The 1,024,435-nt window shown below is 46.4% G+C and overlaps 1 protein-coding gene across 1 annotated transcript; it reads left to right on the forward strand.

Annotated features, from left to right (window-relative positions):
• Positions 1-8,078: 8,078 nt before the first annotated feature.
• LOC138488653 (ras-related protein Rab-5B-like) lies at positions 8,079-573,221 on the forward strand. The gene is made up of 6 exons (XM_069615820.1): positions 8,079-8,337; positions 166,558-166,837; positions 408,398-408,549; positions 451,559-451,681; positions 510,448-510,541; positions 572,315-573,221. Exons 2-6 carry the CDS (start codon positions 166,678-166,680, stop codon positions 572,428-572,430), a joined length of 645 nt encoding a protein of 214 aa, XP_069471921.1. The 5' UTR covers positions 8,079-8,337; positions 166,558-166,677; the 3' UTR covers positions 572,431-573,221.
• The last annotated feature ends 451,214 nt before the right edge of the window (positions 573,222-1,024,435 follow it).

Consider the following 1,024,435-nt stretch of genomic DNA (forward strand, 5'->3'; position numbering starts at 1 on the left):
GCGGATTCCGACTTCCATATATCAAACAACACCTTTACTGGGGTCTGATGAGCATCGGCATTGGGCGCCTTAACTCGGCATTCGGTTCAACCTGCAGCACCAGTTCTGCTTAACAAAGTTGCCTACTGGGCACTTGCATTCAATGCATGGCTCCACGCCAGCGATACGGGCTTCATACACATTAGGTTGAAATTATTTTTGCCCCAAGAGCTCTAATCATTCCCTTTACCAGATAAAACGGTGGTTTCCGTGTGCCAGCTATCCTAATGGGAAACTCCAGAGGGAACCAGCTACTAGATGGTTCGATAGTCTTTTGCCCCTATACCCAGTTCAGATGACCGACTCACACATCAGGACCGCCACGGACCTCCACCAGGCCTAGATCACCATCTTTCGGGTCCTATCACAGACAGTCATGTTCCAACTCCCTGAGAGCAGGCGAGACGGGTCAGTGGTGCGCCCACCGCGACAGGATCCCACTGCAATCGGCACGTGCTGGCCATCACCTTATTTGCACTACAGGGTTTCATTCGGCCCTCCAACTTGTGCACATGTTAAGACTCCTCAGACCCCTGGCACCCTTTGTGGCGCTACCGACTCAGCGGCACAACGTGGTCGGGGCGCACTAAGGACAGTCCACCACAGTCACATCGGGAGCCCTGTCTCCCGTCGCCGCACCAGCGACCCCCAAGAGGGGCCAGGACGGTTGCCGGAGAAGGGCATGGCAGCAGTCAATCTCCCTCGGCCCAGCAGACACAGCAAAACTGCTGTCAGGGGGCTGTAACACTCTCTGCCGGAGCAGAGAGCCACCTGCCCCCTGGGGCCTTCCCAGCCCGCCGCGGTGCACCGCCACAGAGGAAATGCACTCTGCAGGGGCCGGGTCTGCCCGGGCCACAGTCCCGCAATGGCATCCACCGTTTCAGGCGACCGACCTGCCTGCCATGTTGAATCCTGTGGGTGGACTGCACAGACCCCACCAGTTTACCCCTGTACTGTTTCACGCCCTCTTGAACTCTCTCTTCAAAGTTCTTATCAATTTTCCCTTGCGGTACTTGTTAACCATCTGTCTCGCGCATGCGTTTAGCCTTAGATGGAGTTTACCACAGGCTTTGCGATGCATTCCCAAGCAACCTGACTCCAAAAAGACTTGATCCCGGCGTGCCAAAGTCAGCTACCGGCCTAACACTGTCCGCGGGGTGAGACTCGATCAGAAGGACTCGAGTCCCCTGAGCGATGCCGGGGAGTCGATCTTCTGTACGCCACATTTCCCACAACTGCCGTTGAACGGGGATTCGGCGCTGGGGTCTTCCCTTTTCACTGGCCATTACTGAGGGAATCCTGGTTAGTTTCTTTTCCTCCGCTTAGTAATAAATTCAGCGGGTCACCACATCTGATCTGAGGCCATAGTCTGGGGGAGCACAAAGCTCAGGGCAGCTGGCCTCAGGCCTGTACGGGGGGGGGGGTGTTCCCCAGCCCTGTGCCTCTGGCGCAGGAGAGTGTGCGCTGTCCCGACCTGCGGCCGAAGCCCACATGGTTGCAAGGCCCGTGCTCCATGGCCATCCTGCGCCGGTAGTCGCTGGACACCAGAGACAGCCACACACAGCATGGACTGGTGCAGAAGAGGCAGTCTATGGCAAGACAGCCCAACGCCCTGTCCAGCTCAGCCGAGACCATTGTGGTTTAACCTCGATGCCTGTTGTGTAAGCCTGCTGCGCCATGGCCCAGGGCTCACGCCTGGCATGCTGGGCCCCTGTCTGCCTGGGGAAGCGCCCTTCGAGAGAAGTCAGGTTTCCCTCGGCTCCCAGCTGCCCCCATTCGGGGCTTCCCTGCTGACCGGGGTGCACCCACCAATGCCCACCCACTGGCGGGTCAGAAAGTGGAGCACATGGCCCCGGCCAGCGCAGCGGCCTGCTTGGTGACGAGAGGGGGCCGCACACAGCTTCCTTTCCGGTGCATGGTTGGGGACATCCCCAGCAGGTTAACCCAACCCTGCCAGGTGTCCCCATCCATCTGCTGGGTTGCGGTCCCCCCAATGGTGGAAGGGAATCCCCGCTCGCCGGCGCCTGGTTGCCCACGCACCCCGGACCTCTCTGCGAGAGGTGCCCCGGGCTGTGTGAGTGCATGTCTGGGATGCAACCGAGGTGGGGACGCGGCTCTCGCTCCGGCTGCTCCGCTGTTCATGTTCCTTCATGCCCCCACTCACAAGCAGATACCCCAGCCCTACATGTCCCAATTCACACTCAAATGCCCCATTTCCCCTTCCAAACAATTTTTAAGATTCAAATGCCACCTCTCTCCTTACCCACATGCCACCACCCCTCCCTACGAACCCACACAAAGACACCAATATCCGTCCCTCCATACCTACACCAAGAAGCTCCACCTCTCAGAGCCACACCCATATGCTTCACCCTCTACCTCCAGACTCACACTCAGATGGCACCATCCACCCTCTCTCTATACCCACACCCGATTACCCCATCCCTTCAACATATACATGCTGCCACCCCTCCCATAAGCCAACAACCTTCAATCTAGACATACATACCACATCCCTCCATTCAAACCCAGATGCCCCCTTCCTTCCCAACAGAGTGCTCCAGACCTCACTCAGACCCAAATGCTCCATCATTCCGACATGCCCCCATCCTATGCCCTGTCCCGCCATTCCAGATCAACAATGCCCCCTTCCGATCCAGACTCCAAGATACTGAATCCCTTCAAGACCCATACAATGATGCCTCAACCTCCCTCCTAACAGCAAGATGCCCCATCCCTCCCCTGACCAATGAGCACCCATCCCTCCCTCTAGACCCACACCAATGTGTCCTATGCCGCCCGTCACACCCACAACAAGGTCCTCATTCCTCATGACCCACACCCATATGCCCCATCCCTCCCTCCAGATACACACCATGTCCCTATCCCTCCCACCAGACCCGCACCACTGTGTCCCTATCCCTCCCTCCAGACCCACACCCATGTCCCCCATCCCTCCCCCACCCACACCAATGTGCCCCATCCCGCCATACCCACACCAGCGTGCCCCTATCCATCCAGACCCCACCAAGATGCCCCATCCCTCCCTCTAGACCAATACAATGCCCCATCCTCCCTTCACATAGCAAGATGCCCCTTCCCCTTGCAACAGATACCCATGTGCTGATCCTGAATCACACGCAGATAGCCAGCCAACCCTCTCTAAAACCACACATCCTAGTATGCCCCATCCCCCCAGACAGACATCAATGTGCCACATCCCCTCCTTCCAGACCCACACCAATATGCAGCCATCCCTCCCAAGACCAATGTCCCTGTCCCTCCCTAACCCACACCAATGTGCCCCACCCCCACATCAAACTCACACCAAAGTGCCCCCAGACCGACACCAATGTGCCCCTATCCATTGCAGACCCCAAGATGCCACCATCCCTTCATCCACACAGAAAGATGCCTCCATCCTGCCCTACAGACCCACACCTAGATGAACCACCCCTCCCCCAGTCCCACAATGTGCCCCATTCCCTCCCCCAGACACATCAATGTGCCCCATCTCCTCCTTTCAGAGCCACATCAAGATGCCCCATCCCACCCTCCCAACCCACACCTAGATTACACATGGCCACCCTCCAGACCCACTGTGCCCCATCTCTCCCTCAGGAAATACACCCATGTGCCACATCCCTCCCCCAGACCCACACCAATGTGCCTCATCCCTCCCATCAAACCCACACCAATGTGCCCCACCCCATATCAAACCACACCAATGTGCCCCCAGACCAACACCAACGTGCCTCTATGCATTGCAGACCCCACCAAGATGCCACCATCCCTCAAGATGCCCCCATTCCGCCCTCCAGACCCACACCTAGATGAACCATCCCTCCCCCAGTCCCACAATGTGCCCCCATCACCTCCCTCCAAAGCCACACCAAGATGCCCCGTCCCACCCCACACCTAGGTGACCCATGCCACCCTCCAGACTCACTGTGCCCCATATCTCCCTCCGGAAACACACCCGTGTGGCACATCCCTCCCCCTAAACCCACACCAATGTGGTCCCACCCCCTCCCTCCAGAGCCACAACAAGATGCCCCAACCCACCCTCCCAACCCACACCTAGATGACCCATGCCACCCTCCAGAATCACTGTGCCCCATCTCTCCCTCCGGAAACACGCCCACATGCCCCACCCCGCCCCCTAAACCCACACCAATGTGCCCTCACCCCCTCTCTCCAGAGCCACACCAAGATGCCCCATCCCACCCTCCCAACCCTCACCTAGATGACCCATTCCACCCTCCAGACCCACTGTGCCCATCTCTCCCTCCGGAAACACGCCCATGTGTCCCAGCCCTCCCATCAAACCCACACGAATGTGCCCCCACCAACTCCCTCCAGAGCCACATCAATATGCCCCATCCTACCCTCCCAACCCACACCTAGATGACCCATGCCACCCTCCAGACCCACTGTGCCCCATTTCTCCCTCCAGACCCACACCCATGTCCCCATCCCTCCCCCTAAACCCACACCAATGTGCCCCATCCCTCCAATCAAACCCACACCAATGTGCCCCCACACCCTCCCTCCAGAGCCACACCAAGATGCCCCATCCCACCCCCCAACCCAAACCTATATGACCCATGACATCCTCCAGACACACTGAGCCCCATTTCTCCCTCCAGACCCACACCCATGTCCCCATCCCTCCCACAGACCCACACCATGTTCCCATCCCTCCCTCCAGACCGACACCAATGTGCCACTTCCGCCAGACCCACACCAGCGTGCCCCTATCCATCCATTCAGACCCCAAGATGCCCCATCCCTCCCTCTATACCATGGGTGCACAACATATGGCCCGCGGGCCAGTTGCGGCCCGCCATGCCGTCTTGTCCGGCCCACGAGGCACAAAGACTTTCCTAATGGAGGGCGGCCCGCAAGCAGCATCGGCCGCCCTCCATTAGGAAAGTCTTTGTTGTCTTACGGGCCGGACAAAACACTGGCCCTCATTGGTTCAGTGCACACGAAACACGCAGCTCCTACGAGCCACGTAGTGCGTGTATGCTGCACCAATGGAGTGCCAGCACTACAGCTGGCGTGGCGAGTAAGGCTTGATGCCGGAAGGCATTTCAGCCTTGCTTGCCACGCCAGCCGTAGTAACAGAGACCTCGCCAGCATTCCAAGACGTCTGGGTAAGTACATGGTGGGGGGGGCTGTATGTTTGTGTGTGTGTGACTGTCTCGGGTCCGTCCTGACTGTGTTTTTTGTTTCTGTATGTATGTTGAGATGCGGGCGTGGGGGGGTGTGTCGGGTCTGCTTGAATGTGTTGGTGTGCAAGTGCAGTGTGTGTTGAGATGCGGGGGTGGGGTGTGTGTCGGGTCTGCCTGAATGTGTTTGTGTGCAAGTGAAGTGTATGTTGAGATGCTGGGGGGAAGGGGAGGTTGGAGGGGTCGGGTCTGCCTGAATGTTTATTGTTGTTGTGTGCACGTTCAGTGTATGTTGAGATGTCGGGGTGGGGGGTTCGGGTCTGTATGCGTGCATGCTTGTGAGTTTGTTTGGTGAGTTGGGGGTGGGGGGTTCGAGTCTGTATGGGTGCATGGTGTAGGCTTGTGGGTTTGTGTGCTGAGTTGGGGGTGGGGGGGTCCGGGTCTTTATGGGTGCATGGTGTATGCTTGTGGGTTTGTGTGCTGAGTTGGGGGTGGGGGGTTCGGGTCTGTATGGGTGCATGGTGTATGCTTGTGGGTTTGTGTGCTGAGTTGGGGGTGGGGGTTCGGGTCTGTATGGGTGCATGGTGTACGCTTGTGGGTTTGTGTGCTGAGTTGGGGGTTGGGGTCTGTATGGGTGCATGGTGTATGCTTGTTAGTTTGTATGCAGGGGTGGGGGGTTGGGTTCTGTAGGAGTATGTATGCATGGTGCATGCTTGGTGGCATGGGGCATAGTGTTTGCTTGAGGGGTGGGTGTCTTGGGGCATAGTGTTTGCATGAGGGGTGGGTGTCTTTGGGCATAGTGTTTGCATGAGGGGTGGGTGTCTTGGGGCATAGCGTTTGCATGAGGAGTGGGTGTAATGGGGCATAGTGTTTGGTTGGGGAGTGGGTGTCATGGGGCATAGTGTTTGCATGAGGGGTGGGTGTCATGGGGCATAGTGTTTGCATGAGGGGTGGGTGTCTTGGGGCATAGTGTTTGGTCGGGGAGTGGGGGCTATGGGGCATAGTGTTTGCATGAGGGGTGGGTGTCATGGGGCATAGTTTTTGGTCGAGGAGTGGGGGCTATGGGGCATAGTGTTTGCTTGAGGGGTGGGTATCTTGGGGCATAGTGTTTGGTCGGGGAGTGGGGGCTATGGGGCATAGTGTTTGCTTGAGGGGTGGGTGTCTTGGGGCATAGTGTTTGCACGAGGGGTGGGTGTCTTGGGGCATAGTGTTTGCATGAGGGGTGGGTGTCTTGGGGCATATTGTTTGCATGAGGGGTGGGTGTTTTGGGGCATAGTGTTTGCATTAGGGGTGGGTGTTTTGGGGCATAGTGTTTGCATTAGGGGTGGGTGTCATTGGGCATAGTGTTTGGTCGAGGAGTGGGGGCTATGGGGCATAGTGTTTGCATGAGAGATGGGTGTCTTGGGGCATAGTGTTTGCATGAAGGGTGGGTGTTTTGGGGCATAGTGTTTGCATGAGGGGTGGGTGTTATGGGGCATAGTGTTTGCATTAGGGGTGGGTGTCATTGGGCATAGTGTTTGGTCAGGGAGTGGGGGCTAAGGGGCATAGTGTTTGCATGAGGGGTGGGTGTCATGGGGTATAGTGTTTGGTCAGGAGTGGGGGCCATGGGGCATAGTGTTTGCTTGAGGGGTGGGTGTCTTGGGGCATAGTGTTTGCACGAGGGGTGGGTGTCTTGGGGCATAGTGTTTGCATGAGGGGTGGGTGTCTTGGGGCATAGTGTTTGCATGAGAGGTGGGTGTCTTGGGGCATAGTGTTTGCATGAGGGGTGGGTGTCTTTAGGCATAGTGTTTGCATGAGGGGTGGGTGTCATGGGGTATAGTGTTTGGTCAGGAGTGGGGGCCATGGGGCATAGTGTTTGCTTGAGGGGTGGGTGTCTTGGGGCATAGTGTTTGCACGAGGGGTGGGTGTCTTGGGGCATAGTGTTTGCATGAGGGGTGGGTGTCTTGGGGCATAGTGTTTGCATGAGAGGTGGGTGTCTTGGGGCATAGTGTTTGCATGAGGGGTGGGTGTCTTGAGGCATAGTGTTTGCATGAGGGGTGGGGGCCATGGGGCATAGTGTTTAATAATAATTGGGGTTGAAAAAGCCTCCCGCCACAGCAACCGCCCCACCCACATTTACTTTTCGGCCCACTATAGCCATCATGTAGGGTACTTTCGGCCCTCTGTCAAAATCAGTTGTGCACCCCTGCTCTATACCAATACCATAATGCCCCATCCTCCCTACACATAGCAAGGTGCCCCTTTCCCTTGCAACAGATGCCCATGTGCCGATCCTGAAACACACGCAGATAGCCCCAGCCAACCCCCTATAAAACCACCCATCCTAAACACACCCTCATGAAAGATGAAATTACTCTATTAGCCCCCTTTGATCAGTTAAACACCACCATCCACAGTCTGCCTGTTCCTTTTCTTAGCCCTCCATACCTTTCATGACGAATAGCTGAACGTGATTTTTAAAATAAATGTAATTTCCCGCTTCCCTATGGAAATCTGGTGGTTTGCAGGAACGTTCAAGGTATCTCGGAAGAAAATGCTAATTGTAGTTGCAGCCAGCCAAGAGCACACTGATTGCAGCTGTTCCTGCAGCCTGGCAGCCAGAGCCTCGCCCAAACAAGACGAAGTTTGACCTTCAGGATCTCGAAGAAACGTTCCCGGTATTAAAAATAAAATGCCCACCCCAACCACTACAAGCCAAAGGCATTCAGCGCACTTGCACCGGCAGCCGCAGCCTTCCCGCTTCCGAATCCCGCTGCATGTCGAGCACTGACAGTGCACCGGAAGCTGGAACCGCTTCATTGCTCCGGCGGAAATCACAGGGATGACATCAGAGACCACTTGAGGAAGAGTGGGCGGGCCGTTGCTATGGTCCTTTTCTCGGATGGGAACTAGTCGCTACCGATGGGAACTAGACACTACCTTCTTGCGATCTCTTTCCAGCTTGCTCACGTACAGAAGCAGGACGTAACGTGCAACTCATGTGACGGGGAGGAGGCGGGGCGTTGGTGTGGTCCGTTTCTCTGATGGGAACTAGACACCACGGTGAACTGACAGCCCATTGCTGTGAGCTCTGGAGCAGTGGTCTGAGGATTTTGAGTGCAGGATCAGTGGGAGAGGACTCCAGGTAAGACCGCCCTGGAGAGAAGCTCAGTGGGCTTGATGGACGGACCGATAAGAGGTTGGACTGGGTAGAGAATGGACCATCTGGGGCTCTGGTGCTGCATTGAGAAGTAGGGCACAAAAGCAGCTCGGTCGTCGTGAATTGGAAGAGAAATGTGAAGGGACCATGGGAATTAAAGACGACTTGGCGAAAAGACGTCCAAACTGGTTAAAAGGGGTAGAGCCTATTGTAGACTTTGGGAGATAGAGGGTCCTTTGTGAGGTGAGTAGGCGAAGTGATCGCTCTTGAGGTGAAGGAGGGAGGAATGTGAAAGGGCTGTTGGGATTGTAGTGTCTTCTACATGGGGCACATGTGCCCTTGTGAGTGTGGGGAAATTGGATTGCTGCATATTGTGAATTGTGGGCAGGATTATTGTGTTTGGGGGAAGAAATGGGCAAATTGCCATTCTGAGCTGCGGAGATAAAGGAATTTGGTGGGTATCACCACAGGGGGAAAGGCTCTTGCGATTTGATGGCATCTTGTCTAAGGACCTTTCGGGTGACTTCGATATGAGCTTTTTGCGAGAGATGGCCATTCGCAAGGGATCTTTGTAAGTGAATAGGATGATTACGTTGTGAGTGGGAGCTACAGTGAATGGGACTCTTGGTCATGAGAGAGCAATTCTGACATTTTGTAAGGATAAATGGTTACATCTCATTTTAATGGGGAGGTAGTAAATTGAGCTGGATGAATTGGTGTTGGATTTGAATACACTTTTATGATTTGGACCAGTGTAAATATCGTAGAGGTGGCAGAATTTCCCATTGGAAATGTAAAGGAGATGCGGGGAGGGTGACCATTCGTTTTTGTGAAGTCCCTCGCTCATAGGCAAGGCACGAGCGGCGGTTAACGGCCTTGATATTGGCTACGCACAAAATACACGGACACTTGTGATGTTCAATACTTGCACTGCGCTGCTTCCGATGTGCATGCTTATTTTTTCTTCTTCCTTCTTCTCCCCCTCCTCACACCACGAGGGGCGGGATCCACCTCCCATTAAGTGTTGTCCAGAAGGGCATAACACTACATTCCTCCAAAACGTGCATTTATACACACATTTCGGTGATGCGTGGCATGGGGTCTCAGACATGTCTGTCACAGTGGCCCCTCCTCCTGGTGGTGGACTCCATTGAGTAGATACCCTTGCAGTCGTAATGGTGGTCGAGGCCGTTCTCTCAGCACATAGCGAGATCCTCGCCCTCTCTCTTGGAGTTCATCATCTTCGGCTTGTGAGGCATTAGGACTGGGGGTTTCATGTGTCAGGGCATTGTCCATATTGGCCATTTCTTCTCCTGAGACTTCCTCTCAGGGGGCTAGCGACTCATCGCTCCTTGGGGTTTCAGCCACTCTTTCCACATCATCAGAGGTACTTTGTGGAAGTGTGATATGTTTCGGGTGACAACCTCTTGTCCCCGGGCCACTGTCACCATGCTATAGTCAGTCTCCACAATGGTCCAGGGGTGTGAGTCATATGACATTGTCATTTTCTAGGGTGGAGACTGGTATTTATTTTTTTCTAGCACAGTGTCTCTTGTTTGGAGCTCTCTGTGTAGTGCCCGGCAGGCACGGCTCTCCTTTTCATTGTGCTCCCTCTGGGTTCTCTCTACTTGCTCCATGTCCATCTCTGGCACCACCCAATTCGGGTGGAGGGAAAGTTCTGCCTGAATTGGCACTCCGAACATCAGCGGCGTGGGGCTTATTCGAGTGGCAGTGTGAGGGGTCTGCCGGTCATAGGAAACAGTATACTGTTGGTAGCCACGGCTGTTCATCCTTGGCGATTTCATATTGCCCTGTACAATGATCCCATGAACCTCTCAACATGCCCATTGGCCTGTGGCCAGCATGGGGTGATTTTATGGTGACGTATGTTGAGGTTCTCTAGAAAATGTGCAACTCCCGACTATTGAATGGGGGTCAGTTGTCACTCTTCGTTTTACTTGGCAGGCCGTGAACTGTGGACTTCTCGGGTTCTACCTACTGGGTACCTGCTGAATTGGTCTACAACTACCAGTAAACAGCTTTCATTGGCCACTGTGCAAAAGTCCACACTGGTCGACTCTTTTCGCTTCTGGGCGTGCTGGCTACAGGTTCTGGGGCCATTTGCCATTTCAGAGTATTGACATTCTACACAGGTCTCAATGTGGGCCAGGACCCTGTTGAATCTTGGGCATCCAGATTTGTGATTTTAGGTACGCCTGGGTCTTCACTACCCCCCGATGCCCTTCATGTGCCAAGCGGAGAACCCGTTCCTCCAGCACTTTGAGTTGTACGGTGCAGTGTCCTTTTAGAATGACGCCTTCGGTTGAGATGGTTAACTCATTTAGAATCCTGAATAGGGCTTGCAGGTTTCTTGCGCTGCTGCAGTGCAGTGTATTATGGCTGATGGGAAGTTCTTCCTGTCTCCTGACTATATTGTTAGTTTAACTCGCTGCAGACATGAGTCTTTCGCCGTTTCTTCTACTATTTCTGGTAAGGTGGTTGTTTTCGGGCAGGCACACGCCACTACATGGCACACGTGTTCTTCAGTCTCTTGCACTTGTTCTCGCTCCTGTTGTTGTGTTTCTGGTTGTGGCGTCCCAGGACAAATAGTCTGCAGAGTTATCTCCTCCTGACTGGTGTATGACTACTATGTCAAAAGGCTGCAGTTGTAACATCACTTTTCCAATCAGGCTGGTGGGTGCTGTGCTGATCCCTTGAATACCAGGATCAAAGGTTTGTGGTCAGTGAATATTTTGGCTGGCTGACCCAGGAGGTACACATGAAAATACCAGCACCCCCATAATATTGCCAGGGCTTCCTTCTCAATATGTGCAGAATTGTTTTGTTTTGGTGAGCGCTGTGCTGGCGATGGGGCATATGGTGCCTTCTTGGTCTACTTTGGTTAAGACAACTCCCAGGCCTACGAGGCTGGCATTCACCAATAATTTGGTGTTCCGTTCAATGTTGAAGAACACCATTTTCGCTTTTCTTGTTAGTGAGTCTTTGATCTGTTGAAATGCCTTTCTTTGTTCTTCTAGAATGAACCTGGCACAGTACGTGGCCATGCCCATGAACCTTCTGACTTTGGAGGCTGATGTAGGTTCTTGGGTTCCTTTTAATGTCTGCGACTTTGCCAAGATCAGGCAACGCCTCTTCGAGGAAATACATAGCCAAAAAAGGGGAGTCCACTCTTTCCGAATTCGCACTTCTCGACGTGCAGTGTCAGACCTGATTCTTCCAGTCATTGTAATACGGCTCCTAGCCAGGCATTGACTTCTTGTGGCGTCTTCCTGTAGACAAGATGTCATCACTGACATTGGCCGTACCTGCTAAATCGTGTAGCACTCTCCGGATCTCATTCTGTAATACCTCGGCCACTAAGGATATTTTCCAAAATTCAGTCTGCAATACCTCCGGTGGATGAGATGGGACAAGGACGTTGTGATTTATCTTGATTCATGGTCTAGGTGTATCTGGTGGTACCCAGAGCATACGTCCAGTTTACTAAACACTGTTGCTCCTGTCAGATCCACGATCAGTTTGTCAATGGTTGGTGTTATGCGGCGTTCACGGCCCATCGCCACATTTGGTAGTCTCATATCTATTTATTTTAAAAAAAAAATGTATTCGTTGTTTTGGTCGCGAGTAACTCGAGACCTTTCAACTTAACAATACAAATCAACTAAAAACAATATTTAGCAAGTAACACAATAAAATTGTGAAATCAGTATTATCTTCATCTTATGATATTAAAGATTAGATTGCATATCAAGTCTTCAAGCTATTCGGACTTCAGGCATCAGGAAACATAAATCAGAAAAAAGAAAGCAAAGAAATTTACAATTATTTCGACGGTATATGCTTTGCTAGTTTCAGTTGATGGAGATAATTTACAACAGCATATCTCACTGCCTTACGTTTGGTGTAGAATAGCAATTCCCATAGCTTCTCTGATGTTAAAACCTGCTGTTCTACGAATAACTGCTTAAAGTGAATACAACGGAGTGATAACAATTCTTCACATTCAGTACATAAGTGTTTAAGAGCCTCTGCGTAGAGCTTACAAAATCGACACTGCAAAGCAATGCCATCATTCCTACGTCTGTTCAGAACATAATTTGTTAACCATAGGTTCATCCTGAATCTCATAAAGCCATCTCGCTGTTGTGAGTTGGGAGCCTTTACCATGTAATTTGCCACCTTGTTATAACGTTTCAGTTCATGTGGGTATTCCAAGTAATTTTTATAATTTGCACAGGCCAGGTGAGTGTTTATCCAGTCTACTTCCCAGATTTTTGTTTTCGCTCTATTAGGATTCTCCCTTAACAAAACTTCATCCACCTGTGCCTTTTTCATAATTGCCTGAATTTTCAAATGCCATGCTTTTGGAAAATTATCTCCTGAGTTCAATAGGTACATTGAGATAGTATTGATAATTCCTTTCGTCCCTTGGTTCAATAAACATTTGTGATACAAGGCACATAATTTCCATTTGTAAATTGCATAGACTGATATTAGGCCCAATTCATATCTCAATAGTGGTAGTGGTTGAGAATTCTGTAAACTTAAGACCTGCTTCCAAAATTGACCCTCTTCAGAGCCCAATAACAATAGGGCATTATTTTGTAGGGTCTCTGCTCCATACAAAATGACGGGAACAACTTTTAACTTAAAGTATGTGATTATCGGCAAGATGGAGAATTTACAATATCTGGTCTTAATTAAGCGTGCTTGTGATATTGCCATTTGTAACTTAAGTACACCTAGTTTGTTGTATTGATCATGTGCACTGTGATTAGATATAATCATGTCTAAATATACATAAGCATTTACAACTGCAATTTGAGAATTTTGCAATGGCCAATAAAGCCGGGCGAGTCTTTGCTTGGTTGTTCCAAATTGAATTATATTTGTCTTGGTAATATTAATAGTTATGCCGTTATCTTTAGTATATTGATCCGAGGCACCCAATAATTTCCGCAGACCTTTGGGGGCATGTGACATTAACACCCTGTCGTCAGCATATAATAGCCAATGAATTTGAATCCCCCCCCAATTTTGGAGAGTCAGTAATCAGTTTGACAAAATATTGATGAATATCAGAGATGAAAAAATTGAATAAAACTGACGCCAGAAGGCATCCCTGTTTCAAGACTCTTGCCGTTTTGATCGGGGCAGTTAACAACCCACCTTTAGTCAATCTGATTTGGATCGTAGTATCTGTATACAATTGGATAATCCATTTAAAAATTTCCCATGGGCACTTAGCTTCAACAAGTTTTTTTATATAGGAGCTCTCTGGGGACTGCATCAAAAGCCATTTTGAAATCAATAAAAGCCAAATACAGCTGTTGTTGTTGCTGCTGGGCTTTGTAGATAAGGCTTGTAAGAGTGATAATGTTGACTGCAGTACCAGTGCCCTTTAAGAACCTTGTCTGGAATGGATCTCGAAGATTCTTGTCATCTAGCCATATATTAAAGGCCTTCAATAGTAACCTGGCAAACAATTTACCCGGGCAGTCTAATAATGCTATTGGTCTGTAGGAGCTGGGATTCTCGCGATCACCCTTTTTTAAAAATGGGAAGTATGATAGATTTTTTCCAGGTCTCTGGTATAAAGCCAGATGTAAAGACTTGCACAAAGATGCGATGTAGAATACCTGCCCACTCACTGACATGCATTTTTAACATAACGTTATGCAGGCCATCGGGCCCGGCTGCGCGGGATGAACTTAGTTTTGCAATACAGATCCTTATATCATCAATATCAAATGGAAACCTACCAGCAGTTGTGTCCAAATGGAGACTTAGTCGCATATTGGGGAAAGGTGAAAGATATACATTTCGAAAATACATTTGCCATGTCTCCGCTGCTATCGAATTAGTTTGGGTAACACTTTGCGATCTATCCGAGGTGTTATTAAGCAAGGCCCAAATGCCAGCTGTCGACTTAGTTATTTGTTTCAGCATGGCCGCCCCTTCCAATTCATATTGCTTTGCTCTTCTCGTTTTGAGCCATTTTTTATATTGCTGCTTTAATGATCTTATTTTGCTTGCAGACTCAATTTTATTTGACTTTATGAGCTGCCGAGTTTGACGTCTTAACTCAGCTTTTTGGATCTTAATTTCCAAGTCAAAAGAATGAATATGTTGATGCTTAATTAAGTTGTTACCACTGACAATTCGTCTGAACATCTGCATGGCCAATGTGTATTCTTTTTCCCCCAAATCCGACCTTTGATACATTTCTTTGAGATTATGATCTAGGCTTCGTAGTTTCTCTTGGGTCCATCTTAATCTATTACCCCCATTGTTGACTACGACATCTGATATATTTGTATTCTTCCACAATATTAGATGGGACATCCTGATTTGCAGTGATAACTTTAATTTGTTGTGGTCACTTAAATCAGTCTGTATAAGTTCCAGGTTTTCGACACAGTTGTTGGCTTTTACATTGATGTAGACATAATCTATTATGGCCTGCTGTGCGCCTCTTTGCCAGGTGGCTTGGGTGGGGGTATCTCCCCTCACATTACCATTCAGCATCAAAAAGTTGCGCTCTGCCATAATTGTGGACCAAATCAGCTCATCACCTACTAGTTCTGACCCTCCATCTGTAATTAGGTGAAGGTTAAGATCACTTAATATTATGATGTGTGACAGTCCAGTCTCTAGGGCTAGGAAATCCAATATTTTCGCCAGTTGGTCAAAAAAGACCTCTGACTTTAGCGTGGAGGAGCACCAATAAATATTCACAATTACTATGTTGTTTTACCTGTTAGATAATTTAACCACTTGGAATGTTGGAGAAGGGGATTGATAGCTTTTCAATTGGAAGCCATTTTTTTTCTTGACCGCCAATAGTAGGGCTCCTTTGGGCCTACCTAAAGGACCTTTCTTGGCAGCTGTAAAAACAATGACATGCGAGTCCCAAATGGGGGGTAGTAGGAGCCAGGTTTCCTGGAGGGCTAGGATATCGGTGTCTATCAGATCACCAGTAGATGTTGAATTAAGGTGTCGGTGCCCTCTAGTATTCCAGGAAACCAAACTTAAGGTTTTCATATCTGTGCATAGTTATGCAAACCTTACATGATCTTGAAAGCCTGGCTGAGGTGGACTATTCAGAGTTGAAGTAGAAATCCGAGTCATATGGCCTTGCAGTACTGGGGGATCAGTTAAGGTTTCTTGTATTAAACTGAACCCCATGTCAAACAATGCCATTCGGGCTTGCCAAAGAGTCTCGGCCACCAAGGATGATCGAATGTATAACCGGGCCGAGGACAGATCAGTGTGATCCGTGAATTCAATCTGCTCAATATCCCCCGATGGTATGGCAGATAATGCTGGAATTTCCGCACATATATTAAGGACACTAGACCGGTTCAAGTCATATGTTTTGAATGGCGTGTCTCGGCACTTGATAATGAAACGATGACGAATTTGTTCTTTCTTTTCCTTATTCTGAGCAGTTCGTTCTCTTGTTTGATTTAACAAACTTGGTGAAGACTGGGCCCACCGCTCCTGACGACTAAGAGAAGCTAATTGAGGACCCTTTAGCAAGGGTTTGAGTGAAGGGAACCCTTTATCTGTTACAATATTTTGATTTATAGTCTTTGACTGCTGCACAAAGGCTTCAATAGAAGTTTTAATCTCATCCCGGATCTCTTGTCGTGAGACTGGCACCTGATGTGGAGTTGGGGTCGACCTCTGTGTCGTCTGCTGGCTTTGATTTTGAACTGGGTTAGCTTCAGCGTTCAATGCGAAATACAACTCAACTGAGGACCTAATCTCTTCCTGTAAACTCTTTGCGGGATTGTCAGTGTTCTGAAGAGCTTTGGTGTTTACTGTACTCTGTACTAAGAGCTGATTCATATTTATATTTTGCACAGGATTAGATTTTGAGTTATTGGCTGGGGCCTGAAGAGCTGATGTTATTGGTAGTTGTGATTCATACTGCTCGTCTATTGGCATTTGTGCTGACAGGCTTGGTCAGAGCTTTAAGTATGACTCAATAGAACTTTGGATCTGATTCTGGATCGCAACCAAGTTAGACATACCCTGAGTAGTGGATTCCAATTCCTGGGGTTCCCTTGTGGTTGTCGCCGTCACTGCGGAGGTCATTGGTACGATAACCTGTGGTAAGCTTATCTGCGCGGCTCTCTGATTTTCAAGGCTTTCCACCATCTGCGCCAGATCATCTAATGGTTTATGTTGGAATATATGAACCATGCTCTGTTGAGCCTCCTGCATTTGATTGGTGGAGTCAGAGGAGATTGGACACGCCTCTGCAGGGGAGGTATCCATTAGATTTTTCCGTTTGGACCTTGTAGATGGTTTTGGATCAGATATCTGTGATTTGGCCCTCAACATTTTTCGTTTTTTAATTGGTCGTAAACTGCTGGATTTGGTTGCTACCGAGGTGAATACATCAAACACGTTTGTAGAGGCTGGGACTTGAGAAGGCCGGTATTTCTTAGATTGAGTTTTAGGCGTCAAGGTGGTGACATCTGGGGGAAAGGTCGAGGTCATGTCAGAGACAGCTGAACTAATTTCTGGTGTCTCCAAGGGATTAAACTCAAATTGGTCTCCTTCATGCCATTAACAACTTGTTCTGCGGGCTCATCATTCGGAGGCATTGGCACGGTGGCAGTATAATCAGTTTCTACTGTTTGTGTAAAAATTGATTGTGGCAGTTTGTCATTATCCAAATACGAAGATTGTGGAACCCCTTTGAGCTGAGAATCGAGGTTTGGCATTTTTTGAAATACCTGCTCGATATATGTAGTTTGCTTGGAAATTTTCAGATCCAAGGCCCTGTATAATTTTGCAATGGCCAATAGAGCTGTATTTATGGCCGCTAAGGTGTTATTCAAGGCTGGAGCCTCCGGAAAGGAACTCCTCTCTTTATAAATGGGGTTCAGAAAAAAATCAGAAACTCGTGCCCCCTGATCAAATCGAGGTTGTCTCGGCGTGGGGGCTATAAACGAGACTGATTCATCAATGGGTGGCTTTGCATTATTTATGGCCGGGGTTATTGAGTCTATTATTGCTTTTTCTCCCTGGGACAATACAGGTGATAAGGTTTCAATATTATTACTGGAGCAATTTTTATTACTTGCTTCCAGTTGAATTAAATGACCCGTGTTTGAACAAATATATTGCACTTCTTTGGCTTCTTCGTCAGTTTTACTTGTGATGTTCATGAACTCAAAATCCTCCTCTACAATTTCTCCTACCATTGTCAAGTGGGCATAAGCTTGCCCCAATTTCTGTTGGGCCCCAACAGAACATGATGTAGGTTGATGCATTTTATCTCCTGATAAATCAGATGACACGGCATGCATGTCATCAGGGAGACAAGCAGCCATTATCGTTGTAGCCGTAGGGGCACCATTTACACTACTTCTGACGTTAGTCGACTCGTAGTCACCCCTTTGTGCTGACACAGAGATCCTGCTATCAGCGGGCTGTTCTACGGGACATGCTATCTCTAGGCCTAATTGGGTAGTGTAAAGTGTCTGTCCAGTGCAAGAATTATTCTCTCTCTTTGGGATGATCTTGTATCGTCCCCCACTGAGAGTGAGCGCTTGCAGGTTGTGCGTCCAGCACTAGGTAACAGAGTCGTAAGGCGACTCTGATAAAGTATTTTTCTAGAGGCAATATTGTCACTCAACCCATCCAGTTTTGCTCGCAATTCTGAGATGGGTGGCATGCTGGTAGTCAAAGTATAATGTATCATTCAAAAAATAATAATTTGCAATAAAAATAAATAAATTAAAATAAATATATAAACAACAGCACTTTGATAAATAACTAACTAAATAAATAAATCAGGCAATGGTCCCAACAGCACCCACCTTCGTGCTAAGGGAGCGGGTCAGAAAACCCGACCAAGATATTGCAATTGCGCCCGGCGACCTGCAAACAGTACTTATTTGTACTTGCTGGTGCGCGGCGTGGGGGCGCCGGGAAATGAGGTTAAATGGAGGCTGGGGGGGAGGGCTGTCTCACGTTAGTAGTGGGCGGAGTCTCGCTCTCCCTCACGTGAGGAACCTTGAAAGTAAGAAAAAGAAAAACAGAAAATAAAATTAAAATAAAGGTAGGTATTCGGCACCAGGCCTGGGGAGCAGTCCTGATATGAAATGTCATAGGGGGCCAAAAGTCACCTCCTATTTCCGATGAACGAGGTCAAGCAGGCTCAGTGCGACTGCGTAAGACATCCTTCTGGGGTTTGCAGTTCCAAGCACCACACCGCTTCGGAGGAAATCAGCTGGTTAGATCCACTGCACTTCGACTGCGTATCCGATAGCAAGACGAACAACAGCAAACAGTACTTATCTATACAAATGCGTACAGCATTTGGTTGTTTGGGTTTTTGTGTTACAACCATGGGGGATACCAATGGGGTGGGGCCAGAAGTCTTCTCAATGATCCCCATGTTTTCCAGTTTCTCTAACTCGACTTCTGCAGCTTCTCGCAGGTATAAGGGGACGCAGCGGTGCCTTACTACTCTAGTCAGTCTTGTTAATGTGGAGCTTGACCGTCTGTCCCTTCAGGCTTCCGATCCCTTGGAACAACTTGGCAAGTTTTCCTAACAGTCTGTCAATTTCAGGTGGGTTGATGCTGAATGCAAAGTGTATCAGTTAGATTCTTTCAGCCTTCCTACAGCTCATGAGTGTTTTCATTCCCACGTCGACTACATATATGCGGGTCCTGGAGGTGGTTCCGTTATGGGTCCGGTCTGACCGGAATGATCCTACTACAGGCAGAGGCTTTTTGCATCCGTAGGAAAATAGATGCACTTTCTTGTCCTGGAGCTGAGGTAACAGTTTCAGTTCTTCAAATTTCCCCCAAGGCATTACATTTACTGTTGCTCCAGTGTCTATCACCACCTTCGTGGGGATCCCATCAGCTAGAATCAGACGGGTTGGCTGGGCGTTTTTCTTCTTGCTGTGAGTCTTCTTACCTGGTTTAATGGCTGAGATCATGTGGTCTTGCTCACTGTGTTTCTTGGGCTGTCTTCCTGGTCTTTCAGGCAATGATTCCTCTTCCGATGCTTCTTCCTCTTCACTGTTGCTGAATTGTCTCTGATCCGCTGCTACGGCTCTCACTTCCCCTTTGTCTCGTCTTTTGTACGTGTTGGTGCTTGATCGCCCTGTTTCCTTCCGAGGTGGTGGGTTAAGGCAGACTGCTGCAAAATGGTTGAGTCATTGGTATTTTCAGAATGAGGCTCCCAGCGATGGACAGGGCTCCCCTCTGTACAATGTGCCTCCACACCATTTGCAGGATTCATGCTGTCTTTCTTGCCAACGTGGCAGCATATTGGCAGTTCTTCTCCCTTCGGGCCTGGATTTGATGACTGCAATGTTTTCTTCTTCTTTGGAGTTGTCAAGCAGCAGTCTACCCATGGCCACTTCCATTGCTGTGACTTGCTCGTCAGTGTGTTCTCTTTGTCCACCCATTGCCTTCAGAGCTGCCAGAAGCACGGAAACTGCTCTCCTGAAGATCCGTGAGGACCTGCTCTCAAACCTTGACTCTAACACTCCTTGTGTTCTCATTTTGCTCGACCTCTCTTCTGCCTTTGACACTGTCAACCACACCATCCTGCTCAACCGTCTCCGTGATAACCTAGGTATCACTGGTCAGGCTCTGGCGTGGCTGACCTCCTTCCTCTCCAATCGATCCTCCCAGGTCCAACTGGGTTCCTTCCTCTCTGACATCTTTTTCTCTACCTGTGGTGTCCCCCCAGGGATCTAACCTCTCCCCCTGGTTGTTCAACCAGTATCTGGCACTTCTTGCTCACCGCATCGCCGCTCTCTGTCCCAACTTTCAGTGCTACGCGGATGATACCCAGCTCATTTTCAGGCTACCCTCGGCCTCCTCTTCCCCTTCCCTTATCTCTGACTGTCTTTCTGCTATCCAGGAATGGTGTGCCGCCAACGACCTCTGCCTTAATGCCAGTAAGACTGAGATTCTACTCGTCGGCACACCCACTCCCTCCTTCCCTGCAGCTCTCTGGCCGGCCTCCCTTGGCCCTCTTCCTGCTCCTACCTGCAAGGCAAAAAACCTTGGGGTCATCTTCGACTCCACACTCTCTTTCTCTCCTCACATCTGACGTCTCTAAGAAGTCACACTACCGCCTACACCTCCTCAGAGGTATCCTTCATTTCCTCTCCTTCCCCCAGAAGCTCACTGTCTCCAGAGCCCTGGTTCTCTCGAAGCTGGACTACTGTAACAGCCTCTACCTAAATCTTCCTGCCTCTACTCTTCGCTCTTTGCAACTCATCCAGAACAGGACTGCGAGACTTGTCCTTGGCCTCAAGCCCAGGGACCGTATCTCTCCAGGACTGAAATCACTAGACTGGCTCCCAGTGGCTGCGAGGATTAAGTTCAAAACCCTCTGCATTGTCCACAAGGCCTTCTGGGGCCTTGGGCCAAAATACCTTCAACTCTCTCTTCCTAAGTATCTTCCTTCTCGAGCTCTTTGCTCATCCACCTCCGACTACCTCAGGGTCAGCCGCTTCTCCAAGCAACCAGTTGGGGGTAGATCTCTCTCCGCAGCAGGGGCCTCCCTCTGGAACAGCCTTCCTGCCTCCCTGAAACTTGAGGAGAACCATCTCCGGTTCTGGAAGCACCTCAAAACCTTCCTCTTTGCCTCCGCTTTCTCTCCCTCTCTCCCCTGCTAAAAACACTGAACCTGCACTGAATCTGCAAACTGGCCACTCGCCGATCTCGGTCCTTGGCCCAGCCACTCTTCCCTGCACTGCCTACCTGCACTACGGGACTGTCTCTGTTTCCTACAGCCCCTTCTCCCGGCACTTACCTTGCACTTGCCACCAGCTGGCCCTATTATTTATCTTGTATTCTACTAACCATGTACTGCACTTTCCCCTCTCCCCTTGCACTTTTCCCATTCCCCTCTACCCTTGCACTTGCGCTATCTGAATGACACCTGGCCTAGTAGGATCGTTATCTGTCTCCCCTTGTTCCCCCCGCCCCCGCCTCGTCGCGCCTTGAAACACTTGTGTATAGGCGCGTTACAAATGCCATATCATCATCATATTGCTAGGATCAGCTCTAGCGGTAGGTTCTTCTCTGATAGGATTGCCCTCTGCAACTTCTCAGACGATATCCCATTAATGATTTGCTGACGTACTGCGAAGTCATCGTCCAGGAACTCGCATCCCAGGACCATCTCTCTGATGGGGGTGCAAAAATCTATTTTCTCTCCAGGTCTTTGCCGGGCCATGCTCAGCTGGAAATGTTCGTGATCTGGTTTCAATTCCAGTTTGAACTTCCCATTCGGGGCTGCCTTCGCTGCTTCATAGTCGTTGGCTTGCCCTCTGTTAGGTAGGGCGTTGAATAGTCTCAGTGCTAGTGTGCAAATGTTGGGCATTAGTAGCGTTCGCTGCTCCTCCGCTTCTCTGATTTTCTTAGCTTTGACATGGAGCTCAAACTGCTGGAGCCACATTTCCCACTGCAGTGCAGCTCCCTTTGCATAGGGGTCAAATGGTCTCATGAAGGCGCCATGGGTTTAATCTAAACCTGGAATGGGCCTTTCTTGTTCTGTGGCCACACCTCTTGTGGTTGTGGGGGTACCCCCTCTTGGTGCGCCTGCCTGTGGGTTGTCCCATACTGACGTGTCTTTTTTTTTTTTTTCACCTGGATAGTAGTGGTGTTTTATTGGGTACTGTCGTTTTCCTGTGGTTCTACATCTCTCTGTAGTGTCTCAAGGCTATTCACAAGCTGGATGGAGGCTGCCGGTGTGTTGGACTGATCCCTCGGCAGTGAGCGGGTGTTCTTGCTCACTCTACTCCCAATTCGCATAGACAGTTCTAATTTAACTCTTGCTGGGGGCCTTGTCTCCTGCTCAGGCTTTGTGACTCATGGCATGCCAACTAGGATCTGCGGGCCTCTTCTTCCTCGCTGCTCCTAAACCTGCACTGCTTCTAGTGACGATTTTTCCAGCTCCCCAGCAGTGAACGTGTTTACTGTTCAGTCTGACCCACTCATAGCCACGAAACCCTGGACTCGGGTTCCCTTCCCCCGCCCGCCTTTTTCGGTCTCTGCTAGCAGGCTTCAGACCCTCCTTTTCAGCCTCGCCACCCACCGCCTCGTCATGGGTCTCTCACTGGTGTATGGGCAGGGCCATCGGCTGCAAATGTTCTTTGGGTCTTCGCTCAGCAGGTCTTGGTCTCAGCTTGTGCATCCGCACTCGTCTCGCCGCAGTGCCAAACGATGTGCTTTCCAGTTCTTTGCTTTTCTTCTCCTGGAGCCTTTCGAGCTTTGTCCTTTACGCACGCCTTTGTCGTGCCGCTAGGAGCACTGATACAGTTGTTGTGCGCTCAGTGGTGTGTCCTGGGTTCCTTGCCGGCACCTGTCGTTGCGTGGACATGCGGCAATGCGGGCTAAAGCCAGAGCTGTTGTCTCCACGCGGGGTCGTTACTACACTTTGTCGCCAGTGTGTATTCACTTGCTCGTGCTCACAGGCACGAGCAGGGGTTAACGGCCTTGCTATCGGCTACGCGCAAAACACACGGACACTCATGTGAGGTTTGATGCTCGCATTGCCCCGTTCCGGCGTGTGTGCTCATTTTATTATCTTTTTCTCCTCCCCTTCCTCACACCCCGTGGGGTGGGCTCCCCTTCCCATCACGTGTTGTCCACAAGGGCAGAAAACCACAGTTTTGATAAGAATGACAAATAGCTCATTGTGATTCAGTGGTTACTCGAGCCATAAAAATGTAAAGGGGAAGTTGGCTTGCATTTACACTGTGATGCAGGAACAGCGTTCTGCTGTGGATCCCTTCTGAAGTTCTGAAATCAGCGGGGAAGGCTGCTTTGTACATTTGGGCTAGATTTCATCTTGTGGTGAAAGGCAATGCATACTTGACGATTTATACTATGCGTTGTGATGGCTAACTACTTAGAACAGAATCATCATCGGCCCCTAATTTATCAAAAGCACATTCCCGAATTAAATATGTACATGTATCGATGACACTCACATGCTAGTTTGACATCTTGTTTAGTTTCTCTAAATTTTACTGCACATGACATTTTTCCACGTTATCATTTCACTCCATACACGTAGATTGGATCTCACTTAATACAGCCTGACTTTATTCGAATGGCGTAATGGCCAGCCTTCACTCGCCACATGCCTTTTGATATCAGCTAGACATCATTTCTTTGACTACAATACAGAACTAGAAGGTGGGGTTGTTGTGTGCCTTGAAGACTACTTTGTGGTACTCCAGTCTGTCCGTAGCAGGTTGTTCATGACTCTATGGGTCTTATTTACAAAAATGTTTTACAATGACGCAATTCTATTGGAATACTTTGTGTAAATCAAGCCCTTTATATATAGTGCGCTTTTGGGTTAGATGGGTTGTGCCTCATGATGCTGTATTTTGTGGTGCTCAGTGATTAATGGTTTGTTCAGCGCATAGGTGAAAGAGTTATTTATTCACCCAGTTGGAAGACAGACCATTTAGAAATAGATTCCTTGTTATGCTGTCTGGCGACTGGAAATTATGTATTGTGTTTACATGGTATTATATTTTAGTCTACTGTTTGCACACTTTGTGAAAAATCTTTACGCTTCTGTAGTATTTGATGCTGATGTCATGTGCCTGAAAAATATCAACAACGCGACTATATAACTAGCAGAACACAGTGCAAAATGCTGGCTAGTCCATATTCTCTACTGGCAAGTACAGAATGCATTGTCCTCCCTAAACAGAATATGTATGACTGTGCCCTCTATATCATGGGCAGAATGTATTTTGTTCTTTCCCATTTGAAAAACCAGTGTTTGCAGTGCATCAAATGAATCATTAAATCTGTAATTGGCACCCCTTTTCGAGGATTACTCATCTGCAAGGTTGTCTTGGCAGGTATCCAGTGATTTTACCCCAAAAACACTGAAGAAAATCCATCGAAAAAATGCCTATTTTATTTTTTAAATAACTAAGGATGGGGATTGGGGGGGGTCAAACTGGGTTGGATGGGCTTAAAACATAGGGAAACAGTCTTGGGGGTGGGGGGGGGACCCCCAAATAATTAAAACCTGTTTTTTTTCTGATGGATTTTTTTCCCAGTAAAAAATCCATCAGAAAACAAGTTTTCTGGTACAATCACAGGTAACCAACCGTCTTCCAAAGTGAGATTAACACTGTTGTGGTGACCAAGCATGATATAGCGGTACAAAACTCCCTCTTTGACACTTGTACTTCGTTTCATGCTTTCATCAGGAAGAGCTATTCACTGCTTACAGAAACATGTTTGGTAGCCCATTTCTACCGTGAAATAAGTAGCAGCATCAAACAATATGGATCAAAAAGACAATTTAATCGCCCCTACTATTGTAATACTCCTTACCCGGATACTTTCTGGGATCCTGGGAAGTATTACTTGATGGTCCTCTCAGGAGATGTGAGCACCATGCTCGAGGCTTTTTACGGGGCATCTTACACAGAGGCTTGCCCACCTCCCCTTTCTCACATGTAACAGTTACCATTAATGCTAACATGCCACCCACTTTGGATAGCCGTAGAAGTTTATTCTGTTGTTGTTTTCATCTTAACATACTTCAGCTTGCCAGCCTTCCTTGTTTGGTACATGGTGAATTCTGTGCTTTCTCCTGAGGTGCAATGATCAAGGCTGTGAGACTTCCTTATGCGCCAGGGAAAGTGCCTTGAATAATAGCAGTTTTTGTCTCTAGGCAATAAGGAGTGGCATTCTTTTCGAATCTTGGCTCCCATTTTCTAAGTCATTCACGTTTTCAACCATCACTCTGCATAAATCCGGATCCAATAAGCTGGTCCACCCAAACTTGGACAGAGCTGGAGTCACCAGTGGGCATGCCAGTCGACACAACCTGTAATTCAGGTTGATTGATTTGACATTAGTACACTTCTGGAGTGGTATCTGTTCCATCATGCTGCATTACTTTCAAGGCAGTAGTTTTGGATCAGACTGTATATTTGGCAGACAAACTGCACATCTCTTGGTATCTCGGAGGGAGTATAAGCTATGGAATACTTAGTGGAAACTTTCCTCACTCTTGACACGCTCGCTACACTGCCCAAGCACTGGTCTGTAACCAACTGTCCATCATTGCTGGTATTTTATAAAGCTTTTAAGACTCAATTCTTTTTGTGCCATGTCGGTTTTAATTTGTTTCATTAATTTATACAATGATTATGTGCTTTAGAGAAATATAACAAAGAACTGTTTCTAGCCAAAGAAACAAAAAATTGAATTTACAAATAATTCAACTGTATGCCTCATACTGCATTATTTAGAATGTAGTCGGGCACAAACAGATTCACATTACAGTAAACCTGCTCATGTTGTATAGCATTCAAATATGGGGACGAATTAATACGTCACCATTTAATCAATGGTAAGAATGTATTCACGTCAATCATGTTTTATAAAATAATAATGAAACACAGAATTATACAAAATTTATCCAAAGCAGGAGCTCGAAATTAAGATTAGATGAGCACGAGCTAAAAGCAGCTCCTGGGTATCCGGCGTTAACAAGTGAGCAGAAGCTACCACTAGGGAACCAAGAGCTAGTATATAGCATTCCGCAAATCTAACTTCCACATAAGAGGCACACTTAACATTTAGCTTATTTTATATGACCCCTTATGCTTTAAATGTCACATAGATGTGCCATAATGCGTATTTGGAGATTGTCACAAATGCACAGTTAAATTCACATAGGTGTATGTTTTGTTTTTCTGCATCACTTGGCCTGGGGAGGCAAAAGTAGCTCCTGGTAGCTGCTGGCGCCAAGCTAACCAGGCTCTTCTAGTCTACAGGCACTAGCTACATAGTTCCCAGCTCCCCTCAATTTCTAACCCTGCAAAGAGTTAAAAACCCTCACAAATAAATCTCACAATATTGTCTGACAAAGTGCAAAAATCGCAATGAAGTGCTTACATGAACAGAAACTGTGCTGGAAGTGGGTCCTAAGTCATGAACCTATCTACCAAGTTCTACTACTCTGGTCTCAGTTCCAGAGACATCTTATTGTCATACATTTGTTTCACAACATCTACTCGGCAAAGAGATGCTTGAATATGTGAATGCCAACTTAAAGATGTTTCGGGGACTACAATTATTTATGCGCCTTCGTCAGGACTAGTAGTAATTAATAAAGACCCTGTATAAATAAAGCACAACAAAAATGTGTAAATTCCTGAAAGTGTACAGAGCAAAGTGTACTAAAGAATGCCTAACATAAACCGCAAAAATGGTGGAAGAACTCGCCATCATGCATAGAGAAGGGTGACGCATTTCCACACACCAGGAAAAATGAATTCCACTGAGCATCTAATACTGACCAATGCAATGTTCACAGGGCTGTAGAATGCTATAATCAAAAAGCACGATAGAGTACATCGGTGCTTAGGCATCTCCAAATGGATCCCTATATGCTTACGAAAGAGGGAACTTAAACGGACATAGCTGGGTTCCATTAATCATTTAAGAACCTCTTGGGGGGGGGGGAGGGGGGGAGGAATGTATCATGCAGCTCCTGCAATTTAAAACACTGGGTCAGGTGGAGCACAATACTCGGTAACCGAGGTATACTGCAACAAGACCCCAGTCTACACTCCTGACAATGATCTGCGCTGTGCATACCGTGATTGAAGCCAGCGCCCCGCTTGACAGCTCTCACAGCGATAAGGAGAACTGCCTAGCGTGGCTGGCGTCTACTAAAACAAGTGAAGTTGACAACGTCACGTATGTGTGGATCGTGATGACGTTCTCGCGCTGTGCCGCGGAGGCTTGTCTGTGGCCCAAATGAGCATGAAAGACTGCATAACTAAACTTGGTTAACAGAGCAGATGTCAGATAGAACAGGGATGGGACACTCAGCAAAACATGAGTCAATTATATACAGAAAATAAACCTGTGTATGCATGATGTGTTCTTATACATTCAAATAATTATAATGAAAGAGGAAGAATATAAAAAGGCCAACCCAGGCATTCTGCTGGAAAGAAGTTGCCAATGGGCAACCAGGATGGAGTAACTGCGAACCACCAATGTGTTGTTGGATTTCGCTTATCTGATCTACACGAATACAGGGGAATAGTCCAAAAGGCCCTAAAGTGGTAATCTTAGTAACATGCTGAAAACATGAACCAGCACAGTAACCTAGACGGAATAGCTACGGGCCTGTCTAATGTAGTAGCAGTCCTCTAACCTGATCCTTATAAAGTAAAGCCTGTTGTACATTGGTGGAGGTTTTGATTACATTGAGGATCCACCACCGAATAGCTTCAAGTGTGTGACGCTGTTCAGGATAGTGTGCCACCATGGTTGCTGTAATATCTTTGCACCTAATCCTGAAACGGTGTTCCCGAAATTCTTACATGGGCTGCTCCATGTGCTTTAGGGAGGCAAGTAGACAATCTGTGGTTGTATTTGCCATGCCACTATGATGGCCCAAATATTGGATCTCATTAGCAGACGATGGAAAATAATAAATTTAGATCTTCTCAAGCGTTTCAGGCAAGGGAATTTTAGAAGTAACCCTGTGATTGTTCTCTTGGCCTTAGAGGAAGAAGCAGAGATGCGAGTGGATCAAATAGCCCGGTCTTGCAGGTAACAGGCGCAACCTTGTTTTTCTAATGCTGGGAGTCCGACATTTGGCAGACTCATTGAGGACTTGAATACCATTGATAACCAGGGTGTGTTTGTGCTACTATGCCATAACACTGTTATTTTTCCCTGAACAATCAAATCAAACGATGTTCACTGAGCTTGAACCGTATAGGTCACCGGTGTGCCCCAAGATGCAATATTTACGTTTTACTTTCATACCCAGTCAGCAGGATCTCACAAGACTTTTCCTGGCGTATAATTAATATTCATAACTTTTTCCGTGCTGGACGGAGAGGTTTGTTTCCAAAACATTTAAGCAGTACTTTGCTATATGATTGACTCAAAACATTGAATTCCCTTTTTGTTCAGTTAGCTTTTTCGTATGTTTGTGTATTCTTTTATTTGAAGGTTTTGTGTTTGTAAACCATGCAGTTACCCCAACATGATGAATTTTAATACTTTGTAATTCAGTTGTGAAACCCTTTGCTCCCAGAGAGTGTTTATTAGTGTGAAGGATGTCGGAGATCGGGAGCCGTTGGGCCCAATGGCAATGTTTCGCTGGGGATTCAGGGCTCAAAATGTGCACTCCCCACTAGCCATCAGCTAGTGATAATTGACTCTTGGAGAGTAAACGATTGTGTGCTCTGTGTGTATTTGGAATGGAGGTGACAAGTGGCTTTTTGTCGCTGGATAGCAGTTTACTGCTTGAACGTTTGAACCCTGCAATCTTCCCAAATCGGTGCCTCCATCCCATTTTAATATGTATTGGTGACATTTTCAAAGTGTTTTTATTTACCTATGTAGAAATTCATAATTTAGCTACATTATTCTCATCCACTCCTGTGTTTCACTCGCACATGCAGGTCTGCTTTTCTCTCTTGGGGGACCATTGATTAATGTCCCTAAATAAATCGAAGTGCCCAGTTAGGCATTCGTCCCCGTTTCAACTGCTGCTTGCGTTCATGTTGAACGTGTACCATTTTTATTTATTCATTTATTTTTCCCCCACTGTATGGCAGAATTCGCGCTGTTAACCAAAGCAATACTAACAAAGTATATACATGGTGTTGAGGTGTTAGTTTTGCTCTGGGTGCTGCTGTTTCCTTAGTTTTTTTATTTTTATTTTATTTATTTTTTTACTGTGCTCCCTCTACATTTTTCATTTTTGTTCAAATCAGTTTTTCATTTTTAAATCACAAGAACATCCATTGCTTTTATCGCATGTTAAGAACAAAATAAATTAACATTTGCAATGCTTCCTTTTTGTAACCCTCGAAACCCCCCAGCACACCTCCCCTCTGCAACCCCATCACATGTGGCAGTAGTCCCAGTATATTTGCTGACACTCCCAGCACCCGGGAGCTTTCTTGCCAGTTTAGCCGGCGGATGATGCCACCTATGAATCAGTTTCAACACTTGCATCCGATATTGGAGCGACTGTGACACCCTCCTGCATATCTTGGACCACAACTCGCCTGAAATGTGCCTATTGAGGTCCATCTCCCATTTCTCTTGTGCGCCCATCTGGTCTACGGGGTCTGCCTGCACCAATTATGCATAGAGGCCTGCTATATGGCACTGCTATTAAGCCCCTTGTTCCCGTTACCTCGAGTAATCTCTACTCTAAAGCTGTCGGGTTCCTCTGGAGATTATTCCCCCATCGGAGATCCGTGACAGCACCCTTGACTTCAAGAACCATATACTCCCTCGTTGCTGCCTCATCTTGTTTCCGCTGCCTGCTCCCTGTTTGTATAGGGCTACATAGTAGTCTGCAAAGCAGTTCGGTATAGTCTCCTGCAAATCTACCATGCTCCCGCTAGGATTTCTAATCTAGTCTACCTTTCTTTCTGCTTTGCCCTCCCTCACTTTGTTGGCCAGAAGCATCCACACACGCTCCTCCTTCTTGTAGTATCTCTGCTTTGTGTATCATTTTCTTTACTCGCTCTTTTCAAAAGCGAGTACAGTTCCTGCTGCTTGTCCCTAATGGCTGCTATGTTGTCATCCCCTTTCCCTGTTTTTCTAATCAGTTGGCTTCTCAACCCTGTGATCTCCACTCACAGTCTAGCTTCTATTAAACCCTGTTCTCTCTTCTTTCGTGCCCCCTCCGAGATGAGAAGTCCCCTTGCCATTGCCGCTTTCCACACCTGTTTCTTGTGAACCTCTCCTGTATCATAAATCTCAAAAGAAGTCTGCAGCTCCCTTTCCATGGATTCTCTAAAAACGGGATCACTGAGTAGGACATCATTACACCACCATCTCGAGGGGTCCCCCTTGCGTGCCTCCAAGTGCTGTCTCGCTGTTATCTGACCAGGTGACTGTCTCTACCACTGGATCTGTGGCCTTGCTCCTTAGGGACCAGCAGGAGATCTATTTGTGTGTAGGTGCAATGTGGTGGGGAAAAGTATGTATATCCCCTGGCTTGCCGAAAGTTAGCTCTCAAGATTCCAGTCCAAATATGTTCCTGAAGCAAGCACGCAAATTCTATTTTCCTTAATAACCTCCTTTTGCGCCTCCCCATCATTGACCACCAGTCGATTGCAGGGTCTGTGATCATATTGAAGTCCCCTCCAAGCAGCATGGACCCTCCACCATTGCTCTAACACAGTGAGAGCTTCCCTTAAAAATGTGTTCTGTTCCTCATAGGGGCGTGCAATGTAGCCAAGGTGACCCTTGAATCGACCTCTGAATCCCCTGTTTAGCTTGCATGTCTCATTAGAAAGGTTTTGGCCGAGATAATTCCCACTCTCTCTTTTTTACAGTCTTTGTGGAAGGCCAAGAATGTCTGCCCTGTTTTCCCTCCCCCTGCACAACTGCCGTTCTGTCCCTTTCTTGAAGTGGGTCTCTTGCAACAAGAACCGAGGTGCAATCTGCTGACCTTTGTGCTCAGCAGTGATCTCTTGTTGGGGGAATTGAGCCCCTTTGTATTCAGAGTTGCCACCTTAACATCCACCATTCTCAGATTCTTCTCCTGAAGCCCCTGTCTAAGTGAGTGCCAGTCTGCCCAAAAACATTCCCAAGACTTGTGTGAAAGGGTCCCCCCAGCCCATTGTCCCCCTCCCTTCCTACCTTCAAGTTAATTTACCAGCATTGCACCAATCCGCAAAACCCCATCATACTGAGACGCCTGGGTAGGCCCAGGCCACTAGCTTAGTAAAGATTCTGATATCGATGCATAACAACAAGCAACCAAGTATTTCCACATCCCTCAAAGTTCACCATCTCTTTAAATGCTGGTCCGGGGGTTGACCTCGCGGTTTTCCTCTGAGAGGGTGCAGTCTCCAGGGCATTCCTGGGTCAATTTTCCTTCCAACGGCCACCAGACTGTGCAAACACACTTTTGAACCTCTCCCTCAGTTGACGTTGCCCTTTATGATCCTGCGATGCCCTCTTCTGCAATACGTGAAGGAAAAGTTCTGCATCTTCGCCCTGATTCAAATCCTAACGTTCTCCTCTGCATTCAAAGGGAAACCTCCGCCGGTATCTCACACCTTCCTCTGATAGCCACAGAGTCAGGCGCCTGCATTTTCTCCTTTAGTTGAGTGAATGGGAGGGGAGATCCTTAAAAATTCTTACAGAGGCACCTTCCCATTCTATTGTGTCCATTTCTTGTGCCCTCTGGAGAATCTCTTCTTGGTCGCTGTAGTACTGGCACTTGGCCACCACCTAGCAGAGGTCCATACCAGATCCTGCTCCTCTTTGCACCATGTCAAAGTGGATTTCCCGGGTGTGCGTCTGGCCCAGCATTTTCTGCAGTATCTGTTGTAAAAGCGTTTCCAATTCTTTGGGTGATTTTTCCATCTTCCTTTCGAGGCCCTGGATTCCCAGATTATTCCTCCCTTACCTGTTCTCGAAATCGTCAAGTTTCCTCCTGGCTTAATCGTCAAGTTTCCTCCTGGCTTCCCTTTCCCTGTTTTCCAGCTCTTTTATCCTCATGTTCAGCTTTGCTTCCAGTACATCTGCTGAGAACTGGTTGCTTTCAAGGGTATCCAGCCTGTCCTCCACCTTGAATATCCCCTCTTAGATAGCCCCCAGTGATGTTTGTACTTCTGCTTGAAATGCTTTCAGTTCCAAGAGAATACTCTGAACATCCTGCTGCAGACCGCCCAGGCCCTCCGCCTCCATCATTGCACTCTGCTCCACACCGGCCAGGTCCCACTCATCCCTGTTATTTGACTCTGTGGGCCCGGGCCCCCCGAGCATCTACTAGTATGTTCCCTTAGGATCAGTCCCTCCATGCAAGTGAAACTTCTCTACTGCACATCCCTGAACATTTTGAGCATCCTTGGGATTTGACTCCCAGGCTATCTTGCTCCACCGCGCGGCCTCACTCTTCCCTTCTCTGAGTTGGCCCTCGGTTGCATCCTTGGCAGCGGCAGGGAAGTGTTTCCTCCTGCTGTCACCTCCTTCTAAATCGCTCCCCCCTGATCTCCAGGCTCTGTGTTCCCGTATCTCTCTCTTGCTGGCCAGTGTTCAGGCTGGTGTTCCCGTGGGGCCTGAGCCTTGTACCGCTGGGGGCACGCCTCCAATGGGCAAGGTGAGTCCCCTGGGGTTTCAGTGCCCTCATGTGCCGTTTTGGCATCTGCCCTTCTCTGGCGGTCCCCTGCCACCATTCTTCGCACCGCAAGGCTGCTTCTAGTATAGGCCATGCAACTCATCTTGGCACAGGTGCTGCTGCCTACTGAGGCTCAGGCTCTGCTGTCCTCTTCACTTTGGCGGCGCAACCCCGCTGTTAAGCGATCGCTTTGGTCCTTCTCTGGATCACCATAACTGCACCCCAGAGGCTCCCGCGACTCCCAGAACTGACGCAGACTTTCCTTCACCATCTGCCGCCACGCTCCAGTGCTCGCACCGTAGCATGCACTCTGTGTCGGGGCTGGAGCACCGCCAGCAACGCCTCACTCCCAGTCTCGACACGGGTGGGGCAGCTCCAATGCCGTTCCTGGGGTGGTCCGGCACTTGTCACCATCGAGGCGGCCCCGTTAGGGAGCTGTTAGGGATTGCTCTGTACCCCTTTGGGTGCGTTAATGTGGAAGCTCCTCACTCAGGCGGTCATGTTTCTCGGCACCACCTAATGGTCTCCTACGGTTTTCATTTTACTAGCCATTGTGGCTAACGCCAATGCAGACATTTAAGCCATCTGTAGAGTATCTAGACTATATCTTTTTTTAAACATCCTTTTTATTATTTTACAATATGTTAAACTTCCTCCCCCTTTCCCGGGAGCCCACAGCCTCCTTTTTTTGACTTGCCCTGTCGGGGTTCTGCTAGTTCAGCTCCAACATTGGGCCCTAAAATCGTCCTTTAGGAAGGCCAACGTCTCTCCCCATGCCATTGCAAATGTTCCCAAGTTATAATTCATTGCATACATGGCCCATTCGAACGCCACCAGTTCCCACACCTTCCGCGGCCATTCTTGTTCCGTCGGGATAGTCTGTCCCTTCCATCTTTGTGCTGTGAGGGTCATTGCGGGTCATTGCTGCCACTGTTAATACTGCCCTTGCCTTTTCCCATCCCCCACTTTCTCCTTCTATTTCTTTCAGTCATAGCAGGACTAGCTTTGGGTCTCTTCCGGCCCCCTCTTCGAATGCTTGCCCCTGGTATATAGACAATTCAAATGCAGGCCTTTATTTTGTAAAAGCATAATGTATATGTAATAAATGAGTAGAGAAAAAAAATAGTACTAAATGTTCCAAGACAGTGACGGATGAGAAAAGCAGGCTATATTCACCTACTTTAAAATGTAATCATTGAGAGTATATTTGTCCATTCCTTCCCTTGCCCATGTTTATACATTCATGTAGCACTACATACTAATTTATTTATTTCCAAGTATAAATGACCCAACTCTTAACCTATTAACCTACTACACCTGCTCTTTGAGGAAGTAATGACTAAGAGCAGCTATCACGGCCCCCTCCTACCCTGCCGCCAACCATGTGACAAACCAGACACTGATATGTACCCTGAAGACCAGACCAATGCATGACAGCCAATGACACCAACGTGGGACTCAGAAGCAGGAGACATGCATGACACACTGCCGCCAGATTCATATCCGCTCCCGCTCTAAACACAGATTTATACAATTCTTCACAAAGGAGGATCAACATACTCTTTGGAATGGAAACATGGTTATCTGATGCCTGCAAGGTAAAAATGCACAAATCCATCCCCAGTAACTTTAAACTTCCCCCTAGTCAAACAGACTGGCAAAAGAGGAGGAGGTATTGCTGTAGCACACAAGGACTACCTCCAAAAGTTCGATTTCATACCACACTGACTTCCCAAACTGTGATCCATCTCACACTAATTCATACAGACCACCCTCATACAACCTATCCTCTGCAGAAAACAAACCTCTCAGACGTAAATGCTAATGTTGGGATAGAATACAAACCTCTAACTGTACTCAGAGATTTCAACTTTTAGTTTGAGGAATAGACATTCAGCAGGCAGAAGTCTGAGCTCCCAGATGGCAGGCTTCTACCTCAAACAAATTGTAAAAGGAGCGGCACATGTTGCAGGCAACATCCTTGATGCAATCTTCTGTGACGAAGGCCTGATAACCACCATCCCTATTCAGGTACTGTGAGGAATCTGAGGGCATCCTCACTTCTTGCCCCAATATATTCTCCTCCCATGTGGCCAGGGAAAGGTGGTCGCTATCAGATCCTGACCTTGGGGGTGGATATGCGAGGGAGGATTACCTGGGTGGGGGAGACTTGGAGAGTGGGTATGAGGCACCCTTGGTTGATGCGCGGTATCCCCCATTTCCCTTTGATAAGTAGCCTGACATTCCCCAGGCCTTTGTAGGGTATTCCGTCCCTTCCCTATTTTTTCCATACACCATCTCCCAGTCCATACCAGTCAGGTACTGGGACGAGTAAGAGACAAACCAAAGCCATACATCCTCTCTTTATTGACTCCTAAACACACAGACACCACTCTGGTACTGGGAAAAGGAAGAGGGATGGCAAGTATCAAAGACTGTTATGTAGCCGATGAACATTGCCTCCACTGGAGGCCAAGGGGGCAGTATAAATGTCCCACTCACAGGAGGCTAAAGAGGCACAGTTCGCCTGTGGAATGCTTGCAGGAGAGGCTGGAAGTGGAACCAGGGAGAAGTGTGTCTGAAGCTCCTATGAGCTGCAGAGTCGTTGCGGAAGCGGAATGTGGTGCGAGCACTTGGAAAGTCTCTGGTATCTGAGATGGTCTGCATACCTCCTGGAGACAGAGAGACTCCTTTTCCGTAAAACCAAGGCGGCGGAGATCCAGGAGGGGAGGCATGACCAGCCGGGAGCAGCGACAGCCACAGGAAGCTTGCCGCTGTGGAGAACAGCGTACCCGGTGAGTCAAAGAAGCCTGAATGACTCTGGGACGCTGAGATGTGGACCGCGTGGTTGGTGCAGGTCGGGTAGGTCGCGAATGAGCGAGAGGCTGTTTGGGCAATATGAATGCCGCTCAAGATTGAACTAAATACTTTTGATAAGCAAGATAAGGCTAGGCTGGTGAGAAACCCGAAAGAAATGTATTATTATTATTTTTTTGGGTGAATACCGAACTGTAAAAGAGGCCAAGAGAGGGCCAGGGAAACGATAATATTTGAATTTGTTAATACTCCTGTGAACAGGGTACAAGTTCCCCGTAGGAGAGTAAACTGGGAATTTCTTTTTGCTTTATTCAATGTGATTGATTTGAATGAAAGGAAACCTTTTTGAATACTGATCTGAAAGAAAGCAAGTGTGGTTGAAAACCAATTGGATGGATAATAGTTTGGTTCAACTCTCTGATAAAAAGGAACTGCATAACTTGAGCACCATAAAGATATAAGCAACTATGGAACTTGAAAGCATTGGCCTTGGCAAAAGCCCTAAGAAGAGTTTTGAAAGTACAACAATTGAATGGTGGCAAAACAAGTAGTAAAGCATACAAAGGCTGTGAAATAAGAATACGTCAAGTACCACAGTGAAGATGAAACAGTGGCAGTGTGCCTGTGAATAAGAAGCAAGTAAAGTGTGTCGGTTGCATGACCTGTAATGGGTGGACCGTGTGTTCCGACAACTGCGCCTAGACAAGAGTACACCCACCTAATGAAAAGCCACTTAACTTGTGTTTGAACATAAAGGAAAACTTGTAGGATTTGAAATTAAGGAACTGAACTTTATGATATTGATGAAAGGCAAGCAAGCTAGAAGAGCTAGAAAGTATCCCAAGGAATTGTGTTGTTTTGGAACCTTTGAGAGACTTGAAAGATTGGGGAAGGGAACCCCTCTTTTGTAACGTGAACTATTGTGAATCCTGGGGTAGGGGAAAATCCTTTTCCAACCAAGAGCTCGAAGAAGCTCTGAATTTTTATTTGAATACTTCTCATTTTGATACCGACATCCTTACACATTGTATCAAATTAAATGTTAGGGCAAGTATAGGTTTTGGACACAGACGGACATTTGCTTTGGATTTCCTGACACAGACTATTATTCGTTTCAGTTAGGTAGGGAAATCCCACCTCAGCATAGGGCAAGTGAGGCCTTTTTTCCAACCCTAATTTTTCTTTAATAAATGTTTTTAGCCCAAACTTTATTGAGTTGTCTGTGTCTGCTTCTAGATGCCTTTTACAGAAGATTTGGGGTTGTAGTGAGTGTGATCCGCCTACAATTCCTCCCCGCTCAAGCTGGATAGGCTTCCCTTTACTTGAGTTCATTTGCTGTCATTAAGGAACTCCACCTATGTGGTATTTCCAAATATTGAATGCTGCACGCAAAAAATACTTTTCTTTTGTGGCTGATTTGGTATAGCCTTCAGTATTCAGATTTATTACTATTTCCGGGGACTTCAACCCCCCCATACCCCTTTACAACTGATCTCCGCCCTCATCCCTTAAATCGGGGCTTTCACCCTCAACCCCCTTTTTGTTCCCTGCCCATAAGCATCCCACCCTGACCCCCTCCTCCTCCCACAGACACTTTTACTTAGTCGCCCACCCGTCCCCTTCTTCCACGCAACCAACATTTATCCTCCACCCACTCACAAATACACGTACACCTTTCTTCACCCCTGCCCTCTCGCATGCACACCACAAACCCTCCCCCTGTGTGTCGAGGGTTGTGACCGTTTGCTTTAAAAAGACCACTCTGAATCAGCTTGGAGAGGTCTTTCTAAAGGGATTTTGTTTTCTTCCTTTTTTCCCCAAAAATATTTTTTTCACCACATTACAGACAATCGGACCCTGGCCTTTGTTTAAATGCATGCAGTCACTTGCATACGATTAATTCCACGACAGCCACAGAAAAGGTCTATGGTGGACTTGATGATAATTTCATTAGACTCAAGATTATAAATTAGTTGATGCCGGCAAAATACTTACAAATATTTGTATATTTCATTATTCGTCAGGACTGAGATACCATCATTGCGTATTATATTCTTAATTACAGACCAATGCAAATAACCCTTAAGTTTATTTGCCAACAGTTTACCACTTATTTCTCCCCTCTGCCAAAATGCTTGCTTTGTGAAGAAGAGACCTCTCTCTGTTTGCAGATCAATCTTAATAGTAAGTTGTTCCTGAAGTCTATGTAACTCTAATCTATCAATATTATGTGCACTTAAGGCCATTTATTACATTTTCTTAATGCATCCTCCAAGGATGTACCATTATTGAGGTATTTTGGAAAGAAGTTTAGGATCGTATGGAGTTGGTTGTAGATGGGAGCATCTCATGATGCCCAAAACAAGTAATACTGTGGTTGTAGTAAAGGAGCTTCATTTTATTCACAAATTTGGTTAATCGGAGCACTGGTGGTTGCACAAAACCAAATCATAAAGTTGTGTAAGACGAGGAAAAAGCCTTGGGTTGATTCTTGGATAAATGACTTGGTGATTTTGTCTACATTTGAGAAAGTGGTGTACAGCTATAAATATTATATTGATATGTATGAACAAGTGTGGTCCACCCTTAATGATTTGTATGGATGATTTTTATTTTGTCAACTACCGGGCTTTAGTTTAGGTGTGTAATAGTAGATGGCATTAATAATGGATCTGTGTGTATTTTCTTCTTTTTTGTCTCCTTTTTCCTTTTCTCTGTTCTCTTTACTCTCTCCTTTCTTTATTTTTCTCTCTCCTTTTAATATCTATCAATTCTTGGCTAGATAGTTTATTATGCTAATTTGTCATTTTACAGTAGGTTCAATTTGTTTAATAGAATAGTTGTATTAATTTCTTGTAACCTGCAATGTAATTCATATTCTTCTTATTGCTTGTTACGATGTTAAAACAATACTTACAAATAAACTATATCCCAGACATAATAACAGCCTTAATTTTATATAGCAGGCTCAGAATATGCGTGATGTGTATATATAACATGTACGTTGTTCACAATGGGAATGGCCCTTATATTCCCTCCTTCCTGCTATTACACATGGGACCTGTCAAGATACTCAGGGCTTCTAGTATCACATGAGTCCTAAACCTGAGTTACCTGTGGGCTGGCCCTTTCCTGGGACATATTGGTATCCAGGAACTGACTCTCAATCCTCACCTTTTGGAGTGAAGGCCTAAGCACACATCAAGCTTGTTCCCTGCCTGAGTGCTAACCCTCCTCTTCCACTGATGTACCAGAGTATACCTGAACAGATGAGTTTAAAGTAACTCATCTCTTCCACTCTTCACTTCACCTCTTTCATAATCTCACTGTCTCTATTTTAAACTATTTTGGGTGTGGGGGGAGGAGGGGAGAATCGATGGACTCCCCTGGTTAGAGGGCTTCTGCTTTTCCTGCTTACCTTTTTACTACTCCTGGTTTGGGTCAGTGTGTCCTCAATCCATAATGATCTTCAGTACTTTTCCTGGGTGCCACACTCATGCCTAAACACATAGGCCAGCCCCTCACCAGAGATGTCTGTCATTATGGCTTGAGCCAGATAATGGCGGGAGGGGGAGAATGTATGGAGATCCTAAGTGGGACCCTCTCAGTCAAAGGCTCTGTTCACAGGATCACCCTACCCAACCTCCTCAACCAAGTAAGTGAATGGATGCCAGCTTACAGTCTAAAACTAAACCCAGGCAAAACAGAAATAATGGTAGTCTTGCCTCGCACCGCCCCTGACACATCTCTACCATGGCCTCTGGAAATGGGTAACTGGCCTAGAACATCACAAAATGCCCACAATTCTTGGTGTACAATGACCTCACGCTGGAAGCACAAGTCAATGAAGGAGTCAAAAAGTTCTTCTACCATCAATGCTCCATAAGAGTAATTATTGCTTGTCTCACTTTCCCACTCAAAACATTGGCCGTCATATCTCTGGATCTCTCTAGAATTGTTTATGCCTGTGGCATTTATTTAGATTTGCCAAAATCTCTCAAACTATAACTGATTCAGACACACTCGCTATACTATTAATCAGACTCAAAAGGAGGGAACACACAACACCAGCCTTTAGAGCATTGAACTGGCTACCAGTTAAATAATAATCCACTTGAAGGCCCTCTGCATCACCTATAGAGGCCTCCAAGGTCAAGAAGCAGAATATCTCCAAAGAAAAATCTCACATTACCAACCAACTACAAATCTAAGATGGAAAAACAATACTCTCATTTAAAGTAGGAGATTCTGCAGCGAATAACGGAAGCATTGCCTTTTCCACTATCGTGGTCAAACTGCAACACGCTATGGAGGCATGGGGGGGAAACGTGCATTACAGCAGGTCACCAAATTTGCACACTTGCCACTAGCTGTTGGCAAGTGATAATTGACTCTTGGCGAGTAAGAAATCATGTGCTATGTGTATGTGGGCAATGCAGTGTGTGGGTTACTTTTTATGGTTATGCTATGTTAAAGGACATTTGAACCTCACACTATCACCACCAGAGTGGTCCCCTGGCGCTCTGGCGGATCTGAAAAGGAAAGTGGGTGTGAGGTGGACGTGAATTAGTAGGACTGAGCGGGAAATATGCAAGAAGCAGTGATGTGCCGTTGGCAGCTTCAGTTCGGTTAGCACCGTTCCCTGAGCTTGGGTGTGCTTTTCAGTTGGTAGCTGTCATGTTCTGTTGTGTGAGGCTGTGTGATTTATTTTGCTGTTGCAGTGTAGTGAAGTTTGTGCGGTTTGCTCTGGTAGGTGTGATTGTGTTTGGTTATAGTTTGAGAGGTGTATGCAGAAAGGTGAGCATTTTTGTGGGTTGGTTAGTGGCATCGCTATCCAGATGTGATGCATGCTAATTTTCTAATTCTTAATAGATATGGTGCATGAATAACTCCATATTTCTACCTAAATGTGGCTCAGGCCTACACTCATGATCTAATCAGGATGCGATGCAAGCTAAGCTTCAGCAAATCATTTTTTTAAAAAACGATTTTATTGGTTATTACAACAAACACTCAACATTCAACAAAACCAGCAGTACATATCGTAATACTTTAACATGATGTACGTATCTTTAAATATCTACCGCTTACCCCTTGCCCTCCCCCCAAATCGAGCCTTCTCCACTTCGCATTCTGCTTCTCTTTCCACCGGTGGAACCTCCCCTTCCGTATTCTCAAAGGTTTCCTGATCGCTCAAGCAGTCCTGGGTGGACTCATGCAATGTGGCCACTAAGTGTTTCCAGGCCGTCAGGGTTCCTACTTCCTCCTCCCCTCCCCTACTGACCGCTTCATGCCATACTGCCGTTTCGGCTTCAGTCCATTTCTGGAGGTCACGCCACCAAACTTCTACCTTCCGTCTATTGCATGCTTTCCACCCCATGGCAATTCTGCGCTTGGCAAGTATGTATGCCAAGTCCTTAAGCTTGCTCACATGTTTAAATTGGCGCGGCCTAGGGAACCCCCCCACCCCCTACCATGCATGCCCATACTGACTCAACATTTAGCATGATCCCTTTCTCATTTCATCGGTGGGCTACTTCTTCCCAGAATTTCCCAATTTCTGGACATGCCCAAAACATGTATCATTCCTGCATTTTCTTCCCCGCATTTGGGGCATGTTTGTCGTTCAGCATTCTTAAACCAAGCTATCCTCTGGGGAGTCATATATGCCCTGTGGGTTACATATAGCTGTATTTGTTGTAGCCTTGCATTCCTAGACACTTTTTGTGGTACCCTTGAGCCCGCTCCCACAGCCCCTCACTCATGAGTTCCCCGATGTAAAGACTGGAGAGGGGGTCTGTACTTCTGCTCTCTATATGGCAAAGGTGGGCAGAGGACCCCTGCAAAGATTCTCTATTATTGGTACGTGGTCGAGCAATCCAGGCCTAGCTTCTCAGGAGGTGATGCAGGCTGGTTCTTCAAGTGTAGTGTAGTCCCCAAGCCCCCACAAAGGAATGTCCACCCACTGTATTAGTTAAAACACAGTCTTTATATAATTAATATCCAAGGTTCTGTACACTATCACAATAACTCACTTTGTGCTCAGCAGATCTATAATGGCAAATATATACAGTTTTGTGTTTATATTCTGCTTCCATCGTGTGATAAATGTCAATCCCCAGATATCTGAACGTGCTGGTCTCCCACGGTATTTGTAAAACTGGCAGTAGTTCTAAGTGGTACCACAATTATTATTAGACTTCGTTAAAGTGCATCAACTGTACTCTGGTTAAATGTCACACAAATCAATTAATAAAGGTAACCAACAATAGACATAGGAGGAAGAGCAGTTGGTTAGAACAATTGGCAGAATACTGGCCCCTACCAACTAGGCACAATTCTGTGTGGAGACCTACCCCCCGCCACCCCCCCACCTGGGCAACCTGTAAATAAAGCTATATCATACAAGCCCAGTCCATATATTGTTCTAGAAGTCTTATTTCCTTCTACAATAGTACTACAACCCCAATGTGCCTGGAATAGCAGAGTTTGTCGTTGGGTCGTCGACGGATCCTTCTTGAGCGGCTCCCTTTAGGGCAGGAGCCACGGATCGTCGAGATCCCACAAGGAAAAAGGGTTGAACGATGACGACGGTGAGGTGGCAGCTTCATTCCTAGCAGTGCTCGACGACGACGGAGCGTTGGCATGCTGCGAGGAAGAGGCATGCGAGGCACCTTGGTGACGATAGTCCAGGACCGTAAAGAGATTGTGAAGAACTGTGGCCCAGCAAAGGCGTTGAGTCATCCAGCGTCTCTACGGTCATCAGGTGGTGGGAAACCCACCGGCGGATGCTCCTCGGCGCGTCGGTGGCCTCTGCTTTCTCCGGCGGGACAAAGCGGTCGACGGTGCAGGCAAGAGTGTCCTTTGATCAAATATTACTTAGGCAAAGGGAGCACGGTGGCTCCGGACGGCGGTCGTCGACGGTGATGGACAACAGTGTCAGGGTGCTTCTCCTTGTGATTCCGCGGTGGTCCCCGTCTACCAGGGAGCGCTGGCAAAGATTAGCAGTGCACGATGGTGCCTCATAGCTCTGGAAGAGGGCGCCTAACCAGGTCCTTTCTGGGTCAGTCCTTGGAGACACAGCAGCTTTCAGATTGGTGAAGTAGAGCAGCAGCAAGACTTCTCTTCCAGCAGGGCTTCAAGGTTGAGCTTCAGTTTCAACTCCAGTTTCTCTACAGCTTCTGAACACGAATTCTAGCAGTGAGAGCCCCCCAGATATACTAGTTGATCTCCCATTCATTCTGCTGGGTCACACTCAGGCAACCAATCGGTCAGAAGGGCATTCATGCAGGCAGCCAATCGGGTGCATAGTGCATTCAGGCCATTAACTTCTCTCCAGACACTCACAAAGAGTTATGTGTATTGGGACAAGTACCCAGCCATTCAACACTCCACACTGCATTCATACCAGTTTCGAACAGGGCTGTCTCAGTCATTGTGTCAAACCCCAGAAACAAGACATCCACAACAAGAAGTGCATATTCGTCACACACTCCATTCACCCAGGTCCTACCCACAGGATGTACCCACAGCATACAGTCACTGGGAAGGCCCCAGCCACTCTGGCCTGGACTTCCCAACAACACCATATATGGAACTTCCACCCAATAGCCAGTCAGGGGAAAGGGACAGAGTCAGGGCTTCCCAGGACTTTAGGAGAACAAGGTAACAGGCAATAGAAAGCAAGAGGCCACAGTGGCCATCTCATTTCCTATCGGGAATCGACTGATTCCAATGCCAGGGCCTGGGTATCCCAAAATGGAGGATACTCAGAGCACCTGTCAAATTCAGCATGGTGCTGCCATCAGCCAATACCCTGCTCTGTGGGCCACACACACGTGCCCAAAAACATACACTAGGGGCACAGGGTTGTACCCCCCACCCATGGGTGCCATAAGGGTATCCCATGGCGCTGTACACCAAACCAAAAGAGAGCTGCACCGCCAGGAGTACCACATGTAACTCCTGCGCGGAAAACGCAACAGAACACCCGATAAAAAGCAGTAAAGGACAAGGATACAGAGGCTCTGTCCCTCCGATGCATTTCCAGCATCACACCGGGCTTCCTCTTCCCAGTCTTGTCTCAAATGGGCCACTTCCTTCCCCACCCTGGACATCAGAAGCTCATAGAATCGAGAAACCTCATGCCCTCCCTCTGCTATATCATACATCGTTTCTTTGGCCGTGTCAGGTTGATCTTCCAGTATTATTTCGGACCATGTCTCTTATCCTCCGTACCATTCTAGTATAAGTAATATGCTGCCCTACGTGTAAACCCATTTCCTCTGCCAGCACCCCGAATTCCTATTTCCCCCTCCTGCCATATGTCTCCCACTGTTTTAATCCCCACTGGTTCCCAGTGCCTCTGGATCGTCTTCCTCAATTGCACGTCTCCTCCGGTTAGCGGCACTTGCAGAAAACACAAGGCTGCGTTCTCCGTGACCTGACAAGCTGCACGCCAGATCTTCCATCCAGGCTCCAACATCCCCGGGCACCCTTTTAGCTCAGGTTTGGGCAGCCATATCACTTCTTTCAGAAAAAACGGGGCACACTCCGAACTCAACATTCTGGACTCTGATGTCGAGTCTTCCGTTAACCATTTGGCCACATATTGCATTTGACTAGCCAAGTAATAGATCTCAAAATTAGGCCGTTTTATACCCCCTTTATCATACGTGTTCTGTAACTTCCATAGGGCAATTCTGTTCCTAGTCAATGCCAAATGAAGCCCATGCATATACTCTGGAGTTTGACAAAGAAACGCTTTGGTATCATATATGGTATGTTCCCCAAAAAAATGTAGTAACCTAGGCAATACGACCATCTTCAACAGTTCCCCCCTCCCCATCATGGCTAAGGGGAGTTTAGTCCAGAACCTCATACTATTTTCAATGTTCACTACTGCTTTCTCAGTGTTTGTTTATATTCTGCTTCCACCGTGTGATAGCTTTCTCTGTTTTGTGTTTATATTCTGCTTCCACCGTGTGATAAATGTCAATCCCCAGATATCTGAACGTGCTGGTCTCCCACGGTATTTGTAAAACTGGCAGTTGTTCCTGCGGGGCACCTATATAACTCCCAGGGGGAATATACACAATTTCTTGGGTTTAGCTGCAATGCGAGAGAGCAACGCAAATCGCTCCATTGCTTCTAGAATGTACTGGAGATTTTCCTCAGGGTATCTCAAGTAAAGTAACATGTCATCTGCATATAATGAAATTAAGTGTGGTCCCTCTTTTGAGGAAATACCGACTTCCTTGTAGTGTTGTCTCAAGTATATCGCCAGGGGTTCCAATGCCAGGATGTACAGCATCAGGGACCAAGGGCATCCCTGTCTGGTGCTCCTACTGAGTTGCCACCTCTCCGAGATGATTGCTCCCGTTTTAACTCTGGCTAGCGGTGAACTGTATAGTAATTTCACCCACTTAAGGTATCCGGGCCCCATCCCATATTCTCTTAGAGCTGCCATGAGCCAAGGCCGTTTGACGGAGTCAAAGGCCTTCACTGCGTCTAGTGATATAATTGCAATCTTGCTCGAGTCTCCTGCTCTGTGCTCTATGACCCGGTGAAGTCATCTGAGGTTTTCTGATATGCTCCGGCACAGGACATATCCGGACTGATCAGGGTGTATTAATCTGCTTATGACCTGTCTCATCCTTTTTGCCAGCACAGCCGTGAGTATCTTGCTGTCCTGGTTCAGCATCGACAATGGTCTGTACGACCCACAGTCTGTACTTGGCTTGTTTGGTTTGGGGAGTGGGATGATCGCCTCTCTCAGGGATTCTGGTAATATCCCTGCTTCAAATGCTTCATTTAAAATTGCGAGCAGCGAGGGGAGCACCTCTTTCCTATACATTTTGTAAAACTCACTGGGGAGTCCATCCGCTCCGGGGGTATTGCTGGTGGGTAGTTGCTCAACCACAGCTTGTAATTCTTCCAATGTAATTGGGGCATCCAGGTCCTCTTGCTCTTCAGCGCTTATTTTTGGCAGGGCAATATATTCCAACGTTTCCATTATCTCACTGCCTTCTCTCCCTCCTACATCCCTGTACAATCGTTTATAGAATTCAAGGAACTCTCTGTTCACGCCCTCTTGGGTATCCAGTATTTGCCCATTCTCCCCCACTACTGCTCTGATCGTTGGCCTGGGGGGGGTCTCACTTTTATACAACCATGCTAGCAATCTCCCCGGCTTGTCAACCCCCGATCACCCCCACCCCACCCCGCCCCGCGCGTGTTGTCTCACTATGTATTTCTTATAATTTAAATTGCAAAATCTCCCAGTATCCTGTGCATTCCTGCTGCAATCGATTTATAGTTTCAGCCTCCTCCCGGGTGTTACCCCCTTTACCCAAAATTGTCTCTAGTCTCACCTCTGCCTTCTGCAGTTCCTTTAATATGCCTCCCTGTAGCCCTTTGGATTTGGCTATAGCTGCTCCTCTCATCACCACCTTGAATGCTTCCCATAGAGTGCCGGCCGATTCTACACTCCCAGTGTTATATTCAAAATATTGTATAATTTCTACTCTTAGGTCCTCCCTGAACACTGTGTCTTTCAGTGCTTCAGCTCTGAGTCGCCACGTTGGGATCGTAGCGCTTGCAGGTAGATATTGCCATGTTAAGACCAATGGCGAGTGGTCCGAGAGGACCCTCGCCTTATACTCTGATCGCACTATTTCCACCGTCCTCTCCTGTGAGGCAAACATATAGTATAACCGTGTATACAAATTCTGTGGGGCAGAGTAATGTGAATACTGTCTATCGTGTGGGTGGTGTAACCTCCACATATCCTCTAGCCGGAGGTCTCCCAACAGGGTCTTTAGGGCTTTGGCAGCGGGTGTGGGTTTTTCTGATTTCCTGTCTGACCCATCTACCCTTGAGTCTAACGTACAGTTAAAGTCGCCTCCCCATATCACCGCACCCCCCAGGTATGGGCTCATTTTGCTATCTAGGGTCTTGAAGTAAGCCACTGTGTCTTGATTCGGGGCATATGTATTGATAATGCATATTTCTCTGTTTTCTGTCAGTCCCTTTAATGCCACCATCCTCCAATCCGTCTCCACTGTAGTCTGTAGCAATTGAAAACTGACATGTGGTGCGACCCAAGTGATCACCCCTCTAGCATAGGCCGAGTATGTTGCACCTATGATGGTCCCCTTCCATTTTCTCTGCATCACCTCTTGTTTCTCCTTCGTGAGATGTGTTTCCTGTATTAGGGCTATATCTATTTTTTGCCTTCTTAAATGCATCATAATCTTATTCCTCTTCAGGTAACTGTTGAGCCCCCTGACATTCCAGATAACGATCTTAAGGTCCCCCATATTATGACCATGCCCAGTCCCTTCCATTGTCCCTCCCAAGTCATCCACCCTAAGCAACGGCACGCATGTGTGTAAACTTGTTCCCTAACAAATAACGCTGCAAATCCCCCAACTCCCCTCACTCCTCCCTTCCTGTCCCCAACTGTTGCCCAGCTCCATCCCTGGATCTCTGGGGCGATTCCCGCATTTAGTCCTGCCTCAGTTTACCGGTGCTAGGAACTCAGCAGGGGGTTACCACGGTGGGCAGTCATAATGTCGACAGTCAAAATTTCGAAAAATAAATGTTGAAAAAAATGTCGACAAACAATAATGTCGACATTTTTTCGATATTTTTTTGAAATTTTCTATTTATTGTATAAATAGATAAATAAATATATAACTAAAATGTGTTGAGTATGAGGGGTGAGAGGGTGGTGGGGGGTTTGGGGGTGGCAGGGGGTGTTGGGTGAGGGGGGTTAGTGGGGACACCCCCATAGTAAATGATACTATTTTTATTTATTTAATTATTGAATAAATAAATAAATATATAATTACTATGTGTTGAGAATGAGGGGTGAGAGGGGGGTGGGGGGGTGTTGGGTGAGGGGCCCCCCCATAGTAAATGATACTCTTTTTTTAATGTATTTATTGAATATATAAATAAATATATAATTAGAATGTGTTGAGTATGAGGGGTGAGAAGGTGGTGGGGGGGTGTGGGGGGGTGGCAGGGGGGGTGTTGGGTGAGGTGTTGATAGTTCTAATTGACATTTTTTTGTCGACATTTTTTTTTCTAAAAAATGACTCTTTACATTATATGTATAGGATGTCGACATTTTTGTTTGTCGACATTTTTGTTTGTCGACATTTTTGTTTTCGACATTATGACTATAAACCGGTTACCACGCTACCTGTAACCTATCTAACCTAACTACTGCGGTGTGAGGATGCGTTCATTGTGACTCCCGCAATCATGCATCATTATGTTGTGTGTGCCCATAGCCTTCTCCTTAAAGCCTAACTCTATTCACAGCTTACATTTACCCTGTCTTGTATTCAAGTCCCTTTGTCCTGGTTTATGCAGCACCTCTGTCTCTGGAGCCACTGCTTCACTTCTCTGTTCTGTCCTCCTTCTGTGTGTCTGTCCCCGCCAGGCAGTTCTGTCCATCCAGCCACTCCGTAGCATCCTCTGGGGTTTCAAAGAACAGGGTCTTACTCAGCAGTGAGCTTTATGGGTAGGAGTGCAGCTTGTGTTGTGGCGCACCTGCATGCGTGCGTGTTTCAATGCCTGTTCTGCATCGGTGGCGATTCCAGTGGGCCTCCTTGCCACTTTTTGGTGCATCAGTTCTACAGTGTTCTTGATCGCTGCCCTGACCTAACTCCAGGTCCTTGTGTCGGTGTCTACTGGCAGTTACTTGTTTAATATAGTTTCCCTGTTTGTCCCTACCAGGGCTCTAATATGACACTGCATTCCACCTTCCGCTCCGCTGGCTTTATTGTGTGATCCTGTTTGCACGTGGGTTGAGCTGCAGTGTTTTCTGTGGTCCTTCTGCTGTATTCCCCTTTTCAGCCACCAGGGTGACTTCTCGTGCTGCTCCATTGACCGTGCCTCCCTGCAAACATACAGCGTGGCTGCAGTTTCCTTGTCCTTATGCTCCGGTAATCAGCCTGCCCGTGTTGTGCATCTGCTCTGCTTCCGCTAAGTGTGAAATCTCTTCTTTCGTTGTTTACACACAATTTCCCTAGATTAGCAGGCCAGTACACTACAGCTCCGCATACGCTGCGTCTGCACTCACAGCATCTGCTACACTATTTCAGGTTCTGCACAAGGGTTCCCGTTCGTGTTCATCCGGCAGCAGCACAATTGAGCTGCTTTCCAGGGTCACTTTGAGGCCGTACTTTGCTGTACCACACACTGGCTTTGTGGGGGTTATGAATGCCCCCGGGGCTGCGCACTATCTGCGATCCTGGTTAAATCGCAGGGTGAGGCAGTATGTCCGTGAGCCCTTTCTCCCCCGCAGCCACTGTCTCCAGTGCCATGCAATCCAGTTTTGTTCCTGCCGACGCGCGTACCTTGTTCACAGAGCCCTCCTGGATAATTGGTGCTGCCACGTATCTTCCGACCGGTTCTTCACTGCATAGTGACCCCTCAACCACGGCATGCCCCTCATGTTCATAGTTTCACACCTCCAGCAGGGTGAGGCAGTATGTCCGTGAGCCCTTTATCCCCCGCAGCCACTGTCTCCAGTGCCATGCAATCCAGTTTTGTTCCTGCTGACGCGCGTACCTTGTTCACAGAGCCCTCCTGGATACTTGGTGCTGCCACGTATCTTCCGACCGGTTCTTCACTGCATAGTGGCCCCTCAACCACGGCATGCCCCTCATGTTCATAGTTTCACACCTCCAGAATGGCATTTCCTGGCCGGCTGGGAGCGTCTTTTTTTTTTTTTTTCTCTTTAGGATCGCTACAGGATCAGCAGGTCCTACTCTGTGGCCATGTAGCCACGCCTCCCAGCTTCAGCAATTCTATCTGAATGCGGCACTGGCTAATATTCATACTCCTGTCTGGATGCAACGCCAGCTAATATTCACACTTCTATCTGAATGTGGCATTGGCTAGTATTCACAATCTTGTCTAGATGCGATGCAAGCTAATGTTGGTTAATAGCTCGCAACTGGAAATCTTTTCTCTGGTTTGTGGGAGCACCTGAAATTCTGTCACACCTACAGACCTTTATTTTCAACATCTAACCAATAGAAATTCACTGAAACTCAATTTGGGGGGGACTGGAGCGAGGCAGAAGGATATAAAAATATGAACAATTTATCTTTTAGCTTCTGAATTGGGAGCCAACTCCTGCAGTCCTTAACAGATCAGTAGTCGGGTTGGTTAAAGGAAAATAGTTGGAACTAAAAGCATAGTTTATTTTTTTTAACTTGAAAGTTTCAAAAGTTAAGAAGGTGGTAGATGAGACAAGTTATAGGACAGGATATGAAGAAAGGATGGACTAGCGATGGCAGGGGAGGTTGTGTGACTGGTTTATGTATGGGGAAAGAGGTTTTTGAGGCTTTTTTGGGAAGTGGTGATGACTCTGGTGACCCACCTGGGTATGCTTGTTTTTGCGTGCATGTTAGTTTGCAGAGTGGAATGCATAGTAGATGTTGCCTGCCTTATCTGTTGTTTGTATGGGTTATGGGTTTCAGTTTGTTGTGCAGGTAGGATGTGGTTTTCAGGTGGATGGTTATATATACAACACAGAGCAATTTGAAAGCAATTTTACTTGGACATGGGGAGGCAATGGCGTTGCAGGGGTTGGATGCCCCTGGCGGGGATGTGTTTGGGTAGGTCCAGGAGTCTTGCTGCTGCATTCTGAGTGGCTTTCAGGGGAGGGGGTGGCAGTGCTGTTTGGGTCCACTCTCCTTATCCGACTCCCCAAGTCCAGCTAGGACAAAACTAATGCTTGGCCTGCATTGTGCAAGTCGTGAGAGGGATGTATGTGTCTTCTCTTGCGTAAGACATATAGTTGTTGGCTGCATGTTTCGGTAATGGCAGCTATGTGGTGTATGAAGGTAAGGTGTGGGTTGATGGTAAAGCCTAGGAATTCGACGGGCGTGGAGAGGGATCTGCATGTGTTGTCCATGGCATATTCTTTGATCCAGGGTGTGAGGTTGAGCTTGTACCTGGTGGGGGTGATGGGCGGCAGTTGAGGAGGTATTCTGTTTCGGAGGTGTTGAGTTTGAGGAAGCATCTGGTGTGGTAGGTCAAATGGAGACAGACCAGTCTTTGACATTCTTGACTTTCTTTTATTAAAACAATAAGTGATAAGGGCCTCACTATCCCTAATATTTGGATTTCCCTGCCTAACCAAACTAAGTAAGTTGCTTATCGTCTGTTGTGAAGTCCAAAATAAACAGTCTGTCCTATGTACAAAGCTAAGCATTTTGAGAAATGTATTCGCTATCTCTTGGATAACCTATTTAGTTCCTCTAGGGGAATTTGCCAAGTCTTTGGCTCCCTTATTTGTTCTTTGTAGGCGTCTCCTCTTCAATGTTATGGGCTTTGGACATTCTTGTACATTGTCTTTATGTCTCTCCTTCTCTGAGATTACTAGGGATATTGCATCCATCTTTGTGGTTCTTATCATCTGTGCTTCTGTAGTTCTCTAAATCCCCATAAATAAGACATTTAACATATTGCTCCTCCTCCTTGTTTCTATGTCTTTCTCGTTGCGATATTTATTGCAGACCCAAGAGTTGTCCTTGTTCTCTTGTCCAGTTCTTATATTACTGAGATGAGTAAAAGAAGTTTCCTCACTCTTCTTAGTTTCGGGCCACTTACTGGGATGCGTAGGCTGAGGGCACTCTTTATCCCTGTCTCCCGCTGTGCCCGTTGTCTTGCTTCCTACGGTTGGCGTCACAGGCCCTGTTCACAGGATAGTGCCTTTCTTCATAGTCAGGATCACTTCGGTTCTCGCTCCGACTCCTGTGTTGCCAGACTGAACCATCCTCCTCTCCTGGGTCATACCACTGCTCTCGACTTGCTCTTTCTCCTGGGGTTTTCGTCCCCCTCTTCCCTTGTGGTTTCCTCCAGACGGAGGATCTCCCGGTCTCTCTCAGCTCGGCTGGTTTCAAACTTCCGGGTTTCGATTCTCTTGGACAGTAGTCCATGTTCTCTTTTTATGATTGGCTGCTGTGTCCTCCCCAGCAGAGGTTTATAGTCTGTTCTCTTTTAGTTTATCACGCTTCATTGTTTGGTCATTTTTCTTCATCACAGTAGTGTTGGTTTCCAACTATCGAGTTATCAATATTACTCGCTCAGCATTCTTCTTCATGGTAGTTTTGCTACATTGATCCTCAGTTTGGATCTTGGGTCTTATGTAACAGTTACACATAGTGTCTTGGTTTGATGGATGTCTTTGGAGTTCTGATGTTACTGTTGTTCTAGAAAAGAGGGCTCTAGGGAGTTCCTCTGCAGAACGGGAGTTCTTGTCCCCCAGAGGGGAGTTTCTCCCTGTGAGATCCTGCATGCCGCCATCCCCAGGGGTATTATTGTGTAGCAGCCTCACCTCTATAGCCTCACAAGGAAAGGCTCCCCTCTGGGGAGAAGTGACTGAATCCTGCGATTCATCACAGTGGCCCCCCAAGTGGTTATGGTGGAGAGACAGCTTTTGATGATGTGGAGTTGTGAAGGGGATGAGATTTGAATGTGCATACATGTCTTCTGCATATTGGAGAAAATGGACGTTGTATTTGCTAAGGGTCTGTCAAAGGGATTCTGTATTAGGTTGGAGATCAGGGGAAATGGGGAGGATATTTGGATAACTCTTTAATTGACTTTGCGGGATCAGATCTATAGGGGGCATGGAGAAAGTGTGTCCTTTTTAGTGAGAAAGGAGTGAACCAGTCGAGAAGTTATCACAACAAAAGGCTGGCCATTTATTTTGGGTTGCAAGTCAGCACACCTTACATATTTCAATAAATACATTATTTTATTTTTTGAAAGGTGCGTTACAAAAAGCATTTTAAATTAGCCATTCCCTAAACATTACAATTTATTTATTTAATTCATCTATTTACAATATAAATGAATGCCTTCATTAAAATATATCAGATACATTAATTACATAGGTTTCCAGTTATTATAAATATGACAATTGCTAACATATGTTTCATGTTTGAAAAATGTCTATTAATAATTCATCAGGCCAAAAACTGGTTGATAGAGAAAATGGTATTTCATCCTTTTTCTGTACAGTAATGCACTCTGCAATCCCATATGCTTCAGGCAGGGATACATCTTGTGACAAAAGACTGAGTAGTCCTCTGTGCAAAACCAAAACGTCATTTCTTGTGTTGTTGCATGTTTATTTCTAATTTTACTGTCCCATTTCATATGGTGGAGCTCTTTCTTCTGCATCTGAGACTGCTGACTTTCCTTTCACCTGCTTGGAAAAGGAAAAATATTGTGATAAATTGAGGGAATTGGTCCCTTCTCCCCAAGGAGGCCCAACCCTCCCAAGGGGTCGAGACAAGTGGGACTTCACGTGGGGAGACTCCGCTTTTGGGGACAAGGACTCCCGTTCCAGTGAGGAAATCCCTGGTGGCCTCCAAGTGATGACTCATTGCACTTATACAATATACCAAACGGTTATTAAACTCATGAAGATAATGTTAAAGGTACTTGTACCGTGCACCATCACCAACGGAATTGGTCCCCAGGCGCTCTGGCAGATCTGCAAATGATAAGGTGGGATGGGTTTAGTAAGGTGAAGAGTAGGTAGGATAGTGAGAGGAGTGGTGTTCTGTTGGCAGCTTCAGCTCGGTATACACCAGATACTGAGCTTTATTGCGGGTGTTGGATCGGTGTCAGCCCGTGTGTGCTGTTGCTCCGGATTATGTGTTGTTGCAGTGTTTTGAAGTGCGTGCGGCTTGTTGTGCGAGAGATGGTTGTGTGAGTTTTTTGAGTGAGAAAAGTATGCAGAGTTTGAGCTTATATTGGTTAGTGGGTTACCTGACCTTTAGCATGCTAACGGTCACAGTTTTGTCTAAATGTGGCACTTGTTTGCGTTCCTAATCCTATCTAGATGCGGTGCAGAGATCTGTCTATGTGTGGGCATGTCAACTTTTAAAGTCCCATCTGGATGCGACGCAGGTTAATCTTCACAATTCTATCTAGATGCGACGCAAGCTAATATTCACAGTTCTGTAATATAAGTAATATTATGAATGACAAGAAATGGAGGATATTCCTTTAAATTCAAGTCTCCAGTGGACTGCAACAAGGAGGCTGAAAATGGATGTAAGACTAATCAGTGAGACAGAGAGAGGAGGTTGAGAGAGAGAGAGAGAGAGAGAGCAAAGACCCCGAGAGATGTAGCTAAAACTTCCTGTGTGTAACGGAGTGGAAGAAGGTGGGGCTCTGGGAGAATGCCGAGCGAACGTGCAACAGTCTCTCCAGTGCGGAACCAGAAACACAGAACAACTGGATTGCGAAAGCAGAAGAAAGCCAAGCAAGGTGGAGGAGAAGGAGCAATTGTGACGTGACCATGCAATAGACTGGTGGGCAGTTTGCCTGTACAAAAGCGCTGACACCATCCCGTGGAATAAGCAGCTTCCAGTCCGAGTCACAATCCCAGTGATGTCCCAAAGATGGCACATCCAGGAAGGAGAAGCTGTGGAGAGAAAGCCACGGAGCAGTGATGAGAAGGAAAGCGATTCCAAGGGCCTGCAGTTACCGCTGACGTTGCCCCAGAACTCAGAAGGTAAAAGGGGCAATGCGAATACCGACAAGCCAAGCGGAACTCATTATAAGTTAAGTGTAACTCGTCTGGGCCCTAATGGAAAACTAGTGGAAATAATCCAGTGAAACCAAACTGTTTGAATGAGATAAGAAGAAATTAGAAAACCGTACAGTGGAAAAGAAATACAATTGGAGGCTTATCACTTTGAGCAAAAAGGAAAGGCCCACCCATATCTCGAAGGTAAGAAAGAAAGCACAGAAAAGAGAGACATTTGGGGAGAACAAACCTAAACCTGTGAAGCCAGGAAGCCCAAAATCATATATGAAAGCCCACCCGAGGAATGGGGGCATTGTAATTGGAACTTGAGCTACCATAATAGAGGGGAGAATATTGTAGCATAGATTTGGGAACCCTAGGGAGAAAAGGAACCCAAATAGAATTCAGCTGACAAGGAAGAATAAGGACCAGGGAAAGTCCCCTAAAAGAACTGCAAAACATGATACAGTGGATGATGAGAGACTATTTGCATATAGTCTACTGAAAGGAGTAAGAGGAGTGAGAAGAATCTTGTGACAAAACACAAGCACCAGGCGAAGGGAGTCATTCTCCTGGCCTCAGTTATAATAGTGGTAGGGTCAGATAGCTTAAATTAAGACGGAGGACAGATTTGTTTTTGGACATTCATTCTTACTGACGAGAACCTTAGTTTGAAAGCTAGGCAGGGAACACCCTGTATTTATAGGGAGATATATGCCATATTTTACTTTAAATAAACTTCACAGTAAGAACATGCCTTTACTGCATCCGTGTCCTCCTTCTGATCCTTTGAGACTAGAGTTGATAATATTAAGCTAATGTGGAGCCAAGGTGTTGATGCACTGGATGAAGCTTGGGGGCAGGGGGGCAAGCATCATCCAAGAAGTGTGCTGGTTTTGTGTTTGCTGTGGGGGCGTCCTGGTCGATGGGATGGGTTCTATGTTTTGGTCGTTTCGGAAGTAGGGGTTAGGAGTGGAACTGCAGAGGGGAGGGTTTGTCTGATGGATGTGTATTTCAGAGTTAAAGTAGTCCACCAGGGAATTGCATAGTGAAGCGGATGGGAATGTGGCAGGTTTGGACCGATGTTGAAATGTTTCTGTGTGTGGTTGGTGGCAGATTGGAATCCTTGTGGGTAGTGGCTGCTTTGGCGTTGCGTATGGCCAACGGGATCCAAGTTTGTTTGCCAGGTTCTTTCAAGGCGCCTGGCTTCCTGTTTGATAGACTGGAGTGAATGGTTGAACCCTAGTGCCAAGTGATGGTTTTTTTTGTGTGCGTTTTATGGTGAGGCTAGTTTGTCGAGTGCTTGGTGATGGTGACATTGTAATTGGGGGGGGGTGGTGTGTGTGTGTGTGTGTATATGTATGTATGTAGGGGTGGTGTCATGAGTGGTGTTAATAATGTTTGGGGATAGGGGAGGTAGCATGGCAGGTGGGAGGATGACACGTGGCAGAGTGAGTGTAAAGGTAATAGCAAAGTGGTGACCATTCGATTTTTGCATACAGATGTGTTTTTTGGAAGGAATCGGAAGGTCAAGAGTGTTGCCAATTATGTGTGTGAGCCTTTTGATGTGCTGGGTGAGATCATAGTGGGTGAGTGCAGAATGGGGTTGCCGTATTGATGGGGAAATAACTAGGATGAAATCGCCATGATATAAGTTGGTACAGAGGGAACTGTGGTTGTCAGTAGTGAAGTCTGACCATTCCATGTGACAAGTTTGGGTTATACCTTGGTGGACAGGGGGACGGTAAATGAGGTGGATAAATGTACTGTGTGGGTGTGATGGAGGAGAGCAGCCGAGAGAGTGGGCTTCAAAGGATGTGTATGGTGGGAGGGTGATATGATGAGGCATTTATGGTGTTGCTAACTGTGAGTGTGTCTTTGTAAATGATGGCAATGCCCCCACCTGTTTTATTTTGCTTGGCAATTGCTGTGTTGGATTAAATGGTGTGGGGGGAGCATGTCAGGGATGATGGATTTGAGCCATCCCTCTGTTGAAAGAGTATTTATGGGAAGTGTGTGGTTATGAGATTATTGATTTCATGTTTGTGTGTAGGAGCTGAGTGACAGTAGAAGATTATGCATGGGTGTAAAATAAGTTGTTTCAATAGTGAGATGTGCTGAAGCTTGATACCTATGTTGTTGAGTGCTTTGTTTGTGGTGAGCCTGATAACACAAAGTGGCAATCGGGCTAACAGGGGGCACAAAATGAAATGGAAAAAGAAATGACTGCCGTCTACCCCTAGCTCTGTCCAATATTGGCTTTGGATTCCCGGTGATGGGACTGTCGGGTTCCTTATCCTGGTGTGGAATGTCCCAGCTTCCCTCCTCCACCTCCTCACCTGTGCAATCCGCGTCTTCTTCCACTGGGCTCAGAGATCTGTGGGATCTGTAGTCCTTTTCTTTTTTTTATTGGTAGCTTGTGTCTCGCACGGGAGGAAGCCACAGTGAAGGCTATTTAAGAGCACTTCCCTGTGACCCCTTTCCCGGGAGGGACAAATAAGGGGGAAAAAGCTAGATGTGGCAAAAAAAACCCTCTGACCGGTGTACAGCAGGACTCCGTACAGAAGGTGGGCTCTGACTGCAGAATATGGCGAGTAATCAGCAATGGAATCCGGAGGGTCAAATCACAAACTTACCACCAAGGGTAGAGGTACTGGGAGCGGAAGGTACTCCGGCAGGTATGCCAAAGGGTTGGCGGGAATAAGGAGGTGGAGTATAACTGAGCCAGGGAAAAAAAAGAAAGTGGAAGCACCGCTCGTAAAGAAAGGCCCGTATGCGCAAGGCCGCATACGGGAAGGCTGACAAAGAGAGAGAGGGATAACGGAGGAGGGAAGGGTAAAAGCAAACAAGAAAGGAATAAAGAAAGATAGACTCCGAGAGGAAACGGAGTGAAAAAGCGTAGCGCAACAGCGGCAGCGAAGGAAAACAGCTGACCGAAAGGTTGCAACGCAAGGATGGCACGCGGGGGTGTGTCTAAAATAGGACTACGTGCATCCGGTTGGAAAAAGAACTAGACTGCTGGGTGCACGTAGATCCAAGGCGTGGCGGGAATCACAAAGTGCAGAGACACATACGCAGCCACAGGCGCCAGTGTCCAATGCGTCGCATGACAGGGACTCCCAAAGCAGAGTGCAAAAATCTCCAGCGTAACCTGGAAGTTGCTCAACAGGAAATGGACATAAACGGGGATTGATGAGGCAGTCCTCTTTTGAGTCTCTCTCGCTGAAGAAGCAGCAGGATCACAGCATGCAGGTAAGAGCTGCACAGATGGCGTGGAGCAAACTTCAATGCAGCAAAATGGTGGCTTCTTTGGGGGCGGCAGGGTGTAGTCTAACCCTACCTGTTAAGGAGACAAAGTGAGTAGGAAGTTAGTTCAGGGGCGGATTTTAAAAGTCTTCTTGGTGTATGTGTTTTGGGGGGCTTCCAAGTTGAATGGTGGCTTCTAAGAAGGGATATGGTGAAAACGAGCCCTACCAGTTACTTGGACAAAGTGAATATAAGCGTAGAGTATAGGAGTTGAGATTGCGACTGTTGCTTCCCTTGGTTATAATCCTGTCCTTATGGTTCACAACTCTATAACTTAACTGCTTTCCTTTTAGGTAAGCAAAAACAATATTAAGCGTAGACTGAAACCTAACTTACCACAAATAAAAATGGGTTGGACACTAGACTCACAATTCTGGAGTAAGAACTCTTGAATTATAAACCTGAAGCAAAATCAGAGTATGGAACCACATGCCAAAACCAATCAAATGAGTGCTGGCAATGTCTACAAAAGAACACCCCATAGTGAAGACAACAGCAGTGCAATCAATGCAAAAGCAACCTTCAAAAACAAAACGAATGCTCTCAAAGACAGCTGTATGGCAGTACATGTGGAAAACAAAACCTATTGTGGGTAGTTTGGCAGTCTATATTCACACATGGCCAACAACCATGTTACACACACAAAAACGGAATGTGACGACAGTAGAATAATAACCAGCTGGAAAGAAAGCATCAATTGGAGGAATCTGATCTCTCACCAAATCCACAGCATGAAGAAACATGGCAACACGAGTCCTATATATTTGGATTCAGCACTGCTCTAAACATCACTGCGTTATATACTGTACAGCTTTGCTGCAATATCACAGATGATGGACTGTTAAAACAGGCACTCATAGACTCAGGCGGGGGGAGTTAAAGTCTCAACTGTGAGGCGGCAGGAATGAGACATGGGCACAGAGGACTAATGTTTTGGGATAAAGACTTTTTATTAAATCAAAAGGGGTTGGGAAAATGACTCACTATCCCTAGTCAAAAAGATTTCCCCACCTCAGCTAAAACTAATGGGGTCTGTCCTTTGTCAAGATGTCAAAATGATATGCCTGATGTCTGTAATCCTTTTCTAGCCCTCGCACTCTAAAACTAAATCTAAGGTGCAACAGGTATTATCTCTGGATCTTGAAGGTGCGCAAATGTTCAAATCTAATACAAAATGTAAGTTCAACCAAAGAGTTCCAAACAAAAACATTTTCAAAGTTCCAGGGGATGACTTCCTTCCCCAGGTTCAATTGCACTTTTATGAAAGTTCACAAACAAAAGAATGACCAAGTTCCTGTTAAGCCAAGAGGGTAGTTATTTCCTCTTGGAGGGTGCACAATGCTCGGGGGAGGGGGGAATGATTCCCTTCCCTAAACCCCTCTTCACACACAAAATAGTTAAGAATCCCAAGGGCATGGGTCTTCCTTGGAGTTCTCTTACAAGTTAAAACTTAAGTTCGATACTCAGACTCGCGGGTCACCTAGTAAACTCCCCTGCCAGGTTCTTTTCGACTCTTTCCAACAGCTCACAACCTCAAGGGCATGGTTCTTCCTTGAGGTTATCTTATTTTAATGATTTAAGGTTCACACCTTACCGTGCCTGGTGTACTCCCTTGCCAGGCCTTTTTATACAGACTCTGTGTTTTCTTCTCAAATACCTAGCTCTGCCTGGTATACTCTCCTACCAGGACTTTTATGCATTCATGAAACCACTTAGCTTGTAGTCTTTCTCATACACTTGTCCTTACTTGTATGCTCTTCTGACAGTACTTTTACGTGCTCTTGAACATGCTTGGCTTGCAATCTTTCTCAGACACTTAACGTTGCCTGGTGTACTCACCTGCCAGGACATATATTGATTATTTTCACCTTTGTCCATGAAACAGTGTTTGCCCAAAATTGGCTTGTTAGATTTTGTTCATCTGAATTCTCTTTAATATTCACTGTTGCCTTCACTTTGCTTTACTCCTGTAAGTATGGGTTCAGCAACCCATTCGTACTACAATTTCCAAGTATTTCAGGTTCTTCATATATTTCATTCTGTGACTCTTGTGCCCCTTGCTCAATATGGCATACACTTTTAAGCACCTCAGTAACCCTTTCGACTTCCCTGGGCTTACTTGGTGCTGAAAATGCTCTTTGCGTGCCTTCGTTCTGGTTTCATTCACTCTGCTGGCTTGGCGTGTGTCCCATTTGCCGCTTTGGTTTCTCCTGACCTCTTCCACTTGTGTGCGGCTCCTGCTGCTTTGCGCTCGGCTTTGGCGGCTTCTCTACACTCCAGCTTCTTCCGGCAGTCTCTGGTCTCACCTGCTTGCAACTTCCCGCCGTGCGCTCCTGCCCAGCGTTCTGACCGGCGACATGTGTTGAGGTCAGCGTCTGCTTCTGCAGCTCACATCCCTCATCAGCGGTGTCGAATTTAAAGTTCCCAGCCCGTCAGAGCAATTTCCAAAGACTAGACTACAGTGTTGGTCTGCCGGTCCTAGTCATCTCTATTGCTCAGGCCCTCTTCCTCAACCCAGTTTTTGTCAGATTGGTTTTAGCACAATACAGAGGAAGTTGATGTTAGACTATATTGGGAGTAAACATTGCTGCTCCCTGTCTCTTCCTCATCCCAGTTGTGGATGTATTGTTCCCTATGTCATGTGGGGGAATTTTGGAAATGGAGCTGGCAAGTGGTTGAGGGAGAGTATTACAATTGGCCATCCGGACCTGGGGAAGGAAAGGGACATCCCTAGAGGGCAGTGAGGGCTATGTGATTTTATTTCTATTTATTTATTTATTTATTTCCCAACAAGGCCATATTGTTTCTTTTAGGAAACGCCCATATCCCCCCTCCCCCTCCATCCCCATGTGATGCTCCCACATATAGCCGCCCCCAGGGTCAGGATCAGATGGCGACTCCCGTCCCCTGGCCACATGGGAAGAGGCTATCCCAGGGAAAGCAATTATGACATTGTCAGATTCAAGACACAACCTACTAGCCTGCCATACAAAATCACTCTCCTCCTCAATTCTACACATACACACATCACATCATTTCTTACTTTGCAAGAATCCATTATCACTAGCCAATTGCTAGAGGTGAGGGTAGAGCTTTAGCCTTGCTCTGAGGCATCGATAAGTGATGCCATGGACTACCTACTGTAACACTGAAAGCAATGCAGGGACTTTTTCCAGTAGATACCAATATATGCATGTAGGCAACTACCAGTCACCAGTCACTATGTTGATTTTGCACAGCAGCTGTTGCCCAACAGCAAAGAATGTGCTGCCATACTCTAGAAGTGAAAGGAGCAGATGTGAGAATGATGCAACCACACATCCTGAGCCTAGTGCCTGTGCTAGGGGTAATGGAAAATCACAGCCTTATCACCATCCTAGAAAGATACTCAAAGTTGTTTATAGGCATTGAAAAAAAAGAAACAAGTGATGGCGCTCTTAGAAAAAACCTTACAACTTGTGGTTGTTCCCCATGGACGAATAACCATTCCTCCTATGATGTAAAGTGGAGAAGTAACTAGAACAGTTGGAGCACCTCGCTGTCGTAGAAAGTGAGGGACTTGCTTCTTGGCATCCCCCAACAACATTGTAGGAAAACCAATAGACCCAGGTGAGAGTATCGGCTGAATGGATGTGTACAAACGAGATAAAGCAACTAGACTTTTGGGACGCCTCTTGCCAACGGTGGAAGACATAGCAGACTTGAAGGGGGTAAAAAGATTTTCCAAGCCTGATTTAGCAGCATTTTACCATCAACTGGAAGTTGACTAGCATTATGCGACCTCACAACCTTTTCAAAGTAAGTGGTCATGAGAATGTACAAGTGCCCACATTTCAGAATACCAGGAGCAAAGGTGTTCCAAAATGCAATCCAAGAACTACTGCATGGGCTGCCAGGAGTGATGCATGTAAGCAACACCATTTTAGACTATGCAACACATATCTATGAACATTACACCATATCAAAAGTAGTCCTTTAAAGACTTATGGAGGGAGGAAAAGTGTCTGCTCCTTTTCCAGTGAATATTGTTCTTTGGTTGCGTCTTCTACATAGTGCCAACATCACCCACTCTTACCAAAGTAGCCAATGTCAGTAACAGCAAGGTGCAAACATTCCAATGAAATGCACAAATTTGTGGGACTGATCAACTATTGTGGGTGCTTTATCCCCAACCTAGCAACACAAAACCAACAATGCAGAAAGCTCACGGAAGCTCAAACACTTGACACCAACATGCATTCCAGGGGCAATGCCTACTACGGCCAATGGCCAAGCAGAGATGTCTGCAGTTGCCTGTTGCAGCATGTGCCCCCCACCAACAGAACACGGTACCCACAGTTTGATCAGGTAGCATTTACCATGTTAAGGGGATGTCGACATTTTTGTCAATACCTCATTGTGCGCAAGTTCACTGTGGTAGCAGACGATGATCAACTATGCTACATATTTAATGGAAGAACAACACGCCTTTGAAAAGAACAGAAAGATGGACAATGCAATCAGAGTGCAGTAACGTTCCTATGTTATACAGGCCCGACACCAATAATGTGGCAGAGACATCCCTGACCAGCCTCACAAAAAGAAGCCGCAAAAGAGACGGTGATTGACCAAAATATCTGCTTTATTGTGGAAAACGCAATACCAAAAGCATTAACTGCATGTTTTAAGGATAGCGTGTCGTCAATACTAAAGTGTGCAATGAATCCTATAAGTGTGTAGAGCAAATTCATGTGGTTACATGATTAAAAGACTGCTAGAATGAGCTAAACATGTCAAAGGGTTGGTATAGGTAATTCCCAGGTAGGAGGAGAGCTACCAACCAAGCAGAAGAACCACTCCTGAAAGGATAAAACATAGCAGCACCACACAAACCTTGACAGTGGCTGGCTAGGTGTGCTAAAGACAAAAATGCAATAAGAGAAGAAGTTCGATTTCCAGAAATGGGTGACAAACTGGAACACATGATTTATACTATGGCAGTCCAGCACACAACAGCCTCCACCAGAACCAGTCCTCAAATAGCCACCCTACAAACACTATAGAGATAAGTGCAGACTATTGCCTCCTATTAGTAGGCAAACATGTGCAGGTTGTCCAAGATGCCTTTGCCTGGTTCCTGATTTTACAGACCTTAATTTCAACCACAGCAGGAGAGTAAATAGAATTAGATGACATATGTGACATTTTTGGAATGCCTGCAGTTTCGAGGACCACCATTTAAGAGCTGACTGTGCGCAAATCTCAATCCAATTTGAATGTTGGAACAAACACAGATTGCCAAAATGGCCTCAGGATAGCAAAGAAGCAGAAAAGTTCATGCATACTTGAAAGAAAACACTAGGAATTGTTAAAGTCTACAGTTCTGGAGAATGTACAGAACTATGCCAAGCTACTCACTAGAAGCAACATCAGATAAAATGATGTTTGGGTGATGAACACAATTTAAATCGCCACGCATAGAAGTTTTGTCAAACTCATTGCATTTAGAGCCTGAGTTCTGTGATGAAAGGTTGAAACGGTCAAATAACGGTGTGTCAGTTAGAAGAAGGGCAAAGGACATTGTGTAACGTCTTTGTGAATATAGCCCAGAGTAACTCTGACCTACACCTGGAGGGGACTAGGCTATTCAAAAACAAGTTACAGTGAGTAACTTTGACTTACACCTGGCTTACTTGGAGTTTGAAAAATGACCTTGGTGCTAGCAAAGCGTATTCTGCTTATTCTCCTACCACGATGATGCTTGGGGACAAGCCACATAAAGATTAGTTGGAGAATTCACTATTGTCCTTGCTCTTGGTGGCCATGAGCAGAGACAATACCTGCTTTCTCTGCCTCATTTGGTTAAGAAGGCCAAATTAATGTACTTGATGGGTATACCAGAATACCTCCACCAGACAATCGTGATGCCACTGCTGCCTGATAAAATTGCAGCTTTTCATGGTACATGGTTTTTACACTTCTGTGAAATGGCGCTCTCTTACCTGTGCTTGTAACGCTCAGGAGTATGTGCTAATCGATGAAAATAAAGATTTTGATGAGCAGGAGCTAAAAGTAGCTATTTGGTATCCGGTATCTCCCAGTGCCCCTCGAGTGCATACCACCCCAAGGGTGAGTGTCAAACCATCTGCCTGTCTTGCCTGTTCAGAGGGTGACCAAGCAGAGCTGCTGGCAGGAGAAGACTGCATCTCTTGGGAGCGACCGAGAGATTGAGGGACCAGAAGGCATTCCGTGGAGCCAACTGGCTTATGGAGGAAGAGAAGGCAAGCAGACAATGAAGAAGAACACGCTGCAAAGACACCAGAAGAAGAGAGGATACTCCTGGGCGTTTGTAGGGGTCTGGAGGTCGCTTTCACCTCATCGAAGCTCAGGAAGATGCTAGAGAGTCCAGCAGGAGAGCAGAGGGGCCGGGAAACAGAAGTGGCGAGCAGACGCCGAATGCTGGCTGCTGGTTAACCACGAGAGAGCCAACATACGCTAAGAAGAACCGGTGAGTCCACGGAAGGGAAGAAGGGACACCGGGGCGTATTGGCAGACATGCTAAACACAGTTAATGAACAAAACCTGCCCTGAACAAATACATGCAAATGAACATTGTTGTAAAAGGTATAAAGTCAACAGAATACAAGTCTGATAATTGTATGAGTTTATGCAATACACATGTGAAAGAAGTCCACATAAGAAACGCCTGGCAGGAGAGTATTCCAGGCAATTTGAAAGTGCAAGAAAGTACATATGTATTAAAAGCCCTGGCTGGGGAGTGTACCAGGCAAAATGCAAGTTGTAAGAGTGTACCAAGGAGAAAGACTCTGGCAGATTATACCAGGTGGATGTCATGTGAACATATGTCTTTATGAGAAAGCCCTGATAGGAAGGCATATCAATCATTAAGTTGAACTAAGTGTAAAACAAAGATCGATGCAAGAAATTCTGAGCAGAGCACATCAGGAAAGGCAAAGGAAATATGTAAAAGGAGAAAAGAAACTTAGCAGGAGAGTACCAAAGTGATCCTAACACTGCAAGGTCCAAGAGTCAAGTTGTTTTGTTCACCAGCTGCATTGATACTCTACTCAAGAGACTGATAATTTTGAAAGGAAACCATAGTGAAGAGAAATCCAGGGGAAGGAAATCACCCTCTGGAGCAAGGAACTCTATCCTTTGGAACTTTGTGTGTTGGAGTTACGCATTTTCTTACTGAACAGTTATACATCACCCAAGGCCAAAGACATGTTCCCTTTGCACTTTAGAATAACTTAGTTAGAATGTGAGGGTCAGAATAGAACATTGGACACAGGACCTTTTGTTTTGGACACTCTGACCACTGACCTATCCTAGTTATGGTCTTAGGTTGGGAAACTCCTCTAGTGCAGGGACAGAGGTATTTTCCCAACCCCTTTTATTTTAATAAAGGATTTTGACCAAAACTATGAACCCCTTGTGTCAGAGTTTCATTCCTGACTCCTCACAATACCCAGAAAGAATTCCAGCCCACAAGGGAAGGTGATGCAAGTTTGGGGTAGAAAAGGCAGAGTTTGGCCCAAGGAGATAGCTGATGAAAGTACCCAATGGGAGCTTGGAGAACTTTTTAAACAGGAAGGGGAGGGCTATGCAACCCAGAAAGTATTCGGGTGAGTTTGCAGGAGGTACAGGAGGACCTAGAGTCCAGAGAGGAGTGTGTTGCAGTCAGGTACAGGAGGGGGAGGAGGAGAGTACTGGTGTATTTGAGACAGAGTGAGTGAGTGAGTGAAGGTTAACATGTTTGTATTAAGAGAGTGATACCAATTCTGTTTGTGAGTGTGTGATGGTGAGAAAGAGTTGGAGGAAATGTAAGATCAAGGAGGAGCGCAGAGAGACTGAGTAAGATCAGCAGGGCGGAGGATAGTAGAGATGGGAGGAGTGAGACGTGAAGAGAAGGATTAAGGCCCCAGTGGAAGAGCATAGGGAAGTGGAGCGAAGAGTGATAACATTTTCACAGCCATCGATTGAGCGGAAGGGTAAGGCAAGATGATCAGGCTACCACTGTTTAGGTGTTTTATAAAGTCTATAAAGCAGAGAGATGGATAAGGCCTCCACAGAGCAGGGCAAGTGTAGATAGTAGGGGGAACTCCACCTATAGTGAGCTAATTCTACCATAACACGTTTGGTAGTAAGAGGCTGTGGTTAGGGTACTGGGAAGCCCCTTCAAGGTTGAAGGCAATCGTACATTGACCACCCCATGACTCCGAACCCCAATTGCCTTTGTAGGTTTGATCTTTAAAAAAGTGAGAATTTACTGAGACCGTCATGTGAGTTATTGACAACCTTGTCTCAATTTATATCAGTTGGTCTTCAAATAGCATTTGCTGTCATGGATAATCTGACACTGTTTGGTACCAGCAGCTGAAACAAAACCATCTGTTTTGCTTCTGTTTCCTTGGGATTTCCTATATTTAACAAATGTCTGGCATACATAATGCGGTTGAGAAGCAGAAGAGTGTAAATCATTTGTACGCTGTGGTATACAGAACTGAGGCTTGATTTTATTTCAATTTTGTTGATTTGTTGATTTATAAAGTGCTACATAGACCAGAGTTGCTTCAGCGCACTGTTGTCTAATAAATGTCCTAGATAGGCAACCTAGATACAAAATAATTACAACTGCTCTAACTTGTTAACATAAGGGGAATGCAACATTATGACCCTTCCCTGGAAGATGACTAACAATAATTGTGAAGTTACAAATCGCCACAGATGTACAGCACTGTCGAACGACATACACATTGGGTATACCTATTTGTTCAAATCCATATAGCTTCATAAAAGAATACACAATAAAACTCGGGAGTGCTATCACTTTTGGCATAACTGCCACTGCAATCTAAGTCAACACCTTTTTCTGTATCTTAGTGAACATTGGGAGGTCTGTAAACAACCCCTCATCGCACAAAGAACTTTAATCATCATCACCATGTACTAGGTGTGATCTGAAAATCAGTGTAAGCCATCAGTGGCTGGTGTCAACTCGCCAATCTCAGAATTCATGACTTTGTTCTCCTTCATCATTTTGACACAAAACTCCAATCACGGAAGTTGCAATGGCAACTGATGCACACCCAAATCCAGGTGAACACTTGCTTTAAACGTCAACACGAGTGGAGCGATAATTGTACAGTTACTAGTTAACTTCTGCCTATATTGTTGAAATGTTCTATATGATTGATGCCCTGAAACTAAGTGGACTCTACAGAGAACACATCCCAAAGAGTAGTATATCAAGTTTTATTCGGGACTATGCATGATTCAGGGGGATCTTAAATGTCAGAATGGTTTTCTTTCTCTTTTCCTCTCTGTCTCTTTGTTCCTTTTCTCTATATTTATGTATACCTCGTTCCAAACAAAGCACTGTTCTCCTTCAAATAGTCTCCCTGGCTCTATTCTCCATGGCGTTGCTCATAGCCTCTTGATAAAAGTTCCTTCAAACATCAAAGTCCTTTCAGGTGGATAGGTTCTCCATTGGCCAACGATGGCAGAGCATTGCAGAAGTATTTCAGCATGTCGCCTTGTGGCTCACGTTGGCAGATTCTGCAGTTTCTCCCAAAGGTGATGATGACCATGGCATTTCTTAGGTATCTAGTGGGCCCCCAATCTATCCCCTTACTCAAGGAGGCGATCCAATAAATGTCCAACTGACTCTTGCTTTCCTCCTCGCTGGACTGATGCTCACTCATTCTTATCATTTTGCTCTCTAACCTAACATTTAGAACCTAGTGCTGTCTTTGGACTAACCTCCAACCTCCTTGTATTCTTCTAGGATTCATTCCTCTTGTCACCTGACCCACACAACTTGGGAAGTTAAGTTGTGCACTGTCCTCATAGACACTGTGTGTCTGCAAAAAAGCATCTGCTCGCTTCCTCTTCCCCACTCCCTTCCCTTCCTCCTCCATTGACACAAAACATGCCATCCTCCTATTTCTCTCTACCACCTCCTATCCAATTTGATTCCACTTCTCCTTCTCATGTCACTCCTTTCCCACTTCCTTCCAATCTTCATCTCTTCCTTCTCCTTCCATCTCTCTACTATCCCCTCTCACCGATGCCTTATTTCAAGCTCTCCTGTACCTCATACCGCTCCTAAACCTCTAAACCACTCTGCATCTCCCAATCTCTCCTCTGCTCTCAAGCTCATTGCTCCAAACTCCCACATTAGACCTGGACCCTCCTATTTTTACATAGAGTTCTTTCTCCACTCCCCCAGGCTAAAATGAATGGTTTACATCTGTGCAGTGGGAATGAGCGCAGAATTTACTCTGTGTTTAATTATTAGTGAATTCCGCTGTTGTAATTACTGGGCTATTTAAAGGGGGGTCCGAGCTTACAAGAAGCTGATCTACCATCCCGAATCCCTGTTTGCAAGCATGCACAATCATGTGCACACCTGGGAGTTGGCAAGTGGGGCGAGTGCCAATTCCAGCTCACCAATTGGTTGTCTTTTCTTTTCTTGCCTGACATTCTGCCTGCAATAGGCGCCCGTGGGTGAACTATTTAAGAAAATGTACATGTAATGTTCTAATAATGATTGAGGGTCTTCTCAGTCTGGTGGCTTAGCCAGCGGCATGCCTGTGGTGCTCTTGCTTACTTCTTAGTTCCAGCATCAACCATGGCCTCTGTCCCTTTCCAGTAGGGCTTTGCAGAGACAGAGGGGTCTTTCTGATATCGTCCTCTGGCCCCTGATCATTTACTGGTTGGTGGTGAACGGCCCCTTCAATCAGTCCAGCACACACTCCCAGGGCCAATCAGAGAACATTGTCATAGAGTAACGGAGTGTCAGCTAGAAGAAACATCTGCAGAAAAACTGGAATGCTGAGGTTGGTGCTGCCATGGTACTCGGGTAGCCTGTAGTAAACCCATGAACTGGATCCCGGCCTAGATTTTTTTTTGTTAAATGAGCTTGTCCATTACTCAAATGCTTGGAGCGTTTGGCATTTTTCTTCTTTATAGCAAAGATCAAGATGTTAATTTGTTGATCTGTATCGGTTACCATGGATACAACTCCCAGATGTAATCTGTCCACCAACAGAAGCAGTGATTTCACATTCCTAGAATGTCAAAATGATGCAGTCTTCTGTCAAGCTATCTTTTCAGATACCTATAGTCAACCTGATTCTCAGTACTTGCCTCTCTCTCCACCGCCATCATCGACACCACACTCTAACAACTGGCGTTCTACCCATGAAATTCAAAAATGGCATTGTCACTACAAAATAAAATAGTCGATGATTGGATACATTCGCTAACTACTAGCCCAAATCAAGCTTTCCTCGTTTGTTGAAGGCTCTGGAAATGATTATCACAGCACAGATCCCTACATGCTCGCAAAATAACCTAATACAACGTGTGATGAAGTCAGTCCTCTAACTCAGTCACAATGTCTGGAGGGGATTCTGCTGCCCAGGAAAGCTGGACTATTAAAGCAACCTTGCCAGAGCCATGAACTACCTAAAGATAAATAAAAATGGAGTGAACTGTGGAGACTCGCCTCCATCTATTTGGCCATGCCTCTTTCTAAGTGACATGGCTTTGGACTCTTGAGTAGAGTGTTAGATTTGTTATCTTCAACCAGTACCTCTGTGCAACACCTACATGAAAGCACTGGGCAATGCTGAAGGCAAGTGCTTCCTGGGTGGCTTTTCCACTAGGTTTATGTACAAATCCCTAGGGTTAATTTATGGATGGAGCCAATGAGAACTGAAGACCCCAAAGTCATACTTTCCCCAGTGATGGATACCACAGAGGGAGAGAGACCGTGAGAGTGCACAAGCATTATCAGGGTACACACTATCTATTGTGGAGAGGATGCTTTGCATGTAATCCAGTGCAAAATGTTCTCTCCACAATGCATGGAGAACTAAGGGGACAAGATGGACTGGGCCTGCAGAGGAGGAGGTGTGGTACATGGGGAGTGGGGGTGAGCAGACTTGGGAGAGGAGGGTGGCTGGGGAACAAGCAGGAGCTAAGGCGAAGAGGCAATCGACAGGGTAGAAGGAATGGGCTGCAGTTCTGGGGTGTTCTTTAGAGGGGCTCCAGAGGGACAGGGAGGTGGGCATTGCATGATATAAAATCAGTTTTTCAACTCCTGTTGTGCGAGATGGATTAGTATAAAAAAAGGCCCAATAGTACCATTGTCAGGCTTACATAAACAAAAGAGAAGTCGGCGTTCACTAACAAATAGATATGCCAGTTGCATGTGTACAGACATGCACTTGCAACGCTGGCGATGCCATGGCTGACGGCAGTGAACCAGACGATCCATTAAAGCGAAACCTGTGTTTCCTTGTCCCAACAAGTCCATGCTGTCTTAAAAATGTGCTTCCACCACTAAGGGGGCACTGTAAGGTTGTGCGCCCCTTTATTGCTTGTATCTCAGAAGATGGCTACCGTCTTAGCGTTAGTATTGTGCCAGCTCGACTTTTGTAATGGACCCCTCAAGATACAAAGGATCCAGAATTGCCCTAAAAGCTTGATCTTTGCTCTGCAATTCTCTGGCCATATCTTGCCTTTAAATGCATGCCCACTCTGGTACCGTATAAAGGAAAGAGCTTAATTTTTCTTAAAGAATTTTATTTAAATGATTTAGCTTGAGTTTCAAACATTACATTGTTTCAACTTTTAAACTACTATTAAAATAATATTATCATACAAGCATTCAATCAGTCACGTGACATTAAACATAAAAATAAAATAAGCTTGATCTTCTTTAGGGATCTTTATGAGGACAGTCCTTGTCTCATTTCGCTAGGAAAGAGCTTAATTAACATTTTGAAGGCCTCCCACCCAGGGTTCTAGAGTGTAGGACAATAACACGTTTTGTGTCTCGGTGCTCCCTTGACTTGTTGATGGGGGTACTTGTAACACAGGGCTTCCTGATCCTCCCTCTCACTCAGGACATAATGCAGATGAAGAATTGACAGTACATCTGCTAGACAACTAATTAAATGTGAAACTATTACTTGAATTATGTTTTAAATCCATCTCTGAAAGCTGAACTGACAATCCTGAACATTTCTGTATTAATACACAGTTTAGAGTTAGCCCACTGAGGAATAACTCCAAACATTTCGAATTATGTTTTCACATCTATGGGAAAGAGTAACAACAGGAGTTGCATAACTCATGTTTGGGCAACATGATTGCTGTTTATTCTTAAAATCTTTTTCTTTCTCTTTCCCCCCATATGCCCTCCCTCTCACTAACTCCCCTCATTCAACTTGAGGCTGTAGCATCTATGTAGTAGTCTCAATCCGACCAGGAGGTTCACTACCTATTAAATATGCGTATTAACACATCATTTGTAATAATTTTTGTATTTCACTTATCTATTGGCGAAATTATTATGAAATGTACAATGGGATTGAATATACTTGAGCCGTGTGTTATTTTAAAACGCAGGCACACAAGTTTTAAATACATGTTTAGTATTTATTTGTATGGAACATATTTGTTCCAAAATGGCCGCCACTTGAACAGTGCGGAAGACCATATTTCCATGATCATGGTAAAACAATAGAGACAAACAAGATATAGACAATCCCTTGTGGCTATTAAAAATGCAAGCTCAACTTTTTGGAACTGAACGGAACGCGTGGTGAACTTGGAGTGCATACTCCTGGACTGTCTACATCATCAGTAGTCTGTCTGTATTTAGTAACAATATGTATGTAAAAATGCACTGGTGATTTATTAAATGGGCAAGTGTTTTAGCGCAACCTAGTGCCCTGGTTTTTGTTTGTTTGTTAAATTCTGCTGGTATCCTTGTGATAAAGGGACGCCGACAAGAGTTAAGCAACACGTTTTTATATATATATATATATTTATATATATGATTTACACACACACACACACACACACACTCTTTCTTTCTATTTTTCTCTCTGGGATGTATAGGCATGCCCTCAGCCTGAGGTGACCCGAAAGTATACAAAGCCCAAATGTCACCCTTCCTAGTACAGACAGACTTTAATCTGTGGACTCCTGAACATCTAAAGTCTTTCAACCTTGCGGGCCAATTAGATTCTAAAGGTCTGCCTCTAAAAATGAACTCGCCATTCACTTGGCAGAGGATTTGGATGGAGACTTCTGGATGATCAAAACTATGACGTTGTACCCTCAAACCGGAAGCGTCTACTTGAAATTCTGTGGGCTAAAAGTCCATTTGCTTTGAGCACTATACAGCCAAAGAATTGGGATCCTCAAGTCTGACATCATTCTAACACCTGCAATTGTGTGTGTGTGTGTGTGTGTGTGTGTGTGTTGATTAACCCTTTTGATTCATCCGCGAGAGTTCTTTCAATGCCACATCTTCCCTACTGCACCAGCAAGGCATTGTCTGTTGTTTAGCCGCACCACACCAGACTGGATGTATGTGTTCTGTACACAATGCCTGTGGAAATGCCGGTCTGGAAATAGGCTAATAAACACTCACCAACCATTGGCAGATCCTTGGTGGCCCAAAGGTTTGAAAACATGCCTGCAAAGCTGCAGGAGCTTTGGGTCTGATACTCCCACCTCACCCTCATCATCTCATATTATTTTAATCATTTTATTTTGTGAAAATCTGCCAATTAAAGTATTAAACATGATAACTAATATTAGTTGTTTAGCCATCTCTTTTTTTATGAAATCTTTTTTTAATGGCTTGGTCTGCTACATTCAGCATTATTTTGCAGTCCAGCACACAGTAGGCAGACATTTCCTTTTTATTTTGAACAACTTAAAAGCTCAACCTATTCCACCATCCAAGCCGGGATGTTAATCCGTGGCCTCTGCCTCCACGATGAGAAAAAGACTGAACTCCTCATCGTTGGGCCCCCCTCTGTGCTAAAAAAAATGTCATGCTGATCTCAATTTCACTAGAAGTATACATTGACACAATACTCTCCTTAACCCGGCAAGTAAACTCCATATCCTCCTCAATGGCCTACTCAACCAAACAAGACCTTATCCCTCGGTAGACAGCTGCCTAACGATTGTGCGTGCAGCGTTCAGCACAAGGCTGGACTACTGCAATTTGATCTTTGCAGGTACATCGGCATGCAAGGTAAAAAATTCCAGACCATCCAAAACAATGCCCTACGAGCTGCACTAAACATTCCAAGATCAGAACACATATCTGCTGCCCATAGAGCAGCACACTGACTCCCCATCTGGGAAAAGATCTCCTTCAAGAACCTCACTATCATGCACCGGTGCATCTCCAAATCCGCCCCACCCTACCTGGCCTAGAAAATTGCAAAGAATAAGGTGGATAGACGTACCAGAACCCCTTACACCCATAGACTTGTACAACCCAAGTTCAGACGTGCCAAAGCAGGAGGGGCAGGCTTTCCATTCATTGCCGCTAACCAATGGAACTCTCACCCACCTATGTTGGATCTTCCACAGAGCCCTCAAAACCTAGCTATTTGCTTGAAGGCTGCTACTTACCTATGTACCTGATGGCATGCATTCACTATTTGGAACTCCTGCACTTGACTGTTTTTACTGCCTCTGGGCCTCTTGAAACTGGTTGACCACAGCGCCCTGATGCCTGAGGGTTTGTGTGCGCTATACAAATGAAAAAGAAAAAAGCTTGGTAGGTAATCTTTACACTGTTGGCATTTAGGCCCCAATGCTATGTGCTTCTATTATTATTATTATTGATCTTGTTCAGCATAAAATCAAACCTAATAGAACATATCCTAAATGAATGGTGCCACAAATGTTGAACAACGCAGTGACCCTACATTACATTGCTTTGGGCAGCTGCTGATTCCTCTCCCTAAATTGTCAAACAGTGGCTTCAGTAACCGTTTCCTGTCACCTTGAGGTTCCCTCTTCTTCTCTCCGACTTCAGGTTGGAGCAGGGAAATCATTGTAAATTAGACCGTAGTGGATGCTCTGCATTGATATGATAGGTTATTTATAACACACTTAATACCCAGAGGTTTGTAAGCGCGCACCCAGGGATCGAACGTGTGTTGCTCCATGTCGTCTTGCTTCCAAGGCAAGCATGTTGCCGCTGAGCTATCCACCCGAGAAATTGTAGCCATTTGACACTTGAAAAAAATCTGTTTGCATTCAAAAACCTGGCATCGGTTATAGGCAGAACATTACTGGACTCGAGTTAAGAAGCTTATCCTCCTCCCCAATTATCTCCTATTCTATCAAATATTATTTCGCTTGTAATATTAATATTGCTTTTTGTTACTCTGCCTAGGGGAGACGATGGAGTTCCAAGAAACTCATTTTTTCATTAATCAAAGTGACTGAAAGACTCATTGCTTATCCGATGGTGCCTAAGCACATAGCCCCACCACGTGTGAAGTTAGGTGCTCGCAACTTCGGCTTTCTGTCCCTTTTATTTAATACAGCCCACCCACCCCGTTTTCAAAAGAAAAAATCTGTATGGTAATGACTACACCCATGCAAGTTTCTGATAGTCGCACGGCAGTAGCGCATGCCAGATGCAGCTTTTCGACCCCCATCCCACAACGTCTGAGCTCTGAGGGCAGCCATCAAGGTGGAAAGGACTGTCAAAAGGTAAAGGTTAATAGTAAGAGCTGTCGCCAATCACTTCCTTGCAACCACATCTATGGTAGCGTAGGGGATTGGAAAAGGTACAGGCATAAAGCTTCCCTTCACTTGTTAAAATGGCGTGCAAAATTCAGCCCCCTAGGTGATAAATTCAATGTACTTTTCCTTTTGTATGTGCGCAATTCAGTACAGTATGTATTTGGATGTTTTGAAATGTTTTTTTTAATGTGTTTCTCCCTGCCTCCTTACATTTTACATACCCATTTCCTCTACCCCCTCCACCACAATGAAGGCACTGCCCAGCTTTGAGCAAAGCCAATTGGGCCACTTGTAGCAGAGAGATCAAGGCCTCTTTGCTTTCCAAGTATTGTAAAATGGAGAGTAGGTGTAAATAGCCTAGTAAAGCAAAGTCTCGAGTTCCTCTAATACTCACTGCGGGCAGCCCATCCCCTTCTATTGTGGCAAGGTTTGATATCCTATGCTTTTGAACCCTAAACACAAGTTGCGGTTGAGTACTCTTCACAAAGCATACAGGCACCCAAAGTCTACGTTTGCCAGTATGAACTCTGATCAGGCCAGTGCAGTGGTTGATACGCATTCTAGAATACACTGCCTCGTTATGTTGAATTTACCACCACTGGGTAACACGGTGCAGGGGCCTACATCCCAGAATGCTTTATCCATTGCACTATACAATATGTCGGGCATGGTTTAATTTCACAGATTGATATGCTGTATGATTTGCATGTAGTGCCACACTGGAGACAGTGAAGATGTGCCATTTGTTTTCTTTTAGGTGAAATACATTTGTGGGGGGGTTTGCTCGCTGATATGCTGGGTATCATATTGTGGCAAATGCGCCCCAAGATGATGGATAGTCATGACAAGTAGTGTAGACTTTTTAATAGCCCTGTATGTATTTTCTAACTATCTAAATGATGGCCGCTTTTCATTAGAATACTCTGGGATAAAAATGTGAAGTTGCAAGCTACCGGACAGGCATATAAATGTCCCTTTCCCCTCAATTCTCAACTTGCACGTAGCATACCATTTCATACTCGCCAAGAGTCCATTATAACTCCCCAATGGCTAGTACACATTTTGAGCCTCGATGATACTTCACCTCGAATGCCTTGAGGTTCTGATTTCCAAGAATATAGATGGTAGTTGCATCCATCCATTGTGTTGGTGTCACTGGAATGTCAACCTGCCTCTTGTATGTAAGACATAGATGTTATTGGTGAGTTTTGGATCGTACATTGTCACTATTTTGTCTTCAGAGAATCTCCACTTTGCAGTCTGTGCCTAGACTATCTTCCTCTCGCCATGTGCCCCGCACTTGAGACTAAAATGTCACATATTTTCTTAAGCCCTCAGTCACCACTTGGAAATTGTTTTGTTCAGTTGTCCTGCATGATTGTGCTATCCTAAGATCGGTAGATTTACAGATGATGCTTCTACTGATGCACTTGCACTGTTGTTCCAGTGATGGCATTGTAGCGATGCTGAATCTGGCTGGGTGAAGGGACCACCAGGCCTAGTGCGGAATTCTTATACTCTTGCTAAGTGACATTTTCTTGTCCATGATCCCAAGTAGGAATCCTGAACCAGAGTCATCAGCAGTGCACGTATTGCCTCTTTTATTAAGGGCAGGGGTCTCATCCTAACTTACTTGCTGCAGTATAGCACCACATTACTGGATCTGAACAAAAAGCAAATGTTATCATTGCAGCTGGATATTGGAGACCAAGGATTTGGTGTCGGTGAACTTGTGGGGATGGATGATACAGCCATATGTCTGGGCAGGGTTGCAAACAGTGGATGATGAAAATAAAATCAGATTTTTAAAATGTAAACTTTTTTTTCATTAAATGCATTGAGGAAATATCTTAGTTTTATTAACTACCTCCAACTCATTTTCTTGCAAATATTCTCAAACTGCTGTACCAGAGTCAAGCCTTCACTGTTAAGAGAAGTTGGCTATTGCATGAGCTCCCAGCGAGCATTTCTTTGTAATGCCAACTATAATAAACTTAAGTTGCAAGGATGAACAATTCAAGAAACGTGTGTTTACTGATGATGGTTTCAAGAAAGTTAAACCAGTGAACTATTGGAAGTCACTTAAATTCCTGCATTCTGAGACTTTGGCAGTGAAAAACTCACTTTTACCGCTAGGAACAACTTCTGCTTGTGTAGAAAGATTAGTTCTTCCTTTCAACTAATTCATGCCAAACTGAAAAATCGTCTTAGACTTGTGAGAGCAGAATAGCAGTTTTTTCTTATACTTCATTTGTCTGTTGCTTCATAATATAGATAAGATGACTGAGTTAGCGGAAGAACCCAACTTAAGTTTCTTGGGTTGACCTTCTTGACGTTGATATTGGTATTGATATTTAATTGAACTATTTGAGTTAAAAAGGGATTTAAACAAAACCAAACCGGATTTAAGAAAAATTGGGTATGCTGAACATTCATATGCTTGTTTTGTTAACATATTGTTTACCACTCATACATTTTACAGTACAAAACAACTAATATTGTCTTAGTTTATAATGAATCAATTATTTAAAAAATGAAAATAGATTTACATTTTAATTTGAGGAATTTTTAAAAAAGTGATTCAAATCATAATGTAAACCCAAATTAATATCAATGTGAATCCAATCCTAGCCATCGTGCGGTTGGTTGTTATGTTATATGGATTGGAATTGGCTACAGCATGGTATCATATTTCAGCCAATTGACATTCTTCAGATAGCCTGAGTTATTTGCCCTAACATGTCTTATAATAGCACACTAAAATGTGAGAGATTTACCTGTCCACACACAGACTGTGCAGTATTCTTTGGTACTGCCTATTTCATAAGCTGCTTCACCTTAAACGTTGTTTAGATACTAACACCCTCCCAACTCCTCATCGCAATCCCAACAAGCTTGTTGTTCTCAGGGACACAGCTATAATTATGCATACCTGTTTGGATTGCATGATGTTGTTATTGTATTCTCACTGCCTGAAAGTGACTCATTCACATCCACACGTGCTTACTACTGTTGATGAACTCTCAGCAGTTAAGTGACGCCATCTACGAGAATGAAAACAGTTTGGTCTGTTTTAGAATGTGGAGCCTGCAGAAAGTGAACAACTCTTGCAGCTCTAGACCTCAAGCTCTTGAATAATGGCTGCTCGGATGTCCTTCTACCAGAACAGAGGCACATTGATAAAGATGCCTTTTACCTGCAGATCATAATGCATTGAATTGGAAATAGGTTGTTATATCTGTTTTGTTCTGTGTATATGTGGTGGTGAACAGCCTTATTACTTCTGTAGTGTGTTAGACCAATGTTTGCCATCTATTGACTATTATCAGATAACCCTGGGTATTTAATTCTCCAGCTGTGTATGTAAACTGGCCTTCTATTACACATTTGAAGATGAAGTTCATCCCTGCAGAGTTTGTTGTAACTGGGCCCTTTTTCAGCATGACATGTCTTTCACCTTAGCAGTAATAATAATAAGCATTTATATAGAACTACGAACCTACAGGCCTCTGAGTGCAATTACCCACGGTGTGTGGTGCTCATTCATCGACATCGGAAGGATGAAAGGCTGAGTTTGGCCCTGCGGGGATTCGAACCTGCATCGGTAGGCTCTGCACTAATGTCAAAGCGGGCGCTCTACTGGCTGTGCTATCTGACTGGCTAATGTTACGTGTTGCCCGTGTGTTCTTGGCTCAAAGACACAAAAGTTGTTGTTGATGCACAGAATTGTTTCAAAACCAATAATGAAACTTGGGGCCCCTTTTTGGGCCAGGCACTCTTTCGGCAACAAAGGAACATTTGATTGTTGTATTATACAGGTTTCTCACTTGCATTCCTATTTCCTTCCTTGCAGAATACATTTATTTACAATGTGTTTTATTGGTGTATGCGTGACATTTTATCCAATTCACTTATCCGTTTAGTGTTTTAATGTTACGTGCGTGCAAGTGTGTTTACGTCTTCTGTTGAACCCCTACTATAATGCACTCTGCATAAACGGGTCACTAAGCTTCAAGTGTGGGAAGGTTAAGCACCAACTCTCGCTCGCTGCTGCGATAAAGCAGAGGCTCATTTTTTTAAAACTATAATTATATTTAATCCCAATCCCCTCCTTCAAATCGCAAAGATTCACATTGCTGAATAAGAGCAGGCTGCAGACTTTTAAAAACAGTTTGTATAAGATGGTCATCAAGACCTTCGAGTAACTCATACAGAAAAGTGTTCATCATATATTCTAAATCTACATATTATAGTCCGTGGAATGTTTTACACAGTTGGGCTTTGGGAAATTGTAAAACCTGAGGAAAAGTTCAGGGAAAAGGGCAAACGCTGCTTTTTTTGCTTTGTGCTGTACCAGAAATTACTCTGCATAGCTTCACACAAATGGTTCCACCATGTTATATTTTGCATATCAATGTTCGCTTCTTTGGCAAACCAAGGTTTGCATTCGTTGAGGCAACCCTCCTGATTCAATTCCTGCCGTAAAGATGACAGTAGGTGATATTTCCCTTATCCCACTATTTCTCTAACCACTTTGCTATTCATCTAAGGTTTTGTTCACTTTTTCTCTTCCTCTTCCTCTAACACCTTGAGTATTTTTGGAGGGCTGACTCTAAAAATACACATTGCTGTGAGGGTATATGGACCTGGAGAACCCTGCTGTGGCTCATCCTATATGGCATCTCCACAGTATTTGGGATACTAAAGAAAATGAGTGGGAGAAATTGAACATGCTGAAAGTGGTGCTTATTTAGCATAGCCTGCTTTAAAAAAAAAAAAAAAGGAATCTTCACACAGTCTGCCTTTTCTTTCCCAGAAGAAAGGGACAGAAGGCGAGGCAGTAATTGTTATACTCCCTTCACCATGCTTCCAATTCTTTGACATTTTAGCTCCAGAACGAAAGTGAAGGTGCCTAAGCCCTTGGGCTGCTCTTAGATCATAAACCCATGTTCTATTTGTGTGGGGTGTGGCAAATGGCCCTTTCAAATAATGTTGCCAGATGCCAAATATCTTCAGTAGAACCATTCTTCTATGAGTTCAGTGAGGCTCCTATTTTCTTCTTTTGCCTCAGTCTGTGCTGGGGAGCCTTAAAGGAATGGTTCGGTCAAAAAATGTATTGCCCCTACGGGTCGGCCATGTGTTTTTAAGCCTAAGTCGCTCGATTTTAGAAAAATTTCCTATGGACCTTACCCGAGTTTTCGTCCATTAAACGCACACGAAAACAGGCATCAGGGAGCTGCCATTTTGTGATAATCCTATCACTTACCGCATCGCCCTGGCTGACCTGCTTTTGCGGCACTAAATCATATCCCCCGCCCCTGAGCCTGACATTATAAAAACATTCATATTCCCCGCCTCTCTCCGTGACGTTTCTGTGCTGCGTAGGCAAACACGCCCAGCCGTCTTCTACGCGACTTCACACAGAACCCCGGAAACCAACACAGATCAGCTCACAACACAGCGCGCCACAATTCGGAATATGAAACTGTACATTAAAATCAAACAGCAACACGGTAAATTTGGTAAAGTACATTTATTTGACATTAAATGTTTATAGAATATTCAGCAATTGACATATGAACTCCGAAAGTCATTTCTTTTCTTTTATCTCTATTCGCAAATCCTTAAAATTTTATTGTGAGTCACGCGCTGTTCCTTTATGGTACACAGGGTGTTGGTTTTCGTTCAAAGAGGCACTTTTGTCTCACGTTGAACCGCAAGGCTGTTCCATCAAGTAGGCACTAGGCCAGCGTAAAGGTTGATATGTTGCTTCTAGCCGCTAGTACCGCGTAACAGCATATGGGCCCTTGGCGATCGTCCCATAAGATCATCAGAATGGTGCAGTTGTTTACATTAAGCTGCAGCTGGCGGCTGAAGAAACTGTCTGCCGGTGTCTGAAACTGGTGGCAGGGGCAAAACGGGAGTATGTACCTATTTTGAAAACATAAAATGTATAATTAGTCTCGCCAGCCGATCTTTATTAATATTATTCATTTTATTTATTACGGCCGAGCTGAAACTATTTGCTTTCAAGTATAGTGCAATGGAGTATGTTCGGCTCTAAAATCAATGCGAAAACTAACTAAATAAATCGAGGTTGGTACACAATGAGAAACGACTTTTTGTCTGCATGCGTGTGGAATGTGGACCTGCATGCCCATGTGCCCGCTACAAGGACGATCCCACAAACCTTTTCAAAGCTCTTCATTCATTCATTTATTCATGCATCCATTCATTAATTCTTCATTCCGGTATAAAAGCGTCTAAAGAGTTACTTGCATTATATTTGCAATTTCCATTGTGTCTCTGCGTAATGCAGTCCGTAAATCCCACTGTGCTCTTGACAACAATTTTTCGTATACTGAACTAACATGAAACCCGGTCTAGTTTAAGAATTTTCTGCCTTATTGTTTCAAACGTTATTGCACCCCCCCAAACCCTCCTTCAAATGAAGTTCTTTCGGCATGGTCCCTGTCTCCCAAGGTCAAAAAACAATAGAACCTTCTACTGCCAGTGCGAGTTGTGGGCCTCTTCAGGGCGCAAGCTGAAAATCAAAGCCGCTGACCTTCACTAGAAATTAGCATACATTCTTTCTTTGCAACATCCCGTAGTAAAGCCATCTGTGAGAACTTCAAGTTTCGAATCCATCTATGTAGTGCGCCTCAATGTGCAAATGCGAACTGGCTTCTCTCCCATCTGCAACGGCTCGCTTGGCGCGTTCTAAGGCCCCAATTTCGTCCTCGTTGTCTGCGAGCTTTGAAGCCCCGAAGAACCATAACTATTGAGACTTTTAATTTTTTGGGGAAGGTCAGGTGAAAGTATAAAGTACCCGAGCAGTTGATTTGAAAGTGAGATTTATGGTTTGTTTTATTATTTGCAATATGCAAGCCTCCGCTCGGTTAAGTGCCCAGAATTTATAAGAGATTGCGAAAATTAGTTACATCAACAAAAATACATACATACACATATAGACAAGGTCAGCAATATGAGGTGAATAGAGGGAGAATTCAAAGAACACCCAGGTAGTTCGGCACCCAGGATGGTGAAGGTAGGGGTTAGGGTTAGCGTACTTTGCATGCACACTGTACAATAACATTTATTTACAAAAAGACAATCGTATTAAACCGGGATTTGTACTTCACAACCAGCTCTCCTTTGGGTGGACATGACACAGTGGCAATGTTGGGTGGCAATGGATCAGTGCTCCGCACAGAAACGTTCAAAATTCCTTATCTGTGCTTCTCTAATTACAGCAACAATAAGGCTTTTGACAAAGTCGAACTCCATTTCCTCATAGACTGGTTTGATCACCCATTGCTTACTTCTTTTTGAAAAGGCCTTAGTGTAGCGAGGCATCCTTACATTACCCTTAGTCCTAGATTGTTCACGGCCGAGATTCTCGTTATGGGCCAAGATGGCAAGTAGAGTCCTATGTCTCATGCCCTGTATCCTGAAATGCAAGTGCTTTGGCCTGTACTTTAGGCACATATTGTGGAACACCTCCAAACCTCCTGTGTGACAGAATTCTGTCAGTCCCCTCAAATCTCTTGATAGAGTTTTATCGAAATCAATCTTCTCAATGGCTATGTGTGTCGGTGAAGATGGATTCAACCACTTCTTCTTCCGTGCCTCCACTGGGGACAAAGGGCCATGTTCACATTGGTGGAAATGTAGGTTTTCTGACCAGCGGTGCACGTTGGTACAGTGGTGCATCAGTGACCGCCATTTTTCAAGTAGTATTTCCCCTGACCCTTCACAAGTTTTGGAGCTCCACCAAAGATGGTTGCTGATAGACTGGGACCACTCTGAAATACTTTCCAAACCTTTTTTTTTTTTCCCTGCAGCCGAGATTTTCTTATGATGGATTTAGCAAGATGCCATATGTCAAATTGATGTTTAATATGTGGGAACTGCTCTCTCATTGTCTTGGCAATTGAAACGTGTCTTGTCTGTCCGTGGCTATGAGGTCGATGTGCATTCCCCTCGATTGTAGATATTCCACTGATTTTATAAATCCTAGTTTCTCCATGGCCACTGAGGATGTACATTGTGTTACCTGCATGACCACCGAACTCACAATTTTCTTACTATCCATATCCTGAAAGTGGTAGGTGCAGTACTTGGCAGAAAAACCAGGGCTGTCGCACTGTCCATCGCCGGCTAGCCTGAATCGTTTGCCTTCGAATGTACTTGCTAGAGACAATTGTTCAATTTTCCAAAATTCACTAATGGCCGGAAACAGATAATCATGTTGGTATTTGTAGTACTGCGTTTTTTAAATGAAATGGAGTCCCGCAAACTGAAAGAAAGACTCTAACTTTCTAAAACTGGAGCCACTAAAAAGTGATGCAACTGCACACAGTAGATTGCCTGCTGGCAGTTTTCCCAGCATCGGTTGTGCAGACCATGAGAACGTAATCTACAGGCGGCATGTATTGTGACGTTACTACATTGTTTTTGACGAGTCATATGAATCAATGGCTTCCTGCATACTTTCCCTCTGACGGAATGCCCACATTTCAGCATACTTATAATATCCATCAAACAACTGTCGAATACTATGTATTTGCCCTCTTTCATTAGACTGTCATCCTGAGTCAAAGTTGATTCGGCCTGTGACGTTGAGGACACCTCAACATTGATGGGAGAACACAACAATGCCGACAGCTTTTTTGGTGGCAATTTTTTGGCGGGTGTAGATTGTGTGAATTGATCTGCGACTACTTCAGAGCTATCTTCAATACTTCCAGTATCATGTTGTTGCGGCGGTGCGGTCATACTATAGCAATGGTCCAATAAAACTTTGCTGGATTCTCCAGACACATTCATTTCATGTTCTGGCCATTGGACATGGGCATCCCGAGTCTCAACATGCCGCGTCTGAATTAATAGTTCCTCCATAGTGTAAATGGTCTGGCAAGCAACATCTCTCATTCGCTTCACTGTCTGTGTATGTATAGTTCGTAGACCCACGGGTAACTAGAGGACAGATTGGAAAAGGAATGTTCAGTTTAAACACAAGATAAAGTATAGTACAATTGACTGGAAAAAAACCATAAAATAGTCCCCAGCACAAATAAGTTATGAACTGTTTGTAACTAACCTTATTTTGGTTTCTTTTCTTTACAACTTTTTTGACTCGACCTTCAACATCTGCACGCTGTTGCTCTGATACGTATCTGCATGTCTCCCCTTCCTCTTGCGCAGCAACGACTATATTTTCTGTATCCGCATAGACAGCACGGAATGAGGCTCCATCGACTCCCTGAAACGTAGTATTTTCATTACTGTGTATCAAAATAATGTTAGCGTAAAACGCACGTGAGGACGAACACACATGTACATCTCAATAGCCGAACACTGTTTAAACATTGTGTGGAACAATCAAACGAACGGTATTCGAGCTCTGATGACCTAGTTCGATGGAGATGTCTGTATCCATACCTCTGGCTCTACATGGACTGCCACGAATGATTGTATTGAAGAGGAGGCATCGGCAACTCCCTAAAACACAGTACTTGCGTTAGTATGGTTTTCAATATCGTAACCGTAACACACACTTGGGGTCGACGGCACAGGTACATATAAAGAGATAACCACAAATGTTGCATTGTCTAAAAGAATCAAGGAATATTTAAATATGATCAGATTTAATCGACTTATTTCTCCAATTTCTTTACATCTGCATCATCTAAATGGGATCTTGTGATTGTAGTGGAAGCTCTATCATCTTCCTGAAACACAGTACTTGCGTTAATAGGGAATAAAGTATAGCAAATGGAATCACGTTATATGATCACTCTCGATGGAGCTGTCAGTATCCATACCTCATGCTGCTGAAGAATATCTAGGGCTGTTGTCAATGTGGTGCGCACTTCCGAAAGCTGTTGCGCCGATTCGTATCCGCATGGTCCCGCTTCCACCGGAATTACTTGAATGTCAGGCTCCGCATCAAGTGCGTGGGTTGACGATTCAACAACAGCCTGAAACATAGTATTTGCATTAGTAAGGATTACAATACTGAAAACACAACACACGCTTGGGGTCGAGCGCACAGGTACATATCAACGGCTAACCAAAAATGAAACATGGTGTAGAACAATCCAACGATAAGTGATCACGGTAAGTTGAGCTGTCAGTATCCATACCTCGGGCTGCTGAAGAACATCTAGGGCTGTTGTCAATGTGGTGGACGCTTCAGCATCTCCCTGAAAGACAGTACTTGCATTAGTATGGATAACACTAATTATAACTGAAAACAAACACCAGGGGACGACAACTAAGGTGTATATCAATTGGAAAGCACTAACCAAACAATTGGTAAAATAATCACACGATACATACAAACTATTACTTGACATGCATAAAACAAGTCTGTAGCGGAATAGCCAAGTATGATTACCTGATACGTGCTAGAAGTGGTTGATAACTGCGAGCACGTGACGGAAGTAGAATGTTCTTGCTTCAGATTCAAGGGATAGTCAAGAAGTTGTAAAGGTAAATTATTGTTCGATAATGAAATGCCAATATTTAAAATTGCCATGTAAGGAGACAGAATACTTGAGTAATGCGCAATATAGCACAGTTCCCTGTGCCCATATATAGATTTTGTTTGTGGGTTATGAAATCTAAAAATAATATATTGATAAATGTCATTATTCAAAAATCTATACACTCATATCAATGTCGAAAGTATTACAAATTGGAAACAACACCTAAAATATCATTGAATCCATTCGGCTACCTACACACTACTGCAAGGCCTAAAGCTACAAACGGGCACTTGACTCACCAGTGGCGGATTGTGGATGAATAGAGTGGGAATAGCGTTTGGGAGCAATTTTCGCGTCGATCGCTGTTCGTTCCTCTTTGTTGCCCAAGATGTGGTGTACATGTTCGAGGGAAAGTGCCGGCTGCAGATGCGGTATCGATCAACCCTCTTGTCCTCAAAGACTTCTTGGACTCTACTTTCCAGCTCATCCAGTGGATATCCGTAATGTCTGACCCATTCTCTTATTCGATCAACAGTTTTCGGGAATACATGCACTGTAGTGCCTTCAGATTTAGCATGGGTCTTCGAAGGGCAACCGCTAATCGAACAGGCGGGCATTGTTGAAAATTCTGAAAAGTAAATATCAAGATTATTATAAAACTTTGATGAATAAAAATGTCATAAAAAAAGTAAATGAACCGTACCATGCTCAATGCAAGGTTTGTTTTGGTCGCCGGAACTATACCAGTTAATCATGTGCAGCTTAGTATTTACATAAGTTACAGAAATTTCTGTTTTGTCTTTCACGAAAAGGAACCATGCTTACATTATAGACTGGACCCCCGATGGATGCAATTCGATGACAATTGACACAGATGAAAATAAATAGGTCTATTGATAGCATAACAATTGAAACTCAAGTCAATAGCAATGAGACCAATGACCATAGCTCTATTGGGTACTGTAATAGCAAATAGATTGAAATGTAAAAATGACCGAAATATGACTAGGATACATGGCCTTACCTTGACCAACAAACAGTTGGATTCAGCAGGCCGAGCGGTATGTTGCAGGAGAACAGGTAGATGGCCACAGGTAGCACACTGACGAGTTTGCTCGAAGCGGTCACAGAGTGCACGGCGACGAGCAGATTTGCATAGATCTCAGTGCTTCTCAGGCAGAAGATTCAGGAGTTGACTTGCAAAGCACAAAGATGTTCTCATGAGACATATCAAGTGGTTTATAAAGTATTGACGTGTGTATGTCGTGGTATTATGTTTATTGCAGGGGGGCGGCCTGCCTCAGGGGAGGCCTGCCTGGAGACACAGGGTCTGAGGAGGCCATGTGAGCAATGGCCCCTGGGCGTAGGATACCTTTTGAAGTGTACATGCTGTTCGGCACCTTGGCCGTTTGCGCCCGTCCCTTGCCCTTATGTGATGTTAAAGGACACTGGGCATCCATTTTTGTACCCCCTTTCCAGTCCAATTTGGTGACCAGGCCTCACTGCGATAGTACAGCGCACGGAGCACATGGCCCACAGCCTCGTTCCCACTCTGACTGGAAAACTCCAGAGGTATTTGCAACAGCTAATAAATGTAACGCATCACTCTCTGAGATCACGGTCCTGCATGTGAACCGGCTTGAACCATGCACATGGCTCGTTCATCTCCACAAACGTGTCCTTGCCCACGCACCCTCGCCAGTGGAAAGTAACTGCCATTCTGACCCTGTGTCCCTGCAAGGTATTCTCTTCATGTGCCAGACCACTGACCACGCCATGATGGCCAGCTAGCAGATCCCCAACTAACATTAGACCCCTACTGCAGTATATCGTTGCCTGTCAATAACAAATGCCACATATCGGAGATTCTTGTGAGAACAGACCCACACTTCAAACACTGTATTATAGTGGTCAAGACCCTTGACCTAAGGCCTGTATAATCCAATGTTCATTGATAGTATTGATATATGTGTGACTTTTATAGAGACATAACCGACTGAAAGACTTTGAACATGTGTTATTTAGTGCATTCATTATTGATAATATATTTGGTTAGCTTAGATGGTGACCACCCCGCTTCACAGCGACCTGAACTTCACCCATTCCGAGCACAGGTGTCTGACGTCCATCTGTAACGCTCACCTGATTCCCGTAGAGGCGCCGGTCTTGACTGGGCGTATACCGTATCTTCAAAGGTGATGTGTAACACACGGCTGGCTCTTTGGGCTGGACCTCTGTGCACTGTATGTCTGACTCGAAGGGTAAGATGTCTGCAGATAGAAAATATGGGATTAAGGAACTGGGTTATTGAATGTCTCTCTCTTCTTCCCTTTCTCTTCTCCTGTAGAACCCCAAAGGTTAACGCTCTCACCTTAGGTAAGTGAACGCTGTGCTCTCCATCTGCCTCGGGGCAGGGTGCTGTAACCAGTTTCTTCACTGGATAAGGGGAGCAGGCCTCTTGACTTTAGAGGACTGCTGTCCGTCGTTTACTGCACGAACGGTAAGTTTCGAGTAATTCTAATGTCTTTAAAGTCTTTAGTAATGATGTCTCTTGTTTTGCAGGGTTCCGGCGATGGCGGATGACGGGCTGAAGTGAGTGGAAGATGGAGCCCGTGTGATGAATAGAAGCGCCTGGAAGCACGTAAGTAAGCGCTTGTTGCCTGCTTCACGATGCGCTCTAACTGTCTTTTTATTTTGCAGGTACAAGTTCGGAGCGGCTGCAGGGTGCCGGAATACCCACTGGGTTAGATGTGGAAAGGAGTAATGGCACGTGAGTATTAAAGTTCCCCAATGTCTTTAAACGCACCTTGTTTTGTCTTTCAGATGCGGGATGCAGCGCCGAAGGCCTCCGGAGCGTGCGAAGAGTTGGTAAGCTTTTGTCTTTCAGATGCCGGAATGCAGTGTGAAGACCTCCGGAGCGCACGAAGAGTAGGTAAGCCTTTGTCTTCAGATGCCGGAATGCAGCGCGAGGCGTTGGTGACAGCCGATGGACCAGGTAAGTGAAGAGCTGTCACTGAAGACCGTAATGCTAACCTGTTCTTTCTTGTCTTTATAGGTGTTGCTGAAGACTGGATTCAGGATGGTAAGCCTTTTTCCTTAGGCCCAGGATCAGATGCAGAAGACACGATGAGCGTTCTGCTGCATAGGATGCAGAATAACGCAAAGCAAGATTCATCCATCGGGTGTGGTTTAAATAGCCTCCTGTAGTGCTTAGGTGTCTCCTTCCACAGCCACGCCTAGGTAAGAAAAGAGTTCCTGCTTTCCAGAAGAGTTCCAGTGTTCTGAATCTAGGGAGTGGCTCCTGCCCCACCCAACAGGAAAAGTAGTTCCAAACAGAAGAGGATCAGAGGCTCAACTGGCAGGCAAGTAAGCAGCATGGTCTGCTGCAGGTAAGTCCACCCAAGCATTATGAACCCGGCGCTTCCAGCGCTGGGACTGGGCATATTTATGAGCCTGGTGCCACTGGCGCCAGGACTGGGTCCAAAAGGTCCCAATTGGGACTGGTTGGCACTCGGAACCTGGGTTATGGATCTGCTTCCAAGGGAGTTGGGAAAACCCTGACCTTTTGGAAGCAGAGATCATGACACCATCCTTGAATGGAGACAAACTTGATTGATTTAAAAAATCGAAACAACCGTTGTTAAAATATATGTGGTGTTTTATTTTGTAGTTTATTTTGATGACACAAAAATACAAAAGTTTACACATTGTACAGTTGAGGTTGCAGCACAGCGAAAGAAAATCCCAATTACTGACCGCTGTCACTCGGGAATGTTTCTCTTATGGCACGAACGGCACAGGCGGGTATCACTCTTCGAACGCGGTGTCCAAGCCTCCCGTGAAACCACCATGTAAAGGAACGATAGGCCACCAGCCTGTACCACCTGTGAAAAGGAATGAAACAAACTGTTTTTAAATGACCAAGATAAGTTTAATAAACGTTTGTCCATGACAATTCTTGTAACTAATGGCATTCTGCTCGGACAAATGCTATCTAGACACTGAACACTATTGAACGACTTTCATGCGTTACAATGATATGTATATGTAATTTTGGATATAGTAGAAGACCATGAAATAGTGGCATCACAAGCAGAGTATACTTACTCGTTACTCGGATTACGAGGACGAACAGTTGTGCGAAGTTTGTGCATAAGCACCATCATTATCCTCAACACGGACCGTGTGAGGCTAGCTGCCCTGAAGTCTGGCAGCTCGGTGATGCATTGCGGTCGTGGCTCGCCTTCCGAAATGTAGGCCACGCATCCCGAGTTTTCACAGCAGCAGCAGTTCTCCTCCTCGGTTGGCATTAGCTCGCACAGATTGCATGTGCACCAGGTGGAAACACAGTCCATGCGACTAGGTCCAGTGTCTTCATCCGTTGATTCGTCCTGCCAACTGCTGTCCGAAGCCCCATCGTTTTCGCGTGTTTCCCTTTCCAGTAGTTCCTCCTCGGTATACTCGGGCTCGTACATGTAGGGCATTATTGTATCCATTGTGTGTTGCACAAACTAAAATAATTGATAGCGGTGGTACTGGTATCTGTCTACAGGGGGCTACAAGCAACGAAGGTAGCTGACCAGAGCACAGAAACGACTCATAGAATACTCAAAGTAACACAGAGAGAGGAATGGAATCGAAAATCTGCTGCTGTGCGTTGTGAAACTGTCCGTTTATACTTATTGAGGAAAGAGGCGTCCTGCCATTTCCATGGTGACACGTCATTAGCTGAAGCGCAGCGAATGTTGACACGAGACGTGCTTTGGCGTTATGAAATGGCTGGTACGCGTCTGCTGATGACAGGCTCAGGGGCGGGGGATATGATTTAGTGCCGCAAAAGCAAGTCAGCCAGGGCGATGGGGGAAATGATAGGATTATCACAAAATGGCAGCTCCGTGGTGCCTGTTTTCGCGTGCGTTTAATGGACAAAAACTCGGGTAAGGTCCATAGGAAATATTTCTAAAATCGAGCGACTTGGGCTTAAAAACACATGGCCGACCCATAGGGGCAATACAAATTTTTGACCGAACCATTCCTTTAAAAGCACAACACCTGTTCGGCCATAATGTTCTCTGGTTGGTGCACTCCATGTTGTACTATTGTCTCTGTATGCCTCTCTAGTAGATTTTATTCTAATAGGGACCTTTCAGTACTCCACTTCCCCTTGGGTAGTGCACTTAGTTGTGATCGCATGACCCACTATATGCCTGGTCTCCTTTTTAGGATCTTTGGTCAGACCTTCAAAAATGCTGTATTGTTTGTCCTCTTTAAAGTCTTGGTATCTCTCACAGTTGTTAGGGAACCTCAAGTCCCATAAGCCACTTGGGTAGTCTTTTTGTTTAGTATCAGATTGCAACCCTCACCCCCGTTGAATTACAGATTACTATCCTTACTGGATGTAACTGGTAAAATGTTCACACAATTTGTATTAACAGCTCTGCAACAATGGGTGGATGAGAGCCGTATACTGCATTTTACCCAGACAGGTTTTCTACAAGGCTCAGTGACTACTCGCAATATTAGGCTCTTAAATGGCTTGTTTGTAGAGGCCTCTAAAAATTAGAATTATGTGCTGAATGTGAATCTGGGTGCACTTTAGCTCTGCCTTTGACACTGTCTGTCGCACTCAACTGTGGTTGAAATTACGTACATGGGGCTACCCGGAGGGGTTGCTTGATATGGTACTTTATACCAACAACACTGCACAAGTATGTATGAATAATAATGGGTTGGTGACTTCCGCCTTGGAAATAAAGGAGTTTGGCAAGGGTTCTCTTGGACACCATTATTATTCAATTTCTATCTGGCCAACCTCTCCTGAAGACTACTATCGGTCGAGGGCTACTCAATTAAAGTGGATAATGGCCATATTACAAGTTTTTTGTACGCAGACGACCTGGTTCTATAAGATCGAACGAAAGGGGGGAATCAAAAATAAATACAAAGACTTATGTGAGTATGCCAAACTAAATAACCTGCAAATAAACCAGGATAAGACAAAGATGATGGTGGTGACTAAAGTGAAAATAAACGGGGTCAATGTTTGGGCTAATAAAGTACACACATAAGAGTATGTCGATAGCTACCCTCATCTTGGACTTGAGATGAGGGCCCAGGGGGACTACAGTGCTATCCAAGAAGGGAAAAAAAGAAAGGCTAGGCAATTGACAGGGGTAATTAATAAGTTTGCAAAACATATGGCGGGGTTGAAGGGGTGCTTAACCTCTATAAACAGAGTTTTATTCCCACAATTTTGTACGGGCTGGAAGCAATCACTATGAGGAATATTGACTGGCTAAATGTCATAGAGGGACAGTTCTGGAGAAAATTATTACAGCTACCGCAGTCTACTCCTATGGCTTACATCAGACTGGAATTGGGTATACTGTCCTTGAAGAGCCATTTGCTGCTACGGAGAGGATTGTTCTATGTTAAATCTAGAATTAATCCAAAGTGTCCCCTATTACATTTCTTGGGTACAATCTACGATACCCGGGTTTCCCGAAAGTATGTGGAGCTGAATAAGGTAAGTTCCACCAGCATTGGGTGGATACCAGACTTTGCCCGCGGTACGAGTTATGATCCGCCTCCAACTCCCTCAGGGTCAGTTGCTTCTCCAAGCAACAAGTTGGTGGTAGATCTTTCTTAGGCTGGGGCCTCCCTCTGGAACAACCGTCCTGCCTCTTGAGGAGAACCATCTCTGGTTCCGGAAGCACCTCAAAACCTTCCTCTTTGCTTCTGCTTTCTCTCCCCCCAACCCCTTCTGAACTCCTAGCTGAAACTGCACTGGTCACCTGGCTACCCCCTGATCTCGGGCCCAGGTCCCCTCCCCTGTGAGTTGCACACCTGCACTGCCTCCCTGGCAACCCCCGCACTCAGGGACTATTTTCTGTATCCCTACTGTCCCTTACCAGCACTTGACCCCTGATGTCTGCACTTAACCTTGCACTTGACACCAGCTGGCCGCACTTTTACTTATTGCTTTTATTTATTCTATTTATTTTTACTGTCGATCTCATGTACTGCAGTGCCCCTTTCCCCCTTCCATTGCACTTGCGCGATCTCATTGTCACCTGTACTAGTAAGATAGTTGTCTGTCTTCCATCTGTTCCCCCTCCCTTGCCTCATTATGCCTTGAAACACTTGTGTATAGGCGTGTTATAAATGCCATATCATATCATATATCATGTCTTAAAAACATTGTACAAAAAAAAAAGATCGAGCAGTGGGACTGGATTAGTAACTTTGACCACCTGGAGACACTAAAACAGTACAAATACGTAAACAGGGTGAGACATGCATACCTCAATCCGCAGAGATACCTTATGCAGTGCCCCAGCCCAGCATTGCATCACTTTTTATTACAGCTCCGGGTCTATCAACTCCTGCTATTAGCCCTACAAGGGGCTTGGGCTAAAGTACCAATAGAGCAAAGACTATGCCGAATCTGTAAGATGCAAGAAAACATGGAAACCCCCCTGACATGTCCTGACACTGTGCCCCAAGATGGGACTGACATATATGACCATTGCTGGGCCCGTTTTAGGAAGTTTTGACTCTATTAAAACAGTCGGATTTTGGGACTTCTGGTTGATCACCGAATTGGAAAGGGTACATATAGCATTACATCAAGTCTGGAAGTTGATCTGGCCATGATTAGAGTGCCATACTGAATAAGAAAGGTACGAAGAAATTTAAAAAAGAGATGAACAAAGTACCATAACATCTGAGTAACGTGTAGTCCGCTTAAATAGAAATAACTTAGAGCGAGATGGGCCACATGTAGTAACCTGCAGAAATTGGTTGATGGCGATATGATTGCCGCAGATAGTTTGTTGATGATAACATTTTAATTCAACATGTTATTATATTAAGAAAATGTTAATTGGACCAGCTGGTACTGTAGTAATAGCAGGAGATAAGAGATCCTACCCATAGACCTATGGAGAATGTAAAACTAGGATATGTGTATATAGGTAAGAATGAATCATGTCGCAGGTTATACGTTGGTTAGGGGTATATGTTTTGTTTTTTGTTTTGCTGTTGGTTTACGCCTCAGGACCTATTAGTCAGCTCGTAACTCCCTATAGCTTTGGGGATTTGGGACCTAGATTATGAAGTTCCGTTTTGGTATCAGCTAGTACTGGTCTATGTATACTTGTTTAGGCATAATTTTATATTTGTATATATCACTGTTTTAATATTTTATATTTTGTAAGGGTTCATGGTGAGCTGAAACAAATAAATAATAATAAGCATCCCTATTCAAGCATTGTTTTGGCTGGACATTCCACTACTTCACTTTGTTTAGTCTTTGAGGAGGACCGGGCTTCACTACCCATCAAGCAGTGCACTTGCCTAGTTCACACTCTCGTTCGGTTTGTTCACTCGTTGGGGAGCAGTATGACTACAACTGCCACCAGGCAGGGCACTAGTCCGGTTAACACACAAATTCACTTTGCTTACGTGTGGGAACTATTGAGAATACAACACCCATCAAGTGGTACACTTATCTGGTCAATGAACCACTTCCCCTTACTTAGATTGTTGGGGAATATCGGGATCACAACTTGGATCAAGCAGTACTCTGGTCTTGTCAGAGTACCAAGGTCCGCTAAACCCTGAGAGTAGATAAAGTGTGCATAAATCATTCAAAAGCTTGCCAAAGTCAGTAAAATAGTGTCATTTATTCTTGTGCTAGATAACAGCCGGCACGTGTTTTGACACTCGTCCTCAAGGCTGTTCAATGCAAAATCATAATTCCGAATTTGTAATGCATACATTAACATGAAACAAGAAATGCATCCCATTTTTTTGTCAATGGAATATTGAAATTTGAAATATTTCAATTATTGATAGTATTTCTTTCTATCCTTACACCGACCTCCAAACATCACGCCGGTGAAGACCGAATAACTGCCTGTCAAAGGACTACCGCGACGGACCGTTCGGCCTTGGAAAGCCGCCCCGGGCCTCGGCCCAGACAGTATGGAGAGAGGGGGGGGGTGATTTTAGGATCTATATACCTCCCTTCCTACACTTTGTTCGCCCAGCTGCCATAGCCTGTAATTATGGAAAATAACCCTTTTAAATTCTGCCCCAAGTGTAAACGTAAATTCCTGTGGGTAGACAAACATTTAGTTTTGTAACTTGTGTCTCCCAAGAGACCATGTCGAAACGTCTTGTTGAACGGCAGGCTCTTCAAGCCAAAGACGTTAAAGGACCGCTCCACAAAAAGCTGGGCCGACTACGCCAGGCAGCTCGAGGCCATGGAGGTAGAAGGCGCCTTTAGCGATGCCGCCCTTTCGTACGTCGAGGGCAATGGGTAGCTCCAGCTACCAAAGCGCAGGCCCCCGACCCCGTAGGACAGGCCGGTGGCCATGTTGTGGGGACTACACCCGGCAGCAGGAGCGCTACAAAGACACACACCACTAAGCACATAAGCCCATGTCGAGACTCGACACATGGGTCGAGTGATCGACAGCATTCGACACCCACGGAAAGGTCCGCTGAGTCCCGGTCCTCGGCACTCTCGCTCAAGATTGCCACAAGACAGGGCCCAACCGTTGAAAGACGGCAAGGGTGTCGCTCGTAAAACTCCCTCCGTAGGTCGATCGTCCGCGGACAAAGCCTCTGCCCTACCCGCATCCAAAAATGTACGCTCCGCGTCAGATCAAGTAGTAGGCCCTAAAAAGGCAGTTAAACACACCTCGGGGCCCCAGAGAAATCCTCTAAAACCTCAAAGACAAAAGCCCTCTTAGGATAAAACCCATCAGAAGGAAAAACCTAGAGAATCTAGGCCCATAGAGAAACCTAGAGAATCTAGGCCTATACCTCACAAGGAAAAATCTAAGGTAGTACCTCCCACAGATGAGGACTTGGAACTTTCCTCTCAACCTGTGGTTATCCCAAGTTCCAAAGAATGGCCTTCTCAAGACATCGACAGAGTGATGAGAAGAATGACCTTTATGGCCAATTATTACGAGGAAAAACCCTGACTACTTTCAGAGTTTCCACTCCCTCCACCTCAGCTCCCTCTGGTTCACACAAGCCTCTGCTCTACCTACTCAACCCTCTTCTAAGAGGTCTCGTACTAATGGTCCATTACAGAGTACAGTCATAGATCTCTATGACCCAGAATCAGACCACGAAGAAGATCTCTCTTTTGTAGAGGCTACTGACCCTCAATTTGGTGATGAGGATACAGCAGACCCTTGTAATGGGGATGATGAGGACCAAGAGGCTGAACAAGAAGCCAATATTTACTCTATAGACTCCCCTCTTAACCAAGACACTCCAGTTGTCAATTCACCTATTGATAATCAACCCCTCCTCAATGAGGTACTAGCCAAGGCGGCTGAGCACTTTCAGATTGACACCCAGCAGGTACAGGAGGATAAGGACTTTGCAGAACAAATCCTTGGGGACATAAAAACATGGCTCAGTTTATCCCGCTACTGAAGTCAGTGCAGCGAAGAGTACAACCATCTTTAGAGGCCTCTAATCTCACATGGGCTGTAAACCCACGTGTAGAGAAGTTTAGACCCGCACCTTCAGACCCATTGTATATTCGAGGGCAACTGAAGCCAGACTCATTAGTTGTGACTGCAACTAGAAAAAGAGCGGGCACACCCATTACTTCCTCTGAGGCTCCACCCGATAAAGAGAGCAAAAAGATTTATGCCATGGGTAGAAAGGTCGCCTCCTCTGCGGCTTATCAAACCAGAATGGCGAACAGTGCAACTCTTTTGGCCAGTTACAATTGCCACAAGTGGGAAGAAATGCCGGCTTTACTTTAGTCTGCCCCAGAGCCACTGAAGTCCCAGCTAGCACAGGTGGCTGCAGATGAGTGGGCAGTGTCTAGCTGTCTTCTTAAGATCAACATTGACGCAGCAAACAATGCCGGAAGAGTCATTGCGCTGGGGACTGTTATTAAAAGGCATGTATGGCTGCGCCAGTCAGGTTTTAGACCAGAAACGCAGGCCACCCTAACAAACCTGCCTGTTGAACCTAACATGCTCTTTGGCAAGGCCGTCGAAGACGCCCTTAAGACAGCAAAGGACGAGTATGACGCACTTAAATCTTTGGGTCAACTCGCCAACAAGCCTTCTGGACAGAGGGGTAATGGCAATTTTTGCTGTTTTCGAGGCCATAATGCTCAACGAGGATCCAGCTACAGTCAAGGCCAGGATTCCTCCTGGGGAAATAATCAAGACCAATCCTCCCAGGGCTATCCTAGAGGACAACGCAGAGGTCGTGGTCGGGGCAGAGGCCCTGCTCAAGGTGGCACGCCAGCTCAGAAGCAGTGACATTCCGCTTCAGGTGCCCTCCCATGCTTCTCCAGTAGGAGGACGCATTTCCAGCTTCACCCACGCATGGGAGGGAATCACCTCCGACAGATGGGTGCTGTCCACAGTAGCAGGTGGATACTATATAGAACTAATCCAACGTCCCCACGATCATCCCCCACGACAGAAGATCCACTCAGAAGACAACCAGCCTATCCTTCTCGAAGAGATAGCCACACTTCTATTAAAGGACGCCATCGAAGTCATCCCGGCCAACCAGGTAAACGGGTATTTATTCAACTTACTTCCTTGTCCCAAAGAAAGATCCAACAATGCGCCCAGTATTAGATTTGCGCCCTGCAAACAAGTATGTCAAGCCACAAAAGTTCTGCATGACTACGCTACAAGAGGTAATCCCTCTACTAAAAAAGGGGGATTATATGGCAACCCTGGATATGAAGGATGCCTATTTTCATTTTTCAATGTTCCCTGCGCACAGAAGATTCTTGTGTTTCAAGACAGGGAACCAGCACTACCAATTCAAAGTGCTGCCCTTCGGAATAGCCTCGGCTCCAAAGGTATTTACAAAGGTACTGGTGGTGGTGGCAGCGCACCAGCGCAGGGAGGCAATCCCAGTTTACCCTTACCTGGACGACTCGCTCATTACAGGGGAATCGCCCCTGATTTGCAGACAAAACATTCAGAGAACAATCAGCCTCCTCTTTCAATTGGGCTTCTCCATCAACAAGAAAAAGTCCAGCCTAGTGCCAATCACTTTCGGCGGGCTTAATTATTATGTCCTAAAAAAAAATAATTTTGCAGTGACAGTGGAGTCCTTGACTTTTGAAAAAATAATTTTGAAGAAACTGAAGGAAATGGAGAAGGAAGAAAAAAAGTATTTCAAAAATATGAGCAGAGTGGAAATGACAGCCTTAAAGGAGCTACAGAAAAATGACGATGTAATAATTAAGCCCGCCGACAAAGGGGGAGCGACCGTCATTATGAATATAAAAGATTATGAGCAAATGGTGAACACTTTGAGGACAGAATGACGTATCGGAAGCTTGGAGGTGACCCTACAGAGAGACTGAGGAATACGATCAATCCCATTACCGAGGAAGCGGAAGCTGAGGGGCGCATTAGTCAAAAAGAAATAAATTTTCTATGCCCTAAACATCCTAGATGTCCAGCATTTTGCGCACTCCCCAAAATTCATAAAGGGGTTTCACCACCCCCAGGACAAGACTCAAGGCTCAATAGAACTGACGATAAATGATGGGGGCAGTCGCTTGGAAAGAAACACAATAGAGAATATCCAATACAAGAACACGCCCAGTAGCGAGGTCAGACCCTGGGTGTTAGTAATTTAAATACAACTAATTGCGGGCCAAGTATAAACGATACAAGGCCCCGGATATAAGCACCCCATTTAAGACGTTCGAGAAATAACAAGCTGGGTTGTCTTTTGTAGGAACATTGCGAATCTAATCTCCAAGAAGATTAAAATTTGCCAGGCTACGGGCGTGCGCAATAGAGGAAGATCTCCAATACATATTCCATAAGAGTGTTCGCTAGGTAATGGATACTTACTAGCTATAGCTGACAATACACAGCAAATTTATTGGATCTTTGTTTGTAGAACTAAGTTGATTAATCCACAAATAGGATTCAAGACAGAACCTGATTCAATTGAATAACAAACAGGAAAGGATCCATGAGATGAGGATCCAGGAAAGATAACAAACATCTTGACCGATGAGCTATTGGAGAGTTACATGTGAAGACAGGTGAGGGAGAACTGTATCGAATTGAGTCACTCCCTATTTCCCCAAAATCACCAAATGGAAAAGCATGATCTATAGACTGATGATGCTTCCCCCTTTTTCCGTTTTTAACCCTACAGGGCCTGGGAAAAAGAACCCACTATGCCCGTTGGAAACCCAGAGAGATCCTCCAAGAACTCCTTTTGTGGAGAATTCAGAAGACATTTTTAACATACATAATGCAGTGATGGCATTATTTGTCCTGAAGAAAGTGGCTAGTTAACAGAACCACTGAAACCGGTCGACAACTTTAAGAAGTATGGGGGTGATGACCCAAACCCGGTACCCACTATACATTGATAAGAGGGCTCGACAAAGATACATCATCTTTTTACCATAAACAGTAAAAAGTACCTTTTAACTGTCAGAATTATGCCTTTTAACTATTATCCAACCAAATGGATCAAATAATTATTAACAATAAGACACACAAGTTGGAGGCGGTAAGAATAAAGTTCTGGAACGACCACCAATGAGTGTGCACTTGATTTTTAGACACAGGAAAGCAGTGAGTGAAGATAGGGTAAGGACCTCCACCCTCCAGTTGTAGGCGTCACACCAGCGCATGCTAGTTTTCAGAGCCCTCCAGGCATTCAAACCCCATTTAACAAACCTATCTGTGCAGATCCTAACAGACAGCACTACAGCAATGTTTTATATCAACAAACTCTGGGTGGGTGGGGTACACGTTCTCCAAATCTGTCCAGACTTGCGCAGCAAATTTAGAAATGGGAAATCAAATGGAAGATTTTCCTGTCGTCACAACATGCTCCAGGGGAACTCCACTCTCTAGCAGACTCACTGAGCAGAGCTCCCCTACCAGAGGAACACAAGTGGTGTCTACACGAAGGAGTCATAGAACACTTCTTCTCTCAATGGGGTTTCCCAACTATAGACTTATTCGCCACAAGCGAAAACAGTCAATGCCCAGACTTCGCGTCCAGGTTCCCCCAGCCAGGCCCCACAGGGAACGCCCTATGGATGAACTGGTCAGGGAAATTTGCCCCACCTCCCCCCAACACCTCTCATGAGGAAGGTGGTGAAAAAGATAACAAGGCACCGATGACGCTTATCCTATTTGCTCCATGTGGGCAAGACAACCATGGTATTCACATCTGCGCAAACTGGTGATGTGCGATCCCATCAAACTCCTGTGCCAGTACAACCTACTCACCCAGCACGAGGGACTAACAGTGCAGCCGCAATCAATAAACTTGGCAGCATGGCTCCTGAGGTCATAGCGTTCGGACATCTCAACCTGCCACAGAGATGAATGGATATTTTAAAGAATCAAGAAAACCAAACACTAGGCACTGTTACTTTGACAAATGGACAAGATTCGTAATTTGGTGCCCTTCTAAACCGATCAACCCCATAGAATGTACTCCATCCCACATTCTAACTTATATGCTCCATTTGCTAGATGCGGCGTTAGTATTACACTCCCTAAAGGTCCACCTGGCGGCTTAGTCAGCATACACGACCTCTCATAATAAGGTCTCATGGTGGAAAGTACCGGTCATCAAGGCATTTATGGAAGGAGTAAAGAGACACTACCCTCCAATGTCTAACCCACCGCCAGGTTGGGACCTCAAAGTGGTACTCGCTAAGCTCATGGGACCCCCTTTCGAGCCTATGCACAAGTCTAGTCTCAAACACCTGACTTATAAAACTGCCTTCTTAGTGGTTATCTCTTCCATAAGAAGGGTTAGTGAAATTCAAGCATTGTCGGTGCAGGATCCTTTATTTGTTGTAGACGATGACAAGCAGGTTTTACGTACTCCCCCTAAATTCATCTCCAAATTTCATGTAAACCAGTCAATTGAGCTACCGGCTTTCTTCCATGAACCCAACAGCTCAGCTGAGGTTAAACTCCACATACTAGATGTGAGGAAAGCGGTCCTCTACTACGTAGACAAGACCAGATCGCTAAGAAAAACGGATCAATTGTTTGTCTCCATAGCGCCAGGCAGAGAAGGTGACAGCATCTCTAAGAATGCCATCTCTAGGTGGATAGTCGGATGTATCCAACTGTGCTATTCTCTATCAGATAAAATACTGCCTTTTACGCCCAGGGCTCACTCCACAAGAGGTACTGGAGCCACTTTGGCTTTCATTGCAAATGTCCCCTTAGACCGTATTTGAAAGTCGGCTACATGGAGCTCTGTACATACTTTCACTCAGACTACTACATTGACACCCATTCCAAGACAGATGCACATCTGGAACAAGCGGTTCTAAGATATTTGTTTGCACATGAACCTTCTCACATCCCACCTCCTTCTTCCACTGCTCACTAATTTATGAACAGCATGTGATCTAAGCAGATTCCACAAGACTCAGAAGGGATACACTACTCACCGTAATCGTATTTCTGATGCTTGTATCTGTTTAGATTCACATGCGACCACCCTTCCTCCCCTCGGAGTCCCTTGCTCAAATTCAAGAAAGTCTTCAGATTGCTGATGAGAAATCCAGGGAATTTAGGAAGGAAGTCTACAAATGTAAAAGGCCACGTCCAGTTCGGAGAAAATTGTTTTACTTTTAGTCCCTGACATGAACCCTGACGCAGTGAAGCGGTGGTTGCCTCTGATGACAATCTAAAGATCTTCTGGAATGAACTATACAGGAATTGGTACTACACCCTGCACAAACTAAGTGTAATACATAGATAGAACACCTATGCATTGGTTAGGGTGTAGGCCACACTTCAGCCTTTGGCTCAACAGGAGGCTTAATGGAATGTCCCTGCTAGCCAAAGAGACAGCTGTCAGATGTCTGCCTAAATTAAATCATGGGGGACACGGGAAAGCAGTCCTACCATCACCAAGTCCCCTTCAATCGTTCAACAGCCCTACTCAAGAATTTGTCACTGGAGCTTATTATACAAATATACTTGTAAATGTTTTGGTGTCTTAGAGTTGGACCCACAAAAGGTTGCGCTGCTAACATTTTAGGATTACGATTGTGATCGTTAAGCACTGTGAGAACCCTGAGGGTTTTCTCCCACGTAGACCCAGAGAATCCCCTATTCAGGTGGCAAGGGAAGGGCCGCAGCTTTTGGATTCCAACCGTGGGGCTGGATGAGCAAGGGAGGATCACCTTTTTTTTAAATTATACCCCAAAATCCTCTCCCTCGACTTCCAGGGGATATTTCCAATCTCATTCCATCTCCCTCTCCTCGTTTCCAACTAACACTGGGAATAAGAGGCGACTTGGAGCAGTGAGGATTGCTTCTGGAAAACCCCTTAAGAAACAGAGGAAAGACTGTTACAGCCACCACTAGGTTGTCCCACTAATAGGGTCAGGCAGGGCTACGCAACTACTCCCATCTGACTCCAGTTGACTACCCCTCCCCCCCCCCGACCCTCCCAAAGGTGGAGCCAGAAGCTACTGGATGCTGGACGGACCGTGGAAGCCAGCAGAAAGAAGCAGCAGTTGGGAGAAGCCTGGAGAGTCTGGAGGAGGACGGAGTGCTAGGGCACTTACTCTCTGTGTAAAGGGGGGTGGGGGGCTGCAGTGTGGCATGGGAGCTGTCTCCAAGGAGCCAGAACAGGGACAGCTCCAGTTTGCTGGCAGTGCCCAAGCCAGTATTCGTTCCTTGGTGAGCTACTAAAGCCCAGGTGGCTGAGGGGCAGGTGGTGAGACCCTGGCCTCAGTTTGATCCCATTGAAGGACTGAAGCACCCAAGATCGCCAAAATGCTGCAGCAGGGATCTAGCGTGGTGGGAGCAAACCGAGAGTGATGCATTATGGGACTTATAGTTTGACGTCCAGGAAGATCACACATTTGAGAAATGTTTTGGGAGTGAGGCTGGGTACGAGGAGAAACGGCTCAAGCGGGGCTGTGGCGAACCAAGCAGAAAGGATCAGAGGTCGCAGAAGCTGTTAAAATGCTGAGAGCACAAGAAAGCAAGGTGTGAGAACTGTATTCCCAAGAGGCTGCAAGGGTTCGCAAAGAGAAGTCAAGAAGCTGGACGGAGCATTTTCTTCAAGTAAACGAAGGTCGCCTGTTCCCCCTCCCAGTTGAACGACAGAGTTCGGGAGGAGCAAAGGAGTCTATGGTAAAGGCCTTGACCCTTGACCACAACTTACAAGGCGAAGCGAGAACGCGATAATTCAAACACTACTAGTGAGTTATAGAGTGCAACAAAAGTCTGGTTGATGAAAGAAAACCATGTATGGAAGAAGAGCTTCCAAGGTGTTAAAGACATTGTGAATGGAAGGTAATTTTGAAGGAAATGACGAGTACCAGATAGCATTGGTGCCAGGAGTGCATGTATGAACTGTTGAGAATATGGTCAAAGTGGTCATGCATAGTGAACATTGAAAGTCATAACCAAGAGCGTTGGGGAAGGGGACCCCTCCAAGGAATAAACACATGTTATGCTTTAAGTCAAGAGAGACCCGTACTTGGGTGAGAGAAACCTGAAGGGTCCTTTGTGAAAGATCGTTGTGTTAGAACTTTGAAACTAAGGTGAGGGAAGCCTAAGGACATGGTGTGAACTGTTGAATGATACCAGTCATATGAACTTTGTAAACCAGCCACCTTGAAGAACATTACTAACACCCCAGTTCATTGAACTTGTGGAAGGGAGTGGTGTACCACTTCCGTTACCATTCTGACATTCTTTTTGATACTCTTTTGGTTTTGCATACATTTTCCAGCACAGTTTTTGTAGAGCGTGAGGGCAAGTAAAGGTTTATGACAGACTTTTCTTTTGTTTTGATTGATTTGGACTATTTGGTTTACTTTGATGCTCGAGACTACTCCCATTATAGAGTTGGGGCCAGATAGGAAGTCTCCAACACCAGTTAAGTTTAATAAGGTTTTTTTTTTAAATGTTTGTTATTCGGGTAACAAGTAACTTTTAACAAACACAATTAAAAGAACACAAATACATTAATTAATTTGGAGAAAAAAAAACAAAAGAACAAAGCTAAAAGTAAAAAAATAAAAAAATACATTGCAGTAAACCTTAAAGTATTTAACAGAGTTAATACTTTAGTGAAGTAACATAATCCAGATGACCATTATGTCAAACAATGTGTCCTTTCACATCCATCTAAAACTTCCTTTAAAAAATGAATTGCAGCAGTCATCCATTTGTTGTATCCAGAAGAATTCATAATCCACTGCCATACCCTACCGGCATGAACCTGAACGTATGGGTGGACTAAGTGGCCAAAATGTTACATTAGTTTCCACTCTAGAGATTTACAGTGCAACATTATGCAGTGTAACGTCCCAACCGTCTCGGAGTTGGCACAAAATCTGCATACATAAAGGCTTTCGAAACTTGTACAATTTGGAGGTAAAATGATTGGAAGGATATCCTGGAGTCTGAGTCTGTTTGAGAATGACAAAGTGCCTTTAGGAAAGGACTTCTCCCTAATGCAGTAACCGTGGCCTGGTTTTGACTAGCCTCTTTTTTTGGATTCACCACCTCTTTATTTACATTTAGCTCAAAACATTTTACATGTTAAATATTGCAGAGGTAGAAATGATGGGTTGGGTAAGTCATATAATACATTTGGTGTTATGTTTTTAAAAAAAAAAGTGAGGGAGGAGAGAAGAAAAATAAGGGGAGCTGTTACGATCATTATCTACTTCACAATACAATTTGTGTTTTTAGTTCTTCCATACACAGCACTCTACCCCCAAAATCCTACGAGTCTCAGTGCTCTCAGTCTGGAGGACATGTACAATCTTTGTGGCATATCTTTATTTAGTTCAGAAAGGGGCGTCTGACTCCAAAGAATACTATACAATATAGACTTTATCTACTTTTTTTAGATTTCATTTTTTGTATTGTTTGGCAAAATAAGCCTTTAACAAACTTTAAGGCATTGCACCACAAAAAAACGTATTTCATCAAGATCTCACATAATACACTTAATTCCTTACTAAAAACAACACGTAAAAAAATAAAGCATACTTTTTATCCTACAGCAATTCATTTAAAAACCACATAAATTTAATTCATAATAATCTTAAAATACTTTAAACAGTCCATTCTCATCTTCCTTATAAACACATAAAATACAAATGGAGTTATTTAGGTCTTCCTTAATCAATTTAAAAGTAGACTTTCCAAAAAAAATATCACTGCTAAAAGCATTCATGCCAAGCTGTCCTTCCAAAACCCTTCCATACCATCTGGAAACCTTGTATCAGTTAACTTGCTAAAATACACAATATGCTTTCCTGACAATGCCTTATAAGATGGAAGAGATTTTCAGCTACAGCAGTATCTCCACAATATCTGCAGAAGGACATTTCGGAAGTACAAGTGCCATCATTCACCGAAACCTGTTTGGTCAGATACAGATTTCTTCTGATATTTAACGCTCTCCTAATGCGTTTGGTAGGATAAATAGCCACGTAAGGAGCCAACTGTCCCCGTTTTTAATTATATAGACCTAAATGGCTCAGAGACTTATATGAATGTATTGAGTGTGTTATTTCTATCCCGTCTCAACTATACATATTAAATTTTACTTTTGACTGGATTGTTAATTAAGTCATCCTCCGTCAAATCCGTTTCACATAACCATTTTTTGTTTTTTTTGCTACAATAGTCTAAATATTCATTAACAAAGTCTACCTTTTTAGAGATTTTCAGGTCCCATAAATCGCAGTATAAAGATGCTCTGACGGGACAGATTATCTAAAAAAAGCTAAAAGTCTTTACTTCGCTCTACTCAACATGGAATTTATACCCAACTTGTATAGGATTGCCGAAACAGCAACTGAATTCTGGGGCTCTACTGTGAGATTTCAAAATGAAGATCACTAACCTGCACTCTCGGAAACCATGCAGATATTACAGCTAGGGCAGACAGGGGAACTGAGCGCTCTGATGAGACTACAGGGCTTCAGGTTCCTCTCACTCCCCTAGTGTGGCGGGATTGGAAACAGGAAGGTGGGGTCTATCTTCCCCAAGTGTCACAGAGGGACGTTGGAAAAACTGATGTGATGTTCCGGGGTCAAATTTGTAACATGGAATGAGAAATCATATATACTGAGGTAGATTGCTAAACGCACAAGAGCCCCTATGATAGTGGATTACCTTGGAATGGGAAAGCGTACTCCTGTAATCATGGCCTGATGTCCATTTTCAACTTGTTCAGCCAATCCAACTAAAAGCCTGAGAGTCACTTGAGTAGTAGAGAATAAATGTCAGCAAAACAAAATAGGAAAGCAATTGAAGTTCTAATGACCTAATATCACAATGTGAAGTCTTTGTTCTTGAAATGAAGGTCTGTGGGTGAGGCTCAGTGAGTCTGAGTCCTGGAAAGAAGATTGTGCAAGATGTTCGTTCTATGCCTGCATTCAACTTAAATGCATCAGAATCCGTAGTGCGACGCAAAGCAGCGTTTGCAGCGGCCAACTTTGATGGAGGCAAGGGTGGGAATACGGGGTGGCCATCTTGGTTTAGGTGGAAGGCAACCAAAGAGTCATGCCACATTGTCGACGCACTGTGGCCATTTTTACAGCGGGAATGAGAGACACTGGCGAGATATTGTGGTGTCCATCGAGGCTGCCACAGGCGTCCTGGGACAAAGGAACTGTGGCAGCTTCAAGGTAAGAGATTTCTGACATCTACGCCAAATGGTCCCATCTATCACAGTTTGAATCTCCAACACCCAAAAGTAATGCATTTCTATGTGTGAGACAGGCATGGTATCAAGAGAGATGAGACAGACAACAGAACTTAATTTTCAATGACTACTTTATTCAAGTGTCAGGATGGTGTAAGGCCTAGCTTGTCCTAAAACTAAGGTAGGGATTTCTCCTGCCTGAAGAAAACTAAGGAAATTCTGTATCTGTAAGTCCAAATCAGAAAGTCTCTGTGTCAAAAGAAAGCAAGGTGTGAGAACCGTATTCTCAAGAGGCTGCGAGGGTTCGCAAATAGAAGTCAAGAAGCTGGACGGAGCACTTTCTTCAAGTAAAGTAAGGTTGCCTGTCCCCCTCCCAGTTGAACGAAAGAGTTCGGGAGGACCAGTATCCCTCCCGGGTGAACGGCAGAGTTGGGGAGGAGCAAAGGAGTCGATGGTAAAGGCCTTGACCGTAACTTACAAGGCGAAGCGAGAACGCGATAATTCAAACACTACCAGTGAGTTAGAGTGCAACAAAAGTCTGGTTGATGAAAGAAAACCATGTATGGAAAAAGAGCTTCCAAGGTGTTAAGAAAGACATTGTGAATGGAAGGGTTTTGGAATGACAGCTTGGCGTGAATGCTTTTAGCAGTGGTGTTTTTTTTTGTTGGAAAGTCTACTTTTAAATTGACACCTTGGAAGCTCTTCTTCCATACATGGTTTTCTTTCATACAAAAAGGCAGACATCTCATTGTCTGAATTGAGTCCTCTTTCCACTGTTCTGAATTTACAGATTAGTTTTGCTTCTTGTCTCAGCCTCTGTTCCCGATTGCCTCCCCAGGGTCCTAGACTGACCTTCCTGAGTCCGTCAAACTTGATATCTTTTTTGGCACACAGTTGATGGTTCTGCTGCCCGTGGTGGGCCAGATGCAATGATGTTACTTGACTCCCAATAGATGATAGATGCTCTCGGATTCTTACCCTGAGCTCTCGGATAGTACTACCTATGTATACTAGTCCACATTTACATCTGATGGCATAGATCACATATTTGGACCGACAGATTGTTGTCTTTGTGATCCAAATTCAATTCAAGTCTTTAAACACTTCTGTGCTGTCCAATGCATATCTGCACATGGAACATGTGCCGCACTTCCTGAAACCTGATGACCGTTAGTGCAACCATGTGATTTCTTGTACCTGCTTGGTTTCATGAAGAAAAGATGGACTTTAATTGGATTTAAGTGTTTTCGCCCGTCTAACGATGAAAGATGGGAAGTCCTTCACAAAATCTTTTATATGCAGATCCAATTTGAGCAAATGCCAATTCTTTTTCACAGTCCTTCTTAGTTGTGCATTATTCGTGCAGTAAATCGTTTAAAATGTTACTTTATCAGGCTGCTGTTGGGTCTTCATTCTTGGTGTTAGTTTGTTCTCGATTTAGTTTCTGTGCCTTATCTTGTGCTGTTCTGATGCATTTACTGGTGTATCCTCTGGCCTTGAACCTTGTTGACAGCAGGACACATTCGTCCTCAAAAACCTGTTGGTCTGTACAGTTTCTGTGCGCTCTGATAAATTCCCCTTTGGGAATGTTTCTTATGACCGGGTTATAATGGCAGCTGCTAGAAAAAAGCGTTGAGTTGGCCTCTGTTTTTCTTTCCTGTATCTCTTAGTCATTAGACCATATAATAACGTTTGATTTGTAGGCTTGGTCCTTATATATGTATTTATCCTCAAACATTGCCATAAATAGATTAGCAAGTGCAGGTGCATATTTTAACGCCCATGGCGATTCCTCTGGTTTGTTTAAAGAACTCATTGTTGAAAAACATGTTGTTTTGAAGTGTTGTCAAAAGCATCTCATTCAACATATTAACAGAATGATAGATTGAGGCTGAATCTTGCTGGAATGTGTCAAAACCTATGCTTGCCCTCACATCTAGAATAAACGTGGGGTGGGGTTCTTTTTGGCCAACAAAATAGTTTTCAAAAGTAAAGTCTCAGCTGTTCTCAGATTAATATCTTCTTGGGTTCCTTATCCCAAGTTCAATACAGTTCCAATAGCTGCTTGTCTCACCAATGTTCTGCCCCGTCTGGAGATTTCCTTTCCCAAGACAGCGCTTCTCGGTTCTTCTTCGATTCCTAGGGTTCCCGTCCCCAAGATTTCACTGTAGCACTTATACTGCGTTCACTTGCTCAGTGTTCACTATAAGAAAACAATAGGTCCGCTTGACCCACTTTCTAACTTGCTTTACCATTTACTTCACAGTTCTCTGTGGTTTACTCACAAGGTCTTTTGCTTGTCGCTATTTAGGGCTTTCTAGTCCAGGTGTAGTTGTCAGACCAGACTGTCCACCCATCACAGGTCACACAACCAGGAACCCTATGCTTCTCATTGTCTTGATTTGTGATGTCTATGGTCTTCACAGTAGGGAACTCCCTGGTCTAGGCGCAGTTTTCAGACCATGCGGTGCACCCATTACAGGTCGCGCAACCATAAGTTCCCCTTAGCCCTGCTTGGCCCCTCACAGGCTCCTCTGCTTCAGACTTCTGATTTCTCACACTTGTATTCCTTTTGGCTAGTGTAACACTCTAATGCGTCAGTCTTTTTTGCTGCTCCACAGACTTATGATTCTTTCTCACATTGGTTGTTAGAATAGTCAAGTGATTGTTCAATTTGCCATATACTTTAGTTATGCTCACAGCGCTGTTTATATACAGTCTGACATTCAATAAGTCGGTTTAACTTCAAATATTTGTTCGATATTCAATATGAGGTGATCTCATTCAAACCGCAATTTCCATTCAGTTCAGTGTTCAACATAGTTCATATTCACTTATGTTTGTGGACCGTTACTTGGCTACGGTCTACCAGGAGCGCTCTGGTCTTCCAGTGTCCTCTTAACACTCACCGGCTCTTCGCGTCTCCCCAATGGCGGTTTCTGCTGCTCCCGCTCACCTTCTCTGTAGCCGTAAAGTAGACTGCCTGGGCTCTGCTCACTCACCAGGCACTTCTCTGCATCCGTCGGCATCCTTGTTGCACCACATTGGACACGGACCGCGTCCCCTCTGTACCCAGCTCTCTCTGCAACTCCAGCTGCGTCTGGGCTTCGTGGTGGGGGTCGGATGGCGTCCTCTCTGCTCCTCAGCTGTTTGGCAGCTCCAGCTTCCAAGTCGAAGGATCCCGGTTCTGCACCCACCACACGGCCTGTTCACTCTGGGTCCTGCAGGTCCTTTGGGATCATTGCTGGCATTCAGACCTCCTGGTTTCGTTCCACCATGGGGATTCTCCTCTGGCTTGCTCGGGTTGTCTCCCTTTATACACCTGAGCCCTATTAAGGAGCTTCAGATGCAAGTCGTTGACTTGTCTTGCCTGACCATAATGAACCCAATCAATGGGGCATGCCTGACCTTCACTAATGGATACCTTCAGACCCCTATTCCTCATCCCAGTACTAGAGTGGTGTGTGTAATAGGAAGTGTGCATCACTCCTAATCGCTTCTTCCTCTTCTCAGTACTTGGTTGACCTTTAAATAGGGCATGAGTGGAAGTAGCCCATGAAGGCTGAGGGAAGCGAGGGTAAGTCGGGGTTCGGGAAGGGGGCATACCATGTCTCACCGTCCAGCACCCTCTCCCCAATCCCCAATGACCCTCCACCCAGGTGATTCTCGCTCGGTTGTCAGTCCCCAGGGTCAGAATCCAAAAGTGATGGCCCTTCCCTGGCCACCTGAGCAGAAGATACCTGGGAAGTGGTTGCGAAAGTGCCTTCTGGTTTTTCACATATTTCATAAAGAATTTTTGGTATTTTCCTTCATAACAATTTAAAATCGTGATGACAGAAAACTTTCTGGATTTCTCGTTGATACGACACATTTGAGATGCTAAAGCCGAGGCCTGTCTCCTCATCCACTTCACCTGCGGTTTATGGTGCTTTGCGAGAACCTGGAATCCGAGACAAATAAAACTATCAACATGTTCTAGGTTTTGACCTTGTACTGCCCACTTAAAAGTTGTCATACATTTTTTTTCTTGTACTTTTTTATGTTTCATGTCAGTGAAGGATCAACTACAAAGTCATGGATGGCATTTAAGAGGCATTCGAGCACTATTGCGGTAGTGTCAAAAATTCAGAAATCATATGCATAAGTGACCCAAGAGACCCTCAGGTGGCCCATTTCTGGTGACGCTAGTGCAGCTTGAGATAGATGGTTTCCTATATCTGATATGTTGAGGTTAAACAGACAAGTTATCTACGCTTTTCACATATCAACATTTCCTACATTTTAGCTAGCCATGAGTTCATATCTGGGTTTAGTTGCATTCTCCAATTGCTGGTTATTGCTTATCTAGCCATTAGAAATCTGGTATTGAAAGTCATTCATTTTGGAAACCATGGGTAGCTCCTGCCATGTGTTAGTCCCAATAAGTTGGTGAGCAGGTGCAAGTGCATCTAGGTCAGTGGCCTAAGCCCACCCATCTGTCAATCACTGCTAAACTGTTGGTGCCTTCCTGTTTTGCTGCCCTTTTTCCCTACTGAAGCAGCCCTCCAGACTCTTTTTCCTTTGCAGTTGGTGAGCAGATGCAAGCGATTCTAGGTCATGTGGCCTAACCCCTGTGAGAAACCTGAAGGTGTCTCCCCGACTAGCCCCAAGGGATCTGTCATCCAGGTGTCCAGGACACAACCAGCGCTATTGGATCCAGTTCCTGGGGGTGGACCAGTGAGGGCGGATCACCTGGGTGGGGGGTCCTTGATGAAGGGAAGTGGGACACCTACTGGTGAGATGCAGCATCCCCCTTCTTATACCTTTACCCCATCCTACCCTGTAGGATACTCGAACACTCTACCACCACCCCTTTTTCTGACACGAACACTTGAAATCTCTACACACTGGACCACATTCAAGACACTCTCTACAGAGGAACTGGTAGAAACACTGGCCGCCCTCAAAGCTACATTGTATACAGATTACATCCTCCCAGCATCCATCCTCAAGACCCTCGCAGCAGAAGCTCTCCTTCCCTACCTGGAGATAATCAACAACTCCCTAACTCCAGGCACCATAGACCTTAAAGACAAGACACATTCTCTCTCTGCTAAAGAACCCACTCTGGATCCCGACAACCTAGATAACTATCGCCCCTTCACCGATTTTCCCTTCCTAGGTAAGATCATTGAGAAAGCGATAGCAGCGCAACTGCAGCAGCACATTGACACCAACAATCTCCTCCAAACCTACCAATCCGGGTTCAGACCCAGATGCAGCATGGAGATGGCAACCATGCAGTTGGTCGACTATGATCTCAACATCCTTAATAAGGGCCACCCCTGCCTCCTGGTTCTACTGCCAGGTGCTCAGACGACCTACATCGACGCATGGGGATCAGCTACCTTGTCCTACGCTGGCTCAGGTCCTACCTCTCCAACCGCCAGCAGTTTGTTCAGATGGACTCCACTAGATCTATATTGCTACCCATTACCTGTGGAGTCCTGCAGGGTTCCATCCTTTCCCCAGTGATATTCAATCTGTACATGGAGCTGCTGGGAGGCCTCCTAGCCACACACAACATCCACATCCACCAGTACGCCGAAGACACACCAATATACCTCAAGATCGCCTCCATCAAGGACATCCACAGGCTCAAATGCCTCTCACTGATCCAGTCTTGGATGACCAGTGCATGCTTGAAGCTCCACCCCTACAAGACTGAATTCCTACTCCTCACCAACAACACCGAACATCCAGACATGCATACCTGCCTATCAACCATAAACCCTGAAGGCTTCGCACCCGAGCTCACCTCCTGTGCCAAGTCCCTCAGGTTCTACGTCGACAAAACAAGCTCTTCCTTCCCCTGGACAGGTTTAAATCCACAGTTCAAGCACTGTTCCTATCCCACCTGGATGGGGGCAAAGCATTGCTCGAAGGCCTCCCATTGTCCTCCTGAGATGTCCTACACGCGGCTGCACGCCTCATCAAGGGTCTACACAGATATGACCACATGGCCCCGGCCCTTATCGACCTTCACTGGTTCCCACTACACGCGCGAATCACCTTTTTAAATCTTGCTGCATTATCTATAAGGCAGTCACCGCAAGGGAAGTGAGTGCATCCTGTGATTGGTCAAATTAGCCAGAGTTTCCACTCTTTTGGGCTGTTTTGTTTCTCTGGTATCTCTTAATCCCTCAATATCTCGAATATCTCTCTTAATCTCTCATTTCGCCGAAACCCCTTTCGGGTTATATCTTTCAAGTTCACCGCCTTTGGAGTTTGTTTGCTTTCTGATTTTTAGTATGCCCACGTGGGTTGTGGCTTTCAACTTTACCCCCTTTGGGCATTTTGTTCACTTTCTGGCTTCTAATAACCCATTGTGGATTATGGGTCTCAGCTTCACCTCCTTTGGGTATTTCACTTGTTTTCTGGTTTCTAATAACCCCTTGCGGGTTGTAATTCAGCCCATTTCGGTATTTTGTTTATTCTCTGGGATTTTATAGGCCCGTCAACCCTCTTTGGTGCTTGGTCTGCTTTCTCAGAGCTCTGGTACCTTTTGGAGTGTTGCAGAGCTGAACCACCCTCCTCTCTCTCCTTACTGAGAACCATGCACCGCCTCCTCCGCAGTGTCCTTCATTGGGTGAGGTTGCAGCTCCTTCTGCTGTGGAACTGGACTCCTCGGGTCATCTGTTCCCTGTTATTTCCCTTTGAGTGCTGTGGTTCAGGCACGTTGGTCTTCTGTCTTGATCTTTGAACCTGGGCTTTCCAGCACTCGTGGGCTTGGCAGGGTTCCGCTGGCTCTCCGCCCACCCCTTTGTGGTCATTCCTCCAGGATGCATCAGCTCATTCCACATCGGCTCTTCTTCTCCAGGTAATGGTCTTGTCCCTTTGTGTCAGCAGTCCAAAATGCGAGACAGACACAAAGGTATTGTTTTCTCAATGTTTGCCTTTTATTAAAATGAAAAAGGGGTGAGATAAACTACTATCCTTTCCTATCCTAACCAGGATATCACTACCTAGCAAACTAAAGAAAGATGACCTAGTATCCAAAAAGTTTCTGACCTTCACACTAATGCATGCAACAAAAATATACAAGGAATATTTGGCTGTCTTCAGTTCAACAAAACAGTGTAAAAGTTCAAACTTCTAGGTTTTAGAAAGTATTCCTTGTGACCAGGGTTTTGTTTCCTTACCCTGGATCAATTCAGGAGTATCCTTGGTAAAGTTCTGATTCAACAAAGTTCTGTTCAGTTCAACAGAAAATGTCTTTGTCTTTTCCCTCCACTGTGTCCTTCCACTCGGTAAATTTAATTTCTCTTTCACAAACACTTGTTAAAAAATCAAAACAATGATTTTCCTCCATAATATCCTTCCTGGTAAGGTAAATGTCTCTCTCACAGAACACAAGTTCATAACCGAAGGCAATTTTTTTTCCTCAGGATGCTAAGCAATTATTAGCATATCACACTTCTTCTAATGGAGTACTTTTGTCAGGATAGCACAGCAACTACCTTTGGTGATGCAACAGTTTGTCAAAATGATAATAGAGTTAACAAGTTCTTTCCACCACAATTTATTGCCACAACCACGCTTCTTCAAAACATTGTCTTCTTTCCTGGTATACTCGCCTGCCAGGACTAACTACTACTGATCCCTTTTCTGGTTTACTCACTTGCCAGGAAGAAAACTCCTACAACCGCAATTGGACTTAGTGGCAATATTTGTTCCAAGGTTCTCCACACCAGTATCCCATGTGAGTAGGGCTGAATAATGGCTGCCTTTTCTTTTATAGTCTCTTGACTCCAAACTGGAAATGCAAGGACGGAGAATTGCGCCCCAGTTGCATCTTGACTGCTTCTTGATAGCCCCTTGGCTGTTGGCAATGTGGGTTACAGGTTTCTTTAAGTTGGCATCTAGTTTTTTTTCTGGAGGTCTTGCCTTAAAAATGTGGTGACTTTGACGTGATCCCAGACCCTCTGCGGTGACAGAGGATTCCTAGCCGCACATCTGGAGGGGCTCTGCCCACCTGCAGTGACCAGTCCCAGATGCACAAATTGGAGAGGTTTACAGGAGCCGTTTTGCCTGAATTATTTTCTGCTCTTTGGAGCTGGGCGCTGCTCCCGGGTTGTGCAGGCCGTTGATGGGACCCTATGACGGAGGTACTTGGAAAGCATGTAGATGTAAGTGCACCTTTGCAGGAGAAAACAATAAGGGGAGGGGGGGCGGGAGGTAAAAGGTTGACAAGAGAGTAACCGGATCCTCTCTGATTGTGGGGAGAAGGCAGCGCTGCATAAATAAGGAGAACAAGAGGAATAAGGGTAGAGGACCAGTGTTAAGGCTGCAAGCTGTGCTCTCCTTCAATTTTGTTAATAACTGTGTTTTTTAAAATGATTGTTTTAGTATGAATGAATATTGTACATTGGTTTGTGTTATTTTTATGACCGAAATAAAGCTGTGATTGATTGAATAGTTTGTGACTTTTCAGAAAAGAGAATTCACATTAGTGCTTCTCAACACCTCCGTGTAGGCAAGGCATTCAACTTTCAGAAGGGCAGCCTCTTGTCTTTCTGCAACATCAGTATTTTCCATAGCTTCTGCAGTTTGCACCTTTTTGCACCTCTCTCCCCTGCTGATCTTCTCTCTCTTGGCACTGTGCACCTGGCCACCCTCTGTCCTCCGGGCCCAGGTAACTGCTCACCCTGCCTCCGGGCCACCTCTTGCACTGGGGTCTGTATCTGTACCCATACAGTCCCCCCCCTTTTCTTCCTGCACTTATCAGACCTACCCTGTCTGCTGCCTTAAACCCAGCACTTGCCAAATGCTGGCTGCACTACCACTGTTTGTTGTCTTTATTATCATTTATCTGTTTCTCCTTTGCTCCTCACTTTCCACTTCTCCCCCCTTCCATGCACTTTTCCCCTCCCCCTCTCCCATGCACTTGCGCGTTCTCAATGTCACTGGGCCTAGTAAGATCGTTTTTGTTCTCCCCTGTTCCCCCTCCCTTGCCTTGTTGTGCTCTGACACACTGTGTACGAGCACGATAGATATAAAATATCAATATCAATACCTTTTGTGACTTTGAACAGCTTTTCAGAAATGACAAGATTCTTTTTAGTGCTCCTCAACACTTTCAAGTAAGCAAGGCACTCTTCTTCTGAACATTCACTTCCCTGAAGGGCAGCCTCTTTGCCATTCTTGTCTTTCTGTAACACCAACCATAATGCCTTTTTAAGGATGTAATTCTACCTTTCCCCCTTTAGACTTTGGCAGTGTGATTTATACCAACTTTTAGGAAACATTCGCAATGAGCAAGCTTAACCTTTTTACAACCTTGTATTCGCCCCTTTGCATCCTGCCAACCAGAGCAACTTAATTGTATGCCTTGTTGGTCTCCTTGGCTTTAAACAATGCTTATACAATACTTGTACCCCTCTTGGCTTGGGCAATGGCTGTTTCCTAGAACTCACAATTATCAACGTTGAGTCACTGAAGTGCTACGTTATTTCCAACTGATTCACAATTGACTCTTTGGTTAACCTTTTCCTCAAAATCACTTTTAAGCACACACAACCATTCTTTCATCTGTTTTCTGCAGTTTTAGTATTCAATTAAAGCGGTTCAGAGTGTTTTACTCTTACGCGAGTACTATTAAAGAAGTTCATTCATACGCAAGTTCTATTTTTGTGGCTTTCCATTGTCCACTGACACGCAAGTGATTCTGCTTGGCCACAGTTGCCTGCCTTTGTTCACCCAAGGGATCAGAACGCTCACCGGCTTCTGTCTTGCTCCCTTCACGTGCTGCAGGACTTTAACTGCTTCTGGCTTTGTTTGAAAATACACACTTCCTCAGTGAAGGTGTCTTTGTTCCCGCCATGAAGTCCCGTAGCTCGTCTCGCTCCTGGGACCCTCGGCTGTACACCAACTTTCAGCCGTGGTCCCTGACATGCTTCCTTCTGTGCAATCTCTGCAATCAGGTGCACATGGGGAAAAGCAGTCTTCCTTTACGCCTTCCGCTGAGCAACCTCTGCACTTCAGGTTTAGGGGGCACATGACCCTCACAGGACAGGTAGCTGAAATCTTCTTGGTTGAAGTCCTGGCACCTCTTCTTTCCCCCCAACCTCTGCTTGGATTCTCCTTCTGCTGCTGCTACTGTTGGGACTGCTCCAGCTCCATCTCCATCTTATGGCCTGCACCTGAGAGGGCCTTTTAACCCTTCCTTTCTTTCCTACGGCGTGGTCCATTCTACTTAACAAACTGACTACTCCTGCAACACTGCTCTTGAACCCTCTTCCTCGTTCCAGTTCTTGGGGGCGGGGGGGATTATGTGACTTGTACTCCGAACCAACAGTATTAGGCTTTTTTGTCAGCTTTCTATTTTTAAATGCAGATTTACTTCTCTTAAATGCATTCAAGGAAAAATCACTAGAGCTTACTTAAAAAGGGGAAGGCAATTTGTTCAAGCCATCATTTATAGGTTTCCTTTTGCTGTACCTCTAGGAGTAATGGGAATTTCTAACTGTTGTGAAGTACTTGTTTGAGTCTGCTGTGGCTTGTCATGTGATTGATGTCATGTGAGTGCCTGGTGGATTGTTGATGTATGAGTGGGAGAATGCTGTGGTGAGTGTTATATGTTAAGTCAGTTGGTCCCTCCCTTCCTGGATGATGGGTGCCGGTGATGCGTCTTATACCTGATATCTAGATCTTGTAACATGTAACTCAAGAACCTGAAGTACCTATTAAGAAGCAACAAAAGCAGTGTGGGCAGTGCTTAATTACTCTAAGTTAGAAGTCTCAAACCGTCTTTCCTTTCTTAGGATTTTTAGATTTTTCACACGAGCCTTACCCATATCAAAGGCTTAATGTGTGGTTCAGATACGTCATAATGACAATAGGCCATTGCATGATTGGTACCTGTAAAAGGTTCTTCCCTTCTAAAGACAAATAGTGTCTTATCCCACGGGATCCCCTCAATGCCATGGGCCTTGTCTCCTCCCAGGTGATCCTCCCGCAGAACACCACCCCCAAAGTCAGGATCAGGAAGCGTCTGTCTTTCCCTGGCTGCTTCGGAGGAGACTTTAGGAAGAGTTTTAGAGCGGGATCCCCAGGATTCATCACATGATCCAGATTCAGATTGCACCATGGATGCATGGTGGTAGTGAAAAGGAAACGAGGGGGAAAGAAGACGCCACAGAGTCTGGTAGGGGCACAGTTCCCGCTATTACACAAAGGTCTGGGGAGGGCACAATATGTACCCTGACAGCACATGGACCGGAACAATTTCATTAATACGTTACCATCCCTTACCGCAGGCGTGAGTAAATGGATATATGCATTTTAAAAATAGACCGATGGTATCACACTATTTGTGGAAGACCTGAAACGTTTGTTTGTTCGCTGCAGTATTCGGGACCACGCAGATGACATTTGGGTCATGCCAGGGTATCCCGGAGTACAGATGGGGGACGACAGTCATGATAGGGCTCATTTTAATGACTGTACGGTTCGAGTGTGGGTGGCGCATGTACCCAGACATGCCAGATCTCCATTGAATAATGGCACGAACTATGCAGGACTATGAGGACCCAGAGCAGTATATATTGCGAATGCAGGAGGTGTGGGGGGGGGGCAGAAACGGGGGAGCCATGGAGCCGGTCCATAGCCTTCTTTTATTATATGGTGAGGCAAGGCCTCACCAAAGAGGTACAGAAAGATTTAGATAAGGTGGTAGGAATTGAAGCACAAGTAGACCTGGTGACAGTATATTCTGATTCAGCGTATGTCATCACGACTGTGATTTCAGGATTATCCATATGGAAGAGGAGAGGTTTCTGCAGGGATGACGGGTCCCCAATGCAACATGCAGAATTACTAGACTGATTGATTTATGCCCTCTCTCAGCCCACACTTGGCGCAGTGGTTAAGTGCGCCACCCATGCTAACAACACAGACCAAATTTCCTTCGGTAAGGAGGCAGCAGATCAGGCAACCAAAGCAGCCGTGTATATCTCAGTGCCAGACATTGCTGCATATCCACAAGTAGCAAGTCTGCAAGTGCATTTAGAGGTTCCATATACTGCTGAACCAGTTACTCAAATTATTGAACTGCAGGGGCAGGCACCGCAGGAAGCGAGGGTTGTGGCAAAAAAAGGGGGATGTGCGCAATCGCCCACAGATCTTATCTGGAGACATGTCATCACAGGTAAAGTAGTGATGCCTTAAGAGTTGGTAATGGTTGCTTTTGAGCAGCTGCATCACCCGGCGCATGTGTCGAAGCCGCATGTAGCTGTAGACATTCAGGAGGTCTGGTTTGTCACCAACCTGCAGGAATGATTGAATGTTTTTGTAGTTAGCTGTACTACATGACATTTGTATAATATGGGGCAAATGTTGAGAACACTGCGTGGCACATTGTCCTGCCCCCATGGACCGTTCTGTGAACTCCATATAGACTTTTCAGATATGGGGGCGGGCCATGTGCACATCCAGATGCTAAATTATCGGCCACGTTTTTAGTTGGAGAAGTGTTTCCCCGCTGGGTAGTGTGTTAAGTGCTGAAATCTGATAATGACACTTACTTCTTCAACAAGCTATTCAAAGAGATGGCTGCATTGTTAGGCATTCGGCATACAATGTTCTCAATTTACCATCCTCAAGCCAACGGATCTTTGAATGGATGAACACACTTCTTAAAGTGAAACTGTCAAAGCTGTGTGTGACCCTTTAAAAGAACTGGGTCCACTGTTTGCCACTGGCTTTGTTGAGTTTGAGAGAGCAACCCTGCAAAGACTCTCGCCTTAGGAAATTGTGATTGGGAGGGGAATGCACACGCCACTTTCACCTACACACAGTGCATTTGATGCTCACAGGTCAGAGTATTTTGGGTGAGGAATTTACAGGGTATTTGCGTCAGCTAACCAGATGCATAAAAGTTCTCTCTCGACAGATCGCACCAAAAAGAGACTATTTAGAGGTCTGGCTGGGGCCCCACGAAGTAAGCTTATCACCACTGCAGCTCCTGCCAGGAGATACCATCTATGTAAGGACCTTTTTCTGTTGGTGGAGCCAAATGAGATTCAACTGGCCCTACACTGTTGTGCATGCAACACCCTTTGCTGTTAAGGTCAAGGAGTTACAGTATTGGGTTCACCTTTCGGATGTCCAGAAGGCACCTCATACAGCTCCCCTTTGCCAGATTCACAGCAACGTTCAGAGTATAAATAGAGTGTTTAAATGCGACCAACAGTAATTGATGTTCTGAAGAAAACGCTCTGAAATATATGCAGTTATTTTAAGTAAAGTGTTCATTCCGCTGTAGTGTATATTAATTCTAGTGATCAGCATGAGGAATACTGTGGTCACTGCATGGTTGTTTCTTCCTTCACTCCTGCAGGTTTTACACCACAAGCATTGTGTAATCATGTCAATATTGTACATTTATTTATTTTATTTATTGTTTGCTTGTTAGGTGCTTATATAGGAAGTAAATACTGTTTCAAAGCACCCACAGGGGAAAGGGGGGGGAGGGGGAACAGGGAGTAAAAACACAATAAAATACCCCAAAATATTAAAAACAGTGGAGGGGAATGGAAAAAGGACGATCCTACTATGCCTTGTGAGTAGTCAAAACATGGAAGTGCAGCAAGGAAGAGGGCCGTAGGGGTACGTCCTGTAGAGGCTGCGAGTATGCCACAGATGGAGTGCATGGTATGGCGAGTGCTACATGGCCTGAAGCAGTGTTGGCTGTAAGTGCGAGCCTCCAGGGCGGTGGGTGTGCCGAGACGAGTGCTGAGGGTAGATAGAGGGTGGGGCGATTGGGTGTGGGAGGTCAGGGGCCCGAGTTTGTTTGTTTGATTGCTTTATAAAGCGCACCACAGACTAGGGTATCTGGGCGAGTAGGCATAAGGGCCCAGAACACCAATCAGAGCAACTGTGAGATTATCAGAGGAGACAAGGAGGAGGTAAAGTTGGGAGTAAAATGATTTTTGAGGGACTAAAAATGTAAGGCCAGTTCCCAATGGGAGTATTTTGTAAGTGAGTAAAAGTAGGTTTTAACTGAAAAAACAAAATGTTTTGTAATAATGATTTATATTTACCTTGTTACATATTCACATTAAAAGATACAGGTTTCAATAATGCAAGAGCTATACATTTGTATTTGTATTTATTCATTTATAAATACATGTAAGCGTGGAGAGGGTAAGGAGAGACTAAGAGGCAACGGGTGGAAAAGGAACTGCTTTGAACATAGAGGAACGGTGGAGGAGGGAGTAGACGGGTCGCAGTGGACCGGGTCGAAATAAGGAGGAAGAGGGTAAAGAAATTGAGTGAGAGAGCATAACGGTGAAGTGCCAGATGGGTGGTGCCAAGATGTGAAACATAATTCAAGCGTCCATGAGAGCAAACAAATCCATTGAGAAGTGGGTGGTGCTGCGATCTCGAGGCAGGAACCACCAGAACTTCAGATGAGAGTTGAAAAGTATCAGAGGAAAGGATAATAATCCATCCTGAGGGTGAGGGGCAACAGACCAATAGGAGGGTGGTGGGGGGCAGGAATGAACAGGCCTGCGGGGATACAGATCAAGGAGTGAGTGAGGGGAGGTAGGGGTATTAGTGGGCAACAACAGTACAAGGAGTAGTGACATGGCCAGAGAACAGGACTGTGATTGGAGGAGGGTTGCAGGAGAAGTTACATTGCCTTTTTACCTTGTTATGCCATGGTTGAGATGTAAGGCTCACAGATCGAACTGGAATAGTTGGAGGATGCACAGCAGCCGGATTTGCGCGGTTAATGGCCCTACTAGGCCCGGACAAGATCCGACACGACTTGACCCTTAGATGGAGGCCCTTTGATGGGGCCGGCGATCGGCAACCTTTTCCGTCGTAGCAGTAATGGATGTAGTCCTGCTCAGCCAATCATGGCATCAAGCATGGGACACGTGGGCTTTAAGCAAAAACAGCTGACGTTGTGTGCCGCATGGTCGGCCATCTTCAAGGCCCCAGAAGTCTGCTTGCAAGCACCATCAGGTGAGGTGGAAGCGGCTGGAGGGTTGCGTTCCCGGCTGAAGGGTAAAGAGCAGTTCTTCATGGGTGTTCAGAAGTGCAGTGTCCGTGCCTCTCGATGCTTGGAATCCAGATTGATGGTCGTGCAGACCAACAAGTTCGGTGTGCATACTTTTTGGACATGTTTATATGGTGGGCAGTGTTACCGATGATGGAGTATTTTACTCCCTATTGTTTAAAGTTGGGAGTAAAATTATTTTTGAGCGACTTAAAAATGTCAGGCCAGTTCCCAATGGGAGTAGTTTGTAAGTGAGTAAAAGTAGCTTTTAACTGAAAAAACAGGAATGTTTTTGTAATAATTATTTATTTTGACCTTGTTATGTATTCACATTAACAGATACAGGTTTACCTCTTCCAATCAGGCAGGAACAAAGTAGTTCTGTCTCTAGTACTATGTGAAATTCTAGTCCAAACCTGTTCCTATCGCTGTGCGGGTGAAAGCAGGGGCACATGATTCTACGTGTCTGTTTCCCATTTTAATTTTTGGGGGATTATTTGCTTTTTTATTTTTGTGACTGAAAGTGACCCATACACCACTTATCTGTAGGGCTGATGGTGGGGACAAATAAAGGGAGTGTGTGGACAAAGTGATATTTTTCAAAATGATGTTGCCAACATATAAAGAACTAGAGTAATAGACAGTACTACCTGGTTTAGAAAACAAAGTATTAGGCGGGGGCTGAAGAAGATGGGGAATATGACCAATCTAAAGGAGTGGCGTTTGATACAGTGGCTGACGTGAACCATCCAGCATTCAGTAATCTAAGGAGAGGTCAAATGCGAGCTGTTATGTCTGCTTCCTCATCCCCCATGCGACCGGGGCTCCCCAGCTGTTAATACCCCAAGAGATGCCACCTGTGGTAGTTGTGAGGAGTCATACATGGGAGATGGACACAGGTTGAGTTTTCTCACAAGTCACCATTTTATTAAATTATAAAAGGTGAGACAAACATCTATCTTTCCCTAACCTAACAAGGAATTCCCGACCTATCAAACTAAGGCTAAAGGAAAGTGACCTAATGTCCAAAAGTATCTGTGCCTCACTCTAATACATACCACAAAATCATACCCAAATTATATGGTGGTTTCATCTTTGCATAATAACATGAAGAAAAACATGAAATTCTTGGGACCGGGATTGGATCCCCTTCCCCTGGCTCAATTCAGGATTTTTCAAAACCCAGAGTTCAGTTATAAAAGTTCTTTTCACTAGCCAGGTTCCACTCCAAGTAGAATACACAGTTCTTTTCATCCAATATGTCATTCACTTGGTAAGATGACTGTCTCAGTTTCAAACAAATGTGTCTTAAGACAATTGTCAAAGTTTTCACAACCTTCTGCTTGGTCAACCAACAGGACTCTCTCTTCATATATCAAGTTGAAGAGCCAGTCTAAAATGTTATTTTCTCAAAAGACCAATCACTTTCTATCACATTGCATTTCTTCTTCAAAAACAACACCTTAATCAGGATGGCTCATTCAGAAAGTTATACTTCAGTCAGGATGGTTATACAACAGTTCATCAAAACACAGTGGTGGAATTGCCTCTTCTTTCAACCACAACCTTCTACCACAGTCGCAGTACTTCACTTCGTCTTCCTGGTCCACTCACCTGCCAGGACGAACGACTATTCATCCCTTTCCTGGTGTACTCGCCAGCTACGATAAAGCTCCTACTACTACAACTCGTACTCTGTGGTGAGGCTTGTTCCAAACTTTCCACACTTACTCCTCAAAGGGGAATGTTGAAGTAACAACAGCTTCTTGGGGTAAGTCTTGTCAACTTCTTTCATAAACCTGTTGAACAACGGGAAAATGATTCTCGCATGTATCTATTTGCCATAGGCAATGCAGGTTATTTATTGAATATTTATAAGACGTTCTATACAGACGCCACAAGGCAAAAGAGGGGGTGGGAGGGCAGGGGATATAAAAACAACAATAACAGTCCTGCTAGCCCTTGTGACATTTGGACCGTGCAAGTGCGGATACAAGCAGTACAAGGGGTGAGAGGAGTGGTGTAGGAGTGGGGGGGGGAATACATGGAGGGGCAACAAATGCAAGTGGGGGGAGGGGAAGGGCGCAGGGGCTTGGAAAGTGCTTGGCGGAGCCCGGGCGGCGGAGGGGGGGCAGTCACGTGCAACGGCATGAAAGGGGAGGACAACCTTCAAAGTGCGAGGGAGAAGGGTGGACCAAACTCGAGGGGTGCCCATCCCACCAGGTTAGTCAGAAAAGGGCCTGGTCGGGCAGTGCTGGTTAGGGGAATGGGGGTGCTGGTGAATACTGGTTAGGGAGGGCCTGCAGCTCTGTGACTCATAGGTGAACCAGGCCACCAGTCGCAGTGGCAGGTGGGGGCAATTAGCGGGGGAGGGGGAAGGAGGTAGAGAAGAAAATGGTCTTGAGAAGCTTGCAGAGCTTAAAGGGATTCGGCTCAAGTCTGAGAGGGGCAGGGAGGCTCCTGCCAAAGAGAGAGATCTACCCCCACTCTCTGCTTGGAAAAGGTCTGATCTGCAGAGAGTCGGAGCTAGAGGACTGAATGACTCTAGCAGGGAGGTATTTAGGGAGAGAGAGTTGGATGTCCCAGGCCCCAAAAGACCTTGTGGATGATGCAGAGTGTCTTGAATTTGATCCTTGCAGCCACTGGGAGCCAATGGAGAGATTTAAGAGCTGGAGAGATGCGGTCCCCCTGCTAAAGGCCAAGGATAAGTCTTTCAGTCCTGTTCTGGTTTAGGTTAAGGGGGCGAAGAATGGAAAGATGCAGATTGAGGAAGAGGCTGTTGTAGTAGTCCAGCCTAGAGAGAGCCAGAGCTCTGGAGACATTGATTTTCTGGGGGAAGGTATGGAAGGTGGATAATGTCTCTGAGGAGGTGAAGCTGAGAGTGGATCTTCTTGGCAAGGTCTGTGATGTGAGGGGAGAAGGGTAGCGACGAGTCAAAAATGACACCAAGGTGTTTTGCCTCGCAAGATGGTGGGGGAGCGGATCCAGGGAGGGCGAGCAGAGAGTGGGAGGAAAGCAAAGGCCCAAATGAGAAGGAGTTCAGTCTTACTGGCATGAAGAGAGAGGTCATTAGCACCATGCCTGAATAGTAGTCAGACAATCTGGAATGAGAGAGGAGGGAAGCTTGAAGGAGAGATGGGTGTCATCAGCATAACACTGGAAATGAGGAGAGAAGGAAATCAAGTGGCCCAGATGGGCAAGTTAAATGTTAAAGAGCCACAGCGATAGGATAGATCCCTGAGGGATGCCGCAGGTAGAGAGTGAGATGGAGGAAAAGAAAAGAAAGGGCCCAGTTGTACCTGGGAAGGACAATTAGAAAGGAAGGAAGTCAGTCAGTCAGTCCAGTGCAAGGTCCATGATCCCAAGGGTGTCATGGAACCACATTATGAGGGTAGCATGATTGACCGTGTCAAAGGCAGAGGAGAGTTCATGGAGGATGAGAACAGAAGGAGAGTTGGAGTCCAGGTTTGAGAGCAGGTCTTCACGGGTGTTCAGGAGAGCAGTTTCCTTGCCTCTGGGTGCTCTTAAGCAAGAATGGTGGTCATGGAGACGGCCAACCGATTTAAGTATGATGGGTTAGTTGGGAGATGACCCAATTCTCCAAGATTTTGCCCAGGAATGGGGTAGTAGAGATAGGGCGATAGTTAGCCGGGAAGTAGGGGTCATGTAAGGAAGACATGGTATCAACAGTAAGACGCACGCAAGTGACCACAGTTCCAGGGTGTTTAGGTTTGAAAAATGCTCCTCTAATCCTAAATCTCAAGATGGGAGCAAGCTATGACCATCTAATAACGCAGTCCTAGTGGTGTCTTGTCAGAATAAATAGTGGTGTCTTGTCAAAATAAAAGGGCCTTTTCTAATAAACCTATTGCCTATCATTACCTCTAAATACAAATAGTGTGGGAAACATGTTATGCAAAATAAGTGTGCAAGAAATGATATGTCAGGATATTCAAGCCGTTGGTTTCCCTTTCCCACATTTCCAGCACGGGATAAGGCGGCACACTCGAGCTTAACAGTCTCTGGCTTCTCTAGCATGAGGGTGCAGTTCAAAATTTCAACATCATGGCCTTCTGTGCCAAAGTCTCTTTACCGTTCAAAGTCTCTTCTTTCAGAGGGCCTGATGCAACAAACCAATAATAAAGTTCCTTTCCTTTCAGGATTCTCCTACGCACACTTTTCTCAGTTGACTTACTGTTCACCTCGGAGCCCGTCCGCTGGGCTCATATCCACTTTACCACAAAGTTCATATTTCACATATACATAATTTTCTTGGGATTTCCATGTATCCAATTTCTCAGGTGACTCTCGTTTCACCCTGGATCCCCCTCTACCGGGCTCAGATCCGTTCTAACACAAAATCATCTGTTTCCCTCTACCGGGCTCAGACCAATTCATCGTAACACAAACTTGCTTTAACACAAAGCTTTCAATTGATCTCCCTCTGCCGGGCTCGGATCAACTTTATCTACTTTGCCATCAACTTTCTTTACTGTATCAACATCGAAGACTTCCGATTATGCACAGGATTTTGCTTGACCTGTTGCAGGACCACTTCGATTCACAATCCTTTGCCACTCTTTCACTTTTGTCATCTCTCAGCTGGACACCTTACTGAGACCTTCGATTAAGCATGCACGTGGTGCTTCACCACTCTGTCAAGGGGAATCATATATCTTGGTTTCAAAGTTCAATCACTCATCTGCAGTTCAACTTTACTCACGTTGGTTATCACAAGTGTTTCATACAATGTTCGTTCCAGCGCTCACCATACAATGTTGTCGCTTGCAACTTTGGCTTCAACACAGACCAGTCTTGTATCAGTCTCACCAACTCACCAGTTTTGATTTCATTGATGCTGCTTTCTTGTTGGAGCTAAGACAGTACCACGGCAGCTGGCGATTCTCGTCCCCTTGATTATTGACGCAGGAGGGCCCCGAGCACCTCCGACACACAATGCAGAATTCTTCAGCCTGGTTTGCTGTTCTTACACTTTCTATTCTTGAGATTTTGTGAAAGTAACGGTTCCTTGTCGAAAAGGTCAAGGGAACTTCCCTCCTTGTGATCCCCTTCGGTTTCGCTGTCTTCCTCCTCGTGTTAAACTGCTGTCTTGGAACTGCTGTTTCCGCGTGTGCTTTGCCTCGCCCCGAGTGTGCTCTCATGCTCCGCCTTTTATCTGTGTGGGAAGTGTAATGGAAATCGGGTGTGCGTGATGGTCAGTAATTGCCTGACCCTGCCTGACTATTGTATTGGGACACGTCGGGTATACGGCTCGGGTGTTAGTCCGTTTTCTCTCATAGTGGGCTGTCCGTGGGAGAGTGTTTGTGTTGTGAAAGGGGGGATAGAGTTCCTAAGTATCCTACCTGGTCGGATGGGGTAAAGGTGTTACAAGGGCGGGGATACTGCATCTCATCATACGGTGTCCCACTCCCCGAAGACCCTCACCCAGGTGATCCTCCTGCACTTGTTCATCCCCAGGAACTGGATCCAAAAGCACTGGCTGAGTCGTGGCCACCTGGATGACAGATCCAAGGGTGTGTGAGAAACCTAGGGCTATTCTCCCATGTAGATCACAAGAATCATCTATTGAGATGGCCTGGGGAGGGCTGTCTCTTTCGGATCCCAACCCTGGGGGTGGACGAGCGAGAGAGGATCAACTGGGTCGGGTAGTCCTGGGTTGTGATCATGGACATGCCCCAGGTGAGATGTGCTATCCGCCCATTCCCAATACCCCAACCCACTCCATCAGCCTTAATGGGGGTATTTTCAGTCACATCCCATCTCCCCCTCACCATTTCCAACAAACACGGAGACGAGGAAGATGCAACCAAGATCAATGAGGATTTCCCATGGGAACAATATGGGGAGTGTGAGAGAAACCGGCTATCGAAAGAATTCAAACTATGCCACTGATGGGCAGAGTCAGGCATTTACTAATTATCACTCACACCTGACGACTATTTTTACAATTCTAAAAGGTGTGGTCTTTTTTCAAAAAATGAGCAAGCTGGGGATGTTGTCTGGATCAAACAGGTCAAGGAGCAGAGAGCAGCAGGACCTGAAGCCTGGAGGAGAATGACGTGCTGAGACGTTGGCCCAGTGTTTAAAAGGGGCTGCAGCGTGGCTAGGGAGCCGTGTCTCAAAGGAGCCGGAGGGAGGCACCCTGCGTCCTGCTGTTGGCGGTCGGAAAAGTGCTTGTTCCCTTGGGACTTGTGCCTGTCCCATGGAAGCTTGAGGGGCAGGTGGTGAGACCCTAACCTCAACCCTGTGTATCCAGAGGGACCACTCTTCAATGCAATGCTGCCCGGTGAGTTTCATGTCAGTAAGAGAGAAACTCGGGAGCGTGTGGTTGACTGGAGCAGAGTAGGAGAAAGACAGTTGGTAAAGCGGCACGGAGCACAAAGGTGAAAGAAGCGAGTGGAAAGGTTGTAAAGCGGCACGGAGTGGAAAGTGAAAGAAGCAAATTGAGCTGAAACTAAAACGTGTGAATAGTAAGAAGAATGTTTATAGAGTGTTGAACCTTTGGCAGGCATATGAATTTAAAAGCAAACAAATGAAAATCCAAGGAAGTTATATCTGTGAAAAGACAAGTTGTAACTTGAAACAAATCCTTGTCCCAAAGGAAGAGGGGCATTGTGGTACATGTAGTGAAAAGACATGTTAAAAATCATTCCAGAATTACCTATGAACTAGGGGAAGGGAAACCCCTATAGTCTTTAGAAATGAGATACGAACAATGAAGTACTGAAAGTTAGTATCAGAGTGGTCTTGTTCTCGACATACTCAGATGTAATAGGACAATGGAAAAGTATCCATGTTATTAATTTAGGAAGGGCAGAAGTGGGAGCAAAACCCCTAACAAAGTCAGAAAAAAAAAGAAAAGTAAAGAAGGAAATGTTCAAGAGGCACAATAAAGAAAAAGACACGTGCAAGCGTGCACGAAATGTGCAAGAAGCACAATGCAGAGAAAGTAAAGCAAAGAAAGGTGCACGGCAGGGTGAAAGAAGAGAAAGAAAAATATTGCAAGTGTGCACAAGAAAGCAAGGAAGGTGCAAATGTGTATGAGAAGGAAGAAAAGGAAAAACAGGAGAACAAGAAAGGGTGCAGGAAGCACCTGAAGTTGAAAGGTTAAAAAGGAAGAACAAGGGATAAAGAGATGGGTTACAGGTTTCGAAAGTCTCTGATTGCACCCTGCAAGGGAAGTGTGTGTGACAGAACTGTATATAAAAGGAAAGGTACATCCTGACAAACTGAACTTGTGCTTAAAACTAAAAGGGGCCTAAGCTCGGGGAAGGGACCCCTGAGAGGCTTAAGCTGACCTTGTGTTTGAATCCAAGAGGGGCCTAAGCTTGGGAAGGGAACCCTGAGAGGCCTAACTAAGTGAAATACGTATTATCTTGTGATACTGAAGGACTTGAAGCTTGAAGAGGACCTGTGATTATGTTTTGTACTCTGAAGACTTAACGCTTGTGGAAGGGAATCCCATAAAAATGAAGACATTGAAAGTGGGCACAAACTGTTTCGAAGATCTTATGAACATCCTTGTTTTGATTGAACTCATTTTTGTGAAACTCGCCAACCTACACCTGGTGAGAATACCACCTGAATCCAACCTTGGTTTCCTATTTTCTGTTGAACCACTATATTTTTCTTTTAAGAGACTTCCTAACACATTTTGTCAAAGAGTGACGGCAAGCATAGTTTTAGACACAGACAGATTTTTACTTTGGACTTTCATATTTCGACATCCTTTAGAAACATCACTTAAGGGAACCATCCCTTTAGTGTTGGGGCCAGTTAGTTATTACACCAACCCAGAAACCTTAGTAAATAAAGGTTTTGAAACTAACGTCTTTGAGTCTGTGTCTCTCCTGATACCATGCCTTTCTCACAGGTGTCGGAGATGGAGAGGTGAAGGTTAGCAAGGGCTGTGGCGGCGGGAGCGTCAGTAGCAGCTGTGTGAAAGGGGGGGGGGAATCAAGGTGGCAGCAAAAGCAGCAGCTGACACTAGCTTCATCGGTCGAATGAAGGAGAAGGAGACTGGCAGTGCGGGCAGAGGCTTGGTCAGGGAGCCAGAGAGCTCCAGATGAGAGGAGAGGAGGGAATGGTCAAACCAGGAGATGGGTCTGGTGAGAGGGTTAGAGATGGGGATGTCTGCTGAAATTGGCTCATCCAAGGTGTGTCCAGCTGAGTGAGTCAGACCAGGGGGAAGAATAGTGAGGGAAAGAGTGTCACAGAGGTCGCGGAAGAGTATGTTTGCCGAATCAGAAGCATCAAGATGAATGTTGAAATCTCAAGAGGAACAGACACTTGGAGGTAGAGGTCATGTGAGAAGAGTTGAGGTCAGCCCACACAGAGAGGAAGAGGAAGGGCGGACTAGAAGGCCTGTAGATGGTGGCAAAAGAAAGCTAGAATGTAGGGGAAACACCATGCCTGCAGACGAGGCATTCGAAGGAGGAATGGGATTGAGTGGGTATGATGGTAGCAGGGACCATTAAGGGAAGATCAAGGCCACTCTGCCTCCAGATCGGTTTGGCCTGGGTTTGGAGAGAATCTTGTAGCCCTTGGGTAGAAGAGTGTCAAGAGCACACACTTAGCTGGCATTGAACCAAGTCTCAGTAAGGGCTAGAGCATCAAGGTCAAAGTCTTCAAGAAGGAGACAGATGTCGGAGGAGTGTTTACTGACAGAGTGGGCATTGAGAGTAGCTAAGTGGTGCAGATTACCCACTTTGAAGGTTTTCCGGGGAGGGGTACAGGGATGTGGTACTCGGTTGTGTAGAAGGGGGCAGGGGGGTGCAGAGGGGGAATGGCAGGAGAAGGAAGGAAATTAATGCAAGACGGAAGGCACCTATCAAGAAGGAGGAGGTTGGGCTGAGATCCCTCTGCCATGACCATGCCATTCTGGTAGACATTAATGATGCACCTAGAGGATGAGAAGTTACAGTTCTCTCCTTCTTGATCCTTCCTACAACGAGGGCTTTTCTCCTGCCAGCTCCGATTTCTTTCTACACAAGCTATTGGCTGTTGGCTGTTGGCAAAGTGGTCTACAACCTTCTTCCACAGGGTATCTGGGACAGCTACCTTCAAATTGCCCTGACGTTTCTTTCCGCTTTCTTCGGCAGTGCAGGTTATAATGTCTAAAGGTGGGTTGAGAGCTTGGAGGAACGGCAGACCCCTGTGCTATTGTGTAATCTGGTCGAGTGATTAGTTGAATCCTGCAGCCCGGTACATGCTTTGCTTGGGGAAAAAGCAAACATTCCTAAAGGTAGAGTATGCACGAGTGAGGCAAACTTTGTTGATAATGGGGCTGGATTATGTTTACAACCTGGATAGAGCTTCTTTGGTAAGGTCAGTACACCTTGTCTTGGTTCGCAATTTGGTACATGCAACTAGCACTGTACGTGCTAGGATAATGGTCACACAATATAAAATTACAAATAATAAAAAAACAAATTGTGAACCAAGACCATGTGTACTGACCATCTTACCTAAAAAGCCCTATCCAGGATGTAAACATAATCCAGCCTCATTATCAACAAGGTTTGCCTACTCACTCAGTTATAATGTCCCTTTGTTGGAAAATTGTATTCACTTTGTTTAATCATTGGCTTTGACAATGTGGGGTGCAATATTCCCCTATTTGGCATCTCCCTTTTGGAGGGTTCCGTTCACTTTGCTCAATTATTGGCACCTTTTGGCTTTGGCAATGCAGGTTACAATATTCACCTGTTTGATATCTTGCATTAGGAGAGTTGCAACCAAACTGCTTTTGTTTTAAAAGTTCAGCATTCAGAAGGTGCACTTGTGCACAGCGGTGTGTTTTGGAGCACCCAGGTGTTACTTCTATACGGCCAACTCACTGTCTGTCCTGGTGTCCGTTTAACTCACTGCTTCTGCTTCTTCACACATCGGGGCCTTTGTGACTTTTGACCGCTCCGGTCAGCCTTCTTCTACTCACGCTGTCAGTTATTGGAGCACCCACTGCTCCACACGCGCTTCAGTGACAGTCGCTCACGGGACTCCTCACAAAGACCCTACCTAGAGTCTCCGCTCAGGTGGCCAGGGAAAGGCAGGCGCTTTCTGATCATGACCTTGGAGGTGGTGTTCTGTGGGAGGAGAAAGGGCCCAGTGGAATAAGAGGACTCCATAGAGTGGGATGCAATATTTATCTTCCTCCAGGGAAGAAATGTCAGTGATACCCAAATCTGTAATGGCTTTTTGTCAGAGCTTTTAACTTCCCCCAAGTTGAACATCTTAATGTGGGTGAAAAAATGCATAGATCCATAGGCATTGTTAATGTTGAAGGATATTTGCATCGCGCACTATCACCACCGGAGTGGTGCTCTGGCGGCTCTGAAAAAGGGAGGGGGGAGGTGAGTTAGTGGGAATAAGCTGGAAAAGTGCAAGAGAGCAGTGATGTGCTGTTGGCAGCCTCAGCCCGGTGGGTCCGTTGGCTGGGCTTGGGGTGTTTTACGGTCGGTAGTCGTTGTGTGCTGTTGTGCAGGTCTATTTGGGGTTTGTTTTGTTGTTGTAGTGAAGTTTGTGCGGATTGTTGTGTTGTAGGCTTGTGGTTGTGTTTGGTTAGAATTTGAGAGGTGTATGCAGAGGGATGAAATTGTTAGTGGATCAGTTAATTGGCATCGCTGTCCTTGCAATTATGTCTAGGTGTAATGCTATTCTCCAGCATGGGGTCTGGCATGGATTCACATGCTCATGAATATTCCCCGTCGTCAGGCTGGGAATCCTCGGTAAAGAAAAAAAATCAGTATCAGTTTCATTTCTGATCTGTCTTTCTTAGTAGTAACCAATCACTGGTCTCTGGGTCATACTGCCCCCAGCCAATGACTGCCCTCTCCCTAAGCCCCGCCCTCGGCAGCCATCCTCAGATTTTTACCGCACGTTCAAGTGTTGGGAGTCCTCGTGCTATAGCTCTCGAGCTTTTACTGCGTTCTGTGCTTTTTCAAAGAGATTTATCTCATTTTTCGGTTAAATCGAGCCTCACGCTCCACCGTTTCTACTTCCGATCAATGGGGACCCGTTTCGGATTTATCTACGTCCCTCAAGAGTGAAGTTTTCATCGAGTTACGCTTCTTGGAGGATTCCAGAGTTTCTGAGGCCTACCTCGTGGACGAGAAGAACATGGCCCAGGATAAGGGAAGCTCGACTCCCGGCAAACTGTTCAGGATCTGCCCTGGATGCAACCTACAAAATGTGTTCAAGGATGACGACCATTCGAAATGCCTTCATTGCCTCCACAAGGACAAAACGCACGTGGAGAAGGACTGTGCGTTTTGCATGAACATGTCGGATCGGACTATGAGGGATCGCCGGACCCGCCTCTCCAACTGGCTGGAAGGCAAGAGCCCAGCAGGTGAGAAGTCTGAGTGGTCTTCTTAGTCCTGTGAGGGCGCCCCGGCGCCAGGGGCCCAACAGAAGGCAAAGCACCGCGAGTCTGCAGGTACCGGGAGCGCGGAACGGTCGGGCTCCTTGGCTGACAGGCAGGGCGCACATTCACCGACGCCATCAACCGCAAGCCAGTGCTCTGGCTCGGGGAAGAGAAAATCCGAGAACCCGGCTAAGCTTCTGGAGAAGCCCCGGTTGATCTCGAAGGAACCGGCCGAGGGGGAGCGAGGCGGTGACCCTCCCCCTAAGGTGATGGCCTCAAGCGCACCTAAGGCGGCGAAGGCCCTGATCCACCTGGCTACGGCCTCTATCGAGGGAGTCACTGCGGCCCTGGCAAAGCCTGTGAAGGCTATCCCAGTGGAGGCGACCTCGGGGCCCAGAGTTTCCCTGCTCCGCGGAGGGAATCCTCTTTTAAGCCCATTGAGAAGACCCCCGTGAAGACCCCGGTGGAAAAAGAGGGGAGGGGGCTGGTGTCTGTTACGGACACTGACACAACCTCCGAGGAGGAGCTGGCCGAGAATCTGGAAGAGGCCCAGCCCCACGGGAGGAATCCCGAGGAGGGGTACGATGAGAGCGAGGGTGGCAACGACGACGAGGTTCCCGTGGAGGAAACCCGAGCCTCAGGACAACTCGGCAGCCATTTTGAAGGCAATCCAATCCTTATGCACGGAGATGAGGATGAGACTGCCCCTACCCCCGGCGGACGACCCAGCTGTGCCGGGTCTGTCGGGAAGCCCTCCGAACAAGAGGAGGAGAATTCATCCATTGCCCCTTCAGCCCTCACGGCCTTCTCAACCTTTGTCGCCTTCCCCGATCCCGAGGGACGACGCTGGAACGGACACCGCCCAAGAGATTGGCTCCTTCCATGCCATGATTGCCAGGGCATCCAAGCTTTTTTCAGCTCTGCCCTGAGGAGAAGGAAGGCTTCCTCTACCAACGGCGCGAGGCCAAGAGGAAGACGGTCCTCGTGGTGCCATTCCTGGATGACATCTGGGACAAGGGACTTGCCCTCCTCAAGAACCCGTCCACGACACCTGCCAAGAGGGACCGGTATGAGAAGAAGTACCGAGTCCCCGACGCCGCCCCGTTGAGCCTTAGGCCGCAGCCGACCCCAGATTCGGTTGTCTCAACAGCGGGCAAGAAGAAAGCGGGGGGCAGAGGGGGGGCGGCATCGGCTTCATCCTCAACTTCCCCACCGGATGGTGAGGGAAAGAAGCTGGACACCATGGGACGACGAGTCATCTCGTCGGCGGCAACGACGATTAAGGCGGCCAACGCCCTAGCGATTGTGGCCCGCTACGACAGGGAATTGAGGTACAAGATTGCCCCCCCTGTTGTACTTCCTCCCAGACGATAAGAGGGCAGAGGCCCATGCGATCCTACCGGAGGATGAGGTGGCGTCGGACCACGCCAGAACTGTGGCCACGGAGCCGACACCGGTTTCCACCAGTTAGGCAACAGCGTTTGCCTTCGACAGCGGGGGTGGCTCAAGGCGACGGATTTACACCAGGACGTGCAAGCCAAGGTTTTGGACATGCCCTTCGACGGGAACAATCTGTTTGGAAAGACTGTGGATGAGTCGCTACAGGCCATAAAGACCGACACAGCTCGGGCCTTGGGAGTTCTGCAGCAGCGACGGCCGCCCTTTCGAAATCCCAGAGGCAAGCAAGGTGCCTCCCAAGGATTCGGCAGCAGCTTCTCGACCTACCGTCAGGCGGCCCGCTCCTCGTCATAAGAAGCCTACAGTGGACGAGGCAAGTCGGGTGGATCTCACCGTCGTCGCCAGGGAGGCCAAGGCGGCTTCTAAGCAAGAATGAACCGGCCGCTGCGTCGGGCCCCCACCGAAGCACCCTGGTGGGAGGCCGGCTGACAAAGTTAGTCAGCGTATGGGAGTCCATCTCCACCGACCGTTGGGTGCTGGATGCCCTGGCCCACGGGCACACACTGGCATTTCCAAAGAAGTGCCCCCGAATTCCGCCCGTGGCCAGGAAGGAATACCACATCCCTCAACTGCTGTTAGAGGTAAGGGCGATGCTCAAGAAAGGAACCATCGAGCTTGTCCCAAAGAGGCTGCGGGGCTCCGGAGTATACTCAAGATACTTCCTCGTCAGAAAGAAGACAGGAGGTTGGCGTCCCATCCTGGACTTGCGTCGGCTAAACAAATACATCAAGGCACAGAAGTTCCGGATGGTCACCCTCCAGCACGTGCTGGGACAGCTGGCGGAAGGAGACTTCCTAGCGTCGTTGGATCTGGAGGATGCGTACTTTCACATCCCCATCTTAAAAGGACACCGAACGTTTCTCAGGTTCGTAGTCCAAGGGCAGCACTACCAGTTCAAGGCCCTCCAGTTCTGATTGAAGTCGGCGCCCAGGGTGTTCACCAAGTGCTTAGCACCAGTGGCGGCGCGGCTGTGTCTGCAGGGGATCCACGTCTACCCCTACCTGGACGACTGGCTCATCCGAGCAGGAACAAGGGAACTCGCCGTCGAGCACACGGCAAGGACTGTCCGGCTGCTCACGGACCTGGGATTCTCCATTAACTTCCCCAAATCCCACCTGGTTCCGTCGCAGGTCGCACTGTTTCTGGGAGCCAAGCTCGATACAGTAGCGCAGCTGGCCTTGCCGTCGGAGGAAAGAACACAGGCCATCCAGGGCAAGGTACAGCGTCTGCTGGCCACGGATGTGGCCAGAGTGAGGTCCATCAAGTCCCTTCTCGGGATGATGTCCTCTTGCATCTGTCTGGTGCGCCTGTGCAGGCTTCGGATGCGTCCTCTGCAGGAGTGCCTCGACGCCCGTTGGACACAAGCGACGGACAGCTTCGAGGACAAGATCTCGCTCAACTAAGTATTCCGCCAGGCAATTGGATGGTGGGGCACCCGCACGCATCTCGCCGCGGCCACGGTCTTTGAGACCCCAGCATACCAGGTGACGGTGACGACGGATGCCTCCCTGGAGGGGTGCTGAGCGCACACCGGAGATCTTCACGCGACAGGCCTGTGGCTTTCGGAGAAGAGGCCGCTCCACATCAACATACTGCAGCTCCGAGCAGTGTTCTGGGCCCTCAAGTCATTCCTCCCGTCCCTCAAGGGCAAGGTGGTGAGGATCTTCACCGACAACACCACCACGATGTTCTACATCCGGAAGCAGGGAGGAACCATATCCCCAGCCCTATCCAAGGAGGCCCAGGATCCTTGCCCTAGGCTGTTGCCCAGGGGATAGTTCTGGTGCCTTTTCATCTAGCAAGGATAAAAAACACCAACTCGCTCAGCAGGGAGCTGCGCTCTTGCCACGAGTGGGAACTACGCCAGGATCAAGTGGATCAACTCTTCTGGCGATGGGGTAAACCCCAAATCGACCTGTTCGCGACAGCGATGAACTCCAAGTGCCAGAGGTTCGCCAGCAGGTTCCCCGAGCCGAGGAGCAGGGGCGATGCTTTCTCGTTCCCCTGGGACGCCCTGTTCCTGTATGCGTTCCCTCCGTTGCTGTTGCTGCTCAGGCTCATCAACCAACTCGAGAGGTGCCGGTGCAGGATGATCCTCGTCGCACCGAGGTGGCCGAGACAGATATGGTTCCCGGATCTTCTGGACTTGTCAGCATCCCCACCAGTCAAACTGTCGATGGACGCAGATCTTCTCTCCAGAGAAGGAGGCGCCATTCTTCATCACGACCCGGAGTCGCTGAACTTGCAGGCCTGGCTCCTGCAGCACTAGAGTTTGGAGGGTACGATATCCCGGCTGACTGCAGAGAGGTTCTTGCAAAGGCCAGGGCGTCCTCAACTCTCATGTGCTACGGACACAAGTGGAAGAGGTTCTCTATCTGGTGCCGTGCACAGATTAACCCTCTACGGATTATGTCCCCTCAAGAGCTACTGTACTTACTGTCGCTGGCCAAAGCTGGACTAGCTCACGCTTCCATCAAGATACATCTGGCAGCGATTTCCCGATACACCAGAACTGCAGGATGGTCGTCCCTGTGGTCTCACCTGGTGAAGGAGTTTATGAAAGGACTGTTCCGATCGTTCCTGCCGGTGAAGGCTCCAGCCCCGGCGTGGGAACTCAACGTGGTGCTGACGAGGCTCATGGGCCTGCCATTTGAGACCTTGCATTCGGCTCCATTGAAGTTTCTGTCGTGGAAGACAGCGTTCCTTGTGGCCATCACCTCTGCACGTTGTGTGGGAGAGATTCAGGCCCTTTCCTGCAAGCCTCCATGCTTGACTTTCCACGAGATGAGGGTGGTGCTGAGGACGCACCCCTCCTTCATGCCCAAGGTGCCGTCGGACTTCCATCTCAACGAGCCCTTGGTGTTACCAGTCTTTTTCCCGTCGCCTTCGTCGCCGGCCGAGAGGACTTTGCACTCGCTGGATGTAGCTAGAGCGCTGAAGTTCTACTTGGACCGAACAAAGAGTTTTTGGAAGTCCTCACAGCTGTTTGTGAGCTTTGGACCTGTGAACCAAGGGAAGGCTGTCTCGAAGGCTTCCATTTCCAGATGGCTCTCTGGCTGCATCATGCACTGTCATCGGTTGGCAAACCGACCGTTGCCCGGCCGTCCGAGAGCCCATTCGACCAGAGCGATCGTTGCTACCACGGCATTCTTGTCTGGTGTGCCCCTGCTGGACATCTGCAGGGCTGCTACGTGGAGGTCGACGCACACCTTCACGAGATTCTACTGCGTCGACCGGGATTCCAGGGAGGAGTCCAGAGTCGGCCAGGCAGTGCTGCAAAACCTGTTCGAAGGTGAGCCTGGTGAGGAGATAAGAGATGCTTAATGTTGAGTTTTATGTAATGCTTAATGTTGAGCCTTGCCACCTCCCGTGGTTGTGCATGTGTGTTCTGCTATGTATTCTTATATTTATGAGCATGTGAATCCATGCCAGACCCCATGCTGGAGAAGGAACAAGTTACTTACCTGTAACTGTTGTTCTCCAGCATGGGTCTGGCATGGATTCACATGCAAACCCTCCCTCCGTCCCCTCTGCGGCTCTTCACTTGGTCATACTGCCACTTTACGTGCTACCAAATCTGAGGATGACTGCAGAGGGCGGGGCTTACGGAGAGGGCAGTCATTGGCTGGGGGCAGTATGACCCAGAGACCAGTGATTGTTTACTACTAAGAAAGACAGATCAGAAACGAAAATGATACTGATTCTTTTTCTTTACCGAGGATTCCCAGCCTGACGGGGAATATTCATGAGTATGTGAATCCATGCCAGACCCATGCTGGAGAACAACAGTTACAGGTAAGTGACTTGTTCCTTATTCTCTATTCCATCCGAGTGTGGCACTTGCTAATCTTCAATATCCTATCTAGATTTGAGGCAGGCTAGTGATCATGATTTCATCTAAGTTTGGTGCATGCTAACACTCACAGGCTAAGATTAAGCATTCCATCTAAATCCATCTAAGTGTGGCGCATGCTAACATTCACATTTCTAACTAGATGCAACGCAGGCTAAAGTTCAGAATTCCATCTAAGTGTGGCACACGCTAACATTCATAATCCTATGTCGATGCGACACAGGCCAATCTTCAGTTCTTTCTAGGTGTGGCACTAGTTAACATTTGCAAGTAAGTTAGTGTGTAATGCAAAGCACCATTTACAGTCCAGCCATGAATAGATTTAGGGTGGTGGTCACAAATCTCTAAGTATGCATGGTGTAAGTCTATGGCAGTCTACGTTATGGAAAGGTAAGGTAGAGTGGAGGGGGCTTTCTGGAGTAGAGTAATTGCTCTACACCCCACCCATGCCACACTTACAGTTTTTGTTGGTGTCTGTTGACTGCTGGCTTCATTGGATTCCCCCTGCTGACACCTGCAGACACGTCTTGGAGCCGCCAATGTAGGAGCCACCCTTTGCCTTGGGGCCCTCAGTACATAAAGCAAGCCAAAAAAATGGATTACAATCATTGTGAAACTATTCACTCAGCATCAACCAGCCCCTAAAGATGCTTCTAAATGGGTTTCCCTGCCACATCCTTCCACATGGCAGTCCACAAAGCAGGAAGGACCAAGGGAGGGAGACCACGATAAAGCGAGGTGTAATAATGTAACCGAGATTGCATGAATGCAGTGATTGTGCTTTTTTTGTGTTGGGGAGTGAGGAAGGGAAGGCTCTGACTTTGGGTTGAAAGTGGGGTAAAGCAATATTGCTGATTTGTGGGGATGAAGGGAGCTGGTCATCCAGTTATAATCCTAGACTGTGAACTGTGGCCACAGATGTGGGGCGCACTGAAAGTGGCGGAGTCCACATGAGAGTGGACCACAGAGCAGCAGGCCCATCAATGGCCATGACCTTATCAGCGCTGAGTTTCATGGATGTCTTGCTCATCCCGGAGGATGGGTGGGAAGTTGGCATCATTGTTGAGCTGAAGCAGTAGTTCAGTATCGCCTTGAGAAGAAATGAAACCCTTTTAAAAAATAGGGAGACTCCTAAAGCTGGATGCTCCCCTACACCACAAATAGTAAAGAAAAATCTGAAAATAATATCAATTTAGACTTTAAAAATCTTTATTTCCCAACAAAGCCAAGTCTATCAAATTATCCTTGTGATATTATTTTAAGGAATACAATTAGGAAAAGAAATTGGCATGAAAACAACATTCCCATTTGAAAAACTGATTTTTGCATTATGAACTATAAGTTCCAATATCCCCGACGGACTGGGACGAAGAAGAAGATTGAAGAGGAACAAAACTACAAAGCACAGCTTGTTAAAGGAAATGACTGAGGGAGACTGTGATGCTTAAAAGGCCCCCTTAGGTGCAGGCCTTTAGTGTGAATAAGGTGCAGAGTAGTAGTCGTAGGTGGAGAAGTTATGAACTCCTCACGTTGCAGCAGAGGCTGGAGGAGAAAAGATGCTGGGACCACTGTCGGACAGTAGCCGGGCCTGAGAGGATATTCACCTCCAGAAGTCTGACTTGCAGAGGCTGCGCAGCAGTAAGTGAAAGTTGTAAAAGCTTCCCACACAACAAGGCTGTTTCTATGACAGGCGAACAGCGGAGAGCCTTTGGAGCAGAGGAAGCTCTGTGTACGAGCGGCACAGGCAGCGTGAGACTTTAAGGAACAGATTGCCAGACCGTGAGGAGCAGCTGAGGCAAAGGACCTGGGAGCAGCGAGGGAAACTGACATGCACGCCACACTCGATGAATTCACTAAGCTATTTCGAAACCCGAGCGCTCTGCAACCGCTCACGTGCTCAGGACAGGTACCTTCACAACAGAATGCAAACGCGTAGAGGGAAAATCATGAAAGAAGGCAATTTTGAATACAAAGCTGACAGAAAGCAGAGAAAGCATTATTTTGTAAAACAAACTGACTGTGGTTTTAAGTGTCCAGGGTTGTTTGAAAGCCAGCAGCAAGAGGAAACAAACTACCATTGCCCAAGCCAAAAGAAAGTTGAAACAAGGCAATTTAAAGCTAACGCACATTGCCAAAGTCAAGAGGGGGCAAATAAGAATCCAAAGGTTTAAAGCTTGTTGCCCATGTTTAATGAAATGCGTAAACGAAGCTGGTGAAAACCCACATTACCAAAGCCAAAGAAGAGATAGAGCGAGAATATATTATTGTCAGTATTTGGTTAATGAAGAATTGGGGAAACAAGAGCGGCAAGAAGACTGCCCTTGTGGTAGAGAATATTCAGAAGGAGTAGAGCATAACTTGCAGAGTTTTTGGAAATCACAAAAGTGTAATGAAGAGCACCAATGTGAATCTTGTCTTCCATGAAGAAATTCTCAAAACGTGATGTTAAGCAAGAAACATTGAGTAGTTGTTGTAAGCTGATCTTAACCACAGAAGCACATGTTCGTAATTTCCTGGCCTGGCCGGGGAGTACACGAGGTTAGAAGCTTTGGTAACACTTTATCCTGTTCGGGCAGGGGAGAATAGCCAAACAGAGAACCTTAAAGTATTAGGCCTGGCATGGAAGTAAACTAGGTGGAAGTTGATGAAGTGCAGTAAAGTGGTGTTCATGAATCATCCTGCCAAACTTTCATTGCTGAAGAAAGTGTTGTATAAACTGCTGCAGAAGTGTATAATTGTTTCTAAACCAATATGTGGTTGAAGAATAATTTTGACAAAGACAATTTGCTCATTCTAATGAATTCATGAATTGTTGTGGGTTTTTGCATAGATTTATTTTCTTAATATTACAAGTGGAAGAGAAGGAAAAATTGTTGAACAATCCTGAAGAGTTTGAACTTAAGTTGAAATCAAAAGCACTGAATTGGAACTTTGATGCAAGACATGATTTCTTTATTCTTTTGGAACTGTTGAACAGAATCCTGCTTGAATCTGGGGAATGGAAATTTGCTCCGATTTATAAGGAGAAGCAGTTATCATATTGTAGATTTAACTGTTACTTATGTTGCTTTTGAACTGCCATAATTATTACCTTGTTGAGTTGTTGTATGTATAAGTGTGAGGGACAGAAACCTTTTGTTAGAGTGTTTTCCTTAGTTTATTTTAGGCAGGGAAATCCTTGTTTGAGCTGCGATAGTGAGGCGTTTATCCAACCTTTCGATTTAATAAAATGGCATCTTTTGAAAAACCTTCACACAGTTGGCAGCCTCACATTTCTGACACATCACATAGTCCTCTGCATCTGGCTGGACCCCGACCTCTGTTATGTGAGGTTATTTGGGATTTATATAGCGCTCTATATATCATTGGTATGACCTCATTGCGCTGGTAGGTTGAAGGCCCTTGGGGACTGTTGTCCAGGTCAGTCGAGAGAGTAGGGTGTCTAAGGGTGCTTGGGTGCACTGATTATGTGTGCAGCAAGTGTGATTGCCTTATGGTAGCTTCATCCTAGCATTAGGTGTGGTAGTATTTGATATGAGTTGAATGTGTGCAGTCTGAAGGTGGTCACCAGGTTCTGGCTGCGTTAGGCCTGTGTAGGATGCTTATGTGTGCAGCTAGACTGATTTTCGTGGGTTATAGCTGCATTTTATCAGAACGTTGAGGTGTTCATGAAGTATTGTTTTTATGTGAGCAGCTAGGCCACAATTGATCGAGGGGTGTAGCTGCGCTCTAATTGAGTGCTAGTGTAGGGTATAGAGTGAGCATAGTGATAGGAGAGTTGAGTGTCTGAGTGGAGGTATTGAGCTGACGAGCTCGCTATTCTGGATTTCAAGTGCACGTGTGTGAATGTCGCATTAAGAGTAGATTTATTGGTGACTTGATAGTCTCATTCAGTGGTGTCATTGCTCAAGATCTCTTTGAACATTAGTCATCAGCTTGCAAGTTCTCTGTATGGCGTCCCGCTACTGGCAATGTGGCGAATCCAACCAAGACTTCCTCCTCCTCCTGCTGTTGCTTCTTTCTATTTGGCCACATCTGAAGGGCCTTTATATTTTTGGCTTTTGTAACTCTGGATCCCTCTTCCTTGTCTCAGTACAAAGAGTATTATGGGACTTGAAATCCATAATGTTTTTAGTTGTTTTAAAGTCATTTAATTTTTGCTTTTAATACTGTTAAGGGAGGAATTGTAACGGGATTAATAGTTTTCTCTGGGATTGATCAGCCAAGCACAATGTAGAATTATAGCAACTAAAAGTAGTTTTATTAACTCCTGGTCCCTTTTTATAGTTGTTTCCATGGTTACAAAAAGGAATTTCATACTTGGTACCTTGGATAAGCCAGGGAAGAGGCTCAACTGTGGCAACATGCCCTCAAATATTCAGGCATTAGGAAACCTGCATCCACCCAAGAGGATAAATGCTGCGTCTCTCCTGAATGAGTCACCACATTCCCTTGACAGCCTTCTCCCATGTGATCCTCCCCACTGATAAAACCCTCAGGGTTAGGATTAGGTAGTGTCTGCCTTTCCCTTGCCACATGGGAGGAGGCTGGTATGCTGTGATGACCCACAGTGTTTAGTCCATTTGGCACTGTTTGGTTATGCAGCATGTTCCAAGGGCATGAAGTACAAGTTGTACTGATAGGCAGAGGTGATGAAGAATGTGCACAGACAGGAAAGAACCCACGTTGCAGGACACTTCCATTGTTAAAGATCAAAGAAGTACTGTTTGTTGCCAACAAATTAGAGGCGGCAATAGTAATCTGTGCAGCAGTGGGTTTGGTGGGATTCAGTGAAGTGATATTCAAGGTGAACATGAATTGTGTTGCCATACTGGGGTACATATGTGCAAAAGTAACGTGGATCGAAGAAGAGACTTCAGTGAAGATACAGACAGTAGTAGAATATGCTTTTTGCTTCTGAGGAAATGTCACGGTACCTGTGGGAACTAACAACAAATGCAACAAAACATTATTCATCTCTGATCTTAACAAAGGAACAGCCGCTCTTATTTTTTGGTTTGCGCCCAGCAAGCCTACATGCATCTCCCACCATTATGGGGAGGCACTTGCTCACTAACTACCCTGCGCTCTGCTTTCTTTGCGGTGCCTGACGCACACCTGTCTCTAGTGGATATGCCAGGACCACTGCCATCCCAATCCCTGCAAGTAAAGCACAAGACGCACTCAATTCAGAGACGCTGTCAGAAACGATCTAACTAATTGAAGGCCATTCCAGACAAATATCGCCTCTAGACCAAAACAGAGACTTATTTTGCTTCCCTCTTGGTGCAAGGTATCCAGGCTGCAGCCAATGCCAAATGGTTGCAGATAGTCACTCAGGCAGCCAAGGCGTATAAAACATCTATTTCCGCAGCTAAAAGAAATTACTATGAGCATTGCATTTTTGGGGCAGCCTCTAGTTCCAAGGAGCTTTTCAGAGCCCTCAAAGAACTGGAGGCCCCATGTCCCATGCCTGAGCAAGCTATTAAAGACACCAAGTGGTGTAATGATATTCAAGAGGCCTTCTCAGATAAACAAAAAAAATGCAGGCAACCATCACCTGCAAAAACAAGGATAGAATTGAAAATTCACATGACACTTTAGGGCCGGTAATACCCAGGACCTTCCCTGAATTTGCTTTTCATCCCATCTCTGAGCAGCACCTTGCTGAAATCCTTTGCAAACTGAAACCTGCCATTTGTAAGGGCGGTGGTTGTCGTGCTATTACGGTAAAGGCCTGTGCCCCTCAATTTGTACCTCTTATAACCAAATTTGTCACTGCGTCTTTGAGGGAGAATGTTGTCCCCAGTGACATAAATGAAGCCTGGATTTCGCCTTTAATAAAAAAACGTCCTTGACCCTGTCTTTTCAGGAAACTATCCACCCATTACGAACGTGCCCTGTCTGTTAAAAATCATGGCTAAAGTAGCACGTTTACAGACTGAGAACTTTCTAGTTGAACATGACGTCCTGGGGCCTAAGCAATCGGGCATTAGAAGAGCTCATAGTACAGAGTCTACCCTACTTGAACTTAAAACCAATATATTGCAAATTATGGCAAAGGGAAATACCACCATGGTTATGCTCCTGGATATCTCTGCCGCCTTCGATCTACTGTATCATACCATTCTGGCAGAGAGGCTCTGTTCGTGCTGGTAGAGAGACTCCCAGAACCCCCTCTGTTTTGCATAATAAGTAACTTGGAGTGAGACCCAAAGTTACCAGGGGAATCCAGACGTGGACCCGTTGCTCACTGTTCTCAGAGGCACAGCTCCACCTCACTGATGATGCCCAACAAGGCTGAAACACGTGTATGGGGTTGCTGTTGGTACTCTTGTTCAGAGAGGAATTGCCTTGCATTTCGGGGCTGGTCTGCCCCTGGGCAGGACAAAGACTGATATGCAGGGATATTTCTTCTCTGTGAAAGGGACAGTGAGCTAAAAACTTGGTTGAGACTCTCCCGGGGGCCATCCACCCAAGAACAGTTCAATGGGCTGTGTTTGTGCCGGTAGAGAGACTACCAGAACCCCCTCTGTTTTGCATTCTGGCAAAAAGATTATGGGTTATGGCACATTTCTCCATTTCTGCCACTGAATTGGGGAAATCATTCCTGGCAGATCATAGTGCAAAGGCGTTCTTTGAGGATGCTCGGGTTGAGGAGGATGTCACCTGCACGGTTCCACAAGGCTCGTGTGTGTGTGTGTGTGTCACCCACCCTATGTAACATCTTTACCCTCACCTCGTTTGAGCAACTTGATGAATTGGGCGTCCTATACGCTAACTACGCTTATGACACGCAATACCTCATTCCTCTTAGGGGGGACTATGATTCGGACTCAGCTTCTCTTAGCTCCACCTAGGAATACCTCCTAACATGGATGCAAGAAAAAAAGCTTGCCCTTAACAGTTCTAAGACAGAACTCATGATGCTGGGTACTGACACGCAGTTGAGGGGGCTTGACCTGGCGTATCTCTCCTTTAAAATTGCAGATTGCAATATTCCTACAGAGCCCAAGGTCAAGACACTTGGGATGATCTTTGATCAAGAATTATCTATGAAAAGTCTGGTTAATAGCCTTGTGTCTAGCACTTGTTACCATCTGAAATTTCTGAGTCTGCTACCGCCCTTCCTCTCATCTGTCAACCGTGCTACGGTTGCTTGGGCGATTATAGTAGCCAAATTGGATTACTGTTCCAACCTTCTACTTGGCATCTCCAAACACAGCCTCGTTTACAGGTGGTTCAAAACAAGGCAGTATGCATCGTTGTAGGCTTGCAACAGAGAGAACATGTCACAGCAGCAAGGAAAGCGCTACACTGGCTCCTTGTCCATAGTACAATCACCTACCACGTGATGTGCATTACGCACAAATGCATTTTTGGGCAGGCTCCTAAGTATCTATCTAACCTCCTTTCATGACTAGCTGCTCGCAGAGTATTGCGATCTAACAATACTTGCCTAATTGAGACCCCAAGAACCAATCTTTATTATATGGAGCAAAGATCTTTCCTGTATGCCGCTCCGCAGATCTGGAATGCCCATCCTATGGACCTTGGATCCTATTCCAGTTTCCATCACTTTAAACGCAGGCTAAAGGCATTCCTATTTGATTGAACCTTCTGACTCACCCAGCTTGATCTGCATTACTTCTGACCTCCTCTCTGATCCTTGTTTTTTGTTGTATTTGTCTTGTATTGGCGCACCTATGCCTCCGGGCTTCTGTCTCGCGTGCAGTATAATCAAATAAATAAATAGTGCAGTGGGTAATTATCCAGTTGGCAAAAGACACATAGCAGGGTCTGAATTCGAAAAAAAGCGAGTTGCGAGTGATATGGCTGATGACTCTGCAGAATAGATATGTCCTGGACTTGACGGCCATGGAAGGGGAGGGAGGTCTGCAAGAAGATCAGGTTGTCATGCTGTACATACATTCCCCCAAATGATGCTGACTGTAGGTCCTTGTCCCGTATAACAGGGGCCCTACACAAGTTGAAGACTGGAATGGTGACAGAGGCGGGAGTACAAGGTGATGATTGGTACAACACCATGTTTTCCTGGGCCCCAACCATGCTAGGAATAGCGGTGAAGATTTTGATTCCCATTGTAGTGTTCCTGCTACAAATGTTTTGCATGTGCCAGATGCTCCTTCAGTGTTGCACCAAGACTCCCGAGTATTGCCATGATGATGGTGTTGATAAGCTCCTCCCATCAAGAAACACCAGCATACTGTTCTCTAGTACCTTGAAGCGTCTTTTGTGCTAGATGGAATTACAATAATGATCTCAGACCAAATAATCAGATAGAATCAAAGAATATGGCAAAATACTACTTTATTGTTAATTGAATAAAGTAGGGTGACCTCGCAGACATCGGACGGATGCATGCACACTCGCACAGAAGCTTGATTACATGGAGGGCTTATACCCCAATATGCATCATCTATGATGTCATTCTACATGGCAAGATACAAAACCTATTGAGGGAAGGGATTGGTTAAAGGAACATATCTACTTATAGAACATATAACGATTAGTACATAATTGGTTACCCCTTATTTGTAGGGCACGTCTTGCACTGCCTCTAAATACATATACTGATCATAGCGGACAAAACAGTGGATTTGTCTATGCTACATTGCACGTTTGGTTGTCCCTCAACCCCAGTGATTGGCTGGCATACTCTCCCCACCTTGGCCTTTTGGCTCCTAAGCAGTACGTACGTGAAATGAAACTAAGGTGTTTGAATCCCATCAGACTACTCCTCATTTTCCCAATTAGTCCATCATCTCTCATTGGTAGGCCTCAAGCCAAAGCCTTCTGTTTGGAGTTGACCTTGTTGCCTGCTCACTATCCTGGAACATTCAATGGAGTGTGAGCACACCACTATCTTAGTTTAAGGCTCTAATGGATAGCCTTTGTTTTCGACTTCCGAGTCACATGTGAAGAGACCACGAATTTGTCCATTTCAGCCTTCTGTTTACTGCTATTTGATTTAATTACGCAGGGTGCTGTTGCTCGTCTTGGTCTTTAGAGTCTTGCTCACTCTATCCCACATGAACTTAGTATACTTGTAATTGATCAACAATTTGGCTCGCTCATACATTTTTTTCTTCCATCTATAAACAATGTCCCACATTCAGATCTGATGCAGGTGCTCCCTTTGTGCTCTGTGCTTATCCTTTAAAAATAGCATCCTTAATTCTAGCCAACCACAGAGCTATTTTTCTGCGTGTCCTGATTCTACAGTCTCGGCCTGTCTCTGAGGTAGCTTGGTTACGTTCAACGTAAGCAAGCGTCAATTTTCCTACTATGGCCGTCCTTGCCACGTTATATATTCCTCTTTAGCAAGCTTCTATACGTTTTCATTCTACCTTGGGTTACTGCTTAGTTACAGTTATTGGTCAGTAAATTACTTCATCTTCTCTAAATCCATGATTACTTTAGGTTTAAGTACATGTTACTCTTAGTGCTTCAGTTACATTGTTACTGCTAAGTATTTTCATATCGTTTCAGCATAGGTTCTTATATCTTCTTCATGACATCACTTTGTCTTTGTCAGATTTCACTTTAACGTCCATCCATAATATTCATTAATGCATTCTGGCATTCTTCCATGCAACACCCTTCCACACTTTCAGTGCGAGGGTACATTCTTTATGGCTGTCTGAGTGCACACTGTCTCTCATACACTCAATGCAGTATGGGAGCAATGCAGAAGGTCCCATTAATTGCTTTTCTCAGACTGTTCCAGTATGATGGTGGTGAGGGGGCGGGAACTGGCAAGATGGCGTCTACCTACTCCTCTACAATATTCAAATAGTTGCCCACAGGTGACAAACCATGTAAGGTGAGAATAGAGAATCCTTAAGATCCCCTTGGGGTCATTAACTTCGCCCCCACCAGATCTGGAAAATCATGTGGAACACTAGGTTGACTTGGCTACGGGTAGCGATTCTTTTTACCTCACCTATACCCCAGAAATATATGCCCACGAGGGGGGCAGTTTACGTGATGTTTGCATAGTATGGGTGCCCAAAGATGATGATTATAGAAGTAGGGAAGCTGCTGGGTTAGTTAATGGAGTATTAACTAAAAGAGGGAATGTTAGGATGTGCGTACAGCGTGCAAGTACGGGCATAAGATTTAGACTAAGAAAATTCTATTAGCGCACAAGAAAGTGAACATGCGCGGCAGCAGGGGCACAAGGATTGCCGTTGGGAGCTGGCCATATGATCGGTTTGCATATGAAAATATGGAAAAGGCAACAAATGCATCTTAAAGGTAGTTATAGAGGCGTAGGTACGCCAAGGTAATAGGCACGCCAGTGAAATTATAGTTCTAGTAAGAAGTGATATGTGACAATGGTGGTGTGCACATGGGCCAGAATGAGGGAAATACTGAAGCACCGCTATATTGGAAGTGAGGCCTAGCATGTTTTATTCTCTGTAAGTGCAGAAGTGGGATACAGTGATGATTCAGAATTATTTCCCTTTCCCAATCCCCAGTAGTGAAGCTGAGAATAGTGGCATTCATGGCAAATAGATGGCAGTTTAATTGTATAAAGCTGCAGGCCATCGGCGGACCAAGATTGGAATGCGAATGGGAGAGCGAGGGTAGGGCTGCGGCCTTCTCGAAAGGACAAATCCATGGGAGTCAGTCAGGTTAGAGGTTTCGAGCTGCAAACATGCAGGTTAAGAATTGGGACAATAGCGCCCCCGAGAAAATGGTTGTCTTATTTGTACTACCACCCGGCTGGGGAATAGATGACATAAATTCATAAGAATTAGGTTGATGTGTTCCTCGAGAAAGGAGCGAGGTGTACTGCGGGTGGGCAACTGATAGGGGGAGCGAGGATCAGAACATCCCATGCATTGTAATGCAAAGATCAAGAGGTGATGCCAACAAATCTAGTTGCGTGCTGGGGGGGGGGCATGGCCATGGGCTGCATGCTTGTCTGGCATCAAGAGGAGCGTATTGTTATTTCAAAGGGTCAATTTGACTTTGGAGTTGTACACTGAGCTCATGCTAATGACCAGGTGCACACCATGTGACTCGGCCAATGGGGTGGGTAACATTCCAGGTAACTCGGCAATCCAGTAGCTGGGAACCCAGGTAATGGTTTAGAGGGGGGGGACACGTTTTAGAGAGTAGGGGTACATTAGGATGTGGCCAATCGATCAAGGGACTATCGGGGGGTGGCTCACAGTATGTATATTGGTGGTAGCCAATGAGATTGGGTGAATAACCTGAATATTGTTCACGTCATGAGTGATGATTTCTTTCCTTAAAAATCTTGTACATGCTTTGAATTAACAGATCTCCGTGTCAGTTTGGTTCTACGGGACCTTTTGATACATTTTCCTTTTTGTATATAAAATAAATCTTCTTTCCTTGCAAAGCAGTGCACTGTGCCTTTTTCCTTACAGGAGTGATTTTATTGTCTGGTTGTCTTGCCTTATTACATTTCATCTGCACTCCCTCGTCGGTGAGCAAGGAGCAGCTGGACAGCTGATTGCTGCTCCGGCATCAGCGAAGAGCACTAGATCTACGTACGGCCCCCTTGCTGGTAAGGCCCTTGCCTACAATTGGGCTGGGCTACTACATTTTCGTGTCACATCTTCATAACAGTAATTGCATCAAACTTGTGAAAGAAAACGGAATGCATTTTCTTTTTTTTTTTTTTTTTATTTGAACTTTACTCGGTAAAAACCAAGTTTTGTCAAAATTGACAATAGTAGAAAGTACAGATGTTCCTTGAATGCAATTACAATTGCCACTAGCTACCCGCCTGCTACTGTGGCGGACCATCTTGGAGGTCTTGCCGTCCAATTTGGTCAAACACCCGGTCTAAGAGTTTAGCAAAGGCTTGCGACCACTTGTTGTTTTCACCGGAAATCAGTCTGTTCCACAACTCGTCTGTTTGAAATATCCATAAATTCTCATCAAGGGCAGGGAGATACAGGTTTCTTGATTCCTTCGTGTTTACGCATTCCATCACCAAGTGTTTCAATGTTTCCGTGGAATCGTGCTTTTTACATAGTCTACACTGTTTATCCCCTCCGCCTCCTCTAATGGCACTAATCTCTCTGGTTGGGAGGAGGTTGAGCCTTGCTCTCATAATCTTGATTCTCAATCCTTTATCAGGGAACTTGGCGCAGTATTGCAATGGTTTTTTTGCCTTGTTGCAGGTAGGCAGGAGATGGTTTAACAGTTTGTTCCCGGTGGCATTTTCTATGGTCGTGATCCAGTCCAGATCTTCTAGTTTCTTTTTGATTCTGTCTGGGTTTTCTTTTAGCTCTTTTTCTGAACATAGAATTTTTGCCAGATCGTCCCTTCTCCTTTTTACCCAGTTTTTCACGGCCGTGCACTTCCCAGTTTCGATTTCCTCACCTATAGATGCCAGAATGGGTGGTCCCTCGGCCATGATGATTTTTCTATATAGGCTCATCGCTCTTTGGTCCACCATAGACGCCAAGGAAAGCAGCCCTAGATCTCTCCTGATCGCCGGCATGGAGGTGGATTTTGGGAGCCCCAATACTGTTTTCCATACATATCCTTCCAATTTGGCCCAAGTCTTCCTTTGGAGGTATAGCGAGGTCTCTGCTCCATAGATTAATGTTGGCACTACCTTGGCTTTGTAGAAAGTTAACGCCGGAAACAGGGAGAATTTGCCATACTTGCGGTCAATCGCTCTAGTTTGGGCTGTGAGACGTTTGACTTTCTCCCATAGTTGGCTTTGTAAGCTCTTATCCGTTTGTGAGCTATCCAAGTCGATCCCTAGGTATTTGAAAGACTTTACAGTTTCCAGTTTGGTTTTTTCAAGCAATATGTTTAACTTGGCTGATCCTTTGTTGATCACTTTCTCCAATACCATGATTTTGGTCTTTGTCTTGTTAATTGCCAAGTGGTTTTTCTCGATGTACTTTTCAAGGATCTGTAATTTTCTTTGCAATCCCACTTTGGTCTGGTCGATGAGGATAACATCGTCTGCGTACATTAGGCGAGGGATCTCCATTTTCCCTATCTTCGGGGGAAAAGCCCGAATATTCGCTTCAGCTTCTTGGTAGTCCCCTAGGAAAGATATGAACAGGGCAGGGGCTAGCGGACATCCCTGTTTGACCCCTCGTCCCACCATGATTTCTCCTGAGAGCGCGCCTTGATGATTCAATTTTACACGCATTTTTGTATCTGTGTTTAATGCCATCATGGGTTCCAAGATGTTTGCTGGACACTTCCAGGCTTGAAGCTTCGCCCATAGCGTGGGCCTGTCGACCATGTCAAAGGCCTTTGAGAGATCGACAAAAGCCAAGTAGACCTTCGGGGCTCCTTCTTTAATTCTGGCTTTGAGAATATTTAACACCATTAAGTTGATGGAGGTTGAACCCTTTTTTTGAAAACCTGATTGGAGTGGGTCTTTAGCCGGGCTTTTTTTCTCCCAGTCCCGAAAATGGTCTAGCAGGCGGGAGGCATATAATTTGCCCAGGATGTCCAATAAAGCTATAGGCCTGTAGCTTGCTGGTTCTTGCCTTGGGCCCTTCTTATAGATTGGGACGATCACCGCCCTTAGCCAAGATTCTGGCAACATCTTTGAACTGGCACATTGGGCGAATATTTTGCTGATCCACTTGGCCCATTCCACCGGAGATGCTTTGAGGTCTACGTTTGTTAGCCCATCCGGTCCAGGAGCTCTAGATGTTTTCAGGTTCCGTATGGCGATTTCAATCTCATCAGTGTTGGACAGGTCTACCCATGGTGTTTCAAGGTCCGGTAGCAATTCTTCCCTGCTACCTGGGAGTCCCTCAAATTCGGCCGTGAAGTACTGCACCCACCTTTCTTCTGCTACCGCATTAGCAGTGATGGTCCTTTGGTCCGCATTCTTGTTTTTTAAGAGGGACCAAAATTCACTAGCTTTTTTAGTTGCTAGTTTAGACATCATCTCCTCTGCGTCTCTTTGGTATTGCAAGGCTCTCTGCTGTCTGAGCCAATTTTTGTATTTTCGTTGTTCAAGACCCCAGCTCTTCCAATCTTCTATTGTGTTGGATTTCTTTGCTGTTCTTAGTAATCTACGGACCACTTTTCTTTTAATCACTAGATCTTTATCGTACTGGTGGGCCGTGACGGTTCTTTCATTTTTCTTTTTTGCACCTTTGACTTGGTAGGCCACTAACAAGGGCAAGTAGTTTGGTCGTTGGTTAATGACCGACTTGGGGTCGGCGCCCTCTTTCCGATCCCACGCTCGGTTGATTTTGTCGATGTCTTGTGCCTTTAAACGAAGGCGGGTTTGTTGTGAATTGACCTCAATCGCCCAGTCATAGGTGTTTAGTTGTTTCTTGGACATCTGCCATGAGCATTTCAATAGGTTGTGATCACTGTTGGCAGTTTGTTGCACCTTGAAACTTGTCAAATCCCTGATGAGACCGTTGGACACAAAAATGTGATCTAAGGTTGCTTTAGAGTGATTCCGTTCCCATGTTGGAAGATTCGTTTGATTGGGGAACAGCGTGGCCACATTTTGAATGTTTCTCGAGCTCAAAATTTTATTCCAGGCCTTTCCTCTCTTAACCGTAGGGTCGGCTGGGCCCCGGAAATTCGTGCGGCACTTTGTTTGCCATGGGTTCAATGCATTTAGCATTGAAATCCCCGCAAATTATCAGTTCGATTTGCTCGAATTCTTCGTAGAGCTGGTCAATCAGCGCACTCAAGTTGTCACAGAAGGCTTTCGTGGATGAACGCTGAGGATTCCAATAGCAATTGATAATTGCCACCGTTTTTTGCAGGGTGATTACCGCCTTTGGGTTATTTTCCTCCTGTGTGGTTAAGATTACGAGTGTTTCGTAGGACTGTTTCCACAACGTTGGTTCTGTGAGGCCTGAGCCCGATTTTATCGCTGTCAGCAAACCAGATGATGGTCTTCCCATCAGGCCTTTAACTGCCGGTGCGATCACCAAGGAGAACCCATCTAGGGCAGGTTGTTCCATCAGCCAGGTTTCCTGCAGGCATAAGATATCAAACTGGCTGAGGTCAACGTCTCCTGGTGTCGTCAGGTGCATGTGACCTCTCGTATTCCAGGATCCGAGTGTGATAGTGTCCTTGCCGGGGAGTTCGCTTATTCTCTTTACAGTTGTCATCGGAGCGAACCACCCCTGGTCGTTGCTATTTCGCCTGGTTTTTCTTCCAGGCCGTCGTTAGCCATTTCCATGGACCCATTGGTTGTTTTTCGATGTTCTCCCCTTTTTCTTTGGGACTACCCCGGACCGTCCTCCTCTGATGTCGTTGCTCTTGATCGGATTTGCCAGGGGGGCCCCTTAGCCTTTGATCATCTCTGTGTCTTATCGGCGAATGCCCCATCTGCTCTTGCTTGTTTTTCCTGCTATAATATCGTGGTGACTTTATATCATCCCTCTCCCCTACTTCAGTTCCACGCATTTCGCCCTTCATTTTGTACTCATGTCTATGGTGTTCTTGTCTCTGTTGTGGGAAGGTGTATCGCTTATCTCGATATAGTTCTTCCGTTCTTGATCTAAAATGGTAATGTGTTTTGTGCCTCTCCACCCTTCCCTCGTCCCGGTTTTGGGTGCCCATTCTGTTCTTTAGTTCCGTCAGGCGGAAACCCATTTGATCCAGTTCTTGATAAACCGAGTCATTGATGCCTTTGATGGCCGTTTCTTTCAGGTGGAGATACGCTTTCGCCCTCTTCTCCCTGTGATAGGGTTCCACCAGCACTAGATCTTTCGTTGAGATGTTTTCTAAGATTTTTACTTTCTTTGTAATTTGTAGGACGGTCGGTCTGTTTAAGATGATAAAATTTCTATCTGGAACCATTTGTTCAAGTTTAAATATTCTGATCTCTTTGCGAACTTTTCTTCTCTTTTCAGGATTCTCTTTGGGTAGGCACTCTTTACGTGGAATGACCCGCCAGTCTTTTATTCCCTTAGTTACTGGGGATGAGGGTGATGTGGTTCTATTTTTCTTGTCTCCATAATGAGAAGTGTCCTCCGTTAATCTTTGTGCTGAGCTGCTTTTGGGATTGTGTTCATCCGATCTACTTTGTCCCTCTTTCTCTTTGTTAATTGGTAAGGTTGAGGATGTTTTACCTCCTAAGGCATCATTATTTTTTTTTTTTATTATTTCCCGCAGTTCATCCGTTGCCTCCAAAATCTCAACGACCTTGTTTTCTGAATAGGTGGATATATTCATTAGGTCCGCACATTCTAAGAAATCCTCCACTGTTTTCGGGGATTTGGGCTGGTTAACTTCCTGGTGATTTTTGATTTGTGTTGCATCCTCTTCAACTACCGCCCTCCGGGCTGGAGCGGCTCTTTGGTTCGTGGGGTTCTTGAGATTGATTCTAGTTTCCCTTAGAATCCGTACTGGTGTTTCAGTCTTCTGTGGCCTCAGTCGCTGGTTCTCTTCCCGTTTACCTTGCTTTAAGACAAGCAGAGTATTCTCTTTTCTCTGAGGGCGAGACCACTCCTCACTCCCTGGAGCCCCCCTTGCAGGCGATTTTACTTGCACTTCGTTGTTCCACTTTTCCAACTTCTCGATTTTTCTTTTCCAGTGCTTCAATTTTTTTTTCCCACAGCGACCTGTGAGTGGGATGCACCTGCGGTGACCCTGGATCTGTAAGTCCTGGTGGTCCTTGACCAAGCTGTAGGGCCATGGTCCCAATTTTTCCAACGGCGTCTGGTTTAGTTGCCCAATGGTTATGTTGCATGAGCATTTTTTCACTGGTTTCTAAGAAAAGAGTTTCCATGTGGGTCAATTTATCCGTCATATTAGATAGAATTGCCGTATTGTCTTGAACATTCCCCTTGATTGTCTCGTATAATTTACAGAATGGCGCTAAAACGACGGTCATCGCTGACATGATGGCGATCATGTCAGGTTTCTTGTTGGATGGTTCGTTCTGTAATGACGCTGCAATCTCACTAAGTCTTCGCTGTTTCGGGGGAGTAGGCATTTTCTCAGATCTTCTCGCTTGGACTACTGAATCAAAGGTGGCTCCTTCTTCTGATGATCCTTGGTCTCTGACAGTGATTCTCCCTGTGCTGGGGGAGCCACCACACTTCCCAGCCCTCTCTATGTTCAATTTGGGGAGCGCCTTTATCCTTCCTGGCGTAGCCTTTTGATGGGCGCTGCTTAGATGGGACTTCGGCCACGCCCAAAGCTCTTCTTCGTTCTTGTTGGTCTGTGAAATTTGGTCCATAGTCCTGTCGGTCTCTTGCTCTTCTTCTTCATCCTTATCCTCAATCTCTATCTCCTCTATTGCTGTTGTTCCTGCGTCGCCGAGGCTTTCCCTTTGATTGATCTCGGGGATTCTCGTGAGCTGACCTTGTGGATCCCTTTGTCTACCCTCAGCGACCTCAGATTCTTTGGTTTTTACAGCTTCCTTGGGTAAATTGAATATTGTCTTGTTTGACATTTCACTCAATGGCCTGTTTGGCGAGCTTATTTTTTTGATACTCCAATAGATGGCTCTGTACTTTTCTGTTTTTGAGCCGGCTGAGGTTCAGTTACGAGTTCCAGCATCTCCGCATCTGATATTTCAGTATCGACGCTCAGTTTTCTTTTATGTTGTTGGATAAAGAAGGATTTGAGCGAGCGGAACGACACGTGGTTGGGAAGCCCTTTCGGAATCGGGGCTCCCTTATTGGGGCCTTTTGTTGGGATTTGTACCACCGGTCCCGTCAGTTTTCTAGGTCTCATGGATGCTCTCTTCATTGCTCCTTGGGATCTCACTGTAGATGGAATAGACGTTTTGTTTCTTTTCTTCTTTGAGACCCCCGCTCCCGCCTTCACTTGTTCTCCGTCCGTTTCTTTATTGGAGTCGTCCGGTTCTCGCTCTATAAGGTCCTCACTGTCTGAGGCTTCTACTTCTAGATCTGACTCAGTCTCCGGGTCCGGACCTGGCCCTTTATCTCTGGGGGTTTTTGGCCGGCAAGACCTCTTTAGCCTTGTCTGTTCCTCGTCTAGGCCACTGATTTCTGCCTCCCCGGTGGTTTTGTGGAGCAACACCTCAATTTGAAGTGGAGTAGATGTCTGGTCATCTTTCTTCCTTTCGTTAGTACTCTTCGTGGTCATTTTGTCTTGTTCCCTCCTGGGATTTGGCTTTGCTCCAAGCGACGAGCAGTGTGGTGAGAGTTTTCTTTGTTCAGTTGCTACCGTAATCTCATTTAATTTTTGTGTATCTGCTGATTCTTTTCCTTCCCCAAGCCCTCCGGTTGATATGACGCAATTGGGCGCCGCGCTCCTCCGGGCTTCTGGGTTTGTGGCTGGTCTCTTAGGAGACTGCTGTTGTCTCGCGTTCTTTGTCCGTTCTTTCTCCGGGTTTGCATTCCACGTTGCCTCTTTCACCTCTATCACTTTAGATGTACGCTGGGTATTTTCGGGCACTTCCGAGCCCCTCTCCGAGTCCCGCCACCCGGCCCCGCTAATCCCTTCATCCATTGGGATAGCGCTGATCAATCCTACACCTTGATGGTTAATAGTTGCATTGCGTGAACCCGAAGGAGGTCCACCTCTCGGCCGGTCCACAATTACCTGCACCCTGCCATCAACTTGTTGGTCCTCCCCTGAGCACTCAGGGTCCAGGGGCCAGGGCTCTGCCCGAGCCTGCCCTTGCAATGCGACCCTCTGCGAGTCCGCTGGGCTGAGTGAGCCGACCACTGTGTCGTGGGGCTCGGGTACGGAATCTTCAATTTTGTCAGGAATAATTTCGCCCGAAACGTCTGAGGTCTGTTTGGAAGTATTGCTGTAAGGAGTTGCTAGCGGCACCGAAGATAACTGGGACGGGGACGTGGGCGGTCTATATGCCGAGTCTGACTCGCTTCTTCTTCTACCAGGGCACATATCTTTCCCCCGCCCGGGCTTTGCTGTCTTTGCCGGGCGTCGGTCTTTCGGGGTAGGTTTAACAGCCCTCGAGTCGTGGGTACCAACGGGGGGACGTACCTCGGGTTCCATTCGGGCGCGGCTCCGCGTCTGCAGCGGACTGCCGCAGACTGGCTCACACCTCAGCCTCACAGCTCCGCTTCACCGCTCTGCGGTGTCAGGTAAAAGAAGTAGCACCTTCCGGACAAAACGATGTGGACAGGCTGCCACAGACTGGCTCACACCTCAGCCTCACAGCTCCGCTTCACCGCTCCGCGGTGTCAGGTAAAAGAAGTAGCACCTTCCGGACAAAACAATGTGGACAGACTGCCGCAGACTGGCTCACACCTCAGCCTCACAGCTCCGCTTCACCGCTCCGCGGTGTCAGGTAAAAGAAGTAGCACCTTCCGGACAAAACGATGTGGACAGACTGCCGCAGACTGGCTCACACCTCAGCCTCACAGCTCCGCTTCACCGCTCCGCGGTGTCAGGTAAAAGAAGTAGCACCTTCCGGACAAAACGATGTGGACAGACTGCCGCAGACTGGCTCACACCTCAGCCTCACAGCTCCGCTTCACCGCTCCGCGGTGTCAGGTAAAAGAAGTAGCACCTTCCGGACAAAACGATGTGGACAGACTGCCGCATTTTCATCTTTCACACGTGTTGCTGCCACGTGTTTTTATGGCGAAGTTGCTTTTATTAGTGTAGTTGTAGCCTGCCAATATCGCCGCCCCCTTGTGCCCCAGGCTCCCTTGTTGTTGAGTCTGGGCTGCTCCCTTGTTGTTGAGTCTGGGCTGCTCCCGCTCCCTTTGGCTCCCATTGGCGAGGACTGACAATAGCCAATCGACTCAACCGGGAGGTGGGAGCTGGGGAGCTGGCCCGTGTGTTCTAAAGCCTGTATCAAAGGCGCTGCCTGTCCCTGTACATACCATGGCCCGCGAATTCGGGCTTGCCCTTCATTCAATACGCCGATGCTTCTCACTTTTCCAAGCACATTGCTGTGGCAGTCCATGACTTTAAGAGCCAGCCCGCCAGATGACCTCAGTGACACCTCTAGCCTGGCCCTCTTCCTTTGAGAACCATTACAACGCCAACAACAAAATGCCCTCATGTATTTCGGTAACCCTGTTTGTTGCTTCTGACCTACCTATTGTGACTCTCTATTACTCTTCCACAATGTTGTACTGTATCCCTGGTTCATATCCAAGCATACATGCTGTGTAATGAACCTTAATTGTGCCTTTTTCTACCTAAAAGCTTTATTTCTTGTACCTCGTTCTGCTTCCGTATCATACCTACACCATGTTAATGCTTGTCCACCGTACCCATGGCCCTCCACCCTTGTGCCCATTACCCCTTCCACCATTCAAATTTGGTTATAGTAAGGAGATCCGCTGACACAACGTCCTCAACGTTACCCTACTCCTACCAATCGCACTTCTCTTCGCCTTTGCCCCACTGTGCTGGTTGTCTTAAGGTTGCACTGTATTCCCCCTCCTACTAGCCTCCCCTTAGTATGTTTCCCACCCAGCTGCAACTGCATATCTTGGAGTGAGGCCTGTCCAAAGTGTGTTCCCTACAATAAGTTGTTAACTTCCTGCAACTGCATATTTTGATGTAGCACCCCATAGCATGAGGGGAGGCTTTTCCAAAGTGTTCCCTAAAATAAGTTGATTTGTACCTACTTGTAACTGCATATGTTTGATGTATGAAGCTAAGACTGTATGTAACCTGTTACCATTCCAAGAAACTAATGTAACCAACTTCTTAAGCTAAAAGCGCCTACATACCACTGGGTTTTGTGCGCTATACAAATGACAAATAAATGAATACATATGGTAGCATTCACATATGCTTCTGTCTTCAATGGATACCGCATTGTGACCACCTTCCTTCCCAGATGGCACAATCTGCGATACAATAAGAATGACTGCAAAAGCAAGTTGATGCTTTCCCTGGAAGTTGAAGAGAAATAAGAGGGTGCACAGAGAGAGCATAAAAAGGGAAAAGAGGACGAAAAGGGAATGGGGGCGTGTTAGCTTGTTTCTAGTTCAGCCACATCAGGATCTTTGCCTGTCTGAACTCTGGGCCCTTTGTGTTTTTTGGGTCTTTGTAACTTTTACTCTCACTACTAAACACGCATAGCGGCCAACTCCTGAATCCCACCCATCCACCCCTGTAACAACTCCAAACGTTGGAATAGGAAATCTGCCGTAGCCACAACAAACAGTAGACTGAGTAACCCCCAAAACCTGTCCTGTTTACACCATTTTACATCTGGAGCCATGACCACTCTCTTTATCCAGAAGATGAAAGCAGGTTGGTCAGATAGTGATTACATCCGTCAGAGAGGGGTGGGGAGCCCGAATTTTGGTGGAAGGGAAAATCATGACCCACTTCTTGCTGCCACCACAGGGGATGGAAGCTGCCCTGGCCTATCATTGCAAAACCAGCGTTCAGCATTGCTGCTTCAGTGACCATCAACAAAAACAAAGTGTGCTCTCTTGAAATAACCGGTTAAGAATTCTAATTATAGGAGCTTGTTTTGCGAAGGATTGCACAGAGTCACATGCCTTATGTTATTTGTTGGCTCTGTGCCACGCGACCAGGTTCTGAACTCAGACGTTTTTAAGTGGGCAAACAAATGCACGTTTGTTTTTCAGGTGAGCAAGGAAGGGAATAACCCTGCGGCAAAGGTATAGGGACCTGCCCCCTCACTTCCAAGTCCAGTGCTAAGTGCTGTGTTTACAATTCTTTCATTCATGGCTCAGAATTTTCCCCCGAGTGCCTTTGTCTGGTGAGGTGCCACTAAGGATCGGTTCCAAAAGCCCATCCTTTTATGTCGTTTTTCCCGCCTAATCTCGTGTCCGTATTCCCAAGAGAGTTCAGTGAGCAGTAACACACGAAGGCCTACAAGAAATCTGTACAGGTGTGTATTAGGACGCAATGCCTTCATTTGGGGTAGTCGGCAACTGAAATGGATGTTCAAACTTTGCAGGAAATGCCTTGGTGTTTGTTTTCGTTCTTCTAAAACGTTTTTGGCAAAGTATACTTTTTTGGTAATGAAGGAGTAAATCGTGTCCTTTTTAAAGTAAGAAAATAACGTGAATCATTATGATTGGAAACTAGGATTGTTTGGCAAAGACTATTTTTTTAATGAATTGTAGTTTGGTTTATTAATTTTAGTGTGCAGAGTGATTTTTGATTTGTAGGCTTTCCATTGTTTCTGTTGGTATGTTGTGTGTATTGGTGATTTTTCCTTCGTTGATTGTTATAGTGCACTGGCTTATCTGGTTTATAATACGATTCCTGGCTACAAATGTGGGTGGGGTTGGGAGAGGGAGCGTGGGTGGATGGGACATAACTGCAGCAGGCACCTTTTTTGCAAACCCAATCTTGTTGCTTGTTTCACCTCCCAATGTGCCCATACTGTGTCTTGTTCCCTGACGACTTTGGCTTCTACATTTTCTACTGTTGCTGACCCTTTGGCTCCTCTTAAGCTCTGTAAAAGGAAAAACCGCCCCTCAGAACCCTGGTTCTCTGAATTTAAGGCTTATAAACTTATCTGTAGGCAGGCGGAAAGGAAGTAAAGAGCTAGCTACAGTGTGGCTGATAAGACTCTCTTCCGCCTAGCCGCCACTACTTATTAGAAGGCCATCTTTTTAGCTAAACAATCTTTTTTCTAGTGCGAAAGATGAGGCAGCAATAAACCACCCTAAAGCACTGTTCAATTTGGTTCACTCGCTGGTAACAGGAAATCAATCCCCTTGACATTTCTGCACCCTGTATATACACCCACAGCTCTATATTTTGAACACCCAGTGATCTGTTTGCTGTGTGGAGTACTTCCAAAAACAATGTAAACAAATGCTACAGATTGGCAATGCTGGGCTTAAAGCGTCACAGCCTGCATCAAAAGAGATGGTTGATCGTGTGCCCTGTACCATACTGAGGCATATCGGGTCCATTAAGCCCATTTTGGAAAGGTTACTGCTCACCTAACTCCAGCTTAGCTATGGCTCTGCCATTAAAGGACATCTCCTTTAACTATTGAGCTTTAATCAAGTCTATGGAAAAAGGACGAGCATAACCGTCCTTGGCACTTTTCCCTGTGTCAACAGGCCACTGTTGAAACATCTCTCTTTACACCGGGGAAGCTAGAAGGCAGGAAAGGAGCAGGCAGGAAGTGCAGGACAGTTGGCTAACTGTCAGTTTTTTCAGTTATCCCGAGGAAGGGGAAGTTCAATATGGCAAACAAAAAAGCGATCTCTTGCACACAAATAGGCCTACAGTCTTATTCTTCACTGGTAAACCTTTGGCGTCTTGAGCATATCTTGGATCCTTACCTAAGCACGATCCAGTTCCTTTTTAAAAATAATATTGACCTTAATACATTTTTTGTGTTTGCTATATGTATGTATTCTGAAGATGTAATTGCTGGCGTGTACATATTTCCTTTTTTTTCTCGGTTAAATGATTTGTTATAAGGCTCTTTAAACTGAAAGTGCTTTCTTGTTCTGTGACTTTTCATACTCTATTTCAATTCGGTGTTTGGGTTCACTTTTATTGAAATGTTTCTTTTGTTGCATACGTTCTTAAGATCCCTTCCTTGGTAATCCTCTGATAAATGTGGCTGTGCTCAACAGGGAAGACAGCCAAGATGCTGTTTGCATGTCGTGCAACACTTACTTTGCCTGTAACTTGCCTGCACATTTTCTAGTCCCATTTCATTTTAGATTTCTAGTCCAATTAGTATTCTTTTCAAAAGACTCTAATATGCCATTGTTAGGTTTTAGCTATTAGGTGTCACTAGCCACCTGTAAAGCCGAAACTATTGACATGGGAATATAAGATACAGGGAGATGGCCTGAAATGGGGACACACATCCAGTATATTTTGTTTGGTTATTTGTCTTCTGTGTTGACACTCATGGCCATGCTGAGGCCTATAGTACTTCCCTCTCTATCCCTGCCCCTCTCCGCCCAAACCACGTCCATTGCAGACTCTTATGTGTTGTCAATTAACTGCATGTCTCACGTGCTCATTAGCACAACTGTGATGTGCATCTGTTTGACACTAGGGGAAAAGGGAAATTGAAATATGACTTCAGAGGGGTCAATCATTGACTCCTCTCTGTGCAGTGCCTGCACATCACCACCCATTTCTGGATTCCGAACTGGCAAACAATTCCTGTTCGCTAGTGGTTTTATTTGAATGTTGTAGCCTGTTGGCTTCATTTTGTGGAGCTGAGTTGTATGGGCCTTTTTCTGAACTGATGGAGCTTTTTTAAGCATGTGTGAGGACTTTGTAGATTGCAGAGAGAGATAGGGAGTTGTGAGCTGATTCAATATCTATCACATACCACACAGCACAGCACTACTCTGACACTCCCACAGCATTCTGCCCCCAGCCCCACATCCAATGCCCCACACACTGGGTCCCCTAACACACTGACTACCCCCCCACACACACACACACACTTCACACAGGCCCCCACATGCACACTTCACACACCCCCTCATGCACTGGCACACAACTCCACCACAAATAATTCCCACGCACTCTGATGCCCCGATATACTACCTGCCCACTGCACAAATGCGCACACAGCCCTCCTCCATACATGCGCTGCACCACCACAAACGCACTCATCCCACCCCCCCCCCCACAACTGCCCACTAACAAACACTGAGACAAACATGCTTTTCCAAACCTGGAATGCGGTCAAGGCCATTTCTGCTGGGAAAGCGAACGTTGTTATGGCTTGCTACTGTTCTCCGTGGAGCGTGTTTTTAGAGCAGGGAGGCCCTGCGTTCCTTGAGGGGAGCTCTCGATTGACCCAGCTGGCAACCGACGGCTGTTCCTCAACTGCACAGGTGCAATTTCCAGAATGTTCGAGAATTAACTCCCCATTGTGGAGTGTGTATATATGCGGAAACCCGGAGGGGGTCAGGTGAGACTTCAGCCAGAGAAGGACGCTCCGTCTGGCCTTCCTGTGAGCTGTGGTACTCTCGGCCTGGCTGTCCCCGGGGTCTTCCAGCCGCTTCTGGACGAGATGAGGAATTCTATTACGCTCACAGTGATGTATTTCTTTTTGACTTCTTTGCTGTTTCTGTGATCTATGTCCTTATTTTAATGAGTTATTTCTATGTACTTGTAATCTTTGAATAAATAGCCGTAAAGAGCTGATTATCTTCTAAAGAGTGCGTGGCTGTGAGTTATTATGTCTGTCTGTTTATGGGTTGAAGTATTTGCTCTATAATTGCAGTGGTGATTTATGGTTGTTCCGTGCACTTTTAAGGGGAGAGCAATACAATGTGCCACGCTACCTGCGGGATTTGATTGTAAACAAGGCCGCTAGCAGAACCATCAGATCGAAAAATCATAAATTATTAGTAATCCCCAGAAGCAGATCAAAGAAGACCGAAAGGGGAGCCTTCTCTGTGGCAGCACCCTCGGCGTGGAATGCTTTTCCGCTGGACCTCAGGCTTGAGCCCAATCTCGAGCCGTTCAAAAGAAAACTGAAAACCTGGCTGTTTGTATAACCCTTGCCTCCTCTTCTCAGAGATCCTCTCCTGGGTTTGCAATGTTTGTCCTTGGCTTTTGGGCCTACTTGCTTGTCAGTGCACTCATGCCTCCGGGTCCATTGCTGCGCTATATAAATCAAGTAAAGTGCCACTTGGACAGACCCTGTATACTCCCCTGCCAGTTACTGTCCCATCTAGGTGCCCTCTATTAGTATCTGATTGTATGCCTCTTTTGTTGTTGCCTTGTACCCCTCTGGCATGTTAGCCAGCTTCACCCAGTTCATATTATATTGTGTTTTCTTTTCCCACCCGCTTGTGCTCTTCGGGATGTTCTTATTCAGTTTATAAAGTTTGTATATACTTGTATGCTTCGTTTTGCATCCCCTTGTAATCTTTCGGGATGCATTTATAATGTTTGTATTAAATTGCACCCACTTGGGCTCTTTGGTATGTTTTCATGAGGCTCGCTCAATGCCCCCTGACCGGTCCGGCCCTTTCCCTACCTTTGGGAACTCTCAGGGTGGTCCCTGGTATCTTCTGTAGGTGGAACAAAGCTACTCTGTTTCTGCAGCGCTTGCTGTTCTCCTTCTCGCAGCTCAGTAGCCCCAGTCTCTCTTTCTCTTTCTCTGCTTCTCTTTCTCTTTCTCTGCTTCTCTTTCTCTGCTTCTCTATCACTTTCTCTGCTTCTCTGTCTCTTTCTCTGCTTCTCTGTCTCTTTCTCTGCTTCTCTGTCTCTTTCTCTGCTTCTCTGTCTCTCTCACCCGCCCACCTTCGGCTGTCTACGTCTTTGTTCCTGGTCTTTGTTATTGGTCGGTTTCCACTGGTCTGGCTTCCCGTGTTTGTCACCGGTCAGGTCCACCTTGTTAGGACCAATAAGGTATCCGTGACTGGATGCATCCCGATCTCCAGTCTTTGGGTTCCTCGGTTATGGGACCAGCGTTTCTCTCTGCAGTCCAACAGTCTGCCCCTGTTCTTTGAGGGCAGACTGTTGGACTTTGGAATGAGTCTGTCTTCCCTGTTTACCATCAGGCATGCCTTTGGACATTTGCAACGGTTGTGTTGGTTCCTCAGTGGACTTTTGCCTCCTTGCTACATCTTCCTCATCATAGTAATATTTTGCATCGCGCTTGGGCGATTCTCCCTGTTCCTTGTCCGAGTCTTATTAAGTATGTCTGCTGCTAAACCATAACAAATAGTGGTGCGGGTAATCAGAGGGACTTGAGTGAGGGTTAAGGAAGGTGGGAAGACCAAATGGGCTAATGAATACTGTGCTCTCCCAGGGCCATTGTCACCAATACCATGAAGGACTTCCCCCTCCCATGAGATCCACCCGCCGAGTACAACCCCCAGGGGGACTATCGGGTAGGAGACTCACCTCCCTGGCCTCATGGAAACGGGCCTCTGCCATGGAAGATGTGACAATACCCTGGGAGTCGTCGCCACACAAGCACGCACACCCACACTCCCCTTGCACCCACACCCACACTCCCCTTGCACCCACACCCACACACACACTCCCCTTGCACCCATTGATCCCACTCTCTCTGCAAACTCCCCCCACAAACTCACTGCCCACCCACATTAACCCACCACAAATGCACTCTGCACATCTACTGCTCCCACAAATCCCCTCACCACTGTCCCCCAAACTGCCCACATACCATAGATACACAAAAACACTGCACCCACACACACTGTTTAGACACACATACACACTGCTCCCCCCAACAAAATATGTTCACAAACACACACAGACACACACACAGACACACACACAGACACACACACAGACACACACACAGACACAGACACACACACAGACACAGACACACACACACAGACACAGACACACACACACACACACAGACACACACACACACACAGACACAGACACACACACACAGACACACACACACACAGACACACACACACACAGACACACACACAGACACACACACAGACACACACACAGACACACACACAGACACACACACAGACACACAGACACACACACAGACACAGACACACACACACAGACACACATACACATACACATACACACACATATACATACACACACACACACATAACAATGTTGAGTACTTAAGCATTTCAGGGAAATGCGTGCCAAAGGTTTGTGTAACTGGACATTTGTAGTCAATCCCTGGTGATGAAAGTGCTCGGCCATATGTGGCCAATCTCTGACAATAGGTGGGAAGGAGTAGCTGAGCATTTGATGGTAACATCTGACAGCCTAAATTATGGCTTTTTTTCTTTTATTTGTATTTGGTACACAAGTACCTTTCCAAATTTCACAATACAAAAGTCACAACGCATTACATAGAATAACAAATCAAGGCAATGGAAAAGGGAACAAAGAAAGAAGACAAAGTTTCAAATAAAAATAATGCGCCACACTTAACATCTTGACCACACACCAACTAACATTATAAAAACAGAAAGAAAAAAAAAGAAGTTTGTAGCCAACCAATCTACAGGAATAAAAAGAGAGACTAAAAATAAAACGCGTCTCCCTGAAAAACAAGAAATATGAACCACAATAAAACAGGTTTAAAAATAATCCAAACATTAAAATTAAAGGACCACACCAGAGCTGAAAACCAACATGTGTGGAAGAAAATACCATGTGCACAAGCTGCTTAATTCTAAATTGTTAATACAAAATAACATGTATGGATGCTAAGTCACAGAAAGGATATAATCAAATACACATATTGCTCAATATCTTGCAAACATTCTTGCTGTGAATGAGGTTAGAAACACATCAATATCATGACCATGTCCTACAAGTTAAACACATTGCAACTGTCTTGTATAGGTCATGAGTCAAGACGACTCAAGCATAACATCGTACGCAAATTACAAATGAGAGCATACTCATTGCCATGCTATCGACCTTTGGATTAACACACATAGGTTTCATCCCTTAGGCGACTACAAAGAACACAGTTTAATGTGAGGTTTCTTTCTTTTTCCTTAAGTAGTCCTTCAATAAAAGCCACCATTCGGACTATGGGGAATATAATGGCATGACTGTGTCCCCACATGCATCTCATCCAAGTGAGATTACGAGAGTTTATTGATCTATCCTTGATGTAAGCACCTAAAAAGAGCATTCTTTGCTGTTCAAAATATGGACAGAACAAAAGTGTTTCAAGTGCATCCTGGCCAGCACAGAAGCGACAATTCTGGTTGGACAGTGCGATTCGTATTCCAGTTTTTGGTATGATAACCTGTGCGTAGCAAGTCTAGTCTTAACCACATATAACATTTCTAACTTTGTTGCAGGGAAAGCATTTAATGTAGGGTCTGCGTTCGTAATGTGCATGTCTAAACTTAACATATTCTTTGAAAGAGGAATAATCCGCCATTGCATCTGATCTGGCAGCTCATGCATTTAAAATGAATCTCTTTTTAACTAAGGCAGGTCACACGAGAAGTTTGTGGGTCTCCATATTTAGGGACCCCAAGATATTCTTCATGCTTGTATGGAAGTGTACAATCGAAAAAGGACAGGATTTGACAAGCATTGCATGAAGGTCTTCGTACAGGGAATTAGCAGGCGGAAAAGACATCTTGGTGAAGTTGGTGAACAATCTCCAGGCAAATTTGGCAGCCAGAGTACAAACCCAGTTCATGTATAAGAATGGAATTAGGGAGATACATGGGCAAACCAAAGACTGATTTCCATATTTTCCCGTGTATTTTATTTAGGATTTGACCGATTTCCATAAGTCAAATGTCCAAGCCATAAAAAATGATTGCTCCAACCTTCAATAGATAGAAATCAATAAGCCGCTTTAGCGAGAATTTACAATGACGATGGAAAATTAATTTAATCTGGGCAATAAGATTAAGTTAATTATGGCTTTGCCAATCTTTGTTTAGTATGGGTTGAAGTGTCCATTCATAACTTTCAAAATGCATGGGGAATAATAGAATGTATTAGGCAGTGGCAAAGCTGAAGACTGCATATTTAGTGTGTGAAGCGCAGATGAGGCATAAGCAGACTTGGATTTACCTAGTAGACCTCCTTTTTTTTTTAATTCACATTCACAGATGATTCTCTTTGTCCCCCAGCTTAATGCATTGAGTGGCACCCAGGGGTGGACATTAATTTGAGTTGTTTAATTAGGTCTTTCCTAGATGGCCCAAATCCCATTTGCCAGTGTTTTATTCCTTGTTCCTTTAACATTTACCAGTTTATTTTTTAAAATACTTTTTTTACTTTGTAATGCAGTTTTATTTTTTACTTGACATATGCATGTGTCCATCCATTGGCTATAAAATCCAAAAAGCATCAGTTTCTTGACTGTCCTATTTGGAACATAGCGAACACTAATTCAGATCTTTGTGGTTGTTTTGCAGATTTATTGTCCGAAGAGGATCCAGGCTTCTTCTGTTACAAGTTCTTCTCGTTGGGGGAAAGGCGCACCGAAGAAAAGATCCATAGGGAGTTCTAAAGCAACAGGCTGAGTGGGAAGGGCAATGGCAAACAGAGCAGTGTCCAGGACAAATGGCTTGGGACAAACAAAAATTTGTCAGTTCAAGCTTGTGCTTCTTGGAGACATGGCAGTGGGGAAGTCCAGTCTGGTTCTTCGCTTTGTCAAGGGACAATTTGACGAATTTCAGGAAACCACAATAGGAGGTAGGCTTCTGAATGTGGCAAGATGTTTAAGTCTATGTAATAAATGCTTTCTGCTGCTTCCAAGGTAAGTGCAATATGAAAAGACCTGACAGTACATGATCATGACAGTACATGATCATGATCAAATCACTTCTACGAGCTATGCCTTGGCTGGAGCAGTACATTTGCAGAATAGTCAGTGATTTTTCTGCAGAAAGACACTTGTCAACTTAAATCTAATCATATCATTTCCATATCATTGCAGGTTTTAGTACATTCTTTCATAGAATTTTGTAGATTTTGGTTGCAAATTTAGGTTTTTATTTTGACAAAAATGTTGAAAAGTTCTTCAAAAGTAGAGCACAGAGTTGCTACATAGATACTATTTTAGCAGTCTTTGGAGTGCTTGATCTCCGGATTTCTTTGTGTAGCCCTTAACACTCTACAGATAATTTATCATTTGATGCATTGTTTGCTTATGGCTCATTTCTGAATGTATGCTTGTTTCACCCATTAGTTTCCTAATGTTGCTTTGCTTATCAATTAGGGACTTTGTTGCTCATTTATTTCAATGTTAAGAGGAGTTAATAAAATGTGTGTAAAGTGAGCTCAATGTTATGTGAGTAGGGAAGAAAAATTCCCGGTGGTGATCTACATACCACAGACTCCTCTTATTCTATCAGATGCTTCTAATCCTGGGTTTTCACCCCATGGTCCAGGCTTAGCAGAGGTCCACCGTCCCTTGTCTTTCTGAACGTTTGTGTGGGATTTCTGAAGCTAAAATGTGGTTGTTATGCACTGAAAAGCAGGTTCTCCAGAGTTCCTGGGTTTGCCAGTATTCTGGGCTGAAATCCCTTGATGAAGGGATGTGTGGTTTGGATTTATCATAAGTGTTGTTTCTCATCAGGTTGGATAGCTGCACAGCAAACCTTAGGTGATTCAGATGCCACAAGCACGCAGCACCAGGTTGAGGGGTGCCTTCGCCATTACAGACGTGGCACGTTAAAGACTGCTAGCCAGCACATGTGAAATACAGTGGAGTATGGCTCGCAGCAATAACGCTTTTTCTGAGCGGATCCATACATCCATTTGACCCTATACAAGCTGCCGAAAGAAAGGGAGAATAGCAGAAGGTGTTCCCCTAAAAAACTGGATGTTTTGAAGGATACATTATTTTAAAGATGGAGATATGATTTTTTTACGTTGAAGTCATACCTGCACTTACAATGGGAGAATCCTGCCAGGTACATCCTCAGAGTGTGGGAATCTCAAGCGTTGTGACAGATGTAAAGTTTTGCCAGCATTTTCAGATCAAGTTTTGTACCATAAGAAGTGTACACAAATAGAATAGTTATGTTATTTGAATTTATTAAGCGCACGTTCGCCCAAAGGCATCACGGCGCTAGAAGCGGCAGCAGCAGTTTTTATGGAGAAGGTTCAGAAAAGGAACGTTTTCAGTAGACAGCGAAAAGGGAGATGGTCAGCTGTTCCACGTAGATGGGAGATAGTCTAATCCGAGGAACCAGCACTAAGAGAGCAGACTGAGATCGAAGACACCGGGCGGGAGATGGTGCAGACATGTTTCCTGTAAATATTCGGCCCCTAGACCATAGAAGACACGGTAAACAATACACATGGATTTAAAAAGAATCTGTTCTCAATAGTGACTGTGTAATTAGCTCATGAGGAATGGTTGCAACTAAAAGGGTCATGGAACAGAAACCTGTTGTTCGAAGGCCTTTCTAATGAGCAGGGGTTTTTGTAATGACTTTGAGCCTTACATTATGAGAATAACTTAGTGTGATCTGTTATTCAACACAGACCAGGATTACTGAATTGATCTGTTATTCTTTCAAAACAGTCATTCCCAACACTGTGGGAGTTGTGGTCACGCTAGCACTTTATTGTAAAGTAGCTATCTACGCACTTTATTTGCAATATATATCTGAGCAATTAAATTTTGTATGTGAATATATGTTTTTGATATTTTTGATTCTTTAGTAATTTTTTTGTGGCATTTACATTTTTCTATGATTGAATAATAGGTTTTAAAATTTTGTATGCTATTTTCCGACTTAGTTGTTGTTTGTCAATCTTCATTTTTGTGTACTCGCTACTTTTGATTTTCCCACTACTGCATTTACCTTACTCTTCCTTAACCCGGCTTGTTCAACAGTATTGTTTTGATTCCGGGGCAGGGTCAGGTCTGCACTTACCAATCTACAGGTGCATCCCAGAGTTCCCCTCTGATTCTTTGATTCTCATCTACCGAGCCTTACCTTTTTTGCAAAACCACAGACTTGAAGGAAATGAAAATTATTTAAACAAATTTACATTGAGAGAATTGCACTGAAGATGGTTGGTTCACTTGTTGGTTAATCTGAAAACCAGACTGAGTTTTACAATCCGATATATTTACAAGCCCAATCATAGAAACAGCGGCCTAATGTGTGCCCCTTTAGTGCAATCTGCCACTCAACAGCACACAGCCATTGCATGTTTATGGGTAGTGTGACTCTCGGGTGAGTAAAAACAATGTTGTTCGCTTGCCAAGCCCATATGTGCCTCCCTTGCCGACAGAAGAGATCGATCAGTGGTTGTCAATGTCCTCCCAAAGGGATTTGTAGCTGCTTCAATGTGCTGTTATATTTTTAACAGGCGTAAATATTACAGGTTACAAACTACTAGCCAGCCATAAAGTCACTTGCCATCTCAATTCTACATATACTCAAAGCACACTACTTACTTGCCAAGGGACAACTATTACTAGCCAGTGGCTAGTGGAGTGTCCATATTCTGTGCCCTGTTTTATTATGCCTGCATTAATGTTCGCTTTCTTCGTTATGATGCCATTATAATTTTTATGTATCAACTCGTCACCTCATAATATTTCCTCAAAAATAAACTAGTACCGATTTGTCTAAAACTGTAAATGAAGTTTACATTCATCTCAATGCAACGCATGACAGGAAAATAGTACGATATTGATAAGTAAACTGAATTTAATAGACCACACTGAAGAAATCTGGCTTTCCCCCCACTCCATTTTCAGCAACCCGTGTGCATGGTGATATTCCAAACCATGCTTTTGTAACCGGAGACCAAGGATGAGGTGTTTGTTCTGTGCTTTCTGCAGCTTGCACATATCCTCCTTTGGAAGTCAGGCATATGTAGAATTTGCATTATCAGTTTGCATTTGCGTTATCCATCCATGACACTTCAGTGTCCCATAATGTGATGTTTTTGTATGAAATGGTCAAGAATGCTTGGAAGGGTCAAGAATGAAATGATAGTTTTTGCGAGAACAATGTTCCAAGTCTTAATGTTATGGCCTGTCTGGGGTTGGCACCACACAGGGTGGTTGTTAGGAAAGATTTCTCTTAGGTGCAATCTTCCCTCCATTATGGAATCTACAAAATTGTGCTTTTCTTTTGGCTTATGTAACCTGACATTTTCAAGTTGAGCACAGCCTTCAGCTGCACTCCTCCTGGGATTTCGCTCATTTGTAATGGGGAAAAGTCCTTCAGGCTGTCAGTACTGGGAAACTGTTTCCCTTAGTGTTTGACTATGTTGCCATTTCTTGGTAACTTTTTATCTATGTGCCAAGTACTTAATACAGTACCGCACATAGGGCTCCTTTTGTTTTATGGCCTTAGCCACCCTCTAAGGATTTTTTGGTGTTTGTACAAATGTGCCTAGGAAGAACTGGTGGCAGCTGTTTACTTTAGAGGTATTTTTACTTCGTTTTTATGGACCATACCACATTTACAGAGCTTGGCTAAAGACTGTGGCCAGTGCCAAAAATGGCCGTGCCACAAAGTCTTTTGTTCTGTCCTTGGCCTTTTTGTCCCTTTGCCTTCCCCAGGTCGAGAGACCCGGGTATTCCTTATTTGGGCATGCAACCTCACGCGAAAATGACATCATTCGCTGGCTCCTGCATGTCACGTGGACTGTCTGGTCGCAATCCACACTACTGGTTCCAGTGTGTCTGGTAGGCGTGAATGACTGGAACCGCCATGGGCCACGATTGGCCCACGCCTGGCGTGCATGCAAGAGAGCAGATCTTCCATTGGTTATCTAAATTTGGGCGCAAAACAAATCTTGTATAAGAGAAGGGGCTCTACATCCATTCTAGGTCGATCACCTGAAGTTCCCACCGAACTACAGAAGGAGCCAATCCTGAACAAAAGAGAAGACTTGCGGAACCACCAGAGACATGCTGTAAGGTTTGGCACCCTGATCCCGCTGTTGTCCCGTCGGACCCCTACTTTTGTATCGTACCAAGAAGGCCTGCAACAGCGCTTTGACCCTTTGGAGTAGTGGGACCAACTACTCTCGGCACCTCCTGCTTTTCCTCGCAAAGAGTCTCTTCCAAAGTGTTCCTGGGCCATCCAGCGAACTGACCAGCTCGAACCTGTGGTATCGTTCAGGAGCGCCTCTATCCTCAGTTGAGACTCAAGGCTCTGGCCATTGCTTCCTTGTGGTCCTGAGCACTGTGAGAAACCTGAAGGTGTCGCACCCGCTAGTCCCCGGTGGTCTGTCATCCAGGTGGCAAGGACACAGCCATCGCTATTGGATCCAGTTTCTGGGGGTGGACCAGTGGGGTGAGGATCACCTGAATGAGGGGTATTCGGGAAGTGGGACACCGACGGGCGAGACATGGTAACACCTTTTCCCCACCCTACCCTGTAGGACGTTTTAGAAGCTCCACTCCCCCACCCCTTTTTCTGGCACGAACACTTTCTTACAGCGTAACAGACAATGGACTAACACCAGAGCCATTTACCTGACATGTCCCAACACACGGGTTGGGCAGAGTCAGGCAATTGACAACCATGCACATTTACCTTCCCCACAGGGAGAAAAGGCAGAGCACGAGAGCACACTACTAGCAAGGCCGAACGCACGAGGACACAGCTTTACCGGATAGGCAGTTCAAATGGAGGAGAAAGGTGGCGAGAACTGTAAGGACGACGAAGGGGAACTGCCCTTGCCTCAGACTCGCAAAACCTCCTAGAGGGAAATCACAAGACCGGAAGTTACAGCTGGTATGTGGAGGAGCAAATGTCAACGGTGCATGGGGCCTTCCTGCATTGATAGCACAGGCGGGGAGGCGAGCGGTCAGGCATCGTAGGAGTGCTCAGTTGAAGGACTCTCGTTGGCCCCTTTTGCTTATTGAAAACTACAACTACCAGAAGGCACTAGGAAAGGGTGACGTGAGATGTCGCAGTGGTCCTACAAAGGTCACATCAAATCCTTTGTACAATCAAAAGTCTCTAACCGATGGTTGAGAGAAAGCTAGGGGAAGGGAACCCTATGCCGCCCCGCTGTGGTGACTTTCACTGTAAGTGACTGCAGACCTGCCCCACCTTGTCCCGAGACGTGCTGAACTATCCTTCTCCTTTCTTCGAGAGCTGAGCAAAAGGCTACTGTCCCACCATGGGCAATTGTCCCATTCCGCAGCCGCTGAGAGCCGGAGAGTCCTGCAACTGCAGGGGTGAAACCTACCAACGAAGTGGACTAGACTGGCAAAGTTTGGTCTGGATTGTGTTGGGGGTCAGTAAGTAGTTGCATCACTTACCGGTGGCCCCCTGGCACATCCATCTGTTTTTATGCACGAGAATCCCTTAAAAGATACTCATTTTAGCTGGGCTATCCTGCGCTCCCCAGCTATTCCCGAAAGTTACTCTATCTGCAAGGGTAGACCCTTCTCAAGGATTAGGGCTTTATGAACACCTACAGCTCCCTAGAGAGAACCGCTTTTCGCTTTACGCACGACGGCGCATTCTTGACGCACTGCTGTACTTTGAGCATAAGGCTCTTCACTTCTTAGGGCTGGACTGCATAAGATAGGGATTGACTTTGAAGAACTGCCTAATGCGATATCTGTGTTGAACCTGCCCCTTTTGTTGCAGGTTGTGGCTATTTTCTCCCCTTTCATCAGCATTAGGCTCAACACATTTTTGTATATATGTTACATAGTGAAAAATGTGTGTGGTAACTGTTGTATTATTACTGTGGTTTATTCGTGTTTTAATTATAAGGCCTATAATAAATGTATTTTTGATATACATCTGTCTAAAAGTAATCTGTGGAGTTTCACTGTGTGTGCTCCCTGTGGGCTTCCAATCTCTCACCCCTCCTGAGAATTAGTCCTGACCGCCTGCCAAGCTATCGTTAATTGGTCTGGTTTGTCCAGAAGGGTCCCCTGTTGCACTAAACTAGAGTGGCCTCCTAAACCAGGTCAGAGTTTAGAAATCCATTTTAACAGTTGTCAATAAAGACTGACTTTTGTTTTGACTTTTGTCAGTGATGGATAGCTAGATCTCCTGAAACCAAAACCTGTTTAAGAACAATTAAGGGGCAAATATGCAGTATTGTTCATTGAATAGGCAATCATGTAGGATCCTTGCAGATACGGTAGACCCAGATTAGTGCATTTCCTTCCCTCTATTCAAACAAATTGCTAGCTGTGTCTGTGTGTGTTTTGATAATCTCACACAGGATGGAGAGAAAGCAAGGTTCCTGTGGGACATCCTGATTAAATGCGGTTGGGTGGTCAGAACGGGTCCGCTTTGACTAGTTGGCTGCTGGTCAGAGAGGATATGAACAATTTTGTTGCCAACTGTTAGTCCCTTTACAACCTTTAAGCCTACCAGGCAGCACCTGGTAGGTGCCAGTATAAAAAGCAGCAGATTTAACCATATGCAGCATGGCATCCGGCTGACCCTCATCTCTGGCTTTGAGCAGATCGTATTCAATTTCAAACAGCATCAGTTCAGCACCATGTGGCAGGACGGAAGGATGACTGACATGTGTCAAGCACATTATTTTGTTCTATGAGTTTATAGCGGACTCATAATACCGCTCTCCATAATCCTTATGGGCAAGTGCTGATTCAAGATGGGTCCATAATTGGTCATGTCAGGGCCCTGTGTTATAACTGTGTTTTAGTCAGAATTGTGTTCTTTTCGTGAGGTTAATGATGGTGAAAAATCGACTGGTCCTCATTAATGCATAGCTTTGCAAAACTTGATTAACATAAAACCAATGTTGAGACACTTCTTTAATCAGATTCTCGGCTGTAGTCATTAAAGCTGTTGAATTTGGAGCTGCACATTATGGAAATAGTAATGGGCTAGAGCGTTTGACTATTTGTAGGTGCTAATTCGGTTTTGGGTCTCGGGCTGAAAACATTTTAATAAAGAATTTTTTAGTATGTTTATAGAACTCTTAACGCTATGTAATCTGATCTTGAGGCTTGGACAAGGACATACATTCTCTAAAACACGTGCACAACTTTCCTGTCTTGTTTCCAGACTTCCCAACCTGCTTACAGTAATGTGTATCTGACTTTGAAAAATGGCCTTCCTTAAATTGCATTGTCCTTCCCTAAATGCTGTTTGTTATCATAACAGACTTACACCACTGGTGTTTTAGCTTCCTGTATTGTAGACTCTCGAGCCCCAACATTTCTTTATCAGTAAGCCGTTGTCACATGGTAGAGATGCATGACATTCAAACGCATAGAAGAAGAGACCGGTATTGGCTGGTGTGTCCCACCAGCAGTGGTAAACGCTAAGCTGCACACTACCTGGGCCAGGGTCTCCAGGACTTAGTTAGGCAAGGTATGATTTGAGAGGTGTAAGAGACATGTAGCTTAGATTGACATTCTTTAAAATGTATCAGGCCACTGCAAAAACAGGAAGTCATCTGGCATCTTGAAGCAGGTTCAAATGTGGCTACAGATTTCAGCAGCAAGCAATCCATCATTATGTTACTGTTTTCGTGACACAATGCCATTTGGTGCGGGCAGGAAAGCCTGAACCTTTTTTAATTTTAGGAATAAAATGATGCAGCTCCTTCTGTTTCTGAAAGGGATGCCTTCTAATCAGACTTCCCCCTTCATAATGCAACCATGTACATTGCTGTGATTACTAGAATCCTTTTGTTGTAGGCAGACAGAAGAAGGGGTGGAGTTAGAGCCGTCCAGAGGAGAGGTTTACGCCAAGGAAGGGTTCTGCCATCTTGGATTTTTCTGGGGCTCCCAAAATGTCCTGCCCCCTCCCTACTTCCTGCAGACAAGGCACTCTGGGTATGAAGTCAGCTGGCAAAGGACACTTGTTACAGCAGCCTGGATTGGACCCTTGACAAAAGGCTTGCCGTGGAACAATCTGCTGTATCATTTCACCTATATAAGGAGTAGAAAGGCCCTCCCCTTGGTTGATTCATCTTTAGACATCAAATTAAGGATTCACCTAGAACCTTCTTGGCGATAGTCTCTTCCAAAGTCATCTGTCATGGAGGTGAAGACTGAACGATCCAAGGAAGGGGAAAACTCGCCTCCCTACCCATCTCAGCGCCACATTTGGAGTGAAACTGCTGTGGACCACCGCTAATAAAGAGATTTCTGTCACTGTAGCCACAATCTACAAAACCGCCATTATTGACACTAAAAAGGAAATCTATAATGAAGGAATCCAAAACGCTAAGTCAGATACAAAGGAACTCTTTACCATACTTGGAGAACTAGAGACACCGGCTCTCCCTGCAGACACATGCATGAAAGACACTGCCTGGTGTGCAAATATACAGAAGGCCCTATCAGACAAAATAGCTATATTACAAACTAAAATTGAATTTAAAAAAAACAACTTACCTGTAAAAGCCAACATCCCTGAAACCCACCTCCACCATAATCCACTGTGTACCCCCTTGCAAATTTACACCAGTCACCATCAAGGAAGTAGAGAATGTAATACTTGGGATAAAACCATCTAATTGTCAAGGCGATCTCTGCCCAGCCTCGGTCAACAAGGAGGGCGCTGGAGAACTAGCACCATTCATTACGGCGCTAATAAACTCATCCTTCAAAAACTGTTCAGTACCGGACAACCTCAAAGAAGCATGGGTCAGACCACTTCTTAAAATAAAAAAACCTAGATCCCAGCATCCCCACCAATTTTAGGCCCATAACAACGGTCCCTTTCCTTCTAAACATTCTAGACCGCGCAGCGTATCTCCGAATTCAGAAACACTTGGAAGACAATGAGCTACTAGGACTACATCAATCTGGTTTCAGACCTAGGCATGGCACTGAGACAGCTCTCCTAGATCTAAAGATACAGATGGATGAAGTTAAGGACAAGGGCAAACTAGCCATCCTCCTACTCTTGGATCTCTCAGCTGCCTTTGTCCTTGACGACCAGAACATCTTGACCAAGCACCTAACATCAACAGCAGCCTTCTCACCAAACGATGCTAGCTGGATACAATTCTTCCTCTCAAACAGCACCACTAAGGTTTTCACACCACTAGCATTGGCTCCACCAGACCCCATCAACTGTGGTGTTCCGCAAGGATTGTGCGTCTTCCCCCATACTCTACAATATATTTACAAAGCATCTCTTTGATTGTCTTGATAATCGGGGTGTCCCCTACTGTCAAGCTGAGATGTTCGTGATGATTGTGTACCTGTTTTCCTTGATGTGGATCTTGTTGAGGCCGCCAGACTGCAGTCTTCTGAACGATGAATGGCACAGGGTGGAGGATGGGCAGACTCCCAGCGCCACGGAAAGCACTCTCCCGATTTACGTGACGATGGGACTGTGCAAGCACAGACAGGAGAGGCTACGGTCAGTCTGAAGAGTTGAAACAAGGCGAGGTCCACGTTGAAGGTCGATGCACCAAGCTGCAGGCTAACTTCGGATAGCTGGTAAGAAGATGGAGCACCAAGCACCAGGCTGAGACAGACTGGAAAAGGGGAACCAGATTGGGAACGACCTAAAGGTCCCAGGGGAATCAGAGGGGACCCTTGAACCCGCAAGACGCAGGGCAGAACAAGGAACTGAGGTACTGAAATAGGGACCAGAGAGACCCAAAAGACCAAGAGCTAACTGGACCCCTCAAGAGACAAAGGGTAAGTAAGCAACAGGGCCCTAAGTGGAACAGGGTACCCAGCAGGGCAAGTAGGACAGGATACCCAGGAAGGCTTTAGGCAGGGCAAGTAGGACAGGCAGGGCAAGTAGGACAGGATACCCAGGAAGGCTTTAGGCAGGGCAAGTAGGACAGGCAGGGCAAGTAGGACAGGCAGGGCAAGTAGGACAGGCAGGGCAAGCAGGTCAGGCAGGGCAAGATAGCAGGAAGCTGGTTTCGCAGGAAAACCAGGAGCGAGCAACACGAACAAAGCTTCCGCGTTGAGACGCGATTAGCTTCTGTTGCCGCTCCCTTTTATGGGCCGCCGGCGCCCGCGAGGCCTGAAACGCAAGCCGTTTCACCTCCGAGCGCCGGCGGACCCAAAACGAGGCTTGGAAGGCGAGCCCTTCCCGATGTACAAGTCTGATCTACGGCGCATGCGCGGGACCGAGACAGTGGTCTCCCGCGCATGCGCCGTAGCCCACTAACAGCGGTTCCTGAAGCTCTCCTCCTGGCGGCTCCCCAGATGCGAAAGCGCGGGTAGATCCGCCAGGAAGGAGAAGGGAGAGCGATCGCCCTGGACCTCGGTCTCCCCCGAAGTGGCGTGACACTATGTTCCCTCCCAGGAAGACCCGGAGCCCCGGGTTTCCAAGGAAACCGATCATAGAACTTCCGCACCAAGCGGGAGGCATGCACATGCTGATGAGGCTCCCAAGTGCGGTCACAAGCCGGATACCCCTTCCAATCCACCAAGAAATGGAGCACCCCCCTACGATAGCGGGCATCGCAAATCTCTTGTACCTCAAATTCTGGAACCCCTTGGACTATGACAGAGGCAGGGCGAGGACAGGACAGACCATAGGGATCTGCTACATAGGGTTTCAAAAGGGAGACATGGAAAACAGGGTGTACATGCCAAGAGGGAGGTAACTGAAGACGGAAGGCCACAGAGGATAGCCGTTCGGTTATCGTGAATGGACCAAAGTACCGGGGGGCCAGTTTAACCGGTAAATTGCGTAAAGGCAGATTTTTGGAGGACAGCCACACCTTATGCCCTACTTGTAAATCTGGTTCCAGACTCCTTTTCCTGTCAGCCTGGGCCTTCATCCGTTCCTTCGCTCTCTTCAGGATATCATATGCCAATTCTTGTTGTCGTTGAATATTGGAGACTAAGGCATCAGCAGATGGTACGGTACTGGTGGGTACAGGATGGAACGGCACCAATTTGGGATGTTGACCAGTAGAACAAAAGAACGGACTGATTCCGATGGAAGCATGAATAGTGTTGTTGTAGGATACTTCAGCGAGATCCAAGCATGCCTTCCAGTTGGACTGAGTGGCGTTGGAAAAACAACGGAGGTACTCCTCCAAGGTATGATTAGTCCTTTCGGTAAGACCGTTGGTCTGTGGATGATAACCAGAACTCAACGCTCTACGTACACCCAGATGATTACACACCTTGTTCCAAAAGGCAGAAAGGTATTGAGAACCACGATCCGAGATTATCTTTTCTGGAAGACCATGTAATCGATAGATTTCGTGGAGAAAGACGGAAGCCATCTGAGCAGCCGTAGGGATCTTGTGGAATGGAATGAAGTGGGCATATTTAGTGAAACTGTCGACCACGACCATGATGCAAGTGTACCCGTCAGAGGGAGGTAGTTCAACCACGAAATCAGTGGCGATAGTATGCCACGGGTATGGTGCCAATTCAGTGGGTACCAGTAAACCCAGAGGTCGTCTCCTTGGGACTTTACATTGAGCACAGACGGGACAACTGTCGATGAATCCCTTAACCTCGGTAGCCCACCTAGGCCACCAGAATTGTCGAGAAATCAGTTCACATGTTGCTCTCACCCCTCGATGCCCACCAATGGGAGAGTCATGTAACCCATGTAATATGCCTTCACGAACCGAACCCTCGGGAATGTAAAGCCTCTTCCGATAAAACAGGAGTCCATCATGTTCCGATACGAACTTGCGCCGAAGAAGGACCGGTCTTTCAGGATCCGTCCAGGTGGCGTCAGCGATGGCTTGTAAGTGAGAGGACAAGGTCAATAAGAAATGTTGGGGGGAAAGCAGAGGCTGATCCAAACCAGGCGTTTCTTCCCCTTTCTCCAGGGATCGTGAGAGAGCATCCGCTTTCAGATTAGCTGTTCCCGGAATGTATGTGACGTGAAACACAAAAGGGGAGAAAAAGAAGGCCCACCTAACCTGTCGGGGTGTTCGGCATTGCAGGGAGCGTAGATACTGCAAATTGCGATGATCGGTACGTACTTCCACCGAAAAACGGGCTCCGAGTAGATGATGCCTCCATTCCTCGAATGCGGTTTTTATAGCCAACAGTTCTAACTCGATAACGGCATAGTTTCTTTCACTGGGACTCAGCTTGCGCGAGAAGTAGGCCACCGGATGTTCAACTGAGGTTTCTGGATCTTTCTGCAGAAGGACTGCACCCACAGCAAAGTTCGATGCGTCCGCTTCTACGATGAAAGGTAGATCGTCCTGAGGATGGCGCAGAATGGGGGCGACCATAAAGGCCGACTTCAAGGTGTCGAATGCCTGGGAAGCGAGAGAATCCCACCTGAAAGTGATCTTACTGCTGGTCAGACGGGTAAGGGGCGCTGAAATTTGAGAGAACAGTGGTATAAAGCGCCTGTAAAAATTTGCGAATCCCAAAAAGCGTTGTAGAGATTTTACATCATGGGGTTGAGTCCACTCCTGTATGGCTTGTAATTTCTTGGGGTCCATTTCTATCCCATCCTGATTGATCACAAATCCCAAAAACTCAATGCTGGACAAGTGAAAACTGCATTTCTCAGCCTTTGCGAATAGGTGATTGGAAGATAAACGTTGAAGGACCTCACGAACATGTTCTACATGGTCTTCGATGGATCTGGAAAAAACCAAGATATCGTCCAGATATATCCAGACCGACAAACCAATGAGATCACTAAAGATGTTGTCCCATTAATCGTTGAAAAACGGCCGGGGCGTTGCACAGACCGAACGGCATGACTTTATACTCGAAATGGCCAAATGATGTCTTGAAAGCCGTTTTCCATTCGTCCCCGTTCTTGATACGTACCAGATGGTACGCTCCACGTAAATCCAGTTTAGTGAAGATCCGGGCAGTATGTAAAGTATCCAGGATAGTGCGTATCAAAGGGAGAGGATACCGGTCTTTAGCTGTTATTTCGTTGAGTTCACGATAATCAACACAAGGTCTCAAGGTACCTTCTTTCTTCTTCACAAAAAATAAAGGAAACCCCGCAGGAGATTTAGAGGAACGATGTACCCTTTTCGTAAGCAATCCGATAAGTAATCCCGTAGCACTTGTTTCTCCTCCCGTGTTAAAGCGTATAGTTTCCCATGAGGTACCACGCAGTCAGGTAACAACTCGATTGAACAATCAAACGGGCGATGCGGTGGTAGAGGTATATCGCCCGGTTCAGAAAACACATGCTCGAACTCGGCGTAGTCCTGGGGAACATGAGAGACAGAACACACACGGACCCCGTTTCCGTTAGGATCCAAGGGGGTCGATGGAGCCCGAGTTGGCGTAGACACACAGCATTTCTGAGTGCAAACAGCAGAGGAAAAGGTCAGAGTGTGCTTTCTCCAATCAATTACCGGGTTATGGTATTGTAGCCAAGGTAATCCCAAAACCACCTTGTAGGTGGGAGACTTTATGACGTCCAAAGCGAGTTCCTCAAGATGGTTGGCGATCCGAAGAGATAGACCCACTGTGGATTGCAGGACAGGGCCAGAGGACAGAGGATTTCCGTCGATGACTTGCACGGACAGAGCAGTGGCTCTGGACAGGAGTGGAGTCCGATTCACAGAAGCAAAAGTTTCATCTATATAATTGCCGGAAGCCCCGCTATCCAGCAGAGCAAACACCTCCACACTTCTGCCGGGTAGCTTGATTCGAATCTTCAGAGTCTGTAGTACCGCAGGTTGCATGGGATGTAGAACCGAACAAAACGCGGAAAGGACTGAAGAGAGAGAGGAACCTGTCGCTGCCTTCCCAACACACGACAGGTCCTCTAGTTTTCCGCCTTTTTCTTCTGAGACCGTAGAGGGCATGTACCCAGGAAATGCCCAGCAGCTCCACAATAGAGACATAGGCGTAAAGTTCTTCTCCGTCTTCTCTCTTCCTCTGATAAAGGACCCCTCATAGCCCCTAGTTGCATAGGCTCTGGTCCAGATTCAGTAGACCCGAAGGATCCGGCAGGTAAACCGGTTGTCCTGGAACTGCCCCTCTCGAACCAACGTCTCTCTGCCTTCCGTTCCGCCAGTCTCTGATCAATACGGAGCACCTGCTCAATTAGCTGATGAAGAGTCTCGGGTTCGGGTATATGGAGTAACTCATCCTTAAACTCTTCCCTCAGCCCACGGCGAAACAGTGTCTTTTGTGTGATTTCCGGCCATTGGGAATCGGTTGCTAGCAGACGGAATCGACTGATGTATGTTATTACGTCGACGTTCCCCTGTTTTAGATCCATCAACTGGTTCTGCGCAGCGGAGGCCAGGTTGGGGGTCTGAAAGACCTCAAGAAATGCTTTTTCGAAAGCTGCAAAGTCGTTCAGGATTGGGCTATTGGTAACCACAAACGGGGTTGCCCAGGCCAGAGCATTGCCCGTCAAATTACCCAAGATATAACCGATCTTGGCCTTGTCGTTATTGAAATGCGTCGATCTAAAAAGAAAATGGATTCGACAATGATTACAGAATTCTGCTACTCGTCGTGGGTCTCCATCGAACTTGATAGGCGTTGTGTGTGCCAAAGATCCTTCCACCTGTGAGGTGCTCGGAACCCCTTGGGTTATCATTTGGCGTAGGGTCTGGTTCTCCTGGCGTAAGGCGATCATCTCTGCCCTGAGTGCTTGTAACTCATTCCGCACTTCTTGCGAATCTTCCATCTCAAGGTCTGAAGGCAGGCGTCTCAATCTGTCAAGCTGAGATGTTCGTGATGATTGTGTACCTGTTTTCCTTGATGTGGATCTTGTTGAGGCCGCCAGACTGCAGTCTTCTGAACGATGAGTGTGTGACTCGGGGAACCCGCCTCTCCACCACCCAAATGGCACAGGGTGGAGGATGGGCAGACTCCCAGCGCCACGGAAAGCACTCTCCCGATTTACGTGACGATGGGACTGTGCAAGCACAGACAGGAGAGGCTACGGTCAGTCTGAAGAGTTGAAACAAGGCGAGGTCCACGTTGAAGGTCGATGCACCAAGCTGCAGGCTAACTTCGGATAGCTGGTAAGAAGATGGAGCACCAAGCACCAGGCTGAGACAGACTGGAAAAGGGGAACCAGATTGGGAACGAGCTAAAGGTCCCAGGGGAATCAGAGGGGACCCTTGAACCCGCAAGACGCAGGGCAGAACACGGAACTGAGGTACTGAAATAGGGACCAGAGAGACCCAAAAGACCAAGAGCTAACTGGACCCCTCAAGAGACAAAGGGTAAGTAAGCAACAGGGCCCTAAGTGGAACAGGGTACCCAGCAGGGCAAGTAGGACAGGATACCCAGGAAGGCTTTAGTCAGGGCAAGTAGGACAGGCAGGGCAAGTAGGACAGGATACCCAGGAAGGCTTTAGGCAGGGCAAGTAGGACAGGCAGGGCAAGTAGGACAGGCAGGGCAAGTAGGACAGGCAGGGCAAGTAGGACAGGCAGGGCAAGCAGGTCAGGCAGGGCAAGATAGCAGGAAGCTGGTTTCGCAGGAAAACCAGGAGCGAGCAACACGAACAAAGCTTCCGCGTTGAGACGCGATTAGCTTCTGTTGCCGCTCCCATTTATGGGCCGCCGGCGCCCGCGAGGCCTGAAACGCAAGCCGTTTCACCTCCGAGCGCCGGCGGACCCAAAACGAGGCTTGGAAGGCGAGCCCTTCCCGATGTACAAGTCTGATCTACGGCGCATGCGCGGGACCGAGACAGTGGTCTCCCGCGCATGCGCCGTAGCCCACTAACAGCGGTTCCTGAAGCTCTCCTCCTGGCGGCTCCCCAGACGCGAAAGCGCGGGTAGATCCGCCAGGAAGGAGAAGGGAGAGCGATCGCCCTGGACCTCGGTCTCCCCCGAAGTGGCGTGACACCTATACTAATAATGCGGACGATATCCAGATCCTCATTACGCTCACAGGGTGCTATATTGCTTATATCAGGGTATGTCCATCACGACTTAGAGAACCCTACCCTCCTCCAGCCCCCTCCCTTCCTTGATTGAGCACACATCCGTTGAATGTTATAAAAGCCGGGGGACTTCGAACGTGTTTTATTCACATTTCCGTTGTCTGGTCAAACAATGACAAGACTGAACTTCTAATCATCGGCTCCCAAGCCTGCCTTAACCAACTAGACAAACGCTACTCTGCCTTCATAATTGATAGAAACACCATAAAAGATCAACAGCCTTCCCCCTCATCCGCAGCCGCGTCTTGTGACTGGGCCTTCAAAAAATAAGGGCGCTACCTCCAAAACAAACCCGGTAGGGGAAAAAAATCTACCGCTAGGCCTCCTAGTCGCCCGTTAGTAGAAAAATCTATTGTCGGGCCTCCCAGTCATAGGCCACGCCCCACATCGCCGAAAAGCATTGCTTTGGCAGTGGGGCTGGAGAGTCTAAAGACACAATGATGCGCACAGAGCGGGCCGCGGACACGTCGAAAGACACACCACAACACCCCGATGCTCAAGAGGACTACAAGGATAGTCGGGAGCCTTTGGTTAGCGCTATTGGAAACAAATTACGGCGCCATAGGGAGGCAAATTAAGATTTTCCACCCTTGGACCCTTCTGGTTCATCTAAATGGACCAGAGAAAAATGTAAAGGGTGCATGGACCATTTGGAAAAGTTTCTCACTTTCAGAGCAACCTACCACAAAGATACCTTGGGAGGACCCTCCCTTTGGGCCTGCTTCTAAATTTCCTAGTCTTTTCTGACCATCTAATAAACATTTCACTTCTATCCACCCAGAAGATGAGATCCAGATGGACACTTAAATGGACATTTATGAGGAGGAAGAGGATACTACCTTCCTACAAGACTACATTGTGGATGACCAGGCTGATCCCACGGAAGGCTGGGAAGACGCTCACCAGGTTGAGACGGAACCATTGGCGCTCCCTACTCACGACCAGGACATGGATGTCCTATATTTGGATTCCCCTCCCTCCAGTCCAGCCCGCCAGGCTTCCCCAGTGGACGATCAGATGGCATTCAATGCCATTTTACAAAAGATGGCAGATTATTTTAAAATCACCACCCAGGAAGCCCTACCTGAACAAGATTTCGTGGAGGATACTCTTAAAGAAACCCCCCCCCTCCAGCCAGGCCATACCTCTCCTGAGTTCTATTAAAAGGAGATTGGCTCCTTCCCTGGTCACACCAGCCCAGACTAGGGCAGTAAATCCAAGAGTGGAGAAATTATTTCGCCCATCGCCTAATGACCCTACATATATTAAAGGCGAAGCCACCCCCGACTCCCTAGTGGTTACCACCACCTGGAAATGGGCGGCAGTACCTCCTTGCTACAGGAGAGGCACCTCCTGATAAGGATTCAAAAAGATTATATGCCTTGGGTAAACGAATTACCACAGCAGCTGATTTTACCACGCGCATAGCAAACACTACGTTGCTTGCCAGTTATGCCGATGCACGGTGGAACCTTATACAAGAAGGTCTCCAGGAGGTGCCTGAACCCGCAAGAACCAAATTATTTGCCATTGTGGCCGAGGGCAGGCAGGTCAACCAAAAGTACTAGAAAACACTCTGGATACTGCAGAAACAGCAGGAAGATCCCTAGCTCAGGGCACCCTGCTCAAATGGCACGCTTGGCTCCGAAACGTGGGCTTCAAGCCGGAGACCCAAGCAGCTCTCATTAACAAACCTTTCGAGGAGTCGAATCTCTTTGGTAAAGCAGTCGACGATGCTCTAGAAACTGCCAAAAAAGTATGAGACTCAAGTCCCTGCAACAAATCACTCAAAAACCCTCCCCCCCCCAGAGGGGAAGCGGGTCCCGCCAGTCCTTTCGAGGCCAATACAGTTCTGCACAAAACATGTACAATACGATAAACACCTGGAACTCAGGACAAGCATCCAGCACCCCTACCAACTACCCACCAAGGGGTCAGCGACGCGGGAAAGGCAGAGGCCCCAACTCCAGGGGAACCACAGCCTCCGGTCAGAAATGACCTACGGATCCAGGTCCCCTCCCATGCCAACCCGGTCTGTAGGTGCTTAACATCTTTCCTTTCGGCATTGGAGGGGATTACATCAGACCAGTGGGTTCTCAGAACAGTCGCCAATGGTACTATGTGGAATTCGCCCGACCCCCACAATTCAGACCGCCCAGAGCACGACACCTGATGTCAGACCATCTGCGAATCCTAATACAAGAATAGAGGCACTTCTGGGAAAGGACGCCATAGAAGCCGTCCCTATTCTTCAGGTAAAAAAGGGTATTTATTCAGTGTACTTCCTTGTACCCAAAAAGGACCTCACCATGCACCCTGTGTTAGACTTGCGCCCAGCGAACAAATTTGTCAAACCTCAAAAGTTTTGTATGGTAACCCTGCAGGAAGTAATCCCACTGTTGAAACAGGGGATTACATGGCAACACTGGACATGAAAGCTGCATACTTTCATATTCCAATGTTGCCAGCGCAAAATATCTAAGGTTCATGATAGAGGACAGGCGCTATCAATTCAAAGTACTCCCCTTCGGCATTGCCTCGGCACCAAGGGTGTTTAAAAAGGTTCTGGCAGTAGCGGCAGCACAACCTGCGCAGACTGTCTGTCCCGTTGTACCCTTACCTTGACGACTGGCTCATAACAGGGCACTCCTATGAAACATGCCTATTAAATACTCAGGAGACAATAGACCTCCTGTTCAGTCTGGGATTCTCCATCAACGAGAAGAAATCCAGCTTAGACCCCAGTCAAGTCAAGCAATTTCTAGGGGCTCTAATTCGGACAAAGGACGGCCTCGTCTTCCCCTCCAACGAGAGGGTTCAGAACATGCTTTCTCAGATCCCTCAATATGTAGCCAGTCGGGAAGTGACGGTACGCAAGGCCATGCGCTTGCTAGGTATGATGGCGTCATGCATTTACTTAGTTCCCCATGCGCGGCTGCGCATGCGTCCCATGCAAGAGTGGCTCAACAGTCAGTGGTGTCAGGCCAGCGGACAATGGGAAGATCTGGTAGTTGTCTCGCCAGCCCTTGTTCTCTCTGCAATGGTGGTCGAGGGAAAACTTCTTGAGGGGGAAGATGCAGTAGAAGCCACTCTCACGACAGACGCGTCACTCACTGGCTGGAGGGCTCACCTGCTTCAGCAGAAAGCACATGGAGTGTGGTCCCCACAAGTAGCATCCAACCATATAAATCTGTTAGAACTGCTAGAGGTATTCAAAGCACTGAAGGCCTTTCAGACACAACTACAGGGGAAGACAGTCCTGGTCCTTACAGACAGCATCACAGCCATGTATTACCTAAACAAACAGGGGGGTACACACTCCAGGGCTATCCAAGCTGTCCCAGAACATTTGGATGTGGGCTCTCAAACACAGGATGTTCCTACTGTCCCAACACGTTCCAGGAGAACTCAATGTTCTAGCGGACGTGCTCAGCAGAGATTTCCCACTGCCCGTAGAATACGAATGGTGTCTGCACGAACACATCGTCTCCAACGTCTTCGCAGAATGGGGCTTCCCAGAGATCGACCTGTTCGCAACTCAGGAGAATGCCCAATGCCAAGACTACACCTCCAGGTACCCCCAGAACCGCTCCAAGGGGAACGGACTCTGGATAACATGGTCAGGGAAATTTGTCTATGCTTTTCCCCCCCTGACTCCCCTACTCAACAAGATAGTGCACAAGATGCACCAGGAACAGTCACCATGATGGTTCGCTCATCTATTGGAAATGTCCCTTTCCCCCCTCCCCTTCCCCTGGCCACCCTTCCCCCGGGTGAGACTAACCATGCCCGTACAACATGTCTCAGGACAGAGGGGAGACACTACACCCATGCCCGCAAGCTCTGAATTTAGCGGCCTGGCTTCTGAGGTCATAGTTTGCACACCTTCAGCTCCCTCAGAGATGCATGGACATACTCAGGGAGTCTAGAAAACCTAACACTCGTTATTGCTATTCCAGTAAGTGGAAACGCTTTGTCATCTAGTGTAAAACTAAGAGCGTCAATCCCATTGACTGCTCGCCTACCCACATTTTATAGTGTCTTAATCATTTACTGACTCAGGTTTGGTTTTTAATTCCCTAAAGGTTAATCTAGCTGTTCTATCAGCCTACACTACGTCACAACAGAAAGTGTCATGGTGGAAAATACCTGTTATTAAGGCTTTTATGGAAGGGGTTAAGAGAATTCACCCCCCCCCCCATTTCTAACCCAGATGGGATCTAAATGTGGTTTTGACCAGACTCATGGGGTCTCCGTTTGAACCAATGCATAAAGCAAGTCTAAATAAGACAGCCTTCCTAGTGGCTATCCCTTCAATTCTACTATTAGAATTGTTAGCTAACTACAGGCCCTTTCGGTTCTAGACCCTTTTGTTACAGTCCACAGGGATAAGGTGGTTCTGCGCACTCATCCCAGATTTGCGCCTAAATTCATCTAGAACCAATCAATCGAACTACCCACTTTCTTCCAGAATCCCACTAGCATGGCGGAAAGAAGCCTACACACACTAGATGTGCGCAGGGCAGTCATGTTTTACCTGGAAAGAATAAAACCACGGAGGAAGACAAACCAGTTTTTCGTTTCAGTGGCAGCTGGTAGAGAAGGAGATCCTGTCTCTAAATCAGCTATCTCAAGGTAGATTGTCAAATGCATCACACTATGTTATACTCTTGCTAAGAGAGAACTGCCCTTCAAGCCTAGAGCACACTCCACTCGGGGCACTGCAGCTTCAATAACATTAATTGCAAATGTTCCCCTCGAGTCCATTTGCAAAGCGGCAACCTGGAGTTCTGTACACACCTTTACAAAACACTATTGCCTAGACACTCATTCTAGATCTGATTCTCAGGTGGGACAAGCAGTATTAATACATCTTTTCACTACTGTTCCTTCTCATAACCCACCTCCAACTCCAGATACTGCTTGCTAGTCTATGCACAGCATGTTATTCTAAGCAGATTAAGAAGCATCAGAAGACATGCATTATTCATCGTAATAGCATTTCTGATGGTTGTATCTGCTTCGATTCACATGCGCCCACCCTGCCTCCCACGCTCAGGTGGAAGGAACATAGATTACTTACTACTTCCTCTCTTTATGTACTCACTCAAAATAGCCTTCGGCTCCCTTATGGCAGAAAAAATACAATTGGAGGGACCTCGGCGCGTGAGGGATTTTGGGTACACTACACATCACGATAGGGATAGTGTTACAGACACGCCTATGCTGACGTCCCCTTTCGGTCCCTGAAAGGCAAGATGCAAGACTTAGCGGTTACCACTGGATGTCGGACCATATACACAGCATGTGAATCCAAGCAGATACAATCATCAGAAATGCTATTACGGTGAGTAATGCATGTCATTTACAGGATAGCCAGCCTAACCCTGCCTGACAATTATGCGTCATTATAAATGTGTTCAACTTCTCTTCCCCCTTTTAAAAAGCATGACAGCTGCAGCCCATTAGTAAAGCTCAGGTGTATAAAGGGGGGAACTGCAAGCAAGCGTTAGAATGGAGGCAGAAGCCAAAGCAAGAGGACCAGAGTGGAAGCTGTGTGGGAGGCGAAGCTGAGACTCCAATACGCCATCAGAAATCCTGGGAATCCCGTCGGAAGGTGTATACGGATCAGAGGTTTTCACAGCTGGGCAGGCGAGCAGCAGGTGCTGCAGAAAGGCAAAGGCAAAGCTCAGCAGATCAGCCAGCGAGTGCATTGTGCAGCGCCTGGCTATTGGACTGTCCCCTGGAAACCGAAAGCAGAAAGAGGGAGTTGCCAAGATGGAGTCATGTGTCTGGGACACTGGCAATACTCTCTAAGAAGACCCTAACTACAATACCAGTTAAGTGAATGAAACGAAGCTCATTACTTATATTGAATACTGAGCTAAACAATACTAACTTAAGTAATTTTAGGCATTGAATTCCGAACAGAACTAAATGAATACTAATAACGTAAGATATGGAACAAAGTGAAATACGTTACTCATATTGAATAGCTAACTAAGTGAAACTAATGAAAGTAACTTCACACATTGAATGACACTGACAAAGTTGAACAACAGTGCTATTGAATCACAGACCTGAACAAAACAAGGGAAAGTGACATAGCTTACTATATGAAAGGAAACCAATTTCTTCCATTGAACATTACATTGAATGAAAGTAGTGAAAGAAACTTAAGTTGAATATCGGATTGAATCACTGGAGTAATGACCGGAGTAAAAGCCACCTTTTTCAAGTGTAAAGTCCTATTGAATAACATGAAAGTAAATCTGAAAAGCAGATTCATCTGAACAATGAATTGAAGGTTAATAAGGAAAACAAACTGAAGGCTTTAAGAAACCTAGGTGATTAAGTTGTGAAGCTGCCCTTAAAGAGACTGGTGAATCACATCTTGAACTCTGAAAGAAGCCTGGGAGCTCCTGGTTGCGTGACCTGTGATGGGCGGACCGTGTGGTCTGAAAACTATGCCTTGACCAATTTCTTTAACAAGGAAGCCTGCTGTTGTGAAATTAAGACACTCAATGGTGATAAACATCAGACTTGGGAAAGGGACCCTGAGTTATATAGGTTCATCCAAAAGACAAAAGCCTCAAGGATACTTTCTTTTGATATGAACATCGAGCTTGGGGAAGGAAACCCTATGTTTTGGTGTCCTGGGACTGAGTTTACCTGGAATTGTGTTGAACTTGGGGAAGGGCACCTTAACGTTCATAAACTATATTTCATCTGATGCTAAGCGGAGGAGAAATTGAACTTTGTGGTGAACCTATTGACATTTGGGTGAGAAAGTTGATGAATAAGCCAGAGTTGGAAGTAGCTCAGAACTTTGTTTGGAACACTATTTTGAGTTATAGTTGATGTCCCTACACATAGTTTGGTGTTAGCTGTGAGGGCAAGTATAGGATTTGAACACAGATTTTTATGTTGAACTTACTGACATTGACGTTCCTTAGTTTCTTTAAGTAGGGAAATACCACCTTAGTATAGGGCAAGTTAGACCTTAATCCATCCTGCCATTTTCTTTAATTAAAGATAGTTCAACTTTGAATCTGTTGTCTGTGTCTCCTTCCATGATGCCAACGTCACACTAGCCGGCGCAAAAGAATGCACCATCTGCAAGAAAATAACACACTACTCAAAGGTATACAGGGAGAGTAGAAGAAAAAAAGCACAGTCCCACAAGCAGCAAGGAGGGTTTGATTCCAGTGCACAAATGCCTCAGACCACAGGGAAGTCAATACTGCATTGCATAATACAGGTTTACAACAATGATGTCTGCCTGATGGTTGTGTAGTCAGTGGTCTGTCAATTAGTGCATAATAAAAACCATGTATTCAAAAAATTGAACGCAAAACGGACACAATGCAACGCTGTTTATCACAGCTGGGTGAGCACAAATCAAACAGAACAGAGGTTTAAATCTGATCGAGAGACTGACATCTGAATAGACTATGAACAGAAGTTTTATGAAAAGAAATGCAATAGGTGGAAGTCATGCATAACACTTGCAAGTTGGAGGATTTGTTTTTTCTGTGCATCCCAGGGATTTTATTAGTTTGCAATCTCCTCCTCCTCCTCATTGACAGTTACATTAATTAGTGAAAGCGTCATTGGAGCAAACAGTTCAATAGTTTCCCATCACCTCACCTCCACAAGTGGTACCACATTTTATTCACAACCCACCCTGGAACATCTTGTTATTAATGAAGCAACATTTGTGCTGACCGCCGGGCCGTTAATATATTGCCATTGGTCAGTGCCCATTAAGAACGAGACATGAGAGCTGGTGGGAAAGGGGACATTCAGATGATGCCCATTAGATAATGACCTTTGCGGACTCTGTGGTAGATACTTTGAGGGCTGGCCCCCTCGTCGGAGCTTAGCAACTTACCATCTGATTGGTCCTCCCAGGAAAGCCACTCCTTACAGTGTTCCTTTCCCACTGTCGCCTCCCGACGGGCCTCGGCGGTCATGCGACGGCACACTTGTACAGAGACACCCTCCCTGCTACCGTGCAGGGTGGCATGTTTGGCTGATTGCCCTGCAGTTACCTCACCAAGTTCCGGCTGTCTTCCCATATGACAAGTAAATTGAGCCTCCCCCTTTGCACATTCCTGTCATTGTGGTCACCTGTTTCAGATTGAAGTTCCCAAGATCCAGCCCGCGCTCAGGGATTTCCCACTAAGCTTATTTGTGATTGTGCTATTTTTGTCCCTCCCCTCCTTTAGCTAATCGTAGAGCAATGTGTTGGACCAAGTTTACATCCAGTGTATCTTTTCCCCCTACCATTCCCGGTGAAGTCCTGTATACAGTGTGTCTGTTGCTCAGAGTATCTGTGTTATTCCCCATGTGGCCACCCCCACCGTGTATCTTCTTTTACTCCCATAGTTGGTAGGCGTGTCCCTCTATCTGGCGCTGAATTTGCACCTTTAACACAATTGTCTGAGGTTCACACCTCCCTGTGATCCCGCTTTAGACATAAAAGGAAATGTTGGGAGAAGACCAGATACAAGTCAAAGTGCACATGGAACTTGTAGCGTAGGAAGGGTCCAAGGTGTGGCTGGTAAAACACCACCCACCCCCAAAAATGCTGCATAAGCTAGAAAGGCAGAACAGCTCAAACACGAATTTCCCTAGCTGAACATTATCCAGTAATAATAATTTGACCAACTCAAGTTGGAAGTTGTATTAGATAATTTCAGAAACATTTTGGTTCAAATTCCACCGGCTGTATATGAGGTACCGAAATCCCCTTTGAAAAGTATGGATAGGGTGATTGCGGTCCTGCTCAGCATATACATCAAACAATGATGAACAATGTATTGTGAAACTGACGTTTTTGTATCAAAGTGGTCCTGCAACGGGTCAAGCCAAATCCTGTGCATATTCAAAAGTCTTTGATAAACCAAGATGAAATACAAATTGGTCTGAACCCGGCTGATGGAGACTAACTGGAAAAGGGAAAGGATCTGAGCCCGGCTCAGGGTCATCCGGGGTGAACCGTGAGTCACCCGACAAAATGAATATTCTCCAAACTTTGTAATAATGGGGATCTGAGCCCGGAAGAGGGGGATCCGCAGTAACGATCCTAAAATAACAGGGATCCGAGCCCTGCTGAGGAGATGCCAGGGTGAAGCATCAGAGTTGAAAACGTCTGAGAAGAAAAGAACTGTGTGTATATTATTTTTTGTACATCAGACACTCTGAATCAAGAGACTTTTATGAGAAAAGAGACTTGAGCACATTTGGCCCTGTTGCTGGAAATAGAACTGTATCTTGTGTCGAAGAAGCCAGAGAGTGTGCTTTGCTCGAGTGAACCGTCTTGCCAGGCTGTAAACGTGGGGAAGGAAGCCCAACGGCACGACCATTCCGACATATCATTTTGTGAAGACTTCTTACTTTTTCATGAACACTACCGCCCCACCCACACACTATTTGTAAATTAGCGGTAAGGATTGGCAATAGTTTTTTTTAGTGTTGGCCCTTTAATTTTGACAAGACTCCACTAGGACTGCATTATTATTGTTTGATGGTTGGAACTTGCTCCCGTCTGTAGATTAAGGTTTAGATAAGCACACCCTTGTGAAAGTTCAATAGCTTCAATAGCGACCCAAGTGAACTGTGGTCACTTGGGTCGGTCTTACTGTTGATACCATGCCTTCCTAACACCGCAACACACGCAAGGAACCTTTTGATATTTCAATATGACCGGTGCTTTAGAAACCCCCTAGTCCCTTCTCTCTTCCGACAGCAAGCAGATACGTAACAGGGGTTACTTAGCAACTCTGCACAACAAACGAGAGTTGTGGAATTCGTCGGTCTAGAGAGACTGTGACGGGGTGTCTGCCGTGGTGAGTTATACACCAATCCGTTATTTAATGTTTTCTGCAGTTTATTCTCTCCAGCACCCGTTCACATGCCAGCCCCTTCAATTCGTCGGTCTAGAGAGACTGTGACTGGGTGTCTGCCGTGGTGAGTTATACACCAATCCGTTATTTAATGTTTTCTGCAGTTTATTCTCTCCAGCACCCGTTCACATGCCAGCCCCTTCACTTTGACTTACACTGGTGGGCTGTGCTTTAGCTTCGGCACAGCAGGGCCATAGTTCTGGTATTCGCTGGTCTATAGAGACAGCAGCTGGGAGACTGCTGCAGTGAGTTATACTTCTAGTTTTTATTTAGTATGTTTTATGCAGTTTATGCTCTCTAGTACCCTCTGGCGTGCCGGCACCGCCCCTTTGTTTCACACTGATGGACACATAAGGCTCCCCTGCTTTTTGTCATTTTTGGGAACGCCATTGTGACATGCATATAGCATTCACTTCGGGGGTACCTAATTGATTTCTTTTTTAAAATAAAAATGGCAGATGGTTCAATCGACGCCTAAATCATCGAAAACAGATGTCATCAGCGTTTTAGTCCTCAACGCTATCAGTGTCCAAACCACCAATGCCTTTGGCGTCGAAACCACAGGCGCCTTTGTGCTCAAATCCATTGCTGCCCTTACTCACTAAGAAAGTAAAGAAAACCTATAAGCACTTGTCAAGGAGGATCTTTATCCTCTATTTATGAGGAGCATGAGTCATCGGACCAAGACACCTTACCTTTTGGTTTGGAGTGTGGCTCTCCTAATATCCCAGAAGCCCTCATTTCAGAGTCTAGGTTAAAGGGCTTGCATGAAAACCTTCAGTCTGCAAGTGGTATTGACACCTCACCAGAAGTTGAGTTTGGCAGACCAGACACGGCAGACCATGTAGATGCCTCTTACAGGCAGCTTATAACCAGGGTTAATGATTTTCTGGAATGGGTCTCCTCCATTCGAGCAAGATGAGCTGACAGACCTCAACAATTATCGCCCTTCAAAAAAGGGTAAAGGCAAATTGGGAGGCTTCTGAAACAAGTCTAGCAGTGAATAAGAACCTCACCAAAAAGTACAGGCCTTCAGGTAGAGATCCTGACTATTTATCAAAACATCCTACACCAGAAAGCCTGGTAGTTCAGGCAGTGAATCTACTTCCAAACAGGCGGCTTATCCAACCATACCGCCAAACAGGGTTGTTAAGCGTTTTGGCGCTTGGGTTAAGAAAATGTTTTCTGCCGGGAGCATGACTCAGAAATCTGCAAATGCCACTTGCACCTTAGCTACATTTACGTTCACCCTCTGGGACTGTATAGCCATGACGGCAGAGCATATTCTCAAAGGGGAGAAAGACGGCTTCCTGAATATTGTAAGGGAAGGAAAGGCGGCTATGTGAGTCTCTTCAGTCAGGACTGGACTCTGCTGACAGCATCAGCAGAGCCATGGTGGCAAGCACGGTCATACGCAGGTTTGTGTGGTTGAGGAAGTTGGGATTTGCACTAGACATGCAGTCTAGGCTCCTCAACTTGCCCTTTGACAGCACTCAGCTGTTTGGCAGCAAGGCTCATGAAAGCCAAGGGAAAGCTGCAGACCTCAAAGGCGGCAGCCAAATCCCTTGGTGCCGCTATCAGACATCCACATCATCTCACCCCAGTGGATCATCTTGGAGGGGTAGGTCCTTTCGCTTCTACTCCTCAGTTGGAAGAGCAAGCTGACTGTCTAGTCAAAGGGGCCAAAGAAGATTCCCTCGTGGTGGACCAGGGAGGGGTGCCTTGTCTGCCCATGTAACGGCTACCTTTCCTTCGGCCGCCGCTTCAAAACCTCTGAGGCTTTAACCCACATGACCCTGGTGGCAGGCAGACTCTCACAGCATCTGAAAGAATGTTGGGGTATTACTTCAGATGCGTGGGAGTTGGAACAAGTAGCCCAGGCTTACTGTCTCCTCTTTTTAAGAAGGCCTTGGGACCATCCAACGGGAAACCACTTGTTCAAAATTCCAGATCCGTTGTTCCTTGTGCATGAAATGTTAAGCCTGCTAGAGAAAGGTGCTATAGAACCAGTACCTGTAATGGAGCGGAACAAAGGGTGGTACTCTCCTTATTTCCTAATACACAAGACGGACGGAGGATTGAGACCCATCTTGGACTTGAGATGCTTGAGCAAGTTCCTCAGGAAGCAAAAGTTCAAGATGGTCACTCTTTCTCAGATCCTTCAGGGCATCCAGCTCCAGGACTGGATGGTATCATTGGACCTTCAGGATGCTCACTTTCATGTCAATGCATCACAAGCACAGAAAGTATCTGAGGTTCGCCGTTGGTGGTTCTCGTTATCAGTTTCGAGTTCTGCCATTCGGGCTGCCCCCACCACAAGGGATTTCACCAAGTTTCTGACGGTTGTGGCAGCGAGTCTCGGGAGAGGGGGGATTCACGTCTATCCCTACCTGGCTGATCAGGGCTTGTTCTTCCGAACACGTCCTAGAACATCTCAGTGTAACCTCATTCTCTCTACACAGACTGGGCTTCTCCCTCATTTAAAAGAAGTCCCACATGATACCATCTTAAGGACTCCAATTCATTGGAACGGTACTGGATGTATCCTTGTGGAAAAGTCTCGCCACCGGAGTTGAGGGCTCAGCGCATTCTGCAGATGGTCACCAAATTTCAGAGTGCCCACCATCTTCTGGCCCTCAAATTTTAGAGGTTGCTCGGCCTCATGACATCCTGCACTTTTCTGGTGCCAGTGGCCCTTCTGAGAATGAATTCCCTCCAATGTGCTCTCAGGACACAGTGGTCTCAATTCTCAGTCAAGAAGTCAGACCTACTTCAGGTTCTGAGCCACACAGGAACTCCTGTGGTGTGCCTGAGAGGACAACATTCAGAAAAGAGAACTTTTTTGGCAGTCATGGCCAGAGATAACAGTATTTACGGACACCTCACTCATGGGGTTGGGGCTCACGCCAAAAATCTGGTAGTCAGTGGTCGTTGGTCTCCATCGGAGTTCGAACTACACATCAATCTTTTGGAGCTGAGGGCAATCAAAATATCGCTGAAGACCTTTCTGCCCTCTGTTCGGGGAAAGAATGTCCTTATAATTACAGACAACACAGTGGCCATGTACTACCTCAACAAGAGGAGGCATAGGTTCACTACCACTGTGCAGAGAGGCAATGCAGCTCTGGTTCTGGGCAATTCAAGACAAACCTCTATATCAGCAGTTGACCTAGCCGGGGAGGAAAACGGGGGGACGTTCAGAGCAGGCAGAGCAGTCTCCCATGAATGAGAACTAGTCCAGGAAGTCCTTCAAGAGATTGTCACCCTTTGGGGAACCGCTCAAGTGGATCTGTTCGCGACCAGTGTCAACCGGAGGTGCGATCTGTTCTGCTCCAGGGAATTTCCCCCAAGAAGAGCTCTTGGGGACGTGTACATAGTGGACTGAGAGTTTCCACTCCTGTATGTGTTTCCTCCTGTCCCCCTCTTTCTTCACGTGATCAGGAGGTTGAGAAAGTTCAGGAAATCCATGATCCTAATTACCCCAGAGTGGACCAGGAGGACGTTATGCCTGCGCAAGGTTGAGATAAAAGGATTGGCAACTCCCGGATGACTGAATGGAGATGTTGCTTTTGGCCAGAAGGCGAGCAACAAAATCCTTGTACCGCTCCAGTTAGAACAAATTCTGCAGCTGGTGCGGGGAAAAGAATGTGGACCCTTTTCTGTGCAATACACCTATGGTGTTGTCTTTTCTCTTACATTTGACAAATTGGGGCTCCAGATTGAGACCATTAAAGGATACTTGGCGGCGATTTCAATCTTCAAGCGCACCTTGGAAGAGGTATCATACTTCAAGATGCTGTTAGTCAAACAATTTCTAAAGGGGCTCACTAATGTGTTCCCTCATTTCCTTTTCAAGTTCCAATTTGGGACCTCGATCTTGTATTAAAATTCCTTATGTGTGCTCCTATTGAGCCACTCATTCTTGCACATTAAGGTTGTTTACCTTTAAAACCATCCTATTGGTTGCATTAACATCAGCCCGCAGGGTGAGAAAGCTACATGCCTTATCTAGTAAGCCGAATAAACAACAGCTCCTGGCTAGGCCCTGATCTACTCAGGTAGGTTTGAAACTATATAATAAAGTGATCAGGGTGACTGAACTTGCATACATTCATCACATTAACCCTGCATGAAGAAAGACATTGTTCTTAATTGCAGTGTGAGCAAAAACAGCAGTTTGCTCCAAAGCTTTAATGCATACAATCTAATTTTCAAACTAGTTTTTCAAAGCAGGACACATATTAATAACGATATTCTGTACAAAATACACAGATGCTCCGTCCAGTTACACTGACTGGAGTTGAATGCAGATAGACATGTATCATCCCTTACAAGATGTAGGGATTTCGGTGAACAAATAACATGTATGTGAAGTACAAAACAGTATACAATTGACAGTGTTGGTAGTACAAACTGGAGACAAAAATAGGTAGTCGACATTACTGTATTTTGGCCAATTCATCAGCCATTCAAAAGATCTGGTGGGTGGTTAGCCTTCATCAGGACGGAAAAACAGGTTAAACTGAAGGTGTCCTACTGTTCTCTGTCAAAAGAATGACACGGGATATGTGATTTAGAATGTATGCAGTTTCAGTATTAGTTGGCATTATTTATGAAAGCATCTGAATGCCAATTTATTGCAACAAAGAAATGGCCTATTTCAGGCCATTTCTTTGTTGCAATAAATTGGCATTCAGATTCAATAAATTGGTCTATTCCTACTTCAGTCACCCTGATCACTTTATTATGTAGTTATCTAGTAGGCCTCCATATACTACCTTCTTCAAGGACAGGTTAGTTCTTAAAATCGAGCCAACTTTTCTTCAGAAAATTGTATCATACTTTCATATATCCCAGAAAATGGTGTTACGGTCGTTTTATCTGCCTCCACATCCTAGTAAGGATGAGGGAGAGGCTGCATATGCTTGATCCTAGATGAGCACTTAGCTTTACATCTCTAGGATGGCTAAGTTACGTCAAGATGACCAACTTTTTGTTGGGTACAAGGTCGCAGTTTGGGACTAGCAGTCACAAAGCAAACTTTGTCTAGATGGATCATTTTGGGCATTACGGAATGCTACAGATTGGCTGAGAAAGATCCTCCAGAAGGTCTTGAGGCCCATTCCACAAGGGGCATGGCAACGTCTTCTGCTTTATAAAGAGGTCTGCCATTACATGATATTTGTGCAGCAGCCACATGGTCTTCCATTCACACTTTTACAAAATATTACTGTCTGGATTCATCCTCGGGGGCAGGAAGGCGCATTTGGGAACGTAGTTCTACATTCAGTCCATGACAAATCTCAAATCTAAAAATACTTACTCGCTCCTCCAAAACCTAGCGCTGCTTTGGGAGTCTTATTTAAAGATGAGGAATATGTGAGAAGGACACAATCCATTTGAAGAACAAGTTACTTACCCCTGGTAAAGTTCCTTCTACTGGATGTTCCTCCCACATATTCCTCATCGCCCGTCCCAACCTACCCTGCAGTAGAATTTCTATACATCACACTTTACGCTCTTTCAAAGTCTAGCACTGGCTGGGAATCACTGATGCCGGTATTTCTGCAAGAAGGCGTAAAAACAGAACTGAAGCTAACGGGCGCTGCGCGAGCTTTATATATACCTATGATGATGTCGACCCTGTGATGGAACCCCTCGAGGGTCATCGAGTCGACCACGTCGACGCACAGCGCAGGCTGCCAAACCTTTTTTTCCATAGCTGGGCGGGAAGATATCTAAAGATCAGGAATACGTGGGAGAAACATCCAGTCAAAATTGTTCTTCGAGCTGATGCAGTGGAATATTTGCAATGCACCATTTCAGCTAAAGGAATAAAGCCCATACTCAACCTGCTCACACACATCACCAATGCTCTGGTCCAAAGAATAAAGAGGGATTCAAGTCTTTCCTATTTCTTGCAGAAAATTATGCAAGGTGTGTCAAACTTCTCAGAAAAGACTGAACCACTAAGGAGCCTTCTCAAAAGGGACAAGAATTCATGTGGGCCTTTGCTCAAAATGAGGAGTTTTCCACCAAGAAGGAACACATTGTAACCCCCCCCCCACTCCCCTCCCCTCATACCTGAGGCCGATCAACCCTGAACTCAAAACGAACATTATAGTAAATGCCACTTCACAGATGCCATACTAACTCAGAAGCAAGGCAGCAAAGGAAACGTTGTGCCCTTTTGTGTGAAAAACTATATCCCCACGTAAAGAAACTACACAAGTAATTCGGAAGAAAATGTTGTCCTATGCAATGACATTGTTTTGCAATTATAAATGGAAAGGGGTATTTCATGTGGTCACATATCATTTGTTCACCTTCTCACCCCATTAGGTGTCAAACACTCCATGCCCAAGTTAGCAAGACTAGCGGCCACATTTCAGGAACATACCTTTGCAATCCAATATATGCTAGGCTGGAGAAATTGATAGGCTGGTTGCAGGTAAAGGCTACCATGCCCTAAAGAACCAGCAGATCTATTCCTCAAAGGTGAATGCATCTTGGGAACACTGACGTACATGTGTGTTGGGGGAGCCTCAAATGCTGAGTGATCAGGCATGGAAGAATGCCGACAAGATATGCCAAGAAACCAGAACTGCCAAACAACTGACCGTTAAGGAATGGCTGAATGAAAATCCTTTCCAGCAATGCCCCATGCCTTCAAATAGTGTCAGATCGAAGTCATGAAACACATATTATTCTGAGGTAGAAAATCTGTGCCCCTGACAAACAATGGAGAGATTGTAATCAAACTAGGACACAGAGGACATTTAGGCAGCACTCTCTCACAAAAAAGGGCATGAGAAGCATACTGATGGCCTGAAGGAAATACGAAGTGCACACGTTTGCAGAACGTAGACGGAAAGTAATCAGCGAGAAACCCAGTCAAACACTAACTTTCAATTGAGAACCAGAGCACTCGGCCAATGAGGAAGCAAACGCAACTCAAAATTGGTTCCCTGAACTCTATGGCAGAGTTTCTGCCCACATTTGCAGATCTAGAATGGCACTAACGGCAGAATTAAGGCTCAGAGCCAATCCTTAAACAATTTATAAATCAAGACCCAACCAGTGCCAAAAGGGAATTAATAATACGCCCACGTTTCAAATGAAGTCTTATGAGAAGAAAAAAATCAGTCTGGACACATAAAAGAAACCACACAATGGAAAGACTAATCTGGGCTGGCTTAGGAAACCAGTTACCAGCCCATAATTTTAAAAGAAGGTGGGAAACGCCAGAGTGAGGCAAAGACTGGGAAAATGCAGACACGCTTTCCTTCACTCCCTGGATAAACAAGGGGACCATTACCTGGGGGAACAGTAGTTCATTTACCATTAGCTGTGCAACAGTTGCCCTGGCAAAGGGGGTGTCGGGGATGCTACCATAAGAGTATGTGGTGTATTGAATAGAGGATCTAGGGAGAGGTCCTACTCATCGGACCTGGTACTAGAGGGAATAACTGAGGACTGTGTGCTTCCTTGAAGAAGCTTGAGGAAACGAACCCCCTAGCAGAAGTGTTAGAGTATTATCTACCTGAAAAGGACCCAGAATTACGTGGGGAGAAATATTCATTGTCAAGAGTGCTGAGCTGAGAGAATCAAAGGTCACGGTCTGGAGAGATGAGAGTAGCCTGAGAGGGGTCATGGAGAGACCTCGGACGTCTGAGAGAACCTAATGTCAGTATGGGGACCCAACAAGGTTTATGTACTAAATAAATGACAATGGAAGGGTCTAACAAACCTGTTCTGACCAGAGATCTTGCAGAAGGCAGACCAGGATGGCACTGGATGGGACACATTTAGTGTAAGAGTTCTGAGAAATCCAGAGTTTGTGAAGAGACCCAAGGTAATCCTGAGAGCACAAGAGGTAATTGAAAGACCACTGAGATCATGGAGAGACATGGGAGAAAACAAAGGTCATTGAAATAATTAAAGAACTGATGCCAAGACTGAAAATTCTTAAATATACTTTTGAGAGTTAGGAGTTCGATTATGAAACTGAAGTTGGAAGACCCAATGTCGTCGAAGTACACATTGTAATGAACCATAGAAGAGTTATGTTTCAACCAGGGTTTGAGAAGGGAAAGAATTCTACTTCAAACCAGTATTCACAAGTAAACTTAACCCAAGCTAGGCCTATGCGAACAATAGTGCTGTGGAAAAGACAGAGTTCTGACGCAAACTTAACCGTGAATAACTTGGGGAAGATTTACTTTAAAGCATCTGGTGTTAAATGATAAGTTTAAGAACACTTTTGTTGCACAAACTTGCAGAATTGTTTTGTTGTAATTTAGGGTTAGCATGAAGGCTAAAGGAATCCTAAAGAATAGGTTTGATCTTTCTGTTGGTCATCGCCTTTAAACTTTGGTTGTTAGGACCGGGGTGTCTTTGGAGGGTCAGAGACTTGTCAGAATATGTTCAAGACTTTTTTATGTTGAAAGATCACTTCACCATGAGGGGCAGGGGACACACAGATAATCCCACTTTAAGTGAACTCATCCTTGACACTAGTTTATTAAGGGTTTTGCAATTTCTTGGATATTAGGCTGTTTTCTAACCCAATCCCTGGTATTGCAACTCTAAAAGACATATGTACTTTCAAGCTATCTGTGCTCTTTGTTTCTCTGCATCATGATAAGAGGCAGCCAGATCAGGTCTGCCAGGGTGGGGTGTTAAGTTAGTTCATATTTTTGTAATTTGAGAAGCATATCATTGTACAAAATGATGTTATTTAGCGTTACCTTTGCGTGCTTGTGGATTCTGGCAAGGGGAGCACTGATGCTCCAAGTTGAGTAAGGCAAGCTTTGGATATGGTTCTACCACAAACAAACAACCAAAGTAATCATCAAAAGACTGCAACCAGTGGCAACCTATCCACTTAATCGTTGACTGGCAAACTCACTATGTCTCCTCTCACCGAAGTCTACATTCTTATTTTTTCTTTTATTTGTGCTTAGCTTGCCTGTTGGTATAATGAATTACTGTACTTTTAATAATACATGTCAATGTTTTAAGTGTCATCAGATTATCTGTAAATCTGAATTGTAAGATAAAGTATTTGAAAGGTTGACTCTGTCAGCCAACCAAAAAAAAAAAAAAAATAAGTAAGGCAAGGGTTTCATCAGTGGTTCTGACGTCTGAGTTGTTGGGTAGCTAATGCTTTAATCTGAAAAGGAGGAAGATCTAGTGCTGGGCTGTCTGATTACTTGACAATGTCATCTTGAAAGAAAAAATGCTGTTCATGATTAATCCGGTAATCCTTTCATTAGGTGCAAGTTAGAATGGGTATTTGTCTGTTTGTTTACGATCAGAAAGAATACATTTGTTTGTTGGGGTTCTCCTTATTTTTTGTTTTTTCTTTTCTTTTGGGTATTTGAATGGAAAACCTAGCTTTGGCAATAGGCTGAGCACTGTACAATCAGTAGGTGTTACAGGCATATATTAGATGGTTACAGTGGGGTAGCAGTCTTTATAACATAGGGAGTAGTTGACATGTAGAATAAATTGGGAATATAAAACAATGCTGAAAGGATGAATGGGGAGGTAAAGTAGGGTAGAGTGCTGTAGAGCGTGGTTGTCGGAAGGGATATTGGTCTGGATGGATTCCCTGGGGGTTTATCTCACAGGGCATAAAGAAGGTGCCAGGGAGGGTCAAGTGCAGGAGTCTGATGTTGAAAGGTATGAGGTTCCAAGGGTGGGAACATACACTTGTTTCCTTTTTCATTCTTTTGTACATTTCTGCTGCTTTAGTCAGGCTTGTTTCAGTGATGTGTGGACTGCTACAGGTGGTGTCTTTGTCTGCCAGGTAGGAGGGAGCTTGCATGGTAGCTGTTTGGATATAATGCACCTGGATTTGAAGATGATGCATTATTGCAGGGGGTATCCAGCAAAGTTTGTTGAGAGTGGCTATGTGCTTGTAATTGCAGAGATCTTCAGTGAGGAAGACAGTGGTGTGGAGGAAACCTTTTATTAGGTGCTAGCGTGATAAGTGGATAGATCGAGGAGTATGGTGTTCCATCTTGGTGATATGTGTATGTACAGTGGATATGGAGCTAGCGTCTAGTATGAAGTGCTTGATTTTCTGCAGAAAAGATAGTTTGTACTGTGTTGTCTAATTTTATTTCCTTGCTGTGTATGTTTTGAAGGGGAGGTGGCTGTCTGTGGAATCCCAGAGATTTGGCACAGGGTCGTGGATGCGAGTAAACCCCTCAAGGTATATGGCAGACAGCCAGGCCTGGATGTAGAAGTGTTCTTTGTTGTTGGTGAGAAGCAAAAATTCTATCTGGGTGGAGTTCAATTTGATATGATGGCAAGACAACCAGGCCTCAATCGGGGTAATGGAGAGCTTGTCTTGGTAATGTCTTCAATAGATGATTTGTTCAAGGTAGTATTGTGTATTGGTGGATGGAGAGGTTTTGGTTAGTTACGAGGGCTCCAAGGTGCTCCATGTGTAGTGGTTCAAGATCATGGTGAGAGGATAAATCGCTGTTGGACTCCACAGGAAGACTGATAGAGGGGGTCATCTGGAGTTATCCATGTGAACAAATTGATGGTGGTTCTCGAGGTTAACCAATTCCCATGCGGTTTTGCAGCATGTTGATGAGGGCTTGATGGCTTACTATGTCAAAGCTGGCGGAGAGATTGCAGAGCTTGTGGTAGGAGCATTGACATACACACTTAGTGGATGTTCAGTGGATGTTCTCGTTTGGAGTGACTTCAGTTAGAGTTGCATGCCATCACTATATTGGTGAATCTTGATTATGTGGTTTGCAGAGTCCTCTAAGTGGCTCCTTGCACATGTTGAAGATCACAAGAGAAAGGACTGGTTCTTGTGGTACTTTTAAGGGCACTTGCCAATGGGATCGCAACCGCTCATATTGATGATTTGATCTTGGCTGACGAAGGATCAGGTGAAGCATTTTAGTGCAGTGTTATGGGGTCCGACTATCCAAGCCCTCCATATGCCCCCAGTCCCTTTGTACTCTCTGCTTCTAAGATTGCTTTTCACTGCAAAAATACTTACTTTTAACAGTTTATCTCTATTGCTTTCATCTGATATCCATCTCACCCATTTCCTGCAGTGTTTCTATACTGTGGTGACATAGAATGAGAAGTCCGACCAGGATCTTATAGTTTTGGCTGTAAACATTTATTAACAGAAGCATTAAATCCTATCTATCCCTAAAACTAGAGGGGGGGTTTCCTTACCTCACAAAACTAAAACGTGGGTCTGTCAGGAAGTCTGTGATGTCCAAATTAAAAGGTACTGTCCTGATCAAAACTTCTAAACTATCCCTATCACTGAAACACAGGTCCAAAAACAACAAAGCCACATCCAAGGAGAATACTTCCCTTCTCCTGGGTTGAGATATCTATGGCTAGGAGGATTCCCCCCTTCTCCTAGCTGGTATGTGGGATGTTGGCTTGAAAGGCATTTCTTCAGGTCTCTCTTGCCTTGGTTGCTTCCTTAGAGTCCCTTTTTATGGGTTTCTTCCTTTTTTTTATGAAAAGAAAGCGGGGAAGGGGGAAAGAAAAGCTGACTCTTAGGGTGATCCGGTGTTGAGGGAACGCTGCTTCGAGAGGGGCACCTCGATGCTGCCGGAGAAAACCTCCAAAGGATGCTGGTCTCAGCTTACCAGGCTTTGTGACCACCCCACCCCTCCTACTATAAACATCATAAACCGCTAAGCTAACGGAAGAGTTCTTATCCCAACCCAGGAGAATGACTCCCTTCTCCTGTGTAGAAGTCTCTCAAAGTTCGGGTTTCACAGGTTGCACAAATATCCCACGACTAGGAGAATGGCTCCCTTGTACTAGTTTACGGACAGTTTTTTAGTAGGCTTTTCTTGAGTTAATTCAATTTTAGATTCTTCATCAATTCTCTCCAAATACTTGGTATCATCTCTACTTGAACACTGTCCTTCAACTTGACCCCCATCAGGACAAGGAAGTGACCCCCCGTGCACTCCTTGGCTCTTCAACGGTCTGCCAATATTCTTCAAACGGACAACACTGGGACGAGGCAGAGGCTCCCCGAGTCTTTCTTGACTCTTCAATACCAGAGTCTAATGGAACTGACCATGGAATTGCCTCCCAAAATGATCAACTTCTCTCGTCTTCTTGTTTAATCTTCCCATGTTTTCCCAGCCCCCTACTGGACTTATTACTGTTCCTGTTCCATTCTCTCATGGATTCTTCACCTTTTTCGCCAAGAGTCACACGTTTGTTCTTTCTCTTTCTTCTGCTCTTATTCGGCCTGCTTGACTTCACAACCTGTTACTGTTGGCAGTCTAGGTGCAAGTTTCAGACCAGACAGTCTACCCGTTACAGGTCGCGCAACCACCACAGTTCCTTGTGCTTGTCATGCAATTGCCTATGCGGCTTGCAGTAGGCTAGTGTTGGCGGTCTCTGTGTTGTTCTCCGACGACACGCTCCACCCACAACCGGTCACGCCACCACCACACAGAGTGTCAACTTCTGTTACGCTCACCTGGTTTCCGCTGAGGCGTTGGAACAGTTGCAGCCCTCCCGGGGATGAGGTCGCTCGGGTCTGACTTCGCCCTCTGCATTTATGTGGTGACTGGTGGTAATAGGTAAGGCTGCCAGGAACTGCTCCTGCATGGAGAATAGGCCGCGTGAGTATGCCAGCTTGTGCGCCTGATCCCCTTCCAGACCTCTTCTCCCAAACCGTGGTACCCGTGGGATGCGCTGTCCCTGGAAAGCTCACCTGTTGATTAGTTTTGGTGAGCACTCCGTCCTGCTGCTTCTGACAGGGGCGCTTGTATGATCTGGACCGAGTTCCTTCACTGGTTCCTTGCACGTGGTAGTCCAGACCTGCTGCGACTAAACCACTATACTTCAGGTAAGTGTTCCTGTTTGCCTTTGTCTTTCCTCGTCCGTTTTTGTTGTATTGTAAAGTTCGTTGTCTTGTATAGCCGTCTGTTCCGCTTTTGATGTTTGCTCTTTTGCTTTCTTCCCTTGCAGGTTATGTTGCCGGCCCTGCAGAAGCTGCGGAGCACTAGGTGGCAGCCGGAGGAAACGAGGAACGAAGCTGCAGCAGTACAGTAGCTGGTAAGTTGTTAACTAGGGGACACGCAGGGTTCAAATGCGGCGCGGTCCTAGGACGGATGTTCTAACCTTGTCTTTCTTCTTCTTCTTCTTCACAGGGTCCGAGTTCGTGGATGCGGAGCGCGGTGCTGCAGCGTCGGGATTAAGATCACTGGATGTCAGGAGATGAGTCTGCAGATGAAGCAATGAAGCACCAGTTTCCTGGAGGTGAGTATGCAGGAGAACGCCTGGTTGCAAAGGTAAGTAAACTGGTCCAAGTGACGGTGAGCGTCATGTTGCACGCGAGTGCACAGTAATGCGCAGCACTGGCCTGAAGGATGGAGCAGCTTGTAAAGCTGAGCTTCTGAAGCCACGCCCACCAGTTTCAGCCTGCCAGCCACACCCAATGAGTCAGCACATGAAGACCAGGCCTAGGGAGCCACACCTGATGAGTCAGCACAGGAGGATGTTCTCTGGAATAAAGGCTTTCAGCTCCTGGAAAGTTCTTGTAAAGTAAAAGCACTCCTGCACTGAAATAAAGTAAAAGTACTCCTGCACTGAAATAGTGTTCCTGCTCACATCTCTATATGAGCCTGCTGCCAAAGGCGCCAGGACTGAGTCCAGCCAGGGCCCCTGTGTTTATGGGCCCCAACGGGACATAAGTGAGTCAAGTGACCCATTGCCCCCATCACTAGATGGTGTGGTTTTTGTGTTCTGGGGACTGTGGCCATGACAACTTCAAGGTTGTCGGCTCCCAGCCAACTGACAAGATGCTTTCCTGGCATCCCTTGCTTCGTTCTCATCACTCCACACTGCTGCTTCTACACAAGCTTCAAACATCCTGTTTTCAACTCTCATGCTTTTTGGCGGTCTCCTAGCTCACCAATATCTTTTTTATGGATGTCGTGTTTACTGTTTAGCTTAATAGGCTGGAACTTCCGGGGAGGAGGGGGGGTTAGATGGCTGCTTAGTTAATAAATTCTGCCCTGTGGCACGAAACACCTGACAATTGTCACGGATATCGTCGTTATAGTTGCTTTATAAGACAAATGACATTGTCTGCGGGAGGCTGCATTACCTGCTCGCAGTTTGGATACCCTGCCGTCCTTTGATTGCAGTGATCTGCCATCCGCAGTCCCGGCGGATCTTCGCAAGTGGCAGCGGCTTGGAGGTCCACACTTAGCACTGCCTCTGCAGAACATAGAGGTCCTTCTGGGAGTTGCCACACCAGGGCTGTAGCCTCGCTTTGGAGGTGTGACAAGGCTAGTGGGGCCGCTTCCATTGAGGATTGCTGCGGTGGCCTCCCGCTACCAGGTCGGCCGCAGCAGTTGCTGGTGGGCGCAGGTTGGAGACCCGTATTACACTGCCGTTCTTCGAAAGGTGCGGCCGCCCGAAGCACTGCGGCCCTCACCCACTCTCTTTTGCAGCGGCTGTCAATATTTGGAGAGCCGGGACCAGATGCAGCGCCGTGACTGCTTCAGGTGAGTTCAGCAGTACTCAGTTAGGTACAACGGTTGTATCCGGTGCTGGGAGGCAATCTAGCACACTATAATCTCTTGCACGCTGTCAATCGGGCTTGGGTCAGGCGTGGCTTTGTTGCGGTTCCCGGGTCCGTAATGTAACCCACATGATGAAATCCACGGCCTGGTGATCTGTACAGTGGGTGCCATTTGTGTTACTGTATGTTTGCAGCACCGAGGAGTGTGTGGCCGGGCTCTTGGTTACTGTGCACTGCCCTGGATCTATCTGGTTACAGGGATCATTGTGATCACAGGGCCTTCTTTAACACTTGTGCTTGGTGAATACTACAAGACAGGCATATTGTACTGCGCTGTGGCATCTGAGTAGAAATCCTTGCTGAATCTCTGGGGCTGAAATCTCATACACCAACACCTCCCAGCTACTTTCAGTTCACTGCAAGTCATGACCTTAGGTGCAGATGGAGGTAAGAAAGCTGGAGCAATGGATATGTTTACAAAATCAACCCCCCGGAGGGAGATGCATCATCTCCAAGTGCAATTCCCCAGAACAGTCAGGGAGTACCCCCCCCCCTCTCTCAACTACAATAAATGCTTAATACCATGACTAAAGGGTTTGCTGCTGTGAATGAAAAATTAGATGACATCACGATCAATGTCACCACCATTAGGGCACGGCTTACTAAAGGCAGCCAATGAATCAATGAGGCAGAGGAGCTTATTGGGGCAACAGAAGACGCGGTTCACCACCTACAATCATCGGTGAATGCTTTTACGAAAGACATGCAGTATGTCAAAGCCAAATGCGACGCGTGAATCCCGCTACTGGAGGAACAATGTAAGAATAGTTGGGGTCCCGGAGGATGCCCTCACTGGGAGCATGAAGCAGGCGGTTGAGCAGATGCTCAGAGAATTGATGGAGGAGCTACAATGGTCACCTTTTGTTTGCAGTCGAGAGGGCTCACAGAGCGTTGACCCAAAAAGCCAAAGACGGGTTACTTTCAAAGAACAATAATTGCCAAAATATTGAGTTATTGCATATGGTCCGCCAGCCAGTGGTAACCGCAGAGTATTGCATCTTGTCTTTCGAGGATCTTAACAGGACGTCGGCATTGGCGTGCCTGTAACACTATCCCTAACGTGACGTGTAGTGTACCCAAAATCCCTCACGCGCTGAGGTCCCCCAGATTGTTTTTTCCAACCAGATTACTGGTCGCCCTAATGCAGAGCTCTTACATAGAGATAGCGTTATTGTCATTATTATTGACTTTGTCGTTATTCCTGTTAAGTCACTTCGACTGTTCAATCCTGTGAAACAAAGCCAAAGACTGCTGCAGACTTTCGACGCCTGTTGATCCCAGCAGCGCTACCGTCCACGTGGCCGGGCTTCCTGGCCGGCCTACAGAGTAGGGAGAGTGGGGTCGGGGTGGACATATCCTTTACAAGTATGCCTTTCCTCTTTCACCCTCTCTGCTTCCTGGGTTTTGTCATCACTGTAATTGTCTTTCGCTATGGAAAAGACACCTTTTAGATTTTGTCCCTCATGCAGGGCCAAATATCCTTGGAAAGACTAGCACGCTCGGTGCAACAATTGGGAGCACTGCTTAAAGCGCTGGGCGGCCTACGGCATGTCGCAGGCCGAATGTTCCTCCCCACTGTTGCAACCGCCGAATGTGATGGGGGGAACTAGCGATGACTAGGCCTCCGTGTCGGAAGCCATTGACCTAACGGCGGACTGCTCTCGGTCCACGACGCTCGTCCCTGACCCCACCAGGCCTGACGCGAGTCACGCTATGGGGAAAACACCCGGCGACAGGGGCGCACACGATCATAACACCAAACACACAGCACTATCGAAGCGTACCAAAGTGCCAACGGAACCATTGAAATCTTCGACGGGATCCTCTGATCAGCATGATCGGCAGCCTTCCCTGCAACCGCAGTCGCGGCCTGCGACTGGGCAATCCAAATTAAAGGGCGTTAACACTAAAAGACACACTGACATCGAGGAGCTCCAGGAGGACGCGCAGACACCGCTTAAGGCCCGGGTGGCAGTGAAATCCACCGCTCAGCCCCCAGTTCTCCTGGTGGCATCAAAATCCACTGCTCAGCCTCTGGTTGTCCCAGGGGTGTCGAAATCCACCGCTCAGCCTCCGGTTCAGCCGGTAGACCGTCCGGATTCTCTGATCATTGCCGAGAGCATTGCAAGGATTACTTCAGGCACATTAGGGAGAAAAATCTCGTCAACACGGGCAGAAGATAAACCCTTTACTCCCCTGCACCCCTCTGGTTCATCCTCATGGACCAGGAAGATATTTGAGGGATGTATGGATAGATTAGAAAAATGTCTCTTATTCTGAGACCCTTGCTCCCAAGAGGCCTCAAAGACTTTCCTTCTACTTCTATATCCAAGTTTCAAAGGACCTTGGAAGATCCACATGAGGAGTTTACTTGTGTCCTTGCAGATGATGATGTTATGGACATTATCAGGATGAAGATGGCACCTTTCTGGAAAGCTACAATGTGGATGATCAGACAGGTCTTATGGACAATTGGGAGGACAGCCGTCCGGTTGATCAACCCTGGACATCCCCCACTCCCACCCAGGACCCCAATGTCCTGTGCATAGATCCCCTCCCCCTGCCCCCTTCCACTCTGGCTCGGAAAGCCTCCCCAGTGGACGACCAGATGGCATTCAACGCCATCTTGAAGAAGGCGGCTGACCATTTTCAGATCGCCACTCAAGAGGCCTTACCAGATTCTGATTTTGTGGCGATATACTCAAAGAAAAACAGCCAGCCAGCCAGGCCATCCCCTTGTTGAACCCAAGCAAGAGGAGATTGGCACCTTCTTTGTTGACACCGGCCCAGACCAGGGCAGTGAACCATATGGTGAAGAAGCTGTTTCGGCCTTTTCCGACCGACCCTGCCTACATCAAGGGTCATGCCACTCAAGTTTCGTTAGTGGTTACCACTACTAGAAAACAGGCTCGTGGTCGCCTGTCTACAGGAGAGGCACCACCCGATAAGGAATCAAACAGACTTTATGCACTGGGAAAAAGGGTAACAACGGCTGCTGCGTTTACCACCCATATAGCCAATAACACCACGCTCTTGGCCAACTATGCAGACGTCCAGTGGAACATTCTGCAAGAAGGCCTTTAGGAAGTGCCAGAACCTACAAGGACCAAGTTGCTTGCCATCGTTTCCGAAGGTAAGCAGGTGAACCAGAATGTGCTCAAAAACACTCTGGACGCTGCCGAGATAGTGGGGAGAACCCTGGCACAAGATACCTTGCTCAAGAGACCTGCATGACTGAGGAACTCCGGTTTCAAGCCAGAGACCCAAGCAGCACTTATTAACAAACCTGTGGAGGATACCAACCTGTTTGTCAAGGCAGTGGACGATGCTCTTGTAACAGCTAAAAAAGAACATGAAACACTCAAGTCCCTTTAACAAATTACCCAGAAACCCTCTCCTCCGAGAGGAAGCAGCTCCCATCGGTCCTTTCGTGGGCAGTCTCGTTTTTCCCCAGAACCATTATAATGCAGGAAACGACTGAAATTCGTGAAAAGGGTCCAATACCTCCACCACTTATCCACCCAGAGTACAGCGGTGTGGGAAAGGTTGAGGACGAGGTTCCAACCCCAGAGGCGCTCCAGCCTCTGGTCAGAAATGGCTTACGGATCCAGGACCCCTCCCATGCAACCTCGGTCAGGGGGGGCATAAAACATCTTTCCTTAATGCATGGGAGGGGATAACAGACCAGTGGGTATTCCAGACGGTCGCCCACGGGTTCTGTTTTGCCCGACCATCCCAATTCGGACCGCTAAGAACAAGACGCCTGACCCCCTGCAAATCCTACTGCAAGAGGTGCAGACCCTTCTAGGAAAGGACGCCATAAAAGTCATCCCTATTCTACAGGTAAACAAGGGTATTTATTCAGTGTACCCAAAAAGGATCTCGCCATACGCCCTGTGCTAGATCTGCACCCAGCAAACAAGTTTGTCAAACCTCAAAAGTTTTGTATGGTCACTTTACATGAAGTAATCCCACTGTTGAAACAGGGTGATTTTCATTGCAACACTGAACATGCATACTTTCATATTTCAATGTTGCCAGCGCACAGAAAATACCTAAGGTTCATGATAGAGGACAAGCACTATCAGTTCAAAGTACTCCCTTTGGCATTGCCTCGGCACCAAGGGTGTTTACAAAGATACTGGCCGTAGCGGCAGCACACCTGCGCAGACTATCCGTCCCGGTTTACCCTTACCTCGATGACTGGCTCATAACAGGGGAGTCCTACGAAACATGCCTATTGAACACTCAGACAATAGACCCCTTATTCAGTCTGGGATTCTCCATCAACGAGAAGAAATCCAGCCTAGACCCCAGTCAAGTCAAACAGTTTCTCGGGGCTCTTATTCGGACAAAAGACGGCCTTGTCTTCCCCTCCAACGATGGGGTTCAAAACATGCTGTTTCAGATCACTCAGTATGTAGCCAGTCGGGAAGTGACGGTACGCAAGCCCATGCAACTGTTAGGAATGATGGCGTCCTGCATGCATCCCATGCAAGAGTGGCTCAACAGCCAGTGGTGTCAGGCCAGCAGACAATGGGAAGATCTGGTAGTTGTCTCGCCAGCCCTCATTCTCCCTGCAGTGGTAATCGAGGGAAAAACCTCTTGAAGAGGAAACCTTCACCACCCGTGCAGTAGAAGCCACTCTCATGACCGACGCATCTCTGACAGGGGGGGGGGCTCACCTGCTTCAGCAGACGGCACACGGCGTGTTGTACCCACAAGTAGCGTCCAACCACATAAATCTGTTGGAGCTATTAGCGGTATTCAAAGCACTGAAAGCCTTTCAGACACAGTTACAGGGGAAGACAGTCCTGATCTTCACAGACTGCACCACAGCCATGTACTATCTGAACAAGCAAGGGGGCACACTCTCCAGGGCTATCCAAGCTGTCCCAAAACATTTGGTTATGGGCTCTCAAACACAGGATGTTCCTGTTGTCCCAACACGTTCCAGGGGAACTCAATGTTCCGGCAGACGTGCTCAGCAGAGATTTCCCACTGCCCATACAGTATGAATGGTGACTACACAAAGACATGTCTCCAATGTTTTCGCAGAATGGGGTTTCCCAGAGATCGACTTGTTCGCAACTCTGGAGAATGCTCAATGCCAAGATTACGCCTCCAGGTACACACAGAACCGCTCCAAGGGGAATGGGCTCTGGATAGCATGGTCAGGGAAATTTGTTTACGCTTTCACTCCACCCCCAACTCCCTTACTCAACAAGATTGTGCACAAGATGTACCAGGAACCAGTCACCATGATATTGGTGGCCCTCATGTGGACCCGCCAACCCTGGTTCTCTCAGGCGATGGAGATGTCCCCCTCCCCCTATGAAACTGCCCTACCCATACAACATGTTATCTCAGGACCGGGGAGAAACACTGCACCCATGCCCGCAAACTCTGAACTTAGCGGCCTGGCTCCTGGGGTCATAGAGTTCAGACACCTTCAACTCCCTCAGAGATGTATAGACGTACTCGGGGAAGCGAGAAAACCCAACACCCGATATTGCTTTTCCAGTAAATGGATACGCTTTGTTATCTGGTGTAATGCCAAGGGCGTCGATCCCATTGATGGCTCTCCTACTCGCATTGTATTGTACCTGACCCCCTTACTGGATTCAGGCCTGGTTTTTAATTCCCTAAAGGTTCACTTAGCTGCTCTCTCAGCCTACACTACGTCACAGAAAAAGGTGTTGTGGTGGAAGATACCAGTTATCAAGGCTTTCATGGAAGGGGTTAAAAGGATTCATCCCCCCATTTCTAACCCAGCTCCCGGATGGGACTTAAATGTGGTTCGGACTAGACTCATGGGGTCCCCCTTTGAGCCTACGCACAAGGCAAGTCTAAAAGACCTTACCTATAAGACAGCCTTCCTAGTGGCTATCACTTCTATTAGAAGGGTTAGTGAACTACAGGCCCTTTCAGTACTAGACCCTTTCGTTACTGTTCAGAGATAAAGTGGTTCTGCGCACTCAACCTCGATTTGCGCCTACATTTATTTCCAAGTTCCATGCAAACCAGTCAATAGAACTGCCCACTTTCTTCCATAACCCCTCTAACATGGCCAAAAGAAGCCTACACATGTTAAATGTGCACAGGGCAGTCACGTTTTAACTCGAAAGAACACAACCACTGAAGAAAACAAACCAATTTTTTGTTTCAGTGGCAGCTGGCAGAGAAGGGGATCCTGTCTCTAAGTCAGCTATCTTAAGGTGGATAGTCAAATGCATCACACTCTGTTACACTCTTGCTAAGAGAGAACTGCTCTTCAAGCCTAGAGCACATTCTAGTCGAGGCACTGGGGCTTCCATAGCATTCATTTTAAATGTTCCACACTATTGCCCAGACCCTCATTCTAGGTCTTATTCTCAGGTGCGACAAGCAGTACTAAGACATCTTTTCACTACGGTTTCTTCTCACAACCCATCTCCAACTCCGGGTACTGCTCGCTAGTCTATGGACCGCATGAGATTTTAAGCGGATTAACAACCATCAGAAGACCTGCATTACTCACCGTTATAGCATTTATGATGATTGTATCTGCTTAGATTCACATGTGCCCACCCTTCCTCCCTGCTCCGGTGGAAGGAACATAGACGTCTTACTGCTTTCTCTCTTTTATGTACTCGCTCACATTAGCCTGGGGCTCCCTCATGGCAGAATAAATGCAATCGAAGGGACCTTGGCGCATGAGGGCTTTTGGGTACACTATACGTCACGTTTGGGATAGTGTTGCAGACACGCCTATGCCGACGTCCCCTTTCCATCTTCGAAAGACAAGATGCAATACTCTGCTGTTACCACTGGATGTCGGACCGTATGAACAGCATGTGAATCTAAGCAGATACAATCATCAGAAATGCTATTACGGCGAGTAATGCATGTCATATTGAGTTATTGCGACAGAGACTTACTCCTGAAGTTGGCAAGGGACAAGAAAGAGGTCCGGCTGGGCTCCCAAGTATCCAGATTTTTCCTGACTTCTCTGTGGCAGTTCAGCAGGAGCATTGTCCATTCCGGAGAGTCAAAATGATGGTGCAGGAACGCAATGCTATTTCCGGCTAGACTGCGTTTTCAATTCCAGGGTAAATTGTATTTTTTCACAGTTCTGGAAGAGGCACTAAAGTTTATCGAGGTCAAAATACTGATTCAGCAACCTTCTATTGAGCCTCCGGAGGACTTGTTTATAACGGGAGATCATTACCTTCTAATGTTCAGTGAGATGTCAGTAATTATGCATGTGTTTTTGGCATTGGGTTTACTTATCACTGTTAATGTGACTTGTATATCCAATTAGAAACTTGAAGGGAATTGCCTAGAGTTGCGATGGTACGCTCCCGTTGTGATTGCATTTTGGTTGTTATAGTTGGGAATCTGCCCCAATGGTGAGGCTATACAGTTGTGGGTTGGTGTGGATTGGGAGGGCATGGTTTACAATTATGGTTTGGGGGAGACAGTGAGGGTGGACGGGGAGGGACTGTGCAAATCTGGAGGGGGTAACCTTGAAAGGGCTTGGTGTCGTGTTCAATGTGCAAAATTGGGTTGGCAGCACAGAGCTGTTTTAGGTCTGGTTTATGGAGCAACTACAGAGTACTTGTTGAATGCCTGTCTGGACAATGCCGGGTGCAGCCCAGATTGAGTTATTGAGCTGAAATGTCGGTTGGTTAATAGCGTGAAGATTGCTCATGCCAATAGGTTGGGTGCTTATATATTCTTCTTACAAGAAACTTACATTGTGGAGTCAGTAGCTCCGTGGGTTGCCCAGTCTTCGGGTGGGCAGCGATACTGCACATCATATTCCACCAGGGCATGGGGGGGTGATGATATTGATCCACAGATCGCTTCCATTCTCCTGCCTAGACCTGTTTGTAGATGAGAGAGGCTGGTGCACGGACTGCTGCGCAAAAGGGATGTAGTTTTGTTAAATTGCTATGGCCCCAACATAGATGACCCAGGTTTTTATGAGGGGTTGACAAACCTTTTGTTTAGATTCCCGAGGGCGGTGATTTTGACACTGTTATGGACACGACCGTAGATAGGTTGACCCCCTAGCCCCTGGGAATTGACAAAGGCGGCACAGGTTCTCTGGTCTGAGGCGAGGGATCTGACTATTGTATATGTCTGGCTGATGCAGCATTGCACCAAGCAGGGATTCACCTATTACTCTGCTCTCCATAATATGCACTCCCGTATAGATATGTGGTTTCTCTCAGATTTTCTGCTTCCTGATGTTGTGGACTGCGTCATGTATCCTAGAACTTTCTCAGATCATTCCCATTTAATGCTGGTTCTTAATTGGTCTGCGGAGGGTCACCCCACACTGCCATGGTGCTTCAGACCCGAGGCACTGAGAGACCTGGCCTTTGTGCGCAGGGTTTGCAGGATAATATCGATGCTTTTTTCTCACAGAATGTGGGGTTGGTTGCCTTGACGGCAGTATTATGGCAAGCGTTTAAAGCCTACGTGCGGGGAGTGGTGATGTCAACCGAACAAGGCATAATCTGGCAATGGCTGAGGCACAACTGAAAGACCACTATGCCATAATTCCCACTATTGAGGTGCTTTCCAAGACTAAATGCGAGTTGGATAAATACAGAGACCTTGCTCACAGAGAAGTGAATTTGTTAGGCTGGCCCGGGATGGGGCGCCACCACGGAGAGGCGTTTCCTGGCCCAGTTGAACCGCGGGGAGGTAGGCAGGGGACTGATTACATATATTGACACCGAAGCTGGAACTAGGGTCTGTTCTGAGACTGGTATAAATGAGAAGATCTGCTCCTTTTATGAAAGTTTGTGCCGACGCAAGGGTGAGGTGACAGGCTGAAATTAGGGAGTATCTTGGCTCAATCCCCACTTCATTGTTATCTTCAGAGGCTTCGGAAACATTGGTGGCTCCCCTATCTGTGGAGGCCCTAAATGGAGCAATTAAGGAACTCCCCCCCAGGCAAGACCCCCTGGCCCCAATGGGCTAGTAGCAGAGGTTTATGGCAAATTCTGTGATATCCTGGTCCCGCATTTGCTTTGGATGTGGGAGGAGGCTTTGGCTAGAGGTACCCTGCCTGAGACAGTGCGCAAAGCTGCGATCATGTTGAAACCTTGGTAGGAGGCCTCTGCATGCACATCATACTACCCTCTGTCATTGGCGAATATCTTGGCATCAACATTAAGGAAAGTGATAGTGAACTGATTGCAGCCTCTGTTGCCCTATCTCATCCATAATGACCAATCAAGGTTTATTCCCGGCAGGGCCACAGCATTGAACCTTCATCGATTTTATAACTTGCTGGTGCGGGAGCCCCTGCCTCTGGTCCGGTAGCCATATCTTTAGATACACAAAAGGCTTTCGATACAGTATACTGGCCTTATTTGTTCACAGTACTGGAAAACGCTGGGTTCAGGCTTTGTTTCATGTCATGGGTGCGACTGCTGTATAAAGACCCAATAGCGAGAATCCTCACTAACGGAACAATATATTTGCTGATTAAACTGTGAGCCTAGCACCCGTGAGGGGTGTCTGTTGTCTATAGAACGCCTTGCTGACTTGGTCCGATATCTGCATGCTATGTGTGGGCTACGATTGGGCGGTCCGACAACGGTGATAACGTTATATCCGGATTAAATCCTGCTTTATATTAAAGAGCCGGTCAGGGATGCAGGGGCGGTCCTTCAAATGGTAGAGGACTTTGTTAGATACTCTGGGTTGCATCTCAACAGAGATAAATCAGACGTTTTCTATTGGCTGCATCAGGCCAAGGCAGTGGGAGGGGCATGGGCTGCAGGCGGTGAGTTCCTCTTTCAGATATGTAGGCATTTTGGTTCATAAATCATCAAAGGATACAATAGCTCTTAACTATACAGCATACATGAAACAGTTGGGGCCCAACTTGGCATGTTGGGGCAAAGTGCTGATGTCGGAGATGGACGCCTCTCAATAGTGAAAATGCTGGTACTCCCGAAGCTATTATATTTATTATAATATATTATTATAAAATATATATTATTATATTTATTTAACAATATCCCAGCCTGGCCAGGGAAGGCACTTTTTCAGGAGTTACAATCATCATGCTCTTCTTTTTTGTAGGGTAACAGAGGAGTCTGCATGAGTTGGAAGGCTATGACCCGGCCTTGGGAGGGAGGAGGCCTCTGAGCTCCCCACTTTGAACTTTATCATTTAGCTGCACAAGCGCTCTTTGCCTCCTATTGGGAAGATCATTATAACACCCCCCACACATGGCACTTGAGAAGGCTGCAGCGGGCACAGTAGTGCTACAACCTTTAATGTACGGCACTATATGTGTATCCCGAGGACCTCTAGAACGTTGGCTGCTACACGGCTGGCATGGGGTAAACGGCAGCGACTAAGGGTGCTGGAGCATCCTTACGACAAGGGGGCTCCTCTGTGGGGTCACACAGGGCAGTCACCAACGCTGGACAGTTCCATATCCGGGAGCTGGAGTGCTGCTGGCGATACCACTTTTGGGTGTATGTATGTACAAGGCAAATGTATGGATTGGGAGGAATTTTAAAACTATGTTGTAAATCCCCAATACAGAGGCTACGCTATTGGCGAATCAGAACCGCGTTTAGGCTATGGTGGCCGGAGTACCCATGTAAGCTTGAAATAACCCCTGGTGAATCGTATACACATGAAACTGCGGTGATAGGTACCACAAAGCGGGTATCAGTGCTGTATGATCGATTGTTGTGTACGTTAGTGCATAAGAGTCCTGATGTCAAGAAAAAATGGGAGCGTGACCTGTGTATGATATTCACAGACGAACAGTGGGCCATGATATGTGGGCAGAAAAAAGGATCTCCTATAACTCTAAATTCTGATTGATTCAGTTCATGGTTCTGAACAGACTTCATTATACCCCAATGAGGATCCAGCAAATTCAGAGACAGTTGCTTGGGCAGATGCCCCAGGTGCACCAGCGATGAGGCCAATCTGTTAAACATATGCTATGCCTGCCCTCGTCTGTGATCCTACTGGGATGGGGGTTTGTGACATATTGATAGAAGTGACGGGTCATTCAGAGCCATTTTCTCAAGTGGTCATACTGTTAGGCATCACAGAGCCAATGGCTTAGGAGAGTGGTTGGTTTCTTAATATGGGATTTCTATTAGCTAAGAGGTGGATTTTGTTTAGTTGGAAGCAACCTGGTGCCCCTTCAGTACAAGACTGGTTAAGTAACCTTTCATGGGCGAACGACATGGAAGAGTTATATGGAACTTGCCAATCCACTTGCAGTCACCACCTCTCTCCCTCCCTCGCAGGCACTCTGCACTGCCTTGGCTTCCCATTGAAACCCATGACATCCTATCTTCACCTCCACCCCATCTCCTCACCCACGCCTGCTCCCTTGCCTCCCTAAGCCCCCCTCGTCCATACCCCTTCACTTTCCTCCCTCCTGCCCATAGCACCAGATGAGGTCTCTAAAGTGGTCCGTTCTATGAAGGCCTCCTCTAAACTGGTGATCCCTTGCTCCTCCAGAACCATCGAGGACAACATTTCATCTCTTGCCCCTGCTCTTGCTGACTTCTCTAACCACTCCTCCGCCACTGGCTCTTTCCTTCTATCCCTCAAGCACTCCCTTGTACACCCGTTCCTAATAAAGCCGCCTGCTGTCCCCTCCTACCCAGCTAACTATTGCCCTATCTCTACTACCCCCTTCCTCCAGTAAATTCTTGGAAAAGTTAGTCTTTGCCCAACTGACCCTCCACACAGATCTTGTTGGCTGCTTCCATGACCATCAATCTGAATTCCGGACATCCAGAGGCATGGAAATTGCTCTCTTGAACACCAGTGAAACCATGCATGCAAATCGCGATCCCTATTCTCCTGCTGTTCTCATTCTCCTCAATCTCTCTTCTGCCTTTGACACGGTCAACCATTCCATCCTCATAAAATGACAGTTACACCCTCGGCATCACTGACCGGGCACTGGACTGGCTGACCTCCTTCGTCACTAACCGCTGTTCCCAGCTGCAATTGGGCCCTTTCTTCTCCACCACCACACTCTACCTGTGGCGTCCCTCAGGGTTCTAGCCTATCACCATGGCTCTTCAAAATCCATCTCGCCCCTCTTGCTCAGCTGATCTCCTTCTCTCCTCACTTCCAGTATTATGCCGATGACACAACTTTCATTCAAACTTCCCCCTACTTCCCCTCTTACTCCTCTCTCGCCCCGACTGTCTGTCTGCCATTCAGGCATGGTGTGCAGTGAATGATCTGTCTCAATGCCAGTAAGACGGACATCCACCTCATCGGAGCACCTGTGCCCTCCTATCCTTTGAACATCCTCTTTTGGCCCTCTACCCTCTTCATCCTGTGAAGCCAAAAACCTCAGTCATTTTCGACCCCAATCTCACCTTTGCCCCTCACATCTTGGACCTTACACAATAATTGCCGCTTCCAGCTCCACCTCCTCAGAGGCATTCATTTCTTCACCTTCCCCCCAGAAGCTCAATGTCTCCAGAGCTCTGGTACTCTCCAGGCTGGACTACTGCAACTGCAACAGCCTCGTTCTCAGTCTCCCTCTTTTCTCCCTTTGCCCCCTTCAGCTAATCCAGAATAGGGCTGCAAGAATTCTCATTGGCCTCAAGCCCAGGGACAATATCTCTCCAGCCCTACAATCTCTCCATTGCCTCCAGGTGATTGCAAGGATCAAATTCAAAACAATCTGCATCATCCACAAAGCCTTCTGGGGCCTGGAACCACGCTATATCCAACTTTGCCTCCCTAAATACTCCCCTGCTCCTCGAATTCCAACTCTCTTGCTGTCAAATGCTTCTCCAAGCAGAGAGTGGGCGGCAGGTCTCTCTCCTTGGCTGGTGCCTCCCTTGGCAACAGCCTCCCTGCCCCTCTCAAACTAGAGCCGGACCTCCTTAAGTTCCGGAAACTGCTCAAAACTCTGCTCTTCTCCATCTCTCCCCCTCGTTCCCTTCCCTGCTAATCACCCTACTGCCGCTTTGTCTGTGGCCTGTGTCAGGGCGAGATCCGTTCCACGCAGAAGCAGCACAAACTCCTTCCTCCCCTTGGCGCCTGGATTGGATAAACACAGGTCACCGCGACCCCCACGGAGAAAGAGGGTTAGGGTCCTTGGATGGGATGGGTGGGGGGTTTTAGGTACACCGGGTTGAGGGTTAGGAAGCGGTAATGGATAGGCAGGTTTTTTTTAGCGAAGGCATGTTCCTTGGCTCTGTTCTTGGCCTATAGTGGTGGGCAGGTGCTCTGAGTCTTTCTGCCCTTTCAGCATTAACTTCCACACTCACATGCATTCATTGTCATACATGCGTTACCCCTTTTGGTAGAACATGCATTCAGCTTTCATGCATGCATTCCTTGCTTTAGCTCCACTCTCTGTTGTTGGCACAGAGGTGGATAGTGAATTGCAGATCAAACAAATTCACAAACAGTAATGGTTCTTTCTAAATCACATTTTCAGTTCACTGTGAATAGTTCGTGATGCGTGACAATACTGGGCTGCAATACGTACGCCCAGCGAATGCCCCTATGTACTCAAATTAGGCAGTTTCATGCATTAAATGGATAAATAGAAAGCACTTAGCTCTGGCTTCCACACGGGTCCTGTTTCTTGTAGTAACACGGGTTCAGAAGTATGAGCGCCAAAGTGTTTCTTCTTCCTGACAAGAAAGGAAATAATTAGTGCGTGTTTAAACATACTGCAGTTGTCACCCAAACAACACCAGAGATGTCCGCAACTGGCGGGCATAACGCGGCATGCAATTATGAGTTAGTATTGTTGTAACGTTCCCCAATGCGCTTGCTATCACTTCCCAAAGTTAGTGTATTAGGCAAGTATCAGATACATGCTCCGGTAACATCCGCAGCGTAAAACAAGTTCAGCACTTATCTTAATAGGCGCGGGGCCAGGGAGATTGATTCCCGCGTGGGCGGGCCCGCGTAAGGTTTTCACCGGAGCTCTGTGAGATGCGTCCTGTTCGAAGGAATCTCGAGCGCGAACAAGCGTTCGCGAGTTGCGCATGCGTGGTAGCCGTCCCGCGCATGCGCATCACGCTGGGCGTTGGCCTGGGCGTCGCCTGAGCCTTTTGCAGGCCCTGTGTGCCTGTTTTCTTCCAAGGAGGAGTCTGGGCTGCTGGGGCTGTAGTCCTATGCCCAGAGGCTGCTGGGATATGTGGTACTGCCAGTTTCTTTCTGTTCCTTGAGAATGCCCAGCTGCCACACAAAGCACACCTACAAACTGGGCAGAGATGACATCTATTTGGAGGCTTTCCCCCCACAGTTCCACCAACAGTATTACATTTACCTTTTTGTTATGTCTGGCTTTACGGCAGCCTGGTACTCATGAATCCCATAGGATCCCAGGCCCTCCCTCCCAGTCAATACCAGCACCCCTCTCCACTGTACTGGCCTGCAGGCCCTTTCTTAGTGGCACTGCATCCCACCTTGAGAGTCGCCTGTACCAGCACTTAGCCCGAGGTGCTCCTCTTCCTTCAGTACTTCCCTCCCGGATCCTCCTCCAGCACTTGTCCGCTCCTCTGTCCCTTGTTCCATCCCCATCCCCTGCACATTTCCCAATGCGCTTCCACGGCCGAATGCCACAGGGCTTAGTAGGACCACGACTGTTTATTGCTGTTTTTGCCCATTGTTATTAGTTCACCCTGTACCCTTCCCATAGCCTTGTTGTGCTTTGAAACACAATTCTGCTGTATAAAGCGCCGTACAAAATGCCCAATAAAATAAATAAATAAATAAACACTGGTCTATCCCCAAAGCAGACCCAAAGACATCGGGTCGTACTTTCGCCGCTATCTCGATGATACTGCAGTGTCTGTCTTGGTCATCTCCCAGTGCTGGTGTTTCTACTTTATAATATTATCTGTGTAATGTGGGTTGTGCTATTGTTGCTCTTGAGATCACTGTGCTGCATTTTTCTCTATGTTGTCACCAAGCTAACGAAAAAGAAAGTTTAGACACCCGAAAAATGGAAAGTAGCTGGGACTGCTCCAGTGTAACATCAGTTTGACAACAGCTGGTCGAACACTCTTCATGTTGGACTGTAGCGTTCTTGGGTTCTTCCAGTTATTATGGTAGTGAGACTGTCGTGACACATTACAGTAACACGTAGTCTCAGACTTTATCATATGTACGGAAGGGTTGGGTGTTATTACCCTGTGGGGTTGGGAGACAAAGGGGCTGTGTCCCAGACTTGCGGTCTTGTCCGCTGGAGGGGAGTTCCTCCCCATGAGATCCTGCCTCATGTTACCACCCCTACAGAGACTATTGGTTAGCGGCCTCACCGCCCTAGCCTCATGGGAAGGAGCACCCCTCTGGGGAGGAGTGACACCATCTGAAGGATCTTGACAATTCATATTTGGATTTTTAAGTTGTTCCTTCGTTGGCTTTATAGTTTATCATTATGGTAGTGTTCCTAGGCCGTTTCTCTGTCCCAATCCAACTTGGCATCATAGAACTAGACTCCATCTTCCTTATGAGGTTTCTCTAGTGATGTGCAAAGTGGGTATTTTATTCTGCTAGTTACTCCTTTTCTTATGTATCGCCATATTTTTATTTTTATTTATTTAATGTGATATACCTTTACACATAACACTTACAAAAATATGAAAAGAATAGTACATTCATTCGTTATTCCATATTTAAATTTGACCTTCACTCCATTTCATCAGGAACAGAATCTCAAATAAATACCATTAAAAAAAAAAAAACACATTAGATTAGATACCTAGTACAGTGAATTCTGATTACTTAGGGTAATGTGTAAGCCACAAGGCGGCCCTCCACATCTCATAGGGAAAGAATACCTAACCAGGCCAACAAAAAATTCATACAAGGAAGACACATTACACCCTCCTATTGCATTGATGTATCAAAGAAATATCAAACAAAGAATGGTTCACAGCATTCAGATGGTACCTGAATATTAACATCACAGTGCCCTCCATCTCGTAACCAACATACCCTAGTGTACAACTGCGCTATTTGGCTGGAATCAGACGCTTCTCTACCACCTTCCAAATCCTGTATAAGGCCATTGGAGTCCCCTATTATTAGTGTTAAGACATTGTTTCCAAAAAAGGGGCTCCTTAATCGTGTCCCATTGAGTGGTATGTATAAACTGTCCCACGGCATAGGCACTCTGTCAATACGTGCTTTGCTGTTTCGTGATGAACTTTAAGACAAATATGGCAAAAGCGCTCTGGTTCTGCAACAGAAAGTGCCGTTCCCATCACACTCGGCACCAGTAGCCAGTTGATCCGTAGGAGAACGATAAATCTTCTCAAATGGCAAGAAGGACATAGGTTTCTCCAGCATGGGGTCTGGCATGGATTCACATGCTCATGAATATTCCCCGTCGTCAGGCTGGGAATCCTCGGTAAAGAAAAAACCAGTATCAGTTTCGTTTCTGATCTGTCTTTCGTAGTAATAACCAATCACTGGTCTCTGCGTCATACTGACCACAGCCAATGACTGCCCTCTACCTAAGCACCGCCTCTGGCAGCCATCTTCAGATTTTTACCGCAGGTTCATGTGTTGGGATCCTCGTGCTATTGCTCTCGAGCGTTAGTGCTATTTTTTCACGTTTTTCTCAAAAACTTTGTTTTTTCGGTCAAAAGAGCCTCAAGCTCCACCGACTCTCCATCCGATCAACGGGGACCCGTGTCGGATTCGTCTGCGCCCCTCAAGGGTGAAGATTTCGTCGAGCTACGCTTTTGGAGGACTCCAGAAGTTTCTCAGGCCCGGACATGGCCCAGGAGAAGGGATGCTCGACGCCCGGAAAGCTGTTCAGGGTCTGCCCTGGATGCCAGCTGCAGAACGTCTTTAAGGAGGACGAACACTCCTTTTGTCTCTACTGCTTACATGAGGACAAGACGCACGTGGAGAAGGACTGTGCGTTTTGCGGCAACATGTCGGAGCGGACCATGAAGGACCGCCATCAACGTCTCGCCAACTGGCTGGAAGGGAAGAGCCCGTCAGGCGAGAAGAAGAGGAAGAAATCCGAGCGGTCTTCTAAGACCTTTGAGGACGCCCCGGCGACGGGGGTCCAACACAAGGCAAAGCACTGCGAGTCCGCTGGCACAGGGAGCGCCGAACGGTCGGGCTCTACGGGCGCCAGGCAGGGCGCACCCTCCCCGGCACCATCAACCACGAGCCAACGCTCTGGGTCGGGTAAGAGGAAGGCCGAGCACCCGGCGAAGCTCCTGGAGAGGCCCCGGTCGAGCTCGAAGGCCCCATCGGAGGGGGAGCGAGGCAGTGTCCCCCCCCCTCAAGGATAAGGCGGTGAGAGCACCTAAGGTGGTGAAGGCCTTAATCCATCCGGCCAAGCCCTCTATCGAAACTGTCGCGGCGGCCCTGGCTCAGCCTGTGGGGGCTACACCAGTGGTGGCGACCTCGGGGCTCAGAGTCTCCCTGCCACCTCGGAGGGAGTCCTCTTTTGTGCCCATCGATAGGGCCCCCGTGAAATCCCCCGTGGGGAAGAAAAAGGGGGGGCAGGGCGTCGTCGTAGATCCGGCCTCAACCTCGGAGGAGGAGCTGGTCGAAGTCTTAAGCCACGGCCTCGGCGTGGAAGAAGACAGGCCCGTCGGGATGGATCCCGACGCAGGTGACGACGAAATCATCGAGGGTACCGACGGGGCCCCTGATCGCCCGTCGGATTCCCCTCTGCCAGCGCCGTGAGACAACTCGGCGGCCATTTTGTTGGCTATACAGTCCTTATGCTCAGAGATAAGGACGAGACTACCGTTGCCGACGGAACCTCTCCCGTCGGGGGACCCAGAACCGGGACCTTCTGGTGTTCCCCCTACCAAGAAAAGAAGGATCCACCCTCCGCCTCCTTTTCAGCCGTCGCGCCCCTTCCAGCCCTCCTCCCCGTCCACCCGAGGGGATGATACAGGGACTGACACGGCAGCGACGGGTACGGACGACGAGGTATACGACGAGGATGTACCGTCGTCGCCTCCCACCAGGGCTTCTCCGCCCGACGAGATTGGATCGTTCCACTCCATGATCACCAGGGCATCCGAGCTTTTCCAACTCTGCCCTGAGGAGAAGAAGGAGGAAGGTTTCCTTTATCAGCGGCGCGAGGCCAAGAGGAAGACGGTCCTCTCAGTGCCTCTATTGGACGACATTTGGGATGAGGGCCTCACCCTCCTCAAGAACCCTTCCACGACGCCAGCTAGAAGAGACCGGTACGAGAAGAAGTACCGGGTCCCGGACACGGCCCCCCTGTGCCTCCGGGCGCAGCCTACCCCGGACTCCGTCGTCTCCGCGGCGGCCAGGAAAAAAGCGGGGGGGGGGGTGCGGCCTCCACATCGACTTCCCCACCGGACGGCGAGGGAAAGAAATTGGACGCTATGGGACGCAGAGTCATCTCGTCTGCGGCGACGACGATTAAAGCGGCCAACGCCTTGGCTATCGTGGCCCGCTACGACAGGGAGCTCTGGTACAAACTGGCTCCCCTACTGGACTTCTTGCCGGACGACAAGAGGGCAGAGGCCCTGGAGATCCTGCAGGAAGGTGAGGTGGCTTCGGACCACGCCATTACCGTTGCGACGGACATCGCCGACACTGGGTTCCGCCAGTTGGGCAACGGCGTTTGCCTTAGGCGGCGTGGATGGCTCAAGGCTACGGACTTCCGTCAAGACGTTCAGACCAGAGTCCTGGACATGCCCTTCGATGGGAACAACCTGTTTGGGAAAACAGTGGACGATTCCCTTCAGGCCATTAAAGCGGACACCGAGACGGCCCGGGCCCTTGGAGTTCTGCAACAACGACGGACGCCCTTTCGGAGCAGCGGAGGCAAGGGCGCCTCCAAAAGTTCAGGCGGCGGTTTCTCCACCTACCGTCAAGCGGCCCGCTCGTCGGCTCAGGAGGCCTACAGAGGACGAGGCAAGTCTGGCGGACCCCGCCGTCGTCGCCAAGGAGGTCAAGGCGGCAAAGCCTCGTCGAAGCAGGATTGAACCGACCGTGGGGTCGGGCCCCCACCGAAGCACCCCGGTGGGAGGCCGGCTGGCGAGCTTCGTCAGCGTGTGGGAGTCCATCTCCACCGACCGTTGGGTGCTGGACGCCTTGGCCCGGGGCCACGCGCTCGAGTTTCAAAGAAGGTGTCCGCGCGTCCCCCCCGTGGCCAGGAAAGAACTTCACGTCCCTCAACTTCTCCTGGAGGTAAAGGCGATGCTGAGGAAGGGCGCCATCGAACTCGTCCCAAAGAGACTTCGGGGCTCCGGAGTTTACTCGAGATACTTCCTCGTGAAGAAGAAGACGGGGGGATGGCGCCCCATCCTGGACCTGCGACGTCTGAACAAGTTCATCAAGGCGCAAAAGTTCCGGATGGTCACCCTCCAGCACGTCCTGGGTCAGCTGGAGGAAGGAGACTTCCTGTCGTCGTTGGATTTGGAGGATGCCTACTTCCATATTCCCATCCTAAAGGGGCACCGGAAATTCCTCAGGTTTGTGGTCCAAGGGCGTCACTACCAGTTCAAAGCCCTCCCCTTCGGACTACGGTCGGCCCCCAGGGTATTCACCAAGTGCCTTGCACCGGTGGCGGCGCAGCTGCGCCGCGAGAGGATCCACGTCTACCCCTACCTGGACGACTGGCTCATCCGGGCCAAGACGAGGGAGCTCGCCCTGGATCACACGGCAAGGACCGTCCGACTTCTCACGGACCTGGGATTCTCCGTGAACTACGCGAAGTCTCACCTGGTACCCGCGCAAAACGCACTGTTTCTGGGAGCGAAGCTCGACACAGTGTCTCTTCTGGCCTCCCCGTCGGAGGAAAGGACCAGGTCCATCCTGGGCAAGGTACAGCGGATGTTGGTTTCCGACGCGGCCAAGGTGAGGTCCATCAAGTCCCTCCTCGGAATGATGTCTTCCTGCATCTACCTCATTCCCATGTGCAGGCTCCGGATGCGCCCGTTGCAGGAGTTCCTGGACGCGCGCTGGATCCAAACGACGGGCAGCTTCGAGGAGAGGATCACACTCGACGAGAGTTTCCGCCGAGCGTTCCGGTGGTGGGGCAACCGCACGCATCTGACGGCGGGCATGGACTTCCAGACCCCAGACCACCAGGAGACAGTGACCACCGATGCCTCCCTGGAAGGGTGGGGAGCGCACACCGAAAATCTGCATGCGAGAGGCCTTTGGCTCCCGACGGAGAAGTCCCTCCATATCAACGTCCTGGAGCTCCGTGCAGTGTTCTGGGCCCTCAGGTCCTTCCTTCCGTCCCTCAAGGGCAAGGTGGTGAGGATCTTCACCGACAACACCACCACCATGTTTTACATCAGGAAACGGGGCGGAACCAGGTCCCCAGCGCTGTCCAAGGAGGCGCAGGACCTGTGGCATTGGGCCGTCGCCCAAAGGATGTTTCTGGTGCCATTTCATCTGGCAGGGATAAAAAACACCATCGCCGACTCACTCAGCAGGGAGCTGCGCTCGTGCCACGAGTGGGAACTACGGCAGGATCTAGTGGACCGCCTCTTCCGACGGTGGGGCACACCCCAGATCGACCTGTTCGCGACGGCGACGAACTCCAAGTGCCGGAGGTTCGCCAGCAGGTTTCCCCAGGCGAGGAGCATGGGCGATGCCTTCTCGTTCCCCTGGGAGGGCCTGTTCCTCTACGCGTTCCCTCCTTTGCCACTGCTAATCCGGCTCGTCAACCGGCTCAAGAGGTCACGGTGCAGGAGGATCCTCGTCGCACCTGCGTGGCCGAGGCAGATATGGTTCCCGGACCTTCTGGACTTGTCAGCGTCCCCGCCAATCAAGCTGCCGGTGGACACGGATCTACTCTCCAGGGAAGGAGGCGCCATCCTCCATCACGACCCGAAATCGCTGAACTTGCAGGCCTGGCTCCTGCAGCGCTAGAGTTTGGAGGATACGACATACCGGCCGACTGCAGAGAGGTTCTTGCAAAGGCCAGGGCGTCCTCGACTCTTAAATGCTACGGACACAAATGGAAGAGGTTCTCAGTCTGGTGCCACGCACAGAAGATTAACCCTCTACGAATTACGGCTCCCCAGGTACTGCCGTACCTGCTGACGCTGGCCAAAGCTGGACTGGCACACGCGTCCATCAAGATTCATCTTGCTGCGATCTCCCGATACACCAGAACCACGGGCCGGACGTCCTTGTGGTCTCATCGTCTGGTGAAAGAGTTCATGAAGGGATTGTTCAGATCGTTCCCGCCGGTGAAGGCTCCGGCCCCGGCGTGGGAGCTCAACGTGGTGCTGACCAAGCTCATGGGACCTCCGTTCGAGCCTCTGCACTCGGCCCCGTTGAAGTTTCTGTCGTGGAAAACAGCGTTTCTTGTGGCCATCACCTCCGCACGACGGGTGGGAGAGATCCAGGCCCTTTCATGCAAGGCCCCGTACTTGACTTTTCACGACACGAGGGTAGTGCTCAGGACGCACCCCTCCTTCATGCCCAAGGTACCGTCGGACTTCCATCTCAACGAACCCTTGGTGTTACCTGTGTTCTTCCCGTCGCCTTCGTCGCCGGCTGAGAGGACTTTGCACTCGCTGGATGTGGCTAGAGCGCTGAAGTTCTACGTGGACCGCACGAAGTGTTTTCGGAAGACGTCACAACTCTTTGTGAATTTTGGACCTGTCAATCAGGGGAAGGCTCTCTCGAAGGCTTCCATTTCCAGATGGCTCTCCGGCTGTATCATGTACTGTCATCGGTTGGCAAACCGACCGCTGCCTGGCCGTCCGAGAGCCCATTCCACCAGAGCGATCGCAGCTACCACGGCGTTCCTTTCTGGTGTGCCCCTGCTGGACATATGCAGGGCTGCTACGTGGAGGTCGACGCACACCTTCACGAAATTCTACTGCGTCGATCGGGATTCCAGGGAGGAGTCCAAGGTCGGCCAAGCAGTGCTGCGTAACCTGTTCGCCTGAGGTGAGCCTGGTGAGGAGGTAAGATGCTTAATGTTGAGTTTGATGTGCTGCTTAATGTTGAGCCGTTGCCACCTCCCGTGGTTGTGCATGTGTGTACTGCTATGTATTCTTTATTCATGAGCATGTGAATCCATGCCAGACCCCATGCTGGAGAAGGAACAAGTTACTTACCTGTAACTGTTGTTCTCCAGCATGGGTCTGGCATGGATTCACATGCGAACCCTCCCGCCTACCCCTCTGCGGCTCTTCACTTGGTCATACTGCCACTTCACGTGCTTCCAAATCTGAAGATGGCTGCCAGAGGCGGTGCTTAGGTAGAGGGCAGTCATTGGCTGTGGGTCAGTATGACGCAGAGACCAGTGATTGGTTATTACTACGAAAGACAGATCAGAAACGAAACTGATACTGGTTTTCTCTTTACCGAGGATTCCCAGCCTGACGACGGGGAATATTCATGAGCATGTGAATCCATGCCAGACCCATGCTGGAGAACAACAGTTACAGGTAAGTAACTTGTTCCTTAAGTACGGTTGAGCTTTCTTAAATGTGTATAAGACATCAGATATAAACATATAACTTTTTAATAGGCCCAGATGCAATATGTTTTCGTTCCAGTCCCATAGCTCGATATGTTTTCCTAAGGAGTGCCTCATACCGCTGAGATCACCCCCCCCCCCAATTGGGAGTCCGCCCTAAATCATAAAAGAGCGTGTTCATACTTTTACAAAAGGGAGACCTTTTCTGTGTTCTATGCTCAGCAAGGGCCATACTTGTCAACAGCGGGTTGGAAGGGCCATTCAACATCTTTATATACATTACACCTCCAGGTACTTATATTGCGGAATGTAATGAAATGGTATAGCCTGGATATATAAACGGGGTCTAGAAACGTGTTTAGCAGAGAAACACATCGATGAAGTTTTATCTCTGTTAATCGTCAGGCCATTAGTATCCGCATAGTCCCAAAGTGCTTCTGCTGAGCGCTGTGTGCCGCTGAAGGTATTATCTAGTAACACTAGATCGCCGCATAGCCTAGGACTGTGCAATGAGAGTTACCAATTTTGGAAGGGCAGTTATTATTCAGTTTCAAGAAGGCGGGAAGATCTGACACAAATAAGTTATACAACAGAGGAGCTGTCACACATCCCTGTTTTACACCACAGTTCTGTACTACACGATCAGTCCTAGTGCCTTGAGTATCCAGTCTCAGTGATAGTGTTATTTTTGTGGAGCAACTTTAAATAATACTGGATTACAGGAGGACAGCCCAAAAGCTCCAATTTATACCAGAGTCGCTCCCTGCATAGCGGATGTAGAGCGTGGATCGGACGGAATGCATGGATCGGACGGAACAGATGGAGCGCATAGAACTGAGGGAGTACATGCGACGGATGGAATGCATGGAACAGATAGAGGGCATGGAATGGACATTGTGCATGGAACGGTTCAAGTGCATGGATCGGCTGTAGTACATGGAACAGTTGAAGAGCATGGAGCGGTTAGAATGCATGGAATGATTTGGAGTGCATGGAATGCATGGAGCATGAAGGCGCTCTATCTCAAGCACCTACTGAAAATCACCATATCACATCAACATGCTTACTTTCTTCTATACACCACTGTTCTCATACCAACACCTGCCACATAATCCACATCATCCTAAATAAACACAGATGGTTGCACACCCGCCAGCTTAGGCGTTCTCCTCGGGCCTAACGCAGCCAGAATCAGTCTGGTATCGCCCTGCCAGAACTAACACATGCTCCTGATCTCCCAACCACCACACCTACCGCTAAGAAGCAGCTATCATACGAGTGCCACACCTGCTGCACACATACCCGGTGTACACACGCACCTTATGACTCTCTGTCTCTCTACTGACTTGAACTACGGTTCCCGAGGGCGTTCAACCTACCAGGGCCTTGAGATCATACCAATGGTACATAAGGCACTAAATAAATGCAATGTAATGCAGATTTAAAATCTATAAATAGTGCATATAGCAGAGGGCTATTAGAACTGTGTGCAGGAGTGATCAAAGAATCCATTTGTGGTAGATTGGAGCAGTAGAATAGTGAGATCTGAACCCACACTGGAATTGATCCAGAATGCCCCTGCGTTCCACCTATCCCTTCAATTCATTCAGAAGTAATGACGCAAACAGGTTCCCAGATCAATCTAACATGAAGTCTGGTATCTTTCCCTCCACAAGAACCTTATCAAACAGAATTTTAGGTAAAGAGGACCAGAAAGGAGTTTTATTCTTCAGGATCACATTTGTGAGTCCATTTGGACTAGGTGACCTTGAAGACTTAAGATTCTTGATTTTATTGGCTATAATTTCAGCGTTTACAAGAAAGGGAGGGCAAATGGGTTTAGGATCTGCCTGTACAGGCTGACAAATAGGACGAGGAGAGTTGCGAGTGGCCAGGAAGGAAACCACAAGTGCGCCCCTATCTGGTTAATCAAAGGGAGCTTCCTGCTCCTTTAGCCTCACCCAGAAGGACCCAAATATTAAGGGAGTTTCCTCCACACAGTGTGGTCCCCATCTGTTGCCACAGGGGCTATCTACCAGAGCAGCGCCACTGCTTGACCAAGTTCCAATAGGAATTGTTAAGCCTCCTTACTTCCTTAAGGTACTCAGCCTGAGGTAGAATTGCCAATCTAATTTTCTGAAGATCACCCCTCATATTACGTTTAATATCTCTTATGGTTTATAAGTCATATATCACTTATGCTCTTTCGCTGTCATTCTGGTTTTATATGTGGCATGGCAACCGGAAAAAGACAGCATCCATCCCTCAATGTCATCCGGGGACATATTTTGAAAGGCCTGGTAATTGAGGGAGGTCATGCAAAACATGCCTCTTTTGGCCTTGTTAATGTTTTTCGCAGACAATACGATCCGACTGGCTGAATGATTCGTCAGCAGGTCCCCCAATGAATTTACAGGGATACTAATGGCGGCACCGCTAAATCTAAGAACAAGGGTATCATGGTCACTCCAAGTATTACAGCTAACTTGGAGGTCTGCCACCCTCAAGGCTACTTGGTAGCTAGCAAAAACATAGTCAAGAGTGGCGGTAGCCTTGTCTGTCCCCCCTCCAAGTATAGTCCCCCGAATTATCACTTTTAGTGCAGCCATTTAATATCTCCAATTCCCAGCTGTTGAAAAAACTTGGCCAATAAGAACCCTCCCGCCCAGAGTTATTTTGCTTCATGACACTTTTAGCTAGTAATTCAGGGTTTTCTGAAGATCCCACTCCGCCAGCACAATGGCAATTAAAGTCACCACCGACAATACTACGTTGGCCGAGCTGACAAATATGTCTTGCAATTCCTCTTGCAGCTGCTCTTTCTGTGCTGCCCCCGGCGGATTATACACATTAACCAATAGTAGCTTGTGGAGGTGATCCTTGGCAGGGAGAGTAACCTCAACTGTTAGCAAATAATCCTGCTTCATTGACATGATCTTAATCGAGTTTTCAGAGTTCTTTTCCCCAGTCAGAAGATCCCCATAAGGTCTACCCTCATCATCTTTCAAGCCAAAGGATTGGTGAATGGTATAACCATCCATAGAGACGTAGGTAGTTAGCTAGGTTTCCTGCAAGAGAGCGACTGTATACTGCACAATATAAGGCAATGAACCAATAGATGACAAAAACAAAGGTCCTCATTGATCTGTTATTGAGAAAGGACGCAATCCAAGCATAGAAGTTTGCAGCAGAGGCTAAGTGATTGCATAGAATTGTGTGGTCTACCAAATCCAAAGCTGCTGATAGGTCTAGTAAGAGGAGCAGAGCTAATTTACCTTTATCTTTCAGAGTTAGGATTTGGGTCTTAAGGTCGATAAGGGCAGTTTTGGTTCCATGTCTGGGTCTAAAACCAGATTGGCTCAAGCCTAGAAGGTTGTTGGTTTCCAAGTATTGTTGTATCTGCAGGTATGCAGCGCGGTCAAGTATTTTTAGAAGAAATGGGACCATCGTGATGGGCCTATAGTTAGCTGGGTTGTTAGGGTCGAGAGTGAGTTTTTTTTTTTTTTAACAGAGGGACAACCCAGGCGTCTTTCAGGTTATTGGGAACTGTGCTGGATTTGAATGAGACATTGATGACTGTTGTAATGAAGGGGGCTAAGTCCTTGGCAGCTTCCTTGATGAGTGGGGCAGGACATGCGTCACCTTGACGGTTTGAGTTTCAGAATGATGGTTTCGACCTCTTCAATGGATAGTGGCGAGAAATTAAATTGGGGTTGAGAGCTCTTAGTGGATGCCTGAGAAATTGGGGTGGAATCATTGTTTGAGATGAGGGATTTCTTCATTACTATTTTATTTTGTAGCATGAAGATTTTATCTTGGAGTGCGTTTTGTATTTTGGTGCACCATTGGTGTTATGGAGAATTCTCTGTAAAGGCTAATTTCCCAAACCTAGTGAGTCCCCCAGCAGCTTTGCTGGATTTTTGGAGTTTATTTTTTTCTCCTGCTAAGAGTGAGACTCTCTTTCTCCCACTCTTACACATGATTTGAGCTGTTCCTTTGACTGTGTATGTGTTTTATGGGCTATGGGGTCCTTCACCCCATAGGGCTTCATGTGTTTTTGGTATGTGGGTTACACAGCAGCCTCAGTGCAGTAACCCAGGGGTGTCGTAGATACCCCCAAACATAGACTCCATACCCTGGGACTGACTACTGTCTCCCAGGGCATGTAAAGTCACCATTGGCTTTACTAGTCTTAAATTGTGAACAGAACCAGTACAAACCATCATATTGTGGACGTACTGGTCGGGGCAATTCGATTGCCCCGGGGTCTGTTGTTCGAGGGGGCACTGTCCAGTCCCCCCCCGACCGAGTTTTGGCTGGTGGCAGTGGATACTACTTTTTACATTCGACCGCAAATATATTCCTATGGGATTTTCCCATTGTTCGAGGCTACCACTTTTTAAAATAGCCTCGAACATACCGCCGGTTTATTAAATTAATATAAATTCACTGGTTGGTATTTTTTTGCCGAAACTTGGTTCTAAAATGGCGTTTGTGTTCGCTTCTGTGACTCCAACCCAAGTCGAGCCCTTTGTTCCACTTTTTGGCGGGCTTCTCCACAGAAGCCTCCAAAAGTGGTGCCACTCTGTCTGGGTACCACAGGGGGTGTGGAAGGGGGTTTAGGCACCCTGGACTGAGTTGCCTCAGCAACTCAAGTCGCACTCTTGTGTGATTGGCCCAAGTGGTGAGCCGCCCGGCTCACCACTTAGCATGTTTGAGTGACGGCTAGGCTGAATGAATGGGGGTTTTCCGAATAAAAGCAGGGCTTTGGGGACTGGAACTTCAGAAGTCACCACAGGACCTAAAGAAACCGAGGAGGGAGAAGCCGAGCCGACCTGCTACAACGACACCACTGGTGGAGTCCTGCTGAGCAGTGTCACCACTTTTCCAGACGAAAGAGGAGATCTCCAGCCCGGAGAGTCTTCTTCCTTTGACTCGTGGGGATAACCAGTTTGCCCGTCTTTTCGCCTTCCTGGACCATCTCGTGGCCGCCTTGCCCGTGCCAAGCACCCCGCCAACTGGAATACCACGGTTTACCACTACCGCGAAGAAAAGGGTGGTACCTTGTAACCGGGAAACTCCACGGCTGGTTTCTTCCCTGGCAGTGCAATGACCTTCAGCTTTCCTCCACGTCGAGACCTCCTCTTCCTCTGGACGAAACACCGACTTGCTGGAGCGTTCTTCCTATTTTCAGGTACTGTGTCCCGCCTGGCTTCCCTTGCGACAGATCGTTCGGGGTGACAGTAAATCCTCGACTTTCTAACATGGGCTAGCCTGGGGCCTGTTAACTAACTTTTCTTGACTTGATCTCAATCTTTTGTGAACTATCTACAAAGACTCTTTGGGCATAACCCGACTGTGTGATCCTGGACACCTTTCGCTTGCTCTCTCTAAGAGTGGGCCTGGCATTTGAACGTCCTTGCTCTCCAGTAGACTTTGCCTAACCTGTCTCCCTGTGGTTCTTTTAAAAGTATTGAACTTGTGTGCTTTCATAACTCTGCCTTTTCCCTCCCTTTTTATATAACTTATTAGAGTGCCATCTTAGTTAAGCGCTCACCTCTGTCTGAAAATAAGTGATGTTTCTCACTAAGACTTGTCTAATAAGTAATCAGGGTTGTATATATATAATAGTGACTGTGTGTTGAATTAACCTACCTCTTTTTGTGCTAGTGTAATTTACAAGTGTGTCTTTAAATAATTATATACTTTTACACCAAAGCTCTGGTCGGTGTTTGCTTGTGCTACTGTGTCTCTGTACCTATTGTGTATATTCTATATACTGCCTAACTCATCTTGAGAGAAGTCTGACTACTCAGCCACAGCTACCGGGTAAATCTGGGTGGTACAGACTGCTACCAATTGGGTTTACTGCCAAACACCTGTAGTCTTAAATCTTTTGCAGTGGTCCGTAAGGGAACTGCACAGGTTTCTGCCTAACAATTGGGAATCTTTAAAGCAGGTGTCTGGAGGCGGAGCCGGAGATTCCAACTCCTTCAGTATATTGAAAAGTTCCTTGGTGTTGGACTCTGCTTTGGAGATGCTGTCATTGAAGCTGTCTTTCTTGGCTTGGATTATTGCTAGTTTGTAGTTAAAGGATGCTGCGGTAAAGTTGGCTTTGTTGACTACAGTTGGCAAATTTTTCCAAACTGACTAAGCTGTTCTTTTGACTTTCCTAAGTGACATTGAGATGTGGAGTGTACCAAGTATTGAGGTGAGTACGTGGTTTGGATTTACGTAGTTTCAATGGTGGTAGCATGTTAAACGCTTTGAGGATGGTGTGATTGTATAAATCAACTAGTACTGTCGGGTCTAGAGATGTTATTAGAGGGGTTAGTGATCGGCTGTAGTAGCGGGATGAGTTTGTCACGGGTAAGATTACGTTTGTTCCTGGTCATAATGGCAGGTGCTTGAATCGTTTGGGGGGGTTGTGGAAGAGGCAGTTTCATTAATGTTGAACCGGATAAGGTGGTGGTCGGTCCAGGCGCATGGGGTGTTAGAGAGGGTTTCGATGTTACAATTGAGGTCCGCTATCCAGTCAATGATGCAACCTTTGTTGTGAGTGGGAGTCAGTACGCAGTGTGAAAAGCCCAGTTCGCACAGGGTATCCTTCATCGTACAGGCATTCTGATGATTGGGGTCAAGAAGGCCTAGATTGAGATCTCCCAAGATGACAATTTGCGATTTGTTCTTAATATTAGATGATAGTAGGTGTGAAATGTCATTTTCAAAAGTGGTGGTTGTACCAGGTGGGCGATAGACGAGATGCAGAGTAATGATAGATGTAGGAGAGGTGGCTAGTTTGGCAGTTAAGCATTCAGCTGAAGGCATGGAAAGGTTGGTAGTTTTTCTCAAGCCTAGCGAAGTTTTGTGTATGAATGCCAAGCCTCCTCCTTTTGAAATGCTGGCGTCCCTATCTTCGCGAATGAATGAGTAGTTGTCCGGAATAGCAAGGGCCAGTGAGGGGCCTGAGGCTGTGTGTAGCCAGGTATCCGTAATCGCAATAAAGTCAAGGTCGTGAGTGGTTATGATATCTGCGATATTTAAGGCATGTGCCTGAAGGGATCTGGTATTAATTAGGGCATCTTTTATAGGTGGTAAGGTGTTTTGTTTTATTTTGTTAGGAGGGTAGTTCGGTGATTCCTGGTTGGTATGGGTGACTGAGGGGCTTTCTATGAGGACGTCTTGTACATTTAGTTTATGGTGATGACGTGTAAGTCTAGAACTAAGTCTAAGATTTCTGGCGGTTACGGGGCATGGCTGAGTGGGCGATGCAGTTGGTATAGCTTGGAATGGTTTATCAAGGGTGGTAGCTGAGAGGATAATGGGGTGTAAGGATGTTGTATTATTGGGAGGACAGGTTGTCTGAGGATGCAGGGCTTTGTGTAAAATGTGTGGAACAATGGGCCTTGTCTTAGGGGGGCAGTGAGCTCATGGTCATAGCAAGGTGGTAAGAAGCTGGAAGGTGGTATTGAACCTGATAATGGTAAGTTAGGTGATAATATTAGTCGGATAGTTGGGGCCATGTGGCCGATAATGGAGAGGCTATGTTTTGCTGGATGGCAGGTTTTGGTGAGTATTGTTATTGGTAGGGAGCAATAAATTAGACAACTAAATAAGCTTAATAGAGTTGGGTAGTGTTTTTTCATTACTATGCTAGCTGTGCGTTGACCGTGGTTAGAGCGGCTCAGACGTAGCACTATGCAAATATTTTGCTGGGTAGTTACAGGAATTAGATCAGTATCGTAGGCAACACAGGTCTATGCACTGAATACAAAGTGGGGCTAATCGGGTCAGTACCTGTGGGCAATGAGACAGGTGGACATTGAAGTTGTGTTGTACGAGGCGTCTGACAATGAACAGCATATAGGAGGGGCACAGTGCGGTGCAATGGGCAAATGTAGCAGGGCGTTGCAATGAGAAGCAAGTTAAAAGTTGCAAAGTTCAGTTCAATAATCTATAGCGAGGCGTCACAATGAGCAGCATATGCGAGGGGCACAGTACAATGCAGTGGGCAGTAGGTGACCAAGGAATAGCAAGGCGTTACATTGAGGAGCAGGTTAAGAATTACATAGTTCAGTACAATAGGCCATAGCAAGGAGTCCTAATGAGCAACATATAAGGGGACACAATTCAATTAGATCCGCGATGGATGACCAGAGTATGGGGAGGGCGTTACAGTGAATAGCATATAGGGGGGACACGGTACAATGCAAAGGGCAATGGGTGACCAAAATATGGCATATGTTATAATGAGCAATACATAAAAGGCTCACAATGCAGTAAAACAGTATGAACCGGAAATAGCATGTAATGCAGTGGGTCACTTTGATCAATAGGAGCCACATTGGGTCATGATTATGCAAACTATAGTGATGGGGCAGAACCCGTAAGGTCTAGTGGTAAATAAGTGGCACTACAGAGCATACAAACACATATTAAGTGTTTAGTATCGCGTATATTCGCCGGATGATACAGACTGCTAACATATGATGACGGTACATGCAAATAATAACGTTACTGGCATGCATATAAACAAGTAAACACTAGATAGCGTGAGTTCAGTTTGGCAACTAGACACTCATAAGGCAGTGTTGACTAATGTCAATGCGCAGGTCTTGTAGCTGACGGCGATCGCTATCTTACCGCAATTGTGGGCATTTGAGCGTGTGAGGATGGGCATTGGTTGGCTGGGGATCCTGTGGATAAATCCGGGGAGAAGGTAAACAAACCCCAATGCTCGTCCCTGCTCTGGACAGGCTCAGGACAGGAGCCTTTTTTCGTGAGCCTTCTTGCGTGGGCCGGCGCTCGCCTGCCGGCGAGACGCAATTGGCTTAAGAAATTAGAGCTAGCCAATCCGGGCGATTCTTAACCCAACAGCTGCTGGTCACAACCAAAGGAAGCCGCAAACTGCATAGCACCCATGTTGAAGGTGGAAAGCCTTGTGGTTTGTGATGGAGAATGTGGGAGTTTCAGGCAAAAGGGCCACAGTTCTTCAATGGCAAGGCAGCAAATATTCTTTAGATCTTGGATAGCGCTCATGCAAATAAGGCGCTTTGCACGGCAAAATGCAGCGGGCACTCGAGGGGCTTTGGGGCAGTTGTGCAATAATCCCAAAGCTTACCTGCACATCTCAGCAGGGTGGGAGGATGGTGGTACTGCTCCTGCAGCACATAGGGTGCAGCCAGAGCTCCTGATTAAATGTAGAATCTGTTTGGTGGGAAAACACAACACTATACAGCTGTAAAGTGTTGCAAACAAACATTGTAAGCCGTTAAATACAAGTGCTGGATCCCAAAAGCACACAAACATACTACTATAATTGTTTCCTCATTTAACTAATGACTATTACTTGACAAAGCAAAATGAGCATAAAAGATTAGCATCTGAAAAGCTACTCATTGCTTTAATTATTATAGTGACACTTGGGATTCTCCTGGAGATCTGCCTTTCACACAGTGTTCTGGCTCTAGCAGCAGGCATTGTGACCTTATGAATCGGCTGTAATATAATAAGAGTAGTGATGTCATATGGAGGCCTCTGCCTTTTTAGAACTTAATCGACCGAGACGTTAATACTATCTGGGGCTGCAATTGTTCTGGTTGTTGATTTTAGAGAACACCTACTTAATTGTGTTGATGTTGCAGCATTGATATGATTATTTGTGTATGATATGATTATTTGTGTATGTGTTGTTTTCTCTCTATACTGAATGGTCTATTTTGATTACGTTTTGGTTCTTTTGTAAAACATCTTTTAATGTGATTTTGAATAGTTGTTTCTTTTATTAAGGTGTATGGCACTCCGATACCTCTTGTGAATTAGGTTGCCTCATTATAAAACTTTTAAATAACAATACGTTACAGTTGGCTTCTAACATTATTATGTGCAGGCTTTAATATCAATAGTGCAGGTATCCATGTATTGTAAATTGCTTTGCATAAAACCTTGCATTGAAGTTCCTGATCCCAGATAGTAAATATTTTTAATGAGTAGGTTTGGGTTAGATATTTGTGGTGTGTTTAAGCAAAAGGGAACGCTAGATATACTTTTTAAATGTACCCCAACCACTCCCTCCTCCTCAAACATCACCTGGATGTTCTGTTACCAGGGTGTTCAGTGAGACTTTAAAATATTTTGCACAATAGTAAGAATCTGCGCCTTTCTCCTCAACGTATGCATGGTTTTGATCTTCCTGATTTTCATTGTTTAATTTGCTGCAAGGGTACAGACTCGCAGCGACATAAAAATAGGATGGATGATGGTTAGGTTGGGGAACATGCTAGTGGGCGACCCCGCTTTCAAGAAGTTTTAAAGATCTTACTACATGAACCAAGGGTAGGATTGAGGATTTTTTAGTAATTGAACACCTGGTTTTATGTTTTGAGTTTCTGTATAATAACTTCTTCTCTGGTGAAGCAAAGTTAACAACCTTCCAAGTGTTCTTGCTATGATGAACAGTGTTCAATTGGATCCCGTACCATTGTTTGTCTGCCTAAAGAAATTGTCCCTCTCGGTCAGTTGCTGTGTTTAGGCCGCATATTACAGCTTAGTATTACAGCTTAAATAAAATAAAATATATTTAAGTGACTTGGATGAAGGTGTTTATGCAAGTGTGGTGGGTTTCTTGCTGTCAGCGTTTAGAGCCACCATTGGTGCTATGCCAACAACCTTCTATCTAACTGTTCACCTCTGTGAGACACAATTTCTTACATATGCATTTTAGGAATGTGCCGTCATGTCCTATGTATTCGTATGTTTTCTTTATTTTTATTTTTACTTTTTTTTAAAAAACCTGTTCATGTCCTATTTAGAGAATTTCAGTGTTGTCTACTTTCTCGGTTCTGAATGTCACTAGACACATTGGCTACGTATGTATTAATTTCCAGACTAACTTTCTAAAATGAGGTAAGTCATTAGTGGCTTTGCTTGGTCTCACCCTGAACTGTTTCTCCCTCTGATCATCTAAGTCGCCTTCCTCATTTTTGCCAAAATGGAACAGAAATTCTATCTAGAGAAGGAGTTCCCTGCAAGGCTGTAGGCATTTGAACATTTAACAGTTCTTGGACATCTGTGTTCGATACATATTGGCTGTCATTCCCAATGTTTTACTATAACAATCTTTAGCTTTTAATGCATTTGAATGTGAAAGGGATTTCATTTCTAGTATGTAAACATTTGGTGCTATGTTTTGGTAAATTCAATTTGCAGATTCATGGGTATGGGCCATTTTGCTCTTTATGTAAAGTTGTAAATCTGCTTAGTGATCCAGTTACTGGAAGAAGCCGAGCCTTCTGTGAATCTTTATTTTCACTTGAAAATAGTGATGGCTGACCAGAAGTAGCCTTGCCTATTTGGAAATCTTAGGATTACCGAGCTGGCCAGCATGCACTCTTGTTCTGATCGAGCATGGCAAAACGGAGACCTAGTGAGTACAAGCCACATTTCGAACTAGAGCCTGGAAGGCGTCCTATAACAAAAATTCCTGTCTTTCGAACGGAAGAAAAATACAGGATGATTTAAGGGTTATTACCCTCTTATATCCAGAAGAGTGGAAGGGGAGAAGTCTTTCCTATAATCAACAGTAAAAAGAAAATCTTAGAATGATTCCTGTGTTAAGGTAGAACACTTCAGTTGGTTAGCACTGGGATAAGGAAGAGGGACATGGCAGCCACTAAGGAACCCACATCTTGTGTGATGCAGCGGCTCACTCCGACGCATGCATACATCCGTTAACTGTTGATGTCACAGCCCCAATAAAGAGAATTCTCCAGCATTGGATCTTTCATGGATTCACATGCTTAGAATATTCCCCGTCATCAGGCTGGGAATCCTCGGTAAATTATATAGACCTTTTCCATAGGAAAACAAGTCCACACTTTTGTGTCCTATCTACGTCGTTTTGGGCCGCGTATGCCTGCGCCACTAGGACGTAGAGGTATAAGTAGCCCTGCCCCCGCAGCACCCTCAGATTTCAACCGTCTTCCAAAGTAGTGGGATTACCTCGAGTATCTACTATTTTTGCAAGGTTGTGCGTATTTCTTCTTTGACTTCCCTCGAAAATGTCTGGAAAGGCGTTGTTTCGTCCGTGTGCTACATGCGGTCTTAAGAAAGTATATGAAGGTGATAGGCAATTGGACTGTATTTACTGTCTTCACCCTCATCATTCGGCTGACACATGTGAGATCTGTCAAGGCTTCTCCCAGAAGACCCTGAAGGACCGAAACAGACGCCTGGTAACTTGGCTCAATGACGGGGCGGGTGCGTACCCTGCATCGGAGGTAGGCTCTACTGCCTCGAGATCTAAATCTCTGGTGCCCCCTCGTCACTCTGCGTCGGCAGAGCCTCTGATGAAGAAACCACGTTCATCAGAAAAACGCCTCTGATAAATATCCTGCGAGGGACTCTTCGTCAAAGAAAATGTCATCTTCTTCCTCCTCATCAAAAAAGGAGAGAAGAAATCTATTTAAATCCTCCTCGGGAGACCGCCATGGCTCTACCTCGAGTCGAGTGTCGTCGACCCACAAGTCTAGTTCAAAACCAGCGAGTACGCCCCAAGGCTCGGCGCCAAAAACTTCTTCGACGACGGCCATATCGTCAACGTCTTCTTTGCCATCGGCGCCTGCTCTTCCCGCGATCACTTCGGCGGGTCAAACAGCGGTTATGGAGAAAATGTCGTCGACGGTGGCACCTTCGGTGGGTTGGCTACCGGAGGTTTTCGACTCGATCTTGCCTGAGGCCTTGTTGCAACCAGAAGCAGCCCTCTCCATCTCGTCGGCGGAGGATGACCGTGGTCCGATCGTACAGCCAACCGATCTGGGGTTACGTGCGACCAGTTCGGTGGCACTCCCGAGTGGAAGTGCCATCCCAGCCGCCTCTTCCTTGCTGAATCCCCAGGCAGTATTGTCCCTGGAGGTGTTGAACACGTTACAGAAGCTGTTGCAGCGTTTGGACACGCAGTTGCCTCACACTAGTGTCCCGACGGTACTGCAGGCTACGCCGGTCGTCGCCGAACCAGGCCCGGCTCCTCGCTCGACGACCAAAATGCCTACAACTTGCCCGGTTGAGGAGGATCTTTCTCGCTCACACTCGGAGGAGGGAGAACTGTCGGAGTCGGAACGTGAAGGGTCTCTTTCAGATGTCTCATTATCCCCCTCAAGGGACCCGACATGGGAGTCGGATGCGGAAATGGTACCTCCAAAGAGCCCGGCACAACCATCACCACCGGATGACATCGGGGCCTTCCATGCAATGATGGGAAAAGCGTGTGCAGAGTTTGGCCTAGCACCGGAAGAAGTAAAGAAAGATTGTTTTCTCTTCGATCATATGGGCAAGAGAAGAAAATCGATGTTTGCTATCCCCATTTTGGACCATGTCTGGCAAGAGGGGTTGAGGACCATGCATCATCCTTTCTCAGAACCAGCGATAAAAGGACAGTTAGAAAAGAAATTTAAGGCTCCGGAGTCAACTCCCAAGTGCTTGACGTCTCAACCGTCACCGGATTCGGTGGTGTCCGCTGCTGCGGCCAGAAAAGCGAGGTCGCAACACAAATGCACGACCCCGCCCAACAACGATGCCAGGAGACGAGATGCGTTTGGAAAGAAGGTATTGTCAGTCGGTGCGACTAGAGTAAAAGCAGCCAACTCCCTGGCCATTATGGCGCGGTATGATGGAGAGATGTTGCATTGTTTGGCTCCTATCTTGGACCATCTGCCAGAGGAACACGGGAAGTCCGCTATGCTGCTAGTACGTGAAGGGGAAGAGGCTTCCAGTCATTCCATAAATATCGCTGTCGACCTGGCGGAGGATGGTTTTAAACAAATCAATAACGTCGTAGTGTTAAGAAGGCAAGCCTGGCTTAAGTGCATGACTTTTAGACTGGAGGTGCAATACAAGGTGCTGGACATGCCGTGCGAAGGGGAACAACTGTTTGGCGAGAAAGTGGATGAGGCCTTGAAGGGCATGAAAGAAGACTCTGACACTGCTCGGTCACTCGGAGCCCTCCAGAGTGGCAGAAATTTTCGTTCCTTTCGTCCTTTCAGAGGAGCTTCGGGAAACTCCCGGTTTGGATCACCTAGAGACCGAGGTTTCAGTAGACCCTCCTACTCTTCCCAAGGCTACAGACGAGCAGCCCAAGCTCTCGTAGAGGCAGAGATTATCAGTCCTCAAGAAGAAGAGGTTTCTCCTCCTCGTCGGCGAAGGATCGACGGGCAAAAACCCAGCAATGACAAGTTTCAAGAAGTCCTGGGAGGCAGAGTGTCTCGTCGACGAGTGGGAACGCATAACAATGGACCAATGGGTTTTGGACACGATACATCTGGGTCACTCCCTACAGTTCAAGGGCAAGCCTCCACACATTCCACCAGTGTTCTCGCCACAATCCCATCTTCAGATACTGGTGACGCTTATGCTGCAGAAAGGGGCTATAGAACTGGTCCCGGTGGCAGAAAGGGGAAAGGGAGTGTACTCCCGTTACTTCGTGGTCAAGAAACCCAATGGAAAATGGCGTCCCATTCTAGATCTGCGGGCTCTCAACAAGCGGCTAAAGAATCTAAAGTTCAAAATGCTTACACTGCAAGAGGTTATCCGATCGATACAACCAGGAGAATTTTTGTCGTCGCTAGACCTTCAAGACGCATACTTTCATATCCCGATGCGTCGACGACACAAAAGATTTCTGCGGTTCGTCGTCGGACGAACCCACTATTAGTTCAAGGTCCTCCCATTCGGACTAAAGTCATCTCCCACGACGTTCACGAAATGTTTGGCTCCAGTGGCAGCTTTGTTAAGGAAAGAAGGTCATCATGTGTACCCATATCTGGACGATTGGTTGGTAAGGGGATTATCTCCGGAAAGGGCACGTTAGAGTCTGAATGCCACCATGTCCCTCCTACAGCGTTTGGGCTTCGCAATAAACTTCGAAAAGTCCTCCTTAACGCCATCAAGGACCTTGGTCTTTCTGGGGGCGGAGTTCCAGACGCAGTCAGGATTGGTAAAACCATCCGTCGAAAGAGTTATGAAACTACGACACAAAGCATCGGAATGGAAAGTCAACACCAGAGTGTCAGTAAGAAGGTACATGTCCCTGCTGGGGACCATGGCGTCCTGTATACCCTTAATCAACAATTGTCGTCTCTTCATGAGGCCCATTCAGGAATTCTTGACAGATCGATGGGCACAGAGTCAAGGGCTTTGGTCGGACAAATTGACCATCAACAGCAAGCTCGTGCAGGCACTTCAGTGGTTGAGAATCTCCAAAAATCTAACAAGAGGAATGCCGTTACTGGAACCTATGTTCCAGATGACAGTGGTGACAGATGCTTCTCTGACAGGATGGGGAGCTCATCTGGATTCCCTACAAGTTCATGGTCGGTGGTCATCGGAGGAGTCCAGCCTTCACATCAACGTGCTGGAGTTAAGGGCAGTGTGTTGGGCCCTGAAATCCTTTCTACCACGCATAAAGGGATCTGTTGTACGGATAATGACAGACAACACATCAACGATGTTTTACCTAAGAAAACAGGGAGGTACTCGCTCCAGGACTCTGTCGACCGAAGCCCAGGAGATCTGGCATTGGGCCCTCCACCAAAGGATATATCTATTGGCGTTCCACTTACCAGGAGTCAAAAATGTGCAAGCAGACTCTCTCAGCAGAGAGATTAATCGACTACACGAATGGGAATTGAATGACCAACAACTACACCGTGTCTTCGAAAAGTGGGGTTGTCCGGCCCCATATCTCTTTGCGACGAGAGAGAACAGGAAGTGCTCAAAATACAAGTGCAGGTGACCACAGCAAGACTCACTGGGGGAAGCGTTCTCCTTCCCGTGGAGGGAAAAGTTTTTGTATGCGTTCCCCCCGTTTCCACTCATACGTCGGACGGTGCAATGAATCCACAGATATCCATGTCGGGTGATCCTGGTGGCCCCGTACTGGGCGAGACAAGTGTGGTTCTCCGATCTACTCCATCTTTCAGCAGCGGAACCAATGAGGTTCCAGAGGATCCATGAATCTTCTGTCTCAGGACAATGGGGCGGTTTGGCTTCACGACCCGGACAGCCTCAGTCTGACAGCCTGGCTCCTGATTTCTCCGAGTTTGGTACGTTAGCAATTCCATCGGACTGTCGTCGCATTTTGCAAGCTGCAAGGGCGCCGTCCACAAACGATTCGTAGACATACAAATGGAAGAGATTCTGCATATGGTGCAGGGATCAGCCAGGTTTACATCCACTTAACATCACACCGCAGCAGCTTCTACCTACTCCTACGTCCCGCCCCCTTTCCTCCATACTTGTGGGACATCTCTCCGCCCTGTGGGACGGGACCGGAGCACTTTGTAAAAAGCATCCACATTTTTCCAAAAACCGTAACCCCGCCCACCTTGGCTCCGCCCCGCGCATCGCCCCTCAGTCCTTTTCTCCGCTGGATCCGGGCCGGATGCACTTGCATCCTCGGAAGACTTTCGTCCCTGTTTTTCTCTCTGGCTCTCGCTAGCGTTCGTCTTCTAGTCTGTCTTTTAAATTAGACTTTCCAGACTGTTCTTCGTGTCATTGTCGCTTCACGAGGGCGGATCCCCATCCTCTTTGTTTAGAGTGTTTGGGTCCGGAACACCGTTGGGACTCCTGTTTTTACTGTGACTCCCTTTCGGTCTGGGCTCTTCAACGTCGGTTGGAACGGTGGGAGGAGGTGTTCCGACGCACTCCCCCATCTCATTTTTAGGCTTTCATCGATGAGAAGAAGAAACGCCCGGTAAATTCTTTACTTTTCAGAGCACCCCGGCCGGGGGGGGGGATACCTTTCCGGGTTCCTCTCGAGCCGGGAGGGGCGTTGATCGCTCTGTCACCGGGGTTCGCCCTGAGGTGCCTGTCGGGCCTAATAATTCTACCAGAGTTTTCTCCGAGGGTCTCCGTAAGGGGCCTGTGTACACCGGAGTAACTTCCGAGGCCCCTCCTGTGGGGGCTGTGTGTAGACCCAGTTCTGCTGAGTCACAGGATACCGGAGCTTCCTCTGAGGCCTCTCTTTCGGCTTCCCTCAAAAACAAGACCGGGGTACGCCCCAAGGCCTTGGCTGGGCTTGTGTTTACCGAACGGATGGTCGAGGCCCATGCCGAGAAGGCTATTACCGAGCCTAGGCCCGAGGTCCCTCGTACAGAGGATAAGGCTACCAATAGTTGTGAGGGGCCGGGCAGGGTCCTGTCGGTGAAAGCGGTTTCTCACCGTTCGCGCTCTTGTGGTGATACCAGATCTGTTGAGGGGGCAAAGAAGCAAGGTTCTTCTTTTACCGGCAGTGCCGAGGTCCTTCCTTCGAAGGCTCAGTTGGTGGTTGGTATGTCGCAGAAACATTCCAGGCCTCTCAGTACCGGCTCTGCCGAGGTTCCTTATGTTAAGGCTAAAATTAAGACCCCTGATCCATCGACAGGGACCCCTGCCTCAGCTCCTCACGTGCCGCAGTTCCCCCTCAGATGAAGACAAAATGGCAGCCGTTCCCGCCACGACCACGGCGGCCATTTTAGGTACTACTCCTACAACTACACCATCGGCCCCTGGTGTAGGGTTCGGTCCTTCGGGTGAACCTAAGGTCACTTGTGCGTATCCTTACCGGCCCGTTTATGATTGGAACGGCCGGATGCCTCTTCCGCACAATGTTTAGTTGCCTGCGGGGGCGGCCCCTTTGATTTATGTGGATATGTCGGCAGAGGGCCCGGCGTGGCACCCTTCTCCGTTACGTCCCTCGGTTTGTCCACCTCATGAGAGTCCTCCTCCGGTTCCGAAGCAATCTCACGAGGACGCTTTTTTCGGTAAATTTCAAGCGCTTATGCGCACCAACCCCATGAGGGAGTATTTCAAAGGGCTGTTTAAGGAAATTTGTCCACCAGCGCCCCCGGCTCCACCCCTTCCTCTGGTGGTTCCGCCGGCTCCTCCTTTGCCCGTGGTGCCTGCCCCTGCTCTTCCGCCTTTGCCACCATTGTCCCCAGTGGACAAGGCAGTGCCTGACACGGTTCAGCAGGATCCTGACCTGTCAGATGACCCTCAAGGCGAGCACGACAACGAGGACCTTCCCCGCTCTGTTAGAGCTTTTCATGACCGGGTACTGGACATGATGAATTTCTTAGATGTTCCAGTTCCCGAGGCACCTGCTCCACAGGAGGGCGTGCTTTCTGGGGCGTTCACCCTGTCTCCTTTGGAGCGTACCGGCCTTTTCTTGCAGAAGGATGTTTTGGCCCAGGTCCCAAGAGTCTGGGAGAAGCCACACTCAGGACTTTTTGTCAATAAAAAGATTGACGCGAGGTACAGGCTACACTCTTCGGAGGAAGTGGCCTTGTCGTCTTGTCCACCTCCCTCTTCCACAGTGGTGGCTGCGGCCACGTTGCAGTCCAGACCTGCAGCATCCTCTTCTGCGACGGCTACTCGGGTCTTGGGAAGGGAGGACAAGCTCCTGGACTCCTTAGAGAGGAAGATCTTTGCCAATTCGGCCTTGCAGCTCAGGCAGGCCAATGCCGAATTGATTTTGGCTGGAGCTAACATGCGGATGTGGAAAGGCCTGTTGGAGTTTGAGGAGCACATTCCGGTCGAGAAGTTGGAAGACTTCAGAGGTGGCCTTTCCGATGCCAGGGTCTTGTCCCAGGATCTCCTGGAGGCTGCGGCTCATCACGTAGACACCTCGGCTCGGGCATGATGCTCGGGGTTGATACCTCGAGGCAAGCGTGGTTGCATGCCACTAAGTTTTCGAAGGAAATGCAAAACAAAGTATTGGACCTTCCATTCGATGGTAAGGAGCTTTTTCATTCGTCTACTGATGTAGAGCTCACCAAAACCAAGGATAGCACTCAGACGGCTAAATCATTGTCTGTTCTGGTTAAACCTCCCTTCAAGGCTCAAAGGCTGTTGTCCCAAGGGCGACCTTCCTCTGGTTTTATGGGATTCCTCGAACGTAAGAATCGCAGAGTGGATACTCCTGCGGGGAATAACCGCCGTAGACAACAGCATACACAGTATTTCTCCCGCTCCTCAGCCTCCTCATCAGGTTCAGGTGGCACCGCCACCGATAAACCTGCCAAATGAGGGTTTTCCGCGCTCGCACGAGACCCCGGTGGGAGGGCGCATTGCGTCTCATTGGGAGGCGTGGCAGACCATCACAGAAGACAGATGGGTCTTGTCAGTCGCTCGGGCGGGCTTCCGCTTACCTTTACCCCCTACCCCACCCCTCAACCCTCCTTTTCAGCCGTTGGGCTTGCCCTCCCTCAACGCCGAGGTTCAGAAATTCCTGGACCTCAGGGCGGTGGAACCCGTTCCCTTTGGGGAGCGAGGGGAGGGCTTCTACTCCCGGCTGTTTATGGTGCCCAAATCCAACCAGGCTGGCCTGCGCACCATCCTAGACCTTTCCCAGTTCAATCTCTTTCTACCCCAAGAGAAATTCAAGATGATCACGCTCAGCCAGATACGCTCCTCTTTGCAGATGGGCGACTGGCTCAGCGTAGTGGATCTTCAGGACACGTACATGCATACCCTGATTTGGGCTCCACACAGGAGGTACCTCCGTTTCTCATTGGGAGAGGAGCACTTCCAGTTTCGGGTGCTTCCTTTTGGCCTCAGCTCGGCGCCGCATGTCTTCACGAAGATGATGTCGGTGATTGCGGCCTATCTTCGTCTTCAGGGTATCCATGTGTATCCTTATTTGGACGATTGACTATTACGCAGCCCTTGTCCGCTGGCGGCAGCGGGCAACCTCTCCTTCAGCTCCTGTTCCATCTTGGGCTGTCGGTGAACTGGCGGAAATCCTCCATGACGGTCTCTCGGGACCTGATTTTTCTGGGTTTTCGTTAGAACACGATCGACTGCAGAGTATACCTGACCGGGGACAGAATGGCGGATCTGTTGGCCACGTGTCAGATGTTTGCGCAGTCGGAGAGTATGTCGGCCTGGTGGTTCCAGAGGCTTCTTGGCCTCATGGCCTCGTGTGTGCTGGTGTGTGCTGGCTCTTCCTCTTGCTCGTCTCAAAATGAGACAGACTCAGATGGCCCTTCGGAATTCATGGCGTCAGGCAGTGGACTCAGACTCCATGTGGATAATGATTCCAGATTCCATGAGAGTGGACATGGACTAGTGGTCATCTCTCAGCAATCTGTCTGGGGGCACGGGGTTTCAGGACCTGGTCCCTATGGTGACGATCACGACGGACTCCTCCCTCCTCGGGTGGGGTGCGACGTTAGATCTCTTTCAGGTCTCGGACCTCTGGTCGCCTTAGGACCAGCTCCTGCACATAAATCATTTGGAGCTTCTGGCGATTTTTCTGGCGCTCAAGGCGTTCAGACCTCTCATTGTCAACAAGGTGGTCCGCATAAGAACGGACAATGTGGTGTCAATGTACTACATAAACAAGCAGGGGGGAACGAAGTCTCCCCCTCTCGTGGATCTGGCCATTCAGATTTGGGAGTGGGCCGTGCTTCATGGGGTCTGGCTGCTTGCAGTGCACATTCCGGGCCGGCTGAATGTCACCGCAGATGCCCTCATCCGGCGGACAGTGGTCAGCTACGAGTGGGAGTTGAAGGCGGGGATACTATCATGGATTTTCTCGCGTTGGGGCGCACCAGAGGTGGACCTCTTCGCCACAGCGATGAACAAGAAGCTTCCTCAGTACGCCTCCAGAGGGGGTCTGGGAGCCTCCTCTCTGGGGGACGCACTCGAGATCCCATGGCACAACATGAGAGCTTGCGCCTTCCCACCTCTTCCTCTGGTTCATCGAGCAATTTGGAAGTTGAAGAGTTCTGTCAACTGTTCTCTTCTACTGATAGCTCTGTGGTGGCCGGCCAGGTTTTGGTTCTCAGAACTTCAACGCCTGTCGGTGTGTCCGCCGATCAGGTTACCAGTAACTCCCGATCTTCTTCACCAAAGGGAACAGCAGATGTGGCACCCCTCCCCACAATCGCTCAGCTTGGCGGCATGGTGCCCGAGTTCAGGTCTTTAGAGCATCTGAATTTGTCTGCGGATAACATGCGTATTATCCAGGCAGCCAGAAAACCCTCAACCAGATCTCAGTACAAGAGTAAATGGCTCAGGTTCTGTCATTGGTGTCTAGAGAAGAAATTGGATCCAAGGGGGGGGCCACGGTTGACACGGTGTTGTCCTTTGTGTCCTCCCTAGCAGAGTCAGGGGTTCATGTTCTGTCATGCAGGACTTACCTTTCAGCGGTCTCCGCTTATCTTTCTACGGATCAGTGTTCGTTTTCTCTGACTAACCCAGTGGTAAAGAGGCATTTCGCTGGTTTAACACGCCTTTACCCTCCAGTTCGTAATCCGCACCCGCCATGGGACCTGAATGTTGTCCTGACGGCGCTGTGCCATAAACCCTTTGAGCCAATGGCTACTGTGGACCGCAAGTACTTGTCTTGGAGAGTGTCCTTTTTGGTCGCTGTCACATCGGCAAGGAGAGTGAGTGAGCTCCAGGCATTGTCGGTGGAGCATCCTTTCTTGGTCTTTCATAAGGACAAGTTAGTCCTTCGAACTAATCCGGCTTTTCTGCCGAAGGTGGTGACCGAATTCCATTTGAATCAATCGATCTCCCTACCGGTCTTTTTTCCGAACCCCGCCTCTGAGGCGGAGAGGGTTCTACACTGTCTTTATGTCCGAAGAGCTCTTAAGTTCTACCTGGATAGGACTTCTGAGCTTAGAAGTTCTTCTCAACTTTTTGTGACTTTCGGCAACCATCAAGGCAAGCAGGCGTCTAAGGCAATCTATTTCTAGGTGGATTGCCCCCTGCATCACGGAGTCTTTCACTATCCAAAAGCTGAAACCTCCTAAAGGTATTCATGCGCACCTGGTGCGGGCAAGGCAGCTGCGGTTGCTTTTCAGAAGTATGTTCCCTGGGAGTCCATCGCTGGGGCAGCTACTTGGGCCTCTCCATCTGCTTTCTGTAAGCATTACTGCCTCGATATGAGTTCTAGAGCTGATGCTCAGTTTGGTCAGGCTGTGCTGAAGAACCTTTTTCAGTAAGGGGTATTTCCATCCACCCGTAGCTCCTGTAAGGAGTGCTTGGGAATCTCCCACAAGTGTGGAGGAAAGGGGACAGGACGTAGGAGTATTACCAGGTTACTCACCGTAGTGACCACCTTACTCCTAGTCCATAGTCCCCTTTCCGCCATACGCCCGCCCGCCGTCCCCTCTAATAAGGTTCCTGTGTTATTGGTAAAGGGTCTCTGACCTGGCAAAGAAAAGGACTGAGGGGCGATGTGCGGGGCGGAGCCAAGGTGGGCGGGGTTACGGCCGCGTGCCGGGCCCCGCTCAGGAAAGGGAGGAAGGACACATTTTTGGAAAATGTGGATGCTTTTTACGAAGTGCTCCGGTCCCGTCCCACAGGACGGAGAGATGTCCCACAAGTATGGAGGAAAGGGGACTATGGACTAGGAGTAAGGTGGTCACTACGGTGAGTAAGCTGGTAAATACTTGCTACTCCTGGCTCAAAAAGGTTTGTCTTTTTCATCGATAAAAGTGCATCTGGCTGCCATTTCGAGATTTACTCGGAAGAGGCATTCAACTTCATTGTTTAGTGACCGGTTGATTAAACATTTAATGAAAGGATTGTTCTGAACTTTTCCTTCAATGAAGAAGTTTCCTCCGATCTTGAGTCTTAACTTGGTTCTAGCAGCGCTAATGAAGGCTCCTTTTGAGCCGATGTCATCATTGAAATTCTTATCATGGAAATTGGCTTTTCTGGTGGCTATTACTTCGACGTATGTCAGAAATACAAGCGTTAGTGATCGATCCACCATATTTGAGTTTTTTCAAAAATAAAGTCGTGTTGGCTACTAATCCTCATTTCATTCCTAAAGTCCCTACCATGTTTCATAAGTACTCTTCGATGGTGGTACCGACGTTTTTTCCAACGCCTCCGTCTGTTTCGGAGAGGACTCTCCATACATTGGACGTGAGAAGAGCTCTGAAATTTTACCTCCATCGCACTCAAAATCTCAGGGACACAAGACAGCTATTTGTGGCTTATGGCCCTTTGGCTAAAGGTTAAAGCAATCTCAAAACAAGGACTGTCCCGATGGGTATCATCTACCATTTCTTTTTGCCACTCAAAAGCTGGGAAACCGCTGGAAAAACGTCCAAGAGCCCATTCGACGAGATCCACTTCGTCGTTGGCGGCATTGTGGTCTGGAATTCCGCTGGGAGATATCTGTCAAGCGGCTTCCTGGTCGGTACCACATACGTTTACCTGGCATTATTGCCTCGAACAACAACATGCTGAGGATACACAGATGGGTCGTGCAGTCCTGTCAATCTGGAAAAGTGAATACCCTTCATTTGGATGATAGACTTATATTGATGGCCGAAGGCCAACCGTCTTATGCACAGAATTATAGAAATACAGACTGCTATGCTTGACCAACAAGCGGCCATTTTAAACGTAGCAAGAATCGCCATTTTGCTTGTTAAACATTGATCATTGCTTTCTGTCTAAACTGCTTTGCAGCTTGCAATTCTTGCGAATTCTGCTTACTCTGCTCAACTGTTAACATTGTTGTCTGAATGTGAAAGGACAAGGCCGCGGGACTGAGGAGTTCGTTGAAACTCCTCAAGAGCAGCCCAGAAAGGAATGCCCACGCTCCCTCTCCGTAGCCTTGAGGGAGAGCTGCAGGGCATTTAATCATTTCACAGCTGCCAGCCAGTCTCGTACTGTGGTAGAATGTTAGAATAAAGCAGCTAAAGGCTTGAATTATGCTCTTCTTACGCCCCCCCTTCACAAAACCCTTTAGAGCGTGTCGGCTCCCAGGACACGAATAGCACCTCATAGATAGCAAAGCTTGGAATGTGACTCTTCCCCCGTGTGCAGCTTGCTTCCAAGAACAGAAGCACCGTGTTTCTGTTCAACAACTAGAAGATGCCTCCGCACTTTCTAAATTGCACATTGTTACTAGAATAGACATCGAAAGTGTCATAATTGTCATATTCGTCGGAAATGTCCATCATCATCCTGAGTTCAAAGAAACTCAATAAAAGAGGGGTGTTAAACATGTCATAGCTGATTGTATGATATGCATTTTGTATATATGTAACTGATGTACATAATTCGCTCTCTTGCATCCCTCGAGGTCTAGGGGTCAATTTAGATAAAACAAATATGAATGATTTCAAGGAAATTATCATGAGACCTGTGGGCGGCTCCATATTCCATAAAACACGTGTAATAATCCCAAAACCCACGCCAAAGAGTACACGAAAAATAACAAAACAATATAGGCAGGATAGATTGTCCCCGCCAGAAAAAACATCAGTAATGACGTTCCGCATGAGAGAAGAATGGAACAAAGACGCTGTGCCACCTTCCTATGCGGTGAATTACAGCCCAAGAACTATCCCGTTATGCCTGAAGAAAAAAGGTACCTACTTAGTAGGCACGCCCTCTGGGTGCATGAATACAGTGGTCCTAAAATATGAAGTTGAACCAGTATACGTAGGAGACCCTGTTTATTTCATATGTGGGGAAAGCGCATATCCATGGTTACCTAGAAACTGGGGAGGTACGTGTTACCTGGGTCTACTATTCCCAGGAGTGTTCCTCTTAGAAACTGCAGAAGTAGTGAGGCGATTAAAAGGTAGAACGCGAAGGAGTAGTGAAGATGGAAGGATAGCAATGGATGTAGCCAAATCGTTTATACCATTCTTGGCCCAAATAGAAAATTCCTATAATATAAGAAAACTGTCTAGAATATTAAAAAATACAATAGATTCAACAACTGATATTTTATTCAATATAACGTTAGAAGAGAAAGGAATAAGACTAATGGCACTACAAAACAGAATGGCTCTTGACATATTATTAGTTGATCGTGGGGGAGTTTGCAAACTCGTAAAAACTGCATGCTGTGTGTTCATAGATGACTACTCCCCTACCATATTCAGAGCCATCAGGAAACTACATGTCCTTAGTTCCACACTCTCTACTGAAGAAGGGGTGTTGGGGGATAGGATCCTGGTTTTGGGGACTATTGCGGTCCTGGGGATGGAAGCCAATTTCGATACTAGTGGTGGTACTTGGTATATTCATAACATGTTGCTGTTGCATACAATGCCTACCAATAGTTTGCACTGAGATAACCGAGGGATGTACTAAGAGATGTATGCACATGGTGTCGAGAGGTAAACAAACGCATGGCCGAAATAACAGACACTGATGAAACAAAAACAGTAAAACAATTCATGGCTATAGACATTAATGATGAAGATGATGCTTATGATAGCATGAAAGGTTCAGACATAGATACCCCAGACTTATCCTCATCAGAGGAGGATGCAATGAATGAATAAGACGCTTGGCATACGGCCAAAAGGAGGGTTTGTCAATCTGGAAAAGTGAATACCCTTCAGAATAGACATCGAAAGTGTCATAATTGTCAGATTCGTCGGAAATGTCCATCATCCCGAGTTCAAAGAAACTCATTAAAAGGGTGGTGTTAAACATGTCATAGCTGATTGTATGATATGCATTTTGTATATATGTAACTGATGTATGTAATTCGCTCTCTTGCGTCCCTCGAGGTCTAGAGAATACACGTTGCGGGGCGTGAGACCATAGTTGGCCAATTGGGACTATTTTGCTTGCAATAAACCCTAGCATTGGGAATTTTAACCTCGTGTCTGGCGCATCCTTTCGTGTATGGTTATTGCCTTGTTTCCATATCGCGGGGGACCCCTAAGGGCCCCTTTCAGTCCTACAGCACCTGTTTCAATAAGGTAGGCCCCAATAAAGGGGTTTATCCTTCGGCTAATGTACTTTAAAGTGTTGTTTTTTTTTTAGCTGTTCATGTACTATGATTTGAAGTTTAGCCATGGCAAATAGGCATTTATGGTTATAGTGTTATTGGTTTTCATACACACCTCCAACAATGGGGGATACTGCTATACAATCTATTCTAAGCATGTGAATCCATGAAAGATCCAAAGCTGGAGAAGGGAATAGTTTCTTACCTGTAACTCCATTTCTCCAGCATTGGTATCTTTCATGGATTCACATGCTCCCGCCGGCCTCCCCTAGCATGCATACCAGATGTCCCCTCATACTACTTTGGGGGTCGAAATCTGAGGGCTCCGCGGGGCTGGGCTACTTATACCTCTACGACCTAGTGGCGCAGGCGTACGCGGCCCAAAACGACGTAGATAGGACACAAAAGTGTCGAAATTCTTTCCTATGGAAAAGGTCTATATAATTTACTGAGGATTCCCAGCCTGATGACGGGGAATATTCTAAGCATTTGAATCCATGAAAGATACCAATGCTGGAGAAATGGAGTTACAGGTAAGAAACTATTCCCTAATCTATTACACACAGGTGGGCAGACCACAGCAGTTTCTGCATTTGTATTTCTAAGTGCATGATCACCAAGTGGTGGAACTTCATAATAACTGTTGACGAGGTAAGCCAGCGATTCTAGGAGAAAAAACTGATTTCACCACGATTGCTAAGAAGGGCTCATTAGGCACCCCATTTTTCAGCCTTCTCTGCCCTTATCTAGGAATCTGATAATTAAGATGCCCAGCACTCGCTGGGCCTTTTGGGTGGAAAGGATAGAGATTAAGTTCACCACAATCAAAGAAACAAAAAATGCAGCAATTAAATTGTCTCTGCTTTTTGATGCAGGTTTTGGAATACACTAAAAAGATAGACAAGAAGCAAAAAGACGCTATCCTGTACTTTAATTCACAAGCCAATGCTGATTTTTGAGGATTTCAGCTTGGACAGACACGACAACTGAGCGGTGAATCAATGAAATACCGATCATCCATGACTACAGCACCTAGCCTCGTCCTGTTGCCTCGTTGATGAGACTGATGAAGTAAGAGCGCAGCTCATTCAGGGTTGTTGCTCTGTGAAATTACGTAGAAATATCCTATGAGAATTTGGCTTGTCACGCCATACGGTTCCACAAGTTGGCCAATACACCGGAAGAGTGCATGACAGCTGCGTTAAACAAACAGGATATTGATGATGTCCAAGCAGTATGGAAATATGACCTGCTTCATTTCACCAAGACGACTGAGGAAATTTAAGACACATAGGCCCTCATTACAACTCTGGCATTAAGGGGTTAACGGCGCCGTAAAAGGTGGCGGCGCCGTTAAACCCTTAACGCCTGATTACGAGGTCCCTTTGCGGGTGGCACTTTAACGCCTGCTTTTAGCAGGCGTTAACCAACCCGCAAAGGGACCTTGGTGCTAAGTACGGTGCCGCAATTTGCAGCACCGTACTTAGCGCCTCCCCCATTCCCATTGAGCCCTATGGGGCAAAAATGGGAATGGGGAAGGGCCATGGCGGCATGGGGAATTACCGCTCCGCCAACCTCGGAATGGGGCGGTAATTCCCCATTCCGCCATGGCGGAGTCGGTAAGTTACCGGCATGGACCCTGGTGCTATTCGCACCATGGTCCAACGCCTCGGTCGTAATGAGGGCCATAGACCAGAAGTTTGTGTTGGTAAATGCCAAAAGAAAAGGATTTATATGCATATAACAGTGTGGCTTCGCCTTGGATTGAAACAGATGCCAAACAGCAGGATAGCTCCAAGAAGCCCAAGAAGGTGGGCACCACCATAAGTAAAACACAATCCTGGAATTTACTATTAACAGTTTGGTATGTATATAAGGAGCACTGTAGTTAAACTCAGGCATATTGGGTGATGAGTACTATAGAAAGAAAACCATAGAATAAATGCTCTGGAGAACTGCAGGCTCACCATGAGAGTTCAGGCAACCTTCACAATCTTAAATGTGTAAATCAAAGTTCATTCATTTGAATAATGGGAAAGAAATCTTAATCCAAGTCACTGAGTGGTCAGATGTTTTAATAGGTATATCCCATTCAGGGGGAACAGACAGTGATTGTTAAGTCAGCCATAGGATTAGAAACAAACAAGTCACTTCTGTAATCAACCGTCCCAAAGTCTTGGTCCAGGAGCCCATGAGGGCAAATATTCACTCAGTCTCTCACATATTTTAGGTGCCCTCCACACTTCTTTCCACCAGCCATGTAGTGATCATCCTTGTTTCCTGTACTGCTTCAGTATGGTTTGTTCCGGGGCTCTCAACAAATATAGCCAGGGGCTAGGGGTCACTTTTTGCAGTCTCCACGGTTTCTGCCTGCTCTGTCTGATTAGCTAGTGAGATGGGGATGTCTGACTCTAGCCAATGGCTCGTTGACTAATCCTTATTTGCCCTGCTGTCTATTTCGAGCCTCTGTAATGGTCTTGCTCCTTGGCATTGTTTCACTCATCTTTACACCTTGACTTTGCGTCTCCTATACCCTCCTCAGTGCCCTGCTGCATGCTTGTACCTCCTCCAACCACCAGATGTAGGTTGTATCTGCAGCACCTTCTCTCTCTAGCTGTCCAGACCCTTCCTTCCTTCCTTCCTTCCTTCCTCCGCGTCTTTCTCTGGCCATCCCCTGGGGTTTCTGGTTCTCCCATTTCTCTGGGGTCTTTTTTTTCCCCAACCGCCTACTGCTTTTCTTCACGCCTCCTTTCTCTTTAACCCTTCTCTTTGCTCTCCTCAAATTTACCACCACCTCTCCTGCAGAATTCTCCTTTCCCCTCCTCCAGCCACCTCCAAAATAATCTTTCTTGCTTCCAACATGCTCCTTCTTGCCTTTTGCTCCCCACAAACCCTCAGACTATGAGGCCCCACTGTCATTTTTTATACTATTTATATCAACCCCACCAAATGGGTTAGACTTTTGGCTGTGGGATTAAGGTGTGTGTTTTGAGGAACCTGGGTTTGCGGTTAGGCCAAGTTTCCTCCTGGACGGTCTTTCCTTTATGTTTGTGTCTAGCCCCGCCCCTTACTTCTCCACAGACCAAGCCTCTTTAGAGGGGGTCTGCCAACTTCTTAGACCTGTATGGTAATGTATGCGTAACTGTAGACTTAAGGTTCATGGGACCACAGCATCCATGAACATGTTGCTTTAGACCTGCTTCTCAAGAACTTCCACCCACATTTGGGAGTCGCTGACTCGGCAGGTTGAACCAACGTCCTTAAAGAGGCCATACTGATAGTTGGGTCCCTGCTAAGCTTTCGGGTGAAGGTGGGGTAGACTAGACCAGGAATCCAACCCATACCACTCTACCTTGTATAGTGGGTGGTGGCTGTCCTCTTTAGTCATCACATCGCCAACCCCTAGAGCAAGGAAAAGTACACTTGCCATGTGAATATTGTGGTGGTACATTGACAAACCGAGGCCAGTGCCACACTAAATGAGTTGAATGCTCTAAGAAAAGTGGCTGTCTGACCCACTATTCAAATGTCTGAAGTGCCTACCCGGACCATGATTGCCATCCGTCGTCTTTACAAAATAGACCTCCGAAAATTAGAAAAGTGGCGACTCTACATCCTTCCGGCAAGAGGATGAGTCGGATGTCTCTGATTATGATCCAGAAATCTTTCTCATATCGGCATTGGGCAGACTCCCCAAAGGGTGACACTGCCAACCGAAGTGCCAAATATCTGGAATGGCCACTCGGGGCGTCCTAGACACTCCGACTGCAACCTTTACTGTGCAACATGAACATGAAAATGTATGTCCATTGTAGTGACTCTCCAACACCAATAAATGGCATGCTCTGCAAGTCTTTTGAGACAAAATAAGCATGAACTGCAAGTATTATGTTATAGCAGCCAGTACAGTGACACTGCTTTGTTGGGACATGGCCAAAGGCCTTGAACTAGTTTGCTTTGCTTATGGGATGTTCGAGGACATACTAGAAGCCATTTGTCTAAATGAGAACCTGTTCCAGGGTTTTTGTTGCCTCAAGGGACAGGAGGTACAACAGTTTACGGACAGAACCATGCAGCCATTGACCCTCAAACACAGGGAAATAACATTTCTTCTCAGAGTCAAAGTTGAAATAAAACTGCGAAAATTAGAAGATGGTAACATTATTGTGTCCAATGGCATTCACCATTGGTGTCACCCATTGGTGTGGCTTGCAAGCCAAAGCAACCTGATGAAGCACAGGTATGTGTGGACACGCACCTATCCAACAAGGCAGAAAAGAGGGAGAGACCTTGTATGGCCACAGTTGACAATACCATCACTGACATAAGAGTGAACAACACTTCACAAAGTAGACCACAACACTGGGTATCATGATTCCATTACATCTTGACTCCTGATACATAACGACTTTCTCATTCCAAGCAACGAAAGACACCTCGAGAGCAGACACCACAATGTCCTACTACAATCCTAAATAGCCAACCAAACGTTGGTTGAGTGCACCCCTCTGGTCTAGGTTGAGGCCTGATTGAAATTGCTCCCCACGCTGTTTGTCTCTGTGGACTATGCAAGCAAGGGATCCCCCTGAAATGCTCAACTAGCAGATAGTAAAGAAGCATCCACATGTATGTACATGGCCACCCGTTTACTGTTGTAACGGAACACAAACCCCTTTTGCCCACCTTCAAAAAAATCAAGCACCTTGCCCTCTGGTATGCATGGAAACGTGGATCGTTTGAAACCGATTTAAACCATATCTATTGCCTGGGTACAGATAACCGATGAACTTTCAGTTAAGCCACCCAAGGGCAGCCTTTAAGCAGGTGGGGCTAGTGGCTTGCCTTTTAGAACTAAGCAACTGATTCATCGTGCCATGCTTAGAGCGGCATCTCTTGAGGAAATTGCTGCAGCATCACAAGATGAATTCATTTTGTGTGTCAAAAAGCAACTCTCAGTGGCAAGGGGAAAGATTTCGGGACTATACAGAACAAGCACACACTGCCCTAAAGAGCCTCTTTATGGTTTGCACAGAACTGCTGCGGCGCCCGAAGGGCTGTTATTTAGGGGCTCCCAAATAGTGATCCCACACAAGTTGAGAGAGATGGTAATTTCTGTAGCCCATGTTGGTCACCAGGGTCTCAATACAATTAAGCTCAGCTAGTAGAGATGATGGTTCTAGGGCTTGGAGCAAGTAGTAAAAGACCTCTACACCGCTATAGTCTGTGCCACACCATTGGGCCTCCAGACAAACTGACCCCAATACGATCTATGAATTGTGGTTCTGAGCCATGACAAGGCCTAAGCGCAGCCTTGGGATCCCTACCCACCAGTCAATATGCACTCATGGTCGTTGCGTTTTCTAGATATCTGGGTGTGGAAATTGTTGATTCTACAGCCACTTCAGCAGGGTTACCCAAACTGGAAAAGATGTCAGATCATGAACTGCCTGAACTGGCTTCCTTTTCGAGGAAATTAAATTTGACAACTGTTGGAACAACTGGGGGTGAAACCTGTCTGCAGGCCAATGGCAATTTGGAATGTTTTATGAGAACTCTGAAGAATACAATACAAATTGCACTGGAACAGAATGTAGGCATCGATTAAATCAATATATCAATCCACTCCCAATGCCTCCACGGGAATCGCCCCGGACGCTCTCCTAATGGGCCAATCACTTGGAACTACAATTCCTACACTAATCCTAAACAAGTCAGAAGTTCTAAGAAAACGCTCAAGCCACAATGTAGGCAAGAGTGAAATTCTGAATGCCAAAGATCCCAAAACACTAAGGAAGCAAGTACTGGTGAAGAACCCAAAAGTCACCACTACGTTTAGCATGTTTTTGAGGCATCACCATTTCCTGTGATGGCCAACGATGGGAACCCAAATTAACGGTCAGAGGGGATCATCAACAATAACACTGAAATCCTCTAATAAAAAAATTAAAAAAAAGAAAAAGCAAGAAATAACAGACTAAAATGCTAAATACAAAGGGAGTAGCCTAGATGCTACCAGCAAGGATAAAACCTTCAGTTGAGAGGATCCAGGCACATTGCTTTCAGGCACAGAGGAAGTCAAGAAGCACTGACTGATGGGCATCAAGGTCAAACACGATTTCCAGTACGATTGCAGAGGACAATGCAGAATTTATAATTGGATAGTTGCTAGCAAGAATTTTTGGTGGACATACATTTGTTAAAAGATAGTTTATTATGTTGACCGATGTGATGTCCACAAGCACAGTTGAATCACCTCTTGTGATACGGCCACTCAGTCACATGCATGCATTGATGGGGGACGTCACCACGCCAATAAAGAGGAATCTTCTGGGCATGGATGGGTGGATCATAGCAGCAATTATAGAGTCCTGCTTCTTCATTTCTAAGTGCATGATCATCACACAGCATTTAGAGGGCTCTGCTAGTATTTACAGCCTGACACGGTTTCCATGTACACCAGAACACCAGGGGTGATACCTCCCAAAAGTAACGTCAAGTGAGATGTGAATGGCCCTGTCCTCTAATCAGTAAATCTTCTAGAGGTTAGCCTGTGGCTGCCATTCAATTGTGAATACGTGGAATGCAGTAGGTTTGCTTTAAGGGATGAATACAAAATTGGGAGGGGGCAGATAGCTCCATTAATTTGAACAGTAAGATCTATTCTTTTATTACGCTCCAGGGTCCGAAATTGCTGCGAGCTATTAGCTCCTTATTCTGGCTTTAGAGAGCCTGGTTAGCTTGAAACCACAGCTAGCCACCAGGAGCTACATATGGCTCCCCCAGCCCCACGGGGGCCTTACAACCATGCATATGTGACATTAACTTTGGAGTATTTGAGAATGTTATTGAAGAAGAATTGGGACACACTTAGTACACATTTAAATATAATAAATCATACTTAATGGGTAAAAAATGAAAGCTTCCATCTCATGTGGAAGTTAGATTTGTGGTGTGCTGTGTACTTGCTCCTAGTTTCCCAGCACTAGCTCCTGCCTACTGGGTGATGCCCGACACCCAGGAGCTGGTTTTAGCTCCTGCTCAACACATCTTTCAAGGGGTAACACAAGAACATATTTTTTTTTAAAGTTCAGTCTCAATTTGGAGGAAGAGAGATTAAAGTAGGAGAGCATGATTTCTTCTGTTCCCTTGTGGCCCATTTTAACAATGATACTCGGGAAGTTGCACCATGTCATTATTTCTGTTTGATACTACTATTTTATTAATTGTATCTGGATCTTCATCTTATGGGTTTATTGCCCGCTCCCCTTTCTTCTGTACGAAGATTGAGTTTGGTATTTGGTATTAATTTTGTTACACTCTACAAATATAGTTTATGGTTTATTGTGGAAATCCAAATTAATAAAGATTATATTACAATGCAACCATGATACCCAGGCAGTTGTGAAATGCTTCGAATCCTGACCCTCCATGAGCACATCGCTAAAACGTTTCTTATAAGAAGGTGCCTGAATTTATCTGGTACTTCTTTCTTCCTACCCCCTTAGTTTCTGTCCACATTTGCCTCTAATACATCCAATTCTTGAGTTGCCCGCTAGGCTTGGCAGTCGCAGAAGTAAATTTCTGTAGTTTGTTTTGTGGGAAGAAATTAAACCTACTTCCAGGGAAACTAGCCCCAAGAGCGCTCTTGCTCCCAACCCACAGCTATACACGCTCAGGGTTTTAAATTGTCAGGAGCTGGGAGCTATTTTGCTTTTGGTTATAGCCAAGGGGAGCCGGGTTTGCTTGAAACCAAGAGCTACCAGGAGCAACGCGAGACTCCCCAGCCAATGTTGCCATACAAACATAGCTATCTGATATTAACTGTGTATGTTCGGGAATGTGTAAAACGCATAATAAAGGGACACTTCAAGCATATTGAATAAAGTATAATGGACAAATTGAGTTTGCATCTTGTACGCAAGTAAGATTTGCTGTGGAAGTGGAGCTGCTTTTTCTCCTTGTCAACAAATGCTAATTTTGACCCCTGCACTCTGCCCATTTGTCTCTTGGCTTTAGGCACAGGTTTTATCAACACCCCTTGTAATCCATCAGTATTGACTACATATCCATTCCCACAAGCACAACCATATTTCTTGTCCCCCAACACCATGGTTTCTTTCCGTTTTTCCTTTGGTATCCAACTCCCCCTCTGCTTTTCTCTCACCTCTGCTCCTGCTTTCTACTATAGACCATTGTGTGGTTCACCAAGGTGGGAGCACAATACATCACATTTCGGATCAGCTTTGTCACTGAAACACCATTCTAGTGGGGATGGATGTAGTATAAATGCTTTTTAAAATACCATTTACAGAAACACTTCTAAAGGTCGTGAATACACCTGCATCCTTATCTATAGAAGGCACTGGCTGATCCATTGAAGCTTGATTGGATTGTACTTAGTCTGATCAGACCTTTCATCCGATTTACATCGTCCCTAATGAAGGGGCTGAAATTGTATAGCAGTAGAACAAGTTTTCTTAATGCAAGCATTAGTATCCTAATATGTTATTTTTGTTTTAGATTTTTGTTTGTTTGGATGTTTTTAGGGGGAGAGGTGTCTATAAAGTAGCAGAGGGACCCCTGTCCGTGGCACACATTGCGCTCACTAAGAACAATTTACCAAGCTGAGCTGTCGGCAAATGTGAACTTTAATGGAAACATTTTATTCTTGGCACACAATTTCATTGCTGATACCACAAAGAGCATCTTACTTATTGGGCTGGCATTTCAGAAATTGAATTCTTGTAAGTGTTTAGGCAACAGCCTTCAAATGCTGTGGCCAAGTAGGACAAATGTTTTGGCAACATTTCATGGTCACTTTCCAAGTGAACCCAGCCGCAGAAGAAACTGGGGACTTCAAGCCTCTGATTTTTTTGGAGAGACCCATGTGGGGGGGGGGGGGGGAGTAGTCTGCCTTAAGATTTCTTTCTCGGAGGACACCAGGGGGCGCAGGCAAGATGGCCGCCTGAGCCTATAGCTCCATACCCAGCCCCGGGAAATCAGCGGAGTCGAGGCGGAGGAAGGGTCCCATCCCACATCCCATCCCACATATGGCAGCTGAATAATGCAGTGGGAACCTGTGAACCCCTGAAGGGTCCAAAGCAGAAGTTTTTCTGTGCCCCCTGAGCCAAGTTCTATCTCCTGGAGTCCCTGCTGCCCCTCCCCCACAGTTCCGAGCAGCACGCCTGAGGGGACCGCCGAGGCCACGGACTGCCCGGGAAGCAGAGTGCACCACAGTGTGCTGCGGAAAGCGCCCACCTCGAGGGAATAGGAAGCGAAGGCCACTGAACACCTCCGGAGCCCGGGGGAACGGGCCGGGCGCTGAGTAGAGGATAACGAGGAAGCGGAGAGAGGTGGCCTGGGCCCAGTGACCCGGAACACCAGAGGAGCGCTTCGTCGGGGTCAGGCCGCCCCGCGGTGCTTCCAGACATCCTGTGCCTGTTGCCTCTGCGTGCGTGGGCCTCGCGAGCCGGGGGTGCAGCACCTCCCCCCGACTTGCGGCCATGCGAGTCAAGCAGTTAGGGGGCCAGAGCCATGAGTGGACTAACACACCACCACTGCCCTCCCCGAGTTCGGGCAAACCCCGGGAGACTCACGGGCACAGAGGAGTAACACCGGTCCATCGCGGGAGCGCGCCCCCGCTGCTGCATAGGGTGAGAGGGGGCACCTGGAGTGTTTGATGCGGGCCCCCCCACCCCAGGAAAGGCCAGCGCACCTCGGCTCACCACCTACCTAGAAGTGGAGCCTGACCGGGCCCCCAGTGTCCTGCAGACATCCAGGAACAAAAGAGGCAGGAGGACACAGAGGCCACACTCAAATCAGCACCAGGGTTTCCCCAGCCTGAGCCGTCGCGGGAGCGTGCCCCTAGCACAACAGGCTTGGTCGCACACACGGACCAACGCTGCAGGTGAGGGGCCCAACGGGCCAAGATCTTCAAAATCAACCCCTTTGAGCCGGGCCCCCGGGGGGAGTGCCACTCAGATGGAGGACCTACCCTGAGGAATATCGCAGAGGGCATTTTCTGCCACCCTATACTTAACCCATAGACCACTACCTAAGGGTCTCTCCATTTCCGGGTGGGCAAACCCATCTGCCCATTGTCACTTTGGACCCGGGTGGACCCCACCTGAGGACCCAAAGACTGCCGCTTCAGGGGTACTGGCCTGCCTCAAGCGGACCTGGCTCACCCCTGGATACAGCACCTATAGACACCGCATCCACCCCCCTACGGGATCCACTGCAACTCCGCTGAAAACCGTGGGCATAGGCATGGGGTCCTCGCTGCTGCATGTCGTATAGGGGGTAGTTGCTACATCCGTCCTGAGCAAGAACCCCATGAGCTGGAAGGAGGCCCTCTCTAAGTACCAATTTTGCGTCGACAAGGGTGACATGGCTGCCGGGGGATCATCCACACCACCCCCCAACCTGGGTGCCATCCAAAACAATATCCAGATGATCGTAGAGGAGATTTGCGGGATACGAACCGATATGGGTGCCAAGCTTGCAGACCTTACAACAAAAGTCACCACCCTGGAGGACCGCATGGAGGGAGTTCAAAATGACCAGCTCTCCACGGCGCTCCTGGAAACATAAATGGAGGCTAGGTTCCAAGAGGAGCAATGTCGCGAGGAGGAACTACGGTTCAAGGTGGATGACATGGAAAACAGGGAGAGGAGAAATAATCTGTGCATTTTCGGCCTGGTGGAATCCGACGGCGAAAGCCCACAAGGCCTAGAGGGCAAGGTGCATGACATTAAACGGATTGTCCTGGTGGCGGACGCCGAGGGGGAGATCAAATTCGACAGAGTGCACCGCGCTGGAGGGGGGTGGGCAAGACCTATGCTCGGTGTTGGCTCGGCTGCATTACTACAAGGACAAAGCCAAGATCTTGGAAAAAGCTAGGAATCTCGGAAACATACAATATGGAGACTCCAAGGTGGCTATCTTACAGGACCTTTCAGCCCTCACCTTGCTGATGAGGAAAAAGTGTGGTAATCTCACCAGATGGCTCCAGGGAAAGGGGGTCAGATACCGCTGGGGCCAGCCCTTTTACTTGGCATTTGAATGGATGGGGGAGAGACACCACCTGGTGTCCGAGGAGGACATCCAACGGGTCACGGAGGACCTGGTGTGCGACCGGGCTGGCTACTCAGGCAGCCGAGAAGGAGATGCTCGGGACCCACCACGGGGTCCTAGCAGATTGGATAATCTCAATGGTAAAGCAAAGGTGAAGGGAGCCTGCAAGTTTAAAAAAACTAGACACTCGTCAACGGCCTCTGAGGGACACCTGAAGTGACCGTGATACTACTACTAAAAGTGCAAGGTCCTTTTCTTAATGACAGTGCTAAGTGGGGGCACCTACGGTATTGAGGGCCGGGGCACTATGGCCACACGCCATGTTGCCGCCATGTTCGGCTCCCAAGGTTACGGGGCCAGTTGTTTCTTGAATGGTAACCAAATTGTTAACGGATTCACACTCGGGGTCCAAGTTTACTAATATGGGCGGAGGTAGGGGGTCACAGATGAAAGATCCCGCTTTGGACACCCCTGCTGAGGATAGCACGGGATCACCCCACACATGACAGGGATGGGAATCCCCTAGCATTTGAACTACCCGAGGCTGGGGTAGAGTCCTTGGTGGTTCGTTGACTAACCCCGACGAACGTTGGGGGACATAGACGAACGCCTTAAAATAGGGGCGGGTAAGGGAGGGAGGGAATGAGGGTCGGGGAGGGGACGGGACGGGACAGGGTGGGAGGATGATGGTAGACCAATGAAAGAGCTAGGGGGGGAGACACCTGGGGGGGGGTCAAGGGGAGGGGGCTCAGCCAGTTCGAGCCAGGGTCCCGGGCTTCACAACGGTTCCCATATCAGAACCAAATGAAGGAGCAGAAAGAAAACGATACCAAAGACGACAATGGTTGAAGGTAGGATAGGCACACTCAATGTCAAGGGCTTAAACTCCCAAAACAAAAGATCATTGACTAGCAACATGTTCCGCAAACAACAGCTAATGGTACTCCTCCTACAGGAAACCCACTGTAACGCTCACCTGATTCTCGCAGAGGCGCCGGTCCTGACTGGGCGACTACCGTATCTTCAAAGGTGATGTGTAGCACCCGGTTGGCTCTTTGGGCTGGACCTCTGTGCACTGTATGCCTGACGTGTAGAGTAAGATGTCTGCAGATAGAAAATATGGGGTTAATGAACTGGGGTTATTGGGGTGTCCCTATCTCTTTCCTCTTCTCCTCTCCTGTAGACCCCCAAAGGTTAACGCTCTCACCTTAGGTAAGTGAATGCCGAGCTCTCCATCTGCCTCAGGGCAGGGTGCTGTAACCAGTTTCTTCACTGGATAGGTAGCGCAGGCCTCTTGACTTCAGAGGACTGCTGTCCGTCGTTTACTGCACGAACGGTAAGTTTCGAGTCATTCAAATGTCTTTAAAGTCTTTAGTAATGATGTCTCTTGTTTTGCAGGGTTCCGGTGATGGCGGATGACGGGCTGAAGTGAGTTGAAGATGGAGCCCGTGTGATGAATAGAAGCGCCTGGAAGCACGTAAGTAAGCGCTTGTTGCCTGCTTCACTATGCGCTCTAACTGTCTTTTTATTTTGCAGGTACGAGTTCGGAGCGGCTGCAGGGTGCCGGAATACCCACTGGATTAGATGTGGAAAGGAGTAATGGCACGTGAGTATTAAAGTTCCCCAATGTCTTTAAACGCACCTTGTTTTGTCTTTCAGATGCGGGATGCAGCGCCGAAGGCCTCCGGAGCGTGCGAAGAGTTGGTAAACTTTTGTCTTTCAGATGCCGGAATGCAGTGTGAAGACCTCCGGAGCGCACGAAGAGTAGGTGCGCCTTTGCCTTTCAGTTGCCGGAATGCTAACCTGTTCTTTCTTGTCTTTATAGGTGTTGCTGAAGACTGGATTCAAGATGGTAAGCCTTTTTCCTTAGGCCCAGGACCGGATGCAGAAGACACGATGAGCGTTCTGCTGCAGAGGTTGCAGAATAACGCAAAGCAAGATTCATCCACCGGGTGTGGTTTAAATAGCCTCCTGTAGTGCTTAGGTGTCTCCTTCCACAGCCACGCCCAAGTAAGAAAAGAGTTCCTGGTAAGAAAAGAGTTCCTGCCTTCCAGAAGAGTTCCAGTGTTCTGAATCTAGGGAGTGGCTCCAGCCCCACCCAACAGGAAAAGTAGTTCCAAACAGAAGAGGATCAGAGGCTCAACTGGCAGGCAAGTAAGCAGCATGGTCTGCTGAAGGTAAGTCCACCCAAGCATTATGAGCCCGGCGCTTCCAGCGCTGGGACTGGGCATATTTATGAGCCTGGTGCCACTGGCGCCAGGACTGGGTCCAAAAGGTCCCAATTGGGACTGGTTGGCACTCGGAGCCTGGGTTATGGATCTGCTTCCAAGGGAGTTGGGAAAACCCTGACCTTTTGGAAGCAGAGATCATGACACCCACTAAAAAACAGGGGAAAGAGTCGCCCATTAAAGGAACGGAAATCAGGTGCAATTTCTGGGCATCCCATAGAAGCTCCAAGGAAGGGGTGGGCATTCTTCTGAATAAGACATTCCACCTCACATACATAGAAACCAAGAGGGTTTTGGGGGGCGATTCCTGGGGATCAAGGGCACCTGTGAGGTGCGAACGCATCACTCTGGCCACCCTTTACGCACCCAATTAGGGCCAGATACTGTTTCTGACCCAGATCTTCAGGGTAATGGACGAATGGGCAGAGGGGGCCATGATATTAGGCGGTGACTTCAACCTCATAATGGACCCCAAACTGGATTGGTGGACGGCGAGAGGAGTGGGGTCAAGAGTTGTCACCAAAGATAACCTAGCACTACAGACCCTCCTGAAGGAACACTATTGGGTAGCCGTATGGCACACGGCGTGGCCGGGCCCGGGGGGGATACACTTTCTTCTCTCCCCCACACTACACTTACACGTGAATCAACCTGCTCTTAACCTCAGAGGAAGGGGAAGGGGCGGCTACGCTCCCCAAGGTGGAAGCAATAACATGGTCTGACCACGAACTGCTGGTGGCAAACTGGTCACTGCCCCTGTCCCCGAGATCCTCACGCTGGTGCTGTAATGACACACTCCTGAGAGACCCAGTGTTCAGAGACTTCTTAAGGAACGAAATGGTAGCCTACTTTGAGACAAACGACAATGGGGAATTTGATATGGTGACGGTGTGGGAAGCAGCAAAGGCCACCTTCCGGGGTCTCCTTATAGATGAGGGCTCCAGGTGTAAGCTGGAGAGAGGGCTCATTGAAAGCAAGATACGAGTAGAGTTAAAGGTTCTCTGTGCAAGGCTCAACCTCAGTGGGGAAGACAGGAAAACCCTCCTGGCAGATATGCAAGAGAAGAGACAGGCACTGCATACAGTCCTCATAGGGGAGGTGGTTAAGAAATTGAGATACATGCGGCAAAGATACTATGAAAGAGGGGGACAGAGTGGGGACCCTACTTGCGTGCAGAGTCAGGGGATGTAGAATGGAGAGGATGGTGGGACCCACCAGGGATAGAGGGGGCAACGTGCGCAACAAGAAGGAAGAAATAGTAGACTGCTTCGCTGACTTTTATAGGGAACTCTATACAAAGCAGGGTGGGGGGGGAATCAATGGAGGAAATCCGGGCATACTTAGCGGAACACCCACTACGCCGGCTGACCGAGCTGGAATTACAGGAGTTGGAGGGGGATATAACAGTGGAAGAGGTTGAGGCCGCCATTAAGAGGTTAAAAGTGGGAAAGGCCCCGGGGGGAGATGGGTTCACGGCAGATTTCTACAAACAATGCCAAACCATCCTAGCGGAGCCCCTAGCCAAACTGTTCAACCAAATTAGAAATCAAGACACAATCCCGCCCACCTTTCTGCAGGCCCTCATCACTGTAATACCCAAACCGGGTAGAGACCTGGCAGACTGCGGATCTTACAGGCCCATTTCCCTCCGGAACCTCGATGCCAAGATTTTTGCCAGAATCCTAGCAACCCGATTAGAGATGCCTACCCCGCCTGGTCCATCCAGATCAGGCGGGATTCAACCTCAACAGGCAGGGCTCCGACAGCATGTGCAAAACCCTCCACGTACTAAATTCAAGGATGGTCCGAGATGAAGGGGCTCTGCTGCTGGCACTAGACGCAGAGAAGACCTTCGACAGGGTTAGTTGGGGATTCATGGGGAGGTCTTCTCTGCGGTAGCGATGGGACAGAGATGGTTGGGATGGATGTCAGCATTATACTCCGCCCCTTCGGCCAAGGTGGTTGCAAATGGGACAGAATCAGAGTCTTTTCCACGAGGGAGAGGAACGAGACAAGGCTGCCCATTAATATAATATATGCCTTGGTCATGGAGCCCTGGGCGATCTCCGTTAGAAATGATGAAGCAATCAACGGAGTGCAGATAGGTGACTCCCACTGTAAAATTAGCTTATTTGCCGATGATGCGCTCCTCTATATTACCTGACCGTCACAAACGGTTCCCCATGTGCTGCGAGGCTTGGCGCGCTACGTAAATCGGTGGCATTCATAGGGGGACACTTATCGGAAACTGAGACAGAATACGTGGAAGAGCTCCCCTTCCAACTTCAGAGGGACGGGTTCTGATACTTGGGAGTCCAGGTCACAGCCAATCCTGCGGACCTCTTCCCCAAAAAATTTCACCCCACTTTGGACAGAAGTCAAGAGGGATGTAGCGAGATGGGCAGGCGCAGACTCCGGGTTCTCGTGGATGGCACGACTCAACCTGATTAAAATGGTGGTCCTCCCTAAATTCCTATTCCTATTTCAGATGCTCCCCATCCCGGTGCCCAAGACCTTCCTAGCGGCAATAAAACGTACCCTTCTTAGATTCCTCTGGGCAGGCAAGAAGCATAGGATCTCATATGATGGTCTAATGAGGCCCAAGGAAGATGGTGGGGTGGGGTTCCCAGACCTTGAAACATACTACAAGGCAGCCCAGTTGAGAATTCTCACAGATTACTTCAACCCTGGGACAGAAAAGCAGTGGGTGGCAATGGACAACAGGGTACTTGCTCCGGTCACGCTGGATGAATGGTTGTGGGTCCCAAGATCACGTGTCCCAAGACGGGTCCTACACCACCTGGTGCTGGGGGTCTTATGGTCGATCTGGAGGGAAGGAGGTTATTATAGATGGCTCACCACCTGGCCCTCCCCGCTGAGCTGCATTTGGGCCCCCCCATTCATAGATAAGGTGGCCGAACCAGCCACCTTCCAACAGTGGTATGAGGCAGGTCTTACCAGGGCAGGCCACCTGTGGGTGGAGGGATCCTTCATGCCCCTATTAGACCTGGAGGTGGCCCTGGGGTTGGGCAAAGTATCACCGTTCCGCTACCTCCAGCTCAAGAGAGTCCTCACTGAACCTTCATGGGGCGACACTCTCAGGAGAGACCTAACAGATTTCGAGAAAATGCCCATCTCCACCCGGGCCTCCAGGGGAGTGAGGGGGGTCATATCTCGCCTCTATAAACTCCTTCTGTTCTCGGCCCCTGGGGAACCTCCCCCAGCCTGGACACAATGGGAAAGGGACCTGGGAGGGGCAATTGACAAGAGGTGGTCTAAGATGTGCATCCGGGCCCACCGTTCAACGACCTCGCTTCGATACCAACACCAAGCCCTAAAGGTATTACATAGGTGGCACTATCCCCCCCAGATGATCACCAGAATGAGAGCGGGATACGACCCGCACTGTTGGAAATGCCGTAAAACAAAAGGTGACTGCATACACATGTGGTGGACATGCCCCAGGGTACAGACATACTGGGGAGATGTCCTATCCTGGATTAAAGGGGTCGACGGAGTGTGCAGGCCCCTGCGCCCTTGGCTTCTCCTCTTTGGGATTGATGTGGGTGATGACCAAGAGGAAACCCAGGGCCACATGCTACAGGTCATGCTGGTGGCAGCTAGGTGTTGCCTAGCCCAAAAGTGGAAGAGACCACACATTCCAGGGGAGAGGGATTGGGTCTCCAAGGTCCGGGCCATTTATGACATGGAGTTTTTGACACACGTCCTTGATGAATCTAGGTCTAATATTGAAGAACACTGGCTCCCCTTTTTTGAGAAGTAAGAGCGCCCAGCCTGAAATGATAAAAGCACACCTGGGTACCTACTCAGACACCAATGAACACCTGGGACAAGGCCCCAAAGATATGAGATAATAGAATTCCTGAGGGGCCGCAACAAGCCGAGCCCAAGACATTTGTGCACAAGAATTTTGACAAACTGTCTAGGAACGTTTTCTGTGAGCCTGTTGGATAAACCAGATACCAGTGCTCGATCTACGGCTGTGGGTGAGGGTGGACGGTGGGGGATAAGGGTTATTGTTAAAAAGTTTGAGGTGAATATTGATGAAACAAAATGCATGATGTAATAACCAAAAAATTCCAATAAAAATGTCATTTTAAAAAAAAAAAAGGTCTTTCTCTAGAGCATTACAGTCCGTGTTTGCAGTAGCTGAATAAAGATTAAAGGGGCTGTGCAATGTAGGTCTCACTCCCCAACCAGGCAGAATAACATTTATTTTTATTGTGCATTTGTAAGGCGCTTAATCATTAAGTAAATTGTGATTCCAAGTGCCCACAGGGCAACAGGCAGGGAACATGGGAAAGAAAAGTAAATATAGTAATGAAAGGTAGAGGCGGGCCTACTAGGCCTTGTGAGCATTCAGACCATGTAAGTGCAGAGAGAGAGAAGGGATGAGTATCTGGGGGGGGAATGGTAGGGTGTAAGCAGCTGTTAATTGATTTGGTGAGGGTGGTCAGTTGCCAATAAATACATACGTTCCGGCCTGTGGTGGCATAGTCCAGTGGGTGACAAGGCAAGTGCTGGGAGAAGGCGGAGGCTGAAGGTGATTGGGTGTGTGAGGCCTGGATCCAGGAGTACACAATAAGGGCCCTGGCCACCAATCTAAGCAACTGTGTGGTTTAGCAGAGCAGGGAGGAAGAGAAAGAGCAGATGAAAAGGAAGGTCTTGAGGAGCTTCTGGAATTTGAGAAGATCTGGCTCTAGAGGAAGGGGCAGGCAGGTCCATAGGAGGGGAGCCAGTCGAGGAAAGAGATCGGCCACCAGCTCGAGGTTTAGGGAAGCAATTGACACACAGAGTTGGTGCCAGAGGAACGTAAAGATGTGGAGGTAGAGTATTTAGTGAGAGCCAGTTGTTGATAGTGTGGCCCGGGCCCCAGACAGCCTTATGGATGATGCAGAGGGATTTGAATTTGATTCTTGCAGCAACCGGGAGCCAATGGAGTGATTTTAGGGCTGGAGAGATTCTGTCCCTGGGCTTGAGGCCAAGGGTAAGTCTTGCAGCCCTATTCTGGGTTAGCTGGAGGGGTTGTAGCGAAGAAGAGGGTAGATTGAGGAAAAGGCTATTGCAGTAGTCTAGCCTAGAGAGAACCATAGCTCTAGAGACATTGAGCTTTAGGGGAAGGTGAGGAAAGTAAGAATTCCTTTGAGGAGGTGAGTTGAAAGTGGGCCTTCTTGGCAAGGTCCTGAACGTGAGGCAGGAAGGAAAGTGAAGAGTTGTAGATAACTCCTAGGTTTCTGGATTAATATGATGGAGAGGGGCAGAGCCCATAGAAGATGGCCAGACTGAGGGGAAGAAAGGGGGAGCAGGTGTCCATATAGGAAGGATCTCAGTCTTGCTGGCATTGAGGCAGAGGTCTTTGGAAGTACACCAGGACTGAATGGCAGATGGGATTCAGGCATGATGGAGGAAGTAAGGAGAGGATCAGAGGAAGTTTGAAGAAAAGTTGTAGGTCATCTGCAGAACACTGGAAGTTGGGGGAGAAGGTGGAGATGAGGTGTGCAAGCGGAGCAAGGTAGGTGTTAATACGGCAGTGAGAAAGGCTGGAGCCCTGAGAAACATTCTGTAACCCTTATTCTTGGTAATTGTTTTTGATGCAGCTATGGATGCAGTACTGTAATTACATAATTTCACTAGATCATAAGAATGTATATGTGTCGCAATTCTAATTAGGAGAGGCACTGACCTGAGGTTGACCGTGTATTGATGACGGTAGTTATCCCCAACTCCATCATATCCCAGGATCGGTGAAAGGGGGCCATGCAGAATCGTGCAAAAAACCCTTTATGATGGTGGGGAAAAAAACCCTGTAGATCATCTGTTCTGTCTGTGTCTTGTAGACGTGAAATCCTTGCAGAGTGAGGAGAGCCGATCCTTCCGATGGTACCAGGCACAGGGAAATACCTGATGGTAGAGGATGGTAGATCTGTGAGTTTTTCAGTTAAGGCAGATCAAGGCAAGGATTGAGGAGCACAAAAGACAGGAAGATATAGGTTCCAGAATGGAAGACGATAAATTACGAGGAGCACAAGATCAACAAATGTGCAAGTTAAGGGAAGTAACAAGGCCACTAGAAAAAACTTGAGCTCCCTGCAAAGGCAGTCCAGTATGTAAGGAGGGGGAGCGAGGAGCACAGAGATAAAGGTATGCATCCAGGGTTCAGGCTTTATAGATGTATACTAGCAATTTAAAGTCGGGACTGAACAATGCACGAAACACGAGAAGCGCGCATGTGGGACGGCAGCAGCTGGAAATCACAGTGAGCGAGGAGCGTGTGTGCAGGGAGGAATCGGCGGGAGAGCACCGTAGGCGAGGAACAATAGGCAGGAAGGTAGCTGATGGAAGACAGAACGCGAGGAGCGCGATGTGGGATTGCAGAAGCTGGAGGGCACAGAACGCGAGGAGCACATGTAAAGGAGGCACTGAAGGATAAACAATGTCGCGAGGATTGTCAGCAAAGAGCAAGAAAGTCCCGGATCCCAGATGGGAAAGAATTCAAGCAGGAGATAGAATCGGGCAAAATGAGGCGAATGCGCGAGGTGCGTGAATTTTCACTGGAGCAGAGCAGGAAACCGGCAAGCAAAGGAGGAAGTTGGGGATCAGAGGGAAGTTACCAGGATCAGGAAACTGTACATTTGGCGAACCAGGAATGAGGGCATCCGAGGCAGCGGCATCTGCAGGCAACAGGACTGTGAACTTCGAGCGCTACAGGTGGATAGTGGTGCAGCGCTCTGCTGGGTCCCAGAGAATAAATCAAGGCTGCCTCGTCATGGTTGTAGCACTAGATAGCAATTCAGATATTTACATTTGTGCATTCTTGGTGGCCATCTTGCTGGTAGTGTTGACAAGTGTGGATGGTGTTAATCTTTCATTTGTGCCACAACTTCCAGGTTCTGGAGCAGTTGACAGTATGCCCTGCTTGTGCCGGATAAGGGCTAGGTTTCATGCGATGGGTCCGATGGTTGCATCTAAGTATAGCAAGAGCATGAACTGAAGAAACCAGTTCCCAGGTCTGGTCAGCTGGTCCCTATCCCTTCCAATCGATAAGGTACTGCAATTGGCCCTGATAATACCTAGAATCACAAATCCCGGAGACTTCATCCTAAGGCCCATATTCAGTGTCGATAGGTGGTTTGTTTTGTTGTCTGTGAAAACGGTCTTCGATGTGAGGTTTAGGTTGGGACACATGGAAAAAAGGATGGATGCTGGACCACGAAGCTGGTAAGGATAGTCGATATGTCACAGGTACCACCTTGGCCAGGATTCTAAAAGGCCCAAGGAAGCGAGGGAAGAGTTTTTAGGGTACAAGTCTTCTGGGTAAGCACCCAGAGGCCAGCCAGACTTTGTCTGTGCGTAGACGGGATTACTTTCTTCTCTTTAAGTCTGCATATTTCTTGACACGTTCTAGAGCCGTGTTAAGTGCTGTTAATGCTTTGGTGTGTCCAGTTTCAATGTCCGCGCATAAGGCTGAAACAGATGAGAATGTGCCGGATGAGGTGGTAGGGACAGGGATTCTGGATGGATGAAAACCATATGAGCAGAGAAAAGGGCTCATGCCTATGCGGGTGTGGAAGGAATTGTTATATGCTATTCTGCCAGGGGCAATAAGAGTCCAATTACCTTCCGAGGAAGAAACAAAGCATCTGGAATACTGTTCCAGAGTCTGGTTCAGGTGCTCTGTTTGGCCATTAGTTTGTGGGTGGTATCCAGAAGAAAGAGCGCTATGGATTCCTAGGATGCGGCACTGTTCATTCCAGAAGCGAGAGGTGACCTGAGACCCCCTATCTGACACTATCGTGTCTGGTATTCCATGTAGACGAAATATGTTCCCTCATGAATTGATGTGCCATTTGTATAGCTGACGGTACTTGGGGTAAGGCAAGGAAGTGGGCCATCTTCGTCAAAGTGTCAATTGTTACCATGCTGGTTGTGTTACCGGCGGAAGTGGGCAACTCTACGATGAAATCCATAGATCTGTTTTGCCAGGGACGTGTAGGTAGCATGGGTTGCGTCAAATAGCCTGCAGGTTTTTGATGCAAGGTTTTCGTTTGTGTACAAATGTTGCAAGTCGCAATGCAATCTTGAACATCTTGGTACAGCAAAGGCCACCAAAAGTGTCTGCATATGGCATCTATGGTCACACGAATGCCTCAATATCCTGCCATGAAAGAGTCATGACACGTGTAAGACATTCATGTGTAGGGATTTAGCGGGACAAAGACTTGTTTACTGTAGAAGGGCAGATCGTTCTCATGTGAGCTGGAAGGTTTAAATAGTCTTTTGAAGACACAAGTGCAGGTTCTTTGTGAGTAACTACGAAGTTTGCCACATAGAACACAAATAGAGCTTTAGGATGTAACGGTTCAGGTTGGAACAAGCCCTTTCTGTCCTTCTGGGTCCGAGAAAGAGCATCTGCTAATAGATTCTCTTTCTCAAGCAAAAATGTGAAGAGCAATCTATAGGAGGAAAAGAAATAGGCCCATTGTGCATGTTGGCTGTTTTGAATTTCCGCCGATAGTAACACCGGGAGATGGCAGTGGTCTGTGCGTACTGTGATTGGAAAGTGTGAGCCTAATAGCAGATGATGCTACTCCTTACACGCCTTGTTTATGGCAAGAAGGTCTTTATCCAATACCCTGTAGTTTTGCTCAGATGGGGACATCGTCTTGGATAGGTAGGAGATGGGATGTTCAATTCCTGAAGCATCTACTTGCTTGAGAACTGTGCCTATGGCTGAATGGGAGGCATCAGTTTCTAGAATAAAAGGCCACCTTTGGCCCGGTTACCTTAAAATGGGCGCAGTGGTAAAGGCCTTCTTTTAAATTCTGGAACGCGGTTTGAGCTTTCTCATCCCAGATGAATCTTTTCCCTTTTTCTAACAAAGAGGTAATGGGTAGAATGTGAAAAGTGAAATTTGAGATAAATTTCCTATAAAGGTTTGCAAATCCAGCGCGGTAAAAAGGCACGAAATCACCAGCTGCAGCACTAACCCATTACCAGGGGAGGGGGGCTTCATTGATGGCCACACTGTTATATGCACTAGGCTGGAGAATGTCCTTAATTGTTTTTAAGCTAATAACATATAGGCAATAAAGTTGAGCCACAGGTAAGTATACCAAGTTTAACGTTGGACCAAGGTGCTGTGAACAGGCCTTTTTTAGAAACATGTTCATATGTCATTAACTTGCTTAGTGGCCGCAGAGGCTGGCAGCCCTGCGCAAATTGCATGTTCCCAGGATTGTATGGTAGGAAGTGAACAGCCTTTGCTACTTTCGAGGTCAGGAAGCAGAGCTTATAAGTCCTGTAAAAAAAAACAGTGGCTGCCCAACCATTTTATAATTTGACATATTAGTTTATGAAGCTGATCTTCTGACGGTTTCAAAATGCCCCTGGCGGTTTCAAATTGCCCCTTAGCATATCTTCGCCTGGGACGAAGTTCGATGAGTGCCTAAGATGCAACGTTAAAACTGTAACTTGTTTGTGGTTCAAGGCTCTGGCAATGTCGTGATCAAATGCGTTCCCATGAGAAGAAGATGGAGATGACCGATGGCAGAAGAATAAAGATCCACTATTCATCTCAAAGGTTTCAATGAATTGGCATTATGATGTGGGAATTGTGGGTTGGAGTGTGACGTAACAAGGGTGGTGTGGTAAGGTTTGCAGGACCCAATCATTTTAAGATAATGTATGTCCGGATATAGGGGAATGACGCAATCCTGCCAATGAGCCTCCCTCTGAGCAATGTACTAATGTTGCAATGTGTGTTGATGCTAATTAGTTTGAGATTATGAAAGCTTTTATTTTCGTGGCATACTTTTGACGGTGCTTTTAATGCAGTTCTGTTCCGCATTCTGTTTTGAGTATCACTTTTCCAGCTGTGGCTGGACCTAGAATAAATTGCGTTACTTCTTGCCTGGTATACACTCCTTTTAGACTACTTTTCTAATTTTTACTAGTGAGTTTGGAGGCAACCCACAGTACAAGGTAATGGGTAGAATGCAAAAAGAAACATTTGAGATAACTTTCCTGTAAAAGTTTGTGAATCCGAGGAAATCTTGAACACCTCTAATAGTGTTCGGGGGTGGCCAGTCAATTACTACTTGGACTTTGGTAGGGTCCATCCTAGTATTGTGGGAGTAAAAAGTATAACCCAAATAAGTAAATCTATTAAAACTGTCATTAATAAAATATGGTGGGCAGCACTCCGGGCAAACAATATACATGTCATTTTTTGTAATTTAAAAACTGCTTTTGACTCTGTCTTAAGGGAATTATTGTTTGAGAAATTAGAAAAAGCCAAGTGTTCTATTTATATACGGGCCTTGATTTCATAATGTTATTCAAATACCTTGATACAAGATTGTTTAACCCGAGAAGGCCAACTCTCCCAACCTATTATGACATGTAATCATCTAGATTAGATCTAGTCCTGAAGCAAGGACGCATACTTGCTGCAAATTTTTTTTTTCTTTTTAAACTTTTTTTTATTTGGCATGGCAACACAAGAACAGGCGGAGGCATACAGGTAATTACATACAGAGCAGTGCAAGGAATAGAAAACACAGGCACATATTGTCAGATCAGAGCCAATATAAACATATCAAGGATGCGTAAGGGCGGGTGAGGAGCAGAGGAGGCTGTTCAACAGACAGAGGGGGACTGGCGGCGAGAAGGAACTAGGGATGATGCATCAGAGACAGTGTCGGTGGGAGACCTATATGACCGAAATTTTCACCAAACGTTTCTGGGCCTCGAGTGGGTTGGCTATTGTATGGCCCAAGATTCCTCGGTGTCCGAGACCCATGTGACCGCCCTGAGCCATTGAGCTTGGGTGGGCGGGGTAGGTCGGAGCCAGCAGAGTAGTATGGAGCGTACTGCGAGTAGCATGCAAAGACCAGCTCGTTTTTTAGAGTCTCGACAGAGTTCAGGAAATTCATGAAAAAGGCATCTCATCGGGGATGGAGTGATAGGAACCTGAAGCATTTCGGACATAGTTGAACATACTGCGTTCCAAAAGTGGGCGAGGCGCGGGCATGACCAGATCATGTGAATGTAGCCAGCACTATCTGAGCCGCACCTAGGGCAGCCAGAGGGCAGTTCGTTCGAGATATGGTGCAGCCTGTTTGGGGTGTAGTGGTATCTGTGGAGTACCTTGAATTGGATCAACTTGAATCAGGAATTATAGGATACCCCATGAATGCGGGCACACATGCGGGCCCATCGTTCGTCTGACATTTCCAGCCCAAGGTCGTCCTCCCAAGCTTGTCTCAGTTTAGTAAGTGGTGGGGCATGTCTGGATTGCAATAGGGTGTAGAGCCTAGAAACTTTGCCTCTCATGGGAGCGGGAGAGGTCAGCTCTGTGACTATGTGCTCATCCGGTGGTATCGCTGGGAAGTTGGGGTAGATGTGTTTAAGGGTTCTCCGGAAAGATGTGTAGATGTGTACTGGAGCCAGACAGAAGGTCTCCGCTTAAGGGACAATGGGAGGTCAGGCCACTCGATGAAGTTGCCCTGTTCAAAGACATCGCAAAGCAGCTCGAAGCCAGCTTCTGCCCATCGGTGGACAACGAGAAGAGGTACGTGTGGGACCCCGGGGAGGAAGTTCCATAGTGGTAGGTTACCATGAAACGGATGTGCGACTCCCAGCAGTTTCCAAGTTTTTAGTAGGGCCAATGACGTACAGTTCACCGGGTCAAGCGACTCCGATACTGTCGATGTGGGTGTGACAATCGGGGATCGGATATCGCGGTCACCGACCGATAGCCTCTCGAGTTTGAGATAGGGTGGGGGATCCAACTCTTTGAACCAGTATGATGTGTATTGGAGTTGTGCGACTAGCCAGTAGTTGAGGAAGTCTGGTGCACCGAAGCTGCCAACCTCCATCGTGGTAGCCAAGGTTTTGAGTTTGAGCCGGACCGCACCAGAATGCCAAAGGAAAGTATTAAGGATACGGGTCAATGCGTGGAAAAAAAAAAAACGGAGCCCGGCCACAGAGGGATGCTGGTGAATTTATACAGTAGTTGGGGTAACACCACCATCTTCAGCACTCCTATCCTGCCCGCCAGCGAGATTGGGAGTTTGTCCGATCCCAGTGTCTTAGTTGTGAGGTTTGTGAGGTACTTTTGATAGTTCTCCTCGAAGACACTTTCGAAGTGACGAGACACCACTATACCTAGGTAGGTGAAGTGTGATTGGACCCAAGAAAACCCTAGGGTGTCGGGAGGTGGGCGCGTGCAGGCAGTGAGCGGTAACAGGGTGGATTTAGAACAGTTCACTTTCAGGCCGAAAATGCGCACGAAAAGGATGGTGTCTTCCAGTATCGGAGCTAAGTTGGTATCAGGAGAACGAATGAAGAGAAGGGCATCATCTGCATATAGGGATACTATGTCCGACTGACCCGCTGTACGTAAGCCCCTATGTGCATGGGATTGACGGAGCATGTGTGGGAATGGCTCCATCGCAATGGCAAAAATCAGGGGGGCGAAGGGGCAGCCCTGTCTTGTTCCTCTGGCTATTGGAAATAGGGGGGGAACACCGGTCTTCGGTACGGACCCTAGCTACTGGATCGGAGTATAGCAGTTTAACCCAAGAGGAAGCAGGGACCGAATTTGCATTTTTCTAGCACCCGCCAGAGATATTTCCATGAGACAGAATCAAAAGCCTTCTGCCTGGACATTTGGGCTAATTCTGCTTATGATGTCGAAGAGGCGTCTCAAGTTCAGGGAGGTGGAGCGTCCTGGGATAAATCCTGCTTGATCAGGATGGATAATATAAGGCATATAGGGGACCAGGCGTTGTGCATAGAAAAGAGTTTGGCATAGATTTTTACATCGCTATTAATGAGGGAGAGTGGGCGGTAGGATCCGCATTGTGTAGGAGGTTTTTTGGGTTTCAGCAAGATGGTTATAGTGGCTTCACGGAGTGAGGGTGGGGAGCCGGCCCGCCTCCATCGATTCCTCCCAAAGGGACATCAAGTGAGGGACGAGGAGGGGCTTATAGTGTTTGTAAAATTCAACGGGGATACCGTCGGAGCCAGGAGATTTGCCTGATGAGAGTGAATCGATGGCGTCTGAGAATTCCTCGAGGGTGAATGGGTTCTCGAGGGATGCGATGGTCTCGGGGGAGAGGACTGAAAGGGGGAGGTTGTCGAGATAGGAATCAATCTCCATTGATGAAACACTATCCGCGTTGGCATATAAGGATTTGTAGAGGGAGTGGAATTCGGAGTTGATTTCTTGCGGTGTCAAGGCCAGGGAGCCATCGGGTCTTTCTACTCCAGGAATGGGTGGGGTACCGAACTCTCGGCGGAGATGTCTGGCCAGAAAGCGGCTTGGGCGTTCACCCTCACCGTACTTCCTAGCAAGGCCCGGACTGTCTAGAAACCTCAGTTCACGGTCCGCTAAGGAGCGGAACGTATCAAGCTCCGCGCCAATTGATGCTAGGAGTTCTGAGGTTTGATGTAATGAGCATTGGGCCTCCAGTGTGGACAGGGTAGCCTCACTCTCCGCAATCTCTCTGCGCATCGTTTTAAAGATGCCGTTTTCCTTGGAAAGGGCAATGCCTCTAATGTATACTTTGAAAGATTCCCAAAGGGTGGCCTGCGAGGATACCGTATTGGTGTTAATTTTGAAAAACTCCTCGATGGCGGCCACAAGTTCGGAGCTAAAGACAGGGTCGAGAAGGGAACAGGGTTTAATTCTCCAGCGTCTGGCCCGGTCACGATCTGGGCCCCACGCGAGGGTAATTGTCACTGGTGAATGGTCAGATAAGGTCCTGGGGAGCATCTTAAGGTCTGGATACATTCCTGATGAGTATATCAGACACCAGCCATCTATCGATTCGGGAATATGAGTCGTGTACCGAGGAATAAAAGGAGTAGGAGCGGGAGTCGGGGTATAGGAGTCGCCATATATCCACCATGGAAAGACAGGGGAAGAGATAGCAATGTAGTATAAGCTGCTCTGGAGAGTTGGCGGGGTCTGGAGCCGGACCTGTCCAGGTCTACATCAAATATAGTGTTGAAATCGCCACCCCAAAGGATCGTTATGAGGGGAAAACTGTCAAGAAGTGATGTGAGATGCAGGTAGAATTCCGGGTCGTCAATGTTAGGGCCATAGATATTTAACAGTACCACCTCCTTATTCTGCAGGGCACCGTGGAGGAGGACATATCTGCCCTGGGGATCGATCTGTGTGGATATGGAATTGTACTTGAGACTCCTATGGATCAGCATCATGACTCCACGGCTCTGAGTGGAGTAGCTGTTAAAGTACCTTTGAGGGCCCCAAGTTTTGGCAAACTTTCTGCAGTGTTCAGCGCAGGCATGTGTTTCCTGTAGAAATAGGATTTTGGCCCCGTGTCGTTCGGCCTGCAGTTGTAATTGTCTCATTTTTTTGTAGTTTCCCAGGCCCCGCACATTCCAACTCATGAGTGTTAGATTGTCTTCAATCATCAGTCTAGATATATTTGTCAATAATTACAGGGTAACAATTCAGTGATCCACAAGGACTGTGCACTGTCTGCCCAACTCCGCAACAACAGCAGGGCCACGTTGCCCCATGTTCCTCTATCCTCGCGAATGCCAAGCCTTTTTTAACATAAAACCCAACATCACCCACCTCCTCCCACATCCCTCCCCCAAACAGAGGAATGGTAACCCCAAACCCAAACAACCAAATCCAAACCAATGTCATCAACGCCGAGGGGGGCCTATGAACTGGCCAGGCGGTGACGCTCTGAACAGAAAGGCACATGGAGGATAAACATGGTGCCTAGTGGTGGCCATGTGCGCAACCAGAGCAGGGCCCTGTGTGGGCGGGGAAGGCACGGCCAAGTAGAGTGGAGACCTTGTTCTCAAGGTCAGGAGGAGGGGCCTCCCTTGTAGTCAAGCAAAACATGTAGCTGAATCCATCAACATATGAATCGGGAACTCTAGGGTGGTGGACGAGCGCCGCAGAGGAGTTAGGCCATATATTGATTGATTACTTGTGCATTTCGAAGCCCATTGGGTGATCCGGGCCAGTGGGCATTTGGGCGATATGCAGGCTGTTGAGGGCCCACGCGGTACAAGACGGGCGTCTCGGAGAGAGGAATCAGCCAGGAAAGTCTTCATCAATTAACCTGGACGCCTCCTCGGGAATCGTGAAGAAGTACACCCGGTTGGAGTGTTCAATCCGCAATTTGGCTGGATATAGCATAGAGTATTTGACCTCCAGGTCACGTAGTCTTCTCTTCACAGCTAGGAATGTTTTACGTTCTCGTTGAACCGCCACCGAGAAGTCTGGATACAAATGGATCCTAGCGGCCCCCAGCAGGAGTTCAACCTTAGCTCTCGCTGCCCTAAGAAGGGTGTTCCGATCGCGAAAGTTAAGCACCCTAGCTATAATAGGCCGGGTAGGTGCACCCGGCCTGGGTTTTGCAGTAAGGGCCCGGTGGGCTCTCTCAATCGCAAATTGTGGGGAGAGCTTTGGAGAGTCAAGTAGCGTCAATAAAGTGTGCTCAATATAGTCCTCCATAGGTCCCTTAATGCTATCCTCGGGTATTCCAATTATGCAGAGGTTGTTGCGCCGCGAGCGCGATTCAAGATCCTCATTCTTTTTCTCAACTTGGGTGATGCAGGAAGAGAGCGCGGATACCTCCGCCCTGAGAGAGCCTAGGTGATCCTCAGTGGTGCTGACTCGTTTCTCGATCTCGACCGCACGGCTATCCGTCCTCTCCATATGGGCTTTAATGGAAGATATAGTGCCGTTCATGTCGTCTAGTTTACTGTGGAGTGTGGTGAATCCCTCACGGATGAATTCCATCATTTTCTGAGAGCCAGAGGGACTCAAGGTCGATGAATTAGACGGCTCCTGGTCGGGTTCCCCCGCCGCCGAGCCCGAAGCGGCCTTCGCAAACATATTAATCGAGCTGTTTCTTCCCCATCCCTTTGGTCATGGCGCCAGATGGGTAGGTGGCCCGGGGGCCAAAGGAGGCAATGGGCGCGTCAAGGCGGAGCAAAAGGGGAGGAGGGCTCCAGGGGGGATCGGGTGAACAGATGGGGTGTTCAGGGGCTTAGAGGCACGTCAAACTGCAACGCTGTGTGGAGCAATAGTAAGAGGCGGAGCCCGTTGAAGTGTGGTTGGCCACCCGCCAGTGGGACAAGGAGGGGCTCCTCCAGCCCAACACAATGGGCATAAACTAAATTGGCCGCAGGTGAGGGTACCAGAATGGACTATCCTGGTGGCATGGAGTGGGGGTTGAAGGCCAAAGAGCCAGCGCGGCAGCAGCGCGGTAGCAGTATCCAGAAGAGCAGTAACTGTGGGTTCCGGTGGAGAGATTGGAGCAAGCGCCTCGCCTGCCAGTGGATAGACAGTCGGAACGCTACAGCGTGTCGATCATCAGCGAGTAGAAAGTAGACTGGGCACCAGGGCCCGACAGTTAGATGGTCGGGGCGGGGTCCCCCAGCACAGAGGGTGCCCTGGGAAATTGAGGATCTGCCTGCCGCACAGTCCGAGTGGTGGGTATAGTTCTGGTGTTAGAGGTGGTCCGGAGGGCCCCTGGGTCTATCCCAGATGTATACACGTAGAGGATATGGCTAGCTTGGGTCCGCAGGAGGCCTTTCATCGTGGGGTGCCTCAGGGAGAGTTGGGGGTCCCAGGCCAGGGAGGGATCTTCATCCGGCAGTTCAAAAGCGGGCCTGGGGTGTTGGCGTCAGATGGGGGGGATGGGATACACCAATTACTGTCCAGTGAGGCCCCCTAATACAATTGCAGGAGAGGATGTGGGCAGCGGTGGCAGTCCCAAGACAGTGCTGGGCAAGGTAGGTGGTGTCCGGGACCAGACAGCAATGGAAGCGGGGGCCCCGGGACTCACCGCAATTATCCAGGAGGAGGCAGCAGCTCTCGAAACACTCCCGGGTAGGAGGCAACACTGCCCCGGGAGACATGACGCCGCCCAGGAGGGGCAGTGGAGCAGAGCGCTCTACGGTGTGGAGGACCTCCGGGTCCAAGGAGGCACCTCACCAGCACAGGCACTGGGCGTCAGCACGCTGCTCTCGAGGTGCAGTGCAGGAGGGACCGCCGGGTCTGGGAAGGAATCCTGGCCCCGCCGGCCACAGCCCTCCAGCAATAGGGAGGCCCGCCGGCACGGGGCGCAATGCGGGAGGCCCCCTCAGAAGGGGAGGAGGAGCGGGGTGTCACGCAGTGTGAAGGATCTCCGGATCCACACAGTATGTAGGCCCCCTGCCACATGTCACCGGCGGATGGAGGAGGGAGGTTGCCGCGCGCGGCCCACGCGCCCCTCACCCACTGCAGGCCCTTGGTCCTCGGCCCCAAGGTGGAGACGCGCCTGAGGCGGGACGGAGCAGCGCCGGCTCTCGGGCTCAGTTCAGCACTGCAGATCTCCGTCTCAGCACGGATCCAAGACGCAGAGTTTAGACAGCGGGTGCGCGAGACCAACAGTAAAGTCTTGAGGTTGGTTGTGGAGCGAGAAACAGTGCACCAAAGGGGAATTTAAGTAAAAATATCGCCTCTCAGCATGGAGCCTCGCGTCAGGCGGCCACCCTTAACGAGCGCAACAGCGCCCCCCCCCCCCCCCGCTGCAACTCTTTTAAATTTCTTCATAGCTGATATTGGTAAATCCTTTGAAGCTGTAATTTCAAACTCCCCTAAGCTAGGTTTGCGTGCGTTACCGTAGTGTTTATATGCTGATGACCTGGTTCTGCTGTCTAAAACACAGAAAGGGCTACAAAATATTTTATCTGCCCTACAAAACCATCCTTTAAAGAACCATTTATCCATAAATGTGGAAAAAACTAAAATTTTAATCTGTGTAGGCAAAAAATATTTTTAAAAAGCGGAGCTTTACATGGATGCTTCACCAGACCACGGTTGATGTAGTTAATGAGTATTGCTACCTTGGGTTAAACACAAATCACAACCTGCCAGATCACCCTTACCATCTTGAATTAAAGAAAAAAATACAGACCGCAGTATCACAAGCAAGACTGAGACGCAAGAAATACGGAAAGTTTTCCTATAAGCCTCTGCTAATCTGTTACAAGCAGAAAGTGGTTTCGATTGTGACATAAAGTGCTGAATTTAGAACCTATAAGGGAATGGTATATTGTACTAGGCTTGAAGGCCTATTTTCGAAGTAAATTCTAGTACTGCCACTGAGTTGCAGATATATTGGCAGAATTACTGACGAATAATCCAACAAAAGCAAAAACTAAGTTGTGGTGGTATGATTGGCAGATGACATGGCAACTGTGCCAAAAAAAAGAACATTTTGAATAAACCTGAACCAAATTTGATAAAATTTCCGGCCCCTAAATGTAGGTCCATGTTCCTTCAATTGAGGCTAAATTTATGGCCCAGAGGGGACCATTTGGAAGCAAGAACAAATGCGACTTTAGCTGATAGTCTGTTGATATTGTACAAACTGTCTCGAACCTGAAACATTAAAACACATTTTAGTGTTCAGTCCAGCCCTTTCAGAATTGAGAAAACTGTATTTGCAGCATTTGTTTAAAGCTTTTAAAAATTTAACACCTGATAAATTGTAGGCAATAATTTTCAGTGGTCAGCGCATCGCAGTTACTTCAGCAGTGATGACATTTTTAGAATTACCAATTTTAGGCCTAGAATGACTTTGAATCTAGTATGATATATCGATTAACATGTATGATGTGGATTTTCTTCTTTTTAGTAATGTGTTTAATTATAATTAACGTATTTTACTTAAGTGCAAAGTCTGTCTTAAACGTGTACATTTTGAAACTTTGCATGACTGTATTAAAAGGTTGACTTTTTTTCTTAACCATATCAATAAAAAGAAAGCAAAATATATATATTTAAACTACAATGCGACATTTTAACAAGAGTAATTTTGTCTTGTGGACTAAATTTGTTCTTTGTGTACATTGTGATTCACTTGCATAGTTGTCTCCAGTGTATATTCATTAATACATTTACATGAAATCGACATAGTATATTTTATATAACAAATAATGTTTTTCATGGGTCACCTGATTTGTTGATTTTTGGATTGACCCCCATGTCATGGCCCATTTAGACTCCCAAAGAAGAAGAGGGGAGGCCTCATGTTTGTGTTTGGTTGTGCACAGCCTGTGCCTGTTGAGGTCGACGTAAATAATTGCTAAAATATTTAAAACGGTGTGACGCTAACTCATACAAACATTGTTTCATTTGTTCTGCCCATCCTCGTGTCCATGTCCCACCTGTCTCTCTCATTGCGGCATGTCGTAGTCTGGCACCCTCGGCTTCACAGAAGCTCAGATACAGTCAGTGTTCACTGGACCATCAATTTCTGAAAATGTTCCTAATGTAGGAACACTTGGCGTGACCATTATGGTCGAGGAACTGATACGAACAAAGAAAAAAGGTTTTAGGGCTGAGCTACACGGTAATTTACTTGAGAGCAAACCTCATACTGCAGGATCTTCAAATTCAAACCGCCCGGTACTGTTTCTAGGTGATGAGAAATATTCAATGTGGGATTCTGTCAGATTGACACTAAATGTTCCCAAGAACTAATGCACCACACTAGTAATACAGCTGCTAAACTAGCTGTAAATTTAAACAAGAACTAGAGACTTTTGAGGAAACCTTTTTAACTAATTGCTTAATCTCGGACGCCCGGGCAAAACTTAGTCAATCAATAGAGGGGTAGACGAATTTAAAAATTCCAATCTCCAGAAAAAGTTAACAAAGCTTAAGAGACATCAGCATGTTTTCCAAAGAGAAGGTATACCCATATCTATGAGCAGATTACAAAGCTCCCCAGAATTATTGCTATTCACAGGAACAGCAGAGGAAGCAGTGGGTCACCTTCTCCAACACAAGCAGCTCCTCTGCTGATGAAACTGGGGGTACAAGGTGTCTGGGAACAACCTTTCAAATCCAGACTAGCCTTTAGATCGAGGCCAACCATGTGGAGTACGACCTCCTTGAGGCAGCAGTTTCGAGCAACAAGGCAGGTTGAACACCTTCAACAGCAGGAGGGAGAAGTACCTGAGGTAGCGAGTGCAATGTTTAATCTATTCAGTGTACCCCTTACTGAATTCGATAGACACGTTTTAATAAAGGGCCTGTCCTTCGTTCCAACACAAGACACATCAGTGTTTGACAGAAACTGAACTCAAAATATTCTTTAGGATCATTAGATTAAGGGCTTTCTTTCCAAATAGAAGAGACCCAGAGGAAGACAACTTCAACAGTCCCTGTAGACTGAAATCAATGTTCACTCCTAATGCCTCAGAAATACAACCAGAGATTGTGATTTTTTTTAATGCAATTGTGAGAGAATTGCCAGTGATTTCTGAAGACAGAGGCAACTTTGGGCAATCCAACAATTTGAGCAGAGGGGGGGGGGAACAGCAAGTGTTGAACAATGTGTCTGAGATCAGACATTGTAATTAAACCTGCATACAAAGGGGAGGCATCCTGAGCAGCCAACAGTATGCAAGGATCAGTCCATGCGTTAATATGCGTTTAGGACTGCTATACACAAATCTGTATGGATCTCTCGAAAAAACGGAGACAAAAATTGCTCACAATTTGAAAACAGGGCTAGAAGGAGGTACACTGACCACCAAGAGGCAGCTTTCCTGACCAATAGTGATTTCCGATGTCCCATTATCTGGGCCCTGCCCAAAATACACAAGAGCACAATAGACCCTCCGGGTAGGCCCATTGTGAGCCTATGTGGGTCTATTTTAGAACCAGCAGGGAAATATATAAATTAATTTTACAACCTTTGGTAACTGAATACAGATTGTACATTAAAGATACGATGGATGCGTTTAACAGCTTACAGGAGAAACCATTTGATGCTACTGAACAGATTCTAGTGACGCTAGTAACGGCCAATGTACCCCAAAAAGATGCTATTAGAATCTGAAGTGAGAGACTGAATGCAAGATCTGGCCTCAGCCTGTTCCAACGTCATTTATCGTGGTATTGCTCCAATTGAGCCTATGTGTGAACTTCTTCTGCTTTGAGCAGCTGTCATGATTCCTGCCCCTCATGTCCCCAGCCCGCCAAGGAAAAGGGAAAAGAACAGAAAAAAGGCATTAGTAAGCATTCAGCAAATCTTTGCTTATTTTTAAAGACTGTACTAGCTTCAAACGCTTACCTGAATCCCAGCTGCTCTGGGAGAACTCTGTCTCCGGAACTTCTCATCCATCTGCAAGGGGGAAAAGTCACTCCAGGTTAGCGTGGAAACATCTAGAGGCGCCGCATACCGCGCTTACTCACCGCATTTCTTCTTCATAACCGGCATCCACGCTGAAAACATTGCGGCACCTAAAAGACACAGAAAAAGAACTCAGTTCAATACACATACGAAAGGGTCGCATCGCGCTCTCACTCACCTTCAGCGCTACTCATCTCAGCAGCACGTCTCCATCCCCTGACGCCGGCCATCATCTAAGGAAAGGAAAGGAATGAAGTTAGAGAACTGTTCAAAAGACTCATTATACTTACCTGTCAGACTCTTGCCAGTGAAGTAACTAGGCAGCAACGAGCCCGCATCAATCAACGCGCTGAAAGCAGGACGGAGAGCACACTTTCCAAGAAAACAAGGTGAGCTGTGGATCAAAGGGAAGTGTTGGACCCCGGGGAAGAATGGGTTCAAGCACACAGACAATAGGGAGTTAAACTCTACCAATCCTGTGTTTCAGGCCCAGTCTCCAGTCGAGTAGACTCCAGGGAAGGGTTTGAGGTCATAAGAAGTCAGAACAGGCTGAGTGACGTCCCCGTGGATACCAGGTGAGCGTTACAGCAGCATTATTATTTACAAAGGGAAGGAACGGCAATGGGGGCATTCTTTGCCCGGGGTTAGCCAACATATATGGCAGACTTTGAAGATAACCGTGCATATTCAGATAACCCATATGGCAGTAACATCAGACGGTGGCAAAGGTTCATCGATGATATTTTTTTCATTTGGACAGAGTCGGCGGAACAACTCAGCAAATTCATAACGTGGCTTAATGGATGTAATTCTAAAGTGGTTTTACATGCACCACATCTAAAGTAAAGTTACAATTTCTAGACTTGCTCATTGGCCACAGTACGGGGTCCCTATACACCAAACTGTTCATAAAACAAACCGATTGTAACACACTAATTTTGCTACTCAAGTCAACATCCTCAAGCACTCTGTGACAATCTACGGTTGGGGGAATTTCGAAGAGCGCGGCACAGTTGCACGCTGGTAGAACACTATACTGAACAGGCCAACAAACTTACATTTAGACTAAGGGAAAGAGACTACCCATGGAAGGCAATTCTACATGCAGCAAAAAAAGCTAGATTGATGCTGACACCGTGGATACGAGTAACCGCACAAGACAGGGTTGTGTGTGACTACATTTTCGAAACACACAAACAGTATAAAACAACTAGTGAAGAAACACTGGCAATTGGTCAGCAGTACCAGCTACATTACTAGCAAACCCCTATTCACCCTGAAGCGAGGCAAGAACCTCAGAGATAAGCTGGTACATGCCAAATTTGGCAGTCCATTAGACGATCTTGGACAGAAAACCATTCCAACAGCATTGAGAGCAGAAGTGGGACCTTTGACTGGACATCATCCTTGTGGTAATTGCACAGCGTGTGCATTGACTGTCACTATGAGGACCACAATACATTTCAGTGGACATTGTCAGTGCAATTTACTATATGTAGAGATGACAAATAGAAAGGTGGTTGTCAGGATCGGAGAACATCAAAGTGGGATCAGGAACCAGGTCCTGGCAACTCAACTAGTCCAACACTTTACAGAAAAAGGCCATGGACCAGATGACCTGACCTGGTTTGTACTGGATCAGCTCAAACCAGATATTTACGGTCTACCAATATCAAACCGTTTGCTTACCCTGGAACAGAAATGGATCCACCATCTGAGGATACATCAGGTACAGCTGAATGACGGCATACATTGGTCAGCCCTGATGACTTTGTATATACAGGCATTGGGACAGGGCATTTTGAGAGTTTTCCATGTATCGTTCTAGACGGGGACCCCTGTTTAGGGACCCATGGAGCTGCGATCTCCTGTGGCGTGCTGGAGGAGACCCACCCGTATGCAGTATTTAGTATTTATTTAATAATCGTCAGCATGGGCTATCCCTTTACCATACAGGTACTACATTGCAAGATTGCCGAGACACGCACCGCCATCCCACTAGGAAGTACATCTATCGCGAGACAACGTTTTTCAATTGTGTTTGCAGGGCATTTCCAGTAGTGGCCACCTTTCAGGAAACAGAAGAACCAACACTCAGGTCCTTTATGGCATGCTTGAGGAGGCCCAGTTGTATACAGGGTTCATTCAGTGATAAGTAGAATGGGATATCCATCAATTGTTGATGGCTGTTTGTTCCAAGATGGCTGAGATACAAACTACCTTCCCACTAGTAAATATCTCAATCACGTGACACAGTGAGGTACGTTAAGTGACACGACCAAACCGAAAATCCATTGCAATAGGGTAAAAAAGATTGGGGTACTTCGGAACTCCACAGGTCTTCTACTTACCAGAACACACAGGTAAGCTGCACAGTGGCCGCAGACTTTATTTTTTAAAACAGGCTTTATTGGTTTTTATACACATGTAATAACGGTGCAATGAACAATCATGTACATATTAGTGAGCAGTTTCAATAATGTTATAGTCCGTAGTCTATATAAATGTATCCCCCAATTATCCCTCCCGCACCCTCCCCAACTACCTCCTCCCCGTGTTGCCTGTCATACTAGCACCTAGTCTATGTATATGGTGACTTCCTAGGGCTGAGCTGCATGTGGTGTCTGTGAGGGTGTATTTGCTGTCTGATTCCACAGCCTCCGGTGCGAGCAATGTCTGTGTCATTATATTCCATGCTATTATATTCCATGCTACTATGTCCTTGCTAGTGTCAGAGAGGCTCGAGTGTATCCCGCGCCTCCAGACGCTGTTTCTAGTGCCTATTTTTTAAGATCGTGCCACCAGTCTTCTACATTGGGCCTCTCGGGTATTCCCATGCCATCGCTATCCTGCGTTTAGCTAGAATAAACGCTATGTCTTTCATCTTGGATACATAACGTGTAGGTTTGGGGCGCATGAAGCATCCGAGCAAGCAGGCAGAAGGCGACAGCGGGTCCATGTTAAGGCCCCCTCTGCTCATTCTAACCGCTTCCCCCTCCCAGTATTCCTGTATGTTGGGGTATGATCAAAAGGTGTAAAATGCTGGCTTCTGAGGCGGTACATCTAGGGCAGCATTGCCAAGCCGCACCGGGGGATTTAGAAAGCCTAAGTGGAGTCAAGAATGCTCTGTGTTACGAACAGTTGGATCAATAGCAATCTTGCGTTCAGGGACACCTTCTTGTGATATCTCAAGATCTCTGACCAGTACGTATCTTGTAACGGAGCACCAAGGTCATCCTCCCATTTAGCCCTAATCGTTAAGTCTGTGGTGAGTCCACTGGTCAGGAGAAATTCATATAACTTAGATATTGCCTGTCCACTCTCAGCAATGTCGTACAGGGTGTCGACTACGGAGTGCGTTTCCATTATATCACGGTGCATTGGCCATCTGCATACAATCGCATTTTTGATGGTGCAGTGCAGCAGGTATTGCCCCATTCGGAGGCAAGTATTATCCACTAACTCCCGAAAGGGTGTGAAAGAGGTATTGTGAATCAAATCTTCTATTGTGGCAATGCCTTTTGGTTCCCAGTGTGATTGAATTCCCAGTTGTGCCTGGGATGCGCTTTAACCATTGAGGCTAAGGGAATCTGTACGGAGAATGGATCCATCAGCCTTATTCGTGCAAGCGCCCTGTCCCATAATTGGATTCCCAATGTTACCAAGTGTGAATGTTGGCTGGCCTGGGGCTGTTTGTTCCATAGTAAGTTTTAGGAAGAAGCGTGGCACTGTGGGCTGACGTAGCTCGGCATCTAAAGTGGGTTCATCGTCTAACCAGCCTACCACCCACTGTAGCTGCCCTGCAATGTAATGCAGCTCAAAGTGGGGTACTCTAATGCCGCCCTCTTCATAAGGCCTTTGTAAGGATGCTAACGCTATCCTGCATCGACCACTCTTCCACAGGAATTCCCTACACAAGGAATCTATAGTTTTCAAGAAGGCTTTAGGTATGTTATATGGGATGTATACAAAGTAGTGCAGGAGCCTACGGAGGGCCACCACTTTTAACAATGCGGCTCTGCCCATCAATGAAAGGGGTAGGTTGGTCCAGAACTTCATTGCGTTCCATATACTGTCTAAGGCTTTTTGTGTGTTATGTTCCTGAACAGGTTCATGATATATGTTGATTCCTAGGAATCTGAATGTATGAATGCTCCATTGTAGAGCAAGTCCTGTGAGTTTGTCACCTGTGGCTAGTGTGGCCAATGGGAACAGCATTGACTTCTATATTTAAGTTCTAAGTTGTCTTCCGGATTTTGCACATGTAAATGTGTATCGTCAGCGTACATGGATATCAAGTGGCATATTTGTTTAACGGGTATGCCTGCTTCTATGTATTCCGTTCTTACATATGCGACCACCGGCTCCATGGCTAAAATATACAGCAGCAGGGATAATGGGCAACCTTATCTAGTGCCCTTCTCCAGCACCCATGGCTCTCAGAAGTATTTGCCCGTCTTTACCCTTGTTAGATGCTCGGTATATATTAGTCTCACACATCAAATATAATTCGGACTAAAGCTGAACCTGCGTAATCTAGTGTAATAACCAGTCCCACTTGATGGAATCGAATGCTTTTATGGTGTCCAGCACTGCTATCGCGCAAGGTGTATCCCAGGATGCATAACATGATGTAAACGCCTTAGGTTCCAAGACATATTTCTGCCTGCCACATATCCCGACCAGACAGGATGCACTAGTGTATGAATTACCTTGTTCAGCCTATTGGCTAGCATTGCCGTCAGGATTTTGCTGTCCTGATTAGGCATGGACAAGAGCCTGTACGAACTACTTTAGTGGCAGCTTGTTGGGTTTAAGTAGGAGGTATAATTATTGATTCCCGTAAACTGAGAGGAAGGAGGCCGGAGTCGTGCGCTTCGGTCAGAGTGTACAGGAGGTGTGGAGCAATTCCGCAGCAAATTCCTTATAAAACACATCAGGCAAGCCATCTGAGCCCGTGGTTTTTCCCGCATGCAGCAAACTTATCGTGGTCATTAATTCTTCCACCGTAATAGGGGCATCTAAGTGGCTAATTGCCGTATCATCAAGCCTAGGGAGATGTATCACACTTAACACTTCTATATTTACGTGCAAGGTCGTGGGCTCTTCCTGATATAAAGTGCGATAGAATTCCTGAAAAACTGCATTAATCCCCTGTTAGGTGTTGCATGGTATGGTATGGTATGGTATTGTTTATTTATAAAGTGCCTATACACAGGCAAGTGTTTCAAAGTGCTCAAGGAGGGTGCGAAGAAGGGAAGAAAACAGTCACTGAGAGCCCTTGAAATTCTGAGACGGTAATAGTCTGCACAAGCAGAGTAAATGCATAAGATGCATTTAGCAGTTTAAGGTACAGCAAATAGGCTTAACAGCGATTCTGCAGTTTCTTTTTACCAACGCAATTTAGGGGTGAAGACAAGGGCGAAAGACAGATGATCTTCAGGCAAGGTACATGCGTATCGTCTTAGTTCACATGGTAACAGAGAGGGGGAGGTCCAAGTGAACCCGGTCGATGGAGACTGGGCTAACCTGTGACACTCTGAGGTACACCAGGCAGCCAGTCGGCAAGCTGTAAAGAAGAGTAAGCAGAGGGGAAAGATGAGAGAGCTAGGTTAGCAGGGTAGAGGGAGAGAGAAGGAAGAGGAAGGTCTTGAGGAGTTTCCGGAACTTAAGAAGATCAGACTCAACACGGAGGGCGGCAAGGTGGCTATTCCAAAGGGAGGCACTTGCTGAGGATAGGGCTCTCCCTCCAAATGTCTGCTTGGAGAACCGGCTCACTCGCAGAAGGTTGGAGCCAGATGAGCGGAGGGCTCGTGAGGGACAATATTTAGGTAGACAGTGTTTCAGGTAGGTCGGTCCCAGGCCCCGGAATGCCACAGGGAGCCAGTGAAGAGATTTCAGTGCAGGTGAGATGTGGTCCTTGGGCTTGAAGCCAAGGACAAGTCTCTTGGTTCTGTTCTGGATGAGTTGCAGAGGGTGCAGGGCCGAAGAAGGGAGTTTGAGGAAGAGGCAAAAGTCCACCCTAGAGAGAACCAGGGTTCTTAAGACAGTGAGCTGCTGGGAGAAAGTGAGAAAAGGTAGACTACCTCTGAGGAGGTGTAGCCATATAAAACAAACAAGATGATGACTGTGATATTGAGAGATGGTCTGCCCAGTCAGTGACTCGCTTGACCTGGGGGTTCCCAACTGGCGCCCAGCTAGTGTTGCCCAATTCTGTCAAAGTGTAGTTAGTGGTATTTCAGTCACTAGTCCGTACCTGCCACAGCTTCAGGGGTGTCTTTGTTTAGGCAGAGTGGCATTGCCATCTGTGAGCGGGCTAATTCTTTCTCTGTCCATCCACGCTTGGGCCTCTTCCGGGAGGTAGAAAAATAGAGCGTAGTTTTTGTGAATGACCTTTAGTCTGGCTGGGTACATCAACATGCATTTCAGACCAGCTTTCTGAAGTCTGTCTTTAGCTGTTGAGAAATGAGCTCTGCTTTTCTGGACTTGTAAGGTATAGTCAGGATACACCGCCAGGTTTGCTGCCGCTGTTCACATCGTGCCACCTTGCCTTGAATAAGATAAGATCTTCTCTATATTCTTGTAATTTAGGACTTTTGCTATTATTGGTCGTGGAGGGGCCCCGGCGGCGGTTTTCTGGTGAGGGCCCTATGTGCCCTTTCTATCATGAGGCATTGAGAGGTTCCCGGGTCAGATGTCTTGCAAGAACATATTCTGCACATAAGATGTGGGGTCTGTTCCTCCTTCTGGAAGGCCGACGATGGGTACATTATTCCGACAGGCTCCCCCCTCTGCAAACTCTGCCATGCTTTCCAGTAGCCTGATCTTTTGCTGCAAAAATGTGTGATTTTCCTGAATCATTGCAGTGTTGTCAGTCATTTGCCTTTCCAAGTTTGTGGTCCTTTCGGATAATGTCCTAACCTTATGACGCAGCAGACCCACATCCATTAGGAAAGCATCTATTTTTGAGCCCAGTGAAGCTTTCAATTCTGCGATGGCCAACAGGACTTGGTTGTCCGGCTCCCCAGCATCCTTTACCTTACCTTGTGTCAACGCCATATTGTCAGCAGCGCCTGTGCCTGGATTTTGGCATAACTGTCTATTGTTGTTTGGTTATCCTTTGGTTTGGTTGCCCTTTGGTTTGGCCGCCTTAGGAGGCATTCAGCTTGCTATGTGTAATGCGATGTTGTGCTTAGAACGTAAGTATTCCCACGGCATTGTCAGACAGTAGCAAGCTGGGTCCGATGTATAGTTGTGACGTGGCTCCTGGCTTCCCTTAGATTTGGTTGGAACGATGTAGGGAGCAGAATCCTAGTGCGTGGGTTGCCTTTCTATTCAATCCCCTGGGCGCCATTGATGGTCCTAAGTGCCCCCAGGGTAGCAAAGTGAGCAGGGAGTGCGTCTCCTCCAGTGTGTTTCCAGGGCCCACCACTCTGTGATGTTATCCCGGGGTACCTAGGTGCTTCTTAGGTAGTATGCTCCCCTCCAACTGCAGTGGAAACTTGGATTTTTCTGCGGCCTGAGCCTTGACCAGTCTTCAGGGATTATTAATGTTCTTCCGTGATATGAATGCCGCACATAGGTCCAAACTTCGCGTTACTTAAACTTAAGTGCTTGGTCAGCAAATGTGTGAAAGGCCCGTTGGCAGACTCTACGCCTCGCTGCGCGCTGACCTGTAGAAGCCGGGGGAGTCAGTCTAGCCCTGAGTGGGTGCCTGCAGGTGCATCTGTGCGCTGAAGATTTTCCACGATACGCTGATGTCTGGGTTCTGTTGGCTCACCTTTGTTTCCTTTGGTGTTGGCTCACCTTTGTTTCCTTTGGCGTGTGTCCGTGCAGGTGTCTGTTGGGCTTCCACTTCCCAGACGTCGCCCTGTTGCTGCTAGTGTTTCACTTCGCCCTCAGCTCCACACATCTCGGAGCTCACTGCGTAGCAGGCGCCATTTTGGTTCAGCTCCGGCAGGCCACCTACAAAACCTGCAATGCGTCATTCTGCCGATCCACAGGGGCAGGCTGTCCCACAAGTCAGGAGCTTACTCTGCAAATGCTTAGGTAGGTCTCCCTTTAATTACAAATTGGATCGATGCGGCAGATCTTTTTTTTCTTCTGCGTGTTGGATCAGGCAGGAGCTCACTGAGAAGCCGTCTCACACCATGGCTGCTGGCCACGTCCCCCCACTATGGCTCTAGACTTAGGAAAAAGGTCCGCACATTGACTTGCCACAACGCTTTAGGGTGCCCTTTTGATATTCAGCGCTGGCCGCTTTCTCTTTTCTTTTCTCTTGTGGTTGTTTCAGCCAGCATGTTTAAGCTGAAGCCGTACACCCATGCCAGCAGACGGTTGGCTTTTGTTCTGTCTCCAGACACCGGAGAAGAGGTCCCATAGTTGCTATGTGAAGGTAGACTAGCAATCCCTTACATCTTTTGGTAAGTGCCACCACAATGCACGTGAGGGATGTGCCCGTTGTTATAGGGAGAGTTGGCCTTTGTTTGGGACATGCGCTGATTCCTCGACTAATGGCATTCCTTGGTCCCTATAGGTAAAAAAAGGACAAAAGGAAACAGAACTATTACATTTGCAGAGCTGACAAACATGACACCTGACATTCGAGGAGAGTCCAGTGAGCTGCCGAGGCGTGGTAAGGCTGAAATTCAGCCACCAAGGCTGTTGTTGTTTTTCACGGATTGACACAGTGGTGGATCAGTAAAGGAAATTGAGTTCCATCACAGGTAAAGGCTGTGGGTGCACTGTTTGGGCATCTGCGCACCCCGTAGGGACACACAGATGGGTCACGAGGATGAGGCTAAGACACTGGCTACACTTGCACAGGCGGAGTTCGGGCTGAGTTCAGTCTGCGGCAGTCGCTGGTCCTGTTGGTTGCTGTGAGGAGCTGCTGCTACATCCATCGCATCGGAGATCCAGTGTATTTGGATCACTTCTTCTTTAAGAAAAAGAAGCCCTACTCCCTTTAAAAACTCGCCCGGAGCGCGCGCGGAGTTCGGGCTGAGTTCAGTCTGCGGCAGTCCGCGGCCGTACGCCGCCGTACGCCGCTGAGGTGAAGACCCACCGGAGAGAAGGTAAGAAACACGCCTCTTTGGCTGAATTGGGGCCCCTGACTCGTGCCATGTCCAGACAAACATTACATTCCAATGGCAAGTTGGACTCCCTCAGAGCGGAGGGCTCCCTGTCCGCCAATCCTGCTGAGCCCGAGCCAATGGATGTGGCGGTGACTCGGGAACAGATTCCATCATCGGTGTCCTCCTCTCAGAGAGACTGTGTGACTATGGAGAGTCTATCAGATGGCTCCCTAGGGAGCCATGACTGGGAGCAGCAGAGGCTGAGTGGGCCCCGCATGGTGGGCAAAGCACTCCTCAGCCTAGGCTCAGGCTTTGCCCACTTCTCAAGTTCATCAAGCCCACAATCGTCACTTGAATCCTTGATGCCTGGCCGCCTCCTTAGTCCCTCCTGTAATCCCTGTGCCGTTGCATCACGGCGTCAGTCTTTAACTCCTGATCTAGCGCCTGATCTATTGAGTGATCCCTTAGTGTCACCACTAGATCCGGAAGTGGGTGAAACCCCTCAGTTGATTGCGTCATATACACAATCAGCGACGGATTTGTCCATGGCAGTACCTTCTGTCCCTGTGGTCGGCCAGGAGGAAACCTCGCTTGACGAAGTCTGTGCATCCACTATAACCAACGACCATACCGAATTGAAAAGAATTGCCTCCGTCCCTGTCACGAATGACTCTCACCATGCGAATGAAGGAATAATGGGAAGACCGCTGCATGAGTGCGATGTGACGGACCTCGAACTCATTGAACACGAGAAAGAAATGGTGTTGGTCTCTACTAATGCTGAAATATTCGAACTAACGAACCTTGCCAACACTTGCAACCTTCAAACACTGGAGGTAGAATCGAGCCTCGAACCCTATGACGATATGGAAGTGAGATTAGATCCACTTTCGAACAAAGATCCGAAAGCATTTCCAAGATCAAGCGCTGAGATCGCGATTAATCTGAATAAAGCCAAAGCAATTCGGAAAGAGAGACGTGCTACTGCCGAGTTGCAAAACCCACAGGCATACTCCCCTGCATGCAGCATATACTCAACTCAGGTGTTAGATCTAGCAGGACGTGAAGCTAGACTTGCGGAACGCCTGAAAGCTGACTTTGATACAATGAAAGAACGCTTGTCTATAGGCCCCTCAAGAACTGGAATGGAGCCCCTTGACATCTACATTAGAAAGTCTCGCCTAGTCGGCCCCCATAATGCCGCAACGGTCTCCCCTCCGCAAATGTTCCATCACGTATTAAGGGAGGTGCAGAGAAATGCTGACGAAGTCTCAAGCCATCGGAGAAACAGTCTCTCTCGGCTAGAGAATCTAGGGGGGGACAGCGTCTCCAGTAACAACCAAAACTCATTGACGAAGATTGCATCCACCTGTTCCACCCCGAGAACCCCGTCTAACTTCAAACCTACGAGTAACAAAAGGACCGGACTTGGAGAAACGGGGCCTAAGAAGCAAAAGGACCCAATGATCCCGTTTGATGGTAACACAGAGGGTGACGCGGCTGCAGCCTACAAATCAAATCTGTCGGCTGCCGCCGCTCTTCAAATTCATAACAATGTGTTAGCTGCATCATCGGTTGCTTTACTACCCTTCACCAAATTATACGAAAACTTACATGAGGCACTGCAATCAAATGGAGGGCTACTGTCCCACATCATTGAAAAATTAGTCAAACAAGAACAACAAATTGCACAGTTGCAAGACAACCTTGAATCTTATAAAACAGCGCTGTCAGAGATCCAAAAGCAAGTAAATGAAGGTATGGCAAAAGGAAATCAGGAAAAGAACGACTTGATAACATCAATTGCTGCCTGCCTAAAGCAATCAATCACACTAATGAGATTAATGCGTTCAATGGAGCCTATAACACCGACTCCTAAAGCAAAAGAAATTACTGGAACACCTAATTCCGACTCAATGGAATCAACGCCGAAAGAACCAGCCGTGTCCAACGATGTGGCAACAATAGTAGGGCCTGTGGAGCCACCTCCCATGTCTTCTAACCTTAAGCAAGGACTAGAGGAGTGTGAACCCAAGTCCCAAGTCTCCATCAAATGTGCCACTCAAACCCGCCCAAGTTCATCTTTTGGGATTTTCTTTGGAGCAGCAAAAAACTTTAAGGAAACAGGAAAAAAGCCAACACTGGAGAAAGAAAACGCTGAGAAACCTAAAAAGCTGCTGGCCACTGACAACACCCCGAAGAAACGGAAAGAAAAGAAAAAACATTGTGAACCTCGCAACCAAACTAACAAATCTAGAAAATTTATACGCAATCTGACGTCTCCGGCCAAACCAAATTTCTTTTCAAGAACTCAAAAAAGTAATGCACCAATGCCGTCTAAAGAGACCGCAAGTAAGAGTAAAGTTGTCGGTGAACCTACAGCTGAAAAGGGAAACCCCAAAAAACGCCAGAGAGTGGAAACGGAAGAAGTTGAAAGCCCAGCCCAAACCGCGTCTATTGACCTCTGCAACTTATCAACATACTCAATAGAAGATGACTGCGAGACAAACGACCCAAACGCCTCACTTATTTCGACGAGCAGCTTGGAATCAAATGAATCCCTCAATTCTAACCAAAATGAATCCTACACATCCAAGGGAAAGAGGGCGGGAAACCCTTGGATATTAAACTCCAAATCGCTCCCGAAGGCCTCAGTGCATCAGGCTAAATTGGACTGTAAAAACCAAAAAATGCCCAGAGGCGAGCTGTCAGATGTGGACTCCTTAACACAAGGCGTAGGTGGCAGCCCCTTTAACATGAGAAATCTAAATCCCAAATGTACAGCCGGACAAAGATCACATCAGGCGGTAAAGACCAGGCCTAGAATCCATGAATCAACGGTTGATAGAAACCCACGAATTGCAATCACGAACATCCACAAAGACGATCCTGATGTGAACCTGAACAGAAGGAATGTTATGCGCCTCTTACACTCGGTACCGGCTCTGAGAACGGTGACATCTAATGACATTGCTATTATCGAATATGTGTCTGAGAAATACGCTGACAAAGTATACCTTCACATATCTTCCAAAGCAGTACGCAATACAATTCTGGCAGCAAAGGATGAAATTCTGCAGTTTGGCTTTGAGACTAGAGAAGTATCGTCCGACTTGGCAAGTCAAAGATCAGTTAATTCAATGAACCCGTTAAATAGCCTCGGACAGAAAGTGTCCTCTCAAGATCACCGGAGGAGAGAACTAAGAAAACAACTAAGACCCGAACTGCCTATGCCCCACTCTGGGAAAATCAACAAATATGGGGAAGGCACAAAGTAGCTAGTCTCCGACAAAGAAATGAAATTGACTTCCCTGATCTCCTGGAACACGAGAGGCTTCCGTCATCTCTACGAAAGTTTTCCGATTGAGCTGAATGATAATTTCATAATTTGTCTACAGGAAACATGGTTAAGATGTCCACCCGTGAAGGATGGCTATGCCACAATGCTGAATCCAGCGGGAAAAAATTCTCATGGACGCCCGTTCTCCGGCCTGATAACCATGACGAAAATCGGATGTGACTGGAAGGTGCTTAGAAGTGAAAACCCAAATCTGTTTGTGCAATGTACGCTGATGCAACAAAAAAGTCACGATGGGAACAATCAACAACAACTCCTCGTATTAAATGTATACTGGAATCCGGCGATGATCACCACCAAACGATTTATAGGCACGGTAACAAATCTGTTGGACAAGCACATCCACAAGAAGAACAATATCATACTACTAATATGCGGTGACATGAACTTGTCCTGGATTTCTGAAAAGGGTGTGCGAATATCTAATGACCGTGCCAACAGCCCCTCAGACCAGGAGAGAAGGATCCTCTGGGATAATATCATGGAGGCGTATGATTGTGATATGGTCAACGGTCAAATTGATGGCGACGGGCCCCCGAAAATTACGTGGCAAAATTTGGGCACTGCAAAGGTTTTGGACTATATATGGGTCTCAAAACATGCCTGGAACTCACTTCATGAATTGATATAACGCCTGCAAAATCCAGTGACCATAACCCGTTAGTACTACATCTGAGGATACATTCAGGAGCAAATAAGTCAATAGTGACTCAAGCTCTGGAAGTAAATAACGGGAAAAACAGGCTACGAATATCTACTGCTCAGATATCCAGTATAACAGAGAAACTGGACGAAGCAGACCGTCTGTCTCTGTGTAACGTGGATTATGTATCACTCTTACCGCTGAAAAGTTTACCGACCTTGTGGAAGAAAAATTCTGAGAAAAAACATATCCATGAATGGAGCACAAGAGTAAACGAAGAAAAAAAGCGCCTAAAGAGCGATATACGCAAGCTGAAAGCGCAAGGTGGCATTAACAGCGCCAGCCTAATAAAAAAAAGGTCCCAAACATACCGTAATTGGTCTAAGGCATTTAAATTCCAACGCGACCAAGAGAGAGGCGAACTCATGCTGAACATGATAAGATCACACAAATGCAGAGACATATGGCACACTCTAAACAACTGTACAGCCGACCAAGAGACGAAAATGGCAAACATGGTCACGGAAGCGGAGTGGAATAAACATTTCCGTAAGGTTTTCTCAGGAGATAATGAAATTGATATCACACAAAGAAACCTAAGGTCTGTAAACTCGGACTGCACCGAAACCAGGGAGGACATCCTATTTGCGATTGAAAAACTGAACAACTCGCGAGCCGCTGGGCCTGACGGCATCTCCAACGTTATGCTCAAACAACACAAATCGGAATGGGCAAAATTAATCGAAACTCTATTTGCCAACATCAAAAAACTTAGAGAGATACCGGCATCGTGGACATCTGCAATTATAGTCCCTATATTTAAGAAAGGCGATCGAGCTGTTCCGGCAAACTATCGCCCTATCGCCTTACTGGACACCATCGGCAAAGTATTTGCGAACTTCCTGCAAAAGAAACTAACGAAGTGGGCTAACACGAGTGGAATCACTGATCCCAGACAAACGGGTTTTACGAAAGGCGTCGGAACTGAAAACAACCTGACCCTGTTAAACCTACTGAAGTTGAATGCTATGGAAAGAAAAACACAGTTGTTTATAGCATTCATTGATCTTCATCAAGCTTTCGACTGCATAGATCGGGAAACCTTGTGGGCCAAATTAATCAACTGGAATTGTCCAGAGGAGATTCTGTTCCCCATCATTGCATTGCATACAGCCACGACCATCCAGATAAGGCTAAATGAAGTCGGGATTCTATCGGACAAAATGAAGACCCAGAGAGGTGTAAAACAGGGATGCCCTATTGCAGCATGCTTGTTTAAACTATTCATCGCGGATATTCCATCAGCATTGAAAGAGGTGCGTTGCTTTCCACCGAAACTGAATGGATCCTACCTAAACTGCCTAATATACGCAGACGACATAATCCTAATAGACACCACGCCGATCGGCCTACAACGTCTATTACATACATTATACCAATACATGAATACAAACCAGCTGAAGATAAATACGTCAAAAACAAAAATTATGAAGATCGGAGCGCTGAAAGGAACAAAGAAAAAAAAATGTTTTAAGTGGCAAATTGGAAATACGAGTCTTGAGGAAGTAAACGAATTCAGATACCTAGGTATAATGATATCCTCCTCGATATGTGAGAAGAGCTGGTCAAGAAATCTACTATGTCGTATGAATATCTTGGCCATCCAAGGAACCAGAATTCATAACCTTTTTGGCAAATTTTCCCTGACCCCAATTCGTCTATTCTACTTGCAAAAAGTAATCCCATGTGTCACCTATGGAACCGAAGCCGGTTGGAATCTCGATCACAACATCTGGGCAAAACTGGAAGGATATTTCTGGCGACGTGTCTTAAAGCTACCGAAATGCTTCTCAACATCAATAATAAGGCATGAACTTGCCTTGGATGCTCTACACACAACAGTTATTTGGAAATCGATTGCTTTACTGAGGAAGATGACAATAATAGAGAAAGAACCCGCCTACGAAATCTTAGCAATCGACGAAGTGTGCCCTTCAAAGTCGATCCTAAACATCTGGGCCACAAGAATTCACGACATCATGCGAGCAGCCAATATAAACAAGGAAATGCTGGTAAAATGGCCTCAACTCGCAAAGAAAAAGCTAAAAGAATGGGCTTGGGCACAAAACATCGAGCGTCTGGAGAAAATGGCATCGGCGCCAAAGTTGGGACCAACCATCAACATGATAAATAAGATGCTGAGATATCTTACCCTGTTTCCTTCTAGACATCACCATGACCGCTTTCTTCATCTGCGAATGAATGCGCTACGAACAAAAGAGGTTTTACTAAGACGGAAAGCCCCAACGATCTGTGACAACTGGTGCAGATTTTGTCTAAAGGAAACCGAAACCATAAAACATTTGGTGATTGGTTGCACTAAACTGAATTCAATTAGATCGATACATCTGAGCAAATATGCACCAACAAACGGCAACATGGAGGATTGGTGGTTCAGAATACTAAGTGGGAGCTCTGTATTTCTAACCTGCTCGGTGATAAACTTTATCGACCGGCTCGATGTATAAGATCGTAGGCCGGATATGAGAACTGCAATCCTTGAACTTCCTTAATAGGATGGGGAAATGACTAAGAAATAGTTTTTCAAAAAGTTTATTATTAAACTAAGTAAAAAAAAAAAAACAAAAAAAAAAAAAATTTAATGCACGTCAATTCAAGGAAATGGCATGCAGGAGTTCACTTGCATGTACCGGCATGGATGTTGCAGAAGATGCATTTTTGGACATCCCGGTTGACATTATGCAATTTTCATCTTTGACTGAATCCATTCTTGCACGAAATTGTTTATTTTGGCCCTGATGAAGGCAGAGGTCCCCATTAAATCAAATGACCTAGCTGAAACATGAGTTGGCCAAGTTCAAGTGTTGCTTAACTCGTTATCTGCTATATGAACTTAAGTTCCTGATATTTATTTTTCTCAACGGGGGGGATTCATTTGTTGACCATTGCGTTTTAGAAATAGAGCAAATGCTAGGTAGGATGTATCACTGCTATGCTTTGTTAATGTGATTCGTTAATGTTTTGCGTTAAGCTACATGCGTGTGAATGTGAATAGGTATGATTGATGGCGAGGTATGCAAGGAGAGGGTTTTTTCGAAAGCAAAATGCATATTTGAACTTTTTGTCTTGTTTAATATTTTTGCACATTGTGATGCACTTTGCATAGTCGTCTTCATTCAGTGTGTATTCATTAATACATATACATGAAATGGACAGAGCTCCTCCATTTATATAACGAAAATGTTTTGTCATGGGTCACCTGTTTTGTTGATAATACTTTGATCTGCCTGGTACTTCCTCCTCACCCCCAGATCAGTGGCATTTCTGGTATATTCTTGCAAATCGCCTCCCATCTCCGTTCATCCATTCCAGTTGTAAGTTTCATGACCACGCCTGAATCCGTACGGTTATTCTCTGGCATGCTGCTTGCGGTACCAATTATCAATTCTATTTTTCAATATGCAATATTCTTTATATGTGTCAGATTCGTCCAGATTATGGTCCTGTTTTAGCTTCTGAAAAGCCATCCAAGCTCCATTTTCTACCTCCACTCTTGTCTCAATTCACGTAAATATGAGGTTTTTATTTTGTAATGCATTTTGAAACTTCTCAAAGTATGAATAGTATAGTGTAGTTCAACACCAAAACAATCAGCAAGGAGAGAAAGCTACGATATTTTGAAAGCAAAATGCCACAAAGCTCAAATACCAATATAAGCCATCAGGGGAATGATGACTGGTCTCCGGTTGATCTAACACAGAAAAGCGTGTAGGTCTCAACGTGTGGGCCTCAACAGCAGTTTCTCCAAAAAAGCCAGAATCTTTGCTGGTGTTCTTGTCCTTGTGTACAACCCGGAGTTTGGCCTGGAAAAGCCTGGCGTATTTCAACCCTTGTGCAAAATTTCGATTTGCCATAAATTTGCATCTAGCCCCATGCAAAGAGAAGGTGAAGTACAAGTAAATGTAGATTTTCATATTTTCAGAACACTGTTCACGAATGCTGCAGAGGACCAGATTGTGATCTTGATAGTTGAAAGGAGAGCGTTACCTGGACAAGGTGGTTGGCCTGGCTTTAGAGGGAGTACTAAGGAATCTGATATTAAGAAGAGAATGTGGACCTTGTCTTGAGGAGGGTTTTGACAAATAGCTCCCTTTTGATTGTAGTAGTAGAAAATGTCTATAATTTGAATGTTGTTGTGGCAGGACCACGTCTCCAAATCCTCATACGTTACCTGCTCTATTTTCTCTTCATGTTTTTGCTTCCTTAGTTTATTAAAGAACATTGTTGCACTATACCCCAGTGCACAGATTCTATCTTTATTCTCCAAAGGGCTGCCACGCTTTCTCAATTCTGTCCTCGGGTCTCTTCATTAAATGCCAAATTGTCGGTTTTAAGGCCTGCAAATATAAAACCTGACTTCCATTGAGCAAGAATGACAGTAGTATCAATGGGAGCAGGCGAGTCACTGGTGTTGGGTGCCTCAAAGGCACCTAACAAATCGGGTATCCACCTTCTTTTTTTTAATTTAATTTTATTTTTTTTCGTACAAGTTGGCCTTGTCTCTTGCTCGTCCTTCCTTCACCATGGGAGGAAGTCCCTATGAAAGGGTGAGTCAGTTGAGCAAACGAGACAGAGACCCTCCTCCTTCAGGAGAGCAACGACCCCCACCACGAACCAGCTCTCCCTCAACCAAATACTAATTCACTTTGTGCCACAGCCCCCACCCAGTCATGCAGAATTCGAATGGCATGTGATTATATGATGGTGCAATAAACTGCAGTTGTGGGAATCCAACACAGTACTGGTCCACATATAGGGGGTCTCCGGGAAGGTTCAGGGGTGGCCCAAGGGTTACAAGTGTACAAGGAGTTTGTCTTCAGTAAGTCAGTGGATTAGGTATTTGACAGCAGCCACCATGTGAAGGCTGCCAGAAGCATGATGTCTCTCGGGAAGGCCAAGGCAAAGCTCCCAGGGCACCGCAATTCTCAAGGAGACAGACCAGGCCTGGAGCTGATGTGCAATAGCAATCCGGGCCTCAATCCCCAGACCCAACAGCCGCTCCAATGTCCATGGCACCCCGAAGCATTAAGTGGATCTGGGGCCCACAAAGGGGAAGAGTGTCGGCCCCCGGTGCTGCCCAGGAACTACCACCGCCACAAGAGACTCTGGCAACTCTCCCAGCAGCCCCAGGAGGCCAAGAGCCATCCAAAGAAGCAGGTCTGCTCGAAACTGAGCAGGAGTACAGGTTGCAGCCAAGCCCCCAGTAATGGTATCAGGACTTTGGCATAGGCAGACCACTTGGGACCCTCCCGATTCTCATGTAGAGGAGCAGTGAAAGGCAGGAGGACTGTCTCCAAAGCAGCATCAATGGCTTGACACGCCTATGCCGCTGCCAGTTGGAGCAAGGAAGGCATAAAAAGGAGACTGGGCTTCCAAAGTGTGCCCCAGTGGCACAGATTTCCAGAGTGGGCTGCATTGTGGCTTCATTGCCGGATATAGCGTGCTCATGGGTACAGCAAGAAGCTGTTTGAAGTGACACGGTGACAACAGAGCTGAATGGTGAGCCTGAAGAGCTAGTAGACCGGGAGGCTAGCGGGGGAACAACGCGTTTGTCTTGGTAGCAAAAAAACAAATAGTAACACAGGTTCGAATCCTGGTCTCGTGCTTAGAAACTGGTCTCGGTATTAAGTTTGTTATAAAAGAACAATTATAATAATTATAATAAGTCTTTAAAGGGCCCAATTTTCTTCTCCCTCAGGGTTGTTTTGAAACGTTGCGCCAATAAGAATGGTCACTTTTTGTGCCACTTGTAACAGTTCCATGTTATTTCAATGACCCAAATTACTTTGTTGTATTTTACTTTGAAGTAATTACTTCAAATATTTATTAGATTTGTATTTATTTTTATTTTGGCCGGGACCCCCATACCTCCCTTCAATAATACCCTTACCCCAAACCCCACCCCCTTTTAACCTCTTAACCCACAACGATCTAGATGAATCGAAGTCATTTCGAAGTAATTAATTTGAAGAAAATTACTTGGAAGGAATTGCTGTCTTGTAAGGGAGCAAGTAAAGCTCTTTTGAGTTGAATGTCTGATGTATGTGTTATGATACATGGCGTTTAGGGGAGAGTAGTGAGAATGTATTAATTTGGAGGGTGCTGTTCATCCAGACAGGTATTCATGGCTTTGCTGTTGTGCCGCTACCAGTTGTCACCTGGTGACCCCAATTTCTCTGGTGACAGTGCGCTCTTATGTAGCCACCTAGGAGAGTGAACCTAAGATAGGCCCTGTCCAGGGACGCCAGACACTGGCAGGAACAGGATTTCACCCAGAAAGGTAAGCTCCAGGCGTTCCCTTTAGGTAACTGCCACCTTGTAAGCTGGTGTTAGCAGGTGCACTCAATGCAATGGTGTCATCACCTCGTGCTGGGCCAGGACATTTCTGGGACTGCCAATAATAGACATTTTGGTGGTGGCATGAGACAAGGATTTTTTTTGCAGCCACATCCATTAGTAGAAGCTATTGCTCAGCGGTTAGTTCTGTTGTCATTACCAGAGCTGAGAAAAAATCGGTACCATACAAGGCCCCAGATGACACCAACTTTTTGGTATGCTTTTATTTAGCCACCTACAAGGGTAGGCAAATGGGGCCACTAGAACCAGGATGTCCAGTAACACTATTATCCACTGTCTGTGAACTCTTATTGTGCCACCTTTCATGGTCTGCTTTTTCAGAGAAATTGAATAGAGATGGGTCGGTAAACTCTTACTGTATAACAAATGGGCACGTTGAGAGAACTGCAATAAACTGCGACTCAACCTCAGGTAGGCTAGAGGAGGGGAGCCAGACTTGGGACGGAACTGAGTTCCGCCCAGGAACAGTAAGTCCTCAGGCATTTCTTTAGCTAGCTGCCATCAGCAGGTGTAAACAAGTGCACTCATCTCAGTGGGGAGGGGGGAGTTCCTTTTTTAATCTGACCCTTTGATGCTAGTAATAACACGCTAGCTACAGCCTATTTTAAACCCAAGACAAATTGTAGTGTCTGTCTTTAACTATGAATATAATTGTCTGTGTACAAATTTCTATGCGTGAATATGCTGTTGTGTTGATGTGTGTGGACTGGCCCTGGTGCTTCCCGGATGCCACCTTCCCCGCTCCCCATCCCCAACTTTTGCATCTCTAAAAATTGGCAAATGTTCCCAAAAAAAGAAAAATGGGGAGTAAAAGAAATAGGATGCTGACACATAGGAGCTTGTCTCCCTGCTTTCACCCACACTGCTCCATGGATATCTTTGGAAGAGTAGTACATGTGGCACCACAGGATGAAACTACTGTTATTCCAGGATTCGAAGAGGCAAACATGTTAACTTTTAATGTGCATGAATAACTTGGGACAAAGAAATATGAATTACAAAACATTTCTGTTTTATAGTTACAGCATACTCACTTGTAAAATGCTCCCATTAGGAAGGGGACTTACTTTTTTACTCCCTAAAAAATCATTTTGCTCCCAACTTAAAAAGAATTGGGAGTAAAATACCCCCAATTCGAAATCTTATCTGGAGCACTGTTTCCATTTAACATGGTAAACTGATGACTCTCTTCATATTCTAGAATATACATGTTATAGCAAACTGGCAGTAACAGCCCCAAAGGGAGGCCCTAGTGGTGGGCTGATGATTTAAGAGGTGAATACGCTGCATAGTTGTGTAACCTTGTTGAGAATGATAACCCAGACTTCATGTGTATGTCTCTTACATTTCAGAATCATTTAAACGTGTTTATATTTAATGTATATCTAGGGCCATATAATAGTAAGCAAATGGTCCATGCACTAAGCAAAGCAGAAGAGATGGCTGATAAATTAATGAAATATCTAAACTATAGAGAGTGGGGTTGTGTAATAGTTGCAGGTGATCTAAATATGCACTATGAACCATCATATGGATACTTTGTTTTAATTGCAGATAGAGTGTAACATCTGGGGTATCACAATTACTAGTTTCATAATGTAAAACAAATGTCCCACTGCTAAATATTTGGCTTCCATTACTCAAACCATGGGTCTGAGAGCAGGCCGGGAAAACCGAATAAAGCGACCCATGTGTCCTTCAGAGCTGGGCGTGCATGGTTGCAAGGGCAGCTCTTTCTATGGCGCTAGGGCATGTGTCACAGGCCTGCCAGAGTCCAGAGCAGCGTGAGGCAAGTGCGAAGCAACAGCGGGTTGGGAGACGTGGGAGCCCGTGTTTTTCCTCTGAGCAGTGCTGGTGTAGCATGGCCTGATCCCGCAGCCCATTCCCCTCCCTACAGACATGCAAGGAGGCATGCGGGTTCATCCTATCCCTGGAAAGGGTCTTGATACCCTTCTGCTTTCTTTGTGAGGGCTGAAAGGGACACATCAATGATATATGATATGGAATTTATAACGGGCCTGTACACAAGTGTTTCTAGGTGCCACAAGAAAAGGGATTGGAGACATAGGGAGGACAAGACAAACAATCCTACTAGGCCTTGTGTCATTCAGATCGTGCAAGTGCGACGATAGAAGTACAAGGGGAAGGAGAGCAGGAAGTGCGATCAGGTCAGCGTGGCTCTGAGGAAGTGCAGCCAGGGAAGGGTTGCCCTGTGTAAATGCAAGGAGGCAGGAGGAATGTATGGGTTAGTTACAGCCCCTAAGGGCGCGATAGGCCAGGTCGCAGTGCAAAGGAAGACTGGTCATGGAAGAGCCTGGTACCCAGTGAGACTCTGAGGGAACCAAGCAAACCAGTTGGTGCAGCAGACCGGTAAGTTAGCAATGGAATTAGAGCGAGAAGGCAGAAGAGAAAAGGAGGGTCTTGAGCTGCTTCCAGAACTTCATGTGGTCCGACTCAAGTCTGAGAAGGGCAATGAGGCTGTTCCAGAGGGAGGCACCTGCAGAGGAGAGAGATCTATCCCCCACTCTCTGCTTGGAGAAGCGTCTGACCCTCAGAGTTTGAGGTAGCTGAGTTAACGGCTCTAGAAGGAAGTTATTTCAGAAGAGAGAGTTGGATGTAGTACGGGCCTTGGCCCCAGGAAGCATTGACGTCGATGCAGACGGTTTTGAAATTGATCCTTGTAGCCACTGGGAGCGAGTGGAGGCGAAGATGACGCCAAGGTTTTTTGCCTCATAGGAAGGCCTGGGTAGAGGACCCAAGGAGGACGGCCAGCGAGAGAGGGAAAGCAGGAGCATGGGTCCCAAGGAGAAGGATCTCAGTCTTACTGGCATTAAGGCAAAGATTGCTGGAGGTACACCAAACCTGAATCGTGGAAAGACAGGAATGAGCGAGGGAGAAGAGGAGGCTGAGGGAAGCCTGAAAAACAGTGGAGTGTCATCCCCATAACAATGAAAGTTAAAAGAGAAGGTGGAGATAAAGTGGGCTAAAGGGGCCAGATAGACATTGAAGAGCCAGGGTGAGAGAATAGAGCCCTGGGGACACCACATGTGGAGAGAGAGGTGGTGTAGGGAAAGGGCCCAATTTGAACCTGGCAGGGATCGTCCAAGAGGAAGGAGGTCTGCCACGGCCAGGTTCACACACAGTCGGTTAATCAGGGTGACATGATTGACCATGTTGAAAGCAGAGGAAAGGTCGAGGAGGATAAGGACAGAGGGAGAGCTGGAGTCGAGGTTAGGGAGCAGATCTACATGGGTGTTCAGGAGAGTAGTTTTGGTGCCTCTGGCTGCTCTGACGTCAGACTGATGGTCATGGGGGCAGCCAACAGATTCAGTGTGGAGGGTAAGCTGGGAGATGGCCAGCTTTTCCAGGAGTTTGCCCAGGAAAGGAGTGCTAGAATCAGGCAATAGGTTGCCGGACATGTAGGAACGACAGAAGGATTTTTTAGGGGGGGTGCACAAGTGAGTGCTCGAGGAGAGAGGGGAAAGATCCAGTGGGGAAAGAGTGATTGCAGAAATCGGCCAAGGCTGGCATGAGGGTGACGATGTGGTCCTTTATGGTTCTGGAGGAGCAGTGGAGCTCCTGTTTGGACGACACTTTCATTGATCAGACTTTTCTAGAAACCTCATCAGGTGTTGCCAGAGCGAAGGAGGAAAAAGGAGGAGGCAAGGGAGATGCGGCCAAAGGGGGCCTGAGAGGTAGGGGGAGAGGAAGAGGAAAGCGAGGACTAGTTTTAGTGGTGAAATGAGAGGCCAGAAGGAAGGAAGGGAGAAACAAATGAAAACCAATTAATAGTGAACATACGGATACTGGGTGCATATACATAATAATCAGCAAATCAAAATTCAAAAGACCATAATCAATGTACAAGTCAAAATAAAAATGAAAATAAAAAGAACTTCCCTTAGATCAGATACAAAACGAGCTGTTATTGCAGGCTCCCTTCTAGTAAAATGGGTTAAAGTCTGACCTCAATGCAACAAGTGCCACCACCAATAAATCTGTGAACTACGGATACAAGCAATAAATTAGTATGTACTAAGATTTACCTTAAGACAAGTAATGCTGAGCGGAGTGCAAGAAAAACATCGCCAGATCAGTGTAGTACCACCTCTCTGTGTCCCCTTGTAGAGAAATTTGCCTAAAATGCTGTTTCAGTGGGTCACTCATTTATGGCTTGTATCCATAGTTCACAGATGTTTTGGTGGTGACACCTGTTACATTGAGGTCAGACTTTAACCCATTTTACTAGAATGGAGCCTGCAATAACACAGCTCATAATGTATCAGATCTAAGTAAAGTTTTTTTATTTTCATTTTTATTTTGACTTGTACATTGATTATGGTCTTTTGAATTTTGATTTGCTGATTATTATGTATATGCACCCAGTATCGGTATGTTCACCGGTATGTTTTTAAAAAGGAATGCAATGGAAATGTTGGAAAATAAAGCGAAAGCCAGGCTTGCAGACATACAAGAAGCAGAACAGAAAGCTGTGCTGTTTGAAGCAGAATATTCAACCACCTGATCCCAGCAGGGGCTCAGAGAATTCAATAGGACTAAAGAACAGATTAAAATCCAGGCCACAGATGGGGGTCAGGCATCAACAGCCACTCACAAGATGCAGGATATTTGAACACGGGGACAAGGTGGGTATATTGTTGGCCTTGCTTGCAGGCAGGGATGAGAAGGGTGGAATCGTGGCTCTAATTAAGGCCAACGCTGGCCAGTTACTGATGAATAGCAAGGAAATAGTAATTTGATTTGCAGAGTATTACAGTAGCTTTATTATCCCCATCCTGAAGAGACTTAGTCGTATGGGGAACGGAAATGCACAATAAGGTTACCTGCTTCTTATCATTGTTGGACACAGCGTGCAGCATTTTGCAACAAATCAATTTCTAATCGCCCAACTTTCGCATTATTAAAGGGACATCTCACTGACAGTAGTTCCCGATTACCCACTCAGTGCTGTCTGCAACTATCTAACGTCAATCACCTGTTAAAAATGCTCTTTTTATGACGCAGTAACTAGTTTCTTTATTTGCCCTTGAAATTAAGAGTTTAAAAAACACACAAACTGGACCAAAGCCCTCTGAGCATTGGCTTGTGAACATCTAATCCTGCGCCCTGCTTAGCTACATCCTTTGCCCGCCCCAAGAAATTCCCCTGTGTAGAAATGTGAGATCTTTTTTTCTGATGCAAGCTAAACATTTGAATTAATTAAGGCAACTGTTTTTTAGGGTCTCTGCCTTTGTAGCAGCAGAGCCACCCAGAATTGTAATGATTGCTCTTCATTCACCATAACGTAAATATGGCTTATGTGAGGCGGAGAACTTTGTGAATGTTTTTCAAAAGATGCCATTTCATTAAATTAAAAGGTTGGATAAACTCTTCACTGTCCCTCAAGATTATCTTCTTCACATAAACAAAGAATATTTCCTCAGTTCGTCAGTAGCAACATAAATTGTCTTTGTCAGGATGCTTTGCCACAACTTATTATTTCTGAAGAGATATAACACTTGTGCAGCAGTTTTATACAGTTCTTTCTTCAGCAATGAAAGTCTGTCAGAATAACTTGTTAACACCACTTCACAGCACTTAATCGACTTTTACCTGGTTTACCACCATGCCAGACCTACTACTTCAAATGTTCGCTGATTGGGAATACTCCCCTATCCGGGTATACTCCCCTGTCCCAACAGTAATTCACAAACAAGTGCCTCTGTGGTTAAGATAGCTTTGAGCTTTGCTGTGTTTATTACTTTATAAAATCAGACTTTAAACAATGCATCAGGGAACGCAATATTCACATTGGTGCTCTCAAGTACTCTTTTGCACTTTCCGAAACCTCTTCAAGTTATGCTCCTCTTCTTCAGAATAATCTTTTCCAGAAGGACAGCCTGCTTGCCACTGTTGTTTACCCACTGCATTAACAACCAAACACTGACAAAGATATGGTTATATTCTGCTTCTTTCTCGGCTTTGGAAATGTGTGTTTATACCAAGTTTTGTTATATGCTTCTTCAAACATGGGCAATAAGCTTAGCAACTTTTGGAACTTTCAGTAGTCCCCTTCTGCCTTTGGCAATATCTGTTGGTTTAAAATTGCCATTATTTTCTTTGTTTTGGCTTGAGTATTGGTTGTCTGCATTATGTTTTAAAGTATTGCCCCATCTTGTTGCTGGGTTATCAATAAACTTGCATGCTTCAAGACGGTCATTTGGCTTCGAAAAATACTGTTTTCTTTGGTTTCTGATAGTTCGGTATTCCAATTTGCATTCAATTTTACTTTCACTCACACACAAGTGTTTTCTACTTTGCAAACGCCTGTATCGAGCATGCGAGCGGTCTCGGAGCACTCTGCGGTCACCATCAGCTGGTAAACTCACTGGGTAAGTCATGCGCGTCAGATTCCCTGGCTGCTCACAGGTACTCTGCTTCAATGGCTCTGCGTGACCCAGCAATCTGCTGCTTTTGGTTTGCCACCACCTGCGCCACTTGTAAAAGGAGATTCCTTCACTCTGGAGGCTTTCTGGTGCTCGCCGGCCATAGGGGACAGCGTTGTGGTGAAGAAAGCTTTCCCCACTTTCGCTTTCCCGCTGCGCAGCCACTGAAAACAGGTCCTTGGATGGTAAACTACCCTGTTTCACGCTTCCTGCTGCACAACCTCTGCAATTAAGGCTTCTGGAGCAAAAGACCCTCTCAGGACCTGCTACTTTTCTCTGCTCAACAGTGGTCCTGGCTTCTTCCTCCTCCTCCAGGTTCTGCTTCTGCTGCTCACACTGCTCTCCCTGGTCACTAATGACCTGCACCTGAGGGGGCCTTTTAAGCTCCCCAATTTCGCTCGGCTGCGGGTCATTTCCACTAACAAGCTGGCCTTCTACATTTTTCTTCCTCTTTAGCCCTCTTCTTCATCCCAGTACTTTGGGAATTATGGTACTTGACGTGCCTGATAAAAAGGTTTATTTTTCTAACTTGATTTTTTTCAGTCTCAAACTCATTTCTGTTCCCCATAATATTTGTTAAAGGAATATCATATGGATCAATAACAAGACTGGATTGTATAGAGGAATAACGTTATTCAGAGTTTGAATTGTTATTTTTCACCTTTCACTGTACCTTTTGGGAGTTAGGGGAGCTTCTAGTTTTATAAGTCTCCAGGGTTTTTATTTCTCTCAATGCCTAAGGGTTTCTGACCCAGAGATGAATATTTTAGCCAAGATTTTAGCGATTCGGCTTGTAGAATGCTTGCCAGATTTGATATATCAAGACTAGAATGGATTTATTGCAAAGGGGCTGACCCAGCTCAATCGTTCATGGTTGCACTTGGCCTTTGTCCTAGCGTGCAGGTCCTCGTGGTTCAGAGAAAGCATTTGACTTTGGAATGGAGCTACCTGCTCAGCCTATTGGAAAAGATGGGCTTTGGTCCAAAATATCTTAACTAGGTCAAATCGTTTTATCAGGAGCCCCTGGTCAGGAAGAGGGTCAATGGGATCAAGTACAATGGATTTAGATTGCCTAGGGTTACTAGGCACGGGTGTCAGTTGTCTTCGCTCCGCTTTGCATTGGGGTTGGAGCTACTGGCAGAATGGAGAAAAAGAGACCTGTTGATGGGAATGTTTTCACAGAATATTGTTTCTCTTTATGCAGATTGCCTATTATACCTGGATAATCCATAGGTTGTATAGAGTAATATACTTCAGAGAATTTGGGGTAGCATGCAGGGTTCAAAATCAGTTGGAATAATTGTTGTATAACTCATTTTGCGAAGGAGGGCTGGTTTTGTCAAAATTACGGATTTGCTATTGGGCTTCACAACTGGGGGTTATTACGGACCTGAAATGTAAAACACTGCGAACCATATGGTGCAACTGGAGCTGGCAGGCCTGAGTGGGAAGGGCTTGGATGCACCGTTATATAGGTAGAGCGGATTCCCTAGTGCCCCAATGGTGTCATGGGTGATGGTGGTAGCTTGGGAGGGCCAGCTACCCTCTGTAGCTAAATAATGTGGCCTGCTCTATCCAGTCGCAATCTATCTCGGCTCAATAACACTGTATCAACCATTAGACTCAGTAAGACAATGGTGGACCGGGGACACGAGGGAGCTCAATGATAACAGCCAGAGGGAAGGGCTTCAGTCCCCAAGAGAGATCTCCTCGAGCTCCAGGCTTTGTCTGATTCAATACAAATGTATTACTCCCAAGACAGGTTGCATAAAGTGGGGAGGAGCCAAGATGCTAGGTGTCTAAAATGTAAACACACCGTTGGCTACTTTTTTCATACGGTCTGGAACTACATGTCTGTTTTTGGGACACGGTCTTGAAAGAACTTTCTGGAATGGTGGGATGAAAAGTGGCCCCAGAACCCGGGCTAATCTTGCTGGGCATATGGGGAGGAGACTGAAAGGCCCAACGATATGTGAGATTTTTTTGAACACCTGTTTCACTGTAGCTAAACCTGATAGTGAGGTGCTTTGAGGCACTGTTAGCCCCCTGAAACTGTCCAAATGGAAAGAAGATATGAATAAATTCAGACTATGAAAATATAATGTATCATAACAGAGGATGGGATGCCAAGTTGGAGAAAGTGCAGGGATGCAGGGCAGCCTCTCAGTAGAGGGCATTAGTAGAGGATGGGGTAGTGGGGATAGATACCTGCAAGAGGAGGTTCAGGGAAGGGTGAAGACATTCATTGCATCACATGGTCATCCACATGAAAGATGTACAGTTGGTATATTGGTACTAGTTATTTTTTATCCCTCCATGAATTTGGTTTTAAACATATCATGAAAATTAAACCAATCAACATTTTGTAAAAGCCCAGCATGATTCTCAAAGTTCAGCAAGACCTTGGGGTAATGCCAGAGTATGGCCAGTGTGGTGTTGTGAGGTCCGTTCCTCTCTCCGGTCTATTCTGTCTATCAGCGAGTAAGCAGGGAAGGGAAGCAAATCGAATCTCCTGTATTTTTTTCTGGTGTGGATTGGCGCCCGGTGTACATAGTGCTGCTTTGAATCCCTTGGTTCTGCAGTTTTGTGACCCACACATTGCTCTCATTGCTTCTGGAGCTAAGTGCTGTGTAGCAAGAGGCATCTCCTAGTTTCCTTTATTCTGCAAACACGACAATACTTTTGGGATAATTGGATTCCCCTTTGTCACACCTGTCCAGATAAACCAGCGAGTCACTGCGAGGAGTTCTGCAGCTTGTGAAGTCAGCGCTGGACGAGAGGTGAATGCCTCCCTTTCGTTACACCATTGCGTTAGACTGCAGCACTTCCTTGATTGTCATCGATTGGAATTCTCACTGCAGACTTTGCCACATTATTGCTGCAAATACACATTAGCACTTGCACTGTCAGTTTCCGCTTTTCTGGTTTCCTGCAGTTCCTTGACTGCTGGGCCTGGTTTCTGCAGTGAAAGGAGAGGAACCAACCATGTACGATTTGCGCAGTAAACCCGTATTGAAAATAACTACTTCTATTCACCCACCAGTTGTACAGAGGAGAGGTGAAGTAGGGCAGGAGTCAATTCCGTTTGTGCCGACTGGGCCAGTATTGCAGACTGGAGTTGCAGATATGATGGCCACTGGAAATGGCCAACCTGTTACGGTCTCAAAATTGACTGAATATGGCAAGAGCGGCACGCAACATTGTATCTCCGTAACTGACTTTACTGCACCAACCCATCTAAAAGAGAAATGTTCACCGTTGACCCAAAAGGTCATGGATGGAATGGGACTAAGGGGGTATGTAAAGAGATGCCAATGGTGCACAATGTGGATCCTGAAGCGGAAACTGACTTGGAGGCAATAGGAGCCCACCTATTGATCTACACGTGAATAACAGCTGTCTTAATGAAGATCATATTGTTTGTGAAGCATACATTACAGATCTCAAATGTTAGGGCTGTGGAAGGTTTGGCTTCTAATGCCGTAAGAAAGCCCGCTTACGAGACCAGTACAGTGGCCCTTACACTTAATAATTTTTCCATGAGGCGAAAAGATGCTTCATCAGCCTTCAATTTGCTAAAGCAATTGCTAAACAGAAAGAATAGAGGATTTTTTCTACGGTGGTCGAGTAACTTGGCCGATGCCGGGAACAAGCACAGGCATCAAGCCTGAAGGATGCAGGAGAATCTCAAAGGGATTAGACAGTAACTTTATTAGCGACCAAAGTTTGATTGCCAATGTTTTGTCGGTTACCCATGAAATTCCCAATTTAGTGTCACCTATGAAGGGTGGTTTGCTGTACTTGGATGCACCGTTCGGAGACAACCCAAAGTTGTCCGTCTTAACGGAACATTGTATTGGCTTACCTGGGATGGGTGGGGGTGAAGGTGTTGTGCCATCGCAAGGCTTACCCTATACACTAGGGTAGGTGGATGAACAAGTGTGAATGACCACTGTAGAGATCTCTGCCCTAAATCTGCTCCTTGGCTCATTTGCTTCTTTATATGAGAAGTTAAAACTTGAGCTGGAGGTTCTACCTTATATTTGAGCGAATTGAAGCGGGGAGTGACGGAAGTGAAGGGTTACTATGGGTAGTTGGTGGAAACACCCACCGATACGGCCAAGCACCATATGTGCTGAGGTTGTACAGAGCCTGATGATAGTTGATCTGTCACCGGGTGACGGTACTTCTGGGGATATAAGATTTGGGGAGTTGGTTGTAAGAGCGGGTGAATGTGGTAATTCCATACTACAAGACCAGCCAAAAGAAGATGTTGATAATCAAACCTTAGAAAAGAAAAAGGGCAGAAACATAGGCTCAAGAAAATATTTGAGGAACCTCCCGGTTCTAAAAACTCCACCCCCCCATGGAAAATGATGAAGGGGTTTGAGAGTGGGCTGAGTTTGAGGAGTCAGACTTGCTGGAGGCTCCTCAAAACATGAGGCCAGCAGGGCACGATTTTGCATCTTGTAATTCACTAATTAGGGTTGATGAGGTTAGAAGTGAGCTAACCTCTGAATGTGCTACTCAGACGGAATCCCTGTCACTGAAAACAACAAGGTCTGCACAATGGGTAATGGGTCAGGAGTTTGTGCCTGGAAATCAATTGAGGATGGTTGAGCAGACTCTGAGGAAACTAACGTGTGAAGGTGTTAACTCAAACCGAATCCATGTCTCAAAAAACAGCAACAATTGCACAGTTGGCTAATATCTCTTTGCAAAAGCGTGGGGGGGTTCCTCTGTGTTAGCAACTACTAAAATTAAGGAAGTTGGGGTCTGCGGAACGGCTTTGGAGTCTGTCTGGTTAACGACATGGGCTGTCAAACTGAAAAAATTGATTGGGGGGGGTTGGTTGCCCCACCCGCTCTGCAAGGAGGCTCTAGTCTGAGGCCTGAAATGGGCTTGGTCGGTGATGGGGTTTCAGCACCGGATTTAGGTGGTGGTGGTCAGGGCGAAGAGAGGTGGGTGTTTCACTGTGCTTTGTCCCCGTAACTGGATAGCGCCCAGAAAGGACCTCCGGCCATATACACTGATGGAAACAAACGCCCAAGGATCCCCTCGCTACCACTGGGGGAATTGACTTCGTCCAGGACAGATTGTGGGGGAACTTTGAGTGGAAGGAGTTTAACGCTTGGGCTGACGGTTGTAGATGTACGGGTTAGCCGAGAGCAAAATATCCCTTGAAAAATTCTGAGGGGGAACTCGCCAGCATAAGGAAGTTCAATAAAGCAAATCTGTTTATCCTATTTGGAGGTTCCAAGGTGAAAGTGTTGGTTTTGGAGCGGCTGTTTGCCATTCCAGAGGAATTTCCTCTGAACTGTTCCAGTGTTCTGAGATTACTTCATGAAATTCCACAACTTTGATTAGTCCGTTCAAAATATAATTATAGAATATTCTTTCCACATATCAGACGAATGGGTACTGTGCAAAGGGCTGTAAAATCTGAATTGGCAGTGAATTTGGTAATTGCTGAAGTAGACTCTGTTTGTCACCAAGGTTATGATTTATATCCCTTGGAAGATCACAAGGTAGTGAGAGAGGAAGAGGAAACCTCTCATTTTGAGATAGAATATAAACGAGGATTGGTTCGACCTTTGAGGGTTACTTGTGATCTAACTGGAATGACTAGGCCCACCTTGGAACAAATGGGGAAATCAGCTGTGGAAACTAGGCTGACGGGGGAATTGTGGGCATGACCCCCGTCCTCTCTGCCTGGTGGTGGGAACCCAATGAGCGGAAGAGGGGCGGGACTCTAGCACGTGAGGTAGTAGGGCAGCTGTTCTCAGTCATCAGTTAAAATTCCTGGGGATTTACTAGCTTAACAAAAAATAATCTCCTGTAGACTGCTGGTGTGCTATTACTTCAAGAAGTATAGTTGTGTAGAGACGTGTCTGTAGATGGCTATACAATTCTTCAACAACTGGCCACAAAGAAAATGGGGTTAGACCTTCAGGGGGACTGATCACGACTGTAAAGAATACACTGATCGTTCAATCAAAGTTGTTCTTGGATGATATATATGGTATTTTGGCAAGTATAGTCAAATGGGCCCCAGCGCTACTGGTTAATGTTTTACAATAACCCGAAGTGTGTCAAACTACCCTGTTTCTTGAAAAAATTGTCTGATATTATTGAAGATTTTCTGTGTGAACAAGGTGGAGTACATGTGTTGATGGGGAGGAGGATGACTTGAATGCAGTGTGTTGAGTTAGAAGGAAATAGGCATCTAAACCAGTGTGGGGGAGAGGGTGGAATAGAGTGGACGGCTTTCTTTGATAAGTGGGGCCTCGAGATGATGAATGGAAATGTTGAAGGAGATCTCCCCCAAAGCCAAAGAATGGAAGAATGAACGCAGTGTGTTGTGTTTTGATTACATTGTTATGACAAAATGCATTATGTCATTTTGTCTAGAATTTCGAGTTCCATCCACTCTGTAAAGTGACCATAAACCCTAATAGCAGTGTTTGATTTTAGAATTTAATTTGTTCTTCAGCCTAGTTTACCAAACTTAATTCTATCAACTGGAGCTAATCGATTGATGAAGAGGACTTTTAAAGTTCATAAATGTATAGAATACTTTGACCATCTGTAAAGCACAACTTCCTTATCCGAATAAATTGAGATCTTTAAGGTGTGATCTTTCATCTGTTTGCACGATAGATTTGCCAAAGTAATGAAAGTGAGGAGTAAGACCAAGGGGCCCAGTTCCCATCAATGTGATTGTTTGGTTCAGGGGTGGAAAATAATCCTGCATAAAGAAATATGTTGGGATTCGGAATAATTCCACATGTAAAGAATCCTTGATTGGGCGGGAGAAAAAATGGAAACAAGGATTTAAAAATTGGAATAAATCCCACCATTACTATTCGTCTTACTTAGAAGGTGAAAAGATTTTGCAAATCGTCCTTAGCAATGATTCTCAAAAGGTTTGGGGGGGGATTAATAATTTGGTACAGCCCCGGGATGATAGATTAGATAATCCCATTCCGGAAGCAGTTTGGAATGATCATTTTGAACACATTTATAGGGAGCCAGCAATTATTGACCAGCACCTACCCATTAATGCTCCATGGAGTTTGAACATTGGGGTAGCTAAAATTGGGGAAGTTATTAGAAAGTCTTCCAATTCAAGGGCGGCTGGTTTTAATGACCTCTCTAATGCTATGTTTTTCCGATTTTAATCGGTGCTGGCAAATGGAGACGCCCAAGCAAATGGAAGCGATCTCTGATCGTCCCTCTATTCAAGAAAGGCGATAGGAACAATCTGTCTAACTATCTACCAATATCGTTGCTGGACTCGGAAAAGTAAATATTTACCAGTCTAGTCCTGCAGGAATTGTTGGATTGGGCCCTTGCAGCCGATCGCCTAATGACATTTCAAACAGTTTTTAGAAAGGGCATAATTACCTTCCTAAATGGCTTTATAATATCCTGCATACAAGAATGTGCTTGGATGGAGTCTACAAGGCAGGCATTTGTTATTGCAATTGATTTTACAATGGTGCTTGATTCAGTGAACCGTTCATGCCTTTGGGCGAAATTGTACCCCAGGGGAATTCTGCACCCTCTTCTGTCAATATAGATACATCTACATAAGGGGACAGTTTTACTGGTCAAATTGAAGAGACGGGAGGGGGTCTTATCAAAAGGATTCTGTGCTTGTAGGGGGCTGAGACAAGGGCGTGTACTTGGCCCCCTGTTTGTTCAACTTGTATTTGGCAGATTTGGGGGAATGGTTGGGTGCAGTGAGTTTTGTGGTACCTACGGCTATCCGACCTTTCCTACGCAGATGTCATCCTGTTGGACAATACACAAATTGGGTTACAGAAACTGGCCCCCGCAGTAGAAACATACGCTGAGTTAAATGAACTTGAAATCATTTGTGCTAAAACAAATGTACTAAGATTCAGTAAGAAAAGGAAAACACCTTTTGGGCTTCTCTTGGCCAATGTGCAGTGAATAGTTGATCCCAAAACAGAGTCTTATCTCTCTGGGCTTTTTTTTCTAGTCTCTCGGCTATTTGCGATTTATTTTAGAAGGTTTCCCAGCCCATATTGGCGGGAAGAATTCCTCAGACAGCGATTTAAATCTGCTACTGACTGGAGAAATCAAGGTTAGGTCTGGGGGGAAAACTGAAGAAAGAGTTGGATGGTTTGGGACATTGTCCAATGTGTAAGTCTACTAATACCTTGCAGACCCGAGATCATATCTTGGTAGAATGTGAGGCGTTACATGCACAGAGGCTGGATCTATTCAAAAGATTTTTTTGGAACCCAGATTTTGTCAATAACAGCATATTATTTCTTAGGTTGCCTAGTGGGGAGGAAACGCTGCTAACTATAGCAGCAGTAAAAAGTTGGTTTTAGCATGAATTGTGAAACCTTCCTATCTGTATTTCTAAGAATGCCTGCCAATTTGCACCTTGATTTATTGCGTGTTTTGCAGAGCAGGACCTTGATTGGACGGTAATGAAATTAATGTTGTTTGCCTATTCGCACATGCAAGGACACTGCTATTTGCACAAAACAAGAGGAAGACATTATTAGTTAAAGATAATGAATTTGGCTTATGCAGTAAGTGAACGTTTTGTATTGTGTAATCTGATGAAGAGGAAGTAATAATGTGTTGAAATATTAGGAAATGCAATGAAATGTAACATTTTTTAATTTTAGAATGTTTTTGTGTGTTATATTTGTGATTCTTAACTGTGTTTGTTTTAATGCTCTCTGTAAGGCTGCCTAGTTTCAGCCATTATCACAACAACAAAGAAAGAAAAATATAAAGAGGCAGGTCAATGGCGAGCCCTTTTCTGAACGTGCTTCGAAAGCGCAGCGTCTCTTCCACAGTTCCCTTCCGAAACATGAGTGTGATGCGAGCCCAGATTCCGCTGACCGCGACAGCTGTAGTAGTAGCTATTAGTAGATGGCGTTTGTGCAATGCAGCCTGCAGGGGAATGATCACGCAGCTGCTGCCCGGCGGTTAGATAGATGGTTGCAGTCTAGAGGTTGGCGCGTGGCTAAAGAAACAGTTACCATGAAATGTTTTCAGTTATGTTAGTGTGATTTATACCGCGACCGCTGCCTTTTTAATGGTCTCCTGTTATTTCTGTTTTGTATACGAACAGGGCAGTTTCTAGACCATTCAGCGACAGAACTAAACACTAGAATGTGCCCTCTGTCGAAAACACCCCCACACTGAAACTCTGCCCCACACATGCTAATAGGTCATGTAATCAGCGCCTTGATGCCCTAGGGCTTAGTGCGCTATACAAATGGAAAATAAACATTATAACATTATGGCAATATACAGAAAGCTGTTTTTATTAACCCCATAATTAATGTAGTAAATGTAAGAGGTAGACGCAATAATATTGAAATAGTCTTCTCTTGAAACACTTCATGTGTATGTATGTTCATTTTCTAAAGATGTTTCTGCTGCGAAAGAGTTTATTGCTGCTTAACATATTTTAGCAATCATATTACCTTCAGACGAAAGTATAACTAGAGCCCATTTACAGAGGGTAAAGACCATAAATATGTTTTATCAGTTTTAGTTTACTGAAACTTCTCAACAGCAACCGTACCCAGGATCCACAGGGCAAACCGCACATTTGGAAACACATTTCTTTGTATAGTGAATACCCTGACCAAAAAAAATATTTCACGTACCCACGAGCCGTAAATGAGACATTAAAAAAAAAAGTGCACACTACGAAATGGATTCCTTCTAGGGGTTCACATATTTGACTGCTAAGACACCTTGAAATTAAACCATTTACCCAGGATCTCATGCTTTAGTGAAGTCAGGATTTTATCCCTGTCTGCCAGGTAGGGATTCACATGATGTAACGTACCGTTGCGGATATAGTTTGTATGGCTATTTGTTCATGTTTGGTTTCCCCAAGTCTTAAATAATATTTTCTTTTATAAAGATGACATGAAAGGTACACCAATCACGCACTAAACCAACCTGACACTATCTATATAGAAACATGTACAGCAAAGGAGTATCGTTGAAACTTTGTTATTCCCATTCTGAAGAGACTTGGAAGTACCGGGGCACGTAATTGCACAATAAGGTAACCAGCTTTTAATCATTGCAGGAAACATCGTGCAGCGTTTTGCAACTATTCAATTTCTAATCTCCCAATTTTCGCATTTTTAAAGGGACATCTCACTGACAGTCGTTCCCAATTACCCACGCCAATCACCTGTTTAAAATGCTCTGTTTATTACGCAGTAACCAGTTTTTCTTTGTGCTTGAAATGCAAAGTTTAAAAACCACACAAACGGGTCCAGAGCCCCCGAGCATAGGCTTGTTAACAGCTAATCCTGCGGCCCAAATCCCCTGCGTCGTGGGTAGCCACATCCTTTGACCGCCCCTAGAAATTCCCCTTTGTGTACATGTGAGCTTTTTGTCTGATGCAAGATAAGCAGTTACAATAATTAAGGCCACTGTTTTGTAGTGTCTCGGCTTTAAGCAACAGAGCCACCCAGAATGTCCATGATTGCTCTTCACTCACACCCTAGTGTAAATATGGCTAATCACCGTAAATTAATTTCCGCTGCTTGTTTGTCTTTCTGAAGTGGATGGATGGGATTATTTTTATATTGCACTACTGCAAAGTAAGCCGCATCTTGGTGATTATCGTCACTGAGCAGAGCAAAAGCAAGAAGCCCATTTGTTGAAGGGGGTAGTTTTGGAAAGGGTACGGCATCACGGGTGGTTTATTGGAAGGTTGACTGTTCCAGACCTTTGGAAAGGAGAACGTCTTAAGTGGTATAGAAAAGTGCTGATATGGAGGAGTGAAGCAGGCGGGAACGTGACGGAGGCCGAATTTTAGAATCAAGATAAGCATCATTGTGGTAAACCGAACTAAGGGCTGATTTGCAGGAATTAAGCGGGCGGGAAAGTGACGGATGCTGGATTTTTGAATCCAGATAAGGGGCAGCTCATTGCGTATACAGAAGAGTCGATTTGGCGGAATGAAGCAGGCGTGAACGTGACGGACTCTGGATTTTAGAATCCACATAAGAAGGGGCAACTAGACATTAGTTTGCCCGTTTTTTTAATTCACACCAGAAATTAGATTGTGAAAATTGTCTGGAGTCTACCCGTCTTGCTTCTTCCAATACAGGTTAAGTTTCACTGTTGTGTTAAATTGTATACTTTGTGCCCATGGAAATAATTCCTGCACAAAATTACAATCCCACCACTATGCTCGTACCTTTTAATGGAATGTGTCCTCCCACGTGTTCCTCATCTTTGAGTGTCTGCTGCCTCAGTTCTGTTGTTCCGCACAGTTTGCTCGAAACGGTTCACTGGCTTCAGCGTTCACTGTTGCATCACACTCAGAAAAAATGGTTGAATATGTTTTCTTCTACCCCAAAAACGGGATTCAAAAGATGGGCCGATTGCGGTGCTAAAATGTCTGTAACAGATCTGCATCGAGTATGTCTCTGGGGCTTGGGATCGGGCCACAAAGTCAATGACTGTGGCTCCTGTGAAATGATGAGGGTGAAAGCCTTAAAAGAGAGGAAGGGGAAACTCGCCCTGAGCAGGCCTTCCCCCAAATCTGCCTCACTCAGTCAAAAGCTAAATCATCCGAAGACAAGAGATCGAGAGACGTTTCTCCTCACTGATCCAAGAGACGCAGCGAACCTGCAACGCGTTCTAGGGTCGAGGTCTCGCCGCTCTTTATCGTCTTTCTCGAAGAAGTCGAGAAAGAGAGACATTGCGCTTGATTGACCTCTTTGGATTCCTCGCCCGAGGCAAAACAGGTAAGCTTTCCTAGTAAAAGGGCTTCCAAATGCTGGACGTTTATGCGAAGGCGGCAGCACCTACCCCTTTGAAGAAGTCGAAAGCGACTTCTGACCCAATGGCACTGAAGGCCAACAGGGTGTTGCCAAAATCCGCTGTTCCTCGCTCCCAGGATCCCAGACAGAAAGGCCTTGAAGGGCCCCTCGAGCGCCACATGTGGTCTCAACGCCTCAAGAAAAAAGTCAATCTCCACTGCAGCCAACCTCATCGAAAGGGTTGAAGTCGACGTAGTTGAAACCTTCAACATCCTCTTCATGCTCATCAAAGGTTTTTAAACCAAATGCGAAAAAAGACTTTAAGTCTATGAGCTGTATCTATGCGGAGGAGGAAAGCCCTGTTTTTGGTTTTGGGCTGGATTATGGCCCTCCTGGTGTACCAGAAGAGCTCATCTCTGAGGAATTTAGGATGAGGGACCTGGTAGACGCACTTAAAGAGGCCAGTGGACTTGATACTTCCCCTGAAATAGAATTTGACACACCTGAGAGAACTGGTCATGCTGATGCATTTTCCAGATCAGTGATGTCTAAAGTCAGAGTATTTGGGCTTGGGGGGGGGGGGGGAGATCCATGGTGGACTATGAGCCGGATGACTTAACTGGGATTCTGCATACAGGGCTGCCTAAGGATCTTATAATTCCTTTCCATACAGCGGTTAAGAACCAAGTCCTGTAAATTGGAGAAAACCAGATTCCACTCCTGCAGTGAGTTTAGATTTCACACAAAAAATAGGCCTTTCTCCATTTACCCAGACAACGTTTTTAAGCACCCGATCCAGAAAGCCTGATGGTACAGGCTTTCCACCTCTGCTTAGAAGGGGGCTGCGTACCCTACAATTCCCCCGGACAGGCTTGATGAGAGGGTGGACACCCTGGGAAGAGAGTCTTCTTAGCTTGGAGCATGGCTCTGACGGTGGTCAACGCTACCTGTGCCTTTAGTCTAGTTCACGTATTCCTTGTGGGATGTGATTGCTATGGCAGCACAACATGTCCCTGAGGGGGAAGAGAGAGGGTTTTCTAAACCTCATTCAAGATGGGAAGGATGCCATGTGTCAGACACTAGAATCGGGCTTGGACACCACAGACTGTGTAAGTCGCTCCATGGTGGCTGGTACTGTTCTCAGACAATTTGTCTGGTGAGGAAGTCGGGCTTTGCACTTGATGTGCATTCCATGCTTTTGGACATGCCTTTTGAGGGATCACAACTATTTGGATCCAAGGCAGATGAAAGCCTAGAGAAACGGCACTCCTCTAAGGCAGCCCCTAAATCTGTTGGTGCTGCAATTAGACAACCTCAGCAGGGTCGATCTGCTTCTTCGATTTAAGGTTGGAAAAACCGGCCATTTCGTTTTTTACTCCTCTGTCGGAAGAACGAGGGGTCAGATTTCCCACATGGGACAAAGGAGGCAGCTTCGTGGCTCCCGAGGATGTGGAGACAGAGGTACTGCTACACCTCCAGCCTCTTTGCCATCCACAGCGGCTTCAAAACCACTTTGAAAACATAAGCCACAGGACGGTGATGGTAAGGGGCAGGTTAATCCATCATCTGGAAGAGTGGTAAAGTATTATTTCCAATGCTTGGGCGCTGCAAACAGTTGCCCACGTGTACTGCCTCCCTTTTCTGAAAAGACCACCCAACTGTCCCCTCGAGGCCAGTCCTTGAAAGTACCAGATCCACCCCTCTGACAGGAAGTTCTAGTCCTGTTGGAGAAAGGTGCAATCGTACCAGTACCTGCAGCTGAAATAAATCAATGCTGGTACTCTCCTCATTTTCAGATTCCAAAAAGGACACAGGGTTGCAACCCATCTTGGACTTGAGATGCTTGAACAATGGTAATGTTTATTCGCAAAAAAAGTTCCTCAGGAAGGACAAGTTCAGGGGGGTCACTCTCTTGCAGATCCTCCAGCCACTTCAGCTGCAGGATTGGATGGTGTCATAGGATCTTCCGAATGCTAATGCCTATATACCTATGCGTCACAAGCACAGGTACCTGAGATTCACCATTGGCAGCTCTCATCAGTTTTGAGTACCGCCTTTTGGCTTGACCTACGCCCGAGGGTCTTCGCCAAGCTGATGGTGGCGCTGATAGTGAATATAAGGAACGGAGGGATTCGCATCCACCCCTACCTGGACGATATGTTGATCAAAGCCTGCCCTCCTGAACAGGCTATGGAACATCTAGACAGCACTTGCCACTCTCTCCACAAGCTGGGTTTCTCCCTCAATATCAAGAAGTCCCACGTGACACCTTCCCAGAAGCTGCAATTTATTGGAGCAGTCCTGGACTCTTCCACTGGAAATACGTTGCCACTCGAGATAAGGGCTCTTCACGTATTGCGGATGTCAAACAAATTACAGAGTGCTCACAGTCTCCCGGCCTTCGATTTCCTGAGGTTGCTGGGCCTCATGGCATCCTGAATTTTTCTGGTGCCAAAAGCCCATCTGAGGGCGAGATCCCTTCATTGGGCCCTGAGATCCCAATGGTCGCAGTTCTCTGGCAGAATAACGTATCTGGTGCAGATACCGAGCAAGGTCGCACAGGATCTCCTGTGGTGGGCCATGTCAGAAACCAGAAGGTGTCTAACCCACTAGTCCCTGGGGATCTGTCATCCAGGTGGCCGGAACACAGTCATCTCTTTTGGATCCAGTTCCTGGGGGTGGATCAGTGCAGGAAGATCACATGAGTGAGGGGTCTTCGGGAGTGGGACACTGGGACACCGGGTGGATAGACGCTGTATCCCCTTCCTTGTAATACCTTTACCCCATCCTACCAAATAGGATATTTAGGAACTCTACCCCCACGCCCCCTTTTACAACACAGACACTTTCACACAGACAGCCCGCTATGAGGGAATACAGACTTAACACCCTACCCATATATCTGATGTGTCCCAATACAATGGTTAGGCGAGGTCCAGCAATTACTGACCATCACACACACCTGACTTCCATTAAGCTCCCCCACACGGGTAAAAGGCAGAGCACTAGAGCACACTCTGAGCGAGGCAAAGCACACAGGGAAACAGTTCCGAAATGGCATTTTAACGACAGAAGAAAGACTGCAAAACCGAAGGGGATCACAAAAGGAATTATTTGTCAAGGAACTATTACTTTCCTGAAAACTCGAAAATAGAAAGCTTAAGACCAGGAAACAAGGCTGAAGAATCCTGCATTGTGTGTCAGAGGTACCCGGTGCCCTCCCACGTCAATAATATAGGCGGGGAGAAGCGTCAGCCCCTGTGGTACTGTCCTTGGCTCCAAGAACAAAGCAGCGCCAGTGAAATCAATATAGCCGTTGAGTAGGGAGACTAATACAAGACCGGACTGTGTCGAAGCCAAGGTTGCAAGCAGCAACATTGTATGGTGAACGCTGGAACGAACATTGTTGAAACGCGTGTTATAAAGGACGCAAGTAAAGTTGAACTTTTGATGAGTGATTGAAACCAGGAGAGAGCATATCACATCTGACAGGAGGGCACTTTCACTGGCTATCCATAAAGGACAGAATACATTTCAAGACCATGACGGTAGTTCATAGATGTTTATTTGGGCAGGCCCCGGCCTACCTTAAAGAAAGCATTCTACAGCATGTACCTAGGTGATCACTTATATCAGAGGAACAGGGACAGATCAAATGCCCGGTCTACAAAAGGGCGAACGGCATGGGTCAGGCTCTCCCTGTGAAATCATCCAAAAAGGAACAGTCTACCTATGCAGGTAAGAAACGAATCAAACTGCACCACTTTCAGAAAAACCCTGAAAACACTTATTTAGGTGAAGGCTTCGACCTAGTAAATCTGCTTAGTCACTCAGCACTTGTCCTGTTTTATATGGAAGTCCTTTGTCTTTGTATGTGCGCCCGATGCACATGGGCTTTCGTCACATTATAAATAAATAAATAAAACAGTTTAAAGTCTTCGATCTCTGAAATAAAGAAAGCTTGGCGTGCATTCAAGAAGTCCATTCGGAAGTCTGAGAGCGTGGGCTTGACTACTGGCGTGACTAGTGGCTTGTTCATTGGAATATTTAGAAAATGGACTGGCTACATTGTAGCAGGCAACTCTGCCTCTGCATGCTCCTCCTTCCGTACTTCACTTCCTATAACTTCCCAATGCGCACGCATCCGCGTGCACGCATTTGAGAAGTCCATTCGGAAGTCTGAGGTAGGCTGCTTCGCTGTGACACGGGCACTGAGCAGGAGCAGCAATTGCTGTGTAAGCATTTTTTCTTCTGCTTTTTATTTTGGTAAACTTAACTGCTGGTAGTTGTTATTCATAACTAAGATATATTATTTGTTTAACCCTGCTTAGGTGTCATTACTTCTCACATAGTTAAAAGCGTTAGATGAGAACAATTCAGCGCAAATATGCGGATATCTAAATGTATCAAATTACAATACACAATTCCCTGTAGAAATTAATGGAGTCACAAACGAGCAGTGGATTCAATATTATACTAATGTGTATGCATGTCCTAAGATCAGTATGAAGAGCTGTGCTCTGAATTCTAGTACCACGTATCGGATGAATGTTGAAGTGGAGGAAATGTTATATTATATAATGAAATCAAGTCATTCGAGAGCACCCGGCCCTGATGGTTTACACAATAGAATGTTCAAGCAACATCTTCAAGAGTGGGCTACGATACTTGGTAGAATATTCTATGTGCTTACTACTGGAAACATCACCGATTTGTGCCGTCATTAAATAATTGTCCCCATATTCAAGAAGGGCGATCGGTCGTGTCCTGCCAATTACCGACCGATCGCCCTTCTTGATGCTCCGGGTAAGATTTTTTTTCTAGATTTATTCTTAGGGACTTTAATCAGTGGGCAATTACAAACTCACCGAAACCCCTTTCAAACTGGATTTGTGGCAGGCCTAGGTATATCAATCAGCTTATTAACTATTACCGCTATCCAACATAATTTTATTGGTGGACAACCTCTCTAAATGGCCTTTGTAGATTTTCAGGCCGCTTTCGATTCGGTTTCCAGAAAGATCTTATTTGATAAATTGAAGAGTGGACTGCCCGTCAAGCCTCATTGCATTAATTCAGGCCCTCCATACACATAAGAAAATTCAAGTAAGAACTTCCATGATGGGTGATTTGACCCCATTTATTGAAACTTATCGAGGGCTGAGGCAGGGATGCATACATGACTCTGCCCTTTTTATATCAGACATGGGTGATGGATTTCGGGACATTAATATTGATGGCCCTAAATTGAATGGTCAGCAAATCTCAGCATTATTTTATGCAGAAGACCTTGTGTTGATGTCAAAGACACTCCAGGGTCTTCAGCGTCTTTTAGCTGCTTTGTCATCTTATGTTGACCAAAATGTGTTGACAATCTGAGTAAAAAGGAAGTGTTAGTATGTAACAATAAAAAGGGATCTGGAAGACTTAGAAACTGGTTGTCCCAGAATACCGCTTTGACGAATGTACAAACAGTATATGTATTTGGGCGTATTACTCAGTAATGCTAGAAATGATAAACCATATCTTGCGAATCTTGAGATAAAAGTATCTACAGGAATATCTCAATCATTTGCTATTCAAACAAAATATGGAAAATTATCACTTATGCCTGTAATAACATTTTATAAACAAAAGGTCACTCTGATTTTGTTGTATGGGGCTGAAACAAAGCCCACAGTCTCTGAAATGACATTACAGAAACTTGAAGGTCGATATTGGAGGCGCATGCTAAGTCTGCCAAATTGTGTCCCAGTTGTGTGGATTCGGTATGAATTGGGTCCGATTTCCTTGTATTGCAGATATTTATGGTTAGTAATTTCATTGTTTAGAAAGTGTCTGCTGACACCAAATTCAAATATGTTAAGTTTATTGCAAAGTATACATTTACATCAACTCACAGATTTGTCATGAAATGGATGGATATAGTCATTCAGACTTTGGCTCAAGGAGAAATGTTGATCCACACGCTAGAGAACCCGAACAAGGCATAAACTAAGATTTTCCAGCATGATTGGATTCGTACTAGAGGCACATGTCTGAAATATAATGATTTTAAAAATAACCCATTTCAACACCAAAAATGTTGTACTATTGAACCATATTTGATCCAATCACCACAAGCGTCACATAGGCTCGATTTCCTTCGACTGAGATTTAGTTTATGGCCCACTACAGACATTTTAAATAGACGTGGGGAGATCTCTAATCGTGAAAATGTCTGTCGATTTTGTCTGAGTATGGAGAACAAAGAAACTTTGCAGCATTTGATCATTGACTGCACGATGCTAAATGAATTACGCACACTGCACTTCACAAAATTGGCATTGGAGTATCAAACAGTTACCTATAAACAACTGTGGCAAATCTGTCATGATCCCTACCCCCAACCCTCATAGGCAAGTTAGTCTTCCCCTTGGAGCCAAGTTAGGGTCTCCTATTATGGCCTCAAAGGGCTTGCCACCTTGCCAAAGACTCTCCTGGAGTCAGTCCTGGCACATCTGGCACCAGGCTGATGCATAAATGTGAAGGTAATATGGGGGCCTGGACTTCGTAATGGGCTGGGTCCCACATGGAGGCTCCCACATAGCTCAGTTCCAAGAACTGAGCCATGCGGTCTAGTGTTTTGGGTGTTGTCGGGGCCTTGAAATTCCTGGGGCTATATAAGCCACGCCTAAACAGAGGAACACGCTCCGCGTTACTCCGCGGTTAGCAGTGTGATGCTCACCGTGTCCAACTGTCTCCTGAATACCTTACCTGCTGAATACTGGAATCGTGCACCCTGAAAGAACAAGAACATCATTACTACAGCACTTACCTGTGAGTACGATCCTGTCATCGGTCCATCTCTTAGCCGGTCCAGAGAACACCAGCATGTAGGCGCTGCATCCTTTTCCGGAACACCAGCATCTAGGCGCTGCGTCCTCCTCTGGAGCACCGCAACCTGGAAAGGAGAGAGAGAAAGAACAGCATTAGTGAGCACCGAATCATTCTTGTTAAGGAAGCACAAGACGCTTACCTGATTCGAACGTCTCGTGGTCGGCATCCATTCTGGAACATCACAGCGACCTGCAAGCAAGACAAGAGACACAGGTTAGCACAAGAAAGGCAGATGAACGCTGCGCACCGCACATTACTTTCAGAATAACTCGGCGCAATGCGCATTCACTCACCAATTCATGCTCCACGCCGATCCGCATGGCAACACCAAAATAACTTTCGACACCTAGAGGAAAGAAAACAGACATTAGCAAATGAATAAGGAGGAAGAAAGAAAGAAGAGAGACTGATATAGCAAAACTGTGAAAAAAACTACCTTAACAAAGTTGGAGTCCCAGCAGGACTGGACTCGCACAGGGCTTGCACCCGTGAAGTAACTCAGTCGCAACACGCTCACTCCATCTACGAGCCCCTGCATTGAGAAGCAGGACAGAAAAATCAAGGTGAGGACAGGTCTGAGGGAAGGTCTGGTTTTCAAGGGAGGCGGGGGGTTAAGCAGTAAGGAACAATTAAGTTTAAACCCCGTACTCCTGTATTGCAGGCCCAACTCTCTCTGAAGCATTACCAAGGGAAGAGGTTCGAGGGGGAGTGAAGGGTCCAGCCAGGCTGAGTGGCGTCCCTGTGGATACCAGGTGAGCGTTACAGAATCCTTTTTACGGGTCATCGGATTGTAAATCGAATTTCTGTTCTTACATTTTTATATACACTGAAATTAATTGAATAGAGTTGTGCAAATGGTGATTAATTAAGAGGCCGATTATTATACATTGTGTCTATATGCAAAACTCTATTTTTATGATTGTGAATTTAATTAATTTTAAAACTGTAAATCATAAGAATTGTATGCACTTTTGTATTCTGAATTTTATAAATTGTAAAGTTGATTTATGAGCTAAACCAACAAATGAAAATAAAGAAAGCTTGGAAAAGTAGAGAAAGTTGGTCCGAGCCCGGTAGAGGGAGATAAATTGAAAGTTTTGTGTTAAAGTGGGTCTGAGCCCGGTGGAGGGGTACCTTGGCTGAATTGAAAATCACCTAAGAAGTTGTAAATGTGTAATCCTGAGAAGACAGGAACTTTAATGTTTGTCGTGTTGCATCAATCCCTCTGGAATAAGAGACAGAAGGCCCTGATGTTGAAGTTTTGAACACATGCTTGTGCTAGAGAAGCCAACAAGTGTGCTACATTTCGTGTGCCGACTTGTCACGTGCTGAAAACGTGGAGAAGGGAAGCCAAAGGCTTGAATATCTTGCATATCATTTCTTGAACACTTTTCTTTGGTATAACCTTGTTTCCCACACTATTTGTATGTAGAAGTAAGGATTGCAATAGGTTTATTAGTACAGTCCCTTAAACAGACTCAACTAGGACTGCGTTATCATTTCATGGTCGTAGCTTACTCCCAACCTTTTAGATTTAGGATTAGATAGGTGTTTTTCAAACCCAATTGAAGTTCAATAAACACCCTTGAACTGTGATCACTTGTGTCTGTAATGCTGTTGGTTACCATGCCTTCCTTACATCCTGCAAGGAGAATGTGTTACAAAGGGTACCTTTTTGGCTACCATGGTCAAGTTTACAGTGGTTACGGATGCCTCCATCACAAGTTGGGGGTGGGGAGGGACATTCCAACAGCCTGATGATCGGCAGATTCTGGTCTCAGTCAGAGTCCAAACTGCGCATCAACCTTTTGAAGCTGAGAGCAATCAAACTAGCGCTATTGGCCTTCCTGCCCTCTGTACAGGGGAAGAATGTCCTGATAATGACTGACAACATGGTGGTCAAGCCTTAACTCAGCAAGAGAGGAGATGTAGGGTCGCTAGCACTGTGCAGAGAGGCAATGCAGCTTTGGTTTTGGGCACTGCAAGAAGGAATCTCTCTATCGGCCGTTCACCTACCTGGAGAAGAGAACATGACAGATGCTCTGAGCAGGCAGAGCACAGTCGTGCACGAGCTCCCATTCGTGGGAGAAGTCCTTCAAGAGATCTTTGTCCTTTGGGGAACCCCTCAAGTGGATCTGTTTGCGTTCATTGTCAACAGGAAGTGCAACCTATTCTGCTCCAGGTAATTTCCTCAGAGGGCGCAGCTCTAGGGGATGTGTTCGTAGTGGACTGGGAATGTCCACTTCGGTACACGTTTTTTAGCCTGTCCCACCATTCCTCATGCTCTCAGGAAGTTGAGAAGGTTTGGGAAGGTCATGATCCTGATTGCTCCAGATTGGGCCAGAAGGACGTGGTACCCAGAACTTCTGGTAATATCCATCTGCCCTCCAATTCCTCTTCCCCTAAAGAGAGGATTTGCTCTTGCAAGAGGGGGGAGGTCCTCATTCTTCACCCTGAAATCAGGACCCCCAACCTTCACGCCTGGTTTCTGAGAGGTTAAGGTACAATGATTGGGACCTTCTGGAAGATGTCATTGAGGTGTTGCTTTCGGCCAGAAGGCCAGCGACAATTTCTATATACTGTTGCAGTTGGAACAAGTTTTGCAGCTGGTGTAGAGCTAAATAAATTGACCCTTTCACTTGTGACACCCCTTCTGTGTTGTCCTTTCTTCTATATGGCTACAGGCTTCTATGGCCAAGAGCTCTCTGGCTGCTCTATCAATTTTTAAGTGCTCACTGGAACAAGGTTTCTTTTTCAAGGTTCCTATTGTCATTCAATTTTTGAAAGGGTTGACTAATATCTTTCCACCTGTTCCCTTCATTTTTCCGGTCTGGGACCTCAACCTAGTCTTGAGCTTCCTGATGGGCGCTTCTTTTGAGCCTTTGCATTCCTGTCCTCTTAGGATGTTTTCCTTAAAGACTGTGTTTTTGACAGCCGTTACCTCTGCTCGCAGGGTTAGCAAGCTTCAAACGTTGTCATCTAAGCCACCTTTTACAGTATTTTATGAAGACTAAGTAGTCTTGAGGGTTTGCCCTTCATTTCTACCTAAGGTAGTGTCAGAATTCCACTTAGCGCCAAAGATTGCTTTCCCTGCTTTTTACCCTCCTCCTCACCCTTCAAAAGAGGAGAGACTCCACAGACTGGACTCTAAGGTAGCATTACTCTATTATATCAATAGGCTCCCTAAATTGAGACAGGATGATCAACTGTTTGTTGGCTATTCAGGCCACAGGATGGGACAAGCGGTTACAAAACAAACACTGTCCTGCTGGATAATCCTTTGCATTTCCGAATGCTACAACCTGCCTGGGAAAGGAATTCCTGAAGGTCGAAGAGCTCACTAAAGTAGAGACATAGCCACTTCTCAGCCCTTCAGAGGTGGGTGCCCCTGCAAGACATTTGCAATGCCGCCACCTGGACTTCGTTGCATACCTTCTGTGAGAAACCTAGGGCTATTGTCCCATGTAAACCCAGATAATCCTCTATTTAGGTGGCCTGGGGAGGGCCATTGCTTTTTGATCCCATCCCTGGGAGTGGACAAGCGAGGGAGGATTACCTGGTTAAGGGAGTCTGAGGCTATATTCATAGGGGTGCCCCAGGCAAGACACATTATACCCAAGAAACAATGAGAAGGGGAAGGAGTCCCAAAAGCCTTCATGAGGTATTCTGACTTGCTTAACCCTGACCCAGGTCTAATTACTCCAAATTAAAAGGCCATTATTCATGGCCCAGGTAAGAAGAGGTAAAGAGTTAAGTACGCCAAGACTAGAGAATGTTCTGATCCACGCTATCACTATCCTAACAGTATTCTGGTAAATAGAAGTAACCCTCAATCCCAATTCAATTCCCCCGCCCCCATTTCCCATCTGAAGCTTTCATGGGATATTTGCAATCCCATTCCATTTCCCCATTCCCATTTTCAACCAATATTGGGAAGAAGAAGCAACAGAGAGTAGTGAGGATTACCTGCATGAAACACCTGGAGAAACAAAAGGAAGACTTCCACCTACTACCATTAGGTTGTCCTATTAACTTCACACTGACTACTCTCACGTGACTCTTATGTGAAGTATAAAAGGTGTGGTTTTGCACAATCAGGAGAGCAAGCTGTGAATCCTGAAGGAAGCCAAGGAGCAGGGAGCTGAAGGGAGAGGAGCCTGGAGGATCCGGAGAAGAGCAGCGTGCCGAAATGCTGGCCTAGTGCCTGTGATGGGCTGCAGCGTAGCTAGGGAGCCATGTCTCCAGGAAGCCGGATTAAGGCAGCCCGTGTCCTGCTGGTGGGATGTGGAGGAGTGCTCGGCTCGTTCCCTTGGGACATGGGCTGGCCCCAAGGGGGTCTGAGGGGCAAGTGGTGAGACCCTGACTTCGATCCCATATGTCCTGAGATGACTGCTTGCCAGCGCAACCCCACCAGGTGTTAGGCAGAAACCTGTGCAGTTCCCTCTGGGACCACTGCAAAAGATTTAAGATAACACTGGTGTACAGCGGTGGGATTTGTATTGAGTATACACTTTAGTGTGCTTTTTGAATACTTTAGGACAACTAACCAGAAGGCTTAGCACTAAAAAGCTGATTTTCTAACTGTCTGCTATGGAGAGTTATACCCTAGAATCATTGTCTGCCAAAACTGCTGATTGCTTAAAAGTATTGTGTAGACATAAGAATCTCTCTGAGAAGGGCAAGAAAATGGAAGTTAAAGAAAGATTGTTAGAAAACCAAAGTCTGGGTGGTACAGAGGAATCTACCCCCCAGCAAATGTAGAAAACAGTGATGCTATTGATCTAAATCAAAGTCTTGATAATGAGTCAGAAGAGGAAAGTGAACCTAATGAAGTTAGCCACTCTGAGCCTCTGTCTGCCTTACCTACTGGGCCTATACCAGGTCCCACATGTAACCCTGCTTATTTTGAACTTGAAAAAATGAAGCTTGAATTAGAGTACAAACGTTTTATTGCTCAATCTGAAAGAAACCAAGAGCTAGAGTTCAGAAGAATGAATGCCCAGGCTGAGCAGAAGCAAGCTGAGTTAAGACTCAGAGAAATAGAGCTTAATCATGAACTAGAAATGAAGACGTTGTCTGTGGAAAATGCTTCTCTCGCCTCTGGTTCCTCTAGGAGTTCCAGTCCCAAAAGACCCCAGATGCCTAAGGAATTAGTGGGTATGTATGAACCTAAGTTGGGTGTGTTGGATTGGTTAAAAATGTTTGAGTATAATCATGGGCTCCAGGACATCACAGGGAATGAGTTACTTCCCTGGTTGTTCTCTAGGCTTCCCCCTTTTGCAACTGATGTGGTAATGGAGTTGGGGGAGGTGGATAAGAAGGATTATGAATGTGTGAAGCTAGTTTTGATAGCTAGATTTGGGAAGACCCCTTCCCAGTACCTTAAGAGGTTTAGGACCCTCAAAAAGCATGATGGTACCCTTTGGACTATCTGGGTGAGGGAAAGTTTGAAACACTTAGAGGGATGGATTAAGGGTTACAGGGTTAACACTTATGAAGGAATGAAGAATCTTGTAATGTTGGAGTCAATTTGTGATGCCTGCTCTCCTGAGCTCACACAGCACTTGGCTGATTCAAAGGAATTGGATTCCAGGAAGTTAGCTAAGGCTGCTGACTTGTGGGTTGCCAACAGGGCCACTCACAAGGATTCTGGGGCTACTCAGAAAAAGGATGAGGGAAAACAGCCAAGAAAGGACTCCAAAGAGAATTCTAATAATTCCAATTCCAAAGAGGGCCCCAAACAAAACCAAAAGGGTAAGCCACAAGGGAAACCAAATCCAGCTAGTGTACCTTCTGGTGCCAAACCAGAAGGTCAGAACAAGCCACCATTCCAGAAAGCATTTGGTAAATGCTTTGTTGGTGGCTCTACTGACCATGTGAAAGGAGATCCCAGATGTAAGGGTAAACCTTCAGGGGTCCAGCTTGTCTCCTTAGCCTTCGCTCCAGAGGAGGAAGTACAAATGGCAAGTGGAAACTTTCTATTGCTGGCTGATGAACCCATTGGAGTCTCAGACAGTGTTTCTTTAGTGTCTCTGGGTTTGTGGGAACAACAGAACTTGGATGTCTATAATTCTATCCCAGATAATACTAAAGAGTATTATAAGGACAGTGTCCAGGTGAATGGTCAGGAGACTCCTGCCATTAGGGACACTGGGGCCAGCATAACTGTGGTGGACAAATCGTTTTTTCAGGTTGAGGATGTTGCTAAGGCACCCAAACGCCTCACCAAGTTAGCTGGAGGGCCTGTGCAGATGCTTCCCCAATTACCTGTTCTCATCCAGTGTAATGACATGACTGTGAAGATACCTGTCAGTATACAAAGTGAGGTGCCAGGAAGAGTTCTGCTGGGTAATGACTTAAAAACTCTTGGAGTCGTGTCACATACCCCCAGACCGCCTAGTAAAAGGTTACAGGAGCTCACCAGACCTGCAAGGGAGAGAACCATGATGTTAGGCAGAAACCTGTGCAGTTCCCTCTGGGATCACTGCAAAAGATGTAAGACTACAGGTGTTTGGCAGTAAACCCACTTGGTAGCAGTCTGTACCACACAGATTCACTTGGTAGCTGTGGCTGAGCAGTAACACTTCCCTCAAGAAGAGTTAGTCAGTATACAGAGTATTCACAATAGGTCAAAAGAACACAGTAGAACAAGCAAACACTGACCAGAGCTTGGTGTAAAAGAGATATAATTATTTATTTAAAACCACATCTAATAAAACACACAGGCACTAATATTAAGCAGTTCGAAAACATGGTCACTAAAAGATAGACACTCCCTTAAACGAATATTAGACAAGCCTTAAGTAAAGCCCCACTTATTTTCAGACAGCGGTGTTCGCTTAACGCAGATGGCGCTCTAATAATTGGGTTTGAAAGGGAGAGAAAGGCAGAGTGTAAATTGAAACAGATCCCAACACTTTCCCAAGAACACAGCAAGAGAGGAAGGCAGAATCAACCCGTGAAGTTAGAGTTCAGAAAGCCGGATCTACTTTAAGAGGATCAGAACGAAATGTGTCCAAGGTCACACGGTTGAAAAGTGCACAAAAGTCTCAAAGGTTCAGAAAGAGTTGGACCAAAAGAAAAGGACCAGTTAGATGGTCAAGGCGGCCAGCCAAGTCCAGAAGGTTAAGGGATTATTATTACCTTGTAGCAATCTTTAGAAAGGGAGGCCTGGCGGAAACGGTACCTTTAAAGTGGTGAGAATACTCCAGCGGGGGCAGTTGTTCCTGGCAGCGGATGCAAATCGGTGCTTCGTTCGGGGGAAGAGAGGATCTCGTCGGGGAGGAAGACAGGAGTACGTTGCACTGCCAGGGAAGAAACCAGCCGCGGAGTTCTCAGTTAAAAGGAGCGGTCCTTTTATTCGTGGTCCAGTGGTAAGTGACTATCCGGTTGCCGGGGTGCTTGGCACGGGCAATTCGACCACAAGACGTCCTGGGATGCGAGGAAAAGAAGGTAAACTGGTTGTGCCCACCAGTCAGGGGAAGAAGACTCTCGAGCCGGGAGATCTTCTCGGTCGTCGGGAAGTGGTGAGTCGGTTCCGCAGGGCTCCACCGGTGGTGTCGTCATAGCAGGTCGGCTCAGCTTCTCCCTCGTCGGATTCTCAGGTCCTGTGGTGACTTCTGAAGTTCCAGTCCCTAAAGCCCTGCTTTTATGCAGCACACCCCCATTCACTCAGCCTAGCTGTCAATCAAACATGCTAAGTGGTGAGCCGGCCGGCTCACCACTTGGGCCAATCACACAAGAGTGCGACTTGAGTTACCAAGGTAACTCAGTCCAGGGTGCCTAAACCCCCTCCCACACCCCCTATGGTATCCAGACAGAGTGGCACCACTTTTGGAGGCTTCTGTGGAGAAGCCCGCCAAAAGTGGAACAAAGGGCTCGACTTGGGTTGGAGTCACAGAAGAGAACACAAACGCCATTTTAGAATCGAGTCCTGGCAAAAAATACCAACCGGCGAATTAATATTAAATAAATAAACCGGCTGTATGTTCGAGGCTATGAGAATTAAATAATTAAAGTTGGTAGCCTCGAACAATGGGAAAATCCCATAGGGATATATTCGCGGTCGAATATAAAAAGTAGTATCCACTGCCACCAGCCAAAACTCGATCCGGGGGGACGGAGACGTGCCCCCTCGACTAACAGACCCCAGGGCAATCGAATTGCCCCGGCCAGTGCGTCCACAATATGATGGTGTGTATTGGTTTCAGTTAATAATTTGGGACTAGTAAAGCCAATGGTGACTTTACATGCCCTGGGAGACAGTAGACAGTCCCAGGGTATGGAGTCTTTGGTGGGGTGTCACTATGACACCCCTGTGTCACTGCACGGAGGGTGCTGTGTAACACACATAGTAAAAACACATGCGACCCTATGGAGTAAAGGACCCCATAGCCCATAAAACACATTAACAGTCAAAGGAACACCATAAATCATGTCCAAGAGTGGGAGAAAAAGAGTCTCACTCCTGGCAGGAGAAAAAAACAAACTCCAGAAATCCAGCAAAGCTGCTGGGAGACTCACTAGGTTAGGAAATTCAGCCTAAACAGAGAATTCTCCCTAACACCGGGTGAGTTTCAAAGGGGAAAGTGATGAGAAACTTAGCAGAGTGCGGCTAGCTAGACCGGGAAGGGAGAAAAGACCGAATTTGCACGCGGCACAAAGTGGAAAGCAAGCAAGAAAGATAGCGGAAAGTAAAAGGAAAACGCAAGAGAGGCGCTGAGAGAGCGGAAAGGAAGAAAAAGGCTTGAAGGTAAATGAGAAGGGTGCCAGTGACCCGAAAGTGCAAGTGAGCACTGATGACCAAAACAAGTGGGCAAGAGGCACGGAAAGGAAAAGGACCTGTGCATGGGTGCACGGAAGAAAAGAAATTAATGTGCTAGAGGCACAGTGAAGAGAAAGTGAACCCAAACGGAAGGTGCCAGGGGCACGGCAAGCTGAGAGATACAAGACAAAGAAGGTGCAAGTGAGCACGCCAGAGTGGAAGATAACCAGGGGGCGCAGGAAGCACCTAGAAGCGGAAAGGATAGACGAGAAGCCAGTACAGGAAATACAGAGAGGGGCCAAAGATCAGAGTGGTCGCGCTTCGGATGATCCAAGAACCTAGCATTTTCAAAAGTCTCTGATATTACCCCATGAGAAGGTTGTATGTGAAAGGAACTGTAAACAAGAGAAAGGCGAAGTTGAATTTATTTTGTTTAAAACTGATGAAGCCTAAGCTTGGGGAAGGGGAAACCCTGCGAGGCCTAAGAGAAACTCTGTTGTTAAACTGAACTTGTGTTGGAAACTGAAGGGAACCCTTAGAGGCCTAACAGAGGCACACTTTTATTTATTGAAACAAGCACGCATAAGCTTGGGGAAGGGAACCCTGAGACGCCTAGAAGAAACTGTTATATTAATGTTTGATTTGTAACTTGGAAGGAGTGAAGCTTGGGGAAGGGAATCCCCAGGAAGTTAAGACATTGGGGCTTGTTGAACAGAGTATAAGAACGTTGCGGAGAAGAGCTGATGAACAACTTCTTTTTGATTGTGCTAAACATTGAGGATACTAACCAAGCCACACCTCGTTAGAAGATCACCTGAAACCAGCCTTGGTATATATTTCTTTTTGAATTACTATTTTTCCTTTAAACAGACTTCCTACCACATTTGATCAAGGAGTGAGGGCAAGCATAGGTTTAGACACAGACTGGTTTTGGACTTTCAAATATCGACGGCCAGGAAACCAGATTTGGACAAGCTTTGTTACACAGCATGAATCGGAAATGCATTCTCCCTTCACACCTCCTACAAAGTACTGCTATGAGAGTCTATCAAAGATGAGGAATACGTGGGTGCACACAATCCATTAGAAGAACAAATTACTTAGCCCGGTAATGTTCTTTCCACTGAATGTTCCTACCATGGATTACTCATCGCCCTCACGCCCTATCCTACCCCTCTGTCGGAGAGAATTTCCACGATTTACACCTTCCTCTCTGTTGATGCTCACGCACACCTTCCTCTCTGTTGATGCTCGCGCCTTTCTCATTTTCAAGACAGCTGTGCTGATGAAGGGAAAAACACTAACCGGGGCAATGGGCCCGGTTTGTGCCATCTATAACAACGTCATACTCAAGACTGATGGACACCGTCGAGGGACAGCGCCCTCTGCTGTGAAAAGTTTGAGCAGCGAGCTGGATATTGAAGTATATCAAAGATGAGGAATCCAAGATGAGGAATACGTGGGAGGGTCATCCTGTCAAAAGAACATTACCAGGGGTAAATAATTTGTTTTTTATCTGCAAGACGAAGCAGGGGGGATTGGGCAAAAAATAAAGTGAAGGTAGCATACCCGACATGTTATACGGCTCCTCCATCCCAATCCCCCGTTCACCTCCATCTTATTTTCTCCACAAGTGCTATATACATACTTTTCAAATGATCGCATTGTTTTAAGTATAGGTGCCTTGTGGCCGTTGGTTTCCCATGGGGGACATTGAAAGATCCGCTAAAATTGGCACACTGCAGCATTGAGTTAGAAAGTGAAAATAAATGTGCAAAAAAAAAATTCACTTTACTCGTTTTGTTTGTGGATTGTGTTTTCTTGCTACTGCTGTCCTAGTGATAGACCATTGGCTTCATTTTAGTGTTAGAGTTTTGTACAAATGCGTGTTATTGTGCAATAGAAGATATAAGAACATGCTACTGATTCTTGTACCCCGGCTGTTCTTCGAGTCTGTCACCTGTGTTGGCATTGAGTTTGCTTATTTACTGTAAATGTGCTTGATGTGCAACACATAACACCTTCAAACCTCTGCCATCATAGTAATAAGGACTTTCAATATAGTAGTAAATACCAGAAATTCAAATGTCTGTTGGTGCTTAAAATCATAGAGGCTCGTTTTGGATTGACTCATAAACTCATAAACAGGGAGAAGTGGACCGCCTATGAATGCGCTAACAGCTGACCGATGGTGCATTTCTAACAAGAAAAGCTCAGCAGACCCGGGTTTCCTTTGTCAGAATGAGTTGTAAATACCCTCTGCAATGTCCGTGCACATCGTACGACATTTACATGGGTCCTACAGTATGGAATATTGCGCCTTTTGCTGGTGAAAAATATGTAGACTCTGTAGGAATCCACAGAATCTTCGCATGGGGGTTCAAATTTGCGAGGTGAAATGGATGGGGTAGCAGTTTCGGTATTTACATGGTTCTTATATTTTGTGTGCAAGGTCTGCATGGTCCAAAAGGGCCTTCTTAGTGTTGCTATCAAACTTGCGTACTCATTTCACAAACCACTGATACATGAGACCATGCTAGCCCTTCTGATATTGAAAACTGTGACCTGAAGTATGTGCAGAGATCTTTCATCATTCACTCTAGCCATTGAGGTGCATTACTGACCATGATACGGGTAAGTAATAAAGGCATGAGGATTCTTCCCTATTAGCCAAAAGGAAGCATTAACATCATCTTTTTGGGTCACAACCTGCTTACCCATAGGATCCTGTGAACCATCTGAGGGTCCTGTCTGCAAAATGAAACTCCCTGGGCCTACAACATTCAGTAGTCTGCCTGCATCCCTGCTGACAGTCTGGAAGCCACCTGGAGCACTGGAATTGGCTTCCGGAGGGTCGTGTGAGTCACTGTCTCCCTAATTGAGTCTCTCCTGGGCGTCCGTCCCGGATCTCTGCATCTAAGGGACAAAAGCAACACAGGGTAACGTTGGGCTGGTGAGGGCTAGGACTAGAACCCCCTGCTTGTAAGCTAGGATTTTGCTGACCTCATCCTTTACCTGACGCCTACTTGGACGCATAGGAATTCTTCCACCAATTGACTGTCCATTCATGCCAGAGCTTCTGTTAACTCACAGGACTAAATAACCTTGCTGTTTTGTACCTGGTAACTGTCTTTTGGTTGCCTATAGCCCCTTTCTAGCCCAATATAGAACGTACATCTGCTTCTCGTCAACCATCCACCATGTCCTTTTCACACCCACCTACCCCCTTGTGCTGCACCGTTTCTTCACTCCCTCTGCCTCACCATCTTGCACCCTCGCCCAAGGATCGCAACCTTGGGTTCCCCTTTGATGAAGACCTCTGTGTGCAACAATTCATCACTACAACGGCTTCTGCTCCTCAACATTTGGAAAATTCGCCCACTTCCGACTAACCACTCTACTCTCTACCCTTGTGCTCCCCTGACTTGACTACTGCTAATGCCTACTCACTGGCCTTCACGTCTAATCCTTACTTCCTTTTGACAAAGTCCTCAGCATTGCCACCTGCACTCTCTATAACCTACCCAGTTCCTCCCCCACTTCTTCCTACCAACCACATACTGGTTGGCTCTCCATGCACACCCTCCCCCTTGTCAGATTCTTTCACCTAGTCTACAAAACTATCCATGGTCTTACACCTCAGTACCTGTCTGATTGTATCTCTGTTTATTCATTACGTTGGTTCGCCTGCTATTCCTCTGCACTCAATCGCATGGTCCGATGTCCTCTCTGTGCTTCTTCTTGCTTCTGCTCATTCTTCCTACCCACACTGCTACAATGGAACCCAGTGCCCATCATAATCAAAGTTAGCCCAACTGTGGATCTTCTTAAAGCTTGGCTTAAACTTCACGTACTTGTTAATGTGGGAGCTACTCCTGCCCTTTCCCCCATCCCGCATCCCTGACCTCACTGCTCCCTCCATAGATGTTTACTACCAATGTAATTTTAAAAATGTATATAGTACTTTTTCATTTGAAGCACTTGCCGCCTTGGGTTAATGTTACCTTTTGTAAGTCACTGATTTCTTATGTATATGTTTTCTATTTTTATTGTATTGAGCCTGGTATATGGGAAACGTTTGAACTGTCTCACCGCTTGTTTCCATCTTTGTGCTATTGTGCAGGTGCCCTTCTGGGGAAAGCCTCAGCCCTCAAGAAATGTGTTATTATAAGTCCTTTCCGATCGAAATAGACATCCCTGTTCTTTAATAATAATACAATAAATAAGCACTTTATTTCAATGGCTTCAATGGTGCACTGGAATTCAACAGTGATCAATTTGATGTGGCCTTAATGCATTATGGCAAAGGTGTTAATGGCACTGAAAACAGTGATGTCTTCTGTAGAAGTAGCAGTGGAAAAACGGTGTGTGGTTCACTGTGCCAGCAGATAGCGAAGTTGAGGCCTTGAGTTCCAGCAGGTACATCCAAGTGTCTGTGATAAGATCGTGAGATTCCCCATCCTGTAAATGAGGAACATACTCCATTTTCCGTCACGCAGAGCCACAGTTTGCTACAGCTGACAAGGAGTGGGCTCCCTCACTGCAAGGTCTAGAGCTGGCCATATTTATTTCATTCTACAGTGACATAATTGTATGGACATTTCTGGAGTCAGGTTCACAAGTCCTTAGATGGATCAAGAGCCCACAAATAGAACTTTAGTTGGCTGTGTGTTAAGGATGAATTACATGACTTTTACCCCTCACTGGATGTGCTTTGACAGTAAGTGCTGCCTTTAATACAAATGCACCCAGTACACATGGACATTTCCCCAGTGAGTAGCTCTCTGCATGCGTTTGAAAAGGCATTCCACAGGGTTCTGAAACTTTGGTAAGCATCGCACAGATCCTTTGCTTTTGGATGGGCTTGCAGTCCGATCTCTTGAACCTGATGTTCTCACCATGCCACCAACATTGTATCTGCTGGGATGACTCATTGCAATGTCACACATTTACTCATATGAACAATGCGTTAAATTGGGTTACTAGTGTCTTGCAGCTGCTAACCAACCCTTGGAAGACAAGCTTGCATGTAAGCCAATCCTACAAAATTTGTTAACAAAGTGGTAGGGTAGCCCCTGAAGTGTCAGTGTGGATTCAGGGCAGTATATCATATAGAACAAACAAAATTGAGCGATCCACACTGTGCTCAATCATAAAAATGACTGACCTTATTTTACTTTTCATTACCAAAAAATGTTCTGTGCTCATATGTAGAGTCACTGGTAAGAAAGTACCAAAGATATGACTGGAAAAATATTGACCATTTATTAGTGATGAGACACGAAATTCAAAAAGGTAAATAAAACAAAGCTTGATAATAAATTGTTCAAACAAAGAAAAAGGACATTTCTTTAAACATGAGAAACCAATTCAAAGAAAATATTACATTCAGCAATAAATACCAAAAACAATGCAAACAAATATAAGAAAACAGTAAAAATAGTATTAAACAGGAGTAGATACAAATGTTGCTCTAAGAATAGACTTAATATTTGTTCACAAACTTTACTGAAAATGTCTATTCCTAGAGAGTTCTCTATTGGTGTGTGTCATGATCAGTGTATGATCATGTTTTGTGATCTGCAAACGTGCCGGTTTTTAAGCAAAAATAATTATCAGTGCTGCTGATCTAAATATTCAAACAAATGAGTACTGAAGGCATGTTTCGGCTATCACCATTTTGGTGGGCATGGATTTTGATGCCTTCCTCAGGGCAAGACAGACCTAGAAGGAGTCCTGGAAACAAAAAGGAGGCAGATGTATGTAGTTGTCAGTATGGTGTTTTTCTAGCATATATAAGGTTATCTTACCAAAAAAACTTTTAAGAGGGATCGTACTGCTTGTTTAGATTCAAAACAAAAAGGTGTCCACATAATACTCACCCTGTGTGTTAAACAGCGGTATGCAGACTAGGGGAACTTTTGGTTGCTGGCGACAGGCTTTCCTCCATCCTACAAAATTGAACTCACTCCATCAGCGGCAGATCCAGAAGGTTTAGAATTGGGGAGCTCCAACTTGCTTATCAAGCAGCCTCCGTAGGTTGCGAATTGGGGAGCTCCAACTTGCTTATAAAGTAGCCTCCGTATGAGCCCAAACAAGCACTTATTACATGGAGCTCATCAGGCTTTTTCTGGGGAGGAGCTTTTTGGGCAGTTGTCCAGTAGTACTCAACTGGACACCTCTGCAGTGACCCATGGCCCTTTTCAACCAAAGATCAGTCGGGCCAATGCAGCAACTGGCCAACTTGTCATTCAAGACATTGCTGGAGAAAATGAGAAGCAGCATTGCAAAGAAATTGAAATACACAAATCAGAGCTTGGAGATATCGTGATTAAACTGCTGTTGACATTCCTGCAACATGTATGTATTGTATTTTGACTACCTTTGTGGACCCACATTTTAAAGCCTGTGTCACAATACATATTCAGGCTTGACTGCATTAGAGGCTTTGGCAATAGGAATAGACATGGGAAGTTGTGGCCAATACCATAGTGGGCCATAGACGTCTGAGCAGCATTTGTCTGAGGTGAAAGTGGGCACACCCAGGAATCAAAAGTAATTCATGCCCAACCTTGTAAACAACCAGAGTGCTGGTGAATGCTCCCATTTGCATTTACTTCCCAAGTTTTCGGATGGTGATGATGGACAGAAGCTGTATACAGGGTGTTGGGGGATACCTGCATGATACACCAGAGTCTACTTTGATAATGGTTTGCTACACTGGAAAGAAGGACACTAGTGTAAATTATGACATATGGATGCTGCGAGCTGCCTACTAAGCAGTGTCTTGGAAGACATAAAAGAGGAAAATGAAAAGTATAGGCCAACCCTTCCCTCCCCCCCCCCCCCCCAAACTTATGATTTTGTCCACCAAGTCTAAGCAAGTGGCCCTTCATTTAGGGCCATGGTATCTCGGACTGTTTCCTCATGGATCTGAGGACCCAACTCTAGATCTGGCAATTTATTTCATTTCATGCTTATGTTTAAGTTCAGGGACAGGGAAGAGCTACGGGAATGTCCCACAACTATAGTGTTGTAAATTTCCCATTTGTATGAGGAAACTAACGCAGCGCTTCCTGCAATGGCAAACGGAGAGGGGCACATCAAACGACAACTGACTACTGACACATTTACCCTTAACCTAAAAGTAATCTGGCCAAAAAGAAATTATAAATGTGCCTCCACTTACCAAACTGTTGGGGTTATAGAATTCCCAGAAAATGCTCACTGAAGAAACAGCAACTTCCCCCCAACAACATTTGTAAGAAATGTTAATACACGGTAATGAGTAACTACACCACAGACAGGGCAGCACGTCGGATGTTATTTTTGTGAAAGAATTTCTAATGTATTAAAGATTTCTCCAGCATGGGGTCTGGCATGGATTCACATGCTCATGAATATTCCCCGTCGTCAGGCTGGGAATCCTCGGTAAAGAAAAAACCAGTATCAGTTTCGTTTCTGATCTGTCTTTCGTAGTAATAACCAATCACTGGTCTCTGCGTCATACTGACCACAGCCAATGACTGCCCTCTACCTAAGCACCGCCTCTGGCAGCCATCTTCAGATTTTTACCGCACGTTCATGTGTTGGGATCCTCGTGCTATTGCTCTCGAGCGTTAGTGCTATTTTTTCACGTTTTTTCTCAAAAACTTCGTTTTTTCGGTCAGAAGAGCCTCAAGCTCTCCACCGACTCTCCATCCGATCAACGGGGACCCGTGTCGGATTCGTCTGCCCCCCTCAAGGGTGAAGATTTCGTCGAGCTACGCTTTTGGAGGACTCCAGAAGCTTCTCAGGCCCGGACATGGCCCAGGAGAAGGGAAGCTCGACGCCCGGAAAGCTGTTCAGGATCTGCCCTGGATGCCAGCTGCAGAACGTCTTTAAGGAGGACGAACACTCCTTTTGTCTCTACTGCTTACATGAGGACAAGACGCACGTGGAGAAGGACTGTGCATTTTGCGGCAATATGTCGGAGCGGACCATGAAGGACCGCCATCAACGTCTCGCCAACTGGCTGGAAGGGAAGAGCCCGTCAGGCGAGAAGAAGAGGAAGAAATCCGAGCGGTCTTCTAAGACCTTTGAGGACGCCCCGGCGACAGGGGTCCAACACAAGGCCAAGCACCGCGAGTCCGCTGGCACCGGGAGCGCCGAACGGTCGGGCTCTAGGGGCGCCAGGCAGGGCGCGCCCTCCCCGGCACCTTCAGCCACGAGCCAACGCTCTGGGTCAGGTAAGAGGAAGGGCGAGCACCCGGCGAAGCTCCTGGAGAGGCCCCGGTCGAGCTCGAAGGCCCCATCGGAGGGGGAGCGAGGCAGTGCCCCCCCCCCTCAAGGATAAGGCGGTGAGCGCACCTAAGGTGGTGAAGGCCTTAATCCATCCGGCCAAGCCCTCTATCGATACTGTCGCGGCGGCCCTGGCTCAGCCTGTGGAGGCTACACCAGTGGTGGCGACCTCGGGGCTCAGAGTCTCCCTGCCACCTCGGAGGGAGTCCTCTTTTGTGCCCATCGATAGGACCCCCGTGAAATCCCCGGCGGGGAAGAAAAAGGGGGGGCAGGGCGTCGTCGTAGATTCGGCCTCAACCTCGGAGGAAGAGCTGATTGAGGTCTTAAGCCACGGCCTTGGCGTGGAAGAAGACCGGCCCGTCGGGATGGATCTCGACGCAGGTGACGACGACATCGTCGAGGGTGCCGACGGGGCCCCTGATCGCCCGTCGGATTCCCCTCTGCCAGCGCCGCGAGACAACTCGGCGGCCATTTTGTTGGCTATACAGTCCTTATGCTCAGAGATAAGGACGAGACTACCGTTGCCGACGGAACCTCTCCCGTCGGGGGACCCAGAACCGGGACCTTCTGGTGTTCCCCCTACCAAGAAAAGAAGGATCCACCCTCCGCCTCCTTTTCAGCCGTCGCGCCCCTTCCAGCCCTCCTCCCCGTCCACCCGAGGGGATGATACGGGGACTGACACGGCAGCGACGGGTACGGACGACGAGGATGTACCGTCGTCGCCTCCCACCAGGGCTTCTCCGCCCGACGAGATTGGATCGTTCCACTCCATGATCACCAGGGCATCCGAGCTTTTCCAACTCTGCCCTGAGGAGAAGGAAGGTTTCCTTTATCAGCGGCGCAAGGCCAAGAGGAAGACGGTCCTCTCAGTGCCTCTATTGGACGACATTTGGGATGAGGGCCTCACCCTCCTCAAGAACCCTTCCACGACGCCAGCTAGAAGAGACCGGTACGAGAAGAAGTACCGGGTCCCGGACACGGCCCCCCTGTGCCTCCGGGCGCAGCCTACCCCGGACTCCGTCGTCTCCGCGGCGGCCAGGAAAAATGCGGGGGGGGGGTGCGGCCTCCACATCGACTTCCCCACCGGACGGCGAGGGAAAGAAATTGGACGCTATGGGACGCAGAGTCATCTCGTCTGCGGCGACGACGATTGAAGCGGCCAACGCCTTGGCTATCGTGGCCCGCTACGACAGGGAGCTCTGGTACAAACTGGCTCCCCTACTGGACTTCTTGCCGGACGACAAGAGGGCAGAGGCCCTGGAGATCCTGCAGGAAGGTGAGATGGCTTCGGACCACGCCATTACCGTTGCGACGGACATCGCCGACACTGGGTTCCGCCAGTTGGGCAACGGCGTTTGCCTTAGGCGGCGTGGATGGCTCAAGGCTACGGACTTCCGTCAAGACGTTCAGACCAGAGTCCTGGACATGCCCTTCGATGGGAACAACCTGTTTGGGAAAACAGTGGACGATTCCCTTCAGGCCATTAAAGCGGACACCGAGACGGCCCGGGCCCTTGGAGTTCTGCAACGACGACGGACGCCCTTTCGGAGCAGCGGAGGCAAGGGTGCCTCCAAAAGTTCAGGCGGCGGTTTCTCCACCTACCGTCAAGCGGCCCGCTCGTCGGCTCAGGAGGCCTACAGAGGACGAGGCAAGTCTGGCGGACCCCGCCGTCGTCGCCAAGGAGGTCAAGGCGGCAAAGCCTCGTCGAAGCAGGATTGAACCGACCGTGGGGTCAGGCCCCCACCGAAGCACCCCGGTGGGAGGCCGGCTGGCGAGATTCGTCAGCGTGTGGGAGTCCATCTCCACCGACCGTTGGGTGCTGGACGCCTTGGCCCGGGGCCACGCGCTCGAATTTCAAAGAAGGTGTCCGCGCGTCCCCCCCGTGGCCAGGAAAGAACTTCACGTCCCTCAACTTCTCCTGGAGGTAAAGGCGATGCTGAGGAAGGGCGCCATCGAACTCGTCCCAAAGAAACTTCGGGGCTCCGGAGTTTACTCGAGATACTTCCTCGTGAAGAAGAAGACGGGGGGATGGCGCCCCATCCTGGACCTGCGACGTCTGAACAAGTTCATCAAGGCGCAAAAGTTCCGGATGGTCACCCTCCAGCACGTCCTGGGTCAGCTGGAGGAAGGAGACTTCCTGTCGTCGTTGGATTTGGAGGATGCCTACTTCCATATTCCCATCCTAAAGGGGCACCGAAAATTCCTCAGGTTTGTGGTCCAAGGGCGTCACTACCAGTTCAAAGCCCTCCCCTTCGGACTACGGTCGGCCCCCAGGGTATTCACCAAGTGCCTTGCACCGGTGGCGGCGCAGCTGCGCCGCGAGGGGATCCACGTCTACCCCTACCTGGACGACTGGCTCATCCGAGCCAAGAGAGCTCGCCCTGGATCACACGGCAAGGACCGTCCGACTTCTCACAGACCTGGGATTCTCCGTGAACTACGCCAAGTCTCACCTGGTACCCGCGCAAAACGCACTGTTTCTGGGAGCGAAGCTCGACACAGTGCCTCTTCTGGCCTCCCCGTCGGAGGAAAGGACCAGGTCCATCCTGGGCAAGGTACAGCGGATGTTGGTTTCCGACGCGGCCAAGGTGAGGTCCATCAAGTCCCTCCTCGGAATGATGTCTTCCTGCATCTACCTCATTCCCATGTGCAGGCTCCGGATGCGCCCGTTGCAGGAGTTCCTGGACGCGCGCTGGATCCAAACGACGGGCAGCTTCGAGGAGAGGATCACACTCGACGAGAGTTTCCGCCGAGCGGTCCGGTGGTGGGGCAACCGCACGCATCTGACGGCGGGCATGGACTTCCAGACCCCAGACCACCAGGAGACAGTGACCACCGATGCCTCCCTGGAAGGGTGGGGAGCGCACACTGAAAATCTGCACGCGAGAGGCCTTTGGCTCCCGACGGAGAAGTCCCTCCATATCAACGTCCTGGAGCTCCGTGCAGTGTTCTGGGCCCTCAGGTCCTTCCTTCCGTCCCTCAAGGGCAAGGTGGTGAGGATCTTCACCGAAAACACCACCACCATGTTTTACATCAGGAAACAGGGCGGAACCAGGTCCCCAGCGCTGTCCACGGAGGCGCAGGACCTGTGGCATTGGGCCGTCGCCCAAAGGATGTTTCTGGTGCCGTTTCATCTGGCAGGGATAAAAAACACCATCGCCGACTCACTCAGCAGGGAGCTGCGCTCGTGCCACGAGTGGGAACTACGGCAGGATCTAGTGGATCGCCTCTTCCGACGGTGGGGCACACCCCAGATCGACCTGTTCGCGACGGCGACGAACTCCAAGTGCCGAAGGTTCGCCAGCAGGTTTCCCCAGGCGAGGAGCATGGGCGATGCCTTCTCGTTCCCCTGGGAGGGCCTGTTCCTCTACGCGTTCCCTCCTTTGCCACTGCTAATCCGGCTCGTCAACCAGCTCAAGAGGTCACGGTGCAGGAGGATCCTCGTCGCACCTGCGTGGCCGAGGCAGATATGGTTCCCGGACCTTCTGGACTTGTCAGCGTCCCCGCCAATCAAGCTGCCGGTGGACGCGGATCTTCTCTCCAGGGAGGAGGCGCCATCCTCCACCACGACCCGAAATCGCTGAACTTGCAGGCCTGGCTCCTGCAGCGCTAGAGTTTGGAGGATACGACATACCGGCCGACTGCAGAGAAGTTCTTGCAAAGGCCAGGGCGTCCTCGACTCTTAAATGCTACGGACACAAATGGAAGAGGTTCTCTGTCTGGTGCCACGCACAGAAGATTAACCCTCTACGGATTACGGCTCCCCAGGTACTGCCGTACCTGCTGACGCTGGCCAAAGCTGGACTGGCACACGCGTCCATCAAGATTCATCTTGCTGCGATCTCCCGATACACCAGAACCACGGGCCGGACGTCCTTGTGGTCTCATCGTCTGGTGAAAGAGTTCATGAAGGGACTGTTCAGATCGTTCCCGCCGGTGAAGGCTCCGGCCCCGGCGTGGGAGCTCAACGTGGTGCTGACCAAGCTCATGGGACCTCCATTCGAGCCTCTGCACTCGGCCCCGTTGAAGTTTCTGTCGTGGAAAGCAGCGTTTCTTGTGGCCATCACCTCCGCACGACGGGTGGGAGAGATCCAGGCCCTTTCATGCAAGGCCCCGTACTTGACTTTTCACGACACGAGGGTAGTGCTCAGGACGCACCCCTCCTTCATGCCCAAGGTACCGTCGGACTTCCATCTCAACGAACCCTTGGTGTTGCCTGTGTTCTTCCCGTCGCCTTCGTCGCCGGCTGAGAGGACTTTGCACTCGCTGGATGTGGCTAGAGCGCTGAAGTTCTACGTGGACCGCACGAAGTGTTTTCGGAAGACGTCACAACTCTTTGTGAACTTTGGACCTGTCAATCAGGGGAAGGCTCTCTCGAAGGCTTCCATTTCCAGATGGCTCTCCGGCTGTATCATGTACTGTCATCGGTTGGCAAACCGACCGCTGCCTGGCCGTCCGAGAGCCCATTCCACCAGAGCGATCGCAGCTACCACGGCGTTCCTTTCTGGTGTGCCCCTGCTGGACATATGCAGGGCTGCTACGTGGAGGTCGACGCACACCTTCACGAAATTCTACTGCGTCGATCGGGATTCCAGGGAGGAGTCCAGGGTCGGCCAAGCAGTGCTGCGCAACCTGTTCGCCAGAGGTGAGCCTGGTGAGGAGGTAAGATGCTTAATGTTGAGTTGGATGTACTGCTTAATGTTGAGCCTTTGCCACCTCCCATGGTTGTGCATGTGTGTACTGCTATGTATTCTTTATTCATGAGCATGTGAATCCATGCCAGACCCCATGCTGGAGAAAGGAACAAGTTACTTACCTGTAACTGTTGTTCTCCAGCATGGGTCTGGCATGGATTCACATGCGAACCCTCCCGCCTACCCCTCTGCGGCTCTTCACTTGGTCATACTGCCACTTCACGTGCTTCCAAATCTGAAGATGGCTGCCAGAGGCAGTGCTTAGGTAGAGGGCAGTCATTGGCTGTGGTCAGTATGACGCAGAGACCAGTGATTGGATATTACTACGAAAGACAGATCAGAAACGAAACTGATACTGGTTTTTTCTTTACCGAGGATTCCCAGCCTGACGACGGGGAATATTCATGAGCATGTGAATCCATGCCAGACCCATGCTGGAGAACAACAGTTACAGGTAAGTAACTTGTTCCTTATAATTCATTAAAATATGTATGGGCACAACTATATACAAACTGGACTTCATAATTGTATAGACCAGTGGATACCTGGAACTCTCCACTTGGCTGTTTACCTCTGGTGTGTCTGTTCCAATGATGAAACTGTGAATATAATGAAGCCCTATTATAAATGACTTTCTCCACCTCATAGGCGGTAGCATAGTTGGACAGCCGCTGATCAACCTTAGTAACGATCTCGAAAAACGCTCCCCCCTTCACGGGCAGAGTGCCACATTGCACAAGGCAGTTCTAAACTGGGGACACCACAAGAGTGAGTCCTTTAACACTGCATCTCCTCAAATATAACCAGAATGGGTACATGAGGGGCACCTCGGAATAGCTCTAAGTCACCAACTAAATATGGATTTATGTGATTCGACCAAATAAACTCTGGTCCAATCACAGATCCTCTATTCCCCATCCACCGAATCCAGCTCACCAAACCCCTCTCTGCCCTCCCCACCCATCGAAACGCATTTCCTCGAATCCTTACTCCCGTAGCCCCTGCTCTCTTAACAACTGGGAGGTTCCCCCCAATGCCATCTTCCCTCCTACACCCACGTCCCTCCCATATGTATTCCCCACCCTGAGACCTAGCATGCACAATCCTCCTACCTGCACTTCTCCACCCCAAAGAAACTTTTTACCCTATGCAATGCTTCAACCCTCCCTCCCCCAATCTCTTAACCTGCTCTTCCTCAGTGGACCCTGCTCAACTTCCGGGCTTCATGCAGCAAGCACTGGATAAAGAAAGCCGACTATGCGTTCACTCATTTATCATTCGCTATGCAGGCCGGTCCGTGGCCCAGGGATTCGTCAACCCATATTCAGTGAAGATGTATTTGACTAATCCATCTTTGCAGAATATGGGTAGACCTTTAAATATCACACAACTAGGACGCTTTTGGATTAATGGATGCTCCAGATAATTAAAATCGCCTCCTTCTCAGGCTGCCTCCAAATCAGTCGATGTGACAAAATTACTACTCTTCTGCAGGAGCACAGGGATGAGCAGTAGTTTCTGAGTTCCTACACAGCCCCACAGTACTACTCATCCACCAGTGATCTCAGTCATAAAGGTGAAACGGGGACATGCTGAATGGTACAGCTCCTTTGCCTCTTTAAGCATGGGCTGGCGGGATGACATACCTACTGTACCCTTAAAGAGGGGTATGAGCCCGCAAAGAAGCATCCAAACACAATACTACTGTGCTACCAAAATTTAAAGAAATGTCCAATCATGTTTTTATAAAAAAACAAGACCTTAATCAAACGGTTCCATGTAATTTCATCGTTGGGCATTTCAAAGCCTGCAATTTAAACGTGTTTGACAGTTCGTTTTTTTGGGGCGCCCAATTCCCCCCTACCCCCCCAGTATACCTATTTTTAACTATACCCAACCACTTATCTGCCATTTCTCCCCACCTCCGACCCCCAAAAAATTAGATGAACTGTAAAACACGTTTAAACTGCAGGCTTTGAAATGCCTGATGATGAAAGAACGTCTTATCAATCAAACTAGAAGAACAAACTAATGAAAACACTAACAACTCAACCCTGTAACGTAACGCACATAATATGCAGAATTATGGTTGAAAGTGGCACTTTGTGTATGAAGACCGGGATATGCAGGCAACCAGATGTTTTGTAAGGTAGAAAGCCGGGTCTTGGATGTCACATAGAACAAGGCCATCGGAACAGAACCATTGTGTATACCTCAATATCATCTTTCTGAGCCTTTAATCGCAAGAACATGCACAGTGAAGCTTAAATCGGGCAACAGACACCAACATAAACTGTAAGTGTGGCATGGGTGGGGTGTAGAGCAATTACTCTACTCCAGAAAGCCCCCGCCACTCTACCTTACCTTTCCAGAACGTAGACTGCCCTAGACTTATCCCATGCATACTTAGTGAGATTTGTAACCACCAGCCTAAATCTATTTATGGCTGGTCTATAAATGTTGCCATGCATTATATATTAACATAATTGCCAATGCTGACTAGAGAAAACTGTGAACATTGACCTGTGACCTGTGTCGCATCTAGATAGAAATGTGAATGACAGCATGCGCCACACTTAGATGAAATTGCAATCTCTAGCCTGCGTCACATCTCGATAGAAAGGTGAATGATGGCATGCGCCACACTTAGATAAAACTGTGAACTCTGGCCTGCGTCACATCTGTATCCCCATGTATCTGTATCCCCATTTATACCTGTATCGACCCCTGTCCCTATGTATCCGTATGTCGTATATGTCCCCACCATCCTGTTCACGTGCCTGGTCTCAGACTCCTTACAGATAACCACCATAGCACACCACTATGCTTATTCTCTACTATACACCATCACTCAACTAGAATACAGCTATACCCCTGATAATTCGGCCTAGCTGTTCACATACGAATATGACCCCATGAACACCGAACACCCATCACCCAATAAAACGCAGCTTGCTGAGCACATTCCGGTCTAGCTGCTAACATAGGCGTTCCTCATGCCTAACGCAACCAGAAACCAGTCTGGGTGTCCACCCGCCAGACTGCACACATCGAACGGATATCTCCATCTCCAGCACCACACCTATCGCTAGGATGCAGCTATCATCCGACAACTATACCAGCTGCACACATATCCGGTTCACCCACACACCATATGACACTATTGCTCTCTACTGACCTGAACTGCGGTTCCCGAGGGCGTTCAACCTACCACGGCAAGTAACATAACATAACCTCACACCAGTAAGAAACAGTGTTTAAGCATGGCACTTGGCAGTGCCTACTCAATATTATAATGCAGCAGTATGCTAGGGGAGTACATTCCATTTACAATTCCAGTCATTCCCCCAAGAATCACGGGATGCGTTATCTTGGACTCACTCCTTGCTGTAGGGCCAGACAAGGTTAGGCCAAACCTTGATAAGAAAGGAGCTGCTTAACCCACATTACACTTTTCCTCAGTCTCAACAGATTTTACCCTCTCCCATTCAAAAACCCATTGTTCCACTCCTCTGGTAGTAACCATACTCACCTTGCAGTAAGGGAAACAGTAGAAAAACATTGCCATGGTTGAGGAATGATCCAAAAGGATGGCTTCATAAAAATAATTTTACATGCCTGAAATACATAGCTAACTCGGCACACTTAAAACACACTTTTATCCCATTTGTAGTATATTTGGCCAGCGGTATGTGAAATCTAGGTCAGATTTTACACATGCGGTCACTGTTCTACAGGTGCCTCTCAAGCTTCACAGCGCCTCAGCCTGCACCTGGCAGAGTATGATCTAAATATGGGATAGTTTTATATTGGATTAATAGTTGTCAATAGTGTTGTCTCCCCAGTGCTTACCGCTCCTACTTTCTTGTGCCATGTAACACCATGCTCAAGTCCATGAAGTCCTCAGAGTTACCCTACTGTCACCCAGTTCACCACAGCTCCCATTAATTAACCCTATAAATAGAACACAGCAAAACAAAATGTGGCTGGCACCATAATGGCTGGGGCTTGAAGCACATGGACCTATTATAGTGTTCCTTGTACAGCTTGATCTGGTCTAGCTGTTTTAGGAATTGAGAATTGTCAACTTTGTTTTAGTGTTGACCTACTGAGTAGTATATCTGTACAAGAAGGACAACATGTGTTGTGACAATCAGCCTTCCATACCTGTTCTCGTTTCCAAAGTATAGTTGGCAACCTTGTTAAACATTTAACATCCTAATTCTGTCAGTGAATGGCAATCTTGTTGACCATTATACGTGTTTATTTTGGTTCTGAGGTGCCTCATAGTTGACCTTACCATGTTCTAACATTGTCGGTAAGTGTCAATCTAATAGCTGCTCCACTCTGTCCATGTCCTTCAGTGGCATCCTTATGGGCATGGCTCAAAAGCTTGCTACATATCTTTAGATATAACAGAACAAATTTATAGAGATGGGCCAAGCTTTCCAATTTATAGGTACAATACACTAATTTGAATTACATTTAATATTTTCCTTTTTCACAGAATTATATAAATATCATTGATGGTAAACAAAGTCAGCCCTATTTAAAATAATGTATTGATGCCGAAAGTGTCAACAAGAGATCTTCTCATTGTCTCTACATTTCTTTCCTTCTTTCTTTTTTTTCTTCTTTTTTTCTCTTTCCTCTTTCTACTTCTCAATTGAATTGCTAAATATTATAGTTTCGTGTATCACCGAGTCTTAAAAATGAAATGTTTGTAACAAACTAAATCATTTTGATTAAAAAAAAAATATTAAAATAATTTACCAGCCTTTAACAATCCTAGGACCAGCCAACACATGTCACTTCACACACTCTAGGGATTTTGCATCCTGTTTCTTTGAGCACAATGTCAGAGCCCTGCTAAGGGTCTGCGGTCCCCCAGCTCACAGAGGGCCCCAACTCCCTCTCTGGTCCCAAGAAGTCTAGGTCCACACAAGGAGCAAGGATCTACTGTGGTTCATTAGGCATAAAGCACACAGGGGTCACATGGAGAACAAACTCCAGGCACATCTCGCCACATTCTGACGCGCGGGCCAGTTTTGTGTCCTTGTGACGCAATAACATTTGTCACTTGGCAGACTCCCTCCTAAACCTATCCAGGCCTGGTATAGGTCCGCTGACTGGTAGGTTCAGTATAGGACCATATAGAAAGGGTTACCATTGGACAGGTCTGTGCCAGGTGGTATACTTGGATATATGATATGATATATTTTATTTGTAACGCGCTTGTACACAAGTGTTATCATCCCTGAAAGTTGTTACACTAAAAGTGTTAAGGTGAGAAAGCCTGGTAATTGGATGGGAACCCTCGCCATCTGCCCCCAAAACCCATGGTCCTGATTGGTCAGGCTGCGGGCCCCCAAGCCTGGGACAAACGTTCTCAGCCCGCGAGACACCTGTTCTCAGTGCATGTCTACTATGTCTCCGTAATTGCAACTATATGTCTGCGTATAAAAATAGTGTGAAGAGGACTAATGCCATGAGAGCGCACCATTCCCATCGTGGATGGTGTCTGGAAAGTAACGAATGTGTTGCAAGTCGCTGTCCAGCTGTGGGGCGGCTGTTCGTTGAGTCTTGGCGTGTTCACAACTTGGCCAGGTTGCGTGGTTAGAGACCACTCTTGCAGGTTCGAGTGCCCTGAATTGGTGTATATCCTACAGGGAATCTTTGCTACTGCCACCAACGTTACCTTGGCTCAGGATATGGAATGTCGCCTTGCAACATGATGTCCTTGATGGTCTGTGGTTACGCTGTAGGCGTTTCTGCTAATGTAGCACCTTACTGTTCGAGGTTTCTTTGCAATCACCACGGCCTGCAGTTTTCTCTTGAGGCCTACTCTGGCTTCCAATATGTAGTCGTCATAATGTCCATATGTTAGTAAGAGCTTTACGGTAGGTCAGGACCCTTGGGTGCTCCTGTCCTTTCATGGGGTTAGCTGCATACTGGCAACAGCAAGCGTATATGAATTCTTCTTGCTTCTTGCATTCCTGCGGTGCTATAGCGAGCCTAATGGTAAAATAACAAACATGCTACTATGTAGGTGTCACAGTTCTCTATCTCATGAACTGTACATGTTCTTCATGTATATTGATGTGTGTGTGTGAGGTACGCAGAATGCGCGTGTGCTTCATGTCTAATGGAGCTCTGTCATCGGGATGTTTCGAACGACCTGCATCATACCAGCCTTTAATACAATGCCTTTAGTCAAGTCGGTCCATGCGGTTTTCCCCAACTCTGTCTTGTGCCTCTTCATCCATTCTTGGCAGGGTTCGTGTTACTGTGGGAACATATGGCCGACTGGCTGGGTATCGCTTGTGGTAGTTGTCACTGGTTGGAGCAGTGGGGATAGGCATAAGTTTGTACGACCGGCGGTCATATTGCTGTTGGTGCTTCTTCCGGTTAGGGGGTTGACAAGGACTGAGAGTTGGCTCAGATTTTTCCTCTTCAGTCCCCCCTCTGGTCGACTTGTCGACCACAGCATCATGGTACCTTTTGTCATCCACCAAACGCCACACTTTTGTTATTCCACCCAAGTGTCCGTAGTGGTTAACGTGATCTTCAAAGGACCAGTACATGTAGATGCAGCCACCCCCTGGCTTGCAGTAGACCCACTTCCCTACATACTTCTTTGGGTTGCACAGATTTTCTAATTTCACTGTAGGGGGGTACACGTCTACCTGTGTAGGAGGGTACACGTCTACCTGTGTTATCTGTTCTCAGCCGCTCTCTTCCAGTACCTTGTCCATATGTTGGCCCTAATCCATGGCCATCAGCAATTTCATTCCTACCGTTTCCTCTGCTTCCTTTTTACATTTTGTCATGCAAAACTTAACGCCTAATAAGGATGCCACCCCCATCACTAATCCTCCGGTTAGCACCTTCAGGCCATCAGATAACCAGGGAGGCATCCAGGAGCATAGGTGCGAAAACCAGCTCTTGTCAGTCTTGGTACCTTTTCAGTTCTTCTTCCATCTTGGTGTGCATTCGCGCCAGCTGTGCTACGGCCTCAGACCGGGTACCATTGTCTTCATAGTTTGCTGTGATAAACGTACAGCAGGAACTCCCTATTTTGGCGCAAACACCTCCCTCTATAGCTGTGAGGAGGTCCAGAACGTATCTGTTCTACAGTGCCACCAGTCATATTGCTCTGAGTTCTTCCTTAATTGCGTTGAAGCCGTTCACTGTTGAGTTAATTGTCATCATCAGCTCCCATCTTGTTATCTGGAGACACTTCGCATTGGCGTGTGTCTGAAATCTTGGGTGTGTTAGTGCTGAAAAGAACATTGCAGTTCTGCTGTGAATAGTTCCCTCTCCTCTCTCTCTTCACCTGGTCTTTCTCGATTGTTGTGCTTGTCCTAGTGGTTTGGGTGAATGGCAGCAACCTTTTCTTCCTGCTGTTACCTTTGACAATTTTGGGGAACTTGCTTAGGTTAACATGCGTTTTGGGAACCACTAGTGAGGGGATGTTAACATGCGCTAAGGAACATACCCCTCCCCAGTTCGGAGGGAGTTTCTCGTATGCTTTAGAACCACAGGCTCAACAGTGGTCTATCAGCACGGCCGTTCCTGTTCCCATTTGTGGTATCTTGTCTATTCTTCGGCATCCTTCGTTCTACTCCACTTCATGAGTGCCATTTTTCTGATAACATAAGGCAGGTGTGGTCAGCGGGATTAATGTGAGTGGCTCATCTTCCTTGTCCACCCAGGTCAACAAGCTTGCACTCCTGGCCCATTCCTTGAGGCACTTGTCATTTTCTTCTTGAACCTTGGCCACACCGGCTCTTGTTAACATCAATGCCTTGCTCCCTACTACGCCATCCTCACTTTGTGTAAATCTTGCCATACACCAACACCTGCAGTCGTTCCCAGCAACCGAGATCTCTGCCTGTCTCCTTTTCTCCCCATTTGTATGGTAGGTACTGTAGCGTCACTTTTTTTGTTTCACCTTTCTCAGGTCCACTATTAATATATCGTAGGCCCTCGGCCTTCTGCCAATAATTGTCCATCATCGGTAGTGTCTTCATGAAGTTGTCCTCATAGGGAAATGTTTCCTTTGATCTCCATCTTAATGTTACCATCTTCCCTTGGAATCTCCCCCGCGTCTGGAACAGGGCGAGGTACAGGAGACATTGCACCGTTGCCACTTCTGTTGCTATGTAGGTCCTGGAGGCCCCCAGGGCATGCGGGGATCAGGGAGCAGACATAGCAGCTCTCCCTTGTTGCGTCCTTACTGATTTTAGACATGTGTTTATACCACATGTTATTAGCTACGTGTGCGGTGTCGGTGAGATATGTATCCACACCCCTTACATCAGTTCCCACGCTACGTTTACCTCTTCTTGCCTGATTTACTTCATTGGCATTACCTGACACAGTTGTCCTTGCCTGTGTGGCTGGGGAAATGTTAGTATTTGATGCAGCGGAAACATGCAAAGTAGTGTAGGTGTTCCAGAGCACCACACCTAAAATGCTCATGGATAGCAAAAACCACACAGGTTTTAAAACTCTTTTTTTTTTTATTGAAGAAACCATTTTTACCTGCTTCCTTGTTGAGGTTGTAGCAGATGAGATGATAAAGTTGCCTGCCTGAAAATCGCGATAAAAGGTGTTATTATGTTGGTACTTGTAAGTGTTTTTAAACTCTGCACACTAGATAGTCATTTAGTGCCCATGCAAACATTTCCTCCCATATCTTCCATATTGATCGGTGTCTGAGGTTTGGTATAATATGGTGAAGTTGTGGGCTAGGTACTCAATGAATGCGTAGTAGTATATTCGGGGTGGCTGCTGTCTGTTGTAGGCGGACCTTCATATAGTATGAATGTACTGATGGGACAATGCTCCAGGGTGGTCAATAGGAGGCAGCATCTACTATACTGTAACCTTATCTTCTTCTATTTGTACATCAACAATCAAAGTCGCGTCAACCTGCATATGAGAGAGAGAGAGAGAGAGAGAGAGAGAGAGAGGGAGAACGAACTTCAAACAAGATGTTAACACAGTGTATTCCTAATGAGACTGTGCGTGCTGGATGGTCATTTCTACTTGGCATCGGATAGTTTCCATTACAGGTCCTTGACACAAGTGGAACAGTACTGTACAGTTCTTGATCTGGAAAATCTTGGTATTGAGGACACTCCTCTATTTGTACTAGAACAGCAGTGGGGAATCAGTGGCTTCTGAGCGTCCGGCCATTGGATGGCCGGTGCGCTCTTGTGTTATCTGCGGCCAGGGCTTTATCAGTATCTACAGGGCTCAAGGTCTGGGCATCACATTTACCTAGGCCATTGTCTGCTTCCATAGTATTAGCACTGTCGGCTTCTCTTGGAGCAGGCTGCGGCGGTATTGGTGCCTTGTAGGATTTTATATCCTGCAAATGGTACCAAGCTGACTGGCCCTCGAGCTTGATCGCTCTCTCCGCTACTGCTTCTTCGGTGTAAGACCCCATGAAGCGTGGTGCATTCCAGCACCTAACGAAGTTTTTCAAGAGGACACATTCTCCCACCCTAATATATTGTTCTTTTGTTGAGTCTTGATTGCTGTCGTCTTTGTCTTGACCGTCTTCCACTCTCCCTTGGATCCGTTGAATCTGTCGAGAGATAAAAGAAGCGCTAGAAACAAGTGAATTAACATAGTCCTATATTTCTGCACCAAAAACCTCTGCAACCCCTTCGCAATCTCTGACTGCTCTGGTAGGAGGCGCTAGTGGTAGGCGCGTGCAGCATCCTGTCACCACCTCGTGGGGTTTGAGGTGGTGGTCAGAGCCGGGTTTATTCCTAAGCTTAAAAAGGGCTAGGGGCAAGCAGTGCAACCAGTTTCTGTTGGTGCTCGGCTGGATTTTGGCGATGCTTTCTTTCAACAATCCGTTGAGGCGTTCACACGCACCATTGGCTTGAGGATGGTATGCACACACAAAGTTATGTTTGATTCCTAACAGGGCAGTTATGTGCTGAAAGAGTTCATTAACAAAATGGGGACTGTTGTCAGACCGCAGGACCCCCCAGACCCCCCATCTAGGGAACACTTCTCGGACTAGGAACTTAGCCGCTCTGAAAGCATCAGCATGGGAGCATGGACTGCTTCGATCAACCTTGAAAATGGGCAGACCACCACTATCATGTACCGCTAACCTTGGGATGCATTGATCATATCCTCGTAATCAATGTGGAGTTGCAAGAAGGGCCCCTTAGGACGGGGAATTACTCCTGTTATTACCCTTAATGTATGTCCAGCAGTGAACTGTTGGCATGTCAGCTGATATAAATTGGACACGTATGTTTAAATCTGGACAGAACCATGATTCCCCAATACGTGCTGCAATGACCTCTTTCCCTGTGTGCGCTGGATGTTGCATTTACATGAGAGCTATTTCCGATCTCCCAGTGCTATTATTGCCTTCCATGCCTTTTGTTAGTCATCCACTGCATGCACCGCAACCCAGTCGTCTCGTGCCATAATTCCTTCTATGTTGAGTGATCATCAGCTGGTGTTTCTGGCCTAAAGAGGTACTCACTGTGTCTCCTCCACACCTTCCCTGTGATCCAGACAACCACGCAAGGGCCATGTCTGTTCCGTACTGGAAGACCTCTGGGTCAACAGGCTCCCCCCCTCTGTATCCGTTGCCCACAGTATGCCTGAAGCATTTGCATGGCTGTGAGCATGTGAATGCCTGGTGTGGAGCAAATTATGCCTTTGTCTGTGAAGGAGATCGCCATGTTCAGTCAGCTCATTATGTTGCGTCCCAGTATGTTTACAGGTGCATGCTTGGAGTAAAGTAGGGTTAATAAGTTGTGATCTCCTATTGCTAATTAGATGTTATGAGTAAAAGCAACCACCTCTCGACTCCTAGAGAATACTTGAGTGGGCATGCCATTGCCTGACAATTTCTATTTTCCCTCCCGTATGCATGACCTAGTCGCCCCAGTGTCAATCAGAAAGGAAATGATCTTGTCACCTATAGCCACCCGTATGCAAAGTTCCTCCGCAGGATTAGGTATGAATGATAGGATGAGCAACAAGTTCATCTGTGTGGGCTGTCCTGTTGGCGGTACAATGAGTGTCCATTCCCCGTGTATGGGTTATGCCCCACCAGTGTCACCCCACCCATCCTGGTCACTGGTACCATTTGTAGTTATGTCCAGGGTTCATGTGGAATCGTCCTTTATTTGTGTCAACTGCTCAAACCGGCATCGTGCCTTGGGGCTGTAGAGCTGCCATGTTCTGTTGTTGTGACTCCTGTGTTTGTAACACGTGTGTGTTCGCTGACATTGTCTGTTGTTGTAGTACATTTTGTAGTGGCCCAGTCTGTTGTGCGTCTGGCACATAATACCCATTCTGCCCATTCTGGTAGTTCAGTTGACCCTGTTCACCTCATCCTGGCTGCATCCCCCTGCTGCGGTGTTGCAGGAGATATGTTCTAGTTGGCTACAGGTCCAGCATTGTTGAGGGTCCCGCGCTTGCCATGGAAACACCATTCCTCCTTCCCCCTGTCACTGTGGGTAACCCCGGAACCCACCAACCTGGTGCCCTGTCTGGAATCCTCCCCGCCCCCTAAAGTTACCTTGGTTACCACCCATTCCCATGTATCCTCCTCCTGGTTGGGGCATGAATTGCTGCATTGTGTGGTACTGTTGCTGCTGTTGAGGCTGTGATACGGCCACCTGTTGTTGCGTGGCTGGGCTGGTTATGAGCACACCTTCTAGGGCGTATTTGGATAGTTTCTTTTGAACTAGCTTGGGTTCATCTGCTTTTCTATCCTCTGCCTTCCATTTCATCTTGTCTTGCCATAGCCTGCAGTGGTGTACTATTGTGAGCTGTATCTCGGACCATGCTTTAGCCTCCACCCCTACACATTTCTTTAATTTTCTCTGTACTGGCTCTGGTAACCCTTGTGTCAGGATGTGATGGAAGATTGTTTTATCCCACGGCTCTTGAGTTTCAAGGCGCCAACGTTCCTGAATCTCCTGAATGTAGCTAACGGGATCCTCATTGTCGCGCATTTTGCGTGACGTGATGCACCTATGTCTGATGTGTCGGGATATTTCGTTCATAATGCTTACCATACTGCATGTCTGCAATTTGCGAATGGTGCTCCGTCGTGAATAGTAACCCCCTGGAATCCTGCCCTCCTCTAGTTATCCGCAGCGTCACCTAATATGGACACCAATAAACCCTTGACATCACCCACCGCCAGCCTGTGCCCCGCCTTCAACTTCTCCATTTCGTATATACATTTCCCGCCCCTCCGCTTAGGGAAGGTAATCTCAGATTGATGTTTTCCTTGTCTGTGTGTTTCCAGGGTACGTACTGTGGTTTGCTCCCACCCCTCTCCAGTAAGGGCATCTGCGAGTACACGGCCCTCTCTTCTGGTGTGCTTCTATACTGCCGTATTTGAATGGGCCCCCCTCTCATCCTCCGCTTCCGCATGTCCATTACCTGTATTGCGTGTGGCAGACGTGGGGTGTCTCACGTCCCAATAAACCCGCCTAGGGAGCATGTGTGTCCCCTTGCTTGTATTACTGTCGCCCCATCCCTCCTACGCCCTGGTAGATCTCCGAGTCTGCTTGTGTCTGTTGGATCACCCCCCCTTCAGTTCTCTTGAGTGGTGCTGTCTGCGTTCCTTCCCCTGTCCCTCTCGTCTTGTGTTTTACAGTCCCATGACATCGCCGTACCTGTTCGCGGTATATAAAGTTTACTAGGCCCTCCCTTTCCCTCAGCATTTGGGTTATCATCTCCGCCCTCTTCACTGCAGAATCTGTCAGAGGATGTCAGTTAGCACGCATGTGGGTAACGTACGGTTACTGTTTTGAGGTCAATGTTAGTTAGCCCGCATGCACCTTCCTCCTCTCACACCCCTGTGTGCGCTATCTCGCCACTTACAGAGGGTGACTTAGACACACTCATGCCACTCACTGTGCCCCCATGAGGGACCTGCCCGTCCAGTCGCTCTCCTAGCCGTTCTCTGTCGCGCTTCTTCCTATCCAATTCTTCCTATATCGCCTCTCTAACCCTTTTGAGTGCCCGTTCCTCCTCGTCACCCTCATTGCGCTCCCTGGTTATTCTTGCCATGCTCAGCTCCTTCAACTTCCCTTCTTCGTACTTGGGTGTCTGTTGCAATAGTATCTTTTCCCTCCACAATGCCATCTGTCTCGCTGCGTCTTCTCTTTCCTTTCTCTGTATCTCTTTTCAACCTTCTCCATCTCTGCAACCTGCCTCATTGGCTCCGCCTCCCTTCTGGCTTTGTCTTCCTGCTCCCTGTCCGTCTGAGCTGACCGTTCCTGCCATTCCCGCTCCTTGAGCTCCAGCCCTCTCATTGTTTCCTTCTGCTCCCTCCTCCACCTTTCCCTCTGCATCTTCCCTCTGCTGGTCTTTACTTACCTTGTGTGTCATCTTCCCTCTACACCCCTGTCCCAGCTCCAACCTCTCTATTGCCCTTGCCGCACCTTCTGCCTCCCCTGTCGCGACCCCTTGCAATTTCAGTAGCACCTGTGCCGCCACCCATTCATCCGGACCAATCCCGGCAAACTGTTTTCGCCCGCCGCAGACCCGCCTCATCAAGACCCAGGCGGACGGTCTCCTCCCCTTTCCCGTGCTGTGGGATATCTGGCCCGCGCACCTTCGGAGCGTACAGGGGTGGTTCGTACGTGGGGTTGGAATACCCTTCTGCCGCTTTTAATTCTCGGGGCTCCCTTACTTCATCTAGGTCCCGTAGCGGATATAAGCCCTGCACCTCCTTCTCCTCTGTTGTCAGAGGTGACGCTGGGTGGTACTGGAGGTGGCACGCATGAGTCTGCGCCCTCCTCCTTCACCCTCCGCATGCTTATCCATGGTCTGTCCGCCTGGAACATACGCCATAACTCGTATAGCTCCATACGGTTAGCTAACTTCTTTTTCTTGTATGTGTTTTGTATGTGCATCAGTAGTGATTGCAGCGCATCTGGGGGAAAAACTGGCATCAAGTCAGGAAGGAAAATTCATAGGATATATATATATATTTCTTCTTTATATTTTTCCTTTTACTAGCCTCTGCGGCTCTGCACCTTACGCGGCATACTCTTGTACGTACCGCCCCGCCTTCACCTGAACTGCCGTAGTCAGATGCACCACCTCAATCATGCGCAGGCGCCGTCTGCCCACTGCCGCTCAATCACTCGTCTAACAATCCAAGAAATACCATCTTGCTAATTCTCCACCAATCCACAATGCAGGGTCCTATGCAATGGCCTATGGGTGACATCACCATCTAACGTTCAGATGAGTGGAAAAAAACCTTGCGCGCTGACAAGACCACAATGCATTATTTCAATCCCACCCACAAAAACCCCAAAGCTGTCTTCCCACCTCCCAGGAGTAGAGTATCTGTTTTCAGCCTCTTAACTCTACGTGATTGAACTGCACCCGGTGCGTCGCCTAACGGATGATATGCCTCTCGCCGGGGAGACTTAACCAGTCAATGCACCTTCCACACTAGACGGCCTCATCTAACCTTCATGGGAATACTTCTTCTGTTCGCCGAACTAAAACATCCAACTCGTAGGGATCTGCTACTTCTACTTTTCATTCTCTGTTTGAATGTCACATGACCAACCGATCCTACGAAACACCAGAGTTGAACTTGCTGCTACACAACTCGAACATGCGCTACCTCAAGACACCCTGACACTAATTAATAAGGGCAGTCCACATTCCCCTTCTTGCCCAATTTGCACATCCCTCTCCCGCCCACACAAATGTTGTTGCTCGTTGCGTGGACCACACTTAGGTTATTACATGCCTGCTGGCGCCACTCGGCCGCTGTCTCCCCTCCTTTAGCTCGTCTCGCACAATCTGGACTGCGTGGATAACTCTCCAATTGCGGGCGGGATAATTTTGAAGTCGGCTCCCGACTACCAATTTCTCCGGTTGCTCAGGCCGGTTATTTCGCAATTCTCGCAAGGGTCCTACAGTCCTCAGAGGTCTGATGGCAGAGGAGGCAGCACTTGGCCGAGTCGACGTCATGAACGATCTCGCTGGGGCCTCCAACTTGTCAAGGTAATTTCTGGGGCCGGCAGAGCTGAGCCAAGGGTCTGCGTCCTCCCAGCTCACGAAGGTCCCTAACTCCCTCCCTGGTCCCAAGAAGTCAAGATCCACACAAGGAGCAAGGATCTACTGTGGTTTATTAGGCATAAAGCACACAGGGGTCACATGTCGACCAAAATCCAGGCACGTCTCTCCACAGTCTGGCTCGCAGGCCAGTTTTGTGTCCTTGTGACGCAATAATCTGTCATTTGCCGCACTCCCCCCTCAACCTATCCGGGCCTGGGATATGCCCGCTGACTGGTAGGTCCAGTGTAGGACCCTGTAGAAAGGGTTACCATTGGACAGGTCCTTGTCAGGTGGTATACTTGGATCATCCCTGAAAGTTGTTACACTAAAAGTGTTACAGTGAGAAAGCCTGGTAATTGGTTGGCAACCCTCGCCATCTGCCCCCAAAATCCATGGTCCTGATTGGTCAGGCTGCGGGCCCCCAAGCCTGGGACAAATGTCGTTCCCAGCCCACGAGACACTTGTTCTCAGTGCATGTCTACTATGTCTCAGTAATTGCAACTATGTATCTGCGTATAACAATAGTGTGAAGATGACTAATGCCATGAGAGCGCTACATTCCCATCGTAGATTGTGTCTGGAAAGTAACAAATGTGTTGCAAGTCGCTGTCCAGCCGTGGGGCGGTTGCGCGTTCTCAGCCTCTAAGTCTTGGCGTGTTCACAACTTGGCCAGGTAATTTGGTTAGAGACTACTCTTGCATGCTCGATTGCCCTGAATTGGTGTATATCCTACAGGGAATCTTTGCTACTGCCACCAACGTTACCTTGGCTCAGGAAATGGAATGTCACCTTGTAACATGATGTCCTTGATAGTCTGTGCTTACGCCGTAGGCGATTCTGCTAACGTAGCAACTTACTGTTCGGGGTTTCTTTGCGATCACCACAGCCTGCGGTTTTCTCTTGAGGCCTACTCTGGCTTCCAATATGGAGTCATCATAATGTCCATATGTTAGTAAGAGCTTTACGGTAGGTCAGGTTCCTTAGGTGCTCCTGTCCTTCCATGAGGTTAGCTGCGTAGAGGCAACAGCAAGCGTATCCAAATCATTCTTGCTTCTTGCATTCCTGCGGTGCTATAGCGAACTTAATGGCAAAATAACAAGCATGCTACTATGTAGGTGTCACAGGCGTAAGGCGCTTTATAAATCAATAAATACAAATACACTCCTCACTGTACATGTTCTTCATGTAGATTGGTGTGTGTGAGGTGCGCGGATTGCGTGTGTGCTTCATGTCTAACAAAGCTATGTCGTCGGGATGTTTCGAACGACCTGCATCATACCAGCCTTTAATACAATGCCTTTACTCGAGTCGGTCCATGCAGTTTTCCCCAACTCGGTCTTGTGCATCTTTGTCCATTCTTGGCAGGGTTCGTGTTACTGTGGGAGCATATGTCCGACTGGATGGGTACCGCTCGCGGTAATTGTCCCTGTTTGGAGAAGTTGGGATAGGCATAAGTTTGTATGACCGGCGGCAATATTGCTGTTGGTGCTTCTTCCGGTCAGGGGGTCGTCCAGGTCTGAGAGTTGCCTCAGATTTTTCCTCTTTAACAACACAAAACCGGTATTGTTGCTAGTCACCTGGGATAAATTGACTGGCACCCTCTGCACCTGTAGAGGAGCAGACACAGCCTTGTAAAGGGTATCTTACTTGGAGCAAATAACTGGTGCAGCCAAGTGTTTTGTTTCAGATAGTTCTGGCAACCTAATATTTGGGCCAAAACAAAAGAGATGATGGCTGGAAGATTTAGAATTAATATTAACCTCTGGCATTGCTGTGGGCAACCCTCTAGACCATTGTTCTTCTCCTGACAAGTCATCACAGAAAAGGAAAAGACCATATGCAAATCAGGCTTGATCCCACCCCAAAGGGGTAGACCAACCCGAAATGCTTGGTCATATCCCTTTTGCACGAGACCACAAGCAACCCCAGACATGTCAGCCTCATTTGGCCTCACCAGTGAGGCCTCTAGGCCCAGCAGGTACGGGACCCATGTTTGGGCACCACTGTCCCACTTGGGATGGGACCAAGCCTGATTAACATATGGTTTTTCTCCTTTCTGTAATGGCTTGGTAGTTTAAGAACAATGGTCTGGCAGGTTGCACATAGCGATGCCGGAGGTAAAGATTAATTGTAGACCTTCCAGCCATCATCTTTTGTTTTGCTGTAACCTAATATTTGGGTCCACCTACGCTTTTGTTTCAAATTGTCTTATGTCCGTGGTGACCTTTGGCACTTGGTATTTCTTTTGTTTCTGGTGCCACCAAAATTGTATGTGCCGTACTTTCTTATATTTAGCAGGAGTATCAAGTTATTTCTGTCTTTTTCATCCTATTTCATCAGGCTGTCATTGGCCACGTATCTGTGACACTGTTGTTTTTGTTCATCTAATTGGTGAGTTTACGTCTGTAATCCATGTACCTCTCATGCGCCTTTCATGGAACAACATCCTGTTGTGTTTGTTTAGAAGGTGAGTGGGAGCAGATGTGAGTGATTAAGTCTGTGCCTTCACCTGTGTTCCTTAGTGTATTTTTTCAGTATTAAGTCAACAGAGCTTTTTTTCCGAAAGGAAACAAAATCTGTTTAGAAAGACCACTCCGTGACTGCACGGAGTGGTCTTTCTAAATCGAACTGTCCTGCCCCTGCCACACACAAGTGCGCGCAGGGGCTGACAGTGCCGGGTAAGTGTTTGTGTGTGTGTGTGTGTGTGTGTGTGTGTGTGTGTGTGTGTGTGTGTGTGTGTGTGTGTGTGTGTGTGTGTGTGTGTGTGTGTATAACCGTGTGCAAATACGTGTGTGTATGCGGGGCGGGGTTTGGGGGAGGGGAGGCAGTAATTGGCAAAGAAGGGATTGAGGGGTGAAACCCCGGGAATTTACAAATAAAAGCACTCAGTCAAGTCCTTTTCCTGCTTTCTGGGTGACGCACATACTCGACCAAAATAAATCATTGTTTTTTTATGTGCGACCTTTAGAACACAGGAAAATGACATAGAACCCATTATTCTTATGCATTCGATTAGAGTTCTGAGTGCTTCGGGTGCTTGCCTGGAATGAGTGAGGTTAGTAGTTTTTGTGTTTAGATTTTCTTACTTTGTAACTTTACTAATACATATGCTCATAAATATACAACAGAGTATATAATGTGAAATTTGTATTGGTAGCCATACAGGATGAGAAGTGATGATTTAGCACAGTACTGAAACAACATACAAAGAAAAGTTGAAAACCTACTATAAATTAAATCAATGGACAGGAAAAAACTAAGCGAATGAATCAAATAATGGACGATGACATGTTAAAAAACCTAAGATGGGGAATAGGGATAAAGTGGAAATAATGGAAGAAATAGGAGTAAGGAACAAGCATATAATATAATAAACTGAGCTGCTTATCCTTGGTACACACGCTAAACTGAAAAAATGAAACACTACCTTCTAATCATTTACTATAGATGGCAATTCCATTACTGTCTCAAACAACACTAAAACACTTGGCATTTACCTTGATGCCACCTTATCCTTCTCCAAACAAATGAATGCGGTAGCAACGTCATCCGCATATACTTGTAAACTAATCACCACCTGCAGGCCGTTCATTTCCACACCTAATTGCATCACACTTGCTAGAATCCTAGTTCTGTCCAAAATTGATTATTGTAACGCCCTCTCTTTAGGCACTAGCCACAAAAACATTAACAAGTAACCCAGAATAATGCCATCAGGGCAGCCCTCAACATCCCCAAGAAGTCCCATTTTTCTGAGACTAGACGCAACCTGCACTGGCTCCCTGTAGAGCATAGTATATCTCTCAAAACTCTTGCTCTAACACACTCCATAACTCGGGAAGGGCTAGCTTCCCTGTACGGGCATCAAAGCTATGGAACACACTCTCTGCTTCCTTCAGATCAGAACCCTCCTTCCACCTATTCAAGCGCAACACTAAGCACTGGCTTCAGGATTTGGATACAACGAGAGTTTAACTTCCTGATTTTAGGCCTGTCGTCTGCCTTACTGTATTTATTGTAAATATTGTACTGTATTATTTAACTGCATCCTCCTTATCTACTGTATGTAACTGTAACGTTCTGTAACCTACTTTAAATTGATGCGCCCGTATGCCCCTGGGCCTGGCTGCGCTTTATAAATAAAATAAATACAAATAATGTATTCATCACAACAGGATATATTATATATGGGAAGGCCGAGTCCCCCTATAAGGTCATGGAACTCCGAAGTGACTTGCAGTAGTCTCATATACTGGGGGGGGTACTTTATTTTTCATAGTGTCGTCACATCATCATTCCATTCAAACATTTCTCTTGCTTGTGGTGATGTAAAAGATTTTCCATTTGTAAAGTGAGAATACATGTCGAATTTGATTGGAAAAAAGCACTAGTACACCTCTTGTAATATGTTGCAAACAACCATTGTAAGTTTACTAAACATGCATTTAATAACCAACATTGTAGTTTACTATAAGTAGGGCCATGCAAAATAGATTCCAACTCGCCAGTGGTAAATCCCAGTACAAAAATAAGCATACTATCATATGTTTCCGTATTTATCAACTAATGACTAACTTGAGACACAATTATTATTTTAGAATTATTTTATTACGAAGATCTCTGCAAAGCTAATCATTGCTTTAATTGTTTGTGCTATTTGAAATTGTGCTATGGGAACTGCCTTTCACACTGTCTGCTGGCCCTAGCAACAGGTGTTTTGACTTCATGAGTCAACTTTGGTATAATATGAGTATTTGTCATTTTCTTAGTAGGTTACCTTATGTGACAAGGTGCTCAATGAGACACAAGAAAAAACCAATACGTTTCAGTTCTCTAGGTCCTACTACCTGTCCTAGGGAGGGCTTAAAGGCCGTGGTCTTAGCTTTCTGACTCCATCAGGGACCTCCTGTGTAAACTAGCATGGTAGTCTGGTTGTCCTGGCAACCTTCTCCTGTCTTAACCTTTTCCTCACTCGCCTGCCCCCTCTTTTCTCCACCCTCCTCCCTTTCTCTCTGTCTTTACACTCTGTCTCCTGGTCTTATGAGCCCTCTCTCTCCCTTCGCATGTCTCCACCCTTCAGCTCCCTCCTTGATTCTAGTTGCTCACTACACTCGGTCTCCAGGTCTTCTCTCTCTCTGTCTCTCTCTCTGTCTGTCTTTGTCTCTGTCTCTCTCTGTCTCTCTCTCTCTCTCTCTCTCCCCCCCACTTTCCCTCTCTTCACCCTCCAACTCCCTCCTGACACTATTCACTTCCCTCCAAATCTCACTTATCCTGACACTGCCCTGCTTGTTTCCTCTTTCACCCTCCTGCCTCTTGCTTCCTTCTTTCTCTCCTACTTCCAACTTGCCCGCCACTCTCCATTTATAATCACCTTTAACCACTCTATCTCTCACACCCAATTGGTAGCCCTTTCTTAACCCCAACACCTTGCCTCCTTTCTCTGTAAATACTCCAAAGTCTCATCTATGTCCTCCTGTAGCTGCTGTACCCTCCTCTCTAATCTGTTTGTCTTTCTGTTCCTGCTCTCCGAACTCACTCATACACCCCTCTCTCTCTCAACAGACTCTGCTGACTTTTTATAGCCCTCTATTTCCTGCGTAGACTCTCTCCTTGGGCCCCATTGGTTACCTGCGTCTGTTGCTTCCCTGGGCCAATCTCGGGACTTCCGCAGGAAGTCTTCATAAAGCCCTACAGCCCAACCCACTTCTCATTCCCCATCCAACCATGCGGTCAGAATGGTCTTTGGCTCTCTGGTTCGGTCCTGTCATCAATGAGTCATTGTCAATCAGGGTTTGGGGAATGTTTCTTGGTCTCCCCATTTTCTTTGCAGTCCTTTTATCACTTCTACTGCCCCACTGCTCCACTTTAGCCCATCTATGGTGGTTGTTTGGTCTCCCATTCAGCTTCTAAAGGTGAAGCCCAATCCATTCCCATTTGGGTAACAAGTCTGTTCCTCCTGTTCAAGGCTGGGTCTTGTCTGGTGGGCCCATGTGCATTTCAGTACTTGTAATCTTGTTTTTTTCTTTATTTTGTGCTGCTTCGTGGGAATCCACGATTCATCCCAGCTGTCTGAGGACTCTGGTGCTGTTCATCGCAGTTTCTGACCAAATAAAAAAAGAGACCTTGCCAGGACAGAACCTGATACGCATTGGGACAGAGGCACTACTAATGTACATGGACAGCACCATGCATAGCCTGGAGCCGGGGACAGATGTCCCCCTGATCTGCCACACTGAACCTCTGGGGTAGGTCTGCCTCTGGTGTGGCTAAGGTTGGCTGCCTATTGCAGGTTCAGAGTGGTCCTTGGGCCCCCCTGAATAGGGTCAAACCCATGACCCTGTAATACGTATTACGTTGCAGTTGATCTGTAATAACAATACTATGTATAGGCTTTAACCACAGAGTTCTGATAAAGCACTAGAGGGCCAGCATTCCATACTTAACGAGAGCAAAAAGTGAGGCAGCTGTTTTCCATTCATTTAGCAGCCATGGACACGATACTGGTAGAAAATCTATCATAAATGAACAGTGACGTGTTGTTTCCACCAACATGGTGCCCAGGCCTGACACAGCTTCTGGGGCAATGTTGGCCCTCTAGTTCTTTATTAGAACTCTGTGGCTATTACACACTTATGGCAAGCACTGTGTATTATACGATTATAGGAGGGATCTAGTATTAACAAATCTGGTGACATCTTATTGGTTGAGGTGGTGATGGAGTAAGTGATCATCTTGGTAATTCGCTAATTGGGAAGGTATGTTTAGGTATACAGTGGTTACATTAGATTACAAGAACAAAATAGAAAGGATGTTAATGTGTCACATCCTGTCTTGCATCTCATGTGCAGATGTAAATAGTTGGTGCTTTGAATGACAAAAGTGTTGGGATGTCACTTGGAGTGCTGTGAGAATGGAACCTATAGGTATTCTGTATTGTCATTGATCAGCTTAGCTGTAAATGCTACTTTAGGAGCTAAGAGTAATTAGCACCCTGAGTGAAACTCTGACTGTGGGTCAGCAAATCGCGGTCCTCTTAGTGCAGGCACAAACTACTGGTAGTTAGAAGAATCCTTTTGGCTCATCCTGTTAGTGTCTTCCTGTAGAGCCTTCCGGCTTGTTACAATCTTGTGTTCTATGGCGCGATGCGCCCCTTGCCACACGCCATGGAACACAGTGATAGAATGTTGGGAGCAGGGCGGGTAACAGTTGGAGATCTGGCAGTTGGTGGTTTGCACCTGTGGTGGCGGCTGGCTCTGGCCTGCATGCGGGTCCCATTAAAGTACTTTCTTCCCAAACATTGTACTTTCTTTATTCACCACAAGTGGCAACGAGGATCAGGTGCTAGAGTATCAAGAATATACTGTGGGAATCTGTGACCACTAGAGAGCGTGTATTGGCTGAGAGGACACTGAAAAAAAAATAAACTATTGTGTGGAGATAAAAGCATATATATTTCTGAGGCTTGTGGAATCTGCTTAGATCACATGCTGTGCATAGGCCGACATCTAGTGGAAGCTGCGGAGTATTACAGTTTGTTTTTCGAAACTCAAAAATGGGCGTCGACACAGGGCGTGCCAGTAATACTATCCCTAGTGTGACGTCCCCAGTACCCATGATCGCTCACGTGTCTAGGACCCTCAGATTGTTTTTTTCCGCCATACTGGTCGGAAGCATTTCGCGGAGTTCCTGGCACTAAGCCATAATTTTGCAAAATATTGATAATTTTACCTCTTCTCCACCCCAACGTCGAGATACCGAATTTCTACACTCGACGCCGGATCGGAGAGGATTTCGACCGTCGACTGCACAACGACTTTGGGCCTCGAGGCTTCCGTCTCGGCCCGGGCCTGGGCCGCTGGCCAAGGCCCTGCAAGTAGGGAGAGTGGGGGGGTGGTCATACTCTACACTCTTGTGATATATAGACACACTTATATATTCCTACATTTACCAGCCCGCTGCCACAAGGTGCGTATGGAGGGTACCCCTTTCCAATTCTGCCCCAAGTGCAATCGCAAATACCCTTGGGTCGACAGGCACGCCACGTGCAACCTCTGCTTGCCCGAGGGACCACCCCGAGGCAAATTGCAGAGCCTGTAGTAGGTTTAAGCCTAAAACACTTAAGGACCGTTCAATCAAGCGTTGGGCCCACACGCCAGGCGTCAAGAGGCCATGGCAGCGGAGGGCGCCTTCAGCGACGGCAGCGATGCCGTACTTTCAGACGGCGAGGGCTTTATGGTGTCGAAAGACAGCCGAGCGCAAGTCCCCGACCTCGGAAGGTCGACCGGCAGGCCGGCTATGGGGAACACCCCCGGCGACACGAGCGCTTCCCATGGCACCTTCACAAAACACACAAAGTCCAACCGAGACTCGACGCTCACATCGAGTTCTCAGAAAGAGGCACGTAGAGAACGGTCCGAATCGGCATCCTCTGGGCGCTCTCGATCGCCACACGACGCCAGGCAAGCATCCACTATTGCCAAGAGTGCCTCGCTCCCTAAGGTCACGGAAGCTCGATCGTCGGGAGACGAAGCCGACTTCCACCCTCAGGCCGCACTCCAAGAGTCGGCGCCCGCAGACCGAATTACTACAGATCCCGAACCCCTACCTCCACGCTCGAAGGATAGGGTCAAGACCCCCGAACCTCGACGCCAGGCGTCGAAAAGCTCAGAGGGCCCTAAAACACACTGGAAACACTACTCCATTCACGGGGAGGGAGGGAAACACCAAAGGAAGCAGTCTCTACCCACTTCCAAGCACGTAGAACACTCCACTCCGCAAAAACAGAAAGACAAGTCCACGTCTTCTAATAACACCAAAACCCCTGCACAGGCTACCAAGTCTAGTCAGGATAAATTTGGAAAGGGTCATTCCCAGTTCCAGAGAATGGACCAGTTTTGACATAGATAGGGTAATGTCAAGAATGTCATCTTTTGGCAGATTTTTATGCAAAAAACCCAGAACACTTTCTTGCCTGTACTCCCGACGGGTCAGCACCGTCTGGCTCTAAAGATCCTATAACTCCAAGTGCAAGGTCCCACTTTGAGACACCAACAGGGTCTTCAGACCCCTTCTACGTCCAGCCCTACTCTCATTACCAGGGAGAGACATCCTTTGTTGAGGATCCAGATTTGGGCATGGTGGAGGAACAAACTGGGACAGGCTACTATGGGGATGATGAGGATCAAGATGAGGAGGAGGAAGACTCCTACAGGGTAGACTCCCCAGTAGAAAGAGAGGCCCCCATTACTGACTCCCCTGTCGACAACCAGCCACTCCTGAATGAAGTGCTGTCTCGAGCAGCCGAACATTTCCACATCGACACCCAGGGTGCCCAGGAGGAAAGAGACTTTGCAGAAGAGTTAGTGGGGGAGAGGAGGCCTGTTGCTCAGGCCATCCCTATCCTAAAATCTATTCAAAGAAGAATAGACCCGTCACTCCTCAATCCTAACCTCACCAGAGCAGTGAACCCTAGGATTGAAAAACTTTTCAAGGCGGCCCAATCAGACCCACTATATATAAGAGGGCATCTGAAGCCGGACTCTCTGGTTGTTACTAACACCCGTAAGAGGGCTGGAACACCCTTATCATCGTCCGAGGCTCCTCCCGACAAGGAGAGCAAAAGACTGTACGGGTTAGGCAGGAAAGTGGCCTCCACTTCCGCCTACCAGGCAAGGATTGCCAACTCCACCACCCTGTTGGCCAGCTACAACTGCCATCAGTGGGAAGAGGTCGCGGCACTCATAGACTCCTCATCAGAACCCTTAAAGAGCCAATTGGCATGAGTTTCAGCGGAGGGAAGAGCCGTGTCCGGTTGCATTTTAAAGGCAACCTTTGATGCAGCGGATAACGCAGGCAGATTAATAGCAGAAGGAACTGTTATTAAGAGACATGCTTGGCTACGCCAGTCTGGTTTCAAGGCTGAAACACAAGTGTCACTATTGGACAAACCGGTGGAGCCGGATCTGTTTGGTAAGGCGGTCGAGGACGCACTAAAGAATGCTAAGGACGAGTATGAAACACTCAAATCCCTAGGCCAGCTAACCACTAAACCCCCTAATCAGAGAGGGAATGGCAATTTTCGTCGCTCACGCGGCCAAAATTCCCAAAGAGGTTCTAACTATTCCCAGGGGCAGGGTACACAGTAGAACAATAATAACCAGCAGTCTACCCAGGGTTACGGCAGGGGGAATAAGAGAGGACGTGGTAGAGGTAGAGGCAGCCCCAATAAGGGAGGCGGCACGCCTCCACCGAAAAGTGACGCTCCGTTCAGGGTCCCTTCTCACGCAACCCCAGTAGGGGGACGCATTTCCAACTTCACCCAAGCTTGGGAAGGGATCACATCAGACAGATGGGTGCTGTCAACAGTATCCGAGGGGTACTGTATAGAACTACTAGAGCGTCCCCAAGACCATCCTCCACGACAAAAAATACATTCTTTGGAAAACCAGAAGATCCTCCTAGAAGAGATCGTCAATCTGCTAGCAAAGGACGCGATAGAACTCGTCCAGGGACACCAGGTAAACAAGGGTATTTATTCAACTTACTTCCTTGTGCCAAAAAAAGATTTGACAATGCGCCCAGTATTGGACTTACGGCCTGCCAACAAGTATGTCAAGCCCCAAAAGTTTTGCATGACAACTCTCCAAGAGGTAATCCCCGTCCTAAAAAAGGGGGATTACATGGCAACATTGGACATGAAAGATGCCTATTTTCATATTTCCATGTTCCCAGCACACAGAAAATACTTGCGCTTCAAGGTGGACAGTCGGCACTACCAGTTCAAGGTACTGCCCTTCGGGATAGCTTCGGCCCCAAGGGTATTCACCAAGGTACTGGCAGTGGCGGCAGCACACCTACGCAGGGAGGCAATCTCGGTGAACCCTTACCTGGACGACTGGCTCATCACAGGGGAAACCCCAGTAATTTGCAGAACAAACATTCAAAGGAGTATCGACCTCCTCTTCGAATTGGGCTTCTCAATAAACGAGAAAAAGTCAAGTCTAGTGCCAAGCACATCCAAACAATTCTTAGGAGCTATCTGAGACACTCAAGAGGGGTTGACCTTTCCTTCAGAGGAAAGAATTCGGAATATACTGCTGCAAATCCCGCAATACCAGTCCGATCGTATTTACCTGGTCCCCCACGCACGCCTGCGCATGCGTCCCATGCAGGAATGGTTGGCGAAACAGTGGTCTCAGGCAAATGGTCAGTGGGACGATCTAGTGGTCGTTTCGCCAACACTGGTACAAAGCCTTCACTGGTGGACAAGAGAGAATCTGTCCAAGGGGAAACCCTTTTACGATCCCGAGATACAGGCGGTAGTCACAACCGATGCATGCCTGACGGGGTGGGGAGCTCACCATCTCCACCACACAGCTCAGGGTCTCTGGTCTCACGCAGTGGCCAAGAATCACATCAACCTTCTAGACCTTCTGGCAGTATTCAGAGCGCTTCAAGCTTTCGAACCCTACCTTTTAAACCTGTCAGTGCAAATCCGGACGGACAGCACTACAGCCATGTTCTACCTGAACAAACAAGGAGGGACTCGCTCACCAAATCTGTCCAAGCTTGCCCAGAAAATCTGGATATGGGCACTCAGACGGAACATCTTCCTGTCATCACAACATGTTCCAGGGGATCTCAATTCCCTAGCGGATGCTCTGAGCGGAGACCTCCTCCCAGAGGAACATGAGTGGTGTCTACACAGAGAAGTCGTAGAAGACATCTTCTCTCAGTGGGGTTTCCCCGCAATAGACCTATTTGCCACAAGCGAAAACGGACAATGCCCAGGATTCGCATCCAGGTTCCCCCAACCAGACTCCCAGGGGAACGCCCTGTGGATGAACTGGTCAGGGATGTTTGCGTACGCTTTTCCACCAACTCCTCTAATCAGGAAGGTGGTCAACAAGATGAACAGAGAATCGATGACGCTCGTCCTGGTTGCTCCCATGTGGGCGAGACAACCATGGTTCCCACACCTACGCAGACTGGCGGTGTGCGAACCCATCAGACTTCCGAGCTCGTACAACCTATTGTCCCAGCACCAAGGTCAAACAGTGCACCCTCAACCCAACTCAATGAACCTGGCAGCATGGCTCCTGAGGTCATAGAGTTTGGACATCTCAAATTACCACAGAGGTGTATGGACATCCTAAAAGAGGCTAGGAAGCCCAACACGAGGCACTGCTACTTTGACAAATGGAAGAGATTTGTAATCTGGTGCCAGAGTAAGCAAATCAACTCAGATGATTGCACTCCTTCCACTATTGTTACTTACATGCTCCACCTGCTGGATGCGGGGCTGGTTTTTAACTCACTGAAGGTACACCTGGCAGCCCTGTCAGCATACACCACTTCCCATAACAAGGTGTCATGGTGGAAAGTACCAGTAGTTAAGGCCTTCATGGAAGGAGTAAAGAGACTGCACCCTCCTATTTCTAACCCACCACCAGGATGGGACCTGAACGTGGTGCTATCTAAACTCATGGGCCCCCCATTCGAGCCCATGCATAAGACGAGACTTAAACACCTGACCTATAAGACTGCCTTCTTAGTAGCCATTACATCCATAAGAAGGGTCAGTGAAATTCAGGCTCTGTCAGTGCAGGATCCTTTCTTTACTATTCATAAGGAAAAGCTGGTTTTACGGACACACCCTAGGTTCTCACCTAAGTTTATTTCCAAATTCCATGTAAACCAGTCCATCGAGCTTCCGGCTTTCTTCCAAAACCCACAAAGCTCGGCTGAGGTTAAACTACACACCCTAGATGTGCGTAGGGCGGTCCTTTACTACGTAAACAAGACCAGACCGCTTAGGAAAACAGATCAACTGTTTGTCTCCGTAGCCACAGGCAAGGATGGAGATCGCGTCTGTAAGGGTGCCATCTCCAGGTGGATTGTCAACTGTATCCAGTTGTGTTACTCTCTTTCTGACAAAACTTTGCCTTTTACGCCAAGAGCCCACTCGACAAGAGGCATTGGGGCCACTCTGGCTTTCATTGCAAATGTTCCCCTTGACACCATGTGCAAAGCAGCTGCTTGGAGCTCTATTCACACTTTTACTCAGCACTACTGCATTGACACCCATTCCAAGACAGATACTCAAGTGGGACAAGCGGTTCTAAGACATTTATTTGCTCATGACCCTTCTCAAATCCCACCTCCTTCTAACACTGCTCGCTAATCTATTCACAGCATGTGATCTAAGCAGATTCCACAAGCCTCAGAAGAGATACATTACTCACCGTAATCGTATTTCTGATGCTTGTATCTGCTTGGATTCACATGCGACCCACCCTTCCTCCCCTCTGAGAGAAGGCGCATGGATGCTTGTAGTCTTATCTTATCTATCTTCTATCTGCTTGGATCATCTGTACTCACGCTACTCCTCATGCTACCTCATGTCAGAAAAAATACAATCTGAGGGTCCTAGACACGTGAGGGATCATGGGTACAGGGGACGTCACACTAGGGATAGTATTACTGGCACGCCCTGTGGCGACGCCCATTTTTGAGTTCCGAAAAACAAACGGTAATACTCTGCAGCTTCCACTAGAAGTCGGCCTATGCACAGCATGTGAATCTAAGCAGATACAAGCATCAGAAATCCGATTACGGTGAGTGATAATCTGTGAAATACATCAGCCAATCTAAGGGGCCAGGAGACAATTGAAGATACTGTGCAGTATATTACAGTTTCACACCTGTCGTAGCAATATCCAGCAGTGAACAGACTCGGCTGCCTCCACCATTCTTAGCCACTCCAGGCAAACCACCTATGAAATGTAGTGTGTGGTTCAGAGCATTTAAAACCTATTTGGCAGCCAGGGATGGTGTGAACTTTAAACTTGAGAAGAAAGCTGTGCTGCTTGTTAATGCTTTGGGTCTGGAAGCACAGACAGTGTTTCACCACCTACCTGTAGCACGTATCGGGGAATTAAGTCCTAGATGAGTATACAGAAGTAGTGATGCGCATGAAGAAGCATTATGATGTGCAGGCTAATGTGATTTTGGAAAGGCAGCATATCTATACTCGCCAGCAAGGATCTGATGAATGTGTAGATGAATATCTTGCAGCTTTACGGATATTGGCAGCTGATTGCGTGTTTGGGCATCTGATTGATCAGCATTTGAGAGACTAAATTGTGGTACATTGCAACAAAAGGATCCAAGAATGAATGTAAGTTGCAGAGAACTAACCTTGGACCAGGCAGTGTACATGGCAAAAAGTGTGGAAGTGTCTGCCAGTTTGTTTGTTTATTTGTATGGTGCACCCGACCCAAGGGTATCTGGGCACCTTTTTGCATAGGATACAGGTATACTTTAGGCTTGGTTACAGGGAGGTAAATATGAAGCATGTACAGAAAAAACAGTAACATAATTGACAATTTACAAAATGTACAGTCAGATGGACAAATAAGTCTCTGTGCAAGATAGCAGAGATAAAGATGGAAGTAAATATACAGCATGTGCAGCGACGAAGTAACATAATTAACAATTTACAGAATTTACAGTAGCTTTAGACAGTATATATCTCTGCATGATAGCAAGAAAGCAAGAAAGAAAATGTGTCTGGAGCCCTAAGCTTAGCATAGAGTCCTGTCTGAAAGTTTGGGCTGGGCAGGTTAGGACTGTCCAGTTGTATCGTTGGTGACCAGCCAGTTCATGGTATTGCGTCTAAACAAGGAGAATGGTTGGTTAGCTCTCAATGAGAGAGGCAGGGAGTTCCATGTTTGAGCAGCCTTGACAGGGAAGCTGTTTCCTCCTGCGTTTTTTAATTCTCGGCACAACTAGACGTACTGTATTGATAGTCCTTGTGGGGTGAGATGTGGATTTTTTCGTGATTCGTTCTGTGAGGTAGATGGGGCGGAAAGATTGAGGCATTTATGCGTAAGGGATACCGTTTTTAGTGTGATTTTATCCTGGGTGGAAAGCCATTTGATCTGTCTTCTCAGATGCGATGTGTGCTCTTTTTGGTATCCCATGGGCTGCTCTCAGGGCATTATTTTGTAGGATTTGGATTTTATTTTTAATGTACTTACTTGCTCCCAAGTGTAGAGAATTACAATAATCCAGTTTGGATAGGATCAGTGCTCTAGCTAGAGTGGTACAGCTATCTTTGGACAGCAATGGTTTGTAGGCCCTCATAAGTTTGCACGTGTAGGCAGTAGAAGATGCCATGACGTTAACCTGTTTGTTGAATGAGAAGGTGGGGTCGAGGTAAAAACCTAAAGTTTTTACTTCTTTTACTACTTTTATGGAATTGCCGTCTATATTAAATGCCAAGTAGTATGCGCTCAATTTGTTGAGGTTAGTTGTGGTTCTGAGTATTAACAGTTCGGTTTTGTCATTCAGGCACAGGCCATGTGTGGCCATCCAGGCCTGAATGATGAGGTATAATCTATTCACCAAGGCTAGATCCAAGTCGTAATCTCCACTGAGGGGGATGAGGATCTGGGTGTCATCTGCATAGCTCGTGTAGGTGACATCCAGGTGGTCCAGATCATCAAACAAAGGCTTGGTGAATACATTATACATAGCTGGGGATACACAATAGCCTCGTGGCATGCCACAGGATATTGGGATAGGATCAGCCGCTGCAATTGGTGAGAAGACTCTCGTAGTGCTCTTGCTTAGAAAAGATTTGATCCAGGTGATCGCATCTGGTGAGAAGTGGGCTGCTGTAGCAAGGTGTTTACAGAGTACTTGATGGTCCACCAGGCCGAAAGCGGCCGAAAGATCAAGGAGTAGCAGCAAGACAGTTTTGCCCTGATCTTTCAGTTCGATTTTGTGTTTTTAGGTCTATTAGCACTGTCTCAGTGCTATGATGTGGTCTAAATCCAGATTGGCAAGTACCAAGGAGGTGGTGGCTCTCCAAGTACTCCTGAATTTGAATTCAGGCCACTTTGTTGAGAATATTGAGTAAGAATGGTACCGTGGTCATGGGTCTGTAGTTGGTTGGGATTGTAGGGTCCAATTATTGTTTTTTTAGAAAGGGTAAGACCCAAGATTCCTTGAGGTTACTGGGGACGATGCCCAGGTGAAGGATAAGTTAATTCATTTGGTTATGAAGGGTGCAAGGTCTCTGGCAGCATCTTTAGTTATCTGTGCCAGGTAGCTGTCTCCTTGGCATCTCGAGGGTTTAAGGGCTGCAATGATGTTTGCTACCTCATAGGTGGAGACTTGAGAGAAGCTGAAGTGGAGAGGAGGTTTGGAGAGGGGGGCTGAGGCAGTATTATGCGGGTCTATGTAGGGGAGGTTAGCTTTTTTGTTTGCGATCTTACTTGCCAGTGGAATGAAAGCTCTGGATAAATATGTTGGTGAGAGTCCATCGTGTTCTTATGTCAACAAAAGGCCTGTGAGGATGATGTCGAGAGCAGGTGCAACTATCATGAGAAGAGGAGAAAGGGGCATCGTGAGAGAATCCAGGGAGTACTATTGTGAAAATGTTGCTCACCTTGCATCAAGCAGGATGTGTCCTGCAGTAAATAGAGCGTGCAGCTCATGTAAACCTGTGGGTCATTTCACAAAGACCTGTTGATGGATGGGGAAGGAGGACGAGTGAACATTGCTGCAGAAGGCGATGCAGGGGACTCTGACTGCGAACACATTGTGGTCATGGTTGGCATGAATGGCGACATCACTAAGGTGAACCGATTACCACGTTGTAAAGTGAAGATTAATGGCAAGTTTGTAAATTTGGTCACAGACTCTGGTGCTACTGTGAGCATAATATCCCTGGACACTTACAGAACAAATTTTAGTCGAGTGGTTTGATAAAAGCTCGAATTGCACCTCAGCAGTATGAAGGAGAGAGAATCAATCTTCTACTGTGGTTTTATGCTAATAATAATAATAATAATTTGGCATTTATATAGCGCTACGAACCCTCAGGTATCTGAGCGCTGCTTATTATTACCCACGGTGTGTGGTGCTCATTTATCGACCTCGGAAGGATGAAAGGCTGAGTTTGGCCTTGCCGGGATTCGAACCTGCGTTAGCAAGCTCTGCACGGGTGTCAAAGCGAGCGCTCTACTCGCTGTGCCACTTGACCGGCTCATCTGGAATGCAAGGGATGCTATGCTGAGGACAACATATGTGGTGAAGAAAGGCATAAATGTGCTTGGATGGGAGGCGTAAGCTCGTTTGAAGATAGTTTTGGACCCATGTAGTGAAGAAAAGGTTTTTACTTTACCCCTCAGATGTGAGTGGGAGAGAATTCTTCAAGAGAACCGTGAACCCGTCAGACATGGTGCTAGGGCTGTGCCATTCAGTGTACGAAAGGAACTTGCTGAGCATTTGGAGAACATGGTTAAGGATCAAATAATTGAGCTGATTGAGTCTTCATTGTGGTTGTCGCCCGTGGTGGTGGCAAGGAAGGGGAATTGAGACATTCAGCTTTGCATAGACTTGAGGGGACTTAATACTGCGATTTCTGTGGATTGCTGTACTTTGCCCAAGCTTGATTATCTACTTGCAAAGTGTTTCACAACGCTTGATTTAAAAGCTGCATACCACCAGATCCAACTGCATCTGTATTCAAAGCATTTGACTGCTTTTGCGATGCCAGAGGGAGCGTTACAATTTAAACGGATGCCATTTGGGCTGGCATCCGCTTCCTCTGTTTACCAGCGTGTCATGTTTGAAATGTTCAGGGGTTTGAATGGTGTGGTAACATTTCAGGATTACTTATTGGTTTTTGGACGCAACATGGATGAGCACAAAAGAATTCTGGCTGAGGTGTTGAAGTGGTTACTTGAGAAAGGAATTACTTTACAGAAGGCGAAATGTGTGTTTTTAAAGGCTTCAGTACCTTGGTCATGTGATATCTGTAGATGGAGTGAAGCTGAGGCAAGGTTTGGTTGCTGCCATTGTTTAGGCACCAAGGTCTCAGGGTAAGGAGAGTTTGTTGTCCTTAATGGGATTACGTGAATACTATTCACAGTTTGTGCCTGGGTATGCCACAATTGTGGAACCGTTGAGAGAATTGTGATGTTAGGGTGTCGTCTTTGAATGGACTGAGCAGACGGAAAATAGTTTTTCAACAATTAAATGTTGCATTGGGGACACGCTTATTTTGTTGTTTGTTTTGTTTGTTTGAGTGTGTTTTGCGAAGGTAGCCCATGTTTCATTACAGTGGACACAAGCTCTTATGGTTTGGGTGCTGTATTAGGACAGGTGATTGCGGGTAAGAAGTGTACCGTGGCATTTGCATTACGCACGCTACGGAAAGCTGAAAGTCAGTATTCTGTAATCGAACGAGAAGCCCTAGTGTTTCATGTTTTCGGAACGATTTTCACATTGATCACAAGCCCTTGTTGAATGTTCTGCAGGCAGGGGGATATGGAAAAACTAATCCGAGGCTGGTCCATTTAGCTTCTAAGTTGCACAAAAACATGTACAGTATTGAATTTGTACCAGGTAACCAATATTAGAGCAGATTTTCGGTCTCTGATTCCATTGATGGATGATGGTGCCAAGGAAGATGCAGAGGTTGAGGGGGAGATGGTGGCGGTCATCAGGGATAGTGAGTGTGCCATAGCATGTAATGAGTGAAAGAACATGTTAGTGAATGATGTGTTGACAAGTGGTGTTGTCATAACGTGTTGAATGGGTGGCCAAGGGAACGAGGTCTGGACAAAGAGATGCAGGCATATGCGAAGGTCCAGGAGGAATTGTCTGTGGAGGATGGTATGTTAATTTGTGAGCACAGGATTGTGCCACGTGTTGGTGTGCACGGGAGGCTGTTGAAAATGTCTGATGAGGGGCATGTGGGGGCCACACATACGAAGAGGCGTCTACAGGAGTGTTATTGCTGACCCAGAATGGATAAGGTGGTGGATTGGTTAGTTGGTAGTTGTGGTGTGTGTTGCTCAGCTGACAAAGGATTGCAGTGTCGCAATGTGCCGTTGCAAATTGTAGATTGGCCCAATGTGCCATGTATCAAATTAGCTGTGGATTTCATCAGTCCCATGAACTTGTTGCCCCCAGATGAGCATTACGCATTGGTAGTGGTAGATTATCATTCCAGGTGGTGTGAGGTGAATTTCTGCTGCACCCAACACTACAGGTGTGATTGAGTATCGCCGGGAACCTTTTGGAAGAGAAGGGACCCCAAAGATGTTGGTGGCTGATAACAGGGTGCAATTTACCCCAAGTGAAATGCAAAGATTTCTAAACGAGATGGGAATCAAAAGTTGGCACACAGCTCTTTGCCATCCCCAGGGGAATGACTTGGTGGAAAGGTGTCATGATGCCTACCCCCGGAGAACCAGACCAGGTCCAGCAACCGCGGAAGCAGGCATTTTGAGCAAGCCCAAAAACCCCTGCTAGGGGCTGTTTGGGTGCGGTCTTGGCCCCTATGGCGCCAGGCTCATATGGAGAGTCAGTCCTGGCGCCATAGGCGCCAGGCTCATTTGGAGAGTCAGTCCTGGCGCCATAGGCGCCAGGCTCATATAGTAGAGCTTACCTGATGCAGACCAAGCTGCAAGCTTACCTGATGCAGACCATGCTGCAGAGCTCCAAGGACTTTTTTTTTTTACTCAGGTGGGGCTGGGGAGGAATACTTACCTGGGACTACTTTGGAGGCTATTTAAACCACGCCTGAAGAGCAGCACACGCTTCGTGTTATTCTGAATCCAGCAGCGTAACGCTCACCGTGTCTGCAAGCCTGCATCCAGTCTTCTGCCACGCCCGCCTCGAGTCTGCAGCTCCTAGAAAAAGGGAGGAACAGAAGGAGAAAAGGTTAGAATAAGAGCAAAACCTTCGATCCTTAACTGAATTCCGGATACACCGCGCCTTCGAGCTGGAAGAAAGAAGCATTTTATGCACGCCGCCTCGCCTGCTGCAGCGCCACGCTGAACTCACCGGCCTTCCCAGCATTCTCACGATCCACTGCATGCTTCTGCACGTTCCCGCCGCACTCTGGCACCTAAGGGGAACACAAGAACAGCAAAGGTGAGCCAAGGGAATAAACAGAGGCAATAGTAACTACCGCCATAGACTTACCTGATTACCGCCGGGGGTACTATTCCTCTTCACGGGTCGGCGCAGTCTCCATTGCATCCTCACCGTACCCCGGTCCCTAAGGGGAACAAAAGGACAACAAGGTGAGACAAAGGGACAAACAAGGGGAACTCTTCTCATCGCAATAGACTTACCTAATTTTACCGCCGGAGGCATTATTCCCCGAACTTCATATTTTCTCTCCACACCTGAATAAGGGAGCAAGCAACAGGTTACATTCTGGCCTTATTTTATTGAACTGTGTAGGATAAGCCAAATCCTTACCTGATTCCATTTACTCGTGCGTCCCGTCCCCTTTCCTCCATACTTATGGGACATTCCTCCGTCCTCTGGGACGGGACCGGAACACTTTGTGAAAAGCATCACCTTTTTCAAAAACTGTGTCCTTCTCTTTTTACACGGGGTACTGCACGCGGCCGTAACTTTACATTTTCATGTTTGTTCTTCCTGCGAATGACACTTCGCTAGGGCGGATCCCCATCCTTTTTGTTTAGAGTGTTTGGGTCCGTACCACCGGTTGAACTCATGCTTCTACTACGATTCCCTTTATGTCTGGGCACTTCAATGTCTTGAGCGGTCGGAGGAGGTGTTTCAGCACGTTCCTCCTCTGCATTTTCAGAGTTTCATCGACGAGAAGAAGAGACTCCCGGTAAGTTCTTTAGTTTTTAAGGCACCCCGACCGGGGGACTCCTTCTCAGGGTCTTCCCGGTCCAAAAGGGGCTTTAAAAGCTCTGTTACCGGGGTTTCCCCTGAGGTAAAAAGAGTACCAGAGTTTTCTCCGCGGACTCCGTAAGGGGCCTGCTTACACCGGATTGCAATCCTGTCGGGCTAGTCAATGGCCCAGTTCAACTGAGGCAGTGGGTACCAGAGCTTGCTTCAAGGTCTCCTTGTCTGGAGCTTCTCATACAGGCACCGAGGCATGCCCCAAGGCCTCTATTGAGGTTTTCTGTGCCAACCCAAGGTTTGAGGCTCCTCGTGAGGGAGCTGTTGCCGGACTCAGGTCTGAGGTTCCTCTATCAGAGGCGAAGGTGACCGACGAACCGAGAGGCCTTTTAAGGTCTTGTCGGTGAGGGTTCCTCATCGGTCCCGCTGTAGTGGGGAGTTATAGTAATGGGTACTCCCAAAATGTTTTGTTATCGGGGGGTCGAGTCTGTAGACGGGGAGATTCTCAACAGGAAAAGGAACATAACAGACTGACTACCCCTCTCTCTAAGGTCTATCGACGACACAGATTGAGGTGCTTAGAAACTATTGCATGAATCTGCAATGAGTACTTATTGAAGATGCTAATTATTAGACTCAGACTGTGAAATTACAAAAGTATAAATCATTTTAATAATTTGATAAAAAAACACATTTTTATAAAAAAAACTATGCATTTATCGGCTTTTTCATACACCATTCATACCTTTCATACTAATTCATTCGTACTGTAACATAAGGGTTTGGCAATTTACATTGTCTTTGTGCATATTAGTTGTTAATAGCATGCATGACATCAGAAAAAACAGTTGGTTTTTCTAAAAGGTCGACATATGTTTCGGCCTCTTATAATAGTACCATCGTTGTCTACGGTGGTCTACAGAATTGTTATTGGGCCATCTTCAGGACAGTGATGATTTTTTGGGAAGCAAAAAGTCTTCACCCTTTTCTTGTACGAAAAGCCATCTAAAAACATAAATAATACATATATTACATTTTGGAACGGTCTATACTTTTTCAGTTGTTTGCAAGGTGATGGCCAAATTACTATGCCACAAAAGAAGCACCCACCTGTGGTCGAAATGTGTTATTTGGGAACCCAGAGTTGAAGTTAAAGGGAATCTTCTATATTACCCTTTATCAGGAATCCTATTGAAGGGGAACACACATAGGGGAGGTTACTACCCTGTGTTTTTATTTGAATCAACGCTAAGTTTGAATAAATAATAAATAAATAAAGAGTGACTTACAATAAACTCCTCTGTGTAGGTTGATCTTCAGAATTCTGTGCTTCAAAGCCGCATAAATTACTGTCACCTAGAGGGAGCTGTTGATTTCGGCAGCATCAAGAATAATAGTGGGGATACCGGTTCGGTTGAGGGGGCACAGAGTGAGGTCGCTGACCATAATTCCTCTGTTACCAGTGTGGCCGAGGTTCCTCTTTCAGAGGCTAATTTGGCTAGTAGTATGTCTCAGAAACATCCTAGGCCACACAGTACCGGCTCTGCCGAGGTTCCTTGTGTCAAGGCTAAAGTCAAGACCCCTAACCGGTCTGTGGAGACCCCTGCCTCACCCACAAATGTGACAAGTTCTCCTCAGACGTTGATGACAAAATGGGGCCCGTTCCCATGTGTTGGCCATTTTGAACTCTTCCCTTACACCTACGCCATCGGCGTTGGGTGCTGGGAGCATTTTTTTCATGTGAAGAGCGTTTTCCTTGTGCACAGTTTCGTCCAGTTTATGACTGGAATGCTCGGATGCCATTACAGCACTACAGCAGATCTCGATCCCTGTGGCGTCTGCGCAATTGATTTATGTCAACCCGGCTGGTGAAGGGCTCTTGGCAGCCCTCTCCCTTGCGGCCCTAGAGCTATTCCTCTCATGAGTGGCCTCCACCTGCCACAGTGTCTAAGCCTTCGGTGGAGGATGCCTTATTCGGAAAATTTCAGAAGCTATGCACTCTGACCCCATGAAGGAATATTTCAGAGGTCTTTTTAAGGAAATCTGCCCTCCTGGGCCGATTTCTGTACCGACGGTTTCCGTTGCAGCACTAGTTGTTCCGGCAGCTGTTCCACCTTTACCAGTTGGCCCACCTCCAGCCCTTCCGCCTCCGCCACCCTTGTCTCCTATAGACAAGTCTTCGGCAGAGCCAGACGCGGCGCAGGTCGATCCGGACGTGTTGGATGACACGCAAGGGGATCGGGATGGCGATGACCAGCCCTGCTATGTTAGGTCGTTCCATGACCGGGTACTGGACATGACTCTTCTGGATGTTCCAGTACCTGAGGCACGCCCTCCGCAAGAAGGGGTGCTTTCATGGGCATTCACCTTGTCTCCTCAGGAGCGCACCGGCTTGTTCTTCCAGAAGGACGTTTTGGCCGAGGTCCGCAAAGTCTGTGATAAGCCACACTCTGGACTGCACATTAACAAAAAGATTGACGCTCGTTATAGGCTTCATACTTCAGAGGAGGTAGCCTTAGCGTCTTGCCTGCTTACTTCCTCCACAGTGGTGGCGGCCGCCACACTTCAATCCAGACCGGCTTCAGCGTCATCTACAGCGGCGGCTCAGGTTCTGGCCAAAGAGGACAAGCTGCTTGACTCTTTGGAGAGGAAGATCTTTGCTAATTCGGCCCTGCAGTTGCGCCAGGCGCACGCAGAGCTCATTTTAGCGGGGGCAAATAAGAAAATGTGGAAAGGTCTGTCGGAACTTGAGTTCATTACTGCGGACAAGCTGGATGATTTTAAGGCTGGCTTGTCAGATGCCAGAGTCCTGGCGCAGGATATGCATGAGGCTGCAGCGCATCATGTCGACACCTCGGCTAGGGGGCCTCATGCTTGGCGTGGACACCTCTCGTCAGGTTTGGCTTCATTCCACAAAGTTTTCCAAGGAGGTTCAGGATAAAGTTCTGGACCTGCCTTTTGACGGCAAAGAACTGTTCCATTCGTCAACGGACATAGAGCTGACTAAAACTAAGGACAGCACTCAGACGGCCAAATCTTTGTCTGTTCTGGTAAAACCACCTTTTAGTGCTCAGAGAACGCCTTGGCAGCCTCGGTCTTCCTCTGGTTTTCGGGGGTTTCTAGATCGAAAGACCGAGGCGATCCTCCAGCTGGAAACTCCCATCGGCGTCAGCAGCGAGGCCGGTTTTTCTCTCGGTCCTCGGCCTCCTCCTCAGGCTCTGGGGGTCTCGCCTCTGAGAAGCCTGCTAAGTGAAGGTTTTCGGCGCTCGCACGAGACACCAGTGGGGAGGGCGCATTGTCTCTCACTGGGAGGTTTGGCAGACCATCACCGAGGACCGGTGGGTCTTGTCAGTAGCTCGTGCGGGCCTCCGCTTGATCCTTCCCCCTACCCGACCCATCAATCCTCCGTTCCAGCAGTCGGGGACGCCCTCCCTCAGAGCTGAAGTCCAGAAGCTTCTGGATTCCAAGGTGCTGGAACCCGTTCCTCTAGGGGAGCGAGGTGGAGGTCTTCTACTCGCGTCTGTTCACGGTGCCCAAACCCAACCAGGCTGGCCTGCGCACCATCCTAGACCTTTCCCAGTTCAACCTTTCTCTTTCCCAAGAGAAATTCAAGATGATCACCCCCTGTCAGATAAAGTCCTCTCTACTGAACGGCGACTGGCTCTGCGTGGTGGACCTTCAGGATGCTTATAAGCATTTCCTCATTTGGAGCCTGCATCGGAAATACCTACGGTTTTCCATGGGGAAGGAGCACTTCCAGTTTCGTCTGCTCCCATTTGGTCTCAGCTCGGCACTGTCTTTACGAAGATGTCGGTCATCGCAGCTCATCTTTGGCTACAGGGTATCCATGTGTATCCGTATTTGGACGATTGGCTGCTGCGCAGTCCTTATCCACTGAAAGCCTCGAGCAACCTTCAGTCTCTCCTACAGCTCCTGTTCCACCTTGGGCTTTCGGTGAACTGGCGGAAATCCTCCATAACGGTCTCTCAGGACTTGATTTTCCTGGGTTTTCGTTGGAACACGATCCATTTCAGAGTGTACCTGACTGGGGACAGAATGGCGGATCTGTTCGCCACGTGTCAGGTGTTTATACAGTCGGCCTGGTGGTTCCAGAGGCTTCTGGAACGCATGGCTTTGTGCGTGCTGCCTCTTCCTCTTGCTCTCCTCAAGATGAGGCGGACACAGATGGCTCTTCGGAGCTCATGGCTTCAAGCAGTGGACCCCGATTCCAAAATGATACTGGTTCCACCATTCATGAGGGCGGACCTCTTGTGGTGGTCGTCTATCAACAGTCTGCCGGTGGGAGCTCCCTTCCAGGACCCTTGCCCACTATTGACTGTCACAACGGATTCCTCCCTTCTGGGTTGGGGTGCGACGCTGGATCATCTTCAGGTGTCAGATCTTTGGTCGCCACAGGACAGACCATGGGAATCCCTCTGAGTCCCTGGGAGACCATCGCGAAAGCAGCTACGTGGGCCTCCCCATTGGCTTTTTGTAAGCATTACTGTCTGGACATGAGCTCGAGGGCTGATACTCAGTTCGGTCAAGCTGTGCTTAGGAGCCTGTTTCAATAAGGAGTTTCCATCCACCCGTAATTCCTGTAAGAAGTGCTAGGGAATCTCCCATAAGTATTGAGTGAAAGGGGACGGGACGTAGGAGTAGATATAAAGTTACTCACCGTAGTGACTACCTTACTCGTAGTCCATAGTCCCCTTTCCTCCATACACCCGACGTCCCCTCTAAAAAGTTTCTTCTGTTATTGCTTAAAAGTCATAGACCTGGCGATAGAAAAGGACTGATGGTCGATGCGCTGGGCGGAGCTAAGGAGGGCGAGGTTACGGCCGTGCGTAAAAATAGGACACATTTTTTGAAAAATGTTATGCTTTTTACAAAGTGTTCCGGTCCCGTCCCACAGGACAGAGGAATGTCCCATAAGTATGGAGGAAAGGGGACTATGGACTAGGAGTAAGGTAGTCACTACGGTGAGTAACTTTATTATAGTACAAAGGGTAAACGGGACTGTGAAAAATTGCATTCAGTGGGCAATTGCTAACCAGATACCGGTGCAGACAGTGATGTGTGAAATGTGGGCATACAGGACCACGCCAAACGGTGTGACTGGTGTTTCTCCTTTTGAATTGTTGAGAGGTAGGAAGGCCGGGTCAAAGTTGGTGCAAGATTGGGTTGGGCAATTGTTACGTGAGGGATTTCCTGTTGTTGATGTTGACCGCATACACCAGAGGGTGTTGGATTCTCAGTACAAGAGCAAGGCTGCTTTTGATAACCGTATGAGTGCCATGCATAATGATATCCTGGTGGTTGACGTTGTACGGGTTAAAAAACCATTCAAAGTAGTCAAGGGGGAGTCTCAGTATTCCACTCCAGAAGTTGTGACAGACACAAGTTGAAGTCCTGTCAAGTTGGGAAAAATGGATGGGGGAACAAAGAAAGGATTGTCAGGTTGAACGGGAGGTATGGGATGCCTGGAATGGAATGTGGTGGTGGTGATGTGTTCTGCGATGAGGGGAGTGTGGAGATGACGCACGTGAGAGAAGGGGGGGGCATGTGAATAAATCTGTTAGTAGTTCAGCTGAAGATGTGGGACAAGATCATTTGAATGTTGGAGCGTTTGACCAGAGTAGTGGCAATGCAGTGGCAGATGATTCATGTAATTTTAGACATGGTTCTAGAGACCGCAATGTTGGCTGCCCAGAAAAGTTTAAAAACTAGGTTTTCTCTGATTGATTCTTACTTGCATTTCTGTGCTTGATTGTTTCTTAATTCTTTCTTGAAAGGCAGATGTGTTACGATGTTGTGTTCCATGGCACGAGGCACCCCTTGCAGTGCGCTCTGGAACACAGTCATAAAATGTTGGGCGGGGGACAGTTGGGGGCTGGGGGGTATGGCAGTTGGTGGTTTGTACCTGTTGTCACGGCTGGCTCTGGCCTGCGTGCGTGCCCTATTAAAGTGCTTTCTTCCCAAACATTGTACTTTCTTTATTCGCCACACGTCTCCTTTTGTCTCTTTTCTGTATAACTTTTCAGATGACTTAAAGTCCACAGCTTTTGCCTGCTGCCACCACATTCTCCTACTGGTGCATGGCCCTCACAACCTACTCTTGTATTTTCTGTGTCTGCTCCATATCGGTTTATTCTTTCTCTCCTTGGTCCACACGCAAGACTCCTCCTGACTCCTCTTGACTGAACTGCATAGTTTGTGCTCCCTCATTCCGGTTTTGTTTTTTTGAAGTGAGCCTTGTTTGTTCCCACTGCCTGCCACTCCCTGTAGGTGGATATGGTGGACATGTTAAACTGTACATCCTCTTTGTTCTGAAATAGGTTTTTATATTCTACCACTCATCATTTAGTTCTCGATACAGGAACATAAAAATGTTTATTGGCAACTTAGCACACAGCCTTTTCATTTCTGTGCTTAGAGTGGTTGCGCTAGTGATTTGGGTGCGCTAAATTACGTTTCACGCGTATTAACTGCCCCCACTTCACTATGGACTATTAACTTGGGTTTTGGTCAGGTAAGTCTTGTCAATGCACCATACAATAGGCACTAAAGCCAAAAGCAAACCAAGATTACAAAGTTCCCAAGGTGTGGGCACTCCCGTTCCCTGCACACTGTCTCGGGTCTTAATACAGCCAAACTGTTTAATCTATAATTGAAAATTAACTTCTCAAACGTGTTCTGTTTATACAGTGTTAAGTCATAGGTATGATTTTTCAATTTTGTAAAAACAGTTAAGGAATAAACAAACTTAAACAATACCTTCTTTTGTTCTCCAAATAGTTTTTTCTTTTAATCAGGTACCCAGCGCGTTTCGAGCAGGAACGCTCTTCATCAGGGGTTCTTATATACAAAGTCCAAACTGTGCTTTAATAAAAAGAAAAAGAAAACATTGTTTCCATGGACTATTACTATTTTATGCGGCCAGTCTTGATTTTCTGTAATTTGTTACATAAGCAAGTACACATTAGTTATACTGTTTGTACATAACAATTTCAGTCGTCCAAAGCCTGATCAATCACCTTGTAAATCAGGAGATGTCTGCAACGTGCTGTAATGGAGTGCCACAAACTTGCATTTTAAAATAATTATCATCCGATTTGTCACCCGTACTAGAAAAATGTAAAGAAACCCATCAGATGCTAGTAGATGTCATCAATGTAAATAAAGTAACAATATCCTTTCATAATATGGGACCCCACCTGGGGGGGATGGTCTGACCTTGAATTACTATTCAGGAGATTGCATATCATGTATACAGCGAGGGGTGAGTCGAGTTCTTAATACACGGTTTTGTAGAACCTCCGTCCTGTAAAATATACATAGCCGAGTCCAGGTAGTTTAAAATGCATTGGAAAGAACTAAATTATGAAATAGTCAGGAGGGACTTATTGTGGCATGTGTGGTCTGCCATCTGTTATGTATTATGGGAGAGCTTCTACCCTATGTCTGGATGGAATAGTTGATGTTTGTGCGTCTGCCATCTAAAATGACAATGTGTTCAGGCTAATGTAGATAGCGCTAGAATATACCATGTGTAGAATGTAGGGAGAAGTCCACTGTTCCAGTCCATGATCGAATCCAGTTTGGAAACAGCAAGCAATGAAAGCCAATCACTGCATTGCTAGGGATCGGGGTTACTATGTACACAACTAGCGTCTGACGTCATGACGTCACAATTTACTGGATTGTGTCTGAATACAGACTACAGTGTACGGCCTTGTTAAGATGTATGTATAACTGTCATGGCAATGTTCTAATGGTCCTGGAGTCCACCTGAAGTGCAGGTTTGCCTCAGTTGCGGGTATATACAGGTCTGTGCCAATGTCTAGCGCTATTCGGAATAAATCTGTGTGCTGTAAAAAATGTGCTAATTTGGTAACATTCACGTTGGTATTCAGTTAGAAACGTATCTGTAAAGCGGTCTTAAGTAAAAGGAAAGAGGTATCCAAATTGAGAGCCTCAATGGGCGGTCTCTCTAGGAAGATAAGTGAGGTTCTGTTGAAAGGCAGATTGATCAGGCTTATGGATTTTACAGAGAGGTTCAAACGTTCTAATACAGAAACGTACACAATGAAACCTGAACATTGGAAATTCTGTTTACATATGAGTTAAGATACAAAAATGTATGTGCACATATTCTCTGAACCTAACAGGAGTATGTCTATTTACAACTTCACATTACACCGCCTATGGAGTTGTGGCTAGGTCCTAGTATGTTGGTCAGTTATATTATGATTATTATACCTCCAGCAGCTAACACTGGGTTGTCATAGGGTATATGTATCCTGAGATCCATATGTCACACCTCTGTTGTGACTGTTAAGTGTATGGTCCACTCAATAGTGGTGGTATTCTAGAGATATGGACCTAAATAGTATTCCTCATTCATCCCTAAGGAATTGATGGATTCCAAATTATAAATCCAGCTGTCATGGTGCAGGCACCCAAACCTTGAAACTGGTGGGGCCATCCCGGACTTTGGCCCCTTTGGGGGCTTATCAGGCCCCAGCCAGGCTCACCTGGACTCAGACCTGGCGTCGCTGGCGCCAGGCTTATGGAGGTGTTAGTTACATGGTCCATTAACTTGGCTCTGAGAGGCTGAGCCATTCAGTTCAGGGTGTGGCCTGGAACTACTTTGCCTGAGAGAAGGGATACGGAGAAGAGGACTATTTTCTTGGAACTACTATTTAAGGCTATTTAAACCGCACCCAACAATCTGAACACGCTTCGCGTTATTCTGCACTCCTGCAGCGTAACGCTCACGTGTCAGATCAGTTCTTGCTTCCTTCTGCCACGCCCGTCCAGAGTCTTCCATCCATCGGCACCTGCGAACAGAGAATAACAGGAGTTTAAGCATTGAAGGCCTTACCTGCAGTGCATCCAGATCTCATCTCCTGCTTTCCCACGGACCACTGCATCTGCAGAACAGAACGAAAGCACCCTCTCGGGTAACTACTCACCTGATCGGCCCGCTCCAGGAACTTCATCGGACAATTCTTCACTCAGCAGCGCGCCGCAGCTCGACACCGCTACACGGATCTTCTATTCTTCTTTCTGGACTCGCGCTGTACCTGCTGAACAGAAAAAGACAAACAGGTTAGTCGCACCTAGCAAAGGAAAGCTACAGAGGCGAACATTTGCGCGCCCAGCACAGCGCAATACTTACCGGCAGGAATCCTGAGCATCATTGTCAGGAGGGTCATCCATCATCCGAAGGTCGCTTAACGCCGCACCTGTAAGACAATAACGGACATTAGTTATCTTGAACAGAAAGACTTAAAGGCAGTCATTCTGAGCAGTTATTGGAATAGAGACTTAACTGCTTACTCCCGGGCCTTCTACTTCAGCAACTTCCTTTGGATCAGTGACGTAACTCGATCCAGGAAAGGCTGTGAACCGCGCCCCTGCCAGAGTGTGCAGGACTGAGAGCTCGCCCATTAAAAAACAAAGGTGAGCCAGAAGAAGTGAAGGATAGACCGGAAGGAGGTGAAACCACTGACCAGCTCCCTTCGGTAGCTAATATCTTGTTTCGACTTGCAAGCTAACATCTCCTGAAGCAAGGACTAATGGGAGACGCAAGCTAGCACCACCAGCCAAGCAGAGCAGCATCAGGACAGACAACAACCTACACACACGAGCACGCCCCCGTGAAGACCAGGTGAGCGTGACACCAATAGAGTTCCCTTTGTGTGAGTTTTCTTCATGAGATCACCACCTCTTGGTAGTGGGCGGATCACTTCCAATATCACGCAACTCATCTGGGTCAGTGTGTGTCTGGCCTCCTTGAAATGTCTGTAGATGGGTGACGAGTTTTGCTATTCTGATGTAGGACCTGTGCTCTGTCCATCGATCTTTCACTCTTCTGATGGCCTGCCCTACCTAGAATATGCCACAAGGGCACAGATCACATTCTTGGTGTCGCGGGTGGCAAAATGGCGTCATCTGATCTTTTGTGGGGGTGGCGAATGTTATCTCCCTTTATGACATTAGAACAGTGCTGGAAATTGAGGCACGGGAGGGTGCCTGATTTTTGTCTGTGTAATACCGTTTGTGTTGGTTTCCTGTTCCTTTCGGCCTTAACAAGTGAGTCCCTAAGCTTCTTTCCATTCTTGTAGGATAACATGGGGGATTCTGGTAACCGTCTATTGAGCAGTGGGTCTAATCTGATGACATTTCAGTTTTTTAAAATAATCGGTGCTACTTGCTGGGTCTGTGCAGAAAAATGTAAAGTGTAGATCAACCTCTTGTTCTCCCTCTTTGTTCTGGTTTGTAAAAATTCTTCTTTTGGGTTGACTCTCCACTCTTGTGATAGCTTTGTTTAGGATTTCTGGTGGGTAGCCTTTTTTCTTAAATCTTTCAGACATCAATTTGTATTTCCCTTCTAAAGTGTTAGTGTTCGATACTATTCTCTTAAGTTTAAGGAATTGACTGTATGGGAGACTCTCTTTGAGGTGTTTAGGATGGAAGCTTCCGAAATGTAAGGTGTTGTTCACTTCTGTGGGTTTACGATATGGTGGTATTCAGCTCATTATTGGCATAAGTCATTATAACGTCCAGAAAGTGTAAAGATGGTTCGCCCACTTCCATTGTAAATTTAATACGTTCATGGCATTGGTTGAGGTATTCGAAGAATTTCTGTAGTTCTAACCTAGTGCCTTTCCAGATGGTGAACAAAACGTCAATGTATCTTCTCCAGAAAAATGATTTAGGCCCCCAGAGTTCGTTACCGAGCATATGAGTCGTCTCAAAGTGGTACATGTAGATGTTAGCGTAAGTTGGAGCCACAGGTGATCCCATAGATGTTCCTGTGATCTGTAGAAAGTATTTGCCTTCGTATCGAAAGTAGTTATTGTAGAGGATGATGTTAATAAATTCAATGACAAGTATTTTGTTGATAGTCACATCTTCATGATTCAGGAGAAACCATACTAATGCTTCTATGCCTTCTCTGTGTGGAATCAAGGTATATAGGCTGGTGACGTCTAGTGAGAATAGGATCATCTCCTCTCCTGATAGTTGTAACTCCCCAATTAGTTATAGGAAATGGGATGTATCCTTGAGATATGTGGAGGTGGTTTGAACCAACGGTTGTAGTGCCTCATCGAGGTATGTTCCTAAAGGGTTAAATATGCTATCCGTCACAGCCACTATTGGTCTAAATGGTGGGGCAATGGGATTCCTATGAATCTTCGGGAGTGCATAGAAAACAGCAACGATTGGATGTTTGTTGATGAGAAATTCTCTTGTGTGTGGTGTTATCCATTCTAGTTCCCCAGCCTTTGCTACAGTGTCCGAAATGAGGGACATTATTGCTGCAGTGGGATCGTGGTCTAGTTCTAGATAGTTTTAACGTCTTGTAGTAGTGCCAGACAACTTGGTTGTAGAACGTAGTGTCCTGATCAATATCCCTTTCAACAGAAGGACTTCACTTATCTTCCTAGAGTGACCGCCCATTGAAACTCTCTCAATTCGGATACCTCTTTCCTTTTATTTAAGACTGCTTTACAGCCATGTTTCTATCTGAATACCAATGTGACTGTTACCAGAGTGGCACATTTTAGCAGTACACAGATTTATTCCGAGTAGCGCTGGACATTGACACATCCCTCTATAGACCCGCAACTGAGGCAAACAGGCACTTGAGGTGGACTGCAGGGATGATTAGAACATTGCCATGGCAGTTATATATACATCTTAACAAGGCTGTACACCGTGTAGCCTATATTCAGGCACGATCCGCAGTCGTGGCGTCATCGCATCATACGCTAGTTGTGTACATAGTAACCCCGATCCCTAGCAACGCAGCGATCGCCTTTACTGCGTTGATGTTTCCACGCTGGATTTGATTGTGGACTGTAAGTTATTTATTTAAAAATGTTTTTATTGGCATTGTGGACTGTAAGTTAGTTGATTTGTCCCTATATTCTACACATGGCATATTCTAGCATTATCTTTATTAGCCTGAACACATATTGTCATTTTAGATGGCAGACCCACGACCATCAACTATTCCAGACAGAGGGTAGAAGCTCTCCAATAATACATAATAGAGGCAGACCACACATGCCACGGTAAATCCCTCCTGACTACCGTAATTTAATTCTTTCCAATGCCTTTTAAACTACTTAGACTCGGCTATGTATATTTTACAGGACGGAGGTTCTACAAAACCGTGTATTAAGAACTCGGCTCACCCCTCACTCTATGCATGATATGCAATCTCCTGAACAGTAATTCAAGGTGAGACCACCCCCCCATATTATGACAGGATATTGTTGCTTTACTTACATTGATGGCATCTACTAGCATCTAATGGGTTTCTTTACATTTTTGTAGCAATGGTGACAAATCGGATGATCATTATTTTAAAATGCAAGTTTGGGGCACCCCACTATGGCACATCGCCGACATCTCCTGATTTACAAGATCATTGATCAGGGTTTGGATGGCTGAAATTATGTACAAACAGTTTAACTAATGTGGGCTTGCTTTTGTAAAAAAAAATACAGTAAGATCAAGACTGACCGCATACAATAGTAATAGTCCATTGAAACAATGTTTTCTTTTTATTAAAGCACAGTTTGGACTTTGTCTATAAGAACCCTTGATGAAGAGCGTTCCTGCTCGAAATGCGTTGGGTACCTCATTAAAAGAAAAAACAATTTGGAGAACAAAAGAATGTATTGTTTAAGTTTGCTTATTCCTTAACTGTTTTTACAAAATTGAAAAATCATACCTATGATTTAACACTGTATAAACAGAACACGTTTGAGAAATTAATTTTCAATTACAGATTAAACAGTTTGGCTGGATTAAGACCTGAGACAGTGTGCAGGGGGCGGGTGTGCCCACAATTTGGGAACTTTCTAATCTTGGTATTGCTTACGTTTGTTCATTTCTTAACTGTTTTTACTAAATTGAAAAATCATACCTATGGCTTAACCCTGTATAAATAGAATACGTTTGAGAAGTACATTTTGAATTAAAGGTCAAACAGTTTGGCTGGGGAGGGCAGGCTAAGCGCTGACGCAGAGGGCCGCCTGAATCAGACCTCCCATCCCAGCTAAATTATTATGTGCTTTTACAGCAGTAGGAAGTTCCTATAATCCTACCTTCGGGCCATTTAGGGAAAGAGTGTGTGGTGCATCGATGGCAGGCTTCTGTTGAGAAGTAAGATAAGCAGAGGGCGTGAATGTCTGGAGGTGCGGCCTGCGGCAGGGAGCTTGCGTTGTGAGGAAGCAGACAAGTCCTGTCAGCTGGTACGGCTGGCGCCGTGAGGATGCTCAGCTAAACGTTAGGAAGTGCTTTCCCTCACAACAAGGGTCAGTCTACCAGTTCTTAAACACAGACTTGAAGTTAAAGGTATTTTTTGGCACACTGCTGCCAGGAACTTTACATGTGTGTGGCTAATTATATATAATGCTTTTTTATAGCCTTTGAGTGCTGCTTCATGAAAACAAGGCACCTGGAAGTTTTTTTTATAAAGACGAGTGATATCTCACTACAATAAAGGATAAAGGAACTCACCAATATATGGTCCCCACTCTTCCTATCTTGGTGGGGTAGACTTGAAGCTATCAAGATGGTTTCCCCTATTATACTTTACTTTCTATATATGCTTCCTATCTCCATCCCTGTATCTTTCGTCAAATCTCTGGACTCCTGTATTCAGATTTCTCTGGGGGAAAAAGAAACTGACTGAGAATTTCACTATCTAAGCTCAAGAAACTTAGAACCGAGGGTGGAGCTGGCTTCCCGGACTATAAAAAAATATCACATGTCCTTTGTACTATGACAGGCATAATTGTTGTTCATTCACACTAATCCCAATGTGCCCAATTGGCTTCTTATAGAGAGAGCGATGGTCTTCCCCCCCATACTTTTATGGACTATCCTTACATTAAAGGCAACAATAGATGCTTTACTAGCACTAGTATTAATGTTTCTATTATGTATATTCGATCATATTTATTCCCGTTGATTACTAAAAGATCCCAGTTTGTATCACAATATATATGGATGAATCCCCTCATAAAGGTCAACAAGACAATTATATGTTGGACACCATGGCTTTCTCTTCGTATTAAATATGTTGGGCAGTTGTAAGTTCTGGGTACTCCTCTTACCTTTGAGATCAAAATCAGATTTCATGCATCAGTGTCGCTTTTGCAGCAATATTTTAGTTTAATCGATGTTATTATGGAAAATTATGATTTATTACTTTGTAATGCTGACATCTATCAAGCTCCTACAGCATCTGTCAAGCCCCAATGTTATACACGTTATATAAAACGTGTATATTCATGTCAACAGATGGAACTCAGTTCAAATATAAAGGGGCTTGGAGACAAGATTGTTCGCTAACGAACTCCCAACTAGTGTGGCCTTCTGTGTGGAAGAATATACCCAAAGCTATTGTCTCAGCAAGTTTACTTCAAACACTTTTTTTTTCTCCACCATAGGGCCTTTATCACCCCACTAATTCTCTTCAGGGGTGGAGACTCTCAGAATGATTGGAGTTGTCTTTGTACTCAAGGTTCCTTTAGACATATTGTCTTTGATTGTATCCATGTCAAAGCATTCTGGGAAAAGGTTTGGAAAACTCTCAAGCTTATTTTTTATGCAGAACAAAATTTTTCCTTTACTGCTCTGTACCTTGGTAGTAAAGTTATTCAGCCTGCTATTGATAAAAATAAATGCTGTTTGAACTCTTCATTGCTATAGCAATCCAGAAAGTCACCTCCAACTGGAAAGATCTCAAGTGTATACATTTTAATATATAGTGGAATTCTGTGTGTAATAGTCATAGAATGGAAAAATGCAATGCTACGTCCTCATTCTTACAGTATAAGCATTAAAGTGGCTGCCATTTCTAGAATTTTTGGAAAACGCAATGCCTATTTAATGGAAAGGATCGTAATGTGCTGTCATTATACTTCTTGGTAAATACCTTTTTGTCCCCTCCCCTCCTTTTGTTCATGTTAGTCCTGTGCGTTTCTGTCCGTCTTTTATGCTTATGATACATGCTTTATACTACTATGAGCTAATTCCAAATTGATTTTATGCATTAGGACATAGCATATATTATATCATATGAGGTTCCTATGTTGTTTAAATTTGCTGTGGGCGAATTACGTGTTATATCACGTACATGGTCTTCGTTTTACCTTTATATGCTGTTTTACTTGTTGTACAAGCCTTATATGCTTACTGTTCCTAATAAAAATATTTAAGCAAAAACTGGCTGGATTACGGCCTGAGACAGTGTGCAGGGGACGGGAGTTCCCACACCTTTGGAACTTTCTAATCTTGCTTTGCATGTGTTAACAGCCCATGTGCCAGGGTCGCTTCTTCTCCCCTGCACCACTAATACCGACAACTAGTCCACTACTGACAACTAATTCCACAAACCCTATTTACAAGGGAGTGCAGTGTATACCCCAATACTAAAGCCAAAAGCAGCATTTCTATTTCTATTACCTACCTAAGTTGTCCATTGTATCATCATTACAGTCTCTACCCCAGGGAAATTTGAAAACTTACAAATAATCGCAATTGGATTGCAATATGCCTGCTCATATTCATGGTTATCAAAGCATTTCACAGCAGCCTATATTCCCTGATATCATTCAACAAAAATAGCAGACCTATGAAGATTCCATACTGTATTGAGTTGGAGAAGTCATGTATGAAGATTGCATACCGCTACCCCTCTCCCTAATCACTCTCTCCCTTTAAAATCACAGAGCAGCAAAGCAAACTAAAGTGTTATGTTGCTGCAAAGGTAGGCATTTGCTTACTTGACATTTTTCTGGAGAAGGGACCAGGGCAGTTTGTGTATCGGAGTGCTGACTTTCTGGTGAATTCTGAGATTGGGGATCCTGATCCTGCACAACTTTTGAAAGAAGAAATCCATGCATTCTGATTGTGGCATCAATCTCTTCTTCTCTACCTCCCTCACTAAATTAAGAGTGCTACACAATTTAGATTTTGTTTATGGTATGTAAAATCACAATATGCTGCATGGGGCTGACTCAAATTTTTTGCCTTTGTCTCCCCCACAGCGGCATTTCTGGCCCAGTCTGTGTGCTTGGACGACACAACAGTGAAGTTTGAGATCTGGGACACTGCGGGACAAGAACGGTACCACAGTCTGGCACCGATGTACTACCGGGGTGCCCAGGCTGCAATTGTTGTCTTTGATATCACAAAGCCGGTAATAACATGCCAGACCTTATGAGTAGATTCTGCTGTTTGCTCCAAACCGTAGCCCTCTGTACTTCACGTAATTAACCTGTGTGTTCAAATGATTGGTCTCACAAGGTGTCCGATTTGAAATTTTGACAATAACGCATAATATCATGTTCTACCTCAAGTGCACAAGATTAAGCATTTCTATAATTACCCTCCTGCTCTTTTAATCTCCTGTGTTAACATTTGTTAACTTCCAATGTGAAAATTGGCACACTTCTCTTTTAAAGTATGTCTATAGAATTATTTGCACTGAAGAGATGTTGTAAGGTGCCGACAACCACAAGAGTACATTGGTGGGGGGGATGTTCTGCTAGGCCTGCCTACAGATTAGCACAATCCAAGTAGATGTCTTGTGCATAATATTTTCTTCTACAGCTCCACCTGCTTCTCTGTGGGTTTTGGTCAAGAGTGTCAATGATCTGGTTTCAGGACGGCTAGTGTACTGAGGCCATTGCTGTCTTGATCATTGTATCTGTGGATGAAAGTCTCAGAGGAAACTGCAAGGTTTAAGACTTCTGTGGAATCACAGGAAGTTATTCTAGAGCCTGATGTGAAGGTGAAGCGCATTCCAAAAGGTGGAGCCTTAAATGAGGAGAAATCTTCCATCCAACTCTTTGTACCAAGGGAGTTGGGTGGCTGAGAATATGAGCTGCCAGCCCTAAGTGTCTGATTAATCGATATTTAATTTGATAAGTGAAAGCCAAGTCAGCGTTATATACAATCCCTTAGCTCTGCACGCTATCTAGATTGTGGGGAATGGTCCAAAACTGCAGGTCGGTCGAATGAGAGGGATGGCCAGGGGGCTTGAAAGTATGTTGTGGAATATGCTGATGGCAGCTGTAAATTTGATTTTGGCTACACCAGGGTTGTATTCCCGTTCACAGCATTAGTAGCCCAATGCACCTATATGGTATTCCTAAAGCCCTGCTCCGACCGTTTCGTTTTTGGCCATCCACAAGCACTGTAAGAGTGCCTGAGGCGCCCCCACATTGATGGTTTGTAGGGTTTGATGGTTTTTAGGATCTGCAAAAGTCTGTGTGCTGCCTGGAGTGTGATAGGTGAGCTTGCTTAGGCCAGCTCATGATTGAATGGGTTTTTATTGAGAGACCTCAAATTCGTTGCTGATTCTTTCATGAAACTACTGATTGGCTGCTGAAGGCCCTAGCATGGCCATACCTCATTTGGGCTGTATATCCTGCTCCTCCTTGCTTGTGGACTACCATCAAGGTCTCTTCCTTTGCTTTTTGACATTTTCTTAGCTGGTTGAGTTGGATGTTCTCGCTGGACTCCTCCTCGCCGGACGTTGATCAACACCTGCTAATATCTTTCTGGATGAAGTGCCTAAGGTTGGAGATCCCTCCTGGTCTTCCTTATTTGAAAACCTGAGTGACTTACTGCTGCTCCGCTTCAATTCCATAATGGGACATTTTAGGAAACCTCCAGCCATTGCCTCTGTCGTGACCCTTGATAGGTTCATCCGGGCTTCCATTACAGCTTTTGTTCTGCTGCATCTTCTGCCTTGTGGGTCATCTCTCCTAGGTATCTTCTTAGCCACTAGCTTTGCCTAAAACCAATACCCATACTCACCTGTGCACCCCCCATTCCTGGGTCAATTTTGTACGCTGTTTTTCATAACTGTTTATAGAGAAAGTCTGACTCATATGAGTTTATAATCGGTTGCTCCATAAACTTATATTAGCCATTTACATAATGCAAACTGGTGGAGAGGCAGGAAGCCAAATGAGGTTCTTTTGTTGTAGCAGGGTGGGCCATGTATGAGTTTTGTATCGTGAAGTTAGGCGGCAGGAAGTCACTTATGGTTCTTTTGCTGTGCCAGCGCATGTTTGGCCCTTAGAACATAGCCAGGCCGCCTGATTTGGCTCCACCAATGAATTCTCTTTTCTCCACCTCTATACATCGGCCTAAAACTAAAGGAAGGGAAAAAAGACTGAAAACAGGCCTTCTTTGTCTACGCCCTTCAGACTCAGGAACCTCCTCCCTATCAACATCAGACTCGCCCCCTCACGCCCGAAAGTGAAGAAGAGTTTGAGAGACTGCCATCGGGGGGATGGGCATTAAGGCAAAGAGACTACCCCACTAGGTCATTTAGAAAGTCACTGTGGTAGTTATATGATGCTACAGGATTTAGGGCTTTCTATAATGGGCCTAGTTGAGGCAGAAAGGGTCACCTGGTGATAGGCTTGGGAGGTGGGAGTCTAGGCTAGGGAGGTGGGTGGCCCTTTGTTTAGGATGAGGGAAGGATATAGGGATCACCCTTAGACCTGGACCCTCAATTGACTTGTTTTGTCATTTCTACAATAAAATTGGACAACCTAATCTTGCGTAATTGAAAATCTACTGGTTTTCTGACAAAAAACAATTGGTTGGAGATGTATCGTACATGCAATGTTGAAAGTGTGATTTACTCAGTGCAAAAAAAGAGACCTACTTTTGATGAGATCTGGAAGGCCTTCCTGGATGTTGACTTGACCTAATCACGCATCCAGTATCGTGAAGGCCCATACAAAGATAGACATTTACGTTTCATTTTAATTGTTAAAGATCAGTAATGTTAATACACATGTATTATGATTTTTTAATTATAGGGTAGGCTGTGCCTTATAGAAGGAATCTGGAATTCATTTGTTTGCCTCAAGATGCTCTTTTTCCACTCATTATGACCTTGGTTGGTGTTATTGGGATTTCCTAATTTGTATGTATTTATTTTTTTCTTTCCTTCCCACTTTATGGTTCATGTGTATATGTGTATATATATATATATATATAGAATGTTTTATCTTTGATATGTTTTTGTATTTTGTTAAAATGTTAATAAATTGGTTCCATAATCTGGTTGTCTTGTGACCAATTAAGAACATTGTCACACTAGGGACATGCAGTGGGTTGTGCTCTGCATTACTGTTTCCCTAACTCTCTTCCTTGATCTTCTGCATCTTGTTTGTGGCAATTCTTTTCCGGTTTGCTGTTGTGTCTGGTTCTTCCATGTGCTGATACGTGGCCTCTTGGTTTCCTTTTCCTGTGTCTTGTACGTTGTTTTCCAGTTGTGGCTACCAGAGCTTGGATGTGAGTTTGGGTGGGTTTCACCCTGATCTTGTGTGCTCACTAGTTTGCTATCTAACCAGTCTTCCTGGTTGGTATTGTTTGGTTCTTGCATAGTACCTCTCAACTAGAGACAATGTTTTGGTGGTAGCAGACATGCTTACCCTAACACAATGAGTAGGAGGAAGAAGGAAGGAGAGAGCAAGGAACCACAGTTTACCGAGAGCTATAGCTCAGCCACCGACTTAAGTCAGTCAGTGAGGAGAGAATTCTGCAGAGAGCTTGCCATGGCTTGTTGACCACATCCCTGCAGGGGCCAACAACCACAGGGGGTGAGAGGTTGTGGTGCTAGCCAGCTATGACCTATATCCCAGATGCTGGTAGAAGAGAGAGAGGCAGAGCCTGTTGTCGGCTCTAGCCCAGGAGGGCACCCTGTGGCTGGTGGGTTAGAATAACTTCAGTCTGACATACACCCAGTCAGCGAGTTAGGAAAAATGCCTGCTGTTTACAGTTGCAGGAATTCCGTAAAACAAGGGGAAACCATATGTACTTGCTGGTAGGCATGTGTTGCAGCCACCTTCAGTAGCCTGAGACGTTGACCTGGAGTCAAAGTGTATCCTTATCTAGACCATGCATCAATGTGTAAGGACCTAAATAAGAGGGCTGGATGTTTCTTCATTCTAAGAGCTGTGTAAGGCTGGGAGATTGGAACCTCAATGCTTGAGACTACTACAGCATTTGGGACTTGGAGACCAGGTCTTGCTTAAGGCTCAGGTTTATTTATTGGGTATTTATATAATCGCCTATACACCAAAAGGTGATTCAATGTGCTAAATGTTTGGTCTCAGACATTACGTAGTGTTCAGAACCCACCCTTTGTATGCACTTCAGATCTCTATATTGACACTGTTCTAGCCAACCTTTTTAAATTTCACCCAGCCCAGCAGGGCCTTTTCCAGCCACTCATTTTGTATAGTAAAGGTGTCAAACTTTAACCAGAGTCTTCAGTGTTCTGTTGATCTCATGCTGTCCCATAATCCAATACTGCCCTCTGTTGCATGCAGCCTCCCCTCCAGCAATTACCTGTTTTCACTCAACCAGAGCTTGAGTATTGTCAATTACCTTCTGCAGATCCATGCTAATGAAGGACATCTGTACAGTAGTTTCCTTTGCTACTGCACGTGCATTTGGCAGGTTGCTGATAGTGCTCATGTTCTGAGGAGAATTGCGTAGCATTTTGGTGCAGTACTGTGTAGTGAACTGGTTTCCCTGTTGCCTTTGTTAGTATGTTTGGAATGTTGGGTGACATAGAATGCAGCCTGTGAGAATGTTGATGTATGGTTGAGAGTTCTGAGTGAGTCAGGTGGAGATATGTAGCCTATCTGAGAGGATGCCGGTGTATGTTGTCTTAGGCTCTGATGAACTTGACATAATAAACCAATACAATGTACTGGAACTGCAATAAAGAAGCAACTAGAACATCACCAGATGTCAGTCATCACTGGGAACCCAGAGCTTTACATACTGCTCTTGTGAGTTGGATCAAACTGATATGCAAATGGACATTTCTCCTGTCTGAAGGGTGCAGTGAACTAAAACATGGTGGTAGGTCCTACTGTGTGGAATACATTCCATAGAACAGGTTATTTGAACCATGTTCATCTCAGTAGAGGGTCTTCCTCACTTTGTTTCGTAATTAAAATCATGACTTTTTACGGGAACCTTGACCTGCATCTGTCCTCAACAAATGATGTTGAGTTTAGCAAGAAACTCCTCGTAGTATGGTTAAAGCAATCGCACCTGACGCTACCTGCTTTTTCCTTCTGTTATTATTCGCAGCATGCTGGGGATAGGAAAAAAAGAGGACACCTAGGTATTCTAGAATACCTCTTAGGGTTACTCTGTGTTCCTATGTTCACCCTCCCGCCATGCCCCAATTGCAAAATAAAAATAAAAAATTCAATGGTTTTTTCGTAAAACATTTCGTGGTAAAAAACACTGCGAAAATAAATCCTGCAATTAAATGACATGGAACTGCGGTAAGTGAGACCTCACAGGGGGAAACCTCCCCCACAGGGAAAAGGACTCCAGTTCCGATGAGGACTCCCTTTCGACGACAAATCCTGCTGCCATAATTATTATATTTACCCACAAGAGTTGCATCGATTTGGCCATCAGATTTTACTGCCCTCCACAACCATTGTTGCCAGTGAACCTCCATTGATTACCAAGAGGTTTCACCATTCCAAGATGGCCACTCGCGAAGTCTCTGAGAACCAGCACCTTTGTTCCTGTGCTGAGCTCCATGCGGCCACTGATTGGCTGCTGCCCTGCTTGTAAGGGCCAATAGAAACCGGGAGGCGAAAGCCGGAAAATCCCACGAAGGCAGGACCACAAAGGCTTCCTGTCCCTAGCCTGTCACAGCCTTCCTCGCCGTTCGCCAGGTCCTTATGCCCAATTCGCCTTGACATGTCTGTCTGCACTTCACCCACGAAGCACGGAGCCAACACAGTCACGACCTGCAAATCGATCTTCAGACCATAAGACTCCCTGCCGCTAATGTCTTTTCCAAGTGCAAACCTGTTACTTTAGCTTTATAATCATTTGCGCAACGCAAGTACATATTCAATTATGATGCCACGCTCTCCTATCAGGCTACAAGGCACACATCTCTGTCCATTAGCAACACGTCGCTTAATGTACTGGCGTGTATATTTTCCCCTGCGTGTTAGCCTTGCCCCCTTCCTCACGGTATCGGATACGTCCTCTCCACTACTTTGGTGCGTGTACTCAGCCTTTAAGTCATCATTTCAAGCCTGGTACTTGGTCTGTCATTGTTAGCACTCCTGTTCTAATTGGCCTGTTACCGCTCTGCACGGCCACCGACTTTGTTACGTATTCGTTTTTTGACCTGCCTGTGGAACGCCAATTGAGTGTATGCACCACCGCACAGAACTTTACGTGATCCCTCGCACTGTCATTTACTGTTGATTTTGGTCCACTGCACTACTCTCTGGCGGATCGCACACTGGGTGATCGTCCCGCCCACTGCAACGTTGGTCACCAGCCTGGCTTTTACCTGTGAACACCTTGACTGTAGCATATGCCCATGTGCTTGCAGATCGTACATAGCGTGATTAGCCTGTCGTCTAGACCTGCTTTGATGCCTACTGCACTGCCTTGTTGATTACTTATCTGCCTGCTGAACATATTCCCACTGTCCTGAACTGCTATGTGCCCAATGCACTGCCTTTTTGAATTCTTATTTGACTGCTGAACGTATTCCCACTGCCCTGAACTGCTATGTGCCCAATGCACTGCCTTATTGAATTCTTATTTACCTGCTGAACGTATTCCGACTGCCCTGAACTGCTATGTGCCCATTACATTGCCTTTTTGAAACTGACACGGCACCCCACGCTTTATTTGCCGGGTGCACGTTCACTGAGTAACTGATAACCCTCTTGCCCTCTCCCCTGCTATTATGCATTCCCAGAGTGCAGCATTTATTCTGTCAATTTGCCTTTTGCCTCTTGTTTACTATTATTGCACATACAGACTCAGCATTACCCAGCCGCAACACCCCCATAGCAGCACCATTACAGAACTACACACACGTCCCTTTGTCACCCTTCTGTGCCTCCCAACACATATTGTACACGTACCCTACTATGCACATACAACACCCTAGAGGTACCATTGTCAATTTACAACAACTCCCTTTTCACTCAACCATGGACGGCCCTCTGACCAACCCTTACCTCAACGACCCAGCCCTTTGGCTACATTACTTCACCAGGAAACCTACACCCAACCAACCTTGTTCTGTCTCATCGAGAAATTCTAGACTAGGGTCCAGACTTCCCCCACACCTTTTACCACCGCTCTAGCAGGGCCCAACCTGCCAAACTATCTGACATCAAGCATACAGCAGTTACCTATCACCATACGCCTATCCCCTCCATGGACATCCCTTCCTCGAACACACCTTCGCTAGTACCCACCCCTGATGCATGCACCTCACCGGTTAATACACAACCCTCAACATGCATTAAGGCAGCATTGATCAATTCCAGGTCTCTCACGGCCCATGCCCTTCACATGGCGGATCTTATCACTACTCATGACCTCGACCTCATAGCTGTTACCGAAACTTGGCTCCATGCGGCCTCAGGACCCCTTCTATCCCTTGCACTCCCTGAAGGATACACAATCATCAGAAATGACTGTAACACTGCTCAAACTAAAGGCGGAGGTATATCTATTATCCACAAAACCGTGCTAAATCTCCGGATTTCCACTCCTTGCCAATTCAAATCAGCAGAATCCCTCACAGCGAAGCTCGCCATCTCTCCTAACCAGACCATCACCATCCACATCATATACAGACCTCCTGGCCCCATATCTACCTTTACTGAGGATCTCGCCCACACCCTGTCTGAAAACACCAAGACTACCTCACAAATCATTGTACTAGGTGATTTCAATTTAGGCCTCTCTGAACCTAACGATGCATCGGCCCATGATGTCAACAGCTTACTACTCAATCTGCCTACTACTCAATCTAGGCTTCACACAACGTGTCACCGCACCTACTCACTCTAAGGGCAGAATCCTAGATTGGATAGCTGACCTTAACTATGATTCTAAGGTCAACTCCAACATACCATGTGCCTGGACGGACCATCGCCTTATCACATTTAGCATCCCCACTAAAATCATTCACCCCATCCCTAACATAGCACCTGCCACGTCCACTAGGAACAAGCGCAACATAACGTGTGCTAAACATATCCCACTCATCCTCCCCGCCCTCAATGATCTTGCCTCTGCATGTTCAGACCCTACTGTCCTGGTCGACACTTACAACCAGACTATGCTAAAGGCACTTGATCTTATCGCTCCCTCAAAACTACGGAATCCTAAACCCCGGGCTCACCTTAACACCTGGTTCACGCCTCAGCTGAGAACCCTACGTAAGGAAAAAAGGACCCTTGATACTCGTTGGAGAAGCCACCCCATGGAATCCAATAAAGCAAGCTTGGCTCTAGCCACTTTAAATTACAAAGAAGCCATACTGGCTGCTAAAAAAGAAACGTACAATAAACGTATTAAACAGGCCCAATCCAACACCAAGGAGCTATTCAAAATTTTAAAGGAACTGGAATCCCCTGCTACTCCTCCAGACACCTGCTCCAAAGACCGCGCTTGGTGCACAAACATCCAAGAGGCTCTCTTGGGAAAAATTACTATGCTCCAAACCACAGCTTGCCCCTCAGGCTAACTACAAACCGAATACTGCACCTCAACAACCTATCTGCTTCTCAGCCCTCTCTATTTCTGAAGTTGAACACATTAACAGTCTTAAGCCCTCTGTCAGGGTGACTCCTGCCCCGCCACTATTATCAAGGAGGCCTCACAGCATCTGGCGCCTTTTATCACTACACTCATAAACTCCTCCTTCAAGTCAGGGATCTTCCCTGCCAACCTCAAGGACGCCTGGGTTATTCCCTTACTGAAAAAACCTACCTTGGACACTAGCACTCCTACCAACTACAGACCTATCACCACAGTGCCATTTCTTTTAAAAATTCTCGATCGAGCGGCATACCTGCAGATCCAAGATTATCTTGAATCCAACAACCTTCTGGGTCTTAGGCAATCGGGCTTCCGTCCTCGCCATGGCACAGAAACTGCATTACTAGATTTCAAAACCTAAATAGAAGACTTAAAAGATAAGGGAAAACTGGCTTTTTTACTCCTTCTAGACCTCTCTGCAGCATTCGATTTAGTCAATCGTTAGGTCCTCTGCCACCACCTTAAATCAGCGGCTAACTTCTCGGAGAAAGCCACAGCTTGGATTACATCATTCCTGCACAATAGATCTATGGGGGTCTTCTCCCCCTCTGCTGAACCTTGCCCTGTCGCATGTGGTGTCCCCCAAGGGTCATGTGGGTCCCCGACACTCTACAACGTTTTCACAAAACCTCTATTTGACATACTGGACCGTATGGGCGTCACGTACACCAACTACGCTGACGATACCCAAATACTTATTCCCATCACGGGTGACCACAAAATTGACTCCCTAGCTATCAACGCCATTTATCAAGTCATCCAGGCATGGATGGCGCAGCATGAACTGTGTTTAAATGTCGAGATGACTGAGCTCCTCATCTTAGGTTCACCCCAAAAACTCAGTAAACTTGACTCCTCATTCAAGTCCTTCAGCATCGATGGTAACTCCATCAAAGTGGCCAAGGACACCAAGACATTAGGTATTTATCTTGATTCCACCCTCTCCCTATCCAGACAAACTAATGCAGTCTCTTCAGTCGCATCTTACACATGCAAGCTTATCACAGCCTGCCGCCCTTTCCTGTCTCCTGCCAATTGCACAACTCTAGCCAGGACTCTTGTCCTCTCCAAAATCGATGACTGCAATTCCCTCTATCTGGGCACTAACCAATGCAATATCAGAAAACTCAAAATCATCCGAAACGACGCTATTAGATCGGCCCTGAACATTCCTAGAACTGCGCATATCTCTGAATACAGACGGAGCCTTCGCTGGCTCTCAGTTACCCAAAGAGTCTCTCTTAAAGCCTTGGCACTCACACATAAGTATTGCTAACCTAGCCCCCAGCTACCTTTCTAACAGGTTCACCTCGCACTCGGCTGTGAGACCTCTCACAAGCGCACACACTAATTGCCTTGTCATCCCGCGGTTCAACCTCCAAAAATCTGGAGGTCGCAGTTTCCCTGTCCTAGCAGCCAAGCTGTGTAACAGACTACCCAACCCACTCAGAGCTGAACCTTCCTTCACTGCCTTCAAGCGTAATGCCAAAGCTTGGCTATCCACCCTCGACTAAGGATGACTATTGACTGTAACAATATTCTATGAAGCCACAGGCTATTTTTATGTCTCTGCCATTGCATTCTGCCCTATCATGTAAATTGTATACCTTCGATTATGTCACTTGTATATTGTAAATTGTATACCTTTGATTATGTCACATGTATATTTTGTATATTCTAAATGTAAATACTTCTATGTAAGCTGACTGTAACTAAATAATGCGCCCGATTGCCCTCGGGCCTTGTGCACTATACAAATAAACAAAATACAAATACTCAGAAACCTACTAATAACATACCAGTGGACAGAAAACTAGACTCCTAACATCTGCTATTGGGACCTTCCTGCAGAAGATAAGTATTTGTTTGGTACTGAGAAGAGTAAGATCACAAGAAACATGAAGAGTCATTACCTACTAAATACTGTGACAAAGAAGCCCCAAGCAGTTGTAATGAAAATAGCTCCAACACAAAGAAAGGACCATCACCATGAACTATCGAAGCCCCAGAGGTCCATCCTAAAAGTAGGAGGGACAAGAGAGCATTGGAGTGAAACTCTGGAGTTTTGAAAGCAGCTGTCGGAAGGAAGCTGAGAGACCAGAGAGAAGGCGGAAGAGAAACGTGGGCACCAGAGTCTTCACCTGCCCTACTCTAGAGGCAGGGTAATTGGAACCCCGGTCCAAGTTTGCCTTAAGTCCCATGGGGGACACATGCCAAGGAATTGCCGACCGGAACAGGGAAAGAAAGAAACACCTACCCGACACTGAGACCTTTCATTGATAAGCCCAAAGGAAGGCAAAAGTAGGGCAAGCCGGGCAGCATGCAGGGAGCATCCTGAAAAGCTAGAAAGTGACAGAGAAAGAGAATGCTGACCCGGTGACGAAGCCCCACAACAAGAATGGTAACGGAGAAAACAGGAGGCACGGAGAGAACAGCATTGATGAACATTAGCAGATAAAAAATTGTGGTACTTGGAAAAACGAATGTAACAATTGGGGTGATCTACCTCATCACAGTGGGGAACAGAATAATATGAAGAGAGAGAACCACTACGGGACTTAAAATACTTGGCCCAGTCGGAACTGAATTAGTTGAGAGACTGTAAATCGTTACTGGGGCCATCCCACACGTTCCAGTGCAGGGACTCATAATCGTCCCAGTGAGTGGCAAAAGTATAAGAAGACGGAAGATCACTCCTACTCATCCATACAATTGTGAATACTCGTTGAAGAGTGAAAATCACAAAAGGACACTGCCTACTCTTGCCAGTGAATGTGAATACTTTGTGAAAAGTGAGAACCAAAAAGGGATTCAGTCTACTCAACCTAGGGAGTCTGAACATGGTAAGAAGAGTGGGAATCGTAGGGAGATTCAACATAATTATCCTGGGAAATGGAAAAACTATGAAAGGGATAAAAGGTGTCACTGGGTACAGTACACAGATCCAAGTGTGAAGATAAATGAACCACAAGAGAGAACTGATAACGACCCAAGAGTTCCTGAACTGTAAGAGCTGATACCAGGAAAAGAGCAGTTTCCTAAAAAACATGGGGAGAGCCCAATAACTAAAGGTGTGAAGGCTTGAGTGCTTGGAGAGAAGAACCAGAAAGTTCCAACAGAGGCAATGAGTGAAAGGTTGAGAAATCACTGGAAAGAACTGAATAAGACGGGTAAAGGAAACAGCAAGAAGCTGTTCGAAAATCTTATACTGAGAGACGTTTGCTGGTAACGCTGCAAACCCCAGGACAAGGGAGTCATTCTCATGGTCTTTAGTTATTTAAGACAAGTGGTAGGGTCAATGAAGATTAGCTTTTGGATGAAGAACAGAATTACTTGGGACTTTAGACAATACGACGAACACCCTGGCTTAGTTGTGTTTCATAGGGAAACCCTTAGAATAGCAAAAGATGTGCATTCTTTTATTGGTTTCAATAAACCTCCTTTTAAAAATGGAAAACATTGGTCTGCTTCCTTCTTCTAACCTAGGACAGTGTTTAATTTCAGTGTTCCAAAACTCATATGCTCTTGTTTTAGGCTTGGTGTTATTTGTTTGTGCTAGTTCGGATTTTCAATGTGCAGATGGGGTATATAATGGTGGGGAGAAGTGTGTGTGTGTGAGAGAGAGCGCAAGACTTGTATTTCAATGAAAGATTTAAGAATGTATTATTTTTATATAGTGGTGTGATTGGGTTCCATGTATTATAAATAAATAAAAAATTAATTTATAATGAATGGAAAATAATTATTTTGTTTTGGAGGGGGTTGGGTCCCCCCAAACCACTGTTTTCCCCTTGCTAAAAACTCACCTCAACCCCCTCCCCGCAATATTTAAACCTTTACCCCACACCTACATATATTTTCTTTAAAACATTCAGTAGTTTTCATTATTTTTGTTTCGTTATAAATGTCATTCGTTATTTTTTTTCCGATATAAACGCGGTATACTGTTTGATTGGTATTGTTCTTTGCATTGCACAAATGTGCCTTGCGTCATTGAGGGTTGCACACAAAAAGGGATGTTTTTGGTATTTTTCTAAAGACAACATGGTTCGATTCAGCTCTCGCAGTATGGGCAATGCACTGCTATGTTTGTTGGCAAAACCGGAGAACCCTTTCTACATAATCTTTCCTTCTTGTACTGGGGACAACGTGGGTACCACCTCCTTTAGAGCATAATAAACAGCAAGGTTGATATAAAATTAACTTAATGCATTATATTGGCAGTTTGGCATCACTGAGTCCTTCATACATAAAACAGATGGATTCAAAGACAATTTATGTTGCAGCCAGTGCAAATTAGTCAAAGCAGAAGAGACACCGTGAAACGTCTGCAAGGCCTAATGGCAGCTTGTCTGCCATGGTTCTCACTTGTTGCAATCGGGCCAAGAGGCTGACTTTAAGGCCTAGGTGAATGAGCCAACCGAATGCCCAGATTGTGTACCTTGGTGCAGGTGTCGGTGCAAGTTCCAAACTGCTCAGACCAGTGGATGAAACTCCAAGGGTTTAGTGCATTGTTGACAACTAGAACATTTGCTTTTCCTGGGTTGATGTTAAGGTAATTGCTAAATATCCAATATTAAGTTGAGAATAAGTTATGTATTATCTGCATAGTTTTAAAAAAAACAGCAGCTAGCGTTAATTTTTTTGATGGCAAAATGTAAACTCTAAAAGGTAGTGGGGATAGTACAGAGCCATGTGGAATTGCACAGATTAGCTGTGGCTAGCTCCTATGCCTAGTTGTATTTACGGGAGGTAGTGATTTACTGTATGAAAATGGCGAACAAATCCAGCAAATTAGAGCTCATTCCCCATCACTGTCAAGTTCTTCTCTCAGTATATCAAACATAGTAATAGTTACAAATTCAGTGCAACAGTCAGTACAAAAACCTAAGTGGGCTTTATCCATTATGAAAGTCTTTGTGTTACAACTGTTTGTTCTAGCTGCTGTTCTGAAAACAGCATGATATGTTTTTACTTTTTTTAATCGGATCGGCCTGAAACAACCATTTTTTAGTTTTGGCTATTAGGTGGCACTGAAAGCGCTACCTTTAAGCTGAAACTGTCATTCATATAAGAGCTCCAACATAAGAGCTTCAAATATGGGCTTTGAATGAGGGTCTGTGATGCTTTTCCAATGGAGATGCCATTTGAGGAGGGATACTCAGTTTGGTTATTGAATCCATCACATTCCCTGCCCCTAGCCATGCTAATCCCTATGCCTAATCCCACCCTTTGCTGTCCATCTTGCAACTCTTCTGCCAAGGGGACAGCAGCCACTACCTGATACCGACCCTGGGGGGCGGCTTTGAGGATCGATCACATGGTACGAGACAACTACTGGGGAGATGTCATGACTTCATTGGATGAGACGCAGTATCTCCCCCTTTCCCATGAGGAACACCCTCTAATACCCAAGATCTTTTTGTTATTTGGGGAAGACCCTCTAATGCTCAAGACCCTAATGGCCTATTGTCAGCTGCGGGCTCCCGCTGTAGAGGAAGTAAAGAAACCTCTTCTTCATATTTCCAAAATGGCATATTTTATAGGCAGAAACTCAGGAGTATTAAAATGCATCTCAATGAAACGCCAGTGGAACTAGGGGCCAGAGTACAAAACACCTTCACTCTATGGTTAGGAAAGATGTCTTTACCAGAACAGTAAGAAACGCTTACCATAGAGCAATTAGTGAATTCATTAACCCAGTCTAATAGTAGCCATAGAGACCGCACAGAATTGTGCAGAAGCCAACCGACATTTAAGAAGTCTTCATAAAGTTGATGTACTTAAAAGGGAAACAAAAGGATTTTACCATCCTCCCCTTCCAAGTAAAGATACAAATCAAGACAATCCTTAAAAACCCATAGTGAGAGATCCTTTAAACGGAGAGAGAAAGCCTATGATAATTAGATGATAATTAGAGAAGCGGAGAGGTAAATCCCGAAGGGTGACGAATCCCAAAACCCACCTCCTTGATATGATTCTCATGCGGGCAATCTGGACACCTGGCCCGACAGTGCCCTTCCAATAAATAAGAAAAAGGAACCCATGGAGATGGGTTACATGGTAGGAAAATATTTGGAGGGAAATGATTTACCTGAAGATGTTGAGACCACCAGTAATTATTTTTGTACCCGTACTCCATTTAAAACCGTTTAGCCCTTATTGATTCAGGGAGTAAACAAACCGCAGTAAATTCTAATCTAATCTCTACCAGGGGCCTTAGAAGGGGAACCACAATAAAGGTTATCTGTGTACATGGAGATCGTAGGACCCCAGTTAACATCAGAGTTCATGAGGGGTCCATTGAAATTAAAGCTTCGGTTATTCCAGGGTTGCCGCAAGAAACAATAACTGGCACAGACTTTCCCAACTTTGAAAAGATACAAAAGAATGCCAGTAGGACCCCTCTTCCTTATTCCCCGGTTTATTCATGGAAGGAAGATTCTTCAGAAGGCCCTATTTGGAAGTGGAGCTGCTGATTAGCATCCTAGGTAGTAGCCGCAGAGCGGGAAGCCAAGTCTTAAGGGGAAGTGTATGTGATGAATCCAATGGAGTCATCACATATTTCCCAGCGGTGACCTCCTCCCGTGTGGCCAGGGGATGGCAGCCGCTACCTGATCCTGGCCCTCGGGGCGGCTTTATGAGGGATGGTCACATGGGAGGAGACCATTCCTGGGGAGATGTCATGACTTCATTGGATGAGATGCTGTATCTTCCCCCTTTCCCATGAGGAAGACCCTCTTATAACCAATACATTATTGGCCTCTTGTCAGCTGCTTGTCCCCCCTCCCTCCTCTGTAGAGGAAGTAAAGAAACCTCTTCATATTTCTCTGGCCAAACACCCACCCATGACCTAAACACCCAAAGCTCCAACGTAACACTTTTTGCTTCTAAAGTACCTTTATGTAAAATCACTGAGAAGAGCTGTTTAAACACCATTTGTCCAATGACACCAATGGACTTCAACTCCCAGAATCACCTAAGTACTGAGACGAGGAGGATGAAGGAGTTTGTATAAGGTAAGAAGAGCTCGACGCACAACTTGCAATCTATGCCGCGCCTACAAACACGTGTTTACAGGTGCGTTATAAATTACTTATCATATCATACTATAGTTGTTTTTCCAAATCACCTGGGAGCGCGTCCTTTAAAAATGGCAATCGTACTACTGAGTGCGGCAGTGCAGGCGAAGATATTGGTTCCTATACACAGGCTCAGGAATATGATAAACACATACCGGAGTGGCAGAGCAGAGAAGCCCCCCGGGATAGAAGAGGAAACGCTGTGCGAGAGAAGTGCTGTGGAGACGCTGGAAGCCGCGAGAAAGGTCCCGAGCGCTCTGCAACTCAAAGAAGCAGCGTCTTCCATTCCGGGACCTGAAGGCAAGCAGGCGTGTGACCGTGGAGCCACGAAGGAAGCCCGAAAGACGCCTGCTCACTCCCACATGGAAAAAGGGTGAAAGTGATTTCGGAGAAGCGCTAACTGGACCAGAGAGGCTGGAAAGAACGAGTGAGTCTTTCCAGAGCCAGTGGGAATCCCGGGGCTTTCCGGCGAATGCGCCTACGACAATTTGAATGTGATACCATTATTAAAACTACAAGAAGATTGTTTGAATGCATGCAGAAAAGTAGAATCCACCCTGAGCTTTGTATGCATGAGATGCTATTGTGGGGCAAAGCTTGAAGAAATCTTACTGCAAACAAATATACCAAGCCAAGAGCAATATATACAGTATTGGTGATACGGAAGAACTGTGAATCATATAAGAAGTCCTGGCAAGAAAAATACACCAGGCAATTTGAAATGCATGAGAAGTCCTAGCAGGGGATGGAAACTGGGCAATTGAAATCCCACGAGAAGTCCTGGCAGTAGAGTACACCAGGCAGTTGGAATTGCAAAGCTTTCAGAAGTACTAAAGAAATACAGTGTTTTCTAAAACAAAGGAGACATTTGTATTAATGAAAGACTGCTGTGAATAAAGGAGAGACATAAAGGAACTGTTAGTAAAAGAGACCATTGCCAGCCTACTTCAGAATCCTAGGGAGGGGGGTCCACCTTGGAGAACATTCTCATTGGTGCTATTCTTATTTTCAGTTGTAAACACATTTTTGCCAATATCAAGTTGAATACATTTCCTTTCACATTTGATTGTTTTGTTTGTAGTGTGAGGGTCAGGCTAGAACATTTTGGACACAACGAAGGCTTTTCAATTATTGCCATTCCGACAGACAGATCCTTAGTTTTTGGTTTTAGGTAGGGAGATCTTTCTTTAGAATGGGGGCAGAGAGGCATTTTTCCAATCCATTATTATTTAATAAATGTCTTTGAATTAAAACATGACAAATTTGTGTCCTGCTTTCATTTCTGATCCCTCACAGAGGGTCTATACAACTTATGGAGAGACAGGTGCTGTGGGTTGTTCAGCTGTGGTTGGACGTGTGACCGTGGGAACAAGAGACCAGAGAGAAGTGTGACAGTGCTGGCAGACTTTGGATTGAGTAGAAGAGATTGAATATAAGGTGTTGGTAGGAAGGAGGGAAGGAGGGGGTACCAACTGAAGTCAGGGGGTGGGTGGGTGGGTGGGTGTGTGTGTGTGTGTTTGGGTGTGTGTAGAGTGATTGAGGGAGAGATTAAGGTAGTGTGGGAATGTGGAGGGAAAAAATTGAGGATGGGGGAGAGCGAGCGAGAGACATGGGGAGCAGGAGAATAAAGAAACAGATTTGAGAATGGTGAGCGAAGGAGAGACACAGAGACAAGAGAGGAAAGGAGGTGAGGGAGGAGAGTATTGAGGGTGGTGTGTGGAGGAAAGAGAGATAGAGAGACAGACAGAGAGCTGAGAGCGACAGGAAGAAAATGGGAGAGAAGAGAGCAATGGATAATGAGGAGATGACCAGTGGGAGCGGTGTGACGGAGACCTGTTGTTGCAGGGATCCCTAACTATAGAAAACCATTAATGAAACTGTTGTGGAACCTAGATTGGGAACCTTAGGAATTGCTGTAGGCAGTTAATAAAGGTCACAAGGCCTTTAGTCCTCCCCTTGAGTCAGTTTAGCAGAGACAGTATGGGGACCCGTGGCAGTAGTTCTTGAGCAGCACTACTGGGCCCCTGGGTGGGTGAGAAGCTTTGCAGAATTTCATAATGTCAGATAAGTTGACCACTAATGTAGCCCATTGGTCCCACCTTTATTTCCTTTATGCAGGTACTTGTGGACTTGGATTCCGTCTTGTATCACAGTAAAGCAATCTACAAGTTCAACATTCCCATTGTTGGGAAGGCCTACACATCCAACAGACTTTTTCAGTGGCTATTCTATACATTTCTATTTAACTTTTCAGCTTTGGCTGGCACCACCAGCCTGTTGAAGGTAGTGATGTATACCCGAAGATCTTGCGAGCCCTGCCTCAAAGATAACAGTTCCCCATCCAAAGCGGGCCATTGTGTCCTTCGGGGAAGAGTTTGTCCAATTCCTGTTGGAAGCCCGGGAAGTTGTATAGAATGGGATCGTCTCGATTGACTAGCGGCACCGACCAGCTGGCTGCATGTCCCCCCCTCTCCCCCCCCAGGTATCACAGAACGAACGCAACCTTAATTTGGTCCGTAGGGAATGCCCCGGGTCGGCACACAAAATGAAGCAGACATTGGTTCATGAATATAGCATACTTCTGTGGACCTCCCACGAAACATTCAGATGGAGCTATAGGGACTGTGACTCGAGTGGTGACCTGCATCTGTGCTGGTGCGGCTGAAGCACCGTCTGGTGGGCCTGGTAGGCGAATCTGGCGACCTGGGTTCTGGTTAGACGTTTTGCAAGTTCTTCAGTTCTTTCCCGGTTAACCACCAACTCTTTTCTCATAGTGTTGGTTTCGGAGCGAGCAGCATTTACCTCAGCCCTCAATTCCCCCAACAAGGCAGCTACCTGGTCTACCTCCGACATGATGCCCAGGCAGGACTTTGACACGTGGGCTTAGCGTACTGTAACGCTTACCTTCAGGTGTCCTGAAGGGGCGTCCGTGTCGGCGGTTGGGTATGTGTGTGCAGCTGCTCCCTTCCCGTGGCGTGATGATAATCCAAAACACTCCTTCCCCCACCAGAGTCGCACACTGGCACGTTGGCCCAGTGCACAGTGGCTGGGGGTCAGAGGGGGGAGAGTTTTGGGGTTGGTCTCCACTCTGACTGATGCGGTACAGTTTTTAGGATTCATCCTAACTCCACAAGGTGTCCGAATGGACAATCGCAAGGCGGAAGCAATTCTCCAATGGCCATCGCCCACGTCAGTTAAAGCAGTCCAGAGCTTCCTTGGGTTTGCCAATTTTTACCGGTGTTTCATCTGATTTCTCGGACATAGTACCTCCGGCCACCTCGTTACTACGCAAGAATAAGACCTTTGTGTGGACCGTGGAAGCCAAACAGGCATTTAATCAGCTGACGTATCGGTTCACCACTGTACCAGTGCTTCGACACCCAGACCCGGAACTTCCTTTTCTGGTAGAGACCGATGCCTCCAGCATAGCAATGGGGACTGTGTTGTCCCAACGAGACCCAACCACCAATCAACTGCCTCCAGTGGCATTCTGGTCTAAGAAATTCTCACCTGCTGAAGTAAATCACTGTGACGGATGAACTCCTCGCTATAATGGCGCCATCATCTCCTTGGAGCATGGCATACTATCACGGTACTCACTGACCACCGTAACCTCCAATATATATGGACTGCCAAGGTACAATCACCCTGTCAGTTAAGATGGGTGCAGTTTTTTACAGAATACGATTTCACCGTGACATACCGCTCTGGAGTACAGAATGGGAAGACTAATGCTCTCTCTCGTATAGGCTCGGACTCTGAAGGGGAAGGATGTCTATGCACCACCAGCCCCAGTAGCCATAATTCCAGAAAAGAAGTTGCAAGGAATTACAAACCTGGACACTACCTCGCCTCCTATAGATCCATGGCAAGACAAGGTCAAACAATCCATGAATCCAGGCCAGCTACGTTTCCCAGGATCCGCAGCATACAGAGCACAATGGACTACCCTACTTTCAGCAACGCTTGTACTTACCGAGCTCCGCCGTACAACTCGAGGTCCTCCAAGCTTACCATGACATGCTCACAGCAGGTCATCCGGCATCACAAAAACAATGGGCAAAATCTGTCGGCATTTCTGGTGGCCTACAAGGTGGAAAGACATTATACCATACGTCAGAACCTGCAACGTCTGTGCAAGGAATAAGATGCCAAAAATGAAACCACAAGGCCTGCTCCAACCAATACCCATACCACCTGCCCCATGGCACACAATATCATTAGATTTCATTACCGACTTCCCTCCATGTAATGGCTACACTACTATCTTGGTGGTTGTCGACCTCATGACCAAGATGGCGCATTTCATTGCTCTGTAAGGATTACCGAACGCAGGGACCCTAGCAAAGGTATTCCTGACAAATTTAGTCAGATTGCAGGGTTTCCCATTCGCGATAATCTCTGATCAAGGAAGCCAATTTATTTCCAAATTTTGGAGAAGTTGTTGTGCCAAAGGCCAGATCGAAGTTCGCCTGTCAACTAGCCACCACGCACAGACTGACGGCCAAACCGAACGGACAAACCAGACCCTCGAACAATACCTATGCTGCATGTTCACCCAAACAGAAAAGGCCTGGTTTGACCTACTCTGGACCGCCGAATATGCTTACAATAATACCACTCATTGCTCAACTGGCGTCTCACCCTTTTTTTCTCCCTGCGTGGAAGGGATCCACACACTACTGCCTTTGATCCACCCACAGCGTTAGAAATGCCAGCTATCACTTCCCTACACACAATTATCAAGGAAATATTGAAAAAAAGCAAACAAGACGCTACGCCATTCTAAGACGGCTCACAAGCGATTTGCATATCAACACAGGTCAGGGGCACCCAATTATCTCACAGGGGACAAGGTGTGGTTAGCAACAAAGAACATCCAGTTGAAAGGTCCCAAGAGGTTTCACCCGAAATATATTGGCCCATGTCCCATTACGTCTATCATAAATCCAGTTGCAGATCTGCCTACTACCTTACGGATGCACCCGGTTTTCCACGTCTCATTGCTAAAACCTGTTCACCCAGGCACTTGAAATTCCATCACAAGACCTCCCCCAGTAGAGACACAATGGGATGAGAATGAGTACGAGGTACAGGAAATATTGGACTCCAAAATCATAAGGAAAACCCTTTACTACCTTGTTGATTGGAAAGGGTATAGTGTTCTGAATAGGACATGGGAGCCGGCAGCCAACATTCACACACCACGATTGCTAGCCTGCTATCACCGTGATAGTCCAGGTCGACCAGGGCCATGTTTAGCTCTCCTTGGGGGTCTGGGGGGGGCTTTGGAGGGGAGTGCTGTAATGATTCTCTGCAGAAGGCAGGACAAATTCTCCCATAACAGCAATCCTGCAAAACCAACCAGGGTATTAGGCCTGTTACCCCACACCTGTAGCATTTGCACGATATGGGCATTAAGAGTAGCTGCCTGGTGTCGGCAGCAGTACAGTAATGCTAAAAGCCTACACCAAGATGGCTGCCAAGTTAGACCACTGAATGACATCCAAGATGGCACCCTGTTGGCTCGTGCAGAAGCCATCCCTGGTGGTCTAGTTTTCAAGGGTGCAGAGCAGAGCTATAAAACCATGCCCTGGGCCGCACCCCGTGCTTAGCATTTCTCCTGCAACTCAGAGCAGTGCAACGCTTATCCTCTGTTCCAGTGCAGCCTTCCAACTAGATTACAGCAACGGAACTCCCGCTATTTACCAACCCGGGCTCCTGCTCGCTCCGATCCTCATCGCTGTTGTCCGATGCCTGAAAAGAGAAAGCACAGAGGTTAGGATATCAATGTGACTCGCGGCCCAAGTCTACACCAGGAAAACTGCTTACCTCATTTCTTTCGGCCGCATTTCCAACCAGGCTGAGATTCTATAGCTTCTGCAACAACCCGCAGGGTAACCGCACCTACGGAGAGAAACAAGCCATTATGAAAGCTAATCCAACCCAGCGTGAACATTATTACAACGCAGCACATGCATCACTCAACGCTGCACAGCCAATATTCAACAGAGCACAGGCATTGCATTAAAGCAACTCATGCTTTGCGCACAGTTGACAAAGCTGCAGAATGAACTCCTATGGAACTATAGACTCGCGCTTCACCGTGCAACCACCATCCACTCTTCCTGAGGTATTCTACTTACCTGAAGCATCCCATGTGTTGCAGCCGGTCTGGACCACATTTGCCCAGTGAAGCAACTGGACCGGGTGCTGAAGTTTGCACGCTGGGACTTGCCGCCACATGCAGAAGGTGAGCTTGTGCCCCTGCCAGCCAGCAACCTTAGGGAGGAACAAAGGGAGGTTGGAAGGGGAATAAATACAGAACCCATACTCAAGTGTCCCCTTGTTGCCCGTAGGTCACATAGCGGCCCGATCACCAGTCCATACGGCGGCCATCATAATCACATCAGCCAGAGTGGAGACCAACCCCAAAACACCCACCCTGCCCCCGTGCGCTGGGCCAACGTGCCAGTCTGCGACTCCAGTGGGGGAAGGAGTGTTTGTACTATCATCACGCCTGCCCACGGGAGGGGAGCTGCACACACATAGCCAACCGCCGAAGACGGACGCCCCTGCAGGACACCCGAAGCTAAGCGTTAAACTATCCTCTATCTGTCACCCTGTCATGGTGTATAAGTGAGCTTTTGTGTGAGTGGAGAACTTTATGAACAGTGTATATTCATTGGGTTGTAGCAGTCTGTATTTGTCATGTATATGCAGTGCTCCAGATACTATTTTGAAGTGCAAGTGTTTTACTCCCTATTTTTTAAAGCTGGGAGTAAAATTAAATGTAAGTCCAATCCCCAATGGGAGTATTTAATAAGCAAGTACAGATGTTTAAACTGGAAAATGAAAATATTTTTGTATTAATTATTCCTTATACACCTAGTTATTCATACACATTAAAAGATACAGTTTTACTTCTTTGAATCAGGCACTATAAATAGTAGTTTCTTCCTGTGGTACTATGTGCCCTACTGGTCCAGACGTATCTATGTAGCTGTGTGGGTGAAAGCTGGAGCACAAGATCCTATGAGTCGGTTTTCTATTTTTTGTTGGGGGGATTTTTACTCTCTATTTTAATTTTTTGGGAGTATTAGCCTATTTTTAGGGAGTAAAAGTGCCCAATACACCCCTTATCTGTAGGGCTGTGTATATGTGCGCTTGTTTGTGGATATCTGTATATGGATGAGGTGCTGGGCTGTAGTGTGCCTCAAATATGTGAGCTTAAGGAGAAGGATGATTTTAGTAAATGCTGCACTTGCAGCGCTATTGAGCTGTCCCATCGCAAAACAAAAGAGGTGATGTCTGGTTTTGAATGAATCTTACCCTCTGGCATTGCTCTGGTGCAACCCTCCAGACCATTGTTCTTCACCTGCCAAGCCATTACAAAAGGGGAAAGACCATATGCAAATCAGGCTTGATCCCACATCCCTTCTGCACAAGACTGCAAGCATCCCCAGACATGTTTCCCCTTGTTGGGCCTCATCAGTGAGGAGTAGCTTGGGTCTCTAGGTCCAGCAGCCACAGGACCCACATCTGGCCATACTCGTCCTACTCAGGCTGACAAAGAAAACAAACGAGGTGATGGCTGAAAGGTTTTGAATTAATCGGTGACCCTCCCGACCATCGCTCTTCGCCTGCCAAGCCATTACTTTACTTTTACTTTTCATTTATATAGCGCAGGCCATGGACCCTGAGGCTTAAGGGCGCTTGACATGACAAACAACATATAACACATAGCTTCAAGGGAAAAGTCTGTCAGTAATCGGTATCTGCCATAATATCTATCAGCCACTAGGAAAACAAGAACGTCTTCAGCTTTTTTTTTGAAGACCTCTAAAGAGTCTGTACTTCTTAAGTTTGGAGGTAAATCGTTCCAAGCCCTCAGTGCACTACATTAAAAGGCTCCATACATGGCTTTCTCAGTTCTACACTTTGTGGTGTTCAACAGATCCTGCTTACTTTACCTTAATGTTCTGCTGAGAGCTTTGTTCACAAGCAGTGCTTCAAGATAGCCCGGCATCTTCCCCTGCCTACACTTTTTTGTAATAACCAAGAGACTGAAACAAATTCTTGCATCAATTGGCAACCAATGTAGAGCCCTTCTAACCGAGGAGACATGATCTCTTCTTGAAAGACCCATAAGCGCCCTAACGTCTCCATTTTGCGCTACCTGGAGTCTTTTTCAGAGCAATTTGTTGATGCCAACAAGCAGGCTGGAGCAGTGATCTATTCTAGATCCAACAATTGCTCTTACCCGAGTGTCTGCGTTGGCCTGTGAAATCAGAGGCCTAATATGTGCAAGTAATTTTGTGTAGTACGCTCACGAAGACACCCCATTAACCTGGGGTACCATAGTAAGATGTTGGTCGAAAGTGACCCCCCCCCCCCCCACCCCAACGTTTTTACTTTTTTAGACGGGATAATTTTTATCCCACTAATCCCAAAGCTATCATACATGGGGCCTCATTTCTGGATCATATGTGGAGAACCAAGCATCAGCAGCTCTGTTTTACCCTTATTCAGGGCAAGTTTATTATGCACCATCCAAGCCTCAATCATGCCATAGATCCTATTAACCAGGATTTCATCCTGATTATGATTGCCAGACAAGGGGATAAGACGCTGGGTATCAGCGTAGCTTGTGAACTTTACCCCCTCATGATCTAACATGTCAAAAATAGGGACAGTGAACAGATTATATATATATATATATATTTCTGAGGCTTGTGGAATCTGCTTAGATCACATGCTGTGCATAGGCCGACATCTAGTGGAAGCTGCGGAGTATTAGTTTGTTTTTCGAAACTCGAAAATGGGCGTTGACACAGGCGTGCCAGTAATACTATCCCTAGTGTGACGTCCACTGTACCCAAGATCCCTCACGCGTCTAGGATCCTCAGATCGTTTTTTTCCGCCATACTGGTCGGAAGCATCTTGCGGAGTCCCCTGGCCTTAGCCATACTTTTGCTAATTATTGAAGTTTAAAATTATTTATTGACATCCTTCCCCACCCCAACGTCGACCCTCCACACTCGACGACGGCTGGAGAAGACATCGACCGTCGGCTGCTGCACGACGGATCTGGGCCTCGGAAGGCCGCTGGCCTCGGCCCGGGCCTAGTAGGCTGCTGGCCTCGGCCCTGCAAGTAGGGAGAGTGGGGGGTGGTACATACTCTTCACTCTTGGTATATAGGTACACCTTATATATTTCCTACACTTACCAGCCCGCTGCCTCAAGGTGCGTATGGAGGTACCCCTTTCCAATTCTGCCCCAAGTGCAACCGCAAATACCCTTGGGTCAACAGGCACGCCACGTGCAATCTCTGCTTGCCTAAGGACCACCCCGAAGCGAACTGCAGAGCGTGTAGTAGGTTTAAGCCTAAGACACTTAAGGACCGTTCGACAAAGCGTTGGGCCCACCACGCCAGGCAGGCGGCCATGGCAGCGGAGGGCGCCTTCAGCGATGGCAGCGACGCCGTACTTTCGGACGGCGAGGGCATTACGGCGTCGAAAGACTGCCGAGCGCAGGTCCCCGACCTCGGAAGGTTGTCCGGCAGGGCGGCTATGGGGAAGACCCCCGGCGACGCAAGCGCTACACACCCTACACACACTAAGCACACTAAGCCCAACCGAACCTCGACGACGTCGACTTCTCGGAAAGAGGCACAGATAGAACGGTCCGACTCGGTGTCCTCTGGGCGCTCTCGATCGAGATCGCCTCATGACGCAAGGCAATCATCCACTCTTGCCAAGAGTGCCTCGCTCCCTAGATTAACGGAAGTTCGATCGTCGGAAGACGAAGACGACTTCCACCCCCAGGCCGCGCTCCAGGAGACCGAGGCCGCAGTTAACACCAGCGAGGCCCCACGCTCGAAACAAGATACCTCTCCCGACCCTCGACGCCAGGCGTCGAAATTCTCTGGGGCCTCCAAGGGGCAGGGAAAACATTTTTCCACGCACGGGGAGGGGGGGAAACAGCGGAAAGCACAGCCTTCCACTCCTGTAAGACCATCCTTCCACCCTAAGCAGACAGACACACATAAATCTACTGGGACATCAACATCCAGCAAGGGTACCCTTGATAAGTCCTCTAAGTTGCCTACTAAAGTCATACCCTGTTCCAAAGAATGGTCCAGTGAAGACATAGACAGGGTCATGTCAAGGATGTCTTCCTTAGCTGATTTTTATGACAAAGACCCAGAACATTTCCTTTCGTATGACCCTCAAGGGGCCACACCCTCAGGCTCCTCTGATCCTATCTCCCTAAGTAAAAAGGCCCGGTTCGAAAGACCTGAACCCTTCGAGGTGCAGCCTTACTCTACTCCATACTCTACTCCACACCTCAGATACCAAGGACAGCCTTTCCTTGAAGGGGACCAGGAGTTTACAATTATGGAGGAACAAACCGGGACTGAATACTATGCGGATGATGAGGACCTGGAGGGGGTAGAAGATGAGCAGGAAATTTACAGAGTAGATTCCCCAGTAGAGAGTGAAGCCCCAGTTACCGACTCGCCAGTTGATAACCAGCCCCTCCTTAATAAAGTTCTCGCTCGCGCAGCAGAACATTTTCACATCGACACCCACGGTGTACAGGAGGAAAGGGACTTCGCAGAAGAGTTGGTGGGAGAGAGGAGGCCGGTCGCTCAGACCATCCCTATCCTTAAATCCATCCAGCGTAGAATAGATCCATCCCTGGTGAATCCTAACCTCACCAGAGCCGTCAACCCCAGAGTCGAAAAACTTTTTCGGGCAGCCCAGTCTGACCCTCTTTATATAAGAGGACATCTTAAACCAGACTCCCTGGTGGTTACCAACACTCGGAAGAGGGCTGGGACACCCTTATCGTCGTCAGAAGCTCCTCCCGACAAGGAGAGCAAAAGACTGTACGGGTTTGGCAGGAAGGTAGCCTCAACGTCCGCCTACCAAGCAAGGATCGCAAACTCCACCACCCTGTTGGCAAGTTACAACTGCCATCAATGGGAAGAGGTCGCGGCGCTCATAGCCTCTGCTCCTGAACCGTTAAAGGGCCAGTTGGCTCGGATCTCGGCAGAAGGGAGAGCCGTGTCTGGTTGCATATTAAAAGCAACTTTCGACGCCGCGGACAATGCAGGAAGATTGATAGCAGAAGGTACTGTTATCAAGAGACATGCGTGGTTACGGCAGTCGGGGTTCAAAACAGAAACCCAGGCTTCATTAATAGACAAGCCGGTGGAACCCGATCTATTGTTTGGGAAAGCGGTCGAAGACGCACTTAAGAATGCCAAGGACGAGTACGAGACTCTCAAATCCCTTGGCCAGCTTACCAACAAACCCCCTAACCAGAGGGGGAACAGTAATTTTCGTCGCCCACGCGGCCAAAATTCACAAAGAGGCAACTATGCCCAAGGACAGGGTACACAATGGAACAACAACCAGCAGTCTACCCAAAGTTACGGCAGGGGTAACAAGAGAGGTCGTGGAAGAGGCAGAGGCAGCCCCAACAAGGGAGGTGGCACGCCTCCACCACAGCAGTGACGCTCAGTTCAGGGTCCCTTCTCACGCAATCCCAGTAGGGGGACGCATTTCCAACTTCACCCAGGCTTGGGAAGGGATCCCCTCAGACAGATGGGTGCTGTCAACAGTGTCCTCAGGATATTGTATAGAATTACTGCAGCGCCCCCGGAACCACCCTCCACGACAAAGAATACACTCCTTAGAACATCAGAAGATCCTTCTCGAGGAGATCGCCATTCTGCTAGAAAAGGACGCGATAGAACTCGTCCCAGGACACCAGGTAAACAAGGGTATCTATTCAACTTACTTCCTTGTGCCAAAGAAAGATTTGACAATGCGCCCAGTATTGGATTTACGGCCTGCCAACAAGTGTCAAGCCCCAAAAATTCCGTATGACCACGCTACAAGAGGTAATCCCCCTCCTAAAAAAGGGGGATTACATGGCAACCTTGGATATGAAAGATGCTTATTTTCATATTTCCATGCTCCCAGCCCACAGAAAATACTTGCGCTTCAAGGTAGACAGTCGCCACTACCAATTCAAGGTACTGCCCTTCGGGATAGCTTCAGCACCAAGGGTATTCACCAAGGTACTGGCGGTGGCAGCTGCACACCTACGCAGGGAGGCAATCCCAGTGTACCCTTATCTGGACGACTGGCTCATAACGGGGGAAACCCCAGGAATTTGCAGGTCAAACATTCAGAGGACTATCGACCTCCTCCACGAATTAGGCTTCTCTATCAACGAGAAGAAGTCAAGTCTGGTGCCAAGCACCTCAAAACAGTTCCTAGGAGCTATCCTAGATACTCAGAAAGGGTTGACTTTCCCTTCGGAAGAGAGAATTCGGAATATACTACTGCAGATTCCACATTATCAGTCAGGTCAACAAATAACGGTACGCAAAGCAATGCGGTTACTGGGCATGATGGCGTCATGCATTTACCTGGTCCCCCACGCGCGGCTGCGCATGCGTCCCATGCAGGAATGGTTGGCGAAACAGTGGTCTCAGGCAAGTGGTCAGTGGGACGATCTAGTGGTCGTTTCGCCAACACTCGTACAGAGCTTACACTGGTGGACAAGAGAGAATCTCGCAAGGGGAAAACCCTTTTACGATCCCGAAGTACAGGCAGTGGTGACTACAGATGCATGCCTGACTGGGTGGGGAGCTCACCATCTCCACCACACAGCTCAGGGTCTCTGATCTCACTCAGTAGCCAAGAACCACATCAACCTGCTGGAGCTTCTGGCAGTATTCCGAGCGCTTCGGGCGTTCGAGCCCCATCTGCTAAACTTGTCGGTGCAGATCCGGACGGACAGCACGACAGCCATGTTCTATCTGAACAAACAAGGAGGGACTCGTTCGCCAAATCTGTCCAAGCTTGCCCAGAAAATCTGGATATGGGCACTCAGACGGAACATCTTCCTGTCATCGCAACATGTTCCAGGGGAGCTCAATTCCCTAGCGGATGCCCTAAGCAGAGACTCCCTCCCAGAAGAACACGAATGGGTCCTTCACAGAGATATCGTAGAAGATCTCTTCTCTCAGTGGGGTTTCCCCACTATAGACCTATTCGCCACAAGCGAAAACAAACAATGCCCAGGATTTGCATCCAGGTTCCCCCAGCCAGACTCCCAAGGGAACGCCCTGTGGATGAACTGGTCAGGGATGTTTGCGTACGCTTTTCCACCAACTCCTCTCATCAGGAAGGTGGTGTACAAGATGAACAAGGAATCGATGACGCTCATCCTAGTTGCTCCCATGTGGGCGAGACAACCATGGTTTCCACACCTACGCAGGATGGCGGTGTGCGAGCCCATCAAACTCCCAGCCTGGTACAACCTACTGTCCCAGCAACAAGGTCTAACAGTGCACCAGGAACCCAACTCAATGAACCTGGCAGCATGGCTCCTGAGGTCATAGAGTTTGGGCATCTCAATTTACCACAGAGGTGTATGGACATCCTAAAAGAATCCAGGAAACCAAACACAAGGCACTGTTATTTTGACAAGTGGAAGAGATTCGTTATTTGGTGCCAGAATAAACAAATCAACCCAGTTGATTGCACTCCTTCCAACGTTGTAACATACATGCTCCACCTGCTGGACGCAGGTTTGGTTTTTAACTCTCTGAAAGTACACCTGGCAGCCCTCTCGGCTTACACCACATCCCATAACAAGGTATCGTGGTGGAAAGTACCAGTAGTTAAAGCCTTCATGGAAGGAGTAAAGAGACTTCACCCTCCTATTTCGAACCCACCGCCAGGATGGGACCTCAATGTGGTGCTAGCTAAGCTCATGGGCCCCTCTTTCGGACCCATGCATAAAAGTAGTCTCAAACACCTGACTTATAAAACGGCCTTCTTAGTAGCCATTACCTCTATAAGAAGGGTCAGTGAAATTCAGGCTCTGTCAGTGCAGGATCCTTTCTTTACTATCCACAAAGACAAACTGGTTTTACGCACACACCCTAGGTTCTCACCTAAATTTATATCTAAATTCCATGTAAACCAGTCCATCGAGCTTCCGGCTTTCTTCCAGAACCCGCAAAGCTCGGCTGAGGTGAAACTACACACCCTAGATGTGCGTAGGGCGGTCCTCTACTATGTAAACAAAACCAGACAGCTAAGGAAAACAGATCAACTGTTTGTCTCCGTAGCTACAGGCAGAGAGGGAGATCGCGTCTCTAAAGGCGCTATCTCGAAGTGGATTATCAACTGTATACAGCTGTTACTCTCTTTCTGAAAAAACTCTGCCTTTTACGCCAAGGGCCCATTCTACTAGAGGCATTGGGGCCACTCTGGCTTTCATTGCAAATGTTCCCCTCGACACCATTTGCAAAGCACCTACTTGGAGCTCTATTCACACTTTTACTCAGCATTACTGCATTGACACTCATTCCAAGACAGATACACAAGTGGGACAAGCGGTTCTAAGACACCTGTTTGCTCATGTCTCTTCTCACATCCCACCTCCTTCTTCTGGTACTGCTCGCTAATCTATGCACAGCATGTGATCTAAGCAGATTCCACAAGCCTCAGAAGGGATACATTACTCACCGTAATCGTATTTCTGATGCTTGTATCTGCTTGGATTCACATGCGACCCACCCTTCCTCCCCTCCGAGAGAAGGCGCATGATTGCTTGTAGTCTTACCTTTCTGTCTATCTGCTTGGATTATCTGTACTCACGCTACTCCTCATGCTTCCTCATGTCAGAAAAAATACAATCTGAGGATCCTAGACGCGTGAGGGATCTTGGGTACAGTGGACGTCACACTAGGGATAGTATTACTGGCACGCCTGTGTCGACGCCCATTTTCGAGTTTCGAAAAACAAACTGTAATACTCTGCAGCTTCCACTAGATGTCGGCCTATGCCCAGCATGTGAATCTAAGCAGATACAAGCATCAGAAATACGATTACGGTGAGTAATGTATCCCATATATATGGTGAGGTGCACGATCCCTGTGGGACCCCAAAATTAATGTCCGAGGGTTTCGACTCTGCTTCTTGATAGAAGACTCTGCTCACCCGATCTTTAAGAAAGGAGGAGGTCCATTGGACTGCTCCTGGTGAGAAGTTGGCTACTTCCTTCAACCTGTTGGACAGGATGTTATGGTCCACTAGGTCGAAGGCGGCGGATTAGTCCAATAACATCAACAGGGAGGCTTTCTTAGCATCCATACGGTTTAACAGCCTTGATTTAAGTTCCAACAAGGCTGTCTCCGTACCAAACCCACCCCTAAAACTTAATTGATTTTCTTGTAAAATTGGATATTTCCTCAAGTGTTCGGCTATCTGTCTGTAAGCTACCTGATCAAGGACTTTATGGAGAAATTGAGTATTTGTTATGGGTCTCAGATTGTTAGGGGAATCTGCAGAAAGCCCAGGCTTTTTTAATATGGGAGAGACGCATGCCTTTTTCAGGTCCAGTGGTATAACACCACTGATCAAGGAAGTATTAACAAACAGACGGATGTCCGCAAGCAGTGTAGGGGGGCATGCCTTAATAATTATGGCAGCTGACGCATCATTTTTGTATTTGGTGGTTTTAAGATCTTTAATAGTCCGTGCCAGTTCCTCGACTGTGATAGGGGAGAAGTCAAAAAGAGGAATAGATTGGCATCTTTCAAACACCCATTCAGTAGCTTCTGATGTAGAGTTAGCCATAGCAATTTGTTTTTCCGCGATATTAGCCCTAATATTTTCCAATTTTGTTTGCTAGGCCTGTTGTTCCCCTTCACACCAGGCATTATCTTTGTTCAATATGCCAGGATCAGTTTGATTTGTAGTACTTTGTTCCTTAACATTTTTAAACAATTTCCTTGTAATTGATTGGGCATATTTGATATCTATCATTAATAGAGTTCTTCTTAGCCTCTATTAAAGCTACCTTATATTTTTGTGCCATAATCTTATATGCTATAAGTGCAGGCTGAGTTTGATGAGCTTTCCACGCATAGTGAAGTTTCAGTGTAGCTGTTTTTAATATTCTTAATTCAGGTGTAAACCATAAGTTACATTTGGAGTCTTGCCTAAGTATTTTCTTTTTAAATGGTGCCAGCTTATTTGCGACAGACTCCAACTTCCTGAGGATAGATCCAGCCAGCCCCTCCGGAGTGTCGGAAGCAGAGCAATGACCCAAAGTATTAAATAAAGGTTCAATTTTATCTACCATCACATTTTTACTGTTTCTGGTTAAAACATTCGAGCTAATCTTATTTTTCCTTTTAATTGGAAAAGCTACTAACAAATTAAATTCAATGATGGAATGATCGGACCATGGACATGGGGAGACGATAACACACTCTGTCCTAACCTTATGGCAAGCTACCCAGTCAAGAGTATGGACCAAGCAATGTGTAGGCAAATGAACTATCTGTTCAAAGCCAAAACCTTTTAATGCAGATTGTAGTTGCAACACCATCCTCTGCGTGTCCCAACCAGAGATTAAAATTCCACATAATGAGAAAGTTTAAAAAGGGTAAAGATCATATGCAAATCAGGCTTGGTTCCACCCCAAAAGGGGTAGTGCAGCCCAAACTTCTTGGTCACATCCCTTCGGCATGGGCCCACAAGCATCCCCAGACATGTTTTGGTCTTGTTTGGCCTCATCGGAGAGGAGAACTGTATGAACAGTGTGCATATTCAGTGGGTTGTAGCTGTCTCTCCCATGTCCTTTGTGAAAAGCTCATACAGTCATGATATTATTTGCATTCTGCATCTGAAGGAATTGCAAAGGGGACTACCATGCTTTTAAGGAAGACCTGGATTTTCTTTATCCCCCGCGCCAAAGTCTGAAGCCAGTTTGATACAAGGGTCCTCATCCTGAGACCTCTAGTGGACCCACAACTCTGATTAGCTCCTAAACCTTCAATCACCTTCTCCAGCATGGGGTCTGGCATGGATTGCCATGCTCATAAATATTCCCTGTTGTCAGGCTGGGAATCCTCTGTAAAAGAAAAAAGATTCATTTTCACTTTAAAACTGTATTATTTTTTAAAAATGTGTATATGGTTACAAACCTTTACAAAACACAATAAGACAAAGCACTGAAGAAAAATAAAAGGGAACAAAAAGAAATAAACACAACAAACGTTGAATTTCCCTAACTCATATGGCTTACAGTAAATGGAAGCCTCTGATACAAATAAACTAAAATCTTGTAATATGCATTTTCTCACAATAAAAACATTTAAAACGATGAGTAACTAAATAATCTGCACAAAACAGACTAAAATAGACAGAGTCTGCTCAAGAAGCCTCACATACAGCCAGACCACACATAATAGAACTGTATTTCAATGGATTGCTTTTCTCCCGCAGATTCCTCATCATGCTAGATGTTCGTCTCCAGCTTCGCTAATCGGAAAGCTTTTCGCCAGGGGGCGTAGTGTACCTTGACTCTCGGCCGTCGATCGTTGATCCGTCTTGTCTGGCTCCCGATCGTCGGCTCCGGACACAACGTCAGACATCGTACAAACAGCACGCCACTACGCCCCACACCTTGTTTTGTTTTCCTTGCTTGCTTGCATGATGCATAGGGTACACGACTCGAGTTACTCGACATTCATTTTTAACATTTTTGTTTTAACTTGTTTATTTTAAACCAGCACATAGATGACAATTAGCTAACAGACATTAAACTTCCAATCACCTCCAGTTCAATACTCGAGAATCCCCTTGACCCCTCCCTCTTCTACCTCCCACTCAACTGCTGTCGGGGTCCAGCGCTGGAAGGGCCGGACTGGCTCCCTGCCCTCCGATTGAAGGGCCTTTGCCACGAGGTGTGGTCTATAAGTTAGTGCTGGGAAGTTCTGGTCTTAATCCAGCACAGGTGCCCAAGTGTTTGAAAAGTGGTGGTGGAGGCCCCTGTTAGCTGCTGTGATTTTCTCTGCTATTAAAATGTCCCAGAGTTTTAACCACCATAGGATCATTAGGGGGCCCTCTGGAGTTTTCCAGGTGCGTGCCACTGTGATCTTAGCAGCAAGGAGGAGTTGTGTTAAGAGGGCCGCCTTCCTGCCAGATCTCGGATAAATACTTGAGATTGGGACTCCCAGTAGGATAGGTTCTGGCTCCTGTGGTATCGCCACCAGGGTGATGTCTGCTATAGTAGCCATACATTGGGAACAAAACTCCTTTTTCACAAGGCATGACCACCACATGTGCAGGTAGGATCCCGGGAGGCCACAGCGGCGCCAGCATGAGGGGTCCAGAGCTTGGTTGAAGTGGTATAGTCGGAGCGGAGGGTAGTACCATCGTAGTAGTAGTAGTAGTTTGTGTGCACTCCCGGTTGTTAATACAAAAGGAGGACGAGTGTGTCCTCGACCAAATGTCCACCCAGGTCTGGTCCTCTATCAGGCATCCCAGGTCCGCCTCCCACTGTGACATATAGGAGGCCCTAACGATGAGGAAGTCTACCTGTAATAACCTATAGAGTGCCTCAGATTCTTCTCCGAGCCGGTGGGTCTGCAACTGTAAGCTTGAGGGGGCTAAGAGCTTGCGTAGCCGGCAAGCGGGTCAAAGGGTGGGAGCACCAATGTCTCAGTTGCGCGTAGGAGAACCTATCCGTTTCTGCTTGTTGGAAAGCACTCTTGCATTGCTCAAAGGTGCGCGGTTGGTTCTCCTCAAAGAGCTGATCCAGGGAGCTAAAGCCACCTGTGATCCAGTTCTTGAAATTCGGAAGGCAAGATCCCGGTGCGAAGGCCGGGTTATGAAAGACTGTGGCGGACTGGCTTAGGCGTCTTGGGATGCCTTTACATCTGCGAGCCCAGTCCCATGCTCTTAAGATGTGTTTAGTGGAGGACAAGATGCCTGGCCATGTCCTGTGCAGGGGAGCAGGGAGGTGTGGCAGGAAGTGTAGGGGAAAGGGGCAGGCGAACCTGTTCAATCTCTGCCCACTTCGGGTGCCCTGAGACGATGGCGCAGGCCTGAGTGTTTGCTATCTGTGCTGCCATCTGGTACTTATGGAGGTCGGGGACTCCCAACCCTCCTAGCCTGGGACTGCTCAACATGGTCCTCTGGGGGATCCACGACTTTTTACCTCTCCAGATAAAGCGGAATGCTTTCCTTTGCAGGCGCTGGAGCGGGGGCCGCAGGATTGTGGTGGGGAGGGATGTGCAAGCGTAAAGAATTTGTGGAAGGAGATTCATTTTACAAGCTGTTATATGACCTAGGAGTGAGATCTCTTGCGAGAGCCATCAGTCGAGGTCCCTCTCTAAATCCTTGAAGAGCGAGGGGAAGTTTGGCCGATAGGTGTCTTCCGGGCAGGCTGGGATCTGGACCCCCAGGTAGGGGATATATTTCCCGTTCAGTTGAATAGAGCATAGGGATCTGAAGGACTCCCGGTCCTCTGGTTCTAGCGCAATCCCCAAAGCTGCCGATTTCCCAAAGTTAATGGTAAAACCTGATACCCTCCCAAACCTATGGATATCCGCCAGGGCAGACCTCAGTGAAGCAGAAGTGTCTGTTATGGATAACAACACATCATCTGCATAAAGTGCGATCTTGTGTTGAGAGGGGCCTTCTTGGAGGCCTTTGACCCAGGGGTTAAGACTGATTCGCTGGGCAAGAGGTTCCATGACTTGGGCGAAGAGTAGAGGGGAGACGGGGCATCCCTGTCTGTTTCCACAGGTCAGTGGGATTGGATCGGACAGGAGGCAATTGACCCTAAGAATGATTTTCAGGGATTGGTAGTTAGCTAATAACAATGCCCAATCCACTTTGTTGAATGCCTTGGTGGCGTCTAGGGCCAGCAAGGCTAACTTCTGTGAGTCCTGATTTGCGACGTCTACTAAGTTGAGGACCCTGCGGATGTTATCTGCAGTCGATCTATGCATTAAGAAACCAGTCTGGTCCGGGTCTATGATGTCAGGGAGGACTCCCTCCAATCGGTTTGCTAGGACCTTCCAATATATATTAGCATTGAGGTTCAATAATGAGATGGGCCTATACGAGGTGTTATCCCTGGGGTCTTTTCCCGGTTTGAGGGCGAGGACTGTGATTGATTCCTGCATCGAGGGGGTGATGGTCCCCGAGGAGGCGAAGGACTTGAAAAGAGTTGTCAAGGGGGCCAGCAGTTGGGGGCGAAAGATTTTATAGAATCGTGACGTATACCCGTCCAGCCCTGGGGCCCTGGGTTTGAGACTCTTGATGGCAGCGTTGACCTCCTCACTTGTAATAGGAGGCTACAGGTTCTCTCTCGTTGCGCCTGTGAGGCGAGGGAAAGCAGCACCCCGTAGGTAGCTCTGTTCCTCCAGTGACCACAAGGACGCTGACTTGGTGTCTGTGAGGTGGGCGACTGCTAGTTGTAGCTTGTCTTGATCAGCAAATTGGACCCTGCCTTGGGGGTCACGCAGGCCCAAAATGGTATTTCGCTTCTTAGCTTTGGTGAGTTTTTCCACCAGAAGTTTGTTCGCTTTATTACTTTTGGCATAGTAGCCTTGCTTTGTCTTAGCTAGTAGCTGGGCTGTGTCCTCAGCGTAGTGTGCCTCGAGCCTCTCTCGGTTGCCTGTAGGGCCCGGTTGGTTCTCGGGGTCCAGCCTTTGGCCTTACAGACTGCCTCCGCCTCGTGGACTTTGTCGACGAGGCAGAGCCTGGCAGACCTGCCGCCTGCATTTGTGAAAAGCTGCCCCTTGGGCAGTTAGTGCTCCTCTCACCACAGCTCTCCTTGCGTCCCAGGTATTAGCCGGGGAGGTATCCTCGTTACGGAAAACCGTAAAGAAATTCTTGATTGACATCGCTATGGAGTCCCTCAGCGACATGTCCAAAAGAATAGGGTCGTATAGGGTCCATCTACGTCTTGGGGAAGGGTCCGGGTCATGGGCCCAGAGTATCGAGGTAACTGGGGCGTGATCAGAGATCATCCTAGTACCAATGGTTATGTCGTCCGCGAAGGCCAAGACTTGGGAGGAGGCCAGTAGGAGGTCAATTCGGGAGTGGGTTCTGTGGACGTATGAGTAGAAGGAATAGTCTCGCTCGTCAGAGTGAAGCACCCTCCACGTATCCACCACATCAAGGGTTCTGAACAGTTGGAGCAGGCTCGCTGCCAGCTTGAAGTCTTTGCGGGCGGGAGGATGTGATTTGTCCTTAAGCGGGTCCGGGACTCCATTGAAATCTCCCCCAATAATAGTTTGGCCCTTGATGAAATGCAGGAGGGCTTCCTCTAGGGCTTCGTATAACTATTCTTGATTATCATTCGGAGCGTAGATCGAGATGAGGGGGTAGAGCTGACCATAGATCAGGCATTTGATTGGCACGAAACGGCCCTCGGAACAGAGCAATGTATCCAAGATTTACGGCCTGAGGCCCTTTGCAAAAAGTACAGCAGTGCCCCCCTTCTTGGTGCCATTGGAGGCCAGGAGTTGCAAAGGGAAGAATCTGTAGCAGAGCCGGGTGAAGTCCGCAGGAATCAAGTGCCTATCTTGGAGGAAGACCAATGAGGCAATGCATTCTGCAAGTATCGGAGCATGGATTTCCTATTTGGGGGGGGCGGGAGCGTGGGGGGGATTGGGGGGGGATTTTAGTTAAAGCCCCTGGCCTTTAGCGTAAGGAATTTCAATTTTCGGTGTGGAGGGGGTGTCACCTGGGCTTCTGCAGGCTCCTGGGACGGAGCTTGGGGGTGGGGGAGGGGGAAGAGTTCAGGCTTTGTGACGGTGTGGTCCTCTTGTAGCAGTTCGGGAGGCTGATATTTCTTTTTTTTTCTCACTTTTTTTTTTTTTTTTTTAAGTCTCAGTGACTCCCATGGCCATACCTGTCCTTCCAGCCAACGGGGCTAGGACAGAGCAAAGAAACTGAGTTCACCTCCAAGGGGGAATGTGATGGTGTCTGACTTGGAGGAGGGCATGGACCGCTCGTGGCCCGTGGCACCATTATTGCCGCTTCAAGTTCCACTGTCAATCATCTCGGCAGGCGAATCGCAGCAGCTCTACTTCACATTTCGGTGCCTCTGCACCTTTCACCAGGAAGGGTGCCTCTGCTTAGGGGGACACCTTTTTAGCTCCTCTGTTGGGCGGTGAGGGCTGCGGGAGGATGAGCCCCTGGGAGAATCTGAGTGCAGGATCGTTGCAGTGTCCTCCAAATGACTGATTCTGCATTAGGTTCCCTGGTAGGTAAACTGCAAGGCTGTAGGGAACAGCCACTGGTATTGCACTTGATGGTCTTGCAGAAACAGGGTGCAATCCAACATTAGTTGGGCCTTATCCATATGCGGGAGCAAAGATTGAAATAAATCGCCTACATACTCGGCTAAGTCTTTATCTGACACTGTAGAGGGGGAGGGGACCTCACAAATCCGTAGGTTTATGCGGCGGGCTCTATTTTCCGGGTCCTCCCGTTTAAACTCAAGCACCTCGCTCCTGTCCTGCAGGGCCTGGATGGATCGTTGCATTTCCATCAACTTCGCAGCGTGTCCCTGGGTTAGGTCTTCAACCTCTCCAAGTCTTTGTTCCGTTTCAGTGACTATCTGATCCGTTCGCTCCAGCTTCGATGTGAGCTCCGACATGCAGGATCTAAACTCTGCTTTGATATTTAACATAAAAGACTGGATGTCTTCTTTAGTTGCGAACATCCCCTTCTCTTCTGAGGCGTGAGTTTGGGGGGGGTCGGATTTTTTCCCTTTACCCTCTGCAAGCAACATGGTGGAAATGTCTAAGCTCTTGGTCACTTTAAGTTGTTTAGCCATTGCTCTTGGACTCCGTTTCAGGGACCCTTATGACCACTCGGGCAACACCCACGAAGGCGAAGGGAGTCTCGGGGCAGACTGTCACTAGTCCCCCGAGTGAGGTTTGCGGCTTTCGTTCCACCACGCGTAGAGGGAACTAGGAGGAGTAAGGAGTTGAGTTTTTAACAAATTGCACTGTGAGTGGAGAGGGAGGGCGTCTGGCCTCAGGATCCTGGTGGACTTGGCTGATGACGGCAGAGTTACTCAGAGGGGGCTGCCACCGGAGCAGCGCAGCGGCAGGAGAGTTCCAAGGAACAGCTGAGTAATAAGCTGAATAATAAGGGGTCTAGCTACCAGGAGACTCCAGCCAGTGGTAGATGAGGCTGCCAGTAGTGCCAGGAGACTGCTGCTGAGACCTAAGAGCCAGGGTTCGTCCAGTTGGGCCCACTAGGAAGTTGTCTGCAGCTCCGGATATGTGAGCTACGTGGGGGCTGCTGGCGTACATAAGACCATCTCATGCTGGGGCTGGAGATCTTCGTCGGGAGGGCTTCTCCACGATGAGGCTCGTCCGTAGGTCAGCGTTGCAGGGGGTGGCTCCACAATCGGTGAGCCTGCATCAGCCACTCCTGCAGCAACCCGCACCACCTCGGGCTCAGAGGACCCCCCCTGTTGGGAAGCAGGGGATCGCCCAAGGAGTATTATTCTGTACGGGGCCGCGGGAGAACAGGAGGCCGCTCCAGGGCACTGGCGGGATTGCTGATCCTTACCGCGGCCCTCCGCCCCCTTCGTCTTTGCTTCTGCCGGGCGGGATCCCCCTCCAGATCAGGCAGAGGGGCGTGCAACGCCGCAGAGATGGCTTGTGGCTGTGTCTGCGGATGGTCAGAGGGGCCAGTACGTCTCCAGATATGCCTCTTCAAGATGTGGAGTCCCGACATCTCCAGATCTCCTGCTCTGGGCCCCCATATCACTCCTGGGCCACGATCCTCCACGCAGAGGTCTCGTGGGCGGCGGGTGCAGCTCCACCGCCGCATCTCCGTGGCCCGTCCGCCATTTTGGATTCGGAGGGGATGGGGGCTCCAAGTTCACCGGCTCCGCATCAGGGCTCCGAAATGAATCAGAAGCTCCTTCTGTCTTTGGCTGACTCTTCCCACCACCCCCCCCGTTCTGACATCTGCCGCTATGGTCTCGGCTCTAAATCAAGAGTGGAAAGCTCATATTTCGGACGTGGGCCGTGGGTCCCGAGTGGAGGCCATCAGAGGAGCGTCCTCATAGCTGGCGCTCCTGACCACGTCCCCCATTATTCGACATTCTTATTGTTTTTTTGTACTTTTTTTCTACGAAACCTCAACGCGATGCCGTCCCACAGGGTTTCTGGCTTTAAGCGATGCCACGATTGCAAGGCCAAAATGTCTGACAGACCCCCATGACTTCTGTCTGTGGTGTTTGGGCGCTAGTCATGACACGGAGGTCTGCGCGATGTGCACAAAGATGCAACCAAAGTCCCTGCATAAGAGAACCGGGAAGCTTGCCTTGGACCGACCTGTCGCGAAGTCTCTGGCGCAGTCGCTCGTCAGGTCCTCAGAGGCTGTGGAGCCCACCCCTGTCAAAGGGAAAGACCAACATTGTAAGAAGACAAAGAAGCTGTCCCATGCCAGGAGCCGTTCCTTGTCTCCCTCCCGGAAGAAGAAACAGCACCACCGCCATCAATCCAAGTCCAGCTTGTCGTCGGAACGAGGTAAGCCCTCAGTGCGGCCGACCACTCAGGAGGAGTGGGAGAGTTTTAAGAACTCTGTTGGAAATGTTTAAGATGCAAGCGGCTGTAGGTGAGGCTCTGGCTCCCGACCAGCAGCAGGCTTTGTCGGTTAAAGCGGCACCACGTGCTCCCGACCCCAAGCTGCCCATCCGACGACATTTTTGGCATCGAAAGCGTCTTCTTGATGTGTTACTCCCGTCAGGCATAAGTCACCAGAAGGTCGTAGGGCTGAGGCCCCCAACGTCTCTCGGTTGCCCGAGCCTCCCTCTGTTTGCCAAAACGGCCATTGATCAGGATTTCAAACCCCGCCATACTAGGAGGCGGTCACCACCAATGCCTCTCTGGAAGTTTGGGGGGCTCCCACTGGACGTCTACACGCCACAGGTCTGTGGCTTCCAGAGGAGAAGGATCTGCACATCAACATCCTGGAGCTACAGGCAGTGTTCTGGGACCTAAAGTCTTTCCTACCGTCTCTAAAGGGCAACGTGGTGAGGAAATTCACTGACAACACCACCACCACCACCACCACCACGTTCTACATTAGGAAGCAAGGGGGTACTCGGTCCCAAGCGCTCTCTGAGGAAGCTCGGGACCTGTGGCACTGGGTCATCGGACAGGGGATGTTCCTCGTATCTCTCCACCTGGCAGGCGTCAAGAACACCATCGCAGACTCCCTACGTAGGTAACTATGCTTCTGCCACAAGTGGGAACTTCATCCGGATCAGGTGGACCGCCTGTACTTCGAATGGGGCAGACCACTAATCGATCGTTTCACCGCGGCAGCGAATTCCAAATTCCAGGCGTTTGCCAGCACTTTTCATCAACTGAGGAGCTTGGCGGACATGTTCTCCTTCCCGTGAGAAGGCTTGTTTCTGTGTATGCTTTCCCCCTGTTTCCTGTCCTGCGACATGTCATCAACACTCCGTGTCGATGCAAGATGATACTCATCGCCCCGCCATGGCAGAGACAGATATGGTATCCAGACCTGCTCAGCCTGTCTGCGTCGCCTCCGTTCAAGTTGCTGGTACTTCTGGATCTGCTCACCAGTGAGAGAGGCGCAATCCTTCATAACGACCCAGGATCGATGAAACCATAAAGGCATGCTCCGGCAGGTTTAAAAGTTTGGAGGTTATGAGCTGCCGGCGGACTGGATGGAAGTCCTCACCAAGGCCAGGGCGTCGTCGACTCTAAAGTGCTACGGCCATAAGTGGAAGCAGTTCACTACGTGGTGCCGGTCACAGAAGATTACCCCTCTGAGGGTCACGGTTCGGCAGATCCTTCCATACTTGATGTCCTTGGCAAGAGCTGTGTGGCTCACGCATCCATCAAGGTACACTTGGCGGCTATCTCCCGCTACACTAGGTCTCCAGGAAGGTCATCACTCTGGTCCCACAGACTCGTCAAAGAGTTCCTCAAGGGACTTTTCCAGTCTTTCCTACTGGTGAAGGCGCCCGCACCAGCATGGGAACTCATGTGGTTCTAACAAAGCTCATGGGGGCACCTGTCGAACCTATGCATCAAGCCCCACTCGAGTTTCTCTCGTGGAAAACTGCTTTCCTTGTGGCCATCACCTGTTCCAGACTTGTGGGTGTGTTCTAGGCCCTATCCTGAAAGCAACTGTATCTGACTTTCCACGAATCGATGGTGCTACTGCGTATGCACCCTCTTTCATGCCAAAGGTTCAGTTGGAATTCCACCTCAACAAGGCTTTGGTTTTGCCCGTTTCTTTCCCGAAACGTTCATTACCGGCGCAGAGGGCCTTGCATTCGCTGGACGTTGCTTGTGCTCTGAAGTTCTACGTGGCACGCAAAAAGAGTTTTCAGAAGACATTCAATTGTTTGTGAACTTTGTACCTGTGTCCAAGGCTTCCATCTCAAAATGGCTCTCTGGGTACATCATGCACGGTCATCGGGTGGCGAACTGGCCCCTGGCTGGCCGTCTGAGAGCCCATTCCACCAGAGCGATCGCTGCAACAACGGCGTTCCTTTCTAGTGTGCCCCTGCTCGACATCTGCAGGGCTGCAACGTGGAGGTCCACGCATACCTTCACAAAATTATCCTGCGTCGACAAGGATTCCATGGAGGAGTCCAGAGTCAGCGAAGCAGTGCTATGCAACCTGTTTGCTTGAGGTTAGTCTGTTCCAGGGGTAAGTGTTAATTGCTTTTGTGAGCTGTGCCACCACCTGGTATTGTGTAATGTGTACTGCTGTGTATTTGTTATTCATGAACATGTGAATCCATGCCAGACCCCGTGCTGGAGAAGGAACAAGTTACTTACCTGTAACTATTGTTCTCCAGCATGGGTCTGGCATGGATCCACATGCAAACCCTCCCTCCGGCACCTCTGCGGCTCTTCTTGGTCATACTGCCACTTTATGTGCTTACCAAATCTGAAGATGGCTGCCAGAGGTGGGGCTTAGGGAGAGGACTGTCATTGGATGTGGGCAGTATGACCCAGAGGACAGTGATTGGTTTAGAGGAGAAATACAGTTTTAAAGGGAAAATGAAACTGTTTTTTCTTTTGCCCAGGGTTCACAGCCTGACAGGGAATATTTCCAGATAAGTAACTTAAACCTTCTTACAGTCCCACGTTCGATAAGTATTTAGAAATTGACAAATCTGTATTTTGGAGGGAATATTGACTACTGCTCGTTTTCTGGCAATAATTACAACATTAACCACCAGAAAACCCAATAACCATCTGACAAGGACTTTTTAAAATGTATTTTCATGCATTGGTTTCAATGAATATTAATCATTATCAAATCATTCATTAGTAGGAGTGATGAATCGTTGTGCTTACAAGGGAAAATACAGGTTCATAAAAATCATGTAAGAGTTGGGCTCGGCCCTCTATCCATGTGGGTAGTGGTCATTGCAGCTGCCTGGACTTTAAGGTTCCAACACCTGCAATGCTGGTTTTAGATTTACTATTTGTTGTGGAAATATAACAGTTGTATTTTTAAGGGGAGTTGCATGTTCACCAGTTTGATGGGTGTCGCCTGAAGTGCCGCCTTTGTAGTTTCAATCAGTGCTTCATGTTTAATTCCACAGGAGACCTTCGACAGAGCCAAGGCTTGGGTTAAAGAACTTCAAAGGCAGGCCAGCCCAAATATTGTCATAGCCCTTGCCGGAAATAAAATCGATCTGGCGGAAAAGAGAATGGTGGAGTATGAGGTAAGATTCACATTGTGTAAGTGCGTTTTCTTCAAAAACATATGCTGTTAACTGAATACGCTCTGGACACCAGGAAGGTTTATTCAAATTTGTTTTGTGCTTGTGAAAGGACTTGAATCCTCAACAGTATTGCAAGCCCGGTCAAGCAATCTCATTCTGCTGTTTTGCACCTTAATCTTTGTTGTGTACCTGTAAGCCGTTGAACCTGTGAAGCCATGTGCCCCCCCCCCCCCCCTCATGTGGCAATGCCAGCACCACTCTCAAAAAGGGAAGCATTTCATCCATGCGGACAAGCCCGTTCTGCTGTTTTGCATTGCTGTTTTTCCATGCTTTGGTGCACGTGGCAGGGGAGCCAGCCAGCATTACCCTGATTTTGAGCCTGAGTTGCTGTAGATCAGCAGCATTGTACTCTTTTACTCCTACGTGCCGTCCCGTTTCCTCCATACGTATGGGACATTCCTCCGTCCTGTGGGACGGGACCGGAGCACTTTTTAAAAATGTGTACTACTTCTCTTTTTACTCAGGGTACCGCACGCGCCCGTAACCCCGCCCTCCTTAGCTCCGCCCAGCGCATCGCCCATCAGTCCATTTCTCTGCTCGATCAGGACTGGACGCAGTTGCATCTTTGGAAGATTTTTTCCTTCCAGTGTCCTTCTCTCCTGCTCCGGCTTAGCGGTCGTGTGGTAGTCCGTCTATGCCGTTTCAGTTAGATTTTCCTATTTGTTCATCTTGTGACCGACGCTTCGCTAGGGCGGATCCGCATCCTCTTTGTTTAGAGTGTTTGGGTCCGGACTTGTGCTTTTACTTGGATTCCCTTTCGGTCCGGGCGCTTCAATGTTGTTTAGAGCAGAGCAGGGGTTTCAGCGCACTCCCCCTACGCACTTTGAAGCTTTCAATCGACGATAAGAAGAAACGCCCGGTGAGTTCTTTACTTTTTAGAGCACCCCGGCCGGGGGACTCCTTCCCGAATCCGATTGATTTGCCCTCGGCTGAAATCGTTCTCATGAGAAAGGTGCAAACTACCAAAAGTTTGCACCTTTCTCATGCGAACACACATACATTCTCATACACACACCACCATTACACACCCCCCACTCACACCCCCACCCCCACCCACAGCCCCAACATAAACAAACCCACTTACCTTCATCTTCACGCTGGTTTCTGCAGCGCCAGTTCCCTTTCACTTCCATGATTGGGAAGCGGCACTGCAGGTTCCTTTTCTTTTTTTTTTAAACGGAAGGCTGCAGGGGTGTCCCCCGCAGCCCCCGTTTTATTTTCAATGCTACCACCAAAGCTTCGAACTTTTGGTTTTCGAACATTTGGTGGCAGCATTTTTAGAATTTTTGGTTCATGCGAACCTTTCGATGCAGGAAAATCATCCTAAACCCTCCTTCCTGGTCCGGGAGGAGCGTCCAAAGCTTTATTACCGGGGCTTGCCCTGAGGTGCCTTTTAGGCCTAAAAAGTGTACCAGAGTTTTCTCTGAGGGCCTCCGTAAGGGGCCTATTGACACCGGATTACAATCCGAGGACCCTCTTGTGGGGGCTGTTTGTGGGCCTAGTTCTACTGAGGCGGCGGGTACCAGAGCTTGCTTCGAGTTCTCCCTGTCTGGAGCTTCCCGTAAAGACACTGGGGGTACGTCCTGAGGCCTCCGTTGAGGTTTTCTGTGCCGAACTAAAGTTCGAGACCCTTCGTGAAGGGGCTTTTACCGGGCTCGGGTCCCAGGTCCCTCGTTTGTATCTTCAAAGGTGATGTGTAACACACGGTTGGCTCTTTGGGCTGGACCTCTGTGCACTGTATGTCTGACTTGAAGAGTAAGATGTCTGCAGATTGAAAATATGGGGTTAATGAACTGGGGTTATTGGGTGCCTCTCTCCTCTTCCCTTTCTCTTCTCCTGTAGAACCCCAAAGGTTAACGCCCTCACCTTAGGTAAGTGAACGCCGAGCTCTCCATCTGCCTCGGGGCAGGGTGCCGTAACCAGTTTCTTCACTGGATAAGGGTGCAGGCCTCTTGACCTCAGAGGACTGCTGTCCGTCGTTAACTGCACGAACGGTAAGTTCTGGGCACTTCAAATGTCTTAAAAGTCTTTTGTAATGATATCTCTTGTTTTGCAGGGTTCCGGCGATGGCGGATGGCGGGCTGATGAGAGTTGAGGATCGAACCCGCGTGAGGAATAGAAGCGCCTGGAAGCACGTAAGTAAGCGCTTGTAGCCTGCTTCACGATGCGCACTAACTGTCCCTTTTATCTTGCAGGTACAAGTTCGGAGCTTTAGAGAAGCTGAAGGGTGCTGGAATACCCACTGGATTCGGCGTGGGAAGGAGTAATGGCACGTGAGTAATAAAGTTGCCCAATGTCTTTAAACGCACCTTCTTTTGTCTTTCAGATGCGGGATGCAGCGCCGAAGGCCTCCGGAGTGTGCGAAGAGCTGGTAAGCTTTTGTCTTTCAGATGCCGGAATGCAGTGCGAAGACCTCCGGAGCATGCGAAGAGTAGGTAAGCCTTTGTCTTTCAGATGCCGGAATGCAGCGCGAGGCGTTGGTGACAGCCGATGGACCAGGTAAGAGATGTGCTGCCACTGAAGACCGTAGTGCTAACCTGTTCTTTCTTTGTCTTTACAGGTGCTGCTGAAGACTGGATTCCAGGATGGTAAGCCTTTGTTCCCTTAGGCCCAGGATCAGAAGCAGAAGACACGATGAGCGTTCTGCTGCAGAGAATGCAGAATAACACAAAGCAAGATTCATCCATCGGGTGTGGTTTAAATAGCCTCCTGTAGTGCTTAGGTGTCTCCTTCCACAGCCACGCCTTGGTAAGAAAAGAGTTCCTGCTTTCCAGAAGAGTTCCAGTGTTCTGAACCTAGGGAGTGGCTCCTGCCCCACCCAACAGGAAAAGTAGTCCCAAACAGAAGAGGATCAGGGGTTCAACTGGCAGGTAAGTAAGCAGCATGGTCTGCTGCAGGTAAGTCCACCCAAGCATTATGAGCCCGGCGCTTCCAGCGCTGGGACTGGGCATCTTTATGAGCCTGGTGCCACTGGCGCCAGGACAGGGTCCAAAAGGTCCCAATTGGGACTGGCTGGCACTCGGAACCGGGGTTATGGGTCTGCTTCCAAGGGAGTCGGGCAAGTCCTGATCTTTTGGAAGCAGAGATCATGACAGTACCCCCCCTCAAGGCCCCTCCCAAACCGGGCTTCTCCGGGGGTTTGGGCTTGTTAGGAAATGTTCGATGAAATCTTTTGATTAGACGAGGCGCGTGGACATATTCTGCAGGTTCCCAGGATCTTTCTTGGGGACCGTAGCCTTTCCAGTCAATCAGGTAAAATAGTTTAGATTTGGAGATCTTGGAATCCAGGATGCTTTTGACTTCAAACTCGAGTTCTCCATCAACTAGAATAGGTTTTGGAGATGTAGTTAGTCGGGTTTGAGGTTGCACGGGTTTTAATAGAGAGACGTGGAAGACCGGATGTATCTTCATGTGAGGGGGCAAGTCCAACTTGACCGCTACTGGATTTACTATGGTATTGATGGAATAGGGACCAAGGTATCTTGGGTTGAATGTGCGTGGTCCTTTTAGAGGTAGATATTTGGTGGATAACCAGACTTGATCTCCTACTTGATATTGGGGGGCTTCCTTCCGATGTTGGTCTGCTCCTTTCTTGTATTGTTCTTTAGCCCTTTGAAGGTGAGAAACGGCTTCCTTAAAGGCTTGGGTGATTGTAGAATGCAGGTGGTCTACTGCTGGTGTTCCAAGATCTTGGAGTGGATCCAACTCCGAGGTTCGAGGGTGACTACCGTATAAAAGAAAAAACGGGGTCTTCCCAGTTCCCGAGTGGACAGTTATTGTAGGCATATTCGGCTATCCAAAGGATATCTTTCCAAGTTTTTTCAGTTTGTTGTAGCATGCAGCGCAAATACTGTTCCAGAGTTTGATTGGTCCTCTCGGTTTGTCCGTCGGTTTGAGGGTGGTGGCTGGTCGAAAGTCTCACATCAATTTGAGCCGACCGACAGCAACTTCGCCAAAAATGAGAAATAAATTGACTACCTCGATCCGAAATTAGAACTGAAGGAAAACCGTGCAGTCGGACGATGTTTTCGAGAAATTCTCGGGCCAGAGTTGCTGCTGTTGGTAAGCCTTTGAGTGGAATGAAATGCGCCATCTTGGAGAATAGGTCCACGATTACTAGGATCGTATTGTATCCGGAGCATGGAGGTAGATCGGTGATGAAGTCCATAGAAAGCGTATGCCAAGGGCGAGGCGGGATGTCAATAGGGCGTAAGAGGCCGGCTGGTTTTTCCTTTTGACTCTTGTTTTGGGCGCATACTCCACAGGACATTATAAAGTCTCTGATATCTTTTTTCCAAGACGGCCACCAGAAGTAGCGCTTGATCTTTTCCGAGGTCTTGGTCATACCGGGATGTCCTTCCATTAAAGAATCGTGATAACAAGAGATTACCTTTTTCTGTAAATCTGTGCTGGGCAGGTATAACCGTTCTTGGAAATATAATAGGTTGTCCTTCACCGTAAAGTCCTTTCCCTGCAGATGCCAATTCTGTATGTCTGCTGGAGTTACCAGTAGCCTGGCTTTATCCTTAACTTCCTCTATGGATTGTGTGGCGATTACACCTAGAATTCTTTGTTCGGGAATGATAGGTACAGGTTTAGGATTGATCAAATGTTCTTCCACTCCCATCCGAGAAAGGGCATCAGCTTTACTGTTTTTTGTACCAGGTCGATAGGTAATTATGAAGTCAAACTCGGCAAAGAATAGTGCCCAACGGAGTTGCCTAGAGGATTGAGCTTTTGCGGTTTTCAAATATTGCAGGTTTCGGTGATCTGTAATCACAGTAACGGTGTGTCGGGCCCCCAGAAGATAATGCCGCCAAGCCTTAAAGGCGGACTTGATAGCTAGAAGTTCCTTATCAGTAATAGTGTAATTGATTTCAGGAGGCGAGAATTTGCGGGACCAAAATGCCACGGGATGCAACTGATTGGTTACTGGGTCCTTTTGTGATAGAACTGCCCCCATGGCAAGGCTCGAAGCATCAGTTTCAACGATGTAGGGGAGTTCTGGGCGAGGATGTTTTAAGATCGGTGCAGAGATAAATCTAGTCTTCAAATTCTGGAAAGCTTGTTCCGCCTCGGTAGACCATTCAAAACGTTTGTTTTTCTTTAACAAGGCGGTGATGGGCTGGACTATTCGAGAGAATTCGGGGATAAACCTGCGGTAAAAGTTAGCGAAGCCTAACATGCTTTGAACACCTTTTACCGGAGGATGGCGATGGCCATTTGAGAATTGCATCGACCTTCTTTGAATCCATACGCACTCCGCTAGGTGATAATATGAATCCCAAGAATTCAACTTCAGTCACGTTGAAAACACATTTTTCCAACTTAGCGAAAAGTTTGTGTTGACGCAATCTCTCGAGGACCATTTTCACGTGTTTCCGATGTTCAGTTTCCGATGAAGAATAAACGAGGATGTCGTCAATGTAAACAACAACACACACATCTATGAGCTCTCTGAGGACATCGTTCATAAAATATTGAAAGGCGGCCGGGGCATTGCAAAGTCCGAAGGGCATGACCTGATATTCAAATAGCCAATACTTGGTGCGGAAGGCCGTCTTCCATTCATCGCCCTCTTTTACTCGTACCAAGTGGTAGGCTCCTCTAAGATCCAGCTTTGTATATATGCATGCTTTTCTGACTTGGTCCAGGAGTTCAGGGATCAAAGGTAACGGATATCTATTCTTAACGGTGATCTGGTTCAGGGCGCGATAATCTATACAAGTTCTAAGGTCCCCTTCTTTTTTTGGAACGAAGAACAAAGCTGAGGAAGCAGGGGACTTGGAAGGACGAATAAACCCATTCGCTAGGTATTGATCCAGGTATTGTCGGAGGTGAAGATTCTCAGGCTCGGTGAGGGCATAAATTCTACTACAAGGAGGAGTAGATCCAGGTATCAGGTCGATCTGGCAGTCATAAGACCTATGAGGAGGTAGAGAGTTAGCCTGATCCTTCCGGAAAACATCTTGGAATTCTAGGTATTCAGGAGGTAACTGGGGCGCCTCCGAGGAAATTGCTGCCAGTGCAACACCAGGTCGAGGGTGACAAGTAGAGACACATTCTGGAAACTGAACCGTTCTTGCTCGCCAATCGATCTGAGGATTGTGCTTCTCTAACCAAGGAATTCATAGAATAATCTGGAACGGAGGGGCCTTGATCACATCGAACACGATCTTCTCATGGTGTCCATCTTGACTTACTAGCGTCACTTCTTGGGTGGTATGCGTTACTGGTCCGGAGGCTATCTCCGTACCATCCACCGTAGTAATGACGTCCTTTACAGCCTTTGGACAAAGAGTCCGATTCATCCTCAAAACCATTTCATGATCCACATAATTGCCGATGGCACCGCTGTCGACGTAAGCTTCAATCGCATGTAATCGATCCGGATGTTCAGGGCTAATGAGGACCATAGGTATCACGAAATGCGAGGTCACTGAACTGGTTTTAACGCTCGGCAAGAGGACCTCTATTCTTGTCGGGCGAGGTCGTTTCCCTGCTCAGAGTTTGTGACCCTGGTAACTGCAGCTCCTATTGCCTTCTTGGCTGGTTTCACCGGACAGTCTCGAAGAAAGTGCCCCGAGTTTCCGCAATAGAGGCATAATTGCAGCTGTTTTCTCCTTTCCCGCTCCTTTTGTGTTAGTGGTCATTTCAGGCCCCCTATTTGCATGGGTTCCCCGGAGTCTACTCCTTTGGTAGGAGTTGGTGGTTTGGAAAATACTCGAGCATCAAACTTGGAACGATCGGCCTTCCTGTTCTGCAGTCTGTGGTCAATTTGAACGACTAAGTCAATATAGTCCGAACAGTCTTGCGGGGGATTCACTACTTGGGCTAACACATCTTTGAGCTCTCCACGTAGACCTCTATAAAACAGCGTAATCCTTTTGTCCTCAGGCCATCGAGTTTCCACTATCGGTCTGTTGAAAGACGCAATATAAGCCAAAAGGTCTTGATTACCCTGTCGCAATGAAAGGAGCTCATTGTCCAAGGCCTGCCCCTGTGAATGTCTTGCAAACAGTTTTTCCATACTGAGCTGAAAAGCTTGAAAATCATGGAGAACCGGATCATCTTGATTAACTAGAGGGATCGACCAGTCTGCCGCATTGCCACTAAGGTACGAAAGCACGAAAGCTACCTTAGCTTGATCAGTTGGAAAGGCTGCTGGCCGGCATAAGAAGTGCAACCGGCACTGATTAATAAATACTGCAAACCTCTTTGGGTCACCAGAAAATCGTTCGGGCGGAGCCAGAGGTACATTCCCAGGTAGGTTGATCTGCACTGGGTTCGTAGAGGATGTTGAAGGAAGATTTGCCCCTGATGCGGGTAACGGAGTTTGTCCGGCTTGTGACTGTAGCAATTGTCTAGCGAGATCGTCTGTTCGCTCCTTGGAAATAATCAGTTCCCTTCTTAGAGCATTCGTTTCCTGACGGGCTGCATGCACTTCTGCTCTTAGTTCCCCAAGTAACTGGGCTAGCTGGTCGGTATCCGAGGTTTCCATAGCGCCTGGGTGGGAGTTTTGCGGTAGGCTTTGTGTTCTGTAACGCTCACCTGATTCCCGCAGAGGCGCCGGTCTTGACTGGGTGAATGCCGTATCTTCAAAGGTGATGTGTAACACACGGTTGGCTCTTTGGGCTGGACCTCTGTGCACTGTATGTCTGACTTGAAGAGCAAGATGTCTGCAGATAGAAAGTATGGGGTTAATGAACTGGGGTTATTGGGTGCCTCTCTCCTCTTCCCTTTCTCTTCTCCTGTAGAACCCCAAAGGTTAACGCCCTCACCCTTATGTAAGTGAACGCCGAGCTCTCCATCTGCCTCGGGGCAGGGTGCCGTAACCAGTTTCTTTACTGGATAAGGGTGCAGGCCTCTTGACCTCAGAGGACTGCTGTCCGTCGTTAACTGCACGAACGGTAAGTTCTGGGCACTTCAAATGTCTTAAAAGTCTTTTGTAATGATATCTCTTGTTTTGCAGGGTTCCGGCGATGGCGGATGGCGGGCTGATGAGAGTTGAGGATCGAACCCGCGTGAGGAATAGAAGCGCCTGGAAGCACGTAAGTAAGCGCTTGTAGACTGCTTCACGATGCGCACTAACTGTCCCTTTTATCTTGCAGGTACAAGTTCGGAGCTTTAGAGAAGCTGAAGGGTGCTGGAATACCCACTGGATTCGGCGTGGGAAGGAGTAATGGCACGTGAGTAATAAAGTTGCCCAATGTCTTTAAACGCACCTTCTTTTGTCTTTCAGATGCGGGATGCAGCGCCGAAGGCCTCCGGAGCGTGCGAAGAGCTGGTAAGCTTTTGTCTTTCAGATGCCGGAATGCAGTGCGAAGACCTCCGGAGCATGCGAAGAGTAGGTAAGCCTTTGTCTTTCAGATGCCGGAATGCAGCGCGAGGCGTTGGTGACAGCCGATGGACCAGGTAAGAGATGCGCTGCCACTGAAGACCGTAGTGCTAACCTGTTCTTTCTTTGTCTTTACAGGTGCTGCTGAAGACTGGATTCCAGGATGGTAAGCCTTTGTTCCCTTAGGCCCAGGATCAGAAGCAGAAGACACGATGAGCATTCTGCTGCAGAGAATGCAGAATAACACAAAGCAAGATTCATCCATCGGGTGTGGTTTAAATAGCCTCCTGTAGTGCTTAGGTGTCTCCTTCCACAGCCACGCCTAGGTAAGAAAAGAGTTCCTGCTTTCCAGAAGAGTTCCAGTGTTCTGAACCTAGGGAGTGGCTCCTGCCCCACCCAACAGGAAAAGTAGTCCCAAACAGAAGAGGATCAGGGGTTCAACTGGCAGGTAAGTAAGCAGCATGGTCTGCTGCAGGTAAGTCCACCCAAGCATTATGAGCCCGGCGCTTCCAGCGCTGGGACTGGGCATCTTTATGAGCCTGGTGCCACTGGCGCCAGGACAGGGTCCAAAAGGTCCCAATTGGGACTGGCTGGCACTCGGAACCGGGGTTATGGGTCTGCTTCCAAGGGAGTCGGGCAAGTCCTGATCTTTTGGAAGCAGAGATCATGACACTCCCTTACGCCCCTGGAATTACTCCGCTTATGAGAGGCCTCCTCAAGTTGCGCCTAAAACGTCGGCGGAGGACGCTTTTGTCGCTAGATTTCAAAAGCTAATGCACTTCGACCCCTATGAAGGAGTATTTTCGAGGTTTGGTTAGGGAGATATGCCCTCCTGCGCCGTCAGTCCCAGTTGTGGCACCGGTGATCCCACCAACGCCTCTTTTTTCGGCCGGGCCTCCACCGGCTCTCCCTCCCTTGCCTCCACTGTCTCCAGTGGACAAATCTTCAGCAGGGCCAGTCGGCGGCGCAGATTGATCTGGATGTGTCGGACGACGCACAGGGGGGCCAGGACAGCTAGGACCAGCCCCGCTCGGTTAGAGCCATTCACGACCGGGTGCTGGACATGTTTCTTTTGGATGTTCCAGTACCCGAGGCACCCGCTCCACAGGAAGGGGTGCTTTCAGGGGCGTTCACCTTGTCTCCTTTGGAGCGTACTGGCTTGTTCTTGCAGGAGGATGTTTTAACTGAGGTCCGTAAAGTATGGGAGAAACCACACTCGGGACCGTTTGACGCTGGCTATAGGCTCCATTCTTCGGTAGAAGTGGCCTTAACATCGTGTCTGCCCCCTTCCTCCACGGTGGTGGCTGCTGCTACATTACAATCCAGACCTGCTTCATCGTCTTCTACAGCGGCAATGCAGGTTCTGGCCAAAGAGGACAAGCTTCTTGACTCTTTGGGGAGGAAGATTTTTGCTAATTCAGCCCTGCATTTAAATCAAGCTGACGCGGAACTGGTATTAGCGGGGGCGAATATGAAAATGTGGAAAGGTCTGTCAGAATTTGAGGAATTCATTCCCTCTAATAAACTAGAGGATTTTAAAGCGGGATGGTCAGATGCCAGGGTCCTGGCACAGGATATGCTGGAGGCCGCGGCGCATCATGACAACACCTCGGCCCGGGGCCTTATGCTTGGCATGGACACCTCTCATCAGGCTTAGTTGCATGCTACCAATTTCTGTAAAGAGGTGCAGGATAAAGTTCTGGACCTGCCTTTTGATGGCAAGGAGCTTTTTCATTCAGCAACAGATGTTGAACTGACTAAGACTAAGGACTGCACCCAGACCCAGACCGCCAAGTCCTTGTCTGTCTTGGTGAAACCGCCTTTCAGGGCACAGAGAGCGTCTTCGCAGCATCAGTCTTCCTCTGGTTTTAGGGGATTTCTGAATTGGAAGTCCCGTACTGTCGATACTCCATCAGGAAATTCCCACCGACGGTAGCAACGGGGCCGGTTTTTCTCCCGTTCCTCGGCCTCCGATAAACCAACTAAATGAAGTTTCTCTGCGCTCGCACGAGACCCCGGTGGGAGGGCGCATTGCTTCTCACTGGGTGGCGTGGCAGGCCATCACCAAAGACCGGTGGGTCTTGTCAGACGCTCGGGCGGGCTTCCGCTTGCCCCTTCCTCCTACCCCACCCTTCAATCCTCCCTTTCAGCAGTCGGGGTCGCCCTCCCTCAGAGCCGAGATACAGAAGTTGCTGGATCTCAGAGCGGTGGAACCCGTTTCCCTAGGGGAGGGCTTCTACTCCCGGCTGTTTACAGTGTCCAAACCCAACCAGGCTGGCCTGCGCACCATCCTAGACCTTTCCCAGTTCAATCTCTCTCTACCCCAAGAGAAATTCAAGAAGATCACGCCCTGTCAGATATAGTCCTTTTACAGAAGGGTGATAGGCTCAGCGTGGTGGACCTTCAGGATGCTTATATGCATATTCTGATTTGTAGTCCGCATCGCAAATACCTATGTTTTTCCGTGGGGGGGGGGGCATTTCCAGTTCCGAGTGATCCAGTTTGGCCTCAGCCCGGCACCGCGTGTCTTTACAAAGATGATGTCGGTTATCGCAGCTTATCTTTGGCTTCAGGGTATCCATGTGTATCCGTACTTGGACGATTGGCTGCTATGCAGTCCTTGTCCTCAATCAGCCTTGAGCAACCTTCAGTCTCTCCTCCAGCTCCTGTTCCATGTTGGGCTGTCGGTGAACTGGCGGAAATCCTCCATGACGGTCTCTCAGTAACTGATTTTCCTGGGTTTTCATTGGAACACGATCGACTGCAGAGTATATCTAACCGGGGACAGAATAGTGGATCTGTTGGCCATGTGTCAATTGTTTGCGCAGTCAGAGAGCATCTCAGCCTGGTGGTTCCAGAGGCTTCTGGGCCTCATGGCCTCGTGTGTGCTGGCTCTCCCTCTTGCTCGTCTCAAGATGAGGCGAACACAGATGGCTCTTCTGAGTTCTTGGCGCCAAGCAGTGGACCGAGACTCCAAAATGATTCCTGTTCCATCTTTCATGGCAGCGGACCTTGTGTGGTGGTCGTCTCTCAGCAATCCTTCCATGGGTGCTACCTTCCAGGACCCCGGCCCGCTAGTGACAATCACAATGGACTCTTCCCTTCTGGGGTGGGGTGCGACATTGGACCTTCTTCAGGTTTCCGATCTCTGGTCACCGTAGGACAACCTCCTTCATATAAATCACTTGGCGCTCCTGACGATCTTCCTGGCGCTCAAAGCGTTCCAGCCTGTCATTGTCAACAAAGTAGTTGGGATCCGCACGGACAATGTGGTGTCCATGTTTTATATCTACAAGCAAGGGAGTACCAAGTCCCCTCCTCTTGTGGATCTTGCCATTCAGATGTGGGAATGGGCGGTTCAGCATGGCATCTGGCTTGTGGCAGTGCACATCCCGGGCCAGCTGAATGTTATTGCGGATGCCCTCAGCCGGCGTACAATGGTCAGCTACGAGTGGGAGCTGAACTCGGAGGTCCTCTTGCAAATCTTCCAATGTTTGGGCACTCCAGAAGTGGACCAATTCGCAACGGCGTCAAACAAGAAAATTCCCCTGTATGCCTCCAGGAACGGGCTGGGAGCCTCCTCGCTGGGGGATGCCCTCAAAATTCCCTGGCACAACATGAGGGCCTATGCTTTCCCGCCTCTGCCTCTGATTCATCGGACGCTTGGCAAGCTGAGGGGCACGGTGAGCTGTTCTCTTCTGCTCATAGCACTGTGGTAGCCGGCCAGGTTTTGGTTTTCAGAGCTTCAGCATCTGTCGGTGTGTGCACCGATCAGGCTTCCGTTAGTCCCTGACCTGCTTCACCAGAGATCGGCAGCTGTGGCACCCCTCCCCACAATCGTTCAACTTGGCGGCATGGTGCTGAGTTCAGATCTTTAGAACATCTCAACCTGTCTGCTGATAACATGCGCATTATTCAGGCAGCCAGGAAGCCCTCAACGAGATCTCATTACAGGAGCAAATGGCTTTGGTTCTGCCACTGGTGCTTAGCCAAACAATTGGACCCCAGGGTGGCTACGATCAGCACAGTGCTGTCCTTCGTCTCTCACCTAGCAGAGTCGGGCATTCGTGTCCTCTCATGCAGGACTTATCTTTCGGCTGTTGCCGCCTACTTATCCACGGGCCAGTGCTCTTTTTCACTATCAAATCCAGTAGTTAAAAGGCAGGTTTGTAGAAGATCAACCCACCAAAGTAACCTTTACTGGGCACAACAGTAGCACCCTCATTGATTATATTTTGGTCTCGGCTAAGGACTGGCCCAGGGTAAGTAAGTTTAGGATCCACAAAATAATCGAAAGTGATCATAAACCGTGGAGTATTCTCCTCCGTCATAATAGGGCCTCCAATTTATCATTACACGCGTTAAAGACTGTGGAAATGATTACTCTTACAGGACATGCCCGTGATTCAGTGAAATGGGTCAGGGCATAAAACCAGTTATATATGAGTCAATTTGGAAAAATCTTGTAGTTCTCTGCTCAGATAGTGTCTCTGATGTAGCGTTAATGGCCAAATTTGACAAACTGATAGAGAATCTGGTGCCTCACCTGACCTCTGCAGAGTCCAGAGCCAAAAGGGTAGCGATAAACCTGGCTGGTATGAAAAGGCCTGCCGGGAGGCAAACATCAAAATATTGCATTGTCTGGATTTACCTCTGGCTGTGGATAAAACACAGCTCTGATTATATAGATCTGATTACAAGTCCTTAATCGCAAGGAAAAAGAAAGACTTTGTTGCACAAAAATGGGACAAGTTATTAAAGGCATATGAAGAAGGGGATTATACCTCTTAGTGGAAATTGGTAGCAGGTGAGAATTTGAATGGTGATCTAACCCTTTAATGCTGCATCCCAGCAGATACTTGATGGCAGCATTTTTCAAATCTGTATGGAAACCCCACCGTGGGACAAAACCAGAATGCCATGTCAGAGTAATTTTCAGAGTGTAAATTTGGGGATGAGACTCTCGTTTAATACAAAGGAAGTATTGAGGGCTATTGAGACTCAAGAGAGGAAAGGCATCTTAGTCAGATGGAATTCCCATAGACCTATATAAAGAAAAAGTTTCTGCACAGAATTAGACCCCAGACTTTTGATTTAACGCAGTAACTAGATTGGGTATAGTGCATGCCTCCTGGCGAAGTGTGGTAATTCTACCTATATATAAAAAAAGGGTGCAGGGAGTGCCCAGTCAATTACCGGCCCATTTCGCTCTTAGACAGTGTGGGGAACGTTTTTGCAAAAACAGTCTTGTCCCACTTAGTCCTGGGTTGATGAAAATGACCTTGAAGCAGGGATTCAAAAACAAAAGAGCACTGTCGATCAAAGTTTCTGGCTATTCCTGCTGATCCAGAAATGCACCGTGCTGTTCAAGAGGAGGTTGTATGCTGTATGTGTGGATCCTGGGACCTCCTTTAACAGTGTCTCACAGGAATCCCTCTAGCGGATCTTGAGGAACAGAGGAGCCCCCTCAAAATGAATTTCCGCCATACTGTGTCTGTATATTGTGAACCGGGCTGTTGTGTGCTTTGTATTAAAGAGCAAAAATGAGCAAGGTCATGGGATACCTGGCTGATGAATTAAGGGTGAACACACACCTATGGGGGTTACACCTTGGTAAGTGTGTGTACGTTACTGTAAATGAATTCTGACAAGAATGTATCCGGACAATTCTGAGTACTGTAGTCAGATTTTTAATAAAACTGCAGTTTAAGTGTTTGTAGATACACTTAACTAGGAGTTACACAAGATACAACAGTATTTACACATTTTTCAGGTATAGTAACCAGTTTGTAAGTCACAAATTTCAAATATTTGTAGCGTCTTTCCAATGCTTACACATCCACTGAGGGGTCCTTGGGAAGGAGATCAGTGGATTTAGTGAGGTGATAACATGTACTAATCAGCATATATACATCAAAACAATGTAGGGTTGAACAAGGACAACGCAGACAATATAACAGTCAACACAACAGTGTTTCAGCCAGAAGGTGAGCTAGGATGAGCTCTGATGGTGTGGCCTTCATCAGGACGAGATATTCCAAAGCGGGAAGTATCTTGTGAGGTCTGTTGAGATAAACAGACGAGGTGTTATAGGAGTGGGCACATTCATGGGTATCTAGCCCAGGTAGAGGTATCAATACATGAAGGACCAGTGCTTACCGGAACTTGGGAGCGCAGTGGCTCAGGGAGTAGCAGTGTCAGGAGTACACTGGAGGAATTTCGAGATCCTAGAAGTGGCCGTTCCTGTGGAAGTAGGAAGGACATGGAGGCTGTGTTAAGCCATAAAGAGTGGGGGAGCAACTAAAGGTTAAAAAGGCGTAAGAGCAAAGCTTACCTTAAGGAGGCCTGTTACCGTGCAAATTATGGGTGGAACAGGCTGGCGTGATGAATACGCAAAGTCAACCGCAAGCGTGAGGGGCTGCGGAAAAAAGGACACACGGGGCTCAGATTGCGGGCCTCGGAGTATAATAAGTGTCATGGTGCACGTGAGGGCTGGTGAGGCGTGCAGGTCACAGATGGCCATGGATGAGGTGTGGTGGATGAAATCACGAGTGGGTAACATAACATGTGTGTCCCACGAGGAAGTAGGTCTGAGCATGACTTATAAATGGACAGAAGTGCGAATTGTTGTGTTCGCGGTGTCAAAAACGTCTGTGATGCTAAATCCTTACAAACCCAGGCGGTGGATTAGCGGGATTGCCAGTGCAGGATGTCATGCTGGGGTGAAGGTCTAAAATGGAGGCTAGGCTCCCGTTCTTAAGTGAGACATGCAGCCGAGAATTAAGGATCACATAGCTGCAGTGGTTGCATGCGCGTGTACTCACCTAGGGATAAAGGAAGGATGAGCGCTGCAGTGCAGGCTGTCAGCGGTCACACTCCCTGGCTGCGCACAGAGTGAGCTGGGGAGCTGACTGTGATTAAATGGGGTGAGCGGCCATGATGTGCGCGAGGCCGGGGTGCCCGTGAGAGTGTCTGACCAGAAATGGCGCTTGGTTCCAAAGGCAAAGTAAAAACACACTCAGCCATGGGGGAGCATACTGGTGTGTACGCATACGCATGAAAAGATGCCTGGCTCAGATAGGTTGTCCATGGGCAGACAGGTGGGCGGAGGACGCCTCACTGCCAGGCTAGGATGCTGATTGGTCGGCGTCAAGGGTGTGGTGGAATGGATGATGCGAGCATAACAACATGGTTTGGTGGTACATATTTGCAGGAAACGCCCCATTTTTGATGGTGGTTATGTTTAGCAGTGACACAGGAAAAGGCACATATTAACCAAATAGGGTGGCGTTTACAAAGTCCAGCGGTGCCACATGAGGTCAATTAGGAGTGGATGCATTGTCTCAATTACAGGAAGTGTTTCCACTCTACGCAGATGTTTAAACCTGACAGAAATTAATTTGTGCATCCATTTCTGTTCTAAACGGGTTAAGATTCTGTCGACGTCTCCCCCTCTGATGGTGGCAGTAACTTTCTGTATTACCACCCATTTGAGGTCCATATTGGTGTGATTTTTCTTGACAAAATGATCTACAAGGGGTTTATCAGGTACTTTGTTTTTTATGCACGAGCGGTGCTCGCAGATCCTGGTCTTGACTGGTCTCATGGTTTTGCCCACGTAAATGAGACCACAAGGGCAAGTAATAACATATATGACCTGTTTCGTATTGCAATTGGTATGGTCCTGCAGAGTCCAATTAATGTCATTATGTTGGAATATTTTGGTAGTCTCCGTAAATTGGCAGACAGTACTTTTGCCACACCGGTAGTGGCCTTGTACGGGTGGGAGATTCCATAGAGTGCTGGTAGACTTGGTGGGTTCGATGAAGGTGTGTACCAAGGATTCTCTGATGTTCCGGTTTTTCTTGAAGGCAAACAGTGGGACTTTTTGTAGTGATCCCACGTTTCTGATGATGGGCCAGTGTAGTTTGATGGTCTTTTTAATGAGGTCACTGAGTGGGCTAAACGTGGTGACGCATACCAGTCTGTCAAGTTCCCTTTTGGTTGTTTTGGTGAGACATATAGTGCGGTCGGGGTTGGCGGCCCGCTTCTTGACGTTTTTGATGGCTTTTCTGGGGTACCCCCTGTCGGTGAGCCTAGTTTGAAGGTCAGTGGCATGTTTGTCAAAAGAGGTGCGTTCGGTGCAGTTTCTTCTGATGCGAAGGAATTGTCCGTACAGTAAATTGTACTTCATGCTTTCTGGGTGGTAGCTGTTGAAATGAAACAAGGTGTTCCTATCGGTGATCTATAGATGTATAGATCTAGAAAAATCGATCCCATGGAAATCCCAATCTATGGTGAATCTGATGTGCTGGTTGAGCCATTCATGGAAAGCCATCAGATCTTCAGAGTTGCCTTTCCAGATGAGAAGAACCTTATGTGCTGGTTGAGCCATTCATGGAAAGCCATCAGATCTTCAGAGTTGCCTTTCCAGATGAGAAGAACGTTGTCAATAGATCTCTTACATAACATGATGTTCTGTTGGTAGGGATTGTGCGCTGACAAGATGTGTTCTGTTTGATAATGGGCCATGTATAGGTTCGCTATGTCAGGAGTGAACGTGGCGCCCATGCTGACCCCTTTAATCTGTATATACAATTGGTCTTGGAACAGGAAACGTTTTTGGTCATGGCCAATCTGACACATTCCAAGATGAACTCAGTAGGGACTGCCGTGATGTTATTTCTGGTGTCGAGGAAAAGTTTCAGTACTTCCAAGCTTTCTAGCTGGGGTATCGATGTATATAAGGCTTCCACATCCAAGGTGGCCAGGATGTATTCAGGTTTCATGTCAATCTCCCGGACGCAGCTCCAAGCTTTCCAACAACTTACAGCGGCCTACGAAACTACGCTTTTCCTTTTTCATAACCGCTTGAAGAAATTACATCAACATGAATTGTCTAGTTCAACCTGCCTGTGAATGGTTCCGGACATACATAGCTGTCTAGTTACTTGCAAGGCGCAGCCTCACCACAGCCTGTTCCTGTGCCTGGCCTCTTCGGCGGCCATTTCCGCACATACAAGAGTCGATTGAGAAGACCAATATTAAAGACACACACGCAGTCCACAAGTTCCATCACGTCCCCTCCCTTTCCAGTCCGGACACACCCAAGGCTTTTTCAATCCTACTGGCCCAGAAGAAGGCTGTCCACTCAGAAGCCGAAACGTCACTGCAGCAGGCCTTCACCTGCTGTTAGCTAACTATCAGGGATTTTCAGTTCCCGACGTAGACCAAGGATTGGTAACCACCATACTAATGTGCAAGATTTTCATCACAAACAGGATTTTGTCTGACTAAATAGTCCTCAGAATAAAAGTCAAGCCATATACCTCAAATGCACTGAATTTCGGGTATCACTATCTTGGTAACATTGCATCATAAATTTGTTGTGTCAATATTGGATGTATTAGAATTCATTATTGCTTTACTAGAAAACTACCACATTAGCAAGAATTATTTTTGTGTATTTGTTGTTTCTGTTTTGAATATTAGGAATCAATCGATCTTTGAGAATGGTTTTCACACAGAAAATAGTCTTCTGTTAAATCCAAAATTGTTTTCCAATTTTTGACCTCATGTTTTTCCTTAGATATGGGCAAAACTGGCTCTAAACAGTGTCTCCATTCCTTGACTATATATAATGTCAATAATTTTTTTTATGTTTAGATGTTGATGATTTGATTCTCACTTACAATACATGTAAATAAATACATGTCCCCTGAATCAAGGGATTTAGAAAAACTGTTGTGATTTATTCGAATAACATTGGTTATGTCTCTAAAATGTGGGAATAATCTGAACACTTGTATGCTGGGGTTAAGGGGATTAATCCCAACTCCTCTACAGTTCCTCATAAATAACACAACATTCGAAAACTTGAGAATGGTTTAAATTTTCCGGCGGCTACCAACCCCCTCAGTTATATATTCATGTCAATCTCATTCAACATAAGAATGATATCTGTGCTGTCCTTGAGATAGGAGTCCATTCTGTTGACTAAGGGTTTGAGAAAAAAGTCGGTATAGACCGAAAGGGGTTCGAGTATAGAATCACAAGCGGAGACAATAGGTCTACCGGGTGGATTGGTGAGGTTTTTGTGAACCTTGGGTAGTATATAAAATGCCGGGATGCGCGGGTGGTTTTTGTTCAAAAATCGATGTTCCTCGTCGCATATCCAGGATTCTTGTAGAGCGTGGTTGGTCAGGTTCAAAATTTCTTCCTGCAGTTCTTTGGTGGGATCTCTGTGTAGAGGTGAGTATGCATTGACGTCGCTCAATAGACGTAAGCATTCCGTGTCGTAGTCTGCGGTATTGGAGATGACAATACCCCTGCCTTTATCGTCAGGTTTGATCGTGATGGCGTTATTGGCTTTAAGTGAGGAGAGGGCCTTTCTTTCTTCTGTGGAGAGGTTATCCGGATAGAAATTCCTTTGAGAGAGTCCTTTCCGCATCGCGTTGGTTACCATTTTCTTGTAGGTATGAAATTCACAGTGGATAGTGTGCGGCAGTGGCATGAATGTGGATTTAATTTTTAATCCTGTGGTGTTTTCTTTATCCTTTTCCGGGGGGTTGGATCCGGATGGTGAATGTTCGGGTAAATACACCTCAAAGAAATATTTGAGACGAATGTTGTGGAAAAAGCGTTTGAGTTCGACCTCTGTGTCGAATGCTTGGGCCTTGGCCGCCGGAACAAATGATAGTCCCTTTTCCAGGAGGTTTATTTCTGCGGTCGTCATTCTGTGGTTGGATAAGTTGAAGATTGGAATCCTCTCTGCTGTTGTCCTTGGTTGTTGTACCACTGTCGGGTGCGCATTTGTTGTCCCTGTTGGGCCGGTCTCCTCTTCGGGCGTCCTCGTTGCATGCCTCTGGGGAAAAAAAGGTTGATGTGGGTGCTGTTGATTACCTTGGCCTCCACTGGCACTTCCACTGCTGTTGGACGAACTGCCTGAAAAAGTGACGCCACGATTTCTTCTGTTATAGGTACCTTGTTGTTGGATTTCTATGTAATAGTTCTCTCGAAGGTAAGGGTAAGTTTTGTCCTTGCATAGTTTTGTAATTCCTTCTTGAACTTTTGCGCCTTTCTTTCGACAGTGATGGCTTTGAATTTGACGATTTCGGTCTCTAGATCCTCAAGTTTCAGTTTGGCGTCTTTAATGGTGGCGTCCTCTTGGAATTTCTTTTCCATTTCCATGAGTTTGGTTCCTTGTTTTTTGCATTCTTCATCGGCTGTGTCGATGACAAGGATCAGCCAATCGCGGCTGCATTTATTACCAACCCCGCTGAAGTTTTTGTTTAATTTGGGGTTATCGGTAAAGACACGTGGTATATTTTTCACTTGTAAACCCTCTGGTATTATGCCTGCTTTGAGGTATTCTACCATGAATTTACCATGCATTTCGGTACGGATTAGTTTCTTCTTCTTTTGATTAATATTTTCAAATGCATCTTTAGCAAGGCTGAGGGTAGTATGCCTTCTGGGTTGCTGAGGGTGGAAGTGGTACCCAGAAGTTTTTTAAAATAATCATCGGAGTATGACAAGATGTTGACATTCTCCATGATGTGGGTTGATGGTGGAGATGGTGTTGTATTGTCTGTATTCTTTCTTTCTTTGTTTTAGGACTTTGTAAACGTCACCCTATTTGGTTAATATGTGCCTTTTCCTGTGTCACTGCTAAACATAACCACCATCAAAAATGGGGCGTTTCCTGTAAATATGTATCATATGTGTCACCAAAACATGTTATGCTCACATCATCCATTCCGCCGCACCCTTGATGCCGACCAATCCGCATCCTAGCCTGGCAGTGAGGCGTCCTCTGCCCGCCTGCCTGCCCATGGACAACCTACCTGAGCCAGGCACCTTTTCATGCGTATGCGTGCACACCAGTATGCTCCCCCATGGCTGAGTGTGTTTTTACTTTGCCTTTGGAACCAAGCGTCATTTCCGGTCAGGCACCCTCACGGGCACCCTGGCCTCGCGCACCTCATCATGGCCGCTCACCCCATTTAATCACATTCAGCTCCCCAGCTCACTCTTTGCGCAGCCAGGGAACGCGACCGCTGACGGCCTGCTCTGCAGCGCTCATCCTTCCTTTAACCCTAGGTGAGTACACGAGCAGTCAACCACTGCAGCTATGTGATCCTTAATTCTCGGCTGCATGTCTCACTTAAGAACGGGAGCCCAGCCTCCATTTTAGACCACCTTCACCCCAGCATGCCATCCTGCACTGGCAATCCCGCTAATCAGCCGCCTGGGTTTGTAAGGATTTAGCATCACGGACGTTTTTGACACCGCGAACACAACAATTCGCACTTCTGTCCATTTATAAGTCATGCTCAGACCTACTTCCTCGTGGGACACACATGTTACCCACTTGTGATTTCATCCGCCACACCTCATCCGTGGCCATCTGTGACCTGCACGCCTCACCAGCCCTCATGTGCACCATGACCCTTATTATACTCCGAGGCCCGCAGTCTGAGCCCCGTGTGTCCTTTTTTCAGTAGCCCCTCACGATTGCGGTTGACTTTGCGTATTCATCACGCCAGCCTGTTCCACCCATAATTTGCGCGGTAACAGACCTCCTTAAGGTAAGCTTTGCTCTTACCCCTTTTTAATCCTTAGTTGCTCCCCCACTCTTTATGGCTTAACACAGCCTCCATGTCCTTCCTACTTCCACAGGCACGGCCACTTCCAGGACCTCGAAAATCCTCCAGTGTGCTCCTGACACTGCTACTCCCTGAGCCACTGCGCTCCCAAGTTCCGGTAAGCACCGGTCCTTCATGTATTGATACCTCTACCTGTGCTAGATACCCACGAATGTGCCCACTCCTATAACACCTCGTCTGTTTATCTCAACAGACCTCACTAGATACTTCCTGCTTTGCAATGTCTCGTCCTGATGAAGGCCACACCATCAGAGCTCATCCCAGCTCACCTTCTGGCCGAAACACTATTGTGTTGACTGTTATATTGTCTTCGTTGTCCTTGTTCAACCCTACATTGTTTTGATGTATATGTGCTGATTATTACATGCTATCACCTCACTAAATCCACTGGTCTCCTTCCAAAGGACCCCTCAGTGGATGTGTAAGCATTGGAAAGACGCTACAAATATTTGAAATTTGTGACTTACAAACTGGTTACTATACCTGAAAAATGTGTAAATACTGTTGTATCTTGTGTAACTCCTAGTTAAGTGTATCTACAAACACACGTAAACTGCAGTTTTATTAAATATCTGACTGCAGTATTCAGTACAGTAACGGGTACTCACTTACCAAGGTGTAACCCCCATAGGTGTGTTTTCACCCTTCGTTCATCAGCCAGGTATCCCATGACCTTGCTCATTTTTGCTCTTTAATACGTAACTACCCACCTGGGTAGAGCAAGGCATCAACCAGGTGCCCTTTTTGATAAACATGTTGTGTGTTTTGGCCTGGCTGGAGATTTAACTGCTCCCTTTGATGTGGTGAAGTGGGTAAGGCAGGGTTGTGTCCTTGCCCCCTTACATTTTAGTATGTACATCAAAAAAATACTTAATGCACTGGTGCAAAGGAGTATGGACAGCCCTAAAATGAGTCAGGCCAATTACCCCGCCCTATTTTACACTGATGATGTAGTAATTTTATCTACCACCTCTCCAGGCTTAAAGGCAAATCTGAATGTATTTGTAAAGAAATGTGTGGAGCTTGAACTGCAAATAAACATTGTAAAAACAAAGACCATGGTCTTTAGGCCAGAGTTCTCAAAGTATAGTCAATTGAACATCTATGTGAACAAATGTAAATTAGAACATACTTTATTTTATGACTATCTAGGAATTCGATTCCATGAGAACTGTAGATGGTCTCCACAGGTTGCTACAGCTTGTAGTAATGTTGGAAGGTATTGTGGAGCAACCAATTCTTTCTTAAAAAAAACATGGCAGTGGTGCCATCGCTCCAGAAGTTGAATTATACCGCACGCAGGCAATACCAGCCTCCATTTTTGGGGCACAAATTTGGGGTTACAGTAGTTTAGTCTTTTAACAAAATTGAAAATACATTTTTGAAAAATCTGCTTATGTTGCCATAGAATTCACCAGCAGCATTATTACATTTGGAATATGACATCAGCCCGGTAGGTGACCTGGTGGCTTTAAAGCCTTTTATTACTGGCTAAGACTGTGGAGTACTGATAGCCTTGGTAAGTACCGTGATGCACTAAAACATTTATTACGTCTGGAGTGTGGGAAATGTATACCCTGGGTTGCACATGTTAAAGAGCAACTAATTGGATTAAATGAGCGTGCATTATGGGAAACCACTGATAATATTAAGAAATCCGCCTTATCCAGGATTAAGAAGGCAGCAGCTGTAAAGAAAAGAGAAATGATGATTGAGGCTGCTATACATCATAAATTGGGACCAGACTATTTTAATGGTAAACCAGATTATGGTTTAGAGAGTTTTCTCGATTATATACATCTGCCATTTGAGAGATTATTGAACTTTAGAATGGGAACCCTACCTTTGGCCAGCTTTACCAAATTCTGGGGTTTCGGTGTCTTGGGCACCTGCCCTCTCTGTGATTTAGGCATGGAAACTGCTATTCATTTCTTGTTTATCTGTGTAAAACTGAAAAATCTGAGAAGCCAATAACTAATGCAGTTAATTAGGGAGGCTAATTTATATTCTGCTAGCGAACCATTGAAATTCTGTAGGGATTCAACTTGTCATATTGTATTTGCAGTAGCTCACTATGTACATAGGGCTTGGTTATTTAGAACGTCAATAGTGGGAAAGATGGAGGATGGAAGTAAATTTGACCTCTTGCTGTAAGATGGTTGAGAAATGTGGTGGTTGTTCATCTTCTATGTAATTATTTGAGGCTGCGAGCTAGCTCTCCTCTTGTTATAAATTGTCAAAGATTTGCTATATTTTAATCTGTTTCATCTGTTTAGACTTTTAGAAGGGATGAATTTATGTAAAAGACTTAATGTAAAATTAATTTCTTTTTATGTTTTTATTTTTTGAGAATGGAAAATGATTTTTTGTGTTTGTTACTTTATGGTTTTATACCGAATAAAGTATTTAAACGAAACGAGTATTGCACTTTTCCGCGCTGACCGACCACCTCCTTTAGTGGATGAAAGGTGTGTTATGACTCTGCACACCTAAAATCTTCGCCTTCTCGGCAGAGACTTAACATTGCTAATACAAGTTGTGTGCCATTGATAGTGTACTTTTAAATAGTATGAAGACATTATATAAAAATCGAATGGAGAGCTGTAGTTGATGTGGTTCTGCAGGGGTGTGAGTGCAAGTAGCAGTTGGCGCTATGAGCATGAATGCTAAGATACCAGAGGGAAGAGTGGCGGGTGAGAGAATAAATGTCTGGTTAAAAATAAACATACAACATTTTGAAAATAACATCTCTCTGTATGCAAAGGAATGCAAAAGATGTGTAAATGTAATGGGGGTTGGTATTTGTAAGTCTTCTCCTCCTATATGCTTTCCTATGGGAATCCCTGGTTGTCATTTCCTCATTGTTCCCTCGCCGGAAGGCAAGCATGCTTTGACATTAAACATTTATAGCAGCAAGACCATTGGTCAAGCCAGCTGCAGCTGCTTGAGCTTCAGACACAAGATTAAATATAAAAGAAAAGTTCAGCTGTAGCCCAAGGACAAAACTTCAGTTCATCAATGGATATCATTGCTGAAAGATCGGCCTGCCTGGTGTGGTGCTCTTGAGGGAGTAAGGGCAGGGCAATCCACATCCTGACCAGCAGTGACAACTATCTGAGTGGAGTACTGTAGACACTTCTTTCTTTAAAACAAAATCTTACAAGACTCCTTCTAACCTCATTGACTTATTTTTTTCCTTCTCCCACTGTAGGAGTACCCCTCCCCTAACTTGTTGTCCTGCTGTTCTCCTTTTGTTCCCCACTATAGGTTTTAGGAGACTGAAAGAGATCGCCCTAGAAATATATTCAGAAAGCCCTGTACTGTTTTATAATATGTATGTGAAAGGATATTTATACTATCACCACCTAAGTGGTCCCCGGCGGATCTGAAAAGCAAGATGGTAAGATAAGGCAGTAGGACTGAGTGGGGGAAAAAGTGCAAGAGAGCTATGATTTATTTTGGTTGGTAGTTGTCATGTGCTGTTGTGCGAGGCTATGTTTGGCTTGTTTCGTTGTTGCGGTGTAGTGAAGTGTGTGCTGTTTGTTGTGCGGTATAGGTGCGGTTGTGTTTTGTTTACAGTTTGAGAGATGTAAGGAGAGGGATGAGGTTTTTTTTTAGTGGCGTTGGTTAGTGGTGGTGCTTTATCATACCCCCCCTCAGATTTGGCCACCTGTGACACGTCAGTGTCGTGCATTGTGGTGTGTTCGGGGGGGAGGCTCCCTCCTATATTCTGTGCAGAGTGTGGGTTGTTAGCAGGGCTGTTAAGTGGTGCTGCCTCCTCCACCCCCCCACCCCTGTGTTCAGACTAATGGATGTCTACACCGCTTTGTCCCCTGGCATGTCCTGGTGTGCACCAACCATCGCCTTCCTGGGCCCCTTGAAGGTGTGGGGAGGGTCTCTTCCCTGTGCCCTTCAGCTCCCTGGGCCGTGTGGTTTATCTGTTGGGTCGCCACTCTTTCCCCTTCAATTCTAGTGCCCTCTGTCTGTGGTTCAATTTAGGACTTTCCTATCTCTCTCCTTAGTTTCTGGAAGGGCCCTCTATGGCAACGGGTGCACATGGGTTCCCCTCCCATTCGGGGGTCTCTCTTACTTCTCTGCACTTTGTCACGCTCTGGTCTTTTCCTCTGTCTTGCCGTTTGTGTGTTCATTCGGTGAGGTGTGGGTGTTGCTCATTCATTTTCGTCTGGTTTCCGAGTTAGAGTCAGGTTTTTAGCAGTTTTCTGAATTTCAGGTGGTCCTTTATTTTTCGTATTTCTCTTTGTGTATGGTTTAGGTTCCAGGAGGATGTTGTTGCTGGATCTGAGTGTTCTGGTCGGCTGGCTAATGGTGATTTTCTTTTGTAAGAATTCTGCTCCTTGGCCATGGATTGCTCTGTGCGTTATGCACATTGTTTTGAATGCGATTTGTTTTTTGACTGGCAGCCAATGTAGCGTCTTTAGCACTGGAATGATGTGGTCCCTTCATGAGAACTTGGCCGCTGCATTCTGTATACTTTGCAGTTTCTTCAGTAGATAATCTGGCATTCCGAGTTATAGGCTTTTGGCGTAGTCTATCCTGGACACGATGAGGTAGATAATGGCCTTTGTTTTGTGCGTGAAGGAGCGGCTTGGTAGAATATTTTTGATTGTGTGCAGGAGGAAGAAGCATTTCTTGATTATTGCGTTTACTTGTGATTCTAGGGTAAGCTCGTTGTCCATTCGGATTCCAAGGTTTTTGACTATTTTGGATGGCATGCACGCTGGTCCTACGTTTTGTGGGCCATGTTAGACAGAAACCTGTGCAGTTTCCTCTGGGACCACTGCAAAAGATTTAAGACTACAGGTGTTTGGCAGTAAACTCACTTGGTAGCAGCTGTACCACCCAGGTTTACCTGGTAGCTGTGGCTGAGCAGTCAGACTTCCCTCAAGAAGAGTTAGGCAGTATACAGAGCATACATAATAGGTACAGAGGCACAATAGTACAAGCAAACACTGACCAGAGCTAGGTGTAAAAGTATATAATTATTTATTTAAAAGACACACTCATAAATTACACTAGCACAGAAAAGGTAAGTAAGTCAAAACACAGTCACTATTACTCATATGTACATCCCTAGTTATTTGTTGGACAAGTCTAAGTTAACACCACTTATTTCCAAACAGAGGTGAGCGCTTAACGTTAGATGGCACTCCAACAAGTTAGTTAAAAGGGAGGGAAAAGGCAAAAGAAGTGAAAACAGCAAGGCAAAACACTTTTCAGAGATTCACAGTGAGTGTAGAAAGGCAGTCTATTGAGGAGCAAGGAAGTTCGGTTGCCAGGCCCACTCTAGGGAAAGCCAGGCAAAAAGATGCCCAAGATCACACAATGTCACAAGTCTTTACAGGTGAGTAGAAAAGGTTTTTCCCCAGTTAAGAAAAGTTTAGTTAGGGTGTCCCAGGCTTACCCAGGGTCGAGAGCCGGGGGCTAAATCTACCCCGTACAATCGGTGGCAAGGGAAGCCGGGCGGAACACAGTACCTTTAAAATGGAAAGGATCCTCCAGCGGGGGCAGTTGTTCCTGGTAGTGGGTGCAAGTCGCGGCGTCGTCCAGAGAAGGAGAAGATCTTGTCGTGGAGGAAAGCTGAAGGTCGTTGCACTACCAGGGAAGAAACCAGCCGTGGAGTTTTTCCGGTTAAAAGGATGTTACCCCTCTTTCGCGGTTGAGGTAAAAAGTGGTATCCCGGTTGCCGGGGTGCTTGGCACAGGCAAGGCGGCCACGAGATGCTTCAGGGCGGCGAAAAGAAGGCAGAAACTGGTTATCCCCACCAGTCAAGGGAAGAAGACTCTCCGGCGGGAGATCTCCTCTGTCGTCGGGAAAAGTGGTGAGACGGTTCCGCAGGGCTCCACCGGTGGTGTCGTCTTGGCAGGTCGGCTCGGCTTCTCCCTCTTCGGCTTCTTAGGTCCTGTGGCGACTTCTCAAGAACCAGTCCCAAAAACCCTGCTTTATGCAGCAAACCCCCATTCATACAGCCTAGCTGTCACTCAAACATGCTAAGTGGTGAGCGGGGTGGCTCACCACTTGGGCCAATCACACCAGAGTGCGACATGAGTTGGCAAGGCAACTCAGTCCAGGGTGCCTAAACCCCCTCCCACACCCCCTGTGGTACCCAGACAGAATGGCACCACTTTGGAGGGCTTCTGTGCAGAAGCCCGCCAAAAGTGGAACAAAGGCTCGACTCGGGTTCAGGGTTACTGAAGTGAACCTAGACGCCATTTTGGCGGCAAGCTCTGGCAAAAAATCCCAACCGGTGAATTTATATTAAATAAATAAACCGGCGGTATCTTTAACATTGCACCAAAAAGGGGTGCATTAAAATCAATGGGAAATCCCATTGGGAAATATTCCGGTGGAATATTTCCGTGGTATCCACTGCCACCAGCCAGAAACTCGGCGAGGGGGGACGGGACAGTACCCCCTCGACAACAAACCCAGGGGCAATCTAATTGCCCCTACCAGTACTTCCACAGTATGATGGTTTGTACTGGTTAAGTTCCTAAGTTAAGACTAGTAAAGTCAATGGGGACTTTACAGACCCAGGGAGACAGTAGTCAGTCCCAGGGTGTGGAGTCTTTGTTTGGTGGTCTTAATGACACCCCTGTGTTACTGCACTGAGGGTGCTGTGTAACACACATTCAAAAACCAATGATAGCCTATGGGGAAAAAATACCCCATAGCCCATAAGCACATAGCAAGTCACAGAAACACTCAAGTCATGCCCAAGAGTGAGGGTAAAAGAGTCTCACTCTTGGCAGGAGAAAAAAATAAACCCCAAAAATCCATCAAAGCTGCTGGGGGACTCACTAGGTTAGGAAATTCAGCCTAAACAGAGAATTCTCCCTAACAGGCCATGGGATTGTATTAGGTGCTTCCCTGGTTTTTGGATATAATCATGATTTCTGTCTTGCCCGGGTTGACTTTGGGGCTATTTGTGTTCATCCATTCGTAGAGTTCTCAGTCTACTAGCATTGTGTTCTCATCTTGTACATCTTGGATTTTTTAGATGATTTGGGTGTCATCTGGATAGTTGTAGCTAGGTGAGGCGGTGCCTTTTGATGAGGTTGATTAGTGGGGTCATGTAGATGTTGAAGAGGAGTGGAGATAGGGAGGATCCTTATGGTACCCCACAGCTGGTGTCCTGCGGCGCGGATTTCAATAGTTCTATCCATGCTGTTTCTGTTCTTTCCAATAGGAAAGATTTAATCCAAAGCTGTGCCTTGTCGATGATCCCCCTATTTCTTCCAGTCTCTTAATGGAATTTGTAACTCCTAACTTATCAGGATTGATAGCTGAAAAGATGTAAATGGACAGTTAACAGTCATGCATTGTGTCATGACCAGCTTTGCCCACTCGGGTAAATCAAAGTAGAGAAGGAAAAAAGAAAGGATTAACCAAATAATCAAAGAGCAGCAGCAATACGTAAATAAAAGAAACAGACAAATGAATGTAATATCAACCAGATGTAGAGCAAGCCTACTGTAGCAATAACTAAATCTGAATGAAAGAACAATGATGTGCAGCCAAGGGGTTCAATAGGAGAGCTCTATCCAAGTAAGCTCTGGCAGGACTCCCCCACCACCTAATTAACCTCCCTGTAGTTTGTCATAATATTTGATAACATAACCGCTCATGTAACCTATTGGTTCAGCCTTCATTTCCTGTGTGGAGACACTTGCGGATTTTGATTCAGTTTTGTTTCACAGTAAAGCAATCTACCAGCTAAATATTCCCGTTGTTAGGAAGGCCTGCACCCCAAACAAACTAAGGCTGTACAGTGCTCTGCTTTCTTTGGGGTAGGTTTAAAAAAGAAATCCAACAGTCATGGTTACATCTTTTCTGCCCTTGGCACGCCCTTTGAATCCCAGCGTGGTGATATCACGAGCATGTGCTTGCAGCACTCACTTCTGGTTGGAGTGCACGGCATACCACAGTTGGGTGCAGGGGTCTGCTAGCAATCAAAGGGCTCACCGAACACAAGGCCACCAGTATGGCATGAAGCAGAGGTATGTTTATGGCTGACACAGAGGGGTTGATGTGGGCATTGAAACATACAATTAGACATAGCACGTTGCCTACCATCTGTATTCTATTTCCTGCATTTTCTGTTCAACAGATGGAGATCTGTTAACCAAGAGGGGAGTGTAACAGTAAATGGGCCACTGACAGAAAAACAGCACTATGGTCATTACTTTGCTTAGATATACAGCCCTGGCTACCCCAAACAAAAACAGTTATGTGAGAAAGGCCAGAGAAAACAAGAGCAGTGGTTTTCAAGGTGCCACTCAATGTCACAAACAATGTATCAAACAAGTATTAAACTTTAAAGGAAATGGGCAGAAAACCATGTTATCATGCATTTTCTAGAGCTATTTAGACCTGTGACCAACTAATACTTCCATGAGTGAGCAGTTCAAGTGTAATGTTTCTGTTGATTTGCAAACTAACCTGGTACAAGTAAAGACAAAGGACATATGCCTTGAAATGGAAAATCTGGGTACAGCTACAGGTACATGAATCGTGGATGGATATAGCACCAGTATCACCTCTTGCCCACTCTATCCTCAGAGGCTGAAATTGGGAAGGGTACTAGGATTCAACGGCGGCCCTCTGAGTAAGTCAATAAACCTTTCAGTGAATAAGTTACGTAGGAAGATTAGCACCAGCCCAGCAGATCGTTGTCTTTTTCAGAGTTTGGCTTAACAGAAAGTGCATCTGAAAACTGAGGGGATACACCTACATGATCCTAACATCACTGCTGAAGATATCCTTCGAGTCAAAGAAGGAGAACTGTCGGACTAGATGAGGAACAGAGAAATCGTAACTGACTTGTTAGGTGAATGGATAAAGATGAGAAATAGAGTGATAGCAAAGATGAAACGAGCCATGGGGTTGCTGGACTGAAATCATGAAGGAAAGACTCCTGTACTACGATGAAATAAAATTTGCTCAAGCAATAGAACCTCTGAGGAAGAAATTAAAGGATGGAAAGTATTACAGCAAGAAAGTAAAATGAGAAAGGAAAAAGGCAGTTTTCAGAGCAGAGGATGCCCACTAGTTTTCTAGCATCCGGAATGGACACTTTTGCAGATAATAGATATGTCAGATGAAGTAGTGAATCTCACAACAGCGCACATAGTGAACTCTCAGATACTGAGTACAATGAAGTAGCGGAAATCACAGTGCAAAAAAGTAAAAAAGCTGACTCATAATTCAAAGGAAAATGTAACAGAACAAAATAAAAATATATTTACAGAGAAGATGGCAAAGTAAGTAGAGCCTCAAATAAATCTAAAATATACCTGTAAAGTGAATTGTGGATCTTTGAAAAATATTCACCCATAGGGAAAGGAAAAATTGGACATCCATAGGATAACTTCACATGATGGAATTCAAGCAAATCTACCTCGAGCATAAAGAGCAGTCTAGTTGAGGCGAGACTGCCCATGAGATTTCTGTGAAAGGGTTGAAGCGCCCGAGCCATACCCAAAAAATACTGCTACATGATGGTGGACTGAATCCACGCTGAAGAAACCCTGATTTGAAAGCTAGTTTGGCAGTTGAGGAGCGATCACCTTGTGGGAGGGTTAAAGTGACAAAGCTGCATCCAGACTGTATTGCTGCACGAGGGGAGAGTGAGTCCATGCTGAACAACCCTGAGATTAAGGATAGGAGGCCACTTGGTGCAAATCTGCCTACTAAGTATGTGAAAGATGATTTTTCCGGAGAAAAATTGTAAAGACTGATCAGACTGTTAAATTCTAGGTATTCAGAGACCGTGTGGAATCAGCCAAGCTTCATGTTGGCTATGCTCTGGAGCTCAGACAGGCTTCTTTTCTGGGCTCAGGTTAAAAATTGCAGGCAAAGAAAGTGGAAGCAGCGTTTATTATTGTTTGCAGATGATAGGCGTAACTAATTTGGCTCTATACCGAGAACGGTATCAGCCACCGTGACACAAGCCGCCGCAAGGCACTTTCAGGTGTGTAGTGGTAGTGTCGCTAAGCCGTAGATGGGGGGGCTGAGGGAAGCCTGTCATGCCCCCATTGGAGTGTCTGCATTATTAAGGAGAGTTGCGGTGGAGAAAGAGAGAGCAATAGTGTACTGGCATCGTAGGAGGCAGCTCCCATGGAATGTGTGTGATGTGGCGCAGGGGGGTAAAAGATGATGGCAGGAACTGGCTGAGTGCAAGTGGGCGGGAGTCCGCAAGTGCCTCCCACCCCCCATTTTGCATGCACGAAGATTCATAATATGTTGGGACTGAGTGGGGACCAGGAGATCAGTGTCCCTAAGGTACAGAGGTCCTGAGGCCGCTTGCAGGTCTGTCATTTAACTGCGTAAACTTGAAGAGTGTTCTTTCTAAGGATAAAAAAGCAAACCTAGAAGGGAGACTTTTTTTTCTATCTCAGACTCTAGGGCTGAGACAAATGAGTGTGGTGTGCCATGTCCTCACTGGGTGTGGCTGCCATAACCGGATGTGAAGCATTCTTGGTGGAGGCTATCCCATTTGTATAGGGCTTCCCACAGCAGCCTATAAGATAAGCTGAGAGTATAAACAGTATGAGCACTGGAACAAACACCATTGAAATGGAACGTCCTTACTGGAAAATAACTTGAATGGCGTGGAGAACAGAGTTGCAGCAGTTAAAAATTGCCAAAACCCCCAAAAGTTTGGTGTCTCCATGATAGTTGAACTACAGACAAGGTGTATAGTTTGAAAATATTCAAGCGTCCTCCTTTTGACGATCCTAAGCTTGCCAGCGCTGACCGAGCAGAGTATTTGAGAGATTTGGTCCACTCTCTTGTGGACTGTGAGATATCAGTGGAAGTGTCTGTATACACTTGGTTGTGGTGTTTGTTGTGCGTAAGGCTGTCAGACTCCCGTTGCTGGGCCTTGAATGCAAACTCACAGCAGAGGGTATGGTCATTGCAGGAATGTGAACCACATGGAAGTGGGCGATGTCCCAGAAAGATTAGATACCTTTAAGAGATAGCGAGGTACATGCCTTCCCAGACCAATGCCATGAAACCCACCTACAGACGTCAAAGCAAGAGCTGTTGAGTGTGGAGATTAGGCCTTTTCGCTGTGTCGGGCAGAACTCTGGTGAAATGTTAGAGGAAGATTCACTTATTCACTGATGTAGAAGTATTGTGGGAGTTCTTAATGTGACAGGTTCTTGGTCAGGGTTGGACTATGTGTTTGACATTGAGTTGTCACCCTCACTGTTACAAATGTCTCCATCTTCTTATAGGTACTACAACCTCACTCTGAAAACACATTTTTTTTGAGTGGTCTTCAGTTTGCTGTGGATATTGTTTCACTTTCCCCCTTAAGTGTTCCACTGGAGAATTAGTTTCTCAGCATTGTATTGGAATTGTGACCCCAGCATGCTCTCCTTCTTTGGAATAAAAGTCTCCATCTGTTGTGAGCCTTATGACTGTGATTGCTAAAAGTAAATTTTTAGTGAGTGAAAGAAACCATGAAATTGATTGATTGGATAAGAACCATTGAAGATATGCGAATAATGAAAAGATCAGCTTCCCTGTCAGTATTAGATAAACGCCTTTCAACCGTGCCGGCTTATTTAAAGAAGTCCCCAAATCCGCGGTTTAGGTCTACTTTTTTGAGGTTTCGTCTAAATTTAATTCCTACCTTAGAGTTACTAGCTATTAGAGATAAGGAAGGAGTGATTGTACCGATTTGTGATAGGTGCCCTAGTAGTGATCTCCAGACTACCAAGCATTTGCTATATAGTTGCTCTGGGACCTGGAGCCTTAGGGCTGGCCATTTTAATAGATTTGTTCATGATAAGTCTTATATTAATTCCGAGGAGTTTTGGGCAAGACTATCTTCTGGGAATGAGTTGGCTTTATCAATTGAGGTTGTAAGGTGCTTAAGGGAACTGAAGTTAGTTTTAGACTGAATTGTTAATAGTGATTTGTATTCCTGTGTTTTTCTCTTTTTTTGCTTTTTATTCAAGATGCTTCTGTTGTTTTGTATTTAGAATATGTAAATTTCTGTTGGTTTGCGTATTGTCATTTCTTGTTGAAATGTGTTAAAAGTCAAATTGGCTATTGCACAATAAATATTTTAAAAGTACATTTTTAGACTTTTCCAATGTTCACCTTCTCATTAGAAAAGATTATTCTTAATTTGTTTTCACGACTTTGCTTCTCTTCCAGAAATCCCCTTTTGTAGGCAAGGACCTCTTGTTGAATCTTCAACATTTTGTCATTACCAAATCCCCTCTTCTCCTCCTCCTCTTCCTGATTAGTAGAGATGTTTTCCATCTCTGAAATACCCTCTGAAAGGGGTTTCTGTGCAAGCTCTCTTTTTCATGGCAGCAGGATTCACTGGTCTTCACCCCACTTCAACTGTCTCACAGCTCTTGTTCATGGCATAATTGGCACTTGCAGTACAAGACCTCTGCCTTTACTTTACCTCACTGTTTTAAACACTACACAGGCCATGGGCTGGTTAGCTGATCAGCACGCAAGATTTCTGATGATAGTCTCTTTGGTCCTTTGGCAAGTAGGATTTGTCAAAATAACATCAGGAAACATAACATTTGAAGAGTTTTATGTCTGATTGTGGGGTCCGAGTTTCTTTTTTTTCTCTCCTCCTAAGAGCGGGGTTCCCTGCCTCAACTAAAATAACTAGTGTCGGAATGTCCAAAGAAAAAGTCCCAATGTCCGAGTCCTAACTCTGTCCCTTACGTTCGAAGCTACCTAAATCAAAAAAGATGTCTTCTTGATCCAGGGGAATGACTCCCTTCCACCTGGACAAAAGGCCGTTCTTGGCTTAGTAGTTTTCCCAAGGTGGTCCCAACTACTCCTCAGGTGTTGGTGGGGGAATGTCTCCCTTCCCTTAGCCCTTCTCAGGCTTATGATTTAGTTCCCTGGGGTCCCAAACTCTAGTTGGCAGCTCTGGTTTCCTCTCACCATGTACTGCGCCAAGGAATAACAGCCCAGATGCACTGCCCAAGCTGTGGTGGGTCCCTGACCCGGGTTGACAGACCTGGTTTCTCCTCACCAGGTACTACGACGAACAGCCTGGACATGCTCCCAAGCTGTAGTGGGATCCCTGACCCTGGTTGGCCCACCTGGTTTCTCATCCCCAGGTACTGTGACAAAGAAGAACAGCATAGATGCACTCCCATAAAGACTTGGTTTACTCACCTGCCAAGTACTGCATGAACCATCCATTAAACTTCCAGTTTCCTCTATTTGGGTGCAAGTCCCAGACTCGGAATTCCGACTTTAGTTTCCCACTTTGTAGGCTTGGTTCACTCTGCAAAACCTTAGCACAAGTCCATGTACTTCTCTGCGTTTCTCCCACTGCTTCAGGGTCCCAGACCTTCCTTGTCCAGCCTCTTTACTCATCCCACCACCTCCGTGAGCCTCCAGCACCTTCTCGGCTACCCATGTACCTTATTGCACAGTCTGCGCTGTGTCTTCTCCTTTGAGGTAGCTAGACTCGATTGTGGGGCTCTGGTGTCGTTCTGGCGTGTCCCTCGTTTTGCGGCGGCAGCTCTGCAGTATTTGATCCTTCCCAGGTAGCGCAGTTTTCCACCTATGTGCTTCATGGGTCTCAAGGATGCCCAGAGTCCTAGGTCCGCTTGCAGGCCGTCTGGTCCTCATGTCCTAGACCGGCCTCAGATTCTCTCCCTTTGTTCCCTGTGTCCCGGTTAGCTTATGTCTGCACTTCTGGTCCATGCTTGCTCTTGCGGCTCCTCCATGATGCCTTGTCAAATCCTTCTTCTTTTTTAATACAGTTTCTTCCAATCAGCTATCGAGAACCACTAGAATGGCTAAGGTGGTTCTGACAGGTATTCAGCATTGCTCTGCCCCTCCTCTGCATATCAGTAATGAGTGGTGATGCACTAACTCGCCAGGGATCTTCCTCGTCTCAATACTTTCTACCTTTACTGACTTACAAAGGTGCATAGTGTATAACAGTAGAGGTGGAAATGGAGGCAGTGAGGAAGAGGAGGGGTTACTGTTGGAATGGGGTGTAGGGTCAGGTGATTGGCGGGAATACTGTGTTCTCCCAATGTGGTCGTCACTGGTCCCAAAGGGGGCTTCCGCTCCCATGAGATCCACCCCCTGAGTATCACCCCAAGGGGCACTGTCAGATAGCAGCCTCACCTCCCTGACCTCATGGCAAGGGGCTCCCCCTTCGAAAGCATTGACAACATCCTGGGATTCTTTGCAGGTCCTAGGACTCGAGTTATTGACTACAGTCTACTCCATCTTGCTAATGTTTTGTTTTCACTGGTGAGCAGGAGAACCAAAACTCTCTGGGTTCGAAAGTCCTTAATCAACTTTTCTTTCGTAATGTTCCTTCTGCGCATTCTGTGCAAGACCGAGGTTAGTAGTAGCTAGATACTCCACAGGGTTTTTTTCTTCTTGATGTTCCCACTCTTCTCGTACCATGTGAAGTATGGTTCTGGATTGTCATCTGAAAAGGAGCTTGAAGGGGCTACAGTATTGAGTTTGAAGGGTGTCTCGTAATACCATCTGGATTAAAGGTAATGCTTTTCTCAATCCTTACCTACTGGCCCTGACGTGGGTCTCAACATTTGTTTGATGGTCTTATCGTAGCGTTCCAAAAGCACTTTGGTTTGGGGGAGGATAGATCAAGGTGGGTAATTTCTTTATTTGCGACTGCTGACATACTTGTTTCGTGACACTCCGTATGACGTTGGTTCCTTGATCCATTATTTCTTCTGGGATGCCCACAAGGGCTCACAATGGGATCAGTAAGTCACAGACTTGTTTTGCTGACGTTCCCCTTATAGAGAAGGCCTTGGGGTACCACGTGGCATAGTCCACTATTACAAGCATGTATTTGTATCCTCTGCTGGCAAGTTCTAGGGGTCCCACAAGGTCCTATCCTCTGGAACCGGACCTTTGAGAGGCATAGGTTGATGTGGTGCTTATGGTTTCCTGCTTTGCCAATATCCATGATATGTATTTTGGCTAATTTTCTCCTTTGCGTTCTTTCGCCCCGTTATTCTTATTTGTTCAGTCTTCCCCGTAGCCTCCGTCTCTCCTCCTCTGCATACCAGTCTCTTCAGTGCGTGGCGTTCAGGTTTCTTCTGTGGTTGGCGGATTCCTTGCCGCTTGCTTCCTGGTTGCCTCTCCACCAGGATTTCACTTCTCGGAGGCGGATGTGTTCGCCTCTCGCATCCCACTCAGCTTCCCCCCCCCCTCTTGGGGTCGGTAGCTTCCGTAGCTTGCTTCTCGTCTGGGGATTCTGCTCCTCAGCCACAGACGGGCCAGAACTCCAATGAAAGGTTTCCTCAGGCAGCGTGACAAGGGTGTCCTTCTCCCCGTTTTGTCCTCGGTCACGTTCTCTTTCCTCTTCAGCGGTCTTGGTTCTTCAAGACTCTTCCAGGCAGCGGCCTCTCTTTCCGACATGCTGGCTGTGCCTTTTAAATGTCCCAACAACTATCAGCGGTTCTCCACATCTAGACCGCGTTCTGTGCTTCATTGTCGGTGATCTCCACTGCTCTAAGCAGCTTCCTCGTCACAGTACTTTCATTTTCATAGGAATGGTAGTGCGGTTTAGGAAACATATGCACAACACAAGGGAAGATATCTACAAAGGTTTCTCTGCGTGGTGGAAGGGAGTTAAATAAAGGCATGGGTAATCCCTAAAAGGGACAGAGGGGGATACCATGTTCCATCCCATAATGCATCACCCCCAAACCCCCCCGAAGGTCACCTCCCTCCATACGATCATCCTTCATGTAGCAGCCCCAGGGTCAGGATCAGGTAGTAGCTGCCATCCCCATGCCATCTGGGAAGAGGCTACCACCGGTAAAGGAGTGATGGCATCATAAGATTCATCACAGTAGTCTCAGGGTTTCTCTGTTTTTCATACCTTATCAATATTACTTAGTCAATTTGCTTTGAAGAGTAGCGAATAATGTTTTGGGACTTGGAACTCCCACTATCAGTACAATTGAAGTAGTCTTCTTTTGGAGGGCTCTTCATGTTTTTGGCATTGATCAATATGGCCCCCAGACAAATGCCAACCCAAAGGTTTTGGCCCTCTAAGAAATGTTTCTGAGTATTCTTAATTTAGAGTATTGATAGTTGTTGTACCGAGAGAAAGATAACAATTAATTGTATATCCTGGCAAAAATATGACAACCTAAATATAAGAAAAAGTGGCTAACCTAATTCTTGTTGCCAACGCTCCACAATCACTCTTGAATTGAGTCCCCTATATTAATTGTTCCTTCAATTTGGGCTTTGGTCTAGCCTCCAGCAAAACATAATTGCTATACTTCCAACCTGGCTGAACATCTGCTCTTTGTTTCAAACAAGTACTCTTCCTTGAATTGACTACAGCGCACAGGCTAACAACCCATCTTATGTTTACACCAATGATGTATTACAAAAAATTGCAAAGTGCGGATTTGAGCAATTTGCCAAAGCATCTCTCACCACAAAATATAGCCAAAACATAGGGGTCTCTGTTATCTCAAACCTAGAGTTATTTGGGCATTTGTCCATGTGATGGGCTGATCATGGCGTCGTCAATTTCACTAAATAGTTGAAAACGGACTCATTATGTATTCAAGGAATTGTTCATTGCTTAGAAACCCTTCTCAGCTTTAACCCAATGCGTTTCTGGAAGCGTTCACAAACCTAAAACTGCCACCGGGGGGCTTCCTGACAGACATAGTGATCCAAATTGTAAACTGAAGTGCCACCACTATCGACCATTGTAGATAAAATCTCCTAAATCGCCTTCTAACACACTTGTGGCATCTAAAGCAACAGACATAATCTTGAAAAACAGGGGTGCAGATTGCACGAGAAAAAGACAAAATGTCTGGTCCGTTTTACTTTTGGAGTTAACCAGTTATTGCTAAGGACTGAAAAGGTTTACGTCCAGAATTACATAGTTGAAGCAGGCAACACTTCAAAGGTGCTATTCAGAACCTTCGTTCAACTGGTGGCACCTCCCCACTCTGTCACCTCATCTACAAAAGCTGTGTGTTTACCTCATTTCATATTTCAAGAAGACATAGATGCCCTTTTGCTGCAACACAACCACTGCAGGTCTTCAGCCCTCTGGACCCACTCCCACTGGACAGAGCATCCATCTCCATAGCCGAACATGAAGTAAGAAATTGACTACTTTCCCATCATTTGTGCAGTTCGCACTTGCCCAAAACAATAATGAAGTCTTGCCTGCACTCATACACATTTTACTACCCGTTCACATCTTCAGTACCAACGTTCCCAATTTGGGGCTGCCTATTAATCTACCATTTAACAACTTACTTATAAATTCCTCACTTGCCAGCCACAGGCACTGTGCCACTGACACTTGTCTTGCCATTGTAGTGCACGTTAGTGAAGGAATCAATCTAGTTTCTGGCATCTTAGCTGACTTTAGAAGCATGCATACTTTACTTTGTGTCCGCAAGGTCCATGAGACAACTTTCAACAGACAACTTTATTCCCACCTGGGATCCAACTGCTTAAGTGATTTTCCGGTGTGTGTCCACTCATGTCTTGGTAAAGAGACCAGACATTCAAACATAGTGTAAGAACCTCTGATCTGTGGGCGAGAGCCAGTCCTGTCACTACTGCTCTTGAACCTTTCTGCCGCCTTTATCGTTAGTAGCTATAAGCAAGAATTGGTGGCAAGACAGCAAAAGGTTTTTGTTCCATCCTGGGCACCTTTCTCCCTAAGCCTACTGCCATTGCATGCTAATTTGTGTTGTAAGGGTGCAGCAGTAAGGTTCAGACAAAAAAGGTGGCATGGTTTTGGTTATAAACTTTTATTAACCAGAAACCTCTCTGTCCCTAACGCTAAGAGGGATTTCCCTGCCTCAAAGAAATCAAAGGAAAATGTCAGGATGTCAACTAAATATTCAGAAAATGTTGTGTCCAAAAACCCTGCTTCTTACCCTAACACTAATAACCTAAATCTAATGTTCACAGTTAACGTGATGACAGTTCTTGCCAACAGAAAGGTCCCAATGTTTCAGGTTGCTAATGAAGAAAACAAATGTTCTTTTCCCTTAAGTAATATTCAAATGTCCAGGGGTTGGCTCCTTTCCCCTGGATTCTTTCTCGTTTCCCTTCAAAAGTTAGAAACTCTTGTGGATATGGTTTCCTTTACTTTGTCAGGTATTGCCAAACAAAACACAAAGTTCTTTCCATTTCTCCCATGCTGCAAAACAAAAGTTACCAGCTTTTTCCTGTTAACACTTCCTCTTTGCTCACGTCAGATTACGTCTGATTCCTTCCCCTGCCAAACACACCCCAAGAATGTGTAACATAAAGTCTCTTCCAGTGTTTTCTGTATTGAATTTCACCTTGTCCTTAGACTTTCAAATGGGTGCGGGTCACAGACTCGCAACAATGGCTCCTGGCCGCTTGGTTTACACTCCGCCAAGCACACATTTTCCTCTGGAATGTCTCTATTCCTGGCCCTTTTATTCTCTGATATGGGTGCGCGTCCCAGACTCGCATCAATGGCTCTTGCCTGCTTGGTTTACTCTCCTGGCAAGCATACACAGGTCTCTTCCTCTCTCTATTGCTCTCAGGGTCCCAGACCCTTTTATTCTTTGGCTCTCATATGGGTGCGGGTCCCAGACTTGCATCTGTGGTGCTTGCCTGCTTGGTTTACTCCCCTGCCAAGCATACAAGTGTCTCTTCTCTCTCTCTTTCTCGGGGTCCCAAGCTCTTATCTTGTGCTTCATTGCGGTTCCCCGATTTCTCCCTGACCCCCAGCACCTCTCGACCAGCCCACACACCAGTCTGTGTGGTCTGCAGCTTCTGAGCAGCGGTGCTTCAGTGTGTGAGGTTGCGGCAGTGTTCGGTTGTCTTTTCGCGTCACTGGTAATTGCTGGTTACTGCTTCAGTCCCAGGTTCCGGTTCCTGTCCCCAGCAGCATTCAAGTGTCTCTCGTCGGCGGTCACTACGCTGGTTACTTTTTAAATTCCCTGGCTGTGGTTTCTCTCTCCCGGAGCTTCCTGGGTTTCTGGATGCCCAGAATGTTTTGAGGACAGCGGTCGGCGTAGTCCTTCCGTTCCGGATTACCATCGCGTTTCCTCTTGCCTCTGTGCTCGCCGTCTTGTGCTGCGTCTTTCGGTTCACTGGGACAGCGTCTCCAGGGTTTCCCCCTCGGAGGATGGCTCTCTTCTTGTTGATTTTCCTTGGTTATTTTGTATTGCCTTTGATCAAAATAATGTCGTGGAAGGCTAGACCGTTCACTCCGGTTCTCTGAAGTGATCTGCATACTCCTGGTCATCTTCTTCATCGCAGTACCTGTATTGGAACTATATGGAAAGCAGATTGGATTCTATGGTGCCCTATTCGGGTCCAACATACTAGGCTGGCTGACTTCACAACACATATTGGCGCCAGATGCAGCTAGGGAAGGAAAGTTGGATTGTGGCCAAGAGGGAGGTTTTACTAAAGCAGAGGTGTACCACGTTCTCTGGGGATAGTCATCAATAATCCCATAAGGGGCTCCCTCTCCCATGTGATCCTCCCCCTGTGCACCACCCACAGGGGGACTATCTGGTAGCAGCCACACCTCCCTGGCCTTAGAGGAAAAGGGCTTCTCCTAGCGCAGATTTGGTATTGATGTGAGATTTCAGTTGCATTCTAAAAAGAACGCTGGAGATTCCAAGATGGCCACCGAGATTGGGCTAGTGTGAAGAGAGAGCTCCACCTGGCCGCTCCGGAAAAAAAGATGTAAGAGCCCCCTTCACATGCGACGACCACCACAGTGTCCTTGCAAGAGCCCCGCGACTGTGGAGAAATGGTGTGGTTATTATCAGAGCAACAGCAACTGCTGGCCGCGACAAGTGCCGGGAGTTATCAGGGCACAGTATCGTTCCGAACGGCCTGAAGTGAATGCCGGGCAGAAGAACACTTCGTGTAGGGAGATGACCCAGTTTCTGAGGGCGTCTACAGAGCTGCCGGCCTATTGTGACAGAGGCGTGGGTGTGGAATTATAATAGTGTGACAGAGCATTGGGCTTTGGAGGGCTCAAGGCCATTGAGCTTCAGCGCACATCCTGTGAGGCGCCACAGGTGCAGTGGTACCGGTGATGACACGCACCATCAGGAGACTTCCCAGGACGGTGGCTGTGCGGACAGTGGATGCGGGGGCCCAGGCTCCTGGACATGATTAGTGACGGGCCCCTTCCAACAGCAGGGGAGAGGGGGCACGGCTACCTGAACAGCAGTGATAGCTGTGGGTCCAGAGCAGCACACATGCGCGGCCGCCCAGTGGCTAGGAGCTGAAGCTCAGGCACAGCTGGCAACAACGCAGACTGCATGACAGCAACGGCCTGCATGTAGGATGTCAACGCCATTAGGCAGTGGAAGACCCCTCCCATGTACACAGTTTGCCACCCTCAGTGAAAAGCAGCTCATTAACAGCTAAGTGCAGCGTTTTTATTATCAAGGCTGAGTTGAGGCCCAAGAGGTATGGGGCCCACAAGGCAGGAGGCTAGGCAGCGCCATATAAGTTGCGTTGCGCATTACTCAAATTCCTTATCCAAAGCTCCACAATTGCAAACCCGCCAAGATTAATCATATTAAAGTACTGTAGTAAGGGAGGAATTTCCCAAGAAGAAACCGCTAGACATATTTCAAGACCTCGATTGGAAAACAAAGGGACTGCGAGGCCCCAGAATTGGCTCAGGGAAGGAGTCCATAATACTTGGACGGTACCATTCACATTCATGGTGTAACTTTAAGAATTGACAAGTGCCTGCCGAGTAGTGAAGCAGACCTCTGGTACTATTTGATTTGCCAAAGGAAACAAGTGTGCTGTAGAACAAAGTGGGTGGAAATATTAAACCTGAGGATTGGTGAGGGTTACCATTGTGCTCTGTTAAAAGTGATTTCATGGTTTCTACAGTCATACGGCACCTATAAGCAATCCAGGTATTTCACGGAAAGCTGTCATCCAGAGGGCAACAAATCAACCCCAGACTGGGTGCATCAACAAACTGTACCCTTGACTTACGTGTGGGTTGGTAGTGTTGAAACTGAGAGTGGATTATGAATTTATTTACCTTGTGAGGCTAAAGTAACATAGCTTAGGATTCCACCCCAGCCACAAGAAAAAAAGGATGGAGGAGGAGAGCTGGCAAGTTTGTGACTACAGATTTCTTTCATAATGGCCTGGAACAGATCAAAAGAACCGGTGTAGGGGGTTCCTACCCCCATGCAGCAAAAGCCTAAACAAGAAGGGGCTCTCTGAAAATGATGGCGTAAAGAAGAGACGCTTACTGATGAATGCCTGTTAATTCACCAAGAATCGGGGCACGTATCGGTGCCGAAGATACCAGAGCATGATTCAACAACTGAAGTAATCAAATAATGTTTCAATGATTTTGTGGATCAAATGACAAATGCTCCAAGTACAACTCGCCCTCACAAGAACTGAACTCGCACAATCTTTACAGGAGGTGAAAAACGATATCAACGATTTAGCAGAGCAAATAGAAACAAACGAGACAGCGGAAGACACACGCATAATAGATTTACTGACTGATCAGTTGCCAACAGCGACCCAAAACATCAAAATTCAAATGGAAGATCTTGAAAATAGATTGAGGAGATCTAACATTTGGGTGAAATTACTCCTGGAAACGATTGAGGATCAGGAATTGAGAACAACGATGCAACAGGTGTTTGCTGAACTGGTAGACTTGGAAAAGGAAGAGGATGTCCTGATTGCGCTTCAGCTCAATGCGATCTATTAGATCAAAGATCCAGGAGCAAAGCCCTGTGAATGTAGTTGCTGCAATTCAAAGGTGTGGTCAGAAAGAGGCAACTCTAGAGGCAGCAAGAAAAGCAAATCCTATTAAGGTCAACAGATCAGAAATCCAATTGTATGAAGATCTGGTGCAAGCAACATTGTTAAACCGAAGATTAATGGGTTCAGTAGTACACATTTTTATCAAAAACCAAGTTCTCTACAAATGTACATTCCCTTTCGGAGTTTTCTTTACATGGGAAGGACAACATCTGGTCACTTTGTGCGAAGAAGGTTTACGGATATTGAAGATAGAAGACGATGACGAGGGGCAACCATCAAAAGGGAGCTCAAAGTCAAAGGAAAAGGGAGATTCAGAAGATGGGAATGGACTGAATCATCTCAAGACAAAACACTGTGAGATTAATTCCAAGGAACTGTCAACCGACTGACATCCACGGTCATGGAGAGGGTAAATATGAAAACTAATGTATTACAGTTAACAATTTGCAAATTGAGATTGTAACGATTGTTGTGGTAGAAAGATTTGTTGCGGGGGGCAAGAAGCTTAAGCAAATAGGCGGCGGGATGAAGGGGGGTACAGTGCTCAGCGCTTGGAATCGGGGGGTGTTTGGTACAGGTAGACCCACACAACTAATCTGCGGGTGTGTAGTGGGGCTCAACCTCCATGGCGCAATGCATGGAAGAAAGGGGAATAGGTTGGGCTCGAACTGGGAGAAGGGAGGGAACAGGGGTTGGGAGGTTGTTTGCAAGTTTGGGAGGGTCTGGGGGTAATTGTGTTGGTGGGTAAGGCGGTCAGCTACCAAAGGAATTAACAGAGTAAATGTATTCAGATGGGAGGAATAAAAACATTACAGGTCCTATTCTTGAATTTTAGTGGTTTAAATTCCCCAGTTAATAGACTTAAAGTCGGGAGGAACCCGATGTAGTGATCTTTCAGGAGACTCATGTGTCAAGGAAAGATGTGAATAAGCTGAAATTATATGGTTACCCACATATTGATCAATCAAACGAAGAAGGAAAGAAGGGAGGGGTTTTAATAGCGTTAAAAGGTTGGGTCGGCCAGAGCATTTTGACTCAAGAAACGGACAAGGAGGTTAGATATTTATTCTTCAAAATACAATTGTGTAGAATGCAATATACGATTGCTACAATCTATGCTCCAAATTTGGGGAAGGATGTGTTTTTACAACGGGTACTGGGCAATCTAGAACGATTTGCAGAAGGACACATTTTCCTGACGGGGGATTTCAGTATGGCCTGGGATCCCCAGGTGGACAGGAGTAGGGGTAGGTCAGACAGTACAACGAACGCCAACGCAAAAATTTAAAGAAAATGACCATGACCAACCTATCATTAATAGATGCTTGGCGAGAAACTCAACACAGGGATGAAGGGTATACGCTTTATTCATCAGGTCATCAGACATTTTCGAGGATAGATTGTGTGTGTTTCTCGGCTTCATTGTTGGGACAAATACAACAGATGGATATAATTCTATCTGCCCATGCACCATTAAAGCTAACAATTATTCAGGGCAATGAAGGGTTAGGGTTATGGCGATGGAAATTCCCAGAACATATAATAAAAGAGCAGGTAACGGGTGAAGAAATCTGTGAAAAAATGTAAGAATATTTAGAACTAAATGAGGCTCAGGGTACACCTGAAAGATGGGTTTGGGAGTCTTTTAAAGCAACCATAAGGGGAAAAGTAATTGCAAAAAAAACCTGAGCATAGGTACCTCAGTGGTCAGTTAGATCTATTACAGGCACAACATGCCGAGAAGGCCCTGTTGTATTTAAGACACAACTATTATGTTAAAGCCAACAAGGCTGACTACGTTTTTTTTATCGAATGAAGGATGAAGCCAAGATCATCCGTACTATTGAATCTGGGCAAGGTAAAGTTAGCTCCTCTTCTGGACATATAATAAAAGCATTCACAGCATACTACTCTGCATTATATATTTTGGATTGCCCAGACCCCAAAGTACAAATGACTTAACTGCAACAATGCTGGTTAAACAAATTAGATCTAGCCAACAGGGAATAGTTAACGGGTATTGATATTTTATTTGTATCGCGCTCATACAAGTGTTTCAGAGCGCGACAAGGCAAGGGAGGGGGAACAAGGGAGATACAATCTTACTAGTCCCAGTGACCCTGAGAACGCACACATGCAGGGGGGAGGGAAGGGGGAAAGTGCGGGGGGTGAGGTGGAAAGTGCTGAGCAAAGGAATACAAAAACGACAACAGTGGCAGTGCAGCCAGCAAGTGGCAAGTGCTAGGTTTAAGGCACAGACAGGGGGTATCTAATAAGTGCAGGAAAGGGGGGTGGGGCTGTGGGGCTACAGATACAGACTCAAGTGCAAGGATTGCCAGGAGGCAGTGCGGGTGCGTGGCAGGGTGAGCAAGTACCTGGGGCCGAAATTGGAGGGTAACCATGTTCACAATGTCGAAGGGAGAGGAGGAGCAAAGGCAGAAGCAAAGAGGAAGGTCTTGAGGTGCTTCCTTAACCGGAGATGGTTCTCCTCAAGTTTCAGAGTGGCAGGGAGGCTGTTCCAGAGGGAGGCCCCAGCCGAATACAGAGATCTACCCAGCTCGTTTCTTTGAGAAACGACTGACCCTGAGGGAGTTGGAGGTGGAGGAGCGAAGAGCTTGAGAGGGAAAGTATTTACAGAGGAAGAGTTGAAGATATTTTGGACCCAAACCCCAGAAAGCCTTGTGGACAATCCAAAGGGTCTTGAGTTTAATCCTTGCAGCCACTGTGAGCCAATGAAGAGATTTCAGGGCTGGAGAGATACGATCTCGGGGCTTGAGGCCAAGGATAAGTCTTGCAGTCCTGTTCTGGATGAGTTGCAAAGGGCAGAGAGTAGAAGCAAGCAGATTTAGAAAGAGTCTGTTGCAATAATCCAATCTAGAGAGAACCAGGGCTCGAGAGACAGTGAGCTTCTGGGGGAAGGAGAGGAAAGGCAGAATACCTCTGAGTCGGTGCAGTTGGAAGTTTGACTTTTTAGAGACATCAGAGATGTGGCCAGAAAAGGAAAGCGTTGAGTCGAAGATGACCCTGAGGTTCTTAGCCTCGCAAGTGGGGGTAGGTGGAGAGCCAAGGGAGCCCGGCCAGAGAGTGACAGGAAAGGTGAGTGAAGTTGTGCCAATGAGGAGGATTTCAGTCTTGCTGCCCTTCTTGCAGAGATTGTTGGCGGCACACCACTCCTGAATAGCAGACAGTCAGAGATGTGAGAAGGAGAAGAGGTGGGCGAGGGAAGCCTGAAAATGAGTTGTCATGAGCGTAGCACTGAAAATTGGAGCAGAAAACTGTAATGCGATGGGCGAGAGTTGCCAGGTATTGGTTGAAAACCCAGGGTGAGAAGTTAGACCCCTGGGGAAAACCGCAGGTAGAGAGGGAGATAGAGGAAAGGAAGGGCCCAAGTTGGACCTGGGAGGGTCGATCAGAGAGGAAAGAGGTCAGCCAGGCCAGAACCTGATCAGTGATACCCAGGTTGTCACAGAGACGGTTGAGCAGGATGGTATGGTTGACCATGTCGAAGGCAGAAGAGAGATTGAGTAGGATGAGGACAGAGGGGATGTTAGAGTCAGGGTTGGAGAGCAGATCTTCATGGATGTTCAGGTGAGCTGTTTCCGTGATAGGGGTCCGAGAGAAGGTGGCGGCGGAAGCCTCAACTGACACACGCTTCATGGGCCGGATGTCCGAGAAAGTAGGTGGCAGTTTTGGGGTTGGCTTGGCTTGAGGGTTAGAGAGGTGAGGAGGGAGTGATCGCTCCAGGAGAGAGGAGTGGTCAAAGGGAAGGAGGGGGAGGGGTCAGAGGAGATCAAAACATCAAGTGTGTGCCCTGCAGAGTGAGTCAGGCCAAAGGGGAGGATAGAGAGGGAGAAGGAATCGCAGAGGTCACAGAAGAGAACAGATGAGGAACAGTGAGAGTCTAGATGGATATTGAGGTCACCAAGAAGGAGGAGTTGAGTGGTTGAGGCCAGGAGGTAGGAGGAGAGGTCGGACCCACTCAGAGAGAACTAAGGTGATCTGAGCAGGAGGCTGATAGTTCTTAGCCATGGTAAGAGAGTGGCCAGGAGAGAGAGAGAGCCTGCAGACAAGGCATTCGAAAGAGGAGTATGTCTGAGTGGGAATGATAGAGGCAGGAATCCACTCAGGGAAGATCAGGCCTACTCCCCCTCCAAACCGGGTGGATCTGGGTGCGGAGAGGATCTTGTAGCAGTCAGGGAGGAGAGTGTCAAAGCCTCGGTGAGACCGAGGACATAGAGGTCAAGTTCTTCCAGGAGGTGGCAGATGTCAGAGGAGTGTTTGACAGCAGAGCGAGAGTTGAGAGTGGCAAGATGAAGAAGGCTGCCAGCCTTAAAGGCCTTCCAGGGAGTGGTACAAATCAGAGGTACCCCCTGCAGAGGTGAAGGACCCAGAGGGGGGGCAAAAGAGGAGGGAAGAGAGTGTGAGATAACACCGGATGAAGTGCGAGAAGCGATTAAGTCTTTGCCTCTCCGCAAGGCCCCGGGACCAGATGCTTTTCCTGCAATTTTTTATAAGACTTATATCGAGGACTTGATCCTCGTGATGACTTCACGGTTTGTTTCTTTCAGTGGAGAGGGTATTATTACACCCTCAATGGAAGAGGCAAAGGTGGTGCTATTCCCAAAGCCAGGGAAGGATAGGACTCGATGTGTATCCTATCGACCTATATCTCTCATCAATAATGATGCTAAGCTTTATACTAAAATATGAGCAACCAGACTGGGAAGGGTAGTACCTTTGTTGATTCACCCCGATCAATCTGGTTTTGTCATGGGCAGGCAAACATTCGACAACACCAGACAGGTGAGTCCTTTAATAAATAAGGCGAGATGGAATGCAGGGGTAATGACGCTAGACGCCGAGAAGGCGTTTGATCCTGTTGAATGGTCGTTTTTATTCTTAACAATGGAATGCATGTGATTCGGTCTGGGATTTTTGCTAATGGTAAGACCGAACTATAAAACCCCAATTCTACGATTAGCTATCAATAGGGATCTTTCTAATGAGGTTCGAGTTACTAGGGGGACCAAACAGGGGTGCCCGCAATCTCCGATATTGTATGAATTGCATCTTGAGCCATTGCTGTCTAGACTCAGGGAAGAGTAGAACATCAAAGGGATTAAATTTGGGGGAGAAGATCACAAGTAATGGCTTTCGCAGATGACTTATTGTTGACATTGATCGATACACCTTCTTCCTTAGCAACAGAACTGACACAATTTGGGGAGGTGGCAGGCCTAAAAATTAATATACAGAAACTAGTTTCATAAAGGGAAAACATCAGGAAAGAGGGAAGCCTATGTAAACCAATTTATATTAACAGAACAGAGTATGCGATACTTCGGTATAAAATTAACAGATTCCTTGAAGTCGATGTACCAAGCAAATTATCTCTCTCTCCTGGTGTCAATCAAGCAGTGGCTTAAAATGCCAATTTTCTGACAACATCATGGACGGGAAGAATACATGTAATTAAAATAAATGATGGTTCACCCAAAGGTTTTGTATTTTTTCCAGGCATTGCCGATAATGGTCCCTCTGAAATTCTTTGAGACACTTAACAAGATATTGAGGGATTATATTTGGCAAGGCAAGAAATCTAGTTTTCATGGAAGGTATTAACGGCACCTGTACAAAAGGGGCAATGAGGGTACCACATTTTCAAACTTACTATCAGTGTGCCCAACTGTGGATCATTAGGGAATGGTTTAAAGGTGACTCAGAGAAAATTTGGGTACGAATGGACAGAGCAGTAGTTTGTAAACCCCTTCATGAAGTGTTATGGTGTCAAAAACAGGATTGTCCCAGTAACATTTATAAAACTAAAATAACTGCGTTGATGGCGCAGGTATGGGATACTGTGGTGAAGCAATCGGATATTACTACGTTTCCCCCTCCGTCGCACCTCTTTTTCACAATCCCCAGTTCACGCCAGGATTAGAACAGAATGCATTTAAGAAATGGTAGGACGCGGGATGTTTGAAGATGGGCGACATGCTAGACAGTCAGGAGATTAGAACATTCCAGCAATGCAAGCAGGCGTTTTTGTTGAATGAAAATGAAAGCTTTAGTTATGTTCAATCACGATATTGGACAATGGTCAACAAGCACTTCATAATAAGAGATCTATCCTTATTCGAGAATTAGATCACTACAAACTCGGGCAATAGACATATGGTCATGGCATTATATAGGATAATCGGAGAATTTGATCCAAATGGAATAGGGATACATAAAGCTATTGGATAATGACACAGGTACTGTTTGGACAGAGACCCAGTGGTTGGCGGTTTGGAAGGGAATCCCAAAATTGATGCAGGCAATCCAGATACGGGAAATGTGGGTGAAGGTGTTGGTACAAAGGCACCTAACACTGGAGAAGCTGCATACGTTTTATAAGAATGTTTTGGGTGAATGCTGCCGGGGATGCAAAGAAAAAGGAACATGGGTTCATATATGATGGGAGTTCTCGACAATTAAATTTCTGGGGGAAATGTCATCAAAGCAATGTATGAGATGTTTAGTCTCCAGTTACGAAGAATCATAGGGAAGTCGTTGTTGGGTCTGGGTGACATTTTGGTTGCTTTAACTGAAAGGAAACAAAGGAAAGCATATATAATATTGTCGGTGGCTGCAGTGTCACTCATAGCGCAAAAATGGAAACAATCTGTGGCCTGAACTGAGCACGAGTGGCTAACAAAAGTTTGGCATTACGTTTCTCTGGAAGGGGTCACTTACTTAGTACAAGAGGAACAAAGAAATTTAAGAATGATTGGGAGTTTTTGCTGGACTTTTTGCACAAAGACTTTCGTGAGAACTGGTGCCTGCAAATAATATGGATTTTGGACTTATTCAATTAAAAGTACAACTATCTGGATTGTAAAGTAATGTTTGCATTGAAGTGGTAGCTGTCCGGATTAGGGGTGGAGGGGATTCTGGGGGGTTCTGATGGAACAGTGTTGTTTTTGGGGACGGGGGGATTTTGTGTTTTTTTTCTGTATTTCTTTTTTTTTCTTTGCTTGCATTTAGGGTAAAACAATGAAAATATCAATAAAAACAGGATTTAAGAAAAAGAAAAACACTGGACAGACGCAGGGCCAGGCTGAGACCCCAAGGCACTGTCTTTTGTCTGTTATTGAATGAAAACGGGTGCCAAATCTTCAGCCAGTTTGGAGGTCACTTGCTACGGTGGGGAAGAGAAGATTTTCTTTTTATTCTGTGGTACTTGGCTCATTCTCAAGAATATACGTGGTTATAACTTGAGTGTGAAATCTAGCAATCACTCACTCCTCTGTACGAGTGGTATGTAGACTGAAGGAGCTTTTATCCCACTTGCTTCTTGAACACCTGAATGCCAAATGATGGTTAATTCTGTGCATCACTAGGCAGGGTCATTTCTTTTTTTTTTTAGGTAAATGATGGTGTGGTGAACAGATCTGGTAGATTGTGAGAGGCTTTTATGTTGATCTTTGTCAGTGGGATTCTGCAGGGTGCTGGTAGCAGAACTGAATACATTGGGAGGCAGAGGGGGTAGAACAAGAGTGAAAGAAGATTCAGTCCTGGTATGGGGAGACAAGTCAGTAGGTGAGGGAACAAGTCCCAGAGACCCAAGATAGACCTGGCATATTTAGTTATGCATTGTCTGTGTTCCAGATGACCGTGGGGCAGAAGGGGTCTGGAATACCATGAGATAGTACAGAATTATGACACGTCACATATCTGTCACTGAACAATAGAGTATGATCAGGGTCTTTTGGAACTACTACAGTGATTTGTATTACACCCAAGTAAGAAAGGATCAGAAACAATTTGATGATTAATTGGATGAATCCACATTCCCCAGGTTTGTGTTAGGAGGATATGATTCAACTAGATGAGCCTGTATTGGAGGATGAGATTAGATGTACCGAAGATACTATGGGCAGTTTTAAATCACCACTTTACCTAGCCAAGAAAGTCACCATTTCTGGAAGCCAACATACCACCAAAAGCCACAATCCCATCAGGCTGGAAACAAAACTGCCAGATGGGGAGGGGGAAGCAAAAACAGGCCTTTGTCAGTTATGCATCCTTTCTAAGAAACAAGTTACCAACACACAGAAGACTAGCATCGTCCATTCTACAGTTCAGGTAGGACCTTTTCTGATCACTCCACACAACCCCAATACTCCCTCACTGAAGCTCCCCCCATCCTGCTCCCTGTATATATATCCCACTACCTCTTTTAATCTAATACCCTTACTTGTAACTCTTATGTGTAGCTCATATGTACAGTGCTCCATTCCTTTTGTTTGCACACTTCATAATTCTCACGCATCCATATATATATTCTTGTGTAGTCTGTTGTGGAGTTCACAGATGTTCTGGTGACTAAGCTGCATGCAGATCTGTATCCGGGCACTTGAGTTAGGCCAACTACTGGACTGCATTCAAGGGGCATTGTTGATCTTGCTCCCCAAACCAGGCAAGGACAAAATAGAGTATGACTTTTAGCGGAATGTCTCTTGAATGTGGATGTCAAAATGGCAAGTAAAGTATTGCTGGGGAAGCTGGCACTAGTAGTTGGTAAGCTAGTGCATGCGGACCAGCAGCATTTATCCCCCAAAGGAATAGGGCTTTTAATTTGAGAAGAATTTCTTTTGCTTTTGGATCGTATAAGAGTCTCCCAAACCCATAGTGATTGCTAGTTTGGATGCCTGTAAGGTATTTGGCACAATAAACTATCGTTCATGAAAACGACATATTGAAGCTAGGTGCTCGAATTCTGTATTGGGTCTTGTTGCTTTACTGGGTACCTGTACCTGGGTATTTCGTACCTTGAAACACTTGTGTATAGGCGTGTTAGAAATGCCATATCATATCACAGGCTGGGGTTCATACCATTGACTATCGTAATGACTTTTGTTACATGAGCAGCACACAAACTGGACCATTTCAGGTGGCCGCCCTGACCTATGCCAGAGAAAAATATGGCACCACAATAGACTTTGCTACAACGGAAGCATCTGAAATACTTAGATTCACTTGTTCTGATTATTCAGGCAAAATACTATTGTTTTCGCTTAAATCTTTATTTCAGTCAGAGACCATTAAAGAATACACATCTAAATTCGGACACACAAAAATTAAAACACATCAAAAGGTAGTTATACATTTAAATAAATATAGATATGCATGGATATTCATTTAAACCAGTAGAACAAAGCAAAGGTCAATAATTCACACACACAGCTCGGAATGAATTAAAAGCGAATGTAAAAACATTTATTGGATGAACAGAAACAAAACGTACCCAATAATTTCTGTATCATTTGGACAGAAAATAGAACAGTGATTGCACTTCCTTCCCATCTCTCCATAGCTGTAATCAAAGGAAATAAATTAAACATTGTTTGAAAAGGAAGACTAGATCTTTGGATAAACACCATCACATATACACTTCCAGTATCCAAGTGGAAGAAATCAGCAGATGGGCTTTATTAGAAGGCTTGAGAGGTTCCGGTGATACTCTTTCATGACTGCAATTTTTAAGTAAGTGTATTTTTATTTTAGCCGAACTGCCTGTTTCCCTAACTTCTGGATTGTAAAATAAGTGGCTAGCATTGATAACACTGAGTATTTTTCAAAATAAAGCAACCATGATATTCTATCGTCCCCTCCCCCCACCACATCTTGGAACATCCTTGAGTATCCTAAGGGTCAAAAAGGTCATACAATCTGCCCACAGAGACAGCCAAACTTGAATGGGTGCAAGTACACAAAGATCCTCAAGGAATTCGAGCCACAATTCTAGCTGAATAGCAAAAGTTGTTGCAGATTATGGGAGGTCCAGGATTGAGCTACAGAATATTTTTTTGTCATCACTTAACAGTGTGTTTGTGATCTCCATACTCAAGACCTCGGCCCCATATAGGGCAATGGCCTGTGCCTTAGCTTTTTATACTACAGGTGTGTCATCCTAGGGTTGCATTTTGTAACAAAGCAAATTTTGTGAATATCTCCTATGGATTTTTCATCATTTTAATGAGTTGGCTGTCTATACGTGCAGCACCTTTTCCATTCCACAAGAATCTGGTCCCCAAATAATTAAATGTGCATACTTTGCCAAGGGGGTTGCTATAAGCCATGAAGATTTGCAAACATTGCTGGCTGTAAGGACTGACCTAGTGACACTTACTTTCATTTTCCTTTGTTCCATAAAAATAACATAAGCATATCAATTCCTGTTAGGCCTTTGGTGTCCTTCCCATAATGGCAACAATACCACCAGAAGCTAACATGGGAATCCTTCCGTTAATCATTGAGAAGTTGGCAGAAATGTGTTGCTTGGTGCTCAGTACGTTATTTTTTAATATAAATTAAAAAGAAGGGACGAAAGTACACAACCCTGGTGGAGACCTTCAAGTGTTTTAAAGTCCTCTGCATTTGCCACAACCATCATACCTGACCACCAATTCTGTTTCTATGACGATGAGATTAAGAAGAACACAAGATTCTCCCATATTAGCTAATATGGACTAAAGAATAGGAGAGGACAATATACCGAGTCAAAGCTGTAGAAATGCCCATAAACGAGAAATATAGGGGCTCATTTTTTTATGACTGTATACTTAAATGTTAGAAACATATTATGTTTCAAACTTTTTCCAAAATGACATTTTCCAAAATCTTGGATGACCCGTCCAGTAATGAGATTGGGTAGTATGATTTCACCTTTTTTTTTTTTTTTTTTTTAAATGGGAACTATGATTGACTGATGCCAGGTTTTTGGGATTTCATTAGGAGAAATGATTGCCTTAAATAACGTATATGAAATAAGGCTGCATAACTCTTATTTTATTTTTTACAGGTCAGCAGGGATGTAATCTGGCCTTGGACTTGTTTTAATTTTTGGGTCCATAATAGCATTGATCACATCAGTATATGACAAATGAAACCTTTCAGCATTAGTTAGGATAATATGCAATATGAATACTAGGGTATATAACAGCAATCCCGTGGGCCTTTGCTGCGAAAATGTCATGAAAATATTTGATTAAATTCAAAGCGTATCCACTGGTTTGAATTCCCACCTTAATCCCAAATTTAGCCACTTTGCATACCAGGTTGTTACTAGGTAATGGAGTCGATATTCCTGGAAAGTTGAAACAGATGACTGGTCCTCCCATGCTGATTGTGCCAATTCCTTTTTCCCCATTTGCACACACCTGACTATACTCCTACATTCTTCTCATCAGAAGACCTGTATCTTTAAAATGCAATTTCATGCTATTGTTTAACTTAAGTTTAATTTCCCACCTTTCGAACCTTAAAAGGCGTTCCGAGACCCACTGGCTAGGGCCAGCGCTGAACAAAAATTCAAATGGAAATGATGACTTCCCACAATTCCACCCTAGCTGTTTTATCAGACAGGATGAACCAGCCTTTTTTTGTTTTATAGGATTTTCTTTACATTCCTTGACGTTATAGACTATGTCCTTTGTACATTTTTTTACATGCATTAAGCACCTCGCTATCAGTGATGTTGTAGCTATGGATGTTTAATATGAGGGGAGTCCCTTCACTCAGGGAGAATAAATATGTTTCTTGTTTAGAGTCTCAGAACAATATCCAATTGCTCCTTTCTATGGGTGACATGCAGACTGAAGGAAAAGTTATCCCGTGTGCTGGCATGGTGCTTCAACACTTCAATGCCAACTGATGTTTTTCTGGGGCCACGTTGGGGAGGGAAATGTATTTATTTCCAAGTAAATGATGGCTTGGTGAACTGTTTGGATAGGCTTTGAGCATCTTTTAAGACTTTTATTTGTGGTGTTGTATATTTGTGGTAATTTGAAGGACGCTGGTAGCAAAACTGAATAAGCTGGAGGGACAGGTTGTAGAACAAGAGTGAAGGGAGGGACAGGTTGTAGAACAAGAGTGAAGGGAGGGGGGCGTGGACAGGTGTTGGGGGCTCAAACCCTGTAAGGGGAAGTAAGCCAGTGTACTCCATGCTCATCATTCCTTCCCATTCCCGCAGCCCTTTCTATAACTCTGAGTTGTCCTCAGTTCCCTCTGGCAAGTTCAGAGATGTAGCGTGACTCGCAAATGGGCACATGCGAGAAAAACAAAATCCTGACCGGATATACAATGAACGAAAAAAACTTCTCTCTGTGCCCATGATTAGCTTGGGAATGCTTACAGAGGGAAGATCCAGTTTCCTGCAAACCTGATAGGCCTGTACTAGCTCAAAAGACCCAGTTCCACATAGCAGCGAGAATGCCAGCTCAGAAGGGAGCCATGACCTCCTGCCTGACCTGAATAGGGCGGGCCGGGTCAGGGGCCAATCTCTGGGATTGGAAAACACACCACACCATGTGTAGATAAAGAGAATGGTGTTGCACACACATGGAAAGGTGTCGTAACTAGGGGGCAAGGGCCAGTCATGGTCCAGGAAATGTAGGAAGGAGCAGACCCACGAATCAGAGCTCTTAATGTCTCAATCCAGTAATTTGCACTTGTATAAAAGGTGGCAGGAACCACAGCATTTTGAAGGTTTTTGATAGGCTTTAGGATGGCATTCTAGCAAGAGGGAGGTGGTGCAGGGAGAGGTGATTCAGAAGTACACAACCTACATTGTCCAAGACAAGAGGGCTAGGCGGAAAAACCCAGAACCAGAGAGGAGGGATACAGTAGAACCTGAAATTCCCTAGCCAAAAGGGCCAGCGAGTGTTGAAAATGCGGGCAGGGGAAGCAGCAACGCAGAATCTGAGCGGGTCATGTCAGGTTGGTGAACTAGAGCCATAGGGAAGTGGAAGTAGGTGGCAGGGTCAAGTAAGCCATAGTATTCGAGACATACAGGTTGAAGGATCAGGCTATCATAGGGGGCCTGCCGAAAACCTGGGCCTGGGGGACAGGCACGGGCTAGACAGTGGAAGTAAAGGGCATAAAGTGAGTTGGGGCACTATATCCATAATGAAAGTGACGCTTGCAGTGTGTCATAGAGCTCTAAGAGCAGTGAAGCCATCTGAGGCTCTACTCAGGTTTTGAGTGGCAGTTGCACGGCCTCCTGCTTAAACCTTAGAGCCCTGCATTTAGGACTCAATTTAGGGAGTGAAAGAAATCTTACCTATAAGAATATAAATAGGTGGGGAAATGCCTACACCCCACCCCTGCACAACACAGCAGCTGGAAGAACCTGGAGGACATGAGGTTGGGCAACCTAACTGAACAGGTGGTGATGCAAAGATGGAGACCAGCTAGAATGACACATTCTTTGAATAACAAGATCAAGACTGGAGTCCAACAAGTGTACTGTGGCACTATAAACTCTGGGAGACTGAGGCTGTGGATGACCTGTTTGGACGTAGTCTTTGGTGTGAACACTCAGGAATGATCGGATTTAGATTAGGAAATGGGAGGAGGAAGGTACATTACAGAAATGTAGAAAGCATGTTTGCCTACATCTGGAGGTTCTTTATGTAATGTAAGAGTGAAGTGGTGAAGTATGAGACAGGTTTGAGATTCCTGCTCAGTAACCAGATCAAGTGCTTCATCGTAGTGTATGCAACACCGGTGGAGCTTGCAAAGATGAACAATGGTCTGTAATCACATGGTTGGAGATGTAGTTTTAATACCAACAGACTTTATTTATATTTGATGATAATGTATGAAAGTGGCACTTTATTCGTGAGCAGAGGTAGATAAGTGCCAGGGGATCTAGGTTTGGAAAGTCGTGCTAAATTAAGTTTTGCTCACTGGCATTGCTACTGTTAAGAAAGAATTGTAAGATGCAGGTGAAATTATCAGGTCCGTCACTGTTTCTGGCCAACTGCAAAATAACTAAATGCTGGTGGAGGATTGTAGCTTTAGATATGCAGACAAGGAGAGCAAGAAATACTTATGTTTCGGTTTACACCATTTACAAAAGACAAAATAAAATACTCTACAATACAGAATGCAAAGAGGTCGTAATGAGCCCCAATTAAAAGACAATACAATTCATAATTCAGGAAAAAACGTGATAAAATATACAATAAATGTGTTAAAAGCGGAACATTTTCTAGCCATATGTTTAAAGGCCTCGTTGATGTACTCTGATAAGTCATTGATAAAACGGGCATCAACACAGGACAGAAAAATATGTGTAGCAGCAGTAACATGTCTGATATTATTGATTGGAAAATGTCTCATCAGCCAAAGGCATCTCAAGTCTAAAGTTTCGACAAACAAATGCAAAAAATGAATTAGATCCTCTTCCGCCATGTCATCCGATCCCTTGGTGGTAAAACATACAGGCTCATCATTGCAATGATAAGTCTTTGGGCCGCAGGGCGGATAACACTAAGCGAGAAATTCTCGCAATAGATAAGACGAGCCCTCGACAAGTGACCAACTGAGCATAGATTTTCCATGCCATTTGTTACCAAGTCGAGTTCTCGCCTTCTGGCTTTCATAGACAGTAGGCCTCATTACGAGTCAGCCGGTCCGGAAAGAACGGTGGTGGTAAATCTGCCACCACCGTTCTTTCCGGACCGGCTGATCCTACAGGTGGGAGGTGTCACTCCCGCCAGGTCTGACCTGGCGGGTTTAACACCACCCGCCTGCAAGCGGACATGGAAACACTGGCACCATTACAGCATGGTGCTGGTGTTTCCACTTCCCCATTCCCATGGAGTCCTATGGACTCCATGGGAATGGGGACTTACGGAATTCCCGGGTCACCGGGGTCGTAATGCCCCGGTAATTCTGGGAATCACGGAGGCGTAATGGTAATACGAGTCCGGTGGTAACCTGCCGTTTTTTCCGGCTCGGTTACCGCCAGACTCGTAATGAGGCCCACTAATACGGCCATCCATTAGATCACCAAAAACAATACCCCATTCCCTGCACAAAACAGAACACTTCTTATACCAGGGATAAAAAACATATGGTTCTGCGTTTACTAATTCTCCCCTCCTATTGACAATATTGGGGTTCACCACCAGGGCAGATTGCAGTTTACAAAAGTACTCTAAAAACCTGCGTTTCTGCCTGGACTCCAATATTTGGAGCCCAGACTCCAAAGCGAAGGCTAATCCTGGCATGCTGGGCGACACACCCAACAGCTTTCTCAGACAAATATGTAAGATCCGATGGAAGGAGGTGCAACACACACTACCCCAGATTTCGCTACCATACAATATTGCTGAGTAGGTCTTGGCCTCCAATACCTGGATGCCTTTATCAAATCGGAGATTTAAGGAAGTAGGCAACGGCAGAGTGGAACTTGAGGGCAGATGTTGAGACAACGGGCAGTCACAGCACATAATAGCATAGAGTAGTGGAAAACCTAGATTGTCCCTTAGACCTGGGCTGCCTTATAGTTTTTTGTACAGATTTATATGATCTTCTGTGACTTGTAGTTATTGTAGTGGAATATCTAGAATAGATAACTTGAAGTTCAGAGACCCATCCTCTGTGGACGTGATTAGGTCTGTGAGCCTGGAGGAGTGGACGGACCTACTGGATGTTGGTTCTTGCCTGATGTTCTGGACAGCTGGGTGTATGGCTCTAAAAGTGTTATGGCTTTTTCTGATAAACACTGGCACTGATGGATTGTTAACCACTGTGTTACATTATTTTACCCTTTGATGTACACTGGATTTACAGGGGGGCCTTCTGGGCCCATACTTTCCTGAGTGTATTATCACCGACTGTGATAGACTCTTTTGTTATCAGTAAACGCTTACTACACTTGATCATATTTTAGTCTCAAATGTTTTGTTTTCTTAGCAATTATAGGCCTTCCTTTGTACATACAAATTACACACTGAGGTTCATGTTCTCAACCTTTATACGCCCATGCATCACTTTTGCCCACAGTTGTTCTCGCTAACTCATGTTATTTATTGCAGGACGCACAAACATATGCGGAAGACACCGGCCTGCTTTTTATGGAAACATCAGCAAAAACCGCCATGAATGTGAATGAATTATTTTTAGCAATAGGTAAGTCAAGGTTTTGCTATGTAGCAAAAGGAAATCTGTGTTGAGTAGTCGAGTAGCATTGTCCTGAGTGGCATCTAGAGGGATTCGAAATGCGACTCCACGACAGGCAGATCTGAACAGTATTACCCAAGTTGACCTGGGCCAATTTGCCCATGACCGAATTTCTTGTTGCCGTTTTGACTGCAAATATATGTGGGGGGGAGGTTTGGGGTAATAAATAATATAGTGGGTTTGGGGTGGGGGCTGCATGGGAGTTCCTCTCGCATATATTTGCGTTCAAAATGGCAGCAAAAAACTCAGCCAAAATCGGACACAGGCAAAATAATACAAGCAATTCGTATGCATCCATTTGAACAGCATGAGTCAATTTGACAACCATTTTGGATACTTGAAGTCGTAGGCAGCCTTGGTTGAGTGTGGACCTTTTCACTCTTGAACTCAAGCACATAGGTTTCACATTTCTCCAGCATGGGGTCTGGCATGGATTCACATGCAAATAAATATTCCCCGTCGTCAGGCTGGGAATCCTTGGTAAAGAAAAAATCAGTATCAGTTTCGTTTCTGATCTGTCTTTCTTAGTAGTAACCAATCACTGATCTCTGGGTCATACTGCCCCCAGCCAATGACTGCCCTCTCCCTAAGCCCCGCCTCTGGCAGCCATCCTCAGATTTTTACCGCACGCTCAAGTGTTGGGAGTCCTCGTGCTTGGCTATCGAGTTTTTGCTGCGTTTTCGCCCTTTTTCAGGAGATTTTCTAATTTTTTTCGGTTTAATTGAGCCTCAAGCTCCACCGTTTCTACTTCCGATAACGGGGACCCGTTTCGGAATTCTTCTACGCCCCTCAAGGGTGAAGTTTTCGTCGAGTCTGCGCTTCTTGGAGGATTCCGGAAGATCTGCGGCCTACCTCAACGGACATGGCCCAGGACAAGGGAAGCTCGACGCCCGGATCCAAGCTGTTCAGGTGTTGCCCTGGATGCGGATTACAAAACGTTTTCAAGGAGGACGCGCAATCGCGATGTCTCTACTGCCTCCATGAGGACAAGACACACGTGGAGAAGGACTGTGCGTTCTGCAAGAACCTTTCGGAACGGACCAAACAAGATCATCGTTCCTGCCTCGCCGCCTGGCTGGAGAAGGGCACAGCAGGTGAGAAGGCGAAGAAAGTCTGAGCGGGCTTCTAAGTCCTGTGAGGGTGCCCCGGCGACGGGGGCCCAACAGAAGGCCAAGCACCGCGAGTCCGCGGGCACCGGGAGCGCCGAAAGGTGGGGCTCTTCGGCTGCCAGGCAGGGTGCGACTTCCCCGGCATGTTCAACCACGAGCCAGCGCTCTGGTTCGGGGAAGATGAAGTCCGAGAACCCGGGTAAGCTGCTGGAGCGGCCCCGGTCGATCTCGAAGGGGGAGCGAGGCGCTGACCCTCCCCCCAAGGCGAAGGCCCAGGACGCACCTAAGGTGGTGAGGGCTTTGATCCCGCCATCAAAAGCCTCTATCGAAGTGGTCGCTGCGACCCTGGCGAACCCGGCTGAGACTACACCAGTGGAAACGGCCTCTAGGCCCAGAGTATCCCTGCCACCGCGGAGGGAATCCTCTTTCCAGCCCATTGTTAAGACCCCTGTGAAGTCCCCGGCGGAAAAAGAGGGGGGGGGGCGGGGCGGTGGCCATTACAGACTCAGAATCAGCCTCTGAGGAGGAGCTGGTGGAAACCGAGAAGGGCCTCAACGAGAGGTTCATAGGCCTCAATGAGAGGTTCGAGAAGGGATGGTCCCCGCTAACGTGATCGAATATAGCGAGAATGGCGACGAAGAGGGCCCAGTGGAGCGGCCATCCCATCCGTCGCAGCCATTACCCGAGCCCCAGGATAGCTTGGCGGCCATTTTGTTGGCGATCCAATCCTTATGTACCGAGATAAAGACGAGATTACCACGGACCCCGACGGAGGATCCAGAACCAGGCCTGTCGGGAAACCCTCCGAACAAGCGGAGGAGAGTCCACCTTTCTCCGCCCTTTGTGCCCGCGAGGCCTGTGGACCCCTCATCCCCCTCGCCGGACCCTAGAGAGGATACGGCAACGAATACAGACGACGGTGGCGGCGATGACACAGCGGACATCCCGTCATCATCCCCCTAAGGAAGGGTTTCTTTACCAACGACGAGAGGCCGAGAGGAAGACGGTCCTCGCAGTGCCTTTGTTCGACGACATCTGGGACGAGGGGCTCGCTGTCCTCAAGAACCCTTCCACGACACCCGCCAAGAGGGACAAGTACGAGAAGAAGTACCGAGTCCCTGATGTTGCCCCCTTGTGCCTCAGGGCCCAGCCCATGCCGGATTCTGTCGTCTCGGCAGCGGCTAAGAAGAAAGCAGCGGGGGCGGCGGCTTCACCTTCCACTTCCCCGCCGGACAGCGAGGGCAAGAAGTTGGACTCCATGGGACGACGAGTCATCTCGTCGTCGGCAACGACGATTAAGGCGGCCAATGCCTTAGCGATCGTGGCCCGCTATGACAGGGAGCTCTGGTTCAAGATAGCTCCCCTGCTAGACTTCCTACCTGACAAGAGGGTGGAGGCCCTACAAATTCTGCAGGAAGGCGAGGTGGCGTCGGATCACGCCAGAACTGTGGCAACGGACATTGCCGATACCGGATTTCGCCAATTGGGCAACAGAGTTTGCCACCGACGACGAGGATGGCTCAAGGCGACAGACTTTCGCCAGGACCTCCAGACCAGAGTGTTGGAAATGTCGTTGGACGGCAACAACCTTTTTGGTAAGGCGGTGGACGAGTCTCTCCAGGCCATCAAGACTGACTCGGAGACGGCCCGGGCCCTAGGGGTACTTCAACGATGATGGCCCTTTCGGAGCTCCGGAGGCAGACAGGGTGCCTCCAAAGGATCCAGCGGTGGCTCTTCCACTTACCGCCAAGCGGCCCGCTCCTCTTCCCAGGAGGCCTACAGAGGTTGCGGCAAGCAAGGGGATCCCGCCTTTTGTCGCCAAGGAGGCCAAGGCGGCAAGGCCGCCTCCAAGCAAGACTGACCAGGCCGTGTCGTCGGGCCCCCACCGAAGCACCCCGGTGGGAGGCCGGCTGACGAAGTTCGTCAGCGTGTGGGAGTCCATCTCCACCGACCGTTGGGTGCTGGACACCCTGGCCAACGGGCACCCGCTGGAATTCCAAAAGAAGTGCCCTCGCATTCCTCCCGTGGCCAGGAAGGAGAATCACGTCCCTCAACTGCTATCAGAGGTAAGGGCGATGCTCAAGAAATGTGCCATCTAGCTCGTCCCCAGGAGGCTCTGGAGTGTACTCGAGGTACTTCCTCGTCAGAAAGAAGACAGGCGGTTGGCGCCCCATCCTGGACCTGCGTCGGTTAAACAAATGCATCAAGGCGCAGAAATTCAGGATGGTCACCCTCCAGCATATGCTGGGATAGCTGGAGGAGGGCGACTTCCTATCGTCGTTGGACCTGGAGGATGCTTACTTCCACATCCCCATTCTAAAAGGGCACAGGAAGTTTCTCAGGTTCGTGGTTCAGGGACGCCACTACCAATTCAGAGCCCTACCGTTCGGATTAAAGTCGGTACCCAGGGTTTTCACCAAGTGCCTGGCACCAGTGGCGGCGCGGCTGCGCCTGCAGGGGATCCACGTCTACTCCTACCTGGACGACTGGCTAATCCGGGCAAGGACAAGAGAACTCGCCGGCGAAAACACAGCGAGGACCGTCCGGCTGCTCACGGAACTGGGGTTCGCCATCAACTACCCCAAATCCCACCTGGTTCCTTCGTAAGTAGCACTGTTTCTGGGAGCGAAGCTCGATACAGTGGGGCAATTGGCCTCCCCGTCAGAGGAGAGGACGAAGACCATCCTGGGCAAGGTGTGGCGCCTGCTAACCGCGGACGTGGCCAGGGCGAGGTCCATCAAGTCCCTCCTCGGGATGATGTCCTCATGCATTTATCTGGTACCCCTTTGCAGACTTTGGATGCGTCCGCTACAGGAGTTCCTCGACGCCCTGCTGGTTTCAGGCGACGGGCTGCTTCGAGGACAAGATCTCTCTCGACGAGGAGTTCCGTCTGGCGATCCTATGGTGGGGTACCCGTGCTCACCTCACTACAGGCACGGACTTTCAAACCCCGGCGTTTCAGGAGACGGTGACGACGGACGCCTCTCTGGAGGGTTGGGGGGGCCCACACCGGAGATCTCCACGCAAGAGGCCTTTGGCTCCGGGAGGAGAGGTCTCTCCACATCAACATTCTGGAGCTCTGTGTAGTGTTCTGGGCGCTCAAGTCGTTCCTTCCGTCCCTCAAGGACAAAGTGGTGAGGATCTTCACCGACAACACCACCATGATGTTCTACATACGGAAGCAGGGGGGCACCAGATCCCCAGCCCTATCCAAGGAGGCCCAGGATATGTGGCACTGGGCCGTCGCCCAGGGGTTGTTTCTGGTTCCCTTCCACTTGGCAGGAATTAAAAACCGTGCCACGAGTGGGAACTACGCCAGGATCAAGTGGATCGGCTCTTCCAACGATGGGGCAAACCCCAGATCGACCTGTTCACGACAGCGACGAACTCCAAGTGCCAGAGGTTCGCCAGCAGGTTCCCGCAGCCAAGGAGCATGGGCGATGCTTTCTCGTTCTCCTGGGACGGCCTGTTCCTATACGCATTCCCTCCGTTGCCGTTGCTGCTCCGCCTCATCAACCAGCTCAAGAATTCCGGGTGCAGAATGATCCTCGTCGCACCGGCGTGGCCGAGGAAGATTTGGTTCCCGGACCTTCTGGACTTGTCAACGTCCCACCAGTCAAGCTGCCGGCGGACGCGGATCTTCTCTCTAGAGAAGGAGACGCCATTCTCTATCACGACCCAAAGTCGCTGAACTTGCAGGCCTGGCTCCTGCAGCACTAGAGTTTGGAGGGTACGATATCCCGGCTGACTGCAGAGAGGTTCTTGCAAAAGCCAGGGCGTCCTCAGCTCTTAAGTGTTACGGTCATAAGTGGAAGAGGTTCTCTGTCTGGTGCCGTGCACAGAAGATTTACCCTCTGCGGATTACGGCCCCTCCAGTACCTCCGTACCTACTGTCGCTGGCCAAAGCTGGTCTGGCTCACGCCTCCATCAAAATACATCTGGCTGCCATCTCCCGATATACCAGGACTATGGGACGGGCGTCCTTGTGTCTCATCGCCTGGTGAAGGAATTCATGAAGGGACTATTCCGATCGTTCCCGCCGGTGAAGACTCCTGCCCCGGCGTGGGAGCTTAATGTGGTGCTGACCAGGCTCATGGGGGTCCCATTCGAGCCTATGCATTCGGCGCCTTTGAAGTTCCTGTCATGGAAGACAGCGTTCCTTGTGGCCATCACCTCCGCACAACGAGTGGGAGAGATCCAGGCCCTATCTTGCAAGCCTCCATACTTGACTCTTCATGACACGAGGGTGGTGCTGAGGACGCACCCCTCCTTCATGCCCAAGGTGCCGTCGGACTTCCACCTCAACGAGCCCTTGGTGTTACCAGTTTTCTTCCCGTCGCCTTCGACGTCGGCCGAGAGGACTTTGCACTTGCTGGATGTAGCTAGAGCGCTGAAGTTCTACATGGACCGCACGAAGAGTTTTCGGAAGACGTCACAACTGTTTGTGAACTTTGGGTCTGTGAATCAAGGGAAGGCTCTCTCGAAGACTTCCATTTCCAGATGGCTCTCCGGCTGCATCATGCACTGTCACCGGTTGGCAAACCGACCGCTGCCCTGCCGTCCGAGAGCCCATTCGACCAGAGCGATCGCTGCTACCACGGCGTTCCTGTCTGGTGTGCCCCTGCTGGACATCTGCAGGGCTGCTACGTGGAGGTCGACGCACACCTTCACAAGATTCTACTGCGTTTATTGGGATTCCAGGGAGGAGTCCAGGGTCGGCCAAGCAGTGCTGCGCAACCTGTTTGCCTAAGGTGAGCCTGGTGAGGAGGTAAGAATTGCTTAATGTTGAGTTTTGGATGTAATGCTTAATGTTGAGCCTTTGCCACCTCCCGTGGTTGTGCATGTGTATACTGCTATGTATTCTTTTATTCATGAGCATGTGAATCCATGCCAGACCCCATGCTGGAGAAGGAACAAGTTACTTACCTGTAACTGTTGTTCTCCAGCATGGGTCTGGCATGGATTCACATGCGAACCCTCCCACCTACCCCTCTGCGGCTCTTCACTTGGTCATACTGCCACTTTGCGTGCTACCAAATCTGAGGATGGCTGCCAGAGGCGAGGCTTAGGGAGAGGGCAGTCATTGGCTGGGGGCAGTATGACCCAGAGATCAGTGATTGGTTACTACTAAGAAAGACATATCAGAAACGAAACTGATAATGATTTTTTCTTTACCGAGGATTCCCAGCCTGACGACGGGGAATATTCATGAGCATGTGAATCCATGCCAGACCCATGCTGGATAACAACAGTTACAGGTAAGTAACTTGTTCCTTACACATTTTGTAACACATGAAATGTTGATTAAAACTAAAAAAACATTCATATTTAACCTTAAGGTGAAGGTTATCTTTAAAAAGTTAAAATCTATAAATGTTGGTAGATGTGAGGAGTCAGGAATGATAATCGGACGCAAGTTAGACATGATTTTAGCTAAAGGCTTTTATTGAAAATAAAGAGGGTTGGGAGAAGGCCTCTAAGTCACTGCACTAGCAGAGTTTCCCTACCTAAACTCAAAACTAAGGATCTGTCGGTGTCAGCATGTCCAAAACAAAACCGTGTCCAAAGTACTATTCTGACCCTACCATTCTGAACAAATGAATTCTAAGGGGAAAAGGATAAATGTTCAAAAGAAAGGAAACATTTATACCTCTCACAAAAAGAAGTCTATAAAGTAAGTGTATCCTTGCTCCAAAGGGTTCTTCCCTTCACCTTGATTCTTTGTCACTTTCTTGGGTTCCAAATAACAACAAAAGTTATCTTCAAACTGATTCTTTCTTTTTATGTGTGGTGGGGATACCTGGTGTACTCTCCTGTCCGAATATTTGTTCCCAAGTCTCTTAAACCAACACAGCCTGCTCGTTAATTATTGTATCGTATTCACTTCCAACTTGCCTGGTGTATTTCCCTACCAGGATCTCTCTTACACATCTGCAACTGCCGGCTATACTCTCCTGCCAGGGCTTCTTGAAAACACACACTTGTAATTTGCCTGGTATACTCTCCTGCCAGTGCTTTCTGTAATCACATGCTTTTAACTGCCTGGTGTACTCACCTGCCAGTGCGGTACTCAAATGCACAAACATATAGCTGCCTGGTCTACTCTCCTGCCAGAGCTTTTCATATGTGAGCTCCTGCTCACTCTCGCACCTTTGATGGTTCTGTTTTTTAACCTTATTGGCTAATATGCTTGGTTTCTTATATATAGCATTTTAGTGTTCCTCTCATATGCTTACAACATGCATTGAAAAACTTGAGTCTCTCCTCATAGAAAACTGCTCTTTCAGCCCGTCTCTCTCCGGTTTCATAAACCGATCCTTTTCTATCTAGTTTCACTTTTTCTAATGATCTCAGTTTGGCATGGCCTCCAATAAGCCCCAGTGTTCCCTATGTCCCTTCGTGGACACAGCGGTTCTTGATGGTGCTTCTTGTTTCTTCAGCGGTCTGCTGGTGATTGTCTCCTGCTTCGCAACCATTTCTCTGCCATTTTCCTACTTCCTGAGGCTTCCGCTGCATTTGTCTGTTTTGCATCGGATTCTGGCGAGCAAATCGCTGTTATCCTACGCTGGCTAATACCCAGGAGCCTTCCGCTGGCTTCTGGCTTTCTCGCTGCGTGTCATCTGCTTCCTGCAGCGCTCTCCCTTTTAGGTTCCCAAACCAGTTGGCTACACTGACTTTCTTCCAGACGGTCCTTCGCACGGAGCAGAGCAACTGGCTCCTGCCGGCAGCCTGCATGTGTTCCTTGTTTCTGTGATTCATATGACCTGGGGACAGGTGTGCGCTCACTGCCACTAGAGCGCTGCCTATGCTCATGGATTCCCATGCTCTGCATTACTCTGCTCCTTTTCATCGTCCCAGTGTTGTGAGGATTGTGGGACTAGTAGTCTCTTCCTGAAAGCACGGTATGAATGGGTTTTAAAGGCAAACTAGGTTTGGAACAAGAGTATGTGGAATTGGAAAGTGTCTTTTCATAAATTTACAAAGCTGGTTGGATTTTGAGAGTTGGCCTTTGGAGTGTAACAAACGATGTGTACTATTCTCCATCAGTGGAAGAGGGAAGGTAGTGGAAGAGTAGGCTGTTAGGGCATGGGCAATCGGAGGTGTATCTTCAGAGAGGAAAGAGGGATACCATGTCTCATCCGATGATGCCACAACCCTCTCCCGAAATGTATTCCCCCACCCCCATGTGATCCTCCCTCATGTAACCGCCCCCAGGGTTAGGATCAGGTAGCGGCTCCCATCCCTAGCCAAATGGAGGGGGTGGGGGATTCACTGCCGGGAAAGGAGTGTGATGATACCATCAGATAATTTACAGAGCACAATGTTAAGCTTTAACAAATTCTTAAACAATAAACATTTGTGACACTGTCTTGTCCTCGGGGGACAAAACCCATCTTTTCTGTGGGTGGTAGAGCTACCAGGGAGTCATCCAGAGCCAGTCCTAATCCTGAGTTGGATGGTGGCTAACGGCCAGTCCAAACCAACCCAATGTAGATCAACCTTGTGTAAGGGCTTTGCTGGAGATTGATTGAACAAATCCCGGAAGCCTCGGAAAAGACCTGCTAGCATAAGCGGGTTACCCAATCTTCCCTGGGACAAAACCTTCCGACAGTGGAGAGAGCCCGCCAGCCGAAATGAGGAGGAAGAAATAAACCCTCCAGTAACTGTGGGAAAACCAGCCCTTCGAAGCACTGAGCCCAAGAACATTGAAGACCTACTACAAGCCCCGGTTGAGGGACAACTAAACATCAGCCGGCAACACCAGAAAACACTTGCGTCTTTGCATGGAGTGATGGGAGAGAGGTGAGAACAACCAGTTGTCCAACCAACTATCCTGCAGAAACTGGGAAGAATAGATCCCTCCACCTTCTTTGTAAACTTTGAATGGGTAGCAGAGACAGCAGGGTGGCATTGAGAACTTTATAGAAAGTACATTACCCTATTATTAACAGGAGAGGCACATCAAGCTTTCAAAGCTCTAAATGCCGACAGGAGAACCTCTTACAATGATTTAAGGGGGACATCCTCGAGAGACTGGGAAAGGACACAGAGCATTACAGCTTTTGCCTCCAGAACTTCCTTCTAGGGCAAGGAGAGATGCATACAGAACTATCATATAGGGTAGGAGATCTGCTTAATGGGTGGTTATTCAACAAAACCTATGATGAAATGAAGAACATGCTGGTGTTGGAAGAATTCATTGACTCACTTCCACCTTACTTGCAGAAAGGGATTTGGCAACTCCATAAGCCCACTTTTGAAGAAGCCATCCAGGCAGCAAATGTCCACCAACGGGCCATGAATTCCTGAGAAACAACGAACGTGCTAAGGAAACATCTGACCGTAGATCAATGTGTCTATGGGGAGAACAGAGCACCAATATCCGGCGGCCGAACCCCACTGTTGCAATTCCCACCAAGAGTAAACTCAAAACTTTTATAATGGTCAAATGAAAGAAACCGGGACTGTTCCCCAGGAGGGGTTCGTGAAATGCTACTCTTGTGGGGAAACCAGGGTGCTTCGCCAGATTGTGCCCAGAAAAACCTAAGGAGGAACCTATGGAAATTGGTGTCCTCCACACTGCCTGCAGAACCAAACCAGAGGCAGAAATGTATATCATATAGTTCTAAGAAGACTGAGACCCTAAATATCCAGTATCTCTCTTTTTACTGAGGAAGACGGGGGGGGGGGGGGGGGGGAGAGTAAGTTTGCACGGTCTGTTCTACTGGCAAAACATATTGTAAATTTCATATTCCAGTAAAGTTCCAAGGTCCCCTAGCCAAGGCCCTATTAGATTCAGGAAGCCAGAAAACAGCTATACGCTCCAATCTAATCACCTTTTAAAGAGCGGACCACTGAAAACCCTGTGTAGATGGTCTGTGTAAGCAAGGGGATATTACCCCTACCCATGTGCGATATTATCCCTACATGTCTTGGGGCAAGAAACACTGATCTCGGATTCCAAGAGGGCCGCTCTGTGGTGAACAGCACGTCCCCCAAGCTCCTGTACTAAAGCAGTGAAAGTGCATGCAAAAGCAGCGAATTAGCCCTCCCCAGGACACACAGACAACTACTGCAGGGCAACCCGGAGTGAAGTGGGCGTGGTACTCGAGCTGCCCTTCCGGCAGTGAATCCAACACGATGCAAGGTCGAACCTTCGCTCCTGTTGCAACTCCTAGTGCACCGCAACACAGACAGAAGTCCTCCCCCAGCATACAAGAGCCGCCCGGAGTTGTGAAGGACCCAGACAGGCTCGCCGGATCAGGGACCCGACCACCGCGCAGGGGGCTGGTGCGGGCCAGGAGTGGGAGACCGCGCAACCCTCCCCAGCGAACCCATCAGGCGGTGGGGGCTCCCTCGCTGCCTTCGTCTCCGCTCAAGTCACCTGCCGGGGACCGGAGACAGCACGCCTGCCAGAAAGGCGCACCCCCGCGACTCGAGCACAGCAAAGTGCACTTCCTGTCCCCGGGAGGAGTCCAGGGGCAGGCCGGGACTGCTACCACCAGGCCATCCCCAACTGAAGCAGGCCAACACACGGGTAGGGCCTCACCCAGAGCAAAGGAGGCTGGGACGCGCACAGGCACGGAAGCCACCAACGGCACCTCAATATCCCCGGAAAGACCTACCCAGGCAGCGTGACCACGAGATAGACCCTGTAGCCAGCCATCCGCCCCACAGCAACCTCCGAGGTCCACCAGGGGTGTCCCCCGTGCCGGGTCAACAGCGAAGCTGCGCCCAAATGTGATCTCGGGGGAAGGCGCCCCCATCTACCTTCTTAAAACATAGTGGGAGAGCTCCCTAGGGAGGGCCTGAACTGTGACGTTATGGACCTCCGGCGGACCCTCCTCCCGCCAGAGCACCCAGGCCCGCAGCGTGCCACTGTGGAGGACACGGAGAGGGCTGGCCAGCAAACCTACCAGGACTCCAGGCACCCCAAGTAACTGAGAAAGGGGGCCCCAAGTGACACCGGAGAGAGCCCCCCCATTTTGGGTGGGGGTGCATTGATCAGATGCCAGGTCTGCGCCAGGCCCCCGACCCCCACTGCATAGTCATTTCCCACAACCCGGAAACCCCCGGAAAGGTACACGCCGAGCGGCTCTACTCCCTGGGGCACGGAGAGAAGCGCGGAGAGCCCCTGACAGCGAAGCAACTCCCAACATACCACAACAACTGCAGTTAGGACCTGCATCCCCGGAGGGAGAGGTACGGCCGTACACTAGACTGAGGCTCGTGAGCTAACTCATCCCCAGCAGGCTCAGGAGAGCTCTGCCCCCAACCGAGACTCCCCTTCTCCCTCATTAGAAAATAGGCCTACTGCTCCGTAAATCGTAAAACTAGCGGAGCAGGGGACAACATATCCAAATCCAGGCAACTATACCCTGGCAGCGGAGAATTGATCCCCACATCCCCGAACAGGGGCCAGGGGAAGCCCTTCGGCAAGGTCAAAGACAGGGCCACAGCCAACACCCTCCACCCCCAGCGGCGTCATAGGAAGAGGCCCCCTGGGGGGCGCACCTTTTAGGAACACGGGAGTCCCCCCTGAACATTGCAGTTCACAAGGCGGCGATGCCGAGCAGCGTACCACCACCGGACGGCCCATAACAGGGGTCAACCGCGGAACGCCCACCGCTGAGATGTCCAGAAGCAGGAACAAGGACACGTTGATACCCTCCAAAATAGCAAAGAAGGTACAGGAAGGAACGCTGGCACAGGTGGTCCAGAGAAACAGATGCCATGGGGACACAGAACACCAGCGAATGGGGGGCTGAAACTGGCACGGACAATAGACAGGAAGACCAGCAAAGACCCGTGACACACTCCTCGCTCACATCCTTGCTGGGAGAAATAGTAGAGAAAATTACAGAGGCAGGCCAAAAACAGAAGGACGCCTTAAGAGAAGACCTGGCCGAAGGAATACAGGAGATCAGAAGGGACATCAATAAGATCGAGGAAAGAGTAGACCCCTACGAAAGGGCGATATAAGAACTAACTGAGAACGCACAGAAAGCAGATGTGCTCCTGGAGACCCTAGCAGTGGCAACCCATAACCTTGAGTTGAGGGCCGAAGATTTAGAAAACAGATCTAGACGGTCCAACATAAGGATCAAATACCTGCCCGAGGACATACAGGATCAAGACCTGACTCAAATTACACAATACATCTTTGGCGACCTTCTGGTGGAAGAACAGAGAGCAGAGATCTAGTTCGATAGAATACACAGATTGGGCCCGAAATGTCAGGAACTGGAGCAAGGCCGAGGGACGTCTTGGTGGTATTCCACAGCTACACCCTGAAGGAGCAGATACTGGGAAGGCCAGAAAGGCAAACCAAATCACATACAATGGTACTGAAATCAATCTCAAACTACACTAAACAAGAAGGCATATTGCCCCGGTATTGGCTCATCTGAGAAACAATCAAGTGTGCTACAGGTGGCTACATCCATTTGCGCTGAGCTTCACCTGGCAGGGGGAACACCATAAGGTAACAATGTACCAACAAACAGCAACTATAATGGGGCTCGAAGAAGATATCAGACCGCTAAACTCCTCATCACCCGGCCAAGCTGCCACACGCAAGACCTGGGAATGGACAACGGTGAAAACCAGGAAGTCGAAGAAAGGGGGGGAAATACCCCTACCCTGTAGCACCCCCTCTTCAGGCAGACCGTACCCCACAGGAACGTACGGAGGGAAAAGGACAAATGATCCGAACACATGGGTACGGTCACTAAAATTATAGCACCCCTGGGGAGGGCACACAACGCGACCAACCATGTGCGCACATGACCTTTATCAGTAGAGACCAGTTACACTAGCGGGAGGGGGAGGGGGGGCACATTGGAATGGGAAGGGGAGATTCCGTGTTGGGGGAAGCTGGATATTACTCGGGTCTAGCTCTTGTGTTAACATAACGAGGGGGGGCTGAGTGCCAGCTGGACCCACCCGGCAGAGGAATAGGGGGGAGAGAGGAGAGAGGGGGAAAAGGAGCAGACAGAACGGGACGGTGCAACTAGGGGAAGGGGTTGGCCCAGTAGGGAAGCAGTGGGGGAAGGAGAGGGCACAACAGGGAAACCCAGACTCGCCCATCCAGACAACGAAAACCAAAGGAGACCGACCATGGGCAAACCAAACCACCTAAAGATGTTATCGCTAAACATTAAGGGGCTTAACACCCCAATCAAAAGGAAAAAGTGGAAAGATACCTCAAAAGCAAGAAACCCATATACAGACGCTGGATACCCACAGGGTCAAAATATGGCATACAGTAGAATATTCCAAGCCACACAACCCTATAAGACAAGGGGGGGTGGGTACTCATAGCATAGAGAGACGGGCTTGACTTGCTGGTCAAGGGGATCGACAAGGACGGCCAGGGCAGATACCTCAGTCATTCCAGAGGGAAGAGGGGAGAGCTACACGGTAGCGACCCTCTACGCACCAAACACAGGCCAAATCCCATACATAAAGAATGCAGTTACTCTTCTAGAAAGGTTCACGAAATTCCCCATCATTTTGACGGCAGACTTTAATATTGCATGGGACCCCATTAAGGATAGGACCACAAAGCCGCAGGGCCCTCCGCTACTGCCCACCGGGGACCTTAAAAAGAAAATACTAGACCTGCCGCTGGTGGACACATGGAGACAATTGAAGGGGGACATGGAAGGATATACCTTTTTATTCTCTAAACCTGTACACACATGTAGTTACGTCATTGAGGGTGCGTAAGTCATCCACTAGTCTTGTCCGCTCATCCATGCTGTCTCCTCCCGCTCCCTCTGTATGTATCCCGTGTTCCCAACCTACCCGCTTGTCTGCACTGTTTCCCGTGGGCTGGGGCTGACAAGGTTCCCTCCTCTCGTCCCCACTGTTCCGTCCGTTGTTGTCGGACCCCGAGCCCATGTTGCTACAAAAGTCATCTGCGAAGCTCGTTCTCCTGGTTGTCATGTCAGTGTTAGGTTTCAGGCTAATGTCGATATCCCCCAAGTTATATCTGCGGCCTCCCCCCCCGTGGCCCCTAGACCTGTTCTGTCCCTTTGTTGTGCTCCTGTCCCGTGACCTCATGCTATCTGGCTCTGCGTGTCTGCCCTCCCGAAGTCTGCCCCTGTCTGTTATCCATTGTCTTTACTGCCCTTATTGCTCGCTCGTCCTCCTCCTTGCACGCACGTTACCTTGCCAATCTGTCCACCTGCAACTTCCTCTGTTCCCTCTCAAGCAACTTGCATTTTTCCTGCTCTGTGACTTCCCTCCGCCTCTCTATCTCTTCCACTTCCCTTATCCTTCTGTCCCGTTGCTCCGTTCCTCTTTTCCTCTCTGCGATCCCTTTCGATCTCCTCTGCCCTTTCTCTCTGCACCTGTTTCTTCTCCTCCTCCCTCCTTCTTACCTTGTCCTCGGTCTTTAGTTTCTCCTGTCTTTTCTTCTCCCTTCTGTCCGCTTCCTCCATTATTCCTGCCCAATCCGATGCTTTACCGCTCCCCTTCAAAGCTTCCATTGCTTTATCTGCCCCCACCTTCTCCCCATATGTCTTCCCTTCTAATTTCAAGAGCATCTGTCCTCCTATCTATTCATTTGTGGCTATGCTCCCTGGCCCCTCCTTCACGCCCTTCTGCTCCTCGCTGCTCGTCTCTTGTTCGCTGGCTGGCCTCCTGTGTCTTTCTGCCCCTCTTACTTGGTGTATGGTGGTGCTTATAGTTCAGATTTGAGTACCCCTCTGCTGCTCTGAACTCCTGCTTTAGGTACATCCCTTGCTCGTCATCGGAAACTACGCTTGGAGGGATGTGTGGGGGACCGGAAGGAGAAGCCCCATGCTCCTGCACCTCCCACTGGGTCAGGTTCTACTGATGCCTCGCTGCATCACCATCACCATCGCCCGCAACACATCCCGTTACTGACGAATACATAAACCCCACAGCTATCTTCCCGCCTCCAGGCAGAGTATACCAATATTCTCTTGTAATCGAACTGTACGCGCTGCGTCGCCTAGCATGCAAAACGTCTCACTCAAGGAGAATTAACCAGTCGACTCACCTTCCGCAATCTAAGCCATCTCCCTTCCTAAACCTTACGGGGAGACGGTCATCTATGACCCGAGCTAAAATGCCCATCCCTCAGGAAATCCACTATTTACATAACATCCGTCATCCGTGCCTTCGAGTCAATAGTCTAGGTTATTCACCAGAACCGTTTACCTCTAAACTCTAATGTGCCCTAAACATAGAAAAAGGACATCTACCTCTGCTCCTTTCCCTACTAACTTTGACAATGCTAGACAATACTTTGGCAATTCTCAACGATACTAAATAATACTCCTCAATACCCTCCCTCACACCCACATTTGCCGTTTGACTGGGCCAATACTTGCGCTCTGTCGTCTGTTGGCGCTGCTCGGCTGCCGTGTCCTCGAGAAAATGCCCCCGTCCTGGTCTGCCTGGACTCATCGCTGACTTTGGGCTGGACATTTTCCAAGCTGGCTCCTGATGGCCTTTCCACAGGTACGTGTTCCCTGTCGTCTTAAAATATGTGAGGGTCCTGCAGGCTCTCGGGTTCCGTGGCGGAGGAGATGATATTGTGCTGGACTGGAAGAGATGATCTTGTGCTGTGCGGAAGCAGCCAACCTTCAGCTCTGCTACCAACTTGTTGGGACAAACTCACAGGTATGCCAGAGCGATGCTGGAAGTCTGCGGACATGAAGAGCCCAACTCCCTCCCCTGGTATACACGGAGGACTCAGTCAATGGCAAGTTCAAACTGCGGTTTATTACAAATAAAACCAAAAGGGACTGATACAAAAACACAGGTGGATTCCAGTATTTATCAGTCTCCTGGCTCGCAGGCCAGTTACTCTTAAATGACGCCATTACTCTGTCATCACTTGGGTCCTTCTGCAAAAAGGGCAATTGGCCATCGGGAGTCTAATAACCTATATGGTCACCTGTACGTGTTATTCTACTGGCTCTTACATGTCAGATGGCCGGCCTGTCCCATCCCCAATTCACTATCTATTACATTGTTGCAGAGTTGTGGGCTTACCGTTGGTTCTTGTCTGTTGCCCTCCACGCCTGGGATACTAAACTTTCTGTCCAGCCTGAATCGGCTCAGCTCACCTCCTGCTCAGTGATTTGAGACCTGCTGACATTTTCCTAAACCTTATAATGCGGTTTCTACACTGTCCATGTTATACTACATTCCCAATGGGTTAGCTATACTTTGTTCAATCAGGTTCCATGTGCACTCTGTATGTCCACACGACTATTGGCATTAAGCATTGGCAAGCTTGCTCAGGATCTCTTGTGCCTTGTAGTTCTGTGTTACTGCATTTGGCTAATGACAAAATAGTAAAAGCAATGACAGTATGTATATGTACCTGTCCTCTAACTATAGAACTGTGCACTCATGTTCTTCTTGTTTGTTTGTGTGGTGCGGACTGCCCATGTGCTTCATGTCTAACGCTACTACGTTGTGGTGTCACTAGTGATGTCAGCACCGTTGATTCTCGGTGTTTAGTCGAGGCTGTCCATATAGATGACTCTGACCACTGTCTGACAGGGTACCTCTCCGTGCATTTGTCAATCATTGATGCATTTGGGATTCGTCCGAATGGGTGGTTGCTGGCTTTTCTGGACTTCTGACTTGTCATGAACTTGATTGGACGGAGGGATGGCCTAACTATTTCACTGTATTTCTCCTCTAAACCAATCACTATCCTCTGGGTCATGCTGCCAGCGTTCACTGACAGTCCTCTCCCTAAGCCCTGCCACTGGCAGCCATCTTCAGCTTTTTACTGCACGCTTCAGTGTTGGGAGTCCTCGAGATGCTCTGTTATTTAGACGTTTTCTTTGCAGAAAAGTTACATTTTTGTTTCCACCAGAGTCCGTGTCCTCTTTCCTTATTGGCCAGCAATGGGGATCCGTTGTCGGAGAAGTTTTCCGCCCCTCACGGGCGAGGATTCACCAAAGTTTCTGGAAGGCCGCCTTGGAACTACTTCACGTCCTCCGACCATGATGGAGGAGAAAAAGTAGGGAAGGACCCTCTTTAGGCCCTGCACCAAATGCGGGCTACGAAACGTCCTTGTAGATGCTTGTCCTCTACAACGGGCCTCATTACAAGTTTGCCGTTCCGGTAACTATGGTACCAGTAAGCTTGCTGGTACCGTAGTTACTGGACCGGCAAACTACGAGTTCTGCTCGCAGGTGCCTTTTCACCCACCAGGTCGGACCTCTCGGAGGATGGCATAGTGGCAACGTGCTCGCCTTGGAAACGAGGCGACATGGAGCAACACAGGTTCGAACCCCCAGGTCCGCGCTTATTCTGAATGGTGCCGGTGCATCCGACCTCCCCATTCCCATTGAGCCCTGTATGACTCAATGGGAATGGGGAGTAAATGTTTCCGGCCCCTGGTTATGGGGAAGTACACGGTCCGCCATGGTTGTATTGGCCCTGTATTTCCCCATTGCCAGAGACCGGAAAAATTTGCAAGTTTGGCGGCAGCCTGCTGGTTTTACTGGCAAGGCTACCGCCAAACTTGTAATGAGGCCCAATGTCTCTACTGCCCCACCTAGACCACAAGGAGGTAGAGTGCAAGATATGTGCGGGCTTCTCGAAGATAATGAAGGACAGGCATAGCAGGCTGGTAGCATGGCTCAATTCAAACCAGGCCCGTGCTCTGTGCAGAGTCATGCCTCACCCAGGACCGGCCAGTCCGATTAACGGTCTCCCTCTAGGAGGAGATCCTAAGTCCTTTGAGGTCGCCCCATCCGTGGGGGTCCAAGATAAGGCCAAGAGCCGCAAGTCTGATTCCACCGGGTTCGCCGCTGATGCTGGTCCCAGGCTGGATAGGCCGCGATCAATATCGTCTTCAGCCTCGTAGCCAGCCTGCCATCAAGCTCCTCCTCAAAGAGGAAGTAGTCGACCCTGGCCATGTGAAGGGAGAAATCAGATGAGCCTATGCCAGAGGAAGAGAAGAACGCTGCGCCGCCCAAGCTGGCTCTACTGGCTCACCCAAAATCCTCGTCGACCACTTCGACACCTACTGTGATGACCACAGCAGCAGTAGGTGCGATCCTACGAGGGTAGCTCCTATGCCCAAAGGGTATCCCTGCCTCCAAAGCATGACACGGCCGCAGAGGCAGCAGCACAGGCTGCAGGTGCCCTGGAGAGGGTATGGGGGAGATCACAGGCCAAGATCCTAGTTCAACACCCTCAGGGAGGAAAAAAGGCCGGGGAGCGAGGAGGCCCCAAAACAGCCCTCCAGGGTTGAAGTTCAACCAATAAACCTCTCGTTCACGAACGACAACCAAGAGTCCATCCATACGGTCCACAAGGATGGCGACGACGGTGGTGCAGAGCCTAGCGATCCATTGTTCCCTTCGCAACCAAGGGACATAGCCATGGACATCCTGTCGACTCTCCACACCCTGGTGATGGAGATCCAGCAGAGGTTGCCTCCAGCACCGTCACCGGCGGTGCCGCAGGCCCCTGACCAGCCTCCGCGAAAGAAGAGAAAGAGTAATCCGATGCTTCCACATCAGCCTCCTACACCACGTGGGGTGCCAACTCCCCTAGCAGACCCTGACACAGACTCTGGTACAGACACGGCCGCGACAGCTACAGGAACCGGCGAAGATGAGGACTTTGCTGTGGCAGACGATGAATCACTACACCTAGACACCCCTCCTAGAGTCTCTCCACCTGACGAGGTGGGATCATTCCACTCAGATTTTTGGTGCCTCTGAGCTATTGCAGCTTGTGCCTGAGGAAACCAGGAAAGAGGGCTTCTTGTTTCAGCGACAAGAGTCCAAGAGGAAGACTATCATGGTTTTGCCCTTTCTGGATGACATTTGGGACGAAGGCCTAGACCTCATGAAGAATGCATGCACAGCTGCAACCAAGCAGGACAGGTTGGATAAGTAATTCTAGGATGCCCGACTCCGTGCCCAAGTGCTTGAGGTCGCAAAGCATTGTCAGTCTCGGTAGTGTCTGCCGCAAGGAAACGCTCGGCTAACCCTGCTTCGTCATCTGTCCCACCAGACAGCGAGGGGAAGATGTACTCCATGGGAAAGAGAGTCATTTACAACGCTGCATCCACGATCAAGGCGGCTAATGCTCTGGCCATCTTGGCCCGATAGGACCGGGAGCTTTGGTACAAGCTGAGCCCGATCCTGGAATTCATCCCCGACTACAAGAAGATGGAAGCCCTCGCCGTCTTTCAAAAAGTGGAGATGGCGTCGGACCATGCCATTATGGTGGCAGTGGACATTGCCGACACAGGTTTCTGGCAGATGGGAAACAGAGTCTGCCTTCATGGGCAAGGCTGGATGAAGGCTTCAACTTTCAGGCCGGACGTTCAGGCAAAGGTGCTGGACAGGCCCTTAGACAGAAAAAATCTGTTCGGGAATGTGGTGGACGAATCCCTTCAAGCCATGAAGATGGATACAGAGACGGCCCGTTCCCTTGGCACTCAACAGCACAGCTGGTCTTCTTTTCGCTCCTCCAGGGGTAAATCGAGCAGATCAGCAAAGGGATTCTCCTCATCATACAGACAGCCTCCCCAATCCTCCACGCAGGAAGCCTACAGAGGTCGCTCCCAGGCCTACTGTAGCGGAAGTCAGCATCTCTGTCACCTGCGGGGAAGGGCACCAGTGCCCAAACAGGCCTGAACTGGCCAAGAAGTTGGACCCCCACCCATGCACCCCGGTAAGAGGCCGGCTAACTAGGTAAGTCAGCGAGTGGAGGAAGGTCACCTCTGACAGATGGGTGCTGAACGCTCTCGCCCAAGGACGCACCCTGGAGTTCCAATGCAGGTGCCCTCATATCCCACTGGTTTCTCACCAGGAGCTCCACATCCCTCCGCTCCTGGAAGAAGTGTGAGCCATGTTACGGAAAAGGGTGATGGAGCTCTTTCCCCAACGTCTCCAGGGCTCCGCAGTCTATTCCAGATACTTTCTGGTAAGAAAGAAGACGGAGGATTGGAGGCTCATCCTGGACCTGTGCTGCCTGAACAAGTACATGAAGTCCCAGAAATTCAGCATGGTCATGTTGCAGCACGTGCTTGGCCAACGGGAGGAAGGGGACTTCCTGACGCCGTTGGACCTAGAAGACGCGTACTTCCACATCCCCATCCACAGGAAACATCAAAAGTTCCTACGGTTCATGGTGCAAGGCCATCGCTACCAGTTCAAGGTCCTTACATTCGGCTTAAAATTGGCCTCAAGAGTGTTCACGAAATGCCTGGCCCCGGTGGCGGCCCATACATGCCCGCTCACGGGAGCTGGCCAACGAGCACACAAAGGAGATTGTCCTACTACTGACAGAGCTGGGATTCTCCGTAAACTATCCCAAGTCCTGCTTGACGCCATCTCAGAACAGGCTGTTGCTCGGCTCCAGACTCAACGCAATGACTAACCTGGCTTCGCCCTCAGAGGAGAGACTAGCAGCCATTCAAGGGAAGGTGCAACGTATGTTGTCGGAGAAGACGTCCGCGGGGCAGGCCATCAAGGCATTGCTGGACATGTCATCATCATGCATCTACCTCGACCGACTTTGCAGGTTGCTGATACGACCCCTACAGCAATTCTTGGATGCACGTTGGATACAAGTGCCTGGGAGTTTTACAGATAAGATCCCTCAACGAGTAGTTCCAGTGGGCGATAGTATGGTGGGGGGTGCGCTCCCACATCGCCCTGGGGACAGGATTTCAGACCCTGCCGTACCAGGAGACGGTCACCACGGACGGCTCTCTGGGAGGTTGGGGGGGGCTCATGACGTCTACATGCCAGAGGTCTGTGGCTTCCGGAGGAAAAGCATCTGCACATATTCCTGGAGCTACAGGCAGTGTTCTGGGCCCTCAGGTCTCTCCTGCTGCTGCAGACTGGCAAGGTGGTGAGGATTTTCAGACAACACCACCATGTTCTACATCAGGAAGCAGGGGGGGGACTAATTCTCCAGCGCAATGAGCCATCGGCCAGGTGATGTTCCCTTGTCCCTCTCCACCTGGCAGGTATCAAGAACACCATTGCAGACTCTCTCAGCAGGGAACTGTGCTCCTGCCACGAGTGGAAACTTCAACAGGATCAGGTGGAAGCCTGTTCTTCAAATGGAGAAGACCCCTGATCGATCTTTGCCACGGCAGCTAACTTCAAATGCCAGGAGTTTGCCAGCAGATTCCACTACTGAGGAGTTTGGGAGAGGCGTTCTCCTTCCCGTGGGAAGGTCTGTTCCTGCACGCATTTCCCCTGCTAGGCGTCATCAACACACTCAAGACAGTTTCGATACAAGATACCAAATCTGCCTCGGCCACACCGGAGAGATGAGTATCTGAACCTACTCAGCCTGTCAGTCAAGTTGCCAGTACTTCTGGATCTGCTCGTCAGAGAGGGAGGCACAAGCCTTCACCACAACCTAGGAAGGCTGAACCTGAAGGCATGGCTCCTGCAGCCTTAGAGTTTGGAAGCTGAGTTGCCAGCATGCTGCAGGGAAGTCCTCGCCAAAGCCAGGGCGTTGTCAGTGCTACGGCCATAAGTGTAAGCGTTTTGCTGCGTGGTGCCAGTCACAGAAGATTACCTCCCTGAGGGTCACGCTCCACAGATCCTTCCATACTTGCTGTCTTTGGCAAAAGCTGGACTGACTCACGCATCCATCAAGGTACACCTGGCGGCCATTTCACGCTACACCAGATCCCCAGGAAGATCCTCGCTGTGGTCCCACAGACTCATCAAGGAGTTCCTCAACAGGCTTTTTCTTTATTTCCCGCCGGTGAAGGCTCCTGCCCCGACATGGGAACTCGACATGGTTCTGAAAAGGTTCATGGGGGCACCCTTCGAACCTATGCATCAAGCCCCACTCAAGTTTCTCGCATGGAAAACGGCTTTCCTCGTGGCTATCACCTCTGCTAGACATGTGGGTGAGATCCAGGCCCTGTCCTGGAAGGAGCCATATCTGACTTCCACAAACCGAGGATGGTGTTGCAGACGCACCCCTCGTTCATGCCGAAGGTTCAGTCGGAATTCCACTTCAACAAGTCTTTTGTGTTACCTTTTTTCTTCCCGAAAACTTAATTACCGGGGAAGAGGACCTTGCATTCACTGGATGTTTCTCATGCCTTGAAGTTTAACATGGCACACACAATGTTTTTTCGGAAGGCTTCGCAATTGTTTGTGAACTTTGTACCTTTGACTAATGGGAAGGCCTTGTCCAAAGTTTCCATCTCAAGATGGCTTTCCGGCTGCATCATGCACTGTCATCAGCTGGCTAACTGGCCTCTGTGATGCTGCCTGATAGCCCACTCCACCAGAGCAATCGCTACGACGACAGCATTCCTTTCTGTTGTGCCCCTTCTCGACATCTGCAGGGCTGCGACGTGGAGGTCCATGCATACCGTCACGTGGTTCTACTGCGTTGACAGGGATTCCAGGGATGAGTCCAGAGTCGGCCAGGCAGTGCTATGCAACATGTTCGCCTAAGGTAAGTCTGTTCCAGGGGTAAGTGTTGATTACGTCTATTGAGCCTTGCCACCTCCCATGGTGTGTAATGTGTACTGTTGTTTATTTGTTATTCATGATCATGTGAATCTATGCCAGATCCCATTATGAAGCAACCAGTTCCTTAACTGTAACTATTGTTCTCCAGCATGGGTCTGGCATGGATTCACATGCAAACCCTCCCCCGACCCCTCTGCGGCTCTTTTTGGTCATACTGCCACCTTACGTGCTTTCCAAATCTGAAGATGGCTGCGAGAGGCGAGGTTTAGGGAGAGGACTGTCATTGGATGTGGGCAGTATGACCAAGAGGACAGTGATTGGTTTAGATGTGTAATACAGTGTTAAAGTGAAACTGTTTTTTCTTTTTACCGAGCATTCACAGCCTGACGATAATGTTCATGAGCATGTGAATCCATGCCAGACCCTTGATTGAGAACAATAGTTACATGTAAGTAACTTGTTCCTTCCTCTACCTCTTAGGCCTCATGGCCTCCTGTATTTTTCTAGTGCCAGCGGCCAGGCTGCAAATGAGATCCCTAGAGTGGCTCCTAATGGGTCAGTGGTCACAGCACCTTGGGGCTCTGTCGGATCCCCTTAAGGAATCCAGACCAAGTGGTCAGCAACCTCATCTGGTGGGCAGACCACAGCAATCTCATGGTGGGGGAAGCCTTCTGGCTTCATTGGACACAGGCCCGAGTGGTCACGGTTGCGTCTCTGAAGGGTTGGGGTGCTCACTGCGAGGACTTGCAGGTGAATGGCCTGTAGTCTGCAACAGAAGCCAGGTGGTACATTAGGCTCGAGTTTTGAGCCATCGGGTTAGCCCTGTGGGCGTTCGCTCCATCTTTGGAGGGGAAGCATGTCCTGATCCTGACGAACACAGTGCCCATGCCTGAACAAGCAGGGTAGTGTGCATCCCTCCCCTCTGCAGAGAGGCGATGCAGCTGTGGTTCTGGCTATTGGAGAACCGTATTTCAGTCTTGACAGTTCCTCTGGCGGGGACGGAGAACAGTTTGGCAGATGCACTGAGGAGCCAGAGCATGGTGTCACATGAGTGGGAAGTGTGCCAGAAGTTCTAGAGGAGGTCTTCTCTTCCTGGGGTGCCCCATCGGTGGACCGGTTTGCCACAGACTCCAAAAGCAAGTACAGACAGTTTTGCTCGAGGGAATTCCCAGCGAAGTGCACGCTAGGGGTAGCATTTCTGGTGGATTGGAACTTCACTCTCCACTATGCCTTCCCTCCGATTCCCATCATGCCTTGGATTCTCAGGAGGCTCAGGACGTTTCGAGCAACCATGATCCTGATCGCCCCGTACTGGGCAAGGACGACGTGGTACTCAGACCTTCTGGATCTAGCCAGCTGCCCACCTCTTCGGTTGCCTCGACGGCCGGATCTCATAACCCAGTAGGAAGGCCGGGTGTTTCACCCGAGTCCAGAGTCCCTCAGTCTACTTGCATGGCTCTTGAGAGGATGAGATATGACTAGAACCTCTATGAGGAAGTGCTCGAGGTATCACTGACTGCACGCAGACCATCTACAACATCTTTGTACGCGTGCAGGTTGGGAAGATTTGAAGTGTGGCACAGGAAACGCTAAATTGACCCGATCTCTTGCCCCACCACTACAGGGGTGGAGTTCCTTCCGTCACTGGCCTCAGCAGGCCTTCAGGTCACCACAGTCAAAGGATATTTGGCGGCCTTGTCTGTGTTTATTTAAGAGATCCCTGGATCAAGGTTCATGTTTTTTTGATCCCGGTGATGGCACAATTTCTGAAGGGCCTTGTAAATTAGTTTCTCCCAACTCGCTTTGTTGTCCCAGGTTGGGATCTTAATCTGGTTTTGACATTTCTGATGGCGGCTCCTTTCGAGCCTATGCACACTTGTTCCTTGCGGCTACTCTTTAAAGACAGCTTTCTTAGTGGCGAGAAAATCCGCTAGGCGGGTTAGTGAATTGCAAGCCTTATGCTTCAAACCGCTTTTTCTGCATTCGTTTTTTGGAGAAAGTCTTACTCAAAGTAAGACCTAGATTTCTTCCGAAGGTAGTTCCCGAGTTCCATCTGTTGCACTCTGTAGACCTTCCAGTCTTCTACTCACCACCGCACCCTTATAAGGAAGAGGAGCATTTCCATCGGCTGTATCCCAAAGGGCCCTAAATTTCGACATTGCAAGGACATCTGAATTCCCGAAAACTGACCAACTTTTCTTAGCCTTTTCTTTTGCCCATAAAGGCTTGGCAGTAATGAAATAAGCATCCTGCTGGATAATTTTCTGCATAGCAGTGTTACCAGTCTGCAGACAGAGAGCTGCTGTCTGGCATCAGGTCACACTCGATTAGAGGGGTCTCTAAATCGACTACCCTCCAAAGGGGGATCACGTTTAGGGATATTTGTTGTGCGGCAACCTAGTCATCACTTCACTGGGCACCACAATTTAGATGTTGCCCGCGTAGCTGATGCACGATTTGGCAGGACGGTGCTGCAATATCTGCTAGTATAACTTTCTGCCCGCCTCCTCTGCCCTACTGCTTTGGAAGTCTATGAGATGAGGAATCTGCGGGAGAAAGGCAATCTATTGAAGGAGAAATTACTTAACGTAATGTTCTTTCTATGGATCCTTCTCCCGCAGATTCCTCATCTCCCCTCCTGTCCATCCCCGCTCAGAAAGTTGACTGTTGGTGTGCATCTCTTCTTGGGTTGAGGCTTGGTGATTGTTCTTGGATGACCATTTTCTGTCTTTCATGTTGCATGTGTGCTAAATAAAAATAATCTTTTCTTCCTTTGGAAGTTTGTTGTTTTAAGCTCTGATGGGCTAATTAGCCTGTTATTCTCTCTATTTTCCAATGCAGTGTGGCGTGCTTGGGGGAAAGGGACTGAGGTGTGGGGCATAGTGAAGTGGTATATATACAACGCCTGACATCATATCCGGGCCCGGCGATTGAGCACTGTGCAAGACTGATCGATGGTCCCCTACACCCCCTGTCGAAAATGTTCCAAAGCAGCAGAGCTGGATGAGTATATCTATCAGATGAGGAATCTGCGGGAGAAGAATCCATAGAAAGAACATTGCGGTAAGTAATTTCTCCTTCTCGAAGAATTCCACGATCACCATAGCAGCTTTTTTTTCCAAGCCCTCATCAGCGACAGAGGTGGCATTACACTCTACCTCAAGCGAGTGTTGAAATACTACATTGACAGGATGCAGTCCTTTAGGAAATCAATGCAACTTTTCGTAGCGTATGGCCCGACGAATAAAGGCAATGCTCTATCCAAACAAAGCATAGCAAGGTGGTGTGGTGGGGAAGTCCCTCCAGGCTCCCCATATGCACATTCGAGAGCTGCAGCAGCTTTGGAGGCATGGTGGTTGGGGGTCCCGATCGGAGACATCTGCCAAGCGGCCACCCGATCAGTACTGCATACTTTCACGAGGCACTACTGCCTGGAGAAGCAGCATGCCGAAGAAGTGCCGACAGGGAGAGCAGTCCTATAGCGCCTGTTTCAATAAGGTTCGATCCTATGGATTTGTAATTGGTTATTTATAGCAAGCTTATTACCCAGAGGTTTCTAAGCGTGGACCCAGTGATAGAACCAGTGTTGCTCCGTGTCGTCTTGCTTCCAAGGCGAGTGCGTTGCCCCTGAGCTATCCTCCCATAAGGTGTGCTGTGTGGGTTTTACCTGTGTGGCCCTCCAGTGTCGATATACTGCTACATAGTCTATTCACAGCATGTGAATCTTTGAAAGATCCACTGCTGAAGAAGAATTTTTCTTACCTGTAACTCCTGTTCTCTAGCATTGGTATCTTTCATAGATTCACATGCACCCTCCTTCCACCGCGTCAGGTAAAACCACTCGCACCCCAGGGACATCTGGTACCACGTGGTCAGAATCTGAGAGGAAGAGGAGGTTATAGTCTAGGGCTACTCGAGGTCCCATAGGTGCGGACCAAAAACACCCATAACCAGACTTTTAGGCTACAAAATGGTAGGTTCATCTTGCCTATGACAATGGGAATCGCAAAGTAACTGAGGATTCCCAGCCTGACGACAGGGAATATTCACAGCCTGTGGATCTATGAAAGATACCAATGCTGGAGAACAGAAGGTACAGGTAAGAAACATTCTCCATTTCACTTGTTCCGCCACCGAGTTGGAAACCCTCCAGAGAGTTGAAACAATGCAGGCTGCACAAAGAGGAGAAATGAGAGGGTGGCCAGAGAAATACAGCAGACCTGCACAGCAGTCAAAACGCCAACACAAAGCCACAAGCTGAAGAAAAGGGAGAGAGCGCGAGTCACAGGAGAAGCTGGACCAACTATCTGACCGCCTAAACCACCAGGGTTGGTCATAGGAGAAGAAACCCTTTGCTCCAAGATATTAATACCTAAATCCCTCAAAGCAGGAGAATGAACTACCATTTTGAACTGGGTACGCCGACATGGTCAATACACTGTGAGCCCGCACATAGAAAACATTCAGGGCTTAGACCCCGTCTTAAAGGATTATGGCACACATACAGATCCTGGGGAGGGGAGGAAAGGGAACCAATCCCCAAGCATGTGCTAAAGACAGAACTGGGCAGATGTGGGTTTTACCAGGTGAGGTCAAAAGTGGAGGTGGAGGACGACCAAGAGATCTGCATAATGCATGTACAGGTAAGTAAGAGGCATGGGAGGTCTGGAGGCCGCGTAAACATTTGGGTTTGCACAATAATGGATAAAGCAGGCATATTAAAAAGAGTTGTTCATAGCAGTGAACAGACGTCTTTCTACTATGTCTATGCTTAACGTACCCTGCATATTCGTACAGGGGCAAATGCTGGCATGTTGAGGCAAAGCCATCAGAAGTATATTCTTCCATGGGCAAAAGTCAAAGTCTTTCATTAGACATTAGATAGAGATCAAAACCCGTAAGAAGAATTGTAGGATGTGGGCAGACGTCGTTGAATAGTTGAAGCCTATGATAAAGTCTGTAAACTGCAGATTGCTGAGAGATCTGCCATGGTAATGGGAATATGCTTTTCCAATGAAAGTCTACAACAAAAAGTGTTTTTTCTAACTTTTTCCATTAAATTTACAAAAACATATGTTTAATTACTGCAACCAACGATGTTCATATTCCTTCAATCTTTTTTTTAATTTAAGCACAATCAAATGCACAATAGCAAGAAATGTAGATTGTCAAAAGTGCATGTTTTTTAAAATCACTTCTTCACACAATCCTGAACTTCTATAACACAGAACAGTACCATGAAGCTAAAAAATAAACATTTCACTGATCTGCTTGATCATTCACAGGAAGGTGAAGGGAGCAAGGTTAAAGAAATCCTAGTTAAGTGAATAAAAGAGGGTTAATAAACAAAGAAATGCATGCCGGAAGAGGAAACTAACTGCAAGTGAAAACCCTACAAATATGTGAATGTATTGGCAGCAAGTTAATGGAAACCCCAGAAAGGATAAGATATCAAGAAGATACATAATCAAACAAAGTAAATGTCCCAAGTCTGTGTGAGGGCCGAGAACCCATATGTACAAAAAGCCCTGGCAGGAGAGTAGACCAGGCAATTACAAGTGTGTGAGTACAAGAAGCCCTGGCAGGAGAATATACCAGGCAGTTACAAGAAATGTGCAGAAGTTAAAGGGTCCTGTGATGGAATAGCAGGACTAGAAAAGGATTGTGTGTATACCAGGTGTCCTGAAAAGACAAAAGTACAAAACCAGATAGTTTTGTGTCAGTGTTGTTGCTGGTCAAGCAAGACACAAGATACTCGTGAAAATATCAGAAGTTGAAGAGAAATCTAGAGGAAGGGAGCCACCAGCTGGAGCAAGGGTCTTTTATCCTTTTAGAATTTTTGTTTTGGAGCTATTTGTTCTTCATTTTGAACACTTTTCTAAACCACCCAAGGCTAAAGAAGTTTCCATCTTCACCTTAGAGTTTAGTTTTTAGTGTGAGGGTCAGAATAGAACAGTTTTTTTTGTTTTGGGCATTCTGACACAGAGCCCTAGTTTTTGTGCTTTAGGTGGGGAAATTCCTCTTAGAGCAGAGTCAGAGAGTTATTTTCCCAACCCCTTTTATTTTCAATAAGTCTTTAACCAAAATCATGGCACACGTGTCTTATCATTCCTGACTCCTCACACCACCTACCATGTTAATTCTGGCTGTGGGCTCCATTCAAATTTGCATAATTTAACTACTCACAAACGTGAGGTTGTCTGTTATGAATGTACATTCTAAACATCTGTTGTGCAGGAACCCAAAAGTAACAAGGATTGATCTGAGCCAGAAAAGACAAACTGCCAGGTGTTTTTTAGGAGTACAGAGTCCCAGACTGATACTCTGTGCAAAAGAAAAATGGTGTTCAGTAATGCTCCAAAAAGTGGACTGTAGTGATAGTAATCTAGTCAAAGCAGAACAATAAACGTGAAACCGTCAGGCTTATATGAGAGTCAGGAATTAAACTCTGACATAAGTGAGTCATGTATCTGGTTAAAGACTTTTATCTTTCTATCTCTATTTGTAAAAGTGAACATTTGTGGGTTTGTGGCTTGGCAAAGCGTTGTTGTTTATACAATTCCACAGTTTCACCAATCTGCACCAAATTTTACATAGTTACGTGTTAGGACTTGTGCTGAAATCCAGCCAAAGGGGTGTGCTGTCCACATGTCATGTAGCCAGTAATGTCATCATGTTACCTGTTGGGACCAATGCAAAATGTGGTGCAGATTGGTGAAACGGTATGGAATTGTATTAGGAACAACGCTTCACCAAGCCACAAACAACCCACAAATGTTTCCTTTTATATATATATAGATAGTATAACCAATAAGGTTTTTTTACATACACATCGAACAACAAATAAGAATGGGACATCAAATAAGGAAATAAGTGAAGTTATGATATTAATATAACTAAAACATTTTTTTTTTAAATCCAGTGTTTGGTTAAGTGGTAAATTAATCCTAGATCATTTCCATGAAAAAAGTCTGTTCTTTTCAGTTGGTGAAGAGGTCAGGCTTGCCATAAGCTAAGGAAGTGGTTCTGCACAACTCTGCCAAACTCTTGCAGTCGAGTATGAGGTGATAAATTTTCCAAGACAGGCGAACTGCAGATCCTATAATGACTATCTTTCTTTCTGGGGATCTTTAACCGGCCCTAATAACTATATAGGTGTCTAATAAATGTAGCTTCATCCTAAGATATTTGCTATGGAACCAGTTATTGGGGAAAGCTTTGATGCACTTTGGAATAGTTTTACGTGTAATTAATGTGTGCAAAAATTCACCACTGCAGGATTTGGAATCAAGAGCCACCACATTTTGTTCATTAAAAAGAAATTTAGTTGCTTTTTTGTGTTTTTTAAAGGTGAGCTTATTAATGTTGTTGGGTTCAATGTCAAAACGTTAACACCATTTATTAGCTTCCTGTGTTTAACAGCACAAAGCGAAAATGACGTCCTTTGCAATCGAAGGAGCCATACTATTGGTGATCGCGTGTAAAGGTGTGTTAGGAGTAAAGTTCAGTAATCATCAGTATAAAGTCAATCTGCATCTGGCTATGCTGGGAATCACCCTGTCAACCCCAAACTCTAAAAAGTATTTATTCTATAGGGACTTGCCTAGTTAGTCTAAGCAAAGATTTGAGACAGTGACTCTCCAACTGTTTGTTTTTTCAGTGGTGTCTGCATCCAAATTTCAGAGCTGTACAGTATTTTAGCCACGATTTTCAAAGAAGAAATCATAATGACTGATTTTAGTGTATAGCCACCATGTTTAGTGATGAACAAGTTTGCTCCACCTAAAAGATGTTGGATAGAGGTGATCACGTTGTCAAGATGAGTGGTCCATTTTAACTTTTCATCAATAGTTACTCTCAGATAATTGTAGCGTGTAACAATTATTGGAGTTTCCAAGAGTTAACAATATTGTCTAGTTTCCAAGAGTATGATTTATCTATTTATTTAAGGAACAACCAGAGTTAAAGATCATTAGTTTGTACTTCTGAGTGTTAACTCTTAAACCCCCAGTGGCACAGTATGAGGCAAGTAGGCTAAGAGTGTTTTGAAGACCTTTAGGGGTTTAGCCTGAAAGAAGTAAGTCATCTGCATACCCTAGCCATAAAAGATCAGTCTGACCCAATCTAGACAGTAGCACCTTGTCAGTAGAGTGCCTGACTTGAAGGTCTGCCAAGTAGAGATTGAACAAGAGAGGGGCCATTATGCAACCCTGTTTGAGTCCTGCGTCAGTGTGGATTGGATCAGTAAGGTGGCTGAGGTTCAAAGTTCATACTTAACAGATTGGTATGAAGGACAATAATCATCAGTTTATGCCAAAGTATATATCACGCTTCACTGTGTCAAAGACTACAGAGTAGTCCATAAATGCCACATAGATAGGATGTCTGATGTGCCAAGCACTTTTGATCCAGTGAGTCAGGGTAAGAATATTATCAGTGTTGGAATGTTCTTTGCGAAACCCAGTTTGATTGTATAGTAGGATATTATGCTCTTCAAACCAGCTTTTTAGTTCATCCAACATAATGAGAGCAAAGATTTTGGCTGGTGCATCCAGCATAGCTAGAATTATGTAATTGTCAGGGGTAGAGTGGGGCCATCTCTTGTGGACCGGAACTGTAATACTGGCAGTCCAAGTAACAGGCAGTTGCCCTTGTATGCTAATGGCAGTGAAAAGATGGTTAAGAGTTAACATCCATAATCTGGGGTCTGTTTTATATGGGCATTGCCGATTACATCTGCCCCTAGATTTTATGGATTTTATAATTGTATACATGTCAGAGCAAGAATGCTTAAATATCCAATTGCCAAGTCTAATTTCAGGGTAGTTAGTGGTCAGTGGTTTGACATCAATCGAGTTCCTGATTAATGTTTCCCAATCTGATTTTGAGGCACCCGCTATAGGTTTCTTGGAATTTCAACCATTTACCAGTTTCCAAAACATCTACATATCCTTAGCTTGAAGAGCCATGGCAAACCTCTTTCAATTGCCCTTTTTAAGCTTTTTTTGCAGGTTTTAAGCCAAGTGTGATATGCTGATTTCCTAACACGGATAACGTTGATTAGATGTAGTGAGGATGAGTAAATATGTCCTAGTCTGCGAAGGTCCTGATTAAGAGTCCATTTAGCTCTCAGAATGTTATGGTCATGGACTTTCTTGGATTTGAAAAGAACAGAATGGTAAATTAATGTGGAGTTTTGAGGTTTCATAATCCCATATCTAGAGAAGAGCGTAATTCATTTCAAGTAGGCGGACTAGATGATACTCGTCCTAGCAAAGATAGCTTCCTCTGAATTGGAAACTGTAAGGCCGTTAGTAGAGAAATTGATAGGCTTGACCACCTGAATGCTAGTTATTTGTGGGCTAACTTCCAAAAGGAGTTGTGGAACAATCGTTTCAAACATAACAGAAGCTTGTGATAAATTGGAAGCCTTCCAGCTGATGCGGTTGCCTTCAGTGTTAAGTTCAACCGCCCCTATGGGTTTAGCATCTGGCGGCGCCACATTATGGTTGATAACAATGGTGAAATGGTAGTGATCACTTTCATGCTGGGTCAATACTTCATGTCCCTAACAGAGGTTAATAGTGAATTATGCTTTTGTGCATTATCGAGGGTGGAAGCGCTATGGGAAGCGATCCTGGTGTGTTGACCCGGGATGTCTGGAAATATGCCGTAAGCATATAAAGGCTGTTTCGATTGAGTAACTTAGTCCAATCTAGACCCCCTTCTATTGACTTTGGATTGCTTTAGGATAGGAGAGGGAATAGCCTGATCCATTAAACAATGTATGTTAAACAGAGTCTCCCCAGGTATTTTGGCATTAAAGTCCCCAAGAACAACGATGGACATTGAGTTTGATGTATACTTTTATATTATATTTTCAGTGATATCTTTAATTTGATTGTGGTCAGCGAAACCAGTGGGGATCATAGATGTAACTATGAGCAGAGATGACTTCCCGCACTTTGGGAGTTCCCAGCGTACTAAGCCTGCTAAAATGAAATTAGTAGAGTTCTCCAATAAGCCTGGATATAAATGGCTTTTTACAATACGCAAGAGGCCCATTTGGGTCTACCTGTGGGGCCCTGTGTAGCAGGCACTTGTATGGTGTTTCTTCCATCGAAAGTGACTGGGTCGACTAACCAGATCTTGTGGAAGGCGATGACATTAAATGATCCATGACTGAGCCTAAACAACCTTCTAGGTCATAATGGGAGGGTCCTTATGTCTTCCAGGAGGAAATTAGGAGGCTAGTATTGGGGACGGTTCACACATCTGCGTTAAAGAATGTTGGGTGGCCAATACCAATGACTAGGGTTGGCTTCATCTGTGCTTGTGGTTTGAGTGTCAAAGCCTAGTTGTTCTGTGCCCTTTATCATTTACAGTCACAAGCAGGGGATGCAAAGGGTCCTTAGGGTGACTTCAGAAATTGCTAGCTTCCTTTATATGCTGAGTGAGCGTGCAGGGAATATTTTGGTTTGCTGGAGGAAGCAAAGAATAACAAAGATTTCTAGTAAAAGCAGATTCCTCTAATGTATACGGACTGCAGTTGTAACCCTTACGCAGAATGTCTTGATCATGCGTTAGGACAAAAGCTAGAATATTAGAGTACAAATGAAAAGGTGAGGTTGCTAGTATTGAGTCCTCTCGCTGCTCCAGAATTTGAATATTAAAGGTAGTAATGGTTCTTAGTGGCAAAATTTGATTAACGGCATAAGGATTTTTTCTCAATTAAGTAGAAATCCTGATTCTCTCAGAACATACTCTGAACCCTTACTATACACTGGTAAATTGTCTGCTTAAGAGCATGAGTGAAGGCAGTCGCATGGTTGAGATTTCTACAGATTGGTAGGTTCTTCTGGAGTTCGCGAGAGAGGCCATGTGATGGCTATAACCAGATGTTCGATGACAAATTGAATTGGGCCATATTGGTCTCAAGGGACAGTCTCCGAGAAGATGCTGAGGAAGCTGCAGAGGACTCTGGTTCCACAAATAGTGTGATTCTGTCTAAGGAAGCAAGGTCCTCACTTTGGACCATATCGGTATAGATGCACACCTCTGGAATGTTACACAGGGTCCAGAGTTTTAGTAGTAGTAATATGTGGAATAGTGGGAAGATGAGAGCGGATATCCTTAGCTAAGTTTACGTATGTTTTTGCAGTATTAGATTTGCTTTTTTTTGCTTATTACCTCTATTTATTTATACATTTATAACACGTCGAAAGCTCAGAAGCATCAGGGCGCGATAGAGACACGAAAGACTGAGAATCACAGGACAGTACAAGTAGAAGAGAAGGTGAGCTGAAATGAGCCTGGGGTGGCAAGGGTGTCACATATTTAAAAAGCGTGGTTTTCAACTGCTTTCTCAATGATTGGATGTTGCTTTCCAACCTAAGATTATGAGGTAACTCGTTCCAAAGGGAGAGAGCCTTGGTGGGAAACGCTCTACCTAGGCCTGTGGCTTTTACTCTGGAGTGGCTGGACTCAAGTACTCCCTGCTTTTCGGATCTTAGGCTTCGGCTTGGCTCATACCATTTAAATTCCATCTTCAGATATGCCGGGGCTGCTCCATTTAGATAGCGGTGCACCAGTGTCAGGGATTTAAAGATGATATGCTCCTTTATTGCTAGCCAGTGGAGATTCAACTAGATCATAGTGTAAAGACTGGGGGCTTGGGGGGTGGGGGTATCTGTACTTCTGCCGTTTATATGGCAGAGTAGAAGCACAGAGCACCCCAGCCAAGATTCTCTAAGAGGTAGCAATGGACGATCATTCAAAGCTTAAGCTCTCAGGAGGTGATGCAGGCTGGTGCTTAAGAACAGTGTTGTCCCCAAGCACCCACAAAGGAATGTCCACACACTATGTTAGTGATAACACAGTTCTTTATATAAATAAGGTTCAGAGTATATACATACACAATAACACCCTTTGTGCTCAGGCCATACTATAATGATAAATATGTACAATATCTATGTGGTCCCACAATTCAGTCTTGACTCCTTTAAAATGTGTTTGTTTATTGTGTTTATATAACGCTTTACGCCAAAGCGCTTTACATAATAACAACAAGAATACAATAACAGAAGCAATTACATAATGAGAGTCAAACCAGTAATACAGCAGCTAGAACAATTTGCCAGTGAAGATAAATGCGGGAAGAGGGGGTGGATAGAGGAGGGAAGTGGGGAACAGAAACTGGAATAAGCTGAAGGCGAGAGAGGAGGAGAGGGGACTTAAGGAAACGATGTAGGGGTGGGAGAGAGGTAAGAAGAGGAGGATAAAAAAAGGGGGGACGGTGGAGGAGGATCAGAGAATCAGGGAGGGGAGTGGAGAAGAAGAGATTTTAAGGAGACACGGAAGCAGGAATAGGTGGGGATGGAATGGATAGAGAGAGGAAGGGAGTTCCAGTGGAGGGGGACAAGGAGCTGAAAGCGAAAACGAGAGGAGGCACATGGGGACGGGGGAACAAAGAGAAGGAAGAGATCTCCAGATCGGAGGAAACGGGAGGGAGTGTAGAATGAGATGAGAGAGAGAAGAGATATGGGGGAGCAATATCATGAAGAGATTTAAAGACAAGACAGAGGAAGTGGAATTTGAGTTGGGAATGAAAGGAAAGCCAGCCAAGATGTGAGAGTGAGGAGGAGATGGAGTTGTGAGGAGAGAGAAGACAGAGAGTACGAATGGCAGAGTGGTAGAGGGATTTGAGGGGGGCAAGATGAGAAGCAGGGAGTCCGAAGAGGAGAGAAGAACAGTAGAAAAGATGAGAGAAGAAAAGGGAGGAGATTAGAAGTTTAGTGGCGCGGAACATGAGAGAGGAGCGTACTTTGCGAATATTGGAAAGGTGGTAGCAACATGCGTGGGCAGTGAGAGAAATATTGTGGGTGAAGGAGAGGGAGGAGTCAAAGTAAATGCAAGATTACGAGCATGGGCAGAGAGAGGAAGATTAGGAAAGTGAATAGAAGGAGGGGGAGAAGGAGGAGGAATAGTGTTGTAGGGAAAGAATAAGACTTCAGTCTTGTCTGTATTGAGAGAGAGAAAGTGGGATGACATCCCAACTGCTGACAGTTGCAATGACATACAAGTCTAATAGCAATGGGAACCATAACCAGACATAGGAGGGAAACAAGTGGTTAAACAATTGGCAGAATACGTGTCCCTACCAAAGACATTTCTGTGTGAGGATCCCCCCACCTGGGCAATCTGTAAATAAAGTATATTGACAAGCCAGTCCATATATTGTTTATCAGATCCTTGTTCCCTTCTAGAAATGTTCTACTACCCCAATGTACCTGGTTAAACAGAGTTCTTTGACGGGTCGTCGACAGATCCCTCTTGAATGAACTCCCTTTAAGGCAGTAGCCCCGGGACGTCGAGATTCCTCAAAGAAAGGGAGAAAAATGTTGTCGAGACAGCAGCTTCGGCCTTCGCAGTGCTCGTCGTCGATCGATCGTGGACATCCTGCGAAAACGAGGCGTGCGGGGCACCTCAATGACAAGAGTTTGTTGCTGCGAAGAGTACTGAGTGAAGAACATAGGCCCAGCAAGGCTGCCGGGTCATCAGCGTTGGCATCTACGATCGGGACTCGACCTCAGTTGGCTTTCGAATCTTGTTTGGCGTCTTTGTGGCCTTTGGGTGGCAGGAAACCCAACGGCGGATTCTCCTCGGTTCGTTGGCAACCTCGACTTTCTCCAGTGGGACAAAGCCGTCGACGGTGATGAGCAAGGCAGTCTTTGATTTCAAAGTGTGTTAGGCAATGGAGCGTGGTGGCTCTCGTTGACGAGGTTACAGCGGTCCTCCGAACCTCGGTCGACGGTGATGGTAGTCAACGGCCTCAACATCCTGGTGCTTTACTTCAGATTCCTCGGTGGTCCCCGTCTCCGGTCGCCAGTCGTTTGGGGACTAACTTCCAGGAAGCCTTGGTGAAGGTTAGCTGGTGCACGATGTTTCCTTGTAGCTCGGGAAGAGGTCGCCTAGCCAGGTCCTCTCTTGGATCAGTCCTCGAAGGCACGATAGCTTTCAGATTGCGTCGAAGGAAAGCAGCAGCAATTCTTCTTCCGGCTCGGCTTCGAGAATAAGCATCAAGTTTTGACTTCAGCTTCCAGTAAGTTAGAGGTCCCCAGATATATTCTGTCTCTCATCCACACTGCTAAGCCAGCCAGCCAATCCTTTAAAAGGGCATTCAGCAGGCAGGCAGCCAATCGTGCTGACAGTGCATTCAGGCCACGCTTCTCCATCCAGACACTCGCAACAAGGAATATGGATTGGGACAAGCACCCAGCCTTTCAGCACACCACACAGCATTCATACCAGTTTCGGGCAGGGCTGTCTTATTCATTGTGTCACACACCAGAAACCAGACACCCATAACATGAAATGTATATTGGTCGCACACTCCATACACCCAGATCCCACCCCAAGGGTGTACCCACAACATACAGTCATTGGGAAAGCTCCAGCTAGTCTGGCCTGGACTTCCCCACAATACCATATATGGAACTTCCACCCAAGTCAGTCAGTCAGGGGAACGGATAAAGTCAGGGCTTCCCAGGACTTGGGAAAATAAGGTAACAGGCAATGGAAAGCAAGAGGCCACAGGGGTCATAATGTCTCCCATCAGGAATCGACTGATTCCAATGGCAGGGTCTGGGTATCCCAAAATTGAGGATACTCAGAGCACCTGTCAAATTCAGCATGGAGCTGCCACCAGCCCATACTCTTCTCTGTGGGCCACACACAGGTGCCCAAAAACATACACTATGGGTACCGGGTTGTACCCCCACCCATGGGTGCCTTAAGGGTACCCCAAGGGTCTGTTCACTACAACCAAAAAGAGGAAGAGCTGCACTGCCAGGAGTCCCACATGGACTACTGTGCAGAAAACACAGAACACACATGAAAAAGGAATATAGAACAAGGACATGGAGGCCCTGTCGCTGCAATGCATTTCCAGCATCACAAATAGATACCGCTTTCAGCTGTTACCAAGGTTACTGCTGATGAGCTAGAGGCGATGGAATTCTTACTAAATTGTTGTTGTAAGGTATGAATTTTCTTTTTAAGATTACTTCTCTTGGCTATTTTATTTATGAGTTTTGATGTATTCCCTCCAGCCCCCCATTGTTGTCTTGAAGGAAGTATTTATCTGGGTGTTGTTACTAGGGCAATCAGATGTGTGCATAATCTCAGTAAGGGATTCATTGCTGGCCTCAAGTGGCACGTTCAAAGGCGCATTGTGCAGGGCACCTGCAGTATTCCCCAAGACAGACGCACTGGGGTCTTCAATGATTAGTATGTCTTCATCATTGCTGCAAGCCACAGTAGAAAGTGGTCTTTTAGGACTGATGAGGGCTAAAATGTTTTTGTGATCCGTAATGCTTTTGAACATAAGATCACAATGCTTGACCAGGGACATTAGCAGATAGTCCAGTGCCAAAATTTAGAGAGGGATGATATTAGAAGACCCGTCATCTCCATGGTGTGTTAAATTTAGAGAAGTAGACGAACCAGAGTGGTTCAGAGAAAGCAGAGAAAGATGTGGGGTGGTGATTAAGCTCTGGTTCAGCATATCAGCTTCCCATGAGTGACAGTCACAATTTGCCTACAGGAAAGCTGCTGCTCTTCTAAGTTAGAATTTGTATTTATTGGGTGGTCATCCGCACCAGCTGTAGTGATTGGCAGGTCTTTTGGGTCCCTCAAATGAGAGGTTACTAAAGTTTCAAGGGGGACATTATCAGATTAGGTTCAGTGGACAAAGAGTGAATTATATTTTCCATAAGTGCACTACCAAGGCATGCCAAGGAGGTTGAAAGGATAGATGTGACCCTAGAATGGTCAGACTGTACACTTAATGATCTGGGAGGAAAGAAATTAGTGATTCTTGGAGCAGAGGGTAGGTTAATATCATTAGTGCTCCCGGAAGGCTTGTTGTTTTTAGAAGTGCAGGTTCTGAGGTGCCTGTTAATGAGTATGGTATACCCTCTGTCATGGTGGGCAAGAGGTTTTCTCGCGTCACTTACCAGCGTAGGTGAGGTGGTTGACTGTATTTCTATGCAGCTTTTGGTCACTGCTGTAGTGTTGGTAGGGGATAGAAGGCCATCAGTGATTCTGCCAGATGATGGCGTCCCATTTAGTGTGCATCGCTGTTGTGCTATTTGTGCGCCGCTTCCGCATGGCTTCCACTTTTTGTGTTTCCTGGGAGCGGCTCAACGAGCGTGGAGCCCAGCAGTCATCGCCCACAAGCACCAGATCAGCTGTGTGAAGGTAGGTAGAGCAGAAAAACGATCCGCAGCATTAGTAATTGTATTGATCAGGTTTTAACAGGCCTCCACAAGTCAAGTCAGTGACAGAAGGATGGGTGCCTATTTAAGGTTGAACAAAGAGCTAGTCCGTTTCAGGTTCCAATCTAGGATGTGTGCTCACTTATGTTCGTTGTTAAAGCGCGTATCATTAGGTCAATATACATTTTCATGGAAGGGCTTACAATGCAGTGTGTAACATTTTTGGATTCACAATTTGTGTAATGTTTAAACATTAGTAGATGTTACCATTTTGTCAGTCCCACCATACAAATCACATTTCTAGTGTGCCTTTTACAGTTTGCTTACGCCCAAAACATTTTCACCTATGGTTAAAACTAAAGAACCATGCATTGTCATCCAATATTATGGTCTTCAAACATTTATCCATCTTCAATTTACTGTGCATTCAAAGGATCAAAATTAAGATTGGATAAGTAGTAGCTGAAAATTAGCTCCTGGGTATCCAACATTAACCAATGACTATGAGCTACCACTGGGAACGAGGAGCTAGTACATAGCGGTACGCAATTCATCCACATAAAATGCAAACATATCATTGTGTCCATTATTTATGATCCCTTATGCTTTAAATGTTGCATATAAGTGTACTAATGTTAATGTGTAGATTGTCCCAAACACAGAGTTAATTTCATATATATGCTTCTGTTCGGAATCAGTTGGCCTGGGGAGCCAAAAGCAGCTCCCGGTAGGTATTGATGTCAAGCTAACGAGGCTCTTCTCGGCAACAAGCAGGAGCTAAATGGCTCCCAGCTCTCCTCAATTTCGAAACCTGCTTTCTCATTAACAGGAGATTGCCTTTCTGGATGTATTGATTAAGCATACATGATCAACGTTCGCTACAGAATACTGTTTTTAAATAAATGAAAAAAGCACAGCCAGAAACTTGATTTTGCTATATTCAAGTCACCACCCTAAGTTTCAGCTTAACTGACGTTTTAGGTCATTTCTGAGGGTGGAAATAACAAAATACAAATTAACTAGTCGCTGTTACCCTTACTACATGTAAAGGAGCCAAAAGTGCATTATTTTACAAAGGACCCTACAAGCATGGGCTTTTCTCATTCATAAAGACATCAAAATGTCCCAGGAACAGCGTTCTGTGCACCCTTTGCAGACATTCGTCGGTTTAGCGCACCTGACGTTCCGCAAACATAATTTATGGTTTGAATCCAGTAAGCCAGACAATTTCACGTTGGTTTAATTTTAAATAAAGGCAGTACACTCTCTGGAGATTTAATTGCTGCTGTTTTTAGTTTAGGCTACTGGATGCGACGCCTATAAACTGAAACTGTTGCATTGGAGTACAGTTAGGGAGGAATGACAAACGAGGAAGGACACATAGCTCGTAGGTGTTTGGTTATTTTTCCAGCACAGGGTTTGGCATGGATTCACATGCTCATGAATATTCCCCGTCGTCAGACTGGGAATCCTCTGTAAAAAGAAAGCACTCATGCGTAAAAAACAGCCTTTCTCCTATTAACCAATCACTGACATCTGGGTCATACTGCACCTATCCAATGACAATTGTCTCCCAAACCCCCACCCCTGGTGGCCATCTTATGATTCTTTTACTGCACGCTTCAGTGCTGGGAGTCCTCTTCAGTTGCTCCACAAGCTATTTCTCGATTTTGCTTGTTTTTTGGCCAAAAAACAAATAACCATTTTTGTACAAATGGTCCATTTTGACTGACCGCTAATCAGTACAGGCGACAGGGACCCATTGCCGGTGAAGATCGGACTGCTACAACGTTGAATCTTCCTGTCAAGTTGAAAGGGCCTAGTTGAGGCCTACTTCGCGCCTCGCCATGTTCGAAGAAGGCAAGAGGAACCTGTTCAAGCTCTGCGCCAGATGTGGTTTGATGAACATCCACGTGGAAGACAGGCACACAAAGTGCCTTTACTGTCTACATCCCGAGCACAACGAGGACAATGTGAAATCTGCCAAGGTTTCCCCGCCAAGACAAAACGGGACCATTACTCCAGGCTGTTGGCTTGGCTGAAGGCAGAAAGAGCCCCCAACGGGGGCACACAGACCGCATCCAGGTCAAGACGACAGTTGAATCGTTCTCCATCTGAGAATAGGTTCAGATCTGCCAAAGATGCTCCCTCACAGGAGATCCATAAAAAGACGAGGCGCAATGCTGCCGACCCGTCAAGGGCTGCCACGACACTGGGTCCCAGTTTGGTGTACACTCGCTCACCTCCTGCTTCAACGTCCACAGTAAGCCTGCCAGTGAGTGGTATGTCGTCTGAAAGGCTACCTTCCTCTTCAAAACATGGCGTTTTGTCGAAACAGAAGCCAAGGAAGACTCATCGAAGATGCCTGCATCCAGACCCTCGTCAACGGCAGAGCCGTCAACGAATCACAGACCAATGCCCCCCATCTGCAAATCCGGCGTCTACCGCCTCATCCACGACAAAGTCCTTGTCAACACTGACTCTCAGTCGACGACTGCCCAGTCGACGGTTGCCCCGTCTACGACCATCTCTTCGACCAGGAAATCTTCAGCAAGGATTACCTTGCCTCCCCGGCCTGTGACTTCATAACGGCAGACGGACTGGCCCTTAGTGCAGATGACGCCCATGTGGCGTGTCACCTCCAGATGAAGTGGATTCCTTCAATTCCATGTTAAGGTCATCTACCCTGTTCAACTTAGTGCCCGAGGAAAAGGGAAAGTAGGGATTCCTGTATGAGAGACAGGCATCATCCAGGAAGACCGTGACTTCTATTCCACTACTGGATGATTTATGGCAAGAGGGCCTAGCCCTTGTGAAGACCCAGAATTCGGTCCCGCCAAGATGAGACAAGCTGGAAAAGAAGTATAGGGTCCCAGATTCGGCACTTAAACACCTAAGATCCCAACCGTCCCCGGACTCTGTGGTTTCAGCTGCAGCAAGTAAAGGGTCAGCCAACCCATATTCAAAATCCTTGGTTCCTCCTGACCAGGAAGGGCAGAAGCTGAACGTAATAAGCAAGCGTATTATCTATACGGCCGCCTCGACAGTAAAAGCTGCCAATGCCCTGGCCATACTAGCTCGCTATGACAGAGCTATGGTATAAGCTTGGTGCAATCCTTGATTTCCTCCGGGAGGACAAGACAGAGACCCTAGCCCTGTTTCTGGAACGATGGGTAGCTTCTGATCACACCATTACTGTGGCTTTGGACGTATGGGCAAAGGAGTGGTGCTAAAACGACAGGGATGGCTGAGGGCCACCAATTTCAGGCCGGATGTGCAATCATAGGTCATCGATATACCCTTCGATGGAGATAACCTCTTTGGCAAGCTGGTGGATGAGACGTTGCAGGCAATAAAAACGGACGCAGACTGCTAGGTCGCTGGGGACCTTACAGCAACAACATTCCTTGTCCTTTCGGTCATCCAGAGGAAGGTTCAGATCGTCGAAGGGCTACGCAACCACCTCCTAACACTAACCCTCTCGCTCCTCTTCACAAGACTCCTACAGAGGCCGGTTGCAGGCCTTTGGCGGTGGAGCTCAACGTCAGCGCCATCCACAGGCAAAGGCACAAACTCCCAAGCAAGCCTGACCCAGTCCAGGGCCCGGATCCCCATTTTTGCACCCCAGTGTGGGGAGACCTAATGCAGTTCATCAAGGAGTGGGAAAACATCACCATTGACAAATGGGTGCTGGACATAATACGCCAAGGTCACACCCTGGATTTTGAACACAGGTGTCCACACAGCCCTCCTGTGGCAAGAAGGGAACTACACACAGAACACCTGCTACGAGAGGTACATGCAAAGTTCAAAAAAGGGGCGATAGAAACTGTGCCTCTGGGGATCTGGAGTGTATTCCACATACTTTCTGGTCTGGAAGAAGTCAGGATGATGGCACCTAATATGGGATTTGCGACACCTCAACAAATACCCGAAGTCTCAAAAGTTCAGGATGGTCACATTGCAGCAAGTGCTCGGGCAACTTAAAAAAAGGGATTTCCTGGCTATGCTACACCTGGAGGATGCTTATTTTCAAGTCCCCATACATCGGAAGTTCTTACGCTATGTAGTTCTAGGACGTCATTTTCAGTTCAAGGCTCTATACTTTGGCCTGAAGTCGGCTCTGAGGGTGTTCACAAAATGGCCAGCGCCGGTGACAGCCCACCTACGCCCTAAGGGTATACACATTTAGCCATACCTGGACGACTGGCTCATCTGGTCCCTCCCTCAAGCCCTGGCGGTGCAGCATACCAACGAGGCCATACGGCTCCTGACTGAGCTCAGATCTTCCATCAATTATCCGAAATACTGCATAGTGCCATCGCAGAACGCGCGGTTTCTGGGTGCCCGTCCCGACACAGTGGCATCCCTGGCATTCCCCTCCGAGGATAGAGTGACAGCCATATTAGGGAAGTTATGCCGACTGACCGCGACAAGAGTCGCGGAGGTTCGCAACATCAAATCGCTTCTGGGTATGATGTCGTCCTGCATTCACCTGATTCCATTCTGCAAGCTGCAGATGAGACCGCTACCGGAGTTCCTGGATCCTAGATGGCTCCAGATCACGGGCAAGTGGATCGCCCTCAACCAAGAGTTCAGGCAATCCATTCGTTGGTGGGGAGTATGCAAGCACCTTGCACAAGAAGCCCCATATCAAGACTCCCGCACCCCTGTTTCAGGCAACAGTCACCACAGACGCCTCTCTAGACTGATGGAGGGGGGTGGCTGTGAGACAGGCATGTTATCAAGAGAGAGACAGACTCAAATGGGTTGTTTTGAAAACCTTTATTTTCTAAGGTTCCTTGCTTGGTGTAATGCCTGACCGGCCCTAACTCTAAAGGGATAATTCCCCCAACTGATGTTTCTAATGGCAGTCATTGTCAAGAGTCCAAAATAGAAGTCTGTCTGTGTCTAAACCTATGCTTGCCCTCACTCTATACATAAATGTGATCGGAAGTCTTTTCAAAAATTAGAAAAATTGGGGTTCAACAACAATGAAAACCAGGATTGGTTTCAGGTGGTCTCCTTACCAGGTGCTGCTGGGTCAATGTCACACAAATAGGTTCAATCCACAGAGCTGTTCATAAGACCTTCTCCACAGGTCCCTTGTAGTTATAGTTAGACTAACTACAAGCTTCCCTTCCCCAAGCTTCAGCTTCATCAAGTTGCAAAACACCATGGAAAATGGTAACATAGTTCCTTTTTGTAAGCATCTCGGAGTTCCCTTCCCCACGCTTCAATCCTCTCACCAGTTCAACAAAAATGAACAAGTCTCTAACTTGGTTAGGCCTCTTAGGGTTCCCTTCCCCAAGCTCAGGCCCCTTTTGAACTTTGCAACACAAAATAAGTTCTTTATCAGGATGTACTTTGACTTCTTAAATCTGCCTCTCAGGGTCCCTTTCCTCCCCAAGCTCTAGGCCTCCTGCAGCCTCCAAACACAACACATGATTTAGTACAGTTCTGTCTTGAATTCATAAACCATTATTTCATGGGGTAGAATCGGAGGCTTTCGAAACCGCCTGGCTTTTTGCTCTTCCTAGGTGTAACCACTCTGACCCTCTTGTGTATGAGCGCGATAGAAATAAAATATCAATATCAATTGCCCCTCTCTTTGCTCTCCTGCTCCTCTGTTACCTTTTTGTTTCCTTCAGATGCTTTCTGGACCCCTTTTCTTCTGCTTTCCTTGTGCACACTTGCACTCTTTTTTCCTGTGCACACTTCCACCCTCTTTAACGTGCCCCAGGCCCGTTGATTTTCCTTTCTTGTGCCCCTCTTTCACTACGGGCCACGCAATCCTTCTTTCAGCTTCGATCAGGCTTTTACTTGCCTTTCACTCCGATCTGCTTTTCTCACTGCTTTTCTTTTCCTTTCCGTCTCCTTGCTGCACTTTCAGCCTTTTTGCTTTACTTTCACGTTTAACTTTCCCACTTTTCTTTCTTTCTGATTCTGTGCCGCTTTTCCTGTTTGTGCCTTTCTCCCGCTACGCTCTCATTTAAACATGCTCCCGAGTTTCTCTTACATTATTCATGAACCTCACTGGGCAGCATTGCGTTGAGAGGTAGTTCATCCAGGCAATGAAGGGTTGAGGTCAGGGTCTCGCCACCTGCCCCTCAGGCTCCCTTAGGATCGGCACTGGCCCCAAGGGAACAAGCACTTTACTGGACCTACCCTGTGGAATGCAGGCAACATGTCTCTGGCTCCCTGGATGCACGGCTCCCTCGCCACGCTGCAGCCCACTCACACAGAGCTAGCGTCTCTGCATGCCATCTTCCTCCTGCCAGCAGGTCCTGATTCTCTCTGCTTCTGGGCTCCACCAGTCTGTACTGCATCCCCAGCTAGTTTTTGCCTCTGTGACTGACCACACCTTTTACAGCTGAACACAGAGACAATTGGAGTCAGGTGTGAATGGTAACCTACCAATGCCTGACTCTGTTAGTGGGACAGTCGTCCCCACGGGAGGAAATTGTCCCCTTTTTCGGTCTGCTAATGATCTGTGTGTATAGGGCTTTAGGTGGTTTTTCCCATGAGTTGGAGAGTATGATTTCATCTTACTCTGTGATCGGATCCTGCGTCACTTGCGCCTTCCTCTTTCCCTCTTGGGTAATTGGCTCCTTCCCTCATTGCTAGGGGGCCATAATGGGATCTAAGGATCTTGCCACCCGGGTTTGGGTTATGGGAGTCATAAGATGATTCTGAATTGAATGAGAGATAAAGAGGTTCTTATGGCTTTGTGGTCATAGAATGGAAGGGATTTCTTTTCTGACATACAGAAGGTGTCTCACCCACTAGTCACCACGGATCTGTCATCCAGGTGGCCAGGACACGGCCATCGCTTTTGGGTCCAGTTCCTGGGGGTGGACCAGTGTGGGTGGATCACCTGGGTGAGGGGTCTTCGGGGAGTGGAACACGGGCGGGTGAGACGCAGTATCCCCTTCCCTGTACCACCTTTACACCATCATATCAGGTAGGATATTTAGGAACTCAGCCCCTTTGCCCCCCAGCCCCTTTTACAACACAAACACTTTCTCACAGACAGCCCGCTATGAAAGAAAACGCACTAACGCCCGAGCATTATACCTGGTGTGTCCCTATACATTTGTCAGTCAAGGTCAAGCTATTACTGACTATCACACACATACCTGACTTCCCCAAACGGATGAAAGGCAGAGCCCGAGAGAGCACTGTGAGCAAGGCAAAGCACACAAGGAAACGGCAGTTCCAAGATGGCAGTCTAACAAGAGGAGAAAGACAGAAAAACAAAAGGGGATTGCAAGGATGGAAGTTCCCTTGACCTTTTCGACAAGGAACCGTTACTTTTATGAAACCTCGAGAATAGAAAACTTAACACCAGGAAACCCAGCTGAAGAATCCTGTATTGTGTGTCGGATGTACCCGGGGCCCTCCTTTATCGATAATCAAGGCGGGGAGAATCTCCAGCTGCCGTGGTACTGTCCTTGGCTCCAACAACAAAGCAGCGTTGGTGAAATCAACACAGCCGGTGAGTTTGGGAGACCGATACAGAACTGGTCTGTGTTGAAGCCAATGTTGCACTCAGCAACATTGTAAGGAGACGTTGAAAGAACATTGTTTGGAACGCGTGTGATAACCAACACAAGTGAAGTTGAACAGCAGTTGAGTGATTGAACTTTTGAAGCCAAGATACAATACTTTTGACAGAGAGATTTAGCAGTGTGTGGACTCATTTGAAGGTCTCTGTAAGGTATCCAGCTGAGAGTTGACAAAAGTGAAAGAAAGGCAAACAATTGTGAATCTAAGTGGTCCTGCGACGGGTCAAGCAAAATCCTGTGCACAATCGACAGTCTTCGATGTGGATACAGCAAAGCAAGTTGATGGCAAAGTAGATAAAGTTGGTCCGAGCCCGGCAGAGGGAGATCAATTGAAAACTTTATGCTAAAGCAAATGTGTGTTAAAATAGATAAATTTGACCAAGCCCGATGGAGGGTGACTAATTGAGAACATTGTGTCAAAGTGGATCTGAGCCCGGCAGAGGGGGATCCAAGGAGAGCACGTGAAAATCCTGAGAACATTGTGTACATCCGAAATACTGAAAGGAAAGGAACTTTGTTTGTTGCATCAGGCCCTCTGAAAGAAGAGACTTTGAATGGCAAAGAGACTTTGGCACAGAAGGCCATGATATTGAAGTTTTTAACTGCACCCTTGTGCTAGAGAAGCCAGAGACTGTGCTAAGCTAGAGTATGCTGCCTTGTGTTGTGCTTAAAAACGTGGGGAAGGTGAGCCAACGGCTCAGATATCCTGACATATAATTTCTTGAACACTTTTCTTTTGTATAACAGTTTCCCACACTATTTGTGTTTAGAGGTAATGATTGACAATAGGTTTATTAGTATAGGCCCTTTTATTTTGACAAGACACCACTAGGACTGTTATTATTATTTGATGGTGGAAGCTTGCCCCATCTTTAGATTTAGGATTAGATGGGTGTTTTTTCAAACCCAATTGAAGTTCAGTAAACACCCTTGAACTATGGTCACTCGTGTCTGTCTTACTGTTGATACCATGCCTTCCTTACACATACTACTTCCTATCTCTGTTGTTCTTTTGTAGAAGTATGGATTCTGAAAATGTTCCCCATATTTTATATGTATAAGAGGTGGGCAATTATTCGTATTAAGCGCTTGTTTTGGTCCTATTTGGGTTTTCTTTTTTCTATCTCTGGGATACTGAACTCTTTCCCTTCTCGCCCTTGGGTCATGGATGGCGAGATTGGAAGGAGAGGGGGTGAGATCGGGACTGGGCTGACTGGCATTCATGTATCCCATGAAGGCATCTGGGACCTCCTCCTCCTCCACCACTGTCTGGTTAGAATACTGTGTCTCCCTTAGGGTATTCTCCTGAGGACAACGGATTACCTGGGTAGGGGAGTCCGGGGTTGCCCTCAGGAGATTACCCTAAGGGAGAAGCGGTATTCTAAACAGACGGTGGTGGTAATAGTAGTTAACTGCATGTTTCAGGGTTGGAGTTATTGCCGCTTTTTGTTCAGGTATGATCTCCATGTCAAAGCAGGAGGTTCAGCTTCCTAATCCATAACTAGGCAGAGCAGTAAAACAGTCAGTATTTTCAAATATTGCCAAACTTGCAATGAGTGCGTAAGAGTACAAAAGTTACTACAGTGAATAAATAGTACTAATTGCTTTTTATTGGTATCCAGATTTATACTCCAGTGTTCAATACTGACGTTTAACATTTTCTTAACTGAGGCTCAAGGAGGGGTAACCCTTTTCGCAAGATAGCATATCTTGGTCAAGTGGGGAATCTGTGAATGAAACTCAGTTTCACAAATGACAACTTAGTTTTTAGACCACAACTCTAACCTATCTGAGGTGTGCTGCATGCTTTTGTTACCATACATTAAAACAAATGTGTGTGTTTGTAGGCTTGCAAAATGATTATACAGGTTGTTACTGTATACAATCAATTCTTATCCTTTCTTGGTCTCGGTACTTCCTTTCCTTCCACCTCTCTTCTCCTACTCCTCCCTTTCCCTGGGCTTTCTACTCTGCTGTTGTGCTTGTTGCTTCCTTCTGGTTTTTATGTCCTTGCTCCTTCCTTCTGACCTTTCCCTTCTAATACACATTCCTCTGCCAGCTCTCCTCCTCCTTTATACATTCTGCTTTCCTTTACTCTCCTTCCTTTCTCTTGTCCTTCTGCTCAGTCACTCCCCAGTCTTCATCCTTATTCCTGATCTTTTTCTCCTAACACCTTCCGCTTTCTGCTTGATGCTCCTTCCTACAACTTGCTCCTACTCGCCTTTAATCCTTGTGCACACTCTGACCATCGCCAAGCTCCTACACCAACAGCAAGACCTAGTCCCTTTTTATTCTATGGACCACATGCTAAAGAGATTGATAATGGGCTATGCCAGGACACCTGTGTGGGCTCATTTGGCAAATTAGCGGAGTGGACCGCGGAATACTGCCCTGACCCTACCCCTGTATAGCTAATGTAATTTTGGTTTATGGCATAAACAGGCCCTGCCTCTGCAGGACCAGGAAATAAAATGTTGGGGTGCCATCTTGGAATCAGATGGCCCAGTCATGTTGGCTGCCAAGATTTATCAATGAATCTCATTACCTTGAACGTTTTTTCTCTTTGACATTATGATGCACAATGCCTCAACTGAAATGCGATGTGCTAATTGTAAGTAACGGTTTGTCGTCTCCCAGCATCAAACATTGGACTTTGGCCAATCATCTTGTGTGCCTCTTATAGCATGTGGAAACTTTGAAATTGTAGCATCCTTCCTTTGGATTGCTATTTTGAGTTACTTCTCAAATAGAATCACACATCATAAGGTGTTCTTATTTTTAAATGTCAGATATGTTTATTTGAAATTGCAGTCCTTTGAGAGTGGGACAAATTACATTTCTCCAGCATGGGGTCTGGCATGGATTCACATGCTCATGAATATTCCCCGTCAGGCTGGGAATCCTCGGTATAGAAAAAAATCAGTATCAGTTTCGTTTCTGATCTGTCTTTCTTAGTAGTAACCAATCACTGGTCTCTGGGTCATACTGCCCCCAGCCAATGACTGCCCTCTCCCTAAGCCCGCCTCTGGCAGCCATCCTCAGATTTTTACCACACGTTCAAGTGTTGGGAGTCCTCATGCTGTAGCTCTCGAGCTTTTGCTGCGTTTTCGCACTTTTTCAGGAGATTTTTCTCATTTTTCGGTTAAATAGAGCCTCAAGCTCCACCGTTTCTACATCCGACCAACGGGGATCAGTTTCGGAGTTTTCTACGCCCCTCAAGGGTGAAGATTTCGTCGAGTTACGCTTTTGGAGGATTCCAGAAGTTCCGAGGCCTACACCGGACATGGCCCAGGAGAAAGGAAGCTTGACGCCCGGGAAGCTGTTCAGGACCTGCCCTGGATGCCAGCTTCAGAATGTTTTCAAGGAGGACAAGCATTTGTTATGCCTCTACTGTCTCCATGAGGACAAGACGCACACAGAGAAGGACTGTGTGTTTTGTGGGAACATGTCGGAGCGGACCATGAAGGATCGCCACCTCCGTCTCGCCAACTGGCTGGAAGGGAAGAGCCCGTCAGGCGAGAAGAAGAAAAAGAAGTCCGAGCAGTCTTCTAAGTACTGTGAGGGCGCCCCGGCGACAGGGGCCCAACAAAAGGCCAAGCACTGCCAGTCCGCGGGCACCGGGAGCGCCGAACGGTCGGGCTCCTTGGCTGCCAGGCAGGGCGCATCCTCCCCGGCGCCATCAACCACGAGCCAACGCTCTGGCTCGGGTAAGAGGAAGTCCGAGAACCCGGCGAAGCTTCTGGAGAGGCCCCGGTCGATCTCGAAGATTTCGGCAGAGGGGAGCGAGGCTCGGACCCTCCCCCCAAGGTGAAGGCCCCAGGCGTACAGAAGGTGACGATGGCCTTAATTCACCCTGCTAAGACCTCGATTGAGGATGTCGCAGCGGCCCCGGCTCAGTCTGTGGAGGCTACGCCAGTGGAGGCGACCTCAGGACCCAGTCTCCCTACCACCGCGGAGGGAGTCGTCTTTCAGGCCCATTGTGAAGACCCTCACGAAGTCCTCGTTGCAAAAGGTGGGGGAGGGGCAGGTGGCCATCGTGGATACGGACACGACCTCTGAAGAAGAGCTCATCGAAGTCGTGGAAGAGGCCCAGCCCATCGGGAGGGATCCAGACGAGGGCGACGACGAGAGCAACAGTGTTGCCGACGAGGTTCCTCAAGAGCCCTCGCGCCCGTCGTTTCCGGCGCCGCAGGACACTTCGGCGGCCATTTTGTCAGCGATTCAGTCCTTATGCTCGGAGATAAGAACAAGGTTGCCCCTCCCCCCGACGGAGGTACCTGAGCCAGACCCGACGGGGGAATCGGAGCCGGGGCCTTCAGAAAGTCCACCACATAAGAGGACGACGACGCATTCTACGCCACCTCTCCCACCTCTGCGGCCTGCTCTGCCCTCCCCCCGGTCTACTACCCACGGGGATGATACAGGCACGGACACGGCTACGACAGGTACAGATGACGACGGAGGCGACGACGGGACGTGTTCCCCATCGCCCCCTGCTCGGGCGTCCCCGCCCGACGAGATTGGATCCTTTCATGCCATGATTTCCAGGGCATCCGAGCTCTTCCAGCTCTGCCCAGAAGAGAAGAAGAAAGGGTTCCTTTACCAACGGCGCGAGGCCAAAAGGAAGACGGTCCTCGCCGTACCACTTTTTGATGACATCTGGGATGAGGAGCTCGCCCTCCTCAAGGACCCTGCCACGGCGCCGGCGAAGAGGGACCGGTATGAGAAGAAGTACCGGGTACCCGACGCTGCCCCCTTGTGCCTTCGGGCGCAACCTACCCCGGATTCGGTCGTCTCGGCGGCGGCAAAGAAGAAAGCTGGGGGGGCATCGGCCTCGACATCAACTTCCCCGCCGGACGGCGAGGGCAGGAAGCTGGACACGATGGGACGACGGGTCATCTCATCCGCAGCGACGACTATCAAGGCGGCCAACGCCCTGGCTATCGTAGTCCGCTATGACGGGGAGTTGTGGTTCAAAATCGCCCCTCTGTTGGACTTCCTTCCGGACGCCAAGAGGGCTGAGGCCCTTGAAATCCTACAGGAGGGCGAGATTGCTTCGGACCACGCCATCACGGTGGCAACGGACATCGCCGACACCGGTTTCCGTCAGTTGGGCAACAGCGTTTGCCTGAGATGACGAGGATGGCTCAAGGCGACGGATTTCCGCCAGGACGTACAAACCAAGGTTTTGGACATGCCCTTCGACGGGAACAACCTGTTTGGGAAGGTGGTTGATGAGTCCCTTCAGGCCATCAAGACAGGCACAGAGACTGCCCGGGCACTGGGAGTGCTCCAACAACAACTGCCGTCCTTTCGGAGCTCCGGAGGCAGACAAGGTGCCTCCAAGGGATCCGGCAGTGGCTCCTCCACGTACCGCCAAGTGGCAAGATCTTCGTCCCAGGAAGCCTACAGGGGACGCGGCAAGTCAGGTGGTGCCCGTCGTCGTCGACAGGGAGGTCAAGGAGGCAAGGCGGCCTCCAAACAAGATTGAACCGACCATGGGGTCGGGCCCCCGCCAAAGCACCCCGGTGGGAGGCCGGCTGGCGAGGTTAGTCAGCGTGTGGGAGTCCATCTCCACCGTTGGGTGCTGGACGCCCTGGCCTAAGGGCACGCCCTCGAGTTTCAGAAGAAGTGCCCTCGCGTTCCACCCGTGGCCAGGAAGGAACATCACGTCCCTCAACTACTGTTGGAAGTAAGGGCGATGCTCAGGAAGGGTGCCATCGAGCTCGTCCCAAGGAGGCTTCGGGGCTCCGGAGTTTACTCAAGGTACTTCCTCGTAAAAAAGAAGACAGGAGGGTGGCGCCCCATCCTGGACCTGCGACGACTGAACAAGTACATCAAGGCACAGAAGTTCCGGATGGTCACCCTCCAGCACGTGCTGGGACAGCTGGAGGAGGGCGATTTCCTGTCGCCGTTGGAATTGGAGGACGCGTACTTCCACATCCCCATTCTAAAAAGACACCGAAAGTTCCTCAGGTTCGTAGTCCAAAGGACGTTGTGCAAGTGTCGAAAAGCAGTTCATCATAACTTCTTGATGTTGTTAGTCACGTACCCAATGAAAGGAACAAGTTACTTACCTGTAACTGTTGTTCTCCAGCATGGGTCTGGCATGGATTCACATGCGAACCCTCCCGCCTCCCCGTCTGCGGCTCTTCACTTGGTCATACTGCCACTTTACGTGCTACCAAATCTGAGGATGGCTGCCAGAGGCGGGCTTAGGGAGAGGGCAGTCATTGGCTGGGGGCAGTATGACCGAGAGACCAGTGATTGGTTACTACTAAGAAAGCCAGATCAGAAACTAAACGGATACTGATTTTTTTTCTATACCGAGGATTCCCGGCCTGACGACGGGGAATATTCATGAGCATGTGAATCCATGCCAGACCCATGCTGGAGAACAACAGTTACAGGTAAGTAACTTGTTCCTTTCATTGGGTACGTGACTAACAACATCAAGAAGTTATGATGAACTGCTTTTCGACACTTGCACAAACACATGCACAACTGCTCAATTTCCCAGAGTTATCATTAGATTCACTTGCTTACAAATGGAAAATTTCCCCACAAAGTCAAGTATGGCTGTGCTTGCCCCTCACTGTAAACTTTTGATGCGGATTGGTAAACTGCCTCTTAGCACAATGAGATTTATTGTAAAATGCATTGCCAGGCAGTCAGTTTGTCTTGTCTGTAATGCCACCATGGGAGGATCCTTGGTCTTGTATTTTTGGTGTCTGCTCAAATACGGTCGTAGATCATCATACCAGAATTTGTTGATCCCTTTAACAATTTAGTTAGTGCTAAAATACAATTTTCTTATTTTCTAACCCAGTTAATTTGTTTGGGCTAACACGGAAATGGGAATTTGAATAAGATATGCTCTTCTTGCAATAATATAGTAAGAGCAAAACAAACCTGTTTGAAGTGTTCATCATCAGTGATGGTCAATACCATGCTGGATGTTTCCAAATGGGGCTCTTGAGTTTAATATTGGTAATTCATATGTGACCTTCACTCAAAAGCCCTGTGAGTGGTTGCTTCTCCAGTAAAATCATTTGATTGTTGGGCTGTTTGACACATTTTATGATTGTTCACACTGGAGTAGGCCATGGCTTTATAGGTGTGAGCATCCAAGTTCTCTTTTCTCTGTGGTCAATCTGTTCTTGTGAGAAACTTGCAGTATTGTGGAGGAGTTTTTCAATGCCACTGCATCTGGTAGTTTATGATCTGTTGATTTGCTAACATATTTACAATGGGGAATTAAGCTACTGCCTTGTGATTGTTTTGTATTCAGAGGTGACGTTTGTTAAGACTGCATGTTTCAATTGGCATGTGTTTTTTGTAGTATATCTAAGTTATAGACACATAATAAGATTCAGATATCTTGGTGATTCACATGGCCTTTTTGTTCATTCCCAGCAGGTGGCAATGTGCATACATTTTATCAATTAACCACAAGCCTCATTAGGAGTATGGTGATAACGGTAAAACATGGTATTTTAAATACCACACATTTGTAAAAATAACACAGAATTATGATTTATTTTATTGGCTATTTGTAAGGCGCCTATACGCCAAATGGTGTTTCAAAGTGTCACAAGACCCGGTGGGTGGGACAAGGGAGAAAGATAACAATAACAGTCCTACTAAGCCTTGTGATATTTTGGATCGCTCAAGTACAATAACAAGAAGTGCAAGGGACCGAGGGGGTGGAGGGGGAGCCGGTCTGCACGAAAAGCTGAGTGCTAGGGTGGGAAGGGAAGTGCAGGGTAAAGAGGAGAGAGTGCAAGTGAAAAGGGGCGGTGAAAGAGGAGGGAGAACAGGGTCACAGGCCGGGCTGGTCATAAGGGGAGGATGGGAAGGGAAGTGCCAAGGATTGCAGGGTGTGAGGGTCAACATGCAAAGTGCAGAGAGGGGGTGGACTGGGCGGTGGGAGGACTCTGGTGCCCTGTAGAACTCTGAGGGAACAGGCAGCCAGTTACTGCGGCAGACTGGGTGTTAGTAGGGGAGTGGGAGAGGAAAGGAAGAGGAGAAAAGAAGTGTCTTGAGGAGCTTCCGGAACTTAGAGATCTGGCTCAAGCCTGAGAGGGTTAGGGAGACATTCCAGAGTGAGGCTCCTGCGGAAGCGAGAGATCTACCCCCCACTCTGCTTAGAGAAGCATCTGATCTGCAGAGTTGGAGCTAGACGACCCATCGACTCTAACAGGGAGGTATTTAGGGCGAGTGAGTTGGATGTAGTGGGGTCCTAGGCCCCAGAAAACCTTGCAAATGATGCAGAGGGTCTTGAACTCGATCCTAGCAGCAACCGAGAGCCAGTGGAGAGATTTTAGGGCTGGAGAGATGCGGTCCCTGGGGTTGAGGCCAAGGATAAGTCTTGCATTCCTATTCTGGATTAGTAGAAGGGAGGATAAAGAAAGGTTAAGGAAGAGGCTGTTGCCGTAGTCCAGCCTAGAGAGGATCCGAGCTCTGGACAGATCGAGTTTCTGGGAGAAGGTGAGGAAAGGGAGAATGCCTCTAAAAAGGGTGCAGCCGATAGTGGGCCTTCTTGGCAAGGTCAGCAATGTGATGAGAGAAGGATAGAGAGCAGTCAAATATGACACCAAGGTTTATTGCCTCACAAGAGTGTGGGGGGACCCAAAGATGGTGGCCAGAGGGAAAGAGGGAGCTGGGGGTACCAATTAGAAGGATCTCAGTCTTACTGCATTAAGGCAGAGATCATTGGCAGCACACCATGACTGAATAGCAGTCAGTCGGGTATGAGAGAGGAGGAAGAGGAGGCAGTAGAGGGAAGCTTGAAGGAGAGCTGTGTCTCCTCTCCATAACACTGGAAGTGTAGAGAGGAGAAGATCAGGTGGGCATGAAGGGCAAGGTAGATGTTGAAGAGCCACGGTGAGAGGATAGAGCCTTGAGGGATGCCAGAGTTGGAGCGTGTGATATGGGACAGAAAAGGGTGCAGTTGAACCTGGGAAGCACAGTTTGAGAGGAATGAGGTCAACCAGCCCAGTGCCAGCCCCGTGATGTCAAAGGTGTCACAGAGCCGCTTTGTCTGGGTGGCCTAATTGACCGTGTCGAAGGTAGAGGAAAGATCCAGAAGAATAAGAACAGATGGAGAGTTGGAATCGAGATTTCAGAGCAAGTCTGCACAGGTGCAGTTTCCATGCCTCCGGTTTCTCTGAATCCAGACTGGTGGTCGTGGAGATAACCAACAGATTCAGTGTGTTGGATCAGTTGGGAGATGACCAGCTTCTCCAGGAGTGTGCCCAGGAAAGGGGGTAAACTCCAGATCACTTGCGATATTTACACAAGAGTTACAGAGAAAGTTCTGCATGCGGGCAATATGGGATAGGTACCCGATGAAGTACTTTTTATGCACACGATGACGTAAATATAAGATGCAGTACCAACTCGTGATTAGGTGATATTTTAAAAACAGGAGGTATTTAAAATCGGACCTGTTTTTACTTAACTACCGCAGTGCTAATGGGCCAAAAATATGAGAGCCCCTGTAATGAGAATGAACGCATCCAAATAGCATGTTCTATGGGACAGTGCCCACTCAGAGGGGGTAGATAATCAAATGTTAGTTCACAATGCCTAATCCGAGGTGAAATATTCTTTTGCACGTCAGTCTGGTCACACCATAATGGCAGTCCAGCACTGAAATGCTAAACAATGGTTTGTTGATTAATAACGGGGACCATTCTATAAAACAAGTAATTTTCAGGTGCTCAAGCTCAATAGAAAGGCTCTGAGTGTTCGCAAACTCATAATGATTCTCAATATAAAAGTGACTTATGTCCTGCTTTGTCCCCAAATGGGTTTTCTACTATATAAAGTTAATTGATAGATACCCAGCCCATCCACATGTAGGTTTTTATTTGTAGTAAAATGTGTAATACACTTTAAAGTCTGTGAGTGCTGGACATGTATTAATTTAAAATGTAATTAATTGGTTCTTGAGCACATACAAGTTGTTTACAACAAAGTACTTTCCGATGTCATCTTAAAGGTCTTAACCAAACATGGGGCTATCCTTCTTTCCAGGACCATCTGCTCCCTGAAGGAAGTATTTGAACAAAGTGGGCCATGGGTTATGTATTAAAGGGTTTCTGATACTCCATATCTTCTGGATCTAGTGTTGGCGGTGGATCAATCTAAAAGCAAAGCACCTTCAGTGATTGCTATCACACTGTACTATGAATGAAGTCTTTTGAGGTCCAAAGATTTATCTGAAGAAAGGGAAGGCATCGCTTTTGTATTTCATTAAGCTTGATAAATTTGCAAGGCAACCATGTTTTCTCTATATAGTTTGTAATTTTTAAGGTATGAATGCCCACTCCAAAGCACATGTTTGGTCTGGCAATATTTGTATGTTCTGAAAAATCTGTATGGAGTAAGCGTGTATATTGGAGAACCGTAATCCTTTTTGTTGATTTGTGATCTGTTCTGTGTGCAAGAATCTATGAAAGTCCAATACCGATTAAGTCTATGATTCTTGCATCTAATAATATTTTCCTGCACTGAAAATTGCTGGTCACACCCTTCAACTTTTTTTGCACTGACTTATTTTGCTCAACAGAGAAAGTAGAGGTGGCCACTCAAGACATGGTGTTTCATTCAAAGGGTGTCATCAATACTCCTTCTCACATGTTGTCCAATTATTCCTGATTTATCTCCTTGCAGGATGAGGATCTCTGAGAACCATTGTAACTGAAAAGCAACATAACATTTTAGTGTATATCATAAAGGGCATTTAAAAATAGGATATTCCTGCTGTGGAAGAAAAAGGTTGTCTAATGGCACACAGGAAAAATATAATTTGGGTGTAGGACCAAAAACAAATTGCACATTCTCCCTGTCAGAAGTATGCATCCGAATTCCAGGCGAAAATGTTTCCCAAAAAATGTGTTTTTGTTGGGTTTGTTATATTTATGTTCAGTTAAGCAAAATATTTAATTCCCCTAACTGCTTTTACAATGGAGTTAACCAATTTCAATACCCTTTTGACGAGACACTATCAGTTAGTGGAACTTGAAATTCTTATTTCGGGAAAACATTCTTCTACGTAAAGAAATATATTTGGAATGGATTGTGTCCTCCAACGCATTCCTTGACTTTGATAAATCCATGTCTGCCTGCAGCTTGCTTCGAATTTTGTTTTCCAAGGGTCGAACGTCGTGCAGCTGTGACGTTGACGCTGGTATATGAAGCATGCGCACTGACCGTTACCTCGGTTCCATTTTTTTCCATATTGCTGCGTGCTTCAGAGCTATCCTCCTCAGCGAAATTTCAATTGCGTTTGTTCTTCAATCAAGCCGTTCGATATTTCTTGGACATGTCCTTGACACCAAAGACAGGTTTTAAACGGTGTGCGGACTGTGTTGCAAAAATGTCCATAACAGATCCTCACCCCAAGACTGTCTCTTTAGGGACAGGCGGCAAGGTGGACAACTGTGGCTCATTTAAATCCATGACTGTCCAGGCCTTGCGGGAAAGGAAAGGGAAACTTGACGCGATTAAGCCCTCTCTCAAATCCCCATCCATTACCCCATCAAAAGGTCGTCCTCCGAATCAAGGGATATTTCCCCCAAAACTAAAATGCCTGAAACATTATAGACGATGACTCCCGCGGAATGAGAAACCTCCTGCTTTAAAATGCTTTACGTTTTCCTGAGGCAGGCTTGACCTTCATGTTATCCATTTAAAGCCTTAGAAGCATTCAGAACCATCGGCTCATTCACTGACTGCTTCAGGCAAGTCGTTGAAACCTTCAGCGCCTTCGACACCATTAGAGCCTTCAGTGCCTCCAAAGGCTATAAAACCAGTTGTTGAACCAACCAAGTCATTCAAATCCCTTCATCGACCTGATTTCTTCAGGTCTATGGGTTCCATCTTCGAGGAAGATGAGGAGGAGGATCAAACCCCCTTTGGTTATGAGTATGGAACATCCAATGTTCCAGAAGTACTAATTTCTCTGGAGTCCAAGATGCAAAATCTGGTAGACATACTTCAGACCAGCAGTTGGGAGACATCTCCTGAAACTGATTTTGGGAACCCAGAGGTGGGTGGGTATGCTGATCCTCCATACAGATCAGTGTTTTGTAAAGTTGCTGAATATCTGGGGTGGTCTAAACCTGCAACTACTATAGAAACTGATGACCTTACAGACATTTTAGACAGTGTTCCAGTTAAGGAGGCTGTATTACCTTTTCATGCTGCCTTAAGGGGGAGAGTTATGAACACCAGATTCCATTCCCCCTGTAAATAAACATTTGACAAGAAAGTACAGAACAGCTTCTGTAGGTACTCCTTTCCTTAACAGGCATCCTACACCAGAGAGCCTGGTTGTTCAAGCAGCGACAGTTTCATCTAAGTCTGCAACTTATCCTTCAACTCCTGCCAACAAGGAAGATGGGAAAGTGGACTCTTTGGGAAAGAGAATGTTTAGTGCAGGGAGCATGGCACTGAAGTTGGCCAATGCTACAAGTGCCTTAGTAAAATACACACTCACCCTTTCGGGTGTAGCTGCCTTTGCAGCAGAGTATATACCAGAGGGAGAGGAAAGGCAAGGCTTTTTAAGCCTAGTCCAAGATGGAAAAGATGCCATGAGGCAATCTTTGCAGTCCAGTCTGGATACAGTGGATCCCGTAAGAAGGTCCATGACTGTCAGTACTGTGCTTAGGCGCATGTCATGGCTCAGAAAGTGAGGTTTTTCTGCGGATGTCCATGCACGTTTAATGGACACGCCTTTTGATGGAACTTTTCTATTTGGTCAAAAGGCTGACAAATGCTTGGAGAAGCTGCAAGCTTCTAGAGCAGCAGTAAAATATTTAGGGACGGCAATCAGACAACCTTAAGCCTCAGGATAAGCATGAAGAGAACGTCCTTTTCATTTCTATTCTTCCATTTCTAGAGGAAGGGGACAGTTATCACAAAGGGGTCATAGGAGAGCTCATCGTCGAGGCAGAGGAGGAGGGGTAGAACTCCCTGTGCAACATACGCAGAGCTACCCTCAGCTGCAGGTGGAGCAGCTAAATGACTGTCATATCATCGCCGGACTAGGCGAAGCATAACTTCGGACACATGGGTGACAAACTGTAGCAGATGGTTACTGCCTCCCATTCCTAAAGAAACCACCTGATTGCCCCTGAAAGCCAGATCTTCTGTGGTTCCAGATCCACTCCTCCAACAAGAGGTTCTCATCCTGTTGGAGAAAGGTGCAATAGAACTGGTACCTGTAGCGCAGAGAAACCAGGGTTGGTACTCTCCCTACTTCCTAATTCCCACAAAGGACAGAGGAGTGTGACCCATCTTAGACTTGAGATGCTTGAGCAAGTTCCCCAGGAAGGACAAGTTCAAGCTGGTAACTCTTTCGCAGATCGTTCAGGCTCTTCGACTCCAGGATTGGTTGGTTTCATTGGACCTTCAGGATGCTTAATTGCATGTGCCCATCCCCATCGTTCCTCATGTAATCAGGAGGTTGAGGATGTTTGGTAAAACCATGATCCTCATTGCTCCGGACTATGGCCATCTGCGCTCCAATTTGTTGCTCCCCCAGGCCCCAATTCGTCTTCCCCAAGAGAGGACCTACTCTCGCAAGAGGGAGATCGCATTCTTCACCCAGAGATCAGCAATCTCAATCTTCACGCCTGGTGTCTGAAAGGGTGAGATGTAAGGATTAGGACCTTCCAGAAGACATGATGGAGGTGTTGCTTTCGGCTAGAAAACCAGCATCTAAATCCCTGTACCGTTGCAGTTGTAACAGGTTTCGCAGCTGGTGCAAGGTGAAGAAACTTGATCCTTTTCACAGGTAAACTCCCCCTATCTTTCTTGCTCCACCAGACCCATTCTTGGTTGCAAGCTACCTACTTAGCGGCACTGTCCATTTTTAAAAGATCTCCGGATGAGGGATCTTACTTTAAAATGCCAATCCTGGTACAATTTCTTAAGTGCCTAACAAATTTGTTTCTGCCCACTCCCTTCATCTTGCCAACATGGGATTTGAATCTAGTATTAAATGCCTTATGGGAACTCCTTTCGAGCCCTGACATTTGTATCCTTTGTGAATGGTCACTATGAAAATTGCCCTTTTCTTAGCTATCACGTCTGCCTGAAGGGTAAGTGAGCTACAAGCCCTGTCTTCTAAGCCACCTTTCTCATCCTTTTTCAAGGACAAGGTAGTTCTGAGGGTTCGATCATCCTTTCTTCCGAAAGTTGTATCAGAATTTCACTTTGGACAGCGTATATTGACAACTTTTTATCCTCCTCCTCACCAGTCGAAAGAGGAGGCGAAACTACATTGTCTGGAACCTAAAACGTTATAAAGCTAGTACATTACATAGCCTGCAAATGTCCGTCGGGATGACCAACTTTTCATTGGTTACGTTGGCTAAAGATTGGGCTTGGCGGCCACAAAACAAATACTCTGGTTGGGTTGTCATGTGCATAACAGAATGCTACTCTCTGGAAGGCAAATATTCTCCCGAAGGTTTGAGGGCGCATTCCACTACAGGGTTGGCTGCTTCCTCAGCTCTGGAAAGAGGTGTGCCAGTACAGGACATTTGCAAAATGGCATCCTGATAGTCCCTTCTTACTTTCAGTACATTTTGCTGTGTAGACTCTTTATCAGGAGAGGATGCCTCCATAGTATCAACAAAGGAGAACATTCTTGGCACTCAACGCCCTTAAACACACTACTTTGGGAGTACAAAATGAGGAATACATAGGAGGACACAATCCATTCGAGGAACAAGTCACTTACCCATGGTAACATTGTTTCCACTGGATGTTCCTCCCACGTATTCCTCATCACCCTCCCAGCCATCCCCTCTTGCCTGCCTAGAATTTCCATGTCTTACACCTTCCTTTCTCGCAATGTCAAGATTGTCTCCTTCTATGGGACAGCATGCAAATTAAAGGAGGGAAAACTAGAACTGAGGTAACGGTCAGCATGCATGCTTCATATACCAGCATCAAGGTCATGAGGGATGCTATGGAGGCCGTCCAAGACCAAGACTCTGCACGACACTCGACCCTATGAAAATGCATCCCAAAGCAAGCTGCCACCAGACTTGGATGTATCAAAAATATGGAATACGTGGGAGGAACATCCAGTCGAAAGAACATTACCACGGGTAAGTAACTTGTTCATCTGTTTTAGTGATAGTTTCCCCCTCACATATACGAGCAGTTTTTTTCGGAATCCACTAGTGTTGGTTTATTTTGTAAAGATGACTCTTGTTATTTATTGGGCAGATCGATTTGACAGAGCTGTTTTTTATACCCTTTGCAGCAAAGAAAATGCCCAAAACGGACACACAGAACCCGACTCATGCTGCCAGAAACAGAGGCCTCCTTTTGCACGGCTCAGAGCAGCAGCCACGGAGAGCATGTTGCGGTGGTAACTAGTCAGATGGCACACCCAAGAAAATGGAAATATCGGAACAGTATATAATGCAGATAATGTTAAGGATATTGAATCCTTTTTTTGTAACATCAGTGGTGATCTATATTTTGCATCAGTTTTCATTTTATTTGTAAAAAAAATGCTAAAAGCAAGGAAAAAACAGATATCAGTAAAATATTACTGATAAGTTAGTCTTGAAGGCCTGATTTTCGAGTTGCTTGGATACATGACACTGTTGGATCAACAGAACAAGAGTGTGTTCGAGTTTGGAGGCCAGTGGGTTGTCTTCTTTGGAGCCTGAACATGACCCTTGCTGATGCATTTGCAGTCACACGTGTGGCAGGTTCTACAGATCTCTTGGATTTAACCTCTCCTCCTTCCTTTGAGATGTTCCTAATCATGCCAACAAAATGGAGCCCTGCAGGACCCTGGTTTTGGGCAAAGCTCAACGGATCGTCACAGGTTGCATTGAAGATGTACACTGCCGCAATCTGTGTGACTTGCAGCAGTTGTCTTGTAAGACGGTTCTGCTTGGGACTTCTTGTTGGAGTTGCAGGAGACATCACTGTGGCTGCGCGCAGCACTTTAAATAATACCCAGCTAGTATTTATCTCTGAAGCAGATGTTTGCCGAATGATACTTGTACATTTCTTTCACCACTTTATTATGCCTCTTTAATGAAAAAAAGTTACTAACATTACTTTGTATTTATGCCCTATAATAACGTTTTACTTGCAATGAATACTTAAATATTAATTTTTAAATTAGCATTAAAGATATGAAAAAATTACAATGCATGTTATTTGTACATTTCTTAGGGGGTCTTGTGATTGCCACAACATTGTGCTAATCAAATTTCATCTAACCATCATATACTTAAACGTAAAGTGTGTTTCTGTTGAAGTTATTTATTTCATTTCAGTTCTTTATTTCTGGTGGCCGAAATTTGACATGTTGCAAGGAGTGTAAAAAGGTTAGCGTAGAAATTAGTTGGAACACAGTGTTATGTGTTCTGACATTTGCTGGAACTTTTTATAGGCAGCTTTCTTCTGGTTCCAAATGATCCATTCTTTTGAATTTCAAGAAGCCACTTTGCAAGGGACTCACAGTGCCATGCATGCTAAAACTACTTCCATATTCTTTTCCATGCTGTTTAGTTAGAAAAGACCCCTATATTAAGATTGATTAATTTTGGAATTTGTATCGTTTTTGTGCTTTGCTACAAGTAGTAGTAAAAATATTTGAGCGCATAGAGTATGAATAAATAACAGTAAATATGCTAAAAGAAGACAAGACAAAAACCAGAAATAATGTTGGCATAGACCATTTATGGCAATGAGAATAACCAGCGATGCTGTTTCAGCCGAAATTCTGTAACTAAGTACTCTTTCTAATGGACATTGGGAGCATGTTTCACATGTGGCAGCCCAAAGACTGCATCATTTTTCCTCCGTATGACAATTTGCGATAGGAACTTGCAGTGAACAAGTTCTTTGGACATGGATCTGAGAGGCCTGCTAGAAAGATATTTTTGGACCGTACAAGATTGATAATCAGATGCTAGGCCATTGATGATCTTCCAAATGTATATTAGCACCCGTTCTTGGATGAGTGAATCAATTGGTAACCAGCCTAACTCTTGCCGTGCTTGTGTAATGTGGTCGAATTTCTTTTGGCCAGCAATAGTACGCCCTGCATGGTTTTGCACTTCTTGTAATTTAGCAATAAGACTTCTTTGTCATGCCCAGGTACAAAACCATGCAATAGTACAGTCTTGAGAAGGTGGTTGCCTGGACTAACCTCTTCAAATGACCAGAGTCAAGTAAGTGTCGGCATCTATTGATGTTAAAAAGATGAAAAAGACTACTTTTTACCGCAGCAGCCACTTGTGGACCAAATGCGAGCTGATTATCAAATAAGACCCTGAAATATCTGACCACATTCACAGGGGCCGGTGGTGTTCATAAACTAGAGGGCCACGAAAAAGGGAGGGGTGGTTCAGCAGGACACCCCAAAAGTCAAATTTCTGTTTTGTCTCTGTTTAGGCGCAAACCATTATCTTGCATCTATCGCTGAATTACTCCTAAACAGTACTTCACTGTATTTCCCTCATTGCAGTCCCCTTGAAGGTCATCAGTATTTGGGTGTCGTCCGTATATACCTGACATTGAAGACCCCATCTTTCTATTATCTGAGCCAAGGGGTACATATACACTTCAAATAAGACGGAAGACCGAGCTGATCCTTGAGGGACCCCATATTCGATATGACAGCTGGGTAAGATGTAATTTCCCAGCTGTACTCTTTTTCCTGTCACTCAGGAAGGATTCTACCCAGACTAAAGCTGATCCTGACATATTAACTGCAGTTTTGAGCCATTGAATTAAGTCATGATCGATCGTATCAAACACTACTGATAGGTCAAGAAGGATCAGTGCAGCTGGGGCATGTCTATTTCTGAGTTCCAATAGTTTTTCCTGCATGTAAAGTACTGTTGTCTCTGTACTATTCAGGGGCCGGAAGCCAGGTTGTACTTTAGCTAAGACTGCACCCCTTTCCTTGATATTGTGAAAACTGAAAGGTTACCTCTCCTTCCATGCTTTTGCTTAGGAAGGGAGGTTTGATATTGGCTGGAAATGTGCTGGCTCTCCTGGATCTAAATTAGCCTTTTTAAATAAATAGCCTTTTAAATAAATAACCTTTAAGTGTGATTGATAGATGCCTCTTTGAAAAGAAGCATTGATGTATGTCTATAAAGTCCTTGTGCTATATGGATTTCCGGAATGATTCCCAGTAGACAAAAGAGCATCAATTACATAGGGATAATGGTATACAATTCTCCATGCACCTCACCCACATTAATGATTATGGGGAAAAGCTATGTTTGACCCAACATTTATAGGTTAAATGTTTATTACACATGCTTCATTCACATGCCCCCTATAATTATGCAATACTCAATTGGTATGGAAGCCCAAAAATCAAAATCGATGATCCATTTTATTATGCATTTTGTGAAAATCATATGGTACAATTCTGTGCAAAGTAAATCGGTGGTGTTTAGAATGTGGTTAAACACGCTGTAACTATTTACATTTTAGATGCGGAATCCTTTGTGAACTCAGTTGAAAAATATTGAATAATCATTGTGCAGCACCTACGCTAATAGCCAAAATCACTAACATTTTATTCTAATGTTAAATTTGTTTTACCCAAATAGTAGGTGTAGGCTTTTTAGGGCTCTTACTTTTCAGTTACTGTGCAAACAACAATGCCATCTTCCATTCAGCATCTGCAAACTCTACTGTACTACACGTTTTTTAAATCCGTTTTTAAATGGTTTTAATTAAGCACGTAAAGCTCCAGGCTATGATGAATACTTCACCCAAGACATTTATGTCAGACATAAAGGTTTAGCAGTTGTATCTAGCCTATTCCTTCATTAAGAGTCGCCTATCCATACTTGAAATGAATGTAATTGATTCAGTCTTTCTGTCTTCTCACTCAAGAGCCACTTTCCTAATAGCAATGCTAGTTTAATGAAAATAAATAAAATGTCATTGTTCCAAATATACCCCATTGCTATTTCTTTTTTTAAAAGAAAGGTGTACTTTTTTCAACATTCCAACATAATACATTTAAGGTGGGTGTAGTTTTGATACTTTTGAAATATTGTAACACTGTATTTAAAATGGCAGTTTTCCTTTCAATTTTGAAATGCACAAAAAAAGGAAAACAAATATTTAAATGTGTTTTGATTGTTGTATAAGGTGCATCGGATTGAGTGGCCTAAACCCTTTTTGAACATTGGAGGGAAATTAGCCAAATTACTAGTTTCCCATGACACTTTCAGAATAAAATCCAACTCACTGCATTAAAAACTGCTTCCATAGTAAAGATGTTAAGGGTAGTAGTTGTATGTGATTGGGAAGAGGCTGTGGAACCACATATATATATTATATGATAGATACTGCCTGAATATCACAACAATGCTTGTTGGATATCCAGCAACACAAGGAGAGGAAGGATTAGATCAGTCTGATAAAGGGAAGCCATGCCTGATGAATAAAAAAAAAAACAAAGTTAAGATATTAGGACTGTGTAGGTAAAATAACAGTCATGCGAGTGGCGGCGGCGTAGCCAAAATGGCGGAAAGGTGAGACGTGAGCCTCCTACCCTCTTCGTCCACCAGACGGAAGCACGCTGATAGCGGCGGCTGAAAATCCCTCCGGGGAACACTGGCAGTGTTCCTAGAGTGGGGGGCGTCTGTGGTGAATGTCTGGCCCCTCCGCGATCCTGCAAATGAGTAAGAGGGGTGGCGGGTGAGGAGGCCCGCAATGTTAAACATGGCAGCTCATGGTGTGCTCTGGGGGTGGCCAGGTATCCTGCTCTCACAGAGGGCCGCATAGGAACGCAGTCAGAGGGAAGTCATCAGAGAATTGGGTGCGGCTCGCCAGAGCAGAAATTGGCCAGGAAGAATGAGTCTGGGTCTGGTGGTGTGAGGTAATGAGGTGAACCTCTGGTGGGTGAAGGCAGTAGGCGGAGAGTCCTGCGACCCCGCCAGAGAGACTGGACCGTGGCCCAGGGGGAAAAACACTGTTGCAGAGTGTCAGCTGCCCCGCCGTTGGAGAGTCCATGAGCAGCACACGGCCATCCCTGTTTCTTGACAAGCAGCCCCGGGCCATGCCAACATACTAATATATCCTGCATCGCAACTTCTCTCCATCAAGGCAATCAACACATCATGCTGTCCAGGATGAGTTGGCAGAAAAGGAGAGAAGCTGCAACCTTGCATTGGGGAATAGGGACCGGCTGCGAGCTAAGCTTGCCCCTAATTGATGATCCAGCTGACTAGCTGAAGGGCACAGAGGGAGTTCCTGAGCGGTGAACTCTGAGTCATCTAATGTCAAGTAGAGTGAGGAGTGTGTCTTTTGCCACTTAGGAACCCGGTGTACGGTGGGTGCCGAAGAGGGGTCCACTCAAAGTGTGCATTACTAGGCTGCGAGGGCCAGTTGAGAACAGCCTGCTGGGATTCGGGGTCCCCGGTTCTGTGTAACACTGTGAAGACGGGACAACATAGCCCTATTCCAAGAATTCTAATTGTAATGGGTTATTTATAACGCGCTTACTACCCAGAGGTTTCTAAGCGCGGACCCGGGTATCAAACCTGTGTTGCTCCACGTTGCCTTGCTTCCAAGACGAGCGTGTTACCCCTGAGCTATACTTCCGATGTCAAATTGCCCAAGTGCATATCGAGGAGCACGGTTGGTGGGGTGAGGGCACCCCCCCCCCCTGGTTCACACAGTTCCACTGGGTCGATGCCCAAACGTATCAAAAAGGACAAGAGCAGCGATATTCAAACATATACGTCTCTCCCAACCAAAAAGTCCATGCAAGCTGACATCATTGATGTAGATAGTGAGGGGGACTAGCAGCCGACACTGACCATGTCACAACTCACACTAGACTTCCTGGCTAAGTCACTGTAAGCCCTGAAGAGAGACATCAAAGAGTCTATGCATTCTGAGATATGGGACCTTTGTAAGGAAATGGCTGACTCAGCTTGCGAACTAAGGAAGGAGTTGAGAGCACTTGGGACAGGGTTAACCATACCGAATGTTCCACAGCAGAGGTTGAAGCAGAACTATGGAAGGTCCGTTGGGCTGTCGCTTCCCTTAAAGAATATACGAAGGCACTGAGGGCCAATTGTGACGGCTTGGAGAACAAGGCACAGAGGGAGAACCTGTGCATTAAATACCTTAAGGAAGGTGTAGAAGGTAATGACCTAGAAGGGTGTGTTCTGCAACTATTTCAGCAACTCCTGTAATGGCCAGGGTCCCATCAAAATCGACAGGGCTCACAGAGTTGGCCTAATAAAGGAACTCACCAGTACAAACCCCCCCCCCCCCCGTCCCCAGGGATATAGTAGTCCAGTTCCATGACTATAAAATCAAGAGTCAGTACTGGGGGAGGCGAGGAAGGCTGATCGGATCCAGTTCTGAGACTCTTGATACATGTCCCAGCATGTGCTACAGAAGAGGAGGAAGATTATGCCGGTTACAGAGCCTTATTCTGGTTTGCTGCCAAGGTTTTGCGTTATTTTGATATACTGTGCGCGTGCTTTGGTCTGGGAGTGAGGGGAGGGGGGACATCTCCACTGCAATCACTAGGATGAGTGGAGGCAATCATGGGAATACGAGTGTAGTATGGGGAATCGAAGGTATTGAGAATGTTATTTTTTCGTATTACTTGCAGGGGATGAGTGTACTTGTTGAGACGGGAGGGGGCTCAAAAGGTTTATCTGGGTAGAAAGCCTAGTAAACCTCCTAGGGATAAGAGGCACCCCAAACTGCCAAGACAGTCATTAATGTAGCCACACTGAATAGCAGGGGGCTTAATACCCCTAATGAGCACGCCCAACCTTTTAGAGAACTGCAGCGGCTAGACTTGCACCTGGTCGCCCCCCCAGGAGACGCGCTTGCTACCTGGGGACAAAGGTAAACTGTGGAATAGATTGTACCTGCACCAATTTCATGCATCAGCAGATGGAAAATGCACTGGAGTGGCCCTCTTGATTCATAGAGAACTGGGATTTACGCATATTCAAGCTAAGAAGGGGAGTGTTGGGAGGTATGGCTTAGTGGTTGGGTTCCTGCAACAGAAGCAAAGGACTACAGTTGTGTTACACGCCCTAAACACCTCACGTGGAAGGTTTATGTTGAGAATACTGGAAGAGGTAGGGGAGTATGGCCAAGAGACCTACTTCTTCTAGCAGACACGAACTTGGTTATGGACAGGGTCCAAGACAGATCTGTTCAGTCCACTTACTCAGCGATAGGGACTGCTTCCCAGAAACTAAGATCCTGACATCAAGACCTCAACCTGTTCGGTATATGGCGCACACACCACCCCACGGACAGAACCTAAACCTACACTTCTTACGTCCACACTTCGGCCTCAAGGATAGACTACATTTTTATGTCCACGGAATTGACCGGACTAATCCTGTCCACAGAGATAGAGCCAATTACCATAGCGCAGTCACGGTACATCTTGGTGACTGGGCGAGGCACACACACATCAACAATGACAATGCCTCAGAGGCTCCTAAGGGACCCGACTTGCCTACACAAATTAAGAGGGGTATTGGGGACTATTTAAAAAGTAACAACCCGGCTGACACTTCCTATGGAAATCATTGGGATGCCCTTAAGGTGGTAGCTCGTGGCAGTATGATTTCAAATGCAGTTGCGATGAAGCGTTTGCGGGGACTGGAAGAACAGCGGCTCCTACAAGAATTAAGAGGCAGACAATAGATAAAGTGAGACCCCAACTAGACAGAAATTCAAAATACTGACTGCTACAAAGATCCAACTGAAGCTCCTTAAGACATAAAGGGCGGAAGGCATTGATACTACGAGCAGGGCAATGTACCAGGGAGGATAATCGCTCGTCTTCTTAGGCAGCAGAAGTTCTGTCAGATGCTCATGGCAAAGAGTGGGGCGATGAAGCCAAAAAAAGGGAGTAGTTTCATGACTTCTGTGTCTCACTGTACATCTTTAGCAGGCCTAACCACCAATACCAAGTTGTCTACAACAACGAGATTGAATTGAAACAAATTACGCAGCAGGATAGGGATCTTCTAGACTCCCCAATCGACCCCCCCTAGAGATGTTTCCTGCCATAAAAACTTTGGAACCTAATAAATCCTCTGGCCCAGATGGCTTCACCGCCGACTTTTATAAAACTCTTGCCCAATTGTTGGCAAAGCCATTGGCGGACGTTATTTTTTAATTTTTTTTAACAACATCCGTGAGGGGGGAGGTCTCCCAGAATCCATGAAGGAGGCTCAGGTGGTTCTCATACCCAAGCCAGGAAAGGTCTCCAAGCAGTGCTCCTCTTACAGCACTGATGCCAGCAATTATAGACCCAGAACAATCCGGGTTCATATGGGGAAGGGGCACAGAGGACAGCATCAGGAGGGTTCTACATTTAGTAGACAATTCTGTCAGAAATCAGGCGGACTCGCTCTTGCTGGCGCTGGATGCCAGAAAAGCCTTTGATAGGGTTGATGCTAAATGGAATACGCACAAGGCCAATTGTGTTGGGTAGGGGCACAAGACAAGGGTGCCCCTTTTCACCTTTACTTTTAGCAATGGTTATGGAACCCTTGGCTTCGAGTAGAAGGGCTTACACTCATATATCGGGAGTAAAATTCAGTGGGGCACAGCACAGAATAAACCTGTTTGAGGACAATGCCATCCTGTTCCTTACCGATCCACTCCAATCTGTGGCCCATGTTGAGAAGGAATTATATGGTATGGGGTGGTTTCAGGATTTAAAGTTAATGGCTCCAAGTTGGAAATACTTAACATCCCCCCTCACTGACGTCCAAACTGCAGCAGAAATTCCCCAACACTTGGGCAGCCAAAACACTGCGACCTGGGAATAAGCACACCAGGAAACCTGTCCCTCACGTACAAAGCTAACTACCCCAGTTTGGTGCACACTATTAAGAAAGATTTGGAATGGTGGGACTGGCTGTAATAAAGATGAATATACTCCCAAGATTTTTTGTATCTCTTTCAATCAGTCCAGTCCCAATCCCTGACACCAAGAATACCATGGGGGGGGGGGAGCCATGCTATTGAAGATCCTATGGGGGGGGGGCTCACCCAGCGTAAATAAACATACATTTTACACCCTCAAAACCAGGGGGGGGGGGCTATCCTTCCCCAGGCTTTGCAATTACTACCAGGCAGTGCAAATCAGACCAATGGTGGACTGGGTGCAGAAGAACTCAGGAAAACTATGGGTGTCAATGGAGCAGGCGATGGCAGGATGCCACCTGTGGACGTAACCATGGCTATCCAAACATCAGGGAGCGCAGGGGCTGTACGTAAACCCTGTTAGCAGGACTGCACTGGAGGTATAGCATGCCTTCAGTAGGTCAGCTGGGGCAGCCTCTTTTCCATCACCGTTCACTCCACTAATTTATTATTTATTTATTTATTTATTCGCATTTGTTGAGCGCACAGGCAGCCCGGAGGGCATCGTGGCGCTTGTTACAGATATGAAAATGACGTGTTGTACATACAGTGAAGTCATTACTTAGTTGCAAGAGAAGAGTAGTAGCTACAGGAGAGGAGGAGAAAAGAGTAAACGACACAAAGGAAGAGGAATTAGTTAAACAAGGTGGTTTTCAATTTTTTTCGAAAGGCAGTGAGAGAGGTTTCTGCTCTGAGCGTGCTAGGTAGTGCGTTCCATAGCTTAGGGGCAATGTAGGGGAAACTTATTCCACCTGCTCTAGCTCGTTTGATGCGTGGGACCCTAAGTTGGTTGGTGTGGCATTGCCTTGTTGGTCTGGTGGAGTGAGATCTGGCTAGTGTATCAGACAGGTATGAGGGTGCAGACAGGTTGATACATTTGTGTGCGGTGGTAAGTATTTTGAATGTAATGCGCTCTTTGACAGGTAGCCAGTGTGCTGCCTTTCTGGCCTGCATGATGTGGTCCCTTTTTGGTATATTGAGAGCTGCTCTTAGTGCATTATTCTGTGTTGTTTGGAGTTTGTTGAGATTGGAGTTGGAGGTGCCAGCCAATAGCGCATTACAATAATCTAGTTTGGCTCCAATGGTGGCTCTGGCAATGGAAAGGCAGTTATCTTTGGTTAGGAAAGGTTTGATGGCATTAATGAGCTTAGTGCTCAGGGCGGAGGCAGAAACAATGGAGTTGACTTGCTTGTCCATGGAGAGTGAGGCGTCAATGTGGACTCCTAGTGTTTTAACAGATGGTAGAACTGGGATGACACAATTGTCTATGCAGAAGTTGGTGTAGAGTGGGTCGAGGTTCGTGAGCGTGGATTTTTGACCAGGGATGAGAATTTCGGTCTTATCTCCGTTAAGACATAGGCCGTTCGTGGCCATCCATGCTTGGATGGTGGCGTATATATTCTGGAGGATGGCTGCGTCTTGATGGTAGAGTCCTGTGAGCGGGAGGAGCACTTGGTATCGTCAGCGTAGTTGGTGTATGTGATCCCAAGTGCGTCCAGTGTATCGAAGAGAGGTTTGGTAAAGAGATTATAGAGGGTAGGAGCCGTACATGAGCCCTGAGGGACTCCATATCTGATGGTGGTAGGCTCTGCGTTAGCTATATTGGAAAACACTTTCATTGCTCTTCCTTCGAGGAAGGAGGTGATCCAGTTTGTGGCTTGTTCAGAAAAATGTGCGGCCTGAGTGAGATGGTTCGTGAGGATGGCATGATCGACTAAATCAAATGCCGCCGAGAGGTCTAGGAGCAGCAGAAGGGCCGGCTTGCCTTTATCTAGAATTAGGGTAATTTGGTTCTTCAGATCTAGTAATGCGGTTTCAGTGCCATGACCTTTGCGGAATCCGGACTGCCTTTTACCTAAGATAGAGTTGTTTTCCAGGTAGGACTGTATCTGCATATGTGCAGCTTTATCTAAGATTTTTAGAAGAAAAGGAACCGTTGTAATGGGCCGGTAGTTGTTAGGTTGGGCAGGGTCCAGGGTTGGTTTCTTTAAGAGCGGGCGCACCCACGCCTCTTTAAGGTTGTCAGGGACTTTGCCCGTCTTGAATGAGGCGTTAATGAATGCTGTGATGATCGGTGTGAGGGGTGCCGCACACTCTTTAATTATGTTGGGGGGGCATATATCGCCTTTGCATTGAGATGGTTTGAGCTGTTTGATGATGTGGAGAGCATCTGATTCGGTGATTGGAGAGAAATTAAATTTGGAGGTGTGCTTGTCTTTAGAGGTATTGACGGAGAGGGTCTGTTGGGGGTGCAGAGCCTTGAAGTGTTCTGCTATCTTTTTTTGAAGAAGGTCTATTTTATGTAACATCGCTGTTTGGATGCTATTGCACCAGGCTTCATCCTTAACAATCTCATCTGTGCAGATTGGGGGGACGGTGAGCTCTTTAAAGATGGTAAAAAGCTCTTTTGATTGGGAGTTGGCTTCCATGATACGTTTATTGTAGGTTTCTGACTTCGCCTTAAATATGGCACTTTTGTATTTTTTAGAAATACAAAGATAGTCTACTTTGGTGGCATCACAGGGATTGGCCTGCCATATTTTGAAGGCTTGCCGCTTGCATTGGCGTAGATTTAATAGGTCCTCCGTGAACCATGAGTTGGAGTGAAACGATTTTTTTTCTTTTTTGTTTTCAAGAGGAGCTGCGGCGTTGATGGCATGGGTGAGGGTGTCTTTGAAGATCTCTGCTAGAATGTTGGGGTCAGAGGAGAAGGGAGGTGCTAGGCAGGGGTTGTTGAGACAGGGACGTATATTGTCTGCTGTAAGTTTTTTGGCACTTCTGGCTAGCTTGGCCGGTGCGGGTATTAGAGGTTTGGAGTATAAGGATATGGGGATGCAGAATTGAAGGCAGTTGTGATCAGACCATGGAAGGGCTGTGTTAGAGTTGAGGATGGAGCCACAGTTGTGATCTGCCACCCAATCTAAGATACGGCCTTTATTATGGGTCGGGGCACTAACTATCTGTGTGAATCCTAGATCTGTGAGGTTTCTGGCTAGAGTGGTAGCTGCTTTGTCAAATTTGTCATTGTATCCAAGGTTTAGGTCTCCTAGAAGCAGGAAGTTAGTTTGATGTTTTTTCCAAGGAGATGGTTGACTATGCCTGTGAAATTATTGACAGGGCCTGGAGGTCTATATATGACATGAATGTTTACTGTGTCTTTAGGGGAGAGGGTAAGTTTGGCTGAGAGGATGTCAGTGGTGTCTTCCCCAGTGGTGGGAGTCTGTCTTAAGGCTAGGGTGTCTTTAAAAATTAGTGCGACCCCACCTCCCGTTTTAGCTAATCTGTCCTGTCTTAAGACCGAGTAACCTGACGGTACAGCTAGGCTGATGGTAGGGCCAGAGGCAGAATGCAACCATGTTTCTGTTATAGCTAACATGTCTAGGTCTTGGCTGGTAATGATATCATTGACTTCTAAAGCGTGGGCGTTGAGTGAGCGAACATTTAATAGAGCACATTTGAGGTGTTGGAGCTTTTTTATTCGAGGTGGCTTGAGGTCGGTAATTGGGATGATCTTTTTGGTATTGTGAGTAGGCTTATTGGTCATGTGATCTCTGGGAGGAGCGAGCGTCCGAGCCCTTTTTTGGCGCTTGTAGGTAATAGTGTGTGGCGGGCGGCAAGTCTTAGCGTGAGTGCGTGAACCTAGGCGTGAGTTCCTAAGTGTTACCTGCATGGGTGTGGAGATGAATGCTAAAGGGAGTGTGCGTGTTCTGAGTCTGTGCTGCCGGAGTATGATCTCGGGCATTTTGGGGGGAGTAGTGAGTGTGGTGGTGTGCCTTAGTTCCATGATATGGCTGTTGGGTTGCCCTTTGGGCACGAGGTAGACAAAACTACTAGTAAGTAAGGTGTAAACTAAACCTATGAGGATGTGCAGTGTGTGGGCGGTGTGCATGTTGAGATAGCACAGCGAGAGCTGGGATGCTAATGGGTTAGGTGAGGCAGGTGCCTGACGGTGTAGCTCACAGAGAAATCTGTTACGAGCTAGGTAATGTGGGAGGGCTACCTAGAGGTCAGGTAGTGTCAGTACAAGGGTGTCTCTGAGCGACCATAAGGCACGACACAATAGCACAGTGGTCTCTAAGCGACCAATAGGCACAACACAATTGCATAGTAGTCTTTAAGCGACCAAAAGGCACACCACAATATCACAGTGGTCTCTAAGCGACCATAAGGCACAATATCACAGTGGTCTCTAAGCGACCATAAGGCACAATATCACAGTGGTCTCTGAGCGACCATAAGGCACAATATCACAGTGGTCTCTGAGCGACCATAAGGCACGACACAAAATCACAGTGGTCTCTTAGCGACCATAAGGCACAATATCACAGTGGTCTCTAAGCGACCATAAGGCACAATATCACAGTGGTCTCTGAGCGACCATAAGGCACAATATCACAGTGGTCTCTAAGCGACCATAAGGCACAATATCACAGTGGTCTCTAAGCGACCATAAGGCACAATATCACAGTGGTCTCTAAGCGACCATTAGGCACAATATCACAGTGGTCTCTAAGCGACCATTCACAATAACAACTTCACTCCTGGCAGAAAAGACAAAGGATTTACGCACTGGTCATACAAGGGTCTGGGGTAAGGTGGGAAAACTCTTGACCGGCAGTTAGGCAGCCCAACGCTTTAGAGGTGTTCTTCCAGGAACCAGCTGAATCCAAGGGGCTGATCTCCAAAATATACAAGGCTATCAACACGCTGGCAGTCCCCGTCCAAAGGTCTTACTGTGATGAATGGGAGAGGGAGCCAGGAGAGGCGATTTCCCCCAGAGGAATGGGAAAGGGCATCCCATATGTTCTCTCCACGGCTGGTGGAAACACAATCATAATAATTGACAAGGTGGTATGAAGATGTGCTGGAGAAATTGGGGGATGGAAGGAACCCATCTCCATACTGTATGGGAGTGCCTGGTAATACAAGTGTTTTAGCTCGAGGTTAGGTCAAAGCTGAAGGATATTCTAGGGTGGAAAATTGCAAGGGACCCCAAGCTTTGTATTTTGGGTTTCGATGCCTCGCTGGAACAGCAATGTATGAGAGCAGAGCACAAGCTGCTTACGCACCTATTGTTAGCAGCTAAATTGCCCATTCTCCATCTCTGGGGGAAGACTGTGCTCCCCTCTGTTACACTATGGTTGGACAAAGTGTGGCCCATTCTTGCAATGGAGAAATTCACTGCTAACATGAGGAACTCTCTTCTTCCCTTCACGGCTACCTTGACACCTTTTCTGCAACATGCTCAAGAAGGTTTTAACCCCCTCCTATGCGCAACTCAATTGAGAGCCCTTAACCTGGTCGAGCAGACCTAAAGTACACTCTGCACTGTTACTGCCACTGTTGTCACTCCATGAACCTTCTCGATACCCTGTTGAAATAGGTTTGTTATTCCAATGTACTCCTGTTGGGGGAAGGAGGAGGGGTGTAGTTGAAAATATGGCATGAGGTTCTGTTATTGAATACCGGGATGTCCCGGCTCATGTAAAGAATGTCAGAAAATCAAAGTCGCCCTATTAAAACGTACTTTATTTTTCACCACAACTTTGATGTGACAGAAATAAGAATAGGCTTGTTTACTGGTAAATTCTTTTTTACAACTTGCGGAACTCTCAAATGTATTTAAATGTTAATATGTCATCTTGATCCAACAACGGGCACATACCTAACAGAGGGGTATTTAGTTTCTTTAAAAAAATGAAATAATAAATAAAGATGTTCCAGATATTGAGGCTTGTATAATGGAGATGAATCAAGGTTTGTTCTTGAATTTACCAAAGGAAATGCAGTTACTATTTTCAATTCATTTGAGAAGGAGTATTGAAATGAATTTCGGAATGCAAAACTAATGCATAGAATTACGAGTTCAAACATTATACCAAGATAACAGCAACTAGCATTAACAAATGTTTGACCCATGACAATATTTGGATAGGTTAATTACATTGGTGTCCTAGCATTTAAAAATTCTGAATTAACAGTGTCCATCATGGGATATCACTAACAATCATAAACACTGAATAACTACTCTATGAGCAGAATCTGGGAACAGCTTTTCTTAAAATGTCATTTTAAATCTCAAAACGATTAAAGTATACATGATGCCTTTCTGGCTCCCTTTCTACTTTTTAAAAGTTCCATATTAAAGCACACTTTTGCCGCTTTTAGTAGGAAATTCAATTACCTACGCGCTTTAGAAAAAATAAAAAAAAATAAGGAAGGGGGCTGCTGAACATGAACAGAGCAAAGCTGTCAATTTAAAGAAGCTAGGTTGGGCCTGTATCACACGATGCAGTGTAGTGACAGTATTACACAGAGGGACCCAAAGTATTCCTCTGCGTAATGATACACAGAGGGAAACTTTTTGTTGGATACTTTTTTCCCTTTGTTTTCAAAGTCCAATCAGGTTGTTCTAGCTCCTTACCTCTGAGCAATTCTAAAATGTTGCCAAATGTGCATTGTGCAAAATCCAGGAAAGATGATTATCCTGTATGCATTGTTTATCTGCCTTCTTTATTTTATTCTATACGGATTTGCTTCAAAAGTGTACAGAAATCATTTCACAGCTCCAGCACAAGATATGAAGAAACCTTACACACTGAAGGGCAATTATGCACACAATCAGTCAAACGGCATAAAAGGGCTCTTTAATAAAAAAAACATACATAAATCAACATAATAAATGAATGATTACTACACATAGAAAGAATGTAAAAAGTCTAAAGATACTTCACTGTTGAAGCAAACGCAAAACAAATCCTCTTCTCGCCAGGCTTGCACTGAAAAGCTCAGAAAACAGGTTGGCAGAGAGATGTTCTCATCGGCTGGCATGGAGGCAGTGAATCCACTCCTCCTAGAAGCTTTGTCTGACCGTCCTTAGTGCCCCTTATTTTAAGCCACCCACAAATGCTTGATGACATTTACCATAACCTTCTAGCTTTCAAAGTCTCTACCTGTTGACAGTTCCCATGGGCCCCCGGCCGGAGTGACCAAGGCAACCCCAAAAGGCAAACCACGTCCCTTTCTCATGACAGCGTGAAAACAGCTACATAACTTTTCTTCGGCTTTGCAAGATTCTCTCACACCGTTATCAAGTACCAGCTGGCACTGTTAAAATATTATAATAATGAGCATTTTTCTTAGTCCTACGCTAATCCTTTATTTGCAATCAAAATTTGTTGTCGTAGTAATGTTCAGAAAGTGGTTGCATTTGTCAGCCATCGAGTAAAACAAAATGGAAATGTGTTTGTGGGTCTTTCTGTCAGTCATTACAAGAAAAGCCTAGGTCCGTATAGTGGGCATGTTTTAGCCGCCTACCCATCACCGATAAACTTAGGTTAAATAGTATTAAAGACAGGTCCTCCTATTTAGCGAAGAAAAGCTGTTTCAATATCGTTCATTCTCTTAGCTAATTGCTATATAAAGACTGACTGAACTAAACAGAGTTTAGTTGCATACTGAGTCATAGTGTTCAGCCCTTCTATCTTTGTTAAAAGCACAAAAGGTATTTAAAGGTTGTGCAAATAGGTTGACTATTGTTGGAACGAAGGGCAGGCAGGTTCTGGGTTTAAGGACAACAAACACAAGTCACAGTCTGTGAACTGATGGATAAAGCATGTAATTAAGCCACAAGCAAAGTAAAAACTCTTGACATAGCAATAACATCTGCAATTTGTTCTGTCCTCTTGGGACTAGTTATATTATTGTGTAGATAGTTTAAACATATTTGCGTTATCTTTTGCAAATTAATAACAAACTACCTATGTTGATGCAGTCTTCGTTTCTGTATAAAATGTGACACAGTGTACGATTCAGGCACTTCACTTCTCCACTCTCCATGGAAATACTGGTTGTGGATGAACCTGAAGTCTGCTCGAGCGTATGATATGAGCAAATTAAATCTTACCATGTGATTTTGAAACTCTCTCTCAGATGCTCTATTTTGTTTAAATTATAGCACTTAGAAGTCTCAAAATGTTGCCCAACATGGGGCCCCACTGAGGACGAGAGCACCTTGACTAGACGTGACGGAGAGGAACCTGCCGAATGGACCGCTTGGTTTTGGTAATCTCTGCTATCCTGGAGATTTAATTGCTCGCAGTTGACACTAGCCTCCATCGGCGGTCTTCTCTCCATAGATGCCCTCACCCGGCAGGGGCCCTTCGAACTGCACCCGATATTTTGCCCAGTGCAACTGAGACAGAACTTTGTCAGTAAATATAGCTGTTTAGCAAGTATTACCTGGTTGGGTTGGTTAAACTGAAGATATTTGCAAATACCTTCTTTTGCCAGGAAAAATCAGAACGTTTTTATGATGCATGTCCCAGTAAGCTTCGTAAATGTTGGTTCGAGCGTTGTTGCGTTCGCTCGTTGAATGACTTAGAATTTGGTCAGCCTGCACCCCAGAAGGTACACCTGTTATACGAAAATGTATGTCAAATATGGGTTTGGGGCGATAGTATTCAACAGTTCAGGGAACAAACAGACCTAAAGTAGGCCTAGTTTGAGATGGCCACAAAATGGCTCTTTTGACATATCCATAATTCGCGTTTAGAATCTGTATTATTAAAGAAAAAGCTAGACCCTCTGCCTTTGATGTTATCCACGATTGGCGCAAGGAAGCCACACAGAAGATCAAACGCAAACAGAAATTTGCTCTAAGACATTTGTCACAGGCTGATAAGGCTTTAGTTCATGATCAGCAAAAATATCTGCAAAATAATAGTTATACCTACCCAAGGTCCTGTAATAGAACAGATCCTTAATAACCCTCGCCAACCTCTTCTTCCCTCTGCACCTCCTCCTCCGATGGTCAACCACAGAGCTCATTATTATTAGGGCTCGGGGCCCTAAAATCCCTCCCACTTTTCCCGATCCCCAAAATTGGCCCCTCTTAATAGAAGATGACATATCAGATGCCAGCATAGATCCTCCCAGTGAATATATACATGACCCATTGACTAAAAAAAATCAAGGAAATTAGAATGTTTTATTAGGAATACACGAGCCTCTCTAATGCGTACCCAACAAAGGAGTAGCAGGCTATTTGGTTAATATTGAGTGGAGTCAGACAGAATGTGGTTGAGAAAGTACTTGAAACCCAAGCTCCTGAGCGACTTATTTTATTAGAATGTTTGGGTGACCAGATTTGAATACAGTGGGAACAAAAATTGCCTTGGCCAATTCCTAGGGAATTGCAAGATTTAAATTTAGCTGCCTTCTCTTGTCGTCCAGAGAAGGATGCTTTTTTTCACATGTTAAAGGACTTTGGGAGATATTTAATGAAATGAAAGAGCTAGAGAAAGCTCATTTGGGATTAGAAACTGAAACCAACACTTCTGAATATGTCCAGCAGCATGTTAACATCGCAGCATGTAAAGAATCTTGTGTGTCAGATGAGGAATTGCAGTTAATTGCATGTACCGCTCTTAGATGGTTCGCCACTCTGACCCCTCTTTCGCTCCTTTGCAGTACCTTTTGTCAGTATGCCATGAAAGTAATGTTGGATGCAATTATGCAGCAAAATGAGGAAGACGAGTTAGACAATTCTGCGGAGTTGCAACACTTAAGAAACTAATAATAGATAATGCATACATAATGAGTATCACAGAGCAACTCATCCACTTAACAGCACTTTAAAAATTACGAAAACCGCCTAGTTGCCCGCTTCCTATGCAGGAGGTACCACCTGTTTATATACCACAGCATTTATACAATAAGGTTCCCACAGTAGGGGAACTCGTGTCCCCTGCACACTATCACTGGCTATAGAAAAGCCAAACATTTGATGTAGAAGTGGAATAAGTGGTTTCAATTTAACTTGATAAATAAGAGTAAGGTTTTACATTTTCAAAGCAATAAGTCAAAAAAAGAACTATTTATGCACATTAGTCTGTTCATCGTATACATCTTCTTGAAGAAGATATCTTCAACCACAGTCCTTTAGTGTCTGTTTTCTTTTTAATAGAATGCCCAACGCGCTTCGAGCTGATGCGCTCTTCTTCAGGGGGTCATGATAACTTCATGTCTGTGGTATAACGGATAATGGGATTCAGTGAGTCCTAATATACATACATTATCTAGGAAATACAGGTGTTCACAATTAACGAACACATTAGTTAATACAAGCTTAATTATCACCTCAATCTCAGATCGGCATTCCAAGCAGTATTGAAAAGTGTTCTAACCTTATAAGTGTTCCTTATACCAGGGGAAATTCTGGCCGACTATAAATAATGAATATAAATAATGAAACCATGGATATGTAAGTAAATTCAACGAGTGTCTAATCTCACCTCATCTAAAAGTCCAAAGGTAATAGCATTCCCTCATGGTTATTTTTCACTTGGAAAAAAGGAATTTCTTCAATCTAGATGGTAAAGAAAGGAGGAAGCCTAACTAGTCATCATTATGTATAAAAAATAGTAGCAGTACAAGAAAACATGTTATCCGACTTACGTGTCATTCGAAACGAAGCACAGTGTGCCTACAAGTATCTCGGAAAGGTTTTTTCAGTCCATGGTTATGGATCAGCAATTGGCTGAGTAACTTCAATTCCAAATTATGTTATGTAATGACAAAGAAGAACTTAATATTAGGTTGTGTAGTCATCCTATTTCCAATAAGTGTTCTAGAAATCCTAATGATCGTACTCGCCATGAGTAGTCTGCTCGGAAAGTATTTCGTGTTTTTGCCAGAGACAGCTGCGCAATGGCAGCCTGTGTTGGTTGGTAATGACAACTGGGTTTGTGAACAGCGTTATGACATCACTGTAAGACGAGACGGACGGCAAGTCCAAGTCTTGTTGTCATGGTGAGTGTCATCCGCGTTCTACCCATATTCTAAGATGAACGTAGAAACAAATTTGGGATATGTTATCAAATCTGTGTTGTATGCTCGAAGGTGAGAAACGTACTACCCCGATCAGAATGGAGTACCTTAATCTTGAAACGGTGTAAGTAGTGCCCTTATAACAGATCATATATGGTAAGGACCGTCATTGCCATTTCATATCTCCATTGTATGTATCTAGACTATTGCAACTACACATTTGACAGAATTATGATGGGGACATGCAGGTCTCATGTATTTCTTATCATTTGTACACACACCAGTTATTTAGTTTAAATCACATTCGCTTAAGTTGCGAATTCATAGTAATATATAGAATCTCAAATCTCTCAAATGTATCTATATCTGTGTCACATGTTCAAAGGTATCCATTCACAAAATAATAGGCAAAACCTCACACGAATGGTTAAACAAGAGACCTGAACTCCAAAGTCTCCAAAAAAATAAACCTACACAAACATTAGAAAGGGTCATGTAAAAACACTTCAAAGGTACAGGGCTTGACTATGAGCTAACCTACTCAATAAGGCCATATGTCTGGGTTTTGGGTTATATTACAAGTAGGGGTCCAAGAAGAACTATTCATTCATCCAGAGTGGTTTAATGCAGTCTAAATGGTGAATCCAGAATAACTCCCTTTGTGAAAGCTTTTCGAGTAGGTCTCCCCTCGGTAGTGGATGTATCACCTCCAGGATGACTCACCTCATTTGAGCCTCTCATGTCTTGCCTCTTTAAAATGCCGGTAAACATGTTCGATTTATGCTCCGTCCTTAGCACGTTTGGTAGTTTGGCCTATGCAGTATTTACCACAAGGACATCTCTGTGGCATAGATAACATTTTTTGCATTGCAGGTGGCAAAATCTCACAGCTTAATCTTACCCGTGTTGGGATGACATATGCTGTCCCCTTTGATGACACTGGAACAGTGCTGACAATTAAGACATGGGAATGTGCCCGTCTTCTGTTTGTGTAATACTTGTTGCATAGGTTTCTGTGCTCGTTCTGCTTTCACCAATGAATTTCTGAAATTCCTCCCTCTTTTATACGCCATCATAGGCGTTTCCGGAAATAATTTACTCAAATACGGATCCAGTTTGAAAAGGTTCCCATTTTTATTAATGGTCCTTGCTTACCTGATGGCTTGGAGTTGTGAATTTCAGGTTATGGATTAGTCTGTTACCCTCCTTTTCAGCTCTTGAAACAATTGTCTCAGACTTAGTAAGACAAGGGATTGTAGAACAAATAACGGGGAGTGTATGCAATAGCCCCATTTTACCTGCTTTTAAGAAAGGTGACACAAACCTACCATAGGGTCTTGTAATTGATTTAAGAGTGATCATCAAGATTGTAGTACCTCAGTTTCCAATCATTCCAGACATTATTACCATTCACACCATGATGCCACCATGTGCAGAATATTTTTCAGTGATCGACTTAAAAAATGCATTTTATTAGTATACCATTACATCCAGAAAGCAGATTTCTATTTGCTTTCTCCCTCAGTGGGAGAGCATATACTTTCACTAGAATACCACAGAAAGCCCATGTATATACAGTAGTGCACTTAACAGTTGGATTCCCTGAAATTACCAGTATCTGTTACATTGATTCAATGCATTGACGATTTACTTATAGAAGCTCCCACGGAGGAACTCTGTAAACATGCAACTATATTGTTATTGTCATATTTAGCTCACCATGGCCATAAAGCATCTTTGAAGAAATGCCAGTATTTTAGACAGGAGGTAGCATATTGTGGGTACTTCCTGTCTAAGGCAAGTAGGAAACTAGCACCTTATAGAATACAAGCAATTTCTAAAATGCCACAGCCAAAGACACAAAAACAAGTTAGAGCGCTTATAGACTCTACCTCCTATTGTAGTCAATGGATACCCTATTTCCTGCTTATTGTCAAACCCTTGATGCAACTTACGACTAAAGATTTACAGGATACAGTGCCATGGACTGATGAACATCAAGAGGCATTTGTTTTGTTGCGCACAGCGCTTTGTTCTGCTCTCATTTTAGGGAGTTTGGATTACAATAAGGAATTTGTTTTGTTTGTGCATAAAGTTGATGGATGGGCTTTGGCTGTTTTGACACAGGAACATGCAGGAAGGAATAGACTATGGCTATTTTTCCTCCATGTTAGACCATGTTGCATGTGCTTTGCCTAAAGGTTTGCATGCAGTAGCAGCTGCAGCTTTGTCAGTAAAACAATGTGAAGGTATGGTTTTAGGTCACTAACTGTGATGCTACCTCACTTGGTCGATGCCCTTTTAAATAGGACCCAATATATGACTACGGCCCAACTAACCATATATGAGTAGTTATTGTTTGCACCACATATCAAAATTAAGCACTGCAACACACTCAACCCCACTGAGCTATTACCCATACCAAATCAGGGTATCGGGGACAATGAGGCAGCCGACCGTTATTGTATCTTCGCAACTGAAGACGACGCCAAGGGCTGAATTGATTTGCGGGATACCCCTCTTTCCGCAGGCGAAAGGAGAATTATATTGTGATGGATCATGTTTTAAAATGCCCAATGGTACAACTGCAGTTTATGTGGTGGTTACTTTAAAAACTATAGTTGAGACCAAACAAATACCCTTTAATTTAGCACAAGCAGCAGAAATCATAGCTTTGACTCGGGCTTGTGAATTATCGGAAAACCTTTCTGTAAATATTTTTACTGACATTCAGTATGCTTTTGGAGTAGCACATAATTTGGGGAAATGATGGGCGGAAAGGGGATTTTTGACTTCTCATGCAACCAAGATACAGCATGGTTCCTTAATCTTGAGCCTGTTGTCATCTCTAACGCTACCAAAGAAACTAGCTATAGTTAGATGTGCTGCCCATCAGAAAATAGTGACTGAAATTTATAAAGGAAATGATTTTGCTGACTTCATAGCTAAACAAACAGCGTTAGATTGTAACTCGGGGGATGTGTAATGCTGAGAATATTAGAAGGGCTCAGGATTTAGGATGTATGGAGGAAATCTCTGTTAGCATTAAAGAGAAACAAGCAATGGCCACTGAAGAGGAAATAAGGGGTGAGAAGACAGTGGTGCTATACAGGATGAAGAGGGGTGTTGGGGTCACAGGGTCAAAGAAACAATGGATGTTACGCACAACCAAAGGTATATAGGCATTGGGTATGAACCACAGACCCGCCCACATACACACTAAAGCTATTTGCAAACAATTGGACAATGTTTGGTGCGATTCATTAATTACTGCAACAGCTGAGAATGTAGTTAAGAATTGCATTATATCCTTAGAACATAATATAGCCTGAGGGACTACGGTCTCTGCAGGAAATGTTGACCCTGTTCTACCTTCCCATTTGAAGTTTTGCATTTTGACTTTATTGAATTAGAAAGATGTAATAATTTGAAATATGTGCTAGTAGTGATTTGTGCCTACTGCAAATGGGTAGAGGCTTTTCCCTTGAAAGATAATACAGCCATCTCCACTGCGAATGTCATGTTTGAAGAATATTTCCCCAGGTTTGGATTACTGTTTTGCTTTTCTGTCGCATGTAAAGACCCTAGGAACCACTTACCAGATTACACGGACCAACAGTTCTTGGACTCAGGGAGGCAATAATATACACTTTGACTCACGGTTGGCTCGTTCCAGGCCGTTTATTCACACTTCACAGATATACAGCTAAATAGTGAAATGAAGGGTAGTTGGCTATACATAGACATACACACACAAAAGACGGTTATACAAGTCTACATCACCATTCGTATAGTTGCAGGAGAAAATGTCATCTCAGCCACGACAACACTACCCAGTCTCAAGGCAGGTATGCAGAGAGATCAGACGTGCTAACGGGGTCTGGAGCGCAGCGTCGTCCTTCGCAGCGGAACTTCATCAACCGGAGTTCCAATTCTCCCCTACCGCCAGGATACCTCTTCTCTCATGGGGTAAAAATCCCCACCCCTATTAGGTTTTCCAACCGTGGGACAGACAACAAACTTGGAAGGCAAAGAGTGGAAAAATCCAGTTAGCAGTGGAATACCCCGGTTTGTCTCCCGCGCGCTCGTTCCCAGCACCCCTTATCACTGCACCTGCACATCACCAACTCCCTTCTTGGCTCGTCCTTGAGGGAACAATACTACAACTATCTTTCATAGTGAGTGCATCTGTTCATAATGTAAATCTTGCAACCCTTGCAGAATTCATGTCTGCCTCCTAACTGAACTCACAGAAATGTAAACTTTCATTGCGGTTTTGGAAGTGAATCTCCAAAATGGCCGCACACCGGCGCCATGTTTTAGCTCATTTTCACATGCATTACAATTACCCAGGGTAATATGCTGTGACTGGCCCCCACTTTATTGCAGAAGTAATACGAAATGTGTGTAATGGATTGCAGATCAAAAATAAATTTCACACAGCTAACCATCCTCAAAGTGCAAGGTCAATTGAGAATTTAAAAAAACAAAATAGCTAAGGTTTTTGAGCACACAGGACTTAAATGGCCAGACGCTTTACCTTTAGCATTAATCTGAGGACTACAGTTGCATCCAAATCAGGCTTATCCCCTGAGGAAATCGTTATGGGCAGACAAACTAATGTTTGGAGGGCTCCTAGACCACGGTCATTGAAGGACATTGAGTACCCACTGCTTTTGACTATTGTAAACAATCGACTGAGCAATTGTGTTCTAGCCACCAGTGGGTGAAGGATAGCTTGCCAGACACAAATTTGCGAGAAGACCTTGGGTGAAACCTGGCGACCTGGTAATGGTCAAACACGTTTAAAAAAGCACTTCACTGGAACCACGTTGGCTAGGACCATACCAGGTGGTGATGGCCTCCAAAACTGCAGTTCGAGTAGAAGGGAAAAGGCATTGGATCCACACTGCTCACATCAAATTGGTTCCTTTGCCCTCTCCCTCTGATGGAGATAATTCTCCTTTGTCTTAAAAGAAGGATTCCTGCACCCTTGTGAGTCTGTCAAAATCTGATATAAAGTCTTCAGTACATACACCCACCTTGTTCGAAGATCATGCTGTCCTGGGAGCGACTAGATACAATCTAAGCCCCAGGAAGGAATAGGACTGCCTATCGGAAACCTACAAGTGCGAGTTTGATATCGAGGTCATCCTTGCACCCACAAGAAATCAACGTGTCCTGATCCCTGTGCACACTAGGAGGTAACAGGGTATCTAAGGGCTGAAGAAAAACTGCATTATGGAATTGCATCCACTTGGTGTTCAAATTTGAATGAAAAACAATGAAGTAACTCTACCTTCTCGCTCTCAAAAACTATGGACAATGGAAGACAGAATAGTAACATTGACATTTGGTACGATTTTAGTGGTAGGACTTTATGCATTTTTTTGGTTTCTTGAACATGATTGTGTACATCTTTTAAAGACAATTCTTCCCAATGACACTGATGCCACTACCAAGCTCCCTTTACCCCTCCTCCCCCCCAATCCCCTGTGTCTTAACTCGTACTCATCCCTTGGATCTATTTTAGAGATATGGCTATCGAAATAATTCAAACATACAGGTTTTGGACAAAGTTCAAATTGCTATTAATAGAACAAATTGTTGGCTTTGTTCACATGTCCCACAGAGTGGAGATGGCATAGGAATACCCTATTATGCTGTCCAGTTAATCTATCAATATTAGGTGCTGTACTTTCTCTGTCTCATAGGAGGTTGATAAATGATGGGGATAGAGCATGTGCCCCTCCTGGAAGGATAATGCTTAACACTATTAAAAACCCTGAAACTCCCCCAACTTAACTCCCACACTGAACTTGTTGATGGTTTTCACGACCATCAGTCTGGATTCTGAGCATCCAGAGGCACAGAAACTGCTCTCCTGAACACCTCTGAAGAGCTGCTCACATTCTTTGACTTCAACTCCCCTTCTGTCCTCATCCTCCTTGATCTCTCCTGCATTTGACACAGTGAACCACTCCATCCTCATGAAAAGGCTCCATGACACCCTTGGTATCTCGGAGCGGGCACTAGACTGGCTTACCTCCTTCCTAACCGATTGCTCTTCCAAAGTCGTACTGGGTTCCTTCTCCCCTACTTCCTCCTCCACCTGTGGGGTCCCCAGGGCTCCATTCTTTCACCTTGGCTCTTTAACTTCTACCTTACTGTGCTTGCACGCCTCATTTTCTCCTTCTCCCCTAACTTCCAGTGCTATACGGATTACACACAACTCTTCTTCAAACTTCCTACAGACGCCTTTGCACCCTCCTTCATCCCTGACTACCTCTCTGCCATCCAGGCCTGGTGCACTTCTTATGATCTCTACCTCAATGCCAGCAAAACTGAGATCCTCCCTATTGGGACACTTCACTTGCACCCTACTTCTTCCCTTCTCTCTGGTCTTCCTCCATGGGTCCTCCCCCTGCTCCCTCCTCGGAAGCCAGGAATCTGAGTCATCTTTGACTCCTCTCTCCTTCCTCTCATACTCAGGACATTGTCAAGAAGTCCCACTTTCAGCTCTTCCTTCTGAAAGGAATTCTACCTTTCCTCACCTTCCCCCAGAGACTCAATGTTACCCGGACTCTGGTTCTCTGCAGGCTTGACTATTGCAACAGCCTCCTCCTTAATCTACCTTTGTCCACTCTGCGACCCCTACAGCTAATCCAGAATAGAGCAGCAAGACTTATCCTTGGCCTCAAGCCCTGCCCTACAAACTCTCGACTGGCTCCCGATCTGCGAATTACATTTAAATCCCTCTGCATCACCCACAAGGCTGTCTGGGGCCAGGGGCCACTCATGTGCAATTCTTTCTGACCAAATACCCCCCCTCTAGACACCTGCATTCCTTTGGCACCAACTCCTTGCGTGTGAATCAGTTTGCTAAATCGAGAGCAGGTGGTCCTTCACTTTCCTCAGCAGGCTTCCTTCTTTGGAATAGCCTACCCCTCCCTCTTTGTCTTGAGCAGGACCTCCTTAAGTTTTGGAAAAGCCTCAAGACCTTCCTCTTCTCCTCTTCCTTCACTCCCTCTCTCCCCTGATAATCGCACAGTAGCTTGACTGAAGTGCAGGGCCCTTATGGATCCTCTGGGCCCTGACTTCCCACTTCTTATCATTTTAGCTGCTATCCATCCTCTGCACTTACTTGGGCTCACCCTCCCCTTGGAGGTTGCACTTACCCTTACTTCATAGCACTTCACCTGCTGCTCACCACGAGCACCACAGCACCTATCCCATACCACTCTCCGCTCTGTACTTGCACGTTCTGAACACTCACAAGGCATAGTAGGTTAGTCTTCCCTTCCCCACTATCTTCTTTGGTTTATTTAATTAATGAATTATTTATTGTTGATGTAATTACATGTTCTATCATTCCCTGTCCCCTCCCTGTTGCACTGTGGTCGCTTTGAAGCAGTATTTGCTTCCTGCATAAGCACCTTACAAGTGAACAATAAATAAATATTTTATAACACCCTTAATAGCAATCGTTCAAGTCTTAATATGATCCTATACCTCTTATATGAATGTTACATATCCTTTATACCAGGTATCTTATATGATAGGAGAGCCACCGTTTGCTGTAGGAAGAGATACAAATAATATGCAATCCTTTGATAAAATCATTGACTATACCAATTATACGAATTCCATTCTTCCTGTGGGAATTGCTATTATGTTTGTGAGGACGGGTAAGCATACAAGTGGTTGAGGGAAGGGTTGGACAGGCATATGTTACCTTGCTAATTCTTTTTTTGTTGTTTTTTAAAAAAAAAAAAATTTACAAAACCTTTAACTAGTTTCCACATGTACATCAACATTTTCCAGTTACTCATTTTCAGCATCTTTTCCATTTAAAACGTGCTAATGTATTTCCTAGAGTTTATGTAGCCGCCACAGATAATATATACCAGCGTGTAAAACTACAGAGGGGGGAAAAGAGAAGTGGACCAGACTGATACTGATTCCCAGGTAGCAGCAGATTTCGGAGAAAGGAAGAATACCATTGTTAGGCCGTAGAGCGGTAGAAAGTATGTTGAATGACACTGCGATTTGTGAATTTAACAATTGAACAGAACGCTATTAGATTGGTGGCACTTCAAAATAGGATAGTGTTCGACATTCTCACATCCGCGAAAGGATGGATCTGTAAAATAGTGGGCTCCTCTTGCTGTACCTACATACCTGATAGCGCTAGAGATATCTTTGATGCTATTGATCGATTACACGTATTAAGAGAAGCAGTACATTATGAGGTTGTACAGGAGAACAGCTGGTCCCAATGGTTTTGGAATTTGTTTAGGGATGGAAATTGCTGTCTATATTGTTAGTGGTATTAGGCTTAATATTAGGTTGCTGTTGTCTTCAGTGCAGTCCTGTAAGATGTTCTCTTATATATCAGAGCTGTGTTAGGGTAGTAAAAATCATGAAGCCCCTCCCCATGGATAGTTACAGAATTAATACTATAATGATGGAAGAAATGCAAATTCTGAATTTAATGGACATAGACATTGAAAGTCTAACTGATTTGGGCAAAAAGGAGGGTTTGTTAGAATATAATAGGCATTTTTCTTAGCCCTAAGCTAAACCCTTTTTTTGCGATCAAAACCCTATTTTCGGGGTTGCGCTCGAGAGCCCGAGCAAGATGGCCGTGGGCTAACGAAGCTCCTGCAGAGATGGAATTAACCGTTAAAATAAATCCCTTCAGGACGATTTGATCATTCAGGTGCAGATTGATTTCACGATCACTTCCACACGAGATCAGCGGGGGAAAATATGGAAACCCTGCATTAACGAAAATGATTGCAGCCGCGCTTGCCATTAACTGCGGCCTGCGCCAGAACATTCCCCAGCAACGCTCATACAGACGCCACCTGCTGATGAAAATGGAGAGACGCTGCAGCATTCAGGAGATCCTCCCACCACTCCCACAGACGGATGCAGCCACACAGATGAGGGACACTGACCAGTCACTTAACCCGACTGCACCCAACACATAGACAGCAAATTCTAGCGGTGTAAACCAACCTCTGTGGTACCTCCTAACTGTTAGGACACTGGCATTTCATCAACGCTGGAAGCAGAGTATGGCGGAGGGAGATGGCGACCGCTATTGAAACCCAGAAAGACGACCCTCAGATCCGGCGCCAGGCCCAATAGAGCAGTGGAGAGCGTGAATTAACCAGCAACAGGCAGGCAGCCATACTACCAACAATCAAACAGGGTGACGTATCTACCTACTCACGCCCACTACCCCCAGCCACACGGACCACTGTGCCCCAAGGACACCAGGTGATCGCAGAGGAGCCCCACATTAAGAAGAGAGGAGCCCCCTGAGCCGGTCAGATGCTGAGAAAAAAGAAACTGTGTAACAGCACACCCACTTTGCGGGGGACATGCAGGCTGCATGATAGTTGCAAACTTATCACGCCGCCAGAATTGAACCCATGGGGCCTTACCTACTCTCCTCCCTCCTTGGTGCACTACTGACGCAGACACACCTTTGCACACCCCGCAGATCTGGAGGGATAGTTATATCACCAACACAATCAGTCCAGGAGTGCTGCCACACTGGTGCACCATTGGAGTAGACCTATCCTTGCATTACCCATAACCCTGGACAACATACCTCCTTAGAGGGGGCTTCCAGAGAAGATGTCAGGCCCTGCCAGCTGCTCACCACATAACTGTGGCTACCAGGACACAGTGAACGACGCGCAACCCATAGTGGTGACTGGATGGGTCCCACCTAACGGGCATGCATATCGAATAAATGCCCACACAGATGTAAACACAAGAGGAGGCAAATAACAATCCAACGACAACAGTGGGTGCATGCTGCAGAGTGACCAAATACAAAGCCTAGATAATACGCCAGGCGCCGCTCAACCTGGCAATCCACCACGATGATCCAACAGGTATAAACCAGAGATGGATGTCCAGACACAGCTCCAAATCATATTGGCCAAAATGAGGATAATTGGTCAACGATATCAAGAAATGAATGTGACCGTACAAGACATTAAGTGGGACCTCCAGCATGTTCAGACTCGCCTAACTGCACAAGCAGAGAGAACGACGGATAACGAACAGCGCAATAGTGCAGTAGAAGACAACCAGGCTATGACAGCAACAGATCTGGATGGGGTCATCCAAGAAGTGCAAAGACTAGGAGAAAGAATTGAAGACCAAGAAAACAGATCTTGCTGAAATACCTTCTGCCTTGTCGGAAAACTCAGAAGGATCAGGACTGAAATCCTATGTGTACAACTTCCTCAGAGACACGCTGCACATAGACAACGCACATGACCACGAGTCCATTGAGCTCCTATTCCCAAACCACCTGCGGGGGAGTGTCCGCGTATAATTACAATGCAGCTTCTGAACTTTCTCACAAGGTGGCCATTCTGAAGGCCTACAGAGCCAAGACCCCAATATACATTGAAGAAGCCGACATCAGGATGTACAATTACTACTCAATGGAAGTGTCCAGGCGCGAAAGGGCTTCCACCCAATCTTCGAGGCACTCAAGAACACTGATCAGAGGCACTATGTCAAGTTCCCGGCAGTATGGTGCATCCATGTAGATAAGCAATGGCACTCCTTTGAGGACCCAAAGACAGCGTAGTGCTTCCTACAACAACAAAACCTAGTGACAACAGACTTTGAACAGTCGACTATAGAATCTAAACAAACAAACCGTTCCTCCTCACCCCTCTCAGGTCAACAGCGAACCAGGGCAAAATGTCAAAAGCAGGGCCCCATGGCCTGGACCCCGAAAGGAAAATGACAACAGGGTGATTATGGAGACAATTTAGTACAGTGAAACAGACATGTAAACAATCCATGTTACCAAGGGACAACCCCCTACTTCCACAAAATTCCTATACACTATGGAGGAACCTAGTGATCACCCCAGGGACGGGAATCTGCAGAAAGCAAGCAAGACGATGGATACTACACGTTGAGCACCACAAACTCCTACAAGTAGGCAGTGGCTGCACATCACACACTCTTTTTGGTGACAAATGAAGGATACCACACCATTGCAATTTTCATCACCTGCGTCCGGCAGCTGCCCGGCAGGTGAACCTTTTCCACAGAATTACCACAATATGTGGGGAAGGGCAGCGACCCTATGGTCTGCACCCATAGACCCCATATATGGGCTTTTTGGCTACGTATTGGGAAGGTGCTGTATGGTTAGCTCTCCAAATGTTTCAATTTATGGTTATGGTTATGTTCATGTTTTGATTTGGATTTCGATCAGTTTGTAGAAAGTTTGGGGATTACAACTAATGACGTGCTCAATCATTACAAACCCAGCAATGCAGCGACATCTGGTGGACACTGCAGGACTCCGCGACATGATTACCTACATTAACGTAGAATGGCTCAGATCACACTGAAAACCCACTTCATATCCAGGGGCTGGGACACCCAATAAAGCACAGACGAATGCTGAACCATATGAGGGACCCTCAAGGAGACATTATATTCCTGCAGGAAACCCATCTAAATAAAACTGAATGAGAAAAATTAGAACATTGGTAAGTGGGAACAGCAGCCCACTCACCATGCCAAGGAAAAAGGGGGCGTCTCAATTCTGATCCATAAGCGGGCCCCTTCCATGTACAGAACATCTGCAGCGATGGAGAGGGAAGGTATGTTCTGGTCCAGGGTCTGGTAATTCAGCACCCCATCAAATTACTAAACCTATATGCCCCCATGACCGAAACCACATCCTCCTTTACACGTACATTCACAACATGTGCACAATACATGGGGAACATAACCATTGTGGGTGGAGATTTAAATATTGCTCTAGACCCCATCAGAGATCGCCAGAGTACTGCTTCCGGCAACCCCACCAATCCGAGAAAACAAATAGCCCTTCAAGCACTGATGAATGACTTACGACTAAAAGACATGTGGCGACATACATGAATACATGGAAATCATCAGGACTATACATTCTATTCTCATCAACACCACAGTTATTCCCGAATAGATTGTTGGATGACCCCCGGCAATGCATTACATATAGCCACGGACTGTACGATTCTCCCAACCACTTTCTCAGATCATGCCCAAGTACTAGCGCTTCCCGACACTATATCCAGAACCCTGACATGGTGCCTCAATCTACGCATGCTTAAATACCCATATCTTATCACACACCTACAAGAAGATTCAGACCTCTTCTGGGAATCCAACCTCTCCACAGGATATCCACCTTCTAAGTGCTGGGACGCTTTCAGAGCTTTTCTTAGAGGCCAATGCATATCGCGATGGTCGCACAAACTTAAGCCCAACTGACGGAAGAACTTCGTACAATAGAAAGACGACACAAACAGACCCGAGCCAGACCACTCCAACCCCAGTTTAGGAAATTAAGAGCAGAGATCAAACAACTCTCTGCAGCAAGGGCACAGAAATCCTTCACAAGCTGCTCACAGACATACTATCTGAAAAGTGATTGACCGTTGCACATGATAGCACTAGCACTAAACAGAGACAGGCTGCACAAACGATCTCCATTAGAGATGCCGACGGCCATTTACTGGTAGGAGACGACCATATCAACACCAGATTTGCAGAATAATACCAAGAGCTATATACAGCATCCAACTCTTGCTCAACCCAGAACATGACTATATCGCTTGTTGCAGTGACCCTACCCCAAATACCCATGGATCTGGTGGACAAACTAAACGCCCCCATTACAGCTTCAGAAATAGCGCACGTGATCTCCTCGCTCTGCCCAGGGAAGGCGCTGGGACCAGATGGGATCCCCATCAACCTCTATAAATCTGAGCAAAGTGATGGTACACAAACTAGAGGCAGTATTTGAAGAGGCAGAAGACCAAGGTCAATTGCCACGATCAGTGTTGTCAGCAAATATAATAGTGTTCCATAAAGGTGGCCGAGACCAAGAGATTTGCAGCTCTTACCGACCAATGTCTCTGATTAACGCAGATGCTAAGAAACTAGCGAAATGTCTGGCACAGCGGATAAAAGTGATTTTTCCCATGCTTGATCCATAAGGACCAAACAGGTTTTATTCGCAATAGGCATTTAAGGGTTATAATACGCAGACTATTACCTATACTGGCCGGAGACAAGACTCGGAGGACGTGATTCTTGCTGTAGACACAGAAAAAGCTTTCAACAAAGTACAATGGGAATTCATGGTCCTCGCCCTATCCAGATACGGCTTCCCCCCATGCCTCCTACGGCTGATCAAATTGTTGTATACCGGACCCATAGCCTCAGTAGTCCCCAATGGCATAGCCTTCCCTCTGTTCAGTCTCCAATCTGGAATACGTCGGGGATGCCCATTAACACCCCTTCTGTATGCACTCTCCATTGAGCCAATAGCCATCAAACTACACACTGACACCGGATGGATGGGCATTTACCAGGGTATGGAAGAACACTGTCTCCCTATACGCAGATGATATGCTCTTATATATAAAGGCCCTACATCCCTACCATAGGGAAAGGTGGGATACTCTAGCTCTCTCCCTGACTGGTAAGATTAATGCTTTAAAGATGAACTCACTACCCAAACTGGTATACATCGCTATGATGCTGCCTATCAGCCCTTCACCCAAAATGTTCAAGGAACTATACAAGGCTAACACTAAATTTACATGGACAGGGGAAAAGACGCAAATCCGTCTCCTTGTAATACAGGCTGCAAAACCAGACAGCGGATTGGCAGTACCATCATTAAAAGCTTACTACCAGGCAGCTCAGGTCTGCTGGGTAAAACGCTGGCTGGACACAAGCTATAGCACCAGCTGGAGGGCTATGGAAATGCCCCTGATCACCGCACTGACCCCTATAGAGATTATGGCCAGCCCACTGACTAAACTCCCACTACAACTCAAGCTACACCCGATCCTAAGACCGACAATGACATCTGCTACGATCCGCACAAGGGGTACCAACACAAAAGGCACCCTTGTGGTCAAGCGTGCGGGTGATACTGTTATATGGGCTTAAGCAAGAAATACACCCCAGACAAGATGTGGGAAGGTGAGGAACATGGACATCAGCAATGGGGAAAACCTACTACAATTTCAAGTGGTACGCCATATATTGGGTGAAAAACAGGGCGAATAACTCTGCTACCACACAATACAGTCCACAATCCTCAAATATACATCAGAAGAAACGCGCCAGAATCACCCAGCTCCATGCGAGCTAGAAATGGAACATGTCTATCTTTCCACATCTTCGCACATTTTATAATATGTCAACACCCAACAACATGAGTAGAAACCACATTTTGGTGACAGATGGACAGAAGATCTAGGCATAACGATTGATACCGCAAATGTACATAATTACTGCTATCACGACAGTCTCTCTGCACCTCAAAAATAGGGAAATCCAATTCAAAATAATAAAAAGCATATATTACACTGCGACCAAGCTTTATAGAATGGGCTCGTCTCCCACCGCGGCATGCTGGAGAGGCTGTGACAATAGAGGCACCACGGCTCATATGATGTGGTTGTGCGCAGCTCTCGCCCCTTTCTGGCATATGGTACATCAGCAGATCTCAGAAATTGATGGGTGCGGATATTACATACACACCACACACTATGCTATTTGGCGCAGATGAAAATTAAAACACCACCCACTACAGCAGAATGGGCCAACTCCTCTCGAAAACATGCCTGTTAGAACGCGCCGCCATTCAAACGACAACCACTGATGGACGCTGCAAGGGTGGGCGATATTGGGAACTGTTAGAACCATACATATGAGCAGCCTCTACCCCCTCCTTTTTCTTCTATCCTCCCATCTCCTCGCCTCCTTCTTACCCACACTATAGAGGCAAACTACTACTATTAGGGGAAAGTAACCAATACCGTTCAGGCAGACTATCGCCAAACAAAATCCACTTGAAGGATACTACCATAAGGGGTTTGTGACAAATACATTTGCTGAAACCAATGAAGCATGAGCACGGCAGGGGGGTGGGAAGGGTGGTGGCCAGTTTAGCCACAATGTTGTTTGGGAAAGTTTAGATATTTAAGAGTTACTAAAACCTGTAAAGTCTGATATACAGGGTTTGCCCAGATACTGTAAAAAGCTTCAAGATGCATGTATGTCTGTGAATATTTAGAGAATAAAAGCAGATTATACACACAAACGTTCTTGTAGTAGTGTTAAAAAAGGGGTCGCATTTGTCAGCCATAGAGTAAAACAAAATGGAAATGTGTTTATGGGTTTTTCTGTCATTACAAGCAAAGACTGGGTCTGTATAGAGGGCATGTTTTAGCCACCTGGACTTCACTGATAAACTTAGGTTAAATAACATTAAAGACGGGTCCTCCCATTTAGCGAAGTAAGAAAAGCTGTTTCAATGTGGTTGTTAGGCAGAATCACCTGCAATACGCTTTGGGAACACTACAGGTAATTAGGACTACAAGTGTAAGCACAATTTCACCTTTGGTACAAGCCTGTACTTGTCAACGCTAGTTGGATTAGACCCTCCTTCTTGATCCAGCCCTTCAGCCCCCTCCTCAGCTGATGTCTCGGAGTCTGTGGACGATTGAAGTCTTTTCTTCCACAGGGCTTTTTTCTTTTGAGGCGGATAGGGTCTGCCTCGGTAGGAAGCCACCCTGACCTAAGTCAGAGAGGTCTGGGGGGGGGCCCTCTACCGGAACAAACTATCGGGGGGGAAAAAGCCTTCTGGCATAAAAAAACCCCTCTGGGTGGAGGACGCGAGAGCCTTGGAGATGCAGCCTGGAGAAATCTGGAGAAGCCTGGAGACTGAGGTGCACACAGGGAGAAGCCCAAGTAGAACGGGACGGGAGCCAAACTAGAGCACAGAAAGCTGGCGAGCGAGGGGGGGAATGAAATAGGGAAGCAAGAGGGGGAAAGGAAAAGGCCAGAAAAGGCCAGAGGGAAAAAGAGAGAGCACGAAGGAAAACTGCAGGGAGCAAACAGAGGAGCGTTTCACCCGGAAGCCTAGCTTGAAGGGTTGCAACGCGCTGACTTCCGGGTGGAACTGAAAGAAAAAGGCGATTGGCGGCGGAGGTCGCCGAGACTAGAACGCTGCAGAGCAGCGTGAGGAAACGTGGCAGAGCGATTCAATGGCTGCCTAAGTGCCATTGAACCCACTTACGCCACGGACTTCGGAGTATGCAGTATGCCCCCTTCTACTCCTCTGACCTCCCGGCTTGCCCGGATGGGTTCGGTGGAACCTCCGAGTGAGGACCGGGGCGTGAACATAGGACTCTGGTTCCCAGGAATCTTCTAAATGGGGATAGCCCTTCCAGGACACTAAGTATTCTAGACGTCCTCTTCTAAACCTGGAATCTCGGATGTGTGAAACCTCATATTCAACAGGACTGGATTCGGGACAAGGAAGTAGGATGGGTCTCTTGTTACTAGTAATACTTGGGTCTTCGAGACGTAGTAAGGAAGCATGGAAAACTTGGTGTATGCGACTCATCTTCTTAGGAAGTTCGAGTCTAAATGCCACTGGGTTAATCTTATGGGTGATCTTGAAAGGCCCCACATAACGGGAGGACAATTTAGTTGGGTGTAACCAACGGGGAAGGTACTTGGTGGACAACCAGACCCGATCACCCTCCTTCCACTGGGGGCAAGGTAGGCGATGAGAATCGGCCTGGGTTTTGTACCGTGTTCTCGCTGCGGACAAACTAAGTTGAGCTGTCTTATGAGCAGTAACGATTTCACTCAATGGTAGGTACATTAGAGGGGGAATGGAAGATTGGTATTACACCATGTGGGTGAATTCCAGAAGTACAGAAAAATGGGCTAAGTCTGGTAGCAGAGTGAACAGTGTTATTATAAGCGAACTCTGCGGTTGATATAAGAGACAACCAATTGTCTTGGTGGCGATTTATGTAGCATCGGAGGTACTGTTCCAGAGCGGCGTTAAGCCGCTCTGTCTGGCCATTTGTCTGGGGGTGAAACCCTGAAGATAATGCTCTATCAATGCCTAGACGTTTACACAAGGCCGTCCAAAACCGTGATGTAAACTGACTCCCTCTATCCGAAATGATTTTATCGGGTAAACCGTGTAAACAAAAAATGCCCTTGAGGAACACCTCAGCCATCTTGGAGGCGGAAGGAACACCTGTTATCGGGGAGACCTGTTATCGGGGAGAAATGAGCCAATTTGGTGAAGGAATCCACTGTTACCAGGAGGTAGGTAAAACCTTGGGAGGCCGGGAGATCCACAATAAAATCCATGGAAATATGGGACCAAGGTCTAGAAGGAATTTCCGGTTGCTCCAACAGCCCCAAGGGTTTACAGGTGGGTGTCTTACTTTGAGCACAGACGGAACAGGCCTTACAGTAATTCTTAACATCCTTGTTCAGGGTAGGCCAATAAAAGGAACGAGTGACCAATTCCAGCGTACCTCTTGGGCCTCAGTGACCCGCTGTGGCATGGTCATGACACCATTCCAGTATCTTCAACTGTAAGGTTCTAGTGGGTACAAACAGTCTTTGGTTTACTAGCAGCAAGCCTTCTGTCCAACGCACACTCCGTTGTTACCTCTGAGGGATAGACTCTCCTAGATCTGGCGTAGAGGCAGTCCTTATGTCCTGAAGGAAAGTAGAGACGGTTCCTACAATTCTATTGCGTGGAAAAAGGTATTCGGATGAGGGGTGGTATGTACAGCAGGGGTATCTCTTCGGGATAAAGCATCAGCGAGACCATTCTGAGTACCAGGTATGTAAGTGATGGTGAAGTCATATTGGCTAAAGAAATGAGCCCAGCGTGCCTGCCTGGAGTTTACACATTCCATACCACGAAGGACTTTCAGGTTCTTGTGATCTGTACGCAGAACAAATGGATGTATGCTCCCTTGTAATAGGTGCCTCCATTCTTCGCAGGCCGACTTGAGGGCGAGCTATTATTTTTCAATCACCGAATAATTTTTTTGACTTGCGGATAGAGTCTTTGAAAGGTATCCGGTGTTCCATACCCCTACTTTCCTGAAGCAACACAGCCCCCAATGCCTCGGCAGACGCATCTGCCTCAACCACAAATGGCTTGCCCTGAACTGGTTGACACAAAATAGGGGCAGAGCAGAACAACTTCAACTGGACGAAAGCTGTGTTAGCCTGTTCTGTCCATAAAAAGGGTTTGGCCTCTTTCTTAAGCAGAGCGGTGATGGGCAACACAGCTTGGGAGAAATGGTCGATGAATTTTCGATAGAAGTTGGCTAAGCCTAGAAAGCGTTGGACTTCCTTCAGGATAGGAGGAGTAGGCCACTCTAAAATGGCGGTGACCTTCTTTGGTTCCATCGTTACACCTTCTTTGGAAAGGATATATCCCAAATATGGGACTGAATCGGCCATGAAGACGCACTTTTCTGGCGTCACCAAAAGACAATTAGACTGGAGACGTTGTAATACAGTTCTGAGATGTAGTAGGTGTTCTTGGGGGGGAGGGAGCGAGAAAATACCAAAATGTCATCCAAATAGACTATTGTATTGATGAATAGGACATCAGAGAAAAGGCGATCCATGAAGCGTTGGAAAATGGCTGGTGCGTTAACAAGTCCAAAGGGCATCACCCTATATTCGTAAAGCCCAAAAGGGGTCCGAAATGCCGTCTTCCATTCATCCCCCTTGCGGATTCGAAGGAGGTGAAAGGCACTTCATAGATCCAACTTCGAAAAAATAGTGGAGCCTTGTACCGCTTCTAGGATGTCATTAATGAGAGGCATGGGATATCGGTCCCTAACTGTGACCTTATTGAGGCCTCGAGAATCAATACATGGCCTTAACTCTGACGAATCATGCTTAGGAATGAAGAACAGCGATGCGCCAGCCGGGGATTTTGACGGTTGTATCAAGCCATTCGCCAAATGGGAATCCAGGTATGTCCGTAAAGCCTTCTTTTCAATGAAGGATAAAGAAAACATCCTCCCAAATGGTACCAGAGCGTCAGGTACGAGGTCAATGGCGCAATCTTCAGGTCTATGCGGAGGCAACTCAAGTACAGCCTTGTCTCTAAAGATCTCTTGGAATTCTGAAAGTTCAGATGGAACACAACAAAGCTCACACGTAGTAACTACTTCTGATGGAATGACCTTTATCAGCTCTGGAGATTGGTGAGGTAGACCGTGCTCCTTGCAAAACTCTGAATCAAACGTCATGGAGTTCCTGGCCCAGTGTTTCCTCAACCAAGGGATAACCAGTATCACAGGAAAATGGGCAGCTCGAATGAGGTCAAACATTAAGAGCTCTGAGTGCTGCTGTATTATAATCATCATTTCTTCCGTGGTGTGTGTAATAGGTCCGGATGACAACGGTGATCCATCCACGCCCTCAACCTTCTGGTCTTCCTTTCGTGGTACCAAGAGGAGTCCCTGGTGTCCTGCCCATTCAGTATCCATAAAGACCCCCGCAGCTCCACAATCAATAAGGGCCAATGTGGAGAGTTGTCCTAGCGGAGTATGCAGCTGAATGGATACCACCATAAGGCGAGAATCCAAGGAATTGGGTGGAGGTGCTACTGTCAGTGTAACATAGGGACTTGAACTACAACCTCGGGACCCTGTCCCCTCTATCTCCGCAGTCTGTCGTTTCCCGACCTCCGAGGAGGGACTTCCGGACAGTTACGGAGGAGGGGAGTATCTGATCCGCAGTACATGCATAGACCTGCATCCCGACGTCTCCTTCGTTCTTCTGGAGTCAAAGGAGCTCGGGCGGATCCGATCTGCATGGGTTCTTCCTTGTTTCGGCCCGATGGCTGTGACAAGACAGTGGGAGTAGAGGGAGCTGGAAGAAATCATGAATCCCATCTTGGTATGACCACTGGCGAATGTGTGTGGGCGAAAGGCAAAGTAAATGGCACAAGATTCCAAAAACTCCTTGAGTCATTTTGGTGATCCGTCAAATTTACCAGAAGACAAGGCCATGGGGGGAAGATCCGACTCCCTAGGTTCCCGGGCGGATACCATCTGCCTCAAAGCTGCATTTTCTGCCTTAATGTTCTGCAGTTCAACACTCATCCCCTGAACCGCCGTAACCAGCTCCTGAAATTGTTCAGGTGTAGCCATGATCCTTTAAGGGCGTTGCAAACTGTCAACGCTAGTTGGATTAGACCCTCCTTCTTGATCCAGCCCTTCAGCCCCCTCCTCACCTGATGTCTCGGAGTCCGTGGACGATTGAAGTCTTTTCTTCCACAGGGCTTTTTTCTTTTGAGGCGGATAGGGTCTGCCTCGGTAGGAAGCCACCCTGACCTAAGTCAGAGAGGTCTGGGGAGGGCACCTCTACCGAAACAAACTATCGGGGGGGGGGAAAGCCTTCCGGCATAAAAAAAACCCTCTGGGTAGAGGAGGTGAGAGCCTTGGAGATGCAGCCTGGAGAAATCTGGAGAAGTGTTACGCTCAACTGGCTCCCACAGGGGCGTCGGTCGGACCCGGTCAGCTGCGGTCTCCACCCACGTGATGCGTAGTGCAGCGATGACTGACTGGATCTGCCCTCCTAATCTTGTCTGCTTAACCCGTAGAAATATTCTCCTGCAAGTGGAGATGGATTTAGCCACTTGTGGATTCAAGTGATGGCATCCCCACAGTCCTCCCGAACTAATCACCTCCGAAATGCCCTCACAGCATATTCTTGAAAGATGAGCTCTCCATCCTGTGTGGATTTGCAGGGGCGCGTCGATTCCAGTTACTTCACTGGTTTGAAGGCTCGGGAGAGTTCCGGAGAGTATTGACTCTGAGGTTCCTGGTGAGGACCAGTAAGTATTAAGTTCATAGAGTTCATAGAGTTCAATATGTCCGATGTTCACTCTTGTTCCCCCCTTCCTTTCTTGTCCTGCAGCTGGCTCGTGAAAAGATGCTCTTGTGGCAGCTGGTGGCGCTCAGGTAAGAGTCTGTATTACCCGGCGCTGTCCGGTAAATGTTGCATGTGGAAAACGTGTTGTTTTGTCTCTCTTTACAGATGCGGTGTTAAGTCTCCATGCCCTTCTAATCTGTTAGCTGGGAAAGTAAGCACGGCGTCGCCAGTTGCTCACCGACGCATCCGCGATCAAAGACTGCAGTACAAGACCAAAGACTATCATAGCAGTCAATTGCCTCCATTACCGCGGATGCAGCGCAGGGCTTGGAAGGTAGCCTGGCAACGCTGGCGTCCTCTACACTGCAGGAACACTCGCCCTGCTGTGACGGCATCACGCAAGCCGAGTCACGTGATGCAGTCTTCATAAGCGCCTCCCTGTACTAACACCGGTGCTTCTGAACTTTCTTCGGTGGCGTTCTGGACTTGACTCCTGTTTCCTGAACAAAGTTGTTTCCTGATCCTTCTGGTGTTGACCTCGGACTGCTTTGGTTACTCTTTGGATATTGTCTTGTTGATCGGCTGCCTTCCTCCTCTTTGAACTCGGATTTCCCTGAATTGCCTTGGATACTGAATTGGTCTGCTCTACCCGCTCCCTGCTCGACTTCGGCCTGACATTGGATATTGCTTTCGGATTCTGATTTGGTCTGCTTGCTCGCTCCCTGCAGGACATCGGATTGTTATTAGACTTGCCTTGGGTTGTTTCCACGCCGCTACCGCAGCTTGAATGACTTTGGCCTTTTTCTTGATTCTGTGAACTTCCTCGCCTTCGTCACTCACAAGTACACGGACTAGAGACTTCCATTGTGTACGTTGTGGGCTGTTTCCTCTTGAGCTTTGCATCTGAGGTTCTATGGTCTGTCCCTTCCTTATCCGGACCTGTGTTACCACTAGGACAGGAGTCCAATCACGACTGCAGGTGTCCGCTTTACCAGCCGGTTAGCGTCTTACCTGGGTTAGCAGGTTAGTGGCATTTGTGTATGCTTTTGTATTTTCCTTATTGTTATACAAAGTCTGATACTTGCCATTGTCTATCAGCTGGTGGTGTGTCCTCCGGAATACCGAAGTCTACACAACCAAGGTCTACCATCTACGGCGCCTGGATCATCGGTCTCCTGTCTTTCCAGTAATGGACCAATCTGGTTGTTAATTCTAATAGCCAGATAGGTACATTATTTGGAAGACTTCGTCAACTACACGACGAGGCAAGTCGCTCCATATCAAGTGCTCTGTTGATCTGACAGATTCAGAAGCCTTAATAAATGGATGCGAACGAGACCTTGACCGCTATTTTACAATTAGTGGCCGACCTCCGTAATGATATGACTGCTGCCCATTCCGTCACCCAACGACGGATCGATGAACTACAAGCAGGTATACAATCCCCAGGTGTACAACAACCACCACCTGACTTGGCATCTGGGTCAGGTGTTGGGCTACCGACACCAGGGGCTGGGTCTGTGTACATGACGGCACAGTTTCCATTGGCGCCTCCAGAAAGATTCAATGGGGATCCTAAGTCTTACAGGACCTTTTTGAATCAATGCAGGTTGCATTTCCTCTGTAGACCTACTTCCTTTCCTGACTCTACGACTAAGGCCGCCTTTTTACTTTCTCACTTGGGTGGTACAGCGGCCGCCTGGGCTAACCCATTGTTAGAGCAGGGCAGTCATTTGCTGTACAATTGTGATGCCTTGATAGAGGCAATGAGTCGGGTGTTTGATACACGATATGCTACTCAAGCTACAGATCTAGAGCTATTGGGCCTTAAGCAAGGGGAGATGCCTCTTCTTGCTTATTTGGCCAAGTTTAATCAACTAGTGGCAGAGACAGGATGGCCTGAGGATAAGAAGGCTTCACTGTTTTACAGAGGACTTTCAGAACCCCTGAAAGATACCCTGGCCACTGTTCCGGTTGTGCCAAATACCTTCCCTGAACTTCTTGATTTGGTATTACAAATCGATTCAAGACGAGTGGAAAGGAAAGGGGAAAAACGAACTTTTCCTCCCACGTCCTTTTCACCCTCCGTTCCTACGCCTAGCCATTCGGAACCTATGCAAATTGGAGTACTACGGGGACCTCTCTCCACTGAGACAAGAGAACACAGGCGGAAGAACGGATTGTGTTTCTATTGTGGGGCCTCAGATCATCTTCTGCGTGTTTGTCCTAAGAAACCAGCTAAGAAGCAGGGAAACGCCAAAGCTCGGCAGTAGTAGGGGTCCAGCTGCCGGGCATTTCTTCTATGGACTCTAACTCTTCCATCCCTTATTACCTTTCGGTTGCTCTCTCATCTGGCACAGGTAGTCCAAAAGAGGTCTTGGCTGTCCTAGACTCAGGGGCTACCGGCTGTTACATGGATGGAAATTATGCCAGAGAGTTGGGATTGTCTATTATGATTAAACCTTTTCCTGAAACCGTGAGCGCTGTTGATGGGTCCTCCTTGGTGTCAGGTCCCGTAACAGAGCGTACAGCCACGTTGATAATGACTACGAGCTCTGGACATACTGAAGATATAACTTTCGATATCATTGCTGCCCCGCAGCTTAAGTGCATATTGGGACTGTCTTGGTTACGGTTACATAATCCCGTAATTGACTGGCAATCGGGAGAGGTGATGTTCCTTTCGGATCATTGTGAAAACAACTGCTTGGAAAGTACTCCCGATTCATTGAAACCTAGTCGTGCCTTGCTTGATAGCGCTTCTATTGTGGGAGCTGTTATCAACACGGCCTTACCAAAAGAGTATCACGAATACAAGGACGTTTTTGATTCAGTGGCAGCAGATATTCTGCCACCCCATAGGGCTTATGATTGTCCGATAGAGCTGGTACCTGGGGCAAAGATACCATCCGGGCGAATATACTCTTTAACACCCAAAGAAGATATAATTCTAAAAGAATATATTGAGAAATCCTTAAAAACTGGTTTCATTCGGTCATCAAAGTCCCCAGCAGCCTCTCCTTTATTTTTTGTCCCCAAAAGGGAGGGGGATCTACGCCCTTGTATTGATTATCGGGCGCTGAATGCGGTTACCATAAGAAACCAATATCCACTCCCGCTGATCTCTGTCTTATTGGACCAGCTCGGAAGTTCAGTGGTGTTCACTAAACTGGACTTGCGTGGGGCATATAATCTAGTGAGAATTAGAAGGGGAGATGAATGGAAGACCGCGTTCAAAACCAAATATGGGCTTTTTGAGTATTGCGTGATGCCGTTTGGGCTGTGCAATGCCCCGGCCACCTTCCAATATTTCATTAATGAAGTGTTCCATGATATGCTGGACCGCTATTTGGTGGTCTATTTAGATGACATTTTGATCTATTCACCCTCACTAGAAAAACACATTTCACATGTAACCAGTGTATTGCAGCGATTAAGAGAAAACCACTTATTCGCCAAATTGGAAAAATGCATATTTCATGTACAGGAGGTGGAATTCCTAGGTTACAACATTACTAACCATGGGGTGCAAATGAGTCCCTCCAAGGTATCAGCAGTGTTGCAATGGCCTACCCCTGTTACCCTGAAAGAGCTACAGTCATTTCTGGGGTTCTCTAATTTCTACAGGCGCTTCATTAAGGACTTTTCATCCATTGCTGCCCCTCTCACGGTTTTGACCAGCTCCAAAAAGACCTTTTGCTGGAATGGGGAAGCTCGAAAGGCGTTTGAAAGTCTTAAAACCGCATTTACTACTGCACCTGTACTCCAGCATCCCAATCCGGCAAAGCCTTACGTTGTGGAAGCAGATGCCTCAGGTATTGCTCTTGGTGCGATACTGTCGCAATTATGTCCTGAGACAAATGGGCTTCACCCGGTCGCATACCACTCTAGGAAACTCACCTCATATGAAAGGAATTACACCATCACAGAACGAGAGTTGTTGGCAGTAAGAGATGCTTTCATGGTATGGAGGCACCATTTGCAGGGTACCTCAGAACCTGTCCAGGTTTTTACTGACCACAGAAATCTGCTTGCACTCCAGTCCGTTAAGTGCTCCACAGCTCGGCATGCTCGCTGGCACGAGTTTTTCTCAATGTTTAACTTCACTATAACATACCGCCCAGGAGCCCTCCATTCTAAAGCGGATGCACTTTCTCGTAACCATGGTAATCCTGAGCCTAGTAACATGGATGGGTTTCCGCTTTTGCCGAACCAGGTGGTATGTAGTTGTACCCTCCAACCGTTGTTTATAGACACGCTTCGAGATTGGGTGAAGACATCTCCCACAGAAATAACCGCTCTGGGGCTGGAGATAGACCTTCCCACCTTTATAAGGGAGTGATTGTACTATCTACCCGATGTTCCTACTAGACAACAGGCGATACAATGGTGCCACGATTCGTCTATTGCCGCCCACCCGGGTATCCGGAAGACTCTGGATTTACTAAAACGTTGGTGTTGGTGGCCATGTATGGCAAATGATGTTAGACTATTTGTCCACCTGTGCGGTTTGCGCCCAGTGCAAGTCCCTTCATGGCAAACCGGTAGGCTTGTTACGGCCTATGCCCATACCCGAACTGCCCTGGACCATGATTTCCATGGACTTTGTTGTGGAATTACCGCTGGTGGAAGACTATGACACGGTATGGGTTGTCATTGACTATCTCACGAAGATGGCCTTGTTCGTTCCCTGCAAAGGAATCCCTACAGCTCCTATATTGGCGAGCTTGTTTCTGAAGCATGTATTTAGGCGTTTTGGTCTTCCATCAATCATCATTACTGATAGGGGTTCTCAATTCACTTCTCTCTTTTGGCAAGCGCTAACCCCTACCCTAGGTATTGATGGTAGATACTCAAGTGCATATCACCCACAAACCGATGGGCAAACGGAACGGGTAAATGCAACCATGGAGCAATACCTACGCTGTCTTATCAGTCAGCTTCAAGGTCCTTGGGTCTCACTTTTGTCCTTTGCTGAATACGCCTATAATGACTCTATACATACTGCGACAGGTGTTTCTCCATTCTTTGCTATGTACGGAATGAATCCTAGAGCCCTACCTATTCAGTTTGAGCTTCCATTGAATAACCCTGCAGCTCTGGCTTGCGTGAGGGATTTGTCTGAAACACGCAGAAAGGTTCGGCAACATCTACTCCAAGCTCAAGCAAAAATGAAAGAAACAGCGGACACTCGCAGATCTCCGGCCCCGGAATATAAAATAGGTACCAAGGTGTGGTTGTCCACGCGTAACCTACGAATACCAGGTCGCAAAGCTCTAATGCCTAGGTTTATAGGGCCTTACATCATTTCGGAAGTCATTAATCCGGTGGCTGTCCGGTTGAAGCTTCCGTCTACCTGGAAAATCCACCCGGTGTTTCATGTTTCCCTTATTAAACCTTGCCACCCTTCTACCAGGCTTCCATCTCGCCCGCTTCCTATTAAGGTACAGGGGTCAGATGAATATGAAGTGAGCGCTATATTGGGCACACGGATACGCAGGGGTAGGCGGTTTTACCTGGTGGATTGGAAAGGGTATGGCCCGGAAGATCGCACATGGGAACCAGCATGTAATATACATGCTCCGGCCCTAGTGTCTCAGTTCTGGTCTGCCCGAAGGGTGAGGGCCTCTTTGAGGGAGGATACTGTTAAGTCTCCATGCCCTTCTAATCTGTTAGCTGGGAAAGTAAGCACGGCGTCGCCAGTTGCTCACCGACGCATCCGCGATCAAAGACTGCAGTACAAGACCAAAGACTATCATAGCAGTCAATTGCCTCCATTACCGCGGATGCAGCGCAGGGCTTGGAAGGTAGCCTGGCAACGCTGGCGTCCTCTACACTGCAGGAACACTCGCCCTGCTGTGACGGCATCACGCAAGCCGAGTCACGTGATGCAGTCTTCATAAGCGCCTCCCTGTACTAACACCGGTGCTTCTGAACTTTCTTCGGTGGCGTTCTGGACTTGACTCCTGTTTCCTGAACAAAGTTGTTTCCTGATCCTTCTGGTGTTGACCTCGGACTGCTTTGGTTACTCTTTGGATATTGTCTTGTTGATCGGCTGCCTTCCTCCTCTTTGAACTCGGATTTCCCTGAATTGCCTTGGATACTGAATTGGTCTGCTCTACCCGCTCCCTGCTCGACTTCGGCCTGACATTGGATATTGCTTTCGGATTCTGATTTGGTCTGCTTGCTCGCTCCCTGCAGGACATCGGATTGTTATTAGACTTGCCTTGGGTTGTTTCCACGCCGCTACCGCAGCTTGAATGACTTTGGCCTTTTTCTTGATTCTGTGAACTTCCTCGCCTTCGTCACTCACAAGTACACGGACTAGAGACTTCCATTGTGTACGTTGTGGGCTGTTTCCTCTTGAGCTTTGCATCTGAGGTTCTATGGTCTGTCCCTTCCTTATCCGGACCTGTGTTACCACTAGGACAGGAGTCCAATCACGACTGCAGGTGTCCGCTTTACCAGCCGGTTAGCGTCTTACCTGGGTTAGCAGGTTAGTGGCATTTGTGTATGCTTTTGTATTTTCCTTATTGTTATACAAAGTCTGATACTTGCCATTGTCTATCAGCTGGTGGTGTGTCCTCCGGAATACCGAAGTCTACACAACCAAGGTCTACCATCTACGGCGCCTGGATCATCGGTCTCCTGTCTTTCCAGTAATGGACCAATCTGGTTGTTAATTCTAATAGCCAGATAGGTACATTATTTGGAAGACTTCGTCAACTACACGACGAGGCAAGTCGCTCCATATCAAGTGCTCTGTTGATCTGACATGCGGCACATGAAAATATGGAGAGTCACAAATGGATGCCTCCGGTGGTAAATCAGGTAAGTCTATGGTGGTAAGAATTATATTTGTTGGTTCCCTCGGCTCACCTTGTGGTTTTCTTTTGTCTCCTAGGTGCCGAAGTTCGGCGAAGAAATGATGGAGGCAGCGCTGACCCAAAGGATGCTGTGAAGACTGGTGAGTATGGCGCGGCGCTGCAGCTGGAGGTGCGGCGCGTGCAGAAATGATGTTCTTTACAGGTCCGGAGACGAGATGGATCCAGAATCAGGTGTGGAATAGAAATACGTTTTTCTAACCTTGTCCCTTTCTTTCCTCTTTGTTTTAGGAGCTCCGGATTCGAGGCGGGCGAGGCAGAAGACTAGTGCAGGCTGCAGGCACGGTGAGCGTTACGCTGCTGGATGCAGAATAACGCGAAGCGTGTGTTGCTAGTCGGGCGTGGTTTAAATAGCCTCAAAAGTAGTCCCAGGTAAGAAGTCCCTAGAACCACACCCAAGTAAAAAATAGTCCCTTTCAGGCTTCATGTTGGATTGGAGTCATTTGCAGCATGGTCTGCCTGAGGTAAGTAATGACTATGAGCCTGGCGCCTTAGGCGCCAGGACTGATTTCTACTATGATCCTGGCGCCTAGGGCACCAGGACTGAACCCAGATAGCCCCTAGCCGGGGCTGCTGAGGTTTTACTACATGTCTAGATGCCTGCTCCCGGGGCTGATGGGCTTGGTCCGGATGGCTGGGGGTAGGCATCATGACAAGAAGCCTGGAGACTGAGGTGCACACAGGGGGAAGCCCAAACTGTCATGATCTCTGCTTCCAAAAGGTCAGGGTTTTCCCAACTCCCTTGGAAGCAGATCCATAACCCAGGTTCCGAGTGCCAACCAGTCCCAATTGGGACCTTTTGGACCCAGTCCTGGCGCCAGTGGCACCAGGCTCATAAATATGCCCAGTCCCAGCGCTGGAAGCGCCGGGCTCATAATGCTTGGGTGGACTTACCTTCAGCAGACCATGCTGCTTACTTGCCTGCCAGTTGAGCCTCTGATCCTCTTCTGTTTGGAACTACTTTTCCTGTTGGGTGGGGCTGGAGCCACTCCCTAGATTCAGAACACTGGAACTCTTCTGGAAGGCAGGAACTCTTTTCTTACCAGGAACTCTTTTCTTACTTAGGCGTGGCTGTGGAAGGAGACACCTAAGCACTACAGGAGGCTATTTAAACCACACCCGGTGGATGAATCTTGCTTTGCGTTATTCTGCAACCTCTGAAGCAGAACGCTCATCGTGTCTTCTGCATCCGGTCCTGGGCCTAAGGAAAAAGGCTTACCATCCTGAATCCAGTCTTCAGCAACACCTATAAAGACAAGAAAGAACAGGTTAGCATTCCGGCATCTGAAAGGCAAAGGCTTACCATCCTGAATCCAGTCTTCAGCAACACCTATAAAGACAAGAAAGAACAGGTTAGCATTCCGGCATCTGAAAGACAAAAGTTTACCAACTCTTCGCACGCTCCGGAGGCCTTCGGCGCTGCATCCCGCATCTGAAAGACAAAACAAGGTGCGTTTAAAGACATTGGGGAACTTTAATACTCACGTGCCATTACTCCTTTCCACATCTAATCCAGTGGGTATTCCGGCACCCTGCAGCCGCTCCGAACTCGTACCTGCAAAATAAAAAGACAGTTAGAGCGCATAGTGAAGCAGGCAACAAGCGCTTACTTACGTGCTTCCAGGCGCTTCTATTCATCACACGGGCTCCATCTTCAACTCACTTCAGCCCGTCATCCGCCATCGCCGGAACCCTGCAAAACAAGAGACATCATTACTAAAGACTTTAAAGACATTTGAATGACTCGAAACTTACCGTTCGTGCAGTAAACGACGGACAGCAGTCCTCTGAAGTCAAGAGGCCTGCGCTACCTATCCAGTGAAGAAACTGGTTACAGCACCCTGCCCCGAGGCAGATGGAGAGCTCGGCATTCACTTACCTAAGGTGAGAGCGTTAACCTTTGGGGGTCTACAGGAGAGGAGAAGAGGAAAGAGATAGGGACACCCCAATAACCCCAGTTCATTAACCCCATATTTTCTATCTGCAGACATCTTACTCTACACGTCAGGCATACAGTGCACAGAGGTCCAGCCCAAAGAGCCAACCGGGTGCTACACATCACCTTTGAAGATACGGTAGTCGCCCAGTCAAGACCGGCGCCTCTGCGAGAATCAGGTGAGCGTTACAGAACGCAAAGCCTACCGCAAAACTCTCGCCCAGGCGCTATGGAAACCTCGGATACTGACCCCCTAGCCCGGTTACTTGGGGAACTAAGGGCAGAAGTGCATGCAGCTCGTCAGGAAACGAATGCTCTAAGAAGGGAACTAATTATTTCCAAGGAGAGAACAGACAATCTTGCTAGACAAGTGCTACAGTCACAAGCCGGACAGACCCCGTTACCCGCATCAGGGGCAAATCTTCCTTCAACATCCTCTATGAATCCAGTGCAGATCAACCTACCTGGGAATGTACCTCTGGCTCCGCCCGAACGATTTTCTGGTGACCCAAAGAGGTTTGCAGTATTTATCAATCAGTGCCGGTTGCACTTCTTATGCCGGCCAGCAGCCTTTCCAACTGATCAAGCAAAAGTAGCTTTTGTACTTTCGTACCTTAGTGGCAATGCGGCAGACTGGTCGATCCCTCTAGTTAATCAAGATGATCCGGTTCTCCATGATTTTCAAGCCTTTCAGCTTAGTATGGAAAAACTGTTCGCAAGACATTCACAGGGGCAGGCCTTGGACAATGAGCTTCTTTCGTTGCGACAGGGTAATCAAGACCTTTTGGCTTATATTGCATCTTTCAACAGACTAATAGTGGAAACTCAATGGCCTGAGGACAAAAGGATTACGCTGTTTTATAGAGGTCTACGTGGAGAGCTCAAAGACGTTTTAGCCCAAGTAGTGAATCCCCCACAAGACTGTTCAGATTATATAGACTTGGTCGTTCAAATAGATCACAGGCTGCAGAACAGGAAGGCCGATCGTTCCAAGTTTGATGCTCGAGTATTTTCCGAACCGCCAACTCCTTCCAAAGGAGTAGACTCCGGGGAACCCATGCAAATAGGGGGTCTGAAAGGTCCTCTAACACAAAGGGAGCGGGAAAGGAGGAAACAGTTGCAATTATGCCTATATTGCGGAAACTCAGGGCACTTTCTTCAAGACTGTCCGGTGAAACCTGCCAAGAAGGCAGTAGGAGCTGCAGTTACCAAAGTTACAAACTCTGAGCAGGGAAACGACCTCGCCCGACAAGAATAGAGGTCCTCTTGCCGAGCGTGAAAACCAGTTCCGTGACCTCGCATTTCGTGATACCTATGGTCCTCATTAGCCCTGATAATCCGGATCGATTACATGCAATTGAAGCTTACGTCGACAGCGGTGCCATCGGCAATTATGTGGATCATGAAATGGTTTTGAGGATGAATCTAACTCTTTGTCCCAAGGCTGTAAAGGACGTCATTACTACGGTGGATGGTACGGAGATAGCCTCCGGGCCAGTAACGCATACCACTCAAGAGGTGACGCTAGTAAGTCAAGATGGACACCATGAGAAGATCGTGTTCGATGTGATCAAGGCCCCTCAGTTTCAGATTATTCTAGGAATACCTTGGTTAGAGAAACACAATCCTCTGATCGATTGGCGAGCAAGAACGGTCCAGTTTCCAGAATGTGTCTCTACTTGTCACCCTCCACCTGGTGTTGCACTGGCCGCAATTTCTTCAGAAACTCCCCAGTTACCTCCTGAATACCTCCTAGAATACCAAGATGTTTTCCGGAAGGATCAGGCTAACTCTCTACCTCCTCATAGGTCTTATGACTGCCAGATAGACCTGATACCTGGATCTACTCCTCCTTGTAGTAGAATTTATGCCCTCACCGAGCCTGAGAACCTTCACCTTCGACAATACCTGGATCAATACCTGGCAAATGGGTTTATTCGTCCTTCCAAGTCCCCTGCTTCTTCAGCTTTGTTCTTCGTTCCAAAAAAGGAAGGAGACCTTAGAACTTGTATCGATTATCGCTCCCTGAACCAGATCACCGTTAAGAATAGATATCCGTTACCTTTGATCCCTGAACTCCTGGACCAAGTCAGAAAAGCATGCATATATACAAAGCTGGATCTTAGAGGAGCTTACCACTTGGTACGAGTAAAAGAGGGCGATGAATGGAAGACGGCCTTCCGCACCAAGTATGGGCTATTTGAATATCAGGTCATGCCCTTCGGACTTTGCAATGCCCCGGCCGCCTTTCAATATTTTATGAACGATGTCCTCAGAGAGCTCATAGATGTATGTGTTGTTGTTTACATTGACGACATCCTCGTTTATTCTTCATCGGAATCTGAACATCGGAAACACGTGAAAATGGTCCTCGAAAGATTGCGTCAACACAAACTTTTCGCTAAGTTGGAAAAATGTGTTTTCAACGTGACTGAAGTTGAATTCTTGGGATTCATATTATCACCTGGCGGAGTGCGTATGGATTCAAAGAAGGTCGATGCAGTTCTCAAATGGCCATCACCATCCTCCGTAAAAGGTGTGCAAAGCATGTTAGGCTTCGCTAACTTTTACCGCAGGTTTATCCCCGAATTCTCTCGAATAGTCCAGCCCATCACTGCCTTGTTAAAGAAAAACAAACGTTTTGAATGGTCTACCGAGGCGGAACAAGCTTTCCAGGATTTGAAGACTAAATTTATCTCTGCACCAATCTTAAAACACCCTCGCCCCGAACTCCCCTACATCGTGGAAACTGATGCTTCAAGCCTTGCCATGGGGGCAGTTCTATCACAAAAGGACCCGGTAACCAATCAGTTGCATCCCGTGGCATTTTGGTCCCGCAAATTCTCGCCTGCTGAAATCAATTACACGATTACTGACAAGGAACTTCTGGCTATCAAGTCTGCCTTTAAGGCTTGGCGGCATTATCTGCTGGGGGCCCGACACACCGTTACTGTGATTACGGATCACCGAAACCTGCAATATTTGAAGACCGCAAAAGCCCAATCCTCTAGACAACTCCGTTGGGCATTATTCTTTGCCGAGTTTGACTTCATAATTACCTATCGACCTGGTACAAAGAACGGTAAAGCCGATGCCCTTTCTCGGATGGGAGTGGAAGAACACTTGGTCAACCCTAAACCTGTACCAATCATTCCCAAACAAAGAATTCTGGGTGTAATCGCCACAGAATCCATAGAGGAAGTTAAGGATAAAGCCAGGCAACTTGTAACTCCAGCAGACATACAGAATTGGCATCTGCAGGGAAAGGACTTTGCAGTAAAGGACAACTTATTGTATTTCCAAGAACGATTATACCTACCCAGCACAGATTTACAGAAAAAAGTAATCTCTTGTTATCACGACTCTTTAATGGAAGGTCATCCCGGTATAGCCAAGACCTCAGAAAAGATCAAGCGCTACTTCTGGTGGCCGTCTTGGAAAAAAGATATCAGAGACTTTATAATGTCCTGTGGAGTATGCGCCCAAAACAAGAGTCAAAAGGAAAGACCAGCAGGCCTCTTACGCCCTATTGACATCCCACCTCGCCCTTGGCATACGCTTTCTATGGACTTCATCACCGATCTACCTCCATGCTCCGGATACAATACGATTCTAGTAATCGTGGACTTATTCTCCAAGATGGCGCATTTCATTCCGCTCAAAGGCTTGCCAACAGCAGCAACTCTGGCCCGAGAATTTCTCGAAAACATCGTCCGACTGCACGGTTTTCCTTCGGTTCTAATTTCGGATCGAGGTAGTCAATTTATTTCTCATTTTTGGCGAAGTTGCTGTCGGTCGGCTCAAATTGATGTGAGACTATCGACCAGTCACCACCCTCAGACCGACGGACAAACCGAGAGGACCAATCAAACTCTGGAACAGTATTTACGCTGCATGCTGCAACAAACTGAAAAAACTTGGAAAGATATCCTTTGGATAGCCGAGTATGCCTACAATAACTCTGTCCATTCGGGAACTGGGAAAACCCCGTTTTTTCTTTTGTACGGCAGTCACCCTCGAACCTCGGAGTTGGATCCCTCCAAGATCTTGAAACACCAGCAGTAGACTACCTGCATTCTACAATCACCCAAGCCTTTAAGGAAGCTGTTTCTCACCTTCAAAGGGCTAAAGAACAATACAAGAAAGGAGCAGATCAACATCGGAAGGAAGCCCCTCACTATCAAGTAGGGGATCAAGTCTGGTTATCCACCAAATATCTATCTCTAAAGGGGCCACGCACATTCAACCCAAGATACCTTGGTCCCTATTCCATCACTACCATAGTAAACCCAGTAGCGGTCAAGTTGGACTTGCCCCCGCACATGAAGATACATCCGGTCTTCCACGTCTCTCTATTAAAACCCGTGCAACCTCAAACCCGACTAACCAAATCTCCAAAACCTATCCTAGTGGATGGAGAACTAGAGTTTGAAGTCAAAAGCATTCTGGACTCCAAGATCTCCAAATCTAAACTATTCTACCTAATTGACTGGAAAGGCTACGGCCCCCAAGAGAGATCCTGGGAACCTGCTGAATATGTCCACGCTCCTCGCCTAATCAAAAGATTTCACCAAACATTTCCTGACAAGCCAAAACCCCCGGAGAAGCCCGGTTTGGGAGGGGCCTTGAGGGGGGGTACTGTCATGATCTCTGCTTCCAAAAGGTCAGGGTTTTCCCAACTCCCTTGGAAGCAGATCCATAACCCAGGTTCCGAGTGCCAACCAGTCCCAATTGGGACCTTTTGGACCCAGTCCTGGCGCCAGTGGCACCAGGCTCATAAATATGCCCAGTCCCAGCGCTGGAAGCGCCGGGCTCATAATGCTTGGGTGGACTTACCTTCAGCAGACCATGCTGCTTACTTGCCTGCCAGTTGAGCCTCTGATCCTCTTCTGTTTGGAACTACTTTTCCTGTTGGGTGGGGCTGGAGCCACTCCCTAGATTCAGAACACTGGAACTCTTCTGGAAGGCAGGAACTCTTTTCTTACCAGGAACTCTTTTCTTACTTAGGCGTGGCTGTGGAAGGAGACACCTAAGCACTACAGGAGGCTATTTAAACCACACCCGGTGGATGAATCTTGCTTTGCGTTATTCTGCAACCTCTGCAGCAGAACGCTCATCGTGTCTTCTGCATCCGGTCCTGGGCCTAAGGAAAAAGGCTTACCATCCTGAATCCAGTCTTCAGCAACACCTATAAAGACAAGAAAGAACAGGTTAGCATTCCGGCATCTGAAAGGCAAAGGCTTACCATCCTGAATCCAGTCTTCAGCAACACCTATAAAGACAAGAAAGAACAGGTTAGCATTCCGGCATCTGAAAGACAAAAGTTTACCAACTCTTCGCACGCTCCGGAGGCCTTCGGCGCTGCATCCCGCATCTGAAAGACAAAACAAGGTGCGTTTAAAGACATTGGGGAACTTTAATACTCACGTGCCATTACTCCTTTCCACATCTAATCCAGTGGGTATTCCGGCACCCTGCAGCCGCTCCGAACTCGTACCTGCAAAATAAAAAGACAGTTAGAGCGCATAGTGAAGCAGGCAACAAGCGCTTACTTACGTGCTTCCAGGCGCTTCTATTCATCACACAGGCTCCATCTTCAACTCACTTCAGCCCGTCATCCGCCATCACCGGAACCCTGCAAAACAAGAGATATCATTACTAAAGACTTTAAAGACATTTGAATGACTCGAAACTTACCGTTCGTGCAGTAAACGACGGACAGCAGTCCTCTGAAGTCAAGAGGCCTGCGCTACCTATCCAGTGAAGAAACTGGTTACAGCACCCTGCCCCGAGGCAGATGGAGAGCTCGGCATTCACTTACCTAAGGTGAGAGCGTTAACCTTTGGGGGTCTACAGGAGAGGAGAAGAGGAAAGAGATAGGGACACCCCAATAACCCCAGTTCATTAACCCCATATTTTCTATCTGCAGACATCTTACTCTACACGTCAGGCATACAGTGCACAGAGGTCCAGCCCAAAGAGCCAACCGGGTGCTACACATCACCTTTGAAGATACGGTAGTCGCCCAGTCAAGACCGGCGCCTCTGCGAGAATCAGGTGAGCGTTACACAAGTAGAACGGGAAGGGAGCCAAACTAGAGCACAGAAAGCTGGCGAGCGAGGGGGGAAAACGAAATAGAGAAGCAAGAGGGGGGAAAGGAAAAGGCCAGAAAAGGCCAGAGGGAAAAAGAGCACGAAGGAAAACTGCGGGGAGCAAACGGAGGAGCGTTTCACCCGGAAGCCTAGCGCGAAGGGTTGCAACGCGCTGACTTCCGGGTGGAACTGAAAGAAAAAGGCGATTGGCGGCGGAGGTCGCCGAGACTAGAACGCTGCAGAGCAGCGTGAGGAAACGTGGCAGAGCGATTCAATGGCCGCCTAAGCGCCATTGAACCCACTTACACCACGGACTGTACTACACAGTAAAGTGGTAGCGGTGGCTGAGCAGCAAGACCTATCTCAAGAGTTTAGGTGAAAAGTTTGACTAATATTTAGGGAAGGACAAGCCTTCGTAGTTGAGGAAAGTTTCACGCACTTTCTCGATGGCCGAAAACATTTCCGGACCGCGTTTGCACAGTACCTTTTAAGTGAAGAAAGCTGTAGCTGAGGCAGTTTTTCCCTGGCAGTTCGAGCAGATCTCGCTGTTACTGAGCTTCAGACGTGGGGACAAGGAGGACATCGGGAGGTTCCTGCACTGCCCTGGGAATAAGCCAAAAGCTGTTGCAAGATGTCGGTTTAAGGTGTGAGTGCCTTAAAGTCCCCCTGGTTTCCTTCCCTCTGGCAATACGATTTTCAACAGCACTCTGAAGAAAATTCGACCAGAATAGGATGGTGTCCCGGTGGCTTGCGAGTTGGTTGTTCCCCCCCCAAACTCAAGGGAAGAAGTTAACCTTGAAGGGCTTCTCTGTCGTCAGAGTTTCAGGCAATTCAGACCTGCAGCAGGGCTTCACTGGTCGTCCAGGAGTTGCAGCAGTCCTCTTCCTTCCTCTCCTCTTCGGTTCTTTCGTTCCAGTGGTCGACTCTGCTTTCCAAGTCCCAGAGACCTGCTTTTAAACAGTTTTCCCCACATTCATTCAGCCTGGCTGTCACTCACACAGCAGGGTGGCTGTCCTTGCCGGACAGTCAGCCGGCCAATCACACCAGAGTGCATTTAGGTCTCCTAGGAGACTAAGCACAGGGAGTTTCAGGCACCTCCCTCACATCCTGTCCACCCCAGAGACTCTGGCACCAGAGGAGGGCTTCAACACAGAAGCCCGCTAAAGGGCATGAACAAAGGAACCAAACCTGGTTTGGCGCGCATAGACAAACACAAGAAGGACTTTTCCTAAAAGAAATGGTGAAAAAAGATGACCGGAGTCTGTTTTTACAGATAGGTCTGGGCGCCATATTGAAAAACATGGCTACCCCTGATTTTGAGCTACCGTTGTTAGCAGTCGCGAATAATCATGGTTGTTGATCTAAACCACTGCCACCAGCCATTTAAAATAGGAAAAGGTAGCATTTTACTGTTACATGAGTGTTTTGACTCAGAGGAAGCTAAGCAACCCCTCCAGCACTCTATAGTAAGATGGTGTGTTGGGTCAGTAAATTTAAAGAGACTAGTAAAGTCAATTTAACTTTACATGCCCTGGGAGACAGTAGTCAGTCCGTCCCAGGAAAGGTATTTAAACCTTGGGGAGTCTGAAAGACACCCCTGTGCCACTGCACTGAAGGTGCTGTGTGACACACAGAAAAATATGATGCCATGTAGGTTGTTTTAAAAACTCCATTACCAAAGAATCACAAAAGTAAAACACACACAAAATACATATAAGAGTGGGAAAAAAAGGCTCGCACCCTTCCCAGGTAAAAAGAAAATACTAGAAATCCAGCAAAGTTGCTGGGGTCTCAAAAGGTAAGGGAAATTAGCACATTTGGAGAATTCTCCCTAACAGTGGTTTCGTTCTCTTAGCTAAATGCTATGTAAAGACTGACTGAACTAAACAGAAGTTAGTTACATACTGAGTCATAGTGTTCAGCCCTTCCATCTTCTTTAAAAACATGAAATGTATCTTTTAAAGGTTGTTCAAATAGTGTGACTATTGTTGGAACGAAGGGCAGGCGGGTCCTGTGTTTAAGGACTGCAAACACAAGTCACTGTCCATGAACTAATGGATAAAGCATGTAATTAATACACAAGCAAAGTCACATCTGTTGAAAATGCAATTTGTCGTGCCCTCTTGATATGATATGGTATTTGTAACGTGCCTATACACAAGTGTTTCAAGGCGCGACGAGGCAGGGACGGGGAACAAAGGGAAGACAGACAGCGATCCTACTAGGCCAGGTGTCATTCAGATCGTGCAAGTGCATGGGTAGAGGGGAAGGGAAAAGTGCAAGGGGAAAGGGAGAGGGGAAAGTGCAGTACAGGGGTAGTAGAATAACAAGATAAATAATAAGGGCCAGCTGGTGGCAGGTGCAAGGTAAGTGCAGACAAGTGCTGGGAAGGGGGATGTAGGGATACAGAGACAGTCCCGCAGTGCAGGGGTTGCCGGGTAGGCAGTGCAAGGGGAGAGTGGCTGGGCCAAGGACCGAGATCGGTGAGAGTGGCCCAGTTGCAGATTTAGTGCAATTTCAGTCAGGAATTTAGCAGGGGAGAGGGGGAGAGAAAGCAGAAGCAAAGAGGAAGGTTTTGAGGTGCTTCCGAAGCCGGAGATGGTTCTCCTCAAGTTTCAGGGAGGCAGGAAGGCTATTCCAGAGCGAGGCCCCTGCCGCGGAGAGAGATCTATCCCCAACTCGTTGCTTGGAGAAGCGGCTGACCCTGAGGGAGTTGGAGGCGGATGAGCGAAGAGCTCGAGAAGGAAGATATTTAGGAAGAGAGAGTTGAAGGTATTTTGGCCCCAGGCGGCCTTGTGTACAATGCAGAGGGCTTTGAACTTAATCCTCGCAGCCACTGGGAGCCAGTGTAGAGATTCCAGTCCTGGAGAGATACGGTCCCTGGCCTTGAGGCCAAGGACAAGTCTCGCAGTCCTGTTCTGGATGAATTGCAGAGGGCGGAGCATAGAGGCAGGCAGATTTAGATAGAGGCTGTTACAGTAGTCCAGCTTAGAGAGAACCAGGGCTCTGGAGACAGTGAGCTTCTGGGGAAAGGAGAGGAAAGGAAGGATACCTCTGAGGAGCTGCAGCTAGTAGTGTGACTTCTTAGAGACGTCAGGGGACTAGGTATATTATTGTGTATGTAGTTTAAACATATTTGCGTTGTTATCTTTTCTAAATGAATAACAAATGACCTATGTTGATGCAGACTTTGTTTCTGCATAAGAAGTGACAGTGTGCCATTCGGGCACTTCACTTCTCCATGAAATACTGGTCGTGGATGAACCTGAATTCAGCTCCAGTGTATGATATGCGCAAATTAAATCTTACCTTGCAATTTTGAATCTCTGTCTCAGGTGCTCTATTTTGTTTGAATTATAGCACTTGGAAGTCTCAGCACCTTCTTCAAAACAGTCCTTGAAGCAATGCAGAAGCGAGAAAACAAGTTTGCCATTGGAATGCTGGCTGCAAAGAAATAATACGAACCACGTTACGGCTTCACATAAAAATGCAGCTTTCACTGAAGCCTAAAGAAAATGTGCAGATTTCACTGAGGCCTGAAACAGATTTTCCATTATGGCTCTGGGAGCACCCAAAATGCACTGCACACAGACGTCATGTTTTAAGTAAAAGCATTACAATCCACCCATGGACATTTGACTTCCATAACTCAGCACTAAAACCGGTTTCTAAAACCAACGAAACATCATAACTAAACTAAAAGTACATTAAAAACAACAACAAAAAATGTAAATTACAACAATCCTACAAATACAAGCACAGGCATAACGCAAAGTTCCTCCAATATATTCCAACCAATAAAACGTGTGGTATTGTTATCTTTTTCCTCAAGTCCTTCAAACTTTGGATGTGGTTTTCCACAGACTGGGTATGGTCACTCAAAGTTGAAACAACACATTCCTCCAAATGAGTTATACCCCCAAATGATGTTTCAATAGCAAATAATCAATAGCAGCTCTATTCTGCAAGACTGCTTTTCTCATAGCTTGGCTATCTAGAAGCAGTTCCTCCAAGGCTTGAGAGGTATGATTCAACCCTTTAACTACTAAGCATGCTAACATAATCAAATATATAGAGCCCCCAGCAGCTAATCCCCAAATGCCCACCAATGAATATGCAAGAGCTAAAACATCTGATTCTGATAACAAATGTACATTTGAATCACAGTGTGGAGTTAGCCCTATACATTCAAAAGTTGATCATCTCATTTGATGTAATGCTGGCTGTAAAGGAAACCTCATTAAACAAAGCTGTGTAAAAGCACATGGTCCTCCAGAAATGTTAGCTAGAATGTAAGCATATGTAGTGTTACCACATGAAAAAAGCCATCCTATTGGAATGTGTACATGGTTTAAATGATATATGTGATATTGTAAGTCACTATCTGAGTGAGGTTTTTCCACTTTTGATTTGTTTCTTGACAGAACTTGCACTATCCATAGATAGAAAACAATTGTCACACATCAGCATCCTCCACTAAGGAGTCATTGTATATAACTCCAAATATTTGTCTCAAAGTTAAAGCAAGCTTAGGCACCGCTATCAGACATGTAGTTAGTAGGCCCATTGCATTGTGCACATCTGTCAAACTGAAATCTGAAATGCTCAGAACCTTCCATGCGAGATATGCCCACATGCTCTGTTTGGAGAGCCCACATTCATCAGTGAATATCTTTGCCGTGCTAAAGACATTTCTCCTACAGCCGGCGTCATTTTTTCTTGAGCTTGTACTTGCCATGTTCTCAATTCTCTGCGAATTGTGTTCTTCGTGCCTGTTGTGGCTGGTGTGTCGGTGTCGCCATCAGGCGACCCCCAAACATCATTCCTCAGCATCGTCAGACACACATTGGTTGGCTGCGCAAATACAACATCTTGTGTTTGTTGCAGTGTGTGGTTTGACGCTTCCAAATTCCGAGTCCATTTACTATCACAATTATACCAACCAGGCACAGGTTCTATAAAGCATATCCTGAAAAGACATAGCAGTATTTATAATCATTCTCTTAAATAACATTTGTCTGTGCGTACATAGTCCCATCTTTTCTTGCCAGACTCCATTACTAAAACTACCTGGTCCCTGCCAGATGCTATGACATTTGGGGGGTGCTGGTGGGGGACTTGGTTTCTCTACCCATACCTTTGCACCCAGTACTATGCGGTCTGATGAGCCAAAATCAGGGTCCCCATGAGTAGTTAACACCGTGGGGGGCTCTCGCTTTCTGATCATGGACAATTTGACAGGTATGAGAATCAGTTGGGCTATCCGGTTTCCTAAATGGATAGGCAGTGGATTTGGTCTCCACTGCTCATTAAAATGACTTTAATTTCTCCTTGGTAATCCGCATCTAGCACTCCTCCCAGTATTTGGATGCCCTTCAATGCTAATCCATATCTAGGGGTAATCAATCCCATGTGTTCTGGTGCAATCTGTACTCAAATCCCAGTTTCAATTGCTATTATACCTCTGGGTTCTAATCTGATTTCTCTGTGAGAATACAAGTTTACCCCTGCAGATACTGGAGCTGTGTGGTGTAGAGCTAAAGCACCTGGCGTTATCTCCCAGAATAACATAGTGTCTTCAGCTGAATTAGGTTGCATCTGTAATGGAGGTGTCCACATTTGCGTCAAGGGTGTCTCACCCATAGTCAATGGTTTATTATTCAAAATGTGCATAGCATCAAACACACAATCACACCAGCCTACTAGACTGACATTGCCTGATTTGTGCAATTGTTCTTTCAACAAACCATTAATGCGTTCAATCAAACCTGCTGGTTCAGTGTGATACGGTACATGATAGAACCATTCAATGTTCTTTTCCTGACAATATTCTTGAATCAACTTGTCTTTAAAGTGTGAGCCATTATTACTCTGTTACTCACCGCAATACAACGTAATCTGATCTAATAATTTAATGGTGTTCAGTTGTGTAGCACTGTTTTTTTGCAAGCTTTTGCTCTGTTTTATCACAATAGTTTGCAAATGTTGTCATTATTATTTGTGTAATTGACATATTATTGGATTTTCTACTGTAGAGAAATAGTCTTCAGCCCAAAGGAACGCGGATAGAACATGAGTCCGTGACCAGCTATTACAAAAGGCAATTTAGTATTCAATTTTGCAGGGCTATGTGTAGATGTCATATATCTACGTATAGATTAGATATCGCTGTTTCACGCAGGATCAAATTGAGATGTCTTTTAGAAATGTCATACTTTTGTACACATTTTATGATTAATAATGTCTATTTTTACAATTGGGTCTATTGTACTAATAAAATATGAATATCTAACTTTCACTGACCGAGCCTATCCCCTCTTTCCACAGAGTTGAGTCTATTTAATTAGTAAATCATTGTCCTACCCGTGTGACCATCTCTTATGGTTCTTTTCCCTTACATGGTAACATCATCAGATATCCAGAATATGTGTCCGCAGTTGTACATGCATACTGACAACCTTTACTGGTTGGCATAGGACCGATATAATCGATCTGCCAGATTTGACTCTGCAACTTGCCTTAGTAAAGTACCTGGGACACTGAGGGATGGGTCTATGCTGCTGATGCTGACACACATGACATTGCAAAATGATTGTTTGCACTACCACTAAACGCATATTAATCCCCAGAGCTTATGCCCACCTGCAAGTAGCTTTCTCTCCCATGCATCCACGTTTCTGGTGAACCCACTTGGCCAAACCCTCCAAGTCGCCCTCGTTAGTCTGTGCATCCACGGAGGAAATCTTAGTGTGTTCGTCTGCAACAGAAAAAAAACAGAATTGAACCAATGTTCTAATGAGTCAGTAGTACAGTGCGCATCTAAATGATATGCTGTTCCTTCGCTTTGTGATAGCATGTCTCAGATATCTTGCTGCAGTTCCTTTCCCCACACTTCTTTGGAATGAATTTTCCACACATTCTTTTGCTATATCGGCAGTCACACAGCTAGCCCATTGGCCACTGACCATGAATCTGTGCACAAATGACATTGACCTGGTATTTCCTCTTTCAAAGCTTGATATACTGCCTACAATTCTGCAAACTGACTGCTCTTTCATTTAACGTTGTTAGGATTTCTTTTGTCTTGGGATTATATGACACAGCTTTCCAATAGCGCTCAGTTCCTACATAATGGGCTGAGCCGTCGGTGAACCAGGCATGTTCTGTCTGCTCCACTGTAAGATTCCCATAAGGTATTCCCCATTTCACTGGAGATTCATGTACTTCTGTCACTTCCTTCGGTATGTAGTTTACTGATGCTATATTAGCCACTTGCTCATGTAGTTTCACAACCCCACCCTTTCCTGATTTTGCTCTGTCTTAAATATAGCATTTCCACTTGATTTCACTAGCTTCTTGTGCATGTCCTATCCTGTGTGTTTTAGGAGAACTTAACACCTGCTACATAATCAGGATTTTGGGCCTGATCAGTACATCATGATCCACCGTCACTTGCTCGATATCAACAAGAGCCCAATAACGCGCTAGCAATTGCTTCTCAAATGGAGTGTACTTATCTTCAGCTTTTGGTAATTTGCGACTCCAAAATCCCAAAGGAACTCTCTTTTTGTCTTGCTTTTGCCATAGGATCCAGTTAGCATCATTTTCTTGTACAGACGTATTCAATTCCACTTCTTCTGACTTCAAAGGCCACAAAGACATGTTGCACTGTGTCTTTTGCCAAATCAAATGCTCTCTGTTGTTCCTTGCCCCACTCAAACTCATACTTCTTTTGCGTCACTTTGTAAAGTGGAGCCAATATTTGTCCTAAATATGGTGTATGCTGTCTCCAAAATCCAAACAGCCCTATAAACTGCTGAGCTTGTTTCTTGTTCACTGGAATGGTACATTCAAGTAAGTATGCCATAGGCAATCTCGTTAAGATGTACTGACACCCACCTCAGGAAAATAAAACTGCTCCTGGCACTCTTCAGCAATTGGCACTGAGAAAAAGGCATTTGCCAAATCTAACACAGCGTACCAGGTTCCCTAAATGTTTTGTATGTTCTCAATCAAAATGATTGCATCTGGGACAGCACGGATTAAAGGAGGAGTGTATTTGTTCAATTCTCTATAATCCACTGTCATGCTCCAGTGCCCATCCCCCTTTTTCACAGGCCAGACTGGAATGTATCCAAGCAGTAGTAACGGGGTGTAATACTGCAGCTTGTACATATTCCTTAATGGCATATGAAATGTCCTTGTGTCTCCTGGGAATGCAGTATTTCTTCATGGATACACACTTTGTGGCCAAAGGCATGTGCACAGGAGGGATTTTCAATTTGCCCACAATAACTGGTGTACAAGTTAAAGCATTCACTCCAAACTGATAAGTCTTACCTCCCAGTCCTAAAGTCAACCCTTCCAAAATGTAAAAACCAATTATATACACTCGTATCGGAACAATCAACACTTGATATTTCTGCTTTTTCAAATTGCCTATCTTCTTCTCCACTCCTGTGTGTACTGCAGGCGTTTCCTTTCCCCCCAGCCCAGTAATGGTAAATTGACAAGCTTTAAATCTTGAAGGATTTCCATGAATCAATGAAGCCTCCGCCCCAGTATTTATCAAAGCTCAGATCTCTTTTGATTTCAGGCTTCCAAAATATCTTAACATTAACATGAGGTCATCTGTCAAATTTAGAATGAGTGCTTCCAGACTCAGCCTCTAAATTGCACTGACTGTTTTTCTTAACTCGGCATGTGTTGGCTGGTACTGGAAAGGACCCTTCTCCCGGCTACTCCTCAGGAGGCGCTGAAGGTGAAGTGTCCCTTTTCTGCTTGGTCACCACTTGTCTCTTAACTTGTTTATAGGGCTCCTTCTGAGCAAGCCCTCTCTTTTTGTACATCTCTTATATCTCCCTGGTTTCAATACCATCAATATCCTCCCATGGTACACCATCTTTCAACAGTACCAAAAACATGTCCTCCCTTGACACTTGGGAGTTATTTCTCTCTCTCTCTCTCTCTCTCTCTCTCTCTCTCTCTCTCTCCCCCCCCCCTCTCTCATCGGAAAAATTACAAATTGCATTCACCACCTCCTCATCAGTTGGCTTCCCAGTCATGCCCACTAACAAAGTCATAATGACACTCTTATATGCAAGTATTTGTCTGGTTGACACGAACAGTGGCACCAACCCCATATGTAATGGTTCATCTGCATGAATTGCTTCCTTCGTAGAATGGTCTCTGATTTTCTGAATGTACTCTTTAGTGTATACCACTTTCTGTCCTCACAATGCCAAACAGTGGTGATAGGATATTTGCGATGACACCCTTAGGCCGCCAGGTGCAACAGAGATACCTGTGAAGCTTGGCCATTCACATCTGGAGGAGGCTCAGCTTGCAATACTTCCTGTATATTAGTGTCACTGGATAAAGGTAGGAAGTGCAGAGAATCCATGTAATCCACCAACAGGCCCCCAGCACCCCCATCGAACATTCGCACCATCCAGGTGAGTAAGGGCTCCCCTGACCCTGTTTCAATCGAGTAATAATCTCACCAACCTCCTGTTTTGTGTAATCTTCTAGTGTGGTCAAATTCACAGCTCCCAGCCAACCCCCTGGATTATGGGGATGGGGGCCAGCCCTACGCCTTGTAACTGGGTTAGCAGTGACTGTCATTTTGTCAGGTTCCGTTCAGATTCTGCTTTCACCTCTGGGCTATACCCGGAGTCAGTGGAATTCTAAATATCACCATCCCCTTTATCTGGGCCCCAATCCGCCCCTGCAGTGGCAATTACAGCAGCATCTTTCCTCCTGTTTACATTGCCTCAGCGCTTTCTATATTTATATCAAGCAACCCTGACAGCTGCCCTTTCAGCAACTTCTTGGTATTTATTTGCTTTATTATGCCAGATTTTCAATTGTAATTGCTGCAGCATCTAAATGTATTTCTCAGCAGCTAACTTTTTCTCCAAACGCAAAATATCTTCACCTGTCATGACCCTTGCCTCTGGCCCTCACTGGCAAGTCAGCCTTCCAGTTAGGGCCAGGTCAAAGGCCTTAAAACCTCATCCAAGACTCTGAGTCAGTCCTGGCGCCTTTGGCGCCAGGCTCATAACCATCATGAAGACCAACATTAGAATGGGACTATTTACTTGGGATTATTTAACTTGGGTGGGGGTTTCAGCCAACATGGAGACACATATTACGCTCACCTGGTTCCCACGGGGGCGTTGACCGGAACTGGGCCGCTGTTATTTCCACCAGCGTGACTTGTGGCACCGAGATGACTGACTGGACTGGCCCGCTCAGCCTAGTTTGTCTGGCTCGCAAGAATATTCTTCTGTAAAGGAGAAGAGGAATTAACCACCCGTGGAATTGAGTGTCAACCCACCTTCCCCACTCCCGTTGTCTTCCCACTGATCACTCTTGACGTCCCCTCCTTAGTCTCACCTGATGGTTTGGAAGGATGAGCTCTCCATCCTGCGTCGACCGCAGGGGCGCGTTGATGACCAGTTACTTCACTGGCGTAGAGGAATTGGTGAGTTCCAGTATTGACTCTAAAGTCCAATTGTTCATAAGAGTTCAAATGTCTGCTCTTCACTCTGTCCGATTCCTTGCAAGTTGCCGATTATCCACTCGAAGATTTCCAAATGACACTCGGTAAGATTCAGGTAAGTCTATTGTGTTTTTTCCCCTTTGGGGCCGGGGTACGGCGATGAAGCAGAGTTGACTGTGCCGACCCGAAATGAGGTGAGTACCTCCCGTGGTAAATCAGGTAAGTCCTTGGGGGTAGCTTGTATGGCCTTAGAGAGTCCCCTTGCTCACCTTGCTGTCTTTGTCTCCTTAGGTGTCGGAGGGCGGCCGCGAGATGGAGAGAGCGTGATGGAATGCTGAAGTACCGCCAAGCAGGTGAGTTCAGCGCGGCGCCGTAGGAATGCGAAGCGATGCTTCAAAGACTTCTGTCTTTCAGTTCCGTGGCGAAATGGATCAGGATTCAGGTAAGGATTTAAGTTAAAACTCCTGTTCTAACCTTTATCCTTTTTGTCTTCTTGTTTCAGGAGTCCCAGGACTGAAGCAGGCGTGGCTGAAGACTGGAGCTGCTGAAAACACGGTGAGCGTTACGCTGCAGCAAGCAGAATAACGCGAAGCACGTGTGGCTGTCCGGGCGTGGTTTAAATAGCCTTGGAAGAAGATCCAGGTAAGTATTCTTCCACAGCCCCACTCAAGTAACAAAATAGTCCCTTCAGTAAAATAGTCCCTCCTAAGCCTCATTTGGCTTGAGTCTTCATGGAGCATGGTCTGCCTCAGGTGAGTATGCAGCATGGTCTGCTTCAGGTAAGTTATCCATAATGAGCCTTGTGCCCATGGCGCCAGGACTGACTTTATCTTTATGAGCCTGGCGCCATAGGCGCCAGGACTGTACCCAAACAGCCCCTAACTGGGGCTTTTGGGCATGCTCCAAGTGGCATGATGCCTGCTTCCGGGGCTGCTGGGCCTGGTCTGGTCTTCCGGGGGCAGGCATCATGACAACACACACATAGCTCAGTTACAAAGAACTGAGCTATGTGGTCTAGTCTTTTGGGTGTGGCAGGCCTGGGACTACTTTACCTGGACTACTTTTGGGAGTGGCAGGCCTGGGACTATTTTACCTGGACTACTTTACCTGAGACTATTTAAACCGCACCCAAACAGCAGAACATGCTTTGTGTTATTCTGCTGTGGGCAGCGTAACGCTCACCGTGTCCATTTCTTTGATGCCAGCTTACCTGAAACCAAGGACCTGCAGAGAGAGAAAGAACACTACGAAACTTACCTGGAACAGTATCCTGTCTTCAATCCATTGCGGACTTCAGTTCCACTCATAACCTGGAAAGAGGAGAAAGAAAGACAGCATTAGTAGGCGTTTACTCATGTTTCCTCCCGAATGAAGAAAGCAACACAATTCTTACCTGGTTAGTCATCTCCTGGTCAGTATCATTGCTGGAACATTATGGCGCTCAGCGAGGAACACCGCAACCTGCAAGGAGAGAAAAGACACAGGTTAGCAATATAAAAGGCGAAACAGCGCCGCGCATTACTCACCGGACAGAATCACGCACACTGCGCTTTCGCCTACCGGCCCATGCTCATCTTCAAACTGCATGACAACACCAAAATTCCTTTCCATAAATAAAAGGAAAGAAGCAAGACATTATTATTCGAACTAAGAGGATCATAAGAACTGCATATAAAGTCTGTAAAGCAGCAAACCTACGGAGTCGCAGCAGGCCTGGATTCCCACAGAGGGACTTGCACCAGTGAAGTAACTTGGTCGCTGCTCGCCCCCTCTGCCCCCCGCCCACAACTACGCGCCCCTGCCATGAGGAGCAGGACGGAGAATCCACCTTTTACAATATTAAGGTGAGGAGAGGGCCCAAGGTGGAGGAAGGAGTTGAGGCCACGGGAGGTGGGAAAACATGGTATTGAATCCAGCTATCCTATATTGCAGACCCATCTTTAACCAGAGGCCTTACCAAGGGACTGGGAGAGGGTTCGAGAGTGCAAATCATCCAACCAGGGCTGGGTGGCATCCCCATGGATACCAGGTGAGCGTAACATCACCTAATTCAACATTTCTCTGGTGCATTTTCCTAAAAGCATGCACCCCGTCTTCCTAGCGCAGCAATATCTTCCTTTTTCCACATGGACCTGCTGTAAACAAAATATTACCTCTGCAGGCCCTGCAGTGTCCAAGCTTTCATCTCACCGTTTGCTCAGCCCAGTACCTCATGCCCATTCTTTTGCCAATTTATCATACAGGCTTTTCACCCCCTGCCAGGAATAACAACGTTAAGGCAATCAATCTATGCATGCAGAAGACCCCTTATCTTTCATCTTAAACAGGGTATTCATATTTACAATAATTCACAATAACTTATTCACAGCAACCTTAATGCGGTCACGCAAAGCCCACACACAAAACGCGCATCTCCCACTGCCAAGAAGAAGGAAACAAACCTCACTTTCAACATAAATCTTTTGTCCACCATCGTTTAAGAACAGATCAATGAATGCTTGGAATTCCACATCTCAAGGCAATTCTGCTTACAGCGCCATATGTTTTGCTTCAAAAGTACACAAACTATTAAACAGCCACAGCACACGATATGAAGAAACCTTACACACTGAAGGACAATTATGCACACAAACACTCAGTCAAGCTGCAAAACATGGCTCCTTATGGCTTTTTACTCATAAAAACATACATAAATAAAAGTAATAAATAAATGAATGAATAATTACTACACATAGAAAGAACGTAAAAAGTCTAAAAAATACTTCACTGTTGAAGAAACCGCAAAACATCCTCATCTTGCCAGGCTTGCACTCAAAAGCTCAGTAAACAGGTAGGAAGAGAGATTTGTACATCAACGGGCATGGAAGCAGTGTGTCCACTCTCCCTAGAAGCTTTCTGCCTGACCATGCCCAGGGCCCCTCATCTTAAGCCTCTCACAAATGTGTGATGATATTTTCCAGACCTTTCTAGCTTTCAAGGTCTCTACCTGTTTAGAGTTCCAATGGGCATGGCCATAGTCACCCGTGGCAACCCCAAAATGCAAAACACTTCTTTCTCATGACAGCGCAAACAGCTACATAGCTTTTCTTAGGCTTTGCAATATTTTCTCAATGTTATCAAGTACCAGCAGGCACCTTGTTAAAAACAGTCCTTGAAGCAATGCAGAAGCGAGAAAACATGTTTGCCAATGGAAAGCTGGCAGCAAAGAAATAATACGAACCACGTTACGGGTTCACATCAAAATGCAGCGTTCACTGAAGCATAAAGAAAATGTGCAGATTTCACCGAGGCCAGAAGAAAAATGTCCACTATGGCTCTCGGAGCACCCAAAATGCACTGCGGATGAACACCATGTTTTTTAATTAAAAGCATTACAACGGTTTACAAAAAAACTTTACAAATTAAAAAAACAAAGAATTAAAACAGCACAATCATTAAAAGCAAAGAATTAAAACAGCCCAATCATAAAAAGCATAGAATGAATACAGCACGATAATAAAAGGCAAATAATTAAAACAGCACAATCATAAAAAGCAAATAATTAATACAGCAAAATCATAAAAGGCAAAGAACTAAAACAGCACAATCAATGGCACAAAATCACAATTTCATAAAATTCATCTTTAAATATTATCAAAATCTCACATTCAAATATATTTTTAAAAAGCAAGATAATAACAAAATCAGAGGTTAAGACAGAATGATCACAATGTATACAACTGCAGAGAATTAAAAAACCCTGATACTGATAACCCATCAGAAGGATTCTTGGAACTTATAAACCTCTCTTACAAAGATTATCCTCATTCTGCCAATCGATTTTTATGAATAGTTTATGAAGAAATGCCATTCTTTGAACATTCAGAGCAGTACTGTGCAGAATGAAAGTCTTCACAGTCTCTCGCTCATTGTTCCTTTTACCAAATCTGCACACTGCATCAGATTGGTCAATCAACCCTCTCCTGAAGAGAATCTCTCTAGTAGGCAAGAGTTTTGATCTGAATTATATCATGTGCGACCTAAACAAGTCATTTGGGAACAGATTTAAATATGAGGGTATAGACCATCTCCTTTTATGTCCATGTGCTAATTGTTCCATAGAAGGATAAGCATGAAAAGACTCAACCGAATGTACCCACTCATAGTCAAAGAGTTTTCTTAACTTTATCTGGGGTTAGTAGCAAATCCCCCTTTTCCAGTTCCAATCGGCTCATTACATTTTCACAAAGGTTCTTCAAATACATTGGATAACTTGGTCTGCATCCCACAAGTTAGCCAGTTTCCATAATGGTCCTATACAGGGTTAGTAATCTCCAACTGACTTACTCTTATTGAGAGTAAACCCAACTTGTACTGAATAACCGATAACGGCACAGATTTAGGGAGGTTTAAAACAAGTCACCAGATTGCAGCTTCCATTAAATCCAATGTTTTAAGCATACTTTCTGGCCATAATTCTAGAGTACAAATTAACTTTGGGATGATCTTCCCTTCATAAAAACAGATTGCTAGCCTGATAGAGAATCGGCAAGCTCTTCCATCGAACTTCATCACTTGGTTCACTAAGCAGCTTGCCTTTTGAGTTATAAAATAACACATTTACATTCAAAGGTTGTGCAGTGACATAAAAAGCCAAATAAATAATACTCGAAGAGCACTTAATCATAAAATCAGCTGAAACCCGGCCATCACCGATTTCTTCTTTGCCTTTGACAACTTCAACATTTTTGTTTTATTCAGTATAATTACAAGACGATTGTCATTAGCATAATTCGCAAAGGTCGACAACAGTCTCTTCAAACCTACTCGAATGTTGTCAAACAGGAGGAAGTTGTCCACATAGGCCATCCATGCAATTTTATCTTTGCTTAATCCAGGTGAAACAAAGGTGGCGGGGGCCAGGGATTCATGTATCCCATATACATATAAATGAAAAGGGCAGGGAGCCACGACGCTCCCCTGCCTTAAACCAAATCTAGTGGTAATCCTTCTTGACATTTCACCAGCCTTATTTAACCTCACTCAGATACCAGTATTTTCATGAAACTGCATAATCCATTTTAGCAGACCTTTCAGTAGCCCCACGAATCTAACTTCCACCAAAGTTTATTTAGATCGACTTGCTTGAAGGCTACCGAAAGATCAATTGAAGCCACAAATGTACAACCAGTAGTATCCCTGCATGCAGACTGCTGAATAGACCTTAACACACACCCATTTATGTTAGCAGAATACCCCTTTCGGAAACCAGTATGTAATTAGTTAATACAGCCAACCGAGTATGCCCATTGTTCTAGATACTTGAGCAATAGGGTTGCAAAACGTTTACTATCGGTAACAAGTAAAGAAATCGAGCGACAGTTCCTCGGTTTGCACCTTGCACCCCTCTTGTAAATGGGACCATCTAAGGTTGTAGGCCATGAGTCAGGAAAAATGCTTAACTGTATAATACTCTTAAATAAAATAAGGAGAACATTTTCCCAACTAGCAGGATAGGGTCTTAATGTATTAGTGAGCCCGTTTGGGCATGGTGCTCGAGTGCGCTTGCTAGAATTAATTGCTTTCAAAATGTCCTCTACTTCTATAGGCATAAACCAACTCATTCTCTCTATAAAGGTTCCACTTGAAGTACAGCATAATATTGGGGCAGATTCAGGGCAATGTAAACTTTCAAACTATTCCACTCAAAGGGATTCAGCAACTGCATTTAACTGTGAAATAGCTAATGGGACATCCTGCTTGTTTACCAAGGATGCCACATCCCTTTTAAATGACAGTATTTAGCATTGCTTCTGCATCGTTATGTAAAAATTTTGCCCACAGAAATGTACAATAGTTCCTGTAGCATTGTCTTACCATACAAGCTTTGTTGTCACACTGCCCTTTTGAAATACCAGATTTATTTTTAGTTTTTGATATTGAGCGCCTCTGGTTACATTTAAAACCATTTTACACTGTCACATAAATAACATAAAATACATCAGAAAAATACATTTTTTAACAGCATTACAGTGAATAACAGCGTAATACATTGTACGTTCATTGTAGGTCAGATTCCATGAGTCATAAAAAGATTAAGCATAGATGGCCTAGGGAAATATCATGACGGCAACTTTAGACCTTCAATTTAGGTTATTTTGGGCTTAAATTTATAGTGACTTAAATTGAACAGCTCCCTTGAAGGGAGGAAGGTCAGCCACAGAAACCTGGGGAGCCAAGGTCTAGTTTCTTCACTACCCTCTGCCAAACATAATAGGCTGATGCTACTGGGGTCAAAGCCTCAGCACCGGAAATTGTGGCCCAGAATTGGGCTGAGGTGTGAGTCCGGACTTCGCTATAGGCCCTGTGATACTCTGGGCTCAAGGTCCCACACAGAGTCAGAATATGGCGAGTGGACTCTATTTGCTCGCCGACACAATATACATAGTCTTTCGGCTCTATGAACCCCAGCCCAGGCCCCTGCGTTTTCGAATACGGGGACGTTTGGAGGCGGATGGCAGTGATGAATCTCACTAGTTTTGGGAGGTGCAATTTTGTTAAGTAAGATTTAGGGGTGCTGAATCAATACCCAACTCCACCAAACAATGTTTAGCCAGACTATCAACATCACTAAACCAAATGCTCTTTGAGAAACCTCTCTGCATGTACTACCACCTGTCTTAGCAGAGAGGGACCGTCCAAATAGTTGTAATACATCTTGGCCCAGAATTTAATGGCTGCTATGTTCCAAGACAATAATAAAGATAAGAGACCCAACTCCAACCGAATGGCCTCCACCAGAACACTCCCTAAGACTCCAAGTAACAGGCAAAGGATCTTTGTTTCCAATCTAGGGATCCAGCCCACTGCCCTTAACGGGAACACCTCAAGACCATAAAGAATACTCTGAGTGACTGAAGCACTATAGGCCATATTTGTGGCCTCCAATGAACTCCCTCCCTGAGAGTCGATTGTTCTTTCGAGGGACAGCCATTTGGCCCATGCCCTACTGTCATGCATCGCTATTCCTTTTGGAGAAAATGGAAACACAGATAGTTCTGTTTTTCCTCCTTCCAACATGGCTCCTAAATGGTCCTCAAATCCTTTCTCTCTGTAACTGACTAGTTGGTTTCATCATGGTCGCGTCAATCAATGTGCGTCATTTTACTTCAAATGCTTGCCACTTGGATTACCCAGTACGTTGCTACAATCTTGACTACGCGCATCGCTGCTGTGCCTTACTCCGTGAGTTTGAATCTTTTCTTCCTTCCTGTTCTCCCTTCCTGCCTATCTTGTGACTTTCTCCTGCTTCTTCCTTCACTGACGGCCTTCTCTGCTCTGCAATACTGACCGCTCAGCTCCGTTTCCCTGCTCTTCATATTCACCGGAACATCAATTTCTTCTTCTGCGACTCCTTCTTTCTACGGCTCCAATATCCTATGCAACACATTCATCCTCTGCTGGAACGGAACTCCGTTCCAATCGTACTCCCACAAGTATCACTCTATGTGACAATTTCATAACATGTCGTGTTATTAGCATTTGCCTTAAGTTTTCTCTCACCATTATTCTATATAACTACTTCTACCGCATTGAAGCCTTTCCTTATTCTCTTTCGCCCTTTTGCTTTCCTGGAATCTCCTGTACTTCCTCATTGGTGTATTCATAATACATATCACTATTGCCTATACTGAAAGTCCAGCCAGTTCTCTAATACTCCATTCTACTGCTTCTAACACTTGGAATCAGTGTTCTGATAACATCCTATGTGTTTTCTTCCCCAGGAGGGTTTCCCGGGCCTTACCCTTGTCTCTGTGTACCAATTTTGGAGACCGGAGTGGAGCCAGGAAAGCTCCCCATATTCTACAAAACTACTATCCTGCAGGTAAGGGTTCCATGAACCAACCTGTATTAAATTTGCCTGAAGAATTGTGCTTTAAAGTATGTCGTAACACCTATGCGATGAGCCAGTGCCAAGTTCTTGCGGACACAGGCCTGGTCTGATAGATATTCCCAGGTATCAATTTTCAGTTACCTGTTCCAGCTTTACTTCCCCCAACCTCCATACGAAAGAAGGTGCACCGTAGGCTCCCTTCCCGCAGATCATTATTTTGCTGCGTTTGGGAGTAGGCCATGCTCAGAGGCAAAAGTTTGTAGGGCATTAAGGGTTTGCTGCAGTCCTAGCGGAGTGCGGTTTAGAATTACTGTATCTGCGTAAAGTAGGCAGGGGAGGCTGATCTTTCCATATTGCAGGGAATGATTCTTCGTTCTGCTCAGGATTGCGGGTAGTTCTGACGTATATAGGTTCTATAATAAGGGGACCAATGGGCACCCCTGTTTCAAACCTTGTGTGGTGGTAAAGGTGTTCAACAAGTCCCCCTCCTGAGAGAGCGTGACTTTCACATTTGTGTTGCTGTAGAGGGCCTTAATAAAATAAAGAAGTGAAGGGTCTATACCCCATGCTTCCAGCTTTCCCCAGAGTTTTGCTCTGATTATGCTGTTGAAAGCTGCAGAGTAATCAATGAAGCATAGGTATAGTGCCACTCCCGGGTAACATTCAGTGTCAGAGATAAGGTTGAGGAGGGACCATATAGAATGGGAAGTCCCACAGCCCTTCCTGAAACCTGTGCGTTGACAGCTCAGCAGACCCTTTTCCCTAACCCAAGACGTGAGGCACTCCAATAGTAGGCTGGCAAAAGGTTTGGAACTACAGTCCAACATAGCCAGTAACCTAAAATTGGAAGCATTTGAGTCATGCGTCCTTATCAGACGATCGATATATTTCCAGCGTGCATTGGCCTTAGATAATCTGTTCCCGCTCAGCCAATGTTTGTAGTTGGTTCTTGTGGCAGAGATGATTTGGGTTTTCATGCTCCCCTTTAAGTGGGCATTTACATTTGTCCTATGTACTATCCCTTTAGCTCCCTTTTTCTTTGCGATATGTCCCAGTCAGAAACCCTGCCTGGTCTTCTCCCGTCGGTGTAATCGAGTAGTGTGTCTCTACAGTCGGGTGGGTGGGAGTGGGGGGGACAGAACATGGGTCATAGTTCCCCTAAATTGGCCTTACAAGATGATAAAATGTCACCATTACCAAGACCAGAGTGCGCTAAAGCCTCATTGAGTCTCTCGATGCTTCCCACTGTCCACCGCAGCCTGTTTCCTTGAATATTCACAGAGGGGTTGTATGTTGATCTAGGCACGGGAGGGTGTCGAGGCTGGGCAATGCAGGTCATAAGTAACATCACACGATCACTCACTGGAGAAGGTTTCAGGGAGAGTGAAGGGGCCCAGGGAGGGGTTGGTGAAGGTGAAATCCATGTATTTGGCGGACAGAATATTTGTCCACATATATTGTGTTTGGGCCTTAGCAGTACTCAAAGGCTATAGCTCGAACTCGAACTAAAGCGGCCCACCAAGGTCCCACCCCTGAAGCAGCTTCAGTTCCCCTCTTCTCATCCAATGATGAAGACTTCTTATAATCAGCGTTGAAGTCCCCCGTCAGTATGATTGGACCTGAAGGGTGTTGAGAGCACCAATCACGAAAAGTGTCGGCCATAACATCAATCAGGGCAGCCGATAGATCTCCCCCAGGAGGATCGTATAACGTGGCTATCAAAATCTTCTTGCCAGGCCAGATATTTGTTATCTGGACATGGACAGCCAACATGTTTTCGTGCCTTCTGTGGGGCGTGAACTCCACAGATTATAAATTAGCCTTCACTCCTATACAGAAGCCTCCTTTAGGATGGCTCCTCTCCGGAAGTTTTGATAGTCGAAAAAAGAGTGAATAGCCGTCTAGATCAAAAGAAGAGCATAGCCAACTCTCTTGAAGGCAGAAACATTCTACTCTCATTAAATCTGCCATAGATTTTCTTTTTAAACAGTTTATTGATTTATTAACAGTGTAACTTACAGACTCACATATGCGTTCACATGACAACGCACAGCCGATTGTGTCTGCTTGTTCCCTTTCTAACCAACTCCCCCCCACCCACTTCCCAGGCTATTCCACATGTTATATCCCATTACATTACATCTGACTGTACAGACTATATACATTTGTCACTATTCCATCAGTTGCGATGGGGCATTTATTACCATTTGGGTGTCATTATGCTCAGAGGCCATCAGTTTCTGTAACATATGCCTCCATGAGTCCAAGTCTACATTTTGTTCTCCTTGGCCTCGCCGGGCCGCCTCTTGCCACACCAAGGTCTCTGCCAACGGCCATTTTTGGAGATCACTCCACCAAAAACTTACTTCCGGACCCTTGTGCGCTTTCCAACCCATCACTATCCTACGTTTTGCTAGGATAAATGCTAGGTCTTTCAATTTACTGACATGTCTTGCTTGCTTCGGTCGTGCAAAAATTCCAAGTATACAGACAGTGGGAGATTGCGTGTCCAATATTCTACATGCCTTGGCTAGGGACTGTGCTATGTCTTCCCAATACTGTTGGATCTTCGTACAAGCCAGAACATGTGTACCAGATCCGCATTAATCAGTCTGCATTTTGGTCAGATTTGATCTGTTGCCTTGCTAAATAGTTTTTTTTTGTTTTGTTTTTTGTTTTTTTAGAGGTTAAATATGCCATCTGGGTTACGTACAACTGAATTAACTGAAGTTTCGCATTTCTGAACACTTTTGTTATGATAAGCTATCACTCTACCCCAGACCTCAGCTGTCAATTGTTCCTGCAGATCTGCTTCCCAGCTCCACCGGGTCTGCGCAAGCCTATCCCCACACCGAGACATCAATAACTCCTATATTCTCGATAACGCATGTCCTCCTTCTGAAATATCATAGTGTTTCTATTATTTCATCCTCCTGAAGTTCCCTGTCTGTTTGAGGCCATTTTTGCTTTAGCCTAGTGAGGAGTGAAGCATATTATATCTTGCCCTTAATGTAAACCAGTTTCTGAGGTGAGTGCTCGGAAGTCCATCGGCTTCCCCTCTTGTAGTAAATCTTCCACCGTTGCTACCCCAGGGGTTCCCAATACTTCCTCACATTAGTCTGAACTGTGGGTCCTCCACCTTTAGTGTTACCAGTGGGATCTGAGGAGAGTTAGAGTGACCCTTTCTCTAGAAAGCGGCAAGCCCTATGCCATACCGTCCTTCCCAGCATTGGCAACAGCGGGGGGTTCCGCCCATGTGGCGCTTGGGTCCATTTCATCTCCTTTAGAAAGAATGGGGTGCATGCTGGCTGGAGCAACAGGGTGTCTTGGGTCTTTTCATCTGAAAGCCAGTTTGTAACAAATTGGAGTTGGCTCGCCACTAAGTATGCTTCAAAATTGAGCACTTTTATACCCCCTGTTTGTACAGTCTCTGTAATTTTGTTAGTGCCATTCTACATCTCGAATTGTGCCATACAAAGCTACGACACATAGTGTCAAGCTTCTTAAAGAAGCCTTTAGGTATGTTGTACGGGATGTTAGTAAAAAAGTGAAGGAGCCTCGGGAACACCACCAACTTCGGCCCTTCCCATCAGTGAGAGCAGTAGTCTAGCCCAGAAGGCCATGGATTCCTCTACTTAATCTACCAGCTTCTGTGCGTTCTGTATGCGTTCTGTCTTGGGGTTGTCGAAGATTCCTACTCCCAGGTATTTAAATGTGTTCACTTCCTACTTAACTGGTAGCACTGGCTGTGTTCAGAGGTTTCTCTTTATATCCTGCTAAGGGGAACAAGCATGATTCCTGCGTGCTAATTGTGATGCCTGAATGGTCTGCGTAGCACTCAAACATGCCCAAAATATACTGTAGGTTAGTCTCTGGGTGCTGTAAGTATAAAAGCATGTCATGCGCACATAGGGAGATCAAGTTCCTACTGCCATGTGTAACTATACCCGCATCTTGATAATCCTTTGAGAGGTGCATTGCCACAGGTTCCAAGGCCAATATAAACAACATAGGGGACCATGGGAAACCCTGCCTTGTACCTTTTCCTTGCAGCCATTGGTCTGAGATATGGTTGGCTGTCTTAACTCTTGCTACCGGGCTGCTATATAGCAGCCGTACCTATTTAATGTGTCTGGGCCCCATGCCGAAACTCTTCAGTGCAGCTAACAACCATGGCCATCTAACGTGCCTTGACCGCGACTAGCAAGGCCACAGCATAATGATGCGTAATGTCGCAGGTGTGATCAATGATGTGGTGTAACCTCCTCAGGTTACATGTGATATTCCTATCCGGAACGTATCCCGTCTGGTCTGGGTGTATGAGCTTGGATATTAGTGTCTTAAGCCTGTTAGCTAATAGGGCTGTGAGTATTTTCCCATCCTGATTAAGCAGCAAGAGAGGCCTGTAAGATCTGCAGTCAGTATCAGGCTTGTTTGGCTTCAATAGTGGGATGATAATTGACTAACATCTGCAATGAATTCCTTATAAAATTTGCTGGGCAGTCTGTCTGCTCCTGGAGCTTTGCCAGTAGGCAACCCTCTTATAGTGGTTTCTAATTCTTCTAGTTATGGGAACCTCTAGCCTATCGGCTGCCTCTACATCCAGTTTTGGGAGATCTATCTGTGCTAGGGCCTCGTCTATCTCAGACAACTGTGTTTCTGATGTCTCTGCATATAACCATTTGTAATTGTCGTGAAAACATTTGTTTATGCCTGCTTGCGTCATACATACCTCCCCATTTTTCTCTACAATCGCCTGTATCGTATCCCGCTTGGATTCGCTTTTATATAGCCAAGCCAGCAGACGTCCTGGCTTATCCCCTTCTGCGTGTTGCCTTTCTACTTATTCTTTATAGATCAGTGTGCCCAATCTATGCCAGTGCTTCAGGCATTCCTTCTTCAGACAGATAACTTCCTGTGCCTGGTCCCTGGACATGTCTCCTGGGCAGTCTATGGCTTCTAGTTTAGTTCCGCTTTGTGTAAATCTATTTCTATCATAGCTTGCATCCCCTTCACTTTAGCTATTGCCGGCCCCCTAATCACTACTTTGAAGGCTTCCCATAATGTCCCGGCTGATTTTACACTCCCTGTGTTGTTTTTAAAATAGTCCTTAATGCCCTCTCTTAGATGTTCCCAGAACACTGCATCTTTCAGGGATTCACCTCTAAGCTTCCAGGTCGGAATATGCGCCCTATGACTATCAGCGGTGCGTGGTCTGATAGTACTCGTGCTTTGTTGTCCACCATTTTGAATTAACCTAGGGTTTCATACCCTGTGAAGACATAGTCTAGTCTGGTGTATAGGTCTTGTGAAGTGAATATCCGCGGACTTGCGTGTGCAGGGCCCTCCATATGTCGGTCATTGTGAATGCTCACAACAATGTATTTAAGGCTTTGTGAATGTATTGTCTGATCTATCGAGTTCAGGGTTTAACGTGCAAATAAAGTCTCCCCCGAATTAATGTGCCATCGCTATATGGGCCAATTTGGGGGTATAGTGAGAGGAAGTAGGCTGCTGTGTCGTGGTGTGGTGCAGAAGTGTTGATAATACAGAGCTCTCTCTGTTCCACAAATCCCTGTACTAAAATCATCCTACCTTCTTTATCCATAAAAGTATTGCGGGCCCTGAATGGTACAGACGGTGCCACCCATATCAAAACCCTTGAACCTTGTAGACCTTGCCTCCCGGAACTCCCAGAAACTAGTCTTAATGGCACTGGACGTGGCCAAGGCATTTGATAGGGTGGATTGGGTGTTCATGAAACACACCCTGGGGGCCTTCGGCTTCGGGACAGCATTCCAAACGATGATTCTAGCTAATTATAGCAGACCAAGAACCTTCCTGAGAATCAACGGGCACACCTGGCTTCGATCCCCCTGTCCTGCGGAACCAGACAGGGCTGCCCACTATCACCTCTGCTCTTTGCACTCACCATGGAGCCCTTTGCTCAGAGAATCGGGCAAAACAACCAGATCAAAGGCCCACAGAGTGGCCCCACGCAACACAAAATCGCCCTATATGCGGACGTCGTACTGCTCACGATCTCGGAGGCCCAGTCATCCCTGAAACATGCGCTACAAGAAGTAGCCAGCTATGGTGAGGTCTCAGGCTTTACAGTAAACTTCGACAAATCATCGGCCCTAAGCATCGGCCTCACCCCGGCAGAGCGTGAACCACTGGCCAAGATGTACCCGATAACATGGGGAAAAAAGAGCAGTCCCCTAGTTAGGGGTCTACATCCCAGCTGACCCAAAAGACACATATAAAGCTAACTTCCCCCAGTTGTTCAAAGAACTGGAAGGAGACCTGAAACGTTGGGCGACCCAGGAGATTTCACTGCTGGGGCGCATTACAGCCTGCAAGATGAACCTCCTTCCAAGGTTCCTGTACGCCTGCGCCTCCCTCCCAGTAGCGATTTCCACACCAGCTCTTCGCGATATCCAGAGAAAGATGTTGAAATTTATCTGGAAAGGTAAGCGAGCGAGAATTCCCCCTCAGAACCTTACTAGGGGGCTCCAGACTGGGAGGGTTGGGGGTCCCAGACTTACGGGGATACAGAATGGTGGCTCAACTAGCACAGGTCCAGGCGTGGCAAACTACTACAAATGGCCCTAAATGGGTAGAACTGGAACAATCGCAAGTGCCCCTACCCCTGCGATTTTTGCCACACATCCCACCCCCCCTCAGAGCGCACTGGGGAGACCTCCTCCTATCATCCAAACATACCTTAAGCTCCTGGGACTGGGCGCTGAAGAGTAAGGGAGTGCCAAGAGGCCTGAGCCCAGGATCCCCGGTCTTCCATACTCCGGCATTCTCACCTGGAGCACACACCCCAACTTTCAGAACTGGATAAATGGCGGGTTAGAGGCTATAGGCCAGCTATATACGGGAGAGAGGCCCCTCACATTTGAGCAATGTAAGGAAAAGTTCCAATTCCAGGAAAGGGACAGATTCACCTATATCCAACTGCGCCACTGGTGCTCGCACCCTCAAACTCTGCAAGCAGCGACACGCCCTCCCACCGCCCTGGAACTCATACTTTGAGATCTTCCAGCTCATGGGAGAGTATCCACTCTGTATAGGCGCTTCTTAGGTGACTTCCTGGCCGCAAGAACTTGCTGCATGGCCCAGTGGGAGGCAGATCTGGGTCACCCAATAGATGACCAAACCTGGGTAGACATTTGGACCAGAACTTACGCCTCATCCACCTGTATCACCAATAGGGAATGCGCATATAAGATCATGTTACGGTGGTATTACCCGCCCCTTAGACTCCACCACATAAACCCACAATTAGACCATTCCTGCTGGAGAGGATGTGGCCGCCCAGGCTCCTTCTTTCATATGTGGTGGGCTTGCCCAAAGATTCAGCAATTTTGGAAGACATGTCTGGGAACCATCGCGCAAATCACCGGAACGGCGATCCCGCTGGAACCAGAGCCAGTCTTGCTGGGAGCCCCGATTCCCGCGATCTACCCACGCTCCGGGACCAGATCAAAACTACTCACACACTGTCTGCTAGCAGGGAAAACGGTGCTGGCCCGCTCCTGGAAGTCCCCGGAAGACCCTCACATGCCCCAATGGTGGACTAAGCTTTGGGATATTTTGATTGCGGAGAAGGTGACGGCAGCGCAGGCGGGAACTCTCCACCGATTTCAGAATATTTGGGCCCCAGTACTTGAATACGACCAGCGCTTCCCCGCTCTGACCTACAAACCCACCAGGGCTCGATGGATCCTGAAAGACCAAGTGATCCCGGAGGGAGACACATAGACCTTGAGGCGCAAAATAGGCGATCTAGGAGGGAGGAATCCACCTCCAAGGACCGAGGGGAAGGTGGGACGGGGGGCGGGGGGTAGGAGATCAGGAGGAAAAAAGGACTGGGGAGCAACATGCCTGAATGATTGTTGCTGACAATGTTTTGTAATTATCAACCTGCCTTGATTTAAAATAAACAAGTTAAAAAAAAAAGTTGAGGGGGATGTGGGGGGGAGTTGGCGGGATAAGAGTTAAAGATAAAAAAAAAACCTGTCATCTATGTAGGGATTGCCCGTGCACCCTACCTTATATGTATGATGTCAATTAAAACAAAGTGTAAAAAAAAAAAAAGTCTGTCAACATGCTCCCTTATTTCTTCATCTCTCTCTCTACAACGGGCTAATACATTCAAATCCAACAACTGTTGCGGCGGTAGCCTCCCAATTAACTGTTTCCATCTCCCCATTAAATATTCCCCCATGCATTCCAACAATACCTGTCTTTCATTGCTCCTCCTGAATTCATACATCGAAGCTAGCATTGACGTTTCATCATTCCCATTTATATACATCTCTGCCTGTTCTTGCAACTCTCGTTTTCTCTCCTTGCTGATCGCACTACGGGTCACTCTAGCGCATTCACTTTGTCCGGTCCCCTCTCTCGTTTCAATGAGTTCAAGTTCAATTATTGGAGGGGCGGATGGGACAGAAACAATCTCTTGGGAGGGAGGAGCAGATGGGACAACAGGAACGGGAAGTGACTGTTGCGGCACTGGCTGGCTAATGGGAGGCGCTGATTGTAGGATCTGTGGCTGCGCTGGGGTTTGATCAATAGGGAGGGGCTGAGCAACTGCAAGGGGCTGAGCAATAGTCACTGGCGCTGTCTTTTTAGTCTCTCTCCTTGGGCCTCGCTTTGTATCAGTTAATATTTTGTTTATGAATTCATCTGATGAATGCAACTCTTGTTGTGGGTATATTTTATCTATACTCAACTGACCACGTCTATTCGATTTTCTCAAACTATCATCCCACTCCTTCTCCTGCTTTTCTTTCACTCTTTCTGCTTTCGACTTATGCCTGCGCGCGTTCTTCTCTCTACTTTTCCAACGAAGCATAGCTTCCCTTCTCCAGTCCCTAAGGATATCAAATGCCGCATGACGTGTTTTCTTTTTCATCAACACCTTCTCCAAGTAATCTATCCTCATAAACTCAAAACTCACGTGATTTGCCACTGCAGGTCTTCCTCTTTTCTGGTTTGCCTATGCCAACTCTCACAAAACATTATCGCCCCTACACCATACTTCACATACATCTCATACGCCAGCGACCCCTCGGGTGGCGCGACCTGGCCAGTTTCCAAAGATTGTCTACCGCAGTGGAAAAATTCTGCTAAGGTGGACAATACCCCAGGCATGTTTTAACCTTACCCTCGGCTAATCAACCTTACACTGGGTGTTTAATTTTGCAAAATCAACCAATATCAGGATTACTTGGAATCGGGGCACGACTCACCTGATCAATCAAATCGTCTTTCAAGACGCGATTCGTCCGTATACTGACGCAATAAATAATCGTCGTGCCTGCATATCTTGGCTCACTCTGCCTCATTTCGGGACCCTCGCCTCCTTGTTCTCTGGCCGGGCACGTCGATCAGGGATCAGTTGTGTGCAGATCTGCAAAGGAATCTCTCATCACTTTCACAGGGGCGCCCCGAACACCTCTTGATCCCGGTTCGATCGTCCCGTCCTCGGCGTTCTCTCCGCCTTCCTTATTTTACAACGTACACAATGGAACAAGTGGGGGTGGGTCTCTATTCGGGCGCCATCTTGAAGGGGCCACTAGGGGACCCTTCCGTATGGAAACAAGGCACAATCACCACACACAAACTGATACGCCAGACACGAGGTTGTATTCCCAAAAGCTAGGGTTTATTGCAAATCAAATAGTCATAGTTGGCCAACTGGGTCCCACGCCCCGCGACGTGTGTTTCCAGACCCCGAGGGATGCAAGAGAGTGAGAATTGTACAACATTTACATATATACAAAGCAGGCATCTTACAATAAGTGATGACACATTCAATACCACCCATAATGTATTTCCTTTTAATTGGGTACGATGATTGACAATTGTGAAGAGTATGACACCTTCAGACATGTATTTAGCAACAGTTTGCCACTTCATGAGCCTGCAGACACAATTCTTTGTTATAAGAACACACTGCTTCTGTTCTCTGAAAGCAAGCTGCGTGCAAGGGAGAGACACATTCCAGGCCTCGCTATCTCCTAGTTTCTATTTGTGCACTGGGGGTCAACTTGCTCTCCAGGCCTCTACAGGGCTCAGGAAAGGGGGACCGCAAAGAAGAGCATAATTCAAGCCATTTAATGTTAGCTTCTAACACTTCTACTGCATTAGCGAGACTAGCTGGCACCTGTGTACTGATTAAATGCCTCGCTGCTTACTTCCAAGGACTTGTGAGGGAGGAGAACGGGCATTTCTGTCTGGGTTGCTGCGTTATGTTTCAACAAGTCTCTCACGACCTTGCTTTATGCATGAACAATAATGTACTAGTGGAGCAGAATACGTTTTCAGCAAAGCAGTTTTAACAGAAAGCAAGAGGCAAACGTTAGAAAACAAAATGGCGATTTCAATCACTTCAAAATGGCTGCACTTTAGCCAAGCTTATGGTGATGTATTTCTAATACTAAACACATGAGGCGATTGGTCTTCGGCCAACAAAGTACATTGCCTCCATCATTGAGGGGTGTCTACTTTTTCTGGACTGACAAATGTTTGTTCAAAATCTGATACAAAAATTTGCTATCTTGTGAGTATTTGGTGCTAAACTTCACGAATTTCGGATACGTTATTTGATCAACTTTTGTCTTAGTTTGAAGTAGTCTCGGTCTTTCAACCTTTTGCATGGATTCAGAGGTTTGCCTAATAAGATGTTTTGGGTACCCTCTTTCCTGAAATCTGTTGCCAATTGACTTACAATCTGTTTTGAAAGCATCTTCCAGATGGCATGCCAGCAGTGAGCAAGAAATGTCAATTTTCCAATTTTACTCTTCAGTGTAACCACAATCTACATCTTCATGAGACAAAGTAGTACATTAGACGCACTGGGTAGAAAAACACTTTTTATGACGGATACAGCAACTATGATGGTCTTTCTGTGCTTTGCTGCCCTTTTAGCAGGGATGGCAATTCACCAAAATGCCAGGGGTACCTGAAGTGACATTACATGTATGATGACATCACAGGAAGTGATGGCATGTGACCTTTGACCCTAGGGCCGTCAGTTGCCATTTAGTCCCAGTGACATCATCAGACGTGGTTCACAAGTGTAAAAGAAAATACATAAATGTACAAGTCATAAATAGTCACATAGGTATTAAGCAGTTAGTAAAGTTCCACATTTACAGTTGCTGCGATAATACAATATGGCAAATGTAGCTCTGTCCGTGGCTATGTCCATCTTTTACCCTGTTATAGCCTTACTACCCACCTATAGTCAGAATATGTAACTTACAACTGTATATTTCCAGTTGCTTCGATCATGTGCTATGTGCAGCCTCCTATGCCCAATAATGTCATCCAATGTCAGTTGATGTCTCATACAGTAATTCTATTCCGTGAATGCCTGTTATGCATAGTATAAGACAACATATGTGCATCCTCCCGTGTGATTGCTGTGATCATATATCAAGAGCAACCTCAAATGCCCCATAAATGCTACTTAGTTTGCTATATTCATGTTATCTTCACCATAGGTGATATACAGCCTCATGTGTAAAGTTGATACTATAATATAACAGGCATGGCCTCAAATGCCACAGTAATGCAGACAAGAGTGAGGAAGATGCAAAATAATAATTAGTACTCAAAGATTTTGTAAGGCTAAAGACCATGTCTATTGGCTATCCAGCCCTTTTTCGTGCAATGTCTTCTTAACATTGGCGGGCATGAGCTCTGGTTCCTCATTCAAAATACCATTATCCTTCAAAACGCTTATAACACCATTCATACATTCAAGGTGCCACAATCTCCTTTTGTTTAAAAAGAACATTCAATTGCTCAAAAAGAGTAAAAGAAGGAGGAAACCAAATACTTCTCAGTATAAGAACTTTGCACCAAAAAACCTTTAACTTTAGAGATACGAGGCCCAGGATATGTCGAACAGCTGTGAATGGAGTACCCATAGGGAGTGACAGCACTCGCTTTCAAATAAAGGACTCAAGTTGAGGCTAAACCAAACCTTTGTCCCGTACTTCGGTCCCATAGATCAGCTTGAGGACCAAACTTTGGTTATACATTTTCACAGCCGGGAGTAGGGAAAAGCGCTTGTACTTCATGTCAAGAGCCCAAAGCTGGGTAGCTGCCGAAATCGCTTTAAGCTTAAGAGCCTTGTTAGCCAGAGCCAAGGACCTTTTGGCTTTAAGCAAAACCCCAAGATATCTAAATTAGCTCACCACCTCCATTCGCTTTGCATTGATTATACCATCAGAAATGAGTCCTACGAGAGATAATCTTACGTCGATTTATGACGAGAAACTTTGATTTAGGAACGTTAATGTCCCAGCCGAGGTCCCTGAAGTAATCACTCACTGCTTTCAGTGATCTCTGGAGGCCCATTGCAGTGTAATCCATCAAAACAAGTTCATCCGCATATAGGAGGTAGTGTAGCTTCAAACAACCCAGCCTATGGTGGGTTAACTAAAATACCAGCTAAAGCCACCCATATACCAAGGATATAGAGATTAAATAGAAAAAGGGGCTAAACCGCAACCTGGCAAAGACCAAGTTCTGTGTAGATCCAGCCAAAGTACAAGTCTCTTTGGTCGAGCCTGATTTTCAATTTAATATCTAGATACATATGCGCCAAAATCTGACCCCTGGCTTCGGGCAACCCCATGCCCTTAGCATCTCCCATAACCTACAGCAATCAACGCAGTCAAAGGCCGTAGAGATATCGAGAAAGGCCAAATATAAACTGCATTTCGTCTGGACTGCCTGATTAGATAATAGCTGTATCAGTAGGCAATCAAAGCGGTACCTGTGACCTTCTGAAACCCTGAATGATTTAAGTCCAGTGTACCGGAGTGCTCAGCCCAGGGTTCAAGCGCTGGCAGAAAAAAGCGTGACAAGATTTTGTAAGGGGCGTCCAACAGGGAAATGGGACGATAATTCGAAGGGTCCAAGCTATCTCCCTTTTTGAAAATCATAACAACTATAGCCTCCCAAGTATGAGGAAAGTGATGGGTCACTAAGATGTTCTGAAACCATAAAAGCAGGACCTCCGACCACAATTGGGGAGCGGATTTTAAAGTTAAATTCGAAAGGCCATCTGGACCTCGGGCGTTAGAGGATGTTGCCCTTTTAATGCTGGCAAGAATCCCCTCCTTATCAATATCCAAGATTTCCCAGGAGAGGGTATCCTTAGGTGAGGCAACACCCATCATAGTGTCTGCCACCACCCGGGGCTGGGCAGCGTACACATTTCTGAAGTAAGTCTTCAAACGGCAGCCTGCAATTGGCTACAATTGCAGGGAGGTTTGAACAGAATCCCCTATTATTAGCTTCCAAAAGTGCACCTAATCTCTAGACCCAAGTGCAAGTAGCATGGATTCTGCATCTTTTTGGAGCAGTGCATGCCTATAGCCTTTCAACTAGTTGCTACACACTTGCTTTAGCTTTTTTATTGTCGTACCAGCAAAACTGCCAAGTTTATTAGCCTTTCGGATATCACGTCTTAATTTTGTCAAATTTGCGAGTGCGATACAGAGCTACAGAATCCCCCGTTAGTCTTTTCAATGAAATTAGCCCTCGGAGTTGGTCCTGCATGTGTGGACCAAAATACTCCGGAGCCATCTGGAAAAGGCTCCTTCCAATCAGGGGCGTAGGAGATACATAAAATCTGGGGGGGGGGGAACACTTGGGGACTGGGTTACAGATACAAATCGACCCATATTCAAACCAACATAAGACAAGGCCAGCCAAGTGCCGAAGCCTTCGTAGCTCCACAAAAAACAGGTGTTACTGTTACTTTTTTATGGCACTTGTTAATTTTTTCTCCATGTACACACACCGTGAGGGCACTACACAACCATACAATCTGAACGCACCCTATACATGCTGTAGAGGAGGAGCCAAGTACCCCCACCTCAACCGTTCCGCCCCTTTTACCTGTATGTTGGAAACCAGAGTATGTGACATACACAGAACAGTTGAATCAACTAAGAGTATGGACTCTATGCAGTAGCAGTGAAAGTACCAATGCCCAAGAGAATCTAGGAGGCAAGGTACCCATTGAGAAAACCATACCTACATACAAGACAATGCGATGACCATTTGAATGAAATCCCTGAAGAAGCAAAGCCAATAAACAGCAAGGACGAATGGTAACGTCAATAACCATCGCCAGTAAACTTCACATAAAGCTGAGATGACGTACTTGATATGATATGACATTTATAACGCGCCTACACACAAGTGTTTCAAGGCGCGAAGCGACAAGGGAGGGGCACAGAAGGAGGACAGACAGCGATCCTACTAGGCCAGGTGTCATTCAGATCACGCAAGTGCGTGGGAAGGGGGCAGGGACAGTGCGGTACAAGGGAATAGATAAACAGTAAGTAAGAAACGGCCAGCATGTGGCAAGTGCATGGGTAAGTGCAGACATCAGGTGTCAAGTGCTGGTAGGGGGGACTGTAGCGATACAGAAACAGTCCCCAAGTGCAGGGGTTGCCGGGAGGGCAGTGCAGGTGTGTGACACTGGCGGGGGGGGCAGGGCCCGAGATCAGAGGATGTCCACGTAGCCAGTGCAGTTCCGGTTACAGCCAGGAGGTCAGCAGAGGAGAGGAGGGGAAAAAGCAGAAGCAAAGAGAAAGGTTTGAGGTGCTTCCGGAACCAGAGATGGTTCTCCTCAAGTTTAAGAGAGGCAGGGAGGCACCAGCTGAAGAAAGTGATCTACCACCAACTCGCTGCTTGGAGAAGCGACTGACCTTGAGGGAGTTGGAGGCGAATGAGCAGAGAGCTCGAGAAGGAAGATTTTTAGGGAGAGACAGTTGAAGGTATTGAGGCCCCGGGCCCCAGAAGGCCTTGTGGATGATGCAGAGGGTTTTGAACTTAATCCTCGCAGCCATTGGGAGACATTGCAGAGATTTCAGTCCTGGAGAGATACGATCCCTGGGCTTGAGGCCAAGGACAAGTCTCGCAGTCCTGTTCTTGATAAATTGCAGAGGGCGGAGAGTAGAAGCAGGCAGATTTAGAAAGAGGCTGTTGCAATAGTCCAGCCTAGAGAGAACCAGAGCTCTGGAGACAGTGAGCATCTGGGGGAAGGAGAGGAAAGGAAGAATACCTCTGAGGAGGTGCAGCTGGTAGTGTGACTTCTTAGAGACGTCAGAGATGTGAGTGGAGAAGGAGAGTGTGGAGTCGAAGATGACCTCGAGGTTTTTTGCCTTGCAGCTGGGAGCAGGAAGAGGGCCAAGAGAGGCTGGCCAGAGAGCTGCAGGAAAGGAGGGAGCAGGTGTGCCGATGGGGAGAATCTCAGTCTTACTGGCATTAAGGCAGAGGTCATTGGCGGCACACAACTCCTGGATAGCATACAGACAGTCAGAGATGAGGGAAGGAATGGAGGAGGCCGAGGGTAGCCTGAAGATGAGCTGGGTGTCATCCGCATAGCACTGAAAGTTGGGGCAGAGAGCGGCGATGCGGTGGGCAAGGAGTGCCAGGTATTGGTTGAACAGGCAGGGAGAGAGGTTAGACCGCTGGGGGACACCACAGGTAGAGAAAAAGATAGCAGAGAGGAAGGACCCAAGTTGGACCTGGGAGGGTCGGTCAGAAAGGAAAGAAGTCAGCCACACCAGAGCCTGACCAGTGATACCCAGGTTCTCACGGAGACGGTTGAGCAGGATGGCATGGTTGACAGTGTCAAAGGCAGAAGAGAGATCAAGCAGGATGAGGACGCTTGGGGCGTTGGCGTCAACGTTGGAGAGCAGGTCTTCACGGATGTTCAGGAGAGCAGTTTCCATGCTTCTGGCAGCTCTGAAGCCAGAATGATCATGAAGACAACCAACAGATTAAGTGTGGAGCTTGCTCAGGAAGGGAGTGATGGAGATTGGGCGATAGTTAGCCGGGTAGGAGGGGTCGGCAGAGGGTTTCTTAAGAAGAGGGTGCACAAGGGAGTGCTTCAGGGGGGGTGGGAAGACTCCAGTGGCGAAGGAGTGATTGCAGAAATCAGCCAGTGCAGGAGCCAGGGAGTCGATGTGGTCCTTGATAGTTTTGGAGGAACAGGGGACCCTGTTTCGACGAGACTTTCATAGATCGGACTTGTCTAGAAACCTTGTCTGCGGAGAACAGGGGAAAGGCAGAGAAGGAGTGAGGAGAGGTGGCCGCAGAAGGGCCAGAGGAAGAGCAGGGAGTAAAGGGAGGGAGGGGATGGGAGGAGAGTGAGGACAGAATGTCCTGAATTTTAGAGATGAAGTGAGAAGCCAGTGCCATGTAGAGGGCCTGGGAAGGGACAGGAGAGGTCGAGACTGCAGCAGGATTGGCCAGCTATTTGCAGATTTTCAAGAGTTCAGGAAAGTTGTTAGATGCCGCAGAGACATAGACTTAGAAGAGATGCAGAGACCAGAGAATAAAGATATTCTATAAGGCCTCAAGAAAGTATCAAGGATAAGTGACATCTTGAGATCAAGGTGAAGAAGGTTATGCCACAGAAACAGATGAAGACACTGAGTCATTTTACACGTGTATAGATGCAACAGACATGCAAGTAGACAAAGTAACCTTAAGGCTGGCTTTGTAGTGAATAGATTTCAGCAAGTGCCAATATATAAACTGGATATGGCATAAGAAATCTTGTTGGCGAATTTTGGATTTATTTTAAAAACCATCTTTGACGTCCTGACAGTTTTGAGTGCCCTCCTCGCTGGAAAAGTGGAATTACTTTTTCCTTTCGTTTTGAATATATATATATATATATATATATATATATATATATATATATATATATATATATATATATATATATATATATGGACAAGTGAAAGTTGGATGTTTCCTCTACGCATTATAGCAGTGCTGGTCAGTAGCAAGAAGGCCTAATTTCTAGTGTGTCACAGTTAAAAAAGGAAATTGAATTACAAAGTGAATCTCAGCAGATGAGGCTGGACGAGCCAAGAAGCCAAGGTCTTATCAAACTAGTGATCTGACATTGGATACAAAATCGTGTAAAAGAACAAAACTCATGTTCAGAAGGTATGAACATAACAAGGTAGACGTCACATCAGAGATTTATTAAAAAATAGTATTAAATGCACAAAAAGCCTCGATTCCATGGTCTCCAGTCACATGGAAGCATGAAGTTGAACGATACAAAATGGTCACACCTACGCACGAAGGCAGACTGTGCTTCTCACTACCTACATTTCTCAGAGCTAAGAACATTCCCAAGGCCGAGCTTCAAAGGCCTAATTGACAGTAGATCACTGAGGTGATGATAGATTGATATGCTAATTGGTGAGAAGTTAATGTTAAAATGACCTCACCAGCACCTGGATGGCCAGCCTGCATGCTGCTAGACGTAGGTGGAAAAGTACTGACAGAGGTTAGAGTGCCAACCAATTGTAGAGGACCATGTAATTAGGGGTCCTATAGTTGTGTAAACCAATGGGATGTTGTGTATTTAGTGACGTTCATAGTGGTCATTTTAAGGGGTGGGCTTAGTTGCCCCATCTAATGTTAAGTAACCAATCACATAGTCACACTTTTTTAGAATAGTATGGATCATACACTTAGATGTTCACCCAGAGCCAATCACCCATGCACATAGGTTTTTGTAGTTTGCCACTTAGGATAACGTTAGTACACACGTAGGTTAACGTCATTAATGACGAGTGTTGCTTATAAGATCTCAGTTTTTACAAAGAGTGTTTGAGTAAGAGGATCGAGCGAGTTTGTTGATGTTCGTTATGCTCCCTTTTTTAGATACTTGATATTAAAACAGTCTTCCTTTTGCCAACTACCTGAGTGGTCTCTATTATTGATGTATGAATAAAGTCTGCATCCCCATCCATCTCCAGGGTAATTGTTGCTCATTAAAGGGGCTGCAGTGTCCAGTTCAGTGCCATATTTACGGCTTCACACATTGTGTGTGCACCATTCCAAAATGTCTGCACACAGAATGTGTGCACCATACCAACTACTGGTCACACATGTGCTCATAAAGCTTATCGCTCTGCACACACTGGTACAACCTCCCCCCTTTATGCACCACAACTACAGTTCTACACACGCTGTATCATCTGCGCTATCTAGATCAGGTGCACATACCTATTTCACAGCACAAACCATATATGCCTTAATCCCCCCTGCTCTACAAACACCTTGTGTACGATTCATACTCCTTATTGAGAACAGTGCTCACCTCTGCCGGATGCTATTTGATTGGTACATAGAGATCTCTGAACAATTATCATGTGTACCTACCATTCCTCACATCGACCAGTCTGTACATACACTATACAGCAGCACACCAACTTCTCTGAAAGCAGCGTGCATGCAACATACTCAGCTCTCTGCACACATTGTTTGCAGCACATCAACTGCTCTGCAAAGTGTGAACCATGTATACCCCTTTGTGTATACCTTATGTGCCTAATACCCAACTACCACTGTGTGCACACAAAGTGCACCATATTGATATTTGTACACTCGCCATGTGTGCATCATACCTACCACAATGCATAAATCAAATGCCCCAACCCTACTCTGCTCACAATATAAAAATATGTATTTTTTTATATAATGTTTTTCCAAAGCACTGCACACAGATCATTTACATGCAATTAATATCACCCAACCGAAGTTGTTACTCATTGATCCATCTCAGAAGGATAAAAGACGGAGTTGTCCTTTCAGGGATTCCAGCCTGCGACCTGCAGATCCCACACAGATTTCAGCAGCGAGTGTGCAACCCACTGAGATATTTTACAGGCCATATATCTACATTTAAGCAGACACCAAATATATAAAATACCTGCCACAATGTACCTGCACTGTACCTACCATTCTATACAGACATTATGCACAAGACCTACCTCTCTAGCTATGCAGATGCCTTGTGTGCACCACCCATGCCACCCTGCTGCTCACACTGTGTTCCTCATTCCCCATTATATTCAAAATGGTAGGTACCTGCACTGTACCTACCATTCTATACAGACATTATGCACAAGACCTACCTCTCTAGCTATGCAGATGCCTTGTATGCACCACCCATGCCACCCTGCTGCTCACACTGTGTTCCTCATTCCCCATTATAATCAAAATGAGACACACACACACACACACACACACACACACACCCATGTGTGCACCCTCCCGACCCCCTTTGTACACCCCCTTGTGTGGACCATAGATGCCACTTTACACAATATATGTGTGCATTGTATCTGAAATGTAAAGGCATCTCGAGCCCGGGTGGAAAATAATTGTGCTGTGCACCAGGCAGGCAGTAGGACGATGAGCGAACCACCCAGGCTGGCCTGGATGTTCACTTACAGTCCAGCCCTGATTTTACTTAATGCTGCCCTGCTGCTTCGTCACGTCACTTGGAGAAAAAATTAAACCCCTGCTTTCCCTCACCTCTGATTGTTGGGGGGGGGGATAAATAGCATTATATCCCCCCAGCTTAGAATTGTGGGGGGGTATTTGTGCCTCCTGTCCCCCCCCCCACTTCCTACACCCATGCTTCCAAAAAGTCTTGAGACAGCATAGAAGTAAAGCGGATCCCCAGCTTCGGCCGCCATATAAGGGCATGATCTCCAAGTCTAACTTCAATTGGCTCCAACACATGTGACCGAAGGACTGGTATACCAGCATCACCCAGAAGATATAGTAACTGTGAGTGATCACTACATGAACTATTAAGTACCAGTAAAGAACAAGTTGCTAGTTGAAAGTACATAATCCAGGATGGAACTATGGGTACCATTCTACCATGTATAAATTGGTGGTGTGTCACCCTTAATGTTGCCATTGAGAAGTTTCAGATCGCATGAATCAAAGAGAGAGCGAAAAAGCACCCCTCTCTCTCTTGCTAGCATAGACAACTGACGAGTAGCACCCAGCTCATACCATTGGCCATCTAAGCATTCAGAATTAAAATCTCCCATGATGACAAGGCCTGTGTTATTAGGTACACAGTGGGATTGAATAACCTTAGTAATAGCCAACCCAAAATCCACCATAGATGTCGCAACAGGATTATAATAGACATCCAACACTATTAAAGACCTCCTGTCAGATTTGTGCGAGTCCCACCAAGTTGTTTTGATACCCAAAATGTCAGGACGACCTAAAGACACACTTTCAACTTTTGAGCCAGGAGGGCCTTCCTCTAAGACCTTTTCTAGCTGGTTCATAACAGATGGAAAAGCCACCTACAAGAGGGGTGTCTAGCATAAATGTTTCCTGTAAACAAATAAAATCTGCAGATGCTCAAATTACATAATTGCTGCAGAGGTGGTTAAACCTGCGCATGTTCCTGCAAAGGAATCTAATGGGGTTAATTCAATTTGAACCCCTTGAGGTAGGGTTTTGCTAGTGCTGCGTGTGTATAATATGTGACCAATTACAGGCCACAGCACGCTTCTCAGGATGGGCAGTACCTCTACCTTTTTTATTTGACAAGTCTTATTTTACATTAATAATCAGAGGTTCACGAGGATTACAAATGAGCCCACCACCTCCACCTCCAGTGGTGTCTCTAGGTATTACATCCACCCAGTCCTCGGTTAGCGAATAACCCAAGTTTAGAAGAGTTAATGATTCAGCCACAAGATTTTGATTAGCTGAGAATAAAATCCCACCTTTACCATGTCCACCAGTCTTGAGTCAAGGAAGAAAATTCTAGCGCCATCTTTCGATGTTAATAATTGAAAGTTAGGAATTTCTTTAAAGAGTGCTAAAATGTATTGGCGATTTAGGGGATAGAACTCCTTGACCTTAAAAGGTACGTTTCAGGCACAAATAAAATAAATCGTCGCCTAAGTGCACCCCTTGCCCAGGCAAATCCACCTGTTCATCGGAAACTCTGGCGGCCTCCTTCAGCGGTAAGGGGGCCCTAGGGAGATGATTAATCAGAGGGCTAGGGGGGCATTAAAGTAATCCTCCTCCTTTCTTCCATAGTAGTGAAATGTATAAATTCCCCCGCTGCCACCTATGGCTCTAAGGCAGATGGAATAAAGGTAAGTGCTGACGGCTGCAAGGCCAGCGGGGGCAGTAAGGTGGAAGGGTTACATACCAGCCTCTCCTGTCCTCTTGTCGTAATAGGTGCCTCAACGGAGGAATCCGATTTTGGCAAGACAGAGGAGTCTTGAATGTCATCTTCAAATCCTGCTGAGGAGAGACTGAAGTTAAGTCCAAGGAATCAACAGGGGTGTCTTTTAAGTTTAGGTTTCAAATAAGCCGTAATTAGTGAATTGCTCTTACTAGGAGGGTGTATAAGCAGAGGCCAATCACAGCCAAGGAGTCGTTACCCTTGACAATGCCTTCAAATTACCTGAGATAGAAGGGGCAGTTCCTGTAACTACAGACATACCCGATGTATCACAGTCCTCAGTGAAAACCTCTGGGCTTTAATTGAGTGCAAGAATTTCAAAGAGCTTGTTTTACTCTGGGTATTTGTTTTTTTTCAAATTTTTAGGCTTTTATTTTTCCTTTTAGCCCCTTGTTTGTGTGAAGGCAGATGATCCCCCACCGGTGCCAGGGGAACACTAACCACCCCACTCTGCCAGTTTCATGGCCATTGTCAGGAGGCTCACCATTAGACACAAGGGCGTGGGAACTCTGCCGTCTGGAGACGATGGCCCTGCCCCCTCATGAGTCGACGGTGGGATGTTTTCAGATAGCTACCAATTCTGCCCCCAGCCTACAATCAATGGGTTGTTCGACAAAGGATGTCCGCCAAGCAATAGGCACAGAATGATCAGACCCACCTCCCCATATATCACTAATTACTTGAGACATTCCCAAGGCAGTAATCAAGCCTTCAATGTAGTTGACTTTCTGACATAAGCCTTTCAAGGTCGAACAGACCTCACGCAGTTCATAGAGGGTGAGGTCATGGCCCCTGTTCATAGAATCAAGAATCCTCGAGAGGACAGGCAAGGAGAATGCATCTACTACGGTCACTTCCTGGCCAACAGAAGGGGCATGGGAGGGAGACAAAACAGAATTATGGTCTGTTAAGTGGTGAAATGGGTACGTCATATGATGTAGAGGAGGAACAGCGTGGTGAGTTAGGGCCCGGCTGATAAAAAAACCTTTGCGCCTCTACTTGGTTGGGGGGAAACCTGAGAGTCTGAGTCGAGATCTTCAGGGTCTTCAATCTGGGAAACGGCCAATAACTTTGGGTTCCTTATAGGTTTGTACAGGTGAACATCCTCAAGTATGCCCCTAGCAGCTGGGGCTGCCATGATGGAATTGGGGGCAAGCACCCAGAGAAAGGCGGACCCTCTTGGCCAGTTTGGAGGAAATAATAGCAGTCAAAATTGAAACGTCAGATAAAAAATTATCGTCTGGTGCAATCTAACAAATCTTCTTGGTCCGTGTGACTGAGGGAGCAGATTCCTTTACACGGAATCCAGATGGAAGCTGAAGTTACCGAGGGAGATAGAGGGCCGCTCGAGACCTTGATTTTGGTCAGTTAACAGTGGGGTCTTGACATCAAGAGTTTTACCCTGCTTCTCCAAGTCGGGCGTACCAAGCACAGCGCCAGATTTTGAAAAACTCATTAGAGTGGTGCCGTTTTCTTCTTCTGGCACCCCCACGGGTATGCCTCCAAGCCCATACGTTTCCCACTATGCAATCCACGCATAATTAGCACAGTACCTTCTTATGTGATGCAAGATCAGCAGCGCAGTCTTGGATGTGGAAGCGAAAAATGACCCTCACGCTGCAGTCAGCCACACCTTGAGCCCACGGAAACACACTGCGCATTCCGTGTTAGATAGTGCCTCCTGATGATAGGGGTAGAAAATGAAAGCAGACTGCTCCAATGCCTCTGCCAGATCAGTCAACACAGAAACAGACTGCGCACATCGCACGCTCTGCGTTAGATAGGGCTTTTGAAGTCTGCCTCCTGATGATAGCGGCAGAAAGTGAAAGCAGACTACTCCAATGCCTCTGCCAGCTCAGTCAACACGGAAACACACTGCGCACACTGCATGCTCTGTTAGGCCCGGATGGGCTGTTGAAAGGAGGACAGACACGCCGAGATTGTGCATACGTCTGCTTTATTCGCTTGCACAACATTAACTGACTAAACGTTCCCCCCCCTCTTAAGTTCCCCGTCACGTGACGCTACCCACGTGACACAGCGTCGGTCTCTTAAGGAGACACGAGCACTGTGACATGACCCCAGGACAAATGTACTTACAACGTTGTCAACATTCTTCAACCAGGCGTGCTGGTTTCTTCACGGCTCGTTGCGGCCGGCTGCTGGCAGCTTCTCCTGGGTCGTCTTCTGGCCTCTCTGTTCTCTCCGCTCCTCGACGAAGCGAGAATCTTGTAGGCGTCCATTGTGTATCTCGAGGATCTTGTGGAATCGGTTCGGGATCTGGGGGCTGAAGTCTCTCACTTCCATTTGTCGCTGCTAGCTTGAACTGTGAACTGTTCCGGGTTATTTCTCGCTCTTCATTTTCGGCAGTCACCATAGTCCCTTTTATTGCTGTGACTTGTAGTGGCTGTGGGGCAAATCGAGAATCGGTCTTCTTGACTGCTGTCTGTTGTACCAACACTTCATCTCCCACTTGAAACTCTTTTGGGCGTGCTCCTTTTCTTTCATCTGTCTGTGTTCGGGCTCGTTCTTCCCACTCCGCGTCTCTCTTTAGGACTGCCGGATCCATTTCTGGTTTGTTTGCTGGATGTCGTATGATTCGTGTGCGTTACGATAATCTCGAAGCATCCTGCATAGGGCCTGGTGTGGGTCGTCGTTTTCTAGTCGTGCTCTTTGTAGCGTCTTTTTGATAGAGGACATAAATCTCTTGCCGATCCCGTTCGCTTGAGGCCATCGAGGTGTTATTTTCTGGTGCTTGAACCCTAAGTGCTTGGCGAATGTTGCAAAATCGTGGCTGCAGAATGGCGGGCTATTGTCTGACTTGAAGACGTCTGGTATACCCCATTCACTCACGAATTCGTCGAAGACAGCTGCTATTTGGGCGAAAGCTGTGGACGAGGATCTCTTTACGATTGGGAACCTTGAGTGTTCGTCAATAAATAGAAGTAGGTACTCCCCTGATTCTAGGGGTCCATAAAAGTCCACTGCCACTTTTTCCCACGGGTGTTCTGGTATCTGTGTTGGCTGTAGGGGTATCGGCGCTTCGGCTCTGCCCGTGCATTGACACGCCATGCAGTTCCTTACCAACCGGTCCACTAACGCGTCAAGGAAGGGGAACCACATGTGGCAGCGTAGTTGTTGTTTGGTATTGTCCGCTCCGCGGTGTCCCTTGTGTGCTGTCTTGATTACGTCTGACTGTAGGGCAGCTGGAACTACTATTCTGCACCCTCTGAGGAGTATGGTTTTGTCTTTAACGGCTAACTCTGTGTGGACTTTTGCTAGCCTCTCTAGTTCATCTCTGTTTGCACCTGGATGTGTCGTCGGTGACCTCCTGTAGTCCTTCCACTTGTTGTGCTCAGTGAGGTCAATCGCCAGGGCCATGGACGGATCGGCTGCTGACGCCAGGGCGATGGCTTCCAATGATATCGCTGGGAGCAGCGTGTTTGTGGTGACGTAGCTTATGTATTCCATATCACCCGGTCTTGGTGTTGACTTTCCTGTGGGGTGTCTGGACAAATAGTCAGCTGGGTTGTGTTCACCCCCTGGACGATGGATGATCCGGTAATCGTATTCTTGTAAGCGAATGCCCCATCGTTCAATTCTGGGGGACATCTTTGTTCGTGGGCTCTCGAACAGTGAGAGTAAGGCTTGTTGGTCGGTGATAAGGGTGAATCTTTTTCCTATTATGAAATTGTGAAAGTTTTCACACGCCCAGACTGCCGCTAGGCTCTCTTTTTCTGCTTGGAAGTATGCAGACTCGGGGGGGGGGGGGTGCCAGTGCCCTGCTGGCATATGCCACTACGTGTCTCGGGTGGGTGTCAACTCCGGGTTGAAATAGGCTAGTTTCCTGGCTTCCACCAAGGATTGTTTGATGGTGTCGAATGCCTCTTGGCATTCTGCTGTCCAGGCAAAAAGCATGTCCTTTAGGAGTAGCTTCCAGAGCGGTCCGGTGATTGTGGCGTAATGTGATATATACCTCGCACAGTATTCTGCATTCAGTATTCGGAATGATCGGACGTCCGCTATTTGTCTCAGTTCTTGAAGGTTGAAAATTGTGGCAACTGTGTCGGGGTCTGGGGTCATTCCATCTGCAGAGAAAATGTGTCAGAAGAATTTTAATTTGGCTTTGCTGAACCGGCACTTGTCAACATTTAGGGTGAGGCCTGCATCTTGGATGGCCTTGCATGTAGCACGAAGGGCGACGTCATGTTCCTCTTTCGACCGCCCATACACAAGAATGTCGTCACTGTAGTTCAGTGCACCTCTTATTGGCCGAATGATTTGTCCGATGGCCTCGTGGAAAATTTCTACGGCTGATATGCCGAGATTTAGGCACTTGTAGCGACACAGCCCGTCGTGCGTGGCGAAGGTTGTGATTCCTCTCGATTCTGGATGGAGTACCATCTGGTGGTACCCTTGATTTAGGTCAAGTTTGGAGAAGAGAGTGGACTTATTTAGTTGAACTATCATGTCCTCGATTCTGGGGCCTGGGTGTCGTTCACGCTGAATAGCGGTGTTGGCTATTCAGATGTCCACACAGAGTCCGAGTCGTCCTCTGTCTTTTGGCACTATTACTAGCGGGGAGACCCACGGGGTCGGGCCCATAGCTGGTTCGATTATTCCGTCCTCCAGGAGTTGCCAGAGTTCGGCTGACACTGCGGCTTGGAGATGGAAGCCAATCCCCCTTCAGTGTTGTGGAACGGGTTGGACGGTGGGATCAATGTGGAGTTTCACCGGCAACCCTTTTAGTTTCCCTAGGCCCTTGCAAATTAGTGGGAATTCCTTCATGATGGTGTCTTTTCGACATCGTGTCTATACATGTGGGCCCTGATTGAATGTTGAACACGCTATCTCTTGTCTCATGTGTTGGCTCTGTTGAGTGGATTGTGTCGCCCTCTTGCACGTGTATGTCTATGAGTCCTAGGCAGGAGGCAGTTCTATAGCTAAGAATGCATCTCCCTTTGGTCGGACTGCGAATGGCATGAATGCTTGTCGTCATGGAGTGGTTGCCGTGGATGAGTCGACGACTGAAAGAGCCAATTGTTTGTAGAGGGGTTGCAGCGCCCCATTGGTATATCTTGGAAGCGGATGGTATCAGGGCCGGTTTGTTAGGGATTTGGTGGAACTCCTTCTCTTCCATTATGTTGATGGTGGCTCCTGAGTCAACTAGGAAGCAGAATTGTCTCCCTCCTATTTCCACCGGTATCTTGGGTGCTTCACGTGCTTCTCCTTCATCCATGATGAGATTGACGTACTCGTCTTGCAGATATTGGTCATACTGATACTAGTCGAGCCCTTGTTGGTCAGCCTCATAGTAAATGTGGTGTGTTGGAGGTCCATCATATTCATCTCTTATGTGGGATACCTGCTCGTGTCCTTCAATTTCCTGGATCTCATCATTTGGGTAGACATCTTTGACTACTCTGACGTATCTTCTTGGGTTTTGGTGGTAGGGACGTGTTTGGTAGGCTTGAGCTTGTGGGTTTCTGTTGGGCATTTTGAATTGGGGGGGCAACAGGTGGTCGTTGTGTCGGAAATGGTCTGCCTTCCCTGCAGACTGACTGAAAGTGTCCCTCTCTGCTGCAGTTGCCACATCTCTGGGACAGTGCGGGACAAGTCCCTGCGTGAGGGAAAGCCATCCCACAGCGGTAGCACTGGCGTTGGGTTCTCGGTGTCATTGAGTAGTTAGGATTGAGGGCTCTCTCTGTTGCTCTGGTGGCGTTGGACTGCATTGTCGCTATCGTTTCATTCTTGTCTTGTTTTGTCAAGGTGGTGCCTGCTATCTGCGTTACTTGTTTCTTGACCCTTTCTAAGATCCTATCCATCTCACTTACTTCTTCTATGGTGATCGGCTTTTTGAGGAGCTGCTTCTTTAGGGTCTGGGATACACATCCCTCTATTACTCTCAGACGTATGGCTTCATCAAGCGAGAAAACATGAAATTGGCAGTTCGCTCCTTTTATTCGTAGGCGGGTGATGAACTCATCAATGGTCTCGTTGATCCTTTGCGTGCACTGATTGAATATGTACCTTTCATAGTGCCTATTGGGCTCAATTACCTGTCTCTTATTTAGTGCTGCAATTAGTGTTGGGAAGTCAGTTTGTTCGGCCGTTGGAATGGTTTTCAGCAGGATTTTGATGTCATTTCCTGCTAGGTTTAAGAACATACTGCGTAGGCTCTGTGATGTTTCTTCTCCCGCTGCATCTATGAAGGTGTTGAAGTCTTCTAACCACTCAACCCACCTCGGGCCTTTGTCTGCTTGTGGCATCATGGAGAAGGGGGGGGCATGCGCCATGCAGTGGTCGCCATATTCCCTGTGGGGGCCGGAGGGGTTGGAGCTTGCTGATCTGGCTGAGAGCTCATGGTGAGGTGGTGGCGGTAGGTGAGTGTGTCACTGTTGGTGCTGGGGTATCACCCACCTTTCTCTGAAGTCTGCTGGGCTGTAGACCTCTGGTTCGACCGCTGGCAGGTTGCCGCGCAGTCGATGTGTGGAGGCACTCCTTGTGCACCCTGCAGGGGGGCAGCTGTCTTGCTGGCGTGGAGTCGAAGGGCAGTGGAGGGTGGGCCACATGGTGATGGTGTCCCCACTGGCTCAGTACGCAGATGAGCCTGGGATCAGGCGCTCTGCTGCAAACGTGGCATGCACGTGTTTATGGTGGAGAAGGAGGAGGGCGGCCTCAGGCTAGGCTGCCCACTGGTGGTCCGCGTGCTGTGTGTCGCGTGGCCGTATGTCCACAGAGGAGGGAGGGCGGGCCTGGGATCAGGTGTCCGCCGCTGCGGGCCGGGATTGGGCCGCAGTGTGGAGGAGGAGGAGGGCGGGTCTGGGATCAGACGCACGCCGCAATGCACGGCGGGCCGGGATCGGTCCGTTGGATGTGGGAGGAGGAGGGCGGGCCTGGGATCAGGCATGCGCGGCAGTGGGCTGGATTTGCCTGCGGTGTGATTCCGAGCGGGATCGCTGACAGAGGAGGAGGAGGAGGAGGCGGTCCTGGAGATCACCTCGTCGCCAGTTGTTAGGCCCAGATGGGCCGTTGAAAGGAGGACAGACACGCCGATATTGTGCATACGTCTGCTTTATTCGCTTGCACAACATTAACTGACTAAATGTTCCCTGCCCTTTACGCTCCCCGTCACATGATGCTACCCACGTGACACGGCGTCGGTCTCTTAAGGAGACATGAGCACTGTGACATGCTCCACGTTAGATAGGGCTTTTGAAGTCTGCCTCCTGATGATAGCAGCAGAAAGTGAAAGCAGACTGCTCCAATACCTCTGCCAGCTCAGTCAACATGGAAGCACACTGCGCACACCGCATGCTCCACGTTAGATAGGGCTTTTGAAGTCTGCCTCCTGATGATAGCAGCAGAAAGTGAAAGCAGACTGCTCCAATGCCTCTGCCAGCTCAGTCAACACGGAAACACACTGCGCAACATATTAAAAAAAAACATGTAGAGTGGAGGAAGATTTCAGAGTGACCGATTATACGGGGCAATGGAAAGGAGAAGTGGACTAATACAGTGGAGGAAGGGTGAGGGTGTGAGATGTAGAAGTAGAAAGATCTAATGGGGAGGAACAGGTGGGAGTAAGGACGCAAAAGAAGAGCGAAACAAGCTGGGGAGGAAATAAAGGAGCTGGTGGAGAGGGGATGCAGTGACTAAAGAGGGCAGAGTAGAATAATAGGGGGAAACAAAAGCATGGGCAGGGAACGGGAGTGCACCCATTACTTCCAAGTCACCTCTTAAGTAAGTTATATTTCACATTTTACCTGGTTCACTCTACCCCCTCAACAAATAAGCACAAACCTTGCTGAGACCATTCTGATTGTACCCGCTGTCCTTCCATAACTCCCTCTTTCGTCCAGTCCACAATGCTTGCATATGAATTGTACTAATAAAACTTTGGTTCAGTGAAATATATGACCATGAAGCCTCTCCCTCCACTCTCCCCATTCAACCCTCAACACTAGGTGTGCACGAGCAAAGTTACGATAAAAGGGTAGTTTCTGCTCTAGTCAAAATTACATTTTGCCGTTTCCTGCCTCCAATCCAGTTATTAGAGGTAAAACAGAACCGCATTTGAATCCCTTTCCATTGCTGGTATTTATTCCTAAAGTAAGTCTTTATGGATTGTAAATTAAAATATTCCATGGATTCTTGTGAAATGTGTATCTTTTGAATATGTCTTGGACTAACACATTAAGTACATGGTTGATGATAATGATGGTGTTGATTACTGGGCTAGCGACATGTGATTTCAGTTTACAAACATATCTCTACAGCTGGTTTATTAACCCACCTTACTTTGATAGGAACCATTAACCACTATGAAAGCAGGTGTGTTGCCCTGCTGCAAGGGCATTGACCTGCTGGGTTACATTGCTTTTGTCTCTCTTACCAACATTTTACACATATCTCTCTGTGCCTGACCTCACCCCCCTTTAGTTATAAGTGCCTCTCAGTGCCACACTGTTTGACCATAAACCAATGAGATCATTTACTGAGAATGTTTCAATATTTTTGCAGAGCTGTATAAACACAACAACTGATTCATTCATTCCTAACTAGGCAAAGAATCAATTTAAGTGAGAAGACTTCCATGCAAATTCACATATGGGGCCCTGCAGATTATACGTCCTCTGGGAAAGCACAGCAGCTGCGCTGTAAGGCCTAGTGATCCAGCACTCGCCTCTGCGCACAGCACCTGGTCCTGCCCATTGGACGCTTGTAATGCCTGACCCCTTCAGACAGACCTGATTTTGCATGCTGGGACTTGTAGTTACATTTCTTCCATTTAAAGTACAGGACTACAAGCCTCAAAATGCAATGTATAAAACCAGCACTGCCTGAAGGTGTCACACATGACACTAGGCCACTTGGCAGCTATAAGGTAATGGATGTGGGGCGTGGCTGCCAACTCACAACAGCCATAAGCACTTTAAATCCCAGGCCAGCATGATGTGTGGTTAAATTGGGAAATGTGTTCGAACAACTGGAGACGAGGAATTAAGATGAGGACAGTGAAAGTGCACTATTGCTGAAATGGGTGTACTCGCCCCCCATGCAGTGCACCTGGGATAATAACTTTGTGCTTTACTGCCCATCATGTGGCATCAAAGCACTGCAAATGGTGCTCCCTGAGTGAAGGAAGCAGCCCCTGCTCTGGCCAGCTCGGAAATGATTAGGCAAGTGAGAGCGTGCTGCTGAGGTCTTTCGTCAGAGGAGGACAGGCACCTTTTGACCTGGGGGCAAGTGTGACAGAGCACACATGCCAACATTCTAAAGCACCTGGGAGGGAGATTGTGTCATGGAAAGCAGGAGAAATGAATTTTCCCGTAGGCTTGCATTGGGGTTAGAATTCTTTTCGGCGGGAAAAATAGCAGTATTTTCTTTTGAAAAATTGGGAGGGTTGGCATGTATGGATATAAGGACCCATTGCTCAGGGAAGGCAGCCCATGCTGCAGTGGCCCGAGACAGCCATTACAATTGTATATGTGATATTAAAAAAAGACCTTCAAGTAAAACATACAAGAAACAAAAAAGTAGGTGCTGTTTTGTGTGGTAGTTCCAACCATATGCTTTGAAATCGCTTTTTTATGTTATGTATGTTGTATTCTGCTATGTATGTTATGCGATGTAATTATTGTTATGGTATGGTATGTTAGGATATGCTGAGCATGGTATGGTATGCACATTATATATTTTATGCAAGTTAAGAGGGGGTAAATGGAGAAAAACACACATTAAAAAATTCCTTTCTACTGTTTTCTGCTCTGAGACCTCCTTATCCAAACTGACTTTTACATCTGTCTTTATAAACATGAACCTAATGTTATGCACAAGAAGGCCGCTCCATCACTTGTGGCTGCAGCCGACAGAATACGAGACACACAACTGCCTAAAAGCTGCTTGAGCTTTTGAAATAATCACATTCAGATCTGTGACATACAATGTCTGCTCCTGCCTAAAATGACCGTTGAAACACTTCAGGCTACAATAATATTTTGGAGGGGACTGAATGGACACTGGGCCGCGTAACCGGGGTGTATTGGAAGATGTGCAAATCTCAAGTGAACAGTGTTATAAAAACATACCTTTTTTTCTTCTAAGTTTGCACTTCTTCACTTACTGACATACCAGACAAGGTAGCTCAGTATGTTGTGGACCCACTTTAAGATCGGAGTATACGTTGCAGGTATCTGGTCCAACACTCGAAGGGTAGAGCACCATTAAGCTTGCAGTATATGAAAACAGAATTATTTATTCAAAGAAGCAATTTTGCTCTAGAAACCTCACATCAGCTACAAAACATGTAAACTGAAAAGAAACCATAGAGGTACAGCTGAACACTTGGTTAAGACCTCGAAGAGCTGTTGCTTGGCATTGGTTGAGGCCGAGTGGCATATTCAAACGCCAGATCACTTGTGCCCTGAAGTAGGAGACTGGCAGAAAGTAGTCTCTCTATTTAGGACAGCGGCGAAATGGAACAAGAGCCTACAACTAACAAATTACTACAATTTACTTCCTTAATGATTTTCAAACCACTTGAGTAATGGCTTGTTGGTAATGATGCAGTTTTGCTTTTAAAAATAGCTCAACCCTATGCGGGGTGGCGAGGAGACTGGAACTCACCTCCTCCTTCCCAGCCAGGCCCGGCTCCCCGGAATCACCACAATTATAGTTTCACCCCAGCATAGTAGAATAATGTCTTCTGACCCTGCCGGAACGGGGCTGCAAATAAATAGCACATATGCTCGAGGGGGATAGGATAAGGTCTTTGACAATGCAAAGACCTCTTGGAGATCACTGAAGGGGAACGCGTCACGTATATGCAGCTGAGACACTGGGTCCTACAGGGCGACAACAGCAAGGGGGCGACGAGACCACTCCCAGCATTGCTTCAGATGGGTCTAGTGGCCTGCTGTCACAGTTCTATAAATGTCATAATCAGCACACGCTGGCAACACTTCCCTCATACACGAAGGACTGGCAGAAAGATCTAGGCCCGGAACAATGGGCAGGCATATGGTTGCCATCCATGAAAATGACAGATTGAGCACAATATCTGGAGCAGAACTACAAAATGCCAGCGAGATGGTATTTCTATCCCATGAAAGGTTCCCATTTCAGATCTGGGCAGCGGGCACGTACATACACATGTGGTAGAATTGCCACAAGCTTGGGGTGCAGGCTGCTACATCAAGGCAGATAACGAATCTTCTGATGCAGGGAACATTAGAACTTTGCCTGCTAGGCTGGTGGTCCCCTCAACAAGGCAAGTTCCAAAGCACTGAACAATAGTCGCTGCGACTTCTTGGACTAATGCTATTGGTGGCCAGGAATGCCCTAGCCGCCAAGTGGAACTCCACGCATCTACCCCCATTGAATGACTGGTTAAGTGGCCTGTGGCGACTCCTTATTTGTGAAAAGATTACTCCTATTTTGCATGACAGGAGCCCACACTTGGGCAGCATGCTTCCAATAGTTGAAAGACACAAATGGGGTCCATTTTTGTCCCCCCCAGACTCAGAGCTTTGGGACTACTGAACTTGTCCTTAGCAGAGTTGAATCGCACGTCAGCCGACTAGTGATGCACTGTGTTCAGAAGTTATATGTGTGGGGCTGTGGACCAGGGAGGGGTGTCTAGGGCGATGTCACATTAGGGAGGGGTAAAGGAGGGGAGGGGAGAGGGTGGGAAAGGGTATGTTGTATGTTAAAATGTATCTGTAGAGCTGTTTTTTAAGGTCCGCCAAGACATGATCACCGATTGTCTCTGTGATGGTAATCTTTATTTGAAAAGTCTAATAAAAAAATTCGAACACAAAAAAATGATAGCTCAACTAGGTTGATATTAGTACTGATTGAATTTTTAAAGGAGCTGTTTGAAAGATGCATGAGCGTGCCAGCAAACGCTGTCTTTTGTGAAATGCACTCCCTGGTTCTATATTTTAAAACAAAATCTTGTTCAGCGTGGAGAATTGCTTTGCTGGACAGGTGGGTATGTGACACAAAAATGACGTATGGGAAAGTTATTACATTTATACATGTTACTACTATTCCTGACAACATTCCTTGCACTGTTAGTTACATAGAAAAGGGACTGGAGCAGGTGATTCTGCGAGGCGCCCGGGGATGGCATAGTCTGTGGCAGGGGTTTGGCTGACTTTGCCTAGCCCATCTGCCTTTCATGTGTACATAGTCTCGGAGGTCTGACTTGTAGCCGACTGGGCCCCAGCTCATCCTCTGGGTGCCTGCTATGAAACGGTCAAATAACGGCACAGCCCAAAAAGCTTTTTAATGGCTCCCCTTTCAGGAGGCATACATCTGACTGCCAAGCCCTACCAACATCTTTAGAAATGTCTGCTTTCGGTAGGTGAGTTAAGCCCAGTGCTGGACTCTGCAACAACTGTGAGATGGATTCTCACTCCTTCCTGTTATTTTCATTGCTCTTCATTTGCTGTGGGTTTTAGGCCTACTAGCTTTGGTCTTTAACCCCTCTGAATGATCTTTTCGGAAAAGTGCCTTGCCTTTTACAGTGAAACTTAGTCATTTGCAAAGTAAGGGGGAGGAGGGACTGTGCTGGACATAGAGCCATACTTTATTTCAGAGGTCAAGGTTAAGAGCACAAACGTTCAAATGATGGTGCTCAGAAGAGCAGCTGCACACTACAAAACGTTCACTTGGTTCAGATCACCCTTCTACATGTTGCCATGTCTTCTAGATTAACACCCTTAATTTCCAAACTCATTAACTCCTTCTTTTCCGTGGGAACAATCCCCAGCAACCTCAAAGAGTCCTGGGTCCTCCCACTTCTCAAAAACAATCCCAAGACCCCACAATACTTACCAACGATAGACCTATCACCACTGTCCCCTTCCTAATTAAAATCCTAGATTATGTGGCCTTCCTGCAAAAACAACAGTATTTAGAGCAGATCGACCTCCTGGGAGTCCGACAGTCTGGCTTCAGACCCCAACACAGGACTGAAACAGCACTGATTGACCTCAAGGCACAAATCAACACTCTCAGAGATAAAGGCAAAGCCGCCCTACTACTACTTCTCAACCTATCAGCGGCGTTTGATCTAATAGATCACCACATACTCTGCAATCACCTAGACTCGCCAGCCTACTTCTCACAGGAAGCGATAGGATGGATACAATCGTTCCTTAACAACAGAACCCTGCATGTATTCTCCGCCTCAACTTCAGCCGACCCTATCACCTGCGGGGTACCTCAGGGGTCCTGTGTCTCCCCTACTCTGTACAACATCTTCACAAAGCCCCTTTTCGATGATCTCGATCGTCTTGGTATCACCTACAGCAACTATGGTGATGATACCCAGATCCTCATACCGCTGACGGGAGATTATGACAAGGATTTGGCCTTGGTGAACAGGGTGTACCTCATCATCCAGGAATGGATGGCCTCTCATGGCCTATGCCTGAATGATGACGAGATTGAACTCATCATCCTCGGCACCACCCTCGGCATCAACAAACTTAGCCACAACTACTCAAGCTTCACCATTGACGGAAACATCATTAAGGTAGCCAAGAAAGTTAAAACAGTAGGTTTTTACTTAGACGCCACACTCTCTTTAAACAAGCAGGCCATCGCTATGGCCTCCTCGACTGCCTACACATGCAAACTAATCAGAGCGGCCAAACCCTTCCTTTCCACTAACAGCTGCACCACCCTGGCCAGAGCCCTTGTTTTGTCAAAACTGGATTACTGTAATGCCCTCTATCTAGGTGCCAACAAATATATTACAAACAAAATCCAGATTTTACAAAATAATGCTCTTAGAGCAGCACTGAGCATTTCCAAAAAAGAGCATATCTCAGACACAAGGAGAGCCAATAATTGGCTCACCACTAAAGACAAAATTTCACTTAAAATATCCTCACTTACACATAAGTGTCTCAACAACTCCGCCCCACGCTACCTCATGGACAGATTCCAGAGGTACTCTCCCAACCGACCCACTAGAACTGCAAACTCCAACCTCCTTACAGTGCCCAGATACTTACACTCCAAAACTGGAGGCACCAGCTTTCAGGTGAAAGCTTCCCAACACTGGAACTCCCTACCACCCACCCTTAGAGTCACCCAAACGTACCCACTCTTCAAGCGTAATTACATCCTTTGGATAAAGGAAAACAACCACTAATCTACCTCTCTCCTACTGACCAACCCCCAGTGACCCCATACTCCTGTGTACATAATGTATAATTTCGGACACATGCTTATATCACCTGTTTACTGATATTGTTCCCTATAATGTTTTATATGCACTTCTACATCCACATTTATATTATTATTGTATATTATTACTGTACAGCAATGTAACCAAGCTCAAAATATCCTTACTGCTTTCTGCATTCGGATACCTCTGGGTCTGGTGCGCATTACAAATATTAAAACAAACAAACAAACAAACAATAGTATGCGCCCGGTGCTTCCAAAAAAGGAAATGAAACGTTAAGAGTTCAGCTATGGGAAGTTTGAAATGAAATGTATGTCTGCCTCTCATACAATACCGCAATAACGCAAAGGTAAACATGTGCTTTTGACTATACTATCTCATCCGTAGGATTGAAAGCTATTCCATCAAGGAGTAGCGAAACCCCATGTTGTTCTTGACTCTGTGTCATCTTTTTAGGTAGGACAAGTTGTACATTTTATGAGGTGATAACTTTTCACCATTAAGAAGTGACTGGAGATACAACATCCTCTACGTCCGACACTCTGGACCTTTGACAAGGTAAGAACTCTCTACAATAAACCTCTCGTAACAGACACTTCCCTCTGATATTGGAACCATTGGGCCTGTCATAAACCTACCGCTGGGGCCTAGCAAAGGGTATTAGGCTAATATGTAGTGTCATCCACGGTACTCTTTAGTAACCCTTTGTATTACAAAATTATCGGGTATGCTACAAATGTACAGATGGGTCCCCCTAAGACAATGAGGTCTTTGTGCTCGTCATCCACCGCTATTTATACTAACCTCTTGCACCGTTCCAGTAGTGCCTCCTTTGAGTTACCATGAACTCTAGTAGCTAGTGACGTTCCCCACTCTAGTATTCCCTGTCTACTTTTCTACTTTTTTTAATGAGGTTTCATGACCCCTTACATCATTTCAGCGTTACGATGCCTACTACTTTCACAATTTGTGGTGAATGTACTGTACCTCGCCCCTCTACGCTCTCAGAAGGATAGAAGGAATTGAGGCACTAATGTCACTTGTAACCGGCTTTCTCTAGCTTTTCATTAGCTGCCCCCGTCCTTGGAATTTCTTTCCAGGTTTCTAGATTTATTTTTGAACCCAACTAATGGATATTTACCCTCCATTCTCTTTACCGTTTTTCTTACAGGGGAAGATGCCTCCTGTAGTCCTCTCTTCACGTCTTCATGAAACAGAAGATCTGAACTATCGCTTATTCAACATATGACTTGGCGTTTTTACTAGACTAGGCTAGTAGAATAGTATCAAGATACTGTTTGTGTGTAACAGCTGCAAATCCTTGTTGCCCCTGACGAATTTCCAAGGATTAAATCCCTGAATAGATTAGGAAAGAAACATGTTGGGCTTTTTTAACCATTGTTTGAATTTGTATATATTTGAGTGAATATGAATAGATGAGTAAGTGAATGGAATGAATGAGTATGAAGTGGAAGAGTGATGATTTTAGGTATGTCCAAGTGATGATGCATGACACAAGCCACTTTAACTTCTAGGCCATTTTTTTGGCCTTTGATTTTTGAGTTGTTTCTAACACACCACCGCAGTGAATCCTTGTATAGTACTACACTAGCCCTTTGATCACACTTGTTTTAATAATATCTTTGAATCTGTGTATTTGATATGTGATATGTATTTTTGTACAATGAAAATTAAAATATGTATTTTCTCTATCTGTAGTAGTAATGTTCTAATCACTTGTGAGTGTCGGTTATAGTTTGAGGACATGAGCTAACTTCTCCTGTTCTAAAAAGAAAGTGGAACTGTGAAGTCTTAAGCTCTATTGTTTATTTCTCAAGGGTTAACCCCTTTATTTGAGGGTCTGCTACAGACTCCTAACAACCCCCCTCAACCTCTCTGTGTTTTTATGTGTCTCTCATACAAAGCAATATTTCAAGTTCCACTTCAATTTAAATGTGCTGCAATGCCCATTTGTCAGCAGAAATGCTTTCTTGCACTGTCCACTGCAATGGTTGTATAGCAAGTTGAAGTTATTTAATCACTCCATGTCATGGGCACGCCTAGTTCCAATCCAGGTGGTGTTTTGTTTTTTGTACATCTTAATGCATTCTGTGAGTGGTAGTTTTGATTTACTTCAATTGCACTAGACCGTCAGTCAGTGCTTAACCTCATAATGTTCTTTTGAATGAAATGTAAACTTTCATATGGCTGTCAACAACATGGAGGAGACTCTAGAGAAAGAAATGCTGCTACTCAATTAGTAGATCAAAATGATTTGTAAGAGGAGAGCCCTGCACGGGAACTGTGTCGCTGATGCTTTGGGTAATGATGACGTGTCCTTTATACAGTGCTATCGCCCAACAGAAGTCGGTACTCATTTATCGACCTCAGAAGGATGAAAGGCTGAGTGGGCCTTGCCAGCGCTCGAACCTGCGACCGTGCAGATCATACACAGATTGCAACAGCAAACGCTCAGCTAGCGTTACTTGCAACTGTAAGGATATCTTGCCTAGTCAAGTCATGCTTATGTGTGCTTTCACAGACATGATGCACTGCAGACATGTTCAAGAACACGTGACACTTCTGAGCTTGCAGCCACGCAGCAGAGCACCCGTGCACAAACATATTAGCTGGAAGCACCCACTTACAGCACGCATCCTGTCATTCACAGATGTGATCTTTTTGGTGGATGGGATTGGTTTTCCATTTCATTGAAATGAGAAGCCCTGAGCTGATCTCTATGCATTTATTAAACACAAATGCATGTTATAGCAATAATCGTTTCTGGATGCCGTATTTAAAGGGGTGTACTGTTTACCATCTCTGAGGATCCAGCAGAGCAATGGCGCTGTATCTGACTTAGAACTCCATGCCAGAGTTAAAGCAAGCTGCCAGTAGTTCAGTGCGAAACTTATCAGCTTGGAAATCCGGTAGCCTTCTGATTTGAAAAAACGTAACTTTGTAAATTTCAAGAACAGTGCCATGTTCAAACATAATGAGAATACATGATAAAAGGATTACTTCTATCATGGAAAACTTTAGCAGGGGCTCCCTCGGCTCACTTGCAACATTTGTTTTCAGCATCCTGAGGCCGCGCCAGCTCGGTGCAGTGAATATTTCAGAGTGACACATTTACAAAGTAATATCAGGCCTGCGGCCCAGGAACCAACAAACTCACCATGCCCTCTTGCCCCCAGTCCACCCCTGGCTCTCATCAGAGCCCTCTTTTCATTTCTCACTGCCTCTGCGATCCTTGCCCAGGGGTCGCAGAGACCATGGCAGAGGCCACATTGGAGTTGCCAGGGGTCGCAGCTGCGATCCCTAGCAACCCCCATATGACAGCCCTACCTTTTAGGTCTATACAATAGAGAACTATGGCACTTGGCTAGATACTATGGAAATATACCAACTTCTTGGGTCTCTGGCTCCTCCTAGCCTCTTTAGTCTTTCTTTGCCAAGCCACCCGGGTCTATCCTCTGGCTTCCTAGTTCCACCTTACCCCCATCCTCCTAGATCTCTCCTTTGGCCTCCTGCACCAGCTTCTTCTGCACTGTTTGCCAGTTATCTCCAAATGATAACCTTTTCTGGACTCCTATACTATTCCAGCATCTCACTGACCAAAGAGAACCTAGTGTTTCTCTCTATGCAGCTTTAGGGGGTTGGTTGATGGGGCCCATTTCTGTCGCATGGATTCCCCCTCTGGTTTTAGATATGAATTTTGCATCTGTGGAACAGAGTGTGAAGGTAAGGTGCTACTGTCCGACATCAATTGCCTTAAAGAGGCAGGAGCTTCTAGGAGGTAGTATGACACACCGCTGCCTCCTACAAATGGCATAGTGGGAGGTACCAGGGAATCCTCGTCATGCTGCCACTGGATCCAGCCTCACGTCTCATGTGTCAGCACCTGGCTCCTTTGGTGACACCAACATCAGTAGGTTCTGGATGGGGACACTGTCACACTAGTCTCAACACTCCCTTGATCACAAATAGACTCTTAGCTAAACTTCACACTGCTACCACTGACTTCTTCGAGGCGTACACTTACATACTCTGCAGAATATATCTTAGAGAATGTAAAATAACTGCCAGTGCCCTTACATACATACGTTTGCATCCCATAGGATGGATACACCTGTTTTATAAGATCCCTAAACACTTCTTAACAATAGGTATGAATGTGATGGCTTCCTACTGTCTGCTTCTTAAAGTCCCAACCTAAAATATTGGGACAGACATCCAATCCCAATTACACAATTTGATGTCCTTATAATACAAAGTAAACACCATTTTAGATTGTTGTTATTTATATTTCTTCAGCATTGGATCTTTCATAGATTCACATGCTTTAATATTTACTGTTGTGAGACTGGGAATCCTCAGTAATTTAAATAATTATAAACTATATTAGACATTTTCCCTTAGGGAAAGTGCTACACTGTCAGCCCCAAATTGCCTGTGTAGCCTCTCACTTATGCAGTTCCTCCACCTCCTTTGGTCCTATTAGACCCTAGCCAATGAGGTGGCAGGGCTTAAGCACCCCAGTCAGCCATCTTTAGATTTTTCACTGTGGTCTTACTGAATAGGGCCTCTTTAGGTCTCCAAGATTTCTTCACTTTTATCACATAAAATCATATTTGTCTCTACTTGGAGCACGTTTTTCCCTTCATTGGCACTGTGCCTTCACTGGCGTGGTGTTTCTGAGCTCAGACCACTCTTTATCTTTATCCAAAACATCGAGTGTTTGTCTAACTGGCTGTCACCTAATGGCAGAGACTGAAATGCAGGCTCCCAAGTAGAAGACCTCCCTCTTCAGGACTGCAGCAAATGTGGCAAGAGGGTAATCTTTATTAGAGATGATCACAAATGTTGTATCTATTGGCTATACCCTCTCTCACAAAATTCAGTCCTGCTACATATGTCAGACCTTCTCCAAGAAGACTCTGGAGAACAGACATAGAAGACTCCTGCTACATCTAGAAACAGGCAAATGTCTTCTGACCAAGAATCTTCAAAAATAGCTCCTTCAGCTACCACCAGGCAGACTGAGAAGAGGAGAGGAGAGCCTCATCAGTGAACCGGACAAAGTCTCCACCCCCAAGGCAAAGAAGAGAAGTGAAAAATCCATTCTGTGGTCAGAAAAGGATTCCAAAGGCCTGCAAAAGGAAGATCCTCATAAAAATGGTAGACTTTAAATATTCCTCTTTGTCAGCGTAGCAGTCATCCATGGAGGCACCGTTCATGCCTAGATACTCTTCACCGTCTATGAGCGACCTCTGCCATCCAAAATGCCTGCACCGTTAAAAGAAAATCATTGTCGACCAAGAAATCCATTACCTTGTTCACGAAAACATCATCGTTGAAGGAGTCGTCGGCGTAGCACTCATTGACAGAGATATCGTCGAAAGGGTTTTCCCCATCAACCAAAAACAGGAAAAGACTGTGACAAAGGGCACTCCATCGTCCACGGCAGCAGACATAGTCGAGGAGCCTCCTGTGCAAGCACTAAAGCCAGAGCATGCACTAGTGACACTAGAATCCCAGACTCCGCAACTAGGGTGCTTAGAAGGCACAGCACAACTGTCCCCTATAATAGAGATGGAAGAATTGGCCGACATGATCCTACAGGAGGAGTTCTCAGAGGGAGAGGAGCCGCAGCCAGTGTAGCCTAAGGAGCACAGTCCACACTGGCAACCAGTCATGGAGGACACAGCGGATCCCTTCGACCCGGCTCTGATGCAATCTATGCACAGAATAATGGAGGAGTTTCAGAGGAGACGGGGGGCAAGGTTGCTTGCTACCCAACTAGGTCAAGAGGGAAGACCCTTGAGAAGCAGATCTCAGGCAGGCCACACTAAAGCAGGTACCACAGGGCCCCCATCCCACACCATTCACCACCTAGACAGAAATCATCAGTCAGTAGTCACCAGAGGCAGCGATCGCAATACAGTAGGTCACCCAGACCTCGGAGAAGGAGACATTCTTTCTACTGTTTTGCTTTCACAAAGTGCCTGGATTTGTTACACTGAACTCTTCCCTGTTTTCTCCTCCAGTGCACTGAATGAAAACCTTGGACACTGGAGAGCAATTATTCACAGACACCCAACTGCATTGCTAAATGGCTCTTTGCAGCCTCTTTATTCATACCATCGACAAAAACAATAAATGAATGGATAAATGCAGCAAAAATACTAAATGGGTAAATGAATGCTATATGTGCAATGAATAGAAGAAATAAATAAAATACATCACAGTTGACACAGCAGAAAGAAACATCCTCATCTCGCCAGAAGTCACCGAAAAGCCCCCAAACAGTCAAGGAGAGAGATCTCTGCGTCAATGGGCGTGGAGCGATGCGTCCATCCTCCAAGTGAAGGTTTCTACCTGACTGCCTCCGCGCCCCTCGTTTCAAGCCCTCGGCAATCGCGGGGTGGCACTTTCTAGAACTCTCTGGTTCGCAAAGTTTCTACTCATTGGCAGCTCTCATGAGCCCCCGGCTGGAGTGACCCATGGTAACCTTCAAGGGGCAGAACTATTACCTCTCTCAAAAATGCATGAAAAACTCCATAACTCACACTCAATTTTGACAATGTCCATGGTAACGTTATTAGGTACCAGCCGGCACCGGCTTATTCTAGTCTATTCATGCACCTTTTTCTCAGTGTCCTTGGATGAGCAGTGTAAACTAACTTAAGCAATGAATAAGGTTGAAAACATGTTTACCAGTGGAATAATACTAGCAATGTTGAAAACATGTTTATCGGCAGAATAGTTCACATCAAGTGCAGATTCCACTGAGGCCTGAAGCAAATGTCCACTATGGCTTTGATTGCACCAGAACGCTTGCGCACAAGCGTCATGCTTTATCCAATTCAAAAGCATTACACCTCTCCTCCACAGTCATCACCTCAAAGGACCAGAGAACCCAGATCGCTTTGTGGAAATCGATATAATATTGTGACCCCAATCGCATTGTTTGAATGTATGTTGGCCTACGCCAAGCTGTCTAAAGAATACCATGTACATAGGTTCCGCGGCAAGGTCTTGACCTTAATGTATTGTGTAAGCCGCCATCTTGGATCTAGCCGCCATTTTAGGTACTCTTGCAGTGTGGAAGTCACCCTGAATCACAAAATGGAGGCCGAATGACATTTCGAGTAAGACTCCGGCCATGGTGACCTCCGCACACGTGAATAAATAATATGTCCGCAGGCCACTTGTTAGGGTCACGAACTAAGACCTTGTCCTCTCTTTAACCTGTGTGTAAATATGTAACTGTATCAGCGGAACTGATCAAATTATGTAAATTGTGTGTTTGACCTGGCTACGAACCCTAGCCACAGTTCCAAGAATGGTTAACTTGCGAGAGGGCTGGCCAATGCAGGACAAAATGTATAAAAACCCAAGCATCCCGATGATCGCTCTCTCCCACTTTCAGTGCGAACCTTACGTTGAAGGTTCGCGTGTTAGTCAGAGGGCCGAATAGCTATTCGTATGTCAATTGACTTTGGTAACTTTGTAACTTTGAAATAAAGCGCTTTGTATGTCCTTTGTAACCTGTGTTGGTGTGTTTCCTTTTGGGCTTCCCGGCCTCATATTTATTTCTCTGTTTCCACAGTTGGCGCCCGAATAGGGACCCTCAAGATTGATGCCGGATCATTGAAGGTTGACACAGACTATCGAATCGGGATCGGACGGTGTGATTCTGCGGGCCCGACCGATCGAGACGCGATACCTCGGCAGCGCTGCACGATCCGATCCTTGGGCGATAGTCATGCGGTCTGACACGGCATCTTGACGAGGGTCCAAATCCGAGGTGGGCAGATTTGGCGAAACCACCGAACGCAGGTAAAAATTCGTTAGTTGAAGTCCTTTGTAAACCGTACGGTCCTCCTTAGGTTTGGTCAGGTGCAGTCGTGACCCGGCTCTTAATTTAACCCTGACAATTTGAATTTGGCGTATTGTATCTGCAGACACAATGATTGGACCAGGTAACACCAATTCTTTGAGAAATGCCTGGGAAATTGTCTAGCTGCTTTAGGGCTCTGTTCCGCAGCGATCGACAATCTTTGGAATTTAGCCGTCCGGCACCACAGGAGGGGTCGCCGGCGTGTACTATGTACTGTAAGTATGGCATTGGTAGTATTGTATTTAATGACATTTGGCACAGACAGACCAGAAATGCCTCCGAATTTCAGTGGCCAATCAATGGTAGTTTTGAGATCCCCCGTATTGAATACTTAGAATCGATCTTGCTTAAGAAAAAGGCTAGGCCAGCAGCCTTTGATGTGTTACAAAATTGGAAAAAGGAAGCATTGCAGCAGCTTAAAAGTAGGGATAAACATGCACGTCATCATAAAACGAATGCCGAAAAGGCATTGTTGTATGACAAGGAAAAACGATTAGAAGAAGCCCAGAAAATGGATAGAGCTTTCTCGCTCGAGGTCCAGAAAATTTACCCCTCTAAAGATTTCCATGTTTCCGAGGAGTTTATTGAGAAAATATTGAACGAACGGAGGCCTGATTCTTCAGCGCCACCTCCGTATGCTCCTGTTGTGGGCACCTTGCCCGTTCCTGCTATTGTTCCCGTTGCTATTCCTACTCCCCCTGCACAGCCTACTGCTCCTAGTTCTTTGGTTGTCGCTCCTCTGTCTATTACACTGCCTCTCTCCCCTGCACCCTTGTTAAGTCCACCTACACTTTCGATTCCGGGGAGTCCCGTGTTCGTTAAAACAGATCCCGGTGCAGGGTCAACAATTGTGACTCGTAGTACTGTTCCTGCGGGCAGGAAACAGGAACTATTTGCTTGGGCTAAGAATTGCATGGAAAAAGGTGATCAAACTGCGAGAAATATATTTGATCACCCTTCTGCTGCCTATCTTTCTGAAGAACTCCCCTTGACGAAGTTCTGCCTTACTAGGATTGCCCGAAGCAGCGTTTGGAACCTTTTGAATTATTGGTGGGGAATAGGAAACATCAGTCCTTGATCGACACTGGAGCACAGAAGTGCTCCATTGACCATTCTAGGGTTCCAAACATCCCACTGTCAGGGCAAACAAACGTTTCTATAGGGTTCTTTGGTATACCAACTGCTTGTCCGGTTTCTGCGCCGGTATCTGTTTCTTTGGGTCCTTTCACAGACCCTTTTCAGACCCTTTTCTTCTTACTTCAAACTGCGGAGAAAATTTGCTAGGGTTGAATTTGTTAAAGAAACTGAATGCAGTGATTCATTGTTCCCCTGACGGAATAAGATTAACAGTTTCACCACAGCAACCCTTTAACTCCCAGTACTTGACCCGACCTCTACCTCCCGAGTTTGACATTGTCCCGGAATGTTTGTGGGCAATAGACGACAATGATGTCGGGATATTGCACATCGAGCCTGTTAAGATAGTCTTGAAACATGGGGTTAAGCTACCGCGCATTCCGCAATATAAAATTTCAATTGAAGGTGAGCGTGCTCTGAAATGCATTGTCTCCGATTTTGTACATCGTGGAGTGATCGAAGAGATCACAGGTAGCTTATGTAATAGCCCGATCTTGCCAGTATATAAGAAAGGCGACAATGCAATTCCGTACCGGTTTATAATAGATCTTCGTGCTATTAACCGGGTGGTAGCCCCACAATTTCCAATCGTGCCTGATGTAACAACGATCTTAACAATGATCCCTGCTACGGCTACACACTTTAGTGTCGTAGATTTGAAAAACGCCTTCTTTAGTATTCCGATACATGAGGAGAGCAGGTATTTGTTCGCGTTCACCTTGGGGGGACGCTCGTTTACATTCACAAGGGCACCTCAAGGGTATACTGAAAGTCCTAGTATCTATAGTAGAGCTTTAAAGGAGCAGCTCGACACCCTTGAATTGCCACCTACTTGTACGCTGCTTCAATATGTAGACGATTTGCTCTTGGCTGCAGACTCTGAGAAAGCTTGTAAGGAAGGCACTATATTGTTGCTTGTTCATTTAGCTGAAAATGGTCACAAAGCTTCACTTAAAAAACTTCAATATTGTTGCCAGGAGGTTGCCTATTTAGGCTACCTCCTGTCAAAGGAGGGGAGAAGATTGACACCTGAACGAATAAAACACATTTCTGGCATGTCTGTCCCAAAAACACAGAAGGAAGTCAGAGCCCTGATAGGGATGGCGTCCTACTGTAGACTGTGGATCCCGAATTTTGCCCTAGTGGTAAAACCGATGTTGGCTTTGACGAAGAAGGGCATTTCTCTGCCACTGCCATGGGAATCGGAACATCAACGATCATTTGAGCTTCTCAAAATCGCGCTATGTTCAGCACCTGTTCTGGGTACACCAAATTACGATAAGGCCTTTGTGTTGTTTGTGCATGAATGTGATGGATGTGCTTTGTCTGTGTTAACACAGGAACATGGAGGGAAGAATAGGCCGTGCGGCTATTATTCCTCCGCACTCGATCCTGTTGCATGCGCTTTGCCGCGATGTCTGCGCGCTGTTGCTGCTGCCGCTGCGTCTGTAAAACAGAGTGAGGGGATGGTCCTAGGCCACGATTTAATTCTGATGGTACCTCACTCTGTTGATATTCTATTGAATAAAACTCAAACGCAACACCTTACCTCTGCCCGGTTGACAAGGTACGAATTAGTCCTATTTGCTCCTCATATCCAAATTAAAAGGTGTTGTGTTCTCAATCCGGCTGAACTCTTACCTCTTCCGCAAAATATTGTTTGCGGTTGAAGTGGGAGAATGGAAAACCAGACTCCCGTCCTTCACCTCTCGCGCTTGGCCTAGAGGGTCGCGGCCCAGACACCCGCCACGAGAAGAGTTTGCCCATTTACCAGATGACCAAATACCCTGGTACAGAAACATACGGATGTGTCCATCTGCCTGCCCAACAGCCCGCACTGGCCATGCCGACACCTGCGGCACGGACCAACTAGACTGAAATCTACACATCGTTAGAGATGCCATGACGACCTAGATAACGGGAAGCACCGCTGAACTATTATACACGCTGAACATTTCCACACCAATCTACACGAAGAACATACTCAGTGCTCTGACGTAGGCGACAGGCTTATTCACGGACGTGCATCTTTATTATTTTTACATAGGCTTTCAGAATGCAGAAACGCAAGACGCACCATGAGCTCATTTATAACGCTTGCTCACGCTTCTCTTGAAACCCGTTACCATCATGAGAGATGTAATGGAAACACGATACTGGCCATGAAACTGTATGCCACTATAACCTAAAGCATCCATGCACTAAATGGATTACTCGTGCACCAGGCCCAAGTAGGCCCCAAGCAAGAGTTCCCGTGGACATTAACAAAGCAAAAGTCAGGTTGCTGAGCCTGCAGAAAGAACCCAGTGGAGCAACCAGCCAAGGTCGTACTGTTGCAAACCCACAGTCAAGAAACAAATCTTCAAAGGCACGATGTTGCAACCTCGCACTCCACGTACCAATGTTAAAATCATATCTGCAAATTAAACCAGACATACAGTGGAAAAACAATATTAATTGTGCAGAATTATGCCTCAAACACGGTCCCTCCCCACGTGACCAAGCCGAACCTGACGAGATGCCAAAACCCAGGAGAGAAAAGGCGTCTGGGTACCTCGCTACGAGACGCAGGCCGACACACTTGAAAGGCTCAATGGACACCTGCTACAGTGGGAACGGTCAGTCTCCCACCTATGAATAAATCCTCACATTGCCTGCACGTACCCATACTGAAACACTGTTGCAACCACAGGTGCACCGTGTGCTGGGAACAACGGTGGTCCCAGGCTGGGGAGCTCACGGATGCACCAATCAGAACATGAGGCTCTTATCTCAGACGTCAGTAACGTTAGCCAATCCTCAGGGGTCTTCATGTAACAATTCTTATGTATCTAATTGTAGGGACAACCCAGATATACCACCTGACTACACCTTAACCACTAATATCATTCTCTATAGGCGTACTATACTAACCCCACCACTCGAGCAACCAATCAAGAGTGGCGATAGGTTCTTTTGGTAACTTTTTGGAATGACGCAAGTAGCGCGTCATAATGTAGTAAAAAGGGCCTGCGAGCCCCACTATTGTGTGTGTGTCAGGACGAACGCGTGCGCTCCTTGACCCATCCCTGCCGTTTGCATAATAAACGACAGAAGTTGCCTTGCTCCTTGTGTGTGCCTCATACTCTGTCTCGATCCGAGATATACACGGGAGGAGTTGGGGCCTCCCTGCCCGGAGGTCTGCGGACGGCCCGGCCGACCCCGGCAGAATTCCCCCCCGACAAGTTGGAGGCACTGCTGAGATCTGTTTAAGATCGACTTTTATTTTTTATTTTTCCAGGCACTCCCGTTGCGGGGAGGCCCGGCGGCGCGGCCCCCTCTGCCGTTGCCCCCTTCTGAGGACTACAGGACCATCGCGGAGCTGCGAGAGGACCGGACAGCGCAATCCGGATATTGGCCCTCGGGAGCCGGTTGAGAAGTATCCCGCCCGCGGTCGGCGAGTGTCCAGACGTGGTCCAGACGAGGGGAGGTGGCGAGCCGCTTGGAGGGGTGCACGCAGTCGAGCGGCCCTGCATCGAGGGAACTTGGTGAGCATGACACGCACAACAAGCAATGCGAAATTGTGAGGGAGGGGGCGGAAGTAAATAAGGGAGGAGGGAGGTATTGTAAAAAGGTGGGGTGAAGGTTTAATTGAGTGATGATAATGGAATGAATGGTAGTGAATTGAGTGCGAGAGAAGGCGGCTAACGTTACGCGAAAGAGGGGGGCAGGGCACGAGAACAACACGTGCAGACGCTCGCAACAAAAAGCTAACGTTACGCGAAAGAGGGGGGCGGGGCACGAAAACATCACGTGCAGCCGCTCGAAAGACACTGATTGGCCTAAATCGCGACTACGTGTGAGGGTGGGTGTGTGTGGTTTCCTACGATTTGACATTTATCATTCAATGAGTAGATGAGGTTCCCTATTGTTCGAGCAAGAAACTCGATAGGTAGATGAGGTTCCCTATTGTTCGAGCAAGAAACTCGATAGGTAGATGACGTTTCCCTGTGGGCGGTGGCTAGTTACGTAGTTGCCCAAAACGGAAGATAATTGGCTGGTTAAGCCCTCCTGTTGAGGGGCGTATCACACGCGAGGCGACGCAGCGTGCGCAGTCCGGTTATAGTATTGATGAGATTACCTTGTTCCAGGAGAGACAGGAAGACAGCTGTAGGGTTAGCGGGGTAGATTGCAAGTGTATTTTGAATTTAAAGAACATAACACGAATATACCAGTAGTTCGAAGAAATAGGTGACGTCACCAGTAGGGATTTAGTAAGATATCGTGAACACAAGAAGCTTTGGGTTTGACATTGGTGGGGAAGAGAAACATGATAAAGGAGCGGACACGGAGATAAACGATAAACGAGTGGATCAAAGAGGAGAAGGGGAAGGGGGCGTGGCTGCGCACGGAGAACGCCGGCCACGGCAAGTGTAAAGGTGGGAGGAGAACGGGGAAAAAGGACGACTGTGTAAGATCGTCGTAAGGGGTACGCAGCTGCAGGGGGCTGCGTGCGCTTCGGCCGCAGGGGGCCGTAGGGGAAGGAATATAATATAACATCATAAATATATTTGTTTTATAATTTTTTTTTTTTTTTGTGATTATTATGATTGCATAATTTGTCAAAGGATTGTCGTAAGTCCCCACACTTGCGGGGCAAGGTAAGCAATAAAAGGTTGTATGTTGCAAACTGGTAGCAAGGGGAAGGGTAAGAAAGGGTGCGCTAGTATGTCATACGGGAGAGGGTTGGGAGGGTGGGGGAATACCCTCACTACCCCACTACAACATATATGCACCACACTGCCACCACATAGGGAGAAGTTAATTAAGTACAGCATAGAGTGGACCCAGGGGACGGACAACAAAATGTTGACACCATGGCCGCCTAATGGTAGCTTTGACCCATATGCCCAACATTCACTATTAAACCATCTGCACAATACATACAAGGGGAAGAAGTTGGCAAACCATGTGGAGGTGTTTAACTTATGGAGGATGTTCCAGGGGTCTAGACCAGGACCAAATGGAATGTTCACTATGGGGGAAACACCGGAAGAAAAGGAGATTAAGAAAGAAGGAACGGATGGGGAAAAGGAGAGTGAAGGAACAAAGAATATGGGGAATGAAAAATTGGGTGGAGGAAAGGTTGATAAATTAGCTGACATAAAACAGGAACCGAGCAATGAGATACCCTTAACACCGGGAGTGAAAACAGAGGGGGGAGGGTTGTACCCTTTAAGAGAATTAGGAGAAATAAAAGGACAGTTAAGGGCGGCTGAAGGATACTCAAACCCGGCATACAGCCCTCCACCATATGTGGCTCATGGAAAGATACCAATGGGGGACGGGAGGAGAGAAGAGCAGACTGTAGAGATAGGAAACGATGAGTGGGTAGCTGCACAGATATTGTTGAAATTACGAGGATCACTAACTGGAGAGGAAAGGGAGGCGGTAAAGAGAACAAACGAGGATAGTGAAAGAGAGAGTGAAATGAGGGGAGAGGAGCTGCTACGGCAGAAGGAAGAGATTTTGGAGGAAAGATTAGCTAAACTAAGGGATGAGCAGAATGAACTGATAAAACAACTTGAGGGGGAGGAAAGAGAGAGAGTGAGAAAAAGGAAAGAAGATAAGGACGAATTGGAAAAATTAAGGGAGCAAAGTGAGGAGAGAAAGAGGGAAGCTGTAAGGGTAAAAGCAGCAGCAGAAAGGGTATCAAGAGTAGTGATGAGGGAGAAGAAGAAGGAAGAAGAAGAAAATGAAAAGGAAATGGAAATATGGAGGAGGAGGATAATATCAGAGACAGCTAAAAAATATGAAGAGGGGAAGGTAATAGAGAGTATAGTAGAAAGAGAAAGGGTGAAATGGGAAAGGAGGAGAGAGGATGAAAGGATATTGGAACAGATGAGCAACGAAGTAATGGAGGAATTAAAAAGGAAAAGAGAGGAAAATAGTAGGGAGATGGAGGAGAGGAGTGAAGGGGAGAGAGAGGAGAGTAAGAGGGAGAGTGAAAGATGGGGAGAAGTATATAAAAATAGAGAGGTAGCAACAACGTCAGCACTAAGGGGAACAGGTGGTAACAACGGAAAGGAAGAGGGAGACCTAATAGACTTAAAAACTGTAACAATAAAAGGAAAAAAGGCAGAGTGGGGGGCGCAATTTATGAATGATTTTTGTAGTGAGGATGGAAGGAAGAGTGAAAGGGAAAGCTTAGATAAGCTATACCTCACTAGAACAAACATAGATTCGCCATGGGTGAGTAGAAGATGGGAGGAGCTGGAGAGAAGTAAGGAGGAAGTGAAAAGAATGGGAGAAACACAAACTAACGAACACACGCCACCGACGCTCACCAACCAACACACGCCACCCACATCACCATCACGCTCTCTAACGCCACACCCCACATGTTCAACAACTGCACGCTCTCTGCACAGAATAAAGCTCGCACCCTTCATGGACGAAGTTACACCTTATGCATGTCGGCTTAGGGACCTCCCTAGTCGCAGGCAAGACAGGCAAACAGACGTGCCAATATTGAACACAGGAAAGGATGAAAAAAGGGGAAAGGAAGAAGAGGGAGGTAGGAGAAGAGGTAGTAAGGAAGGATTTGAAGTAGTAAAAGGAATGGGGGAAGAGGAGGGGTGTGAAGAGTTAACATCATGGAGCATAAAGGATGACACAAGACAGAATGTAATGCCACTGCTGGAGAGAGGAGGGGTTAGACCACAATATGTACCTTGGAAACATACGGATAAGGAAAACATAAAATGTAGGCTCCCATCATTAAGTGGAGGTGCGGGTAAATGGATATATGAAATGGAAAAACACACCGCAGGACAGAAACTAGCAGTGGGAGATGTTAAGGGCCTGTTAATATCAATATTAGGGGATAGAGCGGATGACATTTGGAAAAGAGCGGGATTCCATGGGGTAACAATAACAAACACATCGCATGATGGGGCACCATTTGCAAACTGCAGACATGCGCTATGGCAGGCACTAAGAGTGCAGTACCCAGACACATCAGACATAGGAGCCATTACTTCCCGTAAGATGGGTGAGAACGAGGATCCTGTTGATTATATCCAGGATATTCAAGAGAAGTGGCGCATGGAAACTAGAGAACAATGGGACAAAACACCAGCCATATTTTATCATATACTAGTACAAGGGCTCCCAGAAGGAGTTCAGAGACAATTAAAGAAAGTAGTGGGGATGGAAGCAAAACCATGGCCGGAAATACAACTGACTATAGTACATCACTGTAGAACATGGCAAGGAAAAATGAAACAAAAGGAAGAGGACAGGAAAACAGAAGAGGCCAAATTAGTACAGAAAAAACTTACTAAATATACCATGGAAGGGGCACTAATAACTGCGCCAACACCAATGGCCCAAAGCCCAACGCAAGTAGTGGCTGCACAAAATCCAGCTCAAATAGCGCCTCCACAAGAGGTAATAGAGCAAGTGCTGCCTCTGCAATCACACGCACAGAACATGGGAGGAGGGTACCCAATGCAAGGAGCTGGGTATTATAATTATAATAGAGGGAGAGGAGGGTTTATGAGGGGAAGAGGATACGGATATAATACCCAACAACAGGCTGGGGGACTCAGAAATAACTACCAGACAGGGCAACCAGTATACCAGGACAACACAGGGAACTTCCCATGGCAAAACAGGGAACCACCCGTGTGTTGGAGCTGCGGACTATTAGGACACATGTCACGTACATGCAGGGTCAGGCCAGGAACACCAGCATGGAACGAACAAGCACAACATAGGACATCACAAGAACAGCAGGGCATACAACCACAGCAGATGTCACCACAAGGGAGTGACCAACACTATTCCCTACCACAACAACAAATAAAACAATACCTGCCACAAGTAACTGGTGCAGCGTTAATACAACCACCACCACAACCTGAACGAACGCAATTGGGTGGGGTGACGGTGTTGGGGCACAACCCTTACACAGGGAATGGCCAGTCATTGTACCCCCAATAGGACAGCCCACAGACGGCCTTGGTGTGTCCCATCCTGTCAGTAACACCTAATAGTGCGGAGGAGCCACGCATAGAGGTAACGATAGGTGACAAAAAATTATCATTCCTTGTTGACACCGGGGCGACCCGGTCTTGCATAAGGGAAGGTAAGTTTAAGATGTCAGGCGAAGCCATGAACACACAAGGGTTTTCTGGGGCTAAAGGGTTGGTTCCATTTACTGATAACGTTCCGCTATCTATTGGAGATTACGATCTGTCAGTACCACTTTTGTATTATAGTGCCTCACCAGTAAACATACTGGGGAGGGACATAATGAACAGATTAAATATGACGATCTCCTTTACAGAGGATGGCATAATTTGCTCTACTCCAGGGATTAACATGCTTGCAGCACGACAGATTTTGCAAGCATACTGTGGACAGATAGCGATCAGGGCGGAGCCGGTAGACGGCGAGCTATTCCAGTACGGAACAGACATGGCATTTGCATGGATGCCAGGGATAGGAGGGAAAATATGGAGGAGACCAGCAGCCTATCTATTCCGACCAGAAACACCAGCTAATGAACTGGAAGGGAAGGTCATTGCAGTGGACATTGAGAGCATTATTGCAACAGCTGATTATGTTGCTGTGCACGCCCAAGATAAAGAAGGGAGAGCATGGAGGGCGGTGATAGCACTAGCAGAAGGATGTAGGCTGACCCAGGTGTCAGATGAAGAGTTGTTTTCAGAAGAAAAGGAGGAAAATGAAATGGTGTTCATGATGAGTGTAGAAATGTGGCTAACAGTGGCTCACAAACAAGTGGCACAGAAAATTGCAATGGCACTTGAGGCACCCGCTGGCACACCAGTCCCATTTTTTAAAGAAGATATGTCAAAGGTGCCAAAATCATTATGGACTATTAGCCCTTATGATGTAGGATGCATTAAAAGCATAGGGGGTGTAAGGATAAAATTAAAAAAGGGTGCCATACTACCAAGAGTGAAACAATACCCATTGTCAAGAGAGGCAGATGAGGGCATATACGAAACCATAACAGCCCTTATAAACAATGGCATATTGGTCCCCTCAGAATCCCCATGCAACACAGCTGTGTACCCGGTGCGCAAGGCTAAAGGAGGGTCTTGGCGGTTCATACAGGACCTCAGACCGTTGAACAACATAGTAGAAGCAGAGTATCCAGTAACAGCAAACCCGGCCACAATTTTGTGTGGCATTCCAGCAGAAGCATCACGGTTTACAGTGATTGACCTTAAAAATGCTTTTTTCTCAATACCATTACACCCAGACTCACAAGACTTGACAAGCTTCACTTACCGAAATAGGAAGTGGAAACATACCAGATTACCACAGGGATATTGTGAATCACCTTCAATTTTCAATAGGGTAATACAGATGGATTTGGGTAACGTTGAGTTGGAAAGCACAGTGTTACAGTATGTGGATGACATAATAATTTGCAGTACAAATGAAGATAAATGTAGAGAGGACTCATTAAAAATGTTGACGATATTGGCTGAAAAGGGGTACAAGGTAGACATGGAAAAGATACAATACTGTCAGGAACAGGTACTTTACATTGGCCAACTGATATCACAATATGGAAGAAGGATTGCACCACAAAGAGCACAGGCAATATCAGGCACTCCCGTGCCACAGACTGTAAGAGAACTACAGCAATTTCTGGGACTGTGCAACTACTGTAGAGCATGGGTATTTGATTACAGCTCTTACATAGGACCCCTGCTTGAGGGTTTGAAGGAAGCAAATAAAGGGGAGAAAAAGTTGGGATGGACTATGGAAATGAAGGAGGCATTTGATGAATTAAAAGAAGCGATATCAACTGCTCCAGTACTAGCATCCCCAGACTATGAGCGACGATTTTTTATATTTTCACATTGCGACTCAGCAGTAATGAAAGCAGTATTGGCCCAAAAGACTAGCATGGGCTATAAACCAGTAGCATTTTACAGCGGTCACTTAGATCCAATAATGTTAGGACAATTCTCTTGCGAACAAGGTCTTGCTGCAGCTGCATTTGCAGTAGAAAAAGCATCATCAATAACTATGGGGTGTCCAACTACACTATTTGTAGAACATGCACTATTTGCGATATTGAATAAACCTAAGTCCACACTGACGACACAGAGGGCAACAGGTTATGAGATTATTTTGTCCAAAGCTGAACTGGCAATTGTTAGATGTAGCACGGTTAACCCTGCAAGGTTCCTAGCAGAAGTAATTGAAGAGGGAGATTACGCCCACGACTGCACCCAAGTAACTGAGATGTACTCATGTACTAGGAAAGTTGAAGAAAACGCACTAGAGGGAGGTGAGCTTTTGTTTATTGATGGGTCATCAACTATTGATCAAGGAGACTGGATAAGGAGGACTGGGGCAGCAGTAGTACAAATGATGGAAGCGCCAGTGTGTGTGGCTATTAAGTGTGTACAATTACCACAGCATTACTCTGCTCAAGCGGCGGAACTGGTTGCACTCATATTGGCACTAAAGGAAAGTTTTGATAAAAAAGTTACTATATATTCCGACAGTGCATATGTTACATCCACTGTCCACTCAGGGCTATCAAAGTGGAGAAGAAGAGGGTTTAGGAGAGCTGACGGCACTCCAGTACAACATGCCCTCTTGTTGGCTGAACTAATTGAAGTAATAAACGATCCCCAAGAACTAGCCCTAGTAAAATGCACAGCACACACCAATGGAGAAGACTATATATCAAAAGGAAATGCAGCAGCAGACGCACATGCAAAATATGCTGCATATTTTGGTGAGATATGGAACCCCACAGACTCACAGAGAGGGAGAGGGAGGGGAATAGCGAGGGAGATGTTAATAAAAGAAGGGTACACCCATCTCCCAGCCACCCAGATTATGGAGTTACAAGCGGCTGCACCAATGGCCGAAAAAGAAGTATGGGTGAAAAGAGGATGCACAATGTCACCAACCGACGCACTATGGCGCCAGGGTGGCACTGGGAAAGTTGTAATACCATTGGCGTTGTTAAATACCGCCTTGAACCAATTACATCACCCTGCCCATACAGGCAAAGAAATAATAGCAGCACGAATTAGAGAAGATTGGTTCTGTCCCGAGTTAACATCCCATGTGTCAAATTTTATCAGCAATTGCCTTACATGTCAACAGTTCACGGCCGGTCATACTTTAAAGGTGATAAGAGGTACCATACCCCGACCAGAAGGACCTTTTCGGCACCTCCACATTGACTATGTTGATATGATCAACATTTGTCAAGGCAATAGATACATGATAGTAGTAGTATGCCCATTTTCTAGGTGGATCGAAGCAGGGCCCTGTTCACACCCTGATGCGTTTAGAGCAGCCAAATTTATAGTAAGGGAGGTATTCCCCAGGTGGGGAGTGTGCGAGGTGTTAAGATCAGACAACGGACCCCATTTCGCAAATGAAATGTTCCAGCATATCACATCCCTACTGAACATTAAACACAAATTTGCATGTGCGTACCACCCACAGGCCAATGGTGTATGTGAACGCCTGAATGGCCTATTGAAGGAGGCAATTGCTAAAATACAGCAAACAACAAAGAAAAGTTGGTTGTATTGCCTTCCGTTAGCACTGTTCGAACTTAGAAACAGGCCAGGGTCCGACCACCACCTCACCCCACACGAGGTGGTTACTGGACGCCAAATGCGCCTTCCCCTAACACCAACGTCAAGGGCATTCACCGACCAAGAAAGTTCTGCGAATGTGTTAGGTGATGAAATGTATCAATATGTGTCTTCTTTGATTACTAGCGTTGTGTTTGTGTCTCAACAGCTCGAGCGCACACGGGGCGGGTCCACCAGCAACCAAGAAATAGAAGAAAATACAGAATTGGGAAAGGAGAACTTGTGCCAACTTGCCAAAGGTGACCACGTACTACTTCGAAATTTTAATAGAAGGTGGAACCAGCAGAGGTTCACTGGCCCCCATTTAGTAGAGGACGTATCAACAAGAGCAGTAAAACTAAAGGATAAGCGTGCGTGGAACCACCTGCATGATGTAAAAATCTACAAACTGCAGACCCGCCCCAGCGCCAACGACAGGTCCATTGGAAAAACGCCAACAACATCCCCGGCAGCGGAAGAAAACACAACCACAGACAACGACCCAATTGTCCCCTCGGAGAGAATAACGGACGAAGAAGGGGGTGATCCCCACACTGCCCACCCCATGGTCACACGTTCAAAGAGTAAAACTGCTCCCACCATCTGAGCAAACCCCCCCCCCCATTGACTACTAAATACAATTGTAATAAAAACTAAGGACTTCGCTTGCACCAATACACATGTAAACACGTGAATGTTCTCTTTTTCTCTCGCACATACAGGAGCTGCGTAATATTGTATTGTTAAGAAAAGTTATCTAACAAATTCAGTGTGCAGGCGTAGATGGTGCTGCCAGACGATAGTTACCCAGAAGAATTGTCACACCAATTTGTATACGAAATAAAAAGGCCAACATACTTAAAAAAGAAAAGGGTACGTGTATACTACACGGCCTTCCTCCTGGCCATAGAAAATTACATGCCCCACCTCCGCCCATACTTGCCGGTCTTGAGAGACCGATCACTTAGAGTAGCGTGGGAGCAACTCTTCACCTGGGCACTGAATGACTATTTGATAGGGAGAGCTTAATGAAACAAAACTAACATTTAATAACAAGCACTTTTTGAGAATTTTTAGGCGGGCAACTTTAACGTCGCAAGAATACGCTGCCAGGACTGCAGCAAGGTAAGAGCAAAATGTCGGTGAGGTTAGCATATGTAATAAAAATAATAGGGATTTTTATGATCACCGGAGTTTTGGCTGCCTCTGTATGGCAGTACAGCTATGCTATGAGTTTTTTTGCTGCACCCAAACCTAATGTACCCCACCTCCCTGCTGCAACAGGTGTTACGTCAGGTGGTAACAGTAACAATGAACAAAAGCGAAATAAAGTTAAACGCAGCACATACTCAGACAATAAAGGTATTGATAATTATGTACAAGATTCAGCACACGTCACAAACAACATATGGTACCAGCACATGACCCGCATTGGTAAGCAGACAACTGAGGATAGCTGTTACGTTTGCTCATTAATACCATACGCCATGAGCGCTTCACGAACATTTGTTGCCACAGAAATAGATGAAAAAACAGCACAGTGCATAATATATTTGGCCCTGTTCCAAACGAAAGGAAGATTCCAAGGAACAGTAGTGCACATGACATGGAAAACACGAGACTCATACCCATATGAAAACAACTTCCTCAAGACCTATCTGAGTTATCACAAGACCAGTTTACATGCTGAAGCATTCAGATACATAACAAGTGGCCCTGAAAAAGGAGAAACAAAGAAGGTAACACTGCAGTATCTACCATGTGATTGGTACGCCACGGAAGTTCCGGGTAAACAAGGATGCTGGGAGAGGCCATTACTGACGATAACAGGAAAGGTGTTCCTGGGTACCAGCTGGGAGATAGGAGTGGTTGGCAGCAACATGGTAACAAAAGAAACTATCTCAACCATCGAAACACACAATCATCGATGTTGGACGACATGGATCAAGTACGTACCAATGCTCACGTGGGTAGAAGAAGATGAAGACCCGATAACTATATTACCATTGACTGCGCCCAAAGTATGTTACCAGCATAAAGGAGAGGTGGACGTGGGATATAACACCAATTGTGCAAGTGTGATGGAGTTACCTGAGGGGGGAGCGGGAACAGCAGTAATAATGGACCATTATTGGGCCTGCGGAGAAAAGGCATATCATACACTGCCTCCCCTGTGGAGTGGTGTGTGCACAATGGTACACGTCAATGTACCATCACTAGTGGTACCTAAGAAGCATGTCGATGTGGCGAAATTTCCGAAAATGGATGAAGGAGACAGGAGAAGAAAGAGATCTGCACCACTCCAGAAGGAGCAAGAAAACAGGACCAACAGCAATGATACTGTCCTAAACAGGAGAAAAAGACAAGGAGAGCCATTAACAGGAAATTATCTGTGGGGAAGGTCGGAAACGGAACTAACCTCAATACCGCCAGAACACAGACTATTCAGCAGAGCAGCAATGTTCTTCTCCTCAATAATACATCCGGGACTGCAGGCATACGCAAACGCAAAATGGCTGCAAATAACCAGATGGGAACTAATGATGACCATAAATTCGACAGTAAATGGGTTTAACGCAATTAAAGAGGAGCTGCGAGCTGTAAGGATGGTAGCACTACAGAACAGATATGTATTGGACCTTCTCACAGCAATGGAAGGAGGAGTTTGTGCAAAGATAGGACAATCATGCTGCACGTTCATACCTGCCAACGATGCCGACAATGGTACACTAACAGAAGCAGTTTCACAATTGGCCCAGATGCACTCCAAAATGATGGACGAAAGTAACGGCGTAAACAAGGATAAAAGCTGGTTTTCACTATTATGGTCATGGATGCCATCTTGGCTGTCAGATGGACTGAAAATAATAGTGGGATGTGCTATTTTGGCTGGAGCTGCACTGATAATAATTAGATTTTGGAAAGCCCGGAAGGCGCGCTCAACTGATGAGTTGCTGGAAATGGTGGGAATGCACCCCTTGATGCCAGCGGATGACGGCCAGCACACCGGTGTGATAATACACGAAAGGGAGAAGTTGCGCACCCAAATCATCGCCAATCATCTAGACCCACCATCAGTGAAGATCGAGAACCCAAGGAACCCTAGGAGCTACATAGGAAGATGGGTGTACTGTACTCCTGGAGGAACATGCGAATACATGTATTGGTCATTTGAAGATCACGTAAACCATTATGGACATCTCGGAGGGATAACCAAGATATGGAGAGTAAGAGGAGATAACGAGAAGGATATGTTTGTGGTCGACAAGTCGACCAGAGGGGGGACTGAAGTGGGAGAATGGAAAACCAGACTCCCGTCCTTCACCTCTCGCGCTTGGCCTAGAGGGTCGCGGCCCAGACACCCGCCACGAGAAGAGTTTGCCCATTTACCAGATGACCAAATACCCTGGTACAGAAACATACGGATGTGTCCATCTGCCTGCCCAACAGCCCGCACTGGCCATGCCGACACCTGCGGCACGGACCAACTAGACTGAAATCTACACATCGTTAGAGATGCCATGACGACCTAGATAACGGGAAGCACCGCTGAACTATTATACACGCTGAACATTTCCACACCAATCTACACGAAGAACATACTCAGTGCTCTGACGTAGGCGACAGGCTTATTCACGGACGTGCATCTTTATTATTTTTACATAGGCTTTCAGAATGCAGAAACGCAAGACGCACCATGAGCTCATTTATAACGCTTGCTCACGCTTCTCTTGAAACCCGTTACCATCATGAGAGATGTAATGGAAACACGATACTGGCCATGAAACTGTATGCCACTATAACCTAAAGCATCCATGCACTAAATGGATTACTCGTGCACCAGGCCCAAGTAGGCCCCAAGCAAGAGTTCCCGTGGACATTAACAAAGCAAAAGTCAGGTTGCTGAGCCTGCAGAAAGAACCCAGTGGAGCAACCAGCCAAGGTCGTACTGTTGCAAACCCACAGTCAAGAAACAAATCTTCAAAGGCACGATGTTGCAACCTCGCACTCCACGTACCAATGTTAAAATCATATCTGCAAATTAAACCAGACATACAGTGGAAAAACAATATTAATTGTGCAGAATTATGCCTCAAACACGGTCCCTCCCCACGTGACCAAGCCGAACCTGACGAGATGCCAAAACCCAGGAGAGAAAAGGCGTCTGGGTACCTCGCTACGAGACGCAGGCCGACACACTTGAAAGGCTCAATGGACACCTGCTACAGTGGGAACGGTCAGTCTCCCACCTATGAATAAATCCTCACATTGCCTGCACGTACCCATACTGAAACACTGTTGCAACCACAGGTGCACCGTGTGCTGGGAACAACGGTGGTCCCAGGCTGGGGAGCTCACGGATGCACCAATCAGAACATGAGGCTCTTATCTCAGACGTCAGTAACGTTAGCCAATCCTCAGGGGTCTTCATGTAACAATTCTTATGTATCTAATTGTAGGGACAACCCAGATATACCACCTGACTACACCTTAACCACTAATATCATTCTCTATAGGCGTACTATACTAACCCCACCACTCGAGCAACCAATCAAGAGTGGCGATAGGTTCTTTTGGTAACTTTTTGGAATGACGCAAGTAGCGCGTCATAATGTAGTAAAAAGGGCCTGCGAGCCCCACTATTGTGTGTGTGTCAGGACGAACGCGTGCGCTCCTTGACCCATCCCTGCCGTTTGCATAATAAACGACAGAAGTTGCCTTGCTCCTTGTGTGTGCCTCATACTCTGTCTCGATCCGAGATATACACGGGAGGAGTTGGGGCCTCCCTGCCCGGAGGTCTGCGGACGGCCCGGCCGACCCCGGCAGAATTCCCCCCCAGACAAGTTTGTCGGGGGGGAATTCTGCCGGGGTCGGCCGGGCCGTCCGCAGACCTCCGGGCAGGGAGGCCCCAACTCCTCCCGTGTATATCTCGGATCGAGACAGAGTATGAGGCACACACAAGGAGCAAGGCAACTTCTGTCGTTTATTATGCAAACGGCAGGGATGGGTCAAGGAGCGCACGCGTTCGTCCTGACACACACACAATAGTGGGGCTCGCAGGCCCTTTTTACTACATTATGACGCGCTACTTGCGTCATTCCAAAAAGTTACCAAAAGAACCTATCGCCACTCTTGATTGGTTGCTCGAGTGGTGGGGTTAGTATAGTACGCCTATAGAGAATGATATTAGTGGTTAAGGTGTAGTCAGGTGGTATATCTGGGTTGTCCCTACAATTAGATACATAAGAATTGTTACATGAAGACCCCTGAGGATTGGCTAACGTTACTGACGTCTGAGATAAGAGCCTCATGTTCTGATTGGTGCATCCGTGAGCTCCCCAGCCTGGGACCACCGTTGTTCCCAGCACACGGTGCACCTGTGGTTGCAACAGTGTTTCAGTATGGGTACGTGCAGGCAATGTGAGGATTTATTCATAGGTGGGAGACTGACCGTTCCCACTGTAGCAGGTGTCCATTGAGCCTTTCAAGTGTGTCGGCCTGCGTCTCGTAGCGAGGTACCCAGACGCCTTTTCTCTCCTGGGTTTTGGCATCTCGTCAGGTTCGGCTTGGTCACGTGGGGAGGGACCGTGTTTGAGGCATAATTCTGCACAATTAATATTGTTTTTCCACTGTATGTCTGGTTTAATTTGCAGATATGATTTTAACATTGGTACGTGGAGTGCGAGGTTGCAACATCGTGCCTTTGAAGATTTGTTTCTTGACTGTGGGTTTGCAACAGTACGACCTTGGCTGGTTGCTCCACTGGGTTCTTTCTGCAGGCTCAGCAACCTGACTTTTGCTTTGTTAATGTCCACGGGAACTCTTGCTTGGGGCCTACTTGGGCCTGGTGCACGAGTAATCCATTTAGTGCATGGATGCTTTAGGTTATAGTGGCATACAGTTTCATGGCCAGTATCGTGTTTCCATTACATCTCTCATGATGGTAACGGGTTTCAAGAGAAGCGTGAGCAAGCGTTATAAATGAGCTCATGGTGCGTCTTGCGTTTCTGCATTCTGAAAGCCTTTGTAAAAATAATAAAGATGCACGTCCGTGAATAAGCCTGTCGCCTACGTCAGAGCACTGAGTATGTTCTTCGTGTAGATTGGTGTGGAAATGTTCAGCGTGTATAATAGTTCAGCGGTGCTTCCCGTTATCTAGGTCGTCATGGCATCTCTAACGATGTGTAGATTTCAGTCTAGTTGGTCCGTGCCGCAGGTGTCGGCATGGCCAGTGCGGGCTGTTGGGCAGGCAGATGGACACATCCGTATGTTTCTGTACCAGGGTATTTGGTCATCTGGTAAATGGGCAAACTCTTCTCGTGGCGGGTGTCTGGGCCGCGACCCTCTAGGCCAAGCGCGAGAGGTGAAGGACGGGAGTCTGGTTTTCCATTCTCCCACTTCACGGTGATGAAGGATCACATGACTGCCTGTATGCCACCGAACAAGAAACAAAGGGCAGGATAGACCTCTCAGATACTCCTTTGGAGAATGCGGAAGGGGAGCTGTTTTGCGATGGCTCCTGCTTCAAACTTCCGAATGGCACATCTACAGCTGCTTATGCAGTTACTACTTTGAACAAGATTGTTGAAACTAAAAGGATTCCGCATAACTCCGCGCAGGCCGCGGAGATTATAGCGTTGACCCGCGCTTGTGAGCTCTCCCAAGGGCATAGAGTCAATATTTATACGGATAGCCAGTACGCCTTTGGGGTGGCTCACAACTTCGGAAAACTGTGGTCGGAAAGAGGGTTTCTGACCTCACATGGGACCAAGATTCAGCATGGTCCCTTAATAGTACAACTACTTTCAGCGCTCTCACTCCCTGAACAATTAGCAATCATGAAATGTGCAGCACATCGCAAGGTCATAGACAATGTGGGCAGAGGAAATGCTTTTGCAGATTTGATAGCTAGACAAACAGCCACAGACCTTAGCACAGACATGTACACCTCGAGGGAAGTGAGAGATGTTTGTATAATAGATGAAGGCATTGGGTCTGTGCGAGACATGCAGACTGATGCCTCAGTTGAAGAGTCTAGGAAGTGGGCTGAAGGCATGGGAAAATTGGATGATGAAGGGTGTTGGGTGGACGCATCCAACGGGAAATGGTTGCTTCCTGATTCTTATGTGTTCGCAATGGTTACAATGGCACACGGTCCAACGCATGTGTGTGCCCAGCAAATAACGAAGATATTACAGCAGGTTTGGGTGAATGATAAAATTTTGGAAACTGCAAAGAGACATGTTCAGAATTGCATGATTTGCCTGCAGCACAATGTGGGTAAAGGGACAGTGACTCCAAGGGGAAGTTTCGGGCCCTCCTCTGTCCCCTTTGAAACCATTCACCTTCATTTTATTGAAATGGAGCGATGTAATAACTTGAAATATGTTCTTGTCATCATTTGTGCTTTTAGCAAATGGGTCGAGGCTTTCCCTGTCAAAGATGCTACCGCCATGACCACCGCAAAGATCCTGGTGAAAGAGTACTTCCCTCGATTTGGGCTCCCGAGGATAATTTGGTCGGACAACGGCCCCCATTTCATCGCAGCCGTAATGTTGCAAATATGTGTTGCCCTAGGGATTGAGAAACGTTTTCATTCAGCTAGGCACCCTCAAAGTGCGGGGTTGGTAGAGAGACACAACAGTATTCTGAAAAACAAACTTGCAAAAACATGTGCCGACACTAAGCTAAAATGGCCCGACGCTTTACCTATTGTGTTGTTAGCTATGCGCACCACACCCCAGACTAGAACTGGGCTCTCTCCGTTCGAGGTGGTAATGGGAAGGCCTGCTAATATCTGGGGTCTCCCTAAACCTAAAGCCCTGAGGGATGTGGATAATGTATTGCTCATAGATTACTGTAATCAATTGACTAAAAATCTGTATTTCATTTACCACCAGGTGAATGCTGCCTTACCTGTACGGTTTACGGGCCCAGGACACGATATACTGCCCGGTAGCTGGATCGTGGTGAAGGCCTACGAGAGGTCTTCCTGTCTTGCGCCCCGCTGGCGCGGACCCTACCAGGTATTATTGGTCACCAGGACGGCAGTGCGGGTGGCAGGAAAGAAGAACTGGATACATGCAACACACGTTAAGAAGATCCCTCACCCGACGCCACACGCTACAGAAGAAACAGAACCCCTCGCTGGTGCTACAATCTCTGATCCCAGAGTAGCAGGCAGCATTGTGAGTGCGTCGGAGAAGTTCTCTGAGCCTGAGGAGCTCGGGGAGCCGTCCATTTTGTCTCCGTACTCTCTTGATCAATCACTTCCGGAAAATCTTGTTTCGAGCTCTGCGACTTCCGTCGCCACCGACACGACGCTCCCCTCAGGGAGCGACGATACTTTGCTTTTGGATTCAACAAACTTGGGTACCATCAGGTACAACCTTCGACCACGGAAATAGAACTACCGCACGAGTGTCGTGCATCTGGAAGGAAAAGAGTGATTGAAGTACTGTTGTCTTTCTTTTTTCGAACAAAGAAAAGGAGGGTTCTGTTGGCTAGGGTTGGGAAGGACTAAGAAATCGCGCGGCCGAAGTGCCGCCAGCAACGAACATTGGGGCCGTCGATCGGGATGACCATGATGCCTGCCGCCTTCACCGCTGCTCCCCGTATTGAACTATTAGATAAGGAGGTGACCAAATCGAACAATGAACAATGTGCCTGGACCCCGAAAACGTACTGTTGTGTTCTCGTTCTGATTATTGTTACTTTTGCAACTGCTGCCGTGGGACTTTGGTATTTTGAAGAAATTCATCCTTTGAAGCCTCTGTTACCGACCAAAATCGTACCAACTGTTTTGACTCCCTCTGTACACCTTCACACTCTGTCCCCTAGGGACTCTCGGCATAGACAGAAATATCATAATAACACTTTGATGATAGTGATGAATGCTACGCATGCTATTTTTAATAAGAGTAATTGTTGGATCTGCACTCACTTACCACAACATGGGAACAAGGGACTGGGATGGTATATACATCCCTTACCTTTAACAACTTCTTGCTATGCCTCTCTTAGAGCACTCTTCTTTGGCCGATGGAATGATAGCATCTCAGGGAACTTCGATGGGACTAATTTGAATGAATTTGAAAAACGTGAATTGACTCCCCTGCGATGCTCGCTTTTCGCAAATAGAAGTAAACCTAACGTCGCTTCTATTAGGCCGTCTGATAAACTATCTTTTCCTTTCCAAAATCTAGTTTCTTTTAAGATGGCTCCGATAGGCAATAAGGATGCCATGCCTCCTTCTTATTCTGTGAATCATAGTCCTGATTCAGTTCCTTTCTGTGTACAAAGAAATGGCACTAGGCCAATGGGAGACTTCGAGCCTTGTGTAAATACTGTAAATTTGACTGGGGAAAATAGGCCTTTGTATGTAGGGGGACCCGTTTATTTTGTTTGTGGTAGTTTAGCTTTTCCCTGGTTGCCCAAGGATTGGCAGGGGACTTGTTATTTAGGGATATTGTTACCAGGTGTATTTATAGCCAGTACCTTAGAGGTATCTAAGGCTCGCCCGCGACGGGATAGTAATGGAGACACCCCTGGACAAGTGTTCGGGGATATAGCCAAATCAGTAGTGCCCTTTTGGGGACAAATAGCAAATTCAGAAAACATTAGGGGATTAGCGAGGTTGTTGGAGAAAACGATCAACCGGACCACGGACATACTTTACAATATGACGTTAGAGCAAAAGGCAATAAGATTGGTAGCACTTCAAAATCGAATGGCATTAGATGTCATTTTAGCCGAACGAGGTGGAGTATGTAAATTAGTGGGGTCCGCTTGTTGTGTCTTCGTACCAGATTCTTCGCCAACAATTTTTAAAGCAATTCAGAATTTACACACTCTCAGTTCTGAAGTTCATATCCCTGTAGGAGACTGGAACCTTAGTACTTGGTTTTGGGATTCTTTACGATCTTGGGGGTGGAAGGTGCTTTCTGTCATTTTAGGTATTTTAGGGATTCTGTTAGTTCTTTGCTGTTGTTTTCAATGCCTCCCGAGTATATGTGGAATGATGGGGGGGATGTTGTGCTCAGGTAATGAGCGCAATAGGGCATAAAATATACACCCCGAAGACAGCATCTAAAGAGTTCATGTTGCAAGAAGTTCTTATGAACAACTTTATGGCTATTGACATTTCGGACAATGATGCGGAACCTATGGATGATAATGCCTTCAGTTATTTTCGAAAGCATTAGGAAATGATGTATTAGCACTTGGCATAGGCCAAAAAGGAGGGTCTGTGGAAATCAATATAATATTGTGACCCCAATCGCATTGTTTGAATGTATGTTGGCCTACGCCAAGCTGTCTAAAGAATACCATGTACATAGGTTCCGCGACAAGGTCTTGACCTTAATGTATTGTGTAAGCCGCCATCTTGGATCTAGCTGCCATTTTAGGTACTCTTGCAGTGTGGAAGTCACCCTGAATCACAAAATGGAGGCCGAATGACATTTCGAGTAAGACTCCGGCCATGGTGACCTCCGCACACGTGAATAAATAATATGTCCGCAGGCCACTTGTTAGGGTCACGAACTAAGACCTTGTCCTCTCTTTAACCTGTGTGTAAATATGTAACTGTATCAGCGGAACTGATCAAATTATGTAAATTGTGTGTTTGACCTGGCTACGAACCCTAGCCACAGTTCCAAGAATGGTTAACTTGCGAGAGGGCTGGCCAATGCAGGACAAAACATATAAAAACCCAAGCATCCCGATGATCGCTCTCTCCCACTTTCAGTGCGAACCTTACGTTGAAGGTTTGCGTGTTAGTCAGAGGGCCGAATAGCTATTCGTATGTCAATTGACTTTGGTAACTTTGTAACTTTGAAATAAAGCGCTTTGTATGTCCTTTGTAACCTGTGTTGGTGTGTTTCCTTTTGGGCTTCCCGGCCTCATATTTATTTCTCTGTTTCCACAGCTTCTAATTCAAGGTGCTCCCTTTCGGGCTCAAGTCAGCACCAAGAGTCTTCACAAAATGTCTAGCTCCAGTTGCCGCCCAACTCAGACTATCAGTGTAGATGTTTTTCCATACATAGACTGGCTCATAAAGAGTGTTTCCCTGAGAGCAGCGTCGGAGGCAGTGGAAAGGACGACAATCCTACTTCCAAACCCCAGCTCTCGATCAACTAAGACAAGTCATCTCCCGTACCAACTCAAACAGCCATCTTCCTAGGGGCAGATCTAGATACTTGAGTTCCAAGGGTTTGTCCTTCTCCAAACAGGGTGACGACATTGCAAAGTCTCGTCGCATGGTTCCAAAGGAAGACAAGCTCCACTGTAAGTCAATACAAATCCCTCCTGGTCATGATGTCCTCCTGTATCTTCCTCATTCCCATTTGCAGGCTGAGGATGAGACCGCTTCAGGAGGAGCTGGACAAGCAATGGGTACAACACAGTGGAGCAAGTGAGGCAATCGTGCACCTCACACCAATTTTCCACAAGGCCTTGGAATGGTGGGCCAAGGACACCAATCTACTACAAAGCATCCCTTTCCAAATACCCACGTCCACTCTACTCTTAAGGAGATAAGCCTCACTGTTGGTATGGGAGCCCACTTAGGCAATCTACAGGCCAGCCAGGTGTGGTCTCAAGCAGAATCCTGCCAGTACTCACCGGGCAGATGGTGACAGTGAAGACGGACAACACCACGTTGATGCACTACACAACCAAACAAGGGGGGATGAAATCCAGCATCTTGTCCCTAGAAGTGCAAATACTCTGGAATTGGGCACATGAGGGCAGAACATGTTCCCTGGAAGGACAACATACTGGCGGACAAGCTCAGCAGGCAATTCCTACAATCCCACAAATGGAAACTGAGCAACCAGGAACTGGACAAGCTGTTCTGCAGGTGGGGGAAACACGAGATAGATCTATTTACAACATTCGAAAACAAAACATGGAATCAGTTTGCTTCCAGGACCCAGAGACACACTCCCCGGGGAAGCATTCTTGGTGGACTGGAGGGGGAGTTCCTTTACAGCTTCCCTCCAACACCTTGCACCATGATCGTGATAGACCTGACATGGGCATGTCAGATATGGTTCACTGCACTCCTTCAACTAGCATGGGAGAACCCCATCTGTCTTCATCCACACCAACTGTGCCAGCACAAGGGCAGGTGGCTCCACCACAACCCAGCCAGTCTGTCTCTCAGCGGCTGGCTCCTCAGCAGCGAAAATTCACCAACCTTGCACTAGATCCCAGAGTAGTGGGGCATACTCTGAGCAGCCAGGGCTCTGTCCACAAGGCAAACATATGCCAAAAGGTGGTTTAGATCTTGCATCTATTAAGGTTCACCTTCCGGCCTTCTCCGCTTATACGACTAAACCCCATCAATGCTCTCTGGTCTCAGATCTGGCAGTCAAAGCCCGCCTGAAAGGTTGGATGCGCACCTTCCCCAGAGAAAGGAAAGCCATCCCTACCTGGAGTGTTAACACAGTTCTGGCAGTGCTGATAAGAGAGCCTTACGAGCCAATACAATGATGTGACGTAAAGTTCCTCTCTTGGATGACAGCCTTTTTAGAGGCCATCATGTCAGCCAGACACATTGGGGAACTACAGGCATTTTCCATCGAACCACCATTTATCATCTTTCAAAATTATAAAGTCATCCTCTGGCCTCACCCTAAATTCATTCCTAAGGTCATATGTGAGTCTATTCTGTCGGAGCGGATTGTATTACCTACATTCTTCGGCAACCATACAACTACAGCTGAGCAAACGCTACATTCACTGGACGTGGCTAGAACACTGAAGTTCTACATAGAAAGGACAAAAGACTTCAGGGCCTCCAAGAGGCTTTTCATCACATTTGCAGGACACACCAGGGGTTGATGCATCTCCAAACAGAGTCTGGCTCGTTGGGTCTCCAGCTGCATTACCCACTGCCACCAAATACAAAACGGCCCACTACTGGCCACACCGACAGCACACTCCACAAGAGCGAGAGTGGCTTTGGCAGCGTTCCAAGCAGGGGTGTCTCTAAAAGACATATGTTGTGCTGCCACATGGAGTACTCTCCACACGTTCGCCCGGTATTACTGCTTGGAAGAGGACAGCAGAAGGGAAATGGCAGTAGGACAGGCAGTACTTCAGCACATATTTGCTTAAGGTAGGAGCAGCCTAATGTTCATTAAATGTAATCTCCTTAATCCTGCCTTCCAGTTCCTGGTGTAACTGTTACATGTACTGTACAGGCTCATTTGCTGTAAGTTAGTTCCTCTACAGTTATGGGTAGCTTTACAGTAATAGACGGGATGTATATACAACCCTCTTGCTATCAGACAATTTGATAGTACTTTAACGGCTTGGTATTCCATAGCATGTGAATCTATGAAGGATCTAATGCTGGAGAAGTCTTACTTACTTGCCTATAACTATTTCTCCAGCATTGGTATCTTTCATAGATTCACATGCACCCGCCCTCCTCACCTGGGGAAAGGCTGCTCCCTCCTCCACTCAGTCATCAACTGTCCGCCTTCATGGTTCAAAATCTGAAGATGGCTGACTGGGGTGAAGTTTAAGCCCTGCCACCTCATCGGTTAGGGTCTAAAAGGACCAAAGGAGGTGGAGGGACTGCACAAGTGAGAGGCGACACACGCCCTATGGGAAAGTTTGTAATCTAGTTTAGAATTATTTAAATTACTGAAGATTCCCAGTCTGACGATTGGGAATATTCAAGCATGTGAATCTATTAAACACACCAATGCTGGAGAAATACAGTTACAGGTAAGTAACTAAGACTTCACAGGTGTCAGCACAGTATGCTTATATTTAGGTAATTCGTGTATTTGCCCATATGTTGAATTTAACTTCCCCCTCATTAACCTATTTCCCACCCACATTTTCTACGATCTATATAAAACCATGAAATGCTAAAGGAATTCCCTAGCCAGTGGCTACAGCACACTATGGTAGGGTACAATCAAATGGCACCACCGCAGGCCAGCAAGGGAACTAGTTTCTGTGAACCTGGCCATGGCATCAAGTGTTTGGATAGTGTCATGATCTCTGCTTCCAAAAGGTCAGGGTTTTCCCAACTCCCTTGGAAGCAGATCCATAACCCAGGTTCCGAGTGCCAACCAGTCCCAATTGGGACCTTTTGGACCCAGTCCTGGCGCAAGTGGCACCAGGCTCATAAATATGCCCAGTCCCAGCGCTGGAAGCGCCGGGCTCATAATGCTTGGGTGGACTTACCTGCAGCAGACCATGCTGCTTACTTGCCTGCCAGTTGAGCCTCTGATCCTCTTCTGTTTGGAACTACTTTTCCTGTTGGGTGGGGCAGGAGCCACTCCCTAGGTTCAGAACACTGGAACTCTTCTGGAAAGCAGGAACTCTTTTCTTACCTAGGCGTGGCTGTGGAAGGAGACACCTAAGCACTACAGGAGGCTATTTAAACCACACCCGATGGATGAATCTTGCTTTGCGTTATTCTGCATCCTCTGCAGCAGAACGCTCATCGTGTCTCCTGCATCTGATCCTGGGCCTAAGGAAAAAGGCTTACCATCCTGAATCCAGTCTTCAGCAACACCTACAAAGACAAGAAAGAACAGGTTAGCATTACGGTCTTCAGTGACAGCTCTTCACTTACCTGGGCCATCGGCTGTCACCAACGCCTCGCGCTGCATTCTGAAAGACAAAGGCTTACCTACTCTTCGTGCACTCCGGAGGTCTTCACACTGCATTCCGGCATCTGAAAGACAAAAGCTTACCAACTCTTCGCACGCTCCGGAGGCCTTCGGCGCTGCATCCCCCATCTGAAAGACAAAACAAGGTGCGTGTAAAGACATTGGGGAACTTTAATACTCACGTGCCATTACTCCTTTCCACATCTAACCCAGTGGGTATTCCGGCACCCTGCAGCCGCTCCGAACTTGTACCTGCAAAATAAAAAGACAGTTAGAGTGCATCGTGAAGCAGGCAACAAGCGCTTACTTACGTGCTTCCAGGCGCTTCTATTCATCACACGGGCTCCATCTTCAACTCACTTCAGCCCGTCATCCACCATCGCCGGAACCCTGCAAAACAAGAGACATCATTACTAAAGACTTTAAAGACATTAGAATTACTCGAAACTTACCATTCGTGCAGTAAACGACGGACAGCAGTCCTCTGAAGTCAAGAGGCCTGCTCCCCTTATCCAGTGAAGAAACGGGTTACAGCACCCTGCCCCGAGGCAGATGGAGAGCACGGCGTTCACTTACCTAAGGTGAGAGCGTTAACCTTCGGGGTTCTACAGGAGGAGAGAAAGGGAAGAAGAGAGAGACATTCAATAACCCAGTTCATTAATCCCATATTTTCTATCTGCAGACATCTTACCCTTCGAGTCAAACATACAGTGCACAGAGGTCCAGCCCAAAGAGCCAGCCGTGTGTTACACATCACCTTTGAAGATACGGTATACGCCCAGTCAAGACCGGCGCCTCTACGGGAATCAGGTGAGCGTTACAGAACGCAAAGCCTACCACAAAACTCCTGTCCAGGCTCTATGGAAACCTCGGATACCGACCAACTAGCCCAGTTACTTGGGGAACTAAGGGCAGAAGTGCATGCAGCCCGTCAGGAAATGAACGCTCTAAGAAGGGAACTGATTATTTCCAAGGAGCGAACAGATGATCTCGCTAGACAATTGATACAGTCACAAGCCGGACAGACCCCGTTACCCGCATCTGGGGGAAATCTTCCTTCTACATCCTCTATGAATCCAGTGCAGATCAACCTACCTGGGAATGTACCTCTGGCTCCGCCCGAACGATTTTCTGGTGACCCAAAGAGGTTTGCAGTATTTATCAATCAGTGCCGGTTGCATTTCTTATGCCGGCCAGCAGCCTTTCCAACTGATCAAGCTAAAGTAGCTTTCGTACTTTCGTACCTTAGTGGCAATGCGGCAGACTGGTCGATCCCTCTAGTAAATCAAGATGATCCGGTCCTCCATGATTTTCAAGCTTTTCAACTCAGTATGGAAAAACTGTTCGCAAGACATTCACAGGGGCAGGCCTTGGACAATGAGCTTCTTTTGTTGCGACAAGGTAATCAAGACCTTTTGGCTTATATTGCGTCTTTCAACAGACTGATAGTGGAAACTCAATGGCCTGAGGACAAAAGGATTACGCTGTTTTATAGAGGTCTACGTGGAGAGCTCAAAGATGTGTTAGCCCAAGTAGTAAATCCCCCACAAGATTGTTCGGACTATATAGACTTAGTCGTTCAAATAGATCACAGACTGCAGAACAGGAAGGCCGATCGTTCCAAGTTTGATGCTCGAGTATTTTCCAAACCGCCAACTCCTTCCAAAGGAGTAGACTCCGGGGAACCCATGCAAATAGGGGGTCTGAAAGGTCCTCTAACACAAAAGGAGCGAGAAAGGAGAAAACAGTTGCAATTATGCCTCTATTGCGGAAACTCAGGGCACTTTCTTCGAGACTGTCCGGTGAAACCTGCTAAGGAGGCAGTAGGAGCTACAGTTACCAAAGTTACAAACTCTGAGCAGTGAAATGACCTTGCCCGACAAGAATAGAGGTCCTCTTGCCGAGCGTGAAAACCAGTTCCGTGACCTTGCATTTCGTGATACCTATGGTCCTCATTAGCCCTGATAATCCGGATCGATTACATGCAATTGAAGCTTACGTCGACAGCGGTGCCATCGGCAATTATGTGGATCATGAAATGGTTTTGAGGATGAATCTAACTCTTTGTCCCAAGGCTGTAAAGGATGTCATTACTGCGGTGGATGGTACGGAGATAGCCTCCGGGCCAGTAACGCATACCACTCAAGAAGTGACGCTAGTAAGTCAAGATGGACACCATGAGAAGATCGTGTTCGATGTGATCAAGGCCCCTCAGTTTCAGATTATTCTAGGAATACCTTGGTTAGAGAAACACAATCCTCTGATCGATTAGCGAGCAAGAACGGTCCAGTTTCCAGAATTTGTCTCTACTTGTCACCCTCCACCTGGTGTTGCACTGGCAGCAATTTCTTCAGAGACTCCCCAGTTACCTCCCGAATACCTAGAATACCAGGATGTTTTCCGGAAGGATCAGGCTAACTCTCTACCTCCTCATAGGTCTTATGACTGCCAGATAGACCTGATACCTGGATCTACTCCGCCTTGTAGTAGAATTTATGCCCTCACCGAGCCTGAGAACCTTCACCTTCAACAATACCTGGATCAATACCTGGCAAATGGGTTTATTCATCCTTCCAAGTCCCCTGCTTCTTCAGCTTTGTTCTTCGTTCCAAAAAAGGAAGGAGACCTTAGAACTTGTATAGATTATCGCTCCCTGAACCAGATCACCGTTAAGAATAGATATCCGTTACCTTTGATCCCTGAACTCCTGGACCAAGTCAGAAAAGCATGCATATATACAAAGCTGGATCTTAGAGGAGCTTACCACTTGGTACGAGTAAAAGAGGGCGATGAATGGAAGACGGCCTTCTGCACCAAGTATGGGCTATTTGAATATCAGGTCATGCCCTTCGGACTTTGCAATGCCCCGGCCGCCTTTCAATATTTTATGAACAATGTCCTCAGAGAGCTCATAGATGTGTGTGTTGTTGTTTACATTGACGACATCCTCGTTTATTCTTCATCGGAATCTGAACATCGGAAACACGTGAAAATGGTCCTCGAAAGATTGCGTCAACACAAACTTTTCGCTAAGTTGGAAAATTGTGTTTTCAACGTGACTGAAGTTGAATTCTTGGGATTCATATTATCACCTGGTGGAGTGCGTATGGATTCAAAGAAGGTCGATGCAGTTCTCAAATGGCCATCACCATCCTCCGTAAAAGGTGTGCAAAGCATGTTAGGCTTCGCTAACTTTTACCGCAGGTTTATCCCCGAATTCTCTCGAATAGTCCGGCCCATCACTGCCTTGTTAAAGAAAAACAAACGTTTTGAATGGTCTACCGAGGCGGAACAAGCTTTCCAGGATTTGAAGACTAAATTTATCTCTGCACCAATCTTAAAACACCCTCGCCCCGAACTCCCCTACATCGTGGAAACTGATGCTTCAAGCCTTGCCATGGGGGCAGTTCTATCACAAAAGGACCTGGCAACCAATCAGTTGCATCCCGTGGCATTTTGGTCCCGCAAATTCTCGCCTCCTGAAATCAATTACACGATTACTGACAAGGAACTTCTGGCTATCAAGTCTGCCTTTAAGGCTTGGCGGCATTATCTGCTGGGGGCCCGACACACCGTTACTGTGATTACGGATCACCGAAACCTGCAATATTTGAAAACCGCAAAAGCCCAATCCTCTAGACAACTCCGTTGGGCATTATTCTTTGCCGAGTTTGACTTCATAATTACCTATCGACCTGGTACAAAAAACGGTAAAGCTGATGCCCTTTCTCAGATGGGAGTGGAAGAACACTTGATCAACCCTAAACCTGTACCAATCATTCCCGAACAAAGAATTCTGGGTGTAATCGCCACACAATCCATAGAGGAAGTTAAGGATAAAGCCAGGCAACTTGTAACTCCAGCAGACATACAGAATTGGCATCTGCAAGGAAAGGACTTTGCAGTAAAGGACAACTTATTGTATTTCCAAGAACGATTATACCTACCCAGCACAGATTTACAGAAAGAAGTAATCTCTTGTTATCACGATTCTTTAATGGAAGGACATCCCGGTATAGCCAAGACCTCAGAAAAGATCAAGCGCTACTTCTGGTGGCCGTCTTGGAAAAAAGATATCAGAGACTTTATAATGTCCTGTGGAGTATGCGCCCAAAACAAGAGTCAAAAGGAAAGACCAGCAGGCCTCTTACGCCCTATTGACATCCCACCTCGCCCTTGGCATACGCTTTCTATGGACTTCATCACCGATCTACCTCCATGCTCCGGATACAATACGATTCTAGTAATCGTGGACTTATTCTCCAAGATGGCGCATTTCATTCCGCTCAAAGGCTTGCCAACAGCAGCAACTCTGGCCCGAGAATTTCTCGAAAACATCGTCCGACTGCACGGTTTTCCTTCGGTTCTAATTTCGGATCGAGGTAGTCAATTTATTTCTCATTTTTGGCGAAGTTGCTGTCGGTCGGCTCAAATTGATGTGAGACTATCGACCAGTCACCACCCTCAGACCGACGGACAAACCGAGAGGACCAATCAAACTCTGGAACAGTATTTACGCTGCATGCTGCAACAAACTGAAAAAACTTGGAAAGACATCCTTTGGATAGCCGAATATGCCTACAATAACTCTGTCCATTCGGGAACTGGGAAAACCCCGTTTTTTCTTTTGTACGGCAGTCACCCTCGAACCTCGGAGTTGGATCCCCTCCAAGATCTTGAAACACCAGCAGTAGACTACCTGCATTCTACAATCACCCAAGCCTTTAAGGAAGCTGTTTCTCACCTTCAAAGGGCTAAAGAACAATACAAGAAAGGAGCAGATCAACATCGGAAGGAAGCCCCTCAATATCGAGTAGGGGATCAAGTCTGGTTATCCACCAAATATCTACCTCTAAAAGGGCCACGCACATTCAACCCAAGATACCTTGGTCCCTATTCCATCACTACCATAGTAAACCCAGTAGCGGTCAAGTTGGACTTGCCCCCGCACATGAAGATACATCCGGTATTCCACGTCTCTCTATTAAAACCCGTGCAACCTCAAACCCGACTAACTAAATCTCCAAAACCTATCCTAGTTGATGGGGAACTCGAGTTTGAAGTCAAAAGCATTCTGGACTCCAAGATCTCCAAATCTAAACTATTTTACCTAATTGACTGGAAAGGCTACGGCCCCCAAGAGAGATCCTGGGAACCTGCTGAATATGTCCACGCTCCTCGCCTAATCAAAAGATTTCACCGAACATTTCCTGACAAGCCAAAACCCCCGGAGAAGCCCGGTTTGGGAGGGGCCTTGAGGGGGGGTACTGTCATGATCTCTGCTTCCAAAAGGTCAGGGTTTTCCCAACTCCCTTGGAAGCAGATCCATAACCCAGGTTCCGAGTGCCAACCAGTCCCAATTGGGACCTTTTGGACCCAGTCCTGGCGCCAGTGGCACCAGGCTCATAAATATGCCCAGTCCCAGCGCTGGAAGCACCGGGCTCATAATGCTTGGGTGGACTTACCTGCAGCAGACCATGCTGCTTACTTGCCTGCCAGTTGAGCCTCTGATCCTCTTCTGTTTGGAACTACTTTTCCTGTTGGGTGGGGCAGGAGCCACTCCCTAGGTTCAGAACACTGGAACTCTTCTGGAAAGCAGGAACTCTTTTCTTACCTAGGCGTGGCTGTGGAAGGAGACACCTAAACACTACAGGAGGCTATTTAAACCACACCCGATGGATGAATCTTGCTTTGCGTTATTCTGCATCCTCTGCAGCAGAACGCTCATCGTGTCTTCTGCATCTGATCCTGGGCCTAAGGAAAAAGGCTTACCATCCTGAATCCAGTCTTCAGCAACACCTATAAAGACAAGAAAGAACAGGTTAGCATTACGGTCTTCAGTGACAGCTCTTCACTTACCTGGGCCATCGGCTGTCACCAACGCCTCGCGCTGCATTCTGAAAGACAAAGGCTTACCTACTCTTCGTGCGCTCCGGAGGTCTTCACACTGCATTCCGGCATCTGAAAGACAAAAGCTTACCAACTCTTCGCACGCTCCGGAGGCCTTCGGCGCTGCATCCCCCATCTGAAAGACAAAACAAGGTGCGTGTAAAGACATTGGGGAACTTTAATACTCACGTGCCATTACTCCTTTCCACATCCAACCCAGTGGGTATTCCGGCACCCTGCAGCCGCTCCGAACTTGTACCTGCAAAATAAAAAGACAGTTAGAGCGCATCGTGAAGCAGGCAACAAGCGCTTACTTACCTGCTTCCAGGCGCTTCTATTCATCACACGGGCTCCATCTTCAACTCACTTCAGCCCGTCATCCACCATCGCCGGAACCCTGCAAAACAAGAGACATCATTACTAAAGACTTTAAAGACATTAGAATTACTCGAAACTTACCGTTCGTGCAGTAAACGACGGACAGCAGTCCTCTGAAGTCAAGAGGCCTGCTCCCCTTATCCAGTGAAGAAACTGGTTACAGCACCCTGCCCCGAGGCAGATGGAGAGCACGGCGTTCACTTACCTAAGGTGAGAGCGTTAACCTTCGGGGTTCTACAGGAGGAGAGAAAGGGAAGAAGAGAGAGACATTCAATAACCCAGTTCATTAATCCCATATTTTCTATCTGCAGACATCTTACCCTTCGAGTCAAACATACAGTGCACAGAGGTCCAGCCCAAAGAGCCAGCCGTGTGTTACACATCACCTTTGAAGATACGGTATACGCCCAGTCAAGACCGGCGCCTCTACGGGAATCAGGTGAGCGTTACAGATAGTGTTAAAGCTTCACCAGGTACATCATAGGTTTTTTCTGGGAGAGTTTGCAGGACTGCCAGTGAACTCTGTAGTTCTGCGGATACAATGTTGCCAGTTCACAACTTCCCAAATGCTGAGAGTTCAGCACAGAACAAATTATTTCAGAGTTGGTGTGTTCAGGCAACATATTCATTCATATGCCAAGAATACAAAGGTATCATTTTCCTTGCATGCTCAGTAACACAAATTGTTCTAAAGCTTACTCAGTGTGTTCCCATGTTAGAAAGCGCACATTAGGAACATAGAAGAGCTCTGCACACCACAGGCACCAACAGGCAGGGTCAGAGGAGAAAGGCTAAACCCCAAGATGGCAGAAATGCCACTTATAGACTTGGCCCAACTCCTTGTGCCCAAATCAACATCAGGTGCATTCGTGAAGAATAGCCAATCCTCACCCTCACCAACTTATAAACCATAGGTGAAGATCCTCACTAGAAGACCCACCTAGGGGCAGGAGCAAGGACACTATGAAAACAACCCACTCCAGCAAGGCAATGTGGATTGCAGGAGACTTTATGTGGAGAAGACTAGATGACCGATGAGAGTGGAGAGGCAACAGCAGTGGAGAGCAGGAGGCTGTGATGTGAGCTAAGAGGGTCAAAGATGAGTTTGTAACAAAGGGTGAAAGTGAACAGGAGGAAGTGGTAGCATCATCGAATGAGAAAGAACAGGGGGGGTGGTTACAACAGAGGGTGAGAAAGAGCAGGGTGAGGCAGTGAGAGATAAGCAAATATTAGAGGTGGTAATAACATCAAGAGATATGCTGGCAGGAGGAAGGAATAAAATCAGGGCAGGAGGGCAAAAGATGAGGAGGTGGAAGAAACAATTGCACAATTGTAATATCTCTCCTATAACCCATGCCTAAATTGCCCATCACTAGGGGTGAAGCCCACAAAGCAATCCCCTGCTAGCTGCATAGGGAGAAGCACCTAAGTTCCCTTTGGTCAGAGAGAGGCTGGAAAGATGTGTTCATGATTTTTTAAATCCACCATAAGTGATGCTGTTTGCTAAACACATCTTAATGCTTCAAGCACATCAGACTTTACCACACAGATGATTCCTTATAAGGGAGAAACGCTAATGTGGTTGTCTGCAGCATTGAGAGCTGTGTGTCTAGGTTTGATAAACCTATGTATACAATAGTGCTGCTTTATAAGACACAGATCATTTTCTGGAGTAGAACGCTTGCTTTTGTGATAATGTGTATATCCACAGTGCATTGCTCCGCGTCTCTGAACTTTGGGTGAACTTCCAGGTGTGGCTACTGAATGGTGTGATGGCATGTATGGCTTAGCTAAATTGGTTTCCTCTTCTCTCACATTTCAGACAGAAGCGGTTTTCTTCATGCTTCTTTCAAACCACCTTACCATTGACTGTGTTTGATAAGCATACTACAATGCTCCAACCACAAGGATGTCAGACTATACCACACTGATGTTCCCTAAGAAGACTGAAGCACGTATGTGGTCATCTGCAGCCTTGAGAGCTGTCTGTCCAGGTCTGATAAACTTGTGTATAATAGTGCTGCTGTATGAAACAAAGATAATTTTCTGAAGAATTGAGTTGGTTGGCCAGCCATTAGGAACTCTGTTTAGGAGGGACTGATTTTTACATAATGATTGCCCATTCTGGATTCTGGAGCCAAGGACTAATGAACATCTCAGCAGAGCACTATAGTTATAGCTATGTTTACATGCTGTCAGCAAAGTCCAGATGAGTGAATAAATCTTGAGATGAATGCTGAAGGCAATCTGAAAGACTGAGCCCTGAGACACACTACAACGCCTAGGAATTGCAACACAGGAGACTTGGGACTTGGTGATCTGATAGAAATGATGCAAACCTTAACATTACCTGGCCATTGACACCGATATCCCCATTCTTGATAACAGGAAGGAAAGATTCATGTGTCGAAGGTTCCCGACAACCATGATTTTGTTATTTTCCTGGTCTTGGATAGGTCTGTGGTAATCCAGCACACATGTCACTACAGTCATGTCCTGTGATGAGGAAGGCAGCTGGACTGTGGTGGATCCAGCGGGTTGTTGGTTTCCAAAAAACACTTAATCTAGCGGATAACAGTTTTTTCCCAGTAATTTCACTAAATATGGGTGATTGGTGTTGGGTCAAAGGTTGCAGAGTTCATCAGGTTTCAGCAAAGGTTTTGATGCAAGCCTGTCAGCAATGCTTCTTTTAAGTTGGAGAGAACCTTGATGACAGGAGGCGTTCAAGAGAAGTGTCAAGAAAGCAGTAGGGTGCAGTTGTTTGCCCATTGGCTTGTTGTAGATTGTCAAAGCAGACCCAGGGTGTGGGGGCCTGATTGTTAACTGACTTTTACAAAGAGGCCTCTATTGGTCACCGGAATAGGTGTGTCACCATTAAGGACGGGCAAGTACTCCCAGTCACAGTAATTACAGTGGTTGCTACATCAAGACTTCCATTAGAACCAGGTTTTAACTCGTATTCTCGATTAATAGATTGAAATGTATTAGTGAAAAACCGGCCAAATTGTTTCAGAGATTTTCCCTTGGTTGTTTGTTAGAATCAATGACGAAGGGGACTTCAAGTCTTCAATCGTTCGAAATAAAGACTTCTGAAGAGCAAAGACTTTGACAAATGTATTGCAGTAGCATGTATTTGCTTTGAGAGAGTTTTGTGTGAGCGCAGAACTGTTTGGATAAATATTTATTTTCAGGTTTGTCGGAGACATGTTACATGTGCTCCAGTTTCCGATTTTCTGTTTTTGTCTCTGCAACATTGGGAGTAACCCATGCTTCTGCAACTGCTATCTGGCTTTCCACTTTTTTAGTCCTGGGGGAGAAAAGAGAGATCCAAAGTGTCTGCTGGCATGGATGGCTCAAATAATACTCCAAATCCCAGAGATGGTTGGAGGGTTTTATTGAACATTTGTGCAGGGCTCTAGGCCCGCCCCTCTCTCGTCTAAAAGCATGCTTCCCTCCCTAACCCAAGCGTCCTTACTCCCTAATTTAGTATATACTGCATGTTTCTGCCTACGGTCTAGGTTCTTTCTTGTACTCAGAGGGAAACCCTAAAGGCAATTGCCTTATCTGTCTAAACTCCCTTAAGGACTTCCAAGACTGACCCTACACTAGCAATGTGGTTACTTGACTAAAGGCGGTTACAGGATGTCCCTTTCATACACACTGCCCGGTTGGATCTTCATCCTAACACAGCCTCTCTCTCTCTCCCAATCTGTCTGATGTTCTCCTCTCCTGCTCCCAACTCCACCCACCTTCAATCCTTCTACTGGCTGCTTACTCCTCTGTCCCACTAATCTCTATAACTCCTTCTACCACTCTCCTCCGCCTGTCAATGTTACTTCTCCCTCCTACACACTATTACTCCCCCATCCACACCAATACTCCCTCCTCCAAGCTGTGGAACAGATGGCACAAGACTTCCCTCTGAGTCTCAAGGTCAGTTCAAGGGTTTTTATTACAATAATTGTGTGCCCCAAAGCCATCCCTCTTTCTTTCATCTTTTTATTTTTTTTATTTGCACACTTAGTTTAATACAAAAACTTTTTAGCAAGAAGAGAAAGGGAAGACAGGAGTCATTTGTCTGTGAGCCAGGATTGTATTATCGCTGTTTTTCGAATTAGTTGTCAGATGGACAGCTAACAACGGAATGTAGTTAACTGTAGATGTTAGGCCGGAGATGTTCAATGCCTTTGCTTGGGCTTGAAGGGTTTGGCCCAAGGTTACAATGTCGTGCTTAAATAACCTGAGTCGAGCCCCCTTGTTTACAGGCTCAAGAGCAAAAGGGTGTCTCTGCTTCAGGATTTTCTCTTTTACAAGCCATTGCACTTTGAGTAAATTGTGGTCACTTTGATCAGTGGGGAGAACCTTGAGGGATTCAACGGCACCAATCGGGCTTCTGGGAACAAAAACAAAGTCTATAACTGAAGATTGATGCCCTCGATGCCAGGTGGGATTACATATTTTCTCCTTTTCAAAAAAGCCATTTAATAAGTGTAGGTTGCAGGATTTCATTAGTCGGCTTCACTGGGTACCTCTTTGTTGCTTCGCACTCGGTGCATTAAATGCCTCTCCTGGATATCCTCTGGGATCCACCCCACAAAGCAGGTTTAAGTCCCTGCACAAGATGATTGATACCTTTTCTAGGCTGTAAGCCTCATCGAATGTTGGCCATCATATGCTCCACTCCCACTTTTTTTGGATTCCGATATATATTGACCAAAGCGAGATGTTTATTGGAGAGATTAAGGGCTATTTCAGTCTTGCGAAGATGTTTCAGTGTGCTGATTTGAATAAACGGGCCCTAGTTGATTGATTTTAAAGCTTCAAAGTTGACTCCAGATTTTATCAGAGTCAATAGGCCTGCCGACGGCCGTCCCCCGCCGGATGTGATTGCTGGGTTAAGGAATGATGTAAAACCATCCATTGCTGGGTTTTTTAACAGCCATACTTCTTGCAGACATATAAATTCAGAGTCTGCCCAGCCGGTGTGTCCCTTTACAGTCAATTGTGAGAACTCTTGCATGTTGCAGGACACTAGGGAGAATCGAGAGGGGCCTCCTTCCTCCAAGGCTGTCTGCTAGTCTTTCTTTTCATATGACAAGGCTGAGGCTAGCCAAGCTCACAACACATCCTCTGGACATTTGGAGGGTCTCATGGACTTTGTCACTGTCCGCCCGTGTGATTATTCCCCAGCTGACTTATTGTCAGGGTTAGGTTTTCTCTTTTCTTTAAGTTATTGATTTCAAGGAGGTCTGGGCCTCTCGGGTATCTTTTTGAAGGGGAGGCTTTGACCGAGTCCTCAGGTCCGTCCGGTCCACATGGGCGTTTGTGGCCTTGATCTTTTCAGAGACAGTAATCCTGGATGAGTTACCCCGATCTGAGGTTCTCTCTGCTCCTGTAGTTATCCTCTCAAGTCTGTTAAGTCATAACCTAAAGACAACAGACTAGCAGCTGACGACAAAAGTAGCTCCTTTACAACAGTTGATCGAAGATGGAGGAAAACAAGGTGCATGCGGTCCTCTGTTGGAAACTCAATTATGGCGAACTTTTTGGATACAATTTGACAAAATGGGGTACACAGTGGCACAACTTTAAGATGTTATGTCTATTTAGTATGCATTCTTGACCTTGGTCCACCACTCTCTCCAGCCTCATACTTCGGGTGAGGCCTCTACCAAGATTGTAATGATCCCTAATTGTTCCTGCTGACAGCAGTGTTGTAGGGACTACGGCATCTTCTTTTTTCTTACGGGTCTTAGGTTTGAAGAAGTTTGCCGTCCTCAGAAGGACAGGGTGCATGCCCTTGCCCTGCAGGGCTGTCTGGGGCCTTTTGGTCTTTAGAGTTGTCTGTGTGACCAAGGAGGCACTGTCCCTGTCTGTGACTATCGCTGGGAGGTCCACATCTACAGATGTGGTTGATTTGTCATTAGTAAATTTCCTTATTGCTATTTGTCTTCTTTCAGCTAGTGTCAGGAATGGACTGGCGAGCGGCGTGGGGATTGCAAGAACCTGGATGGTGTCCTCAAAACACTCGGGCTTCAGGCAAGCCAACTTAGATTAGGCTTCGATCAGGCTTACCATAGCGTCATCTACCGAGGAAGTTGATACGTGTGTTAGCGAGATGACATCATCTTCATCAGTACTAGAAATCTGACCACCCACTTTTTGTGTATCAGTCGAAGGGCGTCCCTTAAAAAATGGAGCGTCGCCCGTCCGTTTGGTTTTGTTTTCCTTTATGGTTCTGGCCGTGTCCGGTTGTGATGGAATTGTCTTACTTAGCAACTTCCTAAAATCGTTTGGTTTTGCTGTTAAAGATGAGTTCAGTCATTTAGGTGACCTACTAGGCAAGGTGAGACCAGTTTTTGATCTAACAAAGAGCAGAAAATCATTTGTAGTTGGTTTTGCAGTGATGGGAGATGGGATAACAACCCCCTCCCAGCCAGATGTTGTGGCAAAGTTCGGAGATACAGAGCGTATGGAGGAGCTATTTGTTAGCTTAAATAATGGTGGATATGACAACGAGGTTGGCTCCTCTTCAGCTAAGTCTTCTCTGGTCGTCTGCTCAAGTGGCAGATATGGCTTGACCAAGGACTGTTGCTCAGGTCATTTCCTGCTCCTTGTCGTTGTTCTCAGTCTGACCTTTGGGGGGTTCTGTGTACGTTGTGGGGCCTCCCAAGTGTGTGCCTGCCGCAATATAGCACTCGATGTGGATAATTTCTTTGTGTAACATAGCAAGGAGTGTCTTCTGATCTTTCAGTGTGTCATTTATTGCCTTGTATAGTTTCATAAACGGGCCATCACTATAGTCACTACTGACAACTGTGAAAAGTGATCATGACTCTGTTTCCTTGGCGGCTTCATTTCCTTATTAGGGTTGCCTGATGTTCGGCATCTGTTTGAGGGTAGACTCTCAGGAAGACCTGTGGTTTATGAGGCTGCTTGACTGAGAGTCTTCATTATAAAGATTGACCTTGCCTAACAGAGTTGGGCTGCCCAAAGAGTCCACACAGCATGAAGAACGGCCTAGGTTCGATAACTCTCTGATGTAATCTTTATTCCAGTCCGTCCAGACTGGGTTAGTCGGGAAGGACTTTGGGGGGCGCTTGTTACTTTCACCCTTTCGTATAGTAGTGTTGTGAGTTAAAACAACATTTTCAGAACGCGTTTTGACTGACACTTCAGTCAAGCCAGAGCAGGAACATTCCTTAGCACTGTTCCGTATGGGATCTTTGCTTAGCTGCCAGTTAATCCGGACCTCTGGTAACTCGATTTCAGTATAAAGGGGTGAAGAACAAAGTCAAGGTCTCTTTTGAACTTGAGCTCTCGCGGAATAACTTTGGTCGACTTGTAGGGCGACAGTTGGCGTAGAGGGGCTGGTGTCGAACTCTAACAGGCCTTCCAAAATCTCGCCGTCAGTTGGTACTTTGTCCCCTGTTTGGTGACCATCCATTTTGATTTTATTGGCCTTGTTAGCGGAGCCATACTGTCCCATTTGAGGTTGGGCTCTGGCCCAAGAACTCCACTGTAGACAAGACTTTAGGGCCACAACTTTGTGTCTTATCGGGAGCCCTTTGCTTGTCATTTCCTGGACATTTTTTCTGTTTTTTTGGGCCGTTGGAGTATGGGTATCGGGGAAGGAGACCAGCTCCATCTGTGGGATGTATTGACCCACTCCGCTATGCGACATCACCCTGCCAGTTATGGTGAAAGAAACGGAAACAATGGCGGCAAAACCCTTGTGCGCGCAAAAAACCTACAAAAACCGTGTGCTTCAGCACACAAAAAGAGGGATGCACAAGCTGCCACCCATGGTGCATGTGCGGGGAAATAGAGCACACCCTGTGAAAATGCGCCAGTGGGCTCTATAACCAGCAAACAGAGTGCAGAGAGAGAAGCAGCACTTTGCAAGTGAAACCCCAAAATGGGCCTACAAATGACCTTTGCTTTGTTGCCAAAAAACTCCAAAACGCCTATAACACAACACTTCTCAACATTCACAATCTTGCCTGGTGCTAAAATTAATGTATCTAATGAAGTATTGTGAACATACAAAGTCCCAATGTGAAGAGAAAAACATTCTTCAGACAGACTGGATTGTTTGAAAACTGACAGCACATGCCCAAAATCTGGGTGCAGTACCCGGGGCCACCTGAATGACAGCTGTCAGAGGAGTTGCTGAGGAAACTTTAAATTGAGCTAAAACTAAAAGTCTGCTGGATTAGCAAACAAAAAAAGGATTGTTGCCAAAAGGAATACAGATTTTAGTTGTGTTTTGATCCCACAGATTTTAAGGCTAAGAAAGTAATGTATTTATGTTTGATGCAACAAATGTGGTTTTGGCTGGATTAAAAAGTTAATTAGCGTGGCTGAGCTACAATAAATGGAAAAGCAGGTTTGTCTCCCAGAAGGAGGGCCTTCCTCTCAGCAGAAACTCACTGGGAGATGTTAATTGCGGGGTTAGAACAGACTCTTGTCTACAGAGAGCAAAGGAACAATGAAAAGCCTTTCAGCCCAGTAAGCTGAGGTGTGAAGGCAGTCGTAAACTCTCTTGGAAGGAACTTTCCCCAAGGAGGGGGATGCACTGGACTCCCAGAAGAGACAAAGGGGTGGAGCCAAGTGACCATCTGCTGTGAAGAATGAACAATGAACAATTTTTAAAAGACTCATAACTTGTTATTCAAAGAGGTGAAAAATATAAAAAGGACAGAGTTAATTTAATTTTTGGCGGCATGTGTGAAGAGGCGGTAGAACTGTGTGACACGTTCTGGACAGGAATGGCAGTATATGTGGTTTTATGCAAAATGTTAGAATTGTGAAAATGTACACGCACATTCCTATGTGAAACACACACATTTGTGGAAAATTGCCTAAAATTTGGAAATTGTGTTCATAGCGAAAAGGACAAAATTATGTAGAAAGTTGAGACAAGATCCCACAGATACAGGGTTTTGAGGAATAGCTGCTGCATAAAATAAATATGGCATCTTTGTGTGTGATTTGTATAAAGGTGACCAATGTAGAAATGTACATTTAGTATCAAATCCGATTTTGAGACCAGTGGCTAAAGGGAGGTCTCTGAAAATTGTAAAGCAAATCATAAAACGTGACATCACCCAGCCTTGATCCAATCACTCAAATTGCAAGGCGGAGATCAAGTGTGGTCCTATCCCAGCTCACAGGGGCAAGCTTAGCTAAGCCGGCCCATACACCCCCTTTATGATGCCATTTTAATGCATAAATAGAGACAGCTGACAACACATAGGGACTCACAGATCCACTCACTTTCCTGATTCCGGCAAAGCACCCTGATCCAGCATTCTACATCCAGCTTTCATATTCTTCTAGATCCAGATGCCAAATCTCTTGCCAGCAATAGAGAACTATTGATTCCAGCAAGGCCCAAATCCTCAAATTTATTCTCTCCACTCATCAAAGCGCTGTGGGGGGAGAAGGCCTTTTTGAAACAGTATCCTGAAACTCTCTGGCTTGCCACCACTAGGCTTGCCTTAGGAACTCGCAATCCAGCTGATTCAAATACCCACAGACTAGGAGGGCAGATCCTGTGCAAATCTGGCAACCGGCATAGCTGATCGAGTACCGTGCCTGATGGGCTGACTTTCCTAGAGCAGACCCAATCCATTACCAGAACTGACGGTCCCATTTAAAAACTTATCCTGTGAGTATTAATAGGAAGAACTGTGGCCCATAGTATATTTGCATGGTCTCATCCCTATCTCAAACCCATCCTATCTTTCATTCGGAACCAGTGTTGTTAGGAGTATCTTTGCATTGTCTTATCCCTATCTCAAACCCATCCTATATTTCCTTCAGAACCAGTATTGTTAGAACTATCTTTGCGCTGACCCTTTTCTCATCTGAAGAAGTCAAGTTTCCTTAGCAGGCGGGTCACCCTGATCAAGTGTCTGTAAGATCCCTGTGTGGTATTTGCTTTTTCATAGTCATCCTCTAGTGTAAGCAAACCCATTTGTCATTTTCAAAAGTGCATTTGTTTTCCATTCTCGCACCTATTTTACAAATAAACGGCCTTTACTTTTTGTGATAAAAACGAAATTTCAACTCCTACTTGTACCTAACATCCATAGCTATGCATAGGACCTACAACCGCTCAATCAGTGCAATTCACCCGTTATCGCGAATATCGCGCAATGAAAAGTTTGCCGCGATTTTAAAAATCTGAAAGGTTTACACATGTAAAATCGCTTTAAACTGTTTCCGACTTGGACCTTAAGATTTGAAATGTTTTCTGCTGACTAAATCATTGCTTGTGAAAGTTTGCACCTATTCAAAGCGGCTCCCATAAGAATTTACAACAATTTAAGTATTTTTGACCATATTTGGTGTTTGTGCCCAATCAATTCGAAAGATAATTTAAAAGCCATTCTGACAGCTGAAATGTTAATTCCGTCTTTCTCTTGTGTGTAAGGAGGAAAGCGGGACTGATATTCTGTTTGATTTGTGCTATTCCTGAATATCTGCTCTCTCTTCCCATCTCTTTGCCTTGCTTATTGGGGGTTGAGGGGTGTTGCAGGGGGAACCTCTAACCATAGTGCTATCTGATCTGAACCAACACAAAAGTATTATTTCTGTGCTGCATCTGTTTTGCTCCTTACTTATTCCTAGTGTATTAAAGATATTATTCTGTGTTCTGTCACCCCATTGGTGATTGTTGTTTATCTATTAAAACATATTGTGATTACATTTTAAATACATAAATAAATATTTACCTTTGCAAACCAGCCTGATTCCTAGTTCAGTGTGACCGGGGGGGGGGGGGTCTCAGGAGAAGGGTGTGATATGAGTGGTATATCGTTCAGAATATTGAACTTTTAGACAAAAATAAATAATAAGGGTTTCAGTTGTGCACTACATGCTGGGCTTTGACTTGGGTGTGTGCCGGATTGAAAACACTTACACATCGGTCAACAGGGCCAGACCATCCAGACCTCCGAAGCTAGTATTCCGGACTTTATTTGAGGTTGTGCAATTAGATCTTGTTTCTTTGTTCTGTCCATGAAAGGGCTTTTATGTATGTCCTTTCAACTCCCCTGTCACCTCCACGCACTCTTCATGTTGGATCAGCGGATTGATGTTTGTCAGATTAGATAGTGAGGCGAGCAAAACAGGGTGCTCTTCGGTGGCCTCATGCGTCAAGGCTCTGAGCTCTGCACTGAGCCCCGCAGACTCCTCAGCGATGTTCGGCGTTACCTGTTGCTCAGCACTCAGTGCACAATCGTGGTCAGTAGCCATTGAATCAACTTTGTCTCGGCCCGGGTCCGAGGTCGTTAAAAGGGCAGCCAAATGCATCAAAGCGGTGAGGAGAGATGCAGGAAAGCTGGGATCGGCGTGTTCAGGTTCTTGGGCGGAAGTATGTTTCACCCACTACCACCTACCCCGCCAGAGGCTTGGTCCGCTCCACTTCAAATGCTGCTTCAGGCACCATCGGGAAAGAAAAGGGCAGCGAAGGGATGCACGAGTGCGGGGAAGGCTTAGGCAGAGAGGTTAAAGTCTTACCCGCATCTTTCGAGGGTGACTCCCGCTCACTCAAGAACGCTGTATTAGGCGCCAAGTACAGGTGCTGAAGGAATGGTAAGGGGGCTGGTGCTGGCCGCGCAGGACCAGTCCTCCTCACCAGAGAAGGAGAAGAGGGACTCCCAGCAGGTGTGACGGCGCTGCATAGATGTTTAGTCCACTCCAAAGTTTCCCTTTGGTCTTTTAGTTCACCACCATCACATTTTGTTGGTTTCTGCAATGTTTTATGTGCGAGGGAGTCCGTCTCCGTAGAGGCCATGTCACTCGACTTCAGTCGGCTGACTGGCGAGTGATTGGACTTGTCGCAGGACTCAGCGCAGGTGCTCCGCGCCTCGCCTCACTAGATATAGCTTAAAGCTACAGCGCAGAGATCAAAAAGGAAGCAGGTTTCCGCAGTCAGAGCTCAGCACATCTTTTTTGGTATCTCCTCCCCAACCCTGGCGTTCATCACCGCTGTTTGTGCTACCTATCGGTAACTCCTACTGTCTAATCACTGGCTTAGACTAGACCCGTTACTCTAAAGGAAGGATATCTAAACTTCCTCAGTGACTTCCTAACTGTCTCCACTCTAGCCCATTTATAATGTTCTAATGGGGGTTTGGGGTTGTGGCTTTCAATGTCCATGCTCACTTCTTCTCTGCTACTCATCCCCTTCTACCACCTACCAATCTTCTGTCCCTCCGATGTTTCACTCCTCCTAGTTCTCGCCTCCACCCTTCAATGTTACTTCTCCTCCCACTCTGCTTCACTACTCTTCTTCTCTGCTTATACCCTGCTATGCCTACTACTGCCACCCTCCTCCTAGCATTATTCTCTAGTCGTCTGCTCACCACTACTCTCTTTCTCTCACTACTACTCTCCTACCAATACCCTGTCTTCCTCCCACTATTACTGTTCATCCACTACATACACACACACACCCTTTCACCAGTCAATTCACTTTCACTCTTTATGCTAACCTCTACTCACTCATCTTACAAACACACAATGCAGAACCAATAGCATTACTAAGCAAATACCTCACCTTCTCCATGAATCTCCTCCATAAACGCTGCTCCCGCCTGCTGGTCTTGCGGTCGTCCTCCGCCTCCACTGCTGTCCTAACCTGAATAACCCACACTTTCTACTGTCTGTTCCTCCCTTATACCTCCTCCATCGGGATTGGTCTCCTTTCACTACCCAATCCTGTCCCGTCTTCTTTTTCCAGGGTTTGTATGGTCATGGCGACAGGGTGCCATTAGCCCCCCAGGGCACTAGCTGGGGGTGGGGGGGTGAGGGGCTTTCAAGGGCTACACTGAGCTGGTCTGGTGGGAGAAGTGTCCTTTTGAAATTAAATGCGCTCGCGGGAGCGGGCGAATTTAACAACAATAGGGTGCTGGCAACCTATTGAGATAATTACCTCCCTGTTCAGGCACAGGAGTGGGGAGATAATCATCTTAATTGGCGCCGCAGCACCCTATGGCTATTAAATGCGCCAGCTCTCGCGAGCGCATTTAATTTCAAAAGAGCGCCCCTCTCCCCCCCCCCCCCCATCTTCCCAATTGGGCGCCAATTGTTCTTTTAAAGCCCGGGGCAGAGGGATCTTTAAGCGCCGATACGTTTCGGCACATCGAAAATGGCCCACGGTCGCCATCTAGTGGACCAATCTGCCGCGAACCAACAGAAAGCTGGTAAAGGAGATCAGAGATCCGTCTGTTGGGGGCTGTCCCGGATCACCGGGCAGCCCCGTACTCGGGTCGGGTAGCACCCGACGACACACGCTGCAGTGCGGCGATCACGCCGCTTGATGAAGGGTGGGGGTTCATCCCACCCGCTCCGGGACACCGGAGCTCCACACACGTGGCCAGGTCCACCTGGCCACCGCGGCCCCGGCTCTGGGGGCACCCAGGCCGGGGTCGCACCCCAACCCGCCTCACATGGTTGGGGGACCCACAGGGACGGCGTTGCCCGGCAGGGGCACCGTCCGGACGGCGTTGCCCGGCAGGGGCACCGTCCTCCAGCTGGGCCCCGACCTTGGGCCCAGCACACGTGGCGAGGCACCCCCCAGGCACCAACACAACACACCACGCGGAGTCAGGTTCGCTCGTGACTCCCGAGCCGGAAGCGGCTCGGACCTTTTATTAGGTTGGTCACATGGGTAACCATGTGACCACATAACTCCATGGAACGTACCATGGCCCCTCACAGGGGTGCCATGCAACACCGTCTAACACACACCTGCTTCTCTAACTGCTCAGTGCTCATCTTCATTCTTATGGGGGTGCAGTGCCTGCACGGAGATCTGCTTCCCTTGTCGCTCTGTGCCTCCCAATGAACTCCGGTATCTTCTGTTTTCAGGCGCAGCGAGCCACCCATTCCAATCCCTTCCCTGGAGCCTGTCTGACCCAGTGCATCCAGTAGTTAACATTAAAACCGGCGACTGAATCGCTTTAAGCAATGTTGCATGACGATGCAGCTATCAGAAGTGAGAGTCGAAAGGGCTGCGATATGTTGCTTCTCGATGGACTGTTTTTGTCTGAGGAACAATGAGAAAGTGAGCCTTAACTGGCAGCACGTGTGTCCGGATTAGCATAACTATGAATGAATGCAAAGGTTGGAAGGCTCAGGGCAACAATTACCAGTCTTTCGGTACCAAGAACCACTGGCTGTGCTCAGCTCTGCTTGGCAGCTTGAGACACTCAATGGGCCCGGTCACCACCACACCTACACATATTTTGGCCTTTATTTTGGTAGTCACCTCACATTCACACCCCCTGCAAATGTAGCTGAAAAGAACGTGTGGTGCCAGCTTCGCCTGCGAAAAACAAACACGAGGTATTTAGGTTCAATATGAAACTTGCTTCTAATAATAAGATCTCTGTGGCTATATTAGTTTAGTTTAGTTATTTATAATGCGCGCAGCGCGCCTCACCCGTAGGTATCTGGGCGCAGTACAAGATAATGCAATTTCTTAGTTACCCAGGCAGAGGTAAAGGTACAACAAAATATCTAACAAAATGTACAAAGCAGTTTCAGAGTTTTTCACATTTGGATACAAAAATCAGGGCAATATGGGAAGAGTAGCATAAATAAATACAAAGGTAACAGAGGAATATTACATATGTACATGGTAAGGCAGGTGCACTAGTAAGGGTCGTTGTTGAGGATAAGCCAGTTCTTCATATTGTTTCTGAAACTAGAGAGGGATTGAATGGTTCTGAAGTTGGAGGGGAGAGAGTTCCAGAGTTGGGCGGCCAAGAAAGGGAAACTGTTACCGCCTGCTTTTTGGAGTTTATATCTGGGAACTTGTAGATAGCCCAAACTAGCTGATCTGGTGAGTCTAGCGTATTGTTTCAGGGCAAAATTTGTCAGACAGATATTGTGGGGCTGCATTGTTGAGGCATTTATGTGTGAGGGATGTGGTTTTAAGTTGAATTCTTTCTTTAATAGAGAGTCAGTTGTGTTCTCTTTGTATGGAGGATATGTGTTGTTTGCGATGATTGCCCCAGGCTGTCCTAAGAGCATTATTCTGCAGAATCTGCAGTTTTTTCATGATGTATTTGTTAGCCCCAAGATATAGTCCATTGCAATAGTCAATTTTAGATAAGATTAGGGTTCTAGCCAGACTGATGCAGCTTTTCGTGGAGAGGAAGGGTTTACATGCCCGGATGAGCTTGCAGGTGTAGGCACTTGCCAAGGCTACGCTGACCCATTTTATCCGATTTAGGGCGGAATCTCGGTGGAAACCTAACATTTTTATTTCGCTGGCAACTTTTATGATGTTGCCATCGATTTTGAACGAGCAATATTGTTCGCCTAATTTAGAAATGTTGATGGGAGAGGCTAGGAGGAGGAGTTCAGTTTTTTCATCATTCAGGCAGAGACTATTGTTAAGTGCTGGATCTTGCACTGCTTTCACGACGACAGGGATTGCTATTATTGTTTTTAAATTCGGGATTTTTTAAAATTATTTTTTGTACACGCTCTCTTGCATTATTTTCATAGTGCCATTTGTGTTTGTAATCTTTGGTGACAGGCGAAGGTAGATGAATGAAACACGTTTGTAATGAGCTTGACAAAATAATAATTGGTACGCTGGCAATATGCTATTTTTCTATGGTGTATCCATCCATGAGCACATTACTTTTCAGGTAAATTATATACACAATTGTCGTGCTCACCATTTGACAACGGCCCTGTGAGGCGTGCATTACTTCTTGCAAATGAAACACCTTAACAAGCTCTGATGCAACATTTGCAAGAAATAATCCATTTGTATTTGGCCTGAGGGCTTTTAGACCGGCATCTAAACATCTCTCGCGCCAAATCAACAGCACCATAATGCCACTATGGGCACGCCGAAAGAGGTGCTGTGCCAAAAATGGCCGTGCCAAAAATGGGCACGTCAAAACGGCCGGCACCAAACAGATGGCACCGAAAAGGGGTGTATACCGTAGATGTTATGCCCTTTATCTTGTTCTCTCACATGCGCTGATCCCTAGTGGTGTGTGTAAAAATTGCATAAACATCTGAAATGTATTTGCTGGGCACTAAAAAAGATGTTAGGGACCTCATCCCGCATTCTGACAGTATTTTAGTGGTAAATCAGCCAAAGTACTGCTAAATGGAATGACTGTTACCGCCAGTTGGTCTTGCAGATATACTGCATGATTACAAGTGCAGTGCAGTGTAAGTAGGGCAGGGCAGTGTAAGTCTCCATTTTTGGAGCTCATAGGACTCCAAGGAGAATTCGTCAGAATACCGGCAGCAGTAATTCTGCTGATTTTGCCATTTTTGGTGTTAAGGAGGTGGATTTACCTTCAGCATTTTGCTGGAGGAAAATCCTACACCCTACCACCAAACCTATAGTATGGCGGTGCAGTAATGCAGCGGTAATGAAAACCGCCACATTTATTTATTTATTTTTAATTTATTTTGTCGTTTGTATAGCGTACCAAGCCCTGAGCCATTAGCGATATGTACCAAACCCAGTACGGTAGTGTCGAGGTTGCCAGCATGTACCTTGATCTTCCGATATTTCCACATACAAGAACAGATATGTTTCAGTTACTTATGCAAGAAAGCATGCATACACACCTTGTTAATCAAAACAGTCATTATGCCTATGTTACTTTAGTAGTATATGTTATCATACCAATTAGCAATCAATTGTCACCTACTTACCAGTAATGTACACGTAAAGTACGTTAGAGCACTCGGCTGCAGACCATTCGGGTCTTCTCAGCACTTTGATGCTTCCATTCCTCCGCTCTGTCCTGCCGCGTCTGCCATTTGTGAGGCTGTGACATGTCCCTTGGGTTTGTCTGGTGGTTTTCATGGTGCTAAAGGTGGGTATGCTTTGCAATGGATCATTGACATGTGTGTGATTGCATGATGTTTGTTGTGCTTGTAATGTGCCTGTGGGGTGTTGCAGGACCTTCAATTGTGTGCAGTAGCCTTGGGATTGATAGACCGCTCCACCTTTGGCGCTGCGCTCCATGGAGTCCGGCTAGGTCGCACGAGAAGCATCACATCTACACCTATGGTGGTATACATAGATCAGCCTCAGGGCACATGGGCATAACCTATGATATGATATGATATGATTTGTTATTTATAAGGCACTTAATACCCAGAGGTTTCTAAGCGTGGACCCGGGGATCGAACTTGGGTTGCTCCACAACATCTTGCTTCCAAGGCGAGCACGTTGCCCCTGAGCTATCCTCCTATCTTGCTCCTTGTGGAACGACACCTTGCTGCACTGAGAATGTTCGATTGGGAGGATAACATAAGATAGCATTTGGAACTGACTCTGGCCTAGACCGCATCATCATTAGCTAAGATCTCGATTCTGAAACAAGGGCGTTCTGATAGCAAGATCTTCTCACACCTAAGAGTGTCAGGCTTGTAACGTATCTTTAAGTGTGTCCGCTGAACCACAGCAACTGTCTTACACTTTTGTTATGCAACCACATTCACGTTTTTACATTCACCTTTCGCACAGTCTACTTTTGACTGGTCTACACTTGGCTTCCAGGCTTGGCACTTCCCTGAATTACTATTCGGGCGTTTCAGCCATGGACAAATGTAAAGATCTCGAGTTGAACAGCCAGCACAATTTAACTGGGCATCTTGATCACTTCTGGAACCCATCACACAACTAAACATTGCATTAAAAAAAATGTAACTTATCAATCTTTGAAGGTGCCTCACAGAGTATGCAGAATTCGAATCATGTTTAGAATATACCTCCTTCTTCAATCTAGACGTATGGTCCACGATAATGGTTCCAAATGCATTCAAGCAACCACAAGTATTACTTTTCACTTCCACTCTACCCCAACCCCACCATGGCCGGTTTCACTTGCACCTGCTTTCCCAGCATCTTCTCCCAACTCCTTTTCTTCCGCAGGCTAAGGTCTAGATATTGCATGCAGGGGCAGAATACGCCAACTTCCAGACAAGCCAGACACTCTCAGATTACTAAAGTGGTGAATTGGTGAAATATTAACATTTTAGCATAACTCCATATTAGCAGTTCCAGTTCTCTCGACTCCTCGGTTTTATAGGGCTTGACCGCCACCTTCCACCCTCTGTCTGGTGAAAGGCGACCTCTGTGGTAAAGGAGATGGGGATTGACTTTTGGGCTCAGCCGCTGAGGATAGCTTGTAGGCCTGGTCTCGGACATGGGATTGGCACGTTCCTCCCCTTAGGTTTTCCTCTTTCTGCATGCCACCCCCTGGCCCTGCCTTCCAGCTTCTTTCTCTGCTAGGGCAATCTGTGTGGAAGGTTTCATATACAGGATTTGGGAGTTGTCAGCCTGGAAGGGTCTGTAGTGTCTGCTGTAACACAGCTTTAAGAACTCCTCCCTCCATCTTGGAGTTCTTAACTCTTGCTTCCTCTTTAGTTTGCTGGTATAGGGATTGGCTGGTTGGACCTACCCCTCAGGATGACTTCCTTTTGTGTGGTGAGCATTGTGGATGGTTAGTCCCTCCCTTTGGGCAGCCCTGAGTGGACTCGTCCTGTCGATCTGTTCTCAAATGTATGAGTATGGCGTTTTTGGTGAGGACTGGCTGACTGCCTCTGTGATTCCCTGGCCTAGCTCAAGTGCCCCTCTTTCCATGAGTAGATTAAGGAGCAGTTTCTGCACCCACGCATGTCAGTGTTATTGACTTAATGAGACCGGGAGTATTTCTGCTAAACCAAGGGGGACCCACTAGCTTGCAAGTGGGTGGAGGTGACCATTTTGGCGTGCTAAATGAGAGCTTTCTGGTGCTCCTCTTGGGCAGTAGTATACCTGTGCCCCTGCAACTGGAGGCCCCGTTGAAAGGCTTGTCAGTCGACCTAGGCCTGCAGCTGTTGTTGGCACTGGTGTTGGCCATCTACTAACTTTTTCAGGAGTGCCTCCAAGACGTTCTCTCAGTCCCACCACTGATACCATTGTGGACATGGCCAGATGCCAATGAGGACTCAATGAGACTGTATTTGTGCTTTTAGTATGCTTTTATTAGTTTAAAGAGTTGCTTGTGTGCCTCCTGGGGTTTATAGTGATCTGGTTCACTCTGGCTTCTCCGGGTGGTTCTCAGAGCTTCTCCTGCCTCTTTCGAAGATTTAATAGGCCCAGGTGAATTCTGGGCGTTCACGGTCTCCTGGCTTCTCCTAAAGGATACATAGAAGATGCCATAACTGAGGGGTTGGACGAATCAAGGAAATGCGTCTCCTCTTCCCAAGGGGGAGCCCCATGCCCCCGGTGACCCTGGGGAGGCAAGCCTGCTCCGCAACACCCACCCTAGGGGTCGAGGCAAGTGGGAACCTCTCCTGGAGAGACTCTCCCTTTGGGGACAAGGACTCCCATTTCTGTTAGGAACTCCCTTCCCCAGTAAGCCTAATGGCATACATGGAATTACCAAATATTTTCAAACATAAAGACTGCACTGAAGAAAATGCTGAAGGATGTTATTCTTCACAAGAAAAAGAATATATCTCTTTAATGAAAACTGACCAATCTACTGAGACGAGTAGGCTGTGAGGAAAACACTTGTCATGTAAGGAAGGGGAACAGGTTAAGAGAGTGAGAGAACAGTATCTCTCCACACAGGGGACGTACCCTGCTGACATAAGCCTGAGAATAGCCGGAGTGACCGTGGGACGCGGAACCCACGAAATCCAAACTTGCTGTCGGGCAAGTGAACGAACAATGAACTGTCAGCGTACTGTAAAGCTGGTGAGAAGAAGAATCGGTGGTGTTGGGATCCTGGAAGAGTCAGGATGGGCAGTGAACCCATGCAACAACGCCACGACCATTGGAGGGATGCCGTCACAGAGGACAAGGCTCCCTGGTGAGATACCGAAAGAGAATACAAGAAGTGCGAGGAATGCAGATGAGGAGCGCCAAGAACGCCTGTTTGCAAGCACAGCGAAGAAATGGAACTGCTGCCAGACCTGTAAGAGTTGCGGACCATTTCCAAAGATGAGAGAAGGTAATGGGGGACTGAGGAGGCACGGGAAGAATAACGAGGAAAGTAACACGGAACAAATAACTTGCGCCAGTACCAAAGAAGAGTTACTATATGTGAACTGTGATGAAAGAAGTGTAGCGATCAGTGAAGGAGGATTGGTGTCACAATTATATTTAGGAGATGCACTGACCTGAGGTTGGCAGTATCATTGATGAAGGTAGAGTTATCGCTGACTCTGTCAGACCCCATGGATTGGTGGCAGGGGGTCGTGCAGAATTGGGGGAGTGGGGGTGGAGACCCTTAATGAGGGAAACAAAACTGTAGATCTTCTGTTTGCCTTGTAGATGTGGAATCCTTGCAGAGTGTGGAGTGGAGAGATGACCCTTCCGATGTTTCCAGAAATTACTAATGGAAGATGAGCGTAGATCCGCGAGTTCTCCAGGAGATGAGGCAAATCAAGGCAAGAAGTGAGTTTCACAAAAGGTTGAAAGATTTATAATATATTCCAGAATGGAAGAGGTTAAATGGTGAGGAGCACTACATTAACAAATGTGCAAGTAAGAGAAGGTAACAAGGCAACTAGGAAAATGTGAGGTCTCTGAAAAAGAAGTCCAATATGCAGGGGTGGGGGCGAGGAGGGCAGAGAAAGTGTGTGTATCCAAGGTGCAGGCTTTATGAATGTAGAGTAACAACTTAGAAGTCAGGAGTGAGCAGTGCATGGAACGCGAGGGGGTGTGTGGGGATGCAGCAGCTAGAGAGCACAGTGGGACGCTGTCCTTTGCTCCCACTTACACCTCGATGTCCGCTGGAAATGTAAAAAATTAATACAGTTTGACCCCTGCAAACACTGAAAATTGAATCAAATTGAAGTCCGTAGGTCTTTTCAAACCACCTCGCTATCCACACCCTACCCCAGCTGAACGATTGAAATTTCTACTGTATGGCGAAAACCATTTTAACTCACTTCCCTTTGAACTTACTTAAAGGAGAGTTCCGGGACTTTTTTTTTATTGTCCCTACGGGTCGGCCATGTGTTTGTAAGCATAAATCGGTAGATCGTAGGAAACTTTCCTATGGACCTTACCCGACTTTTCGCCCCTTATCGCACTCGAAATCAGCCTCCATTTTGTGATAATCCTATCATTCCGCCGCATCGACCTGGCTCACCTGCCTTTGCGGCACTAAATCAAATCCCCCGCCCCTGAAACAGACTTTATCAAAACATTCATATTCCCCGCCTATATCCGTGACGTGACTGAGCTGCGTAGGCAAACGCGCCCAGGCGTCTTCTACGCGACTCCACACAGACCCCGGAAATCAACACAGATCAGCTCACAATACAGCGCGCCACAATTCGGAATATGAAACTGTACTTTGAAATCAAACCGCAAGATTGTAAATGTGGTAAAGTACATTTATTTGACATCAAATGTTTAGAGAATATTCAGCGATTTACATTTTTATTTGCTCACGTTCCAAAAAGTTCGTATTGAGGAACGCGATGGTCCTTTGCTGTACACAGGGTCTTAGAGCATCTCACAATACAGCGCCACAATTCGGAATGTGAAACCGTGGTTTAAAAGCAAACGGCAAGATTGTACATTTGGCAAAGTACGTTTATTGGACATCAAATGTTTAGAGAATATTCAGCGATTTGCATTTTTCTTTGCTCTCGATCCAAATTAGTTCGTCTTGAGGGAAGCGATGTTCGTGTGCAGTACACAGGGTGTTGGTTTACGATAAAAATAAGCTCTTCGGTCGCACTGATAATCGCATGGCTGTTCCAACAACCAGGCACTAGGCCACCACAACGGTAGGTATGTTGCATCTAACCGTTAGTACCGCGTAAGGGCATACTTGTACTTGGCGATCGTCCCATAAAATGGTCAGGGTGGTAACGTTGTTCACGCGGAGAAGCAACTGGCGGCTGTAGAACCCGTCCGCAGGTGTCTGGTACTCGTGACACAGACAGTAGTGAATGATGTACCTAAAAACATAAAAAATGAAATTAGTCTCACCATCAGATCCTTATTAAAATTATTCATTTCATAGCGAGGACAGCGCTACTGGGTGTACACAAGTGTTTAAAGGCGTGGCGAGGCATGGAGGGGGGGGGGAGTGGAGTACAAGGTAAGTAGCATAAAATAATAAATAAATAGGGCCAGCTGGTGGCAAGTGCAAGGTAAGTGCAGAACAAGTGCTGGGAAGGGGGGGCTGTAGGATACTGAGACAGTCCCCCAGTGCAGGGGTTGACAGGGAGGCAGTGCAGGTGTAGAGTGGAAGGGCCCAGGACCGAGGTCGCAGACAGTGGACCAGTTGTAGCAGGGGAGAGGGAGAGAGAAAGCAGAAGCAAAGAGGAAGGTTTTGAGGTGCTTCAGTAAAAGCAGATGTTTCTCCTCAAGATAGTGCGCGGTAGAAAACAATATGCCACATAGAACGAACAAGTACAACTGAACCCGTCTTTAAAGCCACTGTATAGTAATGAAATTGCGGTATAAACTCATCAAAAGTTACTTACATTATATTTGCATTTTCCATTGTGTCTCTGTGTAGGGCAGACCCGAAACACCACTCCTTCTTTGCCGACGTTACTTCTTCTAATTAACGTGGCTCATCGTTTCGTTTCTGAATTTTTATTCATTATCTTTTCTTAGTCTTTCAGGATGGTCCCGGCCTGTCAAGGTCAAATCACAATAGAACCTTATATTGGGTCGTGGGCCGTTCCGCCACCCGAGCAAAACATCAAAGCAGCTGACCTTCACTTTGAGCGAGCACACATTTCTAGTTAGCTGCAGTTAGTTTTAGGGACATCTTGTCTGCGTGCCTTTTTTTTTATTGTCCCTATGGGTCGGCCATGTTTTTGCAATACGGAAACATTCTATAATTTTTGTAAAAATGATTTATATTACTGTTTGGTTTAATTGCAATGGGCCTGCAACATGAGGAGACTCGAGAGAACAGACAATCAAATTACAATCATTTAAACCGTGATGTGTATTTCTCAATGAGCTCTGCTTTAGGTGGACATGGAACAGAGGCAATGTTGGGTGGCAATGCAGTTGTCCCCTGCATAGGTTCGTTCACCACTCCATGTATGTGCCTATCGAGGACATCTACGATAAGTCTCTCAATAAACTCATATTGCATATCCTCAAACACTGGTTTGATCACCCATTGTTTACTTCTTTTAGTGAAGGCCTTATTGTAGCGAAGCGTCCCTAAAGTTCCGGTCGTCCTACTTTGTTGACGGCCAACATTATGGTTATGTGCCAAGACCGCTAGAAGAGTCCGATTTTTCATGCCTTCCATGCCAAAATGCAATCTTTTGGGCCTGTACTTTAGGCACATATTGTGGAACACCTCCAAATCTCCTGTGTGGCAGAATTCCGTGAGTCCCCTCAAATCTCTTGTTATAGTTTTATCAAATACAATCTTTTCAATGGCCTTGTGAGTGGGTGATGAAGGAATCAACCACTTCTTCTTCCGTGCCTCCTCTGTGGACAAATGGCCATGTTCACATTTGTGGAAATGCTCATTTGTCGACCATCGATGTACGTTGCTACAGTGCAACATTACTGACCGCCATTTTTCCAGTAGAATTTCCAACGACCCTTCACATGTTTTTGAGCTCCACCAAAGATGGTTGCTGATTGACTTGGACCACTGTGAAATACCTTGCATATCTTTTTTTTTTCCTGCAGCCGACAATTTTTTATTGATTGTTTTTGCAAGATGCCATACGTCAAATTGGTGATTTATATTTTTGTACTCTTCTCTCATTGTCTTGGCAATTGAAACGTGTCTGTCCGTGGCTATCAGGTCGATCACCATTCCCCGCGATTGTAGTTCTTGCAATGATGCTACAAAGCCAACTTTCTCCATGGCCACTGAGGATGTACTTTGTGACACCTGCACGACCACCGAACTCACAATTTTCTTACTTTCCATGTCCTGAAAGTGGTAGGTGCAGTACTTGGCTGAAAATCCTGGGCTGTCGCACTGTCCATCACCGGCTAGCCTGAAGCGTTTGCCCGCGAATGTACTTTCCATTGACATTTTTTCCATTCTCCAAGCTTCGCTGATGGCTGGAAATAGATAATCGGTTTGGTATTTGTAGAACTGACTTTTCGCAATGAAATGGATTCCCACAAACTGAAAGAAATACTGTAACTTTTTAAAACTTGAACCACTAAAAAGTGCGGCCGCTGCACAAAGTAGATTGCCTGCTGGCAGTTGCCCCAGCATGGGTTGTGCAGACCATGCGAACGGATGATATTGTGTACAGGTGGCATGTATTTTAAGGTTAGTGCCTCGAATTGCACGAGTCACATTAATCAATGGCTCCCCACATACTTCCCCACCAACCGAATGCCCACATTTCATCATCATAATAATATCCATCAAACAGCTATCGAATACAATGAATTTGGCCTCTTTCCTTATACTGTCACTCTGCATCCCAGCTGGTTCGGCCTGTAACGTTGAGGACATGTCACTCGCATGAAAGGTACAATCTCTGATATCGTCTTCCGCTATGCTGAGTGATATTGATGGTGTTTCATTGTCGTCCACGTCATTCTCTTCCATTGCAACATCTGTTCCTTGTCCGGAGATGGGAGAAAAAAACAATGTCTTCAACTTTCGCGCGCTCTTATTTTTTGCGGGTGTGGATTCTGTGAATTGATCTCCGACTGCATCCAAACTACCAGGAGGACATTCACTATCAATGGCTGGTGGTGGTATAGCTCCGTTGTCAATCACTTCATATTCTTCCCATTGGCACGATGCATCTCCAGTCTCAAGTCCCTGCCAAAAGGTTTGACAAGCAACATCTCTCGTTCGCTTCACTGTCTGTGTAGATCTAGTTCTTACACCCACTCGCAACTAGAGGACAGATTAGAAAAGGGATGTTCAGTTTAAACACAACTTACAGTATTGAACTATTGACAGTGAAAGACAACATAATATAGTGAACAGGACACTAACCTTCTTTTGCTTTCTTTTCTTTGAAACTTTCTTGCCTCGAACTTCAACATCTGGACGCTGTTGCTCCGACTCGTGTGTGCATGTCTCCACTTCCTCTCGCGCTGCAACGACTATATTTTCATGATAAGCACATCCATCACTCACTGAGGCTCCATCGACTCCCTGAAACATAGAACTTTCATTAGTATGTATAATAATATTGAAAACACAAAATGTACTTGGGGACCAATACCCATACGTACATCTCAATAGCAAAACACGAATGAACGCATTGTGTAGAACATTCAAACGACAATAGTTCACGCATTGTTGATCTAGTTAGATTGAACTGTCAAGATCCATACCTCGGGCTCCGCATAGACTTCCATTGATGATATTATTGAAGATGACGCTTCAGCAACTCCCTGAAACACAGTAATTGCATTAGTATGCTTTTCTATTTTGTTAAAAAGAACATAAACTTTGAGCAGGCGTCAACGGCTCATCTAAATAGACCTGCACAAATGATCAGTTGTCTAAAATAAATAATGGATATGTAAATATGATTCGATTTGCTCGATCGTTGGAAGTGTCACCACCCAGAGATCTGCATCAACTACTAGGGGTGATGTTCTTGTAGAAGAAGCTCCGTCATCTCCCTGAAACATAGTACTTGCGTTAATAAAGAAGGAAGTATAGCGGATGTAATCACGTCATATGATTTCGCTTGATCGAACTGTCAGTATCCATACCTCGAAATGCATAAGAACATCAAGGGACGATGTAACTGCGGTGCACACTTCTGCAAGCTGTTGCGCCGACTCGTAACTGCATGCTCCCCCTTCTACTTGGACTAATGCTCCATCGACTCCCTGAAACATAGGACTTTCATTAGTAATGAACACAATATTGAAAAAAGAAGACAAATAGGAGGGCGACGACAGAAGGACATATCAATGGCTAAAAACGAAAGAAACATTGTGTGTAACAATCACGCTACAAGAATGCAAGATCTGATGATCTCCATCGATGGAACTGTCCGGAAACGTACCTCGAGCATCTGAGTGACATCTACGGTTGTCGTCAATGCGTTGGACTCCTCAGCATCTCCCTGAAAGACAGTACTTGCATTATTTTGGATAACAATAATTATAACTGAAAACAAAGACTAGAGGACGAGTACAAGGGTGTACCATTAGGTAAAATAATTACACGATCAATTAAAACTATTGATTTACATGCCTAAAACAAGTCAGTGTCAGAATAGCTAAGTAAGATTACCCGATAGGCGCTTGAAGTGGCTGATGACTGCAATAACGACACGGATGGAGAATCTTCCGCCTTCATATTGAGTGGATACATAAATGGGGAAATTATTGTTAGCTAATGCTACACACTACCGCAAGGCCGAGAGATAAATACGTAAACTTGACTCACCAGTGGAGGGATGTGGACGAATAGAGTGGGAATAGCGGTTGAGAGCAATTTTCGCCTCGCTCGCGGTGTTTTCTTCTTTATTAGCAATGATGTGGAGTACATGTCTGGGCTAAAGTGCCTGCTGCAGATGCGGTATCGATCACCCCTCTTGTCCGCAAAGACTTCTAGGACTCTACTTTCTAGCTCAGAGGCTGGATATCCGCAATATCGGACCCATTCTCTTATCTGATCTATTGTCTTAGGGAAAACATGCATTATAGTACCTTCAGATTTGTTATGGGTCTTCGAAGGGCAACCGCCAATGGAACAGGCAGGCATTATGGAAAGTTCTGAAAAGTAAAGATCAACAATTCTCTATGAATACCAATGTGTTAAAACAGTAAATGACACATAAAAGGTTCAATGCATGGTCCGTTTGGGTTCTTGGAACTATACACGTTATTCACATGCGGATAAGTATTTCAATAACTTTCAAAAAATAGAAAAAGTAATTTGACTAAACTCAGAACATGTGACTAGTTCCTTGCATGTACTGTCGTGAACGAAAAGAAAACATGGATGCAATTTGATGACTACTAGCAAATAGATATAAATTAAAAAATTGGACGCAAAATGATTATGGTACATGGACTTACCTTGACGAACAAACAGTTAGATGCAGGGATCAGAGTAGTTTCTTGTCGTAGAACAGGGAGCAGTTCACAGGTTGCAAACTGAGGAGTTTCCTCGAAGTGGTCACGGAAGTTCACAGAGACGAAGAGCAGATAACCAGCACCTTCACGGGTTGACTAGCAAAGCGCAAAGAAGTGCTCATTAGAAATATGAAGTGGGTTATAAAGAATTCGAAACAGGGGTGTGTTTGTGAATGAATGACGTGTATATGTCGTGGCATTATGCGGTTTGCAGGGGGCCGTCCAGCGTGAGGGGGGATGCTTGGCAGGAGACACGGGGTCTGGAGGTAGACATGGGAACAACAAACCCATGCTCTATAGACCACTTTGAAGTGTACATGGTCTTTGGCACCTCTTGGCCTTTATCGCTCCCTGACAGCTCCACTTGCCAGCAGCGCAAGTACCCCGGTGCAAACTGCCTTTGATAGGGCGGGGGGTGGATCGGGGCGGTGGTCGTGCAGACAAGACACAGGAAGACTCGTGAATGGAGACACACTTATGTGGATTGCAGGGGGCCGTCCAGCGTGAGGGGGATGCTTGGCAGGAGACACGGGGTCTGGAGGTAGACATGGGAACAACAAACCCATGCTCTATAGACCACTTTGAAGTGTACATGGTCTTTGGCACCTCTTGGCCTTTATCGCTCCCTGACAGCTCCACTTGCCAGCAGCGCAAGTACCCCGGTGCAAACTGCCTTTGATAGGGCGGGGGGTGGATCGGGGCGGTGGTCGTGCAGACAAGACACAGGAAGACTCGTGAATGGAGACACACTTATGTGGATTGCAGGGGGCCGTCCAGCGTGAGGGGGATGCTTGGCAGGAGACACGGGGTCTGGAGGTAGACATGGGAACAACAAACCCATGCTCTATAGACCACTTTGAAGTGTACATGGTCTTTGGCACCTCTTGGCCTTTATCGCTCCCTGACAGCTCCACTTGCCAGCAGCGCAAGTACCCCGGTGCAAACTGCCTTTGATAGGGCGGGGGTGGATCGGGGCGGTGGTCGTGCAGACAAGACACAGGAAGACTCGTGAATGGAGACACACTTATGTGGATTGCAGGGGGCCGTCCAGCGTGAGGGGGATGCTTGGCAGGAGACACGGGGTCTGGAGGTAGACATGGGAACAACAAACCCATGCTCTATAGACCACTTTGAAGTGTACATGGTCTTTGGCACCTCTTGGCCTTTATCGCTCCCTGACAGCTCCACTTGCCAGCAGCGCAAGTACCCCGGTGCGAACTGCCTTTGATAAGGCGGGGGGTGGATCGGGGCGGTGGTCGTGCAGACAAGACCCGTTTGCCGCAGGGCCTCACCAAGGAGAGGCCATCTAACTGAATGTAAGAGGATGGCTGCAGGATCTACTACATGGAAGGCAGGGGGGTGAGTTTATAAATACCTCACCCTCCCAGGAGAATATACACTAGATTCATTTAAAAAATCAAAACAACCATTGTTAAAATATATGTTGGGCTTTATTTTAGATTTTAATTAAACATAAATAATAAACATTACACATTGTAAAGTTGAGGTTGCAGCACATCGAGGGAAAATCCGCGGTATTGTCCACTGTCACTGGGGAAATGTTGTCTAATGGCAAGTACCGCACAGGCAGGTATTACTCTCCGAACGCGGTGTCCGAGCCTCCCGTGAAGCCACCAAGTGAAGCAACGATAGGCCACCAGCCTGTACCACCTGTGAAAAAAAAAGATGCAAACTGTATTAAACTGACCAAACTTTCTTATCAATGTCGATTCAGGTAACACATGTCATTTTCCTTAGAAAAAAATTATATCTAGAAAATGCACTATATGGAACCAATTTACATGCGTTCCAATGATATGTAAATGTAATTTTATATGTGGGAGACGACCATGAAATAGTGGTGGCATCACTGACATCACAAACAGAGTATACTTACTCGTTACTCGGATTACGCGGACGAACAGTGCCACGAAGTTCGTGCATAAGCACCATCATCATCCTCAACACTGTCCGTGAGAGGCAGGCTTCCCTGAACTCTGGCAGCTCGGTGATGCATTGCGGACTTTGCTCGCCTTCCTGCTGACTTTGCTCGCTTTCCGAAATGTAGGCCAAGCACCCGGAATTTTCACGGCAGCAGCAGTTCTCCTCCTCAGTTGGCATTAGCTCGCACCGATTGCACGTGCACCAGGTGGAGACGCCGTCCATGCGACATGGTCCAGGCTCTTCATCCGTTGACTGGTCCTCCCAACTGCCGTCCGAATCCCCATCGTTTTCGCGTGCTTGCCTTTCCAGTAGTTCTTCCTCGGTGTACTCGGGCTCGTACATATACGGCATTATTGTGGCCATTGTGCGGTAAAGATAGTAAAATAATTTATAGCGGTGGTACTGGTATCTGTTCACACGGGCTACAAGCGGCGAAGGTAGCTGACCAGAGCACTGAAACGAGTCACAGAATACTCAAAGTAACACAGAGAGAGGAATGGAATCGAAAATCTGCTGCTGTATGTTGTGAAACGGTCTGTTTATACTTATTGGGGAAAGAGGCGTCCTGCCATTTCCATGGCAACACGTCAATAGCTGAGGCGCAGCGATTGTTGACACGAGACGTGCTTGAAATGGGCAGTACGCGTCTGCTGATGTCAGGCTCAGGGGCGGGGGATTTGATTTAGTGCCGCAAAGGCAGGTGAACCAGGTCGATGCGGCGGAATGATAGGATTATCACAAAATGGAGGCTGATTTCGAGTGCGATAAGGGGCGAAAAGTCGGGTAAGGTCCATAGGAAAGTTTCCTACGATCTACCGATTTATGCTTACAAACACATGGCCGACCCGTAGGGACAATAAAAAAAAAGTCCCGGAACTCTCCTTTAATCTCGCTGTACTCAGAAAATGTACTGTAAACTGTTTGAAGTAAGAAATCCTTTGAAACCATTTTCATTTACCCCCATTGACCCCTCGCTGTCTGGATAAAAATAGGTGAACTAATACACCACAGAGAAAGCCAACCCTTGAAACTGGTTACCACACCACCAATTATGCCTAGCTCTTCCGTCCCACCTAATTCCTACCTCACTGTCTTTACCAACCCAGCTCCTCATATCACAGTTCCATCCAATTGTGCTTCCTTTCCTTTACCTTTACCCCCATTGACACATCGATCTCTGGTTAACAATTGACCAATTACTACCCGAGGAGCAAGCCAACCCTTGACGCTATTTACAACACTGCCACTTACCCCTTGATCCTCCGTTCAACCTATATTCCACCCTCACAGTCTTTTTCTACCTAGAAACTCACACCCTAGTTCAACCACACTGTGCTCCCCAACCTACCATTGGGTGCTGGTGGGTGGGTAACTCGAAAGAGGAGGACTGAAAGAAGCCGTGCTTCAGTCCTCCTCCGTATTTGTAGGCAGTCCCCAGGGCTGGTCGCAAATGCCTGCCCTGGGGACGCCCGTACCCCCACGTGACATAGCTAAAGGGTAAGTGACCTGCATGGCCACAAGGGGAGGGGGGCTGGCAGAGGAAGCCCACGCTATGTGGGACGTCCCTCGAGCGCCCCCTGCAGGGACTGGAACACCCCCTGAGCATACATAAGGGCTGCCTCGTTATGGTAGTAGCAATAGACAGCAATTCAGATACTTACATTTGAGTGCCATCTTATCTTGGGGGTAGTGCTGATAAATGTGCATGGTGTTAATCTTCCATATGTGCCACAATTCCAGGTTCTGGAGCAATTCTTATGCCCTCCTGGTGGTGGATAAGGGCCGGGTTTCCAGGGACGGGTCCGATGGTATTGTCGGAGTATAGCAGGAGCATGTACAGAAGAAACCGGTTCCCAGGTTTGCTCAGCTGTTCCGTATCTCTTCCAAATGATAAGGTACTGTAATCGGCCCCGGTAATACCTAGAATCACAAATCCTGGAGACTTCATACACATGCCCGTCTTCGGTGTCGATTTATTTTGTTGTTGTCTGTGAAAACAGTCTTGGATGTGAGTTTTTAGCTGGGACACATGAAAAACAGGATGGATCCTGGTCCATGAGGCTGGTAAGGATAGTCGATATGCCACGGATCCCACCTTGGCCAGGATTTTAAAAGGCCCAAAGAAGCGAGGTGAGAGTTTTGAGGGTACAAGTTTTCTGGGTAAGAACCCAGAGGCCAGCCAGACTTCATCTCCTATGTGTAGAGGGGGTTCCTTTCTTCTCTTTAAGTGTGCATATTTCTTGACTCGTTCTGTAGTCATGTTACATGCTGTTAATGCTTTAGCATGTCCAGTTTCAATGTCCGTACATAGGGCCGAAAAAGATGCGACTGTGTCGGATGAGGTGGTAGGGACAGGTATAATTGATGGATGAAAACCCGATGAGAAGAGAAAGGAGCTTGTGCCTATGGCAGTGTGAATGGAATTGTTATATATGTATTCTGCCAGGGGCAATAAGAGAGTTAAATTATCTTGCAAGGACGAAACAAAGCATCTGATTTACTGTTCCAGAGTCTGGTTCAGGTGCTCTGTTTAGCTATTAGTTTGCAGGTGGTATCCAGAAGAAAGAGCGCAATGGATACCTAGAATGCAACAGTTCCTTCCAGAAGCTAGTGGTGAAGTGAGACTTATCTGCCATTATTGTGTCCGGTTACCCGTGTAGACGAAATATGTTCCCCAAGAAGTGATGTGCCATTTGTATAGCTGACGGTACTTGGGGTAAGGCAAGGAAGTGGGCCATCTCGGGCATAGTGCGAATTGTTACCATGATGGATTTGTTACCGGCAGAAGCAGGCAACTCTACGATAAAATCCATAGATATGTTTTGCCAGGGACGTACAGGTATCATGGGTTGCATCAAATAGCCTGCAGGTTTTTGATGCAAAGTTTTAGTTTGTGTACAAATGTTGCAAGCCGCAAATAATCTTGAACATCTTGGTTCAATGAAGGCTACCAAAAGTGTCTGTAAATGGCATCTAAGGTTACACAAATGCCTCAATGGCCTTTCATGAAACATGTGTAAGACCTTCTTGCATAGGGATTTAGTGGGAACAAAGACTTGTTTACCGTAGAAGAGGAGATCGTTATCCTGTGTGAGCTGGACGGTTTGAATCATCTCTTGAAGACTCGAGTGCAGGTTCTTTGTTTCTTGGGTGAGTGACTGTACACATTTTGCCACATGGACCAAGAATAGAGGGTTTCGTGTAATAATGTCGCCACAAAAATATCGCCATACAAAAATATAGCCGAAAAATTGTCGTTTTTTTGTGGCGACATTATTTATTTATTTTAATTATTTTATTTTTTTGCCCCTGTCGCCATATATATGGTCACCCAAAAAATATCGCCACGACATTTTCCCGGCAATATTATTTACGGCGACCATATATGTGGCGATATTATTACCTGATACCGAATAGAGCTTTGGAAAGTAGCAGTTCAGGTTGGAACAAGCCCTTTCTGTCCTCCTGGGTTTGAGAAAGAGCATCTGCTAATAGATTCCCCTTTCCAGGCAAAAATGTGAAGAGCAATCTAAAGGAGGAAAAGAAATAGGCCCATTGTGCATGTCGGCTGTTTTGAGTTACCGCCGATTGTAACAGCCGGAGAGTGCAGTGGTCTGTGCGTACTGTGACGGTAAAGTGTGAGCATAGTAGCAGATGACACTACTCCTTACATGCCCTTTTTTTGGCGAGAAGTTATTTTTCCAGTACCATGTAGTTTTGCTCTGATGTGGGCAACGTCTTATATTGGTAGGAAATGGGATGTTCAATTCGTTAAGCCTCTACTTGCTTTCGAACAGCGCCTATGGCTGAATGGGAGGCATCAGTTTCTAGAATAAGGGGATGACTTTGGTCCGTAGCCTTAAAATAGGCACAGTGTGGTAAAGGCCGCTTTTAAATTCTGCAACGCGGTTTGAGCTTTCTCATCCCAGATTAATCTCTTTCCCTTTTTTTAACAAAGAGGTAATAGGTAGAATGTGAAAGGAAACATTTGAGATACATTTCCTATAAAAATGTGCGAATCCGAGGAATCGCTGAATGCTTCTAACAGTGCTCAGGGGTGGCCATTCAATTGCTTCTTGGACTTTGGTAGGGTCCATCATAGTACCTTGAGAGGAAAGAATGTGATCCAAATAAGGAATTTGGGTTTGGGGGAAGGCACATTTGTTTAACTTGCCATACAAGTGATTTTTGCGTAGCCGGTGAAGAACTTACTGGACATGGTTTATCGGATCCGACAAAGTCCTAGAAAACACAGGTATGTCTTCCAAGTAGACTATGACTGTATATAACATCAGGTCTGAAAAGACATGGTCCATAAAGCACAGGGAGACCGCGACACTGGAAAGGTCAAAGGGCATTACACAGTACTCATAGTGGCCGAGAGGAGTACGGAACGCGGTCTTCCACCCATCGCCTATCCGTACTCGGAAGAGGTGATAAGCCCCTCTAACGTCAAGTTTGGTGAAGTAGACAGATCTTTTTACAGCTTCTTATATATCCAAGCTCAAGTGCATGAGATATTTGTCGGGAACCGTGATCTGGTTTACTCCCTTATAGTCAATACATGGCTGTAGTTCTTGCAGGTCTTTTTTTGGTATAAAGAAAAGAGACGCTCCGGCCAGTGATTTTGACTCTGTGATAAAGCCATGGTGTAGATTCATCTCCAGGTACTCCCGAAGAGCCACAGTTTCGGGGTTTGTTGAAGTGTACATTCTACCAAAAGGTAGCGGTTTGTCTGTGTATCTCAATGCAGCAATCGTTGCGTCTGTGGGGGTCTAGGGGTGGACTTGTATTTTGTTTCTTCAAAGACATCATGGAAGGATGCCTACTGTTTGGGCAGGACTAACTCGACCGACAGGGCTTGAGCAGAACAGGAATTGGGTTCCGGGGAAAAATGAAGTCCTACCGATCCTTGGATGAGACGATGAATGATGCAATGTTCTGAACACAAAAAAGAGAACCTGCCATCCAGTTTATAAACGGGTTATGTAACCGGAGCCATGGTAAACCCAGAATGATGGGGTAATGGGCTGGTCGGATCAAATCAAGCATAAGCTGTTCTTTGTGGGAAGAAATTGTCATTACTATGTTCTGGATCTGTTCCTTGATGGGTCCCTTAAGTCAACAGGGAACTGTCCACTCCCTCCACTGGGACACAAATGGGTTTCATCTCTCTGGGAACAAGATGGGTTTGAGCCCATTGGTCATCAGGATATGTCCTGCTGCTCCACAGTCTATTAATGCAGGTACGTTTTCCAGCAATAGGTCAAGAATGCGTAAGGTCACTTGGATGACCACCATGGAGGTGTCCCGAGAGTGATTCATATCCAAATGAGAAAACTTTTCTCCTTCCCGTATCAAGGTTCCCTCTATGACTGGGAGATCACATTTCCCTGGAGCCGTGGGGGGGAGGGCAAGAGGGCAGTCACCAACCATGTTTTCTTTGACCCACAGTACATGCACAATCTTAAAGCAATTGCTTTCTGTGTTGGTTAACGGACCTCAGGTGGCTCCAATTTGCATGGTCTCTTCGATCATGGTGGAGTTTGGATTGGAGTTAGAGGGTTTGAAATACGCTCTAGGGTTGCGGTTCTTTCTTCGTTGGGCTAGCCTTTCCTGTAGTTGGTAGTCAACTTGCATTACAAGAGTAATGATGTCTCCTACATTGGCTGGTCGGGCTACTCGGGCTATCTCATCCTTGAGGTCTTCATGGAGTCCTCGTTGAAAAATTGTTAGCAGTGCATCGTCGGGCCAGGCAGTTCCAGCAGCCAATTGTTTAAACTGGGTAATGTATGTGAGAACGTCCAAGGATCCTTAGCGGAAATCCAAAAGTTGTTCTTGTGCTGAGACTACTATCTCCTGCCTGCCAAAAATTGCAAGCATGCTATTGAGGAAACCAGCGTAGGAGTCCATTAACAGGTTGTTGGAAGTGGCTAGTGGGGTTGCCCAGCCTTGTGCACTTCCTGTCCTATTAGATATCATAAAGCCAACTTTTGCTCTATCGGTAGGAAAATATGCTTCTTTGAATGTAAATTGAACTGTACATGCGTCGAGGTATTCTTTAAGCTTCTTAGGGTTGCCATCGAATTTGGCTGCCGGCAAGAGTCCAGGGGGTGGTTGAAGCAGGGCTATGTCTTGACGTAAGGCAATATTTTCACCCTTTAAAGTTTGCACCTCTGCGGTCAGTGTTTGAGCAGCATTTGCTAAATGCTGTAATTGATCCATGGTTGATGGGCGTCGCAACCTGTCTCAATTATAATTGGGAGACCTGAGGATGGCGGTATTATTGATGAAGATAAGAGTTATCCTCAACTCTGTCAGACTGTTAAGATCTTGATGGTCGTGCAGATTAATAATGCCTCTGTCCCCAAGTACCACACAGACAATCGGTATAGAATGCCTGTGCAGTCTTTGAGGCCACAGGTTTTTGTTTGTGAGCCGTCAGGTCTGGAACCGGGAACTGCCAGAAGGACCCCTTGAGCGCTGTAAGGCAATGAGTGGTTATCAGATAATGTGCGATTGTTACAAGGTATACCCAGCAAGGAGATAAAGCACCTCTTACCTAGAAATACGGAAGGTGGCACCCTGATGGAAGAGGCAGTGAAACCCGGGACAGAGGGCTTGGTGAGCTTCTCGGTGATGAATGTGGGTGGTATCCAAACCCTGGATGGCGGCACACACGTGGCTTGTGGTAATGTAGGTCAGGCAACCGCCTAGCAGAAGGCCAATGGCCAAAGTCACTGAATCCAAAAAACGAAATCCGTAAGACAGTCCAATTCCAAAAAACCAAGGTCGGGTAACAAATGCCAGGGGTTGACAGAACAATCCAGTAAACAGAGTCCGAGGTCTGGTAACGTGTAAGAAGCAAGAAGTAGACAAAGCAGTCCGGTAGACAAGGCAATCCAGTAGACAATATCCGAGGTCGTAGTAACGAGATTTAAGCATGCAAACAAACGCCGTAAAGTCCTGAAGGTAAACAGCTGTGAAGCAACGCTATCGATTTCAGGACGCCTTTTAAGCCAATAGGGAAGGTCACCTGATGCTGGAATGATCATATGACGTGCGTCAGGTGATGCAGTCAGGTGAGATGTTGTCGTCACGTGACGTTTGGCCCGATCACGTGACGTGTAGATCTTCGTTGACAACGTGTAGCGGGCCAGCAGATGTTTCCATTGTACACGCCAGCGATGCGAAGGCCGGTAAACACCTGATCCAAAAGACCATGGCTTGGCATAACAGGTGAGAGGCCGCAACCTCCGTAAGCCAGAATATGTGCGTGGGATACCCTTGTTTTGAAGTGTAGAGGGGTTGGTACGTATGGGGTTAGCATGTGTGCCTGTGGGTTTTCTGGCAGGAACAGGGCATGTCGTGGGAAACGTAACATAGACCCCTGGATAGGTGACAGGTGGTTGTGCAGAATCGGGGGAAAAACTCTTAATGCAGTGGAAAAACAACATGCAGATCTTCTGTCTTCTGTTTGCCTTGTAGATGTGGAATCCTTGCAGAGTGAGGAGATACGATCCTTCCGATGTTACCAAGCACCAAGAAATTCCTGATGAAAGATGAGGGTAGATCCATGAGTTCCCCAGACAATGAGGCAAAACAAGGAAAGGAGTGAGGATCACAAAAAGGTTGGAAGATATGAATTCCAGAATGGAAGAGGTTAAATGGCGAAGAGCGCAAGATGAGCAAATGTGCAAGTAAGAGAAAGTAACAAGGCCACTAGTAAAACGTGAGCTCTCTACAAAGGAAGTCCAATATGCAGGGAGGGAAGCAAGGAGTGCGAGAAAATGCGTGCATCCAAGGTCAGACTTTATGGATGTTGAGTAACAACTTTAAGTCAGGAGTGAACAAAGCACGAAACGCAAGGAGCTGGTGTGTAGAGCTGCAGCAGCTGGAGAGTACAGTGGGCAAAGAACGCATGTGAAGGGAGGAAACAGCCGGGAGCACCGTAGGCAAGGAGCACATAGGCAGAGAGGTAGCCGCTGGAGGACAGAGAACGCGAGTAGCATGTATGTGGGCTAGCAGCAGCTGGTGGGCACATAGCACGAGGAGCCTTGGGTGTTGCTACGTCTGGAAAAGATCCGGAGGAGACCAAGTAGGAAAAACAATGTCGTAAGGAGCGCAAGCAAAGTGCCATAAGTCACGGATCCAAGACGGGAACGAATTTAGAAGCAGAAGAAAGAATCTGGTGAAATCGGGTAACGCAAGGTGCGCAAATTCCTGCTGGAGCAGGGCAGAAACCGCCAGGCAAAAGGAAGCAGCAGGGAGCGGAGAGGAGTTACCAGGATCGAGAAACTGTAGATTTGGCGAACCAGGAATGTGAGCATGCGAGGCAGCAGCAGAGCACGGAACAGGGCTGCGATCTTCGAATGCCACAGGAGAGTAGCAACATAGCACTCTGCTGCGTCCCAGAGAATATATAAGGGCTGCCTTGTCATGGTAGTATCACTAGACAGCCATTCAGATATTTGCATTTGACCATTCTTGGTGGCCATCTTGGGGGTAGTGCTGATAAGTGTGGATGGTCATCTTCCATTTGTGCCTCAACTTCCATGTTCTGGAGCGATTCTTGACAATTCGATACAAAAGAATTACCATTGTGAAAAGTGAAGCGTGGAAAGGAACGAGAATATTTGCTGGGGGAGAGGAAAGTAGAAATACAGTACATTTACATAAATGTGAACTTTGATCAAACAAAGAAGGAAAGAATAATGTTCCCAGAGAGGAACCCGCATGAAAGAGAGAAACCTTAGAATGCGGGTAAGCACAGGAGAGCATGCGATTAAGGGGCCAAGAGAAACGCACGGAACCTGTAAACACATAGTGCTTGCCAAGCAAGGGTAATGTGAGAATGACTGGACTAGGAGGGTTGCAGTAAGTAAATGGAGGAAACATGCTGTGATACATGAAGAGTGCAGTAGATAAAAATGTAACGCCACTCTACATCTGTACTTATTGTTCTATACAGGTGACTATGACGTTTACCTGTTGAGACGTCTCCCTCCACAAGAATATGTACCTACGTAGTCTGCCATTTGATGTAAGAGTACAGCAACACATTGGAAGGGCAGCTGGGACTGGTTAGAAAGGAGTAAAACAAAAATGGGCAAGCGAGATACAGGAGGAAAATAGTAAATATTGTCTCGTTCTGGGGAAGCAGTTGCTAAGGGCCAACTGGAGAAGTAGTGGTTCTTATAGAGAATAGAGTGGATTAGAAAGATCGCCAAGCTACCAGAGAACGCACCTGAAAGTGTATGTAGAGGTGAGACTTCTATGTGAATTTGAAGTACAGACTGAGTTTGGGGCAGACCCTGAGATTTGGGGGTCAAAGTTGGTGAACTGGTGCGTGGACTAGTGGATGCCCCTAATAACGCATATTTTGCGTTTTTATCGTAGGTGATAATGCCATAATGTCCAGTTGGTGAATGAAACACCCCTCGACAGTTGGTTCAGCCTAGGATTCCCTGCAAGGTCATTTTTGGATCCTAGAGAGGGAGGGGATGTGAAAAGACAGGGTATGTCCCTGCACATCCATGTGTTTTTGAAATAGGACTTTGAGCTAATGGGTGTTTTTGTCGTTTTTTTGCAGTATAAGGGAAGAAATAAGGAGGAACGTGGTTTATGTAATTTAATACAACCAAATTTTTTTGTGAAGGATGAATAGTGTCTAAAACAACAGCTCCTGAAGATTTTTCACCACAATGAGTATGAAAGAACAGAAACATGTTGGGCAGTAGAAAGGGTTGATGATACTACTGATCTGGATACTTCTATATCCAGACTGTTATTCTTTAGTGTTGATGTAAAAGAATGGGGGTATAGTGTAAAAAAAGTCACTGTAGCACTTTAACTAATTGGTGCCATAGTCATTTATAATTGTGGTTTTGATTTTTAGTGTAGTTATATTTATGAACTGTGTTTTGTAAAATGTCTTTAAATTAAATTTGATGTCTTTTTTATGATATAACGAGGGAAGTTTGGACGCGATTCCTCTTTTCTAAGTTCATTAGTAGAGGTTAGGTATCCTTTATACTTCAATAGGACGACGTACACAAGTTTAATTTCTCTCGCAATTCTTCACTCTGGTGATGGAGCCTTTTGCAGCCAGCTTCCCGGAGAACGCAGAGATTGGCGATAATAAATAAGCCAACATGTCTCACAAAGTCTGCTTGTTTTCAAATTTTGGGATCTTAACTTTGACTCCCCACAGGTCAGTGCCCAAAGGCCCAGAAGAGATTTAAGTTTTCTAAACAGACTTTGGGTTTCAGGCTTCAAGGTAAATTATTGCTCCACCTACACGGGCCTCTCTGATGCACTGAAGAAATGTCTTGCCAAATGGAGGGGCCTGTCAGTGAAATCGGTAGTACCCGTGGAAATTGCAGGAATGTATCTCATGCTATGGGTACTGTAGTGACCGAGGCTGTCGAAGGATGGCCCCGGGCAGAGCCCTGTCTGGTGGCGGGGTTGAGTGCAGGGAGTAGTGACTATTGTGGGGGCTCCTCCGGATCACCGGGCAGCCCCCGTACTCATGTCGGGACCATGTCGGGGCCACCCAACGGGCATCAGTTGTTTTCAGCGATCACGCCGCGCGTTCATGGGTGGGGGTCACCCCACCCGCTCCGGATCACCAGAGCTCCACACGTGGCCGGGGGCACCCGGCTCACAGCGGCCCCGGCTCTGGGGGCACCCAGGTCGGGGTCGCCACAACAGCCATGCTCACATGGCTAAGGGATCACCATAGAACGGCGTTGCCCTGCAGGGGTGCCGTCCTCGTGCTGGGACCCATCCGTGGGCCCAGCGCATGCAGCGCAGCACCAGCATGGTGCTTGACAGATGACACTGGGGTCAGGATTACTCGGACTGCCGAGCCGGAAGCAGCTCAGACCTTTATTGACTTGGTCACATGGGGAACCATGTGACCACAACGCACACTCTGGGAGAGGCCTTGTCCCCCTACAGGGGTGACATGCAACACCACTCCATTTTTTTAATAACAACAAAACAAACACCCTACCCAACCAACACTAATGCTACTATAACCACTCTATTAGTTATTCACTTCTTTATTAACCTGGGTGAGTGGTTCTACTATCACACCAAACGCCAGTGCAAGCCACTGGCACCACATGAGTCACTCTGTCTGTGCGGGCGTGCACAACATCACATTGCCCACCAACTGGGCCATTTTAAACAAGTCCATGTCTGCAGGCCACCAGTCTTCATGAGGATGTCGATGACGATGTCCATCCTCCACACTTGTGGAGTTGCAGGAAAACGGCCCATGTCCTCACCAACATTCACCAGAGTCAAAGAGGGCTGGCAAAGCCGCACCTGGGGAGGCCCAGGGGCCACATCGGCCAATTCCACAGTCTGTAGGGCAAACCTCGTGGCATGGTGGTAGTGGTGGCCAGATGGTTGCACTGCTCCGGGGCCAACACCATGGCACCTGGAAACGCCAGGGGGTGCTGACAAGAGGACACAAGTGATGTTGTCCATGCTGTTTCGACACCTGGCTTGGTTCAGAGAGTTAGGTGACCCTGAGGGCGCACGAGCACTCCGGATGGAGCCACTAAACCGTTGTAGGGCGATGGACTCAGCCCTTTCGGTGTGGAAGGTGCAGACCTTGGCCTGTGTATGCTGTTCACAGGGCCATGTGCAGTTCTATGGCGCTTCACTTCCCTCATCTCCCCTTCATTGCAGTGCAGGCGGGGCAGCTTCGTTCTCCTTCCTGCGGGGCCGCCGCCCTTTATTACTTTTCTACTCTGTGATGGAGCACTCCAGCAGATTCCCCTTGCTGCTTGATCTTGGCCTCGCTCCCTCATGATGGCGGAAGGAGGCGGTTCTGCAGGCCTTGACGTTCTCATTACCAGCATCCTCATTGACAATACTGTGGGCTGGATGCCTGCTGTGTGGCAGGGTACTTGTGGTGTGCCCCTCTTTATTAGCTGTCCGGGGGCTGCCTCCCACTGTTGTGCAGCGTGATACATTTTCCCCCCCTTTTCCCTTTGCACACGCTCTGGTGCGGAGCGATTTTTACCACCGCAGGCCCGGGTTGTTTAGGCCACGCCCCCTCCTTTGTTCGTGGGAGACCGCCGCGGGCCTCCATCCCATTTCCTCTTTTTTTATTTTGTTTTGTAGCTCCCCCTGGAGCCCTTCTCATGTCACCATGAGAGCGGGGAACCTTGCTGCAGTGATCTTGCCGCTTCCATTGCGGCTCGGCCACGGTTGCTGGCAGGAATGCAGGGGAGGGGCAGGCGGCTCACCTCTGCCCGCTCCTCGGAGTGAGCGCTTCATTGTCCTTGCGGGCCCAGTTGGTATTGGGCCCGCCTCATTTCTATTCTTGCAGCGCCCATCGCCACAGCCAGTAGGTGGGGGAGGGGCAGCTCCACTCTCCCCTGCGGCAGATGCCGCTCCATTCCACCTTGGAGGGGGGGAGTGGGAGCCGCCTAGAGTTTTATTGCGGCTCCGGCCACCCGCATCTCTTCGGGAGGGGGCCCATTCCTTCCGTGGGGAGGACCCTCCTCCTCTCAGGGGCAGAGCTTGTATCCTCCTCATTGCCTTTTGAAGGCCCAGTTGGATTTGGGCCCGCCACCTTCTGTACCTTCCATTGCGGCTGAGGCCGCACAGCAATCCTCCTCAGATGGGAGAGGAGGAGCCGCAGCACACGCGGCCGACAACGCAGATCCTCCCTGTGGTGCAGCCGCCGACACGTTCTGGCTCCCGCGGGGGACGGGGCGGGCTGCTCACCATCCTCATACCCTTTCTTTTGTGGGCCCAGTCAGAGTGGGGGCCGCCACACCAAATCTTCTTCGCTGGCCCAGGTGTAGAAGGGCCCGCCTCCCCATTATTCCTTCAGGGCACGCGGGGCCCGACTTCCTCGTCGCCATTGTTGTGGGGGCTCCTCCGCATCTCCGGGCAGCCCTCGTACTCATGTTGGGACCACCCGACGGGCATCAGTTCTGCGGCGATCACGCCGCCCGTTCATGGGTGGGGGTCACCCCACCCGCTCCGGATCACCGGAGCTTCAAACATGGCCGGGGGCACCTGGCTGACAGCGGCCCCGGCTCTGGGGGCACCCAGGCCGGGGTCACCACAACAGCCATGCTCACATGGCAAAGGGATCACCCTAGAACGGCGCTGCCCTGCAGGGGCGCCGTCCTCGTGCTGGGCCCAGTGCATGCAGCGCAGCACCAGCATGGTGCTTGACAGACAACACTGGAGTCAGGATTACTCGGACTGCCGAGCCGGAAGCAGCTCAGACCTTTTATTGACTTGGTCACATGTGGAACCATGTGACCACAGCGCACACTCTGGGAGAGGCCATGTCCCCCTTCAGGGGTGACATGCAACAGTGACCTACTCACAGGGATCAGCGATCCAGGTGAGGGGCGGAAGGCCTCTGAGAGCGACGACCCTCGCCAGCAACTCGTGGCCTCACAAGAGGCTTCCAACATGGGAGCCCCCTCGTCAAACCAGCACGTGACAAAGCTTTCCACCATAACACACACCATAACAGACAACGGAGCTGCGCTGCCTTTAGGCCCAGGCAGCCTTGGTTACAGCACAACGGCTCGGGTCCATGCAGTGCTAGTTCCTGTGCTCACAGAAAGCATTCAAAAGGCTCCAACGCCCCAAATCGAACCTGGGGCGCTGCCAAATCCATCAGCGACATCACCTGAACCAGAAAAACACATCCTGGAATAGGATATACGAGACGGAGAGCAAATAGCGAAAGGCAGAACCTAAGATCCTTTCCAAGATGATTCTGGACTGCAGCCCGCTGATCCAAATTCCCCAAAAAATGGAAGACTGACCGCGCTCCCTCTGAAAAATAATCACCTATAAAAAAGAGGGAAAGAAAAAGCAAATAGCACCGTAAACATTGAAAAGAATGGGAAAAGAGCAACGGGAAAAGACTCATCAAAGGTTCTGCGAAGAAAGCAGGTTGGGCCAAACAAGAAAATGGAAATGGGGAAGAATTTGTTCCCAAACCCCCTGATGCCAAGTGCCCTAAAGGACTTCTTTACGAAGCTATTGAAGCGCAAACTAGATTTGGATGCAGAAATATCAGACGCAGACATTTTAGAGGCTGTTCCATAAATGCCCCCTGCAAACAAATTGAGAAAAACAGTTGATGACTGTTCAAAACAAGCCTCACCATCCTCAACACTCAAATTGCGAGTTTCAACACCCATAAATCTTCTTCGGGATCTCCAACTCCAGGAAGAAAGGTTCGCCCTCACTCCTACACGGTCACCTATCCAAGCAGAAAAAGTCGCCCAAGAGCGCAGCACTTCTAAAGATGCAAATCGCGCAAAGAGCAAGGAGCTTGAGCCATCGGGCCCCCCACCCCCACTAAGAAATCACACAACAGGAGGGTCCCTTCCCCCAGCTGGCCCAACTACTGTGACGGAAGGGAACTTGGTTGCAAGCAAGCCATACCACGCAGATCCCGAACGGCAAGCAAGCCAAGTTCCAATTCCAAGTGATTCAACTAGGAAAAGGGACAAACCTGGGAGCAACGTCCCCGACAACCGTAGCGTGGACGAATATGGCCCTCAACCCATTGTGGATACAGAAGGGTCCCATCCAGCCGACCCCTAAATCTGCCATCCACTGCCATTTCATTATGGCACTCCAGGGGCATGTACAACACCGCAAAACAGAAGATTGAGCGAGATATCAATGGCAGTTCAAAAAGACTCTCCAACAAAAAAGCCGGACCTGTTAACAATCATGTCGGCTGTAACAATCGCTCTGGGTCCATTTGGAAAGCTGTACGAGGCAATAAACGACTCGATGAAAGACAGCATAATGGTGACTGCTATGATGCACTGCAAACTCATCTTCGTCGAAGACTTCATAACAGCAATGGAGCAAAAAAGTGCCGAACAGCAACTTGCATGGGAATTAAGAATGTCTGCACTTGAAGATAAATAAGAATCCAAAGGACTGGCTACCTTAACCCAATCAAAAAGGTCAGAGAAAGAGACGCAAACACCTACAGCAAACTGCCATCTGGAATCTGTACCGCTCCCTACATACACTGACCAAAAAGCGGCCCGTGTCCTGAGCTCGCCATTGATACAAGACCTATCACGTCCAAAGGCGCCAGCGGAACAGAGTGCTAACAGCAAGCATAAAGTGGCATTACAACTAGCCGGACTGGACATCCCGCCTATATTAAAAGTGGGCAAGTTGACCTCCCATACCTCTAGCAGAACACTTGCCACTAATCCATCCAGCACCCTGACTGCCCCACGGGGAAATCTCCAGGTGAACTCAGAAGTGATTGATCTTGCTAAATCACCAACAACAGTTGAAGACTTCATGGCAAGCACCTCTTTGATGGATTTAACACAACACCTGGATCCAGCGGATGGACCTGAGGGCTTGCTGGACGCCGACATACTGACAGACAAACCTCTGACTAGCCCTGCGACTCCACTGCCGATACCAGAATCTAAACGCAAAACCTCTGTTCGCCACTGGTGCGGAGTCCTCCCCGGACAAAACCTACGGCCTTGCAGCCCACCGACCCAGACCATAAAAAGATCCATCCACAGCCGGCCTGCCAAGTAAAAGAAGGAGTTGCAATATGAAACCTTACAAAGCCCTCGCACAAGTGGCCCCAACAACCGCAAGAAAACCTGGACGAAAGCCAGTGTCCCCCCTCACGCTCTGGCACTCACCACATGCAGGCACGAGCAACCCGAACCTTAAAACTTGAGCAACTATCGAGCAAGGACAAATATATTGTCCTAAACAGAAAGTCAGTACTCAAATTACTTGACAAAGTTCACAAGCTAACATCTTTGAAATCTGATGATTTTACACTGATCGAGCCCTACCACAGAGACCAGAAAGCTAAAGCATATCTGCACATCAAAACCTCGGCATTGCGGGAAGTTCCCCAAGTAGTTTACAGTGACTTGGAAGACATGGGCTTTCACCTATCAGAACTAACAGAACTAGCGCCTGCGACCTACAAATCCCCTAGAGACAAATTTACGTGGACAAAAAAACACTGAAACACATCAAGAACGGAGGAACTCTATACACACAAGAGATAGGTGAAATAGCTGAGATCTCCGGAAGCTACTCGACACAGACTAAACTGGCTGCAGTCAGATAAATCTGAATCTGCCAAACAAAACCACCACTGTAGGGAGGAAACCAGAGGAAGAGAGAGACTGTTCTCAGATAGGAACCTTGGATGCCCTAGAACCACAAGTACCCAGGTGACTTCGCCCAAGCCTACCCATCTGGGAGCAACAAACAGCTCAACAACAGGAGACCCTCAGAAACCAAATGAGAAAACAACAGCGACCGACCCGAACGAAGACCAGTTACAGAGGGGACCTTGGAAATGGTGTAAAGATGCTAGTTAAAAACTAAATCCAGGAGATAGCGACAACTCGAGGGCAAGAAAATGAGCAACCCTCACCAACAGGATCTGGATTCTTCCACAAAGAAAACTTTAAACATGGGGTCATGAAACACGAGAGGCCACACACACTTGACCAAACCAGAGTCTCAAGACTTGGGAGTACGACATCTTGTGCCTTCAAGAAACCTGGCTGTTGGAGAAGCCGTCCCTTGATGTCGCCCGTCCTCTAGCTTGCTACTGGCGGTCCACTCTGGTTCAGGGATTAGTGTCTTAAAAAAGCTGTTTAGTCCTACGGAATATTGACAGTTGACAGTCTTAACATCATGGCACCATCGCAAACCATCCTCAAAGATGTGGACTACTAGGCAGTTAGCAATCATCAATATTTATTGGAACCCGTACGATGATTGCAAACTTTTGCTAATCTGTACCGAACGCCATCGTTAAAATTTACATCGAGCACGAGACCACACATCATTTGCAGAGACCTAAACGACATATGCAACGCCTCTACTCCAAACTCAACCACCCAACCATCCAGCTCCTTAGCTCTGGATCGGTGCGCGGCTTGGCTGAAGCTAATGAACTCCCGGAATTTCCATAATGTGGCATGGTTACACGGAAACCAGCCTCTCCTACCAACATGGGAACGCGACAACTCAGCAGGAACCCTCGAGTCCTTCGAGATAATGAGAACAAAAGAAAGCGCCTACAATTTGTTGACCATGGCTTGGACCTTCACTTGCCCCCAGAAAAAAACCTACAACTCAAACACTGAGATAAACACTCAGCAAACCCGCCTTCGCCTGACAAGTGTCAGATTTAACAGACTTAACTGAGAAATACAACACCTTAACATCGGGAAAATCAACCCAAACAGCGGCATCCAGACTTAACTACTTGCCTTTGCTATCAATCTATAAAGTAGGATGGACTGGAGCAGGAAAACACATTGAAACAAGGAACACACATATAACAGAATATAACAGAACTGTGGTAATAAAAAGAATACTGAGAACATTGAAAAGAGTGTCCAGATCCCTTAACACCGAAGAATCCAGGAGCACCCTCCAAGTAGAGACAAAGAAATACAAATCATGGTTGAAAAATCATAGGACAACTCTCAACCAGAACGACGCAGAGGAAATGCTACAGACCTTAAATAGCAAAAAGTCACGTGACTTCAGGGCTCCAATTAAAAAAACAGACCTCCAGACCAACTCACCAACTCAGTGCCTTCTTCCCACAACTCGCTCTTCTACATCAGAGCCGAACTCAGAGGCCACATGGGCAGACCTAACAGATGAAGACGATATTTTTTGTCATGCTTAAACTTAAATCGTCGAGAGCTCCCGGCCCAGACGGCCTGACCAACATCGACTTGAAACAGCACCCCGAGGAGTGGAAAGCCTTCACCAGTAAGCTCTTCCATTAAGTCAATTCCAGACTCTTGGACTCAAGCGGTGGTCGTCCCGATTTTTAAAAAGGGCAATAGAGAAGACCCAGTCAACTACCGCCCAATCGCCCTTTTGGACATTATCGGGAATATTTTTGCAACTTTATTGCTCACAAGATTTCAAAAATGGGCCAGATCCTCGGCAAGCACGGACCCGTTTCAAACGGGTTTCCAAAAATATGCCAATACTTCAGTGAACATCATGCTCCTGAACATAATAAAAAATAACATCAGGTCAGGTGCCCCAAGAGTTTTTCTGGCTTTCGTCGATCTGACACAGGCTTTCGACAAGGTAGACAGGCAAAAACTCTGGTCGAAACTCAAAGCCTGGAATTTTCTGCCCTCAATTTTGGAACCAGTGATCACCCTGCACACGAACACCAAATTGCGGGTCCGCTTAAGTCAGCAAGGCCTTTTGTCGGAAGAAATTGCTTCTGAGTGTGGAGTTAAACAAGGATGCCCGCTAGCTCCAGCTCCCTTTATCGCCTTTCTGGGAGATTACATAGACACTAAAGCCAAGTTAAGATAATTTCCCCCGAAAGTAGGCAAATGTGTTGTTTCACGTATTCTATATGCCGACGATTTTATTTTATTAGACAAAACGCAGATCGGCTTACAGCGCCAGCTTAAAAACCTTGCCCAATATACAGTGGAGAACAACCTCGAAATCAATAAATCAAAGACAAAAATCTTGATTTTCGAAAAGAATCCCAAAAAGAAAAGCGAGAAACTACATTGGGCTTTGGACAACATCAAAATAGAAATAGTCACACATTTCAAATACTTGGGAGTTCTGCTTGATAGCTCAGGAAAGGAGGTGAAAATGCAGCAGGCCCTCTGGGACAAAAGGAGACATCTAACAGCCCAAACACAAGCTATCAACAAGAAATTCAGACGATTCTCACTGCTCCCGGCCATTCAATTTTACAAAGCCAAAGTGGTTCCTTTCTTGGTCTATGGCATGGACCCCAGCCTGAACATGCCAGCCGCACTTTCGCCAAAACTTGAAGGCTACCTATGGAAATCAGTTCTTGGCATTCCTAAATCCACCTCGATTGCTGCACTCAGACGTGAACTTGGGCTCCTTTCTTTGGCAGCAACAGTTCGAGCAAAGCGGGATGCAGTTATTTAGAAAAACCTTAATGCCCGACAGCCTGCCAGTATGTCACCTAATTGCCGAGGAAATGAAAACTAGGCACTGCAATTCGCTGAATTCATGGGTGAAAGCCCAAAAAAGCAAACTGACCGAAATAGCTTGCACTGACCTGATCTTTAACCCGCAAAGAGTAAAAACCAAATTGGAAAATCAGGACTGGATCACGACGAATGAAAAAGCAGTAGCGAACAAATTACTAAACCATCTTCCACCGACCTTCAACAAATTGAAAGCGCAGCTGACATATTGTGCAAAATTCCCGGACAAGACTCTCTGGAAGCTTTTTATGAGACTCTGCCTAAACTTGCTACCAACGCACGAAATTCTGGCCATCAGGGCAACCTCCGTCTCCAACAAATTCAGATTGTGCAAAGATCCGACTCAGCCAGAAACCCTTAGACACCTCCTGATGACCTGCCCGCAAACGAGATAGGAACGATCGACTTAATTGTCACCACTATTTGCGGTCTCAAGTACCATTGAAGAGGAATTATGGTGGAAACGCCTGATTGCGGGTGAAAAAACGAGATGGACCATAGCTACTGTAAAGATCTTAGAATCAGCTTTGAAAAAGACAATAACCTGTTTAAACCCGGCAGACGACTGAAGTCTATAAATTTTGTTATGACTGTCTGCGAGCTTTGCCTTTTCGTCACAGTTCAGATCTTGTAAAAATCTTATTTGATTAAATACAAGTAAATAAAACAAAAAAATGATATTGAGAAAAAGGTTGGGGAGAGACCTAATCCAGGGAGTCCTCTGAAGTTTAGGTTCTTGGATATACCTAACTAAGTGAAATCCAAAAAACAAGGTCATGGAGGGACTCCCTCCGATCCCCCCCAAAAGTAAATAATAGGGCTTAGAGAAACCTGCTTAAGGGAGTGTTGAAGTCTGAGAGAACCCACAGGTCTGTGAGAGTCCTGTCCTGAACGTAAAGGTTCGGGAGAGACCTATTTCATAAAATATCAGATTTGGTGGGATGAACCCTACTGTGCAGCGAGGTTCACTTACTATGTGACTAGCATCAGCTAGGATAAAAAGAGGCAGTAGTGAAGCTTAAATAGAAGTTTGAAGAAGCCAGAAATCTGTGAGGTCTAGAGGTAGATATTCAAAGCAGGAAAACCAAAGGAGGTTCCAGACTGTGAGTAAATCCTGTTAAAGCCTTCCTGGGAAGTATGCCTTTCATTTGTGTGTTATAATAGGGCTGGACATTATAGAATGGGTTGCATAAATTCATTTATGAATTAGTTTGTTGGACAAAGCTTGAAACATATGTGTTTTAGCGTAGAGATTATCATGAAGGCTCATGACTTGTTAAGCTTAGGGTTGGAACTTTTAGTTGGCCACATTGTTGAAAATAATTTTGTAGATTGGGGTGTCCCTTGAGGGACAATGGGCCTCATTAGGAGGCTGGCGGCCGCGCGATGAACGATGCCGGTAAAGGACCTGCACTGTTCATTCCGGGCCGCCACATTACGAGGTCTGCAGCAGGTCCCGCTCTGGACGCCTGGCCAGACCAGACGTGAAGAGCGGGACCTGCTATCAGACCAGGATGCTATCAACGGGCCCGTCATTAACGGGCCCGTTGTTAGCATCCTCCCCATTCCCATTGAGACCTATGGGGGCTCAAATGGGAATGGGGATGTACCGGGTCAGGGTCCCGAGAATGGGAATTACCGGGCCCGCTAAAGTCGGCATGGCCTGGTAATTCCCTATTTTTGGGACCCAGACCCGGTACCTGGTTTGGGGGTAGCCATGCCGGTAAGAACGACATGGCTACCTCCAAACTCCTAATGAGGTCCATTGACTTGTAAGATTAGCACATATAACTAAGGGTAATCCAGATGTGGATCCCTTGCATGCTGTGTCTTAAAGATGCTCAGATTCAGCTCACGTATGAGGCCCAGCAAAGCTGAAACCTGTGTCTGGGGTTGCTGATGGACTTGTACGATTAGCACAAATAACTAAGGTTAATCCAGACGTGGACCCCTTGCACGCTCTGCTTGAAAGAGGCTCAGCTTTACCTCACTAATGATGCCCAACAAAGCTGAAACACGTGTCTGGGGTTGCTGATGGTACTCGCGTTCAGAGGAGAATTGCCTAGCATTTTGGTGCTGGACTGCCCTTTCTGGTGGGACTAGGCTGATATGTAAATAAAACCTTCTTCTCTGTGAAGGGTGCAGTGAGCTAAAACATGGTTGTAGACCCTCCTGAGGGGGGGGATACCTTATAGTACAGGTTATGTGAACCATTTCCATCCTTGGTAGAGGCCCCCCCTACACTACTAATAACTTGTAGGATTAGCTTTGAACTTTATGCTTTGGTGGAACGTCATTGAAGGTGTTCGACACCAGAGTAATATTCCACATTGTGTTGATGCATTGCTGATACTGTTATTTGAGATTCTCCTACTAGGCATTTAGACCAACCTCTTCCTTGACTATGTTGTAAAAGAAAAGCTTTCCAAGATGTGCATATCAAGCACTAGCATAGACAGAGACAGTTTATTGTGTTGCAACACAATAGAAACCGACAGAAAGAAGGACTCCTTCTACCTTCCAGCAGCAACCTAACCTCCACCGGAGAATACCCTTTCTTTTATAGGCTCTCGGAGCAGTGATGAATTAAAAGTGAAACCTTGATAAGAAGAACAATACATTCCTTGTCTGCAATGGGTAGAAGCCTCACTTGACCTTGGAGAATCAGTCCCTTTTTGATACATATGCTAGCACTTTGTCAATTCTGGTGTCCCGGTCGCATCTGTCATTTGATCCATATCCCTTTAGAAAGTCCAGTCGAATGGCAGTCAACAGAGGTTAAACATAAACCGGTCACCTGTTCCGTGTGTGTTTAACCTCTTAATCACTAAATCACATATTTTGTAACACACAAAGGTGACCAGAAAGAGCACCAAAGAATGTTCTGGCTAAGACTCAATGAAAAACCTTTTTTTTTTTAAAAAAACATTTTTTTATTAATTTTCAACAGAATAACATACAGACTTTGTACATAACTTCCAATGAGACATTGCATTATTCGTCTGTTCAAACCTCCCTGCCACCCTCCTCCCCTCGTCCCGCCAGCTTATTCCACTTGCAATGTTTACCTATGGTATGTATTAAACTGCTTTGAATTTTCACCATATCTCTATTCTGCATATTGTGATGGTGCATGTGCATGTGCAGTCTGGGTGTCATCGTGTGCAGGGGATGTCAGTTCCTGTATCATATGTCTCCAGGCCACTAAATCCATGTTTTGCCCCTCTTGGCCTCGACGGGATGCTTCTTGCCACACATCAGTTTCTGTCAATGAACATTTCTGGAGGTCCCTCAACCACATGCCTATCACTGGGCCATTTTATGTGCTTTCCACCCCATTGCTATCCTACGCTTCGCCAAGATGTATGCTAGGTCTCTCAGTTTACTCACGTGTCTCGCATGTTTTGGTGTTGGAAAAATTCCTAGCAAGCACGCCTTGGGGTAGATTGAGTCTGGTGACAAGCCAACCTTAGTTAGGGCATGGCCCACTCCCTCCCAATATCGGCATATGTCCATGCAGGCCCAAAACATATGTACCAGGTCTGCGTTGATCAGGCCACATTTCATAAAGGCTTGTTCTGTTGCTTTACTAAATCTTGCAATTTTCTTTGGGGTTAAAAATGCTCTGTGAGTGACATATACTTGGATCAGCTGTAGTTGCACATTTCTGGACACTTTCTTGTGATACCCCATGGTCCTGCTTCAAGGTGTGTCCGACAGCTGCTCTTGCAAATCTGCTTCCAAACTCTGCCTAATCTGTATTAAGATTGTTATCGGGCCTCGCCATCAGTACCTCTACCTCATATAATGGTGATACTGCGTGTCCTCCTTCGGAAATTTCATAGAATGTTTCCATCGTTTCATCTTCTACCAGTACTCTCTCTGGTCCTGGCCATTTTACTTTTATTCTATGGAGAAGTGAGGCATAGGTTATGTGTTGCCCCACCCATACTCCTGATTCAGAAGGGACCTCATTAAAGGCCATCGGTCATCCCTCTCTCAATATATCGCCTAATGTTATGACTCGCCAGCCCCCTGGGCTCCCAGTATTTCCTAACATTCAGCGTAAGTTGAGCGTTTTCACTCTTTAGTGTCACCAAGGGGATCTGGGGTGAGTAGGGCGTATCTTTGCCCAGAAAGCATCAGGCCTTTTGCCACATCATCAAGCCTAGCCTCAGCAACAGAGAGGGTTTAGGGTCTCGAGATATTGCGGTCCACACCATCTCTTTCAAAAAGAATGAGGTGCATGCCGGTTGTATTAACCCAGTGTCTTGGGTCTGTTCGTCTGACCGTCAGTACGTGGCAAACTGTAGTTGGCACACCACAAAATACCTCTCAAAATCCGGAACTTTTATCCCTCCCTATTCGTATAGTCTCTGTAATTTCTCTAGCGATATTCTATATCTTGAGTTGTGCCATAGGAAGCTCCGGCAGGTGGTGTTCAGTGTCCTAAAGAAGGCTTTGGGTATATTATATGGAACGTTTGTGAAGTAATGCAGCTTCATAAGCACCCCATTTTGAACAGCGCAGCCCTTCCCATTAGTGAAAGCAGCAGCTTGGCCCAAAATTTCACGGACTTCTCTATTTTATTTCCTGCCGTTGACGTATTCTGTTCATGTTCTACTTTAGGGTCGTGGAAGATGTCTACCCCCCAGGTATCTAAAAGTGTCAATTTCCCATTTAACCGGTAATTCTGGTAACGCACTCTGGGGTCTTCCCGTGTATTGTAATCCCTGAAAGGTCTGCAGAGCACTCAAACACATCTAATATGTATTGTAGGTTAGTCTCTGGTTGTAGGTAGAGAAGCATATCATCCACATACAGAGAGACCAGGTGGGTGCTGCCCCATATTCTGATGCCTGCCTCATGGTATTCTTTCCATAAATATATCGCTAACAGTTCTAGGGCCGATATAAATTCATAGGGGACCAAGGACAGCCCTGTATCGTCCCTTTGCTTAAACTCCATTGTTCCAATATCGTGGTGCCTGTCTTGACTTTTGCCACTGGGTTGCTGTACAGTAGCTTTACCCATTTAATATACGCGGGGCCCATGCCTAAACATTTCAAACATTTCAACTCCGCTAGTAGCCATGTCAACCTGACCGAGTCAAATGCCTTGACTGCATCCAGCGAGGTTACTGCCATAAACTGAGTGCTCTCTTGGGTATGGTCGATGAAATGGTGCAATCGTCTTAGATTACATGTGATATTCCTATTTGGGACATAACCTGGAAGGGTGTATGCTTTTTCTGAATTACTGGTTTCAACCTGTTAGCCATCAGAGCCGTCAGTATTTTCCCGTCTTGATTGAGTAGCGAGAGGGGTCTTTAAGAGCCGCATTCGGTATCTGGTTTGTTAGGCTTCAGTAATGGGACTATAATTGACTCCCTTAATGTCAGCGGAAAAATGCCTTTATCTAATGATTCATTCAGCATAGCCAACAATGAGGGAGTGATCTCTACCATGAATTCTTTATAGAACTTGGTAGTGCGTCCACACCTGGAGCCTTACCTGACAGCAACCCTCTTATGGTGTGTTCCAACTCCTGTTTCGTTATGGGGGCTTCAAGCTTGTCTAGCGCTTCTGTATCTAGCTTTGGAAGATCTATCAGCGCTAAGGCTTCTATCTCTGACTCATGGGTTTCTGACGTCTCCTCGTATAACTTCTTATAAAAATCATAAAAACATTTGTATATGTCCTGTTCTGTCTCACAGGTCTCCACATTACTCGATGTGATTGCCTGAATCATTATCCGCTTCGCTCTGTTCTGCCTTTGTACAACCAGGTAGCAAGCGTCCCGGTTTGTCACCTTCGGCATGCTGCCATTCCACATATTTCCTATAACTCAACTTACCTAATCTATCCCATTGTGTTAAGCACTCATCCCGCAGGGCAATAGCCTCCTGGGCGCTCTCGTTGGGTAGATCTCTCTGACCGTTTATGGCTTCTAATTTTATTTCCACCTTGTGTAAGTCCTTTTCTATTGCTGCCTGAACCCCGTTTGCCTTGGCGATTGCAGTCCCTCTGATCACCACTTTGAAGGCCTCCCATAACACTTCCTTTATTATACTTGAAGTCATCCTGCACCCCTTCTCTTAACTGTTCTCGGAATGCTTCGTCCCTCAGAGACTCACTCCTAAGTCTCCATGTCGAGATGCGTGCTCTCGGGAGGGAAACTCGCCATGTGACCACCAGCAGGGCATGATCTGACAACACCGGTGCTTTATATTCCACCCTCTCAAATTCGCCCAGGGTGTCTTCTCCTGTAAAAATATAATCCAATCTCTTGGGAGAACCTTGGCTACCGGGCACTGACAGATCTATTCCCGGACGGTAAATTCATCACCCCTCAGACGTGGCGGCCCGAACACGCTAACTCAGCGCTAGAGCTATTGCAATACTTCAGTCTGAAAGCGGTGATCCGTAAAATGTGGCTCTCCTACCCAGACGAGCCCCTAGACTCACCCGAACTTCAATACATAGCAAATTCTGCTGGCAGCAGAGGCGTAATATCCGCTTTGTATAAAATGCAGCTGGGGAAATCAGTAGTGGTACCCCCTAAACCACGTGAAATATGGGCTCGGGAGCTAGAACTAGAAATTACTGATGGTATGTGGAACAAAATGTGCACACATACAGGCAAAGTGTCACTCAACGCCAGATTCCGGTGCATACAATATAAACTCCTCAATAAACTTTATTATACACCGCACAGAGTGGCGAAATTCACACACAACTCAACACACATATGTCCAAAGTGTAAATCTGAAGAGGCAGATCACATACATATGTTTTGGTCCTGTTCCGCACTGAGTGTGTTTTGGGTAGAAGTGACGAAGGCGCTCTCAGTAATAATTGGGTCTCCAGTGGACCTCGATCCACTAGCTCTGTTGTTTGGAATATGGGCTGGTGAAAATACAAAAAAAATGTCAACATTTTTAAACGTGAGTGCCATTGTTGCTATGAAATGTATATTACAATGCTGGAAACGCAGATCCCCCCGCCCCACCCTCGAGATGTGGCTGAAGTCCCTCACTTGGGTACAAACGTGTGAAGAGGAGTACATTGGCTCCCTCCCCGCGACATCCCGCCCCAAGAACGTGTGGACTGAGTTCTGCAGCTATCTAAATAACAAGACGAAGTTGAGTGGAGCTCCTCCACCCCGCCGGTTCGCCTGATGCGCACTGAGCCCTGTACGCTCCATCGCAATGTTGGTCATCTCCCCCTTCCCTAGTTTGGACTGCTTGAAAAGTGTATGACACAATGCCTAAGTGTGATATTGTAACTCTTGAATTATTCTGTGAAATGTGTACAGTACCGGCTTAACTTCCTGCCAATAAACAAAAGTTAAAAAAAAAAAAAGACAAAAAAATATATAATCCAATCTCGTGTACAGGTCTTGGGAGCGGTGTAATGCAAATATCCACAGGCATGTGGGTGTAGAGTCCGCCATATATCTTAGAGTTTAAATGCTTGCAAAAATGTGCACAGGGCTTTGGAGGAGGGGGCAGGATAAGTACATTTGTCATCCGATATGTCCAGTGTAAGGTTGAGCGTGCAATTAAAATCCCCTCCCCATATCAATGTGCCATCTCTGTGTGGACATATTAGTGGGTATAACATGCAGAAATAAGCCGCAGTCTCTTGGTTTGGTGCGAATGTGTTGATAATACAAAATTCTCTGTGCTCAACCCGACCTCGCAAAACAAACATCCTTCCCTTTTCATCTTGGAAAGTCTTGAGTACCCTCAAAGGTACCGACAGTGCCAACCATATTATTGGACCCCTAGCATAAGCAGAGTATGACAAACCCAGCATCGTGCCTCTCCATTTTTTAGCAAGAGCAATCTGTTTCTCTTTTGTGAGGTGCATTTCTTGCAGGAGTGCAATGTCAATTTTCTGACGCCTTAGGTAAGTTATAATTCAGTTACATTTAATGTAACTGCTGTGGCCTCTGACATTCCAGGATAATATTCTTAGTTCCCCTTTCAAAATGTTGACATATACCATCAGTCCAACGTTCAAGTTCAGCATATACAGTGTGGACACTTAGGCCAACTTCCCTCTAACTACCCCCATTCCCCAACCCCACCCCTCCCCCAAAAATTGCCCAGCTCAATCCCTTGTGCTCAGGCCTCCCCACTTCTCGCCTCCACCCGAGGATCATGTCCTGGTGCGTAGTGCGAAATTGCCAGATACGTAACCGCTAGTATCCAAGGAAACAAATGTACTTGTACTTCAGGTTAGTCACTGTCATGACCACTGTGAGGGGGCACAAGTTGTGCCACAAGCAGGCTCCCACTTGAACCCTGAGGGCCTTAAAACCACTGCAAAAGGGCTCCTGGAGCCAGTCCTGGTGTCTTTGGCACCAGGGTCATATGTTGGAAGGAAGGGCTGTTCAAACTAGGTCCCATTTATGTACATGGGCCTTTAAATCCAACATGGAAGCACCCACTAAGTCTAGTTCTAAGAACCAAGCCATGCAGTCCAGTGTTTTGGGTGTGGCAGGCCTGGAACTACTTTCCCTGGTACTACTTTACCTGCGCTATATAAACCACACCCTGACTGCAGAACATGCTTCATGTTATTCTGCATCCAGCAGCGTGACGCTCGCCGTGTCCAGCTCCTGGTCTTCAGCATCTTCCTGTAATCCTGCAAGAACAAGAACAAGATTATTCTGTTTTACCTGAGAAAACACCATCCAGCACTCAGCAGCTCAACTGGGCTGCAATCTGTGGAAACAGAGAGAAGAAGAAACATCACTCACCTGTGAGTACTAGCTTAAGGACTTCCGGCGAACCGCTACCACAGCTGCTGTTCAAACATTGCGACCTGCAATAACGAGAAAGGGAAAAACAAGATCAGAACGCGCGCTTCCAAAACATCGAATTCCATCAGTCTTACTTAAATTCCATCGTGCTACGCCACACTTCCATCCGGAGCACCACAGCAACATCTGCAAAGGAAAAGAGGCATATTCAAGTTCGCTTTCAATATTAAACAACTGCACAGTGCTGTACTACCTTAACGGATTCCGGGGGCCTGTTTTTTTATTCACGCTCTCATCCACTGGCAGCAGCACAGCGGCCTGTGATGAGAAGAAGAAAACACAGGTTAGCTTCAAAAGACAATAAAGGGGCTGCACTTTGCGCTTTCTCTTACCTAAAAACGTGCCTCTCCATCCGGCACACCAGCATCAAGACCTTCACACACGAAAAGAAGGAGATAAAGACATTAACGAATTCCCATCATAAACAGAACAAAGACTTACAATTAACAAACCTACCTGCCTACCAGCAGATTCGGGGTCACAGCAGGCCTGGGCCAAAGGAAGGCGTACTGCACCAGTGAAGCAACTCTGGCAGCTCGCCAACAAACGTCAAGCGCCCCTGCACAAGAAACGCAGGACGGATAGCTCACCCTAAAAATAACTAAGGAGAGAAAAGAACCCAGTGGGAAGGGAATCGGTCAGAGGGAGGTGGGAGATTCACCCATTAGAGACAGTTATCACAAATCCTCCCTTCTGTAATTACAGATTCATTATTCAGCACTGGGCAACTACGCATCCAGGGTTCCAGATCTCAGATCCTTACAGACGCCCCCGGGGATATCAGGTGAGCGTAACAGTCACTCGTAGTCTTCTTTTGACCGATATATGGTTCATCCGTTGCTTCTGTACCTGCAAGGTGTAATCAGGGTATGCAGTTATCGTGGCAGACACTTGTTGGATCGTCCCTCCTTTGCAAAAGTGTTTGAGGATCTTTTCCCTATTTCGGTAGTTCAGAATCCTGGCTATTATTGGCCTCGGTGGGGCTCTAGGCAGGGGTTTCCTCAGCAGCGACCTATGCACCCTTTCGACCGTGAAGCCTTGAATGAGGGTGCCTGGACCAATTTCTTGCTGCAGTAGGGTCTCTATGTACTCCATCGGGTTTGCTCCTTCTCCTTCCGGGAGCCCAATGATTCGTACATTATTGCATCTAGCCCTGCCTTCTGCATCCTTGGCTCTGTCCTCCAGATTACGCATTTGTTGTTGCAGTACCCTGACTTCTTCAGAGGTGTCTTTAAGGCCACTTGTATTCTCCGCTACTGACTTTTCAAGCGTTCCAGTGTGTTCAACGAGTGTCCTCACATCTTGTCTTAGCAAGTTCACATCTATGCTGATGGCGTCTATTTTAGCCGCAAGAGATGCTATGTCCGCTAGGATCTGTTTATCTCCTTCCACGAGTGCCTGCTCCCTTTGAGGTGCTGAAGTTGCTTGGGCTGGGCTCTCTGCTGGGAGCGCAGTTTTGGTGCATGCCTCAAAGTGAGCTGCTTCCTTTTGCTCTTTTGGGTTTTAGATGCCATGGTTTATTGCTGTCTCGTACCTCCACACCTGTACTGGTGATTGTGCCAACCAGACCTGTCGATTCCGCCGCTTGTCCGTCTGTTATTACAGGCAGGTTTTACTGCTTGCTCCCTGGAGGACTTGGGCGTATCTGCTAGGTACTACTTGTGGCTTCTCGAACAGTATTAGCAATATACGAATATTCAGTCTGTATCTGCTTTGAGACAGCTTCTCCACATCCACCTTGACTTTCAGTGCAGGCACCTTACTATGTCCTGTGTGACCTAGTTTCGTTTTACCCCTGTTGCCTGTGCGTGTTGTGGCTTTCTCTCAGTGTTTGGCCTGCTTTGTAAACTGGATGGGCCCGCAGTTTTGCTGTACCCCACACTGTGTTGCCTCCCAGGTGTGGGGGGAGCCTGTATGTCATCTGTTTCTGCTTGCTTAGGTATTGTACGCTGCTACACCGTTGCAATGCCAGCATCCATCATGTGGTCCTCGTTGTTCTGTCCCTGGTATGTGCTACAATGCTGCTCAATTATAAATGGTCTACCTTCCCCTGCACTACATAGCTGAACAGCTCTTTAGAAGGAAAAGTCAATCCAGGCGAAGGTGAACCATCTTATAATACAACACAAAGAACAATCCATAACAACCTCAGGCTGGACGAGCTCCCTCAAAGTTCCATTAAACAGTCATATTGATGAAAACAGGATGACAGCACTGCGCTGGAAACCATCGGACAGATTCTGAAAGCGCTGGTTAACTCCTCAAATGTGGGCCATCCACTGCTTAAGGATGTGCTTCTTTGGATCCCTTTTTGCGAACCTGGGATAATTTCTTGTGGTAAGGTCAGATGGGTGCTGCCAGCTTTGCTCTAGATTCCTGTACTTCACACTGGCCACTTGGTCCATCATGGTAAGCAGTTCATCATAGGCATCTTGTTTGGGATCACCCGAACTTCGTATGTGTTACTAGATGCACTGGAGATAGGCCTGCTTTTTAAGTTCTCACTCTGCAGAGGGAATGATTATCTGCCTTTGTTTTGCTTCTGTGATTGGAAACACAGCTTCCTTTGCAGTCCGCCCAGTCGTGCAATACGTTCTCCGGGCCTTCTTCCACTGTGGTCCGCTTCCTCTTTTCTAAACGGAGCCAGCTCCCCCTATGTTCTGCCTACTCTCAGCGGCCAGGGTAGTTTATCGCTGCAGTCTGCTCCATCTGTCGTTCGCGCTTATGATTTTGCGTGACAATGGGGAGGTTGGGCGCCCTGTTGGAGTCTCGCTTGTGGTCGTACTCCTAATTATACGGGCCCAATGCTCATGCCTCGCTTCGCTTACTGTGGACACATTTGGTGGCTCGATGACCGGTGCACAAACAATCGATTGCTCCACTATCCTTCACCGGGCCACAAAAGCAGTCAATTGGAGCACACAATTCCTTTCAGTCTGTCAGACTTACAGCAACGCAGGGTTTGTTTGCAGCACACATCCCACCGACCTCCCGTGGTCCTGCATGTATCATGGCAGTATCACCAACAGCAGCAGCTTGTCGTGTGTCCCGCTGGCCTCGTCCTGTTAGTCCCTACCCAGCTTGATTTTCTACGGCGTCACCCGCTTTCTTGTCGTTTCAATCTGGGCTATTTCTGGGCTGCTGCCATTCTTGTTGTGTTGTTCATCCCGGGCTCTTGTTCTGTTGTCCCTCAATCTGCCGGCTGTTACTCGGCTTTGCTTCTTACTGTGAATTTATTCCGCTGCTCACAGTGTCCAGCATGCGCTTCTGCTGCAGTCCCCTCTCCAACGACTCTTTCAGTGAGTCTTAGTATGTGCCCCGTGAGTGTCCTTTGTAGGGGTCAAATTGTGAACACCTTGTTTGGTGGAGTTTGTTATTCCTTGAGCTTTCGATGGTAGCGCAGTGCACCCAGCTAATGTTCGCTTAGCTCTTCTGACAAGAGCCACACTCCTCTCGCCTGTGTGTAGTGTAGAAGGATGGTGAGAAGTCATCATGAATCAGGTAAGGCACAGGAGACTTGTATATATAAAAAGGAATACGTTTATTTGTAGTTACAGGGCTAGTTGGTTAGAAAGGCAGGGAGCTAAATAGATGACATCCTTTCAGTAAGGTTCTCCCATCCTGTGTTCTCAACTGTGGCTCTTGGAACTCTCAGGTCCCATAACATTCTATATGACATAGCTGTATTCTACTACTAGCACTGTGTGCACCCAGTGCAGATAGATAACTACAATACTACACTGTGCCAGAGTCTCTTGGCAGCACCTCCAGATTCTCACACGGAATGTTTAAGCCCCCATGCGGCTTACAGTGCGGTCTACTGCTTTGTGCACCTTAATGTTTGAACGGCCAGCAGAGCTTATTCTCCATTGCCGGGCTGATGCTGATCACGCCGAGCTGTTGTCTCTCGCAGTCCGCATCCGTTTAAGGCTTTGTTATGCATTCGGCGTCCAGTGCTCTGCAAACTCCCCTTTGTTCTATGCCGCCATCTTTGTGCTTTCCTACGAGCCGGGTCCCGGACTGCGATCGCCTAGTACACTATTAGTCGGGCACCTCCAGTCCTCTGTGAGTGCCACACTGAGCTCGCCTATTTCCAACACTCAGTGGTGCAACCACAGTCACAAGGGCTTGCTTAAACTTTTCAGGATAGAATCGATGACGGATCACAGGAGCCACAGGAATCACGTCCTACTGCATGGCTGCTTAGCCACGCTCCCCCCACTCAATCAAAAACCTTTTTCTAAAACTATCACTGTCCCTATGTGTAGAACTGAGCTCTTCTGGGAACCCAAAATAACCCTAGAGAACGGTGCTGCGCCGATAGAGGGAGAGATATAGCGCGGTCATCAATAGTGCACTCCATTGTTTCGGGATGCACAGGGTTCTTCATGGTGGTTAGAATATATATATTGGTATGTAGGGTCTAAGAATGTCTTCTACAATGGGTATTTAGATATGTGATAGTATATTTTGATGAAAAGTGTTTAGAGTCGGCTTTTCAAATAAAAGCCATTTGATGATAGGATTGAATTAGATATAACACAGCAGTTTTGTGTCATATATTAAATGTTTATGTTGTTGGCCTCACGAGGGAGAAAAGATGTAAAGGAATTTTAAAGAACAGTCTGGACTACAAATAATAGAGATTAAAGTGCTTTTATAGCTGCAGCTAAGTGAGTTTCTGTAACAAATAGATGTTGTTGGTGGATCCACTATAGTTGTTGTTTTGTAGGACGGGAGATGTTGTGGAATATAAATGTTGTCTTGTCCAGCTGGCCACCTATGAATGCTGATGGAATGTTAGTGCACTGAGTGATTGACAGCTCAGGAGAATGGTTGCCTAAGTGTGTCTTCTGTATGTGTCATGTGGGGGCCTGAGCTGGAGTGCTAAAAGATGGCTGGGGGATGGTCTCTGACGCATATACCTAATGAGTAACCGGAAATACTGCACGGCATATATGTTCAATCAAGCTTACTTGGTCTTCATACTAAAGCTGGTTTGTTTGGATGACATATATGCCCACCAGGTTACAAGATAGGTCAGTTTCAAAGAGCTTACAAGACTCCTAACTTTATGAACACCTTCGGCAATATACTGTATGTCCTTCATAGGTCCAGATATGACTCTGGCACCAATGCGATAAGCCCCTGCATTCTGACCTCGGAGTGCCAAGGTGATCAGATAATCTTCTCCACACATCCCTGGGCCTTGCGTCACGGAGTGGGTGTTGGCAGCTGGTCCCCATGGTCAACCGACAACACACCCCAAGGGGAAGGTAGAGCACATGTTCACACTATCCAAATTGGTAACAAGGACTTAGAAACAGTTTGGTGCAGGGCAGCTGAGACCAACTCTAGTGAACAACTAATGAAAATGAAATATCAGATCTTCTATAGATGGCATCATACACCTGGCTAATTGCATATCAAGTATTCAAACAGATCCATAAATGCTGCAGTGGGTTTGCGCAGGTAGGCTCCTTCGCACATTTTTGTTGTGGCTCCCATATGACTAAGTCCCCAGCATGTCCCTTGGGGTTTTGGCTGGGGTACGGGGTGTACCGAAATTCAGGTTCAGGTAAGTATTCAGCCAAATCCTGGGCGATAAAGAGATAGTCAGCTTCAGTTGAATATTTAATCAATAGAAGTCGAATAGTTTCCCCTTCAAAAGGCATTAAGTGTTGCTTTAACTATGTGTGCCATTCAGACATGTCGTTTTCAGATAGTCATCCAAAGGATCATTAAAGCAAGGCTCCTGTCAGTTCTTTGACTGTATGCAGGTTGAGCAGAAGGTGTGAAAGTGCAAGTGTCTCTTTCCTTCCAGGGCGGGACTGACACAACTTCTCATCTGGCAGATTGGTGAGTGTTAGAGGGGGCATGCTGAGGCAGGACTCTCAAAATTTTAAACGTGACGGCCAAGAGAGGTCTCTGGTGTAACATGTATTTTGCAATTGAAAACGATTGGGTTCAGCAGTAGTTTAGAAAATGCTGTAGGAATAGAGCATTTTCTTCAGGGTCTAATTCACTTACTTTGCAAAAAAGCAAAGGGGCAAGAAGCAAGACCGCTCTACCTGCACCCGACCTTTACTTATCTCCTAAAAGACCTGGCTCCTTTTGCATGGGAAATTAAGTGGAAATTGCCCTAATCCACCTCGTATGACCAAAAAGCTAACAAGCAAATGTATCCCTTACACCCAAAGTACCAAGGTCAAGTCTCAGTATTGAAAATAATGGATAACCACACACATGATAATCTGAAAAATGAGGGTTATTATTTATGAATTTCAAAACCAAACTGCATAGTTCATAAAGGACAGCCAATTTGCCAACACGTGTTTCAACCTTCACCGGTCTTGTTTAAGGCTCCGTATTTATGATCTCGTATTAGACTGCATAGGACATATAAAAAAAAGTACTGAATTGACATTGCGTCTTATCAACGTTCCGTTTGAATGCATTACAATCATGTATTCTTGATAAACTAAGAAATTGTGTATTTTGTAAAGAGGAGGTCTTCAGAGAATGTGAATATATATATATATATATCTATATATATGTATATATATAGATATATATATATAGTTCCCTATCATGATTCAAGGGTCTAATTACCCATGCCGTGTTCAGCATACAACCAGCATCCCCCTGGTCAATTGACTTCATGAAGAACTATGTGAGTAATCTGCAGATTACAGGTTCCAATCACATCAATTCCCAGTCCAGGTAAAATAGACAAGGTGGGTGGGTGGATCTCTATGTTCACTGCGGGGATCCCTTCAAGTTCCAGTCTATGCAAAATAGTTTCCGAGGACATGTGCCTGCAGCAAAGAACTGTATTCAGCCTACAGGCCAAGGAGTCTAACACAAGCAGTATAGTCCAGTGGGAAGGGTGCCTGATGCAGAGAGCTGTAAGTGACCTCCCATCGAAGGTTATACTTTTGCAGAGCCAACTTTCACCCTTTTCATTATGCCAGCTCAAGTCCTTTTTCATTGGGCAACAGTAACTGTTGTTACTAAAGCCATCGGCTATCCCATGATTTTTGATTTTGATACCAAAAAAAATACAATTATATTTGAACAAAAATGCTTCGATATGTAACCACAGAAAACATCCCTCCCAGTGTTATACGTTTAAAAAGAGGGTCTTTGGATAGCAAGGTACCAGTTTGCATTTTAAACACATTTGGCCACGTGGATGTAGACATGAAATGAATACTTCAAAGACACATTCACATGCTACTTGTATATCTGAAAATCAGCACTGTTCTTCCCAAATTAGTGGAGAAAAAAACGCTGGCTCAACAGTCCGTATGCGTTTTTTTTTTCCTGGTCTGTATTTCCATACCCCTTACAATACAAGCATTAGCCCACCACAGAAAGACATACGAATTGCTGTTAAAAAATAATCAAATCCCTCTTGTCCTCTCAGTACCACAGGTATAAAGCATGACTTTAGCACCACACAGGTGTATATTCAGTAGCACTTGAACAGTCAGCCGGGTGCCAGCTGATGTCATCACTCCTGGTGTGTGCCAGTGGTCTGTTGGAGCCAGCAGGCAAAAGATAGACAGGATCAAAGTTGGAAAGTATGAGTGGCCACATCCCCTCTCAGTGATTGCGCATATGCATAATATAGATTTTCCACACATTCGTTACAGAAAGTCATGATTCTATTAAAGACTCGGAGGCGAAAGATTATGCTCTGACTTCTCTTTACTAACTCGAGCAGCAACCATATAAACAAGATAAACATGGAAAACAAAATAAAACTACAAAGTCCAACGAAACCCAGTAATTTTTGTAGTTTGTTTTCCATAGGATAAGCAAAACCACGTGATCCATTCTTCCAATCAGTGTCACTTCTCCCTTACAACATCCCATAACTCTGAAGTCCTTCCTCTTTCTTTCGCTGCACCGACAAACTCGCGCCCCAACCGGTAGGCGACTTGCTCCAGCCAAACTTTTCAAGTTGTCGTTTTTTCTGTTCCGCTCCTGAAACAAACATAAATCGTTAGAAATCCCTTCATAGACGGGTGGGCAATCACATAGTAATACCATTATAAGTCAAGACAAAATTGCATATTTCCAACAAAATTGCATTATTACAGCATGATAAAATTACTTATATCGTAGCGATTGAAATTGGGTGGAATAATCTTTCGCCTCCGAGTCTTTAATAGAATCATGACTTTCTGTAACGAATGTGTGGAAAATCTGTATTCTATGTCAAGACTCGGAGGCTCAGATTATGCTCGTTTAAAGCTTACCTACCACCAACGATGCTACTCGCTCCACTGGTCTAAAATAGAAACTCTTAAAGGTCTCCTCATTAGACCAGTCTGCCGCCTTTAGGACATCTTCCAGACGAGCCCCTGCCAAAAAGGCGGACGATGCCATTGCACCCCGTGTAGAATGTGCCCCGAACTGTTGTACGTCTATACCTGCCTCGGCCATGCACCACTTGACCCATCTAGCTAAGGTGGCTGATGCTACTGCTCTAAAAGGTTTCCTAATTGCTATTAGTAGCTGGTTTACACCCACGGGCCTCACTTCATTTGTTTTCCGCTCGTACACTTTCAAACACCTAACTGGGCACAGCTTAGGCTTGTCCGGGATGGCCATGTATTCTGCAGACTTAATATTCGTCTTAGTTCTCCTTGTTATGAAAAATATTACCCCTGAAGGGGAAAAAGACTTTCTGTTCGTTTCTAAAGCTCTCACGTCCGAGACCCTTTTACAAGAAATAAGACACAGAAGGGTAGTCAACTTAGCCCATAGTGCTTTCCGAGACAAGAATTCATTGTCCAGCCAACTCTGAAACATTCTTAAAACTATACTCACATCCCACAAACGAGCGTACTTGGGAGCTGGGGGTCTCATACACCTAATGCCTTTCAGAAGCCTACATACCAAGGGATGCTCCCCTACCGGCTTGTTGTCTATGTACGCATGGCCTGCTGAAATCGCTGACCTATAATTATTAATGGTCCTGTAGGCCTTCGCCTGCGCTGCCAAAAAATTCACTATGTGTATTACATCTGTATATACGGGATCAACCCGTCTCTCCAGACACCAATTACTCCATCTATGCCATGCCACTCTATATGCCTTGCCTGACGCTGGAGCCCAAGACTCCCTGATGAATTCCTGAGCTGTGCCTGAAAGTCCTGGCTTAGACCAGTTCTCCCTGAAATCGCCCAAGCCAGAAGACTTAGGCTCCCTGACCTGACCAATGGATGAATCTCTCCTGCCGGGTTCAGCAGGATATCCTCCCTGGCCGGCAGCCGAATAGGGGCTTCGAACGACAGTTCCAGAAGGTCCGGAAACCAAGCTTGGCCTCTCCAGTCTGGTGTTATCAGAATCACTGTTGCTAACTGAAGTCTGACCTGCGCAACTGTGCGTGCTATCAAGGAGAATGGGGGAAACCCGTATTCCCTTGCTGGTCCCCAGACCTGGAGAAAAGCGTTCCGTTGCTGTCGCTTCCGGATCCGGTCTCCAACTGTAAAATTTGGGAAGCTTCCTGTTCAACCTGGAAGCAAAGAGATCCGTCTGACAGGGACCTCTGCGGCGCATTAATTCCTGGAAGACTGAGTCGTCCAGCTGCCAGTCGCTGGAGTCCTTCAGATATCTTGAGTTCCAATCTGCTACCAGATTGAGCTCCCCCGGTAAATGTTCTGCTCTCACGCTTATCCCCTTCTGGAGACAGGTCTGCCAAAATTCCTTGGCCATCTCCGTCAGCTTCTGTGACCTTGTTCCGCCCAGTCGATTGATATATCTGACTGCCGAAACGTTGTCCATTTTCAAAAGAATGGACGATTTCGCCGCTTTCTGTGTCCAGCACTGAATCGCGAAGGAGCCCGCTAGAAGCTCTAGGCAATTGATGTGGAGACCCAGTTCCTGTCTCGACCATCTCCCCCCTGTCGACTGATCTCCGCATCTGGCTCCCCATCCCCAGCGGCTGGCGTCGGACTCTATCACTAGGTCCGGGGATGAGCCAAATATCGCCCTGCCATTCCAGGCTTCCATGTGGCAGAACCACCATTCTAGTTCCAGTCTCGCTTCTTGTGATAGTTTTACTTTCTGTTCGTAAGAAAACCCTTTCCTGAGATGGCTGATCTTCAACCTCTGTAACGCCCTGTAATGCAGGGGGCCTGGAAATATTGCCTGTATCGAAGATGACAGACGTCCTATAAGCCTCGCTATTTCCCTCAGAGAAACCTCTTGCTTCGCCAACATGACCTTGATCTCCCTCTTGACTGAATTGACTTTGGCTAGGGGTAATCTGAGAGTGCCCTGCGTTGTCTCTAAGTTGAACCCCAGAAATTCCAGATCTTGAGCTGGTTCTAACTGTGACTTCTCCGAATTTATCAGGAAACCCAGCTGTTGTAATAATCCCGTGGTTAACAGGACCTGTCGAACTAGAACTTCTCTGTCCTGGCACATTAGACATATGTCGTCCAGGTAAATAATTAGCCTGATCCCCTGTTCTCTCAGGTGTGTCACTATAGGTTTCAAGAGTTTGGTGAAACACCATGGCGCCGACGCTAGCCCGAAGGGGAGACATTTGAATTCCCACTTCTGTCCCTTCCAAAGGAACTGAAGAAGTTTTGTCTGCTCTGGCCGGATAGGAATCGTTAGATATGCATCCCTGAGATCTATCCTTGCTAGCCAGTCTCCTTGTTGGAGAACATCCCTTAGAAGATGGATGCCTTCCATTTTGAAATGCCTGTACACTAGAAAGAAATTTAAACCCCTCAGGTTTATCACTGGTCTGACCTTGTGTCTTTTCTTGACTAAAAACAGATTGCTTATAAAGCCCCCTGGTCCCTCTGAGGCTGGACCGATTGCATTCTTTGCCCTTAGCAATACCACCTCCTTGTCTAGCAGGACCTCGTCTTCTCTGCTGAAATGTATCCTTCTTGGCCGTACTACCTGATATGGTTCCCGCCAGAATTCTAACTGAAACCCTCTTACGGTCTGTCTTATCCAAGCGTCTGAAGACAACTCCTCCCATATTTCTACATACAGTTTCACTCTCCCCCCTACTGGAGGAATACTTGCATTTGACCTTGCTATCACTTTCACATCTCTCACCTGGGGGACTCTGGTGGTGTTGCCTTCCGTTGTTCCTCCAACCCCTGCCCCTGCCTCTTCCCATAGAAGGGAAGAAGGGGTTGGACCTTCGGTCTTCTTGCCTCCAATTTCTGTCCTTGTAGGAGCCTCTGTACTGGCCACGGCTGGACGAGCGGCCCCTTCCTCCTCCAGCCTTGTCGAAAACTCTTCGACCGAAAATCTTCTTCAGGGAAGATTGGGCCCTGTCCATCGATACATAAGTACTGGCGAATTTCGCCATGTCCTTGATAAACAAGTCCCCGAAGAGCTTGCCCTTCGCGGCTGTGGCCTGCTCGGAAGTCGCCATCTCCCCTAGTCTGGAGTCCAGTTTCATTAGGATCGACCTTCTCCTTTCGGTCGCCAATGCTGTATTTGCGTTACCGAGCAGGCAGATAATTCTCTGAGCCCAGCCAGATATAATGCCTGGGTCCATGGGCTCCTTCTTGGCCTTCGCCTCCTCGGCCAGTTGCCAGATCTTGGTGACCGGCCCTAGCATGTCCAGCACCTTGTCCTGACAGGACCGCCAGGATCTGTCGATGCCCCTCTTCACGTCCCTGCCATACCGGCCCAGGAACGTCAGAATTCTCATCAATTTCCGGGGTCTCTGCTACCCCATCCGGGACTCTCGGCCTTGGGCACTCGGCCTTCAATTTAGATCTGGCCTGCCTACTTAAAGGTGCCCGCAGGCGCCGTCAAAGGTATTCCGCGATCTTCTCCGGAGGATCCCATTCATTGGACCTGGGGTGAATGAGCTCATCGGGATCGAACTCCTCCCTGAGAAGATCTTCCTGTTCCCTCCTGCTTTTCTTTTTAGGTTGGATCTCCTCCTCTTCCGGGGAGGACTGGTCTTCTGAGGAGGTGTAAAATTCAGACCTAGAGCTGCTCTTGCAGTAGTCGTCGTCCGACTCGCTCGAGCTAGTGGTCCGTCTGTCGCGGGATCTCGCATTCCTTTTCCCCGATCTGTGGGGTGAACCCGGGGGGGTCTGGGCGTTACTGCCCCTGCGGGTTTTATGTCTACTTCCCCCTCTCTTTTTGCGAGCTTTGCCCTGGGACAAAGCCGCCAAGCTTCGCAATATGCCCCTCTCTTCCCGGGGCCTTTCGGCACTTTGCAGCATTTGAACTGCTTCGCTCATGCGGTGCCCACTGACATGAGGGCCGTCAGAGTCGTCGGTGTAGTCGCTCATGGTTTCACCGCCTCTGAATACTGTGACAGTGCCTTGCAGTTTGCTTGGGCTGCCCCCGTCAATCTCTGTATTGTGAAGCTAGGCGAGCCCTTCTAGAACCGCAGTCTTACCTGGGACTGAGCCCGTCAGGCGAAGGTCTAAGCCTCTCTCACCTCCTCCTCAGTGGCAGAATAAGGAATGAGATATTAGACTGACTTGCAGTCCTCTGTGCAGGGATCACTTGCCTGCGGTACCCACTTAAGCCACTAGGTGGCGTGCTGCTAATAAAGAAGCCGGTGAATCCCCACAATACACACGGCTGAATAGCGGAGTCCCGGGAGCTCCGTAACCATCAGGGAACTGAATGAGTTGTATAATTATGTGAGGAGCCTTGCGCTCTATCTCCATTCACTGACGCGTAAGTTTGCAACGGCGCCGGAACTCCCGAGGTCCCGTCGCGCCGTTGCGAACTTCCCACAGTGCCTCCTAACGAGGAAAGCGACGCCGGAACGAAGGTCCCGTCGCGTCCTTCCCGCGGATATGCTCCGCCAACGTTCCACGCGCGTATTAACTCAAGCACGCGTATACCGAAAACATATTCAGACAAGCGTTCGTAATTAAAGTCAACACACATACACTTCAAAACATTCTACAGTAAGATGAAAGGTACTTATCTCAGCTGCTCGAGCAGCAAAGAAAGAGGAAGGACTTCAGAGTTATGGGATGTTATAAGGGAGAAGTGACACTGATTGGAAGAATGGATCACGTGGTTTTGCTTATCCTATGGAAAACGAACTACAAAAATTACTGGGTTTCGTTGGACTTTGTAGTTTTATTTTGTTTTCCATGTTTATCTTGTTTATATGGTTGCTGCTCGAGTTAGTAAAGAGAAGTCAGAGCATAATCTGAGCCTCCGAGTCTTGACATAGAATCTACCTTTTGGACTAGTCGTAATTACTTGGGTTCTCATTAACCAACAAGTTAGGTGTCACTTGTTGGCTAATGCACAAAAAGACAAACTGCTCTGCTATTGAATCTTTTCTGTTAATGTGTTCTTTTTGCACTTCAAACAAACACAGATAACATAAAGGCTGCCTGTACATATCAAAAAGTATCATTTCAATTTACAACGTGTTTTTTTTTGGTGAAACTTTCTTATAAAGACAACTATTTGGCTATTATATGGCATTTAAAACGCACCTATACACAAGTGTTTCAAGGCGCAACGAGGCAAGGGAGTGGGAACAGATGGAAGACAGACAGTGATCATTGAGATCGCGCAAGTGCAGGGGAAGGGAGAAGGGGAAAAGTGCGAGGGGGCAGTGCAGTACATGGGATCAACAGTAACAATAATAGAATAAATAAGTAAGAAGTGTGGCCAGTTGGTGGCAAGTGCTGGTAGGGGACTGTAGGGATACAGAAGACAGTCCCGAAGGGCGGGGGTTGCCAGGGAGGCAGTGCAGGAGTGCGACTGGCGGGGGAGGGGACCTGGGCCCGAGATCAGAGGAGTCTGATCTCGCAGTCCTGTTCTGGATGAGTTGCAAAGGGCGGAGCGTAGAAGCAGGCAGATTTAGAAAGAGGCTGTTGCAGTAGTCCAGCCTAGAGAGAACCAGAGCTCTGGAGACAGTGAGCTTCTGGGGGAAGGAGAAGAAAGGAAGAATAACTCTGAAGAGGTGCAGCTGGTAGTTGACTTCTTAGAGACATCAGAGATGTGAGGAGAGAAGGAGAGTGTGGAGTCAAAGATGACCCAGAGTTTTTTAGCCTCACAGGTGGGAGCAGGAAGAGGGCCAAGAGAGGCTGGCCAGACAGTGACTAGAAAGGAGGCAGCAGGTGTGCCAATGAGGAGCATCTTGGTCTTACTTGCATTGAGGCAGAGATTATTGGTGGCACACCACTCCTGGTAGCAGACAGACGGACAGAGATGAGAGAAGGAAAAGTGCCAGGTATTTGTTGAACAGCCAGGGAGAGAGGTTACACCCCTGGGGAACACCACAGGTAGAGTTAGAGACAGAGGAGAGGAAGGACCCAAGCTGGACCTGGGATGGTCAATCGGAAAGGAAAGAGGTTAGCCAAGCCAAGCCAAGGCCTGTTCGGTGATACCCAAGTTATCACAGAGATGGTTGAGCAGGATGGCATGGTCGAAGACATGGGCAACTATTCTATACAGTCCTGAAGGGGGTTGCTCCAACTCTAGTGGGAACTGGAGAAAATATATTACACAACAGGGTGTTCCCTGCAGGAAGTATTTTGATTAGTCAGTCAAATTAATTGGCATACTAAAATACACGGTGGATACAAATCCAACCTTTTGAATTCTGAAAAACTTAATATGGTACAAACGCCAGGAAAAGACATTCACAAAGGCGTTTAGGCAGTATGGAGTGATGGAAACCGCCTTCCTGAGGACCAAAGACAATTGCAGACCCTGTGGATAAAAACACAAAACATATAAGCTCCGATAACAGAATCACCAGTATGCAAACCATACAAAGTACAAACAGAAGTAACAAAAGTGAACACCAATCACCAGTAGGGGTATCACCACACCACTCTAGCATCACTGATGCACACGTAACTAGTGTATAGTACAAGGAAAGAATATGCGTCCACCTTGGACCTAAACCCAATTGCTGGCCAAGGGGAACTGTAGAAGAAAAAATACGACACCTATGTCCTGTCCAACCATTAATTGCAAGCACCGAATCGCATGCGGCACCTTAACTGGAATGGTAAGGAAAGGAAGGAAAATGAGTCACATGCGCACTGCCCTCCATTCCGGGCAGCATAGCTCTGATTCAAAAGAAAGATAGGAGGGTTTGCTTACCCCAGGTGCCCGTCCTTTTCCCAGCGTGTGCCACGGATCAAGAAAAAGGAGGAGTCAGGGTTTCTGATGGAAAGGAGGAGCCTACAAGTAACACTCCACAGATACGTCCTGCTAAAGCTCCCAATAGGGGTTGACTACATAAATGTTAAATGTTAAATGTTAGAGGTATTTGTACCACGCACTGTCACCATGCAGCTGGTCCCCATGCGTTCTGGCGGATTTGCAAACGAGAAGGTGGGATGTGTTAGTAGGTGGAGCGGGAGTAGGAAAGTGAGAGGAGTGGTGTTCTGTTGGCAGCTTCAACTCGGTATACACCGGGTGCTGAGCTTTGGTGTGAGTATCGGATTGATGTCAGTCCTTGTGTGCTGTTGGTGTGGCTTATATGTTGTTACAGTTTTGTGAAGTGCGTGCGGGTTGTTGTGCGAGAGATGGTTGTGTGAGATTTTTGAGTGAGATAAGTCTGCAGAAATGCTGAGTTTTTTTGTTAGTGGGTTGTATGAAGTTTAACATGCTAACATTCAGAACTCTGTTCGAGTGTGGCTCTTGCCAATCCTCCCAATCTCATCAGGGTGGGCGAAGGGGTTAAGCCTGGCAGGGTTTTAGGTTCGTGTGAGGCGCTCCCTGTACTGTTCCAACGCGCTCTGTAACTGTTCTAATGCTCCTCGCCGTTCTATTCTAGCAAGCTCTGTAGGAGTTCTAATGCTGATGGATTGATTAATGTGGGTTGGGTGTCTATTCTCCTCCTTGGGTGCTGGAGCTGGTGTTGTGGTCTCCTCTCACAAACTTTCTATCTAAATGTGTCTACTGGGGTTTTCCATATGGTACGGCCGGGAGGCAGTGGATGAGTTGCTTAAGGGCTTTCGTCTCGGTCTGACTATGCGATCTGTCTATGGTGACCTTCTTTTAGTGGCTATTTCCCTTAATATTTTATGGTCTGTCGTGGGGTCTGGTCTTTAGGTTCTGTGTATGTCCGTATCGGAAGTGTCAGAGGTTGGTGTTTTTCATCGTTGTTTACCAGGCTGGGCATTCTAGTGCGTCGCTGTTGTAGTTACGCTGTGAAGAGCCATGATTTGAGGGGTTTCCTGAATGCTAGATGGTTTGTTGTGTTCCGTATATTCTTGGGTAGGTAATTCCAGGTTTTCGGTGCCTGGTGAGAGAAAGAGGATCCTCTGAGTTTTCTTCTGTTATAGGGTTTTGGTTCTAGGCTTGATCTCAGTGTTCTTGTTGGTTGATGTAGGCGTAGTTTGTCGCTTAGGAATTCTGCGCCTTGCTTATGTATTGCTCTGTGCATGATGCACATGGACTTGAACTTTATTCGCTGTTTTAATGGTAGCCAGTGTAGTATTTTTAGCGCAGGTGTGATGTATTCTCTTCTGGGTAGCTTGAGGAGGAGTCTGGCTGCCGCATTTTGTATGCGTTGTAGTTTTTTTAGAAGTCGTTCGGGCATGCCCAGGTATAGGCTATTGGCGTAATCTGCTCTGGACATGATCAGAGCGATGATGGTAAGTGTTTTGTTGGTGAACGACAGGAACAGTAGGATCCTTTTTGCTGCTCGCAGGAGGAAGAAACATTTGTTGAGTAGGGCGTTTACTTGTGGCTCTAGAGTGAGGTTGTTATCCATCAGGACACGTAGGTTTTTTACAGTTGATGATGGTGCTGGCGTGGTGCCGAGTTTGCTTGGCCAGGGGATGTAGCTGATGTCTCCTTCCTTTTTTGAAACAATCATTATCTCTCTTTTACCTGGGTTGATTTTGAGGTGGTTGAGGTTCATCCAGTTGAATATATCACGGAGGCAATTCTCTAGTGTAGCGTTTTCTTCTCGGGTGTCTTGTATGTTGAAGATTATTTGAGTGTCGGCGGCGTAGTTGTAGCATGTGAGGCCGTGTTTTTTGATGAGTTTGATTAATAGGTACATGTAGATGTTGAATAGAAGTTGGGAGAAAGATGATCCTTGTGGTACTCCGCAAGTGGAGTCTCTAGGTTTGGTTTGGACTTAAAAGGTTTCATCCGTGTGGTTTCGGTTCTGTTTGTTAGGAAGGATTTGATCCATAGTAGGGCGGTGTCTGTTATTCCTAGTCCTTCTAATCTCTTTATGAGGATGTCATGGTTGACAGTGTCGAAAGTGCCCCCCTTTGTTGGATTGAGCCTTTAATACTAACTCCTTGGCACTAGAGATTTTGTGGAAGAATGCCATCTGAGTTTTATCACATTCATCCTGCGATGGTGTGAATAACGGTGTGATTGCTCTAGGTTTTTCTATTGATTTCAGTATGTTGAAAAGTTTTCTGGTGTTGTTTGCTGCAGTTGGAATTTGTTCATTGTAATGGTTTTCTTTGGCCCCTATAATCTTGTTCTTATATTTTTTCTCACTATCCCTTCAGAGTTCCCTGTTGGATGTAAAAGGGTTTTTTTTGCCATTCGTTTTCCCTTTTTCTTTTTTCCTTTTTTAATTCTGCGAGTTCGGCAGTGAACCACATTTGGTGTTTGGTGTTGGATCTGACTATTTTAGATTGTAGCAGGGCCTTCTGGTCCTCCAACCTATTTGTGTGAAATAGCAGATTTGTCATGAGGGTCTCACACGAGTCATCTCCCTTATATTTATTCATGATCTCTTCCATGCATTGTTCTAAGTGATCCCTGTCAATGTTTTTGAAATTCCGGCATGTCATACTTTTGGGTTAGTTGGGAACCTTAAGTTTTGGGAGTGGTGGAGTCACTATAAATGTGATACTACAGTGGTCTGACCAGATACACAGTACTGTCTTGTATTCCCATGTTGCCAGATTGTGCGAAACTACTCCTTCTCTGGCAAGATACCACATCTGCCTTTGGACATTCTCCTGAGCATATCCCTGGGCTCCCCTACCCAGGTGATCTTTTTCCGCTTGTATGCCTTTCAGGTAGAGATAAGAGAAGGTCCTTCCTTTCTTGGCCACCTGAATAAGGGGCTCTTGAGGTTTTGCTAGGTGAGATACCCTCAGGTATTTCACATACCCTTCCCCTATGCTAGACGGACAGTAGTGTTTCAGCTGGGTATCCCAAGATGGAACATCCAGGTTGTTGGTCCAAGCATTCCAGTATATAATTGGGAATGTAGCCTCTGGGACTCTCAACCCTTTCCTGGTCATTTAGGCCATACCTGGGAGATGATTTTAAAAGGTCTCTCACTTCTTTTTCTCCATTTTCCACCTCCTTTCTGGGGTGTTCATTAACTCCTTCTTTATCTTTTCTGGGCAAACCTGTGCAATATGTCCCCACTCTCCACAAAATAAGCATTGTTCTGCTTGAGAGGTTTCTGGTTCCTCCAGAGATATAGTGGATGTTTACACTCTTCTATCTTAATTCAGGAGGCTAAAAATAAATTTGACTATTCTCCAGTTTTTGCCCCTCTGGGTCAATGCAGGGCTCTTTTTTGTTTCTTCCCCTCTGGTTTTTCCACCTCCTCTCTCTCTCTATCTTTCTTTCCCTTTCTGGGGCCCAAGGCCGGTGCAGGGAATGTTGCCACCATAGGCAAACTGTCAGATTACCACCCCACCCCCAACTCCAGATCCTAACCATTCTCAACCAGCCATCCTCATTTTGTTACTGATTGCTGCAAACCCATTACCTCCACCTAACACATTGCTCACATCTGCTGTGGATGGACCCCATTGCACTTTCCTCACCCTCACGTCCCCCTCCAGTGTTAGGTTTCAGATGTCAAATTAAAGCCTCTGTGTTTCATAAATAAAGGTTTTTTAAACAAGTCAATGATACTATAGCAACAACAAATGTAATTTTGAGGCAGGTGGATCTAATCCTTTCTGTAAATTATATATAGGCAATACAGACAGTAGGAAAACGATTTTAGTAACACATTCTAGACACCTGTAAGCACATAAGCACCACTACCTGATACATAATACTAAACGTGCCCCAATACTTACTCACTATGATATGTATAACTTCAAAAATACTTTCTCATATGTCTCTTATTTTTAAAACACCTAAAATAGTGAAAAACAGTGAGTGACTCCAAAACCATCAAAAAACCCAAGAAACACAGGAGCAGAAGTGGTGGGCCACCTGCTGACAAACCATGAATCAAGACACATCATGTATGATACATGATGGCTTTGGTGACCCAGACATATAAATCACACATATAGCTAGGAATGCATGTGACTTCGTACCAGATGTGTGTTACAACTAGTGAACATGCACATTAGAAATTAACTTTCTGAGCTTTATTTTTTGCAAATTTGGAAACAAGGTTCTTGATATGAATGTGTTGAGCAATGTCATGCTCTATTGACAAGGTTGCAAGCCCAACAAGTCTTTGTTGCACCATAGAAGATCGAATATAACTTTTGATCAACTTTAGCTTTGAAAAGCTTCTTTCGCCACTTGCCACTGAAACAGGCAGGATTAAGAGAATCTGGAGAGCGATACATGTGTTGGGTGTACTCCTTGCCAAAATCAAGGACAAGGGTATGACACAGAGCTGGGAGAAAGAGCGGGTAACGCATGTATCGCAATATACAGTATATACCTCTCAGTATAGAATGTGTATAACTCCGTGTATAGTGTGTATAGTTCAGCATCTAATGTATGCATCTCAATATTACACGTCCTGCGGTAGCGGCCTTGTAGTTATAGTTAAGTTGCTAAACCCATAGGAAGAGCACTTTTTGGGCGGCTTATAACTCCGTTCCCCCTTGATGAACCCTCACCAAACTTTGCATTTTTTTTTGCAAAGTTTGTTGACGTTTCATCCGGGGAGGGCCGGCGGGGGGGGTTCTGTAAATTATAAGTGGGGTTGCAAATGTTTTTTTTCCCATAGACTGAACGGAGAAAAACTTTGCTCACACCTACAGCCCAAACCGCTGGACGGAGTTTCACCAAATTTGCAGCAGGAGCGGTGGCTTGGTCCTCAAAAGAGTTGATGGAAATCCATCCAGTAGTTTTTTTTTTAAAACGACCAAAAAGTAGGTCCAAAAAAAATAGTGATATCTGGGTCCTGTCCACTGACTCATTTCCCTGTTCGGTCCCCGGACTGGACTCTGATTTGCAGACATCAGACGCACCCACTGATTGGATGGTGAAAAGCATGAAGTGCGTCAGATTTTTGGAAACGGCCGCCATCTTGGATTCGCAGACTTCGACCACTGTCTGCGGACACCGCGGTAAAAACGTATTAAAAAACACAACATTGCACTTGAATAACTTATCAAATAATCTCTGGGGAGGGGAAGGGTGATGAGGATCGGATGGGATATGGCCGCAAGAAGCAAAAAAACAGGCGTTTTTCGTCGTAATAGTATGCGGACAGTCCGGATGTTGTGAACAGTCCTGTGAAGTTTGTGGACACCTCTGCATTACAGGGTTGGTGAAAAGCAGTTCTTGGATGGTTTATAACTTTGGCGCCACTTAATGAAACTGCATGATATTTTGCAATTATATTCCTGACCTGATTCCGAATGTGTCTGCAAAGTTCGGTGGGATTCTGTCAAGATGGGGCAAAATTATAGGGGGGTCCCAAAATATTGTAAAGGCTTATAAATGTGGTGCCATTTGACAAATCTACACAAAGGTTTGCAAAACGATTATAGATCTAGATATGTATGTTTTCATGAAGTCTGAATGGATTTTGTCAAGTGGGGGCTAGGTTATATGACTATTGTATGTGCATACATTTGACACTTTTGAAAAAATAAAACATGGGTGGATTTCCAGCAAACTTGTCTAAGGAGCATTGGCAAGGACCTGAAAGCATGGTTTTGCAAATGTGCCCGTGTTTTATTTTTTGACAAGTGTCATATTGTAGGTACATAAAACAGTGATATACCTTTGGCGACTGAGGTGTAGCCTGTGGCCATGGGCAGTGGTCAGATTGTCCGGGTCATGGAATAAGGTAATGATCCGGACAATCTGGCTACTGGCCATGACCACGAGGGACAACACATGGGGTTAAAGTGGCCATGTTCACCTGGGACTGGCCTTGTGGTAAAGTTATTTGAAACTGGGATAGGTTTGAAAGGGAAGAAAATTGTGCTTGTGGTAATATGGTCATAGGATTCTCTTTTCGCCTTCTGCAGGCTGCCATGGAAAGCGAAGAGGGGCCCTGTATGGAACCCCACCTTTCCTTTCCATGGTGGCCATCTTGGAAAAGAATTTTACCTCCTAGATCGGGATGCCAGTAGCAAGTGGGCACATCAGCCTCTTCCAGGGGTGCATATAGCTTTACGTTTCGGGGGTGAGAGGGCAAACCCTTCAAATGTTTGTGTAGGCACTAACCTCATAGAATGTAGCGGCGGGGTAAATTTACTTGTGTTGGGGCATCTAACTTCTTTACACATTCCGATGACACTATTCTTGTGAAGCCTCTTTGTCAAAAGCAGCAAACTGCCTGTTACCTCTAAAAGCACCCACTTAAGGACTGCTGTGAGAATGAGTGGTCCTCTGTCCCCTCTCTATCCTTCCAATCACTCCCCTGGCATGCAAGTGCTAAACCCACATCACAATTTCGATTGCCTAAAAATGTGCACATATTAATGCAGATGCTGACAGTGAAATGCTTTAGGTTAGTAATTGCCGGGCCTTTATTAACAGGGAAGCCCAGGCACCAGTTAATGTCTGTTTTCTGTTCTGTCTTGCCACGGCTCTGTAGGTCAGCCAGGTCGAGACAACATAGGCCATGATTTCGGGGGGCGGGCTGTGGGGGCTAGAGCCTGATCAGCTCAATGGTGTTGCCCCACTGGTCACAGAGCGCCCACTTAATATGTAAACTGTATAACAAACAGTGGCTGAGGAGTCTATTTTCTCTGGGTTTATACTAGTCACCCACCCACCCATGCTTTGCACAAAGACCAGATTGCACATGAACGCATCGGGCATGCATGTGAAAACTGAGGTCCATTTTGCAACTAGAGTCTCTGCTCGAGTCACTTATCCAACACCAAACTAGGGCCACAAACAAACTCTGTAAAAAGTTGCAGATCGAAATGCAAGGATTGTGTCCATTCAGACAGACATTCGTAGATGGACAGGGACATTTCAGAAATTCTATCCTCCTGAAAGACTTATGTACGATAGGGCAATGTGGCACTGGCAGGGACACACAGCCTGTTATGAGGCTATTTTACAAGAACGTGGGGGAAGGGCTTATGTTGGTCCGCAAAGGCCTATGGCGGTGCCAGGCTATACTGCAGTGCATGCAAGGCACCATGTTATATGTGCAAAACAATCCTCATTAGGTGGTCATGGGGCACTGCTAATCACATTTATGTATATATTTGCTCAGTTGTCTGGTGTTTTCATTGCACCTCCTTTATGTTCTTGCGAGAGATTATGACACATTTTAAGTGAACGCGGGCCGAGTGGCTAAACCTACATTTCATTGCATAATCTAATCATGTCTGCTCCGGGCGTTCGGTTTGTCACTGCTCACCTGAATCAATCTGCTTTCTCACCACTCTGAGCTAGATGAGACTGGCGTCTGTCCATCCGCATCCCTGACTAAACGGTCCGGCAACCACCGCACAGAAGGCAAAGCAAGAGGGGCACGTGCGTGCTTGCTCCGTAAGGCGCAGATGCCCGCACTCGCTCCCTGCCACAGCAACGCGCAGGGGCCGTGCCCACGCCCATGATGCCACGCCTATGATGCCACTAGTGAGCGGCATGATGCAGGCCTGACCCCCAACCATCACGGTACTGCGCCGCCTAGTATCTCTGCTGCTGGCGCCAGCGGGCTGCAGACAGTGTACAGGGCCCAGGGACAGGGCTGGTGCTATCACAGGCAAGGCAAGGCAGTCAGCATTTTGCCGCTCTAACATTTTGCACATATAGGCAAGCGCCTAACCTTGCCTAGTGATAGCACCTTGCTCAAGTCTCTATTAGCTCCTCCTCTAGATTGTCGGGGCAGATCTATATAGTGTGGCTCCACTCTCCACAGCATAGGCACTGTTCCAAACGAGAGGTTTCTGACTCATCTAAGGATACCATAGATGTTGACCATCTCTTGTTCTTATTCAGGAGGTTACAAAGAAATTCCAAGGTGTTATGTTTCTCTAAGTTTGGCCCCTCTGGCATCCTCCCATATGAATTTCTTACCTCTTCCCTTATTTGTTCACCCTCTATTATATACGGAGGGGATGTTGGATCGGGGCAGGAGAGTTCTAACGAGAGGAAGGGAGGCAGATGCGATACAGCCCATCAAAGCCTCAGATATCTCGCCCTCCTCTCCGTCTCTGGCAAGATACAGCGTCTCCCTTTGGGTATTCTCCTGAGCATAACCCGGGGCACCTCTACCCAGGTGATCTTTTCCCGCTTGTCTGCCTTTCGGGTTGGGATAAGAGAGAAGGTCCTCCCTTTCTTGGCCACCCAAATAAGGGACTCTTGAGGTTTTCTAGGTGAGATACCCTCAGATATTTCACAGTATAACTGTTAAACCTTTGGATAGAACACTAGACTGGGCTGGTGTGAGAATGTGGTCAGATAGATTAAATATGGGAAGTTCGATCAGTTCAGTATTTATCTGTGTACCATTCTCCAGGATTTTTGGTGGTGCTGGATCCACCCCCATGGCTGGTGTTGGAAATGTGGATACCAGACTGGGCCTCTTTGTTGGCCTCTGCCTAAAAAAATGTGGGCATCCACTATAGAGGGGAAAAAGGGTGGATATAAATAAGTAGTGTCAAACCCTAGATCAGTGGATGAATCACTGCTGGTGTCTGAAAAAAGGTGACTCTACACGTAGTAGTTTTTAGACCACCAGATTGTTGGTTGCGATCAGAATTGCAGGTCTCGGAGTACTTCGCTGCAAGATAAGGGTAAATAACCTCCAATTTGAAGTCTTGGATGTTGGGGGCAATTTCTGTGTTTTTTATTTAGAGTGGTGAGTTTGAATTCTTCAAACTGCTTAGTCACTTCTGAGTTTGTCCTGAGCGTTAGTGATTGAGGTGTCATTTATACATTTTTGTTCAGCAACGTCTAGTCCTTCATGGACTAGACGCGCAAAGGCGCTGTACTGTAGAGTCGGTAGGCACCATCAAGTCACGGCTACATTTAGTAACAATATAGCTGAAATGGGTCTTATATTCTTGGTCTTCTAGGAACAGACATGGCTCATTACGTGCAATTATACCTGCTGGAATAATATTTGCTCTGAGATATTCGCAAAGAAAATGGCTGTGAAGCTGTGTCCTGAATGTTCTTTTCTTAAGTTTAAGCAACTCTACTCTAGAGGAAGTGCTGGAAGCTGTTTGATTAGTACACAAGGGATCAAATAAAGATGGCCCTCTGATAATGGCTCCGATTTCCTCATTGTTGTACATTATCAGCCATACTGCACCCAATTAGGCACAGTGATGACTATAAGTGAAGACTATTACTGAAGTCGACTTGATCACTCGCTTTGTGTGCATAGAGCTTGCAGAGACAAGTGCAAGACAGGTGGAGAGCCCTCTAACTAACATAAAAAGCAATGAATTAAACAATAAATGATCAAATATACAATGATCCCTAGAGACAGACAAGCTGTCAATCAATTAATTCCTAAAGGGGGTTGCTCCAACTCTGGTGGGAAGTGGAGAAAATATATTACACTACAGGGTGTTCCCAGCAGGAAGTATTATGATTAGTTTGTCAAATTAATTGGCATACTAACATCGATGGTGAATACAAATCCAACTTTTTAAATCCTGAAACACTTAATATGGTACAAACCCCAGCAAAGACATTCACAAAGGCGTTTCGGCAGTATAGAGTGATGGAAACCGCCTTCCTCAGGACCAAAAACAATTGTAAATCCTGTGGATAAAAACACAAAACCTTTAGGATCTGATAACAGAATCACTAGTATGCGAAACCATACAAAGTGCAAACAGAAGTAACAAAAGTGAACACCAGTAGGGGGGATCCCCACACCACCCTACCATCACCCATGCACATGTAACCAGTGTATAGTACAAGGAAACAATATGCGCCCACTTTCAACCTAAATCTAACTGCTGGCCAAGGGGACTGTAGAAGAAAAAACACAGTACCTATGTCCTGTCCAACCATTAATTGCAAGCACTGAATCGCATGAGGGACCCTAAATGGAATGGTAAGGAAAGGAAGGAAAATGAGTCACATGTGCACTGCCCTCCATTCCGGGCAGCATAGCTCTGATGCAAAAGAAGGATAGGTGGGCTCGCCTCAGGTCCAAGGTGTGGTTCCCGAATCTCAAGAACTACGTTGATGAGTATGTGCGAAGCTGTGTGTGGTACCAAGCGGCTGCTCCAGCACAGCGGGAGCCATGTATAGAGTCCATGACCAGGAGCACCAGTGTGTGAGACACGATCCACGTCGAGTTTGAATCCAGGGAGTAGGCTTCCCATTACTTAGTGTTCATCGACCAATGGTCCAGGTACCCTGAGGTAGAGTTGTTGAATTGACCTTGTTTGATCACATACTGCCAAGAATGGAAAAGGTATTTGCAACGCATGGATTCCCGTGAGAAATATGCTCGGACAATGGCACAGTGCTCATTAAGCAACACTGTTGACTAAGCCGATTAATTTGACATTTGTAAAAATACTGCGCCTCAGGCAAGGGAAAATGTTTTTTTAGCCAAGATTGGATTCTTTTGGAATGTATTAGCTTGTTTTAATATTTTTTGTTGTTTTTCTATGTAAGGAATGAATGTTTTCCATTTACCTGTGTCACTCTTTTGATTCAATATGTTTTATTTGTTGTTGGCCAAGACAATAATTGCAATAAAATAGTGTGTCCTCACATATCCGGACTCGCCCTGATCAGTTCTTTGATTTATAGATGCACGTTTCCACCTGGAGGGATCAGGGAATAGCCAGGTGACCCTTATAGTTTTAGAATGTGGGATACACCATTGCAAGATATCGCCGGTGTGGCCCTATGCTAATGGGGAAGCAGACCGCTTTATGAGAACACTGCACATAGTGTTCCGGATCGCCCACTGATAGGGTCAGGGCCTGAAACAAGAACAACCCCACACTCTACGACAGGGGTAGCGTCAGCAGATGCCCTGTTCAAAAGGTGCCCCAAGGGCCTACTCCCGGAAAGGGAAGGAAAAGTACCTGGATAGATTGATGATTTGAGGGTGTTGTCAGAGAGGCGGGTGGTGAACAACCAAGAGAATGCAAGAAGGGGACTCCAACAACATGATCTCACCCCTGGGGATGAAATGTTGGTCAGGAATGAAAACTATCACTCACCTATGAACCGACCCCCATGGACATGGTGAAAGTTAAGGGGTCAATGGTAACTGCATCTGGTGAGGGAGGAACAGTAACTCTTGAATTTGAGTTTCTTCAAGCGGCTAGAGGAATACACACCATCCCAAGAATGCAGCCAGAGAGCGGAGGAGGAAGATGACCATAGAGAGGTGAATGAAAGGGTTCCCCAGGAGCCGGTTGACCCTGGACCGTCGAGTGAAGTACCGATGAGGAGAGATAATATAAGAAGGCATCCCCAACGAGACGAAAGAAGGAGACCATCCCGTTTTGATGAGTATGTAGTTGGGGGATGAAATGTAAACTGTTCTGGTCATCCTGTGTTTTCCGTGTTGTGGAAGTGGGGACAGCCTTGAGATTATAGGTTCCCAAAATCTTCAACGAATCCTGAACCCAGTCTCTCAAATTCAAGAGAAACACATGCCATAATTCAGATATCAAACAGTTTTCCGCAGGTTGCAACATAACTGTCAGTTATTGTATCCTCTTCCAATCTGCAGAGGCCTGTATGGAGATCAGGCCCATCTCCTGTCGAATTACTGCTATCAGTTCCCTTAGGTACGAGAAGCAACCTCTTCCATAACAATGACTCCAATCTATCCCATTCATTCGTTAATAGACCAGTGTCTGGTCCGTAAAGCAAGTGTGGAATCTTTTTTCGTGGTAATATTTCAGTACAGGGAGTGCTGAAAATCATCTGAATTTTTTATCAAAGGATGATAATTCAAATGCATTGGGCCTCATTCCGAGTACGGCGCTAACCAATGGCGCTATTAACGCCTTGGTTGACGCCGTACCCGGACCGGCAGCGCCTTGGTGGATGGCGGAATTACCGCCCCATTCCAAGGTTGGCGGGGCGGTAATTCCCCATTCACCAAGGCTCTTCCCCATTCCCAAATGAGCCCCCATAGGGCTCAATGGGAATGGGGAAGATGCAAATAACGGTGACCGTTCATTACGGTCACCGTTATTGGCTTGGAGGCCCCTTTGCGCCCTCGACTTTAACACCTGCTCAAAGCAGGCGTTAAGGGCGAGGGCGCAGAGGGAACTCGGAGTATGGCGGTAAGGGAATACCGCCACCGGTCTCGTTACCGGTGGCCGCTATCCCTTACCGCCACACTCGGAATGAGGCCCATTAAGATGTACTCTATTTTTCATCATAGTTAAGTCGGTGCGACCAAATCTTCTTACAGAGATCTCTACTCCTAAATATTTAAAACTAGAAACAATATCCAAACTTATATGATTAATGAACCATTTAAAATGTTCTTTGCTTTTTTTGTATAATTAATAATAACATTTTTTTACATTCAACGGTAGATTTAGGGCCTGATTCATGGAAGTGTTTTATAATGGCGCAATCCCATAGGAAAACGTTCCATGAATCAGGCCCTTAATGTTTTAAAATAAGCTAAATAACTTATGATAAGGTTGCCCAACTTTGGGGGAAAATGTAAACATTTCAAATACCTTACACAGGTCATTAAAGATACATATTAAATAAAAAAAGGGGCCAACACACATCCTTGACGAAGTCCACAATGAGTATTTCTATTACAGACTTTGTACAAAGATATGTAGAAAGCCACTTACCTGAGCAGAAGTCAATCCATGGACGTCAGGAAAACCCCCCCTGTGAACCTTACCACTCTCTGCCTGATTGGAACAGGAAACAGAGAGAAAACAGAGAGAAGCAAAATCCCCAGGGAAACCCTCTGGGGCAGAAAACCCTGTGCAGGACTTGGGAGCGATGATAACACCGGTTCAAGGATGTTCTATAACAATGGTCTGGAGAATGTCTATCAACAACAAGAGACTGGATAAGTATAGAACCAGAGAAAGGAGGTAATAGAGATAGAATAAATCTAGGGATCAACACCTGAAATGGCTGCACAGGTGTTCTTTTATTAGCCGTAGATGAAGCATTTGCAAGTCAGAATGTGGCGTGACTCCTAGTTTGTGAACTTACGGAGCGTCGGACAAGAGAGTAGTGAGGCACAGGAGTACTGGCTTCGGCTGCTTATAAACCATCACATTACTTCAAGAAGGCAGAGCATTCCCGGACGCTGGAGCCGGCAGACTTGCAATACCAAACCGGCACTTCCCGACCACCATCTTGGACGAACCAATATAACAAGATTTAAGGACTCCAGCATAGCGAAGTCGGCCACGGCACCACCATGACCAGCGAGTGTAGTGCGATGTGACAGTATGCCCCCCTCTCAGAGGGGGACAACCAGGCTTACCCGGGTGGAGCCGATAAAATTGTCTGACCAGACGTAGGGCATGAACGCCGGAAGCAGGTTCCCAAGAACGCTCTGCCGGTGTGTAACCCTTCCAATCAACAAGAAACTATAAACTACCTCTGCAGTAACGGGAATCGCAAATCCTGGACACCACAAACTCAGTCCCTGCAGTTTTGAGGACAGGAGAAGGACGCACCACGGTCCCTCTCACAAACCGATCCAGGACATCCAACTTAATTTGTGACAAATGGAACACAGAATGAATCCTGGACCAGGAAGGAGGAAAATGAAGATGCACAGCTGCCTCACTGACCAACTGCAGGATACGAAATGTCCCAAAAAACCTAGGAGACAACTTGGTGGGCACCAGCTGCCGAGGTAAATACTTCGAAGCCAGCCACACTGTGTCAACCACATCAAGAACAGGTGCAGGTCTGCGCTTAGGGTCAGCGTAGCTCTTGGCAAGATCCTGTGCATCCAAAAATGCCAGCCGGGCAACCAGCTGACCCCTATGTATATCTGATACTAGGGCATCTACCCCCGGAAAACAAGAGGATGAAGGGACAATAGCAGGAACAAAGGATGGATGATACCCATAGGAACAATAGAAAGTGCTGGATCACAAGGCAGAGCGAGTGGCATTGTTGTAAGCAAATTCCGCAAGTGGCAAAAGTTCAACCCAATAGTCTTGAGCGGCAGAAACAAAACAACACAGGTACCCCTCCAACATCTGGTTCAAACGCTTTGGCCCTTAGTCTGAGGGTGGAATTCAGAGCTTAAAGCTTGTTCAATATGAAGAAGGGCACATCATTTCTGCTAGAATTTGGAAGTGTATTGAGGGCCTCTGTCCGATACAAAAGTATCTGGTAAACCATGACGGGAGAAGATTTCTGACAGAAAGATCCGAGACATCTGGGAAGCAGAAGGGACTCCAAGGAGAGAAGAGAAGTGGACCATCTTTGTAAAATGGTCTATGGTGACCATGATGGCTGTGTGGCCATCAGAAGGGGGAAGATCCACAACGAAATCAGTAGTGCTCACTTGCCAAGGTTTGGTGGGTATGGTAATTCGTGTGAGTAGGCCAAGTGGGAAATGACGAGAAGTCTTAGAGTGGAGACAAACAGAGCAAGCCGATGCATAATCCCGAACATCATTTGGTAAGTGTCAGGTCCTGATTTCTGAATTCCTCGGAAGCTGCTGAACCCCACAGACCCACAAAAGCGTCTAGTGCCCAACTGATTTAGATTCACAGCTGAACTCAGGACACCCCTTGGGGAAAGGGGAAAATGGGATAAAATAAAAAACTCAGACACTGGCTTGCCACGCTCTTCTTAAGGATTGGTATTGTATCTGCATGAAGAAAAAAGAAAGAGCATAAGACACAGATTTGCCTGAGAATAAATGAACCTTCTCTCCAACCCTTATTTTCCTTAAAAATACATAGTTGTACCTGAGAATTCCTCTGCTCAAGCTTAGAGGAATAGAACCACTGCACTTTTATGCCAGGAGACCTGAGTCTCCTAAAATGCAGCTGTCAGGAAAGTGTATCTTCTACAATCTTTAGTTTTCTGTTTTTCTGAAGAGATCTGTAAGGATTTATTCTAGTTCTGAACCGGAGAGGTGTCTGATATTTTTTACAAAGTGACATAGTCCTCCAAAGCACGTTCTTCTCCTTGTTGGACCGTTTTGGAAAAAGTGGCCAATCCTTCAACTGGAAAACTATTTCCTATCATAAATCATGTGATCTATTGTTCCGCCTTGCAGTTTCTGAGATTAAAGATTGACCTTCTGTACTGCAGAAGTGATTAGTTTAACAAACGTCCTATTTACGATTCTTTTTATTTTCCTATTTAATGATTAAATCCCGAAGAAAACAAAAACAAACCTAAATACAATTATGTTTCATTCGACAAAGCTGCCCAATCAGAATCTTAGTAAAAAATAACTCACAAGAAGTACTAAGTTAGAGAGACTCCTAATGACACGAAACAAAAGAAAATAAAAATACACCCAGATGAACTTAAACTGACTGATCTATGAAGATCACCACTAGAATACCAAAGCTACGAACATGAAGATTGCCCGTAGAATGAAACAGAAAAGGAAAGCCTTTCTGAAATCACAAAGCAAGCGTATAATCAGACACACTACGCTCGCTGAATGACTCTGTTCTCACTAACCTATTCGCGTAACGCAGCTATTATTTTAACTGAAACAACAAGGGCTGCCAAAAACAAATGTACAACTACACTAGAAAAGTAAATACATTTCTTACCTTAATCCGCCAACAACCTGTCGGTAGAAAGGCGATCGCGTTTGATCTCCAAACCCAGAACCCGGAAGTAAACAAAGCAAACGAGAAGGACGCAAAGTCCTAAAAAGAAAATGACCCAACGTCAATAAACCAACCTACTGAATTAAATATGAGTGCACAATCGACAATGCGCATGCATGCCAAAACCTTTACTCCTCACAACGAGAAGATAATCATATGGAACCACAAAAAACAAGATCCTAATTCCTAAATAACAAATTATATTTTCTTTTTTAAAAATAAAATGCTATTTAGTTCTAATTAGCTTTCTCTTTTTAAAATTAACTGTACTTATCTAAAAAGAAGGTTATTCTGTCCAAATCTTCCAGCTTTTCTTCCACTGCTTATTTCTTCTTTATTTGAACTAAAATACAATTCTAACTGTTGTTTCCAGAAAATTGGCTTAGAAACACCACAAAAGAAATTCAGGACTAGTCTCTTTGGCAAATCTTGATGAAAGGCAGTTTAGAATGTTCTGCCTTCCCCTTTGTTATTTCCACAGCCAATCAGGACTTCAGACTGCCTCCACCATTTTGGCTTGGGAACTCCACCTCACTCTGAATGGACTGAGTTAAGGACTAATCAAAAAATGAAACTAAAACTGGAAATAAAAAATAAACTACTTTAGAGACAAAAACATGTCATTAAAAGGATTTACAAGGGTTTATTAATCATTTCCGACCTGACAGTACCCCCTCTCCATGGCCCTGACCCAGGGCCTGGTTTACAAGGATTTTTTCTATGAAACTTGGCTATTAGAACTGGGGCATGAACATCCCGAGCTAACTCCCAAGAACGCTGCTCTGGGCCAAACCCCCTCCAATCAATAAGATATTGAAGTTGCCCTCTAACTCTTCTGGAATCAAGAATATCTCTTGCTTCAAATTCTTCAGATTGATCTTCCACAATTACAGGTTTCGGGAGAATTCCTAACCTGGTACCCTTCAAAAAAGGTTTTAATTGACTTACATGGAAAGTTGGATGTATTTTGAGGGTATCAGGTAGTTTCAACATTACCGCTACAGGACTGATGATTCTGTTAATCTCAAAAGGGACTATAAAATGGGGACTGAATTTATTTCGACCCTTAATTCTGACATATTTAGTTGATAACCAAACCTTGTCACCCACTGAATATTCAGGTATTTGTCTCCTTTTGTTATCAGCAAATATTGTGTAACTGATTTTAGTTTTACATAAAGCCTTAATTGCACGATCTACATTTTTTCTCATAATTTGTAATTTACCTTCCACTGCTGGATTGGATTTCTCTCCCCTTCCAACCAATTCTCTCAAAAATCTTGGATGAAAACCACGAGTCAAAAAGAAAGGGGACATGGTAGTAGAGTCCTTCATAGAGTTATTGCAAGCAAACTCTGCCATCCAAATCAAGTCTACCCAACTCTCTCCAGTTTGCAAATAACACCGTAAATATTTTTCAAGCTCTTGATTTAATCGTTCTGCTTGGCCATTAGTTTCAGGATGGTAACCAGAAGACAAGTTAATCTCCACTCCCAAACTTTCACAAAAAGCATGGCAAAACTTCGATAAGAATGGTGACCCCTTATCAGAAATCACCTGACTGGGTAATCCATGAAGTCTGATAATTCCTTGGGAAAAACTTTGAACTAAATTTTTAGCAGTAACTCCTCCATTCCTGTGAATGAAATGCCCCTCTTTCGTCAGAGTATCTACTACCACGAGAATTGTGGAACAACCTTGATCCTCAGGGAGTTCAACAATAAAGTCTAAAGAGATTGTATGCCATGAAAGAGGAGGTATGGGTAAAGGTTCCAAAAATCCTGCAGGTTTACCAGTCAAAGATTTAGCTCTAGCACAAACCTTGCAGGTCTGAACAAAAATTCAAAGTATCTACTCTCATTGTTTCCCACCAAAAACTTCTGAGTAACTCTAAGGTCTTACAAAAACCAGGATGACCAGCTAAAATAGACTCATGACATTCCTTTAAAACCTTTTCTTGAAGTTCCATTGTAGGAAGATAAAGTTTAGAATCATGATGAGGCAATCCATCCATGATTTTCCTGGTTACATCTAGTTTCTCCCAACTCTCCATCTTAGACATACTTTCTCAAACCCCTTTACAAATACTAGTATGTTTTTGAACACCTGCTGAAACGAAACGTTCAGAAGCAATTAAGGGTTGCGCAGATATTTCCATCACTTGTTCACAACCAGGAAATTGACGCAACAAAGCATCCGCTTTCCCATTTAATCTGCCAGGTTTAAAAGTAATAATGAAGTTGTAGTCAGCAAAAAACAGTGACCATCATAATTGCCGAGGTGTCAAAGTTTTGGCTGATTGAAGAAAAAGCTAATTTCGACGATCTGTTAAAACAGTGACAGTAAATTTAGCACCCATCAGGTAATGACGCCACTCCTCAAAGGCAGACTTAATGGCTAACAACTGTTTATCTATGATTGTATAGTTAACTTCTGCCGGAGAGAACTTTTTAGAAAAATAAGCCACAGGATGTCATTGTCCTGTAGACTCATGTCTCTGAGAAAGTACAGCCCCAATAACAAGATTCGAAGCATCAGCCTCAACACAAAATGGTTTTTCGGAATCTGGATGAAGTAGAATTGGCCCAGAAATTAATCTCTTTTTAAGACTTTTAAAATCCTCCTCAGATTCAGAATTCCAAATAAATCGTACTCCCTTTTTTAAAAGTCTGGTAATTGGGGGAATTATTTGAGAAAAACCCTCAATGAATCTGCAGTAAAAATTTGCAAAACCTAAAAAACTTTGCACTTCTTTCACCTTAGTGGGTGATGGCCAATCACTCACTGCCTGAACCTTCTTTGAGTCCATCTTTAATCCATCTGGTGAAATCACAAAACCAAGGAATTCAACCAAACTTGTGTGGAACTGACTTTTTTCTAATTTAGCAAATAGATGATTTTCCCTTAATTTTGCAACACCGATGGCACATGTTCTTGATGTTTGGCTAAACTTTGGGAATAGATTAAGATATCATCAATGTACACGACTACAAAGATATCCAAAAACTCATGAAGTACCTCATTAATAAAATATTGAAAGTCTGCTGGGGCATTACAGAGTCCAAAAGGCATAACAAGATAGTCAAATAATCAAAAACGAGTTTTAAATGCAGTCTTCCACTCATTTGTATTTATTTATTTGTATTTATTTTATTTGTAGTGCGCTCCTTGCCCCGGGGAATCTGGGCACATGTTTTGCAAGGCAGTTACAGGTTACAGCAATAGATACATTTTACAAATATTTACAAACAGTAAAGAACAATACATAGAGAAGATGCGAGCAGACCTAGGTATACAGTATGAACAGTCTATAAACAGTGCACAGCCAGTTCGCAAGACAAATTATTGACAACTGTATGGCTTATAGAGAGGTGGCCAGGGCATCTTGTTCATGTAGCCACAGTTTGGTTTTCGTTTTGAATGAGTGGATGTATGGAACATTTCTGAGAGCATTGGGTAGGGTGTTCCAGAGCTTAGCAACAAGGACTGGGAAGCTTGAGCCTCCGGGTGTCTGCAGCTTGAAACTGGGAATAGTCAATGTGTTAGCCTGAGTTGATCTCAGGGGTCTGTTTGCTGTATGTTGAGCAAAGCGCGTTGATAAGTAGGCAGGTGCTGCATTGTTCTGAGCCTTGCGAGTCAGAACGAGTGCTTTGAGAGATATACGATGAGTGACAGGTAGCCAATGCAAGTTGGTCTAGTGTTGGAAATGTGAGAACACCTGGGTACGTTGAGGGCTGCCCTTATGGCATTGTTCTGAGTGACCTGGAGTTTATCAAGCTTTCTTTGACTGGTCTGTAAGTAGAGGGCGTTGCAATAGTCGATTTTGGACATGAGGGTTCTGGCGAGGATCAGGCAGTTGCCCGATGTCAAGAAGGGGTGGCACGCTGTAATCAGTTTACAGGTATAAGATGACGCTGAGACTACTGCATTGGTTTGTCTATTGAGGGACAGAGTAGAGTCTAAGTAGATTCCAAGTGTTTTAGTGACGTTGGAGACTTTGATATCATTCCCATCAATAATAAAGGATTTGTATTTGGGGTCAGGTTTAGTGAGTTTGGAATGAGAACCTAGGATGAGTAACTCCGTTCTTTCATCATTAAGGCAGAGCCCATGATGTGCCATCCAGACCTGGATGACTGTGTAGACTGCATTGAGTGCTTTGGCATCAGTTACATAGTCGCCCGTTATAGGGATGAGTATCTGGGTGTCGTCCGCATAATTAGTGTAGGAGACACCCAAATAGTCAAGTATATCAAAGAGCGGTTTAGTAAACACATTGTAAAGTGTGGGAGATACACAAGATCCTTGTGGGACTCCGCACGGGACGTGTGCTGGATTGGCTGCGGCTAAGGAACAGAAGACCCTCATGGTTCTGTTTGCCAGGAAAGAGCTGATCCAGGATGTGGCTGCATCCGAGAAGTGAGCAGCAATCTTGAGATGGTGGCAGAGGATTTGATGATCAACCACATCGAAGGCTGCTGAGAGATCAAGGAGGAGCAGGTGCGCCTGTTTGCCCTTGTCTTTCAGGTCCTCGATTTGGGTTTTCAAATCAATTAAGGCTGTCTCCGGCCCGTGTCTGGGACGGAAACCAAATTGTCTAAGTCCTAATAGATTGTTGGTTTCGAGGTAGTCCTGGATTTGGAAATAGGCCGCTCGATCCAGAATTTTAAGTAGGTATGGCACCGTGGTGATGGGCCTGTAGTTGGAGGGATTACTGGGATCGAGATTAGGTTTTTTGATTAAAGGGATGACCCACGCATCCTTGAGGTTGTCAGGTACAGTGCCCGATTTGAAGGAGGCATTAATGAATGAGGTAATGAATAGGGCGAGATCATGTGCGGCTTCCTTTATGACCGGTGCAGGGCAAGCGTCACCTTGGCAATTGGAAGGCTTGAGCTTCATGATAATGTTTTTGACTTCCTTAATGGTAAGGGGTGTGAAGCTAAACGTTTTGAAGGAGTGATTAGGTGAGGGGGTTACCCGTTGCGTCAGAGAGGTGGCTTTTTTTAGTATTAATTTTGGCTTGGAGCAAGGCAATTTTGTCTAATAGTGCCATTTGAATGTTGGAGCACCACTCAGTGTCAGGGGTGCACGTATCAAGCAGTGCAACTGGAGTCTCTAGTTCCTTGAGGATCTTGAAGAATTCTTTGGTATTTGATTGGGCTTGTATGATCCTTTTGTTATACATTTCCTTTTTAGCAGCTAGGATGGCATCTTTGTAGGTAAGGGAGGCTGTGGTAAGGTTGTTTTTGTTAACCAGAGAAGGTGAGCTTTTCCAATGAGCTTCAGCTTTTCTTTTTTCTTTATACAGGTCGCGTAAGAGAGGGGTGAACCAGGAATTCAGGTGGTGGCGAGGTTTTTGTTTGCGCAATTTGAGCGGGGCAGTGGTGTTGAGAGCTTTTAACATAGCGCGGTTGTAGGTATCTAATAGAACTGTGGGGTCCGCGCAAGTGGAGGACGCCGTGTTCAGTAGAGGGAGGATAAGTGGGAGTAATTTCTCAGCCGTAATATCCTTCTTGTTGCGTGTGTAAGTGGGAGGGGCAAGGTTAGGTTTATCTGTAGGTGGACTAGAGTTAATGGAGAATAATATTTTGTGATGATCAGACCAAATGCATGGAGACACAGAGGTTACGTTGAACGCACATTTCATGTCTGCGACCCAGTCAAGAGTGCAACCCTTATATGGGTAGGCTCACTAATATGTTGGGTAACGCCAAAGTCGGCCAGAACACTTGTTAAGTCAATGGCTTTGGCATCATGCGGATCCTGGTAACCTAAATTGAGGTTGCCCAGTATGATGATTTGCGAAGTGGGCTTGGTACTCCTAATCACCTTATTTCACTCTTACTAGATGGTATGCCCCACGTAAAACCAATTTTGAAAAGATTTCAGCTTCCTGAATCTTATCTAACATAACCGAGATCAAAGGTACAGGGTATCGATTCTTTATTGTGACTTTATTCAGGGCACGATAATCTATGCAGGTCCTAAGAGAACCCTCCTTCTTAGGTACGAAAAATAGAGGAGATGCAGCTGGGGACTGCGAATCTATGATGAACCCCTTTGACAAATTCTCTGTCAGATATTCTTTAAGATACTCATTTTCTTTCTCAGACAAAGCATAAACTCTACTACACGGCAATTTAGCCACAGGTTTCAACTCAATTTTACAATGGTTTCTAAGGAGGAAGTTCGCCTGCCTCTACCTAATCAAAAACATCCCTGAAATCCTTATAGCACTCCGGTAATTCACCTACAACCACTCCAATAGAATGTACTCGAGAAAAAACTCCTCCTTCAGCTAACCCCTGAACGGCCGAAGCCGTAGATGATTCTTGCCCTTGACTGATTTGAAAACTAGAGCAATTCTTCTTGCAAAAATCTGAATTCAATTCAACAACTCGTCGCCCCCAATCAATTTGTGGGTTGTGAAAAGTTAGCCAAGGCATACCTAAAATCACCTTCAACTGAGGAGCATCAATCAATTCAAATACTAACTCCTCTCCGTGATTTTCAGACATAAACATGGTTAGGGAAGCTGTTTCATGAGTTATAGGACCCGAAGTCAAAGCCGACCCATCCATGGCTCTTATCTGTTCTACAATACACTTTCTATTCACAGGAACTCCCAACGCCTTAGCCATCCCCCAATCCATAAAATTTCCTGTCACCCCTGAATCAATCATCACAGGACCGCTTCCCACCAAAACTTGATTAAAGAAGAAGGATACAATAATTGCAATGTGAGGAACAGCTGACTGAAGAGTGTTGGCCACAATCTACGAACTCTTACTCAAAGGGGTCATCCTCTTTTTTGGTGTATAAGGACAGTTTCCTAGGAAATGGCCACTCCTTCCACAATAAAGACATAAATTATTCTTTCTTCTTTCGTTTTCCTCTTTTGAAAGAGGCCCTCTAATTCTATTTGACAATTCAGACTCTTTAGATTTGAAATCCTTGTTCACAAATTCTAATCTAGGTCTTTCAAACCTGGGACCCTGTTTTCCTTCACCAAAACCTCTTCTTCGCTCTGCTCTTCTCTCATTCTGGCAAAAATCAATTTGCAAAACTAAGTCAATGAGATCATCACAAGAAGTTGGTCTAGTACTTACAACAGACAGAGCATCCTTTAACTCATCTCTTAACCATCGGTAGAATAAAGAAGCTCGCTTTTCCTCCGGCCAATGATTCTCCAATACCAAAGTTTTGAACTGAGTGGTATAACTAATAGGATCTCTGTTCCCTTGTCTTAAATCCAATAATTCACCATCTGTCTGCAAGGAAACCTGGCGTTTATCAAACCTTCCCTGAAAAGACTAATATCATGCAAGGCTGGATCCTTTAACTTAACCAACAACCATGCCCAACTTGCCGCCTCACCAGACAAGTAGGACATAATGAATGTAACCTTTGAAGTGTCTGAAGGAAAAATTTCCTGTCTACTAAGAAAATGTAACTCGCATTGAGTAATAACATTTTGAAACCTCATGGAATCCCCACTAAAACGTTCTGGAGGGGCCAAAGGGACAGGAACAACCACTGATCTTCTGATTTAGGTTAACATTTTCTTTGTGGGCTGCCCTCACTTCCTCCCTTAACTCTTTTTACATCTCCCCCCGGGCCTCCATAGTGGTCTCAAGGGAATTCAAGCAGCTCAGGAGGAATTAACTACTTGGGCCTTTCATTCTGTCAGGTCCTGATTTCTGAATTCCTCGGAAGCTGCTGAACCCCACAGACCCACAAAAGCGTCTAGTGCCCAACTGATTTAGATTCACAGCTGAACCCAGGACACCCCTGGGGAAAATGGGATAAAAAAAAAAAACTCAGACACTGGCTTGCCACCCTCTTCTTAAGGATTGGTATTGTATCTGCATGAACAAAAAATAAAGAGCATAAAACACAGATTTGCCTGAGAATAAATGAACCCTCTATCCAACCCTTATTTTCCTTAAAAATACATAGTTGTACCTGAGAATTCCTCTGCTCAAGCTTAGAGGAATAGAACCACTGCACTCTTAAGCCAGGAGACCTGAGTCTCCTAAAATGCAGCTGTCAGGAAAGTATCTCTTCTGCAATCTTTAGTTTTCTGTTTTTCTGAAGAGATCTGTAAGCATTTATTGTAGTTCTGAACCGGAGAGGTCTCTGATATTTTTTACAAAGTCACATAGTCCTCCAAAGCACCTTTGTCTCCTTGTTGTACAGTTCTGGAAAAAGTTGCCAATCCTTCAACTGGAAAACTATTTCCTATCATAAATCATGTGATCTATTGTTCCGCCTTGCAGTTTCTGAGATTAAAGATTGACCTTCTGTACTGCAGAATTGATTCGTTTAACAAACCTCCTATTTACGATTCTTTTTCTGTACTGCAGAATTGATTTGTTTAACAAACCTATTTACGATTCTGTTTATTTTGCTATTTAATGATTAAATCTCAAAGAAAACAAAAACAAACCTAAATGCAATTATGTTTCATTCGACAAAGCTGCCCAATCAGAATATTAGTAAAAACTAACTCACAAGAAGTACTAAGTTAGAGAGACTCCTAATTACACTAAACAAAAGAAAATACAAAATACATCCAGATGAACTTAAACTGATTGATCTATGAAGATCACTACTAGAATACCAAAGCTACGAACCTGAAGATTGGCCAGAGAATGAAACGGAAAGGGAAAGCCTTTCTGAAATCACACAGCAAGTTTATAATCAGACACACTACGCTCGCTGAATGACTCTGTTCTCACTAACGTGTGCACGTAATGCAGCTATTATTTTTACTGAAACAACAAGTGCTGCCAAAAATAAATGTACAACTACACTAGAAAAGTAAATACATTTCTTACCTTAATCCACCACCAACCTGTCGGTAGAAAGGCGATCGCGTTTGATCTCCAAACCCGGAACCCAGAAGTAAACAAAGCAAACGAGAAGGACGCGAAGTCCTAAAAAGAAAATGACGCAACGTCAATAAACCAACCTACTGAATTAAATATGAGCGCACAACCGACACTGCGCATGCGCGCCAAAACCTTTACTCCTCACAACGAGAAGATAATCATACGGAACCACAAAAAACAAGATCCTAATTCCTAAATAAAAAATAATATTTTCTTTTTTAAAAATGAAATGCTATTTAGTTCTAATGAACTTTCTCTTTTTAAAATTAACTGCACTTTCTGAAAAGAAGGTTAATCTGTCCAAATCTCCCAGCTTTTCTTCCACTGCTTACGTCTTCTTCTTTATTTTAACTAAAATACAATTCTAACTGTTGTTTCCAGAAAATTGGCTCAGAAACACCATGAAGAAATTCAGGACCAGTCTCTTTGGCAAATCTTGATGAAAGGCAGTTTAGAATGTTCTGCCTTCCCCTTTGTTATTTCCATAGCCAATCAGGACTTCAGACTGCCTCCACCATTTTGGCTTGGGAACTCCACCTTACTCTGAATGGACTCAGTTAAGGACTAATCAAAAAATGAAACTAAAACTGGAAATAAATAAATAAACTACTTTAGAGACAAACACATGTCATTAAAAGGATTTACAAGGGTTTATTGATCATTTCTGCCCTGAGACCTGACAGTAAGGAGGGCCACCAAAAATGTCTCTGTATGAGATCTAGAGTGTTATTCACTCCTCGATGACCGGCACTTTGGGAGTCGTGACACATGGGTAGAGCTTCCCTTTGGAGATCTTCAGAGGGTATCAGTACTCTGTGGCCATGGAAATAAAACCCTTGATTCCTGGTGAGTTTGTGAGTAAACAACAGCTCCTGGCAAAGGCCCTGGTGTACCAGTGTGGCTTGTTTGACCCTCTGTAGAAAGTCTGTAACCACATGAATGAAAATGGCTTTAGGAAAAATTAGATCGTTTTGAAATCTGGCTGATGGCTGGTCCTTGTGAGACACAGCGTCTGCTCAGAGATTCTGTCATCCAGAAAGAAAGGTGAAACTGATCCGATAAGGGGAAAAGAAATGAGCCCAGCGGGCCTGATGACCATTAGTGGTCTGTGCATACTGGGTACCCTAAGGTTTTGGTGGTCCGTCCGGACCTCAATGGGATGTTGGGATCCCAGTAGTAGATGCCTCCATTCTTCTAACAATCGTTTTATAGCCAAGAGTCCCTTCTCAAGTACGGAGTAATTGATTTCTGAGGGAATGAAGGTCTTGGAGTGGTAGGCTAAGGGGAATTCTGTGCCGTCATCTGTTTCTTGAAGTAAGACTGCGCCAAGAGTGTAATGAGATGCAACATTTTGTAGGATAAATCATTTTTGTTAATCAGGAGTGACCAGGATAGGGGCAGTGGTGAACAGTTCTTTCAACGTTTTGAATGAATTCTAGACCTGAGAATCCCAGATAAAGGGAACTCCCTTTTTCAACAATTTCATGAGAGGGAACATGATTTCAGAGAAGCAGGGAATAAACTTCTGGTAGAAGTTAGCGAATCCAATGAACCTTTGGATTTCCTTTATGTTGGATGGAGGTGGTCACGAACGGAGTAGCCCAAGCCAGGGTTGCTCCTGTGAGATGTATAACAAGAAACCCAATTTTGTCCTTCTCGGTTGGGAAATATTTAGCCTTGAACATAAACTGCACTGTGCAGCTGTCTAGAAATTCTTTTAGCTTATGTGGACTGCCGTCATATTTGCCAGTGGGCAAGGAAGAGGGCGGCAACTCTGGGTTAGCCCGTGCTACCTGTTGGCGAAGATGGGCGTTTTCCTGTTTGAGGCCCTGTACCTCATGTGACAGGGAGTGCATAGCAGCCATTAGCTGCTGCATCTGCTGTTCCATGGCTTCTGCAAAATGGGTGTCGCTAACTATTACAGACTTTGTGCAAAGATATGCAGAAAGCCACTAACCTGAGCAGAAGTCAATCCCTGGACATCAGGAAAACCCCCCTATGAACCTTACCACTCTCTGCTTGATTGGAACAGGAAGCAGACAGAAGTAAAATCTCCAGAGAAATGCTCTGGTGCAGAAAACGCTGTGCAGGACTTTGGAGCGATGATAACACCGGGTCCAGGTTCTTCGGAAGATAGAACTGGATCTCTTCTATAACGATGGTCAGGAGTTTGTGTATCAACGACAAGAGACTGGCTAAGTATAGAACCAGAAGAAGGAGGTGATAGAGATAGAATACATGTAGATATCAAAACCTGAAATGGCTGCACAGGTGTTCTTTTAACAGCCGTAGATGAAGCATTTGCGAGTCGGAATGTTTTCCCAGAATGTGGCATGACTCCCATGTGGGCAAGAAGGAAACGATAAGTACAGAATTCACTGTTTGCTGTTAATGTCTCCCCTTCCCCCTAGAACCTTCTTGGCCCTGTATGTATGTCCACCCATCGATTTTCTGCATTAAGAGATCGGATGTCTCTGAAGGGGAACGTGTTCTTTCCTGAAATCGAACTGAAGAGACGTTAGCTTGACCGTCCTCTGTAGAATCGGGACGGTTAAAAGATAAGTGAGTCTCCTATCATGAATCAATGTCTCCTGAGTCTAGAAGGCATAGCGGACCAAGAGCAGAGACTGAACGGAAAACGCTACGGGCAATAACAGGTGGACGGAGAGTACAGGGTCCTGGAGCGGAAGTGACCGCGGCAGGATTAATTCTGCAAGAGAAAGGGAAAGATTAGCAGATTAGCAGAAAGGAATACTAGAAATTGAACAACAATTCTCCTAGTTTGCAAACTTACGGAGCGTCGGACAAGAGAGTAACGACGCACGACGGCTTAGGCTGCTTATAAATCGTCACATGACTGTAAGAAGGCGGAGCATTCCTGCACACTGGAGCCGGCAGACTTGCAATATCAAACCAGCGCTTCCCGACCACGCCATCTTGGATGAACCAAAACAATGAGATGTAAGGGCTCCAGCATAGCAAAGTCTGTCACACCGCCACCATGACCAGCGAGTGTAGTGAGATGTGACAATTTACCCATCTTGTGTAGTTATCATTCTGATCCAGCCTCACTTTGACCTTAGTATCTGAGGGAAGGCAATTAACATGATATGATATGGTATGGCATTTATAACGCGCCTATACACAAGTATTTCAAGGTGCGACGAGGCAAGGGAGGCGGAACAGAGGGAAGACAGACAGCGATCCTACTAGGCCAGGTGTCATTCAGATTGCGCAAGTGCATAGGCAGAGGACGGAGGAGAAGTGCGGGTGGGAGGGGGAGAGGACAGTGCAGTACATGTGATAAGACAATAATAAACAATAAGTAAAAGTACGGCCAGCAGATGGAAAGTGAAAGGGTAAGTGCAGACGTCCGCTGTCAAGTGCTAGAAGTGGGACTGTGGGGATACAGAAAACAGTCACCAAGTGCTGCGGTTGCCAGGAAGGCAGTGCAGGAGTGCGACTGGTGGGAGAGTGGACCTGGGCCTGAGATCAGAGTGTGGCCAGGTAACCAGAGCAGTTTCAGTGTCAGCCAGGAAATCAGCAAGGGAGAGGAGGAGAAAAATCAGATGCAAAGAGAAAGGTTTTGAGGTGCTTCCGGAACCGAAGATGATTCTCCTCAAGTTTCAAGGAGGTAGGGAGGCTGTTCCAGAGGGAGGCCCCAGCCGAAGAAAGAGATCTACCACCAACTTGTTGCTATTAGAAGCGACTGAGCCTCAGGGAGTTGGAGGCAGAGGAGCGTAGGAAGGAAGGTATTTAGGAAGAGAGAGTTGAAGGTATTGAGGCCCCGGGCCCCAGAAGGCCTTGTGGTCAATGCAGAGGGTTTTCAACTTAATCCTCGCTGCCACTGGGAGCCAGTACAGAGATTTCAGTCCTGGAGAGATACGATCCCTGGGCTTGAGGCCAAGGACAAGTCTTGCAGTCCTGTTCTGGATAAGTTGCAGGGGGCTGGAGAGTAGAAGCAGGCAGATTTAGAAAGAGGGTGTTGCAATAGTGCAGCCTGGAGAGAACCAGAGCTCTGGAGACAGTGAGCTTATGGGGGAAGGAAAGGAAAGGAAGAATACCTCTGAGGAGGTGCAGCTGGTAGTGTGACTTCTTAGAGACGGCAGAGATGTGAGGAGAGAAGGAGAGTGTAGAGTCGAAAATGACCCCGAGATTTTTTGCCTTGCAGGTGGAAGCAGGAAGGGGGCCTGGAGAGGCTGACCAGAGAGCTACAGGAAAGGAGGGAGTGGGTGTGCCGATGAGGAGAATCTCAGTCTTACTGGCATTAAGGCAGAGGTCATTGATGGCACACCACTCCTGGATAGCAGACAGTCAGAGATGAGGGAAGTAGAGGAGGAGGCCGAGGGTAGCCTGAAGATGAGCTGAGTGTCATCCGCGTAGCACTGAAAGTTGGGGCAAAGAGCAGCTATGCGGTGGTCCAGGAGTGCCAGGTATTGGTTGAACAGCCAGGGAGAGAGGTTAGACCTGTGGGGGATACCACAGGTAGAGAAAAGATAGCAGAGAAGAAGGACCCAAGTTGAACCTGGGAGGGTCGGTCAGAGAGGAAAGAAGTCAGCCATGCCAGAGCCTGCCCAGTGATACCCAGGTTATCATGGAGATGGTTCAGCAGGATGGCATGGTTGACAGTATCAAAGGCAGAAGAGAGATCAAGCAGGATGAGGATGCAAGGGGTGTTAGAGTCAATGTTGGAGAGCAGGTCTTCACGGATGTTCAGGAGAGCAGTTTCTTTGCTTCTGGTATCTCTGAAGCCAGACTGATGGTCATGAAGACAACCAATAGATTCAGTGTGGAGATTAAGCTGGGAAATGGCCAGTTTCTCCAGGAGCTTACCCAGGAAGGGAGTGATGGAGATGGGGTGATAGTTAGCCGGGCAGGAGGGGTCGGCAGAGGGTTTCTAAAGAAGGGGGTGCACAAGGGAGTGCTTCAGGGGAGATGGGAAGACTCCAGTGGCGTAGGAGTGATTGCAGAAATCAGCCAGGACAGGAGCCAGGGAGTCAATGTGGTCCTTTATGTTTTGGAGGAACAGGGGTGAACTGTTTTAACGAGACTTTCATAGATCTGACTTGTCTAGAAACCTTGTCAGCGGAGAAAAGGGGAAAGGCAGAGAAGGAGGGAGGAGAGGAGGCTGCAGAAAGGCCAAAGGAAGAGCAGGGAGCGGGGGGTGGGAGGGAATAGGAGGAGAGAGAGGACAGGGTTTCCTGAGTTTTAAAGATGAAGTGAAAAGCCAGTGCCGTACAGAGGGCCTGGGAGGGGACAGGAGAGGTAGAGACTGCAGCAGGATTGGCTAGTTCCCTGCAGATTTTAAAGAGTTCGGCCGAGTTGTTAGATGCTGCAGATAATGCAATGGGGGCACCCTAGGTCTTTGAGTTTTTTGCAAAGAATTGAACGATTTATTCAGTGAAATGCCTGCGAAATATCTAAGAAAGCGCAATATATCACCTTTTTTTTCCAGAATTGTTTTTTTTTCAGGAGATGGATTGCAAAACAATTATGTGACATGTTTAAACCTGGTTTAAAGTGCCCCAAAGATTTGAGTTGAGCTGTCTAGCAGTGAAATCGGCTGATAATTAGATTGAATTAACCTATCGCCCTTCTTATAGATCACGACGATCAAGGCTTTCTTCCATGGGAGTGGCAATTTATTCTGCTTTAAAATCTCCTGAAATAGAACAGTGAAACAATGCAGACCAAAGATTAACATTTGATTTTAAGGTGGGATTCCCCAAACCATCTGGCCGCGGAGCATTTGAGGCTTTGCTCTTTTTAATTAGATTTTTAATTTCTATTAAATCTGCTTGCAAAGTTTCCTGCCAAGGTGTATGGTAAAAAGGGTCCGCTGGGACCAGACTATCTTCACCGTACAAATCTTAAAAGTGTGTCTCCCAAGTCTTGGCTTTAATAGGTTGAGATTGAACAGATCTTTGAGAGAGTGGTTCTTTTATCAACCTCTGAAATGCACATGTATCTTTATGGATGATAGTACTTAAAATAGCTTCAGCGTCAGCAATATAAAGAGCAAAGCAATGTCCCTTTACCCACATTTTATAGTTATTCTTAAGAACTTTTGCCTGTTCAACATAATTGCTTTTAGGATTATTTTTGTCTAAAGTGTTTTGTAAAGATCTCAATGATTTGTTCAGTATTCTCCTTTTCTCCGAGACGCGTTGGTCATACTTGTGGCCATAGACACCCTCATTTTCGGTGGCCTGCAAGCATCGTGGTTTATATACGTACATTTTACGAAGAACTGATTGCATCGCTCTATTGTAAGTGGAAGAGCACTGCAACAATCTAACATCATGGACCCCAAGGTTAAGATGGATTCATTAAATCATAGGGCTAGTCCTGGTCTCCACACTAAGGAATGGTATCTTAAGTTAACAGGTATACATAGTATCGAATGCAAAAGCATTAAAAAATGCATCGAAAAATGCATTTATTTTGCAGGTATTTTTTTTTTTACTATAATGGGTTATAAGGGGTAAAAAAAACAGGGGTTGGGGGGACCCCCCATACATTTTTTCTTTTAATTCATTTTTTTCGATGCTTTTTTTTTCAATGGTTTTGCATTTGATGCTTTTGCATTCGATGCAATCACTAGGAACCAAGTTAACATCAACCACTGTTTTTACTTCCGGATCCTGAATTGATGAGCTCTGCAAAACTATGTCAAAGGCTAACAGACTATGGGCCTCATTACGACCCTGGCGTTGGACCATGGTGCTATTAGCACCATGGTCCATGCCGGATTCCGCCATGGTGGATGGCGGAATTTCCGCCCCATTACAAGGTTGGTGGGGCGGTAATTCCCCATTCACCATGGCCCCTTCCCCATTCCCATTTTTGGCCCATAGGGCACAATGGGAATGGGGAAGGTGCTAATTACGGCACCGTAAATTACGGTGCCGTAATTGGCACCAAGGTCCCTTAACGGGTTGGACTTTAATGCCTGCAAAAAGCAGGCGTTAAAGTGTGAATCAGGCTTTAAGGGTTTAACTGCGCTGCAGCCTTTTACGGCGCCGTTAACCCCTTAACGCCAGGGTTGTAATGAGGCCCTATGATCACTGGGCTTCATGTTAACAATGTTTAACTTAGTACATCTCCAATACAAATCTTTAGATAAGAAGGTGTAATCTAATGTTGATTTTAGGGGGGCATTCTTCTGTGTAAATTGAGGAGGAATATTGTTCAAGGAGGTTTCCATTTAACAATGATAGATCGAATTATTTTAATTCCTTTCTAATCTGTATGCCTCTTGACCTCTCCTGCCAGGATGTTGTAGATCTATTAGATTCCCTATACCATTTTGGATCCAGACATTCACTGTTAAAATTTCCTAAAAACAATTACATCAATTAATACGACTTCCAGTGCATCTGATATGAGAGAAGATAACACTTCCATAAAAGCTTCTGCATTCCCAGATTTTGGGTTAAAGTACATATTAAATACATAACACAAGGAGGTGAATACATCATATACTGAAATAAAGGAGGGTGCAGAGAACTTCACCAGTTGGATGTCCCACATGTTTGTGGCAACCTTATGCAAGTAGACCACCTGCAGGATGACCATACGGGCCCTGTGTAGCCTCTTCAGCAAACACTGTATAGCCATCTAAAATAGGGAGGCTAGTTAACCACATTTCCTGTAAACATAAAAAGGAATGAGCCAACAAACAATCAAAATCCGACACCTGAAAATGATGCCCTCTAAAGTTCCAGGAAGCCATACATGTTACTTCTGTTCAATTTATTTTATTTATTTGTTTTATTTATTTGCATTTATAACACGCACAGCGGCCCTGAGGCATCATGGCGTGGTTACAGAATATTCACTTATGTGTAGTTGGCATCATAACATTCTTAGGTACAGTCTTACATGATTACAGCTCAGACAATTTGACCTTGACTGGTCTAGTCCTCCGCCGTGCAGGGCTGATGAGATACACAGATTTCTATGGGATCTGGTCAAAAACCTTTCTGGTGTTTCCCTCTGTGTTATAAAAGCTTATCATGAGCGATCGAGAGAGACCACATTAGCCATTGATAGTAGGACAAAAGGGTCTGGATCTGGCTCTCTCCCAGACAATGTGTTATTGTTTTCCAGTTCCAAAAATTTAACTACATTGTAGCCCATTGAAAGAAATGACTCCAGCTCAGAATAGACCAACAATCTGATCAGTGGACTGTTAAAACACTTGGGTCCAAACCCTCTGTATTTGTCGCCAGTGTTTTAAGAAATGTGTCCATTGGCCCCCTTTTGCCGGATTTAGTGCGTTTTTCCAAATTTGCTTTTAGACTTCCGTGATGGGGTTTTCTACAAGGCACTGTTTGTTGATAGCTCTATTGGGGCCTCACCTTCTCCCATCAATATTGATGTGGTAGACTTGCAAGAGCACTTATCACAGTTTGTAGATGGGCTGTTGTCATGCTAAAGATTCCTGAGAAATTCCTGAAAAATTGCCTTGACCCCCCCCCTTGATCTTTGCTCCCTGGCGTTTTTCTTATTTATTTTTAGACTTTTTCATGATGATGTTGGCTCCCTACTGTATTTGTCTGGGGTTTGAGTTGCCTCATCTCAGATTTTGGAGAGGTTCCTGCAGTCTTGTTGTCTCTAGGCTCTTGCCAGACCGGCGAGGGACACTCGGTTTGCGAGTAACTCTCGTAAACAATTATTCCATGACGGCCGTTGCTCCCTCTGTCATTATTACCCTGTGCTCCACTTTACCATATATAAAACCTTCCAAAAAAGCCATTTTAGTTGCCATAGCATTGAGGATAACGCGTTGATTGCGAAATTCCTCTGCAATAAATTCATGGGTGTTGGCCATTTGAGAGAGGGTGACGTTTAAAGCATGTAGGGTGAATCCTGGGGTGTTAGGAATCTCATGTAGAGAGGTATGCATCATCGGAGAGCCCTCAGGATTGAAGGCACAAACCTGAATTGTCAATCTGAAATGCAGTGACCTCAATTGAGGAGGGGTCAGCAGTAAACAAGGGTGGGGATTGTGATATATTTGAGTCTGCTTCAAAGAATGACTCATTGTTGCCCGCACTTAAATAAGGCTGTGTCCGTAGGTGATAAATGAGTCACCACTCCTTCACTTTCTGGGCGTGAGTTGGCGTTAGAGGGAAGCATGTCTTGGAAATCGGGCACAGCGAGTCTTAGTTTTCGTGAGGACACTGTGCTTAGGTATCATTTGTTTATTGAGGTCAATACTGCGCCACTTCATAGTGAGTAAAAGGTCATTTGAATGTAAAAGTATTTATTTCGTGCCGAGGTGAGGCTTTTAAGAGTAGATGAGTGATAGGGAAAATACTCTCCAGGTGGCAAATGTCTAGGTGAGTCAATGTCTAAGACATAGGAATGAAACGTGCTGTAGCCAGTAATTTCTCACCTCCTAGCACCTCGGAGTGCCGCAGACCTCAGCCAACCACTTCTGCCTCCACTGCCGCGCTCAAAGCAGTGCCTTAGTTTTTAAACTGGATTCAGCCCGCCTCTCACAGTAACTGTCAGCAAAGACAGACTCACCGAAATACACCAGCAGACAAAGTGTAGCCCGCAGAAACCACAGACCACTTCTGCCTCCACTTCCACAAGTTAAGATAATAGTGTGCTCACACTCCCTTGAATGTTGCAGGACAGTGAGCAGCAATAAGGTCAAACTACAAACGAGAGACTTTGGCTTGTGGCCTTCTGATGAGAGATGATGGACTAATTGGGAAAATGGCGAGTAGTCTGATGGGATTCAAACACCTATGTTTCGTTTCACATACGTGCTGCTAAGGAGTCAAAAGTCCAAGGTTGGGATAGTATGCCAACCAATCAGTGGGGTTGGGGGACAAGCTAACACACAATGTTGCAGGAGGCAATCCATTGATGTTTTGTCTGCTATAATCAGTACTGTATGCATTTAGAGGTAGTTCAAGGCGTGCCCTACAGACAAGGAGAATCCAATAAAGCACTAATCCTTTTATATTCTATAAATAAACATGTTCCCTTAACTAATCCCTCCCCTCAACAGGCTTTGGATTCTGCCATGTAGTATGACATCATAGATGATGCACATTCGGGTATAAGACCTCTGCACAAGCAAACCTAGGCGTGAGTGTGCATGCATCAGTCCAATGTCTGCCAGTTTACCCTGCTTATTAAACAGAATATAAAGGAGTACTTTACCATATTCCTTGAGTCTGTCCTGTTATTTGTGACCATTATTGTAATTCCACCTTGCACAAAAAACGCTTCAAGGTGCTACAGCACAGTTTGGTGTGTCATGACATATTAAACATGAATCTTCAGTGGGAATTATCACTGTCATCATATATTCATGCTCTAGGAAGTCATTGAATAAAAAACCTAACATTCCCTTCCTAGTGTGCATTTAAACCAGGCCTGCAATTACAACTGTGAAGCTGTAGCTTCACAACAGACAATTGACATATGCTTCCCAAATATATGTTACATTTAAAAACCCTCTAGTTTACCTAACGATGGTGCATACATGTGCACACACAGCTATTGAACCCTACTCAAAGGTTTCTGTGGGACACCATGCACCAAGCAGCATTCGAAAGAATCAAAGAAGGCACAAAGATAGTCCCCATTCTAGTACCATTTGACACCAAATTGATCACGCATCACTATCAATAACAATGTATCCACCACTAAATGATGGATGCTAGTGGCAAAAGGTTGGGAGTGGTGTTACCACAAGACAGACAAAAAAGGAGTGGAGCCTACAAGCATTTCCTCACCTGTAGTCAACTCGGCAGAAACAAGCTGTTCAGCCACTTAGCGCAAAGTTGTCAGTGCATGGAGGAGCCTGCAGGCACTTATTATGGGGGACCATTTCAAGCATAAGAAGTCGGACCTTAAACTTCTGTTATGCATAATAAGTGTAGGAGGATTACTCAAAGTGTCACCCAAATTGGTGTGTGTTAGGAAGGATTTACTTTTTGCTACTTTCCTCCCACAGACTTGTATAGGACATCCTTTATTTTTGCTTTGTTTTGACTCCTGAACTAAATTTTTCGAGGTAGGTTAAGCCTTCTGCTTAACTTTTTGTGTCTGCTTGATCATTGTTATGGGGAAACCGATAATTCCCTAAGATTATCAGTACTGTGAGACTATGGGGCTCATTACAAGTTTCCTGGTGTCCTGCCAGTAATTCGAGCTGATTCTGTGGAACTGCCCCTACCGTCTGCGCCGCCTGATTTTCTGGGATATTACAGGATGGCACAGACGTCGGTAAGTTCCCATTCCATGGAGTGCCATATGACTCCCTGGGGTGGGATTTCCGGAATGACCGGCAATGGTAGTACCAGTGATTCTGGTATTTCTTTTCCGGTAGGGGCCTGATCTACTGGCAGGTGAAGAGCCCCCACCGGTAAACTCGGGTTTCCCCGGTCTGGTAAAAATGCTGGTGCCGGTATTACTGGCAATGTTTCATAATGAGGCCCTATGTCTCTCTGTGTGGATTTCTTGTATTGTTACAGTTGAACACATCACCTTAAAGTGAAGTGAGGTTAGGCTACTGTGATGAATCCAATGATATCATCACTCCTTTCTCTGCGATGACCTACCCCTATGTGGCCGGGGTACTACAGCTGCTACATGTTCCTCACCCTTGCGGGTAGCTATATGAGGGAAGACCATCTTGGCGGGGGTAACTCTTGGGGAGACCAGATGATATCGTTGGAGAAAACAACATGCTCCCCATTCCCTTCCAAGGATGTTCCTCAGTTTACCATGCGTTAATGGCATATTTGTACACTCATCCCCCACCTCCTAATAGATCTATTGTGATTAATCCCCAAACTCCCATTAGGGAGAATATGTTAACAACTACAATGAGGAAGAGGCCGGGAGTAATGAGGATCACTTCCCAGGGAGCTCTGTGTTCACGTCCTGTAAGCTATTGAGAAAGTAACTCCATAATAACTGACACGAGGAAGAGCAATAGAGTAATGAGGATTAAAAATATTGGTGATAAAGCAGCGGTCTAGTTGTTGGCAAATGAGTATGCAAGCTGGGATGTTCAAAAGCGGACCGGCTGCAGTTGATGAGAGGAAGGAGAGCGTAGAGCTGCAGAGCTGACTCGCAGCCCATAGGACCGCTGAGCACTACGTTAAAGAAAAGCAGACTGTGGCAGGCAACCAAGGGGTGAAACCGACACAAGATCAGAGAAACCAGGGTGCGAGCGGTCCTCTGCAGAAAGAAAGAAGGCAGTGGTGACCGTGCAGCACTTGACAGGGCGCACGTGAGGCTAGTACGCCGCAGCAGGTGAGAGAGGAGAAATGCTGGCGACAACCGTTAATGCCCGGGAAGCAAGAAGGGTTACTGTGTTGACATCAAGCTGTAATGTGTTTGCGGAAATAAGCAAAAACAACATGGCGCCGGTGCGTGGCCATTCTGGACATTCACTTCCAAACCGTAATGAAAGTCAACGTTTCTGTGAGCTCAGTTAGCAGACTTGAGTTCTGCCACGGGTGCAATATCATATTATGAAGCAGATGAGCTCACTGTGGAGGAAAGATGTTGTATTGTTCGCTCAAGGACAAGCCAAGAAGGGAATCAGAGTTGTGCAGATGCAGTGAAAAGGGGTGTTGGGAACGAGTGTGCGGGAGACAAACTGGGTTTTTTCCACTACTGACTTGATTTTTCTGCTCTTTGGCCCCATACTTGCTGTCTGTCCTTCTGCCGGGGACGGTTGGCACCCTAAGGTGGGTGGGGAGTTTCCCCCATAAGAGGAGAGGTAGTCTGGTGGTAGACAGAGAATTGGAACCCTGGTTGATGAAGTTTTGCTGAGAGGGAGGACGCTCCGCTCCAGACCCTGTTAGAACGTAGGATCTCTCTGCCTATCTGCCTCCGGACTGGCTAGTGTCGTAGTGGCCGAGATGAAGCTTTCTAATTCAACTGCACAAACAGTGATGCAGACCATGTCTGTAGCTATCCTTGTCTGTGTGTGTGTCTATGTATGACCAATTGCATTTACTCCAAGAGTTATTGGTATGCTTATATCTTGTATGAATAAAAGGGCCTATAAAGAGCCGATTATATTCCAAGTATTGGTCTAAGCATGTGTTATTGCTTCCCTGAGTCCAAGAACTTTAGGTCTGTGTAATATGGTAAGTGGTTCTAGGGTCATTACATGCGACAGAAAAGCAAAACACAAGCATATTTCATTACGCTGAAGGCATAGAAACAATCGGTTAACCTAAGGGAAGCAAGCATGTTACTGGGTGGCCAAATAAAGTGAATCTCTTCTCAAAAATACAGCGTGAGGGAAACTGCACTGTTGCTAAAGAAGTGAGAGCATTTGTAAAGCACATTTTTCATGGGTTATTCAACCCTAAATTGAAAGAAAGAGTGGCTTGCATAGTAAAATCTGGGTAAAGAAGTATGCCAGGTGAAGTTTAGTAGTTGTGTAATGAAGTACTGGTATAGAAATATACCAGGTGAAGCTTAGTGTGTGTTTATAATAAAACCCTGGCAGAAGAGTATACCAGGTAAAAGTTGATCTATGTATAGTAAAGACTTGGAAGGAAGATGCACCAGGTGAAGTGAACAACCAAATACCTATTGTAAAGAACTTCAGGGAAGGCCATGCGCTTGAATTAATGAACTGTTGTGAAATTGTATCGAGAAAAAGAGAGCTTTTAGGAAAAAAACATTCGCTTAGGATTTGCAACACATAAAAGGGGAAGAGAACGCTTGGGAAAGGGAGATGATATCCCAGAAGAAGCAACATGTACCAAGGGCAGAGGGTAATCCTCTTGGAACTTAAGTATTCTTTTTGAAGTAGTGTAATTTAAGATAAATAATCTGGGGAAGGGAGTTGATCCCTGGAACTGTGAACATTGTTAGTTGGAAACCTTTTAGTTGTATTGGAACTTTTGTGTTGGACTTGAACATTTGAGCACTTAGAACCTCAAGAGTCTTTTCCCTTACACATTGAAGTTTAGTTAGAATGTGAGGGCCAGAATAGGATTACGGACCCAGGACAGACATTTTATTTGGACATATTGACACTGGACAGACTCATTAGTTTTGGTTGAGGTAGGGAAATTCCTCCTAGATTAGGGATAGTGAGGGATTTTCCAACCCCCTTTTATGTTAATAAATATTTGTAACCATAAACCTGTCTCCTCTGTGTCTGTGCCTCATTCCTGGCTCCTCACAGATGGTACCATGAGTGGGACTGGGCTGACTTGATACAAACTCGGAAACCCTTTAGTTAAAAAAAACCTAGTAAACAAGCCACCGATCCATCTGTAGTTACAGAAAATTCAGTTGGGTTTGACATTTGCAGCAGTAGGGAGGAATTGGTACCAGCCAGGAAAAAATATTTATACCCACTTACTTGATTCTAGTACCCCCTCCCGGTACCTATGTCAGGTTAGCCTCTAAGTCTGGTCTAGCTTGGCAATATAGCCTGGACATACTAGCTGGCGTAATAGACCCTGATTATAGAGGCAATGTAAAAATGTTGATCCAGGACAATGGAAAGGAAGCGTATTAAGTCGAGAAGCGACAGAACATAGCTCAGGGAATCTTGGAATTAGCTTTATTTCCTAAATTAGAAGACCTAAAGGAAGATAAAACCGAAAGCGCAAGAAATGATTTTGGGTAAGCCAATGTAAATTCCCCCTCAATACCCGGAGGTACAGCACCTAAAACCTCAGGGGAAGAGGTTGAAGTCATGCCCGATCTGGCCTTTGCTCAGAGGAACTATCCCCTCTTGGCAGAGGCTTTCCAACACATAATGTCAGAAGAAGAGGGGTGAGTAAAAGGTGGACCCTTCTTTTTCTTGAAACACAGGCTCCTCTATCGGGGCAACATTGGACCTGATGGTATACCTAGGTCAAATCATGGTGCCCAAAAGCCATAAAAAGATGGTAATTCAGATTGCTCACTTCCACTTAACAGGAGGTCACTTAGGAACAACTAAGGGCAAAGCCTTAGCTGCCTATCAATATGTGCCCTTTTCTCGCATAGGAATGGAAATAGTAGGTCCCATGGAAACATCTAGGTTAGGGAACCACCATCTCCTGGTCATAGTGGATTACGCTACCAGAGATCCAGAAGCCTTTCCCTTGCGTAACAACACATCCCAACAGATTCTGAAGCATCTCATTCCTTTTTTTTTCCAAGAGTAGGTTTCCCAAAAGAAATCCTAACGGACCAGGTAACCATGTTTATGAGTCAGTTGATTGATTTATTTATTAAAACTTTTATTAAGCGCTACACGCCCGTAGGCCTCAGAGCACATAAGAGAGAAGAGGAAGCCAAAGAAGGGGGGGTATAAACAGGATGATTAGTCCGGTGAGTTAAAGAGGAAGGTCTTCACAGACTTCTTGAAGATCATTAAGGAGGAAGAGACTCTTATGTTCAATGAAAGTGCATTCCATTCCTTAGAAGTATGAATCCCAAAACTTCCACCACCAAATTTTTCCAGGCAGTAACGTGGTTGGTTCAGAGTGTGGGTTTCATTAGAGCGTAGTTTCCGAATGGATTGTTTAGAGGAAAGTCTGTCCGTCAGATACCGGGGGGCTGCCTTGTTCTGGCATTTGTAGGTCAAAGATAGAATATTATGCCTAATTCTTTGCTTAATGGGTAGCCAATGCAGTGCTTTCCTAAAGGAAGAGATATGCTTGTGTCTAGTTAGGCCATAAATGGCCATGAAAGAGCATTTTTGAGATGTCTGTAGGAGTTGAGAATTAGCCTCTGAAGTGCCGGCCAGAAGACTGTTACATTAATCTAGACGGGAATTGACTAGAGCAGTTGCCAGTAGAGATCTGTTTTCTATGGAAAGATAGGGGTGAATTTGGTGCATTAATGTGATCACATGGCCACAAGAGGAGCGAGTTTGTGAAACATGTTTTTTAATGGATAGCTTTTGGTCAAGGATAACACCCAGGATTTTTACAGATTTGATGTCTGGAATTTGAATCCCAGTGATGGTGAAATGGGCACACAGATCATCAAGTGTTCTCATGCGGGGGGCAGAGGCGATAATGAGAAGCTCTGTCTTTGCACTATTCAGAGCCAAGGAGTTCCGTGCCATCCATGATTATATTTCCAGGTAAACTCCATTGACAATTTTGGAATTTTGAGAATGTATCCCAGTAAGTTTGAATAGTACCTGGGTGTCCTCTGCATAGTTTGCCTATTTAACACACAGTCTGTCCAGAATGTCAAGAAGAGGTGTGGTATAGATATTGAACAGGATCGGAGACAGGCAAGATCCCTGTGCTACTCCACAAGTAGAAGTGATTGGTAATGCCTGGGCATTCTCTACTGCCACTCTAGATGTTCCGGGTCCTAAGAATGATGTATTCCAATTGCATGCCCCCTCTGAACAGTTGGCAATGTTTTTCAACCTCTCCTGCAGCAAATTGTGATCAATAAGATCAAAGGCTGCAGAGAGGTCCAATAGCATGAGTAGGGCTGGGTGACCTTGTTCTATGATCCCTATAATATTAGATTTGAGATCCAATAGGGCCGTCCCAGTTCTATGTTGGGCTCTGAAACCAGATTGATGGGTATTAAGGATCTCATTCTTTTCTATGAATATTTGCAACTATAGATACGCTACTCGATCTATGATTTTCAATAGATAGGGAACGTTGGTAATTGACAAGAAACAAAGAGGGGTTTAGTTCCACTGGTTAATTGCGCTGCTAGATCCAAAATATAGAACAATCTACAAATTTATCAGAGAGTTGGAGTCAATAAATCAACTGACGGAACAAAGATAGTTGTCAAATAATTCTTGTATTGATGTTTTTTCTGTTTAAAGTTGCCAGAGTAATTTGCTGACACGTGTTTCGACCTTCAACAGTCTTTCTCAAGGCAAAACTCAAACTAATTTGCCCATCATCTGGTACTTCATGGTGAACTGCTGCTAATAAGAGCAGTGATGATATAGAATCAGATTAACCTGTTTGTTAACCTGTTGTTACTAACACGGATAAGTGTGTAGCGTAGGGTCACTGTGAGGCATCAGTGCATACTGTCCATAAATGGAGTGACCTGCAATATTCTATCGTCGTTGAACGAGTTCAGTGAGAAGCAGCTGACAGCCGACGCGGTAGCAACGTCGATAGAATATCATGTTATTATTGTTAGTAGGTGAGTACCGGATAAGGCCTGGTTGTGGAATATCCACTATGCTTGTCCTTTCAAGTGAAGGTCGACAATCCAAGAGCTTTATATTTTGCTAGAATTTTCACCACTCTACATTGATAGTGAGTCCTGGGTGCAGGGGTCATGCTAGCAGAATCCATAAACAAAGTAAAGCTGTAAGGTGGACTTAGCTTGCAAACAAGCAAGGGGCGGTGAAAAGAAAATTAGTGTTTCCTAGTATGGAGAGCGTAGGAAATGCAGGATGTAGAGCACAACCTTGCAATAACCAGCACTAACCGGCATGACAAACGTGCCAGCGCTAACGCGCCACCAACAGTGTTTTAAGGCTGGGCTAGTGCTGGGAGTTGTAGTTTAGTTGTGGTTTTTCTGAACTAAAAAAGTTTGTGGGTTTCTCATGCAGTGTGCGTGGCGAACAGAAGGGTGTGACAGACGTAAAGGACATATGATACATGAAGAACCTTTGAACCACTGTCTATCACCCACAAACCGATGGCTTGTGGAACGTTTTAATAAGACCCTAAGACACTTCATACGTAAATTAGTTGAAGCTGATGGCAATAATTGGTATATTATGGTACCTTGGGCCCTTTTTGCAGTCCAGAAAACACCACCGTCCTCTACAAGATTTTCACCATTTGAGTTAGTATATGGTCCATAGCCCCTGAACGTCCTTGACAAGGTTGAGTGAAACCTAGGAGGAGAGAGAGGGAGCTCTTTTACCCCTCTTCCAAACTACCCAGAGGTTAAAAGAAAACATGGCCACCAAAGGAACCATAGTCCAAACCCATCTGACTAAAGCTCAAGAAAGTCAAAAGATATCTCATGATTAAAGGGCTGTGCTGAAGTACTTCTCTGTTGGGCAAAAGGTCCTTGTTCTATTACGAACATCTGAAAACAAACTATTATACAAATGGCACAGACCATAGAAAATACTTGAACAAACTGGCCCAGGTAACCACTGAATATCCCAGCCAGATAGGAGAAGTGAAACCCATATATAACATATACATCTCCTTAAAGAATGGAGAGAGGACCCGGTAGAGAAAACATCTGTGGTATTGACCAGTCTCTTGACTGAAGAACTGGATGGTGATACTCTAATTCCTTTCCATCTATATCCAAACAAAAAACAAGAACTGAGAGATGTATTAGAAATGTTTTCAGATATTGTTTAAGAGGAACCTGGGAAAGTAAAGGGGGTCTTTCACTACATCCGTAGACCACCAGGAAAAGGTAGTCCATCTAAAATCTTATCAGATCCCAGAGGCCAAAAAGGAAGTAGTCATAGAGGAAGTGAAAAATATGTTAGACTCTGACATCATTGAACCTTCTCAGAGCCCTTGGTGTTCTCTGATAGTGCTGGTGGGAAAACCAGATTGGTCATGGAGATTCTGTATTGATTTCAAAAAGGTAAATGCGGCCTCCCAATTCGATAGTTATCCTATGCCGAGGATAGATGAACTGATCGACCGATTGGGAACTGCCGTTTTCCTCTCCACGATCGATCTGACTAAAGGTATCTGACAGGTGCCTGTAAATGGAGAAGACAAGGAGAAAAATGCATTTCCCACTCCTACTGGGCTCTACCAGTTTAAAGTATTACCCTTTGGCCTTCACTGGGCACTAGCCACCTTTCAAAGGTTAATGGACCAAGTCCTACGCCCATATTCTACTTTTTGTGGGGCTTATATTGAAGGCATCATTATCAACAGCAGATCATGGGAGAACACCTACACCATTTGTATTTAATTATCAGAGCCTTAAGAAAAGCAGGTCCTACCACAAACCCCAACAGTGTCACCTGGCACAGTCAGCTGTCAAGTATCTTGGGTTCTTTACAGGGAATGGACTTGTTCAGCCCCACAATGAGAAAGTGAAAGCAGTACAAGACACCCTGTGCCCAAAACAAAGAAAGATCTCAGGGCTTTTCTAGGGTGGGTGGGATATTATAGAGGATTATTCCCAGCTATTTCTCTATTACCTCAAACCTTACTGGTAAACGTAAGAACGCAGAAACCCAGAAAATCAAATGGACCCCTGAAGAGCAGACCTGTCTTGAGAAGCTCAAAATCATCTTGTGCAGTAAACCAGTATTAAAGTGGCCCATTTCAATAAGGAGTTTATCTTCCAGACTGACGCCTCACATGCAGGACTAGGAGCTGTTCTCTCCCACAATCATGATGTCATCGAACAGCCAATTCTCTATATGAGCAGAAAATTATACCCTAGAGAGAAAAGCTATGCCACAATTGAGTTAGAGGCCCTAGCTGTAAAGTGGGCAGTCTGCTACCTGAAGTATTACCTTACCGGCAGGGCATTTAAGTTGGTCGCTGACCATGCCCCGCTCATGTGGATGAGTCTGCGTAAAGACACCAATACACGTGTCATGCACTGGTTCCTAGATATGCAGCCCTATTCTTTCACGGTAGAGCATCAGAAGGGTCGAGACCAGGGAAACATAGACTTTCTTTCCCTTTTTCCAATAGAGTCTATGGGAACCAGCAGCATTAAGGGAAGGATATGTGTTAAATCCGACAATATCATCACTCCTTTCCCTGAGATGACTGCCCCTTATTTGGCAAGGAGGAGGCAGCTGCTACCTGATCCTGGCCCTGGGGACTACTATATATGGGGGGACCACCTGGGGGAGGTAACTCTTGGGGAGACCAGATGATATCATTGGAGAAAATCACAAGCTCCCCATTCCCTTCCAGGGAATTCCTGGAAATTCCTTAGTTCCCCATGCCTTAATGGTATATTGTTACACTGATCCCCCACTGCCTAATAGATCTATTGTCATCAGGGAGAATATATTAGCAATGAGGACAAGGAGGAGGCAGGGATTAGTGAGGATCCCCTCCCAGGAGGCTCAGTATTCACAGACTTTAAGCCATTCAGAAAGGAACTCCATATTGACTGACACGGCGAAGAGCAACAAAGTAATGAGGATTACAAAGACCAGGTAACCAACGCAGTGGCCTAGTTTTTGGCAAATTAGTAAGCAAGCCAGGATGTTCAAAAGCAGACCTGCTGCAGCTGATGAGAGGAAGGAGAGAGGAGAGCTGCATATTCTGTGCTGCCTCGCAGCCCTTAGGACCGCTGAGCACTACCTTGAAGGCAAGCAAGCTATGGTAGGTGTTAGGGGTCAGAAATGTGAGGCGGACAACTTTGTAAACAGTTTTTTAACTTCTGCCATTTTATTTCATAAAATAGGTTGAATAAATGCCTCACCATCTCTACCCTAACATGGATTTCCCTACCTAAACTAAAAGGGAACACTCTAACCAAGGGATATCTAACCCTCACACTTATACAACAATTAAAACAAGAAGGTGATATATGGCAACTCAATTCCACAAATGTATACAACATATCACCTGGCACAGTATAATCAATGTCTCTTGTCATGGATTGTGGAAAATCCCCTTCCCCAGATCCAAACAAGGATTTTCTCCACACTACAAAGGAACACCAAGGATATCCAATTTTAACACAAAGTTCAGTTGTTTAAATGAAATAACTTGTGAAAGTCAAAAGCTCTCACTCCTCCTGGAATAAGAACTCTCCCAAAGTATCTTGAAAGGAAAACGCAATAAGCTCTCACACCTCCTGGAATGAGAACTCCTTCACATCTTTGGCAACAACAAAATATGGTTTGGTCAGAATGGTCTGCTTCAAGAATAACTGCAAATCTCACAACTTAATATGTTGCTTTCCAATAGTACCGCTCTTCATCACTTGCTCATTCTACCACATGGAATACCCTTTCACCAGGTTCCTTCTGGGCAGTCAACACTTGCCCTATGGGTCTAATCGCCTGTCCATCTACCAAACAGAGAAGTGCTCCAATGGTTACTTTCACAGTTGAATAACAACAACTTCGAGGGGATTGGGTCCTCCGACGTATTCCATATCTATGACAGTAATCACCACAGCTGTGCTGCTTCGGAAAATCTTTCTGCGTCCTGCGTCGATGACGTCGATACGCCGCCCTCGAGGACCTCCAACAACGGCCGACGTCACTGGATGTTATAAGTAGGACACCCATAGCCTCAGTTCCATTTTTTCCGCGAACGTGCTCGCTTCGGGAATCTCGGCGCGCCTCGACTCTTTGGAGTTTCTGTTGCTTTCTCGGTTCTTTGAACCTGTTTATGAAATATTTCTTCGTGAAGATGTTTACCTCGTCTTCCACACTGCGTCCGGGCTTTAAGAAGTGCGGGGAATGTGGGTCCAAGATGTCGGTCACGGACTCGCACGATGCCTGCCTCTGGTGCCTCGGGGAGGCCCATGACACGGATGACTGTGTCGACTGCCAGTCGCTCACATCGAAAGCCTTGCGGGAGGGCAAGAAGAAGTTATCGGTAGGTAAGGTGTCCAAGCCCTGGAAGTCGAGGTCTGCGGGGCTTTCAACGAACGACTCAAGGGGCGACTCTCCGCGTCGTCGTCGGAAGTCCAGTGGGTCTCGGTCCCGGAGTCTGTCTCGCCACTCCTCTGCCTCTTCGAGGCACTCCCGGAAGCGCCGTCATCGGTCGCCTTCCCCGTCCTCATCCGAGGACTCCGCCCGTCGGCGGGTCACTTACCCCACCAATCATGCGACACCGGAGGAATGGGCTTCCTTCGGGAAGAAAATGTTGGCGATTCTTGAATCGCAGGGCACTGGTCCGTCCGCGCCTCCGAGTGGGGTCGGTCGTTATCAGCCGAGAGACGCCGCTTGCATGCCTTCGGGCTCGGGTGGTCATCACGATTCGCGGGAAAGGTCCCGCTCGGACAAGGGGAATCGTTCTCGCCATGCCCGGTCCAGGTCCCGGTCATCGATGTGCTCGAGACCACGTGAACCTGTGAAGTCTTCGAGGAAGACATCGACGCCTGTGGCGCCGAGGTCGTCGACGGACTCTCTCGAGGCTCAGCCTCCGAGGAAGTCGTCGACGCCTTCGGCGCCCAGGATGTTGAGGGACACGCTCGGGGCTCCGCCTTCGAGACCTGTGTCGCCGCCGTCGGTGCCGCGTCTGTCGTCCACGTCGATTCTCTCGACGCTGGCGCCGATTCACTCGACGCCCTCGATGCCTTTCGGGGCTGTGTCGACGGGGTACCCCGTGGCTCGGGGGAACCACCTAGAAAGGCTCTGGCCAAGATCAAGCATGGCTTTGGTTCCAGTTCTGTGCCTTCTTACCGCCATCTGGAGTTAATTTCAGAGGGGGATGAGGGCTCTGATGATGGCATGGTGCCTGACACAGTGCCTGACGAGATTCTCTCGGGCCATAGCCAGTTTGAGGACCTGAGGCAATCCCTGCATGATGCTATTGGGCTGGACACCTCTCCGGAGGTGGAGTTTTGTAGGCCTGAGCCTGGCACTCATGCCGATTCTTCGTACCTGCGCCTTATGTCACGGGTCACCGAGTACTTAGGATGGTCTGCTCCCCCAGGGGAGTTTGTTCAGGATGACCTTACGGATATCCTCGACATTGGTCCACCAACTGACCCGGTACTGCCGTTTCATATGGCTCTACAGAGGAGGGTGGCGGCGGCTTGGACTGCTCCAGAGAGTCTCCCGGCAGTGTGCAAGTCTTTGCCGTGAAAATACCGCCCAGCCAGTAGTGACCCCTGCTACTTGTCCAAACACCCTACTCCGGAGAGTTTGGTGGTGCAGGTGGCTACGGCCCCGGCAAAGCAGGCAACGTACCCTGCCATCCCTCCTGATAGGGACGACAAGCATTTTGACGGCTGGGCGAAGAAAGTGTTTTCTGCAGGGGGTATGGCGCTTCAGGCGGCCAACTCCATTTGTGCCTTGTCTCGTTTCACGCACACACTGTGGAACTTTGTTTCCTTGGCGGCTGAACATATTCCCGAGGGGGATGAACGGGATGGTTTCCTTGCCATGGTTCAGGAGGCAAGGATGCTATGTGTGAGGCCGTTCAGTTGGGTTTGGACATGGCAGATTGCGTCAGCCGGTCCATGGCGGCGAGCACCGTGATACGTAGGTTTGCGTGGTTCCGGAAGTCGGGGTTTGCTCCTGATGTGCAGGCCCGGCTCCTCAACATGCCCTTTGACGGGGAACATCTTTTTGGCAGCAAGGCTGACGAGAGCCTTGAGAGGTTGCAGACCTCAAAAGCTGCAGCAAAGTCGTTGGGCACTGCAGTTCGGCAACCTCTGCCTTTTCGTGCTAGGGGACAGCAATGGAGGGGAGGTTCCTTTTGTTATTACTCATCCTTTGGTAAAGCGAGAGGAGCTGCCAGTCAAAGGGGCCACCATAGGAATGCCAGAGGTGGAAAACAAGGTACTCGAGGTGCCAAGGCCGCTCGGGCTGTTGCCTCTTTGCCCTCAGGCAACGCATCAGCCGCTTCATCTCAGTCATGAGGCCATGTCCCATGGTTCGCCGGTTGGGGGAAGGCTGGCGCAGCATCTTGCAGAGTGGCGCGCCATTACTTCAGATGATTCTGGAGATCATAACCCACGGCTACTGTCTTCCTTTCCGGCAGAGGCCTCAAGACAATCCACCGGGGAATCTCTCTTTGAAGAGTCCGGATCCGCTCCTTGCGCTGGAAATTCAATCCCTGCTGGAGAAAGGCGCCATAGAACTGGTGCCTGTAGCGGAGAGGAACAAGGGATGGTATTCCCCTTATTTTTTGATTTCCAATAAAGATGGGGGATTGAGACCAATCATGGACTTGCGCGGTTTGAACAAACTCCTCAGGAAAGACAAGTTCAAGATGGTTACTCTTTCTCAAGTCCTCCAGGCCCTTCAACTTCAGGACTGGTTGGTGTCTCTCGACCTCAAGGATGCTTATTTTCATGTGCCGATCCATCTGAAGCACAAGAAGTACCTTAGTTTTCAGTTTCGGGTCCTGCCGTTCGGATTGACCTCCGACCTGAGGGTCTTCACCAAGCTCATGGTAGTGGTGGCAGCGCACCTCAGGAAAGGGGGGATTCACGTCTACCCCTACCTGGACGATTGGTTGATCAGGGCGCGCTCTCCCGAGCAAGTCCTGGATCATCTGTCAGTCACCTGCCACTCCCTCCACAAGCTGGGCTTCTCCCTCAAATTAAAGAAGTCCCATTTGACACCTACTCCGAGGCTCCAGTACATCGGAGCGGTGCTCGACACGTCCTTGGGGCAGTGTTTTCTTCCCCAGGTGAGGGCTCATCACATTCTGCAATTGGTGCACAAGTTTCAACTTGCCCAGACTCTCCCAGCGTTTGAGTTCTTGAGACTTCTCGGCCTCATGGCATCCAGCATTCTTCTGGTGCCAGAGGCCAGGTTGCGGATGAGATCTTTGCAATGGGCACTCAAGCTCCAGTGGTCTCAGTCCTCCGGAAGGATGTCAGACCCTGTTCAGATGCCGTCTTCGGTCGCCCGGGACCTTCTGTGGTGGGCCAACAAAGGCAATCTGATGAGGGGAGCTCCATTTTGGCTGCCCTGGCCGGAGGTGACGATCGTGACGGACGCATCCCTCACGGGATGGGGAGCTCATGCCAACGAGTTGACAGTCAGCGGTCGTTGGTCTCCGTCGGAGTCCAGACTCCATATCAATCTGTTTGAGCTGAGGGCTGTCAGGCTAGCCCTGAAGGCTTTTCTGCCGACTGTGCGAGGAAAGAATGTCCTGATCCTGACGGACAACACGGTGACCATGCACTACCTCAACAAAAAGGGGGGGGCAGGGTCACTTCCTCTGTGCAGGGAGGCGATGCAGCTCTGGTTCTGGGCAATCCAGCAGGAAGTTTCGATCTCAGCAGTTCATCTGGCAGGAGACGAAAACGAGACGGCGGACGCTCTGAGCAGGCAGAGTGCGATCTCTCACGAGTGGGAGTTGGCTCAGGAGATTCTCCTGGAGATCTTCGCCCTTTGAGGGACCCTTCAAGTGGATCTCTTCACCTCCAGTGTCAACCGGAAGTGCGAGAGGTTCTGCTCGTGGAATTTCCTCCAAACTGAGCCTTAGGAGACGCGTTCGTGGTGGAGTGGTCATTCCCACTGCTGTACGCGTTTCCTCCAGTCCCCGTAATCCTGCCAGTACTGCGCAGGTTACAGAGGTCCGGTTCCCGGATGATCCTCATTGCTCCGGCGTGGGCCCGGAGGACGTGGTACCCGGACCTTCTCGACTTGTCCATCTGTCCTCCACGTCGTCTTCCCTACCGAGACGATCTGCTCTCACGGGAAGGGGGTCAGGTTCTCCATCCCAAGGTCAGGTCCCTCAACCTTCACGCTTGGTTTCTGAAAGGTTGAGGTCTAAAGATTGGGACCTCCCTGAAGATGTGATGGAGGTGTTGCTTTCGGCCAGAAGGCCCGCAACAAAGTCCCTGTACCGTTGCCGTTGGAGAAAGTTCTGCGACTGGTCAGGGTTAAGAATGTGGATCCTTTTGCATGTGAAATTCCTATGGTTCTGTCTTTTTGCTTTCTTTGGACCACAGGGGCCTTCAAGTGGGTACCATTAAAGGTTACCTGGCAGCGCTGTCCATATTTAAGCACTTGTCTGAAGAGTGTTCCTATTTTAAAATTCCTTTAATTTCTCAGTTTCTGAAAGGGCTCACTAATGTGTTCCCTCTGTCACCTTTCCAGGTGCCCGGTTGATATTTGAACCTTGTTCTCAAGGTTCTGATGGGTGCTTCGTTTGAGCCTTCACATTCATGCCCTTTGAGACTGTTAACTCTGAAAACTGTATTTTTAGTTGGGGCACCCTTCACTCTGTTTCATAAGGACAGGGTTGTCCTTAGAGTTTGTCCTTCTTTTCTTCCGAAGGTGGTGTCGGAATTTCATTTAGGCCAGAAGGTTGTTCTTCCGGCATTTTATCCTCCTCCACATCCTGGTAAGGAAGAGGAGAGGCTCCATAGGCTTGATCCTAGGAGAGCGTTAAGCTTTTATATTTCACGCATTTCCCGGGTCAGAGTGGACGATCAGCTCTTTATTGGTTACGCTGGAAAGTGTTTGGGACAGGCTGTGACGAAACAGACTTTGTCTCGCTGGATTATTTTGGCTATCTGAGTGTTACCACTTGGCAGGTAAGGACCCACCGGTCGGTTTACGGGCCCATTCTACGAGGGGTATGGCTGCCTCTACTGCCCTGCAGAGGGGTGTTCCTATTCGCAACATCTGTGATGCAGCCACCTGGGCTTCAGTACATACTTTTGAACGTAACTATTCCCTCAATTCCATCCGGGGGCAGGATCTGGCCTTTGGCAAGGCGGTCCTTTACTCCACAAATTGATTGGGCATGCTAAATTTCTGTTTTCTAAAATTCTTTTCCCACCTCCTTGCATTGGTACTGCTTTGGGAGTCTGTCATAGATATAGAATACGTCGGAGGACCCAATCCCCTCGAAGAACAAGTTACTCTCTTACCTGGTAACGTTCTTTCGATGGGATGGTCCGACGACGTATTCCATATCGCTCCCTCCCTACCTTCCCCGCTACATAATTTCTTATGCGATTGCAGCTTATGTTTCGCAAGGCTTTGTGTGTCAGACTGGCAGTAGACTGGTGGCACACGTTCTGGGAAAAAACTACAACTGAGGCTACGGGCGTCGTGCGTCCTACTTATAACATTCAGTGATGTCGGCCGTCGGAGGAGGTCCTCGAGGGCGGCGTATTGACGTCATCGACGCAGGACGCCGAAAGATTTTCCGAAGCAGCACAGCTGTGGTGATTACTGTCATAAATATGGAATACGTCGTCGGACCATCCCATCGAAAGAACGTTACCAGGTAAGAGAGTAACTTGTTCTTCAATTGCCTTCTTTAGAATAAACATGTTAACAGATTTAAGGGAATAGGACATTCACATTGACCCATACCAAGACCTCTCCACAAACGATGCTCACCTCCCCCTGGATAATCACCTCCAGAAGGGAAGCCTGTTTGTCACCTTTCTTTCCCTCCTGCATTAATACCGAAAATAATGTTCAGGATCAAGTCTTTTCCTGCTACTATATCAACCACAATGATAGGTATACCCGAACCTGAGTGGCAATATTTACAACCTTGGGGGTTCTCACTATTCCCCTCTTTTGTTCAGCAGCCTTTATTGGACTGATATAGCCAGTTTCTCAAGGTCTCTTGGCTTTGGTATTGGTGGTATGTCTAGGTTTCTAATATGACCTCCCCACCAGATGCTTGATGTTTGCCCAAACTCACACTTTCATTCCGGGACCTCATTCGGTTTAATACCAGTCACTTTTGCAAGTCTGCAACAGTTCGTTATTCATAAGGTTTAATAGCTTGCCTTTGGAAAGGTGCAATGGTTCGGTATTCGTAAGATTTATTAGCTTGCCTTTGTAAGTTTGTAACAGATTGGTCTTGTGATACTTCTTAGCTTGTTTTTGTACGTTAACAACAGTTCAGCAGTGGTAGCATTGCTTATTCTGCCTTTCACTCACTCGCAAGTGAACCCGCCTGCGCTGACCACGCTGCCTGCACCGGCGCATCCCGGAGTAACTTGTGTGGCTTAGACTCACTGGTTAAGTCACTTTCAAGTGTTCCTACCCGCATTCGCAGGTCTGCAACAACTGTGGCTTCTCCCGACCAGGCACTCCTTCTCTTTTTGGTCGCTGCCACCTGTGCCACGTTGATTCAGAGTTGCTCTGACTCCAAAGAGTCTCCGGTGCAACCCTGCCACCTGAGACCTTTCGACTGCTCACACTACACCTTCTTCCCACTTCGAAAGCTCTGCATGAAGTAGTCTTCTTGGGTAAGTGTTTCTTCCACACACTTCTGTGAGAAACCTGAGGTGTTTCTCCCAGGCTATTCCCAGGGATCCTTTGTTCAGGTGGCCAGGGGAGGGCCATCGCTCTTGGATCCCAAACCTGGCGGCAGATGAGCAAGGGAGGATCACCTGGACATGGGGTCCTTGAGGACTATGGGAGACACGCCCTTTGGCGAGACATGGTATTCCTCCCGTTCCGATACACCCCTACCCGAAATCCCCTCAGTTGTCCTGGGATATTGTCAGCAGAGCACCATCATACCCCAAGTACCTTTCTGTAAGAAAAAGGAGAAAACAATCAGAGAAATTGAAACCATCTATAAAATCACAAGAACCTAATAGAAAATCCATTCACCCACCACAATACATTTACCCACTTCATCCTGACAAAAGTCTACATGGATTTTCCATGATCTCGGGAAAAACCTACAACCCCCACAATCCTTACTTCTATTCTAGAAGTCCAACTACTGGGACGAAGAGGATGCAGATGGGATTCATGAGGATTACCCATAGGAATCAATAGGCAATGGATTCATATGGGAAGCCTCCATATTGTCCCAATAATGAGGTCAGGCAAAGTCAGGCAGGGAGAGACAACTTCTCACACCGGACTCCAATTAACTCTAGCTGGGAGTATAAAAGCAGCAGCCAGTAACAGCTTTTTGAGCGATGCTGAAGGAACCTTGAAGACCAGAAGGAGAAGTCAGCAACTGGGAGAACCTTGGGAGGTCAGGAGGGGGATGGACTGCCAAGACACTGAAGCCTGTGAGTACAAAGGGTGCTATAGTGTGACATGGCATCCATGCCCCAGGAAGCCAAAACTCCAGCTACACTTTTCTGGTAGTGTTTAAATCAGTGCTTGCTCCCTAGGTCAGTTCCAAAAACCCAGGTAGTTGAGGGGCAGGTGCTGGGACCCTGACCTCAAGTGAATCTCCATTGTGGACCCGCTTGCACTTCATCCCTGAGAGTAGAAAATGCAGACCCTGTGACTGGAGGGAACCTAAGCTGGGATAACCTGTTGTGCCAAGAACTTTGTGTAAATCCCAAGAGTGCCTGTAACTGGCAAAGTGGGAACAAAACCTTGAATATGCATTCTGGGACTTGTAGTCCAAAAGAGCAAAGCTGTGAGACAGAGTGGTCCCGCAGCATGTGTGTGCCAATGGAAGGTCTCTGTAAGGTTTGATGTACCAAAAGTTAAAGACTTGTAAATTGAAGTGGTCCTGCAACAGGTCAAGCAAAACCCTGCTCACAGTCAAAGGTCTTTGATTCTGGTGTCAAAAGGGATCTGAGCCCGGAAGAGGGGATCCATGGTCCGAGCACGGATGAGGGAGAGCAAGTTGTGAATTGTGAACATTGTAAAAAAAAGAGGTCTGAGCCCGGACGAGGAGACCCTTGGTCTGACCCCGAAGGAGAGAGACCAATCATGAACTTATGAATGTGAGAATCTTGACAAAGGCCTACATCAGGTCTACATCAGACCCTCTGGCAAAGAACCTCCTGATACTGAGATATTGAACTGTCCGAGTAACAAGAGGAACTACAAGTACCATCAGTCACTGGGAAAGAAGTTAATACTGTGTGTTTTGACAAGTAAAGTGAACCTCTGTTTCAAGGCAGAGGAAGTCTGTATTCTGACAAAGGAAGTCTGTGATTGACAAGCAAAGAAGAACTTTGTTTCAAGGCGGAGGAAGCCTGTGTTTTGACAAGAGACATTTCTTTTTGAGAATAATCTTTTTTTTTTGTTTCTTAAAGATTTTTTCAGAGTGGTGTGAGACCAGCTGAACCATTGAACCGTGTCCTGGTGCCGAGGAAGTCAGTGTGCACAAGGCTTGAGCGTGCTGCCTTGTCCTGTGCTAAAAGCCTGGGTAAGGGCAGCCAACTGCTCAACTGTCCTGACATATTGTTTCTTGAACACTTTTCCTTTTTTGAATACACTACTGTCCAACCCCATGTTGTATTTAGAAGTAAGGATTGGCAATAGGTTTATTAGCATAGCCCCTTTTATGTTGACTGTATCGACTAGGACTGAGTTATTAGTATTTGATGGTTGTAGCTTGCTCCCATCCTTAGATTTAGGTTTAGATAGGCGTTTAACCAACCCTTTCAACTTCAATAAACACCCCTGAACTGTGTCTCATTTGTGTCAGTCTTCATTGATGATACCAAGCCTTTCCTTACACTTCCCACTGCTGAGTGCCTCAGCACTTTAGGACGATAGAGGCACAGACCCTCTCAGGATTCGCAACGGTCCCAGTGTCTTCCAGCTCCTCTACTCCTGTCATCTACAGCATACACAGCCCACACTTCTTCTGCTTCTGCTTTTTCTCTACTCCCTGCACCTCAGGGGGCCTTTTATGTCTCCCAGTCTCCCTCAGGTGTGGGTCATTCTTGTTAATTAGCGGAACACTAACACATCTTTGTTCCTCTTTATCCCCCTTCCTAATCCCAGTACTGAGGGAAATATAGGACTTGAAGGTTCTAAATGAAAGAGTTTGTTTTCTTACGTTTTTCTACATTGTGAATTTGATTTCCACTTTCTGCAACATTTAACAAAGGGATATTACAAGAGCCAGCCATAAGGCAGGTTTGGGAAGAGGAATGTGGTTCTTTACTTTTCAGATTCCCATTATTACACAACTTCCTCTTATTGGGCTTTAGGGAACTAGTGGAATATATATCTGCATGTATTTCTTGGGTTATAACAGGATGTTTGTTTTACCACTACAAGGTTCATGGCTGAATTCACTCCCATGCAGATGGTCTACTTGGGGGACAATGGAATTATGATGGCAACAAGCCACTACATACAGTGGTATTGGTTGGATGTCCTCTTAAAAAGAGGTTACACACTGTGTCTTTTCCCATAGCTATCATTCACTCTCCTGCCCCGTTTCTCCTCCTGGGTGATCCACCTGTAGTACACCACCCCCAAGGTCAGGATCAGGAAGCATCTGCCTTTCCCAGGCCATCCGGGAGGATACTTTAGGTAGGATTTCATTGAGGGATCCATAAGATTCATAACACAGGTGACAGACTGAAATGAGATCAGAAAAACCAGGGCGTGGGCGGTCCACTGCAGAACGAGAGAAGGCAGCGGGGACCGCGCACTGCGAAAGCTGACACAACAGAAGTGCAGCACTTGACAGGGCACACATGAAGCCAGTACACTGCAGCAGGGGAGAGCGAAAAAATGCTGGCGGCAACTGGTAAGCCCTGGGAAGGAAGAAGGGCTACCGGGTGGCCAGCAAGCATATTTCATTCCGCTGAAGCCATAGAAACAACCGGTGACCCTAAAGGAAGCAAGTGGGTTACCAGGTGGCCAAATAAAGTGAATCATTTCTCAAACGTAGAGTAAGGGAAACTGCACCATTGCTAAAGAAGTGAGATCATGGTGTAAAGGAAATTGTTCATCTGTTATTAAACCTTAAGTTGAACGAAAGAGTGACTTGCATAGTAAAGTCCTGGTAAAGAAGTATGCCAGGTGAAGTTAAGTATCTGCATAACTGTCACGACCCTCAGCCCTGATCCCCACTGGCAAGCCCATTGGCCAGGTGGAATCAGGGCTCGGATCACTAATAAGGCCTGGCATCCACTTCTCAGGCCCTCTTGGGGCCAGTCCTGGCGCCTTTGGCGCCAGGCTCATCAGTAAGGAAAGGCATCTGCTTGAGGAACTACTTTATTTAGGCTTTCAGCCAACATGGAGGCATCCACATAGCTTGGTTCCTAGAACCAAGCTATGCGGTCTAGTATTTTGGGTGTGGTTGCCTAGGGACTACTTTACCTGGACTACTTTACAGTGGCTATTTAAACCACACCCGAACAAGACAACACGCTTCACGTTACTTTGCTTCTAGCAACGTGACGCTCACCGTGTCCAGCTTTCTCACAAGCCTGGTGAATTCCAGACCTGCAGAAAAACCAAGAACATCGTTAGCAGCAGAATCTTACCTGCATTCATCATCCTTCACTGCTCGCAGCTCCTGGGCAGCTCTGTTGGTGGCGTTCACCTCCCGGATCGAAGGACCTGAGAAAAGGAGAAAGACATCATTAAAGGAGGTAGTGCAGACATTATAACCACAAAGTGCTTAAAGACTTACCTGGTTGGTTGCTTTTCGGCCGGCATAGCTCCGGAACTCCATCTGCGCTGGGAACTCACCGCGACCTACGAAAAGAGAAAAGCACAGGTCAGTGAGGGCAAGACATCGCTGCGCTATGCAAAGCGCCTCCTTACCGCATCATAGCGCTATAGCGCGCCATCATCTCCCGGTGAGAACCAGCATATCCAGTTCTCCAAACGGACACTCCACACTCATAGGGAGATAAAAAAAGAGACATATAGAGCAGAGAAAAGGCATGCATGAATTACGACGCCATCAATCGCAATAAGACCTACCTGAAAGACACTACAAGGGCAGCAGTCAGTGAAGTAACTGGACCGCCCGCGCCCACAAAAGACAACGCGCCCCTGCCCAGAGAGCAGGACGGAGAGCCCACCGATTCCGACAGCCAGGTGAGAAGAGAACCTGGAGGGGCTGGAAACACAAGGGAGGTGGGGGAAAACTTACCTTGGTCGCCCAGTCCTAAAATAGTCTTAATTTCCAGGCGGAATCCCATCGACCCCGAGACCACACCAGGTAATCATTGGGAAGGGCACCAACGACCAACTGGCTGGGTGTCGTCCCCGTGGATACCAGGTGAGCGTAACAATAACAAGGTATGTGTGGAATACAAGAGTGAATCATCAAAGAAATACACCAGGTGAAGTTTAGTAGTTGTGTAACAAAGTCCTGGCAGAAAAATATTCCAGATAAAGCTAAGTTTGTGTGTATGATAAAACCCTGGCAGGAGAGTATACCAGGTAAAACTTGATATTGAATAATAAAGTGTTTACTGTGGAATTTACTGAAGGCTGTGAACTGTGCAACAGCAGCCTATTGATTTTCTCTAATTTGGCACTGCGAGCCGTCCGAGGCTCTTGCCGCTACGAACCTTCTACGCGCTTCCTGGAGGAGGCGTGTCCTCAACTGCACGTGACTGCATCACGTGTCGGGTTGCATCTTTAAAGCCCGGAGGCTGCCGGCCGTTCAGTGCAAGTGTTTACTGTGGAATTTACTGAAGGCTGTGAACTGTGCAACAGCAGCCTATTGATTTTCTCTAATTTGGCACTGCGAGCCGTCCGAGGCTCTTGCCGCTACGAACCTTCTATGCGCTTCCTGGAGGAGGCGTGTCCTCAACTGCACGTGACTGCATCACGTGTCGGGTTGCATCTTTAAAGCCCGGAAGCTGCCGGCCGTTCAGTGCAAGTGTTTACTGTGGAATTTACTGAAGGCTGTGAACTGTGCAACAGCAGCCTATTGATTTTCTCTAATTTGGCACTGCGAGCCGTCCGAGGCTCTTGCCGCTACGAACCTTCTACGCGCTTCCTGGAGGAGGCGTGTCCTCAACTGCACGTGATTGCATCACGTGCCGGGTTGCATCTTTAAAGTCCGGAAGCTACCGCCCTTGTGGCTGTAAGCCCGGTGGACATAAGCCTATTGGCTGTTATACGGCTGTTGTGCGCTGGTGGCGCGGTCAGTGTTCGAGAGACTGCGGAGGTGTTTCCTCCTTGATCCCGAACCGTGAGTTACAGCTTATGCTTCTTATTAACCAATCCCAGGAGTCCCTCTGAGCTTGAAGGGTGGTATATTCATTTAATTGTAAAGTAATATCTGCAAAGTGACTCCCTTGCAAGCACATATCCTATCCAACATAAGATCGAAATTTCTCCATCGTTTGTCATACTCGAGGAACTTGAATATCGAGCTGTGTTGCCCTGTGAGTTGATTAGTAATTAAAGCACCTTATATCTTATACCGAGCGCTATGTCATCTACACCCAAGTTAGTAACACCTCCCGTGTTGGATGCAGCAAACAGCCCAATGGTCGCTGTTGCTACGCGATCCAAACATAACAATCTGCTGAAAATTCAGTCAACAACTTCTATAACTTTGACACCGCGTGCAAAAACACGACAAAAAACTCAAATGGCAAACAGAGATATAAGACAATTCTGTCCTACGGTTAAAAATCTTCCTTAGTCTCATGTTATACCTGTTACGTTACAAGAACCTAATGATCAAATTTTGTCTAATGCCGCTTCTTTATCACAAACGGAGACTGTTACAAACTTATCTCCCAGCTGCCATGACAAATCCAACGAAACGAGCCCAAACATATTGACTCACATATTGCATTCAAATCAATCAGACTCGGTGATAAATGAAGTTTTGCCCGCACATAGCAATGGGGATGATCAAAACAATCTGCCAATTTCCGATAACACTATGATCCAGTCAACTACCCAGTTAGAACACAAAAAAGATCCAAAAGTATATCTGGATCAAATCTCTGAAGTCCCAGAGGAGGAAAGCATCGCAACCAACGAAGATGTTTTTTTAGATATACAAAAGCAGAATATGCAGAGACCTGAAAATATATCTCCAGACAAATCTAATATCGATTACTATAAACGTGGCTCTATAGATTCAACTATTTCGGAATCTGCATTTTATATACTCCCTACACCAAGACATCGTGAATCTTCTCGTGAAAAAGGACTTGTCCCTCCAAATACAGGTCTACTGGAACTCACTCTTATGGCAGTAAACACGACAACTCAAAGTTTGTTCAAGTTATTTGAAACTCTCGAAAATAAATTAACCATACAATCTGCCAAAATCGACCAAATCTTGGCTTGGATTCAAGCTCAAGCGAAAAAAAAGGAGAACATGTGTCAGTTTTCTGAACCAGTTAACGATTTGTCTCAAGATATCGAGATAATGACCATCCCTGCAACCCAGTCTACCACTCTGCCTATGTTCAATGACATTATATACCCAGTTGAAGAGGCGACCAATGAAAATTCACACAAAAACACGTCTTGGATAAGTATTGAAAGTTCCCCTAAAGCTCCAAAACGTCAAAATGATAAAGCTCATTATGAACTTTTTAATAAACATCAACGAAATAGAGGTCGATCCAGGCACTTGGTAACTAAACCTTTTCAACCTACAAAACGAACCACCAAAACAAATAATCGCATAATACGACCACATACAGTGGACTTGACCGAAACTGCAACTTTACACATTGATCAAGTAGGTGAAAAAGACGTATCGAGACACAAGTCTCCTGTAATAAATCCAATAAACCCAACATTGAATGCACAAAATACACTTCTTCATCAGTCACCTCTAAGTCAACTTGTTGCAGTATTGGAAAATCGGAAATTAAATGACCCTTTACCGACAAACAAAAACACGACACTTGACACTAACTTAAAAATAAAATCAATTAATGTTAGTGAAAGTGTGGATCACGCATCGTCGCAGCCTGTGGGATCTCAAATCGATCAAATTAAAGCAGCAGTAGATTTATATATCCTGCGTCGCACGTCTGAATTAAGTGATCTGACAGCGAAAACAAACCTGCTGAATTGTGAGGGGCAAAGTTATGCGACTAATGCCCATCACTGTTAAGCTGTGCATCTCTGGAGCGCTGCGTACCTGAAGTTTCAGTTGCTGGTCTCGCCGGTGACGCCAGACTGGTAAACCGTCAAATAGAATGCAGAAATTGTAACGCTAGGAAGCGACCCCGACCCAACCCTAATGGAACAGGGATGGATTGGAACCACCTCCCAACGCCACTGGCTCACCTCCCTGCGGATTAAAGTGACGTCGGGACAGTGCAAGCACTGACAGGGAGGTGATGAGGTGTTGAGCTGGTATGGTCCGGTAGAGGTTCACAAACTGGAGGATGAGAGGTCTTCAAGGAAATCCAGGCACGATCCACCAAGACAGTTGATAATCAGGAGGGCTGGCACGCAGAGCCAAATAGACAAGGGAGATCCTGGCAAACAAGGAGATCAGGAAGAGAGCGGAACCCAGGGAACAGGGAGGCCCAAGGAAAGGGAGAAAGCCAGGAAGGGAACCCCACAACCTCCTAAGAGCCACAGAGCCAAGGGAAGCTATCCCAATAGAAATGAACCCAGGGAGGGAAGTGGAAACTGGAAGGCAGGAACCACAAGGAAGGGACCCAACAGGAGCTAAGGCAGCCCGAAAGGCCAGAGAATCGGACAAGGAAGCAGGAGCCAAGGAGCAGGAACCTGATGCAAGGCACCAAGCGACGGTAAGTGGGGAACAAACCGCGTTAAGACGCGATCTGTAGAGGGCCGGACGCTATTTACAGCGTCCGACACGAAAGCGAGGCTTGGAACGCTAGCGGGGCTGCGCATGCGTAGTGGCCGAGCGGGCACCAGAACGAGGCTTGGAACACAAGCTTGTCTGCCCGTTCCTGGTTACCCGCGAAGTTCGAGCATGCAAGCGAAGGTGTCGAGCGCCGGCCCGCTGCCTACAGCCACGCTTCCCAAGCCGGTAATATGGGTACAACTGCCACGTCCGGGAATGGATGTGACGAGAAGGCCAGGTAAGTGTCCTAACACCATACCCCCCTCCGGAAAGACCGGAAGAACCCGGCTTCCAAGGAAAACGGGCATAGAATTCCTTAACCAAACGAGGGGCATGAACGCTCTCAACAGGTTCCCAAGTGCGATCACAGGCAGGATAGCCCTTCCAGTCAATCAAATACTGCAATTTACCCCTAAAGAGACGGGAATCACATATTTCCTGCACCTCAAATTCAGGGAAACCTTCCACGTCAATAGCAGCGGGTCGGGGGCAGGCACGATGGAAGGGATCCGAATGATACGTTTTCAAAAGAGATACATGAAAAACAGGGTGGACCCTCCAGGATTCCGGCAACTTAAGTTCAAAAGCCACTGAAGATACCTTCTTGACAATCGGAAAGGGGCCCAAAAACTTGGGAGCTAATTTCAAGGGTACGTTCCGTGCAGGCAGATATCTGGAAGATAACCACACAAGATCTCCCACCCGGAATGGTGGCTCAGGGCTCCGATGTTTATCGGCCTGTCTCTTCATGGTCTCACGTGCCTTGACCAGGGTACCAGCCGCTCGACGCTGCAGATTCTGGATATCGGTGACAAGGTGATCCGCCGAAGGAACATTACTTGATGTTACTGGCGTAAGAGGCAGCAATCTGGGATGAAGGCCAAATGTACAGAAAAAGGGACTTAGTCTGGTTGCAGAATGAACTGAATTGTTATACGCAACTTCGGCCAAATCGACATGCGACATCCAATTTGTTTGGGAGGCATTGGCAAAACAACGGAGGTACTGCTCCAACGTTTGGTTTGTCCTTTCTGTTTGTCCGTTGGTTTGCGGATGATAGCCAGAACTGAGTGCCCTCTGGATGCCTAAATGCTGGCACAATCGACCCCAAAAGGAAGAGATGAACTGAGAACCACGGTCAGATATTATCTTAACAGGTAATCCATGCAGGCGATATACATAGTGCAAAAAGGCACGTGCTACTAGAGCAGCCGTGGGAATTCCTGGGAAGGGAATGAAGTGGGCCATCTTGGTGAAACAGTCGACAATAACCATGATGCAGGTATGACCTTCGGAGGGCGGAAGGTCGACAATGAAATCAGTGGCGATTGTATGCCAAGGAAAAGGCGGTGTTTCCATGGGATGTAAAAGACCTACAGACTTCATGCGTGGAACCTTGACCTGGGCACAGATGGGACAGCATTCCACATAACGTCTGACTTGCAAAGTCCATTTAGGCCACCAAAAATGTCGAGAAATGAGTTCTTGCGTAGACCGAATACCACGGTGACCCCCTATCTTGGAATCGTGAAAGCTTTGTAGGATTGTCTTGCGAAGCTCATCCGTGGGTAGGTACAACCTATTTTGGAAAAAAAGCAATCCGTCCTTCTCCCTCAACTGGCGACGTCTCATCAACGTATCCCGAGAAGAATCAGACAAAGTAGCTTGTACCACCTTATGCAAGAACGATGGCAAAGCCAGTAGAAAATGCTTGGGAGCGATCACAGGCAGGGCTCGTCCCTCATGTTGCACATCAGCAGCCAAAGAACGGGAAAGAGCATCCACCTTCACATTACAGCTACCGGGTACATAGGTGACACGGAAATCATACTGAGAAAAAAAAAAGCCCATCGAGCTTGGCGGGAGGTCCGACACCGCAGAGAGCGTAGAAATTGCAGGTTTCGATGGTCAGTGCATACCTCCACCGGAAAGCGTCCTCCGAGAAGATGATGGCGCCATTCTTCAAAGGCGGTCTTGATGGCCAGTAGTTCTTTTTCGATAATGGGATAGTTCCGTTCACTAGCCGTAAGTTTTCTGGAGTAGTAGGCTACAGGAAACTCCATTCCAATGCTCGGATCCATCTGAAGTAGAACGGCTCCCACAGCAAAATCCGAAGAGTCGGCTTCCACGATAAATGGCTGGTTGTCTTGGGGATGATGTAAGATAGGCGCGGAACTAAAGGCCTTCTTTAGTTGCTCAAAAGAGGCGGCAGCATCATGCCCCCAAACAAAGATTCTCTTACTGCTGGTCAAACAGGTTAAGGGTGCAGTTAGTTGCGAAAAGGATGGAATGAATCTCCGGTAGAAATTAATGAATCCAAGAAAACGTTGAAGAGAATTTCTGTCGCTGGGGACCTTCCATCCTAGGATTGCACGAACCTTGGCTGGATCCATGTGTATACCCGACGCACTGATCACATACCCAAGAAATTCAATATGGTCTTGGTGAAAAAGACATTTCTCAAGCTTAGCGTAAAGGTTATTCACATGTAGCCGCCGAAGTACCTCTTTTACTTGTACTATGTGCTCCTCGAGATTTCTTGAAAACACCAATATGTTATCCAAATAAACCCAGACTGAGGTCCCAATTAAATCAGAAAATATATGATCCATGAGACGCTGAAAGACAGCTGGAGCATTACATAGCCCAAAAGGCATAACTCTGTATTCATAGTGCCCGCTTGGAGTCTTGAAGGCCGTCTTCCATTCATCCCCGGCCTTTATCCGTACCAAATGGTAGGCTCCACGGAGATCAAACTTGGAAAATATTCTTGACTCACGTAAAGATTCCAAAATGGATCGAATCAAGGGAAGTGGGTATCTATCCTTTCGAGTGATGTCGTTTAGTTGGCGATAATCAACACACGGGCGCAGGGTACCCTCCTTCTTCCTTACAAAAAACAGTGGGAATCCTGCCGGTGAATTAGAAGGGGCAACATACCCTTTCTGAAGACATTCATCAGGATGCTCCTGCAAAACCTCCTTTTCTTGAGCGGTCAGGGAGTACACCTTGCCATGTGGAATCACAGCGTCGGGCAACAGGTCGATGGCACAATCGAAAGATCTGTGAGGAGGTAAGGGAATGTCCTTAGGTTCAGAGAAAACCTCATGAAATTCAGCATATTCAGAGGGAACTGAAGAAACAGAGAGTAAGCGTGGCACACCAACCCCTTCAGTCTGGGTGGCGATTGAAGATTGCGTTGAAGAAGAACCGATATGGCAACAGTCCTGCACACAACGATCAGAGCTGAAAACCAAGGTCCGAGTCTGCCAGTTGATGTTGGGGTTATGATGTAACAACCAAGGCAACCCTAAAATGATCGGATAAGAGGGAGTCTTGATGACATCCAGAGAGATCTGTTCATGATGTTCTTCAATCCACAGACTCAGTGTCTCGGAATGTTGATGGACCGGACCCGAAGACAATGGGGTACCGTCAATAACTTCCACCACTGAAGCACAGTTCTTTTCAATCAAGGCAATACCATTCCTGATGGCAAAATCAGCGTCCATGTAATTTCCAGAGGCTCCACAATCCAATAATCCTAGCACTTTTATGGGTTCTTTTCCTGACCAAGAGACCTTGAGTGTTAAGACCATAAGCACGACTGATTGCATGGGTTGTCGGACCTGTACCGAATCGGGAAGGACTGTAGAAGAAGAGAGGCCCATCGTCGCCTTTCCCCTAGACGATAGGCCATTCAGTTTTCCGACTTCCGAAGTGGTCTTAATGGACAAGTACTGAGATAATGGCCGGAGGCCCCGCAATACAGGCACAACCGTAGGTCACGCCTACGTTTCTTCTCGGCATCAGATAAGGGACCTCTGACCGCTCCTAGTTGCATTGGTTCAGGAGTTGGTTCAGACGAGGTAGATGCTTTGGCTGGCACTGGAATGAATCTTGGAATTGACCTTTCCAAACGGCGTCTCTCACCCCTTCTCTCAGACAACCTGTGATCGATCCGCATCACCTGTTCTTGCAATGCTTGCAGGGTTTCAGGTTCTGGAATATGGAGAAGTTCATCCTTATATTCGTCTCTCAACCCCCTGCGAAAAAGGGTCTTTTGAGTAATCTCAGGCCATTGTGAATCGGTGGCCAGCTGACGAAAACGGCTGATGTAGGCCATTATATCACTGGATCCTTGCTTCAGGTCCATGAGCTGATTTTGTGCAGCAGCGGCGAGGTTGGGAGACTGGAACACTTCCAGGAAAGCCTTCTCAAAGGCCACAAAGTCTTCCAGAACTGGACTCTTGGCAGCTACCAAAGGAGTGGCCCAGGCCAATGCGTTTCCGGTTAGATTTCCTAAAATGTACCCAATCTTAGCCTTATCCTGGTTGAAATGCGTAGGACGGCAGAAAAAATGTATTCTACAATGATTGCAAAATTCTGCCACCCGTCTAGGATCTCCGTCAAACTTTATTGGGGTGGTCTGAGCCATCACAGACTCTGCAGAGGTACTGGGGGTAGTCCCTTGAGCTACCAGCTGACGTAAGGCCAAATTCTCCTGATGCAATACAGTCATCTCGGCGCGTAGGGCCCTGATCTCATTTCTCAATTCTTCAGAATCTTCCATTTCAGAATCGGAACTGGTTGTTAAGCGTCTTAATCTGTTAAGCTGTGCGTCTCTGGAGCGCTGCGTACCTGAAGTTTCAGTTGCTGGTCTCGCCGGTGACGCCAGACTGGTAGACCGTCAAATAGAATGCAGCAATTGTAACGCTAGGAAGCGACCCCGACCCAACCCTAATGGAACAGGGATGGATTGGAACCACCTCCCAACGCCACTGGCTCACCTCCCTGCGGATTAAAGTGACATCGGGACAGTGCAAGCACTGACAGGGAGGTGATGAGGTGTTGAGCTGGTATGGTCCGGTAGAGGTTCACAAACTGGAGGATGAGAGGTCTTCAAGGATGTCCAGGCACGATCCAGCAAGACAGTTGATAATCAGGAGGGCTGGCACCCAGAGCCAAATAGACAAGGGAGATCCTGGCAAACAAGGAGATCAGGAAGAGAGCGGAACCCAGGGAACAGGGAGGCCCAAGAAAAGGGAGAAAGCCAGGAAGGGAACCCCACAACCTCCTAAGAGCCACAGAGCCAAGGGAAGCTATCCCAATAGAAATGAACCCAGGGAGGGAAGTGGAAACTGGAAGGCAGGAACCACAAGGAAGGGACCCAACAGGAGCTAAGGCAGCCCGAAAGGCCAGAGAATCGGACAAGGAAGCAGGAGCCAAGGAGCAGGAACCTGATGCAAGGCACCAAGCGACGGTAAGTGGGGAACAAACCGCGTTAAGACGCGATCTGTAGAGGGCCGGACGCTATTTACAGCGTCCGACACGAAAGCGTGGCTTGGAACGCTAGCGGGGCTGCGCATGCGTAGTGGCCGAGCGGGCACCAGAACGAGGCTTGGAACACAAGCTTGCCTGCCCGTTCCTGGTTACCCGCGAAGTTCGCGCATGCAAGCGAAGGTGTCGAGCGCCGGCCCGCTGCCTACAGCCACGCTTCCCAAGCCGGTAATATGGGTACAACTGCCACGTCCGGGAATGGATGCGACGAGAAGGCCAGTTAAGTGTCCTAACAATCACATTGAACAGGCTGTTGATCATGACAAGCAGATCTGTACAGAATTCAGAGAACATGCATCTCAACGATCATCGGAGATTCACACGTAGAAGTTAAAAAAAGCATGCAGAATAGTGTGGTAAAATGCTCCGCGGATAAAGCCCATATCACAGAACAAGATGTCGATCATGAAAACAGAATCTTATCAGAACATAGACGCCAAATTCCATCAAGGCGTAACGGTGGACCCCCACCAGTACTCGCATCACAACTGGAGGACCCTTGGAATACTCAAAATGAGAAGATCAAATTAATGGTCGATTCTTATTTGGCAACTCATCTGGGCTTAGCGCCCGTTCCACAAGGCTCCATGGAAAAATTAACAAGAGTTAGGTTCCCTAATGATGGTAAGGCGGTTAATGAAACTAATCTATGCCGAAAAGAAAAAGAAGCAAGCAGTGACTTGAACTGCAACCAAATTCTTAAAAATCAAGGTTCGATGAGCAAACAACAAAAACATGATCTCATAAGAAAAAAAGAATTAGCAAGTTACCATACACTAATCCTGAAATGTCGCGCGGCTCCTCATCCCCAATATGATTTGTCCCGTGCGAGTGTTTTAAACATCTTTAGTGACGTGCCTGAGCTAGGTGATCTCACATCCTCTGATATCAATCAAGTAGAATTTATTTGTGACACCAACCTGGGTATAGTCCGATTATGGATGAAATCAGGGATAGTAATGAACTTTCTATGGCAGGCTCGTATGAAACTCTTTGCAATGGGATTTTTACTTGCCCAAGATCCAGAAAGAAGAAATTATGAATACATCGTTGAAAAAGACGCAACTACAAAGTTACCATCAAATACATGTCAGTGTGCAACATGTAACAGCATTGATTTGGCACCCAAGATTCTGGCCATTTCACAGTCATAACCATCACCGACGCCAGAATTTCCTGACAAAAAAAATGGCTTGGTAACCTTGGTTAGCTGGAACACCAGAGGTTTTTCCCATCTACTCACTAATGTCCATCCCGTTCTGGTTGATGCAGATATTATAGTTCTCCAAGAAACCTGGTTAAATAAGCCTCCCTTATGGGATCATCATGATATCTTAATTAACCCGGCGATTACAGCCCAAAAAGGGCGACCCATGGCAGGTTTATTGGTTGCTGCTAAACTGGGATCCAAATTAAAACTACAGGCATGGGACAATCCAAATAAGTTTATACAGTTGGTCAAACTTTCGAATGAAGTTCAAAAATTGGCGTTAATCAATTTTTACAGAAATCCAGCCGCTATTACAGATGATCGATTCTACAAAGATCTGTCTAAAATGTTTGTCTCAATTGCTCAAACTCCAGGAATAACAGATATCATTCTGGCTGGCGATCTCAACATTGATTTGGTCAAAAGTGCATCGAAGAGTAAAACAGCTGAACATGTCAAGTGGAACCATATCATGAAACAATTTAACATGAGAATGGCCAATGGTGCACTCCCGGGTGATATACCTCATCAAGTTACATGGTATAGAGGAAAGACGACAAGTACCATCGATTATGTATATCCATCCGTAGGGTTATTCATGGCGTCTAAAGAATTAAAAGGTAATAACCCAATCCAAAAGTGATCACCACATGTTAAGATTGACATGGTCGAGAGTTAACCAACAAGACCATGTCAAATCTGAATGGATGCCACAAAATCTATCAATTAATAATGCTAAATCTCGTTTTAGGTGGTCACCGATTAAACTTGCTGCACTGAATGAAAGCATTAAACAACAAAATGATTTTCAGACATCACAGTCCTATGTGGACACTTTGTCTATGTACAGAACTTTCTACCTTCCTTCAAACCGATCTCACCAGCATACATTTGACCAACAATTATCACAGAAAAAAAATGAGTACCATAAAAGTTTGAGACAAGCCAAACAGCTTTCATGGCCAGAACGGCTTCAAGTTTGCAAAAGGTTAAAAGTGCAGTACAGATCTTGGATACGTGTGTATAAGGGAAAACTATTTCAAAAGGATGGAGAGACCTTTCTTTCAACTATAGCAAGCAAGAACTCTGCTCAGATTTGGCAGTTACTCAATCTGAACTCAAACTTGATCAATTTAAAGTCACAACTCAATGGAGTCTCAGAAAATCTATGGATTTCACACTTTGCTCTATTGTACTCAGACAAAACTTTTCATACATACAACTTTGGATCTCACTCCTCAGGCCCATGGAATTTAGAATGCTCTGAAAACCTAATTGAGGCATTCATTCTTAAATCGTCTTCCTCCCGCGCGGCAGGCCCAGATGGTATCACCAACTTTATGCTTAAGCAACATCCTCAGATATGGGCCAAAATCCTGAATAACATCTTTCAACGTATATTAAAAACTCGCAGCATTCCCGATTCATGGCGCTCATCGATCATTGTGCCTATCTTTAAGAAAGGGGATCGCTGCGTACCAGCAAACTATCGCCCGATTGCACTTTTGGATGCTCCAGGTAAAATCTTTAATCGCTTAGTGCTATCGGCCTTTAATATCTGGACATGTAAACACAAGCATCGCGATAGCAATCAAACTGGATTTGTACGTGGGTTGGGAACGTCAGTAAACCTCATGATTCTTAACACATTGAAAGCTCAAGCTCATCAAAATAAAACTTCACTGTTTTTTGCATTTATAGACTTAAATGCTGCATTTGATTCGGTTTCTCGTATAAAACTCTTCCAAAAATGAATGAAAGCTCAGTGCCCTCAAGACATCGTGGACATTATTATTGCTCTTCACACAGGCACTTCTATACGAGTCCGCCTATCTACTGCTGGCCTGCTATCTACAGCCATTAAAACATCAAGAGGATTAAAACAAGGGTGTATTCTGGCATCAGCGCTATTTAATTTTTTCATTCATGATGTTCAAGAAATCTTTCTTAACCTATTCTCCGATTCACCAAAAATCAATGGTTTCGTAATCCAAGCACTCTGGTATGCTGATGACCTAGTCCTCATATCTAAGACACCGATAGGCCTGCAAAAACTAATTGATGCACTTTCAATGTATTTTGATGATAATGAGCTATCCATGAATATCAAAAAGTCGCAAATTGTAACCTGCGTTGTGAAACGATCTCAGCGAACAAGATTTGAGTGGAGAGTAAAAAACATCGTCCTCGACACTGTGTCGAGCTATAAATACCTAGGAACTCAATTTGAAGCCAGCTCGGTGACAACAGAGCATTTTCAATTACTTCAAAGTAAAGTGACAACTGCGATATCACAATCCAAATTGATATTACATAAATATGGTAAATTTTCTGTGGAGTCTGTTCTACATTATTGGCAGCAGAAGGTAATACCAATAATACTTTATGGCCTGGAATCACGCGACGTTTCAGATGTGAAGAAGCTCGACAAAATTGAAGCCAAATATTGAAGAACCCTTTTTCATCTGCCACAATCTGTACCCATTGCGTGTATCAGATACGAACTTGGTCTCATCTCTCTTAAGGCTAGATATCACTGGCAGCTCTGCGCCTTGCTTAGAAAATGTTTAATGAACATTGAATCAGAGACCATAATTGCTAATCTGGCAAAACACCTGTTTCAATCACCTCAAAAATTTACAGTGAAATGGACTACTTATGTATACGAAATTATGGCATCAGCAGATGTTGATGTTGAAACCTTGATCCTGAATCCCACCCGTGCAAAAAATAAATTGTACATTCACGATTGGCGGACGAATCGTGAACTCTGCTTAAAATATAAACATTTCGATATGCATTTTTATCCTGATAAGAACATGAGATGTCCAGAAAAATATTTGCTAAAGTCACCATCTCCATACATACGCAGTGCATTTATGCGAATACGACTCAATCTATGGTTGACAAAAGACATCCTGGCTCAGCGTAAGCAAATACCCATGTCGGAGAACTTTTGTCGGTTCTGTCGCGTTGAGTCTCAAAAAGAAACTCTAGAACACCTATTAGTAGATTGCACGGCACTCTGCTCAATTAGAAACAATACATTTGGGAAAAATATGTGTGTGGTTGCTGCGGTCCAGTCATCCTTGAGATGGTCTTGTCTTTTAAACTCAGCCAATATGAGTCTAGTTATTGCATCAGTAAACTTTTTTAATAACTTGCGTCTAGATACCCCTGAACTTATCTAAAATCGTTATAAAATTAAAACACGTGAAAAAAATCACATAAAAATTGTCGAACATGTATATATTATGTACACAGATAATGTAAGTCTGTATGTTTTAAAATTCCAACATCAATTTTATCTAAACAATTGTTAAACTGGAAATGTTTGAAATTTTTCTTATAAAAATGTTCTTGTAAAAATCTTATGGTTAAAACAAGAAATACAATTTTTAAAAAAAGAAAGAAATAATAAAGTCCTGGTAGGAAGGTGCACCAGGTGAAGTGAACGTTAGGCATTTCTGTGAGAAGACTTGGCACAGAAGACCTGCTAGGAGTGCCCCAGGTGAAGACCACGTACCTATTGTAAAGAACTTCAAGGAAGGCCATGCCCTTGAATTAATGAACTGATGTGGAATAGTATCAAGAAAAAGAGAGCCTTTAGGAAAAGACATTCACTTGGGATTTGTAACATAAAAAAGGGGAGAGAAAGCTTGGGGAAGGGAGATGATACCCCAAGAGAAGCAAAAAATACCAAGGAGAGAGGGTAATCCTCTGGAACGTAAGTATTATTTTTTTTAAATGGAGTAATTTAAGATAAAGAATCTGGGGAAGAATGTTTATCCCTGGAACTGTGAACATTATTTGTTGAAAACCTTTTTGTTATATTTGAACTTTTGTGTTGAACTTGATCATTTGTGCACTTGGAAACATCAAGAGACAATTCTTTTACATACTGAAGTTTAGTTAAAGTGTGAGGGCCAGCATAGGATTACAGACACAGACCATTTATTTGGACATCTTGACACTGGACAGGCTTATTAGTTTTGGTTGAGGGATAGTGAGGCCTTTGCCAAACCCTTTTTATGTCAATAAAAGTTTGCAACCACAAACATGCCCTCCTCTGTGTCCACATCTCCATCCTGGCCCCTCATAATACTTTGTATCCTTATAGCTTTTTCTGTAGTGCTTGTCCGATACAATTACAATGCGCCGAGGATATGCTGGTGGCAACAGATATTTTTCTACTATGTTTTATACATTTTACTTGGGCATTTTTGCAATTACCACAAAGGGCTGCTAAAGGTAGAATATTTGTGCATGTCCTTTAGCCACATTGTTCTTTGGCTTTCTTCCTGCCCTCTCGGGTCCGGAATTGTCATATATGAGAAGTCCTATCCTGGGGAAAGCTGCTGCTTTCCATGTTTCCATGGAAAGAGGCAGTTTGTGTGTGAGCCCATATGTGGGAGCTGGGACTGTCTGGTCCCAGTACACATCCTGGTGCCTGAATGACTGTCTCTGGGAAGATTTGGCTGGTGGCTATTCACTATTGGATAGCCACTGCCAGTTTGAATGGTAAAAACCCTGGATTATAGCCATAATGTAGAAAGTCAAAATGTAGAAAGTCAAAATGTAGAAAAATAAATGTAGAAAAAAAAAATTTCAAATTTTATTTTATGGCGTTTTTTATTCGAAATGGGGGGGTTACCCCCCCAACCCCCCTTTTTTTTCTTTTTTTTTTCTTTTACCCATTTTCTTTTATTCCCGGACCCCAAAATAAATATATAATTAAAAAAGAGGGAATTCTACATTTTTTTTTCTACATTATTGTCATTCTACATTTTATTTTCGACATTTTGACTGACCACCGAAAACCCTTACCATTGGTGGACCTGAGAGAGCTTCCTGTTCAGATCTTGGATTAAAGGGGGGCTCCGGTAGCCATTCTTCAGATCATTTTTGGAGTACTCTATGAAGTAGAGCAGTCTGTTGATGACCTAAGGGTGACCCCCCCCCTGCAGCTGACCAGCACCAACTCCTGTGAAGTACTGGTGAAACCCTTGTCAGGGCTTCGATCCCTGGACTGGTGGGAACAACCAGTCTTGACGACTCCTTGTGGATCCATGCCTTCTGAACCTTTGGAAGTGTCCCTTGACCAACTGGTAGACTGACCAGCTGTCTCCTAGGCTACCTCACTGCAGTTGTTGCCATTGCAAGTGTATTTTCTGCCTCGGAGGCGCAGGTCTGGCTTCGAGTGCTGATGCTTCTTCAATGGTAAAGCGCAGGACCCTGAAGATGGACAGGAAGGGCCCCTCTACTCTGGCTTCTCTGGCTCGCAGGAATATTCCCCTGTGCGTGAAAAGGGAGTATTACCTACTGACGGTTTGTCCGTCGGTCTGGGGGTGGTGGCTGGTGGATAACCGCACATCTATTTGTGCTAGTTGGCAACACTTCTTCCAAAAATGGGAGATAAATTGACTTCCACGATCCGAGACTAATATGGAAGGGAAACCATGTATGCGAACTATATTCTCCAGAAATTCCTTAGTCAAGGTGGAAGCTGAAGGCAAACCTTTTAAAGGGATAAAGTGGGCCATTTTGGAGAATAGATCCACAATTACAAGGATAGTGTTGTAACCAGCACAAGGAGGCAGGTCAGTTATAAAGTCCATTGACAAGGTGTGCCATGGTGCCGGTGGAATATCCAAGGGTTGAAGTTGGCCGGCTGGCCTTTTCTTTTGACCCTTGTTTTGGGCACAAATTCCGCAAGACAAAACAAAAGACTTTATGTCTTTTCTCCAAGAAGGCCACCAGAAGTGGCGTTTGATTTTTTCCTCCGTTTTAGCGATACCAGGGGGTCCTTCCATTAATGATTCATGATGATGGGCAATAACAAGTTCTTGCAATTCTTTACTTGGCAGAAACAACCGCTCCTGGAAGTAGGGTAAATCATCCTTAACGGTGTAATGAGGACCCTTTTGACTCCATTCCAGTAAGGCTGAAGAGTCTAGAAGTTGTTTTACTTGCGTTTGGATGTCCTCAATAGTTTGCAATGAAGTTAGGCCTAAGATTCTTTGTTCAGGTATGATTGGCACAGGTTCTAAACTCGAATTGGGTTCTTCCATGCCAATCCGGGATAAGGCGTCCGCTTTACCATTCTTGCAGCCAGGGCGATAGGTAATTACAAAATCAAATTCCGCAAAGAATAGAGCCCATCGAAGTTGTCGTGAAGATTGAGCTTTGGCCGTCTTTAAATACTGTAAATTTCTGTGGTCCGTAATTACGGTGACGGTGTGTCTTGCCCCGAGAAGGTAGTGTCGCCAAGCCTTGAAAGCAGATTTAATAGCCAGTAACTCTTTGTCGGTAATTGCGTAGTTGATTTCAGGAGGAGAACATTTCCTGGACCAAAAGGCCACAGAGTGTAGTTGGTTAGTTTCTGGGTCTCTTTGCGACAGGACAGCTCCCATGGCCAAACTGGATGCGTCGGTTTCCACAATGTAAGGGAGATCTGGGTGCGGGTGCTTCAATACAGGTGCAGAGGTGAATTTGGTTTTCAGGTCCTGAAAGGCTTGTTCGGCTTCAAGAGTCCATTCAAAGCATTTGTTTTTCTTTAGGAGAGCTGTGATGGGTTGGACTGTTCGGGAAAATTCCGGGATGAATCTTCGATAGAAATTGGCGAAGCCGAGCATGCTCTGAACTCCCTTCACCGAGCTTGGAGATGGTCATTTGAGGATGGCGTCCACCTTTCGCGAGTCCATTCAGACTCCTTGAGGTGTCAGGATGAATCCGAGAAACTCAACTTCTGTGGTATGAAAAACGCATTTTTCGAGCTTTGCAAATAGTCTGTGCTGGCGCAATTTCTCAAGAACTGCCCTAACATGTTTTCTGTGATCGGATTCTGAAGAAGAGTACACCAGGATGTCGTCAATATAAACAATGACACAGACATCGATAAGTTCCCGAAGAACATCATTCATAAAGTACTGAAAGGCGGCAGGTGCATTGCACAACCCGAAGGGCATCACCTGATATTCGAAGAGCCCAAATTTGGTGCGGAATGCAGTCTCCCATTCATCGCCTTCTTTTATACGCACCAGGTGATAAGCTCCTCGGAGATCTAACTTGGTGTACACACAAGCGTCTTTCACCTGGTCGATAAGCTCAGGGATCAGAGGCAGAGGATAACGATTCTTAATCGTTATTTGATTTAGGGCGCGATAGTCTATACATGTTCTAAGGTCGCCCTCTTTTTTCGGCATGAAGAACAGAGCTGAGGAGACAGGAGACTTGGACGGGCGAATAAAACCATTGGCTAGGTACTGATCTAAATACTGACGCAAATGCAGGTTCTCAGGTTCCGTAAGAGCATAAATCCTACTACAAGGTAGTTGAGCATTGGGTACCAGATCGATTTGGCAATCATAAGACCGATGGGGAGGTAATGTGTTAGCCTGTTTCTTCTGAAAAACGTCTTGGAATTCTTGGTATTCTGACGGTAGCTGTACAGGGGTGGAAGTTGCTGAGGCTAGACCCATAACTGGATTTTTTGGATAACAAGTTGGTTCACAATCAGGAAAACTTATCTTCTTTGCTCGCCAGTCAATTCTGGGATTATGTGTTTCTAACCAAGGAATTCCAAGAATTACTTGAAATTGTGGGGCCTTGATCACATCAAACACGATTGCTTCCTGATGTCCATCCTGACCCACCAGTGTCATTTCAACAGTGGAATGTGTTACAGGCCCTGAGGCTATTTCGGTTCCATCTACTGTAGTAATGACATCTTGGGTTACTTTCGGGCGGAGAGGGAGCTTAATCCTGGAAGCCAATTCACGGTCTCTGTAATTTCCAATAGCTCCACTGTCGATGTATGCTTTTATAGCATGCAACTGCTGAGGCTGTTTTGCGTCCACGAGCACCATTGGCATGACAAAATGCGAGGTCAAAGAGTTTGTTTTCAAGCTCGGCAAGCGGACCCCTACGCTTGTCGGGCTAGGTCGTTTCCCGAATCAGGTGTCAATAATTCGTTATCAGTGGCTCCAACCACCTTCTTAGGTGGTTTAACCGGACAATTTCAAAGAAAGTGACCGGAAGTCCCGCAATACAGACAAAGTTGCATTTGCCGCCTTCTCTCTCGTTCCTTCTGCGTTAATGGTCCTTTAACACCGCCGATTTGCATAGGTTCGGATACGTCGGTACTCTTGGAGTTAGCGCGGGTTTTGATTGGTACTCGGGTTTCGTACTTGAACCGATCTGCTTTTCTATTTTGAAGTCTGTGATCAAGTTGAACCACCAAGTCTATGTAGTCTGCGCAGACCTGGGGTGGATCTACTATCTGAGCTAGAACATCCTTAAGCTCTCCACGCAGGCCTCGATGAAACAATGTGATCCTTTTGTTTTCTGGCCATCCAGTTTCCACAACCAGTCTATTAAAGGTGGCAACGTAGGACAGGAGATCCTGATTACCTTGTCGCAAGGATAGCAGTTTGTTATCAAGGGCCTGTCCTTGAGAGTGTCGAGCAAACAATCTTTCCATGCTGGCCTGGAAACCCTGAAAATTCTGGAGAATGGGATCATCCTAATTTACCAGTGGAATAGACCAATCGGCAGCACTGCCACTGAGGTAAGATAGTATAAAGGCTACCTTGGTCTGGTCGTTAGGGAAGGCCCCGGGTCTGCATAGAAAGTATAAACTACATTGGTTCATAAAGACGGCATATTTCTTGGGATCCCCCGCAAAACGTTCAGGCGGGGCCAAAGGCATGAGTCCAGGTAGATTGATTTGTACCGGGTTATTCAAACCCATTGATGTGGAAGTACCTCCGGAATTAGATAAAGGAGTGTGCCCTGCCTGGGCCTGCAATAACCTTTTGGCCAGGTCATCTGTTCTTTCCTTGGATAGGATCAGTTCTCTTTTGAGAGCGTTAGTCTCCTGGCGGGATGAGTTCTCCATCCTGCTTCTGATGCAGGGGCGCGTTGAAACCCAGTTACTTCACTGGATTGAGGTTTGATGGGAGTTCAAATAAGCTTGACTATTCAGGTAAGGCGCTGTAAGAGTTCTGTTGCAAGTTCAAAAGTTCAAGCTTAATAATAATGTTCATTGTCTTATTGCAGCAAGCGCTAACGCTTATGTCTTTTTCCCCTTAGGGCCGGGGTTCGGAATGCCGGAGATATGGCGCCGACCCGAAGTGAAACGTGCAGTTCCAGTAAATGACAGGTAAGTTCTGGATGAGCGTTCGGGTAATGTCTTTGCATTCGCTCATTCAATGTCTTTGTCTTTTTTCCCCATAGGGGCCGGGGTCCGGAATGCCAGGAAGCGGCAGGACCCGAAATGAAATGGGAATGACCCAACAGGTAAGTCTTAGAAGGAAACTGAGCTTTTCCTATTCCCTTCCTTCTCTCACCTTGTGTTCTTGTCTTTTTCTCTCTAGGCTCTGGAAAGTGGCTGCGGATCCGGATGATCGCTGCTGAAGATGGAGGTGCCCAGGAAAGCTGAGTGAAATGCAGCGCTGCAGCGATCGAAACGAAATGCTTTTAAAAATGATGTCTTCCCTTTCAGGATCGTCGGTGTGATGTCTCCGTGATGCAGCTTTAGCAGGTAAGGTCTTCTTTCTCCCCAATTCTCTCTTATCTCCCTTTGCAGGTGACCCAGGATGCTGACAGGCGTGGCTGAAGTCCAGATGCAGGAGCTGACACGGTGAGCGTCCAGCTGCGAGGAGCAGAACAACGCGAAGCATGAGTTGCTGATCGGGCGTGGTTTAAATAGCTTTGGAAGAAGTTCCAGGTATGTATCCTTCCACCGATCAGGTATGTATCCTTCCCCGACCACACCCAGGGGAAAGTAGTCCCACAGGTAAAGTAGTTCCATTCAGGCCTCAAGAGGGCCTGGATGTAGCAGCATGGTCTGCCTCAGGTAAGTGCACATTAAAACACTTGAACACATGTCTAGCTTTATGAGCCTGGCGCCTAAGGCGCCAGGACAGGGGTCCAACATGAGCCTGGCGCCTAAGGCGCCAGGACTGTGTCAAAAGGGCCCCAGCTTGGGCCCGCTGGCACTTCCCTGGGGGGAATGATGCCTGCCTCTGGGGTTGCTGGGTCGGACCTGGCTCCTTGGAGGTAGGCATCATGACACTAAGCACCACCAACTAAAACTAAATTCTGCGTCCAATGTGACCTCTGTACCTGTGAATCCAGGGCCTTCCTCGACCTGACCAAACACAGAAAATTGTGTTCCCCAGTGAATTCTGGAACCTCACTTGTGGTCTTTGGAGAATTTGGAGAATTCGGAGTCATGGGGGGGTTAGTTAGCATACCTATTCCTCTCCACCCTGTTTTGAGTTACCATTTTGTCCTCAACATTATAGCAGAAGCGCAGCCATTTTAGCTTGCTGCCAAAGCTGGAGGAATACACTCACATTAGGAAAGTGTTTGAGCTGAGAATTAAGCTTCAGATTGCACATAACAAAGATGGGGGAAGGAAACATGCGAGGATGCCTTTGGCTGTGGCCGGGGCCCATTTTTCAAAGAAAACATAAGGAAAGCAGGCTTGTTTCCATCAACAAGCCAATGTCATTTGTGTTCTGAGAAGCAAGGCTATGCAAACTTTCCACTAGGTAATACATTGCACGCATGGACTAATATATCTTAAACCTTGAGGCTGTATCTAGACATTGTTAATGATCAAAGAAAAGGGAACATAAAATGAAACATGTACACATTGTTTGTTTGTTCTGGTATATGTTTGCCATAAATTGTGTTTGCGGTGTGGAGGAATAAAAGGCAGATCTGACCACAAACATTTGCGCATAATTTTGAAAAGAAGACTGTGTGTGGTGTTAATTTATTTCTGCGTGCGCCCTTCTCCTAAATGCCTCTTCAAAATTGAGAGACTAGGATGTGAAGAATTAACCTAACAGAGTGGTGCCCTGTGTAAGGAAGGCGGGGTATCAAACAGTGAAGACAGACACAAGTGATCACAGTTCAATGGTGTCTATTGAACTTCAATGGGTTGGTTCAATGCCTATCTAACCCTAAATCTAAAGGTGGGAGCAAGCTATGACCATCAAATAATAATAACGCAGTCCTGGTGGAGTCTTTGTTAAAATATAAGGGCCTATACTGATAAACCTATTGCCAATCCTTACTTCTAAATACAAATAGTGTGGGATAACAATGTATGCAAAAGAAAAGTGTTCAAGAAAGAATATGACAGGATGGTTGACCAGTTGGCTTCCCTTCCCCACATTTTCAGCACGGGACAAGGTGGCACGTTTGAGCTTCGCACACACTCTCTGCCACGAGGATACAGTTCAAAGCATAGATATCAGGGCCCTCTGTGCAAAAGTCTCTTTACCATTCAAAGTCTCTTTATTGCAGAGGGCCTGACTTAACAAACAAGCACTAAAGTTCCTTTCTTCCCAGGTTTTTCACATTCACAAGTTCTCAGGTTCACTATTCACTGTGGGTCTCTCTCGTTCAGGTTCGGACCCCTTATAGCACAATATTCACAATTGGTCTCCCTCATTCAGGCTCGGGCCACGGAGCTCCCTCCTTCAGGCTTGGACTACTCAACACAATGTTCTCAGTTGTTCTCCCTCATTCAGGCTTGAATCGAATCAAAATTGAAGACTTTGGATTGCACAATGGATTTTGCTTAAACTGTCACAGGACCACTTTGATTCACTTCATATCTCGCTCTCATCTTTTAACTTTTATCACTTTTAGCTGGATACCTTACACAGACCTTCGATGGAGCACACTTGTGGTGCCGGACCACTGTGTCACCCGTGTTGTATCTTTCTTCTCTTCTTTCAAACATCCATCATTACATTTTGTGTAGGAAATACACACTTCTCTGCTTGGTGTGAGGTCTGCAGTTGAAACTACAGTTCCCTTCAGTTCGGTAGTCCCGAAGTTCCTATTTATTTACATAGCAGGTGCATGAGGAACAAGCAGGTTAGTGCCAGTATATATAGGGTCGCTTTCGGCTGCATTTTCACTTGTTAGCTTAAAAAATACTGTGAAGCCAAATCTGTGATTCCTCTTTTAATTTAGAATTGGATTGAATTGCTTATAGAATCGAGATTTTAATTTCTTTTTTTTAAACTGTTCTTAGTACATGGACTGCTTTTAGGTTTATTGTGTTTGCATCTTCAAATGTAATTATCAAAGCCTTTTAACCTTAGCTTTTAACCTTATCGCACTGCTCCTTAGATTTCGTGAAGGAAATACACCCTTCCCTGCTTGCCGTGACATCTGCAGTTAGAACTACAGTTCCCTTAAGTTCGGTAGTCCCGACATTCCTATTTATTGGCATACCAGACACGTGAGCGCCGGCGGGTGTGGAACAAGCCGGTTAGTGCCGGTGTGTGTCCATTGTGCTCGGTTAGCTTTCAGATCCTTGCTGGCATTCCAGGTACTAGTAATCTGTTCTTTAATATGCCGTCTATTCACGAGACACTTGGCGTACTACATAATACTTCCTGTGTCACATACACACACAATAGTTCACTGTAGCTGAAAGGGCTAGCAGATATACAGTTAAAATATGGCATGTCCTTCGTAGCATTAACACCGTAAATACGCACTTCTGTCCATTCGTCCTCTTCCTGTGCCTATAGCAGCTCAACGTCCACACAGGCTAAGGAAGGTGTGTTTATGGTTGCAACTCCAGCCACGCTAGAACCAGGCTATAGGATAAAAGCTGCCTCAACATTTTGTATTACAGAGGCACCCCCATACTAAAAATGTCAATCCCCAAGCTTCATTCGACATTACTATGCGCTTATCCTTATTGAATACGTCATCATTCTTCCAACATGGCATTGAAGTCTGCGACCACGTTTTGGAGACTGACAGTGATCTTATGGCCATTACTGAGTCATGGCTTACCCCGGACACTCCACCCTCAGCTCTACTAGCAATCCCCCCTGATATTATAATTCAGAGAGCTGATTGTGTGAATCGTAGAGGGCGAGGAGTGGCTGCCATTATAAATAATCATTTTATTTGTATGTGAATCCACACACCCCTGTAGACGGCTGCAAAAGTCTGCTATTTAAAATTAAAGTGAATGAAAACAACTCATTGACGATTATTGTTATATATCACCCACTTGTTGTAGATATGCCATCCTTCGAGGAACAATGTATTAATTTGCTTACCTCAACCATGAAGGCAAACACACCGTGATTGTGCTGTGTGATTTGAACTTCTGGCCAAATGATGCCACAGATAAACAAGCAGCCTCTCTCTTCTTACCATTGAATTCCATTGGGTTCAATCAGATGCTCTCTGCCCCTTCCATAACACAGGCCATACCATTGATTGGATCCTGACACATTGGAGGTCATTACTACCCAGGCGGTAAGTACACCAACTATACCACCCTGGTGTGTTTACACCATGGTGGATGGCGGATTTACCGCCCCATTCCAAGGTGAGTGAGGCGGTAAATCCCCATTTCCCAATTACCCTTCCCCATTCCCATTTTTGCCCCATAGGGCATAATGGGAGTGGGGAAGGCGCTAATTACGGCACCGTAAATTACGGTGCCGTAATTAGCACCAAGGCGGTTTAGCGCCATGGATTTTAACGCCTGCTTAAAGCAGCCGTTAAAATTGGAATCAGTCGTTAAGGGTTAACAACGGCGTTAACCCTTAACGCCTGAGTTGTAATGACCTCCATTGTGTCTCCATGTGTGAGACTAACATTGGTGACTGTCCTTGGTCCAATCACATGTTGGTGATTTCTCCATCCTGCTACCAGCCATCCATCATAGACTCACTCCAAGACAATACGCGAATATAAGGAACTTAAAGAAGATTATGCCACAATCCTTATTGTGTCAGCTCCTAACCAAACTTCGACCGGCGGATACCTTTAATAACTCTAATGATTTGGCCTGTCATCTTATCAATACTATCAACGCAATCGTGGACGACCTTGCCCCCAAGAAACGTTAAATGGTAAAAACTAAAGCCAGCAAATGTACCTGGTTCAACGACTCTATTGCTGATCTACAGCACTTCAAGAGGAAAGCTGAGAGAGAGTGGTGAAGGAACTCTTCTCCTTTCGCTTTCGCCCATTCGCTATACAAACAAGCAGTTCGTAATCTGAAGAATGTAGTAATTAACGCCAAATCTCAAAGTCTGATCAATAGCCTGTCCAGCGCTAAATCTAACACACACAATTTATTTGCGATCCGCAACGAATTTGAAGGCAAATCCTCAGCTGAGACAACCCTACTAAAGGACTCTGCATGGTGCCAGATAATACATGATGAGTTTAAACAGAAAATCTCTCAGCACCTATTATCTATAGCAGCTCAGCTAAACCCTGATACTCCTTCAACACTAAATTACTCCTTTGTTCCTAGGACTCCAGACCAGGCCCCAAGCAAGAACCACAAGCAAATCTTATTTCAACGTAAACCCTGCTCTGAGGAACATATCATCAAAATTGTGGCTGGTATGGAATCTACATCCTGCTTAGAGGACAGTTGTCCATCGAGTATTATCAAAGACTGCATGATGACGCTTGCACCACGGGTAGCATGTCTCGTCAATCTTTCCTTTTCCGAAGCAAGCATACCCTCATAAAGAGGCTTGGATCCCTCCCCTCTTAAAAAAGACCACACAAGATCCCAACATTCCCAAGCATTACTGCCCTATAACCAATGTTCCTTTTTTGTTCAACATTCTGGATTGTGCTGCCTATAGTCAATTACAACGTTTTCTTGAAAGCAAAAATCTTTTGAATCCAAAACAGTCCGGTTTCAGGTCCAAACACGGGACGGAGACTGCACTCCTGGACCTGAAATCCGAATATCGCCAGTATTGTTGATTGTGGTAAGCCAACACTTCTCATGTTGCTGGACTTATCCGCTGAGTTCGATTTAGTTGACCATGCTTGGCTCGTGACTAGACTGATGGAACAGGTTCATTGCTATCCTGAGGCATCTGGATGGGTCTCTCCTTTTTAGGACCCAGAAATACCAGCGTGGCCATAGATGATGCCTGATGCACCCCCACATTAGGGACTTGTGGAGTACTGCAGGGTTTGTATATTTCACCCACACTGTTTAATATATACATCATGCCTCTTCTTGCACTTCTCGATGACCTGGGTGTCCAGTACACTAACTATGCGAATGATACCCAGTTCATAATTGAACTGGCTGGCAATCACACCAGAGATACCTTATCCGTTAACGGCAACCGTCAAGCCATTCATGAGTGGATGTAACTAACTCTTTAGCATGAACACCGATAAGACGGAATTGTTAATCATAGCATCAGGGAATAACATTTAAAAACTGGGTTCTGATTATGTTATCAGCGACTGTGACCCTTTCACAAAGTCTCCAAGTCCGTCAAGAAACTTGGCATCACCTTTGACGCTGAGTTGCCAATGAAGCCTCATGTGGCCCAAGTTCGAGCAGCCTGCAGATATACCACCAAATTGTTGAACTATATTTGCCCTTATCTCTGCTTAAAAAGTAGAGCTCTCCTGGCCACAGCCTTGATTAACTCCAGCCTTGATTATGGCAATAGTATTTTAGCAGGAACCCCCAAAGCTAATCTTAACATGTTCCAAGTTACTCAAAATCGTGCTGTTAGAGCTGCTTTTGGCCTCTTCAAAAGAGATCATGCAACTGAGGCCAGAAGGGAGCTTCATTGGTTAGCAGTTAAACACTGGGTCATGCATAAGATCTTGTTGCTGACTTATAAGTGTTGCATTAAGGACTCCCCGCAATACCTATGTGATTGGCTTACCCCCCTTTCATACAAGTGCTCTCTTTGTTCACACAATCCCACTAAATTTGCACAGCCAAGATTTAAGCTTAGCAGATTCGGCGGCAGCACATTCAATGTTCAAGCACCAGCGGCCTGGAATAAGCTACCTAGTCATGTGAGGCAGGCAAATTCACTTGCCGTTTTTAAGAGGGGCGTTAAGACTCTTCTTTTTAATCTAGCACCTGACGATTAAGTAACATACTGGTACTGCGTCACCCTCGTTATTTAATTTTGTCTGTGTTTTTTCCTGTTTTGTCACTATGTGCGCTTTGTGGCCTTTGAGCGAGTTAGCGTGTTATAAAAGTTATAAATAAATAAAAAGTAAATTTTGAAAAAAATCAGCATTCCAGCTTTCCTTGGGTTTTTCATCAACGCATCTCCCCAACTCACCGGCTGTGTTAATTTTACTGGCCCTGCTTTAATCTTGGAGCCAAGGATGGTACCAGCACGACTGCTGCTCCTCCACAACTCGTTCAGCCATGCAGAACGGCCCGGGGTATCTCCGACACACATTGCAGGATTCTTCAGTCTTGTTTCCTGGCATTATGCCTTTTAATCCAAAGGACTTTGGAAAGTAACGGTTTTCCACCAGAAAGGTCAAGTGTATCTTCCTCCTGATGCACCCTTCTTGATTTGCTGTCTTTCTCCCCTCATTCAGATGCCATCTCGAAAACACTGTTCCTTCGTGTGCTTTGCCTCACTCAGAGTGTGCTCTCATCCTGCACCTTTTATCCATGTGAGGAAGCTTAATGGAAGTCAGGTGTTAGTGGTTACGATGAATTGCCTGACCTTGCCTGACCATTGTAGTGGGACATGCCAGGTACAATGCTCCGGTGTGAGTCTGTTTTTTCCCAGAGCGGGCTGTCTGTGCGAAAGTGTTTGATTGGGAAAAGGGGAGGGGGGGGAGTTCCTAAATATACTACCGGATATTATGGGGTAAAGGTATTACAGGGAAGGGGATACTGTGCCTCGCCATCAGGAGTCCCGCTCCCACTCCCTGAAGACCCCTCACCCAGGTGATCCTCCCACACTTGTCCACCCATAGGAAATGGATCCAAAAGCGTTGGCCATGTCCTGGCAACCTGGATGACAGATCCCCGGGGACTAGTGGGTGAGACACCTTCTGGTTTCTCACACTTGTTGACTCTGGATATTTCCAAAGACGAGCCAACAAGCTGCCGAAGAGGGCCAGGAGCCATGCTTCGACACCAGGGTAAGTGTGTTTTGCTGCTTCCCCCGCTACATGTGCTACTGTAATCCTGCCATTCTCTCTAAGCAAACACAATGCAGCACAGTTCTCGCTTCTGGATGGGTTACCTGGGTTTTGAAAGGAGGAGTTATTTTAGTTATGTGGTTATTTTAGGTTTATGACGTTTTATAGTTTGTTGTTTCGTTCTGTCTGGGGCATTGACGCCAACCCCCTCCCTATGTTGTCTTTGGGCTGTTGTGGCAACCCTTTCCCTTGTTGTTATGTTCAGTACCCAGCTGACACACCTGCAGCCAAGATGGAGACAACCGGGGGCCCAGAATCAGTTACATTTGTTGTTAAGTGGCATGAAAATACCACTGGCAAACAGGGGGGTGAAATAATTCCCGCAATCAGGCTCATTTCCCTGTGGGAACCAAATTCTGTCAGGTTCCTACTGGACTCTAAAGGGTATAAATGACATCCAAGGGAATGGTCAGCCTTTGCACTATTGAGTAAAGAAGCATCAACTAAAGCGGAATTACTCTTGAAGAAGCACAGGGAAAAAAAGGTTAAATTAGAGAAAAAGTTACATGATAAAAAGAATAATGATGAAATGAGCATGTCCTTTAACCGGTCCTCACACCCACAAGTCCACTGTCCACCAATGACGATAGTCCACTGCCTATCTATTTTCCTCCGGCGACCCCACAAAACCAGGCACTTCCCTCAGCCCCTACAACATCTACCCAGGTGTCAGGCATATCATCTGACACCACTATGCCTGAATTTCCTGGCACATCTGCACATATACCACCTGCACTACAAAGAATACAGAAGCACTTAGACAGCCTGGATAGGACTGTCTCTCCTGCCACAATGTCTCCTCAAGACTTAAGGCATTTTCGGACTAATAGAGGGAAGGCCACATTATGTACATATAATGATTTTGAAGAAGATTGAAGGGAAATAGTATTATATGTGGGTGAAGTCATTAATAAAGAGAAAGGGGAGTTACTGTGCAATGTCATAAAAGAATTACAAAATGAAGAAGGGTTAGGTGCACCATCAGTTATATCAGAATACTTACCACCTCTCTAAAATGCAGATTTGGGAGCACATATGCACTGTGAGGGGTCAGAAATGAGAGACGGACACAAAGTTGTAATGTTGAAAACATTTGACATTTAAATAAAATAAAATGGTTTGGATAAAGGCCTTTCTATTCCTATCCAAATGAGAGTAACCCTGGTTATGAAATCAAAACTAGGGAACAGTGTGTGTCTCGTCATCCAACTTAAGCAAACTGTCCTTGTTATAAGGATCCTGTCTTACCTTGGCACCAGATGACGAGGTCTTGTTTTTAATAGAGCTTCTTGTCCCTGGGGCAGCCACAGCGACCCAGAGTGTGAATGCTAGTAAGGCCGGTCTTTGCATCAGGCAGCCCAGGCGGCTGCCTGACGTCAGTCAGCCTCTAGGGGGCGCTGCAACAGCAGTCCACAGTGGTAGAATACACGTGTAACAAGTTTGTTTCCTAACATTATAAAAATGAATGTGCCTGTTCATTTTTATAATGTTAGGAAACTAACGTGTTACATGTGTATTCCACCACTGGCACTGCTGCAGGCTGTGGCCTCAGCCAGGGAAGTTTCTAGTCCATGAAGTGCCCTGGGCGAAACACTAGGAAGGCGCCGCCCCCCCGCACTCCATCCCATGCGCCACTCCCACCGCACCCCACGCTCCACTCCTGCCGCACCCCGAACACCGCTCCCACTGCACCTTGCGTGCCATTCCCAAACGACACTGTTAAGGAACTCCTACCCAAAGTCAAACAGTCCATCACACAAGGAATGAATTGCCATTTGCAATGGTGGGCCACTTTTTTACTGGTGCGCAAGACAATTTTATGCCCCAGTCCCACTTAGGCTGCAGATAATGAGGACTGGACACACCAACCAAGAGACCATGAATATGGCACAGGATGCAGTATATACAACCCACAAAGAACACAAGATGCTGAAGGGGGTTTGGAGGCAACCTAAGCCAAAAGGGCAATGACAAGGAGACACCTGAACCCAATAAACAATCACTTTAACATTCTTTGAATGGGAATCAAGTGTATGCTTTGATACAGTAAAGTCTGTCTGTTGACTTGTTATAAGGATATATGGACCTGGATTATTTATTTATTCATGCAAAGTTTGCCCGGTACCTGCATATTTATTTATTTATGCAATGTGTGTCGCATACAGGTATCCGACAAACATTGCATAAATAAATAAATTATCCGTCTCCATATACCCGACAAACATTGCATAAATAAATAAACCAGTTTGTAGCTTAAAGAATATTTACTCAGCAACACTGGTCAAAACTATTATCCGCATAGTGAAGTAACTCATCACTAGTGCCATGGAAGTGGTTTAAAGTGTATTTGATATATAGTTTGGAAAAGAAGCGGCATGAAAGAAATAGCGCAGCTTTAAACTATTATTTTGGCCATTTTCTGGGCTTGCAGGGACGCACCATGGGCCCAAATGGGTCTCCGTTTGTACCGTGTCGGGGCCCACGGTGCGTCCCTGCAAGGCACACCCACTCCCCACAGCCCACCGCACCTTCCCTCCCATCTCAATGCCAGCAGGAAACCATTTAGTGACTAATGGGCCACCATTAGCAGTTTCCTGCCGGCATTGTGATGGAAGGGGCTGGTTTTAGCTGCAGGGGGACCTAAAGTGTTTTTATTGGTGTGCTTATGCCCCCCACCACAAGTGGCACGAAGTGGTCAGAGGGCGCCTCTGACTTCTGTAATGTCACTTGGTACTTTTGTACTACGTAACATTAAAGTCGGAAGGGGCAACGCAAGCACCTGACCTGCGAAACTTTCCCCATGTCAATGCGCCGCCCCACAAACTGGGGAATTCCATCCCCTCCAGAGGCTCCAGGGACCGGGGCAACTGCGTGGTGTTGTCGGCCCCGGCCAGTACAGAAAAGAGGAGCGAGTGGGTCACTAAATCCTGAAGTTGTACCCATCACAAGCACACACTGCCAAGCAGCAGCAGAATCAGCAAATACAAACAGTTGCTGCATCCTGCCCTCGCTGATTGGCCTTGTTTCAGGAAACCGGCAGTAACTCCATCCTGCCGAGGCAAGCACACTTCTTTCCTCCTGCTCCCATCCTCGCAGGTAAGGCCTATTGCTGCATAGGCGTTTTATTTATTTTAAAATGGTATTGCAGAGATGACTGGGCCATCCAAGAACAGCCTCTGGAGGCCACAAAGCTAGACACTTTTGTCAAGGTTCAAGTAGTCATGAAAAAGGAAGCGAGCACTGGTGGTGGACTCTCCTCAGGAGATCAAAAGGCTGGTTCTCGGAAGACCTGGGCAGAGTGTCACTGTCAGCAGATCTTAAACAATTGCACGTTCCAGAGGGTTGGATTGGTCAGTCCGTTGGCCGGGCCAAAATCACTTCGAGGGCGAGGCCCTGGGGGCCGGTACCACGCTTGGGCCGGTTTGGGGGTCACTATGCCCCCCTAGTTCCCGCTCCTGAGCATATTGTCCGTCGTTCCCTCTTTCCTGGGCATACACTGCTGACTTTATTTTAGTGCAAGAGTTTCATACATTTCACTGTTCGCTCAAACTTGTCTTATGCTCTTCTTTGTCGTTGTGCTTCTTTTGTTTGGAATAGCAATCATGCTAGTCTAACGAGATAAACAAACACCTACACAAACGCACCTTGTGAATGATGGTGTGAAGGATGGATGCAGGCGCTAGACCAAAAGCTGAGAGAAGTCTGCACAGCAGCTGGCTTGGGAAAGCGACTCAGCAACTACAGTAGAAACCGTCTGCATGGACGGATGGCCCGTCTTCCGTATAATGCAAATACCCAGACTTGCAGGATGCATGCTTCACTTTCTTTGTTCCATTGGGGGTGACATGCTGTAGCATCAATTCATGGCCTTTAAAATACCCTGCACGGTACAGCTTCCGATCTCCTTTAACACAAACGCTGGGAAATGGCCATGACTAGCTAACTGTAACGCTCGCCTGGTATCCACAGGGACGTCACTCAGCCTGTTCTGACCTCTTACGACCTCGAAACCCTTCCCTGGAGTCTACTCGACTGGAGACTGGGCCTGAAACACAGGATTGGTAGAGTTTAACTCCCTATTGTCTCTGTGTACTTGAACCCCTTCTTCCCCGGGGTCCAACCCTTCCCTTTGATCCACAGCTCACCTTGTTTTTTTGGAAAGTGTGCTCTCCGTCCTGCTTTCAGCGCAGGGGCGCGTTGATTGATGCAGGCTCATTGCTGCCTAGTTACTTCAATGGCAAGAGTCAGACAGGTAAGTATAATGAGTCTTTTGAACAGTTCTCTAACTTTGTTCCTTTCCTTCCTTAGATGATGGCCGGCGTCCGGGGATGGCGACGTGCTGCTGAGATGAGCAGCGCTGAAGGTGAGTGAGAGCGCGATGCGACCCCTTCGTATTTGTATTGAACTGAGTTATTTTTCTGTGTCTTTTAGGTGCTGCAACGTTTTCAGCGTGGATGCCGGTTATGAAGAAGAAATGCGGTGAGTAAGCGCAGTATGCAGCGCCTCTAGATGTTTCCATGCTAACCTGGAGTGTCTTTTCCCTCTTGCAGATGGATGAGAAGTTCCGGAGACAGAGTTCCCTGAAAGCGGCTAGGATTCAGGTAAGAGTTTGAAGCTCGTACAGACTTTAAAAATCAGCGAAGATTTGCTGAATGCTTACTAATGCCTTTTTTCTGTTCTTTTCCCTTTTCCTTAGGGAGTGGCGTGCAGGGATGGGAATGACACCGCCGAAGATGCCCGCAGAACAGACAAAGCGATGAATGATGGGCAGAAGCGCCGCAAGGTAAGGCTGTTCCTAACAGTGTTTTTGTTCTTGCAGGAGCTGAGCGCAGAAGAAAGATGCAGGCCTACTGGAGACCAATCCGAACACAGTGAGTATCACGCTGCAGGTGCAGAAAACACAAAGCATGTTTCACAGCCTGGGCGTGGCTTAAATAGTCTCTGGGTATTCCAGCTGTCTCTGGGCTGAACCACACCCAAAAGACTAGACTGCACATACAGTTCTGGGAACCGAAATATGTGGGGGCATTCATCTTGTCCCCATCAATGCACTACAAGTCCAATCCCCAATGTCATCCTATGGGAGTGAGTGAGTCTGGTGCCACAAGTGCCAAGTCTGACTCCAAGTGGGTCTTTGGAGGTCCATGTAGGTGATCGTGGCCTGGCTCCAGCCTGACATCTTGGAGGGCTGGGGAGATGAGGGGCAGGAATCATGACACTAACGCCACATTAATCAAGACCAGGTCTCTAAAGAATGGTTCAAGTGTTGGGGAATCACCTGCTCTGTCGTGTGACCAACCAGTGCGCACAGGATGTTTCAGAGCGTGGGGCTCTTGATGCCACCCATTTCTGCATTTGATACACCAGCAGCTAAACACAACCTGGGGAGGCAGCTCCTTCTGCATAGTCCATTTCTCTCCAAACTCTGGACAATGTTCTTTACCATAATGGAGAATGTGAAAAAGCGCAGGGCTGCAAGGCTGGGGGTTGGGGGTGGAGGGAAAAGCGCACTATGCTTGGGGTACACTGGGGATGCTTCCCCTGATACCCGCAATACTCCAAGTCCCTTGAAATGAAATTCGTCTATACACTGCACAATGTGCAAGGGCCGCTGTTATTCAAGCAGCACGCGACTAGTAATTTGCAAAAAGTAAACTTAACGAGTCCCAAGAAAAGGTTGCCTTGCACCCTATAAGAATTTCATTGTTTTTGTTTTTATATTGGGATGGTAGACATCATTTTTCATTGTGATCTTACAGTTTCATGGTGCAGTCGGGAGCTAAAATGAGTGATCTCGAAGGAAACATTTGAGAATTTTGAGAGTTCACGAGCATGAGCGAAACAAACCCCAATACTCAAACTGAAATTTCTCTGCCGCGGTAATGCACTGCAGTGTGTTTCACTGTAAAGTCCACATTGTAATGTCATAATTTTAGAATGCCACCTCTCCAACATTAACATTGGGTGCTATGTTGAATTGTACATGCATGTTAACACTCTGCATATGTTAAGTAGACTTTACCACTCACCTGGAGTAGTGATATTGTTTACGTGTGTCTCTCCTAAATATATTTAACTTCCCCTGAAATATTTGATGCAATACATATTGCATAAATGCATGTATTTTAATGCTGAGATAGTCGGGCTTGTACAGCTATCGGTGGATATGTTGCTGGTGCTTGTTCTTGGAGGTTTGAGTAACACTGTTCAAGACCAGTTCATCACCTCTTAAGAGTGGCTAAATGTTTGAGGTCATACGAATGACATTAGTGTAGATCTAAAATTGTCGATTCTCTGACCCGAGTCACAGCAGCAAACTGGTCATTGTTACTTAAAATGAAGAGCAAATGCTGACTAACATAACCATGCCTGTTCGGGTTTGACCCTCTTATTGCTGTTTTCTGAGGTTCATGAAATTCACCAGATGCCAGCATTGACAATTTTGTTAACTCATAGTCCCCACTCCCGCTGCTCAGCTCATGACACATGCATGAGATCACAGGTCGGGGGAGAGGGGGTGCCAAAGATAATTCCCACCTGGGGTGCAATCTGTTGTAAAACCGGCCCTGAATGCTGGTTCCTAGCCCTACCCAGGAGGCACAAAGCCAGAATACGGGGAAAACAACCTTTTTGGGAAAAAAAAACATTTGCTTTAAAAAGGGTGAAGTCCTGAAGTTAGAGGATCAAGGTAGCACAACTGAAGCAGCAAGCAGCGGCAGGATTGCAGGCAGTTCCAAGGACCCGTAGCAAGGAGGGCAGCAGGAGAAATGAAAGGGGAAGCAAGGCACAGCGAGATGGGATGAGGATCAAGGAAGGGAGCAAGATGGACACCGTGTATGTAATAAGGAAACTATTGTGACACATTTACGTAGCGGCAGCGCCGAGCAGATATAGATATGCGATCTCTTCTGGGTTTTCAGGTTGATGATGTCATCATGCTACGTAGCGTGATGATGCGACGCAGAACTCTGCGAGACTGCGGAAAGCATCGCCAGCATCTCCATGGAGATCTTACAGCAAGCCCGGGGCTGCGGCGGTGGACCATAACATCATGCCCTTGTCCAGATCGTTGTCCTTCAGGTTTCCAGGGGAATGATCAATTAAATCTTTGCAGGAATCGAGGAGCATGAATGTGTGCCGCAGGTTCCCAAGGGATAACCCTTCAAATTCAACAAATATTGCAGACATCCGCAATGATATCGTGAATCAACAATACTGTCTACTTCGTACTCCAAGGATCCATCACAGATAATAGGCAGAGATGGTGGTCTGCTCCCATGCAGGTTAGGAGCATCAACATAGGGATTCAACAAAGAAGAGTGAAAACTGGATGAATCCACTTCCAAGTGGATGGTAACTACAGCTTAAAAGCCACAGGATTGATGATTTTAATGATCTTGAATGGCCCATAGAATCTTGGAGAAAACTTGGAGGATCTCAAACGAGATGGTAAATGACGAGAAGATAACCAGACCTGATCACCCGTCTTGTAGTCCGGTACAGCAGAATGTTTTTTGTCAGAAAACCTTTTTTCTGAGGTGCAGGCTTTCTGTAGGTTGGTCAATGTGTCTTCATGTATCGGCCTTAGGGACTAGACAGTCTCTTCTACGGTGGGTACATTGGTGCTGTGTTTGCTTGATACAGGTAACCATCGAGGATGATATCCATAGGTTCAGAGAAACAGACTCATGCCCAGAGAAGAGTGAGTGTATTATTATATGAGTTTCTCCACATACTCCACATACTCAGAATACAAGAAACTCTATTATTACATGATCTCAAGTTTTAATATTTAATATTAAAACGTGAGGTAATGTAATAATACAGTCTGGCACATTTTTTGTATTCTGAGTATGTGGAAAAATTACTATTTGTAAGGTGGTTTAGTAGACTTTTTCACCACCCAACTCAGAAAAGACTCGACAGAACAAGTGGATCAATATCAACTAAAACTCAGTAGGATTAACAATTCAAGTGTCGCCTGACAGACTAGCCTCTCAAAAAAAGTCTTATTGTCTATATATTATTATATGAGGACTCAGCTTTGCAAAGCAATGTTGCCCAGTTGTCACAGGCTGCAGAAGCAAAACATCGGAGGTATTGTTCAATCGTTTGATTGGTCTGCTCTGTTTGCTCATGCGTTTTGGGATGGTAACCAGAGGAAAATGACCACTGAATTCCCAAGGACTTACAGAAAGCAGACCAAACTTGGATGTATATTGTGGTCCAAGGCCTGAGATGATCTTGTATGGTATTCCATGTAGGCGGATGTTAAGATGCCTACCCCCAGGGAACCAGACCAGGTCCAGCAACCCCAGAAGCAGGCATCAAGTTATTTTGAGCAAGTCCAAAAACCCCTGCTAGGGGCTGTTTGGGTGCGGTCCTGGCGCCTATGGCGCCAGGCTCATATGGAGAGTCAGTCCTGGCGCCATAGGTGCCAGGCTCATAGAGTAGAATTTACCTGATGCAGACCATGCTGCAAGCTTACCTGATGCAGACCATGCTGCAGAGCTCCAAGCCAAATGAGGCTTGGAAGGGACTATTTTACCTAGGGACTATTTTTTTACTCGGGTGGGGCTGGGGAGGAATAAACTTACCTGGGACTACTTTGGAGGGCTATTTAAACCACGCCCGAAGAGCAGCACACGCTTCGCGTTATTCTGCATCCAGCAGCGTAACGCTCACCGTGTCTGCAAGCCTGCATCCAGTCTTCTGCCACGCCCGCCTCAAGTCTGCAGCTCCTAGAAAAAGGGAGGAACAGAAGGAGAAAAGGTTAGAATAAGAGCAAAACCTTCGATCCTTACCTGAATTCCGGATCCACCGTGACTTCGAGCTGGAAGAAAGAAGTATTTTACGTGTGCTACCTCGCCTGCTGCAGTGCCGCGCTGAACTCACCGGCCTTCTCAGCATCCTCACGATCCACCGCATCCTTCTGCAAGTTCCCGCCGCACTCCGGCACCTAAGGGGAACACAAGAACAGCAAAGGTGAGCCAAGGGAATCAACAGAGGCAATAGTAACTACCCCCATAGACTTACCTGATTACCGCCGGGGGTATTATTCCTCTTCACGGGTCGGCGCAGTCTCCATTGCATCCTCGCCGTACCCCGGCCCCTAAGGGGAACAAAAGGACAACAAGGTGAGACAAAGGGACAAACAAGGGGAACTCTTCTCACCACAATAGACTTATCTAATTTTACCGCCGGAGGCATTATTCCCTGAACTTCATATGTTCTCCACACCTGAATAAGGTAGCAAGCAACAGGTTACATTCTGGCCTTATTTTATTGAACTGTGTAGGATAAGCCAAATCCTTACCTGAACTTTGTCAGCTACCACGAGGAACTCTGCGCTGGGGTCAAGCTGCAAACTGCAAGAAATCGGACAAGAGTGAAAGTCAGACATGTGAACTCTTACGAACTACATACTTTTCGGAGTCAATAATGTTCTGGAACTCACCAATTCCTTCGAGCCAGTGAAGCAACTGGTTATCAACACCCCCCTGCGCTCAATGCAGGATGGAGAGCTCATCTTTTCAAACCATCAGGTGAGACTATACGAGGGGACATCAAAGGTGATCTGTGGGGAGAACAGCGGGGGTGGGGGGATTTACGCTCAACTCCACGGGTGGTTAATTCCCTTTCTCCATTTGCAGAAGAATATTCCTACGGGCCAAGCAAACGAAGCTAGGTGGGCCAGTCCAGTCCGTCATCTCGGCCCTACGCGTCACATTGGTGGAGACGGCATCTGCCCAGTTCAGATCAACGCCTCTGTGGGAGCCAGGTGAGCATAACAGCGGAATATGTCAGAAAGAAACACATGGCTAATTTCAGTGGCTGCAGGACTATAATTAGCTCATTTGGAAAATATATCGATCGTAACCATTATTACGGTGAATCCCTGGGAAGGGGGTAAGAGAACTATAAAATCTGTGGCAATGGTATGCCATGGAATCTTGGGTAGGACAGGTTGGGTAAGTTCTCCTATACGTCTCCCATGATGATATTTAGAGGGATGGCCACGAAAAGTACCTCTACAACATTTCTTTGGTTGATCTTACACCGTGATGCCCGGCAATCTTGGAAGTGTGACACAATTGAAGGCTTTCTAGTTGTAAAGCAGTGGTAGGTAGATATAGACATGCATCATGGGACGTTTCCATCAGGTAGACGGGCTAGGGTTTCCTTAATACGCTGAAGGAAGGTATTGATGATGGCAATAAACACGTCATGAGGAAACATTTAATATTTTACCCCTATGTCATCTGCAGCAGACCACAAACTCCTGTACAAGGCATCTGCAACAGCATTCTGAGAGCCGGGAATGTGAGTGAAAATTAACTCATAATGGTGAAAGAAATGTTCCCATCTAGCCTGATGACTGTTTTGACATTCGAAGTCTTGAAAATATTGTACTTTGCTATGGTGGGTGCAAACCACTGTAGGACACTGAGATCCCAGGAAAAGATGACGCCATTCTTGCCCAGCTGCTTTAATACCCAACAATTATTTTTTGAGAACTGGATAGTTCTTTTCTGCTGCAGATAAGGTTTTTGAATAATAAGCCAAAGGATGTTCCAAGCCGTCTAGTTGTCGTTATTTGAGAACAGTGCAGATGGCATTGTCTGAGGCATCAGTCTTCAGGACACATTCTTTTGGGGGATCCGGCTGACACAAAACTGGAGATGTTGTAAAACATTGTTCAAGCAACTGGAGAGCCTCATCGGCGTCCTTGGACCAATGAAAACTGACGTTCCTCTTCAGTAGAGATGTCATAGGCAATACGATCCGGGTTAAGGATGGCACGAATTTGTGATCGAAATTCGCTAGGCCCAAGAAGCATTGTATATCTTTCACGGATTGAGTTGCCCCCAGGACAGGGCAGTTTTGGTTTTACAGGGATCCATACAAATTCCTGTGTCCAAAAGGATGTACCCCAAATAGGCAACTTCTGATACCCCCAAAATACACTTTTCTGGTTTAGCTTTCAAGTGGTTGACCTGTAACCGACAAAGGACTTCTTTGACTTGGGTGTGATGTTCGTGTTCGGACTGAACAAATAGCAAAATTTCACTGAGGTAAGCGACAACAGAATGTAGCAACAGATCAGAGAACAGATGATTGACGAACTTTTGGAACAAGGTAGGGGCGTTAGCCAAACCAAACGGCATTACGCAATATTGAAAATGACCAATGGGGTACGGAAGGATTATAGGTCAAAGTTTCGACACAAAAGGGTCGAATGACAAAAGGGTTCAGTCAATTAGACTGAAAAAAGGGTCACATTTTTATTTTTTTATAAAAAAAACATTTTTTTACCTATACTAAAGCAAAAAAAAAAATATACATTTTTAAAAAAATGTGATCCTTTTGTTTTTCGGTCGAATTGACTCGACCCTTTTGTCATTCGACCCTTTTGAGTCGAAACTTTGACCGGACACCGTACGGAAGGCATTCTCCCGTTCATCAACTTCCTTGATTCTGATCAGATGGTAAGCCCCTGTTAGATCGAGTTTGGTAAAGATCTCTGCTGACCGTACAGCCTCTAAAATATCGGGAATCAGGGGAAGAGGATATTTGTCCTTCTTAGTGATGTTATTCAATTCCCGATAGTCAATACAAGGCAGAAGCTCACTGGTATCCTTCTTAGCCACACAAAAAAGGAAGCACCGTCCCAGGGTGTAGACTCTGTAATCAGACCGTTGAAGATATACCCTGAGAGCTTATTTTTCTTTGGGTGACAAGATGAACACCTGGTTGAACGAAACCTTGGTATCGGGCAACAATTCAATAGCACAGTCCTCTGGTCAGTGAGGTGGCAATTGTTTGATTGCATCATTAACAAAAACTGATCGGAATTCTCGGTATTCACTGGGTATCAAGCAATTTACAGAGGATGAAGGACAGATCTCAGAAGAGGGTATGGTGAACTGTATGGCAGCCATGTTGGTTGAAAGGCAAGAAGAAACACAAGGGATTATGCTCCTATAACGAAGGCATAGCCAGTATAATCGGGTAACTTGTTGTTTGAATGAGATCAGAGGACAAGACTTCATGATGATGTTGAATGTGTAACCTTAGGGGAATGGTATTTGCTGTTATTGGTCCTCCTTCCAGAGGGCGACCATCAACTCCTTGTATAGGTAACAAACCGCTTTTTGCAAAAGCGGTACTTGATGAGTGCCAGCCCAAGTAATATCCATGAAGATCCTGGCTGCCCTGGAATCCACAAAGGTAGTGGTTTCAATGTCTCCTACTTCATGCATACTGATCACCACTTTCAGAATGAGTAATATGGACGTATGTTTATGTGTGAGTCCAGTGGTATACAAGGGATATCCACTTTGTCCCCGCTCCTGCATCCCTTTTAAGGACGGGAAGAGGCATTTTCCCTCTCGTCGAGGTGGTGCGAGAGGACAGGTGCGCAACAGATGTTCAGCCAAACCGCAATACATACAAAGACCCCTGGTTCTACATCAAGTCCTTTCTTCAGATGTTAATGGACCTGGGGCAGCACCTATTTGCATAGGCCCAGAAGTCTCAGGTTCTTTTTCTGCTGGGGATAGACAAGTATGGGCCATAGGTCATCCTTGTTTCTTTTCTGCCCGCCTTTCTTGTATCCTAAAATCAATCTGTACAGTCAATTTGATCAAATCCTCAAAGGACCGAGGGCAGGGCACACAGGCAATTTCATCTTTAAGATCATTGTTTAAGACCGTAAGAGGGCAAAACAAGTTTCTTCAGGCCATCCCGTGGTCTGAACTATCTGTCAGAACTTAGTGGTGTATGGCAAAGTATCCATGGAACCCTGTACGAAGTTCAACAACGTTTCCTGTATGATGTAAGTAAGTTCAGGGTGATCAAACATCCCTCTAAAGGCTGCTATGAAGGTGTGAATATTTGTCAAGGATCAGGTCTCTGGCTACAACCAAAAAAAGTAGCCCAGGTAAGTGCACTCAAAGTCAGGTGTGTTATGACAGAACCCACCTTAGTCCGATCGATGGCAAAGGCTTGTTGACAAAAGGTAAACGTGACCAAACAAACATCTAAAAATTCCTTTAACTTTTTTGGGTCGCTATGAAACTTTTCAATGGATGGCTGAACAGGTAAGGCGTGACTCGGAGTGGGTTCACAAGCCATCAAAGCTTGACAAAGGTAAGCATTTTCAGTTTTGACCTGCTGCATCACAGCAGTCAACCCCTGGACAGTACTGTACTGATCAACTCTTATAGCTGATCCTTTTCTTTTTGGCTTTGAAAGCATCGCAATCTATAAAGATCATGGGCCTCATTCCGAGTCCGGCGCTAATGGAAAAACGATGGCGGTAAAGTAATACCGCCATCCTTTTCCGCCGTGGACTATTCCGACCCATCACACCGTAATTACCGCCGCCGTAAAGTACGACGGCGTAAATAGCGGACCAGTGTCGCGCGCCCGAGACACCACGTCGGAAATAACGCTAAGGCGTTAACCAGTGCTGATCCCAAGTAAAGCGGACACGGTAAAAACGGGCTCCACAAGGGCGCAAAGTACCTTAACGCCATGGCGTAAGTACCGGCATCGCAGAGAAGGTGTTAACAACCCTGAACAGTGCCAGAAAGAGGAACAGGTGCACCCAATCAGCACAGGTGGAGTCCATAGAGTCAGGCACAGCACAAAAGGAGCACACCCACACACCACACCCCCTCCCACACCAAGATGATACCAATTCTCGCAGCATTCATGGAGCTGGAGGCCCTGCTTGCAAGGCAGCAACTACGACAACATCAACAACAGCAACCACAGCAACCACAGCCCCCACCACAGAGGATACACAGGAGGAGAAGGAGACAGAGACAGGCCCAGCATGCCCTACCGGTGCAGCCACCATTACCACGCCGTCAGCCCCCAATTCCATGCATCAGACCCACCCCCTTCAACCTCACACCAGAGCAGATACACACCCTGTACCGGCTTGACCGGGACACCATAACCACCATAGTGGCCCTGATACATAACGACATAGTGAGCCTAATAGAAATCAGCACTGCCATCCCCCCTCTACTAAAGGTAGTGTCTGTGCTCCACTTCCTTGCCACAGGGACCTACCAGCATACAGTGGGGCACATGCATGGCATTTCACAGCCCATATTTTCCCGGATACTCAACCAAGTGCTCGATGCCCTCCTCAAGCACAGAAGGGACTACATATGCCTCCCCCGGACTCCCCAGGAGACATATGATACCAAAGCTGCCTTCCATGCACTTGCAAGCATGCCAAATTGCATAGGTGCCATCGACTGCACCCACGTAGAATTGGTGGTTCCCCATGCCATGGAGGTGCCGTATCGCAACCGCAAGCAATATCACTCCATCAACGTCCAGATGGTGTGTAATGCCAGTAAAGCCATCACACAATGCAATGCCCGATACCCCGGATCAACTCATGACTCCTTGGTCCTGCGGAACTCTACACTACCACGCTACATGGAGCGACATGCTGAACGACGTACCTGGCTGCTTGGTGAGTAACCGGAATGGGCCATGGCAGTCCATTGGAGCTGTGAGTAGGCTGTCAGCATACTCCACCCGGGTGGTAAAGGGTGGGGTAGAGTGATGCATACGGGTGTGACAGTCAACGCCATTGTACGATGTAATGGGGTGACTGTATCCTGGGACATGTGTGCATGGCCAGTGAACACCTGCTGCAATGTCAGATTAGCACAGTTCTCCACCATGATTGCACGAACACTTACCTTCATTCCACTCTCATGCAGGTGATGCTGGCTACCCATTGAAGCCGTGGCTCATGACCCCGGTCTGCAACCCACAAAACAGGCACGAGGAGGACTACAATAGATCTCATACCCGTACACGGGTGGTGATAGAGCAGACCTTCGGCCTTTTGAAGGCACGATTTCGTTGCCTCAGCCGGTCAGGTGGGGCCCTCATCTACAGCCACGAGAAGGTGGCCAAGATCACCATGGCATGTGCAATGCTGCACAACATGTGCATCCATCGGAACGTGCCACTGCCCCCTGACGTGGGTCTGCTACCACCAGATGAGGAGGAGGAGGAGGAGGAGGAAGGAATGGCAGGACAGCATCACGGGGCCGATGCACAGGAGGGACGTCACGTGCGACAAGCATTGATTGACCAATATTTCTGAGTCACAAGTCAGCTGAGGGGGTGAGGATGACAGGACATTGGGCACTGGGTGTGGGGATACATGTACTACATGCACTGTGAGACATTAAAAGACACATGCACAATGATCAATGTCCACTCTGTTTTCCAGGATACACCAAACTGTGTATTGTATAATCATGTGAAAACGTGTACAAATAATCCTCGACCCTCACCCCCCCCCCAACTCCCACGCACACCCTCACCCCCCTCCCCCCCAACTCCCACGCACACCCTCACCCCCCTCCCCCCCAACTCCCACGCACACCCTCACCCCCCTCCCCCCCAACTCCCACGCACACCCTCACCCCCCTCCCCCCCCAACTCCCACACACACCCTCACCCCCCTCACCCTCCCCCCACAACAGCCCCACAATGGTCCCATCAATACTACATAGGCCACATGTGTGTGGCTTCATAGTCAATGGGCACTCCCCGAGCCTGGGGTATCATTTTCGCATTGTGCGTTGTGACCTGCGGACCGGGCTGGTCTGCGTGGAGGAGCACTGGGAGGGTGGTTCCTCCTGCTGGGGCTGAGGTCTGGGGGTTGCTGCCTCCAGGGCATCAGCAATCCTGCCGAGCACCTCACAGAGCCGGTTTGTGGATGTAGTGATGACATCGCCCAGAGCCTGTAGGTCATTGTGATGCACCAACCCTGATTCCCGGTTGTCCCGGAGAAACTCCTCTATCATGGCCGTGAGGTTCTGGGAGTGCACAGCTTCTGCGGCCGATGTGGGGGATGTGGTTGGCAGGCTTGGTATTGGGCCTGCAGGCCTCTCAGGTGGTTCGGCAGGGGAAGTGGGCTGATGTGAGATGTGAGACAGGTGTTACCCCTTCGCCTGTGAGACCTGGGCCATCACTCGACCCGGAGTCGCTGTGTGCAACCTGGCTGTACGATGGTGACTCAGGGCTGTAGACATTGGTCTCCTCCACGTTGACCACGGAATAGGATGTGGGGCTGTCTGGCACACTAAGGAGGCACATGGCAGCATTCTCCCCTGACATGCTGGATTCCTCAGGGTGCAGCGTGGGGCATGTTTCCGGCGGAACTGCAGCCATGTCCAGGTGCGCGGGTGGGGGTTGTGTACCCTCCATGGGGGTTGCTGGAGCAGGTGGTGTCTTATGGGCCTTATGTCTGCCAGCAGGTATGCGCTGTACCCTGCCCCTGTCCCGGGAGGTACTTGGCCGGGAGCCTTCCTGCTCCTCACTTTCATGACTGCTACCTGTGGGGGGCAAGAGAGAGACAGCATGATCAATGATCTGGGGGTCATCATGACTTCAAGCCTATGGTAACACATTGGGAGAGCAGCGTCTTGGTGATCTTTTGGTCGGTGAGTGAACTTGGCTTGGATGGTAAAAGCATACTGTTGGCGGGGTCAATCATGTTGGCGGAGTACTGTGGTGAGTGACATTGACCAGCTTTCTGTGTGGCATGGCCAATATGGGTGTCAGCCTTGCACCTGACATCATCCTGGGTCCCACTTGTTATGACATGGTTGCAGGGGGGGAGGAGGGGGGGGTCTACGAAGCAAACATGATGTGACTCTTTCGCCGGCCCTTTGCGGTGAATTACATTAGGGATGCATGTACTGTTTGGACTCATGACACTCACCTGCATCAGCGGATGAGGGATCACCATAATCCATTTCTCCAACACCTTCGATGGCTTCTGTGCCCATCATCTCCGCACATGTTTCCTCCCAGGGCATCATTTTAATGGGTGAGCCTGGGCCTCCTCCTGTCTCCAGGGCCTGCTGACGGTTTGCTGACAGGATGGCCCGCACCCTGAGACGGAGGTCATCCCAGCGTTTGCGGCAATGCGTTGTGCTGCGGGGGGTGTTCGCAACGGCGCTCACCCTCTGTGCGACCAACTCCCATATCTCCTTCTTTCTGAGGATGGTGGGCCTACGCATGTCGCTGCAGAATACGATATCTGCATGTTCATGCAGAGTGTCGACCAGGACCTGTAACTCATCCTGGGTGAATTTTTCTTTTCGGATGCGCGCAGCGCCCTTTTTCAGAACTTTAGGCATAATGCTGTTCTCTGTAGTATATTTGGTCGATCTGAGTCCTGTATGGAGTCCTGTATGTCCTGTATGGAGAGGATTGCAATGGATTGTGATTTTAAATATGGCCGCCGTGATGCTTCCCGTTCCTGTGCGATGACGTTATTTCCGTTTCCGGTATTTAACGGTGGCCGTAATTTACGGTTAGCGTAAATTACGGTCTCCGCTAATTACGGATTCCATCGAAGGTGATGGTGTTAAATACGTCTAGGTTTATGGCGGTAAGGGGTTTGACGGGACCTTTTGCGCTATGCCGCAAGGGAGTTTACCGCCATGGCGGAATACTCGTGCACGCGAAGTCGGAATATGGTGGAAATAGCGCCTTCCAAACACATCGTACATGGTATTTACGCCATGGCGGTAATTAGTGTTACTTACCGCCGGACTCGGAATGAGGCCCCATGTCTTACCTTGGCACCAGAGGATGTGGTCTTGTGTTGAATAGAGCTTCAGGTATGCTAGGCAGCCACAGCAACCCAGAGAGTGAATACTGGTTCCCAGCCCTGCCCAGGTGGCACAGAGTCAGAATACTGGAAAAAAAACACTTCTGGGGAAAAAACCTGTTTTCCAGAAAAGGCTGAAGTCCTGAAGGTAGAGATTCAAGGTAGCACACCTGAAGCAGCAAGCAGGAATCTCCAGCAGGATTGCAGGCAGTACCAAGGATCTATAGCAAGGAGGGCAGAACTTAGGGCAGCAAGAGCAAGGAGAGGGGAAGCAAGGAGAAGGCAGAGTGAGATGGGATGAGGATCAAAGAAGGGAGCACGAAGGACCACATGTATGCAATAAGGAAACTATTGTGACGGAGCGGCAAGCAAATATAGATCTGCAGTCTCTTCCGGATGGATAACGTCAGCGAGCTATATAGCGTGATGATGCGACGCGGAACCTCATGAGACTGTGGAAAGCCTTGCCAGCATCTCCCTAGAGACCAGGCGGCAAGCCGAGGGCTGTGGTGGTGGCCCATAACATCTGTATCCAAAAATATCTGACCCTTCCACTAAAAATGAACAACAACATGTGCAAGGTAAATGTCTCTGATTTAAACTTGGAACAATAGGTGCAAAAACAAAGTATTTAAATCCAACAGAACAATCCTTGTATCCAGGGGTTGGTTCCCTTCCCTGGACTGTTTCAGGTAGAATATAGAAAGGGTTCAGTTCAGATAATAGTTCCTTAAGAGTGGTAGAAATGTCTCTTTCAGACAACACTTCCTCAAGATGGTAAAAAATGTCTTTTCCAAACAATGATGATTTTAAATGAAGGCAAATTATCTCTTGGCAACTTAGATAATTATGTTTATAACACTTTCTTGGGTATGATCAAAACATTATTCTTCCCAAACAATGCATCAAGAGTAGTGGAAATGTCTCTTTTATACAACACATTCTTAGGAATGACAAAGATAATCTTCTCAAAACAGTTTATGATTTTTGTAAGGATGGCGTAAACAAGTCTCTTCCACGAAGCAACTTATTGATGCGGATTTCCTGGTATATTCCCTTGCCAGAAACTCTTTTTACAATGTCTTTTCTTCTTTCACATACTTTGGCTGTATTACATGGTGTACTCCCCTGCCGGGTATCCTCCTTCTGGGCGTTGAAGATCCCCTGGTATACTCTCTTGCCAGCTATCACCCCTTCCCCAAATGCTCACTTCTTGATGCAACATTTTCACCAGGTCTTCTTACAACCTTTCAATTCTCTTTCTCTTTTGAGTACAGCACAGTTCTTACTCCTTCACTGTTCTATACCCGATTGGCCTTGGTTATTACTTGTTCCAACTTCCCCTTTAGTGGCATTCCTTATTTGGAGGCTTGTTCGGTTTTGCTCTTTAATTTCATTGGCTTGTGGCAATGCTTGTTCCAATCTTCCCCGTATTGTCCTCTCACATATGAAGAGTTGCACAGATCTTGCCTCTCAATTACTTCATTACTAATGTTAATTTGATTTTGACAACATTTACTCCAACTTTCTCCATATTGGCATCCCTTGTTTGGAGACTCGCGTAAACTTAGTCTTTCAATGTTACTTGGCAGGTATTCAAAACAGCTGGATAATTGCTTGTACGACTGTCAGTGCACCCCAGGCCTGCCAATACACCAGGGCAGACTCACTGGTGCTTTCTGGTGTTCCCGACTCTTGGCGTACTGCTGTTGAGATGTCCGTGCAGTGGGAAAGCGTTCCCCACTCTGCAGACATGTCACCGGCCTTCCCGCCAGCTTCCCTCTCACTCGCAAGTGGGATGGTTGCTCCACACTGTGACCGTGCTCCCGACTGCCTTCTCCTTGCTGCCGGCTCCTCAGCAGTTCCCTTTCTGCACCCGCTATGCCGTTCTTGGTCTCTCTACACTCTGGTAGGAAGCTCTTGCGTACTTCAGCGTAGCTTGCTCGCGTGCGTCTTCCTCGGTTATGCTTCCCACTGTGCCCGCTCTGCATCTCTCTGCTCTGCATTTTCAAAGGCACATCATTTTTAAATGTCCCGCACAGCTGACTGGTATCACAACAACTAGTATGAATATTCAGCTTGGTGTGCTTTCCACTCTACATTAACTCCTTTCTCCTTTTCCTCATCCTAGTACAAAAGGTTTTATGGGAGTTGGAGTCCACTAGAGATTGAGACTCTGTAAAGCTATAATGCTTTGGATTTTTATTCAAGTCAAGACTGTCAGATCTAAAAGATGTTATGTGAATATTATGTGCACATGAAGTGTGGATGTTATCCTGCTTGAGGTGTCTAGCAAGAAGAGGTATTTGAGTTTTATTATTAAACGGATTGGTATATTGACAATATGCCATAAAGAAATCAGGGATTATAGGATCTTGCTGATACGACCGCGTCTTTCCAGATGGGGTCACCACATCTCCCCAACAGCCATCTCCTCCCATGTGATCCCCCCCTCATAATATCACCCCCAGGGTCAGAATCAGGTAGTTAGGCTGGGGATCAGTGATGACTCCAGAGGATTCCTGACAGTACCCAGTAAGTACCCAGTAAGGATAACACCAGCACCCGAGGGGTTTCATACTGCACCATACCACATAGCTTGGATACAAGATCAGATGGGGTCATTCAATGATGCATGTCCCCCACTTCGCACCAACCCCAAAACGTTTATTAGGGAACTAGAAATCATTGTATAGTCCCCTTATCCCACTAATGCTGATTTGGCCGGCTTGCTTAAACAGATACTCACACCAGAGCAACTGCACACAGTACAAGCAAAAGCACAATGGCCTCAAGGGTTTAAAGTGTCATTAAAAGGAAATAGAGCTGGTACGAATTTAAGGTTAAACAAGGAAGAACTGGTGGAGAAAAGCGATGAGATAAAAAAAGCAGTAAAGGAATTAGCAAAAGCGACAGCAGATTCCTCAAAGCTGCTATCATTAAGTCAGGATAAAGCGGAGCAACCAGAGGATTTTGTTTATCGAGGGTCATTGCCACTTTAGAAGATCATTCTAATATAGGAAATTTCACCAACACAGCTTCAAAGTTGGTAATACAGTATTTTGTTGCTGGACTTCTCCCGGCTATTAAAAGTGATGTTGAAAAGGCAGTCATTGATTGGAAATGTAAAAATATATCAAAAATAATGGCAACAGTAGTGCACATGTATAGTTTCCATTTAGATAAGAAGGATCAAAAGAAAGAGAGCTGTAGACACTGCAATTAGCTCAGTTTGACTAACCGCAAAGACAATCCCCTGCGGGACTAGATACATGAGGGGAAAGGAGGGGGAGGAGGGCAAAAGACCCGGGAGGGCAAAAGACTCAGCAGACACCTGGGTACCATAGGCCACTTACACCGCAGCCACAAGGCCCCCTAATCATCAAGGACCACCTAGTCATAATGGAAATGTCCAAAGGCTTCCCCAATATCATCCAAGCAAATTAAATCCACACCCATCTCCCTTACCATCTGGATAATCAGACTTCTCATGTTGACATGAGGATGCCCCAGGACCACGCGTTATTGTGCCCATAATTAAACTGGATACATCAAATCCTCCACTCCCAGCTAGACTACACGGATGCCACACAAGTTTCCTAGTGGACACAGGAGCTTCGATGAAAGTTGTATTACTATGGGAGCAGAAGGTATTACTTTGTGCCTTCCTTTAACCACCCCATCCACATTAAACCTGGATCCCCTCAGCACCACACAGGCATTCCTACTCAGCCCAACTACCCCTAAAGATATTTTTGGTATTGTGAGAAACCAGAAGGTGTCTCACGTACTAGTCACCAGGGATTTGTCATCCAGGTGGCTAGGACACGGCCATCGCTGTTGGATCCAGTTCCTGGGGGTGGACCAGATTGGGAGGATCAACCGGGTGAGGGATCCTCAGGGAGTAGGGTAGGGACACCTGAGGGCAAGATGCGGTATCCCCTTCCCTTTTTAACCTCTTCCCCATCCTACTGTCCAAGATTTACTGACTTTCCAACTCCTTTCCCCTTTTCATGTAAACACTGAGATGAGGAAAAGAGGGATCAGGAGGGTAAACACTGAGATGAGGAAAAGAGGGATCAACGGTAATGACAGAAAACACAGTCAGACACAGAAAACAGACTCCTTCCTTTTGACAGCAGGCTGTCCCAGTAATGAGGCCAGGCAAAGTCAGGCCTCCCTTTAAAACTATGCACGCCTGAACCTAATTACCTCTCCCAGGAAGTATAAAAGGTGGGAAAAAAACTTGCACTTTGAGCGTGTCTGGGATGCTGGAAAGTGCTGGGAAGCAGCAGAAAGACCAAGCAAGCTGCAGAGTCCTTGGAGTCTCTGGAGGAGGGCCGCCCAAACACTGGCCCTGTTACTTGAGAGGAGACTGCAGTGTGGCGAGGGAACTGTATCTCCAGAAGCAAAACCCGGGCAGCTGGGTTTGCTGGTGGTACCCACAGCAGAACTCCTCCCCTGGGCCAGGCAGGGGAACCCAGGTCTCTGAAGGGCAGAAGATGAGACCCTGACCTCATTTAAACATCCCCCTTTTTCGTCCTGCAGCTCGGAAATTATGGAATGGCGTTTTGGGGAGCTGTGAAGAGGGAGCAAAATTATCACAGTGCATTCTGGGACTGCAAGTCCAAAAACATATAATTGAAAACTGTGAATTTTGAGAGGAGGCTGTAGCTCGGCAGAGGGAAGTCTTCTCTGTGAACTGTAAATCTTGAGGGACGGGGTCCGAACCCGGCAGAATGAGACCCTAAAAGGCAAGATAAGCGAGGCAAATGGAGAAGGTCACGGCAGCACCTCCCTTGTATAGAGTGATTGAGCTTGAAAGGAGGTGAGCCGCGCCTGACCGAAAACCTTGACGGACAAAAGGAATTTGACACAGAATATCAGACGCAGTGAGTGAGAAGAGAAGCCAGCTTGCATGAATGTATGATGTTATAAGCGTTGGAAGTACTCATGGAACCACGAGTGAGAGACATTGTAACCAGAGTGAAGGATGCAGGGGCTGCGCGTATGATAAGAAGCTGCAAGAGAAGCTGAAGCAATTTTGTGATTTAATGAGAGAAGTAAATAAGTCGTGCAAGAGGTGACGATTAGTTAAAGTGGTCATACGAGGGAAACAGAATGAGTTTAAGTATGCCTCGTACAGTCGAAAGTCTTTGACGAATGAGAAACATTGTATGAAGCTAACCTGAGGAAATATTGTGAAACTAAGACTGCAAATACTCCTCATCATCTTGCCAAACTGGATTCCAGATATTCAGCTTTTAACATCTGTGTAACTACAATTCAGACCAACCCCTGGGCCAAGACCCTTGACGTTTATTTAGATGCCAATCTCAACATGAACAAACATGTCAGCCAGCTGAAAGCCTCCTGCGCCTATACAACACACCTTATCAGGTAAATCAAACCTTTCTTATCTATCACCAACACTGCGGCCATTGCCGGTGCTTTGGTCAACTCCAGATTTGACTATAGCAACTGCCTCCTGGCTGGTACGTCTCAGTCCAATCTTCCGAAGGCTGAAAATGTCGACTTTATTTATTTATTTATTTTTTCCAACCCCCCCCTTTTCACCACATACATATGTGGGCGTCGACCCCCCCACAGCCTCCCCATACTACTGCTGTGTCCCATACCCCCCCAGATATCTATGTGGTATAAGGGGGAGTTGGAAAAAAAAAGTCTGAATTTCGGGAGTCGGAATTCTGAGGGTGACATTTTGGTGCATTTCCATTCAGAATAATGCTGTTTGTGCAGTAAGTGGTATTTCCAGAAAGAGCAATGTCTCTGAAGCCCATAACTCCCTACACAGGATTCCTGTTAAGCACTTCATTGCCTATAAGGTACTTTCCCTCAATCATAAGTGCCTCACAGACAATACCCCATTTTACCTGAAAGAAAGGATTAAGCTTTCTCAGTCATCTTGTGTTCTACGATCCAACAACTCCAATAACCTTACCTAGCCTTGTAACAAGCTTGCCTGCTTTGGCGGCACTAGCTTTGACTCTGTTGCCCCACGTTTCTGCAACTCTCTCCCTGCGCCTTATAAGAAATAATTAACATTAACATAACAGAAGGCCTCGGGAGAGGAGGCAGAAGAAGGAGTCAAAGTGGTCATACGGGAGTCAAGACAAATCCCTCGTACAATCGAAGGTCTTTGACAAGTGAAAGGAATTGAGTTTCAAAAATGGGCAAAATTGAACCTGACAGAGGGATGCCAAAGGAAAGCAAGGGAAAGTAAATCCTGCATGTGTTTAAAGTTGAACGAGCTGTGTTACATGAACAGAAGTGAACCCGACAGACGGATGCCAAGTAAAAGTAAGGGAAAGGGAATCCCATCTTGTGATAAAGATTGAAACGAACAGTGCTATAAAGACAAGGGTTAACCCCACGTTGGGGCCTCAGACAAAGCAAGAAGAAGAGAACTCACCATTGTGAAGGACTCTGCTCTCCAAGCCCTCCGGCCTTGGAATGGATTGCTTTCTTGTGCCTACTGTCATGATTCATGATCCACCAAATCCGCCCATTTTGGACTTCATGGTCCATGGTGTAAACTCTGCGGTTCTACCAACATGGCCGACGCTTCCAGAGCGCTGCACACCAGCCTCTTCATGCTACATTCGGCTTCCTAGAAAAAGGCCACGCCTCCGCGGCGCTGCGCATCTCAACGCTACTACTTGGTGTAACTAGACGTGCGTTTCCGAAGTTTGCTTGGCTCTCTCCGTGATATCTTGTTTCCTTTCTTCCTTCCTGGTATTCATTCATTCCTTTCCACTTACCTTAATCTCGTGGCTATTCTCCTGGAAATTCCTCGTGCTCGGAGTCGGAGCTCTGTCTCCTTTCGAGCCGACTCATCTGCTTCCTGGTTCCTCACCCAGAGACTGAACGCTTCCATTTGGAAGGCTACTACATCAGGCTGGACTCCGAAGACTCGCGTACAGGGTTATACAAATCCCAGACAGTAAGAAAGAAGGAAGCTACGTCCAAGAGCGTCAGAAGAAAGGAAAAACAGGTGAGAAGGGGAGAAACTTGTGACAGATTGAGACGCCTCAAACCTGATACAAAGACAGATATGGAAGCTGCAGTCCAGGACCTCATGAGAGGCATGCAAGAACTAACCACTGAAGTTCAGAACCTTAAAGCTGAGAATGCTGCATTAAAGCAGCTGGTTTTGTCCAGAGATTCAGCTACCAAGGAAAGTGTCCTATTATGGGGAGTAGTAGACAAATACGACGGATCATCAAAAAATCTATGTGCCTTCCTAGATTCCTGTTTGGTACATTTCACTTTCAAACCATACTATTTTTCCACCCCAAGAGCTAGGTTTGGCTTCATGATATCTCATCTCACTGGAATGCTTTAACCTGTGCTACTCCCTTAGTCAACGCCGGCGATGCTCTCCCGGATCACTACGATGGGTCTTTGGAAGCCCTTAAGGCCATATTTGATCGCCCTGAGCTTGTTTACAGTGCTCAGGAAAGGTTACTCGAATTCCAACAAGGGACCCGGAAGCCAGCTTTACCCTCTTTCAAAGAGGTTTAAATGAGGAGGTAAAGGACAAATTAGCCAGAGTAGCTCACCCTAGTTCCTTTCAAGCCCTCATGGATCTCTCACTACAAATTGATTTCCGGATTCAGGAAAGGAAGGCGGAGAAGAGGAAATCTAAAAACATCCCCTAAGCCATTCATGAACTATCCCGGTCCTAAAGAAGCACCAGTTACGCAAGCCTCAGAACCGGAACCAATGCAATTAGGAGCCTTCCGAGGACCTATATCCCCCCAGGAAAGGATCTGTAGGATCAATACCGGGCTGTGCATGTATTGCGCCTCTGATAAACACCTTGTAAGAGAATGTCCTATAGCGCCACGACGGCATTCGGGAAATGCCAGCTCCCAATCCTAGGTGGAGCACAGCTTCAGGAGAAAGATGTTAGCTCCTTGTCTATTCCCTCCTTGAAATCTCCTGGACGGAGCACTCTTGTGATCCTGCAAACCGTCTTGTCCTTTTCCAAGAAGGAATCCTACCCCATCCTGGCCTTAGTGGATTGTGGTGCCATGGGCATTTTTATAGACCATGACTGTGTTGTCAAACATCACATCCCACGAGAAACCAAAGAAGTGGTACAACCGGTCGAAGCCATTGACGGCAGACCCTTGTCTTCCGGCCCCATAACCCACCAAACCAAGGACTTACTGCTGTCAATAAACAATCATCAGGAGATTCTCAAATTTGACATCATTAAATTGGCTCACTACCCCTTGGTTTTGGGCATGCCTTGGTTACAGAAGCATAATCCCTACATCAATTGGGCAGCAGGATCCTTGTTTCTCGGTTCATAAAATTGCATGTCCCATTGTTTATCTCTTGCCATACTGCCAAGTCCCCCGGAACAAACCCAGGAACCTCAGCAATCATCAGCAACTGTCTCCAACATCATCCAAATTCCTTAAGCATACCAAACATACTCACATGTGTTTTCAACAGCTATTGTTCAATCTATCCCACCTCACAGACCTGAGGATTGTGCCATTGATACAGAGCCTTCAGCGGTGATTCCCTTTGGAAGAATGTTAATTTTGTCTGAACCGGAGAAGAGAGCCCTCCGTGAGTATTTGGACACCAATTTAACAAATGGGACTGTTCGACCTTCCAAGTCCCAGCTGGTGCTTCACTCTTCTTCGTTCCTAAAAAAGATTCCAAGGAGCTTAGGCCATGTTTGGATTACTGTGGCCTCAACCAATGCACCCTCAAGGACTGCTACCCATTACCTCTTATTTCGGACATCCTGGAGGCAGTGAGGGGTGCTGTCATCTTCACTAAACTCGATCTCAGGGGAGCCTACCATCTCATTCGTATAAAGGAAAGCGATGAGTGGAAAACAGCCTTCAGAACTCCCTTTGGCCATTTTGAGTATCTGGTAATGCCCTTTGGTCTCGCCAATGCCCCCGCAGTATTTCAGCGCTTCATGGATCGCGTTTTTTCTGACATGTTGTTCCTTTTGGTCATTGTATACCTAGACAATATACTGATCTACTCCAAGGAACCTCAGAACCATCAAGAGCACATCAAGGCAGTTCTACAATGTTTACGTGAACATAAGCTCCTGGCTAAACCTGAAAAATGTCTCTTCCATGTGCCAACCGTTCACTACCTTGGGTTTGTTCTTAGCTCCAAAAGGTATCGGAATGGATTCTTCCAAGGTTGATTCCATCCTGTCTTGGCCTGTTCCTACTACTGTAAAACACATTCGATCCTTCCTGGGGCTTGCTAACTTTTACAGGAAATTCATACCTGTGTTTTCTGACATTGTACATCCTATTGTAACACTCCTAAAGAAAGACACTCCGTTTCAGTGGTCCTCAGCTCAGGAGTCAGCGTTTCAACGATTGAAACTAGAATTCACTCGAGCTCCCATCCTAGCTCAACCGGATATAGACCGATCCTTCCTAGTTGAGACTGATGCATCCGACTACGCCATTGGAGCAGTCTTGAAACAAGAACTAGATGACAAGATGGAACATCCCATTGCCTATCTATCCCGTACCTTGACACCCAGCGAAACCCATTATTCCGTCCTGGAGAAGGAGTTGCTAGCCATCCGACAAGCCTTCACTGACTTGCGTCATCTCCTTTTGGGAGCCAAACACCCAGTTCAAGTTCGTACGGACCATTGGAACTTACAAGTGTTACAATCCCTGGAGTGCAGAAACAGCCGTAAGGCCCGTTGGGGCTTTTTTTTGCCCAGTACCAGTTTCAAATTCTTCACCTTCCTGGAACACATAACATCATAGCCGATGCCTTGTCCAGACGTCCTGACTATGAGCCTCTTGAAGCACGCTCCTTTCCCAAGATGTTTCCTGACTCTGTAATTGTAGCTTAAGCTATTTCTCTCCTGGAGGACATTCGTGCCAAAACACCTTCCTCTGATCTCTGGAAGGAATACGAAAGGAACAATCTTAGGAACCTCCAGCTGAAAGATGGTTCTCTTTTCAAAGAAAACCGACTGGCAGTACTCACACAGGAATTCAGACATAAAATCACAAGGCTATGTCACGATACCCTCCATTCAGGACATCGAGGCATCACCACCACCCTTCATCTTTTACAGAGACAGTTCTGGTGGCCACAGATGAAAGACGATGTAAGGACTTATGTCCAATCCTGTGCAGACTGTAACCAAAACAAACATGACAACAGAAGACCAGCATGCCTTTTACACCAACCAGCAATGCCAACACGACCATGGGAAATCATCGCCACAGATTTTATCGTGGAATTACCCCCATCCAGAGGATACACGACCATAATGGTTACTATCGATCTGTTTACACACATGGCTCCCTTTACACCCTTGTTCAAGCTACCATCTTCATCTGAACTGGCTGGAATTTTCCTGGAACACATATTCAGACTTCATGGACTGCCTTCTAAAATCATCTCTGACAGAGGGCCCCAATACATATCCCAATTTTGGAAACAACTATGTCAAGTATTGGGAATTCAGCGTGCATTGTCATCAGGATATCACCCACAAACCAATGGAGCAACAGAACGAGTCAACCAGAGCCTAGAGCAGTATCTTTGCTGTTTCTCCACTAAAGTACAGGATGATTGGTCTCTTCTGATTCCTGTAGCTGAGTTCGCTTACAACAATTCGGATCATTCAGCCATCAAAACCAGCCCATTCTTCTGCAGCCAGGGATTTCATCCTTTGGTTCTACCATCTATCCTGCCTCATCCAACCCCAGTCCCTGCGGCTGATTCCTGGATCGAAACGTTAATCAATGTCCACAAAGATGCCAAGGAACGACTGGAAAAGGCCAGGAAAGATGTCAAACATTATGCAGACACCAAAAGAAGACCAACCCCCCCTTACGCGGTCGGAGACATGGTCTGGCTGTCCTCAAAACTTCTTCCTCGACACCTATGACCAAATAAATTGGCTCCCAAGTATTATGGACACTTCTCCATAAAAGAAATCATGAATCCAGTAGCCTACCAACTCCAGCTTCCGGATTCTTGGAAAAGGATTCATCCGGTCTTCCACACTTCCTTGCTAAAACCATTTGTGCAATCCACCCAAATTGCTCCTAGACCCCCTCCATTGATCGTCAATAAACAACTTGAATTTGAGGTCTCAAGGATATGTGATTCCAGATACAGACGCGACCAACTCCAGTTTCTAGTTGAATGGAAAGCATACCCTCCCAGTGAGTGCACCTGGGAACCAGTCTCAAACAAACATGAATGCCCCTCTTCTGTTACAAAGATATCATCGGATCCACCCAGGCAAACCTGGAGGTGCCGGGTTTAGGAGGAGGCATGCTGTCATGATCCACCGAATCTGCCCATTTTGGACTTCATGGTCCATGATGCACCGCGGTGTAAACTCTGCAGTTCTACCAACATGGCCGATGCTTCCAGCGCGCTGCACACCAGCCTCTTCATGCTACGTTCGGCTTCCTAGAAAAAGGCCACGCATCTGCGGCGCTGTGCGTCCCAACGCTACTGCTTGGTGTAGCTAGACGTGCGTTTCCGAAGTTTGCTTCGCTCTCTCCGTGATATCTTGTTTCCTTTCTTCCTTCCTGGTATTCATTCATTCCTTTCCCCTTAACTTAATCTCGTGGCTGTTCTCCTGGAAATTCCTCGTGCTTGGAGTCGGAGCTCCGTCTCCTTTCGAGCTGACTTGTCTGCTTCCTGGTTCCTCGCCCGGAGACTGAACGCTTCCATTTGGAAGGCTACTACACACAGATGCCAAGGAACGACTCTGAAGACCCGCGTCCAGGGTTATACAAATCCCGGACAGTAAGAAAGAAGGAAGCTACATCCAAGAGCGTCACAAGAAAGGAAAAACAGGTGAGAAGGGGAGAAACTTGTGACACCTACCGACTTAAGGGGGTTGCTTCCAGTCTTACCATTTGTTTCACCTGGTCCCATGATGCAACGTGGGGAAGGGAGCATGTCAGTTAAGCCGTCCTGAACTACCGAAACCCTTTTGGACCTGTAATTTTGCTAAACATTCTTTTGTTATACACATTATTGTCCCACACCCATTTTGTTGTTTAGAAGTAGGGAGTGGCAATATTTTTTTTTTTAATATAGTCCATCTTTCTTTGACATCACACCACAAGGACAGCGTTTTCTTTATTTTGATGGTAGAAGCTTGCTCTCATCTTAGATTTAGGTTTAGATTAGGTGTTTTACTCACCCTTTTGAAAGATCTATAAACACCCTTGAACTGTGGTCACTTATGTCTGTCTTACTGTTGCCACCATCCCTTCCTTACAATATGGACTGCCTCAGGACCATGGGCGCGACAACCTACTGGCTCATACATTAATCTACCTCAAGACCCTGCATTGGTGGTAGATCTACCGACAGCAGTAGAAGCATATACTCTAGCCACACATACTGAAGTACTTGCCGCATCACAGACACCTTTGCCCGATTGGCTTCAGGATGTTCCACAACACATAGGTGCCACAGGCTCAAATGATACGGGACTCATTACTTCCTGTGAAGCAGTACCCCCTTACTCCTCAAGCAATTCAAGGAGTTGAACCTATTATGCATGATCTATTGACACAAGGTATATTTGTCTACACTGCATCTTCCTGCAATACCCGGATATTCCCTGTGCAAAAGGCCAGTGCAAGTACAGAGGTAAGATAGAGGGTAGTACAGGACTTAAGGGAAATTATTCAGATTGTTGCCTCTATGGCTCCATTGGTCCCTAACCCACATACCGCCCTTTCAGCAATTCCGTCAGGCACCAATATTTACAGCATTTTTCTCAATAGCTGTTGCATTCCTGTCCCAATCCCAATTCCAATTTGCCTTCTCCTTCCATGGGGTAGATGAGGGGGATACCAAAATTGTCAAATGTCTTGAGGCCTCAGCACGAGTTGGGTGGTAGCCTTTAAATGTGGTGGTACCAGTGTTACCACCACATCTGAGGGTCGCCCAATCACAAGTCTGGTGTGTTTACCCCAGAACTGGGGGTAAACAGAGCGAAAAAATTGCAATTTTTGGTGCAATTACTGCCGGCGGTATTACCACATGGTAATTGCACTGGAAAGTCCCCATTGGGTCCAATTGACCCAGTGGGGAATGGGGAGTAACGGTTTGCAACCAACCTGTGACCTGGTGGTATTACCTCTGGACGGGTGGGTGCTATTGCAAATAACGTTAGGCGGTATCCCAGCTGGGAGTTCGGCCAACTTGTGATGAGGCACTAGGACTAAGCTCCGCCAGGAGTTAATACACTCCCCTACCATCTTTTCAAGAATTCTGGATGCTGACACAGCATCTCTTTACATCCCTGGAGGTTCCACACTTATTCAGTATGTTGATGATTTGTTACTTAGCTCCCCTGATCAAGAAGTGGCACAAAAGGATGTTCGTTATTTGTTAACTAAATTGGCAAATTTAGGCCACAAGGTGTCTCCATCAAAGATGCAGTTGAGTCACTCTGAAGTAAAATACCTGGTCATTGGACTTGGACTTGGACTATACAATTTTGGCACAGAGTTTGCAAAATGCATACAAGGTGGACGCACCAAATTAAATTGTCTGGACACTGGTGTTAACAGGATTTTGAAGCATTGCTCTGGTGTTGGGTTTACTGTGTTAAGACAAAATATGTGTTCTTTACTGCCATGAGCGCTTGGGAGCAGCATCTGGTGTACTCACACAGGACCATGCTTATTTTTCAACACCTCTTTATATTGTGGCTCAGGGTTTTCCAGGTTGTTTATGAACAGATGCTGCTCACCAAAAAGGCGGCTCCAATTGTTTTAGGGTCACCCTTAACTGTGGTCCCACACGCTATATATTTTATTTTGTTGAAGAGCAAAACACAGCATCTTACACAGCAGCGCTTATTGCGCTAAAAATAAACACATTTTAATGATCCTCCATCATGTTAGAGCGTGTGGGCCCTCTTAATATTGCCTCGCTGTTGCCAGAGCCTGTGCTGCCTGATGATGGTTGTGTGACTTGTTTCTCAGTGGACTATCGTTAGGCCTGACACAAGATAGGTTCCCTTGTAAGAAGGGCACATTATTTTCGTGGACAGGTCGTCCTTGCATCTTCCTTCCTCCGGTGCTTGCTCATCTGCATTTGCTGCTGTTGAATTGTTGAATGATGAGTTTGTTGTTTGATTGCTCAATTGATGCACATTCCTACCTCAGCTGAAGTTGGAGAATGTTTTGCATTAACATCTGCATGCCATCTCGCATCCGCTGACTCGTCACCATATACACAGACAGCAGATGTGCATGAGGTGTAGCTCATGATTTTGGCCAAATTTGGAAAGAAAAAGGGTTTCTAACCTCAGCAGATATTCCCGATTCTTAATAGCCCCTACAATGCAGCCCTCCTTAATGCAATCTTGTTGTCCACAAACATCATAATTGTCAAATGCTCTGCACATACAAAAGGGGAAGACAGAGTGTCCAAAGGTAATCAAGCAGCTGACGACACAGAATGGGGAGTGGCCCTGGGGATAATCCCACTGACATGTAGCACCCTGATCACCCCTGAAACCATGGCCAGTATATATGTAAGCGACAGTCAAGAGTATGTGACAGACAGTTTGAGCAAGATGCAAACACTGGGCACAAAAGAGGAGACGGCCAGGTGGGAAAAGAAGGGAGCAGTGAAGGATACAGTGGGATTTTGGAGACAAGAACGGAAACCTAAATTGCCTCAAAAGGCACTTTTTCAGTAAGTCCAAAGTGCACATGGATTAGCACATGTGAATTAACACGCCATGGTCTCACAGGTGTATTCGGCATGGTGTCTCCAGGGATCCCAACAGCAGCACATCAGTTTGTTTGTCAATGTTTCAAATATCACCAATTTAATCTAGGGGGATCCCAGAAGGTCACTTTTGGGATGACAGCGCCCCTGATGGGCCCATTTCATTCTCTGCAAATTTACTTTGCCCACATGTCACCATCTGTTAACTCATGCACCTACCTCCTTGTAGTGGTTGACGCATTCAGCGGTTTGGGTCGAAGCATACCCCTGTAAGAGGGATGATGCTCAGACAGTAGCCAAACGCTTGTTTTAAGATTTTATAGCAAGATGGGGAATCCCTGTCTCTATAGATAGCGACAGGGCCACCTATTTTGACAATGCTTTAAAAACTCTTAAAGGAATAGTGCGCTCAAAAATGTTATTGTCCCGAGCGTTCGGCATGTGGTTTTAAGCAAATTGTGATCGATTGTAAAAACATTTCCTATGCACCTTACCTTAGTTTTCCACACTTTTACACATGCAAAATCAGCGATTGGGCGCATCCATCTTGTGCTAATTTTATCCGTGGATCGATCGCACTAAGTTCAAGTGCCCCTGCAGCACTAAATTATATCACCCGCCCCTGAAGCTGACATCACTAGATGCGTACGGCCCATTTCACAAGGCGAATGCACGTCTCGTGTCAGCGTTCTCTGTGCGCCAGCTAATGACGTGTCTACATGGAAATGGCAGGACGCATCTTTCCTCAAGAAGTGTAAACAGAGCGCTTCTCATCAGACACCATCAGAATTGCTTTTTCAATCATTTCACTGTTTATTTTTTGTATAGCCTGTGACGCGTTTCTGCTGTGTTCAGCTATCTTCTTTGCACGGAGCCCCTGCAAACAGATACTTATACTAGCATTCGTATTGCTTCAATTTTGTTGTATAATTGCAACAATACAGCCCTACCAGTACAAGCCGGAGTATTCCGGGGCGGAAATACTTGATAGAGAAAGATGCAGAAACGATGGGGGTTCGGACGACAGTTGGGAAGAGGAATCAATGGATGCTGAACCAGAGCCTAGTCGCATGGAAGACGTTTCCACCTGGTGTACCTGCAATCGGTGCAAGGTCATGCCAACCGAGGAGGAGAACTGCTGCTGCTGAGAAAACTGTAGATGCTTGGCCTACATATCAGAAGAATTCACACCACCGTTATGCGTTACCGAGTTGCATGACTTCAGGGTGGCCTGCCTCACAGGTTTGTGTTGAGGATTATGATGGTGCTTATGCACGAACTTCGCACAGCAGTTCGCCCTCGCAATCCAAGTAACGAGTAAGTGTACTATAGATGTGATGTCATTTTGACCACTGAGGCCACTAACTTTTCATGTTTATCTCCTATATTGTCGTAACTTTGATGATCTATCACTACCAAATGAATGTGGTCTGCCAATTGAATACATTTCTCACGCTTTAGGGGAAATCAGAGTGTGCATCTTATGTATCTTTCACGTTCAACCAAGAAACAATATTTCTCTGTGCCCCAAACGTTATGAATTGCATGGGTGCACATTTTTGTAATATTTCTACACTTCAAAGCCCAAGTTGATTGATCCATGAAGTAACATTTGTACGGACAACCATGCCATAGGATACAGGGTGCATTTTCAAGTAAGGTTTGTAAACTTATCAGGTTCATTTAAATGCAGTATGTATGTTTCTCTTCCACAGGTGGTACAGGCTAGATGGTGGCCTACCGTTCATTTACATGGTGGCTTTATGGGAGGCTTGGATTCCGCATTCGACGAGTAATACCTGCCTGTGTCATTGGAGCCAATAATGCCAAATTCCCCAGTGATAGCGGACAGTACAGGGGATTTTCCCACAATGTGCTCCAACCCAAAGTACACAATGTGTAGTATATTTGTGCCAGCAACAACAAAATAAAAAAGAGCTTTTATGAATAGTTGTTTCAATTTTTCAGTGAATCAAGGACACCCTCACTTGTCTATGAGGGACGTGAAAGAATAGTTGGTGCCCTTTTATGCTCACCTCCTATGCAACAATCCATCCCCCCTCCATTATAAACGGCCAAGGTGCCAAACACCATGTACACTTCAAAGGTATCTTCCGCACCGGGGCCATTGTTTACATGGCCTCCCCAGACCCAGTGTCTCCAGGCTCCCCTGAAGCAGACCATGCCCCTGCAATCCACGTAAGTGTGTCTCCCTTCAGCAGTGTTCCGGCCATTTTCAGCACGCCTCTTGCCCATCCATCCCCCCTCCACTATCAATGGCAGTTTGCACCTGTGGCTGTCCGCTCCCAAAGGGGGCTGGCAGGGTGGGAACGGCCAAGGTGCCAAACCCCATGCACACTTTAAAGGTATGTTCCGCACAGGGGCCATTGTTCACATGGCCTACCCAGACCCAGTGTCTCCAGGCTCCCCTGAAGCAGACCGCACCCCTGCAATCCACATAAGAGTGTCTCCCTTCAGCAGTGTTCTGGCCCTTTTCTGTTCACATGGACCTCCCCAGACCCAGTGTCTCCACTTTTCTAATCCTTTAAAAACCCCTTGATATTTATCCAGAGAACATCTCTGAGCACTGGAAGTCAACTGTTGATCGTGTTACCTGTTCTCCTGCTACTAACTCACATGCTTGCTGAATCTAATTGTTTGCTAGTCAAGGTAAGGGCAGGTCACCTATTAACTTCACTATATTCATCTCTTTCTGATCTCAACATTTCTATCTATTTTGACCGAATGTACCCAGTAGTGTAATGTACATTAATCTCAATGACTATACCATTGTCTAATGTTTCAAGTGTTCTGATCTCGATGCATAGCACATTTCATCAGTGTCCATTGTAATAGAATTGCATCTTTCTCGGACCAATATCTATAAGCATGTTTCCTTTTGATGCATGAAAGTACATTCAACGGACGAGTAACACGTTACGATTTGCGTCATATCAATCAATTCTGTATGAAAGTTATCCCCATGTATATTCGACTACGCTACACAGGCTTTGCTTCTTTGGCCAAAACAAACATTGCATAGAAAACTGTGATATAATTCCATCGATCTCATGCATACCGTACAATTTTTTTGTAATTGTTTATACTTTTTTTATACAGATCTTTTAGATTTTTAAAGAATGCCTGCTTGTATGGTTTTGGGTTGCCGTTCTAGGAGCCATGTCAAAAGTCAGGGCACAATCCTGCATACATTCACAAAGGATATTGATTTAATAAGAAGATGGTTTCAATATTGTGGTTTTGCAGTGGACGAGATTGAAAGTCGAGCCCAGGCTGTCTTGGGAGACTTGAGGGCCAATCGATTCCGCATCTAGAGCCTGCACTTTACCCAGAATATGTACGACCAATCGAAGTACACAAAAAAGCGTCGACCCAGAATGTTTAGTAAATTGCTTCCAAATGCAATTCCAACTCTATTGATGCACGCACTGCCTCAGGTGAGTCCCGGATGATGAATTAGCTGTAGGCGGTGGGGTACTGAACAGATAACTTCATGAACGGATTGGTGCTTTCGGTGTAAATGTGTCTTACTAAAGTTTGCATATTTACCAGATGTATTACATTTTAACTATACCACATTTTACTATACATCGGTCCATGGTTTATGGAGCCTAAAATGAAGTAATTATGACCATGGAAAACAATGCCATAGTGCCCTTCACAAGAAGCATAATGTTTTCGGTTGCTTGACTTGTCAATTATTTTAGGAAAGCATACTGACGGAAGCACAGACCCTCGTAAGTGACGAAACCACCGACACGTCCAGTATACCAATGGCGAGCCCTACAGACTTGCAGAAGTTCATATTCTCGACAGTTGGATCTTCCCACATATCTAATGCAAATCTTATTTTCCCTTTTACCACTTCATGACAATGCAGGAGCAAGATTCTGCATCCATTTATTTTCAGGAGTCAACAACAACTTCAAGCGCCTATCAGGTAATTTTATTTCATTTTTCAATTACGAGAATGTATTATGCTTGGAATTTCAAATAATATGAAATTGTTTATGTATCATGTCAGTTGTTTACACTAGTTGCTATTTATGGGTTTCTCTTTATATGTACCATTGTCTGCATCCCATTGTCTCTGTTCCGTTTAGGTGTTTTCATCCGTACTAAAACAAGTACTTTGTTACAGGGGGATGCTGGTACTTTGACTACAATTTCATCATCCTTTGCAGCTGAACCAGAGTATGAGGTATGCGTACTTACGGCTCCCTTAATTGAAAAAAGTAAATCCTATATATGATACTGTTAGACCGTGAGATTCATATAAATGTGCAGTGTTTCAAACTTTTCTGATTTCAGTTCTAAAGTTACACTTCCTGCCTAATGCAGAATACTTTGCAAAATGTTTGGGGGCAACATTACAATCAGTATGTTTTGCACAGTGATCTCTGATCAAGTACACTTCCCATCAATCAGGTGAAATTTGAAATGTATATTTTGACAAAATGACGTACACTGTTTGCGAGGGTATGTATGTAAGCGCTGTGTGCTATGAAAGATTTTAATTTCCAATACGATTGACTTTTTTTTTTAATGAATATTCTATTCAAGGAATTACACAATGTGTGGAATTAGAAGTGGAGGCACATGGATCAGAGGTGGTGGATCAGGTTGCTGGTGCGGTCGTTGCAGAGAAGACCACAGTTTCACAGAAAATCAAGAAAACAAGGGTAACTAACATACAATTTTGTTTTCTAGAAGTGTTTTGGGCTGATGTTTTCTTGATAACATCTTTTTGTATTTAAAGTGCTATCTGCTGTATGTGTGCTATACATTGAACATGTTTTTACAACACATCTCCTAGAGGCCCAGAAGGAAAAGAAGTATAAAGACATAGATAACAAATGAAACCAAAGATGTTGCTCGCCAAACAGATTTCACCATGGAGCAACTACTATTTAAGTTGCAGCGTGGTCCAGTCAACAAGCAGACTCGTGATGCTTATGCCCAATGGCCTGAAACTAAATTGAATGTGGCCGGCGAAACCAGCAAAGTGTTCACCCAATAAACATTCAAATTTGTCCAATTCGTGTGCAAATAACACAAACTGAACTAAGACTGAAGCTTCAACGCAATTGACTGATAAACTTGCCAAAGATCTCGACTTCAGTTTAGCTAGTTTGGGCGGTTTGTCCACCACAGTTGAGTCACAAACGACATTCATGCAGGACGATTGGCTAATAAAGAAGCAAAAATATATTGTATTCGACAGCTGCCTGGTAGACACTAAACTGATGCTGAAATGTATGTATACATTGAAGGGGAAATATGCAGGCAGCCATTGCTGCATGTGTCTCGTGTATTACAAGGCACTAACCTGAAAATCCAAGCCAGCTGTGTCCACCTCCATCATACATTTTCGTGGTCCGTACAACCGATGCTGGGCAAAGTGCCAATTGGAAATCTACTATGTTCAGCAGCTTTACTTTTCAGTGGGTCGACTTTCAGTAAAATGTCCAGTTTCTGTCAATTTGTGGGAGTTCAGTTTCTTGCTAAAACCCAGTACTACAAATATCAAAGAGAATTATTATTCCCCGCTATTAGTGAAGCCTGGAAAATTGAACAGATGTCAATTGAAAGCACATTCTCTGGCAAACGGTTCAGGCTAGCTGGCTATGGACAGTGTGATAGCCCCGGATTTTCAGCAAAGTACTGCACATACCACCTTCAAGACATGGAAACTAAAAGAATTGTGAGTTCGGAGATTGTGCAGGTGTCCCAATGTAAATCCTCAGTGGCCATGGAGAATCATGGTTTCATAAAATCCCTCGAACATCTTCAATCGAGGGGAATGCAAATAGACCTCATAACCACCGACAGGCATGTTTCAATAGCCAAGGCCATGCGAGAGCAGTTTCCAAACATTCGTCATCGATTTGATGTATGGCACGTTGCCAAATCAGTGAATAAAAAAATCACAGCTGCTGGTAAAAAAAAAGGGTTCAGAAAATATTTTACAGTGGCCTCAGTCTTTCAGCAACCATCTTTGGTGGAGCTCCAAAACTTGTGATGGGTCTGTGGAAATTCTACTTGAAAAATGGCACTCATTGATGCACCACTGTTCCAACGTTCACTCATGGACAGAAAACCATCATTGTCACGAATGTGCACACAGACCATTATCGGAGGAGCAGGAATGCAAGAAGAAGTGGTTGGTGCCATGTTCTTCTCCACACAAAGCTCTTGAGAAGCTTGTGTATGACAAAACTCTTTAAAGAGACCTAAAGGGACTCACAGAATTCTGTCACACTGGAGATTTGGAGGTGTTCCACTATATGTGCCTAAAGTACAGGCCAAAAAGGTTGCATTTCGGCATAGACGGGATGCAAGCCAGAACATTACTAGCCATATTAGCGCATAACGAGAACCTTGGTAGAGAACAATCGAGAACTGCAGGAAACTTTGGGATGCTTCGTTACCCCTCAGCCTTTGCAAAACGAAGCAAAAAGTGGGTGGCAGAGCTAATATACTAAGAAATGGAATTCAATTTTGTGAAAGATCTAACTTTGACTGTGCTGGCCATGCATACTCATGGAATGCTGATTTTGTTCCTAGGACACATACAATGCCACAAAACATTGCAAACGAGCCCTGTCCATCTAAAGCTGAACTTGTTGAACAGTTGACTTCCTGGTATAAATGATTTGCAGCTGTGTTCTTAATGTGCTCACTATAACTTTTGGGATATGTTACCCAATGTTTGTACATTGTACACCAACAAGGGAATGCTATTAAACTCGAATTTCAATGCTACAAAAAGTGTTAAGAAGTGTTTAATAATGCAGATTTAATCTGGTTTATGATTCATTAATTTATATCTTTTGTCTTCCCTTCATTTATATTACTGGTCATCAAACAATTACATACATGTCTGTGGTTGTTAGGTGCCTGTAAATCCCTCTGCTACACCCAAACCACATCGACACATGCAGTGCATGGCTCTGGCGTTGATGGCCTGAATTGTGTTTTCAAATGTACCCTCTTTGTCAACTTTTTTTCCCCTGCTCTTTTCCCCTTTCCCCCTCTACTGGACTTGCACGATCATCTGCCCTGCTTGTGTCCTCAGGATATAGGTAGACGTGTGTTGCTTTTTGGGAGAATATATTACTACATGGGATAAGGGTTGTTATGTGGTTCCTTGACTGATTAGGGCACGTGAGGGCCAGATGCATATCAGCATGAAAGAAACTGTGGGGTCTGAGCTGGTGGGCTCAGGCCTGGCGGGGTGGAGGTTGTTAGTGCTCGGGAAGTTCAGTGGAGATGAATGGGCACTTGGATTTATGACTTGTCAGTGTCTCACGTTATCTGTAGAGCACATTCTTCTGCGAGAACTGGGCACGCGCAGACGTGGCAATGGGGAGGAGATGGTGTGGGTTGGCTGAGTGAGCCACTGTGGATGGGAGAGCTGCATTTGTACCGAGAGAAGGATTTTCGGGCCTAGTAGAAAGATGTCATTCGGGCTATGTCATTTGGGCTATTTCAAAATGGTTTCCTAATGCTGGGCTTGAAACTATAGTGTATGTGTTATTTGAGATGTGGTGTGTTGTGACGTAATGCCACAGGGGTTGGCTACGCCTCACCCCTTGGTTATTACATATGTTATGTTTCGAGAGTGATGAACGAGGGAGACTGGGGGACAAGAATCGTCTACTTCCAAACACTAGTAAGATCATTGTCTCTGTCTTCCCTCTGTTCCCCCTGCTTTGCGTCGTCGCACCTTGAAGCACTTGTGCATTAGTACATTATAAATGCAACATAATATTATCACATGCTATCACAGTCTGTTTCAGAGAGACACATTTGGAATCTTAGGTTACACCAGACTTTCAGTGGCTTGTAGTATCTGTTTTACTGACCTGGTGGATGCCAGCAAACAATTTGTTCATTTTTCGAACATGTTTCGAATGCCACATTGGTCGGCCAGGCTCATCACTCCCATGTAGTGAAGGTCACTTTGTTTGATGTTGCTTGTGGGGAGTTCACACCGACGGGTCTTGTACAGTATGTTTTAGATTTATGGCTTTACTTCACAAAAACAAAACCGACCGGGCATAAACGCTTGAAAGGAGCTTCAATTGTTATTCGACTTTGGACGAAAGGGAGGATTCACTATGGTGTTAAGGATTTCAATCAGGCGACACACACCTTTGTCTCGGCCTAGTATGCAGCGCATGTCTGAAATGCTTATCTTTTTATATATTTAGATTCAATATTGAGATGGTACACCACTCATATCACACCCCCTTTTCAAATACCCTGGGTCACAATGGACCATGAACCAGGCTGGTTGGTAAAATACAATATTTATTTATTTTAAAATTCAAAAGAAATCATACACTTTTTAATACGGGGCAGCAATCACCAATAGGGGGATAATTACAATGAGAATGTGAGCAATGCACTGGGTTTAACCTGCTACTGGAACATAGACACAGCACAGCGGAATAGGAGCACTTTTTGGTTTAGGAAAGATAGCACCCAAGTTAGAATTTCCCCCTGCAATGTTCCCTCAGCCCCCAAATAATTGAATTCTGAAGGGATAGACATACACAGCAGGGAATCAGGAATAATAGGCTATAATTGGAATCCAAATCTGACCTTCCCTCCCCAAATAAGAGAGAAAAACGGATTTCAAACCCCTTGCAATGTGATGAAATGACACTCGGAAATGGACATATAAATAATGAATGTGTGTTAAAAACCTTGAAGCAAATACAATTCCACACTAGAGCAACCATGCAACGACACTGACAATCACAAAGAATGGATTACCAAGATCAAACAATTCAAAAACGAGAGGAAAGTTTAAAACAGATCACAGAAAAATGTACACATTGGAAATTTTGTAATTTTGCAATTCCCGCCTGAAATTACCCAAATGGTTTTTAATAAAAACGGGTGAAATACACTGATTTGGAGTGCGGTTTTTTGGTGTCGATAGAGGTATATCTCAGGTACAATATGGAAGTGAAAGTAAGTCTCTAGCTGGTAAATTGAGAGAGATATGGAAGGTAGAGTGAGGTTCGTTTTTAGGAAAATAGAGCAGTGAAAAGAGGAATCGGTTTTAAAATTGAAAGGCAAATCTTACTGAAACTAGATTTAATGGCGAAGAAAAGAGGAATTCCACCCGTGAATATAAAAGTTATGCTGCAGTTGTGACCCTTCACGCAGTGTACCCCTTTTCTTAAGGGAAAATGTATTTATTTAAACACAATATCGCTAATGACTTAGGATCTATGCAAGATAGAAATGAAGAGAAATGTGGCACTAACACTAGAAATCAAGGGCAAGGTTGCACAGATAATTCTGACAGTTTTACAAGTTATCAGGATAAGGATGGGATGATTTAGAGTGGGGATAAGGACCAAGGCAAGACAAGGTATACTATGGGTTTCTATGGGATGGAGATTTATACTTACAGCCTACCTTTAGTTTGGAATTTTTGGACCGTCAATGGTTCTGGTCCGTACATGGCAGCGTGCCTGGAAAGCAGCGGGGCAGTTCTGGTCAACAGATGGAACTTCTGGAATGGCAATTCTGGTCTCTGGATACTAAAGATCAAGTGGATGGCAGGATGGCAAAATGGCAGGATGGCAGCAGTTAATCGGCAGCAAGCCAGGCTGGTTCAGGATGCTTCCCAAAAGAATACCACAGCTTTCCCCTTTGATTATTTGGGAATTTTAGTGGGATTTCAGATTTGAGGCCTTGCTGGAGCAGGATCAGCATTGCTTGGGATTTGCAGTGGGCCCTGGAGTAGGGTCAGCAATGCTTTGGGCTTGTAGTTGGGATCTGGAATCTAGATGGATGGAACAGGAACGCAGCGGAGGAACGTCAGGAAGAGTGTGTGTCTAGAGTCTTGTCAGGGACTCTTATTTATAAGGCATAGTGACATCATAGACTATATTGCTGGACTGGCTTAACTAAGCACGCCTCTAAACAACTCGATTGGACAGGGGTAGTAGTCCCCGCCTTGCTCTAAGCTGGTTGGATTTCCAGAAAATGATGTCAGATTTATGATGTGAGTTTTACAATGTCCAAAGACCTCCCACGGTTATTTTACTAAAATCTGATTTTGCCACAAACGTACATTTATACAATTGCAATTTCTTAGCAAATGATATGCCTAGGTTACATATTTTGTTCAGCACATAGCAGTCCAATCCCCCAGTCCGGGAGACCTTGTTTCACCCTTCTACCAGTTTTCCGCGATTTTCTATGGGAATCATATTACTCAAAATTCTATGGGCCTCATTACACTGTAGGCGGAGGACCAAGGTGCTCTTAGCACGTTGGTCCATGCCGGTAAAATACTGGCACCGCCTTGGAGGAAAGGGGAATTAGCGCCCTATTCCAAGATTGGCGGGGCGGTAATTCCCCCTTCCCCCATTGCCCTTCCCCATTCCCATTTTTGCCCCATAGGGCTCTATGGGAATGGGGAAGGCACTAATTACGGTGCCGCAAATTGTGGTACCGTAATTAGCACCCTGGTCCCTTTGCGGGTTGGTTTTTAACGCCTGCTAAACAGCAGGCGTTAAAGTACCAACCCGCAAAGGGACCTCGTAGTAAGGCAGTAAGGGTTTACTGGTACCGGTGCCCTTAACGGTACCGGTAAACCCTTACCGCACTAGGTGTAATGAGGCCCTATAACTTTATACATGGGTGTGGATTATCATAAGGGATGTATGAACAAAAATTCACATTTGAAACATGGATGCTTTTCTTATAATCTGCAATACTTTGTCATTTCTGTCCCCAAGGTGTCAGTGAATTCTACCATGTCTTAAAAGAAAGCCCAAAAAATCACTTTTAAACTGTGAAAATCTTAAATTTTTACAACGTCTTGCTGCGGAGATTAAACCGTCTTTAACGTTTATTTATAAAATAGTCTTTGGAAACAAATGGCAGTCCTTTGTCACTGGATCATTTGTTTTCTTCCTTCAACTGCTACCAACTGTCATTTCCTTCAAAGCAAGGTAGGGGTTTCTCAGCTGGATTGAAGGTTTATTGCCCCTTCACACTTCAAACTTCCTTGCCCTGGGAGTTCCATTGTCAGTGGGTTAGCCTAGCCTAGATTCTTTCCAACCTAGTAATTATCATTTAGGTGTTCGTATCTGCTGACAGGGGGAAGCTTTTAGCTCTGCCATCTGAAATATCCTGTTTTTGAGAGTTTGCAAATCCAGCTCATGTGGTTTAAAATCTTTATTTTCTTATTTTGGTCCCTGAATTAAAACAAACCTGTGAAATAAAACATCCCATGTGTGTATTATCACCAACCACACAACCCCTTTACATTGCTAAATAAGGCAAGCTTTCATTCAACAATTTACTTTTTAAACGGGACATTTTTTTTCCTTTAGTTTGCAAAGGCCCATTTTTACATGTGTGGTGAAAAGTTAGCATTTCTTTCTTTAACTTCGGCTTGGCAGCTCCATCAGATTCCCACACTGTCTTTGCAGCTATAGTCATTTTCTTGAATGCAGGAGTTTTGTCTGAAGGAAAAATACATTGAAACTGACATGGCTCATATAGTGAGAGCCTCTTTGAACTGCTGAGCTTTGGATACTTTTGTAAAGAAATAAACGCGTGTTCCCATGCGAGTAAAGTGAAGTTCCTTGTTGATTTCTTTCAGAGTTGGTTTGACAGGGCCTGTCATTTAGAAATCATGCCTGGTTTTGTTGAAACACAATGCGATATGCTAGGCATGGCAGGGCCTTTTTAATCACAGTGGTTTAAGGAAGGACAGATGGAAATAACGTCAGAGCAGCATTTTTTTAAAGATGACAAGTTTCATTTTTGGGGTTTTGCAGCCAAACAACGTTGCTTTTTCCCTTTATTCCATTGGTAGATGTCGGAACACATTGGCAATCTCCTTCAGTGTGCCCCCTTGTTCCATCCTGCCCTGTGTGCTTGGAAAGAAGGTGCAGCCATCTTTTTGTTGCTGCAAAAATGCAGTTTTGAGGCCATAGTGCTCACAGGAGCCAGCGCAGCCATTTTGCTGTTACTGCGCAAATGCAGCTTGGTGATGTGGAGAACAACTGTTCAGTGGGTCAATATATCCCACAATGGCTTGAAGGGCGGAGGTGTTGAATGCCCGCAAAAATGATAAGATTCACTATTTTTAAACTGCCCATTGGAACATTTATTTTCATTCTATGGAAACCGTTGTTCTGAGCGGACACTCTGCTTTACGCCAAGAGAATGGGAATACCAAATATTATGTAAGTTTAACTATTCAGTTTAAAAACGAGTTTATAGACAAACAAGTAAAGGTTTCATTTTCTATCTGTTATTGCTTGCTTACACTGTTATGGGTTGTTAGTTGGAGCATATTGTGATGATTATTCATCGACGACCCGCAAACACAATCTGTATGCAGGATAGTGATATCCAAACCACTTCGTCCCATGGCATATCAGTGTGTGCTATCAACGTTGTATTATTGGATGAGCCGGGTGCAGAACATTTTCCAAGGGGACTTGGTTCGCTTGTCGAAATGTGATGTTGCCAGTTCTGATACATTTTTTAAAAAGGTAGCAGGCGCCCCTTGCTAGAAAGAACATGGCATGATAACATGTTATGTGTTTCTTTTCACACTTTGAGTGTCCACAGCTGTTTGTTTCCATTGTTTGTGGTTTGTCTTTGTTATTAGGTTTCACCTGTTGCAGAATTACAGGGTAAATGGGTACATTTGAATAAAGAACGGCTACTAAAATATATTTTTATTATGTTTTCTACAGTGGTACATTTTGCCATTCTGCGAATGCCATCGCTTCCAGATACAGACAGATGGTTTCTTCAGCCAGCAGTAGCAGATACGCCTAAATGGATGGATTTCGATTATGCTGATGTGGGACGATCGCCCGGGACCGATATGCCCTTTGGCGGTACCAGCGACAAGGAGCAACCTGTCATCGTTTACGGTGGTCTAGCAAGAAGATGATGCCGAAGTCTTGCGAATCAAGATGCGTCGAATGCGCATCTTCTCCCGGCAGGAACACTTTGTGCCTCATGATAAAGTTTTGATACTATAACCCAAGGACTTTCAATAATTGCTGGTAAATCTAAATCACCAGATGTTCTCAGAGAATTTTTTGTGAAATAAAGGCTCATTGTAAATGTATTAGTATTGATGTTTCCTTTAAAAATAGTGTTTTCTATTCTGATGTGGGATGCACTGTGCTGTGAGAGGATGTGTGTGTTGGTATTCCGGGTTCTGCGTCAACTGATGTTAAGACATAGGTTATGACTGGGTGCGTTTGGCTACGCTGCCCATTAACGTCATGAAAATAGGTGGAGAATATCGCTAGGAATAGTGATGTCAGCTTCAGGGGTGGGTGATATGATTTAGTGCAGCAGGGGCACTGGAACTTAGTGCAAATGATCCACGGATAAGATTTGCACAAGATGGCTGCGCCCCGCTTTTTGATTTTGCATGTGTAAAAGTGCGGAAACCTAGGGTAAGGTGCATGGGAAATGTTTTTACGATCAATCACAGTTTGCTTAAAACCACATGCCTGAATGCTCGGGACAATAACATTTTTGAGTGCACTATTGCTTTAATTGTAAAGCTCTATCCATTAAACATAAGCTACACATTCCTTACCGATCACAGGCTTCATCCCGTGTGGAAAGAAAAAATGCAGATCTTAAATGTAAACTTGCAAATATCTGTGCAGATACCCAATTTAATTGGCTTCATGCAGGGCTCTGTTAATTGAACCACTGGTCTTTCCGTTCATGAAATTGTCACTGCACAGCCCATGCCCTTGCCAGAGGCAGCAGGCACACTATCACCTCTCCCACTGTCAATGTTACAATACTTTATTTCCTTGACCTCTGCCCTCCAATCTCTTCATTCACAGGTCTCTGCCTCCTTCCGAGAACTGCCGACCAAGCCACTGCATGACATGCAGCCAGGCAATGTTGTTTACGTCCGAGCCCTTGTCCGAAAGTCTTCGTTGGAGCCCAGGTGAAAGGGACCTTTTGTGGCCCTGCGGACATCGTTCACAGCAGTCCGCTGTGAAGTACTGGCAAAGTGGGTCCATGCTTCTCACATGAAGAAACAGAAGGAGCTCCCTGCCCTTACATCGCCTCCAGCAACGCCTTTACAGACTTTGCCAGAAGTTTGGGAAGCAAGAGACTCAGCAGCTTCGACTTCTCATTATAATTTGAGGAGCTGGAAATAGTTAGCCATATGGACATTGAAAGTTCTTAGCTGAATTTTTATAACGATCTGCAAGCGTCAAATGTTAGCAGCAAACTGGTGGGCGAGGACATTGTGTAATTGTCCTCCCCAGCAAGTAGAATAATTTAGTAGCAGCGATAGTGATGAGCATATTGTAGATTTTCCTCATAGAGATTGTATTCATCATGTTCCCACAGAGGATTGTACTTGCATAGCACTAGGCGCTACATATGTTGCGTATATTCCACGTCACAGATTACCCACTGGTTATCAACGTAGGCATGTATTAGCCAAATGGTCAGTGCATTAATGTTATTGGGATAGTGAAAGATGCCTCAGCCAACATACTACGCGTATACCAGTTTTAGCAGTCCCCAAGTATTGCCCTGTTTGGACATTTCTGCCGACTTGGAGAAGGGATGCTGAAAAGAGAATTGTAGGCACACAAACTCTTTCAGACAACACAGTATAAATACGCACAGGAAACACACATTTTATCACAATAACCAAATGCATTTATTTATTCATTTGTAAAGCGCACTAAGCCCGAGGGCATAAGGTAGGAACGCACACTTCCAGGTAGTTTTAAACCCTATCGCCATAAGATTAGCTGCCATTCCCATATTTGTGAGGTTCTTAACTGACACGATGGTACTGTACCAGGTTGTATAACCTGCCACTCTGAGCGGGCAGGCTCCGAATGGGGACAACACTGGGATTGGAACCAAATATCTTATCCACAGTTTGTGGCATATAATCGCATTACATATTGGCCACCATACCCATATACCCATAGGAGAAGATAGATGAAAAATGAAGGTACTCCAACAGAGGACAATAGCCCCTTAATATTGTAGGCATTGGCACAATTACACCTGAGGGACCTGTAGCCTCTACTCTCCACTGGTAAACCTGAGTCAAGAACAGGTAGGATCAGTGCCACCACTGGGCCAGTGAACCTGTAGGGGTGAGGGGAGCGATAGGAATAACATAGAAAATGAGGGCCAGTCAAGTTATATTAGTGAGAGGGATAATCATAGATATCTTTGTTCATGGAACCAATGCTAAGCTATCATCTTCATTGGAAGGTAATTTTTACATGATATTGGCATACATAACTGCTTTTGAGTTAAATAAAAGTGATTGTTGGGTATGCAAAAACAAGGGAGGTTCTGGGAGTTTCTCTACCACCGGCCTATATCCCGGGTTAGAGTCTCAACCAGACTCTCAGGACCCCCCTTGTTATTTGCATATTTTAAGTAACTTTGGGTCTCACTCTAAGTTACTAGGGGAATCCAGACGTGGACCCCTTGCTCACTATTCTTAGAGAGGAACAGCTCCACTCTACTGATGAGGTCCAACCAGACCGAAAATCACGTGTCTGGAGTTGCTGTTGGTACTCTTGTTCAGAGGAGAATTACCTAGCATTTCGGTGCTGGACTGCCCCAGGGCAGGACAAAGACTGATATGTTTTGGATATTTCTCCTCTGAGAAAGATAGTGAGCTAATGACTCTGGGTAGGACTCTTATAACCAGGACTAATGTCTGGCAGAGTGACTCCCAGGACCCCCCTTGTTATTTGCATATTTTAAAAACCTTGGGTCTCACCCTAAGTTACATGGGGAATCCAGACGTGGACTCCTTGCCCACTATTCTTAGAGAGGCACAGCTCCACCCTACTGATGAGATCCAAGAAACACGTGTCTGGGGTTGCTGTTGGTACTCTTGTTCAGAGGAGAATTGCCAAGTATTTCGGTGCTGGACTGCCCCAGAGCAGGACAAAGACTGATATGTTTTGGATATTTCTTCTCTGTGAAAGATAGTGAGCTGAAGACTCTGGGTAAGGCTCTCGTAGCCAGGACTAATGTCTGGCAGAGTGACTCCCAGGACCCCCCTTGTTATTTGTGGTGTATGCCACACCATTCTGAAGATACATATCCTCTTGTTGTCATCTCTGACCTAGCACCATGGAAGTACTCAAATTTAGTGCTGGAACCCACAAAGTTGACTACCTCTAAGTTGCAGAATAGATTGTCCAGAACGCTTAGAGTATGCCCTGCATACAGCTTCCCTCTTTGTGTGAAGATAAAAGAAGGAGATGGGAGAATGCTGTTAATACAATGGGGTGTGACTTCACAGTAGAAGTGCTAGAAAATGGAGACAGTTGGGGAACAGACAGTCCTGAAGACAAATGGACCAACACCACAGATGCTGTCTTACATTTTCTGAAAAGGAAACGCTGGTTTAAGAATGTGCATGTCTCTAATGTCATTAAGCAGCATTCCTAAAATGAAATTAACAGTACTGTGGATATAGTGAAGGGCAGTGTTCTCCTCACCAGGTTAGTGTGGCAATATCACTGCAGCATGAACAATACTGAGTCATACTCTAACCTGTGTGCCCTAAATACCACTGGCCTTCTACTACCACAAGGGTTGTTTTGGCTCTGCGGGACAAGAGTGTATAAGGCACTCCTTCCCCGTGGGTGGGATGTTGCACCCCCACATATGTGTTTCCCAGGTTGTAGGTGTTTAAGGATCTTCCACCCATAAAAATTTGAAACACTCGCTCAATGCATAAGAGGAGAAAAGAGGATGCACTGACCCGCCGGGTGCAACGGCACCCACCCCCAGAGTTTTCACAGAAGCACTAACACCGTTAGCAATGGTGCCGGTGCTTCCGTCACCCAGTCCCATGGATTCCTATGGGGCTCCATGGGAATGGGGGTTAACTTTTACCGGCGCCTGACCTCCCGATCTGCCGGGACTTGTAATGTCCCGGGGGCACTGGTAAAGTGTTGCAATTCTGGAGGCAATCCGCTGGTAGCAGCGTCAGGGTTACCGCCGGAATCATAATAAGGCCCAATACCTGAATGGCCTTCTCCTGTCCTGGGTAAGATCCCTTTCCCAGGATTCAAGTCAACTCCAAAAATGTTCAACAAAAGAAAATAAAGGTTTTGAAACAATTCTTGAAAGTTCAAAGTTAAAGCAAACGTTCAACAAACAAAAATCCACTGGTAACAATTCTTTTGTACCTGGATGAAAAGATCCCCTTCTAACTTCTAGAAAAGAAATAGCACAAATGGTAATCCTGATTATGATGATAAATTGTCTCTTCTGCAAGATAATTAGTCATGGTTCAAAAGAAGGTGTAATATTCCTCAATGTCAATAATACACAATTCTTTAGGACTTCTTCAGGTTCAACTTTACATTTGGTATATTTGTCAGGATGCTTTCTTTGTGCTACTGCTTACATTTTCAACAACCACCTCTACTGCTGGTACTATTAAAACAGTCCGTTTTTTTCACAGTAGGTTACTGCTTCAAACCACTTCAATGTGGCATCTGCTGACAACTTAATATACTACCAGCGTTAAGTATTACTACTACTGCTCAGTACTGTTGAATTATTAGGTAGGTTTAGACACTTAACCTCTTGAGGTAGGCAAGGTACTCTTCCTTTGAATGGTTTTCTTAAAAGGGGCAGCCTCTTTGCCTCTTCAGTGGTCTAACTACCACAAGACCAATCTGCTTCTGCTCACAAGAATCTCTCCTTTCTATCTTCAGCAGTCTTTCGCACCACAGGTTGTATCTTCCTTTAAAGTATTCTTCACAAGCATTTGGTTCCCCTTCCCCAGCTTGGCTCCCACCTTGAGTAAAGTTGAGTAATGAATTGTATTTCCATGTAACTGTAAAGGATGAGATTCTGACTTTCTTTGGGAATTATAATTAGGCATACGCAACCTCTCTTTCAAGTAGTTTTCACTCTCTGTAACTTGTAACTCATATATAGACAATGTCAGGTATTCGGTAATGGTTTAGGAAGCGTTCCCTTGTATTAATTAGCGGCACGCGACCACTCCATTAAACAGCAACAGTCTTTTGATACTTAACAATGGATTTTCCGTGCTTTCGCTTTTCACGCGAGTATGAATCTTTAACGTTATTCACGGCTGCTACAATTCCATTGTTAGTATGACTTCTGCTATAACGAATAGTTTTTCCTCGCATTATATTTTACGCATGTCAATTGGGAGCTGGCTACGGTTATCGGCAAGGCTTGTGCAGTGTATTTCAACACTGTGCTTCACTCATCGGCTTCATTGACACTGGTTTTGCAGGTTGCACTGCTTTCCCAACAACTTCTGCCTCTTCTATTACTTCTGGCTCACTGGGGACCCACACCCTTCTCCAGCACGGGTGTCTTCTGTCCGGCCACTTGATGTGGGAGTTCCCTTTCTCCCGAGACCTTTGCATGCCTTCAGCTTCTGGCCTTTGTCTCCTGCACTGCCACGGCTTTGCAATCACAGTAACAAGGCTCACATGAGGGAAACTCAGCCTCTAGCACATCTTCCACTGAGCAGCCTCTGCATTTAAGAGTTTGGGAGAACAGGACTCTCTCAGTGCTTGCAGGTGAAAGCAGCTGTCTCCATGCTCTGGTGTCCCTTCTCTTCTTCACCTTTCTTGTGATTTGCCAGCCTTGTGCTTCTCCTCTGCTACTGCTGCTACAGCCAGCCCTTCCAGCTCTTGTTCCAGCTCCTTCTATTCCTCCTTTCCTGCTGGGGCCTTTTATGCTTCACAGGTTCAATGATAGGCTTCAGGTGTGGGCTATTAGCCTTAATTGACTGACTACATCTGTATGCCTCTTCCACTTTCTTCCTTGTCTCAGTACCTCTAGGATTCTGGGACTTGTTGTTTCTTCCACAAAAGTTAGGTTTTTCAACTTCTACAGTCTGGCAAAGAGCCATCAAAACGGTGGGATTACAGGAAAAGTTAAATAGGGGTTTTTGCCAGTAATCCTGGCCTGTCCCTCCCCTCCCCCATGTGAACCTCCTGCAGTACACCACCCCCAGGGTCGGGATCAGGAAGCTTCTGCCTTTCCCTGGCCACATGATGAGGGTCCCAGACCAGGCTTCTGGGGAGAATTGTTAGGTACATTTTTCTAAAGTCCAACTAGGGTTAGACTTGATAAGACTTATCTCTTGGTTTTAGGGACCCAACTTCTAATATAGGCCTGTACTACACAAATCAGTAGAGTGGTAGAACAGCCAGGCATATCTTAGGAGGGAGGAATGTGAGCTGTAGAGCAGTAGAAAGAAATCAGCACATACGCAGATCCAAGGAAACACGTACTCACTTAAAGTTATATCAGAAACAATTATGTATTTCATATATACACAAGGCACACAAGCAATTCTAAAATGCAGCAACTACTAATAGCATCAATTAAAAATTGAATCTTATTTGGAAAAGGAACAATAATGTAGGTGAGTAACTTTTCATGTACTTTTCATATCCACACACAGAGTGACTTCAGTTAGGGTCAGTAAAAGCACTTATATGTATCGCATTTGCAATATTCAGTTTAAGGGGAAGTAAAGGTTAGACAGAAAATAGCTTGCAACTGGTAAATAACAATGTAACACTTCCAAGAATGGTTTAAGCAGGATGTTTCCTAACTAGAAATGAGTTCACAGTTCAAGTTGTGGAGGAACAAGCATTGCCCAAGCCAGTAGGAAAATGAAGATGGCCTTTTCGAAAACTAGCAATGCCACAGTCAAATGGACAGCCCTAGTTCTGATGGCAATCTTCAGACAAACGTTTAGTAACCAGTCAGATGTTCTTATAGAAAGCACATGAGCTCAAGGGTAGCTTTCCTGTAGGTATACAGGTTGCAAGGCCTGCAAAACGGAGTTGAGGTCAACTCCCAAATGTTGAAAACAGCACTCCCAAAGCAAAGGAGCACCGAAAATGGCCTGAGGTAAGTAAAATCCAAGCCCCACGGGACCTGGAGAGTAAAGTGGAAAATACAGCTGGGCACCTTTCTGATGCAACATTGAAGACCTGGTTTCCTGCTCCTTGGTCGTGGTGACGAAAGGGGGGACTTTGGATGGACTTCTGGAGCAGCAATCAAGAGAGGAGGTGGCAGGCATACGATTCAGCTCACTCCAGTGGCTGTTTGTGATTTTGGCACCTTTTTCTTAGCCCCAAAAGGGAATGGATGCTGCTGTTCAGAATCCCCTCGGTTTCTTGGTCCTGAATTCTTCTGAGGGGACTTTTGGAAACAAATTCCTGCTTCTTGAGGTGCACAAGGATGCCTGCGAAGTGTCAGCGAGATTTGTTGATCGCAAGATGCTGCATTCAAAAATTGTTCAGGTACCCCGGGTATTGGTGTTCTGCAGCCCGGGAAAGTTGCAGGACATTGCGGGATGGCCCCAATTGGAGAGGGTCCTGAGCCTGATTATTCCCACCAGCCCAAAGGAGGAAGTCGTCCTTGGTGGATCTTCCCTCTAGAGTGGAAAACGGGGTCAGGACAGCAGTATGGCTTCATCGGTGCTTGTGATTTCCAGTTCCAGTGGCCGACTCTGCCTGTGGTCCAAAAATCCTTGCTTTATAGGCTGGAACCCATTCATTCACGCCTATGGAGCTTTCAATCACCTGGGGGTTGGCTGTCATGCAGGACAGCCAAGCACACAGTTCAAACTGGTTTCAGCCAGGCACACCAACAGACAAAGGACAGGGAAGTTTCAGGAACGTCCCTCACTTCCTGCCTTATCAGACACACTGGAGACTTGGCAGGCTTCACAAAAGAGGCCTGCTGAAGACAAAACTCAAAAAGGCCCCACCCCACCTGGAATGATAGAAGAGCCCAGAAGGAACTTACCTTGCAAAACTGTGAAAAAAGCAGACGTGGGGCATTTTGAGAAAATGGTCACCCATGGGTGCTTTAGTGCAGCTGAGAAATCAGCCTACAAGTAACCTGAACATAATGGTAGAAGAATCCACTGCCACCAGCCATTTAAGTTTGTTAGTTTCTGTGACTAGAAAGTTACAGGAGCAGTGGGAAAGGAGTTACAATGTAACCCACCAACCCTCCACATAAGGTGGTGTGTGCTGATCCAACAAAAGAAAAGGTAAGTAAGATTGTGCATTAGCAGTTTTGGGGCATTCTTATGTGCAGAATGGAATTACCATAGCAAATAATCTTCAACCCAAATAACCGGACAGACTCAAAGAATATGGCAAAATACTACTTTATTATCAGTTCAATAAAATAGGGAATCCTGGCATACAACAAGTAGTAGTCCACACACTCTCAGTTACATTTCAGGTACAAGAAAGCTTTATACCTCGTTGTGCATCAGCTATGACGCCATCCTACATGGCAAATAATAAAACCTATCAGGTGGATGGATTGGTTAGGGGAACATATCTACTTTCTATAAGTGTTAATAACATTATTGGCTGCCCCTTGTCTGGTAGGCATGCCTTGAACATCCCCAGAATACGTTACAGAATCTACCCTATGGGCAGATGCTACGACTGAAAAGGATCATCAGTGACCCAGAGGAACTTCACCATGAGTTACAGAAATTAGACAATAAGTTATCATGTCGAGGATACCATCGAGAGGAGTTGGACGAAGCATCATCTAAAGTGACAGCCAGAACCAGAGCTAGCACATTGGAAGAGAAACCCAAAAGAGAAACCCCAACAATAGTATATGTGTCTAGATTTTCGACTCAGAGTGCACGCATAAAGAAGTGCATCACTAAACACTGGGCGATACTCACCAGCAATGAACGGACAACAGCTTTATTCCCAACAAAACCAGTATTTGCATATCAACGCTCGAACAACTTACGAGATTTACTTGTCAACACAAGAGACACTGCAGATAATAAACAAAAACAGAAAAGACAAGGCACCTACCCATGCTTGAACTGCAATAATTGCAATAGCATTATAAAAGGAAGTACAGTATCACATCCTCATACAGGAGAAAAAATCCCTCTTAGAGATTTTGGGACATGCGACTCTGAGAACTGCATATACTGCATACGTTGTCCTTGTGGCTTATGTTACGTGGGAGAAACAGGAAGGAAGCTTAAAACTAGGATGAGCGAACACAAGTCATGCATACGTAACAAAAATCCAAACTCAGCCGTGGCAAGACACTTCAATCAAAAACAGCATACAGCGGCTCAGTTAAGGTTCAAAGTTTTGGAAGTACTGAGTAACCAACTACCAGGCATAGACCCACGAAAGAGACGCCAACAAAGAGAGGCGTACTGGATAGATCGGCTGGACAGCTTATCACCCAGGGGAATGAACGAAGAGTTCGATTTGAATTGCTTTCTATGAACTGTTCCCTATAAGTTGATCGAAGTAACTAACGGTTCTCTATGTACTGTTTTTTATGAGTTTATTGGTTCAATACACAATTTAAAAAAAAGGGGTTTGTTTGACCTCACCAGCGCATGTTGTGCATTATGACTGTGTTGAAAGATATCTTGCGGTTGTTATTCCAGTTTTTGATCACTATTACTATCTTTATTCTTATTCGAACAGTGCATTGCCTATGCAGGTTTTGCCACATTGCATAGCATTGCTCAAATGACCAAGTCAAAGTAGTGTATTATTATTATTATTTTTATTTTTTTATTTTTTATTTGAGATTTATTGTTTACGATTGTTACGATTTTGCATTTAGTTATGTAATGTATTTTTTATTGTCCTTGTTTTGACTGTTATGGTGAACTTTCTCTTTGTTTTCATTTGAAGTATATTTTTAGGGAAGTCCGTTTCTAGAATCATACACGGCCAAATAAGTGAACGACTGAAGTATGCACAATACACAATCAATCTGTACCTAGCACAGTCATACTACACAAAGCTGCATTAGCTGGTGAACAAGTAACATCGATATCCATGCTTTCACTTTACATTCGCCCCAAGCAAGATGGTGGAAAACACACGGACAGGCCACCATCTTGCATGAGGCATTACCGTGGTAACCGCAGCCTCACTTTGAGCATGACTGCACGTCTACTTAGCAAAGTTGTTTGACACAGAATCGTGACTCAGCGAGACACGTATCCTGTGCTGAAGCATTCCACACAAGGTAGGAGTCTCAAGATAGATCATCACTCAGACGCTTTTCATAGATGAAATGATTACGGTGGCAAATGCAAGCGGGCTGACAACACGCTTTAATTAATGTCATTTTTCGCAACAGGTTAACTTGTGAATTCACGCATAGCGGTTGAGCCGCTTGTGGAAAGGCATTCTCTTTAAGTTTGAATACGCCATTTATCTACTGGCTAAGGTCAGCCACTTTTCTGAATTTTGACACAATAGCATTTTGCACGTAGTATTCACGGGTTTACCATGGAATTAAATACGGGGTTTTGAACCTGTTTTAAGTAATTTAAGTAAAAACCCACACAGCATCTGCCTAGCTGGAGCACTAGGAATATCAGACACCACAGCAATGATTGGCTAGCATCACAGGTGATATTTAAGGTGCATTTATTATGGAAGAACACATGGGAAGTTGGGCAGTGCTCAGACATAGCCTAATAACAAGAAGTTTAATAATGTAATGCTTAATGGTAAATATCAGTGTGTTGACTCTCTTTTTTTCCTCTCCTTCCCCCCCTTTTTTTGTTATGTTTACGTCTCTGTGTATGTGGGACCCTGTTGATTCTCTATGCGCTATAACATGTGATGTTTCTTGTTTTTGATTTTTTCTTGATTTTTTCTTGATATTGGTCTTGAATTATCATTTCTCTTACTTGATTGGTCTAATTGTTACTGATATTAAATGTTTGGCTTTAATTTGTTTGATTAGATAGGCCCCGATGAAGGACTGTTGAGTCCGAAATGCATTGGCCATTCAGGGCTGTGTTGCCCATCAGAAAAGCTATTGTTCACAGTTACTTTAAATAAATCACCAAGATCAAATAACTAATGATTCGTTGATGTGAATCCACAAAACATCATACTTTCTTTGAAACCCAATTAAGGGTGTGCGGCCCACACCGCAGGCAGGTTTGCCTAGGTCTTTCTTCTTTCAATGCCTTGAACATCCCTCTAACTACGTATAATACAGATTATAGCAGGAAAACAGCAGCAGATTGGCTCCTGCAACAGTGTATGGTCCACCTGTCTGGTACTGCACTGGTCACCTGGCTACCCTCTGATTCCGTGCCCAGGTCCCTGCCCTTCCAGTTGCACTCCCACACTGCCTCACAGCAGGGTCTGCATCTGTAACATACAGTCCCCCTACCTGCACTTTTGGACATCTGCTGTTTGCACCTTTTGTTATTGTTTTGATCCCATGTACAGCACTGCCCCTTCCACTTTCCCTGTGCACTTTTCCCCTCCCCTGTACTTGCGCAATCTCAATGTCACTTGGCCTAGTAAGATCGTTGTCTCTGTCCTCCCTCTGTTCCCCCTTCCTTGCCTCGTAGCGCCTTGAAACATTTTTGTATAGGTGCATTAAAAATGCCATATCATATCATAGGCCCTCTGATTAGTTGGCATTCTCTCCCTACCTTGGACATTCGCCAATTTAGCAGCACGTAAGCAAACCGTAACCCAGGTGCAGAGAACAACGTCAGACTACTGCACACTTGACCAATTAGTCTGCCATCTCTCATCAGCCAAGGCTTCAGCCAAGGCTTCCCCTGTGTACTTGACCTTGCATGATATTCTCTTCCCTGGAACTTTAAAGGGAGTTAAGGTACATCGTTATCTTCGCCTGAAGCTTATGAATAGTCCTTTCTTTTTTGGTCTACACCACGTGTGAAGAGACCAGGATTTTGGCAATTTCACCTTTTATTTAGTTCTATTTGATTCAATTATCCTGGGTGTCATGACTCTCTTCAGCCTCTGCACACTTGGTTGTTCCAGTTCTCATATAATTTTCTACCTCTTTGTTCATCAACACTTGGCATTCACAAATGTTTGCTCATTTACCTAATCTAAAAGATGTATGTCCAGTGTACATTGGTTATCCTCGTTGACTCCCATTGTACTCTTCAGTAGCTTCTTGTAGCTTCTTGCTATGGCATCCTGATCTCTGGCCAACAGCTATTCTTTGTTCATGCCCACATTTGTATTTCTAGCCTCTGTCAGCTTTGCAATCCTGGTCTCTTTCCTTCGAGCCTTTTACTTACTATTATTCAAATTCGACGTCCATCTTTCCAACATGTCCACTTAACCCATGTTATGTTTTCTACTGCATCAAGCTTAGGTTTACCTACAGTATTTGAATGACATTTTTTCGAATGCCATAATGTTGAAAACATTTGGCTGAAAAAAAAATGTCAAATGTCTTTTTTTTAATTTTCTGTTCAAAATGGGGGGGGGGTTCCCCCCCAAACTCCCTTTTAAACCCTTCTTTTTTACTCACGAAACCAAAAAAATATGTAAATAAAAAAATAACACATTCGAAAAACATTTTTTATGCCAAATGTTTTCCACATTATTTTCATTCGAAAAAATGCTTTCGCCATATTAACTGGATACCGCAAGCTTCTATGTGACTCATCTACCTTCCGTGTCTGCGTATATACATTCAATACACATCTAATTACGTATCTTCTTTGCATCTTCATTCTTTAAGTATTCTTATATCGTTTCGGTGCATCATCGTCTCTTCTCTTCATGACATCACTTTGCACCTGTCAGATTTTCCTTACAGCTCCTCGATATTCAGCGGTGTCTGCAAATCTCCCACTACCTCTTCAGTTCGAGGATACATTCGATACGGCTGTCTGAGTACATAATGTCTCTCATACACTCGACGCAGTATTGGAATTATTCCAGGGGTCATGCACAGTGTCTTCTTGTTATTCATCCAATACGTTGAAGGTGAGGGGGTGGGGTCTATCAGTGACATACACATCTGCTTCTCTACATTCCCCCTCTGGTTGAGTCCTCGACCACCTCCTCTTCCTCAATTCTCTTCATTTTTCTACAGAATTATTTCTTTGAGATTCATATCTTAGTGACCCCCACACCTCCTCAGGCCACCAGCATTCTTGATGTTTTTACCCACACTCCAGGTCATATGGCAGCACTCCCCAGTTGGTTGACAGAACACCCAAAATCCTACATAGTTCTTATGATCCTTAGGCTAGTGAAACTTTGTTCCTGGGGTGCCAGATTACTTTCTTTCAGGTGCTCACAGGTGGTGTTTTCAGTTTGTTTTCAGTCTGTGCATGCTCGTCAGCCACAGCATTTACATCAATCACTATCTTCATCCAAGTAATTTGAAGGCATTTGCCAACCAGGTTGGAACCCATGAAAACAGGGACGAAAACCAATATTTATCCTCTGTCTCGCTTACTTCATCCACCATATTCGTATGCAGGGTTGACAGCATATTTTATTTTATTTATTTATGTATTTATTGTTTGCTTGTTAGGCGCTTTTACAATAAGAATATACTGTTTCAAACCACCCACAGGGCATGGAGGGAGGCAGGGTGGGAAGTACAATTGCAACATTATGAAGAATGGTGGGAAAGGATATATCAAGCAGACCACCTAAAAAGCAATTATGCCACAGTGAATTTCCTGACAACAGCTATGACGAAGTTGAAGGAAACCACTGGGATAACTCTGATAAGCATGGAATAAATTGGGAATGGCTTAAGAAGAGCAATAAATTACTGGAATGACTTTTGGCGCTAATCATAAAATCTGCACCCACTTTGGGAGAAACAAACAAGCATGAACATTTAAAATTTTTAGCTAAAAGTTAGTAATAAACTAAATGCTAATAAAAAAATAAAAAAACAATGACAACACGATCTTTAGGAGCAGAAGGGAAAGAGGTAGGGGGGATGAACCTACCATGCCTTGTGATAATTCAGGATGTGCAAGTGCAGAAAGGAAGAGGGAAGAGGGTGTAAGCGCTGGGGAGTCCAAGCCCATGGACTATTCATTGCTACATGGCCTGGGACGCAAGAGGTGTGTGCGAGTCTACAGAGTGGAGGGTATGCAGATGCAAAGTGCTATGGAAAGACAGGAGCTGGAAAGAATTGGTGTGGGAGATCAAGGCCCCAAAGATGCATAAGGGCCAAGGACACTGATTCAGCAACTGTGAGATTAGCAGAGGAGAGAAGGGGGAAGGCGGAGGAAAAGAGGAGAGTCTTAAGGAGCTTCCAGGATTTGAGAAGATCCTACTCATGGCGCAGGGGGGGAGGGAGGCTATTCCAAAGGAGGGAGCCCGCAGAGGAAAGTGAGCCCCCCCCCTGCCCTCTGCTTAGCAAAATACTTGTCACACAAGGAGTTGGTGCCAGAGGAGTGAAGTGGTCTAGGGGGAGAGAATTTAGAGAGATAAAGTAGAAGATAGTGTGGTCCCTGGGCCCAGACAGCCTTGTAGATGATGCAGAGGGATTTGAATTTAATCCGTGCAACAACCAGGAGCCAGTGAAGACTTTTTAGTGCAGGAGAGATGTGGTCCCTGGGTTAAGGCCAAGGTTAAGTCTCGCTGCTCTGTTCTGGATAGACTGGAGGGTTCACACAGTGGAAGAAGGAAGGTTCAGGAGGAGGCTGTTTCAGTAGTCAAGTCTAGAGAGAACAAGGGCTTGAGTCAAATTGTGCCTCTGAGGGAAAGTGAAAAAAGGTAGAACTCCTTTGAGAAGGAAGAGCTAATAGTTGGACTTCTTGGCAATGTCCTGTGTCTGAGGGAGGAAGGGAAGAGAGGAGTCGAAAATGACTCCAAGTTTTCTGGCTCCAGTTGAAGGCGCAGGGGGAGAGTCCAAGGAGGAAGGCCAGAGTGAAGTGAAGAAGGAGGGAGCAGGGGTCCCAAAGGGAAGGATCTCAGTTTTATAGGCGTTGAGGCAGAGATCATTGGAGGCGCATGAGGACCGGATGGCAGATAGCCAGTCAGGAATGATGGAGGGTGCAAGAGGGTCAACAAGGAGTCTGAAGAAGAGCTGTGTGTCGTCTGCATAACACTGGACGTTGGATGAGAAAGAGGAGATGAGGCATGCACAGAGAGCAAGGTAGATGTTGAAGAGCCAGGGGGAGAGTATAGAGCCCTGCGGGACACCACAGGTGGAGATGAAAGAAGGAGAAGAGAAGGGGCCCAGGATGACTTGGGAAGAGCAGTTAGTGAGGAAAGAGGAGAGCCAATCCAGTGCCCGTTCCGAGATACCAAGTGTATTGTGGAGCCTTTGTATGAAGATGTAATGGTTAGCTGTGTCAAATGCAGAGCAGAGATCGAGAAGGATAAGGACAGCTGGGGAGTTGGAGTCCAGAGATGCATGCAGTTCTTCACAGGTGTTCAGAAGAGCAGTTTCCGTGCCTCTGGATGCTCGGAATCCAGATTGATGGTCATGGAGGGCTCCAACAAATTCAGTGTCTGAGTTAAGTTGGGGCAAAGCCAGCTTCTCAAGTAGCTTCCCCAGGAAGGGTTTGATGGAGCTGGGGCATTAGCAGGCAGGGCAGTTAGGGTCAGATGAGGTTTGTTTCAGAGGTAGGCACACAAGGGAGTGCTTAAGGGAGGAGAGGAAAGATCCAGTGATAAAGGAGTGATTGCAGAAATCAGCGAGAGCAAGGACAAGGGAGCCAATGTTATCCTAGATGGTCCTTGATGGTCCTGGACAAGCAGGGGTGACCTGTTAAGAAGAGACCTTCATGGCGCGTACAACTCTGATAACTTCTTCAGGAGTGACAGGAGAGAATGAGTAAAAGGAGGAAGGAGGAGGGAGGGGTGGGGGTAGAGTGGGATGGGCTGTGAGGGAGTATAGAAAGGGTGGTCAGAATGTCCTGAGTTTTGGTGGCAAATCGTGAGGCCAGTGCATTGCAAAGGGCCTGGGAGAGAGAAGGGGGGGAGGAGACTGCAGAGGGGTGGGCGGAGGAGACTGCAGAGGGGTGGGCTAGTTCCCTGCAGATTTTGAAAAGTTCAGCCGTGTTATTGGATGTGCCGGAGACTCGTGCGTGAATATGGACTCGTTTCTTTGCATGGATGAGGAAGTCTGTATTGCCTTTGGAGCAGGTGGTAGTCCAGTTTGTCAGAGGATGAGCCTGAGGTTTGCCACTTCTGTTCCGCTGCCCTTCACTTTTGTTTCAGGGCTGCAAGTTCGGTGTTGTGCCAAGTATTACACTTTGAGGCAGGTTTTCAGGCGTATCCTCATGACTGGAGCAGGAATGTCAAGAGTGTTGGTGATGGAAAGATGGAGGTTGTTGAGGGCAGAGTCAGAGGTAGAGTCAGAAGTGCAGGGGTGAGGGAGGGAGGGTGAAGGTGGAGACAAATGCAGCCACATACACTCGATTTAATCGTGAGGGTGTTAGTGAATGAGGTTGGTGCGACTTTTGGGGGGGGCAATCAGGGGCCCAATGAGACCCAGATTGCTGGAGAAAGTGATCTGATCAGGAGAGAGGGGTGACTAGTGGAGGGGGGAGAGAGTGAGAGAGAGGTTAGAGTGTATGAGGGCATCCAGGGTGTGTCCAGCTGTGTGTGTTGGCCCCAAAGTGAGGATGGAGAGAGAAAGCGAGGAACAGAGGTCCATGCAGAGCCAGGGTAGTCCAGTTGAATGTTGAAGTCACCCAGGAGGAGAGGGTTAGAGGTGGAGGAAAGTAAAAAAGATCAGATGTCATCCCATTCAGGGAGGAAAAGGGAGGTGGCACCTGGAGGCCGGTAGATGGTAGCAATAGTCAAAGTGGAGGTGGGAGAGGTGACCAACTTCCAAACCAGGCTTTCAAAAGAGGAGTAGGTCTGGGTAGGTAAGATGGAAGCAGGAACCCACTCAGGGAAGATTAAGGCAACCCCCCCCACCCCCAGCCAGTGCGGTGAGGTCGGGCTTGGAGATGATCTTGAAGCCGGCAGGGAGAAGGGAGTCAAAAGCAGTGACTGAGCTGACACTGAACCAAGTCTCTGTAAGAGCGAGAATGTCGAGGTCAATGTCTTCAAGAGGAAGACAGATGTCAGAGGAGTGTTTGTTGGCTGAGCTGGCATTAAGCGTCGCCAGGTGGAGGAGGTCAGTGCTTTTGAAGGTTTTCTGCGGTGGGGTGCAGGGGTGTGGTACATCAATCTTAGGAGGGAGAGAGGGAGAAGGGGGTGCAGGCGAGGGAAGGCAAGATGCAGTCAAAAAGGAGGTTGGGTTGTGAGCCCTGAACCACAATGGTGCCAGTGTGATTGACATTAACAAAGCAACGAGAGGATGCGAAGCCAGCCAAGAGGACTTCCCACTATTAATAGAAGAGTGTGAGGAGGGAGAGAGAGTGGAGATGATATGGGGGGTCCAGAGATCAGGAGAAGGGACAGAGAAAAGGATATCAGTGAAAATCTATCTAGAGGAGGCGCTGACATAGGTGTCTGCAACGGCAAGACCAGGGTTTGCACTCAGGATGTCTTTTTTATTCTTCATCCTGCCACACTTGGAGAGAGAAGGAGGATAGGTGATAGTGTAGCAGTTAGAGAATATAGGAGAGATGGAGGGAGCCATAGGAAGGAGGAGGATTAGCTAATGAATGAGGGAGGAGTGGCAGCACTGCACAGTTCTTGCTGTATTCACTAGGGGGCCTAGTAGAATGAGGTTGGAAAGAGTAAGAGAAACCCAGAGGAAGTAGAATTACATTTGGTGGGTGGCACAGAGGGTTGAATAAACAATACACACCCAATTTGAATTTTAAAAGGAGGCAACAAGCAGTGCAAAGCAGATTGTACACAAGGAATGCTAAAACACCCAAATTCAAATTTTAAAAGGAGGCAGCAAACAGTGCAAAGCAGATGGTACACAAGGAATGCTACAACACCCAAATTCAAATTTTAAAAGGAGGCAGCAAACAGTGCCTAGTAGATGGTACACAAGGAATGCAAAACACCCAAATTCTAATTTTAAAAGGAGACAGCAAACAATGCAAAGCAGCTGGTGCACAAGGAATTCTAAAACACCCAAATTCGATTTTTAAAAGGAGGCCGTAAACAGTGCAAAGAAGATGGTACACAAGGAATGCTAAAACACACACATTCGAATTTTAAAAGGAGGCAGCACACAGTACAAAGCAAAGTGTACACAACGAATACAAAAACACCCAAATTCGATTTTTAACAAGAGGCAGCAAACAGTGCAAAGCAGATGGTACACAAGGAATGCCAAACACCCAAATTCAAATTTTAAAAGGAGACATCAAACAGTGCAAAGCAGCTAGTACACAATGAATACTAAACCACCCAAATTGGATTTTTGAAAGGAGGGAGCTAACAGTGCAAGGCAGATGGTACACAAGCACACAAGAGTAGAAAATGCAGAGATGAATAAAATTAAATAGGTGAGGATGGAGCAACAGAAGCCTCAGGAGAGTTAGTGATGGAAGCCGTTCAAACTCACTTTCATGGCAGCAGGGGTCGTGGCAGTCCTTTGGAGCAGTCACAGAGAAATCAGTCCAGTAACTTTTCCGGGGGTCGGATCATCGATAGAGATGTGGGGCTATGGCTGTCCAGGCAGAGGCAGGAACAGACAGTAGGCTTAGGAGTGGGCCTTGGGAGGCGTGCAGGCTGGATCCTCGAATGAATAGGTAGAGGAAGCCTTTCCTCAGTAACTACAGTGAGGGGCCAGGGAGGCGGGCCAGCATTCACCTGCCGGGTAGTCCCAATTGGCTAGATCAAAGAAATCAAGGCCAATCAGTAGGAGTCCTTCTCAGGATCAAGGCACTCCAGTGCCTACTGGAGCAAGGCAGCCAAGTTGGAAGGGGCAGAAAGCAGCCACATGGTGTAGTGGGATCACAAAGCACCCACGACAAACATGGTGCATGCGTTTTATAAAATAAACAAATTCACTTTTTCTTCTTTTTCCAATTGATGATAAATGTGGTGGGTGGAGAAAGGTTGCCTGCGCAGCTTGCACAGGTGTGGAAATGGGCCCAGAAAAGCTGCAAAAGGCTTACCTTCCTTGCTTGATGCTGATGATGTGGTCCTGCCTCATGGAAGCAGGAGGAGAGCGCCGTGCTGGCCGAATCCTCGGATGACTAGGGTCAGGGTTCCATTTTCTCTATCATGGGCAGGTTCGAATGTACAGAAAGAAGGCCCACTCTTGGCACACCCATCTCCTTCCATTGCTGTAATTAAGTCCAGGATATACTTGTTCTGGAGGGTCATGAATCTGATGGCCCTCAGCTCTTCTCTGATCGCATGAAATCCTTTTATCGTCGTGTTGATTGTAGCAGCTCCCACCTAGTGATCTGTAACTACTTGGCGTTTACTGCAGTCTGAATTCCTGGCATGAATATAGCTGTATATATCAGTGCTGTTGTGCTGAACACTTTAAGCTCTTCTGGAATGTCATGATAGGCTTCTATAAATTTTGTCAAAAAATAGTTCTCCCCTTTCGTTGTGTGAGGTTAACCAATCTCTTCTTCCTCAGGTGAGCATCCCGCTTCGGGAAGCCTGTCAATATTGAGATCACTTTGGGGAATCACCAATGCAGGAACATGTATGATCACCAAGGAACACGTTCCTCCACAATTTTTAGGCAATTGCAAGTAGGCCTTGGATCCACAAGCCCAGCAGTGATCCATCAGCACCGTAGTTCATTCATTCCTGGTACAGCAATTATTTGCTGGCATTCTTTATTTTCTCCAACTGGGATCAGGCCTCTGTTTCTGAAACACAGTGTTGCATTCTTCATTTGCATTATGGATACTGGTATCCTGCTTCATTTTCAACCCATGTCAGTAACTTTGAATACTTTGCCCATGACTTTAGGCATTCATCATTCTCTATTTGCACTATTTGTACTGGTGCTGTCATCAATAAACGTGCACTGCATGCTGTACTGGTGGCAACTCGTTCATACACCAATAGCTGAGGTGTCTCCCAGCATCCTGGTAATTCTGGTGTTTCTCATACATCTGCACAACCCAACCCTTATTTTTTCTCCAATCAACGATCATTCTGCTCATCCAACCTATGTGTTTTTCCATCTTCATATGGAAACCATTTCTTCGGTCACCATCGTAGGGTTGCCCATATTCCTTTGAATTGCCCTCTTGGTGTGCATGCTGCTAGATGACAGAGACACTATGCATCATGTATGGATATTTCTCTTGCAATGAATGTTCTGGCTGTGCTCATGACATAAGGGATGAGAGAGCATACATAGCAGCTCTTATCTGAAGTTCTTCTCCCCACTTTCTGCATGTGTTGATACCACATGTTATTCTTTAAATGGGCCGAATGATCAAGGTATGAATTTATACCTTCATTATATTCCCCAACATCCCTTTTAAAATGAGCAATTGGTTCGGAAATATCCCACAAAATATCTCTTGTACCTTTATCAGAGATAGAAAGAGATGTCCCATTTTCAAGGGTTTCACTTGAATTGTAAAACAATATCTCCTGAAATGTGAAGAGCACAAGAAAATAAAGACAACACCTGAGGCAAAATGTAGTTGTAAGAAGTATCGCCATAGTATTCAAATGCCACATTATCTCTTTTTGGAGTAGCTGGTCTTCTTGTTAACAGTTTGTGCTTTATATAATGAAACATTCCCATTTTTAATTGTTCACCTTCAATTTGATTTTAAAAATGTTCACTTGTTATAACAGAAACTGGATTATAATGGCAATAATAACTCTGCGAATGATAGGACTGTTTTTAGGATTTTCCAAAAATGCAACAAAGTCCATGTTTCGTTGCACGAGAACTGGATATGTTCGGAGTATGTATATAAAAACAACATGCAGAAATGCATGCAACATATCAGGTAATATAGAATGTGTCGTGCAATCTTCGTATCTTATTTTCAGTATGTCTTGTTTTAGTTCAACTGAAGAATTTCTGGAACCTCAGCAAGTCTTTTCATCCCCTTTTAAACTTAGGAAATGTCAATTTGTTCCATAGCGTTTTTAATCCATTGATTCTTTGTCCTTGCCCTTGGTAGCCGATCTGGTCAGCATGCGCAAAACGACTTCTCTTGCTTCACTGTCAACGAGTGTCAGAGAGGTCGGGGCTCTCTCCTTTGTAGAGCTTCACGTCGTTCAGGTGCAGCAAGGCTCTTCTTCCTTGAATTTTGACTGCAGTGGGAGTGAACTCCACTACTAGGTACTGTCTCTCAAAATTGGGCTTATTCCCAGTTCTAACAAAGCTCTTCATGAGCACTAGATCCCCTGGATACACAGTAGGCTGTCTGAGTGAGTCAATAACATTAGTTGGTTGTTCGTCTTCCCCAATCTTCTTCGACCCTTCCCTCTGATTCTTGATCTCTTGAGAAAGAAAAGAAACACTGGCGGTAATACTTGTTAAAATATTATGAATCTCATCACCTATATGTTTTCGCTACACTATATACATCAGTTTGTACTCGAGTGGGAGTAGCAAGGGGACTCTCATGCGACGTCCAGTTACCAACTCATGGAGAAAGAATACCCCTGTTTCTTCCAAAAATCCTTGTAGTTCAATTAACTGTATAATAGATAACATATGAAATCATTTCTGCATCAACATGCAACATTCTGATCCTTGCTTAACATCCTCTAATTCAAAATCAGAAATATTTGGAAAATATGCTGCTCTCTTGGCTTCTACATCTGCAGCTTAATTACTGCAAGAAATTAAGTCTGCCCCTTTAGTATGGGCTGCGCATTTCACCACTGTGACAGCCAATGGGAGCTTTGGTACTTTAATAAGCTTGCCCAATAAGGATGCATGTTGCACTAAAGTGATGTCTGCGTGGAGGAAAAACCCTCCTTTTCCAACGTGACAACCCTGTGTGTACTGTTGTCATCATGAAGGCGGAGTCAGAATACACTGTCACTTCCTCATCTTCAAATCTTTGAAGCGCAGCAATGATGCCACTAATTCTGAAGCCTATGCTGCACAATGTGAAGGCAATCTCGCATTTGTCACTACTTCAAAATGTACCATTCTTTTTAATTTCACTACTGCCATCCCAGTATGCCATTCACCAGTAGTTTAGTCAATTTTATAAGAACAATCAATGAAGAGAACCCACCCGAGAGCATTTTCCCTAACATGGGAAACATCATCATAAAATTCAGTATACTTTTTGCAGTCATGTACATAGTCATTCTTTCCTGTTGGTTCTGCTATAAATGTTGCTGGATTCGCTATTCTACATCTAACAATTTTGATTGCTGGATTCAAAAATTAATCACTTCGTATCCATACAATCTTTGTGCTGCCAATGTACTTTTAGATTTCTCCAAAATGGCAAATAGGGACTGCTCGACAAATAATGTTATTGAGCATCCCATTATAATATTGGTGACTTTCTCGCTTGTTCACAAGGCTAATGTCCTTTCATTACTGGGTCTAAAATCCCACTATAATAGGCTAATGGTTTGTGTACATGTCCTAATGTCGTCTTCTGTGTAAGTACTGCTGTCATTACTTCTGCATTTGAATGTTAGGATAGCTAAACTTCTTCACTATAGTCTGGTATTCCTAACACAGGGGCTGTGCAAATTGCCCTTTTGAGTCCTTGAATCCATCAGTCATGTCTTATTTTTACTTTTCTGTGCTTCCTTGAGTCCTTTTAAGAGGGGTTGAATATATGTACTGTAGTCAAAGCCTCAGGCCCTACAATAATTACATAGGCCTAAGAATCGTTGCATTCCCCTCACTGTCTCAGGTTTGGGAGTTTTCATGATTGCGTCTGCTTTCTCAGGTGTCACTTTTCTCCCCTCTTGAGAGATAAGCTTTCCTATGTACAGGACCTCTTCCTGCCAATATTGTAGCTTTTCTGTGTCTACTTTATATCCTTTCTCTGCTAGTATTGTCATTTATTCAAACTGAGTCTTCTCTGCATCACTCCTCGTTCTCACTGTACACTAATATGTCGTCCATTTACTGAATTATTGTGCTCTCGAGTTGTACATCACCTAAGTCCATCTGAACGACTCTATTAAAGTTTGATGGGGACTCACAGTACCCCTGAGGCAGTCTTGTGTGTTTTAGTCGCTGATTTCTATACGAAAAGGAAGTCAAATCTTGTGAGTCTTCATGAAGGGGCATTGAAAAGAAGGCATTCTTTAAATCTATGACTGCAAAATATTTGGCTTTAGCTAGAATGTTACATAATATTGTAGCAGGGTTCAGAACGAGAGGAAATTCTGCTTCAACATTATTGTTTATGGGGCGGAAGATCCTGAAAAAAATTTCCACAATACCCCCATTGATTTCTTCACTGCATACACAGCCGTGTTACATGGGGGTTCTGAGGACACTAGTATTCCTGCTTTATTAAAGTGGCAATGGTCTCAAATATGCCTTCATCTGCTTCTCGGGGCATAGGTTACTGTTTTGCACGTGGCAAATTTTCTCCTGGCTTAAGCTTAATTTTAACTGCTCCTGCTCCACTCAATAGACCCATATTGTGTGGACTGTTGGCCCATAAGAAGCTTAGCACCTTTTCTAAGTCTTCCTGGAAAAATGGCAGCTTCTGTTCTCAATTTTCATTCAATAAGAGAGACTTAGGAAAAACACAAATTCATCGTCTGAATATTTAACTCCAAACAGTCTTCGTCTGTCAAATCTGTCAGTCTGTATCCTTCTTTAAGGGCTATTACTGTTCTCCATGCTCTTCCCTCATCATCTGTCCCATGAACACCCACCCTTTCTCGATTTCCCATTGCTGCCTATAGATCTACGGTAATGACCTGCACCCAAAGGTATTTGTGGTCTAAACAAAAATTCATCAGGTATTCTCAATATTTTCCCTGTCAGTCCAGAAAGTCATGTCAACAAGATATTTACTCCATAGAAAAATATTTCCAGGTTTTAGGGGGGCCCTCATAGTGCTTTTGGGCCTGTAAAATCGAGTATAAACGCTCTCATATTCATATAATGTATCCCTGGAGTTGGACACACTATTTGTCAGTAAAAGATATTGGGGGTCATTACGACCCTGGCGTTAAGGGTTTAACGGCGCCGTAAAAGATGTCGGCGTCGTTAAACCCTTAACGCCTGATTACAAGGTCCCTTTGCGGGACCCGACCTTAACGGCTGGTTTTACCAGCCGTTAAAGTAGGGTGCCGCAAAGGGACCTCGGTGCTAATTACGGTACCGCAATTTGCAGTACCATACTTAGCGCCTTCCCCAGTCCCATTGAGCCCTATGAGGCGAAAATGGGAATGGGGAAGGGCCATGGTGAAATGGGAAAATACCACCCCGCCAACCTTAGAATGGGGCGGTATTTCCCCATTCCACCATGGCAGACTCGTTACAACACCGACACCAACCATGGTGCTAATAGCGCCATGGTTTAGCGCCGGGGTTGTCATGTTTAATTTTGTCATCAAGTCACGTCCTAATATGTTAACTGGTGTCTGTCAAGAATATAATAGCGGCATTGACACTTCATGTTCACCTATAGAAAGTGGTCATTTGTAAGTAAAGGGATCCAAACTTGCAGCCCCAGAGAATCCCTGCGCATTCATGGCAATCCCAGATACTGGGTACTCTCCCTCTCGAACACAGGAATGAGTTGCTCCCGTATACACAAGGAACAAAAATGTCTTGCCTCTTATCATTACCCTGACCCTTGGTTCCTCTTGTGGGTCTGGTGTCACAGATAGTACTGAACATATCAAGTCGCTCTGTAGGCCTTCCTATTGTGGGTATAAATTCCTCCCTGTACCTGTAAAAGGATTCCCTTCCACTACTGTTGCACTCCCTATGCATTCCCTATCCTGGGCGTGGACTCTTGTGGAGCTCCTGTGTTTGTTTTCCATTGTGGCACTGTTGCTTGTTGCACTAGTGTGTACTGTGGTTGTTGTGCTTGTACTTGTTGTGCCTGCATGGGTGCTTGCTATGGTTGCACTTGGGGTGACTGCATTTGCTGTGGGATCTGCTGTGCTTGCTGTATTTGTGGCGCGCTTGTCTGATACTGTGTGTGATCTTGGGCATAATATTCCTGTGGTTCTGTGTTATACTGTGGAGAATAGCCCACCCCCCCTGGAGTTGCCAATTCTGTTGAATGCCTCCTGCTCTGCTTCTTCACGCTCGGGCTATATGTCCTGTCCTCCCACAATTCCAGCATTGTTGTGGCTGTCCTCCATTGTATCCTCCTCCCCATGTGGGTTTTGAAATCCTCCTCCTCCTCCTCTAGGTGCATTCCCTCTACTTCTTGGCCTAAAGTCGTACCCAGTCTGATCCATAGGGTGCACTACATTACTTTGCTGCACTGACTGTAACTCTTGTGTGGCCACACCTTCGCCACTCATCAATACTGCTGCTTCTATAGCACATTTTGACAGTTTCATCTGAACTAACTTCGCTTCCTCCTGATTTCTATTTTCAGCTTTCTTGTTATTTTTCTCTTGTAATAATTGACAACGATGTACGATAGTCAACTGTATTTCTGGCCATGGCTTCATGTCCATCCCTACCTGCTTTTTCATCTGCCGTTGCACTGGCCCAGGCAGTCCCCGACATAAAATGTGGTAAAATAATGTCACTGTTTATCCCAGGCTTCTCTCATTTTGAGACACCAATGCTCTTGAATCTCCTGAATAAAAGCAACATGATCATCGTCCTCTCCCGTTTTCCTAGTCATAATTGCACCCATGTCTGATGTGTCTGAATACTATACTCTAAGCATCCTCCATATGTCACGCTTTTTTATTACTCCCTTTCTTTGTCTGACATCATCATACCCCAACTGGTATGGCTATTATCCCTTTCCTCATCATCAAGATCTAATCTATTTAGGCACAGTGTCCTATGCTCGTCCATCAGTGTGTTATCCACTCTATCTCGTATTTAATTTGTTGGAGATCCTGCAATGCTCCCAATAGCCTCATGGCCACACTTCTCGCTCTCTTGGCTAAATAAATCACCAATCCTTTTCCCCATGCCTTCTGCCTCATGTTCATCAGCTCATGTCTGTACTCTCGGTATACCTTGCAGCTCCCTGCATGGTTGCGGTGATCCTCTCGCTTCTTCCCATCGCTCTTGTGCTTCAATGGGTATCATGATTCTATTAATAATACAATCTATTTTGTCTTCTTTTTGTCGCCTACTCCCTCATTTCTTCTTCCCTTCTCCTCATCTCTCTGTTCTCTTCCTCCTCTAGCCTTCTTCGTAACCTATGTTCTTTCAATCGTTGGGCTTCTATTTCTTCTCATTTCTTCTCTTCTATTCTCTTTTTTCTGTGTTTGGTACCTTCTCTGTTCTTCCTTTCTCTTCCTTGTACGCCCTTTCTCGTTTCTTTTCCTTTTCCTCTCTTTCATTAACATCCTCAATGCCTTTTCTATCTAATTTCAATAGTATCTGTCCTCCCATCCACTCCTTTTTTACTATTGTCATTCCACTTGCTTTATCTTTCTCTGTTTTTTGTCTTCTGACTTCTTCCCCTATGTCTATCTGTCTGTCCTTTCTCTCATCAAGCTTTTTATGTTCATCACATGTGGAGATGTACTTAAGTTCTTTATTTTTGCTTTCTCCCATGCTGTCTTTACTATTGTAAGCGGGAGGTGCATATGTTTGGATTAACATACCCTATCATTGCTTTTAATTCCTTTAGAGCAAGGGTGCCCAATGAATTTCAATTGCGGGCCGAATGTACCACACAAGTCCCGTACAGTGGGCTACACTATGCATGGGAATGAGCCGGTGGTATGGGCATCAGTGTGTGGATTTGAGTGAAAAAACCATGGGTTTTAAGATGGACTTTTTATTTATTACTTTATTATTAAAACACATTAAGCACAGCCTTTAAAAGCCATTCCCGCTATAATTGTTTAGTATTATATGACTGAAATCATGTTTTAAAGAGAAGTAAAACTGCACGTTTCATGGTGCAAAGACAGGAAAGGGACCCCAGAGGCTTCTCACAGCTGACATGACAGACTTAGTGACTGACTGACTTTATGCCAGGCAACACTTAATCATTAAACTCATGTGACTTGGAGGGCCCTAAATAATGTCCTGAAGGACCACATCCGGCCCACGGGATGAATGTTGTGCACCCTTGCTTTAGAGGATAAATTCTCTGTTTGGCTTCTGTCATGTTATCATTTTTAGCCGCAAGAATCCCTTAAATAATACTGCATTCCAGAGTTTGGTGCAGTCCCTTCTCCCTCCTCAAGGAAAGGTATCACAGTATCTCCTTTTCCCTAACAAATCCTGTTACATTCTCTCTCTCTCTCCATATTTATTTATTTACACACATGTAATACGGCCCCTCCCCTTTTATTTGCCACTTTCGATGTCAGCCTACTTGGCAAATAATAAAACCTATCGGGTTGAGGTATTGGTTAGGGGAACATATCTACTTATAGGCTCTATAAGTGTTAATAACATTATTGGCTGCCCCTTGTCTGGTGGTCATGCATTGAACTTCCCTCTAACTACGTATAACACAGATTATAGCAGCATAACAACAGCGGATTGGCTCCTGCAACAGTGTATGGTCCACCATCACATAGGCTCTCTGATTTGTTGGCATTCTCTCCTAACCTTGGACATTCGACTCTTTAGCAGCAAGTTAAAAAAACAAGGCCCGGTTGCAGAGAACAACGTCAGACTGCTGCCCACTTGCTCAATTAGCCATCTCTCATCAGCCAAGGCTTCTCCTTTGTATTTGACCTTGCATGATATTCTCTTCTCTGGAAATTTTAAGGGCGTTGAGGTACATCATTATCTTCGCCTGAAACTTATTAATAGGCCTTGTTTTTCTGGTGTTACACCACATGTGAAGAGACCACAATTCTGTCCATGTCACTGTTTATTTAGTGCTATTTGATTCTATTATCCTGGATGTCATGACTCTCTTCGTCCTCTGGAGACTTGATTGTTCTGTCTCACATATGCTTTTCAGCATCTTTATTCGTCAATACTTGGGCATTTACAAATGTTCGTTCATTTATCTATTCTAAGAGAAATATGTCCTGCGTACATTGCTTATCCACGTTGACTCCCCTTCCACCCTTCAGTAGCTTCTTGCCGCTGCATCCTTGATCTCTGGCCAACAGCTATTCTTTGGTCATGCACAAATCTGTATTTCCAGCCTCTGTCAGCTCTACAGTCCTGGTCTCTTTCCTTCAAGCCTTTCACTTACTATTATTCAAAGTCGACGGACGTCCATCTTTCCAACATGGCCACTTCACCCATGTTATGTTTTCTATTGCAGCATGCTTCTATGTGACCCATCTACCTTGTGTTTCTTCATATATACATTCACTATTCATCTGATTACTTATATTCTTTGTATCTTTATGTCAGGTCCAGGCCCAGGGGCAGAAGGGTATGGGTCTTACCTGTGTATGTTTGGGCCTTTTTATTATTATTTCCCAGTATTTATTCTGACCTTGGTTTTGGGCCTTAACTCTTGAGCTCTGAGTAGGGAAGCTTTCCCAAGCCAAGATGGAGGAAGATAACCAGCATGCTGATTGGCTACAGTGATAACAAAAACCCTTTAACCAACATTCTTTACTGACTTTCATTAGGTTTACCCCCAAGTGGGAGGTCACATTGTCTGCGCGCCCTTTAATTTAGGCCCTAGAAACAGCAGCAGCAAGTTTTAACTGTGTACACTTCTTGGAAGAATCATAGGAGTGAATCAGGAATCAGGAGAACAGTGAAGCAGTGCAGGAGAAAGCAGCTTCAGCAACCAAAGGCAGCAGCTAAATTCTTATTTGAACTTGCTATCTTATTTGAGACATTTACATGATTTATATCAGCAGGAGTTAAATTTGACCAAGGCTGTGTACTCATATGCGTCTAAAAGAAGTTGAAGTTTAAATATAACAGTTTCCATGCAGCGTGAGGGAGAGCAAATGTTGTGACATTAACTAGGACAGCGACAATGCCATTGCGAGGGTGTCCTATGCTACTGCAAGCCAGCAGTAACATTTTTTTCACTTTCTGTTTTCTAACTTTTGACAGCAACATTTTTCTGGATGCAAGGTTAGAGCGGTATTAGAAATGCAACCAGAAAATAATATTTGTAAATAGTTACTCTTATTAATTCTTGAAAACAAAAGCAGAGATTCAGGAATTGAAGAAGCAGAGTTATCCAGAAACATATGTGAGCAACAAAGACTTAAACTACCCTTGAAGGCTGATGGAAGCAAAGAAACCAACTTTTGGAAACCTTAACTTTTAGGAGTGATCTAGACAACTGTTAAGCAACATTTTTAACAAGAAGTTATAACCGCAAAATTCCTCTTGATGTAGTAGAGGGAAAATCAGGTAAAAGTTAGTAAGCCACCAGTGAATGAACTAAGGAGGAAAAGGTATTTAGGATGAGTAAGCTAACGAACAATTCTTTCTCGTCCCATGCAGATATCCTCCTGAGTTTAGGCCAGGAATCTGAACTGTTTGTTATTTTATCCACTTGCCCTTTCCCTTTCCCTTGGTGATGTTCTAGACTCAGCCATTTATAACTTGGTTGAGAGTGTAACATCTTGGAGGGACTGTGGGGTTCAACAGCTCCTGAGGACATCTTGTGAAAACAGACCTGACAATTCATTCCTGTATTCTTATATTGTTTGGGTGCATCATCGTCTCTTCTCTTCATGATGTCACTTTGCCACTTGTCAGGTTTCCCTTACAGCTCCTTGATATTCAGCAGTGTCTGCAAATCTCCCGCTACCTCTTCAGTCGAGAATACATCCGATACAGCTGTCTGAGTGCATAACGTCTTTTATACATTCAAAGCAGTATTGGACTTATACCAGGTGTCATGCACCGTGTCTTCTTGTCATTTATCCAATAGGTCAGAGGTGGGGTGCTGGGGTCTATAAGTGACATACACATCTGCTTCTCTACAAGATAAAAGTTACCTTACTTCTCTTGAGAACATTTGTTCACATGAGAAAGTAAAATAAAATAAAAAGGGAAGTCCAAGGGACTCTCCAGCAACACTGAACATATGGTGCTGTGTGCTGCAAAGGCCCATTACAGATGAGTGTATTGAAATAAATGAAGGAAAGCATAACTCCATTAAAGTAAAAAGAGAACACATAAGCAGTAAAATAAGATTCCAGTCAGAGCAAAAGAATGAGTAAATGGGAAAATGTTCCACTCACTCAGGAGAATACATTAAAAAAAAGTGCTGGGGATCTCTCAGGTTGAGGGGAATTGGAACAGAAACTGAAAATTCTCCCGAACATGAATCATCACTGATTCTTCACATTCCACACCAGTGGTTCCCCCTCTTTGTGCTGAAGAGGAAGTGCCAGGCATCATCAGCACTCCAGCCACCCCCTTCGAAGTGCCAGGAACGTTCACGCCAAAATATGTGACGTGTGGAGAACAGATAAACCAGCAGAGAGCCGCAGTTGGGCTCTGCCCAGTGCCTATCGGAGTAACAGCACCTAGTGAAGTACCGACACCTAAGAAAACCTGTACAGTAAGGTACCCACTGAGAAGACCATATCTACAGACAAGACAAAATGACGTTTGTCAGAATTAAATACCTGAAGAAGCCAAGAAGATACTAAAGGAAGACGAATGGTGACGTCATAAGAAACCAGACTGATGTACATATAAGAGGAGATAATGACCTGAGAATACTGACAAAGAGACGAAACACCATGGATAAGTGATATCTTGAGCCAAAGGTGAAACAGTTGATTTCAAGATGAAGAAACGTATGCCATATGCACGATGAAAACATTAAGCAAGTTTAAATGTGTACAGATGCAAGAAACGGCGAGAGCAAAGAAATCGTGAAGCTTACATATTCTTAGTAGTAAAATAGATTGCGGCAAGCGCCAACTATACACATATCTACCTCAAAAGCACTTTATAGATGAGTGAAAATCCACTACGCACATGAGCAGAATTGAACAGATGTTACTAAAGGTATCAAGAGGAGAGTGTCGCAGCAAACAAATCGAGAATTAAGACGGAGAGAAACCCAGCTGAAGGTAACCATGCAAAGAAGCCAAGGTTGTATCAGGCTGGAATAGGCCAGTAATGGATACAATTAAGAAGAAAAGGAACAGAGTATCCTGTTCAGCCAGGTCGAGATAAGCCACAGATGGTAGAAGGCTGGCAGAATTAAATCAAACACACGAAAATGCATGAAGAAGAGGTCGATTTCACGGTGTCCTAATCAGTGGCAAAGCAGGCAGAAAGGGATGAGACTCTCACACCTACGCATGGAGCCTTGCCGTACCCATACTCCTTAACTTTCTCAGACCAACAAGCAGACTCAAGTCCAAACTACAAAGCAGTAATTGACACACGACCACTGAGGTGATGGATGATTGTAAAATAATTGGAGGGAAGCTGGGGTGCAGACTTACTTCCTGCACCTGGCTAATTATTCTGCATGCTGCTAAGCGCAAGTGCAAAAGTATGTGTGGGATCGATGCCAACCCAATCATAGTGGACCATGTAATCTAGGGTCCTATAGAGAGTAGAGCCAATGGGGCGTCGTACTTTTAGTGACATCTACAGTGGCCAGTTTGTAGGAAGGGCTTAGCTGCCCCACCTGACATTGATTATCCAATCCCCTCTCCCTGTTACCATATACAGATATAGAACCTATGTTAAAGTTACTTTCCTATAACCAATCAAGTTGCATGTTAGGTTTTTAAGATTACACGTCAATGATGATGATTTTTTGGTATAAATGTTGTGTTTTTTCTGAAATTAATTGGAGTTTAAGCGAGAAGCAAGATCAAGCGGTTGCTGATGTTTATTGAACTCCCTGTTTTTTGTACTTAGAGTCCCTTTGCCAAACTATTGAGTTGTCATTACTAATTTGGTGCAAGAGTACGAATCTGCATCCCCATCTATCTCGAGGGTGCTGCTACTCATCTTAAAGGGCTGTTTGGAGACTCCCAGTCTTATGGGCCGGCTGGGGTCCATCCAGTTCACTAGGTAGCAGAGATTAGATGGTTAAGATTAGATAAGACACCCATTGATCGTCGACATAAGTAACTTCGGGTCCTCGGCAATATCACCTTCCTTTGCAATCCGGCTGATAGAACGAGAAGCTCCCCGTAGATAGTGGCTAGTTGAATTAAAAACCCTGCAGGTTAGGTCTGAAGGGACCTTTGCTTTCTCCCAAAAACCCCTTGCCACTTCTACGAGCGGCTGATCGGACAAGTTGCACGGAAAGGCGGTAACAAAGGCGGTCATCCCGAGCGTCCGGATAGGAAAAACATGCAAAGGGAGAGTGAAAAAGACTGAATGCTTCGGCTAAAAGTTGCATGCTTTAAAACAAGTAAAGGAAAGGTAACAGAGGGAGGTGGGACAAAAATAACATCAGAGTAATAGTATAATGTATATATAAGGGGAAAATATTGACTTAATTGTGGCCGAGCAATAGAGAGAGATACCGGTAGTGACTGAAGTAAAAAGTATACACCCATTTTCCTAGGTTTTAAAAGAGTGCTAGAAGAAGCCTTCATTTAAAGTCCTGAATTGATAGGACGACGTATACAGCGAGCAGACAGCAGTTTCTTTTGCTTCCAGAATACAGCGAGGACAAGACCAATGTCCCTGTCATGAGACGATAGCAGACTAGCTATTAATGTATTTTTCCACTTGATTGAAGACTTTCCAGAACTTGTGGGGAGACATGCCAGTGTTGATGTCCTCACTTTCATTAGAGACCCAGCGAACTCTACACAGATGGGTATGCTCCTGCATAGTATCATAATGCAGGTTGAACTTTATAATCATCAGCAGAATCACAGGAGAAAATTGTAAACTTTCCTTCGAGGGACAGATAGTGAAGGTGTTGCCAAGGACTTTGCTCTTGTTTATGCTGACAAAAAGGAACAACATGTCATCTGGAGCGAAACAGATAAGAGGCATTGACTGGGAACTGGTTTATTTTGAACATGCAAATTAAAGACTTGCTGAACTTATCGCCTCATTTGGAACTTTTGTTAACAGAAAAAGAACTGTTTCCACAGACAATAGACAACCTATTACTCGGAAAAAGAGGCTAATCAGTCCAGCATTTGTGACCTGCGAACAGAGGCAGCAGAATCCAGTGGCCATATTTAGCATGTATTAAAAGTTAGTTTTGCCTCTTTAGATGATCGAGATGGGAAACCAGAGCAGTAACGTTGTCCTCCCTCATGAGGAGAGACATTCATATTGACCAAGGAACAAATGCTGTAAACTTACTTACAAATGTATTATTAACATGTGCATAGTATTTACTATCATATTACTGTCATTGATGATTAGAACTGCATTTTTCATTGATGCACAAAGCGCTCAGGTCCCCATGCACCCACCTAATGATGTACGCATGCAACCTACAAAGGTACACAGACCTTATATAGTCATTCCAGCTCCTAGAAAAAATGAGAGTGACTGAACTTGAGATGGATGTGATAAATAATGACACACACACATGAAACTTGGAGTAACAAATGAATTGCAACGCCGGAGACAAGGTCGGCAAAGTAAACCCGAGAAGGGGTTGAGGAAAGGTACACATACACAAACAATGAGTACACACACACCTGGTCTAGTGTCAATAAGTTCAGAATCACATTCCATAGAATGGGGGAAGCTTGGACAAACAACGATGAGAAGTTCCACATCAAGAGAAACTGAGAGACACACGGAAAAGAAACTTTTAAGGAGACAAAAGACTCTAGAGAATGAACGAACAGAGACAGGACCAATGAGGATGCCTGATCTAGTGATGAAGAGGTCAAGCTTAAGTCCTGCAATACAATCAAGTGCTGGGATAATGGCAGAATCAATATGGACGTTCATAAGCAGAGCCAAAAAGAGACAGAAACACAAGGTAAGACTTACCAGACTTCCTCCTACTCAAATGGTACAGATGAAAATGCCAGAATCATTGATGGAGAAACCTGAGAATCTTCCAGCAAGAAGAAGCTATACATATGTGTTTAAGGATGTGGTTATAGTTAACTACAGGAAAACCTTAAGAATTAGAAGGAGCACACAAGAAGACAATAACAAATTGAACGATTACTTGGACAGCACAGCACACTTGGGAAACAACACATGGTACCAACACATGAAGGAAGTTGAAAGACGAACTTCAGAGGACGAATGCTTTGTGTGTGCACTCCTACCTTGCAGCATGGGGAAGTCAAAAATCTTTGTAGCTGTTGAAGTAGATGTGCAGACAGCACACTGTCTGTCACATATAGCAATGTGCAACACCAGAGGTCAGTTCATGGGGAGTGATGCTTCACTCAAATGGGCAACTGAAGTGACTGATCCAGATGAAGATGGTTATGTACAAGACATAAAGACAAGAAACAAAGGCAAAACGAAGAACATTGTGATAAGATATGGAAAGCCTGGAGTTAAAGGAGTAGAGATCAGAAGACAAAAAAACAAACAAAAAAACTGAACGTCAAAGGGAAATCTCCAGAAGAAGCTCAAAGATGGAAGAACACAGGTCACATGCATATCTGGGGAACAGTGGTTTCACCAGACGGATGTGAGAAAGGAGTAGTGACATGCAGAGCATGGATGATCATTGGACATTATAAGGAAACCATTGAAAATGCACAGATGGTATGCAAACCGTTAAGGCTGAGACTGGCAAGACTGTTAACATGGGTCGAAGACAGAGGAGGACCCCTACAGATAGGGCCATTGGAGGATTCCAAACTGTGCTTCAGAAACAATGGTACAAGAAAAATGGGAGAAAATAAGAACTGTGGACGAATCTTTGATGCCACAGGAATGGTACATGGTACTGCAGTGATCGTGGATCATTATTGGGCATGTGGCTCCAAAGCATATATTAGGTTGCAGAAGAATTGGGGAGGTATATGCACATTGGAGAATGTCCATGTTCCAGGGTTGGTGATTCCAAAAGGTGACCTGAATATTGACAGTTTCCCGAAAGCAGATGCTCATCTGAGGAAGAAGAGATCTGTGGAACTGATGAGCCAAATGAAGAGATAGAGAATTACTTCTCTGCCAAATCAGAAGAAGCCTTTCATGCAATCCCATACGAACACAGGCTGTTCAGCTTGACCTCATCAGTGTTCACTACAAACCTGGTGCCAAGAGTTCAGATTGGAGCAAATACTAAATGGTTGCAGACAACCAGATGGGAGTTACTGCAGACAATCAACACAACCATAAAGGGATTCAATGCAATCAAGGAAGAGTTAAGAGCGATTCGACTAATGACTCTCCAGAACAGATATGTACTAGACATGATCACAGCTATGGATGGAGGTGTTTATGCAAAAATCGGAGAATCATGTTGCACGTTTATACCATCTCACGATGACGAATATTGAACCTTAACAGAAGCCATAGGTACCCTGACAAAACTACAGAATCAGATGATTGATGAAGTTGACAAAGTTGATGATAACCGCTGGTTTAGATCACTGTTTTCATGGGTTGCACAATGGATGGCAGACACATTCAAGTTCCTAGGAGCCTTGTTGGTGATGATCTTGCCTTGTTGGTGATGATCTTGCTTGGATTCTGTGTTATCAAGATAATAATCTCTCAGTGCCAGAAAACTGAGAAAAAGGCTGTAGGGATGAAAATAATGATTGACGTTGAGTCAGGATGGAAGGCGAAGGACCTGACTGATGAAGAAATAAGAGACTTTGTGAAGACCAGCATTTATGCACCAGAAGGAACAACGTTTCGGTATCCAAAGAAACATAGAAAATATGTGGGAAAATGGATCTATTGCAATCCAAGTGGAGAATGTCAACTAATGACATGGAACAAAGACGAGCACGTAAGAACAGCAGGATGTTTAAAGGGAGTGATAAAGATATGGACCCCAAAGGAACATTTCTGCAGACCTAGATGTCTAGATCCAGAGGATGACAGAAAGGTGAATGTGAATGCAAAGAAAGAAGTAGGCGTGGTTGATGAATCGCTCAGAGGGGGGGAGTGAAGAGGAAGTGCCAGGCATCATCCGCACTCCAGCCACCCCCTTTGAAGTGCCAGGAATGTTCATGCCAAAATATGAGACGTATAGAGAACAGATAAACCAGCAGAGAGCCGCAGTTGGGCTACAGCACCTAGTGAAGTACCGACACCTAAGAAAACCTGTACAGTAAGGTACCCACTGAGAAGACCATATCTACAGACAAGACAAAAGGACGTTTTCAGAATGAAATACCTGAAGAAGCCAAGAAGATACTAAAGGAAGACGAATGGTGACATCATAAGAAACCATACTGATGCACATATAAGAAGAGATAATGACCTGAGAATACTGATGAAATACCCAAAAGGGCAATCCAGCATGAAATGCTAGCAATTCTCCTCTGAACAAGAGCACCATCCTGAACCCATAGTTGGACATCATTAGTGAGGTGAAGCTGAGCCTCTCTAAGGTACAGTGAGCAAGGGGTCCACGTCTAGATTACCTTTAGTGACTTGGGGGGAAAGCCAAAGTTTTACAAAATATACAAGCATATGGGAGCGCCTCAACTGAGAATGAACATGGCTCCAATAACCTGTTCTATGGCATGTATTACACTTGAGAGGGTCTATAAACACAGATTATGGAAGGCCACCACGAGAAGGAAACGTAATTTATGAACAGCATGTGTGTTGAGCATGAGCATTACATCAAGGCATTATCGTACCCCCTTCTCTGACACCTGCCCTATGTGTGGCATTTTCCTTGGCTTACTGGAATGTAGTGGGGTGCATTGAAATATTTGAGTGTCAAACGTATACTAAATGTCTGGCAACTGCCAGTTCTGGGGTAGGGTGATGTTGTGCACCTTACCTTCTTATCTTGTGTCCCTCGATCAGCTTACCAATGGCAAAAACTGCTCCATAGTGGCAGAAAGAAGCCATTCTTTGGAACTCAGCAAATGAGGGTCACGTGCTGAGAAAGACCCCCCAGTAAACCTGACTCTGATTTTATGTCAAGACCGGAGGATCGGATTATGCTTTCTCTCTTTACTGTAAAACTCAAACAGCATTAAACATCAACAATGTATACAATAATTCACACAATAAAGAACTACATTTCCCAAGAAATTGTCACTTTTTGTAGTCTATTTTTGATGTTTAACTTTAACTATGTGACATGTTCAGCCAATCCTCACCCTTTCCTTGTCATTCCTCTTTCTTTGCTGCTCAGGCAGCAGTTAAGTACTCATTTTATTATATTTGTGATAAAGTATGTGTGTGAGTTAGTTGCTGTTTCAATAATTGATTCATTGTGTTTTACATTGTACAAGAACGCACACGCAAGAGTAACAATAATAGAGTTTCTACGACAGAACATATCGTGTAGAGATTGAGGAACAAAAGGCGCAACAGGCCGGGAGAAGGTCTGGCAACAGAGCAAGCCGTTGTATGGGGGCACTCTCACATGGAAGAGGGCACGGCACGACAGGATTTCAATTCCGGCGCCGACTCAAAGTCATTTCCGCACGGAGAGCGAACCACTACAAGGAGAAATCCATACCTCAGCAGCAACGCAGTGAGAAGCACAGACAGGATCTAGAGAGATTGCGATCTCCCTACAAGAGTGCCGGTTAGACAGCCATAAATATAAAATGATCTCTAGGAAAAGCGGAGCAGGGCGTATTGGCGCGGCCTGATTTGGCGCGACCGCTTTGACGCAGCAGACATTTTGGCGCGCCCTCTTCGCCGCTGGAACGTTTTGCCATCAGTATGTTTTGGCGCGAAGGATGGCCAGCAAAAATGCACCAAAAGAAAAGAATGTTATACTCATGGAAATGTATGTCCTAGTGCTACAAACCATGAAAAAAATCACAATTGCAAACTGTGGCAGTGAAGTAAGAGTAGAATGGGTGGATGTGCACAGAGAAAGGAATTGAAATAGAGATGTATTTATTTCCTTGTCCAGAACAGCGTCAACTTGTCAGCACTTAAACAACTTCAATGTCACTCTCGTCTGCTCAGTGACATTGAAGTTGTAGCAGTGTAAAATTGCAGCGTTCAAATTACACAGACAGGTGGCATCCGACAGCAACATGCACGTGTGTTTTATGCGGTTGGCACATGCCTCGCTGCAGTCAAAGGCTGTCCCAATTGATGCAGGTTCCTGGGGAGAGTGGCAGCAGCATTACAACAGTCTACCAGTTCCACCTGGTCTGCCCATCTCCCCGCCTCTTGTGCCGCCCATGGCCGCTAGATAAGGGCAAGTTCCACTCGCCCGTCACTCTGGCTCTGCACCAGCCTGGTAGGAGGGAGGAGAGAGGACCATAATAACTTCAGTCTGAAACTGCAGTTCTAGTAGCAGGCTAGGAAGGATACATTCTCACGACATGCTTTACTCTCATGCCCGCGCCTTCTCAGACAGTGAACACATCATGCATTTTCTAAGTGAGGCGTTCATCAGGCTCCACCTTTTGATCCACCTTTTGATCCTAATGCATGATTTGTTGGGGTTTTCCCCCTTTGGGAGGGCGCCAAAATGCTCTATGCAGTATCATTCTATCTTTTTAGGAAATGGGATACCCCAGTTCATGTGTGACTCTGCCCACCAGCTGGGATTGGCCCAGTGTCTTTAAGGGTCTGGACACCACCATATAGCACCTGGTCCTCTGGAGAGAATTATTAAGAATAGTCTTAAATAGGATGCGTGTTTATGAGTGGAGGTGTGTTTTAAGGGCGTGCATTTATATCGAATTGTTTGAATGGCTGCGTTTAAAGTATGTTTTAATTTTGTAAACATGTGTTTAGGCGTGTTATGTGTTTGCATCTGCCTGTGTGTGTTTTATTTGTATGATTATCTAGGTATGATAATACATATTTGTGCATTTGTGAGTGACTGTATGCCACCGTTTATCTGTGCCGTTTTGTCTGTGCATAACTATGTGTACTTTGCGCCTATGTTTTGTGTGTATTTGAACTGACATATTCCTGTTCTATGTGTTCATGAGTTGTGTTCACTATGTGCGAACATTTCGTTGTGTGCATGTGTTCTTTTCATGCGACTTGTTTTGGTGGGCGAGCTGTCCGGCTAGACAGAGAAATAACTTGAGTTGTCGCTTTGCTTACACGTGTGTGAATCTGACGGTATGCATTTATTTATCGATTTGGCATATTTGTGTCTGTGCGAATATGTGTGTTGTGAGTATGTACGTACCCTTAGTTCACTTTGCTGTGTGTACTCATCCAAATGCATGTGGATGTGTCTGTGTTTTTGTTTACTTTTGGATATGTGAAACTGCTGTATGTGTTTTGTATGTGCGGGCGAGGGTACAAGTTAGTGGTGTGCGCTGTTGGTGCAGAAATGCGGTTGCCGTGTGTGTCTGTGTATGTTTTCATTTGTATGTATTCTTTTGAACGACCGTGTATGTGCAATATGGTATTGGTTTGAGGATATGTGTTGTTGATGTGTGTGTTTGTTGACTGTGTATCATTCTTTGCATGATGTCACGTACAACACCGGTGTTTTTGAATTTGGCGTGAGGGAGTTTACCCTCGTGCCAAATCGTCTGCGCCAGAAAGGCTCCTGCGCCAAAATGGGCGCACCAAATCAGCCGCTGCGCTGAACTGGCCATGCTGAATCGCCCACAGGAGAAACGTCGGCGTCAAAAGAGGGTGTAGGAGGAAAAGAGAGAAGGAACAGTAGAGGAGCAAAACAGCACCACCTAGTGGCAGGGAAACATATAACAGTTGTTTTTCAAAATGAACATTCATTGGTGTAACACAGTTTTTGGTAGTAAAAAGATCAGACGTGCGTGCAGCACAACAAAGACAGGCACAGACCCAAGCAAAACTGTAAACAAGGTAAACCCCTGACCCACATTAGCTGCACATTAACGGAAACAGGGCCAAGATCCCTGTGTAGAACCACCAGAGGCCGAAAATGCACAGCTCAAGTGAGGAATCAACAACACCTATCATGTACTTTCTTCCAAAGGTTCACAAAGAATATGACCAAATACCGGAAGGCCGACCAATCCTTAGTGGAATAGGTTGGGCTACAGAAAACATCTCCCAATACTTGGATAACATCCTAAGACCCAGAGCGATGAGTTTGAAGGCCTACCTGAAGGACACCACAGATGTGATTCTCAAGCTTAAACATGTGACTTGGGAAAAAGAATATCAACTAGCTACCTTAGATGTCAGGGCCCTCTATACATCTATCCACCATACCTGGGCACTAAGAGCAATAAATCACAACTTCAAGGAAGACTCGGCATCGATGTACCAGCAAATCCAAATGGTAAAAGAAATGTTGGAACTAACATTCAAATATATCTTCAACTTCAATAACTGTTTCTACAGACAGACCAAGGGCGTGGCGATGGGCACCAAATATGCCCCGGCCTTGGCTAACATATTTATGGGACTATTTGGAGACACAATCATTTATCAAGACAAAGCTTATCAAAAACAACTTGTGCACTGGATGCGATAGATCGACGAAGTACTAATAGTATGGAAAGGTACAATCACGGAATTTAAGGAAAGGATCAATAGAAATGAAATGGACATACACTTTACGGGGCACCGGTTGTTAGGCAGAAACCTGTGCAGTTCCCTCTGGGACCACTGCAAAAGATTTAGGACTACAGGTGTTTGGCAGTAAACCCATTTGGTAGCAGTCTGTACCACACAGATTCACTTGGTAGCTGTGGCTGAGCAGTCAGACTTCCCTCAAAAAGAGTTAGGCAGTATACAAAGTATTCACAATAGGTCAAGAGAACACAGTAGAACAAGTAAACACTGACCAGGGCTTGGTGTAAAGAGATATACTTATTTATTTAAAACCACATCTAGAAAAACACTGTAACGCTCACCTGATTCCCGTAGAGGCGCCGGTCTTGACTGGGCGTATACCGTATCTTCAAAGGTGATGTGTAACACACGGCTGGCTCTTTGGGCTGGACCTCTGTGCACTGTATGTTTGACTCGAAGGGTAAGATGTCTGCAGATAGAAAATATGGGATTAAGGAACTGGGTTATTGAATGTCTCTCTCTTCTTCCCTTTCTCTTCTCCTGTAGAACCCCAAAGGTTAACGCTCTCACCTTAGGTAAGTGAACGCCGTGCTCTCCATCTGCCTCGGGGCAGGGTGCTGTAACCAGTTTCTTCACTGGATAAGGGAGCAGGCCTCTTGACTTCAGAGGACTGCTGTCCGTCGTTTACTGCACGAACGGTAAGTTTCGAGTAATTCTAATGTCTTTAAAGTCTTTAGTAATGATGTTTCTTGTTTTGCAGGGTTCCGGCGATGGCGGATGACGGGCTGAAGTGAGTTGAAGATGGAGCCCGTGTGATGAATAGAAGCGCCTGGAAGCACGTCAGTAAGCGCTAGTTGCCTGCTTCACGATGCGCTCTAACCGTCTTTTTATTTTGCAGGTACAAGTTCGGAGCGGCTGCAGGGTGCCGGAATACCCACTGGGTTAGATGTGGAAAGGAGTAATGGCATGTGAGTATTAAAGTTCCCCAATGTCTTTAAACGCACCTTGTTTTGTCTTTCAGATGTGGGATGCAGCGCCGAAGGCCTCCGGAGCGTGCAAAGAGTTGGTAAGCTTTTGTCTTTCAGATGCCGGAATGCAGTGTGAAGACCTCCAGAGCGCACGAAGAGTAGGTAAGCCTTCGTCTTTCAGATGCCGGAATGCAGCGCGAGGCGTTGGTGACAGCCGATGGACCAGGTAGCTGTCACTGTGAAGAGCTGTCACTGAAGACCGTAATGCTAACCTGTTCTTTCTTGTCTTTATAGGTGTTGCAGAAGACTGGATTCAGGATGGTAAGCCTTTTTCCTTAGGCCCAGGATCAGATGCAGAAGACACGATGAGCGTTCTGCTGCAGAGGATGCAGAATAACGCAAAGCAAGATTCATCCATCGGGTGTGGTTTAAATAGCCTCCTGTAGTGCTTAGGTGTCTCCTTCCACAGCCACGCCTAGGTAAGAAAAGAGTTCCTGCTTTCCAGAAGAGTTCCAGTGTTCTGAATCTAGGGAGTGGCTCCTGCCCCACCCAACAGGAAAAGTAGTTCCAAACAGAAGAGGATCAGAGGCTCAACTGGCAGGCAAGTAAGCAGCATGGTCTGCTGCAGGTAAGTCCACCCAAGCATTATGAGCCCGGCGCTTCCAGCGCTGGGACTGGGCATATTTATGAGCCTGGTGCCACTGGCGCCAGGACTGGGTCCAAAAGGTCCCAATTGGGACTGGTTGGCACTCGGAACCTGGGTTATGGATCTGCTTCCAAGGGAGTTGGGAAAACCCTGACCTTTTGGAAGCAGAGATCATGACAGTACCCCCCCTCAAGGCCCCTCCCAAACCGGGCTTCTACGGGGGTTTTGGCTTGTCAGGAAATGTTCGGTGAAATCTTTTGATTAGGCGAGGAGCGTGGACATATTCAGCAGGTTCCCAGGATCTCTCTTGGGGGCCTTAGCCTTTCCAGTCAATTAGGTAAAATAGTTTAGATTTGGAGATCTTGGAGTTCAGAATGCTTTTGACTTCAAACTCGAGTTCTCCATCAACTAGGATAGGTTTTGGAGATTTAGTTAGTCGGGTTTGAGGTTGCACGGGTTTTAATAGAGAGACGTGGAAGACCGGATGTATTTTCATGTGCGGGGGCAAGTCCAACTTGACCGCTACTGGGTTTACTATGGTAGTGATGGAATAGGGACCAAGGTATCTTGGGTTGAATGTGCGTGGCCCCTTTAGAGGTAGATATTTGGTGGATAACCAGACTTGATCTCCTACTTGATATTGAGGGGCTTCCTTCCGATGTTGATCTGCTCCTTTCTTGTATTGTTCTTTAGCCCTTTGAAGGTGAGAAACAGCTTCCTTAAAGGCTTGGGTGATTGTAGAATGCAGGTAGTCTACTGCTGGTGTTTCAAGATCTTGGAGGGGATCCAACTCCGAGGTTCAAGGGTGACTGCCGTACAAAAGAAAAAACGGGGTTTTCCCAGTTCCCGAATGGACAGAGTTATTGTAGGCATATTCGGCTATCCAAAGGATGTCTTTCCAAGTTTTTTCAGTTTGTTGCAGCATGCAGCGTAAATACTGTTCCAGAGTTTGATTGGTCCTCTCGGTTTGTCCGTCGGTCTGAGGGTGGTGACTGGTCGATAGTCTCACATCAATTTGAGCCGACCGACAGCAACTTCGCCAAAAATGAGAAATAAATTGACTACCTCGATCCGAAATTAGAACCGAAGGAAAACCGTGCAGTCGGACGATGTTTTCGAGAAATTCTCGGGCCAGAGTTGCTGCTGTTGGCAAGCCTTTGAGCGGAATGAAATGCGCCATCTTGGAGAATAAGTCCACGATTACTAGAATCGTATTGTATCCGGAGCATGGAGGTAGATCGGTGATGAAGTCCATAGAAAGCGTATGCCAAGGGCGAGGTGGGATGTCAATAGGGCGTAAGAGGCCTGCTGGTCTTTCCTTTTGACTCTTGTTTTGGGCGCATACTCCACAGGACATTATAAAGTCTCTGATATCTTTTTTCCAAGACGGCCACCAGAAGTAGCGCTTGATCTTTTCTGAGGTCTTGGCCATACCGGGATGTCCTTCCATTAAAGAATCGTGATAACAAGAGATTACTTTTTTCTGTAAATCTGTGCTGGGTAGGTATAATCGTTCTTGGAAATACAATAAGTTGTCCTTTACTGCAAAGTCCTTTCCCTGCAGATGCCAATTCTGTATGTCTGCTGGAGTTACAAGTTGCCTGGCTTTATCCTTAACTTCCTCTATGGATTCTGTGGCGATTACACCCAGAATTCTTTGTTCGGGAATGATTGGTACAGGTGTAGGGTTGATCAAGTGTTCTTCCACTCCCATCCGAGAAAGGGCATCAGCTTTACCGTTCTTTGTACCAGGTCGATAGGTAATTATGAAGTCAAACTCGGCAAAGAATAATGCCCAACGGAGTTGTCTAGAGGATTGGGCTTTTGCGGTTTTCAAATATTGCAGGTTTCGGTGATCCGTAATCACAGTAACGGTGTGTCGGGCCCCCAGCAGATAATGCCGCCAAGCCTTAAAGGCAGACTTGATAGCCAGAAGTTCCTTGTCAGTAATCGTGTAATTGATTTCAGGAGGCGAGAATTTGCGGGACCAAAATGCCACGGGATGCAACTGATTGGTTACCGGGTCCTTTTGTGATAGAACTGCCCCCATGGCAAGGCTTGAAGCATCAGTTTCCACGATGTAGGGGAGTTCGGGGCGAGGGTGTTTTAAGATTGGTGCAGAGATAAATTTAGTCTTCAAATCCTGGAAAGCTTGTTCCGCCTCGGTAGACCATTCAAAACGTTTGTTTTTCTTTAACAAGGCAGTGATGGGCTGGACTATTCGAGAGAATTCGGGGATAAACCTGCGGTAAAAGTTAGTGAAGCCTAACATGCTTTGCACACCTTTTACGGAGGATGGTGATGGCCATTTGAGAACTGCATCGACCTTCTTTGAATCCATACGCACTCCGCCAGGTGATAATATGAATCCCAAGAATTCAACTTCAGTCACGTTGAAAACACATTTTTCCAACTTAGCGAAAAGTTTGTGTTGACGCAATCTTTCGAGGACCATTTTCACGTGTTTCCGATGTTCAGATTCCGATGAAGAATAAACGAGGATGTCGTCAATGTAAACAACAACACACACATCTATGAGCTCTCTGAGGACATCGTTCATAAAATATTGAAAGGCGGCCGGGGCATTGCAAAGTCCGAAGGGCATGACCTGATATTCAAATAGCCCATACTTGGTGCGGAAGGCCGTCTTCCATTCATCGCCCTCTTTTACTCGTACCAAGTGGTAAACTCCTCTAAGATCCAGCTTTGTATATATGCATGCTTTTCTGACTTGGTCCAGGAGTTCAGGGATCAAAGGTAACGGATATCTATTCTTAACGGTGATCTGGTTCAGGGAGCGATAATCTATACAAGTTCTAAGGTCTCCTTCCTTTTTCGGAACGAAGAACAAAGCTGAAGAAGCAGGGGACTTGTAAGGACGAATAAACCCATTTGCCAGGTATTGATCCAGGTATTGTCGAAGGTGAAGGTTCTCAGGCTCGGTGAGGGCATAAATTCTACTACAAGGAGGAGTAGATCCAGGTATCAGGTCTATCTGGCAGTCATAAGACCTATGAGGAGGTAGAGAGTTAGCCTGATCCTTCCGGAAAACATCTTGGTATTCTAGGTATTCGGGAGGTAACTGGGGAGTCTCTGAAAAAATTGCGGCCAGTGCAACACCAGGTGGAGGGTGACAAGTAGAGACACATTCTGGAAACTGGACCGTTCTTGCTCGCCAATCGATCAGAGGATTGTGTTTCTCTAACCAAGGTATTCCTAGAATAATCTGAAACTGAGGGGCCTTGATCACATCGAACACAATCTTCTCATGGTGTCCATCTTGACTTACTAGCGTCACCTCTTGAGTGGTATGCGTTACTGGCCCGGAGGCTATCTCCGTACCATCCACCGTAGTAATGACGTCCTTTACAGCCTTGGGACAAAGAGTTAGATTCATCCTCAAAACCATTTCATGATCCACATAATTGCCGATGGCACCGCTGTCGACGTAAGCTTCAATTGCATGTAATCGATCCGGATTATCAGGGCTAATGAGGACCATAGGTATCACGAAATGCGAGGTCACGGAACTGGTTTTCACGCTCGGCAAGAGGACCTCTATTCTTGTCGGGCGAGGTCGTTTCCCTGCTCAGAGTTTGTAACTTTGGTAACTGCAGCTCCTACTGCCTTCTTGGCAGGTTTCACCGGACAGTCTCGAAGAAAGTGCCCTGAGTTTCCGCAATATAGGCATAATTGCAACTGTTTCCTCCTTTCCCGCTCCCTTTGTGTTAGAGGACCTTTCAGACCCCCTATTTGCATGGGTTCCCCGGAGTCTACTCCTTTGGAAGGAGTTGGCGGTTTGGAAAATACTCGAGCATCACACTTGGAACGATCGGCCTTCCTGTTCTGCAGCCTGTGATCTATTTGAACGACCAAGTCTATATAATCCGAACAGTCTTGTGGGGGATTCACTACTTGGGCTAAAACATCTTTGAGCTCTCCACGTAGACCTCTATAAAACAGCGTAATCCTTTTGTCCTCAGGGCATTGAGTTTCCACTATTAGTCTATTGAAAGATGCAATATAAGCCAAAAGGTCTTGATTACCCTGTCGCAACGAAAGAAGCTCATTGTCCAAGGCCTGCCCCTGTGAATGTCTTGCGAACAGTTTTTCCATACTAAGCTGAAAGGCTTGAAAATCATGGAGAACCGGATCATCTTGATTAACTAGAGGGATCGACCAGTCTGCCGCATTGCCACTAAGGTACGAAAGTACAAAAGCTACTTTTGCTTGATCAGTTGGAAAGGCTGCTGGCCGGCATAAGAAGTGCAACCGGCACTGATTGATAAATACTGCAAACCTCTTTGGGTCACCAGAAAATCGTTCGGGCGGAGCCAGAGGTACATTCCCAGGTAGGTTGATCTGCACTGGATTCATAGAGGATGTTGAAGGAAGATTTGCCCCTGATGCGGGTAACGGGGTCTGTCCGGCTTGTGACTGTAGCACTTGTCTAGCAAGATTGTCTGTTCTCTCCTTGGAAATAATTAGTTCCCTTCTTAGAGCATTCGTTTCCTGACGAGCTGCATGCACTTCTGCCCTTAGTTCCCCAAGTAACCGGGCTAGGGGGTCAGTATCCGAGGTTTCCATAGCGCCTGGGCGAGAGTTTTGCGGTAGGCTTTGCGTTCTGTAACGCTCACCTGATTCTCGCAGAGGCGCCGGTCTTGACTGGGCGACTACCGTATCTTCAAAGGTGATGTGTAGCACCCGGTTGGCTCTTTGGGCTGGACCTCTGTGCACTGTATGCCTGACGTGTAGAGTAAGATGTCTTAGGTAAGTGAATGCCGAGCTCTCCATCTGCCTCGGGGCAGGGTGCTGTAACCAGTTTCTTCACTGGATAGGTAGCGCAGGCCTCTTGACTTCAGAGGACTGCTGTCCGTCGTTTACTGCACGAACGGTAAGTTTCGAGTCGTTCAAATGTCTTTAAAGTCTTTAGTAATGATGTCTCTAGTTTTGCAGGGTTCCGGCGATGGCGGATGACGGGCTGAAGTGAGTTGAAGATGGAGCCCGTGTGATGAATAGAAGCGCCTGGAAGCACGTAAGTAAGCGCTTGTTGCCTGCTTCACGATGCGCTCTAACTGTCTTTTTATTTTGCAGGTACGAGTTCGTAGCGGCTGCAGGGTGCCGGAATACCCACTGGATTAGATGTGGAAAGGAGTAATGGCACGTGAGTATTAAAGTTCCCCAATGTCTTTAAACGCACCTTGTTTTGTCTTTCAGATGCGGGATGCAGTGCCGAAGGCCTCCGGAGCGTGCGAAGAGTTGGTAAGCTTTTGTCTTTCAGATGCCGGAATGCAGTGTGAAGACCTCCGGAGCGCACGAAGAGTAGGTAAGCCTTTGTCTTTCAGATGCCGGAATGCAGCGCGAGGCGTTGGTGACAGCCGATGGACCAGGTAAGTGAAGAGCTGTCACTGAAGACCGTAATGCTAACCTGTTCTTTCTTGTCTTTATAGGTGTTGCTGAAGACTGGATTCAGGATGGTAAGCCTTTTTCCTTAGGCCCAGGATCAGATGCAGAAGACACGATGAGCGTTCTGCTGCAGAGGATGCAGAATAACGCAAAGCAAGATTCATCCATCAGGTGTGGTTTAAATAGCCTCCTGTAGTGCTTAGGTGTCTCCTTCCACAGCCACGCCTAGGTAAGAAAAGAGTTCCTGCTTTCCAGAAGAGTTCCAGTGTTCTGAATCTAGGGAGTGGCTCCTGCCCCACCCAACAGGAAAAGTAGTTCCAAACAGAAGAGGATCAGAGGCTCAACTGGCAGGCAAGTAAGCAGCATGGTCTGCTGCAGGTAAGTCCACCCAAGCATTATGAGCCCGGCGCTTCCAGCGCTGGGACTGGGCATATTTATGAGCCTGGTGCCACTGGCGCCAGGACTGGGTCCAAAAGGTCCCAATTGGGACTGGTTGGCACTCGGAACCTGGGTTATGGATCTGCTTCCAAGGGAGTTGGGAAAACCCTGACCTTTTGGAAGCAGAGATCATGACAAACACACAGGCACTAGTAGTAAGCAATTCAAAAATACGGTCACTAAAAGATATACACTCGCTTAAAAGAATATTAGACAAGTCTTGAGTAAAGCTCCACTTATTTTCAGACAGCGGTGAGCGCTTAACGTAGATGGCACTCTAATAGTTTGTTTTAAAAAGGGAGAGAATAGCAGAGAACAAGTTGAAACAGATCCCAACACTTTTACCAGAACATGACAAGAGAGAAAGGCAAAGTAAAACCGTGAAGTTAGAGTTCAAGAGGCCGGACCCACTTTCAGAGGATCCAAAAGAAATGTGTCCAAGGTCACACGGTTGCAGTGCACGAAAGTCTTGTAAAGGTTCAAAAAGGAGTTGGACCAACGAAAGGGATCAGTTAGAGGGTCAAGGCGGCCAGCCCAGTCCAGAAGGTTAAGGGGTTATTATTACCTTGTAGCAATCTTTAGAAAGGGAGGCCTGGCGGACATGGTACCTTAAAGTGGTGAGAACGCTCCAGCGGGGGCAGTTGTTCCTGGAAGCAGATGCAAGTCAGTGCTTCGTCCGGGGGAAGAGAGGATCTTGTAGTGGAGGAAAACAGGAGTCTGTTGCACTGCCAGGGAAGAAACCAGCCGCGGAGTTTCTCAGGTACAAGGAGCGGTCCGGTGATTCGCGGTTCAGTGGTGAGTGGCTATCCGGCCGCTGGGGTGCTTGGCACGGGCAGTTCGACCACAAACCGGGCTGGGGTGCAAAGAAGGAAAGGTAAACTGGTTGTGCCCACCAGTCAGGGGAAGAAGCCTCTCCAGCCGGGAGATCTTCTCTGTCGTCGGGAAGTGGTGAGTTGGTTCTGCAGGGCTCCACCGGTGGTGTCGTCGTGGTAGGTCGGCTCAGCTTCTCCCTTGTCGTATTCTCAGGTCCTGTGGCGACTTCTGAAGTTCCAGTCCCCAAAGCCCTGCTTTTATGCAGAAAACCCCCATTCACTAAGCCTAGCTGTCAATCAAACATGCTAAGTGGTGAGCCGGCCGGCTCACCACTTGGGCCAATCACACAACAGTGTGACTTGAGTTACCAAGGTAACTCAGTCCAGGGTGCCTAAACCCCCTCCCACACCCCCTGTGGTACCCAGACAGAGTGGCACCACTTTTGGAGGCTTCTGTGGAGAAGCCCGCCAAAAAGTGGAACAAAGGGCTCGACTTGGGTTGGAGTCACAGAAGAGAACACAAACGCCATTTTAGAATCGAGTCTTGGCAAAAAATACCAACCGGAGAATTAATATTAATTAAATAAACCGGCGGTATGTTCAAGGCTATGAGAATTAAATAATTAAAGTTGGTAGCCTCAAACAATGGAAAAATCCCATTGGAAAATATTTGCGGTCGAATATAAAAAGTGGTTTCCGCTGCCACCAGCCAAAACACGATCAGGGGGGACGGAGACATGCCCCCTCGACTAACAGACCCTGGGGCAATCGAATTGCCCCGACCAGTACGCCCACAATATGATGGTTTGAACTGGTTTCTGTTAATAATTTGGGACTAGTAAAGCCAATGGTGACTTTACATGCCCTGAGAGACAGTAGTCAGTCCCAGGGTATGGAGTCTATGGTGGGGTGTCACTATGACACCCCTGTGTTACTGCACAGAGGGTGCTGTGTAACACACATAGGAAAAACACATGAGACCCTATGGAGTAAAGGACCCCATAGCCCATAAAACACATTACTAGTCAAAGGAATACCATAAATCATGTCCAAGAGTGGGAGTCTCTGTAACGCCCATGGGGGCGCTGGTCTAGTCTGGATTGCTGTGGCCTCTTCTAGCGTGATGCGCAGGACCCGGAACACCGATTGGACAGGACCTCCAAATCGTGCTTGCTTGGCCCGTAGGAATATCCTTCTGCAGATGAGAAAGGGGATTAACAGTCTGCAGAATAGTGTGCTAGCTCCCCCTTTTCCCCCTTCCCCCTTCGTTCCTCTCTAACTTCCTCCAAACCCCGGTTTAAGCTCACCTTATGGTTTGGAAGGATGAACTCTCCATCCTGCTTCTGGTGCAGGGGCGCGTGTTCGTCCAGTTACTTCACTGGTTTTCAGAATGGTGCTGGCAAAATCCACTTGACTTTCCTGAGCGATGCGCCGTAAGTATGAAAGTTCAAAGTTCAAGTGAGGCCCCCTTTATGTTTCTTTCTAACCTGTGATCTGTCCTTTATTTCAGGTGCAGAATGAAGGCGATGCGTCGAGGGGTTAAACTGCCGAGGTGAGTAGTGATGAGGGCGATCCCTCTAAATGTCCTTATCATTCCCCAGAAATGTCTCTTGTCCTTTCCCCATAGGGGCCGGGGTACGGTACCTGCCAATGGGAGGGCGCCGACACGAAATGTGGAAGAAAAGCCGGTAAGTATTATGGCTGTTAATCGGGCTTTCCTTCTGTGTTCCTTCTGCTCACCTTTTGTTTCTTCCTCTCTGCACTAGGTGCAGAGATGTGGCGTCCGATGCTGACAGCCGCGATGGAGCCGGGAGATGTCTCGAGGACAGGTGAGTGAAGCGTGGCGCTGCAGCGAGCAACGCAATGCTTTTAAATGGAAGTCTTTCTTCAGGGATGCTGGCGAGAAGATTCCGGATGCAGGTAAGAAGTTTGAAATAGTCCTTGGTTTTCACCTTTCTCTTCTCTTCCTTCCTTGCAGGTCTTCCAGGTTCGAGGCGGGCGTGGCTGGAGTCCAGGAGCAGACACGGTGAGCGTTAAGCTGCAGGAAGCAGAACAACGCGAAGCATGAGCTGCTGTCTGGACGTGGCTTAAATAGCCTCCAAAGAAGTCCCAGGTATGTATCCTTCCCCAACTAGGTATGTATCCTTCCCTGGCCACGCCCGAGTGAAAAAATAGTCCCTATGAAAAAATAGTCCCTTTCAGGTCTCAGGGAGGCCTGAAGCGTGCAGCATGGTCTGCATCAGGTAAGTGCACAAAACACCTCCCTTTATGAGCCTGGCACCTATGGCGCCAGGACTGATGTCCAACATGAGGCTGGCGCCAAAGGCGCCAGGACTGAGTCCAAAGAGCTCCTATAAGGGGCAGCTGGGCTTTTACCCGAGGGCATGATGCCTGCTTCCGGGGGTGCTGGGCCTGGCCTGGTGCTCCGGGGGTAGGCATCATGACAGCACTCCCCCCCCAAGGCCCCTCCCAAGGTCGTTCCTTCTGGAGGTTTCGGTTTGTTTGGGAAATTCCGATGGAACCTTTTTACCAGCCGAGGTGCATGTACGTGATCACTGGGTTCCCAAGACCTTTCCTGAGGCCCGTACCCTTTCCAATCAATTAGATAGAAAAGTTTTGATTTTGAGATCTTAGAATCCAAAATGTTCTTCACCTCGAATTCAGGCTCCCCATCTATCTGAATCGGTTCTGGTGGCTTTGTTAATCTGGTTCCTGGGTGCACTGGTTTCAAAAGTGACACATGAAAAACGGGGTGAATCCGCATGTTAGCTGGTAGATCGAGCTTGACTGCCACTGGGTTGATTATAGCTTTGATCGAGTAAGGGCCTAAATACCTTGGATTAAAAGTTCGAGGCCCCTTGAGTGATAGGTGTTTGGTAGCCAACCATACTTGATCCCCTATTTGGTATGGAGGCGCCTCTCTTCGATGCAGATCCGCATTCTTTTTGTATTTCCCTTTCGCATGTTGCAAATGTGCAGTTGCATCCTTGAAGGCTTGAGTAATCGTAGAATGCAAATGGTCCACTGCGGGCATTTCAAGGCTCAGAGGTGAGTCCAAGTCTGAAGTACGAGGGTGATGTCCATATAGGGTATAAAAGGGGCTCTGACCAGTTCCAGAGTGTATCGAGTTATTGTATGCATATTCTGCCACCCATAAAATGTCCTTCCAATTACCCTCCGATTGGTGCAACATACATCGTAGATATTGTTCAAGGGTCTGGTTCGTTCTCTCTGTCTGACCATCGGTCTGTGGGTGGTGGCTGGTCGAGAGTCTTACGTCGATTTGTGCCAGTTGACAACACTTTTTCCAAAAATGAGAAATAAACTGGCTTCCCCGATCGGAGACTAGTATGGACGGGAATCCATGCAAACGGATGATATTTTCGAGGAATTCTTTGGCAAGAACAAAGGCTGAAGGTAATCCTTTCAACGGAATAAAGTGGGCCATTTTGGAAAATAAATCCACCACGACCAGAATAGTATTGTAACCATTACAAGAGGGCAGGTCCGTGATAAAATCTAGTGACAGGGTGTGCCAAGGTGCTGGTGGAATGTCTAAGGGCTGAAGAAGACCGGCGGGTCTTGTCTTTTGACCTTTGTTTTGGGCACAAACTCCACAGGACATCACAAAAGATTTAATATCCTTTCGCCAGGAAGGCCACCAGCATTGTCGTTTAACCTTTTCCTCTGTTTTGGCAATGCCAAGATGTCCTTCCATCAGGGTATCATGATGACGGGAAATAACCAGTTCTTGCAATTCCTTTTCTGGCAAAAATAAGCGTCCTTGGAAGTAAGGTAAGCCATCCTTGACTGAAAAGTTAGACCCCCTTTTGATCCAATCCTGCAAGGCTGAAGAGTCCAGGAATTGTTTCACTCGTGCTTGAATGTCTTCAAGGGTTTGTAAAGTGGTTATCCCCAAAATTCTTTGTTCGGGAATTATCGGCACAGGTTCTGAGTTTGTGTCTATTTCTTCCATTCCAATTCGGGATAGAACGTCCGCCTTACCATTCTTATAGCCGGGCCGGTAGGTGATTACAAAATCGAACTCAGCAAAGAACAAAGCCCATCGGAGCTGTCGAGACGATTGAGCCTTGGCAGTTTTTAAATATTGTAAATTTCGGTGATCAGTGATCACGGTGATGGTATGCCGGGTGCCGAGGAGATAATGCCGCCAAGCCTTGAAGGCGGACTTAATGGCTAATAGTTCCTTATCGGTGATCGCATAATTTATCTCCGGCGGCGAGAACTTTCTGGACCAAAATGCTAAGGGGTGTAGTTGGTTGGTTTCAGGGTCTCTCTGAGACAGGACAGCTCCCATGGCTAAGCTGGACGCATCGGTTTCGACTATATATGGGAGATCGGGACGCAGGTGCTTCAAAATAGGTGCGGACGTGAACTTAGCTTTCAACTCCTGAAAGGCCTGTTCGGCTTCCTCGGTCCATTCAAAACGTTTATTTTTTCGCAAGAGTGCAGTGATGGGTTGTACCACACGTGAAAACTCTGGGATAAACCTGCGATAAAAGTTGGCAAAACCAAGCATGCTTTGGACACCTTTCACCGAACTAGGTGATGGCCATTTGAGGATGGCATCCACTTTCCGTGAATCCATTCGGACCCCTTTAGGTGTCAGGATGAATCCGAGAAACTCAACCTCGTGGTATGGAAAACACATTTTTCCAGCTTGGCAAACAGTTTGTGCTGGCGCAGTTTCTCTAGGACGGCCCTGACATGCTTTCTGTGATCAGATTCCGAAGAGGAGTACACAAGAATGTCATCGATATACACGACAACACAGACATCGATGAGTTCCCGAAGGACATCGTTCATGAAGAATTGGAAGGCTGCAGGCGCTGTAACGCTCACCTGATTCCCGTAGAGGCGCCGGTCTTGACTGGGCGTATACCGTATCTTCAAAGGTGATGTGTAACACACCGCTGGCTCTTTGGGCTGGACCTCTGTGCACTGTATGCTCGACTCGAAGGGTAAGATGTCTGCAGATAGAAAATATGGGATTAGTGAACTGGGTTATTGAATGTCTCTCTCTTCTTCCCTTTCTCTTCTCCTGTAGAACCCCGAAGATTAACACTCTCACCTTAGGTAAGTGAACGCCGTGCTCTCCATCTGCCTCGGGGCAGGGTGCTGTAACCAGTTTCTTCACTGGATAAGGGAAGCAGGCCTCTTGACTTCAGAGGACTGCTGTCCGTCGTTTACTGCACGAACGGTAAGTTTCGAGTAATTCTAATGTCTTTAAAGTCTTTAGTAATGATGTCTCTTGTTTTGCAGGGTTCCGGCGATGGTGGATGACAGGCTGAAGTGAGCTGAAAATGGAGCTTGTGTGATGAATAGAAGCGCCTGGAAGCACGTAAGTAAGCGCTTGTTGCCTGCTTCACGATGCGCTCTAACTGTTTTTTTATTTTGCAGGTACAAGTTCGGAGTGGCTGCAGGGTGCCGGAATACCCACTGGGTTAGATTTGGAAAGGAGTAATGGCACGTGAGTATTAAAGTTCCCCAATGTCTTTAAACGCACCTTGTTTTGTCTTTCAGATGCGGGATGCAGCGCCGAAGGCCTCCGGAGCGTGCGAAGAGTTGGTAAGCTTTTGTCTTTCAGATGCCGGAATGCAGTGTGAAGACCTCCGGAGCGCACGAAGGGTAGGTAAGCCTTTGTCGTTCAGAATGCAGCGCAAGGCGTTGGTGACTGCCGATGGCCCAGGTAAGTGAAGAGCTGTCACTGAAGACCGTAATGCTAACCTGTTCTTTCTTGTCTTTATAGGTGTTGCTGAAGACTGGATTCAGGATGGTAAGCCTTTTTCCTTAGGCCCAGGATCAGATGCAGCAGACACAATGAGCGTTCTGCTGCAGAGGATGCAGAATAACGCAAAGCAAGATTCATCCATCGGGTGTGGTTTAAATAGCCTCCTGTAGTGCTTAGGTGTCTCCTTCCACAGCCACGCCTAGGTAAGAAAAGAGTTCCTGCTTTCCAGAAGAGTTCCAGTGTTCTGAACCTAGGGAGTGGCTCCTGCCCCACCCAACAGGAAAAGTAGTTCCAAACAGAAGAGGATCAGAGGCTCAACTGGCAGGCAAGTAAGCAGCATGGTCTGCTGCAGGTAAGTCCACCCAAGCATTATGAGCCCGGCGCTTCCAGCGCTGGGACTGGGCATATTTATGAGCCTGGTGCCACTGGCGCCAGGACTGGGTCCAAAAGGTCCCAATTGGGACTGGTTGGCACTCGGAACCTGGGTTATGAATCTGCTTCCAAGGGAGTTGGGAAAACCCTGACCTTTTGGAAGCAGAGATCATGACAGTACCCCCCCTCAAGGTCCCTCCCAAACCGGGCTTCTCCGGGGGTTTTGGCTTGTCAGGAAATGTTCGGTGAAATCTTTTGATTAGGCGAGGAGCGTGGACATATTCAGCAGGTTCCCAGGATCTCTCTTGGGGGCCGTAGCCTTTCCAGTCAATTAGGTAAAATAGTTTAGATTTGGAGATCTTGGAGTCCAGAATGCTTTTGACTTCAAACTCGAGTTCCCCATCAACTAGGATAGGTTTTGGAGATTTAGTTAGTCGGGTTTGAGGTTGCACGGGTTTTAATAGAGAGACGTGGAAGACCGGATGTATCTTCATGTGCGGGGGCAAGTCCAACTTGACCGCTACTGGGTTTATTATGGTAGTGATGGAATAGGGACCAAGGTATCTTGGGTTGAATGTGCGTGGCCCTTTTAGAGGTAGATATTTGGTGGATAACCAGACTTGATCCCCTACTCGATATTGAGGGGCTTCCTTCCGATGTTGATCTGCTCCTTTCTTGTATTGTTCTTTAGCCCTTTGAAGGTGAGAAACAGCTTCCTTAAAGGCTTGGGTGATTGTAGAATGCAGGTAGTCTACTGCTGGTGTTTCAAGATCGTGGAGGGGATCCAACTCCGAGGTTCGAGGGTGACTGCCGTACAAAAGAAAAAACGGGGTTTTCCCAGTTCCCGAATGGACAGAGTTATTGTAGGCATATTCGGCTATCCAAAGGATGTCTTTCCAAGTTTTTTCAGTTTGTTGCAGCATGCAGCGTAAATACTGTTCCAGAGTTTGATTGGTCCTCTCGGTTTGTCCGTCGGTCTGAGGGTGGTGACTGGTCGATAGTCTCACATCAATTTGAGCCGACCGACAGCAACTTCGCCAAAAATGAGAAATAAATTGACTACCTCGATCCGAAATTAGAACCGAAGGAAAACCGTGCAGTCGGACGATGTTTTCGAGAAATTCTCAGGCCAGAGTTGCTGCTGTTGGCAAGCCTTTGAGCGGAATGAAATGCGCCATCTTGGAGAATAAGTCCACGATTACTAGAATCGTATTGTATCCGGAGCATGGAGGTAGATCGGTGATGAAGTCCATAGAAAGCGTATGCCAAGGGCGAGGTGGGATGTCAATAGGGCGTAAGAGGCCTGCTGGTCTTTCCTTTTGACTCTTGTTTTGGGCGCATACTCCACAGAACATTATAAAGTCTGTGATATCTTTTTTCCAAGACGGCCACCAGAAGTAGCGCTTGATCTTTTCTGAGGTCTTGGCTATACCGGGATGTCCTTCCATTAAAGAATCGTGATAACAAGAGATTACTTCTTTCTGTAAATCTGTGCTGGGTAGGTATAATCGTTCTTGGAAATACAATAAGTTGTCCTTTACTGCAAAGTCCTTTCCTTGCAGATGCCAATTCTGTATGTCTGCTGGAGTTACAAGTTGCCTGGCTTTATCCTTAACTTCCTCTATGGATTGTGTGGCGATTACACCCAGAATTCTTTGTTCGGGAATGATTGGTACAGGTTTAGGGTTGATCAAGTGTTCTTCCACTCCCATCCGAGAAAGGGCATCAGCTTTACCGTTTTTTGTACCAGGTCGATAGGTAATTATGAAGTCAAACTCGGCAAAGAATAATGCCCAACGGAGTTGTCTAGAGGATTGGGCTTTTGCAGTTTTCAAATATTGCAGGTTTCGGTGATCCGTAATCACAGTAACGGTGTGTCGGGCCCCCAGCAGATAATGCCGCCAAGCCTTAAAGGCAGACTTGATAGCCAGAAGTTCCTTGTCAGTAATCGTGTAATTGATTTCAGGAGGAGAGAATTTGCGGGACCAAAATGCCACGGGATGCAACTGATTGGTTACCGGGTCCTTTTGTGATAGAACTGCCCCCATGGCAAGGCTTGAAGCATCAGTTTCCACGTTGTAGGGGAGTTTGGGGCGAGGGTGTTTTAAGATTGGTGCAGAGATAAATTTAGTCTTCAAATCCTGGAAAGCTTGTTCCGCCTCGGTAGACCATTCAAAACGTTTGTTTTTCTTTAACAAGGCAGTGATGGGCTGGACTATTCGAGAGAATTCAGGGATAAACCTGCGGTAAAAGTTAGCGAAGCCTAACATGCTTTGCACACCTTTTACGGATGATGGTGATGGCCATTTGAGAACTGCATCGACCTTCTTTGAATCCATACGCACTCCGCCAGGTGATAATATGAATCCCAAGAATTCAACTTCAGTCACGTTGAAAACACATTTTTCCAACTTAGCGAAAAGTTTGTGTTGACGCAATCTTTCGAGGACCATTTTCACGTGTTTCCGATGTTCCGATTCCGATGAAGCATAAACGAGGATGTTGTCAATGTAAACAACAACACACACATCTATGAGCTCTCTGAGGACATCGTTCATAAAATATTGAAAGGCGGCCGGGGCATTGCAAAGTCCGAAGGGCATGACCTGATATTCAAATAGCCCATACTTGGTGCGGAAGGCCGTCTTCCATTCATCGCCCTCTTTTACTCGTACCAAGTGGTAAGCTCCTCTAAGATCCAGCTTTGTATATATGCATGCTTTTCTGACTTGGTCCAGGAGTTCAGGGATCAAAGGTAACGGATATCTATTCTTAACGGTGATCTGGTTCAGGGAGCGATAATCTATACAAGTTGTAAGGTCTCCTTCCTTTTTTGGAACGAAGAACAAAGCTGAAGAAGCAGGGGACTTGGAAGGACGAATAAACCCATTTGCCAGGTATTGATCCAGGTATTGTCGAAGGTGAAGGTTCTCAGGCTCGGTGAGGGCATAAATTCTACTACAAGGAGGAGTAGATCCAGGTATCAGGTCTATCTGGCAGTCATAAGACCTATGAGGAGGTAGAGAGTTAGCCTGATCCTTCCGGAAAACATCTTGGTATTCTAGGTATTCGGGAGGTAACTGGGGAGTCTCTGAAGAAATTGCTGCCAGTGCAACACCAGGTGGAGGGTGACAAGTAGAGACACATTCTGGAAACTGGACCGTTCTTGCTCGCCAATCGATCAGAGGATTGTGTTTCTCTAACCAAGGTATTCCTAGAATAATCTGAAACTGAGGGGCCTTGATCACATCGAACACGATCTTCTCATGGTGTCCATCTTGACTTATTAGCGTCACTTCTTGAGTGGTATGCGTTACTGGCCCGGAGGCTATCTCCGTACCATCCACCGTAGTAATGACGTCCTTTACAGCCTTGGGACAAAGAGTTAGATTCATCCTCAAAACCATTTCATGATCCACATAATTGCCGATGGCATCGCTGTCGACGTAAGCTTCAATTGCATGTAATCGATCCGGATTATCAGGGCTAATGAGGACCATAGGTATCACGAAATGCGAGGTCACGGAACTGGTTTTCACGCTCGGCAAGAGGACCTCTATTCTTGTCGGGCGAGGTCGTTTCCCTGCTCAGAGTTTGTAACTTTGGTAACTGCAGCTCCTACTGCCTTCTTAGCAGGTTTCACCGGACAGTCTCGAAGAAAATGCCCTGAGTTTCCGCAATAGAGGCATAATTGCAACTGTTTTCTCCTTTCCCGCTCCTTTTGTGTTAGAGGACCTTTCAGATCCCCTATTTGCATGGGTTCCCCGGAGTCTACTCCTTTGGAAGGAGTTGGCGGTTTGGAAAATACTCGAGCATCAAACATGGAACGATCGGCCTTCCTGTTCTGCAGTCTGTGATCTATTTGAACGACTAAGTCTATATAGTCCGAACAATCTTGTGGGGGATTCACTACTTGGGCTAACACATCTTTGAGCTCTCCACGTAGACCTCTATAAAACAGCGTAATCCTTTTGTCCTCAGGCCATTGAGTTTCCACTATCAGTCTGTTGAAAGACGCAATATAAGCCAAAAGGTCTTGATTACCTTGTCGCAACGAAAGAAGCTCATTGTCCAAGGCCTGCCCCTGTGAATGTCTTGCGAACAGTTTTTCCATACTGAGCTGAAAAGCTTGAAAATCATGGAGGACCGGATCATCTTGATTTACTAGAGGGATCGACCAGTCTGCCGCATTGCCACTAAGGTACGAAAGCACGAAAGCTACTTTAGCTTGATCAGTTGGAAAGGCTGCTGGCCGGCATAAGAAATGCAACCGGCACTGATTGATAAATACTGCAAACCTCTTTGGGTCACCAGAAAATCGTTCGGGCGGAGCCAGAGGTACATTCCCAGGTAGGTTGATCTGCACTGGATTCATAGAGGATGTAGAAGGAAGATTTCCCCCAGATGCGGGTAACGGGGTCTGTCCGGCTTGTGACTGTAGCAATTGTCTAGCGAGATCATCTGTTCGCTCCTTGGAAATAATCAGTTCCCTTCTTAGGGCGTTCGTTTCCTGACGGGCTGCATGCACTTCTGCCCTTAGTTCCCCAAGTAACTGGGCTAGTTGGTCGGTATCCGAGGTTTCCATAGCGCCTGGACGGGAGTTTTGTGGTAGGCTTTGCGTTCTGTAACGCTCACCTGATTCCCGTAGAGGCGCCGGTCTTGACTGGGCGTATACCGTATCTTCAAAGGTGATGTGTAACACACGGCTGGCTCTTTGGGCTGGACCTCTGTGCACTGTATGCTCGACTCGAAGGGTAAGATGTCTGCAGATAGAAAATATGGGATTAGTGAACTGGGTTATTGAATGTCTCTCTCTTCTTCCCTTTCTCTTCTCCTGTAGAACCCCGAAGGTTAACGCTCTCACCTTAGGTAAGTGAACGCCGTGCTCTCCATCTGCCTCGGGGCAGGGTGCTGTAACCAGTTTCTTCACTGGATAAGGGAAGCAGGCCTCTTGACTTCAGAGGACTGCTGTCCGTCGTTTACTGCACGAACGGTAAGTTTCGAGTAATTCTAATGTCTTTAAAGTCTTTAGTAATGATGTCTCTTGTTTTGCAGGGTTCCGGCGATGGTGGATGACGGGCTGAAGTGAGCTGAAGATGGAGCCCGTGTGATGAATAGAAGCGCCTGGAAGCACGTAAGTAAGCGCTTGTTGCCTGCTTCACGATGCGCTCTAACTGTTTTTTTATTTTGCAGGTACAAGTTCGGAGCGGCTGCAGGGTGCCGGAATACCCACTGGGTTAGATGTGGAAAGGAGTAATGGCACGTGAGTATTAAAGTTCCCCAATGTCTTTAAACGCACCTTGTTTTGTCTTACAGATGTGGGATGCAGCGCCGAAGGCCTCCGGAGCGTGCGAAGAGTTGGTAAGCTTTTGTCTTTCAGATGCCGGAATGCAGTGTGAAGACCTCCGGAGCGCACGAAGGGTAGGTAAGCCTTTGTCGTTCAGAATGCAGCGCGAGGCGTTGGTGACTGCCGATGGCCCAGGTAAGTGAAGAGCTGTCACTGAAGACCGTAATGCTAACCTGTTCTTTCTTGTCTTTATAGGTGTTGCTGAAGACTGGATTCAGGATGGTAAGCCTTTTTCCTTAGGCCCAGGATCAGATGCAGAAGACACGATGAGCGTTCTGCTGCAGAGGATGCAGAATAACGCAAAGCAAGATTCATCCATCGGGTGTGGTTTAAATAGCCTCCTGTAGTGCTTAGGTGTCTCCTTCCACAGCCACGCCTAGGTAAGAAAAGAGTTCCTGCTTTCCAGAAGAGTTCCAGTGTTCTGAACCTAGGGAGTGGCTCCTGCCCCACCCAACAGGAAAGGTAGTTCCAAACAGAAGAGGATCAGAGGCTCAACTGGCAGACAAGTAAGCAGCAAGGCCTGCTGTAGGTAAGTCCACCCAAGCATTATGAGCCCGGCGCTTCCAGCGCTGGGACTGGGCATATTTATGAGCCTGGTGCCACTGGCGCCAGGACTGGGTCCAAAAGGTCCCAATTGGGACTGGTTGGCACTCGGAACCTGGGTTATGAATCTGCTACCAAGGGAGTTGGGAAAACCCTGACCTTTTGGAAGCAGAGATCATGACAGGCGCGTTGCACAACCCGAAAGGCATCACCTGGTATTCGAATAGTCCATATTTTGTATGGAAGGCCGTTTTCCATTCGTCGCCTTCTTTTACTCGTACCAGATGATAAGCCCCCCGGAGATCTAACTTGGTGTATACACAAGCGTCCTTCACCTGGTCAAGGAGTTCAGGGATCAGAGGCAGAGGGTAACGATTTTTAACAGTTATCTGGTTCAATGCGCGGTAATCGATACAAGTTCTAAGGTCGCCTTCTTTTTTAGGCACGAAGAACAAAGCTGAGGATGCCGGGGACTTTGACGGGCCAATGAAACCATTGGCGAGGTATTGATCTAAATATTGTCTCAAATGCAGATTCTCTGGTTCAGTAAGGGCGTAAATCCTGCTACAAGGGGGTTGTGCACCGGGCACCAGATCGATTTGGCAATCGTACGATCTGTGGGGAGGTAACGTGTTGGCCTGTTCCTTTTGGAAGACGTCCTGAAAGTCTTGGTACTCTGGAGGTAGTTGCACGGGGACAGAGCTTACTGATGCTAGATTAATCTTTGGATTTTCTGGGTAGCAGGTTTGTGCACAATCCGGGAAGGTTATTCTCTTCGCTCGCCAATCAATTCGAGGATTATGTGTCTCTAACCAAGGGATTCCGAGAATAAGCTGGAACTGTGGAGCCTTGATTACATCAAACACAACTGCCTCCCGATGGCCATCCGGACCTACAAGTGTCACCTCAGCTGTGGAATGCGTTACCGGTCCAGAGGCAATTTCGTTTCCATCTACTGTGGTGATGACATCTTTGTTGGTTTTAGGACGCAGAGGGAGGTTTATCCTAGAGACCAATTCTCGATCCACATAGTTTCCTATAGCCCCGCTATCGATGTATGCCTTTATAGCATGCAACTGTTTAGGCTGTTCCGGATCTACGAGGACCATTGGCACAGTGAAATGCGAGGTCTGAGAGTTAGTTTTCAAGCTCGGCAAGCGGACTCCTACGCTTGCCGGGCGTGGTCGTTTCCCGATACAGAGTTTCCATGGATTTTATCAGCGGCTCCTACCACCCTCTTGGGCGGCTTAACTGGGCAATCTCGTAGAAAGTGTCCAGAGGACCCACAATAAAGGCATAATTGCATCTGTCGTCTTCTTTCCCGTTCTTTTTGAGTTAGGGGTCCTTTAACACCTCCGATTTGCATAGGCTCCGAGGCATCAGCCCCCTTGGGGTTAGCGTGGGTCTTGGCCAACATCGGGTTTCAAACTTGGACCGATCTGCTTTTCTGTTTTGCAGCCTGTGATCCAATTGGACCACTAAGTCTATATATTCAGTGCATTCTTGGGGCGGATTTACAACTTGTGCCAGGACATCTTTAAGTTCTCCGCGTAGACCCCGATAGAATAACGTGATTCTTTTATCCTCTGGCCAACCAGTTTCCACAATTAGTCTATTGAAGGTTGCAATGTAGGATAGAAGGTCTTGATTGCCCTGTCGCAGAGATAGAAGTTCGTCATCCAGAGCCTGTCCCTGGGAGTGTTGAGCAAATAGCCTTTCCATGCTTGTTTGAAATCCTTGAAAATCACGAAGAATCGGGTCATCTTGAGTTACCAGTGGGACTGACCAATCGGCAGCACAGCCGCTGAGATATGACAACACAAAGGCTACCTTGGTCTGATCATTAGGGAAGGCCCCAGGTCTGCATAGGAAGTGCAAACAACACTGATTCATGAATACGGCAAATCGTTTGGGGTCCCCAGCAAAGCGTTCAGGTGGGGCCAGCGGCATGTTTCCAGGTACATTAATCTGCACCGGGTTACTGGAAACCACAGGAGCGGGGTTCCCCCCGGAACCGGGTAAAGGAGTTTGTCCAGCTTGACCTTGCAAAAGCTGTCTAGCCAGGTCATCAGCTCTATCCTTTATTACAATCACTTCCCTCCTGAGGGCACTAGTCTCTTGATGAGCGGCGTGTACTTCGGCCCGTAATTCCCCCAGTAATTGGGCCAACTGGTCAGTTTCGGAAGGTTCCATAGCGCCTGGGTGGGAATTTGTAGGAAGGCTTCGCGTTCTGTAACGCTCACCTGGTTCCCACGGGGGCGCTGGTCTACTCTGGATTGCTGTGGCCTCTTCTAGCGTGATGCGCAGGACCCGGAACACCGATTGGACAGGACCTCCAAATCGTGCTTGCCTGGCCCGTAGGAATATCCTTCTGCAGATGAGAAAGGGGATTAACAGTCTGCAGAATAGTGTGCTAGCTCCCCCTTTTCCCCCTTGCCCCTTCGTTCCTCTCTAACTTCCTCCAAACCCCGGTTTAAGCTCACCTTATGGTTTGGAAGGATGAACTCTCCATCCTGCTTCTGGTGCAGGGGGGCGTGTTCGTCCAGTTACTTCACTGGTTTTCAGAATGGCGCTGGCAAAATCCACTTGACTTTCCTGAGCGATGTGCCGTAAGTATGAAAGTTCAAAGTTCAAGTGAGGCCCCCTTTATGTTGTCTTTCTAACCTGTGATCTGTCCTTTATTTCAGGTGCAGAATGAAGGCGATGCGTCGAGGGGTTAAACTGCCGAGGTGAGTAGTGATGAGGGCGATCCCTCTAAATGTCCTTATCATTCCCCAGAAATGTCTCTTGTCCTTTCCCGATAGGGGCCAGGGTACGTTACCTGCCAATGGGAGGGCGCCGACCCGAAATGTGGAAGAAAAGCCAGTAAGTATTATGGCTGTTAATCAGGCTTTCCTTCTGTGTTCCTTCTGCTCACCTTTTGTTTCTTCCTCTCTCCCCTGGGTGCAGAGATGTGGCGTCCGATGCTGACAGCCGCAATGGAGCCGGGAGATGTCTCGAGGACAGGTGAGTGAAGCGTGGCGCTGCAGCGAGCAACGCAATGCTTTTAAATGGAAGTCTTTCTTCAGGGATGCTGGCGAGAAGATTCCGGATGCAGGTAAGAAGTTTGAAATAGTCCTTGGTTTTCACCTTTCTCTTCTCTTCCTTCCTTGCAGGTCTTCCAGGTTCGAGGCGGGCGTGGCTGGAGTCCAGGAGCAGGAGCAGACACGGTGAGCGTTAAGCTGCAGGAAGCAGAACAACGCGAAGCATGAGCTGCTGTCTGGGCGTGGCTTAAATAGCCTCCAAAGATGTCCCAGGTATGTATCCTTCCCCAACTAGGTATGTATCCTTCCCTGGCCACGCCCGAGTGAAAAAATAGTCCCTATGAAAACATAGTCCCTTTCAGGTCTCAGGGGGGCCTGAAGCATGCAGCATGGTCTGCATCAGGTAAGTGCACAAAACACCTCCCTTTATGAGCCTGGCGCCTATGGCGCCAGGACTGATGTCCAACATGAGCCTGGCGCCAAAGGCACCAGGACAGAGTCCAAAGAGCCCCTATAAGGGGCCACTGGGCTTTTACCCGAGGGCCTGATGCCTGCTTCCGGGGGTGCTGGGCCTGGCCTGGTGCTCCGGGGGTAGGCATCATGACAGCCTCTTGGCAGAAGGAAAAAACAAACTCCAGAAATCCAGCAAAGCTGCTGGGGGGGACTCACTAGGTTAGGAAATTCAGCCTAAAGAGAGAATTCTCCCTAACACCTGTCATGAGGAAAGCATCGATTTGTTGGACCTTACAATATACATTGACCACAATCAAGTTAGAACCCACACATATAGGAAGCCCACAGAAGTAAACTCGACTCTACATGCAGAAACCTGCCACCACAGACCAACCATTGTGAATATACCCTCAGGAGAATTCCTAAGGGCCAGGTGGAACTGTCAGACACTGAACCACTTTGAGAAGGAATGCACACTACTAACATCCAGATTTCTGGCAAGAGGATATACAGAACGCTGTGTGAAGAGAGCTCTGGAGAGAAGCCTAGCAACAACTCATGAAGAAACACTCATACCCAGGAATAAAGTGACAGGACAACCCACGATTGGTTTCATCACGAAATATAGTAGTGACCATAGAACCTTGTATAAAATCTTAGCTAAACATTGGTATCTTCTAAAGCTGGATGAGAACATTGCGAAGAATGTGGATGAGAAACCCAGGATCATCTATAGAAAGGCACAGACTTTGAAGAATAAATTGAGTCCCTCGAACCTCCCAGTCATACTTAGGGAGGAACCATCGACTTGGCTAAAAGTAACAACGAATGAATTTAGGAAATGTGGAGCATGCACACAACAAAACGGACTTGTTTACTGGCACCAACAATAGAAAGCTAAATATTTTGCAACCCATCAATTGTAGGTCAAAATATGTGGTATATGGGATCATATGAGTATGCAATCTGGTCTATATCGGCAGCACAATTAGGGAATTAAGGTTTTTGATTAGAGAACACTTAGCCAAAATTGGCAGTCAAGATCCAAGATTACCACTGGCATGCCACTGGCAAGAGAGACACCAAATGGACAATAAGGCGGACATAAAATTCATTGGTCTCCGGAAAGTCTCTTTGGGTAAAAGAGGTGGCAACAAGGAAAATACACTGAGACAAGCAGAAGCAAGAACAATTTGTACATTGAATTCCACTGTTCTCGGTTTAAACACAGACAACAAAATGGTGTCTTTTCCATAATAGAAAAGGGACCTTACTGGACTGTGGTGCACAGGGCGACCTCACTGTCTAAGTGAATTATTACGATTCAATGCTCATAACATTTGTAATAACTCATAGTCTGGCCAGGATACAGGACAACATTTCTTTAATGCCTTTGGGTTCTATTTAAACCAACTTTTCAGTAAACAATATGATTAGGGCCATCAGTTTGGCGCAGTAATGGTACAATACATCAATTTAGGTCTCTATCTGGAGCATAAATGTACTCGACAGCTGTCGGGTCTTTAATTTGAGACATATGCCATCTAACAATCAGATGAATATGAAAATATACCTTGTTCTTAGCACGCAGGTTTCACCCAAAAGTACCTATCCTGCATTGGTGGCAAAATTTATTTAAAGTGAAATTTGTGGAATTTCACTTTAAATAGCCCCGCATTTGCCTTACTTTGATACTTGTAATTATAATGAATCAGTAACTTTTAGCAGCATCTTTAATGAATTAGTAACACAATTTGGACAACTCGGACATACGAAGTTATGGTATAATACATTGCTCTAAAATGGCCGCCGCATTACAAGAAGTAAACAATGGCCCTCGTCATGGAAAACGGACTTACTATGTAGTCCGTTGCCATGACGACCGAGCCTCTGAATAACTAGGAAGGGGACACCATCAGACGCCACCTACGGACTTCAGGTTACACGCGATCGAACGCGAGACAGATAGTGAGAGGTGAGAGGCCGTCCCATCAGTGCGACTTCTTTGTTTTCAGTACATTGTAAATTCTGCAAGCCCGAGTGCGCTGTACTAAAGCAGCACGCGCTTGGTCCAAGACGGCATATATGCGAGCACTAACCTTTCAACAAGGGGAACACTGAGAATGAGTTAATATAAGTTACACGCGAGGAATGTTATGCTTATGTAGAGCTTTAAATATAATTAGTTGGTAAGACCGTGGATTACGGAATGTTTGCAAAATTAACTCAAAATAGCAGGACGTTGATATAGGCGAATTTAGTAACACGCACCGATTAATATGTTTAGACTCAAATATATAAATGGAACTCTAGGCAGAGGGTGGAACTGCTTTACCCAAACTTGATTACTAGACATGCAATCTTTAGTAGCAATACTGCTAAATGAGCATTTACTTTCTTCAAGGGATCTAACCCGAAATTGGAAGAGCAGACAATCTCTGCTAAATTAAATTAAAGGGGAACTAGAGAAACCGAGGTAATATCAACAATATTCATTCTATACTTCTAAATTAAGAGTGTGACCATATATGAAGTGCAAACTAACTTCGTTTTGTGTACCTTTCTCTTGACCCTCTCTGTCCTCCCCATTTCCCTACCTATTTTTGTCTGGCTATTTACTTTTTTACGTTTTTTGCTTTTCTTACTTTTGTATTTTTGCATTATGATTTTCTTTAATCAAACATACTGCACTGTTTCAATTGCATTACATGTATGTATAATAATGTGAATTAACATAATCTTTCTGTTACTGTTGACACTTATTTTTTTAACATATATTTGAATTTAGCCCTGATTTGAGAAAGGTCTATAAAGGGACCAAAACACGTATCATCCTAAAGGGCATTTCTATATATTAAATCTTCTTTTGAAACTGGGCGCAGTCTTACCCTGGGTCTTCTCTTCTATACAAGTGAGGAATATGATGAACCCCATACCAGTAGTAATTGGGCCGAGCCAGGCAGGGGTCAAGCAGTACACAGGGTACTCAGAGCAGGCCTGGGCTGAGTGTTCCAAGGCAGGAGTTTGGTGGAGGATTTGTTAACATTCTCACAAGGGATGGAAGCCTTAAGGGGAAAGGCCCCTGACAAATACCACAAGGGGGATGGGGGTAGGAAAAAAGCATGTTAGGCGCGCAGCAGTCATTCCCCCCCACCGCCACGGGCACACCACATAAAAAGAAGAGTGGTGGGAAAGGAGTGAGGTTATAAGGTAGAAGGGGCAGTGGTTGTATGGATGAGGAGTCCAAATCCAAGGAAATGGATGGAGGAGATGGACGAAACGTCCGATAGAAGCTCTGAGGAGCGTGAGTCTTCATCGCCAGAACCCCAAGACAGAAAAAGCTGCACAGAAAAGGAAAAGACAAAGGGAGGAGGAAGAGATGAGTGAGGTGACCCTGATTCTCTGATCCATCCCAGGTCTGCGGAGTGGGAGCCCCCACAAACATTGCCAACTACATTAAGAGGAGGATTAGCAAACCACTCTTGAAGGAGGCCAGGAGTAAACTCTGGGCGGAATGCCCTAGACCACAGGTACCAAACTGTGCAGCAGAAACCCCAGAAATAGACGACAAAATGTTTTTTCATTCGTGGGAAGAAACGGCACAGACATTAAGAAGGGCGTAGACTGGTCATGGCGGTCATGACAAGAAAAAGTTTTGGACATTCTGGGCCCTATAAAATAAATAGCAAATGGCTGAGGAGGCGAAGCAACCCGAGCAAAAGGTGGACCCAGATATTTTAGCCAGCTGGGCACGCAATATGCCTATTGGCCAATGCCAACAACCCATTAACTAGGAAATGCTGCAGGTCAATATTGGTCAAAATTTACCGAAAAATGAGTGAACTAGCCACCTCAGAATCACCAATGGACGATAAGGGCAAGCTCCTCAGAGACTCGTTCATTAAAGACATGGAGAAATGGGCCAATACTTACGCCACCATAGATAAGGCACAGGCATCGCTGAAACGTGTATTTGGACAGACAGCTGCTACACTACATACAGGTCCAATTACAGCGGCAGAGGGAACTGGAGGGACCAGGATGAGCGTAGACCCAACGCCTTCTTTGAATTGAGAGGAAGGGGTAGCGGCAGAGCCTGGCGAGGAAGCGGCAGAGGCCTGAAAATGAACCCATGTGAGAATGAAAGAAAAGGTATCATAAGGCCCAGTGAAACCAGAAATCCCAGTAATAGGAGGAGGACGGCACTGTTCTTAGAACAGTGGAGGCAGTTATCACTGTATGCTTGTGTAGAACAGACGGTACAGGGGTTCCAACTAGAATTATATCAGGAACCTGTACAAATGACAAACATGAGACCTATTAAGTTCAGTGCAAAACTTACTAAACAAAGAAATGTTATATCTAGAAAAGAAAAAAACCATCACACGGGCGGGTGACAGAACCAACACTAGGCTTCATAAGCAACATGTTCTTGGTAAAGGGAAAAAAGAAGCAGAGACCGGTGATAAAACTCAAAGACTTAAATACATTCATTATATACAGACATTTCAAGATGGAAGGAGTCCATCTCTTGAGAGACATCTTGCAGGCGGAAGATTGGCTAGTGAGGATAGACCTCAAAGACGCCTACTTAACGATTCCAATCACAAAGGAGCATCTGAGATTCCTACGATTCTGGTGGGGAGGTCAAATGTGGGAAAGACCAACAGTCACGAGTCAAATGTTAAGAACAGTGTATTTGTTTCAAGTGGACCTAGGCTCATCTAAGACTGAGAACACCCATAGAAAAGTGAACAATTTACATCAGAGTTTGTTCCCCTTATATACACATTTGATTTGCTGAGGTTGTCAATTTTCAGACATTTTATGGCTTCCTGCAACAAATACATTTTCTGTGAAAACATACATTTTTCGTCAGTATTGTGCTTACCCCAAAATTCAAACTTTTATCAGCGCAAGGAGACATTCCTGTGCACCTAATATATGTTTTACCCGACTAAAGGTCGCTGTGCATCTGTGGCTCAGTAGTTTGTTTAGGATACCCCGTTCCTGGAATGTACAGAACATCTCCTGCATTTTTAATCATTGGTACAGATATTTCCAGGCCCACGCAATTTAGCTTTGGGAGATGAGGGATGGGGAGGCATATATTAACTCTTATCGTACTTGCACCGGGCTGTTCAAGGTCTGAGGCCTGCACAAACACGAGCTAATCATTCCTTGCAAAACATGTTTTTTCTGAAAAGCTCAGCAACTTCATGCTGCAAACATTTTAAGTTGAGAAATAGGAGACACAAAAGGGAGTCTGATTCTGAATGAAATGGGAGGCTAAGGCTAACCAAATGGATGCTGCTTTACACACCCATTGGTGAACACCCATTAGAATGCAAACTTCTCAGAGGGGTAAGGCTACTGAGACCACCGAGGCCGAGATATTCCCAGACTTGGGATGTTAATAAGGTATTGAATGGATTTACTAACTGGCTAGATAACGACCAGCTGTCGAGAAAAGCATTATGAGCAAAGCTTGCTATACTACTTTGCTACATATCGTGTAAGAGGGTGTCAGATGTTAAGGTACTAGAAGTAGATCCGAAGTCATATGGCCCTTCAGGGGTAACTTTTTACATTAAGAGAAGGACAAAAACAGATATTAAGACAGTCACTTATACAACTTTCCCGGACCAACCTAGATTATGTCTGGCGCGCTGTCTGAAGGAATATGACAGAATGATAGGTGTTCTAACACCGACAGGGGTGACACAATTGTTCATCGCAATCAGAAAACCGCTCAAGGTGGTGACAGCAGCATCTTTGGCTACTTGGGTCAAATGGTCCATGGCTCAAGCAGGAATCGACATCGGGATGTATGTAGCCAAGCCCATTCAATCAGAGGAGCAATGGCATCAAACGCCTTTAATGCAGGAGCCAGGTTAGAAGACATTGTTACAACAGCAAACTGGTCTAGGGAAATCAAAGTTTAAAAAATGTTACTTTAAACCAATAGATCAAATGTCTACATTGGTGGCTTGCAGGGACGCCATTTCACCAAAATGCCAGGGGTAGCGGAAGTGACATCACATGACCCTTGACACACAGGAAGTGATGTCATTTGACCCCACCCTAAAGTGACATCACGGGAAGTGATGGAACATGACCTTTCACCTCATGACAAAACAGGAATGGGCATCACATAGCATTGTTTCTGAGTACACCATGAAAAATATGGTTACGATATCACTGTAAAGTGTAAAGTGATATACAATCCATACAACATGCAGATCACACACACATTGAAGCAGTCAGCGCTCAACTCGCTGAGCTATCTCACTGGTTATATCTATCAGAAAACCAGACACTCCAGAAACAGAGCCACATGCTGCTGGCCACCGCCCATGAGCCTCAATTTAACAAAAAAGAAAAAACATTTTAAAAAAATGTATTTTAGGGGTAACAAGGGAGACCTCAGGGGTCGCAGTTGCAACCCTGGCAACCCCTAAATGACATCCATGGTGGTGAGTAAGTTTTGAACTAGCATAAACCGAGCCTCCGGTCTTGACATAGAATACTGATTTTCCATACTAGCGTTATAGAAAGTCAAGATTCCATTAAAGACACTGAGGCAAAGGGTTATCCTCACCTGATAAACGGATGCATATGTTGATATATATGTCTCATGTAATGTATAGAAAATAAGAACGTGTTCAGAATTACATTGATGATGACCCACCAGATCATAGCTAGCTTCACATTTTGTTATTTGATTATTCCTCATGAACAGAGCCTAAAGCAGCAGGATCATCAAGAGGCCAAGAGGGAACAAAGTTGGGTTAAGACGCCCTGTGGGCTACATTAACCCACTGAACAGAATTTCTCCAAAACCAAGCTGTACTTCAGCAGAAACAGCAAAATGGTTGCGCTGGTTGCAGTGAGCACCATGGCCTCCAAACTATGTTTTACAGCGACAAAAAGATGGCTGCACCATGTTGCCAAGCACATATTGGGCAGGATGGAACAAGGGGGCCCACTGAGGGAGATTGCCAGCGTGTTCTTACATATACAAAAGGAATGGAGTGAAAAAGCAGCGCTGCTTTGCTGGAAGCCTATAGTCCCCATTGAAAAAGAAAGCGTTTCACCTTTAGAATTGATGCTGCTATGACGCTATGTTCATCTGTTCTTCCTCAAACTACTGTTATTTAATAAGGCCCTGTCTCACCATTCGTATCACCATTGTGCTTCAGCAAAACCAAGCATGACCCCTGAATGACATGCTCTGTCAAACCAAATCTGAGAAGAATCAACAAAGAAACTTCATTTATCCGCACAGGAAGCACGTTCATTTTTGCGTTACAAAGTATCAAAGATCAGTAGTTCAAAGAAACTCCAGCTATCTGGGCTATGTCAATTTCAGTGCATCAGTACTTCAATTAAACTACTGCCCACAAGAAAATAACTGTGGCTGCAAAACAGTGTGGGAATCCGGATGGAAAATCAAAACCGAATTTTAAAAAAAGCAAAGTGCTAGCAGCTTTCACCACATGTGTAAAATGGGCTTTGTAAACTAAAGAAAAAGAAATGCCTGTTTTAAAAAAAAAAAGGTAAATTGTTGAATGAAAGCTTGTCTGTGCCTAGCAATGAGAAGGGGTTGGCTGCTGGGAAACACATATGGGCTGTCTCTTCAACAGGCTTGTTTTTTTTGGATTCAGGACATAATAAAAGAGAATAAAGGTTTTAAACTGCCATGGCTAGATTTTGCAATCTTCCAAAAACAGGTTATTCCAGTTAGCAGAGCTAAGGCTTCCCCCAAGAAAGGGTACCACCATAAACTCTCAGTAGATACTAACACCTCTGTGATAATTACTAGGTTAGACAGAATCTGGTCTGGGCTGAACCCTCTGACAATGGAACTCCCAGGACAAGAAGTGTGAAGTGGGGAAGGGCCAATAAACCTTCAATCAAGCTGGGAAACCCCCACCTTGCTCTGGAGGAAATGGCAGTTGGTGGCAGCTGAAGAAAAAATGATGGTCCAGTGATGGACAAAGGACTGCCATTTGCTTCCAAAGACTATTTATTAATAAAAATGTAAAGACTTTCATCTCTGCAGCAGGACTCTGTAAAAATGTAAAGACTTAACAGTTTAAAAGTGATTTTGTGGTTTATAATTTGAAACATTGTAGAATTCACTGACACCTTGGGAACAGAAATGGCAAAGAATTGGGGATTATAAGGAAGGTTTCCATGATGCCATTGCAAATTTTAATACTTACCTCCCTTATGATGATCCACACATGTGTATAAAGTTAAAGAATTTTAGGCCAAATCTTTAATACTCAAAATTACTAAAAAGTATTAAAAGGGCGAAACAATGTCTCACGGATTTCAGAGTTGGAGTGGAATGGTCTGCATAAAATATGTAACCTGTTTATGTAAATTGCTAAGAGACTTCAACTGTATAAATGTACCTTTTGTGGGAAAATCGGATTTTAGCTAAAGTAACTGTGGGGGGGTGTTTGAACATTGTAAAACTCACATCATAAATCTGACCTTCTGCCTTGAAATCCAGCCAGTTGAGAGCGAGGCGGGGACTAGCACCCCTGACCAATCCAGTCGGTTAAAAGTTAGTTAAGCCTGCCCAGCCATATACTTTGATGATGTGACTATGCATTATAAATAAGAGTCCCTGACAAGACACCAGACAGACACTCTTCTTGAAGTTCCTGCTCTGCGGTCCTGATCTGCTCCAGCCATCTTGCTGATTCCAACTACAAGGCCTAAGCATTGCTGATCCTATTCCCAGCAAGGCCATTGATCCAGAATAAACCCACTAATCTCCCATTAACCAACGGGGGGAAGCTGTGGTACCTTTTGCATCCTGAAATCAGGCTGGCTTGCTGCCCACTACCTGCATGCCCACTGCAATCCTGCCATTCAGCCGTGCTTTGCCAGGAGAATTACCATCCAGTGACCCGAATTGCCCAGCTGTTCGCTACCCAGTGACCAGACCTGTCTTTTGGCCAACTATCTTTTGCCAGGTGCACCAGCCGTGTAGTGACCCGACCCTGTTGACTGTCCAAAAATCCCAAAACTAGAAAGTGGACTGTGAGAATAATCCCTACCCCTTAGAAATACATAGCCTATCTTGTCTTGCCTTTGTCCTTATCCCACTCTCTAAGCAATCCTATCTTACCCCGTTAAATTGTTGAACTGTTAGAATTATCCTCACATCCTGTGCTTAATTTTTAAGTGCTAGCCCCATTTCTTTTCAATTTTGTCTTGTGTAATCCTAACCCATTAGTCATATTTCGAGTGATCGGACCGGTTTCCGCCAAGTTGGATGCTGGGGTGACAGGGTTCAACTCGCGAATCAACCTTGGATCTTACACTGTCCGTCTTTGGTGGTCTAGTCTGAATACTCTAGTTTAAAGTAAAACTGTTCTTGTCACCACTGATTTCCTTTCCTATTTCACGGTCATTTTTCTCAAAGTGCACCTTTTTATATCTTGCATATCTCATCCAGTTTCATAGCTAGAGACCTATTTTCAACTCTATAGTGTCCCTGTCATATATATCTACCCCCCCAGCTCAACCGCACTCCATATCAGAGTATTTTGTTAAAAACCATTTGGGTAATTTAAAGCGGAAATTAAATTGCCAAGTTTTCCCATGTGTCATTTGGCTGCAGCATTGTAACACTCACCTGGTGTCCACGGGGATGTCACTCAGCCTGTTCAGACCTCTTACGACCTCGAACCCTTCCCTGGAGTCTACTCGACTGGAGACTGGGCCTGAAACACAGGATTGGTAGAGTTTAACTCCCTATTGTCTCTGTGTGCTTGAACCCTTTCTTCCCCGGGGTCCAACCCTTCCCTTTGATCCTCAGCTCACCTTATTTTCTTGGAAAGTGTGCTCTCCATCCTGCTTTCAGCGCAGGGGCGCGTTGATTGATGTAGGCTCGTTGCTGCCTCGTTACTTCACTGGCAAGAGTCCGACAGGTAAGTATAATGAGTCTTTGGAACAGTTCTCTAACTTCGTTCCTTTCCTTCCTTAGATGTTGGCCGGCGTCCTGGGGTGGCGACGTGCTGCTGAGATGAGTCGCGCTGAAGGTGAGTGAGAGCACAATGCACGATGTGACCCTTTCGTATTTGTATTGAACTGAGTTCTTTTTCTGTGTCTTTTAGATACTGTGACGTTTTCAGCGTGGATGCTGGTTATGAAGAAGAAATGCGGTGAGTAAGCGCGGTATGCGGCGCCTCTAGATGTTTCCACGCTAACCTGGAGTGTCTTTTCCCTCTTGCAGACGGATGAGAAGTTCCAGAGACAGAGTTCCCCCAGAACGGCTGGGATTCAGGTAAGCGTTTGAAGCTCATACAGTGTGTAAAAATAAGCAAAGATTTGCTGAATGCTTACTAATGCCTTTTTTGTCCTTTTCCCTTAGGAAGCAGCGCGCCGGGATGGGAATGACAACGCCGAAGATGCCCGCAGAACAGAAGGGGCGATGAATGATGGGCAGAACCGCCGCAAGGTAAGGCTGTTCGAACGGTGTTCTTGTTCTTGCTGAGCTGAGCGCAGAAGAAAGATGCAGGCCTACTGGAGACCGATCCGAACACGGTGAGTGCCACGCTGCAGGTGCAGAAAACGCAAAGCATGTTTCTCAGCCTGGGCGTGGCTTAAATAGTCTCTGGGTATCCCAGGTGTCTCTGGGCTGAACCACACCCAAAAGACTAGACTGCACATGCAGTTCTGGGAACCGAAATATGTGGGGGCATCCATCTTGTCCCCATCAGTGCACTACAAGTCCAATCCCCAATGTTATCCTATGGGAGTGAATGAGTCTGGTGCCACAAGCGCCAAGTGGGTCTTTGGAGGGATGGAGAGGCCCTTGAGGGCCATGTAGGTGATCGTGGCCTGGCTCCAGCCTGACATCTTGGAGGGCTGGGGACATGAGGGGCAGGAATCATGGGAGCACTCCCCCCCAAGGCCCCTCTCAAGGTGGCTCTTCTGTCTAGTCCTGGTTTGTTTGGATGGTTTTGATGAAATCGGCTAAGCAAGCGAGGTGCATGGATGTACTCACAAGGCTCCCATGTCCTGTCTTGTGGACCATACCCCTTCCAGTCTACTAAGTAGTATAATTTGGATCTGATGTACTTTGAATCCAGGATGTCCTTGACTTCAAATTCCGGCTCCCCGGCGACTACTATTGGCTGCGGTGGCGTTGCTACCCAGGTCCCAGGTTGAACAGGTTTAAGGAGAGACACGTGCAACACAGGATGAATCTGCATGTTTGATGGCAAAGCTAGTCTGACCGCCACAGGATTTATCACGGAGGTGACGGTGAATGGACCCAGGTATCTTGGACGGAAAGTTCGGGTTCCTTTAATGGACACGTGTTTAGATGCCAGCCAGACTTTGTCTCCCACTTGGTAGTTGGGAGCCTTTGCTCAGTGTTGACCAGCAAACTTCTTTTGGCGATTCTTAGCTTGAAGTAGGTGTTCAGCTGCCCTTTTAAAGGTTTGAGAAATGGTTGTGTGCAAGGTTTTGACTGCTGGCATTTCCAGGGTTGTAGGAACGTCCAACTCAGAAGTACGTGGGTGCCTGCCATACATGGTATAAAAGGGTGTCTGCCCAGTGCTGGTGTGTAGGGAATTATTATAAGCATATTCAGATATCCAGAATAGGTCGAACCAGCTTCCTTCAGCTTGGTGTAACATGCAACGCAGATATTGCTTGAGCGTCTGATTTGTCCTCTCAGTTTGACCATCCGTTTGGGGATGGTGACTGGTGGATAGCCGGATGTCGATCTGGGCCATAGAGCAGCATTTTCTCCAGAAGTTAGATACGAATTGAGTACCTCGGTCTGAGACCAAAACTGAAGGAAACCCATGGAGCCATACGATGCCTTCAAGAAATACCTTTGCCAGAGTGGAAGCATTTGGGAGCCCCTTAAGAGGAATGAAATGTGCCATTTTTGAAAATTAGTCCACGACCACAAGAATAGTGTTAAACCCTTAACTGGGTGGTAAGTCAGTAATAAAATCGAGGGACAACGTGTGCCAGGGTGCTGGTGAGATTTCCAATGGTTGTAATAGCCCAGCCGGTTTCTGCTTGGATGACTTGTTTTGAGCACGCACTCCACAAGATAGGATGAATTGGATAATGTCTTTACGCCACGTGGGCCACCAATAATTTTGTTTTACCTTGGCTAGGGTTTTAGCGATTCCAGAGTGGCCCTCGATCAAGGAATCATGATAACCGGATATGACTTGTTCTCGTAGTTCTTGGTTTGGTAAGAATAAACGATTCCTGAAGTAGGGCAACTGATCTTTTATCATGTAATGTTCTCCTTGTGCACTCCACGCTTGTAATTGCTCCGGACTCATCAGGTTTTGGATTTCTTCATGTAATTCTTCCTGAGTTATGGGTGCTGTGATTCCTAGGAGCTTGTAACTCGGGATGATTGCTATTGGATGAGGGGGTCTGATACCCTTGCTCTTTCACCCCAATGCGGGAAAGGGCATCGGCCTTCCTGTTTTTTCACACCTGGTCGAAATGTAATCACGTAGTCATATTCAGCAAAAAAAAAGAGCCCAACGTAGTTGTCGTGAGGATTGGGCTTTTGCCGTTTTTAGGTATCGGAGGTTCCGGTGGTCAGTTATTACGGTGATTGTGTGTCTGGCACCCAAGAGGTAGTCCCGCCATGCCTTAAAGGATGACTTAATGGCCAGGAGTTCTTTGTCTGTGATAGCGTAATTGAGTTCAGGGGGTGTGAATTTACGCGACCAGAAGGCAACAGGGTGTAACTGGCCCGTTTCGGGGTCCTTTTGTGAGAGGACGGCTCCCATAGCCATGCTTGAGGCGTCCGTTTCTACCAGGTATGGGAGATCAGGGCGAGGGTGGCGTAAGATTGGGGCAGATGTGAATCTTGCTTTGAGTTCTTGGAAAGCTTCCTCGGCTTCTGTTGTCCACTGGAACTTTTTGTTGCTTTTCCTTAGCAATGACTTGATGGGATGCACGATTTGCGAAAATCCTGGGATGAACCGGCGGTAGAAGTTTGTAAAACCCAGCATACTTTGAACCCTCTTGAATGAATTTGGGGATGGCCAGTTCAGGATAGCATCTACCTTGTGTACATCCATTCGGATTCCATTCGGGCTGAGAATAAAGCCCAGGAATTCCACCTCGGAGACATGGAATGAGAACTTTTCGAGCTTGGTGTAGAGCTGGTGTTGACGGAGTTTCTCCAATACGGATCAGACGTGTTTAACGTGGTCCTGCTTTGATGCGGAATATACTAGAATATCGTTGATGTACACTAGAGCACAGACATCAATCAATTCCCGTAGGACATTGTTCATGAAGTATTGAAATGCTGCAGGCGCGTTGCAAAGGCCAAAGGGCATTACTTGATATTCGTAGAAGCCGGATTTGGTGCGAAAAGCAGTTTTCTATTTGTCACCCGGTTTTACGCGAACAAGGTGATATGCCCCCCTCAGGTCTAGTTTTGTGTAGATTTGGGCATCCTTGACTTGATCAAGCAATTCAGGGATCAGTGGCAGGGGGTAGCGGTTTTTTACGGTAATCTGGTTCTATGCGCGATAGTCGATGCACGTTCTCAAGTCCCCCTCCTTTTTCGGTACAAAGAATATAGGACTGGCTGCTGGAGACTTTGAGGGACGGATGAACCCGTTGGCCAGGTATTGGTCAAGATAGGCCTTCAGGTGCTGGTTTTCTGGTTCCGTGAGTGTGTAAATTCGCCCACAAGGGATTTGTGCGCCGGGTATCAGGTTGATTTGGCAATCGTATGGTCTATGCGGTGGCAGGGTATTAGCCTGTTCTTTCTGAAAGACATCTTGAAAGTCCTGGTATTCACTTGGTAGGGTGCCGATTGCCACAGTCGCAAGCGTGGAGGTTCTGGTGTCTATTGGTTGTTTCTCTTGGCGATAACATGTGTGGGCACAAGTCTCGGGAAAGGCCAATTCTTTTGCTCGCCAATCGATTCGAGGATTGTGAGCTACCAACCATGGCATTCCCAAAATCAACTGGAACTGTGGTGCCTTAATGAGGTCGAAAACGATAGATTCTTGGTGTCCATCCTGGCACAGAAGGGTTAAAACTGCAGTGCATTGGGATACTGGACCAGAAGCTATTTCTGTGTCGTCTACAGTGGTAACAGTGTCGGTGGTTGATTTAGGGCGTAACGGAAGCCCCATCTTTGCCGCAAGATCCTGGTCGATGTAATTCCCAATGGCTCCACTGTCAATGTACGCTCTTACTGCGTGCCTCCGAGATGGTCGTTGGTGATTGATCAAGACCATAGATAGTGCAAAATGGGAGGTCTGTAGTTCACTTTCTTCGCTCGACAAGTGGACCCCTACACTTGCCGTGCTGGGGAGTTTCCCGATTCCTTGATGGTATCTTCCTTGTCGGTGGCCCCTACCGTCCTCCTCGGGGGCTTCACAGGGCACTCTCTAAGAAAATGACCTGACCTTCCACAGTACAGACATAACTGCTGCTGTCTCCTTTTATCCCTTTCTGCTTTAGTCAAGGGGGAATCTGACCCCCCCCATTTGCATTGGTTCTCCTGAACCTTCCGTTGTGCGGGCAATATTGTCCTTTGAACGCACATACATGGGGCGAGGGTCCGGTCTGGTTCGATCTGCTCTTCGGTCCTGCAACCTATGATCCAGTTGAACAACAAGGTCAATGAATTCTGAGCAGTCTTTCGGGGGGTTCACTACTTGTGCGAGAACATCCTTGAGCTCCCCCCGCAACCGCCGATGAAATAACGTGGTTCTCTTCTCCACTGACCATTCTGCTTCAACTACGAGTCTATTGAATGTGGCTATGTATGTTAATAGGTCTTGATTTCCTTGGCGTAGGGACAGAAGTTCGTTGTCCAATGCCTGCCCATGAGTACGACGGGCGAACAGCTTTTCCATCTCCTGCTGAAAGCCCCTGAAGTTATGCAGCAAAGGATCGTCTTGGGCCACAAAGGGTACAGACCAGTCCATGGCGCTACCACTCAGGTAGGATAGCACAAAAGCGACCCATGATTGGTCATTCGGAAAGTCCCCTGGTCTACAAAGGAAGTGAACGTTGCAAACCTCTTGGGATCCCCCATAAATCGTTCGGACAGGGCCAAGGGAACTGCCCCAGGAAGAGTTATCTGAACGGGATTGGCTGATGGTGCTGGCATCGATGGCACGCTTCCCGACAATGGAGCATGCCCTACTTGTGACTGGAGAAGTTGCCGGCTTAAATCATCAGTGCGTTCTTTGGCTACTACCAGCTCTCTCCTCAGGGTGTTGGTCTCCTGCCTGGCTGCATGCACTTTGGAACGTAGCTGCCCCAACATGTGGGCTAACTGGTCGGTTTCTGACGTATCCATGACGCCCAGGTGGATTTTGATGTGAGGCTTTCCGTTCTGTAACGCTCACCTGGTATCCACGGGGACGTCACTCAGCCTGTTCTGACCTCTTACGACCTCAAACCCTTCCCTGGAGTCTACTCGACTGGAGACTGGGACTGAAACACAGGATTGGTAGAGTTTAACTCCCTATTGTCTCTGTGTGCTAGAACCCCTTCTTCCCCGGGGTCCAACCCTTCCCTTTGATCCACAGCTCACCTTGTTTTCTTGGAAAGTGTGCTCTCCATCCTGCTTTCAGCGCAGGGGCGCGTTGATTGATCCAGGCTCGTTGCTGCCTTGTTACTTCACTGACAAGAGTCTGACAGGTAAGTATAATGAGTCTTTTGAACAGTTCTCTAACTTCGTTCCTTTCCTTCCTTAGATGATGGCCGGCGTCCGGGGATGGAGACGTGCTGCTGAGATGAGTAGCGATGAAGGTGAGCGAGAGCACGATGCAACCCTTTCGTATTTGTATTGAACTGAGTTTTTTTATGTGTCTTTTAGGTGCCACGACGTTTTCAGCGTGGATGCCGGTTATGAAGAAGAAATGCGGTGAGTAAGCGCGGTTTGCGGCGCCTCTAGATGTTTCAACGCTAACCTGGAGTGTATTTTCCCTCTTGCAGATGGATGAGAAGTTCCGGAGACAGAGTTCCCCAAGAGTGGCTGGGATTTGGGTAAGCGTTTGAAGCTCATACAGTCTTTATAAATAAGCGAAGATTTGCTGAATGCTTACTAATGCCTTTTTTGTTCTTTTCCCTTTTCCTTAGGAAGCGACGTGCCGGGATGGGAATGACACCGCCGAAGATGCCCGCAGAACAGAAGGAGCGATGAATGATGAGCAGAAGTGCCGGAAGGTAAGGTTGTCCCTAACAGTGTTCTTGTTCTTGCAGGAGCTGAGTGCAGAAGAAAGATGCAGGCCTACTGGGGACCGATCCGAACACGGTGAGTGTCACGCTGCAGGTGCAGAAAACGCAAAGCATGTTTCTCAGCCTGGGCGTGGCTTAAATAGTCTCTCGGTATCCCGGGTGTCTCTGGGCTGAACCACACCCAAAGGACTAGACTGCACATGCAGTTCTGGGAACCGAAATATGTGGGGGCATCCATCTTGTCCCCATCAATGCACTACAAGTCCAATCCCCAATGTTATCCTATGGGAGTGAGTGAGTCTGGTACCACAAGCGCCAAGTGGCTCTTTGGAGGGATGGAGAGGCCCTTGAGGGCCATGTAGGTGATGGTGGCCTGGCTCCAGCCTGACATCTTGGAGGGCTGGGGACATGAGGGGCAGGAATCATGACAAGCATGCTCTAAACTTTCCACTCATTTTCCAACTGTCTGCCTTTTGCTGATCCATTGCCTTGTGATTGCCAGTGATATAACATACATGCCATTATGATAAAACATATGTATATTATTATTTAACGACACATTAATTGATTATTTGTAAATTTTAGTGTTATTTTAGGCCTTTGCTAAGGGTTTAGTCTGTGAGGGAAGGTCGGATTTTGATTCTGTCTTCTGCGTCTTATTCCTGATTACCTGCTGCCTCTTTCTATCCACTCAGAATTCGATTATCTGTGGGTTGAGGGAACATTGCAGGGGGGAAATCTTAACTAGGGTGCTATCTTTCCTTAATCAAAAAGGGCTCCTATTCAATGGTGCAGTGTATACGTTCTGGGAGAAGGTTAATTAAGTGCATTGCTTCCATTTTCACTATAATTATCACCCATTGGTGATTGCAGCTATATTAAAAACTGTATGATTTCCTTTGAATTTCAAAAATAATAAATATTGTATTTTCAACAACCGGCCTGGTTCATGGTCCATTGTGACCTGGGTATTTGAAAAAGGGGGTGTGATACAAGTTGTGTACCATCTCAAATTGAATAAAGCATAAAATAAAGAGAAAGGCATCTCAGTTGTGCGCTACATCCTAGGTTGAGACCAAGGTGTGTGTCGCCTGATTGAAATCCTTAACAAATTTGGGGGCTTGTTGCCGGGATTGGGTTTTGGTTGCCAACCGTGACAGTCTAACACAGCAGACTAACCTTCAAGGTAGTGATGCTCCCATTATAAGATTCTTTTTGATTTTTTACATACACTCACAACACGCGATTTTACCTGCAGACAGGATCAGATATTCGGTAGTTAGAATACTGTGTTACACTGTACAAGCACCTCCCCAAAAACAAATACTCTGTCCCCAAAAACAAAAACTAAAAAGGCCTCTGTCTAAAAATGTAAGCTAAATTTAAGCTAAATCAACCCCAAAATAGACAGAAAGCAATAGAATACAGGTTACCCTTACATAAATAAATACATTAATAAAGAAAGAACATGACCAAATGAACGTAGTAGAGATCAATATGGCCAGGGAGCACCTTCTGCACAAGCTATAGCTATTTGTCAGAGGTGAATGGCCAGTACAAGATGAAAAAGTCTGGCTAGAATAAACAAAGTTTTCTTTGATTCACTTCCGGAAACCCCAGACTGACAGAAAAAACATGATTACTTGGAATTAAAGAATAAGAGCTCTTTTCACCCCCAGATAAATCATCCGATCATCAATTTATTCAAATTAAAGACATCAAAAGAATTGAAACGTCTCAAATACAGTTCCACCAAGAACAACAATATTAGAAAACATCAATTGAAATTGATAAAAGAACTAGCGGATGACACTACTATTATATTGAAACCAGCTGATAAGGGGGAGCCCTTGTCTTAATGGATACTGAGTTCTACAATGAGGGTTGTGTTTTAATTTATTGAATGACCGAGGGACATACCTTGTCCTAGACACAGACCCGATTTTTTCTATCAAAGAAATTATTAAACAAACGATAGAAAGAGCCACGGATATGGATTGGATATCGGACAAAACATGTGACTTCCTGATTAAAAAATTCCCGGTTACTCCGGTCTTTTACGCTTTGCCAAAAATACACAAAAATAAAAACAACCCCCCTTTTAGACTGATTGTGGCGGGCACAGAAAGTGTATTTCACCCTCTAGCAGTTTATTTAGACCAGGCCTTACAACCACTGGTCCAACAAACATCAACTTACTTGAAGGACACATCCCACTTCTTGAAATTACTTGAGGAAATACAAATCACTGATCCCTCAGTGATCCTATTTACATTAGATGTCAACAGTCTGTATACCTTGATACCTCACCAACAAGGAATTGATTCTCTAGAATGGTTTCTTCTCAAACATAGGGACACTACAATCCATAAGACTTTTGCTATTGAACTTATTACCATCATTCTTTTTAACAACTATTTTTGATACAACGGCAAATACGTCTTACAAACTACAGGAACATCAATGGGCTCACCGGTGGCCCCATTCTATGTGAACATATTTATGTTCCACTTTGAGGAAACACACGTACTTAACAAAGAACCCTGGAATACAAAAATTGTCTTTTGGAAGAGATTCATAGACGATATCTTCGGGATATGGAATGGCACTATTAAAGAACTACATCAATTTTTTCTCAACAACTGTAATGAAAGAATTACTTTCACCCTGGAAATAGGGCAACCTGACATACACTTTCTGGATGTTAATATTCAAAAAACTGGATTGAATTTAAATACTACAATCTATAGGAAACCTACAGACTGCAATAGCACATTGCACTTCGGAAGCTTTCATCCTTCTCATCTCAAAGAAAACCTCCCTTTTAGCCAGATTCTAAGACTCAAAAGGATAACATCCAATGTCACACGACTACAAAGTGAATATGAAGAAAAGATTTAAAATAAGAGGTTTTCCAGATACAATCCTGGATAAAGCAGTTGCTCGAACAGAATCATTCTCTAGAGCTCAACTACTTGGAGTAAAACCAAAACAAAACCACAACCAGACTCATCCACACCATGAAGTTTTCAAGTCAGAGTTATCAGATCAAAAAGATCATCACAAAAAATTGGGATCTCATAAAATCAGACTCCAATTTAAACAGACTTTTTCTGGAACCCCCAATGCTGGCATACAAAAGAGGGAGGAATTTCAAAGACAGCCTCATCAAAGCATAAAGGAAGAAAACCCCGAGTCAAACTACACCTACGAAACAAAAACCGGGAACTTATCCATGCTTACAGTGCCAACGTTGTTCCAATATCATCAAGAGAGATCACGTCCGCCAATCCCAGTAATGGCAAAAAAATCCTTCTTCACGATTTTGCTACATATGATAGTAAAAACATCATATATGCCCTCAGATACCTGTGCGGGAAATATTACGTTGGCAAATCGATTAGAAAGGCTAAAGAACGCTGGACGGAGCACAAGTCCAATATCAGAACCAAAAATGAAAAATCTCCAGTCTTTAGACATTTTAAAGAAAATGGTCACAATATCAGCCAACTACGATGGGTAATTTTGGAAACTGTACACTCATTACCGAGGGGTGGGGACTTTGCTAAGAAACTATCCCAGGGGGAATTAGGGTGGATACATAAATTAGACGCCGTCCAACCACATGGTCTCAATGAAGATTTTTACTTAGGATCCTTCCTCTGAGCAAGGTTGATAATGATACTGCAAAGATTGTTGACAAAATATGCTTCATACCTTAAATGGAAATCAGATTGTACATTCTATGTTGAATGGCCACTACCTACCTGTATTTTTGACTTATTTTGTGAAATGTCTAGTACTGCATCAGATTGTGCACTCCAGTTTTAGGAGACAGGAACCATCTTAGTTATACACCATATATACCATAGCACCTTACTATTTATTCTGACGACAGTCTTTCTGACACTTCACTGCTCTTTGAGTCCTAGAAATACCCTTATTGATATGGACTAAGCAGTGAAAGGTATCCCAGATCGCATGCTATCGCTCCCATTATAAGATTCTTTTTGATTTTTTACATACACTCACAACACGCGATTTTACCTGCAGACAGGATCAGATAATTTGGTTGTATATCTCGCACATTACTCTTTGTTCCTTCCATTACAATAGTAATAAGAACTGTGTTCACAACACAATCGCGTCACAAACATAGCCAACAAACGCCACATGTTTACCTTCGTGACGTCAGACACGTTCTCGACGTGATGACGTCACGCGCAGGACGTATAGTTATGCCGCCATGTTCTGCTGCTTTGGACAAGGCAAGAACTGGATAGCTCGTGATTCCTCCTATTGTAAGTACTCTTAGGCTCGTTCCGCACCATTCCTTGGCATACTTCAAGCCCAGGTCCTTATTTTTCTTTACTTTTACCCCGTTTTGTTGTCCGTAGGAACACAGACTTCTTGACCGTGAGACTTGTTCTCGGTTTACCCGCTTCAGCCACACTTATTTGGCCGCTTTCCTATATATGGAATTTAGCCACACCCTATACTTGAGTAAGTGCTTTAACTTCTCTTTCACTTATGTAGTCAGAACACTTAGTCCAAAGCATAGACATATTCTTGAGGCTAATCTCTAGCATAGCTCATCATTTACAGAATGCTTATTTTTTAACATATGTTTTCTCTATTTTTGACATGGTATTTATCATTTTCCAAAACTTCCCTATTGTGTTAACAATCATGAATTATATTCAGAAATTATAATTTAGGATGGGCAACATTGTAAAAAATTCTGGTTTCTTTAAATTGTCACATTATCAGAAATCTGATCAGGTGTTGACATATGATGATTGAACTTGATTTCTGTCCAAGAACAATTTTTAGATGATTTACACTATGATTACTTTGGATGTCATACACTTATTGATTCGTATTTTTGTTGAATATTTATAGCTAGATGGAAATTGATTGAACTCACAGCCCCTGATGAAGAGAATGAATCTTGAAACGCGTTGGGCACATACATTTGGAATAAATCACTGTTAAAGAAAAAAAGACTTTATGAATTGACTACTTTTGGTCTTATTTGCATAAATAGATCCACAGAGAAAACAGTGACTTGAATTGAAATACTTATTTCTACTATTTGAAAATTACTGGGCTATTCTAGCCATAGATAGTGTGCAGGGGACGGGAGTTTCCCAACAGGGAACTTACTCTTGTTCTATTGTATTGACAACCCATATGCCAGGGCTGTTTCTTTTCTCCTCTGCACCTTAAACCTGTTTTATATTTTCTTGAATTGTTTTACTATAATAATTGTACCATACATTTGGAGTGCATGGTGTCTAATTTTCTAGGTAGAAGAAACAAAGCAACAGGTCACCACCACAGACATGGATACATGGCGGGATGGTGGCCTATTACACCAAGCTTTGAGTGAGTTATATATGACCCCAAAAATTAAAGAAGAGCAAATTAAAATTGCCAGAATTGCAGCACTGATGCAGGAAAAGCATGAGGAAAATACAACTGTGGCGCAGAATCAATCTGAACTATTAAATGAAATCCAACTGATCTAAATTTAGCAGAAAAAACATTACAAAAGAGCCAAGAGTTGGAGGTAGAATCTGGAAATGCCATAAAAGAGGACTTGGCTCTCCAACTGCATATCAAGAGACCCAATTAGAGGCATTGAAAGAGGAGTGTAGGGAAAAGGTTGACTCTCTGCAAGAGAGTCAATAGAAGTTAAATAAACAAATACATTATAATAGAGACTGCGCAGAGCAGATAGATACCCTACAAGATCAGATAGAGATATTGAAAGAGGAAAATAATAAATTAATTATGAGAGACCTCCACTCTCAATCAGAATTTGATGTGGAGTGCCAGAAATGACATACCCTCAAGAAACAAAGGGATGACCTGGTTGAACAGAGGGGCACCCTAAATCAGGAAAAAGACACCCTAGGCCAGGAAGTAAGCAATTTAAAAACAGAGTTACAGGGAAGTGAATTAGGCCTCCAGAAACTTAATGAACTCCAAACAGAATATGGAAATCTACTGGAGCACGCCAGATGGGTAGAAGGTGCTCTGGAAGAGAATACCCAAACCAAAAATGCACAAACTCAGGAGGTGAGTCTCCTACAATAGAAATTGGCTCAGGGTGCCCAAACTATACAGGCAGCACAAAGAGATAATGAGGCCCTCTGTGAAGAGAATGATGGGCTCCACAAACAAGTGGCAGCGCAAGAGCGGGTCATAGAGGCCAGTAAAACCCTGATAGCCGAACAAAAGGCTCAAATCTTTGCCTATCATTAAGAGATTGGGGCTGAAAAAGAAAAACTAGCGAGGTTGGAGGAAGAGGGTGCTAAATTTAATACAAACTGGAAGGACCCCGAATAGGTAGAGAGGGACAGGGCAACCCCTGATCATAGTATGATGACCTCTATAGTAAGGGACTCACATCCATTTAATCCTTTGCACATGGCTGACTTCATGGCTACCGGTTCACATGAGCCGGATACCATGAGGCCATCAGAATTTAATAGGCCAAGCATAATGGAGCTGACAGGTCAGCGCCCCCCAGGAATTGATAGAAGGGCGTCCCTAGGCAGGTACAAAAATATAAAGGCTTATGTCTCTGACCAGGAAACCTCCTATGCTGAGAGAGTCAGGGAATCAGACCTGCAGGAGCACTACCTCCAAAGGGACCAGTTGGTTCAATTTGCTCAGGAACAACAGGAAAAGAGGCCCCCTAAAAGCATCCTGAAGACCACCACCCAATCAGGGTAGTGGGGGGGATACTCTGCCAACCCTGGGAGCAGGGAGGAGTCAGAAGGATATTCTCCTGTGCGCCGCAGGAGTGAAGAAACTAGGCCCCACCATTCTGCAGGCCCCTCTCAAACCCACAGAATCAGGGGGCGCCTAGATGATCAGGAGGGGACCTCAAGTAGCAGCGCCTCTGAGTCTGAGGACAAGTGGACTCGGGTGACTAAGTCTAAGAAGGCAAATAAACTCAAGAGAGCTATGATAAAAGACCCCATTAGGCAGATTAAGGTCATTAGGAGTTTCATAAGCCCATACCACAAAATAAACGCAAAATATTCTGTCTGGGAACACATGGAACTCTATGAGCAGATGATGGACACTTTCCACCTGAAAGACAACCAGAACTGCATAGAGAATGTTAAATGGCCTTTCTCTCCAGAGTACTCCAGCTTCTTTGCTGGACTGGAGGCTCAGAACCACTCAAGATGGTTCACCTACAGGGCGGCCATCTTGAAACACTTTTCCGCCCACAGAAACCCCCAAGAGGCACGCAAAGCGGCCTACAATCTGCAGTGCGGGGAAGATCAGGCCCCACGACAATTTGTGCAGGAGCTTAAACGCGCCTTTGCACAAACCACAAGGAGGGTGCGCACGGACAGCAGGGCGTTTATAACTACCGTCTTTCATGCGCTCCCAAAGTATATTATGACCCGGCTGGTGAGGGACTTCCAAGATAAAAGATCTCTGGACTGGGTCATAGAGCAGACGATCCGCATTTATGAAGTCCAAAAACCTGCAGAAAACAAACATCTGGCCAAAAACCCCAAACCAGCCAACACTCCTGCTGCTGCTAAGGTGGCGGAGATGAAGGTTGCCCCATTCTAGACCTAGAGATGGGGGGAGTCTAAAAATGTACCTACACAAAATCAGCAAAACTAGAGGCCCAGAAGGCCTTCAGGCCAATCACAAACAGGTGGCGGTCAGGGAGGTAATCCCGCCAATTGGACCTCTAACTCCCCTGATTATAAATGTCCCAGATACAAGGGAAACCAACCAATCCTGGAGTATGTATGGACTCCCCCAGTCCAAGGGTTGGTGGGTCCAATCAGGTAAGTACTACCCCAGGAAACTTCCCTCCTAACTTCCCCTATGAGGGCAGTAATCCCCCAAATGCTGGGCTAAGTTTCTTCCCCCGATACTCACAAAACCCCAACCTGCAGGACAAACCTCCTTTCTTTTCCCGCTTTCAGGAAACCAGACAACCCAGTCCGGGAGAGGGGAGGCCAAGGGTGGAGGGTTACCACAATTCACAATATCCAGGGTACTACGGAGAAGGGATAGTTACCCTTCCTGTGATCCACCTAGAGTTGAACAGAGACCCCCGTACAGCCGGAACGGGTGTCCCAACTGGAGCGCTAGGTCCAGAACCTTACACAGGATCTGGGTCGCATGTTGAGGGCTCAACAGAACCTTTAGACGAACATGGCAGCTCAGAACTTCACAAACCAAGGGTCTGGCACCCCAGAACAATGATGGGGAGAGAACCCTGACAACTCACCAATTCCAGAGGAGGCGGCACGGGGGCAAGGGAGGCGTAAAGCCCTAGAGGAAGCTTCCTTCCTCACTCGTGAAAAGCCCCTGGACACCCAGCAACCGGAACAAAAATCTCTTGCCCCCGGAAATATGCAACCCAGAGAACAGAGGGTGGGTAGGAGAAATAAAGACCTTAAAAAGGCCAATTTTGTGGAGCAAGTTAGTGTCCTCCAGTTTGAAGGGGAAGGATTCTGGAAAATAAATCTTCTTCAGGGGCGGGGGAACTCCTCTCAAAGAAAAATGGGTACCAAGAGATCTAAATGAAGACTGGGTGGATGTGAGGACTGATTCAGAATCGCCCATCTTTGAACCCCAGAATGAGCATCAAGAAAATCGAATATTAAAAGAGGATTCCCAAACTTTCCAAATCAATTCTGGTGACTGCCTCCAAAGGGGGGGAGGGGAAGCCCAGAATCAGAAAAAGTGTAGCCCGAAACTCCCCAAATATCAGAATGTAAAAATGTTCTTTCAGATCCCCAAACTCCAACACAGAATTATGCCCAAACTACCCCTGTGTCGGAGTCAAAAATAAGGAAATTGACCACCCAGCTTGCCCAAAATGCACATTATCTTTGCCCACTTGAGGAGAAGGAGAGTAGATTTTATGCCCCGGTCCAAGTGAAAAGGCAATGTGCATTTGCAGCGCTGGTGGACACTGGATCCCAAGCCACTTTTCTGTCAAAAAGGGCCTTTGAGCAGCTAAATTCAGGAAGGGGGGAGAGATACCAGATCCCTTTCACCCCTCTTCCTGGACAACTCCAGAACTTCGATGGGAACGAAATTCCTGCCGAGGGGACTGCGGATCTGGAAATAAAAATTGGGCAACACAAAGTGAAACACCCTGTCATAGTCGTGACTTCAGAGGGCACACCCTGTCTACTAGGGAATGACATCCTGTGCAGGCTGTCCCCCCCTAATAGACTGTGTGAATAAGGGCCTCTGGACTCAGACTAGCAGGCCAATAAAATTAAAACAGAGTGTCAACCATGTTAGTTTAAATGGCACATGCCACATGGTTGAACAAAAACCTGATCATATTGAGTTTCATTTCCAGAACAATCAAATACCTGACGTGACCGTAACTGCTGTAACTGCTGTAGGACAACAAACTGATGATGGGAACTCCTCTCCATTCCTGAAAATCAACCTTCCTTCCAGTTTCAAGTGGCATTCCACACTGGAAGCAAATACTTTGAAATTCTATACCAATTCACAATCTGAAAATCCCAATTCTATAGTCAAAAGTGATGAAAAATCAGCTCAAAGTTTAGCTGACATTCAGAAAATTAGAGAACAGTTGTTCATCCCTATTCAGTTAAATGAGGGGAAGGAGGCTGTTCTCGCCTGAGTGTGCATGAACAACGGTAAGAGCTTCATCAGCGAAGCCATGTTCCGAAAGCTCCCGAAAGATCCAGCCATTCCCACATTTAAATTGATTGATAAGTGGGAAATGGGTCTGGAAACTCCCAATTCCAAAAATCTCCTGCCTAGCATGTGTATGCTCAAAAATTCTATAGGTAACAAAAGCATAGAACATAATTGTTAGGTTGTGCGAGATGTCCCTGCTGCATTCTATTTAAGCAGTGACATTCTCAATCAATTTGCCATTCATTTGGTCCTGATAAATTACAAAGCCTGGTCCGGACTAGGGGGCAATCCCATGGGCTTTGATGATTCAGAAAAAGCATTTTGGTCAGCCCAATTGCTGCCGTATACAGTTGAAATTCAAATTGGAGAGGAGGTCACCATCCTAGGACGGACCCGACTATTCCCAATTGAATTAAAAATTAAAAAAGGACAGAAACTGCAAAATCCTGACGCATATGTACACCTCAACGCCCATCTCCAACAGCAGGGGTTGGGGTTAAACCCAACACCATTAGTCAATGTAGAACACAACACCATTCCAATATTGATGGATAACAGCGACCTTAGGAGTATCACTCTGGGCAAAGGCACCATTATTGGAATGGCGGTTGATGACCGACCTTTTTCCATGGATCCAGGAAATGAAACTGATAGGACCAATCCCCAATGACTGTTTTGACAGTGATAATGACTTACCGCCAGAAAGGATCTTCACCCGGCAAGGGGGGGAATTTCCTGGTGTACTCTTCCTGCCCTCACGGTGAGGAAGAGGTGACCTGTGACATCAGGCAGGATGAGGTGATCTTCTAGGTCCACAATGACAGCCTCTCCTACCTGAAACCCTCTGTCCAGGTCAATACTCTAACCAGGGACCTCTCCACCCAGCTGGAGGAGGCCGCTGAGATAGCAAAACCGGAAATCTTTCCAGGCTTCAGGCAAATGGTTGAAGAGTGAGTCAACCTAGCTGATGTCTGTGAGCAAAAGCAAAAGTTTTAGATTTTCAAGATCTCTTTGCGGTGGACCCGTATGACTGTGGTAGCACCGAAATCCACACTACAACAATTCCCACTGACCCTGCAATGACTCCAGTGTTTGTGAAGCAATACCGCTAGCCTCTCGCATCCATGCAGTCCCTGATGGAAATCATCAAAAACCTTGAGTCCCGTGGGATAATTCGTCCAGTCCACAGCACCTTTAATAATCCGGTGCTGGGGATCTTAAAACCAAACAGCCAGTGGAGACTATGTGCTGACCTGAGGGAGCTGAAGAAACAGGTCCACATGTCTCGATGGCCTCTCGCATATATTGACCAAGAACTGGCCCAGATCCAGGGGTCAAAGGTATACACTGCCACTGACATGGCCAATGGGTACTGGACCGTGCCTGTCAGTAGGGAGGACCAACACAAGCTGGCTGTTACCTTCAGGGGGCAGCAGTACACCTGGACCCGGACTCCCTTCGGATACATCAACTCTGGCAACAAATTCAACATCTTCCTACATAAGGCCATGCCCGACTTGGGTGAAAGGGGTAACCTGGCCTATATGGATGATGTCCTGATGAAAAGCTCAACTGTGGAGGAACACATAGCGGAAATCCGTTATGTTCTGACACAGCTGAGGGTTGCCGGAGCAAAACTATCTCTCCAAAAGGCACAGTGGTGCAGAACCCGTGTCAACTTCTTGGGACATGAAATAACTCCTGAGGGTCTCTGTCACTAGGAGAAGAAAGTGGAAGCACTCCTAAAACTTAAAGACCCCACAACTCTGCGTGAGCTAAGAAGCCTCCTTGGACTGATTAATTACAGTAGGAAGTTCATTGAGGATTACGCAGAGATCACAAGACCCCTGATCCATCTGTTGAAGTGGGGGGGTCAAGTGGGAGTGGGGTCCAGAACAAGCCGAGGCAGTAAAGCAACTCAAAAGAAGTCTCTCACAAGCGCCTTGTCTAGCTTACCCTGTCAGAAACAAGGAGTTCTTCTTGGAGACAGGGTTCTCGAATAAATCCTTGACAGCAGTATTATATCAAAAGCATGACAAGGTCAATAAAGTTATCTCCTATGCAAGCGAGACTTTACCCTCTGTGGAGGAAAAATTCAACGATTGTGAGAAGGCACTCCTGGCAACGGTGTGGGCTTTGAAGAATTACCGTCCGTTCATCCAGGCGGAACACATCATAGTGTAATACCTCCAAAGTGACAGAATCGGGGCTGGAAATGTGAGTAATTCCAGAATTACTTCCTGGATTCTGTCAATCCAAGGATTTCCTGTGGAGGTCCGATATGGCCAAAACAAGAAGCCCACGTCCTTGTTTGATCACAGTGAAGATCTCTGGACTTGATTCCCACATTTCTGATGTACTCCTTTAACGCTAGGCTCCTGCTTTACTAGCACGACCTACACTGTGAGTAACATGTATTCTATATCACCGGACCTAGCCCCTGATGTCTAACCATTACAGCAAATTGATATAGCTATTATATTAAATCAAGCAGAACCTACCTACTGTACTATAACGAATGAACCTGTGAGCTACACTATTAATTTTGTACCCATGACCCGATCTGTACCAAACTGATCCTATTTAGCTTTAGTAATTGCCTATCGTGCACTAGAGCACTAGCATGTGTTGAACTGTGTTGATCTATACTCAGCTACTCTAGCCCTATCTAAGCCCAATCTCAATCTAGTCTATTGTGCCTTAACTGCACTGCCTTACCGACTCAAATATTACCCAGTTAAACTTCCCACTGTGCATTTTTGCTTTTCCCTGTGCTGAATTATGTATGAACTGTACCAGGTTGCCTTTATGTGCACTGTATAACCATAGTTGTTTAGACTAATGGTGAACTGTCAGCCTATATTAGACCAGCATATTTGTACTTTACTTTAGTGGAATCAGCTAATTGTGTACGGCCTCTGTAAGTCAGTCTAGCCTCTCTGCTTTGCTTCACATATAGTGCATTAGCTCGGTTGTGAATGACTGGTTTATGCTACCAGCCTATCCTTTTGTGAATTGTCTTACCTATAGCTATGAACAGAAATAAGAGCCAGCTGAATCAGCTACTCCTATTCTTACTCTGCCTCTACGCTACCATGGCCCTCCTTAAGAGCGCACCATGCCCAACTCAGCACAGAAATAACAGACTCAGAGCTAGACTTCCGCGTCTCTACGAGCCAAAGACTAATAGTACTCCCACCCAAAAAAATGACCTTAAACATAACGGCATCCCATGAGTACTGGAACGAACACCCAAGCCTGAGCAGGAGAGTCGAGGTTTAGAAAACCTAACGTTATGCACGCGCCCCCCTCTCATACTCACACTAGAACTAACCAACCCACAACCATACATTCTCCCCCACATAAATTTAGCAGCACCACAACTATTTTGGGAGCTCTTATTAATGCCAGATCCCTCGTGGCACATGCCACTGAAATTGCAGACACCCTATCCAACGGAAGCCTGGACTTTCAAGCAATAACTGAAACCTGGCTTCACGACGCAACAGGCCCTGCCCTTATGCTAGCTATCCCAGACAGTTACCATATACTTAGAATAGTCAGAACCAATGCCAGCCAAAAATAACCTTCCCTTCAGACTTGCCAACACCACTAGCATATCATTCACGCGAGGTGCTTAAAGCCAAATTACCCATATCCAGCAACCGGACACTAACCATTCATTTGGTATACAGACCCCCTAGCCCATTGGGATCCCTCCCTTTTGACTAACAACACGAAAGACTCCTTACAGATTTTACTGATGGGAGACTTCAACCTGGGATTCAATGACAAGGAAAACAAACATGCTCAATCTGTAGCAGCCATTTGGAGGACCATGGTCTCACACAAAAAGTTCTTACCCCGACCCATATCAAAGGGAGGATCCTCGGTTGGGTGGCCGAGATGAATTGTAATATCTCCATCACCAACATCGCACCGCAATCCTGGACCGACCACCACCTCATTAGCTTCTCCTCCACCCTTGAACTTCACAATTCTAAAGTGATTGACATGGCACCCCCTCCCCCGACCAGAAGTAAAATAGGATATTACAGTAGAAAAACTTCTACCTCACCTCCTCCCATCCATCAATGCCCTTGCCAGTAATGCTGGCCCTAACCTCCTAGTGGAGGTTTTCAACAATTCTGTGACAAAGGCCCTTGACACCATCGCACCTATTAAACTCTGCAAAAGTAGACAGAAATCTCACTTTAATGCTGTTCACACCTCACCGCAAAGAACTAAGACTCCAAAAACGAAAACTCCATCCCACATGGCGACACTCTCCCACGGTTGGGAATAAAGCTAAGCTAACCAACCTCGCTAACATGCATAAAAAAGAAATAATCCTTACAAAAAAAACCTGTTCAATGACAGACTATCTAAGGTTAACTCCAACACCAAGGAATTATTTACCATCCTCTGGGAAATGGAAGCCCTTATCCCACCCATAGATAATGTCCCTAAAGACAAGCAATGGCGCACCAACATCCAAAATGCCTTGTCAAATAAAATCGCATCCCTCCAAACTAAAATAGCCAATAAAAAGTCCCTACTGCCCCAGGCTGATCCACAACGTGCCTCTCCTTCCACATGGGATAGATGTACCACCCCCTTTACATTCACCAAAACCTCTATCCTAGAGACTGAGAAAATAATACTCCCCTTGAAGCCTTCCGAATTGCCAGGGTTGTCAGGAATCTGTCAAGTAAGGACAAAGGTAGTGAATATGGCAAGGGAAATGTGCACACTATCAACAGTGAATGGTTTGAGTCAAACAACACACATACAGGAACCAAGACTCAGGTATACTAAAACCCAGGAGTGCAAACAAAGTGTGACAACAATACTAATATATGAAAAGGGATGTGGGGTAAGCACTTAGAATACTCCTTATGACTGTAAGGAAAGTCGGCAAGCTCCTACCCACAATTGCTATTACAGGTGCTGACAGCGCTAAGCCCACGTAGAGGGCAAGCAACGACAGCATCTGTGATCTAACACTCTTGATGGTATTAAATAAGGAAACTTAGAAACAGTACTCACGAGAACGAAAAATAACACTTGAATGTCAGCGAGCCCACGAACCCTGTTGATCAAACAGGGACCCCGAAAGGCTGTAACAGCAATGGGAGGATAACTAAATACATAAGACTCAAGACAAGGGGCAAGTAGGAATAGTGATTACAGAATAGTGAGGAAAACATAGGCATTCACACAGGAGCTAGCTACAACCACACACCACACCTAATGATCAATGGAAAGTAAATGCAGAGGTGCAAGGGAAAACATGGAATGGATTCCAAAAAAAGTAAAGGAACAGGAACAGGGAAAACGAAATTACAAGGGCAAACTTTCCCCACCCATCCAAGGAAAAAAAGCAGAAGGCTAATCTAAAAAGGAGGAAAGACTAAGGCATCAAGGTATACAGCAGCAAAGGACAAGTCAGAGAAATATAGAACACAGGCAAACTGGGCTGCACCAAAAGGGAAAGCACTGAGAAAATGCTGCCTGCACACAGGGGAAGACAGAAGGGAAATCTGGGAAGCAGAAATCAATTAAGCAGATAAATAGGAATTCCAAGGATAAGGAACAAGCAATGGCAATTTGGAACTAGGCACAAGGCTAAGAACCAGGAACAAGGGGCCAGTCACAACATGAACACTACAACAGTGACCAGCACTGGACTGAAGCAAACTGAGGCTTTTAAACCTGCTTAACGAGCACACGCCGCAGGTGTGCTGCTTGCTGCACCTGCAGCCACAGGTGTTGCCTATCCTCCACCCAGCCTTGTCCTGCAAGGGTGGAGATGAAGCAGTGGGACAGGCATTCTTGGAAGCATAGTCATTTGATTAAAGCAGCATACTGGCTGGCAAAAACCTGGAATGGATCCGGAAGGGAAGCAGTTTGGCAAATAAGGATATATCGCTAACAATTCATCACAGCACTGTAGCATAAGGTTCGGAAGGAAAGTCCAGTAGGGAATAAACCCCAAATCATGCCCCCAAGTGATGGGAACGGGAGCGAAGAAAGCGGATCGTGACAAGGGTGACAATTGTCCAGCACAAATTGTAAAGGACGCAGCTAGAGACTTAGCCCCTTTCATCTCCAACCTTATAAACGCTTCCTTCAAGACTAACACAGTGCCCAATAACCTCTAAGAATCTTGGGCTCTCCCACTGTTGAAGAAGCAAACTCTAGACCCTGCCATACTGACTAATTACAGATCTATCACTACAGTCCCTTGCCTCCTTAAAATAATTGATAGAGTAGCCTACCTTCAAATTAAGAAGTGCCTTGAAGTTAACCACCTGTTAGGATCCCGCCAGTCTGGCTTTCGTCCCCAACACGGCACGGAATCGGCATTAATAGACCTCAAGACCCAAATTGATGAGCTGAAGGACAATGGGAAAACAGCAATGCTACTCCTCCTTGACCTATCAGCGGCTTTCAACTTGGTGGATCATGCAGTCTTGTGTAGACACCTCGAGTCAGCTGCCAATTTCTCAAGTGATGCTAAAACTTGGGTCCAATCCTTTCTAGCCAACCACACGATGAGAGTCTTCTCTACCTCAGCCTCCGCAGACCCCATCCAAATCTCTTGTGTTGTGCCACAGGGCTCCTGTGTCTCACTTACTATGCATAACATCTTTACCGAGCCCCTCTCCGACAAACTGGACAGACTGGGTGTCACCTACACAAACTATGCTGACGACACTCAGTTCCTTATTCCCCTTTCGGGCAACCTTGTCGAGGACACAGCCTTGGTAAACAGGAAATACCTCCTCATTCAGGCTTGGATGGCATCCCATGGCCTCTGCCTGAATGATGGTAAAACTGAGATCTTGATCCTAGGCTCAGAGTCCAACATAAACAAACTTAGCCCCAGTTACGCCTCTTTCAATATTGACGGTAACACAATCAAGGTGATGCCTGCAGTAAAAATGCTAGGGTTTTACCTGGACTCCACCTTAACAAAAACTGGTCAACTCCCTTGAATCCTCGACCTCATACACCTGAAAACTTATTAGAGCCTGCCGACCATTTCTCTCCGAAACCAGTTGCCTCACACTTGCCAACATTCTAATAATGTCCAAACTGGACTATTGTAACGCCCTATAATCAGGTGCCAACAAATACATCTTAGATAATATTCAAAGATTACAAAATAACGCCCTAAGAGCAGCATTAAATATTCCTAACAGAGAGCACATTTCTAACTTTAGAAGAGATGTCCATTGGCTAAAAATAAACGATAGGATCCTTCTCAAAATAGTATCACTCACCTCCAAGTGTCTGAACATAGCAACTCCTTACCTCATAGAAAGAATAAATAGGAGAACCTCAACACGACTAACCAGATCAGCCAATGCCCACCTTCTTGAGATTCCGAGATTCAAACGAACCAAAGCTGGCGGTTCTAGCTTCCCGGTCAAAGCGGCCCACATCCTGGAATGCACTACCCCTTGACTTGAGAATTGAACAACCCTACCGAAGATTCAGACATAACATGCTTAACTGGCTACGAATAAATGACGACTAACACCTGATCATCTCTGACCTAGTTCTCTCTCACTGTACACTACGAACTTAACACTTGTGCATATGTCCCAACTGTTCTTATCATTGCATATACTGTATCTATTGTAACCAAGTCATGTATTTGTATCCACGACTTGTACATTTGCACTTGGATCCTTTAGCACCACGGCACATCTGTAACATGCACGTGGTGACTAAAGTTTGTCGTCTATGATGTACTACCCTGAATCTGTTGTAACTAAGCTTGGAGTATACTTATCTCTGCTGCACCCAGCTACCTAAGGATTTGGAGCGCATTATCAAATAAATAAACAAACAAACAAACAAGGTGTGTGTCACCTGATTGAAATCCTTAACAGTCCACTGGTTGGTGCACATGAGTTAACGATGGAGCCAGACAAAGAAAGAGGAAGAACAAGAAAAGGGGGAGAATGTTATGGGACTATCAGTGAGAGGATTGGCTGGACATGTCACTTGGTTAAAGTTAAACATATCAAAAACAGACTACAGAAAGAGACAATTTCTTGGGAAATGTAGTTCTTTGTGTGAAATTATTTTTGTATTGTTGATGTTTAATGCTGCTTGTGTTTTACAGTAAAGCGAGAAAGCATAATCCTTTGCCTCTGTGTCTTTAATAGAATCTGCGACCAATCAAGCGCCTGCAGAAATGGGTTCCCGGGAGGACACCATACATGCAAGCCCTCCAGATTTAGGCAGGAGCCAACTGCTTTTTCAGTGAAAAATATTGATATTTTTCACATTCTCCCACCTAAAACTATTCTAACGCCAATGCATTTGTATGGGAAAATTATCTTCCCCTGATTTCTCTGACGGAATCTCCCTCCTAGGTGCTTCAGAATGTTGGCATTTATGGGACTGGCACCTGAATTCAATAGAAAAGCCCTCCCTTGGCACTAGGAAGGCTGAGAGGTGGAGAGTAACTGCCAAAAATGCAAAGATGTGGCAGTTATCAGGTTTTTCGCTTGAATATGTTTTGATTATTCCATGTGCACAATGGGCTTATGGTGGCATCTGCATGTATTTTGTATGAGATTTTGAGTGACATATGAAGGGGCTTGTGCCGAAGAAGCCTGATGGCAAAAGCTGAACACAATGTGACGGACAGCAGGGAAGAGCTAGTTGTCTGGGTGTAGGGTCATGGGAAGAGAGCAGAGCTATGGAAGGGCATCATTAATGAAACATTTCTGATAAACAGCAGTTAGCTCTATACATTCAGGTATTCTACTGCCTCTGCTCTGGCACCTCTCCATCTGTGACATTTTCCTTGGCTTGCTGGAATGCGATTGAGTGCATACAAAAGTGTGAGTGTCACACTAGATGTGTGACACTTGGCAGGTCTGCAAGTACCATTATCGACCCATTTGAGTACGGAGCATAAAAGGCTTGGGATGTTAACTCCATATCTGTCTCTTTATCCTAACAGATCTATTAGAATATCTTTTTTTAAATTGACATTGAATTTGCTTTTGACAAGGCAAATTTTTGTTAAATATAGTAGAGCTTCAAGGTAGTCTCCCTTGAAACAATTAAACATCTTCTATTTGTTTGCACTGCATTACAAGAGATGAGGTTGATATTTCTTTTAAAGTCAATTGATCCTAACATACATTATGAATGCAAGGTGGAGGAATTTTGGTTGTTAAATATTAGGATTGCTTTATCCATTAAAAGACACTACCGTCCATTACTTTTCAGGCTACGATATGCCACAGCTCACACTGTAGCAGCAATGCCAGTTAAAGGTTTGCCCTTTAATTGTCTGTAGAATGTTAGCCTGGTTCAGGTGATTGGAATTCGTTTACTCTCTAAAGCGTGGATTTATTCTACCACGACTCGGTTGTAAACAGTCAATGCTCACTAACCGCAGTACTCAGTTTACATATGCCAACCGGTACGTTTTGACACCGATATCACGAAACTTCAGCGTTTTTCCTCTAGCCTGAAAGAAGAGTAGTTATTCGAAGCCTGTGTTAATTGACTTTAGGGAAGTATTTGTCAGACACTTCTTAAACAAGGAGGGGAACCGTGCTTTTTATGATACACACACTCATAGTGGCATAGACATAAAAACCGGACGTGTTTGTAAAGCAACCAAGAATGAAGCCACACTGGGTGCGTATGCGCCGGAAAAGTAGTATCTACTCTAGATCAAGATAGCATAGATCAGTCAGCGCTATCATCAACGCCCGGGGCAGCATATAGCTTTCGTTTCATTATAATATACGTATAAATGCACACACACATATACAAAAAAAAATAATCTTTATGGTTTTACATGCATATATATGCAAGACATTG

The sequence above is a fragment of the Ambystoma mexicanum genome, chromosome 9, assembly GCF_040938575.1.
Source record: "Ambystoma mexicanum isolate Mex_15411 chromosome 9, UKY_AmexF1_1, whole genome shotgun sequence".
NCBI lineage: Eukaryota > Metazoa > Chordata > Amphibia > Caudata > Ambystomatidae > Ambystoma > Ambystoma mexicanum.

Bases quoted from the DNA above. Each gene is read 5' to 3' on its own strand.
- LOC138488653 (XM_069615820.1), top strand. From the start codon at position 166,678: ATGGCAAACAGAGCAGTGTCCAGGACAAATGGCTTGGGACAAACAAAA. The intron at 408,550-451,558 runs GTAATAACATGC...TTAATTCCACAG, and splicing joins TCTTTGATATCACAAAGCCG to GAGACCTTCGACAGAGCCAA. The intron at 510,542-572,314 runs GTAAGTCAAGGT...TACCCTTTGCAG, and splicing joins TGAATTATTTTTAGCAATAG to CAAAGAAAATGCCCAAAACG.